Source organism: Cyrtonyx montezumae, unplaced genomic scaffold (assembly GCF_038088225.1).
Source record: "Cyrtonyx montezumae isolate F1298 unplaced genomic scaffold, pur_monq_1.0 scaffold_0, whole genome shotgun sequence".
NCBI classification, from domain to species: domain Eukaryota; kingdom Metazoa; phylum Chordata; class Aves; order Galliformes; family Odontophoridae; genus Cyrtonyx; species Cyrtonyx montezumae.
Genome location: NW_027071824.1, coordinates 19,815,598 through 20,969,030, shown reverse-complemented (window position 1 = coordinate 20,969,030; position 1,153,433 = coordinate 19,815,598). Strand labels below are relative to the sequence as shown.

The 1,153,433-nt window shown below is 39.4% G+C and overlaps 19 protein-coding genes and 1 long non-coding RNA gene across 27 annotated transcripts; 10 read left to right on the top strand and 10 right to left on the bottom strand.

Moving 5' to 3' along the window:
* Nucleotides 1-11,152: 11,152 nt before the first annotated feature.
* ADSS2 (adenylosuccinate synthase 2) lies at nt 11,153-41,205 on the bottom strand. The gene is made up of 13 exons (XM_065729788.1): nt 40,981-41,205; nt 30,884-30,986; nt 28,452-28,520; nt 27,712-27,762; nt 25,381-25,447; nt 22,911-23,018; nt 22,610-22,691; nt 21,169-21,295; nt 18,943-19,097; nt 18,294-18,418; nt 17,601-17,698; nt 12,589-12,738; nt 11,153-11,902 (listed from the first exon to the last, which is right to left on the bottom strand). The coding sequence occupies exons 1-13, from the start codon at nt 41,146-41,148 to the stop codon at nt 11,850-11,852; spliced, it is 1,356 nt and encodes a 451-aa protein (XP_065585860.1). The 5' UTR covers nt 41,149-41,205; the 3' UTR covers nt 11,153-11,849.
* CATSPERE (catsper channel auxiliary subunit epsilon) lies at nt 41,147-53,447 on the top strand. Its single transcript, XM_065735781.1, is given in 10 exon segments — nt 41,147-41,454; nt 41,878-42,039; nt 46,247-46,277; nt 47,054-47,063; nt 47,066-47,121; nt 48,238-48,343; nt 52,459-52,521; nt 52,524-52,579; nt 52,954-53,281; nt 53,284-53,447. Coding segments are annotated over 10 exon segments (1,284 nt in total).
* A 2,728-nt stretch (nt 53,448-56,175) lies between these two features.
* On the top strand, nt 56,176-66,859 carry DESI2 (desumoylating isopeptidase 2). Its single transcript, XM_065729798.1, has 5 exons — nt 56,176-56,532; nt 62,017-62,089; nt 63,796-63,889; nt 64,221-64,362; nt 66,472-66,859. The coding sequence occupies exons 1-5, from the start codon at nt 56,494-56,496 to the stop codon at nt 66,703-66,705; spliced, it is 582 nt and encodes a 193-aa protein (XP_065585870.1). The 5' UTR covers nt 56,176-56,493; the 3' UTR covers nt 66,706-66,859.
* A 12,989-nt stretch (nt 66,860-79,848) lies between these two features.
* Nucleotides 79,849-82,707, top strand: LOC136044359 (cytochrome c oxidase assembly protein COX20, mitochondrial). The gene is made up of 4 exons (XM_065729639.1): nt 79,849-79,984; nt 81,700-81,814; nt 81,971-82,034; nt 82,450-82,707. Exons 1-4 carry the CDS (start codon nt 79,952-79,954, stop codon nt 82,589-82,591), a joined length of 354 nt encoding a protein of 117 aa, XP_065585711.1. The 5' UTR covers nt 79,849-79,951; the 3' UTR covers nt 82,592-82,707.
* A 10,454-nt stretch (nt 82,708-93,161) lies between these two features.
* On the bottom strand, nt 93,162-107,373 carry HNRNPU (heterogeneous nuclear ribonucleoprotein U). The gene is made up of 14 exons (XM_065729728.1): nt 106,429-107,373; nt 105,454-105,565; nt 105,236-105,309; nt 102,884-103,023; nt 101,330-101,429; nt 100,156-100,268; nt 99,512-99,775; nt 99,217-99,336; nt 98,651-98,779; nt 98,130-98,298; nt 97,358-97,597; nt 96,677-96,879; nt 95,392-95,463; nt 93,162-95,024 (listed from the first exon to the last, which is right to left on the bottom strand). Exons 1-14 carry the CDS (start codon nt 107,159-107,161, stop codon nt 94,971-94,973), a joined length of 2,523 nt encoding a protein of 840 aa, XP_065585800.1. The 5' UTR covers nt 107,162-107,373; the 3' UTR covers nt 93,162-94,970.
* An 18,531-nt stretch (nt 107,374-125,904) lies between these two features.
* EFCAB2 (EF-hand calcium binding domain 2) lies at nt 125,905-147,891 on the top strand. Its single transcript, XM_065736346.1, is given in 9 exon segments — nt 125,905-125,938; nt 137,719-137,803; nt 140,715-140,787; nt 140,874-140,881; nt 141,717-141,861; nt 144,983-145,059; nt 146,669-146,711; nt 146,827-146,893; nt 147,686-147,891. Coding segments are annotated over 9 exon segments (654 nt in total). The 5' UTR covers nt 125,905-125,913; the 3' UTR covers nt 147,817-147,891.
* A 97,492-nt stretch (nt 147,892-245,383) lies between these two features.
* KIF26B (kinesin family member 26B) lies at nt 245,384-431,137 on the top strand. Its single transcript, XM_065735770.1, has 12 exons — nt 245,384-245,425; nt 251,833-252,366; nt 279,650-279,816; nt 337,344-337,527; nt 376,797-377,003; nt 378,207-378,300; nt 379,914-380,176; nt 382,689-382,872; nt 386,568-386,727; nt 414,935-415,097; nt 416,219-419,654; nt 430,914-431,137. Exons 1-12 carry the CDS (start codon nt 245,384-245,386, stop codon nt 431,135-431,137), a joined length of 5,658 nt encoding a protein of 1,885 aa, XP_065591842.1.
* A 1,292-nt stretch (nt 431,138-432,429) lies between these two features.
* On the top strand, nt 432,430-434,875 carry LOC136044480 (uncharacterized). Its single transcript, XR_010621820.1, has 2 exons — nt 432,430-432,576; nt 434,262-434,875. It is a non-coding gene; the product is annotated as an uncharacterized LOC136044480 (long non-coding RNA).
* Nucleotides 434,876-452,573: 17,698 nt separating this feature from the next.
* Nucleotides 452,574-792,939, bottom strand: SMYD3 (SET and MYND domain containing 3). Of its 2 annotated transcripts, XM_065729621.1 has the most exons (12): nt 792,761-792,939; nt 759,406-759,469; nt 753,078-753,185; nt 751,953-752,010; nt 746,930-747,066; nt 528,491-528,558; nt 527,064-527,166; nt 516,972-517,082; nt 499,311-499,398; nt 495,756-495,930; nt 458,970-459,078; nt 452,574-453,727 (listed from the first exon to the last, which is right to left on the bottom strand). In XM_065729621.1, the coding sequence occupies exons 1-12, from the start codon at nt 792,922-792,924 to the stop codon at nt 453,626-453,628; spliced, it is 1,287 nt and encodes a 428-aa protein (XP_065585693.1). In that variant the 5' UTR covers nt 792,925-792,939; the 3' UTR covers nt 452,574-453,625. The 2 variants fall into 2 exon arrangements, with proteins under 2 accessions (XP_065585693.1, XP_065585698.1); XM_065729626.1 differs by lacking the exons at nt 746,930-747,066; nt 751,953-752,010; nt 753,078-753,185; nt 759,406-759,469; nt 792,761-792,939 and adding an exon at nt 742,776-742,847.
* A 6,469-nt stretch (nt 792,940-799,408) lies between these two features.
* Nucleotides 799,409-806,750, bottom strand: TFB2M (transcription factor B2, mitochondrial). Its single transcript, XM_065729564.1, has 8 exons — nt 806,456-806,750; nt 805,603-805,691; nt 804,615-804,768; nt 804,086-804,234; nt 802,511-802,600; nt 801,636-801,698; nt 801,026-801,177; nt 799,409-799,691 (listed from the first exon to the last, which is right to left on the bottom strand). Exons 1-8 carry the CDS (start codon nt 806,748-806,750, stop codon nt 799,505-799,507), a joined length of 1,179 nt encoding a protein of 392 aa, XP_065585636.1. The 3' UTR covers nt 799,409-799,504.
* An 86-nt stretch (nt 806,751-806,836) lies between these two features.
* Nucleotides 806,837-942,332, top strand: CNST (consortin, connexin sorting protein). Its single transcript, XM_065729609.1, has 12 exons — nt 806,837-807,032; nt 820,443-820,880; nt 828,270-828,475; nt 830,717-830,747; nt 833,228-833,314; nt 833,731-833,845; nt 836,074-836,095; nt 836,272-836,368; nt 840,949-841,826; nt 849,322-849,457; nt 851,088-851,946; nt 942,318-942,332. Exons 2-11 carry the CDS (start codon nt 820,493-820,495, stop codon nt 851,291-851,293), a joined length of 2,166 nt encoding a protein of 721 aa, XP_065585681.1. The 5' UTR covers nt 806,837-807,032; nt 820,443-820,492; the 3' UTR covers nt 851,294-851,946; nt 942,318-942,332.
* Nucleotides 879,073-887,058, top strand: SCCPDH (saccharopine dehydrogenase (putative)). Its single transcript, XM_065729552.1, has 12 exons — nt 879,073-879,317; nt 879,406-879,518; nt 880,126-880,206; nt 880,671-880,800; nt 881,941-881,990; nt 882,503-882,633; nt 883,211-883,328; nt 884,674-884,793; nt 884,911-884,967; nt 885,465-885,576; nt 886,337-886,418; nt 886,871-887,058. Exons 1-12 carry the CDS (start codon nt 879,113-879,115, stop codon nt 886,974-886,976), a joined length of 1,305 nt encoding a protein of 434 aa, XP_065585624.1. The 5' UTR covers nt 879,073-879,112; the 3' UTR covers nt 886,977-887,058.
* LOC136048727 (kinesin-like protein KIF28P) lies at nt 890,091-909,255 on the bottom strand. The gene is made up of 23 exons (XM_065736510.1): nt 909,202-909,255; nt 906,532-906,720; nt 905,593-905,796; nt 904,585-904,620; nt 903,309-903,533; nt 902,867-903,021; nt 902,264-902,375; nt 901,556-901,623; nt 900,683-900,825; nt 900,425-900,472; nt 899,541-899,717; nt 899,316-899,468; nt 898,616-898,670; nt 898,162-898,285; nt 897,450-897,594; nt 895,802-895,920; nt 895,273-895,380; nt 893,579-893,853; nt 892,674-892,808; nt 891,874-892,040; nt 891,370-891,476; nt 890,555-890,705; nt 890,091-890,330 (listed from the first exon to the last, which is right to left on the bottom strand). The coding sequence occupies exons 1-23, from the start codon at nt 909,253-909,255 to the stop codon at nt 890,113-890,115; spliced, it is 3,168 nt and encodes a 1,055-aa protein (XP_065592582.1). The 3' UTR covers nt 890,091-890,112.
* On the bottom strand, nt 910,085-963,756 carry AHCTF1 (AT-hook containing transcription factor 1). 3 transcript variants are annotated; one of them, XM_065729578.1, is made up of 36 exons: nt 963,624-963,756; nt 955,513-955,639; nt 954,157-954,410; nt 947,738-947,918; nt 946,756-946,963; nt 945,486-945,602; nt 944,155-944,239; nt 939,246-939,396; nt 937,204-937,336; nt 936,921-937,102; nt 936,426-936,487; nt 935,341-935,469; nt 933,915-934,005; nt 933,743-933,832; nt 933,437-933,577; nt 932,638-932,742; nt 931,817-931,910; nt 930,762-930,885; nt 930,524-930,580; nt 929,199-929,345; nt 928,298-928,485; nt 927,990-928,134; nt 927,767-927,898; nt 926,150-926,297; nt 925,915-926,065; nt 924,980-925,081; nt 924,203-924,398; nt 923,240-923,443; nt 921,565-921,988; nt 920,325-920,427; nt 919,476-919,582; nt 918,696-918,877; nt 914,244-916,089; nt 912,543-912,670; nt 911,443-911,549; nt 910,085-910,806 (listed from the first exon to the last, which is right to left on the bottom strand). In XM_065729578.1, exons 2-36 carry the CDS (start codon nt 955,631-955,633, stop codon nt 910,614-910,616), a joined length of 6,828 nt encoding a protein of 2,275 aa, XP_065585650.1. In that variant the 5' UTR covers nt 955,634-955,639; nt 963,624-963,756; the 3' UTR covers nt 910,085-910,613. The 3 variants fall into 3 exon arrangements, with proteins under 3 accessions (XP_065585650.1, XP_065585668.1, XP_065585659.1); XM_065729596.1 differs by lacking the exon at nt 963,624-963,756 and adding an exon at nt 963,578-963,606; XM_065729587.1 differs by lacking the exon at nt 963,624-963,756 and adding an exon at nt 963,474-963,555.
* An 18,803-nt stretch (nt 963,757-982,559) lies between these two features.
* SRD5A2 (steroid 5 alpha-reductase 2) lies at nt 982,560-1,007,616 on the bottom strand. The gene is made up of 5 exons (XM_065736332.1): nt 1,007,333-1,007,616; nt 987,825-987,988; nt 984,665-984,766; nt 983,949-984,099; nt 982,560-983,388 (listed from the first exon to the last, which is right to left on the bottom strand). Exons 1-5 carry the CDS (start codon nt 1,007,614-1,007,616, stop codon nt 983,322-983,324), a joined length of 768 nt encoding a protein of 255 aa, XP_065592404.1. The 3' UTR covers nt 982,560-983,321.
* Nucleotides 1,007,617-1,046,335: 38,719 nt separating this feature from the next.
* MEMO1 (mediator of cell motility 1) lies at nt 1,046,336-1,071,674 on the bottom strand. Its single transcript, XM_065729539.1, has 9 exons — nt 1,071,460-1,071,674; nt 1,061,754-1,061,835; nt 1,060,158-1,060,226; nt 1,058,155-1,058,267; nt 1,056,740-1,056,851; nt 1,055,746-1,055,888; nt 1,054,503-1,054,579; nt 1,048,213-1,048,317; nt 1,046,336-1,047,015 (listed from the first exon to the last, which is right to left on the bottom strand). The coding sequence occupies exons 1-9, from the start codon at nt 1,071,518-1,071,520 to the stop codon at nt 1,046,884-1,046,886; spliced, it is 894 nt and encodes a 297-aa protein (XP_065585611.1). The 5' UTR covers nt 1,071,521-1,071,674; the 3' UTR covers nt 1,046,336-1,046,883.
* A 5,209-nt stretch (nt 1,071,675-1,076,883) lies between these two features.
* On the bottom strand, nt 1,076,884-1,080,950 carry DPY30 (dpy-30 histone methyltransferase complex regulatory subunit). Its single transcript, XM_065729529.1, has 4 exons — nt 1,080,878-1,080,950; nt 1,080,745-1,080,792; nt 1,079,633-1,079,775; nt 1,076,884-1,077,185 (listed from the first exon to the last, which is right to left on the bottom strand). Exons 1-4 carry the CDS (start codon nt 1,080,911-1,080,913, stop codon nt 1,077,113-1,077,115), a joined length of 300 nt encoding a protein of 99 aa, XP_065585601.1. The 5' UTR covers nt 1,080,914-1,080,950; the 3' UTR covers nt 1,076,884-1,077,112.
* Nucleotides 1,080,951-1,083,318: 2,368 nt separating this feature from the next.
* SPAST (spastin) lies at nt 1,083,319-1,116,189 on the top strand. 5 transcript variants are annotated; one of them, XM_065729491.1, is made up of 17 exons: nt 1,083,319-1,083,781; nt 1,087,440-1,087,523; nt 1,088,729-1,088,812; nt 1,093,726-1,093,821; nt 1,100,624-1,100,811; nt 1,101,570-1,101,703; nt 1,101,997-1,102,090; nt 1,103,561-1,103,635; nt 1,105,256-1,105,327; nt 1,105,847-1,105,922; nt 1,106,506-1,106,597; nt 1,107,809-1,107,888; nt 1,108,686-1,108,728; nt 1,109,392-1,109,471; nt 1,113,454-1,113,524; nt 1,114,039-1,114,079; nt 1,114,930-1,116,189. In XM_065729491.1, exons 1-17 carry the CDS (start codon nt 1,083,376-1,083,378, stop codon nt 1,115,050-1,115,052), a joined length of 1,839 nt encoding a protein of 612 aa, XP_065585563.1. In that variant the 5' UTR covers nt 1,083,319-1,083,375; the 3' UTR covers nt 1,115,053-1,116,189. The 5 variants fall into 5 exon arrangements, with proteins under 5 accessions (XP_065585563.1, XP_065585554.1, XP_065585580.1 ...); XM_065729482.1 differs by having other exon boundaries at nt 1,087,437-1,087,523; XM_065729508.1 differs by lacking the exon at nt 1,093,726-1,093,821.
* Nucleotides 1,116,190-1,121,654: 5,465 nt separating this feature from the next.
* On the top strand, nt 1,121,655-1,132,966 carry SLC30A6 (solute carrier family 30 member 6). Its single transcript, XM_065729457.1, has 14 exons — nt 1,121,655-1,121,745; nt 1,122,542-1,122,628; nt 1,123,422-1,123,506; nt 1,124,427-1,124,469; nt 1,125,250-1,125,315; nt 1,125,711-1,125,791; nt 1,126,978-1,127,013; nt 1,128,100-1,128,194; nt 1,128,997-1,129,045; nt 1,129,638-1,129,757; nt 1,130,030-1,130,132; nt 1,130,402-1,130,449; nt 1,131,011-1,131,079; nt 1,132,448-1,132,966. The coding sequence occupies exons 1-14, from the start codon at nt 1,121,743-1,121,745 to the stop codon at nt 1,132,943-1,132,945; spliced, it is 1,383 nt and encodes a 460-aa protein (XP_065585529.1). The 5' UTR covers nt 1,121,655-1,121,742; the 3' UTR covers nt 1,132,946-1,132,966.
* Nucleotides 1,132,967-1,138,138: 5,172 nt separating this feature from the next.
* On the bottom strand, nt 1,138,139-1,151,513 carry QPCT (glutaminyl-peptide cyclotransferase). Its single transcript, XM_065729468.1, has 7 exons — nt 1,150,751-1,151,513; nt 1,147,197-1,147,343; nt 1,144,854-1,145,135; nt 1,142,404-1,142,580; nt 1,141,447-1,141,546; nt 1,140,870-1,140,986; nt 1,138,139-1,138,789 (listed from the first exon to the last, which is right to left on the bottom strand). Exons 1-7 carry the CDS (start codon nt 1,151,099-1,151,101, stop codon nt 1,138,644-1,138,646), a joined length of 1,320 nt encoding a protein of 439 aa, XP_065585540.1. The 5' UTR covers nt 1,151,102-1,151,513; the 3' UTR covers nt 1,138,139-1,138,643.
* Nucleotides 1,151,514-1,153,433: the final 1,920 nt, after the last annotated feature.

Here is a 1,153,433-nt window from a genome sequence, read left to right as displayed (position 1 = left end):
CACTCTTAGTATCTCTCAGTCTGTTGTCCCTGGTTTGGACAGTTTGTGCATTTGCTTTTCTTCTTACATCCACACAGAAGCCCAGCAGGGACAAGGACCCTCTCCAAGCACTGCCTCTCAGCTCTGTAACAGCCTCAGCGTTCTGACTTCCCTGCATGCTCCTGCACAGTTCCTGATTGAGCCTCCCAGTTTCCAGGCTCTCTCCCGTGGTTGGAACAACAGAAAGCCAGACAGGTTTCTCCAGGGTAGGACACCCCAGGTCTGCTGCCACCTCCTGGCTCCCCCTCCAACTCAGTGCTATTATCCTAACATTTTTCTTCTCAAATGTAAGGACAGCATATGTCTGGATCTGCAATTACAAGTTGTATCTTTGTGAATCGCCAAGAAATGAATGCTCCTTGATCCAGCCCATGTGTTGCTTCTTCCCCCTGGTGCCAGAGCATATGATGTGAGCGAGGCTCCCAGCCCACCTCTGCAGATGAGAGCTCTGCTGAAAGTAACACTCGGTTGTGCGAGCTCAGAATAACGCAGAGCCGCTCCCCTCCCTCTCTCTGTGCTCTCTGCGATGTGAACCACAGGCAGACCTGGGCCGCCCCACTCCCGGCACGTTTTGTTGCAGGGCACCCCGCTGGCAGCTGGCTCCTGGCGAAGGAAGAAGGGAGGGAGGAGTCCCATTGTGGGCAGGGACATCCCCCAGGGGCCAGCTGGGGCAGCACACAGCACCCGCTGCCTGGGCACGCCTGTGCCGGCGGCTTTCCCAGAGCTGCTGCTTACTTTAGGTCATGCATTCCATTGTCTGTTGGGGGAAATTATTTTCCTTCCCCAGCTGAAGAACATTAACAGCATTGAAATAATAAGAGATTTAGAGCATCCCCCGTGTTTACACAGCAACATGCCACAGTGACAGGCACAATGAAAATAGCTAAACACTGAGATAACTCAACATTTGGACCGATGGAAAAAAAATGCCAACATTTTTCCCATTCCAAATTCTTTAGAGTAATCTCATTTGACCTCCAGCACAATGCGTGCTTTAATGATGCCTGAATAATTACTAGGCAAGGAATTAACTCCCACTGTAAGTTAACACACTCACTTTCACCCAGAAGACCTGGGCTCAAATCCTGAATGGCTTTGGTGATCTCATTCTCATTCCTTCCAGCCCTTTGTTTGCAGCCCATGAGGTGACACAGTGGGTGTCCTCATGTAGAGAGAGGCCTGGCATTCAGCTTGTAGAGGTGCTGCAGGTCAGACATGGGATACATCAGCAAAAGCCAGAAAGCCCCTCCTGGTGCAGAGTCTTGGTCCCTTCCCATCCCCGCCCTGAGTGCAGGAGTCAGGTGGGGAGTGCACCTGGAGAGCGGCAGCACCTCACACCACCTCCGGGATGTCAAACATGAGCTGCTTTCAGATACCCTGATGTCAAAAAAAAAGTACCATTTTTGACTGCGGAGCAGATGTTTGAAGACAAACTGCCTCACAGTGTGACCAGCTCCAGATTTGTCTTGCCAGTTTTACAAGTGAGAGAGCAAATGGGATTCGTGCAACCTGTAGGAGGTCTTTGCCAGGTGGCTGTGCTGGCACTGTTCTGTGCATCCAATGGAAAGCAGCACCTACACGGAACCTGAAGCAAAACCAGTCCTCTGATGCCATGCATTCCCCGCATTTTGTTTCTGCTTGCTGCTAAGGACACTTTGACAACACGGAACCTCTGATTGGCATTTCCAAATTCTGTCCCCAAAAGCTAAATGCCTGCCACCTGTACTGGAGCCCACAGATGACATCAGCAAAAGCTCAAGTGCTGGATAGCTACAAAAATCACATCACTTATACCCACAAGCTCTGCTGAGGCTAAACACATTGAAAGGCTCCTTTGTTTTCTCTCTTCTTTTCTTTTTTTTCTAACTCAGTATCTCCTTCTGAGACCATACCCAAACCACAGTAACATCACAATTGCAATGGAAATAATTGAGTCAGAACGCTCTATTATTTCACCTTCAACAATGCAGGCAGCCAAACTAGAAGGTCAGTGAAGCAAAGAGCATGTTCCCATGCAAATAAAACCACCATTAACAACAGCGTTCCACCCTATATCAGAGTAAAACAGACTTAAAATTTTCCTGTAACAAAATTTTCCTGTGAAGCCTCATTCAGAGTGTAGATACACTAGGAATAAGTAAACATACTAGGAATAAGATTAGTATGGACAAGCTTGAACAAATCTGTGCTGTTCTTTCCTGTAAGGTGATGCCGCAGTCTGAAGGGCTGCAGAGTGACATGAGGATAGCTCTGCAGCATCTGCTGGGGACATCCCAGTCACAGAATGCACCAACAGGAGTTCACGCCCTCATTTCAATAGCAATGGGACACTATCCCATCTTTTCATGTTCTTGATTTGCTTATTATTAAGTCAATCTTTTCTAGGAACACACGGTACAGAAACACTCAGGAAAAGGTTTGTGTGCTGGTTATCAAACCAATGAGCATTGCCTGCACACTGCCTGCTCCCACTCTGCTTCACATGTCAAATATGGGGGTTATGTTCGTGCTGCATTATGGAGCCCAAGTGGTGGCTGTGAAGCCACACACCCTGGGGCTGCTGGTGCAGTGCTGTGTGAGGTGTCACAAGTACCTCCAGGGGTGCGCAGAGGATCAACCCAAGCGGCTCCCACTAGCAAACAGGGATGGAAAGAGGTGTGGGAGGGCCAGGATCTCTTTCCCAACTGCAAGGATCAGCTGCTCTCGCCTTTGGAAAGCACGTGGCCCAATGCTGCCTCACCAGGAATGAAAGCGTACATTCATCATGCCATGGCTTGCTGCCCTAACCTCACAAGACTGGGCAGGAGGGGAGGCATGGTGCCCCCGTGTTACATGCACACAGCAGTGACAGCCAGGTAACCCGACAGGGAGAGCTCAGCTGACTAGGAGTATCACAGCAGCTCCCTGGATGAGAGTCACACGAGCCAGGCACAGCCAGGACATGAAGAAATCCCCAACTGAGAGCATGCTGCCCATCCCTGTAACATGCTCCTATAGGAAGGGGTGACACCAAAGGGAACAGTACAAGCTCACCCTGGCCCAGCACAGTTCATCACACACCAAGGAGAGGCCGAGGTCACTTAACATTTCTGCAGCACATGATGTGCACAACGTTGGCCCACACTCAGGTCTGCAGATGAGGAAACCAAGCTGAAGCAAAACACTACCATAACCACAGGCACCAGGTTCCACATAGGATGGCGGGCAGCAAAGCCCCGCTTCCAGCCTGTGTCCCCTGGTAGGTCTGCCACCTGCCCCAGCAGCCCCGCACTCCACGCTGTGTGTGCTCTCCTTGTTTGCACACATGGATTTAAAGCATCTCCCCCGGTTTCTCTGCAAATTGCTGCATTCAGATGAAGTGGCAGCTGCTGTAATTAAGATACAGTTAATTACATATCCCCTTAATTGCCATGATAGGATTTTGTCAATTTGGTAAATAAGAACTGCGAGGTTTCTTCCGGCAAGTTGAGCCCCCGTGTGGCACAGGCATGCCTGGCTTACCCCCAGCAAAGGCCGAGCCCCGGGCCGGGTGAAATGCCCACCCCACAGAGCCAGGGCCCACTCACTGCAGCACCAGGGGAACGAGTCCCCACCTGTACTGAGCAAACACTGCTTAAGGGGGCAGAGACTGAAGGTAAAGGGGTGGCAAAATGCAAAGATCAACTCTGACCTTGGCAGCCTGTTTCTGAGGCGGGTTGTGCAGCAGTGACTGAAGCCTTGCGGTGCTGCAGAGACGGCAGGAAGCCGGGTGGGTGGGAGGCACCAGGTATGGGACACGGGTGTGAGGGCTGCAGAATTGCCTCTCTGTGACTTAGCATACAGAGCTGTCAGACACATTATTAATGAGCACTGGTGTTTTCACACAAATAACAAAAAATCAGGGTGTTTTCACACAGGGTGTTTTCACACAAATAACAAAAAATCATCTCATTAGAGGTTACCTACAGTTACCTCAGACTTCATCATTACTTACAAATAAGTAATGATTTAGTTAGAAATTAATCAAAACATTGTGTTTGCCTCCCAAGCCCTCATGCAGTAAGCAAATCCAACCTTTTTTTTTTTTTTTTGATGGGAAGGAACATCAGGCAGAGGCCTCACAGCCATCCTGCCTGGGGCCTGACTCAATGCAAAGGAGCCACTACCTCATTCCCAAAGCTCCCAAGGGCCCCTCCACTGTCCCTCAGGCCCTAAATAACACCACGTGGCCTGTCAGGACCTGTGTGCTTCCTGCATTATCATCCCCTGCCTCTCTGCTCAGCAATCAGCAGGATGCTCTCTTCAAGCACTAACAAACCACTGGTATCAGCTCTAACAGCAACGTGTCCCAGCTTGCAGGGTGTACCACTGTGAGCAAGCAAAGGAATGCGGTCTACAGAGACCTGCGCTGGGGTAGGTCCACAACAGGACAGCAGGATAAAAGTCACACCCTGGGAAGCGATTCACCACCAATAAACCAGCAACATACTTTTAGAAAATGGGAGCTGCTTCCACACGGTTCAAATTCTTCATTAGTAAAGCAGCAACAGAATAGAGAATAAGCTCAGTAAAGGTGCAGGTGCAGTAAAGCTAAGAAGAACTGGAAGGATGTTAGAGAACAGCGTAATGGTTCAAAACTGCTTCAACAAATCAGAGAAGAGGTCTGAGAAAAGAACAGGCTGCAGGCAAGACTCTACATGGAAGCAAAAATAAAATACCAATTAAGCAAACTCAGAATGGGTTGAGACATAAAACAGCAAGTCTATTCCATCGGAAAGGTGGAAAACATCACACAAGAATCCATAATTAGATTTCTTGATGATGTAATAAGATATGTGATGCCATCCATCCCTTCTACCTGGCATTACAAGCATCAGCGGATAAAATATGTCTGCTGTCAGGTCCCAACTCCCAGAGTTTGGAGAGTCACAAAGAGCCTCAGAGATCTCTAAAGACTACCTTCAAACAAAGCCTGAGACAACTGGAATTGTTCAGCCGGAGGAAAAACTTGAGCAAACAAGTATCCAAAACATTGTTGAAGAAATAAAGGAGATTAATCTTTCCTTCATGTCCATTGTGAATGGCGGGACAACAAGCTCAAAATGGAAGCAGGAAGGATCCAAATATATATCAAATTTTCTCAATGGCAAAACACCAGAGCAGATCCTCTGGGAGGTTGCAAAGCCTCGTGGCAGGAGGCTGTGCAAGTACCTGCCTCCATCAGCAGAGCCATCCTTTGGTTCTTCCTGTCACCCCAGGCCCCTTCTGATGGGCAGGCCCCCCATGGTCCTCCTTGGTCCCAGAGAGGCAAACAAAGCTCTTCCTCCTTCCCTGCCCCACCTCATCCTCCCTGAGGTCTCCCCACTTCACTTCTGAGGTGTAGCCTCTAGCTCCTATGACAGAATGCAGTGTAAAAAAAAAATACGTGCCCAGACTCAAACTACAGGAAGCATCACAAAGTCCCACCAGTGAGGTAAAGAGTTTTGTTCCATCAGCTTCACTAGGGACAGGGAGCCCGGGCAGGCAGCAGGCTCTGCGCTGCCTCACCACCCCTTTGTGATTCAACTCATCCATAACATCACAGCGCATGAACAAGGGAAGGAAAGCTTGTGTTATAGCCTCCATCTTCACCCAATCTGCAAACAGAAACGCCACTCGGTAGAATAACTGGGATGAGCTTTCCCAATTCTGGAAAGCAGGATGGATTTCATCCTGAAAAGTAAATCATCTTCCAGTGTGCTAGGTTAGAGAACTTTCAAAAGGAGGGTGAGGGCACTTTTAAACATCTGTTTATTATTTAGCACTAACAGGGCGATTACAGATGGTCCTGCAACTTTAATAGCATGACTCTGGCATTTGCATGCACTCTTTTCCTTGCCTGTCACAGGCTTCCTGCAGGCCCCTACATGAATCACTTCACCTGCCTGAGGTTCTCTCCTTCTTGCTGCGCTTTCTATGCCCTGTCTGCTCAGACCAAAGCCACGCTGCTCATAGCATGCTAAGATTTTAATACACTGAGTCTCAAAGGCTTCTGAGGCTCATAACAAAGTTACAAGAGAAAGCTGTAAACTGGGCCTGCGTGTGGCTGTACCCAGGATGGACAATTTTTGAGACAGAAACCTTTAAATCCTTTGTCTGGGAGAACGATTGTCTATTTTGTGGTAAGCTGACAGTACCACTGGCACCACACGACGTAACCGGGTTGGTGACATGAATAAACAACTCCTGTTGAAGGAAGGAGGGAAGGTGCAACTTCCCCCTTTCCCCATAGGGGAGTGTATGAGGAGCACTTTCTACTGAAGTCACACTAAGGGCAAAACCAGGGAAGAATCACCCGTGGGGAGGAGCCAGGGAAAGGAGAGGAATCTCTGTTGGTGCTGCTGACTATGATGAGGACAACAGTTGTGCAGAACTGGCTGACAGGGATATGGAAATGTTAGTAAATATAACAGTGATTCTCAACAGCTCATATTGTGTGTGAGTGTTGGAGTTGTCACTTTTGTATGTTGTATAGCTACATTTTCCAAGATTGACTGAAATTATCTAAAGCATGAAAATACATTCTTTTGTAGACTGAATTGGATCAGGGGATTTTACATAGTGTTGTGCAACTAAGAGGAAGACTCACTGTTCTTAAGTTTGAGACAAACTATGGACGTACTCAAGGAGTTTCTAAGACAGCAGTGCCACAATGCCATCCAAAACAGTGGTCTGTTACTGAGAACTGATCCTAACATCACACTCTCCTCAGGCTGCAGCATTAATTCACACTCCAGACAAGTAGTTGCCATGGAGAGCCCAAAACAATTCACTGACTCCAACGGACAACAAAATACAGAAAACATCTACTTTTGTTTTCCAAATACTGGTGAGTCACTGTTTTGTACATAACAGCCAAATTTCATTCCTCAGGAGGTAAAATAAATTATAGCTTAATTGTGACAAATAGGTAGACCATCAGACTCACTGATGTAATGAATCAGTCTGCAAAGAAATTCTGCTTCGAGTCACAGTAAAGCACTGTTGTCCTGAATTACAAAACACTGCCTAAGCAAGTTAACTGCTTCCTGCCTTAGTTTGTGCTTTGAGACTTGCTACTGATATTGTGCAGCTCGTTCTATGAACACCCACAGCTCTGCAAAGGTACAGCATTCTGTAGAACCTTTACTTTTACACAAAGAATCGAGGACAAAAATTGCTCAGGAAGTGTGTGGGGGGTAGAATCCTCCAAGAAAATTTGTTTAATAGCACATCAGCTTCAAAACTTGTCCACGTTTTGTTTAATATGTTGTATGCTATTTCAGTTGAGGAGTCAAGCTTTAAAACTCCTAATAATATTAACTAATCCAGTTACTTGCTCAACAGCAAGATGCACAACTCTTATCATGCTGATTACAAGTCAGATGGAGCCAACAGAACAATACTGAATTATTAAGGTCTTACAGCACATTCTCAGCCTGTTAGCATCTATTAGATTACAGTGCATTACAGCAAGTGCTCATTTCAGCTGGAGATTAGAAAGTACACTTATAATGCTGGCTACCCTTTGGGTGGATCACAGTATTTACATACCATATGTCAGCACGAGATTAGAGTGATTCATGCTTTTTTTTTGCCTAGGCCTTTCAGTAAACCACAAGCAGCACCAGTAAACTATAAAGCCAAAAGTCCTTTTCAACCTTACTTTGACAATTCAGCTCTCAGGAAGTATGTTCATTTTCAAAAATATAATGAGAAAGCCCACAGCTGACTGGTACAATCAAACTTCCTACAAGGCAGCATTTGACCTGCCTTATCTGAAAACAGATAAGCAATGCATGCTGTACTGCATGCACTACTTCTTGGCAAGAAGGGCTTGAAAGATGAACCAGGGAGGTTCATTCTGCTGCAAGTGTTATCAATGCAATTTAAGCTGGTTAATAGTGATCAGTGCCTCACTTTTATTTATTTACTTATTTTTCCCTACAGTGAGCTCTACTAGCCCTCCAAAGCCATTCTCTCCTCACCACCAACACTCAGGTACCCCACTTCCCTCTACAACAGACAGAAGGCAGCCAATGGATGAGAACAAGGCAACCTAACAATACTTGAGCAGATAGATACCTAAAAATGTTAGCTGAACGCACTGCAGACAGTGACAGCAATGTATACAGAAGAAGATAAAGAATAATTACCCAGGTTTATAAGCAAATCGATTTAGCACTGAAGAAATTAACAGAGTAGTATACACAAACAAATGGTATTTATTAAATAAATGTAAGTTAAGTGGCAGGGAAGAGGATTAGGATTAAACTCAAAATAATTTTAAAGTTGCATGAAAAACCTTTGAATGTGAACTTACTGCAAGATATTTAAAGATGCAAGATTTTCTATTTTGCAAGAGATTTTTACAAAGGAGTTGGCTGTGACAGCAAAAGGGAAGTTATGATCTTCTAATGGAAAAGAGATGCCCAGAATGATGACACACAAAGCAGCTGTCATGAATTACATCACCATATCTGTCCACCTCTTTATCTGAAGGGCTTTGTCCATTAGCTGCACACCAAAACCCAATTACGTGTATAATACAAATGGAAAGGCTACGCGTAAGTGTCCCTTGCTTCCTCTCCTATTAAGTTAATAAAGCAGGCTCTCCAAACCTCAGGGACACCAGGGCTATTAAATTCTGCAGTACAGCACAGGCCCAGGACTATCACCCTCATCAATATTTCAGCGTAAGCAAGAACGGCATGAGATCAGAATACCTTGTCTGTCATCAGCCTTGTCAGGTATCTGTGCCCCTCCTGGACACATCCCATTAGCAGAAGGGGCATTCAGTAGAGAATCAATTTCAACTACTATCCTATGCAGCCATCCCACTGCTCTCACACATTAGCAACAGAAGAGACTTCAGGGAGGAGTGTACAGGAAAGCCCTGAGAAATACATATACTCGTTACAGAAAAAAGTAAGTCTGAAGTAATAAAAGACAAAAACACTGTATTTATTGTACAGCTTATAATGTAGCTTATGACAGACAACTGAAAGCTTTTTGCCAATGACTGTGGCCACCCATTTTGAGGCCAGAACAGCACTTGACTTCATGAATGGTAATTCTGGCTCAATAAGAATCTGTAAGAGCCTTTGAAAGCTACTTAACTTGGCAGCATATAGGCACAGTGCTGTTAATACAGCATCAGGCTGTTCTCCCTGCTTCTGTAGCTGAATGAGTACAGTTTCAAGAGCAAAACATAAAATGCTTGAAAATCTCCCTTTCAACACGTCTCCAAAACAACCGGGCTGGTGGATGTGACATTCATTCCAGCTTGACCAAAAGATCCATTTCTCCACATACAAATGAAAGATGGGGTAGAAAAAGTACCAGTAAAAAAAAAAAAAAAGCCAACCAAACAAGAAAACACAGCAGGAATTAGATAGGCTATAACAATTCTATAATCATTTTTGAAACCAGGAAAACAGCTGCGCACCAACCCAAGAATTCACTCTATCACAGCTTATGCAAAACTGGCATTCAGGGACAACCTAATAAGCTTTACAGAAGCTAAGTTTAACCACTCATCATTTAAAAATACTTTGTTTCAGGTCATGAGAATGACCAACCCATTACCAACAACAGCTGGAACAGACCATCCAGTCATAGGATGTTTTCCTACACCTAAGTGAAAAAATGAAAGAAAAATTTCAGTAAAGGAACACAAACCACTCTTGTGTTCAAGGCAATTGTTGTTTCTTCAACTGCACTAACATTTGGTATCATTTTAAGATATAGTCACACTGCTTAGAAACTCTGTTACACCTACAAATATAAATTCAGCTGTACAAGAGGATGGTTTGTATAGTGGAGTTAGGACAGCGGGAAAATTGAAACAGGTCTCAAACATGAAGGTCTCTGCTTACCAGAGTGTAAATAGTAAGCCCTATTTACTCTCTGCAGAAGCAAAGCATTCCCTTATTCTACTCCTTATTCTACCCAGGGTGCGCCCATTCCTTGGCTGGTAGTTTCAGTGACAGTTATACAGAAGACGAGTGCTCTGTAATTATTAACTGTTTTTCACAATTCATGACTAATTCCCTTTCCTTGTCTGCTTTTCACCTTCAAAAGAAACTCTGTAAATATAACACAGTGATATCCCTCTCCCTCATCACACATTATTTTTTTTTGCCTTAGGGAGGAATAGGATGGTTCTCTCCTGAACTGCGAGGCAGAGACCCAAACTAGGAGAATACAGGGCCTCCTGTCAGAAAGAAAGGAAAAAAAAAGTATTAAGTTGTTTAGTTTTTTGCTGCTGAGGATGCAATGGTGATTACTTTACATGTAATGTTGATACAAAGGTGTCTTGACCTATTTGCCAGTTTTTCAGCATTCCACATCAATCTCCTCCACCCACATCATGCCACTAAAATACACACCTTGATAACTGCTGTCACATGCCAACAATTTAACAGGAAATGCTTCTTCTATCCAATTCCAGGTATGCAGTTATCTGAGCCATAATGTGGAAGGACTGAGAGGGTTCATTTTATATTAAGTTTCATCCATTTGCCTCATAGCCAAAGTCTACTGAACCACCCCCTGCCCTATCCTGAAGCAACCTGTTGGCTTTTTTCCCGCTTTTTTTTTTTTAAAGGAAAAATAAGTTTTATTTGGAATGAAGAGGAAACACATGAGTAATACTGTACAGTGTATAGAAACAAGTCGCTCTCAGAAATCTGGAATGGGATACATAGTTCTTGTGTTACTGCCAGAAGAAATCAGATTCTTTGTATTATATCATAACGGTTATAAATGGAAATTCTTCTGAACCGTTTTCCAACGCTAATAAGACAAAATATGTTAATGTCATAAGGCAAATACTTATTATTTTCCCTACTTCAAAGACAAGTGCACAGAATATTTTTAATGTTATTTCTAAAGCATCTCAATTTAGAATTACAAAATTCCTTGTGCTTTGTTAGCTCTCCAAAGTTCTTCTACTGGCTACAGGAAATGAAAAGTTTAAAAGGGCATCGGAACGTTAACAATTCTCACCAAAAATAACCCTTTTTAATGAGGGAAACAGTTTGCTGAAATACATGCTTTGGAAGTAGATAAGTGCAGGGATTTAAAATTAGTAATAAAAAAAGTAACATTACAAAACATTTAACTCAAAAATCAGAACTGTTCTTTAATAATCGCAATTGAACTTTTTACAATATCGATTTTCTAACTTCCCGAGCACACTTTCTGGTAAACACTTGAGTGTCCTCTGTGAGTTACAAAGAGTTAAGTTTTCTGCGCTATACAGCTAAAAAAAAACTTGGCATCACACCTTTTCTTAAAAAAACAGATCACACAATAATTTAGACAGCATTTATAGCATTACAAAATCGGAATCCCTCTCTTTAATCACTCACAAGAGCAGCCATAAGGAATACAAATAATGAGGATGTAAAACTATCTGTGCAAAACTGCATTGTTTTTACTGTCTAAAATTTCAGGGAAGTAACGCCGCCAAAAGCAGAGAGAGGATAACAAACAGTCATGAAGTAATGATACCTTAAGATTTCCAAACAGGAATTACATTATGAACTAAGTATTAGGTAAAGAAAAAAAAAATCATGGCACCTTGAACAAATAACAGATGTCCTGGAATTTGCAGTTGAATAAGAACAGATACAGGTTCAAGTTAAAGTCTCTTTCAGGAGTAGCAATTGATTTAAGGATATCAACTCTAGCATTTCTTTCCATGCAAAAAAATTCTCTTTCCAACATCTTTGCTTTGCGGGCTACTAATGCATTTAAGAATGAGCAGTCTTTTGAGGAGTGTGCTTTCTTCCATGCATCTGAAATCTTTAAAACAGCTGGATCATTGATTCCCTGGACTTCCCTACTCCAATCCATTTAACTGCAGAAGAGAAAAGTAGACTTTGATTATAAGAATACAAAGCAAAACTGGATTGCAGCTTAAGATACAAACTTACACTCTTAAGAACTTATGATTTTAGTTCTATAGCTACAAAGAAAATTATTATACTACCAGTAGGTTAAGAAATTATAATTACATCTACTGTTTGTGAAATAAGAATGCACTGGTAATTTGGAAAAACAAGAAAACTCTTCAGGCTCCTATAATAAATCCATCTGCTTTCCAGATCATAGGAAAAAATACAGGAACTGTTAGAAAAGTAAAGATTCTCTTCATTGCCCTTCCCAGATTTGGATGGAAACAAGATGGTCTTTATTAGGGAGCCCGAGAGTAATACGTGGTTTGTTAACTTCTCATCTCCTACTGCCACACATATTTAATATCACATTACTACACCAGTGGTTTCACTGACTTTATTATGGCAGCAGAACTATATCCCTATTATAACCAACTGGAAAAACACTTAAAACACTAAAACTTAAGAAGTTTTCAATCCAGTAGACAAACAGATAATAAAAAGAAGTAAAACAGTAATTACAAGTATTATCAGGTACAACAAAGTAACTACAAACTCACTTTCTACATAGTGAATGCTCATTAAGGCAGAGTGCATGAAAGATAAGTTTCGTGGAGGTGGGAGAAATAAATAAATCTTCTTTACTTACCAGGAACACCTAATTCCATTTCTATAAAACGAACGTAGTTTTGTGCATTTACAGGCAACTCATCGAATGTCCTTGCATTTGATATGTCTGTATCCCATCCTGGGAGTGTCTCGTACTTAACCTCTACTTTACTTAAGACTTCATGGTTGGCTGAAAAGTAAACAAACAAGGTGTGTCCACAAAGTTTATATATTCTCCATCACTGAACACAGCTGTTAGCTTTTTCTTTTCCTGTAAGAAGAGATTTTCTCTAAGTACAGTACTTGCACTGAGGGTGCTAACACACACCTTTCTGTTAATAGAAGCGGAGAAAGCAAATCCAAGTGACTATCAAGACTTGAGACTCCAGGGATTCTAGTATTAACAGTCACATATACTTTCTTTAAAACAGAACAAGCAATTTTCATTAAATTAGATTCCTCAAAATGTTGATTCTTTTTGCCAAGCAAATATTAAGAACCAATTCTCCTCTCATGAAAGAATCTGGTTGATGTAAAAGCAAAAATTACGTACTGGCTTGCGAGTACCAAAAAGTTAAAAGTACACACCTCAAATAGCATGGGAGTATACTTTTTATTAAATAAACATAGCAATAACAACTTGTTATTGCCCTACAGAACATAATTCTCACGCCTGCAGAGCTTTTGCCCGGAAACTCTACAGAGTAGTTTATCCAGTTAGGTTCATAAGGACCTTCAGTTACAGGATACTGGAAGGAAGGCAGTTAGCCAACATGGTATTCAACATTACCAGTCCTCTCATCTCTACAGCAGAGCCTGAAACAGTTACCTTGATCAGACTTGAAATGGTGTATTCTTGGATATCATTGTACATACAAAGCCTTTCAGTGTCTACCACGATAGTCAGTAGCATCAAGGGACAGAACTTAACCAGGTCAGCATTAAAGACCTGAAGGTGGAGTCACATGTTCCACTGTTGAAATTACTAATAAGAACAGAAGAAATGACTCTGTTTCATTTTGTCAATCATTTAATACCGTGCTATGAGGATGTCCATCAATTCTGAATCCTGTAATCTCAAGCCCTGGCAAAACACGCTGTTCCAGATCTGAATCATTCCATTAATTTTCTGAATGTTAGCATTGGAATGACACTGTGAGGCAGAACAAAAGCCTTAAACCCAAAGATATTAAATACATACTGGTAAAAATGGAAGGTACCAATATCCTTGCCTTCCTGAAGAAGGCACCGCTCTACCAAAGGCACTGCAATTAATGTTACATAGGCTCTATGTCTCAGATACCTGATCAAGTCACTCTTGCATAGACAGCCAGTCAAATTAGGAAGGAGTCTTAGGTGCAAAGAGCATAATAAACATGCCAATACAAAATTAGAGCTAATCTTTCCCCTCAGTGCACGTGCAGCCAATAAACTCAGGCTCAAAAGAATAATTTGTCCTGGTGAATGTAAAAGCTCACAGCAGTGAGGTCTCAATTACAGCCTCTATGAACCTGGCCCTTCTGAGTAAGGAAGAAGAGCATGCTCTATACTGTACTGACTTCAATGCTTCCAATAGTGAGGAAATGCACTCTTCTTGTTGTAATTGGGCTAGCCCTGACAAGCAGGAAGGAATATTAAGGATGTTTGACTGTAAAGGCCAAGGATAAGCACGTTCTTTTATGTAACAACAAAGCTATTGTCTGTTGCCCTGATAAACTATAAAATAGCTATATTCAAAGTGCAAAAAACCAAATCCTTCTCCAGGCATTGCAGATAGTTCAGAATAAGGTGCCAGTGTGGAAGTCTACAGGCAGTTCAGTTTCACTTTGAAGCCTCTCTGACTAAGATGGGTAGGAGAAAGCTGAAATCACTTGGAAATGAATAGTCTAATCTTGTCTACAGTCTTCCATTGCCCTTAGTTCAAATCCTTACTTCCCCAAAAGAAAGGAAGAAAAAGACTGGGCAAATTTGTTCATGTTTTTAGTAATTCTCCCATGTTGCTTCAGCAGGTGTGGTCAAAGATATGAGGTAAAGATGAGCCATAAACTGAGCTCAGTGTAGGAACAGATACAGCAACCATCTAGATTTCTCTGAGCTCATCCCCCTGAGGGGAGTCATCTTTCAGGCTTTGTGGAACACTCCTTATTAACAGCTGATTTAGGTAACAGAGAGCACAGATATAGAGACATCTGGTAGTCTGGTACTAGAATTTTGAGAGAGTGGCACAATGTTACTTCCATCTTGAAAAGAATAGCTGATGATTGAGATTTTGGCATCAGTGTAAAAAGATCTCAGCTTCAGATCTCAGAAGATCCTTCAGCGATTTCCAGAAACTGAACATATAGTCACATAGATCAGATCAAAGCTGCACCTAACACAGCGTCCTGGCTCTGCAATGAACAGTAAGTGCTCAGGACAAGAGCACAAGTGAAGAAGTAAGCATGAAATAAAAGTTTCTTAAAAGTTTCTTAAAAATACTCTCCCAGTGTTAAAGAATTTGTGTTTTCAAAGTCTTCTGAATAAGAGGCTGCATCTAAGATGAGATTAAGTGAGATTACTTGAGCTTGTACAGGAGACACAAGCAGGACTAGACTGGTTTTTACATTCCTTTTAATCTGGATCATCTTAGACTTGGTTGGAACTTCAATCTTTCTTCCCTAAGCTCACAGAATCAAACAGAAACAGAAGAAGACACTGGTCAGCTCCATACCAAGAGCCATTTACAAGCTGAGGTCAGATACAAATTTCTAAGACATTTAGCTCTTTCTTAACAGCAAATGATGAATTGACCACAGAAATCTACAGAAATCTAACCTAAGGAAGATTCCTACAATTCTCAGATCCAAATAGAAAAAAACTAGAACCTATGCAATATGGCATGTTTTTTATTTCCTGACATGTTAGTACTCTGCTTCTAATTTGGAGATGGTCATTTCATACGAAGGGTAAATCAACATCTCCAAGAAAATGAGAGAAAGAAAAGAGACAGAGAGAGAAATATCCTGCTAGTGAAAGATTTCAAGACTATAGCTTTTCTAAATTCAAAATGTCAAAGTGGAAAGTTAAGAAATACTTAAGAGCCCATAAAACAAAAGGGGAATAAAGTTACCTTTTGCTTTCCTATGCCAGGGCTCGATGTAACAAGACACCTGCAGCACAGGTTGAGAAAACACAGTCAAATGTTGAAGGGTATAGCAATGAAAGAGAGTGGAAGAGAGGCATTGTGAGAAACAGCATCTTCCAGTTTAATGGATGATCAACTCAAACGCCTTCCTGACACCTCTGGAAGACATGCCAGCAGCAAAGACAGCTTTTCTACTAAAGTTTTAGCAGCTAAGTCAGTTAAAAGGATAAAAATACTACTTGGTAGATGAGTCATGCTGTACTGCAGTGGCCAAAGGTCAGCTTCCTGTTACATGGTCACATGCAGGGAGCAAAGTCTGTCTTCAGGAGTCCTAACAAGACTCTGGTCCATTTGAGACACAATGGATAGGAAAAATACACACATAAATCCCTGAATTAAATATTCATACTGGAAAGCATGGCCACAGGACAAATAATCCTCAGGTTAGATGACAGTGCTACAGATGAGTAGTCCTCAACTCAAATGTACGTTGTCCATAATTTTCAATGGCTATTTCAAGTACAAAAGTTTCCTTTGTATTTTGGAAAGGATATGAAGCAATATTTGAGTTTTACAGGGGAAAAAAACATTCTCTGTTAAGTACAAAACAAGCACTAAACTTCCTGAATAAACTGCACATCACATTACTCCATATGCATTCATATTTTAGCTGGCACTTCTGTTTGAAATCATGGAGAGCAAATCAACTAGAGAATTCCCTCAAACACACGGAAAAAGAAAACTACAAAGTTCCCCAACATTCATACTAACTTCAAGGACTACTGATAGATCATCATTTATATCGTTACACATATGACATATGTAAACTACATAAACCCCTTTCTGAGTTGTGTTTTATCATCTCTGACCAGCCTCCAACCCTGAGATGGCAACTAGAGCAGAAACACGTGTATATGAACATCAGAAAATCAAAAAGCCCAATCCTTATTATTGAACAATGTTCTTCCTTTTTCTGGAGTGTCTGTAAACGAACTGAAAAAGATGTGTTACCCTGAAAACAGTATTTTGAGAATTCAAGCAGCTAGATCTATTTCTGACCACCACCCTCCTCAGAGAGGACTAGTTTCCATCATGCTAAGCTGATGCATACTGCCCCTGCACTGAAACACTGAATTGTTTTCTCCAGAGCTAACTGCTTATCTCCTCCTTGCACCTTTCCTCCATGCCCCCTTTTCTTTAAAAGTTCTTTTTAAAGAACTTCTAAACTGTGTAAAAAAAAAAAGAAAGAAAAAGAAAGAAACCCAAGAGGGCAGGAACCTAAATTCTGAGACCCAATGAAAAAGTCAGATTTGGTGGTTCTCAGAGGGACACTGAGGGCTTTTGTGGGGAGGGGGAAGGGCGGTCAGAGATAAGTTCTCTTGCTGGCCTTTGTGTCTCACTGGTTTTCATCTTCCACATCCTGCAGCACTTCTTTATTCTGTTCTTCACCATCACCCTGCATGTCTGAAGTGCAGGTGTGACTGTTTACTTATTGACTGCTCTGTGAGTTGTTAAAGGGCACTGAATTGTTAAGACAAAAAACATGCACAAAAAATCTGTCTTTAGCTGGCTTTTCAACTGGAACAGCAGCCTCATCTGTTTCACTGCACATCTAAATAGATTTGTCTTGCTGGAAGGGGGAGATGAATAGCTTCAGATGTAGCCTGAAGGAAATGCAGACTGATTCAAAGGAAGGGCTAAAGCAGATAATGTTTAAATGTAAGACATTTAGATCACATTTTGCTCTTTTCCAGCAGGCAAATGACACTGTGGTACAGGTATGGTGCAGAGTGTATCTCAGAAAACTTTGAAGACTTAGTGATGAAGTAATAAATTCCTGTCATAAATTTTACAAATGAAAGTCCAATGCATTCAAGTATCAGGTTACACTTCACCAATATCAAAAGCTGTTTAACAAGCAGCCTTACCTGGAAAATGAGGTATGATTTCACCATCTAGTTTGTATGCAACACCAACTTTGATTTCTGGAAATACATCCAAGATATCCAATTTGGTAAGAGCCAATCTATAAAGAAACATTACTCTGTTTAAATATGTTTTTAACTCCTCTCAACTTCCAACATATTTTAAAAACACCGGAGAAAACTGATTCCTGCACTCTGAGCACATTGCAATTAATAATTTTTTCCATAGAAAAACAGCCTCTATGACACTACCCCATTCATCTGGAGACCTACAACAACAAAGTAAGCAGCCTTTTGGTTGTGTTCTTCTAGTGTTAGATCTAAGAAAAGTGCAAAATTCAAATAACAAGTATTCTTCAGTGGGCTTTGTTTTAGTGGTAGAATTTTAACTGGTTAGTGCACTGCCAAGATACTTTATGAGCGTTCATTTAACTTGGTTTCACTGCACGGTACCTGTTTGCTGTCTGCTCTCGTTGTCTGCCAAATGTCCTTAAAGTAGAAGTATAAACTAATGAAACACTGGCTCTGTTAATACCTGGTTGCATAACTAACACATGGTACTTTAAATGAAAAGCACCCGAGGCAAGAAAAACAGGACAATGTAAGTAAAGAACATGCGTAGATAGGTTTAGAGTAACCTGTAGAATATCACAGTTTTTATGTCAAGTTGCCAGCAAAGTTGTAAAAACAACTTACGCAGTAAACCCATTAATCATGTAGGCGTATCGGAGTTGCACGAGGTCCAGCCAGCCACATCTTCTCTTCCTACCAGTGGTAACACCGAACTCTTTACCTCGCATTTGCAGCAATTCTCCAATCTCCTAGCAAAGAGCAGCACTACTAGGTGAGTCTTTTTTCATTTGGAGGAAGTATACATCATATACTTTAACACCTGCCCTTATCCAGCCCTGCCTTGAACACTTCCAGGGATGGAGGCACCCACAGCTTCTCTAGACAGCAGTGCCAGTGCCTCACCCATCCAACTGAAGAAATTTTGGAGCCTTTGGACTCCTTGGTTAATGATCTCGAAAACCTAAGCATGCTGCCCAAACACTTTGTGCTGTGCCCAGAAAATGAACAGAACTATATTACAGTTTCTTACAATCAAGGTTATTCTTACACCAGAAACAGTAATGTGGAACTTATAAACTTACTGGTGACAACAAACACAGGAACTCTAGTCACAATGACAATGAGTAGGAGTAAACATATAGGTAATAGAATTAGAAGATGAGGTACTTAAACACACTGTCTTTCTTTAGAAGCAATATCAATTTAACATGAGACAGACACAATGAGTTATTTCACTCAGTTAACAGGTCAATTCTAAGGAAGACAATCTCACATTATCTTGTTCTGTAGGAAAGGCACCAATTCCAACTCTAGTTGTATATGCTTTCACAACTCCATATACTTCCCCAACGTTCTGTGGTGGCATGCCCAGACCTGTGCAAACACCACCAACTGTGCAGTTTGATGAAGTCACAAATGGATACGTGCCTATTAAAAAAAAATAATTGAGTTTTAAAAAAATCACAAACACTGGCTTTTTACAGATTTTACAAATCAAGCCTGGTAAGGATCACTACTACATTACAATTACCTAGATCTTACAATATATATAAAAAAGAAACAAAATGCAACACCATGTGCTAAGTGCATTTTGCAGTCAATCAGGTCAATCAGATTAAATAAGCTCTTAAATTCTATGCACGTTATTTGATCCTTCTTTATTAAAATAGTAGAAATAGAATTACCACTTCCAACTGGTACAACAGCAGAAACTAAGGATTCAGAATGATCATACAAGTTAAAAATTGGACAAAGATGACAAGAAATCACAACTCACGTTATATAAAACAGATTCACTATTAGAACAATGAGAAAATTTGAAGGAAGAAAAAGATATTAAAAGGTCAGAAAATACAAGTTTACCACTTTATACTTCTGGAGGAAAAAAAATGGGCTCTACAATCTCATCAACATAATATAATGCTAAGAAATCACAAAGTGTATAATTCTGGAAGTAATAGCTTTGCTTAAAAAAAATGAATCAAAAAATTCATTGCCACAAGTGAAATAATAAAATATAGGAATTAATTTTAAAAAAGAAAAAACCCAACTCCTAGAATATAATCTGGTTGACTTATGATTTACCTCTGGTTACACATTCAGCCACCAGCCTGGATACAAAATATAACTAGAAGAGTTAAACTTCCTGTAAAAGACTAGCTTTCTACCTCATGATGCAGATGTTTGGAGGTGGGTAAAGAACAGTCAAGACAAAGGCAATACAACAGTACAAAATATGGAACCAACCAGAACTGTCCAGTAAGGTTTTTCAGACTACCTACCATCAGCTAATATCTAGTTTTTGGGTTTTTTTTTTTGCTCAACTCAGTTCTTTGTAGAGAAAGACACAGGTTTACATGGGCAACGTTATATTTAAAACAGCAGTTTGCAAGTACTAATTAAGTCTGTATCTTTTCTATGACAGAGTGGCTGAATTTCTCTTTATTGGCACATTCTGCAGCTAGCGATGTCACAACTGGAGTCAATTAGATAGTTCTCGCTCATTTTCAGCTCCCACATTGGTAAACTGACAGCGGTTTATCCTCACCCAGTGTTTAAAACACAGAAAATCAGACAGTCATAGAGATGTGCAAGCATCATTACAGGCTTCAGGAAAGTGGCAGGAATGCAAGACTGTGGATTTACCATCTTCAGCATTGACAGACATGCACATTCACAACATTTGTTTCAGTATTAAGACTTCTGTGCAAGGAGGAACAGAAAATAGTCTTATCCAGAACACTCAATAATCAGATTTGGTATTGTCAAATTTTCTGACTAAGACTTGATTGTTGTCAGCTTAAGTGCCCAACCAACTGATGATATCTGTCTAGGGAGAAAATAGAAATCCCTGTGTCAATCTGTTTCTCACAGCACAGGATAAAATCTAAGTGATCCTAAGAATTCTGTCAGTACTACATACATACCTGATGGTTTTCAGACATGATCTGCATTTCCTGTGCTTACATGAAAGCCATTCTTACCACAGTAACAATCCAGATTCTCAGTGTCTTTCCTTGCATAGTAGAACAGGGAAACACTGTTACACGGAGTTCAAAATATTGACTTTTGAAGAGCTGTACTGAAGTATTTCAGTATACAAAGAATTACAAGTATTTCGCATACATGTTTTGTCTCTCTATTATGGAGATTTCCATTTTCCTTCTTAAGCATCTTCCCAAGATTTATAAGTGTGAGCTATTTCACAGGACATATATGCCTACACTGAAGTACCAGTTACAATCTCTTTAAGAAAATAATTTAATCCCCTAATTCTTACTGTCACTCAAAAGAAATAATCTTGGGAGATTCCTGAGCTTTTTGAAAATAGTAACATAAAAATATTTTTTCCACTGATTGTTTGCTAATCACGGAGAGAACAGTTCTCATGGAATACAAAATGTTTATTCCACAAGAACAGGTATGCACAGAAGAGCTGATACTGAATTATTTCACAACAAATGTATAGCAACCTGCACCTCAGAAAGGTGATACCTACCAAAATCTATGTCCAGTAGCGCTGCATTTGCACCTTCTACTAAGATCTTCTTTGGTGGTCCATGTAAAGCCTCATACATAAAATAAACACCATCCTTTACCATTGGTTTAATTTTTTCCATGTAGGCCTAAAGAACAAGAGTAATGCATACTGTAATTTAATTATTATGAAGACAGACAAAGTCTAGGTGCTTAAGTTTATACTCTGACTTTCTTTTCAAAAGGAAAAGCAAATGTAAAGATGTAAAATAAAGGCTAAAGAAATACAGTATAACATGTGATCAAGGGAAGAATTATTATATTTAGATTTACATATGCAGTCTATTGAATGAAAAAAACCAAGAAGAAAGAAAATTTAATTTCTTTAAGCGTTTTAAATACTTTAGAAATATTTGAAGTTGAGCATAACCACAGTACTATATTCAGTACAGTAATTTTCCTCAAGCTACAATTACATATAATGTTTTCACCCTAACAATGCATTTTAGGTACTCAGTAATCCTATTGTGTATCAGGTAAACTATAAACCACTGTAACACGTACAAACAAACTGATTTTTAATCCTACATATTAATAGAATTACTTTAACAGATATAATTTAAAGCAACAAAGCAGAACTTCAAACAACTCCCACATGCTCAATGCTAGTGCTCGCAAACTGAATTTAGTGGTAAGATAATTTCTTCAGCCTGATTTTCTCTAAGAATTAAACATATGTAACTGCACACCCTCTGTTCCACAGATACTTCACTATTTTTAACTCATGTCAAATTTGGTTGACGTTTTCTAAGGGGTAAGAAAATATCTCAGAAAATTAAACTCTTAAAATACTGAGAAAAGTAAGGCAAATAAGAACACTGCATGCTGAAACTGTACTATTAGACATAAGAGAATTAAGACAACTGAGAAATCTTCCAGGCGTCTCAGCTGGGTGCAGGGGCAATCAAATAAGATTTCATATTTAACCACAAGAGTTGTCTGCTGATAATCAGGCTTCATTACTATCAACCTATAATCTGACAACATGGAAAAAAGCCATTTTTTCCCCCCCTTAAGGCTTTATTACTTCAGTTCTTAAGGTTCCAGCACAAGGAATCTATACTCTGCCTTCCCCAACTACAACCTTGACGCTCGTTTTTTCTAGCCAGTATGTCTGAGTAAGTGAAAGTCAAATAATAACTCTATCAAAATAAGACCTTTTGTTAAAGTTCACAGTAGTTCTCTTGAAACCAAGTCTTTAAATGACACATTAAGAAGGGTGTCAAAGGTGCTCTCAAGGATGCTAGTAGGTTTTTAAATAGATAAATATCTATTTCCTACGATAGGTATTTTGTTTTAACTCATTGCAGAAGAGTAGAGCAGAAGAGAGCCAGTCCCCTCGAGATTTATGTCAGTAACTGCGCACAGTGACTACATCACTTAACAGACAGAAACAGGCTTACCTTGAGTTTTTTCAATTCTCCTTCAATATCTATCTCTAAGGTAGGATATATCGCTTTGTACTGATTGGCTAACACTTTGAATCTGAAAGACAGAAGTACCGAGGTTTGTTTCATTTGTTTTCCTTCTCTCACCTCCACCAACTATGAGCTACAGATTACATATCCACAATTATTTTGTTAAATCAAATAATTTTTAAGCAGGATAGGTTATAAAAAAAAAGTAAAATGAACTTGCTGTAATTGTTTACACAAAGGCACAAAAAAGTTATGCTTGAAATTTGCATTAAAATACACAAATTACCTCTCAGAAAACTCATCAAAATCAGAAACAAGATCACACATTCTGAGTCCGCTTCGAGCTGCTTTCGAAGAATATACAGGACCAATTCCTTTTTTGGTAGTTCCCAAGCTTTAAAAAGACAATAACAGAAATGATGATTGATATAAAATTAACTTTTAAGTTAATACATTCTTAGCACAAAACAAAATGTTGTTACTGTGAACCTTGTTTTGAACATTAAGAACAACAGATACTTTTACTAGTTAACAGTTTCTGAATGTCACTGTTTACAGGCATGAAGATATTCATATTCTATCTATTTTTGTTTGTGACCAGTAGCCTTTCGTATTTCAGTGAATTTTACTTATCTATTTGTGCACAGATCCCAGTTTTTCTACCCAAGAAAGTGAACTCTAGAACAATATCCTGAAGTGCTATGAACTGAAACTAACCATACCTCTTTCCTAGAAGCCTATTTTATGAAGAGCTAAAGAAAAATACAAACAGTATGGATTTCAAATCTGTGTGAGAAATACTTCATTTAATTCTGTAAGACTCAGCTGGAGCCCGGAAAACAAATACTGTCAAGCATCTAAGAGTGACACTGGTGCCCAAAATGCTGTACTTACAAAATTACAGAGAAACATTTTCCAACTGTTGGTGACTCTGAAAGATTATTCCTCCCCCTTCCTATCTACTCATTCTTAAGCTGGCCTGCTTAATGTGAGCAATAGTCCCATACCAATTAAATGTTAATCTGAAAGACTGCAAAATAAATTTTTGCCATGTTCCATTAAAAAGAATAGAGACAATACTGAAAAAAAGAAAACTTATTTTTACTGTTGAATATTACGTGGATCTTTCCAGCTGTGACCGAAGAAACAAGAATGCCATATTTGACACCTTTAAACTGTCTTGAAGGTCACATCACAACTCAGTTCATGGGGGACTCCATTTCAGGCAGAAGGTACAAGCTAATCCCAAACTCATATGTAAACTTTATATAAAGGTAGCAACTGATACGTTAGTAAACTGAAATACAGTCATGACCAGTACTTAATTCTTGTTATCTAGACCATTATGAGCTTGGAGTAGATTCAAAAGAATAACCTTGGAAAAAATAAATCAACAAATGTTCTGATTAGACTGATCTCAGGATGCGATATGTTTGTCAGCAGTTCAGTATGAAAGACAATGCAATCAACTTTGCCTAACATGGTATCATTTAACTATACTAGGAGGCTGTGGCTTAAATAATTGGCTCTAGCCTCCACTTCAATTCATACCACTCCCAAATATTTTTTCCAAGAGGAGTTGGTTTCTATTTGTTAAGACAGATCAATTCATGAAAGAGTTAAGCTTTCAGAAGACTGCATTTATTGACACAGTAAGAAGAAACAAATAGGGCGAACAGAAAGAACAGATACAGCACATTTAAGAGTGACTTAAATTTCTTAGCTTTAAACGTAACTTCTTTAGTGGCCAAAGGTCTTCAAAATAAATTAAACAATGAACGTGTTTCATTAATTTTACTGGGCTTTTCCTTATAATCTTTAATGCTGACTAATGAAATATAGCTCCATCACGCAAGTATCTCAGTGGCTCCTGGTATTTTAAGATCACAGATATTACCACAGATATTATGCTCCACAATCATTCCTCGAGAACTGCTGATGTGAAAATACAGGCTCATTAAAAATATACATACACACATACTCTTTCTGTTGGTACAAGACAATCAAGTGTGAAAATGACCCAATCTAAACTGACGAGTTAAGATGTAATAGCAGCCTGTGTGAAGGAAGACACACCCAAATCAGACACTCTGAAAGGTTATTGTCATGGATGATAATGCTCTATAGGTCTCAGTAAGGAAGACCAAATTGCTTCTCATCCACGTAAAGAGATTATAATTACTGGTACCTTGGAAGTCATACTTTACTTGCCAGCTGTAGACTCCCCACATTTAATCATGCCAGCTTTTCTCCTATTCTCAAGAACTTGTGAACTACTTAGAAATCGTGTATGAAACATAGCACAGTTTCTAAAGCTTTCAAAAGCCTCAGGAAGTCAGTAGCAATATGAATTAGGTAATATGAACATGCAATTCTAAAACTGAAGCATCCTGAGAAACTAAATTATTCCTACCAGACCTATTAGTTATTTGGAGACAATAAAGCAGCACTTTTAAATGTGTATTTACAGCAACATACCTCCTGTAATCAAAACACTAACGAGCAGGAACCCTTTTTACAAGGCAAACTGAGAACCAGAAACTTTTCCAGAAGGCAAAATATTTAGCTAAAACCCTTTCATTAGGAATAACAAAAAATAATTTAAAAAAAGAACAAAACAGAAAGCAATTCTAGAACACTCCACATTACAGACTTACAAGGAAACTCAATACATTTTAAATTCGATGACAATCAGTAATGGAAATCCAATACATCAGTTCATATGTTTGTACTAAGCCATCCACAGAAGTACCTACTTCTTTCCTGCTTGTTCTTGCCTTTGTTGTTCCTGGATGCCATCAGCAGCTTGGTGGAAATCAAATACTAAGAAAACAAAAATAACTTCCATAAGTATAAATTTTGCATGAAACAACCAACACATCAGTAATGCTCAGTTCAAACCAATTTTAATCATGTTCATCAATATGAAAAAAATATATACACACACTGATGAAGGAAATAAAATGACCTTTAGAAGCTACCACCCCGCCCCAAGTCCTGTGCTTTTTTAGAATACTAATGTAGGGCTACAAAGATGATAAAGGGCATGGAACACCTCAATTATGAGGAAAGGCTGAGAGATCTGGGTCTGTTCAGCCTTGAAAAAAGAAGACTCAGAAGGGATCTGATCCACATCTATGAATATCTAAGGAGTAGAAGGCAAAGGGATGAGGCCGGACTCTTCTCAGCAGTGTGTCGTAATAGAACATGAGGAAATAGTCACAAACTGATGCACAGGAAGTTCTGCACAAATGTGTGTGGGAACTTCTTCACAGTGCAGTGACGGAGCAGTGGCACAGCTGCACAGAGAGGTGGTGGAGTCTCCTTCTCTGGGGACATTCCAGACCCACGTGGATGCCTACCTGTGCAATCTGGGCTAGAGAGCTGCTTTGGCAGGGGGTCGGACTCCATGATCTCTAGGAGGTCCCTTCCAACCCCTACAACTCTGTGATTCTGTGAATACTTGCAAGCCGCATACACATCTTCTGTAGAAAAGCTAAGACATTTCAAGCTTCCAGTGGCCCAAAATAACGTATGGACAAGAAAGAACATGGCAAATTTGAATAGACTTAAACTTTCCAGTTTAACTGATGCCAGCTCATTTTAATTAAGCACTATATCCTCAAAATTAAAGAACTAATCTACCCTTAACACAGGTAGGATTGAAATCTTCCAAGGAACTTGCTCCTCCAGTAAGAGCTTTAGCTTTTCTAGAACAAAAGTGACTTTCCTCTCTTACTTTACCGAATTTATTTTTATGTTTATTTCCACGCATTCCCATAATTTAAAGGATTAGATCAGCAGCCTGAACCTATTTTAAGTTGATCATTTGTTACAGTCTAATTGCTCACAGACTGCCAACATTCATTTCAGAGACAACATTCATAATACAAACAGATCTCCAGACTGCCCTTCAAAATTTTCCAAACAGAAGCATTCTGCAAGTCCATTAAGATAAAAGGCTGAATGATCAGAAAAAACAGTCCTTTTTGCTCAGGACCTGTTTACCCATGCAAATTTCATGGTATTGCCACTGTATGTAATATAATCACTGCAGAACAGTTCTTCTAACAACCCAATCACTCCAAAGAATTCATGTCCAGTGATTCCACTATCAAAAAGAATTTTAGAAATTTAGGAACTGTTACTCAGCTATCTCGGGTGAAGAGTAATTGTTCCAAAATAAAAGGGTATTTATTCTGAAATAACACATTCACACACTGAGCTGTTTCTGATTTCCAGATAAGTCTTAAAAAACACCCTTTTTCTTCCCCATGTCACAAGCTTTTGTCTGATAAAGACATGAGAAGTTCCCATCTTCAGAAGATAACTACCACAGCATCAATAATACTATTTCCTAATATATGCAGTTATATAACTATTATGTCACAAAATCTAATTTACAGCAAGAATTTATGTAGTGAAGACAGTCTAGGAGAGATTAAAGGAAAAGCCTCTAGCACTGAAGCTCTGTTTTGGTGGTTTGGATTATCACCATTTTTTTCCAGGCTCTAAACTGAAGAGTCTTCTGGAACAAACTAGAATTAAAGCTTGATTCATGAGCACCCTGGGAGAAAAAATGTCATTCTCTTGATCCCTACAGAATCCTTCCCACAAAGTTTCTTTTCTGTAGTAGATGGTATTTTAGCTGGTAGGAAACTCATTAGTTTGGAAGCCACATCTAGTCACGTGGTTTACCAAAAGAAATTGACATATTTCATGAAAGAAAAGTAAAACTGCTTTTAAATGGAAGGAGGAAATGAGTACTACAGCGAATTAACTTCTGAAGCACTTTTTGACTGCTTCCCGTATCTTATCTTTAGCTTTAAAAGCGAACCCCATTTCCTGACTACAATTACAAAGCGGGATTGAAGAATCAATGGAATATAAACCTAGAAGGGGGTACCCATGTGACAGACAAGTTTTTTTAGGGTCTTCAATAAATCAAAGCAGCTACAAAGTCTAGCATACAGAGACACAACCCAACGAAATTCTGCGATACATGTAAAGAGATGGCTAAAAATGGTCACTCTCTTTACTGCCACAAGTTCAGAGAAAAAGGTAAAAACTAAAAATTGGGAACTTACCAATGTGAGCCCTGTCAGAAATTACTAGTCTTTTTTCCCAGCCTTCTAGCCCTTAAAAGACAAAAATAGTTCAGATTATGCTTTGTCTAGTATTTTTCTTTTCAGATGTGTAAAGGAAGAATACTTTCAGTCTTCAGTCAATCTATTAATAAGCAATCACATTTTAGAGAAAAAAAAGCATAGATTTCAATAATTAGAAATTAACATCAGCCAATTAAGCTGAGACAAACCAGGCTTTTTCTGATAAGGAATTCCTGATATTCTACCAGCTCTTCAGTTTCAGCAATCAATTAGTAGTTCTATACTTATGAATAATTCAGTTGATTTACCTCATTTCTAGCAGACTGCTACCAAACATGGCCACAGACACGACACCAAGAAGCCAAAAAGAGAACTCTGAATCAAGAGGATTACTGTCACACTTACTTGCATTAATATGCATCATCACAGTGCATGCTAAGGTTACGAGAGGTACAGTGTCTTTTAACAGGTAACATACTTTAACAAGTTGTTTTACTTATTAAATTCACTACTTAAAGCAACAAAAAAGGTCTGCAGGTAATTCATATTTAGAACAGGTTCTGTTCTGAAGTTGTAAGGAGATCATTTTGGCTGCCCATACTTCCCATCAGGGCCCTGGGTCTTTTAGCAAGACTTCTGTCAGAAAGAAGCCAAATCCCAAAACATATTAGGAAGCAGCCACAAGTTATTTCAGGAGTAGTAACTGAAGGTTTTCTCACCTTTTCCTTTCTTTAAGTTTTTTTCAGTTTCTTCGAAGAGTCCTGGCAAATGAATTACAACACCATTTCCTGAAGAAAACCATTACATCAAGTTTAATGAATCGTGTTGAACATGGAAAAATAACATTTCCACCAATTCAAAGACGCTTCATGTTTTGTATGCAGAGTATTTTATTTTTTTTAAACTCTCTATACATTACAAATCTCATTTTAGTAGTTAATCTACAAAAGACTGATTTATACCCAAAGTGTGCATCCCTAACTGTACACAATGAACCCTTTTAAGAAGCTCAAACTTTCAATTTACATTAGAACAAACAGTAACTACACTGTGGGACCGTTCAAAACGCAATTTCCTCTTCCTCATTTCTACACTTAGCCTCCCTATTTACACTTAATTTTAATCACCCAATAGTTTTAAAAGTATAGTACACTTCTAACATCGTTATGAACATTAGCACTCCCTCAGGCATTCTTCATCTGTAAAAAGACACAGAATATTCCATGTGGAGAGTTTGGGTTATTAACTAGACTAGCAAAAATAGCATTGAAATGTTCCATCAGAAGCAAACTGGCTTCCCTACAGGAAACAGATTTGCCACACTGTCACATTGCTCAGAAACAGACTACTCCATTAAACAATAACACTAAGTGCTTTAAGAAGCATTTCCATACACTAAAACTAAACCACCTTCAGGTGACGCCAAACTCAGTAGATTTAAAGCTGTCAGTATGAGACTACCTGTAAAAGAATGAAGGGGCCTGCTATTTGGAACTATTTGGAAATCTTCTAATTTAATCATCTAGTAGTACAAGTATTTTGAATACCAAAATATTGACTAATGAAGACGCCTTCATTAAAAAATTCAGGGCACAATCCTAATCACTTCTTCCCTCTGCTCTTCCTGCACCTTTTTTCTTTTCAACTATAAACCCTTTTAGGGCAACCTAAGCAAGACAATTTTTTTTCCTTCTACTAAATACGTTATAACCTCTGAAAGAGTTTTTAAACACATCAGTGCAACAGTATTAAAAGAAGCTTGAACAACAAACTTCAGAATAGCCAAGGCCAAGAGATGGGAGATAGACACAAAAAGATTTGTAAAAAGCTCTCTCCTGCCCACTGTATTTTTACAGGGTGTTTTTTTCTACTTGACCTGAGTCCAGAAAAGAGAACATGGCAAATGGACATCTTTTTTCACAGCATTCCAGAAATAACATTTAAAAGAAACATAATAGCAGATCAGAAGAAAATAAAAGCAGTAATGTTTGTCATAGTCCCAAAAACTAGGAGAAATTAGCATCCCAATCTCCCCTCTATCAGAGGGAACCTATATTTACATGCCTGTCGGGCAAGGAGTTAATCCAAAACAATTCAACTGCCTACCAAGTCGTAATAAAAAAGCTGAAAGGAGGCAGAATAATTGAGAAATTCCCTTCAAGTACAGTGTTAATGCTAACTGCAAGTACACAGCCACTACAAAGCCACCCAAGAGTTCTGCAGGTACTAAATACTGACAGGTGCCCTTCAGTTGCTACGCTGTTTAGCAAATTGACAACAACTTACTAATTGCACAAGAACCCAGCGGTTTGTAGAAGACCACTGTGTAAGGGACAGGAGTTTGCAGTATCAAAAAAGCTGGCTAGAAATCTTGGCAGATCATAGCCTTCAAGTAATGCAGAAACCAACTCTATTTGTGTATGAGCACATGAACACATGCATAGCACTGTTCCATATTCATCTTCATTCTCAGGAAGAAACGTTAAAGGCTATGCAGTATCATCAAACAGGTTAGTCACAGGTGTAATTTGAAGAAAAATGAATAGGTCCAGAAACAGGACTCCGAGAGTGAAAATGGGGTAAGTACACTAGTATGGAACAACAGAGTACACTCTAAACCTCTTTTTGGAAAGCAAGAAGATAATAGATCCTGTCATCACTTGGTACTGTCACTGGCCCAAATCTTCTAGCACACTCTCTTAAAGAGACCTTTCAACAGGACCTACACAGCACATGAATCTTCTTTGATTCAACATTACCTTTGCAAGCCAATGGAAAAGGAAAGAAAGATCTATGTGGCTAACGGTACTGGTAGTCATTTACAGAGGTTGAAGAATAAAAAAGGGGAGTAATTGTGAGAATAAAAGAAATCACTGATAGGAAGGAAAAAAAGGGAAAGGAAAATGAAGATATGCTTGGCAGTTATCTGCTTCCATGGATAGAACAATATAAAAAATGACCTATCAAAGACAATAAAAGAAACATCCAGAATCCAAAATTTTGTTTCTGCAAGCAGAGCTCAAGCCTCTAAGAATACGAAGAATAAAAACATCAGTTTCTGTCTGTCCTCAAGAATACTGTGTTATTTTAGTATGTCAAAAGTTTGCAGTCACATTATTGTCTGTTTTTGCTTTACAGAGACCCTACTTACCAATGAATGCTGTGACCTTTGGGTTGATAATCCCACTTGGCAGAAGATGGAAGTCATACTCCACAGAATCCACAACAACTGTGTGCCCTGCATTATTGCCTCCCTGAGATGGAGAGGGGAAGAAATAAATTAAAAAGAAGTATTAATAGTTCCCCATACAGAAGGCAAATTAAAACAAAATACACATATGAAAAAAATTCATTCCATCTTCCACTTTGCAGCTATCATTTCTGCTACTGACAAGAGACCTCCTCCTCCCAGTAAGCCTGCTGAACTTGGCTTGTCAATCTTGACGAATCCAACATGCATATTATCTGTCATAGATTTTGAATGGTATTTTTATATTATTAAGCAATAGCAAAAATGCTTTTTAAAATAAGATTAATGATTTTTTTTTAGGAATTATTGAACAGAGCTATAAATATACTGGAATATACAAATGTTTCTAAAAGCTATCAACAGTTTTGCTACATTTCTATTACACTTAGGAAGAATAAGCATTAATAGTCAAACTGCAACCTTAAAAAAAAAGTCAAAATCAGCAGATAAAGCCCTAGAACAATTAGGGAGGAGAAGGTCAGCTGTTTGGCAGCATGCAAGCTTGTTGTTTTGCATTTGTGGTTCAGACTTTTCAGTGTTTTTCTACAATAACAAGACAAGTTCATTCTATGCCTCCTCAAGACAGTATGAGGCATTTGTATCTGAAAACTGCTGTTAAGAAATGACTCAAGAAACAACCAAGACAACTGTGGTTAAGTTACAGATCACTTACACCAACTAATACTCAGCCTTTCTACCTTTTCTCACGATCATGAAGTATGAGAGCATTAAGAGATTTGTTAAACTGTGAAATACGTCCAAAATACAAAAAATAAAAATAAAAAAGCCTGTGTCTAAGTCTTACAAATTAAAAAGATTAACAAGTACTCATTTGCTATATTTTTGAAAATAAGCTTACACTCTCTTGTGACCAACGTATTTCTGCAAGACAAAGGAACACAAATGGGTCTGCTCAGCATAACTGCAAGAGCAGCACTTAAAAGGCATCTTGCACCAGAAATACACCTGAAGTGCTCTGCATGAGCCAATGGAGACTTAACAATTCAAGCCTTCTTCCAGGGCAAGACAAGTTTGTCTTGCACTGGAAATGCAATACACAAAAAGGAGGTAAAAAGATTATATGAAACATTAAACTATGGAATCGTAAATCCGAAATATTTCACTGTAGCTTATAGAATAACTTTTCTAAGCAATTGACTCCAGAGCTACTCACTACTTCTAAAACATTTTAAAAGGACAAAGATGATACATAAAGCCATATATCTGGCATGATAAATAAGGAATGTTCTCAGATATCCAAACCTCTCTGCCATAAGTAAATGCCTCATCTCAGCTTATACCAGTATGACACTCTTTGGTAACAGAGGGAAGGCTTAAAGACCTCCACCCAGGGAGAACACCTGAATTTAAGGAAAATTGTAATATATTAGAGTTTTTCAATGCGGTACCTTGAAAAAAGTTGTGGATTTCTGGCTACAGATGGCTTTCACTGCAAGTGACTTAATCAGAGAAGTCCAAATTTCCCATTCACAACGTATGAAAAATAGGTTATCTGATGAACTAAGTTACATACATAAATTACACAAGCTATTTTAGTAATAAAAGACATGAGTTTCCTATTCAGTGTTTGAGAACTCAAGCAAAGTAGGCAAAGAAAGAACAGTTAGGTACAAAAAGAGCATTTACAATAAAGTTAATCTGCTGAGTGGTAGTTACCTTCTTCCTCATCAGATTCCTTCTAATTATTCCCGTTAGATCCATCAGTAATACCAATCTAGACAAACTGAACCTGGGGACTGACACGCTTTAAATGAAAATTCAGTAAATAGGTCTAAGTACAATATTGGAATACTGAGGAAGTAGCAATTTGCCAAGAGGAAGATGAGTCCAAACCGAAATCCTATACTGGCAGGGAACGTTGTGTTTTGCTTCTCAAGTTATTTAAAAACAAGTTTTTTTTCTAGTCAAAATGTTTACAAAAAAAGTTGGCCATTGCATATCACGATTGACAATAAATTCTTAGTCTCTTAAAGATTGCCATGCTCATGGTGCCATTTTTATGTGCTAACATAAAGTTCAGTGGGCAGTGTGCCTGAGTAAGGTGCACAGCATAAGAACAGAGCTGCTGTTTGTTGGTAGTGTCAAGATTTTTCCCTTGCCCTACTGAATGACGTCAAGATACACAAAGGTGTGTTGTTTCCATGCTCATTTGAAAATACCTCATGGCTGACAGAATAAAACTGGCATTTTACCCTTTAAACCTTGAACTGCACACACAGCACAGCTCGTACTTTCTCCAGAAGCAAGCTAATTACCCAAGTTATATAAAATTCTACATGCTTGCAACTAAAGCAAAAAAAAAAACACAAAAAACCCTCATCATTGTGTGTGATGAATCATCGCTTGAATGCACTCTTAGGTCTCAAGGTTTCTTAATGCTTGCTTTCAGATTATATTCAATTTTTCTTATCTCAGAATTTAGTTGTTTGTGTTAGGAGAACACCTACCTACAGCGTGAAAAGCCTGTATTCCAAATGAGCTGCTGCTACTGATTACCGGGTAGAACAATGGACAGGTAGGAGTGCTCGGTCAGTTCACATCCTCCTTTCAGTATCAGTCCATCAAATGCTTTAATTTCTTTTTTATTTTACTTTCAAACTGCATTTCAGGAGAGCTCTACAACAACAACGTTCAGCGAATTTGGTCTTCTAAGCATTGACTTACCTGTAAGTGCAAGTGTTCTGTTCCATAGCTAAGGAATTGTAACATATCAAGAGAATGATTCACATCTTAAAGTGAACTATCAGCAAAACGTACTCACATTGTATGCTTAGATACTGCACAACACAGTTTTGATAAACAATTCCGTTTACAAAAACACAAATTTAGAGTTCTAGTGGCAGGGGGCTTGTTTTGTTCTAGGGTGCTGGTTTGGGTTTGTTTCTTTTTTCCCCTGTTGGTGCTATTTGTTTCTTTTTCCCCTTCACTCAGAAACTGATGATAACTTCACAACTGTTGCTTCCTGGCTTAATTCAACGTAGAAACTGCGCAAGTCACTTCTGGCTTCAATCCTTTCCATCCGTATTTCTCACTTCTCCTCCCGCACCACAGTGATCCAAAAGGAATCAGTTGGGTCATTCAAGCCAACACTCCTTTGATTCAATTACTGAAACATCAGTGGAGAACTCCTGTGTTTAACTAACAGTGAAAATAAATTCCATTGTTTATTCTCAAATAATCTTCAAAGTTTTATGAAGCATTTGCCAGAGGGAAAAAAAACACAGAGGTCATTTCTTGAAGCACATTTAATAGACTCAAGACTTGATGTGTGTGGTACTGCAATGACATATTTAATTCTGAAATTATGTAAAAGCGACATTCTGTAAGACAGCAAAGATGCAATCTCCTAACACAAAAGAGAAGCAAGAAACTCCTTTCAAGAAAAAATAAACAAACACACAGGACTGGAAGAAAGCTTTCAAGGTCTGCAAGACCCCTGCTGTACGCTATCAAACGAAGTGAACCTTTTGATGCAGCTATGTGCTCTCTCCCTGCTTCCCTGGCTTCCAAGTGTATTACAGTTATGTAAGGTCTGCAACATCGTGTTCTTCAGTTTTTCTTATTTAACACTGAAATAATTCTCTAGGTTGTGCTACTAGCCCATTCAGGTAAGGATATGAACTGTCCTCTCCCCAGTGTTCTAACGAAGCTTACTTCAAAGACAGACAGCTATTTTTTGTATTTGTGTGTCTCTGTCAAAGCACTGTACTGGGTAATTTTTAGCAAACTCTGAGGTTTCTAAAATTTGATTTTCAGAAGTCAGCAATCTCCACATAACTGTGTTTGGAGGAAGATGAATGAAAAGTTAAAAGCATTCACTTTTCACTTGCCCTTTTCTCCCTTCCTTACACTAACCTTTCTACCCACATATTTTAAACAATCAACAACAACAAAAAAAAAACCCACAACATATTTACCTACTTTGTCTAGAAGCCACACCCCAAAACCCAATCCCTATGAAACACCTGCTTGAAATATTCCTTTCAGAGCAGTAAGTTGCTCAGAGAGATTTTAAGGAAAAAAAAGTTTGTTTTTTCTTTCCCTCTAACCTGTTAAAGAAGATTAAGTAGCATAAAAATCCTTCTTCAGTACCACACCCAGGGATCTGCACTGGTATAGTGGATACAGATAGGCCAGTCATCACTATACACAGAAATACTACAAAGTACACCTCTCCTGACAAATGTGAACAGGTTCAGTTACACATGCAGAGGTGGTGTTCAGATAGCAAAGGCAGCCGCATGTCTTGCACATCTGGGAACCACTTGATAAACATTCTTAGGAAACACCCTTCTTGCAATAGTTTCAAGAGCTTGAAAATACTATTTTTTGAAGTGAATCATTATCTGCTAGCTAGCTGACATTTTACTGGGAACAAACTTGAAATTTCTACAAATCAAACAAGTGACTCCTGCTGGCCAAGAACTGCCATCAAAGTGCTGGAAGTCAACACACTGGATAGTTTTCAAAACACCTTCACTGCCAGTTAAAATATTTGGGTTAAAGAACTGGATATTTGTGTAAGCACTTGACTACAATGTAATTATTGCTTTTTCCTGAGCTGTGAAGACTAAAAGCAGACAGAACGCTTGAAAGTCATTTTCTGGAACCAAACCAGTAAACTGAAAAGAATGTATGAACAACCTCTAAGCAAAATCACCTTCTCACCTGGAACCCTCCTGAACCCACTGTTTGTTGGGGTGTAGATTCTTCTTGCTGATTGCTCAGTTTGTTTTTTGCTAAATATGCAGATACAAGCACTGTTTCCCTAAGAAGTTATTCATTTAGCTTTCCATAAATATATTTCAATACTAATGTTCACTAAGGATGTAAAAATTTAAACAAAAATAACAATAATTTAATGTTTACTCATTTAAGAGCTCACCAAGTGAAGCCCACAATTGAGGAAGCACACAATCTCGTTTTCAGAAGAACTGAAAATAATACAAAGTCACTTTGAAACATCTGTAAGAAAATCCCGAACCAGAACTCTCCTCCCTGCTGAGTTTGCTTTGGGAATTGCCATGCTCACGGGTTTGCAACCAACCTCACAGACTCACCTGAAAAATACCAACAGAACTTTACTGCTGGTTCTTCTGGTTAACATGAGGATTCGCAGTTACTCTATTTTCTGGGCATATAGAACTTGTCTGTACAGAATAGTAGCCAAATTACTTAAATCTGTCATGAACATTATCAAGACAAGGGAATATTTCAGACCCTGACACCGTGCCAACACCAGCACCCTCCTAACTGCCTAGCCTGCATTACCACAATTTCACCCAACAGCTGAAGCACACAAGGGGATTTATTAGAAAAACAGACTGAAATTACTATTAAAAACACATTGTGATGGCTCCAATAGAGATATTAAACTCGAAATTGTTTAAAGAAGCTCTGAAATACCAGAATTCACACTAAAAAGCCCCCAGAAGCCTGCATCAGTCACTGCCTTTTCTTGTGTAATGCAAAGCTGCCTACCTTAAAAAGGGTTGCCTCTGGGTAGAGCAAAGAAGGCTTCCAAGCTAACTTCTCTAGAACAGCAATTAGTTGCCTAGTTTAAGAAGATGTTATCTTATGCCTGTATTCAGAAAGGAGTCATGCACTTCCTTGAGCTCTCCCTATTGGAGGTGTATGGGTGTACGTGCTTTTTATTTTCCCCCTTTCCATCACATCCCTGCATTTATTTTCAGCTCAGAGCAGCCACTGATGTTTCTGAACTAGTGACTGCCAAGTTGGGCAAGAAGCAAGTCAACGTTGCTTTGGTATCATATGACTGTAAACACTTTCATTAAACTCTTAGATAAAAAGCCACAAATGCATCAAAAGAGCTAGATATCGTCACTTCTTATAATACATACATCCCTTCCTTCTTGTCACATGCAGCTTCTTAGCATTCCAAAAACATCTTTAACAAGGTGATCAGTGTATCCAATCCTGAACTTCCCCTACGTGCTCCAATGCAGCTTTGCAATTAATGGGCTATTTGCCCAGAGAGATGGTGGAGTCTCCTTCACTGGAGACATTCGAGACCCGTGTGAACTCCTACCTGTGCAACCTGGGCTAGGGAGCTGCTTTGGCAGGGGGGTTGACTTGATGATCTCTAGAGGTCCCTTCCAACCCCTACAACTCTGTGATTCTTCTACTCATCTCAAAAAATGTTGTACATTTCTTCATACTGACTGAACTAGCTGAAGAACATGATATTCAGAAGCACTCTTTAGATCCAGCTTCAGCTTAGTTCCACCTGATTTGCAAAATCTACTGTTGCAATGCCTACCAATACTAAGCAGGAAACTGGACTCAAAATGCACATCTTCATCTGAGTCAGGGAAAAAAAAGACTAAGCTATTCCAGAGATACAAGATGAGGTGAGGGAGGTCAATAAGGAAAAAGAAAAATGCTGGAAGCGCCGATGGGTGCAGTGCTACACTGCTTCAGTGCGTGAAACCTGCCGTTGTTTTCTACATTCTGCAGCAATAGAGTTCTCTTGTGCTGTGAAAATCTCCTCTTAACAGGGACAGGAGGTTCCAGCTGCTCTTCTGTTTGAAATAATGCCTTGTTGCTTGGATCGTTTACAACAAGGAGAAATCACCTACCCCAGCACTCTGAAGCCAGTCTGCAAAGCACTCACTCCAGGCGGGTCAACAAACTGATTTTACTGACCTCTCTCCCCAGCAGCACGTTACCAGCATGCTGATGACCACTGCAAGGCCCATAGGTGCAACCAGCAATTCAACAAAGGGAGAGCTCCAGCATGCCATTATCTGCAGGGTGCCTGATCTGTTAGAAAACTGTAGCTCCTCACCCTGTCATTCCCCATCTCTGCCTGACCTACAGGGGCTCTAGACTAAAAGGCCTCTTCAGATGAAAATATGTAGGAAGAGAGGAGGGCTAGGAGTCAACACACTGCAATACGCACGTTAGTGGGTCAGGGGTAGGAACTGTGTGACACACAGAGCATAACAGTAAGCAACAGGCAGGCTACGCTGGTACCAGCTGAGATGTGGGAAGAAGCTGCAATTCAGTTCTGAAGAAGCAGGAAGATAGGGTTCTCCAGCATACTGAACACTCCTTAATACTGGAAGATTTCAATATCTTCTTCATCTCTGTGGGTTATTACTCAAAATAAATCAGCTACCTGTAGAGCTAAGCCAGCAACCTGCAAATGTGCTTAAGAAAGGAACAAATGAGAATCACGCAGCAAAGGTAGCACATTGGGTGGTATGTTTTTCTTTGCTGTACTGTGTACAGGAGTACATTGGAGAGGAGGTAATAAGAGACATGTTTTTTCTACTCTTTGTTTCAATAAGATGATTACTTCAAATCATTTGCTTGTATTCTTTTGCCATTCCCATATCCATTAAGGAATGAAATTACAGTAATCAAATTCCCTAACTTGGTTGCATTTTGCAATGTAGGAAGTCCCTTAATCAGAACAATAAATGTTCTCCTTTTAACTTTCCATTACCCGTGGAACTGGCAAAACACAACATATACATTTAAACACTGCCAGCTCTGAGGGCAGCAAGGCTGACTGCTTACTAAGAGGAAACTCTGACAATAAAATACCCACAAAAGCATAGTTTTCCTGACAACTACTTCAGAATCCCAAACCAATTCTTATTCTGTTTCACTGTCTGGACTATGGTTCACATAACAGCAGGTAAACAGGCTCTGGTCTGTAAGTCACCAAGGATCAGATGTAGGTTTAAGTGGCAGAAGTCACACAGATGTATTTGCCTTAATGAAAGTATCACTTGACCAGGTATCTCTTACCCAAATGTAACAGTGGAAGAACCAGGACAAGCCATGCCTGTATTGCAGGCATGTTGGCATTAAATGCATCTGAGCCCTCTGTCCTGGCAGTGCCATCATTATACAAGCACAGATGCCAGAGCAGCTGCATTAACACTCCATACCTGCAGCCCCCAGGCACGTCTTCCTTTTAGCCTTGTTTGTTAAGGTGTGGCATTTCTGAAACCACAACACTAATTTTGATATATGCAACAAGAAAACTTCACATCCTGTGAACAAGCTCCAAAGCCAAGGTGGTATTTGGAAGAAACAGCCACAGTACTAGGTGCCTTGGCTGTACCCAGGCAGCCACCCAGTTCCAGGTGCCCCAGCTTGCATCAGCCAGCTGCAGAAGTCATGGGGACACCTGCTACCTATAAGACAAGGAGGTACAGCAAGTAGAACTCTGTCCATTGCCTTTACAGATGCTGTAAAAGTCAATGTAAAAATGGTCCTGCCCTGGAACAGAGTCAGTTATGACCTGCAAAACCAAGCACAGTGGTATGAAGCCATGCAAGAGCTCCCAGACTTTCAGTTCCAATACAATACTTTTCCAAAACACCTCTGATCTGTTACAACCTACTGAGCCTGCCAACAGAGTAGTTGTATTAGCACACTTAAACAGGAACATGACAGAAATACTTGGCCAACAGGTGTTCTAGCAAGGATGTGGCTGAACAGAGTTCAACAGTGAGACAGAACCCAGAAGTAAGATCTGTAGGAAGCTGCCATTAGCCAGGATCAGACTGAGGTACGATCTGTCTTCACGGGCTGTACTGCTATGAGACACACAGGAGTCACCTTCATACTCTTGTGCAGCAGCAGTTACAAAACCATCAGGGGGATTCCTGAATGACACACAGGTCAGCACTGCTGGAAGGGAACAGCCCTATCACCCCTCTCATTCTGGGAAACCTCCCTCTGTGCTTACCTCGCCCTAGGCTCCTCATTAGGCTCCAGTGAACTAAGTCAAGTCACTTTTGCTTACTAAAACTGTACAAAGTAAAACCACCACCACCAACAAAAAAAAGTTTCCTGCCATTTTCACGACTTAAACCAAGTCTGAGGACGGGCGGGGGCCCCAACAGCAGGAGGCCCTCAACCGAAAACGGAAGAAAGGAGGGAAAAACCCCTCCTTCCTTCGGCAGCAACAGCCACCAAGACCACACCACAGGTTTCCCCCTTTCCTGATCTTTGCTCAGCTGACTGGAAGAAAGTGGCACATCCATTAAGTCTGGCCACATCCCCTTCCCCGGCAGGCACTGGCACCACGTGCCCCAAGAGCAGGGCTGCCGAGAACAAACTAGTCCCCGTGCTCTGTGCCCCGCAGCATATTTCGGCTTGTGTAAACACACTGGGCACGAGAAAAGTCATTCATTTGCAAAACCAGTTGTATTTCTTGACTTCCAAATCCACCTTCAACTGCCTCAGCCTCGACAACCCCAGCTTTGTGCACGGCTCTCCTTGGATCACAAAACGTCTCAGTGTTTATGCTGTTAGGGGAAAGGCGCTCTTTTCCGAAACGCATTTATCAAATACGGGTCCGTGCGCGCAGCCAGCGGCAGCGGGCAGATAGCAGAGCCGAGGTGCAGCCACACATGCCGTGGGCATTCCGCGCAGCTATACCTCTAACTTCAGGAAAAGACTAACACAGCTCCAGCTCCGCACAATCACTACAAGAGAATTATTAAATAAGCAAAAAAAAACAAATAAAAAAAAGATCTCTCCTCGGACCTGCGTTTGTTTTGATGCAGGCACCGAGGAGCGCCCTGCCTGCGGGCTGCGCTCACTCCGTAGCCCTTCTGCTGGAGCAAGGCCTCCGCACAGCGACCCAGGGGGTGATCGCAAGGCGGACAGAGGGACTCGGCGCCTCCTCCCGCCGCTCACCGCCTTTGGGCGGGCGCACTTCCCGCTCCCCGGCGCCTCGCAGACAAAGAGCGGAGCGCGGCGGCGGGAAGGGCAGCGCAGCCCCGGGGCACGTTCCCGCCGCCGGCCGCGGGCAGGCGGGCGAAGAGGCGCTTTCCCCGCGCGGCGCGGGGACAAAGGAGGGCTGCGATCCGTGGGGCCCGACCGTCGCGCTCGGCCCCCAGCCCGGGGCGGCCCCGCGCCGTGCGTAGAGAGGGGAAGGGGCGCGGGCGGCCTCAAGGTGACACCCGGCGGCCCACCCGCGCCGCGCTCACCTGGCACCTGCAGACGATGTCGGCGTCCTGCGCCAGCAGGTCCACCACCTTGCCCTTGCCCTCGTCGCCCCACTGGGCGCCCAGCACGACGGTCACCTTGTTGCCGGGGAGGCGGGCTGCGCACCCGCCGTTGGGGATGGCGGGTGCTGGGGCGCCATGCTCCGCCATGGCTCGCGCTGCCCGCTCCGGCGCCGCTCCAGGCACATGCGGCCCCGCTGCCCCCGCCCCCGCCTCCTCCCGGCCGGGCGGGGACGCCGCATCCAGGTGGCGGCGGCGGAGGTGCCGCCTACCGGCACAGCCCGCCCCGCCCACAGCCTTCGAAACAGCGGCCCGCCCCAAGGCAACCCGCGGGCTCCTCGCTCGGCGCCTTCTCCCCCAGGCGCCTCGTGGCGCGAACTACGCTACCCATCGTGCCCCGCGGCCCCCGCCCGGCGGCACGCCGCGCGGGGCTGAGCGCGGTGCACGCTGGGGCGCGTAGTTCCCGCGCGCAGCACCTGGAACTGAACGGCCGCTTGGAGTCCGCGCCCGGGAGGGGTCCTCCTTCCTGCTGCCCGGCTCGCAGCAGCACGCGGCTCAGGTGCTGCCGGTGTGCCCGCGCGTCGCCGCAGCACCAGAAATGAGCGTTGCTGGAGCCGCGGGTTGAGCGTGAGAAGCCATTTTCTCCGGAGGCGCCGAAACACGACCCCGAGCTCAATCACGAGGAACAACAATAATGGAAAAACCCCATCGCGGGGAAATGCCTGCCTCGTGCATACTTGAGGGTTTAGGAGTGGAACTAAGTGTCTCAGGGGTTTTCATTCTTTCCTACTTCACACGATCAACACGCCTAGGGGAAAGAATTTCTTTGGAAGCAGCTATTAAAAAGGCGTAATTCTGAGTGATGTAATTACCGCTCAGACGGCTACTCGGAAACCTGAGTCACCGAGCAGGCGCGGCCGGTCTGCGGCTATCGGGCGGCGCGTCGGCTGCTCGTTGCTTCCGCGCTCCTTCAGGTTCCCGCCCCTCAGCTATTGAAGGAGCTGCCAAAGTCGCCAGAGAGAAGTTGAACCGTCTTGTAAGGTTAGAGAGATTTATAATAAAATCACATACAGGACAACGGGAAACGGCCACAAACTGAATCATAGAAAGTTCCACATAAATGTGCGTGGGAACTTCTTCACAGTGCAGTGACGGAGCAGTGGCACAGCTGCACTCTGAGGTGGTGGAGTCTCCTTCTCTGGTGACACTGAAGACCCACCTGGATGCCTACCTGTGCAACCTGGGCTAGGGAGCTGCTTTGGCAGGGGGTTGACTCGATGATCTCTAGAGTTCCCTTCCAACCCCTACAACTCTGTGATTCTGTGATAAAGTTGGTCGAAAACATTAGAAATCTAAATCCATCATTGCGAAGAGGTGCGTGGCAAAGCAGTCAGAGTTTCTGTAGAAAGATGTTGAGCGACTGCGGGTAATACAAGGCAGTTGTGTGTATGCACTTCAAATAGTAAACGGTCCCCTAACACTTAATACAGTGCATCGTATTAATTTTTTTGATTGCTAAAAGCATGGTGTTCCACTGGACAGAGCCTTTGGGAAGTTAGTAATAAGCACAAGGAGCTGCTGAAGTCTGTCTCACCCATTGTGCTGACACACTGACAAACTTTTTCTAGTGCAGTCACTTTGAAATAAGAAACAGAGATCATACCTCATTCCAAAAGCATGGTCCTGATTTTCCAGTGTAGCTGAATGATACTAATGCCTCACCATTCCCAGCACAAATATTCTCTTCAATCTCAAAATATATTTGAGCCTGTTAGGATAGTGTTCTAATAATGTGGTATTAGTGTAATGCTACTTTGCAAAGAGATACCAGACGCCCATTGTCATTCTACTGCTATTTTTAGTCAGTTTACAAGAGCTGTGAAATTATATTTTGGTATGATTTCTTGTCAGGTACAGAACCACAGAAAAAAAACCAATGAACTCCTTACTTCCAGGAAAGATGTGTTTAATGAAGATCAGACACATCAATACCAATTGGTATGGCAAGGTTCACAATTTTTAGTTAATATACATCTGTCATCCCCCTCACCTCCTTTTCTTTGCAAACTAAATGGAGGCTTTCACTTTGATGCTGTATAAGATGCTGAATTATCTACATTATTCATTTTCTGTATTTGTAGTAGAGTTCTAAAATACACTAACTCTTGACCAAAGCACAAAAGCAACAGGCATAATGCCCCTTGTCAAAAATAGGCATTTAGTTGTAGTTTAAGGAGTAGTTTCCAATAACACTGTGTAAGTACACAATTGCACTTGTTTTGGTTTATTTGCTATGATCAAGAGAACCAGCAAGAGCATGCAGTGTTATAGCAGTGATTTTTTTTTTCTTTTAATGTGGAGATCTATTAACTTTTTTCTAGTTTCTACTTTGATTTATTTTTTCAGGAAGAATATAGATTGAAGAGATAAATAGCCCATGGCAATGCAAATGTCAGGTCACATGGTACAAGTTTTCTGTTAAAACTAGTTCTTTCTGTGACAATAATATCATGTATTTTACACAGAGGTCTCATCAACATTAGAATAGTGGTTGTGGAAAAGTGATGTGGGCCACGGTTATCTGACCTGTAGGTATCCTACAGAGCTATGTTAAATAATAAAATGTTGAAATTTATCACATTAATGACATTGAATGAAGGGCAAGCTAATTTTGCCTCCTGTTCATTTACAGCACCTGTATCTAAAACATAGAGTGGCTCACAAAAAGAAAATAGTGTGTATCAACACATAGTGCCATACTCCAGAAAAGCCTTAAGGATTACTGTGCATGACAAAATTGCATCTTTAGCACTTCAAACTCTCTGGGATGCTGTTCCTTTACCTTAGAATTACTTTGCAGAGGCAAGATCTGATTATACAGTAAGGAAATCCATCATTTCATTTGAACATTGTGGTTGATGTAATGGATCCCTTCTTGTTTATTTATTCAGGCTAAACTTCTCAAGTATTTTTGGTAAATTCATTAGTGTTTTTATCATGATAAAACCAAGATTAAGCACATTAAAAAGTAATAGTTGTACACGTTATCAAAATTGATACATTTATCACACAGCTAGTGTTTTTAACTCTTTGGTTAGGTATGTCTGGAATATGAAGCAGCTTAGTTTATTGAGTGGGAATTTTCTGCTATGTGTAGTATGGAGGATAAAAGATAAGAATTTCTCAAATGAAAATCATCATCACAACAGCAGCATTTTGAATTCAGGGAGAGAAGAGTTAAGATAATATGGTATGCTTATTAAATTTTCAAACCACCTACTTTGGAGAGGTGTCTCTTTGTATGCAATTGCAAGAAAGTAAGCAACAGGCAAGACTGGAGAGACTCAGGAAAATAAAACACTGGGATTTGTTCTCTGAAAAGTTGCCAAGCTGCATCATTTGCTTGGAAATGAGATTTGTAAATCATGATTTGCAAAGACAAGTATTTAATGTAATACCACTAAGAAAAATGAGGAAAGAAATTTTAAGTGAGCTCTTCAGGTCTGCGTATTCCGTTTTCCCCGAAAGCAGGGCAAATGAATTGCTGTCTTTACAGATCAGAAATGAGTTTTTGTACGGATGACATTTTAATTTCAATCTTTACCATAAAAACTTCAATACAAAAGTGGGAAAGCAGACATATATGGTAGAAATTAGCTTTTATTACCATGTTCCTCCAGAATTTCATTGTTCTCTATCTCTGTCTTGACCTTTCACAGCATCAGCCATTAGACGTGTAACAGAATGCATCATGTGATAGATAGCTTGGCTAATTAACTTTCTGCAGGATTTTTGTACATGTAAGCATTTCTCGGAATCTGTTTCTGTGAGTCAGGGAGAGGGAAGGACTGTGTAGGGGAAGCAAACAAAAAAATTGAAACGGTGAACATGTGAGTCTTTCTGTGGCTTTTATTCATTGTAACAGTAACCCAAATGGTGTACACTATTTGACCGAGAGTGATCTTAAGTTGGCAGAAGGCTTTCTCTTCTTCACAGGTATGTTTTTGTTAGAATTTTTCACTAAAAGGGCTGCTGCAAAAATATCAGCTCAGGAGGACAGTACAGTAGCTCCGAATTTATGTCTTTGGGTGAGATCTACTATGCCAGCCACGACTGTATTTAGTTGTTAAATATAGGTTAGAATAAGCATTTTTGTCTGTTTTATTTGCTAATCTTTAAGCTGTATTATCTGCTAAATCCTTAGTTTCTTTTGCTGTTAATCCTCCCTGATGTTTTTGGACAAGATGGATGAGAACAAACTGGTTAATGAGATGAAGTGTGACCTTAAACTTCAGTCAGGATGTTCAGGCTGCTAGAACGTCCCATACCATTCCGCATGCTTAGAGAGTTTAAGAATTGGGAAGTGTGCCCTGCCAGCTGGCTGTCCTTTGGGGACTTGTTTATACAGCTCTTGAGAGTCTGGTCATGTAGTTCTTCATTTCCAAGCATCACTCTGATTCTGTACAGTGGCTAGGTTATCTCATATATAGGTAAGGTAGAACTTGAACCAAAAGCTTAATGCACGTGTTATATGTTTTTCAGCCCACCTTTCTCTCACACTTCATTTATTTATTTATTTATTTTAATTTGGTCCGATGTGCTTATAAATAAACATCCAGGATGTTTAGTGGAGTTGGATTTAATGCAATCCTAATGTAAGGCTGACATCAGAGATTTAACAATTTCCCCGCCTCTCCCACTCAAGTTGCAGCCCTTGGACCTTCCCCATTCCAGCTGCAGCAAGAGTGCAGGAGACAGAGACCGTTTCTAATGTGACCAGCACTTTGCTCCCCGTCATGTCACTGCAAAGAGGGACATGTCTCCCATAACTGGAAAGGGAGATTGTTCTCCTGTTCCATTGCACAAGGCTCCGTCTCAGTAGCGCACTCTGATACAGTGTCCTTCCTTCCAATCGAATCTTTTTCATCTGGTAACTTAGAATTAGATGAACTTCAGCAGAAGACATGCTTTCTTTAAACAGTGCAGATTTTTGGTAATTGAGAAACTGTGTTATAAAAAAGCCTGTGGGTGATGCTTAGAGTGTATTTTTACATGAGACCCACCAGCAAATATAGCTGTCTGTCTTTAAATGTTTATGCAGTAGAACAGCCAACGCCAGAACACTAAACATGTGACATTTACACACTGTGTGCACACCTGGGACAAGCAGATTGATTTAAACCATGTAAAGTAGGTTTATTCAATAGAAAGCTGCTTAATAATGTTGTATTTTGTATTGTTTTTGTAGCACAGATCAACTCTTCTTAAATGAGCGCCAGGTGAATTTAATTTTGAATGTGTTCATCAGCCTTATATTTTTATCTAGGTCTTTAATTGGTTTCACTTTTATGAAATACAATTGTGGCACAAATTCATGCTTACTGGTGGCAACCAACCCGTTGTACTCATTTCTTTGAACTTGTGTGTTTGCTTGGGATTTTTAAAATGAGTCTCATTTGGTGAATATGATTAAACATATCATTGGCATAGTAAGTTAATATCTTATGTTAATGCATCAAGGCCTAACGCTGCTGCACTCTGTGGTAAATGGAGGGAGTCTGCCTCACGGAACGGTGCTTCTCTTTGCATGTACCTGGAAATTCCAGGTGCCTGACTGAAAGAGCTGTGTGTCAGCTCTGTGTCGGTCCTGGAAGTGTCATTTTAGAAGCAGCTTTGCAATGTTTCCTTGACAAGAAGCAAATTCTGTTTTGTTCCAATAGTGACTAACCTCTCTTCCATTGCTTCAGCAGAACAGGCTGTCTATAACTGCTGCCCATGAGGAAGTCTTCTGAGGGAAGCATAAAAAAGAAATCCTCTACATCAATTTTACTCTTTCCCCTTTATTTCTGGGTGCTGTTATCCTCAGTAGCTGGTGCCCACTGACATCAGTAAGAAACAAGATGTACAAGATCTGTTTGAAGGATCAGTGTTGCTGAAGTTGATGTTATTGTTGTGCTGTTTTATGTGCTGTTAGAAGAAGAAATGTTGTCACACGAATAGATTTTTAGTATTTGTTTAAAAACATACTAACTCTTGTCTCTCTTTTACTTATGAGTTAATTTTGTGGATCCTGAAAGTGCAGATGCCTCTGAACTGAATCACGCTGCAGTTTTTCCATCAGAAGTAAGTTGAAATTATGCCACTGTAGGAAAAAGTGAAAATGTATGTCTTGTGAAAATTTACCAGCTGAAAGTGGAAACACCTTGCTAAAATACTCTTATCTGCATACATCTTTACTTACTTCCTTTTACTGTTACAAAAGTCCATTTGCAAGATTTTCTCTTCAGTTAATACTGCAGCTGTAACACAGGTATAGAGTGAGGTGACATTTATTGTCTGTTTTTTAGATAGAGGAGTTAGTGAGGTTTAGCAATACAGTCACATTTAAGTCTTTATGGAAATGATACTGAAGACACTGTAACTGGTAATAATGTGTGACAGTTAAGCCTCTTCTTCCGATTCCCTGTATAACAAACTGGTGGAAAATACTTCAAGTTAAAAGCATTGTGGAAGTCATGGAATGCGATAAATGGGGTTTGCCAGCTCACTGGTTTAATTTGGACCTAAAATGTAACAGGGCTAAAATGTAACAGGGCTAAAATGTAACAGGGCTAAAATGTAACCTAAAATGTAACCTAAAATGTGTAGGCTGATCCATATAGATAGATCACTAGACTGAATAAGGTATTCACTAATGAGGTTATCCAACGTGGATTAGTTATAGGGATGAATATGTACAGTCAGTTTTGTTAGGACTGGCTTTCTGATCTAAACAAATGGAAGTATTTAGTTGTGGTACCTGACACAAAGTAAGCAGCATGGCACCACGATTCATTTATTTATTTTATCTTGTCATCATCAGGTTGTGATTTTTTCACATTTGTTTAATAATTGACATCGCTGTCTTACAGAATAAAATAGAAGAAAAAAGTAGCAATTGCAATTGCTTTCTGAAGGCATCTTTGTTATTAAATAACTAAATGTTAAGAAAGGGTTTTGTTCTCTGATTTGACAGAAAAAAAAACCCACAAATAATGTGTTATATTCTGAGTGTAGTATATTCTAAAATGGGCTGACTAAATATGGTTTTAGTAGTATGTCATTGTTTGAGAATGTATTTTATAATATAAAAGCCAATTCCAACATAAGAATTTCTAAAAAGAAAGGTTGTCAGATACAGCCTTATCCTGACTGGACAGAAACAGATGATTAATAAAGATCTTTATTTTACTTAAACAGAGTTCTCAGATACTCAGCAAGCTGTTATGGAGCTTGGGACAGAAACCTGTTGTTCGTACCTACTTCAAACAAAAGCCATACCATTCTGAGAGGCTTCCCAAATTCAGGTATGGTAATGAATTCATGGTTGTTTCTTTTTTTTTTAATCGATTGTACTTTAAAATTGTTACATTTGTGACTCTACAGACAGTTGTTAATAAGTATAGAGAGGGCAATGAATAAAATAATTTGGTCATTTTTCTTCTGATTTTTTTTACCTACAGCGTAGAAAGTGTTCTTGGAGGAATATCTGTTATTTCAGCTCTAAGACATGTCAACAAAAACAAAGTACAAGGGACACGGTGCCCAAAGAACTTCAGGATTCCTTTTTGCTACACAGAAAAAGGAGGATAATTGAAGGAAAAAAAAAGCAAGCACATGCAAGCTAGAAGTTACCAATCCCGAACTTGTGGAATCAGCCTTGTGAGTTTGAGCACTTCAGGGAATAGCTTGTTTTCTGCAAGAAGACGTAGTTCTTATTTTCATGGTCACAGAGCACTTTTGTGGGTTGACAAGTTAGAAACAACTTCCAGCTTTGGAGAAACTTTTAGGTACCTGGCTTTTAAAGCCCAGGGAGTACAATAACAGCTTTCAGAGCAATGAGATTGCCCTTTGACTCCTCAAAATAGAAACTATGGCTGACTGTGGCCTTGTCTGAACCTCTTTTTTGTGATTCAGGATAACTCTGTGCTTCAGTAATAATTTTGCTCTTTTTGCTTTTCTTTGAGGGCAGCTTGCCATGTTAAGCAGGTTTATCTGCCCTTTGTTTCATTTACTGGAAAGCATGCAGTTCAGTGCCAGAAAACTCACTGCATATTATTGTTTTACTTTGTATCTGCAGAAGCTCAAGGAGTAGAAAACAAAATCACCTGAAGATTTTACTGTAACAAACGGTCTCTGAGTCTTAATTTTCAAGTTGTAGATACGAGCTTGAAGTTTGTTGTCCCCCTCATTCTTGGAACTTTAGAAACTATGCGAGCTGGTGTGTCAGACTTTTTCATTTAGAAAAAAAAAAAAAATGACCAGTTGTTGTTATTCACCCTCCTCTAGGCTTCTAAGCCTGGGATTTGCACATTTTTACTTCATGTGCCTCGAAAAGAAGGTAGCTCAGGTTGAATGTCCTTCAGGGTCAGCTAAACTGCTTCCAGTATCTCTGCTAGCTTGTTGTCCTAATTTTGCTCTCATAAAGTTATTTTTCTTGATAGTAGCTGGTGGGGTGTTGTGTTTTGGATTTAAGATGAAAACAGTCTTGATAGCACCAGTGTTTTAGTTGTTACGGAGCAATGCTTGCACTGAGGACTTTTCAGCTTCTCATAATTTTCCTACTTCTCATAGTGCTCTACCAGCAAGGAGGGCAGAGGGGCACAGGAAGCTGCGAGGGTCAGAACCAGGACTGCTGGCCCAGACTGGCCAAAGAGAAATCCCATACCATATGGCACCGCACTGAGCAACAAAACTGAGGAGAGTTCTCTCATAGGGGCTGCTGCTGCTGGAGGACTGGCTGGGCAACAGCTGGATGGTGGTGAGCAATTGCATTGTGCATCTTTTGGATTTTTGTTCTTTATTTATTCTTTTGTTGTTCTTGTTGTTGTTTTCCCTCTTTCTTATAAAACTGTCCTTGTCTCAACCCATGTGTTCTCACACAAGGGGGATTTCTCAGTGTGGGAGGAAGAGTGAGCAAATGATTGAATGGTGCTTAGCTGTCTACCAGGTTAAACCACAGCTCTTCTTCCAGATTGAGTCTTGGCATTTGCGCAAAACATCTTAGACATCTTCTTTCAGCTGTGAGTCTTCCAGCAAAAACCAATATTCTTGATGAACAGTAGTAGGGCAATATTTCTGAATATTTGTGATAAAATAATACCCAAAGTATTGATATTCCTTTTAAAGCTTGTTTACATTACAGTTGTGCTTTCACTGGGGGTTTGCCTGTTCTGTATAGGAAATAGGATAGCAAGAAAGTGGCTGGAAGGTGAGGGTAATCTGAAAGGGATCCTAGTGCTTCCTCATACTACAGCATCCACCAACTGGTGACATTTGTTGGAGTTTCCTACAAAGGTTATATGGGTTTCCAAAGGATATATCTTTCTTTACACGGGCAATTACGGCAATTTAGTTGGAAATAAAGAAATTATGGCAAGGCTTTGAGTATGGACTTTGACAAAAAGGCAATTAATGTATCTAATAATTGACATTTGAAAAGTTTCCTAAGGCAATGCCATCTGCTTCTATTCCTGTCTTTTTCTGTGCTGGACCCCTTGATGAAACACTTCTGCAGAGGTTGGGTTTTTTTTCCAGTATTTTAGAAGAGTAATTCTACTTTGAGGCCTCTCCTGCTGTCAGTTGCTCTGCTTTTAGCACTACTTGCTGCATTTTAGGACAATTACTTCTTTTCCTTTCCACAAGTATGTAGTATTCATTGTGCTTTCCAATGTGCCATGAATAAAGAGAAAAAAATCACGGTTTTTATTTGATTGTGAGTTCATAAGAAAATAGATCAAGCCCATAAATAATAGTAATGTGAAAGTACAAGGATTAATATTTAGCAAAGGTATTTGTCACCCATTTTATTATCTGTAAAATTTTAACCTACTTATACCTCCAATAAAGCTAATCCAAATATATCAGCTAAGTTTTTTTTCACAAGATGATGAAAATTACTCGGGGTTTACATTTTACAAGGGATTCTCAACTGCAGACATTTCCTGCAATGGTATTTGCCATCTGTCTTTTATTTACTCTCTGAACACCCGTTATAACATGCTCACTACTATTTTGTGGCCATACTTTCTGTTTTTTAAAGAGTTTACTCTCAGCATGTAACTAACAGTAGGTATGATACTGCCAGAAGAGAGCATGGTACGTGTCATGTAGGTTTGGTTTGCTCTCAGGCATCTTTATGGGCTGTACCTAACTATGTAATCGCTAGATGGCAACATAGCAACACACCGTAGCAAAAGTAGCTGTAATCAGAGATGGGCTTTCCTATAACTTTAATCCCTCCTGCCCCACCTCATCAAGTGGGAACATTCTGGCTACTTCAGGAAACTGTTTCTTAATTATATGAGTTGTATCGCGTTTCAGAAGCCAAAGTTACAAAGCTTATACTCTTCCCAGATCTGTTTTATACTGAACTGAAATTTTGCTTTTTAAGTGTACATCAGGCCTGCTGTACCCTGATGTAGTGAAATAAAACTACCAGGGCCTTGATTCTGAAGAAGTAACCTTCTTCAGGGATGTTGGCCTTTTGCACCCCATCGGATCTGTTATTATCCTACATACTTCAGAAACCAGCCATGTTATTATAGTCTGTTTCTCTTATGCATGATTTCATGCACAGTTCTGCGTGGTTTTCTCGTATATCAACACAATTCTTGCTGGATCGTCAGTGGACCCAGACATCAACTGCAGTGTGGTTTCACATTAGCTCCTGTTAGTCTGTTTTCTTCTACATTTGCAGGTAGCTCAAATGGAGGTACGGGAAAGGTGAGGGAGAAGGTCTTCTCAGTAACAGAAATAGCTGAATTATTCACTTGGAGCTGTAATAATATTACAACCATATGTTTTTAACTCCATATACTCCCCTCTTAGCGAGGTCTTTCAGAAACATAGTTCCTAGACATCACTGAGATATGGAATGTTCCTGCTTAGAAACAAAAGGCAATTTTATATCTTTTTCTCTCTGTTTTGATTTCATTGTCCACCTTCTGAAAATCAGAAGAGGTTGAAGGAGTAATTTTGTACCGCTGGTGGTGCAGTTCTCCTAAGACTGTGATATTAATTACGTACCTCAGTTTCTGTCGGTCAGTTCAACAGTAAGTTTTCTTCTTTCAAATGTAGCTGCTGTTCCTTTCATTTTCAGATTATGGATAGTTGATACACCTGAAATATCTGATGACAGCATTGTAAAAATAACTGGAGAGCCAATAGTATTGCAGGAGTGCTTTGTTCTAAATTCTTTTGTCATTCCAAGGTGGGAAACAGTGAACTCTCTATGAAATGGTCTGTGTGCTTTCCAGCAGCCACTGTTTTGTTATCAAATTTTGGAACTTTCCATACAAATGATGCATTCAAATCATACATAGATTATTAAAGTTCCCTCAGATATTTTGGCCCAAGGCCTAAATAACAGCATAGCTGTTGTGGCTCTGTCAGATAATGGAATCTCACTCTTCATAAATGGCACTTGTTACAAAAGGGAACACAGTTAGATTTCTAAACTTGGAGCAGAACACAAGCTTCCTGAAATGCATTCCTTGGAATGCATTCAAGATATTGGTGTTCATCTGTCTATCCAGCACAGGTAGTTATTCATAGTTCTCATTTGACATTTAAGATGTGGATGGTCTCCATTAAATGTCTGGATACATCTATTTGAGAACTACTTTTCATTGTTCTAATGCTAGGGTGGGAATTAGAAATGGCCAGACAGCAACAGGTTTATTTAAAGACATTCTGAAACAGGGTCCACACTGTGGCTCTGTGAGTTCATGCAGCCATTTGAAATTGTTTTTAGAATCATGGCTTATGTTTGTAAATTAATTTCAGTGCAGCTTTGCCAGTTACATTAGCTGAAAACGTATCCCAGAATACCTTGATTTCTTAGTGTGCATCCTCAATATGAACTTTGTGAGTTATTATTTACCTAATCACTGTGGTTTGTGTTTTTTTTAACAGAGTGGAAAACAGTTAAGTGCTTGGGCAGCACAGACTTATACTGAGCTGTATCTTGGATGTAATGAAGCATTTAATAAAATAGCAAATACAATAGGCTCAGTGAAGATCCTCAATTTTCCAAACACTGCTTCTTTAACTGTAACAACTGTTAGCTATGACTCAGTTCTATATGAAGTTACAACATTACTTATTTGCAATGCCTGCAGCTCCTCCAGACTAATTTTTCTGGCATTTTATAATGAAGACAAACAACTTTGGGGCTTAAGAGATTTTTACTTACCTGTCACTCACAGTTCTGCTATGAGGATGATATCCATAAATTCGGCATTATGTGGGATGATGTGTTTACTACATCTATAAAAAGAGCACAGATAATGGATATCTTCATGTATCTGTATCGACTCTACCAGAAATGTCTGGGAGGAGCACTATTCACCAGATTACTCTTGGTTAAGTATATTTTATTTTATGCAGTCATTAACTTTCTTTTTTAGTAAGTGGTAAAGAAACGTAAAGTAAGAGATTGTTGAAGCTACCTTATAAGTGACAATGCAGGAATAATATCTATTCATTTCATTGTTCTGTTAAGACTGAAACATATTAATTTGAGATGGGAAGACACACCAAGAAAGTAGTTAGCGAACTGTTACTGAGGTTCAATTAACTTGCACTCCTGTCAGTACAATTCTAACCCGCACTCCTCTGTTCAGTGTGTTTCTAACAAGAAAATGGAGGCTGTTGTCCTTTGTATTTGTTACAGGAAGATAATTTTATTAGATTTTACCAATTGTATTTGACAAACAACGTGGGAACTAATTTCTCTCAAGAGAAAAATAGGCATGGCAATAATATATGTTTCAGTACATCGAAGACTTTCTGATGTTCTAAGGTGTTCATGTTCAGATTATAATCACAGCATCACAGAGAAGGAAATGCACAGGAAACAGACACATGGCCCAGGAAGAATACAGGGATGCTGTCCAGAGGGGCAGAGGTGGGGTCAGGGTCAGTATCTTTTCTTTATTTTTTTTTGCAACCTAACAAAAGGTCCTGGCATAGGAGAGAGATCTGCCTTTTCTTCTCTCCTTCTTTCAAGCCTCCATGCTCAAAGCAGCAGCAGAAAGGTCAGACTGCCAGCAGTGAGGGCTGCTCAATGCACTGCAGCTTCTGCCACGTTCCTTGCGTAGGCTGAATTATACTTACATTTTCATTAAATGCGTAAGGATGAATGGTGGGTACTGAACAGCCTCATAAGATTCTCTGACTTTGCTTCAATGATGAAAACAGCCTGACAGCTTTTCTTATCTATTCCAGCTTTTGTGATTTGAGAACAGTCTTTGCAGCCCTCACATATGGTGTAACAGAAAGGTAACAGCTAATAGATATTTATAATAGATGGTTATTTAATATATTGAATTCTCCTTCTGGTCTTCCTTTTTTTGTTTGTTTGTTTGTTTTGGTTGGTTGGTTGGTTTGCCTTTTTTATTTGTTGGTTTTTTTTTTTAAACATACTTGATAGTACAAAAACGAGAAGATAAGATACCGTGTTCTTTCTCTGTGCAGACAACACACAGATAAAGACAGAAGTTATCTGCACATTTTTCTTTCACTTCTCCAGAATCCCTGCTTGAAAGCAAGCAGGGTGCTTTTCAGCCTAGCAGGCCTCGCGTGGCATAGTGGTGTTCATGCAAGACCCACAGAGCTAGATGCTTCCCTTGTGACTGCTTGGATTCATTTTGTGCCATTTGCACCAATCCTGCAGAAATCCTGTTTCCACAACCCCCTGCTGAAATTAAAGTATTTCTATGGATGGAAATGAAAATCAAATTTGAACCTCATCCCATCTGCATTTCATGCATTTAGTTTCAAACACAGAAGGCATGCCAGTCAACACAACTGAGCTCCTATGTGAGCAGGGGTCTGATGTGGCTAACAGTTTTGAGAAGACATTTTCCAAGCCAAACTAACTCAAGCTGAAGCTATGAGCCTCGTGCTAAAGTTGGCTTCACTTTATGGCTTTCACTGACTCAACTAAGGTATCACCAGCATTTTGGATGTATGGATTTGGATCATACATCCTCTCAAGCTTACTCACTCCTTTGGTATATAAACGTCTGTTACAATGTAGTTGTAAAAGTTCTAGTTGGTTACAATAGTTATGACGTGTTATATCAGTAAATAGTCACACTTGCATCTATTTTTTAACACTATCTGCAGGTGTTTCTGAACTTCCAGCCTGAATTTTCTTACTGTCAAATTAAGATACTTTGCTGCTAACAATGGCAATTGTTCTGTTTGTCCTAAAACAGTTAACAAAACTCCATTGGTAAATACATGCTGAAATTCTCACAATCATTTTCAGTGTCCCTTGTTGATGAAAATTTTCATAAAGGTTATAAAATCTGTAGAAATCTAGCTTGAATACGTGCACACTTTAGAATACTGATTCACTGTGTGACTCATACCCCACGTATTTCAGTACAGCGCGCACCAAGACAGAAGTAGTCGGCGTAGAAATTTCACCTCCTGTGAAAGTCTGTTCCTACTGAAGCCAACCTTCCCTAAGGGCAGGACGGTCCCGTATGAAATAAATGTAGTGTAGCTTCGTCGTCAGACAGATAACAATTCAGGGTTTTGTTCTTGAAAACTTCCCGGGTTTTGTTCTTGAAAACTTCCCGCGTTGCTGTTCAGAGCACAAGTACCCTCCACTTTTACAAGGCAGAAGTCCCTCAGTTCACGCATTACACTTCTGAGGTAACAGTGCCCACTACTGATCGCTGCTCCCTAACACTGACCTTGAATGAAGACGCCCAAGGCCAGGCTGGACGGGGCTGTGGCTCTCCGATACACCTGTGGGTGTCCCTGCTCGTTGCAGGGGGGTTGGACTAGACGACCTTTAAGGGTCCCGTCCTCTGAGCCGCGCGCCCGCCAGCAGTTCTCGCAGCCGGGCGGACCCGAGAGCCACACAGCGGCCTCGGAGGAGCCCGATCGCGGCCTGACCTGCGCCTCGGGGAGACGCGGGCACCGGGACGCGGGCGGCACGCCTCGATCCGCGGGGACGGCTGTCGGCAGGGCCCCGCCCGCTTGGAGCCGCGGGGAGGATGGCGCCGGGCAAGCCGGGAGCCGCGCCGCACGCCGGGAGCTGTAGTCGCCGCCGTCCGGCTCCTGGCGGAAGGTGGGGGCGGGCTCGAGCGGCTCCATTTTGCGCCCGTCCGAGGGGCTCCCAGCTTTGCCTGGCGCCGGCCGCACCGGGGCCGCCCGCTCCTCTTCCCGCGCGCTCCCCCCCGTCTTCTCCCGCCGCCGTCGGGGCGGGGCCCGTTCCCCGCCGCACGGCCCCTGCGGCCAAGGGCCGAGCGCGCCTTCCGCGGGCCAGGCCCCGTCCCTCCGCGGCGGCGGCTCCATGGTGCCCGCCGCCCCCCCCCGCCCCGCAGCAACAGGCGGGACGAGGAGGAAGCGGCCCCCGGGGGTGCCCACCGCCCCGCCGCCGGCCTGAGCCGCGCCGCCGCACGGGAGCGGCCAGCGGGGCTCGGGGCGCCCGCGATGGCGAACCAGCTGGTGATCCTCAACGTGTACGACATGGTGAGCGCCCGCGGGCCGGGGTCGTTCGGCGGGCGGGGAGGGCCGCGGCCGCGGGCGGGAGGGGGACCCGGGAGCGTCGTGCGGGGCCGGAAACTTTCCCTCCCTCCTCTCCTCCGTCCCTTCCTCCTTCCCTCCCTTCGACCCGCGGGGCTGACGCGTCGCTTGCGCTCCGCGGCCGAAGTTTGGTGTGCCGCTGGCTCGTGGGGCGCGACTGCGGGGTGCGCAGCCTGCGGAGGGGCTCTTCCCCTCCTCCCTCTCCCTGCTGTAGCCGCAGTAGGAGCGGAGCGTGGTTTTCCGCGAGGAGTTCGTCCTCGCCCTTCTGGGGGTCCCTGCTCCGCACGGGTCGGCTCAACAGGGCGCGGGCCGGGGGACCGCTGTCTGTGGAACGAGAAAAGTTTCCGGGTGCTGTGTCAGTATTTTTGAGCAGCTGTAGCATGGCCGAAACTTGGCAGGAATCAAGGAATTGCCTCGTCCCGACCTGTGGTGCTACGAGCTCACCTTGCCCGCCCGTGTGGTAGCTGGGTGACACCTCCAGCTGCTGTCACGTTGCCCCGTGTGCAGCTGGAAGCTGCTCAGCTGCCATAGGAACAGATGAGGAAGAAGCACCTGCGTGGTGCAGCCACGGGATAAGTAATATTAGGGAAATATTATCCCTTAATGCGCTTCAGTCACTGGAAAGTAGAACGAGGTGGCACTGCTTGTCCTCTGAGTGCTGCTGGCAAGGGGCAGGGAGGCTTCACAACCACATCGGGAACCATGTGGGACGGGCTGTCCTTCAACTGCCACCAGCATCCAAGTGAACTTGTGGAGCTTTAGGAGGGTGGAGGGACACAGCGCAGGTCTCGTTGCTGGCAGAGGAGTGCATCGTCTTGCTTGGAAGTGCTTGTGCTCTGTGGATAAGGAGCTGTCTTGCTTGGAATTAAAATTATACATCTGATTGTCACCGTTGGTTTCTGTGGTAGGCGTTGGAGGGAAAGAAAGCAGCATGTCCCAACAGAGATGCTAGAGCTCGGTAGCTGCACCTTTGCGTCAAGAAGGACAGACTGTAGGCCCAACTCCTGTGGAAGGGCTCATTCTCCAAAAGAAGCAGGCCAGCAAAGCTACTTGTGGGCGCTTGGTCACATCGGGTTGCTCATAGTGCACTGGTCTGCAGCTGTGGTATCTGCTGAAGCTGTACGTCACCACAAACTATATGTAGCACACTGAGACCGCTGACAGGAGTGCTTCTTTATCCCACCTCAGCTATGGCTGTTGTATAATCCAGTCTGTTATTTAACTGCTAGAGAAGCAGATTTCTTTTAAATAGGAAAGAAAAGCTGAGGTTCCTGTGTTATCTGATGGACACCCATCAGGGTGCAGCCTTGAGCTCTCTCTCAAAATGGTCACTTAGTCCAATTCTTGCTTGAAGCAGGCACCTCACAAAAGCCTTGCTCTGAAAGCAGTGGCACAGAGGGGGAAGCAGAAGAGTCTTAGTGCAGTGTTTTGGGGCTGTGTTTATTCGTCAGGTGCACCAGTTGGGTACTGAGGCACTCACAGGTTCACTTCTGGCTTCTGATGTTTCACATCAATGGGTGTAGTTTGGGGTTTGGCATTTGGGCTTTTGTGTGGAGGGAGCTCTTTACTTAGAGGGGGTGGATTTTTTTCAGCCTGCTCTATTTTAGGGAAAGTGTAGAGGGACACGAGAGCTCTATTTGTCCTGTTAACAGAGTCAACAGCATTATAACTGCTAAGACTGTATACATAGCTTGGTGTCAGCCTGTAGCTCCATCTCCAAAACAACCCAGGGACTGCACGGTATCGCTGCTGTTCAGCCCTGTACAAGCAAACCTGAGTTGGTTTGCTTTGTAGTGTACACACCTCTGTTTTCCTTATCACTTGATAAGGAGAAAACCTGGGGTAAAACTGAAGGGTGATGACGGAGCCACGTGTTGCAATTCAAAGTTTACGGAGGGAAAAAAACTCAAGGGCATGTTTCTGTGCTGTAGTTTGTGCCTTCAGAACTGCTTTCTGATCATTAAAAGGGCCATGTGAAGACGGACAGACTGTGCTGGAGTGCTTCCTACCTTCATTATCACACAGCGATGTCTCTGTAGGAGTAGAGGTTTTTTGTACCCGAAGCAGCATCCTATTTTCCCACGTCAAACAAGGCGTTAACGATCTGAACTATGAGCATAAGTGAGAGCTCTGAAGAACGTAATGAGGGTACTGCTGAAGCACTGGGATTAGCATTTCTGTCATTGCAGTGACGTGACTTTATTATGCACATAGAAACGTACTTCCCTAATATTTTTGTTTTGATAGTTGCATTAAACATGAATTTTCACAAAATGACTTTCTGCGAAATACTGAGTGCGTAGGGTTGTGCTCTTAGATGTTCTACAGTAAAATTCAGCTAAGAGTAAATGAAAGGAGTCTGTTTTGTGCAATGGGAGCATCAGCGTTGCTTTTGAGATCAGTTTGGGTTTCCAGAACATGGAGCACGTCACCAAAGCAGCCAGCTACGTGTATGTCATTTAATCTGTTATGGTCTTTATTTTGTAAGCTGTATGTAATCTTTTCAGCTGTGGCCAAATTCAGTGTACTTTAAGCTGCGTTCGTTCTGCATTCCTTTCTTCACTGAGATAATTCAGTGGGAGAATGCGACCAACCTTCCAATAACTGATCCAGATTAAGTAATAATTAGATACAATTACTGTTCCTGGGGGAAAGTAATTCTGCCTTACTGAAATTCTTTTGTCTTCAGTTCACCTACTCCGTTCTTACTGGAAATACAAAGCAAAGTGCTTTCAAGCTGCTGATGCGTGTTTAATCTGCTGCCGCTGCTCAGTTTCTGTAGTCAGGTAGGCCCCATCCACTTACTTAGGTGCTACCAGCAGTATGAACTGCTCACCGAGTTAACACGCTGAGCAGTGTGCTGCAGCAGCTCTCCATCCCATCCACCTGCCTCCGTGCAGCTCCATGGTGCAGCTTGGTGACCGCTGTTCTGTGGTGCCCACACACCTCGCACTGGGTTTCACAAGGTTGTAGAAGCAGAGGTTTTTTTTCCCAACCAGTGACAAACTAGTTTTATTACTTCCAGTGCTTATGGGATATCTTGTGTAACTTGTGTCCCCTTGTCAGAGAGCAGATATTTGTGTGTGTGCTGGTGTGTTATTTGGAACTTGGAGACCAAACCCAGAATTTTCTGCCTAAATGGGTGTCCTGGTGCGGACTACAGCTCTGAGGACCCTGTCCAGGCCTGTTAAAGGTCACACAGATATGGACAACCATTCTCATTAGGCAAGCTTATGTTTTTCCTGTGCTGATAAACTTCATGTTGAATATTCCTATGGTTTTGAATGCATGTATAAACACAAAACTGTTTTGAAATAATGACGTGAACAAGTGTAGAAAGTGACCTTCAGAGGTAGGTCTGTGTTTAAGAAGCTCTTGCATTTTCTAGTATTTAATTTCACTTTAGTGAACAGAATCTATTTTGTACCCAAGTAGATCTAGCCCTGTATGTTTCTCGATGTACTTGATCTGAGCAGTTGGATTAGATACGAATGGACCAGTAGCACTTGCTCTTTTATAGGGGGAGAAGGAAGCAGTTTGTTAGACCCTAAAGAGGTGAAGGTGATGGCGTAGTATGGTCATCCACATCCCACTAGCTAATGTTGTGGTGGATTCACAAAGCCAGCCATCATGGCCACCGGTAAAGTTCAGTCTTAAGCAAAATGTATCCACAGATCTCAATGACCATTGGCCTTAAATGCCTACAAGGAACAGAATCCGTCTGCTGTTAACTCCTGTTGACAAGAATTCCCCCAGCTGGCTCATGTGAAGTAGAGCTCACCAAATCCTTGGTGTCTTGTTATGTGGATAATTCTCATGTCCCGTGCCTGCCAGTAGTGTTTGGTGACTTCTAGTAGCTGAATTTGGGGCAGTGCTTATTCCAGGTCTGGTGATGCTTAGGATAAGGATGACTGTAGAAGCCAAATACATCCATTTCTGATGCTGGAAATGTTGTAACATTTGGGCTGAACTGCTCCTTTTGCCATTTAACTTTGATTTTCATGAGCCGCTTCCCACTCCAAAGTGTAGTAGATCAATCTTATTGGGAGAAAACGGTTTTCAGAAATGTTTGTTAAATGCCAGCTCAACTAAAATGTCTGCAACTACACGCTGACTCCAGCTAGTGCACTTAACAGCATGACACCTGTACCCTTTTACATTTTTATCATCAGTGATGCTGTTTCAATAGTGACTTCATATCAGAAAACACATTATGTCAACAGTTTGTGTGAATGAGGTAGCTTTTTGGTTTTTTTCTTCCCATTTACTAAATAAATAATGTGCTGATGGCACTTCCCCAGTCCGTGTCCTCGCAGCCTGCCCTGCGGCCCCACAGCTGTGCGCTTTTGGAGCGGACGACGTGGGAGGGAGGATCCCACTGCTGGAGAAACTGACAGGATAATGATCATCACGTCTTTCTGAGAAGCTTCTCTCGCTAGGCTATTTCAGTTTTAAGGACACACCTGAGAGTTTTTATTTCTCTTCAGCCTTTCTTGGAGATTCTTCTTCAAATTGCTCCTTGGAGAGTGGTATTGTTTAAGTGGTGATGTAGACAAGGAAAGACAGTCATTTTGAGGGTTTCCTTTTTCCAGGCTCTCCGTGCTGTTATTGTGCTGAGGGTAATTGTTAGCTCCTGATAGGCACTCACCACTGCTGCTTTTGAAAAACAAAACAGAAAGCACTGAGGAAAGGGTTTTTTTCTTTTTTTTTTCCTCTTCAGGAGGTGGGGGGCAGTAGTACCACAAGGTGCCAGGAAGAGGCAATTTTGAAATGCAGCTGCATTTCTTACCAAAGAAGTGTCAGCAGTGATAGATTGGAAACATACACTGGAGGTGAGGTGTGCAAAGGACGTCTGATAAATGGAGTCAGATATATCAGGAGCTGGACAAGAGTTCAGGCTATTGAATACTACACTGCTGGTCACCATACAAAGGCAAAAAATGAGCTAATGTAATTCTGTCTTAAAGATGGCCTGGGTGCATTGTGGTTATCTGGTCATAAGCAGAAGTGTGGTCATTGCATGACAGTTGGGGACTATGGGTAATAGTCCAACATTTTGATGTTCTTTCAAAGACAAAGGGAAAAAAACGATTTAACTCTTGCAAAACTCTTGCAGTTGATTCTAGTATGTACTATACTGGTGGAAAACTAAAGTTCTAACTTGGTCACAGATTACATATCAGATTTCTCCCCAAGTATGGGCTCCTTGGTTGACAGACACTGACTGGCAGCACTAAGACATGGAGTGAAGCCTAATGGGATTGTCCATCTATACCTACCATGTGCTGTTCCCGTTAAAGAAGAGATTGTGCAGTTTTATGTGGTTGACTTTATGCTTTTGATATGGAGGGATGACTGTCAGTCTGCTATCTGAAGACAAGTTTGTATTGGAGACTAACTGGAGTGTTTTTTGTTCTTCTTTCCTTTTAGTATTGGATGAATGAATACACTTCTTCCCTTGGAATCGGAGTATTCCATTCGGGTATAGAGGTGTATGGCCGAGGTACGTATGATATTTGCCCTTTGTTCTAGCAGTGTTACTAAAACAAACAGATGTATGTCAGGTAGTGAGGGAAGTCTGGTTCCTGAAACCTGTTTATCAGTTTCCTTTCAGAGCTCTCCTCTGCCTCTGGAAAGAACACGTGGGTGTCAATAATTTTGAGTCATCCTGCATTCTTTGTAAAGCCGTGTGCCCAACTATGTGAGAGTATGCAGCCTTTCCCTCTAGAAATAGCAATATTTAGCTCAGGTTTTGAAACGCCTGCTGCGTGCTTCATATAAATGCAGTGAAATCATTTCATCTGTTTTCTGCCAGCACTTGTGCAAGGAGTTAATGTTTAACTATAGAATAGAGTTTATTTAAAAGGTAGATCATGCTTGCTGTTTATTTTAAAAAGATACACATCAAATAAATAGAGCAGCACATTCTGAATTTGCTAAACTGTGCAATTCCCAGGTGATTTAGGCCTCTTTCAGTTCCTGCTGCTGCCAAAAGGGGCGTTTCTGAGTGTGTTGCAGCACAGGCTTGGATCTGAGGTCTTCACACCGCGCAGGAAAACGAGCCTGGGAGGAGAAAGTGTTGCTATAAGTAGTTTGTTTATGAGCAGATAAATAAGCCTCATTGAGGTCTTTTTTTACTGGGATATTTGGAGGTGAGTAGGAGCACCGAAGGTTGTGGCATGTGATCCAAAGACAACACCACGCCAGGTGTCTTACACTGGAGTTACCAATAGCAGTAACAGCATGATTGGGTTTGCAATGGGGAATTGATTAAATATAATGCTTATTGTTAAAAATGACATTTAAACCAAACCAGAAATACCTGATATGTAATAGTGTTGTTCCTGAAACCGGGTTCTTGGGCTGTGCCAGGTACATGCACCTCCCTTCTTGCTCAGGTCATAACAGCTTGCTTTCTCCTGCTAGAGATCGTTCCCCTGCTGGAATAATGACTTGCATTTTTCAGAGTACCTCACGCTTTATTTATTAACCCACTGTAAAAAAGATTATCTGCAAAACTGCATGCTGGACTTGGATGGTTTAGTGCAAGTCTTAGGAAAGGAAGTGTGAAGTCATGCCTCAAGCTTTTTATTATATGCTGGGAGCAGCACGTTGTGTTATCTTACAGATGCAGAAGGAAGTTGAAGCACACTGTGATTATCTCCATGAATTCTAAGCACTTATGCCTGCAGATGTCATGCACGGACTTCAGATCCAAGCACTGGCTTATTTTTTAGTTAGTGAAGAGCTTGGGATGCTTAACTGTTGCATAGCAGGAGATTCAGGAAGGTATTAGACCAATACCAGTTGCCACATGTACAGCTGTAGCACACCATCAGACCTCTGTGGATGCAATACTTCAAATCTCTGACCTGAAAATATGTAAGCAGATTTTTGGAGATCAACATGTGTAAAACACATCGGTAGAATTTACAATTTAAGTCTTCACTTGTGCAATGAAAACAATTTTATACTTATGAATTACACCTGCATGGCGATATAGGAAGTTTCTTGTCCATTTCTGCAGAGGTTGTCTGCTGATCAACAAAACAATTTGTTAACACCTCCTTGGCTTTTGTTACCCATGTGTAAATGTGGTATCTGACTTCTGGCTTTGGATCCTGGTGACGTTCTCATTGGCTGGAAGATCCCTGGTGTTGTTACTGTTGCTCAGTGTCATTTTTGTTAAATCTGAGCTTTCTTTTTCAGAATTTGCCTATGGTGGTCATCCATACCCTTTTTCTGGAATATTTGAGATTTCTCCAGGAAATGCTTCTGAGCTAGGAGAGACGTTTAAATTTAAGTAAGAAAAATATCTCTTCCTTTGTTTTTGAGAAAATACATTAGAAAAGACAGATTGTTGCGTGGATAGATATGCTAAATGGTGCTTCTGAATTTCTGACTGAGGAAAATAGTGTTTTCTTTGCCTTGAAAAATAAGTAGACTACAGGTGTATGGTCTGCAAGGAAATAATCTCATAGAAGATGAAAGTAGTGCTGCAGAATGGAATAGTAAAAGATCTGTCCTGAGTGGGCAGAAAGATCTTGCCACCCTCAGTGGGGTAATTTTTAAGCAACATGAAAACACCTATTTTATGGAAGCCTGATCCTCCTAATCTCTGTTTCTCTTTCTAGAGAGGCTGTGGTTCTAGGCAGCACTGACTTTATGGAGGATGATATAGAAAAAATAGTAGAAGAGCTTGGAAAAGAATTCAAAGGAAATGCTTATCACCTAATGCACAAGAACTGCAATCACTTTTCTTCAGCTTTATCTGAGGTAAACAAAACATTAGGGTCTATAGAAAGATGTGTCCCAGGTGGCTACAGAGTGTCATCCCCTTCCTGTCCTTTGGGTTGCTTGGCATAATTTCCAGCATCTTATCTCTGTTACCTTGGGGTAAATGTTACCATTTCTTTAGATTTGTGTGTGTGTGTTCTTGGGACAAAAATGCAAGATTTTGCTGCAAAAATGCTGAATTGTTACATGCAGCTTGTGTTCCAGAAGGTGGTACTCCTAACTGAGAGACCCCGTAAAGCAAGTATTAACAAGGTTCCAAAACCTTTCCAGACACTTCAGAGACCACTGTGAGAAACAGAACCAGATGTAATTTCCATTACACAGTGTCCTTGCACTGAAAGTACTTTCTGAAGAATAACAGAGGCGTTGAAGTTCCATAGATGATGTTAAACTTCTGTTTCTAGAGAGGCTTTTGTCAAGTCATCCCTCTGCTAGTGCCTGTGTCCTGGTTACATAGATGCCTGTGTGGTCATGCAGAATATCTGATTGTGAAATTAAATGGACTTTGCATTTCCCTCTCACCTTTATTTTAATCTTTGCCAGCAGAAGCAAATGCCTAATTGCTTACATGTTTGTACAGGCATGAAAAAAACAAACAGTCAGAAACAGGTAACCCAGGACAGGGAAGGGAAAGACAGTTGTGTTTTTACTAGTAGTTACTAACCTGTGCTTACCAGAATTTATTCTGATGCTCAGTGAAGTCTTCCAAACAAGGACTGGCTGTGTTGTCCATGACAAACTTCCATAAAACTTAGCTGCTCTTTATTCAGAATATTTAGTTTTGACAAAGCACAGGCTATACAGTGAATATGCCATGTCTGATTTCCCGTGGTGCTGGAAAATTTTGAGATGATGACTTGTGTGCATTGCTAGTAGGAGCAAGTCAGGTGACATATTGACAGAGCTGCAGTTGGTATGAAATCTGGCCAATCTGGACAGGCATTTGCCACACTTATAAACTGCGTGCTCATGTTGTTTCTGTTTTAACTCGTCTTATTTAGTGTTCAAGCTGGCTTAAAAAATAGGGATATAATTACAAGTAGAATGCTCTTCAGTTACAGCAGAGTGACGCCCTCGTTAGCTGTGATTTTCTCCAGATTTGTGTGGGGATAATACTAGAAGCAAGCAGGGATGCAGTTTAATAAAATAGGTCAATCCATCAGAAGTGACAACAAAAACATTTAATGACTGATGTACAGCAAAAATGAGCATTTAGTGCAATTTTATGTATTTTTGAGGAGTTGAAACCAGCTTTGCATTGTATAGTCTCTCTTGTTCTAATGAACTTACAGCCTGTGAGCTGTAAGATACTGATCTCTTGTCTGAAGCCATCAGTGGCCAACACAGAACTGAATCATCACAGAATCCTTAGAGTTGGAAGGGTCTTCTAAGGCCATGTAGTCCAACTCCCCTGCAAGGAACAGGACACCACAGCTACACCAGGTTGCCCAGGGCCTGATCCAGCCTCGCCTTGAAAGTTTGTAGGGATGGGGCATCAACCACATCTCTGGGCAGTCTGTTCCAGTGCCTCACCACCCTCTCTGTAAAAATTTTTTCCTTATATCTAACCTAAATCTACCCTCCCTGAGGTTGAAGCCATAAAAATATCCCCAGTTGCATGCATAACTGTGCATAACTATAGCACTGACACTGTCTTTTTGACTGCTTCATGTCTGGATATTTTTTGTCATAGGGAGCGCTCTCCTTCAGCTGCTGTTTCTGAGGAGTTTTTTGTGAATAGGAGATATACTGTAACTCAGTAATTTGCCTATTAAGGAAATTATTCACTCATTAAAGTGAGGTGTTGGGCTTATCAGGACTCTAACAATAATAATGATTTTTTCAAATAAAGAATGGAGTATAACCATGTTTCAAACTCTCAGTGGAAAAAAGTGTCTGCAAATTGGGACGCTGCTTTTTCCAATGGAGGAAGTTGTCTTCATCAGCTAACTTGAGTGCTGCTTGATTGATGTTTGTGATACTGAAATAGCCAGACTGCAGCAGCTTTTGATTCTTTACAGTAATATAGCTCCATTACTGTTTGATCCAGAATACAAGTTAATCCTTTCTTTTCCACTTTTCTTCCAGATTCTGTGTGGAAAAGAGATTCCACGATGGGTGAATCGTCTTGCCTACTTCAGCTCTTGTATACCGTTTCTCCAGAGCTGTCTGCCGAAGGAATGGCTGACTCCTGCAGCCCTCCAGTCCAGTGTCAGCCAGGAGCTACAAGATGAGCTGGAGGAAGCTGAGGATGCAGCAGCATCGGCTTCCTTGGCAAGCTCAGCATCTGGGTCTAGAACTGGACGCCACACCAAATTATAAGTCCTCCTCCAAAGTACTAAATGGTTTGAAATACTTCAGTTCAATCTCTCCAGCAATCGACTTTCTGACAGAACGTGGGAGCTGACTCCAGAACATTGTTTTTATATGCAAAAATGGCTCTCATCAGCCCCTGTTTCAGCTCAGGATTATTTAAGTAGCGAAAAGAATTGCTGGGAGAAAAGGGAAGGATTTTGTGTGAAGCCACCCTTTTCATTTTCACCTGTTTGCTAGACCTGAGTTAACATCTTGTACAAAGTAGAACTTAAATTATTTGTTTACAGTATTGTGTACTGCTGTTTACAAGTCCTGTAAGGACTCCTGCCACCACGGAAGAAGAGAAGAGAACGTGAATTTTACTGGTGTAACTCAAAGGCAATGGTATGATCCCCTGGCTATGAACTCTCCCCTTTGTTTTCAAGATTTGAGGCAGGTGAAATTTAAATTTCTGAGAAATGCTAGAAACTGCTGAATGCTATCCGTGTGAACAGGGTACTGTACACTCAAAGTGGCTGATGTAAACAGGTAGATTCCAGGATGTAGGGAGACTGACTTTTGTTTAAGATCTGTTATTGAAGTATGACCTCTACATCCACGAAGCTGAGGATTTTTGCACATATGAAGGGAAATTTCTATCTCATTACACTGCACATTGATCCCTAATGTTTTGTTTGTTTGTTTTTAATTCAGCCATTTAATTTGCATAGTATCTTATGTCCACATTTACAGTCTACTTCAGACAGGACTTAGACGTGAATATCGCCTCTTAAAAGCATCAACAATTTTTTTGCTGTTTGCTTTACTTGATTTAAAACTTGTATGTACAAAGTTAGTACTTGTATTATTTTTTTTTATTTTATTATTATTTCATTTAGTTGGAATAGCATAACACACGCCATTTATGGTTGGGGAATGGCCTTGCTTTCTGCTGCTGATTTTTTTTGCTTCATTTGAGTTTGTAAACATTAATGGGGTTTTTTTTGTTTTGTTTTTTTAACCTGTATGTTACCACCCGGTTGTGCTTATCTGCACAAATTATAGAGAACTCTTAATTTATTTTCCCACAGTTTCCATCTGTGGCATTAACTTTCTTGTCAGATGTAATGAAGAAAAACCTGAAAATTGCTTATGCACCTGCGTGTTTACACAGCAGAACCCGCTAATCTGCACACGTAATTGTGTCTGAAGGTAAGAGATGCTATTTTCTAAAACACAGAAGTATGTTTGCTGGTAGATTATAATTAGAGCTAAATTATAATTAGTGATCAGAATATGTAATGGAATGCCTTATTCTTGTTCACTTACCCAAGAGAATTAATGGTTCTTCCAGTCATTAGTATGAATTAGTGAGGTTCTGTTGTGCACATAAGGATACAGTAGCACAAATACAAGGGAGGTGAGCTTGTGTATGTTGTAAGACTTGCTGCCTTAAACTGTAACAAAACATCTGTAATCTGATCAGCTCTTCAAGAAGTGTGCGTTACTAGAAACATAAATGATTTTTTCAAGTTTTATTTTTGATCTGTTGCTCAGTTTAATTGTTTCATTAAGCAAAATACTGACTGTATACTGTTTCTGTTATTCAAAAGGGGAGTAAGATCCTCCTAGGAGGCAAGAACGCTTAACACTGCGTATTCTCCAGGCCATGGGTAGTCAGTGCCATGAACCTTTCAGGAAGCTGCAGTAGGTGATGTTCTAGTAAGAATCTGTATGATGTCCGACTCAGTTAACGTTAGGAAAGAGCAAGAAGTTCTTCTTCTGGCAGTTGGGCTGAACCCTTTGGAAGACAGTCTTGAAGCTTTCACTGATCTTCTGTGATGCATCATAGTGACAGAAAGATAAGCTAATATTCAATACTGGGGAAAAACCAAGAGCTGCTCTTCTTTCAGGAGAGTGGGATAGTTGTAGAAGTCTTGTTATCTGTGCTTTGGTACGTGTTTTAATAATCTCTTCTACCACGTGGGAAGCGCTTAAGACTGACAAGTTTACCACGGTATTTCTTTGGTCTTTTTGGTTGGATGTAGTGACTTGTTTTGTTTTCAACTTGAATCTCTGAATTTGAGGTGGGTTTTTTTTGGTTTATTTTTTTCCTGTTGTGAAAATGAACATGGTGGTCTTCAGTCAACTCTCAAGCATTACAGAACGAAATATCGCACTACTCACAGCTAAGGTGACAGATGTAGGTCATTTTGTCTCTCCTGTGCTGCTGTAGTAGTAATGTGACTCTCTTGGCCAAGGCAGGTCCTTTATTTCAGCTCAGGGTTGAGGCCACTGATCTAGCAATGTACTGTAGCTCTTCCTAGGTTTTAGGAAAAATAAATAGAATTAATTTTCATTGCTACCTAACTCTTATGTACCAAAACCAGCTTTTTAGGCTTCTAATATATCCAGAGCTCTAGGTCACAAACCTCTACATCTTCATTAACACAACTACAGTATGTACAATGCAAGAAAGTGACAGATCACAGCACAGTTTTTATTTAGAAGTAAAACTAAGAATATTTTTTATAAAGCAGACTGGAAAGTTTGTAACAAAAACATTCATTTTATGGGTAGCTGTACAGATGAAAAATACTGTCTTAGGCTCCACTTTTTGTTTATGTACACCCATTCGTAAGTCCTGTGAGGAAACTGACACCCGAACCCTGAAGGCTGTTGGGTATTGCATCAAAGCAAGCAGTACTGTAACTTCAGTCATGTGCTGTGACCTTGGCCTCCTGCCAGCGCTCACTCCGATCCGTTAGCAATAGAGCAAGTTACCTTTCACCAGCATTGCTGCCGAGCAGGGATTACTTCGGTCTACTAATGCCCACACTGTGCTAGGACTAGAACGCCCCAAAATGCTGTGAGAAAGCTGGATGCCTGTGGAGTCTTTTCCATCAAAACGGGTAGAAAAATAATTCGCTACTTCAGGGTTCTGCTCTGTTTACTTTCTCATCCTCATTTAGTTTTCTGTCAGGTAATGCTTTTGATACGTAGCGTATTCCTTAACTCTGTCATTTTTATTTAAATGCCATTTTCTGTTCAGCAAGCCAAAAAAATCCAATGTACTGTCAGCGTGCACCAGAAACTTCAGAGTGGCTTGGTAAAAATATACTTGCATTACTTCTAAAATTTGCAATGCAATTCTGATCACTATTGATACATGGTAATTTTCACTGTTGGAAGTTGGTTACAAGCTGAATATTCACTGATGCATTTTTGTTTTGTAAACTTGTATTCAAGTTTACTGTACTACATAGTATTTGTATAAAATTCAAAGAATTTTGACTTTTGTTACCTACATGGCAACAAGTTGTCTAGCATCTTAAATCCATCCGTTTATTAAAAATACTTTTATAAAAAAGACAGCTGGCTGTGTTTTTCTTACTCTCCTGGTACCCAGGGCCTGCTTTTATCAGTGCTGTGTGACCTGACCTTTCCAGTGATGCCTCACATGAAAGGTGGGTAGTTCTGCTATAGTTACTTAAGCTGTATATGGGCTGTATGTTCTGATTTGGGCAGTTTGGCTTGAAGCAAAATTAAAAGCTGTTAGTTTTTAAACAGGCTAGCATCTGGAAGCTTTTATATGCTGCGTGCCAGCCACAGACCATGGGAGTGCACAGCCACTTAGAGTACACTTAGGTTACACTGCAGGTATTACAAGCCCTGTGGATGTGCTCTGAAGCCCAGACCCATAGTCCGGGCTTTGCAGCAGGCTAAATTTAGCTAAAGAAGCACTAGGTAGTGCCCCAAAGGGCTCAGCTGTTAGTAACAGGCCAACACAGCATGCAATGGCCAGCAGTACTTACACGCTTTAAGAAGGCATTGAGTACGTGAAAGGTATGTATAGGGTAAATGATGTGTGTGGGGCACCGCCCTGCTGAGCTGGGCCGTGGACCAGGCTTACAAGGCTACAGCTAAACGTGATCAACCACCAGCAGGGAGGGCCAGGAGAGGGAGACCGTTCCCAATAAGTGCTTCACTGGAGTGTGACAGTGAATGTGGGTTAGGCTGCTTCCCTCCTGTTTCCCAGGTCTTAATGGTCCTTAGTGTTTGCTCAAACAAAACAGGGCTTTCCTCCCAGAAGAAGAATAAAGCCCAATTAAAGCCACCTAATGACAACACAAATCATCTCGAACAGAAAATGACTTGTGTTTCCTGCCTGGGCTTCTGGATCATCTCGAACAGAAAATGACTTGTGTTTCCTGCCTGGGCTTCTGGAGCTTGTGGGTTTTGTTCTGCTTTTCCCATTCCTAATTTGCCTGTGAAAAACACTGCCTCCTCCCAGCTTTACTAGCACAGGCACACAATAGCTTCTTGTTGTTTGCCTGGAAGGAGATGCTGAGTGTTTAAATAGCTGCAGCTGAGTTTATTTTTCTTCTGTACTTCAACTCATTCATTACTACAGTAATAGTATCCTGAAAGCAAGGACTTCCAAGAGTGTAGCAATGTTTCTCTCTTTTCCCCAAAAAGAGACTCTGCAGCTTAAACTTCTTATCCTAGCCCTGTGTTAGAATCAGCAGCTCATCATGTTGTGGTCAAGTGTTAGCTTCCTACAAGTTAATTCAGCAGCATCATTTGAATAGCAAGGACTAGCAAGAGCTGATGATAATGTACCTAGTCCAAATGTAAAAATTAATGATACATTTAAGAGACATGGAAAGTGCAGTTAAAAACACTGAATGTGGATCAGGAGGAAACAGGTTGCATGCTGCTCTACCCACTGTAATACAATGGAAAGCACAGCAATGACAGCAGAGTAGCAAGGTCCCAGGCTGCAGCAAGTGAGAACCTGCTCAACTGCAACAACTGTATGCACAGAAACAAAGGAAAGAATCTGCTACACCCACTCACTGTTACATAGGCATGATTTAGGACTTTGTGGTAAGTGGAAGTTCATACAGTGTTTAGCAAAATTCAACTTTGCAATGGCTGCAAAGTTATTCTATTATTTCATTATCCTACTAGCTCTCTGACAGTACCAAACCAGACACTGGTCTAACAAAAGATAAGACCACCCATAAAAGAGGCTGACTTTTTATGTTAGTCTGTGTATTTCTTCCAATTCTTGTTCCTAGATTTAAAAACCACAAAAATCAGCAAGGCCCAGCCCCACACCCAAGCTCCTGCAGGTCACCCAAGGCAGCTCCCCCTGAGGGAGCATGCCCAGGCCTTGGACGGTAATCTCACCTCCACAGATGTTCTCTTTAAGTTCCTGTGCCCTTCAGCAGCCTTAAGAATGGTTAAGAAGTTTAAAAGCAGGATCATGGGTGGCACACACATCTTTGCTGGGGTAGAAGGGGATGAAGCCATCATCTCCTCCTGTTATACCCCTCCTTGTCTGCAGGGCAAGCAGCCTGGGAGATGTGATGGGGAGGAACGGAGAGGCACTGCATGCAGGCTGCTGCCACAGGAATACTTTGAAGCCTTTGAATGCATCACAGCAACAAGCAGTGCATGGGTATGTGAAGACAGAGCAATGGGGAGAGCAGAAGACTGCATGTGGCCACAACTGTCCTGTCACATCGCCCTGAGGTGACCAGCCAGCCTACCATCAACCTCCTGTCCTGCATGTGGTGAGGCCTTTCCTGGTTTCCTGCTGTGTGATACTGTTACAAAAAATATCCCATAATACTAAAACTCACAGAAGTGCTTTGCTTCAAGGAAAGGGGCTTCTCCGAGTGTTCTGCCTGCAGTGTAATAATGCCTTCACAAACATCAAAGGTGCCCCAGAGCCAAACCCCAGAAACAAGTGTGGCACTGCCACTGATAGTTAAGGAGGAAAAAGCAGAGCCAGTGCACTTCCATGTCCTATTAGTTCCTGGCAGGTGCAGGTCACATCAATACAAACAGCAGCAATGCTGCCACTGCTTAAGGTAAACCCTTTGTTGGCACTGCAGACACTGGGAAAGTGCCCATGAAGATATAGAGGTATTTTCAGTAGAGAAATGGCAGGACCCACTTTAGGTATAGCACAGCTGGGGCTCATAACTTGTGGTGCACAGCCCAGCTCTGCCACAGCAGCAGCCACAGACACGACAACTGAGCTCTACATGCAGCACTGGCACCTGCAAGCAATCACTTCAGTGGAATAACAACCTTCCTAATGGGTGATAATAAGGCAAATGAGAGAAACATCTGGAAACAGAAGTTAGCAGGGTGAAGTTCATTTTTAGCATGAGTTCTGATGAATTCTGTCAAAGTAGCACCAATATCGTACAAAAATGTGATCGAGAATACAGAAACACTGAAGACAGCCAAGTCAGACACAAAGCATTTTTGTTCATTGTGCAAATATTACAGCTGATCATGGCACTAGTAGGTGCTCAATTACTGAGAAGTTCCCATGTTCCCAGTGCAGAGAAAACTACAGAACATTGTAAACGAACATTTCCCCCCATTTCTTCAGTGAAATGTACTCAGAACAATTACAGTGAATTAGTCCTGACCTCATTTCTGGAGAGACTCCCATAGCAAAGCTCCATGCATCTTGAGGAGATAAAACTAGAAATCCTCAGAGTGCAATCCCTGCTCTGTTGTAGGATGCTTTCATCTCCTTGTGCAGTGTTAAAGCACTGCTATGCAAGCCTCAGGAACGTAAACACTAATCACTAGAGTCATATAACTGAAGTCATAAGGACATTTACCAAACAAGAAATAAGCAATCAGATGCTAATTAAGCAGAATTTGGTGGTTGACAGTCCATCAAAGGAGGAACAAAGCCCCGTGGAAGACAGCTATGGTACTTCATGGAAGAAGCCAAGGTATGGTATGGATAGACAGCAAAAAGCCCCACAGGGCTCAGTTTAAAATGCAGGCTTTGAGTATCAGTAAAGTAACCAAAAACACAGTGGTCATTCTACAGAGGATGGCATCAAAAGAATACATATACAATGTGTAAGCCACCAACTAAGTGTACAGAGCTTTAGCCAGGTTCTTTGGATTCAAGCTGGTGGACAGTCAGGGCACAATTCAGTTGCCTAAATTCAATTGCACTGGGTCCTTGGTTTAGCTACCCAAAATAAGGTACTTCTCCAAGTGATTTACTATTGCCAAGGATGGAAAGAAAACTGTATTTATGAGAGGAAGTTGTTTGGCAAGGACTCAAGATTTGCAGGACTGAGTAAGCTCCCTGTCATGTAGCTTTTCCTGGGTGTCCATCTGAGTTTTTCTTTTATCAAAGAAAGAGCAGGAGACACCTCTGCTTTCAAAAACATTCTTCATTTGTTCTTACAAGGTAGTTTAGAGCGTTGTACTGACAAACTTTATGTCAGTTACCCATCTGCTTGACCAAAGCTGATGTAACCCTTTTAGATCTCAGCAAAGCTTCTGATACAGTTTCTCACAGCAATGCTGGATGTACAGATATTAACTCTGATTTTTGGAGCACACTAGATGTCTCTAAAATTTTATCTACAATAAGCATAATTTTATGTTCTAACAGGACGTGGTAAAAGAACAGTCCCTAAAAAGAATTCCATGCTTTATGCTATTACATGTCAGTCAAATCATGAAACAGTTCCCAAATCCTCACCAGTTATAGGTTGGAAAAAAAAAAAACAGAACTCTGAATAGCATTAGTTTTTTTTTAATACTCATGAACAAGTCTTTGAAAAAAAAAACAACGAGATTTAAGAGAAAGTGCTGTCCCACAATAATCACCTCAATCAACTAATGTAAAGTACCCTCACAGGAGATAAACAAATGTAAAAAGGAAGTTATAAAATACCAGAATATACATGCCATCCCCAGGAGCAAGGGTGAGAGGAAATCAGATGATACTAACAGTTATTCAGAGTTACACTGTCATAAAGCTAAGTGAGCACCCTGAAGGACCATTCATAAAAATAAACTCTCTTCCCCTCCTCATCTAAGGAAACAGTCCCTTTTTCCCCTCTAAAGCACAGGGTTAGATGAAGTAAGCTGTGCAACTTTCTGCCAACACCAACTTCTCCAGAACTGGAAAAATAACATCACCAGCTGCCTCTGATTGATGTCAGGCTATTTTAGCTTTAGCAGTCCAGAAAAAAAATCATCTATTAGCCAAAAGTTATATCATGGAATCACAGGGGTTGGAAGGGACCTCAAGAGATCAAGTCCAACTCCCCTGCCAAAGCAGGTTCCCTACACCAGGTCGCACAGGTAGGTGTCCAGGTGGCTCTTGAGTATCTCCAACTCTACAAATTTTAAACAGTTTATAAGCAAAGTAATGAAGTGTATGCTTAGTTTCCACTCTTGTTCCTGCAGAAGTACTGGGAAGGCATCAGTTTAACATCCTGGAAAAATAAAACTATCAGCATAAATTAAAAGAGTACTCTGCACAGCTCAGTAACGATAGAATGCCCATGCCCAATAGCTCTGCCACTCTATTCACTGAGCAGTTGGCAATCTTACTGATGATGATAATGGCACGGGTAAGAACAGACCCACCACTGAAGTCAGGGAAACTCCAAAGGCTTCCCCAGCAGCACGGCTGAACAGAACACGCACACAGCTCCCACCAGCCCCCGGGAACCACAGCCCCAGCACCCCAGACAGCTCCAGCTGCCCCACCATTCCCCAAACCTCCAAGCACAAACAGCTTCTGCCACCAGCCGTCTCACATCAGGTGCTCTGTAAACTCACACACATTAGTGACTTCTGCCCAGCACCTGATGCTAGGAAGCTAGGATTCCCCAGAATTCAAATGCAACAGGAGGTCACAGCCCTTGGTAGGCAGTCACCAACAGACTTACAGGTCACAATGAGGCAACAGAAAGAGTAACGAACACTGGACTGAAAAGCACTACCATTTTTTAATCTCTGATCCTTCCCAGAAAGCAGCAGAAAATTCATCATATATAGAAATATGTCACAAAGCAAGTGGGGAAAAGTCAGCGAAACTTACTCTAAAACCAAAAAACTCCTACAATTAAAAGACAAAAAAAGTACAATGAGATCTGACACATCATTTATTTCTCTTCTTGTATATAACATCATATCAGGACAGCTTTCCCAGTTGTCCAGTGTCTACTCTGATATTCTCTGCTCCTTAGAAACACCTTCTTCCCCTGTACCACAGTAATCATACACCCACTTTAATAGCACACTACATGCAGAACACAGCATTGAAGCAGCTCTTGAACACTACTTCCCTCCTCTCTTGTCCTTCAGCTCAGTGCTGCCTATGTTAAAAATGTAGCATTTGCAAAGACCTTAGTATATTAAGGCAGAAGAACAGCCTTCCCCTTCACTGAGATTTAATCTCAGCAAAAACTCAAGAGCAATGGTAAGTAATGCAAAAAGTTACTTTAGCCAGTGCTGGATATACAGGGAAAAATGTAAGGACAGGAGAAACACATGGTAATACTTCATCACAACACTTGCATCCTCCAGATGAAGGAATTCTTAAGCCTTAGAGGGTGCTTGAGTATTTAGCAGACTTCAACAGATGACATTTTTCCCTCTGAACTTTACAGTATTTTTTTTTTTTTTTTTACACAACTCCTTAGAAATAAATTTCTTACTGACTCTTTAGCTCGTTATGAATTTTCACAAATCACAACCCAAAAGCAGCAATTATAACAGAAATACCCTATTAGATCCGATTTCTTAATTCCCTGACAAATTGGTAAAGATTAAACCTGACACATTCACGTGAGAGACACAAAACACAAGGCTGAGAGTTCATCATAATCCCTTCCCTCACTCTGCCCATGAGAGAAACCTCAGGACAGCTGCTCTAATTTGATAAAATTGAAGTGTCTCTGGGAATCTTTGGCAGAAATAAAATAGCAATACTCTGAGCTGTGGGACCTGAGTATATAGAGTTCATAGATTTAAAACAACAGCAAAATACAGTTTCTAGTGAAAAAAAGACTGACTTCACTTGTAGAAATTTAGTACACAAAAAAATAAATAAAAAAAATAACACACCAAAAAGCCATACTACCAAAATGTGGCAGATTTATAAAATAATAGTTCATTTTCCACAAATTGATTTGTAATTAAGATGGGTCACCTAACACCCATTAGAGTACCTACTTAATAATTACTAATCTAATTTCAACCTGATTACAATCAGAAAATTGACTGCCAAGGAAAGCTGGGAGGATCTGTCTCTATGGAAGTTAATAAACAAAACAGTGTAATACTACAATGAGATTGAAAGTACTTACTGCAATAACAGCATGGTAGCAAAGCCTTTGGGCAAATGGGAATGATCCAAACACAGCAGCTATAGGCACAGAAATACAAGAATGAACATGCTTACCTTCAGAAAGCCTCAGGTAGGCAGGGATCTCCAGCAAGAGATACCCTCACCTCCACTGCCAACCCTTAAATGAGGTCTGGGAAGGTGTGAATCCTGTCTCCACCCCTTCCAGTCACTCAGGTACACTGCATGCACCTGAGCTCCTCTGGGTTGGCCCTGCCTTCCCACCAGGTGCTCCATCACTGGTTCAGGCTATGACAGCATTTCTACTACACTTAGGAAAGCAAGAAAGACAAGAGAAAGTATAGCTAAAGTAGCAATGGGGGGAAAGGACTAGCAAACCTTTCAGGTTCCCTTCCACACTCCTGTTTTTATAACCTTATGATCACTAGTATTACTCAGATTTGTTTCAGAAGTAATGGATGTATCCTAATGACTTCATTTTCAGAATACACGTTCTACTCCTCAGAAAGTTGCAGCTTTAAAAAATAGGCCAAAACCCAAAAATAAATATTACCATTATCTGCTTGGAGTCGATTATAATGGCATATAAGAAAGCTTAGTGTCTTTCCATTTGCCACTAATACATTAAAGGAATGTTTTATAGACAAAATAGGAAATAGTTTCAGCACATAGAAGATCTTGGTTAATTAGGAAAATGTCAGTTCTGTTCTCAGTCAGATACATCCTTCAATCCAGTTGCTACTAAGAAGTCAGGAAATTCTAAATGCAGCTCTACCTCCAGCAGTTCAACTGAAATTATAGTTATTAAGGTTTTACATAAGCCTTTTTCTTAATAGACGCTCCTTGTTCTTTCTGAATCAGGTGTTTGAATAAGATAAACAGATTTAGAGATACGGCAGAAGCAATAAAGACATAGAAGCCTGTTTCCTTGGTATTAAGAGGAGTGTGTCGACCTAACTCTTATGAGTTGTAGCTAAAAAGATAATTCATACAGGTAGCTAGGAATAACGTAGGCAAAGTCATCCTACAGAAACCACCAGCAAAGCCAGTCCAGAATAAAACTGTCCTGCAGCTGAAGGTTAACTTTCATGAGCTCTAATGCTGAGGAAAAAGAAGGGAAAAAAAAAAGTAACTTATTTAATTTCAATGGTGTTCCTGACTGCCTTGGCAGCAGCAGTAGCCTGCACACGTGCACTTTTTCCACATCCCCCTCAACTCTGCCCTGGCAGGGGTGGTTAATCTGACATATCATGATGGATGGTGGTATCTCTACAACCATCACAGCAAATATTTAACACCACAGAACAATCAAAATACGTTAACTCCTATGCACCTGCGTCCCATAATATGATGTCCTCCTCCTAAAGGACAAACACATTCACGAAAACTGAGGATATGGGTGGAATAAACACACCCTTACTTTTTGATAAACTCTAATGAAAATAAAGGCTGTATACATTTCTAAGTGTGACTGTTAGTCAACAAGCTATTACGGATAAAACTGAGCACACATAGGCAGTTTCCATCAAATAATAATGTCCTTAAGGAAAAGTATCTTTCCATATCTGCCATGTGTTTAAGAACCAGAAAACCAAAGCAGCAATTCCAAACGCATGCATGATGTGCTAGGCATCCAGAAATGGATGCCACCAGTGGAAGAAGGCTGGTATGGCAATGCTCTTGCTTCACCCCCCTCCCTGTAGGATTCACTTGCAGGGTACAAGGGCAGATACTCTGGGACGTGCCTCTGCTGGGTCAGCTGAAAACATAACATAATGCTCTAATAGACCTGAATTCCACTGAGTGCAAAAGACCACTCTGTTTGGCATAGAGAACAAAATATATCCATAATCATTATTATAAAAGGTCTGAAGGCCACTGAGGAAACTAACGTATTTCACACACTATGTATTTTAAATCAAAGAGCAATATTACACATCTCTCATCCTTGCTTTACTTCATAGCTGAGATAGAAAAAGCCCTAAATTCAACCAAGGCAGGGACTTGTTATCAGTATCTGTTCGTTGATAGACTAAGATTTGAAGCTGTTGGAGCTGGTCCAGAGGAGTGCCACAGAGATGACCAGGGGGCTCTTATGAAGATAGGCTGAGAGAGCTGGGCTCGTTCAGTATGAAGAAATGCAAAGGCTCCAGGAAGACCTCATTGTGGCCTCCTGGTACTTTAAGATTATAAATAGGAGACAATAAATCAACTTTTTACTCGGGCAGTATGTGATAGGACAATGGGGGAACGGCTCGAAAGAGGAGAGATTTAGGCCAGATGTTGGAAATAAGTTGTTTACTCGGAGGGCAGAGAGGTGATGGCAAAGCTGCTCAGAGAAGCCTCTTTCAATCAAAAGCATTTATTGGGACAATTCACCCGTCCTTCTCCATACCTCTTCCCCTCCAGCACCACGCTACTGCCCGCCCTCTGCCCGCTCCAGCTACCGCCTACGGGGGTGGTCGCGGCTCTGAGGCAGCCCGAGCCACCTCGTCCCCATTCAGGGCGCTCCCGAGCGCCTGCCACGCATCGCCTCACTGCTCAGCCCTGCCCCGCTCCGCTCGGGGACAGCAGGCGGCCTCTACTCGAGGATTTATGGTACAGAGAAGCGGGGGGGAGGCACGAGGAGGCCGCGTCACTCTCCCTCCGCATAAAGGGCTGAGGGCACAAGGGACGTGGCGCGGGGCCGCCACAGCGCGTCCCGGACAGCGACAAGAAGCGGCGGCAGCCGCAGGGGGTGGGGACGGGACAGAACGACGCGCCGGGGGCTCAGCCACGCAGGGCGGAGATGCGCGGCGGGGAAAGTCGGGCCGGCCGCCAGCGCCGTGCTCGCTCCCTTCCCGCTGCGCGCCCGCTTGCCCCCGCCCTCTAGGTGCGAGCACGCGCGCGCGCCCCCTGCTCCGTGACCCATTTCACTGAACAAAGGATTTTGCTGGAATCTCAGCGCTACACCTAAAATGGCGCCGGCGCTCTCGTCCGTCTCCGCCCCCCGCGTAGGTACCGTAGAGACGGGGCGGGACGAGGCGGCTAGAGCGGCCACTCGCTCCGTGCCCGCTCTATCCTCCCCAGACCGCTCTCGGTGGTACGCGGCTGGTGCAGCGCTATCGCAGCATGGCGGGCGAGGGCGACTCTGAGCCAGAGAAGGTAATGGCGGGCGGCTGTCGGCTGAGGCGTGCGCGGGGTCTGAGCGCTGAGGAAGCGAGCGGAGGCTGAATGGAACCAGGTTGGGAAGGGCTGCATGGGGGTTTTCTTATCTCTTTCATTTTATTCTTGCTGTTTACTTTTCTGCGTGCTCTTGCGTCGTGCCTTGTGTTTGTGGGTGAGGCTGCCGTGCCGCCGGAGCTGTTGTGTCCCCGGCAGTTAGCAGTGCTGGAGCCGCAGCAGGCGATTATAACAGGGCAACAGGTGAAGGCCTATTTTAAAAGGGCGCCTCATGCAGCGCGACAGCGGTGTATCCGATCACCTCTTCCATAAGGGAAGAAATTACTGATTAGACTGAGACCGAATCCTTCCTGTCTCACTTGTACGTGGGGATTACACTGAGCAGCTGATGGTCGTCCACCGAGCACACAGGTACAGCTGTTGGTGGGGATTCCCGTGCCCACCCCGCACACATCTAGCTGCTGGTGTGCCTGCGTCCCTGTCAGCACGGCTGCACCTGTCACAGCGATGGTGACCTGCTGGCAGAGCTGCTGCCCCTTCCCATGCGGCTTCCTGTGACATTCCAGCTTCAAAATCCAGAAAATGAACAAGAAGAAGTGCGAATTGAGCCTAGTTAATAGGATCATAGAACGGTTTGGGTTGGAAGGGACCCTTAAGATCATCTAGTTGCAATCCCCCTGCTGTATATTGCACTGGACTGGGTTGCTCACAGCCCCATCCTGCTTGGCCTTGAATGCTTCTAGGGTGGGGATATCCACAACCTCTGTGCACAACCTTAGCTCTAACCATGTTGCTTGGACACTGTATGTATAGAGGTAGTTTGCCATTCCTGCTTGTGTGCGTGTGTGAGAATGCCTGTTAGGTGGGACATACAAGTGGTATTTGAGCTACAAGATGTAGAACTACACTGAAGCCAGCGTAGGCATCTGTGAAATTAAAAACGGCTTTGTCAGTTCACAGTTATGTTTATGAATGCTACGTGTAATTGCCATTTGAAAATTAAATAGAAAATTGATGTATAAAAGGCATTGTAGATTATAATTGGAAGGAGAGTATGGCTTGAATAATTTTTACCAGTAGGCTCATTTAAAAATCCATGAAGATTTCATCAGAGGAATGTATGTGAACAGCCTCTGCCTATATAGAGCATTCAGATAGGAATTATGTTTTCATTCTTTGTTCAGTATAAGATTCTCTGGTATCTGCACCTTCTCCAGTAATTTCTTTCACTTTTTGCCTTTTTAGTTACTAAAATGACACAGCATAACCTCACCTGGTTGGTTGTGACCCCCACCTATCTATCATGATGTAGGTTGGTTTTGGATAAAGGAACTGAGTTCCTATGGGTTTTCTCCCTTTTTGGGGAGGAATGTAAAGGAAGAAATGAAATAGTTCCTTTATAATCTTCAGTTGGAATGATAGATCACCAGGCTTATACAAAATAGTGTTGCCTAAATAAATTGCTAACTCTTTCGTAACAGTTTTTGATGGAGCTGTGTGCTCACCTTTTACTCAGATATAAATGGATTTTGTTCAAATATAAATAGGTCCTTGGAAGTAAGAAATCCTCCAATGTTCATTGTTGATTACTAAGATAGTTCTACTGTGAAATTGGCATGCTAGACTTGTACAGAACTCATTTTTTTATTAAAATATTAATTTGTGGTTTTGGTTTGTTTTTCTTTTTTCTCCTATAGTCCTTCAAACTCCTAGGATTTCTTGATGTTAAAAATGTCCCATGTGCAAGAGAATCGGTGCTGTATGGATCTGTGGGATCTTTAGTTGTGGGTCTTGGACATTTTTTAGCTACTAGTAAGTACTTACACCTTCTGCATCTTCCTGTGTGCTAATTTGTAAAGATAAAGTCATTCATATTTTCTGTTAGTCCATATGAATAATGGGAAGCCACTTAAGTTATTTCTCTGATTATTTTTTTTTGAGCTTTTTTTTTTTGTTGGTTTGTTTCAGGTAGAGTTAGAAGATCTTGTGACTTTGCAGTCGGTGGCTTTATTTGCACAATGTTAGGATACTGGTATGTAAAATGCTCCTTGAATTTTGGCAGACCTATGTTGGTTGCTTTGTACAATGCAGTCGTAGTGTGACCTTACCCACTGTTTTTGAAACACCAAAAATAACCTTCCTGGCAAACTGTCCTCTTCTTTCTCTCTTCTGTCTTGATGATAAAGGTGAATGCTAAATGTTCATGAGGTTAAGGTCCAAATTGTAAAACTGAGCATTTTCCATTGGAATTGTATTTCCTGCTCCTTAATGTCTGAGTAGTGCTTGCCTTAAAGAAATGGCAGGTACTGTAGTATTTTCTTTATGCGTTATTTCGTAATGAAGTCTGCTAATGTTGAATGTTGTTTCAGCTGGCTGAATAACACTGATTTGATACTTACTGTCACACACGTAAAGCAGTGAATAGCATTCTCTTTTTGTCTCTCTAGGTTTTACTGCAGGTACAATTTAGCCCAACAGAGGATTCGGCAAAGAATGCTTAAAGAAGGAATGAGAAACAAAATGTTATTTGAAGGCAGTTCTTTTGATCCAGAAAAAAACCAAACTGGCAGTGAAAGAAGCAATTCGTAGTCCTGCAATAGGGGAATCTTCCTATGTGGTAAAATACAGCATTGAGAAAAGGTGGTCCAAAAATGGCAGTGTGCCCTGTAAATATGTGAGATAACTGAAACTAACAAATGATGCTTGTCTTCCTAGGAAATTTAAGTAAAAAGTTCAGAGTGAACCTGTTAAATCTGTACACAGGCCTTTCTTTGTTTCATATATGTATGTATGTGACTATATACGTAGTTAGCCATGACCTCCTTGTTTTTGACTTGTTAAACATTTGGGAATGGATGCTGTGTGTTGCACAGTCTCAGAGGGTTAATGGCAGCGTTTGGGGGGTGCCATAATTTAGAAACAAAGTAAAGTTGTAATTTCATCTCATTTAAATACAAGAAAATATTTTCATCAGCTGTTTTCTGAGTGAAAGCATCTTGCAGTGCTGCTGCTAAGTGTACCATTTGGAAAACAGGAATACTGAAGCAGTAGGTGAATACTTTGCTTGTGCCAAGTGGAAGATACTAGTAGCTTCTGTAACTTCAAAGATTTATGGACGCTGTGAAGCTGAATTCCCATCTGTGCAAGATTAAGAATAAAAACACTTCAGGAGGAATCTTAGCTATTTATGTAATGTTTTTAAACTTCATTAAAGAAGATTAAGTTATTTCTTTACAAGTGGTAGAACAACAATTGATTTATAAGTGGTGATAGTCAGTAGCTCATCTAAAGAGGCACGCTGTTTGTATGTGTCACCATAAATCTTCAGTTAAAAGAAATATAGATGCATACTTTCACAGAAATATGGTCTTATTTGAAAATAGCATTAGCTCTAATTGCATACTGGCAAGAATATGGATGATGGCGCAGTATGCCTTGGCTTGCATGCTTCTGTCTGCATCAGTGAGAGTGTGTTTATGGGTTTCACAGAATGATTTATAGGATATTACCTTATAAGCACTTTCAGTCTAAAGGCATTACCTGGGCAAAAACGGTCCTTTCTCTCTACCGTGGACTTAGTTTGAGAGAGTTTGTGACTCAGACTGGTGGGAGGGGGGTGTCCAGCTGTAAGCAGCAGAATGGCTCTATTAGTTTGGAAGTATACTTCAGAGCACTAAACCAACATGCCGCTGATACAAAAATAATTCAGCTTCTACCCTCTCTCAATTTCTCTCATACAAGAAGGAAAAAAAACCCTGCATTCTTTACCTTTTCTGTTTGTACCTTATTCCTCTTGTTTCTTTGGGAGGGAGTGAAAGAATGAAAGTAAGCTTTATGGAGAGCTTTCAGTTCAATAATTTATATTAAAAAGTCTCCAGAGACCTTGAGTTAGCACACTGAAATGCTGTCTTTGCTGGAAAATTCAAGCTTGGAATTTGATTAGTATTTAGCTCTAATGCACAAGAGAAAACGTTACTCTTAATTTTGTGCTGTGAGGGGAGTGGTGCTCCTTCTCTTTGAATTGGGTAGGAGGTGTTGCCTCGTAAAGCCCCTGAAGCAACAGTGGGGAACTCGCATGCTCCTATTTTAATACATGGTTGAGTTCTTTCCTATCTGACGTAAGAAAAGGAACTGCAACCTAAGCAGGGGTCTTTCTGCTGTGAGGTCATCTTTCTGTTGGGGAGGCCAGAAGACAAAAACACCTAGTTGAAAGCTTTTGCTGAATGGGGAGAGGGTTTGAAAAGCAAGCCATGAGCAGGATCTAGCTGGTGTGAAAGGGAAGGGTCTGCAACAGCAGAGAAAAAATTCACTGCGAGTTAAACGTGCACAGTCTCCCTACTTTAAAGCAATTTAAAGTACCACCAAAGCAAATAAACGGGCCTGTGGCATCTTCAATTCTTGCAAGCATTATTCATTGCACTCCTGGTGCTACTGGCACTCTCAGTGTTCACCAGCAGGATTGCATTTGGAGCTCCTGGCAGCAACAGGAGCATACCACACAAGGGGCAGTACCCTCCAAGCCTTCCAGGAAGGAAAGTCCCTGTCAAATCAACAAGCAGAAATAAGTAAGGTGAATTACCAGCTCTGTTAGTAGAGTTGTGTGTGCTCAGGTTGCCTCTACTCTCCAGAGCATTACACAGCAGGTGTAATGTTTTAGCCACCAAAAATTATGAAAGGCTCAAAAGTCAAGAATTAAAATGTTTAAATTGACAACAGAGGCAATTAAAACTCACCCTCAAGTTGTCAGTTACATCTTAACCCAAGCAGAGATTTTTAGGAGATTATGGCTTTGATTTCTCAAATTAATTTCTGTGCTTCTCTCATACCTGTATTCTGGAGCTTAGGTCAGGAGCTCAGTGATTACTAATGAAAGTTTGAAGCGGATACATCAAAATTGCCTTGGAAAACTGATCAAAACAAGGTTTTTACAATGTGTTCAGAGGATGAAAATGTTGAGCTTCTCTTTTTTTTATTATTATTATTTGAGGAACACAGAACTAATATGTCAGAAGCAGAGCTGAGTTCAGTTAATGCAACTCTGGGCCTTGGAACATCATTCTTAAACTGAAAATGTTACACTAAGCTGAACCTTCAAGCTGGGGCAGGGGAGCAGGCAGAAAAAGAAAAGACAATGCCTTGGATGAGATGGATCTGCAAGTAAAATGCAGACTGATAGCTAGTCAAGTCTGGCTGAGACTGTTCTTAGCAATATTTTCCAATGTCCAGTTTGTTAGAAAAGGAGATAATCTGTTCGGGCACCCCAAAGAAATCTGGAGTTACCAGTGATTATTGCATGCTTTGCTTATGGTGTGTGCATCCAACATTGGGAGTTGTTGAGGGTCATCCTGCAGTAGTGTTGGGAGACCACAACAGAACTTGCTTTACTTGGTTTCTTAGATCTGATATTAGCTAACGCAGTGTTCTTCGGTAATCCTCTACTCAGAGTCACAAAGAGCTCAGCTCTTTCTTCCTAAACCTCAGAAACCACTACCAGCGGGCTTCACACCCTGCTAATGTGCTCAACCCAAAAACGCATTCACCATTTCTAGTTGTTGCTTTCTATGTCACCATCCTCCCATTGGAACTCCATGTTTCTGCTTGTATGCCCCTATGTGCATTCTTGAGACCTGCACCCAACACTGTTGATGGTGCAGTGAGTCTTCAGGCTCCACCTGGTATAAGGAAAAGGGAACCCTCACATTCTGTATGTGGTAGACACCGTGCTCTTAATAGCCTCATCAAGATTGAGCATTTCCATCTGTCTGCTTCTCTGTGGCTGTGTCCAGCATGCGTGTGCCCATCCATGCCTTCAGTCCCTGAGACCTGCAAGGCCATGGCGTGCAACGAATGACAGATATTCACTACTTTGCGTACTCAGTGTGGCAGCAAAACCGACAACGTTCAGGAGGGTTCCGTTACCAATCCATCAGAGAAGTGCCTTCCATCTAGCAGGCACCCCCAGTGTGATCCGTACTATCTGGAACTTGGAAAACTTCCTACAGCCACTGTTTGTGGGGAGACCGTTCACTCCGTTCCCCCATCAACCCTTCAGTTGCTTTCAGTAGCAAGATTTTCACATTTTGTTTTGGAACTAGACAGTGATGCTTGTATTCAGTGCCAGATAGTGTATTTTCCAAGGCATTAAGTAGATATAAAAGCAAACTCATTCCTGAAAACTTTTCATTTTCTTCAATAGTCTGCAGAAAGAAACCCTTGGAATCTGGCATTTCCCTTTCATGGCAGTTGCTTAAAAAAAAAAAAAAAAAAAAAAGGGAAACAGAAAAGCAGTGGCAGGCTGCCAAGCCGTGGAGCCACATAAGTATTCCAGGGTTGAGCCAAGCTGCTGCTGAGGCTATAGTAGCAGCCCCTGCCTGAGGAATGCCCGGGAGCTGCCAGAGGCTTTGCTGTCTGTCTGCCTCCCTCTCCCAGCACATGGCCTCCATGCCTGGCTCCACCACCAGCAGGTCTCAGGTTTTCCTCAGCCCCTCAGCACCCGGCAGGCCTGAGCGCCAGGTTGCTGGCACCCACTTCACCTCACTGCTTCAGAGGTGGCTGCTGGGGCAGCCACATAGCACAGCACAGTGAACCCTTCGGCTCCAGCACTGGAATCACGCCTTGTGCTCCTCTGAGATCCTCCCCTTCCCTGTGAACAGGCAATTTCCTGCAAAGACTGTGCATGAAAGAGTGCCTTCTGGAGCCCAAATGCATTTTGTAACGTTTAACTCTTATGGTCTTTGATATCTAAGTACTAAAATAGTTTTTATTGCTCCGTTGTAGCCTCTTCCTCTGAAGTCTCACAGAGCAAACAAAGAAAATACACAAGACATTTAACTTGCACAGGTTATTTCTGTCTAATATTTATTTTTTAGATGCTTCACTTACTGTTTAACAGTTTAATGAATACAAATTACTGCTGTCATGACTACCACAGGATAGCTACTCATACAAGAGTGTACAACAAAGACTGGAAACCATACAGCAGCCCTGCTATATGAATAGTGCTTACTGTGGATGCCAAGTTGAATATGGGCGAACTGTGTTCTTGTTGCAAACAGGGCGTATCATCACAGGGCTGTGTCAGGAAGCAAGGGGCTGCATCAAAAGAAGAGGGGGCCAGCAGGGTGAGACCCTTTTAAGGCCCCATCTGGAGTGCTGCATCCAGGTCTGGGGGCCAAGCAAAGAAAGACAGATCTATTAGAGTGGGTCCAGAGGAGGCCATGAAGATGACGAGAGGACTGGAGCAGCTCTCTCCCCTGCGAAGACAGGCTGAAGGAGCTGGGCTTGTTCAGCTTGGAGGAGACCCCGAGGAGACCTCATTGTGGCATTCCAGTACTTTAAGGGAGCTTAGAAACAAGAGGGGGAACCAGCTTTTCACACTATCTGATAGTGATTTGACAAGGTGGAATGACTGGAAGCTAAAAGAGGGACGATTCAGGTTAGATGTTAGGCAGATTTTTACTCAGAGGGCGGTGAGGTGCTGGCACAGCTGCCCTGAGGAGCTGTGGGTGCCCCATCCTTGGAGGCACTCAAGACCTGGTTGCATTGGACCCTGGGCAGCCTGAGCTGGTGGTGGCAGCCCTGCCCATGGCACGGGGTTGGGGCTGGGTGGGCTTTGAGATCCATTCCAAGCCAAAGCATTCTGTGATTCTATGATTATCCCCCAGTGCATAGGTTCATAAGGTTGGAAAGGACCTACAAGATCATCTAGTCCAACCATCCTCCTATCACTATCCCTACCCAACTACTAAATCAAATCCCTTAGCACCTCATCTAAACGCTTCTTGAACAGCGCTAGGGATGGTGCCTCAACCACCTCCCTAGGCAGGCCATCCCAGTGCCTGACCACTCTTTCAGAGAAAAAATGTTTCCTCAGGTCTAATCTAAATCTTCCCCGGCGCAACTTGTGGCCATTCCCTCTCGTCCTGTTGTTATTTATCAGGGAGAAGAGGCCCACCCCCTCCTCACCACAACCCCCCTTCAGGAAGTGGTAGAGTGCAATAAGGTCTCCTCTGAGCCTCCTCTTCTCCAGACTAAACAATCCCAGCTCCCTCAGCCGCTCCTCATAAGACTTGTGCTCCAGTCCTCTCACCAGTTTTGTTGCCCTTCTCTGAGCACGCTCCAGGGCCTCAATGTCCTTCTTGTAGTGAGGGGCCCAAAACTGAACACAGTACTCGAGGTGCGGCCGTACCAGAGCTGAGTACAGGGGGATGATCACCTCCCTGCTCCTGCTGGCTACACTATTTCTAATACAGGCCAGGATGCCATTGGCCTTCTTGGCCACCTGGGCACACTGCCGGCTCATGTTAAGCTGAGCATCCACCAACACCCCCAGGTCCTTTTCCTCTCTACATTCTTCAAGCCATTCTGCCCCAAGCCTATAGCATTGCATGGGGTTATTGTGGCCAAAGTGCAGGACCCGGCACTTGGTCTTATTGAACCTCATCCCATTGAGCTCAGCCCAGCTGTTCAGCCTATCCAAATCCCTCTGAAGGGCCTCCCTACCCTCAGGCAGTTTGACACATCCTCCCAACTTGGTGTCATCTGCAAACTTACTGAGGGTACAGTATGATGCTGTGTGGAATACTGCTGTCCAGTTTTGGGCCTCTTGATCAACGAGGTTGAAAATGTGGAGGGCACTGGAAGAAAGGTGGAAGAAGCTGGATTAGTCTGAGGAAGAGCAGACTGTGGAGTGATCTAATGCCCAGAATTATCTGCGGGGCCTCTTGGTAGCAGCAGATAATGTAGCAGGGGCTTCAGGCTAGGTAGTAGGACAAACTTCTTTACTAAGAGAGCATCACAGGATGGGGATGGGTTGCCTAGATAGGTTGTGTGATCTCTGTCCTTGCAGCTTTTCTAGATTCAGCTAGATAAAGCCCCATCTGTCCCGACTTGAGTACTGCTACCTGTCCTTCAACAGAAGGATGGACAGCATCTCTAGAGGGCTCTTGTGAACATTTCTGCAACTGAGAGATGGGGAACCCACAAAGCCTGAGGCAGTGCAGGGGACTGCTCACCCAACGAATTCCCAGTTTGGTTTCAGAGAATGAAATCCTTGGAGCTCCTAGGCTGTGCTGGAGGTCCCAGGGCCCCGTGGGTGTGCTGACAGCAGCAGGGACCATGCAGCAGAGCAGACAAATGTGCACAGTGCAGACTGGGCTTTGGGTACATAGCTCCACAACTCACATCCTGCACGTGCTGCTGTGTGTGCCCCCACCCGGCTAGCTCAATGATTTTCGTCTGGTTTCTTTCTCAGCATGGTGTGAACAAACCACAAGTCCTTCAGAAAAAAATATTACAAGTCCTACTAATTACCTCTCCCCCTTCTCTTTTACTGTATTCTTGCCACAAAGGCAAAAGTCCTTTTATAACACAAGAGCTTATCTTATCAACTTCACTCACCAGCCCCACAAAGCTGAAAGTTCAGCATGGCCCAAATGCAGGCCCAGCCTGTGCTTTAAGTGACATATACGGGCAGGCTGGAAGAAAAGAGAACCAAATCTTCCTCTGTCTCTCACCTTGTAAGCAATTAGCAGTACTTCAAGTACATGATTACACCTTAGGACTTCTTTCAGAGAGTTCTTGGTACTGCTGAACCTTCTTGCTTTAAACTTGTCTCAGGAACCTGCACTGTTTCAGAACTATCGCTCCACAGTGCTCCCTCCAAGCACACATCTCCACACACCCAGTGCAAGTTTTTGTTAGAACTTAGGGGAAAACTTCGTGAGCAGAGATCTCCTGAAGCTAGTCTAACATAAACTAAGGCCACGAGCAGACCAGAAAAGAAATAGCTGCTTTTATATGCCGTGTCAGTGGCCATGGGTGTCCCAGTGAGCAGCTGTCTGATCCCAGCTATGGGAGAGGTAACTCTGGGAGCAAGGAGTGCCTTTCCAGACCCATGTACTACCCAGGAAGTGATCCACCATGGCTGTTTGGTGTAAACTGTATCTTCTGTGGACTACGGTGTAAACTGTATCTTCTGTGGACTACTATGTCATAATATTTTTCGGCATGAGAAAACAGTTTCAATAACTTTGCAACTAAGTGATTCTGCAGATCAAAGATTGTCTATCAAAGCTGGAAATGAACAAAAACCTGCTCTAAGGTTGCTTGTGTGCAAGGACCTAGAGCACCCAGCACAAATGACTGCATTAGGGGTTTCCTACACTTGCCGTTGCTACCTCTTGAAGTTTGCAGCGTGTTAAGCATTTAGCAATTTTTTTTTTTTTTAAGCTGCTCCTGAGTTTATGCAGCACTTCACTCACTGCTGAAACTTCCGGCCACTCCCAGCACTGGCAGAAAGACAAACGAAGGCGGGTGTCACACAGAGTCTGGTGCTGTCTGGGTCCTGCCTCCTGCAGATGCCAGCAGGGAGGCTGCTGTGCCGGGCAGGCTGCTGGCACCTCTGTCACCGAGCAAGGAGAGAGGTAGCACACAAGCATGGCCCTGCCAGCGGGTACAGGAAGAGACTGTCCTGCTCTGCTCAGTGCGGCCTCACCTCCAGCACTGGCTGCAGGTTTGGATGCCACAACAGAAGGACATAAAACTGTAAGAGAGTGTCCTAAGGAGGGCTGTGAAGATGAAGGGTCTGTAGGGCAGGCTGTGTGAGGAGCCGCTGAGGTGTCTGGGTGTGCCCAGCGCAGAGCAGAGGAGCTGAGGGAGGCCTGATGGCGGCTGCAGCTCTCCCAGGGAGCAGAGGGGCAGCGCTGAACTCTGCTCTGTTTGACAGCCACAGGGCCCGAGGGAACGGCGTGGAGCTGTGTCAGGGGAGGGGCGGCTGGGGGTCAGGGACAGTGCTGCACCACAGGGCGGTGGGCACGGCCCACTCCCCTGCTGGAGTTTAAGACACATTTGGACAACACATTCAGTTATAGGTCTGAGTTTTGAGTTTGTTGTGTGTGAAGTCAGGAGCTAGACTGAATGATCCCTGTAGGTATCTTCAAATGTGGAATACTCGGCAGATCTGTGATTCTGTGACAACTCATCTTTGTCATAAGGTTTCCTCCCCCCTCCACCTCAGCGCAGTCATCCTGTCCAAGTCCAGGTGAGCTGGGCATGGCAATGGCACTGCTCAAGTTGTTTTTAACACTTGAATTGCAGAGCTGCTATTCTAAATCTCCTCTCCCCTTGCAGCCTTATGTCTGTACTTCAGCATTTCAGGGCCAAAGCAGCGCAAGCTGCAGCACAGCGTGTGCACTTTTTTGCTTGCGAGAGCCTCAGATGTGGCTGTGGAACACGTGTGGAAGTACTTCAGTACTTCCATCTGTAACTCAGCCGGATAGTTTAGGGCTCAGCCTGCAGCTGCACTTTCACAAAGCACTGGCCTAGTTTTCCAAAGGGTCATGGAGGAGGAGACCTCCACATTGTAAGAGATGACTTCATCAGCTGTTTCTATTAAAAACACAGTGTCATACGAGATGTAAAAAACTAGCAGTTTATGGCACCAATTCTTTTTATTTTTAAGCTCAGTGGCACGGACTGCATGCGGCACTGCCAGAATTCTGGTTTAATCAATTCCCTCATTAGAAAAATGGGGTAGCGTTGAGGGAGAAGGGCAGTTTTGGATCATTTTAGCCCATCAGAACTCATTCTGCCCTGGGCACCAGGAATAGAGGTTCCACCACATGGAGACCACCACCATGCCCAGTACTCCCGAGGCAGACCAGCACATGAGCAGGGCCTGGCTCTGAGGGCAAGGCTCCCTTAAGGAGTTCCAGAGGAAGCTGGGATTTGATATCCTGCAGGTAAGAGCCCATCCTCAGTTACCTGAAGATGCTTTGGTGCCAGGCCTGAGGTACTCATGGAGCCCCGAAGATAACCCCGTGCCAATATAGGGTGTGAGGGGAGTGCCCGTTACCCTGTGTATCCTAGTGACTGCTGTGAGCAGAGGCTCAGAAACAAGGCAAGTATTTGTTGGCTTTGCTTTCTGAATGGAAGCTTTCTGCCTAGCTCTCCAGCACAGACCCGCCTTCAGCGTGGCCTCATACACACGGCTGCACAATACTGCAGCCAGTGGCCACAGCTGCAGCAGCAGTGAGGATGGGTGCAGGCCCCATGCTGCAGCACGGCCCTGCTGCTGCTGAGGCACACAGACGGCATCCACCGTGCCGCTGCCATGGGGCCAGTGTGCAGGCACTCCAGGTCTGGGCTGCATTACAAGGAGCCCACGCCACTGCCACCCTCCTGCCAGTGTTATATGCCATGAGCACACGCTCCACCCCTGCCAGCACCACAGCTGCTGGAACACAGGCACCTCTCCTCCTGTAAACAAGTCCTTATAAGCTGCGAAGTTACTCAATATGACAGATGGCTCAGGCCTCCCATGCTGACAACATGCAGCTGTGCTTTCATTGCACTGATGCTGTTACCAGATTCTTTCAGGGAAATAAATAGAAATTGATTTTTTTTTTGGAAGTGATGTTCTAGGTAAACACAAATTATTTTCATGCCAAAATAAATCTCCGTTTTAAGAATAACTACTGCTAAGATAAATTGAAGGAAGCTTTCCCCCCCGTGGATAAACCCAGGCTGAACACAGCCTCATGCAAATGAAGGTCTGCTTGCCTGTGAGCAAGGCAAGTATTTAGACTCATGTATCACATTCCTGAACTAACTGCACCTCGATGGTACTTAGGGTGAAAGCTCTAGGTTTCTGTACCTGAAAACGGGAGTAGTTAGTGCTGAGTACCTTAAGGCAACATTCCTCACTTTAGAAGTATTTTTTAGCTGAAATGTACTCCTATTTCAAGTGTAAGCCACTTAAAGCCCTTCCTCTCCCTTGTGGCATTAACACGGTATGCTGAACAGAGAACAAAACAGCCCAGACTTTTGCATTAAAATACAAACTTTACAAGCACATAGTAAGTGTAGGCTCTTATATTTCAGTTTAAGACTATATAATTTTTATAGAGTACCAAAATAAGCAAAGGATCAGCACTCCATACAAAGTGTTAGGCTCTTAGGAGGAAGGCAGAAGGGAGATGGATTTTAATTACACTAAGATTTTCTTTGCAAGTCTAAAGGAAATTCCATTTCAGCAAAAACAGAGTTGGGTTTGTATTTCCCATATTTCAAGTTCATTAAATAATGCTTCTTTTAAAGACAACTTACATTGTTCTTGTTCAAAGGAAAGGGATGACTTAAAGCAGTATTAACAAGGAGATGGTGCTGTTAATGTTTAATGTCAATATGCAATGTCATCTGCTATAAAGGCTAGAAGAGCAACACAACTTTATCGTTACTTTCAAGGACTATTAGAAATTGACTAATATTTGAGGAAAGTTTCAAGCACACTACACTGCCTCTAGCTCTACGCTGCTGGTAAGCCTCTGCAGCCTGTACAGTGTCCACAGGAACTCCCAACTCCCAGCTGTTGGCAGCAACGTTTTCACATGTACACTGTCAGGCCAACTTAGAACAGTTATGCTTCTTCCCTGGCTCATGGCAGTTAAGATGCAGTAAGTTACTAGCTAACATTATCACTACAGTTTTACAAAAGCATAAGTCTGAACAAAACAGCAGTTAAAGCGCTCTGTTGAACTCCAGGATTAATTCTGACAACTCTCCTCTATTCCCCGTGGTTTCCTCCCCTACTCCTTCCCTAGCTTCTATTTTACAATAAATAGATTAGGTGGATTTACACGATGCAAGTGAAACTCAGAAGACTTTTTGCCCTACACACGTAACCATGTTAAGCTGTGAGATTACACACATGATACACCTCTAACAGAGCAACCACTGGTTTAGATTATTAAAGAAACTTTTTAAAGAAACACAAGTATTTCAGCATGTACATAGTAATGCGTTCAGAACTGTCCAACATTGTCACTTCCATACATTCTCTTCCTCTTTATAGCCTTAAAGGGATTTTAGACCTTGATGGCAACAATCCCAAAACAAGAGTAAAATGAATTTATTTTATTGCAAACAAACGTCTAGAGTTAAATCTCTCCACCCACTTTCTTTAAAGAGAAAAGGAATCAGCAGGCTAAGGAGATACACCCATTTGAGAATTGACACGATTAAAAATTAGATATAAAATGGGTGACTCACAGTTTCATTAGCTTACAAAATGGTGGAGTTACTACTACAAGCACACTAGGTATACAGTATTTTGTGGGGAAGTTATACAGACACACAGCTAACTTCATATAGATCCCATTAGACAACTGGATTTACAACAAGTTTTGTTTAATAAGAAATGGGCAAAGCCAGCTTCTTTTCAGAATCAAAATGCAGAACAAATGGAAAAGAAATTATGGTGGTGTACCTTCACAAGTTTGAGCCTCCACAAGTAACGCAACCAAGTTTTACAACTTTAAGAGCTTCTACATACACTCCACCTTCACTATTTAGCTCCAGGTTTGCTCTTCACCCCCATCTTACTGAGTTTCAAATGTTACAAAAAAAAAAAAAAGTCCTAGTTTATTGCCAGAAACTTTTACCTCCCCTTCCCTCCTCCCCCCCCAAAAGCTTTATAGAGAGGATGGAGTGTAATATGGAGCTTTACATTATATTCATGAGGGCTACGACGGAGCCTCCGCACGAATCTGGTTGCTCACATTTCGATCGTATTGTGACATGACTCACGACTGTTTCTTAGAAATTGGGGTAAATGGGGAAAAAGGAGAAAATTCTTTAATAAAAAGACACCAGGTACAAAGCAACGTTTTACTTTTGTTGTGGTAAAAAAAAAAGTCACATTTTACAGATAAAATGTAGAACCCTGAAATACTGACACATTCTCTTATCGTGCACAATGCTGAGGTTCTCTTACGAATCACTTTAAAACTGCAATTAAAAATGTACAAAAAAAAGAAAAGAAAAAAAAATCAACCCACAAAGCTTCTAAAAAAGGAACCCGCAGGCACTTCCTCTTGTGGAATGTTTAAAAAGTTAGCCTACTAAAGAAAACAGTCGACTTCTTGTGAAGGTTTGGGAGAAATATGTATCAGTTCATTTATTTGGGTATTCAATAATATCCTTGGTGATAATGCTGACTCCATGGCTTCTGACCCCAGAATTGCTGCAATAGATGGATAAATAGTTAATGTGTTATCACGTAACACGTTCCTTACAAAAAAGTTTTTAAAGGGATATCTAACTTCTCCAGGAACCTGAGATACAAATCCTCTCGTTAGCAGCAAATTCCAAAACAACTGGAGGTGGTTAAGTTCACAGTAGTAACACAGAGCCAAATACTTCATGCCATTAAGACTGATAACGATACTTGATATATCAAGCCAGATTAAGCTTTGCAGAGAAAACTATTTATAATATAACTTGGCATTAGAAGATTCTGCTATCCAGTGTTGATTACACATTTACTTCTAAGCATTCTGAAACACTCAACGGTCAAATTAAGAGGGAAAAGTTTAGTAATTACTACTTACACCCTGCTGCCACTGGTTGTAGCCCTGAGATTGGTTTTTGTAGCCACGATTATTCCCCCTTCCTCTGAAGTTCTGCAAGAGGACAACAGTTTTGAACTACTTCATCTGTGGCAGACTTATCAGAAATACAGCAACACCAGTCTCTCTACTGCCACAGAAACATCACATGCTATATCTGATCCTCCAAATAGCAGGCATCAGGTCTGGGTTAAAATATAAAAACATAAAACAGAAGGCCCACTCCAAGCAACCGCTTCTTCAAACTTGGCTGTTTAGTGCTGGAGGTTTTACCCCAGGCTTAGACTACTGCTGTCAATGGTCTGAAAAGCTGGCTAATCCAGTTTTGACTCACCCCGTTTCCAGCTACTAAACTGCACTAGGACAACTAAAAATACTAGAGCTTGCCTATTTTTAGACAGGAAAGACTGTAGTTGCTGCAAGGATGTTATCTGATCAGACAAAAGGATATGGGTCATACAACTTAAAATAGAAGAGTTAGGTCACAAAACTTCAGTACAAGTTCTTGATACTGGTAGATAAAATACTGCATTTCCCATTTGTATTAGACAAACCTGAGCCATGTTTATTAGCTTGGGCTCCATCTGCTGGCTCTTCATAATCAAAATTACATTTTAAGTACTTTCACTGATACTGCGTCAATTTAAGACTGTGCCTAGGACATCTTTGATAGCTTGGTACAAGATGCCAAAACAAAGACCCTCTCCAGAGGTGTTTTCAGAACATTCTCTAAATGCTCCTTGCTTTCCCCTCAACACAGATACACTCTGACCTTAAGGTCAAACAATGGTTACTGATATTGCAGGTCAGAGGTCATGGGGGAATGAAACAAGTTGTTAAGCACACTGAATTTATGGAAATACTTTCTTCTGTATAGCTGTTCTTATCTAGACTTTTGCACACCTTGTGCAGTAACAGTGCCCAGCTCAAGAAGTGCTAGACTATTAAACAAGACATAAGCTTGAACCGCATGGGGCAACTCTACAGTCTACCACAGAAGCTCAGACTATAAACTACTTACAATAGAACAGCAACCCTAAAAGTCTTCAGCATTAACAGGACTAAGATAGTGTTACTAGGAAACCACTGTATCAGTGTTAGCTCTTCTTACAGCTCTAGGCACATATGCTTAGCTATAAAGTTAGATCTTTTGCTATTAAGCGTACCAAGCTTGCCACTACCCACAGCTAACAAGTATTCTCTCATTGAGGACTACTACCTTAGAGTATTGCATAACAACTAGTAACTCCCCCTTCGAAAGCATTACCTGGTTGTAGTTTCCCCTGTTGGGCATTCCACCTCTGTTATAGTTTCCTCTGTTTGAGTAGCCACCTCTGCTAGGAAAGACAGGGCCACGAGGATAAGGATAGCCAATGGCACCGCTGCTGCCGCCGCCGCCGCCACCTCCTCCACCACCACGCTGTGGCATATTGCCTCCCCTCCTGTTGTATCCACCTCGATTGCCTGGGACTACAGAGAAAAGTTTGCTTGATAAAAGCCATGGTTAGGTCTTAAAGCATTTCTTACGTAGTTGAAGTTCAAAATAAGGACTCAATATGAAAGTGAAAAAAAAAAAAATGAGATGCCAAAATTCACTGCACAAGTTTCAACACAAAGATTTCAAACTCCCATTTTTCCATGCTGGCCAAGTGACATAAGGATACAAAATATCCTCTCAACATTCTCCACACGATGAAGCACTAAATCTGTAAGAACTTAAACTGAGCCTCAAACTACATGAGCAGCATAATCTAGGATTTTCTGTGATCACATTTTAAGAATTCAGAAAGTTAGCTTTGCACTGAAGGTCAGGCTATCGACAACTTACTGGAGCCAAAAATCAACGCTCCTCTCATATAATGGTTGCAATTCAAATAGGACAAGCTTTTCCTTATTTTTGCAAAGTAGCTGTTATCTCCAAAACTCATACACTTATTTCTAGGCTCACCTCCTCCTCTGAAGTTGCCACGCATGTTGTATCCACCACGCCCTCTCTGCCCTCTATTAAATTGATTTTTATTGCTCTTCTTGTTTTTCTTCGAGCCAGTGTTCTGTTTCTTTTCTGGCGGAAGAGATTTCTTACTTTCTTCTTTATACTGTTCCAAGAGTTTCTGAGCTTCTTCTTTTTGCAACTCTACATAGATTATTTCATCAAAACATTCTGCTACCTCTGGCAGTGTGAAGTTCCCTATAATTGCAAAAACACTGAGTATTCAGCATCTCCATTCAGCTACAATTCAAGCTGTATTAAACCACCTTCCTCTCATTCTTCCTCCCACCCCCAACACTCTCTCAGCATAGGGACAAAATTACATAATTTGAGCAGTAAAGAAAGGTAAGAGTGACAAAAGAAATAAAAGGGTCTCCATGGAGTTACCAGTACTGTTCCAAACCTTGAAAGCATTCTGCCTATATATTTTTTTTTCTTTTTAAGCCTCCACTCAGAACATCAGTTTCTGCCAAATATGTCACTTAAATAGGGCACTTTATGCCAAGACAGCTTTGTGCATCTGCATGAAGCATATCAGCATAAATGAGTAGTGTTAAGGACTGCAGCAGAGGGAACACAATATAGTGTTGTCCTACAAGTTACAATAGTCTTCCAGTTTTGTTTAAGTACAACTGTTTAAGATAACGTGAATTTTTAGATTTCAGGTTTACTTAATCCTTTAAGCAGATATTCAGCATCCTAAAACACAGTATAGGATTATGTTCCATGCCTTTCATTTTGAGAACTGCATGCTCTGGAAGATCTTTTCCCTCCACCTCTGCCTTCTTTTGTGTTCTTTGCTTGTAGTCTTCATCTTTTGGGCAAACAACAACTGCTTTGCGCTGGAAGCCTGCAAACAGGCACATTTTTCTCCTCTGCGCAGCTGCAGACACATTTGTCTGAAAAAAATGCAGTAACTTACTACACGTAGCTGTCATTGTAAGAGTTAAGGAAGTCAACTTATGGTGTATAGACTTCACCTCTACAAGAGCTTGCATTGAAGTTTACAAATAACTGGACATAAAGAAGCTGCATATTGCAAAGTTACGAACGAGCTCATATCAAAGTGTTACACACTACTCCTCCCACATCCCATAGAAGTTCAGAAAAGCATTTGTAGCAGTATCTCAACTTTGCACATTAAGTCAGTAAGTGAAACAACTGCTATTAAAATACAACTTTAATCCCACTTAACTACTACATTACAGCCTATAACAAAATTCCTTAACAATTTTTTACTGAAGCTTCTACCTGATCCAGAATGAAATTCCGCTTCTTACGAGCTGCAATCTCAATGAATTTTCCAAGACACTGTGGAGCTCGCTGCAACAGTGTGTTAAGTTTCCCAGTGTCTGCCATCTGCCGCTTAAAACCTGCAACCTATAGAGATTGGAGTTATAGTAAATGCTAAATGTAGAAGTGACATTTTCCTTTGATGAATTTATCTTCAAGTGGCTTCAGGGAGTTTCAATTCAACAGCACAAACTTCTGACTCAATTTGTTTACAAACTAAGAATCTAGGTGAACTGATACAGCTGAATTTAAGGTATATTCATGGTATTACTGATTCAAAGCTGCATTTTCTGCTCTAAGGACAGAGACAAACAGGTGGGTAAACATCAATTACTTATTGATTGATACATACTGCAAAAGAAACTTCAGAATCTGGCTATGTTGTCTGAGAAGTCGCTCTGCACAATGAAGTCCTTAACAGTAACAGTCAGACAACGATCACGTGTTTTAGATTATTTACATTGAAAGGAATTCCCTGACAGCCAAAGCTGGATTTACAGCATGTCTTTAAAAGATGAACTTACCATCATTTTGTCCATAATAGTATTTGTCCCGAGAATGTTGTATTTCCCAGGATTTGCTGCTGCGTGTTTAGTCACCCACGTAGTTTTGCCAGCTCCAGGCAATCCAATCATCATCACCACCTATTAACGACACATTCCATATCTGAGATACTAGTTCACGGATCTTCTTTAAGAAGCAACTTAGCCTAGCGAACCTAATGGAAATCTAGGATGGAGAGTTACTCAGTATTAAAGTCTCAACAAAAAGGCAAATTTTCTCTGCCTCAACAACTTTTGAGATAACCAGGAAACTTACCTCACAATCTTTCTTTTGCTCAGGCCCCTTAGGTCCTCGGACCCTGTCTTCCAGGGGGACCTTCTGGATGAAGCTATACTCTTCAGGTACAGGAAAGTAAGGTTCATCCTTCTGACCAAAGTTGAACTCAACTGCACAGTTATGGCAGAGAACATGTGGGAAGAGGGGGCGCCCATCAAGAACTTCCTTACTAATTTTGAACGCAACACCAAGCTCTTGTCCATTCTTGGAATATGAGAGTTCCACTTCATCACCATCAAAATTCTGTTTTACAGACAAAGTATTGGTTTGTGTAAAAACATTCATGCTGTATTGTTAAGGTGCATTAATAATTTCACTACACAAGCTACATTTATTTAACTTCTATAATATTCCTATATTACAAAGGAAATCTTTAAATTGAGAGATAGCCTTTAAATATCAATGGTCACCTTAAGCTGTGATTTTTTTTGAAGCCTTGGAAAACATGAAAAGCATTGATGCAGCCACTGCTGATTATACACACTAAAATACTGATGAGGTGGAAGCAAACAACTTGTCTTGCTCCAAGTTTTTCTGGATCTGGTCTACTACTTCTCACATCAAAGCAGCCTGAAAATTAAAAGATGCTTTTCCTCAAGAGAAATATTTAAGAGAAAACTTACAGCAAAACATCCAATCACATCATTTTCATCAAACTTCTCACCAAAGTCTTCAGTCTCACAATTGCATGTTTTTATTCCTTTTAGAGAATATCCATAAGAAAATTCCTCTTCACCTGAAGAAATTTAAACTTATTAAAAATACATTCGTCTAGCTGTTCAGAAATGCAATCACTTTACAATTACTTTAGTGAACTGCTGTTTAGAATGCTTTGGCATCAATGAAAACAATCTATCACCCCCAGAATAGCTACAGCTGTTTCTTGCATTTGAGAACTCAACACTATAACTTAAAACTGAACAGCAGCGTTTTCTTCAACCTAGTCTTAAATGCTTCATGCTACTGGTTCCAGATTCTTGGTGACAAAGAACTGAACTGCTAGCTAAAGACACGAGTAAGTATTTTTAACCTCTGAAGACCTGTTTGTGCATCAGTATACCTGTAATGCAGTTAGTCAGAAAGGCATTTCTGAATTAAGTCTCCAGTAGCACTTACCCCTCCCCATTTTAAAGGGAGTTTAGCAGACATTCAGCCTATGCGACAGCTGAGGATGAAGCTGCAAGGAACAAGCTAACAGCAAATGTCAAACACAAGAACTCAGATGGAATGAAAATACTTATAACTAGAAAGTTGCTGATAACTGAATGTCCCTATCTGTACACATTTTCCACAGACGTATCTCATCAGCAGCTATTAGTTAAAAATACCATAATTATCTGTTCCCATTTATCTACCGAAGTTGTTGTTTGTTGCTCTAGCCACTTTTAGATTTCTTCCCCCCCCCCTCAAGAGAATAGGAACACAAGTATTTCTGATTTTTTCTTCCCCGATTAAGCCTTAGATATAACCTTAAAAAATAAATTAAAGTCATTGCTATTTACAACACTACACAAAGAGGAGAAATACTTAAAAAGTCAAGTTTAAAGGAACATTTTCCACAACCCATATGGAAAGAATTAATTCTCAAATCACATGCTTTTAAAAATTCTGAATAGTTAACTTTGTTTGGTCTCAGTAATAAATTCCCACAATGTGCAGCAAATAACTCAAGACCCCTTTTCAAAATGGACTACAATCACTAAGATTCACAGCCATTTTTCCTCTGAGTCAGACAGGAAAATTTCAACCACACGGACAACACAGAATGCAGAATTAAATAAATATTTGAGGTCTTACCAAGCAACATTCCACTTGTGTTCAGCGACCAGCCAACACGCACCTCATGTATATCAATGTCTTTTGTGTACAGGTGTTTAACAGGAATCTTTTCTGTAACCTATTTTCAAATTATTCATTAAAAGTTACCTAGAGTTCTTTAAGAATCCAAGGAAAGAAACATAGTAACATCTGGAATCTTTATTCTCTGGTTGCACCTTCACAACAACTTTCTGCTTAAATATAAGACTTAAGTACGTCTGCAAAATCACAAACCAGTCACTAAACCTTCAAATCTCTTGACTAACAGAGATGCAAGATACTGTATAGTTTGGAGCACTTAATCACAGCACTCTCTTGGTAGCCAAAAAACACAACCCTCTTGATACTGTATTAAAGTTACAGCCTACAAGGAATATTATCTGTATCTGTTAAAAATAGTTCTGCTACAACTTTGGGATTAGCACTGAATCACTTGGCCAAAAAAGTGTGGTATTGGATGAAAACACTGTTCTAGACAGACCTGGGGAAATACCACTCTCATTCCTTTTCCAGGGACAGCAGAACTCTGGGGCAAATTGCCAACTACCAAACAACATAACCAGATTCAAAAATCCCACCAAGGAATATTGCATACTGTAGGCAACCAGCTCTTCTAAATGCTTTTATAAAATATCACCAAATTGAAGTGGGAGAATAAGATTACATGGCCATTGTATGACTGGTTTCCAAAAATACTTGTCATGTGACCAAGGAAAAGCTTGCAAAGTAACAGGACAATAAATACTACGCTTCATGATACTGTCCTCCCAAAGTTACCATCACCAGTGAACGGGATCACCATCGACTCAGCATGCTAGCAGTTAGGTTTGAAAGTACAGGAAGGAGAAAACAGAATAGGGGTATATCCTCACCCATCAGAAGCCCACACACATCATAAGCAAGAGGGCTTTAATGCTGCTAACAGTAAAACTATCTGATTTTGTGACTCCCCATTTTCTTCTCTCCCAAGTGGGAGGAATCCGTTTATTGTAAGGCTGACTGCTCTTTTCCATTCCAACCCCTTAAGGGAAACCGCAGCTCTCTGAATTCAAGAGCCCAGCTAAATACTCACATTTGTTGTGTACACAAGGCAAAAGTATTCCAGCTGGAAGGGACCTCTGCAGGTCAGCTACCAAACACCCCGGGTATTCCGTTTTTGTTGTTATTTTTGGTAAATCCAAACTTTTATTTTCATGAAGTACACACAAGCAAGCTCCTAACTACTACTGTAATTATGTTCCGGTGCACGAAGCGCCATATAAAATTCTTGGTTCAAAACTACAACAGGCTGTTATACACCGATGTCAAATGCAACTTCTTAAGAACTTAATTTTAAAAAGAGGAAGCAGTTTTGCAAATTAAGACACCTTGCACTGAGAGCCATTTCTTGGCCTCACTACAGAATGCTCCCTTTAAGATGCCTTCACCTAAGACAGTTGCTATTAAGTAAATACTTATTACATTGTTAAAATAAGACTGAAATAAAGATATTTAGCTACCAAAAACGGCCTCCCACAAAAACTCGAGTCTTACCTTCATCTCAAAGCAGACTTTGCCTTTAGAAACTCCATAGGAAGCTCTCCCCCCAGCCCAAAGGAAAGCAAAGCTTTCCATGGTCAGTGAGGAAGCACTAAACCGGTCTCTTGAGATTTTAAAATGCAGGTCACAGTTATCTGTTAACAAAAATCATTGCTTACTTCAGTTAAAAAAAAGAAAACACCAAGGAACAACAAAGTGCAACTTCCCAATTTCACATATTTAAAGTGATTTCAGTTTTCCAAGGTGATTTTAAGACTAACAGCTGCCATCTGGCAAATGCTAACCATCTTTCAGGAAAAGAATTGAATACATTCTGAAAAACTGATGTTCAGTCAAAAAAATGGAAGGAAATGTAACTTAACAACAAATATGATTTGCAAGGTGCCATCTTTCACAACTAAATTCCCCAGTTATTTTTTTCCAATCTGCAAAAACACTTGACTTCCATCTCACTTATTTCAACCTTTTTTGTCAGCTACTTGATGCAGAATATCTCAAATACACAGGAATCTGCATGAAGCTCTTCAAGCCATTTGCTAGATATCTTTTTATAAAACCTTACTCCTCATGCCTGAAAGCATTAAGTGCAAATGTGTATTTTTTAAGTACTGAAAGCAGTATAGTCTTCAGTGGATATACAGTCCTTCAGCAAGTCCAGTTAGATTAAATCAACAACATAAAGTCAGTTAAGTGCAGATAAGCACACAGCACATGATATGCAAGCTGATTTTGTATTTAAAACGAAAACAAAACCAACCATGATTTGCAGTTTGAACTCAATTATCATTTTAAGAGAACCCTAGGAAACTCTGTTATACAGGCATCTTCAGGGCTGCAGCACTGTAAAGTTTCAAATTTATCTTTCAGTAGCTTTCAAAATGACAACACAAAGTGCCAACATGAGGTGCAGGATGTGGCACCTGAAATCCCTAGAGTAAGGTTCAGAGTTTCTTCTGTGAATTTCTATTTGACAGTTATAAAAAAAAATGGTATAAAATTAGCAACCAGAGTATCTTCTGCCCTAGTAGAAAGTTCGTACGTTGCCCAAGCACACTAAAATGCAGTTGTCCCTGTATTACTGGTAATTCTGAAGCAGAAGGTCTTGTTTGCACAAAGCCATCTGCAGCTACAGTTGGGACTTAAGCATTCCCATTGATACTTCTAACTGTTGCAGGAAAACCAAACAGAAGTGATACGCAGAATAAATATGTGCAGGTTACTTTTAAAGCAGCACATGAGGAAAGAATTTCTAGTCACAGTGCTCTTCTAAGACACAAGAGAAAGAAGCATTTAAGAGCACTAAACCTCTTGTATGTCTGGATTGTCACAGTCAAGAAGGAGCCAAGTTGTTATACAATTCACTCTTTAAAGCTGTGGTTGGTTCCGTGCTTCCAGCAGCCTGCTGACACTTTCAGTTACAGCCTGTCAGGTAACAGAGCTTCTCACTCTAGATATAAAAATCACAAGTAGCTACTAGTCAATTAATGGGAGAGTTAAGAACTCCCACAAAGACAGCTACTCACCAAGTTAGCAGTTAGAAGATAATGGCATATTCAGCAATATAGGTGGCTGTAAACTAATGCCTCTTTCCATTTCAGAACATTTCTCAGGAAGAAAAAACCTGAAACTACTAGCAAATATGCCAAATGAAGCCAAAACTTAAGGTCTCTTTTCATTGCGTTTTAAGAATCCAACAGGTTAATGCATTACCTGAAGTTTTTAATTCTGCAGTAACTTCTTGTACTTACCCTCCAGAACACAAGTTTTAACTTTGGTCATAGTATACTACAGTAGTACTTACACAAATCACCTCCGCATGGACTCTCCGATTACATCAATTAGTTGTTTTTTTTTTTCCAGAAGCTTTAAGCTGATTGTTAAATTTATCAAAAAGCAGAAGAAACCCCAAACTTGCTGATACATAACCAAGGCTTCAGTGAGTTACATAGGAAACTCACTCCATGCATTTTACTACCACAACTACCTACTACTGTAGGTAATTTAAGCAAGAAGTTGAGAAATTGATAATGTATCATATCAAGCTGTTTCATGCATCATCTATATGCACTGAATAGTCAGTTTTTCCATATTCCAAGACCAGTATTTTAGTTAAGATTTCTTCAGCAAATTGTATGCCATGTACTTCCTGGTAAAAATTTAGCTGAACATTGTTAATATGAAGACCCAAGTATCCTTTCATATGCTAAAAAGGGAGGAAGAAACATTTCTATGTTGCTTGGTAACATAAGTCACCCAGCATTTTACCCCACGTTTCTGAAATGCAGGGTTCTAAGATTAAAGACAATACTGTATCTTTGCAGACCAAAGAAAAGCATGGATACTTACAGGTATCAAGACACACCACTGTGTCATCAAAGTGTTCATCTTCTTCTTCAACAGGTGGTTGAGGGGACTTGGCCCTAAGAAAAAGAAAAATTAAAGAAAAAAGAAAGCAAATATTGAAGATAGGCTTAATTCCAGTGCAAGAGAAACATTCTCTGCAGTAAGCCCATCTTACCTCTCCTCATTCATAAAATGGTGCACAGCACTGAAAGCTTATTTACCTGCTGTACTTATTTTCTTCAATGTATTCAAAATATCCACGGCCATGATCTTCACGTGGTCTCTTGACACCCCTCTTCTTCTCACCAGGTTTTTGTTCTGTTTTGCCATCTCCTGCAACAGAATTAATTATTTTAACACCACAAAGGAACTCTTTAGTTGGAAATAAAACCCGACAATGACGCTTCCGACGTCGGAATCCGCATGAGCATCAATGGCAAAACAATAGCAGCCCACGGAAGAACCCCGTTTTTCCAAGTATTAATAATAACACCATCACAAATATATTTTTTCTGGGGACTCCGACCCCATCCGAACTGCGACGGACGCGACCACCGATGCACGGCGAGGCCGAGAGAAAGCCAGGGCCGCCTGCGGGCTCCGCGCATAAGAACGGACACAAAGCAGCGCGGCGCCGCCCGGCCCGCACCCCGCCGCCTCCATGCCGCCCGCAGGGGCACGGCGCTCCGAGCACGACGGCGCCGCCTCCCGGCCGCCGTGCGCGGCGGGAGCTCCGCGCGGGACCGCCCGGCCGCCTGCGGGGCAGGGATTCCGCCTCCGCCCGCCTCCATTGTACCAAGCCTTCCCAGCGCCATCCCGCGGAGCCCCGACCGGAAGTGACGTCACGCCGCCCGGCGCAGCTCGGCACAATACAGCGCGCCCCAGCGGCCCCTCGGCGCCCGCCCGCCCCTCCTTCCCCCGCGCCGCGCACGGCCCCGCTCCCCAGACCCCCCCCCCCCTTCCCCCCCCCCACAGCGGAGCGCCGGGCCCGGCGAGGCCTCGAGGGTACCACGCGGCGCGGAGCGGGGGCGGTACGACCACCCCCCCTCGCCTCCCGCCCTCTCCCCCGAGGGAGGTGCCCGCTCGCGCCCCGGAAACCACCCCGCCGCCCGCCGCCCCGCTCCTCGCGGGGGAAAGAGGGGGGAGGGGCGGGGGGATTAAGGGCTCCCTCCCCCGTTCCCGCCGCGCACACTCACCCCCGACCGCCTGGGCCCCGGGGCGGCCTCCGCCGCCGCCGCCTTCCGCTTTCTTCTGCTGCTGTTGCTGCTTGGCGGGGCCGGCCTGGCCGGCGGAGGCGGCCGCCGCGGGCCCCGAGGCGCCGGCAGCGCTCTTGCCCGGGGCCTCCCTGGCGGCGGCGCGCGGCGCGAGGAGCGGCGGCGGCTGTTGCTGGGGCGGCTGTTGGGCCTGGGGCTGCTGCTCCCCGTGCCCGTTGGCGTCCCCGGCCGCGGCCTCCTCCTCGTCGGCCAACTCGTCCTCCCCCTCCTGGAAGCCCTGGTCGTCTCCGTTCTCGTCCTCCTCCTCCTCCTCTTCCTCCTCCTCGCCGCCCGCCTCCTCCTCCATCGGGCCGCCCCCGGCCCCCGCCCGCTCGCCGTTCTCTTCGCCCAGCTCCATGGCGTCGCCATCGGCGGCCTCCAGCCCTTCCTCGTCGTCGTCCTCCGCCGCCGAAGCCGCGGCCTGGTCGAGGCCTCCCCCCTGGCGGAGCTGCGCGGCGCCGCCGCCGCTCTCGGCCGCCTCCCCCTCCATGCTGCCGTTGCCAGGCTCAGCCGCGCTGCTGGCGGGCCCCCCCCCGCCGGCCTCCTGGTCCAGCGCGGCCTGGAGCCGCTCCATCAGGTCGGCCTTGAGGCCCTTGTCGGAGAGGCGCCGCTTTTTCAACTCCTCCTTCAGCTCCGACACCTTCAGCTTCTTCACGTTGACGGGCGAGCAGCTCATGGCGGCGGCGGCGGCTCGATCCCTGCGCGGCGCGAGGGCGGCTCTGGGCTCGGGCGGGCGGCGGCGGCGGCGGCTGTGGCTCGAGGCCCCGGCGGAAGGCGGTGGGCGGGCGGCGCGGCTGCTTCGTGCGGCTGCGGCAGCTGCAGAGCGGACCCGCCTGGCGCCAAATCCTTTCACCGAGCTCGCGAGGGAGACGCGCCTCGCGGGGCCGAGCACGCAGCACTGCCCGCCCCGCCCCCACGCACGTAGTCCCTCCTTCCCCCGCTCCCCCCTCCCGCTGCCGTAACGGCCGCCCGCGCGCGCTCGTGCCGTAAATACCTATCCGAGAGCCGCGCGGTCTCCGCCGCCGTCGGGCAGGAGGCGGCGGGAAGGGGCTGCACGCGCGGCTGTGGGCCAGGCCCCGGTGCGCCGGCCTGGCTGCGGGGGTCGGAGGCCCAGCGCGGCTGGAGGTGCGTGCGGGCCGCAGCACGGCGCCGCTGCCCTCCTCCCTCACGCTCAGGCCTAGTCTAACAACGCCATATCGGCGGCTCGGCAGCAAAGATTGCGCCTCGAAATAGCTGCCCAGACACAACCTGCTGAAAAGTTACGTAAGGACAGAAGCAGGGCCAGACATCATTTCTCTACGGGCTGCAGCAGTGAGAGGCGGGCATTGACTTGATCTGTAGCCTACGCTTCCAGCGAGCCACAGGGCCAACAAAGGCACTTCAAGTGCATCAACTGTCCTGCACACAACAAGCACTAGTCTGGAGCTCAGCACAGAGATGATCAGCTAACCAGCTGCTGCTAAACAGCTTATACCTTCCCATCCTCTGCTCAGGATTTCCTGGGTCTCAGCCGACAAGTTGTATGGTGAGGATTTAATTTAATAATTTACAAATATACACAGTTTGACCAAAAGTTACTTGGGAATAAGAAAAAAAAAACCACTAGAGAGGGCTACTGATGAACAGAAAGGCAACACCAGTGTGTAATTCTGCTTTAGGGAGGCCAAAGAAAAAGCTCATTTTCACTTATGTTTAAAAAGTTCACAAAAGGGGCAAGCCAAACAACTAAAAGGAGGAAGAAGTCATACTGAATACACACAGGTGCCTTGTACAGGTATACGTCACATGGCCTTCTGAACATTACATTCACACATTACATTTACTTGCAACCAGCAAAAGAGATGAGGAAGCTTCTCTACCTGTACAAGGAAAGTGTTCTCACACACACTGCTGTTTTCAGTCAGGCTGGATTGATTGCTTTTGGAGGAAACATGACTCACTCTGCAAGGTTATCTCAACCCCACTACATAAAGTATTGCAACTCTTCCTGTCTCTGTTCCAATATGTCCACCAGACTTTAAGTGTTCCCTAGTAAGAATCTACTAACTTGCATTCAATCTCACTCTGCTAGGTTAGAGTCTTTTAAGCAGGGGAAGAATGCATGCATGAATACCAGGAAGATCAGTGCACAATCAAGCTGAACAGATATAAATCTGAATACTTGTTCCTTTCTTTGCAGAAGAGCAATCTAAACCTGTCTGAAGTAGTACAAATATATTCTGCCAAAGTGGAAACAAAAATAAAGTTTGTCTGGTTACTGTTGCAAGATAATTTACTGAAACTTATAGAATACAGAAAACTGCATTACATTTAGATGTCATATTTCTGTCCAACATCCATGTTTATTTTTCAAATTTTGATTGTAAAAAAAATAATCAAGAACATACATTGCCAAGTCTTTATGGCTATTTTATCTATATCTTGGAGCTTTACGTTGAAACCTTGATCTGGCCCAGCCCTTGTCACATGTTGAGCCATGTTTCTAGAAAAGCTCCATTGGTGTGGTCTAATAATCCCTCACATCACAGCAAACTTTATGGATTGGTAGATTCTTTTAAGCCAGTTTTAAATCCTTGAAAAATGCCTTAAATTATTACATCTGCACACATTCACAGCACCTGTTAAAAAAATAGCCTAATTCAGAATCAAATCAGAGTTGCAGCCCTCACATGAAATCCTGTTCCTAACAATGTCACGTCTGCATGCTCAGTAACATGCTCATACAGCTTTATACTCCTGTTACCATGGAGAAACAAAACAGCTAACAGCTTTGAGTCTCACTGAGAGATAACTTACCCTAAAGCACATAAAGATTCAAGTACATAAACTAAAGATAACACCAGCCTGAAAAGTGGTGGTTTTGTTGTTTCTAAAGCTGCTAACTTTTAAACTATATACAAGGCTGAACCTTTTTGTTTGTTTGTTTAATGTAGATTAATCCATATAATAGTAGTAAAGGTACTATCTAATGACAGTTACACTGTCAGTGAGCCAAGTGTAGCACTACCTTGTTTTCTGACTAGAGTATGTTGCTACCCATAATTTTAAAAGAAAGAAATTTCAGGTGGTATTTCAGATGCCAGGTGATTTAGTTATGGCAAGAAGAGCAGTTCATGTAAAGCTAAGTGCACAAAGTACACAAAACTGAAGATGTGCAACCTTATGACTGCCTCTTAATCTAAAATACAAATTAAATTCTAAGTTCTTTAAAATTTTCTTATGTATCTGCCTCTGGGAAAACCCTGAAGATAGCCCACGTATCCTCTCTGGGTTCCACGTATAAGAAGCTTGCCTCTGGCCTATGCATACTGTAGAGGTTTAAAAAAGTTAAAAGGTTACAATCTCATTATTGAATCCTCTCTTATTTCAGAGAGTAGATCCTTTAAGTCAGCATTTTCCAGATCATTCAGATATCTTTTACATAAAAAGTTAGTGTCCGTTAATGCAAATTCCTGAAACAAAGTGCTAGAGGAAAGCACTGCTACTTATAGCAATAGCCATATGAAAAATGTAATATTAATGCTGTTAACAATAAATATTTATTCATTAGAATTGGTCTCAAAGTATAAAAAACATTTTTCCTTAAGATTAAAAAAAAAGAAATGACATCTGCCCATAAATAATAGATACAGTTCCTTGCACTTTGTTTACTTGTCATAAAACATTTTCTAACTATGTTACCTCCTAAGTTTGGAGAGTTAGAAGATTTATTTCTCCTCTCAAGTTCAATTTGAGATTCTTTCATCCCACAGCTCTGTCCTTCAACAGATCAGTTATTGTCCTTTCTCTAATTTTTGTTTGTACTTCTCCAGACATTAATTAGGTGGTCTCCTACGCTCCTTCCTAGTCTTGATTCCATTATTTACCCTTAGTCCTTCAAAATCCCTCTTCTCCCATTTGCCAAGAGCAGTGACAAAGCGATGGCAATCTTCCCAAGGAGTGATGGGAAGAAAAGCAGGCTTTCAAATAGGGTCCGACAGTCTCAGGATTCCCACCCATCTGGACTTTTATACAGTTGATTTTAAGAATGCATCACACAAGACACGTTCCTTGCTGAGAAGAGCTTTGTGTTCTGAGAGATATCTACTGCAGCTGTACCAGCTACTGTGAGGGCCAGTATGTCATCTTCAAGCTGATCCTGCATTGGAGTTTCCCATGCAAGCCTGCATTGTACAAATGACACTACTCTTCAAACAGAAATCATTCCCCATCAATGATAGACCAGTTCGTACCTTTCCTTGCATCTTCAGTACAGCAGAAAGATCTACACATCTTTTGTTACCTAGCTATGTCTCTTAACAGCCTTGTTTTGTCGTTCTCTGGTTGTTCTCATGCTTTCCCTTACTTCTAACCATCACAATATGCTCTTGGTTTCTTCTCTATGTCCTCAACCCATCTACCCTCAATTAACTCTGCCTTCAGAGTTCTGCATTCAACACACCATTACTTTAAAGGAGAATATGATTCTCAAAATACTCTGCTGCCTTTTATGATAGCAGGGAGCATGTGGAGCAAGTCTTGCTTTTTCCCTTTTAATCTCCTCTCATGAAATCCGCATTAATCATTATTACAGCCAGTCATAAATTCAGACTTTTTAAAGTACTAATTTGTCACAAGCAGGGTTGCATGATAAAGAATCAGTTCTGATTATTTCTCAGCCATAAAATCCTAGGCTCTATATAGATAGATACATATCTATAGAGACTACTGGGAGGACAGGAGCCAGCTTTGAGAAATACCACTACATACTTGCCCTGCTGTCCTTTTCCTTCAACATTCACTACCAGGGTCAGAATCAGGATGCTGAACTAAACTGATCTTTGTACCATCTCTAACCTCTTCATGATATTTTAATACCCAGTGAGGCCCAAGTCACCTCAGAAACAAAAAGGCCATCTGCCATAAGATCTATTATTTCCACAGGACCTAGACACTTATTTCATACCTAAGAATGTTTAGTGCCCAATTACAACTAGAACTAGCAGCATTCAGGTGACTGAAATTGAGCTTTCTGGCACTGGCTTGGTTAGCCAGTTCCTCCTTGTTGGCATCTCTCTTATTATGCTTCTGCATAATGCTCCCCTTCTGCCACAATACTCTTTGGGCCTCTAGGTAGTTTCTCAGTCAAGATTCAATTCACACGTTCTTTTTATGATCCTATTGTGGTTTTGTTTCAGTCTGTGCTAGGCCTAGATGAGGGTCTGTTGATGTAATACGTCAGAGCAGTCCCACTGAGCAGAATGAGGGGGTGCAAAATTATGCTGGGACCACCAGTTGCCCCTCAGCCTTTCCAAATACATCAGCTCTCCACACTCACCCTCTGCAGCATGAATCAACAAAGAGCAAAAAAAGACTGAAAATAGAAGTAGTAGTGATGCAAAACCAGGAATAGGCTGTATTTTTAATAAATAACAAGGAGGTGCTCCTTGATGTCAGCAGAAATACTTCAGATTGACTAAAGAAGCTGAATTTCATTGCATAGGTTAACCTCATGCCTGTTACCTTTCAACATTCAAGAACCCACACACCCTCCAGAGGCAAGAATTCCCCCTTCCCCATTTTCAGGGAGTAGCTTCTCTTGGAAAAAAAAAATAAAAGAAAAATAGAACAACAAAACACCAGAAGTCCAATAAATAGTTTCTCAATTCAGAGTATTTAAATATACACACAGCTTCCAAGCCTTGGAAAAAGGCTATCTACTCAATTTCCAACACTCCAATTTAGATTTATTTTTTTTTAAACAGATGCTGCTAAATAAACCCACATGGAAACCCTAAAGCTTAGAAGAATATTGTGAGCTAACAAAAGATACTACTGTAGTCCACCTACATACATTAAATCTGCAACAGGCAACGAACAGTAAGAAACCTGTTTTTGAATATTCATTAATTCATGTTAGCAGGCTTCCAATGCCCCAGGAACAGGAAGCTCTGTTTTCTTCTTCCTAAAGCTGCTGGTTCCTCTGTTTTTAAGTTGTACAGGCTCAGGAGACATATGGGCAGACAGAGGCAGTTCCCCCAGACCCCAGAGGTGTTTCCTACATAGGAAACTTGCCTGACCGGGAGAGGGAGAGAGAGAAAAGAAGAAAAAGAAATAAGTAGATAGATGCTAGTGAGTGTTCTACTCTCCAGGCACTCATCTGACATTCTTACAAGGCTGATGCTACAAAACCCAGAGGTCTTCTGAAGTAAAAAGCACCAGAATCAACTGGGAAAGCACAGAACTGCCTTAACCCATCCTCTTGGCCTCACATCTCTCCACTCATACCCTTGGAAGCAACATCCTGAAGCCTGGTTGCTTGAATGTTATAGCCCAGGACCTGCCAGCACAAAAGAGAAGGAAAGAACACTCAGCATAACCAGTAAAAGATGAAAGCAGCCATCTCCTTTCCATGCTCTCATCTCCTATCACAAATGTATTAACTCAGAAAGCAACACAAACATCTCATTATGTATTAGTAAGCAGCACACAAGCATCACTATATTATCTTTAAGGCAAGAAACATAAGGAAGCAAGATATTAGAATTTGTTTTTTAGAAGAATTACCTCAGTTAACCTCATTAAAAAATGCTACCTGAAAAGAAAAGCCAGTTTGGATCAGGACAACTTTTCACAGACTGTTCTCCAACTTAACTCTGCTGTGGGAAACCTGTCCTGCTTTCCTTCATTTTCAAAACAATGAAAAATGGTATTACTCCATATGACAGACCAGCAGCAACAGAGACTCTTCCGCCCAAACAATAACAGTGCCTGCTAGCAAACAGCCCCAGGGCATTCCCCAGGAAGCCACCCAACCCCCTCTGAGCCCCATCAGACTGAGAAGCACTCACCCACACCCACAGAAAGAAGGAAAGCTGACCTTGCTGCTCTTCAGCCATAGCCTGCAGCAGCCCTGAGCAGCACCTAGAGAACAACCCTACCACAGGTGCTATAGCCCACAGCCAGGTGATCCCTCAGTAGCTGCTTTAAAGGAGCAGAGCTGTGAAGGGAAGGATAAAGGGGTTCTCAGATACCTCTTTTTTTTTTCTCTCGTTTGTTTGTTTTTGTTAAAGTAGCTAATCCAATAGTTAACAAGCTCGTGAACTCTTCAGGTAAGATTTTCTAGTGTTGATCAGTAAAGCAAAGCGGCTTTTTTAATAGCATCAGACCATCATCTTTTGTGCAGAACCCTGAATTACCAGTGTTTACAATTCAAGGCTTTCTATCAGACAGCTTTTCCTATGTCCTGGGACTCCTGTGACTCTGCTGAGTTCATCACAGGGTCAGGGCCTAAATGAGATTCTGGATTGTATGAGTTGTTTTTTGTACTAAAGAGAACAGAACTGCCTGGCAATTGCTCTGAAAGACATGGCATCTGTGCTTGGTCCTGCTGTCTCTCTGTCTCCACTCACCAACAGCAAAAATTAATACAAAACCAACTAAATAAAAAGCAAGGTGAGCACAGCGTGCTGGTTGTTGCAAGGAATTGCCTTAGCAATCCTATTAGCATAGACAGGACAGTGTTTCTGCAATAAAATAAGAGCTGGTTGCTAAGTGACAATAACATGCTTGTCTATCCTAACATTTACAAACTCAGAACTTAAAACTGAAAGGAAAAAATAGAAAGAAGAAAAGCACATGCTGCTCTTGTACCTTCAAAACAGAAAAGAATCTGGATGTCCATAAATAATCTAGGTTTTTATTATTATTGCCATTGTTCTTCACATAGAAAAGGCTCAGCTAGTTTAGCTATGGACAGCACTGTGAAATTCTAATATACTGACATACAAAAGGCATTTAAAAGTAATACATAAGAAACTCACATGAAAGACTTGAAAAAGAAGCAATTACACAAGGAAATAATTAATGTTATAACTGATCAGCTTTAAATGATATGAATGGCCAGTGTTCAGATGGCAAGTCTTCAGATGAATGCCTAAAATCCACTATTTCCCCTAATCCTCTATTTCTCTCACGGTAGGGAGAAGCTGGACTCATCACAAAAGCCAACAGGTTTTTTAACTCCATAGTAACCAGCCCTAGCCAACCCTGTCCAAATTCCTGGGCTAGACAAAACCAGTGCTTGTGCTTAGTGCCATGCTTTAGCAATCAGGAATAAATCAGAAACCAGCTTTGGGAAATTTGCTCTGTTGTTTATTTGAACAGCCCTTATTACGATGAGATGTTTCTTCTAGCATTTACTTTTGTTCTTCTTTTGTTCTTTCACTTTTCTTTCCACTCTCTCTCCACTCCCTATATATATATATATATATATATATATATATATATATTTTCACTCTGCACTTCATGTTTACTGGTTATAACTTTCTCTATACTCCCTCCTCCATTTGTATATTTCGTATACTTCAAATACTTCAGGTTTATAATAATTCTACAGAAGTTCACTTTGCTGAAATGCCTGGCTTGACCGTGACACTCACATATTGGAACACAGAGTGTGGCAGCTTATTTGAATGAACTGAGTTGTAGATCTCAGTCTTCTTCCAAGTTAACAAGGACTGCTTTGGAGAGCCATACCCCATATAACTCCCAAACTGATAGCCAGAGGGTAAAGTGAAAGTGGGTCCTAATTCTCTTTCCACTTTCCGGGGGGCTGTAAACAGGTGACATGCATAGAAAACACAGAGGTGAAAATTGTATAACACTGAAAATCATAGAATCACAGTGCCATAGAACCATAAGATGCCTTGGGTGGAAGGGTCCTTAAAGATAATCTAGTTCCACATTTGTAATTATAAAGGAAAAGTATTTTCTTTCAGTTTTCACAGTCTGATGTTTTATCTGAATTGGAAATTGCATTCAATTTCTATCTTTTCCTTTTTTTTTTTCCTCCGTTTTCTAAGTTATTACTGTGGCTGCATCTGCTGAAACTGGGGGTGGAGAGAGGGAGAAGTGTGATTTACACTGGTGGAGCTTGCTGCTGAATTCACTGGTGTTACTGCTGTGAGGTAAAGCTAAGCTTACATATATGCCTCATGGCTAGGACTGACTGTGAGTATATGCCCCAAGTCTGGGATTTTTCCATTAACCATTTAGGTCTGCTGATATTTTCTATCACTCTTCAGGTCTTTTTCTTCAGAACGTACAGATCCTTTTTATATCACATCTTTATAACAAATACAACTTTTCTATCTAATTATCTATATTCAATTTTTCTTTCAGTTTTCATTGCTTCTGTTTTCAAGCATTTGACTGCTTTCTCACTTCTGTTCTTCATTTTTGTTCTGTTTTGAAATCCTTTTCTGTAGGCTTCATTCTAATTCTGTTCTTTCTCTCCAGCTTCCAGATATTAGCACATTTATTCTTGATTTTCAAGTGACATTAGAAGTGATTAATTTCATGCAATTATTTGTCACAACCTAATTGATAAAAAGGAGCCTTACGAGTAAGGATCATCCTTGAAAACTCATGCTAAACATAAAATTATCTCTTTGCTGCTGCAATCCACCAGATTATTGAAGGGTGTTGTTGGGAGGATGGAGAAAAGGGTATGTCTGTCATAAAAGCAGAACATTTCTTCCTGAAATCAAGAACCATACGGTTGCTGTTGGTGGCAGAGGCTCTTTCATAACTAATCATGTCTTACGCAGATCCAAATGCCAGGCTTGGAGTTTTGAGTGATCTGTGAGCTTATGGAGAAGGTTTATTTATTTTTTTATTTTTTTTCCCGTTGCAACTTTGATATTACTGAAGATCATCTGTACTAAGAAAAATGAGATCAGTATTTACTTATTCTAAAGTCTGGAATCAGAGATTCTCTTCTGTGTTTCTAATTTCTCAGGTCTATGGGGAAGACAATAGCTCTAGGCTGATAATTTTATGCATTCATATTTTATGAAAAATGTAAGTATGAAAGGGAAAAAACAAAGCTCTGAAAACCAGCTTCTTTCTTCTACTGTTGAAGCAAAATAATGCCACAATGACAGCAAACCTCCCGTCAACTTGTCTGGGACCATACTATTTACTGAAGAGGTCTTCACTCTGGAAACCAGATTACTGAAAACATGCTGAAAATTTTGGCTGCTAGATTTGTTCAGGAGAACAAGAGATTCTCAGATTTCTTAAATTTTAGATCAGAAGAATCATGTGGATCTCCATGGATACCAGATCAGTCTGAGAGCATCCTGGAAGCTTTCTGGTAGCCATTTTGGAAAGTTTCATATATAAACTGCATAGCCATGCAGGCTTGCCAATGAGACCCAGGCTGTAGATATGTTACCGTCAGCCAAAAGGGAGGACATGTTGCTGCACCACCTTACTATTTCACCTTGTTAAACTTGCTGGTGGCAGGGTTAAAGGTCATCAAGATGGCCCATTAGTGTCTTGTGACCTGGCAGTCATGGCCTTGCTTACATCTCTGTGAAATATGAACGTGTAGCATGCAACTGTTTCCCTATGGGGAAGTAGAGAAGTGGTGATGCCATCAAAGGGCAGGCGCCAAGGATGCGTCTGCATTCAGGGTCATCTTTGGATCTGCACAGAGGCACAGAGGACACAAAATGATAACCTCTTCAGAAGGCTCAGCACCTGGGTGCACCGTCTCTCATAGAAGCCACATTCCTCACACATGCCTCCCCTTGTGCTATGTGCTCTATGTTTTCTTGTTTCTGTGGCTACAAATTACCCTCAGGTCCACTTCTTGAATAAGGAATTTTATTTCTCTTTTCAGTTGTACCTTCAACACATCTTGGATGGTCCACATTACATCTGAAGAGACATATTACCTGCAAAGAGGGTGGAGAGAGAGGTACAAATGCTAAGAAATGCTACATATTACACAATATACAATGCTAAAGCTACTTAGCCAGCCCACATGCGATGGAAATATATATATATTAAGATGAGAAAATGTAATTTTTTGATGTTTGATCTTAGTCCTATAAATAATTACAAATGGAAAGTCACTTACTGTGTCAGTGTTAGAAAAATGGGCATTAAAGGACTTACCTAGGGTCACAGCTGAGGTCTAGTAACAGAGACAGCACTTAATAATTTAACTGACAGATTTTGTCTTGAACAGTAGTACAAGAGCTTATTGTTCCAGCAGCTGCAGTGCTTGAGAAGTGACAAAATGGGATGCGTGATCACTCCTGGGTCACAGCTTAGTTTATCAGTCTAAGGGATCAACTATGCTGTGCTTTGCAGAACAGGCAGGGTGAATGTCATGGGCTGAGCCGGCCCATAAACTGTTGACAGTGAAGTGAAGTGAAGTGAAAGAAGGTGGTATTCAGAACATCCACACCCATTCCTACCTCATTCTTCTAATACAGAGGGAGAGATGGCAGCTGGCAGTGGGAGGTAAAGTTTCCAAGCATTGCTTCAAATCTCTGCAGTAAGTTTGGACTTAGGATTCCAGATGTGTGGTTTAGTTAAAGAACTACGCTCCCTCTCAGGTTCCAAGCTTGGCTGAACTAGCTTACACTGGCAGTAACTATACCTCTCAAGGCAGTGATGAGGTACACAGCAACACCAGTACAAATTGCTATGTCACAGAAGCATGTATGAAACTGAGAAAATATATGTTCTGATTATACACTTCAGTGAGCAATTTTTAGAAAGTAACTTATCTCACACTGTAAGGGATACCGCCTTTAGATTTATTTACATTTAACCTATTCCTAATGACTAACCAAGGTGCTAATGACATAAAACTGGGAGGAGGTCATCAGTATAGGGTTTACTGGTCCTCAGTTTAAGGTGGATTATTAAACTTTCCACTTGGTTAATTTCAGTTAGGAGCTGAACTTAAAGTTAAAACTTGTGCGTATGTTTGCAGCTCATTTTCACTGTCCTGCATGATCTTAGCCATAACTTCCTGAAGTGAGCAGGTTTGATCACAGCTGTCCTAATGTTACAAATCTTTACATTTTGAAGTAATCCTACACACCAATGGTCATTATGCCTGCTCAGTAACAGTGGCTTAGGCAGTTGTCTCTCCCTGCATTCTATAAGTATTTATGTGGCTATTCAGCAAATGAGAACTCATCTCATGGAGATATAACCCATTAGTATTTTGTTATTTGTTTTTCCTGGGTGTACGGGAACTGCTGAATCACGACCTGAACCACTGATTGGTCATCTGAGGTGAGCACCGAGTCAGCCATGGGGGCACAGGTGAGGGTGATATACCTGTGTGATTGGAAGGGGTGGAGCCTGGCTCCACCTCTCCCAAACCCCATTTAAGGGCTGACCACCACCAGGGAAGGATCTCTTCTTGGAGATTCCTCCCATGTGGAGTCCCTTGTGAGCCTTGATGTCCTGAAGGTGAGCTATCTTCTCTTTTGTATTATTTGTATCATATCTATATAGAACTACTCAAAATATGCCATCACCTATACTATTTATTTGTGATGTACCATCCTTGGGAGTTATTTACCCTACATCTGGGTATATTTTTCAGGTTGCTTGTCGTTTCCCTGGTGTGGTTCACTGCAGTTCCCCGTAACTGCTGAAGTGATGTAACAGTGGATGTCCAATCCTAAGATGATTTAAGTGGCTTTATCAGGATATTTAAGTGCCTCTTACTGTTAAGTCTCCGTTATTTCCAGAAGATTTCTTCTGTATCTTGTAGAAACAGTTTAATCTTTTGCAGTTTCCCTTGCTCTTCAGGGCTCTGACAACTGCTTGTCGTGCTGTCCCAAAAGCCTAATGTCCTTACTGTGTCTTCCTTTGTAATCATGCACCTCTACCTTGCAGGTACCAACTAGCCATTTCACTTAAATGGTCCAAATGCTTTAACACAATAACATAGTTTGTTTGAAAGCAATTGCTACACTATATTTCAGAGCTCAAAAAGGTTAATATGTCCAATATACTTTTTTTTCCCTAGTCTAATAAATGATGATGCCTCACCTTTCAAGCCCTACATTTGCTTCTGTAATGGATCTCTATGAACAGAGCATGACTCAAGTTAGTTCAGGATGGTAGGAACCTGAGTTAGAAGAAAGCAAGCTAGTGATGGATAAAAAGCTCCTTCCCACTGATGGAGAATTGTGTCCAAAGTCCCAGGGCAGGGCTTGGTGGCAGGTGTGAGATACCTCAGCCCTGGTCAATTATTCTTATGCTGCCCCTTCTGCTTCTGAGGCCTGGCTACCACAAAAACAAATAAAGTTATTTTTTTATCTGAATCTGTTTCCTACTCAGGGCCTATGATGGCCATGCCCTGGCTCATAGCAGAGTGCACAGTCCCAAGCAGGTGATGCCTCTGCATGCCCTAGCACAGTGCCACTGAAAGTTTCTGGCCAACCCTAAGCATCTGTTATTTCGCTCTGCTTGAGCTACTGTGTCTAAGCAGCTCTGTAGACAAAGGCATTTTATTTCTAGATTTATGATATATCTGAATAGCTACAATGACAAGATTAAAAAGTGGAAAAGCAGTTTTCCTGTTCCCTAGGATGAAGAATACAGCAAAATGTCAACTCTTCCTGGTAAAATCGGCTGAACTTCAGCTTTTGACAATATTGCAGTCTATTGTGGTATGACTGTTTTACATTCATAGCCAGCACGCAAGGTCTCTGAGCACAGATTAGATTTTCATTAATATAGTTATATATCTTTTGGCCACAGTGCATCTAACTCCTGTTACTCACAAGGGAATCAAGTAGGAGTTCAATTTCTTTCTAATGCTAGAGGTAAAGATAATATTCATTGGAAGTGTCATAGTTCTGCTCTATTTTTTTCCCCCTTTTACAGAACCAAAGGGTATTTTTATTTTGAGCTCTCTTTTATCTTTCAATTCTAAGTCTATACAGAAATGTTTACAAAACATTCTGTGCAGTGAGTACCTCTAGTTATGTTGGAGTTAACATCACTTAAATATGGAAATGTAGTTAATCCCTGCAAAGTTAAGGCTTATTTTAAGTAATAAGAAAATGTCAGGCATCTGGAACAATTGAACGAACCTTGCAATTAGCCCTCTGAATTAAAAAAAAGACAATTGCTGAGATGAATGAGCATCGAGTGATTCTTATTCTACAAAATTAGCCTTAATCCTGTGCCAGTTGTGTCAGCAGAGATGAATAAATTGTGAATCAAATTAAGAGCAATCCCAGGGACCTCAGCTTTATTCCCACCAAAATTCTGAAGCTGGCATGAGCAGGTAGAGGGTCAGACCTGTGAAGTGAAATCCTAAACACATTGTTACTGTGACTTGTTACTATTTTCTCCCTTACTCTCCTACTGTGGACTTTAAAAAAAAAAAAAAAAGCTACATCAGTTCTCAGTACCTCATCTTCACAAGCAGATGGCCTAGGTTTTTTTTAATAAATGAAAGCTTGCATTCTGAAGAAAACAGAACAATTTTAAGTGCTTAAATTGATGGGCTTTCTCATATTCATTTTGCTTTTGATTAATACTAACCCAGCAAGTACAGCAGTATCTCCCTGCCTAAATAATCTTATCAAAAGCACTAAAAGAAAGTAGTTCTACTACTTATACACTCGGAAGATTTTGCTGAGTATTAAAGTCATGTCTCACCTCAATCAAGTGTCATGTATGATCATTTAGATATGTAACCTTAGTTCTTTCTCTGAAAGCTGTGTTGTGGCTGATGGCTTTGCAAAATAAACATCAGGCCTACTTACACAACCTATGGCCTTAACATTCCTTAAATTGAATGTTATCATTTAACAAACAATAAAATAAGAACTTTTAAGAAATATTGTATTCAAAGTATTGATAGTGAAAGCATAATTCCAGTGTTCAATATGCTTATTTGACTGTCCAAATGTCAGCCAGAAACCCATGATTTTTTCTCACATCTCTATTTTTACTTAGCTTCTAGAGGACTGCATTATTAGAGGGCCTCCCTTAAATATTAAGTTAGAATCAAAGAATATCCATTTCCTGTAAGAACACAAAACTAAGCCTCCTAGGTCAGATCAAAGGACTTTGTCCTTGAGTATTTGTCTTGGCAGTGAACAAGGCAAATGGCTATCCTGAATAGTCTTCCTCAGCCTTCTACAAATGGCTCACAGGCGTCCTGAACTATGGGAATGAATGCATTCCCATATATTCATGGATTTTCTTCCTAACTAGTTAATTCTTTGATTAATAGTATTTTATCTGAGGATGTTTTGGTAGGGTATTAAAACATGTGAGGGAATTTATAAAAAGAAAAAAAGAAATGAAAATCAGTGTTTGTGTTCATCTTGGGCCACCGATGCCATCATTTTTGTCTCCTGTAGTTCCACTGATGAAGTCTTGCTGCTTTGAAAGTCATGTCTCTTCATACTGCTGACTGTCACCTTCTAGGCTCCAGGGGAACAGAGGTGTCTTGGATATGGAAACCAAAGTCTTCAGTGGAGGAAGGAGGTTTCTTTCATCAGTACAGGGCCCTTGAACTTGGCTCAGTGTTCAGTGGCAAGCCACTGGTGAGCATGGAGCATGGGGAGAAGTACTCATGGCAACTGAGTTGCTAGGCAGATGGATTATTTATTGTGTTTTGTTCTTGCCATAGTGTTCTCAGAGATCCTGGCTCCATTTCTAAGTAGAATCAATGGTAATAGAGTCTGAAGGTTAAAATATGTGGATCTCTAGGGCCATTTCTGCCCCTGGGTAGGATGGGGAACAGCAACACTTACATATAAAAGTGAGAGTTTTCTCCTGCTGCAACTCTTTAGGTGTAGTCCCAGGGGCTAAGCACTATCAGTAGTTTCTTGCATTTGAGGAATATTGCTGAGAAGTGCACATTCAGACATTTTCCCCCAAATTTAACTTTGCTGAAACTGGACAGGAGCATCTAACAATCCACTGATCATAGCTGTATGTAAGCAGCAAGAGGTATTTGTCAGGATAGTTCTGAAAATGATTTCAGATGCTGCCATTGCAAGCAGATTTTGAACCTATATTTCCTTTCTTTCTGAGTTTTACTTACAGACTTAGCAAAAAATGAAGCTTACTACCTCTAAAGCAACAATTTACCCTTGCTGCCTTAGACCTTATTTCTCTCTCACTTCTAATTGCATGATTCAACTTCCTGCTTGTGCCAGTTCAGATGCTTGCCAAATTTCTTATCATGGTAGAATTCTATTCACTTTCTGATGGCTTGTTTTTTTTCTACTACTTCAGTGACTCATACCTACTCTCAAGGAATGGCACAGGCAGCATGAGGTAGGAGGTTGTGTAGCCAGCAGTAAGGAAGGAAGGACAAAAACTGAAGAAACAGCTGGATCCTCTGCTTTTTCGGCATCAGTAAGCTGTCCATGTCCCATGGAATCATATCTTCTGGTGTAGTATTTAAAAGATCAGATTTTGGGCAGACTTGTGGGTAAAGAAGCCAGAAGAGAAACTGCAAGGAACAAGGTAGCTGCTCTTAGTGTAACTGACCCAAAATTTGAAGGTAGATACAGCTGAGGCAAGGCATGATGGAGTCCTTTACTCATTTTTATTGGCTTGCTGTGTATAGTTTGGGTGAGCAGGTGTGTTTAGATAATACTGTTTTGAAGAGGCTGTTTCCAAATCACTCAAATAAGCAGTTGATCCCAGAGAAAGAGTAGAATGGCAAAGCCAAATGTGGTTGGGTCATTCATATTGCGTGGGTGAAAAATGGTTCTGCAACACAGAAACACCTTCTGATTGGTAGAGCTGTACACTTCTAGCTACAAAGGAGTTAGAGACAGACTCCCGTCACAGAATCACAGCTATTAATTACTTTATCAGTGAAGGTCAAATAAATACACTTATTTATGTCTTCAGTTTCATGGTCCAAAGGACTGACAGGGAGTTTTGTAGTGCAGGCCATCAGTAAGTGGTCAGAGCGAAGATGTGCCCGCACGCTGCGGTCCTGAAATCATGGGGACAGTGATTTATGGGACATTACCGTAATTCCTTGAATTACTCTATATTCTATGTCACTTCTCCCATTTTAGAGATTCTTCTGTGCTAAGAAAAAGTTCTGAACGTATGCGTGGAAAATGAACAAAACGTGGAATAAGCTTCTGATAACTAAGAGGAATATGTGTAATTAAAATAGTTACAGAGGCAAGGGTACCTTACCTCTATTAAACATCAATGGATTCAGGCTTTATATCAACAATGCTTGTTCCCTACATATTTTTCCCTGAGATAATTTTTTGACATTTTTAAAATGAAAAATTACAAGTTTAAAAGGGTATGTTCTCTTCAGAGGAGCTCTTTAAGGATCTTGAGTGCAGCAGCTGATATTTCAAGCTGTTGAATTATTAGTCCTGGGTTTCCTTTTGTACTTGCCTTTGCCAAAATGCGATTAGTTGTTTCAGCCCACTCATACCCTTGGTTTGAGATGTCTGTACATTAAGTTAGAAGGGAAGCAGTCATGTAGTTCAGGTCCAATATTTGATCTGCATTATAATTGTTAACATTTCTTTCCTACATGTTGCCAGGAGACTTTAAAATGACGAGTTCTCATTTTGAAGTACTTTCTCATTCTGTATTTTCTTCTGTTCCTGGAGAAAGACAAGACACCAAAACCCTGTATGTCAGGAACTAGGGGAAGAAAGGGAAACAGGTGCTGACATTTGGCTGCAAACTATTCAAAGCAAAAGGAAACTCCAGGCTGGAGCAGCTGATGCAGACTTACAGTAATTGCCCTGAGTGGAATCTCAATAACATGGGCAAGAGATTGTGAAATAATGTTTGCTGAAATTAGTAATATCCATAAGTAAGAAAAGATTTTGGACCTAGTCTAAGGGTGCCAAACTTACAGAAAAAAAATATCCAGGATTTGACCAGTACTATTATATACTCAGAATAATTCTCTCCCAAAGGAGCTATTGTAGCAGCTAATGAGGGCCTGAGTCAGCTGCTACAATAGGTCTAAGTGTGTTAAACACAACATGTTGTATCTGCTGCATACTTCACTATATCCCCTTTCTTTCTGGATTTTACGCATTATTGTTTAGTTACCATAACTCTTGGAGGAAACTGAGATAAGTGTCTGTCAAATATAGTGTGTGAGGAAAGCCAAGCCCAAATACTGGTGAAACTTCCCAGTGGGAAGATGTTAAAGTGTCCAGAGTGGAAGGACTGTCTTACCATTTCATGTTCACAATGGCTCAGAGAACTCCGAAACTGCTGTAGAAACACAAGATTCTCATATTTCCACATTAAGCAATGTGTACTTAAAAGACAAATGTTACCTCCATCTGAATGACTGGAAGTGCATTTTTTTAAGCATTTATTAGGGGAACCTGGTAAATACTTTGAATTAACTCAGCATTTGTAGAATAGCTCTGAATGTCCTGGGATGAATCAGGTGATCTGGAAAATGACATAAGGAATCTAATCTTTGGACACAATACTGAAGAACATGAAATTTCACACTGAGTGGAAGAGAGAAGTAATAAGAAAACTCTGTGCTTAAACAATGTATTTTGCCCTTCAGTTTCAAACAGGTGGCTGATCTACCACAACAGATCAACAGCCGGAAAAGACAAAGCTTTTGTGTTTGGAGACACTGAGGGAACAAGAAATGGGACTCCATTGCAATGAAAGATAATGGCCTTTCCTTCTGCTTCTGCTACATTCCCTAGATTTGGCTTTTGCACTATTTTCACTAAAGCTTCTGTTACCTGCTTGAGAGGAAACAAATCCATGTCAGTCATGCAGTCAAAACACGTACTTTGAACTATTTGGTTACTTTAATAAACTGCTCAAGTCTACAGGTAACCATTCATAGGAATCAGCTTTGTTAGAGAGCATAATCAGCTGCTTTCCCAACGGAGTAACATTGTACGTTCTCTCGGGTATATATTATATCCTCTTTACTCTGAGCTAGGTTCAATGAAAACTAATATGTGGCTGAAAGGCACTGCAGATTACTATTTCCTTATAAGAAAGAGATTTTCTAGAGCAAATAAGTCCTATTTCCATTCAATACTGGTGGGATTTTTTTTTTGTATTCCAGGCTTCCATGAATACAGAACATACTGTTCGAGAAGTGCATGTGAGCACATGAGGAGGCATTATCCAAATAAGCTCTGCAGTATTTTCCCACTTAATTCCTACTGTGGGGAGGACAGTGCCTTAGTTCCAGGAATTTCCTCAAAAAATTAGTTCCTATGAATGTATGGTTGCATCTTGTTGGGATGTTCATATCTGTATTTTCTCTACTTCCACAATCATTTTGTCAGATGAGCTGCACATTGCAAGTACGTCTGCTAAAATACATACAGCTATATTTAAACTGTTTTATTTAATATCACTGAGAATATTTTAGCTGCTGCAGAGTGACGATATTTAGAATAAAATGTTCTTTCGCTTCCTAAAGCTCTGATGCAGGAATCTGCAATTGCTGGGAAGACTGTTAAAAAAAAAAAAAAGAAAAAAAAAAAAAAAAAGGAAGCCCAGAATTAAAAAAGGAGCCCAGGAGAGCTAGCGCGGCGGCGGGAGGGGAAGGCCTGTTGTGCCTCCGCTCCCTGCGTCGCCACGGCGACGGCTCAGGGCCCGACCATGGCGGAGGAAGGGAGCAGTGCGGGTAAGGGCGGGCAGGCTCTCCCTGCAGGACGGGGCGGGCAGCGGGGCCCAGCCCCGGGTGACGGCGTGGGGCGGTGTCAGCCCCCCGCAAAGGAAAAGCGATCCGTGCCGCCGGTGGTACAGGGGCTTATTTTTAGAGGCGGGCGTGTTCTGCTTCAGGAAGCGCTGCCAGAAAGTGTGATTTAAAGGCGAAAGAGAAATCCTCCGAGTGTCACTTCCAGAAGTGTGTTTTCTATACAGCCATCCTTTGTGTAAATAAACACGTACGTGGTAGTGCATTGGACGTGGCAAACGTTGTAATAGAAATAATGTAAAGAGTAGATTATTTCGTATTAACGAGTAAAAGCAGTATCTCCTACAGAAAAGCCTTGAGTAAATGGTAGCTGTGAGTAATGCTGAATGAGGATTTTGTTTTTGGTGGAAGTATTTCGAGAGCCATTTGGATGCAGTGCATACATTCCGAGTTGTGACCTATGTCACAGCAGGGAGGTCTGTTCTGACTAAGTCGTTTTTCATTTATATTTATTCTTGAAAAAGTGTGTTTCCTTCATCATCCTGTTTTTACCCAAGAAGCTGAGGCATGGTGCTGGCAGAGGTAGCTGGAGATTGAAGGATAAGGTTTGGAAGTGTCTCTTCGTAGGAGAAGAGGCAGACTGGTGTACTGGGAAGCTCTGGCTCCATATGTATTCTGGGCAGCCACTCTTATTATAGTGAGCTTTTGTGCCACTTTTTTAATCTGTTGCCAGAAACACTTGGAGAAGGAAGGTTTGGTGGTTTTTTATTTTGCATTTTGATTGCTTGATTAGTATCCTTTAATGGTTTTTTTTTTTAGTTTTAATTTAATTTTAAAGACGTTGAAGCGCCATATTCCTGAAGGCATTCTCCTTTTGTGGATTATTTTTAAGTCTTTCAGGTATTTTATCATCCTGTAAAGAGCTGTTCACAGGAGACCTCCACATGTTATCTTCCAGAGGAAAACTGTGCTGTCATGAATTCCATTCCTGGCCCTTCCTGACAAGTCTTGGGAAGGTGGCATGCTGGGCTTTGGTTTCCTGTCTGTAGGAAGAATACTTGTGTCTCATGACTAGTGTGAGTACAAGGAATCTAGCTTCCCTTTGGTCACTCACGAGAATCGTACACTCTTATTGAACAGTTGAGTTGCTTATTGCCTTATAAAGGTGTCTCATCACTGAGGTAAACTAACAGTCAGCGTTTCATTGAAGTGTGGAAGCATCCTATAAGAGGAGGTGGCTTATCTCCATGTCAGAGTTACTCTTAGAAGTCCTCCAGATAGTGGTTAGGGGGTTAATTAGAATTCTTGAATGCTGGAGTCACACAGCAGATGTGTCTGATAAGCATTACACATAAACACAAACTTCAGCTTTTACTTTATTATGCCTCAAACAGAAGAATACCATTAGTTGTATTGTCAAATAATTAGTCTTTAGGGTGTTCCCCTTGGTAGAACTGTAATTCCACCTGCTTTTGTGGTGAAAGTTTCCCTTAGGCCTTATTATCTTCAAATTTAGTCTTCTTTAAAGTTAAAATGCCTACTTAAATGTTTAACAGATGTACTGGATGTACACAAGAAAAAACAGTGAAAGGTCAAGGCCTGCAGCCTCTTTTGCATGGCATTGTTAGCATGTTACACTCTAGCTTACAGAATTGTGAATAAAATCTTGCTCGTGCGTGAGTGTTAATATTGTGCCTGTGCTACATGGAGCTGTATGTTTTATGCATTAATTTATATTCCTAGATTCGTGCTTTCAGAGTTGTTTGATGCTTTTACTCCTTTATACCCATCTGATTACATTAGTCTGCTTCATCTTTCTCTTCTGCATATTCATCCATGTCTTTCTTCCCATCATTCTATTTCTTTCCCCTTTTTTGCTGCTTAATTTAATTTGTCTGTTCTTCCATTTGTTCTCAGGTACTTTCTTAGTAATTTGACAGAACGTGTTAGATTTTCTAAGCTTTTGTATCTCTGATCTCAGTGCTGATGTTACTAGAACCTGAAAGTAAAATGTCAGACCAGTAGTGCATGAAGTAAAACTAGATGGAAGACAAGACATATTTTTCTCCAGCTGGAATGTAAGAAATTACATGGAAGTACATAAAAGAGAGAACGTTCTGTGTGACTTTATCATTATGGTAATGTTGTGTATGTGATCAGTAGGAGAATTTTACACAAACCATATTCTTTGTGCTAGTTAGCACATGTTTAAAATGCAATTAATAAGTCATGAATTTGAATCTAAAAGGAAGTAGATAAAGTATTCTGAGCTTCTGTTGCACACCTTTACACCCATATGGAACTGGATAACTGATTCTGGGTGACAAAGATCTTCAGAAACGTACTCAATTCTGATGTGAAGACTTAAGCAGATGGATAATAGCCATTCTGTGATGATGGTTTTCTCTGGTAAATAGTAGCGGTTCTGGGGAATTTAATTTAAAGCTGCAGTATGTAATTAGTCTTCATAGATCTTTTCCCCCACTTGTGAAAAACTCACAATGAGATTGTTAGTGTAGGTAGGAAATAATTTTTACCCCTTTTAGATTCTTACGTAAATACAGTTCCAATGCGACAGTCACCTGCTCTTTAGCTGCCTTGCTTTGCCACCTGACATGTTGTTGAAATCAGAGATGCACTGCAGTTTACCTCTGTTAAGAAGAAGCTGCATATCTCATGTAACTGTTACCTTCTCGTGAATAAACAGAGTTCCCACTGCTTCATTTGCCCCTCTGAGTCTTCCTACATCTGTGAGTGGGATCTCAGCATTCTCCACATCACCTTGGTCTGCTTGGAGTCTGTATTCATTACAGAAATTAAAAATGCTCTGTTGCAGTTGACTGTATTTTAGTCATGAGTCCATCATTAGCAAGCCTAGTGGCTGCCGTGAGCACTGTAGGCAGTCATAACCATTAATTGTGCTCTCAGCTCTTTTAACTAACAGAAGAGTTTCAAACCTGATGCAGCAAAGTGCTTAAGCTGTGTATGACTTTGGGGAATCCCACTGAAAGAGCTAATATGTTGTTAAGCATGAGTCCATTTAAGTATCTTGCTGTACTGAAGATTTTAAATTGTTTTTTGGGGTTTTCACTGGTTAAGCATCAGCGTATGAAAGTACAAAAACTATAAATTAAACATTTGAGATAAACCTTCAGGCTGAAGTAGTTCATCAGGCAAATTATCTCTAATTGTAAAAGTGGCAGTGTTTCTTTTGATGCAAAAAAAAAAAAAACCAAAAACCACCATTAGCATAAGTCGTTAAAATAAGTAGCTTTCATGGTGCTCAAGCAAAAAATATTTCAGCTGTAGAAGAAAACCTAAATATATGAGATCTCTTAGAAAATCAGTGTGTAGTCTTACCACTTGAGGATTTGGAGATGAATACTACTTCCTCTTCTTGACACTGCTGTGAGAAATTGTTTGAGAAGGAAAGTTTATATCTTCTATTAGTTTGTAATGTGCTTTAACATGTGCCTTGACATCAGTTTGACTTATGTTTTAATATCTGTACTTGAGACTGAAACAAAGAATAAATTGTGCTCATCTTTTATAGATAAGCACAGGCTGTAGACGTCTGATCCTCTTGGCTATAGTCCTGCAGTAGAAGTTATCTCAAATGCATGTGGAAGAGGTAGTTGCAGATTGGCAGATTTCTTGTTTCCATGGCATATAAAATTTCAGAAGCTCTTCAGTTTGGCTGTACTTCTGACTGACTTACCGACTACAAAATTAGCTGGTTTGAAGAAAGGCTTTAAGCTTTTTTTGTCTTTTAAACAATGCCAACCAGCAGATACACGGCGCTGACAGGGAGCTGGAGAACACCCACAAATTCTCTCTCCAACAATAGTTAACATGTTATTAAGAACTTCCATGTCTACATGCTAATTGTTCTAAGATTCCGGGGGGGTTATTTATTTACTTATTTGCAACTCACCTTCATTTGGGAGAGCAGATGCTGCTTCTTCGCTGTTGGTGGTGGGATTTGGCAGGCTGAGGGTGGAGGGCAGTAACTGTGGCTGCAATGTGAGCCTGCAATGACCTGCTGCAGCACGAAGGGCAGGGGCACCCCAAACCTGGCCACCGAGGGTTTTGAGGTTTTGGACTGCGTATTGGTCCTGTGGGATAATTTATAAATGGCCTTTAACTGTTAATGTCAATCTTTAAAATGAAGTACAGATTCCAGCAATACTTCCCGCTCAACGTTGCATAGGTGTGGGTTGTACGTAGACAACCTGCAGATGTGAGGTTGGACAGGATTTTCTTGAGTCCATCCTGCTGCTGCATGCAACCATCGCTTTTCAGAACTTACCAGATCTGAAATTTTTTTGAAGAAGTTCAGGTTTCCATTCAGAAATATGGAAAGGATTTTTGTGCTGCTGCCTTAACGTGGCAGGAGGTTCTAGACCTGGACTTTGTTGTCGATGGTTAAGTTAAAATGAGACGTGAGTTCTGAAATCTATTCATGGGCAGCGTGTGTTCTCTTTTATCTATCTATTTAGTGGTGCTTGCTAGCCTTACTCTTTAGCTTAGTCTGCCTCAAATGGTTATAGGAATGTCTTATCTCGTATTGACAATAAATGTAAATGTCTTCAATTTTTCAGCTAAAATACTGTTCAATTTCTGACTATTACCCTTATGCAAACAAAAAGAAAATTGGAGGTTCATATTCATTCATGATACGTAATGAAAATGGTTTAGCCCTGCAAGTGATGCTTTCAAGACAGCTCCTTAAAAAGCAAGGTGCTGCAACGAGTCCTAGTGATCCTTTGCTGTTTTATTTCTCTTTGAAACCTCTTTGGTTCGTCCAAGTCCTCAGGCCAGAGCAGTGCAGATAGAACAGCAACCAGTATAGAAGCTGTATTTTTGTCAGCCCATTTAAGACCCTTTCAGGCAATGTCAAGGACTTGTGATATGTTATATAGTGGCAGAGTGTATTAGAAGTCATACTGAAAAGCTCTCTTTCTCCCATTGTATTTTAGACAATTACATGTCTTTCAAATGAAGAAAGTTTATAAACTGCTGTATTCTAGCATGGCTATTGCCCTGCTGTATTTAAACTTTGTGCTACTTTGTGTTTGTAGTAAATTACTTCTAAAAGCTCTAATGTCCACTTTATGCTGATCCCTGATTGATGAGCACTCCATCACCCAGCAGCAGTTTAGTGAGCATACCACATTTACGAGGCACTCTGTGCTGACACATGTTTGGGCAGATGTATGTGAGTACTGTTGGTGAGTGGTCAGTGTGTACCCCACCGGGGCCATCCCCAGTGCTCAGCAGCATGACCCATGTCTCAGGCTGCTTTACTGCCTTTTGGGGGAGTGTGTAAGGCTGTGAGTGCTGGAGTTGCCCCTTGTGGCTGTGTAGAGTCAGTAGGAATGGAGGCTCTGCCTTTGGGGAGCACACATTACAGCAGCACAGCCTGCTTTCTGGCCCTCTAGTAGCTTATGTTAGCTCTTACCTTTCAGCAGCACTGAAGGTGTAGCACAACTCCTAGCGTTGCCAGGAGAGCTATATATCCTTGCAGGGCAGTTTACCACTGGTGATGAAAGAGAATATAAGTACAGGCTAGACATAACTCTTTCATTAGTTCCCAGGTGTAGCTGGGATGAAAGATACGGAACAAATTGCAGCAGTGGAGATTACGTTTTTTGCCAGCTCTGAGCTGCAATGGGAGTGCTGACTGGTACGACTGCCAGATTTGGGAATTTAGGGATGCGCAGGACACCGCTAATGGAGATTTATGCTAAGCTCATCTCTGCTTGATGAAAAGGGAGACTGCACGAAGCTAGTATTGACTTCAAAGAAAGCATAGCAATTATTTTTTGCAGGCTAGTGTGCTGTCATTTATTTCAGTTCACTCAAGGAAGGATAACATTAAGACTTTCCTCAAGAGAAGTAGAATTGCGTATTACCCATGAATCACATGTGTACAGGAGGCAATGCACATCTATGCAAAGGTATTTCTTGGTCTCTTTCAGTGTCTGGAAGTGATCATCCTCTGCTCAGCAAACAAGGAAGATTTTTATATTAAAAGGGAAAGATTTTCCCCAGTTGTTGTGCAGGTCACTATGACAAAGCGTGTTGTTTCATTGTCTTCAGTGCCACTTGTACTCAGTGACAGGTATTTGGCAACTTGTCTGCAGACACCAGCTAGCAGGAGAGCTTTACTCTGAGAGCTAGACCTGTGCAAATGGTTAGGGTGAGCAGTATTACTCAGGGCTTGTGTTTTTGACACACAGAGTGCTTGTCTTCATGAAGGCAAACTCAACTACTACTTGAGTAGCTGCAGAATAGGTGATGTGCTTGGCTGGCTGAAATCCAGGTCAGAACTGAGACCTGTTAGGTCCAATCTGGACATGTGTTTCTTCTTGAGAATTATTGGTGCTGCTGCCAGAATAATAATGTACAGCTGTTGTGAACATCCAGCTGAAGGTCTGGGAGCTGCAGGTAGCAAACAAAGCTGACTGCTGGAGGAGATAGGTGTGGCCAAATCCTGGAAACTAGAGCTGGGTACTTCACGCTATGTTCTGATTACTCTTCTGAAAATGCCACAGCAGCTCCTGACATAAACCACTTGACGTCTTATCAAATGAAAATGCATGTCATTATGATCCAGGACATGGAAACCTTTTGTGTAATGTTAGGCACTGGCACTGTGCAGGCACTTACAAGCACTGTAAATGTCTTGCTTCAGAGTTCTGTGAACTGTCTCACTCAACCCTTCCCTTCAAGAAATGCAAAAAGACAAAATAGTTATGAAGTGAAACAGAATTTTAACACATGACAAAATATGAGGAAGAAAAGGAAGGAAAGTGGCTTTTTTGCAAGGACTGCAACAACAAATGCATGAAGTGTGGGAGAACAGACTTGTGTAAAAGCTGGAGAAACCATTAAGGTCACGGCAGGTGCTGTTGTGTTTTGAAAGATGCTCAGCATTTCTACTGTAAGTGATGATGACTCCAGATTCTTTGAAACTCTAAGAGATAATCGCTACTTTTTGTCTAGATTTTTGGGCATACATAGGACATACCCAGCATGAATTTCTTTTTGTTCCCAGTACTGTGCGTTCTCCACAAGACAGCTCTGTGTTACTGCTCACAGCCCTGCGCTCCTTAATATGGGGTCAATGATGGGTTAGGATAGAAGGAGTAAGGCGCTTAAGAAGGTCAGGTCAGGGCATTAGCTCTCACTATTGACTGTTTCAGAGCCCAGAGGGGCTTTGTACTGGGGTGATAAAAATCTGTAAGCTGTTGCTCCAGGGAAAGGAGCCAGGCAAAGCACTACTCTGCACACCTGACTACAGCACCCAGCAGCCAGGGCCATAGCGGGAGATGTTAGAGTCAGCCAAGGGCTGAGGTGACGTGGAGCTGTGCACAGTCTGCGGAGCAGCAGCCACACAGCAGTAGGTTGGGCCTTGAGGAGGGCTGGGGATCAAATGTTCATTTGCTTGTGCACTACTCTATTGTTTAGAGGTAGAAATCCTGCTGCACAGTATCATCCTGACTGGTTAAAGCAGGGAGCAGAAAACCTGCCTCCACTGTTGCATATGTGGGGTCCAGCTTGCATCATCATTTCTAAAGGGAAGAGCCACTGCCTAGTAATACCAGTGTGGAAAAGGCTGACTGCCTCCACTGGGCTAATATACCTAGCAGATGGAGAAGGAAGGCTGTAGTATAGTTTACTAATTACTCACAAAAAATGCCTGAATCTCTTGCAATTTTAACCTGGATTAGTTGAATTTGTGTTTTTTTTTTTTTTTCTGGGCATGATGCTAGGTCCAGAACACTTCATCAGCAGGAAGATCTGGTGCACTAGCCGAGTCCTGCCTCCAGTCTCTGCACCTGCATTTCCAGGACCCAGACTTACTGGTCTTGGCTGGATTCTGCAATGGGCTACTGTCTGGGTTCACCCCAGATGAGGAATGCCTCCCTTCCTCCAGGGTCTGCCCTGTTTTGCATTGCTTTGGCTGGGAATGTGGTGCACTCCATTTCAGCCTGTCATACAAACCAGCCAGCCTCTGCATCTCCATTTCTCCTTTTTGGCAGGATGCTGATTAAGTCACATATTTCTTCTGTAAAATTAAGGTGTGCAGGATTCCTCCCATACTGTCCTACAACAACAACAAAAAGATAGGTATATAAAAACTGATCCCTTATTAAACTCCAGCAAGTGCTTCGGATCTGAGAAAATTGAACTCTAGCTGAGTATAACTAGGTAGTATTCCGTTATCGTTTCCCAGGATTATAGGCTTCTTTGCTGTTGCTTATGAAGATTGGTGCTTCAATACACATTAATATCTATGTAGATGTAACATAGGGGCACAGACTGCATGCAGTAAAAGCATCAGCATATTTTGTTGTGCGTTTCCTGAGTTGCATGAAGTGCTTTGGATTCACGTGTGCCTGTGTTCAACACTCTGACTCATTGCCTGCCAGGGAGTGGAGTTTTCTCTAGCACACCACAGAATTTTAGCATAATTCCCCTATATGTCCCGGAGTTAGCTTGTCATCAGCAATCAGCTGCCACTCAGGAGCTGCTTTGATCAGCAGGAAGGAAAGATTTTCTTGCCAATGGTGAAGGGGAGAAACTAATCACCTTCTTAGTGCAAAATTAGTCTGATTGTGAAAGCCTAGATCTCAGTGGGACTTAATTTTTACTTCTTTGAGAATCCTTGAAAGTGACTTCTGCAGAAACCAGTTAAATAACTTCTTTTACAGGAGAAAGCCTAAAATTCAGTTTGCCTGGGTATCATCTGTGATAACGTCTAGGGCAGAGGGCATTCTCCCTTTCCAAAGTTGCAGGCCATAGCTTGGGCTCCTAATGGAACTAAGTACCACTTTCTGTAAAGACCTTAGCTCAATCATTCCATATTCCACAAGCTTACAGCTTAATCGTACTGTTATATCCTTTCCTGATACCTGCTACATTTGTATTTCGCATGATATTGGATGTTCAGAGTAGAGAAGGAAATACGTCTCACCCAATTATTTCTAGAGCATAGCATAAAATTAATGTTTCAGCATATTGAGTTGACTGTACTTTACACTTCTTCTGGAAGTGAGGTCACTAGACAAAATCTAATGCATGCACTTTCTTCTTTTGAGCAGAAAGGTTATGCCAATAAGTCGGATTCAAATAGCTTCAAGATTTTCTCCCTGTTTTCCTTTCCCTCAGTAATTTCTTTAAAATAGTAAAAGTTAAATACTGTAAGGTTTTCTTGTTTGGACTGGGGAGAGCTTTCTGCATTACTCTTAAGTCAGCCTAGTTCCTGGTCAAACTTCACAAAGGCAATAAAAACATTTGTGGTGAAATAATTTAAGGAGTGGTATACTTTGCTTTAGAGTTAGTAGCATGACATTGCCTTACTATCAAATCACCAAAAAATAATCTTAGGAAACTATACTGGCTTTTTCTTTTTGCTCTGGAAACAAAATGTCTTAATAAAACTGATGTGCTTTTATTAAATGTGCGAATCTGAGATTTCGCCTGTGCTGGTGATGCTTGATATTATTGACTGCTTTTTAGTACCTTGATCTAGGTGGTGATTCAGTTAACAGTTGCTTAGAAGCCTGATTAGATCTTGTAAGAGCTAATTGACAACCTCCCCTGAGTTGCAGTTGTGAAGCTGCTGATTTTTGCCTCGTATTTAAGGAAATAAATGTTATACATTTATTTTATTTATAACTACAGCCAGCCATGTATATGGATTTATATATAATTTTTTATGATCTAATTTCCCCTAATAATGTTGTGAAGTACTTTGGAAGAGTTCAACTGAAACAGTAGCTGCAAACATCAAAGACCAGTCTTCTTGCCTTTGAATTCATTTCTTTCATCCTTTTGCCTTACCTAATAGGTTTTGTACACCTAATAGGTTTTGTTCACCTACCTAATAAATTGGGAATTGCTGTTAAGGGGAATGCGGTACAGGCTTCACATCTTTATGAACACCACCACTCTCCTGTTCTATTGGAGAACTGTTACTGTGTCTTGACACATCTATAGGACTTTAACTCCATATTAAAGCTGTTGATCATCAGAGGAGTAAGAACTTTATTAGTTCTTTCTGCTTGTTGGCCATACCCTTTTTTGGATCATGCAGTAGGCTCAGATCTTAAGCAGAGACTTCACACTTACTTTTTTGTACCTTTCTCATCTCCAGCTGGCTCAGATATTCCCCGTAGTCCAATGACTTTCTCACCTCTCCTTTTTGATTGGTGTTGTGTGGTAAGACAGAGAGTACTACTTATGGTTTTGGGGATGATGGGGAGAACTGGAGTTTGCAAAAGTTAGTTGTAAGGGTCTTATGGAGAAGTGTTGGAGTGTTGTTAGCAGAGTGATTATAAATTCTATAGCTTAGATCCATAAGCGAGAGGAGAAGGTTCACTGAAGTTGAGTGGAGATGGCAGGCAGCATTTCATTCTGGATATTTCAGCCTGTGGGACCAAAGTGACTTCTTATGTTTTTGGTTGAAATAATGGCTAGTGGGTTAGAGATCAAACGATACTGGAGTAGCTAGGGGTTCTAAGTGTAGTCACTGATAGGATCCAGTACTTCCTGCTGGTGAGCCATGGTTAGTGGATGAAGAGATTTACAGAAGAGCTGTTGATAAGAGCCTGTTCAACTAAGAATGGAACAAGATGTAAATGACTCCAAATCTGGCTATCATTGAGTAGATGTTACTCAGTTGTGTCTCTTGTCCCTTTGGACTATTTCAGTCAGAAGCAGCCCCATGTGAGGGAAGGGTCACCAGAGGCCTCAGGGTTTCATTACACCTGCTTTTAACCATAACTTGGTACCACAAAGAGAGGATGGAGTAGTTAATGAGGTGTCTATGTGCATGTAGGAAATTATATGTAAAATAGACCATATTTATTAAAATAAAGACTGATGTTTCAGGTATATTGAGCAATAACATCAAATAATAAAGTCAAGGCCATGGGTGTGTCTATCGATAAAACCTTAATCTTAGTCTTTACATAGCTTTAGAAGAGTTTCAGGATATCACATTGTATAAATGGGTTCATCAGGCTGTACTGGAACTAATTTTTTTCTGACAAGCAGCAAATACTGCTCCCTAGCATTTAAGTGGTTGTTTAAGGTTGTATTCTTTAGGTGCTGCTTTTCTTCTTCATATAATTTCTCTTCTGTGAAAGGGCTTTTTGGACCATCAGAGCAACTGGCCCCAGGGAAGAAAAGAAAGCTCATATAGTTAAATGAATGGTAACATCTAGCAAATTGTGTTAACTGGAAATCACTTTTTTAAATGCTCATTGCTCAAAAGTCTGGCAGAGCCACATCTATTTAATTGCTTCTGTTCCACACAAAGACTGAAGCTGCTGTCTGTGAAGAAGAAATGTCACAACTAGGACAGGTGTGCTGCTTACAGGCTGTCTTCAGATGAGCATCAAGTGCTAGTGAACAGTCTAGTAAACCTGAAGAGGAAATAATAGTTCTGAAAGAACCAGAATAATTAATCCCAACTCTCTGCCACTCTTACTTAACTGGCAGTGCCCAGGGCTTTATCTAGTGCATGCTAGAACTGGGGAAAGTAGAAAATGATAGTACAGCAAAAGAAACTGGTACCGAATACAATTTTTGGTTAATGTTTCTGAAGGATGAATTTTAGGACATTTAGTATTTTCGTACCTTATGTGATAGAAAAATAAATGAGAATGAGAAAATGCAAAAATAAACTGACAAGTATCTGAAGGAGTTTATCAGCATAAAAAAGTGGTGTGTTATCCCTGTGTTTCTTTTTGCAGATGGCGTGGTAGCTAAAATTGAGAAAAAGATTATGGAAGCTTTTGAGGTATTTGATCACAAAGGCAATGGAACTGTGGATGTCAGGTTTGTAAATGTTTTTGCATAGAGGTATTACAGGCTGTAGTACAGAGATAAGTAACTCCCCAAACTTGCATCCGCCTTACCAGAAAACGTAATTAAAACAATCCTCTTGACCCTGATCAGACAAATATGTCTTTATTTATTTAATAAACACTTTGCATTGTTCAGTGATTGGAGACTGAGACTGTCTTGAGAAAGGGATGCTGGGACAGGTGAGGCCAAGAGACAAGAGAAAGGTGAACCCAGACAAGAAGTCTAAGGCTACAGTTATTGCTAGCAAATCCCTGCTCTAATAGCTCATTTGGTGCAATTTCCTGGGTACTGAATGGATACCTTCACTTTCAAATTAGTCTCAGCACATCAAGGAGTGTCCCTGCCAGTCTCTGTCATGGTTACGTGCTGTCAGTAAGTCATCCCTACTTCAGTGCAGCCCAGATATCCCTCCTTCTCTGGGGTACTGTGAGAAGTGGATATTGTTTTGGTGAGAAGGTATTTTAGGAAGCTCACATGTAAGTTGCATGTAGGTTTATTATATAACCATACAATAACAATATGTAATAATGAATATAAGGATGAACACAGTTGTACTGAAAGTCCATTTAGCCAAGTATCTTCATCTGAGCTACTGGTTGTTAGCTGGAGAAGGAATAAGGAACTGAGCAATACAGAGTATTTCTTCTTTATCGTACATCTGGTTCCTGATGTTGTACTTTCTGTTAGATAGTGAATAATTGTTCCCTATTAATCTTCTGAACACCATTGGTGATTTCATAGCACTCTGTCACATCCTCCCTCTATCACTGAAGTTCAGTGCTGAAGAGTCCAGATATGTTTAATCTTTAATGAGAAACTGTTCCATTGCTCTAGTCATTCTTTTTTGTGACACTTCTTATTCAGCTGTCTCCTTTTTTGAAATGGCATTACCATTTCAAAATGGGAATGGGATGGCCAAAAGCAAGTCAGGAACTGCACGTGCTATGCCTTTACTCCGTAGTGTTGTGGAAATACAAACTATACATCTGAGGGAGTAATAAAAAGTTCAGTGTAAGTTAGAAGCATAGACTGTTAGACTCAGCAAGGCATAACAGGATACATGACACATAGAATGTCTAATTTAAAGGCTCTCAAATAATGTTGACACTGATATTTTTGAAGTTCCAATATTTAACAGTGGTCCTTCAGTTTAATTTTTACATAAATATTCATAGCGTATAACAATATTACTTTTGTTATAAAAACATATGCTTATGTTTATGTCCCCTTGACTTGTTACAAGCTGTTACTAAAGGAATTTATGTTTCAAACTACAATTTTCACAAGAACTTCACCGGATCTTTTAATTATAATTCATGTGGTTCAATTAGTTAAGCACTGCAAAGAAGGGAAAGAGCTGATGGAATTTTTTTTTGTCTCTAGACAGTACTTGTGAGGAACTCACATGTGAAATAACTTCAGTTATAGTAGGTTGGAGGAATTTCAGGACAAGTCTCTACATTTGCTACAGTTCTGTTCCATCCCCCATCAGGACCTTTGGGGAAGACTACTTCCTTAAAATTCTTGGCTTATCTCCATCCCCAGGGAGGTAATCAGTGCCCAGAGCTGGGGCTGCCCTGGTATCACTTCAGTTGCCTGCTCCTGGCTGGGCTGGTGGCACCCTGAGGAACCCCTGACCCACGCTGTGCCATGGCATACTTGCTTATTTGTCATTTACATCTGGAGTCCTGTGTGCATAGAGTTTTCTGCACTCTTCAGGAAGTTCTGTGATGGATATAGAGCTTGAGAAAAATGTTACAATGAAATTATACAAATAGAATCTTCTTTTTAATGTTTTCATTCAGCCAGTAAGTTATAACACGTGAGAAGGAACATTCAAAGTCTATGTAACACTCTAAATATACTACGTCACAACTAATTTTGATCAAAGAACAGTTATGACAGTGAAAAACAGTTTGTTGCCTTATTTATTGTCCTATGTTCATATTGCAGGGCTGTGTCACAGTAATGTGACTATTAATGTCTGATTATCTTATATCAGAAGGTGGCAGCACAGCACAATTCTTAGCCAGGATTGTAGAAGTGTTGAGTGTTTTTTCCTGCAAAATCAGATACATGTGAAGAATACAGAAAGCTACAGTGGCTTGACAGGCTAACATGACTGTTGGGTAACTCCTAATGCAAATATAGGAATTAGTTAGAAATGAAGCCTGAGGAAAGATAGTGTTTCGTTCTGCTTAAAATATATCCTATGTCAATGGCATCCATGATTTTGAGAATGCTGTTACTGAGAGTATCTTTATCTAAGATGAAAACCGTGACACAAAACTTTATTGTGTCTGATCTACAAAACCTGTATGAACATTAGCTTAATGTTAACTCTGTTTTTGTATGCTGGGAACTACACAGCAGAAACTGAAGTTGCTGAGCTAAATGACAGTCAGGAGGAATACAGAATTATCTGTGCAGCAGGAACACAGTAGGGCTGTCTCACTTTTGTAATTTTTGTCTTCTGCAGTTAGAATTTGTATCTTTATAGCATTTAATGTAAACCTATGTTTTTGTCACCTTTCATCTCAGTAGATTACAAAGTTTTTTATTAACTATGTAAATGTAGACTTTACTGCATTTAAGCCTAATAATTACAGGAAATCAATTGAAAATTAACTTGCACCCAGTAATAAACATGAGAGTAACCTGGAATTTTTGGGGAAACCCAGAAGTATAATTATACTCTTCCAAAAAGCTTCAAGATATTTAATGTCTGTAAGAGTAGGCATTGCTTCCTGAGACATTCTCTTAAAAGTCTACGTAGATATGCTTGTGCATGTAGGTACTGCAAGCTCTCAGCTGTTGGCTGTTTTCTCCATAACCAGTCTTGTTTTGCAGAATCACTGACACAGATGTTTTACTTTTTCAGAGAGATTGGTTCAATTGTCAGATCACTGGGCTGCTTCCCAACTGAGGCAGAGCTACATGAACTGCTTGCAAAGGTAAAGGATTTACATGTTTTCTATAATCTCCTATCCTAAACTTGCACAAGTTTGGCCCTTCTGCCTTGCTGTATGGGAAAACTAAGCTCTTTTTGTGCAAGTGAAAAGAGGAAGTGTCATGTCATGGAAGTGAATGAGGCAGTCTCTCAGGGGCAAACGTAAACCTTTATGCTGCTGAGGGAACAATACTGATGGCTTAAAATGACTTAAAATTTACCACAGAAGGCCACTGTGACACTGAGCCATGATGGAGGGCTGTTTGTAGAAAATAGAGGGATAAAATGCTCCTGGCTGATGAAAAAGGTTGCACTAAACTGCAATTAGATTGGCTATCCAAACCCTAACCATCTAGCTGCTCTAGACATGCTATAGACAAACACTGGATGACTATCTCCTCAACACATGGATGTAATGGAAAGGCTGGGATGATAGTACCATGGCAGACTGGCACTAATATGTTGGTCAGAGAAGTGGGAAAAAGATGACTTCACACTGCTTTTGGAAAGTGTCGTGCCTTAAGGAATGGAAGGTTTTGGAGCTGAGAAGTGGGAGGGGAATCTTCTCTTTTTTCATGTATACACCAGTGTCATGGTTTAACCCAGCAGGCAGCGAAGCACCACACGTATGTCCAATGGGACTGGGGAGAGAATAATTAAAAAAAAGTAGTGACCTGTGGATTGAGATAAAAACCAACACAGAAAAGGAAAGGAAAAATAATAGTAATGATAATAATATGTATCAGTACTTACAAAACAAGTGGTGCATAAGCAGTTGCTCACCGTCTACCTACCGGTGTCCAGCCAGTCCCCCAAGCAGAGACTGCTCCCCTGGCCAGCTTCTCCACTTTTATTGTTCAGCATGATATCATATGATATGGAATATCTCTTTGGCCAGTTTAGGTCAGCTGTCCTGGTTCTGTCTCCTCACAGCACCCAAAGCCCCATCACTGGAGAAGCTGGAACATCCTTGGCTATGTGCAGCACTGCTCAGCAACAATAACAATGTCGGTGTGTTATCAACATCATTTTTCTCCTAAAGCCAAAACACACCATCAACTCTAGCCCAGTTTTCTTTGTATGATTACATGCCTCAGTAGACTTGCGCAATCTCTTGTATATCTGAATTTAGTGAGAGAAATCTTATGCTAAGTCTCAGGTCTAGCAGTACTAACTGCTTCAGATAATGAAGTGCAAGTAACAATTGCAGGGGAAGGGTCTTTTAACATGATGCTGCATTCTGTCTGCTGTGGTTCTCTACTCTCAATAGCAGATTGTTTTAGCGTCCCCTGACAAACAAAACAAAGTGGAAAGATTGTGGTGCTTAGTAATGATATTTTTTCTGGCCAACAGTGATATTTGTTTGCAGTGAATGGACAATGTAACTGACTCAAGATACAGATTTAAGAAGGAGATGCTTTGACACAGAATCATAGGATAATAGACTTAAAGTTGGAAGGAACCTTTGCAGGTCATCTAGTTCACTCCTCTGCAATGAACATCTCCCTCCAGTCCAGAGGAACCTGGACAGTTTAAGTCCTGCCTCTTTCTACCAACTTTTTTTTCCTCCCAATTTTTAGTGTTACTGAAAATTTGAGATAAGTAACATAAAGTACAGTGCAATGCAGCTATGAGATGGAAAGTTCTTGCAATGCAGAGGTATAATGCATGCAATTCTGCAGCCACTCTTGATTAGCATTAAAGAATGTTGAACTGAAAGTTAAATCTCAAAGAAGTTTTCACAGTGTTTGTAAATGAAACCCGGGCACAGGTAAGTACCAGAAGAGGACTGTCTTCTTGTGGAATCCACAGTGTATTATTCTAATCACTAATATCAAATTATCTTAATTTATGTAAGGTACCGTTGCCTTTGACTATGATAATGCCACTTAATCTAGATGAAGTAAAGATTTTCTATCTTGGCCAGTTACTAATCAAGATATTTCTCCAGTACTTTTGCCCTTTTAAAGCTGTGGCGCATTTCTGTGTCTCACTACCTCTCTACAACTCCCTGAAACGTGGTTGTAGTGAGGTAGATGTCAATCTATTTTCCCAGATAACAGAGGTAGGATGAGAACAATTATTCCTATCTGCCAAATCAGCATTTAAATAATTTCTTTACCTCTAAAATTAACATATACTGTTTTATTTGTGACTCGGTTATATGACTTTGAGAGCAGAGATATGAAAAAGAATGAATGCTACAGTACATCTGTTGGAAAAGAGCAACACTGATGGAGTTTGATCAAGCAAGTACTGTTACTGTAACAGCCACTGTGAAAAGGGAAGAAATTACAGAAAAGAGAAAACAGCACAGGGAAATGAGGTGTAGACCAGGAGTGAACATGAAGAAGAGTAAGAGGATGCATATACCTGCAAATCTAGCTACTTACAGGCTTAAGTGAAGTTAATACATTCAGTTTACTCTCATACCTATATAATATTAAACAGGATTAATTTTTACAGTTCAAGGCATTGCTGGGCCTGTACAGCCACTGAAATGGCAGCTGTTGTAGAAAATCAGGGGGAGCTGAGGTTTCTTACCACCTTAAAGGACTAGCTCTGTTGTCAGGAAGTTCATCACAAACTGCGTTTTGAAGGCAAAGTACAAAGAGCACACCAAAAAGAGAGACAAATCTGGATGGCATTTGTCAGTGAGGACTGACACTTTCACGGATATTTGTTATGTTCAGAGTTCATTGCAAGTGAATTCTAATTTTCATACCAGAAGAATGATGTTGAACTGTTTGGATGAGCAGACCTAATGGTTTTTGGGTCTTAAACATGGTTTATATAACTTACCATCTTCATGGCTATTTTGGCTCCTTGTTTTTGTTGTTCTGCTTAATATAAGACATATATATTTCTTATATATAGCAATTATATTTCATTTTCTGTCTGTAGACTTTTGAACTAATACAAGTTGAAGTGCAGATGTTCCCTAAAACATTCTGTGTACTGATAGCTCTCAAAATTGTGACACAGCTCTGTATTCAAGCAACTGAATGTGATAGTAGGCAATGCCCTATGCTCTGACCCAGCTCCCATGAGGAAGATCTATAGCTTTGTAGCACCCTGGCTCAGTTAGGAGATTTCAGATCAGTGGCTATTTGAGTCTTCTTCCAACTTGAGCTGTGCTTGTGAAGAGCCTAGCAGGGTGTGACTGTGAGACTACAAGGCAAGCATCCAGCTTCAGCACAGACAGGAGCAAACTAGCTCCATTAAGAGCTCCGTCTGTAGGTAAAACTTTCAGCTTTTAGGGAAGAGCTGCACCCGAGTTGTAGGGAGCAGCCTTTTACCATGTTTGTCATCTCCTATGAAGTGTAGGAATGCCATGAGAATGCTGTCAGAAGTCCATGATGTTTTGGGACGAATCTGTTAGTTTATTTGGGGGGCAAAGGGAAGCTTTTCTTCGTGCAGTAATTGATGGACTGCCTTATGACTGTTTCATGCTGCCCTGATTCCATTTGTCTGCTACTCTGGTCCTTCTCTTGATGAGTCTCTCTGGCTACGAAACGTGTGGAGGCAACTAATTCCATCCTTGAGATGTAGTAGACTGGGGCTATGTCCAAATTAGCACATTAAACATGCCCAGGAATATCCTTGGATACTGAAGCTGGCTGGCGCAAAGCAGCCCATGTCTGTTGTGGGAAATGTTTTATGCTGGGCAGCTGTACAAAATGGCGGGCTGGGGAGAAATGCCCACAGTCTGAACACCCAAGCTGGGCCCGGTAGCTGTTGGGCAAAGGGTTTGATGGCACAGGTCAAAACCATGCCAGGGAATGTGCTGACCATGTGCTGTGATGGATGAGCACATGACACAGCCTGAGGATGCTCTGGGTCATGCCCACCTTCACTAATATAATTGCAGTCTGAATTTTTAAACTACTTCTTGTAGAAGATCAGTTAGGTGTCCAGTTCTTTTGTATGAATGATTTCTAAGCACAAGAGGGCAGTATTGAGTTGTTGAAAGTTTCTGTAAGAGCAGGCCTGTATTTCTTCATGTAATTTCATTCTATTTGAGCACAAGTATTTCGTGCATATGTTATGGTGCCATGTGACATTAAAAAAAACTTCATAAAAATACTCGAAGTCTAAATCTGTAATTTTCTTGCAGCACTCACCTCACCAATTTTCTGATTCTTCTATTAGTTTGCTAATGATTCATGTAACTTACCATGCTTAAGTTTTATTTTTAGGTAGAAGAAGAACCAACTGGATATGTTCATCGAGAAAAATTTCTTCCAGCGATGACAAAAGTACTACTTGGCAGAAAGTAATGTAAACTGAGTCTTTAATTTATTCCATGGTTGATTCTGAGTTGATTCTGAATGTATTTGCAGTAATTCTATGTAACTAGAAGGAATACAGATTTTTTTTTAATTGAAGTTAGGTAGTGAGATTTTAGTTCAAATCGACATATTCTACACAAAATTGTGTTGTACTATTGGGACAAACAATATCAGCTTATAATAATGAATTGTGATAATGTCTAGCTATTGTATTTTTAATGTGAATCAGAATTAATTTGCTATTTCAACTCTGAAGATATTCTATATATACATAAGGTCACAACCCCTACTACCTGAGTTACAGTTGCTGAGAAGCAGTCTGTTAAAGTGTGTTTTTAATAAGTTGTGTAAATCAGCTTCATGTTCATGTCTCACAGTGGCTGCCAGGTACAGTTGAATATACACAACCAGCACTGTGCTGATCTAAAACATTTGCTGATCTAAAATTCTGGAAAAAGATGCTGTTCATTATTCAAAGATACACACAAATCTTTGGATGTACACAGGAACTTGAGCTGTTTTGATATTTTGCACTAAAAAGCATTCTTACCTATAGGGAGTTTATCTTCTTTTTTTTTAAAGGTAGTGACCAGGGGTCTGGGGAGACAGTCTTATCCAAAACTCATAACCTATTTTGTACACAGAGCTCCTGTGGTGTTCTACACACAAAATAGCTATGGGGTTTCCCACAACTGTCTCATAGCATCCTGAGGTACTTGGCACTCCCTGGGGCTCTGTTGAGTCCTTGTGCCCATGCCTGGACAGGGACCAACCAGTGGTGTTTGGTTCCAGCATGCTGGAGCAGGTGTGTTGCCTTCCCGGTCTTCTGCACCTTTGCCTTCTCTGGCCTTCATGGCCCATTTCTGAGTCCACACTGATGGTTCACCTCTTCACAAAGTGATGCCTTGCTGCTCCAGGCTCTCTCCTCCTCCTCCTCCACCCACATTGACACAAACACATACACAAAAAACACTTTTTCCAGGCTAGCTCAGGCTTGTCAAGACACATGTTTATCTTTGGTGCCATGTCTATAGTTCACTTATCCAAGGGCACGTGAGATCTGGATCACAAAGAACAGTTTGTTTTTTAGACAGTAAAAGAGTGAAGTGGGTCTGTGTGAAACAACCAAGGATCTTAAAATGGAAGCTGTGAAATCAGTGCTACTTTCTCTGTGAAACGGTTGCCTGTCCTTAGCTCAATAGACTGTCCAAGTCCCACTAGGAGATCTGTTGCCTAGCTACCAGCCTACCTGGACGAAACTTTTGTTTTCTTGGTTTGGCAATTTTCTCTTCCCTGCATCGGTTACATAGAGTGATTCAGCAACTATTGATTCCTACTAACTCACTCAGCGAGCTCAGACATGCAAAAGCAACTCATTTGGCTCCTTAGCGCAAGGAAAATGAAAGAGGAATTCACTGAAGAACACAAGGGATGAAGACATGGAAAGTTCCATAAGGTCAAACTGGAATTAAATGTTTGATAGACAAGCTAGAAAATAGGTTTCCCTTTCTTTCTAGTACTTGTATTTTATTATTTCAGAATAGTATAGCAGCCTTACAAACTTTTAACTCTTTTCTGATTCATTGGTTTCAGATACAGGCCTATTCCAGAAGATGTTCTTCTGCATGCATTTGAGGTCTGTAACTTAATATTCAGGTACCTAATTGCTGGAAAAAAAAAAGCAACAACATAGCTGATTCTTGATTTAATATGATTAAAACCACAGCCAGTTTTATCTCTTTTATTTAAAGGCTTTGGATGAGAATAGAAGTGGATACATTACTAAAGAGGAGCTGGTGAAACATATGACTGAAGAAGGTAATATGATTTTTGTAATATCGTTGTTCATGAAAATGAACATGTGTGTGTATGTCACCTTGTCCTGATTCTTCAATCCAAAAACTTGCAGGAGTAGGTACACCACCTTCAAACAGTCCTGTTGCCTTTATGTGTGTCTACAGACTAGAACATTTCACTGGTGAATAATACAGGGAAAGGACATATATCTGCCTTTTTGCAGATATTGTAGGATAGAGCTTATTATTAGAGTCATAATTTAGTCTTGTGTGAATATTTTGTGTTGCACATTTTTGTGCTCCCTAGAATGTGACTCCTTTAAAACTTTTCTCCTCCCTTTAAAACTGCAGTTTAGATTTCCAAAATGTTTCAGGTCACTTCAGTACTCATTCATTCCTGCGTTATCTTGATCTTAATTCTAGGCTCTACACAAACAAAGAGATTCAAAGACCAGATCTAAGTTGCATATAGTGTAATTCTCAATATTCCTTGAAGAGCCTGCTTTTCTTGCCTGTCTGACTCATGCCTGCCTCCCTTGAGTACAAAATGACAATCATGCCTTGTGCAAGACTGGGTGTTTGGGAGTCTGTGAACTAAATGTGGATCAAAAGATCCAGGCCCTCTGTCTTCTTTCTTAAACCAGCTGCCTTGGCATGCAGGACTTCTGCATTTGCAGAAGCGAAGGAATTGGGTTATTTTTTCCTCCACATCAGTACTGAAAAAAAAAACATCTTTACAAGAGAGAAGTGGTAATTTGTCATCCCTGAAAAGAATAATTACCTCGACAAAGTGTTATTTTCCGTTCTTTTTCAGGTGAACCATTTACTGAGGAAGAAATGAAGGAAATGCTCTCCAGTGCTCTAGATCCAGAAACAAATGCTGTTCATTACAGAGACTACATTTCAATGATGGTAGTAGATGAAACTGAAGATCTTCCACAGTAGAGTCTGAGGTACCTTTCAGTAACAGCATTGCGACTTAACAGTTGGTTGAAATTTCAAGTATAACAAAACACAGTGTGTGACCTTGTACTTATAAGTAAAATAAAATCTGTGTGGTTATATTTCCTTGGATTCTGTATATGTATTGAAATCCATTTACATTTGGAAAAAGAGTTCTTGACAGAAATATTGTATAAGATCTGGAAAAGAAATCATGGAATTTGGTTTGAAAAAATAACAGGAAAAAATAGTGGAATTGAGAAATGACTTTATAATTCCTTCTGAGAAAGTAATGGAAAAGTGAGACCTGGAATAGCAGATAATGAGTAGGCAAATGAGTATTTTAAGATGACTGAAATTATGAGGGTATGTTACTAAGATGTAACTTCTGCATTTAAATGTGATTCCTATTTGTGTTTAACTAATGAGGCATTGATTGCTACTTTTGAAATAATATCACAGATCAATTAAAAATTTCTACAGTTTGTAGGTCTTGCTAAGTGCTTGCATTTTGTTCACCATGGGTAATTAAACTGGACCAGTTAGTTCCATGGTATGTTACTCATCCTTTGGCATATGGTACTTTGCTTACATTTTAAACATGTAGTTAACACTCAAACCATCACTAGAATCAGATTTACAAACAGAAAAATACTTGAGAACATTTGTTAGTGTACACTGTACTATATAGCTATAGTACATGCTATATAGTTCCCATTTCATAATTGGTTTGAAAGTCAGGAATTTAAACTGTTAAAAATTTAGGAACATAGACTAGAATTTGATTTTCATAAAACGATAAAGCATCGTCTTTTGACAGATGTTAGTGCAGAATACTTCTCTCCAGTGCTCTTCCTAGAAGACTGCTGCAGACCTCACTGCTCTTCTTTAGCATTTTCTTGATTGTTACTGTACTGTGGTTCTTTAACATGACTTTCATTTCTTTCCCCTTGAGTTACTTCCAAGTACTTTGTGTTGTGACAGCTGATGATTGTTTGTTGCAGAGGTCTCAGCTTGTCAGAGAAGATTCTGCAGTCTGGTCCACTAAGGCACCATATTGTACATTGTACTCTATACCTTTGCCCCATTTATGTTCTTCTAATCTCTGTCATGTTTAGGATCCTCCTGTACAGTATCTACTACCACTCCTCTGCATTAACTGTATATCCCAGCTCTGTGTCATCATCAGACTTCTTCATCAGCTGATGAAATCTGGGAAAAACTGACACACACAGATAGTAAACGCCTTCTCACTGTTATACTCTTCTAGTGGCAGAACTGAGAACAAGGCAGAAGAGTTTAGCACAATCTAATGTGATAACAGCAATCAGAAAGAAACCTTTTTTAAATTGTCTTTTTATTTCTGTATCCTGAGTTGTATTCCACTGACCTCTTCTTAAACAGTGGGGCAGCAAAGTATTAATACAAGTAAACATTTGCTCAGACGTTAGCTGGATTTCCATGTGGGAATCACTGTGGTACTGGTGCAATGCACTCTTGTTAATACATTTACTATGAATTTCATTTCTTTCTCAGTAAGAATGAAAAACAAAGGTAATCATTAGGGTTGTAATGTGTGAAGAATACAGATTTTTGAGGATTGAAGTAAGAGCAGCAAAGATCCATTAATATATATCTATATATATTAGTTTTTATTATCTCTGTTTGGAAGCTGCTGTTATTTTCCCTAGGTGAATCCTTCTTCCATTTGATACATGGTGTGTGTACTAGGTCTCTAACACAGCTGGCTTTAATGCAAGTTTCATTCATATTCTGTGGTCTGGGAGCCACTGTCAGCCTCATCTTGGATGTCAGCAGGAAGATGCTCATTTCAGGAAATCATTTTGGCGCTCACAGTGCTTCAGAGAGCGCAATTTGTGGTACTACCCCAGAAACCACCTCAACTACAGCTGCATCAAATCGGGATGCCCCTGTGCAACACAGTTACAATTCCTAGCAAAGATAGGATCCTAACATATAGCCTTTGATTATATATATATATATATTATCATATAGTCCTCAAATGCAAAGGTACTCCTGCAGCCTTTTTGGAGGGTATTACTCTTCCAAAAAGATAATGTGTAAGTACAACAAAAGAAGCAAATTGCAGTTTTGACTTTAGGTATAAGCAACCAAATTCAGTTACCTGCAGTTTCCAAACTGGATAAAGGAAGGGTCAGAAACCAAACTGTGTACGGTCCTAAGAGTGGGGCACTCCCTGTCTGCTGGGATCACCAAGCAGTGGCCTGATTAACTTGTAAAGGAGCTGCCGCATGGGTTCCCCAGAGAGTAGACAATTAGTGCTGACTTTTCCATTGCACTTGACTTCCATTGAACTTGTGTTTCATGCCATGTTGGCCCATGATGTGACTAGCTGCTCCCCATAGTAGTGCTGGGTTGCCTGAAAGTCCCAGGTTGGGCTCCCTATTATCTCTTTGCATCCTGGGGATGAGCAGAATCCTGTACCCTAGGAAGTGCTGATCAGAAGGAGGCTTAGGGAACTGTTTTGCTGTCACTAAATAATTTGTTCTTAAATTTTAAATTCAGAGGGAGAAATATATTACTTCATCCTCTTCTTTAAGGCAGACAAATCTAACTTTGTGCTGCTGAATGGTTGTGTGCTCTCTCTTGATACATGCCTGCCTCTCCATGCTGGCTGTTTTTCCTCTTCCCTCAAGATCAGGAACCAAGATAGAAGAGTGGATTGTGCCAGGAAGCCTGTGGGGAGAAACCAGCTTAGTACCTGGATCAGATCCGCACCAGGAAGCAGAGCCAAGGCTTTGCAGAAACTGAGGAAGTCAAAGGATTTCTGACCTAGTTGGGAGAGGGAGAGTGAACACATTACCTAGGTATGAAAAAGAAAAGAAGCAGAGAAGAACAAGAAGCAATCAAATAAGCAAATGCTGGAAACCATCTACAAATGTAACTGAATCAGCAGGCTGTTTACATCACTGCTACAAGTTGTATGCTGGACAAGACCCTACTTGTTCAAAACATTAAGTAGATTCAGCTGTGTCAGAGCAGATCTTCTACACAGAGTGACCTTCCCCACAGTCATACTGATGCTGTGGAGTAACTCCTCCAGCAGCTGAACTGGCAGTTTGGAATTCAGCTGCTTGTATTCTAAGTAATATATTGTTTCTTATGTTTCCCTCATCAGCATCAGCTTCAAATCTGTTTCTTTGAAACACTTTCTCTGCTTATAGCAGAGGACTTCAGTGTTCTCCCATTGCAATGTATACCAGGATGATATTTTCAGTTAGGGGTTGAGAGATGAAGCAAGTAGCTGTTGTGGAAGGGGAAGCATGTTTCCTGGCATGCTGGGTCCAGTGGGGCAGAAAATAAGAGTGACATGGAGAAGCTGGAGAGAGCTCAGTGAGGACATCAAGAGTGGTGGGTACCTGGGGGGAGAGTCCAGGGGAGCTGTACTCCTTCAGTCTGGAGGGGTGAAAGCCAAACAGCAGCCTCCAGTCCTTATGGGGAGGTTGAAAGAGCAGGTCCTTAGCAATGGAGTATGGCAGGAGTACAGGGGACAGATGGGATACAAGAGAAAGCTTTTTTACTCTGAGGACAGCTGGGCAGTGGATGATTTTAAGATCAAGAACTACAAAGCCCTGACCAAAAGAATAAAGCCTTAAACACCCTGGGTCTGATCGCAGAACTAACCCTGATTTGAACAGGTGTTGGACAAGAGACCTTGTGAAGTCCCTTCCAACCTAAATTGTGGCACAGTCTTATAATCTGTGCAGCCATTTGTCATATTCTTCTAATTAAATAAGGGTTGTCGTAATGAGTGAGTCCATTCTGAGAGGAATAGAGGGCCTAATATGCTGACCACTCCTGACCCATAGGAAAATCAACTGCCTTTTGCTCTCCGTCACACTGCCAAAGCCTTGTTACTTGCCTGACAGCAATTATTAAGACAGTATCAACTGTCCATCTCAGGGTGTCATTTTTCACTGGATCCATTTATCACTGGATTTGTTGCCCCAGAAATCAGTACTGGCAAAACTTGTTGGTAGTAAGAAGGACTGAGGCATCTGGTTTCAAGGCAAGTGTGGCTGGGGATGCTGGAGGCCAGCCAAGGCTTGGATTGGAAAAGGGAAGCTATGAGTTTTTGAATTCTGTAATATACTGTTATAATTGTGTAAAAGTCGAGAGCGTAGTCTCAACAATAAGGCATCAGCTTGGCAGCCAGTTTTAATTCTAGACATTATAAGAGGTATTGGCTAAGTCATATTATCTCTCCCTAGCTGAACTTTCCATCTCTAAAGTCAGAGTAATTATAAAGGGTAAGAGACAGGGAATACCTGTCTTATCTACCTGAACTGACAACTTTTTTGTATCACTAACTCTGGTGTTTGTGCAGTGTCTGTTACTATGATGTTCTGATCAGAATCAGTGCCTGCAAACCTCCCTGCCATATCACAAAGTTCTCAGCCTTCAGGCCTTTTGTTTCAGACTGTACACTCAGGTCATGACTTTTAAATAGGTCAGTGTGAAGCAAGTCTGTTTGTTTCCATCAAACGCAGCTCTGTTTCATAGTGCCTCACACTTTGATGGGCTTGATTGTAAAAATAACTGTTGAAACATTTGGTCTTATTGTTGGAGGAGTTTTAGGACATGTCAGGATGAGGCATGGGGACTAGGTTGATTTAAAAGCTAAATAAAGATGTAGATTGAAACAAAGCAGATTCTCCTGTTTAACCCATTTTGAATCCTGGGGCTATTATTTGGTTTAATATAGTTCTGGAAGCCAAGAAAATGTTATTCATTGTGCTCAAAAGATTGATCACAGCATTTATATCCTGAGGCCTGAATCCTGAAGTCCTTATTCAGACAGAACTCCCTTTGACATCAAAGGGAGTTTTGTCTGCAGAAGAGCATCAGAAATAGTGATGTACTGGCTCACAAGGCACTGTAAAATCCTTTTAGTCTCTGTAAAAGAAGTCTCATCTGTGGAAGATCTAACAGAGATGTACAACCAGCATGCAAGTAGTGCCATTGAAATTACCAGAAACATAAAACCGTGGAAGTTGATAGTTAATTCTTGTCTGTATTAATGCAAGCAAAATTCAGCAAGAGTTAGGAGACAAAACTTTCCCATATTTTTCAGACTAAGGAAGGTCAAATGTAGGGATGCTAGTGCTACTGGAGGCTTAAAATGACTTCTTCCTGCCATTGACTCGGAAACACTGCAGCCATAAGAACACACATGTATTGTTTCTGTGACTCCATACGTTAAAAAATTCCTTTTATCCTAGACTAATTATTCCTTTCAAAAGCCATTTTAGAAGAGGCTCTCCTGTTCCAAATAGCTGCCTGAATGATTACATGAAAGGAAACAATATGAAATAAGATTCTTTCAGGCAGAGGAAAGACTTATTATTTCCTACCAACAGTAGTCTCTTTCCCATCAAGGTAGCAGTATCTGAGTGGGCCCTTAGCTTCTTGTTAAGGTTTAAGGTTTGTAGTCATGACTTCCCATGGAGACCAGCCTTGTGATTATGAACATAGTTTGAGTGCAGTTCTCAGGCCTCAAGAGATGTGATCTTTGAATAGATATGCAGCATTTGAAGCTATCTGAGGACTCTGATGTTGGCAAGTTGTCCAAGTTTTATGCATTGCAAGAGTTTTAAGTTTTACAGAGATGAAATACTGAAGATGTGGTAGAATCCAGGTGGAAGCTAGTAGCAAAGGCTGAATTTTAGCTTCATTTTAATTTATAGTAACACCCTGAAGAAAAAATCAAGTTTCTGTTCATACAGTAAGGCTACTCTTAATATTACAAAGACAAAACTGAGAAACCGGTTTTCATACTGTGGTAATTAATTGCCTTGAAAAGCAATGTCATTCTTCAGTGCTCCCCCTAAACTGAGAGTTGGATTAAAATTCAGCTCAAATTTGATTGAAAGCTGAGAACCTTTCTCTAGTTCATTGGGTTTCATCAAACTCTCAGAATTTGTTAAGCTAGATGTAGTGTTTTACTGTCAACTGCTGAGATCATCAGGGGAGAACTACCTGACAAAGGTTGATGACAAGTGGGAAGCAGAACACTGAAAATAGAGGGCCTCACCTCAACCGTAGGGAGAGAGGAAAGGAAAGAAGGGAGAATAAGCTGCCCTGCTCCACCAGAGTCAGAGGACATTGCAAGACATAGCTGCTCAAGATAGCTTTCATTCAGTTTACAGAGGCTGTCTTGATTCTGAGGTTTAGTTGTTTGAATGTAGTTTGTCTTTATGAGAGTTTCCTCTGGTGCTTCCTCATCTGGAGGCACGATGCATTGCTACTCTCTTCCTCCCTTTCTATTAGGGAAGCACTACGGAGCTCAGATTGGGAGTGGTTTAATGACAGTGCTCTAACAACAAATGTTATTTAGCTTAAGAATGCATAAAGTGTGAGGGAGGGTAGAGTATCATTAAAACCAGTTACATACTCCTTTTGTAGTTCTTTCATTTTATTTAATTGCAGTAACTTATGATTTCTACAAAGTTATGAGTTCCCTCTGTTAGGAAAAAAAAACCAAACAATCTGCAATGGATGCGTTGAACCTGTACTCCTTTTACATGCAGAGTTCACTCCCAACAGAGCTGGTATCACTCACTGTGTACAAAGAGATGATCTTGGGAAAAATATTTAAATTCAGTGTTCAATATTTAAATTCAACATTTAAATTCTTCATACACAGTCAAGATGGGGAGTAAAGTCCAAATAGGTGGCAAGGACTTGCCGAATAAGATCCCTACAAAATGGGAAGAGCCAACACTTACCTTCAAAGACTGAGACGTGCAGAGAAACAGTGGCTAAGGTAGCATCTTCTAGAGATCAGTAGCTATGGAAATGTCAGTAAAAGAAATGAGTCTGTAAGGAAATTCAGATAAGAGAGAAAAAAATGTTAACTGGAGAACCCTTCAGGGACAAAAATATATGTATTACTCTGTCCACAGACATTTATTGTACAAAAAAATTTCTAGTTTTTCAAAATATGTTCTCACTGACATCTATGAGAAACTATCTGGGGCAAAGAATTTGTAATATTTCTTCAATGGTGTTGCCACATTTTTGAATTTGTGAATGCCCTGGTTTTAGCACTTACAGTCAAACTTGTTCTCAGTTCTCATGTAAGTAAGAAATAAGAAATATTCTACCTTCCTCACTTCTGGCAATAGCTTAAAAAATAGTGAGAACAATCTGAAAGCAAGTAGCACAGGAAGACTACAGCGTGCCTTTCTAATCAAAGTTAATGTGTTGCATTGAACTTTGTTGGAAGCCAAATTCTGATTTGTGTAATCAGTGAGGTCTATGAGGTATATCATCAAAAATGACAGGGAACAGTGATGGGGAGAAGACAAGTGTTCTCAGACACACACACTCACACACACAGCTTCCCTGGCCTTTTGAACAGCTGGCAGAGAACCAGATCTATGCATCAGCTAATGAATGTATATCAAGAAGCATGAGAAGAAACAATGCATTCATCACTGCTAAAGTTTAACTTTGTAACTTACCTTTCGGCAATGAAAATTCATAACAAGGATAATAAAAAGGGCAACAGAGGAACATTCTTCTTCTTTCTTTATTGGAATAAGTTGCTGTTTGTCCAGCACTTATGTGCACCGAGCTGAGACCGTCAACTTCGTTTTCCTTTTGTGATGCTGGATATAGACCATAAGGTAGAAAGTTGTGCACTAAATGTCTGTTCTGCTGATGAAATCTTTAAGCCTTACAATAGTTGTTTCAAAACAACAGATAAGATTCTGTTTGTATGACATTTTTTAGATAGCAGGTGGATTAAATGACTTTGCTCAGAAATGGCCGTCTTCAATCCCAGCTGATTAAGGACAGCAGTCTGCTGGAGATAAAATCTCTACCAGAGGCAAAACAAGGCAATATGGTTAGCCTACCAAATTTCATACTGCGTAGATCACTCTCCCTCTCCACTGCTGTGAAAACTTTGTCTTTTAGTACTTTTGTTCATTTGAGTTGTCTCTGCCTGTCCTAATTGCTGCTATGTGCCAGACCCATGCAGTTAGCAAAACCAGCAATGCTAAACTGCTGTCTTATTGTATGTGATCTGTCCTCACACTCCTTCATTCAAAGGCAGTACTGAAAGAGCAGGGAGCAGACTGTGACTTCTTCAGCAGGTACTTGTTTGTGTCACAAGCTCATGTGCTTGAATGTACCTTTGACTGCCATCTTTCTCCTCCTGGAGAAAATGCCATGCTCTGCAGGAGTTCTGGTGGCATCAACAGCATACTTTGGATGCCTGCTAAACAAAAGTCTGTAGAGCCGCCACGCACTGCTACATTCATGGATTAGAAACAGTTTCCACTTTTGCAGAACAGTCCTTCAATTACTCATTAATTGGGGCTCCGTGTTCCACTTTCTTGGCAAGGTCTGTGCTTGCTAATCCAGGGGTCAAAGAAAGTTACTTCCTTGTAAGCAGAGTTCCTAAGGACAGATCCTTCATATTTATTCCTCTTACTGACATTTTTAAGACCCTGAAAAGAAAATGGGCCTGAGAAGGAAGAGTATGCCCTTTTTTGTTACAGATGTGATGTCAAAGTGCACCTGCAAACAAGTGGCATTAAAATGTCATGTCTTGGCCCTAGCTTCTTGGCAATTATTATGAATTAGAAAATGAAGACCCTGTTTAAAAGGAAGCAATTACTTACCTGCTTGATGATGGCATTCAGAAGAATTTTAGGATTAGACTTCTTTTTCCAGAAGAAAAATAATCTTTGTGATTGAGATGTGTGCGAGTGATCCTCACTTATGAAGACAAGAGTGGTAAGGTTCTTGAGTTTTAAGGATTTCTGTTGTCACTATTCCATGTAGCTAAAGCTCAGAGAGAATATGTCTGAGAGAGAACTGAATTGGATATATAGGATGTTGAGTGCACTTAGCTGACTTCAATTATGTGGCCCATTGAAAAAAACATCTCTTTGGCCTATTTGCATAAAGGAATGTGAATGGACCATTATTCCAGACTGGTTTACAGAATCATTATTGGTAATGCTTAAAATTAAGAGATGTGTAAAATAACTACTGTATCTATCTGTAATGATTCCTTCTTTCACTTCCGAAAGTTTTAATATCTCTTTAGTGAGCCTGAATGAAACTGTAGTGCCTAATTAACCCCAGTTTCATTTCATTAGTATTCTATAAGCAAAAAGAGAATTAGGTGCCTAGGCAGGTAGGTACCTCTTAATAGTAAACAGTTCAATTTAGGAGAGGAAATACATGTTCTTATTTCAACACTGAAAATGGTGAACACAGAAACACACAAAGAAACACAAACACACCTTCTACCAGGTTCCTGAATGCCATCAGGACCTTCCTCTGGAGAAGCCTACAAGCTTGTAGCCTTCATTCCATTGCAATTATTTGTACATTGTTATTTGCATGGCAATTAGTAATTCTGTAGTTGCCATATAGGCTTGGATGCCCAATGTTTTCCAGATTGATTCAAGCTACCTGCAGAATTTTTTTCTTGTTTTTTTTAATTCTTCAGAAACTCCTTCAACAAAGCCTCTTCAAGTCACATGGACCCCCAAACTCATTAACTAACATCTGAGCAGCTCCCTAAAATGCTTCCTTAAGAAGTTGCAACCTTCTTTTTGAAGCCTAAGAAAATCAGTTCCAGTCAAGCGTGAGAAAGATGGGATCAACTGGACACACCTAACACACACACACACACACACACACACACACAGCTGTAAGTCATCTGCATTTGCCAACAAAAGATATTTGCTTTCCAGCTAATTCTGGGAACCACCTTCTTGATAGGCCTATCTTTGCGAGTGGGAATGGTGCAGCTATCTGATGGAATAGGCTGCATCTCCTAGATACTTGCTTTCTAAATGCAGCTTCACAGCAGAACAGTTTCAATGTTAGAAATTTTGGCAATGCTCCTTCCAGGCCCTCTGGAGCTTTCTTCATCCTTTTTAGCAGTGAAAATGTTTTCTTCCTGAGAACTACATCATCTTGTAGCCCAAATTCGATAAAGGTTCCCTGAATAAAATGGCCTGGCTAATATTGATCTCTACATCTACTCTTAACACCACTCTGAGAGGCAGAATGCAGCTTTTCCTAGAAAAAGTCAGAAACATTACACTCTTCCTTTTTCTGATTAAATGCCTATTATGCTCCAGAAATGCTCAATTTCTCTTGACATATTCCACTCACTGGTACTAGTTTGTTCATTTATTTGTATATAAACAACCTTGAAAGTTGAACGGATTACAGCATCTCCTCCCCCTAGCAAAGATACAATTGTCATACACTCACAAGTGAATAACAATGCAGCAAACACCCACCTCCGGCTGGCAACAAGAACACGGATCAATACAAAATCACCTGAGCCTCTGGGGTATCCAGAAGGCATCCTGTCCTCCAGCTACCTCCTCAGCCCTCCTCTGATCCTGCTAGAGAATAATGAAGCCCCAGCTGTTCCCAGTAGTGCAAGATGGCCTTCCATACACTCTCACAGACACAGAATCTCACAGCTCCAGGGCACACATTCCAGCTCTTCTCGACAAAAAGCCTGCTTCAGTTTGCAATCTCATTATGGAAATAACTGTGTGAGCTTATTGGCACATAAAGCTTCTCAGTGAGCATTACAGTTATGACGCTTCCTCACCTAGCAGTGTTCATCTTGGAATATTGCTCCATATTTTCAGAAGAGAGCAGCCTCAGCTGTCCCTGCAGCATTTCATACTGAATGTGTGACTGTCATTCAAAACTTCTTGGTCACCTGCTGGCACTGTGACTTTAGGAGCTCCTGCAGCATTAACCACTTTCCAGACTCTGACTCAGCCTCTGCTAGGAGGTTTGGACAAAAATATCTATTATAAATTGTTGTGATTGCCTCAGTACAGGTTAGATATTGTGTGACAAAGGCACCAATGAGACTGACATTGGTTAAAATGGCCAATATGGTGAATATTTCTCTAATATGGACATGGTGAAATAACCAAATTAAAATTTAGGAGTCTGTAAATACTCTGAAGATCTTTCTGTGCATAAAAGACATCCTGATGAGTCAGAACTGAGATAAATCTCTGGGAAACAGTCAGTGAGGAGCAATGGGGGGACTGGGGCAGACTAAGAGGATCTGCCTCCTTTTCTACCAGCACAGTTTCTCTGGCCAAGCATCCATCTTTCTACACCGCAGTCATGGCTGTTCTATTAAACTGACCTTGTCAAATTAATACAGCTTTATGTCTGAATGTTGCCACCAACTTAAAGCTAGCTCACTCTAGCTGAATTTGCACCTGCTCACACAGAAGTACTAGCTAAATGGACACAGGCTGAAGGACTACAAGGCAGCTTTAAATCCAAATAACCATCCAAGAAGGTCATGCTGATTTTATTAAGTCAGTTTAAACTTCCATTTATGTTAAATTGATAGAACTTTCGCAAGTTCTATCAAGACAAGCCCTCTCTAAAGGATGAAAAATTTCTGTTAAACTTGGTAGGGCAGGAAAATGCATTCCACCTTGCCAAAGCTTTCCAGCAAGGAGGAAGAATTGCCTGTCAGTTGCTGCCAGCCAGAATCAGAAACCATGTTTGTGTTGGTAGCTGCCAAGATATGGGATAGTTTTTCTTCTAACATGGCATTTGACAGAATAATTATTGCTCAGAAAAGAGCCACGTCATGAAGGCAGTAGGCAAGGATGTGCTGCTGAGCAGAGCTGCTCCTTGCTTGTGCTGCTTCCAGAGACAGAACACAGCCTGGGGTGCAGCCTGAGGCTCCCTAAAGCCCATCCTGACACAGTGGAGTAATGTTTTAACCGAGCCTGGGTACGCAGTCAGGCTGTGGGAGTCATCTACCCCACACTGGCTTCCGTGCTCAGTGACAAAAGTGCTCCTCTGTTTAAACCTGAAAGAAGCTCCTTGCAACACAAACCATGCTCACTAGGAGCACCTCCCTCTGAGGAGCAGGGATCACAGAATTGTAGGGGTTGGAAGGGACCTCTAGAGAGGCCTTACTATTCTGTGCTGAGCACTCAAGAGTTGTGCTCTCAAGTTTGAACATCTCTTGGCAAACAGATACAAACACTGCAGTACTTTGGTGCTAGTCATGAGTCTCTATCAATGAGTTGTTTGTGTTCTCAGAGCAGGAGAACATGAAAAAGCCACATGAAAATTCATCATGGTGGACAGGAAATGGCAAAGAGAGTGGATCTGTACCTTTCTTGGCCACTAACCCACATTCACAGAGATGCCAGCTCTAGCCATGGCTCTGCCTCTTCATCTCCCAGCAAGCTGAAGAGAGTGATGTAGGGACCAACCTGTGACTTTCAAGGCAATAGGAAACCAGAGGCAGGTAACAAAGAGGTAAGGAGAAATGGCAGGTAGATGAGTCAGCCCATCATCATCCCTTTGCAGTTTCTTTATAAAATCAGCATGGTGTGAGGTATAGCAAAGAGAAAAATGAAACATTGAAGTTTTTTGAAATCTGCATGCTGTGAGACTCACTTTTAATCTCAAACTTGGTGGTAAAGGAAATGTATGAAATGTTTGAAAAAGTGCTGAAATAGAGTTTCAGTTGAAAAAACTACTCATAGATCTGGTGTGCATACTGTTAGGAAAGTCTCAGGAACATACCGGGGTGAGACCTTTGTCTTTACTTGTCATTAATGTAATTCTCTGTTTTTGAGCACTGCTACATTCACTGTAGTTTTGCTGAGAGGCAGAAAATAAATGCCTGCTGCTTTTTATGTAGTGTTTCTTTTAAGGCATTTGCACGTTCAGTACTATTACAGGCTAGGGCCTGTGATGCCAGCTTTGTTGGCCTATTCTGCTATAAATGATTCCTGCAGCAAGAAAGGATTTAGCATAAAAATGTGATGATATAAACACTTCAGTGTTTGTTTCTCAGGGCTGCCTGTTCACTTCACTGTGTTATCTCTGCTTACCCCTCTTCCATGCCATCTGCACTGCTTTCCCAAGTCCCTGGCTCTAGGGCAAAGCAAGCACGCACAGTAGCTTTGCACTTGCTTCCCTCCAACAACTACTTTGCCAGTTTTCTAGCTTTGTCACATTCTGGCATATATTCCTCCTGTTAATAACATTATTTGTTAATACCATGAATGCCATCTTCTCTCTTTTTCTATCCAAGGAAGATCATTGAGTATAATTATTTTGGAAGATGCATTTTTCCTTAGCTTCTGAGATAGGGGAGTCTTTGAAGAATGTTTGAAAGGACTCCTTTACCCCCTGAAATCTCCAGCCAGCCTTTGGCATCTGAGAAAGCACTGCTGGCATGGTGTTAGGGCCAAGTCTAGCAGCTCAGGCTGCCACGGGTCCCTTCTGCACAGCTCCTCTGGCCGAGGCAGCCATCAGGCAGCTTCACTGGGGGCTTCGTTCACAGCCCAGAGGTGCAGGATGCAGCTACAGCATTATTCTGGAAGGGATTCCACCAAGCCCAGCAGAGCAAGCAGCTGGAAGCTTGTCAGAGTGCCTGCAGAGGCAACAAGAGTTTCCAGATGAGAAAACGCTTACATCTTTCTCCTTTTAAGACTGTGACTCTGGTTGTTGTTACTCCAGTACTTTCCTGCTCTGTTGCTCTTTTGTGTAAAAATTGGTATTGTAGGACTTGGCAGTTGGAGAGTCACAGGTACTCACCGTTGGTTTCATTTTTCAGACGTGCCTTTAGTTTGGCGTTGCAATGAATGCTGATTGTGTCTAAGTAACAGAAAATGGGATTCTGTCAAATTTCAGTATTTAAATTTATGAACTTACCAGAAATTGGCTGCAAACTTGTCATTGCGATGCATCCCACTGCACAGAATGGCTGTAAACTTCTCCATGTAGCTCTGCTTTGTGAGTATATGTGTATGCATCTTTTATTACTTAGAAAACACATATCAATATTGTATTAATAAGTAGGCATTGATTTTCTACTAAGCACATAAAGATTTATGAAAGTAGGCAGTGCAGTGTTGCAGAAACTATGAAAGAAGTTTCTAGAAAATCTGTGAAATGCGTTATATTTGAAATAATGGAAAAAATCCATTCCAAGTAAATCCAAATAAGACAGTCTTTTGTGAATAATAAATTTATTTTGAGTACTGAGCAAAGGTAAGATTTAAGGGCATCTAATTTGCAACAGACTGGTTCAAATCTGAACACAAATGGCTTCCTTTTCTATTATGGAGAGATTCAAGGAAGCTCCCAGTGGACTGAGGGAAGTACAGGCTAAACACCTGTGCAAGAACCCAGAGGCAAAAGGGCTAAGTTAAGCAAACACAGAGATATGGCCCTGTCAGGCAGACAATAAAGCATTCTGGTAGTGTTCAGAGTAAGAAAAAGTGTTTAAAATGTAGTGATGTAGATCTGTTGGTAATGTCAAGAGGTGGAAGTTGTAAAAAGGACCATTTAGAGCCTCCCTTATCTGTGTTACATCTCCCAGAACTAGACATTGTAACAGGGCTCAAGATGTACATGGTTTCCAGTGTCAGTACTTTTTATGCTGATGCACAAGGTAAATCTTGAGACTGACATAGACATTATGCTACATAAAATAGCTCAGAAACCAGATCATACAGAGGAAATGCCCAGACTTAATTCTCCATTGTATCATACTCAACAGTTGTCAAGAGCGAGTAGAAAAACACACTCCAGAAGCCTGGCATATCCCAGGAGAGTATGAAAGAGCATTACACACAACGTCAGAATTACAGCTGCAGTCCCCGTGTCTGATTTCCTCCTGTACTGCATGAATCCTTAAATCCTGCAGAATACACAGGCTGAGGATATGTGCTTCTGCTGTGCAAAAAGATAAAGGACTCAACGTGTTCTTAACAGAGCTGTTCACTGAAGTGATCCTAGTTTGACAAGGAAATGGGAACAGAACTGGAAAGATTCTTAGCAAAGAAATAGATTAGACCTGAAAAGTCCTGGTGGTTTTGTTTGTGGACCTCAATTGTTAGCTGCTTCTATTAATTCTTTGTCACTATTACTACGACTGCCTTCAATTTCCTCTGTCCCCCAGTGGCCTCCAAGTCATTAATATTCCACTTTAAGCAAGTATCGGAGCTGTCACGCATTTCAAATCTCCCCAAGGAAGCTGTTTAAAATTGCAAGTAAGACCTGATGCTGAGACTTATTAACACCAAACTTGGAAACGGATTTTCTGCACAGGCAGTGATGACTCTTCAAGTTGTAGTTGCTGTCACCTTTCCAGTCCTTAGATTTATTGTAAATGTGAGTATCTTGAAGGATTTATTTGATACAACCAATGTTTCCAGCTCTCATAAACTGCTGTTTATTGATAGAACTGCGCTTGTGCCAGAATCTCAGATTTGAGTGATGAGGCTGATCTTCTAGGTTACATTCAGTTTCACCCACACAGTGTGATGCATGCAGAAGAAGTCCAACAGAAGGAGCAGTGGTAGCACAACAGAGCAAACATTCTGCTGTATGATGAAGAAAATGGAAATTGGCTTACAAGCTAAAAGACAGATTATCTTCAGAGGTTGCAGCATCTAGCTTGAGGTCAGAGTCTGTACCCAATGCTTTGAAACTGGTTTTTGTCTGAACCTCTCAAGCAATGCACGTACCCAAGGGTTTTGCTTCTGTCCACTTACCTATAGATGCTGGAACAACCCCATTTTTTTCAGTTCTGCATCTAGAATCAAGAACAAACACCCCTAGGTAGAGAACAAATCTAAAATTATCTGCAGATCAGAAAGCCCTTCTCCATTAGCCTATTGCAGCCTCTGCTCCTAGGTACGTTAAACTAATAAATCACGTTGTATCAGTCTGCACCTGGGATCATGAGGGTTTGTACATCATTTTACTGAAGCTCAGCTTAGGAAGCGTAAATCTGTCTAAAGGAGAAAAGATGTAACAAGGGAGGGCTCCCATGCGGGATGAGTGCTGGAGATTGCGGCAGAACAGAGAGACATAGGCACCACCAGAGTCTGTTCTGGCAGCTGTCCTGTCTGACCTTATGGTACTTTCCCTGACAGCACAAGGGGCTGTAAGAGGAAACCTCATGAACATCTACACAGGCTGAGAAATTGTACTTCAGTGCTCCTCAGAACAGAGAACGGGTCCCAGAGAGGTGGTGGAGTCTCTTTCTCTGGAGATATTCAAGACCCACCTGGATGCCTACCTGTGCAACCTGGGCTAGGGAGCTGCTTTGGCAGGGGGTTGGACTCCATGATCTCTAGAGGTCCCTTCCAACCCCTACAACTCTGTGATTCTGTGTGATTCTGTGATTCTTGGTAGTTTCCTGCTGGAGCAATTCTCAGACTTGGACCAGCACAAAACAACAAGAACTGCAGAGCTTTTAGCAACGAAACATCTCCAGCTGGAGAATCTGGTGCATCTCTGCTCCCAAAAGTTCTCACACGTCAGTAAAAGCCTTTTGCAAATGCCTCAAGCAGCAGTAAGCAGCGACAGCAGCCAGCGCGAAGCCCGCCGCAACCGTCCTCTCGCCTCACGCCGCCAGCAGAGGGCGCCCGCCGCCCGCCAACGGAGGTGCCGGCCCCGCCCGACCCTCCGCCGCCCTTCGGCGCCCGCGCTGGGCTGCGAGGAGCAGCCTCCTGCATCGCTGAGCGCTGAAAAGCAGAAGTTAGGCGCCCACGGGGCAGCCCCACGCCGCTCGGCGCGTCCCGCAGCGCTTTGACATCCCGGTCACGTCCGCCTACGGAACGGAGCGGCGGGGCCTCCGCCTTTGTCTGCCAGGTGTTCGGGCACGTAGGTGGGCGCGCGGGGCGTAGCTGATGCAGCCCGGCTTCCCGGCGTCGGCTGCGAGAGGAAAGCTTTCTGATCGGGAATGGCTGCTCCGCTATGGGAGCGAGAGCCTGGTGAAGTTAAAGCACAGCACAGCATCGCACACGCCTCCGCTGCCGGAGGGGATCCGGAAGGTGCGGGTGATGCCTCTGTCGGTGCTCCAAGAGCGCTCTGGGCGCCCGCGGTCCTTCCAGCCCCGGCGCAGTCGGGGTGCTGCAGCGGGGAGGTGGATGCCAGCTCCCTGTCCGGCTGCATCCTCCTCGCCTTTGCATTTCGGCTGTATCGGGGGAGCTGGCACCCAGCTCCTCGTTGCAGCCTGTTCTGAGAACGTCGCCGACTGGATTTGGGGAGGATTTGTCAGGAGCGAGCGTGCTGCCTGCAGGGTCAGGCAGCAAAAAGGAGCTGTGTGACCCACAGCTGGAAAGCAAAATTGCAGTCGGAAGGGAAAGACGAACGGGGAAGCAAGCCTGCGGATTGTCATTGTTGAGAGATTAATTTACTACCGCCCTTGACCGCAAACTTAAATTAACGCACGTAAAATTACAACACGGAGAAGAGATGCTTGCGACAATCAGAGACGCAGCTTGCTTTCCTTTCCCGGTTAGGACCCCTTGTGAAGTCATGTCCATTAAAGCCCTGAGCGGCGGCAACTAACCAATAACTGCGGTGGAAGCAACAAGGTTCCCCCCCAGCCCCGCCTGCCAGCTTCAAGAAAAAGGGGAAAACCGGCGGTGTCAATCAGGAGCACCGCAAAACAGCGGGACCCTCCCCGCAGCCGGCGCGGCCCCGGGAGCGGGCAGAGCCCCGCACCGACGGGAGACGGGGAACCGCGGGGCTGCCGGGCGGGAGGATATTGGCTGCGAGGGGGCGGAGGCTCCTCCCAGAGCCCGGCCGCCGAGATTTTGGGAGGATTTCTTGTAACTCATTTCCAAACCTGGCTGAGGGAAACAAGTTGCCGTCGTAGCGGAGGCTGCGACGCTCCCGCACCTCCCCGCAGCCGCCTCGGATGCTTCGCTTGGTTCGCGGAGGAGGGCTGCCGTGCAGCTGCCCGGGAGGAGCGCACCCGCTCTGGATGCGGCCGTTTCTGTGAAAGCGTCGGCTGGAAGGGACCGGGCGGAAAGACAATGAGGGAAAGCCGGCCGGCCGGCCGCCCCGCTCCCCGGCATTCTCCCGAGGACTGACGGCGCTCGGCGCTCAGCGTTGAGGCGGCGGTGCCCGGCGCGGGTGCTTCCCGGGACCGACGGTTCCCTTCGGCTGCCGACCGAGGGGAGCCCACCCGCGGAGCCACCATGAATTCTGTGGCTGGGAATAAGGACAGGGTTGCGGTCACGGCGCGGAGCAGAAAATACGGGGTAAGTGCGGGAGTGGGGAGCGCTCGGGTTGCGGGGTGTCCGGGTGCGGGCTGCCCTGACCGCTGCTCCTTCTCCCGCTGCAGGTGACGGAGCCCTGCTCGCCCACCAAGCCCGCCGTCCCCTTCTCCCCCGAGAGCTGGTACCGCAAGGCTTACGAGGAGTCCCGCGCAGGGAGTCGCCCGGCCCCGGAGGGAGCCGGCTCGGCGCTCGGCTCCTCCGGCACCCCGTCCCCCGGCTCCGGCACCTCTTCGCCGGGCTCCTTCACGGGCTCCCCGGGGCCCGCCTCGCCCGGCATCGGCACCAGCTCCCCCGGCTCGTTGGGCGGCTCGCCGGGCTTCGGCACCGGCTCGCCGGGCTCCGGCAGCGGCGGCGGCTCGTCGCCGGGCTCCGACCGCGGCGTCTGGTGCGAGCACTGCAACGCCCGCCTGGCGGAGCTGAAGAGGCAGGCGCTGAAGCTGCTCATCCCCGGGCCCGTCAGCAGCAAGGTGAGCCGGGGGCCGCGCCGGGGGACCGGGGCGCGACGTGTGCCGCAGCCGCGCGGGCTCGGGGCGGCTTTGGCTGGGGCTCGCCTTTGCCGGTGAAGCCGCTCACGTTTTTAGGGTTCCTTTGTGCCAGTTCTTTCTTAGTCTTGTTTCCCTTTCCCATCTCGTCCTCTTGCTTTCGTTTCTAGGGGTTGTATGTGACAGCACCTTCAGCTCGCTTCTTGTTTCCCCCTTCCCCTGTGTCTGCGGTGGCTTTGCGTTGTCGTTTCCCATGTGCTTGTTCTGAGCCCTCAAGGAATGGGTGGGAGTGCCATATGGGACTCTGTGGTACCGTCCCCTTTTGCTCTCTTTGATCCTACAACGTGACTTTATAAAACGGCCCAAGCTTTGTCGGTCAGCTTTAGCCTTAAGGTACCTGCGGTCTAATGACTGTGCCTTGTGTTTCCACTGAGAGGCTGAGGGTGGCGAAGATCCTCTTGCAGCTCCAAGATGAGGCACTGAACTGCAGTGTGAGCCTGAAAGTCGCACAGGAGGCTGTGGCAGACCTTTGCATTGAATCCAGGGTGTTGTTAGCATAAGGACAACTTGGTGGTGGTGTTCTCTTACAGAGAAATGCTAGTATTCCTTTTTATCAAAGGAGATCTGAAAACACTCAAAGCTGTTGTTGAGTAATCCAAAACATGCAAACGCTTCTGAAATCTGGCCTTGGAGCTGACTGATTGTGAGTAGAGGTTGGAAGGTTCCCACTGGAGGCAGAAAGCTGGCATACTCTGGAATTCCCTGCTTGTGTTTCGTTTTGCGTCTGTTGGTATTTTGCTTTTTTTTTTTTGTTTGATTTGCATGTAAAGATTAAGACTAACGGCCCTCCAAGAGTCCCCAGCAGCCCTTGGCTGACCCCATGCTACCAAAATAGTGAGCAGTGGGCTCTTCCATAGCAACCTTGTGAGTGTTGTATTGTGGATTGGTCTACAGCACCCAGAATGTAATACAATGCAATTTCGTTTGCCCTGTTGGCTCAGGTACTATCAAATGATAATATTTACTCTTCCACTTCAAAGAGTTTTCATTAGCCGTTGCGATAAGGAGGTATCATGAAAAAGAACCGACTGCTCAGAAAAGGTCCCTGGTATTACTGTTGTGTTGTGCTCTCCATTATTTATTTATGTACTGTTTGCAAGGGAGTTGGTACTATCTTGAACAAAAGATAGGGTTTCAAGAGCTGGCTTAATTGAATTATTCATGAAGAGGAAAAGGTGGGACCACAAAAATTAGTATGGTTTAATTGATTGTTAACACAATCAGTTCTCTGGAAAAAGTGGCTCTGTACCAAAACCTTCATAGATTTCAGGCTGTATGATTTGGTACTTTTTACCAGCTGTGGGTATAGATGATAAATTATGGGTAAAGATGTGGGATCCACTAGGACAACAGATTGGGGATGTAAGTCTTGCTGGTTACATCTCATCCTTTGCATTTCTGTAAAAAAAATAGAAGATACTTTTTCAGTGACAAAGATTTGTGAAGTATTCTCTTGGTGAGAGCCATGGCCTGTCCTGGCCTTCCAGAGATGTTCCTGGCCTGTTGTTAATTGCTCTGTTCAGACTTTAGCTGACGATGTTGGCCAGGCCAGTCCTTATTTACAACAGTACTAATGCATTTTCAGCCTCCCTTATCTTAATGCTCTTCTACTTTTGACACCTCCTTTCTGAATCTTTGAGTTCTGTAGGATTGCCCCTTACAAAACTGTTGCTACCCAATGTGTGGATGTAGAGTTAAAGGGAGGGGAAAAGCATGGGTAAGGATATCTTTGAGGGTTGTGGAGACCCTCTCCGCTGTTCACTGTACTTTAACAGTGCTTGCAGATTCAATTGTATTCTGGTTCTCCAGTCTTTCTTGTGCAGCTGCCTTCTGACTGCTACCTGGCTGTGGCTATTTGCAGAAATGTTCATTTCTGTCTTTTCAACAGTTACAAACTTTTTGAGCTTGTGAATTCTGCCTTTGAACACAGCCCAAGACAGTGAGGCTTCGGTTTAGGTAATGTAGGACACAAATATTGTGGCTACTACTATTGACTTCTTAGGGCCAGACATACAAGTGTGTTGTTACTGGCATGCACTTGGCAGCCTTAACCGTATCTGAGGTAACAGTGGGATGTTGATGTGGGCCCTGCCAGCTCAGCCAGGGACTGTGCACTGTCTCTGTGGGTGCCTAGTGCAGTAATACACTGGGGTTTTCCCTCTGAGGGAGAGGGATACAAAGGCTCTTGTAAGAATGCAAATGGTTATGTATCTTGGGAAAAATTTACTTCTATTTGGGTTGAGGCTGGAGCCTACCATGCTGGCATTTTTTTTCAGGGTACTGTGAAGCACGTTCTTGATTGCTGCAGTAGAAATAGGTTTTAGGGGAGTGGGTTTAATCCAGCCATTGAGTAGAGTGGGGGAAAAAAACAAACACCCTGATCCTGTTCTGGAGTTAGGTTAATCCCTCCAAGCTTGCAAAGCATTGTATAGCTCAAGACTATGGTGTCCAGCACTATCATTTCATAGTGAGGATGACAGGGCACTGGAACAGGTTACTCAGAGAGGTGGTGGAGTCTCCTTCTCTGGAGACATTCAAGACCCTCCTGGATGCCTACCTGTGCAACCTGGGCTAGGGAGCTGCTTTGGCAGCGTGGTTGGACTCCGTGATCTCTATAGAGGTCCCTCCCAACTCTTACAGTTCTGTGATTTCTAATGGAACTTGTTTTTTTTACAGGGCAACTTACAGGGCAATTCTTGATGTTGAAGACAGCCTGGATATGTCATTAGTCTAATAAATATAGTCAGTGGCACCTGTTTCACATTGCCATTGTATTTAGAATGCCATATAACTATGGGAATTGTGTACTGCAGATAAAACAGAATATGAGGGCATCTGAGTTTTGACATGTCTCATAGCAAACACTGGTATCTGCAGTAAGCTATCTGAATGTGAACTTAAATTGATGCTTTCCACAGTGTGTTATCATGTAAAGGTTTGTATATATCTGCGAAGTTGTACAGTTCAGTGCTGCATAAACAAACCATGTTTTTTGCACAAAGCTATGTGCTGAAGCTTTTCATTTCATAAGGAAAAACAACTCTTAACCTGTAGCAAACTGCTTCTGAGTAGCTCATTGTTAGTGCAGAGGTGTAGAGCTTTTCAGTTTTAAAGAGAAGCATTTTCTCCTAATACAGCAGCAGAATGAAAACAGGTTTTTTTTTTTTTAGAGTAGGGTATGGGGGATTGGCAAAAGGATGAGGAATATATAATTATAGTTGTGCTTCTTTATTCTGTTTAAAATACAAACAAGAGGGGGGGAAAAAAGCCAGAATCTTTTTTTTTCCTTCTCCTGTGATCCAGTTGTGCCTAAATGATGTACAGCAATTATTTGCATACAAGGGGTTGTATTATGAGAATTAAATCTTGTAAACCCCCATATGAAGCATGCCCACGGGAAATGACAGACACAAGAAGTTGTTATAGGTGCGTATTCTAGATGGTAACTGAAAGGATCTTAGAGTATTTGGTGACCATTGTGTTTTTCTTCTACAAATATTTGTATGACAATGAAAGCTGTCTTAAATTACGAACTTGAGCTTTTTCTCAAGGTACATTTTCAGGAGAGTATCTCTCAAAGTTTAGCAGAGAAGCTAGTGGAATCACACTCCATGCTTATTAGAATTCAGATGAAATCTGTTTGCCTTAGATTCAAACTTGTGATATCTTCTTTCTTCATTGGAATGTTAACCTTCTGAATGCGCAGCAAAGAAATGATCTTAAGTTTAATCAAATAGTAGTTACGTTTTTGCATATAAAATTGTATTATGTGAGAGCAATCAGTTGAATATTAAGAATGAGTAGTTCCATACTGGTGATTGTATTTTGTTAGGGTAGAACTGAAAAAATAATGAATGCAGCCTGTAAAGCAGGGGTAATTTGGTTGTGTAGATGTGAATATCTGCTTTGGAGTGCTGTGATGGGGTCCAAAATTAAGGATAATAATTCAAGTGCTATGTTGGTGTTATTAGGTGTAGTAGTATTCTGTACCCTCTTAGCTAAAAAGCCTGCACTTTGGAGTATGAAGAATGAGTGAACTCTGGTTTAGCAGTCTGGCTGTGAGTGGGGGAGGAATTGTATTCAGGGATGCAGTTTTTTTTTTTCCCCCTCAATTTCATTAAGCTATTTTCTTGAATGCATGTTGTTGAATTAGCCTTTTCTGTTTAAGGGATGTTTGGTGGTCTAAACTTGACCAATAATCATTAATAATGAAGAAAGCCCTGAAGTTGGTCTCATGACTAATAGGTTCTTGCTAGCTCATAGCTACTTCCATAACAGTTTCAGTAGACAGAACAGTAATGAACCCTTCCTCAAAGCTGAGCAAGTATAGATAGAAGGCAGAATAATGGAATTTCAGTCCTGTCCGGACCTTTAATTTGTGAATAAGCACAGCTAGGCTGTACGGTGACTTAATTCACTGTGCAAAAATCTCAGGCACCTAATCATTTCATCCCAACTCATTGCAATGCAGATAGGATTATTGCATTAGAAATGTGATTTTAAATGGCCTGAGGCAGTAATTTGTCAGCATTTGGAAGGATTAACTCCATTAAAGTTTAGGCAACAACAACCATTCTTTTGTGTTACATCACAGGTCACAATACCAAACATAACTCATTTGTGAATCTTTTTTTTTTCTTTTCCCACAATTGAGTGTTTGCTGGCAAGTTGGGAAACTTGAGCTACTTTGTTTGCCCCAGAATTACAGCAGCTTAAAGAGGTCCAGAGAAGACAAAGAGCCTTCACTTCTGAGAAGTGAATGTAAACCTTCTTTTCTAGAAGCAGCTGGATGTCACCTGTCTTGCTGTCAATGTGTGAAATGATGTAATTGTTTCTTTCAATCTCACAAATGTCTTTGAGGTGAAGGTGAAGATGCTGTATGTTAAAGATTGTTTTCTAGGGAGGTATTAGCTCTGCAACTTTCTCTGTGGGATCATAAAGGCTCTTGCTGAGGGCTCTAGAATTTAGGAATAGACTCATGTTTATATCTAGTGAATTGAGACTTTGGTGTCTTTTTCCTATCAGAAAAGAAAATGCTTTCAAAAGACAGTAGACTGAGCTATTTAGACAAAATAAAATCTATTTTTTCCTCAATTTTCTAAGGAGCCAAATTTTGGTCAAATGGCTTTTTCTACACAGGGGCTTGTCTCTACATCTAAAGATACTATGTTCACCAATAGTTAATACTTAGTGTGTAGTGGTCCTCTTAATGGCTACAATACTGAAGTTCCTTAGAGGTGCTTTATATGTGCTAATAAACCTGTACTGATATCTAAAGTCATATTTTATCAGGAGGTAGTTTTATCTCCCTGGAAGTATAAGTTGCAAAATTGGTAATAATCTTGTATAGTAAGTTCAGGTTTTTTTTTTTTTTTTGTGTGTGTATAGCTTTGAAAAAGGAAGGGGAAGGAGATAAGGCAGTCCATTCTGAATTCCCCAGACAGCATTAGAGAAAGTGTCACACATTACTAGTACAGGCATTGGTGTTTAATGTGATTCATGCTGATGCCTGCAGATTATTAGAAAGCTGCAATGCTGTTTATATAGGATTGAAAGACATCTGCAGATTTGCCACATCAGCGGTACGTAGGCTTTGACATCATTCCATTGGGGTGCTTCCAAGCACTGAACTTGCTGTCTGCCACTGCAATAAACTTGACTATTGCGACCTATGTAATGATGTAGTAAGAACTGCAGAATCTTGTGACATTGTCTGCATGTCAAAAATGTAGGGGATGTTCTAACTTAACATACCAGCTTAGATCTTGGTGAAATGTCATGCTGTAACTTGAGAGGTATGTGTGTAAGTGAAGTGTTGGAAATACAAGCATGTGGGCTTCCCCTCTGCAACTGGATGAGTCATTCCTCTTTTATGTCATTTATTGCTGAAGCTGCAATTCACGAGCTATCTCTGACTGTAGAAAAGGAGTTTGCATGTATACTTTGTATTAAGCAAGTTTTTGTATGCAACAATGACTTGTAAGTAGAGTGGTATCCCAAGCCTGAGAAGTTTGAAAAGTATCTTCCAAAATCTTTCTGATTACTGGCCCAAACTTTGGTTGCACTGTGACACCGTTTGAATCCACAAACATTAATTAAGGTATTAATAAAGCTCTTCTAGGAAGCAGTGGTATGGCAGTAACTGCAAACTATGTGCTGTGGTTACATGCTGAAAAGCTTCTTTTCTTTAACAGTTTTAGCTTACAGCCTTGAAAGAAATTGCAGTTTCAGTTAGCAGTTTCTTAACAAGAGCACGGTTGTTGCAGCGATGTTAAGTTTTAGATGATCATACTACAGCTGCATCCTAATTTATGGGTTTATAGGACTCAATTCTCAGTGGCTCTTTGTCTAGTTTTATTTTCAATGGCATTCTAGGCAACTGTTCTACGTTAAAGCTGGGTTTAAGAAGTAAATGAGCATAATTAGACCAAGAAATGTTTTTAGATTTCTTGTTTTGTAATGTCTTATGTCTGATTACGTATTTTGGGTTTAAATTGTACCAAGAAGGTAATATCTTCAACCAGAATATGTGAAGCTTATGTTTATTTTCTCCCTCTCCCTTTTTTTGACAGTACTATAGTATAGTTTAGTAATGCTTTGAGGGTGTTCTTTGAGGTTTCTCCAAGAAAAAACACAAAGGCATGATATACTCATAACATTGACTGGACTGTTCTGAGCTTTGGATGGAGGCTTTTTTGGAAGGTCCTGCAAGAAATGTTGAATATTGAAAACTAACTTTTAAAAATGTGAGCTCTGGGTATTTACTGTAAACGCAAAGTTGGAAGAGGAGAGAGAAGAAAATGACGGTCCACATCTGAAACTTGTCTTTTGGCTTGTGTGAAATTGGCACTAGTGAGTGGATTCTGTCTTCACTGAAATCAACAAGATTTCATTTAGGCCGGAGCTCTATTTATTGCATGCCTAATCAGGAAATATCTATGTGCCCTTAAAGTAACAGGCAAATGCCCTGCTCAGGTTGAGCAGGGCCAAGAGATTCTGGCCTCTGTGGGCTTCCTAATGTGCTTTTTCCTTTTCCTCTCCACGTGCAGGTCACAAGTTATCTATCCGTGCAGGTCTCTGTGAGTACATAGTGGTTGCTCCCTGTCCTGGTTCTTATCAAGATGATACATAATTCAAACATCTTCAACAGTGCTACTTTCAATCAAAAGGATCTGAGTTGTGAAAGGTCAGGGAGTGCTATTATTACAGCAGATGAGAGCAGACCATGGTCTCTGAGAAGGGTAGTGATGAGAGCAGTACGATGCTTAACTTCAGCTGTAACCAAAACAGAATACAGAAGTATTTTGTAACTACTTTACAGAAGAGGAATTAAAGGAAAATGTGATACTACCAATGTGAAAGAATCAGTTTTAAGAAAATGGTGTATTTGTTTGGACCTTGGATGTATTTTTTAGGTATCAAAGTTAAACTTTTATTCCTGAGCTCTAAGTAGAGTGTAGTAAAGCTAAGAGCTACATGTTGTTCTGACATTGGTATGCTTCTTAAATTCTCCTTTCATATTAAACCTGCTGTTCTGTTCAGTGTGGTTGATTTTGCATTTCTTTATTTATTATTGGATATTTTATATTTTCTGAGAGGGAAGAAAAAGTTCTAAATCTGAGAACCCTTCAGGCTGTTTCTTCTCAGCATTCCCTTGAAGCACTATTCAGTAGTACTCTTTGTAGAAGGAAAAAGAAATGCAGAGGAAGTTTGAGACCTGAGGGAGTTAATAGGGTCTTAAATTGATCTTGGTTTACAATTCTTGAGAAAAACAGAAGACAGTTCTCTTTTAATAAGGAACTGGGCACGTCAAGATTTACTTATAAGAATCCAGTATTGGTAGAAGACTTCTGCATTGCAAACCCTCCTCCAACTAAGTATGTTTGAGTCTCCTCACTTTGCTGCCCTATAAGTAGGATAGTTTTATTTAAAGACTGTACAGTGTATGTTTTGTTAGTGGCTAATTGAGTGATCATTATTCATACATTTGGTGTTACAGAAAGAGCATCAAATACCTTTTAATTAATTTATTTTTTTTAGTAAAAAGAAAAACAAAAACAAAAAAACAACTGCCCAACCAGACAAACAAACCCACCATGAGAGTGGCTCTGGAAAATATATTAAATGGTGGCGTGGACCAGAGGAACTGTGATTTTGGAGATAGTTGTCTGTGCCCAGAACTAACTGATGTGAAGCAATCTAGCTCTGGTGTCTGTAAGAAGATCTTTAATTAGGGATAGGATTATTTAAGCATTTAATTTTCAAAGTAACTTCAAGTTGAATTTGCTTAATGTACATTTGCCATTTAGAAATGTTTTGACCTGCAGATTTTCTGTGGTCTATTAATTGCAAACTTTTACTGCAGTTTGTATTTTGCCATGCCCCTGAAATCATTAAGTACTTTGACATGATCGTTTATTTGTACTTGGGTATTAACAATAGCTTCTCTATTCCATGGATGCATACAGAGAGAAAATTCTGCTCATGTTAAGATGAGGGGAGAAGAAAATGAAGGGAGATTTTTGACGTCCACCACAGTGAATACTTTTTTTTTTTTATAAAGGAAAATAACAAAAATTCAGTGTTTTGAGTGTTTAGGTTTGTTCATAATTGTCTGAGCATATCTACCCAACAACTGAATTGTTTTCCCAAAGTTATGTTTCATTCCCTCTCCCTCAACCTCATAGTTAACTGAATTTGGGAATAGAGCTCTTCAATTCTGTGGGCCCCTGTGTGGTTCTTTTGGGAAGTACTTATTCCTTTGATCACCACAGGTGTACTTCAAGATGAAAAAGAGGTTCCTGCAGTGCTGAGGAGAATCATTGTTCTGCAGACCTTTGCTCAAAGTGGGGCGGAACTTGGCCTTTGCATGTTTCTGTCCTGGCTCCTGTAGAGTCACTTGGGCAAAATTCTGTCTTGCTAAAGGCAAATTCAGACTTGATTATATTGGACTTCTTTAGTCTGTGGATTTTTGCCTCCTAGCCAGTGTTTGTATGCTATTATTTTGACTGGACAGTTTTATTTTTCTGTGCCTTGTAGCTAAATGAACCTCTGACCTGCTAAGTGCCAAATGCTGAAAGAATTATCCATTGTCTCCATCTACCTGATGGATTCCAGCAGAAAGCCCAGTGGGCACTAAGGCTGTCTTGGCTTTAAGCAGGCTCTGAACAGCAAGAAGAGAAGTCATTACTCTTCATTTCTCTATTAGCTTCACTGCTCATTTAATAGTGCTGGGCAAAGAAAAACATTAATATCCTATTCAGCAGCCAAATGCACCAAACTGGGAGTTGTGACTTGTGTGTTTTCCTCTTTTCTAATGAGTATCATTAAAATTTAACAAGTCACCTAAATCATGTTGGTATTCCCAGTGTTAATATTGCTGAAATTGCTGGCAGCATTCCCACAGAAAGAGTTAGGAATTTGCTGGGGCTGGTGGCTGGCATTTGCTGCTTGAGAGGGGAGATGTTGAAACTGGAAAAGCCCTGATGCTGAAAAGGCACTATGAAGTCTTTGGTGACAAGGGACATTTGCAATACACATATGTATTCTTTCCTTTTCATTCCCTTCCCCCTTCTGTCCCTAGTTCTCCTGAAGCTGTCATTTCAGTTCATATACATTAGATTTCTAATAGAAATTCTTGACAATAAGCCTGCGTACATGTGAACCTAGCAGGAAGGCATACAAGTGTGCTGGTGTGCTAGCTGGTGCAAGTGTCAGATTTAAGAGATTGTTAGACTGTAGATGGCTTTTACTGGAGGTCGAGAAGGCTAACAAAGTGGGAGAAGCAATTAAAATGGTATTTGTTAGAAAGGAATAGCTAGCTGTCTGGGCAGGCTGAACCTGGGGAAATGATGGGTAGCTGGAAGGCCATTAGTGATGGCTTTGTAAGCAGTTTTGCAGCATGGGTGGTAAACCTAAATCCAGAGCTGCTCTTTTAGCATGTCTAAGAAGACTGCCTATTTTTCCTGTGTCGAATCCATTTTGAATAATGGATTTGACAAAAATCTGTGGATTTTGGTTCAGGTTTTGAGGTGGGAGAAAAGTTTTAGATAGGGGAAAAAGGAGAGGAAGCTGGCTTAAAGGAGATTTTGAATATATTTTCCCACAGCCATGAAAACAAGACTGGCTTTTGTGGAGTTGATTTTTGTGAAGTTGCTGATTGCTATTCCTACAAAGAGTCTGGCTGATGTGGAATATGATATATGATGGGACAAGCAGCTTACTGAGAATGCCTTTTCATTTCAAATGAACAGTTGGTATTTGGTTCTTATAAATTTCTGGTAAGAGTTATGATATTGGTGTTCTGAAAAAAAAGTCTTCAGAATTTCTTTGCCCGTTGCAATTATTTTTAGTTGTTAGAAGTATCAGATCACATCTCTTATCTGTCCTTTTCCTGACTGGAGTATTGTTGGGTTTTTGGCTTTGACATCAAAAACTTTAAAAGTTCTAAAGGGTAAAGATCAGCACTTACAGCAAATGGTGCAAAACATTTTGGTGTCCTAAAGAAATTCTGATGTTGTTTTCATTTGGGTGTTTTGTATAGTTGTTTTTTTTTTTTTTTTTTTTTGTAGGCATGGTAGCTGCAAAATGAAAGCTTATAACCCTCGATGATAGAAATGCGTGGTAAATACACATACTGCAGGACAGAAATAGCAGATGGTGGCCTCTTCAGATTATTCTGGATACTTTACAGTCTGAAACAGCTATTTACCCAACAGAAAAAGCAGAAAACTAAAACAGGATAAAGGAATAGCAACCATGCAACAACAGGCCCAGAAATGGTGGCAGGTAAAAGCAAAACCAGCCTATTGCTAACATAGGCCAAGGCCTAAGCCTGTGAAGCTGTGGAATCTGTTCCTCTGGTGTGAGGAGTAAGCTGAGGTGAGAATAGCAAAGGCATACTGCAAGAAGTGCAGGACTTTGAAAGGAAGAAGTCAGACCATGGAGACAGTGGGAAACAACTTGTAGCTTGGAAGGGACAAGTGACAAAGGGTCAGTGTTTCCGCAGGAAAGTTTCCCACTGAGGAAATGAGGAGTAGTGGATGACAAACACATACTTTAAAAAGCTGAGCTTACTGCCAGAGTCCTCTCCTGGTGTCTTTAAAGCTTTACAGGAGAACTGTTTATAAAGGTTTTCTTTTACTACTTTTCCTCTTATTCTTTGAGCTACTAAACAGTTCAGGAGTCGGCAAGCAGCTAGAAATGCTGAGGGCAATTTGAAGGAGCTGCCTTTGGTTTAACACACCTTCAGAACTTTAATTTGGATTAGCCTTTGAAAGAGCCAAAGGTACTGGTGCATCCTGTGATCTAAAGATATAACTGAATTTTCTTCCATCTAATTTGTTTCTCTTCTGCTTTCCAGTCTCAGAGGCCTGCATGTGCAATACCATCACTATGAGGCTTGCTATGAAATAGGGACTTGACCCACTGCATTAATAGCTTTGCCCGGCATAGCAATTAACTGGTATTATCTGGCATCTGTATTAGGATAGGACATTCTAGAGTGTCATTAGGAATTCAATTTTTTTCTCCTTTCCCTGTATCAGTCTCTGAAGGGAAGGTTTGACTTTCACACTAATTTGAATTCTTAAGGTATTGTATTCTTGAGGTAGAGTTCACAGATTTTATAGTAATACTATAGCAGATACTCTAAGGGCATGCTGGTAGTAGTTCCAAATACTTTAGAAGCAGAAAAGACTTAAGATGCAGGAGGAATATTCAAGAAAGGGAGTACGTTATTCTGCACTATCAAGGATGGTTCTAAATGAAACATTTTTCAGATTAGAGTGCTTAAAATTGCTAGCTTTCTTTGTCACTCCTGGTTACTTAATTCTTTCTAGCTAGGTCTGTCTCTGTCTTGCCTGTTTAATATTCCACTTAAGTATAATGAGAGATGAAACATTCAAGATGCCTGTATCCTCCAGGAGTCAGCTCTACTGATGTGAATACTTATGTTAGCTGTTTATAAGCAATGAACTAAACATGGGTATAAAGAGGAGGGAGAGAAGAAGGGAAACTGTTGTGACTTCTCTTAATTTACAGTTCCTTTTATCAGCAAAGGGAATAATTCTTTCCTGTTTCTACTCCAAATGCACACACACTCACTGGATAATAGGAATCGTTTCAATGAGCACACAGTGGTAAGGCCCAGATAAGGATTATTTTGGTGCCTGAAATATCAGGGACCAGAGTGTGCTATGTGGGAAGCTTGTGTGGAATCATGCTGCTGAGGAAAGCAGTGTGTAGTAATGTGCATGGGTGACACTGATAAATGGCTCCTCTAAGCAAGCATCTGCAGCAAATTGTCAGACTGAGACTTCCCAGCATACCCTAAACCTCAGTATGAATGAAATCTCTGTTGTGCCATTACTTACCCACCTCCATGTGAAATGAGAGGATAGGATTCATTACTTCAGTGCAGATTCCATGCAATTCTGCTTTCTTTACGCATGTGTGTGTGTTTATTCTTTTTTTCTTTCTGTACCATTTTTGGCAGTGATGGCTGCAGAACTTCCCGTGTCCTTCTGCTGACAAGCTGCACAGCTCTTAGAAATAGGACAAAGTCACTTTCAGAGTGAAGTGTAGGTCTTTTATTTCTAGAAGCTAAAAATGAGAAATTCCACATATTTTGTTCTTTGATCAGATGCATGCATAATTAAGGCAAATAACAAAGATAAGTTATTTTTATTGTGATTTTGATAGAGTGTACAGTGGCTGGGGGAGAAAGGAAAAAGTTCTTGTATTTTATTTTTATTTTTTTAAGAATCCCAATTGTCCTCTTCAAAGGGCAGGGAGATAATCTGTAATTTATTTTTTTCTGCATTGAAGCTTTTCATCTTTTCTGAGTTACCACTTGCATGGGAATTGCTAGTTCACAGCTGAACCAGTGATTGAGCACCAGGTGAGAAGGCATGGCTAATCCAGAGAGCTCAGGTGCAAACAATGTGCCTGAGTGACTAAAAGGGACCCAGAGTCCGGTCCTACTCACCCTCATTTAAGGGTTAGCAGCTGAGAGAGTAGCATCTATTTGGAGGTTGTGCCCTTCTCAAGACTCCAAAAGCCTTTGAAAGAGGTGAGCTACTTTTCCTTTCTAAATCCTTCCTTGCTTTCTAAACTAAATCTTGATAACTTTGCAAGTGTGCTCCTATCCTAGTAGAAGGCACTATCATTGCCTTCCATTGCTTCAGACCACTGGTGCATGAAAGGGGCTTGCCTCACTTCATTGTGTATTCTTGCGGTGGTTGAAACTGAAACTCAGAGAACTTAAGCTTTGATGGAAAGGTTTCTGGGATCAGGAAATTCTGATTAACCCAGAAAACAAGCTGAGGTTATTCAGTATTTGGGAATCATTGAAAAGATAAGTTCCTTACTCCTCTTAGTTGTAGCTAATGCATCAAACCTCAGGGCCCTAAGAAATGAACTTCTGTAGATTTAGCTGCAAGTATGTAAGATGGTAACCTCTGAATGAACAACAGAAAGGTAACACTGTGTCAGGACAGAAGAGCACATCATTCAAATGTACTCTAGTTGCCAGATTTCAGTAATAAGTGCCTTAGCTGAAGCTTGCCTTCACTGGCAAGATAAACAATTGAACAGGGAGTCTGTGCAGCTCAGGCTATGTACAAAAGCCTTGCTGGCTTTTTGTAAAAAGCTTTTAGTGTTTGTTTGTGATGTGTAATTGAACTTTCTGTAGTAAGAAAACTTTTTCTTTGCTTAGTAGAAAACAGTGTGTACTCCTAGAGATAAACCTAGTTGGTTTGTAATGCTTGTGTTGGTGGAAGTCACTGGACTTTACACAGCTGCAGATACTCATGTAGATGTACCTATTGCTGCAGTACACCTGTAGCTCTCATCTAATTAAAATGTAGATCAGGGCAGCTCCTTTTGGTTTTACAACTGTGGAGAAGATATGCTGAGCAACTTGATTAACTAGTTGTATAAAACTGAGTCTGTTTCTTACATGCTTATGCTGTTGAGAAATGAAACATTTCCTTTCACTATTGACATCTATTTCTGCAGCAGCTGTTGTATAGTGGCTGTGCACTGGTTATTTTGACTCTGTGCAGAGGGGAGGAGGGGAGTTTGTATTTAAAAGTTGCCAGCTTTGAAGAGGTTGTAATATGACAGTTAAAGTGTTAATTAACTTACGATGATAAATCTTTTAAAAAGGCCTTGATTTCTGAATTAATGATTGGTAAGAGAAGCTATATGCTAGTTCAACGAAGGAAAAAAAAGGAAAAAAATGCTCATGAGATTGGGTATTTTGTAGTGTAGGTTTTTAAAATAAAAAGTGTTTATCTCTTCCTTTTTTCTTCTACCTTGGACAGTTCATATCTATGAATTTCATTGTCCTTTGTTGTCTGCTGTTGTGAATGGCGTGCTGTTAAGCAGTCTGTATTCATGCGGTGTTTGTTAATGTTTGTTTTGTATTCTGTCTCTCTCTTTTTCTAGAGATCAAATAGGTGATGCAAGACTTCCTAATGTATAAACGCTGTTAAACTATATTTGAGAGAACAAGAATGGGGCCTTTGTCATTTCATTAGTTACAACATTAATTGTACAGGTTGTTCAGGGTTTTTTCTCTAGTGGAGAAGTAACCATTTGAATGCATTTTTCTACTTTCCAGAAAGCTTGAATGTCTTAAAAAATTATATATAATAATTGGTACGAGCTTAAGCAGCATCAAATGTATTCTCTTTGTTTCCTAGCCCTAGGTGTCCTTTGTTAATGTTGTATTTCATAAGGTTAAAATGGCAGAAATACCCATCTTCCTTTTTTTTTATTTTTCACTGAGTATTTTTTGGCTCTAATAGTTTTTGTTATGGTTTTCTTTGCTTATCCAGAGCCATTTAAATATGTTTAGATCAGAAAGGATATAATAACAAAAATAAACATCTCTACTAGTATTCCAAACACTTGTTTAGACCCTGTTTGTAATCCTTGTGTTTGTTAGGCTGAGAAGCTGAGATCAGTAGGCAGAAAACATACCCCAAGCTACCCTGTTGCCTGCAGTTTTGCCGGGTGAATGAGAAACTAGGCTAATGCTTTACTGTGCTTCTGTAGAGACTGATTGCAGTCATTAATGTTTCTTAAAGAGAAAAGAGAAAGTTTCATTCTTCAGATGCATTGTGTTAAGAAAAAGATTAAGAAGTGTTTTGCCCTTGTGGGTAAATCACTCAATGGCTATCAGGAAAGCAGGCATTAAATTAATAATAACTTCTTAAAAGATAACACTGGTGTTTTTCGTTGTCCCTGATTCTCTCATTGAGTGCACTGTATTTAAATGCATGCTGCTGCTCTTAGAATCTCTGTATCTGTAGGTATTTTGGTGAAGCTGCTCAAAGACTCCCAGCTGAGAGCAGTCTTTCAGCTACTGTTTTATTCCCTTGTTTCTTGTAGGCTACCAGATCCAACTATGTGTTTGTAGGCCTCATAAAACTGTTGCAAGACCCTCTGCTGTCTGCAGGGCTACATGAATGTGTATTCGACTTCAGAAGCACTTCAGTGTCTGATTTCTGCTGAGTCTGTGTAACTGGGTTTCTGTATGCCACCTCAATCTTGCAGAAATCCTCACAGGAATCATTCCCTTACAGACTGGGTGTTTACTCCTCCCCAGCCATTTCTGGTTTGAGTTAGCTGTTGCAAACAGTATTGCTGGGCTCATGCAGGAGAGGGAGGCGTTCATTTGTACTTTCCTTTTATCAGATCTCACTGGCTGACTTCTCCTTTTAAGAGGAATACTCTAATTGTTGCCCCACAGGAACTCAAGGAGGGAACATTGTCCTTTACAAGTCTGTGGCTCCTGAGATCAGAACTTACCAGTGACAGATCTACTAAAAACACAATGTTGCAGGGCAGTTTCTTGTTTCTGTAGGTGTAAGGGATGAAGGAAGAAGGTTTATAGATGCCTTTGACCTCCATACTTGTCAAGAGCTGTTGCCTCACAATCGTATATTTACCCTGATACCTCCTTATCACCAGTCTGTTAGGAAGCAGACCTAAAGTAGATGAGTAATTTCATATAAAGCTGCATGACTGGATTACATGTATGTGATTGTTTTGAGATGCTGATGTCTGGAGGGTCCAGTCTTCTAGCTCTCATTCCTAGATGCAAGCCATGGGAAGAAAAATGGGTTTTAGACTGGGTGTCACCTATGCTTCATGCTCCGCAGTGCGTTTCAAGGCAAGCATGTCTGGAGACACTGTTCACTTTGGGCAGCACTGGATGTGCTTTTTCTTTGTGGAATGGCTTATTAGGCTGCCTTTAATTTGAACTATCTGTGGTGACCTGTGTGCTCTGTTACAATACTGTTTTTATGTCAGACTTACAGCAGCATGCTGTGAGTGATCTGGAGACGAACATGAGAATTAAGGTACAAAAACCACTGGCAACATATTGCAATGGATGTACAATTAATTAGAAAATCATTGTGTTCACTGTGAACTGTATATCCTGAACCACACTCAATCTTAGTTTTTATTCTCTGAACTGTAGGGACTCCAATGAAGTTGCAGGGTGTAAAAATGAAGTTCAAAGTACAGTGGTGTTTGTTAGGGTCTTTCCATGTGTTGGCTGAAGGATTAATGGAGTTTGTTTTCCTTTGCCATTGTGCTGAAGGATCCTGTGAGGTAATTTGAGGCATGTTAGATCACTCAGAACATGAAATTGTTGATTGGCTACAAACTTGTGGTTTCTCTACATGATACTGTTGCTCTTCCTATAACCAGCAAGCACCCTGTATATATCCTTTCCCTTTAAAATGAAAACTTTTATCCTCTCAACTCTTGGTCTCTCACTAAGGGCTTAGTTGGATAGGGTTGCTGTTGGCTCTGATTATAGCAACTAACTCTAACTCTTAGGAAAGAGGTTACTGTGTTGCTTGACAGCCAGAGCTGATAAAATAATAAATTTTCATTTTAATTAGCATGGGAATCAACTTATGGAGGACCTTATTGATTTTCATGTTGGTTAAGATTATTGCAAAATCTGATGCTATTTGCTAGAAATTGTAAGGAATTCAAAGCAACTCTAGAAAAAAAGTCAAGGGCTATGGTAAGGCCTTCCTAAGCCTGTTATAAAGAAACTGAGAACTGCAATCATAATCACTGTTGTGGCAGTCTCTTCTGCGTGTTAGACTTGACTTTACATTGGCTCTGTCAAGTGTTAGTACTGTCTCATTTGATAGTAGAGAAATTGAAATACAACTTAAAATGAAATTAAGGCTTTTAGAAGATAGTATCTTTAGAAAGCTTGCTCATACTTTAATAAGTGAAAGCAGACGTAAGCAAGAGCTTTGAAAGTTGAACAAAATGAAAGTATTGTGTATGTGGGCATCTCAAAGTGAGCCTTGCACTTGGTACTGGGTGCTCAGAGAGAACCTCTCAACTAATATCAGAGGTGGTAATGTAAACAAGTGGCCTGAACTGGGGCTAGGTGGTATAATTAAAACTTATTGGGCTAACAGCAGCCTCCTGAATTGGCTACATGGAACAGTACATCTGCTTATGAACCAGCAGAGTGGTAGTAAAGCTGCAAATTGTTTCTGTACTCCCAGAATCAACTTGTCTGTGGACTCAGGCAGTCAAATTATGAGAATCCCCAAGGAGATTGTACAGTCTCTCTGGGCCACTGTTGCCATGCCTCTGCAGTTCTGCCTGACCAAGCTAGCTTCTGCTGGCACTTATCTGTCTGATCTCATGGTTAACTTGCTGGGGAGCTAATGCTGCAAAACCAGCACCCCCACTGCAAGTCCCTAGTACTAGCAGAAAGCAAGATCACTGCGTATGGTGTTACTGAGTAAATTAGACCTTATTTCACCTTTGTTCTCTTTGAGTCTAGAGACAGTTGTTTCCTAGAGCCAAATATCTACACCTAGCTGAGAGATTAAGACATAAAGTGCTCATCTGACATAAAAGTATTTGTAAACAGTGTGACTACACATAGCTACAGGCAAAAGAAATTTTACCTGTAGTTTGACTGCATCATGAAAAAATGTAACTAGAGGGAAACTTCAACCAGACATTTCAGACATCAGTCTTATTACCTTACCCTTTTGTTACCCTTTTTCACATCTTTTTTTTCTTTGGTGGGTGGTAGAAAAATGGGAAGAGATGCCAGTCTGATTAACAGAATGCTTATACTTTAGAACTGATCTGAAGTTATGTGAATGTAGTATGGCAATGTAAGACATACAAGTATTGTACTGATGGTAGTAAGTCTAAATACAGTATTTTGTGGTTTCCCAGTGTGTCTATGAATACATTACAAATAGCAAATTAAACACCACCTATTGGAAGAAGTCCAATAAGAAGATGCTTGAAAAAAAATTAATCTTAGAGATATCTATGTTCCCTTTAAAGCAGACTATAGAAGATGTGATTTAACCCTGTTGATGCTGAGATGTTTGTGCTGGGCTGTCCCTGTGTCTGCTTAGCTTGCAACTTGCTGGTTGTTTCTTTTCTGCTCCTGCAGATCACGAAGACCTTCTACATTGTCACTTAGGATTGCCTCAGTCTGCTGCAGCATTCACCCTTTCTGAAAGGGGCTGTGGCACTAAGTGCATGGAGCTCTTGATTCTCTACTTCTAGTCAGTATAGGCAATGAGCCCCTCAGCTCCTCTGAGATATGTGCCTTGCCTTCAATTGCCCCATGCTATACTCATGAGCAAAGAGTAGTATCCAGGTAATGAATTGCGTACTGAATCTGTGTTGCAATAGAGTGAATTCATATTTCACTGAACATTTGCAGTTATAACAAATTCAGCATCACTTATTAATCTACAGTGACTGATATAATCTAGATCTTGCGTATCTGCTTAATTAACTGGAAAACATCACTGATGAAACCACTTATGTTCAAAGTATAGATGGACACATACAGTGGAAGACATGGACTCTTCCTAAAGCACAGTGAGCTGCAATTTAATTACAAGGGTTTGTGGGGGGGGGGGAGGGGAGAACCCAAAACAAATCCAACCTACTAGCCATGAAGAACAACTTCTTTGTAGTACCAGTTTCTTTGGTTTATGAGTTTACTGTGGGCTACCGCTGTACTTCTCAAAATTATATCCTGGGCAATTTACAGTGCTAGAGAAACTTGGTATTATTATAACTTTCCAGTAGCCACAAACCTTAACCTGATCTTGCAGCCCTATAGGTGAAGATTTTTCTGCTAAAGCTCATGGTGTCCAGTGATGCAGGGGATAGGTCGGAGGAGAGACAGAACTTGTCTTTATGGCTAGTGCTTTTAATTCACTTTCATTTCCTTCATGTTGGAGATGGTGGGTGGAAAAAACCAATTGCAGGTTCCCTGGCTGCAACTGATGTTGATGCTTTTGGGTTAAAAAAAAAAAAACCACAAAACTATGGCTGCTTCTACCTGCTAGGGGTATTTCAGCAAGTTCAGGGAATCCAGTGAGTAAATGTTGCTCTTTTTCTCTTGTGTCGCCTAGAAAGCTTTTCAGACTTGCTTAATTGCAATTATGTCTTAGGCTAAAATAGTAACTATAGATCGGCAAGGCAGAAATGAGCCCTGACAATGGCTTTCCTGCTCTGAAAGAAGGTGAGAGTATGCCTGCAGTGATGTGGCAGAGGAACATGGGTGCTATATGCTAGTTCTCTAACTGGGAAAATCCTTTAGAGTCAGGTAATGTAGACTTGAGCAATGTTGTTCTGGTTCCACAGGTGGCTGTTGTACTACTTTGTGAGAGCTTGCCAAGCATGAATGATGAGAAGGGAAGCAAAACTGCAGCAACAAAATAAAACTAAAAAACTGCACATCATGAATTTTTTTGTTGTTGCCCTCAGTAGCTCATGTTTTCCGAGGTTCCTTCTTGTAATGAAGAAATCATCCTTAATAGGAGCCTTCTCATGTTCAGACAGTTTAATTAGTCAAAATGCATTAAGACATCTTTTATCTTCTAGTAATGACTACAGTAGTTCAGTTTTGGAAATCCACCCAAATAATTCACAAATATTAATGAATAGTCTTCCAGCTGTTCATCTACACTGGGGAAGTGCATGACTAGGGATCAAAAGTATGAAGAAGCAAAATGACTTATCAGTGTCAAAAGGGTCTTGATAGTTTGATTCTCAGGACCTGTTTAAGGACAAGAAGCACTGTGGTACGGTGTAGGTTTGCTGACCTTATATGAAGTAGGAATTCCTGCAGTAGTACAGACAAGCCATTTGGCCTTGAACAAACTGTGCTACCCATATGCTATTTTTACCTTTGTTTCTTTACACCGATTACTTTCCTCCCTACTAAGACTGTATGTTTTCACTTGGGGGAAAAAGCTTTCTGTCCTCATCCAGGGTGTGGCTTTTTCTTTTTTGTTGAATTAAGAGTAACAGCTTTTTTGTTTAAGTGCTATCACAATGTGAACATGGTAAATCTCTTCCTACATTTCCTGAGTCACTCTCTTCCAAGTTTTTATTTCTTTAAAGTATTCTTGCATCTCTTTAGCTCTGCAGATGTCCCTAATGCTCTAGATTGCCATGAAGTTTTATAGCATACATACAGATTGATTTTTATCTAGACTATTGATTCTGTATGCAAACTAAATGTTCAAGAAGCAGTCTGAAAGTATTGTATTCTACTCTTGCCTTCTCCACACTGCTGGATTACGGAAAATACAGATGAGCTCCATAATGCTGTCCTGCTCTGTGTTTCTTGTGATACATGCCTACCACAACAGCATCACACTTTAACTTTGAATGTAATTTACTGCTGGACCAAAACTGACTCTAGCCTTTGGTATTATTTAAAGAAATGTGTGTGCTAATGTCACAAACACATCTCCTCTCTAAAAGCTTAGCAGTTTCAAGCTGGCTGGTTGCCTGTGTAATGCTAGCTGACACTCAGAATTTTGCCTTCTAATTGTAGCAGGGAAAATACAACCCCAGTCAAAGCCAGTGGTGGGTCAATGGAGAACAAAGGTGGTAATCAATCTAAAGCCTAATTAAAGGCAGTGGTGCCAGGAAATGATAGGGAACTCAGCAGCCTGACACTCAAACTTCCTTAATTGGACTTGTGTTCTTTATAACTGCCCTGTGCCTTACTCCATATTGCCCCAGCTATGAAAGCAGTATCTTAGCCTGTGTTTAGTGTTTTGCTTTGCTCTGGAGTTCAAACCAGAGATGGTTAGAGGGATCCGCTAACAGTGGCTGTTGTGGCTTCCTGCTCTTTTCTTCTTTTTCCTAATAATCTCACTTCCTTCATGGTGTCGATATTTTTTTCTTAAAAGAGATAGTATGCTAAAGGAACGTTGAGGCATCTACTGCTCTCTTCTCACACTGTAAGCTTTGTTTACTTATTTTACTTAAAGGCTTTGTTTTGCAGGCCTGATTGTCAGGAGAGATTTTTGCCTCCTGGGCTGTATAGTGGCCCAGCTTCTAGCAGTTCATGAAGTCATAACTCTGTGTAAAAAGGGAATAGGTAAGGGAAATAGTTGTTTTTGAAGGAGAGGATAGCTTTGGTTCATTAACAATTTCATTTTAATAGTAACTTTAAGAACAAATTCATTAGCATGCGTTTGTGTGGTGTGGTTTCTCCTTCACGAGAATAGAGGGAACACCCCTTGAATAATTTAAACAGCATGCATTTGTGACCAAGAAATGAAAAGCTAATTTCTACATCCTTGAAACCATGTTACAAAACACTGTGGTTATCACAGAATAGGAGGAAAAATCCTACAGACCATTAGGAGCTTTTTTTAAAAGGCGTTAACTGTGTTAGCCTGAGCTGTACAAGGTGTTTTAGATGTTAACAAGGCTAAGTAAGCAATGATAGTTCTGGCTTCTGTAACTTCTACATAAACAGATGCTGCAGAATGTCTCAAATGTAGAAAAGTGATCCTCGTGCAGCCTTCAATAACTTTGAAGAGAAATATATGATGCTCAAAATATTGTTGTACTTCTATGGAAATTTTCCTGCACCATGTGATATTTTACTATCTGCTGGAAGTCTCTATACAGTAGTGAGACATTTGTAGGTTGGCACTAGTTATGCCTCATCTTTATTTCCATGGAAGCCACAACAGATACAAAGAGCACAATAGCACTATTTTCATAGAGCAAATTCTCAGCTATGAAACACTTTTTAAACAGTCACCACCAGCAGCTGTGTGCATTTTTGCCAGCAATGAACAAGAGTGTTTGCATGCAGTGCATGTAGCAGTCTGCTCATATGTACAATGTACAACAGTATGTAATACTGTTGGTTGGAAGGTTCAGTTTCTACTGCTGTATCACCACCATCTACATCTGATGTTGTGGGCCAACATAATAAAACAGGAGGTATTACTTTTGGAGCAGCCCTCATACAGTGAATTGTCTGAATTTTATGTTGAGAAGGAACTGTTCGAGTTTATGGAAAAGGAACAGAGTTTTTTGTATGTGTATGTATGTAAGATCTATTGCTGGGCATAGAAGAGAACAAAGGGCTAACAGCACTGCAGATGATTTGATTTGAACTCTTGCATAAATTTCATTGTTGTTACTACTTCAGCTATATGATATGATCTTAGAAGTGTAAGCTAGTCAGATATTTTCATGGTCTTCATCGGAACGGTGGGTTTATAATGTGTATCAACGCACTTTTGAAGAACTAACCTTACACTTTAGAATGGATCTGGTATCAGAATGGTGAGACAGAACCATCCTCTTGTGCTGTCAGTGGAACACATGCTTAGGTTGTTTTAGTAGCGTGAGAGCTGTGTGTATAGGAGACAGATATTTTCCCTTTAAACATGAGTTGATGTTTTTATTCTCAGAGAAACTGTAGTTATTCATTGGCATAGTGAACTACTCCCAGATATTTTTGTCTGTGAGTTGAATGTCAGAGTATGAGATTCTTCACTGTGAAGGGGGAAGACCATTATTAAGCGATATTTAAAATACAGAGCTTTAATATGCAAACAACAGTATTTGTATTAACAGTGCTTGAAATGTTTATATGGCTGTGGGATAAAACAAGAACTTTCGTGTGTGTGTGGGTTGAACAGATCTGAGGGAACTAGATGGCATCTGGACACAAAAAGCAGTGAGGTCACTGGTCTCTTTGCGTTATTTACCACACCTGACTGCAAAATGAGCTCTGTAAATGAAAGGGCAGTACAGGAAGCTGTGAACAGTTATTTTCTTCCCTCCTCCCCCTAGTTATAACTGGTTTTGATGACAATTCTGACCACTTTAAAATTATGTGAACTTTAAAGCAACAGGGCAGAGCTTACCCAATCATGCCGTTTTGAGCAGAGCTATTCTATAGTACCTAATTACAATAATGGGACTTGATCCAAGTTTGAACTACAAACCACTTGAAGAATAACTAATAAACACAACTAATGAGTAGGTTTTCTGTATACATTAGAAACAGTGTTTCTTTAAAAAATTGGAAATGTTGCTATTGCTTTTTACAAGAGGTGTGGAGAACTCTCTGCAGACTTGCCAGTCTCCTAAACCATCCAGCCTCCTGCGAATTATGTATCTTGCAGAGAAACATTATTAATTCCAGCAGGGCTGTCTGTAGCCCAGTCCAAATCTGTTTATGATCTTTCAGCACTCTGATATTGCTGTGCCCCTAACAAGGGGTATCAGAGGCATGCTGAGTGGGGGAGGGACGAGCAACGTTTCAGTGCAAGTACTTTGGAAGTAGAACACCCACTGCTTCCTCTTGAGCCTCTGCTGTTTAACAATCTAGCGACATAGAAGTTCAGTTGTTTGTGAGAAATGATAATCAAATAAACATTTCTACCTGACAAGCCATCCCTAACAATATGTGCTTACAGTATATTCTAATGTGTTAATTTCAAATCCTTTAGGCTAAACAAAAGCCAAGGCTTCTTTTTTTCTTGATAAAAGTGTAATGAAATCATAATGTTGCATTGCAGGCTGTGAAAGGCTAGTGGATGATTATTTATCTTCTTAGACAGGGTTAGCTGTACTTCTCTTGTGTGCTATAATAGATTGCCACGTCCTGGGAGTTAATAACATATTTCTGCTACCAGCAAGATATTTAGCTACAAATATAGCTGAGTACCAAGTTTCTTTGAGCAGGACAAGCAGTAAATTTGGGATTTCTAGCTTTTCCCACCTTCATTCTGTTTGTCTGTAGCCAGGCTTGTGATTCAAATCTGCTGTATGAACATACCACATAGATACCACATAGAATGCAGCATATCTTTGTTTAATTCCTCTAACCTTGATGTAAAGAATAATGCTGATTGGAGGAGAAAACACAATTAGTGATTATTTTGGACAGACATTAGGGGGCTTTGACTGTAAACGGAGGAGCATTTTCCATGGCTTTTGAGTGAATAGCAGACTCTGTCACCACTGAGATTCTCTGATTAAATGGTTCAAAGACATCGATGTTATGATTGCTCCATCTTATTTGTAATCTTTAAACATGAAATAATAATTTGACATCAACAGATGGCACGAGTGCCGTACCCGCTGTTTGATAGCTGCTGTTGTCCTGTGGCATTAGGAGAACCTACTATTGCAAGGGTTGTACTACTTTCTGCTGCTGTGAATCAGTCACCAGTTGCATTTCAAATGTCACTTTGACTACACAAAAGATTTGGGTTGTAACTGCATTTTCTTGGGCTGGTAGCAGTTTGCCCCCTTTGTCACCCCAATTGGAAGTGGGCAAGTGAGAAGTTTTCAGTGGCAGAAGGTGAAATCCTGCACAAGACTGAAGCCTCTACTTGGCAGGACTGCTGGGCTTGCAGATTGAATGATGTTCACACAGGGCTGTCCGTTTGGACCTACCTTCTTCTGAAATCTTTTTTTTTTTTTTACATGGACTACCCAACAGAGTTCTCTTCTTTCTGATGTATATTTAGAGTTCTGCTATGTGTTTTCTTATCTGTAGCCATTGCTGAGCTTTCAAGCTTCTCTGATTAATTCTCCGATTCACTTAGTTTCTCCTTTGATTTGTTTGCCATTAAAGATCAGTATTTGTTGACACCTACTTGTCATACAAAGCTGAAGTTCACTGGTGTGAGCTATGAATGCTTGCTATCTGTCAGACACAGTAGGGCCTTAATTAAAGGGAAATGATGGACTCCTTAACAATGTTGTTGCATTTTTTTTAAAGGTCAAACCTAATGTTATCTAGTGTTTTATGTTTGATAACCCTATTCATAATAGGGCAGGTTAGGAGTGCAAAAAATACAGCTCAGTGAAATTGTTTACTGAAGTTTGTACACAATGTCATGTTCTTTCTTGTTTCATTAGCACTAGCTGAGTTGTTTTCTGCTTTGTTTTGCATATGCATGTCTCAGTCTCTATCATCTTGGCTGCTGTGCCTTATTATTTGTCTTACACTAAAACCTAAGTGTCTGTGGATGCAGAGTTCTATTATGGCATGTACTTTGAGAGTGGTCCCTTTTGTGTATAACAGCAACAACTCTTAAGTCTGAGGATGTAGCTGCAAGGATTTATTATCTTGCTTGTGACATGAGGATACTAATTATTTTAAAGCTGTCATCATTCAATTTAGAAAGCTCTATATTGTTATAGGTTAAGATTGCATTTCTAAACCTGTAAATCATAGAATCATTAAGGCTGGAGAAGATCACAAAGATCATGCAGTCCAACCATCAACTTCTTGCCACCATGCCCGCTAGCCTATGTTCCTGAGTGCAGTATTTCTACATTTCTTGAAAATCTCCAGGGTTAGGGATTCCACCACCTCTCTGAGCAACCTTTTCCAATGCATCACCACTCTTTCTGAGAAGAAAGTTTTCTTAATATCCCATCTGAAATACTACATAGTTCCAGAGAATGGTGGTTACCAAGTTCAAGCTATAGTCTCCTAGTATTTCCAGAGGAAGCAGCAAGACCACTAAAAGATTTCAGGCCACGAAATGGGGAGATGAGATTTTAACGTACTATGTAACAGTCTGTGAATACCAATGCCTGAGTTTCTCTGTCCAAAGTACTGCAAGTAAAGGGCCCATTATACAAAGACCACAGGAAATTTTAGTATTACTAATATTTTCTACAGAAATTTTCAGGTGAAAGGTGTTGGGAAACTTCAACATACTGTGGTGTTGCTCTAACCTATCACCATATTGTAATAGTTTAAATGGATTTAAGTTGTCATGACAAATATGACATTAATTAAAAAAATAAATAAATTTTAAGTTGTGAACTGTAAACACAGCTGCTTGTTCTGCTTTTATTGCAGAAGCAAATGAGAAAAAATGCTGTTATGCTGATACAAACTTCTGCCAAAGTCCCTGAACTTTTGATGGCTTAGGTAGTGTAGGGAAAGAAAAGGTTTTCTAAAATCTCTCCACTCATTTTTCCCCTCCTCTGGGCAGCTGTTTTTATGACTGTAGGGAAACTACTCTGCAAGGGTTATTCACCACCTGGATCATTATAACACTATAACCTTTAGGATGTTTCTACCTAGAGGCAAAAGGAGATAACTTGGGTAAATGGGCTGTAATTCTAGGTCTTAGGTCTTTTGCCTTGCCCTGTGTTGTTGCTTTCTGCTGTGCCTGTGGATATGGGGAAGCTATTAGACTGAGAAATCAAAAGCAGTGAAATACTCTCACAGATTGTTACTGTACTTTCATATTATGTCAAAGCAGCAACACAATGAAATCCTTCACTCGTGTTCATATCATGACAGCATTTTTCTGGAGATTGTTCTTCAATAACGGTCTGTGCATACAGCCATAGTTCTGATCTGCAAGTGCTTAAACTGGCTGGTTTGGTGCCAGTGTGTCCATGCAGGTCAGTAAGGTGTAAGAAGTTCTGCTGTGAGGGCAACTAAGCCAGATATGTTGGCAAGCACTAACCTGGCTGCCCCTCTCTCTTTATTGCTATGGTAGTTGGAACCTAGAATTTACCTAATTAGAGCAGTGTAGTTTTGTTGCAGCAGTCCCACAGCTGCCTGTACCAGTCCAATCCCCCTCCCCCACGGAAAAACCAAAACAAACAAACAAAACCCTGTGCTGATCTGTATATCATGTATGTATTCCAAATTTATAACTTGTGCTCAAAGGCAGCATAGCATTATGGCATCTGTTTTGTTACATCAGTAAGGTAAATGGTACATTAACATCACAGAAATAATGTGTATAAGCCCTGCTCCTTGTCTTCACGTGATCTAGTGCAGGAAGTCTCGGATAAATCATATATCCTATGCTTTCAGGCACATGACTCTTCAGTCTTTAAGAAGTCTTTACAGCATTGTAACTGCAGGAGGAAATCCTTGACTGGTGAATTGCAACAGTTTGTCTAGATGCAAATACACATTGGTCCTTAATCCTCTGTGGTCACTTGGCCAATAGAAAAATGAATGCACATCTTAATACGCGTACCTACAGGCTTTTCTGTTCTCTTTCTTCAAAAACCTACCAGATTTTCTGACTGTAATCAGTACTGTGCTGAGTTTAACACCTAGTCTGCTGTTCAAATAAGGTCTGGAGAAATTCTCCTAACTTCAAAATAAGCTCTGTTTGGATGATAATATCAGAGTTTAATCAGATGGATATGGCTATAAAATAAATGTTTTGGAGGGGAGGTCACATCAATATGTTGCCTTTATCTGTGCTATTTAAGAGTGTTTCAGATTTAATGCTTTATTAGTGCTTTATCTGTGTTGAAAGCGTTAAGTGCTTTACTGGTGCTATTGCATAGTCAGTAGTAGAAAGAAATCACAGACTAGTGGATGAGAACTTTGATTTGGCTGGTTCAGGAAAGGCTGAAAGTAGGATGGATGGGCAATATAATTACATGTTCCTTTCATCAAACATCCAGAAAACATCCAGCAGAGCTGCAAGGCCCTCTGTGCTGGCCTGATTCTACCCTTGCATTGCTTGTTCATTCTTTCCCTATCCTAGTGGGATGAGGAAGGGAATCAGTGAAGAAAACTAAAAACAACACAGGGGAGTTAAAGGGGGAGGGGAGGGGGGGAATGGAAACCCTACAGCAACCAAGTGTAAGTGGTAAAAAAGCAATGAGTTTCCATTCCCTGAACAACTGCTGTGATGGCATGTTTATTCTTCATTACTGTGCGTGACAGTGTGTTATAGGATGTCCCTTTGGATGGTACCTCAGCTGTTCTGAGTGTCCCCTCCCAGCCTCCTGCCCATCTGTAGCCTGCTCACTGCGTGAGGCACAGAAGGCTTTAGTGCTAGGCAGCAATAGGTATAACATTGGTGTCTTGTCAACTCTTTTGAGCAGCAAGATAAACACAGCACTCTGTGTGTGTCTATGAAGGAAATTACCTCCATCTTAGCCAAATCCAGTATGCTTTCACTGTGAAAGTAATAGGTTGAACACTGGATTTCAGAGTGCAGTAACTTGATGGTTTATCTGAGACTTACCTTGGAAGGAAAGAAGAGAAGAAACCTTAATAGTCAAGATTGCCAGGCTGTCCAAAGTACATTTCTAAGAACATCCTTCTACGTTTTCTTTGTGTATGACTATGTTTTTCTTTAAATTAGCAAAACAGAAAGGACTAATACTAAATCTCCAAATAGATCTAAGAGATGGAGAGGATGCAGAGTTCTCTGTATGTTTTTTGTTGTTTTCTGTAGTGTATTTTGTTTGGGGTTGGTTGTGGCTGCAGACTATAGATATCCAATTTATATATGAAGGAGAAAGTATATTTCCTATTTCTTCTCCTTTTCCTTCTCCTTTCCCCTTTCAAATATTAGATGATAAAGAAGTAAGGGATCACTTAAAGTTTTGTAACTTGTGTAGCTCACTCGTATTTCCAATCCTTGCTGTTGAATATTGACTGAAAGACTTGGCACAGATATTCATCTTTATCTGTCAGTCTGTTTTTGATACTACATATGGAAAAAATAATGCACACAACTTACAAAACTTTCTTTTTCCCAAAAATATGAGCCAGTAGAAGTGGAAAAAACTAGGCCAAAGTACACATGCAGTTAATCTATTTATCTCAAGCTACTTAAAAATATCAATTTTTTTGATGAAGTTCTGGACTAACTCTCATCCGAGTCCTAAGTTTGAAAAATGTCTGAATAATGAATTGTAATTGCCATTCTTCCTTATAAAAGAGAACTAGCTGCCATAGCATGGAAAATACTGAGTGTGCCTTAAGGCTTTTCTCAACATGCAGAATAACCCTAACCTATAGCCTGCCTTTAAAAACACCAAATACTATTACTGGAGAACCTATATTCTTTAGAATAAGCAAGAGGGCGTAGGAAAGGAAGAAAGAGGTCACATTGCCTACAGCAAGTCTTGTGCTTTAGGTAATGATGGACTGACAGGTTGTCAAAACACAGACAGATGCTTCTGTAATGTATGAACAACATGGCATCAGAATGAATGAGCTGTGTTCTGCTTTTCCAGCCTCCTTCCACCCCCGCCACATTATGAGCTGCGTTGCATAATTTCTGTGTGAGAAACATTTTATAAAGTAAGTATGGTGCTTGTCAAACTACCTGTCATTATCCCCCTGTAAGGCAGATATTCTGACTGCTCGTGCTTTGGTCCGCTCTCTTTCCCTGGGGAGGTACAACAGAGTTGACTTGGATTTCAGTTGCAACTGGTGCCTGAAATTGTCCCTTCCAAAATGCATCGGTTGACTTCTAATGGAAGTGTTTGCAGTGCTGGAAGGAGTGTTCTTGAACCTCTGGAAGAGTCTTGATCACATTTTCTTTTTTACTTGAATGATTCTATTAACTTTGAGTTAATTGAGTTAAGATGGGAGATGAATCTCTCTCATATGCACCTTTACATTTTTTTATTTCTAACTTTTTCTATTCTTTTGTAAAAGCACTGTACACTTGTCTTTTTTAAATACACTTCAATGCATTGGTCTGATTGGAAAATATTCTTGAATGCAGACGATTTTTAATCTGTTGGGGTTTTTTAAATTATTTAAACTCATGCTTGTGAAGACATTCTCATTTATTTTATAAGATCAGATTTTACCTCATGAAATTAGCAAGTGACAGTTGACAAAAACAACTATTCTTTCATGTGTCAGGTTGTTTCTACATGGAGGGTGAAGTTTGAAGCCTGATGGAAAAAAATTGGATGCAGAAAGTAGAGATCACAGGCAATGTTCGCTTATTGTTCTATGAAATCACAAACTGGAGAGCTTTTCCATCCTATTACAGATATATTCTGTGTACCTCTTTGCCTAGAAATTACGATTACCATCTGAAAATCAAAATGCTTTTTTCCTGGGAACAATATGCTTATGTTTAATTCAGTGACTTGAAATTTCAGTTCTGAGCTGCATGAGGAGGGGTGGATTACGTTGCAAGGAAAAAAAAGATTCAGCAAAATGTGAAAAAAATGTTAGGCAAAATTGAGTCTGAAGTAAATGTTCATCAGATTTGCCAGATGTAGTCACCTACATTATTCCAGACTGATGGAATAATGTTCCTCAGATGGAGCAGGCACTCTTTAGTGATATGAAGTTCTGTGCTTGGTCTTCTGATGAGCACTTTTATTTATTTATTTTTAGCAGCAAGTCATTTACAAACTAATGTTTATTTCCTCTTGCAACATGGTATTTCTGTGCCAGCATAGTACAGGTATAGTTGTCTCCTGCACAAAGGATGATTTTCTTGGTGATCTGTGATATAATTATATGTTGGATCACGCAGCGAGGGACTGTTTTTGGCCAGTGATAAAATGACAATGATTGCACATAATTACTGAAAACAATTTTTAATTTTATTAATGAGATACTCCAAACAGCATCTTGTAGACTATTCTCATTTAACTGCCAATTCAGGAGTTAAGTGTTGTGTAATTTGTGTTTGTTTTCCCTATTTATATTGAAATTATGCTTGCTGTCCCTAATTACCCATCTTTCAGATACAAGTTGTCCCTTTTTAGTTGCTATTTCCCATAAAAGTAGTGGAAATAAACACACAGTTTAGAGTTGTATTGATTAGTCTTATCTAGGGTATAAATAGAAGTTTTTAATATGCATCTGTTTCCTTAGATTTTAGGAACAGCAGCTACCAAACTGGTACAGGCTGTGCTAATCAGCCATAATGAAATTGGTTCCTACAAGCTGACCTGTCTCTGGGGCCAGAGGCCTTCTCTCAATAAAGTAGGCTTTTATGGGCATCAGCTCTTCCAATAAATATTCTGGAATGTTTTAGATATGTCTATTCCTTTAATTTTTCTGTAATAAACTTTTTTTTTCCCCACTTTTTAAATGATTTTTGGCTTTAATCGTCAGCACTCTGTTTCATGATCGGGGAAACACTGAAGCAAACCTATGTTTTCTGTTTCTACCCTGCTTGTCAGGTTCCACAGAAGTACATACAGCTGATTTCTGGTGTTTTTTTTTTTGTTGTTCCTGATTATATATTCTGAGAGGTATTACTGCCAGTTTCCTGTAGGTGGTGTTAAGTGTTGTATAATGATGATTTATCCAACTGCAGGGGAGGACGTTCAGTTGTGAAGTCTTAAAGTTGATTGATACCTAACTGGTGTTACAGGAACTCCATCAACAGCCTTAATATTACCTTCAAGAAAGAGAGTTCTGCACATTTCTGACATAGGTTTGTCTTAATTGCTGAGCCTTCTTTCAGACTTCTATGTCTCTTGGTAAATTGTGTGTATTTCTATTAACTCATGTCTATGGTAATCAAAGATTTTTTTTATCAGGAATGCTATGATATTCTGACTTCTCAGCCTCTGCTAGAGGGACCAATATCTCTTTCACTGTGTGAATTCATAAGCTGGGTAGGGTAGGCTGAGGGGAAAAAGTGTCCTTCTCACTTTCTTAAATGAGGTATAAATAGGATGTGTGATTGTGCTGTTATGCAGACAGTTGAAATTCTTTATCTGATGAATTACAGAAATACTTTAATAGGTGCTAACCAATGCAATTAAATATGGAGGGTGCATCCTCCCTCTACTTTCTCCACTCTCAGTTTACAGCTGCTAGTTCTGCCTTTGTGCTGGCTTGCTCGAGAGGAACAGAAATACAGGATATGGGAATGTACTGCTCAAAATGAAAACATTCCATATAGCTGTTACATTTGTGAAGCTAATGGCAAAATATTTGCTGTGACTTATTTTGCTTTAGAATTTATGAATAATTTATTGAGAGTTGGCATGAAGTTTATGAAGTTCAACAGGGAAAAGTGCAAAGTCTCATGCCTGAGAAGAAATGATCCCATGCACCAGTACATACTGGGCACTGGCCAGTTGGATAGTAGATTTGCAGAAAAGGAACTGGAGCTCCTGGTGGATACCTCATTGTCTTTTGGTCAACTTGGTGTCTTTGAGCTGCAGTAGGAGCAGTGTTCCCAGCACGCTGAAGGTGCTGATCTTTTCTCTCTAGTGTGCATTTGTGAGGCCACACCTAAAGTACTGTGCGCCCAAAGCTGGACACAGTACAAGAGTGATATAGATGTACTGAAAAAAGCCCAACAGAGGGCAGCTGGGGTGACTCAGGGTCTGGAATATCTCTCATTTGCTCAGGTACTGTGGAGTCTCCTTCCTTGGAGATCTTAAAAAAAAATAAAATAAAAATCAAATGCTGTACAGTCTGCTCTAGGTGGCCGTGCTCGAGCAAGGCGCTGAACCAAATGAAGATTAGAGGTCCCTGCCAGCCTAAACACTTCTGTGATTCCTCGAATTTCATGCTTGCAATGTCTCACAACATTGAGTTTTAACAGCTCTTGGCTATACCCCTCTCCTTTAAAGAGGACTTGAGGAACAAATAGATTTTGAATGAGCAAAAAACATAGCTCTTACAGGGGACTGAATTGGTGGAAAGAAAGGGAGCTTTTCATGATTCAGCCCAAAATATGACAGTTGGGAACAATTGATTAAACTGATTAAATTGAACTTACTGACTTAATCACTGTTTCCTTCAGTTTTTCTAGAAGGCTGCAGTAATCATAAAAATGAATGGTTTTCAACTTTGCAGGTTTGTTGGATTAGAAGTGCTATTGAACAGGTGGTGTATAATCATTACATACATGCAAATAGTAATCTCTGAGTGAGAAATTACAGTCTTTTTCATGCACAGGGAATATCTAATTGAACTCTGAAGCTAAACCACACCTTACGTGATGTCTGGAGATGAGATCGAAGGTAGAAAATGGCAAGAGAGCAGAAAGATTAACCTTTATACAAACGTTGTATTTATTTTTGTTTTGTTTTTAAATTTTGTTAATCTCCAAGCATGTAGAATTTTCATTTTTATTTTCTTTGTAGGTGTGCCTTTGATATATTGTAGTAGTTTTACATTTTTTGATGTGAGGATGACATCCAGATAACAGAAGGAATATCTGTCCATCAAGCAGGGCCTTAAATATTTTTGTTAACAAGCATCAAAGGCTATCTCTAATAAATGTACAGTTAGTGTTACTTGCAGGAGGAAATTTTAGTCTTGTGCAGAGGTACCTCTTTGCTTTCATCCTCCTGTGAAGTGCTGGTTGGATGTGCTGGAGCCTTTCAGTCTATAGTCATAGATGTATACTTTGCAAAAATAATCTTAGTATACGTATCCTCAGCATGCACGCGTATACCAAAAAGGCTTGTGTCAAATAAGTCAACTAGCAGGTAAAACATAAGTCTGTGCTCTTTCATAGAAAATCAAATTATTTCTTCTTTAAAAGAGTAAATTTTTCAGTCATTTGATGTGGCGTCTCCTTGTCAAAGCTCAAAAGCGTTTCCATTATTAAAGGAAGAAACAACTTTTCATTTGTGAAATGGTTCAGCTCTATAGTGGTTGAATAGGAATGTGAGGAAAAAACAGAAAGAAAGTGGGATTTAATCCCTTTTAGAGGGTTATGCACTATTTTTGCTGTATGCACTTTTATGTGTGTGGGATATTCTTGGATTTAAGTTGGAGTGTAGCAGGAAAGTGAGTTGGGGATTGAGGGGAACATACCATACTTAGTCTTTTACTGTCTCGCACATCTACTTGAAGCTAGGATTTTCTCAGATAATTCTGTTTTGTTTGGGAGATAGACTGATAACTTACAAATACTGGTGTGCTAATTTTTCCAATTATTATTTTCATTGTGATAATTATATGTTCTGTAAATTTTAGTAGTGTTGATACTGGGCAGAAAATACACGTCCATATCCAAATGAATGGCACTGGATAGAAACTCTGTTGAAGTTGGCTGTTCCAAAGATGGACTTGTCCCAAGAACCTAGAAATTTGTAGATTGAGCACCTACTATGCTATCTGGTGTGTGTCTTCTGATTCCTGTATTTGAACAGTATGAAGTAGTGAAGCTGAACTACAAAAGCTTTAGTAATTTTGTGTACTGTATGTTCTATGCTTTCCTTATTCTAGAGTTTTGTGTGTGTGGTGGTTTGTTTATTTTTTCCCCCCTCAAACTGCAGGTTCTGTAAAGGGTTGGGGATTACTATCATGGAGTAATGTGCCCCTGCCCCTTCCTTAAAATCTTAAATGACAAGTTTTTTTTCAAGAGCCTAAATCTGTGGTGGAGTAGATGGTTCTCTCTTTAGAAATAGTGTTACATGTTTAAGGGCCATGAGCATATGATGAGTTTTTCTCTTCCTCCTTCTCTTTGATTTGCTTCCCTGAGGGATCCTTGAAATAGAGTATTCAATTACAAGAGTGAAGGATAAACTGACCTTCAGATGCTGTCCCTTCCGAAATTGCAGGGAGGGAGGGTAATGGTTTATGCCTATACTGGGTGAGAGAGATCTGCATACTTTGCTCAGAGTCAAAATACTTGCGCACAACCACTGTCTTACCTGAATGGAGCTTAACATCTGTTTCACTTCAGGAGCAGTAAATGATGTGGAAGACACAGTAATAGGAAAGAAACCTTTCCAGAAGCTGAGATTTCAAGCTGGGCTCTTTTGTCTATTTGTAGCTGGTTTGACAGCTTACATTCTTGAGCTTCAAGTGTTGCAGCAACCTTCTTTCCAAAACTTTTCCTGTTATTCTACTTCCTCTCCTGTAGCTGTATGATCAGTGATGTGTTTCATGAAGTGTGGGAGTGCATACAGTTGCTGCTCATGCCTGAGAAATGGAACACTTCCTGATCTCTAGCTGATATCTAGATATAGTTGGTGCTTCAAATGAAACTTTGAGATTAACCTTAAGTTGTCTGTGACATAATCCTCTCTGTCCAAGGTCAGTGCTCTTTGTGGGGAAACTTTTTTTAAGCATTGTTTTATGTGCCCTTCTGAGTTTTGATGCTGGTTTCAGGCGCTTTTGGACACCTAATGTCTTGGATATACCTGAAACTCTCGCAGCTTCACAATTGCAATAGAACTACTGATCTCTTGAGTATTTCTGTTCAGGCAGATAACAGCTCTCTTAATATATATTAGACTCCTTCCTCTCAGAATGCCACAAGGCTACTGCTCAAGCACTTGTCCTCCTACGTGAATATGAGGGTTTTCTTTCTCCATTTACTGGGTTAATCACTGTTGCTTGGAGAAACAATTACATGTCTTTACTAGGAAATGGGTAAGTGGTATTGCATGTTAGTCCTGTCTGGGTAAGGTACCTGTAACACTTCTCTCAGGCGGATAAATTCTGAAAGAGCTGCCAATATGCTTGGTCTTTCATCCATTCACTGCTAAAAATGTTGCCCAGTACTGGACCATAAGTACCTTTGCCATGCCATGTTCCTAGCTTGCCAGTGAATTACTGAGAATCATTGATCAAACATGTATTTTCAGCCAGCAGTGTGCTTCTTTTTAGTTGTAACTTGATATAAACAATATTTCCTTAGTCTACTTATGAAAGATCACATGATATAGCTTAACTATGTTAAAGCAGTTGAGTTGCACATGTACTACTTTTATGCTATCTTTTAAGTCTTATATTGACTTGAAATTGTTTTTTTACTTATTCTCTGCATTATTTGAAGCAAAGAATTCTTACTTTTTAGTATTTTTGTGGATATCAAAGCTGCGCTTACTATACTTTTCATTGCTTCATTTTTATTGCTAGTAATTCTGTTTATCCTTTGGAGACTCTTACCTATCCCGCAGGAATTTTTAAAACCTACTTTATTCTTTATTCATTGCACTTCTCATTAAACCATGTCAGACTAAATATATTCTGTGTACCTACCTATATACATAGATATTCATTTTACAATCCCTAATTCTTAGTTCTGATTTGAAAAAGAAAGCACAAGACTGAGGCAGGAGTAATGAAGTCAGTCTAACATTGTGCTATGCCTTCAGGTATTTTTCCACCTTCTCTGTTTGTTAACAAAAGACTTCCTTACACTAATGGGTCTGTGTATTCTGCACCCTCTAATTTAATTCTAAATATTAAGCTAAATTTCTTGTAGTCACTTTTTTATTTCCCTTGGTAGTTGCAATTCATTGCCTTAACCTTTCTGACTTTCATTTCTCAGTGCTTGTACTAGCCTCTTTCTATTCACCCTTGTCAATGTATCTTTGTTTGCATTTTTGTACCACTCCTTTTTTGACTTTTAAGATTCTGAAAGAGCTCTTGTTATGTATCTTGACTTTCATCACCAGAAGAACTTTTTGCTTGTGGAGCTTTTAGCATTACCCTCCTATAGAAAAGAATTGCTTTTCATATTCCCTTCTGATTTGCTTCCTATGGGAAGGCAAACTCGCCTACCTCCCCCTTTCTTGCTCATTGTTTCAGGATCACTTCAATCTTCAATATCAAATGCCTTTTATGCCTAGAGTCTGGCAACTAGAGGCATCTGTGGAAAAGAGTGCTACAAGTGCGATCACTAATTTTGATATAATTGATGAACTAGGGTGATTGGAAACTTAAGTCCGGAAGGGCTCATGTTACTCACAATCAGATTAAATATCTAGAAGGGGAGGCACTCTCATGTATCAGGGCACAAATGAACCCCTAAATGAACTGGTATAAGAATGGATGGGCCATTACTGTGATCAGATATAGGTATTTCTGTGCTTTGCTGATAACCTGAGGGGTGGAAGATTGGTGTATGGGCTGTCAGAAAGAAGGGTGAAAGCAACTGCTTTTTCCAGTGGCTGTCAATATGTGTGCCTTTCTGGATAAAGATTAAATAATAGTAATAAACATCAATTTTGCTACTGGCCATGATAGACAAAATAATTCCCTATGTGCGTGCTTGCTGCATTTGGGATTAGATGTCAGTATTTCTAATTGTGGTTTCTGTCCAGAGGAATTTCTTTCAGGGCTGATGGAGTTGCTTTAAATCTACTCTTATAGCAATTAATTCAGTTTACAAATAAGAAGAAAAAAAAAAGGGCTACTTAGGAAGTAATGCCTCTTGTTTTATTATGCTGGCCCACGATGTCAGAGACAAATGATGGTATGGTAGCAGAGGCTTGAACTCCCCCACCAATTTCCATTACGTGTTGTTGCTGTGCAACACAGGCAGTCTGACAAAATGACATCTGACGTGGAAGTGTGTGTGAAGCGAAGGTGTGGAACTGAATTCCTCCATGCAGGAAAAAATGGCTCCTATTGACGTTCGTTGATGCTTGCTGAATGTTTCTGAAGCCCAAACAGTGGATGTGTGCACAGCAAGGTTGTGTGTCCCAGCAATGGTGAGAATGGCAGTTAGTTACCTCCACTGGTGCAGATTGTTATGAGTGCTGCATTAGTTAGTTATTAGTTATTGCTGGGGAAAATGCACAGTTACTGGTGGCCACTGTTTAAAAATAGTGTATTGTTGCTGAGAATTTGCTCTATTAAATACTGTTATTGTACTCTTTGTATCTGTTCTAGTTTTCATGTATATACATAGAAGGCAGTACTTTTGGAGCGACTAACATATATACAGCTATTTCTAAAATATATGTAGGTACAGAGGTAGATTCATTAAAGATGCTGTGGTTCTAAGATCATACTTGGTACTTGGCACATTTCTTCAGTGTTAGCCATCACAATTGGCTTCATTCTTATTGTCCATTCAGTGGTACTTGCACCACAGACAGCTTCCACCCTGGGGTTGGACTAGGTGATCTCTAGAGGTTCCTTTTACCCCTACAAGTCTGTGATTCTGTGATTCAGGTGCTTGAGTACTTGAAGCACAGAAACTCAGCCTCCATATTGGTGTTATATCTGCATTAGTCAAGAGCATAACTAATAGCAACGGAGACTTCAGCTATAATACTCTGAAGTTCTGCTTTAAGAAGTACTAGTAGTCCTTCAACTGCTTTTGTTTTTAATTCTGCTTAAATCACATTCCTGTAACACCCTTTGTCTCAACACCTTTTTTAATGTAGTAGTCTGTCACTTGGTATATAGTGCACGTCAGGCTTCTGAAACTAGGAAATTGCTTTACCCAGCAGCACTTAGTTTGTTTTGGGATTTGCCTGATTTCCTTACCAATTAACAATGTTTTTTTCCCATGTTTTTAAGGGCATTTCTGTGGAGAAAGGGTTGTTGTGCTTATTAAACAGAGTCTTACTATGAGGGAGACAGACCACCCATTTTCAAAATGTTCCAGAGAACAAAAGATGTTCATACTGGCAGATCATGTTCTGTCATTATAACACCAAACTGTTAAGTAAGACTGTCCCTCAAGGCAAAGCATTTCATTTATTTTCCTTTGAATGAGTAACTTGTTTATTAAGGTGAACTTAGTGGCTAAATCCAGGTTGTAAAGCACACAAGGAAAAAGGACTTAAGCCATTTGGTAGTGGATGCTTTATGTCTAGTGAAATTATCTTTAGTTTTAGACTTAGTTTAAATATTTTGTTTGAAGCAGTGGGATGAATGATGATGTCCTGCTCTATATAACATGCAGTGCATTGTTTTGCTTTTTTAACTCTTTCACTTATAAAATTATGGTGGCAGTTAATGAGAGATTCTGAATGCAGATGCTTGCAGGGAGTAAGAGAGATGGCCGCTATGCACATCGCCTTCATTCAAGCTCTTAAATTGAGCAAGAAAATACTTGGTATTCTTAAACAGGCACTGGATTTTATTCTGGTGAATAAAGACTAACAGACTTGGTCATATTGAACTTTTAAGACAGATTCTGCTTAATTACTCTTGGTAAGGGTCATGTGGTCAACATGGACTGTCACTAGAAGACATTCATGACATTCATTGCCATGGAGTGGTATCAGTTCCTTCGCTGAGAGAACAAAAGAAATAAAGGGAAAGAAGGTGAATAAAACAAAGGAAAGAAAGAAATGGTGTGTAAGGCATGGAAGTGTTTAAGAAATTATGTGCTTGTATATGAATGTGGAAGTGGTAGGCAAAAATATTCCCTGTCTGCATTTACTGCTACACCTGGGATCTTGATCTGGCAAAAGGGGAGACTAAAGTTCAGGGTGACAGTGGGCACACAAGAATTAGTGGTAACAGTTAAAATCAAAGGAAAGTAAAACCCAGCACCAGATGGTCTAACCTTGTGCAGTGCTACTCAGTCATCTCATGGGGACACATGGTGCTGATTAAGCTTAAAAACTGCAAATAATGATATAAATTAGCTGGCTAGTGGAAGACTGTTTATGATCTCTAGCTTTGCAAAGTTTTGTTACCTCATCTGAAAAGCATCAACTCAGACAATCATGGCTTTTGGGAAATGGTTTAAGGAAAGCCAGCAGTAATGTTGCTAATGATTTCTCCTTCCCTATCCCCTTATTTTCCTCTTTTTCACTTAATTTTCCTCTGTTACGTGCGCTTTTATTCATGCTGTAGCTTTTAGCTCATTCAAACTGATAATTTTTCATTCCATTTTGTCAACTTGGGTTTGGTCCTCTGGACTTTGAGTTTGGTTTAGGTATGGCTTTCTGACTCAGTTATGAGAATGAGATTTGGAAGTAAAACTTCTGACAGGCTGTGAAGGTGAGAAAGTCACAGTGATGATCAGCCTTACTTCCTCCATCTTTGAAAAGGTGGAAAAAAGGGTGGAATAAAGTATGTGAATGATAGCTGCCTTGTTTTACAGGGACTGCAAGGTGCACAAGGATTGCTTGGTTTGTAGCAGAGCACTTGATCAGCACATAATGCATGTGTCCTTGACTTTAGTTGATTTCTCTAAACTGTAAACAAATGATGTTGGATAGATGCTATCTAAAAACAATGATAATCTATGGAAGGATTAGATTTAGAAGTCAGTGGTAATGTAGCCACCTCAAATATTGTTAAAAGATATTCCTAAATTCTGGGCCAAGGTTGATGCTATGTCTGTGCCCTATGTTGGAATCTGTTAATTCTGACCCTATGTGTGCACTGAGTATTTTGTTCTGTAATCACCTCTAGACACCTGAGCAAATAGAGATAAAGCATGAATAATCTGATTGGCCAGGAATATGTCTTTAGTAATTGCATAGGAATCAGGAACAAGCCTTTAAGTGAACGGTATTCTGTGTTTAAGCTTCCCATCCTGGATGCTTCTCTGAAGCCTATGCATAATTTATCTGTTTCTCTCTTTTGAAGGAGGGAAGAAGCAATAATCTACAGAGCCTTCTGAATCCAATCTTTTTTCTTTCAGAAGTCTCATTCTCTCAGAAGATGCAGACACAGCCATTTGGTCTAAGTTCAAAATAGATTGCAGTCAATTCTGCCATCTGCCGATGATCTGTTCTGGCAGATTGTCACCATACATGTAAAATGGGCTAAATCCAAATCATCTGAGGACATTAGGAAGATTCTTTCCACTGGTATCAGTAGGCTTGTACTCTAAGTAATGAGAGGTCAAACTTGCCTTGGCTTTTGATAAAAATCCATGTTTTTCTGCTACTGAATTTTTGTGTTATGGACTGGGATTCAGAGACAAGAATTGTATTTGTTCATGTTATGGCTTTATGAAGTGTCATACAAATCTCTTAGTTACTGTGATTGTGAAATGTGGAAACTGGTCAGTGTTCTGAACCTGAATATCCTCAATTGCTGGGTAGTTAAGTTGGTTAGATGGGATTTGATTTATAAGGGAGCTAAGCTTACCTGTATTATTCTTAGGACTTCCTAAACTTGCTGCTTTTCCAAATTAGATGCAGCTAGAAACAGCAATGTATCTGTGTGCTGAAGAGTTGATGATGAGGAGTCTTGCAGAAACAGGGAATCTCCCAGTATTATTTTGAAGGGAAAAAAGTAAAGAACAAAGTGGTATTGTTTCTGACTGTTGATTTGCATCTGTGTTCCTAATCCTTACACTGTCCTGTGTTCCTGATATTTTTCTGAATGCATACAGTGCCAAAAGTTACCTTTTGAACTCTGAAAACATGGAACTGTGAAGGGGACAAAAGTGAGAGATCTTCAATTAAAAAAAAAAAGGCAGAGGTAGGTGGTAGGTAACTTATGGAACATGCCATTTCGGAACTGTACCCTTATAATCTCTCAAGATTCTTCTTGAACAACTGCTACTGTGTTTGCCGTAATCAGGATGGAAATGGTCTCAGATCAGCCAAATAGTTATGTAAATAATAATAAATAATGTTTTATTTATTTATTTTTTTAAGGAGGCAGGCTCTTCACTAGAGAAGTGAAGGGGAAGGGGTCATCTGTGGTATGCTGCACACCAGGCTGCGTTTTAAGAGTTTTATGTCATCCTCAGAGGAGTGAGTTGTTGTTTATAGTATGTTTCTGGAAACAAAATGACTGGCATGGCAGATTTTTCCTCTTCCCTCCAGGTTCCTCAACAAGCTGTACTGTGACTTGTCCTCAACTACTGCTAGGTATGCCTCTGTGTAAAGCTACATGGGACTAGAGTAAAAGCAGGAGGTAGAGAAAGATCTGAGTAGACATCAGTGACAAAACCATCAGAAATTTAGCCTATGGTCCTTAAAATACTTAAACATATGCTTTATTTTATGTACCATGACTAATTCGAAGAAAAGCAGTGGGACTTCTGAGATTCTGGTTCAGAGCAAGGGGGAAATACTGCATAGCTTCAATATGTAGTATGGTTTTGATCTGTTAAATGGCACCAACTTTGCAAGGAAAGTTCACTGAATTGTATTACACCCTCTTGATACCTCTGTGTTTAACTAAAATTCCAAGAGGAAATTGAAGAAGTGCAAACTGGGGGGGGGGGGGTGTTTCTCCCCAGCTGTGGCTTTCCAAATGCACTTGATGCTTGTTGCTTTCCAGTTCTACGTGTACTCTCTCCCCCTATTATTGGCTGGAACAGCAAGAAATTAACCATTTGGTAGCAACAGCCAACATCCTTAGCTAAAAGACCAGGTGTAAGTTGGGGTGAAGGAATGGAGAGTGAGTGGGTATGAACTGAAGAGGTTCTTGGGCTATGCAGTAATTCAAGCTCTGGCTTGGATTACTGCCAGCCACTGAGGGTTACAATACTGTGGGAGGCGAGGGAAAGGGGAGCTAGACTGATTTATTTGGCAGTTAATTCAAGTGGTTTGTAAGCTTTTGAATGGTGAACAATCAGCCCAGTAGGGGAACTCTTCCACTGTGTCTTGTGATGCACGCTTGCTATTAAGTGTTTATAACAGAATAAAAACATGTTGTGTTAAAATAGTGTGTACTTAACAAGCATCATGCCTCTTAGTTAATCTAACAGGCATTCTGTGTTTGGTTGGAGAAGTATAAGAAGTTGACATGGCCTTTTGTTTTCTTAAACATTTAATTCTCATTGACCTCCGCCCTCTTATGAATTAACTGGAAAGTTAAAACTCACAAATTCAGCAGCTTTTCTTAAAACCTTAAGTAGTTCACTGACGCAGGCATCAAAGGTCTCCTTACCTTGCCTAAATGCCAGTCGCTAAGCATGGATTTTATTTGAACCTATGCAATATATTTATTTCTGCTTTCAAGTACAAATTCTTAAGCATGCTTCATTCTCAACTGGGTTGTATCAAAAGTATTAAATGTATAAGCTCTCTTATCAAAACTAAGCATAGGAGTGCATGTTCTAGGGTAAAAAAGGGTCGCATTAAGTGAAGATATTAAATGTTAGATGAAGGTGATTTATCCAAAATTTTAATTGTCATGTCATAGTAAATGAATGTGAATAAAACACAATGTCTTCTAAAGCACTCTGACCCAAAACATCTGTTCCCAACAGTTATCTACAGCTTTCAGGATATGTGGCAAGATAAAATTTGTCAGGAAACATGGAAGACATGGTAATGACTTCTTTTAGTAAGAAACAGTAGGAAGAGATTTCTAACAAAGAACTTAAAAATGTGCTAGTTGCAAACAAGTGGTGGCACATAGTTGTATTTTTGCTGGTTTGTTTTGTTCTAATAAAGCTTGGGGGCTCTTTCCCATCATAAATAAGCTTTATAAAGGGAAGATTTGTGGTCAGAGGGAGTTCAGGACAACTTTCCTTGCCTTTTCTTCATTTGGCTGCAAGCAAAAAAAAAAAAAAGTTTAGCTATAAGCCTGGCATTTAAAACCTGGAGTGAGTGTGGAAACTGTGTTTCTGGAAAGAGCTGCATTTCTGCAGAGTTGTTCCAGTGGAAGCCAGACTCCAGCAGTGCAGTTGCCAGGGTTTGTGTATGTTGTGAGGGAGGAAAGAGGCTGATGTTGCCTGGCTTAAGGCTGCAGATTTGTGTTCCTGTGGGATCTGACTGACAAGCCCTGGAAAAGTGCAGATCCCTTCCCAGAGGGGCATCTTTGCTACTGGAAATCTCTGCTGGATGAAGCTGCTCACGCCTCCGTATTGCTGGAGTGGGTCAGCTCCTCAAGAGGTTCTTTAAATATGGGAAGGCAAGTTTTGTAAGCTTATGTCTGATCTCTTTGTGGTGCATGTAGTCCTTTGGCACGCTCAAGATTGCTTTTGCTCATCAAAGTAAATGTTATCACCCAGCCTGGGAACCTTGTGTCAGGATGTTCTCTGAAACATCTGCTGTATTTAATTGTCAACAAGTGCTTCTAGAAAGAATCTTAAAGATAGTTTTAGGGAATTGGAAGTAGTGCTGCTGGTCTGTAGGTTGTAAGTCTGCATGGCTATGCAGTGGCCAACTGCAATGCTGAGGCACCCAGTACTGACATCAGTCTTGTTTATCCTTGAGGGCATTTCACTGCTCTGCACAGGATCTTTGCTTCAATTCACACTATGGTTATGGGAATTTTTTCAGGAGGAAAAAGTAACCAACAACAAAAGTACACAAAAACCCATTTTATGCCCATTTCTGATGGGGAATGAAGACTGTCTTTCACATGAACAAATGACAATATCTGCAGTGGCAAACTTGTTTCTTGTCAAGGAACTGGAACGGTCTGTAAGTGATATTGCAAAGCGTGGATCTAAGCCACTGAACTTCTGTGAAGATAGCAGACATCAGTCCTTCCTTTCTGGAATGAATAAAGGAAAGTAAATAATGTGTACTTGCATTTGGTGAACATTTAGTCTTTCTTGAGGAATTTTTGCCTGTTTCTCTCTCCCTTTTGATCGTATTCAAGACTCACCCAGTGGTATCAGTTGATGTGCTGCCCACTCTGTCTCCCTTGTAAAATTAATAACACATGTTAAATATACTGAGAACTTTATAATCCCTGTAGTTTCTCTCTCCCCCATATACAGTTTGAACTCCTATAACAAGTGCCTTATTCTTTAAGCACCATTAGTCTTATTTTTTTTCTTATTACTTCAGCTTAATTTATTTCATGATACCGTTTCTATTCTTGTCTCCGAAGTCTTCTAAAATATTCCTCACTCTCTTCTCAGTAACTAATTACCGTGTCTGAAAACAGCCTCTTCTCGGGGAGTATGTTTCACTTGTCCTCTTGCTATTAGTTTTTCATCTGTCACCTGTGTAAGTCAGAATTGCATTTGACCAAAATTTTTGGAAAGTACTACTCCCTCTTTAGCAAGTGCTATAAGAAATCTGTTTTGATTTAGATTAGTTATGCAAAGGGAATCTCATTGCCCATGCAACAAATGTTATATTCCTGCTAAAAACAAACAGCTGTTTATATTAGTCAGATGTTGTTGAGCCACTGTGTGGCTCTTATCTAAGGCAAAGGTATATTCAAAGCTGCCACATCAAGTCAACAACCATATAGTAAAATATTTACCTCCTTCCAGCCATCCTTTTTTTTAAGACGTAACTACTTTTGCCTTCAAAATCTCTACTTCCATCAAAGTTAACTGTACGTTTCATAGAAGGAGGAAAAACACAAAACAAAATCACAACTGTTTCAATACAGCTTTACCAACAGTAGGTACCAAGACCACTTTTTTTTTAATCTGTAACAATGGAAATCTTTCTGGAAGTGGTTGGTGCCAGTCCTGTCTTTGCAGTCTTTGTATCTGGAGGGGTTATTTTTTTTTAACAGGTGTTTTCATTAGATGCGGCAGAAACTGTTAAAGTACATTTTTTCTTACAGGTAAATAAATGTTGACCTGTGAGAAATGAAGTCCAGCATTTCTGATCCAGGAGGGTCTTGTGTGCTAAGTATAAGAGTTGCAAAATATGTGGTCAATCTCTGAATTAATTTCAGATCAAGGTTGAAAATAGCGAGTACTATAAAACTGTATGTAAACAACAGTATTTGAGTTGGATCTGGATCAAAGCATTTTTTTTTAATGGCTAAAGAATGAACAGGTCAGTGACTAAAGATTGACATTCATTTTAGTCATTTCATGTCTGTGTGATTAACAGCAGTTCTCTTTCTAGACTTCACCTTTTTTTGTGGAGCTCTACCCAACTGTAGTTCTAAGCTCAGTGTTTAGGAAAGCAGACTATTCAGCAGATATTATTCTAGGGATTCATTTGGATGAAAATATACTTTAAAATAAGCTAAAGTACTTGTTCAAAACTCCCAGGTGATCTTATATTGCACAGAGGGACAAACTTTATTTCTGCCTTCTTTTTGTCTCTTGGCTGACTGCTGATGCAAGATATTTTACTTCTTACTCAATGATTTAGTTTCTTCTGGGAAATTATGCTGACACTGTTTCTGGAAATAGTAATAAGAAATTGCTTGCAATTCATTCACTACTTTGTTTGTATGCTGAAGAATTTGAATAGACTACAATTGTAAGCCTTGCATTGTCTGAATTTCCACACAGCAAAACATGCTCATCAAGCTTTCCTGTAGTGTCTTACACTTGCTACAGAATGAATGGTAAAGGTACGTGCTTGAGTGTAGCAAATCAGTGAGAAATTTTTCTCCTGTGTTTGTGTGGCAACTTCTACCCCTGTGGCTGCAACAGAATGCATTTTCCTGTTTGCACACTACCTTGATCGGAGGTATCTGTACAGTACGGATGTGCAATGCAGCTTTCCACTACTGAATCTTAGGACAAGGCTGTCAGCAGGATGGAAGCTGTGAAAGTCACATAGAACCTATAGCAAGCCCCTAAGTAAAGGCACACAGAGTCAGCAGTGAAACCAAATGGCCTGTGGTAATGTATAAAACCTTCAGGAAAAGCTTCACGCACTGACTTCTGTTAGCCTGTTAAAAAGAAATAGTACATGTAATAGGTTAAATTACACAAAGCAACTCCATTGACAAGTTCCTTCTAATGATTGTGTTTTTGTGGACTCTTAAGCTTTTTTGGTATTAGCCTATGCTTCTTCCAGTCAAACCCCAGAACCACGAGGGCACTGATTTGAAGATCTGTTCTTTCATTGTGTTTTTTGTTCCTCAACTTTTTCTTTCTCAAAATCACAAACATGGGAAAAAAATGCCAAAAAACAAACAAACAAAGAAAACCCACAAACCTGTATGGTCTTGTTTGCCTTTTTTTCTGAGGCAAGCTTAGATTCCTCAAAGGTAGAAGGTATGCCACTTGTCTTGTGTAAGTTTTCTTTTATCTGCAGTGTTTTTGGAACCTGTTGGCACTAAATACAGATCCTAGTGATCAGTTAATCTTTGATTATGTAGGGGGAAAAAAAAATTAGTCCCTCCTGCATTAGAAGCCCTGGTCTTGACACTAAGTGTGCGTGCGCGCGCGCACACACGCACACACACACAGCTAAGATTTTGTTAAACTGGTTTGGTTAAGGTTTTTTCTATCTCCTTTAGCCGGTTCAATCTCTGTTACTGGGGAGCATCTTTTGGGTTAGCATCCCAAAAGCTTGTCTGCTGTCATTTGTAAAAGCAGACTACTCTGCAGCAGTTATCAAACCTCTAGAGCACTCAGTTCTAAAGTACATAAGATAATTTAGCCTTGATTAGCAGATACAGGGGAGGTCATAATAGAAGAGGTGGCTTTGAATGGATTTTCTTTCACTGGTACAGTTCCACACAAATTTTCAGAAAGGAGAAAAGAGGTATGCTTTATGTCAAATGCAACCACAAGATTGTAATCCAGCGGGAAATGCCACTTATGGATCTCATATTACTTTAAGTGTGTTCTGTGCTTCAAACAAATACTGAAGATAGTTTTGGCTTTCTGAAGGGAAGTGTAGAGATCTGAAGGCTGATTTACAGGGCAACCATAAAATACTTAGGCTTTGGGGGCTTTAAATGGGCTCACTGTTGTTCAAAGATTCTTACCTAGTGGTGACAATGCAATGCTTTACATGGAAAAGAAATAGCCAATTTAAAAATACCACAGAATGACTCATAGTAATCTATAAAATATTCATATTTGTTTATAAGAGTTGCTGTTCGTAACCTTTCAAAGAGGAGATCACCAGTAGCAAGTAAAGGAAAATATCCTCGAAGTCTGATGTTTTGATTAATTTATGTCTGTGATGTCCATGTATCACAGTGCACTGAAGGAGTTATGCTATTTCTAGCACATGCCTACTTGCACGGAGCTTTCAGTTAGATGTTTAATTTTTAAGTACAGTTTTGTACTTGTCATTACTATCTCTCCTCAACGTAACGGCTGGGATGCAAGAAAAAAACTAAGTTATTTTGAAGTCAGTTATTAAAACTGCGTTCTTCCCACAGGATTCAGGAGCTCAGAATATTCTTAAGATAATTTTAATGCAAGTAAGATAAGATTTGCTGGGCATAGTGTGCTGTTACAGTGCTGTACTGATTACTGTGAGTAACAATGTGGAGCAGAAGAAAGGATAGCAAAGGGTGTGGAAAACATTCAATTATTCAAAAGAAACGTAATTTCTGGTCACACAGTAAAAGGATGTATTTCTACTGGATGTATCTTTAAGTATTATGTTTGCTTACTTTCAACACTCTTTAGAAAAGGCATTCCTTTCCTCTTAAAAATAGTAAAATGAATTCCGACAGAGCACGCTTTCTCTAAAGATTAATAAAGTTTCATGTAATGCACTAAGTTTGTGCAACTAATGGTTTCCTCTAGTTAAAATGCTAAGTCTGCTCAAGCTTGCTATGATAGGTTCATAGGTTCATAGATACATTAGGTTGGAAAGGACCTACAAGATCATCTAGTCCAACCATCCTCCTATCACTATCCCTACCCAAGTACTAAATCAAATCCCTTAGCATGATGGATTCTTAGAGATATTTAGGCATATATTCCCCAACAAATTAATGGATCCTGGCTGTCAGTTTTAAATTCGAGCATGCATTGGTGACCTGAGCAGAGTTTGGGTTTCATACCTACTCTTACAACTTGTTTTGGTTTCATTTAACTGGCAAGGAGCTGCTAGCAGCAGCATATTGAGAAGGGAGGTATGTTCTCTGAAGATTGCATACAAGGAAGTAAAACCTGTAGTAGTTCTTTAATCAGGCAAAGTCTTCCGGAGCATTGCTTAGAACAATGGTTGACATCTCTATTACTATAGTAAAACCTTCATTTGAGGAAACAAACTAATAACATGTTTTTACTGTAGAAATACGGTTTCTTCTACATTGTGATTCACTAGATATAGATCATATGAACAGTGTACTGGAGGGAACGGTTCCCTAGATGAAATTTCCAATGTATTAGTTAAGATTCATTTCTTTTGTTATATAAATCCTTTAGTTCTTTTGGTGCCATATCTTAACAGTAATATTCCCAGTTACTAAGTGTCTGACTCATAAGTTACTATGTCATGTACTCTACAATGATTTTACAAATGCTTTTACCCATGTGCTTATCTTAAAAGAGTGCAGGTAGGGGTTAAGTTAAATCTAGAAGTCTAATAGAAGAGTACTCCTATGAAGAGAGACCCCTGGAGACTTGATTTCTGGTCACTTCAGTCCTATCCTTTAGCAGCATTCCTCCCCTTCTCCAGTAATCTGTGATGCCTTTTGCGTAGAAAAGATTTGGATGCAACAAGATTTTAAACCTGAGAAAGCAAAGTTAAATGATTGCTTCAGATTTTGGTTTTTAGTTTTCTGACCATAGTTGCAAATGTTTGGATTTCTGTTATTTGTTCTTTAGTGTCTCAAAGTTTTTGAACAACATATTGTTAGGTTTTGTCCCAAACAAGTTGATCCACAAGTGACTATTGCAGGGACAGTTGTCTTCTGGCTGGCTTTTCCCAGGTTGCTGCAATTTCTATGTCCAAGCTCTGAATCTCTGTGTTTACCAGGCAATTTCTGTTTTGAGCTTTTGTTTGAATCTTAATGTGTTTATTTCAACATTATGGGCAGCTTGGCTAGGTTTCCAAGCTGATTTTCAGAAGTGAATATCCATAGGAAATAAATGGGGTTGGACAGGATATGTTGAAAGTCCCCCAATTGGGGCAGCAAAGCATAGAGGAGGTTATGCTACCATGAGAATCCCATCAAAACCGTTCTTCTTAGTCAATGTGCTCTGCATGCATTGTAGAAAACATATTTAAGCCTCAATACAGAATTCTGTGGAACTGTTATTCTAATGGCTTTACTGCAGTTGACCTTAAAATTCTTTATCTAAGCGCATAATATAATTTGTAGCATTGAGGGAGACTTCAGTGACCCCTATCTTAACTCATCTGTCAAAAAGACTGATTTTCTCCTTTCCAAAATCTTTATCACTTCTGGTTAGGTCTGAAAGCTCAACAACTCACTCTCAGCTCCAAACACACTCTGCCTGCCTACGATAAAGAAGCATTTGCTAAATTATTTTGGGAAATGAAAGCTAAAAGATTAAAATTACTTTTGATAGTCTTTTGGTTAGTTTTAAAACTAAGTCTTTTCCCTCAAAATTACAAGCCATTTACAATGTCTCAATTTAGTAAAATGCTACAGTAGTTCTTAACCTGAATTCATTATATGTCAAACAAAATTAAATTCACTCTTTGGAGATTGCAATTCCATATTATATTTCTGCACTCCCTAAGGCTAGTAATAGACCTCGTAATGGAAATACCTTGTTTGAGTGTCCATGATTGGTCACTGCAGGCTCTTGTTAATATGGTTTGTGACTGAAGTAGAGTGAGAATAATTCCATTGTATGTAACTTTTCCTGTTTCCACTGTTTGAACTTTATTGGAAATGTGTTGCTTTCAAGAATGGCTTTTTATTTTTTGTTAGGAACTGTGTACTGCTTAGGTTTCTTGCAAATCAGAAGTGGGTGTAGGTTTGTTCTATTTTTTTTATTAATATTTTATTTTTTTAGTATGCTCCATAAACTTACACCTTCAGATTAATTTCCAGCAGAGTATTAGATGTTAGTGGAGATCTCCCTTTTATTATGCTCTGCTTTCTTGCTCTCTTTACATTTCAACAGCGTGTATATATGAATATGCAGTTCTACGCCCTTACTCCTTGAATAAGGTGTTGAGTCAGGAGGTGCTTTGTTCTTCCCTTGTCATTCACTATTTCTGAGCTAATAGACAAGGAAGCTGGAAGTAACAGTGCTTAAATATGCTAGATTTAATGTGATAAAAACTTTCCACATAGAAAATCAAATATCAGAAATTTAGCATGAGTGTGTTTGTTTCTAATTTGAGAGCATGGTTTGGACAAACTCTTGCCATACTCATGCACTGTTCTTTTTATGCGTCAGAAAGGGAGCCTGGGAAAGACACTTCATAAGTGGGATTATTCAAGTCTGAAAACGGAAGATGGTATTTGGTAAAATGATTCTAGAAGCAGTTCTGGGGGAAAAAAAATAGTGAATTATAGAATTTTTTTTAGACTACTATCGTGGACTACATCTCAGTCTTTATGCATAAATTTTAGTGACACATTCTTCATATCGTTTACCTCAGACAGCTTTTTGGTCACCCAAGTTGATTTCATTATCATGGGATAACATTCTCAGTTAATTTCACTTGCTCTCAAATACTCATACAGTTCCACACTGCCTTACAGATAAACAGCAAACTGTATGTTTCATTATATCTCTTGCATGCTTTGTGGTATAATTCAATGAAGTCATTCACTGAATTGACTTGCACAGTACTTGTACCTATAGGCTTACTTATAGGTAAGCCCAGAGTACTCAGAATTTTAGATTGCAGACCTTGGACTTTTTCCTCAGGTACTTATTGGGACAAAAACAGTGAATAGTGAAGGTTTTGAAGTGAATAAGCATTCTGTGTGTATGTGTGTTTGAGAACAGGTTTGTAGATTGCTTACTTAAAAAAAAATAATTAAAATGAATAGCTCTATTTTAGAAGGTCTAACATGCTTTAAGAGATTATTGGAGCAGTAACAATGAAAAGCTCAAGCATTTGTCAGAAGATTAGGAGCCGATATCTGTGAAAGTGAACAAGCAGCAGAACTTGCATGGACAAAACTTCTTTGGCTCTCGTCGAAGGTCATAGGTTGTTGTTTAACCCCTTTTGCAGTGTGTCCTACACTGTAACATGAATGAAAGAATGAATAATGTCAGGAGCTGCTGCAACAATTACTGATTTCCTTCTCCATAGTTCCAACCTGTTGCTTTTGTGCTTGTTTTTATTTTTCATTGTTTCCTTTCTTTAGTACTTGAATACATGAACTTGTTCAATTGATTAAACTCTTGAATTTGGAAAATATCCTGTGTTGTAGTTTAGATGTTCTAGTTTGTTTTAAGAGTAAGGGAGAAATAATTCCTTGAATTTTGTAATAAATGTTGTGGGCGACTATTGATGATTGTTTATTTTAGGACATAATTACTGAAAAGAGTTTATAAATTGAGGAAATTCTTCTATAGATTAATTTAATGATGGCAATTGAAGTTGCCTTGTCAGAGAAAATCAAATGGCTGACATGATGCATACCCACATTCATAATATGGCTCTTTAAAGCTCTTTTCAAATCTCTTATTTTGATGCTGTGTGATTGTGCTTGTGTAGGAGGAGGGGTGGGAACAGTGCTTAGCTCTTCTGGAATTTTGGTAGTTATCCTGAAATAGCTCTTGGACATCATTAGGAAGTGCCAACTGTTGGTGTCACCACACTGGGTCCAATGCAAGCTCTAACAAATACTGTTGTCCCCTGCTCTGCCTTGGACCTTATCAGGTGGGGCAAGCAGCCACTATCAGCTCCTTCTTTGGCAAATGGTGGAGATGAGGAGAATCATCTTGAGTGAGTTTCTATTGTTCTGCTTCATCAGACCTGCTCTTCTAGATAGGGAAGAAGAGCACATTCTTCCTGCCTGCAAGAAGGAACAAATGCACTTCTCAAAATATTGTCAAGCAATCAAATTATTCTGCTGGCTCCATTTCTATAGACTTAATATGTTTAAGCAAGTTATTTTTTAACAACATGGATGATTGAATAGCTTAAAAAATTACTGAACAATTGCACCAAAGAACTCTGTCAAAAAACACTGATGTATTTTGCTTTACAGTTATGTCAGAGACTGTTCCTTGTCTCTGGCTTGGTCTGATTATATGATTAGAAGGCTATTGGCTGATAATTTTGTGCCTTTTTGAGAGTTATTTGGTCTCTGATCAAACTCACATTTGAGAAAAACAACCAATGATAAAAACACTTCCTCTTCTACGATGAAACGAGTCTGCTCTATGAACGTTTTTTTCAAAATCAAATGTTGTTTTAAAAAATCATTTTCTTGCTCTTTGATTTCACTTTTATAGTTCTAAAGAAATGATGATCGTAGCCAGACTTGCCTGAGCAATGCGATAATTAATTAACAAGGTGGTGGGATAGAGAATCAGTAAATTACAAGGGGAATGAACAAATACCAAGATTTGTCTTTTTATTCATGTTTATTAATACCAACTGAGAGAGAAACCTGTTTCTAAATGAGCAGATCCTCTCTAGGGCTAGGACTTGGATTCTTTTTACTTTCTGAAGATAATGCTTAACCTTATCTTAAAAGGGCAGAAATCATCAGACCCAGCAAAGTCAGAAGTATAATCTAGTTTTATGCAAGATCATAACGAGGAAATGCAAAATCTTCAGAATCATCAAGAAACAATTGTAGGATGCTATGAATTTCCCTGCCTCTATAGTTTTTAGGGTGAAAAGTTTTTAAGAAGAGTGATGCTAACATGTGCTGGAGCTAGCCAGTGAGATTTTGCAGTAGATCTGAATCTTTTTCTATGGAAAATATTGCTGAAATACATTTTTTTTTTCCCTACTGGATATGTTTCTCTTGAGTATCTGAAGGAAATTGATTTTGATGTGTGATCTTTGATCAAGTCAGGTGGATTGGATTCTGTCACGGGTTCTGGGAACTAGGTGAGGTTCCCAGTGTGGTTCTGCTCACCAAATGAGCTCTCACTGTGTTTTCTTCTGTGCCTGAATAAAATATGCCCTAGAAGTGGCCCAGTGTAACTGAGTAGCAGTAGTCTTTTCAGTGAGTTTAACACATACAGGTAATTTAAATCAAATAGCCACATTTCCCCCAGGATGTAAGCTTGGAATATGCATTTTCTTCTGTAAACTCCTGATCACTGATGTGCATGTGTGTTTGTAAAATTATCAAATATGTAAGAACTGTGAAAATGTATTGGTTTGTAGACTTAGCAGGATTACTTAAAAAAAAAAAAATCCCCAGCTCTTCCTTTTTTTCTATTTTTTTTTATGTTCATGGGTGCTTTTAAAATAATGCCATGTTCTAGTGAAATCTTAGCAGTTGTTTTCCCAAATGCATGCGTATAAATGCACTCAAGCTATTCCCTGTTCTCCTCAGCTGATTCTGTTCCCTCCTTCCAGTTAGAAAATACGGTGTTCTCCAAAGCCCAGATAGGGGTTATCAATCATGTTCAATATTAGGTTACTTGCAGAAGAGAGTCATTACCTTTAATGTGTAATAACTGTGCCATGAAGATAATACGATAAAATCCAAGAAATGCAATTTAGAAGGGCTTCCTGCTCAAGCTTTAATAAATAAATAAATAAAAATGATATAATCTTATCCTTAGGGTCACAGAAAATCTTGTTTATTTTATTCCTTCTACTTTGTCTGCCCCTTTTGGGGTTTCTTGCAGAGTAATACATCATCTGCCTGGATGGCATCTACATGTAGGTCTGCTGCATTCAGCTATTCCTATAGAGATATCCAAGAACTCTTGTAGTATAGCTGCTGTGCTAAGGGCTGCTGCAGCACAGAGAGCAGCAGAGTTGGACTGTGATTTTTAGCAGACCTACTAAAATCTTAAAGTTTGATTAATTACAGGGAGTGGGACTATACTAGACGCTAGACATAGGCTTGAAATAAATCTGATATTAGGCTACGAATAGTGCCCAAATGGAGATACTGGAAACATGGAAAAATAAAAAAGCCTTTTGTGTTCAGACCTGTCCCTAGGGAACCAAAAAAAATTTTTTTTTGGAGTGACTTCAGTGGGAGGGACTGGCAAGGTACAGAGCTGCTGTGTTTACTGCTTTTGTACCTTTTCCTTTGGCTTTGTGCTCTGGCACTGACACATTACTGGGTCTGCCTGTCCCACCAGAAGGGAGCAAGGCAGTGTCAACTTCAGAAGGTAGAAGAATAAAGGGTTTTGAGGCAAAGGGTATTTCTCACAAACATCTATGCCTTGGGAAGGGCAGTGTAGCCTTGTCATCTCTACCAGTCTTTTATGGGAATTCTCTAGCCATGAATGGATTTCTCTGGAGTAGTTGAATGAAGTAATTCAAAAAACGCAATTATTGTAAAGTGGCAGTGACAATGACAGTTCCTCTGCAGTTTTAGACTTTAACAGTGTTTTCCACTCCTACAGATCTTGCTGGGAGGTGTCCCAGAATGAGGTGATTATTCCAAAATTTTCAGCACTTTGGAATAATATTCTGAGTCATTTGCTAAACTGTTCTTTGATTCCTTTTCTGACATTGACATTTTTGTAATAGTGGGTAAACTTATTTTTCTGTTTCTCCCTATCTTGGTTGTCTTTCCACCATGTTCCATACCATTCTAGTTACTGTATTTTAAGTGTGAGCAGAAGCACTCTGCTAATTCGATAAATTCACTTTTCCATAAGTAGGATTTCAGTATAGATATGGTTTCCATAAAATGTTCTCTCCAGAATTAAAGATGAGTTTTCAGTTAGCATTTATATCATTGCTGTGATATGTTTTGATGTTAAGCTTCTAATAAAAATCTTTTATGTTGGAATCTATTCCTGCTCTTGCCCCCAGGTGTGCATACATGGAAGGCAAAGCAACCTTTTTAGATAATGATGAGCTTTTTTTGAGTGTTCTTTCATTCCATGTACGTTTCTACTTACAAATGAACAGTCATGCAATGGAACAAGATCAGCCAACTAAACTTTAGACCCTTTAGATCTAAAATTTTAACTGAGAAGTTAAAAAGTTTACATTTTTGCTTCTCTGTACAAATGAAAGTTATGAGAGTTTGGGATGAAAATCTCAACAAAAGCCATAGTACTACTGGTGAAACTTGGTTGAAAATGTTATTTACTTCATGGAAGAACAGCAGAAAGCCTGGCAGCTGACCAAGGTTCTGAGCCATTCCCAAATTGTAGGCTTCAGGCAGATTTTATGGTACAAAGAGACTTAAGGAAGGTTCCACTGGGAAGGAGTAGGCTGGTGGTAAATCTTCTGACAGTGCCTTGCAGTGCAGCTCACTTAATATTTGGGCCTGGAACTTGGTAGTTTAGCAGAAAATATTAGGAATTATCTTCTTCAACTGTCTTAACTCAGGTCATTTTTTCATGTAAACAGTTAAAAAAAAAAAAAAACAAAAAAAACCCAGAAAACACCTGAATTTGGATTCTCTGTGGGAAATGCCTCTCTCTCCCAGAGTTCTGATAAAAGAGATACCATTAAAAACAGGCAGATGAATGTATGGAAATCTCCCCTGTTCCTTTGCTGAATTTCTTCCCACTATTACACACACAACTTGAAATGAACATGGTTCTGTTCTCATAATACTGGAGTGGTGTTGCCTCTGGACATTGAAATAATTTAGTAAAAGTTCTCACTGCTTAAGTGGAACTTCAGTTTCAGAACAGCATCTATGTCAGTTTTCAGAAATCCTATCTGGAATTCCTAAGCTCAGTTGTTCTTTCTGGAAATGCTTAAAAATCAGTCTAGTCAGGTACAAGACACTCTTTCAAGTTACTTTTCTATCAATCTTTGTTGACCAGCATAGGTCAGAATTTGAATCCCTGAATAGCAAATAAAAGTCAGCACAGTGACTAAGCAGTGGAGTAAAAATCCTTTCAAAACATTATAGAATAAATTCCAAAAGAAAATCATAGTCAACTTGCTGTAGAAAAATACAAAGTAAATTTGTCAAATTATATCTATTATGAATTGGTATCTTGGCTTGAAATTAATAAGAGAGAATTATCTAGAAACTGTTACTTAGATGACGCTGATGCAATGTCAAATTTGGTCTACTAAATCATTTCTTCTTAATGAAAATGCATATACTGCTCATCAGCACTAGTTAAATGTTTCTTATTTTTCTAACCTGAAAAAAAATCTGAGATTCCAAGGACCAAATGTTGCTGCTCATTGCAATAGAGTAAATGTTGCAAAAATGTGTGACCTTACTGATAAGTATACTTGTGTTTAGCTGTCTAACTGGAAGTTGTATCCATCTAAGAGCAATAGTATTCAGAAAGACACGCCTGTGAGAAGATCCTCTTGTTCAGTCCTGACTCAGTACTGGGCAGATGTGGGGAGACTGAGGTTAGGGACACAAGTCAAGATAACTCTATCTTGCAGCAAATTAAATAAGGGAGTGAGTAAGTCCATATTTCATTTAAAGATGTTTTGATATTTGTTTTAAGTGTCTATTTATTTTCACTGTTCTTGTAATGAAATCATGACACCATTGCCTTAGTCACAAGTTGTTTCAGTGTTTGTCCTGTCTTTTGCTGTAAATCAGAGATGATGATGCCATCTTGTGTATCATACAGCTGCTTGAACTAGCACTAATTTGTCTGGTACCATCCTAAAGATATTTTTTTTCCATCTTTCATGGTAAATTATAAACCAACTTGAGATAGCTCATCTGTCTGAGAAGTCTCCTCATAACTACATAGTTGAAGTTTTTAAGGGGTGGCTGTTACTCAGAGCACTGATGGCCAGCTTGAATGGCACAGGTATTGATAAGCAAAAGCCTTCAGTGAAGTTCTGAGTTAGTGGTAGGTGTTGCGAAGAAGTTTGATCTAAAAGTAAATTGTGTGGCTACTGCTTCCTGATTTCTGGCTCGTAGCGTTTTTCTGTGGAGGTTTTCTCCTAGCTGTGAGTTCTCCAAGGGAACTGGATGTAATCACAGATAACAAATGATTAGTAGCACTGTGATTTAGGAGTCATATCTCTGAGTTCGTTACTCTTCTTCTGAGAGAGAAATTTTGAGTGAGATAAATTGTCAAAATATCTTTGGGATTGTCCATAGTGGTAACTGACAATCTTTGCTATACTGATAACTTTTAAGTCTGACTTTAATTAGGGTTACGAAAGGATATGGATGTGATTAGTTTAGATCTTAAATCATTAGTAAAAAGATTGAAGGGGAACTGTTTTTTTGTTTAAAAAATGCCAGTTAGGCATTTTGTGTGTTAGAAGCCCATTACAGCTTGAAAATAGGTATGTAGTGTTTTTAGTTTCTAACATTAGAGTAGCATGTTAAGAAAAAAAAAAATTGCATTTTAAACAGACTTTGTAAATAATTTACCTTAAAGGGACATATGATTTGATTTCTTCATGCAATAGACTATCTTTTTAAAACTGCAGAGAACTCCATGTGGATAGTGTGCCATTTCTGTGGGATTTTGCTCACTGTTTATAAATCCACAGTACAAAACCAAAACTCAAGTAAAATTAGATAGCCTTTGTGTTCACGCTTGTGTGTCTGAGGTTTTGTGGTTTCCTCTGAAATGGAAACTGGATGTGGAAGTGTATGTTCTACTTCTGTAACTTGGCAGTAGGGTGTCAGACAGGAGAGCCTGTGAAACTAGGAAAAATAATTTTTCTCTGGAGGAGGAGTAGATCTCTTGTTCTTTTCATAGCATTCTATGTGTGTGTGTGTATATTGTATTAAGACAATTCTGTTATCTCCTTACTTTGGCCAAAACTTCAAGATGTTTGGTTTCCATAGTTTTCCATTGTCTCTGTATTAGTTTCTTCTAGCTTTGAATTTACTTGTGGTAGCTTGGCAGTGCTAGTTAAGATCTGCACAAGGGCTAGTGGGAATGGAGGTAGTGGTAATGCCAGGAGATGGAACAAAATAATCTAGGATAGCCAAAGAAATGTGGCTGCCTGATTTTTATTTTAGGTATCTGTGACTAGATGTTGGTCAAATGTGCATGCACAAATTAGTTCTGAACTGGGTTGATTATTTTTATTCAGCTCTATGTGATGCATTAGTTCACTGTCATGAGATTACGGGAGATCTTAACGTGTAATATTCTTAATGTGTCAGGGTAGTCTTGATATTTATGTTATGCCTTTGCTTTTGTTTGCTTGAAATTTGGCAGTAGTTCCTAAATTGTGGGCTCACAGTTAGTGGCTTGAGGGGGAGCAGGGGCACATGAGGGGGACATGCTTGCCTAATGTCAGTCTCTGTCTCCCAGTATCACTGGGCCGTTAGGAAATTATGACTTGGAGAGAGAGGGACTTTGCACAAAGGGAACTGGTAGATTTCTGCCTTTATATGATTCTTCTGGTAGGCCATGAGCTGTTTGGTGAAGTCCTTTCTGGAAACTTTGAATTGCTGGATTTTGTTTCTTATGACATGAAGGCTAAAAAAAAAAATTCCTATAGATTTCACCACAAGATTTATTAGGGCTGTTAACTGCTGTGATGAAGGTGATCCCTGAAGTCTTCAACACAAGCTTGGTAACAGATGACTTTGTCTGGATGTTATATTGGATCTGTTACAAGCAAATGATGTATGACTTGAACAAATAGCGTTTGTCTAGGATTTTTGTTATACAGTAGTGGAAATACTTTTACACAGTCCTTCATCTGATTATTTAATAAGGACAGATGCACTGAAAGTACATGCAACACACCCACTAGCATGCAGCATAAAAATGCAACAATTTAATGGCTTAAACTCAACTAATTATATCTAGGTTTTCATTTATCAATTGACAGAAAATTTCTTGACTGGGGTACAAAAAGGGAGACTTGTGCATTTAATACCTCTTTTAGTAAAGGCCTGCTATTCTGTTGAACTGAGTAATCTGCTTCTGGAGGACAAAGTTGAATGGAGCTACTTTCTCAGTGGTAACCGTCTGAAATTGCTCCTTGAAGAAATCTGGGTTGTTGGAGCAGACACTGCTTTGGCTTTTCATCATGTTTTAAAGTGACAAGAAAGAAATGTTTCAGGTGCGTTTTTATCGGAGTGCTGGTTTTTACTTTTTAGGGGATTTCGTGGGATATATGCTATTCTGTGCCTAATGCTTCTGCTGTTCTAAGTACTTAGTGCATCATAGAGGTTAGCTCTAGCTCACTTGTCTGAATTAAAGGAATCTTGATCTGTTGCTGCCTGTAATCTGAGCCAAGGTCAACCTCGATTACGTTTATTGATGTAGATCTGAAATGAAAGCATGCCAACAAGGATAGTCTCAACATAGGAGAGAGCTGGAGGAGTAAAAGTAAGATAAAAGGTAATGCTGGAATGTATGTGATAGTATTCCTTGATCAGAAACAGTTTAATGCCTTCAGAGAGGTCTCCATTGGGATATGAGACTCAGCTCCTTTTTGTAAGCAGATGTAGATGTGGCAAGATACCTCCCCTTTCCTCCACTCCCTTTATTTTTTGTTTTGGTTGAGGTGTGAAATTTCAATTTTTTTCTCCTAGCTCTCTACCATTTTTAAAGGTGTGCTATTGTTTATAGTTGGAACACAGAAGCTGCCCTCTATATCTGTTCCTTTTCAGTCAGGGTGAAAGGCAAGTGTCAGGTAATTAAAACAATTAACAAGTGTCCTTGTCTTGCAGTATTTCAATAAAAGTTTTAATGCTCTCTTCTCTGAGAAAAGCAGAGGTCTTCTGATAGTATCAAGAACAAATTAGTTTCTTATGGGATTAAACTTGGTAGGTTATTTATGGTACCAACTGTATATTTCTTTTAGAAAAGTATTGTTTTCTTTGATCACATGACTAGTCCAAGGGAAAACATCAGGATGGTATTTGTAAGCTGGACAGACAGGATTTGTTCTTTGAATTTGTAACAGAAATACTTATAGCTTGAGCAGAAATAAGAGTATCAGGTCTTATGGATTCATCAGAGCTTTTTTTGTACCAGATGAAGCAAAGCTTGGAGCAGAGAAATGGAAAGTATTATGGACTCTAGAATAAATATATGCTTAGGTAGGAACCAAAATGAGATTTGATCTTGTAGGCTTTCTTTTCTATTATTATTTTGATTCTTAGTCTTGCATTCAGGGAAATAAGTGAGGCTTCCTGTGGGCTATTCATCACCTTTAATTTTCCATTAACATTGCTTAGTCTCCTGGAGTCACTGTTTTTGTTTCACATATCAAAGGAAGTGATATCAAATCCTGTTATGGTGTACTTTTCTCAGTTTAGAGTAAACTTTTGGGAGTTCAGCAAAAAGAGATAAAAACTAATATTAATTTTCACCTCAAACTTTCAAAATAAAATTATCTTAAGATGAAATAAGAAGAGAGAGAGAAAATTGTTCATCTTAGATATTTGTTGGATCAGGTCTTTAATGATGAGGTACTGGAGCAGGCTGTCCGTGGAGGTGGTGGAGTTGCCATCCCTGGAAGTTTTCAAGTAAGTAGATGTGGCACTGAGAAAGATGGAGTAGTGGGAATGATGGTGATAGGTTGATGGGTGGACTAGAAGATCTTAGTGGTCTTTTCTAGACTAAATAAATCAATAATTCTATGAAATATATGTGCACATAAGTGTACTCCATGTGAGCGCTGCTGCTGTTAGTGAATGGACAACCAACCTCACTGCGTAAGAATGTATAGGTACTCACCAGCCCCTTGAACTGTCCATTACAGAAGTCCTGTTGTTTTTGCAGCATGAGACAGCAGCTTGTTCATGCCCTAAGGGACTACTGATTTAATCTACCACCTCTCTATGTTAGGCAGAAGTGCCAAGTGATTTTTGAGTGAACTTTCTGTGGGACAGAGCCATTATCAGAATGAACTTGCTGTGGGAAGTGGCCATATAACTTCCGCAAGGAAAGTTATTTTTTGGAGTCTGTGGTACAACATCTGAGGAAAATGAGCCTAAGTACTGTAGAATCAGACATGTTGTCAGGATATTCAGCTGTGTTTGTTACAAGCGTAAGTTCAACTTGCCTAACCTGAGTGAGATAGAATATGTACTACCAGGCATCAGAGAAATATTCTTGTTCTTGAGCCATTGTGAATGAAGAGAATAACAACTTCTCCTGGAGTGAGCAACAAATTACTTTGATTTTTTTTTTTTTGATTGCTGGCGTCAGTGTGAATTTTATCACTGGCTTGGATTGCTTTGTCCTTTTGAAAGTCTCTTCTTGAGAGAAGGACAACAGCCTAGATTTCTCTCTAGCTTTGTTCACTTTCATGCTGTTTATGCGATGCATCACTGTGAACTAAGTTTAAGTGGCTAGTTACATTGAGTTTGCAACCACTGTCTTTGAGGTGATGTGCTACTAAGGATATCTGAAGTATAGTCAGAACAATTTATCCCACAGCCTGTAGTTGTAGTTATTGTTATCTGAGACATGCTTAACATGTGACATGCATATATGACAAAGTAGTTCTGTACTTGTTTCCCTCAGAGAATCCCTCATTCTATTTGCTGTCTTTGATCTCTTAGTGTTTTGTGCAATACTTACATTAGAGGAAGGCATTTATTTGTGAATTAAATCTTGCTTCTCATTACTGAGATTCCCTTAAATTTTCATCTGATAAATGCAGCTTAAGAAGATTCAATCTCATACCCATTTGAGTCCTGACCTGCATGTCATAATCCTGTTACAGTTACTCTGCGTTGGGACAACAGTGATTCCCAGACACTTAGAATTTGGGCAAGTTCCACAGAGCAAACAAAACTACAAAGAATGCAGCAGTAACAAAAACAAAACCCAAACCAGCTTATCTTTTATTTCTGTGCCCATTCTGTTACTCACTTCAGAGGTAGCTGGTAGCTGCTCAGCTTTCACAGGGGTAAAATACAACAAGAAACAACCAACTGCCACCCCAGGAAAAAAAAAAAGAAAACAAAACCCAAATCCTCCTTTTTTTTGGTCATATGCCGGGCCTAACAACCTTGAAAGCAGCTTGACAAGGACTGAGGGTTTTTTCTTCTTTCCCACTCTCACCCGCAGCACTTTGAGGTTTCTATACTATAATGCCTTTTGTACTTTGTAAGATAGTTAGTATACTAACTTTTTGTGAAGAAAAAAACAAAAGAAAGGAATATTGATACAGTGGCTCCTTTTAAAAGGAGTACAAGGAGCAAGAAGACTTCCTTTCCGCGCCTGAAAGCACTCTTATTAGCGTGCCTCTCTGCCCACTCAGAGAGCAGAAATTAAAGAACATCCACCAGGCTCCATGCACCCCTCTAAAGACCTCTTTTATGACCTCCTGCAAAGCAGTTCTCTCTTGAAAAGGAGCCTGATTACTCTGCAGAAATTGCTCCCTAGAAATAACCTCATGTTTCTAAGAGTCAGGTGCTAAGTTTCCATCACTGTGTAAGAGGACAACTTGAAACAAATGAATTTCTAGTGATGAAGGACAGAGAGCAGGCTGATGTGGTTTCATTTTTATTCCTGAATCTCTCCCTTTTTTCCTTCCTCCATCTCCCCAGCTTTTTGCTGCCATTATTACTACATCCAGTTGGAATTTGAGAACAATTTGACTCAACTCACTGTGGTCTCGGTATTGTTGAAACCAAAAGGAATGATTTGAGAAAAGCTGCAGTATAAGAGGAGGCTGGTTTGTGTATTTTTCAAGTGGAAACAGTTTCTTTGCTGCTGCTTCTTTGTGTCCCCTTGCCTATTGCTCTTATTTAAATTTTTTTGCACTTAGATACCTGTCACTTTAAAGTGACATACAAACAAGGACAACAACTCTACTCCAGTAGAGCTTCATTAAAGCAATCTTCATGGCACATTGATTTCAGTGATAGACCTCCTTGACTGATTTTCTTTTTCAAAATTTGAGTGGAACTGCAGCTGAGCATAGAAGTGGTGACATACTCGGAAACACATTTTCTTCATCTCCATACGTACCAGAGGAGGTCTATCTTCCTTTAACTTTGCCATATTGTTTTTAGACTGCAGCATAATTCTGCAAATCCTGTAAATGTCTTACTCTTGTGTGCTACCAGTGCATTTTAGCCAGCAGTAAATATGTGATACTACTAAGAAAGCAGGGCACTGGAGCAAATTGACAAGAGAATGTGGTGTATTCATTGGAAGATATATATTGGAAGATTCATTGGAAGATGGCTGCAAGAGTATGTTTTAAAATGTTTTTATTTGTTTTAATATCTTGCTTTTAAGTATACGGGACTGTGCATCAACTCCTTTGCTAGTAAAGCAACCACTAAGGTCAACTTGCTCTTGCTCCTTCAACTTTTCAGGCCAAGTGTTGAAGGTTAACCATATTCAGCTGTGGAAGTGGTGTGCCTCCTGTCCTTTTTTTTTTTTTTGGGGGGGGGGGCATATCTAATGCCTGCGAAGGACTCAGTGTTGCTGGATAACATGGTCTGCTCTTTAATAGAGGGGAGCTTTGTGACAAAGCCCATAGGATGCAAGACCTTGGGAACCAACAGTAGACTATTCCTTAGAAAAGTCATGCAGGTTGTTTATTTGTCACTTGAAGTTTTTCATCCTCACCGTTCTCAGCACCGCTCTGATCGCCCTGATGCCACTTTGTGAAAAATGTGGGCGATAACAATTTTAGTTTTGTGCTTTTTCTGGCCGTGCCACCTATTTGTGAAGGCCTGAAAATGAATTGAGTCTTGATTCCTATTGTTGCTGCTAGCTTTCTGCTCTTTAAAGATACTCATTCACTTCGAGTGTGTTAAAATTGATGGGCTTCTGTTGTAATGAGTTTGAAATCAAATGTATCATTTCACAGGATTTTTCAGTTTCATTCCCTTTTTGTCAGTTCTGCAGTGGCAGCATCAGCATTCAGTAGTTCATTTTTGCAGTATCTTCCTTGAATTTCATGTTATTTCTCATTCAAGTATTAGCTAGGCCCTCCTCTATTTCTAAGATCTGATAGGCAGAAGGTATGCATTCTTGTAATGGAGTACTGAGCATGTCTTCAGATTTCATTTGGGATATGGGAAGGCTAGCTTCCTTCTTATTTCAGCAAGGGCAGGTCTCACTGAGTTTTATTGAAGCTGTACCAATGTTCTCAGGGTGACATGACCTCCCTCTGCCACTGCATACTTGCCACAAAGTATGAGACTTGACTGTTTACATCACATGTGATTACCAATCTCTGTATCAGATTTGCCATTGAAGTGTGTCAGTATTTTTAAATAAGAGTGAGAACATGGGAAATCTGCTCTGTCAGACAATAGAGAGGTGCAGACAGAAAAAATCCTAATGTTGGCCAGGAAGTGTTCTATATATCTGGAAGCTGATAAAGAAGATAGAAGAAATAGTTAGTCACTGAGCAGAAACTGGGAAATGCTGATGAGTCAGAAGTGTGATACCAGGAAAGAGTATGGATGAGTTTTTAGAGCTAGTTATTTACCTCTATTTTCTCATTCCCTTTGTGTTAAATTGAGGCTGTGTTTGGACTTCTCTCTCCCATCATGTGGATTCTCATTTTGGCATTCTGCTTTGAGGGTGATCTAATCCTCTCATGACCTAAACTTTTCCTCTAATCCACATCAGTGCTGTCAGTATCTGAAATGTATGGATGTCCATCTTTTAGAAAGCTTTTAGTATTAGGATCTAACAAGCCTCTATTCTGAAGGACATGGCACTTGGTGGTATCCCAGCAGCACAAGAGTGCTGGCATACACTTGTGGTTCATGGACCATGTGGCTTCCAGCCACACTTGCAGGTTCAGCAGTCATATTGAGAGGAAGGAGCAACATGCAGTTAATGTGGAGTATGACTGCCTGTGATTAAAAACATCTGTTCTATACTTCATTGTATAAGTCCAAATTCAACAGAATGAGTTTAGACTGATGAAACTCATGAACTTTGTGCTACCTCATCTTTGTCACAGGAAAGGTCTGTGCAGTTAATATTACGGCAACATAAGTATTTCCCTTTTACTGCTATGAGGCACTGTGAATACTACTGTGGCAGGTATTTATGTTATGAAATAGATCTGCCTCTATATTTATAAAGTATTGTGTGAATGGCTTCACATTCTACAACTGAGACAAGGGATTAGACGTTGCCACTGAATTTTTCTTTGCAAGATTAATGAGGAGAAGCCAGTTGATCAGTAAATTTCAAATCTAGTCTTCCTCGTGTTTATTATGGGTATATTTAATTTGTGTTTATAGAGGCCCATACTGTGAATGATGCTAATGCTAAAGTAGTTTCATTGTGCTAGAGAACCTCAGCAGCCTGTTAACCCACTATTCTTGGGGCAGCTGAGAAAGAGAGGACCATTCAGGAAGACTTGTTGCTTTTGAGGATAAGCCAGAGCAAAATTCACAGCTAGCAAAGGCCGCTTCTGTGTTGCATAGAAATGAGTTTATCCTGGAAGTTTTAGGCGCGCTGGCCTGTAAATTACTACAAAATTTCATTTTTACTGGTGACTTTAACATACATGCTGTTACTTTGTTTTTTTTTCCCCTATGTGCCTGTGTAAAATCCATGTAACTTGGCCTTGTGCTTCCATATCTAAAAGAACCATAAGCATTTCACACATCACATTTGCTGTGAGAATATTGTTTACTTCAACATTCAGAAATCTGTGCTTAAGCTGAAATGTATCTACTGTTTTCACAGTAACCATTATATTTTAGTAAATTAAATAGTTTTAGAGTTAGTGAAAAGCAGCTGAGAAGAGAACAGAACAAAATTTTTTTGTTCAGTATTAACAGAATAGTCTTGAAGACATCCTCTTAGCTTAGCTGAAGTCAGTGAGTTTTTATAGGAATTGGAATATATTGATTTAGTTGCTGACTCCATCCAGCCTCTGAGTTTAATTTGGCTATGATCTTGAGATGTTTCTTGGACGTAAATAAAGCTGTCGCAGCAGTTGTGTGTTCATCCTCCTGCGACAGAGATGATGTTCCTTCTTCAGTACTTGTTACTACTTGGGTCAGAAGGGAAAGAGTACCTGATTGTGCTTCATCTTCTACTCTTTTGCCTGAGGAAAGTCTGAGGCTGATATCCAGCCTGGGGCTTGTGGAAAGAAGTAATGACAAGTGTGGTGTTTTTCTGTCATCTCAGGGTTGTTACACCACTTCTGTTGTCCAAGCTGGTCATTCTGAGCACCTTAATGAATATAGCTTTTGGAACATCCTTCTGGTCCATTCAAACCACTCAATGGAACTTGGGTGTTTTTATAATCAGCAGGGAAAAACATGGCCTGTCAGTGGGGATACAAAGCAGGAGGTAAATTTTACAAACTCAAACACACTGAAGTAACCTGTCATCCATCCACTTTTGACTACGTGGACTTACTCAGTTTCAAGTGATGTTAGAGCATCCCATCTTTGTGTGGTTGCTTTTTATGGCTTTATGATGCTATTCAAATGCCATTCAGATATGAATTGCATTTAACTCTTTTTTTTGAGTTTTAATGACGTTTTGAGTTGTAGAAAAAAATGTAGAGTTGGAAGGGATCCACAAGGATTTATAGTGTCTAGCTTCTCCCTCTGCATAGGACCACTTAAAATTCAAACCCTATGTCTGTGAGCGTTGTCTGAATGTTTCTAGGACTCTGTCAACTTGGACCTATGACTGCCTCTGATGCTTGTTCTTGTGCCTGACTATTATTTCAGTAGGTGTCTGACATTGATCTGTGCAAGTTCATGGTTGCAGTGCTGTGCCACTGGGAAACTGCTACTATTAGTTGTACCTTTTTTGAGAGTATGTGTAGTTGACAGCCTTCCAGAAGAGGTGAAAACTTTGCCGACAGAACTATTCATCACAAAATCATTCAATTTGTGATTGTGTCTCAATGTGCAGTAAGTGTGTGGACTTCTGTGCTATAAAGATTTGGTTCTCATAGACTTTGTGTAGGCTCCTTAAATGCAAACGATCTGCTACCACCAGTTGAAATGAGTTCCAGGTATTTTTTAGTAGCGCTGATTAAAATCATATCGTTGTTTAGGGATCTCTTAAAATGATCTTATCACAGGTCAGGGAGGCTAATAGTTTCTATGCTGAAGTTCTTATGTAATGAACAAACCTTTCCTTAGTGAATAAAAGTTTCACCTTGTTGGCTGTTTTCATTTTATGTTCCATTTATTTCAACTTCCTACATCAATTCCATTCACACTCACTCATTTTATTTCTTTTCCCCTCACTGTGTTGAGTTTCTGGTCTTACGTTAACAGCCTGCCTTACAAGACACCATACATCTTTTTCTGGATAGAGAAAAATGTATTCATTTAGAGAATCTTGGCAGGGAAAACAAGTTTACTTGTTCCACACACAAATTCTTGCTAATTTACCAATCTGGTCTTTTAAGTGAGATGCGATTGGTTCAGAGTATATGATCTGGAAGCTTCAAGGCAAGTGTTTACTATGGTCTCTCTGATTTCTGGTGACTGGGCTGTGGTCATTTGTCAAATGCAGTGAAGATCTGTAGAGTAACATGAGAGAGAACAACTTGCTTGGGAATCTCGTTAGTCTGTGGATTTATTTTGTTGGGTTTGTGTTTTTTGAAGAAACATACACAGAGGAAACAATATACTAATTAGATGGTGTTAGTTTGTTCAGATATTTGATCAATGGTTGCTTATGTAAGGAGAGCCTAGGGAAAAACAGAGAGCCCCAGGGGTTTGCTTTTCTATTTCCTTCTGGATAAGAGGAAGATAAAATTTAAAACAAAAAAAACCCAAACAAACCTATTTTCCTAATGTAAGTTTCTATAATTTGAAACTGCAATGTTACTTTCTGCTTTGTCTGCAAAGATGGGAAAGGGGAAGTTCATTCTCACCATCCTGTAGCATTTTCTTCACAGTGACTGTTGTGTTTGCTGATAAAAGCTTGAAGTGCCGTATGTCAAGGAGTTATATGTTATTTGGGAGGTTTTTCGAATTGACAAAGGGCTGGAAAGAAATGAAGTAAAGTTGTTTTGTGTTTTTGCAGTACTTCTAGGAGATACAAAGTCTCCCAGATCTTCTTTACATTTCTATGGGGAAAAATGGGAAGAGACGTAGTCTTCTTAGAATTAGGTCCTAATGGAATTATTGTGAGTAGAACTATAGCCCTGAGCTGTTAAAAGGGTATAGAGCACTTTAAAGACTAAAAAAAAAAAAAATGCTCTTGTTGCCTGACACCAAAGCAAGTTGTTTATAGTCAGAGGCCAAAGGAGAAAAAAAACCAGATATTTTCTGGCTCTTGCAAGATTTAGTTACTTTTGGTTAGTATTTTATATTAGAAAAGCCTGATGTGTTTCAAATTAGGGTAATTTGGGGTTTTGGATAGGAGCTCTCTAATGAACATAATCAAGAAAAGATGTTCCATGGGGTAAATTGCATAATATCTGGGTTTGCTAATGTGCTTTGTTCCCTGTCTCACCAAACCAATGTGAGAATAGTCGACAGTTATTTTTAACTTCATTTTTTTTTTCTCTGCCACTTACATATTGAATCATTATTTTGACTTCCAAATAGATTTTAGTATCTGGAAACTCTGGGGAGTTCAGAGTGACCAGGAAAAAATCCAGGGTAAAAATAGGGTACCAAAGGAACAATGGGGTGCCCAGCAACCCCTTTCTGTTTGCTTTCATAAATACCTCTTTGGTCTATGAGAGCAGAAGTGGGACAATGATGGAGAATATCTTTTGAAAGCTGAATTTAGTATTGCTGTAAAGGCTCAGTGGGATGTACTTGGTGGTCCAAGCTGGGGAGCTTCTTCGTTGCGCAGTGGGTCTGCAGCATTGATGTTCAAGCACATCTCTGTTGGCAGAGCCCTTCCACAGCTTGGTGGTAGACATGAAATCAGTTTCCTTTCTGTGGAATTTTCTGCTCACAGGACTGTTGTGACACCATTTACAAATACTGTCTTGGCACTTAATTTCTATAGGTTACTGCATATTATGAGTCATTACAGTTAAAATATGTTCTTATCTGTGGAAGCCCTTTGTAGCCTTCTATGGCTACATGAGGAACCACCAGACTGTAGGCTCCTTGATTTACCCTAAAACCCCATTTTGATTGCACCTACAGGCCTAGGCAACTTGTTTCTGAATTAATCTAATGCTTAATGTGATAAAAGCTACAAATGAATTGTGACATAAGAATTATTTTATGGCTTGGGACCTGAAAGGCATTTTAATACATTGAATCAAGGCATAAGCTGAAGGTTTGAGGTATTGCCTGAAACCTAGTGAGATCTCTTAACAGTAATAGCTATTTTCCACATGTGCATTTACCACAGAGCTGTACTGTGCTGGTTTCCACATTTTCTCCTTCTTTGAAATGTGCCATAATGTTTCACATTGGATGTGATCATATCTGTTCTTGACCAATTTGTACATGTACAGCATGTGATCTCTGCACTGCCACACTGAAGAGGGATTTCCTCCTTCCAGAGAAGAAAGGGAGAATGACTTTTCATTGCTTTGATGAGTCTTCATGTGCGCTTCCCAGGTGCCGGCATAGTGAGTATGCCTAAAGAAGGAATCTAATGTCCTAAATAATAGTTTTAACTCAGGGCTTGGCACCTTCCTCAGTTTGCTACGTATGTTCTGCTGAGTACTATAGCCAACTGAGGAAACTAGAATGCTCCAAAAGAAATGAAAAAATGTGTTTGGAGGTTATATCTGAGCATCACTAAGCACTTTTTCACTGTAAGGGTGTCTGATCAGTGGCATGGGCTTCCTGGAGAGGTTGTGGAGTTTCCCTCCATGGAGATATTCAAGGCCACTTTGACATGGTCCTGGGCACCCTTTTCTTGAGCAGGGTCAGGTGACTTCCAGAGGTTTCAGCCTTAGCCCTTCTGTGATTCTGTTGCTTTCTCTCACCCAAATTCAACCAGCACTCCTTGGCTCAGTCAGAGTGGGCAACTTGGGCAAGGAGTGCACTTCTGACATTCTCTGTTTGAGTCTGATGTTGTCAAGAAGGAGGCAATTATTCTTTATTCACCGAACTGCAAATTCTTGATGCTAAACACAGTTCTAAATGTGATTAAGGTGAGTAAATTATATTGAATTCAAATCTTTTGAGATTTATTTCCACATTGTCCTCTGAAAAGCTGATTTTATGTTATTTAAGTAGCAAAGGAGTTCTCTGTCAATTTTTAAAATGCTAACTTTGATATGAGGAAATTAGACATAATGATTCAGGATGGAAATACATCAAGGCTTAATATGTGTATTAGTGTGCTTGGCCCACCTTATGCATCTGACATATCTGATGTTTGCTGCTAAAAATAAATGTGAAAGCAATTGCATATAAAGCATAGCTGGGAATATAGGCGCAGAAAATGGAGTGGAATAGCAGAGGTTCACATTAATTCTGTAAGATATTCGTAGAAGTAAAATGACCTTAATATGCAGTAGTGAATACAGTCTCTGTGTATACATACATATGTAAGTCGTACAAACTCTGAATGTATTTGTAGACACATTGAGTTTATTACAGTTATATTCACACTGCCTGCCAACTGATGGCTCTATAATACTTCTCTTTCTGTGTCTCTTAAGTTTTATGTAGTAAATTCATTAAATGCTATAGAAGTGGATGCTAAAAAAAAAAAAAAAGTGTATCTGGAATTTTGGGAGCATGCCATAACACATTCTCTGAATAGTGATATGGAGGAATGAATTAACTTGCAATCTTTACTGTATGGTTTAGTTGAGAGAACCAACAGCATTTGAAATGAGGGTCTAAAGGAATGGGGAGTAAATTGACTTCCCAGCAGCTCCAGCTTGCTGGTTCCAGTAGTAATCAGTGCAGTCATCAATGTGGACTCTGTAAACATTAATAAAAGAAAAAAGATCCCAGTGTACTAGCATTACTTCTGGAAAAGCCTCATGTGTAGCTTGTGTAGCACTGATAAAATATGCAAAATAATTTCAGATAGTGAGCTGGAGAAATTGTTTTAATAAGAAACTGCAAAAACGAATGGAAAACTAAAGTGCTTGTAATAAGTTAAAAGTCTAGTGAGATATTTGTATATTGCAGCTTCTTTTCTACCCAGAAACTTGACATATAGGGTAACAAAAATTCCCTGTACTTTAATCATAATAACTAGGACCATAATACATTTTTTAAGTTATCTGTTGATGTTTAGAAATCAGGTCCTTACAGCTTCTAGAGTGCAAATGATTTTTTTTTTTCTTATGGAGCACATGTAGTGTTTTTGCTAGCTCTAGCAGTGCAGTGTCCTCTTGTTTCTATGTTAATCTGTTTAAAAAAAAAAACAAAACAACAAACACAAAATAGTGAATGGATTGTTGTAGAGCAGTTCTTATCCTTTGCCCTGACTTGAAGAACTGACAATGGATATCCTGTTCAGATATTCTGGGGAGAGAATTCTAATTGCTTTAGTTGGTTTCTTTACCAACCCCCCCCACCCCCCACACCTTTGTTCCCTTCTCTTCCCTCAGATGGTCTTAGAGGTTGTATTTTTCTCTTCTAATTTAACACACAGAGCGTATAAAGTTAGGCCTCAGATTTACGGGTGGAGGCAGTGAATTTCAAGAAACTGCATAAGGTAACTATTTGTTCTGGAACTCTACTCTTGGATGTCTCAGATTAAGCTGTTTAAATTAAGGGACCTATCTATCATTGTATTGATTATTTTCTTTGCAAGATAAGTCATATTAAGTAGTGGCCTTAGTCAAGAAAGGGAGATTTGACCTTCTGACTGGTAGCACTACACTAAGCAGCCTTGACGTGAAACAGCTTACGTGATGGTGTCCTGAAAGGCCTGCAGGAGCTCAAGCTCCCAGCTCAGTCCAGTGCCCTCATCGCTTGGATTTATACTGGACAGCTGGGTTAACGTCACAGTGTCATGCAGAGTGATTTCTTTCACATACTCCTGGTTTTTGCATTCTTCCTCTATAATCCTTGTACCTGCCCTCTCTCTCCAATGAGAGCTACCTAGGGCAGAAAATGCCTCGTTGACTTAGGTCCCTCAGGATGACCAGCAGGGAGTAGTGCGAGTGTCCTAACTGACAGAAAGGGAGCTGCAGGGTGTGGGAAAGGAGAGATGCTGGCAGTACTGACTTCACCTTACCCAAAGTTTCTCTGTGAATGCAGCTGCTTTTGGTGAACTGGACTTCGGGTCTGCAAGTAGCATGGTGATAGCTGCTCAGTAGCACAGCTTCTGCAGAGGGAGTAGAGAATGTCTTATCTTTGCATGCCTCAAGACAATCAGTGATACTTCTGAAGGGATGGAGATTTTAAAACCCTAGAAAGCTGCTCTGTCATGTTCTATTCCCCTTGAGGGCTGCAGCCCCACTGCTTTCTGGAGAGAACTGTGCACTAACCTTAGCAGCTGGGAAGGCTCTAATGAGTTGAACACAGCTCTGGGGCTTTATAATGAGAAGATAGAACCTTGTCTGTCAATAAAAAACAAAAGTAGATATTTTTTTCAGGTTGGATAAGTTCTGTACATATGTAGATTTTAGTACTTGTTAGTGTTTTCTAGAATTCTTACTAGTAAGCAAGGTCTTTCAGGAGTGCACTAGTTTACTGATTGTGAATCTATTTTTCTATAAGGATATATGTCTTATTTTTCTTTGATTGGGTTTGATTTCTGTATCTATAGAGCTGAATCAATAGAGGAGAAGCTGGAGCCTGAATTTACAGAGGATGTCTTAAAGTGATAAGTTAATTGCAGTAGATACCCTTTGCCAGGAGGAAAAGTGTAGCTAGGTTTAGTGAGTGCATTTCAAGAGCAGAGCTGCAGTGGCTGCCTCTAGAGCTAGCAGCTTCATTCTTTCAGGTCCCATTCCCATTTCTCTATTGATTATGCAGTGGCTTGGTACACAAGGAGCCTTGTTTTAGTCTGAAGTCATGATCAGTGTATTTAATCTTTATGAAGGTTGGAAGTCCATTCTCTTCCTTGCTGGTTAGAGAGCTTTTCAGTTGACACTGTAACCTGATGAACATTGTATGTTGATTTGAGGCTGGATAGTGTTACCAGGCTCTACTGGAAGCCTTTTTCTTTCCCCTTCCCTCCCTCTCCCTCCCACATTTTTTTCCTTTTTTTTCCTTTTGCATGTCTCACTTGGGGACTATTTGGAAAAAAGATTTGTAATCTTAGCCTTCATCAGACCACACAAGTCAAGAGGCTGATCCCCTCTTGGGCTTGCCAGCAGTCAGCTTATTCAATACTGAATGTGAACTGTGGTGGGAGTGGGAGGGCATGTTTTTAGCCCACACTTGTAGATCAGTGTCATGGGGGGGCAACAACACCATGCTGTTAAGCAGTGAGGACTCATTATATAACTGTCCCCTGTGGTCCCACAGCGAGGGCTTGGGGTTTCTGTTCTCTGTGAATGCATGCAAGGAAGGAAGGGGAATGCTTGGCCTCTTTGGCTCTGAATGCATTCATTGAGACCCTGATGAGAGCACTTTCCAGCTGAGCCCTGTTGCATCCTCCAGCCTTGGAATGTTTTGGGATTTTGTGAGGGTGCATAGAAAGGAATACAGGCTGTGGAGGGTGTGACAGTCTGAATCTGCATAACATGGGTCCTTTTGAACAAATCTGATAGTCCTGAACTGATGCTATATCTACCTTCTGAGTTAAGGTGGTTGCTTTTTTAGACCAGTGATGACAACAAAAGAGGTTATTACCTGTTCCAACACTCCCTTACTGTCCCATGTCTGTCTGTAAAGATGCATACTGAAGCATTTATCAGCCTGGATAGGTGCTGTAGTGTTAGTCCATGTTTCTGACTCCTTACTGTAAGACTTAAGAAGCAGCAGTGTTCCCTGAGGACTCATCAAAGCCCACAGAATTTTACTGCGCTCTATGCTGTGTAGTAATGGCATGGATAGGGTTCCAGATAGTTACAAGAATACCTCTTTGAGAAGGTGTTTATAAAAGTTCCATCCTTCTACATAGAGGGCTGCCAATTGCTACTAACTTAAGGGACATGCCCTTTATCTGTGGAAGGTAGACAGGCAAGTTACTAGAGGCTAGCAAAGCTTTCATAATTCATATGATGTCTTCTTGTCCTTGGCATCTCTGTCCACAACTGCTTTTTCAGTTGGCTTCAGATCCATAAAGGTATCTGCTGTACCTGTGATAAGAGGTGCCTGGCAGCCAAATGACCTATCTGGAGCCATGCCAGTACCTTCCTGTATGGGGCAACTGGATGCTTGGCTCAGTGCTGGTGGGGCAAGTGCCTTCTGGATCACCCTGGGAGGAAGCAGCCAAAGATGGGTCCTTAGGCATCTTTAAAATCCACAGTGAGTGGCACTGGAGCTCTTCTCACTTATAGCTACACTCAGCAGTCCAACAGATTCCATCCTGACTGCAGCTGATACCCTGCTCCATGAATTTTTCTGCACTCATTAGCCCCTCAACACGTCTCTGTCACCTACCTTTGGCACAAACTGTCAAATCCTGTGCAACCCCTTCTCCCAGCTCCACTGCAGCAGATGCAGTCTGCTGAATTAGAGCTGAAGCATATGCTGAAGCATACAAATTAGTGTACAGTTTGTGTAGAAAGTTAATACACGCATACACACACAGTATAATGAAATTTAGCAGGCATGTTTGCAGCAGACTTTAAAGACTGTGTTGAGGGCTTGTCATAACACTCATACTGCTTGAATTATTCTGGCATTTTTAAAGTAGTACAACTTTTGTACAAAGTTGGAGAACGGAGCTTAGCCTGATGCTAAGATGTCCTATTCTCTCATATTGTGTATGAAACAGTCATGACTGCATAGTACTTTTCCCATTGAGAGAGTTGGCAGAATCTTGCTACTTTCTGTAATCTTAGTTTTTCTTCACAAAGGTCTTCACACTCCCCTTTGCGTACCCCTAATATATATACTGTCTTAACAAAACAGAAGCTGATCTTGCAACTGGAGTGGAAACCTGCAAACAACTTTGCTCCTGAAATTATTCCCAGCTGAAAAGCTGAGCTGTTTTACTTCCTGCCCAGTATATTAAGTGGAATAAATGTTCTTTCAGGACTGCCATAATGCCCTAGGGTTACTCTGACTTCATGGACTTGTGGACGTTCAGCACCCTTTAAGAGGTATTTTAACTTCTGTGGTATTTTTTCTTGATTTTAGTTTGTGTGTCTGTAGTGTTTTTATACAATTAGAAAAAGGGTATAGATATATCTAAAATACTTTACATGAGAAATATGTACCATATAGAAGTCTCTTTCGTCTCATTGGAGCCACTGGAAGTGCTAAAATCCTAGTGAAGTATATTTATGTACCAAATTTCACTTCTTAAGAAAAATGTCTTTGATATGTTACATCTCATTTAAGGGGTTCCAGGGATCACTGACAATAATTACAAGTTACTCCATGCTCACAAAAGGAATTAAGGAAAAATATAATTAGACAATTTGATAATTAGATCATTAATAAGTTCTTAATGTAATTGTGTTAATGGAAATGGCTATAAATACAAAGCTATATCTGATAACTCACTGGTATTATATCAAAGATGAGAAGCTTTCATGTGCAAATATAACCCACCCTGTCTGTTAAAATAAAAGTTCGATGTCTTGCACAGGGATTTTTATTTGCTCAGTTCACATTACTCATGAAAATGAAACTGAATGCTAATAATAATATTAATTTACCTCCAGTGCATCGGTATTGTATTGATTAGCCTGAACGTGGGATTAGTAAAGCACAAGGTGAAGCAGATTGGCAGACTTGAAGAGATAAGGGCAGAAGGTGCTTGCTTGGTCTGGGGCTTCTGTACTTCTAACAGCCTTAGAGAGCCTTGGGCGGGACTGCAAAAGGCTGTGCAAACTGGAAGAGGGAATGTAGATATTGTTTTGCTTGAAGGAAAGAAGTAGAATGGTGGTGTGCTCCTCTCTGAGAAACAAAAAGGGATTTCCAAGATGCTGTCACTGAAATATGGTTTGATGTTGGACACAGTAGTAGGAGTCTGAAAAATCCCAAGGGAGGACCAAGCAGGGCAGCCCTTTTATGGGTGAAGAGCTTGGAGTGAGAAGGAGGTGGAAAATGGTAACTTGCCAAATATTATGGGAGGGAGGGAAGGGATTTAACAGATGGAAGTGAGACTGTGAGAGCCGATATGGCTAGACAGTAGGGGACACTAGCTGCCTGTGGAGCAAGTCGCTGTCAGCACCTGGTATGTGGCCACTAACAGCAGCAGCCTGCTGCAGGCCTGGTGAGTGTCAAGGAGGATGTTTCAAACAGGTGCTGTCAAAACTCAGTGCTGATTACGGGATGCTCTTAAGCAACTTCTTTCCACTTGAAATGCAACAAAAAGCCCTTTGGGAAAGCAGAGTAGGGTATGAAATGCTAACAGATGTGATCCTCCTTCTAAGTCATGAATTCTAGATCTTTGCTGACCCTGTCAGTTAGCCTTTCATATTGTTTGCATTAAAAATTAGCTGGAGGGAGAAAAAAAAGGCATCCTTTCATAGATCACTCCTTTGCTTTCCCCTCCCCTCTTTCTCACCATCAACTCCAAGTAGATATCACATCTTCCCAAATTGCATAATGATCTTGTGACTGTTCTCCACTGTCTTACCTAGCCTTCCAGCTTTCATGCTGCCTGCTTGCTTGATATTAGATCTAGTCATGTGAAGGAAATATCTCCTAAGGAAGACATGTAACACCGCTGCAGTTGCTGAGATTTATGTTCTTTAGTTCAGTCAGGATAAAAAAGCTGTTGGAAATCCCCAGTCAGGACTAGTGTGAGATATGACTGCTGCTGAGTGATAAGAACAGATTTGTGTGCAGCTTGGAATGCTCCATGTATTCTATGATTTGAGAATCGTTTCAGAAGGGAGACTTGTTCCTGTTTCCAAATTATGTTGTTAATATTATCTATCAAATGCAAACTGAAAGCAGTGAAGAAGCAGACATATTTCAAATTTTCATGCACCCTCTGTGAGCTTGTGTGGGAGAAACTTCATTATTGCTATGAGGTGACTGTTTTCTTTGTGATACGCTTTCCCAGAGGTTAGGAAGAAAATTCATCTCTTTTCAAAGATGGAACACAGATGGATTCCATCCGATTTAAATAAAACTGGCAGGCTTTTGCTTGCAATTTTGCTAAGATCAAGATTACTCGGTTTGTCTGGTGTTTTTATTTTCAGTGACATGAAAGAAAGCCAATTTAAATTAAAGTGTGAATTTCAAATGGCTTTGTTGAACTGCAAAAAAAAAAACAAACTCTGCATATAGAAACACCTCAGGTTTTAATTGACTGTGATAAGGGTCGCAGTAAGGCTTGTGATGTCCTGATTCCAATTGTTTCATACCTTTGACCTTCCCAAATCCTCACTAGCCAAGCTGGGAAGAAGGATAGAAATCTGATATAGTGGCATAAAAGAAACTATAAAGAGGACTCCAAGTGAGTGTTGCTTGAAGAGAGCATATCCAAGATGAACAAAGAGTAGCTCAGCTTAGAATCTCTGCATGAAATGCAGGTAAATGCAAATAAAAATGTATTCAGTTTTCAGAATCAAAACCAAGTGGAGAAAGGGCTATCAGACATGTAAGGATATGAATCTCTTTACCCATTTTAAAAATCATCATTAGCCTCTATCAGTCTATTGCTTTTTTTTTTCCAAAACAGTGATTTCAGTTAATTTGCCTTTAGTTTGAAGATATTATTTTTTTTCTTAGTGTGCAGAGAAAAGTACACAAGCATGCAGGGATAGTTTTAAAGACACGTGACACAGGAGTAAGCAGAATAGGACAGATCTTTTGATTCTCTGATGAATGTCAATTATGCTGGTGCTGAACCTGGAAAAAGATTTGATAAAGCTATTGACAAATAGCTCTTCTGAGCTGTGAAGTAATTCTGCCAATTATTGCTAAAAATAAAAAGGATATGATTCTTAACTTTGAATAGCCTTTACAAGAGATTTCAACTTGCTGCAAATCCATTTATAAATTGGGAATACAGTAAGCATATAGGTGTCATGAAGGCTGTCCTGACCTTCACACTTGTGAAGTTTGGTTAACGTTCTTCAGGTATGAGAGCTATTTGAAAAATCACTGGTCACAATGTCAATAGTTGCTCAGTGCTGGTATTCATCAAAGAACTGTAACACCCTTCTCCAAGGAAAAGCAAGCTAAGTTTTGAAAATATGTATATATTTTTTAAGACTAATTGCTACTATAGCCTGTTTAGAGGTTCAGGCTATCTGATGATCATCAAAGCTTGGAATAAGGGGAAATTTTCACAGGGCCAAAGAAAAATGGAGATTATTCCAGTATTCTGACAGATCTGACCCATATAGTTCAGTCATGTTTCACAATTGACCCAGATGGGTTTGAAAGAATGGGTATGGAATACCATAAAGATAGTGTCTTTGTGAATGGCACTCAGAAGGTTTTTTTGGGGAAAAAGAAATAAGTATGTTTACATTTGCCATTCTGGTGAGAAAGAGTCTGAATGTCTAGTTGATAACACTAATACTTCCAAAGTTCTTAAGACCATCTAAATAATCTAATTCTAACAATAGTTAGGTCAAATTTGTAGCCAGCCCCTAGCTTAGTGAAGAGGCAACTGTATCAAGTTTCTGTGAAGTGACTGGAAACTTGAGCAAAAATGCGTCAGTGATACATTTAGTTTTGACACCTGATGCATGGCTGCCTATAGCAATGATGCAGGAAAGTACTACGTCAAGGTGAATAATCAATTGAATGCAAGCTCACGGTGTGCTCTGGTGGTTAAGAAAGCAGACTGGAAAGTATCAGACAGGGAAGAGTGAATGGAGCTACTGCTTTTTACAGTACCACTGAAGAGGCTAGTGCAATTTTGTTTGCTTCTGTTCTTTGTGCTTTAAAAAATCAGCTGAAAAATTCTGCCCCTATGACAAGGGCTGAGTTTGTGTACTGCATACCTAGAAGTGTCTCTCCAGGATCCCTTTTGGATGCTATGGCCACAGACTCAGTCTGGGCTGCAGAACTCCAGACATCTGCACAGCAGAGCTTATAGGGCAAGGCTTGGATCTGCACCATTGAATTTATATTTAGATTTTCCTGCTGCTATTCCATCTCTTCTTCCCAACCCAATTAAAAATCTGGCTGCTGTCTAGCTATCAAATCCTAACACAAACACCTGTGTACCAGATGTGTACAGCTGTAAGTCTGTCAGTGCTGATCCATCATCAACACTGTAAGCCAATGCATTGGGCTGTTAGGAAACATTTTGTTTCTCCCTTTCTTCTGTTCCTCCTCCCCCTTTTTAATTCTTCCGTTTTCTCTGTATTTACTCTCTCCTGCTTCCTGGTGCATTAAGTTTGTGAGGTGAGTCTTGCTCAGACTTTTATCTGTCTCTTTCGGATAATAAAACAAAGAATCTCAACTGTAAGAGTACTTTTTTTTTTTCTGGATGAGGAGTGGCTGGTTTGTACTGACAAATGACAAATTAAAGTCAGTATTACATGCCAGCTCATGGAAAACTCCTTGAAAAACAGTCATGAGATCTACGCCAGGCAGGGTTATAATTTTCTTCCTTCACCTCTATGAAAAAAATTGTTCATGGGTATGTTCTGGAGTGACTAGTTGTAGAGTGGGAACAGTCTTGTGGCTTTTGTGAAGCTGAAGGCTCAAGTCAGCATGAAAAAGCAGTTCCTCAAGCTTGAGGGGCATAAATAGTAATAGCTACAGAGGCAGAATATAATTACACTGGAGGTTTTACTGCAGCTGACAAAAGTCTCTTTGCAAGAGCTTTTTGAAAACAGGGTAATATAAAAGGTCTTTCTTATTCCCTTACACTTTCCTTAAGAAGTTTGTCTCCTTCTGACCTACTTACAGCTCTCCAGTGCAGGAACAATACTTATAGGGGATGCTCCTGTTGGAGAGAGGAGACTGTTTCAGAAGGATGAGAGGGAAATGTTCTTTCTAGCAAATGGTCTGAGATAGTTTCATTTTCTTAGCTGGCATGGTGATGATGGATAGTTTGAGTATGATAAATTGTGGGAGTAAGAGAAGTCTCTTATGATAGAAAAGGTAAGGTAATGTGGTCTTGCGTAGAGTAGGTGCCAGTTGCAATGTACTGAGCAAAAGAAAAAGGGAGGCCATCTCACTGTCCTGTTAATCTTGCTTGTAAAAGCACAAGTTCTACACTTAGCAAAGCACTGCTTGTGCTAGCAGAGTTCTTTCCTTCTTGGATAATTCAAATGATTCGGTCTCAGCAAAACCGACCAACTTTCATCTGAAGGTGCTCAGCTCAGTGGTAGGGTACTACTAATTTATATTCAGTGTCTACCCTGTCATACTTGTTTGAGGAAAACTCCCACTGACTTCAGCTTATTTGAACAAACTTTATCAGAACTGCTGCTTTTGTAACCATGAGGAGTAATTTTTCAACTATTGGAGTTTTGGGATGCTAAAAGCAGCAAATCTGGAATGTAGTAGACTGGATGATGAGAGGATATGCTATAATTAGGGTACATATCACTTGGAAAACAGCCCTAAGTGCCTCTGGAAAGTATATCTATAAGTATAGACTTTTTATTAGATTAGACTTTTCACCCTCAAGAGACCAGAAGATGACTCATAAGGTTCCTTTCCACCCAGCTCCGCAGCCTGTACAGGTCTCACTGAATGGCAGCCCAGCCTTCCAGTGTGTCTGGAAACACACCTCTTCTAGGGCAGAATTTGTTTTCTTTCTGCTTCTCCCCTTACCTTATGAGATGTATTACATACCAGCAGTCATTGATGTGTGGATTCTCAGGAGCAAAAGACATCTATGAGTATTTTGTGAGCATCTCCAAGCAAAAGTTGACCTCTGTGAATCTAGCTAATTGGCTGCTTTTTTTTTTTTTTTCCTGAAGCACTGAATAATACTGGTGCTGGAAAATAAAATTTGGTAAGAAGGTCTTGAGATCCACTGTAAAGTTGTTTTCTCTGGAGTAGTAACAAAATTACAATGAGTAACTTGCGTAGCATATGTTTGAACCAAATATACTTCTAAGATTTGGTGCACATCTGCATGCCCTATATTACTGCTGGCTTACTTTGTGAAACAGGTGGTTTGCTTAGAAAGTATTTACCAATTAATCTCTTATCATCTGGGTTCTATGTACATAGGTTGCTCCATAAGTAAAGCCTCCAACTTGGAAACCACAACAGATACAAAGAGCACAATAACACTATTTGATAATTCTCAGCTTCAAAACACTGTTTTAACATAATCACCACCACTAGTTATGCATTTTCACCAGTAATGAACAAAAGCCTACATGTGGCATTCATGAAAATCTGCATCAGCAGAGGTGACCCACTGTTCCTCATCTCCTACGATGATATTGCTTGGAAAATGTCAGCTCGACTTGATGGATGTTGATGGTTTGTTCAGCGTTCTGGGAAATATAGGACAATGGATGTTTTCCTATCCCAAAAGACAGTGCACATAACAGCTGAGGCCAGTGTCTTGACCTTTTTCTTTAATGGGTAACTCTTATGTCACCACTCCACGGACTGCTATTTTGACTTCAGCTTGTAGTGTTGACCCAACTTGTTGCTGATAATGATGCGATCTAGGAAACTGTCATCTTCAGCATAATAGAATCACTAAGGTTGGAAAAGGCCACCCAGATCATCTAATCCAACCATCCATTTACCACTGAAATTTTCTCACTCAACATGTCCCTTTGTACCACATGCAAATTTTTCTTGAACACCTCTAAGGACAGTAACTCAACCACCTCCCTGAGCAGTCTGTTCCAGGGCTTGACCACTCTTTCAGAGAAGAAATATCGCCTAATGTCCAACCTGAACCTCCTTGTGCAACTTGAGGCCATTCTGTCTGTGATCGGTTTCTAAAAAGCAAAACTAACTTCCCTCTTCTGTATTTTCTGTGTTGCTTTTTAGTTTAGGACCAAGTATAGAGGATTATTTAATAACTGATTGGAATGGAGAAGATGAACAGCCATGCATAGCTGCCAGTTGAGTTTATGTAGGCGTGAAACCTTTTGAGGGAGTTTTGAGTTTCTTCTCAAGTTTGTGAAAATGCTTCTTGCAACCAAATTCATTGTGTGCTCTTTTTAGTTCATTGCTTGCCATGTGCGTTTGTGCTGCAGTCCACGTTGTGACTGACCTCCTGAAGTTTTCAGACCTCTTAGATGGTTTCATCTGTTTATTCTAGGAATAGGAGTTTATAGTAATGCTGTTTATACTAAAGATGGGTGAACCATTAGAGCAAGTAGTGAGATTGTTGTCAACCTTTGCCCTGAACTCAAATCAGGCTTCGTGACTTTTAAAGTCCAGTTTCAGTTTTCAGTGTAACTGTACTTTGTTCTGTCAGGACTGGAAACAAGTGCCAAAATATAAATGGTATTTCCAGTGTCAGCCTCAGATTTCACAAGCAGAGCTACTCTCATGAGAGAGCTTATGGAGTTTGAGACCTCACAAGCTTTGGTAGTGAGTATAACCTTTCTAACTCCTGCTTAGTGCAGCTAGCACAAGTCACTTAACCCAATAGGGTTTGCTCATCACTATTTCATGTATGCTTATGGAGTAAGATATATTTTTTTGAACTAAGGGGCATTCTGTGGGGAAATGTGTGTAAATGATTTCTTGTAGTTGAAATACTAAAACATAAGTGTCAGTAGCTACATTTTCCTGCTATTCAAACAAGGGTGTTGTGATCCTGTCTTGACCTTCTTTCTCCTATGTGTGCTGCAAATCTGTTGGCTAATTCTTCTATGAAGTTATGCTGGAGATGCCTAGTGCAGAATAACAAAGTAAACTTTCTTTTGGACTCTATATTTGATAACAAAATGTGGCTAGCGTGTTTCTAGAACCTAGGCTTCTCCAAATTTATTTGCTCTTATGTAGGCTTTATGGTTTCACACTGTACTTGGATCCAGTTTTGTGCAATCTATCTGGTAGAGTCTGATTAGTGGAGCCAATTATAGGAGTAATCAATTCAGGTGTTGTCTGTTTTCCTCCTTTCTATTCCCAAAGAGGAACTGTATTCTTTCCCTCTTTCTATTCCCAAGGAGGAACTGTATTCCTTTTTCTCTCTCTATTTATTGTTGTATCAAATAATGATCTGATGTTTTTTTTAACCATGAGATGAAGCTGAATTCGCTGTCCAGCATTCCTTAGAACTGGTGTGCTACTTGAATGTTTATATCATACTGACATTTGTTTACTTTAGAGAAGGCTTTATTTCTATGGAGTATTTATCATAGTATCTAGGAATTTCCATGCTAAACTGCTGCTGGATCTGAATGTTGTATATAATTACCTGGTTCGAGGCCAGTTGCCTAAGGGAAGTTGATTTTCAAAGAACAGAACTAGCTCTGTGGCGTTAGCTAGCTGAAGTAAGAGCTGGCAAGGATTTTTCTTGGACTGGCATTGAGCAGCCTGGAAACAAGATTTATACCTGACTTCACATGTATAGATAGCTTTGTTCGGTGTATTATGGGAAAAGTAGAGAAGCCTCTCCCTGTATACCTGGCACTATGGGTAGTGATGATGTGATATCTGATGTGATCTGTTGACCTAGTTATGGTCTTAGATAGAAAATAAGATTTGACATCTTTTCCTTCCTACTCCCCCGCCCTCGATTTCCTCCAGTTCCTTTCCTGAAGATTAAGGGGGATGGGTTGGTGCAGAATTCAGTTCCTGCTGTTCTGACACACTGTGATGCTCTGATCCCCTTTGTACATGGAACAGTAACAGCCACTTTGAGTCCTGATCAGATCTCATCCTTCTGTTGTTTCCTATCAACTTATATGACTCTCTTGGGCTTCTGGGGATAGAACTGCTCTTTTGCTGCTGTGCATAAAGAGGCACCATGATTTATGAATCAATTAATCACTGCATGCTGAGGAGCTGTTCACGGTAGTTAAACAGTGAAAATAAGATGCTTGAGTATATTATAAAGATGGATCATAATGAATATGGCCCTTTACTGCTGAATTCTCTTTCTCTACTCATTTTTTTTTCCAATACAGCTAAATGTTGGTATATGAAATCTGTTTGTCTTTGATGGCATGGAGTTCATCAAATGACTTGACAGAGGTGGTCTTTATTTGCATGATGGGTTTTTTTTTTAATCTTCCAGTCTGATTTCAGTTTACTGCTGAATCTGGTAAAGCTTGAAAGCAGAAAAAGAAAAATAGACTCTGATATTACTGCCTGGAAATGTTTTTTGTAGTTATAACAAAATCTGCCTTTGTTTCCCCAAAACTTAAAGAGGGGAAGCCTGGCCTGTGAAGGCACCTAACTGTGTGAAATTTCCCTAGTAGAAAACTGAATACAAAGCTTTGTACTTTCATCTACTTTACTAAGCATGCTGGTCTAAAACTCCTGTTTTTTTTTTTTTTTGCAAGTAAGACAGAACCTCATACTAGTGCATTAAAAATACTGGTTTTCATCACAAAGCTGTTACTGTTTACTCTATTTAACACACACATCATTGCTCTGCATTTGTGAGACTGCAAAATACTGTAAGTAGTAGTCAAGTTTTGTCAGAAGCCCTGCTATGAATGCAGTTTGGCTTCAAGATCTACTGATGCGCTGTGCAATTTGAGCCAGCAGTCAATCACTGTAGTCAAGCTGGAGTGGCATATTTAAAGGTCTACCCATTAGGTAAGGATATAAGGCAAAATACAATCAGATCATGTGGCTTTGCCCCAAAAATATGTTACACAAGGAGGAAATTGTTCATCACGAATGTTGAAAAGACAGTGAACCTTGCTGATTTCACTGGAGTTACTCTTGATCTTACCTGTGTAACTAAGAGTAGATTTCATTCAACTTAAAAATTAGGTGCAGTGATGTGAAGCAGGTTAATTCATTTTCCCTGGCTTGCAGTAAAACTTGAAGTGGAATCTGAATATTTGTCATTTATCACTAAAAGTAAAAAGTATTTATTTTCAACATAAGCTGGTTTCCCATTTTGTTTAACCTGCTGCTGGCATATATTGACTGTGTCTAATGACTTCTGTTTGCTTTCTAAGTTAATCTCATAAATTGGCTTTTGAAACGCGTGATCAGCAGTAATAATGTTTCACTGTACTGACCACAGTCAAATATTTCTCTTCTGTTTCTCTTCCCCTTATCTGTTTTTTAGGACCCAGGCTTCTCTTCAGTGATTCATGATAAACTCCAAGTTCCCAATACTATCCGGAAGGCATGGAATGAGAAGGACAACAGATGTGATGTTTGTGCCACACACTTGAACCAGCTGAAGCAAGAGGCCATTCAGATGGTGCTGACCTTAGAGCAGGCTGCCAACTCAGAACATTACGATGCCTCTCCAGGATCCCCTCCACCCCTCTCTAATGTCCCCACACTAGTGGGTTCCCGGCACATGGGCAGCTTGCAGCCCAGGGACTGGGCATACGTACCTGCTCCTTATGCTACATCTAATTATACAGGCTTTGTTGCCAACAAACACAGTGGAAAACCCAATAGTCTAGGAATTGTCAATGGGGTGGAGAAGAAAAATGGCTCTCCTGGCCACCAAGCCAAGGTCAGCTTTCAAATGGCCACCAGCCCCAGCAATGGTAATGTTCTCAATTCTGTGGCTATCCAGGCTCATCAGTACCTTGATGGCACTTGGTCTTTGTCGAGAACGAATGGTGTTACTCTATATCCATACCAGGTGAGTAGTTTTAAAAAGCTGAGCTTTTTCTACCCATCCTGCCTCTCCTTACCCTCTCAATAAAGCTTGCAGGGGCATGCTATCACTACATGCTCCTGTTGAGAAGTAGAGACATTCACATACTAAGGGATCAGAACAAGAAGTGTTTTAAATTCTCTTTTATCTGGTAGGGAATTGAACTTTGGGACAGAGATCATGACCGATATTCATTAAAACAACTATTATTAATGCAGCTGTTATTATTAATAACAATATAATACTATATTCTGTGTGATTCACGGGTACCTGTAGAACCCATCCACACTTATTCACATGGAAGGAGGGGAGTAGGTTTTTCAAAATGCTTAGTTGTAGGTTGTGGGAATTTGGTGCGCTTCAAGCTCTTACAGGTTGCTACAGATGTCTATTCTTTTTCAGCTATCCCAGCCATCCCTGTTAGGGGATGAATAAGTATCTTTGGAATTTGGTCTTTCTCTTAAGTTATGAATAGACTACAGGATGGGTCCCTAAATTAATATTTAAAGTTTCTTGGTATGAGAGTGACTAATATTATTGCCAAAAATAAAACAATGTTATTCATAAGCATTAAGTTGTTATGTACCAAAGAAGACTTGGTAAAATGAGTAGTGCATTACAATTATTTTACCTGGAAAATATATGACTTTATAGTTTTGTGAATCCATGGTCTAGTGAACCTGAGTCACAAAATTTTCAGGTAACTAAGTAATCACAGTTTGATGTAAGAAAAAATCTAAAGAATGTGTGTTAAGAAAAGTAAATAATAGTCCTTATTAGGAAAATTAGTTTAGTCTCATTGCATTTATTATTTTACTTGTCGTCTATGAAAACGTCTTCTGTTTATCTTTTTCTAATGTTCATAATTCCTAGGCAGTTTATTTTGTCTTAAAAATACTTACTGAGGGGAATCTAGTAGTCAGTACTTTATGGATCGGTACTGTTTGGCTCTTCTTAGCACAAAGACTTCCCTAGTATTTTCCTCTCCTTTAGCTAAACTTGAAATAGAAAGGATAGTAGCTGCAGTCTGCTAACACCTTCCCCAAACCAAACAACAAAAAACAACCAAAAATCCCACTACCCCAACAATGCTGATTTGTGATAAACTGTTGGTTCATAGTAAATTTTATAATCTCTTTTAAGATTAAAATCTTCAAATACTGAAATTCTATCTTTACTTGAATGTCGCATTTAATTGTCCAGTCAGGGAATTAGATAACTTTTTTCCTTAAACACATTGGAAGGATTTTAGTGTTTGGTTATGTAGTATCTGTATCATACTGGAAATTAGTCAAGTAAGAATAACTTTAACAAGTGATCTCTATGCAAGCTTTTTTTTTTTTCCTGCTCTTAAGTACAGAAAACAATTTTATTTGCTATTTTTTTCAGAACACTTTAGTTCTCTCTCCCTCATATATGTATGTATGTGTACGTATATGTATAGCTTCATTATTTTCTTACAATTGCAGTTACAAAGTCCTGCAGGAGAAGAGCACTGTGAGGATGAATCTGTTATCCTATCTTAATTAGAACCCTGATTTTATTTATTTGAAGGAGAAATTAAAAAAAGAAATATTAATTATTTGTAAATGTATATACATTATTTTCTTCTTTCCTAAGAATAGTGATTAAATAAAATTCACTTTATATTAGTTTAGAAGAATGGAAAATAATGGGAAGAATCTATTGGGATAGAAAGCCTTGCACCTCATGCAGGAGTACAATGCTCTTCTTTCTGCATTATAATTTTGTCAAACTGATGTTCAGGGATAACGCGGTCTCATCGCTGTAGACTTAATGGCGCCTGTTTGTAGGGATCTCCCATTGTAAATTAACTTCTGTTAGACAGTCCAGATAACTTGACAGAAATGGCTGAGTACCTTGAAACATGACCTTATTTTCTTCCTGAATTATCACCAAAAAAGTGAAACACATTAGTCTGAAAGAGACATTCTGTGCCTCAGAATTGATTCATGACAATTTTAGTCACTAAAAAATATTCCTACTATTGTAATTTCTAGGATTGAGGTTTTTTTCTTAGGATATTCTCCTCCAGAATGCCTTAAATGATAACCTTGTGGGGAATGAATTACAGCTTTTGTTTCAATTCTGCTGAAATAAGTAAGTGTTGTGATGTTGTAGGGCTCAGATGCTGCAGTAGCACAGGGCAAGTTTTAAATGATACTCACTATTCAATCAGTTCTAAAGAAAAACTAGTTGCTATCAGGAGTAAAACAAATGCAAATTTATACATTAGTCAACTGAGTAATTTAGCATATGTTTACAGCCTGAAAAACAGAAGTAATACTGTCTAACTGGAGATCTATATCAAATGTAAAAGAACTTCTGTCATGATACAGACAGTTCAACACAAATATATTTCTAGGAGGCATGTTGGGAACTCACTGTTGATACCTCTTTAGAATAAGTCAGAGAATTATATGCTTGCGATTGCTTAGGCAAAACCGACTCTGCATGGATATTACTCCACATTACCCCCATTAGTCCTCACCTGCCTTGTTTTATGTAATTCCACATTTAGCTATGGTTTGACCAGATAGAAACAAAGATCTACTTCCAAAAACTTGTGATCTTCCCTAGGCCCATCTCACAAATGAACAGCTGATGCAGTTTTCTCCAAGGAGTTGTATCAAAATTTGCTTGCAAATGGTCGTCTTATGAAACAGGGTATCACATGTAGGGAAAGGGAACTGATTAATCTTAAAATGTGAGACCCTTTAAAAACCTCCTATTAACACTGGAATGCTGAAATGGTTACTTTGTGAAGGTAACCATAACCCATTTCTGTTGAATGAGTGTCAGAAAATACAAGCTAAAATTCAGTATGACTAATAGAGTCTGGAAATTGTGCTCTTTCAGTCAGCAGAGGATAGCATTTGGATACATACCACAGGGATCAGGCTATATTTTAACACTTGTAAAGGCACTTGTCGATCTGTATGTATCTCAAAGCGATTTCAGTCATTCCCTACTGAGAGAAAATTGTTGAAATTGTTGAGGTTTTACCTGTAATTGTGTTTAACTGCTAATGTGAAATCATAGTGTTAAGTACCCTTATGTCGCTTACCAGTTATCATATAGTGCTTTTAAAGAACAAGAAACTATTGAGCTTAGGGTGCTGTTACAGGAGCCATAAATACCTTGATGAGATGACTGCTGCTACTTATTTCTATACAGTGTGGCTCTAAATTGAATGCATAATTTTTATTACTTTGTTATTAAAGCCACTAAAAACCTGCTGCTTCAGCTATTTTACCACCACATTAAAGAACAGATTCAAATCTATTTCATTAATCTATTAATTTATTTAGTCCTTAGTAATTCAGATTTGCACAAACTTTGCTTCTGAAGAGAAACGAGTAGACAATAGGTGAGTAAATTAAGCAGTTGTACTAAAACACTTGACTAAAAGTGCACCTCTGTTTAGTAGTTATTCCTCTTTAGAACCAGCACCCTCTTTTAGCCTGAATTAGCATAGTTCTCTTGTGTTGGTATGCCTCTGAAGCGTAGCATTAGCTGCTTTGTGGTTTGAACTGCAGAATATAAAATTTTCTTGGTCCCTGGGGCACCTGTGGTGATCTCATTGAATCTTCATCTTTTAATTTTGTAGTTTTTTAGTAGATTATTGAAGTTCAATATAAAATTAGCGGCAGCATGGTTTGTAGATCTGAGTGATAGGAAAGTAAGAGAATGAGCAGATTTTGGAAATGCCAACAGCTTCAGAAACAATGTGGGCTGTGGAAGAGAAGGATGGAAAAAAGACAACACGGCAGTGGGTACAGTGACTACCTCCTGCATCTGACCTGCAGGTTGTGAAATTTTGAATTATGGTGCAGAAGATGATGTATACATAATAATTTGAGTGAGGATATTGTGATTATAGTGATAGTCAGTGGAAAAAGTGCTTCTTTCTCTACTGCACTTGAAAAGGCCCTTTTGACCAAAAGTTTGGAAAATGAAATATTAAACTATGTAGTGCCTCCTGGCCTCAGGCATAGCCATCTCAAGCCTATTCAGAGAATTATCAAAGGCTTTGTTTGTGTACAATTGATGAAAGCCTACAGTGCTTTCTGTTTCCTCTTTATGTAAAGTATGTGTTTAGAAGAACACTGTTCTCTGAGAAAGAACCAGCTTGTTCTGGAGTTCTGCAGTGATGAATGATTTGTTTGGAGTTTACTTAGTTCATGGCTGTCTCATAACACATCAGTTCTTCCAGGCACAGCCTTTTAAAAAGAAACTGGTAATGATTAGAGTTGGGCACAAGATGAAGAGTTCAGGTACAGAGCCAAAGCCTATGTGTGGGGTATTCTCATCCAGGACTTTAATTCCAAGCTTTTTTCTTATTCTCTGCTGTCTAATTTACTACTTTTTCACTAGCTGCCACTGTTGCTTCTTCAAGTGTTCAGTGTGATAAAGCTGAAAGGTTAGTGATTGCTACAACAGTGCTGCAGTAATTTAAGCAGCTTCTAAAACATATAATGCAAGATACAGAAATCACATTACTGTAGAAAATGTGGAAATTTTTGTTCCTCTTACTGACAGATTGTAAATGGCAATGCTGAGAAGCTCTTGCACTTATTTTTTAACTTTTACATTCAGTGACCTGGACTCTAACAATGAAGTAACTTACAGAGAGACTAGAGTAAGGGTGCAGCAATTTTGTTTCCTAAGCTTGTTTGACTGGGCCAAGAAACAGATTGTCAAACAAATTCATTGACACTCAAATTAATATCCTCACTTAAATATCTCAGTTGCCTTTATTCCTTGTGCATTAGTTATCTCTGAAGTAGCTTTCTTCTGACTAAAAGCCTTTTTAATCCACATCACTAGTAATTAGATATGACCCTACTGAAGTCACGGTATGTCATCAGCTGACATTTTGCCACGATTATTTGATCATTCAATTTGTATGTTAGACAAACTGGTTATTTGCATTTCATTATTCCTATCCACGCTCTCAACTAACAGCCCAATTGTATATGGATTCTCTAATGCCATCAGGAGGGGAAACTGAAGTTCTCGTTAACTGTTGGAGGGTTTTTTTTTTTTTTGCATTGCTCTGATGTGATTTGATCCTGTATGGCATTTTTATGCATGACTTAATGACCTGAGAATCACTACTTTTCCCCTTCATGATACCAGGATGACGAAGGGAAGAAAGAGGTAAAAGGTATCCCATGGACTGAAAGGAGCTAAGTAGGCTTATCCCATGAGTATGAAAACCCCATGACTCAGATGTGATGTAAGGAAGAAATCTGTGGGCTATTACAGGAGTGAGTTAATCCTGTAACTTACTGAAAGCCAGGAGATCACAATTAAGGAGGATTTGGAGTTTTGGTTTATTTCCCTACTTGATAGATTAAGATTTTTTTCAAGTGTGAGACCAATTTCTTTTCTGAAACAATAGCTGTGCTGATTGCTTGCATCACTGAACAAAAGAGTAAACTGAGAGAAGAATTGGCTCAACAGTGAGGAAAAATGATGCAGATATGGAATTGAGACAGGGAGATGATGAACAGATTCATTAATGCACATTTCTCTTTTGTTTCCTATACCATAGGTAAGATAGCACAGAACCAGAGAAAATATAGCTTAGGAAAATTCATAAAAGAAGTATGTGCTTTTATATGAGCAGCTAAAAACAAAAGAAACCTTTCTGCTACTTTAATAATAATAATTAAGGATAAGTTTCCATACAGTATAAGGTGATTGGTATTTTATATTCCGGAGAGAACTTTTCCTTTAAATACATCTAATATGTCTAATACATAGCTAAGGACCAGTGTTCTTGAAACCACCTCTGAAGCATTTCAATAGAGGTGCAACTAGGCTAAATGGGAGAAGGATTCTGATGTGCTTACTTAGCTCTTACACTCTTTCTCTCTCTGTTCTGGAACTGTGTTTTGGGTAGATTCCTGTAACAAACAGATTAGTGCAGAGTGCTTTTTCAATGATTTCAGTAATATTTCTGGTGCTCAGTGTAGTTGTACATTTCATACTTCTTTATTTTTATTCCTACTGAAGTATGTGAACATTCATTAGTTCTAGAAACTTTCTTGAGTTGAATCATTAGTAAGAGAAATGTGCTGATCTTTAAAGCTGCATAACAATTCAGTCCAGGGACCAATATTAGTCATGTATCTTGCTGCTGTTTTACATCTGTTGCAAAAATAGAGAATATGGAGACATTTGCTCAAGGGTAACTCATTCCATCTGAAATGTAGAAGGAATGAGGGTTGACAAAAAAAAAAAAAGGAATTTTTCAGTAGTTTTCCTTTAGATTCCTGAAGGGAATCTGTCTTCACCCAAAGGAGACACAAATCAACATATTGTCTCCATGACGGAGACATTTTGTTTCTCACATGGATGCACAGAATTAAGATTATATTTTGGAACGTCATAATAAATGTGGTGTTCCTTTGATTTTGCTCATGAATTAGGAGCTGGGCTTTCAAGTATGAAGACTTGCATTATTGTGCAAAAAATAACCAACAAAGCATTTTTTTTCTTTGATGCCATGCTTTTGAGAAGTAAGGAACAAATAGCTAGGGGCTGATGTAACTCTGAAATGTGATTCCACAAAGTTGTTATGTAAAGCCATTGTTTCCTTTTCTCTGAAGTGTTTCTGAAACAGTGTTGGAACATCAAATTCCCTGCTGGCATAGCTCTTACTTTGATTCAGCAGATTTGAATTACAGCAATTGGTTTTTCCCCTGTCATGAAATATTTGAGTTGAAATTTTGGTGTAATGAGAAAAAAGGTCAGTAGAACGGACACCTTGGACTTCAAGAGAGAAACTTTGAGCTATTTAGGGGAGCTAGATAGCTATGTCTTCTGGGAATCTGCCGTAGATCTTTTAGAGATCCATGAGAACTAGACTTTTTAAGAAATATCTTTTAAATCACAATGAGTGGCAGTCAGGCTGTGCGAGTGGGAACTTGTCTGAATAGGTATCTACTCTTGGAACTTGAGTAAGGAAAAAAAAAGATTTTTGGAAACAAGATCAGGATTCATAGGGAGATTTTAGAATTGGAGTTTGTATTTATAGGGTGGAAAGAAAAAAAACTCAAGTTCATTTTGAACTGATATAGGCAGTGTGGCATCAGACAACAAAAAAGGCTTTTTATTATCTCAGCAGCATTTAGGTCTAAAGACTGGACTGATACTCGATAAAGGTGGTCACAAAGCAAGTAAAGATGAGGAGAGGACAGGAGCATTTTATGCCTTTTTTTCCCTCAGTTCTTAATAGTAATGATAGTCTGACTGAAGGGCAATCACTAGTGGTGTTTCCCAGGGCTCAATAGTGGGGCCATTTCTGTTTAACATTATCAGTGATCTGTATGCGGGAATTGAATGTATCCTTAGCAAGTTTGCTTATGATAATAAACTAGAATGTGCTGTTGACTCCCTGTTAGGGAATGAGGGTCCCTGCATAGAGATGTAGCTTGGAGCATTGGGCAGTCAGCAACGGCAGGAAATTCAACAAGTGTAAATGCTGGGTTCTGTACACAAATACAGACTGGGAGATGTGTGGTTGGAGAGTAGCCCTTGCAGATAAAGACCTAACGGTGATGATTGATAGTAGGATGGACATGGATCAGTAGTATGTCCTGAAGCTAACAGGGCAAACTACATTTTTGGGTTCATTAAACCACATCATAGCCAGCCAGTCAAAACAGGTGATTGTCCCACTATATTTAGTGGTGGTGTGGCCTTGAATATTGAATATCTGTGCTCCACAATATAAAAAGTACATTAAGGTCCTTGAAAGCAGCCAGGACAGGGCAACAAAGCTGATAATAGGTCTGAAAGGCATCTCTTACAAGGGGAGCCTGAGGATACTTGAGTTGTCCAGTCTGGAGAAAAAATAAGCTGAGAGGTAACCTCATCACTCTGTGCAACTTCCTGGGCTTGGAAGTGGAGAGGGAGGTGTTTCACTTACGTTTCTCTAGCTTCTCTCAGGTAACCAACAATAGAGCATGTGGTAGCACTATGAGGCTACATCAGGAGAGGTTTTGTCTTGACATCAGGAAAAATGTATTTACTGTGAAGGTTGTTCAAAACTGGAATAGGTTTCTGAGGGAGGTGGTTGATGGCCCATGTGTGTCAGTGTTTAGGAGGCATTTGGATAGCACCTTAAGTAATATGCTTTAACTTTTGATTTTTCTTGAAATGGTGAGGCAGTTGGACTCAGTGTTCTTTGTAGGTTCCTTTCAACTGGACTATTCTATGTTCCAAAGCATTACAAACTTGAGCCATGAGTGTTGTCAGATAAAATACATTTGAGGCTAAACTGTTTTCTCTCACTCCAGGATAATTGTGTTGCAGCTGGCATGACATCAGTGCAGTAGAGATAAGAATGAGATCAATGTCCACCCTATAATGTCTGGTCAGCTGAAGTGTGAGAACAGCAGCGGTGATGGAAGTGGGCACTGAATTTTGCACTCCGAGTAGTCTTGGTGCTGGTGGATGGAAAGGCTCTTTTTGTCCACATGCCTTTGATCTAACCCTAAACTGAAGAGTTTGTTGGGGTTCTTCTCTTGACAAATGAAAGCAGAAGTCTGATCATACAGCAACTTTTGAACTTTGATTTGCATAGCTCTATTCAGTGGAGAGTAAGGAAGGATTACATCTATACAGGGGTGAAGAAAAAGCCACTCTCACCTAATGAACCCATCTTTTTAAAAAGCCCACAGTGTTCTCTGAGGAGAAATGAAATTTCATGTCACCTTTCACACCCAACTAACCTCTCTAGCTGAAATTAGAACTGCTCCAAAGATTAAAGGGAGAGTAATGAGTTCTCGTCTTCCAAGAGATTGGTCTGTGCTCATTGTGCTTTTTGTCACTAGGAAATCTCAGTAGAAGCATCTGTAGCTCTGCCTTTAATGGGAACACAGCAGTCACCATTGCTCATGTCATTAAAGTACCTGAGGACTTTAGAAAAAAAAAAAAAAATCTGACTGGTAGATGTGATCATCCAAAGACTGTTCTGCAACAATTGCAAGGTATTAGTAGCTTAGGTAGGAGTGCAAATGAGGTGCTCCTGTTGTGGTAGCTCTTTGAATCAAGTAAATGTCTGTTGCAAGTGGGCTTAAACTTATTTGATTCTTTTTAAATTTTTGAAAATGGCATATATGTGTGTTTGTTAAATAGCTAACTAAATTGATGCATGGGCTTTTGTCTGATTGGAAAGACAGAAAGAGAATTAAGGGTTGGAATTATACTTAGAGAGGCAAAAGCAATGTCACTAGCTTCATGATTGGTGCATCGACCTACAGTGAGTGTGGTCTAGTGTCTCACTGGATAGTTCTAATGCACTCCTGTGATGTGAATTCTGCAATTCCTTTGTATCTTTTACTGCTTTATCTACTACTTTTTAAGAAGATCAAGGCTATTAAAAATCAGCCTAAGCTCTGCTTTTATTGAAAAAGCTTTCTTTTATAGTCGTGTACAGTGATATATTTCTTCCCTCTAAGGAAGATATAGCTAATAGTTCACTATAAGCCGATTTGAGCCTCAGATTTGTGTCACTGGTTTATTTCCTCCAGTATTAGATAAAGGAAGGATTCTTAGTAAATGTTCTGTTTTCATTAGGTAATTGTTATTTTGCTATTTGGTGTCAGATCAGAATGTACAGTTGTCAATAGCTATGCAAACAGTTTGGAGAAAGGCTACTGAAGATGTTCTCATTCTGTCAAAGGACAATGTAGTGCCAGTAGAAGTACAAGATGGGACTGACAGTCACTGAATTTTGCAGGAGGGTGCATTCAAGTCTTCCATCTTTGCAGTAGTTAGCAAGATGTAACTAGCGTCAAGAAAAATTGCTAGGCTTTATTACTTTTTTTTTTAAAACCTGGCAAATTTTAGGCCACTGGTTTTAAATGCAGTTAGTGTGCATAGTCATTTCTGTGCTTTGCTCTTGTGTGTTTTCTCGATTAATTGTGGTGAAATATAGAACACAGAAAATTAATTTGATCATTATTAAAGAAATGATGCAGAGCACATCTGAAGAAAATGTGTAGTAGTGAGATCTCATCAATTTTAAATGGATAGTTTTCTCTGATCCCTCTAGTTCACTGCCAATGAGTAGAAAGTAAGAAATGATGCAACGTGATTCTCAGTTGTACCATGAAGTTATACTGTGGCACCAGTCACAGGCATGACTTGCAGAGCAAGTGTGAGCAAGAAGGTGTCTCTACATTTGGACCAGGTTCTCTGAAGCTCTCCATACAGAGCCTGCAGTGTTAGGCAGGTTGATCTAGGGGCTTAGGTGACAAGCTTGTGGAAGATCTTGCTTGCTTTATTTATCAATTTATTTTTGCCTTGATTTAATCAGTTCTATCAACATTTGTCCTGTTCAGTAAATAATATAACCAACTACTATTTAGGTGACTTACGAAAACAGCATGGTTAAGGGTTCCTGGCTACCAAATCTCCTTGACAAACTGTAAGAAAGTCAGAGAGTGTAAGTGCTAAATAAATGATGACATTGTTTACATGTAAATAAGTACCTTTGAGGGAAGTACGTAGTTTTTATGTTACCAATTTAGTTAGTTTCTGCCCTACTCAGTCAATATAAGGCTTTTTTCTTCTCTAAATCTGAATGCTACTTGCACTGAGGATTTAGCAGTGAAGCTCCTCAGTGTTGTCCTCTACTTCAGAGCTGTTGCAAACATCTCTTTAAATACTGCTGGAAACCACCTTACCAAGATTTATCCCTACTTTTATATAAGTAGGTGAAATGCAGGCACCTTACTCTGATGATATCAAGACCAGCATTCCTGGAAAGGGACTTGAGAAGGGGGTTATATATGTGAAGTTTATATAGATTACATGATTTTCCAGGCTTATAGATGTGGGTTTCTTCGCTTTCTCTTCCTGCTCCATCATAGATTGAGTGTTCGTCTATTGCTATCTCCTCAGTGCTTTGTTCCCAAAACAGGGATGATCTGCGCTAGGACTAGGAGAATGCTGGTTCTGGGTCCTCAAAACATTAAAAATCTTCTTCATCTTTAGAAATGAGGGTGGCCAAAAATATCACAGTTTCATGGAACTGAGGTTGATTGGTTTTAATCTTCAAATAAAACCTAAGTGGATTTGTACCTCAGCGCTTACATTGAGGTACTCCTATGCCTTCTGAAAATTAAAGAAAACAAGGGGGGGAGGAAACAAAGTCTTTGTTTTGTAACGAATTCACTTGATTGTGTTCTCTTTGGAAGATCGAGGTTTTGGAAGTTTTAAATTGAACTCTGAAATGTTCAGGTTTTAGCATTATTGAAACTTATTCTTTCAACAAGCTTCTTAGTTCACTGTATATCTTTCCCTCTGTTATCTTAATTTAACTCCTTATAAAAGTTGAGGTTTTTTTAGCTCAAAATTCCTAATAAAAATTGCTCTGGCAAATGCTACGATCCTGTCACCCTCATATGTGATGCTCCAAGGTTGATTCAAGGATTGATTCCATAATGATAATCTGCTGAAAAATCAAGTGTTAGAACTATAAGCTTTTTTTTTCCCTAACCTTTCATAATTACCTGTTTCTGTTGGATAGGACTGGGTGCTGTGTGCATGAAATCCATTGTAGGTAGGGATGCTATGCAGGAATGAGTATTTCAGTTCATACCCTCTGGGTTGGTGAAAGGGTTACTCTGCCTGTTTTCTACAGCTGCAGTGGTTGTGGTGAGCAGAGCAACTTGGTGGAAAGTGTTCTAGAACCCTGTGAATATTTTATTTAATATATACATATATTGACTCTGACTCTGATCTTTTGGGCATCTGTGGTTTGTTTTCTTTATTACTGTACATTTGTTTTTCTTCTTATACACGAATATATATTATCCTTTCTCTTAATTTCCTCTTAGAAAGACTCCTTTTCTTCTTCCAAAGGAAACTGCTGAGAAACTTCAGGTTAGATTCTGACCTGAAATCAGTGTGAAATTAAGTTTACTTCTGCATTTTATAGACCAGCAATCATGCCTTTATGCAAGATTTGAAAGTTATTATTATGGAACAGGGACTGTTTCAGCCCCTCTCAAGAATACTCAATAAGCAGTGGTTCTAGAAAGTGTTTCAAGTGTGGTTCTTTATTATTCTGTTATTCATGTCTATGAATATCTAAGGAGCTGGAGGCCAAGGGACAAGGGTGAACTCAGTGGCATATGGTGATAGGATGAGGAGCAATGGCCACAAATTGAGGCATAGGAAGTTCCACACAAATGTGTGTGGGAACTTCTTCGCAGTGAGGGTGATGGAGCACTGGCGCAGCTGCACAGAGAGGTGGTGGAGTCTCTTTCTCTGGAGAAGTTCAAGATCCGCCTGTATGCAGGGAGCTGGACTTGATGATCTCTAGAGGGCCCTTCCAACCCCTACAGTTCTATGGTTCTACACATGAAATGGTCCTCTGCTATTTGGAGCTAGTCTGTGACCATCTTATATTCCTTTTGTCCTGGTGTAAATGACTGCACAAAATAACTATTTACTGTTAAACTTGTCTGCAGAATGCTTTATGAAGTGACAGAGACCTTTTTCCTCATGTATATAGATTACATTACCACACTCCCACTGACCTTGAGTTAGTGGTCTTTCTTTTGGCATGTCACTGTGAAGCAGAAAATCAGTTCATGACGGTCTATTAAAATTTAATTAAAATAAAGATTTCCCTTCAAAAACTGCTTTAAAAGTAACTTCTGAAACTTTTATGTTACAAATTAAGTAAACAAGTTGAAGAGGAAAAATCCAGAACATTTCATGAGCAAATAAAAATGCTCTGTGGGGTGCTGAAAGCCAAAATGAAAATTGAAGATAACCATAAGGCATTTATTACAGTTCAGCATGGTTTCCTGTATTTCAGATGATTAGCTTGTTTGTTGTTATTATATTTGGACTTCATTAAATGCATTTAATTAAATCTATTGTAAATCTATTTTATTCCCAGTGGTCCAGTTAACGTAATCTCAATGTTTGCTTATAAAAAATATCAACCAACAGTTCCTGCACTAATTTTAATCACTGTTTATCTTCAGGCTCTAGTGGGGTGTGCTTTGTCAGTTTAGGTTATTGTGCAAAGTCCTTGGGGCCATGACTTTTTGTCTTTATTTGCTGTGTAGAAGAAAGATATTCATTGCTGCTGTGGATAAAAGGTAGAGAAATAACATTTTGAAGATTATTTAGGGTGACTTTTATGAGAAAGAAATAAATGTAGCTATGAGACACAACTACTTTCAGATAATTTTCATAAGCTCATATTTTCTCTTAATCTTCTGGGTTTATACTGTTAATTTTTCCAAGACTTTATTTTATTTAATTTTAGATGTCATTGTTTATTCCTGTCTCTTAGGCTGACAGTGGAAAAAGTGACCAGGGTATGTAAAGGATCAAGAATAAATGTTAGCAGATGTTAATGGTAAAAATTAAGGAATGATAAAAGCAACAGTGAGGCAGTAATTAATAATAAGAAGTGGCAAAATACACTGTCTATGTACTGAGAGTCACTTAAGCCATGAAAATAATCACAAATGATGATGTCGATGAGTGAAAAAAGTAAATAGTTGTCAATATTTACTGTGAGCATTGCATACTGAAGTTAGACATATTACTTAGGAAGATGCAAAAGAGTTTGCATGAGTGTAATTTATGTCTTTCGCCTTCTAAGTAGCAAGTGGCTGATATGAGATCACTTTAATTCAAGCTGTATGTAGGCTACCGTTGGGTTTATGTCAGCTTTGTTTTAATGGAAAATAATCCTTTAAAAATTAAGAGGTTATTATTTGTCCATCCAAGGTTCTTATAATAGTTTATACTGACTGAATTTGAAAAATACCTTTTTTGAGGAATTTTCACAGTTTTAGTGCTGTGGGTTAAGAATGTTAAACCTTTTCTCCTCCTGCCTTTACAAAAGTGCTGCAGAGCACAGTGAAACTAGAGCTAGTGACCTCTTTCCTCTATCATTCACTTTTTAGGAACATGCAAGTTTGAAAATGTCTGTGGTTTGTATTTTTCAAGTTGATCATGATTTTTAAAATTTTGACTTTGGGAAGTAAAGGAGTTCTAGCCTAAATCTGCAGTGAGAAGAAAAATTTGTTAATCTGATATTATTTAACTGATCAGGAGAGATGAGGAATGGTATTAATTACCCAGTCTGCAAGTGAGTGTGCACTACACTCTGTTTGAGAACTGATAGTCAGCATGCTTAACATTCTCAGAGTAGTAGTGACCTACAGGGAAAAGTGGGAGTGTGACTTCCGTACTGTAAAGCTATCATAGTGAAGATAGATTTTGATGGTTCCTGCAGACCAAAACATGCTGGGAAAAAGATCATTGCATGCATTTGAATTAAATGTTAGGCCAGCTTCAGCTGATGCTATGTTCAGCTTGGATCATTTTAAGAAAAAGACTTGTGAATTGAAAATGGCCAACTGAAACAAATGTTTGAAAATGTGATGGAAGTTGCATGTACTGACAGGTAAAAACACAAGTAGCTTGGAAAATAGAAGTAAACTAGAAGTGTAAGCAAAAACCTGAGAATATGTTTGGTGTTGTGTAGGAAATACCCGTTTCATTTGGTGGAATATCATAGCAAGTGCATAGTCTGAAGTTCATAAGTGGACTTCTGCTGAGCTGCTGAAAGGGGACCAGAACAGAGGGAGGTCCAGTTCCAGCTTACAGCACACACACTGACACCACTAACTTGGTGGTCTGTTGAGGATGTGCTCCTTGTTTTTGCTTTCATTAGCTGAAACAGCAGTAAATTAAATCAAACAGAAGAGAACAACATAACACAGCACTTCGTCAAGCCTATAGAATTTGCTGCAGGAAGAGGCCTCCATGTCAAATACTTAGTTGAGTGATTTTTATGATAGCTAATAACAACTGCAGCTATGCAAACGAAGGTAATAAGGCAATCAAACCTATGCCGTAAGCCATTCACCTTCAGGGCCAGGAAGAAGCTGTTTCTGTCTGACTAGTGGTTTTGTTTGAAAGCTCTTCTGACACCTTTTGAATCCTTTTCATGTATTCCTGTTAAAACTGTTGGCTGCTGCTGTCATAAAATAATTTTAAAACCTCAGCAGGACATTTTTATTATTAACATGAAAGTAAGACAGGTGTTCAGGTATTGTGGCAGAGATTAGAAAGACGAACCTTGTTAAATGGAGAGGTCACTCTTCCTGATGCATAGCTTTGCCAAGCTGACTTTTTTAATATCAACTGCATACTGACTCTTTCGGAAATGAGATAATTTCATGGCAGCTCCTATTAGCACTGATAACTGTGAAATTAGCTATTGCTTAAACTCAGTGTTGGTAACACAAAGGGGCGAGTTGGCTCACAAAGCCAAAGGGCAATGCAATTCAGCATGACTTACACTTGGAGACAGTAGATTATTCTGTGGTTTGTGCATCCACGAGCACATGGAATTTTTTAGCATGGAAGTTAAAGCTAAATGCTATTTCTCTGCAGAGACAGAGGAACACAATATTGTTATGCTTTATGATTTGAGAGGTTGACTGCAATCAAGGTCTTACAAGGAATTCACACTGAATGGCTATGCTCTTGACTTCTGAAGATTGTATCAACATCTCTGCTTTTGTTAAGGAAATATAAACATTTCCTAGGCAAGTACTAGGTTCAGCCCTCAGTTTTTTCCACATGGAATCCAGCCCCTAAGAACACCTGTCTTTCAACACCATACTGTTGGTTATTCTTGTTTTCACTTCTGCACATCACCTGTGCATTTTTGGACTAAGTAATAGCCAATTCCATGTATTTATGATTTGACCCACTGAAACCTTCTGTACATAAGGTGTAATTTTTGAGCAGCTCTGTATGAGGCCTTGAATAATGGCTCCTATTGAGGTATCCAGGGCTACATCAGAAAGTAACAATTTTGAATGAAAAAGTATATATGTCACAGCATCATTTCAAAATAGTTTAATCCCAATGCTATTGTAATATTATTCTAGTCCAGTTTTAGAATTATGACAAACAAGTAGCTTGGTAAGTTTTTTAGCAAGTTGGGTCAATCAGAAAGGAATGTGTCTCTTGACATGCAAACAGTTTTTATCTTTCCTTCTGAGTGGAAAATGGAAAAATGCAAAACAATGCAAAGCCTTCTGGGGTATGTAGTTCTTCTCTTCTGAGACAGATGTACCCAGAGCTATTGATGATCTGTGGAGCTGGAGCATTAACTCTTTAACTCCCAATGCACTACATGATGTTATAATGTGGAATACCAATAAAAAAAAATCATAAAACTATGACGATGTGATGATGCAGTATGAAAAATTCTCCTTCATAAACTTTTGATGAGATGCCATCAAAGAGAAGCCAACTGGCTCCTTGGACAGCGTTACAGATGATAATGGGTCACTTGAATATATGTAACTTCAGTGATGCTGATTTTATTTAGAGCACTTAAATGGATATAGAAGCACTTTAATAACTAAATCGCATGCAGGAGAGTGTGTGCGTTTCATTTGCAAATGCTTTATGTGGAGCTGAGCTCAAACAAAAAAACTAAAAATGTTTTCTCCTTCAGGAATTAGAGAAATTTCTCTTTTTAAGATGAGAGATCTTACTCCAATCCAGGTATGCACTGGTAGACACACTGTAGTATTGATTAAGCTAAACTGAAATGCTGAGAAGGGAAATGTCAACATAATGGCCAGACAGCAAGGTTTCAGTGCAGTGTTTATAAACTTTTTATCGTCCTGCAGTTTTCAGTGGAGTTTTCTAAGAAAGCTGAGAACATTCAGAACCTTAGGTCTATCCTGAAGTTAACAAAGCATTGAAATGTGCATTTTAATTTTTATTTTACAAAGTGATGGATCAGAATATACAAGACTCTCCTCGGAGTCCTTTTAGATAATTAGTGGTTAATACTTCATAGTAGCAGCAAAAGAGGAAGCTGCATGAGCAGTATTGATAATCATTGGTGTCAGAGGTTAACTTGTATTTAATCAGCTTTAAAAAATATACTTTGATGTAGAGATGATTTTGAGAAGTGTATGGAAAAATATACAAAGTATAACTTAAAGTGTTTGAATCAAGAAGGATTTTCACTTTCTTGGCTTAAACTTCCTAAACATCTGTATTACTTGTCAGTGAGTGAATTTTTCTGCATGGAGGAGTTCAATCCTACCCCTTTGCTTCGTATGTGCTTCCATGTCAGATGCCATTTTGTCAGACTACCTCTCTGCAGATATCTGTCACATGGCAACAAAATGTAATGGAATATTGATGGGAAGGTTCAACCTGTTCTGCCATACCACCAACATTTACCTCTGATTAATAAAATTCAAAATTCATATAAAAATAAAAGCAATTAAGAAAAAATAATGTAGCTGAGGAGTTTATTTTTGTGCAAAGGTTTATGCCTCAGATGTAAGATTCAAGTCTTCTAGTTGCTATGAAGTACTTTATGGATGATCGTATTAGCTAACTCACATAGACATTGTGTATTACTGTACTGTCTGCCAGTACTGCTTTAGCTGTAGCTGTAATTTCTTTGCAATGAGGAATTCAATCTTCAGACAAATTCAAGACATTTACTAGACTTCTGAGGGTCAAACCTGCTCAGCCTTCTGTGAGTAGCTGGATAAGAGATGTGTCAGGCTTACACTGATCCTAATCCCCCAAAATGTGAGATCCCGTGGTGATTGTGTATGTTGCCTAACCTTGTTATGGCACATTTTCATGAAGTAATCAGTACAGGAATCTCTGTCAGACCCTTTTTGTTTTTCTTCATACTGGAAATGAGGTAGTAGGTTTTTTTCCCACTTTTTAATGGTAGAATTTGATCATACGTCTTTTAAATAAAGACTGATGATCTGATTCCCACACCTATCTGTGGGAAAACTAATGGTGTTTTTTATTGCTTACTCCCTTCCTAGCTATAGAAAGAGGTTGCTTTCTGGGTCAATAACACCATTTAAGTAAAGCCCACATGCTGACACACTCTGGTAGCTTCTGGAGCTGCTCTTGTCAACTGACAGTGAAAGGTCAATGACTTATAGATCCCTGTTTGTGATAAGGAAACATCTACAGTAAGATTTGAACTTCTTATAATGTCTTGACATTCCTGGAAAAATAGTAACTGATCAGTGAAATCAAAGTTTGTTTTCATAACAAATGTATTGCTCCTGTACACAGTGAACTTGAAAGGTTTCTGCCTCAGCCATAACTGTACATTCACTTCATGTGATTGCTGCATTATGTGTACAGGCACAAGTCAGATGTGGTCACCTTTCAGCATCCACACACACACTTCTGCCCTAGTTATTTTAGCACAATTAGCCTGACCACTGATGTCTTGAACGGTAACTGATGCAGAAGGGGTTTACAGTGTGACTGCTGAATCTGGATGTATGCGGTCAACTTTAAATGAGCCACACAAAGAAAGTTCTTTTCCCATGTAAGGATCTTTCTTTTATGATATGGTAGAAATCTGATAGCAAATAAAAGTTGAAGTAGAAGAAAAAAGTGCAGTTATTTTCCACGTGCACATAATGCAGCAACCCCATACTCAGGCAATTAAGAGAATTAACAACTTTAATGAAGTAGATTTAAAATAATAATTCTAAAAGCTAGGGGCAGCATTAACTTTCTCACAGGTTGCCATATTATCTCCTTGATGAGAAGGCAAGTAGATTTTATTGTGTACATGCACAGTATTAATTTTTGGATCCCTGAAATACCTAGCTACCCAAAACTGTGGCTAGAACCTCTCTTTATTAAGCTGCTGCTTTTATTTTTTATTGTGTGTGTGTGTGCAGAGCAAGTAGGGAATACACTAGCTGGGAAACCTTGAGTTACTGTTCTGTCCAATGGAGCTTAATGAATGTCCATGAGTAGTCCACTTCTCTGTGGTGTGGAGAGGGAGAAGACCTGGGGTAGCTGTCCTGACAATGGCTTCCTATAGGATTAACAGGAGAGGCTGATGTTATCCTGAATGGATGTCAGGCAACACAAAATACTGCGGAAGGTGACATAACTTTTTTTTTTTTTTTTTTGTAACATGGTGGAGGTCCTACCTTTCAGAATAAAATGTAGATAATGAAGTAGTAGCCAATAAATAAAAAGAGCAGAATGTGATACAGATATAGTGCTATAGAAGTACTGTAGACTGGAACCTGCAACTTGTATACAAGGATACATTCATACGTATGAGCGACTGAAGGAGCTTGGGCTGTTTAGTCTGGGGAAGAAGAGGCTGAGGGGAGGCCTTATTGCTGTCTTCAAATAACTGAAAGGTAATTTCAGTGAGAGTAGAGTTGGTCTCTTCTCACTGGTGACAGAACAAGGGGAAATGGCTTCAAGTTGTGCCAGGGGAGGTTCAGGTTGGATATAAGGAAAAACTTATTTACAGAAAGGGTTGTTAAGCCCTGGAATAGGCTCCCCATGGAGGTGCAATTGAGTCATCATCCCTGAATGTAATGAAAATCTGTTTTGATGTGATGCCCAGAGACATGATTTAGGAGTGGGTTGTTAGGGTGGTATGGTTAGGCTGAGGTTGAACTTGATGAACTTGAAGGTCTTTACAACCTGAGCAATTCTATGATTTGCTGTAGGTGGACGTTTACTGTTCTGAATACTTAAGACCATGTAATTTTCCCTCCTGTAACATTTTATCATTTTTGTTTTCCTTTTTACTCAATAAATGTATCAGTAACAAATGAGAGAGCAAGATGCAAGCTTGGACAGTGTATTTTCATATTCAACATAATGATTTATTTTAATGTAGATAGGATACTAACCATCTTTCTATGGTGTAGTTAATTTAAGAGCATTGACAATCTGGGAACACTGACTTCATTGCTAAGCCAACTCCAATGAGTCTCTCATGCCCCAGTGCTGGAGGTAGCTTGAGAATTTGCACTGACTTACATTTGCAGAGTTATGATCTGTATGGAAATTTGCTGAACAAGAAAATGAATTATTGTTGCAGGCTTAAAAGAGCAGTTTTCCTGTTTTGTAATAATGTTGAAAAACAAACAAAATCCAACCAACCAAAACCACCACCACTTATTTCTTGCTAGGTATGGTTTTTGAAGAGACTGTGCTCAAGAGTTTTTCAGGAAGTGCCATTGCTGTGCAAGTTTTTGATTGATTGTTTTCTTTTTTCTTTTACTTTGTTTTTCAATATAAAAGCCAGGGTGAGAATGTACATTGAATGACTAAGCAAAAGTAAGAAGAATACTGAATAGCATATCAAATGCTGTCATTATTTATTATGGAAAAACAGGGCATAAATAAAACTTCAAAAATACTATTTCTTAAGGCAGAACTCTTGGGATGAGGAATCAGAGGAATATGTCTTTCAGGAGGGATAAATCTGGCATTAGTGAGATCAGCTTGTAAGTAACTGATCTTAAGATATTCAGAGATTTGCTGAATATCTTAAATATATACTTAATGTTATGGGCTCTTGGGCGTGAGATGTAACTATATCTCAACAATTTTGATGGGAGGGTGTTTCCATGTCTGCAAAAACTGATTTTGCCTGTGCTGAGGAGTGTATCAGATCTGTGTTAAATGACTTTCTCGTTTATAGAAAGACATGGGATGTGCCTGCCACAGTCAAAGGTCATATTTCTTCTGGACAGCAGAAGAGACTGCTTTTAAACTTTAGGTGCTGTCATTGTTATTAAGTAATGTTTAAGTAAAAATAGTTTATGCCAAATACAGTCTGACTCTTCTTGTTAGAAGCAAAGCATAATTAACGTTCTTGTTATCCCAGTGATTCCTAAAACTTCATTCTTTCCATGGGTGCAGTGTTTTGTATTTCAAAACAAAATATTGATGTATTCAAAAATATTTCAGATTTTGTGTGGAAGTATTAATAAAGCAGGAGCAAAGCATGCCTGAGGACACTCAGTTTCAGTTTTCACAATGCCTTTGATAAGCAGCATTTGGTGTGTCTACTTCACACAGTGTAAATAAGATGTTGAATGTAGCAGATCTTGTGCGTGTCCCTTTTTGGCCTTTTCCTCATCCTTTTGATAGGAAAGGACTATCAAGCATTGGTATCTTGCTCTTATTCAGTCTCTGTATGAGCAGTTAGTGATCTCCTGCTGTAGCAGCTTAGTATTCTGTCATGTGAGAAAAAGGTCATAATAAAATGCCAAGATGCTATGAGACTGCACCAGTGCCCTTAGCTACAGAAACTCGTTACTGTTCAAAAATGATTTCTTCAGTAGGTTGATTTTGTCCTGAATGTTATCTGTTGAAGTGAGTGGTTTGTAGGAGATACAGAGCGTCTCCCTCCTACTCCATGATATGTTAAAGACAAGTGACTTTGCAAATTGCTGTCACTTTCAGGTCATTTTGATTGAATCGTGTCATTGTTCCTTTTTGTCCTGTGACAGATGTGTAAAAATTAATTTTTGAGTTGTGTAGGCAGTAAAAGATTCCTCTCTCAATTTCCCCCACTCCCAAAGCCCCACTTCAGTTTCAGAACACTCTCAATCAGATTTACCTCAAAGTGTTTGACTCTGTTTAATGATGGTAAGTAAAGCTGACTGCCACTGCAGTTAGTTATTTTCACATGATAACTGCTCCCAGTAAACACACTGAAGTTAGGAAAATGAAATATATAAAATGTCAAATTATCCACTTTTCTTTTTGTAGTGCTGAGTTGATCCTAGCTATTATCTTGTTCTTTGAATACTATGATAAAGAACAAAAAAACGTAGCCATGCAGAACTTAATGCATGTTTGTATGCAAGCTTACATGTTTGGCAAAAGGGATGTATTTCAAGGACTCAGATAAAGAAGCCATATTGTAGGATACGTTGATATATATTGATATATTTTCTTTTTGAGAGATATCTTTCTGCATTCACTTGATTTTTCTTGAATGAGTGAATGAGATACTGTGAGATGCCTCTCCCACTGCCTGCTTATTCACTTCCACAGACTAGCATCTAGAGTATTTGGGCCAAACAAGAATAACAACTTTATCTGAACTGAAAATTTTGATGAGCCAAAAGGAGTTGGACACAAGGTAAAAGATGAACAGAAGAAGAGCCAGAACAGAAGAATGGAAGACTTAAGACATAATGGAAGACTTGCAGTTAAGCTGCTAAATTTGTGTTCTAAGCAGAAGTGTGAGATGTTTTTAGAGTGCTAAAGCTTTTGGAGTGGTATTTTTTATAGCTTCCCTCATGAAATCATCCTATAAAGGGGAATCTTTCACAAGAACCTGTTTCTTGGTAGACATTTGCTGTCTAAAATAAATCTGAAAGTTATTTCTTCAGGATTTATGATGTGAAAAATTCAGTGCTGCTCTGAATCAAGAGTGGGCTGCCAAAGAAGTCATTCATGAGCCTGCATATTTATGAAAGCTTTCTATTGTCAGTTTCTTCTTGCTAGTGAGCATCTCTCATGAGAACAGGATCTTCTACATGGTGTCCAATGTCAGATTTTTATCTTGAATTTGGCTTCAGATATTGATATGTTTCATACATTTCTGTACATTCACTTCATTCAGCAGTCACTGAAGTGTACTAGATTTCAGGAATGTTCCTGAGTACTTGACATCCTCCAAAACCAAGAATGTTTCACTTCTTTCATAAATGTAAACTTCAATTTCTATAGCACTTCCACGTGGAGTCTTCAGTAAGGAGCTTTAAAAACATTAATGAGCTTGGCTATAAAATGCGCTTATGTAAATATAATTAATCTCATACTGCAGAAGTTTTATTCACAGAATGTCTCTTTAATTGGAATAGAATGAGAATTTCACCTGGCTAACCCCTGTGGTTTAACTCTACTTCATATGGAATAGAGAATTTAAATCGTGACTTATCTCCAGCTCTTGCTGTATACTGTCAGAAAGCAGAGAAAGAAGAGGTTAATGACTGCCTCACTTTTATGAGACAGGAGAAAAAATGGGGCCTGGAGATGGACATCCATCTTGTTCCATGTGCACTTAAAAGGTTTTTATTGAGGCATGAAAGGTTGCATTGTTCCATGCTTTGTCTTTCTGTTGCTTATCCATTCACTGATGTGCTGCCAATAATTCAATAGAGGAATTTCTCAAAATACATCCTATTAATTTATCTTAAACCTCATGTATATGGTATGTGGGTAATCAAAAGACAAGAGAAAGCATCGAGGAATCTTCTTTTTTTCTTTTCTACCTTAAATCCAGAAACAGTGACTAGTGAGAGGGGCACTGACACTGAAGGGACAGATTTGTGAAGCATCCTTGCCAGTCATACATTACTTACACTCCACCACACTCTTTCCCTCCAAAATAAAACAAATAACTCCCAAAAAACTGTTCATTAACGGTCAAAACATGATTTTCAACTATGTCTTTTGAACAAGGATAGAGAAAAAGACATTTTCTAAGATTTTCTAAATGTCTATTGTTTTATTTTACTCATTTTTGTATATGCACGATCTTCAGCAAAGAGTGTCAGAGCAGAAAGGTATTTTTTGATACTACAACTGCAGGGCACAAAGAAAGTGGGATGGGAAAAGACTTCTAAATCCCACTCTTTGGTTTTGTATAACAGTTTAAATTATTTCCAAACTCTTTGGCCTATGAAGCAAAAGAAATACAGTAGAATTAGTTGGTAGTCTCTAGATAATTGGATATGAATTATCTGAATTTATTTCTGTCCATTTTCTTGTGTGTATGTATTGAACTCTGGTATATATGAGGTTTTTGCAAATATTGCATATGTGTGTATAGATTTCAGGTGAAATGCTTAGTCTGTGTATTGACCCAAAGGTTGAAACTTCTGTAATATAAACAGTGCTGTGATGAGTGCTGGACACAAAGAAGGCTCCTAGCCTGGCCTAAGGTTGACATCATGCTTCATCTCCATTGGCTGAGTGTCCAGAGGGACAATTCCATAATTAGACGTCATATTCTAGTTTGTTCTGCTCTTGCCTTGATATAAGGAAAAGATAACAACATGGTAACTCGAGAAGCAAATTCAAGCAAAACCAGTTGTTCCATTTGAGGCTGAGTATTGCTCTATCACTAAGTACTTCTGTGTGTTTTGACTTGTATAGCATGGAGAAGTGTTGCACACTTCCTAGATGAGAAACAGTAGAATTTTTGAAATTTAGGGAAATATTTCAACTTCCATTGCTTCTGGGCACTGTTGAAAACCCAACTTTGTCAGACAAAAGGAAACTGGAAACCATTCCTAGTTTAGGAGATCCTGGACTGTAACTTAAGCAACTTATTCTGTCTTAGTTTATCTATGCCTTGTTTTAAGCAAAATAACATATGGTCCCATTTTGGTATCTTTGCAATATCCTGTCATCAGTGTCACTGCACAGGCAAATGTCAAATTAACAGAGCTGAAGGACAGATAGCATATAAATTTGGGAGTTTGATTCTGCGAGAGCTCACATTGAGAAACAGGTTCTACCCAGAAAATGTATCATCAGGTAAGAAAACCACACAGTGAGTGGTGCCAAACCCTCAGGACTTAAGGAGTATTGAAAGCATATTTGCTCCAATATGAGTGTCCATCCAGTGCAGCTCTTGGTGGGCTCTCTACCTATATCTGTTTATGCTGAAATGCTGTTTTTCATAGTTGTCTCATTGTCAACATCTACAGTAGCTTTCTACACCAAAGCAAGTTGAGAGTTGCAAGGAATTGCTGCCTTTCCAGTCTACTCTTGTGGTCAGTATCACACAGATGTTTCACAGCTTGCAGTTTGAGCAGCTTTACCATTCTTGTGTTTAGACTACTGTATGATGTGATAAAAATAGTATTAATGACAAATTATAGAAACGTCCACATACATGTTCATAAATATGTTATTCCTAAAATGAATCTGATGCTTCACAAATACGGAAGCTGTAAATATATTTGTTTATTTCCTGTCTATTATTCAGTTCCTTTGCATTTTTAATATAAGGAAGTGTGGTCTAAGTACAGTCTTTTTAAAATACTCATCCCCATTTATTAAAAGGCATAAATGTACCTTTTCCTGTCTAATATCTATTCCTGTTTGCACAGGTGAGGAGGAATGTTCTATGTATGTATTTTTCTAGAATAATCTCATGTCTTCTAGGTAAGTGAGTATTTGATTATGGGCTATGTTAATGAACCAAGCATCTAATCAGCTTTTAAAGGAACTTGAGTATGATACCTTACAGGAAATGTTCACACTCAGTTTGTCTCTCTTAATTTTTCATGTTTACTCTGTGATGTTCTTGTTAATAGCATTTGTGGTTATGAATTTGGATCACTTCAAATTCTCCATAATTGCAGAAGCTATTCAGTTATTCCTTCTATGACCATGGCATGATGTGTGTGTTTTGGATATCCCAAGTCCTTTCCTGTTATGCAGTTGGCTGAAGTACCTCTTTCAAGCTTTGCTTGAGGGAATCTGCTGACAGCAATAGAAATATGCTGCTGTGGCTGTGGAAATTTGTATTTGGCAATAGATGGGAAGTTATGATTGCAATTGAGACTATCATTGAGATAAGACAACTCATTAGCTTAATTGCTATCAGGTTCCTGTGAAGTAAGTGTTACTTCCTGTTAACACTGTCAGCACTGGCTAAATTGAATAATGATCAAAGAATGATAAAAGAGTTTGGGTTGGAGGGGACCTCTAAACATTATCTAATTCTATTTCTCCTGCCATAGCCCTAATTTCACTTATATGAAGCAGATGGACTAAGATGGTTAAATCTGTCTATGTGTTCTGTTCTAAAAGAGAAGCCTTTTAAATTAGTCTGTTTAGTGGTGGTTATTATAGCAAATTATGAAATTGGTTTCAAGGTAATCTGGGGGTGATGGAGCAAAATCTTGTGCTGGCTAACTCCCTGCAAATATAAATAACCGAATTAACAAAAATTATGGAAAAAATCAGCAAATCACTCTGTAGTGAATTCAAGTGTATTGAATGCCTCAAGTGGACTTAAATTGGTTAGCAAAACATTGAAGAGTCTGGTTACCTGTGTGCTGAAAATATGGAGAGATACTGGCAGGTAGCCTATATTCCTGAGTTTTGATAGCAGTATGAGATGATTTTAAGTCCACTATCTCAGTAGTAGCTTCTGGGAATGCTGCTCAGTCATTACAGTGAATCTGTAAAGCAGAAAGGCAGTGGGCAGGAAACATGACAAGGGCACTTTTAGCTGGTTCTTCATAAAATACGGTGGCTAATGTACTCTTGTCCTTGAGGTATCGCAGATAAGAGACTGCAGCTATGTAAAATATGGAGGAACTCTTAGACTATATTCTAGCTGTAGTAGAATGGGTAACCCTTCTCTAGACAGAAAACAGAGGTGGCTTGGTGCTTGGTCAATGATTATGGAATAATGTTCTGCAGGATAGAAAGAATATAATCATATCCCATGTTGTTTTCCTTTCTAAATACAAGTTGTATTTTTTCAGCTTTGCCTTCATTCACCAAAATGTGTAACAGCAAAACTAAAGCAATCCTAACTGGAAAATGAGTTAACTACAGGATGATTTCAATTTTCTTGATATACCTCACAGAGAAATGATCTTGTTATTATTTGCCTGCTTTATTGTGGTGGTAAAGATAGGCACAAGAAATGAAATAGAACACAGGAGAGTGGTTCTAGTAAACTTTTTGCAGGGGGAAGGAAGCTGTGCCTTGGAAGATTGCTAGCATCATCTGCCTTTTTCAGACAAAGTAGACTGAGATGAGTCTTCGGAACATATAAAATGCTGACTGGCCATCAGAAGAATGAAATCATGGAGTGTTTAAAACTTTTTAAGAAAGCCTGTGAAAATGAATGGTAATGATGAATAGTCTTAAGATTCTAAGGGATTCCTTCTTATGCTGTGCATTGGCTTTCCTGAAGAAAGGTCAACAGAAATAGTTATGAAGTAGCACTATTATTTTACAAAGGTGAATAAATGCATGTTTTCTTTTTCCTGAAGGAAAATAGAAATATCTTACATATTTCAAAGCTCTTTTGGTTACCTTAATGTGAAATCCAACTATTATGGTTTACTCTTTCCATATGGATGGAAATCTATTGACATTATTGACATTTGTAATGATGGTATTAATTTATCCCATTAATTTTAATGCAAGCTAGGTTAGGTCTGAGACAAAGTAATGTAGAGTGGCGTGACAGATGCAATAAACTTGTTCATAGAACTGCAAAGATGTAGTGAATGAAATTTCTCTCTCACTCCAACTGCAACCCAGAGGCACTTCTGGATGAGGAAAGGTCAGCTAGAGAGCTTAAGCTGATTACACTCACTGTTTTTTTTTTTCTTTCTGTTTTCAGATATCTCAGCTTATGACAGAGACTAGTCGAGAGGGCCTGACTGAAGCAGCATTGAACCGCTACAATGCAGATAAACCTTCCTTGTACAGCTTCCCTGCTTCCCAGAGCACGTATGTTGCTGCTGATGTATCCACAGGCACCTCGGTGGCAGCATCTTTTTTTGCCAGGTAAGAAAGATCTCTCAGATTTTACTTCTCTGGAAATATGATTTCTTTCAAAGGGAATTCTGTACTGAAGGCATGGGATTGACTAACTACTGCTCATGTGCCAAGAGATGTATCTATACATACAACTCTATCACAAACTTGCTGAATTACTGGGAATTTTACTTCCATCTAGGCATTATCAGGACTTACACCTTTGGAATATTTAATGTTTTTTATTTCAGTTTCTGTTTCTGCCTTGCTTTTGAATTGACCTGATAGTCTAAACTCAGCCTCAGGATACCCTTTCTGTTGAATACTCAGCCAGTGTTTCTAACTGAATTTTCAAAAATCTGATTAGGCAAAATTTCATTAAAAATCGTACGGCCATCTCTATTTCTTTTTTTGGTGAAATGATTTGTTAAATGGGCATAACAGCTAATAAGTGAAATATTCACTATCAACAATGGAAATATTTTTTCTGTGCAGACATATGCACTCTAGAGAACAATCTTTTCAGTCCACTTGAATCATGATGTAACTGAAGAAGTTAAAATAATCTTTGTCTTCAATAATTAGAAGATTGAGTTGGAAAGAGTTGTGGAAATAATGAAAGGACAAGAGAATATACTATTTACAACTGACTTTCCATCCAATCTAGTAAGATATCTGAATTTAAAAACATTGAATGAATTTATGAGTAACCACTCCAGGCAGATTCATGTTAGCTTTTTCCCCATTTACAGAGCTAACTACTAGTTATCAAGGCAAATGGAAAAAAAAAAAATCAAAGTTGATGAATTTTGAAGATTGTAAGTCTAGAATGAAGACTTTCCTTTTCTACTTTTTCCTCACATTTCCTGCACACATTCAACCAATGTAATATGATAAATGAGACATGTAAGAGGAGTAAGAGAAGAATTTTTATAGGAGCAGTGTATATTATTTGGAACAGCTCTGATGTTCTCCTTTACAGATGTGATGCTGCAATAGCGAATGTGAATGAGGACAGTGATCATGATTTGCTATCCCTTTCTATTCGGCTTCAGGCAGTTTAAAGTGCTGAATGAACATCTAACTCAAATGCAGTTTGGGGTTAGCATAAACATTAGCATGAATTGATTTGTGAAGATATCTTTACTCATTTGCTCTTCACTTTTGTATTGTTTTATGCTGATAGGGTTCATTTTCTCTAAATATACACTGCTGAAATGCAGGAAACTAACTAAATTTACTCAAAATCTCTAGTATAAATCCCAGCATTTTCAGTATTACTCTTAGTTTCTAGCTGATTGTGTGAATTCTTGGATATCCTTGGCTCAGAAGAGAGATCTCATGTTTAGGCTGTTTATTTTTAAACTCTGCTTTAGCAAAATGGAAGGGACTAGTTTAGTTTGGATTACTAAATTTGATTAATATCATTTATATAAGTCTGTTTAGCTCTGGCCTTCATATTATTTCATCAGCTGATAGTTCAAGCAGAAAACCAAAAGAAAATCTTTTTGCCTAACATTTTAACAAGAAATTCCACATCTTACTTTCAAAATGTGGACCTCCTGTTAATTTGTCTTTTGTATCTCATATGTTTTGCATTTTGGTGAAGTTCTGGTGGAAAGGATACAAATCTGCTTGTTATGTGTTATAAAATATAAAGTAGAAGGCAGTGATTAAGAAACTCATTAAAATGGTTCTGTGTTATAAAGTCATTAATTACAGATTATGAATGCCTGTTTGTTTTTTTGTTTGTTTGTTTTGTGTGTGTGTGTTTTGTACATATGTTGTATGTGATGTTATGGTCAGTAAGTAAGAGTTTATTACACACACACGTTTGCTAATTTGTACCTGAGCTTGGAAGTGGAAAAATGGAAAATAACTTCTGGAATTTGAATCATATCACACAGCATTTCATTCTTTTTCTTAAGAGCAAAGCAAATTTCAAATGAACCTCAGATATAAAAGTCATCCATCATCATGGAAAAAACCCAATTAACGGAAATGTTATAGCATGAAGGAAATGTCAAGGCATTCATGAGAACTTTTGGTTGTAACTACTTGAGACACATAGGAGTGGAATAGGCTTAAGAACTAGGAGCTTACTATTTTTATATACGTGGGTACTGCTGGTCCAATAGTGTGGCCTTTTGCCACACCTGACATGAACATTGAGAATAATTGCTGGCAGCATATGCTGTAATCCCTCAGCACCTGTTACCAAAGACTCCTGGTGTTTAATCTTGGCTTTTACCCTTAGGACAGTGGAAATAAAAATGGACAGCATTAATCTTCTGACTTCTAGTATAGCTGTGTCTGCCAACTATAGTAGATGCAGCTTCATTTTGATTTACTGTTTTGCATATTTCTTCCTTCCCTTAAACCTTGACACAGGAGATCTGATTTATGGTGTCTCTATCTTGGCTTGAAGAGAGAGAAAGACAAATGGTTGTAGTTGCACTGTCTATAGCAGAAAATTATAGGCTGCACCAGTTGTTTTCTGTCTGTTTTTAACACCACTGGACTAACCTTCTCTCAAAGAGATCATAAATCCGTAGTAACAAGACTTTTTCTTAAACACCTGGAAGTTCAGAGTGGCAAACTTTTTATTCTGCTTACTGGCTTCCTGTTTCACTAAGTACTGTTACAGTTCTGTTTAAGTAGCCTTGAAACTCCAGCTGCGATGTACCCTGTCTGCAGAGTTCTCCACTCAGCTGCTCAGAGAGTCAATCAAAATGTTGATGTAGTCTGCTTCTTCTATTCAGTTGCCTATTTTTTGGAATTGAATAAATATTCAATTTCTTTAATTTTTTAGAAATTATTTCATGGATATAAATGTCTGTTTAGGACATATACAATCTAAGTGAATTTCTTTGTCTATTGATCATCCTCATTTGAGTAATCAGACTGAAGACTGGTACTGATAACTAGTAAGGCAGTCTTTTGTTTTACTACCTCAGCGGTTATGAGAGAAAGAAATCAAGTTACTCTATTATTCTATTTACATCAATGGTCTCTTGGAATTTAAGAAAAATGATGAATACATTAAAAACTGTAGAAATCTAGTCAAAGAGAAAAATTAGCAGAAATTATTTCTATCTCACATCAGAATACATCTTTGTATGTAAATATAGGGGAAAATCAGTCTTTCATTAGAAATAAAAAAGTACATAGAAACTGGGCAGCATTGTTTCTTTTGTTCAGGCCATTTGTAAGCAAGCTGAGTTACAAACCTGTCCTGAACAGAGCATGTCATCATTATGCAAAAGCTCAAGGTTGCCTACTTCTACTTTTTAGTTATTACTGAAGTGGCACCAAATCATCATTTCTTGGAACTTCAAGTTTTAAGAATCTTAAGATTTCACACATTGAGATCCTTGTGCTTTTTTCCCCTGTATTTTAATGAAGGCTGTAAGTGTGCTTGTGTAATGAAAGCTGAGAAAAATAATACTGTAATTCCACGAGTTGAAGAGAAATATTTTGTATTACAGAACTAATGTTAAGAACGGATAGGGATGAGGAATGCTTCTTCTGAATTAGAATGCGCATTGGAATTGGAACAGAAATAAGGGAAATAGAAGAATTTTGATAAATTGTGACATTCTGGTTGCGTGAGAGCTAATATGGCATTTAAAGATCTATACGTCATTTAAGACCTATTTAAAGAAGGGCTTAGCAGAACAATTGAGATCTCCAGGAGCAATCCTGGACGTAACTGCGATCCAAGGTAAAATTACCTGTAATGGGGTACAGTAACATGAATAAACAAGTGACAGTGAGTTTAGGATTATGGAAAGTGCATGCTGGTCATACTGTTTTGAAATGTTTCTCCTAAGGTTATAATGAGGTTAGTTAATAAAGCACAACTGATACAATGTATGTGAATTTCACTGAGCTGTTTGGGTTAGCACTCTGTTTTCTTAATTAGAGTAATGCAAACAATATTTGGAATGCATTTAATAGACAAAACTAGATGAAATTATGTACTGTGTTAAATTACTTCTGTTGAGGGATATCACAGATGTTAACTGGAGAAATATAACACCTTTCAGGTGATTCTGAAATGGTAGTGTTGGAAAGATTGTTTAGTTATCTGGGCTAGTATTATATATCGTCAAATGTAATACCACAAATTCAGGAATAAAGAATATAGACCATGCTTACAGATTAGGGGCCTATGTACTGAGAAACTCTTACTGGAAAGGTTCTGTACATTGTGGTTAATTAGTTGCATTATGAGTGCACAAAGGGCTGCTGTGGCCAGGAAGGCTAATGTATCAGTTGAATACCTGCAAGAATAAGAACATATGAAAAGAGACTGGGACATTACTTTAACTCTGCATTTGAAATAGACATTCTAGCACTCCTAGAATATTCTGTCTAGTTCTAATGTGCACAGATTAAGAAAGCTGCTGAAATAATGAAAAGGGCTTAGAAGTGACACTAAAATTGTTTGAAATTTGGAAAATATGCCTTCTAGCAGCTTGAGTTCCTCAGTTTATCAAACAGATTTAGAGAGAGATGTTGGCAATGCACAAGAAACACTAGTACGGAGCAGAAATGTGATACGAAAGGACTTGAGTCTAGCAGAGAAAAGCATGTCAAGTTGTAATAGCAGGAAGTTGAATCTAGACAAACTCAGAGTTGTAATGAAACATGCATACATAAGAAAGGGCAATGACCCGTTGAAACGAACAAGAGTAGCAGTGAATTCTCTTTGTGTGTGTTTTTTCAATTAAAAAAGATACTTGAACAGAAAAAAAAAAAAAAAGGGCTGTTGTTAACCATGGTTTGTGGTTTTTAAGAGATTCAATGTAGGGAAGATCCATTGATTTTGCTATGCAGGAAGTTACATTAAAGAATCATAATAACCTCATTTAACAATCTGGGAAGATATGTTCATTTTTGTTAAAGTTACGGCAAAAAGGATTATTATTTCTTTTCTCAGCCAAAAATGCTGTAACAAAACTTCAGATAAAATTGCTGTGAATAAGTATTTTTTTTTTAATTTAGCTAGGAGGGATTGACAAATAGTTTATTTTTCATATTTTTTTTCTTTTCTCTAGTTGAACTTCAGAGGGCTTTTTGTGTTTTAAGCTACCAGTATTTAGAATGTTCACTTTTGCCTTATATGCAAGAGGATGTGGGAATCTGTTTTCTTTCATAGCTTCCCTGGGCACACATCTGGTTTAGTAGTTCATTGTTTTCCTATTCCCACCATTTCTTGTCTGTTTCAGAAAGTGTATCAGTGTATATCTTAAAACAGAAACAAAGTAAACCTCAAAAACAAAAACAACCTCCTCCCCCCCCCCCAAAAAAAAAAAAAGCACACCCTAAACTATTATCAATTCTTTATTTCTTTCCTCACTTTTTGCATTAAGGATACCAGTGAATAAAGATGATGGGAGTTTATCACTGACATGAAGATATTGATCAAAATCATATGAGTGAGAAAAGATCATCTTAATATTTTCACATCAAAATTAAGATGAGAAGTTAGCAACAAAAGCTGAAATAAAAAACATACTGTATCTGAAGTCAAAGATTTTGTGTGTACTTAAAAATTACTGGGATAAAACCAGTATTAAAAAAACAAACAACCCAAATCCAGCTGTTTCACTTGATGGATCATAAAATCTGAATGAAGCCCTTCAAGGGCTATTTTTTTTTTATAGTGAGAGGCTATTTTTTTTATGTTTAGTTATGGCAGCATCTGGTTCCCATCTCTGGGAATTCAGAGAATCCACAGGCACCGACATGCTGTCTGCTGCAGAGAAGCTCTACAACATAGACAAATGCTTCAGACAAGTGCTCAGTATGTAATATAATTGTCTGCAAGCTGGAGAGATGTCAGTGTTTGGAGGAAAGAGGTAAAATCTAAATCAGTAACATAAGCAATAGGAACAGACCAATATGAAATTTCCTTTGTCTGTAAGGAGCAGACAGAAGCTAGCAACACCTGAGTCAATAGGATTAATCAGTTGAAGAAGATGAGCAAAATGTACCAAGAGGATTCTGTGGGTTTTTACTGAGGCTGTATCCTTCACAAAGGATTCAAATGATGTTATGGATAAACTAATCGTCAACAAATTTGAGCCTGAAACGTAAGGGGTCTTTTAGGAATAATGACACTGGATTTAGTTACTGTTGTAGGATGAAGGAAAACAGAATTTGTCTTAGTTGTTGTTTTTGGTTCATCACATTTTTCATTCAAACGCCTTAACCTTTCTGTATATAGGATTTGTGTATAAGTAATAATCATATTGTTATCTTGCATGAAATTGTTACATCATGGTAAGAGTTCATTGCATGTTATTGACAACTATTATCACAAAGCAAAATCTTTCATATGCCATGAATATGGGCATGGATGCAGCACGTTGTTGCTTAATTAGCAATATGCTAGTGCAAATGGAGAGGCCATGTAAACACTGTGCTTCTCTTATGGATGGAGATGTACTCCACCTCAGTAAAAGTCAGTAAAATAAATTGCATTTAAATACAACCCTATACTTGAATGAAACACTACATTCATTCTAGGGCACCTGCTTATGCACATACATACAGAAGAGGTGATGGAAAATATCCTGTAATCCCTAGAGGACCACAATTGTGCTGTGTGAGCGTGCTTTTGTATAGTACCATTGCTCCAGTCATGTCAGCTGTGTAGAAAGGAGTGGCAGGATCTACAGGGCTGCTGACAAGGAGAGGGAGATCCCTTCCCTAGGCTCAGAGAGCAAGATCAGGCAGGCTGTAGCTACTCTTCCTTCTCTTCTCTAAAAGAAGAGGTGCCAGCCACTATGTGTGAATTTGTAACTCTCACCCAAGAAGAAAACTGGGGCTGACTCCATATTTCACACAGGTCTTTCTGTGCTACAGAAATGCTGTGGTTAAGGAAAGAGACATTCTCAGAATTTTCTTTCTTCAGTGTTACCTTTGGATCAGCTTGTGTTTCTGGTGTGCGAAGCTGGAATTTTGTTGAACAAAGCTATTGACTCTTACTATATCCTGCGTGTAGAAATCAGGTTCCTCGTGTGAGTTTGTGACTTTACCATTATCTGAGCTGCTAGGAAATCCTGTAATTAATGCTTTTTATGGATCTAGGCTGAAGTTTAAATCTGAAGAATATGTTCAGACTGAGTTTCAGCTTTAATTTGCGTTAGAAATAAGTACGTTATGAATACAAGAACCTTAAACTCCTAGAGTAAAATGTTCAAAATTGCTGATGAGATCAATCTTACAAGGTGAGAATGATTGGGAAACCTAGGTCCCGATTTCATAAATTGAGTGCTTATGAGCTTAAGTAACAGTCGCTATCACTGAAATCGTGACTCCTGAAATTTTAGGTAGCTTCTGAAAACTGCACCTGTGATGATTACAACTTTTTCATTACTTCTGTGAGACAGACTTAATAGCTGTGCTCTGATTCAGATTTCTCTCTAGTTTTGTCATAAAGCACTATTCCTGAATGTTGAAAACTGTTTATTTTTAATTCACAACAAAAAAACTACAGTAAAACTCCAAACACATTATAGACTATGCTAGCTCCAAAGGGGACAATATCTTAAATGGAAACAGATCCTTTTCTTTTTCGTTGTGCCAAGTCTTTGTTTAGTAGTATGGCAATTGCACACGCATATCCCAGATGTCCCTGGAAACAAAATTCCTCTTTAATTTACAGCAGAATCTGATTTTATCCCTTGCTGGCTTTGCATTTCTCAAACATACAAATGTTCAAAGCCTTATACTCAAATATGCTACGGTAGTCTTTTGCATGTCTCTTAACAATTGATGTTTACAAAATTACAAAATAATTCAGGTTGGAAGAAATCCCTCCAGGTTTTCTAGTCTGTCCAGAGCAAGCCCAGTTACATCAGATTGCTTAAGGTTGCATCTCTTGGAGCCTTGAATATGTCTTTGATGGAGTTCGGACAAATTTGTGGAGTCCCTGTTTCATTGTTTGGCCACACATTCATGGTGAAACAAAGTGTGTATAATTGGAATTTTCCCATGTTGCAACTTGTCTTTTGCTTCTTCTCTTATCCCCTTGCATCTCCAGGAATGCATCTGGCCTAGTCTTCTTTAAATCCTCTCATCAGCTGTAGATAGCTCTAAGATTTCCTATTTACCTGTTCAGGGCTCACTAAACCCAGATGTCTCAACATATCCTTGTACTTTACATGCTTCAGCCTACTGTCGTCCTGAATGTCCTGAATGTCTCTGTGGACAAAGAAATAATTTGCATTGGAGAGAAGGTAATGAAAATACACCTTCAGTGAGTTAATGTTCTAGAAGTATAAACTTATATAGGAAACCTGTCTATGACACAACTCAGTCAGCTTTTTCTGGGACTTAAAAAAGATGCAAGATGTAAGATTTTAGATGTAGTCATTTCTGCATCTAGTATTTACTCTGCTGTTCTTGTATGGATAATAGTATGGAACACCGATAGCGGTTCATTCATAATTGCACAGTCTTTGGCTGAGAATCAAACAGCATTGACAGCTCCAGCCTCTGTTTCATATCCTCAGGAACCATTAAACATTGATGTTTCATGGAAAAAGCCATCACCACAAACTGTGCTGATTTGAATACCAGATGACTGTGTAGGCCACAACAGGATTTCTCTATGGAAAGCTTCTCCATGCTTGCTGGCGCTGCTGCTGCAGGTCAGAGGGGGTAAATGATTTCATACTTTGACTCCCAGTGTCAAGAGTCATCAGAGATGTATACAGTACTGGCATTTGTTTTCATGAACCTTACTGTATTAGGAACTAACTACTACAGCCCTCATACCCCAGCTATTAGCAGAAGATGGGGGTGGAGAAGAATCAGAAAATTTAGCTAGGCACTCTTCGTTTTCCACACAAGCAGCAGAAGAGCAGCAAGTGCTAACAATGAATTTTAAGTTGAAAATTTCCTCTTCGTGTCTGTTTTCAAACAGCAAATTCTCTCCACACCCACATGTTGGAGACACAAGGATGATATTGGAGCATGAAAATACATATTTTTTTTTATAAGCTTATTTTCTCCTTTATATGACTATTAAAACAGGAAGTTATCTAGCTTGATCTGTCTTGACAAGCTGGATCTGCCTAGTTTTACCCAATGCTTTCTGACCTGGCAAGTACATGAAAATAAATCTCAAGTGGTAAAGTGCTCTTTGATATCTAATTCCTTCCAATGTGCTTTAATAGGAAAATAATTATTTATTTTCCTTGGTGCTTCTGCACCACTTTTGGTACACTGGCTTGAAGTTCACAGTGTTTGTAATGATGTTGCTAGCAGCATTTCATTGGAACACAGTACAGTTGTCTAATGATTTAATTATCCCAGATTTGAATGATATTCCCATCACAAACATCTTCCTCCTGAGAGAGTTTCCTATGGCCTGCTTTTGTCATCTCTCCTGAATTTTCTTATAATTTATTCCATGCACTCCTATTACCTTCCCTTGCTTCTTTCTTATGGTGCATTTGATTCTATGTGGCTCTGTGTTCATGAGTTTTAGTACACTGTTGTTGTTTAACTCTGGACACTAAGTCTAGAGAGCTGCTTGCCCGCTGTCCTGAGGTGGGACTGTGGGAGAGAATTGTAAAGGTAAAAGCATGAAACTTATGGGTGGAGGTAAAAACAATTTTTGGGTAAAGCAAAAGCAGCACATGCAAGCAAAACAAGAAATTCATTCACTACTTTTCATTGGCAGATGTATTCAGAAACTTACAGGAAAGCAAGGTTCATCTTACATTAATAGTTTCTTGGAAAGACAAATGTCATCACTCTGAACATCCCCCTTCCTCTAGCTTTACCTCAGCTTTTATTGCTGGGCATGATGTCATTATGGTATGGCATATACCTCTTCAGTCAGCCTGGGTCAGCTCTACTGGTGTGTCCCCTCCAAACTTTTACTGCTCCCCCAGCCTCTTGGCTGGCAGGGTAGCATGAGATGTAGAAGAGTCCTTCACACTGTGTAAGTACTGCGCTGCAGTGAGTACAAATAACAGTGAATCACTGCCACTATTTTCTCTGAATATCCGAAACACAGTATGATACAAACCTTTATGAAGGAAATTCTATTCCAGCCAGAACTATAACAGACGCCTAAAAGCAATATTGTGGGTGGAATACAGTTAAAATATTCCTCTTCTTCTTCCTAGAAGCTACTTATTTCCCTGGTTTGACTACATCTTCCCATTGATTGTGTTCTTGAGACAGGGCAACCCTGGTTATATTTACAGACTGGGTGACAAAAGGCTGGATGGGAGCCCTTACAAAAAGGGACCTGGGGTTCTGGCTGATGGCAAGCTGAACGTGCCAGCGGGCAAGGGGAGGGATTGTCCCACTCTGCTCTGTGCTGTGCAGCCTACCTCGAACACTGGATGCGGGTTTGAATGCTACAATGTAAGAAGGACATAAAACTATGAGTAAGTGTGCAAAAGAGTGCAACAAAGATGGTGAAGGAGTAAGAAGAGCAGCTGAGGACCCTGAATTTGCTCAGCTCAGAGCAGAGGAGCTGAGGGGAGCCCCCATGGTGGTTGCAGCTCCTCACAGGGAGTGGAGGGGCAGTGCTGAGCTCAGCTCTCTGTGACAGAGCCCAAGGGAATGGCAGGGAGCTGTCAGGGGAAGGTCAGTTTGGGTGTTAGGAAGTGATTCTTCACAGTTCTAGTTGGGGTTCAAGAAGCTCTTAGACAATACTCTCAGACATAGGATTTAATTTCTAGGTAGGCCAGTGTGAAGCCTGGGATTGGACTTGATGATCCTTGTGAGTCCCTTCCAGCTCAGAATATCCCTACAGTTCTGTGTACATCAAAAGCTGAGTTTTATAGTTGATCTGTGAAGGGTGTTACCTTAATTGTTCCGGCCCTGTGGGTTTTTTTAAGCAACAAAACGAACAATCCTAGTGCCCTCCCCAGAAAAAACAACAGTGATTCCTGTGATACAGCTGGGCAACCACAGATTTGAAGAGTGGCACACACAAAGTGCTTTGTGAGATCAGTCTTCCTATCAATTAGTGACAGAAGCTGGTCATTTTTTTTTAATTCCCCAAAGTAAGAAGAGTTCTGCCTAGTAACAGCAAAACCTGATTATATACAGTGATGGTGACCGTGTATGTGACAACAGAGTCCTTAGTATAAACTGTGTGCGTGAGCAGTGGGATGATGGAGTTTCTTGCTGCAGGGATGTAGCCTGGGGAATAGCAATCTGGGCTGTGTCTCAAAGTTCTTGGGAATGTCAGTGCATGTCAGATATTCTGCAGGCAGGCAAATATTCATCCCTTTTGTTTGTGAAATAGACATTCGCCTGTTCCTTGTGCATTTCCTTTTCTTTCGTGTCTCCCCTCAGCTCTGGCCACCCAGCAGCTTTTCCTGCAAGAAACTGTCTGTTCTGCTTTGTGGGTTTGAATTGCTCCCTTAAGACTATACTGTGAACTTGAGGATGGATGATATTTGGTTTTGAGCAGCTACTTAGCTTCTGCAATGCAATTAGTTCTTTGTTTTTTCAACCTCCTTTAGCATTTTGAAAGCACCCTGTTGCTCATAAAAATCCAGTTACATACCCTGCAAAGCAGAAGTTTGTTCAAATTAATAAAGATTAATTAATAAAGAATTAAAAGAAAGAAATATAATTAATGCCAATCAACATGAACTTATGGAAAATAGCTCTTGTGAGAATGACTTGTAAATCTCATCAGAAAGAAATATCAAGTGGAGTTGATTAAATATAATTGCACTGATGTGAAATTTGAAAGTTGAGAGCTCTTAAGTCTATTGGATATGTAAAAAGAGGCAATGGCTAAGAAATGAAAGAAAAGCTCAGAGTTGAAGTAAGGTCTGTATTGTAAGACAGTTTTTAACTATTGCAGGTTTAAGATTAGCAACTCTTCTTAATGAAGGCTTCTAAAAATGTAAATTGATTTTCTGTGGCCTGTTATATAAGAAGGAAAGCATGGTGATGCAGCTCTTTTTTTGTTGTATAAACCAGCATATTTCAAAATGGAAAAGCTCTTAGAAAGAGGATGGTGGGTGCATCTTGGGGGAAAAAAAAGAGAAAAGCAGCAGCAAGGAAATTTTAACCATGAATCAGGGATGAGGATGAAAGGGACAAGCTCTGAAGCAGTGTACAGTGTGAAAATTAGGAAGCAGCATGTGTGACTTTCAGTGAATAAGTATCTGCTACAATTTATGAAATATTTAGTTTGCAAAAGTGTTTTCCTAAATGTTTATTAATCCAATAAATTCCCAGTTACTAAATTATGGGTCTTACTCTTCCACCTATTGTCACGATGCACTGTGATTGATATCTTTCTTTTTTTTCTCTTCCGTTTTGAATATGTTATTTGTTTAAAGCTCTGTTGACATGAATAAAGGTCACATTAGTTGTTGAAAATAGAAAAATTTAGATGGTTGGTTACTGCCACTTGTTATTTACATTAAGTGGTATTATGAAGGCACTGTTTAAGTCTGTGGAAAGATATCAGTCTGATTAGGACATGGATATTCAAGCTTCATCACTTTGAGAAGAGCCACAAGAATTGTTTTACCTGAAGTTAAACTTGAGTGCAATTGAACTTGGAAGAGCTGTGGAGATTCCTTCAGGGCACTACTTCTTTTCTGTGTCTTTATTATAGGTTAGATTTAAAAGCTTGTAATTTACTTCTAATGAACTAACTTCCAACATCATGTTTTAATATCCATTAATCATTTCAATTGCATTGGCAAACAGAAAAGGGATAAAAATTCTAGGAAATAATTATCACCTCCCTGTCCCATCCTCACCAACCTGGTCTGGCACAAAAGGGTCAGTTCTGACTAAAATATTACTATTCTTTTAATTAAGAATTTGCCAACAAAGATCTCCTGCACTGAATCTTAATTTTGTGCCATTGTGAAGCTACCTTTATTGCCTGCCTGGAACAAACTGGGTTTGTGATGGTTGGAAATTAAAAATTGCAGATGACTTGTTTTCTTGAGACACTAAACTACAATGACTAAAAATGCAAGTTAATAGACTTAGCTGTTTTTTTGCTCTGTATGATTGCCTTTCTGAAAGGTTCTGAGGGAGGGACGTCAGCTAGGTGTACCCTTTGTTTTCAGCAAGCCCAGCACCTCAGTGATATACCACTCAGGGCGATGGGGTGGGATGCTTTTTTTTTCCAAAACTGTGATAGCAAATCTCTCTTCTACCTGACTGTAATGTTAACAACGTCACTCAGAGGTTCAGTGATATAAATACATATTTTTTTCCTGTGGGTCTGTCAAACAGCTTAAATCATGTTTGAAGCTATTTAGAGAGCAGAATTTTGTTTGTTGGTAGATCTACCGGGTAAACTACTTGGTAAGTATCAAGCCTGCCTTTAGCAGGGCACTCATGCTCCTGTTGTATTCCCACATTGTCCCTCACTTGCCCTCCCTCTGTCACTGCTTCCATTACCTCGGTGTAAGAGAGCCTTCCACAAGGAACTCAGCAGCAATGTGATGGCATGGTAATGAGCCTGTATCGGAGCTTTGGAGATATCCTCTTTCTTCCTGAGTAGCAGTTGGAGTAGAAGCTGATGGAGATGCCAACTATGCATCATTAGGAAGAATAATTATCAGATAAAATGTTCCCCATTTTTAAATTGATGGGAGTTTTTTCCTATCAGCTTCACTGGTCAAGCTTTATCCTAATAAGGGGTCAGATCTGCTTACCTTCTATTTCTTAATCCATAAGCAGCAGCTAGCAGGGGAAAAGTAAAGTGCAGTTTATTGTTATGGCTCATTCACCGTGTCATATGCTCTGCTACTGGAATCAATGAGGAGTTGGTGAAATGAGGAATCCTTCCTTGGCATTACCTTAATTCACGTGCCAAATTACATGTCTCTCTTGCTGCTGAGCGTACAATAGTCTTGCATTATTACCGTGATTTCTTTGCTAAGAATTGTTCATGGTTCATAAGACCTCCTGTAGATACAGATTTTATGAATTTAGAAATGCGAGGTGTAGTTAGTCAAAACAGTTGTCAGATGTTTTTGATTCTTCTGCCAGCTCCCTAGTTACACAGTTTCCATCCCTTCTACTGAATGGATTAAAATATATTTGGCTCAAACTTTGAAATTAGTTTTACTGTAATCTTTAATCATTTTTTAGTCTTCCTTGTTCCTGATTGTACTTGGGAAACTAAGTTTTAGTGGTAAACAGGCTTTTTTCTTTCAAATACAGATATGGACAAAATTGAACTTCTGTAATAAATATGCAGATTGTCCAATAGCATTCTGTAGTTGTTTGTGCTCCTTTCTTTTGGAAACGTTATATCTGAACTCTGCTCTGCATTTCAAGAGTTGCAATAAAAATTCATATTACTCTAACCTCAACACGAGGAAGGAAATGCACAGTGTAGGCATTCTAAACATATTCCTTTAAGCAGTATATAAATATAGAGATATACCTGACAGTTGATTCAGCTATGCTCTTTTAAAAATGAAGTGTTGAATGCTGTTTTTTTTTTTAAAAAAAAAAGCCCAGTGTTTTTAGTTTTCATAAATAATTGTTTAGCATAAGAATGTTGTATATTTTTCTATGGAAGAAAAAAGATATTACTTTAGTATTTAGTATGGTTTAGTATTTTTGTTTTTATTTGAAAGTTTGACTCACTCTACAATTGTGGCTTTAAACATCTGATGTCAGAGTAATTAAATCACTAGGATTTCAGCCAACACTCTGAGTGGTGTGACTGGTGACTTTTCTTATTGTATCATCACCTTTACTTTAATATCAACCACTTCACGTTTACATCTCTCTGCATAGTGTATTGGTGCAAATGCAGATATTATTAGATCTGAATTATCATCCTTGAATTTTGGGCATCAGAGTGAAAAGGTTGATTCAGTGTGGAAGCCCCAAGTGTCTTGTGTGTTTGAGAATTACCTATGTTCTTCAGTCTTGGTGAATAGCACCTCAGAAGCCTTCTATGTTAAACTTCTAACAGTAAAATTTGGGCATACTGTGTTGATAAATGTGCATATCTAGGGAGAATGAATATGAACAAATGCATTTTGCTTCTTTGGACTTAATAGAAGATCAGAGCTTTTAATTGAACAAATATCACAGAGTGTTTTAGGCAGTGCTGGTTGTAGAGACTGATTTAGTTCCCACTGAAATCACTGTAACTCTTTAATATGTAAATTGGGTCACATTCTTCATAAGATATCAGACAGCTGTTTGGTGTTTACCACATTTAAAGTAATACTAATGGATACTGCGTTGTTTTCGATTAAAAAATATATGAATTTGTTTCAATTCTAGTAGAAAGGGCTTTGACTTATTTTCCATAAATATTTGTACAAACAGATCTCCTCTGCAAAACTTGCCGAGACAAGTGTCTGCTGATCTATGTGTTTGCAGTTGAAGTGGGTATTTTGAAAACCTTCCTTGCTTGTCTGGGGGTCAGACAGGAGACAAAGCTTATATTATGCAATTTATCTCACCAATCAATTCCTTTCTTGTTCAAAAAGTCAGAGCAATGATAAATTTTCAATTATCTATGGACTGTTCTATGTGTTTGTAACAGCATGCAATTACAGATGATATTTGTAATAGCCAAGCTATTTCAGAAGCTTGGCAATGATGGGCCACAGGATGAACTTTATATAAATTTAACAATCAGATCTCACTGTCAAAACTACCTGAATTTGCACTGACAAGCTAGATATGAAGAAATTCCCATTGCAACTTTCGGTTTCTGGTACTTTTTGTCTACTGGATTTGTTTACTGTAGATGGGATTTAAAGAGTGGAGCTTTTCTCATTCCAAGGGAGACTGAGATTACAGTCCATGTGAATATTTATTGTGAGGTGAAGGCACAGACTAAGCCTACAGTGCTCTAGAGGAAAGTCTGTCTGGCTTTGAGCAGTGATTCTATATTTGGTTCTATAAACAAGTCAGTCTTCTATTATCTATCTACACTGTCTATGAAGTTTTAGTTGATAAAATACAAGCCCTTCATACACAACTTTGATCATGTCTTCCCGTTTGCTGTCATCGGACTGCATTATTTAGCACTGCCAAATGGATCTGACCGCAAAGTCAGCATATCTGGCTGGCCTCCAATTTGAGGGAGCTGCCATGTTCCTTTTTATCTCTGTCCCTGAGATAATTAAACAAAGGGATCTTGACATGGCTTCTTCATTTCTCAACCTTTCAAGACTTCTGTAACTTGGCATAGAGGGGCTGATTCTTCCATTCAGAAGAATCCATGTCAGAAAAAGGGTGGTGGATGCTAGAAATTGTACATTTTTTATTAGCTTACCACAAATCCTCCAAACCACCTAGTATGAAGATCTTGTGGCTGTTTTAATCTCAGAGGTAATCTTGTACCTGAGATTTTCATCTTCTTTCATTTTCTATTCTAATCTACGTGGAATAAGTTTTTAATTTTTTATTTGCAGTGGAAGAAGGCTTTAACTTTACAGAAACTCTCTCTTTTTGAGGCTATAGCTGATAATTAACTGGATGCTGGGCAAGGTAGTTTAGATAGTAATATAAGAAGAATGCATACTCATTAACTCCATATTCCTGTTAAAATCAAATTTATTTTCTCTCTCTTTTCTTTTTGGCATTTGGATTATAAATTGTACACAGTGTCATGGGCCACTGGACAGACATCTGAGCGTGGCTTGCTTTGAATAAATGATACTGAACAGAACTAGGCAAGCCTCATTCCTTTACAGAGATAATTTTAATTAAATCTCAATTGACCTAAAAAAAAAAAAAGACTAATTAAAATTATAAAGAGGTTATTTCAGTTGACGTAATCTGTCAGTAAGAAAAAGAAAAAATTAGTCTGCCACAGAATTTTCTGGCACCACTTGTACGCAAAGCCATTGCATTATGATCTCTATTGACAAGTGGAGAGGAAGGAGTTACCTAAGCAGGAGTATCAGATCAATGCTTCTGCACACAAAGCAGTTCTGAATAGCATCAATGGGGAGAGCCTTTCTCCATTAAATAAATGTTAGTTCAGTGTTTCCTTAATATGTGATTTTCATCACGTATATTTAATGCTGTCAACACAAATCTCTTTACTGTTCTTATATGTCTACTAAATGTCCCTGAACCAGTGGCCATGGTAACCTTCATTCACTGTATGTTAAATTCCCTCCAAGACTGCCTTACCAGGGCTGATTGTTAATGAGCATCATTTGCCAGTTCACTTGTACAAGGTCATTCTTAATTTCCTTCTGGCTTTAGCATTAGCTCAGCATTGAAGAATCTCAGCCTTAACATCCCTTGGATGCTTTACCTTTAAGAGGAAAAAATTAAAAAAAATTGTATTTACATGTAGTAGTGCTTTGGTTAGCATTTTTTCTGATCCGCTGTGCCATCTTATCCATTTGCTGTTGACTTGCTCAGCTTTTTATTGTTGAAATAAGGATTTTAACCAATTCATGTCTTTATATCTCTTCACTATAAATTTAGGGTCTCATAATGCTTTTCTAGTTATGCAGATAAGATCTGAAAAATGCTACAGATTTCTAGCAATCTATCTGCCTTATACTGCGGGCACAGTATATGGTAAATTAAGTTATATTTGCATACAATTAAATAGTTATACTTTTAATTGTGCATCATTGTCCTACTTAATGACAGAGCCCCTACTTGACTTCTGTAATGCATTCTGCAGACTCAGCTGCAGTATGGCCTTCAGTGGAACTTCTCTTGCATCTGGGACTGACTTACTAAGCAGCATGGCCGGAACTCCCGAATAGTTGGGCAAGATCTGCTTTCTGAACAAAAAGAATTAAAGCTAGAACTTCTAGCAGCTCTCTGCTTTGTTGTGAACTCAGTTCCAGTTCTATGAACCAAGCTCGTTGTTTAGTAAGCTGAAGTGGAAACTATTGTGAAGTGTGAGAATTTGGTGTTTTACCTTGTTAATTTCAGTCATTTTTCTTCTCAGAATCAACAGATCTGCAAGTGGCCAAATGGGAGATCACTGCTGAAAAAGGCTTTTTGGCTCCTGTATCAATTTACAGATCAACAAAAGTTTATCGTAATTTTGGGCTTTGAAGTTTTTGATGGAGTTAAAAGGTTGTAACTTATACTAAATGTCAAATTTTATACAGAGATTGACACAGTGTAAAATTGTCATGCGTGTTTATCACTTTTTTGACTACCTTACTTATAAGGTTAACTGTGTGCTTTATATTAAGAAACTTTATTCTCACTGGATTTTTCTCCATCTTTTTCAGAGTTTGCCCTTCATGTTCCAAATTAGAATCCTTATAAGGATAGTAGTAAACTTTTGGTACTTTTAAGTCCTGTTAGCATTACAGAAAAACTGGGGGGAGGGGGGGGGTTGGGGAGGAAGAGGGTTTCTTTGATTCATCCATTATTTCTTTTCCTTCAGGAGGCATGGGGTTGTATACACCTTCTGTGCATGAAGGCAGGCAGCACAAGGCAGCTCACCTACACCAGAGATCCCATTGAGTCAGAAAGGGCACAGTTTTCTTCTGTCTTGAGTTTTGGGCTGGCAGTAGGAGAGAACAATCTTGTGAGTTTAAAGTCAGAGTTAATTTGCTCAAAATAATTGAAAGACAGTAAAAAAAGGAACCTCATGCTGCCTCTTTTAGCAATGTCTTGGAGTGGAAACTGCTGAAGGGTTCAGGGCTTACCAATCTGAATAATATGCAAAGAAAATTATATGGTGCTTGAAACACTCTGGATAGCTTTAGTTTTTTCTTGTTTATTTGTTTTTTGTACAGAAGTTTTTTGGAAGTTATTGCTGAGCTTCCATCTCCAGCCATTTTAGTCCCACCTCAAAAATTACCTACGTTAGTATTTCTTGAAGGGAACAAGAAATCCCTCTTGGAAATTAAATTCCTAAGCATTGTTGCAGATGATTGGTTAAGACTTACTGGATCCTCTACTTCTGACAGGGCTATGAAACAAATTAATAATTCTAGTGCAAATGACATGTCAGCTGGAAAAAAAACACCAAAAACAAAGAGCACCAAGAAGCTATTGGCAGGTTAAATGTTTCTTATCCCTAAACATGACAAACCTGCAGTAACATGAAGTAATCAGACTAAGGTGTTGCTATTTTGTGAGAAATTGAAATGTGGTTTCTGGAGAGAAGAAGAGAAAAAGACAAATGAAGGGTGAGATGATGTTAAGATCTGTTCTGTTGCACCTGAAGAGAAAGCTGCAGTTACAGTAGAAACTGCAGTATTCTGGGCTGCATCAACAGAGAGGCGGCCAGAAGGGCAATGGAGGTGATTGTCCCCCTTTACCTCTCTGCCCCTGTGAGGTCCTGTATGGAGTAGTGTCCAGGCCTGAGGCCCAACACAATAAAGATTTGGAACTGTTCGAGTTGGTCCAGAGGAGGGCCACAAAGATGATCAGAGGGCTGGAGCTTCTCTGCTATGAAGACAAGTTGAGGTAACTGGACTTGTTTAGCTTAGAGGTGAGAAGGTTCTGGGGGGACCTCGCTGCAGCCTTCCTGTACCTTAAGGGAACTTATAAGCAGGATGGGGAATTACTTTTTACACAGCCTAATGGTGACAGGACAAAGGAATGGCTTTAAACTAGAACAGGAAATGTTTAGATTAGATGTTAAGAGGAAATTCTTTATTGAGAAAGTGGTGAGACACTGGCAGTGCTGCCTGGAGATGCTGTGGATACTCCATCTCTGGAGGTGCTCAAGACCAGGTTGGATGGGGCACTGGGCAGCCTGAGCTGATGATTGGCAGCCCTTACCAAGACAGGGTGCTGGAACTGGGTGGACTTTAAGGTCCCCTCCAACCCAAACCATTCTGTGATTCTACTGGGTCTTCCCTGAAAGTAATGCCTCCAATTTGGTGGTATGATTCGTGGTGGAATAGCAGTAGAGGTTGAACTTTTCCACCAATATTCTGCTACATGTTGTTGCTGTGTAACAGATGGTCAGAGGTGTAGTCTGACATGGAAGTGCATTTGAAGGAGTGGGAATGAATTTCTTCATGTGGAGAAAACAGCACCAGTTGATATTCATCAGTGCTTGCTGAATGTTGCTGGAGACCAGGAGTGGATGTGAACACAGTGAGGTGATGTGGAGCATTTCAGTAGTGGTGATGGTGTGAAATACAAGCCTCATTCCAAATAGCCATGTAGGCTCTTGGTCATAAAAATGCACACCTGACGGTGGTGATGGTGTTGGAAAACAGTGTTCTGTAACTGAGATTTTATCAGGTAGTGTTATTGTGCTTTATGTATCTGTTGTTTCCATGGAAAAAAAAAAGGCATTACTTTCAGAGCTAGATATCATTTCATTTCTAGCATCTTTCTTAATGTCAACTGTATGTAAGATTTCTGAGGCAGTTGAGCAGATGTAGTAAGTGATTCTATCAGCCCGATACAAGGTATACCTTTACGTGTGTATTTCTGTATGACTTCATATTTTTAGTTTCCATTGGAAAAAATGAAACCAAGGATATGTATGCACTGCTTTTACAATTGTCTTATTTTGGATCTCTGTATCAGCTTCATTCTGAAGCATCTATGTTCCTGGTGTTCCCCATTTTCTACTTAGCGTGTTTGAGAAACAGAGGAATAAGAGCAAGTTGCTTTTATAGTATTTTCTCAGTGATGCTGTCTCTGCACGTCTAAGTAAGGCGCTGCATTATGTACCTTAGTCTACTAAGGCATGTACTTATTTATTTTTACCACCTGTTGTAGTTTGTAGGGAAACTGCAAAATGTTGAGAATGTACTTCAGTGGTTTTTGAACTGGGATCTTTCAATACCAGTGGTGTTTCTTTTGAGGAGGAGCACCAACTAATAAAGATAGCTAGGCATTGATTTCACAAATGGGTAAATTCATTTTGAGGCCATCCAGAAATATATGAAAACTACTACATGCTTATTTAAGATATGTAAAATGATTGCTTACCCTTGCAGACTTTTTTCAGCTAGATCACATAGTATCTGTTCTCCTACCATTCACGGGAAAATCAGCATGGAATGCTCTTCCTAGTGATTTAGCTGGATCAAGAGAAATGCGATTGCATGTTTTTCTCCTAATCAGAGCAAGTTGTACTGCCAGGTAAATTGAGATTAAACAGATATGGTATTAACAGTTGTGTAACCATTATGTTAATTTTTGAGGATTAGTGTAAGAAAGTATGGAGGCTCAATTATGACAGAAGTCATAAACAAAGTTGATTTGAAAGTGTCCGTCGCTTACCAGCTCCCAGCAGGGACTGAGTGCTGTTCTGGCAACACCCACCCATGTGAGATACAGGGTATGTAGCGAACTCCAGGCTAATAAATTTGCTGGTTGTGTTAGTTGGCTCTACACTTGCACTGCAGGAAGCAGAAGGAAGGATGTAGGGGTAAAAGAATGCTGATGAATCAGCAACATGGCTCTTGTAGGATGAGGAAATATCTGTAAAGCTTTTCTGAAGTGGGAAAAAAAAAGTGAGAAAACCAAATACTATCAGGGATATTTGCTAGCATGATGAACTTTCACATCTTTCAAATACCATTTTACTTTTTCTTTGGTGTGGGTCATGGTCTGCTGCTATCACAGTTGTGTTTAACAAGTCCCAGTAAAAGAGAACCGTGTGTGTGTGTGGAAGCAGCTGTGCAGTTCTGAACAGATGTTGGAACAGAGTAACAGAACAGTCAGTACACTGAGACCTATGGTAAGTGAGACAAAAGCAAACTGAAGGTATGTTTATATATTTCCTCTGTGATAAGGAGTGAATACTTGTACTGGGGAGTTCCACTTTTCAATAACTTACAATATACTTGGAAGATAATGTCTGCTTTTGATAATGATGGTTTCAGAACAGTCTCCTCAGTATCCTGTAGCAGATAGTGACTGCAAACACAGTGTTAAGGAATTGTTAATCCACTCTGAACTGCAGCTCTACTGCGTCGGTGGTTAGCACACTGCTCATGGTTTACATTTTTTCCATTGTAACATGCACTTCACTGGGTCTTGAAAAACGCAGCAAAACCTTTGAAGATGCATAACAATTCTTTTTTCACAACACTACAAGCCTGCATTGTGGATGCAAAGGGCAATGAAATGTTCAGGCAGGAAAGGACATTTAGTGGATAAATGGGCAAGAATCTGTTCAAATACATTTCTAATAGTTGTCTAGAAGAATGAGGATAATACGTTAGTACTGAGATTTGTATTGCCATCAGACCCCATTCTACACTGTCCTCTACTTCTGGTTGTTCAGAGTGGCTGTTTGACTGGGGAGCCTCTTAATAATTCAAATTAGTTCTGAATAAGATCATGAGAAAGTGCCTGTACTTCCAGGAGGATTTTTTTGGTACTCACTCAGCCTTGCAAGTTTGGCACTGATGGTTTGTGTGGGCTAGGTCAGAAACTGACAGAGGTAACTGAATGTTAGGTTAGCAGTTTCAAGCATCAGAACCAAAAGCACAAGGCGATTTCTTTTTTCTTTAATAAAGCTATGGTAATTTTATTCATAGTATTTTTTTTAACATAAAGAAGATTGCAGTTTGAATTCCAAAGTCAAACTTGAATGGGAATGCTTAATAATTTTGTCAATTTACGCAAGCGTGTCAATTATTAATATACATGGAACAGAGATGTAGACATAGAGAAATGTACTTGTACACTAACTGAATTATTCCCTTCTGAGTTCTTTTTGGTGGAAAATTATACTAGATATTATGAAATTTTAGAGCAGAAATCAAAGAAACATCACCCTGTGTGATTAGGTGTAGTGGCACCAAGGGAGCCTGAAAATACTGTTTCTATCATTTCTGAGACAAGTGACTTGCATTCTAAATGAAGCAAGACAGCCTTCAGAAATGTTTGTTCATAAAGCTCCACTTCTCCATTTCTTATTTTCCTAGTATGTTTGAATTTCTAGCTTTTAAAATATTTTCAGTGTTGTTGACTTGCTACTGGTTTATCATATACGTCTAGATAAAAAAGGGAGAATAAAATTTCCTTTTCATACTCCCTTTCGCTTTCTGTCAAAAAAAGGAAAAACAATCCACTAAGGAAAACTGTTGATTTTTCTGTAAGTTTTGTCTGATTGAGACCCATAGAATAAGAATTAGCATGGATGCCTTTTTTTTTTTCTGCCAGTTCAGTATTTTCTTATGGCAATATACCGCTCTCTTATTGAGTCCTTTTCACTGATAGCTTTCCATCCTATGCTCTATTGTAACATATTAAATTATTCATTCATTTTGCATTTCACCATGTCCTATCAGCTAATAAGTGAGTGAAAGCTAAGAAGTGAGCTTTCACGATTGTCTTTTCTTGCATGCTTCTCTCCTGCCATTGCGTGCATTACTGCTTATAGAAACTTTCTATTAAGACAAAGCTTACTTGGAGGAAAGTGCAGAGGAAAGTTTTCAGACATGTTCATTTTAGATTGCTTCTAATGGGGACTAAGGTGTTTGTTTCATTAATTAAAAAGTCCAGTAGAACTTGGTAGAGGGGTATCTCCTACTGATTGACTTCTTAAAGCAGCTTATAGGATTTGAAAGAGTAATGCCACTGTGATACAGAACTTGATTAGTTACATAAATATCTCTTTGAACTCTCCTATGACCCATGCGTAGTTTGGAGTAATTTCTATAGAGTTTAATTTATTCCAGACTATTATTGGTTTCCTCCTTATTATATTTGATAGGAATTTCCCATGAGAAGAGGAAGTACTTACTTCCATTGAAATATGACTTAAAAAACACAACCAGAGGGTATTTTTTTGTTTGTTTTTGTTTTATACATTCTTTGCAGAAGAAATGTAGAACTGTATTCTTAAATCAATTTGTTATGTTACCAATTATTTGCCTGCACTCTCAATTTTCATTTGGGAAAAAAAGTGAAATTACAAGTACTTTTGAATTATAAAAAGCTAACTATAAGGTTGAGTAAAACGTTTTTTAAAAATATATCAAAATGTAGCACAGATGTGCTTCACTAATGTTCTCTACCTCCTGAATGTCAAATTAACATTATGGTATCAAATATGCAGCATTATGGACAATATGTACTTTGTAAGATAAAACATAGTATCAGAGAGGGAGACAGAACAGACTCTAGCACTAGGACCTTAGTGTGTCTTAGTATTTCCTGTGCCTTTCAATATATATTGAAATATATACAACATTATTCACCTTTTTTTTTTAATAGCTTTTTATCTGTTCAGAAGAGTAGCTTTGAAAGTACTGCCTTCTTTAATTTCTGTGTATACTACAACAGATACAAAGAGCAAAGTAACACTTCGGTAAATTCTTCACTACAGAAACTGTTTTTTGACATAGTCATCACCATTCGCTATACATTTTCTCTAGTGATAAACAAGAACCTGCATACCATGCTTGTACAAGCATTCCACAAGCATCTATGAATGTGAGTGGGTGCTATTTTTGCAGCAGAGAGAAATTCAGTGGCACCCCTTTGCTTCATACCCACTTTCACGTCAGGCACCATTGTGTCAGTGTCCCTCAGCTGCCATCTGTCACACAGCAATGTATAATGGAATATTGGTGGGAAGGTTTAACCTCTACTGCTACACCACCATCTGCCTCTAATCTTGTGGGCCAACTAAATAAAGTAGGAGGCATTACTTTCAGAACAGGCCTTGTAAATGTAATTATAGGCAGTATGTGTTTTACAGATTGTGACTTTTATTTTCTGTTGTACTTTATTCCAGAATTCTAAAAGGTTAGCGTGCAGTTTTCCGTCAGTTTTAAGCTATTATGTCTTTGCTCTCTTTTTTTAGGATTTTAATCTAGGGTTGCTGTAACTTTATTTGCAATTTGGTCCTTTTCCAAACCAGCCATTCAACCATGAATAGGGGCTAAATTAGAGATGAATATGCAGATACGGTTTGAGCTCTAAGTCTGGCATTCCCTTGCCAGGTTGAGAATTTCCAAGGCACAGAGCTGTGCACTCCAGTAACTCAAAGCGCAGAGCATTCAGCAGTTTTTGTGCTTTATGGAAACATATGACTGGACCACTTGCTGGATAAGAAAATTAGATAGATGCTCACACATAAAGTGTTTCTGTCAATGGCTTGATGTCCAGACGAAAACCAATAATAAATGGTGTGCCTCAGAGGTTAATATTCGGACTATCACTATTTAACATCTTTGGTGATGTGGACCATGAGATTGATGAGAGTGCACTCAATTTTGAAGATGATACCAAGATCTGTGGTAACATCAGTACACTGAAAGGAACTAATGCCATCCAGAGGGACCTTAATGGGCTTAATTGCTGGGAAGTGGAAACCTCGTGACGTTATAGAAGGCCAAAGTCCTGCACCTGGCTTGGGGCAATCCCAAGCACAAATACAGGTTTGGTGGAGAGTGTGTTGAGAACAGCCCTGAGGAGAAGGGCTTGGGAGTGTTGGTCAATGAAAAATTCAACATGAGCTGATAATGTGCCCTTGCAGCCCATGGTGTAGATTACAGAAAGTGATATCTAGCTCTGCTCTACTTTCCTGAGGCCAAACCTGTTTCACCACATTGAGCTCTGAGGCCACTGTCATAAGAAAGATGTGGACCTGTTGCAGTGAGTCCAGAGAGAACAGTCACAAAGATGATCAGAGGGCTGGAGCACCTCTCCTCAGAAGACAGTCTGCGGGAGCTGGAGTTGTTCAGCCTGGAAAAGAAGCAGCTTTGGAGAGATCTCATTGCAGCCTTTCAATACCAGTAGAGAGCTTATAAGAAAGATGGAGATAGATATTTTACAAGGGATTGCAGTGACAGGACAAGGGTTAATGTTTTTAAATTGTAAGATGGTTAATTAAGATCAGATATAATGAAGAAATTCTTTACTCAAAGGTAGTAAAAGAGGTTGCCTGTAAAAGCTGCAGATACCCCATCCCTGTAATTGTTTGAGTCCAGGCTTGAGGGCATTTTGGGCATCTTGGTCTGGTGGAAGATGTTGCTGCCCAATGCATGTGGGCTGGAATGATGTGATCTTTGAGTCTCATCCAACCCAAATTGTTCTATGATTCTCTAGTGGAAAGGGCACTAACTTTGTTTTGTCTTTGTGTTGCCTATTTATCTTGAGACACTAAACCCTATGTTTCAGGATATACTTTTCTGAATGACATATAGGTGCTATTTTCATATAATTTACAGTTCAATCAGGCATCAATCCTGTGGTTCATAGCCAATTAATCTGTGAGGGCAATGAAGTAAAAAACAATGGAATATTTAACACAATTAAACTTTACAAAGTCTACACTTATCAGAAAATGTTTAGATTTCTTAAACATTTTGGATGCTAATTCAGTAAATATGTGGCAGTTTTGTTTAGATCCTATATAGAACAACAAAACAAAGATCAGCAACTCTCTTTAAACTCCTCTAGTGGGGAAAAAAGGCCTTTGGACTAAGAGAAAGCAGTGATTTGTGAGTCTACTGATGCTCTGAATGGGTTAAACAGATAAGTAAAATGAAAATATATCTGTATCCTGCTGGTTGAAGTTCCTAGATCTCAGACTTTCTCCCTTGCAAGGATTTTGTTTCCGCCATCTAAGGCTTACAGTCAGTACTGCAGTACAGCTGAGGGCGCTGGCCATATTGCACTACTTGCACTTTCAACATAATTATTCTTGTATGATCGAGAAGCTAGGAATTGAATTGGAAACCTCAGGGGTCTGTAAAGTGAAAAGTCAGCCAGAGATGCTAAGGTTATCACTATCAGCTTGGTATGCTTAATTAGAAGTTGAGTAGCAGATTATCATTTACTTTACTGGTGTCAAAACCTTCATTAGAAATGAAACTGTGATGAAGAGGAGCATGTGGTGAACAGAATCTATGAACCATAACTAAGGTCTGTTTATCTGGGCAATGGCTGGAAAGAACGAGGAGAAATGCTGAGGCAGGCTTACTCTGGGTGAATAAAATAGTGAATTTAAGTTTGTACTTCTGGGGAGCTGTTGAAGCAGTGCTTTCATGGAATAGAAGCTAAGGAGAAGGAGGAGTTGGCAAGTCTTTATACCTTTTAGTTGCTGCCATTTTCTTTTTACTTAAACCAAATAATTTTTAAAGACAAGAAGAGTCCAATGTAGACCAGTACACAGATACAAGCAGTGAGGTCAAGAGGAATAATGTTCAGTGTTTGTGGACTGAGGGTGGGTTTGGGCGTCTTTCTAATAGGATGCTATGTTACTTCTGAGCCCTTGTTCGAAACTTCGTCTGCCAGCAACTCCTAATACCTTATCCATGCCTGGCAGCTATTGAGCTCCAAATACCTGCTCAGGTAATTTCAAATTAGCTTAAAAAAAGTCCTGAACTTTAATTGCACACTTCACTGTTGTGTGAATGTTGGAGAGCTGTGTATTGGGTTTACCATGATGGAAGCTTCTCAAGCCTCGGTGAGCAAAGTCATTCCTATGTGCATGTGAAGTCTTGTACACAGGCTGGCTCTGTTAACTCTGATAACCATGCCATTTGTGTTTTCACCCTCAACTGCTGCTTTACTCTAGTGCTTTCACATCAGCTTACTTAAACAGAGCTAACAGACAGGTAAGGAGCAGTCACTAAGAAATCTGTAATAGCTTAGGCGAGCAGTGTGTGGGATCTGTGGGTAACAAAATTCAACGTTTTAGTTAAAACCATTAAGCATTGGATGCAAAAGAGGTGTAATGCAAGAACAGTTTTCACTGTGTTTTCTAGTGTTCTTTATCTATGGTAGATATTTGCTGTGTGGTGGCAACAGCAAGAAATTCCCATTAACCCTTAATGCAGGCTGTTCTATAGTGAAGCAGTTCTAAACAATGGGAAATGTCCTTTCAAAACAGTAAGAGGCAAGAGTTACATATCTGATCTGGATGTGTTCCTAATACTAGTGCTGTTACTAGCTTAAATGGGAACATTTAGCTCCTATATTTTGGTTTATGTTAAAGATGTTGCTTCTGAACGAAGCAGTATAGGTGAACAAAATCTTATTGCAGTATTCTGTGAGTAAATGCTGCAAACTTTTATTAGGCAGTAAGAAGTAATGGCCTTACTCGATTCTTACTGTTGCTTGTCCTCAAAAGTCAGCCTTTCACCTGAGTACTACTGAGGTTTCAATTAACAAAGGTTACCCCAAAGAGATGATATGTGTTGTCCAGCCCTCTTTGGGGATTGCCTTTGTTTTTTCCCTAAACATGAAAGTATTATCCTTGGCACTGTGGAGATCTAATCTTAGTTTTGCTTCCCATAACTAATCTGAATAGGTGAACTTGCTACTTCTGTGAGGAAGTCCTCCTTTGCTTTTCCTGTTCCCAGAGAGAGCCATGATTATAAATGTATCAAGGTAGCTATGTATCTGCTAAAGGCCTTTGACTACCTGCAAGCAGTATCGTACCTTGCTGAATAAGTTTATACCCTCCAAATCAGCATGTAGGCCTGCTCCTGGCCCCTGGCCAAAGACCAGGCAGGAAGGCAAGGGTGTCAAGGAATCTTCTGTAGGTGGTTGAATTGCCTTGACAGGTGATCCTTGCCTGTGCTCTGTAGGTTGGGCAAATGCTGATGCCTGGGGATCGCTCCCTTAAGCTTTTTGAGCTTTCTGTTTTGGTGGTGGTGTGTCGATGTTAGTGATTATGCCGCCAGTAAGTGGAGAGTATTTTTTACTGGACTCCTAATAGAGTCAAAATTAAGTGCTACAGAAGTAACATGAGTGGAATCTGGTCTGCTGTCTGCTTAGACATTCAATGCCCTGGGCATCTTGGCAGTACTTCTAGGTACAAGCCAGGAACTGTCAAAGCTGACTTTTATTTTTTTATTATTTTTTATTATTATTATTATTTTTTACCCCCAGAAAAATCTCAAAGGGAATCTGGCAACTTATTTTGTCCTCAAAGTTATCTGAGTAGAGACAGGGTCCTGTCCAGTCCTGAGACCATACTGAATGAGAAGAGCTAAGATGTTATACTTTTCAGCATCTGAGAGCTACAAACAAGCACAAAGATGCTTTGGCACAAATGGCAGTGAAGGCAATTCATGCTTTGTAAGAATGTGTCCAGTTGATGCCAGGGACATGAACTTTGATGGCATGCCCCTCACTTTATTTATTTCTTTTAATTTTTTTATTGACTGTTATGGAAACTGCTGAGTCATGGCCTGAACCACTGATTGAACACCTGGAGAGCAGACACAGCCATGGGAGCACAGGTGAAGGCAATTCATCTGTGAGACTGGAAGGGGTGGAGCCAGGCTCCATTGCTCCTAGACCTCATTTAAGGGCTGTCTGCTACTGAGGAAGGATCTCTAGTTGGAGATTCCTCCTCTTGGAGTTCTTTTCTGCGAACCTAGATCCTCAGAGACGGGTGAGAATTCCTTTCCTCCTTTTGCACTGGTCCCTCTCTTGTTTCATACTGCATGCTGCATAATACGTATACAGCCGGGACTACTATCCATTTTTCTTTAACTTAGCTATGAATGCAAGTTCTATAATGAAACTGTGAATTAAAATCTTCCCTGTCCACTGGCAAATTTTTTCAAGTTTTCCACTTAATGAGAAAGATCCCACATGTAGAGAGAAAAGCATTTCCTGAGTGGATGTATTCAATATACTTTATTATGGACCATATACAGATGTCACAAATTGATTTTTTTTTACATATATAGTTTGTTAGTATGATTGGATTTTTACTGTGCAAACTATCTTAGGCAAGTATTTGAATGTGCTTAAATTCACGTATAGTGTGTTTTATGGTTTATGCACAGTGAAATTGTTTTTCACAGTCATCTTTTGTATTGGACTAAATACTACTTGAGCTTGTTGGTAGTGTCATATAATTACTGATTTGGTTTACATACTTAGTAATTAGCTACTTGGGCACAAATATACCCCATCAATACTTGGAGTAGTTATGTACAGGAAAAAAAAAAAGAGGCTTAGAACTGTTAGCCTGTGAAAATTGGGAGAGATTTCTGCAGTGAATGAGTTTTTTTTTTCTTTAATATATTTAAATGATATGTGATAGCTCAACAGAAGGTATGAGCTCACTGCAGTACCTGTTAAGTGAGTTTCTGTGGCTTGTGTTATGCAGGAGGTCAGGCAGGATTGTAGGATAATACTTATGACTTTAATACCAAGAAGTCTATTCTATAATATAGGTTTTTCACAAACTTGCTCTGCTCTTTCCTTGTGCTGAATTTCATAAATTAGGCTGGTATTGTTGCATCATGCTGTTTTCATAGAAGCTTTAAAATGGCAGATTCATGCTGAGGCTATACTTTGAGGAGTGTTTGTGTGGTTTTTATATACATTTGGCTGTTGCCATGGTAATTATTATCAGTATTACTCAATGTATAATATGAACTATTTTTGTGAAACTTCATTTGCTGCAGCTCATGAGTAGGCACGTGCAAGCTAATGCACGTATGCATGCCAGAACAACCATATATACCTGTGCTTCTGTCCCAAATATACAATTTCATTGAGAATTTCAGTGAGTTTCCCTGCTACTTTATGCATATAGTTTTAAAGGACTAACATTGTTTGCTGAGTACGGAAACTATCCCTGTCTCACACTGAAAGTTATTGCCTGGCTCCTGAAAACTTGTACCAGCATTTAACATAATTCTATCTTGTGGCATATTGTCCTGTTTTCAGGACAAGAGGGGAGCTGAAACAAGCTGAAAACCCAGCTGATGCAGTATTGATGTGAGACAGCTGAGTGACCACTATGCAAAGCCAACGTATCCACAAATTAGCTAGCATTCTGCTGGAGCTATTAATCTAATGCTGACTTCTGCTGATCAGACAGGAGTCCAGGATTATTTGCTCAGCCAGAGAATCCATCTGTGCTGCTCTTCACTGCAGCTGTTTTCCAAAAACCTGTGGACTGAGGAAATGTTGCCTGAGTTGCTCCTATTGAGCTGTGTCAGTTTGGGTCTGACTTGTCTCGTTAGCTCCAGATGGATCCTGCCCATGCAAAACCTAGCCTGTCTCCACGCAGAGCTATTCAAATATGTCTTCTGCACATCAACATGTCCCTCTGTGACTGGATCCAGTAGGAGCTAGTATCTCGGGCTTGGTACTGTGTTTAGTGATGCATCAGGGCTTGTAGCTCTGGCAGATCCTAGTGAGGCAGGACAGAAGGTCCCTTTGGGAGTCACTGCTGCTGTTGATTTGAGATGGTTAAACTGTCCTGGAATGCCATAAGACTGACTAAACTTATGTGAATTTGATCTTGGAAAGCCTTTTTTGAAAGCCTTTTTTCTTACTTGAATTAAAGGAATCAGTTCCATAACTGCATATAAGTAGTAGGCTTTAATACTTTTGTCAGTTCAGCCATAGGAAGAAGAAAGATGATCTGCATTAAAGCTATGATAGTACACAAACTTTTGTACCATGTCTTTACTTCCAGAGTAGTTGTGAGTAGGGTTTATCGGGAATGCAGAGTGTGTAGATACATTTTTATGGAAATTTAAAACATTTTATAGCTGTGTACATTTTATATTAAACTTTTTACAGAAGTAACCCTTCTCCTCTCCCATAAAAAAGCTGTTTATGATTTTTACATGAGCTAAGTTGTTGACAAGACAAGGTGTTACTGATAGCATAAAGCTGTGTGTGCATTCTGTGAAGATTGCCCAGTAAAAGACCCCAACTACTTCTACTCCCTTAAAACAAATCTTAGTTATATTCCTTCTACAATAACTGGTTTTGACCACTCATGCTGCTAAGATACAGGAAAAAAAAAAAGTAAAGTACTCTTAGGAAGAATTTCTCAAGCAGTCTCTGACAGCAAGGAGAACTGAAAGCATCATATCAAGCAGTGCACAATTGCAGGGAAGGGGGTAAAGAGCCTTATCTTTAGGATAGAGCCTCTTGAACACTTCAGAGGCTTGTAGATGTGGTGTCCTTGGCAGTCCTTGACCCTTTAGACAGTCCCGGCACACACAGACTGTTCTGGAGAGCCTCTACTCTGTGATAACTGATAAGAATCCTGCTGATATTGCTTAGAGGAACAGGACCTGTAACAGAGAAGCTTGAGGTCATTTATCCACATGCATGTTATGGATCATTCAACTGTATTAGCTAATTGTGGTCTAGTAATGTAATTGGAATTCTGGAAACATGAATTAGTGTCATCTTCAAAAAGAATCAGAGCAAAGTGACATTTTTTTATTGGTAATTCCATTTAGATATAATGTAATTTCAGATACTTGTAGTATTATAACATTGAGTCCTGATATGATAGATTCTCTAAGTAGATAGATTGGATGCTTGATAAAAATTAATAGTGAAGCAGGCCTTTTTTATTATATTCTGAGGCAGAAAAGATCTTCTCAGTCTTATGTCTGAAGATTCCCCAAAGCACAACTTCACCAATCAACATAAATCAGAGTATTTTAAAATCTGAAAAACTGAGAGTAATACAAACATTTATTTCATGTCTGCTTGTTTTCTTTTTGGTCTTTCTGGTTTTATTATGGCATGTACTCCACGATAAGGTGTGTTCCTCCAGTTAGTTTCCGTAGTGACCTGTCTACAATACGTTTGGTTGTGTTGTTCATCAAGCACAGTATGAGAAGAATAATTGGAAATGAAAGAAGAGGGAACCTGGGAGTGCTGCATGTAAGGATGACTGGGAGACCAAGGCCAAGGAGGCAGTGAGTTCATTATTTTCTTTGTGTGGTCTCTATCAGGTGGAGTTGTGCTTTGTATAGCCATGCTAGTGACAGATCTCAGGGTTCTGTTCTTTTTCATCCTAAATTAGTTTCTACAGTTACAAGTCCAGGAGGACAAGTAGAGCTACAAACTGATTGTAAAAGTTTTCTGTCTTGGCTTGCAACTTGCTCAAGGGCCACTGAGTTTCTGCTTTTAGAACATATGTAGGAATGAGTTTTCTGCTTACAAATAATGCATTTGACTGGGCTGAGACTGACCATTTAAAGAAAAAAGTAGAAAATGTAGCATCATGACTTATTTGAAACATGAAGCAGTATGTAATCTGAGAAGGTTACTCTGTGATTTTGACACTGTAGGTCATGATGCAGAATAAACTCACTAAGCCTCATAAGCGTGTTTTCAAGGGAAAAGATGCAGGTTTTTTGTTGTTTTTTTTTCTTCCAATTTTAAGAGGAGCAAGTGTGTTCAGCTTCTGTGAATGCTTCACTGCTTTAAAGCTCAGGATGATGCAGGTAGTATTTACAGAGTGAAATCTTCTGTCCTGAAAGAATGAGAGAGCATTTCAGCAGTAAGTAAGGAGGAAAAAAAACCAAAAAAACAAAGTGGGGAAAAAAATCCAAAAGTACTGAAATAAGACATCAGGGTTTTGCTTAGTTGTGTGTGAAATGTAAGGGCTGATTAAAGTCTTAACATTCCTTTTCCCTAACTGAGGCTCCACTGTTAGTCACTGCCTATGAGGGCAGGGGACTGGTGGGTGCCCACAGTGAGTGACTTTTCAGGGCAGCTGCCCCTCTTCTTCTTTGTCCTTTCCTACTCCTTGCAGCAGGAGCAGCTTTCCTATTTCTGGCCCAAAAGCGGCAGCCTTCAGTGATTGTTCCTATAACCCAGACTGAATTCTCTCTCTGAGTGACCAGCTGAGGCCATGCTGAATTGATAAGAATAGACGAAAGTGGTATTTCCATATGCTTGCCTACTTGTCAGTCTTTCTGTTTTTATGCAAACCCTATAAATCCTTAAAACCTGCTCTTGCCTCTGTCTCACAGTCTGTTGTTCGCTTATGGACCCCTTGACTGTTGTGTGGGTGGACATAGCATAAAGCGATTGCCTGTGCCTTTTATGAGTTAGCGTGGCCGTTTGGCACTCCTTGAGAAAAGGATAGTTTGCAGCTTAGCATGGACCAGTTTGTCCCCATGGGCTCTGTTTGCATACAAAGACCTACTTTTGGGGGCTGAGAGCATTTAGCTATATTCCATTCCAGCTGATCTTTCTTGCCCATTTTGGGTATGAGCATATAGGCACAGCCATGGGTTCAGTTAGTGACTGGTGGCATTGTAAGACTTCTGGCACGCTTTCCTCACGTGCTGCAGGAGATGGCTTTTGCTCAGAACTAGCATCCCTGTCTGTTATGTCTATTTCTAGAAGTTTTTTGTTGTTGTTGTTTTGTTTTTAAGTTCCAAAGGAATTCCAGGGGGGTCTTCAATAGCCAGGAACAGGAAATGCATCAGAGTTCTGGTGGATGCCACTATTAAGCAAAATGTTATTTAGCTGTGAGAATGCTTCATTTTGTACAGAAGAATAACAAGTCCTTAGAAATCTAAGTACTTAAAGAAGCAAAGGTGCATGCAAATGTGCCTTGCTTGCTTAAGCAGTTCTAAAAAAAACCAAAACCAAACAAACAAAACCCACCAAACCATGCGTCTTACCACTTCTGTTTAGAGCCAGGAAGCTTTTACCTTTTTTTTTTTAATTTGGAGAAGAGGGTTGTGTTTCCTTTCTGTGTGTTTGCAGCACAATTAGGGAACAGAAATAAATAATAGTTATAATCAAACTTTTGACTATGATGAGAGTGGTCTCGTGTCCAGGCCTTTTACTTCCTGCAAGACAGTGAAAAGGATTGCATATAGGAAACATGATCTTAAAGGGTATGCTGAAAGAAACAGGGCTGCTTAAAGTGGAGGCTGAGAAGGAGAAAAGAAAAGAGAACATTTCCTCTGTGTTTGTTGAGGATAGGATAAGTTATAGCAAGGATGTTTCAGATTAGACATTTGGGAAATTTCCTAATAGGAGCACTGGAGTAAATTACTCAGGAAGGTTGTGAAGTTGCCACCGTTAGACGTCTTTAAAAGTGGAGTGGACAAACATCTTTCACAAATGGCATAGGTATAGTCAGCTGTGGTCAGAAGATTTGGATCTATCAGAACAGTTCAAAAATTCTTGAGACAAGTTTTCACAATACAGATTAAATAAATAGGTTTTGTCCATGGAAACTGAAACTGTTATTTCTGTACAGAAGTGGCTGGAATATGAGGATAGAACTGAGGGAAAGTTGTGCTTAAAAATAATATCTCTGCAGTTTTTATTTGGCTTTGAGTGGTTTTGCACTGTGGCTGTCGGCAAAGAATGATTTAGATGGTGCAGATAATTGCAAATGGAATTTTCTGCAAACTTTGGGCAAATCTGTTCATTCACTGTGACTGGCTTTTGCTGCTGAATGGTTTTTCTGTGTGCTAAGGGAGTTTATGATGAAAGATTTCTCTGTGAAGGAGTTTATGCGGAGGGGCTGTGCTATTTTTTCTGTTTTGTGAAAGCTCTGCACAGAAAGTATCTTCTGACAGTGCACTGTGTGTTGACTGTGAATGCAATATCCGTTAGAATTGCAGCAGATAAATCGTTCTGCATTGGGCAGGTAACACCAGCTCCATTGGACTGCAGGGTGCTCAACTTTGTATTGCATTTTGACACGCTTTCCATGCTCCTTCATGATTTCCAGTTGCTTCTGTTTGCCTGTGTTTTATAATTCACATTATTTTCATGTGTTTTTTTCTGCTTGTCTTTATTTCTTTTCCATGTCTGCATTGTAGTAATCACTGACATACCAAGTGCTGTGATGTCCCCTCTCTCCTCATGTCTCCTCTGAATACTGCTTGATTGGTACCATTTGAAGGGAGTGTATAAACAGGAAGAGGAATGACTTTACGTGGGTTGATAGTGATAGAACAAGATGAAATGGTTTTAAATTAAAATGGGAGATTTAGGTTAGATGTTAGGAGGAAGTTTTTCATTCAGAGACTGGTGAGGCACTGGAACAGGTTGCTCACTGGGGCTGTGGATGCCCCATCCCTGGCAGCATTCAAGGCAAGGCTGGATGTGACTCTTGGCAGCCTGATCTAGTGGTTGGTTACTCTGCCCATGGCTGGAGGGGGGTTGAAACTACATGATCTTTGAGGTCCTTTTCAATACAGGCTATTCTATGATTCTGTGATTGCAACACTAGCACCCACAGTGCTAACCTAAGTGGGACTGGATCAGGCTGCTGAAAAACATACTACATGAAGGAGAACTCTATTGTTTCTTCTGACGTTTTGAAGCTATAGAGAGCTCACACTGGGGAATGGAAATACTAAAGAGCATTAAAAGTAGTGGTTATATATGTCCCTGTTCCTGGTGGGTACAGTAATAAATAAACATTTGTCTAATTGTGAAAACTAAGTATTTTACTTTTTGAGATGTGGGTAGATATTTGATTAAGGAACCAGTATGGAAGAAAAATTTATTCTGAGTCAGGAAAAGAACTGATTTCTTGGAAGACAAATATTTGGAAAGTAATTATAAAGGAGAGCAGATACATAGAGGTGCTTCTGCAGTTGAAGATGTGGAAACAATCTGCACGTGCAACTCAGAATGGAAGTAAATAGCTTTTTGTTTTCAGCAAGTTTCCTGGGCAGGCCATGTTAGTTTTATGTTGCGCTATTTAAATAATTTATATGTAATGGAGGATTTTCATACCAACCAGCTGATAAAATTCTCAATGTCTGGAGAAGATGAATTCCAACAGGGGTTAACTTAGCATAGGAATCTAATACAGGGTGCTCTCAGGTGTCTTTTGGAGAAGTTGATCTCTGTAGATTCTATAGAGGCTAGAAGTACTGCTTGAGCAGCTAAATAAGGTTCAGATGCTTCAGCATTTTGTATATACTCACTTCTTTTCTATTCCCTGAGTCTCACTGGAGATGACGTAAGTGTGATCTAGGAAGAGGGAAAGAAGTTACTGATTCAGCATTTGGCTCTCTAATTATTTGTTACTGCTGTCAAAACAACTATTCTGAGAGGAACCTAGCTGTGACTTCTGCTCTTGGACTCCTTTCTGGGTTAGAGAACATCAATGCTGTCTGAGGGATACCCTGTCACTCTCTTCTAGTTATATGTTGAGCACTTGCTGGAGAAGAACTTTTATGCTTTTAAGCTCTGACACTGTAGTGAACTTTATGGGTCTGGTGACTTCACTAACAATAGGCTAAACAACATACAAGTAGTTGTTAAGCCCTGTGTAGTCATACAGTGTAGCTGCTGTTTTAAATCTTAGGCACTCCCAAGTATTATAGATTTTAATGAAAACTCTTAAATAATCTCCACAGTTTGTAGTTAGAATAGTTGCCTCTGAGCAGTGTTTTCAATGATTGCTGCTGCATGGCTTACTGTAAGACTGCTTTCTTTTCCTACATTCTATTCAGGATGTAAATTAATTAGGTTATTATAATCATTTGCCTCAGATTTTGCCGATTAAGAATGAAGGAAGATGGAATAGTATTATTGCTTTGGAAGTGACAATTAGATGTCTTGTACTGCTTTAGGTTGCATTTCTGTTTGTTTTCCTAATTCCCTTCAAATACTGTTTTCCATTTTTCTGTCTCTTCACTTCTTTTATCTTTCATGACGATTGTCAGCAGAAAATTCTGTGTAATTATTCATGGATCCTGTTCTTGCCATGAAATGCCTTCCTTGCCACAAACCCCATGATAGATTCCTTGTGGTATTTCTGGCTGACATTATCTTAGTCCTGGGGTTTTCCTACTCATATCCTGGTCATGTTATTGAGGAGAAAGAATGTAAAAAGCTCTTTCTGTAAAAGCTAAAGATCCATACATGTTAACTTCAACTGACCTGTCTGGTGAACGTGAAATGCTATCTGTTCCCCTATGCAACAGCATAAAATGTCATAGTTCTGCTATGAACTGTGGTTTAGAACAGTGGGTCTGAGTTATCAGGTGGTGGTCCTACTGTCACTTAGTAGGTATTTCTCTGGCTGCGCTTGTCAAATCAAGCTACGCTCTTAAGAAACAAAAATTACACATGCTAATGAAGCAAAGGCCAAACCATTGCAGTACGCAGAGACAAAGCAGTATCAGTTGTGTTCCCATTCCTGTGGTAGACTGTTATGTCGGCACATCACCAAATGTTGAACTGGTGCATTAAGCAGGAGTTGTTGCAGAACAGAAATAACACTGTGAATATTCCTTAGCAGTAGTGGTAAAGGAAAGGAGTATCCTGGAGAACTGAAGGAAATGCTGTATCCAAGTCCTCCCCTAGGCTAGGGTGGCATTTACTCGAGAGCATGGATTTAGTACAGAGGTCTGCTAATTCAGCTGCTCGGTTTTAGAGAGCATATTAACAGGATTCAAAAGCCTTTCTTCTTGTTTTTCTTTTGTTTAGTTTTTCATGTCTTAGCCTTCCTTATCTAAGATTCTAGTCTATACTAGATTAACAACAAAAAAAAAAAAGATTTTTTTTTAAAGAGCAAGCATTTGGTGGAACAAAAATTTTCCATTTTGAAAAAGAAATTTCTTTTAGCAACCAAAAAACCCGTGTCCCTTTGTCGGAAGGACTTATGTAGCTGTGTGCAATTACACAGCCTTACTAATGAATGCTGGAATATATCAATTTTATAGTGTTACATATATTAGTCTGACACCTCAGACTTGTACACATCTTCAGTCAAATTGGAGAAAAAATATTCATAGACATGGAAAGAAGAGTCTAACTCCCCCCACACCCCTTCTTTTCCTTTTTTTTTTCTCCAGAGACAGATTACCATGAGCATGAAAGGAAGATGTGAAAGACAAAGTGCGGCATAGATCTCAAGCAAGGTTTAGAAGTTTTTGACAGAGAGCACAGACACAGCATATGTAGCTAACATTTGGACTTTGTGGTCAGAACAGTCAGGTTTCTGCTAGAGAATTATGTATTATAAGAGTGGATAGGAATATTTGGTTAATCACTTGACCCCTTATTAAATAGTAATTAAAATATCACAAATGTCAGTGGAAAAGGACCTTCACTGGTGGAGTAATTAAGGCTTTTCCAAAACTTTATCATGTCTCTGGCACTCTCTGACATGGCAGCACCTGAAAATCTCTTGATTTGACAGTTGAATTTGAACTTGAAGTTTGTCCTTAGGTACTGCTTAATATTGTCACCTTTCTCAGAGGCTGTTATTTTACTAGGTGTGGGCACCTATGAAGAAGATACAGTTCCCATACTCTTACTCAAAGCTGCTTTGTAGGAGAGGCAAGTTGTTTTTCTGATAAATGTTTTCTATTAACCATTAGGGCTGTGTAACTGTGCAGCAAAAAATAAAAATAAAAATAAAAAAATTAGGTCACCATCTCTTGTCTTGCCAGGCTTGTGCCTTGCCTTTTCTTGCAATTTGAATTGTATAGGAGTCTAACCAGACCTTATTTATGTAGGTGTGTTTAGAAGTTGTGAGAGAAATGAGATAGAACATCCTCTGACTCCACACACTGGAAGGATAAAAGTAAACTTGCTCCCTCTGCTCCCTCTTTGCCTCTATGTGGGGTACAAATTATCCAGGAGGTGGAAGAAGGGATAAAAGTAAATTCTTCACTCTCTCGACATCCACTAAGAAGAATTGAGTGAGATAAGATGTACCCTATAAGGATTGAGAAGCCTATAAGCTTCTCAATCTTGGCCTCTCTAACTGGCTCCAAAGAGATTCAAAACAATCTCTTTAGCATTTACGAGCTCTTAAATGTGTGAGCCCAGTCTACTGACATTGGCAGTGGATCCTCTTTCTTCACTGAGGTAGTGCGTCTGTAATTATGTAATGCTCAAAATCATTATTATTATAATCCTGGATGATTTTTAAGAGTTTTAGTTGCAGAAGCATACTGCTGCTGTTTTTCAAAAGCCAGTTTATTTTTACAATCAACACTTAAGGAAATCATCTGCGGTGAAAGAACAGTAGAATTGATAAAAATAAAGTAGAACAGTAGTGGGAAATGATTATGCCTATCTTCTTGTTAGAGCAGCCCTGAAAATACAGTAATGGAAAGGAAATTGATTCCTAAATCACAATATATGGTTAATAGTATTTAAGTCAGGTATTGTGTAGTTACACATTTAACATTCAGTAGCTTTGGATGCTACAGAAATAATGTAGAAACTGTTCAAAATTTGGCCCTTTTATTATTGCAAAAATGAACATTGTATTAAATCTTGAGAGAGTAATTCATTAAAACAAAAAAGACTATGAGAAATGAACAGTTTCAGATGATGGAGAAAGCCAACTCTTAATCCTGTTTGTGGGCTTGGCTCCAGTTGGGCAAGCTTTGTGGGTAAGGGAAGCAGGACTTGGCATTGGGAAGCAATAATGTTGTGGAAGGCATAGGCATGGAGAGATGGAGAATTGAACAGTGAAGCTATATTCTGTATTTCCAGGAACACTGGGATGTGGAAAGGAGAGTTCATCTCTCCAATGGTGTGAGATAGAAACATGGGGAATTCTGGCTGTATTGTTTTGAGAGCAATTGAGAACTTGGGGAGTTCAGAAAAGGGGAGATTAAAGTTAATTAATGAAATCTAATAAAAAGGACTAAATATGTATAGTTTGGTTAAATGGTGACTGATGTGGCCTGAGGGAAAGAACAGCCCACAGATACTTGAGGGATGGAACTCCCTCAAAAGAGGCAGTGAAGAATTATTTAGCACAAAGGATGAGTTCTAGTTATAAGTAAATGGGTGAAGTAAAGAAAAAATCTGAATATTGAGAACAATTTCCTGAATGAGAGCCCTGTTATTGCTCCCTGGAATAGTCAGCCCAGAGAAGCGTGGGAGCCTGACTTCTCCCTGTATTAAACTCTTGGCTGAAAAAAATAGTTCCCGTTGAATATTTGTGCTTAGTCCTTGTTAGTGGGAAGAGAGGAGGTGGTATCACCATTGACATACTGCCCCTTGATTCTCTGAAGGAATAAAACATTCCTGGACTAATTTTTCTTCCAGATTTTTTTTTCTCCTGAGAAATCAGTTCCAATTTCACTGTATATGAGCAACTATAGATGTGAGCAGACATGGGTCACAGTGCCCTGGCAGCAAGGGGGAACACTTATGCCCTGGGCTGTGCTGACAGCTGTAGGTCAAGGGGAGCAGTTGTCCCCTATGATTGTATCTGGGCACAGTGTCCAACTCTGAGCCACCTGGTGTAAAATGCATTGGAGAAGGTGGAGGGAGCTCACTGTGGTACCACCAAGACCCTGGGTTGAGCAGGGGGCTAGACAGAGGCAACACTTCCCTCTGAAGTATCCTATGATCTTATGCAGCATTAGTTTGTTAGTTTGGTTTTGCTGGATGCCGGCTACATTAGACAATCTTTATAGGTTTTTCTAAGAATGACTTATTCTAGTTTGTTTTACAGTAAAGTAAGAGATAACATACAAGCTTAGGAAGAGGACAATGAACTCTACTGGTGGAAGGGCTGCTCTGCCATCTTTTTTCCCCCTTGATAAGGTCTTCACATTTTTACTTTGAACAGAACCCATGCCATTGGGCTACACTGATAAACATTTTTTTCCTGGAAAAAAGAGAAAATTGATACAGAAAAAGTGTGAACAGCTTCAAATCCTTGAGGCAGTTCTATTTGTCTAAGCCATGAATGTGTCAGTGGCCTGTGGTGTCCCCACTGTTTTGGTGCTCCCTTGATACCTGCTGCTGCTCTCACTTGCATCCCCTCTGTGCTGGAAATGCTGCTGGCAGTGCCTTTTTTTCTGAGCAGGTTGCAGTGTGCTGGCTGTGCAGGCTGTATGAGTTGCCATTCTGCTGGCAGCTTATGCAAATGCCGTGTCTCTGGGCTCTTGCACACGTGTAGGGAGATGGTGCAGTGCTGAACAGAGCATCTCTTTGCTGGTAGGAGATCATGCTTCACTTGTTCTGACATTGTCTCTCATGCTACCATTATACCCAGACCAACTGAGGATAAATTGCTTTAACATCTGAATTTTACGCAAATATAAACAATTAATGAGTTTGCAAGGCAGTGAAAAATTAGACCTCAGATCCTCAGCCCTGCGTTGTGTGTCATCAGCCCTGAGCAGACGCTGTCGGTATGTGAATGAGGAGAAGACATGCAACAGTGATTTTTAAACTCTCAGTAGATTTTTTTTTTGTAAACACACTTAAATCAAACTGCATTTTGAAAACCAGAATTGAAAGATATGTCATGGCAACAGCTGGGAGAAAAGTAGCAGGCTGTTGCAGGGTGGGTGGAGATAAAAAGAAGGGCCACAGTGGCAAGGAAGAGGCACAGGATCTCCTCTCTCACGCTGCTTCTATCTGCCCCTTGCCACAGCACACTGACCCATCTCCCCCTCCTTTCCCCCTCTTGTATGGACACCTCTCTGTGCAGGTCTCTGGTGTGCTGGGATCACTGGGATGGAAAGGCAGCTGTCCGTGCTGTGCTTGCAGCCAGTAGAGTGGGTGGGCACTTGAGGCTCAGCTTTGCTGAGACCTGGGAGCCTTGGCTTTTGCACCCAAAGGACTGGATCTGCCATTCCTAGCAGCCATTTTGACAGCCTAGATTTGAAAGCATGTAAGATAAGTATGTACTGTGGCCACATGTATTGTATTCTTTGCTGTGTAAATTATGCTTAGATCATTTAGTTGCAGAGGTAGAAATTGTGCTATGTACATGTGTGTATCAGAACAGTGAATATTTTAAAGGCTTTAACCTCTTGAGTTGTCTGCAGGGAAATTCTTGAGTTAGCAAGTTAGATGGAGTCCCAGCACATCTTTCCCTTCATCCCCAGTCACACACATTTTGTGTGCCTTAGTCCTTCACATCCATGCTCACACCTTGGATAGATGGGAAGAGAGAAACAGATGCAGTTTCTTTTAAGAAGCTGCAGGGAGAAGTATGAAAAAGTGCTGTTCAAAACCTGCTGCACATGAGAAATGTATTAGAGGAGCAAGTAATAAGTGGGATGGGAAGATACTGTGAAATTCAGTGGGGCCGTGTTCTTGGATGAAGTCTGTTTAGCACTGGCAGTGTGTGCCAAGGGAGTTGCAGCTCTTCCATTCCTTCTCCTTTGCACCATCCCTGTGGATTTGGGGATCTTTGTGGCTGTCTTTTGTTGTCTCAGTACTGTTGCCTTTGAGGAAAGCTGCAGCTCCAGCCAGGAACATCTGAACAAAATGTTTTAATATCATGCATGAAGATTCTTGCATTTGATTATCTAGCGATAATGTAGTAATGACAATGATGGATTGGAAAGCAATATATGTTATGTGATTATAGTTATTTGGATGGTGAATCAGAGAAGTTTTATGTTCTTCATTGGTTTTTTTTTTTGTTAATAACTTTCAATATACCCATTGTAAAGTGTAATCACAATAGCCTGCTTTCTTGGTTTATGCATTAGTCACTATGAAGGGTTCCTAGCATTCAGCTGTGCAGATGTCTTTTCATGTGAAAGATGTGCCTATATGGGTTGTTCTCTTTTTGGATAAAGAGTGGTACAAATTTCAAGGACTCTATGAAACAGCTGCTATGAAATCATACAGAAGTATGTGGAGTGATGCCAGCTTAGATTTCCTGAAAACTTGCCCCAGATATACTACGTATAGTTATATGTCAGTGCCTAAAATATTTTTTTTTTTTCCTCTGAGTTCTGCAAAGTTTCTTGGTGGCTCTGCCTTTCTGTATAAGTTAGTATGTCTGAACTTTACACTTGAGCAGCTGTGGGAGAATCAGTGGTGGTTTGCTGGGGCAAAGCTCCACACAGAATTCTTCCTCTGATTCTGGTCAGGTTAATATCTGAAGCTGTATGAAAACTGTTTTTGGTTTGGTGGCAGAAATGACAACAGTAAAATTCTGTTTTGAGTTAAACACAACATTAGTTTCAATCTGATACAGATTATTTCTCTTTTCATGTGTGCTAAAGCTTAAAAGCTTATATGTATGTAGCTTTAAGGCACTGAAATGTTTCACAGGACTCTTCAAAATTCTAGTACACTTCTTCTTCCTTCACATTTAATGGACAAAGTGTCAATGGTTTGACAGTTGCACTGGATGTTCTTAGGAGTCTTTTCCAACCTTAATGATTCTCTGATTCTCTTTTTGTAACCAAAGCTACTTGCCAAATTCTGTTTTGGCTGGCTATTTGCCCAAAATACAGGAAAAATGTATTTTGGACAATACATCCAGCTTCTTTGGTAAATGCTGAAGGATGCCTTGTGTTCACAAATGTCAGGTTTTAAGCTGTTGTCTGAGGAGTAAAAAAAATTCATCACAGTAAGTGACATTAAAAGAACCCCTAATCTAGAAACCTAAGAAACTGAGGACCACATCCTGCCCTGTGTTTCTCCTCTGTATTAGTAAAGTGAGCATTAAATCTGGAGGCAGCTGCAGCACTGTAGCACTTGAAGGCTAAAGCGATTCTTTACTTGTTAGCTTTGGGATGGAAAGGTCCTCCATCACCACAGAGCAGCCACATACCCCATGCCTCCTTGAAAATGTGTTTTCATGTCCCAAAGAATTCAGACCGGTATTGGGGGTACCACACACTAACTGCTGTCCTTATCTCCAGGCTTGTCATTTGAAAGAAAAACCTGTTTTGTCCTCAACTTCAGAATAATTTAGATATTATGGAAGCTTAATCTCCCTGGCGCTTTATTCCACTAATTCAGCCCACAAGGATTTATGTAACCAATACTATTATGAACTAATTAAAACTAATAATCTTCAAGTAGCCACACATAGTTATTTATTCTTCCTTAGCTTGTGGCAATGTGACAGACGGTGTTCAAGCATCCAGAATAACCGTGCCTGTTTCCTGTTATGTAAGATGAGTCCTTAAAATAGACTACTGAGACAGATTCTGTTGGTGCTTTTTTTTTTTTTGACTACTCAACCAGCTTTGGAATATCAGAGAATTGTCCTTATGTAAGCCATTGTGACTGCTCTTCTGCTGAAATCTCATTTAATCTTGGTGAAAAAGAACATGAAAATAAGTAGTGTTTTTTTTCTTTTTGAATTTGACTTTTTTTTCAAATAAAGATGGCATAGTCACGTGCCATTCGTGCTCCCTTGTTCTCAAATGTGCTCAGAGTGAGCCACTTTTACTCTCAACCAGGTGCTCAGGGGCTGATGTAACTCAGTCATGCTAGAGAAAATTATGTGGCTAGCTTGGTAAATAGTAATAGTGTAGTCATATCTTGCCTTCTCAATCCCAGTTTGACTGGCTGCCTAACTGGGCAACTTTCCTGAGAATCTCTCACCGTATCTGTCATTTTAACCAGCTCTCTTCACTGTCTCATTGTCTTCCAGCCTTAGGGCTTCTTGCAGTCTCCTCCTTCAAGTTACCAGTGTTTTCTGCTTCCTTCAGCAGCAAAAAGGGTACACATCAGTGTGTGGGATTAGGCCCATAGATATTAATCCTTTTCTTAACCCTGAAAATGCCCATTCCTGAAACATGTCAAGCCTCTTTAAGGTCCTGTTAGTCTGAGTGGGAGCTGAGTGCGTGTCACAGTTCGCATTACAGGAGGTGCTTACTTCCTTGCAAAACTGAACTTGCACAGCAAATTTATCTTGCATTCAGAAACAAGTGAATCTAAGATTGGTCTCAGTGAGCTTTAAAGCTTGCTGCTGTCTTCCAAGATTCAGTGAAACTACTCCTCTTGGTATTAATTTGCATTTAATGCCATGTGTACCTCCATGTAGCAGTGAAGGTGTGAAATACAAAGGTAGAAGAAGCCCCCATGGATACACTGTTCCTGGTACAACATGCTGTCTAATTGTGTCTTACGCAGTCCAGTTTTTCTTTCTGTATCTTCATTTTTAGAGGCAGTTACCTAGAATAATATCCAAGTAAATCCAAAGGGAAATATTAAATGAGCTGTAGGCTGGAGAAAAGAAAGGCAAATGAAAGTCTGACTTTGTGTAGTGAGCAGGATCTGACAATAGGGTAAGAACTGCAACATTGCTCTTGAATGACAACAGGTGTGTGTTAATGATGGGCTGAGTGCAAACACAGCAGGTGGATAAAATGCAATATTATTTGATTAAATGAATTGATGGGATGCTAATGGGAAATATTTTTATAGTACATGCGTTTATTGTTGTCTTTAAGAGCATCTAATACAATGAGAGGAGAAGGTTATCAGTATTAGTGACTTCTGAGAGAGAAAGTAGCTTTGTCTGGCATGGTGTTGTGCTATCCCAGCTTAAGTGTGAAGCAGGGTGGTGATATTTGTCCAAGTTAACAAAGCTTGTTTCCTGTATTGTGCTCTGCAGATCTTCAGTCTCTGCATGCAGTACTGGCGTGCATGGTGATGTGCTCAGAAAAAAGTAAGCAGGTTGCATTGTGTTGTTTTTGAACATTGCAGTGTGTTCAGACATAGACATATATCTAATAAAGGCATTCTTGTTGGATGGCATATTTCTTCTTGCCAAAGCAATTGTCAGTACAACATCCTCCTTCATAACTGAGATTTTATCATTAGTTGGTACTTTACGTTATCTTCCGCTGTTCTGCTTGCTGAATGAGAATAAACTGTGCCAGAATAAATACCTTCATGCTAAGGAGCTTGTTTGGTTTAACCATACTGCTGAAACAGTGGTGTAACTTAAATTTGTTTTTAAACTCTCTGGTTCATTGAGAGTGCTTTGTTTGGTCATGAGAAAAAGGAAGCTGTTATGATATTCTGGCATCTGCAAAAACTCTTTTAGAAAGGGCTGGTTGCACTCTCAGTTTGCGGATCTTAGGACAAAGAAGAATCATGGAGGGGAGGATGAAGGGGGAACCTGCCTGAAGCTCCTCAGGGTTCTGCACTGTTTTGTTCTGAGCCCAGGGGACCTAAACTGATAAAGCTAGGAAGCCTAAATAAGTCTCAAATGGATCTATACCTCACAGATGTAATTAATTTTTCATTTTGATCTTAAACTTCAACAGGAGAATGTTTTACTACAGAGGAGTTGGAGAGTTTAATACAAAGAAGAGACCAAAATGTGTCAGATCACCATTGGGTTATAGCATTTTAACTATGCTGCCCATTCAATAAGGTTGTTGACCTCCCTTGTTTAAATCAGATTAAAAAAAAATCAGTTGAGAGCAGAGTCTTGTGACATTGGAAACTGAATTCTGTCTTTTATCTTCTGACTAGCCATTGTGTACAGGGGTTCATAGTTAAAATGGCCAGTGTGCCAGGTGTATCAGGGATGATCAGATTTTCAGAATGGAAAAAAAAGGGTAAAACACAGAGCAGAGAAGCATTTGAATTGCTTGTGCCCTGCTGTAGTTAGCTATGATAGAACAAAAGGGAAGAATGTGATTCTCTGTTATCGTTCGGTCTGGAAAGCAAAGTATATTCAAATTCTTCTGCATGCAGGATTTTATCTTCCAGTTGACCAATAATACAAGTTGCAAGGTATCAACATAGACAGTCGGTTTCCTATAAAAGATGGGAAAAATTCCACTGCACTTATTTCTTACCCAAGATGTTTAATTTGCCATTATGAAATGGGATATTGAACAATTCTAATTCCAGCTGATGGATTTCAGGGTCCATCCTCAGGACCAAACTGATACCTTGTAGTTCTGTGGGCACTGTATCCTCTAAATGTTCTTCTACAGAACCCTTATTCTGGAAAAATGTACAAAAAAGATGAGTCAGAATTCTTGTGAGGATTTGTGATGACAAGGAAGCCCTGTCTGTGGAAAGATGAGGCAACCAGCTTAGGAGATGGGCAATTCTGAAAGCTGTTTGTATCTGTTTGCCTCTTGAAAAATAGGAAGAAAGAGAACACTGCAGTTTTAAAAATCAACAGTAATACAAATTGTGCAAAAGTGATTATTATTATTATTTTTCGTGTGTGGCTGCATAAAATTTTTTAAAATGTTTGAATCGTAGCCTCATTTGTGCTCAATTTCTCATGAATTTATGGCTGGGAAATGGGTTTTCATTCTTGCCTGTACTGCATGAAAAATTCACACCTAGTTCTCATTAGAGTAAAATGCCGTGTTCCAGCGTGTGCATGACAAAAGTATATCACAACAGAAAGAGCTGTCACAAAGAAATTTTTTAGTTTTTTCTTGAGAGAAAATATTTTTCTGCCATGCATTTACCATGGGCCTATGGGATTCAGAGACTGCAATCCCTTTAACAATCTAGAAGAGACAACAAGATCCTTGCTAATTTGTCTGATTCCCTCCCTCTGGAATCAATTTTGGCTGTATTTTATAAATATTTAACATGACCTGGTGACAATGTATTCATGTGGAACAGAGGATTGCATGTGGGTATGAATTGATCAGTAGAGGCTGATGTCCAGATGAAATCAAGCAAGTACTTCTTTATTTATGACTAGATGCTTTTAGAGGGTTTATTTGTCCTAAGATTTTGAACCATTATAAATAATGTTAAAAAATAGGCATTTTTCTTTCCTGAAAATGCTTTTATTAAGAAACAAAAATACATGCCAGATGCTTGTTTGTTTAGCAGTTTGCTCGAGAAATGCCTTCAGAACTGAAAATTGTCTTTCACTGAAGTTTGTACAGGTAATAAGAGAAAAGCTGCAGATTGAAGTCTTTCTATTGCTTACAAATTCTGCTTGTTGATGTCTGGACCACACCTCTCTACTGTTCAGTTCTTCTTGACAATGGCTTATTACTTTGTATGAAGTGTTTAATTCCATGTTTTTCATTTCGCTTGACTGGAAATAGAAAAAACAAGTACAAAAGGTTTGCTTAAGTAGTAACAATAATTGCCAACTATTACCAGTATTTTCCAGTTTCGTAATTTTTCTCAGTAGTTCATTCTGGAGCATGATTAATGCAGGCTAAATATTAAGGTTAGCTCACAAAAGAGCTAGCAGAATGCTAAGCATTTTTACTAGAGGCTGGACATGGGTGCCTTGTAAGATACAGACATCTGGTTCCTTATAGAATTGATTCCTAAGGCTTCAGTAGTTAGAGAAGGTTTTTTACCAGAGCACTGAAAGTGATGTGGGTGAGGTTTTTTTAACCTGACTTTTCCCCTGTAAGAAATGCAGATTTCTGGCAAATTAGATTACTTATCAGCTTATGCTGATTTAGTTTATTTCCTCCCGAATCAAGACTTCTAAAAATGTGTTTTGGTTACACATTTGAAAAAAGTAGATTAATTTCTTTTTTTTGCCATTTGTAGCTGTTTCAGTTAAATTAATATTCTGAAAATGAGATCTTTCATATTGGATTAAATAAATTGCTGAGACTGGATTGTTGAGTGATTTTGTTGAAAGCTTTCAGAAATGAGATTTCGTAAGACAAAAGCATTATATTTTTATTATTCTGCTCTCAGAAATGCATTAGCATGCTCTAGATTACTGTTGAATCAAGTAAACTGGGAGGGACCACAGGGTCTTTCTAGTCCCACTCTCTGAGTCTGCTCAGGGTAAGCTCATCTCAGATCAGATGGGTTGCTCAGGGCTTGATTTGTTTGGGTCTTAACCTGCCCCCAGGACAGAGACTAGACAACTTTGTTCATCTGTCCATAGAATATAGAATCTTTTCCTTAAATTTTCTTAAAACTTCTCGTTTTTCAGCATATGCCCATTACCTCCTGTCCTCCTGCTGTGCATCACTCTGAAGTGCCTGACTCCGTCATCTTCGTGCCCTTCTTGTAGATACTGGGGACATGCTCTTAGCTTCCCCCAACCCCCCCCTCCCCCCCCCAAAAGGCAGAGCAACCAGTTGTGTGATTCTGCTTGCTGAGGAGATCTAGACTAAATTAGTTTTTGCCATGGTTTGTGAATTATGTTTCAGCAGAGTAAAAGTGGGGTCATAATATTCTTTTGTTTTCTTTGCGTTGTTTATAAGGTGTTGGCACAGTACTGATTTTAGCAAGTATATAGTCTGTAAATAGCAGGGACTCAGTCTTGGGCCTTAATGTATTATGGATAGGCTCTAGTAGCTGAAGAACAAAATTACTTTAAGAAGATGTACAAGATAACTTATCTAACAAACTGGAGCTTCTTTAAAACACACAAAGAACAAATTATACAGTGTAAAAGCCATGCTGTGCTTTAAGATTATACCTTTTCAAATCCTGTGCTGTATGCGTCTTTCCAGTATGCTCTGCTGGGCTCAGTAGAAGAAAGGTGAATTTGGAAAGGTCAAGGGAATGCTGAGAACAAATGCAAGCCTTGGCTACATGTTAGAGATGGAAAAGAATATCACTCAGTAATTCAGATATGGGTATATTTTAGAACACTCCCTTATAGTAGTGCCTGTTCTGTGCCACCACTGAGAATGAAGAAAAGTAGCCTCTCTTGAATTATTATTATTAGGTAGTGACCTAAGTAAAAGACAGGACTTTCAAGAACTCTCAAAGGAAATACTTCTGACTATGACAGGAGATTGATTGCTCATCACAGCTGGGCTTAAGTGCATTGAATTTCAGTGCATCTACATTGTCAGAATATTTTATCATTTATATTCAGGTGTTACTTTAAATACACTGGCCTTGGAAATATTAACGAGGCAAAGAAAATGATAAAGCTTGCCTGCTGTTTGGCCTTCTCATGCATCTCTTTAATTGTTCTGCCAACCAGAAAGTTAAACAATGACAAATTGGGTTGTGAATCTATATGCCAACTGTTCTTCTTCCTGGTATCATGAGAGGTTTTTGCTGGATGGGCCAGAAATAAAACAAAATAGATTTCCTCACAGTGTGTCTAGGTTTTAGCACAGAGGTAATAAAATATCCTCAATCTTATAAGACTTGTAAAACTTGAAATTAAAAGAATGGCTTTATGTGATTTTTAAGGACTGTTATTAAATGGCCAATGGTTTGTCGACCTCTTGTTGCAAAGCTCCTGTTAGTCATGTTTCTGAGTTATGGCAATAACTATAATTATTTCTTGATGATGAGAGAAGTCGGCTGTAGGCTGGCTAACCAGAAATCCTGTCCCAGGAGTTGTGGTTTGCTGGGTGATCTCAGACATTAGCGAAATCTGTTTGCCAGCCAACCCTGGTGGTACTTCCAGTAGAAAACAGTGTAACAGTACATCTGTGTCCCTAATATTTTCCAGCTAACTCTTGAAGACTGACAGATCTGTGTATGTTTCTTGTTTTACAAAATAACTGCAAATATAAAGCAGTGCACATCAGTTTTAATACTTAGGGGCAGTAGTAATATCTTATGATCTAAATCTTAAGTGTATACAGCAAATAATGCTTAATGCCCAAAGCATGAGCTGGATGGAGCTCGTTTTAGGGTCTTTCATTGAAAGATACTACTGCCCTTTTCCTCTGCAATGTGTGGTGGCTACAGACCCCAGAGTAGCCTTAATTTCTATCAAGCTCCTGACTGTGCAGTTTTCCCATGTGGCTTGAAAATGCATTGCCAAGTAACCATGGCAGTAATTGGTATGTGCTTCCATTTGAATTCCTTTAAGTTACAGTACACATAGCTGTTTTTCTTCCTGTATTAAACTAGTGCTAAACATCTGATTTTATTTTATCTGGATATGATGGGTCAGTCTACCTCATGCATTAGGTGTGCAGTGACATGTATTCAACTCATCCTTAGAGTTTTCCAAGAATAGGATAATGCTGTGATTAGTAGTTTGTGACTACCATTTTTTTTATAAAAAGCAGTTTTCAGATAGAAAAAGTGTTAGATTAACCATTAAAAAAAAACCCTATGTAGCCTCTAGAATGAATGAAGCAACTTGTGATTTGCTTTCTGTGTTTCAGTGCTGAATGTTTTCTTGAGTTGGTTATTTCTGTTGGTCACCCAAATCTTTCTTTGCTCTAAAAGTGTACATTGATTGTGTGTCTGCCATCTGTAACATCGTAGGAAAGGTAACTGGTCATTTTCACAGTCCTGGATCACTAATGACTGAAATTTAGAATTAATACTAAGAAAAGAAGAAAAAGAAGAGAAAATGAAAGGAAAGGCAAGAAAGTGAAAATGACTTAGTCTAGTTAAATGCATCCAACCAATGAGTTAACATGTAGTTTTCTTGACAATTACTATTCTAGGACAAGAGTATCATTTCCTGTAGAAATTTCCAGATGTTATTTGTTTCTTTTATGGGTTGATGTTACATCTTTACGTAAGAGCTGCTGTTGCTGAAGACAGGAGGAACGTTTATGTCTGAATCCAGGCTTCTCAGCAACTTTTAGGTTGGGTGAAAAGCTCTTTGATGGAGTACAATAGTTCCTGGTGAAGCATATTTTGTGGATCAAACAGCCATGGCATGAGAAATTGTTTGATTAGTGTCATGTCCTTGGATGAAACTCACAGTTTTATACAAGTAATAGTAGTATAGAACAGAGTCCTCTTTCCAGCAATATGTATGTGTAAGACTTGAGCTTCCCATTAAGCCACTGTTCTTCAAATGTATCGATTTTCTTAATCTTGGTGGAACTAAGAGCAGTTCTGATTTACACAATTTGAACTTGATATAAGAGCAAGGCTGAGTTATTAATTCTACTGAGATTACCTATGTACAACAAGCCTCCCATTTTATAAGGCATGTTCTAAATAAGCCCTATTTTGAGTGTGTGTTAGAATTAAATAATAAGTTAAAAATAATGAGTTTCTGGACAGTTTTAATACAGTTCTGGGGGAGAGCAAAGTTGCTAAGGCACTGTGGTTAAAATGTCTGAATTAACCACCCAAGAAGTAAAAGACTGCAGCCTGGGATAGCTTTATTTTTGCTATGAAATTGAAGGCATGCATACAAATAATGAGAACAATAAGGGGCAAGTGTTTACTGGGCATTAGAGGGATGTTTATTATACCTTCTACAGCATAAGCAGAAAGTGTAAATTATCTCCAGATTTTAAAGGCATTGTAAAATAATTAAACACAAATACTAAGGATCTTCCTGGAACTGCAAATCTAGAAAATGTTCCTCTGAGGATTCTTATTTCATTCTTTACATTGCTTACTAAGCTACGATACCGCAGCTCTGGATTTAGCCACACAGAGAGCTATAGTGCCGTGAAGTTGTCTTGATTCTCATTCTTAGCTTGTAATTCCTGTTGGGAGAGCAATGTCTGTGCGCTGGGACATGGCAAGTTGACTGCAAGTTTTGTAGCTCTGTCACTTTGCTTTTGGTTTGATGATAAAAACTCATGTGGAGGTAGGAAAAAAATGCCCTTGAGATCATTCTTTCTCTGTTCATGGAGCAAGTTTTGCAGGTGATGCTATTTGTTTGCAGTGAGTGATGAAGAGGCACCTTTGTCCCGCTGCACCAAAACATTAATTCGTTAGTTAAACATCCTGTGAAACATCTCCTAAAGAATCTGGCAGCCCATGATTTGGACAGGTACATGCTTTGCTGGGTAAAGAACTGGCTGGATGGCCAGGCCTGCAGAGTGATGGTGAATGGAGTTAAATCCATCAGGCAACCAGTCATGTGTGATGTTCCCTAGGGGCTGGTATTGGGGTCTATACTTTTCAATATCCTCAATTGATGACCTGGATGAAGAGCACCCTCAGTAAGTTTGCAGATGACACCAACTTGGCTGGAAGTGTCAGTTCTCTTGGAGGGATCTGGACAGGCTGGATTGCTGGCCAATGGAATGAAGTTCAGCAAAACCGAGTGCTGAGTCCTGAGTGTGAACTAATTCAGTAGGGTAAATCAGTAGCAGCCAGACCAAAATAAGTTTGAGGAAAGAAGAAAAGGGAGGGGGAAAGAATGATATGGACAGGATAGTGGTGCATATGAAGCCTCCCATTTTTGTGGTATTACCTAGGTCGTCTTAGCTGTAATGTCACCTCAGTGAGCTTGTATGATCTGTATGAATAACTGGAAGAATCAGAATCTTTTGGGGTAGGTTATGTCCCTGTAATTGCTAAATGTGAATGTCACTATTAGAATCCAGCGTCCAGTTTGTATAGGCAGCATGGAACTGATAAATTTTTTTCCCTCAGTTGCGGGTCCTTACTCAGCCATGCAATTTGCCTGCTTTCTCTTCTTGATTTCTTCTGCTGGGGTATGGAGAGCTCTTGTGCTTGCAGAAGGGTGTCCTTTAAAGAGCTGCCAGCTCTGTTCTGTTCCTATGCCCTTAAGGATGATTTCCTAGGAGATCCCATCCAGCAGTTCCTTGAGCACCCAGAAGTGCTTAACTTCTCTAATGTTCTCCTCTGCAATTGTGAGCACCAGGTCCAGTAAGGCTTCACCTCAGGTCAGTCTGTCTACTACCTGGATCTGGAAGTTATCCTCAACACACTCCAGGAATCTTCTGGACTGTCTGCTACCCACCGTGCCGCTGTCCCAGCAGGTATCTGGGTGGCTGAAAAACTTGTGTGGGCTACTTCAATTTCTCCTATAAATACCACAGATGATCCTTCAGCTTTCAGAAAATTTTCTTCAGTCTTGAATTGGCTTTTACCCTAAGGTAGTTATCTCTACAGTGAATGTGTCTGGCAATCCCAACATGTCCATGGAATTTTGAGAGAAAAAATGTGTCCCCATTTCTACATGGGTGAGAGGTGTGCAATATTTTAACTACCCCAAGAAATACCCTTTTAAACTTGTATCTTACAAGAAAAAAACAAAGATGTTCCTTCGAGAAATAAACTCAGTCTTTTCAGTGGACCAGCTGGACATTCAAAGCACTTCCCCTTACCTGCCAGAAATCCATCAGTTGTATTTGAAGTGAACTTCAATCAGCTTTCAAACATCCTCTTGCAATCTCAAATCTCCATCTTGTGATTTTTTTTTTTCTCTGCTGTAAATCTTCTAGGCTTTCGGAAGTCTCCATCTGCTTGCTTATACTGAGACTTTCAGAAGCAGACAATACAAATTAACTGAGGGTGTGAATACTTCGGTGAAGCTGAAGTGCTTTTAATCAGTCTTCCTTTAGAAGATAGCTCAGTTGAATACATTAAAGACACTTCTACTGTGAATGATGTGTCCACACGGTGGCTCGATATACTTTAAGTTTCCCACTTAAGAAGTTTAACTTAGATCAAGTTTCTTGTGTGCTTCTGCGGGCACTGTCCCTCTCCCTATTGTACCCCAGGCAGTGGTGTATCACTCTGCATCACAAAGGAGCCCATCATGCACCCCTGTGTAGCTCATAGCTGGTACTTCTTGACTCAAGTGACATGTAAAGTAACTAAGAGTATAGCTTATTGCCAGTACATGAAACCAGGCTGCCATCATCACTATAACTGCTGCGGTATGCAAAGTCTCAAGCAGAAATCAGGCTTCTATTATACTAGATACTAAATGAAAACAAATTAGCTGTCTCATGTACAATGAGCAGAGTATGAACAGCTGCTAGCTAGGCTGGGCTGGCAGTGAGCTGCTGCTATATTGGGTCTCCCAAGGTCCAGCCTGGTGCTTTGCCAGAGAGATCTGGTGGCCCATAGAGTCTGCATGGGAGATCCAGGCCTCTGACTTGCCTGGAAGAAAACAATGTGACAATTTCTAACCTATGCTAGATCACATGGCCAAATGAGCTGCAGCTTGTGTTACTGACTGCATTCAGAGTAATGCTAGCCACCCAAGCGGAGTGATTTTATTCATGCAAACATGCTCACAAGAAAGCAAGTTCGTGCTGCTTTGCAGTCTACATCTGGTTAAAATATACTTCCCAGTTAAGTGCTCTGGGAATTACCTGAGGCATATTGCCTTTTTGATCTCTTTCAAAATTCAGTAAAGTCTAATATGGCTCATAAATGATTTTCTTTCCCTCCATTCATTGATTTTTTTCTCTCCCTGGGGAAAAACAGAAAACCCTACAAATCTGTGAGATATAGTTCATTGCTTTTTCATACATTTTACCAGTTGCAGACCAAAAATATTATGTAAAATGCAGGTTCTTCTATTTGAATGCGATCTCAAAGGCTGTAGCTGTCAAACAAGAGTATACCTTCAAGGTTTTGAAAGAACTGGTGTATTTTCTTGGAGAAAAATGCAACCTATGGGCTTGATAGTTTAATACAAGCTACTTATTGAACCAATCAGCTTCATAAAAGGATCAGCATAATGTGCAGAAGCATTTTGTGATGAGAGAAATAATGGCTCAGTTAACTCAGAAAATATTTTCTCGGAAATATGTATTCACCTGAGGTGAGTCAGCTAGACTAGAGTGGGTAGAGCCTTTATTTGCACCTGGGTTACTGAGCTTATAGATTCATAGATACATTAGGTTGGAAAGGACCTACAAGATCATCTAGTCCAACCATCCTCCTATCACCATCCCACCATCCCACCACCCACAAAGCTACTAAAGCTTGACAATGTAAAAACCATAGTAATTTTTTCTTTGTTTAATATTTGTATGTTCAGTTGTTGTATGTAGTAAAATATTTTGCTTTAAATGTTATACTGGAGCTAAGACACATAGAAGATCGTGAATTCAGCATGGACAGCTTCATGATATTTGTGGAGGCTGAAGTGACTGAACCCTCATTCAATCATTTAAATGTTACTAGGAAGAGGACAAAATGTTTTTTCCTTTGCTTTTTACCTGTTCATTCTGATGACACTTTCTAAAACAAGAAAAAAACAAAAACAAAAAACAAAACAGAAAAAACAACAACCCAACCAGACAATCTTAACAGAGAGGGCCAGGTTATGCGGTTATGAACTGAAGTGTCTAAGAAAGAATGAAGGGGCAAGGACAAAGACAAGGAGATAAAACAGAAACTTCTGAGTTGTAATTCTGTGTCAAAACAATTAAAATCCCATACTTTTATTAAAACCTAATCTATCTGGAACTGCTTTGCTTTTGCCATAGGCTAAAAGCATACACACAAGGATTGCATGCAGTGCATACATGATCAGCTGACATATGGCAGCTTTATGCCCAGCAGTAATTTGTTCATGTGTTTGAGACATCTGATACAAACACAAGGTACTCATGTACTGGAATAAAAAAAAAATGTGTATATGTTCAGTCTTTTTTCCCTAACTCCTTGAGACAAAACAATCACTTCTGAAAGTTCAGAGTTGGGTAACATATACTGATGCCAGCATAATGGAGCAAAAGTTTCTTAAAACCTAGTAGGATTTAAAGTTATTAGTCCCATTTTAGCAAGGTAAGGAGAGCTAATATCAATACAGACTTCTTTCATACTTATTTCAAGTCACAATTTGTCTGCCGAATCAAAGAACATGAAAGTAGCCTTATGAATTATTATATCCAGCTTTCCCTTGGCAATGATGCTCAAGTTGACCTATGCTGTTTAAAGAGTCCATTTTGCAAAAGGAAAACCCTGGGGCAGTGTCATTAATATCAACACTAACTCTGGACAGTGCAGAATGAACATGTGTTGGAACAAAACAGCTGCAACAAAGGTTGTGTTGGATTGTCTCTGTTGTGGAACAAATTACTGAAAGCTTGATGACACCAAGCTGAGTGGTGCAGTTGATATATTGGAAGGGAATCCATCCACAGGGGCTGCCTGAGATTGCCCACAGCACTTCAGCTGGGGCAATCCTAGGTATTTATGCAGTCTGGGGAAAGAACTCCTAGAGATCAGCCCTGCAGAGAAGGACTTGGAGTTCCTGGTGGATGACAAGATGGGCATGAGTCAACAGTGCATACTTGCAGCCTGGAAAGGCAACTGTATCCTGGGCTGTGTTAAAAAAAAAAAAAAGGGGTGGCCAGCAGGGAGAGGGAGGTGGCTACCCAATTCTGCTCAGCTCTTGTGAGGCTCCATCTGGAGTCCTGGGGCCTGGGTAGGGGGGTTTGAAACTAGATGACCTTTGAGGTCCTTCTCAACCCAGGCCATTCTATGATTTTTTCAAATTATACCAGAATGTAACCAGAGCTATAAAAATATTGGAATCGGAGAGGTCAACATTGAGATAGATCCTACTTTACTACTTGTGTTGATGTCTTTTGGATTGTTTCATCTTACTCTTTTCATTTTTCCCACAGAGCTGCTCAGAAATTGAATCTGTCCTCTAAAAAGAAGAAGCACAGGCCTTCTGCATCATCTGTTCCTGAATCTCCTCTCTTCACTACCAGCTTCAGCAGTATTCTTCAGGCTTCTCCACCCCCTGCACCGCCTTGTTTGTTGAGGGCAGTCAGCAAAGTGAAAGACACTCCTGGTGTGGGCAAGGTAGGCCTTACTAGTATTCTCAAAAGTCTTATTTTCTATGGGAGAAGACTTTAATTCCTTGGGTGAAACATCAAGGAAATTAGAAGAATATGTTCTTTCTTGCATGACTGTACTGCAGTTGGTCCCTGCATGTGGGCAAAGGACTGGCAATATTAGTTACTTACAATGTGTGAACTTGTGATTGGGTCAAAGTTGTCTTGAACTCAGGCAGTTGTAATCATGCAGCAATACATTTTGAGCTCCTGGTTACACAAAGTGCATTTGTGCTAGAACTGCTGTGCTACCCAGTGGTGATAGTGTCCATTCTGCTAGGGTTTATGGTGCGAGTTGGTCTCTGTGGCTGTGTAGCAAATGGGTAGCATGTGCTTGTTGTGGCATATTCTGGGTTCCTGATCCCCTTGTTCAGGTTGGTGTCTTGGCAGGACATGCTGTAATTTGCTTCTGACTCATGTATCCTGGCTTTCTTCCAGTACATCCAGGACAAGGCTTGGTCACATACCTGAACAAAGCCTAAGCTAATAATGATGAATTACTCCTTTTTTCCTTCTGTCGTTTTACTTCCTTCCATTCTCTAGGATCACATCCTCTTAAACATAGTATTCAGGTGAATACTCAGAATGGAATATGGTTGAAGCAATGGAGAAGATGGCTGTATATTTTACTATTACTTTCTTATTTGTCTGAGTGGCCTTTATTCCCTGTCACAAATGGGGAGCTTGGTGTGTTACATCTGGGAATGCGTGCATATAGTTGCTGAGGACAGCAGTTTCCTTTAATCAAGGTAGTTTCTTATGTAAGCATCTGTGTACAAGGCTTTTCCATATTCATTGGATACAAAGCAGATACAATGAGTTTGTTGCAAATATTTTTGTTGAGAAGAGAAATTGTAATGCATAATCTAGGAGTACTGAGCATAGGATATGCTTCATCATTTCTTTTGCTGATTTTGGACATTTACTTTGGGAAATTGCATGGTTCTCATTTTTCATAGAACATTGGTATTACTTTCATAGCAGCTGTATGCCCATTTGAAAAGAGCCATTGGGTTCCCTTCCTGGAGGAGGCTCCCTTTCTTTCCTCTGGCCTATGTAAAAGTAAAAATCTGTCACAATCTGATAAAAGAAATGATGGCTACTCTGATTTCATTGGCAAGAGAAGTAAGCTTGGACCTGTTGGTATAAGAACCTGCTATGGAAAACAGTTGTAACAGAACATCTCCTCTGAGAGTTCTTAACATTTCTGTGCTTGAGACTTCGTAATATCTGAATACAAGTAAAATTTCCATTGAACAATCACGAAGGATGCCTAAGGGAAAACAAGAGACTGATTTCCATTGTTGAAAGGCATGGATACTTGATTTTCACCATTCCCAAGAAAAGGGTCTATGTATACTGCTGGATAATAATAATTTAACTGTCATAATTTAATTCTACTGGAAATCCTGGTTCAACAGAGCTAGAAAGCTGCAATTGCCATGGTCTCTGGGTTTCCAAGGTCCCCAGGGATTACAGCATACAAATAGCACCATGACTGCCTTTGTGGAAGGCAGAGTCTTGGCTGTAGGGCTGGGATGCCCAGCACAGAAGTGATATGTTACTGGCTTGGCCTCAGCTTGTGACCTCTCTGTTTGCCAGAGTTGGTGGATATCCAAGAAGCTGCACGAGAGGAAGTCAGGAAGTTTGAAGCATAGATCTATTAGTAGAATTTCCAAAGATTCTAATCATGTGAATCATCATCAATTTTGCAACATGAAGTTCCAAAATTTCTTAGGAATGGATCAAATATCTTGTACAGACATACAGTTTTTTTTTTTTTTGGAGTGGGAACACAGTAGGTGTTGAACCTTATACCAGTGTTCTGTTACATGGTGTTGTGATGTGACAGTTGGCAGCAGAGGGACACTCTGACAAAGTGGTAGCAGGAATGAAGCAATGGTATGTCATCAAATTCCTCTGTGGGGAAAAATGGTACCCACTTACATTCATCAACACTCGCTGAATATTTCTGGAGCTCAGCGGATGTGAGCACAGTGAGGCAGTGGGTGGTGCGTTTCAGCAGTGGCAATAGAGGGTCAGCTCTGCTAGTGTGGGTTTTTACAAGCATAGTATGCAGGCTCTTGTTCACCGCTGGTTGAAATGCATTGCTAATGGTGTTGTTGAAAAACATTGTTGCTGAGAAATTGCTTGATCAAATAGTGTTAGTTCTTTGCGATGGTTATGGTTTCCATGGAAATGAATAGGAGGCATTACTTTTGGAACGAACACATAAACTAATGTAAATGTAGGTTCACACTTTTTCATGCAAAAGACCTTGCAAAATATGCTGTACCATCCTGGTATTTGGAAGAAATATTATTTGAATGCTAGAATTCCTCTTTGCAGGAGGAGGAAGATGAAATAACGAAAATTGGCATTTTACTACAATGTTAGATACACCATTGACCCTAGTGGAAATACAGTATTGTCAAAGCAAAGTAGTAAAGGATCTAATTTCTAAAATCTCTCCATAACGTAAATGTTTGTGTCTATGTTGCAAATAAATTAGCAGTGGTGCTTGTACAAGTTGTGACACACACGTTTGCTTTGGCTTTGCATTCCCTGGCAAAGGGAGCTGATCCCTGGGGAAGCAGTCTGTTATATCTAGTTGCTTTTCTTGATAGCAGTGTTTTCTTTAGGTTGAATGACACTCCAGCTCTGTAAGCTACCATGGCCTAAGCATCACTTTTTCTTCTTTCTGTGCTGCCTTTGAGTTATTGAATTCTGAGCTATTGTGCAGAGGAGAGTGGCAGATTGCTTTTGCTGGACTTAGACAGAGTGCCACTATTCTGGATGATTGTACATGACATTTCCCCAAGTCCCCTCACTTTCTAGAACATACTCAAGTCTGTTTTGTTCTTTTTGACAAGGAGCCAAGAAATAGGGGAAAAAAAACCCTCACAAAACAGACTTTCCATGCAGGAAAATCAAATTATTCCGTGACTCAGGTTTCCTTGGATTTGCTCCCCATGTTGCTTCCCTCTTTCTCCCCACTTTCCATGTTACATTAAACAAAAAGTAAACTAAATCAGATTTTTTAAAATGAAAACCTGAAATGTTATTTCTGTAAGAAATTGTTTTGCTGAATCCCCCGTTCCCTGTGAAAAACAGCTCAAATGAAAAATTTGCTGCCAGCCTTAGTAAATGGGTTGTTTTCAGGTGGCACGAATGGATGTGGTCTCTGTGCTTTCTTTAATTTATTATTTTCCTGTGCATACTATTACAGAACTCTGCCACCAAAGGGAACGTGATATATTTGGGGAGAGAATAATTTAACTTTACTTACATATTATTCTTTTGTGTGAATTACTTGTTGGTGCTTGTTAATCAGAAAATAAAGTAGTGATGTTTGCTTATAAAGATCACTCCTCTGCAGTGGATGTTAAGGAGAAGCAAGTCATCACTGAGATTTCTTTGGCAAGTAATGTAACATACTATATTCTTTTTTATCCAAGTGGCTAAAGAAGAAGCAGTGCTTTGCAGTTTTTTTTCATTTAAGGAAAGTGATTATAAAAGGAATGAATCGAGTATTTTACTTTTTAACTTCTTTACAGAGTAATACAAATTCTTGCATGCGGATGAACAAAAGCAAAGTTAGTTTTCCCTCTTACACTACTGTGATCTTTCAGGTAGGACTTTGATATCCCATCCCTTCCTCAGTTTTAGGGCTTTTCTTGATTCTACAGTGCCAAAATTTTCTTGTCCGTGTTTTTCTTTCCGCTTCTCCACTTGACTTTCTGTGACTTTCTTTTGCCATTGCCAAAGGTAATGGGGAACAAAGTCCTGCTGCTCATGCTGTTCAGTTTTCAAGATTAGGTACTGTCTTTGGAGGAACAAAGTTGCCAATTACCTAGTTTTGCAAACTTATTTCTTAGCTAGCCACTGCCTTAACATAATTTATTGGACTTTTCAAGAATTACAGTACTGGACTTGACATGCTTTAATAGAAGTTGTAACAGTGCAATACATATGTTAATAGTAATTATTCTATTGGCTATAGTCTGTTTGAACCATAATTTGAACAGTATTTGTCAAAAAATGTTTTCATAGCTGTGTTCAATTTTTGTATCAGTTCAGTGTGTTGTGAATGTAAAGATGAAGGGAGTGTGTGTTTTGACTAAGCCCACAAGAAACAGGAGACATCCCTTTTTATTCTGAGAGTTTGTGTTTTGACCATCTGATGCAGATGTTAGGATTATTTTGGCAACATTACTGTAAACATTAAATGTCTACGAAAACCTATGTTGTGGTCAGGAAAAAAAAGTCAACACAACTTGCAAGGTAAATTCTGTAGCTCACTTCACTGCCATCTGTCTTGAAGCTTTTTTGGAGAGAAGCAGAAATTCTCTACCCTTTGCAAAGTAGAGGGTCTCTCTCCTTTATCATTCAGGTGTACAGAAAGAAAAAGTTAACTGTTACATGATAAAACCTTTATTACTGAAAGCTGTTTCTGAGGTGGAAGCTGGTTTTGTCCAAAGTTACCATGGTTACTGAAATGGTGGAAGAAAGAACGATCCCTTGAGGCATTTAGAGGACACATATGTGTTCATCATTGTTGTCAACATGATTGTTGTATAAATTAGTTAGTTAGTTCTGCTTGACATTAAATCCAGATAGCCTTTTGCCATCCAGAAAGAGTTGTTCAGAACTGGGATTTTCAAATCTATCAGCAGATCCAGGCAGAGGCCTTCACGTGTTTCACTGGATTTCTACTAGGTGTCCTTTTTTTCAGCAGAGTTTTTATACCTCAGGTTTCTGTAGGAAAAAGATAAGATTAATAGAACCTGGAAGAGAATTGTTATAAACAGTAAGAGTTGTTCTCCACTAATCATACCTTTTATGTCAGTTGTGGCTGTGCAAGTGCCATCACAGAAGTCAGTCAGATTGCATTTATGTTTGTTGTGAGGTTTAAAGAAAGACATCTTTTAAAGAAATTACTACCCAATCGTGTTTCCACAATTTAGAGGATTGCTATTCCTTCTCTTTGTAAAGTGTAGAAACTGCTGCTTCTTGGGAAACAAGGAGTATATATCAGCCAAGCATGCTATGGGAAAACTCATCCGTCTGCCTACACTAGACAGAAATCCTTTGTGGAAAAGCTGGGCTGCATTTCTGCCATATAGTCTGCTCTGTTTGGGAGGAGATTAAGCCTCAGCCCTACCCATTAATGAGCCAGCCTAAGGACAAGCAGTTCATTTTGGCCCACCTGCAAGCTGTTGAAAACTTGAGAAGTGGCCTGACAATTTGTCACTCCTGGCAGCAGGATTGCCAAGGTTAGTTGGTGAGGAGCAGATCCTATAGGGAGTGAAGTGTTTTTCCAGAGCACTGCATATGCAGTCAGGTGAATGGAGCTGACACCAAGGAATATGCTTGTATCCTCAGTGAGGAAGTTGGAGCTGGGATCCGCATGCTGTCCTTACATCTCAGTCCACAAGTGGAGAAGTTCTGTTATATGGTGGTATGATTTTATGCTCTACCAGTCCAAGTACTGTGCTTGGATTCTGCTTTTTCTTTCTTTGCTCCTTTGCCTCTGCGCATCTCCAATAAGATAAGCATTTCCCTTTTCACTGAGGGGATGAAATGAGCAAGGAAGCAAGCAAGATTTTTTTTTTCTTGAGAACAACATAGAGCCCTTCAATGAAGATCTTGGTTATAGAAAAAGTGTCTCTATTTCCATATGTTACTGTAGCAGGACTAGTACTCTAATTTGAGCATCAACTGTCAAAGATAATGAATACGGATGACAGTGTTGCTCAGTAAACTTTTTTATTTTTGCAAAAAAAAAATTGAAAAAATATTATTTTTAGTGACAGCATTCTATATCTGTTTAAAAATTGTAGTTACTTGTGAGCGTGTGAACATAAGAGGTGGATGGAGGATGTTTCCAGATGGAATTGAAAGTGAGAGAAAATATTGTAAAAGATGGGTACAGCTTTTCTCATATTTTGTCTATCTCTTTGTTAGAGGAATCAGTCCTTTCTGTGGTTGTTTTATAGAACGCTTCTCACAGGGAAAGAGCTGTAAAAAGTTAATTTTGTATTGTTTGCCTTGGCCTGTTTTGGTGAATTTTTGTGTAAACATTTAGTATTGAAAGAAAAAATAGATTGTTTAAATCAATTCAGGCTGGTAGCACTAACTTTTGTACATTCCAGAGTGACTTCATGTATACACTGCCCCCTGCATTGTCATGGATGTATGCTTTTATGCACAACAAACCTTGACTTTTAGGCAACTTTGATGTTCTTATATCTAAGTCACTTGTTGGCGTGAACGATCACAATTTGATGAGGAGCTTTGAAGCACAATCAGACAGCTCAATTAGTTTTGCCTGTTCTGTTATTGTGAACCTTCATTAGCTGCAAAAATCTTTAACATTGATCACATGCTCACTATGCTTTAAACATGTTTACATGAAAAGGTATCACAGCACAATGGCCCCACTAAAATATCTTTAACATTACAGTTTATGTAATTGGAGTGCAAATAACTGGGATTTTTTTTAGAATAACTACTCATTGTTTTTAAGACTGATTTCTTCAATCATTTTCTGAGGCATTGTATTCTTATTTCCTCTGCTTTTCAATTTAATTTATACTGCATGTTGATGTTTTTTTGCTTCATTTCAAAGACCTTCAGTAGTGCTTTCTGAAATGTACCCTTCTTCCCTGCCCTTCCTTCCTCCAAGTATCTCACCCCATTAAATTACTGTTTAAATCCATGAAGAAGAGGTTAATATTAATCAGGAAAGTCAAGATGAAAGAAACTTAAAATTACAAAGGTGTTTCTCATACAATGCTGAGCATGGAACCTAAATGCTGAACAAATTGCTTATATCTGGCCTGCAGTATGATTTCTGAGATCTTAGGCAAATTGCAGGCAGTGCACTCTAAACTTTCAACTGGTGACCTTATTACATTTTTTTTTCTCTTAAAGTTACCTGAAGCTTTTCTCCTCCCTGCTTTTCCTTTTGTGTTTGATTCCTCTCAGCATGTGCCCAAGAGCAGAGATCAGTGGGGACACTTAGAGGCTCCAAAGTAGCACTGATGTAACATCACAGCCTAATGATTGTACTGAGCCTCTTGATTCAGCTGGAAGGTTGTTGTGCTTTCCATTATCCAAAAAGTCTGAGTTTTAACTCATTTATCTGGTAAGGCATTGACTTAGATAATCAGCCCAAGTGAGAGTCTAGTGTGAACTCTATTTTATTGAAAATACCATTAGATATAGCTCTTTTAATTTGCAGGCTCTTTTTTATTTCTTCATTTAAGAATCAAACAAATTTTAGAAATATCTCCCTGGATACATTTACCTTATTTATCTTTTTTTTTTTTTTTTATTTTTTTTACTTTCTTTATAGAAACTCTCCCTCTGTGCTTTAAGTCATTATCTCTCTTTTCCCTCACTTGTTTTAGAGCCTCAATTATTGTACTTTCTTAGGCTGGGATTCGTAGTGCTGAGTTGAGTAAATTGATTGCTGCATTTCTGATCTAGGCTAGTCCTATAAACACCTCCTATGGATGAATGGAGAAAAGTACTGCCTCTGTTAGGATGGGCAAACTTGCCTACAGGATGCTTGCTTAATTTTTTAATTGATTACAGAGGTGACTTAGACTTCTGCCTTACAATAACTGTTATTATTCCTTTAAGTAAGGTGAAAAGAGTCATGATTATGAGCACAAACTCTTATGTTCTGTTCTGAACCTTTAATATGAAACCAGATATCAGGAGAAATAATAGGAAGATACTTGCAGGAATTTTTCTGCCAGGATGGACCTGTAAAGCTAGTGGCAATACACACACCAATTGGGTAAGAACTTCTGGCACTCATATCCCCAAATAGTCATTGCTTTGTGACCAGAACAGTGAATAGCTTTCAGTGCAGACTCCTTCCAAAAAAGGCAGGTAGTGTGGCATGGGGTTGGAAGCATTACAATAGTGAGTATGGATTCTTGGCAACTGAATGCTATTTCATTTTCCACATGTATGCAGATGTTTTCCTCTGCAGTGTTGCTAATGTGATTAGCAGTTTAAAGACCTTCCATTGGTTAGTGCAATATCAAATGCCAGATATGAAGTGCAATACTTTCCAGTGTTCTCACTTTTTTTTTTGGAAAAAATATTTCAGTTGCATATAATAAAGGTAAAATACAATTTGAAATCGACCTGGTACAATTTTGCAAAATCAGGGGATTAGTTAGAATAATTTTTATGATTTCTGTCCTTCAAAATGTCTTCTGTGGAACTCAGAAGTGGTGAGATGAATGAGATGGGTGGATGGGGATATATGTGTGCAATACACACATGTGCGTCTAATAACATACATACGTGGGTGTATATGCATGGTATATTCATCTCTCTCTTCCATCAGCACAATAGGAAAGCATTGCAAAGAGCTATGTATGCTCAACAAGTTACCTGAAAAAGGGAGAAAATAACTAGCTATAGATTTGCACTTGTTTACTAACTAGTGGATTGTTTAAGAGGAAGAGTTCGGTGTTCTCTTAAGATATCCCAGTAACTTCTCATGCATTTTAACCAAGAATGTTATCCTTCTTGCTTAGGTCAGTCCTCCTCTACACTGCATGATTTTTCTCTTATGTGGTGATTGAAAATGCTTATACAAATGGCATCATTTTACATTACATTCTCTTGATATCTGTAAGGTTCCATTACCCTTCTGTAGATCTCAGTTGGTCTCATCCATATTAATAGCTGCTGGATTTTTCCACAGATCAGCTCAAATTATAGTATTTGTACTGAAGGGCAGATGCTTAGTTAGAAAAAGATGTGGTGTTGAAATGTGGTGTGTATTAAAAGGGCAGGAGAAATTCTGTACAGTAACCTTCATAGCAGCACATACCCTGTTACAGAAACACAAATGTGGGAAAACTTAAAAACTGTTGATACTTTCTTCCTTAGCTCTTTTTTTCCCACAGAAAATATAACACAGGTATTTCCAGCTGTACAGTGTAAGCCTAATTACCTTTGCTGTAATTAATGCCTTGCCCCCTTCTTCCACCATTTTGTATTGCCGGGGGATTAGCCAAATACAGATTTCAATTTTCAGCAGAAATTTTTCTTGACTAATTCAGCACCCGAGCCCAGATTCTAGAAGCAGTGTGGCTAAAGCAACTGCCTCCTCTTCCCCCTCCCCAAGAAAATACCTTAAACATTGCATTTTTGTCTTTAAACTTCTGTCTGCTCTGAGGAGCAGTGCTAAGGTATGTGCTGGCAAGAGATCTGACAGAGGCACCGAGGCTGTGGGTTGCTTGGCCACACACAGAAGGAGAAGGCATGCACCCTGATTGATAACAGCATGTGCAGATGTGATAAATGCAAGGAGGCCCAGGCTGCTTTTTGGGAAGCTGAACAGCAACGCAGATGAGGATGCAGGATTCCCCCAGGGCCTCGTGCTCGGTGAGCAGTGGAAGTCATGAATCTCTTTGGATGGAAAGGACTTATTTATCATAAATACTATTGTACCACGTGGGGTGTTGCTGAAATGGAACACCATCGTGCTATTTCCTATCTTATCAGGGTGTATTAATAATGCAGCAGTAATAATAGAAGTACAAATTAAAAATAACTGGATAGGCAGATAAGCGTTATTCTTGTGATTAAGGGAATCAGGAATTGCTTCAAACAGTTAATTGCGGAGCAACACATAGAGGGAATTTGCCTTTGCCATTTTGCCTTTATTTTTTTTCTTACTCATCATCTTATCTCTGCAAGCATTATTTCTAAGGCTTTTACAAAGAGTCTAATAGGCACACTATTTCCTCCCAATTTTAGGCTGTTCCTTTTTTTTTTAATCTCCAAAGGAATGAAGTATCTTTTGCTGATCCATCGAATTCAGCAGAGACTAACAATGTTGAATAAGTAGAGTATTCTGATTATTAGCCTTCCTCTACATAATCTGCTTATCATTTTCTCCTCCCACTTCCAGCCCACAACATAAAACCAGACAAGATGTTACAAATGTGAAATATTCAAGCTTCAGAATGAATTCACTGTTCCCTGGAGGTCTGTAAGCTCCTTTTGTATCATAGCAGCATGAAATCCCTGGTGTCCTTGAGTTTCTTGGGGCAGAATAGCTGTTCTGGGCATAGAGAAATGAGAGCATCCTATTATCCAGCACCATGTGACTGCTTTCCCCTGTCCTTTCTTGAGCAAATCATGTCTGTTGCTGACCTGGTGGGGCTTTACCTGATTTCAGGATTCTGCAGCATACTTTTCAATTTTGTTAAAATAATGACTCATAACCATCCTTTGGTCACCTGCTGGGTATCAAAATGTACTTCTACTTAAGGTGTGAAACTACCATTGCTTTGATTTCAAGTCCTATTTGCTATGAAATTTACAGTGTACTCAAATTTTGCCCTACGACTGAATAGGTAATGGACCAAGTACAGTGTGAAGCTGTTTAGCACAGCTTCGTGCAAGCAATACTGACCCACTGAGATAAGGCCTATTTGATTAAGTGCCTGATGTGGTGATGGAGCAGAAGCTAAGCAAAGAACTGCAGTGTGAACGTTACTCCATCATTTTTTCTGGAAATCTGTGAAACTAGCAATATGGGAGCTCAGTGTCAAAGACTGTAGATCTTTTGTTGTCTCGCTTTTACCATGGTTTTAGTGGTCCAAAAAGCTCTTCCATGTAATATTAGTATCTCTGAAGATTATGATCTACTGTACAGGCTAGATCGTAACTGTTGGTTGCTGCAAGAATATCCTTTGTTTTTTGTCAGATGAAAAGTATGGAGAAGGTTACAGAAGATAGAATGCACATGGAAAATAGAGTGTGTAGTATCTTGAATCCCTCTGCAGGCAGACACAGCTGGACTGGCTGTGCTGAAGACCTCTGAGGCTGAGTCTCTGTGTCTTCAACTGTGCTTCTCTGGGGTCAAGGCAGCTGTTGTGGGTACCTTAACCATTTGGGGGAAGTGGGAAAATGTAGAAACTGTCTCTCTGCCGCTCTAGCTATCTTCTTGTCTTTCTCCCAGCCCTTACAGTTTGGTGAGACCTCGTAGGGCTGCATCTTCCAATGTTGTATCTCTTTGATTCCAACTAATTGCCGCATGTATGCTGTTACACAATGGCAGCCAGGTCAAATTTGTCATGTTGTTAAGAGTCACTAGCAAGTAAACCCTTCGGAAGGGAGAGGATGAGAGAAAGCTTCGGGAGGGTTGACAGGCTTAAAAAGTTCTGTTTTCTGCAAACTGATCCTAAACTTTCTGTGCATGTCATGAGCACTGTAAGTTTGAGCAAAGTATGATGGATAATTTCTGAAACAGAGATGAAACAGTATTGTCTTGCCCCTCTTCATTGTTCACCTCGTTCCTTTAATAATGGAAATGATGTAGATTAGAGCTGCAGGGATAAATGTAAAAGAAGGGGAATTCATATGCTCGGAAGCAGCACAAGGAGGAAAATTATACTGGCCAAATGAGAAGTGGGCAGACTACACACACCTGTGCTTATTCTTGAGAAAAACAATGTGTGGAATGTTTTCATCTTGTTAACTAGATGACTCGAACACGCTGAGCATATGAATTAAGATGGGTGGTAAAATTTTTAGAGATCACAGCCTACCAATAAATTGAGTGTCTGTGTAAAGATAGCTGCTGTCATGCCAGTCTGTCGATCCAAATCCAAACTCTTTCATTTCCTCCCCATAAATGATTTGCAAATGTTTTCCATCTACCCATCCACTTGTTTGATGTGCGCCACTAACTTCCTCTGTTATTACTTGCTGATCTCAGTTTGGCTGTTGAAGCTCTACTGGCTGGGATATTGTTCTGGCCATCACTGCATCCTCAGTGCTCCTTTTACCTCTGTCTGTTCCTGTCTGAGTGATTGCATCTTAAATATTGACACTCTTCATTCCAATTCCCCACCTCCTTTTTTCCCTATGTGATTTAAGTATGCGTCAGTTAAAGTTTTATCCCTTTTTCAAGCGTCTAGAGGGTAAAAAATTGAAAGATGTGATCAGTTACCAAAAACAGGAGATAGCGTACTAATTTAAACTGCTCTTCTCATATGTTTAGTCTCCTGTAAATTCTCAGACAGTCATCCCAAAACAATGGTTAATCAAACAAATGTTGTTGCAAGGCATTGCCATCATCTGCTGTCTCTTGAGGCTAGACTGTGGAGATTCAGTCAGACCTGCAAACTGTACCAAAGAGTGAGGCTATTAATATTTTCTTACAGATTTTCCAGTTACTGTCTAGACAGATAATGTACAAGGTGGGTGACTAGTCTGTGTTAATTTTTTATTTATCTTTGTCACGGAAAATTTTTAAGAATGAAAATACTTCCTAGGCTAGAGAGTATTCATAGCAAGCTTTTGTGTCTCAGTGGGGTTTTTTGGTTATTTTCTGTTTTGGCATGTGTCTGTGTAACACAGCGATGTATATGAGCACACAGAGAGGATATGTCCTGTCTAAAAGACCAGATGTTGGACAAAGCCTAGATTTCCTTTCTCTTCAAGTTACACTTACATTTACCTCTCTCAAGCATCCTTCCACTTACTTTAACTTATTCCCTCATGGTCCAATTATTTTTTCTATTTTTTTAGGTTATTTTACTTCTGTGATAGAATATGCAACAAATTATTTGCCCCTGTTGGAAAACTTATAAAAATATGCAACTAAGTAAATGTGTCCGTTATTTATCACAGCTTTATCTGTCTTGTCAGGTCATTTGATCCTGGACTAACATGCTCTTTCCCTCCCTCCCTACAGCACTGTTGCTCACCCATACCCTTCCTTCATCTCCTTGGAGGAATGTTAGCATTCTTTCCTAAGCAGCAGGGTCAAAATGCACACCTTACACTGTAGTGCACTTTCTTGTTTTGAAGCGAGCCAAGTCCAAATTTGTAATGATTGTTCAAAGTCCGACTGATAAGAAAATCAAGCTATGAATGGTTAAAGGCTGGTAATTGATGTTCATACTTTCTGGATGCTAACCTTTCATACCTCATAGCAAGCATATTTTTAGTAAATTGTGAAAAAGCAACAAGTAACTAAATTCTGAACTGGAAGCTAAGTTAATTGTCATGTCTTGCTATTTGCAGTCAGTTTCTTTAAGATTATATGTCAAAACATGACTAGCCTTTTAGAATCTTCTGAATGGAATATAGAAGCTTTTATACCTGTATGGGGCTTTCTCAAACGATATGAACCCAGTTCAGCTATGATTCTCACAGGTACAAGGCAAATGTTGCAATGACTGCTTCCTGAATACAGCATGCTCCTGCTGCTGTGACTTGAAGAATGGAGAAGTAAACTGCAGCATGCTTTGCCTGGTTATGCAAGTATTGGACGTTGCTGGCAGAACTGGTGCACTCCACTCATGACAGCATTGTGTGTGGTTACTGAATTTCAAGGAGTGCATAGGATAGCAGGCACCCCACAGTGAGCAACGGTCCTTCAAGCAATTGCACTTTCCTATGTGGCATTGCGCAAGAATTCTGTTCTGTGGATTCTCAGAAATTTTATTCTGGAGACATAAATTTTTCAGAGAGACCATGGGAGCATGATTTATTTCAGTTTTTATTACATTTCAAATCAGAAACAGAACGGGAAGATATTTTCTTAAAAGAAAATGGCAGAAAAGAGTTTTAGATGGATATTTTCAAAATCCAGGCAGCTCAAGATTCAGAGCAGAAGAGGGAAGGCTGTTGGTGGTCTTTCACTGAATAGACAAATAGATCAGGAAAACCATAATGTGAATTAGCAGTCTTGACTGAGAGCCTGAGTTTAAGCAGGCAGAGGCACAGAACAATTCTCTTGCCCTTTGAAATGACCCTGTCTAAATAGAACTGAGATATGTTAATAGGTAAATTGATCTTGATACAGTTTATGTGCAGTACCTGGTTTGTTTAGAGAAGGACTTTGGCCTCCAAAACTGTCAACATGGCATCTTCTCTGTTTACTTCATTACAAAAATAAATCTTGCTTTGTGAATGTTGAGCAGGCTGTCCCAGCAATCGCGCCGTCAGCTCAAATCCTAGCCTGTGCTTGCAGAAGTCAAACAAAAGCACCTCTGTCATGCAGAGGTCCCTTTTAATTTACACAGCCCAAATAGCTGCCAGAGACCACATCAAGTTCAAGAGTAACAGGGAGGAGGAGTAAAGATGAAGGGGGATTATAGTCTGGCAGGAAGAGCTCCGTGTTAAGTCAGATGTTAATTTGCATTTGGTGATATTTAGTTGAGCTTGGAAGTAAAGGCTGTTGCAGCTCCAGCATGTACGAATGTTTTTACTTTTGCTTCTGCTTTTTCCCCCCCTATTAAGAAGCCAATTTATCTATATTTTACTGATCTTAAGGATAAGACAGGTAGGGAAAGAAGCAAACCTCACTTTCAATTCAGACTGAAAAAAAAGAACAGCCTTACCCTTAGCTCCATCTAGACATGCCTTTGTCATCAGGGTTCAGACCTGATTCCTTTGAAGAATTTCTTTAAGTCACTATTAAAAGTGTCACAAAAGAGAGAAGGTAAGAATGAACTGAAAATTCTTAGACCTTGCCTGGCTTAGTACTTTGCCTTAGCAGAAAGTATACAAGGTGACAGATAAATCATTATCACAGACAAAGGAATACTTTTTATGTTGTTGAGTAAATTGCTTTATTTCACCACTTACATTCATCAGGCCTTTAATGTGTGGATGTAAGAGCTTAACTTACAGTTCTTGGGTTTTCTGTCATTTGAATTATCAGGGAGTGGAAGCAGATGAGACATTACAAAAAAAAAATTTACAGATAATAGAAGGTGGTGTAATTAAATCTGAATTAGGGACAGAGTACAGGTCATAGATTAAAGCAGCAAACTGCAATTATGAAGAGTTCCTTGGATATAATTCTTCCTTTTGATTGTCTGGTTTTTGTCTTTTAAAATAGTTGTAATTAGTACAGATGATGAGATGCAGAAAAAAGATGGCATAAGCAAAGGAGAATGACAGCTGAAGTATCAAAAGTGTAAAAGGGAGGTGCATTAAGGACTAGTGTCCTGTGCTCCAATGCTTTCTTTTGTTGTTGTTTCCAGCTGCTTTATATCACAGATATCCAATATTTTTTGTTGGTCCTAGAGAGGCTACAAGGATATTTCTGATAAATTTGCATTGGTTTTGCTTTAAGCCTCTGAATATTGTTCTCAGAGGACATTCCTTGCTCTGTGCCTTTGACAAACAAAGAAAAATAATTTCCAGCAGAGAAATTAGGTTCTTCTGCGGACTAGCCTTTTAGAATAGTGTCTGCTGTCAGAAAGGCTAATCGTCCAAATGATAGACATGCATGGCTGACTTTCCTCTTTATGCTGACTTGATTGAGACACGATGAGCATGCTGCTGGCCTTTACAGTGGATAATTTTGTTAGAACAATATCCTTCGGGGAAGGCTTTTATACAGCAAGGATGACAAGTGTGGCAAATTGCTTACAAACCCCAGACCTAGAGGCTTCTCTTTCTGAAAGCTGCCAGCCCACAGTACAGCAGTGCTACAAAGCTGGAATTCAGTAGCTGTTCCTGCTGCTATAAAAAGTGTCCCTTTTTTTTTTTTTTCCTCAACTCTTTGCTTATTTTCTCAGAAGCCTTATTTACAGTGGGCTAAGAAGTTTTGGAGGCCCAGAGTACATGAAAACTGAACAGGACCAAGTGTTCCTGATGAGAACTGCTTGTTATTATACCAGTAGTGATGGAAACTCTTGATTAACTGAAGTTGAGCACTGTTTTCTCCCTTCCATTCCATTTCTGATACAGAAATGTTTGTGCAGCCTTCCACCCTCTAGTTTGTTTGCTTTTTATATTTCCCACTTTCAATGAAAGCTGTGTGCAGCTGCCGAAACCATAATATTTTATGGCATTTCTCATAGACTTTGTAGTAGCTGCAACAGAATTGTATAGTTTGTGATGTGCTGTTCTTCTGATATGCTGAGGGCTCTAGATCTAATTGCTTTATAGTATCATGAGCAGAATGGTCTCTGCAATAAAATGGAAAGATAGGGCAGCATGTAATTACCACAGTGGGTGACAGATTCCAAAGGATTTATAATCTAATTTCTCTTCATTAATGACTGTGATATTTAACTCTTTCACCTGCCCTTTTGCTGTCTGTGCCTTGTTTTCAGGATGCACAATCACTGTTCCTGTACAAAATACATCCCCAGGCTACATCTTACTTTTTGTCTAATGCCTTTGCTTCCAGGAATACAGTCCATTCACACTGTCTTTCTCACTACTTTTTCACTCTCTCCCATTCCTTTCAGAACAGCCTTTTGTCTTCCTTTTTTTGGAATCTACCTTTTCCTCTTACACCAATCAATGTCTTTATTCCTATCCAGCTTCCCCAATGCAACCTGCTGACATTACTCTGTTATAGAAAGAGAGAAAGAGGTCTGAGCCATAGTTGAAGACAATGAGTAGATCAGGGCAGAGCTCTGTGAGAACAACTCCACTGATCAGTACCCACTTACATCTGGTAAAGATCTGGGACCTAATATTTTGGGTGCTTGAGTGTAGTTCACCATGTCTTATTTGCTTTATAGCAAGATAGAATAAGCATACAAAATTTGGTTTCACTATTCTTATATGAAAAGAGGCATACAGAAGGACTGTAATTGGCTCAGATGATACTGATGCAGCAAAAAGTGTCTGTATTGTCTGATACTTGAGATATGACTTGTTAGGAACAGCATTTTAATGAACTTATCAGAGACAGAAGCTTCCTCCTACCTGCTCACCTAATGCTGTTGCTCTTTCTGTTCAACCAGTGTAATGCTACCAGTTCCTCATTACCCTCCCTGCCTGAACTCCTATTGCCATCTAACATGAGGATGTGCTACCATTTCTCCCATAACACTTTTTATTTCAGCTGGTTCCATCATCTTTACCTTTAGGATGTATTTTTATGTTGCGAATTATATTTAACTCCAACACTGCTTTCTCTTTTCATAAGCAAGCCTTACAAAAATCTCTGTGTTGGGCAGTTGCTTACAAATTTGAACCTTTTATTTTGTTTATAGAGAGGATAAGGTAAATGATGGATTGCAATAATAAAGTATACCAGCGTATTGCTGTATATGAACTGGTCCCTTGTGGTATAATATACCTTTTCTCAGCCTTATATCAACAAAGTGTTCAACAAGGCATTCATTTAGAAAAAGGAAAAAATATCACCTAGTCTGAAAGTTAAAGCCTAGAATTAGTACAGTGTGGGGGTCAGTGAAGCATACAGATGTTTCTTTGTCCAAACAGTGTGCCAAGGAGAAAAAGGCCAGAAACAAACCACCTGGAATGTGGAAACGTTGGGACCATAAACGATAAACCTCATTTTCACGTCTACAAAGAGTGTGCTGAGATTCTCAGAAAGTAACAAAAGCTGAATAGGCTCTTCTGGCTTATACACACAGTGGGACACAACAGAGTTCTCATGCTTTTCCAGTTGCATATAACTATAGGTATTGTGTCAAGATACATGACAGTAATTCTAGAGAATAATTCAGGCAGATCTTGGCCTTTCCCAGCCCACCTTTCCACATCAAGAGAAGTGTTGTCAAGTGGAATTGAAGTAAATCATGGGTTCTATTGTAACTCTCTAGAGATTATCAGCGCAGTTAATTCATGTGTCATGGATGTTATTGAAGTTAATATCACATCACATATCAAAATTTATTTATAATATTGGTTTAGAATTCAGATAGTTAGAAATCTATGCGTATTAATAAAAAAAAAAAAACACAACAATTTTCATCATTCAGCCAAAAAAATAATGGTGGATTTTCTGTCATAAAACTGACAGAATATTACAATTGCTGTAAATAACAGACTGCTAAAATCTTTTGGTCTCTCCAGTGTACAAACCAACCAAATATGGATTAACTATTTTCCCCTGATGTGGTTTGCATTAATCCAGTGTCCCTTAAGGCCTTCTCCTCTTATCAATTAGAACATTTTGGTTTCCTCTCTGCATATGCTGTGATTTCTCAGAAATCACTTCTCGGCTTTATGGAATTCGAAATAGTATTTTAGAATCTGTTACCTGAATGATGCTTGGGAACATCTGTGCAGGGATTTCATTGAGATGTTAGAGTTGGATGCCTGTCCCTAGTGACGTAAGTTGGACTGGGAGAATTTGGAAGTAACAAGATGTTCAAATTGCTCCTTAGTCTTGAAAGTCTGCAGATTGGTGTTACTGTGCCACATTCTTAGTCCCTCATGTGCTTCACTTTGTACAGGAATGATGTGAGGGGAGCAGGGGCTCTAGGTGGATCCTGACCTTCCTCTTGTATTACCACATGGTTTGTTCTCAGTTGCAAGAGCTGTACAGATGCAGGGCTGTTCTGGTGCTCTTTCAGTTCTCCTTCCAGCAGCCTTTGCTTTTACCTGAGAGTTTTTGGAGTGGCACATACTTTTTCAGCATTTCCTTTGCTTGTGGCATGCCTTTAACACAGTGATCACATCTGGGGCTGGTCACTGGGAACAGATTTCTCATAAATGCTGCTGTACCTTGGGAGCCCCATACTTTGTGGCTATTATGTGAAGATTTGATTCAGCAGCTCAGTGACTTTGTCAGGCTGCTGCGGTGAAATAGAGAAACTGAACTACTTTCTGAGTTTGACAGGCAGACAGACTGGTAAGCAGCCATCTGAAGTGAAAGGCTTCATCTTCTCATTTTAACAAAAACGCTGGAAAGACCGTATTAAAAGTGACAGTAGTAGAAGTCAGGCTCTCTGGTACTCTGTGCCGTCATTCTTCCCCAGATATCATTATGATCTTCAACAAGTATCCACTTCCCTTTCTGGTAATGTCACCTTTGCTCTTTTCTGCCCCTTTTGGTTATCAAATTTCTAGCAAAATTGTTAGTGATTGGCAGGAAGGAGAGGGAGAGACTGAACAGAAGAAGCAGTAGTAAGTGACTTTCGTAGAATATAGGCAGGTTGGTGGCTGAGTAGCTTCACTGGAATTGTCTTGTAACAAAGCAGGGAACTGCCTATCAACTTAGATGCCTGAAAAGCCTCTGTTCCAGCTGAGATTGGAGTTAGCTAATGAGTTCTCAGGAACATCTAGAGATGTCTCCTAAGTACTTGGTGCTTGAATTTGTTAGGATTTTCAATGTGTAGGATTAGCTGAACACTTCTAATGTCGGTGTTCTTCCCAGAAATCCATGTTTACAGTTCCAGAGACTTTGGAGGAATCTACATTTAGTCAGGTAGCACCTAAATGTGGTTGCGCTGCCAGAGATGTGCCAAACCATTTTAACACTGCTTAATATCTAAGTAAGCTTGTCAAATCTCATAGAGTGTGTGGGACTAAGTGCAGCTGAACCTCTTCTCAAGCTCCCCTACAGCCAGGACTTTATCTCCTGGTTCTGAAGCCTAGTAAAGCCTTCCAGCTTTCTGTCCTGCTAACTGGAGTGCTAACTAGCTGTGCCCAGTGTGCTGGGACAAGAAGTGAGAGACGTGGCTGGGCAGTACACATTTTCATGGACCTACTCTGGCATGAGTAGATGTTCACCATGCTGTCCTGTGTACATAGTGTACTGGTATGTGACTTGAGATGTGGAATTACGTGCACAGAGACAGAAGAAATTGCTTAATCTAACCAGGCATCTGTTTTTTGACTCCCTCAACAGGCATTTTATATTCTCAAGGATATACCTATGTAGGTTTTCTCCTGACTCTTTCAGCATTTATTTATGTAGTCTTTCACTGCATAAACCAGTCTTCCATAGAATTTGTGAATTTGGTTCTGACACAGAGCAGTGATGACTTGAGCAGCCCAGACTCAGAGGAAGGAGGGAATAGAGAAGAGAGAAAATTACATATGTCTATATGGACATTTAAGAAGCCCTAATTAGGTGAAAGGGCAATATTTAATTGATGCAAAGTAATTTTATAGTGTAAATGATCATCTCAAGTGAACTCATGCTAGAAAGTAAACTCCCATTTCTTTTCCCCATTTTTTGTACAGTTGGAACCATCGGAGAAGGCTGTAAATAAAAGTGTTGAAGATTCACAACTTGATGGAGGGAAGAGTGATTTTGTCATTTTTATCATTTATCGTGTGTAGACATGTACGTTCACAGACAGAAGCCAACCCACTGTAATAGTGTGTAAGAAATTATTCTGATCCTGTGAGTCGATGTAATTAGATTAGCCTTTGGCCTAGCAAACACTTCATAAAGTTCTATAACATGAAAGAACAGGTATAATAAAAAGAGGAATTTCTGATGGACTGAAATTGGGAAAAAAAAAACAGAAAAACAACCAACAAAAAAAACCTTTAAAATTCCATGGCAATAAGTTCACTCAATAAATATATTTTCCAGCTGGTCACAATAAGAATAGTAAACAAGGAGCATTCAACCAGTGGTGAGTCTCCATGTTTTTAGAGCAGTATTTCTCTACAGCTCTCAGATGAGACAGATTTCCGTTCCATTATACGTTGGAAAACTGACATTTAATAGCAGTTATTGTTGTAATTTTTATCTTTGCCATCAGTGTGCTCAGTGCTGATTCAATGATCCTGTTTTCTAAATCTGCCTGAGTAAACAGATTACATGTAGGACCAGGATATGGACAACGTCCAAACAGAGGAAGAGTATGAACTCTGGCATAACATATGGGTGAGAGTAGAAGCTCTAGCAGAGCATGCTGAAGGTCTACTTCTGCACCCATATCTCTGAGGGCAATGAGAATTGGCTTCAGTGGCAGCCTAATTTGTTCTCTGAAGGCATTTGGGAAATCCTCCTTTATATCTGATGGTTGTTCCCTGTGGTATTAGTGGAATATATGTTGTCTGTCAGTGCAAAAGACAGCCTTATGTGGAATTTTTTTTTAGTGCAAATTACTATTACAACCCTGTTTTTTTTTTTTGTTTTTGTTTTTGCTGTGGGGCTAAAATGAAGCACAGCCTTGTTGATACAGCATGAATACAGCATGAATTTGTTATGAAAGCAGAAAAATGGCATAGTAAGTTAATGTCATAGTCTATCTCTAGACATCTGGGTTCACTCCTGCGCTCAGACCTTGTGTAAAAATGAGGTTGTACTCCTAGCAGATGTTTTAGCACACTTCGTTCGCAGTGCTTCTGCATGTTTTGGCAGGTTTCCATCTCTGGCCAGGAGAGGCTGAAGACTGGAATAGCTGTAGAGCTTTTTCAGGTGAGAAATGAAGAGTGCTGATAGAGAAATTCAAGAAAATTGTTCAGACTGTCTCTGGAAAATGGATAGATATTTCACCTATTACATGCAGCATTTCTGGTAGTTGTGTGGACATGTCAACTATGCCATTTGGTCCAGACAGCTACAGTCTTTATCTTTATGTCTTTGTTGTGAATGATACTGTAAAGAAGGTTTGGCACATTTATGAACTATCTATCACTTACACTCTTGGTAATTTAAGAGCAAATTAGAAATTTCAGACTATGTATGTCTTTTAAAAATTTCCTTCTGCAGAATTCAGCAGGAGGGAGTAGTATTAGGCTTGGTGACTGCTGAATGCTCAAGGTAAAGAGCTCATCTTTCTTACTCAAAAGTACTTGCAAAGTAATTAAGAGTGTACACCTAATGAGTCACAGTAATAAGGCCTGAACAATTTTTTTGTATATGACTATATAATGGAGTAGTTAATTTAATGAGAATCTTAAACTAAGTTGCAGACTGCAGCAGCATAGGCAAGGGGTAAGAGAAGGAAGGATTCTTTCCTAATACTTGTTGGACAGTTAGGAGATATGATGTGGCAGCATGCTTGATGGTTTCTAGCATCCTCTTGGAGCCATAACTGCACAGCAAATTCTATTAACTTCACACCTTCGTCTAGATACTAGAAAATTCTCATAAATCCAGTTACAGTGTTTACCTTGATAGCCTTATGCAGCAGGGAGTACTACGCACTGAAGGCAAATACTAGGTATTATCACTGTTAGAGTTGCCCTGCTTAAGAATTCAAAGTGATTTTTTTATTTAACTGTTTATCATGGGATGTTAGAAAAAGACATTTTCATCTCTTCATCACTTGTAAACCTTTCCCTTATTGTAGTCCTTAGTAATGCAACAGCAAAATTCCCAATGTATGGAGACTAGCTGAGCCTAGGAATAGGGTTTATTTCCCATTTTGGGGATTCATACTTGTCATACTGATGCAGAAGATGTTCCAAGTGTTCAGCCATGCATAGGCTTTCATCTTTCCTTTCTTATAGGTCATCAGCAGGCTTAATGCAACTGGCTGCATTCAAGCCTTGGGCAGTGATGATCTTTAGCTAGTTCTTCCTCTTCTTTTGTGAAGAAAAAGGTAGTGGATGAGATGGAGGAGACTCATAGGGCTAAGTCCAGCCTTCAATCCCCATCTCCAGATATTCTTCTCTTTCTAAAGAGTTTGATTGGTCTTGTATGATTTTCTTCCACTGAGAGGAACCCATTTTTGAGGGGGTATTCTGACCATGATATTCCTTTTGTATTTTTATTCATTATGTTCAGTGGAATCTCTTCTTTCCAGTCTGAAAAGATCCTGATAGTCTTCAAGAGTCACACTGATGAGATCATATGATTATCTTGTCTGTGGTTAAAATCAGTGTGGCTAAGATTTCATCTTATGTATTTTGGCTTGTCTGTGCCAAGTAACTAGCATTCTTCAAGATTTTAAATATCTTCCATTCATCTTCTTTATAAAAGTTCTGTATGCTCCTACATTTTTATCCTCATCGTATAATCACAGAATGGCTTGGGTTGGAAGGGACCTCAAGGACCATTCGGTTCTAACCCCCCTGCTGCAGCCAGGATTGCCAGCTGCTAGATCAAGTACTAAATAAGACTGCTCAGTGCCCTGTCCAGATGGACCTTAAACACCTTCAGGGATGGAGCAACTACAGCCTCTCTGAGCAACCTATTCCAGCACCTCACTACTCTCTCAGTAAAGAACTTCCATCAACATCTAATTTAACTCTCTTTTCCTTTAGTTGAAATCCATTTCACTTCACACTATCTACCCATGCCAAAAGTTGATTTCCTTCACGTTTATAAACTCCCTTTAAATACTGGAAGGCCACAATGAGGTCTCCCCACAGCTTTTTCTTTTCCAGGCTAAACAACCCCAGTTCATTCTTGTGCAAAGGCTATATAATACTGATTTCAATATGTTTTTCTAGATTTACACATGAAAAAAGGTACCTGTTTTCAGACCCTCTGGAAAATGTACATTTGGGTTATATGTCATGTATGGCAGTTCCTATTTGAAGTTTTCTGCACAAAAAAGAAAAAAAAAGTTGGCTTTTAGGCTGAATTTTGGGCACAGTATTTACTTAGTTCATGTTGTTTCATCCTAAGATGATAAATTGGTTTTATTAATGGGGAAATGTGTTAGATATATGTAGAGTTTGAGTATTCATCTCTAGAGAGTAACAAAGTGTAAATTAGCTCTACAAAACACATGTACTACTACTTCAGAAAGACATAATTATGTGTGTAGTACTCTCTTTATAGACATCAACTTGCTCAGTCTTATTTTCCTCAATTTTTATTGTTTATTATGAAGTTTAAAAAAACAATATTTTTTTTCTCCTGGGTTTTGCTTTATACTTTTGTTATTTAAGTTTTTCATACATGCCCAGTTAGTAGATCCAGTTCCATTAATTATATTGCTATATTTCTGAATAGCTCTTCAATGTCATGTCATGCTAGTCCTCTGTAACCACCTAATCAGATTGTTTAAAAATTGAGGGAGTTGAAATTTGAACTAATAATTGAGCTAGGAATAGCTGATTTTTTTTTTTAAGAAAAAACTGATTTAGAGTATTCTATAGGTAAAGGATGTTTTTATTTCAAAATTATGCTTTACTTATGAAAATATAGTTTGCATTATGAACTATAATGTATTATTAAAGTCAGTAAGAGGAAAGTAATTTGTTTTATCACATTCATTTTAAATTCATCTAAAATAATTTTAGCATTTCTCAGAAAGTTTCGGTCATGGGGACTTTTATTTCTGTACAAAATAAAATTGTATTTTGGTTAAAGCCTCTGCTCTGAAAACAAACAAACAAGACCAGAAGATCTGAGTTTCAGAAAAAAACGAAACCACATTGCAAAGGTTTGGGAAGATAGGTTTGAGATCCATCCCTTCTACAAAGGGACAGCATTCTGCATTTATTGCCTTTTGTAAATACTTTGCTACAGTGTCAGATAGCAGAGCTGAATGGATTTAATTTCATCTGTACTGAGTATAGGGGCTGTGCACCGTACAATCCAAAATGCATTTTTCACGTTCAGTGTTTCCTACCTGATGAGCAGAGGTTAGTTCCTGCGTACAGAGGTACTTAAAGGTGATTAAAATGTGTAAATAGAAGAAGTTTGTAGACTCCAGTAGTTTTTTGAGACGTATGTTATAATGTTAACATTTTAAATGTAATCTGCTAGGTACTATATCTCTTGTATGAGGGCTACAGAAAATAATGGCATACTGAAACAGCAAATCATAGAATAGTTTGGGTTGGAAGGGACCTTTAAGATCATCTAGTTCCAACCCTCCTGCTATAGGTGGGGAACCTCCCACTAGATCGGGTTGCTCAAATCACTGGAGAACCAAGGTAGTTGATGTTCATAAGGTTGGAAAGGACCTACAAGATCATCTAGTCCAACCATCCTCCAATGTGTAGAACAGATTCCATGCATCAAGTTCAGGTGTATTTTGTTAATGTTAGAAACCTTTCTGCCAGGTGAGCTATCAAGAGTGATACTGTGTTAACCTTATTTGGAATTTGTTATAGACAAATGACTTCTTTCTCATGTTTTAGTCTCTTTAGTCACGTGCAATATTTCAGAATACATTCTAGAATATGCTGTGGTCTATGGATGCTCGTGCAGTAAGAGACATAGTAAATTAGACTTACTGTGTTTATCAGTGAGCTGTACAGAAAAGATTTGAACCAGAGACCAGAACAGTTTGGAAAGAGTTATTACAATCTGTCAAGTCAATAATTCACATTTTAGAAAAGCCCTCAGTATAAATTTACAGTTTGGATTCATTTTACAACCTATCAGGCCATTAATCAGGGCTTTGTGAGGTCCCCTAATGTAGTTTTATATAATCTCTATTTTTATGTTTTGACATGATAGACTATAACAGCTTAATTAAAATAATATTGAGAGGTTTACTGATCCTATACTACCAAGGACATCTAGAGTTAGTCAGTCCACTGAAATTTACCCTGTGTTATACAGTGAATGGATGTCCTCAAGCATTTTGATGGAGAACACATTTCTTGCAACATCCAGGAAAACGGGCAGGAATTAATGACAGAGTAAACTTCCTTTGGTTTGGTGACATTGAGTGCAATATTCTCACCATAAACTGTACTATCACCTAATGAACGTTCACATGCAGTCAAGTAAGACTTAGCATTTAACAGAAATACGGTAAGGGTAGTGATATAGACAAAATTGTGTAAACCATGGCACATTGCCATTTATTAGGGTCTGTGTTACTGCATATCTGAATCAGAAGCAGATATAATTGTACCAAAGGTAGAGATGCACTCTTTTCAAAACAAGCTCTGCACATATCCTTATTTTACCTTGTATAGCAAAAATGCTATGTAAGAATAAAAAGAACAGGGTTATTAAATAAATAAGCACAAGAGATGCATAGCTTGTCTCCCAAGTGAGTGCTGTAATGACTGTCTTTAAAAAAATTGAAGGGCTGATTGTACAGTTGATGCTGGACAGCAATGGATACAGACAAGTGCCTTCAATTAAAAATCCACATTAATTTTTCATTATAACACTTGTCCTTGTGTCTGTGACTATACCTTAGTCTTTCCAGCTGGACAGATATTTGGTCCATTCTGTCTAAATGTGGTATTGCCAATTCCAGGAACTATTTGGAAGGATTTTATTTAGTGAAAGAAATGAGGAAAATGTAAGTAGATCCAAGCTTTGGCTTTGTCTCCGCCAGTGAAAAATCTGAATATTGTTGTGGTTGGCATGACTCTCGTTTGGATCTTGTCCCAAACTTGGCCACATTCTCTTGCTGTGCTTCTCTCGCTTCATGCTGATGTATATGATCAGTCTGTACTCAGGCAGTGTCACTTGCTTCAAGATGTACCTTGTTCTGGCTTTGTGGTGTAAAACCATCCTTCACCAGACAGGCAGGCAGTAGAGCTGTCTCACTGCTTACCACACAGTGCTGACTGAGGATCACATTTAGATTTGGAGTGTGAATATTTCATCAAGATTCATTTTATGCTGCACATTAAAAATTACTGTGTGTCATTTGTTGCAGCATCTTCTCCCTTTTATCTTTCTGATATATTTCACCCTGCTTGTTTGTTCTGTCTATCCTCTAATCTATTGTGGGAAGAGGGTTCTTAAAAGAAAAAAAACAACCTTTTTTTTTTTTTGTTTTCATTAATCTCTCTACTTTGTGCTGAATGACAAAATGTTACAAGGCATCAAAGATCATTTCTTCCTTGATACTAAGCTACAGTAGTGACAAGCATAGAAGATGAATTATCTTAAAATGAAAGACCCTTTTATTGCTCGAGAGAAGGCTAGTTGCTTCCATCATTTGTGAAACCTGTGCACTGACTGTTACTTTCATAGCCATTGTCTGGCATGCAGTGCCACCCATGATAAATAGCAGTGTTACCATAGAAATTTTTATAGCAGGTGAAAAATGACTTTTTAAAGTGATAGATTTAGGAACAAATTCTTCTATGCAGCAGCTGGGGTATCTCCACTGGTATCAATAGAGATGAGATATCTCTGGAGGAATTATTACTGACCAAAGGCACCCAAGGTCTTTGAACTAAATAGAGGGAATTAAGTTCTGAGAATTCTGGGCCTCGTTGTTTCATGGTGACATCACTGTGACAAGACTGGAACTGATAGGAGCATGGAGGAGATTAAGCAGCCAGCTCTGTCTCCAATCTGCAAGAAGGAGGAGGGACTCGTAGGAGTGTTGCCTGTTCAGTTGCACTGAAGTCATCTACTTGTTCTTATCTACCATCAGATCATTCTGTCTGCATCAAGAAAAAAAAAATTATTGGAATAGTTCAGGCTAGCTAAAGGTAAAGGCTTCCTAAGTGACTCCTAAGCGATCACAGGTTTGATCTTTAGGAACTAGGCTCCCATGGGTGATGCAGTCCCCATCCTGGAAATAGCTGGGTTTGGAGGGTCCAGAATGAGATTACAGTCTTAGCTATTCTAATCAATAAGATATCTAGAAAACTGATCACACTAGACTTAGGATTTGACAAGGCAGGATCACTTTGGCACCTAAGAGTACATTCTTTATGCTCTGCAGGACTGGAGCAAACTTCATTGAACATCTGCTTTCATCATCTTGCTCACATTTATCAGTAGTGGCCATGGCCCTTAACTGTTGCTATTGCTGGGTGTGCATTATCAGAAGAGGAAGAGTTGCCATGTGCTTCTCTGTTAGATAATTTATTAGAAAAAATGTAAGCTTTTAATAATAATAAAAACTACTTCTTTGATATGCTTCACCTATATATCAGGAAAAGGAAGTGTTCTTACCATTCTCTTGGTTTGAAACGTTTGTCTAATTGCCTTATTAATCCAAGGTTTTGAAACCCAAATATGAATGCATTTTTGTGTTTGCGTTAAGCAGCTCAGCCTGTCTACAGCTTCAATGAGGGTTGTTTTAAATCTGCACCTGGAAACCAACACAGATTGATCCTTTATAACTAGCAACTTAAGAGACAAAGTAGTATGGCAAAGTTTTGCTTTAAAAAAACTCTGGTGATGACTATAGTGTTCACTCTCACTAAGTCTTTATTTTGTGTTTTGGTTATGGAAGAAGCTAATTATGCTCAATATAAAAAAACATATTTGCCAGTCTCAGCAAAATACTTTTTTACTGTTCTTGTGCAAAGCAGCTGCAGGCTATCAGTCTGGACCCTTGACAAATGGTTTTGACATTTGGTACAGACACCTCTCATGAAAAAGGGTTTTTATTTATTCTCCAATGTTGAATTCTGCATTATTGATCAGCTGCCATTCATTAAAAGCTGCTCCTTGCTAGGAAGAATTACAGTCCTTAACCTGCACATAACTTAATGAATTACTCTATCGGCAAACATCAGCATTAAAACAGTGTTAAAGTTGCATGGTTAAATGTGCAAAAGTCAGAATATAGCATTTAAGGTTGAAAACAATGGAAGTTTTGCCTAAATTAAGATTACAGAATGCCTTCTAAGGGCACATACAAAAACCGCTAACAAGCACTAGATACTTTTAGTAGGGAAGTGGTTATTGTTACCCAGTTCATTCAGAAACACTACCATTATTTAACAAAGCCACTAGCACTGGAAGAGATCATTAGTGGTAAGAGTCACCATAAGTACTTCTCTGGCTTGTTCTTGTTGCCAAAGAAATGCATTCATCAAGTAAGAGAGTCAGTGAAAAAAGTTAGTGGCTCCCTATTACCATGAGGCAAGCTACATTTGTCAAATTAATGCATTTATTTAGTTATTTATTATAATGGAGGCTCCTGTTTAGTTTTCTTTCTTTTTTGTTTGTTTGTGTGGTTTGGTATCCCTTTACTACTGTAATTTAGCCCTGACACCTTGGATGTATAATCAGGTGGACCAGACTCAGTGATAGACATATCAAACCATACTCTGACTGCATACCTGGGTTTCTTCCCTTGGAGATGAGCTGTACCACATCTGTAGTCAGGTGCATACTCAGGAACCAGTACTGTGTAGTACAACACAAAGATCATTTGCACTGACAACATTAGACATAGCTAACATGTCTTGGGATTTTATCAAGAACATCTCTGTACCACCAGAAGCAAAAAAGTGCTTTGTATGCTCTTTTGTTATTAAGAGATCTACTGAACATTTGTACCATGGAAGCTGTGCACCATACCAAAAATGACAGAGTGGAGCTGGAGGAGATAAAGAGCAATAGAAATAATAGCATATGTATAGGAGGACTTTTTCATGAGAGTCTTTGCCTACATCACAGACAGCGGAAGGGAAACATAATGGAGTGCTGTGCAAATCATAGCAATTTAGTCAGCCTAAGACAACTCTCTTTTCTGACTGAAAGTACTGGGCAACATCAAATAAAGTAAGCAGGCAGGTAGTAGACTAAACAAAAGAGAGAGGATGCTGTAGGTAAGGCATATAGGAATCCTTGGCAGAAGATGCTGAATGTGCTAGAAACTTATGTAGGCTCAAAATAACAAGAAATTCAGGGAAGCAGAAGTCACTGAGAGTCACTAAAGGTAAAGATTCCTGCTCACAAAGTTTCCAAGTTGCAAACTGCTGATGGCTGGAAGAGTTTTCTTGGGTAAATCATTTCAAAGTTGCTGTCTTTTTCATCATTTTCCTGATATTTACCATTAGCTGCTCTTCTTACCTTTCCCAATATTTAAAGCCTCAAATGTATGTAGAGATAGGGAAGAAAGAAAACCTATGATTATGAGGGCACCAAGTGATAGAAGGGAGAGTGGGCAGTTAAAAAGTAAAAAAAAAAATGGGACAAAGGGAAACACTAAAAATAGAAGTCTAATGGTTTCCTGTTAGCGCCTGGAGGTGTGAATGCTGCCTAGGGATGCACACTTAGGGCTGTGATAAGATGAGAGACCAGAAATATATCTCACAGTCACTGGAATTCCTCCTTCAGACTTCCTCCTCCATATCCATGGATAGCTTGTCTAAGTACAGATAGAAGGAGGATCATGAAGGATTCTCATGTCTGAGTGAGGCTTCAGCTGGTGAAGGCTTTAAAAAAAAGTAGCAGAGAAAGGGCAGTGAGAGCGTCAGCAAAGAGGTTCTGGAGTAGCTGAGAGAAGCACCTTGATGCCCTGTATGTACCCAATGGAGACTTCTAGGGAGCATTCCTCTCTCCAGACCTAAAAAGAATTATACAGCATCCCAACAGATGACAGTAATGTCCCTAGTGGACTGTAGATTTGTTGCGGAGTACAAGATCTACAAGGTGGATCATCATGCCCTGTGACTTTCCCATGATAGTATGAGTACCCCTAGTGTGTCTTTGTGTGGCACAGGGTGAAGGAAATAGACCAAGTAGAACAGTGAGCCCTGTGAGTATTGGCCAGGCACAGCCAGCAGGGGACCAGTGGGATGTCAGTGCAGCCCTCAGCAGTCGGAGGCTCACAGAATTGTTCCCTTTTGGAGGTGGTATGTTATGGATTTATGTGAACCTTTAGATTCAGTTTGTAGAACCTTGTCTTTTGTTCTCTTGTCCCAAGCACAGTAAATAATCCTTTTCATTTCAGAGGCGTGCAGAATCAAGCCCAGCATAAAAATCTGTTCCACAGATTTCTTTTAATGTTTGACAAATACTTTTAATCATAGGTAATATATAACATTACAAATGGATTGAATTAATTCTAAGTGGTTGGCTATTTAAGCTCTATAGCTATTATGACTCCCTTTACCACTGACAAAATGGAAGCATGCAGGTAGAATTAAACAGGATATAACATAGAAGGAAAGTTATATTTAATGTGATACTTATACCCTGGGAAACATTACAGTCTACAGTTATGGCATAGGAAGAGGAAGAACTGGAGTTCATATAGTCTATTTAGGTAAAACAGGCATTTCCTGGGATCTTGAATGATTCCTTTATTCTTATGCTTTATTTCTTCAGTTGGAAAATAAGTGTAATTGTAAATAGGTTATAATTCTGCCAGAAGCTTTTGCAAAGCCCTGCAGTCTTCAGGTGGAAGGTTTACTTATAAGATAAATAATTTTCATTGCTTGGATTCAGAATCATGATTTTATCATTTCCTCCTTTTTTATTCTGAGTTTCCTTTTTTTCATGCCTGTTCCTAACAAAGGTCAAATTCAGATCTCATATAATTCCAGGTAAGTAAGGACCTACTGTTGAAATTAACAATGTTATACTGTATTAATTATTGCTAAAACATCTAGCTCTTGTCCTTCAAGTTTTGACAGGATGTTTCATGCTATATATGGCACTGCTGGCTGGTTATACTCCCTTTCTGGAGACCAGGTTTTCTGCTCTGAATATTTAAGTGTATATTAGATATCTCACCAAATATGGTGACTGTCCATTTATGTGACTCTTTAGTAATGCCAGCCCCTTGTTTTCCTTAGGTTTCTTTTTCTCCCCATGAATTCCCAAATATTTTTCCTAGTCAGTACCATAAACTGTCCCCTCTATATACTGGCTCACATTAAGAACTACCACTTCCAAGCTCCTCACATCTTTTTCCACATTTATCTGCATTAAACTGCAATTTGTCACCTCCTTCAGCTTGGCTTGAATAATGTAAATCCTTATTTGATTACGTTACTACTCATTATTTATGGTGCTATGCTGTATAACATTATGTGGAGACTGATGAATCTTCTTTTGTATGTAGTCATGGAGATTGTCTTTATAAATAATGAAAAAATCTACAATTGTGGTGATACATCTACTGTATCTATACTGCAATACCTGTATCTACTTTGTCCCTGTAGCACTGAAAAGACGTCTCAAAGGCATGTGTAAGAAAAACTTGATCTTTTATGTGAGTTCTCTCCACAGAAATTCTTGTTTACTGAGACAAAAAACAGAGAGCTTTGTTCATCTGGGAGTTCTTATTCTCCTGAGAAAGTATATAATGTGAAGCCCTCAGTGCCACCCTCTCTCTAATTAGACATCAGATAACCTGCGTGCTTAAAATTGCTGAGCCACATTCTTTCACCTTTTCCATAGCTTCACAGAAAATAGAACTGGATTTCTTAGAAGTAACGTAGCAAATCTAATTATCTATGAGCATGCATGAGGTATGGTACTGTCTATGTTACTATTGTATTCTATCCACACCAGTCCATGTGGCAATGGAGTCAGCACAGTTCTAGTGCGTTGTCAGATTTCTTACAGGAATCTTTGAGTGGATGAAGCAAAAATCCCTTTAGTCTTTCTACACTGCAGCAGGATATGTGCATCGCCTATGAGAAAGAGCCAAGTGACTCACACTGCCTGCTTCCTTGTGTGCTGGGCCGATCATAACCCCATGTAGGTATCAAGAACGATGCAGCCTTGTCATCGATTGTGAGGTGGAGGAAAGAAGTTGCTTTAGGAAAGTTTGCTTCACTGGTGCTGCAAATGTGCTTGCTTGTTTTGTTGATTCGTCATGTAGGATCTGCAGATGCCAAACCAGGAATATGGAATATGAACAGAGCAACATTTGGTGAATCACTTGCTTAGGAAGTCAGTACTGTACCACTGAGTTTCTTGTATTTAACTTAAAAGAAAGTATGGACAAGCTGGGCAGTGTTCTGTGGCTGGGAGTGTAATGTACATTAAAAAGGAGCAGGAAACATTCCTATGTATGAGCACTCAGTCATCTTTGTGTGCTGATAACAAGGTCCCTGGCAGAATGTTGGGATACTAGATTGTTCTCAAGACCATCTTCGTAGACCATTGGATATAGCTATACCATATCAGAGGATGAGAGTTATAGGAAAGGATGCTGACTGTTTTGTGACAGAGAATGTAAAATTCCAAACAATTATCGCCACAATTATCTGTTGGATAGGAATTCTGTACCTGAAGAGGCTTGTGAAATGGTTGTATTAAGTAGAGAAAAAAAAGGAAGAGAGAAGGAGGTGGGAAATTCTACTGTAAAATGTGACAAAAGTGAAGCAAAATATCTGTTTGACTTTGAAAGGCAGAGATCCGATGCCAAGGAAATGGGGAGCACTTGAAATTCACAGCAGCCAGCTGTACTTGCTACTCAACTCAGAATTTATTTTAATTCTTATTAGAGTGAGAGAAGCAGAGCAAATTTTTTGTCAGTAGTACAATAGTAAAGTAGTACAAGTAGCTAAAGGCTTAAGTAAGGCATTTGCTGTCTTTACCAGTATGTTTATGCGCACATATTTGCAGATCCATGGCAGGGAAGACGCTATTTGCCAACTGATCCTGTGTAGCTTATTTGGGAGTGAAGACTCTTCTGTGGTCTTTGTTGTTGTTCCTATGAAAGTACCAGTACCAGTGCTGCTTAAGGATATTCTCCAAAAGAAGGTGAAATTTATCCCCAAACGTCATCTAAGTTAGGCTGTTGTTGGCCCCATCGTAGTTGCAGATACAGTTCTGTGAATGCATGTGGAGAGCACTTGAAGCTGGGAAAACTCCTGCTTGAGACAAAACACAGATTGCCCAACTTGAGCAGGTCTGAGGTGCAGACTTCCCTCAAAGGAATCAGAAACAAGGTAAACAAGAAGCACACCGTGTCTGTGGCATGTGGAGAAATTCAGGGAAAGGTTGCTTCCATGATAGGAAGCAACGTCTTATGTCTTCTTTTTAAGAACTGAAAAAAATTGCAATGCCTTATGGTAATCTGGTAATCTAGCAAATGCTGAAGTAGCAGTGCGATAGCTGAATGACATAGGTGCTGGTTTCAGGCAATGTAGGTGTGCATCACTACATCAAATTATACAGGGTCAGAACTACTGCTGACATAAACAAGACGGAGGTCATTGAGCCATGCCCTGTAACCTGAAAATATTTCACACCAGATTTCACTGAGTTTATTAGTAAAGATACATCATACAATTAATAAGGTTGAGTTCTTAAGATGAGAACAATCTTATTTGTGTTTGTGGTTACAACACACTTAAACTACTTTCTGTTATTGCTGTAAGTGCAAATTAGTTTTACTACTGTGCAGGATGGGGTTAATGAGCTAGTAAAGGAAATGTTTAATTGCTAGTTTCAGCAATCATGAGAAGGAAACAGAGGTACAATTGTTTAAAAGAAAAAAAAAAAAGAAAAAAGAAAAAAAAGTCCTGTGAGATGTAATGATTTTTTTTTCAGTTGTTTCCACTGCTTTTCCAAAGCAATATTTTGTTGCTTGCAGTTAATAGGCCTTTCCATACCAAATGTAGCACTGAGAATGAGGCTTGTGCATGCATTCCTGACCAATTTGCATCAACATAATTTACCCTAGGTTTTCTTTTTCCAGATGTGTCCAGGGGACTTCCATTAAAACAGTGTCCACTCATAACAATCTGTATTAGTCTCATTCTTTGCTCAGTTTGTTTACCTTAATGGTCCGCATTTCATTTTAGCACAATCAGTTAATTGTCTCATGATCTGTAAGACACGCCCTTTAAAATACTTAACAGACTGTTTCTGTATTCTCTGGACACCGTAGACAGATTTCTGGCTTTACATCCATCACACTAAAGATCTGTGTGCTTAAGCATTTGGGATGCCATAGATTTTCTTGTGCTGCGGCGTTTTGTGGCTGCTAAGACAAAAATGTATGCCTGCCACTATTATTTACAACTGTAACAGTGAGAAATTACAAAACCCACTCTTCATTAACCTCCAATAAGGCTGTTTTTGCAGCCAGTGATTGCCATTACATTGATGGAGTGCTAATACAGCTCAATAGCCCCGGTTGGCCTGTATCACCCGTGACTGCATCACAGCTCCTGCCTCCCACCACTACCCAGCACATGTCCAGCAGAAGCTGCTCAAATGATTGATGAGAAAAACAGCTCATAAAGGCGAGCACTGTGCCCAAAGCAACAGCTGTCTAGCCCTATCCCTGTAGTAATTAGATAAATGAACCCCAAATGAAATCTTACAGGCAAGGGTAGAAGGAAGTGATAATATCCCCATTGCTTCTGTTGCCTCATTCCTGCCTCTGTAGTTATCTGTCTTTGGTACAGATTTGACACAGTTTACCTCTCCCGTCTTCCACACTCACTTCACTGCCGGTCCTTCAGACAGACCCCTGCAGGCACAGGAGACACGGGAGTGTCAGTGGCTGAGTCTGGGCTCTGTTTTCTTTCTTTCTTTTTCCTAATGGCACCACTTGTTCAAATTTGCGGAGCCTGCTGAACCTTTGTCCTTCTCCTCTGAGAAGGAACATAACAAAAGGTACGTGGTAGGTCACAAACTGTGCTTACCAGGAAAAAAAAATTGCAATTAGCAGACACAGTCCTCAAGAAATAGTTGATGTGTTCATAGGGATGTGCTAGATATAAAAGGAGGAAGCAAACATGGTTAAAGCATCAGAAATTGCAATAGAAGCAATTAAAAGCTCTGCATTTATTTTTATGGTACAGAAGCACTGTGGTGTTACGTTAGTGCTCCCTTGATGCTACTGAGGGATAACCAGGAAAGAACAGTAATTATGTAATGCCAATAGTTACCATATAAAAAAAAGTGTGTATATGACATTATATATAGCGAGAGATTCAGAAAATATCTGTGCATTTTTGAAAAACAGTATATGTAATTTAAATGAGCACATACTAAAAATACATATTTTTTTTGTAAATATGAGTAAACTCGGCTTTATGTATCAAGAATAATACTCTGGAAGTAAATGACTGCAGATTTCAAGAACCGAACAGTTCAAGAACCTGGTAGTCTAGACAAGTAAATGTGGGTCCTGCTGGACTGAACAGCTGTCAAATCAGACCCTGTGAATTCACAGGAGAAAATACAGTTAGAAATGTTTTCAGAACGATCAGAATTAAGAAGTGAACTTATGTCCTGGAAGAGGCACAATAATGATGCAGAACAAGTGACCTTCTCTTCTATTCTCTCCCCACTTTAATCTAGGTTAATTCTAGCTGAGTTCAGCCAGATTTACAAGAGAGTAAGTTTAGATCAAAATTAGACCCAGGTTGTTTGTTTTACCAGCAGCCCATGTCTTGAGAGAGTGCTTTCATCTTTTCCTGCAGCAACAGTCAGAGGTGCGTCTGAGGCTGGGTGCTGCCAAGGCCTGATCACTGGGATTCAAGTAAGAATTTCTGGCAGACAGAGTGGTCCCATTAATCACAAGTGGTATCTCTTAAACCCTGCAATTACAAGAGATTAGTGGAGAATTGTAGCATTGGGCTAAAACAGTAATGACATATAGGAAGTGAAGCAGAAAACACGTGTTCTTCTTAAGAAGTTCAATTTATGGTTTATTTAAATATAAATTGCAAGCATAAAGTATTAGAGTTCTTAAACTTCACTGTTCAGTTAGCTTCAAATTAACTATACTGTACTTCTACCTTCCCCAGAGCAGCACTGTGATCTTCAGCCTGCCTGTTCCTTTAATTGAAGTCAAAAAGTCCATTAGGTTTCTGTGTTATCCCCATACCTGTCTGAATTACATTCTCCCATGCTTGTACTGCCTTCTCTATGGCAGGGATCGCAGGGACTGACATGGATTCTGAACCCCCCCACCTTACTACCCACAGTCATAAATTGCATGAAAGACTATGAAAGACCAGGAGGCTATCTTTTCCTGTTGTTCCTAATACTTTTGCTTAGTTGATTTACTTTCATCCTAAACGTTATTGGGAAATGTTTGCCTGAATCCTTGGGTGTAGGTAATGTGTATAGTAGCATTTAGTAATGAAGTGTCTAACGGCAGCTGCATATTCTTCGAGGCCTGGGTACACACCTCTTTGTACCAGCTGCAAAGAAATAGCTTCAGTTATCGTGATACCTACAGATAAGTCATTGTAATATTCCTCTTCTGTAACACACAGGAAAAATTAGATCTGAAAGCAAAAATCCCCAATGCACCGGAAATTCATCTTGAAGATTCGTGCCAACAGTGTATTTTTCTTCAGAATGGCTGTATTCACCAGAGTTGAAGAGCCGACTGGTCAGTTTATGCTGTTAGGCATCTCCTGGGGCTTCTGAGATGAGTTCCTTTTTTTATAGCGGTTCATTCAGTTTATCTGATGCTAGTAAATTTTTAGGATTTCAGTTAAATTGGTCTTTTACTCCAGGGAAAGACAAATGTGATGCCTGAGCTTCTATCACTATAACTGCTGGAAGTTAGGAGGATTTGCAGTATTACTTCAGTTGTATGTGACAGGTATTACTCTGATTTTCTGTGAAGAGGCTTAATCAGGACCCAAGCTGGTGATGCTATTTTGGTACAAGACTGGTAGCTGAAGTTGAAATGAAATGCCCATGCAATCGGGGCTAGAAAGGACACTTGGAGTATATGAAGGGTTGTTAAATTTTGCCCACCGTTCATTCTGTGAAGCCCGAAGAAGCTTACCCTCAGTATGTTCAGTTATCTCTCTTTTGCACACAGTGCAAGCAGAACAAAATTTTATTTAAAGTGGAGAATGACAATTATTTTGGGTTTCCGCAGATCAGTCTAGTACTCTTAATGAGCGACATCTGTTTAAAAATATAGTATACAGTAGAAAAACTCAACTCATCAAAAATTGAAAACATGAGGACTGATACTGCTGACCTCACAAGGGGAATGGAGGGGCAGTGCTGAGCTCTACTCTCTGGTGACAGTAGAATGGTATGAAGCTGTGTCAGGGGAGGGTTTAGCTGGGGGTTAGGAACTAAGGTTCTTCTTCTCCAGAGGGCGATTGGGCACTGGAACAGGCTGCCCAGGGCAGTGTCACAGCACTGAGATGCTGGAGTTCAAGTGGTGTTTGGACAGTGCTCTCAGAAATAGTGTTTGAGTTTTGGATGATACTGTGTGAAGCTGAGAGATGTACTTGCTGATCTCCATGGATCTCTGCCATCAGATATTCTATGATTCTATGGTTTATTTTCTTCATTCTCTTAGAATTCAGCATTGTCCTGCCTCGCATCTGTCCTTACTTGATTAGTGGCTCCCTTCTGAGCTGGAATAAACATACAAACCAGACCATTTGGACTGTCTAGGGGGTGCTAGTAGCCTTTGTCCTCCATAGAAATTAGATCTGTTTACATTGTGTTTATACGGTTCTCTGGAAGTTCAATACTAGGAAATGCTTTTATCATTTAGGAGTTGGCTTTCCTAAACAGCTGAATGGGGCAGTTGAGAACTCATTCACACCCAAGGAATATTCTTCTTCCCTCTCAACTAATCCTGAAGTCAGATGCACAGATTCTTGACCTTTTCACTATATAATGGCATCTTGTTTTCTTGGTTTAAAATTAGATTCAAATTATCACTTTGACTCAAGGACGTATAAAGATGATATTACAAAAGTACTGAACAAGCTAGATTATTTTCTAGTCTTGTTCCATTGTCTTTAGAAGACTTGTGTGAAAAATAAATGCATTCAGATTTGACCTCTCCATGTGGATGCTTTCTTTAAATGTGGAATGAATTCATGCAGGAGTTAATTGAAGTCTACATACAGAGAATACCAGTTTCAATGAGGCCTACAGGAACTGAAGCTTTTTGTCTAGCTTTCAGAGCTATAGCCTCCTCCCAGTGTGCTTCTGCCATCTTAGCAGTGGCTTTCTACAAACTCTCTGCTAAAGTGTCTCTTTGTGGTCACTTGTATGCTAGCTATTTGTTGGTGTGATACAACTGACAGTTGAAAACATTTAGATAAAAGTTCTGTCTGGCTGTTGAGGACGTTAGTCTGCTATAGGACAAAATAAATGCAGCTGTGAATAGAAGGCAAGGGCTGGCAGAGGTGATGTTTGTGATGTAAAGTTCAGGAACCGATCTGTCTGCAGGTAGTGAATTTATTTGGAGAACTAAAGCCAGACTGATAATCATCCATATTATTTACATCTAGATTACTTACTAACTGGGCTAAGAATGCATTATAATCTCATTGAATCCATGAAGAAATATTTTTGTCTTAGAGACATCTTATTATGTAGTCATTTAACAATTTGTGAGCTAACATGTTTTAACAAATCTTTTATTGCTTATTACATTCCACTCCCTTGACAGTGATTTCAAAATCTGGCCATTAAAACAGGACTCTTTTCTCAACTCTTTGATGATGATACTTAAAACTAAGCAGTTGATCTTTTTGCATTTGGGTAGAATTTGAAAGGTGTAAATTACAAATCTGGCTTTTATGTGTTTGTTTTATTGATCAAACTGCTCCATAGAAACCATAGCAATTCCAATAGCTTAGCAGTCTAGAGTACCTTCCAGCCCTTCTTAATTGGCCCACTAGGGTACAGTTACTTTTCAATTTATATTGAGAGTACAACAAGGTGATGTAATACCTCTTGGTTATACTTGATTAATATGGGCACTAAAATAACATGAAGTACCTTATAATTCTATATGCACAAGTTGCTTTTGGTGTGAACAGAGACAAGTTCTGGCTTTATGCAATAGGCATTTTATACCAAATTCGGTCTGTAATCATTCTTGTGTCTTCACTGACTTTAATGGGACTACAGCAAAGCTAGTAAGATTTGAGTGTTATGGGTAAGTTCGTTCAACACATCAGAGTCTAGTTCATCAAATGAGGTCATCCTCTTGTGTTTGTTGACAGGTCAAAGTCATGGTACGCATTTCTTCTACGCTTGCCAGAGACACATCTGAGTCCAGCTCTTTCTTAAAAGTTGACCCTCGTAAGAAGCAAATCACGCTCTATGACCCAGTGACCTGTGGAGGTCAGAATGCTTTCCAGAAACGGGGCAACCAGGTTCCACCCAAGATGTTTGCATTCGATGCAGTTTTCCCTCAAGATGCATCACAGGTAGGTAAAATATGATCCGAATAGTTATCTGAATAACGTGCACCAGAGCCAAGATGATTTCAGCTGCAACAGCTGTATTTTCATTGGAATTAACTGGAGTTGAATTTTGTCCGTTAATATCATTAATAATGAAATAAATTTATTAAAGTGTATCTAAACAATTGTTTGCTTTATCCCTTACTGTGAACAATTGCTCCTACAATCATATGTGCAATAAATGTGCTAATTGTTGCCTGGAATGCAAATCCTGAATATCAATAACTTGTTTATTTTGAACTGATTATTTGGTATATACATCTGATCAGAACTGCAGTTCTTTAGTGCAATGATCTATTCATTATGAAGCCAAGGCTTATTTATACACTGTGTTATTGAACAGTTTACAGTAGGAGGATGGGGATTTTATTCCATAAATCTCTAATCATGAGTATATATCCAGATTTCTCATTTTTTATTACACTTTGGTTTAGTGAACTGTGTTAACTAAATGCTATGAGAAAGATAGGAGAAGAATAAAGTAACATTTCAGAGTATAATTAGAAAACAATACTGTAATTTTGCTTCTATACCCATTAACTGAACAGAACTAGGGCACAGGGCCAGAGCAGTAGTTGCATCCCTGCCCAATTTCTGCTCCAGGCAGCTAGCACTGTCCCAGTACTTAAAGCAAGGAAGACTCATAGAAATGCAGAGAAAAATGAAGAAGTGTTACCTAGCTAATACCAGAGCTGTTTTTTTCTCTTACATTCCTTATCCACCTGCTGGTGAAAATTAATTCAGCCCATAACTGGGAAAGAAACAGGGCCTATTAAAATGTCTCAGTATTTGCCTTTTAATTAAAAAGAATAAAAAGACCTCTTAATAGGCAGTTCTGACAAACTGACTATATCCCCTTCATCTCCTTACAGGATGTGTATTTTGTTTAACCCCAGAAAGGATTTTGATGAAATGAAACTTCCTTGACAGGGCAAAAGTCTTGTTTCATGTATTTTCATAAGTAATGTCACAACCATCAGAGCGTAGATCACAAAAATGCAAGAAGCAGGATTAGACCTTGTGGTACTTTAGTATGCTGTCTGGAGCACCAATATCATTATGACTATTTATACTGAAAACACTGTTGATTTTCCTTATTATTATTATTGATAGTTTTCTTTTTTTTTTCTTTTTCTTTTTTTTCTTTTTTTTTTGTACCTATGACAGGCTGAAGTATGTGCTGGGACTGTTGCTGAGGTGATCCAGTCAGTGGTCAATGGTGCAGATGGCTGCGTGTTCTGCTTTGGCCATGCCAAACTTGGTTGGTATTGTTAAATGTTTAATTATTTGTAACCCAAGACTGTTAATACTTTAGATTAGGGAGAGCAGACCTTCATTTATCTTTGCATAGTTGTTGTATTTGAAACTGATACATTGCATGCACGACTTTATACCACGCCTTCACCTTTCACTTACACATCTACCAGTTTTGCATAAATGTTGGACAACATGCTCTCTGAAGCGGAGATTATCTTGAGTTGTTGCTTCATTCAGTCCCCTTAGCACTATAGAAATTTTTAGTATTCTATTAACTTCTTAATTAATGGTTCAACAGGGACCTGTAGTTTTACAAGTGTGCCTAGAATTTGAGACCACCCCATAATGCCTGTGGACAGAGCAGAGGTAAAAGTAGAATGAGTACTTGGATGTTTAATGTTTTTGAATTCCTTAAGCTTAGATGGCAAATGAGATGGAAAATAAAGCCACCAGATGATGTTGTCTCACAAGTGCTATATGTCCAGAGAGATGACCCAACTAGGGCTTTGCTGGAGCTTGAGTTGAGTCTCTGCAGTTGTTTTGTTGTCCTGACCATTCCACTAACTATGAGCGCACCCAGATGTTGCCATTGACACATACATAAAAACATTTTTTTTTACTGATTTTTTTTTCGCTCAGATCCAACATGTGAAATACAACAAAGCAAAGAAACCACAAATATTTGCCCAAAATTACACATATCTTTTTCATTTGGCATATAAATTTAGGATAATTTTTGAACTTGTTTATATATATACTTATAAGTAGACAGCATAAGAAATTGTTTTTGTTCTCAGTCAACAAACTTTTACAGCAGAGACAAGCCAGAGCTATAATTGCAGTCAAACAATAATGAAACAGTGGAAACTTTACACCCAGGTAAAATATTTCTTGTTGTGCAACCTACATCTGCACCAAATGACCACATGACCACATGTGCCTGTACTTTTTGTGTTTTCTTTTTTTCTTCTTCTATGTAAGGTTACATCTTTGTGATCCTGGGACCAAGGTTATATCAATCCCAGACCCAGTGTGTAAGAGATAACATAGTGCTTTGAAGTAAAATGGAACAGGTTGCCTAGTGATGTGGTTGATGCCCTGTTCATGGAGACTTTCAAGGCAATTGGATCAGGCCCTGGGCAATCTGATCTAGCTGTGGTGTCCGTGATCATTGCAAGGGAGTTAGACAACATGGCCTTCAGAGAGCCCATCCAACTCTAAGGATTCTATTGTTCTATGGTTCTAAAATGGTATTCAAGGTACACCACACTCACAGTATTGAAAGCAGGATATTTTAGAGACCATGGCATTCCTGCTTTGCTCAGTTTACATCAGTGTTCAGCCACAGTAGCAGCCACTGTGCTAAGTGGTAGGGACCTGCAATACCCTGCCAGGGCATAGAGGAATACATGAGATAACTGTCTGTTGAAAGCAACTCAAGATTTCATCTGTCAGTTTGAAATGTTCTCCATTTTCCATAAATTATTTGTCTCTGTCTATCTCCCTTTTCTGAATGTCCTTTTTGTAGTGAAGAAGTTGTTTTCATGAGGCTGTGTATGATAAGATCACTTTGCAGAAGGCTATGAAAGACTTTCTCTGACTCCCCATTCCTGACAGGGAAGTCATACACCATGATTGGCAAGGATGATTCCATGCAAAACCTCGGAATAATCCCTTGTGCCATCTCCTGGCTCTTCAAGTTGATTAATGAACGCAAAGAGAAGACAGGAGCACGCTTCTCAGTCCGAATTTCTGCAGTGGAAGTGTGGGGGAAAGAAGAAAATCTTAGAGACTTGTTATCCGAAGTGGCTACAGGAAGCCTACAGGATGGCCAGTCCCCGGGTGTCTACCTTTGTGAGGATCCCATCTGTGGCATGCAGGTGAATCTAGTCTTCAATTTACACAAAAACAAGCATTATGATTTTTATTTTCAGCTATTGAGATGGTTCAAATTCAAGAACTAACCAGAGCATAAAGTTTATAGAGTTGAAAGTGTTTACTTTAAAGCATGCAAGAACTTTATGACCTGCAGCTGCAGGGACATCTGCTCTCCTGGCCTAAATATTTGTACCTCTGGTATAACTGATGTTGAACAGGGGCTTGTGTTTGCAGTAAAATCTGAAAGCATTTAGTGCAAACAAAAATTCACTTCATTCTAAAAGAAAAAAAAAGTGTGATCTTTCTTTTGTAAAACAACAAGATAAAATATTTACAGTACTGCTCAAATAACTGGAGGCCATTAATATGGCTGTTTATCTCTTTATAAACATTATTTACAGCACTTGCATTAGCAGTGTTGTAGGAAGCATTAATCGCTACTTATTAATTCCTGCCATGACATAAATTCCTGAGTTGGGCAAGCCAAGAATAACTCCAACTCTTCTCAGGTTTGGAGGTTTATCAGGAATGAGTAACCAGCTCATGTATTTCCTGGGTAACCATGAAAGTGACTCAGCAGCTTTATATGTTTGATTTTGATTTGGGAGACAGAAAGGGCCTATTCTTTCAACTTGTTGTCTGTGAAGGAGTGAATCTGATTTTTGTATGAATAGATGGATGGGGGCAAAACATCAGGGTGGAACATGAATACATTCTTTTGACCTTAAATGTAATGGCTGCTTCCATACAGAATCTGCAGAGCAATTCTCTCAAAGTATAGGAAAATGAAGGGAGGAGGGAACAGACTCTGTCTGCACCCTGTTTCCAGCTGCAGTCATGGTTCACATCTCCAAAGTCATAGAGTATGAGATTTTAAACAGCAAGTAATAAAGTTTGTGTTTTATCTCTTTGTGAAGCCGCAACAAAACTTCCCATTTTACTCAAGATCTGGAAAGTTTTTAGTCATTTTAAATAATAATTAGAATTCTCATTCCCATTTGACTCCTGGTTTTAGTGCGTTATGAAATACTTAAATTGTCACAAGGTATCTCACTCCCAGTGAGTGCAGTACAGCAAGTATATGAAGGAAGACTCAAGTCTTCACATTTCCCATTGGGGTCACAGATGACTAATTTAGGTCTGAAATAGCACAATAATATTAATATATTTCATAACTGTGTGACCTCTCCTTACAGTTAAATTCTTAGCAAAGATATTTAAGAACAATAACAATAGTAATAAATATTCTACTCATATGATATTGGTAGCCTATTTTTTATATACGTGTATAGAGAATAGCCATACACTAAGTTAATTATTTTAGATCACTAGAGAAAATGTAGCTTCATGAGAGGTCTGTGATTCTCTGCAGTGTAAAATACTGCATTAAAATAGGACCAACACCTCTTTTTGCATGTGTTTATGAGACACAGTGATATTTTGTAGTCATGTCCTACACCTGAATTTTCAAAATTATCTAATGAAGGTAAAATAAAGCCATACAAATATGCAAAATCAGCAGTGTGTATAGCAAATGAATAATCACCATATGTCATGCCTTTCCAAGTATGCACATTCTCTTGTTGCTTACATTAGTGAGATCTGTCCACAGAATGGCCTACCTTACACTTGATGTGTTAACTCCTTGCCCCCAGCCTGCAGCTATGTTACCTCATCTTGTGCAAAGCCTTGGCATTATCCTGCCGCAGGCTGATTAATGATCACGAAGGGAGACAGGAGCATTGTCTTCTTTAGGGAGAATTTTTAGCAGTACTAGCCAGTAGGGAAAAAAAGAAAACAATACCCTGATAATGAGAATTCCTCACTGTATTTATGCCAGGCAAAACAGTATATCCTATGGGTTGAGGGCCAACTCTGCACTGTTACATGTGCCTTCCACAGGCAAGCGAGTCTTAGTTGATATGAAATACACATGCATTCCTAACATCATGGTGTGTTAATTACATCTGCCCTCCTACACTGTCTATCGGTTTGGAGAGATAAGAGCAGGCTGGTGGCAGTGACAGAGGTCCAGCAAATGTGAATATATGCACACTACTTGTCTTGCTCTGGTTAACGGATTGCCCCATCTTCTGTGCAGGTGCTTGGGTGTGTGGTGTGAAGAAACGTGAAAGTGGCTTCACTTCTGTGTCTCTATGGGGCTGAACACATGGTTTAATCCTGTTATCTCACAGTTTTAACTGCAGACTGCCCACTTTTAACCATGAGGAAACAATGATTGCCAATGCAGGAAAATGAATGTATCAAAAATGATAAACTTGAATAAATGGGCTAAAATTCTGGGAAAGTGAAGGAACAAATGTATGTATTTATCCAGCTTGTAGGACTGTTTCCTGTCAGTGCCAGGAGGGTCTCATTCAACAGGCGGCTTCCTCTTTTCTAGTTCCATTGGAAGATAGCTTTTCTACAGCATGAATTGACAGCAGTGGATGTCTGATAGCATTGCCTCCTGTGGGACCCTCTGGGTAATTTCTTCTGTGTGTTAATCCTTAGCTCCAGAACCAGAGCGAGCTCCGTGCCCCTACAGCAGAGAAGGCTGCCTTCTTCCTGGATGCTGCTATCGCCTCACGGCGTGGCAGCCAGCGGGACTGCGACGAGGAGGATCACCGCAACTCCCACATGCTCTTCACCCTGCACATCTACCAGTACCGCATGGAAAAGAGCGGCAAAGGCGGAAGTAAGCTGCTCCCTCACTCCCTTCTCTTTCCTCCCAACCTGCCTACGGATGGGCTTTGAGTAGGCTTTTTAGAAGTGTTCTCTAGTGGTGAGGATTAGCAGTGGTCTGCAATGGGGTGAGTCCAGCAGACTGCTTGTCCATCTGGTGAAGATCCAGCAAAGGTCATGAAAGGCCACGAGGGATCATTGCCATCAGTTGTCAGTTTAGCTGTGTTTTTGGAGGTATGAATATTTAGTTCTTAGCACTGTGCATACATGCGGAAGTGCTCTTCGGGTTAGCTTTTAGCATTACCTTTACTGATAGCTCAAGGGTTGAGATCACTGATTAAAATACTGTAGCCATGGGGATTTCCTGCCACCCTCACATTGGCTGTTGCAGTCTAGCACCTCAGTACAGCAGTGTGTGGGAGATGATTTTGGCAATATGTGAGCTGCAGCTTTTCCTGAAGATGCACAACATTTTAGTTACTATAAATCAACTGTTCTTTGTGAAGGCTCCAGCCTGAGGGTTTACTCCCTCTCTTTACACTGAGTCTTTTTGGTAAAGACCTGAGTCTTTATTTCTGTTTCCCATTTGTAAATGAGGAAAATGTGCTTCCAGTATCTGCCATATATACTTATGTGTTGCCATAATTGTCTGAGGTTTCAACTGACTCACACCTTTTATACTCTTTAGTATTTACCTTCTGTTTCCCCAATTGTTTATAGCTGGATATATATGCAGGTGTGCAGATGTGGGGGTTTTTTTTGTTTTTTTTTGTTTTTGTAAATCCCAGTGATAAAAATTGTGTAAAATAAGGAGCATCCTCATCTAAAAGACAATTTTTTCTGTAATTATTTTTTTAAATTTTATTAAATTGATCTGTCTTTTTTTTTTTTTTAACAGAGAAGAAGTATTTGTTTGAAATATACCTTTACTTTTTGAATTGGTGGCTTAAGCAATTCTGCAGATACACAAATTTCAGTTTCTGTCTCTGCATTGGTTATTTGTATTAAAGAGTACATTGCACATAATTATGTGTAGCGGGTGAACATCACTGGAGCATTAATGTCTAATGTTTGAATGCAGAAAATTTACATTTACTGTACTTACAGTGTGAGAGAGAAAAACAGAAATTTGCTCTAAATGGAAATACAGTTTGCATATGTTTAAGTAATAACCCCAGTGGAATTGGCAGGCAGAAAACTCAATTAACTAAAGATTTATTAATTAACCACCCTGCGGTGGAAAGTAAGACTGAATGTTCAAAAGGACTGGTGCATACGAATAAAGATGGCTGATTTAAAGGGAATTATTATTACAGTTACTTAATACTCCCTACTCTTTACCACAGGCAAGTACATGTACATACAGTCCTTTGCTACTATTTTCAAATGCAGTTAATAAAAGGGAAAAAATATTTTCCTGTGGCTATAATCAATCATTAAGAAAACAAAACAAAAAAGAATATATAATCATTTAAGATTATATTATATGCTTTGCCCAGTGTCCACAGTTGCATTTTCATCTTTTGGCAGTACCAACTCTTGTCTTCACATTTCCATATCTGAGTGGCCTCTCAAGTCAGGCAGGGTCAGATCTGGCTGATAATTGAATGAAGGGGAATTCCAGCTGCTCATAAATGGCACCTAGTGATTAGCAGTGTCTCCTGCTGTAATGAAGCACTTCTCAGAAAACAACATGCAGACAGTGGAGATATACAGATTCCAGTAACAGGATTAAAATGGGTTAGGAGAAAGAAAAGAAAAAGAAACACAGCATCTGAAGGATGAGATTAAGAAGCTGGCTTGATGCATGATTTTGACAAAAAATGACAGCTAGATTAATGCATAAGTACTGTACTTACCTCCTGGTTGGATTAATTACCAGAAATGTCACGAAGCAGGGTTAGCACCGTTGAGGAAAAAAAAAAAAAAAAAAGGAATTGTGGCAGAACTGACTGTCATTTTTCAGTTTCAGCTCTGCAAAGTCTCTGTGGACATAGACAAAAACAAGCACTAGGATGTTTCACTTCTCTCCATAATGCCAGGCACATTAGAGAAGAACTTGCCTAACAAATAACTTCATTTTTAGATAAAATAAGTGGACTGACTATCCTGAACACTGGTCTTATTTTGATTTGTAAACTAAATGAGAGCAAAAGATCCTGTCCTCTCTCTTATTCTGGGCTACCTCAGCCTGTGTAGTAGGGCTATGAGTTCAGAGTAACTGAAGTTTAAAAGGCAGTGATTGCTTTCATTTTATTTTGCTTCCTCAATGCCTGATAATTCTAGCAATGGAAATATTTATTAAATATAATTCATTAAAGTCATCTGTAGTCATTTTCAGTAGGAAATAAACCTGTTTTTCTAAGTAAAATCTTTGGGGACTTCTCACAAAAAGCAACATCAGCCTTCTGAAGGTAGCAGATTTAAAGAACTTAGTGGCTCCTGTGTCTAAGAGTACTTGAATGGGAGGCAGACATTCAGAAGCAGTGAAGGTACAGCTGCCTGCATTCAGTGAACTCAGGCATTTGGTACATGTGTGGGTTATTTCCCCATGAGCACCTTGGAGAGCATGGTGGTGAAATGCTCACAGACATCTTTATTAGATACTAATGTAATTTATAATTAGCATTTTTAATGTCTGGCCGCTAATTTTTATTATAATCAGACATTTATTCTTCACTTCTTTTTCATAATACTCAGCATGACAGCCCATGTTACAGTCCAATATATGAAAGTCCTCTATTGCTATATACCTGATGCAGCTGAAAAACTAACAGAGCCTTAAAGTAGTACTTATTTTGACAGCTGTCGACAGAGATGCTGGCTACTCCATTGGAATATAATACTCAAATTCCATAGCATGAACCACTTTCACAGAAAAAAGTCTTCTTTCTTCCTTCTTCCTTATTATTTTTTACCTTTCCTCCCTTTCCTATCTTCAGTCTGCTTCATTATTTTTCTGTTCTTTATTTCCTTCTCTTTTTTTCTGCTATTTTTCTTTTTTTTCCTTTCTACTTCCCTCTCCTTATTCAATTTCTTTTCATAAACGTCTACTTCTATTTGTTTATCTTAATTAGCTGTCACCTACAATGGAATGAGAATTATAGAATTCCATATAACACATTCCACAGAAAGGCTTAGTAGTTTTAAAGAGAGTATGAGGTAGTAGTAATAAGCAGTGAGCTTTGTGTTTTGCATTATTTGCAAAACAAAATCTCTCTCTTCCCTTATTTTTTGACCACAGATTAACATCTTTGAAGTTACAGCTAGTAGTTTCATAGGCCTTTAGAAACAGAATGGCTTATATATTTGTTGTAGAATTTCTTTAAGTAAATCTTCAAAATAATATAATGTATCAGCTTTTTTGTCAATAAAATCATATTTATGATTCTTAAGGCATTTCCAGTGCAAAGAAATGTATCTGGAAACTTCTAAGGTCTCCATCATGGAGTTGCTCCATTGTTATCTTTTCTTGAGACCAGATCTCTCCCAATTCTAATTTATTTTTCTGGGGGTAAGGTGCATATGTTAAGGTGCTGTGTTGAAATAGCTGTGAATTTATTTGTATCCGTACAGTTTGCTGCTGCTGCCGTGAATTAGGAGGAGTTTCTGGGTTGTCTCCTCTTCACAAGTTGTGGCAAGTCTTTTGCTTTCCTGGGAAACTATTGGAAGCACACGCTAACCATCCTCTTTCTTTGTTTATGACAGTGTCTGGAGGTCGCAGCCGCTTGCACCTTATTGACCTGGGAAGCTGTGTGAAAGTGCTCAGCAAAAATCGGGAAGGAAGTTCTGGCCTCTGTCTCTCATTGTCAGCACTGGGCAACGTCATCCTTGCCCTCGTCAATGGAAGCAAACACATCCCATACAAGTAAGTGATATTCTGTGCAGCTAATGAGAGAATGCTTGCAAGCAGTTGCTTGTCTGGCCCTGAGGCAAACTTGTGGTAAGCAGAGAGAGAGAGAGACTCCTGGGGTCAGTGCAGTCCTTCTGACATAGTTGACAAAACCTGTAGGTTGAGTGAACCCTGATTTTACCTAATATCTGTTGTCTATATTGTACTTTGTGTTAGGGTTGCCTTAAAGATCTCAAGGATCAGAGTTCAACATGTGAGAATTTAGTTTTGTAGGATTGTTCAGAAACATCTTAATGCTTCAAAGCATCTGAGGGCCCAAGTCCTTCTGATCGAATCCGAGCCATGCCTACTATAACAATGCAGGTTTGTATTAGCTCCATGGAGGCAAAATTTGCTTCCATGAAGGAGAGAAATTATTATAGGAGACATTATTTCACTCTACATGATGCAGATTTTAGCTTCTCAAAAAATAACTGTTACAATAAGCATCCATCTTTGCCATGGGATTATTACTGTGATGCAAGGATACTTTGCACTTTGTGTGTGGTTTGAATCAATCAGCCTTTCACTTGCAATAAAGAAGTAGGCCCTATATGTCACAGTAGACAAGTGGCCTTTGCTATTGCAAGTATATTCTGGGAAATCAGAAGAAACGCTGACTTGGTAGGTAAATTTTGTATTCATTTCTCTTTATTGTTGTCTCAGACCATTTGTCACATGTACAGGACTGAAAGTAAGTTTGGACTACAGTACCCAGCCCAGACAGTCACAGAGCTTTTCTTTCAGATAGGTCTCTGATTTTGTGGAAGATATTGCTCTTCTCTAGCCTAAATCCTAGGGAGTAATAGCCAGCCTTATAGGAATAGCTTGCAGTAGCATCTTTCAAACAATGAATTTCACCATTCATTGAAGACATGTATCAGACCTGGAATTAGAAACAATAGGATGACATGGAGAGTGAACCAAGGAAGTCATTCACAGAGTATATTTTGTCCTTAAATTTACCCTTTTAACCATTTTGAAGGCTGCAAATATGATTATTTCTCAAGTTCATGCAAAACTGTAAGATATTGACTAGTTTTGCTTCTTTGATTTTGTCTTCAAAAGATAAAGATGAAGTGAGTTTGCTTGTAATTTTAATTTTAACATTTATTTTTCCAAAATTATTTGACGGTTTGGTTTTATAGCATGCTGTTCAGAAATATTCCTGTTTCTGGAATCTAGTCAGACTGAAATTCAGTTAAGGGTCAACCAAATTTGTGTATGTAAGCATTCACAAGTGTGTTGTGGCTCACTGACCTGGTTGTAGTGTGAAAATAGCTTGAACTCTACAATTCACAAAATGCAGTTCAGCCTATGCTTATCAAAAATCTATCCTTCTTCTTTATAGTTTTTATGGGTGAAAGAGAAGACAAAATGTAGAAATAGAAAAATGATGTTAATGATGCTCTCTGTGCTAAAACTAGACATACAAGATATAGCTACCAAACACAACAGCTGTTTTTCCTTCTGGTGCCGAACTGTGAGAAAAGCTTTGCCAAACATATCTTCTCACTGCTCTAGCAATCTCTTTCTGCAACAATTTCCAGCTGTTACACTTCTGAGTTTGCACAGCCAGGAGTGCCAGCAGACCTGATCATCAGCATCTCTGTACTGCTGAAAGAAACAAAAAAAGCTTTCTTCAGGCCAGCATCTCCTCTTTTATCTGCTCCTATAAGAACAGCAGTGGCTCTGTGAGAGCAAGCACTATTGTTCAATGACGTGATAGTGTAGATAAAGAAGCGAGGAAGGAGAGGGGTGTGTGTGGCATTGAAGAAGCTGAATCCCATGGGCTGATGCAATACATGTTCAGTAGCATCCCTTATCTACAGCAACAGCTCGCCTACCAAGCTGAGATCATTTCCCTTCCTGTAGAAAGGTTCTTTTTCATCATTAAGAATAAAATCAAAACTTCGTTGATGAACATTTGTGAGTGGTACTGAAGGAAAACAAGGGAAGTGCTCCCTTATGTGACTGTGTGTGTGATCTCAGCTAATTTCCATGGAGTAGCAGATAAAACAGAGCATCTTTTCTCTATCTGAGCTATTAAATAGCCATTAAGAATTTTGTGGCAGGTTATCAGTAGGCAGTGTATGGGTTCCTGGGTGCCCTGAAACAACATCTAAAAACATAGGTAGTTTTTTTTTTCTTTCTGCAGAAATGCAGTTTTCCACGCTGCATTCTCTTAAACTCCGTTAATTGCTATATCCAGCCTTTCTCCACAGGTAGCAGTTGCAGGGAAAAGCTTGTTCAGGTTTATTGTTGGTATAAACAGATGCTGCTACATTACCTTGAGTGGGCAGTGCGTTTATGCCAGGGATTAATTTGCCTCTTTGTCAGTAGTCTCTCTGGTAAACATATGCTGCTCTACTGTATGTTTTGCCCTTTTTGTTTGTTTGTTTCAAGACTAGGGAGCCTTAGAAGCCACAAAGATGGAATCTTTCTCCCTTAGGAAAATGTTTGGGAACAGTAATACAGATTGACTCCAGCTTTAGTGTGAACTTGCCATTAAGACTGCAGGAAAGTAATGTACGAATACTTGAACACTGGATAATAGGGGTGGAGATCTTATTCTGTGATCAAGTTAAATTCCACTTGGGTCCAAGGAATGGGCAAGAATCCCTGTAATGGGCAACCATTTGCAGCTAATAAGTGACTAAGCCTGATTTATAGAAGATTGTATCTTTCATTTATGTACTTGAAAGCTCTCTCTAATATATCAGTGGGCTATCTCTTTGTCACTGTTAATGTCCAGACCAATTTTGAAGTTTCCAAAGCAAGCACATCATATTGTCATAGTATGAACCAGTGATTTTTTCTAGCTCAAGATATGTCTTATAAAAATATAATTTTTTATTTTCCTTAAATACATTGGCATTTCATGTCACCAGTTTCCATTGCTCTTGGGTTAGGAGAAAATCTGTCAGAAGAATGGGCAAAAATGATTTCCTCCACAGGAATTTAAAATATCTTCATAAATATTGGAAAGTTACTTGCAACCCCAAGAAAGAGCAAAGAACTCCGCCCTGAGCACAAATGTACTGCCAGAGAAAGATTTTGTTAAGCTGTAGTAATTACTGATGCCATTTTGTATTCTTTTAAACATTTCTGCTTTACATTAGTGCTGGATTTTCTGCCTCTGATTTCTAAGAATGTGTTTTAAGCCCTCAAATGAATACACATTTGCACAAACTCCAAATACTAACTTAAGTAGCTCACTATTCAAAAATTACTCCAGTTGCTAGGCAACAGGAGTAGTGATAATTCACGGTAATGCTGTTTTGGAAATAATCATTTTTATACATTTTAATGGCTGTGAAAGAAAACTGTTTAGAAAACTGCAAGGTTGTATGAATATATTTTTTCAGGAATTGTTGCTTGTTTTACCTAATAGTCTTTCCTCTTAATGTGCATTCCCAATGTGTTTGTGTTTCTGGAGGCATCCTGTATTCTGAGGATGCTCATGCTTATCCAGAGAGGAAGTCTTCTTCATAAAGTAAATAGGAATGGATTGAAAGCATTATTTTTCTTTTTCCCATACTTCTGCATCTCTCTCAGATGTTTGCAATTCCTCACATATCTAACATGCTGGTATTGGTGTGCTTTGTTTTTATTTTTATTTTTTTCCCATCCTATCTGTAGAGAATGAAAGATATTAAGTGATTGATACAATGTTACACAAGAAGCAGAACCACCATGTTTTAAAATCTAATCTGGTCCTTAAAACAGTGGGCCAAGTTGTTTTTTTTTTCTTGCATAGCCTTTGGAAAATCATCTAATTATGTATTTATTTATTTATACCCATTTATAACACTGAGAGAAAAAAAATCAATCAGAACTTTGTAAAGGACCTTCAGACTTGACAAAAAACACAGTGGACATTTTAAATGGAAGGGTTTTTTTGTTTGTTTGTTTTTTAGTTATGGGCTTATACAGATGGTTCTAATGGCATGGGAAGTCTGGCTTCCTTATGCCCAAAGATGGAGTAATAAACTACTACTACATTTAAGAGAAGAGGAGAAAGGGGAAAGTGCTGGATTACAGTATTTTTGTATAAAAATTGGGTTTAAAGAATATGGCTTATGCTAGGTTTTTTTCTTTAAATTGTTAGTTGATTATTGGGATAAAAGCAAAATTGAGGTTTGGATGAATCTAGTAAGTCAGATTACCTTTTTGTTTAAAGGTATATATCTTCCTATCTGCAGTTGTTTCATCTTTCTGAATAATTGCATGGAAAAAGACCTGAGATATCTTTTGTTTACAGATCTTGCCTTTGTATGTATAGCATGAATTAAAATATTTTTCTCAGATGAAATGTCAGTGCAAACATTTCAGAAAGAAATAAATAAAGCTAGAAACCACTTAAAATAAGTTGTAATAAATGGAACACTTAGAATTAACTGATCAACATCATGTGTGCTGTAGTTTTCAAACCCTGGATGCATCTTTGTCACTGCTTCCTCCGTTACAGTAAAAATAAATGTGAACTGGGGTTTCATTCACAGATGTCAACTGGGGGAAAGTGAAGTTATAAAAAATAGACCAAATGTTAAGCTGATTTGAAGAGAATAGGATTGAAGGAGAGAGTCCACTATAGAAAGTAAACTCATACAGTAGTGATGATTTTCTTACATTCTCTTTCCTAGTTAATCAGGAATACCTTCATTGTCATCAATGGACTTGTTGCACTATAGAAATGATGCTGGTGGGACATGACAATCAGACAGTATGTTTTTGTACAGCAGTGGAAGACTCTGACAGGGCTTCCAGTACTGCTGCTACTAAGCATACAGTCACATTGTGAGTTTGTCTCTGGAGTTATCCTTGATAGTAGTTGCTTCTATTAATGAAATTCTTGAATAATTTCTCTACAGAGCAATTTGAGTAGCTGCTGATGAAAGAATTGGCAGAAACAATTAATATATGGAAGAGCATTCTGTGTAAGTGAAGTGATATGTGATGGCCAGCATTGCTGACTATTGGAGTTCTTATTTCCAGGAAGACTTCTGTACAATTATTAGTACTAATACTGGAGTTTTTTTTATCCCTAATTACAAGCTTATACTAGGTCTTAGTTTGATGAGATTCATACAACCAAGTCTTCTTACTGTCTGTAAGATGTTAATAGCAAAGTCAAACTATATGCTCAATGTAAAATCCATTTGTTGGTTACTTCACTTAAGTCTCGACCTAAAATTACATTTTTTTTAATTTGAGTAGTTCCAGTTACTTAAGCTTTCCACTGCTACATTACTATTTTCTGTTGCTTGGGCGATAGAAGCAAAAAGTTTCTCCCCAGTAAGAACATGGTACAAAGGTCACAGAAAGACTCAGAAAATAATTATTGTACTGTCTTTGGAATCCGCAATCTTTCTGTGTAAATTTAATAGTTAATATATTAGAAGTTGGTGAAGAACTTTTTTGCTGCTTCACTTCCATAAACGTGAAAACAGATAAATGAAGGAATAAAAAGAGAAAAGGAGGACGTGAATGACAAATGAAACAGAACCCTAGGACAGGGAAGTAGTCCAAAACGAATGGAAGAGCTCCCAGAGACACTGGGAGATAAGGCATCGAGGAGGCACCAATCCTCAGAGAAGAACTGGGATGCAAAAGAGAAAATGGAATGAGCCCATTCAAAAAAAGGAATAAGCCTAAGAAGTACCCTTGAGTGATCCAGTTGTAGGAGAGCTGTCAGTTGAGATTTTGTTGAATATGAAATAGTTCCTAATTAGCTATCAAAACCGTGAGCTGCTCGGAGACAAAAGAAATTTTCCATGGTGTTGGCAGACAGATCATATGGGCAAGAGCCTTGGCTAACAGGCACTGAAGCCACTGGAGCATTGCCATATTATACCAACAGAGGACCTGGACTTTGGTGCATGCTGTTTGACACTAGCTAGAGTGCTCTGGCAACTTGCAAGAGCAATGCAGTTGGTAGCAAGAGGTGAGCACTGAAACACTGTCAGTGTAGATATAATGAGGATTTGGAGCATCTGGCAATTATTTTCACCTTTGGGGGTTTTCTGTAGTTGACAATTTTACTAGGCTTGAATATCTGTCAATTTTCTTCTTTATTTCAGGGACATACATAAGATAGATGGAATCAGAGATGTGCTATCTGTGAATGTAAGAGAACTTTTTACATTTTATTAGAGTAATTTAATCTACTACTCTGGAGCAGGAGTGTAGAGGATTCTGCATGCTCCAGCAGTCACTGTTGTAGTGTTCATCAGCAATGTACTTGATTGTAGGACAGTTTCTACAGCTGATAGTGCAGACTTGAGCTTCATCTGCGTATGTCCAGTACTGTGATTCACCATCAGGTTAATGAGAGATAGTAGACAAAATTCTTGAGGAAAGCTTCAGTGGAGCACAAAGTCACAATGTGCCATTCCCCAGCTTCAGGTTTTCAACTCAGTTCTGTCAGACTGGCAGTGTGATAATTATTGGAGTAGGAGTGTCCATATGTGTCTGTGGAGGACGCAAGTGCATAGCTTTCACTGATGCTCTGTTACACCAGTTTTACAGCAGACCTCAGCTGACATGGCTCTATTTTGCACAAGTATTCATGTGGGAAGAATCAGACCTTACGAATTAGCTCTTTTAATTCTCTTTCTGCCACTCGGTGAATTACTTCTTTACAGATACTGTAATAAGCAAATAATGAAGGACTGCAAAATGAAATGGGAAGTTCTTATGGTTTATAGCAAGATTTGATAGCATTTACTAATTGTGTTTAAATAGCCATTCCTATCAGCAGCAGATAGATGTATCAGTGAAGGACACCATGCTGGTTCAGGGCCAGCACAGCTCTGACTGGTAATGAACAGGCAATGCAGTAGCATGCAGTTATTACTGAAATATAACTTGATTAGGACCCAAATAGACAGTTGTGATTTCACGTACAAATGAATCTATACTTAATTCATTAAAATGTCATTTTGAACCTTGATATTGCTTCAGTAAGGGTATCCAGCAGTTTATTCCCACCTGTTCCATGACTGGTGCAGGCTCGATTGAACACTAATACATTTTCTTCCGTGGCAATGTGGTGCTAATTCATTTCATGTATAATTGAACAATTTTTAAATAGCCATATTCTTGGAATAACTAGATCTTTTTCAGTGTAGCAAATTATCAAAAAGCATGTAGTAGTAATTTTAATTAGTCCTAGTTCACATTTTTGGTTTTGATTATTTCCGGTTCCATGAACAGTTACGTACAAATATGATCTATGAAATTAACTGTCCTCTCCCTACACAAGACATAGCTTCAGGCAAGAAAGCACAGGCATCTTTGATTGTTGGCAGAAGATAACATCTTTTCTTTGTATAGTGCTAGCCTCTACAAATACCTTGTTCAGATTTAGGCATCTCACCACTATGAAGAGGTTACAGGCTGGAGAGAATTTAAAGGAGAAGCAAGAAGGATTATGAAAGGCCTGAGGTGAGAGTGGCTTACTTGGACGAAATAAAGTTTAAGAGCTTGCAATGGAAAGGAGATTTCTGAGAGGAGATGACAATTGCTCTCTAGTATTTTAAGGATGTAAATAAACACAGGAGGAGAAAATTGTCTCATGGGACAAAGTGGAAGAATAATTTCTTATCCTTTAGTAATGGGAGAGTAGAATATAAACTTGAAAGCATGCTAACAGTGGTTTCTGTGAGTCAGTGGAATAAATCCCCGAGAACTGAAGTGAATACGTCAATGTTAGAATGAACCTGTTTGCACATGGCAGGCAGTTATACAAATAATAAATATTAAAGTATGTTTGAATCTGTCCTGCTTTTAGGAGTCCAGAAATTAACAGTTGGCTGTTACACGTGTATGACATCTAGAAATTTTCAGAGATTTTTTTCTCAAGGCTTCTGCTGTAATGACATGCGGTACCTAGATAATTTCTGTACTAGATCTAACTCAGTTAACTGTTTTTGTTCCTCATTTGTTTAGTTATACTTTTATTAAGGTCTCTTTCTTTGACACTCTTAATCAAGTTCTCAATGCACTTGATCCAAAATGGTGTAAGTCAATGAAAGTCTTTCTACTGGGCTTTGGCTTAAACCCAGTGATTAGAAAACATGCTTATATCTGATTAGATGAGATAATCCTCAAATCCTTGCTAAGGCATATTGTATACAGTAGTTCATGTTTGGTATTTGACGACTAATGGCTTACTTCTTGAGAGAGGTAGAGTGTAGTTAAGTGTTGCCTAGTGATAAGATCGTTTGGGATTGCAAGGAATGAGTCCCACAGAGTGAATCTGTGAATGTGAAGACTGAAAATGTAGTGATCTGATGACTTGTTGCAAATGAGCCTGTGACCATGAATCTCAAGCAGGCTCTACAGGAATTTGCTACATAAATCAGGATTTGTGCCACTGAAGTGGCACAAGCAGAACTGTAAGATTTTCCTCTTCAAAGTCAGAAATATATATAAATGAGATTTGTGACCTTAACTTGCAAAATAAGCAAAAATTTTATTTGCATTCTCTAGACCAATAGTTGAACAATTCTTCTTCAGACTTTCTTTTCTCTAACTCTTATTTCTCCAATATGGAACTTAACTGAACTCTCTCAGGCCTTAGAAACTTTGAGGTGACTGATGTGGTTGAAAATGCTGGATGTGCCAGGCTGTTTGTCAGGTTGGTTCAGGAGCATTGGAACAGCATTACACGTGTGAGATGTTTTTCTCTATACAAACTTATACCAAAATTCTTATTTTTCTAATGTTTTTTAAAGGAAAGCAATGAAGACAATCCCCCACTGCCTTTCAGATACCAGCTTCTGCTGGATGATCAAAGTTTCAGGATGGTGGTTGCCTCTGGGCCTGTATGCAGTGAACAGATGTGAAGTGAGTTTTTTAAAATATGCATTGACTTTTCAAAGTTAAACAGACTGGTTAGAACTAAATTCTGAAATATTAAAATTAGTTCCCTCTCCTGCTGCAGAACCAAACTTGTTAGATTATTTTAATTTTTAATTTTTTGTTTGTTTGTACAGGCTATCAAGCAACATGTTTCCCAGCAATCTGTGATGAGATTTGCTAAAAGTAATTTCAGTCAGCAGGTTTGGTGGTTTGAGATGTATTTTGTCTCATCTCATTTTGTATACCATCAGCAAAACTGTTCTCCCAGCTTTATTTATTATCATGGTTTATTTCTGAGAAGACTTGAGATACTGAATGGTTTCTCTCCCTATTCTTAGTTTGTTCTCTTAGGCAGAAAAAGAGTTTTTCTCATTTTGCAAATCAGTGATAAAATGTATACTAGTACTGGCAGAAATATCAGGGTTTCTGGCTCTGCAGATTAGAGAGCTGGATTGGTAGGACCATATCAGTGGCTGTTTTGGGTGGTGTTACAAACCTGGGACCTATAGAAATACAGACTTCAATCTCTATAATCAGAACAAAAGGAGAAATTGGGAGCTGTAGTAGATAGAAAGGGATTCTGAGGCTCAGGAGAGGAGGTATGATGTATTCTGCTCTCTGCAGCAGCAGGTGCTCTCACTGATTGAGACATTTGTCCCACTGCCTGCACCACAGGCATCTCTCACAGCTTGCAGCATTCCCAGGTGTCCCTCCTGCCTTCAGCAGTAGTACCAGAGGACAGGGATCTCTCAGAGCTTCCACATCCTTGTGCTGAGGGCAGCTCAGGCTACAGTAGGCTCCTGTACCATTCAGCTCAGACAGCTGGAGAGCAAACAAGGGCAGCCACTTACAGCGGGACTTAATGAAAGAGCCTTATCGTTTCTCTACCTGGAACCTGAAGCTCCCTGGAATAGTCTTTTAAGGACAGAACACAATTTTCATGTCTGCCTCCTGCTATAAACACAGTAGCAGAATCTTTTCTGTTTTTAGACCATGTTTTCTCTTTGTTGCAAACAAGGATTTTCATGGGCTCCCTGTGACGTGCTTTGAAGTTATACACCTGCACAAAAGGAATTAGATGCAGTATCCAGGTGTGCTACCTAGTTGCTGTATACTGCACGGAGAAAAAATGTGTTTTGTAAGGTATGATGTTACAGAAATAACTATAATTCTGCAGAAAGATAGTGTGCTGAGAGCTCTCTGTACTCAGACCACACCAGCATGCATCTCCTGAACCCTGCTTACTCTTGTGTATGGGCATTTCTGGGGCAGTTGAAGATGGTTATTCCTGTGCCAAAGGGAACCAAGGCTGACTGTGCTATAGTTGCCATAGCTCTGTGCGCATATGTATACATACACACACAAAATATCTTTCCATAGTATGTATTTTTCACTCAGGGCTGGTGGAGGACCAAAACTGAATGGGATTTGACTCTGCAAATGCATGCCTGTGAAAGAGAGCCAGTTGGCAGGCTACAATGTTTTTTCCTCCAGTGAGATTTGTGAAACTCTGCCATGATTTTTCAGCCAAGAGTTGAGGTTGTTTACTGTGGAGAGTGTTTTACATACAAAGTGAGGATGTGCTCTGGTAACCCTTAGGATTGGTTCCTCATACAGAATATAAAATAATCAGTTATCAGTTATCAGTTTAACAGGCTTTTCTTTTTTCTTGTTGGCTGACTATTGCCATTTTAGATTTCAGTATTTTGTGTAATAGTGTTACAATTGGTGATTTTTACTGGTCTTAAGATACGTTTGGTTGCGGTCCTTTATGAGTTCCTTCACATGAAATTATTTGTGTGTGTGTGTAAGACATAAAGTTCAAGTAGGCTATGCAACCAGTCCTCAGTGGCCATTTGTAGGTGCTATGTCAGGTTCTCTAACATTCCTCTCAGCACATCAAGCACCATAGCAATGAGGGTAATGTCTGGGGGAAGACTGTTGCTGCTGTGACTCTGAATGTGATGCTTTAGGTCTCATTCTTGTACGCACTACCAGGGGCTGTCACTTGTGCTCCCATCAGGGTCACGACTTATCCAGTTAAGGCCATGATGCTTCTGCAGCACTTCCTTGGCCTCTTGACTTGTGTCAAGCACACTTGTTAGGCATGCTGTGAAAATTGAAATGGATTTTTTCATCTTCCCAAGAAAATTCATACTTCAGCTCATATTTTCTACCAAATGTCTTTTTTTTTTTTCCATATTGCAAAAAGACAAGGCAAAAAATGATAAAGCATGGCAGTATGCTTCTTTGACAATGTTTACTATTGGAAACAGGTACCACAATAAGACTTTCTTTACAAACTGTCCCTTGTGATTAAAGAGTCTACATTGTTTGACAAGCAGGATTTTGAATTTTCTTTTACAATATTATTATCTCACACCCATACAAACGATAGTAGAAGCTTTGCAAATGTATTTTTAATTCCACAGTCCATGTTCTGTCTATCAGTATTGTTCCAGGTATCAGAGTGATACCTGATTGTTTTAAGGAATCTCAGCTACACTCTAATAACTGCCTAGATACCTAATCAGAGAGCCACTGTCCTGTTGCTAAACATGTTCCTCTAGCTAAAGACCAGAGAACAACAGGTAACTGAAAATAATACCAACAAAACTGCATGTCTTTCAGATGTTTACTTGAGTGTTAAGAATGAAGAATATTTCAGGCTGCGTCTGATATTACAGTAAGGTAATCAATCTAACAGTAATGGTGTGGATATGTGAGAATCATTCTGACTAGCAATTATACATCTCTTATAAGCACTGAACAGTTATTTTATGTCCATATTGAAATCTGCTCTAAGTTAAGAACATAAAACTTTTCATCATAATTTTATGTTCCTACCCATAGAGCTGTAAAATCAGTAACTGTATGCTTCATAGTATACCAGTTTAGTTTTCTTTTACCTTAATGTATCTCTCAGAAACACAAAAATCAAAGTTCGTCATTTTAATATATAATTCTGTAATGTAATGCATTCTATATTCTTCTCTGTAAGTTATTTATGCCACTAACTGGAGCTTCAGATCAGTTTCCTTCTAAGAGTTCACAATTTGAAAGCAGAGTTCTGTTCTGCTGAATGCTAACTAATAATATTTTTTTTAATTTAATTTCAATTTAATTTTTACTTATTTATTATAACAATGTATTATTATTTTATTATTGCAGTGAAAAGGGACTGAGTTCATGTCCTATGGTGACATTATAGATGATAACACTGCCCATATCGCCTGTCACTGAATTTTGCGATACCTGACTGCAGGAGTAAGTTCTCCTTGGTTGCGCTCATAATATGCAATAGGAATATGTACAGTGATTTCTTCTTCTAGCTTCATTTTTATAGTAAATGAGTATCTGTCTGCCCTGTGGTCTGATTATGTTCATACTGAGAAATTTCTCGCTGTTAAATCTGCAAACCTTTTCATACTGAGAGATCTAGAAAGATGGGAGGAGACTGCAAGTCTTCATTCCTCTTGCTGTGCAGATTCCATGAAAGGGAGTCTGGAAATGTTTTCTTCTTTTGACCGTAATATGAAGAAAAGGACTATACTGCTATTTAGGAAAAAGGTCTGACTTCTTCCAGATCAACTACCATGCTCTTATAATCTTAAAGTCAGGCCTGGACTAGTGTTGAAGATTTCCTTAGTGTACTGTTAACAGTGTACTGTTATTACCCAAGTTTTGAATTGCACAAGTAGATATCTGCAATGGCGAAGTTTGAGTAGTTGAATTAGGTCCATATATTTTTTTTCAAGTTATTAATGTGCATTTTGATCACCTCTATCTTTAACTTGTTCAGAGTCATATGAACTGAGACACAGTATTGGTATTGTTGGGTGAATTTCATTGTCTTCAGAAAAGAAACTCCAACACAGCTAGATTGGAATGAGATAGCCTCCGAGTAATATATATTGATATATAGATATATAGAATGAGATAGCCTCATAAGAAATCTTATGCTGCTTCTCATTTTTATTTTCTGTCACTGTTCTCATCTGTTTATATTAGTTATTAAATATAGAACATTTATATCCCATGATACCTTTAATTTATATAGACTACAGAATATGGATCAGATATATTTCCCTACCCTTTTCTACCTACATTTTATCATCCTTAAACCTTCACACTCATTAACAAGTCCTGTTTTATTTCCTTCTTTGTCTCAAATATATTTCAGAAGTAATTCTTATCATAGAATTTTTATAGAATTATAGCGTCTAATTCTAGAAAATAACTATGAAGGTCTCACTGTCACTGTAGTCCATGGTTGTTCAGAATCCAAATTCTGAATCCAGTTTCTCAAATGCTTTTATAATCTCAGGATGTATTGGAAGAGAAGGAAGTGGACATCATTAGTAACCATGTTTCTGATTCAGGGCCATTCCAGGGGCCTAACATTCAAGTTAAAACCTTCTGGAGGCTTAACTGGCAGCAGATGCTCCAGCATGCCTGTTGGGCTTCCTGCCTGGTGTCTCTGTGGGACACAGCTCACATTGCCATGACCTTATCTCTGACGTGTTCCATCTGTTATCTGCAGTTATATCCTTGGCAATCTCCTATGCTAGACGTGTAGGAGACCTATTGGAAATAGTGTCTTGACTGCTGCTTTGGTGATTCCACTCATAAGTATCCTCTGTTATAATATATGATGCTCTTTTACATGGTGAAGAAGGTCTAGGGATGTGTGAAGCTCTCATCCTTTTATGTTTTCTTTTATGTTTGCTAGGTCTGAAATGGGATGGTGTATACTGCTGTGCTAATTGATTAAATGACATCTATCATAACATAAAGAGATCAAATAGAATTATTTTTTCTCTTGTGTTACAGTTTAAAGCTCTCAATTCTGCTTAGATCGTTAGCGTATAATTTTCAGATGAGCTTGCCAGAAGGTCCCTAAATAAAAATTAGTAGAAAAGATTAGCTCGAAAAGCTACACTGGTAATGAGCTGTTGCACTATAGTAATGTGCAAGGTTTATAGTTCATATCTAGCCCTAATCAGTGATAAGTGCAAGTTATCAGCATTTGATAGCTAATTGGTGTTTCTTGGAATTACACTGCAACAAAAACATTGAAATTAAATATAAGGCTTTTCTTTATGTATGACAAGTTAAGAGTTAATTATAAACACTTAGGCTAAATACACCTCTTAGCTAAAATATATGCAAATCTGTTTCTCAGAGGGAGTATTCATGGGTCATCAGAACATCTTTGGTCCCTTTTGTATCATAATTTACTTTTCTTGGAAACAGATATGGTGGCATCTTTACAAAAACAGAACAGGATATTTAAGCCATTTGCTATGTGTTTAGTGTATCATAAATCTCACGCACATATAGCCTAAATCTGGGCTACTGGAAAATATTAACAAAGCAATAATGACTTGAACTCTCATAACAGCCCATTTGTTATTGACTATATTTACTCTATGTTCATTTGAGAACTGCTATCCTCCTGCAGAATTAATTGAACATAAAATCATAATGTGAATATGAAAAATTATAAAGCAGGAATAATTTAAGTCACAGGACATGATGGACTTAAAAGCTCAGCTAACTTGACATCTGTGAGCTGAGATTTTTGTCACTGCACAGCTATAACTGGGTGGCTCTAATCACTCTCATAATGCTAATTTGGGAAATGTCCTGTCTATTCTCAGTAGCTGGTGCTGGGAATGATTTCTCTGCACAATGCTATCTTTTAAAACTGTGGAGTCTGAGAAGCTCCAAGAGTGGGGCTGGCTCTGTAATACATGCTGCAGAGATTTTTTGCCACTTTCTAATTGATAGAAGCGTAGCATCATCACACTATCTCTTTTCTCATCATCCCAATAGATTTTTTTAATTGGCTATTTAATTGACCATTTACGATCAAATTTAACATGGACATAGACCTTCAGATCTTTGAAACCTATGCAGAGCTCCTGGGACTGGGCAAGAAACAGGGCAGAAACAGCTCAGGCTGGGCCCTGAAAGCTCAAAGCAGTGCTTATGCGCTGCATTGTGTGCAAGATCACACAAGGAGTTGAAATCGGAGGAGATGAGTCATTAGAAGAGGCTGGGATGCAGGAGGGGAGGGTCACAGGGAGTATGGAGAAGAGGAGACAGCAGGAGTATAGGAAATGGAGAAACGTAAGTCACAAATCCATTCTTCATTTATTCCTCTATTCACAGTATGACTTGTTCATTTATTCAGATCTTCACTGTTTGAAGTGCAATTAGATGAATGTATTTTCCTGCTGAGTAAAATCCATACAGTCAGCAGACAAACCCCTCTCTAAATGATTTGCTCATCAGTGTGTATAGGAGGATAGAATGAAGAGAGGAGCTGAAATGAGTTCAATTCTAGATTGTCTGAATTAAATGATTGATTTTTGCTATTGCAATAACTGCAAAAGTTAGCTTTGAAACTTTAAGAAAGTCCTGCTGCAGTACAAATTCAATATTAGTATTCACATGTTGGAAGAACAAGTCCCAAAGGCCTGAATGAGTTGAAACTCACTGCGGAGTAAATACAGACACTAGATATTGTCTTCTTCGAAGGGGAGCCTTGAAAAGACTGTTCCCAAGATATGGCTATATAGAATAGCCATTTATGCATTTGCATTCAGCACTCCTTTGTGACAGCCCTGGATATGACTCTCACTCTCTCTTTTACACATAATGATACCTAACATTTGATTTTCTAGGTGAAAGAGTGGTGGAAAATGTCATCTGTCCTAAATCTGAATAAATAACTGAATTGGTGTCCTATGAGAAATTATTTGTTAAGCTGAAGAAGACAAGGAGCTGTAAAATGTATCTGATAGTGAAGACTGATGAGACAGCAGTAGCTTGCATTGAAGTGGGAGCTATCAGAGTAGAGGAAAGGCCACCGAGGAAGTTCCACAAGGATCAGTTTGGGGAGAGATTTTATTTAGCGTTATTATCAGCAGCCTTGATGCATAAAGCAGAAGCATGCTAATGGCTGTGGCTGGTTGCACAAAGCTAAAGCTCTCCTCTGCACAAAGCTAAAGCCATCCTCTGTACAAATGAAGAGCATCAGATGGGAGCAGCTGTGGGACTTGAGGGCTGGAGAATGGAAAAGGCAATAGTGGCTTGAGCAAGGGCTTGTCTTGACAGACTACTAACAATTTCTACTGAATCTGGGAGCTCATCAGCTACACAGAGGAGTGGGATGTGTGTGCTGATTTAAGCATATTGGTTATGAATGACAGATGTCCACAGGTGGCGTAGCAGTGAGAAGGTTGCAATGAAGTCTGCAAAGATATTAGGATTGACAATAGAAAAATATTAATTATTAAAGGATTAAATCAGTCTGAAACAAATACAAGAAAGACTAGCAGAGGAAGCAAGATAGCTCTTCTTGTGAGAGAAGATTAAATGAATTTGTCTTGCATACTCAAATTGAGTGAGGAAAGAAAGAGAGCGTGAGCAACAACATGTCTGTAATTGCAGCAGGAACGTTCCTGTCTCTGGGGAGGGAGAGCACTGGAAAACAAAGGCCATGCTGGAACATTGGTAAACAAGGGAGTAGATGGCTTCCAGTGTGCTGCCCTCAAATGTTTTGTCTGGGTGGGAACTGCTAGGAATTCCTAATGTTTTTAAGGATGGATCTTCTAAATGTTTAAGGAGGATTATATGATTCTCACTACTGGGTAGGGGCAGGAGATGGTAATTTAGTTTATTCCCACCCCAAGTGTCACTCCCTTTTTGATGGCAGACTCACAGGAATCCATGCTCACAGAAACAAGTGATGCATTGCTCTTCCCTTCTTCTCCTTCTGTGGTTGTTGTCCATATGCTTTCTTTTAACAGAATGATTATAATTCCTTTTGGCTTATGTCTCCAGACGCACTGACCAGGGATTGAAGAGATTCTGATGAATGCCCATTCTTAGGAGAGCGCAGCAGGCATGTGGAGAGGATGCAGGAGGGAGGCTGCAGAGCTATGCTGTAAACCACAATGACACAACAGTAAGAATAAAAGAAAGGCAAAGGCCATACTGATTTAGGCCAAATGTCCCCCTAGTATCCTGCTTGACTAAATTCAATAGCAGATGCCAAATAGAGAGTCTAAGACTAGAGCTTTGCCAAAATATTCTTGCAACATCAACTATTTTCAGCTGCAGGAATTACTGAACTTCAGCAGCAGCTCTGTAAGCAGAAGAGGGAACTTCAAGGCACATAGTAAATGAGTCCAGTATGTGGCTCTCTGAAGACAGTTGAAGGTTAAAAGGAACTTTTTATGAAAGACTGGCTCAGCTTATGTTTGAAATTTTATTTTAATGCATCTGGGATTTTGAACAGTTAACTCGTAAATAGATAACTATTTTTTAACATTTCAAGCTAAATACATACAAACAGTAGCAGTTGAGTTTTGCTGTCTGGCACTCACAATCCCGCTCTGACTGCCAATCTTGTGGAGAGGCAGCTATTAGCATGGAAATACTTGAATTCACAGTTGATTTTCTGGGTGTAATAGATACCTATTGAATGCTAAAGCATGATCTGGTTATCTCAGGTAAAACTGCAATATAAGAGTTGCTACATGGCAAGTTTAAAAGAGCTCCTTGCCTTTGCTGTTACAGGCTACTAAGAGATCTGTGAAGTGTTAGAGATATAAGAGTCTATGGAAGAGCCTGTCTAATTAACAGCATTGTAGCGGGCAAAATAAATCACACTAAAATAAAGAATCCATTTTAAAGGGGAGGAAACTTCACATGATATGAAAAATGCATGTGCATCTTTAATATTTTAAGTTATTGCATAGATGAAGATAAATGTATTTGGTACAGATGATCTCCAAATGGTTTACATGATAAATCTGTATACATTTAAAGTCATTACATATTGATTATTACTTAGAACAAGAAATATTTGCATGGAGACTGGGGTCCCTTGAGTTTTATTTGGAGTCCTCTCTGAATGAAGTATGATGAAGTATGAGGAGGGGTATAAGAACCAAACATGTACTTTGCTTGTGCCTGTGTTTATAGATGTGAAAATTCTCATTGCCCTGTAGCAGCTGCTAGATTTTGCCCCATCCTGCCAAAACTTTTTAAACACATCATAAAACTACCTGTGGTTCCATGGTTTGACTTTATTCCCATGTATTTGACTTCAAGAAGGGATTACTCTATTAATCATCTCATGCATCCTGTCACTATATCTGCAGAAGCCCAGTTCAAATCCTGCTGAAGCTTATGGGAGACTTTCTGATATGAGAAATATGAGACTTTCTCCCATAAGCTTCAGCAGGATTTGAACTGGGCTTCTGCAGATATAGTGACAGCTTTCTGTTGACTTCAGTGACAGCTGGGTTCAGACCACCCTGCTATGGTTTTCAGTTCATAGAATCTCAAAACTGGAGCTTGTTTTCAGGTTATCACCAAAACCAGGCACGGGTAGAGTTTTTTTGTTTCTTTGTTTAAACTGTGATCTTTAATTGAAGTTCATAATAATGTCATCATTGGTTGTTACTCAGTCTGTTTCATTACATCTCTATATCAGCCCAGCCCATCTGTGGCCAAAAGTTGTTGCTGGCCATTCGTTTTTTTCAGAAATGGGTTTTTGGTCTCTCTCAAGTTCCTTTGAAGCTCATCCCATCTCAGTTGGCTGTTGGCAGTACAGGTATGGAGATCAGGAGTTACAGGCCGGGGAACACTGTGTTCATCTGATTCTGTAAACACTGTCGTAGACATCTTAAGAAACCCATTTTGACCCTGAATTTATGTATTGAGTAGTTAAGCAAAATAGAATCCATGAAGTAAAAATGGCTTTCTGTTTATTCTGCTTTTTCAGAAAATGGAGATGTAAAGAGGAATCTCACCTTTCAGAGAAAGAATGTATAAAGCTAGACAATCAAGCCTAGACTTAGTCACTTTGTTACTTACCCAGATTTTTAGAAAACAACAGACACACACAGTATCTACTGCCTTTAGTGGAATTTTGCAAGTGTCTAGTATCTGCACTTACTACTACCTGTACATGCCAATACAGTATTCCAAAATATCAGTTCTGAACTTCTAGATGATTTGCATGTACACTTCCCCAACTGATAAATGGGAAGTGGCACATAAAATTTCCCCAGTTTTGGAACTTGTTTCACCTGCTTGATTCCTATTCTAAGTTAGTGCATCAACTAGCTGTAACAAAGTCCGTCTCCCCTGCCAATTAAGAGAGACTACTTCTTTTAGCAGATTTTAACAGTTTCAGCTTTCTCTGTGAAAGAGAGGTTGGAGTTGTATGTGAAGAGGAACTTTTAAGAGCTAATAAATTGATTACCAGGGATGACAGTAAGTCTTGAGGCCTCTGACTGTATATTTTGCTCTAATGTTGTTAATTCAATATTTTCACTACATTCTGCATTCTGTTTTGAAAGTTTACTGCTAGTACCCACTTTCATGAGAGTGCATGTTTTTAATCTGTTGATCTAAATGAATGATTCTGAGATAATCAACATCAAGAAAATCGTGTTTCTAGCAATTTCTTAATTTTTGGCATCCAAAAATGTGTAAGTACTGACTGAGTAGCCCTGTGGTTAGAAATTTCTCTTAACCTGTGTGCCTCTCTGGTATGTTCAAGGGTAGAGTTCAGTCTCAGTCTTGTTACCGTGGAAGCAAAGGTAAGATTTCTATCCATCCACACAGCCACCAATTTACAAAGATGTAATATCTTTGAGGCTTTAGAACTGTTATCTTAAAGTTTCTTTCAATTGGCCAACAGACTTAATGTTTGTTGATAAGAGACAAGCTTGTGCACAGAAATGTAGGCAGAATTAACTTTGCATTTACCTTTCTTCTGGAGTGTCTCTAGTGAGTAGCATAGGTGAATTGTGTAATTCTCATAATATTAGTGACAGATGAAATCTGCTGTTTGTTTTCTTTCCATTCTGTGCAGGAGTGTGCACACTCTACAGTAATTCTGTGGGTTGAAGGCTGTAGGGGCCTGGCATATAAAATCTTCCTAATCAGAATGAAAGATATTCTGCTGAGTGACCTTCCAGTTTCCTGGAGATGTCATCTGTTTATGCTAGCAGCAGCTCCAAGGGGAGTGGTTTCTAAATCTGAACAATTTATTTTCAGGTACAACTCCAGTTAGGATTGCAATTAGGATAACTAGAGCTGCTCTCCAGCACAGGAAACTGGGAAGGTTACGCTGCCAAATTGTCGGCATCTTGATGAAGGAGTGTAAACTACTGCTGTCACTGCTGCAGATCAAATGAGTCTAACCAGAATGAAGTAATTATGGAATCCTCCCAAAAGATCATGAATATTCATGGGTCAAATACAAATATTTGAAGTTCGTTTTCATGTGAGGAAATAACCCTGGTACTCCATTCTCACTACATATGAAATCATAATGTTCTTTGAAAGCAAAAGGTGCTGTTGCTTGCTCTTCAGGCTAACAGGTATCACTGCATGCAGCAGCAAGCAGCCTGCCTGACCCCTTCCAAATTGTCATGCTGTGTTGACCGGGAGGTGGCCAAAATTGTTGCCTAGCTGCCTGGGGCATGCACTACACAGGGTCGTGCTGGTTGGTTGGGCAAGTGCTTGTTGCTTGCAGTGAGACAAGAGCTGAGGTGGCTGCTGCCCTGTCCTCTCAGCAGGGGCTGTCGCTGCTGGTAGCTCTTCAGCATATGTCACCTCTGCTGATGGCACTGGCAGCAGCTGAACTGCAGGAGCTGTGGCTTTCCTCAGACACCTCCCATGTTTAGCCTCTTGAATACAGAGAGGAGAGCCTCACGTTAATTGGCCATGCCTGAAAATGGCAGTCTTTGGCAAGGGCCAGCACTGCAAACCACTGCTTAGCCCTGCAGGACTGTGGGAGCAAGCAGTGCTGACAGCGAAGATGCTGAGTGGTGGGAACAGATCCCAGTGCACTTGCTGGATGTCACAGGTTTGAAGGTGGCTCCTGGGTCCTTTCCTCAGTGGATGGAGATGAGATGAGTCTTCACTTTATTTTCTTGCTGTAGAAGAAAAGATCCCTATTCTCCTGTCGCTGCCCTATAGCACCAGGTGTTGGCCAGCCACCTCTACACTGTCTGTTCCCAGGATGAGCAGCCCAGGAGAAGCAGGCAGGCTCCTCAGCTCCTCCAGGGGCTATTTGGCAGTGGGCTTCACTAAATCAAGCCAAACTTGTACCTGCAGTGCTTCCAGATAGGGGAACCAAACAAGGGCACAGAAAGAGGAAGGCTTTTTCTTTCCTTTTGTGAGCGTACCGTGGTGCATGTTACCACAGAGCCTTGCCACGTGCAAAATCTTCAAATTATTTAAAATCTGTATCAGTACTGGTTTCAACTGTGGGGATTTTTTTTTCTCCTGTAAATAACAGTCTGTTTACTGTTCAGGTTCATCTGAGTAGTGTGTTGGCCTGTAAATAAAGGATTAGGTCTTTGTTCAATATTCCCAAAGTGAGAAGTTCTTCTGTACCAAACAACAGATATTCATATAGCTGTGGTGAAGACTGTGAGGAACTTCTTTCTCACACTGGATTAAATGTTTAAATGAAACCTGTACTGGTTCAAGTCCAGAGCTGGCACAAGGCAGAAATGAGAACGTGGAGGGGCCATCTTCCTCTGTGCTTCCCCAGCACTGATATGAACATATGCAGCTCAGACCTGGGTTGAAAGTGTCAGAAACTGTGTGTTCTTTGATTCATATAGGTAAAAGAGTAGCTGTTGTGTGATAGCAACTGCTTTATTGCAAAATAGATCTAGTGTGGCTAAAATTGAACTGCTGAGAGTAGTCACTGGGACATCCAGGCTGGGGCACTTCTATGTCATTTTTGGGTAAGGCTACTCCTTACCTGTTCTGTGGACAGTTAGAGTTTTGTCAGCTCTGGGAACAGCTTCTGTACAAGCCCCTTTTTCTGCCTTTTATGGTCAGAGGGACAGTCAGTTTAAGATGCTATAGTAGCTGGAGCTGTTTGGACTATCGTTTTATTAGTTTTCTTTCTTTGTGCTTCTGTCATGTGTGCAAGGATTGTTCTGCAACATGAAATTTCCATGGAAAATTTTATCAGACCTCTTGGCCTCACTCTACTTGTGCCTACACATGCTGCTTTTATTTCCTCATTCCTACTATCAAAATTATTAACAGAAAGGAGAGATGTAGCTAAGCAAAGGATACAAGTTCCTTGTGAATTCAGTTGTTAGTAATGTACTGTTTTGGTTTTGTACCTTTTAAGCTGTGAACTATCTTCTGTAGAGATTATTTCTGTGCAGTAAGGGCCAAAACCAAATGGAGTATTTATATGATTCTCTCATTATCCAAGCATTTATTACTATGAACAAAGCAGGGCATTAGCGCAAGGGAACAGAGTTAAGACTTTATGATCAAAACTAACTGCCATACTTCCAGAGATTTTTCTTTTAACATAGCTCTATAAACAATTAGATTACAAGACACCTGAGGGCATACATCGTCTCATCCTGTAACAATAACACCTTGAGAGAGTTGACAACATTCTCCTTTTGGCCAAGTGCCTAGGAAGACACCAAGGTGATATATGATTAATAGAGAGCTCAAGCACACACCCTTGCATGTACTAATGCTTATTTATAATATTGTATTCTACCTCTTGAGAGTGTTATTTCTATTCCTGATGGTTCTGCTTTTGTCATTAAATAGCCAAAATCCTTATAGTAGTGGGGTGAGATGAACGGGAAGATCAGGAAAACATATTCTTTAAGATAGGTGGGGAAAAAAAAGAGAAAAAAATGAAGTGTATAATATGATGGGTTAAAAATCTCCACAGCAAAATCAGGATTCCAAGACTTGAGCTGGATCTCCTTTCCAGCATTCCCTCAATTTGTGGAAAAGCTCTGTACTTGTCTCTCCCATGCAAAGAATGAGATGCTGGGCAATGCAAATTCCTTCAAATTTGCTGAGCATAATTTTCTTCTGGCTTCATTTCCAGTCATATTCTATTTTGAAGCTCTAAACAAAAGCAATTATCGTTTGCCTCTTCTCTGTGTAACACATTTTGAAGACAGTACGAGCATTGAGCCTCATAAAGCTGAAGAATGTCAGAAGGCTCTGATCAAGCTGTGCTCCCTTGTCCAGGCCGGCACCTCATTTATACAGTGTAGTGCAGTGAGCATGCCAAATAATATGGTGTTTATAGGGTGCCTTTGGTGGGTATGAGTGAGCAGATGGGGAGATTCAAATGGGGAGGGGCCCTGATAGTTTTTCAGCACTGGTGGAGGACATTAATAGGAGCAAGAGTTGAAGAAAGAGATCAGCACTCGGAGAGGGGCTAGTAATGATGTTGGACACTGGCAAAGTCTGCTGCAGGTAGTTAGACCACAGCAGGAAAAAATGGAGCAGTGTTGGGCTACTTCAGTAGGGAGCTTGGGGTGAGAATCACATTGTGGGACTGAGACTGAAGTAGAAAGAGGAATCAGAGAAACCCCAGGAAAATACTGATAAGAGGGAGCGGTCTGATAAGAGAAGAACATGGCAAAAAGGATGTGAGCATGTGAGAGCAAAATTCTCCTATAGTGCAGGAAAGGATTGCAGTGCTCTTGAACTTTACCATCCCTCACCAGCAGCAAATACTAGCAATACCTCAAGTTAAAGTGTGAGTCATCTCCTCTTGTTCTACTGCTTGTCCATACAAAAGTGGCATCTGGCTGCTGCTGCCAGCTTGTCGCCTAGTTCAGCAGTATAGGCTTTTTAATACAAAGGACGGCTCTGAGCCCCCTGATATTTCATTAAAGTGTAAACATAAATCCACACAAAATTACAACAAATATATAAGAAGAACACTGAGATTGTGAAGTAAATTACTACAGTGTCAGGAAATGCCAGAAATACGGTTGTGTTAGCACACCTACTATGGCCTCACAAGCTATACATATTATTTTGGGTTTTTTGCAGGACATTTATTCCCTGTAAAATTATAGTCTTTTAAAAGGCAAATGAAGGCCCTGCTTTGGAGATGAATTAGGCCAGTACTGAGATGAGGTTGTCATCAGTAAACTCTGCCTTGACTTGTGACAGGAGTTGGAAGTACAGAAGTTGTGGAGGTGTGGAAGGGAAAAGGGGAGGTATTATGAAGGGAGCTGGTACTGCCTTAGAACTGTTTGTGCCAATGCATTCCTAGTATTTGTAGGTGGACTGTTAACTGTGTGTTTTTGGTTTGCTGAGTAACCAGAGAGAGAACCAGCTGTCCCATTTTCTCTGCACTAGAAGTCAAAGGAACCTGTACTTTGAATATGAAAGACTGTATAATGCTCAGTACTTCGAAAGATCGGTGCTTCACACCAACCGCCTATACTTAGTGCTGCAGGTGTTAACAGGGGATTATATACCTCACCTCAGAAGCATTCATCAGATATGGCATTGATGAGCTCCACAAGAAAAATAAAAAAAGGCCTTTGAAGGAATAAGTCATTCTGGATGCAGAGCTGCATTTGTATAGTCCTAACAGTAGGCAAAGCACAAGTCCACACATTAAAAGAGAGATTAAATCAAAGACTGAATAACTTCTTGTTCAGTGTTTATCCTGTGATTAAGGCAGGGGTCTAGTGGAAGAATGGTATACAGTTGTGAAATTAAAAGATGTAGTCTTAATGCACACAGTCAAGTGGGATTTAGGCATTGTCCAAACAAACTTATCGTGATCTTGAGTACTTCATTCTTCTAATGTACGATTCTATTTTGTTTGAATCTGAGTATAATTAAGGTACTGTGAAGAAAGAAAAGGCATATAAATATATATATGTATTATATATAAGGAGCACTAAGATGTGGTTCTTTCCTTCTTGCTGAGTCAGTGAAAAGACTAATTTATGCTGATCCAAGTTTGCATGGTGGTCTCAAAAGACAAGAAAGAAAACATTATGCTCACTGCAGCATATGTCTCTTTTTAGGAGATTTAATATCTTTTAGGGTTCCTTAATAGTAGCTATTAAGAGACAGAAAGTAGCAATATGGGTCTTCTAGGGTCTGCTGTGAGAGGGTGAGGATATGGCGAAGATAAGAGTAGCCTTGAGAAGAGACAACTTCCCTCCCGTCCTCTCAACACAGACAGCTGCTACTTCATGGGATGAAGTGAACTTTTCTGTCTGGCATCTGCACAATTCTTCCTTTCTTTCTTGTTCCTCTGCACTGTGGCTGCTGATGTTCTTCTTAGAGATGTTTGAGTGTAACTTTCTTCCCCCTGGGTTCCTGCCTCTGGATTTTTCCAAAGGTAGAGCTTTGTGTAGTTTATTTTGGAATTTTATCTGTGTGGAATATAGGGAGTATTTAGCAATATTTTACTGTAGCCATGGTAATCTAAGGACCCTAACAAAGAAAGGTTTACAACTAGGGGTAATAGCACTTGGTTTAACAAAATGTGAAGTTAGAAAAATCAAATAACCTTTTAAGTACGGAAAAGGCTGCAGGATGGGTTTGCTGATAAAAAGGTTTTGGCATCTGAGGTGTGGTGTTTTCCTGTCCTCACCTTCAGGTGCTGTTCTGCATATGTTATTTTCTTAAATTCATGAAGAGTTACAATAAATTTCCTAACCTATAAAAATGTTAGTGAATGGGATAGAGCTACATTTGAAATGAAGGCATGTATAAAATGGGGTCAGTATGCTGCTCTGACATATCATTTCATTTCTCTTAGAGCAGAACACAAATGGATCATTTCTGTTTCTAATGCATCCCTGAAGATCTCTTATTTGCTCGGAAGAAAGTGGTGCATGAGCCACATGCACCTAGGAACAGCAGATCTTCTCTTCTGCATTTCCTGTGCCTAAGTTTGTTTTGCATGGGCAGAAGATAAAAAATGTTCTTCCCTCTCTAAGCTCTTTTAGTCCAGACATTCCCTTTGTAAAACTCTTGGCTTCGCAGGAAATTTTGCTCTTGCAAGTACCAGCTCATGAATCACCTAATGAAATAATTTTCTTTTTCATGCAGAAATGCTGTGTCAGCACTCACAACAGCAAAGCATTTACTTCACATCTCACACTGTATGACAGGCTAATTTCAGTGAGATATCCAAAATATCAATAACTTTATTCGTTGACGATAGTGTGAGTTAAAAACTAATAGTTACTAAGCTGCATGTCTATGTTATTATGTTCCCTTTGATTTTCAGTCTTTCCTTAGAAGTCAGCAGGGGTTATAGTAAGAGATCAGTAAACCATAAACGGGTGAATGTTTTAAGACAATGTCTAGAATTGAAAAAAAAATGATTATTAAATTTCTTCCTCTTCATTTTGTTTCTCAATTTAAAGTACTGACAGGAGGCTGGTTATTTTGTCTGTGTCCAAAGCTACACTGATAGTCCAGATATGAGCAGTATTGGAGGAAACTCTAAAATTAGAAATCAGTATTGGCTTGACTTCTTTTCTGCTAATTTTCTTGCTTTAATCCTAATAAAAAAAATCTGTCCTTTAGTTTCTTTCCAATATATGTCACAGCATTTGAATTGCAGAATAAGAATTTCCTTTGTATCATCATTCTTCTCACAAGCGTGTATTTCAATGCAAGGCAGATGGGGCAGATTATTTCATATTCATAATGCATATAGCTCTAGGAGAGCTGCACTGCAGTGTGCTGATGCTGGCTGCATGGGTTATGTATTCTCAGGAGATCACACGTTCAGAATGCATTCCTTTGCCCTTTCCCCCATCGTCTCCTGTTTTGCTGTGATAGAAGCACAAGCAACTGAAAGGCTTGTTATTGATTTCTGTACAGATGTTTATAATTTCCGTGTAACTCTGCATTGGAGTGGCAGAAACTAATGTACAAAATTTGACATCTTAATTATTCCTTGATGGAAAGGAGGACCACTAACCTGAGGTACAGCAGCCTATTAACTCAGGATCTGTGGATTCAAAGCAGCCTTAGGTCACAAGAGAAATGAGTGAGGCCATCTCACTGTAGTCTTTGTGGATGTTTGTTTGCTTCTGAAAGCTGCCAGATTGTCTTCGATGTGTCTGGAGCAGAAGGAAGCAGAAATTCTGAAATATAAAATATTTTCCATCTAGTTTTGCTAGCCTAGCTGAAATCACAAGCACTATAAAGCTCAGGAGTAGCACTGAGCCAGCATCAGCACAATGTGGTGTGGCACTCCTAGAGCTGTGTGCCCCACCGTAATGCATCAAAATACACATCCCAAATGTTGCTATTTACCCAACTAAAAAGAGAGATTCAAGAATTCTGATGTTTGTCTGGCAGTCTTATCCAGTGGACATAGGTTAATTTCCCACAGGTTGCAGCTTTATGCAGAATTCCCATGAGCTGGGAACGTTAAATGCATGACTAAAGGCACATATGCACCATAAGTATTAGCAGAGATGGAGCAGTGACCCCCAAAAATCTAATCCCAAGCTATTGACAGCATTGCTGTCAGGAAATGGTTGCTGTATGCCATTTATCAAGCATAAGTAAATATCAGGCTGCTGTCTTTGCTTTGAGGCACGTGTATCTATTATCCACAACCTTTAGAATGGGAGAGACTCTCTTCAAAAAGATACCATTTCCCAACTGGTCAGCTATTTGATTTGTGCATCTTGTAGTTAAAGCGCCCTTAAAATATATATATTGTGCATTTTTGACTACAGGATTAGATGAATACCACACAAACATTACATATGCATCATTATGCTGTTAAAACTGTTGTGCTTGATGATTCCAATTCTTAGTCTAGTCACAGACAGCCCCACAGTAAGGCATCAGCATTTCAAAAGCTATCGTGTTCTGAACAATAGAGTAAATGGCAAGAACTGAAAATATGATTCCTGCTTCAGCAAAAGAAAAGATCTAATATGAAAGAACAGTTGTGAGAAGTCTTAAGGCTTGACTGGCTTGTATTTCACCAATATCATCCAATGTTATTTCAGTGATTTAAGTAGTGGCATTATTGAATTACATAGTGCCCGAGCAGGCAAGAGAAACTTTGGGTCCTCTAATCTAATCCACTACACTTTTGTATATTGGAGCTAGGCCAGACTCTGCTTGTACACTGCACACTGGAAAAGGGCAGAATGTGTCCACTGCTGCGGTGACTCCTTATTCTCCAGCACTGGTCTGCTATTCTGTATTTGCCAATGGTAACAGCGCTGAAGGAATGAGACCATATGAAGATGTAGAAGGGGAACTGGAAAGATAAAAAGAAGTTTAAATCGTAGTCCAGAGTCTTTCACCATGCTCATCTGCAGATACATGATACTGAAAACCTGAGGAACAGAACTAATTTGAATTCTACTGAAAAAGAGCGGAAAAAAATTTGCCACGACCCAACTCACATCACGATGGCAGAAGTGAAGCCTCGCTGGCTAATGCAGCCTTAATTCATTTTATTTTGCAGAGACAGCAAGCTCACCATGTTGCTTCGAGAGTCCCTGGGGAATATGAACTGCCGCACCACAATGATAGCTCACATTTCAGCTGCCGCGGGGAATTATGCCGAGACGCTGTCCACCATCCAGATTGCATCCAGAGTCCTCAGAATGAAGAAAAAGAAAACTAAGGTAAGATGGGTATAACTTCCTTCTTGTAGTGTTGGAAGAGGGAGCAGGAAGGACCCCAAAAGATCCTTGATGGGGCAGCATAGCATATAGCAAAATCAGTAATTGATTCCAAAGTGCAAAGGTTGTATGTACCCTGTCTTAGGCGAGTGGCTCAGAGCACATAGCAGAGACTAGGGGAATGTAAACCTTTCAGATAGAGGGGTGCTTTCAAATATATCTGTCTTAACAGATTTTTAAACTGGCCTCATGTATTGATAGAGCTGAGAGTGTAAATCTTCAGTTATGTTCATAGTACTAGTGAAATAACAAGGAATGAACCCACTGTAGAGTAAATTGGGTTTAACAAAGATTGTCTGTGCTTCTCACAGAGAGCAGAAGAAAAATGAACGCAATGCATTGTGTCCACTGCCAGCACTGATGCCCCACTGAGTGCCTCTAAATATGTGTAATAGATTTTCCAAGGAGTAAAGTGATGGTGGGCTATATCCAGTTCCATGCTTATGGAGTCCTGGTTCCTTCTATATAGTTTGCAGTGTGAACTGGGTGTAACCAGTGAATGTTTGATTTAAATTGACAGTCTATGGATTGAAAAAAACTTTGAAGAGAGACAACTGAAGGGATTAATTCTGCACACCATCACAGCATTACGTCCCCATAAAGGGATTCATTTCACACACCATCACTGCAGTGTGTACCTGATGACTTCCTTCAACATATTATACAACTTCACACACCAGCAGTGTGACCAAAAGGGTCTGTCTTTATTTTCTGTGCCTTATTTCTGTAATGAGTTTTCTTGTTCCTATTCATACACAAAAATAGGAATGCCCTTGGCAAATAACCAGTTTTCTTTGTTGATCTAAATTAGGTGAGGGCTCATAATCTGTTTATTCAGTACTTTAGTTTTTTGGAAGTCTCATGACTGAGGGTGGGACATTTAGAGTTGGGGCATTGGGTACTCTGTTGAACACTGCTGTATGTTTGCTGTAAGCCTGGGTATAAGAAGCTTCAGAGCTCTGTGCCTTAGTTTAGAGATTTCACAGTTTAGATGTGTCTTCTTTTGTGCAAGGAGCTATTTGCAATTCTGAAATGTCACGGTCTCTGTCTCTCTGATGTTGCAGTACACATCAAGTTCTTCTGGAGGAGAGAGCTCTTGTGAGGAGGGCAGGATGCGGCGGCCAACCCAGCTGAGACCTTTCCATTCAAGAAACACTGTTGACCCAGACTTCCCTCTTTTGCATTTATCAAGTGATCCTGATTATTCATCCAGCAGTGAGCAGTCCTGTGACACAGTGATTTATGTTGGCCCCAATGGCACTGCCCTTTCTGATAAAGAACTGACAGATAATGAAGGTCCCCCTGACTTTGTTCCCATAGTTCCTGCTCTACAGAAGACAAAAAATGAGGGCAGACTGGAAGAAGGTAGTGAATCAGGGGCCAGCACATCTGAAAGAGATTGCCTGAAGTGCAACACCTTTGCAGAGCTCCAGGAGAGGCTGGATTGCATAGATGGCAGTGAAGAGACCAACAAATTTCCCTTTGAAGAGATGTGTGCTCAATTTAGCTCAGACCAGATGTCTAAGTGCTCTGTCTCAAGCCAACTGGCAGAACTTAGTCACTTACCAGAGTCAGATAAGGAAGATATGATCCCAGAATGTCAGCATCCTGATAGAGAAGCCAAGGATAATATAACTGCAACCCCTAGCAAAACTAAGAGAAATCACTCCCCAATTCCTTCTGGAGCTCTTACTAATATTTCAACTCCTCCTTCTCCTAGGAGTGTAACAGGCAGCTCTAGTAGAGAGCTTAACTCTTGCCAGTTAGCACACAGTACCAGCTTGCAGAGCAGCAGAGAAGGTCTCAACACTTGTGGCTTTGTGGAAGGGAAACCAAGGACAATGGGTTCACCCCGGCTTGGCATTGCAAGCCTCTCCAAGACATCTGAGTACAAACCACCAACTTCTCCTTCCCAGAGGTGCAAGGTCTATACACAGAAAGGAGTTCTTCCCAGTACCACACCCCCACCGGCTCCCCTGAGTAAGGACACTGAGATGACATCTACTGAGTCTTTGTTACAGCCAGAAATCCGGACCCCACCTGCGGGAATGAGTCCTCAGATCATGAAGAAGTCAGTGTCTTCCAGCAATGGGGATTTTGAAGAGACCGTTCTCAATGACGATCACCGGCAAAACCGTTCTCCTGAATCCAAGAAGGAGATTCTGAGCACCACTATGGTGACTGTGCAGCAGCCACTGGAACTGAATGGGGAAGATGAGCTTGTGTTCACCCTTGTAGAAGAGCTAACCATTAGTGGGGTTCTTGACAATGGCCGCCCAACCAGTATCATCAGTTTTAACAGTGACTGCTCTGTGCAGGCTTTGGCCTCTGGGTCTAGGCCTGTCAGTATTATCAGCAGCATATCTGAAGATCTTGAATGTTACTCCAGTGCAGCTCCTGTGTCTGAGGTCAGCATCACACAGTTCCTTCCGCTTCCAAAGTTGGGCCTGGATGATAAGTCCCAGGATGATGGCAGCAGACGCTCATCTATCAGCTCGTGGTTGAGTGAAATGAGCACAGGGAGCGATGGTGAACAGTCATGCCACAGTTTCATTGCCCAGGCATGCTATGGGCATGGAGAAGCAATGGCAGAACCTCCTGTCTCTGAGTTTGCAAGCACCATACAAAATGCCAGCATGATTTGTGTAGGTGACAAACAGAAGCCAATGACTGACAACATGCTTATATTGTCAGAAATGGGGGAGGAAGCTTTCAGCAAAGTGCCACCCATCAAAGGCTGTAAAATATCAGCTCTAGGGAAAACTACTGTCACAATTAAAAACACTGCAAGCCTTGGCAGCTGTGAGGGCTACTTCCCAATGAAGACAAACATTACTGTTTATCCATGTATTGCTGTTAATTCCTTCAAAGCACAAGATACTGATGATGCTGTGTCAGCAGAAAATGCAGACACAAAGGTTGCTCACCCCCATGAAGGGAAAGAACCCAATGCGAAGAAGGATATCAAATTTGAAGATCCTTGGCTGAAGAGAGATGATGATGTCAAAAATGACAGCTGTGGGAGCAGTGATGGGTCGAGGTCTGACATGACCACGGTTTCAGCCAAACCTGAGCAGAGCACAAAGCAGTCCTCAGCAGACAGGTTTAGCAGTGGCAGCAACGGGGATGCCTCTGTCTCCCCAGGATGTGAAAGTCTGAAGAGGATTGTGGATGGGTGTGAGATGGCAGCATCTGGCTCTGCAACCCAAAGCCCTGTTCATTCTAGTGATGGCTTGAAGAGTGGCAGCCTCCCGCGAGGGCTCCCAAAGGCAAGCAAGCCAGAGGAGCCTGACAGTCACCTCCACTCTACTGCCTCCGACAGCAATGGAGTTGTTTCTCCTGCCCATACCCAATTTTCTAAGGCCAGCCTAGACAAAAAAATTGCCTCTCCCAAACATTGTGTCCTCACTCGCCCTAAAGGGACCCCTCCTCTGCCTCCAGTGAGAAAGTCAAGTTTGGATCAGAAGAACAGAGCCAGCCCCCAGCACAGTGCTGCCAGCAGCACCACCAGCAGTCCCTCTGGCCAGCCCATGCCCTTTCTGGCCAGCTTCCCCGAGGAGCTGAATGCCAAACCAAAGGGCCCTGGCATTGACAACAGCAGCAACAACAGCAGCAGCAAGCTGTTCAGTGCTAAGCTGGAGCAGCTTGCCAGCAGGACCAACTCCCTTGGGAGGTCCACAGGAAGTCACTATGAGTGTCTGTCACTGGAAAGAGCAGAAAGTTTGTCCTCTGTGAACTCCAAATTGAACCCTGGCAAAGACACCACCATGCCTAGGGCTGGAAGGAGCGTCAGCCGCAGCATCATGTCCTCACCAACCAACTCAGCTCTCTCCCAGTCTGCAGGAGCCTCGCCAAAAGCTGGGCAGTCAAAGATCTCTGCAGTCAGCAAGCTCCTGTTGGCAAGTCCCAAGGCACGAAGTCTGTCTGCCTCTGCTACCAAAACGCTCAGCTTTTCGACCAAGTCTCTGCCTCAGTCTGTTGGGCAGAGCTCCAGTTTGCCTCCAAGTGGGAAGAATATGTCCTGGTCAACACAGTCCCTCAGTAGAAACCGAGGCTCTAGCCTTGCTTCTAAATTGCCCCTTCGGGCTGTCAATGGACGAATTTCAGAGCTGCTCCAAGGCAGCACCAGCTCCAGAGGCTTGCAGCTGCGAGGAAACGTAGAAGCAGATGAGCGTGGTGGCCTTCACGGAGAGGAGAAGCCAGCAGTTCACGTGCTGCCATCCCCTTACAGCAAGATCACACCGCCCCGGAAACCTCATCGCTGCAGCAGTGGTCATGGGAGCGACAACAGCAGTGTCCTCAGTGGGGAGCTGCCCCCCGCCATGGGGAAGACTGCCCTGTTCTACCACAGTGGGGGCAGCAGTGGCTACGAGAGCATGATGAGGGACAGCGAGGCGACAGGGAGTGCCTCTTCTGCACAGGACTCCATGAGCGAGAACAGCAGCTCCGCCAGCGGCAGGTGCCGGAGTCTCAAAACTCCGAAGAAACGATCAACCACAGGTAAGCTTGAAGTGGTGTGAAAGGGGAGCACAGACCAAAGCAGCTAACTGTTCTGTAGTGGGGAGGCCTGCCCTGAAGATGGGCTAGATCAGTGCCAGTTGTGTTTGCAGCAGAGATGAGAGGCGAGGGTGAGTGTCCCAGGCCTTGAGCTTCCTCTGAGCAATAAATATCTATGTTAGCATTGCCTATGCAGTGGAGTCTCCCTCCTACCCATTTCACTTCAGTTTATTTCGCATTAACAGAACACTTATCTCTACAGTTGTTTCATGTTGCTAATGGCTGTTGCAATCAAGTGTTTACCTATGCAGATATTCTTCTGATTTAATTGCAAAAAGATGCCTTTGTGAGGTGGTGAAATGTAATTGTTACTCTCGAGCATTTTGGACCTAGACACCTCTCTAGGTACATGTGTGGTTCAGCAGCAGAAGGCCAGAGTCCTGCTCAACAGCAGTACCTGCTGGGAGCTCATTTTTGCTCCTTGTGCCCTCTGAATGCCCAAAAAGTGCAAGATGCCCTACAGCTGGAACGGTCACTTCCTTCTTCCCACCCATATTAGAAGATAGAACAAAGTTATGCCCATCTTCTTGAAAGATCTTATCCCACCTCTGAGTCTGCTGGTTTTTAACTTTTGAGTTATGAGTCCTTCTTCAAGTAACTTTAAAATTAATGAGGTATACTAGTAATATTAAAAATATTTGAACTGTCGCCCTGAAGTACTTGCAAGTCTGAGAGCATCTAGTCATCACAGAGAGGATCAGAATCCCCAGTAGCTTTCTTACTACATCAGCACTTTTTATCAGCAAGAGTCTGTTGGTCCATGCCAGGAGACCACACTGCTGCAGCTTGTGCATCTCACCAGGATACCAGTGTTTCATAGGTTTACAGGGAAGGGATGAGGAACATCCATCAGCTGGTCACCTCACCTTTTTCCTGTTGGCTGTTTTCCCAGCCAGAAGTGTAAGTCCCACCTAACTAACTTCCTTTTTTAAAAAATGCATGTAGATACTGGAACTTGTATGTATCAATATCCATGCCTGCTTACCCTGCAGTGGCTCTGGCTGCAGAAATATGTAATTCTCATAGAGTTTCTAATTCACCAACCATTCCCTATTGCTGGGTTACTTACCTCTGGGCTTCATTCAGAGTGAGTGAAATGAGTGATGTATTACCCTCTCTTTCTTCATGCTTCTGCTGCAGTAGCAAGAAGAATATGTGCAGCACAGATGTGAACACAATAGATAGAACAATTAAAACCATATCCATCAGTGCAATTCTGATAATGCCTATTCAGAGGATAGAAGCAAGCATAGAAAACTGTAAGGTAGGTTTGTCCATATCAAACACAAGAGACTATATCCCTCCTTCCTTCGATCTAGCCAGCTTTGATCCTACCTGCCTGAGCACTGGCAGAGATTTGTGATACAGTGCAGATACACAAAGGTAGTCAAGCAGAAAGCTTTCCTTAGCAAGGAACATGGACAGTCTCATCTTTGCAACTTTTTTACTGCTGAGTAAAATCTGAGCTTTTTCACCAAGTAACAACTTTCTCTCTGACTGGCAAATGTGTGTGTTCAGTCTAAGTTCTTCTGTGGCTTAGTTCCTCTCTCCCTTGTCAACAGTGTTGCAGGTGTTTACCACTGCTAGATTTTAACCTCCTCTGATGGAGCATTTTCTCAGCATAGCCAGCATTCCTGCAAGATGCCTACTCTGGTAGGCTCAGCAAAGCACGGCATGTTGACATCCTTCAAAGTATGTGCAAAGCTTCTCTCTTAATTGGGTCTGTCACCTTATGTGGAGAGTTTGCAAGTGTGTTATTTTTGTTATTTTACTTTTGAGAGTGATTCCTTATATCTGCAAGTAATTCCTACATTGTTTTGAGTGAGTTGTGTTTGTAAGAGCATCCAGTTTTTTAATGCAAATAGGAAAAAAAATAAAAAATAAAAAATCTTTATTACTTTCCATATCTGCAGCAGCAAACCACTGCCCAGAAATTCATAATACTTCACTTTCTTGTAACCTAGCTCCAGTTTGAATTTCATCCTGCGGCAATAATATCATAATTCTGTTTTGATGTGTTTGATAATAGTATAATTTTTCACATGTCAGCAGATTTATGATGGCATAAAATCGGGATTATTACCTCAGTGCAGGAGAACATGAAGAAGGATCTGAGATATAAGGAAGAATAGAGTTGTTCACAAACATATTTTTATTGCATAATAAACAAAAAAATATGCAAAGGTCTGCAATCTTTTATCCCCCGTAATTTCTCCTGTCTGTAAGTCTGTTCTCATCTGAATGATCTCTCACAAGGAACACTTTTTAATGAAAAAGATAGCATACAAAGGTTCTGAGCTCTTGAAAGATGGATATTATTTTAATACAGAGTGTCAAGAGCATTGGACCTTTCCTGATTTGCAGTCACAGATCCAGTGTGCTGTAATGGATATGGCACTACAGATATGCTCATTTCAGGTCAGGCAACCTTGTCCACTTTATTTATGATTATTATTAGCAGAAATGCTAGCTGTCAGACATGATCATCATGAATCAGCCCAAGGCCCCTTTAAGAGGAGCTATAAAGAGTCTTTAGCAGAATCACCAGCAGCCCTGTCAGATCTCACAATTACTTTTGAAGTTCTGACACATTGGGGAGACATCATTTTTTTCTTGAGATTAAGATCTTGTCTTTCAATGCTTTTAAGTGCATTATTTTTATGTGTAGGTGCTTCTGCGGTGATTGTTACACATGAAGCATCAGACCTACATTGACAGCTTTTGAAAGATAAAGCTAGGTGATATCCTTGGGTTACAATAGCCCTGGGTTAAATTTTGGGCTCTATATGGGTGCGTGTACAATTCAGAGACTGTTTTTACTTTTGTTCCTGCAGCAGTGAGCAAACAAACAAAACAATTATTAGCCCCTTGCATTCTGATACATACTGAAAAGCTTGTGTTTATATCATGAACCACTTAAGCCTTTCCCCAGAGTAACCTTTTCTTTTCATAAACATTTCTGTCTTTGTAGCTTTTAACATTGGTCCTATAATGCTGCATCAGCAGATACTGCCCTAAAGTGACTACTTATAGCAAGAACAGAGCTATTTAGCCTTGATATATCACTGTACATTTCAGAGCTTTGTGTGACCACCCTTTAATCCAGCTTGTGTTGCACATGTTACTCCAGACTCCATTTTACAGGTGCAGAAATCAAGGCAGAGAGCTTTACTGACTGACTCAATGCTTCCACTAAGTGAGAGCCAGATCCAGGATTAAATTGCCAACACACGTGACTCCTAACCTCAACCCCGACTGACTTGGCTGCACATCCTCTCTTGCCCTTGCTGAGCTGTGGAGAGGAGGGTTTTCTCTGTTTTTTGGTTTTTTTTTGCTTGTGTTTGTGGCAGTCGCTCCCCCCCTCTCCATTCATGTGCATTTGAGCAACTGTGTTTGCTTCCATTTCTTTGCTCACTCTGTTAGCATTTTCCCTGCAGGAAACTATCTGCATCTCAGCCATTTTCCTGGCTCTGACTCCAGTCTCTCTCTCAGGGAGGCAGTGCTGTCTTGAGCAGGGCACTGAAGTGTTACAGCATAGTCATCACTAGCACCAATTATATACTACTTTTTAATACCTCAGAAATTTCAAGTGCAATGGCCTCGTGCTGCTCCATCGAAAGGCAATGACAAGGATGCTATTATAGGACAAACTCTCTTGTGTCATCAGGAAGTGCATTCAGGCTTAAATCCATTTTAACCAAGCTGTATTTGTATCCTGGGAACACATCAGGGATGAGGAGGGAGGTAGGCAGGGCAGCAGGAAACGGCTGGCAAGACCTGTATTGTGCTCCTAGTGGTGCTGCTGGTTTGCTCTGTCCCCTTGGGCACCCCATGTAATGACTGTTGTCTGTAACCTGCTCACAAAAGTAGATCACAGCCTTGTGGAAAAGCTGTCAAAGCAAAACAGGACTGGGTGAGTTCAGCCATGCAGCTTGCTGCTGCTTCCAGGTGTGTGATCCCTTCAGCTCTGAGCTAGCAGCAGTGCAACAGCCCAGGCTGTAATTAGGTTTACCCAGCACAGCCAGGCCATTTGCATCCCCACGCGATGTGCTCGAATGCCTCACTCCTACCTTCTGCCCTGTCCTACAGAGGATCCAGGACTGCCACATCTGGCAGGAAGCCTCCCCTGGGGATGGCAGGGTGGGAGGGGCTCTGAGACAGCTTGTTAGAAGATAAAGCTTTCAGTGGAAAACATAGGGATATTCCTGAGGCTGCTTTCTTTGCTGTTCCTTACGGGAGCAGGCTTGGGTGCTTGAGGGAGCCCCAGTACAAGTGACATGCGGTGAGACATAGGGGCTGTTGTGTGTCATTACCTGCAACACTCTGCTGAGCCTGGTGCCTCTTCTGCCAGGGAGGGACTCTCCTTTAATTTCTATGTCCTCCAGTTGGGGTTTGTCAGAGCAGAGCCTGTCTGATGTACGTGATGCATAGACATAGGAGGAAGAGGTGACTCGCATGGGAAGCATAGCCAAAAAAGTCAAGGCTCAGAGGAGAGAGTCCTTGTAAAGGGCTTACCTGTGGAGTTGCTCTGGGCCAGTTTAGCCTTCCGGAACTCTAGGTATTGCAGAGCATTGGGAAACAAAACAATTAAGGGATGCTTTTGTTGGTAAGGTCACATCTGAACAACACTGGGGAAAGCCAGGTTCTCCAAATGCTGACTTCCCAGTGCTTGGACGTGTGCCCTGAGCTGCAGTTAGTTGTATTTCCTGGCATCTGCAGGGCCGTGCTCCTACCTGCCTGGGATAGGATTTGTCTCTGTGTGTGTCGGTGCTTTAATCTTCTTTGCACAGGAAACCTGTCTGCCTATAGATAATTAAAGTTTCTCGCTGCAGCAGTTTATTGCTTTTGCAGTAAAGTTTCATTACTCCTTGTGGCTCTTTCTCAGTTCTCAGTTTTGCTACCAAAGTAGAACAAATTGCTACATGATTTTAAACACTTTCATAAAAAGTCAGACTGTTAAGACATGACAATAATTATCTGCAGTGCCTGTTTTGCTCTTTACCTCTGTGCTCAGAATTTCCCTGATGGGTTGGTTTTAAAGATGGAGATTTCAGAGTTCCAGGAAAGCCCTGATAGCTCTGTATTCACACATATTGCTTCTCTGGAAGCACTTGGCCCAGTCCATGAAAGCAGCAGAAAAAGCCAGTGGCTGAATCTGGGGGCTGTAAATTATGGAAGTCCATCTCCAACCAATATTACAAAGCAACATGTTTTGAAATGTGACCAAAATGATAATGCTGAAACAAAAGGCCAACAAAAAGAATCTGAGCTTTTTTTTTCTTTTTTTCTTTTTTTTCTGAATCCAAGTGAAAAGGAATTTGGTCCGTGTTTAGACTGCCTCAGACGCCGTAGGGAGCTGAAAATTGCCCTTTGTATCATGAAGCTGCAGGGCTTCTCCAGCGTTTCCACTTTAACTCACTTACAATTGACGATAGCTAATTGATATCCTGCATGATTCCCTTACCATGACAAAGGATGTTAGAGCCATACAGCAAGAGGCTATTTGTTTGCAGGTGACCCCTTTATGCATATGACTGCTGGCTGGGAGAGCAAAAGGAGGGGCAGTGTGGGCTTCAGCTCCACTTTTTTTGTTCATTAAAACAACAGCATTGATTTTCCCAGGTCAATGCGAGGCCATTTCATGCAGCAAATCTGTGTTGAAAGGGATCAGAGTAATCATTTTTTACACGCTTCACTACTACATGCCAGCACTGAGCTTTCAGCCACATGAACATAGGAATGATTTAATAGAGGAAATGGCAGCAGGCTATTGTGCACAGTGAAGGCTCCATGTAACATGCATGACTGAGTTGCACGCCATTAGGCTGAGTGTAAATAAAACCTGCTTCCTACGCTGCCACAGAATTAGCTCATAGGAATGCCTCTACCACTGTCTTGTGATGATTTAATGCTGGGGCTGCAGAGCCCCTTCATCCTCTGTCTTTGGTGGCCAAGCCACTAGCAGCACAGATATTCAGTGCAGTGCTGCAGTAACAGTAACCAGCTCCTTAAAGAAGACTCCAATGCTGAGAAAAGCATGACAAACCAAAACCCAGACCAAGGGGAGATAAAGATGTAGAAGAGAGTCTAGCTGTTTTTTTTTTTGTTGTTGTTTGTTTGTTTGTTTTGGTTTTTTTTATTGCTAGGGATTGCAGGTGCTGAAAGCGCAGCCCCTGTGACGTACATCTTCCCCGGAGCGTCTCCCAGATTACTTGTCAACCTGCCACACTGCAGGAGAGCTGCTTCTTCATCTGCTGAAAAGCAGTGGTCATTCACCAGTTCTAAACTGCCCTGAAAGGCACCTTTTAAAGTGAGATGGTAATTCAAGAAATACGGTTAAAAATGAACAGGATGGGTAGAAAAAAAAATTAGATGTAGGCTGTACCTCAGCATGTTCCTTATACATATAGAAGTTCCTTAGATATATAGAAGCAACATGTCCAGTTGTTCCATGAATGGAAAATTATAAATAAGGGTTGCTTTATTCCTGCATACAGCAAGCAGTTATTTTGAGCCCCAAGTGTCCTTGTACTCCTTATTGATTTGCAATGGCAGGATTGCATACAAGCCAACACAGAATAAGGCCTGAATTATTTTACAGGGAGGTGGTCATAGAAGACTATTCTTTATGATAAATCCCATTGGTGTTTCCTTTTCCAGCACTTCAGGTGCAATCTGAGTTGCCAGGATGCAGTTTAGACTTTCTGGCAGTAAGTGCTAGGATTCTTCACTGGTTATAGTTCTGACCTCAAGCTGTGCACCCTAAATATTTCTAATGAATCCTCCGTGCCATCACAGCAGCTTTCCACAGGAAAGCATTGGCAACATCTGAGGAATAGGAAGAGGATCTTAGCACTGCACATAATGTGTGAAAATGAGTAGCTGTTCTCTTCACTGAAGAAAGGGCACTGTAAAGTAAACTAGGAGGAGGGAGGTCAAAGGAAATGGGAGGAGTTGGTTCAGTCGTGGATAATTGCCCATGAGGGCAGACCCTGTAGGAAATGGGGAAGAGAGAAGTCAGCATAGCATCCTCAGCTCAAAGTGGTAGTCTCAGCATTGGGCAGGGAAGAGCAGCAGGGGGAACAGACAAATAATCTTTGCCAAGTCAGCAAACAATTTGATGCTGCATTGGAGGTTGGTGCTATTGTTCCTTGGAAATGAAGCCACAGAAGGAGTGGCATTGGCTTAGTGGTACTGCTTTCTTTAGCCAAGATTAGGTTTTTGTAATCGCTTTCAGTTTGCATGGACTTTCTAGTGAGAAAATCAACGAAATGCTGAACAAGGTCTGCACACAAAGGCAGTTTTACCTCCAAAAGCACTTAATGCAATGAGAATAGCTTTGGCTGTGCATCTCGCCTTTAAGATCACACTATAACCTTATGGAATTGTGCAATATCAAATTAGATGCTGAAACAACTTGAAATTTAAGGGGGAGCGATTGTTTTGCATCCCATTTAGATGCATCCTGCTTTGAAGAGATTTGCATCATGCTCCTTTTTGTGGATATTTTTGCATTTAGTACTTTTTGCTTTTACCTTTCACACAAAAAAGATGCTCTGACTTCCAACGTGTTCTTGGAAAGCAATAGAAAGGGAACACTCCAAAATATACAGTAGTTAAACAAAACCAGCTTTCTTAGGGATTCTGCTGTGGTTAACAGATGCTTTTACGAGCACATACTCTTATGGAGTTGGGAGTTTTGCTGAGGTCAGCGAGTCTTCTTTATCCTTGAAGTAATCCTTCCATACTTAGATTGGTTTGTATTTCTAATACTTTAAAGGCAAAGGCTTCTCTGAGCATATCTGCGCTGCAGTGTGTTGTGGCTTCCGTGCTGCTCTTCAGCCAGATCCACTTTCACACCTCACACATTCACTCCTCTGTTGCTCCTTTTATCTTAATTAAACCCTGTCCGGTCTTTGCTAGGGCTGAACCTGCCAGACCTTAACCAATTGCTCAAAGTAGAACAACCGATCTGCTGTATTCTATGCATTTTCAGGGCTGTTTCACAGTGTGCTGAAGCTAAGCTTGAGACAGTTTATTCTGGCTGTGAATAACTTCAAGCTAAGTGAAAAATGTAGTCTCCAAGGCGTTTATGAAATGACACATTCCTTTAATGTGTCACATGACCATAAATGACAATGTCATTACTGTGTACTAGGTTCATCTTACAGGGTTCCTTCCAGATCATTTCTGGCTCAGGTTTCTCTTTTTTTGGCTGGAACAGAGCAAAGGCTCCTCTTGGCTTCTGGCTTTGGGGTGCAGGTAGAGGAGAGCTGCCCCATGCTGGTGTGGGTTGGCACCCAGGCTGGCCCCTGCAGGGAAGGAGGAGAGTGGTGTGCTGCCACTTCTGCACAGCCTTTTATTTATTTATTGCACAATCAAAACTGTGGAGTTCCTAACCCCACTGAGAGGTAGAGATAAGTATGTGACTTCAAATGGGTATTTTATATGTAAATGGAAAACAGCATTCATTTTAACAGTTGGTTGTCTCTCTGTGTTGATGTGGGTGTGGAAGCTGTCAGCTGCTCTGTGTCATTGTTTGGGCTGTATCTCCTGGTTGATTCCAAGTAATATGAAATCAGAAAAAGCAGGGACTGAATGGAGAAGTCAGTAGCAGGAATCTCCTGTCAGATGGCGCTGTCATTTTCTGTACCCGGACTAAAGAGCAGCCTATTGATCAGTTCATATTTCAAATAACTAGATTCAGTTTTGCCTCCCTGCAAACATGCAATGCTCTGCCTGATGGCTTAGCTCTGTTGCAGTGCCTGGCTGCAGTGAGGGCATAACTTGCAGGCTATGCAGACACAAAAAGCATGATGAGCTTATGTTAGCATACATCTTGCCACAGCTGTGGTCTCTACCTCTTCACCAAAGGATATGGCCTATTAGACAGAGTCTCATGCTGAAGCCCTCCTTCCAGACCCCAGGCTTCTGGTTGTCATTCAGCTAAATGGGTATGAATAGAAATGAAATGCAAAAACATTTACTGTAATTCATACTCCAGTGACATCTGTTTCATGTTGCTCCAAGAAAGAGCCTGGCAGTGTCCTCATGGCAAGGTGAATCAGATTCATTAGCATCTCCAGGGGAACTGCTGCCTCTAAAAGCTGAGGAGCAGCAAAGGTAGGAAAGAGATTGCTTTCACATTCAGACTACTCCTGTGAGAGGCCAAGACCAAAATTCTGAAAAGAAAGTGCTTTTAAGAAGTAGTTAGTGCCTAAATCCTTTTGGTCTCATCTCAACTTGAGATGAACTCAGTGCCATTCACAGCAAAGCAAGCAGAGGGCTCATTTCCTGGGGTGGCTGAACCCTTTGCAGGATCTCTTGTATGCAGCAGATAGTAATGGTGTGCCAACCCATTTCACCTCCCTTCATATATACAGATGCTCTTGCCCTTCAGTTGCCTCTCTCTGGCATCACTGATGACATTCACCTTTAGTACAGCAGTTTTTTGATACCTTCCCAAACTACTTCTCTGTTGTTGCTACCAAGTGCTAGCTGTGCTGACATTGACTTCCAGTGGTGTTACAAAAGGTCTAAAAAAACCTATGCTTGCTAGTATTCATAAGGCTTCATTTGTTCTGGCATGGGCTTATTTGCTGGGCTGCAGTTAGATTAGAAGCACGAGTATGAGATGTGCCGGGATGGGCAGGTCAGGGCTGAGGCCGTTTGGTACACAAGGGCTCCCTGTTTGCATGACTTGACTTTGCTCTCCTTTTCTTGCATGGAGTTATTTTGCATGCACTGGAATAAATGCTCTGGAGACTAAGTTTTTGCAGGTATGCAGCAAGACAGACCATTCTCCTCCATGTTAAAGCTAGCATTTACAGGTTAATTGCTGATTACTAACTGTTGGTTTCTAGCACAGACTGCTGCACTCACAAAACAATGATAGTTCACAAAGTTGTCAGCTGAAAAATAGACACCTATGAATGAAACTGAGCAATACTGAATACTTGCACATCCAAAAACTAAGCAACCAATGGATTGTTTTTTAATTTTCATTCAAGCATGAAGTTGGTAGTCTTGTTGAAGCTATTTACATTCAAGTTTCAATGAATGCAGTGCTAAGGATTCCTTTAGATGATTTTATCTTGTTTTTAAAATAAAATCTGCTTGATCATTCTGCATCCCCTCCCTTCTGGCATCGGTTTTGTTCTTGCAGCCAAGAGAGGCAGTTGATAGTTTCATTTAGACTTGTTGGTTTTGGCTTTTGTTTTTGTTTCTCCTATCCCCTGTATCCCTGATGTTTCTTCAGTGGGACAGTGCAGGGCTTGCCGGCTGCAACCCCTTTTATTTTGTCTGCAACCCAGCCACTGCTCTGACTGAACTCAACTGAGCAGGGGAATGTAAGCAGTTGTTTTCCTTTTTTGCGCGTCTGTTCTTTCTCCCAGCAAACCATGTGCCCAGCTTCCCTACTGCTGCCATCGAGCCAGTGACTTTTCCTCCCCTGCTTTACCTGAGGCCCTGACTTGGCAACTCACATGGCAGATGCTTTCCATATGGCTAGGCTTTATCAACCATGGTAAATATTCTGCTATTGCAGTGCTCCCATCCGCTGTGCTGGTATCATAAAGCAGATCTACTGATGCAGACACAGCGACTAACCCTTCTGCCAGTCAGCTGTTAGTGCTGCTGCCTTGCCCTTTGTCAGTGCTAGGGTATGCATGTAAGTGAGGAATGTTTTAGAAAAATACTGTACTGAACAGAAACAAGGCAATGCTGTGGCAATTGCTGAGACTGGACATGTGCACTGCAGGCATCTTGTCCTTGCTAGTGGTTTTAATGCCCTAGCCACTCCAGAGCGGCGTTGTGTCAAGGACTAAGTGTTACCATAGTAGTTCCTGCATAGTAGAGGAACTTGGGCATCAAAGTGCTTTTTCATGTTATTATAAAGAAACAACAACAAAAATGAAAAACAAACAAACAAACAAACAAAAAAACCCACAACCACATCTCTCCTTGAGATGGGCCGTGGAGATTCTGGCTGCTGCTTGTTTGTAGGGTGTAAAAGCCAGTGCCAGTGAAGATGGGGGAAGCAAAGCCAGACCAGATATCACCTGATGCTCTGGCCCTTCATCAGTATACCTGTACACGCTGAGACGCAAGCTAACAGAAGCAGATGCAACCTCCAGAAGCATATGCCCTCTGGGGATCAAATCTAACTGTGCTAATGCAACATGGCCATTTCTGCATTTGCAGGCTCACAGAGACGGAGGCTTATTCCAGCTTTATCGCTTGACACCACTTCCCCAGCAAGGAAGCCTGCCAACAGCCCCGGGGTCCGCTGGGTGGATGGGCCCCTGCGAAGTGCACAGAGGGGACTGGGAGAGCCCTTTGAGATCAAAGTCTATGAGATAGATGATGTGGAGAGACTCCAGCGACGACGAGGAGACAGCAAGGTGAGTGAGATGCTCGTGAGCTGAGCAGTATTGTATGTGGTTAATTCAAGTGGCAGCAATACTTGTATCTTATTTAAGAGCAGTTGTAACTCAAGTTATGCCTTCTTCAGTAGACAGACACTGGTCTCTTGTATTTCTGCCCTTGCTAATAGTCTTGGTGGTCCCTGCACTCCATCAACACTTCACATCTATCTTTCAACAAAGCAGTGGTACCAGAGGTGCTTTGATGATAGTTTCTTTGTTTACAGAATAACTAATCTCACTAGCAAAGTTTCTCCTGCTAACATCACCTCTCAAAACTTAAAAAAAAATAGTTGGAGAATTGTAAAGATCAGCTCTTGAGAAGTACAATTATGAACAGTATCTGAAATTGGTGTATTTACAATAACTGTGTATATAAGCTTTGTTATCTTAAGGCAGTTTTCCTTCCTAGGCTTCTGCCACTCAGGTTGTTTGTGGTGCTGTTATTTGATACAGTTTTACATGGAGAAAAACATCACTTCTTTAGGTGGTGTTTCTACCACACTTGATTCACACTGCAGATTTGCCCACAGAACAGAAGACAGAGCAGTTGTTGTGCCTCTCTCACAGGCTTGGAAAAGTTTAATACTGGTAGTGGGGCTGCCCCCAGGCTGGTAATGATAGCCAGTCCTCACTGTAGCTTCACTTACTGCACATCCTGATGGCTGCCACCACTCAGAAGTCATATGAGGCCAGAAGTGCCTCCAGACAGCACTGCAACCTGTGCCTCTTGTGTTTAAAGAAGATGTATCTTCATTATTGATTATGAATTGATAGAACTTTTCACACCAACATTGTCCTTTTGTTTAAGAATGTTTTGAATTTGATATTGTTACCTGTTTTCTTATTTAATGACTGCTGCATTTATTATGCACCAAGCAGAGATATACTTAAGATTTTAATGCACCAAGCAATGGATTTCCTTCACCCAAAAGCTTAATTTTTTCTTAGCCAAACTTCTGTTGACAAAAAACCAGAAATGTTTTGCTACAGTTGATCTGATTTCAAGATGCTTTGTCGTGTTAATTATTATGGTTTACTATTAAATATCATTGCAAAGACTCCAAAGCTCACTGATGGAAAACATCAAATTAATAAAACAAACAAACAAAAAAAAAACACAATAAAAATTAAATAGATGATAGATTATTTTGTGCAGTAATTCCTGTGCTTTGAGAGTAAATGTCTCACTGTTAGTATTATTGATTGGAAGATCATTTTGCTGAATGGATCTGACTATTTCTTCTCCTTTTCACTTGTTCCTTCCCTGCTCCTCTTTCCTGGTTGGCAGGAAGTGATATGTTTCAATGCCAAGCTGAAAATCCTGGAGCATCGCCAGCAGAGAATTGCTGAGGTCAAGGCCAAGTACGAGTGGTTAATGAGAGAACTGGAGGTGACCAAACAGTACCTGATGCTGGATCCTAATAAGTGGCTCAGTGAATGTAAGAACATTGTTTATTGTTGAACTGCTTCCTTTGCTTTATCTTACTGTAAGGAAGGGGAGTAGAAAGGTTTGCTAAGAATGAAGTGTGAGCTTCTGTGTTTGTTAGAGTGAAATGCGCTGACATATGACCTAAGGGCAAAATTGAGATTGACTATATTTCTAGAACTAGTCGCAATAATTCTTATTAAATCTTGATGGTAGAACTGAACAATCCTTTTTGCCTGAGAGCTGAATGTTAAAATGGTACAGTATTGTAATGGTAAATATTGCCATTGGTAGATTATTGTTCACACATTTCAGTCCACAGATTCTGAAAATGGGATTTTATTTATTTTTTCATCCTCAGATCACTGAGACATATGAGCAATATTATAAATCTGCTCTTCTACCACAAAATAACACTGCAGAGCAAACTTGTCCCTTGGCACCAGTAGGCTTACATGAAGAATGAATTTGGCCCATTTTTCATAACTGTAGATGTGTAAAGTTCAGTCCTTAAAGGGCATTCACATTGAGATGCAGAAGAACCTCAACACCTTGAAGGAAAAAGATAAAAAGTGTACTGCAGTAACTGTACAGCATTAGTTGTGTTAGTAAGCAGATGAACTTGTGTTAAAGGGTTCTCAGAAAAAAAAATATTCAAGGTTTTTTTTGTTGTTGTTTGGTAGGGTTTTTTAATCATAATTGCTCAGGGTAAGAGGAAGTTGGGTGCTGTGTCCTAACTCTTTCCTTGACAACTGTCATAAGTAAGCACTAGATTGGTACACCCTACAAAACAACCACAATAAAAGAGACAGATTGCTGTACACTGCCATCTGCATATTGATGTGTGATGACTTTGCTTCTGATTCAACTATGATAAATGCAGGAAGCTTCAAGGATAACACAGACCACAGGGCTTAGATGAGATCTAAAATGTTGGCAAAGATCAAACAGTTCCCACTCAACTTCCATGAAAGCAACTCTCTGGCAGCAAAAGGAAGCCTGGTAGTGCGATGTACACACTTTTCATTAGTGCTCTTGAACAAGCTAGTGAGAATTGCCCAGAATAGGGAGAGATGTGAAGAGCAAGGAAGTTGGAGGATGGTTTCTGACTCTGAGTTATGAATTCAGCAGAGAAGTTGCCCTTCCAGGGCAGAGCACTTACATAAATCTCCTTTTTTGGTCAGAAGAATGCATGAGAGTCAATACATAGTATAAAAATGCATGATGCCAAAGCAAGCTCTGAATGGAAACAAAATCAACTTGGCTACTTTTATGTTTAACTAACTGATGACTTTCTCCATCACGCTCAACTCGTGGGTTCCTTGTGGAAGTAAATGTTAACCTTAAACCCACAGGCATTTTGTGCCCACCTGGTTTCCCTATAGTGAACTATGTGGTTGCTGGAGGAGTAGTTCTGTTGGATTTTCTGAGGGAAAGATGGAGTGTGGCAAAGCTCATCTGCTGCTCTGGAGAGGATGGCAGAGCACTACTCAAGAAAGTATTCATTGCAATCTTAACAGTGTTTTCACTGACAAGCCATTGTAATAGCCATTAAATAATAGACACAACTTTCAGTGACAGTGGGAATCTGAAGTTAACAGTGTGTACAGTACAGATGTTCTCAAAGGCTTGAATTGGATCCGTATCTCCCAGCAACTAGTGCTGCTTTTTCTATCTCTGTGTATTTTCTTTCCACAGTTGATTTGGAACAGGTATTTGAGATGGATTCTCTGGAATACCTGGAGGCCCTGGAGTGTGTGACTGAACGTTTGGAAAACCGTGTCAACTTCTGCAAGGCTCATCTCATGATGATCACCTGTTTTGACATCACCTCTAGACGCAGATAAAGAGCGAACCTCAAGAGAATTTCAATGCACATCTCTGCCATCCTCCTTTTCCCTTCTAAAGAGCATCCCAAAGACAACAGAACGAGGATGAAGGTTGGAGTCAAGTCTCAACTGTGTGTATGAGAGATTTGCTTTACTATACAGAAGAGTAGTATTAAAAAATAACAGGACAAGCATGAAAAATGGAGATAGAAGGATGTTGATTCTCTTAGCCTAAAAGAGCACTTTGAGGAACCTTTAAGGACATGTCTGTAAATAAGAACTGCTGGCAGAAGAGACTTCTTTCCCTGGAGGAGGAGGGAAGGTGGTTGTAGGACTTCCACTTGAGAGGTTCATTAGAAGAAATCCTATCCAGAAAGACTGTTCAAGTGCCTTGCAAATCTTTATTATCCAAACATTTATGTTCATACTTTCTTGTGTACAGATGGTGCTAGTCAAGAGATGAAAAAGGAAAAAAAAACAAAACACACTTTTGAAATGTATTTACAGCTTGTTTTTCTCTTGGTGTTTTCTCCTGTTTCAGACTTGCTGTTTCTAAGTAACTTGTGTTTGTAGAGATATTTCCTAATCAGTACAACATATGAATAAATGTTAACTGTCTTTTATTGTTAACAGAGTAAGGCCACTCAAAGAGGAATTTAGCTTCCCAAATGACATGCATATTTGTAGCAGTGAGCAAGGTTTGCTTATATGTTCTTCTGTACAATCTTAAGTGTTAGAGGGCACGGTAATTTTCCCAGTCTATAGGTTCTGCAGCGTGTGAGAGAGGAGAGGTGACATTATGGTAAAGTAAGTAAGTACGTTTTGCACTTGATTTAACCTCCATCATGCTTTCTATTTCATGTACTTTTAGCTTTTTACTGGCTAGAGCTATGGATGAGGAGGTACATTTTTATCCTAACCACTTTTTCTGGGGCTAATAACTCAGTGGCATTACCTTTCCAGGTGAGGGCTCTTACACTTATCAGTCCAAAAATGAGTGATTTATTTTTTCCTTGTTTCTTGATACCATGACTGATAAAATTCAACTTTTCCTTTATTTTATTTTGGGTTTTTTTGGCAAATATTGCTGCAAAACATATTTTGTCAGCTTTCGGCCCCTGGTGCAGACATACCTGAAAAGTGGAGGGATGTGCAGGCTCTGTTTAGCTCAGCCAGTCCAGAAATAAAAAGGAGTCACGGGTGAGCAGATGTAGTAATTCAGACATGTTGATTATGATGTTTTCCTAATCAGCACTCTCTTATTTGAACTACGACAAAATTCACATTGATATTTATGAGTGACATCGTCTAGTGGGTGGCAGTCCTGCTCTTGGCAGGGGAGTTGGAGCTGCATGATGTGTAAGGTCCCTTCCAAGCCAAACCATTCTGTGATGCTGTGAGTAAAAGGATGAGGGTCTGGGCCTCATTGTGCAACCAGATATTCTACTTGTTTGCATCTTTATCTATAAAAAAGTATGTGGGGAAGAACATCCTTCGCATTACTTAAAGAAGTGTGTGAAATTTGCATGTTAATTAATTACGTATGAGCATAAATAGTTTTTTTCTCGTATGGGGTTCTTTTATACTGAAATAATTCACAAAACAATCTTCTCACATACCTTTGTGTGACTTTCCTGTTGGTTATCAGAAAGTAAGATCAGCATTTGACATATACTCAGTGTACATAAATTCATCAATTTACTGTTCTTACATGGAGCTAGCTCCTTCTTTACCTGCATCATCATATGAATGCCATTTTACAATATGCCAAGCACTAACTCCCAGTGGAAAATAATCCACAAAAATACTGATAGGTTTGGCTTGTTGTCACCTTGAAAAAAGATAGAAATAACATACACTTGTTAATATACGTTATAGAGAATATGAAGAAAATATAATTCATTCTATGACCCCCTGTTGCTGCATTTTGTAGAAAATCCTTTTTACATTTCACAGGCTTATTTGAGGGTGAAAAAGGTCACATATGAAAGTTCTTCCCTGTTCTGTTCCACAGCATTTTCTCATCATGAATCTCGTTTTCAGTAAAGGTCTGATCTTTCTCCCATTCTCAATACAAAACAAACAAAAAAACAGTGCAATTTCTCTGGTTTGTCACTGTTTGTAACGATTTTAGAGTCACTTGTTTGCCACCAAATATATTGGCTCTGCTGGAGCATCTTTCTCCATAGAGCCCCATGATTTCAGTACAGTTCTGCAGAGCCCTGGCGATTGGCTCTGCAGTTCTGTGCTGGATGAAGACCTAATACCTTTGGGATATGGAGCATGTCTTCTTTTGTGGAGTCAGTCTTGCAGAGTCCCGGATCCATGCTATCAGGTCACATACACAGGAAAGAGTTCCCAGCAGCTCCCATCTCTCACTCACCTGTGTCCACAGGTAGCCCTGTAGGCTTCCCAGGCTGTCACTTGTGTCTGCTCTGCTCCTGTTTCCCTCACTGGTCATTCCTCCACATTAGATTACCTACCTCAGTCATGCACAGGAAAGTAAGTGCTGCCTAATGCTGGCTTAAGCATTTGAGGAAATGTATTTATTAGAAAGCGCCCATTGGGCTGAATGGATGCATTCTCTCTTCTCTGCTGAGAACTGCCTGACCAAAATGTGGGTGTTGTGTGCACTGGGGAGCTACTGTGAGACAGTAAATGGCAAGTGGTGCAGGAAAAGTAACAAACACTTGACAAGAAGCATAATAGAAATGGTGTCTACCTAACTGTTACTTTGAATACTAAGAGTATACATTTGCCCTTCCAGGACTGATCAAAATTTCTTCCTGAAAACAAATGGATAACACCAAGGATGAATTTGGCATACTGAAAATTATGTAGTGACTGAGCAGAAATAACACTCCTTACAAATATTTTATTTCTGAGGACTGACTTACTTAATTATAATGGCCATTAACATTTCTGCCATGTACTAGTATTCATATCCTGAAATCAATAGTCATCTTTTCTCTCCCGACTTTCTGTCAGTGCACTTAAAATTTGCGAGTATATTTTTAGGAATTATGGTGGATTAATGCATAAAAGGAAATGTAAATTTGAGGAGATGCAACACTCGTGAAATTTTTTTTTTTTGTTTAAGAGTTTTTTTTAACCTTACAATTTCTTTTTTTGTACTTTACTTAAAATATCTGCAAAACAGATAATTAAAAACATCATGACCTTACTAAAATTGCTTTTAGTCTATAGTAGCCAGCATTGTACAGAAGACCCCCTATACTCCTGCAAGTCAACCAGGAAGTCCCTGGTTTTTTTCCTGATTTCTTTGAAAGTCATCATGTTAATCAAAATATACAAGAGCAATGTGAATGGCGTCCTTAATTGTTTGCATATTCAGAAATCAGTCTGATTTCCCTGGAACAGCTTTAGTGGGAAACAGCAATATTAATGCAATTAGAAGTGAAGGCTAAATCTTTGTTTGCTGGTGTTAACAGTGGACCACAGAAAATTATTATCATGTTCTGTAATGACTGCAGAGCAGCAGCCATTAGGCTACATAACCATAGCTATGTTCAGGCCAACTGCTTGAGTAGTCTGGGCCTGACTCTCAAAACTTTTCATCTTCATGTGCTTGAATGTCATTTTTATAATGGGCAGAGCTTCTTCTACAGCCACATATTTAGGTGAGACTCTAGGTCTGGGATTTTGATTGCAATCTCAATTCACCCATCCCACTGGTCCCCACGCTAGTGCTGGCAGTGGGCAAAAAGCCTGGGTCATTCGCAAGCAGCTTGGGAGCTCTGGTTCCCTTCAGCATCTGAGGGAACCCTAATTCCTGGTCTATTTGTCATAGTTACCTGCCATCCATGCCTTGTATTTGCTTCAGAGTGACTTTACATCAATTCAATCAGACCTAAGCAATCAGAAGCATCATTTCACAGAAAGACAGACAACAAACTGATACTCAAGCTGTCCTTTCTTAGCTAAGTCTGTATGCTCACAGATAGACTTATTCCTTTAAAAAATATATATTTTTTCATTTATCTATCTCAATAATGTGGTTTGTCTTAAAATAGCACTACTGTCCATAGCATGGGATTCAAATTTTATGACAACTAAAGGAAATGGTCTTTCTGACACACACTGCCTTTTACAAAAGTTTGTGATTTTGTTTTTTTTTTTTTTTTGTCAGTCAAAAGTAATGATAAAACCAAAGGGTAGTATATACGCATGGAGAAATGCATATGAGCATAGCCTGAGGGAGACACCCCACACACATAACTGTGAAGAGATTGCATAGCTGTTCACAAATGGCAACAACACAGCTCCCCTGCTCCTCCAAGGTTTACCTTTAAAACCTTTCTTCTCCTATCACTCACCAAGATGAAGCTGACTTATGCCACACTACAGGGAAAACTTACTTAAGCTTGAAACACTTCTGAAGGTGTCCTTCAAAGGGCCTTTATTCCTGCTGTTCTTCAGCTTATAAAGCTAAGTAACTGCAGTTCCCACGCAGAGGCTGTCATTGAAATGTTAAGGCCTGTCAAAGGAATCTAAAAGAGCCACTCTGTATTTCAGGGTGTCACAAGTTGAAGGCAAGCTATCTCACAATCAGTACTGTTAAATACAACTATTTGTGCTTTTCAATGATGCATATACCCTGGTCATGACAATTGAAAGACAGTAATCTTAGCCCCATCTGAGATAAAGTTTTCTTTTATACCCTCATCATGCTAAAAATTGTAATGTGTAGGTTTCCGTGTTGCAGAGGGCTGCCTATAGAAAATATTCTCATAAACCAGAGGTGTAGTGGTGCCTGGTGCCCATTCCTATGGGAAAATGGTCACAGTATCAGGGATAACCCCAACTCACTTCCAGAGATCAAAGAATTTATACCACTGCATAGTGACAGGAGTAAGAAAAGGTTCTATTTCTCAAATCCATGGATAGATGACGTACCTTGCCGAATCCTTATGTCCTTCTAGCCCTTATTTTGTCACTCCATAGGCTTTTGTGTTGGCAACACCCAGCACATTTTGGAGACACAAGGCTGGATGTTGCTAGCTATTACAAGATTTGAAACAGGTTTTCAAATAACCATGGCAAACAAAACTGTGAATGATTTGTCAATGCAAAGGTAATAATCTCTAGCTCTTGCATTTATTGTGTGCTCATCACAGGTTTATCTAACTCTCCATAGCTGCTCTTGGAAATTATAAACCATTTTATTATTGGCTTTATCTTTTCCTCCTTCCCCTTCTGAAGCAACTTTAAAAAATAAAATCATTTTCCCTTGAAAATGTAGCAGCCTTACCTTGACCCTATTGAAGTCAATATGGATTTTGCCACCAGCATCACTAACAGCAGACTCGGCCTCACTTATGCGACATTTTGAAGCTCACTAAGGGAGTGATTATTCTACAAAGAAGGGAGGTGCTGAAAGTGAAATAGTAACATCCATAATATTGCAAACCACCTTCAAAACTCTGATAGGAAAGAAAAAACAAAAAACAATCCAATACCCAATCCATCTTGCTTTGAGTGGTCCTACTTAAGTATTGAGCAAACTTTATAAAAATGGTAATAAAATGGTGCTTGAGGCAGTTTCAGCTATATTACATATTCTCTATATACTATCGATATGGATGTATTCACCTTCTCTATTGTATATGTATGTGTGAACATTTACATATAGCACACATACATATATATATATTTTATGTATGCATAGATGCTATCTTTTCTAAGTTTTACTTCTTTCCCACCTTTAGCTGAAACTGCTGTTTTACTAACATCCACATCATATTCTATGTATGAAGGATATAATTTATTTGTAAACTCAGGATGTTCTTGTTTTATAGAGTTGCTTGTATTTTATAATTTATTTACACATCATGGTTGGAAATGCTGATCTAAGTGCTATGCATTGAAGTGTATGTTTGTTTGCTAAATTCATTTCACTCTGTCTGTGGCTACGTTCTTTCTCATTATAACAATGGTATAAAATAGGGCTAAGGAGGAGATAAAATGATGGATGTGCTGGTCCCACCAATGCGTGATTCCAGAAGAGGATGTATCAGTAGTATATATATATATTTTATCAACTAAAAAAAAAAAAAAAAACCAGAAAAAAAAAACAAAGAGCAGCATGAGGATAAGTTCAAAATGTTGAACATCACAGCCATTTCCAAGTTGGTCAACAAATGCATTGAGCCTATTGCCATTAAAATTGTAAAGTTTATCGTTTGCTGGCTAAAAAAAATATCCCTTTCGTGGTATCTGAGGTGTGAAACATTGTCAAAAATATGATGTCTGGAAAAAAAAATCAAACTATAGTGGCATTAAATGTTTACTTTTATCTTACCGATATATCTGCCTCCCCCTCCTGTTTCACTTTAGATAAGAACATTTATGAAGTGGCAGAGAAGGCAGTGCTTCTGACCGAACACAAGGTGATGTCCTGTTAGTGAGAGTGAATTAGATCAGACTTGACTTGAAACTGAAATGCCCAAAGGGGTTCTACCAAGCAAGTATTGCTGAAAAGCAGATTTGCCAGAAAATAACAATAAGGAATTGTAGAGTTTGATAGTGATGACAGAAACACTGCAACCAAGTATAGCACCATTAACTTCTCCCCTGCTGCTGTCTGGAAATGGAAAGAAAACACAGTCAGCAGGCCTGAACCAGTTATCTTTGGGTGTAAGGTTGCTGTGGATATGTGCCTCCTCATATTAGCAGCCATTGCCCAAACAGTATCGGTGAGCAAGGAGACAGAATTGAGACCAAACAAATGATAGAAATGTGTTTATAGTTATTTATCATCTATCACATCTGTGTCAGATTTCCCTTAGCCACCATGCAGGTATATTATACAATGTGACTGTAATAAAAACAGTTTGTTTTCATTACTCTAGATGTGTTACTCCCTTAGAGAGGCAGCGGTGGCATGTTCAGCCCACCCCTGAGCTTCCACTAAGGTGTCTGCAATTTCTGCTTGCTTTGTATATGGTACTCCCTATTGATAATCAAGACTGCCTCACTTGCAAGACAAGATGTGAATTAGCTCTTTGGGCAAACCTTAAATGCCTGTTAAGCACTGAGTGAGTTCCAATAAGGAAACTCTACTCTTCACATTGTAGGAAAACAAGTTTTACTTCTTGTGGAGAGGAAAAATAAGGAAGCAACTTAAAATGTTCTTTAAGACTTGTCAACTGCTGATAGATGATTCCCTCATATGCCCTGCATTGGCGGACAAATTAGCACCCCAGGAGTCTAAAGCTTTAGTTGACATTTGTGTGCATTTAAATAACCCTTCCTTTTGTGTTGTTCCTATATCATCTCAGTGACAGAGATGGCAGCCTCAAAGGCAGGGGATGCCATCATCTATGGTGACTGCCACTTCTTAACTAAAAATCTCGAGGTGGTCACAGAAATAATGCCTGGCTCATAATGATATGGGCTGGCAGCTTCTTCTCTCCTGGTGGCAAACCCTATGACTCCAGCACAACTTCAGCTGTTGCCCCTGGGCCAATGAATTTACATGCTGGTGTCTCTTCACAGTAGCTGTAAATGAAGATAAACAGCCATTCTTTCATCTGTGGGCTGTTCAGAATAGCTTTGATTTGCTCTAAAGAGCTAAAAGGCTTATTGCCTATTTTTGAGGTAATTTATCTTCATTGCTGTTATCATGCAGCCACATCAGTATTAAAGAGCCCAACGTGACTTACAGAGACAAAAACAGAGAAAAATGAGTTAGCGTAAGTCCTAGACTTTGTCTAAGAGAAATGATGGTGATCTTTATACAAACTGAAAACAAAATCAACTCATTGCTGGCTGAGTCTGAAGCCTTGGAGAGCCTGATAGTACACAGCTCTGGTCTGAAGCAAGTCTGCCAGGAAAGGTTTGCTACATGAAACAAGAACAGAGGCACATAACTGACAAAACGCGGTGCCCTAATGAGGCATGGTTGAAATGGTTGGTACCTCTCGTAAACTAAAGTCTCAGCCATGACCAAGTCTTACCCTGTCTTCAAAGCCAACAGCTTGCCATTCTGAAGATAAAAAAAAGGGTTTAGCAAGAAAACTTGACAGGACTTTGTCTCTTGATGGTGATCCTGAGCATGCTTTCTCACTCCTGGAAAACCAGGGTGAGGAGAACCAGAGGCTAAAGCTGGTTCCTCCTTCACACCGTAACACACCGGGGCCCTGGGATCTCACCTCATTTTGGTTGGCAGCACTGCCTGCCTTTAAGCCACTGAGAAGGAAGAAAATCCATCTCACCGTTTCTCATATGAACACAAAATTAATGTTTATCTCTTCTAGAACAAGACCATCTGTGAGTGGATTTCATGTTTTATAAGATATCTGTTCGCATTCATGACGGTTGCCAATCTGGCGGTTTGGGAGGGTGACATCTGCTATTTAACTAAGCAACACTATGCTGGGCATGACCACGCAAACAGTGCCCAAAGACCAAAACCCTTAAAAACATGTAGGTAGCTTGGGTGTACTATCTGTTTTTCCTTCAGGAACAACTCTGGCAAATGGTGACATGAATACAGCCCTAAATGGCTGAAAATAGTCAGTCCCCAATGGACACTTGTCAAGGGAAAAGATCTGCATTCATCTTCATGCACGCTTACGCCTGTGACTTTCATGGAACGTTATTGCATGGGTTTGGCAACCGTGCTTCGTATTAGATTGCAGATTCCATGCCAGCCAACTGGCAACCAAAAGTATACAGCTGTGTGCATTTGGCACACATCCACATTCCCATTTGTAGCTCCTAGTTGCCCAAGTACAGCCAGACGCATGGGTGTGGCGTGTGGGACTCCTGGGCTTGCTGTGGAGAGAAACTCTCACACCTCCAAATGTGGAGGACCTTCATCATGCATTTTAAAGGGTCCAGGAAATGTCCTTGTCTCATCCCTGCCCCGCTTCATTCTCTGAATGATTGGAAACCAGGCTAATGGGGAGAAAAGTAACATTGCTCTATATTTAGTTTGTCAAAAGATGAATTCCTCATTGCAGTTACAGTAACAGAGAATGAAAGCGTGAGTGCAGAAGCCAGGCTGCACATGGCTGTGCTTCTCCACACTGGTGCCTTCAGTGGCTCTGTGCCACCCAGCATGCTGCATTGCAAGCTGCCCTGGTGCTTACTTGAAACCAGAACACTAAGTAGTTCCAAAGGCCCAGTTCACTTCTGCCTCTTAGCCTGGTACCCAGGGATACAACAATGGGTTGTGGGAACAGCTGCACTGATCAAAAGTCTTGTTGTTTTTATTAAAGGGCAAACTGCCCGCTCCTAAACCATACATGATGGCAACCCCACAACACCCAGGAGCCTCAGAATTTCACCTCAGGAGCAAAACACTGTAAACATCATTCTCTCCTGATTTCCAAGGATTATGAAAGGCATTGCAATTAGGCAAATAATTGATAAATAACAGTTCATCTCCTCACCCTGCAGTTAGTGACTCGCACTGCCCCAGGGGTAGTTTGGACTCCTGCCTCCCCTGAGTTTCCAGAGGTTTGGAGAAAACTCCTGAAGTTTACATATAAAGCCATTAGGATGCTGTGAAATCCACAGAAAAAGTTCTGGAAAGCATCTAAGCCTGCACTGTAGCCATTAGACTCTATTTTTTCTGCTGAAACAATAGAAGTTCTGGTTCTAGTCTATTTACACAACAATTAGCATTGCAGTGGCATAAAGTGACCTGCAGAGTGGGAACAAACACTATACGTGTACTAAATAGAAACCAAGCCCAGCAAGAGGGCTTCTCACCTCAAATCTCTCCTAGGGCTGCACTTACTGCTATAGTAACATCGGGCAATAAACACTACAGCAGTGCAGCAACTGTTCTAGGACTGACTCATTCTATGAAATATTTATTTATTGCCATTCTGAACAATTCTTACCTTGCTTGTACACGCTGTTACTAGTTTGCTTTCCAACTTCCTTTTCCACATTTTTGCAACACACATTAGTGCCAAGTGGCAGGTTTCCTGTATCAGCATAGACACCAAAGAATCGTTTCAGTTAGAAAGGAACTTAAAGGGCTATCTTGTCCAACTCCCCTGAAGTGAACAGGGACTCCTACAGCTACATCAGGTTGCCCAGCACCTGGTCCAACCTAACCTTGAACATCTTAAGGGATGGGGCAGCCTGTTCCAGTCAAAGCATAGCAGCCTCCTCCTGAATGCTGGGCCCTACAAGAGCCTCAGACACCCCATGGCACTGAGCTGCCAGGGGCCTGTAGTGGGGACGCCATCTCATTTTGGGATTCGTCTTATCACACTGAGAGCAGAAAATCCACTGGGGCTAAGAGTAGGGGGGAAACAAACAAACAAACCCTCTATCATCTGAAAGCAATGTAAAATCTAGCTGCTCAAACAGGAACTTTGTGTAAGACTGACCCACGCACTAAGCCACGTTGATCTCTCCATAAGCTCTCACCATAAATCGTGGAGGCCATCACACTGCCTTATCTTACTGGGCTTGTAAACCTTTGAGCTTCAAATTGCCTCCATGACCCCAGAAATTCTTCCCTGGGAATGGCAGGGGATGCCTTAGGGCTTTTTTTTTAGAGCACACTGATGTAACTTAACCCAGGATAACCAAAGTGTTTCAGATGGGCAAACCACAAATAGATTTTTCTAAGAAACCACGTACCTGGTTTTATTCAGATGTGAGGCCATACAGGTCGCTGAGGAGCTGAGGGCAACACGCCTGCATGAGCTTCTGCTACAAGAAAATTCAGACAGCTCTGGTGCTGGATGAGGGGTGGGCAGGGGCAGAAGTTGAGCAGCTGCACTGTGTTGTGCCAGCTGAGCACAGCAATGGAGGCACCTCTTTCAGGGCCAGGGTGAGGCTGAGGATCCCTTCTGGTCCCAAGCTGCTGTTCTAGCAGGGGAACTCATGATGGCTGCTTTGAGATGAGTGTTTTTATGATGCCTAGCAGGATATGGAGACTGATTTCTGAGGAAGAATAAGCATGGCTTGCCATTTCCTTCCCCTGCCAACAAATCTGTGCCTGGGATCATCTGCAGGCCTGAGGCAATTCGGGGTTTCCACCATTTCAGTTTGGCAGGGCGCTTGGTTTTTCAGAAGAGCTGCAGATGGCACATGGAATTCAAACCTAATGGCAGGTGGCACTGCAGAGCCATGGGCATGGAGGAACGGCTGTGGTGCAAAGCCAATGCAGTCACTGTGGCCTTCTTCTGCCTGACTTGTTCATCTTCACTTCCCAAGAACAGATCAGCAGGCAAAACGTTTCCATGTCACCTCAAAAATGGTTACTGGGGCGATGGCCCCAGTCAGTATTTGCATGTCAGGTAGCATGCAGTAAGCAGGGTGTCGATTTCTTGTAGATAAGAAAGTGAGAAGCTCTGGGCTGCTCCCAAAACACTGGCTACAGCTAGGGGCATCTTTCCTCTGGATTATGAGAAATGCAGTATGTTCTGTACATCAGCAGAGGTCCTTGCCTATACTGTTTCTGCAGCTCTGTGCTGGTGAGACCACAACTGGAGGTAGAGGTCTGTGGCCAGAGTGGAGTCCTCATCTCAGGAGAGACATGGACCTGTTGGAGCACATCCAGAAGAGGGCCACAAAAGTGATCCATGAGAAGGAACACTTCCCCTACAAGGACAGGCCATGAGGGCTGGGGCTAGACAAGAGAAGGCTCTGGGGAAACCTGACAGCGATCTTTCAATACCTAAAGGGGGCTACAAGAAGGGAGGGGAAAGACTCTTTAGCAGTTTACTGTGACATGACAAGGGAAATGGTTTCAAGCTAAAGGAGGGTAGATTTAGATAGGATAAATTGAAGATTTTTTTTTACAATAAGAGTGCTGAAACACTGGAACAAAGTGTCCAGAGAGGTGGTGGGTGCCCTCTCCCTGGAGACATTCAACGTCAGTTTGAACAAGGCTTTGAGCAAGCTGATCTAGCTGTAATTGTCCCTGTATATTGGACTAGTTGACCTTTAAAGGTCTCTTCCAACTCAAAAGATCCTGGGATTCTATGATTTTATGTTCCTTGCTCCCACCACCCATCATCCACCATTTCTTGTGATCTAGCAGCAGATTTCAAAGTGCTGTTCCACACCAGAGAAAATGTTGGTCTCCTGCTGAGCTTCTGTGCCACCTTGGAGGGACACATTCTGCCAAGACTTCAGACTGGATGATGGAAAAAGCCTTGTGGCCTGTGTATGTCCCCGTCACATTACACAGACTGCAGGAAAAACTTTGTGACTGGCAAAATGAACTTGGACAATTCCCATCTATGGGGTTTTTATCCATCTTCCATTGGCCATCCATAAAGTGAGGCAGTATCCTTGTCTGGTTGCCCTATTATAGGCAGTCCTATTCCAGACCCAGAACCAGCATTCCTCTGGTCTTTTCAATTAGCAGAGGCTTTCTATTGACAGTTTAGTGTAGCTTTCCAAAATCACATGTTTTCTTGTTACACTACAGGTTGCCATAACAAATAAACAAAAAACAATAAGGCCACCTGTCAGCACAGACCTACTTCAGAAAATACAAAATCAGATTATTGACCGTTTTTTACAAGTTTTGCCACAGTCTCCACTGAAAACACTTGGCAAGGCAAAAATAATTATCTGTATACCCGCATTACATTGACCTTTTAAAATAACAGTATTTACTGGTGCCTTCCACTGCAGATGTTGAGAAATTAACATCTGCAGTTTGTAATAGAGAATCGCTTTCAGTCAGCATTCCTGTTAGTGTGATTAGGAACATCACTCTACAGTAATGGGCACCTTGATCACAGTTCCATGTAGGGTTTAAGCTGGGTACAACAATTTTTCCCAGAGCTGGAAGTGACTTTGAAAAAGAGACTGGTTAGGAAACCAAGTGAGAGAAAATGGATTGCTAAGGAGAAACAGAAGGCAAATCCCAGTGGTCCATGATCACTTACCTTCATACAGTCCCTGATATCACTGTGAACTCAGCTCCCACACTGCCAGCTGCCTCTCAGTGTTGCAGAGGCTGGTTCAACCACATGCACTGATGACCACAGAAGCCACTCCATCCTCCATCTGGAAATTTTGTGGCTCAGGAAATGCTTTGCACACACCACTGGGGTATCTGCAGTAAGGCAAGGGGCAAAACCAAGTGGAGCAGACCAGACCAGACCTCAGCCTATTCCATCACCTCAGCACCACACCTGGCCCCTCCTACAGCACTTCTAACATAATGGCTTCATTAGAAACAGCTTCATTAAATGTCAACAGGCAAGCATAGAAAAGAGCAGAGCAAAGACTATGGGGGAGGGGAAGAGTGGAGCTCTGCTAATTTTCTCATCAGACACTCTTCTCCATAACCATCTCCTGGCTTCTGCTCTGAAAGTCAAGTGGAATTGTCAAGAGGAATCACCTGTGATTTAAAGAGCAGCTTTCCTCCAAGAGCTGTGTAAAATTTCTACCTTCCTATTCATAGCTTCTGAGGTCAGGGAATCAGAGCTACTGAACTGAGGCAGAGAACATTTCTCTCTTCTAAATTAATCAGCCATTAGCTGAAATGAAGATGGGAAGCAGGCTCCTTAGCTGTGAATGAAGGAAACCACTACAGGCTGCTTGTCCAAGGCTCAGGAGATGGAGGAGAAATTTAAGCAATGAAGTCATGTGGTTATCTCCCCTTCCACCTTCTCCAGAGGTAGGCAGGAGAGGAGATATGGTACTGTTCTTCAGGTGTAGGCATCTTTGGAGATAAAAGGACTTGAGCAGGTTGCTTCAGCCTTGCCTTCTTGATGGGAGCCCCATCAGAATTCAGTTAACAAGGAGCTGAAGCATCTGAGACTACTGAAAAGCTGTGTATATGTGCGTTCCTCTGCGTGCATGTGTCTGTGGCTATATAGAGATATATTTAAAAGAAGGTTAATTGGTCTCCTGGGAACAATAAAGAACTTGTTAGGTTCCTCTGTGTGAGCAGTGACTGTATGAAGCCTAATTACCGAGCCTGAGTTATTCTTTTTGGAGGGGGAGGGAATCTCTAAGGCCCTTATTAAAACCTAAAAAAAAAGTCTGAAGAATGATGGAATTAGAATTGATTGTCCATGTTGATCACAAGCACAGAGCAAATAAAAACGTTGAACTCACCCCATGAAACACTAATGGGGGTCATATAGGTATGGTTTACACATCACTATTATTGGGAAAAACAGAAATCACTACGTTGAATGACAGGACTGGGGAATAGAAGACTGCAGATTTTCAGGTAGCATGCATATTCATTATGCTTGGGGCAAGAAAAATACACTCAGTTGTTCTTGTAGGGACCATTTTGTAAAACATGCATCTCAATTGTATTTTCAGCATGATTAACCTTGTAAGATCAGAAATGAAAAGGCCAATAGGAAAGAGAAAAGAAACTCTCTAACTTGGCTTTGGTCTGAAACGCCCAAAAGCGTTTGGGATATTTTTGCAGCAATCTCTCAAGGTGGCAGAGGCACAGCTTAGGCAAGGGCAGCTCACAGAGTGCTCCCTATGTGCTACAGCTCAGTTTTGGAGGAACTGTAATTGCAATGAGAAAAACTGATGGTGCCTTTCCATCCTTTGCACCCCACACCAGTGATGGCAGGACTGAATGGGGAACTTTGTGTAACTACACTGCAGCCCTGCTGGACAGGTTGATGCAAGACAGCTGTTACCTAGTTCAGTGTGGGGTCTCTGCAAAACATGGTGGCTGGATGCTGCTGCTCATATTGTCCTCTTCTGCTGGAGCAGTCACTGACCCCTGGCCTTTGCTTCTTGCTGTCGTGGTATTGTGTGACCTTGGCCACACTGATGCATTTATCCACGAGCTTCATTTTTTTCAACTTTCTCTTTTCTCAGCTTTTTCAGTCCTTGGAAAGTATCGAGATATTTTGAGAACTACACCTTTTCTGTAAATAGCTGTCCAGCTATCCTACAAACAGTGCACTAAAGGAAGGCATGCAGATTCTTAAGCCCTTACAGGTAGGGAAGTAGCGAGATAAAAATGTGGAGAGTGTCATAGCTCACTCCTTTTGCAGGTTTTGGTTGTTATGTTTTTTTTAACCAAAAAACAAATGAACAAACAAACCCCCTCCCAAAAAAAACCAAGACCAGGATCAGCAACAATAAGGCCTAACTATAAAACTGTGCACGTCAGTGTTGATCTGCACCCAGGTGATCTGCCCAAGGTCACATACAGTTCCTAGCGCAGTGGAGAAGTCAAGCCATAGCTCTACATCCATAACTGTAAGACCTTCTCCTTGCATCATGGGAGATTTAATTCTGAATCAGGAAGAAAAATCCTCACAATGGACACAACCAGAACTCTGCCCATTAAGAATCTTGGAGTGGTCAGGAAATGGTATATACCATGCAGAGAAACAGTTTCTGTGTTTCATAAGTTTGCTACCAAAAAAAGAAAAAAAGTGTAAAAAAACTAGCTTAAAAGACAGAAACAGCAGAGAAATGGGTTGCCTCCTGCATGTTTCTCACTAGCTGATTTCCTTTCTACCATCTCTGCTATGCATTGCAAATTCTGTTTGCTAAGGACCCATACATACATATATATATATATATATATATATATATATATATATATATATATATATATATTTACTTCTAACATAATTAGCACACCTTAAAGGGTATAGATACAAAGAATTGCACCACGCTTACAGAGCACACTACAGGGAACTGATTCCATTTTTGACAGAAGGCACTGTTTCACTGCTATCAATTATTCTCAGGAAACCTGCATCATTCCCTCAGTATTTTCTGTTCTGTTGGTACTGCATTTCTTCCAAACATACAATACAATGTAGTGCAATTCCTTTAAGGGCAAACTAACGTTGCTCTTAGACTAGTTTAAGGGAAAATGACAGATCAAAAGTAACTCAAAATGTATTTCTGAACATTGAGGCAAAACCAAATTACCATTACTTCTCAAAGGTGCTGGAAAAGTCTGTGACGTGACCTGCTGGAAGCAAGCAGCAAGCGTGCCAGCATTACTGATAATGTTACATTTGGCATCATTTTGACTTCAGCATCTTCATCTTAGCAAGCTGATTCCACCTGAAAAATTTCTTAGATATTATTCTTGAGGGCCAAAACATGATGTCCGTATAAAGATAACTCCAACTACTTCAAGCTTGTGTTAAAAACCTTGATTAGAAATGACTGTTTGCTTAACCAGTGTGGCATTCTTGCTTTCTACTGTGCTTTCAAAATCTTCCTGAACTCACAGGTCAGCCTTCTCTGCAGAAGACAGGCTGGAGCGAGAATGCTGTGCGAGATAACATGCCAGTAACAATCTCCCTGCAGCACCAACAGACATGGTGGCAATACTAGGACACTTAAGGCTCCAAGTAAAACCACACAATAACCAACAGAAACCAGCCAGAAGACTTGATCCTCTCCTTGACCCAGCTGAAAGAAAGTTTTGTATCAACTGTAATGAATGTGAAGCATTAATTACATCCCTGCACTAAGGAATCTCTGCAGAGCAGCCCAAAGAAGCAAGGCAGGCAACAAGGCAATGCTCTCAGGACCCAGATCCAAAATCCTTAGCCACGGAGCCACCTAAGGCCAACCAAGCTGCTTGCGTTGCTTGGGCAACGCTGATTAGGCTTCAGCTCCCTACAGCTCTATGCATGACAGTACACATACCTTCAGGATGCTCTGTAGCCTTTCTCATCCAATGCCAGGTTAATCTGACCCTCTCCTAGTACCTGTCTTTCCTTGCTGTGCTTGCATGGTTTTGGTGCCCTGTACCAAAAGGCAGTGTTGCAGTTCATGTAACAGATGTGTCTCCTGCTGTACAAACCAATGTACCATCTTAGCTCACACTCTGAAGTTCTTTTCAAGTCTTAGTATAAGATATAGAATCATAAGATAACACAGGTATCATCTTTACACAATGACACATATTTTCAAATATAATGTGTCCTTTTATAACCAGAAAATAGCTCCTAACGACTGAGCACCTTTCGCATTTCCTGATTGTCCATCAATGATGCCATAGCTTTATCAGAAATTCCAATAAATGCAAAGGTCTGACCTCTCTTTCCCAGACAATCTCCTTTCCATAATAGCAAGAAGACCCAGCCAAGCAGTGAATTTCTGTGAGGATTATTGCACTTCTTGAGTAGTTGATATGACTCGGCCTCTGGCCTCAAGCCATGCTACATACTCCAGAAGTGCACAGCATTTCATAGGTTATTGCTTGCATATTACTGCCGGGCACGTGAACACTCCATACGCTGGAACAAATTCAAATGCCTTGAAAAGAGATATCTTCTTCAGAGTTGGCATTCTTGTGCTGGGGCTGTAAATTATGCCCAGAGTGTTCATTTTCTTTTTAAATGTGTTCCCGTCTCGTAATAATTAATGGTGTCAAGTTACTGGTGTGAAGAAAGCCTGACTTTATAACAACTACAGATTAATGAAATAACAGTCATGGCTGGAGTAGCAGCAGTAAATTGTTGAGAGGAGTGATACACCTGGAGCAATATTTTCAGGGGCCTTAAATTATCTAGGTTTCAATGTTCCTCATAAATATTTGGCTTTTGTTAACATTTGTTTCTGCGTTAAAAGTGGAAGTCAGCAACAACGACTCTCCTGTGAATGAGTGTGGGGAAATGGAGCGCACATGCTTTCCAAGAAGAGCTCCTCTTCCCCAGGGCTGATCTCCTGGTTCAACAGATCTCTGTAGGTCTTAGAGCTTCACCACAAGGTCATGTGTGCTTGGCATGAGGGAGAGGAAAGGAAATGTGGAAAAGAGAGGAAAAGACATGCAGTTGGCCTAAAAGAAGTATGGAAGTTAATTTTCTTAGAAGTACATTAACCAGTACCAGGGAATCTTTAGAGGGGAAGGGACCTTTAAAAGTCATCTAGTCCAACTCCCCTGCAATAAACAGGGACATTCACAACTAAACTAGATGACTCCAAACCTGGTCTGCTATGCTGGACTGCTCAAATGCTTGAGCCCCAGTCTCCAGCCCATTGCCTGCTCTTACTGTGGAAGATGTGACCACACCTGGTTGCGGTGACCAGAAATGCAGAGCATTTCCCTGGTTGAGAAGAAAATCCTACTTTGTGTTGTGCTACAGGGTTAAGTCCCTGCTCTATACTCTGGAATTTGAAGTACTATTCAGAGGCAGTGGGCACAGTAAAGCCAAACCCTGAAGGCTCAGAAAGGTGTACAAACCACACCATCATCTTCCTGGGCATGTGCTCAGTGCACCTGTCTGCTATGAAGAAGCAAATGTGACACCTCACTTCTGTTTAGGTACTTGACTGGAGGTTCAGAGGCAAGCAGTACCTCCATGCGCTAGCAAAAGGTTTGGCTTTAGCACTAACGGAACTTCATAGTGAAACAAGGGTACTTTCACAGCCTAGTCACCCTAGAAACCATGCCATCCTAATTGTTTATTGAATGCTTTCTCAAATCAAGACACAAAGTGCAAATATAAATTCACTTCAAAAAATTTGAGATGCAATTTAGAACATTATGAATCTTTTAAAGAGTGTTGGATCAGGGTTTTTGGAAACCACATCTACTGGGAAGTCAAAGGGAAAAATACGATCTCTCTACTTTTCTGAGACTATATCATCAAGTGCTGGCATAAACTTGCACAAAGAATTGACTGCTGATCTCAGTGAAGATGATATGCCTTTAACAGTATTTATTATCAATTAAATCAGGTGTTGTAAATGGATAATCAAGTGTTATAATCTAAGTTAGCTGTAGGTAGAAAAAAAATAATAACTGTGTCCTAGTCAACAAGCCTAAGATGTAAGGTCAGACTTTATGATCACTTGGAGATAACAGGAAAGATACAGAAATCAATACCTACAAGCACATGGGAGAAGCTCAGCTGGAAGCTGTCATCTATCATTGAGATTCAAATTTGAGTCAATTCTTCCTATATTCAGTGGTATTTGGATTAGAGGTTCTGGTTATAAAATCAAAACAAATTAAAATTTTCCTTATTACTTTATGTTTAAGTTTGTAATTTTATCACCAGCATAGCTTACGATCAAATACTAAGACTTACTCTCTATCCCTTTGACTTGTAGAAGTTAAAAACTTTCTCAAAATAGCACGTATTCCTCCAAACATTAACTCGGTCCAGAAGGTCATAGAGAAAAAAAATAATAAGCATTTTTGTAAAGTAGGTTCTGAAGAAAAGATACCAAAATCACTGAGAAACTTCCTAATGTAACAAAAAATTCCATATCCTTTCTCCTTGAATGTCTTGTTTTCCAGACTGGAGATTTCATTTATTGTACTTTCATGATGGCCTCACACTGCTCCTTCAAGTCCATCAAGGCTCGCATCAGGCTGTGATCAGTTCCATGGGTTACCTTCATAATATCATAGGCCTGGAGAACAGAAAGAGTCATGTTAGACATCGTGCAGACCGTTTACAGGGATTGGTAATTGCAGTGGGGCATGGATGTAAGTGCCAGCTCTCAAGGTGGGGGCTTTAGTGCATGGCACAGTACCTTGAAGTATCTCAAAACCTACAACAATTTGTCTCTGACAGAGGAGGAAGTACTGACACATTATTCTTAGATGTTAAAACTTCAAAGTCCGCTAATGTACTGCACAGAAGGATGTTCAGCATAGCAGAGGAAGGTGCTTTTGCACTGAGGCATGAAGGCAATTTTAAGATTGATCACCTACAGCTCCCAAGGTTTTGTTACATTATTTCAAAGAAGACTGGGATATTTATGTGATATTCAGTAGCCACTAAGTTCTATAAATAGAAATGGATTAATGCTTAACAAATAAGTGTTCTGACTATAAATGGAGGAACGATGCATAGCTTCAAATAAAAAGAGTCCTTGGAGGAATTAATGACATTCTACTTCAAACTTCTAGAAATGGGCAAGCATACGGAAACTCTGTCATCATTTATTTTTGCTTCTATTTAGCTACTTTTTTTAGAAGAAGAGGTAGGCAGCAAAATGTTGTAAGAACAAGCTGAAATAGCAGTCAAAACATAGCAGTCAGTGTGCAAAGAGCTCTACAGAGTCAACTTCTGAGCAACCACAATGTCTTACTACTAAATGGTAAAACACTGTTAAACAGAACAATGGAAATCTTTCTTTGGCATTAGAAATGTCTGAGAAATGTGAAACAAAATCAGAAATCCTCAATTTTGTCTATTTTTATTTTACGAGAAATACAAAACTCTTCATGTATTTGTAAATCATTTTCAAGTCATAACTATATTCTCTGAAAAGATTTGCTGAATTGTTTTTAGTTTTTATTTTCTCTAATTTAATATGTTAGGGAAAAGTAAAGAGTAGATCCTTATACACATAAGTTATTAAGTTGTACAAGAGCTTTTTAAATATAACTAATGAAAGAGGTAGCACAAAACACAGTAAGAGTCAGTCCTTACCTGGCAGAGACAGTTGGATAGAGAAAGGTGAATGCTGGTATGGTGTAGGATTGCCTGGATGGTGCAAAACAGAATAGCTGGACATTGAATCCTGTGCATGCTGCTGTGCAGCACGATGTAGCTACACTCAGGAAAAGTATGGACAGGATAATTCCAGGACAGAATGGCAAAGTGTATCAGCCATAGATACAGACGCACTTGGTAACTGGATGGTCCAGTCAAGAAAGCTGATGGACCTATTGTGAATAGCCTGTGTTAAGAAGCTGTGCATTTGAACTCATCTGGATCCCAGGTCATAGTCCCAGGGCAGCTGACCTTGATCTTCATCCCACCAACAAGACAAAAGCCTGGCAAGTAGTGGTGGTCCTGGGCAACCTGATGCACAGTTAAGATGTCCATGAGGATTTGTCTCTATTATAAGACAAAATTCCTTAATATAATAACTAAACCTTGAAGTAACACTACCATGGCTGACTTCTCTCATCTGCAACAGTTCCATTTCCTTTCTGTCTTCAGTATGGCAGATAAATGTACCTGCTATTAATTGTTCTGTCTCTTTCAGGGAGAAAATCATACTCATACAATATTCTATCTTACATGTTGAACTACAGGTAAGAACCAGGCTGTACTGAAGTCAGAATACCAATGACTTCTGTAATCCTCAAGGTAAATTGGCATGAAGTTACGTAGCTATTCTTTACAAAGTTCAGCACAAAATTGGGATAGTTTCACCTTCAAAGCAAAGATTTTATTACTGAGGATGTGTAAAACATGGAGAAATACTCCAACAATCTGAGATACCTTTACTCTTCTAAATCTCACAGCTAACCAGCAGAGCCAAGGATGAGTAGAGTCTTGTTCTTGTATCTGAGAGGGAGACCACACACACCACAGTTCTAATTATGAAAAACTACAGTGATCGCAAGGCAGCAGGAGAGGCCACAGCATCATCAACCACACAGTCTCCCTGAAGAATATAAAACCCATTAGAGCAATGGTGGGACTGTTGCTCCATGAATGCAAATGAAATACAGCACTGTCGTTTGCTGCTGATTTGCATTGGGATGGGATGGGATGCCCAATGTCACAGCTCCCTGCGGATGCAGGATGGCTCTGCTCCATCACAGTGAAAACAGAAAGCAAACAGCCATGAGCTGAGATGGTATAAAGTGAAGGCTGACACATAAAAAGGATTTTACCTCTCTTCCTGTGCTTTTTGCCCTCATGCTGGGAATTACTAGAAGGGGAACACTGTCATATTTCCTGCAGGCCTTCACAAGGCAAGAAAACCATGTCCATCAGCTCACAGGAGGATACAGATGCTCGCTGCAAGAAGGCAGGGATCTGAAATCAGGTGCAAGCCTTCCCCTTTACCCTTCTTGTTCCTCACAGAGTCCAGCTGCACTCAGGTTTTGGGCAACCAAAGCAAGGAGTTTGCAGAATGATGGTAACCAAAGACACATACCAAACACTGATGCTACTGAGTGCTATCCGGGACAAAAGCAAAGGGCTCTGCGATTACAGTGGCTATGGTAGTGCTTTACTTCCAGGCAACAAAGAGAAGCTAGACTGTACAGCCAAGTGTGAAGCTGCAAGGGTCCTAATACACCACACATCTGATGCACAGCGGCTGTCAAACCACAGTAGCTCTGCCGTTGTGCCTGATTAAACAGGATTTATATGAGTGAGGTGAGTTTCACTCAGATTTCAATTCCTCTGCACCTTCCACATCCTTCTCCTTAATGCCATGCTGAAATTAGTCTGACGAGGACTCCAACAGGGTGCTATTCAATGTCAGAGTGTATTAAGAAGAGTAATGAAGCAGAGAAGGCAATCGAGTTTATGCTCTGAGCATGTGGCATGCTCTGTTGACACATCTAATCACAAAAGACCAAACTGTGTTCCGATATAACTCCAGGACATTATCTGAGTTATATTAGGAATCACATCTTTTACTCACAACACACTGGGAATTATATCTTGCTCTAATTTGTTCCAGTGTAGACCGCAATAAAGGGAATCTGCTTCAGATCCCACTCAAAGAAGCACTGTGCCCCATGTATACACAGGGATGCAGGGTGACAGGGACCTTTTTCTTCTGCTCAGCTGTAGGAGTGCAAGGTGAGACTCTCCTTGACTTACATGTAGGGGTGAAAAAGGGGAGATGGAAAGGGCAGCAGACAGAGATGCAGTATAATAAGTTTGTTAATGGCTCTGCATCCCAGCTACAAAGCACTTACTGTATCCTTTAGGCTTGGAGACCAAGGTAAGAGATGCACTGATGCATGGCACAGGACAGTAAACAGCATGCTCCTTTTTTTAAGGATCGAGGAGATCAAAGCTTGAAAAAAGGTTTCTGTTTTAGGTATTACTCTGCATGCAAAGAATAATGCAGTAACAATCTGGCTTGCAATGGGCAACTTAGTAAATATATACAAAAAGCTATCACAATTTCTGCCTTCATTGACAGCAGCAGAGATGTAGAAGTAGACAGAAATGGCTCTGGGAGAGTTAACTCCAGTTTCATTTAATGCCATATCATATTAGAAAAAGCTATTAGAAGCACACCTGTTGATGCACTGCAGCAATCTGGATGAAAATAGATCATCTGACTGGGAGCTCACTTCTTGCTAAAAAGGAAGGTCCAAATGTTTGGAAATTATAAATTTCAGTGGAATTAGTACAGCAGATTACCTGGTATATGACAGATATATAGCTTACAATAATGAGTGGGAAATATAATTGATTACTCTCACATCAGCTTCTTAATGATCAGAATTGGCCACAATTTAAGTTGAATATATCAAGTGAGGATTTAAGTTTCTAGGATTTATTAAAAATAACCACTCTATCAAATACTGATTTATTATTTAAGCAAGTGAAAATTATCAGTTATCTAGTTCGTATAAATGATCAGATGTTAAAGCCTAATAGATACGGTGGTCAAAAAAATGCAAATACAAAATACAAAGTTATTTATAGAGTTGTGATTGCTATTTAAAAGAGATCCAGATAGGAGTAATAGCCACTTCTTTCTCAACCCCAGCACAGACTCTTTCTCCTTCTATCCCAGCTGCCCTACCCCTTTGACACACAGAGCTAGCTCATCCTACAGTACAGACATTAAGCAAAGGGAACAAAACAGCCAACTACTCCACTGGAGAGGACTAAAACATCCCAGTTAATTACTGCTAAGATAATACACAGTGCAAATAAAGAAGCAGAGGGAAAACACCAGCTTAAAGCAAGGCACCAGCTTCATGCAAGCATCAGCGCTGGGGCCTGCTCCTGCCTGCAGCACCAAGCAAAGAGACTTCATCAGGCTCTAGAAGTCTGCAGAAGGATGAGCTGGAGAACCTCACAGAGCTGGTACTGCCTTCAGGCCAACTTCAGCAAAGGACAGTTGGTAACACGTGTGAATGAGCCTGGCACTTCTTGAAGCATGTTGTTCAGGGGGAGAAAAATATCCCAGCAGTGATGTAGGGTTTGAGATGGGGAGTGAGTCGTGACAGTGACATAAGAGACGTCACTCCTGAAAGGGGATTCTTTGATATATTTAAGGTGATAGTAACAGCAATATAATGGCAGGACAAATAGTCTCGGGTAGGATGAAATGAATACAAAAATTAGCTTAGGTCTGACAGAGTCAGCTTAAATCAGGAAAGTGACTAGTAGAGCAGCTGCAAAAACAGACTGAAGAAGATGGTGAATGATACAGAAATAGGAGGGACCAAGAAGCACACCTGTTGATTGTGTGGCTCACAATAACATACAAGCACTAAAAGGCAAAGTTCTTCGATCCAAAATCATAGATACCTATGGGGAATAAGGAGAGTGGAAACCATAGCTCTGCTCCTGCCCTTTACTTTTACTGGTCTTAGATTCACTATGCTATGGTAAGAAGGAGAGTAGAAGGCACTGGGACATTTTTATCTACTATATCTAATAGTCATTTTTTCTTCAGACACATCTGAGCTATCAAACTGTAATTAGCAGTGACTGATACCAAAGAAAGGCAGTTCCTGAAACACTGCGCTACACTGACCCATCATAACATTCAGCTGCAGCCTGGGGAATCAGCACTGATGATAGAAAAAAGTGGTGAGGAATATGCAAAAGCACAAATTACAGACAGGACAGGAGGGGAGGGAATCCATGGTGGGTTTGGGGTTAGCAAAGGAGTGGAGAAGGAAGAAGCAGTCCAAAGTACTGACCTGTTTCAAGGTCTCCAGTGCCTGAGGTAACATGTCTTGACTGTACTGCAGTTTTCCCACTCGCATCAGCTGCACAGCCCTCAGTGGATGGAAATCGGGATAATACAGCCTGCGGAGAAAAGGGAGGATAATGCGTCACTGTATCGGCTCTCACCTTCACAGTCACTGCCTCTGTGGAGAGCTATTAGGGTGGGACTGCAAAGTCCTTGTGAATATTAATAAGGTACTCAGAGAAAATTAGCTGCTCTACCAAGAAGCATGAAATACTGAGGGGAATTAGCAAATTATTACTCTCCATCTCAAAGGAATGCCTTTAACATTATCCTGTTAGAAAGTGTCGGGAGTGGGATTATTTCATTTGCTACCATTACACAATAGTATTTACTGTACTTAGTGTTGCAAACGGAGGTTGTTCACAATCCTAGGTCCCTGAAGAGGTATAATTTTTTCAAGGAAGCTTCAGTAGGAAAACCTGTCCTGGATCCTCTAAGAGGAAGGAGAAGGACTGCACATGACACCAAGGCCATCATTTCTGAGGGTTTGCTTGCTGTTCCCTATTGCAGAAAGAACTGGTAATAAGCATTCAAGGAAATATTTTCAATTTGGCTCATGAATATAGGCAAGGTATTTGCTAGTGTGAGGAAAAAACTCCTTTTCTCAGTTTCACAGAAACAGAAGTTTTCCATCAGCCTCACTGGAAATACTTCAGAACAACTTATGTTGAGATGAAAGCAGAACTATGTTCTCTTTTCCTGAGGACATAGATGAAGGGCAATGTCATCATTAATTCCCTTCAAGACACTCATGAAATGTCATAAATCTAAAACAAAGATAAGTAAACACCATGTAAAAAGCTTGCACACCAAAACCACTCCTTCTGCTTATTTCACACAACTTCATAGAAGACACAGTAACACATGGGAAGCATGCCTGATCTACGAAGGCCTCTCCAGAGAGAGCAGAAACCAGCTTCATGTGAATAATCCATCCTGAATTCCCATATGCACCACCTGTTCAGACCACAAAAACTACAAGTGCTCAGCTCTCTTGTGGGTTGCAGCCCAAAAAGGCTGGAGAGTCAGTAGGCCAAAGAGATAAAAAATGGTAGTACATGTCTCAGTCCCAAATGATCACTTAAGAATTTCAGTGATCCAGATAGACACTAGAAATCATCAGAAGTGTTATTTTTAGATCTTTTTTTCTAATTAATGTATCAATTCACATGGTACTATATCTGCTACTAGTTAAAGAAAAAAAATGCAATGTCAGATATTTTGCTGCGGATTTGTGAAGAGTAAATAGGATTTGCAGAGATAGTGTGACACAAATAGGAATAGTGATGACATGCACAACTTTGTAAAACTTGCAAAACAATGATACCTATATGGGTGCATACTTCTGCCCTCACCTGTGACTGTGGCAATGAATGGAATAAAAATTCCCCCTCCTCTTGGGCTACTGAAATACTGGGATGCCTGAGGTAGTGATCATGTCCACAGAAGCAGCAGCAAAGAATTTTGCATGGATAACTTTTTGCAGTCCTCCGTAGACTGTGCTGCACCCTGACAACTCTGATTATTCTCCGTCTGGTCCTTCATGAGATCACACAGACAAATTTAGGCCGTGCTTCAGTTTGGCAATATATGGCTTAATGAACTTCACAGGGTCCCATCAGAGTGCAGAATCCATCTCTGCATGTGCACAGGTCTCTCTTTATAGCTCACACATTCACTTGCAGTCAGTAAAGATTTACCACTGTGGTATGGGCAATACCCAGAGAAAACAGGAGGCAATTTAACAATGTCAGGTACTCAGCCTAGACTACCAACCATAAACTAAAGCAAGTGAAAATTTAAGATGAGGACACAGGATGACTAAGTGTGGAACAATAAGCCCTGAGTTCATAAATATTTACAAAGCTATTTTACTGCACTGATTTATATTCTGATCTTATGCATGTATATAGTTACATTTGCTGGCCTTAAAATTGACATTTGAAGCTACTATTTATTATCATACTCTGGAATAAATCTGTTAAACTACTGGATCACCTTTCATGAAAGCACAGCCATTGAGTGAGTTTATAAGAGAAATTTGGGCAGCTTTCAGCTCTTCTGGAAGACATTTAAGTGGGCAGAAAGCCATTGGCTTCTCCCAGGCATCCCCAGAATTCAATACCGTATAAAGATGGCATGGCAAAAAGAGCTAAGAAGCAGAGTCAGGTACTCGAGAGCAAATCTGTTATCCTCATGCGTTGCTCTGAACAAAACAAATGGATATATTTAATACTAAGGAAGACATTCACCAGCCAGGGAAACTGGTACCTAAAGACTGTCAACAAGAGAATAACACAACTATAGAGGAATACATGCTGCAAAACATGTTACAGCTTTGGAACGGTAGGATTTCAATCTGAAAAGGATTTTATGAGATTTACTGAGGCCTGAGGGACAGGAAGGGGAACGGTATCATAATGAAAGACAAAATAGAGAAAGACAGACCTGTGGAGTGATGTTTCCTGCCCCTTGGCACTGGTCAATGCACAGCGATTCACTTGCAAAGAGAGATTAAACAGACAACAAAAGCTATCAAGTAAAGCTGCATTGTAAACAAGAGAACTGGAGGAGGCTCGGAGAGATCTTTAAATTTTAAATTGTAGACTTAATCTAAGACAGTGCAACTTTGTTTCAGACTGGCTAACACCGTAGCCAGCCTGTCCCCTGCATATCAGCTTGGTGTCACCACCAATAAAGCAGCTTCTATTGCCTCCTCCAGGTAGTTGTTGGAGGTGTTAGGACCATGCAGCACCAACTGGAACTGGCATCCAGACAGCAACGTGTCTGCCATGACCCGCTGACTTCCACCATCCAACCCATTTGTTACCCATCAAGCTGTCTGCTCACCTGCACTGTAATATCCTAACTTGGATGTCAACTCCCTAGCATATAGCATTGTCAGTAACCTGGCCAGCTCTCTCAAGTGCCTTTGCTGGAGACAGCTATCATCTTGTTTGGGTTTGTATGGGTTATACTCTCTCAGAAAGTCCCCAGTTCAACTCTCTTTCTGGGTTGTTCCTGGCAGATTGCATGGGCAAGAGTGAGGCAATGAAAGCACTGTCTATTTGACTGTTCAAAACCTCAAATGAAAGTTATTCCCTGGTTTCCAGGTAGATTACTTCAGTGTTTCACTGTTCCAGGAACCAGCAATTGCTTCATTTTGCTCACTTAATAGAAGGATATTAATTTTCAGAAGGCAAAGATAAGGCCAATACTTTGTAAAGCCATAGTTGTTTCTATTATACCGTGAATTTGATAGCCCCTATTTGCAGTTCAGCCCTGACATTTGCCTTGATGAACCTCCAGAGCAGACACTGTTCATATACTTTAAAAATAAAAAAAAAGTCTTCATTCTATGTATCTATTTCAGCTCTGAATCCCTTCAAGTAAACACTTGCATTCTTTTATATACAACAATAGAAAATAAACAAAACAACAACAACAACAAAAACAACCAACAAAAACGAACTTGACAAATTTTAGTCACCTATTTCTTAATACAGTGGTCCTTCTAATTTCATTCAAATTATCTCCCATTAGAGCATAAACAGAAATTTTGTGTTCTCTTGGGAGCTAAAGCCTACTATTAAAAAAAGGAATATGCAAAATCACTGTCTTTTCTGATGCCTCATATTTTAAAATAGGCTCCTACCATTTCCTGTAAATCTGTCTGCAGGGTTAACATTTGCACCTTTGTCTTCAGCCTGGCGTAATTAGAAGCAGGCAGGATTTATAAAACCTGAAATAAGGGTTTAAAATGGAAATGTTACAAGGTTCTTTAATATGGTGACACGTGAAAAGTGATGCCATACATGACTGCAAATTGCTTTGTAGTACCTTTTAGTGCAAGTAAATATGACAGCATAAAAGACATAAAGCAATTTTAGGAGCCACGGCAACAGAGAAGGAATTAAGAACAGGCTTTTGGGCTTCAGGAAAGGTGTGAGCCGAATGCAAAGAGGAAAGCATCAGCCTCCAGACAGAAAGCTACACTGGATGAAAATGTTCACATAAATACAGCACTCAATAAGTGTGACCTTCTTTTCTTTTTTCTTTTTATTTTTTTTTGACTATTCTTGATTTCAGACTGAATCAATATTTGGGTACATTTATTAAAGCTGTTCTCTTGCCTGCAGACTAAGAATTATTTTTATGGTGTTCAGTTATTTACTTTTTTTCCTCTTTTAGCAATGTGACACTGGTCATCTAATTTACATGATAATTTTTCCACTCCTTGACTGGGATGATTTTTAGGATAAATTTAAGCACAAATTATTAATTGTGCTAAAAAGTAGAAAATATTTGATACATACCAACGTTTCCAAGAATGATCCAGTTGTTTTGATCAACAGTCAAAAAATGTGGCTATTTGGGAGCTCATAGATCTTAATACCAAAGGGACTGTGATACAGTTGCTCAGTCTGATCTCAGAACTTCACCTATCCATCCCTACACCAAAACCAGGAATTTGAGGCTGAGATAGTGCTTAAAAAGCGCTCTATTTATAGAAAATATCCTTTCTGTACATAATAAGTTCAATATTATAATAACCACTGGCTTTACACAAGAGTTTTGTCTGAAATAAAACAAGGTTATAGGGTTATTTCTGAAGGAAATGGGAAAATGCTATTAATAGAGGAATAAATGACTTTGTTTCCCATGTCAAGTTTAGAAGTCAAATTGTAACTATATAATTTCTAAGGGCAGTATACCGACAGTAACTGATGTATAATCTTTAGAGTTCCCCCACTGAATTCTTCCAAAAGATCACTGGCTCTCACCTTAATCACATGTTTTTTCTTTGAATAAAAATGGTTTTAAACAGACACTCCTTCTGGCTTCTCCCTCTGTCAACTCCTTATTTATGGATGTGGATGACCTGGTATGATTAAATCATTTCAGAACATTACATCTTCCCTTATATCTTTCTGTAGCACCCATGTCAGTTTTGGAGCAGCAGATGAAATCCTTTACCTGTGGCAGAGTTGATACACTCCTGCTGCCCTGAATTTTTTATTGCATATTTTTATCTCCCCATCATAGTGCCTCACTGACACAATCAAAGAACCACTGAACACCTGAATGCAGGCACGACCTTTTTCTGTTCCCCCCATCCCCCCCAATATTACTTCCTGTCATCTGTGGGATCAATCCCTCAGCACCAGCAAGGAGGATTTCCTGGAGGTAACCTTCAGTGCACATCTGTAGCTAACAACAGAAAGTTAGCCTTGCTCTTTAAACCAGCCATATTCAGCTCTCAGTAGAGATATGTAGACACAGCACCTCTGTTCAAATCTCCCTTGGAATTCTCTATACTCTAGACTATAATACATCTTGATTGTATATTTTTACAGTCTAATTTACATGTGCTATCTATTTGTATTATTGCTTTATTGACAAAATCCGTTACTGTCTTTATTAAAAGTTTCTCCAAAGACTACAACTCATTTAAGTGCTCCATCCTACTGAAAAGGACAGTATGACAGTCCTTGGTCTCCACAGATGAGAAACTGAGGTACAGGTAAACAAAATGATTTCTCCAGTGTCAAAGAAGAAAAGCCCCTGGAGAAGCCAAGAACTGAACCTGGATCTCAAGAACTGTGTGTAGGTTCAGGCAATATGGTCTTTCTTGCAGAGCCTGGTTCTCAGGTTCATGCTGTCTTGTCTGTCCGCTTCTGTCAAGCCAAATAAAAGTAAATACACTTTTGCAGTCTTAAAAGGCATGTTGTATTTCATAAACAAAATGTAGAAACAGTAGCATTAGTTTAGAAATTTTTGTGACAGACAGTCAATTTCTTGTTAATTTTTTTTTATTCTGTCCTCACTCTAGACATGTCCCATTATCTCCATGAAATAACTGCCTCTGAAAACAATTCAGGATTTAGATCTGTGAAATCACAGTTCTAAATCTTTTTTACCACACCTATGTTTTACACTCTTCTACTAGTATTTGTTTCAGTAATTTAACTGATGTGATCAAATAAGCAAACACACTTCTTAATCAACTGAATCCACAAGAGAAGTTAGCCATCCAACTCAGAAATCATTTCTCTCTGGCTGCTGATCATTCTGCTGTATACCTTATCGTGACAACTTATGCCACATCAGAATGGATTTTGTTCCAGATGTTGACTCTTTGAACGATAACTTTAATAAAATATCTCAATGTTAACTTTAATAGAATGATGAAGTGGCATAAACCATTCTTGGTTCTTGACTCTTCTTGGCTTTTGATTGAACTAGTCAATTTAAAATGCTGATGCAGACTGTTTGAGTGGTCCATGTCAAGTATTCTGTCTTATGGAGTTAGGAAATGTTAGGGTAAGAAACAGTGCTCAGTTTGGAATGGAAGAAGGAAAACACATCAGAGGAAGACACATCAGTCCCTGTGTCCTGGCTGATCTTCAGAGCATCTTGCAGCTCTCACTATTTTTGTCATGAGATCACCATCTAAAGATGGTGGGATGAACTGTCACCACAAAGAGGAATGTGCTGCCTCAGTCCTTGAATAGCCAGAAGAATGAGAGGACAGGGTCAACAGTTTAGTTCAAAGGACTTATATTAAAAAAAAATGTAATTAGAAAGTGAAATAGAGTATGTTTATAGAATGTCAGAAAACTCAGGAAGTGTAAAAAAGACAGCAAAGGAAGAGAAGTGGAAGAACAGTTATCACTGACAACATGCATGGGAAAAGATGTAAAATATGGAAGGAAATGCGTACTAGAGAAATATTAATTTGTGACAAAGACCTTGATGTTCACATTCTTCTCCATGCAATTAATCTACCACAAGTCACTGATGTTAAGAAAACTGGTCTACCTTTGGTATCTCATATGACTAAAGTACAGGTGCAAGACTGGATGCAGATACAAGCAATGCAAGTTTAGACTCCAGTGTTCTGAGAGAAGATCATGGATCTACATGTTTGTGTGACCTCTCCTTTTCATCCACAGGATGAAAGATCAACTCAGGAAAGAATGAGAAGCATTACCGGAACTCCTATGGTCACTGCAGAAAACTCTGATTTTCTATCTCCTTGTTATGATAGGAGTCCTTCCAGTATTAGTGCAACCCCCATCTAATTGTAACTACAGTTAGTAAATCTCAGAGAGGTGGTGTGAGTGTGCATGACTGCGTGTAGGTGCAAACTTCACAACAAAGGATGCAGGTGGTAGTGTCACCACCATTCATGCAAAATGCCTTTTCTCCACTCATCAGTATCTCAGATCACCTCAGAAGTATGTTGTAATACAGAAGCCTGATAATGTGAATAAGACTGCTGGTTTAAGCAACAGTATCCTTTTTTTTCTTCTTCTATCATACCTCCAGATAATTCTGTACAGAAACTATCAGGTATGGCACAATAACTCTAGATGAAGGATTATAAACTCCAATGTCAGACAAGATGGCTGCAATTTAGAGACACTGTTCTCGTGAGAGCTGTGGTCAAGAAAGAATCATAGCAACAGATCCTTTGGCTGAGTTTCTGTCACTTTCCCCTTATGAAGACGAGATGATTATTGTTGTTTTTATTATTATTTTTACTCATAGATCAGTGTTCTTGTAAGCTTTTATATATACAGTTGTGGTTCTGACATAATCTGTATTATTTGAGGAAGAGATATGGGGGTTAAAATAGATATTCCTACAAAAACATTAGCTCTATGAATGTTATGGTCAAAAACATTCAAACCAAGCTGAAGAATAAGATATGTTTAGGAAAACAGAAAGGTACTGTAAAAATACACCACATCCCTACATCTTCAGTCTTATATGCAATTCTGATCCTGTCCCTTCAAACGATTTCAACAGAGAGACATTTATATATTTGGCTCAAATTTTACATCTTTAAGGTGAGAACACCAATCTATTCAATGGAGATTAAATTCAAAGGTGTTTGTGAAGATCTTTGAGATTTCAATAGGAAGCTACGCAGTTAAAATATTGACAGCTAAACAAGACCATCTGTCTGTACTGGAGAACACTAATCTTCAGTCACTCAGCTGACTTGAAAATTTCTTGCAAGACCCAAAAAGCATGTAAATTGCTCCAGAGTTTCTTAGAAAATAAAACAATCTGGAAGAAAGCGGAGAGGGAAAACAGCATTCTTTACAGAAAAAAAAAGGAGACTGGCTATGAACTTTATGAACAGCAATCATGAGCAATAATCTATCCAAGGCTTTAAAGGGCTTCCGAAAATGCTCGTTGAATATACAGAACAGATTATTGCAAACAATGCCACTATACCTCTTCATGGGTGGAAAAAGGTGTGCAATCCTTCAAAAGACCAAGGCATGCTTGAACTTTCCATTTGTAATAGAAAGCAGCATGTTCACTGGGCAAACATTTTTCAAATAAAGTCATGTTTGCTTTACACCATAATTAATGAGTACATTTGTATCTTAGCAGAACAGTCAAGAGGTGAAAAAAAAATTAAGGGAAGATTGCTTGAGGAGGAAAAAGAAAATAAACAATTCAGTTCACTCAAAGTAAAGCAGTTCTCAAGCTTTCATGCTTTACATGGTATCTCATGTCAGTACCTAGTTTACTCTGAGGTAGTCTCCCACGGCTAAAATCCAACATGCATGTTAGGGATAGCAGAACATCTCAAGGCACCTTCCACTGATGTAAACTGGTATAATACCACTGATTTTTATGCTTCGTCCATTAACTGACATGGTGACATCAGCTTTTGCTAGCACATGGACCGCCATACATCTAAGAGCTATAAAACATTAATGTCAGCATCACAGAATCAAAATCAAATGTCCAAAACTCTGCTAAAAACACACAGTATTTTGTATTAAAAGATATTTGTTCCACTTTTTGTCCAAGTGTTACTTTCTTTCTTCAATGTTCAATGGGACAACAAAGTTTTATGCTTGGATTTTGCAATATCAATCCACCACTCTGTAATCATATAAAATCAATTGTACAAAGAGATTCTGAGAGTTTACAAAATTATGCTGAATTGCAGCCATGTGGCCTAGCAACTCAGAGCTTGTTTAGAGATGTGTGAGACAAGATGATAAAGTATAGTTTCCAATAGAATAGAATTTTGTGTAGAATTCCCTCATTACAAGGTTCTAGATTGTATATCTAGATTGAGGTATTAGCATTTGTATCTTAACACAATGAAGATATTTCTATAGGCAAGATAAGGAATGAGCAATTCATTGAAGCTAAAGTGCAATACATTTGGGTACATACTGAGTAAATCTCTTGAGTATACACAGAAACAAACAGTTTGCAGACTGAAAACACGGGACACAATATGCCCTAACTCAGTTCGCAAGGAATTAGCTGTTTTCTCTCTCACTTTGTGGCTCCTACATAAACATCTATAATGGCTCTGTTGGGAGAATAACATTTTCTCAAATTATGGAAACTCCATTCATTGTGAGGAAAGACGCAGAACAATGGCTGCCTTCTTGGGTCAGACCACAAGTACAGTGACCAAACATGACACGGAAGAAAATGGCCTTGAGCCCATCATACTCATAAAAACACCAAATATAATCAAAGAAAAAAATCTTTGCACAGGAAATTTGGAGAAGCTGCATGGCTGGGACAGGATCGACCCAGGCCCTACAATGGTATATGCACAGGCCCACCTCTGTTAGGAATTGTCTGGAACAATTAATTTTCATTCATTCACTGAGGGCAGCAGACACAAAGAAAGTGCTTCAACTGCAATACAGGCACAGAAATAAGATACTTCTAATAGTCTATGATTCCAAAACATTGAGCAACTACATTTCTCTCTCAGCCAATAGTGTGAAGGCAGATGACACACTGATTGATGGCATAGTTGAGGGGAAATGAGGAAAAGAAACACATATAGACTTTATCAAAGTATATTTTTTCTATCAAATGTTAGTTGAGTACCACTGAGCTAAAGAAAGATCATGATTCTTGGCCCATTGTTTCCCGACAATTTCTGCACTCTGAGACAAGGTTTGTAGATCTAGGTCTGAACTAACAGCTAGCACAACTGGAAAATGCTCCAGCAAGCTGCTGTGCAAGTGCAGCAAAGCTGCCAGGGTAACTAACCTATACAGGTTAGATAGGTTCTGGCCTACTACATCAAGTTGAGCCACAGATTTTGCCAGCTAAAACCTATCAAGACAAAATTTATAATTGTTCTGCCAGTACACATACCAGTTGTTCCTTAGGCAGGACCTCCAGACTATCTCACGAGTCATGTTTAACATTTTTGATCTCTAAATTACCTTTTCTCCCTTTTCCCAGATACTGTCTCCTATTTTCTTCTCAGTTTTCCTCCTCTATTTTCTGTATCATTCTTTCCTGGTCTCTTTACCCTTCTCTTTGCATTTCCTTCTTTCATTGTTCTTTATCCTACCAGGTTGTTTTTTCCCCCTCACCTCCTCTATCATCTTCTCTTTATTTTTCTTCCACTCCTAGGCCCTGTACACCTACACATAGCCAAGGTGACAGAAGGTGATTGTTCACTTGGCTGGATTACATGCAAGATACACATCTCTGAAGCAAGAGCTAACAGCTGTTTCAAAGTAAACTCTCCATATGCAATGAAAATTATAACACGTTAAGTTTGCAATAGTGTGCTGTGCATAAAGCATCAGGAAACTATCCATTGATCTACTACATGTCCATTAATTTCTTTAGCCTAAAGGACATCTTTCTAAATTGGTACAGGAGGCAGACATGAAAAAATATCTGTCAGCACTCTTTTGTGAGATACAGGAAAAACATATATTCTTCGCTATTTACTATGAATCCATAAGGGATGAAACAGGCATCAAAATAAAAAATAGCATTTACCTCAAGCAAAACCAAAATGTCACAGCCCCAGCTTGTAGCACAATGGGACCTCACCACTTTATTATCAATTTGTGATTTCTCTGAAATATGACTTAGATATCTCTTGGCTTTCTTTGGACTTCTGTAGTGGTTTGTATCTTGTGCTGAACCAGATGCATCTCAAACAGAGTGCAAAAAAAGACCTCTACTGTCAGATGACTGTTTATTTCCCAGAAACACAAAGATCTCTCCTGGAGTCCATTTGCAGCCGCATAATGGTGCTGCTACATACTTTATGAATAAAGATTTATCTATCTTCTGAGATATATCTTTTTTTTTTTTCTCTGCTCACAGTGTTACACCAATCAATGTTCTTGATCCAGCCCCTCTCTGTTTCAACAAGACTCTGTCAAAGCAACTTTGACACAAAAGACTAGTACTTACAAAGGTTTCTCCTAATTATTTTCTGTCTTCCTGTAGGTTTTTGTGTGTAAAAACTGATTTACTTATCACAGTCCTTGATATTTAGGGCAGTTCTTTACATTACACCATCCTAGAGCTGAATGACCACTGCATTGATGTTTAGGTCACATTTTTGAGACTTAACTTCCAGTCCCTTCAGAAACCTGGGTTACTAGGGCAATTTTAGTGCAAATTAATTTTTAAGTTAAAATGTAAGTCCATATATCCCACCAAAATTATGCATTGCTAGATGCTACCATTCTCTTTACGAGTTCATGTCCAGAATAGAAGCATGAATGATAACCACTTCCAAACATAGGGTTTCTAAATTACAATGCAGTAGAAGGCTAAGATAATTTACCCATGTAAATGATCTTGCTTATATGTTGCTATAAAGTGCAAATAACGTCAAACTTGCAAGTAATTTTTGCAAAACATGAATCTTTCCTTTCATTGCTAGTTTGAGGCATTATATAGTGGATTCTTCAAAAACTGCAGTCTAATTTCTCTATGACATTTGTTTATGAAAACAGATGAGAGAAGAGGGAAATTCTGCTGTGCAAGGAAGTACACTGACAACATGAACACTACTGTATAGCACAAGTATTTCCACCATCACATAAGAAGATTTGAAATGAATGCATTCAGATATGGAGAATGCCTTAGCATTTTAAAATATGAGAAGTTAAATAGTTAAATAAATAAAGTTAAATAAATAAACGCACTGCATTTTTTTTGTTTCCTACATCATATAACATGGATTAAGTCATCTCATACAGTATGCCATACAATATTATACAACATCCAAGACATAACATTTTAAGCCAGTTTTATGTGGACAAATGATTTTTTCTTGTCTAAATAATGAAAATGGTTATCTGCCTCTCCTCTTAACAGAGAAGCAATAAATGGAGAGATTACTGGCTTAAAAAGTACAGGAATGTCTTGTTTTGTCTATACTCCAGAGCACTTACTCTTAACAGAGCACTTACACTTAACTCCAGAGCTCATCTCTCCCATTCTTTTTTTCTCCTATTTTGGCAGTTTTGTCTTTCTATTTCAAGAACAGTCAAGTCTCTTCCAAATCCTTCACCATCAAATATCCTCTAGCTTGATCACCTCCAAGACTCCTCTGAATATCATTCTTGTGCCATTATCTGCAAAGAGCTCCTGACAAGATCACTAGACTTCACAGTCATCAGACCTGCCATCTGCATCACAAGCCTCACATCTAGAGTAGGGTATCAAAACATCACGTACTCTCATTGTCAGTGCATTTGTAGCATGACTCTACAAGTAACAGTTTTATTTTTAAAAAGCAGCGAGTAACCATTTACATGAAGAATGTTTCACAAATCAGAAGAGTGAAACATGGCAATATAAGCATTCCATACTTGTAAAGCAGTTTACCCAGTATCTTTGCCACCCAGTAATCATTTTATGAGTACAGTGTTATTTTAGACCACTTTCATTACGTGTTCTACTTTATCACATTTATGACTTTATTCAAAACTCAATGAGCTCTAACAAATCTCTCTACCTTACAGATAGGTGAACCAGTCAAAATAGGCTGAAAGACAATTTATAAATACTTCATAGGGTATTTGATCAAAAGTCAGTTGTATACTTCCAGTGTACAGTGACCATCTGAATGTATCCTCAGCTGACTTGATTTGAACTTATGACTTCATAATGTATGAATTTAAGGTGGATTTTTTCTGCTATGGTGAAAATGCTCCCACTGAAAACAAACATATAGCTAATTCACATTTATTTTGATTCACTTCCAAGGTAAATTGGGCCATGCTGAATTAAATCAAGAGAAACACAACTATTTGAAAATATTAATGCACCTTAAAGTCTATTTGGGTTATTTACTACAGAAGTGAAACAAAAAAAAAAGCGCACATCCCAATAAAATAAAAACCAGTGATAAGGATCATGTACTGTCCCCCTCTTTGGAGTAATATTTGATACTTTCTGATATTTCTAAGTGGATAAGAGGTATCTAGAATATTGGTTAATGTGAGTTAAGAAAAAAAATAATTGCTTTTCAGATACTATATTTAAAATGGAGTAAGGAGCGAAGTAGATATAAAAATATATTTTATATTATTGGGTTAATAATACTGCTATGCTACCTTTTGATTCAAAATTGATGATATAATAAGAGTAAACTATGAACTATTAATTAGAAGTGGCAGATTGTGCTTAATGTACTAGCAAATGCTAACCAGCAAACACACAGTCAGTTGCTATAGTAATTCTATACTCCTCTGAGGTCTTAGGAATCATTAAGGGCTATGACGAATTTAGTCCTTTACAAAATATGTGCTTTCTCATCACCTCATTTAGAGGATTTTCTGCACAATCCCCATGTGCATACTGCACACATCACATGGTGCCTAATCAAATTCAAGTATATTTGAATTTTTATTAAATGCTGACCTTTCCAATATACATTTCATTTGTGCTCATATCTAATATATACGTTGTGATCCCCAAATAGTCCTCAGTGCTATGTTTAAACCAAAGAAAGTGTGAAAGCAGTTCACTAGGAAAAATGGAATCAGATAAAAAAATAAGAGATTTTTAAAGAAAAGTACGATAGTTAATTATCGCAAGCCTAAAATCTGAGAGAAATTCTCCCATGTGTAAGGGGCCAGCTCAGGTCCTGTGCATCAATTAGGCCCACTTAAAACACATTTTAAAGGCTTAGAAATGATTTATGTGGCGCATAAGCCTGGGGCTGTCTGTCTGCATGTGAATTTCATCCTGTATGAATATATCTGTCAAAATAGATGAAATCCAAACATTAAGGAGGTTGTTAGCAAATTAAAATCTAAATTCTCAGTCATTGGTCCCCGCTATTGTATTTGTCATCTACTCTTTCTTATAGCAAAACAAAGTGGTTATACACAAAAAGGAAGTGGAAGCAACTGCAGCTTCAGTACTAAACTTTCTCATTTCAGTTGCTTTAAACAGGAAGATGGATAGTACTCTCTAAAGAAAAAGATCGTTTCTCTCTTTTTCTCTTTTATGAATAGGTTTTAGTGGTACTCAATCTATGCAAGGAAATGTAGAGCGAGACACTGTACTGAGCTCCCAATATACACAAGGCTTCAATTACCTATTTTGATCATGTAAATAGAAGACTTAAAATGCATGATTAAATTGCACCTAAGGATATAAGTATAAACTAAGTTCAACAACTGAACAGAAAACAAACTTTTTATTCAAGATATGATGCATTTTGACAAGTAGTGAATTACTTGGACTCATATATAATTGTGAAAAAAGGGAAAATAAACTGAAATAATTTTCCCTGTCATTCGCAGTGAAAAAAACCAGATACTTCAGGCATGGAAATTGCACTGACAGTGCTACAGAAATCAGGCTTGATATTCCACGAGGCTTACCCCTTTGGATCCTACCTGATCATATGATCACAGACCGGAGACACCTTTTCTGTTTATTTTAAATTTCATTTCTGTGCTTTTTTCTTTGTATCTCTTCTTCTTTCCTGTCATGCCAAATTGCCAAAATATCACTGTCACCTCGTTTAAATCTCTCTTTAGAATTCACATATTATGCAGTGCCTGAAGAAAGCACAGTCTGAAACTCTCCCAAGCTCCCACAACTTAGGTATCCTCTAGTCATTCTGGCCCCTTGAGTTTTACGAGACATTGTCTATCTGCCAATCTGAGCTCTGCAGTCATTTCATGCCATGCTAGTGCATGTTACACTGCATCATCTAAGCATTTGAGAAGAAACTCCATTTCTATTCAAGAAAACATTTAAAAGAAATGCTGAATCAGCTGCTTAGTTTACCTCTGTGATCCTTACTCTCATGTTTAAACCCTTCCTAGAGCTACCTGCTGTTGGTTCGCCACAGTTAACAAATAATCAGTTCTGCTACTATACCTGAACATAAGTTCAGAAAAATTTCACGTGAAAGTAAGATTTATCCAACAGAATATTCACACGCAAAAGCATCTAATTTTGATGCCCAAATGGGAAACTAAATATTCGCAGGTTCACTGGTCAAAGCAGAGTCAAGGACTTCTTGAAGAGGAAATTCTGAAAACCTAACTCACTCTGATGAATATTTCCTAGCATTAATAATTCAAAATAACGTTGTGAGCTGAGTAATCTGTCATGTGGACTCAGACTTCTCACTGTGGGGGCAATTTGCACCACAATTTGAAATGCAGACAAAATTATTAATTTTGCTTGTGATTTACTAATCTTTGACACAGAAGCTTGAGGATGGTGCCTTCATATAGGAACGTCACACCCCTAAAAAGCGAAGCCAACTAGCTGCAAAATTCCTCCTTTAATTATGCTGGATGTTCCAACTTCATCAGTGATTGCATTTAGTAAATGCTGTAGCAATAAATGCCTACAGACTCAGAACACAATCCTCAGAGGGCCGCAGCTCCTAATTTCTTTGGAAAAGAGACACAATCTACACCATGAAAAATTTAATTGCACTTTAATTATCAGTTAGCTGAATAGCATGAGATATGTATGCCTTCATTTCTTAATAGCTTCTGCTGCTTCCAGGAAATTGTGGAAAGAAAATAATAGAAGCCATGAGTCTTATTTTTGTCTGACTCCACCATTCTTTTTATTATTTTAAGAAAAAAAAAATCATATGAAGATTCAGATTCTTCTGGATCAGTCATAACCCAAGAGGAACACTAGCAATAATGAATACTGATACACAAGCACAGCTGCAGTGTTCACATCGGTGGCAAGCAAAAACAAAAATCTGCCCCATCATTTGAGTTCTGCTACATTAAACTGATAAAAAGCCCTTGGCTGGCTGACTCAAGGTTACTTCTTTGTTTCATAAGGTCAGAACTATAGCATTTGAAAAATGTTTTGTATATTGCAATATTTACCATATTTCCTTCAGCAAAGAAGTTGTAATCATTCAGGAATGGCACAGAATATGTCTTACATAGGAAACCCTTAGCAACAAAAACATATCAGCATTTAGAAGGATTTTTTTAAATAGACTTATAGCCAATGAGAAACATTAAGCTGAATGCATTGCGATCTAGCCTGGCTTTTATAAAATACACATAAAATATAAAATACCACGCACAGTGCCATTGGAACAGCATGCAAAGGCAACATGTTGACAAAGCCTCTGTAGTGTCTAAATCTTCACACAAATAATTAAAAAAAATACATTAGAAAGGGTTCCCCTTTAGATTTAATGCAGAAATTGAGGGAAGACAGCATGTCTTCATTTTAGCCCCAACATCTTGTGCTCACACTGACCTCAAGCACAGGAGAGCTTTTTAAGCATAAGAGTATTGTTGAATTATTTAATCCAATGCATACTATGTCATGCCACTGGAGAATTCAAAAGAATAGAAAGCATGTGACAGGGAGAAATCATTTCTCCATCCATTCTAAGGGAATGAGGATGGAAGGAAAACTTACGTTAGAAGCTTTGTGCTTCTTACCATAATAGATTTGCTTGACCACAGGATATGAGCATTCATTACAAATGAACATCAGTTACAAACGCAAGAAATGTGTAATGGGGAAATACTATCTTCAGAAAATACATATCAGGCACAGTGATGCAAACCATTTTATATGCTATTATTGAGTTTTTCTCATTTTTGAAAGAGAAGTTAACCAGTGAAATAGTCACACACAGTAGCCATTATAAATTATTTGGAGGTGAAGAAACAGTGTTGCTCATTGTGATAAATCTTCATCACTCCTTTGCTGAAAAGATACCACCCCAGAGGAAAACATTTGGCCTCTGAAGACAGAGAACTGTCAAAGTTGAAATATTAAAGTGCTCCCACTTTGTTATCACATCAGGAATTGATACTACACTGAAAGTGTAATTGAGACAGAACTAAGTATTTTCATTTGAAAATTAAAGAGGAAAGATCTTGAAAGGAAGACCACAATTTCACTATATTGCATATTCTGTATTATCCTATGTAATAGTTTAAATGCCCCATGGTTATTCAGAGTAATAATAAAAACCAGGCAAAAGGCATACGCTTACCTATGTATAAAGAAATTATTAAAGCACCATTATTGAGCCTGATTATTCAGTAGATAAGAGTCATTCACTGGAGACAAGTAACTTTGAGCTGCATCTTGCACATATAGGTATGTTTAAAGTCCTCAAGTTTATGCTGTATTTATTATCAATGAAAACAGAAGGCAAAATGAAAAAATAACCAAACAGCTATGTATCTCTTTTTTGATTTGGTTCAGTTTTCACAGAATCATAGAGTGGCTTGGGTTGGAAGGGACCTCAAGGATCACCAAGTCCCCCAACCTCCCTGTTGCTTTCTTTCTTTTTTTTTTTTTTTTTTTTAAAGGTAGGAAATGTGGACTTCTTAATAGCAGAATATTTCTTTAAAATGAGAACCTGGAAAGCTTCAGTGTTTCCATGGCATTTTAAAGATTGGCTAGAGGTTACAGGGAGGTTAATATTAGCCATCTCTTTCTTATTGTTGGGCTCTTTCATTCTCAAAGGTTTTCTGTGCATAGCATGAATATCACATAGGCAATACAGCACTGAAATAAGAGATTAGAGCATGGATAACAGAAGAACAGTTACATGAGAAATCAGAAACATTAGTTGCTGTAACACAAGTGTTTCTTGAAGGACCTGCATTAGAGAGTAATAATCTTCCTGAGCACTAGCTCTATTTCCTCAATCCGAGGTGACTAATCACAGAAGCACTGGTATTAAATCAGTAAACAGAGCTGAAGCCCAGTGAAATGTGTCAAAAGTAGATGAATTTAACCTTGCAGTGCTCAAGGAATGGAAACAATACCCTGGGGCACGTTAGAGAAGTACATGAAAGTAATTATCTTAAAGGAGATAACCAATGTGGATTCAGAGAGGCAAGAACCTCCCTAACTAATCTACTTGACCTTTATCATGATACTAAAGACAAAGTTGATAACGGGCTTTGAAAATAGAAGACCATATTTGTATTTTCAGGAGGTCATGTAGACATACACAACAAATAGATGAGAGAAGTAAAAAGGAAAACATCTTCATTATAAAACCTCTGAAAACTCTTAAGAAAGCACGTGTTCCATGGGAACACCTTTAACTGTCCACTGAAGTACACAGAAGTACAGAAGTGCTGCAATGCAGCAGCAACACTATGGGATGAGCATTTGTTGCATCATCTACAGCCTAAGATTGTAACATAGAGCCAGAATGTGTAGCTCCATGTGAAATAATGGCTTGTTCAAACCTAAGAGGAAAAATGCATACAACCTACAGAGATTTCCACACAGGCCAAAACTTGATTTAACAGACTAAGCAGTTATAGCACAAGTAACCTCTTTGTATGCTAAACTTCTCTTTTTTTAATTTTTTTTCTTTTCCCTCCATCAAGACAGCAGATGAATTTAGGGATGTGTATGCTGGATAAGGGTTACATAGATAGACCTACTCTCTAAAACAGTGTCTTTCTTGAAAATGTTCTAGTTTGTGATAGTCTGCAAACAGTTTAGGCATGAAATGCACAGGCCATAGTGAAGTTCAATACTTTGTCAGTCATAATCAAAGCCCACAGAAATGAAGGAGGTTTGGACCATGGATCACATCCTCACACAGTTTCATTTCACTCTAACAAAGTTCCAAGTTGCTCATCTGTCCACATGGAACGAAGCAGCCAGGCTCTAGCACAGTGATTATTTTCCCCAATCCCACATCGTCTGGGCAGGAAAAGGAAGTAAGACTACAGTAAAATGAGGAACAACTAGTGACGACACAGATTCATGTACTCAGGTTGTGAAATGATGGGGAATAAAAGATAGAAATCACAAAAATACAATCCACCCCTCCCCAGAACCCTCTTCTATCATGTTAAAGGAATCAAAATAAATAAATGAATGAATGAATAAAAATGAAGGTAACAGCTGGAGACAGACAAGAATTAAGGAGTGTAAGAATTTGGGAGAGGAAAGAGCCCAGTCCAAAACACCTCCCAAATGTGAGTTGCTGAGACGAAGAAAAAATGAAAAACATTCACTGTGGGACTGTAGAAAAATCAGACTCTACCAATTGCTTAGGAGTTTCTTAGACTGAGAAAGCCAGTAACTGTTCAGGAAGCGTAAGAACACAGGAGAAACAAACTATCTCTGTAAATGAGACCGTAAGGCAGGACATAGTGATAAAAAAAAAATAGTCCACAGATAATTTGCACTTGTACTCACAAAAAAGTCTTGTTTCAAACATTTAAAATATTACACTATCCGAACAGCCATCTGGAGATGTACATATTGCTTCTTTTCTCTCCTCATTTCAGAAATGCACTAGAAACAGCAGGAAATATTTTATCCTTCACTATCAAGCAGAACATATTTTCCTGCATTTTTAACTGAATTTATAAGATCTCAGATTTTGTTTCACAGTCCACAACAACTTGAATTCTTCTGGAATAAATACTCATAGCATGCATATTCCAGTCACAAGCGTGAATTTTTAAGGTTAAAACTTGGTTGTCATAATTGAAGCCATTAGCAAGGATTCCAAGATGGGGCTGTGCTTGCACAGAATCTTGCTGAAGCCTTATCTCCCTTTTTTAATGCCAGTGTTTGCCTGGCAGTACCTCATTGTTAAGCTAGTATGGAAGAAGTTTATCCAAGAGAGAAAACCCAAGCATAGGATTAAACAGGTTCACAGAACAGTCACAAAGTAAAATATTTTGAAATACATTTGTTTAAAGAATTCAACAGAAATGAATCTGTGATGCCTGTTTATGGATATACTGTGGGGATATATGAAATATGGGAAACAAATGCATTGTTATTCCTTGCTTGCTCAGCTCTAGTCATAATTTGCTCTGTTCAGACCCAATTCTAGCATCAGTGAAGGAGGCCCTTAACCTTTGGATTAGTCCAATCACGTTGTGTGGAATTGGCACACACTCAACTTTTGAAAAATGGTTACAGGGAACTACAAAATGCACGATGGTGATATACCCTAATGTAGCAAGTCCCAGGGTGTGGACCCTTGGGAATGGCTCTGGGTTATGGAATAGTCTTTCTCTTGAATCAAATACCTCAATTTTAAGAGTTGGGAAAGCATCCAAAGATGAATACTGTCTGTAAAAGGGGCACCAGTTGGACTGAGGAAGTGGAGTCAGTATTACTGAGTGAAAGCAGAGGCCGAAAACTTGCCATTTGTAGTCTTCCTTCTAAGAGAAAAGGCTAGCATTTGGAAAAGAAAGCAAATGCAGGGAAGGAGTGGGAGAGTAGATAATTGGGGAAATATAAAGATATCTTTTGGTACATGAGATAGAGAAATGAGTGTCCAAAGGTGGCAAAATAAGTAACTCTTGGAGGTTTTTTCAGCAGCAAAACAATCTTTGCAAAAAGAAGATGATGGTACATTGCCATCAGTATACTGATTAGCTAATGCTATCTAAAGAATGCCAGGACACCTAACAAACTGTGACATCCAGTAGTCATAGTCTGCCTACACTAATAAAAGAAGCAACTCTCCTGAGATTAAACCTTCCATTCTGACCAGCAGTATTTCCTCATACCTGTGAGAAGCTTCCAGTGAGCAACCACAATACTTCATTAGCTTTCAGCAAATCTCTCATTAAAACTCCTCACTGTCACAGTTCCTGGCTAAAATCTAGATCATGCAGGAGCTACTGACAGATCATTCATGCTCACAGCAGTCAGGCTGTCCAAGGCTGGAAGGGTCTGGTCATACTCGATCTTATTGTTAGTGGGTTCTTTCTTGACAGCCTGGCTTTATGTTCTCCCATGGAAGCTTAGGAAAAAAACTTTTTCAGTCTGATAGAATGATTTACGGGGACATCATCTGTCTGTCAGCACTTCTCTAGTGAATTCTGAGTCCACTGGCTAATGTCAACTAAATCTGGGAGTGCAGCAGAATTCTCAAAAAAAAAAAAAAAGAGGAAGATACCAATACAATTTTCCCCAAGGTAAAGAATACGGTGCGAGATTACCTCAAGTTAGATTTGAGGGAATGAATGCAGGAAAAATGCTATAAATTCTCCAATCATGTGAAAGCTTGGTTTGTATGCTACAAAAGCCATTATGCTTTCTCCCTAGTGTGAATTCTCCGATGTGTAATAAACAGTGCATGAATGAAGCACAGCTATCATTCAGTCAATCAGTATAAAAAATAAGAGACAAAAGTCTAATGGAAAAATAGCTCCCTTAGTTCTGGAGGCCAAGGAAAGACTTGCTTGTTTAGTGCCAGCATGCCCCCAAGGACACTAGCATAACCTTCATGCCTAGAGCTCTTCAGAGCTATGAATTTACAAATGAACTCGTAACAAGTCACTGGAGTTATGCTAGAACTATGTCAATGTGTATTAAAGTAAAATAAAGCTCATTTTCAAAAAGAATTTGCTCAGAGTTTGAATCTGCAGAGCACATCCAAATTTTTATAGCATGTTGGTGATATTTTTCCTTTAGAGCTGGCAGGCCACTCCTCTCGGCTTCTACGGGCAGAACTTGACTTGGTATTGCTTACAGCTAGTATGAAAGACTGCTGCGTGTAGCAATGAGAGACTACAAGGGACGCACTAGGCTACTGTAAGCTGGGCTCTGATACCCTGTGATTTGAAGAGTCCACAGACAGCAGGTTTCCAATATGTGCGTTGCATTTGCCTGAAGCCAACATTTTCTGTGTGCTTGTACATTTATGGATAGCACTTTAGGGAAATCTGTGGCTTACAAAAGGCAAACATTTAAATGTAAAGAAGAAAAACAGGTCTCCTGAGACAGTTGTTAGCAAGCTGTCTTCAAGAGGAGAATAAACCAGACAACACTGTATAAAGTATGTCTATATAATATTTTTTTCCTGAAATACAATATTATTCCTATTAGACACTTAAAGGACTATGTACACCTTATATAGCTATTGTGTAACTGTGGTCATGGTAAGATTTATATCAGTGGAGAGTTGAAGGTCAGTGATAGCTTGGCCAAAGGGCATGCATAAACTGTTGTCAGAAATGAAATGGCATCATACAGTGAGATACAGAAGACAGATCATGTATAAAATTAGTGATATTGTCACACTAGAAAAGGAACAATGGTGGCAGCTATTAAAAGCAAAGTAGTACATAAATCAAGTCTTGCTTCTTCGAACTGTGATGAGCCATCCCCAACACTTTCATTACCAAATCCATTGCCCAGTGTCAGCCAGAGGTAGGATTTATTTTCACTATTTAGACCTACACTTAGACTATGCATTCACTTCACTTTTCTATCACTCGAGTCTCTCTGATCCACCAGAATCCTTTCAGCTTCTCTTTCAAAATACTTTGAAATCAGGAGACGCTGCACTGAAGTCAGTGAAAGCCAAAATACGGGAAACAGAAAAGAAGAAGGCAACAATCATGCAAGAATCATTCTTCACCAAATTTGACACACAACCTCATGATAGTTTTGGCCCCACATAATCTCCCTGTAAAGAAGTTTCTGAAAAATGTTACTCAAGTACACACAGATCACTTTATTAAGGACAGTCATTTGGATGAAGTCCAAAACCTAGGATAAACTCCTGTACTGCACAACATGCTCTTTCATATAGTCAGGCAGTTTCAAAATTGTTTATTATAAGTTTCCTTTTTATTTCCCTGAGCTCTCCCTCAGTATTTTCTTCACTGTTACTAACTTAGAGATAAATAAAAAAGATCTGATAACGCATTTTTCTTTGCATTATAAAAAACCCTTTCACTTAACAGAAGAGAGTATGTAATACAGTGAAGAATATTCTACTGATGCCTCATGAAATCTTATCTTTGCATTCTAAATCCTAGCTTTGCCTGGGTTAGGTGATAAAATAGTTTGTACTCTCCAAACAACTGAGAAAATCAGTTTTTTTCAACTATTGAGAGCAAAGTAAAATTGCAAAACATGGGCACACTAAAATTATAAAGCAGATGATGCTTCACAGAACTCAGGCAGAGTTAGGACGTCTGTCAACATATCATAACAAAAGCCTTTACAGTGGACAAAAGTCATATCCACAACCACCTCACTCCCAGAGAAGTTTGCTAATTTAAAAATGATGTAAATGAAAGAGAATCAGGTCTTGAATTTATGAAAGTATCCTTAGCCAAAAAAAAAATAGTAATAATCAAAGAAACGCTACAGAAATCCAGTCACCAGAATCATACATTGGATGATTTGGGTATGAGTGTACGACTGTGCTTTCAGGAGCACAAGAAGGGAAGACTTATCACTGCATTACTGTATATCACTGCTGTATAGCGTATCATCTGGCAACAAATTCTTCCACAGCTAACTTTTCCCACGATTCTCACTGTTGGATGTGACAACCATGGAGTTGGAGAAAAGTAATAGCCACTACACCAGGGATAGGAGGTATGAGGGGGAGGTCTGATGAACGAGTTTTCTATCCACTTTATGAGACTTGACAGTTCTGAAGATACTGGGGGCACTTCCATATGATTCATCCACAAGCTGTCCAGTTGACTGATCTAAGACCAACCTAACAGATCAAACTTTAGCCAAGAGAATTGTATCAACGACTACACTAGAGCCAAGGATTCTCCCTCAAGGCTTTGATTTTTTCCAAACACGTAAACAAAAGTGTGTGTTTACTTTGACATATAAAAGAATACAGACTTGACAAATTCTCTCAACTCTGTCCAAAAACTGTAGTAAGGACTCCTGTGTATTCACTGACTCTTTTTCACTTATGTTAAAGTTATATGAAAATAAATAAATGATGTCTGAAGACAGGATTCAAACCTTTTCCTTGCCTTTAAATTTTTCCCCTTTTACCATAGTTATTTTTCTCCTCCAGACATTAAAAATGAAACAGAATGAAGGGACAAAAATCAGCAACCCTTCTGTAGCACGAAAGACAGAAAGAAAAGCAAACATTTCCACTGACACTGTAAATATTCTGTTAATCTAAAGCATTCACTGAGATGTAGTATCATAGAGTACTATGCTTGTAAAATGTAGATGTTAAAATCTGATGACATCATTTCTAAGAGAAAAACAGGCCTCAAAATAAACAAATCATTGGGAAAAATGGAGAACTTGGGGCATAGTTGTTGCTTTTTGTTTTTGTTATTTGTTGCACCCATGCAGTTTTTGCCATAGTATATTGCACAGTCAAGATTCACTTGGGTTTAAGGAGATATGACATTTACTAAGCCTCTCAAAAGCATGATAATGTGTTATCCTACAAACACATAACACACAAACTAGCACGATTAGAATTACATCCCATACTCTGAATAATGCATAAATGTAGTTCTAAAGATAACTGAACAACATAGCATGTACAATTCACACGAGTTGAATTATATTTCCAGGGAGACATTTTTACTCTTATTCCACTCACCACAGGCAAAGTTCTTGAAATCAGCTAATGCAAGATCTATGTTCGGGGTACAGGAATACTGTGGTACACAGAATACAAGACTTTAGAAATCTGCATCTTTTTTTAACTGTTCATTTGTTTTGGAGATATCTTGATTTGACAACTTTCATACAAACAAGATTAAAAACCTGAAAATCCTTTCTTTTAATTCAGTTAATATGTTGATTTAGTTCAGTATAAAATTTAAAGATAAATGCCAATGCAGGCTTTCTGCAAATTCCACCCCAAGGTTCAACTTGGTGCAGATTTTGGAACACCAAAACTGAAACACTGCAACAGCCACAATGGCATGTAACTCAAAATTCATAAAGTGGTGACTTTAGAGGTACCTTGCACAAACGTAGGGGTCTTCCCTGATCTTGATATGGTGCTCCCTATTTATTCAGGCTAGCAAGAGATACTGCTCAGAAAGTCTCCTTCAGGAGCACAAATACAACAACTTATATACACGTATACTTGGATCTATATCCATTGTCTGCAGAATTCTAGTGTGCTTCAACAGATCGGTAGGATGCCTAACCTTTTTCTATTAAATGTTGAAGACTCGTATAGTCATTCCTGTAGAGCACAACCTCATTTTTACAGATGCTAATGAATGCTAGAATTTTAAGAGATGCCTGCTATGGAGTTAATTTCCCATTGAGCTGAAATGAGACTCTAACATTTTTTTCCTTTATATTACTGTAGAACCCTTAATCTTTTTTTAGTTTATCTGGACAATTTCACAAGTATACTGTACTGTTTACCCATCTCACTATTCAAGGAAATAAACACACTTTTTCAGTAAAAGCCCCTCCCTGATTAATTTCTGTATACTCATTAATATTGGGTCCCCCACCTGCAGCTACCTTACTGATAACACAGCATATGGAGACCGTGTTTATTTAGGTTAAATCAAGAAAGCATCCAACAAATCTGATAGAAGCTGTATACTTTCATGAGTCAGTCTACTTTACAGGTTCCATCTGCTCTTAAATGCTTCCCAGAGAACAACACTGTGTCACTATACCACATATTTCCATTGCACTATCCCAAACACACTTAAGCCGCTGATAGATTAATGCTTAGTTCACTTGTGGCATACATTCTTGGGCTCTTACACATGTTCTTATAAGGAAATGGAACTCACTAAGCACTTAATCACAAGTTAGGGTAGAGTTATTCTATTAAATACAATGTACAAACTTTGTTTCAGAAACAGGCTAAGGAATTTCTCTGCAGCACTGACAAGGACCTCGGAAATCAGATCACTTCTATAAACCTCAGTTCAACAAAACCAAGCAGAAATTTGCAAAAGGTAGCTCTGGCCACTAGGGATAAGCCATCTGAGACACTTTCAGAAGCTGCCAAAGGCTTTTGCTGTTTACTAGAATGCACACTGCATAGCTTAAGTAGCACACATTTGTTTGAAGTAAACCATCACAAAGAATTTTGATAAAATGTCTGTGAAAACAGATCTAAAAATCAACAGCAATAAAACTGAAGTAAAATACAACTAGTCTTGCTAAAGTCATCAGCAATCCTGTTAATTGTGAATTTTCTTAGCTAGGTAGTAGCAACAGTAAGAACAAGTGACATATATGCAAACATGACTATACATCCTGAATGCCTGCGCCTATGCCTGGGAAAAAGGCAGAATTTCATGAAAAATCCTTTATGTCCTTACCTGATGGAAAACAAGTTAGATTAGTTCAGAACAGACAATGACCATGTTTTGTGTTAAATGTAGGGGGAAAAAAAAAAAAAAAGGAAAGGAAAGGAGAAAATCACAAAGAGTATCAGAAAAATTTAAAGTAAATTTTCTTCTACATTCAGATGGTTTTTATTCTGTCTGAAATCTGGCAATTAGATCAGTTCTGACTTATGAAATAGCTGGAACAGAACTAAAAATAGTGCTTGATTCTCTTACTGGACAAAGCCTGCCCTGTACGATACAACATTACTACCATTAGTGAAGGTCTTATGCCACTGAACTGTGTATTACTGAGATCTATTAAATCAGGGTCTGCAAACTCACATAAATCTCTATGGATCTTTGTTCTTTTTGTTTAACAGCAAATTTGATGTCACAGTATCTTCATTTAATTTAGCAGGGTCTGAGCACAATTTGATGCAGTTCCACACTAGCAACACTAGATGCATTAGATTCTCTATCCTTCATGCTTTCAAAATGTTCATGCACAGTGACAGTCCTCATCATTGCAAACAGAAAAGGAATTGTCATGCTCCACTGAAATATGTGGATTTGTTCTCTCGCAGATGGGCACAGTTTATACACACAGCACAGGTGTATAACCACTGTACTTTTGTGTCTTTGTCAAGGTATTAGAAGATATATTGACCCTGGAACAATGCTGCTCTAAGAACACAGTGGGTTGAAAGCATTTTTAAAAAGTGAACTATTTTTACTGAAATCAATATAGTATTATTTGTTTCACAGTTTAATGTTGATGCACTGTTATTGGAAAAATAGCTTTTTATTTTTATTTATTTATTTTTTTAAACACACACATACCCCTTCCTTCACTTCACTGGCACAAACAACCTTGCGCAAATTGATAGCATCTCTTGATAAATATTAAGTATTGGTAGAGGTCATCTGCACTGCAACATGCCAGTAAGACAATACACAGGCAACAGATAAAGCTTGACTAAGCATTCAGGATGTTATCTCACTGTGAGCACATAAACCTGCTTTTCATCTCAAAATTTTGAGATGCTGAATTCGTTGAGGTAATATTACCCAGCTTGGCTACACATTTTGAAATATCTTAAAAAAATAAATGGGTTTAATCTGGACCAGTACTGAGACAAGTTTTTAAGATAAGTTATCTCTAGCTATTGTCATGAGAGCAAATCACTAAGTAGTAGAATATCTCCCATCTTATTTTGTGTGAATTTTGAAAGATCTGAGAAGTTATGTAGTTTTCCACCAGACACACTGTCTGTGCTTCAGAACACCTCAGACAGTACAACATACAAGTTTCCCTTCTTTCCAAGTGAGATCTCCAGTCGTATCTACATAAACATTTTCAATATGTGTATTTTGTGCCACTGTCTAAAGTAAGGTTTCCCAGAAAATGCTATGGTGAATCTCATGAATTCCTTCTATGCCAATAAAATTAATCTCCTAAATGTTTTCCTTATTTATGACTGTATATTCTGGGTCTTTTGTTTTGTAGCAGTGTAGGATCTAACTCAGTTTTACAAAGTCTTCCAAAAAACATTGCCATATGAAAATATTTTCTTTTCTTCTTTTCTGGTTTATCAACAATCAAACAAGTAGAAAGACTGGTTTAAAATGCTTCTACTTGTTGGCTGTCACTTTTCCTAGTTTTAAAAAGACTTTTGAAAAGCTGATCAGCCCTAAAAATACATTAAATCCTTGGTGTATATTATTCAACATAGCTGAATTAATATGGAAATGTATTCATGATTTGGTTGTAAAGAACACACTTTGATTCCAGAACTCTATCTTCACTTCTGGCAGTTCATCAACCATATGATCCAAGAGCATATGGCACTGCTGAAGAAAGCTGACTTTCCTCTTAAAGAAAGTGTTAGCAAACATGGCAATATCCATTTTCTTTGCCCTCTCTGTTACCTTATGTGATTACAGGAGATGTTAAAAGGAAGGGTTTTCCTCTCCAATTTTGATATTTATATGTTTCTTCTAATTTTCCTTTGGTTGACTATACCCTTCCCTTTCCCCCTTTACTGGTCAAACTTGAAGAGCATTCCTTGGTTTTCCTCCAAGATGACCTTTGTTCATCAACTATTTTTTTCACTGTTCACTAGAAGACTTGCATAGTTTTCTCAAGGTGACTTTTTGCTCTCTGATATATTTAACTTGCTCTCGCTTTTGACAGCCTCTGGGCAACCTAATTTCTATTTCTTGAAGTCTTTTTTCTTAGCAGTGCTAAGTCCTTTGCTATCTTTCCAAAAGTTATGAATAGTTACTGTCTTCATTCAGCTCTCTACCAATAGCCATTTGCTTTCTGTTTCTGATGTCTTTCATTTTCAAAGTCACACCACTGAGGGTGGTTCAGACTTCTGTGTCTAGCATAATGTTGAAATGACAAACTGAACCAGAGAAAAGAGCTTCCAGGATACTCAAGGGAAGAGTCAGGCATCTGCAGGAGGAGGCTGGAAGGAGGAGATTGGGAGAAGCTTAACCATGGGAATTGATAATCTAGTGCTCAGCAGATATCTCAGGGTTAGATACCAGTGGTATTGGGGGTTCTAGCCAAAAGCAGACATTTTTTTTCTGTATAAGAGGTAAAGGGAAAGAAACAGTAGCTTTGGTGGCAATCAAGAAATGCATAAGAAATAGTTTTGCAAGTAACCATAAGGTCACATCATAGTCATCTCTTTCACTCTAAATTGCATAATCCAGGTTGTAGATGTGCAGAGAAGTAAGGAGAAGATAAGTCACTGACTTTTCCTAATTTTCTCCCTAGAGAATGCATTGTTCCTTATAACTTCTCTACTGCTCTTTTTGGCATGCCTTCTCTCTTTTAACTCTTTCAAGGATAGTACTGTAAGTTTATTACTGCAAGTTTCTTTTCACTTTTCACTACTAGTTTCAAAACAACACCCAACTACTGTAAAGCAATCCAAATCTGCACATGCCCCATGTGTATTTATTAATTATTCCCCTGACATCACTTCCCAGTACTACTTCAGCTCAGGTTCTAACCAAACCTTTGTTTGGCATCTGTATGCCACCAGCTTCCCCTCTTCCTCTTGCCAAAGTTCACACAGATGTTTTGAATTCCCAAACAACCTACTCCAAATTGTTCCAGGTGAAAAACTTAGCTGCATTTTTTCTCATAGCAGCCAGATTCTTTGTAATACCCTCTCATGCATCTGTAGGTTAGTACAGTAGTGATTTGTACCTGCTCAGTTCTTCCACAATGACTAATATTCACGTTTACTCCTGCCACTTGTTTACTATACTTGCAAGCAGACTAATGAAAAGAGCTCAAGGAAGGACTGCATAAATTAAACTGCAAGTACAAAAAATAATAATAATTCTTAATTCTAGATAAAGCACGAAGCCCTAAATGATCTAACGTCTTAATCTGAAATTGATCCAGCAGCACCAAAAAAAAATTTCCACAGATGAAGTTGTCATTGGAAAAGAATACAGTTCTTTCAAGAAATGTCTCAAGACACCTCGCCAGGTGGGAGATGGAGAAATAAACACTTGAGTCAGAGAAAAACAAAACTGGAAATCAATGTGATTCCATTCACTAATATCAGTAGGAGATCATTACTAGTAACATCCAGTTTCACATAGCTCTTAGTGCAAATGAAAGGTGAAACAAGAAACTAAAAATCTAACTAGAATCTTAAACTGAAATTTGAAAGAATCAGTATATGTATACAGAAGCTGAACACTGTTAGGAAAATCTTGCACCAATGATGCTGTTCAAGAAATGGTCTTAGGCTACCTGATTAGAAATGTTATACATACTAGGCAAAGTACTACCACGGTGGTGGGTTGACAGTTGGACTAGATGATTTTTAGTGGTCTCTCTAACCTTAATGATTCTATGATTATATGAATTAACAGGAATGTTGCTGTATTTCTTATGTGTGATATAATATATTGGACAGACTAAAAATATCTGCTTTTGTCTGGAAATATAGAAATGTTGCATCATGCACATATGTGAAAATGGAGAAAGGTGGATAGTGAAGCACTAACTGAAGCTTGTGTTTACAGAAGTCAAGGAAGTTTACGTACCTTATTTTCACTTTGGGGAAAACAAATGGTTGTAATAGAAGAATACAAGACAGCTAGAAAAGATTCAAAGTATCAGAGGTGGTGGTGCTGTGCAGACATACTATCAAGCAAGCAGCAAACCAGAAAATCCATTTCCTAAGCAGGAAATGAGTTGATTGAGACAAAGATAGCTTAGGCACCAGACCTCAGACATAAAACATTTCTTTCATTTTTGGAGAAAGTTGTTGGGTTGGAGGGGAGGAAGGCTCTAATGGGGAGGAAGTTGGGAAAAAAAAAGGGTAGGAGTGGGTGGGTGAAGTCTCTTAAGGGATCCCCAAAGATGTTGGATCAGGGACAATCATGGTCCCTGTTTATCTGTAAAATAGGTACAAAAAAGCCAGAAATTGTGCAAATATTGCTGAAAAATAAAAAATAGTCATTTGGAGGAACCATGCAGCTCACTACAAAAGTCAAGTCTCCTATTTATTTTCATGGAAATAAAAAACTGACATGAACAGCATAATAACACTAATTGAAAGAAAAATTCTCAGTTACCAAATACCATTTTTTGAAATAGTCACTGCCAAGAGCTGTGCATTTTCACCAGTGATGAACAAGAGCCTGCATGTGGTGCTCACAACAATCCGTGGCACTGGAGGTGACCCACTATCCCTGTACTGCTGAAATGCACCACCCACCACCTCACTGTGCTCACATCCACTATTCAGTCCCAAAAACATTCAGTAAGCATTGATGAATGTCAGGGGGGTGCAATTTTTTTCCCCATGAAGGAGTTCAGTGACACACCTTACCTCATACACACTTCCATTTCAGACGCCATTTTGTCAGTGTGCCCCTCTGTGCCACTTGCTGCACAGCAACAAAACATAAGGGGGTGCTGGTAGGAAGATTCAATCTCCACTACTATACCTCTGATGTCGTGGGCCAACATATCAAAATAGGGGGCATTACAATAGGAATAGCCCTCATACAATTACCGAGAGACAATACTCTCCTCAACTTATACTGTTTTCCTACCAATATGGCCAATAAAAACACCAACTAGAATTTAGAGATTTCATGGCTTTCGATTTGTACATTTGACCTTTCAGATATGCACAAGAGATTTCTAAACTTCGTGAGAACACAAGCTACCCTTAAGTTTCTCACTAAAAATCAAGGATGCAACATGAAATTTTACAGTTTCCTCCTTTTTTAGAGTTTAAAATAAGAACAAAGACAATGACCATACAAATGATGTAAATGTTCACATATACTCACATATACATATACATTTACATATACTCTTAAGTTTTTGGAAACCTACATAAGATGACAACATACAGAGTGCTGTGCATTGGCAGGCTTGAATTACACTCGCAGACACTGATGTTTCTGTAAGTGAAAGGAGAAACTAGCAACTAAAACTGAATCTAGAAGAGAAGCCTGAAGGAATAAGTATGCATATATAGTGACTGGCTGACCAACACTCACTAGGAAAAGGTTGCAGTAATGATGGTTGGACTATATGATCTTAGAGGTCTTTTCCAACCTTAATGATTCTGACATGATTCAATGAAGATGTTTAAGAAACAGTCACTGAAGTGAAGAATGTGTTTTTTAAACTACAAAGGTCTCACAATGATCTCTCATGAGGATACCTAATTACTTCTTTAGCTGTGGTGGCTTGTAAAGACAGTTTGGCTTCCATTGGCTGATGCTAGTTCTGCTAACTAATTTCATATAACCCAAACACAAACTTCATAATCCATGGTCTGCTGCCGATAACCTGGAAGGAAAGTGGAGAGGTGCTCCCGGTGCTGCCCACCATTCTCTCCAGCTATATTAATTTGTCACTACCAAGATCTCCCTTCCCTCCGCTCATTTCCTTACATTGAAAGGAAACAATTGGTGCTCCTTGTTTCTCGTAATAGCTCCTTAAGGAGTTGTGGAGTCCCCAGCCTTGTACCATTGCATAGATACAACTTACTCTTTTTGTAAATATAATTCATTCTTTTTTGCTCAAATTCTTTATGTTTATTTGGCCTTTTTGCTATCTCTAGATGACAAAACAATGACATCATTGACAAACTGCAAATCAATTCATGGCTGTGTTTCTAGACATCACAGAGAAAGGCTACCTCATCTATTCAGATGATCCCATAAGCTGTATTTTTTCATGTCTTGCGGTTCTCTTTTCTTCCCACACATACTTCTAATTTTTAGAGACAAATGCCACTTTCTGAAACCCTACAAAAGAAAGCAAGGCTAGCTAATATTCTTTCTGTTCTTTGTTTCATTCTTTCAATAAATTGTTCCTCCACATTCACATTTTTGTCTTCCACTCAGGTGATCTCAGGGGTAAGAGGTATGTTTACTACTGATCTTTTATGATTAAGACACTGAACTTTGGTCCTTGAATGACTCCTATCTATAGGTTCAGGAATCTGCCAGCCACACACTAGTCCCCAGAGGACCTCCCATAACCAAGGTGCCAATTGGTGCTGAGACTAGACCTTAACCCTTAAGCATCAGCATCCCCCAGTGGTTCTACCTATCACTGCAGCTCACTTGTGTGTGTGTATTTTTTCCAGGTACCCCAACATGCATGTAAATTCAAAAAAGGTGCCTCAGACCTAGCCAGGACTTGGGAGTCCTCTCAGCTCAATAAATAAACTACATATCACAGATAAAGTTGGATGTGTCTATTAGAAAACAGGGATTCTGAAAAAGGATTCTGAAAAAGTAAAATCAGGGATTTTGAAAAAGAGAGAGGGAAATTAGACAATAAAAATCAGGCTACACCACATGTAAAGAATTAAAAATAGGTAGAGAGCCTTAGGTTCTACAATTATTTTTGGCTTTTTTTTTTTAATTACAAAATCATGAAAAAAAAACTGTAGCAACCATTATTTTTTAATTTGACTTCTGATAGAAGCTTGTAAACTTCAGAACTAGCATCCACCATGTCTCTTGAAATAGAATTCTAAATCAAAATTTTTTGACATTTCATTCACACAATGAGAATTCAACTATGTTCTTCAGCGTATCCTGAGCCGTGTTGTGACCTACCACATTCCTAGGAGTTGTTCTGGGGACTACAAAATACTCTGCAGTAAGCACATCCTGGTCATGCCCCTTTGCAAAGTAATCTGAATTTGTGCTGATTGGAACTGCCTACCCTGTTCCCTGAAACACCTCAGTCACTGAATAAAAGGGTCAGCTAAAGGAATACTGCAGAATTATGCTGGAAGGGATGGAACAGAAGAAGTGAGAAGACATATGAAGCTTGCATCTCCCCAGCTCCCTCCCACCACAAAGCGGAACAGCCACATCATGACACATAACAGATGCATACTGCCACTGTTTCCAGCATAAACACTGAGTACTTGATGCAAAGAGAAAAGGAAAACAACAAAAAACACAAGCCAAATGCACAGAACATGCATGCCTTCTTTACAATTGGAGGGCTAAACACTGAGCTCCTTCCCTAGAGGTAAGGTAAGACAAGTGTGATGAGGACAGTATCTCTGAATCAGAGCCTTCAAGAGCAGCAATCAGCCCAGAGTATGAATGTGCTGAGACATGACAAACACGTGCAACACCTCTTGCTGGTACTCTGTTATTCTGTGCTCAGAGGATTTTTTGAAAGGAAGTTTATTTTTGTAAGCTGCTCGGTGCTGACTCTGAAGTGGGGCAGCTTTCACTTAGGCAAATGCCTCAGTTTTTGTTAAGGCTCTTAGAAAGCAATTACCGTGACATTTACAAGAAAGGTTGCATAGATACACTTGGCTTAGGTTATTCAGCGAAAGTACATCTTGTAACAAATAATGGACAGTTATGCTACAGCACAAGAGGAGGAATCTTTTCACTGTGAGATCCAACTCCTCTCCCTTCCTTTGGAAGTTCTAAAAATATTTGAGAGACATTAAACAATGTTCCTTGGCAAACATCACTGTCACTACCTAAAAATCAGAGGTAGGTATTCACTGTGACAAATCAGCTTTAATCAGTTTAGCCATCCGTTTAGCCACCAGTTGCATGAAGTGGATGATTCATAAAAAGTCAGCAACTAGCAAAATAAAAACATGCATTACAATTCAGTGCATCACATAGCACTGAAAATTAATCCTGCTGCTAAAGAAATGGAAAATGCACAATAAACACATTACCAGAAATTAACATTGTTTTTGACCAATTCTCCTGAGCCTTTTAAGGTTGTAACAGTGATTTCCTATTTATATGGACTGCTAGAAATCTCAGGTGATTCCCTGTGGAGAGCACCATGAATATGTTTTCCAGAGCTGAGGAAAGGAAAATAGATAGCTATAATGGAACTGCGGGAGCAGCCAAGCAGTAGATTGATTCAACAGGAAAAATTCAATGCATCCCAAAAGATTTCCTAGGATTTGCTCTCCTGCTGCTGAGGGCACAATTTGTTGTAATGAGAAACTGAGGATTTTGTTTCAGGTGTGTCAGAGCTTATCATGATGACTAAGGTACAAAAAAAGTGAAAATCACTCTTAAATAAGCTTCCAGATGAAAGGAGAAAAGGATAAGCTCTTTATATTACATAAAAAGGTCAAGTATCTCATGCAAGTAGCATTTCCTATGAGATACTAATTGAACAAACAAAGTCAAACTCTTTCCTTCATATCCAAACTCCTACATTACACCTCATGAAAACTACAGTCTGATTCAGCAAGCATGACAGAGAAAGCTTTATTACATGGTCTGGTAAAATCACTCTTGGTCTCCTTGTAATCTTTGCACTCAGTAAAAAAAATCCTCAGCGTTTTGTGAAGAACTGAGTTAACAATTTACAAAACGAAACCCAAGAGAGTGCACTGAAATGGGTGGCTGCTCTGCTCAACCAGAGCTGGCACAGGAAGACAGCCGGCAGGAAGCATGCCCTGCTGCAGTAACGCACCAGTCCTGTTCAGAAGGCTAAGTGGGACACGTGTGATGTGAACTTCACCCCAAAGAAACATGAGAACTTGTTGGCACTCCTGCCCACCTGTATGAGGGGTAACAGTGACTATGAAGACATTTCTTCTCCACAGTACTGGTGTACCACAGCCTGTGTAGATTTCTCACTAACTACATTATGGTGAAACCTCTGAAATGCTGCATTGTTTCTCAGCTGCTGTTCAGAGTATTATGCAAAAACAAGCTGCCAGATAAAATTTCCTCAGGCAAAATACTGTGTGCTGATGGCAGCCTGGTTTGATTACAGAATCTGTAAAAATCTGAAAAGCTGATATTCACAACAGCATATATTGATGTACACAGTGCAGCAGAACGTAAGTGAAGAAAGGGATGCTCTAACAAATACGTTCCCCAGAAGGATTGTTCATGCATGAATGACATAATATCCAGACATTCCGCTCAGGTTTATCCTCTAGTTACAAACAAACCAGATATCCAGAATCAGACTTTCAAAACAGAGCTTTTAAAACAAGGCAAACACAGACCAGAGCAGGCAATACCCTCTCCATCTCCACTAGACGACCAAAGTTGCATTACGGCTCCAGGCCTCAATCAATTTCAAGATCTATCACATGAAATAGAATCTTCTACAGCATCCTTGCATTCCAAAGAATGGCCATCAGTCTCAGAAACTCCCCCAGCACATAGCATGGGATCAAGTATTGACAAGGTCTTGTCCCCTTGCAGTTATCACAGTCACAGAATTGTAGGGGTTGGAAGGGACCTCTAAAGATTATACAGTCCAACCCTCTGTCAAAGCAGCTCCCTAGCCCAGGCTGCACAAGTAGGTGTCCAGGCAGGTCTTTAACATCTCCATAGGAGACTCCACAGCCTCTCTGGGCAACCTGCTCCAGTGCTCCATCACCCTTACTGTGAAGAAGATCAAAATAACATAGAGAGGCTTTCTCACTCGAAGCTGAAATTTCATTTAACAAGAGTAAACTTTTGTTTCTCTCTGTACAGAGCATAGTGAAAATATACATTCCAGCCAGCACTGCTCCCCAGCCTTAACACAGCTCAACAAAAAGCACTGATATCCTCACACAACCTGGTCTGAATCAGAAAGTCAGCTTCTGATAAGTGGTGGGGAGGCATCTGAACGCATGCAACAGTGAGAAATTGATAATGAGTAATCATAGTTCCTATTATCATTCTATTTTCATAGCTGACTATGCAAGTAGAATGCAACTTCTGCCTCTTCTATTTATCCAGAAAGCAAGGCAAGATTTACAGCAACAAATAAAAACTACTAAGCAGCATCTAGTCACCATCTTATCCTGTAATGAGACACTCCCCAACACACACTCATAGTTGGAAACAGCTGAACCCACTGCAGCTCTTACCTGTATGGCTCAAGTGTCCTGCTGCCATAACACAAAGCTTGTTCCCAAGCTTCAAGGTTAATGCAGGCATCCATGGCACAGTCCAGCAGTTTCAGCTGATAGATGTTTGTATCTGGAAGTTGACTGGTATGGCTTCTCAGGAGATGCAGGCACCTTGCCAGCACCTTCTCCCACTCTGTTATTGGATGTAGTTAAGGAAATATCCTTAAAGCAAAAACCCAGGTCTTAAATGTTGTTAAGAAGGAGTGGTGGCTACAGGGTATTAAGATAAAAAAAAAAAAAAAAAGCTGCCATCATTTCAGACTGCTTCCATTCTTGAAAACACACTTGAACTCCTAAGTGGCAGTTTAGGCAACTGTGCTTTGTTTACAGTTAGCAAAACAACTTAACTTATAAAGGGGGCAGAATTTCAGCAATAAGACGTACATGGGAAAAAAAAATAGTAACAAAATTACAGGATACTTTAGTTGGTAACAAACTAAAATTCAAATACTTTTGTTTTAGCTGTTGAAGAATTATTGTTTACTTAAGATACTCCCTCAAATCTTAAATAACTAAAATAATGACACATACTTTCAAGCCACACAAGATTTTTTTTTTAAATCCTCACAAATAAGAACCTTCCAGCAATTAATAATTTTTCTTCCTTGAAACAGTTGCAAAGAGCACTATTTTTTTCCCATGTATTGCTGTTTCCTGCATCAGAAAAACGAACAAACAAACAAAAAGTACCACAGTTCTGATGCCTAAGTGTAGATCGTGTTTAGGGATCTTGGCAGCAAAGATTTTACATTCAGTGCTACAAGAAGATTTTTGTGTTTGGCAGAGAAGAAAAGTAAGCTGGTGATAGCACCAATTGGATGCGTCTTAGCAGAAATCACTTATTTTTATTATATTCTAAACTGCTTTAGCCTTCAGTGGACCAGCTTCTTCACTACTTGACCACAGCTAAACTGAACACTGACAGCTGAAGTATTTAAATGGGGACTGTCACCCGGGACTTTATGGAAATCCCAGAAAGCAAGCAGTCTAAAAAGTGTTATCATACACAATGGTAACAAATTAAACGAACAAACAAGAGTTAATAGTAAGAGAAGTAATAGCACTGCTTGTATCAGATTCCTTTCTACACAATCAGCCCAAGGACGTTCAGCAATTATCTTCGTGACATTACAGCAAATGTTATTCACGCCAACCCAGCTCTGGATGCAAGTGAACAATGATAACCCTATGACAAAGTAATTAGTCCTTTCCAAACATGGTAATATTTACATACTTAAATTTAAGAATGTGACCACTATGTGTCTGGGCCAAATTTATAGCGTGGTTTTTACAAGGCTCAAGTAATTTTCTGTGAATTATTCTTATGTCCTTGGATTGAAGGAACCATAAGGGAAGGAATGTGTTATTATAAAATTGCACCTTAACCTTTATATCTCTGGCAAACATTAATGTATTCTCTATAATTGATTAAGGACAGATGAACAGAAGAATGAGGGATGTTATTTCTACTTGATACAATTTTTGTTAAAGGTGCAAGGCACTGACATTCCTGAAAGATTACCATTTTTGCTGATGCGTAGTATTGCTCTGCTTTTATTTCTCATTATGTTGCCTTGTTCATTCACTTGCATCTAATAGCAGAAGCATTATACCACAAAACCTGTTGGAGACAAATTTTCAGGTACATAAACTGCAAAGTAGAAAACTCACTACCAGGTGCAACAGGACAAAAGGAGAAGCCAGCTATCTTACATCTAGTTCCAAGACTGGAGAAGCAGCTCAAGCAACTCTGTGTGCACTTGACAGCAGCAATAATCCCCCTTCACTTGGCTTTAATATCTCAGTTTTTGTACTTAAACTGGGTTTTGGATTAGAGACGATTTGTAAATACACACATTGTTTCCTGTTCTCTTAACTGCAGATTTAGTATTACAACACTGTAATAGTTGCTCAGATTCTGAAAGTTGCTACCTTTCTAAACTGTAGAAAATATTCATCTAATTTGCTTTAAAAAAAAAAGCAATAAATTTGTAGAAAGGAATGACTATTTGGCTCCATCAGCAAAGAAAGATTCTGTTCCTTCTTGGCAAGTGGACCAGTGTCAAGCCCCTTCCTTATGCACCATGCTCACTAATGCATGACAATTAGCAGTGGAACAGTGCTGTGTGGCAATGGAATAGGTGACACTTCAAATTCCCCATGTCTGAGAACAGAAACTGAACAGACAATAGCAGCATAATCTTCCAACCAATCCTAATGCCTTTTACTATGGTGTGTTTGATTTATTTGTATATAATATCTAAATGAGTAGTCTTAATTAAAGATCCTAGCAAAATTCAGTAGGTGCAATTCCTGCTGCAATTAATCATAAGGACATTAGACTGCATGTGTATTTTGGTTCCATACCATTCAGTACCAGATTTATTTCAGCCACATATTGTATGTTTAAGACTTAATACCCAGGTTAAAACACAGGCCCTAAACTACAGCTGAATGCCTTAAGATCTTGTTTGCTATTGTCCATTCACAAGTCAGTGACAACAGAGGAACTTAAACCAGATTACAAACTATATGAGCGTAGCTGAGATGAGCATTTCCCTTAGCAACAGTCCTTTTGCTAGAATACTGAACATGTCTGGAATAGAGGGAAAATCTATTTATTTATTCAGGGTTCCAGAAAAAAAAAGAAAAGTATGTTTCCAGTTTGGAATACCACTGCACAAACTTGTTATTTAAGCTGATGAAGCAGAGTACTGGAAGATTTCATTCTCTCTGGCTCCAGAGATAGCCCAAATTTCAGAAAACAGAAAGACACCTTACTACAGTATAGTACAGTACTGAAATTCACAGTCAGTGAAATTCCATTGAACAGATGAAAATGAGAAACGGATCAATGTGGACATACTCATCTAGAAAAAAACTCCACTTGCACTCATCCTTTTTGGTTGTTGCTGTTCACTGGAGTTTTAGTTGAATGGAATGTCTACATGATGTCCATTAGGCTGCAATCCTGTTCATTAGTGCAACATCATTCCATTTAATTTGCTTAATTATCACTTACTGTTAGATATAATTATTGTAAGTTGTAATGATTCAATAGTTTTTGCAGTGACCCTGATTACGATTATGCCTTTGTTATTGTCATTGCTATGCAAGGATTGAGAACCTAGATTGTTTGCCATCAGCATAATGGGACAAACAACATTTCTGTTTGAGTTTTATTCTATTTAGAAATGGATTTATATGAATACCGTGATGGCAGAAGTCTAAGTTTGAGTCAAATTATACTTTCTCCACCCTAGGCATCTCCTATCCCCACCATGAAGTAGTTCCAGTCCAGGTAATCAGAGACTCTATTATCACTAGCACAGCTGGAAATATTACACCATTTATGTGAAATCACATGAAGCGAATTAAATTTTTTTTTTTCAAAACAACATAAAAGGAAAACTTTTAGGGAAGAAATCTCAAAAGATTAACTGCTTTATTAAAGGTCCTCATGATTGTGTTCACAATGGTATGACAGACTGTTGCATGTCATGGAAAGGATACCTTCTTTTGATTTTGGATATCTCACCTCATTTACAGCATCTTTGACTTCCTTCCAGGCAGGCTCTTCACCTGCCAATTTCTTAGCATCCTGGTTAAAGGAAAGAAAGCATTTGATTAGAAAAGCAGTAAATGAGAGGATGCAATAATGATGAGAAGTAATCTTAAAAATAAAAAAAATCACACTGACAAAAGCAAATTTGGAGAATTTGATCACTTCTTCTGGGGTAACGCAAATAATAATTTTACTTTATGTTCATACTTAGACAACATTCATAAGCAAAGGAGAAGATATGAAGGAAAATGAATGCAGACATCAAATACTCAAACCAGATGCTAGGTTTACAACAAGAGCTGTGATCACTCAGGAGAAAGAACCAGTGGCATGTGACTTTTTCCTACAAAACACATTGAGCAGATCAATTTCTCTCAAAAACCCAATACCTAATACTTCACAGACTCTTAACTGCACTGTAGAAAGTATTTAACAAATAATGCTGTTTAACCACATACTGATTATTGAGACTTCACAAGCACAGGAAGGTTACAATTGTGAGCGTGAGCTTAAAGGGAATGTCTACAACTTAGAAAAAGCTGAATTTTGGTTTTGTTTTATAACTTGTTATTTCTTCCCTATTCCATGATTATATAAACAGTTATATTTTCCTATTGCTTTGTTATAAAGAAGGCAAAAATGATTAATGGTTACAGCAGAAAGGGAAACAGTTTCTCTTTCCAGCTCTCTAGCAGGGACTAACTGCACCTCAGGCAAACCACTTGGAACAAATTTATTAAAGCATCTACTGACACAGCTAAGCATCTTGAGGGATTTCCAAAAGCATCTAGATATTCAATTTCCATTGCTACAAGCACTTAAACACCTTTAAAAATCTGGCCTTTAAGACACTGCAGTTCATTATCTCTCTCTCCTTAAAAACGGCTCTGCTACTCTCAGAAGACTTTTTTAAGTGTAAATTCAGGAATATTTTAAATACAGATCTGAAAGATCAGCCTTCAGCAGGGATGGAGGCCTGGAGATTAGTAGAGACCGTGTGTTAGAATCTAACCAAGCACTCTGTAACCAACAGATGCTCACTGTTTATCAGAGAACTGCCTCTACTTATTAAAAGGTTACAATTTGTATCCGTCTAGAAAAGCACAGATTTCATACTCTACTGCTCGTTATTTACCTTGAATTGAAAGCAGAAAATATTTACAGTAAGAATCACTTTCCCATTCAATTTGCAGTTTTGTCTTTCCATGCACTCCATAAAACCCTAGACCTCTGTATATTCCTGGGATAATTGAATTGGACTGGTATCAGCTGCCCCACATATCTGTAGGACACAAATTACAAGGAGGACAGCCTTATCTCTAAGCATTTACCTTGCATACTTCCCAAGCAATCAATTATCTGATCAAAAATCTCATATGGAAATAATTCTGCACGTAGCTGAATTTGCCACCAGAAGAACATAAGGTGAATGTTAGGAGAAATAAGCATATCCTGTGGAAATGTTGTCAGTACAGTTAATGGACATAACTAGCTCTAATCCTGCTTTGCAAGGGACCTATGCTGATTTGTTAGTTTCAGCATAACCTCTCCCAGCTTTTGTGGGAATATATCAATTTCTGGACTCAGTCTGCTAACACATAACAATCTGATTCTAAAACACCTTTGTAGATAAGTGCTGTTCACTGGCAGATTTAGAAGATAAATCTAGATATAAATAATGATGTCTGTGAAATATAGGGTTTAAGGAGCTTCATAGAAAACAAAAATTCATTTAAGTCCAAATACAATTCTCAGTGTTTCTGGAGCATATAGTAATCCTTACAACTAAAAACACAGAAACAAGGGAGATGATACAGATTTCTAAATCAAAGAAAGAAATCTATGCAACAAGTCACAGGACTGCGGGTGATGCAAAGCACCATTAGGATTTGATTTGCTCACTGCAGAACTGATGGATGAATAAAGTTAAAATATTTATTGACAACTTTTTCAGTTGCTTCGCCTGTCTTCTAGAATTTCATTAACAACACTAAGTAGTCCAAGGTCAGAGTTTCTTCTAACCTTTACACTAAAGCATTAAGAAAAGTAATCACAGGCTTTAAAGTTTTCAGGTAGAGAATAAGGAGTGACTGCTTGTCAAATAATCTCAAAACCTTCTCCAGATTCATGGTCTTTATCCCTTTTGTAAGACATTTCAGGATGCAGGGAACTGGGCACCCAGCTCAGTCCTGGGAAGGATTTAAGTCAAAAGTTTTCAAAGACATATTTTCTTTGTTTTTAAGAGGAGGCATTTTGGGGACTGGCCTACATAAGAAAAAGCAAGGACTGGTCAGCTGGCCTTTTTACATCACACCTGTTTTTCATCAGATTTTCATACACCATAGAAGTCCTGTCTTCTCCTGGACAGTCTTGTTCAAGGTATAGTGGTTGCTTCCAAACAGGCAACCCAGTAAGGGATGCAAGGACACCAAAAGGCCTGTCACTGAGAACACTTCTTCCCTCCACTACATGACAGTGGTCTCTTCTGAACACAAAATTATAATCCAGTGAGGCAGCGGCATGTAACTCTGTTACTGCTCTCTTTTTGTGAAAGCAATAAAAATATCTTTATAAGGAAACTTTATGAAAATTAATATTTTAACAGTTTAAAAGCTATGGATACCTGAAATATTTGAGCATTTTACAATAAAGAGCAGACCACAACTTTCTGATTTGCTTAGTATCTAAAAAATTTAAGTGACAAGTATAGATATTAATCTGGGAGAACAATTCTGACCAACTCAATGGGTTAAAAACAAATGAGGTTTTCTCAGGTTTTGTTTGAAGAAGGTTTCTGAAGAGCTCAGACATTTAAATAATGGCATGACATTTTAAAGTAGATCTCTAATACATCATGCTCTGAAAGCATAAATAACAACCTTCTATTTCTATTTAATAGCACAGCAACCAATGACGACATGTTTGTAGTAAACACATTAACTCAATGTTTTAGACTTGGTGTCAAGAGGAAAGCATTACATGATTCACATGGGCTGTGTTTTATAGAGCCCTACATCTTCACCCACTTTCAGTCAAATGACTTCATTAAGGGCTATGTGAATGCTAAAGGCTCAGTGCACAGTGTCCTGCTCTAATGAACTGTCATGACCAAGATTCACCTGTGACATAAGTCTCAAAAGCTCCCCTGTCCTGCCTCATGAAAAAAAACAAACAAACCCAGATGCACAAATGCCAATTCAGCTGTCCTGCTCAACTTGTACAAGGTAGTTCTCACCAAAGCTGAGCTGGCAAAAGAGAAGGCCTCATAGTCTTTGTCATACAGCCACAGGGTGGCTGTGATATGTAGTGATTCCAAGGCTGCTCCACAGAATAAAAACAGTATTGTGTTCCCGGTAAGACTATTATGAGGGGCTGAGCCTTACTTGTGAACAAAATGAATTGGTACATTTTATTTTAGAATTCTGAAAGTAAAATAAGACACACTGTAGCTGCGTGCCATATTGCAATTGTGAAGTACATTGTTCAGTATTAGACAGGCTGCACTACCTCACATAACTGATACTGGCTGCTCATATAGCACTGGATATAGCCTGGATTACAGACTGTGGTGTCTGGAATGGCAATAGAACTGAGGCTAGTAATACTCTAAATCATACTGGAATATTTAACAGTTGTTCACACCATTCATGTTTAAGGACTCCATTTAGGGAAACAAATCAAGATGAAAGTTTCTTCACTCCCTGCACAGAATCAACCAGGAAAAAAACCAAGTTCATTCAGATACTTGCATGAATATCCTTCCTTTATCATTGTTTAACTTTGCTACACACTATGTTTCCTTGGCAACTTAAAATGAAGCATCAAAAACTACAGTGAGAAATTTATTACAATGACATGCTTTTAAGAAAGAGAAAATTAAGATCAACATCCATCTCAAGAAGCTTAATCTAACAAAATGAAATGGGACTAACATAAATTTATCCCAGAAAAACCTTGGAGTTAATCAAGTTTTAAAATATAAATTTAGAGGATCAAAGAGAGTTCTCAGCCTCTTCCAGTTGCAAGCCCAGTGTGTCAGAGTCAATTCTGTACACAGACAAAAAATTGCATTCCTTTAAGGATCATACTCCACTCCTATTCACTGCAACCCACTTCTTCTTCATTTCTGTGCTTTTTATAGATGCACACATTTTTAAACTGCATTTTTAAAGATCACCCTATGTATTTTGTGTTACAGAGGAAGTAAAGCAACATCCCTCCTCATACTGAATCCCCCTGCTTGTAGACCCAAGGACCATCCTAGCCTTCTTGGACAGAGCAAAATACAACATTTTTCATTTCTGTTCAGATACCCGTGCTGAGATTCATCTCACCAATTGTAGATATCTGGATTACTTTTCTATTCAACAGAGAAAGAGAGGCACTCTCAGGGTGAAACTTGTATTGTTCTAAAGCTAAGTGCTTAAATATGTAGATCACTTGAAAGTACTTTATTTCCTTGGAAACTTAAACAACTGCAAAGAGCACAATAACATTATTTGTGTAGACCAAATTCTCCAGCTTCAAAACACAATTTTCCAACATAGTCACTACCATTAGCTAGCCTGCATGTTGCGCCTGTAAAAAGCTGCACCAGCAGAGGTGACCCACTGTCACTGTTCACCACTGTTAAAATGCACCATTCACCATCTCCTGGTGCTCTCATCCACTATTTAGGCTACATAAGCATTCAGCAAGCATAGATGAATGTCAGTAGGTGTTAATTTTTTCACATGGAGGAATTCGCTGACACACCTTTGCTTTGTACACATTTCCACTGCTAACACCACTGTGTCAGACTGCCCCTCACACAGCAACAACATATAACGGAATACTGGGGGGAAGGTTCAACATCTACTGAGGTCAACATCTGCCTCTGACATCATGTGCCAGTATAATAAAATAGGATGCATTATTTTAGAGCAGCCATCATACATCAGATGAATAGCAGCCAAAGAGCATCCTTTTTTCTCCATTTTACCCATAGGAGACGGCGAGAGTTACCAGCCCAGATGCCCTATAGCAGTCTGTGACTTGGTGAAATAAAGCATAGTTTTAGAACTCCATTTCAGATGTGAGACTTTCCTACGTTTACAGGGTGGCATATTTTATTCAACTCATCTAATATACTAAGCAATCCCAGTTACTCTGTATGATTTACCTGTCCTCTTAAATGTTCATTATTCTCTCAGTCATTGTCAGCCACAAACATAACTGCCAATGATTTTGCAATTACTTTCAATTCATTCATGAAAATGCTGGGTATTGTAGAAAGTCATTATGGACACACTCTGATGTTACTTGGTAAACATTATATGTAAATGATGATTATGGTGATTTAATGTTGAAGTGTGGTGTCAGAACAATCATTAGAGTGTATACATATAAATTCCTGTATTAAGAAAAAAGACACAAAAAAAAATCTGAAAGCTTTTCATTAGTCTTGAATTTCACAGCCCAGGTCATTTTTCTTCAATACTGATAACACAAATCAAGTGTTATTACGAAATCTTTCCTGTTTTATATGCACTCTTTGTGACACAAATCTAAGCTGTATTGCAGGCAGTATTTCTTTTCTCAAAAAACATCATTCTACGATACCAGGTTACCTAGTCATGATTGCACAAGGGCTATCCCAGTTCTCTTCATTGCCCTTTCTCTATACTGTTTCACATAACCCACGTCAACTCATAAAAGCCAGAGGATGGGAAGATGGGAAGAAAATGAAAGTATTAACAGTTTTGCATTGGAGAAACAGACCACCCAAAAATTGTTGGCACATTTTTAATTCAACTGTAATCTGTTATCAGTCCAAAAATTCTTGTGGACTGTTTGGTAACCTGAGGAAGGACAGTCCTCGGCCTATTTCCCAGCAACTCTTGGGATTTCAGACTTAGAAACTGCACATTTATTAAGGTAATCTCTAGATCTGTCAACAGTCAAACTGACAACTCTCAGGCAAATCTATGCTGTTTTTTGAGTCTGCAAATGGTGAAGATGCAGCGGGTACATCTGCCTGAGACACATAGGTCTAGAATTCTCAGAATATGTATTTATCCACACACATAATCCAGAATAATGAGTGCATTTAAATTTCAGTGATTGCTGAAATTCCATTGAAGTTAGTATTTGTGCAGATGACTAAACACCTTGCTGAGTTTAGCTACTCCTCTGTCAAAGTTGCATTTATGCTTCAGTGATTTGAAGAATTTGTGCCCACTGAAATATTGATTCTATCCGAAGATATATGTATATAGTGATGTGAAGTTAGTTAGTTATTTTAAACATTCATAGGAAAACAATTTCATATCTTAATGCATGATATATCACTTGATAAAATGGCATCTTTAGAAATTATGTTTTTTAATGTAAACTGCAATGTAAAATAACAGTATTCACTGAAGCATACTGTTTTCTGAATGAATGGATACAAAAACCAGGGAATTTAGGGTTTAGAAGAACACATGCAAGAAGATCAAGATCATATACAGTTATCAATTTACTCCATATCTTAAAATAATAGACAAAGCGAAAGGAAAAATCCCTGGAGGGCTGATGAAATAGACTGCCTGGATCGCCATTGTGCTGCTTGACTATTCAGCACCAACACACAAACCCACACTGACTAGTCTACAAGCTTTTTGAAAATCATGAATAAAAAAGGTTCCATTCATTTTGTACAATTGCAGCTCTTATGAGAGGATAGTATCTGGAGTTTTCTCCTCTAGAATTTTGACAAAAAAAGTTTGATTGCTACATAGCTGAGTATAAGTTTCATAGCATCAAAGGAGAAGTATGTGAACATCCTTAAAAGATGCCATACAGCATTTCAGTCATTTAAAGAACTCTACTCTGGAGAATTGTCATTGACCATCGAAGTTAAGCTCGGAGAAGCTCTCCCAGGTCTTCAATAGGAGCAGCTAAAAACACTCAGTAAAGTAAATGATTGCTTGACACAACCTATTGTCAGCTTCTTTCTGCCTGTTACCTTGATTCAGTAATACTGACATTTTAGTAATTGTAAAGAAAAATAGGAAAATGGCCATATCCCAAAGTGTGAACAGGACATTATCTAATATGACATAATGTCATGGAAACTACCATAATGCCTTTGAATTTTCAGGGTCTTTATTTACTCTTTGAAAATCTATTGTGCGATTGGCTCCTGGCAAGAGATGACTGCCATTATAAGAAGTTTATATGAGTCTCAGCAATCAGTGGTGATCAGTCACAGCAGTTCAAAGCAAGAAGAGGTAGCCTAGCTTCTAAAATATGTACAGAAAATTAGACATCTTGAATCACACATAAGCAACCTGTTGGAAAAATTAAGTACTAAATATTTCACTCAGTGCTTAGAAAACAGATATTCTGTTCTGCTAAAATATTTTTCCCATTCAGACAGATGAGTTCTGTCCCTCATAAACACCTTGTATTTCAACATCTTATTTTTTAATTTTTTTTTACATGTGAGGGTGTGGGGTGAGGAGAAAAAGTTTATTTTGCATTCTGAACACGTAATCCTACAGTCATTAACATTAAAATACAATGTGCTAAGTAACACAGCTTTGCAGCATATTTCTTCCCTGTAACAAATGTCTACGTTCAAACTACCTTATTATTTAGGAAGTAGCTGGAATCACATCAAAAGCTTCCAAAGCTCAGAAACACTTTTTTGGCCTGAGAATGATTCAACCATAATATACAGGGACATTTTGAGAGTAAAAATCTAGTTTTCCAGATATTGTAAAAGAAATTGTAGAAACTTTAGTCTATGACCAGTACTTGTCAGCCCTAAAACAGTTCCTTATCTTTTCTAAAGCAATATGATGCAGCTGCACGTTTTACTTAATGTTTGTGGTTAGGTAATTAGGAAATTGATATGGCATATTGCTTACCAAAGCAATTTTTCACTCCAAAGCAGCCTGCCTGTAACTTTACAATCTCAAAAGTTATAGACTTCCTTGCTATTCACATGAGCTCCCTCTTGCTTTAACAGACCTGAGAAGATATTAATTAAGGACTGGAATTGATTTAGGCACTGAAGGGACCGATTTTGCCTTTGTCTATCTATGGGCTTCCTATGAACTCAATCAAAGCCCCAAGCCCTGAAAAATTGCGCTGTCAAAACAAAATTGGAATGAAGTCATGATACCTTATGACTTTGCCACAGGGTCCTAAATCAATCAATCAACTGATCAATAATTGACAAATAAGGTTTGGCTTGCAAAGAGTTTCTAAAAGTTTAGGGCAAATAAAAGGAAAGCTGTCTTCATATAAGTAAGAAGAATAGGTGGAATGATGCACATGAACAGTGTGGTATAAGAAATTACAACAATATGAATTTTTGCAGTATGTTTCATAGACATTCCAAAGAAGAGTTCATCTTTTTCATCTTACTTGTATAACTGCTTAAAATTGGCCCTACACAAAACTCTTGATAACACACAGAACAATGTGGAAGTAAATTCCCTCAAGAGCTAGACTAATAGCTTGGCTCATTCCTTGCTGACGTACCCATTACTCTTTGGTTGTTTCAGCCAATCCAATACCACTGAAATATTTTGACAGTAATTCCAGAAATCTTCTCTTCTCTGATAGGAATTGCGTTTTTATAGTTTCCACCCACAGGCATCCCTTAATGAGGGAGAGACTGAGTTCTCATGTCTAGTATAAATTTGTGAGCTTCTGACTACTGTTAATAATTAATTACCTCTTGACAAGTTAATATATTTCATATTTTTAAACACCACTCCTAAAAAATTCAAAACAACTGCACCACTCTGCTGTCATACAAATACCATTTGTCAATTCTAAGTACTCCTTAAATAGAAGTAAACACATTAGCAAGAATTTCAAGCTGTAAGTATATGATGCAAGCTTTCTTTGCTCATAGTTGACAGAGGACCTTGTAATAAAAAATAAAACTAAAAATAAAATTATTTATTACAACTTTTCCTTAATGTCTAGCCCTTGAAGAAATATAATAACTCCAAAAGATAACTCAGTATTCAAATCAGTGAGCCAATATAACTGCATACTATTAGAAGTTAACACAGACAGTTGTTGATGAAGAGCCTGTTTCTACCTTTTGTTTTCTCTAAACTGGTGTGATTCAGAATGTTTATTACCTTTACTGCTTATGTCCTGGTTTGATTCTTAAAAAGTAACGCCTCCTGTGTGGCTGTTTAGTCATTCATTCCTTCACATAAAAGGGTTTAGACTACATCCACATAACTGATGAAAAAGAGGTATTTCCACTCACTTTCCTTTTAATTTAATATCCTGGTGGTTACATAACATGCTTAGAAATTAAAAACTATTTTATATCAATTATTAAAAACCTTTCTACTTTCTGAATTATAAACAAACGTATTTCAGTTATAATATCTATTTCATGGGATTTATAAAGATCAATATCAATGCTTTTCTGCTAAATGTGACCAATGTTTTTCATTGTCATTTAAAATTATCTAAAAACAAAATGATTCATAGAGGTAATTATTTGCTAAGAATTCCAGTAAATGACTGACTCAGATAAGATTCCTTTTTGTTCTGTCCAAAAACTGGAAAAAAAATCTCCCAAACCATCTCTACCTACCCCCAACTTCAATTTGCCACAGGAAATTGGAAATTTCATCCTCTTTATGGGAAGACTGAGAGATTAAGAGTTCAGAGGCTCTTGACTCCTACGTGTTGTAAGGACAAAATGTCTTTGGTTTCTTGCCCTTTGACAGGGGGTCCACAAAAAACACACACAAAAAAATAAATAGCAATAATACAAAATTGAAAGAAGAGATGTGATGATTTTTAACGAATACAAGAAAAGAAAAAGTTGGAGAGCCATTTCAGTGCTGTACAAAGAAACAAAACACTACACGCAAAACATTTTGGACAGTTCTACAGAGCTGAGATGAAAGGGCTTGATAAACAGATCAAGAAAAGGCACCCCTTAGGTCCTACTGATATTAGAAAGCACCTTTACAGGTTGACATACACAAGGCGTAATAGCATTCTCACTTAAAGAGAACTCAAGGTTTGTCTCTCAGTGAGATTTTAGGAATCCCAGTGAGATAAAGTTTTCAGGCTGCTCCCTTCAGGAAAATACAACATTTCTTAACTGTATTTCTGGGCTGTGATACATTGTCCAGTGACAGTACATTAACAGTATATTTAATTTCCTAGAGCAAAGTTAATTTCCCACGTCAACTGTCACATGTAGAAACTTTAGATGTAATGAATTGAAGGCTTAATCCAGGAAAAGGTGTTTAGACTATGATTTGTCTGATTTCACAGAATCATAGAATGGTTTGGCTTGGAAGAGACCTTTAAGATCATCTAGTTCCAGCCCCTCTGCTACAGGCAGGGACACCTCCCTCTAGATCAGGTTGCTCAAAGCCCCATCCAGTCTGGTCTTGAATGTTTCCAGAAAGGGAGCATCCACAAACTCACTGGGCAACCCACTCCAGCATCTCACTATCCACACAGTACAGAATTTCTTCCTAATAATCAGTCTAAGTCGACCCTCTTCCAGTTTAAAGCCATTTCTCCTTGTCCTGCCATTGTATGTCCTTATAAAAAGTCCCCAGCTTTCCTGTAGACCCCCTTCATGTACTGGAAGGCTGCTATAAGGTCTCCTCAAAGCCTTCTTTTCTCCAAGCTGAAGAGCCCCAGCTCCCTCAGCCTGCGCTTGCAGAGGAGATGCTCCAACCCTCTGATCATATTTGTGGCCATAGCCTGACCTAGTTTTATGTTATAAATTACTACTGTTTCTCTGAGCATATTCTATCTTCTTTATGTTTACTTTGAAGTGCTTATCCAGAATGAGACTTCTCTTAATTCTGTTTATTGTTCAGCAGAGATGAAAGACTGGACGCTAGATGACTGATATCATTGGAAAAAAGAAACCCCAATAATAATTAGTTCTAATGACAGTTCCAAATAAGCTTGACATATGGAAAGAACACTAGCTGGGCACTAAAATGTAGATGCTACAGTGCGTAGCAGCAATGGGAGCAGATTCCCTTCCCTTGGCAAAAGAATATTTCTGCTTAAGACATCTGCCAGAAGATTTATATTACCACTTAGAAGGCTGTGTCTGAAAGAACGAGCTTCTGCTCCCACCAGATGAGCAGAAAGCTGGACTCCTTGGCACTCTAAGTCTCTAACTCTTATGCTGGCTCCAAACGTAAAACTGTTGGCCCAAACTGATTCTGGTTTCTCTACTGAGGTTCCCCTGAAGCAGAAAGGAGTCTGCAGACAGCTCTGAACTCCAGTCTATTTATATGAACAGCAGTATCTTTTCCATGACCTTTGACAGCCTAAGCAAACTCAAGCTGACTGCTGCCAAGTCATGACCAGAGCACAGTGAAGCAGCCCTGAAGCAAACAGGAGAGGTAAGTCGTCATGGAAAAATGATCACAGATCATTTGTCACTGTCTGCCATTGTTTGTGGGACTGCCTTTTGATGGGAAAAAAATTACAATGTTGAAAGCTAGAAGAAGCCTCAGAAGTTGTGTACAAAATGCTAAGAGGCTGAAGAGAAGATGCCTTTGTTAAAGAACAAGAGAGTCCAGAAACAGTTGCCTTGGTTTTTAGTGGTATTTTTGGCACTAGAAAGAAAAACTGAATTGTCTGTCCTCAGCTGTTGAGAAGCACATCCCAAGAGGTTAAGATCCCTAAAAGAGAACAGTAGACTGATGGATTTCAGGACCTGATCCAGGGTTTATGTCATTACCAAATGTCTTTCCAGAAAAAAGGAACAGTTAATCAGCCAACCACCTATGGAAAGAATTAACATTGTGTCTTAGTGGGCAGCTAATTACTGCCACTGGCAAAACCGAAAGGGTGGGTGAGTGAAATATGATAGAGCTGATTTGACTTCCAGATGTAGTTTGCTTTAAAGGCAGTTCTAGCAGTAAAAAAAAAAGATAAGGAATGAACAGAGAATTTCTAAAATAAGGTATCACAAGCCCCTGTCTTTTGCTAGTATGTCTATTAAATCAGCTTTTTGCTAGAACAAAGTCCTGATCATTTCTGTTGTTGTTTATTTTTAAAATTATTTACATTTATTTATTTGTTTTCAATGTACTCTTAGGTAGTAAGTGCCTTAAAATAATCATTAGAGAGAAAGATGCTCCCACTTCACTGTTTTGGTCACGGGGTTTTATGTTCAGTTATCTAAACATGCGGACTTGTTTTCAACAATCTTGCTTACATTTTGCTTCTCAAACTTCATCTTCTGAATCTATTTGGAGATCACATCTTTCATATTATACTTTGAAAAGTGAAAATGTAAATACCTAAAAATAAATGAATGTCAAAGAAAAATTCAGAGAAACAATTTTCAGTAACTTAGCAATCCAGTCAATTAAAAAGGCAATTCTTACCACTTTATTTTATATTTCCTGTCCCTAGATATACATTCCCAGATGGAGGGGAGCAGTAATCTCATGCGAAGTGTTTACATGCTAATTCACAGCACCAATTACACAATTCCAATGTACTTCATGTAAAAATTCCCATGGGATTTAAGCACATGTTCTTCAACATGACTGTTGACATGAAACATAAAAGTAAAAAGCCATATTCAAACTTCTCTCAAACCTCCGAGACAAGTCAACCATGGACATATCCTCTACAACAACTTTGACTGAGAGAGTTAAAGGAGAATTTACATTTAATGACAATCCTAAATTAGTTTCATTATTTCTCAGGGTATTAAAAAGAAACAACCAATGTCAAAAGTCTAGTAGCTTCAGGAGCTTGTTCCGTGCATTTGTAAAAGAGCTGGTGAGTGGAAGGATAATACCAGCTAAAGAACAGCAGGTGACATTTTCATATGTACACAGATGGTTTGGCTGCTGTTCAGATGACCTAATTTTAAGAATCTTCAAGTTGGAAAGTGGACTTGTGATGTTCTATACCAAAACTCAGAGTGTAAAACGACTGAATACTAAGCAGAGCAGTAAACTGATTAAAGGAATAAAGTACTTACTGGCATTATGTTATTATTAGCTTTGGCAAGTATCAAACACTGGTCAAATGTAAAAATGATTCTAATTCATTGCTTTTGACCTTGTAATAAATAAAAGCTTTCCAAAAACCAAGCTAGACTAAAATATTAAATCCGGGCTCCCAAGGAGAAAGACAACTCATAGCGAAGTGATTCTATAAGCACAAATCTCCTGTAAATCCTTAGCTGAAAAGGTGAACAATATTCTGGCTCGTGACTCTGGAAAAAAAACATTCTCCTTTTAAAATGTTTGTCATCACTGTAATCCCATCCTTAATTACAATTAATGTAAAGGGCTTTTATGTGCCAGAAGTTCAGTTTTTAGTAAGTAATACACTTCAGAATTACAGTGGAGATAGATAAAAAAATGTCTAGAATAAACAATGATAATATATAAAACTGTCAGAGACTCAATGAAGACATAATAGCAGCAAAAACTAGTAATATCAAGAGCCAGCAAACATTCTGCTAGTGACTTAAAAAGAGGTCGTCTTTCTCCCTCTTTTAGGTACCAAATTTTCCCAACTTCTGCCTATATCAATTAAAAGTATTGGATAGATTTGCAGTTAGTACCATTTAATTGGTCAATAACTGCACTGTCAAAAAGATCACCTTCATCTTAGCCAGTTTACATTGGTGTGTTAACATATGCTTCTCTTCCCATGTTAAATCAGTAGCCAGGCCACTTCAACAGCGGCTGAAATAAACTGGCTAGCATTATGGTATGATGTCCTAGAATTAAAGAGGTACCATCGCTGGAGCCGAGGGACTAAAAATTATTTGAGACCCACAGCAAAAGCTAGTCACAGCTGTTTACCTTCCAAGTTTTCTCATCCTGGATGACAGCTATGAACCTGGATTTGCTTATGACTGTCCTGGTAGTAGGACAGTCAAACAGAAAAATGCCTAGCAAGCAGAGACTCACCATGAATCCCTTTGAAGAGTGGTAACCAAAGCATGCAAGCTCGCATGATATGCAGTGCCAGGCCATCAGACATGCACAGACATGGACCCCTCCACTTGTTATAGCACTGTGTCTGCTTACCCTGAATGTGCCAGTGTGTCTTAGCAGTGGTTGAGTAGGGTCCCTGTGACTGGGGTGCTGTGTAAGTATACTCGAAAATGCAGACTTTGATGTATAACAGCATAAGATATAGACAATTCTGCAAAAGAACTGTAATTGGGAAGCAAATAGAGAAAACAGCTACACTGTATAAAGCTTCCATATCTTACTATAAAGACGAAGTGACTATGAATGACACTGATGGCATCAGAGGGAATTTTGCTATTTTATACAGCTATTGCATAAAATATGACAATTACCCACATTAAATATAAGTGAGAAAAAATAATAAAATTATCCACAGATAAATTGCATCTTAAATCATAGCTCATCGAAAATCTGAAGTGTTAGAAAAAGTCCGGACAGAATCACATAAACTAGAATGGCAATAGAGCACCTTGGCATGCTATTCTTCTTTGTATACATACTTAAATTCCACAAATGTAATACTATGTAATCATCATTCCAGTTTACTCAATTTTAGCTCAAATAACTGGGAAGAAGCAGTGATACTAGTTGCAGTCTAAATGTATCTATAGTAGTAACCAGAGAAGAATATTTGAAATGTAACTTACAAGCTTTGGAGACATGTAATCACATGATACTTGGTTTTTTGGTTTTGTGGTGTAACATAATACACCTCACCTAAAGGGTGGGCTTTTGCGTGAAGGCTTTCTTTCAACTTCTGATAGTCATTCCAGTATATGTCTATTGCAAGAGAGCATGAATGAGTTGCTTGTCTCTTCTTTGGATATGGAGAAGAACTCCTTAGAAAATATACCAGGAGAGATGTGGATTTCCTCTGATCATAAACTTGAAAAGTATCTTGAAAAATATGCATAACAATATATGGAAGCATGTATAACTACATATAAGATTTATATGCTCTTTAATGTATATTTCCCACAGGATTCTAAGGATCACTTTTAAATAATTACGGAAAATCAAGAAAAAAAGTACAATGGAAACAACTTGATTTTACTCTAAATAAATCTGTGCAACTCAAAAGTAATTTGTCAACTATCACTGGTCTCTAGTAGATACTCAGCAGCTAGCAGAGATACTCTGCAAGACTAGAAGTTGTGAGCAGCGAGAAAATACAATCTCAGTAACTGTTGAAATTGGAAATATAGGGGGCTATGATGAAATAAGTACTACTGGAGAGGAGAAGAAGAGGTGAAAAAAGTGAAAAACAAAAAAGCCAACTGAGAACTTGAAGGCATAAGGCATTTCTAAGCAAACTGGAACTTGCATTTTTACATTTAACAAAGATTTAAGAACTTGTTTGGTGTTTGACTAAGCCCATTATGTTTAGAAGGCAACTCTGTAGCACAGAAATTGTTACCTGATTATTACTTATTGAATAACAATGTTGAAGATTCCAACCTGAATCACACAAAGCTACAGCCATTGCCTATTTTGTTTGAGGTTTGTTTTTAAAATTTTCCGAGGTGTCTTGCAACCTTTTGCCAATACCAGAAATATTTCAAAAATGATATTACTGAAAAACTTTGCCATTCAACTACTTTTAGGCATGTCAATCCAGCTATTCTGTAATGACAAAAAACAGAATCGACAAAAAATTCTCCCGTTGTAGCTACAGCGTTGCATGTCTCCCACCTTATTAACAGAGAATGAGTTCAGTGGTAGAAATGTACCTGTTTCAAATGTAGTCATGCAAAATGTTACAACACAAATATTTCTGTTGCAGAGAAATGAAATGCAGTACTATTGAGATTGGCAGAGATTATATCTAATTATCCTAAATTGAAATGAAGGACAAAGAAGTCATCCCCTTAGACATCAACAATGTTGAGGTAAGATTCCTAGCTCTTCAGAGATGTTTTTATATGGTAACACAGGAAAGTTTACAGAATTTCAGAAAGCAATCAGAAGGAGCTTTCCCTCACAGGGAATTTTCCCAAAAGATAAAATGTATCCATTGAAGATGAATTCAAACCACAGTTGAAAAACATCCGAAGAGAGAAAAAAGCCCTTAAATTTAACCTACTTATGAGGCTATTACTTTTATAAAAGTGTATGTATATAACATCAATACAGTATTTGTAGATGCGGTATACTGACTATTACAGTGAAGCGTACTCCAACCTACAGATCTTGTTTCTTAAAACATTTAACACATTGGGGGAGACAAGTGGTTTTTACACCACTTGTCTCCCCTTTCACAGACTGTTAAGTGATCCTTAAAAACTGCTTCGCATGTTTATGTTTCTTAATCATCACTGCATCTGTGTTGGGATGCCATTCCCCAAAGCTAATCTGAGATTTCATGGCAGATGCTTGAATGAGCATCTTTAAATACAGATAGAGGTCTTTGCTTCCTTTCATTGCCTTCAAATAGCATTGCTCTCTGTCAGGCATGAAATGTCAATAACTTTTGCACATGGACAGGAAGTCATTTAGTATTATGTCATAAACCTGAAACTTTTCTGTTGTCTCTTCTGAATTGCCTATGATTGAAATGATACATTGCGAATTCAGTGAGTATGCTCTGGCTTGAACAAAATTACACGATTGTCGTGCTCCAAACACTTTTTAAATGCTGTTGTTATTGGACTACTTTTTAACCTTTTAGCCATGCAGCAATTACTAAATGAATCAAACCATGTTCCTTCATTTCACAACTTCACTAATATCTTTCAAATTTGATCGACTGCGAGGACACTAAGCTGTGGCATGTGACTCACCAAAAACATTCATTTCTGAAAATAAGAACAAGTGTATCCATAACTAGAGAGAAAAAGTGGATAAACTACTATAAAGCCAGCCTAATTTTACATGTTCCATTTGATCTCACTTCAGGCTTGGAGCCAGAATTATTCTTCTTGGGCTGTCTAAATATGAAGTGACCCCAAAAAGGATTAATCAAGGCCAGCTTGAACCCTGGGTCCAGTTGAACAAAATTTTGTCTACAACAGCTTCTGCACCAAGAACTTCCAAAACAGATCATAAAAGCTATGAGTACTTGTTCAAGGAAATTCACCACCATGGGTATCACTTAGCTCTGACAATTGCTTAATGTATGTGGTAATTCTTGAGAATTTATTGACATGTTTGTCAGAATTTTATTTAATACTGTTATGAAGATAAGCAAAGCCTTCCCCTAACACCAGGCAATCAGTTTCTGTTCCAATATTACTTTTTGAATTAAAAAAAAAAAATAGTAATCCTTCCCTCTCATCTTAAAGTCATATTAACTCACTTTCAGAGTTCCTTGAATCTCAAAATAATCCGAACAACACCTTAGAACTGAAAGTGGTTCCCAGCTTTGTGGACCATAAATGTTTTAGCAAGAAATTCTTCTTATCATGTGGCCAGTATTTCCTGATTTCCTTTCCTTCACGGTTGTCTCTTGTGGTAACATAAATAGAACTGAGGTCAGGGGTTACTTTCTTCTGTATACTGGTGATTCAATTAGTTGCAAAATATAAGTACCACATAAAGGAAGGCAAGGTGCTGAATGTTCCTGGAAAATTCTGCTTCATTGGCAAGAGATTTCTTCGCTCAACCTACCTTTTCTTGATCCTGGCAGAGACAACAGTCACATTCAAAGCAATACTGGCGCTTCAGCTGCTTCTGTCGTTCACTGGTGGGCATCAGTGATTCAACATAGCTGATGGTGAGCTGTGTGAAGAAGATAAACAGAGTTGGTCTGTTTTAAAGCAATCTTATGTGTAGCTCAGGTAACATTTTTGGATACATTTTTCCCGCATAACGTGAAATCTTAGCAGATATCACAGAAAAAAAAAAAGACAACTTTTACAAATATAAATTCAATGGAGGAACACTTTTTCACATTTCCAGATTAATAATGTTTGAAATTTTTAATCCAGAAAAAAAATCATTATTTTGGATTTTCATCCAGACTTGGAGGAAAAAAAAAAAACACATAAAAGAAAGAAAAAAAGAATGGAACTTCAGCAGCTGAAATGTCTGTGCATGAAATCTCTTTTTCTGTCTAGGTCTAAAGCTGAAGTGAGTATTTAACACCTGTGCTATATAACTTTCAATGTTATCCCTGTCTTCAGTCCCTCAGTTTCACTCATGACTAAGATACAAAAGTCCTGCAAAGTTGTTGAAACAATTGACAAGAAAATTTATTAAAATAATAAATAAAAGAAAATGCTTAAATTTGTACTATTTTCAACTCATGCTCCATAGCAAATTCCAGCGAATTACAGAGAACACTTGTTTGTTCACTTTGAGGTCTGCCAGAAGGAATTTTTCAAGGCACCATTTGTAGAGTTCTTCAAATCTTTAAAGTGCTGTGTGGGCACAAACTAATGATAAAGGAAAGAATATAAAGAAATAACAGTCCAGCTCAGACCAGCATTCAAAAATAAATGCTACAGAGTGATTATACTGTACACCTAACCCAACATGCTTTGAAACACTCCAGAGAAGTCAGAGCTGAGAAATCAGGTCACATTATTCCATTCTGAGCCTATGCACTTCAACTAATTGGAAGAATTTTCACATGGTTCTCAGTTAAACCGTGAGAGTCCACTCAAAGTAATCACAGGAAAACCTGACCAATTTCTACTAATGACTATGAAATCAATTGTTAGAACCTGCCTTTTGCAAGTTAGCAAGTACTCTAATTAAACAAGCAATTAACAAACAACTAAAATAATGCCTGTATTTCTTTTTCATTTATTATTACAACGTGCTCTGATTACTTACTGAAGGAGGACTGTATTAAAACAAGATTACCGAGACTGTAAAGGCAAGCACTTAAAATAACCATAAGCAGAAAGCTTGCATAAAAAAAATATATGGCATCCTAATTGAAGATAGATAGTATAGTTTATAAGTTCATAAGTTCATAAGTTCATAAGTTCATAAGGTTGGAAAGGACCTATAAGATCATCTAGTCCAACCATCCTCCTATCACTATCTCTACCCAACTACTAAATTAAGTCCTTTAGCACCTCATCTAAACGCTTCTTGAACAGCGCTAGGGATGGTGCCTCAACCACCTCCCTAGGCAGGCCATTCCAGTGCCTGACCACTCTTTCAGAAAAGAAATGCTTCCTGAGGTCTAATCTAAATCTTCCCTGGCGCAACTTGTGGCCATTCCCTCTCGTCCTGTCATTACTTATCAGGGAGAAGAGGCCTACCCCCTCCTCACCACAACCCCCCTTCAGGAAGTGGTAGAGTGCAATAAGGTCTCCTCTGAGCCTCCTCTTCTCCAGACTAAACAATCCCAGCTCCCTCAGCCGCTCCTCATAAGACTTGTGCTCCAGGCCCCTCACCAGTTTTGTTGCCCTTCTCTGAACACGCTCCAGGGCCTCAATGTCCTTCTTGTAGTGAGGGGCCCAAAACTGAACACAGTACTCGAGGTGCGGCCGTACCAGAGCTGAGTACAGGGGGATGATCACCTCCCTGCTCCTGCTGGCTACACTATTTCTAATACAGGCCAGGATGCTGTTGGCCTTCTTAGCCACCTGGGCACACTGCCGGCTCATGTTGAGCCGAGCATCAACCAACACCCCCAGGTCCTTTTCCTCTCTACATTCTTCAAGCCATTCTGCCCCAAGCCTATAGCATTGCATGGGGTTATTGTGGCCAAAGTGCAGGACCCGGCACTTGGTCTTATTGAACCTCATCCCATTTTGCTCAGCCCAGCTGTTCAGCCTATCCAAATCCCTCTGAAGGGCCTCCCTACCCTCAGGCAGTTTGACACATCCTCCCAGCTTTGTGTCATCTGCAAACTTACTGAGGGTACACTCAATTCCCTCGTCTAGGTCATCAATAAAGATATTAAACAAGATGGGCCCCAAAACTGACCCTTGGGGGACACCACTCGTTACAGGACGCCAGCTGGACTTAACTCCATTAACCACTACCCTCTGGGCACGGCCCTCCAGCCAGTTCTCCACCCAGAGAAGAGTGAACCTGTCCACACCACGGGCTGCCAGTTTCCTTAGGAGAATACTGTGGGAGACCGTGTCAAAGGCCTTGCTGAAGTCCAGGTAGACTACATCAACAGCCTTTCCCTCATCTACCTGTCTGGTCACCCAGTCATAGAAGGAGATGAGGTTGGACAAGCACGACCTGCCCCTGGTGAACCCGTGCTGGCTGGGTCTGATCCCTTTATTGCCATGCACGTGTCGTGTGATCTCCCTCAATAACATCTGTTCCATAACTTTCCCTGATACCGAGGTCAGGCTGACAGGCCTGTAGTTCCCCGGGTCTTCCTTACGGCCTTTCTTGAAGATGGGAGTCACATCGGCAAGCCTCCAATCTTGTGGGACCTCTCCAGATAACCAGGAATGCTGATAGATGGCAGAAAGTGGCTCGGCAATCACCTCTGCTAGCTCCCTCAGCACCCTTGGGTGGATCCCATCTGGCCCCATGGACTTGTGGCAGTTCAGATGGAGGAGAAGATCTCTGACCGTCTCTGCTTGAATCACAGGGGGTGCATTATGCACCCCGTCCCAGACTTCCAGGTCAGGGCAAGTACCATTTGGATAACTGTCCTGTCTATTAAAGACAGATGTGAAGAAGGCATTGAGAACCTCAGCCTTTTCCTTATCATCTGTGGTTATATTGCCTGCCTCGTTGAGTAAAGGAGGGAAATTTTCCTTAGTTTTTCTCCTGCTGTTAATATATTTGTAAAAGGGTTTCCTGTTCTCCTTTACAGCAGTAGCCAGCCTAATTTCAAGCTGGGCTTTAGCATTTCTAATTTTCTGCCTGCAGATCTTGGCCAGTTCTCTGTAGTCACCCCAAGTAGCCTGACCCATCTTCCAGAGGACATAGACTCTCCTTTTCTCTCGGAGTCTCAACAAAAGATCCCGGTTCATCCACACTGGTCTTTTCCCCCTCCGGCTTGACTTACAGGACTCCGGGACTGCCTGCTCCTGTGCCTTTAAGATTTCCATCTTGAAGAGCATCCAGGCTTCCTGGACCCCTTTACCCTTCAGGAGCAAGTCCCAAGGGACCCTTGCAACAAGTGTCCTGAACAGGTCAAAGTCTGCCCTCTGGAAGTCCAAGGTAATAGTTTTGCTAGTCACCCTCTTGACGGCACCCAGAATAGCAAACTCCACCATTTCATGGTCACTCTGGCCAAGACAATCTCCAACCTTCACATCCCCTACTAGTCCTTCCCTGTTAGTGAAAAGTAGGTCAAGCAAGGCATCTCCCCTGGTAGGCTCTTGCACCAGCTGAGTCAGGAAGCAATCATCCACACATTCTAGAAATCTCAAGGACTGCTTCCTCTGCGCAGTATTGTATTTCCAGCATATATCAGGGAAGTTGAAGTCCCCCATGAGAACGAGTGCTGGCCATCGTGCAACATCTACGAGTTGTTTATAGAACATCTCATCTATTTCTTCATCCTGACTAGGTGGTCTGTAACAGACCCCCACCACGATGTCACTCCTAAGGACTATCCCCCTGATCCTTATCCATAGACACTCTACTTTGTCATTTCCAACCACTAGTTCTTCAACATCAAAACACTCTTTGATATAGAGAGCTATGCCACCACCCTTTCTTCCCTGTAATTATTAAAGTGATAAAATAAGTTCCACACATAAAGTCAGAAAGTTTGAGAATTTTGATAGATTTTGCCTTCTAAATAATGTTCTGCCACATCTTGTTTGTGTCTGAGCTGAGAGTTGTTTCACTGCAGCAGGTGGAAAACAGAACAGCCTGTACTAATCCTTAACATAGAAAAAGTCGGCTTCCTCCTGAGCTTTCTGTGGAGAATGGATGGAAATCACTTTGCCTATTTCTTTTCCACTCTTTTCTGCCAAGTCTGATCTCTTCTGCTGCACTCTCTTCAATCTCTCCCTCTTTTCATTCTCTGTGCCTGGACACAAGTATTGTTTTCCAGTCTTACTCTTCTGCCTTAAGTCATCGAGACAGTCCCATATGTGCCCTTCTCCTTTACCTACATGCATCTTATATATTTTCCCTACATTTAATCTCTAACTGCGACTATCCCAGATTTACAGTCTTTGTTCCCCTACTCCGATTTCTCAAGCAACTTTAGAGACCCCCCTGACTATATGTCTTCATTTCTTCCCCTAGCAGGTCCTTCCCTGTATCCCCTACGGTGTGGTGAGAAAGACTTGTCTCTTTTCTACAAAGCAGTTTCCAGTCAAATCGTAGGTCTAACCTCATCCTTCAGCCATTCTAAGCCCAGCTGTCCTCTCCCAGCACAAGCCCCTATCTTCACACTTTCTTGCAGTTCACAATTGGTTTCTCTCAAAATTGTTGTCCACAATGGCTCATTCTCTGCCTCTTATCCACTTTGCATAAACATTGTTGTTTCTGATCCATGTCCTGCCAGACTTTGGGCTGAGGTGGCATACAGCAAAAAAAAAAAAAAAAAAAAAGCTTTTTATCAAGTTCAGCCACAGTGCAAGATCAGGAATATTCTGGGGAAAATAAATAAATAAATAATGGGAGAGTAGTGTGTTTTTTGCTTCAGGGAATGGTTTAAGGACTTTAATTACTGCTGAAACCAATCATTAGGCAGAGTTCAGTTCTAATATTGTGTAGCAAATCCACAGCTAGCATCAGACATGCTCTATCTTCAACCTCGAGGTTTCATTATTTGTCCCTTTCTGTTTTTAGAATTTATTTATTCATTTATTCATTTATTTTTGCACAAGTGCTGCAGAAAGTGGGAAAGCAGGAACAAGACTGAAAACAGTAATTTCTTTTCTCAAAGGCTACTGAAGAGAAGCGTATATTAATTGGATATGAACATCACTTAACAACCTGCTCTGGATAAAAACATCTGACTAAGCAGAAGGAGGTGGACAAAAGGCTTCATCACATTGATGTCTTCCTTTAACATTTCAATGATTTAGTGTTTCTCCTGCCATTAGAAGCCCAATTCCCACTCCTGCTGTAAATGAAAAGAATGTTTGTAGCTGGCAGACGGAGTGGGAAAATGTTAGAATATTTAGAAACATAACCAACCTGATGGTGACAAAATCTATACTAATCATTTAACTGTTTGAACATAAAAAATTCTGTATTCAGTCTCATTCCTACACTTGCTTTAATTTTGGATCCCTTCATTAGATGCAAGCCTCATTTAACTTGTACGTATTTATGAAATACGCCCATTTATCAAAAGCTGCATTAGTGGTATTTGCATGTGGGATGTGTGGCATTAATTAAAACATTATTTCAGTTAACCAAAGCTTGGCTCTTTATTGCAATGATTATGAAGAATTCAGTAAATCTTTTTCCCCAAGCCAAAGAATATTCATTAAATAGCATTTAGAATGGCAGGGAACTATTTAACAGCCTTAAGACTTATTGACTCTCAAGACCTTCTCCTTGGAAATGCAACACTGTCCAAGCCCTACATCTTGCTCTGACAAAGAAAATCTACTATGTGGATGGTGGATAGTTTCTCATGTTCCTCACGTGCCATACGATGTGGACAAGATTTTCCAGTACTCCCAGTCCTGCAGTGGACTTAATCTATGCTTCTGGTTTTGTTTGTTTGTTTGTTTTTTGGTGGTGGTTGTGTTGCTTTTTTATAAGCTACAGAATTTTGAGACAGAGGAATCCATCAGAATTTAAGCTTAATTACAATTAATGTAAATGGAAAGGAAAAACAGTTATCTTGGTTTTGTAACAGTGAGTATCAGGGTCTTAAGGTTGTGTAGAAACATTTGTTCCTGAAAGTTACACAGGTCATGAGTAAATTGTGATTTTTCTGTTTTGGCATTCATGATCAACATGACTTCAAACCCAGGGAATTTGCTTGCGAAAAATATAGTATGACAAATGTACACATGCATAATTCTTTACTTCATAGAGCTATAAAAAAACATAAATATTATACATCTTTTACATCTTGGTAGAAAATCCATCAAGGAGATATTTACTGCTGGTCACTGGAAGTTAAAATTTTTTTTTAGTATACATTTAAAAATTAAGAAGACTGTCTGTCAGGTGGCTTTAGCAGAAATACCTAAATTTGCTCTAACTGAACTCTGAAATAGACATGAAACCATGCACACACTTTGGAGCAGAACTCAACATCATCTAATACATCCTGTCTCTCAAGTAGGACTAATTGATTTGAGCTACACACCAAACTAACTGCAGCTGTGCAACTTCTGACTGGAGAATAGGAAAAATGTTTACATGTAAAATAGCAAGTAGACACAATAATTTACCAAAAATTGGTAAAAAATACTGGTGGAAGCCAATAGGAACACAGTGAGTTTTTGTTTAAAACAGTAACTTTCTGTCTTTAGAAAGTATGCAATTTCCTAGAACCACATTATAAAATCCAAACAATATACCTGAAAATAAATCTGAAATTTCGTTTTGCAAAGCAAAATGTAAGGAACAGAAAATCCTCCATCTTGCCAGGTCATGGTATTTATTATGATCCCTGCAGCACATTTTGCTTTCTTAAAACTTCAGCTCTAGAAACCAAGTAATTATACATGAATCATGTATTTCAAAAACTAACAGTTGTGACTCATGGTTTCCTAGTGCTTCAGGACTAGTAACATTGCCTTTGCCTCAAAATAGGACTGAAGTGGCTACAGTTTCTACATGTGAATTCAGAAGTGATTGCTTTTGTAAATACACAACACCATTGGATTTAGCACATTTAAGCTATGGTGATTCAAGTCAAAATTTTCTTCTGCCTTAAGAGTCCTAATTTCCTACTGCCTATTGTTTGGTCCTGAATAAATTTTAAAACCCACAAAAACGTTCAGTTAAAACCCACTAAATGCTACATGTCTTCCTGTGAAAAATATCCAGGGCCAACATTTGTCCAGGCAAGATTAAAACATAACAGGAATAAATTCCATCATGAACTAACTTTTTTTTTCAGGTTCTTATGGTCTTGCATATATTTTATCACTGGTGATCAGCATAATTATTGTGTATAGCACGAACCCTCTGAAGTATGACTCAGGCATAAATGTGTCCCAGAGTAAGCCTGCATCACATTGCAGCAGCTAGTCAGTGAAATAGCATGTATCCTGCTGGTGTATAATCAAAATGAGGTCTCCTATGTCTTCCTCTTTATAATTGTGAGATGACCACAACATCTAGTTGCCTCAAGTCACTGTCATTTCTTTCTCTGTGATTACAGGTGGCCAACAACTGATAAATCTAGTAAATTGTTTCAGTTGTTAAATTTTATAGAAAGCATTAAAACATATAAAAATATTGGCTTATCACTTCATACTGAATACATCGTCTTCCAGTGTTTGATACTTTCCTGTCAAGTGCCCAGAAGTCCTATCAAGTTTGACCTCTATGAATAGTACAACCCAGGTGCTCTTCTAATCTCAGGCTGATTTGCTACTAAGCTTCTTATTTCTAATAAACCCTAGTGATTATTCACTTTCTACCTAATTATTATGGGATCTCATTCTGTCTAAATTTTTATGATTGACCAGCATCAGGCAAGATTTCTACTGATCATAATTAAGATCACTTGTTGATTTGACACAATGTCAGTTGTGCCAACTCAGAGCTTTTGATACCATATAGTATAATACTATAGACAATATAGTCTTATGGGCCCCAACAAGGTGCATCCTGGAGTTCTGATGGAACTGGCTGATGTAATTGCCAAGCCACTCTCAATGATATTTGAAAAATCACAGCAGTTAGGTGAAGCCCCTGGTGACTGGAAAAAAAGGCAATGTCAGGCAGACTTTGAAGGATAGTAGAAAGGATGACCCAGGGAACTATCATGTCAGCTGCCTCATCTCAGTGCTAGGGAAGATCATGGAGCAGATCCTCCTGGAACCTATGCTAAGGAATACGGAACATAGAGAGATGATATGGGATAACCAGAGTGGTTCCACCAAGGGCAGGTTCTGTCCAATCAATCTAGTGATCTTCTTATGAGGGTGTAACTGGGTCAGCAGACAAGGGAAGAACCACTGAAATAATCTATCTGGACTTGAGTAAGGCCTTTGACACAGTCCTCTATAACATCCTTCACTCCAAATTGGAAAGATAGGAACTTGATGGGTAGACTGTTCAACAGATAAGAAACTGGTTGCAAGATAAGTAATAAAACATAACAATATAATGTAACATTGTTAATTGCATTATATTATTATATACACACGCTAAATTATGTGTCCCTTAAGACAAGTTTTCCTTTAAGAACCAAAACTAGGAGCTATTGCAATGAAGAAAACAGAACCAGAGCTCTCCAGAAATTTCTAACCTTCTGAGGCAAAGTTGCTTAGAAAATATGATATCCATTAGGTGCAATTATTTTAAAATCTGTATTCACACAACTGTCCAAGTCACTGCTAAGAAATTAGTTCAAACAGTTCCACTTCATTTATATTTATTTCCCGATTGCCTTACAAACGTCTTATAATTTGCACTATATCTAACTCACCACTGATTTTGACCTGAAGATTTCCAAGGGTTACAGACCCCTAACACAAAATCTAAAATTTGAGTCATAGTAACACAGCTGGAAAAATATACTCATGTACAGAAAAATAAGAATTTGGAGCAATACTAATTAACACACATACACCATGGGAAGACACCGCAGTCTGCTTGTATATTTAAACAGATAATCCATCTTTGTGAATCAAGAAGCCAAGATAAATGAATAGTGTATTTATGTATATATACTGTCTTGAACAAGAGTGCCAGACAATAATGGGTACACTTACTGGCTCCACAAAAGTATATGGCATTCTAAATGACTTCTTTCATCAGAAAAAGTAAACAAACAAAAGCTTTAGTGTTGGATCACCACTGTACTCTGCCTAAACATATATTTTACTATTTACATAATTTAACTGTAGAGAAAAGATATATGAAAAAAAAATTATGAGGAAGAAATAATGCTCCCAAATTAGAATATGTAAGCCCCAATCTTCCTAGACATTGAAGCACAGATGTGAACCGTAAACCATATTTACATAAGGTCATGATTCTGAAATAACCAAGAGCTAGAACTGCATAAGTTGTCGTTACATACCAAGTTACTTACATATTTTATTTTGCAGGCATTACTAAGCAAATTCAGCACTGCATTGCTCTCAAAGACATTTATATCAAAATACTTACCTAGCAACAAATGAATTGTTTTCAAAATAAATACAAATGCTGTCTTAAAAACAAAGCTGAGAATACTTTAGACAGAATCTGAAATCTCTTGCAAAGGATATTTTGAAGTGAAACAGACAAGAAAACAAACGTAAACAAACCTGGCATTGCTACTTCCACTGCCAATTAAAGGTTTACTACTATAGCATAGCTGCAGCCTGACAAACGTTTACTGTTGCAATGAGTAGGAGAACACTGCATTCCACCCAGAAATATTCTGTTTCCATCAGGGTAAAGACATTCAAACACAAACAAAATGAAGTGCCTAGAGGAGGAAAGGAGGAAGAGGAATTTATCAAAACTGCTAGTGATTTATGGGAAGTAATGATTATGGGGCCCAGGCAGTGTGAAGAGATGATTCTATTAATCATTTTCTCCCTGATAGCTACGTGCTAAAAATTGGCATCAATATATCATCAAAATATTAAGCTGGTGGCCCTGCAGTCTGGAATTTATTTAGGGAGATGTCATTGTTGCAGGTGTCTTTGATGGAAGGAAGGACAAGTTAATTACCTCTTCGCCAATCTGGATCTCTCGGATGGAGCGAAGTAAAAGCTGGTATCCTTCAAAAACGATCACACAGTTTGGGTCACAGCTGTGATTCAGCAAAGACATGCTGTGAGAGGTGGTAGAGGGAGAGAAAGAAAAAAACTTTAGTACACTGCTGTTACTGTGAACGTAATTTAGAAGGAGCTAACTATATTACACATTAAATATCAAGCAATTAAGTTACCAATAAATAAAATTCTTATTAAATGAGCCGCTCTTGATTAAAGTAGTAAAATTACCATTTAGCAATATATATATTTTTTCAAATAGAAGCCATGGCTGAATCTGCCATCCTTAAAATCTGCATGAGAAGAAGAGGATGGAAGGGCATTTGCCTAGGATTTGGGAATTACAGATTCAAGTTCACAATTTTCCCAGCCAAGAGTGATTTGAAACGGCAAAATTAGAGCTGTTCTGAATTGAATTGAGAAAGAGTCTTTTGCATCCTTTGACAGGACATCACCACAAAGCACAGCTACTTCCTTGCCAGTCATGTTGGTTTTTTTTTTTAATGGAATGAAAACTTAATAATAATAATGCTCCAAAATACTGTCCCATGTTTCCCAAAGTATGTGAAAAGATTTGTTACCATTCCACTCTGAAATCAGATGACTCTCCTGTACTTGTCATAACATCAAATTTCCCTGTCCTCATAGCAGCCATTTCCTTTCCTTTATCACAAAGCAGGCCACAGGATAGTGTCCTTAGTCAAATCTTGCATGTATGACATTAGCAGGAAATGAAACAACAGCAACAGGTCTCTTTATATTGTAACAACACAATTCAACCCAACATTCACAAAAACAAATAAAGATAGTAAGGTAGAATGTTCAATTATTTACATTCAACATTAATAGTTACAGTGACAAGTTCTATGAAGGCAAAACCTTACCTGGTACATCCTTCTTAACTAATACAAATAAGAATTCAAATATCCATCTCTCAAAGGGTTTACCTTTTTACCTCACTTTCTTAGTTATGGTAATTTACTAATCTGCATATTCAGTCTATTTCTTTTAAATGCCAATTTAGAAGGCTTCTGGCTGCAAAATATTCATCCTTCGAAGCAACAGAGAACTTATTTCCTTTCAATTTTTTAGGAAGCTTTAGTCACACATTTCTGATGTTAGCATTTCTTCTAAGAAATTACTACAGTCCCCATAAAAATAAAGAGACATACCCTATTTAGACTGTTTTAACTCTAATCAGAGCTTCTGGGAATGCTTTCAATTTGACTATTGCTTTTTATTTTCTTCTAATTTATTTCCATTTCCCAGTTTCTTGTTTAAACATGTTACCTGCTACTTTGATGGCGTCTTAGTGCTACCTAGGAAAAGAAGAAAAAAACCTAACATAGATTATGCCTGTGAATGAAACAGTGTCCACAGTACCTGGGATACAGGCCAACACCAACATCCTGCATCTCTCCATTACTGATGGTGAAACAGTTACAGGTCACCTGTAAAAACAAGGGAAAAAATCCAGGATTACCAGACTCACTTGGAAACCCCACACTCAAGTGAAAGAACTTTCAAAATAAAATGAAGGGTAACTGGTAATTGGATGAGAAGCATTTAAGTCCAACACTGGTGCTCTTTCATTTAGGAGCAATCACATCTGGGACACACTCCCCTGTAAAATTGCAGTCAATCAAAAGAAGAAATAATAGCATCCTGCAAAAATGCGGGGTTAAACATATGCAGAGGCCCTTACTTTCCTGTCCAGAGGGAAAAAAATACCCTACACAGAGACTGAGAAGCTCAGCCTAGAGACAACAGAGCAGATGACAGTGATGGCAGATGAAAGGAAGTGGCTGCTTCCATGCCAATACTCTACTGATGCCAGGCTGTCACAGACATTTTAATGAGTGCTACTGGAGCCCAACAAATATAGCCAGGTTAGTATTGAAGTAGAGAGCAGCCTTGACTGTTGGCAATGTGATACAGGCATAAATACATAACAAGACAGTTCAATTCCCCATCTTTGGCTTTATAGATATTTTGTTTTACATATAAGATCACAAAAATAGTTTCCAAACTATAATTAAATAGAAATACGAACTCTCATCTTAAATATTCAGCTAGATATTGCTTTCTTCCCTCTCACTCATACAAAATTAAAGTAGCCTTAAAAAAGAATGTAAAAGAAAGAAAGTTCTGTGCAAGGAGATACAGTCAAATCCCGAAATACCAAATAGTGCTCAGCTCTAAGGCAGATCAGCAATTTGTAAACAATTAGCCACTATCACTTTCATGGGCCTAAACAAGAAATAGAATGCAACTCCTAGTGAACCTTTGAAATACCAGATTTTTAAATTAATTGTTTATTTATTTATTTCGTGGGGGTGGGCGGGGGAGGGCAATACAGAAGGTTATTTATGCATTATTTGTTTGTTTATATTTTTGATTATTTGTTGGCCAGTTATCAATGACATACTAATGAAATATTTTATGTAGAAAAAGACTGCACGATACTTGCATATACAAGAGAAGTCCCAGGTCTGTTTTACATGACATTAGATTACTAATACCATTTATTCTCTTCAGAACAAAAATAATAAGTTAGAGTATGATTTGGCAGTTCTAAAAATGAAATCTGAAAGTTACGATTTTATCCGTAGAGTAATTGCCCAGAACATTAAATGCACACCTCTATTTTAAAGAGGTGCACTGAACATTTTAATAGTACATCTTATCTTACAGAATTGACAAATTATTATTTATGAGAGCATTAACCATAAGGTGAGAATGAAATCCTCTTTCAAAATTTCTCATACATTCTGGCAGCAACATTAATTCAAATAAAAGTACGTGCAGTAGGGTTTATGTTATTTTAAATGCTCAGACAATTATATGATTAGTCTATTATTTATGTAACCCATTCAAATGTTCCTGTTAAATTACCGAATGCATACATCTTAATTATTTCTTTCCACCTGACATTGGATTCAAAGTATCAGAGCAAAGTTTAGACCATTTCAAGTGACAATTATACTAGCTCTAAAAATATTGACTTGATTTTGGTATTTATCGAAAAAATAACGCCTTCCAGGTAAAAGAGAAAGAAAGCCAGCTTATGTAGACCTTAGCTCTCTCTAATGGATTATGAAGTAGCAGAGGTCAGACATTTCTTGGAAGTAACTTAATCCCTCTTGTTTGCAAATCTCCTATTATTACCATAACACTGTTTATATTTAACAATATGGAATTTTGGTCACTGTAGAGTTATAGAGACAATTTTGTCATTTTCTAGCAAAGGTATGTATTCTACTATGCAAAAAGTTTTACGCACAGAAGTCACAACATTTTTACCTTTTGCTTCTATAAAGACACTAGCTTTGTTTAGGGCATACCTAAAGAAAAATGTGAAATGAATGCATGGTGAGATTCAGATAACAACAGTAGCTCTCCATGAGGCACTTCTTATCCTCACTGTTTTAAATGTTCTCATGGTATGCAGTTGCATCTCAATATCCTAAGGAAGTAGTAGAATACCATCCAGTTTCTAATTATTTGCAGTTTCCAGTTAAAGTGGGAATCAGAAGCATTCAGGGTCACATATAAAAAGATATGTAGGTACCTAAACACAGGCAGAAGTCTAACTGCTCCTATGAATTTTAGGCTACGTGATTTTGCCCATAGTCTGACCAGAGGCTTGCTCTGGGACTTGGTTAGCCTCCTAGCAGACAACCTTTCCTCATTGTTAAATTCAGGTATGGAAAAAAAAAATTAGTGATGCCCATGCAAAACATAATACAGACGCTGCCCTTTGTTATGGTTGCTTTCTGTTTGCAAGTGAGAGAGAAGACCTGAGAGATGGTGGTGTTGGGAAGTAATATCTCATCATACACAGCAAGAGAAATACTGATACTGATGCACTGATAGTCTCCCACTGACAGTTGGCAGCAGGCATTAGATTCCAAATATGAACTCTCTATCATAGTCTGTCATCTGACGGTGAGGTTGTTGGTTTCCTTTTAGATTTGTTACAAACTTTCTAAAAATCTTCTGAATATCCCCTACATTTCTGTTCATGTACACTTTTAAGAGGTTTCCAATCTCCCAAAGTTAAAGATGAGTACTGCCAAGGGGACTGCTGGGGTTCCAGACTACTAGAGCAGTTAACGCTGTAGTTAACGCTGCCTTGCGAGAAACAAAAGGAAGAAGGAATTTCTGTTGCACAAAACCTGAAGAAAAATCCATTCTCCTAGATTCCTAGGGCTCACTCTCACTCAGACAGCTGAACTGGAGTATCCAGCACTGCTAAGAGCACAGGTACACTGCCTGTTCCAAGACAAGGTGAAGAAATCAGTTAAGGATCAAAGCCTGTTGTGCCTGAAAGTTAATCACTTTCTCTGAGGAAAAAACAACAAAAACAAGCAAACGATGTCTTTCTCATGTGCCTTTCTATCAGGTTTCATAGTCAACTTGTATAATTTTTTTTCTGCCTTAACAGAAGCATCTTAGTCCCAGTACAATGATCTGCAAGGTTCTGATTCTCTGTGAACCCAGATCTTAAAATAATGAAGAATAAACAATTCAGAGCAATCTGAAAAATACAGTTTCCTTCTACAGACACATGGCCTTTGTCATCTTAACTCCCACAGCATCATTTATCTTGGTTATATAATTTATGTTGCAGCTCAACTTGTCCTTTCTGATTCCTCTAAACATTCTTTTCTGTCCAGTGCCATAGCACTATAACTGCATAACCACATATAGAGACAGAGCAGAGTATTCAGAGTTTGTCATAACCACAAATAAGGAAAAATGTTCACATACTTCAGAACTTCAAAGTTGAAAAGTCAAATTCCTCTGTCACATCTAAATTTTCTGAAATAACATATTTCCCAGCATGAGAATTGAGGGAAAATACTCACAGGAGATTCACAGACTTTTCAAGTCTCCACAAGGCAACATTTTTTTTTTTTTTTTTAGGACTACCCTGGAGTTCTCTTCACATCATAGACTGGCTGTACAATTCACTGACAGCTTAAACTACCAGTTCTCAGTATCTGACTTTGCATTGTGGCAATAAATCCTGCAAGTTTATTTAAAAGCAACCGCTGTGTCACGCAGCAAACAATATTTCATAAGCTGATGGGTTTAAATAAAAGGATTTGCTCTTCTAAGAGACTGCACACCTTATAGAGAGGCATTCTGTACTAGTAAGGTAACCCAGGAAGAAGACAATCTTTCCCAAACAGGCAAGGATACAGAGTAATCTAACTGACAACTATTCTCAAACATACTTTATCAGCAGCAAATAAAAACTGCTTCAACTGTTATGTCTCATTTCTTCTCTGAATGTCATATGAGAACTCTGTAACTTACTTTTATAGGAGGTCTCTGATCCCAGGACATCTGGAGCTACTGTCTGAGCAATCCCTGTGCCAGACCCACAGTCCAGCAAAGAGACGTGAAGATTTATTCTGGTGTTTTCATTTGACAGAGTATGAAGGATTCAGTTTGGCAACATACTCCATTATGTTTGTTTTTATTATTAGGCCTACCCTAATCTGAAAACCTCCTACTGATTGTGGGTGACTACGGTCCCAGTTCAGTCATCATTAATATCACTTTACACTTCATCTTTGCATTTGGGTTAAACAAAGCAGAATAATATCTGCAAGCAGGACAATCTAGATTGGGAATTTCAGACACTAAGAAAATGGGAAAATGGAATAAGGGAGGAAAGAGAAAGAAAACAAATTAGTATTGGTTAATGCCTGCTCCACAAATCAAATTACAAATACCAGGACTAATAATCAATCATTTTGTCTCTATGTGTTCCGGTACATTACGAGAACACAGTGAGGTAGTTCTTATAATATGCACAAATAACCTACACAAGAAGAATTAATAAAGGGGACTTTGCACAAACATGGTCAATATCATATTCAGCTTTGCTGTAGAATGACTCTGTCTCTGTAAATGGTATGTCACAGCTGGCATTCTCTAACCCACCGCCAGAAAGTCATAACTTCTTTCCCTAATTTATGAACCCAATGTAATGTAAATTAAAGATAAAAAAAATGCGTTCATGGATTATTAAGTTTTTCGTTCACGTGAGTGTTGTCTGGATATTCCTGATCATTGAGAAATTGTAACCAGTTGTCACAATATGAACAGTATTCTCAAGAGGCTTAAATATCAGTCAGGTCAAAGAATTGGACACTAATTCAGTGCACACTAATTTAAATGACCAGGACAAGCCCCAGAGACCTCCTAGAACCACCACCCCCCATTGTAGCTCTGTAATGATATCTTTCCCATTTGAGGATGAACAGATACCATGCACAGATGGTTGACAGATCTCAGACCTCCTAATGACTGCATTTGGCACACAGAGTGCTAGAGAAACAGTACTAAACACTGCAACATGGTTGAACAGCAAATGCATGGCATGCAACAGTAGCGACAGACCAGTTATGCTCCTGTTTTGATGGCTCTCATAGAGCTGCTTTTAGCCAGAGTCCACAGCACCCAGACAGGCAGAAAGCTACCTTGCTCTGAAACCTCAACTGTGTCCAATAAACAGAGTACTGTAGAGGGTGTCAGACACATTAGAATGGCTTTCAAAACTCTTAATCTTATTTAGATTTTCAGGCTAAGGAAATGGGACAAGTATTTAACTGTGATCCATTTAGAAGCCAAATTTTGCTGCAACGCTATGAAATTCAAAGGAGTTACGCTCCTTTTACACCAGGGTAGAACTTGCCATTATTTCCTTTTTCTGTAGTAACAATGCATTTTTAATCTCTTGTGCCAAATCATTAAGATTTTGGTTGAATTTGTAATGACTACTTCAGAGCTACTTAGAGCAAAGATGTTTGTTTTTACCTGCTTTCTTAGTTTTTCAGCTTAAGTCTTTGGAGCTCTTTCTCTCCACTGTCAAAATCTCAGGCTTCTTTGTTGTTGTCTTAGCACATAAGTTTCTGATGAATGTGCAGAACACCAATATCCCATGCAGAAGGGTGTCACTACCTACAAGCCAGTAGACCAGATAAATTTGTCCTGACATTAACAAATGATTTAATGCAAGAGTGCTTCAGGCATCCCTTTTTAAAACTCAGCTAAATGGTACAATTTCAATTGGAATGGAATGAAAATAGGTCATGGCAAATTACCTTCTTACTTTTTTACCCTGGCACATACTTCTCCAATTCTTAAATAAAAACATTTATCTAGGTAGCTAAATATATTTGGTTACTAAGAATTTCAAAGCCACCATTAGTAAGGTAAGTGTTACGTTTGCTATGGGCACTTTTGTTTTTTTTAAACCCAAGAAATTAAGATCTTGAGCCTGAAACATGGGAAAATATTTCACTTCTGGGGTAAAAAATATTCTGAAGCTCTGTAGAACTCTCATTAGAGACTGTGTTCTCTGTCCCACCTTTTCACAAATCTCTACTCTGACAGCAATCAGCAAATCTCGTGTTCCTTTTGGTGAAATTCTTTTACCCAGCTCTGCAAATATTATTACAACTTTTTGAAACAAAACCAAAATGTATCTATTTCTGGAGCAGAACTAGAGAGAAAGAAGTGGGAAGCCACTGCTGATCATATCTACAGCATGCATGCAGCGGTAGGTATTACTAAATGGAGTCGAGTAGAGGGATGACATCCTTCTCTTTTTCCTTATTTTCCTCCTAGTAGCTCAATTTCTTTAAAATGGGGCAGACTTACTAACTTCATTTCAACAGCCACTGCATGTCCACCTATTCAAAATAAACTACTTGTTTATTGGATGATTTCAAACCTCATGGGCATCTGGGAGTGGTTAAATGACTTTATAGTTGTCTTGCCTTTCTGGTTTATCCTCAATGCAAAGAATAATGTTGGACTAAATACAAGAAATAAGGATGACATTCAGCTATGATTGCTGCGATGAAAATAACATAGGCAAAATAAGACATTAATGAATTAATCTTGTACAATTCTAGCTAATAATACAGTGGAATAAACAAGTACGTCATTTCCTTTCATTACCCGAATGATTTCATCATACCATACTCATAACTGCTAGGCAGCCTGTTAGATAAGATGAAACCAGTCTAAGTATTTCAGGCTTTACTGACCTTACTCTTACATAATTTACTTTGTAACCTATTCCTATCAATCAAACTATTAATATTGCTACTATTAAAGATTGGCAGGCTAGATATACCTTTATGTAAACCCATTTATGTCAGATATCTAAGCCCTTTCTCCTGACTAAAGATTTTGAGAAATCAGTAAATAAGGCAATTGCAAATATGCTTCCTTTCAGATAGCTAGCACGTCAATCATCTGCTGAGAGCAGCTTTTTGAATTACACACAAAACAATAATTGGAAACTCACATAAGCTGCTCACAAAACACCAAAGTAGAATTTTATAAAATACTGTTTTACATTTCTGTTAGCAGTTTATCAGTACATGCCTGCAAAATGCTAGTAAGTTTACCCATACTTCTTTCTTCCACAAATTATGTATGAACAGCGTTAGCATATATAGTGATTGATTCTAACATAACATAGGATGTGTTCTGCATGAGACAGGCTATAGCTGCCTGTGGCCAGTGAAAAGGACTTGAGTGCCAAACGTTATTGATCAAATGTATTAAGACCAGGTGGCAATGAGAAGTCTAACAAGACAAAGTAGAACTGAAACAAAAAGTGTATTTAATGTATTTTATGTATTTAACCCTGAAATGATGAAACACACAGCCGGCTGCCTTAGTCATTTTTGAGGATAAAAGGTTAACTGCCTGTCAGAGATTATTTTAAGAAATACAGGCACTGAAGAGATGGTTAAATCCAGACCACAGTTCTAGACAACTGATGGAAAGGGAAGACTGATTGCACTCTGAGTATGTGTGCTGGCACAAAAACATGAATTTGACCATATCAGAAACTAGCCGGATACAGAAAGGCAGAAAATGAAAGTCAAACTCAATTTCCTCCTTGGGTCAATATAGAGTACTGTTACATTCAAGGTAAAGATGTGATGCATAAAGCAATTTAAAACCAATGTAGTAATATTAAGGCCTGCATAGCTTGAATACCCACTATTGAAAATGTTCATGGATTTTCTCAGGACGTGTGAACTCTTAGTATCTCAAAAAAATCAACTGCACAAGGGTTTCCAGACAGACTTTTTGTTATATATATCCTATGATTCTATTCTGTTGGGCTATCTCAAACAGTCTAAATAATTTAATTTTTGGAATTCCACAACACTGGACGTGTTTAGCTTCAACAGAGGACATACGCTTCTAGTTACTGTGAGAAGAGCTTTCATGCTTATGCCACTAGTTTCCTCATTCCCATAACAATGTTAGTCCAGCATTCTTGGACAATTCTATGTGATGATAAAATACAGGCAGCCAACAGCATCTAACATTACTGAAGTTTACTGCTTCAGTATTATAGCAGTATTAAAATTACTGATATATGCAACCATATTGGGAAGTGACAGAGTAGGACTGGAAAAAAAAACAACAAAAACATTACTTCTTTGGACCTGATGGTTCACTTGATACCCAGGATCTAAACCAGACCAACTCAGAGCTTCATTTCCCATTAGTTTGCCAGGGTAGGGGATTTTGATTAAAGAGGCTCTGGATGCTAAAATCTGTTCAATGCAGAAATGCCTGGATAATTGGTGCAGAGCTAGGGCTACAGAGGAAGCTCCCTTTCACATTTTCTTTAGAATCACATGTTCCCTTTGAAAAGTACTGGTAGAATAACTCTTCAAATTTCCTCCCCTCCCCCCCCCCAAAAAAAAAAAAACATGGCCATATTTTGAGTGAACAAGGCTTGCAACACTCAAAATATCTGTGCCCCCAAAAATAGTAGGGGGAAATACTGCTGCCCAATCTGTCAGTATTCCATAGTAGAAATGCCAATGCTTCAACAGAAAAATACTTCCAATATGTTGTTCTACCTATATCTGAATAGAACAGAATTTTCATTATAATAGCATTTTTCTTTGTTGTACCAAATCAGTAGCAAAGATTTTCTGTACTGTTACTATACGCTACCTGGGAAGAAAGATAATACTTGAAAACAGCATTATGCTACACCTTCATTAAAGTAGCAATTATATTAAATAAATTATAATGACTTACTGAAAAATAAACTCATAAATTAAATTCAAACACAGAACTTCTAGTCAATGTGACATCAAACAATGAGCTGATGAATAGCAAAACAGTTACATATAGAGTAACTTCTAACAGCACCACTGGCAGAAGGAAAAATGCCACACTCCTATACATAATTTCTATATAAAGAACTCATAGTATACAGATTTCAACTGATGAGAAAACAATCTATATTTCTACTTCCAGAGAGAGAGATGCTGCTTTTAATGTACAAACAGTTGCCTGACTCCCAAGAATCATAGAATCACTCAGGTTGGAAAAGACCTTAAAGATCATCGAGTCCAACCATGACTAAACCATACTACCCTATCTCTAACAACCCTCCACTATATCATGTCCTTGAGCACCACATACAAAGAACAAAGGTCAACTTGAAATTTTCTGGAAAACATTTAACTAGCAAAAAATTAGTGTTTCAGAAGTCCTTAGTGTCTTAGACACACTGGCATGACTTCAGGACCTGACTGAACAAAGCCATAAGCAACCTACTCTGAATTCAGTGTTGGCCCAGCTTTAATCAGGACATAATGAAATAACCTCCCCAGCTTCCTTACAGCCTCTAATTCCATCTCCACTTACTCCTCACGTTCATATTTCAGACTATTCATACGTAAACATAAATATTATATCTATGTAATAGAAACAAACATATGGTTTTCATTAGAACATTAAATGCCTGATTTAGAAAAAAAACATGGAACAGTTTCTTTGCCCTTATGGATTTGATATTTTCTGTAAGATTTTCTTCATAAAGTTTATAACTAAACTATCCATTGTTAGAAAACATTTCTTGTGGAAAATCAGAAAATGGAAGGCATCAGGAAACTTCCAGACTTCCTATTGTTTCTGTATGTTCAAAGTTCTTATCTATACCCACAGTAATATCACCCAATAATTCCTTTACTGATTTATTACTTTACTGATACTGACTTGTTCTTTTACCGATTACTGACTTGTTCCTTTACTGATACTCCTGGCATCCTTCTTTTGGATGGCTGTGTACCACAGCATACTGAAAGCTGAAAACCATTCCAGCACGACTGTCTCTCGGTTCTTGGAAATCAACTAGAGCATAATAATTTTGTACTAAGCAGGAGAACAGATAAAAAGATACCTGAAAGTAATTTGCAAATATAAACTATCTTCCTGCAATTCAAAGAAATAACATGAGATTTTGATTCACTTGCAGCTCATTGTAATATGCATGAGTACTTGAAGCAATAAAATATAAATTAGGAACTGTAATAACAACAGCGATGCTGAAAATACTTTCCACCCTCACAATTACATTGATTGCTCTTTCACCCTAAAGAAAAAAAATAAGTAATTTTGAAGCATCTCTACCAGATGTCTTGGAAACAGAGTATTAAAGGAAGGTTAGACAAACACTATGCTGAGCTCACAGTTCAAATGCTTGTGGGTAGCTAACTAAAGTTCACAGACCTGTATGTAATTGCTGTCTACAGGAAATACTTATGCCAAAGAAAGAATTTTCTCCTCACTTCTTCACCTTTGCCCTTCCACAAACTCACTAGCAAAGAAGGATTTCATCTCCTGAGAGCATTTCGGTGATGAACAGAACTGTGCCTATATGAGATAACTAAATCTAACCACCAGGAACAGGATCTTTCAACCACTCAGAAACACAATTTTAGCAAGTTTTAACAGGTAAGAATATATGTTATATAAATAAGCTAGAAACAGAATGATCCATTTACTGGACAAATGTTAAAAACTTAAAATAAGGACAAATGAGCATGAAATTTGCTTTTACATTCTCATGTAATTTGATAGTGGTATTAGATGAATTACATTAAACAATGATTAGTTAGTTCACAAGTCAAACTAGATTTAGAACTTCTGTTAGCATTGAAATTGGGTCATCTAACTCAGTGTGGTTAGTATTTTGTGCATTTCTGACAAAATAAAACCTTGCCATTAAACAGCTGCAAACTTTGGGTTCATTAATTCTAAACCTAAGCTCTTCAATAATGCCCCACGTTCATGTCTAATACTAAATGAAACTGAAGGGTTTTTGGTTTTTTTTAGAAAAATAGACAGTAGATGTGACGATATTAAATAAAGTGCCTAGCCAAACTTGGAGGTGGAGCAAACATTTTAAAAAAGTAACATGGTGATACCTTGAAAGGCACTGAGACTACCCTTACCAAAAATGCCAGTGTTTCACAAAGTGACTTCCATAACTTCGTGATCTTCCATGGGAAAGTGAGACTTTTGCCTAACAGTAAGCACAGACATTTCTTTGCAGGCAAAGTTGTTTCATTCTCTGTCTCACATGCAGACCAGCAAAATAAATGCTACTAGTAAACTCTAGAAAGCAGATGAATGCCACCATGCTTCCACTTCATTCTCTTTTCTTGTGACTTCTTAAGCCAATTAAATTGTTTTCATAATCCAGATGCATTTGGAAACTTTAAGAACAGACACAGTAACTACATCTCAAAGTCCTACACAGCTTCACCCACCTATGACTCTCAAAGTCCCAGACTGCAAGCCATGCTCACCACTTCAGAAAAAAATGGCCTCCTATTAATAAAAGATATTTTAAACCTGCCAGAAAGAGCATTTAACCATACATCCTATGAACAGTTCATCCATTCACTTGAGTATTGAGTTTCTTGTCATAATGAGTTACATCTAAAGACTATGCACTGTGATGACTCTAATACAAGTAACATCAACTAAACTTATTTTTCAATTGAACAACCATTTCACTTTCATGCTGAATCTGTCCACTGGGAGGATTCCCAAGCCAGAAAAGTCAGAGTCAGCCCCGGGACCTGTACAAGAGATCGGAATGTTTAGTACAGCAGTAACTATGTGGGGTGGATTTTGTGCACAGTGCTCATTGAAAAATTAATCACTGCATAATCTTTGGCATTTAATGCCAAATATTTAATGAAATGAATGTATAAGTCTTTTACCAGATGAAGTACGTATAAAGTAAGAAATCAAGCACAGCACACTCAGTTTTAGCACCTAAAGGATAATCTCTTTATATCACAATACTTCCGTAAGACCATGCAGCAACAGCAAAGGACAAGAAACGTAACAGGCCTTTAGGAAAGCTACATTCGCACTGGATAATGTGGGGAGACAGAAGTAAGGATAATTTTGTGAAAACAAAATTAGCGATTGAACTTCTACACACAGGTACTGAAAAGCAATACAAAAAAATCTGTTCATACAAACCTGTTCCAAGAAGATGCACAAAATAAAGCTCACTTACATTTACCAACACTTTTCTCTGACATATCTGTGTGTACAACTATAAACATACTATCACATCATTCTGTGTGTTTGTCTGAAAAAATCAAATTATTTAACAATATGCTCTTTGGCAGACATTTAGCCACAATGCCACATATTTTGCAAACCGAGTATCCATAGTAACTAACTGAAGAACAACAGAATGTTATTTATCCATTTCAGAATTATTCACGAATGAAATTGCAACATATTTAAATCAATAAACACGCAAACCTATATATTTTCTTCATTTTCATGAAAATAATGTTTATTCTAATTAAAGCTGAGTAGATCATTTTCAGTATTTACTCCCTAAAAGCCGCTTCTGCTTTTTCTTTTGTAATGCCTGAAATTAGATGATAAATCTGTTGAAATTTATTCAAAATCATTTCAAATCTTTCTTTTTACTGCTTTTGAACTCAAGGAATCAATCAGGAACAAAGTAATAAAAACACACTCAAATACCGGCAGTTGCTAAGTCTGCAAACACATTGGGTGACTAAAAAGATGGAAATACTGTGGCTTATTATTGTGATAACTGTGCAGCACAAATGCTGAATGTGCATTACAAGCCCAAAGGTACTACTGAAGATGTCCCTGGAGGGCAGCTTTCCTCTAATATAGTACCAGTTAATGGAACAATGAGCGTTGGAAAAAGTTAATCCTTTATATTTTAGCACATACAAATTATTACCCAGAGAATCCTGAGAATTATGATTTCAAGTATTTTTGGGGGAATATTTTTTTCTTCTCCCATCATCTTCACATTACTGGACTAACAACTCCTTAAATGCTTTCTAAGTAGAACTGGAACAAAAAAATCAAGGCATTCAATCCAGAAACCAAAATAATAGAATACTGCATTATGTAGGGAGGGAAAAAAGAACCTTTCTGGAGAACCTCTTCTCATTTCAGCTTCTCTTTTTTCTTTTGTGCTTCTCTTTTTGGCACTTCAGTTGTGTTATTAGAAGTTGGAAACAGAGTTCAGCAGGCATAAAATACTATTTGCATGTCAATTTGTAGTTTTATATTTCTATTTCTCCAAAGACATCAGGCAATATATAAGCATTAATTAGTTAAGCATCATAACAGGCCGGTGAAGAATGGAAATGCAGAACTGAACCGTGGAGGGGTTGAATGTAACATTACAGCCACATAGCAAACCAGCAGCAGTTAAATATACAAAAGAATTTTGTTCAATGTCTTTGAGTGTATCCAAAATGTTTACAGTTAAAAGGAGGAAACAAACAAAAAACCTCAGTGTTGTTTGAAAAGTAACAAAAGCATAAAATCTGCAATTGAAACGGCATTTCTGCCTTCACATTTCTCTGGCAGATGCTGATGGTGCCGTGCGGCAGTACAGCCACAGGCGCTGCGTTGGTAATGTTATGCCAGTTAGGGGGCTGTGTCCTATTTCATGTCCTGTCTCAACTGGATAACACTGTGAAATCAGCTGGTAGCTCCAATGCATGTCTCTAGCACATATTCAGTCTGCATTTGCTTTTACTTATGCTGATTAAAGTCCAGCTGTTAGCTGCCACTGCAGAGAACATTCATCGTACAGTAAAAATTAAAGTAATATGAAAAGGTTAGAGGAGGGAAACTCTCCAGCAGACAGAATCTATAAAGCACCAGATTTCTTTGTAAAGCTTAACCATAAATCTGTGACTCCTGTACAATCACAGATGACAGCAAACTACCACAGGTTGTCCCCACAGCCCACCTTGTGCTCCTCCTATGGGGTATCTGCCACCCCAAATGGGATGGCATGGGGGAAACAGCACCTGCAGCACTGACGGTGATGGGTTGCCTGTTGTGAGGAACAACCCACATGGGCCACGTTGGCTAATGGAGAAGCAGTGCTAGGGACTGCCCAGCCTACATCTCAAACACAGGCAGCCTTCCAGCAACAAACTTATCAGGGCTACAATTTAATACTGAAGCCAACACAGCTAGAACACCTTCTGCATGTCCTGTTAGAACCCAGGTTCTCAAAACACTGACTGGCAACTGAAAAGCTTTGTGTGCAATTCTGCCTTCCAGACAGCTGAGAAATGCACCTGATCCCAGGAGCAGAGACCTCCTGTGAAGGGCCCACACCATGATGGGCACCAGGAGGCCCTGGGGCAACAAAGTGCCTACAATGAAATTTAAAAAAATTAAGTACTTCAAAGCCTAGAAAGCAAGATAATTATATCCAATATACGTAGGGCATATAATATCTATGTATAAAAACAACCTGTGGGAATATAACGCACATAAGAAAGCATTCAATAATTTTCATTTTCAGTGGACAAATAATGCGAGCTGTTTTTCTTGGAGTCGTAGAAAGTGCACTATGAAATCTATGCTATCTGCCACTCTCAGGGGACCAGGTTGGGACAAATGATATAACTTGTATGGGCTGCTTCAACATTCAGCCCCAGCTAGAGATTAATTCAAACCCATATGTGACTTGTTAAAAAAAAAAAAAAAAAAGAGAGACAAAATGCATAGTCTATTTAGGTTTAAGAGAACATAGGCACACCCATTTGTTACATTTTACATCATAGCTCAAAATCTAATAATTTCAACAAATTTCTGGTGCTCTGAAACCTTTACAGATGTTTTGAAAGGTATACATACTGCTATTAAAGCATACCAGGGAACCTTCCATGAATAACACCAGAAGTACAAGACTTATTTTTTTTGTTGTTATTTGTTGGTTTGTTTGTTTGTTGTTTTAAGGAAAATAAGAGAATTTCCACAGAATAATGTTAAAATGTGCTACACACAATCTCACCAGAAATATGAGTTTTCTCTCCTAGGTATGGTTCATGAGCTTCAATAACAGCACCATTGAAAGGACAAACAGAAATTCTTGCATAATTCATGTTGCTTTCAGGAGATCTCCCTCAGCCCTCACACAAGGCATAGCTGAAAACAGCTCTATAGATGCCATGAATTTGAAAGAGTACAAAAGCACTTACATTAGCAGAACAGAATCTTAATTATAAAGAAAAAGTACAATTTTAATGAAAAGAGTGTTTTGAATTAGATAGCACTAACATAGCCATGTGTGTAAATTTTTGGCCTATCCATCCTCTGAAGTGCTTGCAGTACTTGACCGGTTTCTCAACTGATGTATATCAGTACATTTGAAGAAGATTTCAGATGGTACTGTTACAATTTATAACAATGAAGAATCTCACAGAATCACAGAACTGTAGGGGTTGGAAGGGATTTCTAGAGATCATTGAGTCCAACCCCCTGCCAAAGCAGCTCCCTAGCCCAGGTTGCACAGGTAGGCAGCCAGGTGGGTCTTAAACATCTCCAGAGAAGGAAACTCCAACACCTCTCTAGGCAGCTGTGCCAGTGCTCCATTACCCTTACTGTGAAGAAGACAGTGACAAAAATTTAACATAATCAGGGAGGAAGTTGGTTGCTTTCTTTGTAACATTATTCAATATTCTACACAGACTCAACTCATTTGCTGAATTCTTTTTGTCTGAGACTCACTCTCATTTTGACAGGAGTCTCTGTTAAGGTTGGAATGAATTAAACATTATCACAAGAAAGAAACTGGCAACAAGAACATTACTTGGTAATGATTCACAATAGCATTCTTTTTTTTTATGTGCAGTAGTACATTTCTCAACATGAGAACTCTCTGAGAACACTAGAAAATAAACCCAAACAGCTCTTATAAGGGCTTTAAGAAACGTCATCAAAACGATCAAATAAAAATGTAGATTTATCACAGGGGCCCATGACTTCCAAAATAGCTTTTAAAATCAGCTAACTTGCTGTCTTGAGACTTAAGAATGATGTTCTTACGCTTATCTCAGACTGTGTGGGTGGATGAATGCAATCAAGTGTCTGTGAATCTCACAGAAAGATACGTCTCTGTTTTCAGGCTCTAACACATCTCAGTTTTTAAACCGATGCGCCTGAGGAATGATAGAGTTTTCACCATCAGTTTAAATATTCAAAAGAATGTGCATAATTATTTTCTAAACACAAGCCAGATACAATCTCTGTCTAGGTTTTTAAAGCGTCTAGCTGAAGTCCCACTTTGGCAGCACTTGCTGCGATATCTGAGTACTGCCTGAATGTCAGCCTGCACTCCGTACCCTGGAAGACAATCTTGTTCCAAAAGCTGCCCCAACCAGTACATTTATGTTTGTGGTCCCCTTCACCAGATGAGCTTCTTACGATGGGAACAATATGGCTATGCAGTAATTCACCAACTTCCAAGAAAAGACAGTGCATAATGTCGAACGGCATGCCTCACATTGGCTAAGTGAATGCTACACGAGCATTCTGCCTCATGCCTTGCTCTTCTTTCTAAAGCATATCAAGATTATATTTATATAGATCAATTTAAGAAATATTAACACAAGACAAATCTGTTTTTGACTGTTAGCCTATTTTATCACAATCCTTACGGAATATAAACACATCAACATCTAACACTTCACAGACTTCAGCAAACAGAAAATTCACAGGTAGCAGAGGGGGTGCAGAGGTCACACTGCTCCCACGGGCACTGCTCAAAGCCTGTGCCAGAGCCACTGGCCTGGCTGATGTGTTGCCATCCATGCACTTGTGCTGGAAGCAGAAGGAAAAAACAATAGCCTGAAGTGCCATAATGCACCCATGAACAAGATTTGTTTTCAGAAACTTCTAAGAGTCAAGTATGCAACTTCGTTGTAATGGCAACAGGACCAATGCAATGAGAATGTATTACAAACAGAGAAGAAGGTAGAACGCTCACACATCTCTAAGGACCTAGGGTCACACGAAAATCTCCACAAAGGAAGACTCTCCAACAAGAGATCCTTCCTCAGTGGCAGTCAGCCCTTAAATGAGGTCTAAGAGCAGTGGAGCCTGGCTGCACCCCTTCCAGGCACACAGCTGAATTGCCTTCACCCATGCTCCCAGGGCTGACCAGGTCTTTTCTCCAGGTTCTCAATCAGTGGTTCAGGCCGTGACTCAGCAGTTTCCATACACTTGTACTGACAGTTCCAGATAATTTGTAACAACTTCAGAGGGGAAAAAAAAGAAAATTTTCTAGATATTTAAAAGAATTGATTGTATGGTAAGGTCAGGTGATCACACACCGTACAGTGACTTAAATTAGCCAACATTTTCCTGTCATGAAATAGAAGCATGCAGCAGTTACTACACCTCAGCTCAAGGGTGGTAACTTCTTAAGACATACTAACTTAATCACTTACAATCATGTACTCATAATTCTAATTTACATGACACTGCCTCAGCAAATAGATTATGCAGGTTGTAAGTGACCTGCAGGGATATTATTGTATCAGTTAAAATTTTAACAATGCAAATTAGGACAGGCCCTTGGCTGTACATTCAGTCACAAATTGTAATTCCAGTGGAATAGAACACACAAGATAAAACATGAAATAGGACTTCCAGAGGTGGTGGCTCATCATGAAAAGCATAGCCATTACTGCTTCCCTGAAATTATTTTTTTCTTTTGCAGTGTCACAAAACAAAACAAGCTATAATTCACAGAAAAACCCTCAGTTGTCACAAGAAAAAATGCACACAAAGAAATCTAATATCTTTCAGAAAAGAATGAGAAATGAGCTGTATTTCTCTGAGCATTAATCTTGTTTCCTACACCTTCTCCTGTCACACTCTGTTTTCTGCAGTAAGTAAGCCCTGAGTCAAGCTGTAGCCAAACCTCTTGGAATTCAAAAACTGTTCATCTGGAACAAACACAAGCAAACTACATATTAGTGCCTCAAAACACATTTGAACTGCAAAGCAGAATTTACTGACTTTGATACACAGCTGCCAATTTCTCAAACACTGTTTTGTAAAAATGTAAGTCTACGTGAAAAAGATATCAGCTCTTTTGGATAATTCTATCTCATACAGTTTATTTAAGAACAATGACCTTCTGTAATACTTCACAACCAACTGTTATTTTCAATTAATTTAGCAAAGAAAACAGCAGGCTTTCCTAAGTGCAGCTTTACAAGATAGCAGCATCTTGAGTGACAGTAAAATTGCTACAGTTATGCCTACTGTAAATGAAGTATTCATCAGTGAATGACTGTTCTATATCAATTATACTTCCATCCATGAGAAAAAAAAACAGTATAAACACTGAACATTAATTGCTTGAAGAAGCTCCTGGTTTATGGGAAGAATGGTAAGAGTGGAACTCTCAAGAGAGTTCTATCAAATTGAATCCTTGTTGCATCTTGACATGCTTGAAACCTACTGAAACAAGGAGTTACCTTGCCTTAAGAAGATGACAGAAATGTGTTCATAACACTGCCACTACCAAGCAGCTTCACATCGTTTTTAGTGTGCTATAATGTCTGGGTAAAAAGTGCCAAATTTGTATTCCTACATCAATTGCCTACTAATGTTAAGCATCCCCCAGCAAAAACAATTCAAGTATACTGTGAAGTAAATCCTGTCTCTAAGGCTCATTTCGTCCTTCAAAATATGAAGTGCAATGCCAACAAAAGAAGTAGGGAAGAATACAATAACATCTGCTGTTGAAAACAGGTGCCTAGTACTGCTGTGACTAAGCTTTCTGTCTTCAGTATTTAGGCTAAAATATTCAAAACCATCACGTGCTGGGGGTAAAAGGACAAACATCACACTTTGTTTCTTCACAAACTGAAAGGAGGTACCAAGAAACTATTAGCTTGCTCATCGCACAGAATGTACTATCTTCTGCCCTGAATCCTCTGATAAATAAAATCAACTGTGAGGGACCAGCTGATCATTTTCTATTTAAATTGTCTCATTAACACATTTCTTCCTCATAACTTCCAAGCGATGACCTGCTTATCCCTGTTTCTTACCATTTTAATATGTTAGCTATGATTAAATTTAAGTTCTTAAATTAATTTGTTTAGGAAATAGGAGGTGAATCTGTTTGACTTCATTCAGCAAACAAATAAGTCATTCAGCTGAGCTGTGAAAGCTTCAGATTTCAGATCTTTCATTCTGTCCTTAAAAGGACAAAAATGCATATGATAATATTTTTCAGTTATTGTTTCACACATTGGAAAGCACCAAAATTAACAAGATTCCAGCCAGTGATCCATGTCAAGCCACAGTATGCACAGCATGCTTGAAATCCAACATTTTCAGACATTTCCAGCTCCCATTTAGTTGGCACTACATAAAGACAAGGGCTGTTCAAAGCATGTGTAGCACAGCAAGACTAACATCAGGAGTATGAAAGTATATTCTTTGGAGCTTAGAGCTGGAACTGCAAGAGCAGGTTGAAGTCATTAAGAGACACTGTGCTAAATTCTAGCTACATGAAGAACAGAACACTTAAAGGAAGTATTATCTTATCAACAATCTTTTGTTACCAAAAAGGTCTCAATTTCAGGGGAAAAGATGAAGATGGTTTGAAGTTCAAGTTAGCAGAGTCAATTCTGGAAAAGTCTTGAGGGATGTGGATACCTTCTCATGCATTTGCACTCTTAAATCTAGACAATGTATCTTTCCAAAATAGGCTGGTTTATTCCAGCCATAAATACCATTTTAGATGAAGGATTTGGAAGAAAAAACTGCAGTATGTGCTTCAGAGAAAGAAGAGTGAAGCATCACATTCTGATTTCTGTATTCTGATTTTCAGAATGCGTACAACAATATTTCGAATTCTTTTTCAGCTTTGACAACTTCAAAATAAAATCTGAAAAGAATTCACTTTTTAGCTTCAAGTTACTGTATAGTTCAGTTCTAGCAACTTCACTGCAGTCTCTGCACATCCGTGCTTTATAACAAACACAACCTGGAGGGCCCAACAGGGTTAAACATTGCTATGTATTCCCCAAAGCTCTTCATTTCTTTCACCTTTGTCATATTCAAGGTCCCAAATAACCAATATTAAAAAGTGCTCGTATAGCATGACAATATATTTCCTCTACACTTAGCAAAATAAACATAACAGCAAAGGTTTGTAGAAAAAAAGTACTATCTTTGAAAGGGGCATTCACTTTAGAGGGCAAAACTAGTAAATTTTTGATAATTTTTCCAATTAGATGATCTAGCAAAAGACATGACCTCTGCCTACAAACCTTGATACTTTCTGTCAACACTCATGCCTACGACACTATTCCTAAAAAGAGAAACCCAGGTCTTTTCCAACCTTTGTTATTCTGTGAATTTCTCATAACACCATACAGTAAACACAGCTCAAAACTGCAATGCCTGTATGCCTGTTCCTATTTTCCTGCTCAAATATACATACAAACACAATTTATAATTGAGTTGTAGAAGTAACATGAACCAAATTCTACCTTTAAGAATGTACCTATGACTTTGCTATGATCTGTGCAGTACTATTTCACAGTGAAACTATACAATTTTGAACATATTTAATGTGAGCAATATTATAATTTTTAAGATATGTACAATAGATTAACATTTTTTCGAAAAGATTTCACCACTCTGAGATGTAATCTAGTTTTTTGATTCGCTAACTCATGTACAAAGACTTCAGAGACTTTATTAGGACCTCTTCATAATCTTTATACACCATTTTAAGAAGTATAAATCCATCTACCATTTGTACAATCTTTTATCTAAAGATATTCTACAATTTACTACAGAAGGAATTTCACATGCCCACAGCTAAATGCTGACACTTCTTGAATGTGAACTACTTGGATCAGCAGCACTTCAATCAATGTTGTATCACAAGTGGTCATACTGTTCTCAAATGGAAAGGCACTACTCTTTACTATATATTTTTATATATATGCTTTACTATGCTCTTTACACTTTACTAAGTACTATATTCATTTTCCTACTTTCTATCTCTCAAGTTATACTACTGTTTGTAGACTTTTAATTAGCTTCATCATAGCTCCCCCTACTCCAGACAAATTCCACCTTTAAGTAGCGGTAACATGAATTCCTCGTTGAAGAACCCTGAGGAGCATGTTATCTGGTCCCACAGACTTGTATAGATTTAGCCCTGTGAGGTGGTCTTGGACTTGCTCTGTTCTTACACCAGGAAAGAACCTACTCTTTCACACCTGGACAGCATTCGTATATTCTTCCCAGGCCACCTACCCCTGTTTCTACTGCTTTTACTTGTATTTTTTTTTCCCCTCAGCCTGGCCAGCAATGAGCACTTCTCATTAAATGTGTGATTTATATAGTTGAGTAACAACGAGGAGATGCAGTAAACAGGAAAAAGCCAGCCAAGCCAGAAGGAATATGCTAATTAAAGAATACAAGTGAAATGCTACTTTAAAAAAGGCAGATATGGAGAAGGGAAAATCCTGGCTCCAAAGAGGAAGAAAGGAAGGAGTGTACCCTCAGCTAGATATGCATATTATATCCCAGGGCCCAGTCACAGCTATCAGGGGAGGGAAACACTGATCCTTCACATCTCTATTTAGTGCAAGTCCCCAGGCATTCTTCCTATTGAAAAAGATCTAGGAAGGAAGTTGAAAAGAAGAATGGCAAAAGGAACAAAAGAGAAAGAAAGGGAGCGAAGCTCAGAGTAGAAACTGCTCTGAGGCAGGGAGGTAACTATGCAGCTCACTCTGTAGCTTCAATCCAAGGACAGACAAAGTCATTCCAGCCAAAATTAAGTCACATCATATGGAAAAGGGTAAGTCCAGAGACCATGTAATGGCATTCTTCTATTCTCGCTAAGTTAGGTACTTTAGTGAGGCCAAATTTGTAAATAAAGCTATTGTCTTTCAACAGAACAACGGATACACAGTGAAGGAAAAAAGTAAAGACTAATTTTTAGCAAATTAAGCAAACGTTTTGTTATTCCCAGATGAGATCTGTACTGTTAAGTGGTCTCCAAACAACATAAAAGAAAATTTTCAACTGCTGAGAATCATGAGTGAACCTGTGCAGCAGTTTTTCAGAGTTTCACTTTAATTAGTTTAAAACCAAGAACATACTTAAAAAAAAAAATAGCAAGGACCTAGTCAAACTTTTCACATTTTTGCCATTAATTATTTCAGTTACGCCACTGGAAAAACACAGATACAGGCCTTAATCAGAGCTCCCAAGTGTTTGTTAAAGAACTCTGGGGGGACCAAACAGTCATAATTATGTCTTACATAACTGGGACCCTTCCTCATAATGGGTTGTTTGTCTACATATCACATCTTTGCACAGCTTAATGTTGCTTTTATCCCTTTATTGTTTCCATAATTTCTTCATGTAGAAAATGTTTTGATAAGATAGAATATACCTTCAGAGAATCATCCTTATCTTTGACAATAGCTAGTTTTGTATTTACAGCAATAATCTGGAATTTGCAGTATTTGCTAATTGTTTTATCACTGTATTATTTATCATAGTATCAGCTGTCATTTTCTAAGTACACAGTTAGCTTAGCAACTCTAACATTAATACCTTCTTATAGTGAGTTGTAATATTTGTTCTTAAAATAGAAAACTCGACTAGAATCCCAATTTCAATAATAGATCGCATCATTTTGGCAACACTAAGGGCACTCTTCAGTGACTTTTGGTATTTCATCTGGATCTGTGACCAAAACATGGTGTTTCTGGAGATTTTGAGTTAAATCTTTTCCAAGACTGCTCCAAGCAAGCCAGGAAGCAGACTTAGTGCAACTGTTCCCTAACATATCTGCCATCAGCTCCTTTCATGGTGTATTGACAAAGTAATTGGATTGCAATTCATGCAGGTGGATCTAAGTAAGTCAGATCAACTTCAAAAATTAACATTCAATTCAATCCCAGAAGCAGCCAAAGCAGCTGAACTGTGATGCTGACCAGCTCGGCGTGGCCAGATAAGGCTTTACAGCCCATAGTGGAGTATGTACTATGATAGTTACATGGCTTAAGTCCACCTGGGCATGTTTACAGGTGCAATGCACACATCTGAGCTACATGGAGATACATTATAAAATAGCATGCTTTATGTTATACATGCACAGGGTAGGTCAAAGATGCTTACTCAACGACCTTGGTTGACAGGAAGGGGCTTGCAGGACTCACAAAGCAGAGATAGAATTTAAATAGGATCTCGTAAAACACTTGTTTCTGTTTCCTTAAAAGAAATACCTGCCTAGCATATATTGTAGCTGTCAGCTGGATCTAAACACCTGTGCAGACCTGCCTGTCACATAAAAATATTCTTTCACTTGGATACTAGCTCCCAAATGACATCTGCTGCTTGCTCTTTTCCTGACTGGGCGTGAGTGAATTACGCTGTTCTAAATTTCCACCACCACAGTTCATCAACGCTGAAAAAAACAGCTACCAAACAGTTCAGTCCCACAAGCATATTAAGCGTTGTTTGTATAAACACAAACACTATCTTCAAGTTTACTGAAGAATGAAGCACAAGAAATATAGGTCAAACCTAGCTGCCCTGAAGTAGGAAAAACTGACCTCTATTAGAGAAAATGGATTTCAGAAAAGACCAAGGACACAATCCAAAACATTCCAGAAAGGGGCTAAACAGCTTATTCTCTTCCTGTTAAAGTACATACCAAATTGTAATCATTAATCCACACCCCAGTGTAGTCTAGAAACATTATAGGATTCCAAGCAGTTCTTAAGCTTTCATTTTCAGTTACAATGGAAAGCAAATGAGCACAAACATAAAGATCTGTTTTGATGTCTTGTGATGAAGCTGTGGCTCCGTTTAATTCATTGGGTGATTTATCATTGACTTGTGTACCCAATAGCAGCAGGCAGTTCTTTCCCATAAGAGACTACAATTTCAGAACAAAGGCGAAGGGACTGGCTTTGAACCTAAATTCAGAATTTTTCATTATTACGTCCCTCTCTCTCTCTCTCTCAAAAAAAAAAAAATATATATATATATATATAGTTAATGTTTACAGTGTTTTTAGAACTGTAGAACAAGATTTCACACAAGGAAAGTGTAACTCTACAGGGAAACTGAAAAATATTTGAAGTATTTTTTCATCATCTTTAAACACATGGAGCTCATTGCACAGATTTATTGCCATTAATTCATGATGTATGCATTTACACATTTTTCTTTTCCATGTCCTGTTCTTTATTATTGCAACTCTACCACTCTCCTCCTTCTAGCGAACTCCACCTCACATCAGCTCTCTCTAGTTAATCAACATGTGCATCAGCCCAAAAGGTAGGGCAATTACAAAGATTACAGGAAACAGCTTGCTAGGTATAAATTACCTTCAAACAGTTAGTGATATATTTCTCTTCTGGATAACATCATTTGATGAGTTAATTCAATGTACATGCTGCCAAGAGATGTCTCTTGTGAGTGCTTTGAGGATGGAGCCATGAGAGAGGAGGCAGGATGACCTGTCTTGCCCACACACAGTATTCTCAGAATTCCACAACTTGTTCTTAGGAATAACAAAGACAACAGAATCAAGACTAATTCAACAGGGCACACTGAAAAACAAATGGAATTGACGACAGTTCCTTTTCCCTTCTTTTGGTCTTAATGCTTTCTCAATGCCTTTACGAAAGCCCGAGGTTTGTGAGCAATATTCTCTGCATCTATTTTATGATAAGCTATCATTGTTTGAAAGTAATAGTACTCTCAGCAGAAGGAACTCCCAACACAGTTGATGTCTTCATTTCTCTAGCATAGCTTCAGTATCCTGTTTTCATTGTTCTAATACATCCTGAGGTAGTCTGAGGAGCTACAAGAGTACTACTGTTCTCAAAGAATTCAAAACATTTAGACAGTAGATCAAAATGCACAGGAGTACAATTTACCCCTAAAGAAATTAGGCCTCAAACTAATTCACACCGAAGTTCGAATTAAATTACAGAATAATTCATACATAAAGTACAAATGCTTCCAGTGGCAGCTGAACACTACTGTAGCCTTACTTCCTTATTTCAACCATCTTTTTGTTTTTCTTTTTTAAATGTATATTACATTTTAAATTATTTATAAATTCTATTTATTAATGCATTCTCTGAAGCTATTGGGATTATATTACTGATAATCATCACTAATACACACAATAAGTTATACATGCATGTACATAAGCTTCTTTCTATTGTGAACTTTCACCCAGTTTGTCTGCTGCTGTACATCAGGCACAGAACTCTACTGATTGAGAAACACAAAAATAATTTATACCAGCTGGGGATTTAACCTATCTTGTTGCTACGAAGTCAAACATTGTCTCTTAGAGCTGCACAGATCTCTTATACTGTTATGAAACAGAAAATGTAGAAAATTCTAACTTGGCTGAACATTTATTTCCTCAGAATGCTGACACTTCCTTCCTGCTCATTTCACTCATAACAAAGAAATAATTCTTGCATGACTTGACCTCTCAGAAAAGACAAACTTTTCTGTACCAAATCTGTTAATCAGATGAAATTGCAGATGAAAATTTATAGCTATGTTCCTTTGAAAACTGAAAATGATTAATAATTCCTTACCCAAATGCCTGAGGATAAACTGTGAAACCAACACTCCCCACTCCACATCAGAAAATCACCCTTGATTCAGCGTTGCTGGGTACATATCACTGTTTAAGTGAAGAAGCAGAATGCAATTCCATATGTTAAATCTACAAATCGTACAATCATATGTAAAGATATAAATCATCATTTTCAGAAGTGTTTCTGTCAACGGTATTTGTAGGCTCCAAGACCTCTATATGGCCACTATGATAAGTATGCAGGAACAGTTAGCATTTAAAAAAAATATTGTCAATCTCTTGCTAAGTGAGATGAGACGTTGTATGGACATGCAGACATATGGAGTCTTGATAACATCAGTATTTTTGGCATGCTGCCAATGACTTTTCAAACACCATCCCTGGAATGGATTTTCTTCTTGTGAAAGAACAAGAGGGTTTTCAGGAAAAAAGGAAAGTACACACCACTGTCTTTGCTGGGCAGCAGGAATAAAATATGAAATTATCATTTTTTCTGGTAAAAAAGTAATTATATATCATGAAACAGTACTACTTTACAAGATGCTGCAAATCATGTCATCTTCAAACACCAATTCTTGCACAGACTTTAGCTCTGTCAGGTGGATATTTTTGCCCCTTGAAATGTGATTTACAGGAGATGCTGGCTTTGACAGGCTGTTATAACACGACATGGTGCTGCTTAATGCAAGTCAGAAGTTCTGTATAATGCATTAGCATTCTTCCTTGATTGGAAACTACCCAGCCACCTGCCTGTTGTCGGAGAAAATAGGAATTCTTCAACACCTGCCCTTGCTGTTAAAAAAAAATTTTTAAATAGAACAACAGACTAATAAAAAGGCAATGAAACTCAAGGTGGCTTTGTGGTCAAACTACTGGTGTGGATGCTTGCACAAACCTGATTTCTATCTTGGGCAAATCACTCAATTCCTAGTAGACTGACTTGGGCAGAAATCTTGCACAAGCTCAATTGTTAGTCTACCATTAAGACTGCTGCATTGGTTTCTACAACACTCACACAAATTACAACACTATATGAGCTACCAAAGAATTCTTAGCATTAAAAAGAAATCACTACCTACAGTAACATAATTTGCATATTTAATAATTCACACAATGGGATGCAGCATTAGCATGCAAGGATTCACCTTCTTCGTTTCTCAGTCGTAATTCTAGCCAAAAATACATGCAGTCTGACATCAGTAATAATGCATCCTGCTTGCACAAAACTTCCATTTCTATCAGCAAACAACAAAGAAACAAAATTCTTCTTTGATACTTAGCCTCATTAGGAAAGACATCTACATCGGGTTGATCTAGATACACAGTTCATGCTGTAGACAGGACAGATGTGACCATCTCCTCTTTTTTAATTACTTTACATTTAAAACTATGCATCTAAATACTGAAACATACAATACTGTTGGCTGTTTAAGATTAGACACTTTTTCACACACAACAGTCAAAGCTGATTATTGTGATTATAGCCATTTCACATACTTAACCAGGTCAAAAGACAGCTTGTGACAGTTAGATTAGTCCATTTGCTACTCCATGTTCCTTAAATACATACATTAAAAACACATGTATCCGTAAAGTGTAGCTAACTTAACTGTAATACACTTTTCAACTAACTTTAAAGAGATACAGAACCAGTATTTAATTCCAGTAAGCCCAGCTCCCAGCCCATAAAGAACCCTGTTCTAACTGAGCCACTTATGTGCTTAAAATATAAACACATGAACCTTTTAAAAGGTGGATTTGTTGATAGAAAACAGTCAGTAACAGTGAGCAAAGCATAGTATTGCAAAACCATTTCCAACGTGGCAGGTCAGTTTTCCGCTGAGAATTTGCACAAGTAGCCAAAAAAATTTGAGATATAACCACTCTCTGATGTCCTTTCCTTTTGAAAACCAGAGTTTTCAATATCTGTACAAATTCCTTTAAGCATCAGAAGCATTGTAAACCAAATTCACAGGAATAGTCTTTATTTCTAAAAAAAGGGCACAGGAAGAAACTTCTAGTGAACTCTAGCTAAAACTTTAACTACGAATCACATCTGTAATACCTATAACTATTTTATTTCACATTAATTCTCCATCACTTGTGTAACAACTGCTTACTTCTATGCATGCAATACATGATACATCTTCAACAGATTGTTTAATATCGTGCTAGTGACCATTTCAAAGCTTGTCGTTGTTTTTCAATCTCTTTGTAGAAGATTGGCAAAAAGGAGACTGAAAAGACACCCACATGAGGAAAGCAAAAAGGAAATAACTGAATGGGACCTCCTATTATCAGAGAGGAGACCAGATAAGACAGGATTGAAATTTTCTAGCCTGCAAAGAGCTCAGCATCATCACTATGTGCACAACTCTGTCAATCTTCAAGGAATGATTTAAAGGCCTTCATTGCATCTCCCCTCCAACACGCAGTAAGAAAGCAAGACATCTCAGGCAGGTTCTACTCCTTATTAATTACTTTTTCTGAAATCTTTTCAGAGGGTCAAAGTTGAAGAAATTCCCCCAGTATCACCCTAAAAACTTGAGGATCCATAGTATGAAGTCTGGTACAGTGGAAATTCTCTGAAGTATATACATATCATAGAGTGTTGAATGAAAGTTTCAGTGTTTGCTCTTTCATCAGTAGTTATGCAGATCACCTTCTGCTCTACCACAAATATTGATTTATATTCATCATGGAAATTTCATGGCTTTCAGGTCAGAGAGAAAATCAATGCAGCAATGTTCAGATTAGATTTTCTGTTAGCCAGCACATTGGCGTGAAGGAAGAGGGCACACAATGAGGCCTTTTGGTAGGTCTGTAGGTAAACAGATGAAAAATGTGCAAGCAAAAATGCTGGTACTGAATGGAAAGTAAATCTTTTAACAGCCCTAATACTAATATCCTTTGAAAACAGATGTAATCCTTCCATCTCAGAAGACTATATTTAGCACTCCAGGAAACACATTTCTACCAGGAATTTGGCAGGTTTCAGGATTATTATTCACGGCATTGCAGAAAGACAGATCCCCTCTCATATTCCTCATACATAAAAATTGCTATAGCAATGCTTTCTTATTCAATGCTAACAGTGTATTTCATTCATACATATTTCTCTGTAAAATAATAGATGCTATATTGCTGTGGCACTTCATGACTAATTCAATATTTTGTCTTTAAAATAAAACCCACCACAACCACATTATTCATGCCTGTGTCAGAAAAATTAAGATACAAGAGGAACTGGAGGGTATATATGTGTCAATGGAACTGATATGCTGGGATCCCCTAGTGAAAATACAGTGCACATATGGTAGCTAACTCATTTATCCAACCTAATGAGTTTAACTCAAATTATACATCACTAGTGTGACCAATTCCTTGGACTGTCAACTGTTCAAACTCCTGAAATGCACAACAACAATGGAGTCAACTGAGATAATCCTATTTACATTAGCAATTAATTGTTAAGTATAACATTTCCCACTAAATTGTGGGTAACTGGTGTAACCTACTTCTGTCTAGAAAAAGTAGTATTATTCTGCACAATTCTGGAATGAGATGTACAATAAAGACTACAAAAAGCCACAGAATTCACTCCATTAGAGTATCTCAAAATTCCCGTAGTTTGTAAGAAAGATTTGAGGAAATCAGATTTCTTTCTGTATTGCACCAGAGTGGCAAAAACACATGTGGCGACTGAGCTGCAGTTTTGCACGCTTGGAAATGAACTACACAATCAGGAGTTCACATTTGTAATAAATGAAATCAATTTTCACTAACAGAAAATAATGGAACAAAAGTTACAGCATACATTAGAAGCATTCAAAGATGTATTACTATGTCTGAAGGTTTCCAAAATTAACTTCCAATATTAATGAATGCACAGGATTTCAGCCATCACAGTTTATTGCAGGGCTAAATTTCATTTTCATGGTTATCAGCTTGCTTTTAAATACAGTAATCAAAAAGGGGAACCAAAACTAAAATCACAAAGAAAACCTGTTTGACTATTTCTCCAACGTAGAACCTACCCTACAAGTGGTCTATTTTTAGCTGGCACAAAGGAACAGATATGAAAACAGCTAGATGTTATCCATCTGCAAGAACTTCAGCTCCACACTGCAACAATAATTCCTTCTTCACAAACTAAATTCTATGCTGATGTAATTCAATCCAGTTTTGCTGAAGTTAATAAAGCTGTATACATTTACAGCAGTAGATAATTTGGCCCAGAAAGAATAAGCTGCTAATTACTGAGATCGAGGGTTGGCATGACAGTCTCAGCCAGCTTCAGCCTTCGGATTAAATAAAGATTATCTCTATTTATCTCATTTGTTCTTGTCATAAATGTATTTAGGAGGGTTCTACCTGATGCATAAGAATTCCTTTCCTCAAATTCCCGCATTGCGCATTCGAGTAATTTAAACACTTATTTCCTTTCAATAGTTCAGATAATTATGTTTAAGAACATAGAACAAGCTTACAGAAAGCAGTTTTACACTATTTTATTGTGTGACAGGTACTGTATTACTCATGAGTAACAAGAGCCTGTAACGTTGGAAAATTTCATGAATAATATGTCATATATTATGCATGCATGTATAGTTCAGCATAGTCAAATATAACCAAACAATTAATAAAACAAATGAAGAATGCATAATTGAAGTGCTAAATCTGAAAGCTCAAAAGTGAATTGACTAGCAGAGAATTATTCATCTGCCAGAAAAATATCCATTGTAAAGTAATCTGAGTGCACTCAACCAACCTACAGCCTTAAAAAAAATTAAATATCGCTATTAGAAATTGATTATACTTTTTAATAGCAATAAATCCTCATGAAATTAATTACTGCGTACCACAGCTATAGCATTAAGCTTTTGAAGCTAATGTCAATGACCAATTTTAAAAGGGATCTCTCCTTAACTAAACCATATCATATACAGCAGTAGTCATGAGATAGGATGGCTTTGATTCTATCTGCATCTTAAGGTGAACAGTCTGTACTGAAATGAGTTATGTTAATCCAAAGTCAGCAGTTAGTGCAATTAGGAGGAGTATGATTTTCCTGAAAGATCAGAAGAAAAAGAACAAATTGTTATACATTAAAAAGATGATCTTTCTACAAAAAAAAATTTAACCCATGAACCACTCCTCGCAGGCAGCTAGCTGCTGTCAGACTTGTGCTTGCCTGACTGCCGGTTCAGTGTGACCTAACAACCAGAACATGGGGGAACATGAGACAGTATTATTCTTAAGGTAGAGAACATATACCATTTACACAGACCTACCTGATTTTTACAAAGAAAAATGACTATGTTTTTTTTATTACAAAAACAAGAACAATGTAAACTATGTCTTTAACATCCTATCTAAGTAACATTTCATGAATCACTGTAGGTATAATTTAAATGAAAATTTCAGTCTGATCAATAACTACAAGATAATTTAAATAAATCATTGGAAGTTTTATCAGTGACTCAAATGGAACAAAATGAAAAGCAATGGACAAATTCCAGCCTCTTTAACTTCACCCATTATCTTATTCATCCTCTTCAGTTCTTTTGTTTATTATTTTAAAGAACTGGCCAGAAAAAGAGAAAAGAAAACACTGAATGATTATGTCCTCCTGATAAACCTGAGGACTAGAAGTACTTCTCTAATAGGTTTCCCCATTTTTGCAAATAAAGACAAAAGGACTTTTAAAAGACTTTTCTTATCAAACTGCCAATATGTGTATCTGCTGTTATATATCATTTCTGGCTCAATGGCCTCAGCAATAGAATCCAGCTTTCGAGACATTTGTATCTCCAGCTGTTCCTTTATTGGACTTCTCTCAGCCTTAATGAACAACATTTACCAAACCAAGACCTCAGTTTGAATTTGAAATGCCGTTTTATATTCAGATGAGATATGCAGCACAGTTGGGATGGGTAGGCTGTGTTGGGATAAAGTACTGAAACGCCTGAATATGATTTCAGCTCCTCTCTCACCCACTGTCCTCTGGAGTGGTCAGGTATGACCTGACCTTGTTAAAATTCACCTGATGGTCCGTGGTTGGACATGCACAGGAACTCAAATCAGGCAGAACTATAGTCTTCAGTGGATTTTTTCTCTATTATTTCAGGTAGTGAAGCTCTGGTAAAATCAAGTCTCTTTTACAAGAAACAGAGCATCTCCAGCACCTCTAAGAACCAAGCAGCTTCTACCTTAACAAAAGTGCAAGGGAAAAAAGAGAAGACAACAGGCAGCTGCCTCACTAACTCCAGCAACCAAAGCCATTTCCTCAGGTTCAAATAAATTAAGCAATCTCCAGTATCTTCTGCCAGCTTCGTCCAGTTAGGTCAGGAAGACAAGTTATAGAAGCTTCTGCTTAAAGCATCAGAGTTCCCAGAAATAAGGTAGAAAGAGGGCAACAATGCCCCACAACATGCTGTTCCTCAGTGTAGGCATCTCAGTTCATAATAGAACATAGCTTTGTGAGAAGGACACAGTGTCTCTTGGCCAGTTTCTGCTCCATTAGCTACACTTTAAAAGATGGGTTTAGAGCAGCACAGGAGCTCATTCTCTCCTGCAGACAACCAGGTGCTTCCTAAAGCTCACGATATTTGAAGCTGAAATGTAATACAGATAAGCAAGTACTTGGCATATAATAAAAGAAAATTGTTAAAAACAAAAACAGAATGATATAAACAAACAAACAAAAAAAACCAACAACGAGCTTATGTAATTCCCTGGTTAATCAAAACTACTAAGGGGCTTGCCTTATTGCAGCTGCAATATGAAAATGATCTTTGTTTGTTACTTACATTTGTGCATAGTTAAGATATGAAGAATCGCAAACCAGATGAAAAACTAGACCCAAACATGAAAAAGTTTGGATCCAGATCTGAACTCTGTGGTTGGCCTTGCCTCCCTAATGGCTAAAGCCTAAGCCTCTGTTACAAAGCACCCCAAACTTTGATATGTCTGAGAGCACATATGGGAAACTTTGCTCTAACGCACATATAAGTTTGCAGTTGCCATCACTTCCCTCTATAAAGACTTGGCTGCAGCTCTGAAAGAAGTCCAGTGATGCCGCAGTACTTTCTTTCCTACTTTTGTCTTTGTTTTTTTCTCTCTACTTTGAAATATTTCTGAATACAATGCCAACTGAAAGCCCTCAGAGCTGGAATGCTTACTTACTGTCACTTAGAATATGCAAAGGAGGCAGAGTTTTAATGAAAACATCATTCCCCTCTTTTTCAGTTCTGCTGCTCCCACGCTATTGTTGGCAGCTTAAGATCCATATCAGGAGGAAAGCATGTAAAATATATACAGCCATGCAGTGATCCTGTAGGACACTTCATGTGCACAAGTATCTGCAGCTGTGCACTGTTTCTGATCTGTAGGAGACTACATATGGGTACTGAAATCTGAACACATGACTTCCTTGTTATTAGATGCATGTGTCTTTAAAGAAACCTTAATTCCTGTTAAGATACTCCAACAATAATAAGAAAAAAACAAAACAAAAGAAAAAAAAACCACACACATGCAAAAAAATTAAAATAAAACAACCAAGATATTTGCTCCTCGCAAATTATTATTTCATTCTCAGCTCAAATCACAGAAATGCAAAAAAAAAAAAAGTAAATAAAGGTAAAAAGTTAATAATGTCTATAGTGAGATGTCTTAAAATTCTAAAGCACCATTAGCATTCACTTTTCACTTGCTATAGCCTAAGTTCTGGTATGCTTTCAAACTCTTGCTAGAACACAAGAATGAGCTGTATGGCAAAACAAGGTCCACTCAGATTTCTAAAAAACATATTTTTTTTCCAGGTAAGTTGAGGGGCTGTGAACAAATTAAGACAGGTTTTTCATCTCCAAACACTTTCATACTGACTTTAGGTGTCTTACACAAAGCAAACCTTTTGTCAAATAAAAAACTAAGAAACACAGTAAAGGATAATCAATAAATTAAGGGCTTGGTACATACAAGTGAGACTCGTATATTCTCTTTTGCTTTGCATTCTGAAAACCTACACTGTAAATGACGAAAATATAAGAAATGAATATATGGAAAAGCCAACAGTAAACAACACTTTCCTGCAGTTATTTTTCTTATATATGAACTAAGACTGAACTCCATGCTGACCTTTGATATAGATGCCTAAAATGTAGAACATTTTTTGCCATGAATTTAGGAAATGTAATGAAGACAAGAGACTTAGGAAGGCTTAAACTAATAATTCACAGGAGAGACTGCATTTAGGTCAAGAAACTTTACAACCATCATAAATTCTAAAGGGTACACAGTTCATCTGGCTTATGAAGAGTTACCATCAGCACAGATCCTCACAGACTGAAGTGGTGATATATCTCAAAACGTATAGACATCTGCAAGACCGTATCTTGCAGTTCTTGCTCACAGAGAAATCCATCCCTACTGACATCTGGAGAAATTTCACCAGTACAAATATTTTTGGACTTAACAAGATGGCCTTATGCTGAACAAAGGCCTTCTTTTTTGGCCTTTGCATACCAGGATACCAATACAAATAAGCCTTTATGCATGTCTGTGGTTTTGTCCAGTTTGAATTTCAGATTTCCATTACACTTATGAATTTAGTAAATTAAGTCTTCTGGTTTTGGATACCACTGTGGCAAGTTGCCCCTAAGCTGGTTCATGATAGCCCTCCAGCCAGAGCTCCATTGATGAAGGAGTTGGTCATGCTTACATGCATGCATTATGACTCACATAAAAGTCCTCAGGAAGGGGCATACCTTTTGAATGACATTTTGAGAAGCCAACTCAATCTGATAAAGATTCACCATACTCTGACCTAAGGTGAGTCACCCATGACTGTTCCTTTTCCTTGTTCCTCCTGGATTGTTTATGTACAAGCACCCATGACCTCAGTGTCCACCTTAATGTGGGGAAAGAGCAGATTCACCTCTAATTAAATTGTTCTGGTCATTCGGGAGCAGCAGACCTTTGACCAGTACTTTTATGGGATATCCAATGCAATTCAGTCTACTGGCATATGTGACCAGAGTTCCCCTTTTACAAGCCTAGACATGTTTTTGTCTTTTCAGCTGTGTAAGAGCCAAAGCACTATCCTCATCAAGAAGTCAATTGGAGATGTCTGGAACTTTTTCTGGCCTTCTGCACGATGAAAGAAATAATATACTTCTTTAAACTATATTAGTAGTTCAAAAATCTAAAAAACCTACTTAACTCTTCTAAGAAGTTTCATTAAGATAGCTAATCACAAAGGTAGTTATTTTGGCCAGTAGATACACCGCTTTACTTTACAATTGGTTTTTGTATTACAGAGAATGAGGGGAACAGGCACAGGCACCAAGACCCTTTGTTTCTGCTTTAGCAGCCAAGTGGCTCTATTGGTGAAATTCTTAAGCATCTTCTAACATTATGTCCATACTCTCATTTAGGTAAGAAGATGTGAGGTATGAGGATTTAATGGATACATTCAAGACAAAGGTATCACTTAGATATCATCTACAAGGAATATTCAATTATACGCATGGAATAGGTTGATGACCTCTATTTGGTCTGTGTATTCCTAGGGAATATAAATATATATCCAGCATATGCTAGCAAAATGCTTTATATTTACAATTTTTCTACATATTATAGAAGGAAGAAATCTTAACTGTAAGATTTACCAGGGAAATAAAAATGTACCTGATTTGTAATTATTTTTGAAATTCTTAATTCTATATACATAATGGACAATTGATATGGCCTAAGCAACAATTTGTTTGAAAAGACTGAAACTTTTTGGTGTTTCTCTCTTTTTTCTAAGATGAAAAGTTATACATCTGGAGACTCTGACATAGCATTACACCAATCCCAATGCATTACACTTTCATTTATATTTTTACAGTCAGCAAATGGCCACTTTCTGTGTGCAAATTTAGGCTTCTGTGCCAGTGTGCACAAGGTGGCTTGGCAACCCTCAATGACTTTCCTGCAGTATGACTACCACTGAGATTACTATTTTCTTCTCTATGCTAGAGAATGCTGAGTCTTAGTGAGCTTGTATCAACACTACTGCAATTCTCCTACAAGTCTGATGACAATTTCCACTGATGACATGTCAAAGGGTTCTCCACACAAGGATGTTTTCAGCCAATTCACAGACAGCATAATAGAAATGTCTTTTTTTTTTTAACACTGATGTCAGAAATATTTTGTCACCTGAAGTGATGTGGAGGCAGGCTTCAAAGTCGTACTGATCAACCCTGCTTCAGAGCAGTGACATTTTAATTCCTGTGTCCCTCTGGTGTGCAACTGATAGGCCTGGGCAATTTGTCTCTGCTTTCCTGCATTCCCAATCTGCTGTTGCCAGCTGTTCACACACTAAAAAGCAGCTCATTTGCAGCTAGTCATGTAAAATATGACCTAAAAAACAACAGTATCAGTAACACTGGAGATGATAATATGAAAATGTTAAATGTCAGACTTTGATATTTCTTATGTGATGAACAAGCAGAAATTCCCAAATTGATGAAGTGGTAATTAGCAAATGCTGGCTACCTCAAACACACAACCATCCCCATCAACAGGTTGGTCTTTCTATCTGTCAAGAGGTACTAATAGACTGCATTCCTCATCCTTTCATAAACATATAAAGCCATATTCTGAAGATACAACATGTAAACTCAAGACAAATCCGCAAACCTCAAAGTTCTCTTGGTGGGAAGAGCCTCATTCACATAAAATGAATGTTTTTTTTTTTTTTTTTTTTAACTAAGAAATTAGATGATGACTACTGCATGCTAGCAAAACTCTGCAAATAGTAAGAGAGTGATAAATGGAACAAAAGCTTAGGAGATGTCTTGAAATGTGGGACCACTTCTATTTGGTATACATGTCTGTATTTCCTACTAAAAAATGAGACAGTAATGCTATATTCCCTCAGCATCATTCTTAAGGAATAAAAATATGAAATAATGTTCACAAATCTCTTGTATTTTTCTTCCACCATTATACAAAGCATCAACACCCTGCTTTTACCTCCACGTTTAGCAGTCATTGATGTTATAATAAAGTAACATAAAGTACAATAAAATTTACTGTAAAAGAGCAGCAAAAAAAAAAAAAAAAACCACTGGGGAATTATGAATTCAAACTCCATTGTTGAATTGCGCATTTGGCATCAGTTTCCATCAGTTTCTTGAGACCTGTTTATTCAGTCATTAGATTTTCAAAAACAAAAACAAAATACACAAGAAAAAACAAACCTTTCAATCTTATAATACCCTTGTAAGTTCCTTGAATCTACAGTGATTTTTTAAAATTATTATTATTATTTTTACCAGTTAAGTCAATAGACTGAAGTAATTGTGCATTTTCATGTCATGATGATTTTGCCTGGGAAGTAGAAATCAGACTGTCTTCTCACAGATCTTCTATTAACAATTACCCAATCTTGACAAAAGAACTAGGAGTAAGGGAAATAAAGTTTATGATAAAACAAAGTAGTTCTTGTTTTACAATTTAGCAACTTATTAAGTCTTCCTTCTGCTGAACTTTTGAGGTAGTCTTGCACCCAAAACCTGTCACCATGTACTCCTTTCCCCTGCTTTTGCAGAAACAATTAAAAAAAAAATAAATAAATAATATATATATATATATATATATATATATATATATATATATATATATATATAGCCTGCTTTGATTGAGAAGGCTCCACACAAAAGGAAAGCATGGTCACTGGAAGTTCTATAATAGAAAGCATCAGTATACAAACTACATTAAAGAGGAAGCAAAATTTGCTAAAAGCAAATTTCATAGTTTTTACTGCAACATCCCTGTGTACAACAGAAGCCAGGGTTTGTATGCTTCCTGCCAGCAGTCTTCAACCCGCTGACTTGTGGACATTACGTTTGCATGCAGTAACATATCACTAGGAGATGTGAAAGCAAGCATGTTATCTGCCTGCTTTTCTGCCATCGCTAACTCATGCCTTATCATAACAACCTCATCAAGCCATTGCTTCATGACTTCATCTCAAACACAAACTCAAAAGTCACTTTGAGGAAATACCCATTGTAACATGGTCATGAGCTGAAATCAGGAGAAGAAAATATGGTAATTTCAGGGCTGACGAGTCAGACCATAGGAAGCAGAGTTGACAGGGTCAGTGAATTTGCTGCCTACATGAATAAGTGAGCCTTAATAAGTGACACAGTCTACTCATAACCCCTGTAGGATAATACACTGCAGCTTGGAACATGAATTCTCTACACAAGGAAGAAAAGGCTTCAGACAATGCCCTTCTTTCCCATTGGCCACCAGCACACTCTAGCCATGCTCAGGTTGGCAGTTCTCAGGTTTGCAAGCAAACCCTTCAACTCCCACACACCTGAGGTGTGGGGACAGACCCACTCCAGCCATCTGGAGGCATCTTAATTGACTGGCAGCTTTGTTCACCAACTCTCCAAGCGTTACAATGATTGAAAAGTCTGCTGCATTTTGCATTATCTTAGTTTCAGCTGGGATGGAATTTTCTTTATTGTGTCTGGTATGATGTTATGTTTTGGTTTTAGGAGAGAAGCAACATTGCAGTGATTTACAGAGCCAAGGTTACTGATAGCAAAGGGCACAGGGAGCTAAGAGGGAAAAGAATTAGGATATCTGGCTTAAACTGGATAAAGAGATACCATATGACATCACATGGAAGGAGTTTTGAAGGACGGAGGGGAAGCAGGGGAATGCATCTCACTCTACCCATGCTTGGAGGATTGGCTGGGCAATATTTAGGGTGGTGAGCAATTGCCTGCACATCACTTGTTATATACATTCATATATATATATTTTTGTATATAAATAGAGGCATATAACTGTTATCATTTTCCTTTTCTGTATCTTAGTAAATAGTCTTATCTCAACCCACAAGTTCTACATTTTCTTTTTTTTTCTTCTATGATTCTCCCCCCATCCCACTGGGAAGGGTGGGGTGAACCAGCTGTGTGGTGCTGAGCCACCTCCCTGGTTAAACCACAACAGGCACGCATCTGATAGATTCTAATACAAAATCTCCATCTGCAAACATATGTGTTTGAAATGTTTCTTTTTCCATTACTTAATCCCTCTCTAATTTGTGCTTGTGCTTTGTCAAGCACAGAAAGATCTGCTGTTAGTTTTAAAGTCTAAAATAATACTGTGATTTCATAACTAAAACCAAAACACTGCTGTATTCAGGCAAGATCCGGTGCACAAAACACAATTACCCTAACAATTGACTACACATCAATAGGACAGCACATGATTAGACAGCAGTGGGGAATCCTAATGATATCCTGTGAGAATTGGGTTAGTGCATGTCTCTCATTTTCTGCTTCATGATGTGTAGATGAAAAAGTACACTGGAAAGAATACAAAATGAATGGCACCATTTCTGTAGACATCCGAGCTTCATTTTCACAAGGGTGTGGAAATGTAAAGAAAGAGCAAGACCACAACTATCAGGCAGAAGACAAAAATCATTACTGGCAGTGCCTTACTTAGGAGCACAACGACTTGGTCAGTTAGCCATGGTAATTTCAAAGCAGCTTTTAGATACACACGCTCACCCCAGAGAATGTGGGGACCAGCATTCATGGGCAGACAGCAGAAAACCTGTATCACAGCTCTACACACAGTGACCTGACCCCACGTGGAGCTTTACTTCCCAGCAATGTCCCCATTCCCACTAGGCACAACAGCTGAGTTCACGCAGCTCTCCCAGGATCACACATTGTCCCACAGCATGCTACACAGACACTGACCCATTTTGATTTGTGTTTGTTCCGTTCCTCATCATCTGCATAGTGGAGATCTCAAACCATGCACAGACTTCTTTAATTGCTGAAGAAGAAAATTATTTAAAAATGAGTTCTAAACTATGCTTAAACACGCTATTCATTTTAGCCTAGGACGTATTAACATCCCAAGAGAGATGCAAATGTTACTGGAGGCTGTCAAATTAACAGAAACACATTCACAATGAGAGTTTATTCAGGGAATGTTAGTGCAGCAATAATGGTGCTAAGTGACGGCAAAGCATCATTTTGCTTAAAGCAAAATTTCATTTTTGCCTGTTCATGAAAATAAATGGAATTTCTGTCACCTGATTCTTGTCCTTGCTTGATTTGTTTAGCGTATTTTAAGGGGATTTTTTTCTTTCTCTCTTTCACGTTATTTTCTGGCAGTTTCTAATAATCAGTCCTTTATAATCTGCAATGCTTAGACACTCCCCAGCAGATCGCACTGCAGTGTTAGGAGGCTCTCACATAAAAAATGTAGGTTGGTCTTCTATTGTTATTCTCTTTCCTCCACTCCTTGGCTATCTCATTGCCCAATTGTCATGCAATTAGGAAGCTCCTTTCTCCACTTCCTTAATCCTAGAATTTACTTAGTGCCATAACTTCTGGTAGTCTGCACCCAGATAGTTGCAGAAGTTGTGTTGGGCACCTTTAACACTGCTTTAAACTGATGCAGTCTGTCAGGGAAAAGTCTGGGACATTTCTGTTATTCCCAGCTTGTACGAACATCTACTGTTGCTGAAAGCAGCTGAGACTAGCAGGTCTGGTGCAATGCCATCTTTCCTTCCATTGCCTGGATTTGCTAGTGAAAAAGTTCAGGTAATCAGAGGGATCTGAAGCAAATCTATCTTTCTAGTGTTTGCACCCATCAATGGAGGACTTGAACAGTTAATGAAAGAAAGCAGTTTGCCAAACCACACTCATTTTTGTACACATCACTTAGGACACTTCTGTTGCAAGTTTTACATATGCAAAGTGAATATTTCACTTCTGCTTTGAGGAAGCAGTGAAGCCTTTGGATCACAGATATTTAAAGTACTCACTCACCGAGATATTTATGAGCAGAAATAAAAAGGCTTCTATCCCATGTTTTGAATGACCTTCTCAACCCTAAAGTGCCCATGACAATATGATGTTGTTTGCTCCCTATTCTAAGTCATTCCACTGCAAATTCAATTAGCAAAAATAATTACTTCACTGTAAAGTGTCTGAAAATGCCAAGACCTATTTAGAGACAACAGCAAGCATTAAACAAAACCCATTTGCAAAAGAGCTAAAGGCATTTCCTATACTCATATAAAATTTAAAAACAGAAGACACTTCAGAGTGCTTAAACTGCAGACAAAATCCTGCTTAATTTAAAAGGTGACAGGGTTACTAATGCATCAGGTACTTCAAAGAGAGCAAAACAAATTGCTTTTTTAAAATATTGGAAGCTCCATCCAGCATGACGGGAAATGCACAAGGTTTACCAAATATGAAATTTAATGTGCATAGGTTGTTCAAAAGTTGCCTTAATTCACATGAGTGAGCAGAGCAAGAAGGCAAAACTTATTACAATTAGGCTCAGCTCTGGAAATTACCATTCAGTCATGAACGTCAAACAGTCAAACCACAAGGCCAGCTCTCCCTGTTTTACTCCATAATTCTGGAAAAATAAAGTGCTGTTTACATAACTGGAAGTCTTTGCTTTGTTAGTGAACACATCAGGAGAGTAATTTATTTAATATCATTATTTAGCACGTGCATGACTATAGATAAATAACAATCCACTCAAGAATGTAAGGCCTGACCTGAAATATTTTTTTCCAACTCTCTCAAAATCAACAAACTTTTGACTCAAGATTACCTTCTCTTTTCAGTAATTATTTTCCTAAATCTATTAGCAAACTCTGATTACGATTAGACTAAATGCAATTAAGGAAACAATACCATGCACACAGGAAGGGCATACGTGATTACTGGGACCCTCATTATCAGGCTGAGCTGGCAAGAGCTGCTCTTTCATATTGCGTTCTGCTGGCTCCACAACAGTTCTATGAAGTACCCAAATAAAATCTCCAAAATCAAATTTGTTTTATGTCCAAGAAAAACAAACAGCAATTTACCCTTGCATATCAACATCGCTGCAAGGTTAATGCTGACTGAGCCCAAAGACAACTGAAGTGTTTTATATTAAGTCCTTTGAAAAGATAATCCTGATAAGAAAACGGTCAACTGGAGAGACTCAAGTCCACCCATGTTCATGTTTCTATAGTTTGCTCTAATAGCAAAATGAGAAATCATACAAGTGTGCCTGTAATAAATACGTCGTGAAAATATTCAAATTTACCAATAAAATAATTGAAGACTGAGAAAAAAAAAGACAAAAAAAAAAGATGAAAAAAACTACCAGGAGAGAAGAAACTGGAGACTTAACTGCACTGTTCTTTGCATGTAGTGCCTGCATAAATAAATAGAAGCATAGAGGCAGGTACATACTTTGTGACAAGGAGACTAAACTCCTACCAAGTCTGAATTTTCATCAGGGCATACAGATCTACATTCTGAAGCAGAGAGGTAAAAAAAAAAAAAAAAAAAAAAAGCTCACGCTCCACAACAGCTCTGAAACTGGTATGAACTGCTGACAGGACATTGGCCAACAATGCAAATCATGCAAAATGATTACTTTAATTATTCTTATTTGATTTTGATGGCTATTCATCCAGTTATTTAATGTGTTTTGCAGGAAATTTAAGTGTTTTAAAAAGAATAAAAAAAACAGAACACAGCTTGACAGTATTTAGGAACAAATGAAGCACCTACGGCCTCTTTCAATTACACACATAAATGATATAATGTTAAGTATATATATATGCATATACAATGTGTAATACTCAGGCCAGTGTCTTCAGCTTTTGTCCAACAAAACAAATGTCAGAGTAGTAGCATCAACTTCTATTAATAAAACAAGAGGATGCTCTCAACTTTCAGCAGAGGGAAGGCCTCATCACGTTCAGCCCTTCACTGCAAACTCACTGAACAGTAAATATTTCAAAGGGTTGAAGCTTGCTCATTCATTCTCTTTTCCCAGCTTTGCATAGTTGCTTTGAAGCAGCTGTCCTCAAAGGATCAGATACCGAGTTTTCTAATCCTGTTTCAACTTCTCAGCAAGACTTCTGAGTTCTGTTAAAGATTAGGCAACGTTTTTCTGTGCTGAGGCCTTCTAGGCATCTGAACAAGGAACTCACTCCAAATATACTAACTGAAGGTGACATTGCTGCTGGCCATGAAACTCCTTAAAGTAGATAATTTCAATTAACATAAAGATTGCAGAAAATACATTATTTAAATCAGCCCTTATTATCCCATTCAAATAAAAAAAACATATGTACATAATGAACTTCTGTAATAGAGTAAATAGGAAACAACTGGGATTTTGGAAAGTGTTATATATGAAAAATGTTCCAATAAAGGGTCAACATACGCTGTGTGAAGAAAAGCCAGGTATTCAACACACACCTTCCCTAGGATACTGCTAGGTTTAGAAAAGATCGCAGAAGCCACACCCTCAGGTGGGAACTGTGGGGAGCAAATACAGTCAATTCTGTAGGCTGATATTCAGTTCATATGCATGCGATGCCAGGCAGCTTAAAGCATGTGTGTGAAAATGTGTGGGTGTGTGCACATGAGCACAATAATGGGAATCAGAATACAACATTACGAAGTGGCATATCTCACAGGTTTACTGTTTCAGATTTCAGCTGAGCTGCCAGGGCTTGTTAGTGAAATTGTTCTTTACATGTTTCTGTGGAATACTGGAAGATATAGACGACGGAGATTTTATTTTCTGAATTGAAGTAGAATGAATCCTAGATACATGTCTGGATTATCAATGCTATCCATATATGGCCACTTTTTAATAAACAAACTCCTACTGTAGTTCAGGGATTTTACAGGCAAACTGACAACTCAAACTATTGCCTTCACACACAAAATCGTAGGGGTTGGAAGGAACCCCTAGAGAGCCTTGAGTCCAACACCACTGCCAAAGCAGCTCCTTAGCCCAGGTTGCACAGGTAGGCGTCCAGACGGGTCTTGAATGACTCCAGAGAAGGAGACTCCACCACCTCTCTGGGCGGCCTGTGCCAGTGCTCCATCACTGCACTGTGAAGCATATCCACATATCCAGAAGACACGAGCAAGTACCACCTTGTGCAAGACCTGCCCGGACGCCCACCTGTGCAAGCTGGTCTATGGAGCCTGCTGTGGCAAGGGGGTTGGACTCAATATCTAGAGGTCCCTTCCAACCCCTAAAATTCTTGTCCTTCTCTTTTGAATGTCTGCTTCTATGATTAACCATTCTGTGAACGGCTCTAACCAGGATCCTCTGACTCCATCCATAGATTCCATAGGGATAGTAAAGTTATGCTGTGAACAAAGTTTAAAAAAAAAATGATGTTTTTGAAGAAACTAAGGGCTTGCCTGATATTCCTAATATAGACACAAAAAGGCGAGCAGTCCTCCAAAGGGTTCTGTTACAAAACACAGAAACACACAATTAACAGCTACATTTCATTTTAGAGGTAACTACTTCTGCAAAGAAAACATACTGTTTAGAGAAAAAGTCCTGAAAAAAGTATGGGGCACCCTTCCAGAATTGGGAAGCCACTATAAGCTTCTTAGCATGTGCAACCTGACAGCGTGTGACAAGAAAAAGGCTTCAAATGCACAAGTAAGCTTTCTCAAGTGAGCTCTTTTTACATCAATCAAGAGGAGAGTTCTGAACACAAATGGCCAAAGACAGAACAGTTGGACATTGGATGTGTTTTATCTCAATACTTCCAGTGTTAAAATATTCTGTTTTCATGAAGGTTGGATTCCACAATCTCCCAGGAATCTTTTTTTAAAGGGAAGATAAAAGCAACAGGAGAAAGAAAAGAGACAGGCACATGGGGTCCCTGATGTCTAGAAACAAGTCTAAACTACCTAAGCAGGTATAGGGCATCCTGAGCACCAAACCAAAGTGAACTAATTCTCAGGCAATGTCTAGAAGTATACTTCAGGCTAAGGGATGGCACAATTTATGCTGAGTATGCGTTGTCCATCTTCTCAGTCTTCCAGAAGATAACTACTCCTGTTGCCACCTATAAAGCTGTTCTGATGCAGACAAGTTGCTTGTGCTGACTCAGTTTGACCATTTTTCAAATTGCATTGACAAGAGCACAAGTTTCTGCATCCCCCCACAGGGCAACCCAGGAACCAACTGTGGTTTCATAAATAGGTTTTTCATCAGAACTGATCCTAGGAAGTGGAAACGGGAAACGTTGTATACTCCATTGCAGGCAAAGCTATAAAGCAAATAGGGATCTCTCTTGTCATCTGTTTTTAGCTCTGGGGTTTAAAGGCCAAGCAATTCTGATGCTTTCTTCTTCTAGAAAGGAAAGATAACTGAACAGGTAAATTAGAGACCCTATCACAGTCCTTCATGCCAGGTGAGATCATAACCTAAAACTTTCTCAGACAAAACTAGAATGTACAGCATGAGATTAAAGAAATGAGATTGGCAAAACCATGTCCAAAGTTATAAAGAGAATAAAGTACTAAATATCCTCAACTTAAGGAAACAGAACCTGCAGTAAATGTAAATTAAAAATTTAAAGATGCACTTAAAATGATGGAAAAAAACAGAAACTTCAATACAGACTACTGTCTGGGAGGAAATTGAAGTAGGAATGAGTTTCAATGTTCTTACTGTCATATGAGCCATATAAACTGGAGTGTGTCCAGATTTTCTGCTACAGATAACGCAGAGGTTAAAAAAAAACACATACCAAACAAAACAACAACAACAAAAAACCAACAACAACAAAAACAAAAAACAACACAGGACTTCTGAACACTTGGTAATGGAAATAATGTCTTGTTTCTTACTTCTCATTGCCTGTTTGCAAGCTACAGACCATGGAACTGCCAAAAACTTGTAACATCAGAAGTTTCATGAATGACAACAGGGTTTTACAGTATTTACAGTTAGGCTATGAGATGCAAAGAGATCAAAACTAACTCTAGAGATCAAAGACAGAAGAAAACCTCTAAATGGTTCTTTTCTTCACAAAGTCACATACAGAAAATTAGCATGAGTAACTAAAAATTCAGGGTAGGTTTAGTCAACCCAACTCTAGATGATACACTTCAGAGAGCTGTCCAACTCCCCTTTAAAATAACTGAAGATAAATTGCCTTTCCTATATTGACTGCAACAGGATGTTCTGGAATACATTGCAAATACTCACCTCAGTTTTGCAAAGCAGGCACAAATCATTATCCAGGTCCTCATTCATTTATAACCTTTTCTTGCACATATGATTCACTGAACTGATAAAAACAGCTTGTGAGCCTCAAGATTGTTAGTCACCACTGTGTAAACTGACTTCTAGCAGAGACGAGAGGGGTCACAGTGCTCAGTTTTCTGTCTGCTCCAATAATAAACAGAACTATATAAAGGTCTAAGAACAGATTTAAGGAGTCATTTTATTGGGCAAATGTGACCAGAATTTGTCCCAGTGGTGAAATTATATCCTTCAATATGCATCTATCTCAGTTGGATCTTAATATATTATTGATTTCATTCACATTCAAATGAATTATTACATGCTAAACTGAAATGTTAGTACCTCAGCATATCTAAGTATCAAATTATGTACAGTGAATCCATCAAATTACTGTAAAGCATTTTTACATTATACCCAGAGCACTTCATGCTGATTTGAGCCAACATCAAAATTCTTAAAATGAATACTGAACTCCAGTTGAGTAGGAATAAGAGTGAAAACAATGAAGTAATAAACTGAGAAGTGAATTACAGTGCTAGGGCAGGAGAGTACTAAATCAGACTCAAAGACTCTAATTGCTACAGCAAAATTAATTAGAATGTAAGAATAAAAACTTAAGAAGTTTTCAGATTGTCACCATTTCTGTCCTGATATATTTGGTACACTCACTACCACTGTCCTATACATCACTCTTATAGTGATGAAACATGTTGAAAAGATGAAATACTGTAAATTTCTTAAATTATTTTTTCAATTTATGAATATGATATTTATAGGAAAGGCAATTCTATTATCTATAAGGAGTTGCTTAATTACTACAATCATAAAAGGTATGAAAAATGAATGGCGTAGGTTGAATTGATAAAATGTTTTAAAGATATTTCTGGATTGGTTTTCACTGTTGGTTTTTTTGGTTTGTTTGGTTTTTAATTCAACAGCACTAGTAACCTTTCTGACAGAGTAGGGAGAAAATGGCATTTGTTTAGGTAAATCTACTCACCTAATTATCTCTTCTTCTGAATTGCTTGTCATAGAAAAATATTTTAAATATAAAAGTAGTTTGTTCTTCAGCAAGAAACACTCTCAAAGTGTGACCTAGAATCCACGTATTGTCTCATTTTCTACCTGCTTTTTAATCAGTATACATTGTTGTTGCTGAAAAAAGTATTCATTCTTGTGAATACTGTGAAACTGGGAGAATCTAATGTTTCATCCTTATCAGTCAATGGATCAGCTCCACATGATCTTCATGGGATCTTACTTACACAAAGGTCACTGAACCATTGAACCACATAAGCCCTATACACTGTTCCCCAGAGTAAGTACATTTAAATATATAGTATATATTATTATATACAAATTTGTCTCTATAAAATACTCCTTGACAGCATAAAATAAAATAAAATCTGCAAAATACTTAAAATAATTAAAAGTTAAATATTGCTGGTGTCATAATCCCAGAAAAAAACTAGCATACATTTCAGGGCTTAGTTGAAGCAGCACTAGAGTGCTATCCCCCTGAAAAAGTCTTAAGGCCACTGAATTGCAAACACGCCTCATATACATACATCTCCTAACACACACATCTCCCTTGCTCTTTCTGTATTTCCGTCTTTTAATTACAAATATGAAATACAATTTCTGATGTTATGTATTATACTTTCTTCAAAACACATTTTAATAGCAAGTAACAAGTGTTAATATAAATACTTCTAATTAAAACCAATTTTATGTCTTCCAAAATAATAACAGTTCGTATTTATTTCTTATGCCAACCTGAAATATTTTATCTCAAGTCAGTTTTAATGTTTCCTGTTACCCTGCCACAATAAAATCCCCAGTCAGATGCAAATGTACGAGCTGTAGGACACAATTTTGTACAGTAGCACTCTCAGGGAGGAATGCTAGAAGTCCTTTCAATCTGTCTTTGTTTCATAAGATGCAATGTTTGCTGGTTTACATATTATATTAAAGTTACAAGGTTTGATACTATATTCCCATTAACTTGTACGTAAGAATAGTGCACAAATAAAAAAAAAAACAACCTGCTCTTCTGTTATGATGCTGTACCTTCACGGGAATGACAGTTTGAGCACATGACATTCTCAATTTTCCAAACAAGTTGGGCTTCCAAGCAAGATTGCACATTTCCTGCATCAGTGCCCCTCCCGGGAAGCCCGCAGGCACAGGGTTCCCATAACACCCTCGGAAAGGTAAGTCATGTTACATTATAAATAAAGTCATTCTATACCAGAGAGAACGTCCAAAAAAAAAAAAAATCATGAAAAACAACATCACTTTTTACACGGATATGAAACAGAGTCTTTGTGTCATCTGCATTCTATTCCCCTACAAGTTCCATCTATTGGATAAATCTTTATGTAAGAAAATACACACAGATTTAAACCACCCACTCAAATGATAAGAGAAAGCACACCTTTCTTTAGTAATGTAATATATAAACATCTATATCTCCAAAAGTAATAAATTCTGAAAATAATGTATAATATGTACATTATAGATAATTTCCATTTCATTTTCCAACCTGAATTTACATTTGCAGTCATAACATTGCATGAATTTAACTTTTTATGTTTAACATTCCTTTGCCATTCCTTTGGCTATTTCTTACAAGCTCCCTTGTAATCCATGAGGGCCATGCATGGTCACTGTTTTCAACATACTGGGTAGCTTTCACCTGAGTATTTTCTATCTGTTAGAGAGTTTTCCCAGCACAAACATTTCCTTCAGTTATCGGAGCACTTTTTCTACATCCCAATTTTCATTGAATAAATTGAAGTTATATGTACATCAAGATTTATAAGAAAAAAAATTTTCTTGTTTCAAAGACATGGATCAAGAAAGAATTTTCTTTCCATCTTCCATCTCTTTTAATACTTACTTCTCTTTCTCCCATATTCATTAAAACATCCTGTATATGGTAATAAGGATTGGAATCTACTATGAAATATGCAATCTATCTATAAAGATCAGCTTACAAAGAACTTCACAATGCTTAATGCTTAATTTGCCCATCTTTAGAACAAGCTGTCTAAGATACAGAGATACTATATGGGTATCAGCTTTCCTTATGACTTGAACTTAGTTATTAGACAAGCCATCAAAAAGAGCACTAACTGAGGCTAATTTAAATCCTTGTGGCTAATGTATCTAAAACCAGCCTCAACAGTCAAATTAATGAATAAGGGGAAATAAGGGAACTAAAGAATACTAAAGAATAATTCCCAAATAACAAATAAATAAAAAAAGTAAAAAAAAAAAATTGAAATATATTGAATTTATCTTACTCTCCACTTTCCTTCATGGAGGCTAGACTGTCAGAAGATGAAACTGCTGCCAAATCTCAGAATTCAGAGATTTAAGAAGTCTTAAATACTGGCCAAATCTGCAAGCTGTGTATATTTTATCAGTTCTATCTGAAATAATTATGCATAGAAATATAATATTCCAGACATCAAAATCTCATTACAGTGGAGTGGCTTAGAGGATCAAAAGAGAACAGTAACAGAAAGCTCATATTTAGACACAGAACTTTCAGACTAAAACAAAATCTGATTATCTGGGGAAAAAAAATCTTCATATGTACATTTTTTTCTGCTGTGCAGGTGACAAATAGAACTTTTAGGAATAAACAGAGTTACACATTGGACATTTACATGTATGAGTGCAAGTAAAAAATGAAAGGGTGCATGTGCATCTGTTGATGGGTTTATGAGCTCAGAGACATGTTTGAGATGATATGGCAGGAAAGTAAATTGATTCTGTGATGCTGACTGTAGCACCACACTAGGTGTCCTACATGTGTGGAAAGAAGCAGGTTCTCAACAAGCAGTTGTGTCAGTTATTTTGAGCAAGCAGTCTTTGGGAGACATATCAAGTTACTTTGAGTATACATCAATAAGACAGGCATAGGAGGAGGGAGTGATACAACTTGTAAGAGCACGCTGAGAAGCTGACTAATTGGCTGACCTGAGAGGAGGACCTAGAAGACAGAACACATCTCTTAACTCAGTTTCATGAGAAGAGAAAAAGGACTCTTCTCAAAAAAGTCAAGGAGCAAGACCCAAGCTGTCATTTGCCTTGTGAAGAAAGACCGTGAAATATAGGAGATACAGGACCTCTCAAATCTTTGAAATAGGATGAAAGCACACCCTGCGCCTGAGTGACCCACCACAAGCAGGCAACATTATTTCATCATTCCAAGGTTTCATTATTCCATTGGAATTAGGGATAGATTCCATTTCCACAGGCAAAGAACAAGGGAGGCCACTTCCAATTTAAGACGTAGCCTTTAATTAAAAATTAAGATCATTTCATGAGTGTTTTGTGTAATTTATAGCCATCCCTACATTATGTCTATATCCACAAGAGTGGTACAGTGCCCTAGAGGTGGCAAAGAGAAGCAAACTACATGCTTTAAAAGGGATAATATCCTTTACGTGGGAAGAGGCTGAGCCTGGAAGCATCAAGAGAAAGCACTGTGCATCACTAAACCCTAAGTGAATCACAGCCTGATTTTGTAGATATTTATCTTTAAGGAGATAAAAAACAAATCAAGATTTTCCTACAGCACATGGAGAGGGAATTTTCCACAATTCAGAATACATAACATTTATGTTCTTTATTTGAAAATAAATAACTAAATACCTTATTGCAGTATGTCATATAACTATGTTCAGAAACACCAAAATAAGAAAACATGTAGGCCATTAACTGCACTTTTCTAAACATATCACCCACCAAAGCAGTGACTTAAAAGTTAGCTTTAATGTAAACTGAAACAGGATCAGAATAAGGATTTCATTCACCATTTTCAATCAATTTCTAGCCTTAATATTCTCAAAATTAAAGCAGTGTTTGTTTGTTTTTTTCTGAATTTAAAAGAAACTTGCATAGAAGACTATGTTCTGGCCGACACTTCTCATCAATCAAACATTTGCAGTTTTCCCAGACATACATAGCTCTCACTGCAATAGCTGAGACACATCTGAATATAAAACTTTACCCTCAGTAAGTGGACTTTATATTAACAGTATGAGGATTGTGTTCAATTTTTTCTTCTAACTCATTACCCATTTTAAGCCCTGTCTTCTCTGAACTTCAACAATGAATGTAGGATATTTGGTCTCATTGAAAATGGCTGGACAAATCAGCTTCATGGATTAAGTATTGATTCATGAAGAGTTATTTTTGAAGGTTATTATAAATAAACTGTTACCTGTGGAGTTTTGTTACTCAACCATCTATACCTATACAAACTAAAGTAACATTAATCAATTTGAAAATTTGGTCTATACTTAATCTGTAAAATGTATTCAGAAAAAAAAAAACCACAAAGAAGATCATTCAGTTATTTTCCACTTAGGAACTCTAAAATAAAAATCTGCCCTCCTAAAATACACATACACACTTCCATAATCACTGATAAACAATACACTATTTTATGAATTATATTTGTCTTAGTTTTCAGGGAAACAGCAGTGCAAAGTGCAAAAATTTGGAAATAACAATCCCACCACAAATTTAAAGATCTGACCTTCCAAGAAAATCAAGACAACTGTAGACTTAATCTTTCATTTCCATTAATGATTTCAAGGAGAATTAAAAGTACACCAAACTTTTCATGGGAACCCTCTTCATGTTATATACTCTGCTGCGTTATGTGTATTGGTGTTATGCACCTGAACTGAAAGTACATTTCTCTATGTATCATTTAAGCATGTTCAAAAGTATGCAATCCAGAGCTTAGATTCTTTGCTGGCACACTTCTTGGCCACTTGATATCGAGTTTACTGCTTATAACTACACAAAATTCAAAGCAATGAGGAACTTCAAAAGATGGTTCTGGAGTAATAATGGATATACCAAAATCTTACTGATGGATGAGAAGGCTGCTCATCACCTTCCACACTACTCCTTGATTTTATCCTTGAGAAAAATAGGCACAACAGCAACGTATGTTCATTGTCATTAACCTGTGCAGAATTGTTGCTTTTCTTTGTGAAGAATTGATTCTGTAAAGATCTTTTACTCTTCTCTACCCTCCCAAATAAACACAATTCAATTAAGCCTGGGAAACACCGTGGTCTTGAATAGAGACTCTATGCTCATTCATTGCCAAAACAAGTACAGAGAGTTTGCACAAATCTAAGACAGTATTTGGTTTTTGTTTAAGAACTGATGCTTTGTTGGTGCTTTTAAACATGAGTGGTTTCCATAATGCTGTCTGTATATTAAATTATCTGTTTTGCTTTCAAGCAAAATCTTCTGTCACAAGAATATTCTTCTTCCCATATGTTCAAAACTTCAAAGATTTTTTCAAATCTCTGTTTTAGTCCCAGTGCTACTCTATTGAGAGCAGGCACAAATAAAAGTTGTGGAAAACAAAGGTAATGAAATTACAGAATCTGTCACTTTGATCTAAGCCATAAAAACCAGACACAAAAAATGCAAATCTAAAGATAAACAGTTCATACACTGTCAAAGCACTGCGTGTTTGCAGAATTTCCTTTTCTGAGTCCCAGGCACGAGTGAGCTGTGCCGAGAAATAAAAGCTGTGAGAAGCACAGATAGATCTGCTTGCAACAGCCTGTGGGATAAACATTCATAAAAACTAAGATTCCACTGTGTATATATAAATTAAATATATCATTTGGAAATACGATAAACAAAGATGTTTCATAAACTTACAGCTGATCTTAGCAAGTACATATCCAGGAGGATACAATCTACTACAGAATTTATTGACACTACAGTACTATCTACAGACATTAGATTTCAACAAATGTGACCATCTATGCCACATACATTATATTCTACAGATTATACAGAAAGACTTTGGTACCACTTAATGAATATAATCAGATGAAAATATACAGAGAAGTGGCACATAATAACAATCTACCCAGACAAACCAACATGGAAGAGTCACTTCTCTGATTCTACGTAAGTGGCTGCAAGGAAGTGATACAGCCCCAAAAAACCAAATACATTAATCCACCCAAAGAACAAGTACACTAATCCACATTTGGGCCGTTTAAAGAACCTGCAAGAAAAAGGGACAGGTACATGTCCTCCATCAAGCCTACTAGCTAGTGAGAGGAAAGATCACTCACTCCCTGCATCTATACCTTTTACATCAGCTTTAGCAGATTATTTTTCTCTTCTTCCTTGTGTGAGGTTAGACTAGATAAATTTACCTGTGACTGCAGAATTCACATGACAGATGATACAGATCAAATCACTGTGACCTCCAAACCAGTCATACCTCAAAAGTTCAAAAGCAGATTAAGCTTTCACAGATCCAAAAACTGACTGTGACGTATTGCTCTTTAAGTATGAATGATGGCATGCACTGAGGAACTGATTTCACAGCACAGAGTATGAGTAGAAGTGATGAAATTTTGTAAGAAATTAGAGAGACAACAAAAAAATAAGCATACAACCCAGAAGGTCCATGGAGAGCAATATCAACTTTGGTCAACATTCAGGGAGAAAATTATTGTGTCTTCAAGTCTTGCACTTTCAAAGTGTCAGAAGACAGGCTTGCAGTATGAGTGTACCTTACTTTGCTGAGAACAGCTGCTGATATCTCCAATAACAGAAAATACATAGGAAAAACTGTTGTTCTGAGAAGCTCCTTTCCCTTCTCTACAGGTTTAGGGATCATTAATTCACACCTGAAAATTTGAGGGCATTCTTGGTGTACAATTGAGACGCAAAACATAAATGCTTTCTAATCACCATCAGCAAGCTGTGACTGCTGGAAGCAATTCTTTGTTTTTTTCCTCTGCCAAACTCATAACAGTTCACATAAATGGAAGCAGAAGCCAAACAAAATTCAGTTGCTGCAACAACACACTTAAATGCAGAGGCTCTAACACCACATGATGATATCTTTAAGTAAAAGCAGGTAATCTTTTCAAAGGTATTATAACTCAGACACACATCCATACGCCTGACATAGAAAATATTGTTGTGGTTTACTGTCCAGTATTATAGAAGGTATCACTAAGTTCTTTATTGTACTTCTGGCTACAGAACATTTTAACCTATGGCACTTTTAATATTATCTTCACTGTATTAGAAGTAAACCTAATCAGTCTGGATATCAACTTGAGTAAGTAGTCTAAACGTACTGCTAGGACTAAAAATGTATAAACTCCTTTCATTTTATTAGATTTTTGTTAGGATATTTTAACATCTATTTTCACAATGCAGTTTTTATTATTATTATTGAAAAACAGATGATTCAAATTAAACAAGTGACTGACATGATAGCCATTACAGGTTCTCTTGCCTGTTTATTACAAACTGGAAAACTTGGCATGTTTGAGAAGGGTGGGGAGTAACCATCAAAATGCTTTTAAAATGATTCCAGCTAAGTCAAAGTGTGTGCCTTTTGGGATAGCTCAGTCTGCAAGACAAATACATAGCAAAATAACTCACTTCTAAAAACATCTTATAATAAACCAAATAAAGCTGATAGAAATGGTAAATAAATCATATAAACTATCATTACAGTGATTAAATTATAGAACTGGGGAACATGAAATCACAGAATCACAGAACTGTAGGGGTTGGAAGGGACCTTTAGACATCACTTTAGATCCAGCCTCCCTGCCAAAGCAGCTCCCTAGCTCAGGTTGCACAGGTAGGCGTCCAGGAGGGTCTTGAACATCTCCAGACAAGGACACTCCACCACCTCACTGGGCAACCTGTTCCAGTGATCTGTAATCTGCACTGTGATATCAATACTTGGCTGCCCACAAACTGCGACAACTCCTATTTTACTTATTCAACTATTAATAGTAGAATTCTGTGATACTATAAACTGAAATTAAGCTGCAGTTTTTTGGATTTTTGTTGCTGTTGTTTGGTTTGTTTTTGCAAGGGTGAACCATCTTTAAAAATTCTTAGAATACTTCAAAAATACTTCTAATCCAATTATTTTATAGTCTATTTAATTGATTTTATATTGAAGGCAAGACTGTGGCAAGTATACAAGCAAGAACTGCCTAAGTGTATTTGTGGGAGGAAAGGAGTGACAAGTTCCCTTGAGCCCTGTGTCCCAACTTTCCTCTTCTAGTCTGAATGCAAAAAAAATTGCTGCTTTCATGTTTTTCTTATTGTACTTCTCTAAAATACTTGTAAGACAGTAGGTCTCCCAAACTCTTACTTATTTCCTGCAGCACTTCATCTAGAAATTAGATTCTGAAATGATCATGCTTAAACAAAAACAAAAAACAAAACAAAACAAGACCAAAAAAACATCTGCTTAGGACTAGAAATCATTGGATGATTTCACAAAACTACAAGCAAATATCTGCAGAATGAAGTTTGTAAACAATCCAGCAGGCAAGGCATTCCACAAGAGCACAAGAATAAATACATTCTTCATGATTCTGAAAGCCCATACAGAAAGAGGATGAACTATACTTCTGCCAAATGTTCTCCAAACATTTACAACTAGAGCTTTTTTTAAGCCAAGCATGTCTTTCTGCATTTATTTGTTTTCAAGATAATACTGTTCAATGCTCAATTTGCCACATCTTACCTTGACTCCATGTAATATTTAAATATCCACAATGTACCATGGTAGTGATTTCCATCATGTAATATGCTCTGCAGATCACGTGCAGAACTACTTTCCTTTGTTTATCAAATTTCACTTACTCTCGTTTACCATCATTCAATAGCTATAATTCTTTTAAGAAGGATAAATACCATGAAGTCTAACCTCCACCTCTCCACCTAGTTTTGGAGGAACACTAACTAGAAGCAAAGCAATCTCAACCAACCACTCATCCCGAATTTGCTTCCCACAGGACCCCTGAAGTACCTTGCCCAGGGATTCCCACCTGCTCTCAGGGCAGATTCCACAAATTCCACCATCTGCGGGGAGTCATCAGAACTCAGCTCTTTCAGGGACACTTTCAGGCACCTATGAAGGAACTGGCACCCTGCCTATTGGCATCACAATACATCTCAGAGCCAGATTCATGGAATAGGTGTTACAAATAACTTATTATAATAAAACAGTTGTGTTATAAGTAGTAATTCTCACATCATGAAGAAGGCAAAATCTGGGCCAAGTGACATACCTCGCCTCGGCTTTTCACACATTTGCTTGCTGTGCTGGTATTTATTTAACTTTGGTATTTACAGTGTACACAGACAATTCTGGTTACATATATCTTTTATTGGGGTAGAGAAAATCAGAAACAGATACAAGCAATACCAAGTGTACCTGTAAAAAGTAAGCACTCAGAGTCTGGTCCAAAGCTATCTGAAATCAAGAATGGAGCTTTCACCAGTCTGAACAGGTTCTGCTCCCTGCTGTGAGCTCTTGCTGACACTGTTTAAAGCAGCAGGACGTGGATGAATGGCTTTGCCATCTTCTCCACACACTCTTGTCAGTACACTCTTGGGAAGAAGCAAGCATAGGCCTCTATGCCCCTCTGCCATCTGATGGGTGAGGCATATTTCCTCCCTGGGGAGGGAATTTGTTAGCAAGCTGAGCAACAGCAAGCTGTAGACAGCGTACTTCATCCTTCAGGGAGATCAGCATCACTTCAGCTTGAGAGCTGGATAACCATTCTGCAAATTCATACAGCGAGAAGAAAGCACAAGAGCTGGCTCCTCACCTATAAGTGTTACTGACAAACTTCCACAGTTACACAGCCCAAAATAAACAGGCTCCAGCAACTATCCTGGTAGCACCTCAGCAGGGGTCTCTATACGGTCTGTACTGATTCTGCTAACACAAACCACATTGGCAGCTTTCCTCCATTCACCAGTTGCTCCCCATTCCTCACTTTCCAACAGCAAAGAACTGAGGCAAACCTTTACACAGTAGAGATATTCACAAAGAGTTGCATTTGTGTCTACAAGAAACCATAACCACAGATAAAGTATGAGCCAAGATAAAACATAACCTACAATTAAGTGTGCAGATTTATTTGCACTCTGCAGTCACATAATACTTCTACAGCAAACTTATCCAGCTTCTCACCTTGTTCAGACCATCATATATTTCAAAGAATTTGTTGCGTAACTGCATTATGCCATCTCCTGAATTATTTCCATTAGAAATCATTAAATAAGTCATATTATACAGAACTCAATGTTTTAAAATCAATTTTCTGGCTATTCATTAAATAAAAAATATTTTTTCTGAGCCAATATTTTTTGCTTGTAAACAAAACATTTTAATGTTTTAGAACATTTTAATTGCATATTGAACGATTCCAGATATTTATTTGAAAATACTTCTCTCAGTTGAATACTGCCTTTATGTTTTTGCTAGAAGTTACAATTGATTTGAATTAGCATTTATACTAAAAATTATGTGTCATAATTCAGCCTAATTCTTCTAAAACATTACAATTATTATCTTCTCTCAAACTGCCTATTTTTTTTCCTTCATCTAGGAGAGATTTTTTTCTACTCTGTATAGTATGGATACATATATTGTCCATTCAAAGATGGGAAAATTGAAGGGAAGTAATTAATTAACAGCACAAATTAAGCTTTGCTATCACCCAGAAATGAAATTACTATTATATGATGCTAACTAGTTGGCAAAGTATAAGGAAAAAGTGTGTGGCAAAGGAATCAAGAAAAATAGTACCAAGTTTTATTTATTATAGTCATCCAACATTTACATCCATTTACATGCTGAATGCCTCTGGCTCCCCTATTCAAGATCTCTGTTCAGGGCTGGAGTAGCTGTTTCTTTCCTCCTCATCAGAAGATAACAAAAAGATACACATAATGTCAATTAATTTCTAAGTAAATTCAGTCAACTATGAGAATAATTTACAACTCAGTGTAGTGAGGATGCAAACTATAGTCTGAGCTTTGCTTTTTCCTCCCATATTTCTGACCGTACATCCCATAGGCTGGTAGACTTTCATTATTTCTATGCATGATCTTGGCACAGCACTAAGGTGGCTGATGGATGTACTCAGCTCTCCAATAAGAAGGGAACAAAAGAAGAGGACCTATTCAGTAATGTTTCAGAGCTTCCTAATCCTCACCAGAAAATGTAAGACTCAACCCTAAACAGGCAGCCACATCTATAGGAAGGGGAAAGAATTGACTTGCTATGTCTTTGTTTGTATTCACCACAATCACTTTCCAGTACATATGGTTAGCCAGGGCAAGTCCATATATGCCTGCTTTCCTTGATAACTTACTTAAGATAGCTAATGGGCATAAATGCTAAAAGAAAAGAAAATTAAGTTTGATTTACTTCTCCCCAATTCTTTCCCCCTATAATTAGCCATTTATCCAAAATTTTGAGGATACAAATGCAGCCACTGCAACTGCCAGGACACAATTGAGCAGTGATGATATCCTCCTGCTGGCCTCCAAAAGCAAAAACAGAAGAGTAAACACATGTAAATCCCTCTCAAATCTCCTACATTGACACGAGAGGAAAAGCCACATTTCCTCCAGGGCCCTTTCTTGTTTATATCTAGAAGTTCACTTGAGAATAAAACCTACTTTTTGTCACTTTTAAAATGTACAGCATCTCTCCTCCCATTCATATTTTTTTTCCAATATATTACATATGTCAGTAATAGAAAACACATTACACAATGTGGATTCTCAAATCCTTAAATTTAATTAGTACTTCACTAAAGGGTCATTTAAGAAAAATGGGCACTTATTCCTTTGCCTAAACAGAGTAATGTTGTTTACAGTAAGGATATAGTGTGGATGTTCCTAGATTGCTTTTGCAGTATAGAAGAAAAATTGGCAGCAAATGGCATATTTTGGCTTGCTTCCATACTGTTCCAGTTCTGTTATATTTACACTACTCTGCAGAAATCAGGCCCCCATGGATATTTGGAAAATATGTCAATATATCTGTGCAGCAGCTAGGGTTTCCTCTAAGACGGAAGGAGCAGATCTTTTGCCAAGAGAAGGACAGATGATAACTGACACCAGAGAACCAGGGCACAAAACTAAGTGAGCCAAAATGACAACATCAACATAATCTGGAGACAAGTCACACACCTAAAACTTGTAAACAGCTTTAAAAGGATAACGAGAACTTTAAGAATCATTCATTCTCACATGACTGCGTGGACATTACAGCACACAGCACCACGGGTCACGTTTCAGGAGATAAAGAAACATGATGTTTTTTCCTTTTGCTTCTGTTTTGCTTATTCTGTACATCAATATTCTTGTGCACACTGTGCTTCTACAGTTCTGTGGTCTTTCACCCAGAGTTAGAAAAGAAAAGCAATAGAAATTGTTGACACAATAATTCATAGAAGCAATACAAATGGCAGACTTAGTAAATGAAGCTATTTCTTACTGTTTGTTTGGTTTTTAAATCAGCAGTATTTCCCTGTGGTGGTTTTTTGTCGTTGTTGTTGTTTTTCCCTGACAAACTTTATTTGCTGTGGTTTAAGTAAATTACTTTTTCACAATAGCTAAGGCCTTTTATATCAATACAAATGTACTGTTCATCAGTTTTCTTACAGCATCTGGTCCTTCATTTTCCTCTCTGGATCCCTGCACTCCATTCAAGTTCAACCAATGAGACAGTCTGGCAGTCAGCACTACTGAGTAAACCAGTAAGAACCTGTTCTCACTGGACCACTATTCAGACTGATGTTTATTTTGGCACCAGTAGTTATGGTATGTCTGTGCTAACATAAACTACTAACTGCAATCAATAAATGGACAACAAAGTTCTTTCACAGAAGCCATCCATCTGTTACTTGCTGTTGAAGTATTGATTTGTATTCTGTACATGTAGTCACATTATCACACAATATACATAATAAAACTATGTAATTACTGAAAGTAAAGGCTAAATCTTCATTTGTCTCATAGGCTGGGTAAATAAAAATAATAGACTTGTGACCTTCATATCCAAGTTCATATCCACTTCTATTTCCACATTTTGAGGCCAAGCAAAACACATCCACATAAAACACACACGGTAGTATTATAAGAACAACAAAAGGTTTCAAAAACTTTAGCACTGTAATAACTCCTCTTTCAGAAAGCTGATTAGCTAATCTGAATGGGACATTCACAATTTCAGAAACAAAAAAAATCCCATGCCTAGTTTAATGAGACCTTGGAATAAAGAGTGCTCAATTACAGTACTGCGAAGGCTTTGCAAGTCCCTTTAATTGCTCTTTCTTACTCTAATTAACCTCCTGAATGCCACTCTAACCCTTTTTGGTGCATCTATTACTATGCCTATTAAATCTGATTGAGTCCTCTGCAGTAATAACGTGACATAGAGCACACATCATCCCAATCTGAGGAACAGATCATGAACAGCGTGCTGCAGGCACCTTCACCTACCCCGTGTGATATGCTATCACACATTAAGACAGACTTGTCAAAAACTATATGCTTTAGTCTCTGGACTTGGCAGATGTTGCATTATTTTATCCAATTATTAGATGGAGGTAGGTCCAATTCATCATTTCAATTAATATATTTCATAGATCATCTAGTGATAGAAAGATCTGCCAAACATTTTGCACTTGTCTCTCTTCAGCAATGAACTTAAAGTCCTCCAAACTGTCTGAATGCAAGTAAATTCTGCAGCATCCTGTCACTGCTGCTATAAAGCAGACCTTCATTCCAAACTGCCTTTCAGGGACAAGCTTTTCTCTAGTATTTCTGAAAAAGTAGTGCAAGTGACTACAGCTGACAAAGATTTTTGCCAAAGGTCTTATTCTCAATAGTAGGCAACTCCAGTGTTGATACAGATGCCAGCAGATCTATGTTGTTTACAGGATAATGTTTTCTGATCTTTACTTTCATCTTTCCAACATAAATTACTATAAGACTAAACTACTACTCCAGTACAGAAGTGGAACAAAAGACTATTGCAGGCAGAAAGGAAAAGTATGAGTGTTGCTCCAAAAGTAATGCCTCCTATTTTATTATGCTGTCCCACAATATCAGAAGCAGATTCTTGGCAGTACAGAAGTAGAGGTTGAACCTTCCCAACCAACATTCTGTTACATGTTGTTGCCGTGTGACAGATGGCAGCAGAGGGGCAGTCTGGCAAAATTGCATCTGACATGAAAGTGTGTATGAAGCAAAGAGGTGTCACTGAATTCCTTCATGTGGAAAAAATGGCGCTTGTTGACATTTACTGACACTTTCTGAATGTTTACAGGAATCAAACAGTGGACGTGAGCACAGGGAGGTGGTGGGTGGTGTGTTTCAGCAATGTTAGCAGTGAGCCACCTCCACTGATGCAGATTTTTACAAGTGCTGCATGCAGGCTCCTAGCCATTGCTAGCAAAAAGGCATAGCTAATAGTGGTGATTGTGTTCAAAAATAGTTTTCTGTAGCTGAGACTTTGCACTAACACACAGCTCTTTGTTCGTGTAATTTCAGTGGAAATAAATAGGAGGCATTACTTTTGGAGAAACATACATATGTGTGGTAGATCCACTCCCTTAGTTCCCATCTGATGAAAGGGCAAGACTGCACAGGGCTAAGAAAATAATTCAGTAAGCGAAACTCCTGTCATAGCAAATAGAGACTAAAACATTTACACTATAAAGAGACAGTAAATTGTCATAAGAAATTCTAAATTAAGCTATTTAAAATCAGGGAGAGTTTAAAAAGGTGGAAAAGTAGAGACTTCTGCCTGGGCAGAGAAGTGTTCATGGATATATAAACGAACTTGCAGTGTTTGATTCTCCACATTCCTTCTCTGGTTATTGTCAAGTTCCTTTGTAGCAGGAAGATCTCTGTACTCATAAATAAACCCCGACTGTGACTTAACTTGTTTTCATTCAGACTTCCTTGCACAGAGATTTATATTTCTCTAGACAAAAGTTCACGGGCAGCTTTATCTCCCTTATACTCTGTACTATCCATGGACACCTACTCTTGGTAAGAGCACAGTAACAGATTACAAAAACAGAGAAAATGGAAAGAATAGCCACTGAACACAGTAACTTCCTGAAATCACAAGAAAAAAATCAATATTTTTTAAACATAGGTTACAAAATAGGGTGAAATCTTAGTTATAAGATGAGCACATAAAATTGTTTGAGATCCCCTCGAAGAACGGCTTTCTCAAAAACTGCTTGTGTCCCAGCACAATTTTACTTCAGAGTATTAATTGACATGATTAATCAATAAAGCACTTTCCTGAAACAACATCAGCCTGGCTGTTTATATTGTTCTTTTCCACTGAGAAGGACATTTCTTAAATGAATGCCTCACTGAGCACCTCCCCTCTGAGCAGGTGTGCTTTGAAAGGCAGCCTCAATCTGACACTGTACTTAGAGCTCTTAAGACCAAATGAAGATGCCAACCATATCCCGTCCAGTGTCCACCTCCACTATCTTCTTACAAATACCATTTTCAGACAGCACTTCGACAGTTACTAATGTTTCCAAGCACCACTGTCAGTCAAAGCAGCACTGGCCAAATCTGATGAGCAACGTACTGGGGACACAAAGCTTTATGACACCCCCCAGGTTCTGAGTTGTTCGAGGGTCAGATCCAGGTGAAAAGCAATCCTAAATTCAGCACAGAGTCTACAGAGAACTGTTGTACAACCAAAGGATAAAGGAAGAGCAAATATAACAGTATGAACACATCATGTTTAAAAATATCTGGGCCTCAAAGTTTATAAGAACAGCATGTCTACAAGACATGGTGCTCCTCAGACTGACACAGACCATAAGAGCTTTGAGACAGCCAACTTAGAGCCACTATCAAAAGGGTATGTTCTACACGCATATAATATTTTTCATTTCATAATATTTTCAGTATAATTTATAGAATAATCCAGTGTTTCAGCTACAAGTTGATCTCATTAAAATTCTTATCAGATCACTATTTATGAGTCTTTCCCATGACTTCTGGTATTTCAGAGTTCACGACTGACTTTTTAAAATACCTTTATTTTTGAAGTTTCATTTGTTTTATTTAATACTGTGTAACACAGCGATTCTATAACTGTTTCCTGTATCAATAATTTACTTCAGAATCATGAAACAATTCTTTCTTCCCTTTAAAATAAGAGGGGTTAAATTAATCATATGCTTACTGTAACAGGTTATTATTGTAACACTTTTAATACTCTGAAATTCTTATAATATATGTATGCTATAGCAGAACTCTTGCATATTTCCTCTCCTAACATTAATGATACTATATGGATTTTTTTTTAACATAAACAGGCTGATGACAATACACTGAGAAATCATCTGCAATTAATGCTTTGGTTAGAGAGTAAATACGTCATGAGTACTTTTTAAAAAACCTACCATTACTTGATCAAAACACAAAACATGACTGCACTGATTCCAAAGGAAAATACAGCTTTTAGAGCGTGTTTTTGAAGTGTTGAAGCTATCTGTATGTTCACACATACATTCTTGAATCTGTCAAATATTTTCAGAGATTTCAGAATAAGCTTCTACTTTACATTTTTAAGCACTATTAGCATAGAAAAAAAATATATCTCATCCTAAGTTTGATATGGTATATGTTTAACTCCAGTTCAGGTTTGGCTCCATATAAACTCAGGAACAGATTTTAAGTATGCAATTTCATAGCACTAGTTTATTCTGCTCCTAGTGGTGACAGCCAGAAGAGAGTAATGGGTAAGCTGTCGCACTGCATGAAAACTCTCAGGTTTCAGTATTAAGATAGTCATCCATCAAGTTCTAAACTATTTTGGACCAATTCATATATAGATTTCAAGAGGAAAATAAGGAAAAGCAGTAGTAAACTGGGCAAATTGCACATAAAATAAAAAATGATAATGCCAAACAATTAAAATAATGGACTTTAGTTATCGATTCTATTCTATACTGCAGAGGTAGACTGTAATGAAAAAAAACATCACCAGCTTCTCTAAAGTACTGAGTAGGTTTCTAAAAATGCAGCTAAAACCAGGGCTACGGCAAAGATAATGAACAACATATATATTTACCTCTGGAGGACTATCACTATTATACAAAAGAAAACACCAGAAGCAGTACTCTGGAAACAAAGTTTTCTTTCTATACTTACTTAAATTTTAACTACCACTGACACACTCTGAAATCTAAATAAATACAACTGAGAGCAAATGACTGTTCGCTCATATTCCAGGTACCACAACCATGAAATTGAATACAAAACATGGGAAAAATTAAAGAACTGTCAGTAGAACTTTTTAAAATGTTCTTTGAGACAGTATATAAAACCTCCAACCATGAGACCTGCTGCCTAACACCAGCTATCCCATTGGAAAAGCATTACTGGAAGGCACGCAAACTTCACCAAAAAGTCTGGACCCTTGGTTCCACTATACTTCTAAGATCAAAAGGAATTATTAGTGAAAGCTGTTTTTTTTTTTTTAATGATTTTTTCTTGTTGTTTTCCATGTCAAGTCCTACAAATGTCAAAAGAGTTTTTGTAGAAAGCATTCCTTCACAGAAGAAGGCTTGCTTATTTTCAAATATGTATGAAAATGAGACTGTAAAACACATGCAGCATCCAACCATGAACAATGAGTTCAAAGTCAATAGAATAGTGTATGCCAAAATTTGTACTTACAAAGCATAAAATAACAGAATTGAGTTGGAAGGAACCCTAAAAGATCATCTAGTTCAACCCTCCTGCAATGAACAGGGACACTCACTTTAGGATCAGGTTGCTCAAAGTCCCATCCAACCTGACCTTGAATGTCACTAGGTATGGGGTCATCCACTACCTTTTTGGGCAACATATTCCATTGTCTCACCACCCTTATTGTAAAAAACTTCTTCCTTGTATGCAATCTAAATCTCCTCTCCTTTAGTTTGAAATCACTTCCCCTTGGCCTGTCACAGAAGACCATGCTAAAGAATCCATTCTCTTTTTTCTTGCAGCCCCTCTTTTGATAATGAAAAGTAATCAGGATTCCCCAGAACTTTTCCTTCTCCAAGCTAAACAGTTTTATCTCTCTGAGCCTGTCCTCATATGGGAGGTGCTCCATTCCTTGGATCATTTCTGTGGCCCTCCTCTGGATGCATTCTAAGAGTTCTATATCTCTTCTGTACTAAAGGCTCCACATCTGGATGTAGTACCCCTGGTGAGGTCTCACCAGCACAGAGTAGAAGGGCAGGATCATCTCCTTTTACCTGCTGGCCACAGTTGTTTTGAAGCAGATTGGGATACAGTTGGCTTCCAGGCTACAGCATCACATTACTGGCTCATGTCCAGTTTCCCATCCACCAGTACCCCCCTAAGTCTTTTTTGAGAGGACTGAGTTCTAGCCTACGTCTGTTGTTAAGAGATGCTGTTAACAAATCGAGATTCTTGTTTTTAAAATGACCTGACTGAAACTGAGTAATTTCATTTAGATTTCTCCAAAGTAAAATAAAATATTTCAGCAAAAAGTGATTCATTCCCATGTGAAAATTCAGTTTTAACAGAATTCCCCTTTTCATTGTAGATACATTAACATACAATTCCCTGTAAAACATAAACTCCACAATGACTGGAAATGAACACGCTCTCCGCATAATCCACTTCGCTAATCTCACTTTAAAAAATAATGAGATCTCAAGTCTAAAAACTGCGTGTAAGAAAACAACAACATCACAGCTCTTCTTCACTATATAAACATCACTTAAAATGACAAATACACATGACTAAAATAATAGGAACAGCTATCTGAGTGACCCATGACATATGTGGGATGAAGGGCCTAATTTAATCTGGTTTCCACAAGTTGGCTCTGACCTGATCCTGTATGAGGAACAAAAGCCAGACAGAAATGGGCAACACCACTCCTTCTAATTCATCTGCAAAAAACTGACAGTTGGAGCAGCAGCCTCAGCCCCCATCTTCCCAAGGGGTACCTTAAGAACTGTTGCAGCAGTTGAGGGTTTCTCTAATCCTCCCATGAGAAGAAAATAAAGTGAAAAAGTAGCATTATGGCTAGTGTCAATTCAAGAGCTAGTCATCTTCATATCTGCAAAAGAGACACTGATACTTTGGGTAAAGCTGGTGGATTAGTACTCTGGTTGTCTTCTGGTATATGCTCTTTTTGACTATCATTTATTGCCTAAAGTAAACCCCATTTATTCTTGTCAACAAAATCACAGTAATTTTGAGCAGGTTTATTTGTTAAGTAATTTTCATAGCTCTAGCTTCCAAAGGCTTCTCTTTTTTCTTGGTAGTAACTGTAAGTTGAAGGGAAAGAAACAGCAAGCACACCTGCAGGCTCTTTATATGAGATACTAACAGGCATTTTTCTCTGCCAGTCCAGTTGATTGCAGTATTTCCTAAGACTAAATGCATCTCTCTCTCTTTTTTTTTCTTTTTGCAACGCTTGAAATTTTGTTCCCCTGCCAACTTGTTTAAAAACATCCAGAGCTAATCAAACTTTTTTGTTTGTTTTTGGCTGCTTCCTTATCAAAACTTTACAAAACTTTAATTTCAGTCTCATGAGCCCTGCAGCTGTAAATTAATTGAATAAAATTTACAAACATTATGCACCGATAAAGCATTTTCAAGGCTTTTCCCTTTGCAGTTGACTTAGCTGCTTGGCATGACAGTTTTGCTTGACATGAGTTCAGAGCCTCTGGAAACCTTCCTAATCCCACTCTCCAGGCCTTGTGCCTATTCATGGAACCATATTAACTCAAATCCAGAAAATTAATAAATCTCAAATGCTTTTAAGCAGTCAGAAACAATCCTTGGTGCACATTCCATCTTCGTTACATTTCAGGCATCTTTTTACACAGAGTAACTTGTATTTGAAAGACCTAAGCAGAAACCAATGAAGCCCCCAGAGTTATTAACATTTAATAAAATATCTAATTTAAGATTATCATGGATTGAATTGTTATTGCATTTGCTTCATTCATTCTGATGTCATCTCTTTTTGTTCCAGTGCAATATCTTAGTATTAGTTTTTGAAGTAAATCTTATCACCAGAATTATTGGATGGTTTCTTATATATCAAGGAAAAAAAAAAAAACATATTTCTACCAATATACTAACCCTTGAAATCCCTAATCCTCACCTTTTCTACTTATCTTTCTGATTAGACCAGGAAACACTATTCTGATGATGCATATCATACTAGTATTGGTAGCAATCTAAAGATGATTTCTTTTGTTCTGTGCTGAAGTAGGTGTACAAGCAATACATACCTAGAATCAATCAAAGAATCAACTTGGTTGGAAAAGACCTTCAAGATCATCAAGTCCTGCCAGCAATCTGACCTACCAAGTCCGTTACTAAACCATGTCCATTAGTGCCATGAAATATTTAATTACATTCTAAAAATTTCCAAAAGCACCAGGTGCACAGCAAAAGGAGGACCAGCTGTTCCCAGTGGTGATATGCCAGGACAAAGTTTAATAAAACCTTCATGCAAGCAACAAAATAATATAATTCAAACAGTCCATAAGATAAAATGATGGAATGTATTTGAGCATATAGCAGACTGACAGAATACAAAACATTATTAATGTTTTAGCAGACTAATCATTTTAAAAGAATCAAATCACTATTTGCATCGGAACACTAAATGTACAAATGTGATGTCATAAAACTGCATGAGGGACTTGTAAGTACATTTCAAAAGTCAGTTCTGAACTATTGAATGACACAAAGAAACAATAAAGAACTATGTTTTCTTAGCTTAACCAATCCATAATTTAATCAACTATAATTGTCAAATATTTCATGGGCAATATTTCAGCAATCAAATCAAAAATAAATTGGGAAATTAGAGGAAAAGGATTGTCAAAGTCACGGAGTTCTTTCAGTGCCCTATTTCTGCACAAGAACAACACAATCTAGGCATGTTACAGCCATTTTTGCTTTGAAAAGCTCCCACAAATCAACTGTGCTCTTGAAACTAAGTTGCAGAATAAAGGACACCAAAGCTGGAGTTTCTATGGGGAATTCTGTGACAGCGTTTCTCAGACAATGCCTGATAAACTAAAGCAAGTCTCACCAAAGGAGAAAAGAAGAAATAAAATTACTGAATGTGGGCAAGATTCATAATCCAGTACTTTAAATCAATTTAATGTACAAACCCCAACACTTTAGCTTCTGCTTCTAGTTAGTACAAACTACCTTGCTGATTCCTGGAAAAAAGAAAAAAGCATTAATGATGTATCTGTAACTCATTCAATTAAACTTTCAATCTATCAAGACAGCACTGTGGCTAATTCCACCTTAACCAACAATTACTGACTAAGAAGGCTGAAAAATAAGTTTATTCCATTTGACATTTATAGCAGAAAATTGGTAGGAAATGCCAGAAAACTTTGCCTTTAATACTATTTATTTAATATTATTGCCATTTCTAGAAGAATAAGCTTGAGTGTTTCTGAGCATTTTATACAAAATCTGCCTATATTGTAACATAGCAGAGATGGAAACCATAGTAGCCTAGATAACAATAATCCCTGAAGACTTCATCTGAATGATATCTGAAGCAAAACTAGGGGTCACTAGGCTGTAAAGTAAAATCCTTCATGTAGGTAGCATAACATGGGTTTTTTTTGTTTGTTTGTTTTGCTCGTTTGTTTTCTGTTTTTTAAAGGAATGCCTTTAAGTTAGTTTTTAGTTTTGATTCAGCCATTAACAAGTATGGTCCACTGCATGCTATCTCAGCATCATTCAAAGGGCAGTTCTTCTCATGCTGTAGAACTGGCACCCAATTTTAATTCCTCATGCTGGTTTTGTGATAGTAGAAAGGTAGGCAGGTTTCCAAAACTCTTGAACTGTAGAGCAATGACTATACTGGGAGAAATACTGAGGCAGGCAATATATTTCATAGATCAACTGCTTACAAGACACTTGATTTATATTTTAAAGCTGCCAAACCAGGTCTTTACACCTAATATCACAGTCTACATATCATGTTATGTTAGCTGCTTGGTAGGTTCTGCAGTTCATTTTTCATTAGTGTGTAGGAAATAACAGCTTAATTTCATTCTACTCTTCAACAAGTATTGCTGCAGAGCTCTTAAGATACTGGAAGAAAGTTGCTTCTTATCAAATAAATTTTTATATGTATCAACTGTATGATCACTTCTATCCATAAGACACTACAACCTGACATGAAAATCAGTACAAAACTACAGTTCACAACATAATGAATACAGATAAGCAGTAAGCAGGAGAAACATCTCTTCAATCAGAATAATCAACATCTAATGAGATGTGATTAAAAATTTGAAACATTGACATTTTAAAGCACATGGTTTTATGCACTATGAAATCTCTCAAACTTTAATAACTGTAGTACATTTTTTTTCAACATATGAGCCTTACGTAAGTGGTGTTATTAGCACAGTCTTAAGTACAATATATTGTTGCTCCTTCACAGAAATATACTGTTTTGAGGCAATCACTCATAATTTACAAGTTTTTCTAGAAAGGAAGATAGACATTCTTATTTTATTCTGAATTATTTTTTATCCACAACATGCACAAAAACTGAAATAAGTTGAAGAGGATACTGCAAATAATTGCCAAGCCACACAGGGACATTTCCAGTAGCAGAAATCCCGGATGAAATCACTTTGTCTAAGCAGGTAGTCAGAAACCACACTTTCAGCCTGTTATCCACCTTTCCAAACTCAACAAGTGCCCTCCTCACAGTGGTTCTCTTCCTTTCTCCCTACTCCTATTTAGTTCCCTTGTTCTGGGGACAGAATGCTTCATATAGGGATAAAACAGTATATTTTTTAAAAATTTCACATGATAATGATATAATGCCAGATATAATATAGATATAATGCTCTGACCTTGCTCTTTAAGATGTAACCTAAATGGTTAGAAAGATAATCACCCTGTATTGCTCTGAGAGAACATCAAGAGAAGAGCTGGAGAGCTACAGCAGGTGGCGTATATGGACCCAGAGATGCTGCTACAAACTGAACTCTGATGGCAACAGAACTCATGGATGAGTTCAGAATAAAGATGCCCCATCTCCTTTCTTGGATTTCTGTATAAATAACATGTCTGATAAAAAACTATCTTCAACTATTTTCAGACTAAGTGGTTTAATGGCCACTATGATGGAAATGAACCTACTTTCAACGAACAGTAGAAAGAGTTAGCAAGAACTAAGAAGCCACGTAAGAAACAGATGAACTACTACTTTCCTCCTTCTCTCAACCAGGACAAAACCCCCCAAGAAAACATTTTTTCTCTTCAGCCCCTTTATCATGCAACTACTTTTCCACAGAACCATTTTCCTTTTTTTTTTTAACAAATGTTTTTGAATCATAAAATTATTCTACTATTACATTAGTGAAGAAAACCTGACTTTCTTCATCTTCTTTTTTTTTTTTTTTTTTTTTTTTTTTGCCTCAGCACAATAATGTGTCCAAATAAAGCTAATGGCATTTCCAAAGCACAACTTATACAAATGTGAGATGTCTATCTTTAAGGCTGAGTTGGACAAGTCCCTGGACAACAAGATCTCCTTGATGCTGCTTTGAGATTGCATGATCACTGGCCCAGGGATCTACTCCTCTGATCTACAGGTTCCCTGCAGTCCTGCAGCACTCAGTGATTGATACTGCCAATTGTATTTACACATTAAATGCTTTTTACAACACTATTAGCATAGCACACTTGAGCATATATAATATTTCTATGCACAATATGAAACACATAACGTAGCTTCATAGAACGGAATCATAGAATGGTCTGGGTTGAAAAGGACCTAAAAGATCACCTGGTTTCAAGCCACCTACTGTGGGCAGGGTTGCCAACCACTAGACCAGGCTGTCAAAAGCCACATCCAGCCTTGCCTTGAATGTTTATAGAGATGGGGCATCCACAACTTTTCTGGGCAACTTGTTCTGTATTATCTTGTATTATAATAGAGAAAGAAAAGAAAAAAAATTCAATGGAATAATATTCGTTACCAGGTTTAGCATAATACAGACTTTATATGAAAGACATTTTCATAAAGGTTCAAGGTTAAAAATGTTATTTTATATAACGTTTTAACTTTAACATGGATAAAGGTTTAAGTTAGCAAGAAGAGGATGTTCTTTTCCCCAATTTGATCCATTTGAGAGTTACAAGCAATATTAACAACTTTCATTCTTCAGTATCAAGCGGTTATTAATGCCAGCATCCTTTCACAACAAGATCAATTCTAATTTTGTTGTGTCATATTAGAAAAGCAAACCGATGTATAAAACAAAAACAAACAAACAAACAAAAAAAACCCAGAAACCCTCAAACTCTGTTATCTGAAATTGAACTAACTATAAAGGGGAAAATAAGCAATTATTGACTGAGTTTCATAACACTAAGCACTTGCCTGAGTTCCTGGTGATCCAGGGATATAAGCATAAATGTTCATAATAAAAGCAAATCAGTATTCAGCCTTCTGGTTTCCTAGCAAACCACAGCTTTTTTTTTCATGTTGCAAATTTTATGATGCTGAGGTAGCTATGAATTTTCCCAATATATCATGCACAGTTTAGCTCAGAATCCATAAAACTAATTCCACTTCTTGTGTACCCTGATTTACAGTAATATTTTTAGCAGCCACCTTAATCACTTTACAAATCCTGGCCCTCACAAACAAGTGAGGGCAGGCAAACTTTGGTACTGGAGTGGCTAAGTATGTCTTAGCACACAGCAGCTTCAACAGCAGCACTGAATAGTCTCCAGAATAAGCACCTGAACAAGAAAAAGTGGTCTGAAATCTATATTAATCTCTTGGCCCTCACTGACCCAGTGTAAAATATGATCTTGAACAGATTAAGTCTGAAGGATGACAATCATTTGCACAGTCTCAATCTCTCAACTGCACCACATGGCTTTTAGGAACAGCAAACAACCTAACATCATAAACAAAGGCTTCAAAAAAAATGGAATAACTGCATGACCTTCACCTTACTGAAGCTGATGAGGACACTTCTACAGTTTCAGATTAATCATCTAAGAAAGGGTTGGATATTTATTGTAGATATTGATGACTTCCAATCATTCATCCCAAATATTTAAGGCCAAATCTTAAAACTCGACAGTTTTTTGCCTCAAAAAACAAATGAAAAAGAAAAAAAAAACAACAAAAAAAACCAACAACACGGAACCAGTATTTCTAGTGGATTTTCAAGCTAGCTCCACTGCCAGTACAACTGATGACAGGGAATGTTTGGTTTTTTTTTTTATGAGGATTTAGATGCAAGTGGGTACAACAATTCAACATCCATATACACTGACAATGACTAGTAACTAGTTATCCCTTCTTCATCTGCATCCTACAATTTTCTTTTTGTAAATGAGTACCAAAAAATGTAGCTGTAAACCACTAGAGTCATGTCAAGCAAAAGGAACCATCAAGCAGAAACTAAAATTCCTCTGCAGCTGTTCCTCTCACCAACATGTGTAACATTGTCTCTAGGAAAAAGTAAAAAACATATGCTCATCAGTGGGAATCAGTTCCACAATTTAAGCACAACTATGCTTAAGTTACTAGAAACTCGTTTTGATGAATGTACTGTGCATTAACTGAGTCATTCAGTTAAGATAATCCCAATGCCAGATGATAAACAGTATTTTTGGGAATATGATCACTTAGTCGCCATTTATAGAGAACTGATTTGTTACTTTTTCAGTTTGTTAGAGCATGGAAGAACAAACATCCATTGTAAATGCTGATACTGTTAAGATCTAACAAACTGCAGAACATGACAGCACCTATATTAGCTTTTTAAAAAAAATATATAGTATGTCTAAAAAAAATAATACACAAACATTATATATACCACTTGTAAGAGATGAGATGACAGGTGTCAAAAAAACATTTTAAATCTACATTGTCTACAAGAATTTGAAATTTCTATGTTGCTAAGTCAAGTCATCATATTTGCTAGCAATCCATAAATTCACTACTGAAAAATTGATATGCCTTATGTAAATTTTCAATACAAATCCTGCATTATCATAGTATCACAGAAATGTTTGAGTTAGATAAGACCCTAAAATATCATCTAGTTTAATGCCTCTGCAACAAACAGGGATACCTACAGCTACATCAGGGTGTTCAAGTGTCCCATCCAGCCTGACCTTGAATGTCTCCAGGGACAGGGCACCCACCACCTCTCAGGGCAACCTCTTCCAGTTGTAATAAAACTTCTTCCTTATATCCAGTCTAAATCTCCACTCCTTTAGTTTGAAACCATTTCTGCTCATCCTGTCACAGAAGACCCTGCTAAAGAGTCTGTCCCCTTTTCTTATAGCTTCCCTTTAGATTGATTGAAAGGCTGCTATCAGGTCTCTCACAAGCCTTCTCCAGGCTGAACAGCACCAGCTCTCTCAGCCTGTTCTCATAGGAGGGGATCATTTTTGTGCATTTTCAGGACCTTGTGCTGGTGTGACAACTTACTTCCAAATAAATAAGTCCAAATCAAATTCTATCACTACTTAAGTCAATGGTATTGTGCATTGAATTTAACGGCATCAAGGTTTCTGTCAGTATTTTCCCTGACCTAGAAATGCTGAATATAACTTCTGAGACTCTGGATGACTCCAAAACCAACACCAAGATGCTAAAATCCAGTTTTCAGTATCAAATTCAAATTAGACTGTCTTCGGAACATTGAAGAGAAAGAAGAGTATATCTTAATCTTCTATTATATAATTAAAAACTATTGAATTCACTGAATTGAAAATGAAAACTGAAAATAAACACAGTGATTAAATATTCACTGCATGCAGAGAGCAGTCCTTTTAATAACATTTTTATAGTCCAGCTGAGCTGATTTCCTCCACTAAATTATGTTGTTGTTTAGAAATGGTTCTGGCAAGAGCCAGAAAATAAAGCAACACAAGCAAATTAAAAGAAAAAAAGAAATTTAAGCCATTAATTAATAGGGCTCTACAGAAATCAAAGCAAATATACTAGAAAAAACTTTCTTACCACCGGGAAGAAGTTTGAAACCACAAGATACTCAACTTCCCACACTGGTACAGCGACACAATTACAATACACGAGTACTATGTTATCCTTAAGTATTATTCATAGCAGCAGCCACCAGCTCACCTCTCTGGCAAAGTAAGACTAATGTAGTCTGGGAAAAGAGAGTCCCAATGTAATCACCCTCTGAGAATCCAAAGGGCAACTATATCTTGGAAGCTTTGCAAATTACTCCAAACACATGGGTAAACCAAAACCAAAAGACAAGCTACAGTTCGATCTATGACCCTTCACAGAGGACATGGGAAATTGCCTATACCCTTCTGAGGAAAGTACAATTCCTCTAGCTTCAACTATAATACTTTCCTTTTGCAGACTCACCAAGTCTTCCTTTGAATTACTTCCCTTTGCTGAGCAGTAATCGATGTCCAGCAAATACATTAGATGTCTCTAATCAGTTGATGCAATCATTGTGCCTTTTCTCCTAATGGTGCCTTGGTCAAACCCTTATATTATCTCAAAAAAATAAGGAAAGAAAAGGGAAGTTGTTACCAAGGAATACAAGATTAGCTCACAGCTGCTTAAACATACATGGCTGCATTAGTCTTCACAGAAGAAAAAAAAAGGGAGGTTCAAACTGAAAGCATCTTTTGGAAGAGGAGTCAGATTAATTCCACCATAAAGACAACTTCAGGAAAAAAGCTGGATTCACTTTCCTGTAATAATTACAGTAACAGACATACAACTCTTGCTAGTATTGTACGTTATTAAAAAATAAAAAAATCCATTTCCAAAGGGGAAAAGTTATCAAGAGATATAGCCAGAAAGAAGAAACACCATCTCAGAATCAAACAGAAAGATCTTTTCTAGCTGTATTAAAAAAAGCAAATTGAGCAATCATTATCATGAAGATTGCTTTTATTGTTCATTTCCAGGCAGCAAAATCTGTGGCTAATATGCTGGCTGCACACCAGTTGCTAATTCTCAAGAGACTTTTTGCCATCCTGATTTGAAGCTTCGCATAACAACACTGAGGGAAGCATGGATAAACACAAGACACCAGTGATTCATTAGGCAAAAAATACCTACCTGCAAAACTCCTGTGAACTATCCAGTGCCAACACACTGTATGGATATTGAGCTTTGAAATTAATAAAACACGGCTTATGGGACACTGCAGTAGAGAAGAGCAAATGTCTACTACTACTATTGACATTAGAAATTGACTGCCTTTTTTATTACATAATAGTTTTTACGGCTAGAAACAATGCATCACACAAAGTTATAAGAATTTGATATACAGTATAAAATATACATGTCACAAGGATCACTGCAGCATCCTGCTGCACAGCTGATGGCAGAAGCCACAGTGGAGCACAGGTAAATCTGTATGTTACCACAACACGGCAAATGCCGGCTCCTGCTGAGTGCTGCATCTGCAGCCTTCTTCCATGACTACAGAACATGGATAGGCATAATCTATAGCCTCCAAGCTAAAGTATTTACTTTAAGAAAACATGCAACACATACATTAAATTAATTAATTAAATTTCTTTTTAATTTGCTAATTAAATTTCTTTTTAATCGAATTAAAGTTCTTTTCTATTCGTACTTGAGAACAACATGTCTGCTAGTCCTCAAGCAAGTAATTTTTGAAAAAGTATAGGAAGACTTTCTCATTTCTGTGGGAACTGCCCAGAACTGCCTTTTCCAAAAAGATTCCATTTTTTCCCCCCCACACTTCAACACAATGGCATGCATTTTTCTACTGTTGTCCTTGAAACTATTAACTTATAATTGAGAATAAAATTAAACTTAATTTATGCATGTGCTCTTATGAAAAGATACTTTAAAGAGAAATCTTGTTCTGCTATGTTTAAAAAACATTGTCAGTATTGTTTTGAGTTCTGTGGATGGAAAAATTAGAGGACAGAATTCAGTCTTATGAGAGGACATGCATTTATTTATCCAGAAAATAGCACATGGCATCTCAATACTTTCCATAAGGTATCAAGTTGGTATTTTTAAGGGCAAATGCCTTGCCTCAGTTTTACCAATATAAAGCAATGGCAGTCACTGGTCTCTTGTGGAGATCCTCTAACTGGGAAAAAAATTTGCTTTTTATTTTAGAATGAGGCTTCCATTGTTAAGACCTGGATACAGTGGCTTATCATAAGATGCTAGAGTTTGAAAATCAAACAAAAAGGATCAAACAAAAACTCTTACATTAGTTTTTTCTTTAATGTACATATACACATAAAGTACTGGAGAGCAACCATACTGGGTATTTAAATCGTGAATATACATGATATTACAGTTCCTAATGTGGTCCTGTAGGATAAGCAATGAATTTGTAGTTCTGGAAAATAAACTGAGCTGCAGTATTCTTCATCTTATTTAGCATTACTAGACAGACTTATACAATCTCCACTATTATGGCTTGATACACTGGCAGCAAGCAAGAACTTATACACAGTATAATATATTTCTTGGAAGGTCTTTTATAAATGCATCCCGCTCTTATCCTTGTACTGATGGTAATTTGTATGCTGAGCACAAAGGTCTAGATGTAAGTTAAGTGCTGATGATGAATTAAGGTAAAACCATAATCTCTAAGTGAAGCAAAGGTAGAATTCCGTCACAAAAATTCCACTCCTACCTAAAAGATTGCCTTCAGCCCACTTTACAACTACGCATCTTCCACAAAAGACCAGTAGACTCCTTTGCCATCCAGGAGGACCTGGTAGTATCTAGGAAGAGCGAACAAGGAGCCAACATTGGGCTCAGTTCCACAAGCTTCTCCATGAGAACCTGAAAGGCCCCCTCTCTGTTTCTGTAGACCTTCCTCTTCCCTCCAGCTCCATGAACACCTTAATGATGCACAACCACTGTTTCTCAGACAAAAAGCATCAGTACTTAACTTGTAAAAACCAATACTTTCTTTCAGAATAATGGCTATAATAAAAGAACATTCATCAACTATCTTAAAACTGAAAGCTGGAACCACTTGGTCATTTGGTTAATGAGAACAAATAATGAGAGTTAAACAACAAAAACACACCGTAACAAACAAATACATTAGATTAAAGCAGCTTTTTATGTTTTGACAGAGTTTCCTTCCCCGGCTTGAATTAAAATTTGCAAATACAAAGAATTTAATAAATGCAAGTCTGGCTTGGGGCTAGCATCTATGATAAACAATATCTCATGAAAGAAAAAAGAAATAAAAATGAAAGATGCATTTCTTTGCCTCAGTACAAACTGTAAGATTTTGTATTGTATTACCAAGTAAGAATATATGCTGCTAATTGGCACTACGCCAATTTAATCACGCTTTAGTGTGTGGGAACCTGTATATTTTAAACACACTTGTTGTAAAAATGTCATGTAGGGAGTACTTTTTCAAAAAATTGTTGCATGCTTAACGAGAAATAATTATTTTGTTTAACTTTCTCCTTACATCTGGCTTTTGCAAATTTGTGCCATATAAAGACTCAGTAGGTGGAACACCATATATTAGAAGTTTGTACCCCTCACATTACAGAGTGGAAATATCTAAAATTTCTAAGTTTTGGAGGATGAGACTGAGTTTCTAGTGTTACCTTATAACCACACTAAGATCCTTTCTAAGGTCAACTTCCAAGGCACACTTTCCCAAGTGGTATTTAACAAATTATTCTCAAGTGTGATGCTGCATTAATGCAAAATACTCATCTGTGTATGTTCTTTTCTTCTGAATGAGTACAAAAATTTCAGATAACTCAAATACAGTAAAATAGCTTTAAGTTCTTCACAATTCCAGAAAACTAGTAAGTCATATGAAAAAAAAAATAGCAACTGAATAAATGAAAGGCAGGAGAGCAAGGCAAGGGTATACAAAACCTCTTTTTATTATACACAATTTTAAGATGGAACAGAAATTTAAGTAGTTCCCCTTATTCAGACTAAAATTGCTCAATACTGCCTGAAGTAATGCAAAGTTCCACATATCTGTGGAAACTAGATGTCTGATAAAAGATTTTAAAAGGCCAAATGTGATGCTGGCATTTCTACCTCTAAAAGAGGGTCTAAGCTAAAGACACTTTCTCAACACACAATCCACTGCTTTGCCACACAAACCAATCACTCATGTTCCAAAAATTAATATATATATCCCTAATAATAGAAACAAAACTGTTTAGACAGTGAAATAATGACAAAAGAAAATGCTTTGATTGAAAAAAAGAATAAAAAACAACAGATGAGAATTTTAAAATATCACATACTCAAATATATCTACCTCATTTCTGCATAAGAAATGAAATAACAAGCTCTGGTGTACTCATGAGTTCCTTTCTTTTTAGGCAAGCAGGAGTTTAATCTTAAAGATAATGGAAATTTTTCCTCCTAAAGCCATTGCTGAGAATCTTAGAAGGCTATGAAAATGAAACGAACCTAATCAGTAGGCTTTTATAGACTGATCTCCATTCAGATAGGAAGGTAACACAATCTGTCAGACAGAGCTATGGGGAACAGATGAGCTACTGAATGCCAGAGGCTTCAGTCCAGAAGGAAGTCAATAGAGGCTGGACCACAGGGTGATTTAATAACTGCCAACAACTAATTAAAGGGCAGTTTTTAGAACAGTAGCATCAAACTCCACTCGGCAGTACCAGACATTACAACTGGGACAACAACCACACATTATACCTTCAGAAGTCCAGAACAGACAGCTGGAAAAATACTTTCTCCAGCAAGGTACCACACTTTCTGTCCTTAAAAAGCTCATCCAGACAAAGTAACAGGCTGGATTATTCCTTTGCTCTATGAAATTCAAACATGATGCCAAAGGCTTACAGGCTGGTTTGGCCTAGTTCCTTGACTAATGGGGCAGGGGAACCCATAGATACTCAACCCAGGAAAGGGGGAAAGGGTAGGGAGACAGGCTTAAAAATAAGACAGCAGCAGCAATCTGAGGAGAACTCATTTACGAAACAGGATACTGAGATGTAAAATAACATAAAAGAATACTATATAATTGGAATTGAAGCTAATAAATAAAAGTGTCTGAAACCAAAGGCCTTACTCTAAAGTTGAAGGCAAGATGGCTAGGGGGCACATACTACTGAGATGACCAACATAAAGAGGCAGACTCAGGATTTGTGTGCAGTTATATCTTTTCCTCTGAGCAGAAAATGAGAACAAAAAATCCTCAGGAGTATGTAGTTCTTCTCTCCTGAGAACCAGGTATCCAGAAATTCAGTAGTCCATGGAACTGGCACATTAATTCTTTAACTCCCAGTGCCTTACATGATGTTATGATGTGGAATACCAATAACAAAAATAATAAAACCATGATTAAGCTTCTATTGAGGTTCTTCCTGAGAGCCTCACAATATGACTGGCACACTTGTATTGAGGTACCACACCTAAGAAAAGGGAGGAGATTCTAATAAATGTGCAAGAAAATAAGTTTATGTTGATCAGCAAACACCCTAGCTTTGAAGTGGGAAATAACAAATGGAGAAATCAATCTACTCGCATTTAGAAATTGTTGCAGGAGAGGAAATGAAGAAAATAAACAACAGAAACAACAATGAAAGAAAATCCAACACAGAAGAAAGCTGAAAAAAAACTTCAGATACCCTGGACTCTTTCCAATAAGCAGGCATGTTTCATGCCGCTGTAACTGTGTAAAGGGGCTTGCTTGCAAACTCAAAAGGTGTGTTACCATCAATAAACTGAAGTTTGAATAATAAGTTTTGATGCAAATGCTATGCTTGGATCTTTAATGAGTGAAAGGAAAAGGTAAATAGCAGTAAAGAAAGTCTCCATGCAACAGATCACAGGCATGTATTGTGCAATATATAGATGTCAATCCTTTACCACTTTCAAATACTTCTTTGCCATTTTAAATCCTCAGCCCTTGATGTTATTCAAACATCAGTAGGCATCAAACCAGCCCTATACTGAGATCAAAATAAATCATCTAATTTATAAATACCTAGCTTCACATGCAAATTGGATCGTGACATCCCTTTTTGTATAGTTTACACATAATTGATAATTTAAATTCAATAAATTGCTACTGTCTTGATGCTTTACAAATTGATTATCTAAATTTCTGGAGGTTTTTTTTAATTTGTTTTTGTTTTGTTTTTTTTTAAGACAGGAAAAAACAGTAAAGGGAAATGTTCATTTGATAATTCCAGGAGTTATAAATATTTTCAAACAACATAGAATGGAAGTTCTAAGACTCATTTTAAAAGTTGAGGACAATTTCTATGGAATTTCTGTGTTTCTGAAAAGAGAATTAAAAACCATGAACTATTGATAAAGTGCATTTAAAAGCTCTGGGTACGTTATGGGAAATGAAAGAAAAATAAAAAAGGGGGTTCTTTAGCCCCTTGGAAGACTTTCAAATTATTGTTTCTCACAGCAGTGATCCCTCTTGACAGCTGTTTTTGTTTGTTTTTGGTTTTTTTTTTTAATGGTTCATTTACAGTATTATTAAAAAATGGTTTCGTATAAGGAATCGAGTATATCAAAAGACAAATCTTTAGAAACACAAGGTGCTCAGCCAGTGAATCACACTACTTAAAAACATCCAGAAAGACACCTGGCATTTTATAGGGCTCCAGTGTTTCCACTGAGACACACTGCTGAGCATGTGCCAGGTACTTGGTACTTGTACCAACAGTGACCCCTTCGGGAAGAGAAAGAAGCAAAATCTGGCTAGTAATGGAAAATACAGTTAATTTCAGCATGGTCTAGTTGCACCAGGGCAGCTTGGGGAACTGCAGCATCCCCAAGAACACAGTGAACCAAGCAATCTGCCACCATAGTTCAATAACTGCACAGCCACCAGCTTCTCCTGGTCTCGAACACAGGAGCGCTCCACTATTTCACCACAAGTTGGAAGTAATGAGAACAGACGAAGGCCAGGTGGCAGAGTTAAATATATATTTCACCATGGGACCACAATTACTTCACACAGTCCAGTGCCTAAATATAGTATTTTCTGTGGACTTGGAACGAGTCCCATGTTACCACCCAACTGGCAGAATCACTGTTTAGGAGCATTTCTGGTCTATATTAACCTCAAGTTGCAGGTTGCTATAATTACATCAAAATCTTTCTCACAATGTTTCCAAAGACCTCCCCATTTCTTTTTGCTTGATTTCCTCATAGTAAGTCAAGTCCTCACACATTTATGAGATTAGAGTTCTCGAATAGTAAGGAGAACGGAAACAAACTAAAGCATTAGGTTCCCAACATATCCCTTTTCTTTGCTTATCAAACTATACATTGAGGATTTGTTCAGAGTCCAGAGGGATATGCAAATTCCTCTGATAGACAGATTAGAGAGAGGTTTGATTCATTTCCTAATTGATGCAGATGTGCTCATAACTAACTCTGTTGGGATGAAGTCATTTCTACCAAACAGGTAAAGAATTCAGACTGGAATATCATAAATCCCATCCAAACTTGTCTGATCTGACATAATGAAAATGAGTGCACAAAACAAGTCTTTTTTAAAGATCAAATCCCAAAAAAAACCCAGAACACGATGCACTTCTTATTTACACTACTATAAAACTATTGTACAAGTCACTGCAGCAATTCTCTTCACTATTATATGATCACTGCAAGAATCAAAATCCATTTGGAAGAGCATGAGGAAATGTTGGGAATACTGCAAATAAACTAATTCAAACATTGCCATAAATGCCCTAGAAGACATAAACACAATCATAGTTTGAAAGCTAAAGAACTAAATTCAGAGTCCTGAGCGGTCAGAAAAAAAAAGATTAAAGAATGGAAATGTAAAGAGAGATTACACTGTTGAACTAAGTTTGACAAAAAACAAGCAACCATTCAAAATTCCAAATAATCATTAACATTAGAATTTTTGCTGTTTAAATCACTGTAATTAAATTAAGCATAGCTCACTTAGAACTTAAGACATCTCTGTGAAAGCATCACAGATTACTAGGCACAGGAAAGTATCTTATATAGTGTGCAACACTAGACACTGTATTTATTTTCCCCTGCCATATATATCCTAAATATTTAATAGTGGAGCAAAAGTCTTGCTTCTCGTGGGGGTTGTTTCATTTAGGCGCTATATTTTTTTTAAGAATGAGAAAATGTCTTAGCAGCTTTATATATATATATTTTTAGAGTACAAAAGTACTTACAAAAAAGTAACTTCATAAAAACATTTTTTAGGAGAAAAAAAAATAACCTCTAAAAGAAGTTCAAAATCCTTCACCTTCAAAAATCAAACTGTGTTCCTTTTTGGAAAGAAACTTGACTGGAATGAAGGAAAATAAAATGGAGAATAGCTTATAAAAACTGACACTGGAGTTATCTTAAGTGTGCAATAACTCAGGTTTATCTTAAAATCTGAAGGGCTACAGAAAACTACAACATCTTGAGTAGATAATTTTACATAGAAGGCAAACAACAATATACATGCATTCTACGGAGATCCTGGGGCACTTCAAGGAAATGAGATGAAGCGGTCAGGGTCAGCTGGCACGTGTCAGAGCTAAGTCTAAGACCAGCATCTCCAAAGTTCCTATTCAGAAGTGGGTTCCCAAGTCTAGTTATGCACATTTCTGCATAGCTGGAAATTCAGTTTCCATCTTTTTTTATTAAGAATTCATAAACAGGTTTTACTGCTGACATCTGCAGAATTAACACAAATGAAAACCCAAATTCTTTTTTTTTAACCACAGAATGAGTTTGGACAAGAAATTGCTCAAAATCCCCTTGAAACTAATTAGTGAATTCAGTTTCTTTACATAGTCCACTGCCTGCTATAGGTGATTGCTTTAGAATAAAAATGTAACAATTAAAAATAAAAAATATTGTTATGATAGTAAATGAAATACGCAGACCCTGATCCCATTAATAGAGTATCAAATATACACATTGGAAAAAACATTAGAAAAGTCTATAGAATGTTTATTTTCTTAAATATAACAGTAGAAATAATTTACTGGGAAACTACAACTTATGTTGATGAAGATGTATAGAGAATATCTCCATACTTTCTCGGAAAGACCAGTCAATGCTACTTTCCCTTAGGCCAGAATAGGGATGTCAATGGGGTTAGGAAAAAACATGAAGACTTTTTTTTTTCTCTAAAGCAAAATTGCTACCTTGCTATTTGCTTTAAGTTTGATATTTTTTCTCAGTGTTTGACTGAAGGGTGTCATTCACCATCAAACAGTCTCTTACTAAAAAAAATAATTTTCATTACCATGTATATCTGAGAAAGTGTATCAGAGACATTACTGTAAGATAAATCATTGGAAGAGTATGTCTATTTCTTGCAGGGAGAAAACAAGTATATTTGAATCCAATAAAAAGAACAACCGCCAATTTTAAAAATATATATATTCACAAAATCTGCTCCTTACAGACACCATTTATAAGGATATCTCTTTGCAACAATTAGTTTAATATAAGCTGCACTGAGGCCAAAAATTAAAAACAACACACAACCTTTACACAAATGGCTGTTATCACCAGCTTTAGGTCACTACTGCTATAGCTACAGTTCTGTTTGCAACATAACGCACAAAGAGCTCTCTTATGAAGCTTTAACAGGCCCCAGGCTGGGTGTTGTGGTTTTCAAACATCCTGTTTAAAATTAAAAATCATCTTGAACAACCTCTTGTTGTTCGTATATTTATACTTTTCCTAGATTCACAATTTAGACTAATTTAGCCCCTGTGTTCTTACACATAAATCGACCCAGTAGTTAGACGGATGTATATGTACATATATAAACATATATATGATTTATATGTATACACATACAGACATGTCCCTGGGTGCATGGGAATCAACTACACACGTACACACTGGATATGCAATGCAAACATAAAACTGCAAATGCACATATTGTATGTTAATAATCCTAATAATCATCCTTCCATCAAGTAGCTTGACTATAAATTAATACTAAGTACTTAAAATATATGATGCACACAGTGACAGTCTCCAGGCTTAACCTCCAATCTGAATGCAAGATAACATTCACAACTCCCACTAGCAGTAACCTCCTGTCGTTTCTAACATCCAAAGTGTAAGAAAAAAAAAGATCTGAGCCTGCTTTCTTTTCTGTATTCTATAGATAGTCCGATAGCATCACCAGAGAGAGACTGGGCTTCACATTGATTTTCTTTTCTTCCTGATGTATACAGTGAAATTGAAGACCTATGCATTTCTGCTAAATAAGGTTCTGCCTTAGCTAATAGCAAGCTATGACAACAGTCTGCAAAGAAATGGAGAAAGGGGTCTGAAAAAAAAACAAAAAAACCCACCAGCAGCAGCTGTGAATTTATAACTGTCAATAAAATTGCTGAGGTTTTTATATGCACATTAACGGCATGCTTCAGTGTAAAATGCGATTCTTAATTCTTTTCACAGAGCATTAAATCATATTTCAGATTAAAAAAATAAATCCTTGTTCAGCAACTGACAGGTTCCCTCCCCATCAAGAACATTCTGCTCCTCTTGTTCAACAGTTTGGGACTTCAGTGACAGCTAATTGCTAAAGATTCTTGAAGTAAAATATAAAATGCTGGGGTGTGTCTACACAATATATGTTGTTCTTCATTTACTGCAAACATGACTTTAGGAGTTTAATGTGTTTTCTTGTAATCCCAGTGAAATATGTTTCAAAAGAGAAGTAACACAAAAGAAGAAAATGGTGAAGGATGAGGCTTGAAGTTCCATCAGCTACGTGGGAAAGCAGCTTTCACTTACTATGTACATCATGAGAGACCTGAGCACTAAGTTTTTCTCAGTTCCCAAGTGCCTGTGAGCACCACAATCACCTTCCTGCCCTTATTCACACTTCACATTTCATTCCACCTCTCAGTAGTAACATGTGAGTTATTAGTGTCTCACTCCTTAGGGAGTGATAATAATGAGTAACCACTAGAGCCCCTCCAATACAATCTGCAGGTAGGGTTACCTATTTTACAATTGTTACTAAAATCTGTGATAAGAGCTACAAATAATTTGCATCTGCATATACTTTAAGTTATTAGCAAGTGATCTTGTTGTTGGTTTGGGGTTTTGTTTTTTTTGTTTGGTTGGTTGTTTTGTTTTTTTTTTTTTTACATAACAGCAGACATTCTTTTGGTAGAAATTCGACTATGTAGTCTCTGTTTCAAATGCCTATGAAAGGCAAAACCATAATAACTTTGCAGCACAGCCAGTACACAGCTATGTTAATTCAGCAGCCTAATTTGGTGTTCTGGTATAGGAACCTGACCAAATTCAGCATCTCCTTGCTCAACAAGAATGGACAAGTATCATCAAACAGCTCCAATGGTCATTATTCCATTAACGCTTGACAGCAGCACCCAATGGGGATAGCTGAGACCACGTCAAGAGGACAAAGTGAGCCTGGATTGGCTTGGCCCAGTTGCAGTTCTGCATTTTTGCCATGCCACTATCCTAGGCTCATCCCACCACTCCTGGGGCTCCCACCAACACCCATGCCTTGAGCTGGGGAGTTTCCAAACAGGTCACAAACCCCAGGCCTGCACCACCCTCCCCTCCTCCTACCTCAGCATGCAGGAACTTCAGCATGAAGAGGAAATGTATCTTCAGCTTCTGGACCTTGTTCAGAGAAAAGTGGCAGCTTAAATGACCCTTTGTTACTAAAATCATTTGTGATGAAGTGCTGCCACTGCGCACCATTATACAAAGAACACGAGTGGCTGTAAGTGATTAATTGCACCCTGGAAAAACCTAATAACAAACTCTCATATTAAAATATTTTACAGCAACTAATTAGAGGGAAAAAAAATAACAGTAGTGTAGCAGTGGAATAATACACCCTTGACCTCAAATCTGCTTGTTTCTGGCTTTCCATCCCTCCATCCTAAAGCTTTGTTAACCTAAGACCACCTTGTCCCTTCCTTAACTCTGATTTGTAATCCTTGTGCTTGGCAATATGCAGTATTTTTCACAGGACTAATATTAATTGCTGGTTCTGCACAACAGCCAAACTTATTTCCATTTTCAATTTAGAAAAGAGAAAGTATGTCCAGACTGAAATCAACACAAAAATACCTTCAATTTTGTCAAAAATATCAAAAATATATACTTCAATCTTAGCTTTTTCCTTTTTTTTCCCCCTAAAATAACTGTCATACTGAATTTGTATCATCTTATTTCCATCGCATTTCCAAACAAGATGGGTTTTAGTAGAGGACTATCTCAAGGGCCCATTTCCAGATGCCCAAAATGCTAAGCAGTTACTTCACTTTTGAGACATAATGAGCACTGCTGAGCACTGAAAAAAAAGTGGTAATTGTACAGATAGAATAGCTCTGAAAACTCAGAGCTATGCTGACTAAATTCAGGAAGCTACATCTCGATACCATCCCAAATAGACATACATTTTTTTTGCCCTTTCAATGATCTTGAGTAGTAAAGAAAGCTACCAGTTTTAAATGTGACTCTAATTATAAAGAAGTAAATAGAATGAGTGATTGAGAAAAAGCCTTGCTTTTCCGTGTTGGACCAGGAGCAAGTCCAGAGGAAGTTCCCAACCTCCTGAGATGTCCCAACCTGTAAGCATTGGCCAGCAGTAGAATTTCAGTGGTGGCTTCAAGCTGCTGAAAGAATATCGTTTGTATGATGAAAAATCTCATACTGATGAAATGAAACAGAAGCCCATTTAATTTTTGTTATGGTTTTATGATTATTGATATTCCACATCATAACATCATGTGGTGTATTGGGAGTTAAAGAGTTAATGCTCCAGCTCAGCACTATACCACATGATGTTATGATGTGGAATATCAATAATCATAAAACCATAACAATTTTTCACTAATTTTAAGGCACTGCAAAAGGCTCCAAGGAACACTGCATCTCACAACTACTGTAGAACAGAGTTGTGTAAAGAAATGAAAAAGGCATCTACTTCTGATTATGGTCTGACTTAATGCTATTTTCCAAAGCTAAACTATTCTCGACCCTTATTTTACACAAATGAAAACTGGCCGAAATGGTGTTGGAAAAAAGGAACTTCAAGGAATCTAATCCATGCGTCATTAAATGTACTTATGCTTAGCCCAAGTGAGAGAAAAAAGAACATCTATTAACATATATAATATTTATAATATAAATGTAACCAGTTTAAGGAAAATACAATTATTAGGAGTTCTTAAAATTATTCTCAACATTACAGCATGGCCAAGCATCTCTGCTTTTAGTTGCTGACGTACAGTCGCAACTGGCTTTACTGACAGCTGTGTGTGCATTGCAAGGTTACAGACACCGTGCTGTCTTGTTAATTTGCACATACATTGGCTTTTACCATGCCTGTTGGTGGTAGCTGCATCCAATGCACTTACACATTATCAATTTGCTGCCATCTAAAACTGTTTGTCAGGATAAAACTAGATAAGCACAAACACCTACCACAGGTATGCCTGCCTTTGGAAGCCTGATGGGAGGGTGCAAGCCTCATTTTTTGCTGGAAAAGATCATAGTGACTTTTGTTATTTTGTCCCTTGAAATATGCTATCTTCAGGAATTAGGAGTGTAATGATACTTTATTGTTTGAGAAAGCCACATGTCCCCAGAGAATGTGTGTCATAAGCTGCAAGCAAGGCTGGCGAAGCAGGCTTTATTTAGGCTTTAATAAAAGAGGTGGAAAAGAGGAGACGAAAAAACAACAGGACAAAAGATGCTCTTGTTAAAAGATGAGATAAATCTGAATCAAAAATGTGTTCACAGTTATAATTTCTACTAGAACTGGGAAAACTGCCAGCAGGAATAGCATGATTTTACTTCCCAGTGCCACTGTAATTCTTATTCCTATCAAAGGAAGCTGAAAAAAATTGCCAAGTTATTTCATTACAAAATGCAGTTAATTTACAGCCATGGTAATTTTCCCCCTACAAAATTGTATAATGAGCTTTAAACTCACTGAATAAAGGGTCTCTTCTCCTAGTGATTATGTTTAATTTACACAGGAATTAATGGTGACTAGACCTGTTTTCAGAATGGCTTTAAAAGAGTGGCATTACAAAAATAACTTCAACAGCTTTGAAAAAACACTAGAGTCAGAAATACTTATCTTTGTAACTGTGCATATGTATGTCTTCATAAATATCTTTTCCAGAAAAAGAACATACCCATTGAAGCAGGTATCAGAATCCAGCAAACCTATAATACTGATTTTCTATTCAGTGACTTGGGGTTTATGCTCATAGACAGTTTTGAGAAGCCTAAATGAACATAAGGACAGACATTTCAGGGAGATATATTTCTATCTTATTTTTGTATTTAAATTAGCTCTCAATGAATTCTAGCACTATTAGTTTTTGTCAATTTGTTTTCATTTTTAAGAAGTAGTATTAAATGGTTTATAGAGAAGCTTTACAAAATGTAGGCTCTTCTCATGTGGTTAAATGGTACCTAAAAAATCCCAGCATTTGAAAAATTCTGGTATTTTTGGATACTTACATAAAAGCTAGATGTCAGAAGCTATTCCCAAGAGCAGCTTTTTTGTGGCTTCACTAAGGCAATGGACATGCCTCATAAATATATAGAGAGCTTGTCTCTAGGAAGTTACTTAGAGAAATTAAAATGCCTACTCAATCAAAAGCTGTTGACTCCGAGGCTGTGGAATCTGGAGTCATATATTTGCAAGTTTTAGTTCAGAAAAATCTTCTTTTCTTCCTTTGTAGTGTAGGATGACCTGGTTTTCTTTTCAATATATCATAAAAGGGAGATTTGTAAAATTTGAAGTCTGAAAGGGAATACTTAAATCACATAGCTCATCCTCCTTTATCATAATATTTCATAAGAATTTTATGGATAATACAGATTCAGTGGCATCTGTGCAAAGCAATTTACAAAATGAAAGCCAAAAAGGTGTGAAAACAATACCTTGCTACCTGAGAAGCTTGATTAACTTACAAGAAATTAGAAGAAAAATATTTTAAAAACTAAGAACAATATCAAAAGAAAAGTAAAAACGAATCAGTTATATGTATATAATGTCTGGAACCTAGCGTACCACGGTTATGAAAGCAGTATTGCCTCCAAACAAAATATGGATGAGGCACCATTTTTAAACTTGTCATCACCATCTACTGGACACGAAGGAAAACGCAGATGAGAAACAAGATCAAGCAATGGTAACCCAGACTGAGAAAGGGGTTGTCAGGCCTGTCAGGAAATCCTGTAAAGCTGCCCTCTTATATCCTAACTTCACCTTCATCCTCCACACACCTATCTGAACAAAGTGACCACCCTGCCAACGTTAAAAAATAACCAAACTAAAGGTGCGAATGTGGAGCTGGTAGCTGGCATATATCTCGACATCAAGTTGTAAGTATAGTTTTAGTCATAAGTCTACCATGAACAGTGATGTAAAGCCAGACACTTCTGTGGTAAGCTACATATACATTATCTAGTTTCCAGCAACCCTAAGAAAACTTTTGGATCATGCTCCTGATGGAAGGTAACAAAGGCTTCCCAGAGATGTTTAACATCTCTCTCCACATATGGAAGTCATTTGCTCACTTTGGAACCAAATTTAAAGGTTAGAGAAAATGAAGGAAAGATACAAGAACAAAGAATTTGACAGTGACAATGCTTCTCTCTGATAAGTCTCTACTTCATCTTACAGAAATTAATCAGTGCGCAGATGGAAATATCTGCTTCTGAAAATAACTGCACATCTGTATGATTCATGAATGTGACCGAATCCAATGGATTCAGTGCATTCCTCTTGGATACAAATGTAGCAAAGCACCTGTGAATACGCTTTTAAAATCAGAACCACTACTTACTGAGCTGACAGAAACTATTTAAAATAAATTAAATGAGGCACTATCAAAGAACACAAACTTAACTTATTAATACCTACAAAGTAATGAAGGACAACTTGCTGACAATATTTCCACTCATCAAACTTTGAACATCGTGGTAACTCAAGTAAACTAGTTGAGAGTTCGTGTATGAATTTTGCATGCCTGTGCATAACTTCCAGTAGCATACCCCTATGGCACTGGCTGCCTATCAGAGAAGAAGGAGGAAGAATCCAACCCTAGCTTTTCTCTTCCCTGTCACAAAGCAGTTATGTGCAGCCTATGTAGAGGCTGAAGCCATCAAAACAGCCACAGCTCCCAGAAGCTTGGTGAGAAGATACTTGTAGACCTGTCCTAGATTCATTGTAGGGTTACAAGCTGGTGCTTAGGGTTTTTTTTTGTTCTTGTTTTGTTGTTTTTGTTTTCTAGATACCGTGAGCACTGAGCATTGGCCTAGGACTTAAGGATATATGGGAACTACTGCTCAACATGTATGAATCTACTGAGTGATCTCAACCCAACCATTTCATCCCTTCATCCTCTCATCTCCCCAGATAAATGAATAATGGAGAAATGGCAGCAACCTCCTCTGTGTAGCAGTTTGTTAGTATAAGAGGAAATCATTATTGCTGTAATTAAATTCTCATCATCTTCATTGCATATGTGAATAACAATGGTTCAGGGACAAGTTTTTAATGTCTGTAGCATTACTAACTTAAAAAACTTTGTTATGGGCTATATATACATTATTTATTTATTTATTTTACAGTGCATTTATCTTCTCTGCCTCTTTACTTACGATTTTTTCAGTATTTCATTCACCAGTGGCCTCCCTAACACTACCACACTGCATTATGCTTGTCACACTGGCAATTTTGTGACATCTTCCCCCAGCCTTCAGCAACACAACTTCATTCAGGAATGTCATGAGCTGAATCATTACATTGTTAGTCAGCATACACTCAGCTGGTACATGGAAAGGTGTTAAAGCTTTGCACAGTGCCTAGAATAAGATATCACTAAAAACCCACATCCTCATTTTTAATTCTCTGAAGTATTAAAAAAAAAACAAAAAAAAAACAAAGAAACAGCAGCAATGATGTAACAACTGAGTCAGGTGCCGGAATGGGCTGCCCAGGGAGGTGGTGGAGCCACCGACCCTGGAGGTATTTAAAGAACATTTAGACATTGTGTTGAGGAACATGGTTTAGTGAGAATGATTGGTGATAGGTGGATGGTTGGACTGGATGATCCTGTAGGTCTTTTCCAACCTTGGTGATTCTATGATTCTATAACACAATCTGCTACTTTGATTTTTCTGAATGTTAATGACAACTGTGAGGAAACAGAGGCAAGGGTTTTCTCAACAGCCATTAACTCAGAAGAGTCATTCTTGCTTTGGACTTCTACTTTACAACATGCAAAAAAAGGCACATACCACTCCCTTGGAGTACCCAACACACAGCACTCATCATGCAACTGAAAGAAGACAGACATTCATGTGTCTCTGTTGTAAGTACAGGAATCCTCACTAATCTTCACAGATAAAATAAACAACTGGGCTTTTCAATGGAAATATGTCTGAACCTATTTAAACACTGGTCAGTAACATTCACTTTGTAATTCTTGGATTTGACTCTAACAGGCAACCTCCTCATCTGAAGACTGATGTACACTTCTGTGGCATTATATCAGTATCAAGCACAATGAAAAGCATTAAGACTTTATGCAGGAACTGCGTTAGCATAAATCATAAAAGTAGACACAGTGTCTTTGTCCAAAACAGAGACACTTCTACTTGATACGGTAATAACAGCCCTTAAGACTTGTGCTCATACTGGCTAGATATATGCTATCAGGTATTAGAGACAAATAACAACAGGTTCATAGAGAAAAAAAACAGTGCTGAGAATACATCCCTGCACATACTTTATGTTTTTTTGTTCTTTTTTTTTTTTTTTCCATTAACCTTCGTACTAGCTCTGCTCCAGCGCATTGATCTGAAGCTACCTTGTATCTGGACTGCACTCAGTACTCCCAGACCACAGTTGAGTTTAATTAAGAACACATCAAGATCATTAATTTCACGACTCCTGCTCTACCAAAATCAACAAAAGGGGAAATTTGCTTCAGAAGCGCACTCCTGGTTTGAATTAGAACATGAATTTAGTTGCACTTGATAAGACACTCAATTTTTTGCAGTTCATTAAGTTTTGACAGATGAGTATATCTCAGTAACCACAAGGAAACTCACCATAGTAAAAGGGCTTGTATTTTTTGTTGCCAGAAAAGATCACTACTAAAAGACCCAAGATATAAAGCATATATATGCTGAATTCTTTCCTTCCACATAAAGCTTGATTGTTGTCAACCTTTGTTACAACACCCCTATCTACATCAGTGAGTACATTTGTTTACCTGTATTTCCAAGACCCTTATTGTTTTTATTATCAATAAGCAGGCCAAATTGTGCACGTTAGTTACTCATAGGCATGTAGTAATGGGCACAGGATATCAGGTACGAGCTGAGTACCACAAACACCAGCATCCTCACTCACAACGAGTCTACACTGTTTGGCTAAAGAACGAGGCCCTGCTCTCATGCACATGACAGAACAATACTGATACAGAGAAAAGAACATGAGTAGCACCAGAATTCAGACAGTTCTAGAGCTCTAAGTGTAGCACAGACATCAGACCAGTTGGTTCTAGTTAGCAACCTGAAACTTTCAGCTTTAAAAGTCAAGCTAACAAAATGGCTGGTGTTTCAAAAGCATTAGAAACTACACAGAAAAAAAAAATTCTTAAATGGAAAAAGAAAAAAAAAAGATAAAGATAAAAGGGAACAGAATTTCATCCATAAGCTGTTAGCGTGAATTTGGCCCAATGAGTCATTTTGAGCACCACTACAATTCAACAACACCCGACTGCTCAGTGACAGCACCTTGGCAGTATCCAGCCTGTAGACAATTAACCAGCATCATCAAAGGTACTACTGAAGTTAGCATGAATTTGCAATCTTTTGGAAAGAGGTTGCAGACAATAAGAAGGGTGAATTTCATGAAGTGTGAACATCCACTCATACAACCAGATGTGATCCCTCAGATTGGCTTCCTAAAACACACTGATGATACAGAGCAGAGAAATTGCCCCCTAGCACTGTCCTTTAAATGTCATATCCTCCTTTAATCTGGCAACTGATAACTTCATAAATATCAAATTGAGGCCCTGCCACTCTCAGGAAACCAATCATGCTTATCTCTGCTTGACATGAGTTTTAATATGTAAACTAGTCAAAACCGTGCAAGTTTCAAAGGATACTACATGAAATATTTGGAAACAACTAAAACAACATTAATAATCTGCTACATTTCTACAGTTATTGAACTACAAAACCTCTGATTGTTTTCTTCCATTTCTGCAATAACAGAAATACAGAAATGCAGGGGTTGGAAGGGCCCTAAAGAGACCATTGAGTCCAAGCCCTCTGCTAAAGCAGGTACCCTACAACAGGTTGCACAGGTAGGTGTCCAGATGGGTCTTGGATATCTCCATAGAAGTAGATTCCACATCCTCTCTGGGCAACCTTTTCCAGTGCTCTGTCACCCTTCTCATAAAGAAGTTCTTCCACATGTTATTATAGACCTTCTTCCTCTGTTTGAGTTTTAGGCCATTACTCATTGTCCTATCACTACACACCATCAAGAAGACAATGACCTCATCCATTTGCTGCCCACCTCCCTTTACATATTTATAAACATTTATCAGTTCAATCTTTCCCAAAGTTATACTAACAATTTTTAATTTTTGGATGTTAGAAATTAGTGCCCTGTCTTCTTACTGCATAAAATACCTCTTTTGCTCTCTTTTCCCATACTTTTCAGAAAACCTAGTGAAAACAGGGGCTTGAGAGAGATTCAGCTCTAGTGATTGTCCACACTATAAACAAACTTGTAGTTCATCTTGAAAGTTTTGAATAACCATGAAGTTTCAAAAAGAATCAGAAAGCACACAAAAGATATCATATGTACACCAAGGTTGAAATACAGTCTAAATTCTTCCAAACTGTATCAAGAAATGCAGGTTTATCTACTTTTGCTATTAGCACCTTTCACACTTTCAAGATTGCATATGAATTCTCATGTAATTTCATCAAGGCAGCTAGCAAAAAGTGTTGAGAAAAACCCCATGACTATTACAGACATCTTTTCAGTTTGATAGCATTAGTAAAAGTCTGACATGAAATGCTCAGCAGTAGAGAAGGTGGCCTAAAAAAAAAACCACATTTAAACACTGAAGGTCAAGAGAGAAAATGTCAGTAGATTTTGTTATTATAAACGAGTTCAAACGTCTTTCACAGTTTATATGAGTTTTATGTAAGCTCCAGTGAAATGCTATGTACTCTTTCAAAAGAAAAACAAAAAAAAACCCTGATGTATCATGGCTATCAAATACAACTTATTTAAAATACAAGAGCTAGCAATAGTCTTGTGGCCGCATACACTAAATTTCATGTTTTAATGTCAGTTAACACATTGGTTTCCAAACATAAATGTATCAGGGTAACTCATTGAGTACATGGAGTACATGTATATATATGTCAGACAGCCACCATTTTTATTCTTTCCTTCATTGAAGGAACCATAGTAATGAAATAATTACATAACAGTGGATGTGACAGTTGCATATTCAAATGGAATCACACAGAGATGAACTGGCACTTTATGGTTATTTTAATAAATTAATAATCTAGCTGCTTTACTTAGATAAGATGTGAAATGGAATGTGCTGGATTCAGTTTAATTATTTCTATTGAAACAACCTGCTTATGGTTTTTGCTGCCTATATTGGAGTAAATCCCTGCCATATAAAGCCAATAGGAGATATAATCTTGACTACATTAAAAGAGAAGTACTGTATAACTACTGAGACAAAGGAAACAGGATCATTATTTCCATTAATGTTCAATTTCGTTGTATTAAGAGTAATGGTGACAATATTTTTGGGAAAACGTAAAGCCAAAAATCTGCACAGAATTCATGCTGTTGCATAGCAAAGAATACAACAGCAAAATAGATATTAAAGAAAAACAGGTAAGATAAATAATGCACAAAATTTTATGCTGAAAGGACAGGTGAATGGGGCTGCTTCTTGCTGCCAGTGGAAATTAGAACAGACTAGTCTTCCTTTCCCCCACTGTCACATCCAGAAAAGCCTGCCTGAGGAAGAGGCATAGCAGTGCCCATATCAGGCTACAATACAGAGATCCGACCTCTGGAGAGAATACACAGCTCTGTGCCCAGGTCTGCTACATCTGTTCTGACACAAACATCTTATATCCCTGTTGGACTCCTTGTTGATTTAAACACAACTACTTCAATTTTGCACACACATGCAGAATTATGCACTAGAAAAATCTTTTGGAAGAAAATGATAGTTGACGTAGAGTAATAAACCTCCAGCAATACATTTTACAAGAAATGACAGAAAGAAAGCAACAGAAGTAAGAGAAACCTCTGGAGAAGATGCCATGGGAAAATAAGAAAATATATTCAAACAAAATCAGATAAATCAGCCAGTGGTATAACAAACACATTTGAAGGAGCAGAGTTTAAAATAAACACAGACCTGATCATAAACTGATGGGTGTTGTCAAAGCATGGTAAGGAGAAAGCCTCTGTGACTAAAGAGGAGCGAGTTGTGAAATCAGTTGAATAATATTAATTCAAAATGAAAACACTCCGGTACAGGACCTACAAAGAGAAAAGATGTTGAAAAGAAAAATTAAGATTTGTATGTAGTCTATAAATAACAACAAAAAAGAATCTTCGGAACTATGAGGAGGAAAAACACAGGGACGTTTTCTTAGGGGGTCAAATGCTTGAACAGCAGCTGTTTCAAATGTTGAGAGTTTCTCAGTCCTTCCACAAGGGAAAAAAAAGCACCTTGTACACTTACTAAATTTCAAGCACTGCCACACTAAGCAGCTATACATCTCACAGTATATCAACTGTATGTAGTTGACACTGGAGATGCTGAGAAGTAAAACAAAACAAAAAAAAACCTATAAATGGACAAGACAAAACATAAAAATCTGCTTGGACAGAAAGCAAATACCTTAAAACTAATGGAACAAACGACATACATTAGAAAAATCAGTTTTATTTTAGGGGGTATGTGCTCCAACAGATAATGCTAAGCTCTGCCAGAGCCCTGCTAGTGACCTGGGTCAAGTCTCTTCACCATACTCATACCCCAAATGGACAAGGACAATGACACTGGCATCTTTCAGGGAGCACACTGAGATCTATTAATTAAATTAGGTAGGTAAGAAGTAAGCATTAATGTTAATTTCATCAAGGCATAGACAAGATAAGTAGGAGAGTCTAAGAAATGTCCTGCAACAAGACTTCTAAAGTTACAGGGACACCAAGGTTTATGCAATTTGCGGGTGAGGTTCCTATTTATTCTAGATACAAATATTTCCAACATTACTGTAGTTGAGAGGAGTTGAAAGTAATACAGAAACATCTGTTTATTTTTTTTTAAATAAACATCCCTTCATCAACTTCCTTAAATACTGCCTTAAGTATTTATTTATATTTATTTCTTCCTACAATAGATGATTAATACCATGAGGAGAAAAACATTGTAATCCCATGTCTGTAAGGATTCAGGGCATAGATTAGCACCTGAAACAAGTCTTATTGCAGGACTAACTTCCATGCTGTCCGCTTAAGGATCAAAACACAAATTCAACTTCAGTTTCTCCTGAATATAAAATATACTTACTATAAACCGTTGATAAATAGGTTGCAAGCACTACTTACCTAGAAAAAAAACAAAAACAGAGTTACTTAAAAGCACAATATACTACCTAGAAGACTGGATATCATTTAGGTGGTTTGGTAATCATTCCTATTTTTAAAACAAAATTCTGGAGTTAGATGAAATAATGGAGCAAAGCAAAGGTTTAGTGAAAAAGGAACATGAATTATTACCTTCAAGTTGAATATTGTGATGAGCTATGCAAAGATCAGTCTCAGAAAAAAAAAAAAAGAAAAAAAAGCCACATCTTGAATTGCACTGTTCTCAAGGTGACAGTGAGACTGCTGAGCTCAAGGTCTTGCACAAGAACCTGTTAGCTCTCCCTCAACACTGCTTCTGCCCACACATCCTCTGTAATACAGGATGCAAGATCCTTCAGTTATACAGTCTCTAGCATGTTCCTTTTCTGGACAGAATGTATTTTCATTAAATTAAGGAAACTCTTGGTTTTGGTGCTATTTGAAATAGAAAAGACAAATAAGAAGTTAAAAATGACAGACCATGTTTTATTGATACAATTGTATAATTAAGCTGTTCTAAATATGGACTACAGTCAGACATCACAGCTTATTACACAGGCAATCTACTCCTGTAGTACTTAGAAATAAAATGGATTGAGGTTAATGGTGTCAACATGTTCTTCATACAAATACAAAAGATCACAAAATTATCTGAATACTCAGGCCTCTTTGGTACTGCTATGTCAAATATAGCGTTATTTATTTCTTTAAAAAATATAGCATGAATGAATATGAGACAAATCTTTAGAATATATCTATAAGCCACATGTATCAAATCTACATTTCTTCAGCGTACACACAACGGTCAAAGCCTGAAATCACAAACCCATTCTGCACTCATGTTGAGGTCCTTCCGTAACACTGAAGACTGACTAGTGGACCAGAAAAAACATTTAGAATTATTATCTGTCACAATCTCCCATTGGCATATTTTACTTTTAATGTTAAAAATAGAACTGTTTAAAGAAGAAAAAAATTTAAAAACATTTTAAAAAAATGTCAAAAACCAAAGTTTGGGAAGAAATATAAATTGGAAAAAGCCCCTCTGGGGTAAGGTAGAGTCAGCAGTATAGACTAAAAGTAGAAAAAATTCACCCTGGTAGCATTGCCATTCATTATTCCAGGATTCTTGTTGATTAAAACTTAGGACGATTCTTATTCATTGCATTACAACTCTGCTCAAAATTCAAAAGAGACCTATATTAATCTATGCATGTTCTCCTTTAAAGCTAAATTTGTTTATCAATCATGACAAAAAGTTCCAAAAGAAAGGCATTATTTAGATTTCTGACTATAAACCCATATTCAGAATTCCCTTGGTGATGTAAAGAGATTAATATAACATAAAGTTCAAAACATTATGATATGTTACAATTATCTCCATGGGTGACAAAAGAAAAAAAATACCACTGTAATAGTCTGGGTATAATCCAAAGGAAACAAAACCAGTACTGATTTTAAAATACATATATTTTATATTTATATAGCGCACTATAAGGAGATTGCACTGACAAGAACTTGAAGAAAGCCAAGGACAGTTAGAGCTGGGGAAAGAATTATGCCAATTTAATCTTTAAGATTGACAGCTCTGCTTGGGACAAGGAAAGCAGAGTGATTGGTATACAGCAAGGAGAAGTCACTGTTGAGTATGAAAAGCTGCAGGAGAAATATGTTAAAAATAAATATGGAACTTGAGGGCACGTTTAATGTAAAGCAAACCAACTGCTTTGCTAAAAATGTGGCCTTTGTACATTTTTCAAACTATTATCGCAATTATTGTGCTCCCCTTGAGCTAAGTCCTTTAGCAGACATTAAAACAGTTGGTAATTAGTATTCAGGTACATATAACACTTATGCTCAATCCAGCACCTTGGGACGCACTGAAAGACTGAAAAAGGAGTTATACAGTACCGTAGCTCATGTCACAGGGTGAGAAGAGTCTTTGGGGAACTGGAAAACATTGCATTCATTGAATCCACAGAACAACTGGAGGACAGAAAAACATGCTACAAAAAGCCAGTACTCTTCCTGATCTGCCTTAACAACACAGGCTGGAGAGTTGAAGAGATGAACCTTATGAGGTTCAGCAGTGGCAAGCATACAGTCCTACACACAGGGAAAAATAACCACGTTGTATTTGTACCAAAGAACAGCTTTCACGTTGTGCTTTCCACCTATAAACTGTCAGCAACAGTAATAGTGATAATGAGTAAAGATTCAGATAACAAGCCAGATGACTTTCTCGATTAACAGCATTAAAAATAAAATCTAAAAGTTTGTAAACTAAATGTAGATCTCAGTGTATTCTCCTTATCTGAACATTTATCATAACAAGGAGCATCTTTTTTTTTCTTTTTTCTGAAAAGACTTGCATAACTTTAACTTACAGAGCAAAATCCTATAACTCTTTGTCAAACTTGAAAAAATCATGCATTTAGCTTTACCGGATCAAGGACGTCAGATTTGGGCAACAAATTCAGAAGAGAAGCTTGCTAGGGAAATTCCTCCTGCCAACAGATCTTTAGGTAACATATTGAATTACGCATCTGGTTTAATCTGGATAAGTTCTCACGTGTATTGCTGAATTATTTCTGATTATACAGACTCAGTAAATTAGCTTTAGAAAATGTGCATCTCTTCCCTATAAACAAGTTTCCTTCCCTAGCGTCAGAAGTCATCAGCAGAAAGATGAAAGCAGGTACGTGAAAGCTGCAGTGATGTTGATCTTGCTTCCACCTTTTCCCAATACAACAATGCAACAGCTCCAGATTTTATTTTCAAAAACACTCCTTTCTCCAAGCATCAAACACTTGTTTGTACATGTTACCAGCTGAAAAAGCAATTAGAAACAGTTCAGTAGTATCTGTGATCATATGCACAATTATATTACATAAAATGATGAAAGTTTTGTATGAGAAGTTGGCAAATATGTATGGATTTTTATCCAGTATGTTCTTTGGACAACATCACACACCCCAACACGCAATTCCAGGAACAAAATTGTTGACTGGGTTTTGGAAGTTTGTGTTTAAGAAAAAAGATGAGAGTTGAAATGCAGCAGATATCCCATTAGTTTTAGCTTTGCACGTTAGAAATTCTTCCAGTAATGCAAAATACAATTATGCTGTGCTTTGCTAGGCAAGATCTGATCTAAATCAAAACAATGGGGGCTAATTCAATCCAGGCTGCAGCAGTGAAAATACACCTACGGATCAGTCTAGGGGAAAAACTTTTTCATCTAAGAACTTAGATACTGCAGTCACTGCCAGTGACTGACCTTGATGCAAACATCAGTTGATTATCTGTCAGACATCCTTTTTACGAGCAGAGAGCTTCTGTTTCTCTCTTAGCAGCATATGCCCTTCCAAACCATTCTTCATGCCAGTTCTCACTAACACTGTTATTTTCTGTCCACTATTAATTTTTTAAATGATAAAAATATAATTATTCTATTGAAAATCACCTTTATGTTTTCTTGTTCCAAAGAAAAAAAATCTCATAAATATCCCTTTAATATTTTCATGTTTTCTCCTTAATTTAAACTTTCATGTCACCGACTGCCACTCATCCATTTGCTTATTGATATTTCTTTACTCCATCAAATCCCACCCTGTTACTCCTGATACATTTATCACAAACCTGTGATTTTACACCAGAATATCTTCCTGTTTCAATATGTTCTCACAGCTCTGCATCCAATTTTTCCACACAAAAATATATAATAGTTTCCAAGTTAGATATGAAATACAGAAATGCAGTCACAATTGAGAACTTCAAATCATGACTTAAGAAATAGAAACGTATGAATTGACTCCCAGCTAGAATTCAATTTAATTGAGTTGCTTTAGAACCAGAGTGTCTAAAACAAAGTCTTACCAGGATTAACAAGCACTAACTCAACTTACAGTTTCACCATTTGGTTTAAATTGGTTGTAAGGGCGCAGAATGCTGTGAAATTAAACAATTGAAAAAAAAAAAAAGAAAATCAATCTGCATTCTATGAAAATGGTTATTTTTATTTAGTCACAATACCGTGGCTGCTTAAGGATAAAAAAAAATCTGGCTTAGAAAGCACAGAGTCCCAGAGTAACTATGTAAATGTTACACAATTTCTGCCACAGATGTTTCTTGGTGCAGGCTGCTATATTTTTACCTTGCAGTCTCTCAGTAGAAATCCATGAGCTAGTTTTCTTTGCTACTAAGTGTCCTAAAAAGCCAGACTAATTCCGCCTGAATAGAATGTCTATCCCTAAAAAACTAAGAAGCATATTCAGAAAAAGCCTATCACTGTAGAGTCCCATACCAGAATGAAGATTTGTTCTTCTTTCATATATTTTTATAACTGCTCTTACCCAAGTCAGCTCAAAAGCCTCTCTTAGAAAAATGTTTTCAACATGAAAGTAAGTCTTCATTTATCCCTTTCAATTTATACTAATGGTGCTAGTACACTTTGCGAGAGATGTGAGATGTCTTTCAAAGTCTTCTACACACCTATCTGAAAAAAATAAACCCGTCTTACTCCTTTCTATTCCCCATAATCATTTTCATATCCCTCCTTTGTTGCTGCTCCATTCTGATTTAATCTAAGTTCAGTATAACTCAAACTATTTTTAAAGAGAATTGCTGAAAATGCTGTGCCAGTACATTCCAAGAATACATTTTTCTTCTCACAGTGGCATCTCACCAGTGGTTGGTGTCAGTGGTTCATGTTATGGCTGAGATGTATATACTGGTACCTACTGATCAGTCATTTCCAGACCGTTGGAAATCCCCAGAGTCGATGACTCCCACTCCTCTCTGTATCTGCCCTTGGCCGCAGCAAAACAACTTGGACTGCTTCCTCCCTCCCCTAAGCCACATGATCAGATACAGAGTAGCCAGAGCCAGACTCTTCCCAGAGGCTCGTAAAAGTAGGACAATTGGTCATGGACTAGTTGGAACATGTGAAATTCCAGTTAGACCTACAGATTTTTTTTATTTTCAAAAAGTGGTTAAATACTGAAACAGTTTGCCCAGACTGGTTGTAGAATCCATCCTTGAAGCTATTCAAGACCAGACTGGACACATCCTTGGTTAACGATGTAATTAAGTTCCAGAAGATATCTTTCAACCCAAATTATTGTGGTGTTCTTCTATTTCAGTGACTTGATTATCAAGTTTCTCCAGACTGGTGAACAATGCCATTCAAGTCTTCACTTCTCTTGCTGGCAACTTTAAATTTTGCCACTAACACATCTGCACAGCTCTACCCTTTCCTGCTAACAAATAATTAAGAACACACAAATCAGTATTTAATTAAACATATTGGCAGCCAATAATCATGTGCTAGCTTCGTTACTTTGATTACAAGCCTAACCTAATCCTAATCCACTTCTTGGCACATCTTCTTTAGTTCCGCATCTTCTTTAGTTGTTAATTTACTGTTCTTATTGTCATACATAAGATCCTTACATGTCTTTGCAAGATTTAAACCACTTGAGTGACTTCATTGCTTTCTTATTTCCTACCTTTGACAACAAAACTGCTTCCCATTTGCTGTAGGCTTTTTGTCAACACCTAAAGAGAGGTGGTCACTCATTCAGTGGCAAGAATGCCTAGCTCATGGTGGTAACTATGTTGAAAAAAACAGGTTTTTGTAGGTTTTACTTTATCAAACAGTACTGTTGTGCTCTTTGCATCTGTTGTAGCTTTCATGGAATTCCACATATATGTACAGCGTGTTTTCTGATTCTTAAAGTATCAGCTTTAGCTAGGAAGCTGTAGAATACTCTCTTCCATATCCTACAGTTACAGAGGAGGGCTGCAGATGCAGTGCTCAGCAGGAGCTGGCATTTGCCATATTGTGGGAATGCAGAGATTTACCTGACATCTATACAGAGGAAGCAGTAGAACCCTTGCAGTGAATATTTGCATTCCAGGGCTCTGTCAATCTTTGCAGATCAGGGGCATGACTGGCAGCAGATTACTCCATTCTGCACAGGGCTGATCAAGACCAAGGCACCCATTTCCCATGGGTGCTCAGGATGAGCTCTGTTTTACCACCCTCTCTCTGTGTATATCATACAGTTTTCACTGCTGGTTTGGGACACTGTAGCCCTTTCTAGCTGAAAGCGTTAAAAGAGCCATTGGAACATTTGTCTGCTGATAAGCTTGGTCAGTGTCAACAGCCCTAGAGCAGTCTTAGGCTGATGGCAACAATTCTTCCTGAAGTTTGGAAATAAATCCCTCTGCCCTTCTTCCACCAGTTTAAATTTGACCTCATTAACATTTCTGTTGATGCACTGCAGCACTTTTACCTGGGCTCGTTATAGAACTCCTTTATGTAAACAGGTCAGGGATTACAGAACAAACGTAGTGGTGCTCCACTGTAGTTTCTGCCATCAGCCCTGCGACAGGATGCTGCAGTGATACTTGTCATAGCCAGTGCCTCTGTCACTGTGCTTCAGAGTCAGGCTGCAGCCACTGCTGGCTCCATCTGGGCACAGCCATGTGCAGGCAGCACAGGCCCTGTGTCCTGCTGGCAGCCCTGCGGTGGCACGGCAGCAGCACGTGCTGTAAAGTCATAAGCACAGCCCCAGTGGGTGAGCTCACCAGAAACCATCCCAGCTCCCTGGTTAGCACCTGCTGCATTGTCATGTTGCTCCAAACACAGCACAAAGCACTGAGAACCCAGATCAGCTCTTGGCAGGAGAGAAAGGCTTTCCTCAGAGCAGCTCTCCCCATGTAGGCACCGATGGGTCTGACATGCCAGGAAAGGCTTAAGGAACTGAAGATGCAGAGCTTGTTTCAGCGATTACCTAGAGGACCTGATAGCAGCACGTGTGTGTTTGAAGCATGCGTTTGCCCTGCTCCTCTGCCCGCACATGTGCGGACTGCTTCTAGGCCCCAAAGCTTGAGCCCAGCAGCAATGCTGCAGGTGCACCTCTCTGCTTCTTTGTAATGCTTCCTCCACCTCCTCTCTTATTCTACACCTTTCCAAGCTCCCTGTGGCCCAAGGAAAAGGCACGCACAAAAGGATGACCATCAGCTTTATACTGTGATGCAGGTTCCCTCTTTTCAATTCTGAGTTGTTGTTTGTTTTTAAACTTTCTATCTGTTGTAGTTTTCATAGAAATAAATAGCAGGCATTACTTCCAGAGCAACCTACATACTATCCACAACTTCTGGCAGAGGTTAGTAAGTAATAATAATTCATATATGGGAATCATCGGGTTCAACCATCGTTCCCCTATGTACGACAACTACTACACCATGGTTGTTGTCCACGTCATTATGCAGCTCTGAGTCAGTCATATTACATATTCATTCTGCAGTATTTATGATGCAATGTCTGAACACAGGTGCTCACTGAGCAATGATGAACAATCAGACTAACAGCCAGACATCTGCACTCCACCGTGTAAATAATTCAACTCCCATGCGCCTTTTAGAAGTGCTGAGAATCCACACCTTTAAGCTGCAAACATTTAACTCTATTGGCTGTTAGGTGCAGGTCTCCCTTCAACAAACTGTAGGATAAAAGCTTAAATTATTTCTGCTCAATTCATCACATTTAGCCAATCGAGGAACCTGCAGCCTCTGAACAGTAAAATAAATTGACAATTCCCCACCCTAGTTTGCAGTAATATGCAAAGGAGCAGGAGATTTCTCTCACTCTTCTGTAGCATGCTGTCAACAACTAGAAGACTGATCTTTGCTCTCTCTGCTATAAACCAAACCCAACTCAAGCCCTTCAGTATTCTACTGCTTTTGTTCCAATCTGCTAATTTCACATTCACTTGCTTCTGGATCTTGCAAGTCCTGAAAGCACACACTTTTTAATGTCTGAAATATATCTGTTTGAAGTCATGCTACCAAAATAATGTTCATATTTTTAACTCGAGGCAAGAGGATTATTTGATCATTTTAAAAGAAAAGCAAGCACAAGATAGACAGTGTTATACATGCAAGACAACATAGCAAGAATGAACTCTGGAAATGCAGGTGGGCTTTCATGTCTTCCAGTGCAATGCCAGTGGTAGTTCCAGATGTAGGGAAACTACCACTCCTGTCGCCGACTCCGCCCAGCAAACACTGCAATGAAACAGCACCAGAAGAAGCCTGGAGCAAGCTGGCACCATTGGGGAACTTGGAAGCCAGCCATCCAAATTACAGTCTGGGCCTTTTGGAGCTCTGTCTCAAATCAAAGCTGTTCTCCCATTTCATAGGAAAGCCACAGGAAATGGATGAATGGGAGAGGGTAAATGCTGGATATAGCCTTCATTACACATGCAGAACGATATAAATTACAATCCCTTGAGTATACAGAGGTGAAGCAAGGTTCACAATACCGTATTATATTAAGCCTCATTATGAAAATGACTGTTTATGTTGGTTCATTAATGTTTGTACAAGGCTGTGAACAAGTAAAGTGCTAAGTATCAGAACAGGCATCAACATGGTCTCTCCACTTTGACGTGTTCACAAGCACTGTGACAAAATAAAATACATTTCAATCATAGTAATTAATGCCCACGGAAGACAGCATTTAGCATATTGTCTCTCTATATCATTTCTGGCCATTGAAAGCAAGAAAGAAATGTGTATCATCAGCAGATACTGTTACGCTCAGCAATTCATTATTTTTTCAAAAGACAAAACGTGTGCGTCATCATCAACAAACTGACAAATCCAACATACAAAACTAGTACATTTGGAGCTGCCTGGCTAAGTAGGTGCTGCAGTGTTAAAATATCTTCAGTCATTTTCAGTGCCTTATATCGTACAACGGGTGAAACGGAGTATTTTGCATTTGTCTACTTTTTTTTCTTTTTTTAACTTTTAATTTATTTGATTAAAAGGTCACAGTTCAGAATAATTCTTTTCATAATTGCAGACCTTATCTCAACACCAGGTTTTAGGGAGACATGCTGAGGCAGTACATTTGTGGAATATGGGATATCTGCATACCACCATTGTGATACAACTATGAGAAGAGTAAACCTATTAGGTGATGCATTCTCAGAAGTGCAAAGGAAAATTATTTGCCATGGTAAAGGCCCCTTTGGAAGCTCCTGCTCTGAAACTGTATGCACAGTACCAGCCACGTCCCATCAGTCATCCTTCAAATAAAAATGAGGCCAGAAATAGGTTTCAAAAACTATCAAAATAAAATTCTGATTCGTCAAACTAAATCAGCTCACCTTTAACTTGGCAACACCAGGACAGGAAGGATCACATTGTTGTCTGGATACTTATCAGTTGAATTAAACGCAGAAGCTCCACAGTAAAAGTGTGGAAGCACCCTCTCATAAGACTCACATTGTTTTAGTGGGGTTTATAAAGTTCACAGAAAGACTATGGTCAGAGAGAGTAAACCTGATGAAACAGAACTGGTTTTACAGGAAGAAAATTACACTACATATATACTACACTATTAGCATCAGATTCTTATTCAGCCTTTTTATCTGCAGCAAATATCCATCAAAAATAATCTACTTAGCATTTATGAAGAGCAGTAGCAAGTTTTTCCCGTTTCTTGCAAAAGTGAAATAGTTTCTTGAGTCACATACTAGCACTGTAATGGCATATTGTTCTAACACCTGAAGGTACCGCTGACAGCTCATCTCATGCTGTGCCCCATATAAGCTTTCTGTAACACAGGAAATCAGATGTGCCCATTCTGCTTTTCTCCAGCTGCATCCTCTCAGCTGACTACTATTATTTTTCTAATTTATAAAACAGTATGGAGTATTCCTTCAAATCTGTGCAACCCGTCACTCTTCTCTAGTCTACAAATAATGCAATATGCCACCTAGAAGAAATACATCATTTGCACCACCCCCTCTACCATGGTAGACAAATTCCTTCCTATTACAAGAGAGCAAAAGATGCAAAGCAATCCCTGCCCTTAACTTTGCACCACAGTAATTACTGAAGGACTGTTCCTTCACATTCAGAGACGCCAAGCATGTGAAATATAAATCACACAGTCAAAAACCTCAACCACGTGAAAGACAAAATCATCAACAAGTAACTAAGGCTTAACAAGTGATATAATGAGGCAGCAGCAATTATTTTAGAGAAAGAGTTAAAGCAAGTGAATGAAAAGGAAAGTAGAAAAAATGAATGCTACTCATCTCAAGTCCTAAAAGCATCAAAGATGCATATGACTCCTCAGACGTCTCCTCACGTCTTACTTTCAGGAAGCTAGAAACAACTCATTAACGGGTGCTAAGGGAAGTGGAATTTTATCCCATCATTTTCTTTGACAAGAACCTTGCACTTCAGAAAAAGCTGTGTAAGGATAGCCGGATGGCTCAGAGCTCAAGCACAACCCAGCATGCACAGCTAGCAGAAAGAATAGAAAAGTGGAATTCAAAGAGCAGAAGATCAAGGCCTTTCCTCACAGGAGCCTGCCATCAGTCCACAGAATATCAAATAGTGAAAGTGTTTCTGGAGAGAGCTGTTTGCTGCTGAACAATTTAATTGTAAATTTGGTAAACATTTAAACAGAAACAGCATCCTAATTTCTTCAGAAAATACTAAAGCTGAAATGCTTCTATCATCCTAAAAAATGAATATCTTAGAATATTCATTTTGGTAGACTTCACCTCAAGCTGGAACATCATAAAATTTCCAAATGTGCATATTTCCTGAGGAAGAGTAATTCTCCGTTCCAGTCAGCTCCCTCAGGAACCACCAGAAAAAACACCTCAATTTGGTCTCTGCTGTCAACACAGTGCACTGACATGGAATCAGTATTTAGCTGTCAAGACTCAAATCATGCATGGATGAGAACAGCCAACACTCTGGATTCTCCCCACACCTAAGGTTTTTGTATTTTCTTTAAATGGGCTAGAGAAAATGTGTTTACTGTATAACTAAATACAGTCACTGAACTCTTCTTCTGCTGCATTTTATCAGGACACCCTTATTTTGCAGCCTAGAAATGAAATCTTAAAAACCAGGTGTGATCTGCTAAGGTTTGGATATAAATCAACAAAAGGACATTTTCAGAACACAACCCATAAGCAGGATCAATTTATCTTAACGCTGTATGTACTACCCAGACTCTCTCTCACACTTCTGGCTGAATCTAGTTCATAATTAAAGCAAACCTTTGATTTCTGTTCCCTCCACAAAAGCAACAAAGGTCTATTTTTTCACCCATTGTAGGAATATCATTTAAAAATTCCAAATTCCTTAAACATTTCTGTATAAAATAGCTCAAAAAAATCATACAAGAGAAAATATTCCCCCAGTTCTTTAAGGTTTCCATATTAAAATCAGTCTTTGACAATGGCTGTGCATTAGAAAAAATGAAATTGTTGCCAACATGAACAGCACACTTAGATCACAATATGAATTAATGAGCTTGCTTTTCATCTTCATCTTCCCCTTCCTCAGTGCTTTACTCCCGCTCCCAAATAAATGAGCATGTTCCTAATAAAGTGCTTGAAAGGAAGGCTGGGAAATTTAATAATAAAAAGCTCTCTGAAATTAAGTTTCTGGCACTGCTTTAAAAAAGATGTTATTACTTGGTCTTTTGCTTTTCCCCAAAGCAAATTTCAGTCCTTTGAGGACAGCACAAATATAAAGCAGATAATTTACAAACCTTTTATTCCTCAATTTACCTGGTCCAAATAAGCAACGGTAATAGGAATTACCAACTGAGTATTTTAAAGATTCTGGTATAGGAAGAGAAACTGCACACTGAAGAAAAAAGTCAGAAAGTCTCTGTGAACTATCAAATACTAGAATTTCAATAGGGAGCAAATTCTTGAACATGTTAATTTTCAGAGGAAATAAAAGAGCATTAAGAACTGAAAACCCAACCATAATTGTTGGAGTTGTTCATATAATAAGTTTCCTAATCTCAGTTCTCTTGTATTTCTTGTATTGAAGGTGAGAAAGGGTAAAGTACTAAGAACTTGTGTTAGATTATTCAAATCCAGAAACACAAATGAACGGTTATTCTGCTAAGCGAACCCAGCCTTTTGTCTCTCCCCATGCCTTACCAAAAAGAGCTATCAAACTACCCTTGACTCTTCAGAAAGCAAAAAACAAATAAACAAAAACAACTACATGGAGAAGATTTCATCAGAAAGAAGAAAAAAAGGTTAATTCTCTAACTTTGCAAAAGTAGAGTCTATTCAAAAGTAGACTGTCTCTTACATAGCTCTCAACATACTGTGTTAGAGACACACTGTGTTGGGCTCTGGTGAATTCTACAGGAATTTTTTCTGTTGCAACCATTGGGTCAGGATTGTACTAAAATGCAATAAGGGATTCTTTAGAAACATTTATCAACAGAACTACAGTCTATATCTTCATATCCTTGCTTGTAATTCATAGTTTTACCATTTTGCATCATCATAAATGCCTATCATTTCTTCAAGATTCATATTTTATTCTTTAATCACTCTCTTATTGGTGATGACTATCTGAGACTTAGTACTCACCATCAGAATGAGAAACAATTTTCTGCTCTGCCCCTTTGTACTTCACACATCTCAAATGGTCAGTTCCACTACCCAAGTTAAAGAATGAGATGTATGAAGAGTTAGAAATTTCCTAACTGATGTCACACTGTGAAAGACTGGTTGGAAGCTTTTAACCATTGTACAATTTCTAGCAGGAACATGCAAGAAACATGTAACAGAATTTATTATGGGTAAAAATTCAACCCCCTTACAGTGGAGTTCCATGGCAAATTCAACTCCTAGACTGAAGAAGTTGTTTATGTGATTTCCGTGCAAGTTCTCAACCAGCTTATTGCCTCAGCAGCATCTGACGCAGGGCTGGCTTCAGCTGTCTCTCCTGCTCTGTCACAACTTGACCCTCCCAGAGCCAAAGACTCGTGGCATCTAGAACCACTAGTCCCAATGCTTCACATCACTTTGCCCAGCAATGAGAGGCCACTGCAAGATCTGACAGCCCCCAGACTATGTAGCTGTACACACACCAGCAAGTATAAATTCATGAAAAGGACCTACATCTCCTTTCATGACTTGGTGAAAACTGTTTCCCCTTCTGAATAAGGGGTGTGGGGACTTAAGAAACCCTCTCCTCCCTATTATCCTGAGATAGCACAATGTACAGCTATGCTCTGCTCCTCTATAGATCAGAATTCAGTTATCACACCTAAGTTGGAAGCTGGTCCACTGCATTACTATGATGCTTATTTTGTAACAGTCCTATTATTAATCAAACTTTTTAAAAATACTATTAATTTAAGGTCCCATGCAAACATCTCCATAACACAGTTAAGTCACAGAAGCATTCATAAAGTAATACAGATAGGTCCAGAGATTATATCCATCTTAGCACAGCACTGATTCAGGAAAATACTTTCAGTAGACAATAAACATATGGAGTGAAATCTTCAGCTGGAATAAGTCAGTACTCCTCATCTGATGTATGTGGTGAAATTCCTCAGATAAGTAAAATAAAAATGGGCTGAGAAATTTTAGGATTAGATTTAGGTTTGATGTTTGGTTTGGAAACCGATTAGGTCTTGTGCAAATTTAGATCTGGATCAAAATTTTGAAATCTATGCTAACAGCAACTTGACATCTATAGGCAGAGAGCCCTTCACAATATTCACTTTCAACTGAGAAAAATCGCAAGTCATACAGGTAGCAGAACCAGAGAACTGGCTCTGACAGCTATTTTGCAATATGTATGTTGCCTAACTGACAACAACAAAACATTCAGATGAGATCAAAGGTACAAATTCTGACCCATTTTTCACATACTGAGAAAACTGTATTGGAAATTCTGTTTTTAAAATGCCAGGATTGTTGAAAGCCTTTGAATAATTTCTTAACACATTTAGGAGAAATAATTGATGACTAATTTTTCTTCAAACACCACTTCACATGAAACTCGAGGCTGAGACTACACAAGTGAAAATACAGAATAATAAGTTTTAAAAGTTGCATGTGGCAAAACTTTTGGCTTCGGATTCAAGCATCATTTTCAACTGAACTACCCAATCATTCGTTTGATTAAAGCAAAAAAATATCTGTTTTATTCTTCTGTTAGCAGAAAATCTTTTAATCATATTCTGTACACAAAGCTTAGCAATGAAATATGTGTAAGTGGTGTTACTGAAATATTCCAAAGAATCAAATTCCACCTTTGTTTCCATCTCACATACAAAGTTGTGAAAAGAGTACATAAAAGATTTGTGAAGCTGGCTCCACTAGTAATGTTAAATGAAGAAATGTGTGAAGGCTTTTCAACCCCAGGAAATGTCTGATATCTGCAGAAAGACCCCTAAGTAGATTTTTGCATGCAGATTTGTGATTCAGATGAAAATAAATTGTGACAACATAGCTGCATAGCATAAAACAGCCCCCAAACATGTAGCCTATTGATCCATTACTGAGCTGAGCAGATCCATCAGGAGGAAAAAAAACTCCTTGACAAATGAAGCAGCACAATTAGTACTCCAGCTCTGCTGGGAGGAGAGCTGCTCTGATCCCAAGAATTAATCATTCACAGCTTTTAGCACCGGGGGAAAAACATAGGTTTTATGCCACCTTCCTGGACAGTAATTAACTAGAACATTCAGCTTTACTCAGCTGTTTTTATTTCTCTTTAAAATGCCATCAAATGGCCTGCTCTAGCTCCACAGTGAATCAATGAGGTCAGTGAGAAAACACAAAATCAAGTAATTACATATCATTCCTGGAGCCTCTTCTGGTCATGCAGCATAGAGCTTTGGCTGAGGAAGAGGAGCAGGGCTGCATCTCACTCAGACAAAAAATGCCACTCTACTGTACATCACCTGTTTTAACAACAGAGGGAAGTGTAGGAGAAGTGGTACTTGTACAGCATTATATTATTGAGTCATCAATAGCAGGCAAGCGTGGCAAACCACTGACAGCACAGAACAACAGAGTGGCACCGATGTCTCTGAACCAAGGGGAAAAGGAAGACAGAGGTGATGGAAGCTCCCTGTTAACATTTTTGTTCTGTCTGTTCACTTCTCACTCTCTTCTGACTTGTGGCCTTGCATTGGTTGTGACGCCTGAGGCTTCCCATGCAACTGTAGGGGCTGTTATACTTGGGAGTGTCCCTAGCACACTTCTTGGGCTTTAAGGGGAAAAACAAGCAAGCAGGTGATGAATGAGGCAGGATCTCTTGCTCTGGGGAGATTGCTTTGAAATGTCTACAACTGTTTTTAAATGTAGGTTAATGATAAAGAATCACGTTCTCCAATTTTTAAAACAATCTACTTTTAAATGCAACTGAATTCCCCATTCACTCCAGCACTCAGGATACATTTCTGTGTCCTAATAGACACAATTGCACAGTAATAACTTTAGTTTCACACGTATTAAATATATTAAAAAAAACACTAATACACATTGATCTTAACTTCCCCCTCCCTTTCAATGATGGTATCCTCTTGATAATTACACAGACATCTTCTATATTATGGAGCAGCTAGATGTAAATTATTTTGTTCCCAATAGGTATATTCATAGAGACACCAAGGTTGGAAAAGACCTACAGAATCATCCAGTGCAACCATCCACTTGTCACCATTTTCACTAAACCATGTTCTTCAGCACAATATCTAAACGTTCCTTGAACACCTCTGGGGTCGGTGACTCCACCACCTCCCTGGGCAGCCCATTCCAGTGCCTGACCACTCTTTTAGAGAAGTATTTCCTAGCAATCCAGCCTGAATTTCTTCTGGTACAACTTAAAGCCATTCCCTATAGTCCTATCGCTAATTACACAAGAGAAGAGGCTGAACCTCCGCTCACTACAACCTCCCTTCAGGTAGTTATAGAGAGCAGTGAGGTCTCCCCCCTGAGCTACCTCTTCTCCAGACTGAACAATCTTTTTTTTAGCCACCTGGGCACACTGCTGGCTCATGTTCAGCCAAGCACCCATCAATACCCCCAGGTTCATTTCCACTACACAGCCACTCTGCTCCAAACCTGTGGCATTGCCTGGGGTTGCTGCAACCAAAGTGCGGAACCCAGTACTTGGTTTTGTTGAACCTCATCCCAGTAGTTTTAGACCAGCAACCCAGCCTGCTCAGATCCCTCTGCAAGGCCTTGCTACCCCCAGGCAGCTCGATACTTCCAGCCAATTTGCTGTCATCTGCAAACTCACTGAGGGTGCACTCAGTGCCCGCATTCAGGTCAGCAATGAAGATATTGAAGAGGACAAGCACCAGTACTGACCCCCAGAGAACACTACTCATGACCAGTTGCCAACTGGATTTAACCCCATTCGCCACCACTCTCGGGGCTGGCCCCCCCAGCCAGTTCCTTACCCAGCAAAAAGTGTGCCTGTCCAAGTCACAGGCTGACAGCTTCTGCAGAAGAATACTGTGGGAGACAGTGTCAAAGGTTTTGCTAAAATCTGAGTAGACTACAACAACACTCTTTCTGCCATCCATCAGGCAGGTCACTAGATCGTACAAGGAGATCAGGTTGGTCAAGCAGGACCCACCCTTTGTGAACCTGTGCTGTCTAGGCCTGAAAATTGCATAAATAAGAATAAAAATAAAAAACTGATAAATAGGAATAACAACCTTATTTTTGCAAAGATTACTACAAAGATTTTGAATCTGTTAAAGAATGAAGCATGAACTCCTGTGTATAACCCTTTTAAATACTATACAAGCTGTCAAAACTTTGATTCTTCAGCTCAGTCAGCTAAAAATACACATTTTTCTATTCATTCTTTCCTTATGCGTAACTGAAGATGGAATTCTGTCAGACAGAGACAGCTGGCAGCAAGGTTGACTGTCTCTGCTTTGCAGATAGCTGTAGTTGCCAGCTATTTGGAACAGCCCCCACTCTTATCTCACAGCAAGCCAGGTTGTGCACCCACCTGGCACCAAGCCACAGCCATCACTGCAAACTACAAAAGACGCTGAAATAAATTTAAAATAACACACACATATATATATGCACACTAGACTGTTAAGTGCAAAAAAAAAAAAAAGGGTAAAAGGTATACATAAAGAAAATCTATTCAAGTCCTTTCTCTACCTATGGATTTCAGAACAATATCCAGTTTGGAACAGCTCTCCTCACAGTCCAAGTGCTACCAGACTGCAAGCAGATCAATGCCATCTTCCTCATTACATTAAGAGAATGTACGTGGGTTCTGTCAACTGTTACCTCCTGCTGTACAGATGACTTCTAAAAAAGTACCTTCTTTAGGACACTCAGAACTGCACAGGACTCTGACGGAGTGAAGGTAATCTTCAAAGCAATTGGGAGGGAACAATTTAAACTAAGATTGAACTAGTTAGCTTTTACACACCTGTAAGGAGATGCAGAAATTACTATAGGCATAATGATTAATCAGCCTACTAGGCAACAGTTGGAGTGATAAAAATATAAGTGGATGAAAACACAATTTCTGCACCCAGTCAGCATGTCCAGCAGCCCACTCAGAGGGAGCCCAAAGCAGGAACACAGGAGCAGCACCTTGCTTCACTGTGGTCAGGTCAGACTCTTCACAGGGATTGCAAAGACATTCACAGTGGTCCTTGGTGTCTGCCATACTGACATGAGCACTCAGCAGAAAAAGGGAAAGAAGCTCTGTGCTGTTATTGCACTGAGAGTCATAGTTTTTAGTAACTCCGTGCAATAGCGTCAAAACCACGACCATGAACGTCAGCGTGAACAGGCCTCCACCAAAATGTTATCATCAAAGTGGAGACAGCAATTACAAAGCCATCAAAGAACATTCAGAAATCAAAGGAAAAACAAGGCAGAGAGTCACGAGAACTGGGAGCTGACATAACAAAGAGGAAACTCAATGTGAAAACAAAATGCAAACCCTTGTCCTTAGATCTGGCCACAGTGCACACACTCAGTAGGCAACACAGGGGCAGGTTGTTCTTAAACTAGAAACTTCGCAGACTATGCAACTGTTCCTAAGGACTTCTAGTATTCTGCAATGAATAAATCAGAATTGGAAATCAGATTTGCTGTTGGTACTGTAGATAGTTGTTTCTATGGGCTGCCAAACCATCTGCATCTCTGTCTTCATTTACTGATGCTACACATTATCATTTGTCCCAGAAGAAACCACACCAGAACATTTAGAGAGCAAAAGGAAATATAAATAATGAATTGGGGAAATGACCAATAAAATGTTGGTTATAAACTCTTTTACTGGTATTTATTGATATTTGCATTTGTTTGTATCTTACTGTCATGTCAGTTTTAGTTTGTGGACAATAGATCCTTTACTACAGGTAATAATAGTAAATTTTAACCCCAATCTTCTTTTCAGCCTGTGAAAATCTCCCTGTGTTGGTTCCTGAAGTTCAGGAGAATTTCTTCTGATCAGAGAGACACATTCCATCAATCTCCCTTTGCCCTCCCATCTCTAAACAGTGCTGCACTCTCCCCTCAGCCCTTCCCAACATAAAACGCAAATGTCACTGAACTGTCAGCCATGTGTAGCATTAAAGTCAGACTATTCAACGTGCCCCATGATATTTTTTAATCATTTCTTCCACTCCCTCAAACAAGGGATAGACAGGTCTACAAAACAGATTTATTGAATATAATATATATATTTTTTTTTAAACAGGAACTACTACCAGTGTTTAAATTGCACAGGATATTCTCTCTGTCATATGCAAAGTTTTAGCTGCTGTTGTTTCCTGATCACACTGCTTCAGAGTATAATGTCCCTGTGCTACCTCACAAGAGGCTCTGCAGTTGTGGCTGAATTTTGCATGTGCATCACGTGCAGGCAGTCACAGGCAGCGTAGGCAGTGTGTGCAGGTCTGTAAGCACAGAGCCGTGAGTTTGTGTTCATTCACTGTGCAGAGATTTCTTCCCCTGCATGGTAAGTTCCATGGAGGAACACTGAGATGAGACCAAAACAAAACTGTATTGCAACACTCCTGCATAGAAGGAAAAACCCATCTCTTGGTTCCAATGTGCAACTGAAACGTTCTGTCTAATCTGAAGCTTTCACATTATTTTCACTGTACTGTGTGTCTTTAAACATTACATTAAACAAGACTATTCTGGGTCCAAAAATAAAATATGATCATATTTACCAAAAGATAAAAAGGAGTGATTCCTTAGTCTCACACTGTCAGACATATGCAAATTTGGACAGATGTTAAAAAAAAAGACCTTGAAGGTAATTAAGCCCAGAGAGTTATTAGACCGGTTCTCAGTGAAGAATGGTAATACAACCATTATTTCCTAGCACCACAGAATAGTTGAGGAGCAGAATGCAGTTTCCACATCCTCCACAGTCTGTTTCTACTTAAACATGATTAGTGTTACTGAGCTGCTGTACTGCCCAGCCTCCCATAGACCTCTTGCTTCAACACTCATAAGGGGATGGGGACAGGAGGTATTTTAACCTCAGCCCGGCCTGGCTGGAAGCTACACCAGGAGCAATCTTGCTTTTGACTAATTCCCAGAAAAGATCTAGGAAACATTGTGGATTCATTTCAAAGAGTAGACAGCAGATAAGAGGGCTGTCCTCACAAAGCACTTCTCAGCTGCTACATGTCTATGTCTGCATTTTTGAGGCCAGACCAGGATCTAACCTGCCCAGTTCCCTAAAGGTCATGAAGAAACCACAGCTGCAGTATCAGACCACTTAAACAATCAAATTTCAGATTTTTTCCATTTTCCTACAAAAGGAAACCAGTAATGAAACTCATTAAAAATCACGAAGATTTTTCTATGAGTAATGAAGCTGAGATTCCCGTCATTTGGCTATTGATTCACAGTGGTTCACTTGGACAGCATTTTGAGGCTTTTCTCTGAATCATAAAACCAAATGTTTGCACAAAACAAGAGAAAAAGAAAACTAGCCAAACTTGACTGTCATTGTCAGGATACAGCGCTAGCTCTGTATTTTATTACCACCACGCAGGGATCAGTCACACACATTTCCTTCCCAGCTCTCAAGCATGTCCCCCACGTACCTCACACAAGACAGGGGTCCAAGAAACTGGGCACATAATATCTGAGAACCCTCAATAAAGTGAGAATTGGTAGTAATGACACCTTATTGTAGCCAAGAGTGCGACACTATAGACAGAGCAAATTGCTGAAAACACACAAGTGATAAGCAGAGCACACTGAAGGTATTTTATATAGCTAGTCTAAGCAGAAGGGCAAAAGAAATCAATAAATAGAAAAATCTCCCTGATAAGTTATCTCCCGGTCCTGCACCAGCCCACAAGCTAGTCTAGCTCTTACTGCATAGCTACAAAAAACACACACCAAATAGGATGATAAAAGTTTGCTTCTCCTTTTGGCAGGATGCTGAAAATAGCATCAGATCATGCTTTCTTCCCCATATTCATTAATGCTCTGCCTGTCTTAAAAACAGAATAGGCAGACGTGGTTGCCATGATCCTCAAAGGGACCACACCAAACTGAAGCAATAGTGCCCTCTCCCTCATTAGCGACTAGATGTGATAGCATCAAGTTCTCCCAGGGGAGATTCGATTCATGTTGGATATTAGGAAAAATTTACTCTCAGAAAGAGTGGTCAGGCACTGGAAAGGGCAGCCCAGGGAGATGATGGAATCACTGTCCCTGGAGGGATTCAAGAAATGTTTAGATGTGGTACTGAGGGACATGGTTTAGTCATATTGGACATATAGGTGCACAGTTTGACTGGATGAACTTGGAGATCTTTTTCAACCTACAAAGATACAAAGGTACAAAGATAACTTTCAGTAGGCATTCATTCCACATGAGCTAAGCAGTGCCTTACCCACCATTTAAATGTAGTCCCAGGGTAAAAGCCAATTGTGAAAAAATTTTAAATAGAATTAAATCATTCAGCAAATCTGTTATCTGCATGTACACAGGCAGATCTGCTGACTGAGAGTAATCAAAGCTTTTACTTCCATCAGCAAAGCTGAACTGGCTCTCCTAACCCAGAGCTGCAGGCTTTCTTCCACTTCCCATGATAACAGCTTAGTTAAGTGGTGGATGAGTCCACTTTCTGCAGCCACACCAGACACATGTGATGCCAAAGGGAAGAGCTTCATGCTCAGCAGGTCTTCAGCAGCAGCCAGTAGCTCCATGTACATGCATGATTTTGTTCCAGATCAGTCACACAACTCAGATATCAAGACTTTGTATGAAAACTTTGTCTGGTCAGCAAAGCAACAAAGAGTATAGAACAGAGTTTCTATTTGCAACTTAAAAGCAGCTCAGGCTGTTTGCTGGTTTTGGTCCATTCCCAGAACAATATACACAAGCGCAATCTGAATACGTGGGCAATGGTGAAGTAGAAAGTTGTACTTACACCTGCAGCTTCTTAGTCTAATAATAACAGATGAACAATATGAACTAAGAAAAAAGTATATGGCAAACCAAGAAGCAATAAGTATTGCTTGTCTACCCCAAAACAAATTACCCTTATTTGATTTTAAAAATGAGGAAAGTAATTTTCCAGTACTACATAAAAGAGCTAAAAAAAAAAAAAAGGAAGAATTTGTGGTTCATTCTATTCCTTTTACAAATGAATTGAATAGATTTAAAAAGACATCTGACAAAGCTGTCAAGAAGGGACTTCAGCTGATTTAAAGAAGCTGTGTATTACTCTCATGGATGTGTTACTTATTACCATCTAGTGTTTTTCTTATCTTTTTGCTGAGTTGTTTATTACTGTTTTGTTCATTTTTTTAATGTACATCTTGGCTCGAAGCATACAGATCAACAAAACAAATACAAATATGAAGCTAACACACTTGCATGCAATTGTTTTTACTTTAAGCCCACAGTAAATAACCTTTCTGTATCTATAATTACTCAAGTGTGAAGACACTTTGGATTCCACTATAGACCAGTAGAAACTGCTTTGCAAGTACTGAAATCCACCCTCACACACACACAAAAAGACCTTGCATCTTGTGCAGATTATGTACAGTGCAAACCTTTTTAAGGATCCCCCAGTTTTCTCATACCCTAATTTCAAACACAGCCTCTTTGAGTAAAAGGGCTGGACAGATAAATGGAATGTATTAAAGCTCCTGTTCCAGCTGGGTCCACATTTGAAGACAAGCTGTGCTAGAGCAGGGAACCACAGATTCTATGCAAAGAACTTGCAATGGTAGTACAACAGCCCATGGGGAAGGATACAGACGAGTAACACAGTTCTTCAGAGATATGACATAAGGTCATTATTCTTCAACTTCCACTGAAATACCCAATCACACAAAATAATGCCAACTTTTCTTTGCTAGACCAAACTATATTCCCTACCCTCCACCCCCCCAAAAAAGATCACGTGATCTCGTTTCAGGAGTCCTATGAGATTTCGTATGTGAATTATCACTGATTAAGGGACGATTAAGCATACAAACTCCCAAGGGCATTTGAGAAGCTATGTTGTCACGTGATGCAGCATTTCTGCCAATGTTCAAAACAAAATTAAGCAAAGATTATTTCTTCAGGTGCAGAAATCTGTTATTATCCCCTTTCTTTCCCTTGTATTAGTGCTTTCTAGAGTTGCTCATAACTCATTTCTCACAAACCTGTAATTTGATAGTCTGATTACCTCCAGAGGTTGCCCTCTTCCTCCCCCTTTCATTTTTGTGTCCCCAAATTTCCTAAGCATTCACCTTTCAAATGGAAACTCACCCCTAATCTCTTTTCAGCCAAAAAGCAACAATTTTTTTTTTTATTTATTTCTTCAGAATCAGTCCCAGCACTCTGTCTCACATTCCTGGCCTGCCCGCAACGTGCACACAGCCCAAAACCTCATGTAGCCAACAAAGCTGGGCAGCTGCAAAGCTGTGTCAAGCATGCAGGGCCTTTCCCAGATACTTGGAAAATGGATGAAAACAGCCTTAAAAGCTGATGTGATCATGTGAGAAAACAACAGTCACACATAGCAAAGTCACAGAAAAGATAACACATCTTACATTTGAATGCTTGAAACATTTTACATTGGTAGAAGAAGAGAAAACTTCTGGTCTTCCAGGGAGAGAACGATCATAGAATCATTAAGATTGGAAAAAATCTCCAAGATCATCAAGTTCAACCATCAAACCCATCTCCACCACGCCCAAAGCAACTCTATCCCCACAAAATGATATTGTTACATAGGAGTAAGACAGGACAGTTTCACATCAGCCTGTGGAACATACTACAGTGCCACACAAGCAATGTGTCCTTAGAGACATTAGTGGGAGTGTGCTTGAGCAGTGGCTGCAACACTGGGGATGCTGGGACTACAGAAGGAAAACAAGGTAGACAAAGAGCAGAATTTCATCTGGTAGGATAACATGTTGCTTTGTCACCGAAGCCAGGGGGGTTAGTGTGGCATTCCATAGCAAACGTTCAGGGTAAAAAAAAAAATAAGATTATGTAAATTTGAATGACTGTACATATTGCACATGTAAGGATAAAATTAAAAAAACGGCTCAGCAAACAATTTGTCGAATTATACTGCAGAGATGTGTTTTCTATAGATTATCCTCATCAAGATATACGACAGCTTTAAAAACTTTTGTAGCAGAAATTCAGGTTAATAAATCCTCCTAAAACGCTTGTCACTGCTTGTTGTTTATCATTAGGTTAGCTTTTGGCTACGGCAGACTCGAAACACAACAGACTGCTTTCATTTCTAAACATCACATTGTTACAGTAACCACTTTCCAGGCATATCAGCATATTGTAATATGCATTGGATCCCACATTCCTCAAAATCATTGATAGCAAAACGTTAGGCCTTTGTGAAAAAGGCCGAGAAATTTCCCCTTCCCCCAGCTTATACATCTGCTCAAAAGAGATGCTGTAGCAGAACAAATAAACACAGCTCTTCCTCATCTCTATTGAAAGGCTAAAAGGGATCCTGTTATTTTATATCACTAATGCTATACGCATTCACATCAGCCAAGGCAGCTACATGTGGCAATTTTTAGTCGCTATTTTTTTGAGCATAGGAGAAATAGAAATGTCTAAACCTAAGCTATAGCTTTTTCCTATGAAACCAAGTATTTCAGGCAATCATTAATCATTTTCACTGCATTTAAAACTTTGTATTAACATCTCTATCCCCCGTTTGTTACAAGAAACACGGTGTAAAATACTCCAGGATCCAGCAGATCTCACAACAGCTAAAAAACTGTGTTCTCTAATCAGTTATATAGATTTTGCTTAGACTTTTATTAACATAGTTTTTTCCTAGCATGAATTACACCGACACAAAGCATTTGGTCTCATATGAGATTCATAAATAGCAAATTCTAATCTTCAGTGAGAATTATGAAAAAAAAGCTGTTTGTTGAATCAGACATCTCCTTCAGCACTAGAAATCCAAGGTTTTCTGTTCATGCAGATGTTCCTGGCCTGCATCCCTACCCAAGGATAGCATTTGTGGCAGCACTCAGCAGCTGCTCTCCTATCTGGAGCACATTGCTTTCAACACAGCCACTAGTGAATAACACACCCTAAATCTGACATGGAGTCTCGAGATATAAGGAGTCATAAAGGAGATTTGATGGGATTTAACTGCAGTCGAATACTACAGGAAGAACATGCTCGACAATAGCACGTACATTGTATGGATGCTATTTGCTTCCTCGTGATAAAGTGGCAAGTTAAGCTGCGAAAATTACCATCATCCATCTCACTGCATGCATTCGCACGCTTGGGAAGTGTAAGCGAATATGCAGCTACGTGTTTTGCAACCAAAATATTTCTCCTATATTAAAAAAAGAAAGATTTTGATGCATTTCACAAGAAACGATCAAGCCCGTGTGCATCCAGCCTATCAAAATGGGGGATGTCAACCTGCCTTATGCTAGCTCAACTCCTGTGCTTTGCAGCAGATCCACAGCACAAAGGTCCAATGTTTCCAGTCGGAAGGACAGAATTTATTCCTTTAGCTGAAAATCTGTTCATCTCTACCATTTGGGTATTTTTTGGGTATATATCTTTGCTATTTTTATGGGCACTGACAGTATTTCTTCTCATTCCTTTCATCTGAGATCACAGCTCTTATAATACATTTGTACAAAGCTAGATGCACAAGGAGCACATGGACATATGTTCCATGAGACAGATTTCTAAGTATACATACTTAGCTTAAACATAAAAGAACTCCACTCCCCTGAGATCAGTGCATACCATGAGACATATATGTCTTGTATAAAAAAGGGGGATAGGACAAGGAGAAATGGTTTCAAACTAAAAGAGAAGAGATTTAGATTGGCTATAAGGAAAAAGATTTTTACAGTAAGAGTGGTGAGGCACTGGCATAGTTTGCTCAGAGAGGGTGCCCCATCCCTGGAAATACTCAAACTGGATGGGACTCTGAGCAACCTGATCCAGCTATAGGTGTCCCTATTCATTGCAGGGGAGGGAGTTGGACCAGATGGCCTTAAAGGGTGCCTTCCAACTCAAATGATTACACAATTCCATGATTCTATAAAAACAGTGCTTATAAATTTTAAATAATATTTTAATTTTTTGTGTTTTAATATTATTTCTGCCCTTGCATCATATCCATCTCATTCCTTTTATTCTACATTACCAGTTCTTGGTACACTTCTATCAATTTTCTATTTAGATGATAACTCAGCAAATATAACAGTTCCTTCACCCATTTGTGTGTTGTATCTTTAATGTTATCACTTAGCTTTCATTTTCTGCTCCTGAATCCTTTATTTTTCTACATTGTCAGACAGAGATCATAATCTGGTATTATTCATTATCTCACAGTGATACTGGAGAATTTATTGCTGCTGATGTAATATGGAAAAACTAATTGATTTTAATAAAGATATGCTGGAATCCATCAGCTGAAAATTTAGTCTGACTTTTATATAGGATGTTAACTCAGCAAAACATCTCTGTGCTTAATTATAATATAGAAGTGCAACCTCCTACTTTACATTTACAAGCAGGAACTGATTACAAATTTTACTCTAACAGCCAAACACAACAGTCTCTACATAGTGCTTTGCAAAATGGAATTGGACAACTCAAACACACATAGCTTCAGTTGTCAGGGGACTGGCAGCAGTGTTTGCATTTGTCACTTGGGATAGAAATGTAAAGATGGCTTTGTCTAGAGCAAATTACACAATATTTGCAAAATTAAAGACATAAAAGTCTTGAAGCAACACATTTCTCATTCTAATAGAGAGTCTATGCTCACTTTGCTTTCAAAATTAAAAGAATGCAAGATAACATCTTATTTAATCTCCCAACATTTTTTTTCATGTATTAGATGAATAAAGCACTTCACACACTGACAGACAAAGAAAAACTGAAAACCTAGTGCCTAAAACATTAAACACAAGTGAGACCTGACACAGTGCACAAACTTTTATAAGGTTCGGAGCCTGGGCTCGGTATCAAAAATTAGAAAAGCAAATAAAAGCAGTGAAGAAGAAATGATTTACTGCTTTTCTTTCCATTATAAATGCAGAGACACATGAAGCCAAGAAATTTACATTAAAAAATAAGGCCAAATAATGCGACAGGAAGAAAAAGAATCAGTCTTCAGCACCTTACCAGCCTATACACCAATACACATGGAAAAAACTTGGCAGAAAGAGCGACCACAGTTTCCTCAAAGGTGACAAGGGACTAGCAAGACAGCAAGAGGTTGTCAGAGCAGCCTGTCCCTGCCAGCAGAAGCAGGCAGACAATTAAAATCTTCATACACATTTACCAACATCATACCAGCAGGCTAGAGCTGATCTCCACTAGTTACAAATATATGTATATATGTGTAGACGTGTATATGCACACACTGAGTGAACTGAGAAGTACTGTTTATTAAAAAAAATAAAGATTGAAGGCTTTAATTAGAAAGTTGAGATGAGAAGGAAAGAAAAAGAAGCTGTTCAACTTTGACACATCCAATTTCTTTTCTTTTTATGAAATGTATACCACATAATGCATAGGTCACCTGCCCCAAAATAGTGTCTTTTATTCTTTTCCATGGAAACCAAAACTGACACAAGGAATACATTAACACTATTTAATAGAGCAATTTCTCAGCTACAAAACACTGTTTTGTAACTTTCACCACCTTTACCTGAACGTTTTTGACAGCGATCAACAATGGCCTATATGCCACACTCAACAAAATCCGCACCAGCAGAAGTAGGCCATTGTCAATGTCATCACTGCTGAAACACACCACTCACCACCTCACTGCGTTCACATTCACTGTTTGATCTCCAGAAATGGTCAAAAGAGTCAATGAATGTAAAATAGGTGCAATTTTAGAAGAACTCAATTCTACACCTTTGCTTCATACCCACTTCCATGACAGACACAGTTGTTTCAGAGTGCCCCTCTGCAGCCAGCTGTCACATGGCAACAACGTGTAACAGTACTGATGGGAAGGTTCAACCTCTACTGCCACTCCATCAACATCCACCCCTGTAGTCACAGACTGACATAACAAAATAGGAGGCATTATTTTCAGAGCAGCACTCATACAACTATATGAAAACATTCTAGTAGGCTGCTCTGCTAAGCAGATACTACATTTAATAAATTTAGGCAACCATTTACCATTAGTCATGTTTCTCTTCGTGGATACTGTGGATATCTCCACCACTGGAAGGGCCAAGAGAGCTCTGTACTCCCCATTGCCTGTCTGGTCCCAAGACCCATTCCTAGGCCTGTTGCCCAGTCAGGCCTGAGGCTTAGGTATGAACACTGTCAAACATATACTCCATACAGCTGGAGGAAATAAAAGGGCACAGTGACTGTCAGAACTCACTGGGTAGGGCTGTCAAGTTGCTGAAAACAGCTTAAAATACCCATTTCTACTAGTAGAATAGCGCATTTACACATGTTTGAACTGCAATGGAAGGTATTACAACAGAGATTGATGTTACTGTGAAGAAAATCAAGCAAAATGAAGGAAAAAGCCATGAGACATACGGACAGTTTGGGAAGACAAGAGTTTTACAGTGGATAACTGCATAGAATAGCAAGGTACGTTACAGACTAAACAAACCATGCAGCATTGATTGCATCCAACCAACAAAAATATCTATACAGAAAAATGCAGATCAATTGAAACAATTTATATTGTAAAAAACTAGAGCAAAATTATTTTTTTTATGACACTAAGAAGTATACTCAGAAACCAGAAGGAGCAAGAGGCTCCTACGTCTTCCCAGGTTTTGCCTAATAATTCACATATTTTAGGTTGTCATGTAACAGCAAAGCTTTTGGGAAACATCAGTGATTACCTTGAAAGTCACAACTGGAAGGATGAAAACTATATAGGAAAAAAAAAAAGGAACAATCTAACAGTCTTCATTCACTTTCTTGAATTCATCTTCAGTTTTGACAGACATCAGTTGAGCACATACTAAATGTTTCACAGAGCTTGAAATTTTTTTTTTTTTTTTTTTTTTTTTACAGAGCAGCAGTGTTCATCTGTAACACTCACTCTCTTGGGAAACATTGGGTTATAAATAATATTTTTTCATTCAGATGACTTCCTAGTCAAACAACAACAAAAGTAGGAAAAGCACTAGAAAGAATCTGTTCAAAAATTGGTAAAGTGATATGCAAATCAAGTTTGTGGAGTAAAAGGGCCTTCTCTGACTAGTATTGAGAAAAGAACTCCAAAATTATCCATTCTTCATATTACAAAAATCAGAATTTCTCCAATTTCTATTATTTTCTTGATTTCTATATTAATAGGAAAAAACATAGCAAGAAAGTGAGCTTGCATTTCCTATATGGTCCAGACTGAGTTCAGAAAGCTGAAACACAGCTGTATGTGGAGAAATATAAAAAAGACGACCAAATGAGACCAGCTACTCAAAATCGCAGGTTTGTAATGCTGACACCTCTCCAGTACTAAGTTTGAGGCTCTAGAAAGAAAACAGTCTGCAATTTTACAAAAGCCAACCAATTTACTGCACCAAATGTTTAACAGAAGCAGGAAGAAGCATGAGTAGAGAGTGTCAGAGCACTTTTCACACTTTATCTTTTGAGACAACCAGCTTAAAGCAGGGGGGAATAATGTACCTCAACAAGCTACTGGTAATCAGTTACAGAAGCCTAATAAATCTAGCTCATTTCTACTGACATGTCATTATAGAATTACTTTTTAGAAAATTGAAGGTAAGCAACGCAGCCTACAAAAAATGAAATCCTAACTGACATACAAAAAAGGACACAAAGACATAACACCTCAAGTTTCTTAAGCCTTAAAAATGTATTTTGCAATATTTTCTAGCCTATTCAGAATTTAAACCAGCTAACAGTCCTTTAGCATTTGGGTCTTCAATGGTATGTATGGTTTTTAGTATGTGTTAGCACCACTGATATTTAAAGAAAATAAAATCACTCTAACATGCTTAGATTTTACCACATCTTTCCCAGTTACTCATTCCTCGCACAAGTAGAACTGTGTTTTTGAAAACTCTAGACACACACACTGCTTTTTCCAATCTGTTTCCTGTGCAGGTTTGCTCTTAAACCAGGCAGGCCTCCTCTTAACCACGTAATAAATAAGTGACATTAGAAAATACCCAGAAGCTATTTATGCCTTTTTTTTCCCTCAGGTAATTAAGCCATTCTTCACCTGGAAGCATATAAAGACAATTATATTCGCTTATGCTGAAAGCAGAAAACTAGCACATAAATTAATAAATACCAGAAAAGAGGTAGGCATCTGAAGTATGCCATATACATTAGTGAACATAAAAGAAATATGATACCATTTTAGCAGAACCTACAAAACAAGTAGGACAACACTAGGTGGTCTGCTCAGAGACCTAGAGTCATATACTTGCCTAATAATAAACTGAAATAATAAATTCTGGCTGAAATAATAAAATTTCAGCAACACAGTTAAATAAAGATATGGCCATCAAGATAATATCAGAAACTACCTTGACAGCAACAGCAGCTCTTTAAGGAAGAAAAAGATTATTTAACTTAAAGCCTAAACTCAAAGGAATGACCAAACAATGTTGTCCTTCATCAAGCTGGCATCGTTTCAGATAAACTCTACTGACTACAGTCCATTAGTCAGTAGGGATATTCCAGCTTTAGTACATAATACACTATTTCTGAATTACCACGTAAACCAAATAAAGTGGCACTGTTCACTGCAAATCAATACAAAAAGGAGAGTTACACAATAGGTAAGCAATATCGGCTTCTTCCACAAACTACCACTAAATACTTCTTGGGTTGCCCATTCAAACAATGGAGAAATAGGAAAAGCAAAACTGCTGTGTCTGGAAAGACATCCTTCTGCAAATTGAGGAACCAGCTCACGACTCATCATGTTTGTCCTGAACCTCCCTCAGAGGAATAACTGGCTCTTCCAGGAGCAGGCTCTCACAGCTAGACCATGGAGCAGAGCAGATAAGGGCAGACGGATGCTGCAGGCAGAGGGCTCAATGTGCCTCATGGCAGACCCTGAACAGCAGCCCCATATAACTGCTTCAGCTTTGTAGCACACAAATGTGGTCCAGAAATCTGGTCTACAGCTCTGACAGCTTTGTCCTGTTGCGGCTGGCCAGTGTTTACCCTGGCATCCTTTTACCAGCATAGCGTTCATATATATCAGTCTCTCATTGTTTTAACTAGGATTTTCTGAAAATAATTTTCTCTTTTTCTACCTATACTGCTTTTCTACAGTTATTAATGCTAGGAAACAAACACAGAATAGCATTTGATAGATAGTCTGTCAGAAAGACCTTAAAACCTTTCAATATAACACATAGAAAATTAGGTTTATAATGGGTGAGCTAAGACAATTATAACTACAGCAGCTCAGACCATGATGTTGCAGTGTAAAAGTAACTGTGCCATTACCATTACAGCAATTTGAAAGATACCAAGAGAGGAAACAAGAGGGCTGTAGGGGATGGGGGGGGAGGAAAGCTTTCAAGATTTATAAGATTTATAATACTTCGCTGCAGTGCTCTTTCTTTGAAAAAATACCATGCAGTACCATTCCCTGCTGACTCCAAAGCACAGCGACTGAGAGCACAGCTCACAATTACAGCAAACTCTGAAACCTGTCAGTCAAACAGCTGAGCTGGTAATGCAAAACAAAACAGCAAATTTACACCTGGGAAAAGAAGCTATAATGGAAGAAATACATTTTCTTTGCTCTCATTTATAATGGTAGTGGGGGAACTAACTACAGGGGGTGCTTAGCATATTTACAAGACACTACAGGAGGTGTTTAGCATATTTACAAGCAACAGTGGCACAATTTTACATGCAAAAGTTTAAATATTATAAAATCTACCGTGTATTTAGTTTCTGTGATTTAAGGTACCTGCATCTACACCTCAAGATGAAACTTACACATCAAATAAATTTCTGTAATGTAAACTCCATGCTCTGCTAGCTCGCCATACTCACAGAGGTCCTGCTATGAATTCTGTAACAGCCATAGGTCATCTTGGTTTGCTCTCTTGATTTTATGTTTTATTTAAACAGAAAACACATGCAAAAAAGGTTCACTATTGCTTCAGAATAATGCAGGGTCTATTTTTAGAAAATATTTTTGTTTGCAGTGATAAAATAATTTGAACTAAACATGCACAGAGTATCTTCACTCAGTTGTGTCTTGCTAAACACTGTGTAACAGTGGTGCACTGGGCCTTGCTTCTTTTACACAGTAAGAAATCAGTAGTTTCCATTCTGTTGTTTGGTCTCAGGAAAGGATTCCATGAAATGGATAGAAGAAATAAGGTATATGCCAGGAACGGTCTTTCCCAAACCAGTTGGATGCAACAAACAGACTTGTGTCTGGCCCAGTTGGGAATCAGAGAGATTTACAACCTATCTCCAAAACTAGGGTGCCCAAGGGGAGGCAAAGGCACACAGCATGGGATCTGTGGAAATGCCACCACTGCTGTGCCATTTGCTGAGCAGCTGAACAGAAGTGGGGTTGAGGGGTGCTTGGCTGGCAAGTCCAGCCAAAGCTGCCTCCCCAGCCTCATTCATTTTATATTTCATTGATGAAAAAAACAAAACCTAGGTCAAGCAAGTATGGATTGCAGCAGTCCCAATCTTGTGTTTGCTTTAAGAAACCTAATGATCTATTCATTGTGGGCTTGACCAAACAAAGAGCCAATTTGTATAACACAAGATCACTATCTTTATTTAAAATTCCCCTCTGCTCTTCAATTGTCTAATAAAAGCCCTTTATAAAATTATGCAAGTCATGGAAATTTCCTAATTATGTATGTCTGGAAATAGATTGCAATTTATAATACTGGAAATGTTTATTCAGGAACTTAGGTAAACCACTAAAAGGAAAACCCAATTTCTCTATATTTGAGCTTCTTTCAGAAAGGCAATAAAGGTTTTCATGTCTCAGATGCAGTAAGACACCACAGAAGATAAAACCAGAAGCAGCTTTGTTATTTGTAGCTTAAGTATGGCTCACCTCCAAAGGAATGATTAATTTAGGATCATAAACCTATTCAGCAATACTCAGAAGTTGAAAAAAGAAGGGAGAGGTTCAGAGGTTAGAAAACAGATGAGCTTAACAAAGACCCATTTCTGATCTCTGTTCCAGCGCCTTCCAAAGCCTGACTGAACAAAACACAGTGTGACAAAACTCCTCCCTGCCCTGTAGCTTCACAAGGACCCCAGCACTCACCCAAATGACAGCCTTGTGCTTACTCCCATCTCACATTACTCACAGTGAAGGGCCTAACTGTCATCACTCAACTCAGACAAGACACTTTTCATTGAATTAAGACAATCAAAGCAGACTTGGTTGTGTTTGATGAAACTGCTGCTGCTGCAGCACGATGGGAGCTCTACCTCTTCATGCCACACTCCCTGCCACTATTCTACCCTTTCTTCTGCCTACATGACTGGCTGCATACAAAACTGAAGAATCTCTTCACCACTTCTAGTCACTGAACTACGTTTGGACAAAACAGGCATTTCAACCCAGATACAAACTAGCAAAATTGCTACGTGCTGCAACAACCGTTAATTGTGCAAAAATAAGCTGAGTTTAAAAGTAATCCCTCTTCTACCTAATAGATTTTAACTGATGGAAACTGAATCAGCACCTATGTCCAATGAGAGAAAGATTATACTGCCATACTTGTATCTGTTTGATACAGCTTTAAGTGTGATAGATATGCATACCTGACTAGATAAACTCAGCTATCTGGATTATTTACTACTATAGTATGCATCAATTTGGGACCGTTCACAAGTCCTTGTCTTTACTGTGCATATATTTTATCTTCAGTGACAACACGTATTTCCAAAATGATTACATGATACAGACTCTTTAAGGCCCCTTATTCAGATAATACTTTCAAGACATATGGTCTGACATACAATTATTTTACTGCACGATTTGTTTGTATGCTGTAAACTAAAAATATTTAGCAAGTTGTCTTCTGAATAGTGAATAATGGACTATGAAAATCTGTCACGATTGCTATTTCATTCAGGGAGCTGCATTTATACACAGTCCATTAAAGTACTGTTTCACTTTTGTATCATTACGATTTTGTATTACTGTGTTTGGGGCAGTTTAAAGAACTACTTCAACTGATAGAGTACGCCAGGCTGAGCCTCAGGGGGAGATCTCTTTATTTCAAGAATGTTTAAGTTTGTGAAAACTACATATATAACACAATAAACATCTGTGGGGTGCACAATGCCTCTCAGCTGACCCCTTGTCTTTATAAAACAGAGAACTTAGCAGAAGCTCTACATGGATTTTTCAGAAGCAGCAGTACACAGCAAACCAATCCAAACTGAACACTCCTCCCTGCTATCCCCAGGAAGCAATTGCTCAACATATGCTGCAGTACTGAAGATAGTATTGGCTTGCAAAATATCAAGGACTGTATCTGTAACAAACAAAACTTGTTACACCAATATTCTAATTACCTGTAAAATGACCTCTGAAAGTCATTCCCTGAGTTTTCTTTATGACAGTTGAAAGATATTTGCAGACTACTAGTATATACAAAATACTTCTTTAACTTAGTGCAAAAATGACTATTGATACCTTTTGGCAAAGAATGCTGCCTTTTAAGATTAATTTTAATGCATTCGGATTATATTCAAATTTCTGCAGGAAAGAGAATTGAATTTTACTAACATTTTTCTTGCCCTGGGGGAATATGTCTAAAATCATCTTCATTTTACATCAGAGCTGCATAAAGAAGAAGATAACAGAAAACAATAGACAGAATACTGAATAGAGGCCTAAACCATATGCATTATTTACGAAGCAGAACCTTTCAGTATTACAAAAGTTGAAGCCAGCTACCGTATTACAGAAGATATTTGAGATAAGATGTTACATGATTCCAATACTAATATTTCAGGACATTTTGAGTTCAAAATCTATTCAGTAAGAAACGCCGTATATTTGGTATGTTTATGAGCAGTAATCAAAAGCAATTGTTCAACTTTAATATAGTTGGAATAAGGGAAAAATCTACTTAAATTAACAAGGTTGAAAAACAGAGTAAAACCCTAAATAACCAAGTTATTTTGTTCCTAAAAACCTTATTGCCATATTATTTAACAAAATGTTACTATACCTACACAGTATGGAACACATATGAAAACTACCCGTATTTTTTGAAAAAGGTCATCATTGCATAGAAACATTTCAACTCCTGATATTGTTATCTTAGCAAGCGCTCCTGAACCAGTGTGAGATCTCCAGTGGGCATGAGAGAATTACAATTTCTACGCAAAAAAATCTCCATGGTACCACTGAAGGGCTCTACTTTGGTCTCTCAGAATGTTTGATCAACTCAGTCTCTTACAGCAGTCACAGAGCAGATGGGGCCCTTGGCAGCTCAGAGGATGAGGCAAAACCTTTCTTTTAGTTAAGCTGCTAAAATGAGGTTAACCATGGGAAGAGGGACATGAGTTCTCTTTTTTAGATGAAGACAATGAAAAAGGCTTTCTTGACTCTTCCTAACAGCACACCAGGGGAAAACAGAGAAAGTGAGGACACTGAGAAGGAGCTACTTAAAGGTGAGTGCCTTCCTCAGCTGGATCAGTTAATGAGGTAGCTCAGAGCCCTCCTTCCTCTGCTGACAGATGCTCCTCTGAAAGCCTTCTTAACAAAACATTGCCTTCTCAAGAGAGAAGCTACCGATGGCTTCACACTACAGTCCTAGCTCAGACCCTTACTTAGCTCCTACCACTACAGTGCTGTTGTGTGTTCTGCCTCTCCACTCAACCTCCCACGTTGGTTAAGATCAACTTAAAGAAATCCAAAGCAGAACAGTGCAGCTGGTGTTACTATACGCTTTTTACCCATTAAGCCCCCCAGAGTACTGCACAGTTTACACCACTGCTGCTCACCTTCCCTATTAAGTAGAACCTCTTAGGTATTATGGGGCAGTGCTGGAAAGAGCAGGGTGTAAGGGAGCAGGACCAACAAAACGACTTCTCTCTCTTAGTCCTCAAGGCCTGAGTTTTTGAGGATATTCCACACATCACAAAAGCAGCCATGATAAAGCCCTTCAGTTCAAAGTATTCATGTGCTTGAGCTCCCTTTCCAAGCCCCTACAGGGCTAACAGTCTGAGCTCCACAGAGGTTCAGGTACCATTATTCTTTTTATAACAAGCATAACTTCAGAAAAATGTTTTGTCTTATGAAGCAAGATTTTCATTCTGGAATGAATAAAAAAACTTACACCACCATCTCAGTGCAGTAGAAATTAGAAAGCACATTGTAACTTTAAGCTGCAATGCTATTGTATTTACAAATATCATGCTTCACCTTCTTGCCAGATGAATTAAAGCACCATTTTGTAATGTATTTCTAGAAGTATCAGAATGTCTCCTTATAAAAAAAAAATCTTAAAATTCTTTTGAACTGTTCAAAATGGGGACAATTCTTCTTGCTATAAATTAATTTAAAACAACAAAAATCAAACATCAGTATTCCATGTCTTTTTTAATTCAGAATCCACAGTATGTTGTGGATTGTGTTCATCAGTAGCTGTGCTAAAAAGAGCCCTAATCTTCATTTACATACATAGTTCAGAAAATTTATGAAATTGTTTGCCACAAGCACCTATAGAAGCTCACAAATGAGAGCAATTTCATATTTTTGTAAAAATTCCATGACCGAAGGAGGATAAAGGCCATTTATATTGTGCTAAGATACATGATGCATAATGGGTATCTACTTATGGGGAAAACGTTCTGTTCTCTTTTAAGTCTACAGGATTTAGAAGATTTTCCTAATGAGTAAGCAAAACTATAGCACACTTTTGAGGAATTTTCTGCCATGCTAATATGGAAATATTTCATTCCCTAAAGAGGAAAATTTTAAATAGTATGCAAACATATAACTTGTAGTTATATTAATGTAGTAAGTGAAAAGGCCCAAGATGCAAAGAGATCTGTCCTAGTATGCACATTAGCAATTTGTTTGAAGGCAGTAAAACATTTCATCCTTCCCTCCCCTTTCAGCGCACACTGAACAACATAAATATTGTTCCATATCAAGTATCAGGTAGAAGTTCCAAGTTGTTTTAACGAAAGTCCTCTGGAAACTTAATTTCCTTTCTTAAAGGGAAATTCTGGAGAACAAGAAGGATGGCAGAGTACATTTTACTCTGTATTTACCAAACTAGGTAAAAAAACCCAAGTCAGACCCGGTAAAGAAATCCTCATGACTACCTACAGCTTCTATCTGGCTGCAAATTCCACATTTGATCCACAGATTAAAATATTTGACAAACATGCAGTGCTCACGTGGTTGTTCAATATATATCTGCTTTAACAGCTCAGCCATATTTGACAGATGCATTGAACACGATTGCACAATGTACAGACTGATTTCGGCATGTTCCAAGCCCACACCATGCACACACATGCTTTTATGCAGTGTCAGTCTTAGCTGAACACCATGACCTCTAATATGCAGTTCTATTGCTCAAACAAAATCATACATTGCCATTTAGAATGCTGAAGCTTGTATGATCTGGAATCTATTGCTTCTGAGGCTATAACCATTATGTTAAAGCCTAGATCTTACCTATCAATACCACATGGACTGTCTCAAATAATAATTAGATGGGTTTTCTTTTTGCAATTGCACAGAACCCCTTACACACAGTACTTCCACGTCATTATTTTTCTGCTTTCCCTTACTTAACCTCTTTCCTTTTAGATTTTACTCTAGCAACTCTTCCCAAAGCAATCTTCCTATAACTGGATCTCTTATTTAACATTTTATTTTTTGAGGTGCGGCATGAAAACACAAAGACAACAAAGAATCTTTTCTGCTGTTTACAACACAGTATGACTGTTCTCCACAGCACTTTTTCCACTTCTGTTTCATTTTCCTTATTTTATCTTCAGTGTTTCATCTTGAATTTGGTATTATTTTTCAGGGTTTGTTTTGTTTTCATTCCACTTCTTGTGTTTAAAGAAAAAAGAAACAAAAGCCCAGCAAAAGACTTTAAAGGTCTCCTTTCCCTACCATCACAAGGTCTGAATCATCTGTAGGTGCCTTGATCTCTTTCTATTTGCACTCATCTTTTGACTTCCATTTTCTATCATTTCTCTTTCTTGTCACAGAAGCATAAAATGGCTTGGGTTGGAAGGGACCTTGAAGACCACGCAGTTTCAACCCCAGCCACAAGCAGCACTGTCAACCAGCAGCTCAGGCTCCCCAGAGCCCCACCCAACCCAGCTCGGAGCTGTGAGTGGTTTCCAGCCACTCTCTCAATTCATTCAATACAATATTCCATTCAAAGTATTTTCAACAACCAAGAAAAACAAAGAGTCTTACCCTCTTAAAAACTTGGCACTATTAGCAAGTGCTCAAATGGACAATTTAGAGACACTGTGTGAGCAATGTTTAGTGACCTTCCATCTTCCACGCAATCAGTCTATGGAGACGAGTTTTACAGAAAAGCATTTTGGACACAAAATATCATAACCGTTTATAATCAGTATGTGAAGTGCATCACATTGAATCAACAACCGTAGATTTTAATTTTGCTGCAAAATGATTGTTTTTAAGTGTTCATTATTCAAACAGAATACTGCAGACTGCATGGCAGAACCTGAAAATCTAGATTAACTGTGATATTACAAATCCTGCTTAGTATGAAGTATATAGATGGTTGGCCTGAAGAAACGAAAAGGTATTTCTCATACTTTTAGCATGTTTGGTTTTGGTAGCAGATCATCTCCATCAGAGATAGACTATCTTCATTTTCCAGGTTTGACACGAAAAACCTATATTCTTTAGTTAACATAGAACAACGTCAGAAATAACTGAATTTGCTTCCTTGGCTTCACAATATTTTATCAGATGCACCAAAACCACCATCTGATGACAACAGATAACAAATGATCACACACCATTTCCAGTTCTGAGATAGAAAAAAAAAGATTTTATTTAAATATTTCTCAGTCAGACTTAGTTGAATGTTCAGCACATTTAAGTTTTAAAGAGTGTACAAAAGCCTCATTACTGTTTCAGTACATCAAACCCTGGCTTGCCGGGTTGGATATGCACAAACTGACCTCCACAATGTCATGGCTTCCAGGTTATTCATTGATTTCTGGGAATCAAAAATGGGATGCAAATAAGGAATTGCTAGTCAATTAGTTCTTATCACAAGCTCGCAGTCTGTGATAATGGGATGACACATTGTTCTGCATAACAATTGCAAACAAGTCTTTTATAGCCAGGTAACTATCCTCAAAGGAAAGACATGTCCTCTTTCCAAAGAACAGATGTAGTCAGCAACATGATTAATGCTTTTGCACATGTTGCAAGACCGATTTTAACAGCTGTCAGCAATTTCAGACAGCATGGGCAGTCTCTTCCCACTTACCATACACATGTGATACTCATACAATCATGGTTTCAAATCCACACACAAAAGGAAAACTTTTTCTCATCATTGCTATTTAATCCCACCACTGCCAAATGTAATGGAACTACGTGGGGCTTCTTTAAAATCCCTACAGTTTACCATACGTTCATTAAATTTTTAAGAGACAGCTACATCATGCAAGTTGCGATCCTTTGCCATCCAATATATGTCATTAAAATGAATATTCATGTGGCACTTCCAGTGGCTTTGCTTAATACCACATCTAGCAGAGTCATTAAAAGCCTTGTCATCATAACCCACCAGTGCCTCTGGCACATGTAAATTATTAACTTCAGCTCTGTCTGCAAGTGCTAATCTCAACACAAAATAGAAAAATAAATTACTGACATCAATTATCAAAGGTTAGAATTTTCACAAGTCAATTGGGATTTCCACAGTAGCTCCAGCACACACTTACCTTTGCTAGAAGTCACTAATAAGGTATTCTTGACCAGACCAAACAAACAGACAACCACTTGAAACATTTTCAGTTGTTATTACCAAGCAAGCAGACATTCTAGTAATATTAACATTTATAATCTTAAGTCAGGTAAAGCACTGCAGAAATTAAATACAGGCTCTGTTGCTTTCTTTTCTGTGGAAACCCCACAACAGAAAAGCTGAGTAAATACCAGTTTGTATGAGAAAAGTGAAAATCAATGGCTAATTAAAGGTTGCTTGATCCAGAGCAGTCCCCCATAAGTCTTCCCAGGATCAGCATGCAGGACAGCTTGCTTTAGCACTAGTGTGCATCTCATTGCTAGCCAAAAAGCTGCTGGTATTGCACACCCACTGTATTTGGGGTGCTGGGGTGGCCAGGAAGAGCAGCAAGAAGAGACTGATGCATGGAGAGAGGAAGTGAGGGAGAGAGACTTTGCACCTGCCTTGCTTCAGTGCCCAGGTGGGAAAAATGAAAACAGTACAACCAACCACAATGACTCCACTGTAGTCCAAATTCTTTCCCCTCACAACTGTGCTTTATTAACTCACTGCTATTGAAAGCACAGAGCTGTTGATATCAAAAGACTTAAATTAGTAAGCAATCATAAAACAGACCCCTTGATGCTCCAGACTGAGGCAAGGGGGCCCTATATGTAGACACTGTGAGGATGTGCCGAAGAGCAATCTAAGAGAAAAAGAGCTGCCGAAGATTAATCTACAACACAAGGAGGTGCCAAAGATCAACATGTGTACCTCAACATCAAGGCCATATACAGGCAAACTGGAAGATCCCATGTAATTGACAGATACAAGTGCAATGTTAGATTTAATACATACGACAATCAACAGGGATAGCTAGGAACTTTGTGGAAATTCTATGATTTGTATGTTAAAAATACATAACGACAATGATTTAGCTTTGGGGAGTGCATGCTTTGTGGAGAGATCTCCATGCACCCAGTGCTATAATAAACTACTGTCAGCTTACTGAACTATCCTTTGGTTTGGAGAGTTTTCTTGGTTACACATTGTCACATGACTCTGTTACCAAAAAACTGAAGACCTGCAGACCCAGTCTCTAAAAGAAGAACTGAGCTTGAACGAGGCAAGGGTAAGACTATGCAAGGGCAGAATACGTTCCCTTATAGTGCTCTCCCAACGACACATCTGTCCAGCCACATTCCAAGCTGGATGTGGTAAGTATGAGCAAAGATGCAACCAGGTATTTTTTTTCTTCCAGGTATTCTACTTCATCAGCCTCCTACTGAAACTATGTAAACTGATCTTCTGAAAACTTAGATGCAATTCAAGTTAAACAATGCTGCTCAGGCTCATCTCCACACTAAAAATGAAGATGTTATAAAACAACTGCACAATTCAAATGTATATACACAGATATATTTGTATATGTATATTACTGAGCCACATTTAACAACTTCATTTTTAAGTAAATTGAACAAAACTGGAACTGAGATACAAAGTTTAAAAATTATCAATACAATTTATTATAATTTGTTACTTATACTGCTCACTTTGACCTCTGCTGTTTCATAACCATGTCTAAATGTCCAGACATGCTTACTGAGGAACGCACAGAGGTCTCAAGAAACTACCTATTCTCAACTCAATGGAAAATTCAGAGAAAACTCCTGTGTAGTTTTTCCTCCTCCTAAGCAATGTATTAAGCGTGCTCCAGAGAACCTCTGTTCCCATTCTATCACTCAGCATACACAAAAAGCTTTTGGTTAGGTTTGTGAAAAGATCAGGGATGCTGCCTTACTTAATGCCAGTGATTTCAAATGCCTCTCTGCTATATTTTTCTGAACTGAAAGATTAGATTAGAGCAAATAACCTGGTGTCAGAAGCCACTTGGTTCTGGTTCAACTCGAACAAAGTTGAGGTAATGTCACGGTTGTTCATTTCTGCATGCAGGTCTTCTGAAAAGCACAGCTCAAGAAGGCAGAACATGTAAACTTAACTTCAGGACTTGCTAGCACTTCAGTGAACATCACTGAATGGCAGCTTTTTCTTTTGCATAAAGTCTCCTTGTTTTAGAGGAAGAATGGCTTTGCTTCTAGGAAGACAATTTCTGCGTTTATCTAAACAATACAAACAATACAAAATATTTGACTCATCCTTAAAAACATAAGTTTTGCGATTTTTTCCACACATGACAAATTGCCAACACTGTACATGTAATAGAGTACATTAGGGGGTCATCACTCCTGAACAGACTGCTGCTGTTTTAAGTGCGCACACTTTAAATGAGCAACCAGCAGCTGCCTATCCCCTCTCACCTTGGCCAGAATCTTCCAATCTCTGCAGACACTATCAAGAAGGAAATTCTTGATTCGTTCCACTTCAGGCAGCAAAAGAACAGAGAGTAGCAAGGTTTTTGTTTTGTTTTGTATTTTACAGGTATGATTTCTCACTGATCCTCAGCTATTTGGAAATGTGACCTTAGTGAAACACTTCTGTGAAAGCCAAGGACTATTGAAATTCCGCCAGTGCCAGACACATAATGTGAGCATATGCATGTCTATTGAACATCCAGTAGGTAAAAACCTGGGCATGCAGCCTCCCACAGCCCTCTAGAATGGTCTTGTATCAGAAAAAGAGATCTGATTCTATGTGGGAGCTAGGAAGGGCTCTGTTTCTGGTAGTCCATTTTATACAATGCTGGTGCAAATGCCTTGTTTTTCATTTTTATTATTTTATCACTACAGCAACAGTACATGAGACCTATGAAAAATAATTAACTAGGCTGGCTGTCCTAGCCTGCTGACATTAGTGGAGCTCAGGTAAATCTAAAGAAGGTTACATTACAGTCCCAAATTGCAAGGCCAAATCACGCAGCCATTTGTTTTCCCTTGAGAGATCTCTGGGAAATCTCTGATTCCTGGATTTCAGTTATTTTTTAGAAGAACCAACAAAGGGTGCTCCTGAAATGCCCCTTAACTGAAGCACTCCCTTCCTGAGCCAATAAACCTTCATTAAGCTATCTGAATTACTTTTTAAATTAAGAGAGCAGCACACGTTTCTGCATACTAGAACAATGAGAGGCTCTTGGCAACAATCCTGCTAAAGTAATTACAGTATTTTACATTTTTATGCTGCCTTTCATCTTGCCAGGTCCCAGAGTGCCACACTAAAGCCAGGGCTGCCTCCCTTTCTCACTGTAGGATGTGCACAGGTCCCACAGATTCCACACGTGCTTGCTTCACACACAAGCAAGAGTGTCACCACTGACAGTATCACTGATAAATGTCATTAACGTAGAAAGCACAGGAGTTATGAATTCAGGCCAAGGAATCTGACATCATATGAAAAGTAGCAGAAATGCAGAAAATATTTCTACCAGGCAAATAGCCAGAGTCTTAAATGCAATGGCACAGGCTGATGCACAATCCTAACATCTTCAAAAGATGCAAAAGCAAAACCAATTTTTAGTGGTGATTTTTTTCCCCATTGTTTATTGTTACCACACTAAAAATCCTGCCACAGTTAAAGGTATTCTCTGTGCATATCTTGTGGTGGCTACATTCAGCTATAAAGGGGTTACTCCAAATCAAAGCCAGCTCTCTTGATGGCCATATGGTCCCTTGCTCCACACATGCTGGTGGTGTTATGAAGTATAATGCTGTCACCAACATGCGTATCAAGGGTGGGAATCCACTCCCCCAGAATCATCTTAGAATCAAAGCACGGTTTGGGTTGGAAGGGACCTTAAAGCCCACACATCCCCAAATGCTCATGTCATAGGCAGGGCTGCCACCCATCAGCTCAAGCTGCCCAGGATCCCATCTAACCTGACCCTGAGCACTCACCTCGAGGGATGGGGCACTCACAGCTTCTCTGGGCAGTGATGTCATTGCCTCATCACACTCTGAGTAAACAATTTCTTCCCAACATCCAACCCAAACTTTCCCTCTTTTAGCTTAAGACTACTAAAAAGAAAGGTCATGTTTGGGCACCCTCCACCACAGCACAGCACATCACACAGCCCTGGGCCTCTTTGGCTCCAATCAAGAGAAGAAAGGATTGAGGAACGACTGCTGAGGCCTTGGCAGAACACTGCCCCTGGCGTTCCAAAGGCAGACAGCTCATAGCTGGGCTAAGCACAGGGCAATTTTTTCTCTAGCTTTTTTCTACTGTCTATAGGGATTGTCATTAATTTTGTGCTAATAACCACAATATGCTAATTTTTTCCCCCCTGCAAAGCATTTCCAAGCCTCGTCTGAGTTCAGAGGACTACAGTCTGGCAAAGAAACCTGTGATTATTCCTATTGTACTGCCCCATCAACACAAGAGCTGAGATGGGAACCCTGATGACACTGTTTTGTTCATTTCTAATGGAAGAGAAAGAAAGACACCAGCAGGACTTCTGCCACTACCCATACACAATTTTATAGGAGCAATGCTACCTGCAGCCCCATCAGAGCTGTATGGGTTTGCAACCCTCCAGGCTTCAAATTTTGGCTTGATCAAAATAAAATCCACCATTTTCTGCATGTTACAAACAAATAAGAAAGCTCATCCCAAAGATCAAAGCCCCCATACCTTTGGGGGAGGCAAGGAACATGGATCTTTTACAAATCTTTTTCTTAAAATTATCACTAGTTGGTTTTGCATTACTTTTAAGAAGTCCTCTTTCCAAGCAACTATGAGATGAAAAGAAACACAGCAAAAAGTGTGACAAGACACAGCAAATTACATTTCAGCTCGTAAAAAGCATGAAACAATTACAGCAAGAGGACTCTTGCTCTGCTGAGAGACACCTCACATGTGCTGTTCAGCAAGCTAGCTAGCAAAGAACACCATCTGCATACTGTTAAATCAGCAGTATAAACATGTGTTCATCACACCAAGCTGCTGGCATCTTGCTTTTTCTCATGTTTAGAACAATAAGGTGATATTCTCAAGTAGATAAACTTGAGATGTACAATGAGAAGGCAAATCTCAGCTTCCTCAAAGCTGAGGTTTCTCATCAGCTTCAGATCTTCCCCAGGGGATGATCATACTGAGCAGCCCTTTCACAGTCCCTTACTCTACAGTTTTCTTCCATCTCTGTTTATTAGTCTTGTTGTTTTACTGCTCCACCTGGCAGCCCAGACACCATCTCTCACCAAGCTTCAGATCAAACACACGTGGCTCTAGCAGCTCCCTTGAAAGTTGATTTAAGCCTAAATTGCCCAAACCAAATGCTGTACAGGTAAGCGCAGCAGAGCACCTGACCTGGCCCTGAGATACCATCATCATCAAAGAAAGATGGGGGTTGGGGACTAGATGATCTCTAGAGGTCCCTTCCAACCCCTACAATTCTGCAAATTTTCCCAAAAGGCACAATTACTCATAACCACAATTTAGGCTACAGCTAGCCTATGTATTATGGGAATACAGAAATGTAGTGACTGCTGGCCAAAATAAATGCTTTCACAGACATTTAGAAAACAGTTATTTCAACAACAGGTTAAACAAACATTTAATATTAATTTCTGGTGTTTTATTGAGGGAAAATAACCTATCCATAATTCTCTGCACTAGCATAAGTCACCAGACTAAGCATGAGGAAAACAAACCATACATAGCTAAGAGCAGCAGTTGAGATTCAGATCTTATGCCAAAAGATTATTACGTTAGTGATGGGCTCAGCAAATCTAAGATGCAGTTTAAGATTCTGTTAACAACGAATAAAATTCTAACAATAAAGGAACACTATGTTGGTTTCTAGATCAAATTAAATGAGGATTTAATGGGAAATAACTGAAAATGAGAGATTCTTATATTTTTTGCATATATTAATTCAAATATTTAAGAGAACTTATAACAAAAATTTTTGGTATGAGTATTGCACATGTATCTATTGTTTGTTGAAACACACAAAAGATTAGGAAAAATCAATACTCAATTCTTTTTCTAGATTTTTATCCACTGTAGTATACAAAAGCAATTTAGGTACTGGCTGCAGCAAATCCTTACTTCAGCATCTCTCAGACAAATATATTTGTCATTCCCTCTGACAAATAATAGATAACAGGTGGCAAATCAAGCCTGTTTTATATTTAGTGCATTCTAAAAATGTACGTAAAATAGAAATGTAAGCAAAATAGAAATGTTGTTTTATAAAAATAAATTCTTGAAAAGAAATGTATTTTGTCTCCGATCTTTAAAGGTGCAATAATCAGGAATAGCATCAGTCATGTGATACCAAAAACACCCACGAGCCAGGAGTCCGTGGGCTTTCTAAAAACTGTAGAATGAAAATCTCACTGAAGGGAGATTTTAGTGAGGTGGGGGTCAGCCTCTTCTCTTGTGTAACAGATGATAGGTCTAGAGGGAATGGTCTCATGTTGCACTAGGGGAGATTCAGACTGGATGTTAGGAAATACTGCTACTCTAAAACAGTAGTCAGACACTAGAATGGGTTGCTGAGGGAAGTGGTAGTGTCATCAACCCTGGAGGTGTTCAAGGAACATTTAGACGCTGTGCTGAGGGATATGGTTTAGTGAGAACAATTGGTGATAGGTGAGCTATTGGACTGGATGATCTTGAAAGTCTTCTCTAACCTTGGTGATTCTATGGAAGGGTCAGCAACATGATGAACAGCCTTCCCACAGCTTGGAATAATCACTGCATGTTGCTGATGACACTGTGTAAAGAGCACATGTATTGCTTATGTATTGTTTATGTATTGCTCCATAAAACTAAAAAGAAAGTTATTCCTATCCATACCAGGCAGCTAAGTATGAGCATTTCTCTTATACCATCACCTCGATATTAAAGCATACTTCAGAGCAGCTGTTTTCTTGAGGACACTACAACAGTTCTTTTCATAGAGTTTTAATAGCTGGGATGATGGGAAATGAGCTCTGAAAGTTCCTCTTAGAAAGAATGGAATTATTCTTTTCAACTTTAAAATTAAAATATATTCAATTCCAAATTGAAGAAGTGACAGTTCATAAATTTAAGTGTATGGTTATTTTCTATTTAATTTATGGAATACATTAGTTAATTTTCATTCCTGATTAATCAAGTACTTTAACCACACCTAACAAACTGATTCACTCAAAACAAAAGACATTGTGCAACAGAAGAAAAAGAACTACTGCACAGTACAAAAAAGAAGGTCAGAATTTTTAACTGCAGAAATAAAATTCAAGTCCTGTTTAGTAAATATTTTTCATCTTTACAAAAATATTTACAGTCACTTCTGATAAGTGTATGATAATGACTTGATGGACGAGTTAATATTCAGTGTGCACTGGCCCTTCTATGAGTCCCTCACAAACCACGTTTTTTGCTTGCAAAGCTGCAGCTGTACTGAGACCTCATTTCTTCTTACCATACTCACAAGTATACAGATGGTATTATTGCATAAACTTAAAGAGGTCAGATCCATTCCTTTGGACCTGTATAAGATTTAAAAATACCCATTACCAGACAATTTCCACTTTGAAATACTTTAATTCCAGACAAAATCATTTTTTTCTTTAGCACCATACATTATTATTGACTTTTTTTAAAAATAAGCACATTATGAAACTGGAAGCCAACCATTTCAAAGACATACATCTTCCCTCTCTACTGGACTTCAGCTAAGAGCCCACACTGCTTATAGCAAGGCAGCAGCTCATAGCTCCGCAGCCTGTCTGCATGGTATGGGGAACATCAATCATCATGGCAGACCCTCAGCTATATTAGACAGATGTCCTTCAACAGTAGGAAAGTCAGGAAGAAAGCCCAACAAACATTAAGTCAATAAACTGAACCAGAAATATCTGTGGCTAAATCTATCTGGAGACTTTCCCTACCTCCAGTTCTCCCCCAGCACTCAGTCATGTTCCATCCCCAGCAATGGAAACAGGTGCTCCTCACAGCAATTGAGGATACCCTGGAAATTCCATTCAGTATCTACTCCAGTAAACTGGCCTCATATTCTCTAAATCACATTCTTGTAGTTTAAAAACAAGGTGGGAAAAATGAACTCCTTTCACCTTTTTTTATTCACCAGCGTTTATGTTCACAGACCAGAAGCCATCACAGCAGATGCTGTACCCAAAACAGCAAAAAGTCAGTGCTACTTACAGCACTCCCAGTAACAGAGACCCTCAGAAACAAATGGTTTCACATATATTTGGCCTTCCAAGTCTGAAGGCTCCTAGAAGCCCATCACATTCTACCACACTGAACTAGAACAACTAAAATAGAAAGACTGCCCTGTATAATAAAATATGTTTTAAATTAAATTCTAACAGCAGACATGTTTTCTTACAGAAGCACATGCTGTGAATTAAGTACAAATGACAAAACTGTATGTCACACTGGTGTTTATATGGAACTATAAATCACATTTCCATAAACACTTCAGTTATGCTAGGAAGTTTTTGGAGAAGTAACATTTCCTGTATGAGAAAACCACAAACTCACTCTATGTGGCTGTCTAGGCTGAAGTACTCTGAGAACCCAAACATTGCAAATGCTACCAGCTGTTGAGCATGGGGCCAAGAAGAGCTGGGCTCCTCTCTCAGCCCCAGCAAGCAGCTATGCTAGTTTTTCATTGACAAGTGCACCATTTCCATGTATGTGCAGAATGGTATAAACGACATTATTTACAATCAACAGGTGGAAATGCACACACAGCCAACACAAGCTTATCTTACACAGTGTGCTGCGCTTTCTCCATGCAACCCAACTAGCATTATTCATTCCAAGAGGATATCACAGAGGAATGCTTTAGTAGCATGGCTCTGTACTGGTGGGTCTTGGTCACTGCTCCCTCTGCCCTGCAGATGGGCTGTAAGCAGGGTTCTGCAAGCAGAGATAGGTTGCGTAGCAACTGGAAGCAAAGCAAGTTTTATCATTCCACTGAAAATTAACAGGAATATCCCCATGATCTTCTAATACTTTCTACATTAACTGCTTTATAAGTATTTTTATTTATTCATTTATTTAGTACCTAACATACAGCATTTTGTGTCCTCCCTTAGTCAAAAAAATAAAGCAGCTAAGAAAGGTCAAATTATGCATCACAAAAAGGTTCAGATACTTCTTTGATACAGAAATATTCATTGACAGCTGATTGAGTTTATTTACTATAACCTTCTCTGCTGTCATTTTAGAATCTATTTCAGCTGCCCCATGGGAGCTGAAGCCATTAGAATGAATTATCATTGTGAATGCAAATTGCATGAGATAACACCAAATTATAAAAGTTTCGATTCCTGTAGTTTTTGTGATGCTTCTCCTTTAAATAGATTACAGGACTGTTACTCGCTTGTATATTAACTGCCATGATTTTCACTATTCCTGACATCAGTGTTCATTCATCATATGCGTAATAGCTGAACATCAGAATATGTACCATAGGGTGCATGTTGACATGCAAAAAATAAATGAACATCTCAAATATTAAGCAGGCTGAACAATGAGGGCACAAATCAATCAAATGCAGAGTAGAGAAAGCTGGGAGAGTTTAAAGTTTTTCTTCAGGTTTCATCAAGATCCAGCACAAAACACTTGTATTGGAGACAGGAGCGGAATTTTGATTTTCAATGTTTTTACTGAAGATCTCAGAAAAGCAAGAACTTGCTAGTGACAAACAACGGACAGGTCCCATTCTCCCTTCATCACAAAAACAACTATATTTGCTAAGAGGAAAGATCAAATGGGTTGACAAAACCCATCTGTGTGCCTCTAAGTTTCGTCTCTAGTCCTCTGTCCTGACACAGTTTTACCAAGTTTGCATCTCTGCATGAAAATCCTGTGCTATTGCCAGACCCAAACTAGTGTTTCCTCCGCTTGGTGCAGCTCCTTTTACTTCTTCATCTCCCACATCACCCACATTGTCTGTGAATATTCCAACTGCAACCACTTCTCTCCTGCTTCCATCCCTGCCATTCACTATATCAATTCTTAAAGGGAGAAATGGCTTTGCCATCTGCCAGAGTGTCTCTTCCCACTCAGTAGGTGGCAAGTAAGGTGAATCTTAAAAATCTTACCAAATAAGGAGCTCCCTGTTCTCCAGGAGTCACCAGAGCAGGTGGCAACTATGGCCCAGAGAAACAATACAAGGCAACTCATCAACCTTTCTCGCAACTTATCAGCTACTTTGAGGCAAAATCGGGCAACTTGCTAACAACAATTGGTAAGCATCATGGATAAGGGTACTTGGCATAGGTGTTATTACCTTATCAAGAACTTTTCAGCAAATTTAGGCAACAGCTACTAAAGAAAAGCAAGACAAGCAAGACAAAGAAGAAAGAGAAGAACAAACAGAAGGCAAGACAAAAAAGATTTAGAGATAGATACAGTTCACCACTCCTAGATCCAGCATTATCTTGAGCCTGCAGTCTTGATCCCTGGGCAGTGAGTTGTCAAAGGTAAATGTGTGTTCTCCATCATACAGTCTAGTTGGTTTGAGACTGCCCTTCAGGGCGGCACCCTACTTGTGTGGAGATGATTCAGGAGTTTTTGATGAGTCTCTGGTCATCATGAACACCCTCCTCCCTTTTCTGATCTTTATAAAACATGAGGGGACATGAGAGAAAGGGAAGGCAAATAGTCCATCACTTCACAGAATGAGATTCCATAGACCTTACAGCTTCCCACTCAGGTCCTTAAGATTCCATTCTTCCATTCTCACCACTGTTAAAGTTAATTATTGTTTGAGTCAAGAAGTTCCCTGAACAGCCGTTAAGGCTCCATTCTGTAAAGCCCCATTCTGTCTCAGACACAGAGCTAGTCATTCCACCTGACAGCAGCAAGTGGTTAAACAAGTAGTGAAAGAGCAAAGCCAAGCACAGAGAAGCCACAAATAGACCATACCTGTACTTAAACAACCTATGCATCCCTACAGATCCGTTATTTCCTGGCTCTGCCTGGACCATTACAGTTTGAGTGTAACTACAGAAGAGCAAGGAAGCAGCAGTGCTTTGTTCTGCAGAGCCCTCCCCACATTACTGCCCTGTGCTCTGCCTGCACCAAGATCAAACACAGCTCCAACAAGAGCAGCTCCAGGATTTTTCTGCTGTCCTTGTGTAGTTGTCTGCTTAAAGGGCATACTAGTGAGTAACACAGTATTTAAACCAGGTTGGGAATTCGGAAAAAAAAAAAACACAGCAACCTAGTAGGATGCAAAATGGACTTTTGACCCCTCCACAGAAGCTACTGGACACTATAATTTAGCATGGTCTTTATACCAATTATCATATCCCTAAAATACACGCTACATGCATGGCTCCCTTGGCAGAAGTACTGGGAAATACTCCATTCCAAATAGAACTCCTTAACACCAATGCAGTATTAAGAAAAAGGCATTACTGCTTTATTATTATAGCACTAGATGCACAGGGGATATTCCCAACTAATGCATACCTCAACAGAACAAAAGTACATCTTTTACATTCGGGCAAACTACGTCTATGTATTTGGAGAGAGGTTTGCAGATGCAAACCATACAAAGCCATGCACATAAACATATGTAAGTCATAAATGCTCTGAACTGGTGGAGAGTCCCCTACTGAAATACAAACTAAAGACAAGGTACACACAGGGGTACACAGGATAGCACCTGTATATCAGAAAGACACTTTCTGTGCTTTGATCTAATGTAAGAGAAAAGCAGACTCACTTCAATGGCAGGCAAACTGACTGACACAATTCTAAAAGTTAAACCCTGGAAAAAAAAAAGTGAGCAAATATTTACTTGTCTCAGTACGCAGCCTCACTATATTTCTGCCTTCTGCCTAAGGTCAAACTGTGACTTAAAAGAACCTCAGGGGCACTGAGGCTTTGCCCTAAAGACCAAAAAGGACAGATAAGAGCATACAGATAAGGACAGTGGTCTTCACCCTTCCAAAAGGGTCCGCCAGGATAAGGTTGCGGGGGGGTTGGAGAGGGATTGTGGTATGGGGACTGCCATAGGCCAAGAGCAATCTGCTACAGAAGTGCAAAGAAAAGAGGACTGAGCCATACCTGGGAGGAGAGCCTCAGTGGCAACACTGCTGCTGCAAGCTTCCTATGGCCTGGTGATATCATGGAGCAGTACTGTCCAGCAGCTACACTCAGAAATGAAATTCAGACCAAAGCTTGACAAGAAATAAGTTCAGAGACCTAAGTGTGTTTAATGATTATTAATCTGTTTACAAAGCTGACAGCTGAATTTCCTCTTCAATCTAGATTATATTGCATGTCACTTCTGCTGGTTTCTGGGGACAAAAGCAAGAAGAGAGCAACTCATTCAAAAACAAAAGACAACTTATGATGTGATTGACATGAAAGAAAGTTGTTTTTCATCAGTAATTGCTTCCCCATGGGCTTCCCAATGTTTACAAATGAAAGCTTTTTCTTCATATATGACTTGACCTATCACAGATTATTGCTGCTGCTCCCACTTCTACTCCTTCCCGCACACAGAAAAAGAGAACTGCTGTCTCGATTTTGTACTGTAATTAAATATTTTCTGATGGCAAATTACTTATTCTTCCTCACCTGCAGCTCTCCTGGCATTTATAAATCTCCAAATATTAGCAGGCAATTAAAAATCTGTTATTAACAGCATTAATATCCTAAGAGCTTGTCTGATGCAAGCAAGACACAGCAGTGAACTGCTTAAGAACAACGATTTAGTTTACTTTCTGTATTTTTCCATTATCAAGCATCTTGCAGTCTGTCAAGGCTCTTGAGGATTCCAGAAAGAAACACCATTTTAAGAAGAAAGAAAGAAATCTAGTTCTAGCCACCACAAATAAAAAAAAACTAAAGCACTATTATTAAAAAATAGTGAATAGATGTGATTAATATTTTACTACTAATAATAATAATAATAAAAAACAAATAAGCCAATTTTATATGAAACAAAACCAATACAACCTCATGGGTAAACAGGACCTGTTGCTTGATAGAGAAAACCTAATATCAAACAAACCCAAATCTCTATTTGGGGGGCAAGAATCAAGCAGCCCCACAGCATTGCTCAGCAAGAGAGGAGAGAGATTTCACCATGGCAAGTGACCAGTGCAGAAGAAAAGATGGAGACAGCAGCTTCTGGTCTGCAAAACACCTTATTCCTCATGTGATGTTAATTTAAACCTGATTTTGTATAGGGATTTGATCCCAGCCCTCTGACAAATGCTGAAAACAACAAATTTTGCAAAGGGCATTTCATAGGCATACCACAGCATGTCATTATCTTCAGTTACAATCTATAAATGAAAATTTACATATCGAGACCAACATTTAAATTACTGTAGTTCATGTAGAGTAACGACCCTTTAATTCGTACCCCTAACAAATGGTATACTTTCCGTAATCTAAGGCACTGAACATATTTCTATATTTCCTACTGTTGCTACTCTTTTTTTCAGAAATACATATATATAGCTCTATATGTCTATTTTTTCCCCCTCAGTAGAAGAAATAAATTAACAGCATCAGGAAAATGGGATTTTACAATGACTCTGTATTTATTACACTAAACCACCAGGACTTCTTGCTCAGCTGGAACCATGGACACTCCCAGATGGTGTATTGGATTATAATTTCACTAAACGAGTTTACTCTCACTACAGTTACTCTTGTAATTTCCACTGAAAAGTCATCTAAATATCTCTGTAGTATCTGTTCCTACACCCTGTGGAGCCTCCCACATCTTTTCTATATGATATTATTTTATTTTGCAATCAGAGAATAACTGTATCTAGGAAAACTGCTACTGAGCTATTTCTACAGCATTGTTGTCTTCCATTGTTTCATTACAATATTGTTTAATTGATTAGTCAGCCGTTTATAAACTGTTCTTTGTGTTTTTTGGTTTTTTTTTTGTACATTCATTCACTGTATATCTGGTTTCTTTAACAACTAAGCTATGACCTGGCATGTTTACTCACAGCCTCTTCTGAAGGGCAATTACAATTTGAAAAAATCTAGATGTTGACACCTAAGTGATACAAGATTTAATCTATTAGCAAAAATTAAATTGCAGGCTCTTCAGCACATATAATTGCCCCAGCTATGAAGGAAACAAAACATCTCCCCTGCACAAAACCCAGAAGGGCAGCAGATTCTGGGCTTTGGGAGCACAGCCCCAGAGTCAACACAAAGTGGGGTATGGAGCATGCTTCTCACTGGTGCCCCCCCATGGCCATCACTGCCCTGTTATGCAGTGTAGTAGGAATGAGAAGAAAGCAGCACCAGGGCAGGTACCCTCACACCCCACCTGCTTCCCAGCTGCGCATAAAAAGGGTAGAGAGCTCATGCATCACCAGCTGTGCTCCCCAGTGGTGGCACTGGTAGGAACAAGCAGGGGAAGCAAACATAAGCTAAGAGAACACTCTGCCCTTAAGGCATATAAAAATCAGACAGTGAAGCATAGTCCCTGAAGCAGGATAGGGACCTGAAGTGGAAAGCACTGCAAAGGGAAGGTGGCCCACTACTGCAGGCCCTGGAGTGTGGGGGCTGGCCACAGTGAGGCCTCTCTGAGAAAGCACACACAGCCCAGTGCAAGGCTTGCAGCACTACTTGTGATGCTTCTGAAAAGCAATAACAGCAACAGGTTGGAGATGGTCCAGGATTCTCCACCAATCACACAGGAAGCCTGACATCCAACTGGGTCTGAGAATAAATCCTCTTTTCACAAAAGAATCACTCAGAGAAGTCCCTGTCTGAAGTTTCTAATGCTGAGAGAAATACACTGACGTATAGATTTTCAGAGACAAAATTGTATGTTTCCTGAACATAACTGGACTAAGGTACAAATATCAGAAAAAAATGTATAACTCAATTGGCAGGTTATTATGCTCGGAGCACAACACAGCATTACAGAGAGGCATTATTTGGCTTTAGGGCTCCTCAGTGGCACTACACAGTTCAGCATCCAAGGATTCATATTATAAACTCGCTTTGTTTGAAAACGAAAGCTTCGTCATGATTTATTGATTTTGTTTGTGCAAGTGGAAGGCAGCCCATGGGCAGTCTTCAGTAGTGGATGCTACAGCTCTAATCAGGTCATCAATGACTGGAATACTGGAAAGAGGCTTGTTTGATCAAAATCCAACACACCACATTTTAAGGAATAAGGAAAAGGTATCAGGAAAAAACTACAAAAAATAATTCAGGTCTGTAGCCTTCTCTAGTCCCACTGATTCAGTGGGTTGTAAAAAAAAATCCACTATGCACATTATTTTTCAAACAACTTTTTAAGAATCTACTATCTTACAAAATGACGGTAATTATTGCTTTTTGTAACCTCTGATCTCCACAGCTTATCTTCCTGGACATGGAAATGAGAAAATCAGGAGCAACATTTAAATTAATACACCATGAACCTATACACTATGTGCTCTTCTTTCAAAATTTTGCATGCAGCCAAGCTATTGAAATTGTCAATGGTACTGACACACTGTTCAAAGCATCCAGAATTCAGTAATGGTTTGAAGCAGGGCAGTGTTTACTCTTTGTCTTATCAGAGTTCTGCTGACTTATCTGTAACATGTACTCATTCACATCTCCATCATTTATTTATTTTGACACTTCCTTCTTCCCTCTGATTACTTCATGCAACAGGTTAAATTCCATAAAAGGGCCAATGAGAAATAAATGAAACAGTGGGAAAAGTTGTTTTATAATCAGAAATTTAGTGCCTAGTACAAATGAGTAAATTTACTAACCTGTAAACAGATAAAGTTACTTTTCAGTTAATAAGTGAATCAAGTTCTTTGGGATTATTTTTTTTTAATTAAATGCATACAAAAAAATGTGTCCTAGATCAAAGAATCTTACCAGCAGCAGTAGTTCAGCTCATGAAGGCTCCTTGCTGGAACTGGTGTGTATGTATGCATGTGTATGTATAAGAGTCATATGTATGCCTATACACACACATCATATATATTTCCTATACACATACAAATATATGCACCTTTACATATATATGCACAAGCTTTCAGAGAGATACTAGATCATTTACTCAAAACAAGAGGAGCTGGAATATAAGCAGATTTGCAGATCTGAAAGTCTTAGCAAGTAGCTCATTTCTCTTTGGCTATTTGTGAACATATGATCCCCTTGGATGCAAGATATATGTGGGACTATATTACATACATGGGCAAAGTAATGTGTCATTCACATTAAAGATGTTTCATATCTAAGCAATTCAGGAACAGGACTGAATGCAAAACATTGATACTTGAAAGAAATTAATCGGAGGGGCAATCTAGCATACTAGAAGATATCTTTCCTAAGAAACTTTTCCAAATTTTTTCTGCATTATTGGCTAAATGTACAAGGCAATTGCTTGTGCTCCCAGTAAATTTCCTGTTAGGACAAAGAGGTGAGAATTGGGAACATTCAAGCTGTTGCTATTCCATCATTGCAGAAGCAGACACAGCTCTACTCTGGCAATTCTAGCCCTATCTTGACTTCACAGATGTATAGCAGAAATGACTGGGAAAATATATTTTTCAATTAACACAAAACAATCACAACAGAAATAAAGGAAATAGAGTAACTAGTATTGACACAGGTGGCATTTTGGTGACAATGAAGGTTTTTCAGTCACCCTGAAGTACTCTGTAATGTGCAGATGAGACATAGCTGTACAGCTTTGGGGCTGGAACAGTGGGCAGGCAGGAACATGCAGTCAGTCACACTCCGCCCCACTGCTCTATCATTAAACATGTTTATTTTTCCCTAATTATCATCATACCTGAACCCCTGAAAATACACTTGGTTACGATAGGAAGAGAACATTAAGAGTTTTAGTATTTTTAAGACAGAAGCTCCTGTCTCAGCCACCCACTTGCAGTGAAGAAGGATGCTGCACCCAGCACTGGCTGTGCTAGAGACAAGCTGGTTTGTTTTTTACTGTACAACGTGAATGGAGCAGAACAAGAATATCTTCTGTGGCTGCGTTTCAGAATGACATCTGTAACAGGACACTGACATTCCTCTAAGTAACAAGGAAAGAATTCACAAAAAAAGCATTTGCTGGTACTACTTCCCCTAATTACTGCTCAGAAATGATGGCTGTTTATCAGAAAGATGTGGATGCCTACGGATAACAAGCTCACTAAGCACACTTTCCCCCTCACACAGATATTTTTTGTGCTGGATTTTGCTTTCTTACCTATATAGTTCTCTCTGCTAGGAAACATTTGACTACATCTGCCTTTAATGTGCAGAATTTTCTTTCAATTCCATCTGTGCTTTTTTGACTCTTGATTATTAAATCTGCCATTTCTATGAATCATAAATTCAGATCCATGAACATCTTTACTTGATAAGACAGTGGATTTCGTTACCTCCCACTTTCCTCTTATCTGACATATTGTCAAATCAGATTTCACATTATGTCACAGCTTCTATATCCAAATGGTTAACGTTTCACTGAAATTACACAGATGAACAATAATTTTAGGGCTTGAATGCCTGCCAAACATTGTAGTGGCATAAAGTTGATACCCAAAGCCTACACAATCAAAAACAGAAGACAACACTGAATATAATTATATCAATTTTTACAGATGGCAGAATTCAAATAAAAAATGCCTGCACTATAAAAAAAGCTTCGCTGACCACAAGTATATACTTCTGTAAATATACACATGGAAAATTTCACATTTTAAATCCCAAAGGAATAACCAGAGAGAACCAAACCAACCCAAAGAACGAAGAGGCTTTATTTATTTATATATTTTAAGATAAGCATCCTTCTTACGGGAAGAGTAATTTCTCTGAAGTCCTACATGTACTTATCAATAAAAACAAACAAAATGTAAGCACCGCTTGGGAAAAAGAAATGCTATCTAAGAAAGAGGTGTCTCACTTTCCAAGTCCACTAGGCTGACAGCAGAATGACCTACCACATTCTGCTTTTAACTGTTATCTCATACATGGAAATTTGGACTAGGAAAATGGAGCGTTTCATATAAGCTATCAGAGCACCATGCAGTACCAAGGTTTTCTCCTCTTATTAGCATACACTGGTTCTGCATTCTGTGCAGGTGGCTCCTACTGTAGGGTTGCAACAAGGTCCCACCTTCAGAAGAGCCCAAGCCAGAACCAAGGACAACAGAAAGCACCACACTTACATCTACGCCCATTGTCCATAAGTGTAACAATGCACAGTAAGAATAAAAAACATACAGCAACCAGCCAAGCCTGGCACTGATAAAATCACCTGCTGTTCTCTCTCTAAGCTAAAACCCCCCCAAAACTTTTAAACCAATTTTCTAAAGATTCTTAAACAGTCCTCCACAGGCCCTGAAAAACATACATAGTTACTTACAGGTTTGAACGTGATGAAACAAAACAGTGACAATAAAGAATAAAACAAGATAGCGATCTAACCCAGGCTTCCAACAGTAAGAATTTTCATAAATTAGTCTACATTTCAAGGTCCTCAGGGAGAAGCGATTCCCTGAGGAATCATTTACAAAGAGACATTAACATTTGACTCTGAAACCAGAGGTAATTAAGAAAGTACATATTAGTGCTTTTGTCTTAAAAGAAAATTTAGGACTGCTGCAAGCACTTGTGCAGTGACACTGAAATTTCTTCAGCGTAGTACAGACTCTTCTCAATTTTAATTCCTGCTTCAAAAGGACTAGTACTAAATAGTGCAAAATGAAGTGTGTGATATCCCACAGCACTCTCAGGAGACACGAGGCACATAGACACAGGTTTCATGAGGACTCCTCATATTACCAAGACTTCAATTCACTCTCTAGCAATGAGCATCACTGTCATCTCCCTAAAAAACATACTGAGTAAAATACAAAATATTTACATAATATATATAATTCTATAGATATTATATATAGAATATAATTATATAATACATAAGATTTTATATAAAATATAAAATAAAAATATATATTATTTATATAATATGTATTGGAAATACAATTTAGGCAAACTAAGTAACTTTAAGCAGAACTAAGCATGATATTGTTCAAAACCCATAAAATTAATAATTTGTTTGATTTAGACTAATTTTATTTAATTTTTTTCTCAACTAGAAATCAAATATAAGGTCAGTGAAGTGCTTTAGTGTTCTCTGTCCACAAAACGGTATTTAGATTTTTGAGATTTAACCATTAATTGTATACATTTGTTATATGATGTTTTATTAAAATGAATAGCTGTAATTTAGAGAATTATGTCACCTCAATTTAGAGAATGTCTCACCTACAGTCTCTCCCTGCTGTGTTTCCCCATAAAAGTGAAATTTAGTCACAGACATTTCAGTAATATATAAATGCTCAAATTGGGCTGCTCAGAATGAAGAGGGAAAAAAGCAACTATGAAGGACTGCTTTAATCTTTATTCATTCAAATGTTCCTTTTCTGTTTTAGGTAAAAAATATTATACACACACACACACGACTATGAGAGGTCATCTCATGTTTTCTTCTGCTCTGAAGCAGACCCTGTTTGTAGAACATCTACTAAAGAATTTTGAAGATATCCCAAAACTGACCTGGTATTTTCTGTTCACACATGAACAACCCCAGAGACCTGGAAGGATCCTTCACTGCAGCAGTCCTAGCAAACAGTTATGGTCTTTGAGCAAAGAAAGGAATGAATGCACTCACTGGAACACGTCAGTTACCCATTTATGATTAACAACCTCAACTGTAACAATGTGCTGCAGAGCTAAGTTTTAAAATTCAGTTCAAGAAACTAATTAAAATAGAAACTGCTGCAGAACAGCTGACTTCATAAAACAGCAAAAGTCACACATGGTTCTGATTTAAGTGCCATAATTAAAGGTATTTCTGATAGCCACATTGGAGACTTTTTATTCCAATATGAATGGAGTTAATTAGCTCTTGGCTTTCCAAAAGCATTAAGAATTCAGAGTAGTCTTCCCAGATAGCGGAGAGTTAACCGCGTACTAAACATTTTTTATTAAAGCTCATCTATATGCCATCATGAAGTAACAAAAGCATATTGGACATGTCACAGAAAGATAGGCATGCAGACAAGCTGTTTTTCCTGCTCACAGCTACTTCACCCAAACACAGTTCATAGACTCAGCAGCAGGACTAAGCATGGAGTATGTAAGCTCACACATCATACTGAACTATGACCTCTGTGAATGAACTTACCCAACAGAGGAAAATAAGCTGTTGCAGTAAAGCAGAGAGGTGGCATTAAAAAAAGTGTACTACAGAGGAAATCATGCATATGACAAAAAACCTCAATTTCCATCAAGAAACAATGGGAACCATCTTAAAGCAACAGCCTGCTCCATTCACATGAAAGCAGAAGGGCTCACTGAGCAGACCATTAACAGGATTTTGTCCGCCTTGTGACTAGGTGACTGCTAATTGCTACCTGGATGGAAAAAGATTCCCCATGACTTAATACTTAAAGAACCTCAATAGAAACCCTGGTATAATTAGTTTCCTAACACAAGAAAAGATTTCCAACAAGGATGCCTGAGGAGAAGGGATAGAGGAGGGCTCACTATGTCTTTCTTGTTCATTTGTTTGCTGCCTTTACTTTCTGGTGACCTCTGATTTACTTTTCTATGCTGTAAGGTAGAAATGATCATTAACAACACAATGCATATAATTACCCATTATCACTATTTTTCTAGTGTTAACCTACCACATCTTCTTGACTTCCACAATTCTGCCAGAGGGATTTGCTATATGTATGTATTTGTATATGCTACAAGAGCATTACCCCCCACCCACAAAAAAAAAAAACCTTCTAAAGTTCACTGAAAAATTTCCATTTAAAACATCTCCTACTCTAATATATCTTTGAGGACGTTATGCTTTTGCTAGATATCACTGGTTAATTTAGAATTATATTCAAAGTGCTTTCTCTTGCATCAAAATATCTTATTTCAAAGCAAATTCTGCTCTAATGCGTATTTTACTTTGCTTATTCATGAATTTTCTGAAAACTCAGTTATTAACAGAGAATAAATCATTGACTCCTACTGATGGCTCAGAATGACAAGACACCACAATCACTTATTGTTTCAAATGAATATTTAGATTGTATGACAGAATTGAGGATATCATAAACAGCTACTAAAAATGTAAAAATAAAAATGTAAAAATTAGTCTGGTTTTGTAGCAAAAAGTTTTATCAAGTTATATTTTATTTCCAAGTCACAGGGAGATTTGGAAATATTTCCACTTTCCATAGACAAATTAACGTGACTGTCTTTTCTCTTTGCCCTCACTGTGCTGCTCCAATATCTCTTGGTCCTCAGAGCAGGACCCTCCTTGCCTCAAAGCAGTGCTTACCCCACCTCACATGCACCTATCCTCCTCTACAGAAAAAAACAAAGCAGTAGCCCCACAGTAAACCTTCACTTTCTGTGTAAAGTGAAAGGACCTACATAAGAAAATCAATTACACCTACACACAGACACACAAAGCAAGTGCCTTTACATGGGAAGTAAAACCGGTCATTTCCCAGGCTTCTGCAACACAACAGCAAAAATATTTCACAGCATACAGTGAACAACTAACACCACCACAACACACCTCTTGGAGGATTCTAGGGAGGTAAAAAGATAGAATAAGGATTGGGATAAATAGCCACCTATAATAATTTATAGGCAATTGTTTCTAAGCTTCTCTAGTCTACTGGACATTTCAGTATTTTTTTCAGCTCTCTAAAGTCCTCCAAGATTTCAAACCATAATCCCTAAAATATAGCCCAAGAGTTGTTACATTTAGTAGCACAGAAAAAGAGAAACCACGTGAGAGGCAGAGAGCAAGGGAGACTAAGGAAAATAAACCTTCGCAGGAAAAGCAAACAAGAAAAACTCATTTCACTGAAAGGGCTCTCAATATTACATAGCTTAGCAGCCTGAAAATTCTGAAAGAATCACATAACAATGAAATCAGAATGGCAGGGGTAAAAAGGGCTAGCTGACCAACTTTATGCCATCTTCTTCATCTCCCTTTATGAGAAACAGCCTCTAGACTACTGTGCTGAGGTTTGAATGTAAAAATTATTTCTGCCAATTCCAATGTCTGTAAAAACACAGACAAAGTAGCAGAACAAGGATCTAAATTTCTACTGGTTGACAACAGTCTTAGACACATACTGCATACATTTCTAAGCTCCTCATTCTAAAGAAAAAACTACTGCAGTATTTCTCCATATGGGGGTGCTTATGAGTTCCCAGTAAGCTTTGGCAAGTGTTTCCTGTATAACATATGTGGATCATCACATAAAGGTACTGAATTAATGACAAAAACTTTTAATAAAGGAAGAAAGAAAACCATTTCAGCTCCCTTATTTCCTGGCAAAAGTTGCCACTCCTGACTTAAGCTCCTCATTCAGTTATCAAGCACCACATTACCTTAGTCAAGTTTCACAAAAGTGCAGACAGATCATGGAGACGTACATTTTACCTTTATTGTCTGAAATTCCCACCAATAAATGCTCTTTCTCCAGACCAGTTAGGAAAAAAAAAAAGAAAGCTCTATTTTGCTTATTTTTTTTTCCTGTCTTATAGGAACGCAACATTGCTACAGATCATACATTCATGCAATGAATGACACGGCAAACGCAGAAAGGCACTGCAAATCTGAAGTGCATTTGTGGAAGAAATATCATTTCTTTTCCTAATGGCTTAATATTCTAAACGCTGTCTAAAAATGTGGTTTTTAGGCTCCTTGCATTTTTATAAGAACAATATTCTGTGAATATGTGAACCCATAAACAACAATTCTAATTTATATAGCAGAAAGCTTTAAATGGCTGTCTACATTTAAAGCAATGATTGTATAATGGCCAGTCAGTTCATTTCTCCTGATTCGGCCATCTCTAGAGAACAAAATGGATTATCATTACCAATTCCCAAGCTAGGAGAAGACTGACCTATGCACAGGGTTTTAGCAAGGGCATTCTCCTTTTTTCTTTTTCTTTTAACAGCCACAGATGGGGGAAACACTCAAGAGATTTGTTGCTACTGTTCTCTTTTGATGAAGGAACTGATCATACCTCCCCCAGGTTTTATCACTCAATATACAACTTTCATCCATAACCACAGGAAATTGGCATCTAACATTTATGTTCGAGTTTTCCTTTCAAACACAAGGACAATATGAGGATTGAATCCTTGTAATCCTAGTATGTATGAAGACAACACCATGTACTCTAAACAAAAGGTTAGGAAGGTACCAAAGGAGACAAGAAAATTGATTTTGTTGTGGGTTTTTTTGGAGGAGTAGGGATCGTTTTTGTTTGTTTTGGGGTTTTGTTTTTTGTTTTCTTTTTTTGTTTTACAGAGAGACTACTTTATCTTTAAAACATAATTTGAAGCATGAGGGTAGCAGAGATCTTTAACACATTTCACATCATCACCACCACCTACTCATGTGAATGTTAAAATTCTGTGGATTGTTCTGACCTAGTAACAGCCTGGTACAACACTGATGTAAATGGTGATTCTCTAATTATTCTAATAATATGGAAATAGAGACTGCAAATGTCACCATATAATAGTAATAGATATTAAGTTGTTTCTGTAAGATTTATGATTTGTTTTAGAAATATGACTTTACTCTTCTTTTATCTCCTTTAAAAAATGACAATCTTGCCTTCTCATGGAGTCAAACCTGGAAAGGTTTCCGTTCAATGGCTAAAGATTTAACTGTCTCCTATAAATATTGTTTCTACTACAACAACGTGATCTAAGGCAATGGCTGCATTAGAAAAGACATTGAAAAAATAATGGATAAGCTTATTTTAAATAAAGACTTTATCAGTTACAGTCAGAGGATTCTATAAAATAAAATTATCCCTTAAGAGCTCCATTCCACAAAATCAGTCAATAGACATTACAATAAACACTCACTAATCAATAGCGATAAAGTCAGTACAATTTAGTTATCAGATGTTTCTTTGGAAACTGCTTTTGTAATACTTAACTCACTATTACAACAACATCCATTTAATGCTGTGAATGAGGAAGTCACTTAGTGAATTACATAGCAGTGATATGAAGGAATGGGACAGAGCTATACAATGGACTTCTCATGTCAAACCATTCAACTATGTTTTATAGAATAAAGATCTGCTGTAATGCTGCATGCTTCAGCATACAATTATTGGAGAAATCACAGAAGAACACACTTATTTTAAAATTGCAGTTGCTCATTCAAAACAAGGCTCACCTCAAGGCAGAAATTTCAGGACCTCCTTTCTTCCCTTCATAATTGGAAAATAAGTGACAGGAAGAAAGCAATGTACAAAATTGAAAATCATAGCTAGTAGAGACAAAACTTGAAAAGTGTTCTCTTATGAAATGACTATGCTGTACAAAAAAGAAAGTCTGATTATTTACAGATCAACATCTGAAATACCCTGAAAGCAAACTCTGTATCATACCTGTATTTTATTGCATGTGTTTAACTGTAACACTACGTCTCAGCTTCATTCAGTGCACATTGCAGACAAAAAGCATTTTATCTAGACAAGTCCTCCCTAAGGACAGTTCTAACTGCCACAGCCTTTTTTTTATATGAGGAAGGAGAACATGTGGAGAACTGGAACTGCTTCAAAAAGAAAAAGCAACTGAACACTTCAGAACACTGATGTACTTTCAGAGAGTCATGGAATCATAAAATTGCTGAGGTTTGAAAAGAACATCAGCACCTGGAGAAAGGGGACATCAGAGCAGACAGTGCTTTGTTTAACAAAGAAGAGAAGAAAAAAATAAGGAAGTATTATTTACCCAACATTAGCTTCAAATAAATGGAACTGAAATGGAAATAAACTCAGGTTGGCCGTTTTTCTAAGCATATTCAAATATTTTCATTACAGTGACCTTATCTATGCACACAGACTTCAACAGTAAGAAAATTCTTTCTTTTGTCAGGTACAAACTCAAGGGTTTTTGTTTATTTGTTTTAGCTTTCATAATACAGTTGCTCATTCCTCATATCCATTCCCATCTGGTGCTACAGGAAACACAAACAAAAAAAAAACAGTTGGCTCCCTGACACAGCCAAGCATTCACCTGTAACAGAAAAGCCTGTCTGCACAATACAGTTATGAGGAAAACAATTTATTGACAAATCAGCCTTCCCACCTTTAGTGACCAAGAAACAATTATCTAATTTACCTGCTCCCCCCCAAAGTCCCACACTCAAAGACAAGAAACCCCTTCAAATAACATAAATCCATTTAAAGTAGAACATGATAGAACCAGGAGAAATGGCTTGGAGTTCAGAGAGGAGATCTAGATTAGATATAAGGAAAAAGTCTTTCACCATGAGAATGGTGAGGCACTGGAACAGATTACCTAGTGGTAGGGTTGATGCCCTGTTCCTGAAGACTTTCAAGGTGAGGCTGGATCAGGCCCTGGGCAAACTGATCCAGCTGTGGTGTCCCTGTTCATTGCAGGGGAGTTGGACCAGAAAGCCTACAGCAGTCTCTTCCATCTCTAAGGATTCTATGATTCTGTAAAAACACAATGAGGTTTTTACCTCAATCTCTTCTGCAAACGCAGGTGCTCCAGCCACTCCTCACACACTTGCTCTACAAAGCCTTCACCTTTGTAACCCTTCTGTTGTCACTCTCTCAAAGTTTTATGTCCTTCATAGCAGCCAAACCACCCCGTGTGGGAGGTGAGGCCACAAAGTACAGCGTGAGATGGTCCCCTTCCCTTGGCCTTAGGAGATAAGATTTATCATCCAGTCGACAACTGAAGGGGTTCATGAATGGCAAATCTTAGAAAAAACAATTATATTTGAAACACAACATATCTCAAACCCCAAAACTATTCACTGACTTTTCAGTGCTGGCAAGGAGCTACTACGTTTCCCTTCTACAGGGAAGGGAAACAATAATTCAAGAAGTGTTTATTCTTCTAGTTTGTTTAGTGGGGGAGGTACCTGCTTTGGTTTGGTTTTGTTGTTGAGGGTTTTTTGTTTTTCTGTGTGTTGTTTTTTTTTGTTGTTGTTTTTTTTTTCCTTGTGTGAACTGGCTTCTAGCCAATTTAATGTAAGTTTACTATGGCAACAGCTGCATGCTTTGTAGTGTGCAGTCTTGGATGAACACAAAACGAGCACCTCCTCCTCATAGCCCAACACTTTGATCTTAGATGCTGACTTAAAAGCCCCTGCTTCCTAAATTTCCAGGCCAGTAAACCTACACATACAAGATTTCTAGCTGATTCAGAAAATTTTTCATTCACAGTTAAACAGATAAAAGCACTCTGCTATGAAAGCTCCTTTGTGCTACTTGGTATATTCAGTAGTTTGGGGGTTAATGCGTGAAATGGATCACTGGGCTGAAAGTAAAAATCACTGTTAAAAAATGTGATACCAAGAGAATTAGGCACAACATAATTTTGTAACCACTGAGAATTCTCAATAGTAAAATAAAGCCTTGTACTCCCAGCATTTTCATTAGTTTTCCAGTTGTGCTGGATGCGGTGTGAATTACAATGAGCTAGAAAGCAGTAGTTGCTCTTTTTAAAGAACATGCACTGTATAAGGGGAAGTCATTTCTTCAAATCACACTGTGCTGGTTATTGGTTTGTATGTGCTAGTACACATATCAGCACTTGGAAATCCTATTTCTCTCTATTACTGAATGCTGCATATGGCCTGCAAAACAGAAAACGTTTAGCATCTCTCAAAATGAGCTTCATTGTATGCTAAATATTTGTTTAGAACTAGGCACAGCTATATAAATCTGTAGAAAGATCATTCTGCAGCACATATTTCACTGGGAGGATATTTCTCAGTCTGGACGGGAAGTACTGTATCTTCATTATAACAACTACAGAACATAATATTAAGGACATGAATAAAGGCCAAAACTGTACAAGAATGTAGGCTGACGTAAACTTCTAATATAAAATGTTGATTCCTTGATATTTAGCTATTCATCAGAAGAACAAAAACACTAAACTGATTTAGTGAAATCAGTTCAGGCAAGTAAACTATATATCATAATAGTACAATTTCACAAAAGAGACAACCTTATGTAGAGAACTACTAATTTAACTGAAAGTACTACTTCCATAGCTTTTTAAGAATTAAATACACCATTCACACTTGAAGCAAGACTGGAGTTGATCATCCTGATCTTCACAAAGATTCATTTGGATAATCTATAGGTTGAGTCAAAACAACAAACAAGTAAACAACAACAAAACAAGGTACACCCACTCCTCGTCTGTTTGCTTTCACTGATTTCTATTTTCACTAGTCACCTTCTAACAATTCTTTCCTCTCAGTACAGCAGTACTCACTTCTCCTGCACCACGTCTGTCTGGAGGGTTGTTCATTTTTGAAGAAATTAAAACCATATTATATTTTCCAGCAAAGCTTAAAAGGAAAGACTTGTCCTTAACCAGATATACTAATAACAGCCAAGACTCTGAAACATGCAATAAACAAGCACTAAAGCTTTTTTTTTCCCTGACAAGTGATCTGATATTGTTCTCTTGAGAATTCTTTTTTTTCCTAAAAGCTGTTTACAAACCAGTAAATATTTCATTTTAATGAAAGAAAAAAAAAGCATTTCAGAAAGTAACGATCAATTTCTTACCGTTCTTTTCTGTTTTAGGGTATGTATGTTTATTGATAAAAACTTCACTGAACTTTAATGGCAAAGAAGGAAAATCAAAAGGTAGGGTACAGAACACATTTACATTAGGTATTTCTGCATGGACAACCAAAGTCATGGCGTTTCTCTGATCAAGGAGCAAGCAGGGATGCACAAGGCAAGGAATGGATATCATGTGGTCTACTACAGGCTTTTACAACCTTTTTGCTTTCCTGAGCCTCTCTGAGTGAAGAGGAATTATCTTGGGCTACCTATGTGCAGGTCATTCAGAAAGTAATGCTTCCTATTTGTTTCCATAGAAACAAAAAAAAAAAAACAGAAAAAAATACAGTAAGACTGTTGAATAAATTCACAGCTACAAAATGTTATTTTTCAACATAGCCACCACCATTAGCTGTGCATTTTTGCCTGACATGAACAAGACACCATTGTGCCAGATTACCCCTCCTGCTGCCATCTGTTGCACAACAACAATGTGTAAGAGGACACTGATGGAAAGGTTCAACCTCAACTGACATCCACCTCTGGCACTGTGGGCAAACCTTGAAAGTAATGCTTCCTATCTTACTAATGCATAAGTAACAAAACTTAATATTTTTATTAAAACAAAGAAGAGAACAAAAACTTAAAACTAGTGAAATATTTTTGTTTTTGTGAAACTAATGCATCATTTTGATGGCAGTGGCTGCAGTTCTTAGTGAGTTCTCAAAGCATTTGTCGGAGATTTTTCCAAGAAATTTTACTTGTGCTGTGCTTCATCTCTGAAAATAGCTTTTCACAAGCAGAGGTACTGTCAAAAAGGTGATGATAAGAATAAGGTGTGGTTGTGAAGCAAGGGATAATTTCCTCTACTAGGAGAGCACTTGCAAAAGTCTGGTAAAGAGACACGACCAGATCTTTGAGTTAGATATCTGATTGCAACTCTATACATTCTGTTAGAACATGTGCAGGTAATGTATTTATGTTGATTGAAAATGAATTCACAAATACACAAAACACTAAGGCAAAAATGCAACAGTGCCACAACTGATATATTTTAAATGCACATTAGAGTTTATGCTGGAATCTTTTTGGCTACCCTGGAACCATACATAACAGGAAGGGAGAGCTACTCAGAACATTTCAGGCCAGGATATTGAACATTCCACATCCCCATACAAAAGCACAGTAGGAATTCACACCATGGGAACCAGTTGTGTAGTACATCCCCAATAGCAACACTGCAATGCCTCCCAGCCCAAAGGCAGCTCACAGCACAATTGGTTACCCATTAATAATATGGAGTTAGGACCTCAATCCTTGTCCCACCTTAAAGCCCAATGAATTCAACACCTGTGAAGCCAAGCCTGGTCTAAAGTGGCAAATGACCTAGGGACTGACTTTTACTTGTGCTACTATTGCCTGAATGAACAGCAGAAAATAATAACCAATCGATTAATATGCTGCATTTAGTGAACCATTCATAAAGGTTGGTTCTGTCAATTAAAAAAGACAAAATTAGTTAGCTGCATAATACATAGAAAGCGCTCCAGGGTTGTTTTGTTGTTTTTTAAATACTGCCTAGGACTTCCTGAGCTTTTTAACAAATGTTAAGAATAAAAAAGAGCATACCAAGGTAATCTGTTAAGAGTACTTATTCTGTTTTTCCAGGTGTGTGTGATTAGAGTACTATACATTTGCATAAATTTTGGATTTCCCAGACATAAAGAGAGAAGCAAATGTAAAGAGAATCCTGTAATTTATCGAGAGGCTTTTCAGGAAGGAAGAGTAATATTCCTTTGCAAGACATCTGTATGGTTCACCATGTAAATAATTCTCTATTCAAGACAACAGAATCATATTTTACTTGTGGGTTGAACAAACAGTGCATTCCAACCTCAGTTCTGTTCCACCACCAGAGGAACTCAAAGAACCAACAATGAATACAAGTATACTAGCAGGCAGAGTAACAAACAGACAACTACATGTAAAAATGAAAGGAGGAAAATACCCTTCACATTTAATTTCAAGGTGGAAGGGACAACATATTAGAACATAGTTTATGGATATTGCTACCACAAAGCAAAGTCGAGACAAATTGTGATTACATTCCTCCAGCACCTTCCTAAATCTCCCAAGTCTTTATTTATTTACACAATTCAGCACTGCAAAATCTAAGAACAGATTAAAAACACTGTCTGCACACATCCAGGTGGCTCTCATTGATGTTTCCCAGGAAAGCAACCACTAAGTCTATCTTCTCTTTCACTCCTTCAAACGTGAGCACAGCTGGTAACAACAAACCAAGCTTTCCTTCCTGAGACTAACTTGCACTACGTACACATGCACCTAAGCATCTCATTTACAGCAATTTCCCTAGTACGGGTGTCCTCCACTTAAGTCCTTGTAGCTGTTACATTTCAATTCAATCGCTTGCAGCTTGAAGCTGCATGGTGCAGTGCCAATCCAGCGTTACCGTACCATAAACAGCAGTCCAGGAAACTTTAAATCCATGGAATAAGAAAGGGAAAAAAAAGGCATTCACTGGAATTCTCGTGCCTGAAGTGTGAATTAGTATACTGATAAAACAGTGGGGTCACAGATTGCTCCATCATATTTTTCTGTTACAGAGAAATTAAGTGATCCATTCACATATGGTAAGTTGACTTCCATCAGCATTTATTTTTCATAGATAAACTTTCAATAACCAGGCAAGGAATCACCTAATAATTAAGTTTTGCAATTTATAGCTTAATAGCCTATGGGATTTAGGGCTGATGCCTTCTCTGAGACTGTCACACCTGTGCCCTTTTAGTATTACATAGTAGCTTAGCAGCCTCATTAGAGTCCAGAGATTAATATTAATGAGACAGATTCTCACTCAAGGCACGATAACTTGCACGACTTTAATTTAAATTTTTGAGTGAAACTTAGAATAAGAAGTTATCTTTTCCTTATTACTTGTACTTTTAAGAGCTTTCAGTTTCTTCTGCATATCAAATGATATCAGGAATAATGCAACCTTGATTAATGCCAGGAAAACAGTAATCTGCTCCATACAACAGTAGAATCCATATTAGAAGGAGATTTCAGCGCCTGCAATCCTCTATGAGGAAAAATGAGCTGTTCTTGTTTTTGACTCAACTAGGCAAGCCTTGAATATGTAAATCATTTGTAAATACTGTGGCTGAAGACAGACAATACTTTAGATTGTCAGAATTGCTAGTTCTGGTAGCATTGTAAAAGGACTGTTATTACACAGTAAAAATATTTTTTGTTATCCAAGGAAAGGCAGTAAAATCTAGGTCTCCAGCATGGGTTTGCTGGCCATCTCACAAGGAAGAAATTAAGCTATGATGCAAGATTCAAAATTTTTACTCATCTTTCAAGGATTCTCCAGGACTCAATATAATACAGCAAAGTTTGTTTTTGCTAAGAAGAAAAATTCACTGCAGAATACGAGCACTTCAGTGATACAGATGCTGTTATGTACCTTAATACTTCTATTGCTGAACCTAAATTAACAGATCAGATGCACAGAAACAACTAGTTATCACCTCTCCGGCAAAGTCCAGGCTTTTTATTTACTTCAGTTTGGAAGCTGGGCTTTTTGTAGCCAAGGTACATGAAAACATGCTTATACAATCCCACAGCCTCCAGCTAACTATTGAGTTTTCAAGCCAATTTCAGCTTAATTTAATAATGGAACAGCAATCTGAACCTTAAGTTCCATGACAATCACAGGCTGGGCAAGACAAGAGGAATATTATAAATCATTCTTCAGTGGGAACATCAGCAGAATGCCCACACCAGCTCTGTGGTTGGACACAGTGCCTGCTGCCTCTTACCTTTGTATTTAATTGACCTGGAAGAGACCCAAAACACAACAGAGGAAACATAGGAGCTTATGATCTAATTTAATGATTATTTTTAGGAAGAAAAAAAGTTAAGGTTCAAAGTATTGATGCTTCTAAACACCAAAGGCTCACTGTACTGTTTAAAACTGCTCATTCTTTTCAAATGCAATCATGACGTGGTGCTGCCAGTCTAAAAGAGCTGGCATTTCCCAGCTCATTCATATGTACTACATTTTATTATAAGAATGGCAGAACAAAAAAAATCTCAAAAAGCTTCTTTTCCTTTGCTGGGCACAGAATTGGCTCCTCAACATAACCAAGGCTTCTAGATCCAGGGAAGATCCAGGGTAACAATAGTTTGCCTTTTTATTCTTTTTTCTTTTTTTTCCCCATAATGGACCAAGATTTTTTTTTTTCCTGGCATAAGCTTGCATACTTTTTAAAAAGCAGAACATGTCAAATATGTTTAAACGCCTAACGTAATTTTGCAAATAGCTCCATTATCAGCCAAAAGTGAGAGGAGACAGCAACTGACAGTATTTGCTCTCTATTCAGGTTATTGCTCTAACACTGTAGCTACACCAGATTGTTTTGCTCTGTGCCCCAGTGGAACCACAATGAAAAATTAGCTGCTCCACATTACAAATTACCTTGTTCTCAGCTACAGCAGGTAATGGCATTTCAAGGTGCACTCACAACATAGGATGGGAGGAGGAAACTGAAAGCAGTGTTTAGCTTGTTAAGTCTCACAAGCTTGTTCTTTTCTCTCAATTCCATGTTAGTATATGTAAGCAATTCAAATTTGTTTTCTTATGTTACAAAATAGTAGAGCTACATAAAACCTAACAAGCAGTTTGATTTCCAAGTACACCAGTGACTGCAAGCCTTCGCATGGGAGCCGTGCAAGGCAACAACTCAGCCCAGCCAGCCATGTTGACTGCACACTGCCTGCAGGATGGGGCCATCGAGCCCCTTGGCCTCCAAAGGTCTCTCATGAAAGCATGTGAGATAGCATCTTCCCCCAGCAGCTCAGGGTTGTATACGCACAGCACCAGGAGTTAGTTGCTGCCTTCTGTGATCTGCCTTGGTATGATGCAGCAGTGTTCTAATGGCAACCTGCAGCTGCCACCAAAGACCAAACAAGTTTAATTCCTTTAAATACTCATTCACAACCAGCTATTGCTTTCTGTATATCACTTATGACTGCTGTTAACAGCATTCTGTCATCTACTTTGCTACAGACAATTTAAGTTTGAACACTCCTCCAAGCAAAACCCTCAGACGATGAGACACCCCTCCAGTGACATCCCCGCTCCCTCTATTCCTCCATCTCAAAAGACAAACCAATGCAAAAACCTCCCAAAACTGAACTGGTACACTCTTATTCCACTTCCATTCATGCTGAACATTCACATTCCAGTCACATTCTGCTGTTACCTTCAGCCCTTTTTCCATAAATAAGATTTATACCTATGCCAGTAAGTACTTATCCCAGGTTATGTAGAGAAGTGCAAAATTAACATTAATGTCCACGGTATTATCTCTGCTTCTGTTTATTAAAATGGCTTCAGGCAGTTTAACTTCAGCCCTCACTTACCTTACAATCCACAGCAGCATGGAATTGTTTTGCATGATATACTGTAAAACTATACACTCTAAAATCTATTTCTCCTTATTAGAAAAAAAATATATTAGCCAGTTGTATTTCATTCTTTGTTCTGTTACAGAAAAACTCATTGCTCACTTGAACATGTCAGTTACTTATTTCTTATTCCGATTTAGACTTAGACTGAGATGACTTTAAGAAAACTTGAGAGATGAAATAAAAATACAAAGAAGGTTATATCCAAGCTTAATTTAAGTGTTGATTCTTCCTATTATTCCCATCATCAACTAATAAACATTTATATATTCAAGAAGATTAATCCTAAATTCACTTTTTCTTGCTCTAACTCCCTTTTTGAAAGCCTTTCAATAAAACAAAAGTAAAAACAATGAATACAAATGTGATGCTCTACTAAGTAAACTATGAAGTGCATCCTACTTTCACAGTTCTAACGCTCAAACTTCTGTTAAATCTCTCATTGAAAATAAGAGATACCTGGCTATCTTGCACCCTGGTCACATAGGAAGAGGTGCACTTGCTAAATTTCTACAAATGCAGCAGTATTGGCCAGTGGGGCACAAGGGAACATGGCTGGGAACACAGGGTACAGTGAGGTGTGGTGGGAGCATGGTGAGGAACATCCAGACAGTAAGGACAGTCACACAGCTCTGACAGAACAAACTATGGAAAAAAAAAACAAAATTCCAAAGACAATTAGTGAAAAAAACAGAAGAAGTCTCAAAACTGAGAATACAAAGGAAAGGAACACATGGCCAATACGTTACATTTACATATGAAAAAGGAAATGGGATGAACAAGACATTTAAGTGAGATTAAGATGCAGAGAAACAGGGGCAAGACTTCTTCTACTGTCTTCTACTGATGATGGTGTCAAAATAAACAACCCAAAACACCAAATCAAAAAACAAACAAAAAAATCCCCGCCAACAAAAGATCACCATAAAAGCTTGCAAAGCTTTAGAAAACTTCAGGTTTTCTGCACACCATTAGCGGTTAATCAACCATCTACTGGTATAGATAAATATTTTTTCTCCCACCCAGCAGAGGATTCTCTCCAATCAAACTAAGATGAGTCTTCTATCTCGGTGCCCATGTTCACAGCAAAAGATTGAGCTTTTCACACATTATAGTAATATTGTACTTAGACTTCGTCATCTTTAGCAGGACCCATAGCACACAGAAAGCAATCAAATCTGCTTGCAGCATTTGTGATTACTGAGCAAATGACAAAAGTCTTAAGAGTGCCTCCTGGACACATTAGCACCACAAGCACAGAACAGTGATGGAGACACTGTTACAACACAGCAAATAGCAGACTGGAACTCTTCAAAATAACAACACAATGGATTAGTGGGTATTCTCTGCTAGAAAGCCGGAGAGGCATGAGTCTCCTGATAACAACTCATCCAAAGTCTCTAGCCTAAGACTAAACATCAAAATGAACTACAAATTCAAACTTAGCTGCTCATGTTTTATGCAGAAACATGATACCACCCACCAGCTGATCCACAGATTTTTCTTTTCTTACAAGGAGAGAACTCCACCTTGTAGCTGTCAATCAGATCTGGTAATTCCCCTAAAAACCACCCTACGTTTTACAGCAGGCAGCAAGTTATTTAGCTGACTGGTGTGCAGGCTGAAGTTCAACACAAGAACCAGCATCAAAACATTGAGCTTCGCACAAATAATACACTGCAGCCATGGGAAATCTATCAACACCCAGGGAACCTAAAAGTAAGCAACATCGATCCTGAACCAACATAGGGGGGTCAGGTCTTGAATGAGCGCATCGATTGAGGTTTTATTGACACAGAGGCAGTTCCTGCTTCCAGAACCACTTCAGGATTTGACCTGGGGATGTTAGAGCAGCATGGATTTACTGTGGTTTGCTAGATGCCAGAGCACAGTGGGGTATTTTACAGCACTCTTGGAGACAGCTTTTTATAACCCCGACAGTAAATATTCAGGCTATTGTTAGAAAAAAAATAGTCTGTTACTAATAAATTATAACATTTATCTTTTATTATCATTTATTAGTCAGCGTAGCTTTTCATAGTATACTTTGGCTAGGTGTAAAATGCACTGCTTATCACTATCCTCCTTCATAAATTGACTCATTTCATACTAAGCACTCCATAGACTACAGCTGATACAAGCTTTCATTTGACAATGCACAGACTTTGATGGCAATAGCCTTTTATGAACTCTTTTCCCTTCTCCCCTGATCCCAGCTGTAATCTTCAGTCATACAGCATATATATTAACCATTATGAACCAGAAAAAAGACTCAAGTCCAAAATAATTCTGGAGAAGAAATTTTGAAGCGGGACACTTCACTGGACAGTTTATAGCACAGTTGTCAGTGTAACCCCAGTACAGCAAGTACAGACAGAGGCAAAGCAGGAGAAAGGTGCTGGTAAAATTCCTGCATCACTGAGATAACATCACAACATCCAGGGTGCAGAGAGACCAGCAGCCAAGACACTCCTGCTAACAGATGCTGTCCAGAGAACACACAAGTCACTTTCACTTATAGAAATTATACACATGCATGAAACAGCAAGAATGTCAAAGAGATGGATCTAATTCTTGTTTTAACAGCAGAAAATTGAAAAGCAAAATGAACAGTGCAAAATACGAAACCCATATTTAGAAATATCTTCAGAGGGCATGCATGAAATTAACATCTACACGTGCTGACTTCTATGCTATGCAAATAATCGTACAGGGAAAAAAAAAGAACAGAATGAATTCACAGAATGTAAACATAAGCCTGTTGGTAAGAAATGACACCTAACAGATCTACCAGACATCTTCAAAGAAATCATTTAACTTACAGAGCGGATGGCTGATTTCATTGACAGCCTGTCTGAATTTCCAGAAAAGGCTTTCCCAAAGTTCTCCATCAAAGCCTCTTAGAAGTGAGACTTCATTAAGTAGGAAGAAAAAGCTTTTAAGAATTGTTTGCAAGACAATACTCCTACAAGAACAGCCACATTTCGTAACATGAAAAAGGCTCTGTGGAGTCCACAGGAAATCTGTGCCAGCACCTACATTGTTGAAAAGGAGGTGAGCTGGCCAAGTCTATTGACAATGTACAATTATTCAGGATAATCAAGCCCCAAACAGACCATGAAGAGCTGTTGAAGTTTTACAATGATTGACTAGAAAATAAATTGTCAAATGAATTCAACTTTGACAGAGTAACATCTATAAAAAACATAGCCATCAAGCACATACCACTATGGGCTTCAGAGTTTAAATTCTAACACCAACTGAAAAACAGATTTGTGTCTTTATTTAAAGGTCTCTAAACATCAGTTGAAAACCAAGCAGTGGTGAGAATGCTAAAATCAATCTCAAGTGTTTCTAGAAATGGAACAGCACATAAAACAAAAAAGATTTTGAAACAAACATATGCAGCTGTGGTCACCCTGCTTCAAAGGGAACATAGCAAAACTGGAATCGTCACAGAAAAGAGCAATGTTGCAGGTGGAAGATATGAAGTGACTTCTGCAGGGGGACAAGAACAACAGATTCATTACAGAAAGAGCACAGTGTAATATGATGCAAAATGACTCAGGATGAGATAATGAACAAAATGTATACTTAGTTTCTTGCATTAGAAAAATTATAGGCAGACAATTATCACATGAAGAATGCTCACACCAAAGTAAACTTCACAGTAACTGCAATTAAAGATTGCACTGCTGTAGGATGCTGTAAAAAAAGCAAATATATATAATTAAAAAAAAAAACAATTAAGGGGAAGTGACAGTTGAGGCCTATTAAACAAAACACTCCAGAAACAACACTGCTTGGAAAGACTTGAAGTACTGCATACTGCGTTCTGGACAGGTATATCAGAGGAAATAATTTTATATTTGCCTTGAAATGTGTACTTTTAGTCACTTTCAGACTAAACAGTGGACCAGATAGATTCTGCTTTGCACAAGCACAGCTGTTCATACACTGGGCATGGAGAGAGAGAGCTCAGTAGTCACCAAAGGGGCACAAGGAAAGCCCCACGTAAATCACAGAGGTGAGTCCTAAGGAAGAAGTGCTGTCCTTTCAGATAGTTTACACATCAATATGGGACTGCTATCAGGTTTCTTTGCAACACACCTGCTATCACTCCTGGCACTAACTACCACCTTTGTTGATGCTTGTCGACAGCCCCACCAATTCATAAACACAAACAGTAATCTCCTTCACAATCAAGCTCAGAAAACTGTGCTCATCTCTGTACATATGTCTAGAGACATTAATTCAAGTAACTTAAGATGTTGTAGAATTAATTCTCCCAATTAAAGCAGCACTCTGTCACCTCATTTTCATGACTCATCGTGACATAAATAATTCCAAATAGTCAAATAACTGGATATCAACTCCTCTTTGACAAAAGCAACCTTAAAATGATAGGATATTTGAAAATTAAACCCTGTCTGCCATTATCAATGACATACAAAGAGCCTACTCATTGCAAAACTGGTACTCAATTATTGATTTAAAACATGGGGAAAAAAGGCTACAAACCTCCTCCTCCCCTCCTCCCCCCCAAAAAAAGAGAAACTCCACTCAGCTTTGCCTGCATTATCTAAAGTACTTAAATAAAGTACTTAAATAGCACTGAAGAGCTTTTAATGACTTATTCTGTTAAGACTGACCATCCAAGCTCTTTTCCTTTTTCTTGAAACAAAGCTTACCTCTGTGCTACTCTGGACAATACTACCATTCTCCCAGTTACTCAAATCCGCAATCCAAGCATAAACTTCTGTTAAAACATTTTACTACCTATTCAAAACATAGATCCTCCAGCACTCCCCTACAAAAAAAGCAAGTGAAAAAATGAGAAAAAAACCGTTCTGGAGAGTTTAACGTATCTATGCAAGTTTTACATATAAAAAACAGATACAGTGGAATCAGTGGAAGACATGCATTTGAACCCTCCTCCAGAAGACGACTGTCATTCCATACTGTAATGTGATTCACTACAATTGTTTGAATGGCAGAGAAAAAAGGACATCAGGGAAAGCAATAACAAAATTAATTGCAAGTTTCCTTAACATGATCATTAGAAAAGACAGTAGAATCTGTATCAGTGACTGGAACCAGAGAATTTATATCTTTGAAGATCATTAGTAAACGAGAGTTTTTAGAGATTCAACAATGAAGCTTAAATCAGCCATATGGAAATGATTATTTGGTAACTATCCTGAAGTAGCTAGCATACCATATCACATTAAGTCAATAATATCACATTCATAATAAGGGGAAATCCTAAGAAATATAATTTCAAACTGCTGGAACAGTTTGATAGAGACGATACTTAATTTTTATACTGTATATCATCAAACTTTTACAGAAATCAATAATATTTTCAACTTTACTGTCGTAAATGTCGTGATTAATCGTAAATTAATACTATGTGTACCATAGTATTAATTTCTTAATTTATGATTCTTAAATAAATGGACTAAAGAAGCAGTTCTAACATAAAAGTATTAAAACCACATGGATAGTAATCCAATATTTGATCTCAATAAGACCAGAGTTTCTCTTTCTCCCATCAGAGATGCATCATCTTCAAAGACAGACATTCACTAAACTAAGGAAAGTTATCAATCTGTAAATTTTAGCAAATACTTATCGGATTCCCTATAATGTGAAGGAGAAAGGATAGTTGAAAGCCTTAGCAGGATATGAGTTGACCTTCAGTGATATAAGTGATCCCGTTTCCTCCTCATAATTTGCATACCAGCTTTCTTCTCCAGAAAATACAGCACAGATTAGATCACTAAAATAATCTATGTAATGATAGAAAAAGCAGTAATATTCACTACAGGTGTCACTTAAACGGAAACTTATTGCATGTGGATACCTGCCTCCAATCTAGACAGTTAATGGGGCAAACCACACATACAGCCTAGAGTTGTGCTTTGAATCACTGCATTTATCTGTGCATTTGTGCATATCTGGCTTTATCTCTGTTTGCAGACTGATCCACAATTTGCAAACAGTATTTCCTGAGTGCAATAAACACTAGAATAGGAAGGCGAAATGTAAACAAAACTATGAAATAGCTGTAGACAACACCCATAAAACCCTGAAAATTATCACACTTTCAGACAGTCAGATTTTTTTCTTTTCGCCTTTCTTTTTTTCCCCCCTCTCACCGTCCCCGAACAAGAAATATCAACAAGAAAACAAACTTAATTGTTGCTTCCCATATCTTCTGTCCTGGCAGCTTATTTCTCATCTAAATTCACAAATGTAATTTGGGATATCACCATTAGTTGCTTCAGAAACTGTGATACATCAAGAAGTAGGTGGTTTTGAATTGATGCATGAAATTAAGCATAGTAAACAGAACAATTCCTCAAGTTCAAATTCATTAACTGACATTGTTTAAAGCAATTCTCTCTCCCTTGTTTTCTTTCTTTAACTGAGCTTTAACAAATTATCCTGCAACACAGTAATTACTTACAGAGAATTATAATCTTTAGGCTTCAGTTTTCAATTACCTACTTCATGTTCTTAAAATAGGAACGAGAAAGCTGGTTTGTTTTATTCTTTCATATTTTTTAGCTTTCCCACACATTTCTTCACTGAAACAAGACAATAAGTATGGTGCATAGTGAATTCTGTTTGTTTTTATTTTGACTTGACACAAGCAATACTAAACCTACAAAAAAAATATACATCAGCTGTATAAAGAACCACAGTGGTCCTTTTATAGTTCAGGTGATACATACAGGATTTAGATATCATCAGCCATATACTTAGCCATGATCTTGAACAACAAAGAAAGGGGATTAAAAATGACAGTAATAGTTGCAGATGAGAAAGTTATTAAAGTGCACAGAACCAGACAATACTGTGAAGCACTTCACAGCACACTAGATGAACTGGCAAAACAATAGTATAATAGTATATATAATATACTAGTATATTAGTATAATAGTATATATAATATACTAATATAATAGTATAATAGTATATATAACTGGCAAAACAGTATACTCAGTGTTGATGAGTGCAAAATAAGGGAGAAAAATGACCATCTGAACTATCAGTTTAAGGAAGCTGTATCACAGACAAAAATGGCAAAAAAAACCAAACAAACCCAAAAACCTCTGTTCAGCAGCAGCTGCAGATAAAAGCAAAATTTAAAGACTACTATGGTAAAACACGTGGAGTAAAATTTGAAGGATATTCCTAAATTAATGGATGAATGATGAGAGTGAAGTCACTTTAAGTCACATCCATTACAAAAAACATGACTGTTACCTTCAGAAGGGAAAACTTAAAAGAATGTAATACCATGAACGGTCTAAAAATTAGTCATGGGCTTCTCTTAATGAAACAAAGGAACTCTCAATTTCAGAGTGTAATTTCAAAACACATAAAACAGTTTCCCCAAAAATGATCTAAATGCACTTTCACCAGAAAGTAAGTGAAAACCTCAACATTTCAAAGCAGGAACAGATATTCATGCATTTGACAATAACACCCATGTGATATTGAATTAATTTACTGAAGAGATATTCATCCTCCTTCAATCAATTGCTTGTGAAAGTAGGTCCAAATAACTGTCTATTAAGACCTCACGTGTTCTTCTAGCAACGTAGCTAGAGTTAATCACTCTTGAAATCTGGTGACCGCTGCAGATGGTTACCAGACATAAATTAATTAATTTGCTCTTGCTATGATTCAAATAGACATCAATTTCATACTTTTTGCAGCACCTTCAGAGGTAGAAAGGGAAGAAAGATGTCAAGCAGCCAACTTTTCAACTTACAGAGAATTAACAGAAAATGTTTCTTCAAACTGCCTTCATATATTTCAGAACAGATTGGTATTTTTTCTAATAACTTTCATGCCTTTAAAGCACAAAAGCTTCTTTAAAAAGTTTCTTCAAGATGGCATTACAAAGATAATGCTCATAGGAGAGGTCAAAAGAGCATCATCCAGCACAGTCCACACACTCGCTATTTTCAGAGTTTAGGAGTAGAAGCTTTCTACAAATGTTTTAGCCCAAATTTCCAGAGTGGAAGAGCATTTATGGATAGATATTCTTTCACTTCCTTGTCTTTTTTTAAATGAATCACAACTTGACAATCCAAAATCAAAAGCAACATGAAAAAGAATTAAGATATTTCTATTTCTGACTTCTCTCCACCGAGTTCCACTTCTTATTGAAGTTACCTTTTAATTATATGGATTTTGAAACTGAAATGACAAGATCTGTACATAAAAATAACCTCTCTTGCTGGTTTGACAAAGAATTGGAGAAATATAACAGGCCTTGGGCACTTAAGCTATTCTGCACACCAGGGTCAAAAATGTATAGATGCTTAAAATGATGTCCTTCAAAAAGATTCTAAACATACTGTCAATAATGTGTACTAAAGACCTCCAGCTATTTGATTATCTTCCTGATTAAGCATTTGTATCCACCATTGATTTGACCTTAAAGAAAGTATGAGCTCCTCTGGCCTGGATCACAGCAGGGCATCACTTAATTCCTGGCTCTTCTGGAGGCCATACTCAACTTGGTTGTTTGTTTTTTTTTTGTTGGTTTTTTTTTGGCTCCCTATTAAGAGGGGTTCTGTAACTCTCATCTCAAAAATAACTGCTTAAGATTGAGAAATGAACCTACAATAGTCATAAAGGTCACACATTGTTACAACTGTTTTGCAGTTTCTCTCGTTTACAAGAGCACACTCCAATCCTGCCTCAGTCATTGGAAGGTACTGAAACTAGCCACTTGAAATGATCCATCTTACAGCTACAGTGATGTCAGAGAATGGGGAAGGAGCTGATATGGCCAAGGGGCTTCTTTGGTTTTGATGTGCAAAGTACTATCTTCTGCTTTTTAGGGGTCTATTTCTTTTACCTAGCAGTATTAATTTTGTTATAATATCGCTATCTTAAAAGCTCTTTCACATAGGAATTCTTCCTTTTTTAAGATTCTCAATAAAACACCAAATTACTGAGAATCTTTTGACCTTCAGGGTCCCTTTGCAAATTCTTTCTCGGACCACCTACCTAATTAGAGCCCATTTCAAAACAAACAGGACAAGAAGTTCCCACATGCCATCTCCCATTCTGTGGGGTATTTTATGCACTAAGGGCTTATATACATTTTAAAGAAACATTTCCACTTCCAGACAGAGGTTTCCTGCTCTTTGTTACTATACATTTTTAGCCTCAAAGTACACAATTATCAAGTGATTGCCACAGAAAACTTGCTGATTACAGTAAATTATTTCCATATCACCGAGAGTTTTGCCAATTTTGCAATGTACTTTCTGCTTGAACCATTTTCTGCACCTTGCAGGCACGACACTATAAATCTGCAAAGCACTGAAGGGAACACACTGGATCCATACTCCTTGTGGAAGATGCTGAAGGTAATAGCATGGGTTAGAATAGGAATTTGTGAGTCTCAGTAGTTTTGATGCTCTGATATATTCTGTATTTTTTTACTTCCCCTCCCCAGAAGACGTAACAGACCCCCACTGACACCTTAAAACCAAATGCTGGCAGACCTTAGTCCATTTGGACTTGATCACAAAATACATGGTCCGGAAGTCTTGTTACTAGAACTATTTAAATTCAAGCCATTGCAATACTTTGTCAAGTCACAAGATGAAAAGAAAATAATTTAAAAGAAGATCAGCAGACAATTAAGAGATATTTTGGTCCATTGCAAAAGTGGCAAACCACAAACACTTCAGAACAAGCAATCTTGTTGCTAAGATATGAGCAACAACAAATACACTGCACATTAGATCAGATAATTGTTGAACTCTCCGGTCTTAGTGCAAGCGCATAACAGAGGAGGCGGTTGAGACACTGGGTGAGAAGGGAGTTCAGCTCTAATCTTTTGGCCAAGGTCTTCACTAGAAAGAATGACAACCTGTATCCAAGATGTGTAGATCCATCCCAGTCAAACTAGGTTGACAATAATCATACCTTTATTATCCAGCCAAGGGCAACAAAAAAAACACAGGTGTTAACACAAATAGGTAAACATAGAATTAGGTGAAGGCAAAGTAGTCTGACTTGCGGCAGCTCAAAAATAGACAAGCATGAGATGCAGCATCTCTGTTGTTTTTAATTTTTTAAGATCAGAACACCTCATCTTTAAACTCAAAGAAAATGCACTCAATACTCACAAAATACGGCAAGTGTTAGCAGTCCTTCAACCAACATTTTTTCCACAAACTTGCCAAAGCTAACATTCTATCATAAATTCCATCACACAGGAGAGAAATAACAATGCATTTTTTGAAGAAGAAATAAAACTAGTCTCAAAATAGCCAAGTTTTTGTTTCATTTTTGCATCAAAGCATCACACGATGACTGTAGCAATATAATACTTTATCTAGAAAATGTTTGAAGTATTTTAAGAGGTAGTAGTAAGCAAAATTATGTTCTAGTACATGGCCTCTTTCCAGAAACGTACATACAGAACTAACTTTTGTACCTGAAGTCTCATAGTACAGAGAATCTTACACTATCTTTAGATGCCACACAAGGTCAAAGACATCACAACAAATGTGTCATCACAGCAGAAGTAAAAGCAAACAGAAACAGAACCTGGGTTCATGAGTTCCTGTGTTAAAGAGGTATACTGTAGTAACATATACTTTAGTTGTGTGATCCAGAAAGTAGAAACAGAAGGATACATATTGCAAGGAAAAAAAAACAGACCTAAAGCTGTTACACTTAATGCTGCTGTAAACAGTCATAAGACTTTCCAGTAACACAATGTTATTTCAATTTGTGTCCTGTTTTCAGCTAGGATAAAGTTAATTTTTCACAAAGAGATGGGAGGGGACAGAACTAGGACAGCTGAACCAGACTGACCAAAGGGATGTCCCATTCTGTATAAGCATCACAGCAAGCAACAAAGCTTTGAGGAGTTTTAACTACAGCAGGTGCTGCTGCTCAAGCATTGGCTGGGCAGGTGGTGAGCAATGGCAGTGTGTGCCACTCATCTTGCATATTCTTTTATCATTATAAATATATATGTTACAAGAATATATTTATAATAACAAGTTTAGGTTAGTAACTCTACTGGCCTCCAATGACATTAATATCTGATCAAGGTTTCTAAACTTCCCAAGAGGAAAAATTGCTTACAGTGGTGCTAAATAAGAGTAATTGAATGCAAGCTAGATGTCAAGACTGAACTAACAAGAAAGTTGAGCAATTCTATGAGATCTGTGCTACCATTTACTTTCCTGTGGAATAAAATCATCTCTAAATTGATCCATTTATGCAGTTATTCCACAAATGCAGCACACATCACAGAAGCAGTGAACGCAAGTAGAAGGAAAAGCAAGATATCTGCATTAAAAAAAAACTACATAAAAACAAAGCCAAAAGAGAATATCTTGATATTATCAGACATTTGTTTCCCTATTTCACCATCCTCCTGTCTTTTGATTTTATATTTTAAGTATATTTACCTTAATAAATGGCTATGGTTGCTCATGAACTCAGGCAAAATAGCAGAAATTAAAAATCTCACCACTAGTACTAATGAAGACAAGAGAGATTTCTTTGTGAACGTAACAGTGCTTCTACCTTTGAAAAATTTGAACTAAAGACTTTCACATGCTTATATCAGGCTTTGTTTTTGCCATTTAAATGTCAATCATCATTGAAATTAGTCTTCCCTACTTTATTGCTTCTATGTTTTTTTTAATAAATGTGCACTTGATTTGTAAAGCACCACATGATCCATTCCCATATTCTGACAACAAAACACTGAAAATATTGTGGGAAATACAATGTAACTTCACAAAACGTTATTTTTCCATTTATTTTTAAGAAAAGGACTCCAAATCAATAGCAAATATTAAGTTGCACACAGTCTATTTGCAATCTGATCATACAAATTTCCATTTGCTCTCGCTCTGCATGTTTACTAAGTCCTGAAGTTCCAGCTTTCGTTGGTGCTAAACTGACCCCTGCTGGTGCGACTTGTTGAAAACATCTGGATTTTTTCAAAAGGCTTATAAGGATGGAAGCAATTTTTTTTAATGGCACCCAAAAGTATGGTAATACACTTGGTTGTACAAATCCTTACAACCAAAGGAACTCACAAAATTAGTTTCTGACATGACCCAGAAAAACGTAATCAGAGAACAGAGATGAAAAAATGGAAGTAGACAAAAGATTAGGTGGCTGAGCAGCAAGTTTATGAAAGGGTTAACACTTTCTCTCCAACTTTAAAAGGGTACAACTCTTCATAACCACCTCACATTAAAAAAATAGGAAATAAAAAAATACAGATACAGCCCCACATTTTTGAAGTCACATTACTCAAAGGTAAAGAGAATTGACATTTTTGGTCTTACAGCATTAATAGAAAGCATTAAAACTGACCGGTTTTTTTTTTTTTTTTTTTTTTTTTTTAGAGATTTTTGCCTCCATCGGATTGTTTTGGCTTTTTTTCCCCCCTATAGACTGCCTACATAAAGACGCTAAAGAGCAATAAAATTCCCCCTCATTAATTCCTTTACAAACTTTTATCAGAAATAGATACTTGAAGGGAAACATCTTCGTAGACCTGGCCCAGGCTTCAGTGTCTCATGGAAACAAAATTCATAATGGGAAAAGTCATGCAAAACTTGAGAAAGTGTTGACACATTTTTCTATAAGACTCAAAACTGCTTTTTGAGATAGGTCTGACTGTGCTTCTCCCTCATTTTTCTCCTGACATTCCTCTATTACTATTTCCATTCCTTTAAATTAGAGTTTACGGGAAGCACAGAAAGGAGACTCCAAAAAGAATCAAAATAAAAGGCATCCAGTCCTTCCTACAACTTCATGATATAGAAAGACTCTATTTAAAAAAAATAAATAACTTGAAGGTATGCACATGCTGTGTGTTTTGATGCTAAACACTGCATATTAGTCAAAATAAGCCTACAAATAAAAGAACTCACAATGCCTTCCCTCCTTGGTGAGAAGCCACTTAGCCACAACAACTCCAGGCTACAGGGTTGAGGCAGAGTGGCTGGAAGACTGTGTGGAGGAAATGGACCTAAGAGCGCTGGTCAATGCTCAGCTACAAATGAGCCACTACTGCAGCCAAGTAGCCAGGAAGGCCAATGGCAACCCAGCTTGACTAGCATAGTCAGCAAAAACAGGGAAATCATTTTACTCAGCTCTGGTGATGCCACTCCTCAAGTACTGTGTTCAGTTTCTGGTAATTCACTCTAAGTCAGACATGAAGGCCTTGAAGTGCATTAAGAGAAACAAAGCTGGCGAGGGACCTGAAGCACAAGCCTTATGAGGATCAGCTAAGGGAACTCATTGTTTAGTCTGAAGAAGAGGAGGCTCAGAGGAGACCTTATCACTCTCTGCATCTACGTGAAGGGAGATTTTGACAAGGTAGAGGTTGGCATCATCTTCTATGTAATTAGTAATAGAAATAAAGTAATGGCCTCAAGTTGCACCATGGGATATTAGGAAAAATTTTTTGCCCAAAGAAGTGGTCAGGTGAAGGAAGGGGCTGCCCAGGGAGGTGGTTGAGCCACCATTCCTGGATATGTTCAAAAAGTATTCACATGTGGTACTGAGGGACATGGTTCAGTGGGGAAATATCAGTGACAGGAAGACTGTTCAACTGGATGATCTTGGAAGTTTTCTCCAACCTTGGTGAATTTGTGATCTCTCTAATTATCTTGTGTCTAACAGCATATTGTGATGGCCATTAATGAAAGCACTAAGGGATTTCTTTCCTACTCACATAGTGCATTTATTTTCATGAAACTTAAAGGAATAGCTTTGGAAATTGTCCCTGTAAGCATGACAACAATTAGCAGAGAAGAAATGACTATCTGACAGACAATACAGAGCACAATCAACTAAATCCCAAATTTATTTAGGAAAGAACAAAAAGATAGATTTGAACTGAAAATGGAGAAAGAAGGAAAGAGAAAGAAAATCACAAGAGAATAGTTAGAAAGTAATGTTTCTTCATAAGACAGAATAATTAAAAAGAGCAGCGTGAACATAAGAAGCAACACTGAAATATAACAGTGGAATAACAGTGCTGGAAAAACAGTGTTAAGAACCATCCCACATTTCAGAGTATATGGCTTTTCTATATTCTGGCTGTCAAAAAGAACATCATTTCGTTCTTTAAAGTAAACGCCATTATAACATGCAAAGTTATATAAGCTTGGAATGAAAATACTGAGAACAGCAAGACTAAGGGTAAAGTTTAGTTTAGTAGACAATACAAAGTAGCACTCTGACACTTCTGTGAAAAGCAGAAGGAGCAGCAATTGTGTGAAGAAGGCTGTTCTTATTTATCCCACCAGGCTTAGAGCAGATTATCATAGATACATGCACACCCTCCCCAAGTAACCTATGGGCCAGGCATTGTATATGCATTTGATTGTCATGAGCACAGAAGTATATTCTTGAAGCTTTTCATAATACATTTGAAACATTTGGATAGCTGGGATTGAAGAAGTGTCTTTTGTGAAAATGCACATATTTTACATAAAAAGCAGATACTAAGTCCTGATAACCAATGATTGCTCAAGGAACTGGTAACACCCACAGACAGGGTACAGAACATAACCTCAACATTTTTAATAAGTCTTGAAGAAAATATTTATCCAGGCTTCATGCTTGTTATTTTCTAATTACAGATGTGTTTGGACATTCTGAAGTACTCCCTGCCTTTATTTAGCATTTAAGAGCATTATGGTTGAGGGTACATAATACACACTCAGGAAAATATTAAAATGGGATTACCTAGATGACCTAAAAAGAACTTATTACCTTAAATAAGGATTTTCTTTAGATATTTCATCCTTGTTTTTAATTTTATACCATAAAGCCTTTGAAAATAAGTTTTGAATGACTTTTTTAAAAAAGTGAATCCAGTCTTGTCAAAAGAAGCGCATCTCTTGTAAAGAAAAGCAACTAAAGTTTTAAGGATAAACACAGAAGCAACCATGCAAAGTTCAGTGGCTTATATGATTCAAATAAACAGAACAGACAACAGCCACTACTGGCATTAATAGTCTGCATATTTTAAACTCAAAATACAGTTTCACCATGTAAGACAAAGTATTCTAGCAGACAGACCAAACAGTGAAAACTTTTGACACACAACTTTATTTTCACACACCTATTCACAATGTCCATCTTTTTCCTAGGGGAAGCAAAGAGGGGGTGATGAAGTTTCAGTAGATAGCCAGAAATGCATTCTTCAGCATTCATCAATTTCTACATAACACATACTAGGTTATCTCACTATCAGACATCTTCAGTGACCTCTCAAAGTGAAAGTCAAATCCTGAAAGCCTCCTTGCAGGTACATACAATTTAAGTGTATTCTCTTTGAGAGATATAATCAATATCAAGGCTTTGTATTAGTGCATAAGCAAGAGCAGGAAAATAACTTTTTCAGAAGGGAAACATTTTTCTTTATTTTCTTCAGAAATGTTTCAGGTATGGAATTGTGATGTTCCTTGTGCCTACAGGATATGATTAACACCAGTTTTGTACATTCATTCTGTCTCTGTCTTCAGCTCTGGAATCAAATAGAGCTTCAAAAGTAACTTAAATAATGTTTCTGCCTACATCTTCCCATCCACCATTTTTTGCAAGCTGTTCAAGCACATAAATAAACAATTATTTCTCACCATCTTCAATTGGAAGTGTTTTGCTTCAAGACTGGAAGTCACTCCTGAGCATCAAAAATGCTAATCTAATAAAAGCCAGCTTATTAAATTGTCAAATCATATTTCTTTGGGAAAGTATGATTTCAAGCAATCATTTACTTTAAAGATGTAGTTACAGTTTTACAGCCACCACTCAATTAAAAAAATAACTCAACTCCAATTAAATATACTGAATTACTCAGGCAGTCAATGACATACTACATTTTTCCACATTCAAGAGATTTTCTACTCCAAATTTTGGAATTAGCATGACACTCTAATACATAAGTATATAGGTCACTCTGAAAGTAGTGCATTTATTTATTTCCATGGAAACTAAAACTGATACAAAAAGCACAATAACATTGTCTAATAGAGAAAATTCTCAGCAACAAAACACCACATTTCAATATAGGCACCACTATTAGCCGTGCATTTCCCCACCAATGATCAAGAAATTTCATGTTGCACTCAAATCTACACCAGGGAAGATGACCCACTTATTGTCACCCACCACCCATCACTTTGCTCACAACCACTGTTTGCTCTCCATAAATGTTAAGCAAGCACTGATGAATGTCTGCGGGTGCAATTTTCCTTCATGGAAGAATTCAGTCCCACCCCTTTGCTTCATATGCACTTTCATGTCAGATACCATCTTATCAGACTTGTCTTTCTGCTGCCATCTGGCACACAGCAACAAAATGTAATTGTGGGAAGGTTCAACCTCTGCTGCCATACCACCACCCCATTGGGCCAACATAAAATAGAAGGCATTACTTTTGGATCAGATCTCATATACCCAGCACCACATAAAATTTTGTGTGGTTATTCAGGTCATAGTACAATTTGAATGAACACTACAGAATCCTGAAGTATGTGCTTCTGGATATATGTCCAGTAACATTTGCTACTGTATAACTACAGCAAACAAGCAAAGTTGGTCACTTGTTTGCAAAGCGTGCATAAGCACTGAAACGATGGTAGAGCAGTTCCTGCCTTGATGGACAGATTCTACCTTTAGTACTCCTGGTTGCCTAAAAGAACTCTTTCGGAGACCACATAAAGAAGGAATCATATTTTGTGCAATTATATACTCTCAAGCTTTCACAGTATCACAGACCTAACTAATTGAGGACAAGCAACAAAACTTAAGCCTCAGTTTCACAATACAAGCTTGCTGCTTTTACCAGCTTTATATTTCTTGTTGTGCCAACCTTACTGCTATGAGGAAAAGGTTTTATATTTCTAAGCATTCAAGTGGAACAACATACAGTACACTATAAGGAAATGAGTTAAAGATACTTAAGTACTAGTTCAGTTGATTGCAGTTCAAAGAGAAAGCTGAAGCAGGGGAAAGCATAGTGCAAGATAAACTACTGAAAAAAGTAAATCTTGAATAAGCAGAGAATTTAAGAGTCACCCAACAAGTAAGAGATGGATTAAGAAGAATTATAGCTTGTATTATTGATTTCTCGAAGTACTCATCAGATTTCTGGGTCTTTTTCTCTCTGAATGAAGAAAATACTGAAGGGCTTAACTGAAATAGCACTGAGTTAAACATTCTTAACATACAAATAACTTTTCAAATCTGCCCACAGTAGAAACAAAAGCTTAATTTCTTTTATTCTCGCTCTGTAATCTTAGATCTTCTCTCAAGCGCACACTCAAAACATTCAAAAAAAAAAGGATAGGCTTATATAATAGATCTTGTGAATTGCATAAACAAATTAATCCTGCTTGTAACATGAAACACTACTCCAGCTAGCTAGCTGAGAAAGCAAGTCCATTGGCCTATTCACAACGCTGAATTAAGGCACAGGCTTAAGCACACTGTTGGCACTTAAATAGTCATCAAAAGGACGATGCAAAATTATGTGGCCAATACTCCAAACTGGGATCCAAGATTAGCACAGCACTGAGCCCTAGTTAACAGTCTCTGTCAGGGAACTGTTCTCCATCATTTCCATGCTAATAGAGCTGGTCACAGAGCCTCCTCTCTGTGTAGCTGAGACGATTATAAGAGTGCATTGACAAACTACCTGCAAAGCGCTGTACCAATACACTCAAGGCATTCTTCAGAAAGCCTATTTTTTTTACTCAGGATACCAAGCAAGCTTGATTTAATTATGGTTACTTTAAAAAATAAAAAAACCCAACCAGATCAAAGCCAATAAGCACCTGGCAGAACCATTTTGAAACATTTAAAAATGAGGCACTTAATTAGAAACATTTAAAGACTGGGTCAGCACTCTTCAGAAATAATAAGTAGAAGTAATACTACAGTTTCAGTACTTTTGACCAACCACGAACACTAAGCAAATAAAGAGAAAGTTTGGAGCAGTACTATTAGCAACCTGTACGCCTTAAAATTTGTCAATAAACCATGTCTCTTTGTTTCTACTTTTAACTATATATAAAATACTGTTATACAGGATGTTAAAGTTCCGTAAGTTTTAATTCTGTGTTCAGAACAGTGCTATTTAATGATAGAACTTGTACTGAAAGCCTAATTTGTGATGACCATTTAGTCAGAAGTACTAGACCACACGTTTGGAGGTCATTAGGAATGTGAGAGGCCCCCTGCATCTGGTTCTCCTTATGATCAAGTTCTTGCTGTTTATTTACATGTAGACTTAAGTTTTTTTCTGTGAAACTGAGCTAAAATTATTATAATTATTTTTTAAGCAACAATTCTCTTTACAGATGGTAAGAAAGGTAGAACGCTGAGAAACTTTGAATATCACCACATTAAAAATATGTAAGCTTTTGCTGACAGAGTTAAGACAATAGCTTAGTCAACACAAATGCCCATATGTCTAGACCATTGAGTAGAACCACAATTTGCACATACAACCTAAGTAATCTATCTTATTCCAAACAGAGCAGACAAAAACATTTTTGACCAGAAATAATTTATCATACCCTCATAAATACATCATACTCTTTAAAAGTCAACACAGTTACTCCGATGAATATGGCAGCAGGATTTGCTTTCTGACAGATGCCTACAGATTGTTTTTAAGAACTTTTTCAGCTTTCTCAGTAGTATCCAGTGTTAATCTGACATGGTAACTGCCATATCGACTTTCAGTAAAAAAGAGTAAGTCTGCAAGAGACCAAACCCAATAAAACTTCAATGACTTTAAGCAAATAGTCATCAGGAATATAACTCCTGATTTTCTAAGCGCCTGTCTTTTGCTGTGCCTCCAAGTCACTGGAAACAGCTAAAAAGATGCAACATATTTACTATAAACACCAATATTGCAATTTACTTTGATACATCAGTCACCTGGTATATCCTTTCACCTATTCTTAAGCTAAAATTTTTTAGTATGGTTCTTTTCACTTTCTCACTAATGGAAAAAGCTCATCTGCAAGTCCCCATTTGCTTCCTGTGGTTTGTTTAACTTCCACAAGTGCAGCAGTTTGTTATTCACAAGACATCAGCATATGCAAATTCAACTATAACCTTTCAAAATACTCACTCAACTGGAACATATAAATGCCTAATGGAGATTTTCATTTGTATGCAATGAATAAAAAGATGCTTTTCTGCAGCTCAAACAGCACATCAACTAGAAAACTATGTATGTAAACAACTTTAAGAAATCCATAGGTTTTCTCCTCATCTCTGACCAAATAAGGAGAAACAAAAGTTCTTAGCAACTACAGCTTCGAGGCCACTGAAACTATGAGATGTTCTCAGAGGCTCATAATTCTTTTACATCATCCATCTGTTTTGGCTGAAGTATTCAATCTTCAAGAATGCAGATTCAAGCATTCTTTCGGAGGGAAAGAATGAGGAGATCAAGGATTAGGGTGATGCAGTGCAATACTTAGGCAATAATGTCTCAAACATTTCTGAGGTTATAAGAAATACTTTATTTTGCACATTAAAGAACAAAAAACTTTTAATTTTGTTGGGTTAACATAACAATTGACTTCAAGAAGTCTCAATTTCTTGCTAAAAACCCTAACCCTGTATACACAAAAAATATTTAGAATTCTCCCCTTTTGCAATGTCTTGTAAGAAGTATTTCCATTCTTGGAGAAGTCATCTTTAGCATAACTAATGTTTCCAGGGCTAGCTAAAGAAATAGTAAAGAAACTATAAAAGAGAGAAATTAACTCCTTAAAGCGAGCAGGGCTAACTAATCTCTGTTGAACTGTCAGAATCACGCTGCTTTTACTTTCTGTAAATACACTCTCCCATTTGAGAACTGTCACAAGAACATTGTTAGGCTCCTTCTACTTAGATGAAAGTTCTTAATGCAACTAGCTTTTTTGAATTAAAAAATACTAGTACCTAGTATATCACAACAATTACTGCTTCATCAATGTTATGATTTTGTCAAGAGGAATTACACAAAATACAATCAAAGAGCTCAATAAAGAAGCTGACAGGCAGAAACCCAAGTTATTGTCATTTGGAGAACACTGATGGGATTTAAACACACAGCAGCAATTCCTGGGGTCATGCTACTCACTCTACCTGCAAAATTAAAAGATTTTGACCTTGACACCAAAGCAGCATGAAGCCATAAGCCCCAGATGGTTGTGTTCCCTGGGTAGCAAAGACAAATTGTGAAGTGATGGAGAAAGCCAGAGGGGGGAGGAGGAAGAGGGGAGGACAGGAGAGGTCCTAATTCATAAAGGTGGAACTAAAAGCACTATACTCAAAAAGAAGCACATAGAATTTAAAAATTAGCCTCCTCAAATTTTTGCAACAAAAGTTCTTTTCTGCTAAGACATGCTTTTTAGCTTTAAGATCTTTCCAGCTTTCAAGCAATTTTTTTTTTTAAGATTTGTAACAGTATTTCTAAATGCACTAATGCATTTGAGCTTTCATGACTCAAATCACGTTTAGAGAATATGCACTACATAGCACATACATTAAGTGGTTTAGAAAATAATGGCCTAACAATCTGCCAAGCAATCCCACCACATCCAGCAAGGATAATCCCTCCCATTTTTACCCCCCTGTCATTAGAGTTACATGCTGTTTCTCCTAAGCTTATTCCCAGTTTCATCACTTCACTTAGTATCTCATTTTCTATCTTTTTGAACAGCTGTTCTTTCTTCCCATTTCTTACATATCACTCTCTTTTCTCTTTGTAACCCACTAGCTACTTAAAGTTTCCCCTGCAAGCGCTGCCTGTATTTCAGACTGCCTCTTTTGACCTTGGAAGCAACCACATAACTTTCAAATACTTGCTCAAATCCCACTCTCTTCGGCTGGCTCTCTATTTTAGTACTCTTATTTTGCTGAATAAATAATAAAAATCTTGCAGGTAAACAAAATACACAACAGTTACCACAGATCAAGTAGTTTGTTTAAAGACCAAGCCAGACTGCAGAATCTTGGCAAACGTGACATTATCATCTTACTTTCTACTGAAAATTGTAGGTTGTGCAAATTTTCAGTTTTAACTTATTACGAGTAGCCATTTCTTATTCTCTTCCAACTTCACCTTCTGACACTGAAGTATGGACACAAGCCTTGGGACATGCTGAATATACAGACTCATTTTCAACCATCGGGATACAGATTGGAAAAGAACAGCTGGGAAGCCTAACCTGTGATTTTAAACATAATTTTATGGTTGAACACTCAATGAATGATTTAAATGCAAAAAACAAAAATAATACAGTCAAGGGGTTATGCAGAAGCAAAGCACTATTTCATTGGCACAAGAAGCTTCAAATGATTTCCTTGAAATGGAAAAAGACTAGCACAAGTAGAGCAAGGATCTATCCATTTCTACCAGTTCACAGACCACAAGCAACTTCTCTTGCTCAGCTTCTACAGACATTCATGCTTTCAGTGCCAGGAAGGTGGGTCTTAAAGGAGATGATGTTAGAGTAGAATTGCCCTATCTAATTAAAGATTCTGAGCCAGAAGTCACTCAGGAATATGGTCTCTGATATGATCTTGTTAACTTACTTAAAACAGTCTTGGTAACTATCAGTCTTTATAACTCATTTTGAGATAACTATTGACACCTTTTTTCCAGCAGTCAGGGTACCCCACTAGAACTTGGGAGAAACAAAACCTTTTTACCATTCACTAAAGTTAAGTATGCAAATGCCATCTTCAAAAGTCTCAGACAACAAACAGGCATTATCCCAGTTACTCTAATGAAGACAATCAAGAAATCATCAAATCTCAGGACACATATATTGAAATAAACTGTCAGAGTAAGTTACTGGCCAGCAGTCTGAGAAAATAGACAAAAACTGATGCAATTCTAGCAAGACAGAGGTTATGAACAACAACTTTATGAAGGACGACCCCTTGCTATCAGGCCAATTAAAAGAAATACTGGACCAGTAGCATGACAGTAGCTAAGGTACTGAACCACAAATCCCTTTTCTCTGCAGGAGAAATGCAACTAAGGCTCATTAAGAGCTGATGGAATGAAAAATCAAATAAACAAATTGTCTGTGCTGAAGTGAGAATTCTTTTCTCTTAAAAATGGAGTTTACTGTGATGTTTAGATTTTTCACAGAAAATTGCAGTTTCAAAATGCACAGATGATTTTGCTACATTGTTAATCTATAATTTATTTTCAAAACATGCATTTTAATGACATACCTTCTAGAATAATGCCAAATATAAACAATGGAACCTGCTGCCATTTACAAAATGTATGGCATAACATTACGGAAAATCCTTGAGGCAGGACTTAAGACAATCCATAAAAACAAAATAATTCTCAACTTTTCAGTGAGAGAGGCAAAGGTTCATGTTGCCTATTCTGTGTCTGCCAGCAAACTGACATTTAATATTTTGCTAATTTTTCCTCAATCAGGTAAGTTACTTGGCCAAAAAAAGTGATACTTTCTCATCTTTAAATGTTAAAATTTCCTTACTTTTTGGCTTGCAAACAATGCAGGTCCATAAAATCCAATTGTAAAAGACTACAGAATCTCCCAAGCATTAATTATGCTTGTAATTAAATTAAAAAGTCTTCCTTACGTGACCTCCATATCAGTCCCATATGCACACAGTCTATTCTCAGGCTCATCTCACAGGACAACAGACTCTCCATTACAGAACTAGACCATTTTCTCTTTTGATGCATCTGCTAGGAGGCTGTTTGGAATTTAATTGCTGCCATTATTTCTGAATTACAACTACAGGAACAGTTGTTTGTGTGACAAATATTCTGCAAACTTCAATTTTAATTGTAACAATTACTGTAGGAAAACAGAACTACAGTACAGGTTTTTGTTTAGCTGTCTTTAAAATACACATGATCTGCTTCATAATTAATTTTTACATTAGTTGGCTTTGGATATGTATCTGAATGCTAAATACTGTACACACCTAATTTAAAATTTACACAAACATCTGAACATACATTTTATGTATGTATTAACACACGTGCACACAAACTTTTTGGAAGGCTAAATATTCCTGTAAGGCATCAGTAAGCTTATAAAGATTTATATTCCTGGTTGGGGGAAGGGAAAAAAGGCAGTTATCTGGAGGATACAAAAAGAAGAGAGAAACTGCAGTGGCATGCAGCACTGCATACACAGCAGGTAAAGAAAAAAAGAAAAACGCACCACAAATATTGCTCATTAATCTTTTTCTCCAGACTGAATAAAATAAACAGATCTCCAAAACTGAATTGGACAAGACGCAATTAAAAGGCAAAGCACATGGTGGAAGATAAAAGCTGTAAACAAGTAACAGAGTGCTTATGTGAAATTACATTCACAAAACAACTCTAGATAACGTTCCTTTCTTTTGCTCCCTCTGAGCAGTCACAGCAACAGCAGCACAGCCTGCCACAAAGCTGAGGGATTGGAAATCAACCACTGCACACTGATGAAACAGAAGATAGATTCTTGACAAGCAGCAATCTTTCAGACCCTAGCAGCATTTTTTAAAAGAACTCAAGTGGGAATAGGTCAGCTCTGTCCCTCCACACAAGCTTTTCTCAGTGCAACTTGACTCATGTCTAGACTTGAAACATTTAATTCTATCAGTGGAAACAGTGGGAGAGTCACATCCATCTCTCACTAAAAAAAAAAAGAGAACCTTGCACAAGACCTGTAAAAAGGTCAACGAGGCTGTGGCTCATAAGAATTCAACTGCTGGGAAGGGTACTAAGTGCCATGGATGAGAAGAGCTTCTCTGGGCCAACCATCACTCCCCACTCCCTAGGAGGACATCTCAAGCCACAGCAGCAACAAGGCTCCACATAGGATAACCAATAGCTGGATGATGCAGCTTGTTCCAGCACAAGCTATGAAGAAGCATGCAAAACAAGCCTCAAATTTGATCAAGATTAGTCAAATGTTGGTTAAAAATAAGGTTGGTATAGGACAAAGGGATGAATCACAGAATGGTTGAGGGTGGCAGTACCCTCTGGAGACCACCTGATCCAATCCCTGCTCAAGTACAGCCACCTGGAGGAAGCTGCCCAGGACCATGTCCAGAGGACTTCTGAATATCTCCAAAGAGATCTCACAGCCTCTCTGGGCAACTCACGCAAGGATCAAATCTCTCATCAATTTTTAAAAATACCCAGGCAAGAGCTGTTTGCGACAAAAGCCTCACAGCAGTTAGGGAGGTCATACAAGTTATTACTAATGAAACCTCACAGTAAAATTATTGGTCTCTATCTCTGAATATACCTCCCAGGGGAAATGCAGAAGGGGGCTATGTTTCAGGCACCATTCACTTGGAGACAGACAAATTGAGCTTGCATGTATCAAATAATAGTCTCTTAACAATGAAGAAATAAGGATACAGACAGCTAATGAGTAAAATGAATTCATCCTTACAAGCAAAATGTTAACTTAATTTTGAAATAAAGTAAGAATTAATTTTAAGCTGGGACATAAAGCATCTCATTCCAGAAACAAGGTATTTGACAACATATTCAATATTCCTCATTTTGAATTCTTACTCAGAACTTTTAACAGACTTACTCATCCAAGCTGTCAAAGCACAACAGCTTCCTCTGCAGTGACTATTTCTGTCCTACTCAGTGACTCATGTTTTAGTTTAACGTGCTGAGCAGCTGTCTAATGGAGAGGTGTTTGCTCCTCATGACATTAATTACCTGTGCATTTTTACTGAAACAGGGCCAAAGCCCATTCAATTTTTTTTCTCTGTACTGTGCTTACCAATCCAGCATGCAGATGTCACCCATGTTATTGAAAATCAACTTGACCAAGCACCAAAAAAGCTAAATATCTCCTTCCTCCTCTTAATTGATTTGTTCTACTCTGCAGGAACAAGCATTTAATCAGATGTCTTCCAAGAAAGAACAGGTGTCTTCATCTGCAGTTCTATTTCTGGAAAAGATTATCACAAAGAAATGAAACTACAGTGTGACCTGGACCATAGTAACTTGAGCTCAGTGCTCAATGACGACCTTACTCATCCTCATGGCACTGGAAGGTATTCATACTAGTTCCTGCCCATATTTACTCCCCAGTATCATCAAACAAGTTGATAATTAACAAAACATTATTTCAACCCCCTGCACATTTTAAATTCAGGATTACTGCTTTAAATCAGATCTTCCCAAGGACCAATATTCAGTGCAAACAACGGTGCAACAGATTCTTAGTAGTTCATTTCCAAAGCTAAGAACGAGTCAAAATTCTGTAAAAAATTATTTTTTGATTCATAGGTCATTTCTATACTGAATTGCCATCTGCTCATGTTATAATTTCTTATTTTTCATATTTAGTCAATGTCACTATATGAAGTAAAAACATGAAAAAGTTAAAAATAACTTGTAAATGCCGAGATAAATTTTCAAAGACCAGTGTAAAGAGTTGTTTTGTAGAGCATCGTAAACTAATTTTAAATTGGAATGAAAGCTTTTTCAGTTTGTGAAAAATCAGAAACTTGACCACTTCTGAACTTGCAGGACAAAGTTCAGCTTCTGACTGTGCTTGACAAGATAATCTCAGATTTCAGCAGCACACTGTGGGAAGGAGAGACATGGATTACTCCATGAGTAAATATATATGAGAGGACAGAAATAAAAGGATTACTTTTTAGCCAAGAGAAAAAGCAGAGGAAAACTGACTTCTTACAACCATCTGAATATCTGGGAACAACAGCTGAGACTAAGGACATCAGATACATCTTGACAACCAAAAGACAGATGCTTTCAACATGAGAAAACCATAACTCCCATCAATCAGTTGTTTTCCTACCACAACAGAGTTCCCTGCCAATTCTTGAAAATGTAGCTACTCTCAACAAAAAGTTGTTTTCTGGAAACACTGGCATAATTTGGAGAGTAGGATATAAATTACGGAACTCAGAGTTATTTGTTTACTACTAGCAGTTAGTTCTCCTCCATGAAGCTTTCAGAGGCTCCTTGCTATCATCTCTACACAAATTTCATCTGATTCAAAATCCATTCTTCTCCAGCAATAAAAATAGTTACTTGAAGCTATTATAACATTTACAGCAAAGTGACCATGTACTAATAGAACTATTAATGCAAAAATTTTAAATAAAGTCTAAAAGTACTGTCACATAGAAGACTTTACAGACTGATTTGCTCTTTCCTACCAGTGAAAATAAACCCTTTTTCAATTTTTGATATCTCAGGCTATAATAAAGTCTCGCATTAGCCACAAGATCAAATGAGTCACTTTCTATGCATAAAGGCATAGAGAAAACAGAACCAGAAATAGTAAAGATATTAAGGATTAATGATTTGGCTGAGGCAAAATCATGTTGTTTTTCCCTTGTTCCATGTTGTTTTTCCCTTGTTTTACTTGAAGGTCTCCTACTAACTGAATAATTCCAATAACCTACCATATAAGCCTCAACAGCTTATAATAATTTGCCTGTAAATACTTAAATCTCTTTATTTACAGGTTTTCCTTCAAATCTATTTGATAAGGAAGTGTCAACTCCTAAATACTAAAGAAAAGACAAACAAATTGCTGAAGTGTAATGCAAATGCTTACCCTTATAGCTATATACCTGTAGCTTGCCATTCACTCAAATTTGATTTCAAGAGTAGTATCACTATTTTTAAAACTACCTCTGCCTGCTAAGACAGAACAGGCTGAAGATGCCTGTTCTTCTTTTTAATTTGCTCATGAAATTTCACGATTCTGTATTCAACCATAGCAAAGCCATATTACTGAAGTTCTCATTACACTCAAGCTGGTGCAGAGTCATGGTTGATATATGAGCCCATCACTCTCAGCATTGATTTGCAGAACTCTCTGAATGTCTCTGAACAGTACAGTACCCTTAAAGCATTTTTTTCCTTCTCTCTGCTGCACATCATAAGTCAAATTGTCACGTCTTATTAAAATTTCTTCATTACATTAAAAATATTCATCATGTAGGTCATTATGTGTAGTTATGCATCTTCTTTCCTTTTAGAAAAATCAAATCATAAGAAAGGAATAGAAAAACAGCTGAGGCAGGAACATAAATCTCTCATGACTGACATAACAAATATTAAAGGAAATACTGCAGATATGTTTGCTGCTATATCAGTTAAGAAAAGACTTTCTTGTATCCCATTGTGGACATTGCTCACGTAAGCAGTACAAGGATCAAGGTCAACAAATCTTTCACTAAACTTCATGCTCTCTAGCTCTCTTCTCTCTGTAGTCTCTTATACCTGCAGATGAGGCAATTAGTCTAAATACACACAAAACATATAGGTCTATTTTTTTTTAAATCTTACACCACATTATAACAACACTGCATAACTGTATATACTCATAAGCACAACACTAAGACAATAAAACCATTTTTCAGCAAAAATTCATATGGATTTGCCATGCTGTACAATTAATCACTTGGTAAAATTCTTCACTGACAGAAACTGCAGTTTTATTCTCTATCAAACAAGTTATTAAGCAGCATACTCTTCATGGGAGGTAAGAAAACTGCGCACACAGCACACTCACCAAACTCGCATGTGCCTGCATTACATCTTCACTAAGTAATCAAATACAAGTATGTCTTGTCAAAGGCCAGATGTGTTCAACTGACAAATCCTCTACTCAAGAAGGAACACAAAGCTAATGGTTTTTAAATACAAGTATAAATTTTCACCTGCATTCATTACTGTACTTGGCAAGTGAGAGTGCACTAGCAACAAAATAAATAATACATCTGGAGGCACCGTGGTTTATAGTCACCCCCACATGATTTTCCCAACAAGGAATTTTTTTCCTTACAATTTTTAGTTACCAAAGAGAAAGGATGAGGAACAGAAAGAAAGATTTACCTACTGCTGTCATTCCACAAGAAGAACTAGTCAACAGTGACATGGAAATACCTTATTTAAATATTTACTACTAACTTTAGTGTGACTAAATCTAAGCTTAATTTCTCTTGGTAAATGGAAGTAGCTACATTCCAAACTCTCCAAAGCAAGTTCAGAACAGGACCGATCTCTTGCTTTTGTGAAGTCCTACTTCATCAGTCCCATTTTAAATAGCTCAACAAATTAAGCTTCATTTAAACACTGTCAAGATTAATGCTTTTCCCCTGCATTCTAATACTCCCTCGGCTTTCTGCAGCCAAGAATCATCTAAAATCCTAATTCTGTATTAGGAAACTTTAATTTTAGCTCGTACAAAGCAATCAGATTAACAAAAATGAATTATCAATATAATTACTACACTTGACTCAGCATATGCAATGAGATTTTTAACAAACAAGTCATTTAGAATTATATTTTAAAAATCACTTTCTCATAATCTACAATTTTTGATGAAGAATTTAAAAAAGAGAGAGAATGGTATAACATTTGAACCTCAGGGAAACATACCAAACCAGTCAGCCTAATGAAAGCTCACCTATGAGTTAGTTACAGCAGAAAGCACTGAGAAACAAATAAAAATAAATGCAATGGAAATTCAGAATCATCGAGATACAGTTATTTCTTATTATCACAATGCTATCTCCCTCCTCCTTTCAAGAAATTGCCTACTTTATTCATCACTTTCACACCCACTGAGACTGTCAAACTGACTTGCTTTTTCACATTATGCAGATGAGGATTTCTTCCTCTGAACTAGTTTTTGGCTGACAGAGCTTCTGAATCACCTTCTCATCCAGTTGGTTGAGCACCAATGCTTTAGCAAAGAAGAAGGTGCAACTCTGTGGCTAAAGAGCAAAAAAGGGAATCTACGTGCATCCCCACTTCTGTTTGGCTTACACAATCACACTCTCAGGTTTAACTTGTCCCTACAGATAGCCTTTATCAACAGAAGAGGTGAAAGGCTCTAGCCCAGTCCTGACTGGGTTTCTACAGATGCTCAGGAGGATCTCAAAGACCCATAAACAGAGGATAAGACATTTCCACTGGGAGACAATAGCAGAATCTTCCCCTTAGAGAATTTGATTTCCCAACTGGCACTGCTTTTGCAGACCTATCAGTTTTAGCAGTAAAAATAGTAACGCCAGCTCATTTCCACCTCTGTCACTGGAATGAGGTCAAAGACAGGAAAAAAAACACTAATGCCTTTCCCCTCATCAGTATGGCCCTACAAAAATTATGACTCAACAGCAAACAGAGTAGCAGGAATTCAGACAAAAAATACTGCACAGATACTTCAGGGTCAGCTAGGCAAGTTCAAGAGCCAGGCCAGATGCTTCATTTATATAGCACAAACCTAGTAGAAAGGAACAATCTAGTAACTGCGAAGATCCTTATGAGTCAAGATTACCAGCAGAACAACATTAAGTAGTTTCTCTGTGATAGAATTTGTCAGTGCTTTTGTTTCATGATTTCACAGTCACATATGAAAAAAACAAAACTTGAAACCGAAGCCTTGAAATGACATCATGGAATACATACTCATTTGGAAATACACTGATAATCTCATGAGCAAAATTTTATTTCTTTAACAAGATAACTGAAAACTGACAGTGCTATCCTGATATAATTAAACAATATTACATCAGTATCCAAAAATAATGTTCATTCGGTAGCTGATTGGCAGTTTCTAAGTCTGCCTTCAACTGAAACGTCTCAATTCCTTCACTTTAATGCAATCTAATTGAAAATATGCTTTTCAGCAGTTTGTTGGTTGAAATTTAAGAATAAGCTCCTAAGCACAGGCCATCATTTATGTCATTGATACATAAAAGTCATTGATTTGCTACATACACACAAATCTATACAGCACATAGATCATAACAGACTAAAAATAAAAAATATCTGACTAGTAAAGCCAAATTAAGTAATTTAAGACTTGTATGGTCCATAGGATTTTTTGTTTACTTGTTAATAAAATTTAACGTGAAGGAACGACACATTTGCTTGCCAATGCAGATCTGAAAATTTGTTTCCTTCTACACCTCTCATTTTTTCTTGTTTTTCTACAAGAGAATGTATTATGCACTTCAAAATATCTAGATGTGGGAAGATGTCTTCTGAAGCACAGCCAAGAGCAGCAGTAAGAATAGCTGGAACACCTAGAGAGGTGGTGCTTGCAGAAAAGGACCTGGGCATGCCAGTGACAGCCAAGATATGGTTATCAGCCATGATGATATGTAAATAATATCATTAATATATTAATTAGCTATGTAACAAATGCATACATTTCAAAGCCCTTTTATACAGGATATGCTGTACGTCCATGCCTCTTGAAACAGAGGCAAGTAAAACAGCACACTTCTTGAAGCTTTGCCTCCTTGCACATGCCATTTAAATTATCAGGCATGTAGGACCATTGAGGGTCACTTTTATGCTACAACTTGTGTATAGAACTGCCACAAGGCAACTGCATTTCCCCAGAAAACAGGGGCTATTATCCCACAAGAAACTGGGAAGGGATTTAAATAAGGTGGTTACAGTGGCTGCTTGGCTACTTTCAAATTTCCTTTTCTATTTAATTGTTGTAGAAGCAACAGTTAAACTTAAAAATATCATCCAGCAGGCTCAAAGCTGCAGAACCAACTTCTGTTGCAGAGAACTCAAAACATTCAAGCTGTTAAACGTTTGTTTCCCGCAAACTGCATACTGCTTCTGAACTATTTCACACTTTTCCTATGTGCCTTCTTATAATGGCATTTAGATTTAATCACACAACCATTTAAATGTCACTAAACTATCTTAACTGGTAGTACGTGGTAGAAATAACAGATAATGCTGCATTTCTATTATGAAAGAAGTTTCCATGCAATATGTGATCTGTGACTAAATATTGCCTCTGTAAACTCAGACACAGAAGACTGAAGGAATGAAGTTGAAATTCAGTCATGCAGCTTTTAGGGAAAAGTTCAAATTAGTTTTTTCTTTGAGTGTTTGTTGTGAATGTGACCACGAAAAAAATTTATAGATTTCCTGTTAAAAAAAATGTCTATATCATAAGAGCTCCTGAAGGTAATCATTTATAGAAAAGCTAATAAACATTATTTAATTATGTCCACACTAACAATTTCAGTTTGCCTTTTATTTCCATGGTTTGACTGTGTTTGTTGATGGAGGTATATGGGCTATGCATACACTTATCATTTGGATAAAACTCTGCCTCCTTTACAGGCAATACCTTTATAGATATTAAAGAGTCCAAATAAGATTATGATGTTAACCCATACTTGAGAACAAAAACTGTTGCATAGAAAGTAAGTTAAAGACAGACTACTAGATGTTATCATTCCTCTGCAACAAGATCAACCAAGCAGAGATGCCATGTGTTAGATGAGTCATATGACTGTAACACTCAGGATTTTATTTCCAACAGATACAATTCATCATTTAAATATACATTAAATAAAATACTTCCCTACTTCATCTTAGAAGTTAGTAATTTCATTTTATGTGACTATAAACAGCAAACTATATACTGCTTTCCAAAAGTTGGGGTGTTGAAACTAGTAATGCAAAGTAGAAAACAGTACTTTGCATCTGACATACTTTGGACTATGCCCCATGTCTACCGATGCTCTACTCTGCATTGTGCACTTGGCTTAAGGGAACGGTACCACCCAGGAGGAAGACTAATTCAGAATTTTCCACTTCCAGGCTTCACCTCTATAATCTATAATCAAGTAAGGCGTGAAAAACACATCAGTAAGCATGTAAGCAGCACAGCAAAACCTCATCATAAGTCAACACTTGAAATACTTGCTCAAATCTTCAAGCAAGTACAAGCTGGCATTTTAAACCTCTTTATACTCCCTGTTGTTTTAGATTTTATGTGACTTCTGAACACATTTTAAGCATTCAATTCTTCACAACTTGACTCCTAAGTGTAATTTATTAGACCCTTATTTTCCAGAAAAAAGGGAAAAAAATGAGAGGGGAGAAGCCTTCCTTAGGAAATAAGAACAGAACTACATAGCACATCACCATAAAACATGCCTTACACTCGTAATACTCACAAAACCGTTATTCTTCTAGGGATCTTGTGAACTTAAGATAGCCTATCACTGGTGGAGCATTTGCAATCACCTATTCAGTAAAACAAAACTGCATTGATCTGCATTCATAAAAAACAGTTTTAAAAACAGATTAAATAGCAGCAATCATGGAGAATAAATTCTTGACACAAACAGTTTTCAGCAAAAGATGAACATACTTGCTCTTAGAAATTCCCATTAGGTAACTACAGAAAACTTCACCTTTTCACTCTCACCAGGGATGGTGCAAAGTTTCTATACTGATACAACACAACCCCTTGTTCTGACAGAGCATCTCACAGAAGAACAGAGGGCTCTAATTGTTTCTTCAGGCTTGGAGCACAAGTGAGAGCTTACCATTTTCACTGGATCTCCTGAGCAAGATGAAGCTGTGAAACTGAAATACCTGAAAACTGTGGAAATCAATCAGGAGTGTAACAGCATTTTTTTTTTCCCAGTACTTTTCTTTGCCAGCCCATATACATTTTCTAATAAAGTACTAATGAAAAGTTCTACAATGATGAAATGTTGCTCAGAGCAATGGAGACAGTGCCAAGGACTCTGCCAAGGCAAATGGAACAGCAGCTACCAGGAAAAAGTGGCACTGAGAACACTGTTCTTGACACTGAGCTGTTGTAAGGACAGATCAGGTTTTCTCCTACGTGAAATACCTACAGGATTAACCATCTTTTACAACTCATAAGTAAATAATAAAGTCCAGAAGAAGCATAAGTTTCTATGTGCCCGTGACTGTTCCAGAGAAGAACCAGACTATTTCTTTTCATTCATGATCACAACTAAGGACTCCATTAATTCTTGACACATTCCTGTTCGATAGCCAGTAGTTGTAAGCAATTATTTTCCCCCTCCTATTCCTATAAAGAAATCCATAAGAAAAGATAGTTATGTTCACTGCTATGTTTACTTGAGACTCAATCAGGAACAGATTACTGTAATATAACCTAGCCAGATCACAGCTAAAAGCTGAAGTTGGTGAAAATACAGCTGTTTATTTTGTTTGTTTTTAAACTTTACTATTTGCTGGCAACAGAATAAAACTTTTCCATAGAGTAGCCTCTAGCTATATATTGATTTTCAGGTGGTATTTACTGCTTAAAGCTCTAAACAGCTTACCATTTGGTTACCTGCAAACACCCAAGCAATACCTCAGCTAACATCACCCTTTTTTAAATAAAAGGGGTTAATGATCAGCTGCCTCTCATGAGATATCATTGCCTCCAGAAAACTCTTCTTAGCAGAAAACAGCCTCCCAGCTTTGCATTTTTACCCTTACATGAGGCCATGAAAAATTCTGAAGTTATTATGGGAGCTGGGACTACACGAGCTTATCAAGGTTCTCCTAAAGATATACAAGATGCAGTGTATTTAAGCTTAACTTCTACCTTTTAGGTTTTAAAGAGGAATAATCTCAAACATACGCTCTTCGTGAGGCTCCCTTCTTGCTTCTAAAAAAAATTCCATTTCTACCAAGTCAAAAAGCTCCTTTACTAAATTGCCTGCATAATAAATCCTTGTTTTCAGTCATATGATAACAGTTTTCCCAGGCAACTTGATTTTTGGGAAGAACATCAAAAGATGACTTATCTCCAAATATGACCTCAGCACATATTTAGTCAGTCAACCACAAGAAATGTGGATACTGTATTTTTATGAATCTCTGACAATCTTAAGTCTACCAAGAAATAGTGAAGTTTTTTTCTATACAGTCAGAATTTTGAGGCTTAAAATAAGTTTTTATGTATTTATTCAATATCCTTTTATTAGCAGCTTTTTGACTTCCTAATATAATAGTCTTGCGTTTGCACAGTCCCATGATTGCCTTTCAAACTAACTAGAAAAAAAAAGTTAAATATTTTGGTAAGTCTTCACTGTTTTCATTTACTGTGAATGAACATTTGACTTTTTCCCAAGTGAAATGTTTCAGGCAACATCTTTATCTAGTTATGCAAGTAAAGAGCAGCTGGCATTATCTGAATATTAAATTATTTCTTTGTAAGCCTTATTACAATTTTAATGCCATTTTTGAAGCAATTACTAGATCAAGACCATTCACTATATTCCTATGATTCAATAAAACCACAAAAATCCTTCACAAATATGCATAAATTAGATTAAATTAGATTTCATTCTTAAAATGGGCAATTAATTAAAATCTCTAGTCTTAACAGTACAAACTATACTGTAATTCTGTAATTCTTCCTAATTTGCTTGGCAGCAAAAAAATAAATACATATACATTTGGAAAGAAGATAAGGATGACCTACCACTTCTTTTCTCCCACACATACTTTAATCATACCCCCCAAAGAACATAGGCTATAGATAGAGGAAGAACAGGGCAGTGTACGTTCCCTTACTGAATTCAAAAAGGGACAGCTGAACAGATAGCAACCAAAAGCTGGTCTTCCTTGGCCATAAATCATAGGGATGAGAAATTTGTATTCACATGCACACAGTAAGGATGTAGACTGAATCTTTTGATAAAGAATTAAGTTCTCAATTTACTGAGAAGCTACAGTAGCAAAACAAGGACTCCGTCCAAACAGTTATCTGGACATAAAGTAGGAGTGTTTCAAACACTGAAAAATAGATATCACAGCAGTACTGGAATGCTGCACTTCACCCTCAATAGTCTATGGTGTGCCATATTTACTAAATACTTGCATTGCTTTCTGATGACACAGCTTTGCCAAGATGTTTTGATGCTTCTTGCAACATATGAGGGGAAAAAAAGCACATACAGCAGCTAAGTGAATTGCACACTTAACATGGACTCAGCAACTCTGAGAAAACAGCTCCCTAAAACACTTGCCCAAGCAGAACTGCACAGTTCATTACACACATAGCAAAAGGAAGTATATAAAAAGGAAACATAGTACTCATTAGTAAAAACTATTACCAGAAAATATTTACTAGTTTCTTCACTGACAAGTTAAGACAGTACAACCTCCAGATACCATATAAGAGAAATCTCCTGGGAAAGAACTACCTCTACTGCAGGAACACCATCAGGAAGCAATGTGACAGCACATCAGAGATACTATTCTCTTTGTTTCTGTTGTCTGTTTTAAAGACAGTGAGATTGAAGATACAATTGTCTACTCATACACATACACCCCATTTCCATATTTTCATTTCTGTATTATTGGAGAAGGGGACTTATGTTGTAGTGTACACTAACAACCATACACACAATCGTATGCACCATAAAAAAGTACCTAAAACAGTTCTCCACTCTAAGACACCATCATTGCCGTGCTTTCCATCTAAGTGCAGATAACAGGATGAGGAAAAAAATCTGAGTACATGCACATACACAATGTGCTAACACAGAGCCTTTGCTTTTCATGAACAGTTCTGCTGCTCCACGAGAGACCAGCAAGAATGCTTTCATCTTGCCTAGAACAATTCTGACAGCAAGCTCATCCAAAGTGTGCTCAAGCTTGATAGCTCTGCTCCCAACAAATCCATCATATTTATTAACTCTACAGTCCTCTTACAGTCTTCAGTCTGTCTTGAAATTAAGCCACCATTCTCTTGTCATGTCAGCTTCTTAGAATGAGTATTGTCTTTTCTTAACTGTTTCCTACGGTAATCACCATAAATATGAAATTCTACTTAAAAAGAAAATACGTTAGTACTAAGCATTTCAAAGGATAAATAATAAACTGACCAAAAAAGAATAAATATTTAAACACAGAAATAAAACTATTACTTATCCTCCTTAGTCTTCACAGCTCCAGAAGCAGAGAACAAAAGCTGAATTTCTGCTGAACTGAGGTTTTGGAAGGACTAGAAGTTTCATGTAACTAATTTAAAAAAAAATAACCTCAGAATGCTACCGAATCTCTTACTCTTTGGTACAGTTACTAAGACAGGGAAGATGATGGTTTAAAATTTAAAGTGGAAAGTGTTACTCCTTTTTTAAAAAGAATTTCACTGTGAAGATACAAATACTGCTCAGCTGCAGCTCCCACAGTCAGCACAGGCCAGATGCTCCCCACTGCCATTCCCTATTTTCTGGTAATCCAGTAACACTGTAAGAAGAGGAAAATGTCATAGCAAAGTTTCTTTTTTTCATTTATTTTGAACTATATACATCTCATTTATAACCTTGCTCAAAAAACCTTTAGATTGCTTCTTCTGCCATTTCCAATTCTTCTAGTCCAGAAGAAATAGTCTTGACTACAAATCTGTTTCATTTGCAACAGTGCTGTGGCCACAATTCCCACATAAAGCATTCCTGTGAAAGTGGTATTACCTGGCTGAATTCAAGCAGATCCAGAATGTAAGTCATTAGGATCCAATAAAAGAGCTTTCTTCAGTAAGAAGAATACTGCTCATGAGGATTCAAGTACTGCAATGGCCTTGTTTCCATTCAGTGATGATGGTGTCTTTCAGGTGAAAAAAGAATATTTATTAAAAGCCCTATGCTGTCAGTAAAAAGTGTTAAAGCTAAGAACATGAGACACCAGGCAAGGAATTCACCTCACACTAGAGCACATAAATGCCGATGGCTTCTTTTATCTTGCTAACTACTAGAAATACATCTGAACCCCCCCCCCCCCGTAGAGTCCATTACTGCAAAGAAATACGTAACCGTACTTTAACAGTCTCTTAGATTGTATGATAGTTGTTGAGCTAGATTCCAATTGCATACACTTTGAAACAATGTAGTTTTATCTTTTACAAATTTTGCACAAAACCCTTCAAACTCAGCTCTCAAGCATACAGTCTGCATCACAATAAACTAAAAAATAAAATGCATAAGAGAATCTGAGCAACGTTTCAAACTCAGGAAGAAGGTGTCAATTAGAATGATAGCATAGGAAAATTGTTTCTCAAAGGAAACCACCAGTAACAGCTTCCTCGGCAGCAGGACACACACACACCAGTCCTGATTCAAACAGTTAATGTCCCAAGAACATCAGAGATGCCTTCTGCAATTCCAGTCATAACCTAATTACTACAAATAAAATTACCACCCAAACCTAGGGAAAATCCAGTGGCATTCCACAAGTAGACAGCTGTGCATCTTCCTACACTCTAATTACAGGCTCCTATCAGTCTGCAGGAATGACACGTGTTTGCCACAGCCACATAGAAACAAAGAGCAAGTGTGTTTTCACAGGAGATTTTCTTAAGAGTAGTTTTCATCCAAAGTATGCTAGCAGTTTGTTAAGATGCTGAGTACCCTAACACAAAACTAATGTGCAAATAATATTTTCAGCAATGCCAGAGCATTCTGGCATAAGATTCATGACAGTTATGAAACTCTGGGGGTTCAAAGTTCACAGGTTTACATACACTCTTCTGGGTAATTCACATATACAAAGTCACAGGTGACCTATAAGATTCCAGTTCCACTTCAGCTAGAAAATGTATCCTAATTAATTTTAAGGCTAAAAGTAAAATCCAACCTAATTTCATTTACCTTTCTTCAGCATAACAACATATTCCAGAAGCACATGCGAAACTGATTATTAAAAGCTTTTTATAGCATAAGATTAAAGTGTAAAAATAACACTATAATAATAGCAGTACTAATTACTTCATTCTAACCTATAGAAAAACAGCATGAATAATCCCAATAGCATCAACAATTGCTTTGTGGCATACTCAACTACTCATACTCCAAACATTTTTGCACGTTGTACATAAACAAAATATCATGTCTCCCAGAAAAAAGAACACAGAAGAGATGCAGAGGGAGATCTTCTCACCAAGGCAGAACAACAATAAAAATGATAGTAGTTAAAAGATCAAGGTTAGTTCCCTGTTTGACTCTGAGCAAAGAATGCATTCAGATCACATCCATGACTCCATTAAATCAATGATGGGACTTCCAGTGATCGAATCTCAAGTTACTAGAACCTAAACACATAAAGCCAGATGGTGGAAATGGATACTCAAGTCAAACACCTAGACACAGAGTCCTGGGACAACAGAGCATGCAGCAGGGAAAAGGTCCCTACAGCCAGCTGTGGCTGAAGCTGTGCCCCAAAGAAGGACATCACTGTGCTGTGATGCAGCAGCAGGACTACAGGGAAGGCATCCATGGACTCCCATCTGCATGGATCTCTGACTAGGAAAAAGTTTATATACTCTACTGAGGTTAGTCTTCCTAGAGTAAATCTAGGAATGCATGTGTAAAAACAAAAGTTGAAGTTATCACTCCTATCCTTTCCAATTCAGAGGAAAGGAGTCAGTCACAATTACAGGCTTGCCTGTGATTTGGGCCAGAAGAGGAGATAAAGATCATTAAGCAAAGTTACCTTTGAGTTTTAGAAATGTTTTAGGCATCGTGGAAAGAAATACATTGTTTTGCTTTCCACTAATATCTAGATATAAAATTAGCACTACTGGGAAACAAGCGAGATTGACTATTTAAAGCTAGTTATAAAGACAAAATAATTTTCTAACATCCCACGGTCAGACCTTTAGTCATTTTTTCCAAGAACTCAGCTGTACTTGGAACAATAAGTCAAAACTATCATTAAATGAAATTAATGTCATTTGCTTGCATGAGCTAGAACAGCCACCTGACATTTCCCTTGAACTTCCTTCAAATGTTCTGTGTGATTTTGATTCTAGAGAAGTAACAGCATTTCTACACTCAGGGCTTCTCACTATTTGTTAGTAGCACAGCAATGACAGGTTAAGGAGGATAGAGAAAAAAATTACTGGTCTAAATTAGCAGTTCCTTTTTCTGCTGTAAAGGAGTATAACAGTGTTACTTCCAATGAAATGACAGGAGACATGCAACAAATACCCACTCTAAAGATAAGATACGAGGAGAAAGTTTGCCAGACTTCAGCTACATGCCTTGTTACATATTACTACATGAAGATAAATCTTTCAATTAAACTTATGAAGATTACTAATCACTAACAATACTAAATACAGAACTACCTTCAGACAATCCAACATTTCCCACTTAACCCTAGCTAAATTAAATATAAATCGCAACAGAAAGACAAAGCTTTCATCCCTCAGAAAGCTGACTGAGAGAGACATGGAGCTATACAGCTTGAGAGGTAGGAACTAGATAAATACAAATTACTGTTAATGCTAGTTTGCTTGAACTAATGAGACCGATTTTATTTCTGCTTATTGATCATCTTGGTAAAGCAAAGCCATAGCTGAAGAAAACCCTCCCCTCCAACTTCAAAAGGACAATAGAATTCCTATCAAATGTGTATCATCACTATGGAGTGATGATATAGATGGCATATTTACAGCCTTCCAGTTCCCCTTATATACACAGGCTAATGTAAATTAGTAAAATACCAAAGGCAACATAACACTACAGTAAGCCAGGTAACTGAGTAGGAAACCAACCAGCCCACCTGCCCCTCATCAGCTTTCACTTTTAGTCAAATTCAGTTAAATTGCTTCAAATACAGAATCATAGAATTGTTTGAGTTGGAAGAGACCCTTAAAGGTCACCTAGTTCAGCTCCTCAAATATCTGTCTTATCCCAGAAAAAAAAAAAAAGAGACGCAGTAGCAGCAAACACTGCTGCTCAAATGTTTTCTCAGTGTCAACTGACACATGTTCTCCCCTAACCATTGGATTTATTTTCTTTTTCAGTACCTTTCTCATGAGACTCTATACTTCCCTCATCCCTCTCTTCTTGAAATGAGAGTGACAAGAAAATTGAATCTGCAAATGTAATGTCTTCTGAACCTACAAGATTTACATGGTACCAAAAATAGTCACAGAGCAGTTGTTTTATTTTTTCATGGGCAGGTTTGCCAGCATAATTTACACTCATTTTGTTGTTTGTGGTACAATTTTTTGAGTCTTTATCTGCTAATCAAAAACATATACATGCTTGGATAGCAGATGCCCACACTTACACTTATTCTGTTTCATTGCCAAAAAACCTCTTACTGAAAAGATGTGACTCAGTTCCAGACATTCAAACATCCAGAGTTCCCAGGTCTTATGACTCATTCTCCCAGTAAAGCCATTCCAAAGGATCACAACAGAGAAGCATCAGCCATGCTCAACTTCTTTGGGATACAAGCTACCAGACATCTGAATTTGTTTAGCAAGGTTTCTCTACATTCACACAATGTATGTCGTTTTGGAGAAGTTACCACCCTGATCTTAGAGCCATGTGTAGATATGCTTTTCTTCCTGACACAGTAATATCAACCATGATTCATTATCTGCTGATAATACCTACAGCAGCAGCTGGGGCCATAGGGAGACATCAGCAAAACTACCTAAATTCAGCTATCTCCAAGAAGATGCAGGTATTGCAAATAAGAACTCATACTGTTGTAGGAGATCCTGCAGTTACAGAACATTTTTTTGTTGCCCAGCTCTAGTACTCTCTGCCATGGCAAGATATAACAAGGGCAGTTACTTAAATAAAAGATAGGGAACTCATCCACTAACACCATCATTAAGACAAAAGGTCTTCAGGAGGCCTGTGTATATTTTGAGATAACAAGGAAAGAAACTTCAAAATTAACTATATATTTACACAGTTACCTTAAATTGCTTCTTTTAATAAAGAAAAAAAAGCTTTGTGGCTCACACGCTGAAGAAGATTGCACAAGTCTTGCTGTGATTCTCAACAGCTGCTACTGATTCATCTCAAGTATCATCTTTTCACAGGAGATGATTAAATACACTTTTTCCACATTCTAACATACAGCTACAGGTACATTCTGACAACAGGCTGAATTCCCTTCTTAGTCACTCCTGCCACCGGACAGGAATTGCTCCTGTGGTGTCAGTCTATTTATGTCATCCAAGTAATGGTATAAATTACAGGGTGTCACAGTTGGCAAACCAAGAATGGGAGCAACCTGTTGAAGTGCTGCATTAAGCTTTAACACTGAAGATTATTTCCAGAGTCTTTGATTTTCAACCAGATTGGATCAAAAATGACTAGCTGATTGTCCAACATGTATGAAAAGTCAGTTCAATTAAAATATACATTGCTATAAGGAACATAATCTTTTATAAGATGACAGCATTTGCTGTCAGACTTATATCTGACTTTGGTCTAAATCTGCTACCAAACAAAATCCAGCACTATCATTTTATTCTCAAGATGATCTTCAGCCAATAGATAAACACATTTAAGGTAAACACTAACAAAAAGTTGGAACCTTTGCTTTGTATAAATGAACATTTACTTGAGGAGAGCATTGGATAGGAACTTCCAGACTGCATATGAGGGAAGATAAAGAAGGAAAGCTATGACAAATAGTCTGTTGATTGCTGAGTTCTTGCATTTCCCTTCCAAGAATCTGGTGCCAACCACTACTAAAGTATACCTATACCCACTGCTATGCCTAAAAGCTGACTAACTCAACCTCCACCAGACTCAAGTTGCAATAGCACAAGGTAAGTGATTTTTATCCAGATCACAGGGTTATCGATTCCACAACCACTTAGTGAATGAAGCTCAACCATACTAAAATGCACAATAAGGAATCAATTACACTGCAGTTCTCACTCAGTACAAATACTGCTTCTTCTCCATCATCATACCACTCAAAATTCCATCTCCATTAATTACACAGTATTTTCAGAAATTGTAAATTGACATCCCCACAGCTTGAGAACTGCTTGAACTAATCTATACTGTATACCCAAATAACACAACGGAAAGTGTGGCAATGACAACATAGTAGCAAAGTCCTGGGCTGCAGCAGGTAAGGATAAACTCAAATGTTGCAGCTGTGGACATCGAAACAAAGGAAAGAGTCTGCTCACCCTTGGAAGGCCTCAGGTAGGCAGGGATCTCCAGCAAAATAGCCTTGCCTCCACTGCCAACCCTTAAATAAGGTCTGGGAAGGGGTGGATCCTGGTTACATCCCTCTTGGTCAATCTGTTTGCCCCCTGCCTTCCTAACAGGTGCTCAATTAATGTTTCAGGACACAACTTAGTATTTCCACTACAGCAGCTATCATTTAATTGGTACCCACTGAAATGCCTGCATGAGACAGCACGCCTCACCTTATGTTGATGCTTCAGAGTGTAACAGCTAGTTAGTTCTACAAGATACCGCTTGGACAAAGTTAATCCCATTTTCTTCAAGACTCTGAAGAAGCTGAGGTAACACAGTCAACAGCAACACCACAAATTCTGGGTTACCCATGCTATATGTCCAAAGAGCATGACAATTTTCAACTGACTATCAAACTGTTCCAATGCTTTTCTGGAAGGAAATCAATTTTAAGCCTTTTCATCTATTAAACAAGTTAAACAAGCCTCAGATCTGATTAATAATCCCACCACATAGAATCCCAGCATTGCTCACAGCCAAAACAAACAAAGAAAAAAGCTTTAAGCAATCCCACTGCAGGTCATCCTAAAGGCAAGGATAGAACAGTTTGCTGCCAACAGCTTTACAGCAGTTATCAGGCTTATCCTCAATTAAAGGCTTTTAAAATTACTGATAGAGAACTTAAATGTTTTCTGTTCAGTACTCAAAGTTTTACTACATGTATCCATGACCTCATTCATGCTGGCTTTTCCCAAATACAGACGGTGCCTCACCCCGCATATTTTGCCCATGTACTCCAGTTGCACAACTACTGCAGTTATATATATATATCTTTACTGTTTCCAGTTCACTATCATAAGAATGTCAGAAAAGAGACCAATGCACACTGCATGTCAGGAACCATCAGTTCCTTAAGCACTGCATTTTGTGAATATTCTGAGCAGAATTAGGCAAAGTAATGGTAATTAAATCCCTGGCCACCTGGATCCTTTTTCATTTGTAAAGAGAAGCATCACATCTGTAAAGCTAAACCAGACAGAGGAAGAAAGTAAAAATGCACAATAACTTACTCTACCCCCACCATTTTGCTCTCCAGACTTTTCTCTCAGTACTTCCAACTACAGCATAAAGAAAAATAGTAAACCAAATAAGATACATACACACACCCCCCACCTGCTCAGTGTCCAATCAAGCCATTAACTTTTATAGAAGCTTATGCATTTTAGTCAGGAATGATTAAAAAACCCTTTAAAATAGTCTTTTCTTTTCTACCAGTTCTCTTCTACCATACAAAGCCAATTCATTACAAATTCCACCTGGACATTACATGTTTTATGACTTACACCTTGTTTTCTTCATCTGATGTTTCCCATACTAGATATAACCCATAAAACAGAAGGCGTAATTAATAATTAGATGAGAGAACACAAATTACACCACAAGATCAGTCTGAAGTATTGTAACCTTATGGTGTCTCTTTCACAGTAAGAAGCTTTGTTAGTGAAAGCTAATACTTGTAACCACATTGCTCTAATTTCAAATCAAATAGGATAGTAAAAGCCCTGTTTCGTGTTCTGGTATAACATCCTATTGCTCTTAGATGTAAGAATTACAAACAAAAATTGAGTTAAATGCTATGGAAAAATTATCTCCTCAAATCTTAACTCTATAGGAAAATAACAGGCAATAATTAAACCTGAAAAAAACATGTTACACCAAAAAAAATCACTTCCTGTAAAGATGCATAAAACTATTTCTGTAACATTAAGTGATACAGCCTAAGAGGTAGGCTCCTATTTACACCTGTTCTTGCTCCTGCTATCTTTCTGTTTATGTAATGCTACATTGTTAAAGCATTGTCCAGGTTCCTGAAGCACAGGGGAGCACCACATCTCAGTTTCTGAATCACCACTAAAAGTGAGTGTAAAAACACTGAAGTCAAACCAAAATTCAATATTCAAATAAATGCTGCATTAACTAGTGCCTAGCTTCTTCTAATACATTCAAGAATTTTCCATTTCTATTGGTTTCTCATACTGCAAAATCAGAAACAGACCTTAGATTACTCCATGCTTGCTAGATAAAACAGCTCCTAAGAAACAATGGTATATGTTCAGAAAGTGATGATAATATCCTCTGAAAACAAATACGACAGTTTCATTATACCATAGTGGAATACGCTGGAAAAAGGTTACAGAAAAATTCTCCTAAAATTATTTGTGCAGTAGCCAAGCCAGCTTTTCTGATGATCAAATGGTAGTTATTATCAGCTGCAAGTGCTTTTGATGGCTTAAAACCACACACAACAGTAAGAGAGGACATGCTCATATTCACTCCAAACAAAACTTTACCAACAAAAAACTAAACCTGTAGTATCAGATAAGAAATTAATCACAAATCTCTTGTAACAGACTTAAAGATGACAATAGTCAGAGAAAGAGGTTCTGATACAGTTCAATGAGCTGGAACACACCGCTCCAACTCTGAAAAACTGAAAATAGAAAGAGCCAAGAAGATTGAAGTAAACGTAATTGCCTGTTGAGAGTCTAAGCTTAAAAGCTGTTTCAGGTATAATGATCTCTGGAGACTAAACAACATTGGAAATAGTAAAAATAAATGAACTAACAAAATGAAAAAGCTTTTGCAAAACAGTTTTGAGCCACACCTAAAAATAAATGTGCTAGCACTGGCCTGGACTTCCATTCTAACATAAGCCCAAAATTTCACATAAAACAGCAGCAATACACAATAGATGTGAATTACGCAAAGAGCAAAAAGTGGATAAATATGTATTTGCTTTTATCATCTCCAGAAAAAGAACTCAGTGACCTCCTGATTGCATGAAAGCTGAACAAATGCACCTAATGCTACTTAGATTAACACACATGGCATCAGAAAGCAGTCTACCCACACCTGTGCACATAACTCCTCACTTACTCATAAGTTTACTCTTAACTTACTCCCAGTATTTTCTTCCTTGAGATGAATTACTTTCATTTCTCTGTTGACATATTTCTAAAACAACTAATCTTAATGAAGAGAATGCTGCTGAAAGTACTGGTAAGAACCTTGATGAGGCAGATACATCTTTTTTACAAAAGTTTGCTCAGAAAACTGATCTAATTGATGCCTGCAAGATCTCAGAAGGCAAAAACAGAACATATTTTTTTGCAGTTGTATCACAGATACAAATATATCCAAATTATTATATACTAGAACACAGACTTCATGAAGTTCAAGCAACACTAGCGAATTCCCAGTTCTCTTCCGCCTACACAGATACATACCAAAATCCCCTTAAATGTTAGTAATAAACTATGTTGAAGAGAAAGTTTCAAAAATATTCAGTGGAATAAAAACCAAGGACTGAAAACTTAAGTGGTTTTTTTATACAATAATTAAACAACAGATTTTGAGGAGAGCAGGGCACTTTGTCTCTTGAAAGATATACTTCTACACTTTACAGAAGCCACTTAGTTCTTCTTAAGCTAAATATAGAATTAATTGCACTAACAGCCTAAACATATACAACACCAAGTTTGTATGCCTACTTCACTTCAATCTCAACTTAATAAATCAAAAAAAAAATCAAAGTAGGAAAAAATAATTGAACATATAAAAGACACAAGTATGTTCCCAACATAAACGGGCACCAACTCTCGTCTGCATTCTATCCTAGGCTTCTAGGTTTGCCCTTACTTAAACTTGTAGTTACTCTGTCATCAATTTGTGTCAAATCTAAATGGACCTAAAAATGAAATTACAGAACAACATTCGAGAAGGATGTGAGGGCAGCAGATTTTGTACATAAGGATGCATACTCAACTGACCTGCATGAAGGCATATGATCTCTCCAATAAACTGGATAAAAGTTGTCTTTTGGATTACACAACAATCATAGAGGTCACAGTTCAGTAATAAAGAAGAAATAACTTACCCTTTCTGAGGATCACAACTCCCTAGAAACTCCAAAAGGAAGCAATCTCCAATAGAGATGCTTCTCCTTTTGTTGCCAGACCTTAAATGAGGTTAGGGAAGGGTGGACCCTGGGTCCACACAGGTGGTCACACATGTGAATTGCTTGCACCTGTGCTCCCAAGGCTGGTCACACCCCTTCACCAGGTGCTTAATCACTGTTCAGGCTGTAAGCTAACAGTTACTATACAGAGCTCATTTACTTTAAAAGTAAAATCTGTTTGTAAGAAAAAAGAAGTGGCAAGATTAGAACCACTAAGAAATAATTTCAGAAAGATAAAATCTCTCTCTCTAATCCCTATCAGCCCACACACAGTTAAGACACAGCTTACACATAAAAATTTTTGTGCAACAGAAAGATGAGGGAGTTTGCTGTATAGCATTCACAAGGCCCTTGAGCACAGCTGTCCCTCTCTTAAAAGTTTATCAGCTCGTTCATCAAAACACAGAAACCTTTTTTTCCAACATACTGTTCTACTAACTGATTAATGAACTGCTCTGGAAGTCTGTTACATTATAGTTCATTAAATGTGGTTGGACTTTTGTAATAGTGTTATTTCAGGACAGCAGTTGCATATATCTTACTGTTTACGTATATGTGAGGATCTGAAATTACAAGATCTTTAAAATGGCTGCCATTTTATCCAACATCAAAATCTCATCTTTTCCTTATTACTCTATAAAAGTTTTCAGACACTTTCAAAATATTCATAGTCAACTGTGACACAGTATTAGTAGATTTTATTTTGTGCAAAATGCAACAGCACTTGGTCCCAAAAATAAAAACTTGTCTTATGCTTGATTTCACTCAGTCCAGTCACTGTGTTTTACAATCAATCATGCTAGGGACAGATTTCATTCAGCATATTAAAAAGTTTGCGTGGGTTAGTGCATTATTAAAAAAGGAACTATATATGTAAAATAAAAAAAAGGATTCTTTATCCACTAAGTGTCTCATAGGATTCCAGGCCACCTCCTCACACATGTGTAAGTGAAGGCTGAAGAACTAACAAAAACAAGGACTGATTTTATCTCAAGGTTATGGAAACACCATTAGACCATAAAACCATGGTGTCAAAAATTTATCTTGACATTTGAAAGAGTCTCAGTGGAGTTAAAACCTTATCATGTAATTAACTGTAGATAATTCTGTTTAATACTGAGGATGAGAATTTAGAAACAGCCACAACCTTGATAAATAGCTCATTAAATACACTGGAGCTTCCAAAGAGTGATCAGATAGCAAGAATTAAGAAAATCTAACTCCAATGACAGTTGATACAAGAGCAAATTGTCAGTTAGAACAGCGCAAATCTCTAAAAAGGAAAGGTACACTACTCTTCTGAAGCACATTCCCATCCAGTTCAGTTGATAATTTTCACATGAACTAAAAATATGCTGGGCTACAATTCTGTCCCCTCTTTAAGAAATAAAAGAATTTTCTTTGATTTTTCAAAAGATTGCACTCAAGGGTACTCTGCCTACTGAACATCACAAGAAAGTGAATAAAATTATAATTAACTATAAAAAACTGTAGTTTTCCACAAAGACAATAGCAGTGGACAGCAGAAACTGAGGACTCCTAAAAGAGGTCCCAAGAAACTCCTTTGACCTAAATCAGGTTGGAGAGCTTCCAATAACTATCTGGAATTTTGTCATCTCATTGCAGGATGGATTTTCTTTTTCTCTCTTGTCTGGATGTCTGCTTATTTTTTTTTCTTGAGGATCCAGCACAAAACAGAATAAAAATGACCTTTGATAGGGTTATTTTGTGGCATGCAATGGAAAAAGTAATCCAAAAAAGTTCAGTAATGGAACAGGCACCTACTGAACTTGAAAGGAATGTTGGAAGAGGTTGGGAAAACAAGATTACATCTTGAAATCATGTATCTGTAGTATTTCTTCATTCTACCACCACACAGAGTAGTCATCACATCTGGCCTTTTTTCAGAGTTACGCTACAGGGAAGAGACCACATCAGCATTTTATCAGAGACTAAAATTCCAAAGTCTTAGATTTTACCTGCTGGGAATAAGCATCCCTATGTATCTCCAAAGAAACATTCTATAGAATTGGGATAAATATAATGCAACACTCATCTGACAAACAAATTGGGACAGCTATAAATTACCACACTGCAGCTTAGACCATGGCATTAGAGGCCTCCAAAAGACATTGTGCTATCGAAGATGTTCACTTTACTTGCAGGTATAGAATATGGTTGCATTTAGTCAACAGCTCCTTCCTTCCAATAAATTCACCTGTTTAGTCAGTTACATATTTTTTCCCATGAGTGCTCCAACATACTGAGCAATCTTCACACTGCTTCTATAAAGTCAGCACACTGACCAAATTCAAATGTCTCTCCTATGGTAGAGAACGTGTGTAAAGTTGTGAGTTAATAGTTCATTAAAAGGAAGGGCTTTAAAACTTTCTCCCCCATTGTGTAGCCCTCTCTCTTCTCTGCATTTGTCAGAAACTGGTTTCCTGAGTTTGCCTTGTCCCAGAGAACAAATCTGCAACTTCTTTCAAGGGGAAAAAAAATCTTGTAGATGGGCTGGTGTTATATATACAGAATAAGTGTTGGGAGAGGTCGAGCACAGTCCAGAGCTGAACAAAAACAACCCACAGGTGGGTTGAAGGAAAAAGCAGAACTCATACATTCTCCCCACTGTATCTTGATCAGCTCACTTCAATCTAATACAGTTTCACTGAGAAAAAAAATCTCTACCAATTTCTATGCAGAAAAAATAATGAGCTGACATTACTACCACTTATCACAGGTCATAATAATGCAATTATCATCTTCATGAGAGCCTAACAAAGCATCACTCACTGCATTTCATCTCATGTTTAATAACGATCTAGAAGAATCATGCTGAGTATCCTAAGTTTATTGTTAAATAGAGGCCAACAACATCTGTAAACAAATTCTCACAAACTGCAACTCAGCTTGAACCAGTTAAGCAATGATCATTATCGGATACCCAGGCTTATCTTCATCTGTACAAATTCTCTAAACCAGTTAACACAGAGCACGCATTCCTTGTGAAATTCATCTGGCAAACCAGGTCAAGACAGTAAAACAGTCTGACTAGAGACTAGCTCTTACGAGCTTTTTTCTTTTCCTATGATTAAGTATAGTTCACCCTGCACATTTTTTCAAGGAAAAGTGAAACTTTAAATCAGCAGTTCAATTAATAATAAAAATTCCAGATAAACAACACTGTTGACTGTATTACTTCTATTCCTTCTGTTCACAAAGCACATTCCTGCATTTTTTAATTTCATTGGAGGAGGCTCTTATTTGAACTAGAAGTAAAAAATAAGAGCTTTATTCTTTTTTCATAACAAACCACTAAGAAAAACTAATAAAATGAGTTAAGAGAAATCTTATGCTAGAATTTAACAATGAGAAATTTAAAAAAAAATCAAGTTTGATCCATGAGCATTCTCCATACAACATACTTCTATTTGTACAGCTGAAATTAAATTTTCAGAAGTAAAAGCAATAATAGAAAAACAATACTATTTGTTTGTTAATGAAACAAACATTTTGCATATTGTGCGAATGAATGTACTTTATCATGTAGCATTTTTACAGATGATCCATATGATGCTCAAGAAGGCACTTAGTGGGATACATCACTGCCATAAACACCCATAAGCATATATTACTAAATGACAAAACAGACTGCAGTCTATCCAGAAACATAAGACAAAGCATTTTCCAGAACATTTCTAGAACGATGAGTGATGCTACATGCTCTTCATTACCATTTGACAAATTACATAGGTTCATTTATTCAATAGTTTTTGAAAGTTTTTTAGTTCAGTGTGGCTGTTGTTGTTTTTTTCCCCAATAGCATTAACATGATAATTTGAAAAGGGAAAAGAAAACGAACCTGCTGGATTCTACTTTCACTTTGAAGTGTTATAATTATATAAACCTACACTTTTTCTTAAATAGTAACCGGAAGGAAAAAAATAGGTTGATTTTGCTAGGTTATATATCACATTCTGGATGCATACACTGAACTCCAGCTCAAAAATAAATTAAGAACACAAAGAAAGGATAATTTATGAATTTTCAAGTAATCACATTTTAGTACTTACTTTTGCGAAGATCTGAAAAAAGTCAATTGCAGGTGGCAAGTGAGATGCATCCTGGATCTCTGGTTTCAGATACAGTTGCAAGGCATGTGCAAGGTGCCTGAGGCCATCCTTCATGTCTTCACTTAGTTGTTCAGCATCTTAAGGGGAAAGGAAAAGTACACCAAGGTGTAAACAGAACCTTTCACCAACATCTTGAAAATGTACAATGGCAGTTATACAGTCTAGACGTTTCCACTTTCAGCATTAATCTTGGCAGAGGGCAATTCTGACAGAAGGCAAACATTTATCTTTTTTGGTTTTTTTTCCCTGACAACTATCTATCAACTCAAAGAAGAGTTTATCACTTTGTTACTACCAAATGGTATAAAGAAAGTGGTGAGTAAAATATCAAGAGTCAACAGATAAAGCAGATGCATAAGCTGATATAAATCATTACTTACAACAAAAAATAGGCATCTAGGTTTGTAACATTAAAAAAAAAAAGTTTAAGAGGCTATATACAGCAGCTTCTTTCTCCTTGCAGAAGAGCTTATTTTTAATTCTTCATAGATGCATTAGAAACACTTTTATTCTGGCAGATAAGTATTTCAGAGACAGAGGGAGTTTTGTACACAGCAGCTGCTGAACGGAATGGATATGGAGGAGTACTAAGCAAATATCACTACTATATTAAATAATAAAGAACCATTATTCATGCTTCGTGATATGAGTCCTGAAAGAAATACAGCAAAGTGTTTTCTAATGAAATATCCTTGAATCAAGTCATTGATAACATGGAAAGTGAAACTCAGCTGCCCTGATAAGTTCAGTGCCTTATTAACTTGTCCAATTTTTTTTTTCTGCCAGTTAGCACAAAGCAAATGCCTAAATGGGACTGTGAAGATGAACAGGTTCAAGAATCAGCCATAACAAAAGGCTAAGAGGATAATTGTGCACTATGAATCGACTTCATCTCTGCATAACAGTGAATTGTTAATATATTTTAAATGTCTATCTTTATTGGAAAAAGAAATAACCTTTCACTAATAAAAGTTCTTCTCCACACTTTAGATCCAAGCCTGCTGGACTCATGGAAGGAGGATTCAGGATTCTCTTTAAAGCTACCTCCTACTACTCACTTAAAAAGACGATGCAATTAAAGAAGATGTCACTGGGTTTGATTAAACAGCCAGCTAATGTTACAGTTCTCAGGCTTCTGTGTTCCACCGCATCCACCATCCCTGCACTTTAAGGTTCAGGCTGTTTGTAGATACACATCCAAGCAATGCACAGAGTTCTTCACATACAGCCTTCTTCATGTTTTGCACTGCCTATTCCCAAAGAGGTTATGCAGTCCTTTAAGATGCCTCCTTAGCTTACAGCAGGGTCACTGAAAAGACCTGTAACGAACATTTCAATGTATACAACAGCTTTACAAGAAGTTTTGAAGACACTTGTCTGGTACAGTGAAGGTACTGAGAAGCAGTTACTCCAAGATGTTCAACCTAGAGTGCATCACAGCTCTGCAAGACAGCTCCTAGTATGAGAAAGGTCAGATCTTCAAGCAAAAAGAAAACTGGGGAAGCTTTGATAGAGATCTTTGGCACAGAGTTCAGTGCTGAAGTTGGTGAAGGATGAAGGCCAAGTCAGTGTGAGCATCCTGAAACCATATTCCTAGGATTGCAGAGTTTAAGAGAAATAAATGGTAGCCAAAATTTCCTTATGGAGCTGAGGGCTCTGAATACCACACTGAAAGCCACACTGTGAGACAGCAGCTTTATCATAGGACATTGGGTCATAAGCCTGGGAAACATACATAGTATCAACACCCTGTTCTGGCAAGCCCACAGCTGAGGTCACCAGCCAGAATGCAACCTCATGAGCTGTGCCAGCTGAAGCTCAGCAGAACTCCTAAAACAGCACTGATCAGATGCACCCACCAAGAGCCATGTTTCTACATTACAACAATGATCCAGATTTATCTTCAAATGTAAAACACCAGGTGCCCTGAAGAAACGTTTATTCACTCTGCACTGGTGTTCAGTAACTGAATTTAAAAGGGCTGGCAGAATAGTGCAGTCCTCAGCAGATGACACGTGAGTGTCAACTTGATGCCAGAGTACAGTGAAATTGACTGTGATGGAGCTTCCACTTTACACACACCACACTGCTAAGCTGCTTTTGTGATCTCCCATGACTCCTTTCTGGCAGAGCACTGAGTGCTGTCTTGTTTACTAGAACAAACCATGGCTATCTATCAGCCAGAAGCCTTCCAAGGGAATCAGCTGGCAAGCAACAGCAACCATTTCCTTGCAGTCTGGAATGGGACTTTTTACCTGAAAACCCATTTGGAGCTACTGAGGACAACCCTAGTTAGCTAAAAGATGCAATCGTACCAACACAAGTTGTATTAGTGCAGAAGTACAAATCTTCATGCTATGCACTGCTATTATAAAATACTTGTTTTCCATTCCAGTGTAAGTTAATCCTTTCTTCAAGACCTGCTCTCATTCTAGGGGTCAGGCACTGCTGTCTAAAACCCATGCCTGGGCTTAGTTGGCCACACACAGAGCAGGCAGGGGCCCCAGATATTATGGGTGGCCTAAGGCTGATCTCCACCAGGGTGAGGAAGGACAGGCAAGCTCTCCCACAGCACTCAGATTCAGCTCCTCAGAAAGCCTGTGTCATCCAAAGGAACGCAGAGATGAGCTCTGTGATAACTGGCACAAAGAGTATGTAACTGAAGGATTTGCTTTTCTATAACTGCTTCTCTGCGTCTTAACAGCGTGGACATTTGAGGGTGATTGTGCAAGCCTACATGTACAAGGACATAAATGCAGATGTATATGCTGCTCTCTTCAACATTGCAAAACCTCTGCTATTGAAAAGCATCCTGTATATCAGGACTGGGTCTTCAAATAAAGTAGCAAGCTTTTGGATGACTGGAAAACTCAAGTTTCAAAAAACAAAAAAGTCATAAACATCCTGTTCTGCTTGCTTTGTAATATTCCTTTGACAACAAAGTGGCCTTTTCTTTCAATGTGTTATTTTAAGAGAGCAGTGAGTTTTAAGTTTTCTTCACATTATTCATCTTAAACTATATAACATCCTGCAAAATTGATTATTATAAAGAGGAAGGCAAGATTTGCTTTGCTATTAGCAAATATAAGTACCTCTAGAACAGAGAACAGCAATAATCTGAGCAACACAGCATAAACGAACACTGAGGTTTAGGTCATAAGAAAAAGAATACCAAATCCAACTGGAACATTAGGGAGAATTTTGAGAGGCAGGAACAGAATACAATTATTCAAGCTGGACTCTGTTCAGCACATAAGAGCTAATGATCTCTGCAAAAAGTCCCATGGGATCTTTAATGGCAAACGATCAAGACCTGGTTTTCACAACTCCTCGTGAAACCAAGGCAAAAAGAAAGAAAAAACAAAACAAAGTGAAATAAAAATACATGAATGTTTTAATTGTGTTTTTATAAGAAACATTTTTAATGGTGAGAACTAGGGTGTGGGAGAGAAAACATTACAAAAGGCTGTTGGAAAGTTTTCTAAATGAAGCTTTGGGATTTAATTATGCAGTCCTGAAAACTCTGATACGGATATGAGTAAAGTAGCAAAAAATCTTCCAATTGCACTGCACGCAAACACTAGTATGCATGCTGAGTCTTGTTAAGTGTAAGCAAAGTTGATATCTATATCATTTGAATCACCTTAACACACAGTAAGCCAGGAGAACCATATAAGAAACAAACTGTATAATAAACCCAAACTAATGAAAGTCACAATACACACAGACACACCTCCTGCTTAATCAGACTGAATATAAACTGAATAAAAGAATACAGGTCACACACACTGGAAATCATCATCCAACTATATCAAGTAACACTGAAGAAGTAACACTTCAAAGAGACTGGGACAGGGTAGTGACAATAACAACTTTCAGATCTTTTGGACTTAGAAAAGATTACAGTGTTGAAATACAATATTGTATCATAGAGATGCTTCCTGAGAAATTGTTTCCCTCAGAGGATTAAATTAAATTCTTTCCCCTGTATACTTAGATCTTTAATGAAAAAACTGACTTTCATATGCATTCTACCAATACTGAAGGAACGTAAATCTCAAATCTTTATCAATGTGATCTGTAAACTGTGCAGTAAAAAGGAAGAAGTGTCAGGAAACAACAGAGTATATGTTAAAAGTATGACAGTGACAACAAGTCATCACTTCATACCACAGCACTCTTTTGGACCATTCTAAATGAAAAACAACAGAGACAGTTCAAGCTATATTAAATCCAAACTTCTGAGTAACATTAAAAATGTGAGATAATAAATACTTCTATGCTAATTTCTACAAAATCCCTTCAAACAAGACACACGAATGAACTAAGGAAGTATTTCTTCCCCTTAAAGTCTTCAAATTTGGAAGTACTGCAAAATCTAGAAAAAACAAATCCTATATCAATATCAGCTTTCCTAAGAGACTGTAATGAAACTTGTTTCCTATTCAAGCACCTGAAACTTGTGAAAGCAGAAAAACATTTTTTTCCTTTAAAAAGTCATGCTCAAAGCAAACATGTACCATGTCTAAATTTTAGATGCACTTACATTTTCTTGAAGTTATTTTGAAGCTTTAAACAATAATACTATTAAAAAAATAATAAAACCACAAATACATATATGTATTTGTACTGAAACAGTATGTAAAAAGGCAGATATTCAGTTAACTTTAAAAGCTGAATCAGCAAAATGCACACAGTAAAACGAAGAAAACTATTACGGCTCAATAAGGTGGAAATTTTGCTTGTACAATACATAATTTTTTCGCCTCAGTCTTTGAGCATCTAATTCTTTCCCACAGAGGTTTAAACTTAGTCAGTTTTGCCTTTACTTTAGACTTTCCTGCCATGTTCTATTATTCTACATTAGCAGACTCTCAGAAGGCAAACTGCAGCAAGATAGGATCGCTGTTCTGTAAAACATAACTTGGAAGCACTACCTGCAATATGGCTGGCAATTACTTACTTGACTGAAGATCTGAAAAAGAGTAGAGTCTCTCAGAAAGGCAAGCCGACTGCCTAAGCTGTAGAGAAAAACAGATAATTAACACTTACACAGCATGTTTTATCTTGAAAACACTCTACAAAATTGATTATTCAATGTGATATGCCTGTAAGATAATTAGGTAAGGGTAACTGCATCAACATACATCTGGTCAATCTATACTTCCTGCAAGCTATCATAAAATACTATTTAATTTTTGATGTTATGACACTTCCTACTAGAATATTTTCTTGACTTTGGCAGTTTGCCCTTAGTAATTTACTTTGGCCCTTCATACTGTAATTGAAAGCAATTTATGAGGTTAGTAGTCTCAGATTTCATGAGACTATAATTAATGCACTGCATTGCTAGGTACATATTTGCCCTTTAAAAACCATCATGCACACACTGTTCCCAACAATGTATAAATGAAGATATTAAATTGCATTTTATCATTCAGATCCCCACAAATGCATACATTTTTATTCAAGAAAGACAGCACTGTGGTAGGGTCAGCAAAATAAATAATTAAATAAATAAAGTCATAAGCCTGTTGACCTAACAGAAAATTTAGTCTGTGTAAATTAATCAAGCTGTGGGAATGTCAAAACCCAGGACTTCCAAGAAATATTTAGGAAAAACATATCCAATTAAGAGAATCCAACATTAGAAGGATTATATGGTGCATTTTAAAGAAAGAACAAAGAGTGTGCCTCTCTTTACCACTCACACATCAAAAAGAAAGAAAGAAAAAAAAAAGACATTCCAACTGAAGTTAATGGATGCACCAATAACTTCAATAGTATCAAACAAAGAACAGCGCTCTCCCTCCAGGCAGAAATAAGTTTAGGATGCTACAACAGTCATAGGAATGAAAACTTCATAAACAGACCTCTTGAGCTTAATTATGTCCATTTCAGTTGCTCTTGAACTTTCTCACAGTTCTGCAAATTAATCAGTAATCTTTTAATGCAATATGCAGTCCAATTTTGTTCAGCAATCCCAGTCACTTCAGCTCTCTAGCTCTTAATTACATTAAAAATGTAGAGTGAATAAGTATTAACCTGAAACTATTACACTGAATGTATCTAAAAGTACGTCACTTACTAGCTTAAAAACAATCCTGCCAGAAAGTCTGACAGAGTCTGGAGGAAAATTAGGCTTGATGTTCTGAAGGCACTTGCACTCCCGCTTATGATCCAGCCAAGCTTGTTTCTATCAATTTAAATAAATAAATAAATGGAAGAAAAAGAAAAACAGCATGTTATTATTATTCGTATATATATAGTGGTATATATTATATACACACACACTCCTATATACACACATTGTTTCACCGCGGAAAGAAGACAGGGAGCTCCCTACTTCTCAAGATTAGAAAGGGTTCTACAGTTCCCTCTGCTATCCCAATTCTGCCAACCCTCACAACACTCTAGGCAAGAGTTCACTCGGAAATCAACACAGAGTCCTTTGGAGTACCCACATCACCAAAACACAGCTGCTCCACTCTACAGCAATAGTTAAGTTTCCCATGAAGCATAAACTGCTCCCAAAGAGGCTTGACCTTGTTGAACACTAACACACACGGCTGGGGAGGACTGACAATGGTATCTCCAAACTGTAGAGATCAGGAGTGGTTGCTACAACCAAAACTTACCAAAAAGGAAAAAGGAATTAAGAGTATTATAGTTGCACATACTATCTGAACCTGCCACTCTGTTAAATGGACTACTTGTCAGCTATTACAACAATGAGAAAAACTGTCTCAGTGAAGAGATGGAATGACAAGGGAAGGGAGGGAAACTCCCTATATATTGAAATACACCTTTTCTTCCTTTTTTCCTTTGTTTTTTTTTCCCAAGTTACTATGAAGTACAGACAACAAGTCTTCAGCAAAGAGGAACTCATGGTGGAAGACAGAGGCAATGTCTGACCACCTTTTTTTTTTCCTGATTTCTGTCTTTCTAAGCCCAAAATTCTGTTCATACTTTACAAAATCTTCAAGCTCATCTAATTCATACAGTACACCTCTGCACAGTTAGTTTATCTGTATATTCACAATATAGATCTGAAGACACCGAGCTATTTTTCAGACATTTTTATAAGCAAATGGGAAAAACAGAACACAATAAACATACTACAGCGATAAGAGATGAGAATAACCAAGAGCTTCTGAAGGTGACATTCTCTCACAGATAATGCAGTGAGGAAAAAAAAACCTCAAGAAAACCAGCTTCTACTAGGTAACTGCCACATAGGAAATGATAACACGTCTAATACAAAGCAATTATACATTCAGCAATAAAAAAAAGGAACATCTGTGATACGAACAAGAGCACATCACAGCTACGGACACTGACACACTAGTTATAAAGATTATAGAGGCCACTGTGCAATTTTGTTTTTTTTAAAGCTGCACTTAAGCAGGGAAAACATTTCAGGTGGCCAGGCTTCAGCATCAGTAGCACTCATTCTGTTTCGCTGTGGGTTTTCCCCTGCCTCTGGCTTACATATAATAAATAAATGGTATATTTTATTTCTTACAGATGCATAGGAGATTTGTGATTTCATTTCCTGTATCCATAATGCAGAAAGAGAAAAAAAAAAAAAGACACCAAGAAGGCATTAATTCAAATACAGTTAGTGTCACACGCTGTCTGACAAATAAAAGCCAAGAATCTACTGCTCAATAGAAATATTCTTCTCTAGAAGTAACAAGGTCACACTTATAAACATCCAGATGTCATTCTCTACAATATAATTACACGGGCATTTTTCTACTGCTTAAACTAAAACTGTTCTTTGGAACAAGCCTTTATCTGTCGATTTTCATTCCTTACATAAATTCTGCACAGAATTTCTAGTATGCTGAATGTGACACCAAAATGATTAATAGCTCACCCAACCAATAAAGTCCTAATGAGACAAAATACACAGTACCACCCAGCATAATATGCCACATTTCTCAGGGTTGCATTTCCCTATGAGAACAACACTGAGAGCAGATGCTCTCTTCCAAGCAGTGCTTGGCAGAAGCTGATGCTGAGAAGAAACACGTGCGACCCCTCTGCAGGAGGGGTGCAGGAGCAGGGACTGCTGCTCGTTTCCTCCCTGCTGACCAGGGAGGAGGCAAAGCTCCACATGCATCAGGTATTATGAGATTCAGCAGTACTTCTTCTTACTCCTCAGACAACAAATAAATTACAGAACTACACAGAACTGTTAAGTTTTGTGACCCTGGAGAGATCTACTTTTAAAGTCAGTCTCTAACAATACTTATTGGTGGGCTTATCTTGGTACCACGACTCTGAGCTCCACATGTTCTGGCTTCCAGACAGAGTTTTTATATCCCATAAATGGCATGAATACAGATACCACCATGCAGAGGTATGTTCACCTGGTCTGATCCTGCTCCCTGCCTGTCAGGGCACTGCTTCCAGTTTTTCCAATTTTTTTCCTTGTTAGAACTGAACATTCCCAGAAGAAAGCAAGGGAAGACAAATAAATACTGCAGGGCAGTAGCCAGCGCTCCTCCTCCAGGCTTCGCTGCGTTTAGGAAATCAAAAACAAAATACTTCCTTCTACCTCCTCCCAAATCAGTGACTCTTCAATCCTAACATATTCCAACTGCAATTCCTCAACCTTTATCCAAGTAGAAAGAGTTAGAGCCCATACATCTCAGAACATACTGCAACACCAAGCTGTTTGCTGGTAGCAGTGAGAACCTGACCACCCGAGCCACCAGCATGCAAACACCATTGCATTGCTTTGTTTCACTTCATACAGTCCCAGTATCACCTCCTGCTGGCTTAGGGTACTGGTAAAGACCACCTCCACTTGTCTGCAATATTTCACATGGTATTTAGCTGGGCTGTTTTGCCAAAATAGTGATGCATGTCCTTTCACTCAATGAGATACACTATCCCTATCTCAAAAGCATCCCTCTAACACTATGAAGCATCCTTTGTCAATGCTTAAGAAATGAAAGTTTCCCTCCGCCCCTTTAGAGAATCAAAAAATACGAGGAGTATGGCCTGCAGATTAGTGCAGGCATCCTACTGTTCATCCCCAAACTGTAGGATGCACCAAATTAATAAACAGTGCCAGGAGATCACAACAGTGATTATTAGGTGGAGCAGATGTGGTCATTCCATAAGTTTAGGGGGGCACCCATCAGACCAACACTGCTAGAAAGTAGCACTGGGAAATTAGGCATAAGCAAGTGAGAAAGGAGCCGCAGCAGAGAAGTGCTGAGAAGGGGCAAAAGTCAATGAGGTCCAACTCAAAAACACATTTCAAATCAAAAGGCCTACCTATAACATACATATAATTGGACTTTTGTCTATTATATGATCCTCAAATGAGAACTCAATCATAAATATCAGCCCAAAGGACCTTTTCCAGTCCTACATTTCTAATACATTTTTTTTCCCAAGTGTTGAAAGTGAAAGCAAGCAGCTTCAAATGGCCCAAGTGGTAACAGGGAATTTTGAAATTTGACACAATATGCTTGAAATTTTTCATCTTCAACACTGTCTACAACTTGGAAATGTCAATTCCTCTACTGTTTTGTTCAGAACTTCTTGCTCTGCCCACCAGTCTCCTTGAAGGATAACATTTTTCAAGGTAAATTCCAAGATGCTAAATGTTTTTTCAAGTGTATTTCTTCTCCTGTAGGTTAGCACAAAGACACTTTTTATTAACCGTTTGATACACAAAACAAAGTGAAGATTTCTACAAGATATTTTCAGCTTTAAAAATGGCTCATTTTAGGATCATAGAATCCTTAGAATTGGAAAGGACCTCTGAAGGCCATCTAGTCCAACTCCTCTGCAAGGAATTTTGGTCCATCCTAAAACAGATATCCCCTGCTGAATGTAGTTTGAAGTTTCATACACAGAGTGTACCTTTATCCCAGATCTAGTTGAGCTACTTAGGTTAATATGGGTTTTGGAGGTGTTTAATTGTAGTTCATTTTTTATTTCAGATTTTCACTTCAATTCTGATTCCATTGACTGTATTAATTGGAAAACTCCATAAAGCTAACAGTCTTAAGCCTCAGTTAAGTGTTTTGTACCATGGGAATTATTTAATACAAATTAAAAATTAATGAAATAATTCTGCAGCTAAGTATAAATTGTAAATCTAACAGCTCAACTCACATTTCTTAGCTGGTCTGTATTTACAAAAATAAAATAATCCTGCTTTGCCAATATTCACTTTTTAAATGTGCAAACTGCAATTTCAGTCAATACCCTGCTGTTTATTTTGTTCAGCAATTAGTTCAATTGTAAGTGCACATACTAATGAATCGCAGTGGAGCTACAGAGTCTAAGAAAGAGCACAAAGCCCTTGCCTTGGCCAAGGAGAGCTCCAGTAACAGCTGCTGTAAAACACAGAGCTACACAGTAGTTTAGACAGTTTATTGAAGGAAATATGAACTAGGAGACACTACTCAACTGAAAACAGATCTGCTTTGTCTCAGTTTTATCTGGATCATTTGCACAGAATTGTCAGTCTCAATAAATTCACTGTTTTGTTTAGAAAACAATTTTTTTCAGTTATTCTGTTGCTAACTACTATCAAGAGACTGGGTGACATGAATCACACGCTAATTTTATATAACATATTAGCAGCTCAAGATGCTGTGAGACTGTAAATACACAGCATGTTAAGTGCTGATTACTTACAGCAGAACTGGCCTGTCTCCCTGAAATTAATACCTACAGCTGTGGAGGTAAAGAAACTTAAGATGGCTTCAAGCATAAGGACCCTAGAGCTGGAAGCAAAAAAACCAACAGTAATATTCAAGATGACCTGAGGCTATCCAGTGTGAACCCTCAAAGCAAATCCACCTAATTGCTCTCCCAAAGGATGAAACTCCATTTCCTAGTTTTGTTGCTATTACATATAGGCAAGAAGAGGCTGTTGCATTAGATCTTGCAAATTTGCTTGTGCAGGTCAGTGCCAGCATAGGGACTGTAGTGTCTCGTTTCATATTAGAGTCATCAACAGAAGCTTTGCCAATTACTCTCCTGAGACATATTTGTTTTAAAGTTACCTAACAAATAACTCTGGTCTTCTATATTCTTCAGTCATATTTTCTTTGCGATTTCCTATAATAAATCTCTTTGTGGCACTATTATTGACGCTACAGTAAGCACCTAATGTACGTTGCACAAATTTGCTGTACAATGAATCAAAATGTCTCATCTTCCTCCTTTCCCCCTGCATATGTTTTAATCCCAAAAAGAATGGGTTTTGGCATGTTGAGAACATTACAGATCATACTAAGGCAGAATTGTTTCCAGCAGCACATTGTAAAAGATCGACAAAAACACTCTCTGTGAGAGGATGTGAAAGCACCATCTGAAGGTCAAAGAATTAAAAAGTTAAATTCTTATATCTGCAATAGAATATCACTATTTGTTTTTTTTTAATTATTAATTATCTTCCTTCGTTTTTGATTACTTAGACAAACAAACAGAAATAACCATACAAACCTATGAGAAATCATGCAGAAATTAAAGGTTTTTTTTTTTAAGGCAACCCTCATGCTTTGAATTTCAGGTGCCTAGTTTTCTGCCAAATGTCACCTTATGCCATCATCTACCCATGAATGACTATTTGATACTAAGTTCTGCCAACTTCTGTGCACGGGCTTCAGTTACAATACCAGACAAATAGTACAGTTAAGGTTTTAGGGTTGAACACTTTTCCAAACTGTTTCACACACCACAATAATAGGATAATTCAAGTTGGAAGGGATCTCTGGAGTTCTCAAGTCACAAAGTAGGGTTAACTGTGGGGTCAGATCCCATCCAGTGGGATGTTGAAAACCTCCAAAGATGCAAATGGAACAGTCACTCTAGTCAGCCTGTTCCAATTCCTGGTTGTCCTCAGGATGAAAAAGTTTCTCCTTACTACACACCTGAACCTCTCTTCTTACAGCCTATTTCCACTGTCCCTCATCTTCCTGCCATGCACTGCTGCAAAGTGCCTGGCTCCACCTTCTCAATACCATCCTTCAAGATACACTTTTGCCCAAGCACACCTCTTCTGGGCAAATTCTCAAATCTCTCTTCCTCTTAAAACAAATGGGATATACACTTTTCCACAATAAAAATTACCCTTGAAATACGAATGGCTTCACTGCAAATTAGGTTCTGCAAACAGCAAAAGCTGCAGAATCCTTCTCCGTCTAACTAAGCACAGGCAAACACTACACATTTCATCTTAGTTCTGTCTCACTAAATATAATCTTATATTTGTAAGAATAATCAAAATAAAACAAGGCAATAATCTCCCTATCCATAAATACAAACAAAAAAATACAGAGGTGTGCCAATGTGGAAAATTCATGGAGACCCAGTAAATAAAGGATTCAAATAATTATTGTTCTTCTGTACTTTATGGTCATAATTCTTCATCTTACCTGACATGATTTACCACAGTATTTAGCAACCTTGCACTGAGAGCATCTGTACAGATGTTCATTCCTGTTAAGAAAAAAAAAAAACTGGTATGAGTATAAATAGAGCTTTATATTTATCCTTCTTACATAACTGGCAGTTTTCAAATATTAAACAAAAACAAACAAAACCCAAAAGTACCTGGAAGAAAAAAAACCAAAAAAACAGTCTATAATACATTCACATTAAATGTGAAACGTACGCAGAGGACATCTTACACCTCAAATACATTAATTCAAGCAGAAAGATCTACTTCAGAGCAGTAGAAAGGAGATGAAGATTTTGATGCTCCTCTCTCCTCAATTTTCTGTAGAAAGTACTTTATGCATTACAATCAAGTAGCATTCCTTGACTAGTTACTGCATGAAAATCACTATTTTGTCCCACGATACTTCGTAGGCATTCCTGCTGAGTACCAGGTGAAATACAATTTACAAGTATTTCAGATACAAGCACATGTTCTGCTATTTCCTGCCTTTGTCTTCCTACCTGCAAAGCCTGTTCTGGAGACTGAAAAGTCTTAGATTCCTGTAAATTGAACCTAAAGCCTTGCAGATGCATAGTATGTTTTTAATTTTATGGTATAATTTCTGAGGATAACAAGGAGTTAGAAAGAAGTGTGAAGTCTTCATTTTGCCATGTTTTTCATTTTTAATGTGGAGCAATGACTTTCACCAGTCTATCAGAGGATCACATACTGCCCATTCCAGATCTGAAGTTGTCGTCAGAGTCATTTGGTGAAGAAATACACCGAAATAGAATAATTACTCAAAGCAACAAAAAACAAGTGGAAATGTTGCTTGGAAGTGCTTGGTGATTTGGATATCAGAAACAGCTCAGTCATAAATAAATACTCACCAACAACTCACACAACTTAATTCTCACCAAGACAAGTTTTGATGCACCTTTTTTTAAAAACACTAAGCAGCATGTTTCATCAAAGACATGAAAGATTCATTTTAATAAATGACCCACAACTTCTTTCTAGAAGTTTTGCAATTAACAGCACAGGTGAACACTTTGCTGAAGCTAGACATTTCAAATGACTGAACGATGACACAACAAGAATTTCAACTTCTTTAGTCATTGCTTTGTTCTTCCTATAAAACCGTCAGTGAACTTTTCACAACACATTAATCATAGGCAATGCTATCACCAAAAAATCTGCCTACAAACTGTGAAATGAAAATGAAAAAAATAAAATAAAAGAGTTAGAGCTCTGGTATGCTGCATAGCTGTCCACCAGCACAGCTGTAAGCCTCGATTCTGCCACTCTGCAGTGTGCCCGTGCTCTTTGCCATACTTCTGTTCTATGCAGCTTCACAGAATCAAAAAGAGCACGAGGGATCTTTTACCTCCTCCTTTTCCAGAAAACATCTTTATTTTCACAATTGTATATCTAGCAGACTCCACCAAACTTCTCTTTGTCATCTCTTCCTTCAGAATGACTGAGCAAAACATTTGCAAAACCAGGATTTTTTGTTCTAAATGCTATCCATCAAAACAAAATGAGTTAGGACTTGGCTAATACAGCATTAGCAATTTCAGTGACATACATATTAAAGCACCAAAAAGGCCCATGAATAACATGCAGAAGACAGATTTCCAAAGCAGAGTAATTATAACTTTCCAGAGAGAGATCTGAAAGGAATGGATGCCCATAAGTACGGAAGAACTCTCTCCAACAGATTCCACATCCTTCCATCAGAATAGACCTGACAACCTCAATAAACTACAAACACACCTTGACCTTTCACCACAAAGCACTAAGCTCCTTCTGCACCCACTGAAGTTTCAGTACTTCACAGGATTATATTCCTTGCATCTTCCACTGCAAACGATTAATAATGCTGCAGTAACAAATGCACACAAAAATCTAACGACTATCACTCAAAATCTGGGTTTTTTTCCAGACTGACACTACCAGCCAGATTATTTGAATAAGATGACTCCCTGCTGGCACTGCATAACAAATGAACAACCCATTCATCTTTTGGGGTTTCTCTGATTGATGAGTAGATGTAGGATACCACTTACAGACCTGAACAGTGCAACTACTGATGAAATAGTCTTTTTTAATTCCAGTCCTCTCCCTCCCAGATGTAAAAAAAAAAATCCTTTATACTTATAGCATCCATTAATCTTGCAATATGGCATTTTAAATGTAAAACAGCACGATGCAACACACTTAATCTGAATATAAAGAATTCAAAAATAAGATTAATGTATTCATGTATATATGATTCATGCATGTTAGGACATTAAAAAAAAAAAGAGAGACAATTTGCCTATTTTATTCCTGTCATCAATATTTTATTAATGTTACAGAGTACTAAAACCAGTCAATGTCAAATATACTATCTATTGCATCTCAGCCAGCATGACTCACCTGAGTCACAGACTACAAAGGCTGCCCTGGCAATGCCAGCACAGTCAGATCCTACCAGCATCACACCCATACCCTTACAATATGCAAAGCCTTCCCCTTCTGAAAGCACCAGATGAGCAGTTAATAAGTGCATCCCAACAACAACCCAGTGAACGGAAGCACTTTTGTTTGCTGGTGAAGAGCCTAATACAATTATAAAACACAATGAAACCCAAGCAAATACAATTAGGCTGCTTAATTTATAATGGAAATGCATCCATGCTTCTCTGGTGATTGCAGGCACTTGACTTTGAGCCACTGCTCACCAGATGAATGTAAGATATAACAGTATTTGATTACCAGGCTGTGCTCACCTCTCCTCACTCTACAGTTTATTCACACTTCTGATGCTGCCACAGCTTGCAGGATGAAAAGCCAATCTCACATGAATTCCCTACTGCACTTTTGTAGTTGATACCACTTTTCAGTTAACAATCCAGCTCTATAATATATGTTACAGAAGAGGTGCTCTTTCGGATGCATGTCATGTAGAACTAATTTCCTGAACAAATTCTTAGGCCTTTTATCCAGTTGAACGCATCAAGTGTGTGATGCTGGCTTGGATTTTTCTGAGTGTGTGCATATCAGACCCATCACAGATTGAAAGTAATCAATATCCACAGCAAGCAAACACGCCATTCATCGTTTTGCTAACACAGTTTGGTCTTCCAATAATAAAGATGCTGAAAACAGACTACATTTTTTACTTGGTAGATCTGTAAGCACTTGGGCACCTACCCAAGGCCCACTGTCACGTGGCTCAATCTGCTCCCGAGCAGCTTCCCCTTCTCCCCTGTCCTCAAACACACTCTGCTGTTACAGACAGGCTGGCAGGCAAGGAGCTGCTGGCTGCCCTGCCATTTGATCTCCTCCTTACACAAGCGTAGGGTCCCACCCCACCCTTTGAGTCTACTCAAGAAAAACGTGTAAGTAGTGTTTGAAATTCATGTCCTACAAAGTCATACAAAAATGCCCCATACCTTCCACTTGCACACTTTACTATGTTGAGAAAGCACATGAATTACTTTTTTAACATAAGAGCAGCACTATGGAGAAGTAGCGCTGCAAGAGGTAAGTAGAATGTTCAACACTGACAATTAAAAGGCAGTAACCACAGCTAACCATCACACTTGCTTATTCAAGTGAAAACTATGAGAGAGCTTGCATTTAAGAAAAAAACCAAAATACAATCATAATCTCCTTTATACTTGAAAATGCTTCAGAAGTGGTACTGCATTGCCCAGGAAAGAAAACAGAATAACTAAAGTGTTTGTGGCAATAGTTCAGGGAAATGTGCTGATATACACAATATACACCACCCAGTAACACAGTACAGTTTATTTGGCACGCCAAATAAAGATCACACAGCTTCAGTTTTGACTTCTAACATCTCAGGTGTCACCCCAAATGCTGCAATTTTCAGTAACTTCTGTTATCTTGTATTTAACACCTCAAAATGTTTTTGGATATGTTCTGCAAAGCAAAAACCAAAATTCAGACAGATGAGGGGAGAGAGGATCCTTCAGCTTAGAATGAACCTCAGTTCTGTTCACATCTTAACAACTTATCTTTACATGTGGATTATCTCTTTTTTGTTTGTTTGTTTAAAAATTTACAGTAAGTAGATTACAAATGTGCTACGTCATATTACTTGAGCTAACTGATTGTTCCATGGTTTGGTTATCTCCCATAATTTGATTCTTCTGAAGAACCACTGATCCAAATAAATTTTCAAATAGATTTCCAAATAAAGCTTCATTGTTGTCTACAGTCATATCTATGTATATATCTTTCTGAAATTACAGTTGCTGAAATAAGCAACCAGGAACAGAAACTCATATAACTCAGTGATGAGCTGGTAACTGATGAAAAGTTTCAAATGCCATCTTTTCCAACAAAATGAATGAAGGAACTTTTAAGAACAAACAGCTAATAATATGGCCATGGCAGGCAAGAAATTTACTTTTGAATTTTATCTCTTTGTTTGATGTTTACCTCTGATCCCAACCAATGCAGGAAAGTACAAGTACAGAAAACCAAGAGGCGCTTTCAGAAGTAATTTCAGTAGTACAAGGCCACAGTCTGTCCCCTTTTCCTGAAAATATAATTCAGGAGAAGATTTCAATGTCACCCGTAAGAGTCCTTATTTATTCCAGAATATAGACTAGTTTTAACATTAAATACCTTCCACAGTTTACACATGCATACATGCTCATGCAACCACTTTACCAATGAGGCTGATGAACAAAATGAATGCTACCACAACTGGAATCAACAGTTGCATGCAAGTACTGTGATTATCCCCAGCTAAGAGCAATGATGCAAAACTGAAAGCACTAGGTAACTACATGGGACGTCTCCTAAACCTGCTTGCTCTGCAAAGCTACTTTAACACTGTTTCTCTCAAATCAAGGCTATTTTGTGCTTGTCTGCAGACAGCATGCCAACATGCTCTCCAAATTTAAGGCTTACATAGATTAACGTCAGTCACACAGTGCCTTCATTACACCTTGGAATTTTAACTGAAGAAAAACACTGAGGAAAACTACAATTATTTTTCACAATATTTAAAGGTCATATGTACACCTTAAAAACATGACCCCTCAGAATTGCCATGCAATACCCTGAAAGCCTTGTTCCTTGAATATGTGGTTACAATCCAATATGGCTGAATTACCAAGTATCCCATCTTTTATGTTTCCTTTTAAAAATGACAAGTGCATTGTTGCATTCCACTAAAAAAAAAAAAAAAAGAAAAATGCTGTTACTTTGACATATCACATTATTATTGTGAATGTTTTCTTCCAGCTAGCATTTGCCTCCTGGATTATATGGATCTGCAATTTTCAGTGAAATTTAAACCTCTCTGACCCTCTCAGATAGTAACACTTTCACGAACCTTTTTCTTTCTAAGCTCTTCTCTCTTTGCTTTCTTGCCCATATTTATATTTTCTGGATAATTTTCACATTTTTTAAAGAATCTGTAATCCTCATTTTAAATATTCCCCTTATTTGCACTTCCATTTCCAAATATGAACCAAAACATCCAAAAAGCCTCTCATTCCTAATGGAACACGTCTGAAAAGTACTGAATGAAAACTGAAGTACTCCAAGCAAAGAGCTCATACCAACATGGCGCTACAGTGAGGCTCAGTATGATGGACAGTCTATTGAACATTTCAAACTTGGCAAGGATAGAAGCCAAGTTCTCCTTTTCACCTGGTTTTACCTGTATGTTGAGAACTCACATAAGTTAATATATAAATACAGATTATTAAAACACAGTAGCGAAGTTTACTCATGAAGTCTGTTTACTTAAAAGCTGGAGAACCCAAAAAGCAAGAAAACAGGAAGAAATGCAAGCATATTCTATCAGACAGCAGAGAAAGATGATGACACAGAGAAAAATGTTGACCCACATATGGACATAGACCTCAGAGAAAACATCCGATTTTTTCTGTACTCAGAGGTCATTTGAGATGTGAGGCATATGCAGTGTCCAAAGCATTCTTGTAATGAACTGGATGCTAATGAACTGGATGCTCATAAAATCTCATTGCAGACTTTTCTAGTAAAATAATATAAAAATAGCTCTTGTCAACAGTAACTCCACTCCCACTTCCAGTCAACCCTTTAGGACAGAGTGGCTTTCTATATTGGAACTGGCCAAGATGTTGCTATGACTGATCCCAGAAAGCCTCTGCACATCTGGATTGCTTATACTCCAAAATAAACAGCCAAAGATAGCCATAAATCAGCTCCACATTGCTTTATCACACAAAGTACTCTATGTACTCTGGTGACATCCTATGGTTAAAAATGTAATAGATGTTTCCTCAGTTTCAAATATTAGTCACTCTAGTTTCCCTTCTCCATTTAATCAAGATTATAAAAAGTCAAAAGAAATGCCTGTACAACTATGGTAAGGTCTACATATTTTCAGAAAAAAGAAGTAATTATAATTTGACAGACAAGAGCACTACAGTTAAGATTCCTAAATGCACCCCCCACCTATTCTACATATCAATTAGACGGGTAGGGAAAACCTGAATAACTTTCAAGCTTTCGTTGATCTTCAAAACGAAGGTTTGGGAAAAAAAAAAAAAAGAAAAAAACTATCAAACTTGAAGAGTACTTTATATTTTAGAACACAAAGTAATCACTAGCATCAAGACAAGCTTTCCTTGTTAACAGTTTGAGTAGAAGGGGCATTTAACAGCAGTACTGAAAACAAAAACCTCAGCAGCACTAAATGATACAGATTAAGATGTGCATACACGCACTGAGATTTGTCTGCAAACAGCAACCCTCCCTCACGAACTATGTCCTTCATTAGTATTTCTACATTTCTGACTATAGTCAACACCTACATAATATATATTCCAGCTAAGGAAGCTTCAGAAAAACTTAGTGTCCCTCAGAAATTACTCCTTTTTTTTAGAGACTGACCACAGCTTTTACTTGGAGAGAAAGAAACAAGGTGTTTTTTTTTTTAAATTGTGAAGGTATTACTTCCATTAATTGAATTATTTTTTAAAGAAGTGACGAGAATTCCAATATACAGCATTTCCATACACTTAGCCATGGATTCTCAGGTTTTTTTTTCCTTACCACATTAATTTATACTAAATGATGAAAAATGAAGGAGCTGCAAAGTCATAATATCTGTCATGAGAGATGGCCATCTACTCACTTGCTGGAGGTTTAAGCTAATATAAAGAATTATAAATTGAGTGCATTGTCTGTGGACTTTACATGATTATCCAGCTAAAATGGCTGGGGTTCTTTTCGTGTTGTTTTCTTGGTTTTGTTTTTAAGCTCCAGAAAATATTACGTTTACATCACTATAAATTTTCAGTTAAATCTCATTTTCTCCATGGCCAAGAAATGGGAGCCTTTAATCACTGTACTATAGCTTTAGCAATGGGTCATGAGTGAAATCAGATTACCTGTTTCAGTTCAACGACCATGGAACGAGACTTTGTAGGGTACGGTACAAGAAAATGAGAAATATGTTATTCCCTGTTAGTAAAGGGAGAGAGTGAAGGTTTATTGTGATGGGTAAAAGCTAGACAAGCACTAGAGGTTTTGTTAACATATAGCAGAACTGATGCAGCTTGCAAATAATAGTGTTAAAATTAAGAGTTATACTATGCTATGCAGAGTAAGAGAAATGCCAGCAGCACCTGTTTGAAAACCATGAGCCTTCTGTATTTTCTAAATCAAACCATGTCCCAAACCAATGAAATGAGAAAGTATCATCTTCTGCAGAAGGAACACCAAGGCTGATCACTGCATTCATTACGAATAATAATAATTCAGAGGAAAAAAAAAAGTTTAATAGGCCAAAGGCTGAAGGATCAATCCCTGCCCCAACATACACACTTTTAAAATTATTTTTCTGCATCCGCCACTATAAACCATGAGTTAGGTGACAGTCGGCAGAGCCTCATTCCAAAAGAGACAGCAGAAATTCCATCACCCACCCAACTGGGAAACTGGAAAGCTTGCGTTCACAAAGCCTCCAGAAACCTGGGGTGGAAATCTGTATAATTGCATTAGTTTGGTATTAATCATTCTTGTAAAACTCATGAACTTTGAAAGTGTCTGTAACTGATCTACAAATGCTAATTTGTGTTGGCAGTGTTCAAGACAATTACAAACAGATGCTCTAGGTTTGTCTGAAAAACTAAGAGACTTGGGGATAAAATTCTTCTTCTGAACAATTAATGATATTGCCAAATAAATGAATAAGCAGTCATCTGCTAACATTAAATATATATAAGCACAAAACCCCAATCTAAAGTATATATTCTATGAAAACATCAAACAGATAATAAGCTAGGCATTGCCAAGTCGATTGTTTTACAGTTGAACAGTAAAAGAACATGCTATGGCTATTTTACAGCAAAGAGATGAAATGCTCAGTAGTACCATCACGTATCAAAAAAACTAAATGTGAGAAGAATACCACTGAGACTTGAACTCAGTAAAATACTTAAGGAACAACGATCTCATTATCAACACATTTTCATACTACAGAAGGTGTCAAGGACATTGTCTTTGAAAATAAAATGAAAATAAAATTTACAAAAAATGAGGAAATGCAAACATTTTAGAAATCTGGGAAGAAAAACAAATTCTAAATTGGATATATTACATTTAACTCGTGGAGTATTAGTAGAACATATTAAATGTACCCAAATTAATCTTAAACAGGCAAATCGGTCATATAATGGTTAAGTGGAATTCTCTAAAAGAAATAAACCAAAAAAGCAGATATGTCCATTCCTGTTCTGATTCTGCATATTTTCATAAAGAAGTTACTCATTCTTGTGTCTTTTCAACTCCTAGAATTTGCTCATCCTACGTAATCACCAAGAAATACGACTCAGCTATGTCTTGAGGAAATCAATTACGTTCCCAAATACTCATTTATTTTATAGTTAAAACTGTTTAAGTTTCTAAGATGACAAGAACTTTATTTATGAAAGCACAGTTAGGGTGCATATATCTAATCATTTATACATTTATAGAGGAAAACATTTATTGGGTGAGTCAACAGCTGTAGTAAAAATACCAACTACAGAAATTATGTAAATGAAAGGAGGAAAACCATAAATTTCTGGGAATTGTTGTGTTCCCAAACACAGTACTGAAGACAAAACTTATGTTGCTCAGTATCATCCTCTTGCTCAGCAGTGGATTTCTTTTGCACCACTGAAGCCTTTGACATTTTCACCAACTATGACAGCGTAGGTAGAAAGCAGTAATAGAGTTTATTACAGAGAGGAAACATGCTGCAGCATCCTCTGCTCAGAAGACTAACCCCAGCAGAAATACTTGCAAGTCACATTACTAAAGCACAAGCACAGGTAGCCTTCTTAGGTTTTTTTCATCTCATCCCATTTGTATGTTACCCCATAATAATAAAATTTGGCAAGACAGGCTTCCATCAAACTAACAGTTGTGCTGTGTTTGCACACCCCACAGGAGCTGCACAAAACCAGTGCTCTCACTAATGTGTATAAATGACCGCCTGATGGCTGCACAGATGTTCCACTGTGTATCTGCACAGGCACTGTGGTCATTTTGGAAAGCTCTTCCCCAATCTGTCACAGAGTACCTGTTCCTAGTTTCCTGACCTGGGGAATAAGATTCACCATCACATGGCTTCCTGATAATTGCCTCATGCTCAATCTGTTGTGAATAAAATGCATGATACCACTGCCTCACTTCGAGGAACAGTCACGCAGTAAGCAGTTGGAGAAGTGACAGTGGTATTTATGCTGCTGATAAGTACAGCAATTTAATACACCTTAGAACATGCACTAAGGTCCTTCCATACTAGTCACGCAGCCTTTAACAAGTGACACATACTTTCCCTCTAATGTGACTTCAACCATACTGCCTGTGAGCACTAATTGGAGTAATCAACGACAGTCCAAACTCACCTTCCAAATGGCTCACAGAGAATAATAACATAAGGCTATGGCAAACAGAAACAGATTCCCCCAGTATCACAGTCTGGTTTTGCATATAACTGCTTTCTAACAAAGATCACAAGAAATAATCCACCTCAGGTTCCTTTTCTCTCTATCAGATAAACTCAGGATTTAGTGCTCACATATAAGGAGTTGAATACCAGGGTTGCCAAAGGTAATCTTGATGTAGCAGACAGATGATAAATGCTCATAAACAATAAAAAGACATTTTAAAACTTAAGATCAAAGGGACAGGAAATTGCTGCACATCACTGCTATTCAGACATTTTTCCTTTTGTGTACAATGACAGATTGTAATGTAGGACCCAACAGCACCAACTGTAACAGAGAGCTGGAGTGACACAGCAACATAACATAAAACCATCACACCAGCCACATCCAGGAAATTATTCAGTATTTTGTTTTAAGACATTCTTTTTTTTAGTCTCAAAATCATAAAAATATGACAGTTCTGTGACAGCAATCATTACTGAAAAAAAACTGTTTAGCTTCTCTGCTTTTGTGTGTCTTCTTTATAACTTTTCTAGCTTTGTACATTCTAGAGTTTCTGAAAACAAAAATCCATCCACAATGAACCTTTTTCAGAATATTTTGCCATTTAATGAATTATGAAAAGCAATAAGTTGTTGACGCTTTAGTGATTTTTCATTCATTCAACTGTAAAATCAAAAATTTTCATGAATATAATAATCTCAAAAATAGAAAACTGTATGAACAATAAAATGACATTACAGCCATTTCTGGTCCTTTTGCAGCAGCACCTGCTCTATCCACACTTCACCATGACCTCAACTAGAGCTGCTGAATGCATTACAGCCATGGGGCAGCTTACTTCATAACAAGGATAAGCCTACTGATTGTCCCCCTCTGCTTTGCAGCTGGGGACCCACTTGCTGTACTGCATCCAGGCCTGGGGTCCCCAGCACAAAAAAGACATAGAGCTGTTGAAGTGGGTCCAGAGGAGGGCCACAAAAATGATCAGGGGGCTGGAGCATCTCTCCTATGAAATTAGGGTGAGGGAGTTGGGATTACTCAGTTTGGAGAAAAGAAAGCTCCAGGGAGACCTCACTGCAGTCTTTCAGTACTTGAAGGGAGCTTATAAAAAAAATTTAAAAAAAAAGCTGGAAAGTGAGTTCTTTCATAGTCTGATGGTGACAGGACAAGGGGAATGGTTTTAAACTAGAAGAGGGAAGATTTGGGTTAGATGTTAAAGGGAAATTGTTAACTCAGAGGGTGGTGAGGCCCTGCAACTGCTGCCCAGAGAAGCTGTGAGTGCTCTATCCCTGAAGGCATCCAAAACTGGGTTGGGTGGAGCCCTGGGCAACCTGAGCTGGTGAGGGGCAGCTCTGCTCATGGCAGAGGGTTGGGACTCTGTAGGCTTTGAGGTCCCTTCCAATTCAAACCTTACTATGATTCCATACTTGAAGTTAACAAAAAACACAAAGAGTTCCAGTGATACTGAAGGAAGACAAAAATCCCAGTGCTTGCTTTAAAAGGATTTGCCCACCAGCCCATGGTCTGGGCAGTAGGAATGCTGACTTGCCAGGAGGGGCCCTGCACTGACAAATATGGAGGCATGAGCCCTAGCAAGCTAAATGGTAGCTCATGGAGGTGCACCTCTGCTACTGTGGGGTTGAAGTGATGCCTGCTGGGTGTTACCAACAGCAATTGCCCTTGGTCCTGCAACTGCAAAATGAAGTGGCTGAACCTCACCTCTCCATATTGTTTCAAGAGTCACAAACCTTGACCCAAGGCAAGGAAAGGCTTTTAAGCCTGTTTGTGAAGCAGATGGCCACACAAACTTGTTTTGAAGGAAAACAAGATAAATAACATCATGCATTTCACAGACTATTACACTACAACTCCCTCATCATTTAATATTTTAGATGCACTGTCATTCCATTAGCTTAAAATTGGAGAGGTGAAAAAAAAAAAATGAGTCTCTTCAAACAACCTTGACAGCTACAGTTTCCTACACCGCTTATTTCAGTGATGTGTTCATTACCATGTCATTCTTTCCAGCAATATAATTTAAATAGCAGTGGACATCAAAGAACATCAAGGGCAGCAGAGAAGTGTAGGCAAGTGAGCCCCACAGCAGGTCAGTGAAGAGATGATGGAGAGAGCAGGGACAGTAGATTGTAGGCAGGTCCCAGCTCAGAGCCATGAGCACTGCAATAACAAAGGGGATGGGAACACACAGTCAGGAAAGGGAGAGGGAGGGAGTAACAGCAGCCTGGTATAGCAAAACACCACCAGCTCTGCTATGTCCAAAAGATGAACAAAGAGAAACCAGTCTCAGATGAAGCACCCAGCTGTCCTCCTGGTCATTTTTCACTCTGCAGAAGTTTAGTTTCATTTTGATCATCTTTCCCCCCCACCTCATTGACCAGTTTCCTTCAAATTTATATGCAGATTTGGATTTCATAGAAAGTGACAATCAGTGAGCTGCAGGTGATAGAGCTCAAATTTTGTCAGAAAAGAACAGGTTGATAATGTCACTGTCTTACAGAGCATAACTTGAAATTAAACTGAGTTTTCAATGCAACTAAATGAATTACTCAGACACGATACGAAAACAGTCAGAATGACTTAAAAAAGATCAAATGATTATTTTTATATATATACAAATGCGGAAGTGACCTTGTGGTACTGAGAATTTTTTCATATTCAATATTTTAACTCACTGGCATACAAGAACCTCTCTACCAATCAACCACAGTTAGCCAGAAACAGTATACATATAAACGCTATAAAAACAATTTCAGAGCCAGTCCTTTAACATTGCCATTGAAAATTATGCACAGTTTGATGCTCTCCTGCCTCTTTATCCACCTGAACACAAGACTAACAGGATAGAATTAGGTCAAAACCCAAACACTGAACAAGATGACTCATTATCATCACACCCGTAAATTTAGAATTAATGAGTTCTGCATGAGTTATATGGTACTGAATAAAAACTATATTATTCCCTTTTTGCTACAAGGATTGTTACTACAGTAATCTTCTAGTCATACAGTATTAATTAGCTGTAAATATTAGCTGCAGGCACAGACACTTTGGCCAGTAGCCCCAAAATAAATTGGCAATTCTTTTTTTAACCCTCAAAATATTTTTCAAGGGGAAAATGCTGTGTCTGTAGACTATAACTTAAACTTTTATTTTTGTTTGTTTGCACTGGTACCAACAAGTATCAGTAATAGGGTAGGGTTTTTTGTTTTTGTTTTTAAGAGCAAAGATCACAGCCATCTCAATATTAATATGCATATTTTATTTCTTCTCAAAGTATTTCGTCCTTTTTTTCTAGGAGATCATTTGGCAGCAGCTCAGCCAACCCATTTAAAAAAGATTTAATACAGTATCTCATCCCACCCAGTGGGTTGTAATTAAGGTAGGATTCCAAAGATTCACCAAATAGGGCACTCCTTTCTTAGGGTCACCGTAGCAGGTCACAGAGGACAATCCTGGCCTGGAGGAACAATACAAGGCAATTTATTGAGCTTTCTCACAACTAATCAGCTACTTTGAAGCAAAACTGGGCAACTTTCTAACAACAATTAGTAAGCAGGTTGGATAAGGGTACTTGGCATAGGTGTTATTTCCTTAACTACTTTACAGCAAATTTAGGCAACAGCTACTGAATTAGAACAAATCAAAGAAGAAAGAGAAGAAACAGAGAAAGAGAGATTTAAATATAGGTATAGTTCACCACCCTTGGAGTTAGTGTTGTCTTGATTCTGCTGTCTCGATCTGTGGGCACTGGGTCGACAAAGTAAATACGTATTCCCCATTAAATAGTCTGTTTCTTTGAGACCACCTTTCTAGGCAGCACCCTACTTGTGTCAGAAAGATTCAGGAGTTTTTCATTAGAGCCTCTGGTCATCATGGACACCCCCCACCCTTTTCTGATCTTTATAAGCCATGAGGGGACATGAGAGAAAGTGAATGTAAACAGTCCAGCATGCCACCTCTGTGGAGTGAAGTTTCATAGACCTCACAGCTTCCAACTTGGGTCCTTAAGGTAGAGCTCAATTCTTCCATTCTCACCATTGTTAGTTATTGTTTGAATCAACAGATTCCTTGTATAGCCCTTAAGGCTCCATTCTGTAAAGCCCCATTCTGTCTCAGACACATGGCATTTGTAAAAACATATAACTGTCTTTTCTTTTGTTGTTGTTTTATCGAAAAGTGGTAGTATTAAGAAAGAACACACTGAAGAGAAAGCAAAAGTAAAGTTTCTGATCACATATATCCAACTAGGTTTTTGGAAGAATTACTTGTGAACTTAAAATCACCTTGAAGCTTATAAACGTCTTATAAGATTGTACAATCAAATCTTTCTAAAAGGGCAAAGTGCACAGTGACCACTGTCAAATTAATTGTTCAATCAAGAAGCAGTAAGTAAAAGGAGTTAGCTCTGTTCTGCTCCATTGCATACAGTTACATCTTTGATAACTGCCTCATGGGAGTTTATGGATCCTCCATGACCCCTATAGAAACTCAATTGACTTCTTCCCTGCAAATTCTATTAGAATCAGTCCCTGCATCACTGCTCACAATAATCAAGAACAGTGAGCCTGATTTATGGATAAGCATTTCATTTTATTCTAACTCAATAGAATATAAAATAGATAAGGTTATGAGATGGCTGTTCAAAAAAAAAAAAGTCAACTACATACCATTGTATACCATATACTAGAAAAGAAGGTTTAAATCTTAAAAAACACCGAAGAACTATACTGGAAGTCCTTCAGGAACATGGGGAAGGTGAAAGAGGAAAGAGTTTTGCCTGTATATTGGCCTTTTCAAAAGTACTAAGATCCATACATAAAAGGAATTATAAATGGACTGTCACACTGACATGTCATCCTAATGTTCTGAAGTTCATCTACAGCAAAGAAGAATCTCTTTTACAGAACGTAAAGGTTCCTAGTAGGAGCAAACTGATGAATTTAACAATAAGGCACATTCTAGTAAATTTAACAAACTTCATGGGCTAATCCTTCTGATCCTAGTAGCCTCAATCAAGGACTTAATAGTTATTTTTCATTTACTTACAGTTATAGATAATACTCAGATATAAATATTTAGACCTATTCAACTATTCAGTTCAGCTTGTAATTTCAAGATGTTCAAACTGACCAAAGAACATAAAATATTTATAAGAATAACAAGACATCTCATAAATGAGAACATTGACACAGAAAAGGCATTAATAAAACTTTGGGTATTTATTTTTCATTATTATCAATTTGATCCTAAATTTCTACAATTTGGATCCTCCCACCAAGAAGGATCCAAATAGTTTCAGATATAGAAACTACTTTCATCATTATAAAAGCTGGAACAAGATATGCTGGAAATAATGATCAAATGATGTGCAGAACAAGCTTATAGAAAATAAAACTTAGACAAATGACACACTTGTGGCACATGGGACAAAGAAGGCAAAAAATACATCAATCATCTTTTTATTTATTTATTTGTAGTCATAGAAGAGTGACTGAAAATAACCTACTAGAATATTAAAAGCTTGGGAAGTTACAATAAAGATTTAGACCTGAGGATGGGTCAGCTTAGGAACGCTTATGCAAGGGAAAATAGAATGGTAACATAAGCAGCAAGAGACAGGTAGACTCCATCCAACCAGTCTCCCATGGTTATGGAATAACCCACATACTTCATTAAGCTGGCAATTACTGTCACCAACTTGACCACTGAGTCAAGACGCATCTTGCAAAAAGGCCTCCTTCATTGCAGCTTTACAGATCCAAAATTCATTTCTCAGAGTTTATCAAACAGATCTAGAAATTAAAGATGTCAAAAATGAGATTCAGATAAATGCAGACTGATGGTCAGGAAGCTGCATATTTGCAGAGTATTTCTTTAAGAAGAAATCTTACATGAGTTAGCAACCAAAATTTGCAGTTCCCATATAAATCTAAGCACACCCATATGAAGAATCTGTCATTTAGCCTTCTCATGGTGATGCAATAAATAAATAAATGAATAAATAAATAGATAGATAAATAAATAGATAGATAGATAAATACCCCACCCTAGGAGATCTGACCAGGGCCCTGCAGTTCATTTCATCTTTGGGCTACACACAAAGAAATTGCTCTTTGTGAAAAGCTTTTCTTGGATGAAGCACTTCTTTCCCTTTGCTACCACTCCCAATACATGATCTCTACAGGCATTTGCATCATGCCCACCCAAGCTACACCTACCACCCCCCATAGCAAAGCTGGGAACTCAACTCCCATTTATTTTAAATCTGCCTTGCAGGGAATATTTATGGGAGATTATTAACCACATTTAGGAAATACACTACTGCTAAGCCTGTGGCATAGAAAACACTTAACATATTTGGAAAACTTATCATTTTAATCAAAATAAAAAACACATTCCCTAGAAATAAGCAGAGATCATATCACAGAAAAACTGCCCAGTGTCTATACACCACCATTATTATAATCTTTAAAAGAATGTAAAATTGTTCTAGTTCTAAGATTTCCTGGTCCCCTGCATTAATTATGACAGCCTATACAATGGCTGTAGCAATAGCAAGTCTGTCACAGTTTGTCACTTCTTGTCACTTTAGAGTGATTACAAGCATAAACCTGCCTTTTTAGGAAAAAATCCTGCTTCAGTTAAAGAACTCACATTGATTAGAAATTCAGTCATTCTGTTCTCACAAAGACAGTTTTCTTAATGAATTGAATTAAAGGAATACCAGATCTGAATAATTACATTACCCTGGATTAACACACTTCACTCAAAACATGGTGATTTTTTTTTCCTACTATGATGAATACCCCCTTTAAAGTTTTTCTACTTGTAATGACAGATGGCTTTTACAGAGTCTCAGGTCTCTTTTTTATTGCAGAACTGTATTTGAAATGACAGTTCCATAGCATAAGAAATCCTAATCTTTCAGTAGTTTAAAGTTTAAATCTCACTCTTTCAAACTAAATATATCTTAATGAACCAAAAGCTACTCACAGGACTCCAAACCCATCTCTCCCCTCTAGAGGAACAACTCCCATAGTTCAGCCCAGTAAAATTACAGCATGAGACAGAAGGGCTGCCCGTAATCTCTGAATAAATTCGCAAATATTTTTCATAGGTATTTATAGAATGGCTTGAGTTGGAAGGGACCCCAAGGATCATCAAGTTCCAACCCCCACTGTCACAAGCAGAGCCACCAGCCTCCAGCAGTTTGGATCATTCTATGGAAGACAAAAACATAATAATTCCACTAGGTTTAAAACAAGATACACATAAAAACCTTAAAATATCATAATCAATTCTTGGAAAGAAGGAACCATGCAACATCATGAATAGCTAGTGTAGTTGTAAAAGTAAACACAAATTACAGAACAGACTCAGGACCATTTGTACTTCAAGAAGCACAGGTCCAACACCTGACTGATTTAAATACCAAGGTTTAAGGTCTAAGAAAAAATAAAACAGGATTTCTTTTATGTTTCTTGTTTAACATTAGCTATACCTGCAGTTTCCGGATACAAAGGGGGAAGCTTTGTCTTTTTAACAACACTATATCTGAACAAAACATGCGTCAATCTCACTTTGCCTGTGGGCTGCCAGCTGCTGCTAGGCCATGATTCACATCATAGTTCTTTAGCTGTAGTTTCTAAACCAGTCAATAAAAAAAGGTCTCCTTAGATCTCGCAACAATTACATCCCTTGTGTAATTTCTTCATTCCTCTAACACAATACATATTTTCAGTGTTTTCCTTGAAGGCCAGCAGAAACTTGCAGCTATTTCACAGTATCACAGGAGTTGAAAGGGACCTTCAAGAGGCCATTGAGTCCAACTCCCTTGCTGAAGCAGGTACTCTACAATAGGTTGCACAGGGAGGTGTCCAGATGGGTCTTGGATATCTCCATAGAAGGAGACTCCACAACCTCTCTGGACAACCTGTTCCAGTGCTCCATCAATGTTATTGTAAAGAAGGTCTTCCACACGTTAGTACAGAACTTCCTGTGTTCATGTTTTAGGCCAGTACTCTTTGACCTAGAAGAGGACACCACCAAGAGCTTGGCCATATTTCAGGATGATGCAGTCTGGCTGCAGAGGGGGACATATTGGTGTGTGCAGACCATCTTCATTTTGAGTGCTCTGCCTGCCAAATTTTCCTGGATGGATCCTATCACAGACAACTGGAAACCAGTGCAGTGAGCAGAGACTGATGAGATACTCATATTGTTCCTCTGAAAGATGAGCTGCAGAATTAGCCTTCATCTGACTTTTGTCTGAGTCTAAAATAACGTAGCAGGATAGAACAAAAAAGCTGGAGTGCTAGTTGCCCACCTACAACTTGCAGTGCCCAGTACTTGTTGAAATCAGCCAGCTCCCTCAGTTATCAGCAAGCAAGCATGCCAGCCTCACATAGCCCTCACCACTCAGGTCTTCTGTGCATCTGCTCTGGAGCCCCACTACCTTAATAATAGAAAATAATTGTCATATACCAACTTTGTTGTAACAGAATACTGACAGGAAGGGTCAACCTCTACAGCCTTACCACCAACATCTACCTCTGAATTCATGGGTCAACATCAAAAAATAGGAGGTAATACTTTTGGAGCAGCACTCATGTATTTCATTTTCTTTGCCAACAAGATCGGTCTTCCTGTTATCTCAACATAGCTTCTTCTGCACTTGCGGAATATTGATAACAGAAGGTGAATAAAGCTCTCCCACTTCTAACTTGCTTGTTAGCTGCATATATACCGTATCAGTACTCTTACTGCATGTTGCTGCTTCCTTTTCTCTCAACAGAACAGGATTTGTTGCCTGTCACTATGGAATAGTAAAGAATATATGATGTATCTTACTTCTTGACGCAAAACAGTCTGAGGAGAATGTCACTGCAGGGTAAGAAATAGCCCTAAAATACAAAAACAGAAGCTAAATGGAAGCTCTACCCTTTTCTATGGCATCCTACCAATATTTTTTTCATCTGGTACATGTGACAACCATGAAGAGAAAATATCTTTAACTAGAAACGATACTGAACTGACTTTGGCAGAAGTTAAGATAAAACTCTTGTAAAGTTCAACTCCCTTAAAATACATACATACAGAAGAGATCTGTCAACAGACAGGAAAACAGCCGACAGACTTTTTTTTTAATCATTTTCTTTCTAGAAGTGTACATCGCTTACCCAGATAACTGTCCCACTGCTGTACTCTATAAACTTCAAATTAATTCTGAGTGATGAAAACACAAAAATTCATTATCTCGGAAGTGCTCACATGGACATGAACAATGTAAAACATTCTGTTATTCACAGCAACTACAGCTGATATCTATACATTTCACACACCACCTGTTACAACTGAATGGAGGAGACTGCAATACTGCCAAGTATTTTTTTTAATAAGAACCACTATTTAGATTCATTTGAGGTCCATATTATAAGAGTATATGTAAATCTTATGTTCCATACCACATTTTCAAAATGAAGCAGGCTTTGGTTTTGTTCTAAATAAAGTGGAATCTGCACAGCTTTTTCAGAGCTAAATTCAACCCTCATGTTTTCAGTTCTTCATCTTCATCTTGTTTCTCATTGGCAATTTCATTTCTTGGTTGGTAGGGTAATCACCAAAAGCATCAAGCCCAAATAGCGATACAGAGCAAATATTTATTCCTTCCATACACACACACAGCTTCAGACTCCAGCTAGTTTCTACAAAGTACTGTTGAAGAAAGCACTGTAACCAAGGTCAAGATTAATGTCCCGCCCCACACTCATGCTAATGCACAAAGGAGGTAGTGGGCCTGGTCCAGCCTCCACCACTGCTGACTGTGGGCCAATGTCCTACCTGCAGTCCCTGGAAGCAAACCAGCAGGATCTGAATGCTTTCTTCATATTATGTATTAGAAAATCGTAACAGTACTTCTATACGATCAGAAAGTTATTTAAACAAATACTGTTTTCAGCACAAATACTGTTTTCAGCACTTCTGTTAAAATGTGACTGGCAAAGTTTCAAGAAAAAATTATTGAGAGCACAGTGGAGGATATGCAGAGAGTATTTGACAATATAGCTAATCTCTTCAATAACTGAAACTCTCACAATGTTCAGGTACCCAATATAAAATCATGCAGAGGAACACTCCAATGTCTTTCTTTTGTTACCAGAAGTGTTCTAAATCTCCTTGTATCACAAAATGTTATATGGAATAGCTCATAAGAACAGAAAAAGAAAAAAAATTAAACTGCCTTGAATACCTTGAATACATTCTGTGCAAAAACCAGGCTTTGAAATCAAAACTGGAGTTTCCAAGCATCAAAATTCCCCTCCCGAGTCCAAATTTTAACCAAATTTTAACCAATTTTAACCAGCAGAAGAATTGTGTAATAATCCTACAATCCTGCAAAATGCTGTAGGCTTACTGCTTAAGGTTTTCTACAAATTAAGATTAACCAGGGGAAAAACAAACAGGCAAAGGAATTAAATAAAAACATAATAGCACCTACATGGAGATCTAAAGAATTTATTTTCCTTGTGCTGGGACTGAAGATTTCACAGAATTTAACCAGTGCTGTAAGGCATGTTCTGAATTCTCAGGTACTCTGAAAGTACAGTTTGTTGGAAATGAAACAGCAAGTGTACACACCTATTTCCTGAAACCCGAGATCAAATCCTGTCACAAATAGAGAGAAATAGCTCGATCCAATGAGATGAGGCATCTTTTCAACTTAAGTCCAATTCCTATTCACTCCAACAGGAATGAATACACCTCCCTACCCTCCCCATTCTAAGATGAAATCTTGTGTTGACAGGGGAAGAAGACCTACAAGTATAGCGCTCACTGTAGAATCTGTTTGCAACTGTAAACAACTCTGAAATAGAGTATAACTTCAGATTTCAGATAATGTGATGTATGTGGAAGACGTCAACCAAACTTACTGCTGTGGGGAACCAGCTCCTATTTTCTGCATTCCTACTACCTAAAAAAAAAAAAAAAGTAAAACTAAAGATAATTTAATTTTGGTAGCTTTCACTCTTGCTGCTGCTATTGGGCATTTTGTAATTGTGCAAATAGGCTTCATTCATTATTTTGTCTTTTTCCTCTCTTTTTAAAACTCACCTATCTATAGTCACAGATAGAAACTCAACACACATCAAGAAAGATGGAGTTGTTTAAGTCCTGGGTCATACAGTCCTAAGTAATGGATCAGTCACCAGCTCACGCGAGGAAAAGAACCCATACTATTATAATTATAATAATAATAATTGGCTTCATATCAAGAACAGTACTAACATAAATGTAACTGTTTCTCCTTAAACTACGGTAGTGTCTAAAGAACTGTTGGCTAAATTGACTTTACTACACACATACTATATGTTAAGCATATACAATATACAATATGCAGCAACAACATACTGACACTTGTATAATTCTCTTCTCTTCCTCAGAACAGTCCATTAGCAGCCTAGATTTCTGGAAATAATATACAAATAAAAATATAAATAAAATAAAAAATATACAAATAAATTAACACCACAAACATGAACAACATGCATAAATATTCTATGTTACCAACATAAAGGGAAAAAAGATTACTTCCATACCATATTTCAACAGATTAGACTCTTGCACAAGCTACGCAAAAATAAACCTGGTGGATTCAGTGCAAATCAGGCAGAAAAGTAAAAACTATTTAACAGAATCTTTTTTACTGATTTACCATTTGCATCCTTGAGATTGCTTCTAGCTTGTTTTCTATGTTTCTAACATATTATATCCCATTTGAATAATATTTCTCTGTCTGGCATTGATCTTTGTAGTCAGCATCAGCAAATCTGAGAATGCAAATAAAAAATCCGAGCCCCCTATTACGACTTCTAAGGTCAAACAACTTCCTTAATGTTGAGTATCTAACACAAGGTTAGGGGGTCAAGTAATATACAATGACTATAGACAACACTAAATTGGAAGGAGCTATTGACTCCCTAGAGTAGAGGACAGAGAGACTTGCAGAGACATCCTGACAGACTGGGAGACCAGGCAACCACCAACCACATAAAGTTTCACATGAGCAAGTGTGGGACTCTGCATCTGAGACAGGACAACCCTTGCAGACATTTCTTTAGGAAGGTTTCCCCTAGAAGCCTGATATCACTGTCATTACCACAGAGTTTCATGGTAAATATCATTAAGTTACAAACTCATTACAGGGCCTACTACCCCCATATTATATTGTAGGACATGGTGCCAGCAGTAACTTTACCATCATATACAAAAGTACACCGTATTTATTTGTTAATTATACCATCAGTAACTGTAAAATTCAAAAAAAAAAAGAAAACAAGAGGAAAGAATTGTGTTGGGGTTTTTTTCTGTTTGTTTGTTTTTAATTTAAGATGTTTGGAAACGACTTCTCAAAAATAAGAACCAAATTATTTAGAACATTTTAAAACAATTTTCTCTTTATTTCAGCTACAAAGTAAGTTTACAGAACATGCTGTTCTTCCAATTAAAATTAATGCAGTGTTTTATTGCATAAGAAGTGCACATCCATAAAAATGGAACGGAAGTTAACAAAAAAATGCATTTTTGGAAATTAGTAATTCTACTAATTCTAGGAGACATGAGAGCCTTCCTCTGCCTTCATTAGAAGTTCTGAGAATAGATAATTGCAGCAGTAAAAGCACAGAGACTTTATTTGTCCCAACTGGGAACTCCTAACCTCCGCAGCAGTAAACACAATGTGTACATATGAAGGACAAACTTGACTTCATAGGAAAAAGTCTGGGATAAACCAGAGGTCATATATTTCCACCAGCCAGAACGATTAATAAAGAACTCATCACAAGGAGAAGTCAAAATATCAGCTCAGTTAAAAGCTACTGAATCATAAAGTCATACAATGCCCTGGGTTTAAAAGCACCTCAAAGACCATCCAGTTTCAAACCCCCTGCCATGGGCAGGGTCGCCAACCACTAGAGCAGGCTGCCCAGAGCCACATGCAGCCTTGCTTTGAATGCCTCCAGGGATGGGGCATCTACAACCTTTCCAGGCAACCTGTTCCAGTGAGTCACCACCCTCTGAGTGAAAAATGTAATGTTTTAGGACAAAGCTGGAAACACTTATCAACTCTAAAAAGTTTCAAATCCCATCTGCTTCCAGAACAGGGCAGGATGGCAAGAAAGGAAGCTTCTGTTGCAGAGATTTGCACAGTCTAGGACGATATTGCTAAGGCTGCAATAACTGTTTAAATATTGTCATAATGGCAAAAATTCTACACAGTGAGCTTACATGTACATTAAGATTTGTAGCTACATTATTATCTGCGATAAACAGATAAGCATTCATCAGCTTCTTTGTGTAACAAACTACTAGCAAGCTATTTCATACCTCAAAGAATTTATAGCAAAGGAGAGAGAGGTAAACACACAGTGCAGGTGACTTTGTAGCTGGAAAATAAAATGAATACTTAACTGCTGTTACCTTCCAGCTGTACAGCAGCTTGATGTGGAGACGTCCCAACAAATACAGTTTTAAAAATGGATACCAAATCCTCATGTGCCATCAAGCAGAAATGCAAGAATAATCCTTTGACTAATAAAAACCAGATATTACTCTTCAGTACAAATTAATTTTTTAATTAAAACTGAGATGAGCATACGAGAACGAGCACCAACAGCATGCTTCACAACCAGCCCTACCTACAAGGGTCATAAACCAGTGTGTGTACAGACAGTTGGAGCTTGTAAGGCTCCACAGGGGGAGGTTAAAAAGAAGATAAGGAAATTAAAAATTAATAACTCCACAGTACAGTTGTTCTGAACAGACATACTACCCAAGTCACAACTCCCACACCAATCTCAAAGGACAATGGATTTGACTCTACAATTATTTCTGAAGCACTTGGGAGTATTGTAAATTATTTCATCTGTTCCATAGGAGACAAATAGAGGGAGGAAAGCTGGGGGGAAAAAAGTGACCGAACTCTTACAACAGCTCTCTCAAAAAAGAAAGACAAATAGCTCTGTATTCTGAGTACACAAAACACTGACACAGCTGTGAGCAACCCGTTCAAAGGCAGAATATGTCCTTTAATAATTCAACTTGCCCTGGGAGAAAGAATAGGCTGAAAAATCAGCTCTGAAGGTGGATATTCAGCATCACTGCTAACACTGACATCCCCAGCTATTGACCACTATACCCACGTGCTCTTACGCCAAAAAGCAGCACAACTTGATGCTGCTCTGCTGTCAGCCCTAGCTCCATATCTTCTGCTACAAACCCAGTTCTCATGCTCCCAGCACACTGCTCTCCTGGGCCAACACAGTGGCACAGTTTCCCAGCCAACATCCTGCTCCCTGTACATCAGGCTGCGCATAAACTCTTGAAGATCTTTTCTAGTAAGAAACCATGTTCATGCTATACGCCTTTATCCTTTCCTCAAGAAGCTTCTCAGTTTCAGGAAATTCAAGCAGGAAGTAGGAATCTCTTTCCAGAGCTGTATTTTCCACTTCCCATTTGTTTTCCTTTTTTTTTCAGATGCTCCCATATGCCAAATACAGGGGCTACGCACAGTCTTGTCAACCTCGTAACTCCCCAGGGGAAATACAGCCTGTACAGGACACCTTTCAAAAGCCTTCAGCTGAAGTTTTACACATGAAGGCAAAAAACAGATAGCATGTTTCATAACACTTCACACCACTCATATGTTGTTATTTTAGCTTCCAGCCACTCATGTCTGATTTGCTAAGTGCTTTGTATCATCAGAGGTGGATCAGCATGTTTAAAAGCTTCGAGGCTCTTCTCTTTTGATCAGTTTTTTACCTGAAACATTTAGGATCCTTTCATTAGCTCCCAGGTTGTGCCTACTGAGCCCATCCCAGGTAAGCAATTCTTCACACTGACATTTCCTTCAGTTCATTCTTATTTAGATCCTACTGCTCCTTTCCCTATTCTTCTGCAGCATCAGTTAAGCCTCTTTCCATTCCACACATGCAGTTTTTTCATGGCTTAAGGACAAGTAAGTTTCACAGCTTTTGAAACCAGAAGGAACCTTCACATGATCTAGCACAATAACATTCTGATCTGGCAAACTGCACAAGCCATAAAATTTCACACAGCAAAGCTTTCAGCACTGGCAGAAGTAGGACACATTTTAGCAATTTTAAAAAGCTCCATTAATTCTAAATGTATGAATAAATCTGTTGGTGTTTGGACCTTTTCCTACTGGTATCAGAAAATTTACAGCAGATTTGCCTTCTGTTGCCTATAATCACTGTTTAAGATGCTCAAGTGGGCTATAGGTTTCATATTGCCCATATGCTGACATATATTTGCACAGTTACAATATTTTCTATTTCATATATGTACCATCAGCAGTCTCTGAGTGTATGGGTGAATGCAATAAATTTCAAACATCTCTCTCCTATTGGTAAGCCATGAAACACCTTCACAGATGAAGACTGGGACAAAACAAAGACTAACTCTCCAGACATAATTCTGAATACAAGGTCATCCCTCATCTGTTCCATTCCATTAAAACATACCTATCAGCTGAAAATATCTTCAGCTTTACACAAGAGCAAGACAAACAAAGAAGAAGATGAGCACTACCACTTATCGCTTCCTCCAAGCTCTGTTCAAAGATTGTCTATAAAGGTTTTGTCTGGTTACAGAAAGGGAAGTAAACAACATCGACCCTCACAAGTGGGAAACCTTACAATGGTCGTTTCAGATAAAAATAGAAAACCAAGCACAGGGGCATTTAACATTGCAATGTGAATTTCCATAAAGGCAGTAAACAAGAACAAGAAGGGCAAGCCCTTCCTGAAACACAGGATAAAATAATCATTAAAAAAAAAAAGTCTGATAATCCCAGTAATATCCCAAGTAATGAAATGTTATTTGAATATGTATTTCAGCACAGACACACATAATATCTTCTATTTATTTATTTACTCTTAAGATGAATTAGTTAGTCCACCATGTAAGGTAGCAGTCACTGAGCCTCTGTTATATTTTATGCACGTACACCAGGATTTTGCAGTCACATTTTTCAGGAGAAAGGTAAGTCCAGTAAAAACAACCCTACCCAAATTTCCACAACATCTTCAGAGGATTCTAATCATTTCACATACAATGCTCAACCCCTCACATTGCTTTTAGCATTTCATCTAGGATCTAATTAAAGTAGTTTTGGTTTATTGGAACCTGCAATGAGCTACCAACCACATCAAACAGGGCAATTCCATGAAAATGATTGCCAAAGCAGCAAAGGCTATTAAAGGGCAGCAAAACCCACATATGAGCAGTACACATGCTGACTGCATGTCTAACAAAATGCTAGGTCTCTATTAGGCATGGCAAGATTAACTTCTTCCAGTAATGGAGATGCTAAGGGCCTTTATAACTGTCTTGGTGGTATTATGCATGTTGTATCCCTTTTTGATGACAATCAGAACAATCCATCTGTTGTCTCAGTCACAGCAACAGGCATTCTTAGACATATTGTCCTGTACTTATTTTGAGGAATAAAACCAACGCTACAATCTTCACACATACACAAAGAAAAACACCCACAATATTCTGTAACAGATTTTATTTAACATGAAATACACTTCATTGCTCTGTTTTACAGCTGATGTCACACATTTCTTATGTAAACTATTATTTTTTCTTCAGGGCAAAAACTTCAGCTAAATCTGTCAACATGTGTTGAGTTTCATAGAGCATTAAAAAAAGTTTCCATACCTATTCCATCTGCTGTAAATCAACAGTAATGAGTAAGACAGTTTTAACATGACGAGTGGATACCACTCACAAATAACCAAGTTGTCAGTCTCATTTGTTAAAACACTGTCACTTAGGAACTTAAATCACACACAAAGTGGTCAACTGTGCCATTTCAATTTTTCGTTTCAGTTTTTAGACTGCTTTTGCTACTGCACGTCCATAAGAACACTGAGGACAATGTGAAGAAGGGGAAGTTGGAATGAAACAGAAAGGGTAAAATTTCTCTCTCAGAATTTCTCTAAAACCTGGTAGTCTGCATCATTCTGACTTTCATTTTTAGAAGCGTGCCTCCAAGAGTATAGTTCCACCCCACTGTGATATTTGGAAAACATGAGATTGACAAATACACTGCTGTTGCTTTTTGTTTGTTTGTTTGCTTGCTTTACAGACAGCACTACAGCTTGAACCTGCATGTTAAGGTGAGCTGCTTTCAGTCTTTTCTTGATGAGGAAATAAAAGCAGCTTTCTGGCCACTGAACAAAAACTTTACAGAGGAAGCAACCACTACTTATTTCACACTCAGCTTTAACCAAGACACAAACCTTTCCTCTTTCAGGTCAATGCTTCATCAAAAATCTCATCTGAACTTCACTTCCATGATTCTGCTGGGATCTCTCCCACCAGCAAGAATGCCCCCACCACAGAAATCATCTCTTCAGATCACTTAGCACACATTCCCAGCAGTTAAGTAGGTCAGCCATTATTCATTTGAACTTATAAGAACAGGTGTAACAAACATGTTCATACTACCTCTTCCTTCCCAATGACTCTTTTGTTCTCTTCTGCATACCACCCTCACCTAAGAGGTACTTCTCAACACACTTGCCACTCCTTCCTCTCCACACTGGCACCAAGTGACACAGGCAGAGCACAGCCCCACAAGAGCATGCAGGCAAACCTCCCCCAGCAAAGCCAGAAGTTTTATCTACTAGCTGATGTTGGCAGGATCAGGTACTCTAGTGCACAAATGTCAAAGGAGATAATCTACTTCCAAAAAAATAATCAGTCTTTCATTTCCTTTAAGCACAAGCAACCAAGCTAGCAGCAGAAAGAACTGTGAGCTGAAGGTGGGCAGTAGCTAAGTAAATCCTTTCCAGTTCTTGAAAGGAGCATATAAACAGGAGGGAGAACAAGTGTTTACATGAGTTGATAGTGCTCAGACAAGGAGGAAACATTTTAAACTAAGACAGGGGAGATTTAAGTTAGATGTTAGGAGGAAGTTTTTCACTCAGAGGGTGGTGACACACTGGAACAGGTTGCCCAGAGAGGCTGTGGATGCCCCATCCCTGGAGGCATTCAAGGCAAGGCTGGATGTGGCACTGGGCAGCCTGGTCTAGTGGTTGGTGACATTGCCCATGCCAGGGGGGTTGAAACTACATGATCTTTGAGTTGGTTTTCAACCCATGCCATTCTATGATTCTATCATTAAGGTAATAAACAGAAAACTCAGTATTTTGTGATCAGAGGATTAATGCTTAAGTTAGCAAAGGAATTATGCAATGGTGTTCAACAAGTGTGTAATTTGGCACCAGCCCTGCAGTCAACAGGACACTCTTGGGCATGAGTCAAAATTTTATCTTGATCTCTAAGCAGAAGCTCCTGTTCAGCACAGAGACACACTGAGAATTATAATCACAGAAATTAAGCATGGGCTCTGAAATCAGTCAACGGCAGAAATAAAATTATCTCAGAGAAGAAACCCCCACAGAGCCAAGACATTAATCAAAAATATTAATTTCCTTTGTAATAAGAAACAGTTCAAAATGTCTGCAGTGTTTCTTCTACAGAAGTGAAGCTAATGGTAAGAAACAGTTCTGGAGTAGCAAAAAACAGCAAAAACATGATAGAACACAATATAATAGGGAAAAAAAAAACAAACCACAATATAATAGAAGGAATAAATCTGTGGATTAGCCTGGACTAGGAAGCAAAAGAATCCTCTTCACACTAAAAACCCCGCTGGTCCTGCACTCCTCAAAACCCACCTTCTCCTGCAGACAACAATAAGAACTCAGAAATTCCCTTTGCTCCCCTTGTTATGGTCTCGTTTTCATAGCTAGCTACAGCAGCCTAAAGCCTAAGCCACCACCAGAAGGAGCAGCCAGACTGCCTGGCCTTCCCTCTTCCCTTCTGCAGTCCCTACAGCTCCTCTCCCTCACACGCAATGCTTTGATTCAAGGACAAAGAAATGTGTTTATGCATGTTTGTTAAGCTATGGCTTGTACCAGTTTAAAAGCAAAGCTAAAAAATGAAAAGTAAAAGGATGATGCAGCATGAAGGATAAGCCCTTTCTAGCCAGCACATCAGGGAGACTGCCATGCAGTCCCATAACCATATCCTGTTTCAGACCCTGAAGAGCTGAGTTGTAGCCATGTCAAAATTCTGCAAGCCTCACCTTTGAATAACCCAATATAATAATTTTGAATAACCCAAAACAACTGCAGCAAATGTTTCTGAGCATGACTGTAAGTGCTCTGAGGGTGAACAGCATCATGGCATTCACTTCACAAGCACACGCACAAGGTGGCTTTGGAGTACAGCCACAATGGATGCAACCATCAGCTATTAATCAAATCCAATGGCTACAGGCAAGATGTCATTAAGAGTTCTTAAAGAATTTAAATAAGTTCTCCAGTGCAGTGTAAAACTTCCAGCAATTTTTGCAAAATGAAAAATATATACATATCTCCTCCTCAGGAGATGTCTGAAACTAATTTTGGTACTACATATTACATTCACCACAAGTTATCCATATTTTAATCACTCATGTATTCCCTTATAAGCACTAGTTGTAATTTTGTACTTGCACTTTTACTGTTCAACATAAGAAAATGAATACTAAAGATAATTCAATTCACAACCTCATTTTGGTGGCTGTCATTTATTACAAGCAGAGAGCATTCCTGCAGAGGATATTATTTAAGAAACTAATATTGTGGGTTGAATGCAAAAATGAAACATAATATCAGGTGTCCATAGCAGACACATGGTAAAGCCTAACTTCAAAAGAATTTACAAGACTGCAACTTAAATTGTCAGTCATAGCTTGACAAGACAACAATTTTTATACAGCTTTGAAAGTACAGATCTTTATAAGCATGCAAACTATACTCACAGAATCACAACATCAAGATCTTTATGAACTTTTAAAATGACTTGACTTTTGATTTTCCATAAATGATGGACACAGCAATAAATGCTTGATCTAGTCAAATTTATTTTTAATAACACCTCTCCATTTCCTATTTCTACTCTTATATTACAAAAAGGATCTGAGCCAGGTTGGCAGCAGAAGGCAATCACAGCAGCCTTGGGAACAGGGGTGAAAGGAGGGATGCAGGCAGCAAGAACAGAAACACTGCCAAAAGGAAAGGAAGGTTTACAGCAAACAGAGCATGAATTACATTCCCAAGCCACATCTCTAAGAGGTGGAAAACCAAACCAAACAAAAAACTGTAAGACAAGAAAAAGGCAGCCCAGAGGATATGTTTAACAGGAGCATGGGAAACTCCCCAGCCACCCTGATGGTTACTGAGGGAGACAAGCAAAATCACAAGGCAAGCCAAGAGTATGTTTTCAAGAAGTCTCAAAGCTATCTCTACATTAAACAATTTTGAAAGTGGTTTTCAGAGAGAAATCTGTAGGCTCCTCAGGTGCTATGGCCTCATGCATCAGTGAAAGTCTCACACGTGCTAAACTTTTACTTTTCATCTTCATAGAGAAAGCATGTCCCCTGGCTCGCATCTACTCATTGCCCAGTGCAGCTGGAAGCAGCAGCAGCAGTTGATGCTCTCTTTGGCATTCCACAAAAGGACTTCAGTTTGTCAGCAAGCAACCATACCTCCATGGAAAAACCTCCCAAGTGCTGGCACAATTATTTACCAGATGTATCCAAGACTGCAGTATTACCTGCTGCCATGGCTAGTTTGTTTACAGCACTCAACTATGCATTTTTCCTTTGGTAGATAACTCTACAAAAGCAGCTGTTGTAGAAAAACACTTTTTTTTTTCAGTAGTCTGAGTGGCCTCTGACCATAGCCAATACCAATACATTGGTATTATTTTCTAGTCTACATATAATGTTGTACATTACCTGTTCTCAAATACTCACTTTTTTTAAGTGTTGCTTTCCAGTAAATGTATAAATGCTACAGTGTTTGGAACTAGGCTACTGTTACCCGGACTTTGGCTCATAGAATCCTAGAATGGTTTGGGTTACTAGAGACCTTTAAGATCATTTAGTTCCACCCCTCTGCTATAGGCAGGGACACCTCCCTCTAGACCAGGTAGCTCACAGCCCCATTCAGCCTTGAATGCTTCCAGGGTGGGGGCATGGTGGCATTCACAACCTTGCTGGGCAACCTGGAGCCTTCTCTTCAGGCTGAAGAGCACCAGCTCTCAGCCTGTCCTCACTGGGGAGGTGCTCCAGCCCCCTGATCATCATGGTTCTCTTGCACTGGATTGTTGTGATAATATTAAACACCACAGGAATATTTTGTAAAAAGCTAACAAAACAAAACAACAACAAAAGACAAACAAACAACAAAAACTTGGCAATGTTAACTTTTCCTGCATTAAAAGCCAGTGCTGACTTATGATTATTTTGTTAAATCAAGAAGTAATAGGCAATATCTAGACTTTAGAAGAACCTCTAGTTTGATCAGCTATATAAAGTACAATTCTAATAAACCACAAGACTAAACAAAAAGGAATATTAAAAAGCTTTCTCTACATAACTCCATCACTGCTATAAACCTGTACTGAGCTGTAATGTCAGAGAATCCACCTTAGGGACATGGAAGAAGCCATGCGTAAAAGCTCTGATTAACAGGAGAGAATGAATCTTTTCTGTTGCCTTTGTCAGGAAGTTGTTGGAAAAAAGATGCTGGCCAACCAGATCTTTCCAGACTTCCACAATGACACGAAATGTCACATTTGCAGCTGGCATCACCCCATAATCCCACAGATATTCTTTGGCAAAAAGGTATGGCCATGCAACACTATGCTGTGTGTTTCCCTAAGACACATGGACGTGCAAGGATGGACATGCCCTACTCAGCACCTCAGCCCCATGCTGTAAGGACGAATACAAGGTTGCAGAGCGTGTCAGAGAAGTAACACAAGCCCGTGACCCCATGTTCAGGTCAGACCACACTGCCACCCCACATGCACTGCAAAAATTATACACTGCACACATCAGTATCAACCTCCAGCACTTCACACAGCCCTAAGTTGCAATACATATTAATACAAACTAGGACGGTTCTGTTTTCTTCAGTGTGTCTGGTATGATGTTATGCGTTGGTTCTAGGAGAAAAACAACACTGATAACATGCTCATGTTTATAACTGCAGCTAAGCAGAGCTGTATAGGGTCATGCCCATTCTCAGTGAAGGGCCCAAAATGCTCGAGGAAACAGAATTAGAACAGCTGACTTAAAATGGCCAAGGGGATATTCCATGCCATATGACTTCATGTGCAAGATGTTTTGAAGGGGGGCGGAAGGGTTCACCTCTCTCTCTTCTACCGCCTGGGGAGTGAGCTGGGCATAGGTTGAAGGCAGTGAGCAATTACTTGTGCAACTATTGTTAAATACATTTTTATATATACAGTGGCGTAGCTATTATCTTTTTTTCCTTTTCTCTGCCTCAGTAAATAGTTTTTATCTCAACCCACAAGTTCTACTTTGCTGGGTTTTATTTATTTATTTATTTATTTATTTTGTTATTCTCTCTCCAATCCCACTGGGAAGGGGAGGGAATGAGCAAATGGCTGTGTAGTGCTCAGGTGAAACAACAAAAACAGAAGTCAGTATGGAATTACACATCACAGTATAAAGGCCAAACGTTAATCCATATAAAATAAGATTGATAAATGCTGTCGTGTTCAAAAAAAAAAAAAAAAGAAAGAAAAAAAGAAAAACCTTACTTGTTAATGGTGTTCCTGTACTGCCACCTAAAGATCAGAATTAAAAGTAGACGCTGTACCCAATGTGAGTTATCCACAGGGAAGAAGCAGTAGTTGCTTTTCCTATACCTGGCTTTCTTCAGATCTCACTGCCGATTAAATACAAACCAGATCCATGAAACACTTCAGTTCTATGTTGTAGGACTGCACTGCTGAAGAGTAGGTATCATCATTTCTCTAACTTTCATACGTTTAAAAAAAAAATTAAAAAGAAAATCTATATGTGGATATATACGTCAGTAACTGAGCAAGAAGCCCTTTCCTTGGACTGGACAAACAGGAAGAAAGTCAGCTTGCACAGTTACGACCCACAGACGTTTTCCAGCCACTACACATTTTGAGCAGATGCAAGAATAGTGAGAAATTAGTTTTTAACAGTATCCTGCGATACCTCAGCCAGCAGAACGAGGGCAGCAAACAAACGCTCATTCTTTGCGAGCAAGCCAAGAGCCCCCGCGGGTCTGCCCGCGTCCCCAGCTAAGGACATGAGGGGAGGGCACGCGCCTCCGAGCACGCGCCAGCACCGACCCATACTGCCCTCAGCCCCGCCCGCCTCCCCGCCCCGTGCAGGCGGGAGAGCACGCGATGGCGCTGCGGCGTCCCTGTGCCCTTTCGTACCTCCGGAAGCACCGCTCGCACACGCCGCCCAGCTGCTCTTTGGTCACCACGTAGGCGAACGGCTCGGCTCGGTAGAGCAGCTCTCCGGGCCGCACCGTTCGGCGGGAGCGGAGGCCGCTGCCCTTGCCCGGGCTGAGGAAGCGCTGCAGCGCATCCAACTCCATCCTGCCGCCGCGCCGCCACCGAGAGGACGGGGATCCTGCCCCCCCCCACGTGACCCGGCGCTGCCGCCGCCATCTTAACTGAGGGCAGGGGCGCGCTCTGGCCGCTTCCGATGGCAGCCCACGATTCTGAGGAGCCCTTGGGGACGGCACTTTCCTGTATGTGGCTAACGCAGGGAGCTCTGGTGCGAGCCATGCATCTGAGAGACTGGAACAGGTGGAGCCTGGATCCGTCCCTCACTCTCATTTCAGGGTTAAGTACAGGCTCCAAATAGTAGACAGAAAAAATGCAAAATACTGAAACGCAGATGCTCAAAGTCCATGAGATAACAAATCCTTTCTGTCTGTGTCTATGCAGCTTTCATTAGTTCAAGAGTTTACACACATCACGCAGGCTAAATGTGCTGAACTCTACAGCTGAGTTTCGTCTGCTCGTCCTCGCTGTGCCTATAGAGGGAGCTGAGTGCTTCTGTTTTGGAAACAAGTGTTGCCTTGCCAAAGAACTCCGAGAAATTCTAAAATGCACTCACTTTCTTCCTCAGTAACAGTTATTTTACACTGCGAATGTTCAAGCTGCAACAGAGTGCTCAGAGGTGATACACAAAATACCACCACTGTGAAGAAGCAAAGTAGACCAAAGCACAGATTCACACAGAATAATGTATCTGTTGAAACTAATTCACTTAAATCTGCAGTGATGTAATTCGTTACCAAAAGAACTGACAGTGATCTGCCCACAATTTACTGAATGTCAATTACTGTGCTTTAGTTTCCCAAGCAAACTTGGAAAAAAAGAAATAGTTCTATTATTAAAATATTAAGTTACCACCTCAGCTTATATGCATTACTCCTTCAATTTCAAGTTCTGTGTTTCCTTGAATACACTGTTTTATAGAGTCTCTAAACAAGTATAACCCAAACCCATAACAAACAAAACCATTACTAATGGAAGTTAATATCTACCTCTTGGATGGACAAACTTACAAGATGGTCAAGCAACATACAGAAAGAACAAACTTCAAGTTATACAGAGGAAGTACCCTCAGGAAAGCTAATTTGAATACACAAGATGTATTTTTCATTATTTCCCTGTTTTCCAGTTCAGGCTTTCTCACTCAAAAGACCCCATAATACAACACAGCCACTGTAGCAGAAGTCCAAGTCTGAGTAACTGAAGAAGGGGACTTGTTTGATATGCATTTCAATTGATAAGACAATGAGAGAGTAGTAATTGACATTTTGTAGTATAGGTAAGTTCTGAAACGCATCATGAATGTTGTTTATGATGCAGTGACAGATATGCCAACATCTGTAGGAACAGGCTGAAAAGCTGATTCTGGATAGCTGCATCTACAGTTTACACACAGTTTACCTATGCAGTGCCACTCATTGCTCTTAGAGCAGTGATGAACTGACTGTTCAGCATGGATGCTTTTGGGAATGTCAGTCCAAATTTTCTAAAAAGCATAATGATATTGTGGCTATAAAAGGTAATTTAGCACTTAACTATATTTAATTGAATTAATCCGTTATTATTATGGCTTTTTTGTTGTTTTTGTTTTGTTTTTTACAAGACCAAGTCATCCACTGAGACAGGTCAGACTTCTCAACAGCTGTATGAAATGCATGACACATTCTGCATAGTTGCAGCTGCCAAGGCACGTCCTGGAGGCACTTTTGTGGGACATACTACTTAATTGCGGCTGATGCTTCCGAATTAGTCATTCTTCCTTAGCACCTGTAGATGAGACTTGGTAATAGAAATTTGTCATTCTCTCTCAAGACAGCATATTTTATAACATTAATTTACAAGAAGAATCACAGTAATGAAGTTATATAAACAGCTAAACAAGTTCTGTTATTTTGTCACTAGCATACAATTCCCATTCCAACCAGAAGGCACAACTGGATTTTCTTTGAGCCAAATAAAAAGTATTAAGTTATAACTGTGTAAAACCTGTTATCACTAGAACTATGGAGTAAACATCAGATTAGTTGAAAGCTTGTAAGCACAGACAGATCTTTTATGAACACAAGAATCTTCTGAAGGTGTCTCTCTGTTCAGTGTTGTCAAGATGGTTAAAAACTTATTCTGAAGTGTAAAATTAAAACAAAAAAAAAACTCATTGCAAAAGCACTTTAAGAACAAATTCATAATAAATTCTAGTCACATGCAGGTTTTACATGTTGTTTCTCTATTATGAACTTCACAATAATTTTTTCTACTTCTGTTTGAATCTTCCCTGCCTCAAGTAAATTCCTTCAGATGAAAGAACAAGCTTCTGAAGCTCATTTCCACATAATTTCTTAGCAAAAAAAACCACAAAAGTTGTAAATATACTTTATATGAAAAATATTTCATGGTATAATTTCACCAAAAAAAAAAAAAAAACCAACTGCAATCTGCCTTTTTTTTTTTTTTTTTTTTTTTTTTTTTTTTTTTACAGAGAGCAATGAGTTAAATTGTTCTTAAAATTCTTTTATACTGCTATTTCTGGCAGGAAGCATGGAATTAAAAACCCTACGTACAGCACTGCAAGCCTTTGAAACCTGATCTTTCTAATTTAAGCAGTTCTAGTATAAATGGCCAAATATTTCTGAGTTGTTTACGGATCACTTGCTGGAGATCTACACAAAATAAAGCAAAATGACTGCTAAGTCAAACTGGCTGATTCTTCTTCAGAATGTGATTCTGCAGCACAGAAATAAAAGTCTTTGCATGTGTCTACTGCAACTGAAAACAGGGGAACACTACTGCTAATGGTGATGTTAGATGTTTGCTATCACTATAAGAATAATACCCAGTAAACAAAGACCAAGACAATACATTTATGCAGGATTGTTACTAGGAGCAGCCATCCTGGAAAGATAACTTACAACACATTCAAGTTTATGAATCATACCAAACTGCACAAAAGTTTAAAGTAAACAGATAAAGCTGAAGGCCTACTTAGTGTTTGATCACTGAGATTGAGTGTTAAAGTCTTGATTACTTTATGAGTAATTGGCTGTTCCATTTGCTGTATTTGTGCCTTGTGATCTATCAGCTAAGGACAGTGAGTGTTTGTAGCAGAGACCTGTAAAACAGCAAACACAAGGAAAGATGCAATAGCTACTGAACCAGGATACAACAGGAGTGAATAAACACATCCTGATGACCTGCTGTCCTTGTCGGAAAAGTTGCTTGCTATTCCCATTCTCTCAGTTTTTACAGAAGAAAGGAACAGCTTTGTTAATTGAAGGCTTGCAAAACTTAAATGGAGTTTTCAGGAAAGAGCTGTAGCTGTATCTATAGCCCCACAGATTGCGTTTAGCCTGCCAGACTAATTAATTCAGCGTGCTTCTCAAGGAACTTCAGGTTCTTCCTATCACATGTACCCTTCTTAAATTACATCAGCAATCTATTTCTGGAATTCTGTGTTGATACTTTTCATCAACATAGTTATTATCACCTGATAGTCATTATCACCTGCAAGGGTAAGCTGTAATTAAAATCTCCAATGCTGAACAAGCCCAGTAGCCAGTATATACACATTCCACCTTAACAATTCCTTATCACATCACGTTGTGTTAACCAGTACAAGGCCAGAAACCTTTCTTCTCAGCCACAAGTGAGCTACTGATCTCCTAAGTCCAAACATCCACATTTCCTCAATAACTGGATGTCATTATAAACAGAAAGAAGCTTAGCTCTATTTGTGTTTGCTGAGATTTTAATAGTTAAGTAGTAAAACTTTAAGCAATCCCAATCCTGAGATTTTCTTTACAGGATGGTGGACAGCACAAATGGGGGACGTCAGGAAGGACTTACTACCCTTGAAGTTAAAATCGATATAAATCCGATATGCTGATGCCTTATTCTGGCACGCCAAAAGCCCTTTGCCAACTCCTCTAATAACTAGTATTTGAAGAGTGGAGGCAGTACTTCAATGGCAGCATGTGACAGACGTGTCTCATGTTCTAGAAGCTCAAGAATGAAATCAGTCAACAATAAAAAAACCCTAGAGAAAATTCACACAACACATCCTGGAAATAACTGAAAGAAACATGCTATACTGTAGACTTTCAATTAAGTATTGTATGCATCAGTTACTGTATTCTTGACCCACCTACATTTGTAAGAGTACAAGTGTTTATCAAACAAAAGACAAAAAATACCCACAAACTCAGGGCAATCTGAAAAATGCTGGGAGAACCCTCATTATGGATTAATGTAGAGGTCCTTACTGCACAACATGTCTAGACGTTCACCAGAAGCTAAGTGAGAAAACTGTTCACTACTATCTTTACAGATGCTAGAAGTGAACCTCCATCTTCACACTGAAGAATACAGAAGACAATAAATCCAAGACTACTGCTGACACTGAAAAGCTCCAATACATGATTTAACCTCTTGATAGCAAAAAGTAGTTTGAACTTTTAAGATAATAAATCAGAAATCTCAAAAAGCCAACAGAGAAAATATTGCCTAAATATTGCTGAACAGTCGAGAGGATTTGCATCCAAATCAATAAAAAAAAATCGTGCTTTATTATTTATATGTATTATTATTTTAACAAATCATTGCTCTACTATGAATAGAATATATCATCTAAGGAAAGGAACACAAGTGGTACAGTTTTAATTAAAAATTGTAACAAAATGCATGAAAAACCTTTGGGCACAACTGAAAATTTCAGTGGAACTTTGCATTCAGTGTTTTTCTACAGAAACTACAAACCTCTGACACCAAAAAATGCATCAGTAAACCAAATCCATTCATTTCCCCATGTCATACCAACATTCTTCACTTTTTCTACCACTCTGAGCCACTCCTGTATTAACAGCACTGTTCCCTTCATTTCCCATTTGTGATCAGGGTAAAAAAAAGGCTCCCAGTTCCACTATACTCCATACACTTAACAGACTCCTACTGTTATCCTGGAAGTCATCCTTTGGCTCAGTAAAGGCTGTTGGTCTACAGTACTAAAAAAATCACAGTGAACAATTTTCTTTTTTTTCAGTTAATGTTCAAAATGTTAAATAAATTTATCCAGGCAGCAGCTGTCTTATATTTTACATATTGAATATTTTCCCTGGTATGTTGCTGAAGTAAGATAATTTTATTCAAGGGAAAAAAAAAAATCAAGCTGAGACATTGCTAACCAGTAGATAAGAGTTACCATTTACTGAAACTGAGAAGAGGTAGAATTGCTTCTGTTCAAGTCAGTTCATAATGCAAATTATCTGAACTACATACTAAGATATCTTACCAGAAAAAAGCTATAGATGTTCAAGACCTACACTGTAACAGCACTACTGCTCTGAAACAGAATGCAAATTAAGCCTCAGCCTTTCCATTAATCATGAGAACATGACACAAGACAGCAGCTTAAACACATAGCTGAAATTCTAATAGTGATAGCTAGCAGAATTAACTGAAGCTGTTTGAAAGAATTTTGCCTTCTGCAGCAGAACCACAGGAGGAAAAGATTTTCAGAGCTCTAAAGAGGTGAATGTTTGTCACAGATGCTTCCAACTATACTTAAGAAATACAATTCTGTTTGCATTGCTTCAGTTATTGCCGTTTTCCAAGTCCTGTAGACAGCAACATCCCAAAAAAGCATTTTATTCAGCCAGCCTCCCAGAGGAGACAGTGGAGAAAACAGAGCCTGTACAGCCATCAGAAAACAACAGAATAATTATGAGCCAAGACAATAAGGGGAATAAGAAACAAATTGCAGTATGGAGGAGCGTGGCTAAAAAGACAATTTTAATACCACATCATCTTAAAGTAAGATTTTATATACATGTAATACATATCGAACAAATTTATATCACAAAGATTGCAGTTAAGAAAATTCTTTTTCCCAACTGTCTGTGCAACACTGAATGAACTGGCAACTTGGATTTCAGACCAAAAATAAAACGAAGCCCATCTTTATGCAAGGTGCTTGCATATGGTAAACTAGAACAGACTGCCCAGTGTTCAGCCATTTCAAGTCTTCAGAAGAAAAAACTGCTTTTTTTTTTTACCCAACCAATAAATGTAACAATTTTACTCAAAACTCTATTGATGATTTATCATGCTGTCATTACCTTGTCTTTATTAAGCCACCACTCACCATTTATTAATATTATATTATTTTAGACTGCAAGCTCTTCAGAGCAGATGATAAAGAGATTCAGTGGTTATAGAGACCCACGTATTTTGGAAATGTGTGAAAGAGCATTCCAGTCACAAGCACTGCAATACAAACCGCACACATCACTGTTTGGCCTGATCCTTTTTTCAAGTGCTGTAAATACACAGTAGCATAGGAGTAAACTCAGTTTAAGTGGCACATCCAAAAGCAGCAGGTCACCAATATGCTCCTGGAGAAGACGCGAAGTTCATCCATTCTGGATAGGACTGTGACCGAGTTGGCTGTAAATCTCATTGCTTCATCACACACAGAAGGGCTCTTTTTACTTGCTAAGTTCATTTTCCTGTTTGGACAGGAAGTCATCTAGCTAATAATATCTCGATTTTATTCAAATCATTTCTTATCATAGTAATCTTCCAGAAGCAAAGATGATCTTCCAAAAGACAGCAGCTTTAGATTCATAAGTTTATGTTCCTTATACTTTCCAAGACCTCATCGTGGAACCAGCTTTCAGCAAACACACTAGAGTTTTGCAAAGCACAAAAAAGACGTTTGTAGTCTTCTGGGTATACATTACCTGTCTCAACATATTTTGGAATTTCTAGAGCTTTCAATAATTTTCCAGCATTGCCCAAGCTCCATGAACTGAAACAGACAAACAAAAGATGATCACAAAGGAGCACTTTATTCCTGTGAAAAATTAAAGAGCAAGAAGCAGTATCTGAAGATCAATTTCATCCTTCCACGGCTCCGAGAAGTTAACAGTTTCTTCCCATAACACAAGTTATTTTCAATCCATACTGCAAACAGAAAGAAACTCCTACAAAGGCAACGTGCAAATAACACATCCAGCAGACTGAATATCAAACCACACAACCACCTCTATCTCAAGCTGCCTAAATCAGCAACAGGCATTGCAGAAAAAAAAGGGGGGTTACTCTTCAGCATCTGGGAAATGAAAGCCACGGTGATTTTCAAGAAAGTGCTTTGTACTGCGTGATTTAGCACGGCTTACACCACCCAGGTATTTTCATCTATATATAAACACAAACTGTTATGTATAATTCACAAACTGTTACCACTTCATTTATATGAAAACTAGACCTTTTATAAATGTGCATACACATTAATTATTTCCCAGGCAATAAAAGGTATCTAAATATACAGAAGATGCACATTAAAAGCCTTCAAGGTCAGCTTCACTTCCTGGCTGAAAGTCAGAGGGGAGAGCAGGTACGTCATTGAGCTTTAAGAAGGAAATTCATTAAAGCTTTTCGCACTTGTCTTTGTTAATGAGTAACTGGAACTTATTGCCATTTTTTTTATACCCCACAGCTCCTATCTGGAAACTTACATCCATAAGCCCCTTCCAACAAGTGAGACATACATTAATTATTTTCATCAACAAATGAAGTCAGTACTTTAGAGAGTGCAAACACGTCTCACTTATGGGAACAGAAATCTGGTGACCAAAAAGCAAAGCCAATAGCTCCACTGTCATTATCAAAGGGAATAATTAGAGAGCTGCAAAATTGGGAAATAATTCTAAAAACTGACTTCTGATTTCAATAACAGAAAGCCATTTGAGGACACCCCTACTCAACCTTCAATAACCTTCAGCTAATTTCATCATAAGAAACATCAAAGCAATGTTAATCTAAACCTCTGCTTCAGCTTTTTAATTTTCATACTTGCAAAATCTTGGTGACTTTATTATGTCTAAAGTGAATGAAAGTTTCTTGCAGACATATGAATTATAGACACTTAATGCAAATCTATACTCTACATACTTGTCTACCTTCCTGCTAAGCCTCAAAATTGTGAACAAAGACCAGGAATAGTACCCAAAAATAGAGTATTTGGGTCTGGAAAGATGAAATTTTCTATTCCATGCGTAGATAATTAATAAAGAGGTTCTATTTCAGCTACAAATAAGAAAAATAGAAAGAGTATAAAAGCTGTACTTCTTCCATACTTACTTTAATCTATCAATAAGTTTAGACCTGGGTTTAGTAAGACACTGCTTCACCATGAAAATAAAGGTGGCTGAATTAGCTGGCTTCAAGCCCCCTGTAAATAGGTTTTCCTGGGGAGTCAGTCGTACCAAACATAAATGGTCATTTGGCAGCAGCTGCAAGAACAACAAAACGAGTCACTGAAAATAACTCATTTTTAAGACGTCTGCCTTTCTCTTAGACAAAGTGCTTCACCTGTACCAGTAATAACATTTCTGAAAGAGTTTTAGAAGTCGTAACAAGGTGATTCCGTTGGATGCCAAGGCTATAAAACTTCAATCTGTAACTAAAATTGCTTTACAACAAAGGTAATGAGGAATTAAACACACACACTACAACTTAATTTTTATTTTTATTTCTATTAAATCTAATTTAATTATCTCAGTGGAAACAGACAATACTTCTGATGCATCTGCATGCCACCTGTGAGCTTTAACTAGAAGACTTCCTAGAAAATACACTACTTGCAAACAAAAGAGATCTGTGTGAACACTGTCATAAAGTTACTTTTAACCTGTACCAAAGTGGTTTAGCTGCTTCTCTAAAAGGAGAGAAGGCAATACAATATTCTTACCGTGCTCCTTGGAATTGCCAGTCTCCCATTTTTGAAATTAGTTAGAAACGATGACCAAGGTTCCTATGAGAGGGAGCAAATACATTACAGAATTCAAGTGCTTTGTGACAACTTAGAAAAACGTTTATCATCAATCCTGTCAAATTAGAAAAATATTTAATTTTAAATTTTATTCAACAACTGCACTCCAGAAGCAGCTATAAGCACATCCAAGGAAGATAGTGTAAGACAAGTGCGTGCCTATACAATAGTTCCTTAAGCTCCCCAATCATTATGGTTTCCTTCAATCCTATCATATTTAGAAAAGTGTTCATTTTCCCTCATGGTATAAGCTATTTGGAGGACAACAGGATAGCTGAAGTTTTTATTTTAAACTAGCATAACATTTAAACTGTGAAAGAGGTTCCTAGAAAAACAGGGCACAGGCAAAAACAGATCTTCAAAAAGTGAATGCTGATATTTGGGCTCTGTTGGGGAAACAATTTAAAAAAACTTCTCTAAACTAAACCACAACACATTTGATAAGGTATGGTGCTTCTCGACTAACAGGAGAAGCAGGCTCTCGTTGCATGACAAGCATTTCTATAGTAGAAAATATGATTTCTACTGAAAACTGTTCAGGAAGGCAAAAGCATGCATGAAGTCTAAATACAGAGGACATGAAAAGCAGACTGTGAGACTGGAAGAGCAGTCTGAGTCTCACACAACACACAGCCAAGACTGAAAAGACTCTTCTATATCCAAGTCTTCAGTAGTTCTCAAACTAATCTAAAAGTCAGATTACTTTCCAGTTGGTTTACAACTGCAAAAACAGTATGAATTCCTTTCAGTATACACAATCATAGCATAATATCAAGCTCAGTACAAAAAATTACCATGTGCAGTAGCTGAATATCACATCCCACTTGCCAAAGCACAGAAAGTGCTTGGTAAGTTCTCATTTCCCCAGGCTTTGCTGTTAACACCTAACAAAACAACAAAGCAAGAATATTTTTATTTCAAAAAACAAGATTACTTCTTCATCTAAGAAAATCCTTATAATCTTAACAAGTGGCAAGAACTTCAGAGACAAATCTATAATTCCCAAGTGAAGTTACATTAGGCATCAAATTTGTGCTATTTTAGTACATTCTGCAGCCTTAAGTATTTCTTCGTAGTAACTATTTGGATAACTGAACCATGTAAGAATTTCCAGCTTGTAGTTCCTGGCTCCTTGCAAGGCACAGACGATTTACATACAGAGGAGAAACAAGGATCATATTTTGTTTTAAAAATTCAATGAAGGCAGAGTTTACAGCTTGAGTTCTTTCACCCTGCTAAGAGAACACTCCCAATAAGATACACAGTAAGCCAAGCTGAGTATTAAGCAGCTTGCAGTCACCCTCCTGATATTACAATATTGCAGTCTTAACTCTTAGTGATAAAAACAGAAAAAAACCACCACAAAATCAAAAAGAAAACTCATGTGGTTGTGTTCAAATAGGTCAGGGAAAGAAGTCATAACAGATATCTAACTTCTCATAAAGTATTTAGAGAGTTCTGACATACAATCAACCAAAAGAATATAAATGGCAGAGTACCAGAAGAGCCCACTAAAAGAAGGTTCTCAATGCTTTTACTTCGGTTCCCAAAACTCATTTAGGAAGATTCATAATTCTTTGCTCAGAAGTCTGGCCACTAGAAAGATAATAGGTTGGTATTTCAGGGGTATCCAGTCTGTCATTTTGCAGATGAACATACTCATTACTTTAATTCTCTCTTCCAGTAGAGCGTTAGACAGCATATAGCTTGCATAGGCACACCTGAAAGTCTTTCCTTACCTCAAGTAATCAAAGTTTAGTGCTTTATGAACCTGTTTCATAAAAAGTAGCCTTGAACTCTAAGTACAATTCAAAAAGATTGGGACAGCACCAATTATGAACATGCAACCCAGAAAGCTACTCTCCATCTTAGCGTACACAGCTTCAATAAAAAGGTGTGCAAACTGTTCACGTTTTTTTCCTCTATTTTTTTTTTCAGTATTGCATACAAAGGTGACTCAAGAGGACATCAAATAGAGTTTGCTATTTAGTAATTCCAAATCCTCTTCAAGAGGCCTTATGAATTCCCTCTTCAGTGACCATTACCTGCAACTTGGAAACAATTATGTTGCAAAAGCACCACAGCATTTGAGCACCTTCAGAAGTTACAAGGGCAAGCAGCTCTGCTGCTGCTGCACATCCTCACAAGGACCAACCTTCACATTTGAAGGATTTGCAGTTAAGTGACAAACGGACTTTTTTTTTTGTCAGCGTTATTAATACAAAGAGAACAAATAGGAAACAGACAACAAAAAAAATCTGGCAGAAGAAAAAAAGAAATTCCCAAGCAAAAAGGTTAACTACACAATGTTTTGGTGTTCACTAAAGCATTGCTTATTCTCTACTACCTTTAAAATCTCTTGCACATACCTTGTACTCTTTTTCACTTATAAAGATGTTGAGTTCTACTCTTCCATATCTGTATATGGAACTGCATTCATACAGGATAAAAAGTAGCCTCCAAAGTTTGCTCCTCTCCTTTTGTTGTGGAAAGATTCCAAAAATTTTCACAGGTATATCTGTTTCAACAACATGTAAAAGTGTCTTTAAAATTTTACAATAGGCACTAGACAATCTCATTAATACTAACGTGTAGGTTAAAACACAAATAAGAAAAAAAGATCTGTCCATTCATTTTATTCAAGAACGAATAAAATTCAAACTTTATTCAAAGCTAAGCCCTGTCTGCATCAGCCTAAATCTTTGTTATGACAAACAGCTGCAACTTTGCTTTGTCACTTCTTGAAGCTATTACGAACCTAACTAAATAAAACTGAAATCTGGGAAATAAGCAAACAACATCCATGACTCCAACAAACATGTTAAAATCCCAAAGATCTTGCCAAAACACCTACATGCCCTTCACATGTCTTTGTAATGTGTGATCATATACACGTACCTGCTCTCCAAGGAACTGGAGCTATTCCCATGGCTTCAAAAAGTTTGTCAGAACACACAGCAGGTGGTTTCACTGCTCCGGTTACCAAAGGATCCAGTCTGAAGAAATCACCGTAAATTACCTTTAATTGTCCATCCAGGCTATTCTCTAAGGACTAAACCAAATTAAGTTTCAGTTGAAGAAATCTGGATGAAGTAAGGTGCCTCACAAAACACTCAACCCAGACAAAATATTGCTCAAGCGCTACAGAAAACAAATATCCAGTCAGAAAGAGTCACATCTCAAAGTTTCTTCTTATAACTGACAGACAGAACAGCTTCCTCTATTACGCAAGGCACTTCTGTGCTGCTCAACTGGAGCTTTTAAATCCCTCCCCAAACGAGTAATAAAGCTGTATTAATCTGCACAAACCACTACTTTTAGCGATTCACAACTGCAATCTTCATACGTGCAGAGATTCATACACAAAATGTGACTTCAGTACACGTTTTAAAACAGGTGAGAGTCTTAACTTCCTCATCTCTACTGTAAGGCAATCCACGCAGCACAACTTCTGATGCTCTGTGTCTGAGAACTTTTGAAACCACGCAACGCCAAAGTGAGGAGAAGAGGCAACACTTGTCAGTGCTCCAGTACTGCCAGCCAACAGCAGGACAACAGATCAAATAATAGCGTGAGATAATAACCAACACTGCCTTCATAGATTTTTGAAAGCTACATACATACACTCTGCATAAGTACACCACTGCAATGATTTTGATGAGTACTGCCTCTAATTCATATGTGGAACTATTCCAGGGAGAAGAAGACAGTTACTGAACGTGCAATGTGAAACCAAACAGTACATAATACTAAGCGTTATTTCAGATGTTACAAGTAATGATTAGCAGCTAATTCCTTTTTGACCCAACACTAACTACACATTTCTGAATTCATGTCTTACTTTCCTCTTAAGTCTTAGAAATGGGATACCATACCAGATACGTACCTGTAGTTTTGAAAGAAAAGCTGGGTGACTTTCTAGAGCTACCACTCTGACACCTGCATTGAGCAGAGTGCGGGTCAAGACTCCAGGACCTGAAAAGGCAAAAAAAAAAAAAAACATTATTATTTGAAGTTATTTTCTGTTTGTGATTTTCTCAACACAGCCCCTGGGGCATCTCCTTCAATGAGGAGATAGCTCACATTACCTAAGCGTGCCTCAAAACAGTGAGAAAACATTTACACATGGCCTTCCTCAGATTACTCAATGCATTACACTGAGGGAACACTGGGTCTATCTGAAGTTTCTACCCTGCTTTTTCCTTTGTCAGCTGAAACACATTTTGAAACCACAACCACATTATCTGTACGGGCAAAAGAGAATCACAGAATCCTTAGTTGGAAGGGACCTCTGAAGGCCATCTAGTCCAACTGCCTGCACTGAACAGGGACAGCACAATACTCAGTGGAGTGTGACACATCACTCCTGTAAGGGGTGGGAAGGGCTGACCACATTGGCAAGCGTAAAACCATTAGGTACTGCAGGTGAGCTCTGTGAAGGGCCCGCAGCCCGTGGCTGTGCTTTTCGGCGGAGGCAGCGTCAGCCCACAACACCCAGCGCATCACCCACGGAAGGATTTCAATCCCTATTAGCAAAGCGTTCTTCAGCGTCAACGACCCGAGCCTCAAGCAATCGCTCACGCTCGTCCAAAGCTCTGCCCAACAGAAAGCCGTTTGCACACCCCACGAGCAGCCCGCCTCCCCCAGCAGTCCCGTCCCGCAGCCCACCCTGACCCCGCAAGGTCACCGGCGCACGCCGAGCCCCAGCGCGGCCCGGGCGGGAGCGGCGGCCAGCTTACCGGGCGCGCACTCCAGCACGACGTGCTGCGGGCCGGAGCCGGCCTGCAGGCAGCGCTGCACGGTGCGCGCCAGCTGCGGGCAGACGATGAAGCGGCCGCAGCGGCCGCCGGTCTGCGGGACCAGCCGCTCCGCTTCGGCCGCCTGCGGCACCCGCAGCTCCGGGCTCGGCCACCATCCCGCGGCACGCCGCGCCGCCGCCCAGCACGGCCCCCGCTCGCCCAGCAGCGGCCGCAGCCCCGCCGCGAGGAGGCGGCCGCAGCCCGCGGCGCCCGGCAGAGCGCGGCCCGCCCGCATGGCGCCCCGCCGCCCGCGCTCCGAGCCCCGGCCGCGATTTCCGCGGCAACGCGGAGCGTCACTTCCGCCTCGGGCCGGCCCTCTCTGGCGCCCTTCCGCTCTACCGTCGGCGGCAGGTCCCTCTGGCCGCCGTCTTCTCTACGCCGGCAGTCCCGGGCGGCCGGCGGCTGCGGGGCGAAGCGGAGCCCAGAGAGAGGATCCCCCCGCTCCCCCGACACACGCCGCGCTATGCCGAGCGCCCGCTCCTCGCCGCCCTCAGCGGGCGCCTGAGCCGCAGCCGAGGTGAGCCGAGCCGAGCCGAGCCGAGCCGAGCAGGGGGGGCTTGTCCCCGGAGGAGGAGCGCACGCACAGACACACCGGGAGCGGATAGCGGCACGGAGGGTGCGGGGAGCCCCGCACGGCCACCCGGCTCCTGCCGGGGAAGCGGGGCGGCCGCTGCCGGGCGTGCGCGGGGTGCCCGGGGCCCAGCGGGGAGCGGTGCCGGGCAGGGCGGCCCCGCCGGCTGCAGGCTCCGTGTGGCCGGTTTCTCAAATGCTTTTCGGAAAATGAACGCGCGTTGCCTGAACTCCTCGCGTCCTGCCTACAGCTGCGGGCGGGCGGCTGACCGCGCGAGGCGTGGAGCTCTGGAGGCAGTGTCCCCCTCGTTGCAGGAGGGGTCTGCGGCCGCGGAACGGAGCGGGTTCGGGTCGGTGCCGTGTGATTGTGTGCAAGTTCTCCGTGTCCACGCATCTCATGTCCCTATTCGTAAAATAAGAAATGGGCGCTCACCCGCTTGCTGAACAGAGTGTCGTTCTGTGTGACATATCTCCACCCCACGGAGCTTGGGGCACGGAAGCGTGGTTTTCTTATCTTCTGTCTGACAGGTCTGTGCCCAGGGGCTGGGCTGAGATGGGTGAAGACTGCAGACCCCTCGCTGACTGCAGCACTCCTTCCTGTCTGCAGTTTATTTTTAAATACTCTGCTGTTTGCACCGAGTACTGTTACACAGTTTTCCTTAAGGGAAATGGACGGGATAGACATCAATCCATTTTTAAACTGGACTTTGTGTTTTAAATAGCTTTCTTTCCTCTCTTACTAATTAGTCTGTTAATTCTGTAATTTGTAGGTCTTTCAGAACATCAAAAGGAACTTGCTTTTCCTAGACGGTGTAGTTAGTAATGTCCTAATTCAGCATTTCTCGTTGAAGTTTCATGGTAAGCTCTGGCTTACTGTAGTTCCTATACCATCATTTTCTATTCCGTGCCTTCAGAGACAAAATAAAGAATTTTGGAAAAATCTGTTGCCATCTAGCAGTCCCTTTGTACGTGTGTTGAGACCACACCTCAGATGCTTGTTCGGTCCCTACAGGAAGGATATTGCCTTGCTCAAGCGTGTGCAGAGAATAGTGAGGAAGGGACTCAAAAACAAGACCTGCAAGGAGCGGCCAAATGAACTTGGACTGCTTAAATCTGGAGAGGAGGGGGCTGAGACCTCACAGCTTTCTTGAAAGGAGGTCACAGCGAGGAGGGTGCTGGTCTCATTCCTCTGGGTGACCAATGATGGGGCATGAGTCAGTGACCTCAGGTTGCACCAGGTGAAGGTTAGACTGCATATCAGGAAGAATGTCTTCACATAGAGAGTGGTTAGGCATTAGAGAGGACTGTCCAGGGAGATGGAGGACTCCTCATCCACGGAGGTATTTAAGAGATGTGTGGACGTGACACCGAGGGTCATGGCTTGGGATGTCGTGGGTGAGGCTGATGATTGGACTCGGTGACTGACGTCTTTTCCAACATAGATGTTTTTATGATTCTAAAGCACCTGGGAGCATTAGGGTCTTATTTGTGTGGGCTGTACAGAGTAATTGAAATCATTCTCAAGTCTTTGCTAAGTAAGGTCCAAGCCTATCCTCTGACATCCTTCATACACTAGAAACTACTTGTTTTTTCTTCATATTTTCATTTAATTTAGAATATTACTTCCCTACATTTAACCACAGATTGCTACATTATACATTTATGATTGTCTTTTTTCTTTTTCCCCTGATAGAGGAGCCTACCCTATATACATTTACCAAATCTTGCACGCACAGAGGACTATATGACTACCTCTTTCTGACCGGGTCGTAATCCTTGAAAAAACATTGAGTCCTTAGGAAAATGGTAAGCTTTGTACATCTTTTGTTTAGAATTACAATGCAGAAAGTTGTTTAATACAGTAACGTATATCCCACAGACGTCAAGTTGGGGATGTTTGTCAGATATCAGCTGATCACATGGCTTATATTTTCTAATCTAGCTATTACCATAAACAAATATTTGAATTCACAGTCTTACATCATAGGGCCATATGTCTTTGTAATTTAAGATCATTGTTGGCTGCTCTGAAATTGTTTCCTCCTAATTATTGTTTTCTGAGATAGAGAAAAAATCAAAAGCATCCCAGCCTGTTTCAACCAAGAGAGCTCATTTCTCATGTGTGTCTAGAGGATCAGTAAAGAGATACTTCTCAGTGGTTCTAAATGTCTTTTGCATTCACTTGAGTTATCTCCAAGTAAGGTTTTTTTGTTTATTTGTTTGTTTTAATTTTAGAGATATTTTGCTGTGTCAGCATTTACTACTTAATGATAGTAAATATTGACAAGCACTTCTGAAAGGGAGAATTGACGTAGTTTAGAAACTCGATCTCAAGCTCTTCCAACTCTTATGCGTGTACTTTATTTCACATACAAATGCAGAACTTCTGTCTTGTACTAAAACAATACATAGGTTAAAGGAAGTTTGCAGGATCATAGTTTTTCTTTACCTTGGTAGTGATACTCATCATTTGATTCTCCTTCTTGGCTCAGAATACAGATTGTTTGCTGGTTTGATTTCAGAAACTTTCTGGTTCATTCATCATGTCGCATTTTGTCACTGCATCACTGTAAAATGTAATCTTAATCATATTAGCTTCAGTACTCTGAAAAAGAAATAACTTGCTGCGTGCTTGAACTGACAGCAATAACTCTGTGCCTTACTGAGATGCAGAATGTTGCAGAATTGTTGTTTTCACATGCACTTTATTTGGTCTGTTTCATTAATCTCATTGTAATACTTCGGATGGTGACCAAGGAAAGTGGTGGACAAGTGGTAAGAGATATCTTCAGAAATGCTGGAAGTGTCTGCACTCATCAAATGGCAAAATATCATCAAAACATGGGAAATAGTCCATAGGAGTATCTGTTTTTTAAATCATTGTGCAATCTCAGTATTTTGTCCTGTTCCCTTGTCCTCCATTGCAAGTCCATATGTTAAAAAGAGATGCAGTAGCACTTAATTCTGTGCCACAATTTGGTTTAAGGTACAGCCAATGGGTTACAAACTTTCTGTATTGAAAATCTTCCTACTAAATGAAAATTTGTTCCTTATATAATGAAGTCGGTAATCTTACATTCTGAGCCACTATGCTTTATAAACCTTGAATTATTGCTATTTTACATGCAATCTGTTGACACTGAAAAACAGCCACGCTCTTGGATTTGAAGGATTCAGCTGTGGGTTGTTTTTTGCTGTTTAGCTGAATTATTAGTAGTAAGAGAAGCAGGAGTCTGGGGTTCCTTAGGAGCTTGCCTGCTATGTGTGACAGCGTAGCTTCCAGCATAGCATTACAAACACATAAAACCTGATTAATTGGGAATTACTGACCTTTAAAACGAGCTAGATGAACTATGCAGATCACTGAAGAACTCCTAGGTACTAATTAAGAGAAGCAATTAAGTTATTCTGTGAGATCATTTCTGAGCACAAGGTGTACGATCGTGTATGTGACCATAAACTTATTTGAAAAACCTCTGTTAAACCACTTTTCTTTGGTGTATTTCTGTTGGCATAACACCCTATTTAATGACTGTTTTCATACCGGGTGCCGTTTGAATTCTCAGCCTGTCAAACAGCGCAGCAAAGTTCACAGCTGACAACAGAGCCATTCAGCACAAAAATAAACCTTTTTAAACGAGCTGATGTCTTGAATTGTGTCCCTGCGGATGTTAATAACAGTGTCCACATCATATTTGCCTTATAATCACTGGTAAACAGCAGTATTTTTAACATTTTCAGTGGAGTGGCAAAGGGTTCAGTAGTGTGACGACTGTTGCATAAGCTGTGTATTGTATGGCATTCTGGCAGGGGTACAACTTTTCTCACTCTGTGCTATATCTGTTCTCTGTATACAGAGGAACTCAGTCCCTAGGGCTATCAATCTGGCATCTTTCATCCACATTAAATTTACTGCAAATAGTTTTGTGTGCATGCAAAAAAAGACACCAAAGTGCTCTCAAAACCATTGTAGACAGCAATAAAACGTTTGAGTAAGTGAATCTACTGTTTACTCCTCTCAAAATTCCTTGTTGTTGAATCATGGTACGTACACAGCAACACATTCTGCAGACTCTCAGATTCACCAGACCTGGTTTGTGTGATATGTTTCCATAAGTCTTTAGTTTGAATGCTGTGCCAATGCTATCTTGCTCAAGAGTTTGTCATGCTGAAGATTTATTTTTAATCCTTTATTATTTATCTCTTTACTGTATAACTGTAGCGTCTTTGAAAACGCTTTGCTAACTTATGAAGGAAGTATAGGGGATAAATTATGTAGTTGTGAGATATTTCTCTGAGCAAATTTTGGTATGTTAGACACTTGATTTTTAGGAACAGAGTTGTTTCAGAACACTGCTTCCTCTCTCCGAACTGAATGACAACCACATAAGCTTATAATGTGAGCTTTAATACCACTTTTCCCTGGGACAGATTTCATTTTCTTCTTTTTTTTTTTATGAAAAATAATATTATACTGCAGGGAAAGTTGAGATTGGTTCAAAATACTTTTGGCATTAAAAATAAAGAATTATGGTGTACGTATGTGCAATAACAGCATCTGTTAGGAAGATTTTTAGGCTTCTTTGAGGAATATATCATTGAAATTTGTAGTGTACATTTTGGAATTTCTTTCTTAATGGTTTTAGAATCATGGGATCGTGTGCTTTACTCCTGCTTGCTTCAAAGGAGATTAATTTATCCCAAGGCAGTACCAGTTGCATGTAGTTTCTTTTTTCTGGGCAGTGTTTGTATAGACTCTTTATAAAACTGCTGCAGTGATGAGAGTTGTCCGTCCTCCTGTTCTGCATTCCACCACCTTGATACCCCTGCATGAGATACGCTTCGGTGTTTTGTTGCAGACAGGATAAAAAAAATTAACACATCAAATCACAGAATCCAAACCACAGAATCAGAGAGGCTGGAAGGGACCTCTGGGCATCATCTAATCCAGCACACCTGCCAAAGCAGATTCCTTACAAGAGCTGATGTGGAAGATGTACGGGTGGGTCTCAAGTATCTCCAGAGCAGAGATTCCACAAGTTTCCTGCACAGCCTGTTCCAGTGCTCTCTGTCAGCCTCATAGTAAAGAAGTCGTTTTGATGTTCATATGGAACTTCCCGTGTTCCAGTTTGTGCCCATTACCTCTTGTCCTGCCGCTGGGCACCACTGAAATGAGCCTGGCCCCATCCACTTTACACGTGCCCTTTAGGTATTTGTAAGCATTTATAAGATCCCCTCTCAGTCTTCCCTTCTCCAGACTGAACAGTCCCAGGTCTCTCAGCCTTTCCTCATAAGGGAGTTGCTTCAGGCCCCCGATCACCTTTCTACCTAATGGTGAGATCCCATCTGATTCGCATACCATTTGATGTACATAAGTAAAGCCTAATAAAACTTGAAAACTTCTCACACTCTGAGGAGGCTGATCATTTAGTATGTTGAGTGCTGAAAAAGCTTGTTTGTGTGAGATTTTCATCCAAATTCTTTCATATGTTCTAATAACATATTTGTTCCCAGACAAACCTCTTGTATTTGGCTGGTGACTGAGACATACATTTGTAGTAATGGTACATTTGGAAGAGTAGATTCTGCCTAGCAGTGTATGTTTATCATTGTTTACCAAAGCTGTGAATAAGCAGTATGACTGGGAAGCTTAGAAGTCGAAAATAGCATGTAGAACTTCCTCTCAAAACCACATTATTCCAGCTCTTTAGAAGTGTAAACATCATAGGCTTAGGTTGGAAGAAACTTTAAAGATCGTCTAGTTCCAACCTCCCTGCCCTGGGCAGGGCTGCCACCCACCAGATCAGGCTGCCCAGGGCCCCATCCAACCTGGCCTTGAATGCTTCCAGGTAACTGCTGTGGGCGTCCAGGTCCAGTACCTCACCACCCTTTGAGTAAAACGTTTCCACCTAACATCTAAGCTGAATCTCTTTTTCTTTTAGTTTAAAACAATTTCCCTTGTCCTATTACTATGAGATAATGTGAAAGGTCCATCTTCCTCTTGTTTGTAAGCTTTCCTCAAGTACTGCAAGGCCATAATGGGTTCTCTTTGAAGCCTTTTCTTCCAGGCTTGGATGCAGTACTCCAGTTGGGGTCTTGAAAGGACAGAGTAGAGGGGAACAGTCATCTCCCTCTTGTTGCTGGCCACTGTCTTTTGATGCAGCCTATGATACCATTGGCCTTCCAGGCTGTAAGAGCACACTGCTGGCTCATGTCCAGATTTTCATCCACCAGAATCCCCAAGTTCTTCTCCACAGGACTAGCTCTCTATGGGTTCTTCTCCCAGTCTGTAGAGATGTCCAAGATTGCCTCAACTCGGGTGCACTATCTTGCACTCGGCCTTGTTGAACCTCATTCGGTTTGCATGGGCCCACTTTTCAAGTCTGTACAGGTCTCTCCAGATGGCATCCCTTCTTTCTGATGTATCAGCTGTATCACTCAGTTTGGTGTCATCAGCAAGCTTGCCCAGGATGCACTCAATCCCATCGCCTGTGTTGTTGATAAAGATGTTAAAGAACACCGGACCCAAGACAGACTCCTAAGGAGCACCACGGTCACTGGCTTCTACCTGAGGGTAGATCCACTGATCACAAACCCTTTGGCTCTGACCTTTCATCCAGTGCTGAATAGTATTCCCCCCCCCCCTTTCTTCTTTGACCTATTTATTTCCAATTTAGAGATGAGGATGTAGTGTGGGACTGTTCCTGAAGTTTTGCAGAAGTCCAGGTAGACAACATCAGTTGCTCTTCCTTTGTCCACTGATGCTGTCACTCCATCATAGAAGGCCACCAGATTGGTCAGACATGATTTTCCCTTGATGAAGCTGTGCTGGCTGTCTTGGATCACCTCCTCACCACACACCTGGCAGGTGCCTTAACTTAGTTTCCAGGAGGATCTGCTCTGTGATTTTCTCAGGCACAGACATGAGGATCATCAGCCTGAAGTTTGCCAGGTCTTTCTTTCTCCTTTTCATCATGTCTTTCACTACTGTTGCTTCAGAAGTATCACTTCAGTGTCAGAAAGTACGAAACCACCAAGCTGGTCATGCTCAGACATTTTTGTAAATTCAGAGAAAACAGATAAGCCACTTGTGCTTCTCCATACATCTTAGACAATACTGGAGTTAGCATGTTTGAAGAGAGAGAGACCTCCTAAATCATGTATCTGAAATGGAAGCAAAAAACATGTAGGAAGATATTTTTACGTCTAGTACATTATTTCAAATCAGGACATAGGGCAAACTGAAAGCAGTCAGAAGGAAGCTAACGAGATTCTCTCAGAGCTAGGCTATCCAGTAATGGGATTGTACCTAAGGCTGTCTCATGAAATGGTAAACCACTAATGAGCCTGTGCTCACAGCATGGCAGTATTTTTCTGCAGGAATGTCAGGTTGTGAAGTATATATATGATGGGTGGTTTTTTTCTTTAGAAACAGAAGCATCCTAACCATTAAATATTGTACATAAAACAGTGCAGAGCAAGCAATTGCAGAGACATGCCACACTTTCTCAAAAGAACCAGCTACTGCTTTAAGTTTCCTCTCTATCTGTATCTATATCTTTCTATCTCTATCTCTCTACATCTTCATTTTGGAAGTTAATGTAATTGTTCGTTAAATAAAATCAATCACCTACTTGCTTGCAGAAATTAACTTGTAATTGTAATATTGTGTAGTACACATTTCATTTTGTATTGCCATTGTAGTTGTCAATATGAAATGAGATAGTAACATTTCAGTGTTGTCTTCCAATGCATCTCCCTGCTGGCTCTCACAATAGTTCATCAAATTTATTTTTCTTCTAAGAAATATATAGGTTACATTTTATCATTCTTCAAACTATACATTTTCTACTTTTTTCTTTTTATTTTTTTCTAGAGGCAAAAGTCTCTACTCTTTAAAAATACCTTTTTTTTTTGTCTGTTTCCTTTTTAGCAGAATGAAAATGATTTTTGTTTTCCTCTAGGCCTTGCTAAGCTGTTTGTATTAAAAATAATAATTAATATATATGAAAGGAAGAGACAAAAGCCTTGTGACAATAAAGAAAATTAAATTCCCTTAATCCTAAGCGCTATTTTTTTCCTGTCCTCAAAACAGGGACTTGCTTAATTTCTTCTTTAAAAAGATAGCAAATCCACATCTCTAGACAGTCTGCTTGCTTGTTCATATGGCAACCTTTCTAGGCTGAGTAACTCTTACCACATGTTGTGCCATCCCTTTCCCTCTGGAACTCTTACCTTAGATCTTCCGTTTTTTCATCCAAACAACCATATTTAAGGTAATGCTCCCTTAGTAAGGATTGGTGGAAGGAAGGCACGGTAGACATACACAAAATGAGTAACTAAAAAAGTTGTTGGAATTATAAGAAATGAAAGTGAACACTGAAGGCTATGGGCTTTTTAAAATGGAAGTCAATTTAGTTAAATAAGAAGTGTGTGCCAGGGTATTTCTGGAATATATATACTGTCTATAACTAATTTCTTCAATTCAGATTTTGCCTATTTGCCACTTGGCAAGTATTTTCCATCCCATTTTTTTTATTTGTACTACAGTCTTCATGATTATATATGCCAATTGCCTTAATCTGTGTAACAGTGGGAACTGAAGCATTTTCATTCATCATCTCTTTTTGTCTGAGGTCAGCATGATTCTACCCAGTGCTGGCTTCTATGTCAATTCTGGACAGACAGTAAGGGGAAGAAGTATATACTCAGGAAGAAGCAAACTTTTTTTTTCCCTATTAAGTTTTTGATTACAATGTATTTCAATGGCAAGCAGTAAACAGAGTAACTGCATATTAACAGTCTTTGAAAAATACTTCAGATTGCTAGTGGGTTTAATGCCATTTTTCTAGACAGCAAAATAACTTGGGGATGCGTTGTGCAAGGAGGAAAGAGCAGAACGCCTTCAAAAGGTCAAGCACAGGCCTATTCTAAAATTCTTTGACCTAGCTCTTTTTGAGTTTTCCATCACTGAGTTGTAGTAAGTAGATTTGAAAGGCTAATTTTATTTGGCAAAGTATTGTGTTTCAGACTATAAAACAAGAAAAGTTGACCTGCATTGGCTGCAAAGTCTCTCCAGTGTCTCAGCTGGAGGAATGTCATTTTAGCCAAATGTTAAAAGGAAATGACTTTTAAATGTTTTCCATCAAAATATTAACTCCCTCTGTATAAAATGTCACATGTCAAAAGCATCTTTTCCTCATTTTGCAGTCTAATAGGAAACACCTTGTTTAAACGTTTCTGTCTTCACAGTGATAGCTGTTGAAAGGAAGGGCAGTTGTCTACTGATAGATGTGAAACAGTGGTGGTAGGGTAGCACAGGACATCCTGGTTTTTAATTATTGCTGATAAAATAAATTCCTCACTGGTTTTGGGCAGTGCACTTTAACCTCTTTTATTTGATGTACTGTTCAATCCATGAGCTAGTGGGGGCAGCAATAATGACTATTTCATGTGCTAGGAAGAGTAAGTACATCTTTTAAGATTAATTAATGTGGTGTTTGGGCTTTTTTTTCCCCCCAAATGATTTAGAACAGTTACCATCAATGAATGGTACAGTTGTGTGGGTGTCTATAACAAATACATTCTAGTTTTGATTCTTGAAGGAATAGTTCTGTTCTCATTTTAGCCCTTCTTTTCATGTTTAACTCTTGAAGAGAAAGGGGTTTGAATAAGGAACATCCCTCTAATGGATAGATACATCCTCCATATGTGCATCTCCACCTGAGATCCCTTCCTTGTCTTTCTGATATTTGAGGAAAGACATTTATCTTGTTTGTTTGCCAAAAGAAAATACAACTTGCATCTTCCCCACTTCAGTGTAAAATTCATTAATCTTCTAGGCTGAGTTTTGTTGTGTTGTTTTTTTTTTCCATTAAGATGCCTGTATATTACAGGGAAGGCAGTACTTTTTTGTTGGACTGGCATGGCTGGAAACGGCTAACAAGCTCTTGTTGGAAACAGAAAATGAGTTGTATTAACTTTGCTTTTGCACTGCCCAGCTGGTGGTGGCTCATCACCTTCTGTGTGCTTACAAGGAACTGTCGGAGCATTCTTTCTGAAAACACCTTGGGCACCTGGCACACAGTCATTCCGATTCCTAACCTTCACAGAGCACGCACTGGTTGAAGTATTATCTAAGGGCAGGTGTAGCTGCCCATGTCTTGCCACTCCTGTTGAACCAGTAGGACGGTATTTGATGGAGTGACCCAAGAATACCTAAGTGGAGGAGAAGTAAAACTTATGCTAATAAGGAGCTGACTGATAAAAGTGATTTTAAGCGCACTTCCTGGCAACTGTTATCTCACCACAATTTATGTTGTATTAAGAATAAAGTGTTTTAGAAATAAACTCGGGAATACTAACAAATTGTGTCAGGACAAGTGTAGAAGGCAGTCACAGAGGGACAGAGTACTTAACACAGTGAAGAAAGAGGAGTAGACAATTAAGAAGAGTTCATGCTGGAAAGTCTGTGCTAGCTGTGTGATCAGCAGCTAACTAGTGTAGATGATTAGCAGCAGTTGCAGTAGCTGGAGCACAGATAACTTCTGTGCTGTCCTCCTCACCCTGCAGTCCTCTGCCCTTCCCTTTTTTTCTTCCTAAACTATAAATGGACAAAGAAAGTGAAGAAAGCCTTTCTTCCATTTTCTTAAATCAACTCTGCATACAGATTTGTCTTCAGAACATAATGCCTGAGTGAGTCTTTAGCGAGAGGAATGTACATGTTACACCTGTTTCACTCTCAGAGCTAGCGAATTCGATTTTTAATAGCAACATTTTAGTTAAGAATATTTCAGGCCTCGTACAAAAAAAGTAGATACAGGAAGAGTTTTCTTTTCATTATGTGTCTAATTAACGATGTCACTATTGACAGTCATAGAATCATAGGATGATTAAGGTTGGTTGGAACCTCTGGAAGTTATCTATTCCACTCCCTGCCCCCACTTAAAGAATGGCCAACCAGATGGATTGGTCAGAACTCTGTCCAGTTGGGTTTTGAATATCTCCAAGGATGTCAGCTCCACAACCTGTTTTGGGTAACACCTTTCCAGTGTTCAATCACCCTAACAAGTAAAACTTCTTTTTAGGTTTAGCATTTCTGATATTTAGCTTGTGTCAATCGCCTCTTGTCCTTTCTCTGATAGAGACTGAGAAGAGTCTGACTCATCTCCTGTACTTCCTCATTTTATATTTATATATGTTGTTAAAGTCTCTCTGAGCCCTTGCAGGCTGAACAATTACAGCTCTCTCAGCCTCACCTCCTCTGACAGAAGCTCTAGACTGTTAATCCTGTCTTTGGCCCTGTCCTGCAGCTGCTCTAGTACATCCGTATTTTTCTGCTAAAGTTAAGCCTAGAACTGGCCCTAGCACACAGATATGCCTCACCAGTGCTGAGGGGAAGGATCACCTCCCTTGACTTGCTTATTGTAATGCAGCCCACAATGCTTCTGGCATCTTTTCCCCAAAGGTATCTTGCTGGCTAGTGATCACTTGCTGCCCATAGGGAATCAAGGTCATTTTTGCAGGGCTACTTTCCCTGGTGTGACCCTTGGTTTGTACTAGTGCATGAGGTTATTCCTTCCCACTTGCAGGACTTTGCATTTTTCTTTGTAGAACTTAATGAATTTCCCATCATCCCATTTTTCCAGCCTGTCAAGGTCCTTGTGGACGGCAGCACAACCTCTCACTGTATCACTGTCAAACTTACTCTAAGTTGACTTTCTCATCTCCACAGTCATTAATGAAGTGGTTAAACAGTACTAGCTTGGCTCTTGGCTCCTGGGTGTACACTGGTTCCTGGCCTGCAACTGGACTTCATTTGTCTAATCATAATGCTCTGGGCTCAGACTCAGACAGTTTTCAGTTCACCTCACTGCCTTTGTAGCCTGTTTTTTGCATTCTTGTGTAAAAGGATGTTATGGGAGGCAGTGTCAGAAGCCTTTCTAAAGTCAAGGTAAATGCTATTTGCTGTTCTTATCTGCTGAACTGATCACATCATTATAAAAGAATATCAAGATGATTAAGTGCTATTTATCCATCTCAAATCCGTGCTGAGTACTCTTCTTTATGACCTTCTTGTCCTATACATATTTGAAAACAGTTTCTGGGATTACCTTCTACATTGCCTTATAGGGATTGAGGTGAGGTTGAGCAGCCCGTAGCTGGTTCCTTCTCCTTGTCATCTCTAAGATGAGTATGTAGTTTTCTTTCTTCCAGTCCCATAAGCAACTACAAAGGGTAGAGAGGGATATGTATTTATTCTCCCTGGTATTTTGTCTTTTTTTCTGCAATTTGAATTCTAATAGCAAATAAAATGAAACAGTATATTCCATATTTAGTAAATGTGCATTTCAGTTGTATTTACCAGAGCACAAAACCTAAGAATTCAGTGAAAGCTTTTCTAATATGCTTTTTCCTTTGAAGGAAAGGATAGGAAGCTACCTTATGAACCTTATCAAAGCTCTTCCATAGAGAAAGAGCGCTAGCCATTTTTGGCTTCAACGTTTTAAGTACTTGAGATAAATCTAATGAGAGGTATATAACAAAGTTGCATTTCATCTATACAGTTGCTAAGTTAAACCTACAGTATTTCTGTGTTTCGGAAAGCTAAAGAAACCAACTAATGAAGTCCACTGTAGGTACCACATAACTCTGCTACTAAGGGTTATATTTTTTTCTTGTAACTGTGTGCTTAATTACAGCATTGATTAGAGCTGCACGTTCACTAAAAGGGAAAGTTGACTCCTGTTAAGAGTAGGTGGTGGATTTGTTGGTTTTTTTATTAGCAAACCATCTGCTTGTGTGTATACTGAAGACACGTTGAATGTTCTCTTGAAAATGTATTGACTCAGATTGTCACTTAACAGGTTCTACTTACTTGTAGACCTTGTAGAAGAATTAACCCATCTACATATTTAGCGCACTGCTGTGAGTGACAGAAATAAAAGTCATCCGGCTTGTGTTTCTTCCCAGTTTATTTTTATTTCAGACAAACTGTCATCTTACATGATAAGAATGTTTATATTTTGGCTGTTGATTTAAGTGGAGGTGGTGCTTTTTGTTTGTCTTTTTCTTTCTCTTGTTACTTTAGTTATAGCACTGAGCACTGCTGTGAAGATCAGCTGTAGCCACGTAACTGGAACCAGTAGTACTTGAATGAAAATACAAGTTTACAGATAGCTTTGCTTTACAATGGCTAACTTCCAGCAAGGCAGTAGGTTACTGTTCAAAAGAATTCCCCTATTCCTTTAACTATACCACTCTTCTAATGTGATTCTTTATTAACTGGAATTTAGCATGAGCTTAGTTATTTATCATAGTATGTTTTATAAATTCTTCTTCTGGTTTTATACTTTAGGTCTAAAAATATCTGGAAGGGGATTAAGTGGTTCAACAAGTAACGCTCTGATGGACGACAGAGAATTTCCACCAAGTGATCTACAAATAGACTCAAAGGACAGTCTTCCTGCTGACTACAGAGTCGAATGTTTGACCTCTCATTTGGTTTCTTCAGCTGATGAAAATGAAAATCAACTTGATGACGATGGGAATGATGTTTTGACCACTAGTAGAACTGCTATGGGTAGACAGAATGAAGGTGAGCAGGACAGCATCAACAATAATGAGAATATGGACAGCAGAGACTGTACCCCGAGTTGTAAGGAAAATGAGACTGAGAGGAGATCTGTAAATGCCCATATGGACCCTCAGCTGGAGGAAAAGCCTATTACAGAAAAACAGCCAGGTGGAAAAAGAAGTCCAAGATGCAAAAGAAGCTCCAGTAAAAAAACTAAAGGTACTTTCTAAACAATGTGTTACTGTTCTGTTTACTTAAATCTATAGTTCTAGTCTGTGAACTAGGTAAGAAAGATTTCAGGTGCCATCCTAATTATTTTCAAAATTAAACTTTCCTATTTTAATGTTACTAAATCAGATTCAATTCTAGATGTTTTGTCTGTATCTTCAATAGTCAGCTATATAACAAATGAAACACACCAGGGAAGTATGAGTCAAGGCAAGCACAGACTTTCAGCATGGAAATTGGTCTGACTTTCAAATCAGAGCGGCTAGAAATTCAGGCATCATGTTTTTGCTTCAGCACTCGAGTGCAAGATTTTGGTGTCTGAATACAGATTCAAGATTTTAAATCTTGGGATGAGTACTATTGCTGTTTAAATTTACTTCAGGTGCTTAAAGCTTGATACGTAATCTTAGTATGAGCATTTCAAGTAATTAGTTGTTCAAGTATCTTTTGATGTTACTCCTCCTTTAGATCTTTTGCATCTGAATTGGGGAAGGAATATGTAAAAGTTTATTACGTTTTTTTTTTTTAAGTAGGATTTGTCTGCTTCAGCATGCATATTTGGTTTGTACCGTAAATCATAAAGCTTGTGTGACACTGTGCTACAAAGACATTAATTAAATTCCGTGTGCTTCATCCCATTGGTATCTTCGAGAGTTACTTGGAACAATTGAGTCACTCCTGCTTTTTTTTTTTTTTTTTTTTCTTTTTTTCCCTCTATTTTAAAGGCTGAAAAGATGGGGAATTAGCAAATGACTTGGTTTTTTATGGGCTAATTCTGAAAAACAATTATCTGAAAGGGTTGCAAAAATCAGTAGAGCAATAGAAAGGAAGTTTTGTGTTCTGTGTCTTCTACGTACAGGCAAGATCTAGAAGAATCTAGAAGAGAAAAATGTTTCCTAGTAAGGATAAGAGGCTACTGAAATATGTAATTGTGAGAAGAATTTTTCATTAAGTGATGCAGTACATCAGTGAGCATATCTTTCAAGTGTAGATTTATATTTAAAAAGAAGAAAAATAAAACCAAGAAGAGATTGGAATAAGTAATTGAGTAGCAGCAGGGACATTTAATAAAAAAGTTGTTGAAAAGTAATGCAGATATGTGGACAGAATTGTCTGAAGTGTGATGAGAGGAAGAAACGGAGAAATTTTCCTGAATACTGAAAGCTATACTTCACGTGTATTCTGTTTCCATTGGTTTGTATTCTTGATGATAAATGCAATCACCTGATGCAAAAGTACCACAAAAGCAACTGTGTGTGGTAGGTGGCACTCGTAAGGTAAAGAGCAGAAAGCTGAAATACAGAGAATTTCTTGGAAAAAACACAAAACTAGAGCTGCAGAATACAGTGGAGAAAAGTCTGCCTGGGAATAAAAATTGAATCTCTGTTAATAAGTATTAAGTGGTTTGTTTTTTGTTTTCCTCATAAAGAAGGCTGTTACAGTAGGAAGATCAAGGTAGAAAGTTATATTTCTGGTTGACTATCAGATAATTTACCTTAAGCTTTCTAGTTGTCATCACATTATGGTTCTCCTGTTTTCACATTGTGATACAGTCACTGCACTGTTTCTCAGTGTTGCAAATATTTCTATTTTGGTGAGAACCTTCCTTTTTAATTTTTACCATCAGCTATTTTAACAGATTCCTTAGTATCCCTCCACATACAAGAGCCAAACTAGCTTCCTGTGCTTCATACAATCTCAGGGAAAGAATATAATCAAAGACCGCTGAAGGGGTGACAGCAGAGAGTCACGCAAGTTGGAATCCCAAAGTTAATACTTGCAGGACACATGGTATGGTAATCTTGTATTTTTTTTATTTTCTAGCTATTGAGAAGCCATGGATAAATCGGCTTTGACTCATAGTTACAGATCTCTCCTCCAATAAAAGCAAACCTATTACAATTACTGTTAAACATTACTGTTTTGGAAAATGTGATTTTTGGCTTAAAAAAAGCACACAGTCTGTATCAACTCACTTGCTGGTTTCTAAATCAGTGAAAGTGAAGTATGGAAAACCACCTTCCATTTATTCAGGACATTTTGAGCAGCAAATTGGTAATTATTAGATACGTCAATCTTCCTCTCTAAACATACATATTTACTTCAGAAGAGCAAGTACTTGCATTTGCTGAGCATTGGAGGCCCCCTAAATATTTTCTTAGGGAGCAAAAATATTTACAACTACTTGATTAAAATGTTTTTGTTTGCAGTACATAGGAACTAGAATTATCCTAGCTTTACCACTCAGTAGACTAAGGTACAAAACAAAGTTACTCTAGGTTTCTGACCGTCCACCTTGGTGAGTGTTTCTGACAACAGCCAGTAGAGAGCAGCTCTGGAAGAGTATAAGGACAAGACAAGGAGACTAAAGAAGGACATGGTTTTGGGGGAAAATATCGGTGGCAGTGGGTGGACAGTTGGACTGGATGGTCTCGGAGACTGTAACACTACTAGGGGACGGAAGGTACTGCAATAACAGTGGGATGGCAAAGTCTTTAGCTACAGCAAATTAAAAAAAAAAAAAAAAAGCTCAAATGCAACAGCTACAAACAGAAAAAAATGAAGGAAAAGAGCTGCTTACCCTTGGAAGGCCACAGGTAGACAGGGAACTTCAGAAGAAGATACCCTTACCTCCACTGCCAGCCCTTTAATGAGGTCTGGAAAGGAGTGGATCCTTGCTCCACCCCTTCCAGTCACTCAGGTACACTGCATGCACCTGAGCTCCCCTGGGTTGGCCCTGCCTTCCCACCAGGTGCTCCATCACTGGTTCAGGCTGTGACTTCATATTTTTGCCACAGAGGTCTTTTCTAACTTAGGTGATTGTATGATTTTGTACCCGTTCAGGGGTTCCCTAAGTGAGAATTGGTAGAATTAATAGCATACAGCTAAATTGTCACCTGACTTGTAGTTGTTTTTTGAGTCCGTATCGGTGCCTTGGAGGAAGTAGTTCCAAACTTTACTGTGTACTGTTTGAAGAAACACCATCTTTCTGTTCTCTTGATGCTGCAATAAACATATTACAGTGAATTGACAAGTTTATTGCTTCTAGGTCCTGATTTTTTTATCACATTTGTTTGGATATTAGTCTTAGGTATGAATAAAAAGACTATTTTAGCAGGCCACTGATGATCAAAGATGTGATGTAACTTTAAACTGACAAATTGAAATTTTGGTCTTTGTTCATTCTAAGACTCCTTATCGTGAACTGTGCTAGCTCTAGTGCAGTAGGAACACTGATTTATGAAGGGTGTTTGCTTCAATTTATTTTTATACATGTGGATCTTAAAGTATCCCTGTTCTCTGAAAAAAGTATCTTTTTCCAGATCAGCCCTAACATAATTGGTGACTTCATATTGTAACACTAATGTGGCATAGCATGGTGTCTCGCATTTGATCATTTTTCCCTGTGCTAAGTTCTGCAGCACACTCTTTTCCTGTAATTATTCAATTTATTCCATGAAGTAGTATAAAGATGGGGGAGAAAGTAAAGTGGTTGGGACGGATCTGGGAGTATCAGACATACACGTAAGACAGCTGTCTTTAGGAAACAATAATGAAAAAAAATTGCTTTGGACATTAAGATTGGATTCCAAGACAGATGGTACTTTGTGCCCTTTATAAGAATGTGGAGAATAAATAAAAGAAGAGAGATCTTGGCTCAAAAGCACAGTTAGGATAGAATAACTTTTCTAAGTGCTACAGCCTCAAGGGATGTTCTTGGTTATATTGTTACTAAAAGGCACAAATAGTTCTTGTATTTAAAATAAAGCAAAGTGGAATTAACCTGAATGACTCGGATGCATTGTTTTAAATCCACTGTAGTAAATCCAGGGCAGAACTGGATTCCGAATGAGAGACAGCTCAACTATCCACAGGAGCACTATGCATCCTAGAAAGAGTACCACAATAACATTACACTGAAGGGGTTTTGTGGTAGCTGCTACTGAGTGTGTTTCATGTTTTGATATGACAGCTGATTATTAATTGCTTAATAAAGTGCAGTCTTAAGTGACTTTTTTCTGAGATAGGTTTGCTAGAGTGTGTGGACCTTTTTTGTGTTTTATGAGCACGTGCTGAAATATACATATATATCTTCTTAAATATAGCCTTCATTCTATCTAAAAACACCTACTGATTTGTACCTTGCATCGGGTTACGTCTCTTGTGGCTTTTGGCCCATAACAATCACGAGTAAATATTGGGAAAGCAGAGTCATACATTAATATTGAAAAAGCAGTGTTAAGTCACACCCATGTTTTGTCTGGCAATAAGCCCTGCAAAAATAGCCACCCATGGAGATTGTTAGGACTCCTGACCTGGATAGTTTGCAATAAAGTTTATAAATAACCAAAAATAGAACGGTGGAGCCTTCCATGGACATTCAGTGCCTTTCTTAAGCTCTAAATCTTAAACCTGGATCATCACTGTAGGGTTTCAGTTGCAACAAACGCTAGGGAATTTGAAATATGCTGAGTGTTTGAGCTGCAGAAACAACTGAATCGAAGTATGATGGTTACAAAATGTGAGGGTTATTGTTGGGAATGGGTTACACTGACATAGTGCCCTCCCATGTCCTGCTTTTAGTTCATGAGTTCCCAAAAATGGGTGTAGTTTGGGAACAACTAATTCCCAATTTATACAAGTTTATTGCACAAGTCTCGGTGTATTTGAGTTTGTCTCATCTGTGCATGTTGCTTTTTGTATTATATCTAATTAATTTCATTTCAAGAAGTTTTTACTTTCACATACATATTTGCTGGGACTGAAAACAGCTGTGGTACTGTCACTAGGTTTTTTGGGGGAAGGACTGTGGAGTTTTTTGTGTGTTTTTCTTTTCAATTTTTTTTATTTACTCCTTTGTTATGCTTTACTACTGTCAGCTTTATGTACAGCACTGAGCTTTTCATTAATCAGAAGGGTACAGTTTTCCTGCAGCATCACTCAGAATGTGTTTTCTGAGAAAGAGCAATATTTCTGGTTATGTTCTGTCATGGCAAAGTAGCCAGCTATGCAGAAATAAAGACAAGCTTTGTGCTAAAACTGGTTCACTTACAGGAACAACTTAACGATGTAAGCTCTTCCACAGATCTTTATGATAGTATAACTGTGTCAGCAAGAGATCCTATCTCTTCATACCCCTCAGCAGCAGTGTCATAACAACAAAGCTTAGTTTTATTTTGTGGCATAATCACTTTCTGAACTTTTTACTGATTGTTACAGGAGGAGATGTTTAACAAATCAGAACTGCCCTGCCAGTCCACTTTGTCCAGTGCTTTGTCTCTGATAGTAGTAATGGAAGATGCTGTTTAGGGAGTGTATTGCAAGCCCGACCACTTTCTGCAGTCTGTTCCGTATACTTCTCCACATTTTAACCTTATATTATGGGTATTGGTAGGTATTCCTCAGCTTACATGCTTTAGTACCCATTTATGAACCTTTTCATTGTCAATTTCTCCTTTTCAATTTACTGAAACTGTTGGCTTGTAGTTGTTGGCAGGCACTTTAAACTCTTGCTTAAAGTATCTTGTGCTGGCTTAACCAGTGCAAGGTTGGTGTACAGTCCATTCAGTTTGTTCTGCCTTCTCTACCTGACAAGTCAGGTATTCCCACTTGGCTTCTTTTCTCTAGGACAAAGAGTTCAGACATAATAGCTTTTCCTCATGAAACTCTGAGCTTGTTGATCATATCAGATGTTGTCTCTGTATTTGCTGTAAACCTCTGTACTGAAGAAGAGTCTGTAACTGTGCACTGCCAAAAAGTCAGCATTCCAAGTCAGCAAAATTGTATCCTCGGTGTAGTTCTCAACAGTCTGTCTGGTCATGCCCAACTTTCATTTTTTTGGTGACAGATGATGCTTATATTCTATTGATTCCACAGAGCTATCAACAATGACTCTAAGATTTTTCCTGAATTTTATTATCAGGCTTTGAAATTGGAATTGTACAGGCACTAGTTTAGATAATTTTACCTGCACTGCAACTCATCTGCCACCTTTTTGTCAGCTCAAGTTCTTAAGGTCCTTCTGGACTTTGTCACCATTTATGCAGTGTGACTGCCCCAAAGACATTTGTCATTTGCACAGTTTGAGCTTTCATTGTCTGTCATTGACTTGGAGAAGGAAATGAAGATACTCAGTAAAAACAGTCCACGAGTATCCCACCACTAACTTTTCTCCATTCTGAAAAGTGACCATCAAGCCCTACCGTTGCTTCCAGTCCTTCAGGACCTTCTCCTCCACGGCATTGGCAACTTTGAATTCCTAACAATAAAATGTAGGATTTGTACCCAGATTTTTTTTCTACAATATTTTTGCACTGTCACACTTCACATTATACTTCACATACATTGCCAGTCTTTCACCTGCATACTTTCCTTTTTTACTTCTGTAAGTAAAAGTGGTAGACGAGCAACTGGGATAGAATGTATCAGGGAGGTACTGGTTTGCTGCCTAGGCAGAAATTCTGCCCATTAAGTTCCTTATGCTGTTGGTGCCAAAGGGGATCGTCATTACTGGCTCAACTCCTTGACTCCTAAACAATCATTCTTGCTATCTAGGGATGTTTTCATTTTCACTCAGCAGTACAATCCTTGCTGGTGTCTCCGTCCCACAGCAGAATTCCCACATCATCTGCTGCTTTCTGTACTTGAAGCTCCTGTCATCACTGGGAGGAGACACTGTGTTGTCATCCAAAGAGCAGGTTGAGTTCACCTTCTCAGCAGGAGCCCTTCCTTCCCTGGACTTTTCACTTTACAAGCTCCTTAGCAGGCATGAAGACACCAGTCAAGAACCTACCTGATGTAGTCATTCAGTACAATCTCCAGGCATTTGTCTCAGCAAGCCAACAAAGCCCTTTCCTGGGAAGTAGTTGGCCATCACCAGAGCACCTGCTTGTTGGAAAGCACTCCCTGCCTTTCTGGAACTCACTGCTCTTTCTTTTCTGCTTTCAGTACGCTCAGAGCAAAACTTTTCACCTGTTTTAACATGGAAGTTTGTCCACTTGGTTCTGAACTCCTAAGTACTGATTTTAGCTCCTGAAACTAGCATCAGCCACAACACTTCATTTTAGATCCCTGGTCTCTCTTTAATCACTCCAAAACAATCAAGGCTAGCTGACTTTTTTTTCATACCAAGCTGAAGTTGAGTCCCAGTTAGTAGTGTACAAAAATAGCCACTTTGTGTCACTGTCTTTCCAGGTAGGTGAGCTGACATTGAGACAGACCCATTACAAATAATTTCGACAAGACCGGTATTTTATTTTCTTACAGGACTATTATTTAAGATAGTAATATTTTATTCAAAGCTTTTGTATCGAAATTTCCTAAAAATGCAACTCAGTGCATTTTTTTTAATCCTAACCTAAGTACTTGTTCTTTTTAAAGGAGTTCCTTCAGTGGGAACCACAGCAATCAAGGAGGAAAAAACTCTTGTTACACATACAGATTCTGTGCATTCTGAAGGTGCTGTTGAAGCAAATGAGAATTCCCACCAAAAAGAAGAAAAACAAACATTGCAGCCCCTTTTCTCTTTGCTCCGTGAAGAAGTTGAGCAGATGGATTCAAAGATACTGCCCCTGTGTCTCCATCAGGTACTTGCTACGATTCTGGGTTGTTGCACACAATTTTACGATTAAGACTTTCTCAGTACAAAAAAAGATAAATTAATCCAACATGTCAGTATTCATATCTGGACAGTGTATTTCCTGTTTTGCTGTTTAACAGAGCATCAAGGCAAATATGCCCTCTCCAATATATATATATTAAATTATAAGCTGTCTCAAAAGTACATTCTGCTGTTGAAGGAAACCCTTAAGGACAGGTTTTTCATGTTACGTAGGACACTAGTAGGATATTTAGGACACAGAGATACAAGATAACTGATGTCTAAATCACGTTTTGTACCTGGAATCACTTTTACCATTGCAGATTTCTTTCTAGCTTGAGCCTCATGTGTGAATGCTGAGATTCAAGGTTCCTTAGCATCTACTTTTCCTAGCACAGTCACCACATCTGCACTACCAAAGGAAATACTGTGTAATTTGAAAAGCAAACTCTGAAAAGTACGTGGCTAGGACTCAATGCACTACTAATGCATAGACTAACACAGTAGGCTAGAAGACTTTTTGTTTGACTGAAGTGACTCATAAGCCATGGACACACAATACGGTGTCAGATTTGACATAGTTATGTTGCCCTCATTGTGGAAAATTGGACCAAAGTACTTTCACTGATGACATACCTAAGAATTAAGAGAATTCTTATTCTCTTAATAGAGATAAGAGATGATGTTAGAGAAAGCCTTCATTTTCATATCAAAATTACAGATGCTTCACATTTAACATAGGAGGGTTTTTTGTTGGCTTTTTTTAAAGGATTACTTCTTACTGTTCCTTAATTTATTTGAAACACAGCATTAGACTTAACCATTTGTACTTCTGCATGTCTGATTTTGTGTTCATCTGTGAGTCAGTACAAAGGGCCTACTTTGGAAAACAATACTGTTAGGGCAAGAATTTCTAAACTCTTGACAAACGTGAAGGAGTGTCATTGACCACAATGGAGATTTAATCTGTTCACAGCTTCATGTATGAGGAAGCCAAACCCTAAGGCAAACAACCTCTTCAAAGTCACACAGAAACTGGGACACAACTGAAAACACAGTCTGGGTTTCCAGATTCAAAACTTGACAACCAAACACATTCTCTTTCTTCCTAAGACACATCAAGACACACAATTTCTATTGGGACGTTTGAACAACATGTTTTTACTTCTGAGGTTGATATATCATTATTTTATTGCATTTACAAACAAACCCATCATTATTCTTCTGTTTTCTGGGAAAGTGAAACTTATTTGTGCTTGCCAGAAAAGTAGATATTCCTGTTCTAAATCTCTAAGACTATTTGTCAGAGGGGAGGAATTGTCCTCTCTGGTAGAGCAGACTTGTTTCAAACCCAGTTTTAATGTTGCATTGTAGAAACGTCAGTTTCAGAAAGAAAAGACTCACATTTGTTCTGTCATAACAGTTCTAATCAAACAGTTGCTGTCTGGCTGAACTGTATGACCTGCTCTGTTCTTAAAGAGCTTCAGCTATGAAGCTGCTGTGCTTTGGGAACTGACATAAGAAGCAGAGTCTTTTGGTCTTTTTAACACAGAAGAGGCTTCATGAAAAAAAGCTGAAGGTTCCTTGCAATGCTGTTGTCTAGATTCTGCTGGTGAACTGGGAGTAACAAAAGAACAAATTCAGTCTTTTCATGTTTATCTCATGAATTTTAAATGCTTAAAATTTAAAATATTAATAGGATATAAACAGGAAGCTTGTCAGTATATCTCTGATCTTGTAGTAGGTGTTACTTTCAGTGTCTTTGATCTAGAGAATGGTTCTTTTCTCATCAGTCAGGAGGTCTCTACTTCTCCATTTTATGGCATTGCTTGGTAATGCTCCGAAGATCTCAGCAATGATCTTACATCATGGTCAGTAACAGAAATAAAACTCATCTATCATTAAACACAGTGCTTCTGTCACAACTTTCTAATATAATATTTAAAAATTTGCCAAAATAAATGATTATTGTAAAAAGAACTCAACATACATCTGGGCAAATTCATTTGTGTAAGTAAACTTAAAATATCTTTCTTTGATATTCTCTTTAAGCATCTTTCTTAGAATAAGAGTGTATGCATTTAGTCTGAGTATTTGTATTCTCTCAAAGCTAAACATGAATCCACGAAGCAGACATTTAAAGCTGTAATGAGAAGTTCTAATTATATCCCTGCCACTCTCATAAAAATGAGGGAATGCTAATTTTTCTGTTTTTATTCCTTTTCAGATAGCTGAGACCTATTTTCAAGAGGGGGACTGTATCCTTTTACCTGTAATTTTTTTTTTTTTTTTTTACACAGTATTAAAATAATCTGACATGATAAAACAGAAAATGCATACTTTGACATTGACTCACAGGTCACGGGTTGGGGTTATAAAGAAGTGAAGAGCCATGATTTACCCATGAGTAAATATACAGTTTGCTAGCAGTTGTCCCTAATCAGACAGCTGGAATATAATTTAAGTAAAAAATCCACTTTCAAAAACCATGCCGATACAATCCTTGGTAGTTGTGCAGAAACAAGAAAATATTTTCAAAGACCATCTGTTTTATAGGATAAGTTTTGTTCCAAGAGCCAATAACTAGAAATATGTCCAATCTAGATAGGATTTGTGTTCTGTCCTATTAAGGAGGGCACTATCATAGTAAGAACAAGATAATCACAGTGGCTGACTAGCCTATGTACTGTTAGTACACAGATTAGAATAAAAATACCAAACATTGTGCTAAGGGAGATCAGTAACCTGCATACAACAGCAACGCATTCTTTGTCAAGTGCTAATTATTCAAAGTCACACCAAAGTAGTTTGGGAAACTGTCACAGGAAACCAGGGGTGATTGCCTCTGGGATCAGCCAAGTGGTTACTTTGATTTATTCCTAGGAAATGGAAACAAGTTCGGCCAAAAAGTTGGAACAGTCAAACTGGTAATAATTAAGATATTTCATCAATTCTGGGAAAGAATAATTATATCAAACCTTTGAATAAAGGTATATACATTTTTTTTAATTCTGGACGAGCTATTTCTGTTTGGTTTTGAAGGAAAACATTCAGGCTGTAAAAAGAAGAGGCAAGTTGTCAGACCTTCACGTGTATATGATTCACTAAGTTGTGTCATAAATTTAACAAAAGTCCGTGCATACACATTATTTCTTCATTACATAATCTGTTACCTTCATAAAACCAAAATGGAACAAGAGGGCAATTATCATTAAATAATAAAAGAAGCACAAACATATCCTTAAATCTTGCCAAATTATATTTGGCTGTAGCATAAAAACAGGGAAACAGCTAGAGCAATATTTTAAAGGCAATATGTAAAATTACCCATCTTGGTCTTCAAAAACATCCATCAGAAAAAAGGAAAAAAAAGAACAGATTTATAGCACAAATTAGCAGAATAGAAAAATTCTGCAGGAAAATTATGGCTGTCCATGGAAAAAAAATACACTATATTTTAAAACATCCAGCAATATGACAAATACTTTATCTTTCATAGAAATTGCTTTAATGGAAGAGCCCTATGTTTATACCAGATCAAAGGAAATAGTTTAAGTGCAGTATACACCTGACATGTGGAAATCAACACCACAATATAATACATATTTATGAAGGATATCTCCCATGTACTTCCAGCCATCAATTTCCTGAGGTTAATAAAGAACTTACTTGATCATGTTACAGTGTGTTAATTATCCATGATGGGTATTTTTAATTCATCCAGTGCATATTTAACAATAATTCAGGGTTGTTTCTGTGATCCTCTGAGGCTATCTCTCTGATCTCCATTTCTGTTCCCAGTAGAATATTCCTTGCCCTCAAGAATTCTGTTTTCTATTAATATTGTTGTTCATAAGCCATGCCATTTATATGGTACACGAGCCTAACAAAAATAACAAGTACTGTTGTTGTTTTTTTTAAATTACTCCAATATTTTAATAGGAATGAATAATAGAATTTTTTTTTTATGTTAAGAAGTTTGTTCAGAATTATACAGCGCAGTGAGTATAAAGTAATGTTAAATAGCTGATAAGCATGGCCTTAAACAGAACAACAAAGAACTGGAGCTTCATGGAGCTAGAAATACCCCACCACTATTGAAAATTACAGAGTTACATAGACAGCTGTCTGAATAGGCTGATAGCCCTAATGGAGGGAAAGAGTTCTTCAAGGAGAAAGAAATTAAGCAGAATCCCTACAAAGAAAAAAGGTGTTTTAGCTGTCCAGCAGTGATAAATACAGGGATTGAATAGAGGAAGGGTGTTTTGCAGAGTTTGAGTTACTGATTATACTGTCCCTAGCTGATGAGTAAAGAGGAATTGTATTTTCAGTTAGTTATATTTACTGACAAGTGTATTTCTTGAGAGATGTATACCAGCATTTGTATAATTGTTATGCTTTTCACTTCCAGGAGCTTTGATTCACTGAACAGTTGCCAGCACAGTAATATGTTGCTCATCTCTTCTCTAGAAAGCCCTCTGTTGGCTGCAGGACATATGGGAAGAGGTAACTGCTGTAAAGAATAGAGCTTCTATTTTTGCAGCTTACCTTTGTTCTCACTGGCTGTATTCACATCTATAATTTTCTCCCTTGCACAGAAATCTGGATGGTAACTATTGTTCAGCCCTATTTAATGATGTTTCATATACATAACAGTTTTCCATTCAAATATGATGTCAAAACCAAATAACTGTTGGTATGTCCACATGTGTGCTTTTTTCTTTAACCTGCCTTTAAGATGAGAAGGCAATGAAGTTCATTCAGCTTGAACGTTTGTATCATGAGCAGCTGCTTGCAAATCTTTCTTCCATACAGGAACAGTGGGGTAAGTACAGACTACACTAACTTGGTAGCAGGAAGAGTTCGTTTGTTCTGCCTTTCTAAATAAGAGTGTATGTTTTGCAAGTTTAAGGCCAATAAGCAGCAAAAGTAGCATTTATATCCAGATTTCTCTAATTTGTTATGAGGAGATTATTCTGTCCTCAGACCCCTTCTTGCACACTTCACGAAGAAGGTGCAAATAACCTATCTGTTGTCTATAAGCCCCGTAGCTTTTGGGGCTCTGATGTGTATAAAGCATGTTATGACAATATATGACACCTTCTACACAGTCTGAAACAAGACTGTACAGATAAAAGTGGAGAAGCTGTTAACATTTTTCCACTATTTAGTTTAACACACATGTTTTAAGTTAATCAAATATTGCTTTTGTAATAGCTTGGATATTTGGATTTAATTTAGAAAGAAAATGGAAAGCAGCAGTTTCTCAGCCAGTTAGAACACTGAGGAATTCAGCTAAAGAACTGAGTAGTGAAGAGTTGGAAAAGCTTACTAAAGTTTGTTCTTCACATCGACAGTAAGTATAATGTTAGTTCTTTAGTGCTAACATGCTAGCATAGCTGTTGTCTGCTTACTCCTATGGGTGTTTTAAAATGGTCAGACCCAACATTAAAATCAGCACCCGTTGCCTTTAGTGAATTTGATAAAGTCATTGCTGCTCTGGATATGCAATGAAATGTTTGAGTTAACCATCAGTTTTCATGGTGTTCTAATATGATTTGAGGAATGCATAGGGGCTGGATCTGAATTGTTCTCAGCAAATCATTGTTTTGCCAGCAGTTGAGTTTTGAGTTAGTTCGTAAATGTCCTCAGCCAAAGCAGAAACTGAGAAGCATTAATTTAGGAATACACAGACTGCAGGTCTGATGATGGTGCTCATGCCTCTCTACCTATTGCTCTGACTAGTCATTCTTATTAAACATAATTGCTCAAGATCTCAAACTCCATTACTGACATCTACACTGCAGGACTTTATTTGCGGATCTTCTACATTTGAGGATAATTCCATAATGTTTTGGGTCATTCTTATTATATTCTGTAGATTTCACATAAACTACCTGGTAAGCAGTGATTCTGTCCTTAGTATTGTGGCAGGTCTCTGAAAAGCTAAGAAATCCTGGTTTATGGCTGCTTTACCTGACTCAGCAGCCATCTACAAACTTCTGGACAGTGCATAGGGTGCTCTTCTGGAAGGTAACACAAGAAATTATAACCAATCTCTGGGTCCAATTGACTCAGGAAAAGCTCTGATATTTCACTGGGGAATATCCTACTTGCTAGACCTTGAGTTTATAGGACAGACAAAAATTGATATTAACTGCCACTGAAAAATGATCAGCCAAAAGGTGCTCGTGATCAAATGGGGAAAGAGAACTTCAAATACATTTACATGGGGTTAATCAGTCAGGATATAACAAAAACCAAATTAAATCATACTCCAAAAACAGGTATCTTGCACATTTTTTTCCCTGAGTGGTGATACAGAAGTTGGAAAACCCCAGGCTGACCACCAGAACCCAGGCTGAGGTCATTTACTTGTAGCCCAAAGGTGTTTGGGAAGGAATTTGCAGAAAGCATAAGCTTGCATTTCCACAAGAAGAAGAGGCAGCTGTAGCATAGCAAACTTTACTGCCACAGCTGCTGCTTCAGCAAGGTTGCTCTGAGTGCCTGCAGGGTTCCTCAACCTACGTTTCATTATACATGACCTTGCAAGCTCACACAAGTTATTAGGATACAAGACTACTACGATTTATGTGCTGCAAGTTAGCAGCACCTCCCTAGGCAATGAATTGTTGCTTTGTTGAGCATTACCCAGCCTTCTCCTCCTAGTTTTTCCAAGCAGCCTCATTTCTAAATAAAAAAAATTCAGTTATGTAAAGTCATTCCTAGTCCTGAGGAACTCTGCAACTCGAGAAAAAAATTAAGGATTGTATTTATTTGCCACAATTAGTTTTCCATATTTATCTAGAGAGTTTGGAAAAGTGATAAAAGCCTACTTGCTTTTCATGTTTCTTATTTGTTTTCTATGTTTTAAGTTCAATTTACTTCAAAATTAAAACGATACTTGGAAATATTAAAAGTCTTGGAAAAAAATGAGCATTTTAGTTTTGTAATTGAAAGTAATTTACACAGTGCACACGAACATCTATACAATTCGCAAAGTCCACGCTATTAACAATTCTGTCTCACCTGTGAACTCCAGTGGAAGCTGCTATATCATACAATACCCAGGAAATATGCCCCAGTGTAAACAGTCTGGGGGAGGGAAATAAATGTGAGGAGGTGCATTTTTTTCTTTTAACATCTGTTATAGCAGTGAGTGTTTCTATACTAGTATATATTGCATCCTTACATTTTTGAAGTTGGCAATGTTCACTTTCAGCATAAAGTTGTATAGGAATTTAGATCACAGTATCACAGAACTGTAAGGGTTGGGAGGGACCACTGGAGATCACAGAGTCTCCCTGCTGTTAAAGCAGGCTCCCTACAGCAGGCTGTGCAGGAAGATGTTCAAGATGAATCTTGAACGTCTCTAGAGGAGACTCCACAACTCTGGGCAGTCTGTTCTAATGTACCCTCAGAGTAAAGAAATTCTTCCTCATATTTGTATGAAACTTCCTGTGTTGCCATTTTTGCCAATCACCCCTTGTCCCATCACTGCATGCCACTGATTTCAGTGGCATTAGTTATGAGGAATGCTGTTGCTGAGTAGTGTAACTTATGCTTTTTTCTTTATTGCTGCAGGCCACAGGCACCCAAAAATAAGGTAAGCAGCCATTTCTGTGACTTCTGCTTTGAAAAGGTTGCTAATAAGAGTACTCTTAATATTATTATAGTTTTTCCAGTTTAGCATAGAAACTGTTTGAAGCATGAATATTTCAAAAAGTCATAGTATTCCTGTTTAAGCCCAAAAATTACAGGAACTGCCCTCATGTTTTACAGCCAGTAGTTTCTGAGAGCACATCAGAAAGCAGTTGTTCACTCAAGTTAATTGGATTAGAGAATTTGAAGGAAAGAGAAGCTGCTGCTTTTAAATCAGGTACGTACGTACATGCATTTGTTTGCAATATTACCTTGTAATGATGGATTCCTATAAAAACTAAGAAGCTATTGCATTTTGAAGCTACTGTGAGATTACCACAGATTAACCCACTTTTTGGGTATTTTTCCTCACAACAATTGCACAATGGACACACTGCAATTTTAATTAATCTTCAATATTCAGGAGTGTAGTTGAAGTAATTCTGACCTCTGTCAGAAAAAATTTTTGTAGATGAGTATGCATTTATAGCAGCCTCCATAAGCTAAAAGTTACATGAAACTAGAGATAAAAAATAAATACTCTAAAATGGGGCTATTTCATATATTTAAAAGTATTAGTAAGTATTTTCAGTTCTGTATATGCTTTTATGGCCACTTCATTTTCCTCTTCCTGCCTTGGGGTGCAGCTGCTTTACTTGTGTAACATGTTGGTATAATACTATAATGAGATGGAAAGTACTTTGATAATAACAGAATGGCAAAGTTTTTGACTACAACAAATGAGAACAAACCCAAACACAGCAGCCACAGATGCTGAAACGAAGGAAAGGAGCTCCTTACCTTTAAAAGGCCTCAAATAGGTAGGAAACTCCAACCAGGGTTATCCTCATACCCTCTGCTGACCCTTAAATGACATCTGGTAAAGGGTGGATCCTGGCTCCACCCCTTTAGGTCACTCAGGGGCATGACATGCACCTGAGCTCCCCTGGGTTGGCCCTGCCTTCCCACCAGGTGCTCAATCACTGTTTCAACATGTGACTTAGTTGGAATCATTGGAAATTAATCTACATTGAAAGTAAATATTTACAGTGGAGACAGAGGAAAGAGAGCATTTTTTTTTTACTGTTATGCTGCACTTAATCTTTTTCTCTCTCAGCTTATTTTTTTTTATGCTGTATTCAAGTTGCTGAAAATGGCCTAAACTGGGGATGTTTCCTCAAAAACAGCTATAACTTATCACAAGATAAGAGCTGGCCTAGATGTCCCTGTCAATGTAAACTATTCTACAAGTGAATATCATCCAGAAAGTTCTGGAGAATTTGGAGTTAATGAAAGTATAGAATGACGGTTCTCTACATGTGTGGATTTCCTCATCTTCGTCCTCTTTGACCATGACCACTATATTGTCCCTTGTCTGTCTTTGTTCATGTAACCAAATTAAAACCAAAACACAGAACAAACATGCTCTACAGTTCATAAAGCAGATTGAATTGATTGAACCCTTTTTTAGTTTTGAACAGTTGAAAAATATGGAAAAACATCATACACTTGCAATTTGGTCATTGTTTTTGTTCCAAGTGAGAACAACAGCTGTCTAGAGAACAAAAATTCTGAACTTTGGAAACTTGTGAGTTAACTAACATTTTGTTTCAGTGTTAAATTATAGCATCTAGGCAAATTAAAATTGAAGTGTAATTAATTGATGATACAAATTGATCTCTTTCGTAACTCTTGTCAACTCTTCAGTTTCCTGTGAAATATTTATAAAGCAATACAACTATATATTCCAATAGAAAGCTGTTCTGTTGAGATTTTTCCAGCAGTGCTAAGTACTTTTTCAATGCAAAATTAGGAATATTTCGAGTGTAACTCAAGATTAAACGTGTAGGACTTACAAGATATGCATTTCTCAAGATTAGTATGTTCTTGAGGAGGCGATGACTCCTTACCCTGGCAGATCTCTTGATTTGTTAAGGCAGTGCATCTTTTAATAAAAGCAGTGGCCATACTGCCCCTCAGCAGTGTCCATGTGCTAGCAGCATGGAGGTGTCATCACTGTTAGGATTTGGGTAAAGAGGGTACCAGTATGAACTAGTATCTTGGTGTTCTTGATGTTCACAAAAGATAATCAAGTTCACGTGTTGTGAAGTATTCTTTAAACAAATGATGAGTTTAATGCCACACTTAGCATCAGTTTGCATACATGTATAGCCCAATTTCCAAGGTGGTGAGAAACTTCTTATAACTTGTCTTCTTTTAAGGCATACAGGGAGGAGACACAAGGATGGAGGTGTGTGAATTCTCCACTAATAGCATTCTCAGCTCTCTCTGAGAAACTGCCTCGTATTAACAGAATGAAAAGTCGGTGGCTACAGGTTTCTGCGATGAACAAAGCAAGTGACAGTTTTATAAGAACTTTGTTTAGAAAAAGAAAGAAAAAAGTTAAATTGCTGTAAGTGCTTTTGGTGCTAGAAAATTTTCTGTAGAACCTTTGTTCCATCTCTCACAGATAAGAATTGGTGCCACCTTGGTGGGTACATTTAATTTAAATTAGAAAGTGAAACATCTTCTCTAATTTAAGTCTTTAAGTATTTGTCTTAACTCAACTTGAGCATATAGTGGATATGAGTTGTCTTTGAAAGTGTTTTGAAATGAGTATAAAGATGTGGGGTAAATAACTCCCAAGGATGGTACTTCACAACAAAATAGTATAGATGATAGTATATTTTGAGTAGTTCCATATAGATGGGATACAAATAATACAAAAGAGAAGATGGCTCACCTTCAGGATGTCAAGGCTCACAGGGGACTCCACGTAAGAGGGATCTCCAAGAAGAGATCCTTCCCTGGTGGTGGTCAGCCCTTAAATGGGGTTTGGGAGAGGTGGAGCCAGGCTCCACCCCTTCCAATCACACAGGTATATCACCTTCACCTGTGGCCCCATGGCTGACTTGGTGCTCACCTCAGGTGACCAATCAGTGGTTCAGGTTGTGATTCAGCAGTTCCCATACAAAAGAGCATATTAAAAAGTGCTGAAAATTTGACGTGGAATGTAGCAGTGATCGCAGTTCTTGTACCTCTGTGGGCAGATAACAATGCTGGGATCGTTTATTACTTACTTAGGAATAGAAGCCTGTAGAGCTCAAGGGCCGTCTTTCACGGTAAAGAATTTAACTTCTGATTCCCTTTAATCTTTGATGTTACAATTGGTGCTGCCAATAAAGGTGCCTGTTGTAATGTGGATGTATTCACTGGGAAAAATTGACAGACGGTAACCAAATCTTGTTCCAGTAACCCAGGCTGCGTTTGACCTCATGACCTATACGTGAGAGGCTTGGTATCCCATTACAAATCCCTTGGGCTACCTACTCATCTGTGCCTATTTTGCAAAAAGCCCCTGTCTCAAAGCCTTTTCTTCATTCATTAGCCAGGTTCTCAGTACCCTTCCAAGTGTTAATCTTGTTCCGATTGCTGTCTGCCTTTTGAGATGGCTGGATATTCTTTTTCTAATTCCCCAGCCTGTCTTTTATATGCTGCCTTGCACTTCATTGTCATTGAAAATAGGGATAGTATGGAATTCAATAAAACTGTTCAATAAAATTAATCAATATGAACATTTCTTAAAAGATGAAAGAATGTGACCCTGTTTCATGTAAAAAGTGAAGGAAAGAGCCCAGATTTAAAGCCATGTTTTAACATGTGAGGGAGGATAAGATTATCATAGAGATCTTCAGTCATCCTTGTAAGAACACATTCTGTTAATGAGGGCAGTGTTTGATCTCTTTGTTAATCTAATCTATTCATGAGACCTTTCTGCTTTTGGCTGTGACCCAAAAAAAAAGCAAAGAGGTATTTTCTAGAAGTAGGATTTTTGTTTGTTTGTTTGGAGCTATTACTATTACTGTATCAGCAGTCCTGCTATAACAGTCTTAACTTAGTTTTTATTACAGTATGGAAAAAAATATCATTACTGTTAGAGTTAGCTCACTTTGGTATTCTAATTCCGAGTAATCCCTTTCTCTCTTCATAAGCCCTAAGGGCAAGATTTGATTTTGAGATTCTCATAATGGCCAACGTCTAGTAATTTTAATCACAGCTCAGACCAACCATCTATTCCTTCATTAGCAGATCATGACAATGGTAGGTGAATCACAAGCTACGTAGAATTGCTTTCAGTTCTCTCTGCAATTTCCTATAAGAGAAATTAGTTTCTATTTGTATTGTAAATATGAACACATAAATAAGCTGAATCTAATTCCATTTTTAATATGTAAACTAACATCTAAAAAGCAACTTGTTAGGCAACATTACATAAAATATTATAATTGGATTTTTAATTTATCATTAATCAAAGAAGCTAGTTACACACTTAAAAGAGTATAATTTAAAATATATTCAATTAGCATGATTTCAGCTTTCTTAAAGAACTGCTGAGATCTTCCTGCATGGTAGATACATCAGCATCAAAATGCAGCTTTCAGTAGTTAAGTGCATTTATCTGTGCTTCAGGCCTCCGGAATGTGTGCTCACTAAAACATGCTTTAGGAAGAACCTAGCTGTTCAGAAAGATACTTGAATACATATTTTTATGAAAGCATGGTAGTAACTCTCTCTTTCTAGGTGGACACAGAAGCATGTGCTCAGCCTCTAAGAATGCGCATAAACACTGCCAAATCAGGAGTCAGCTTTTCAGACCACAAAACTTCTATTTGCCTGGAGCACAAAGACCTATCCTTTATGGAAGTGCATCTTAAGGATTAGATTACAGCATTATCAAATCACAGTATACTCTTTCTCCTCTCCGCTGATCCTTTGAATCATTTAAAAATACTGCAACTGTTTTCCTGTCACACTTAGGTACTGAAACTTGTCCTGGCATCCGACCAAAGGAAGATCAACAGCCGAGCACTGGTCCTAGCGGTGAAAAGCAATCTGAGAAACAGCCAGAGGCAGCGAGCCTTTCGGTAGCTGCAGGAAAGGACCACACGGAGGAGCAGCACCGCAGTGCACAATCAGCACTGGAGCCACACACCCAGTCCACAGGGACAGTGGGCAGGCCTTCTCCGGGCTGTTTATCGTCGGGGGATGCTGGCAAAGATAACGGTTTGCTGCTGAGAGAAGGGCAGCTCTCTAAGGATGCGGAAAAAATAGAAGAGGCAGCTGGGGATCCCGGAGTGAAATTCTCTCCTGAGCCAATGGTAGATGCCTTGGTTTTAACAGATGCTGATTATATGCCTGCTGATTTGGTTTCTACTGATAAAGATGAACAAGCCGATAGAAGTCTTCTCAGACCAAAACTTGTTGCTAGCTCTTCAGAAATCACTAGTGGCCAGCTCGGAAATAGTGATTTAAACCAGCAACAGAAACGGCCTGATGATGGCCATGATGAAAAACCTCCCCAGGACAGAACTGCTTCAAACGTATGCTCTGAAAGTAGTGAAGTATCTGAGCATGAGACTACTGCCTGTTCACGAGTATGCAAGGAAATACAGAGAGCAGCAGGACAGGAGGAAAAAGTAAAAAGCGAAGAAGGAGAAGATGTATACCTCAGATTTTTAAATGGCAACATAATAGACACTGAAGAAACGTTTGCAAACTTAGCAAATCAAGAAGAATTTGACACCGTCCCAGATATTTCACCTGAACGAGCATCTTACAGCTCACTGGAAGCTTTATCACTAGATGACAGCTTTTCTTCTCTTGATGAACTTGCAAGAAGGATAGAGATTGCTGAGGTAAATACTGTGAATCCTATAAAGCCCTCCGTGTTATCTCAATTAAAATATTTTAGGTATTGCCAAATTCAGGATGTCTTCAATATCTCTAATTACTTTAATCTGAAAATAAACCTATATGTATTTACTTTTCTGAGTCAGTTCAGAGAAAACGTTCCTTTTTATCTGTTTGGATCATCCTTGGCAACTGCTGCTCTGTGCATCTAAAAATTAAATTGATTTTTACTTATCAGTGTAAACTCTTTTTTTTTTTTTAATTTAAACATAGATTGTTAGGAGATAGGTTAACAGTTTCTGTTAAATTATGGTTTTATTTTAGAGGTCTACATAATACCTATGTTTATAATATGGATTGTTTCCATTCAAAGAATAAAGTTTACTTTTCCACTCCTTACTGACTATAGGTGAGAAGAGCTCCATACGTAATAAGCTCTATATATGCATGTATGGGATTCTAAGTTTGCCAGGCTTAGGCAGTCTTATTGTTCAGCCAGAATTAAGGAAGAACTTCTAAATCTGAACCCACCATAGGCCACAACAAGGATAAGTGCTTCATAAGATGAAGTGCTCTTCTGAAAATATAGATATTTTTATTGCTGTGTGACTTGGTCAGAGAGTGCATGATGCTGCGTTGTGGCTTTGTTGCATTTGCAAATATTGGACAGTAAAAGCTTTCCCTTCAAATGTAAAAATGAGATTATTTTGAAATTATTTTCAGATGCTGGAGGGGAAAACCAGAAGAAGGTGTCTTGTTGGTTTGTCTCTGTTTTTAATTAATTTAACAGTGCAACATCCCTTGGCAATAGAAAATAACAGTACTTTTCTACAGATCAGAAGCTAATACACGTAGATCAAGAACCCGTAATCACCCACAGACTGCAGCCAAGAGGGGAACTAAATACTGGAGATGCATGCTGATGTTATTACATCTTTGGCAAAATCTCCAGAGCTGGGAACAGAGCATTCTGTGGTGTTGTTTTTTTTATCCCACCTAAGCAATTTCTTTTCTCCCAGGCATCCCATTAGCCCCTAACACACCTTGTCTTTCTGTGGGATGTCAGGAAGCATGTCACATACTGGGACTGAGGGCCCTGTACACAAAGCTGGTTTTACTTCAGCTTTTTTGGATTCAGTGGTAGCTATACACAAGCTCTTCAAGCACATACATGTGGGAGCCCACATATATGTTCGTATACATAATCAAACTTTGCACCAGCTTATGTTCACTGATTTCCAAGGAGGGAATTGTTTCATGTAGAAAAACCTTAAACTAATGCTATAGCTGCTATTTTTAAGTTGCTACATTTGTGCCACTTGCATTTTAAAAGATTGCATAGGAAGGAGCATATTGATACTGTTAGAATAGTGATGTTGGTATTGACTGGGAAGTGGCCAATGATGACAGTGCTTTACAGGGAATCCAGCATCATTTGTAGTTCGCTGTCCTACTGCCAGTACTGTGAGGGCAGAACTGAGTCTCTAGGGAGGTAAAAGGTACCCTAAGCCTTTCCATTGCTTTGTTTGTTTGTTTGTTTATTGATATGTAGCACGTGATGTTGGCTGTCAGCTGGTGGGAGTCTTTTCCAGTCTTTCTTAGCAAGGGACCTGAACTCAGGAAAAGATGTGTCCATTTTGACACCAAATAAAAGTTGTAATATGCAACATCTGGGCTTGTTTTTACAATGCCTGGAATTGCTAAGTGTAGCAGGGTGTGTAGCCTGTGTTGTTTCATTATACATTTATATTTTGTTTTCCCAGTTAATCTTATTGCCAGTCATTACCCTAGGGGTTTCATTTCAGACTTGGTGTTCACCTGCAGATTCCTTGGAAGGAAGCAGGAACTGGCAGAGCTTGGCACCTCTGAGAAATGACCACCATTTGCTTACACTGACTGTGTGTTAGTGCTAAAACAAGATTCCACTAGTGTTTTGACAAGCAGACTGATCTTTGCTTCCAACCAGAATGTTTTTTCCTTTCTTGTTTTCCTTGTCTGCCTTTGAAGTTGCATTGCTCTGGTCGTGGCCGTCTAATAATATTACAATGTTTTCTTACAGTAATTATGAAAGAAGTACTACAAATGCATTGTGTGGACACAAGCAAGCGTAACAACAACAAATCTTTACATGAAATATTCCAGTGTGACAATTAAAAATAATAATGATTAAATGATTAATGATTAATTATTAAAAATAATAATGAAGTCAATCAATGTGACTATGATAAAACTTTCCCTGGATAAAATAGTTACAAAATTGTCACAAATAAGTTAGAACGGAGGGCAGAGGTAATGACTGTTTTGAAATAAACTAGGTACAAAAGTCATGTGGCAGGACCAATATTATGCAATGGGTGTGGAATATCAATTTATTGTCAGTGGGGAAGGATAAATTCTTGTGTATATATTTACAATTAGGGAGGGGTTTTTTTGACCCCATGTTGAGCACAGTTGTCTCACACAGTTCTGTAATTCAGATCCATAGTGTCACTTGCTTTTAGGCTACTATTTGTAATAATCAATTAAAAACTGAACATTGCTAATTTTTTTCTTTGGCTTTAAATAACTTGAAAACTGAAATAGTGCTTTACGTATTTTACAGTCACTTATACTAGGTATTTCTTTACTAATACTATCTATGCAAACTTGTGTGCAAATGATGGAAAATCACTGAAGTTGTATAGACAGTGCCTTCGTACACCCAGTAAAGAGCTTTGGGGCATATAACAGTAGGCAGTGATAGATTTCAAAACTACATAATCTCTCATGAGATATCTTTGCTGTAATTTCTGTGTGGATGAAATGGCACACCAGCAGTCACACCAATTGTAACCTCAATAAGTGTGTTTTGCCTTATGAAATAAAGCTTTATATCTGTGAGATTTTTAGGGAAATGGATAATAATAATGATAATTTTTTTAATCTATGACAGATTGTCTTTTGAAATTTGTTTCAAAAAGCAAAAGTATTGAGACACCTTACCACAATGTAAAGTAGTAGCTTTGGATTGCACTTTTTGTGTACAAATACTTAAAAATCTATTGAATATTTACTGATGGGCAGCAGATTTGAGTGCAGAAATGAAGCCTCCACCTACTTGCACGAAATGTGGAGACTGTTTTTGAGATCCCTTGTCCTGTTGTATGGCTCAGGTCCTGTAGTTTTGAGTTTCTTGGTGTCATCTGCAAACAGATGGCTGTTGTAAAAGCTCCACTCAAATAGTTTTATCAAGGCCAACAGGGCTGAATAACTACACTCAGTTACATAGAAAGCTCAGTAGCATCTTTTGTTAATTATTTAAACTGGAATTAAGAAAAAAAAAACTGTTTTACTAGTGTCTGTTACATTTAGCCCTTTTATGCCACACACAGCAGCGTACATGCCGCCCACATCATGGCCTGGTGCAGGCCTGCATTTTTCCTTTTGTGGTTCAAGCCAAGCACAGACTTGACTTGTGGCTGGCTGCATTAACCACACTTCCCTCATTAAACTCAAATTTAGATAATGATTTCTGGCTTTTTTAAATTCCTCCTACCTCAAACACCAGCATGGAATACTTCTGGTGTCTGTATGGCTGCTACATCTCTGTCCTGCTGCTTTCGATGGATGTCTGATTAGTGGGAGGTGGTTCTAATGTAATCCATTTGTATACTGCTTTGAAGTCTTCCTAAATAAAAGGGGCAAGAAAACATATTTTATTTACAGTTGTTCTAATTAAATGTGATTTTATTTGTAGCAAGACGGCCCCTATTCTTAGGTGACAGTCTTAAGTAAAGTAATTTTAATGACTGAAAATAAGAAAAATAAAACATGATATTTGTGTTAGACAGTTTTCAGCTGCAGTTGTGAATGTGGTAGGAAGAAAGCCGTAAACATGGTTTTATGCAGAACTCAGTATGCTTGTATTTGTATTTGCATCTTAAGAATAAGCTGTCCCTGAGTAGAAGGCATAGCTTTGTAGGTGGTTTGCAGAACAAAAGGAATATCTGTATTCCATGTCTAGTGAAAGGCAGATGAAATAATGTAGGTATGAACTGTGTATCATACAAAGACATTCTGATCAAAGAGAGTCTTTAAAGTGTCATCTATGGCACATGCTGGGTCAGGAGAGTAACATTAACCATAATGATTGTATTGCAAAATCAAAAGCCCTTGCTCACCCTTTTTAAGGGGAAAACTATGTTAGAGTAGAGAAACTATGCTGTATCAATTAGATCTTTTACACTTAGAAGTAAATCCTGAAACATTCATGCGTGCTGGCAGCAAAAGTAAGTGAGCTTCATTGTAGCAAGCCTTTTACATAACTGTAATCGCTGGGACACATTTCCAGGTAATCCCATCAGACCTAGCCCTCTGTTTCAGCGTGGAGGAGACAAAACCTGTGACACAGTCATACAAGAAATAGCAGGAGCCAGCAGACAATATGAAGAGTGCAGAGCAGACTGCTGCACCCTACTCTTAGGACAGGGGTCAGAACACCCCACTGCCCACAAGTGAGGTTCCCAAGTGCTATCAGAACCAGTGAGCAGGCATATCTGGCAACAACTAGCTTGCTGTGTGGGTGGCTCGGGAGGAGCCATTGATCCTCTTTATAAAAGCAATGCCATACATAGAAGCTTAAAATAATCCACTCTTTTAAAGGACATAATGTCATCTTGTCCTCCTAAATAAATGAGTCAAACTGATGCACTTCCCCACAATCCCCCTTCGATGTCGCAGCATGGAAGCATAAGTACTTATTTTCCATCTGACCTGATAAATTTTCATAGCAGCTCTGCAAAGCTAATTTAAAATCACCAGTAGAAGCTTTAACCCAGTGTGCTTCTTGTGGTGAGAAGCTTACAGGCTGTTACTGCTGCTTCATTGGTACCACGTAGTAGTCTTCCACATATTGATTTAAACTATTTCATTTCACACTTTCACTACTTTGTAAGTACTTCCTTGTGTTGTTGCATTAAATAAGCCATTCAAGCTATTACATAGATGACTAAAAGGGAAAGTGAGTATTAGAAGGGAATTGTGTTCAGTTTTATCTTCTCAGTTGCTCTTTGGGATAAACTTGTTTCATGCCATAAGCATTTACCCACAGTAACCAGCTATGTGAGTTGTTGAGGTTAACAACTGAGGGGTACAAAATAGCGCCGGAGTGCGTGTGTCAGTTTTAATTGCCATATTTTACCAGTTAAGTGCCAGATGACACAGTTGGTGCAGTGCCTATTGGATTGTGCTCTCTGTGCTCAGCACACCATCTCTCTGATTATAGCATGATTGATGCATTACATAAGTTTAGGACCATAAGTTTTGAAGTCACTTGCTTTTCTTTTTCTCTACAACTCTTATAATTGCATGGTCTTATAATTTGGTTAGATTGTGGGATGGATAGGCAGTCAGTTGTCTGCAACTATAGTATTGTCTGGAAAGTTGTCTTTCTTCGTTGTGAGTTTTTGGGTCATGCCTGCTACCTAAGTAAGTTGCAGAATCAGTTGCAGAAGTGATATGTTTTCTTAGCTGTAGCACGAATGTATACAGATTAGAATGTAGCAAAGGTAATTGCTGGTATACAAAATAGGTTTTAAAAGGGAACACTCAAACTTCTTTTCAGAAAAGAAAAATTTCAAGATTAAAAAAGAGCAAGGCAACCTTAGGACTATGGAATAGGATTTGCTTCTGTTTGTGTTTCTTAGATACTACTTATGTTTTAAATAATGCTTAGGTAATAATTGTGTCAAGCCTCTGTCTCATCAATAGATTTTCTTCTTTGCTTAAGCTATTGTATTTGTAATAACTTTAAGCAACATGAGTTCTCATTAAAGGGCCATGCATGGTAACGAAAGACAAACACTAGCCACTTTAAAACAGAACTGTGCAGAGCACAAGCAGTGTCTTACACTTAGTTTAACTGAATGCCAGCATTAGCATGTAGACTGTTACACCTGTGAAACAGCAGCACGTTTTTGATCCCTTTAAGTCTGCTAAAGCACAGTCTGCCAGTATCTTACCATGTTTGGCACATGATCCTGGAAACCCAGTTGCAGGGTTTCATCAAGTGACTCCTTATGGGCATCTACTTCACAGCCAACATATACAGCTAGCATGGCAATTTTAGCTTTGATTTTGGTATAATGTACCCAAGTAATGTATCCTACTAATATAATTGCATCCACTTTCAGTGTCTATAAACTCAGATGTCCTTGTGTACTGCTCACCTAAGTTCTGCTTGTTGAAAACCTTTTCTTTTGTATAATTGCATCCGTGTTTGGCAGAAATTGAAGGAAAATGGAATAGTTGAATGTAACATGTATAGTTCTGTACCTATAGTGGGTACTTTTATATTAATGTTGCTCCTGCTTTACTCTTTCAACTCAAAGTGTTTCTTTTTCTGTTTCTCTTTTCTTAGACTTCAGAAAATTGGTCGGTGCTTTTGTTTGTAAGGATCTAGCTGCATGGTATATTTGCTATAACAAGGAAAAACATTTTCTGATATGTAATTAGGAAAAATTACTTTCTAGACACAGATGGTTTTACAAAGAAAGGTGGTTTGGTTTGTATTTTTAACTGATGAAAGTTTTGCTGGGGAGAATAGTAACTGTTATGATTCATGTAGAGTCAAACACTCAGGGTAATAAATACTCATTCATTTGGCAGAGGACCTTCACAGCACCAGTTCATGACAGCATTCTTAATTCTCCATTATTCATCTTTATCCAAGTATTTCTCCTATTTTTCTTCCTATAATCACTAGGAAATTGCAAACTTCTTCATACAACATCTATATATGGCTTTGTGGGAAGAAAAGTATATACTATTGCAGCTAAGTCAAATGACATAGGAAAGGACAGCTAATGACTTATTGAATATATCACTGCAGAGAAGTATTTTTGAACTGGTGCTTTATCCCGAGAGCTTATTACAATATGGGGCTGACACTTATCCAGAAGCATGAAGATTTCTTTTTCCCCTGGTGTTTTTATTTGTTTGTCCCGTTCTCTAGCCTGTTTTCTCCCTTGGGGAACCAATCACAACGCTGAAAAATTAATCTCACAATAAGTATTTGATAGGCTCTGCAGGATTATGTCTTTGGAAAGGCAGCTCTGGTGTCATTGACCTCTTACTGTCCTCTACTGACAGTGGTTTTGACTGGAACCCACTGCCCCAACCCAAACGATTTAACAAGAGCTTATGAAGGAGCTAATGTATAGTTTAAATCATACTAGGTATTCACCGCACGTTTAACTTTATGTTAATGTTTAAAGCAAACATTGTCATCTTCTTTACCTTCTGGACAGCAGAATGGTACTGCAGCTTTCCTGCATGCTGTGAAATTGGTTTGTTCAAGAAGAGAGTTTCACAAGTACTACGATGTTTAAGAAAAGCAGAGTGAAAAACATTTGTTTTCTCTCTCTCTCCTCAAAGCCTTTGTTAAGAAGATCTCATGCTTTAATTTCTCACACCTGTTGTGCTAATCACTGTCAAATGGTTTTTGGTAATCTTTCCTGATAGATTGCCCCAGCAGAAGGATTGGTGTCTATACTAAAGAAGAGAGATGACAGGGATGGAAAAACAATTGCTCAAGTCCAGCAAAGGCAAACAAAGAGAAGAGTCCGCTTCCAAGAAATGGAAGACACTTTCGATCAAGGTATTTTAATACTATTAACTCATAGCATGTGCTCTCAGGGTGCAAATGATGTTGAACTGTTGGATCTCAAGAGCTAAGTGAACATTCATTGTACATTACACCTTGGTTTTTTTGAAGCTGAAATGAGAAAAGTTTCAGTCATCTCTAACAGCTGAGGCACTCTAGTGCTCTTGAGTCATTTCATACTCAGAGAGTAGGTCTTATTGTTACATTTCTTCCTTTTTTTGAGAGAGAGAGAGATCTAAATTGCAAAAGCCTTCAATACTTCACTGTTTTGCCCTAGTGTCATTATAACTAAGCCCAGTTCTGTTCTGCGGTGCTGGAGTAGTTCCATAATACTTCAGTACAGTCTGCTAGAGAAACTGAGCAGAATTTTAACATTTCATGACATATCTCACACACTGAAAGGAAAATCCATTTGCTGCCCAAAAAGGAGCTCATCACTTTTTTTTTCTTGGAAATATTTAGAAACAATTTTTATTTTAAATACAATTCCAGTAGTTACCTTTTTTAATTTTTTTTTTGCATGGATTTAGTGATTCAGAAGGAAAGATGACTTTTATTATTATCATTTTAACTCAAATTTCAAAAACGAAAACAGCAAAAAAAAAGCTTTAATTTTTCCCCCATTTCTCCTCCTGATGTATGGCTCTGAAATTTTCAGAGAGCCTCTTCAATCTGACAGAAAAGGAACATGTTGCCCATGCGAGCAGCCTGTCAAGGACAAGTGAAGTAGTGAGGATGCAGCAGCACAGCTGCACCATCCCTACTGCAATAAACAGTCTTGCAAAGAGTTCCCACAGATAGCAGTGATGTAAAGTAACCCTTCGCTGTGGGCTTCTGTGAAGGTTTTGACTCCACTCTTACAGTCAAAATGTGAGAGTAAATACAAGCAGTTCATCTTGCCGTTCAGTGGCAGTACAAGTGAAGGAAGAATGTTTACATCTGTTTTATTCTCAAAGCTTTGGTTTCATGTCAGGAATCTCCATGAAGGAAGGCTTTGGTTGTGCAGGATTCTCTCATTCAAATCTGTTACACTTCAGTGTGGACTGACTCCACGAGTGATACCAGCAAGGATATGGACACAGGTTGCATAAAAGGAGCTGCATAATTATTGAGGTTTCTGAAAAGAGTCTCAGGTTTTCTCATACTGTCACTCATACTGAGTTAATCGTGCGACACCCCTCTCTCCCCTTGGGAGAAAGAGGAGGGAGAAGGAAAAAACATGGAATGTGAGTTAATACAGAATAATTAGAGTAATAAATGGAAACAAACCAAAAATAAAACTGGAGGAGAGGGGCTCAGTCTGAGTCTTTATTGGCAGGCTGTCCGTGGCTTGCCTCCCAGAAAAGATCAGAGATCTCCTCCCCCGTTACCCAGAATCAAAAATCATGTGGAGGCTCCTGGGAAATGCAGTACATCCCAGTTTATCTTTCTCTTGGAGAGTCAGAACTCATGTGAAGCTGCTAGAGAATTCAGGAAACACAGCTCTGCAGTACAGCATGCCTCTGCACCCAAACAGCCTGTCGCATGATGTCATGATATGGAATACTGATAAAACTAGGACACATACACATTCATATTACTTTGTCTGGCCAATTATTTGCCTTTTCATCTCTTATGTTCACAGATGAAGTAGCTGGTGGCTCCTGTATTTTGCTGATCCTGCTGTGCATAGCAACTGTTTTCCTTAGCATCGGAGGAACTGCCTTGTACTGCACCTTTGGTGACATAGAATCCCCTGTGTGTACAGACTTCGCAGCCAACGTGGATTTCTATTACACCCAGATATTGCAGCGTGTGGAAGAACTTAAGCACTGGATTGCCTTCTCATAGCTGAAACAGACAGAGAGAGCACGCTGAGCTCCCCACTGGTTACTGAGGAGGATATAAAAAAAACCCTGTGATTTCAAGTTCTTTATAACACTTGCCACCTGCAGGTGATGTACATTTGATGATGTACTTCTACTTAGAAATTGAGAAACATTCCCATTTATCAATCAGGTGGCAAACTGTTCACATTTTAAGCCGTAGCAGTGTGGTTTGGGAGAATATAAAGTCATTCTCTGCACTCTTAAGGTTAGACAAGCAGCTTTTCAACAGCTTGAGCAGCTGAAGGAAGAAGAAAATGAACTGTTTCTATATGCTTTCCCATTACCACATATTGTGTAAGCAATCTCTGAAAGCTTAGTTAAAGACTGCTTTGATTTACAGCTGTTTGTGCAAAGGTGTTGCCTCCAGCTATCATGCAATAAGTCTGTGTTTTATGAAAACATTATTTTTCTTCTAAGTCTTACTATTTTTCTCCATTTTAATTCTCCTGGTGAGCCATGTAATAATTTGTGTGGAGTGAGAAGAGTGCAGCAGCATTCATGGAGCCCCCACTCAGTGAAAACAGGCTGACCTGCATCCTTACAGTGTATGGGGAACATCACGTGTGGGATAAATCTGCTGGCAGATTTCACAATATTTCCTGGAACTTTATAACAGTGTTATGCAGGCATTTTTAGAAAGAGGAGGATAAAAAAAAAATCATTGGTCTCACTAAATGCAGAAAAAAAGAGCAAGATGTTTGGTAAATTATTCATGTTATTAGCAGAGTGGCTTTGGCCAATTTTGAAGCACCCGGTTGTAGGCGTCAGGCTAGCTGGGATTTCTGTCCAGCTACATCACTGACTTACAGTAATCACTTTGTGCCTCAGTTTCTCCTCCGTAATTGGGGAATAATGATCCTTGCCTTTGTCTGTGAATATTTATTGCAATTAGGGCTCCTGTCTGATTCCTTACACCCCGGAGGAGTGCACAGGACTGTGTGGCTGCAGCCTCTTGCCCAGTGAGTACTTAATATACAGTGGAACTGATCCAACAGAAGTTGCTCAGAGGCTTGCTGCAGATCCACAGCCTCTCAGTAGGCCAGAGTACTTGTTTCAGCAGATAAAGCACATTTGCATCTATTTGCCCTCCAGTTTTGAGACTTCTAAAATCTCCTCTCTTTTTCTACCAGCTCTACAAGCAAACGTAAATCAGTAAAAAGAGTCATTTCAAATGGCTATTTCTATCATCTGGTGCTCAGCCCTTCCTGGGTGGAGTGTGAGAGACACCGACATCAACACTTTTCAGGGGGCCCGCTTCACTCTGCTCCATGGTTTCCAGCTTACTAACTTACGATGCAGCACCTTCAGGTTGAGGCTATTTTGGAAACTCCTACAAAGTGAAATCAGAGTTTTAACATTAAACAGTCATGCTTTCTGGCATTTGCAAGCCCTCTACTAGTGAGATTGTTCCTAATGCTCTGTCGTACTTATCGGGATTTTAAAGCAAACGTTAAAACCACACTTCTTCTGAAACAAACTGCACATATGATTTCTTTTTCAGTTCTCACTGCTGAGGCTTAGTTTCTACCTTAGGAAGCCTTGTGTGCAGCTCTTTATTAAATGACAAATTTTAAATGCCCCAAATTAAGACAACGTTTGTTTTCAGAATGAAGCTTAAGAACCGTGGTTTGGAAAATTTTCTTCTGGTTGTGCTTAGAGCATCGTAAAGCTGGACTGACCTAGGGAAGAAAGGGAGAGATGCTTTTGTATTTTAAAGAGTTACTGGCTGGTTCAGTTTATTATTTTAAGTCCTGGTTTATGTATTTATTTAGTTTTTATTTTAAAGAAAATCTTAATTTTTCTTCTTTTTTGGTAATTTGCTCACAGAGTAATTAAAAAGCATGCGTTCACTTAAAATATATATTTATATAGTGATTGTGTAGTTAGAATATATTTTGCATTTCTGTAACTTTGCATTGAGTGTTTCAGGATATTATTTCTAAAAGAAAACTGTTGATTTCAGCTTAAAAATCTATTTAAGTTTTTGTGCACTTCCTCACCAAAAAGATCAAGAGGTATATATAGAACTATTTATTCAAAGGTATATCAAAAACGAAGGTCAAAGATCTTCTACTTCTAGGTTCGTTTAATTAGAACTATTTAAAAATAATTATTTTATTTAAAACTGTAAAGCTATTTAAAGTCAAAGCAATTTTTGATAAGCAGTTGAGCTAAAATCTGGGGTGTGAATCCCGGCGTGGCAGCTTTGTGTTGTGTACCAGCAGAGGCTCACTCATATCAGCAGAACTGCCTATGAGAAGGTCACAGAGAGGTAGGGCACCGCTTCATCTGCGCACACTGGAGGAAGAATGAGCAGCCAGGTGTTGTGTGTAGCCCAACTGCCTTGTACTTGTGCTGCAGTGCAAGCATCCCTGCAGCCTCCTGGCCTGTGCCCAGGTGCCACTGCTGTGGGCTCTCTTGAGATCTAGGGGAGCAGATGGGGCACCCACACACAGGCTGCCCTGCTCCTCTTCCGAGCTGTTGCAACCGAGTGCTTGAGTCTGGATCTGATTTCTATTGGCATTCTTTTGTAAGAAGCTGACATCACTAATTCTTGCTTTGCCTGACTGTTGTCAGTATGGTTTGCATGGTCTGCACTGCACGATCAAACTTGCGGTGACCAACCATAAAAAATGTGCTTTGTTTGAAATCCAGAGAGTGTGTGGGTTGGCCAGGTGTTGGCTGTCCCGTGTATTCTGTTCCCTTTGGATTGCTGGTGGCACTGCTTCCACCTGGGTGGCCCAGGGGTCAGGACCTTGGTCAACGGTTATCCTCGTTGGAGGAGTTTCTGGTCAAGTAATGCTGAGCAACAGCTACGACTGTTGCAAGTAGGAAGAAAAGAGAGCAAAGAGTGTTTTTACTTCCCTTTAGTGCATTTTAAAGCCCTTTGTGTTTGTGTTTTCATTGACTCTTTCCTTCCTGCCACTGGATGGATGGTTGTTCTGTTTGGCAGTAGCGGAATTGTATTAGGCCACTGCAAAACCATTCCTAGTCAATAAGAAAATTCAGGAAACCATACGGTGTGTGACATTAGTAAAACTAATTTCTTAAAAGATGTCTGAATGACAGGTTGATCGTTTGCCTTCAGAGGTGAAAACTGTGGCCACTTACCACCTGCCCCACTCCACCAGAAACACCACCATCCAGTTTATCCTCTCAGTGTAGTGATATTAGAGAGGTCTTGCAATAGAGCAAAACCAACAAGGCTCTCAGTGTGCATTCAGCATACAGAGCTAAAAAGAGCTTTCTGGTAGCATAATTAACACCCTCACCCCAAATAACATGAAGCACACCAGGAAGAGTGCTGTGCTGTAGCATAGCAGTGCTGTACCACGGGCTGTTTCCAAGCAGTATCAGTGAGGAAGCATTTTCCACAGCCCAGATATGCCAGCAGAGATTTGTAATCTAGACACAGCTCATGTTTTAAAATGTTTTTCCACTATTTTGCTTTCATACTTGGATAATGCATAGTGCTGGTGGCACACTGTGGGAAGTAATGTGACCAAAGGGGAGATTCTTTTTTAGGGATTTCTGTGGGTAAAGGGCAAGCTTGAAATATGGAATGAGCTGAGTAGGTCAGAAGTCCAAGTTCTTGTGTGACTGCACTCGATAACCAAAGTGGATGCTACCCTCCCAGGAAAATATGTTTGCCTATTTTGTACCATAATGTAAAGCCAAGACCATCTGAAAAGACTAATAACTATTTGTAATAAATCTAGCTTCCTTTAGCAAAAGGAGTAAATAATTGTGTTTGAAAACATCACCCAAGCTTGTAATTTAAATACTGTAGCAAAAATAAAAGTGTCCCAAAGAAAATGTATGGTCTTCTCCAGGTACTGTGATTTCTAAATGTGTGAAAAGACTGAGAATATGTTCCGTGAAATTAAGTAAATGAGCAGCATCTCCAAAGAGAATTTCATAATCAAACCCAAACCAAAAAAGTGCAAACCCAAAGGGGAATAGCTCAGGAGAAAATGCATAAGGTTTGGATTGGATTTCAGTGTAATGTAAGTTCCTTGAGTTTGTTTGTTGGTTCATCTTTCTTTTACTAGCTAAATGAAAACCCAGCCTCCACACAGAGCAGTTTCTCCAGACCAGTGTGTTTAAAGTACTGAACTATTGCCTCACTGCACTGCTCTAAAAGAAGGTCTTGGATGGTAAGTTCCAGAAACACTGGGGCAGGTGACCAGCTTAGTGATCACAGCCCAGTCTGCTCTTTGAGTTCAAGTAAACTAAACTGGCTCCAACACAACTCAAACCAGCCATCTCCTGTTTGCATCACTCAGCACTGCCTTTAGCAGCATTCCCATCCCTCAACACCGCCAAATGAGGCCACCTGGAATCTTAGGCTGACTGAAAAAGTTGTGAAATCCTAAGAAGTAACGAGTCATTTTTATTCATGTTGGTTTGGTTTTGTATTTTTAAATTGCTCTTCAGTGCTAGAAAGAGGAACAACTACAATGTGAAAGGAGAAAAGAGAAGAGAGTTTTGTAGAAATTCATTGGACCTTATGAGGTAACATCTCATGTAGCTACCCAAGGAAGCTTGAAGTATAAACTTTATTTAGCATAATATTTTAATGTTTGATTGCTTTTTAAGTTAAAAACAAAAAAGTGTCATGTGTTTTTTAGATTTAACTTCTTTGAAGCTCTTTTTATCATTTGTGTTTTTCGTTACTTTGGATTAAATGGCATGGTGATTCTTTGGCTTAATATGAGCTTAGGATTCACTGTACTCAGCATTGTACAAAAATGGTGATCACCAGTAGATGCCTGCTTTGTTTTAGAGTTGCTCTGTGTTGGCTGAGATGTTACAGAACTCATGTTAGTGAATTTAAACCAGAGGTCTGATTCTGCCTTTGGGTTCATCCTGAACTTGTTTTTAGTGGAAAAGAGGCTATAATAAAAAAATAAATTAGAATTTAAAAAAATATTGAGACTGCACTGAAGCACGCCCGAAGTTTCAAAGGCATGTCTACTGCCTGATCCACGGAAGCAACATGGTGCTTCCTGTATGGCACTGCTGAGCTGCTCAGTACTCATTCTGCATCAGGAGTGGCAGTGAGGGCAGGACTGCACAGGGAGTCAAGCTGCAAGAGTCCTCTGGGACTGTGAGAGCAGCAAGGAGACTTTCACACTGCTTTTCTGAGATTCAGTGCCCTATAGAAAGGATGCGCCAAAAAGAGGAGGGCGAAAGGTTGGGATCACTAAGGATCTCAGCAGCAAACTTCAGCTAGATAGAATGTCAGCATCTGCCATCATGGAAGTTAGCAATGTCACTCCAGAATATCTACAGTAAGTGGGAAGTAAGAGATGATTTGAAATTAGAGATACTTTTTTTTTTTTTTAATCCATACACTGATAATTCCTAATGATTAATCAAAGCTCTGAGGTTTTAAGTATGAGTTAATGATTAAAGGGAAAAAAAAGCTTTTCAAGGTTCTGCAAAGGTAAAGGCAGTGTATTATAGGAAAATGGCTGCAGAAAGAGTGTAACAAAGACCTCTACGGTAAGAAAGTGAAAAAAAGTTGGTAAAGGGTGAGGAATATTTCTGATAATTATGCCTATCAGTAGTGAGTGTGGACTATAAGAAAGTAGGGAACAGACCTTTAGCAGGACCTGTTGTGATAAAACAAAGGGAAATGATTTCAAACTAAAAGAGTGAAGATTTAGATGGTCATAAGGAAGAAGTTTTTTACAATAAGAGTGGTGAGGCACTGGTACAGATTGCCCACAGAGGCAGTGGATGTCCCATACTTGAAGACATAAAAGGCCAGACTGGATGGGGCTCTGAACAACCTGATTTAGTTGTAGATGACCCTGTCCAATGCAGGGGGGGTGGACTAGATGGCCGCTGAGGGTCCCTTCCAACTCAGATGAGTCTATGTTTTGATTCCATGTTTAGGTTTTTGGGTTTTTTTTTCCCAACCAGATTTTATAGAAGAAAAAGAAAAGGAAAAAGAAAAAGAAAAGAAAAAGAAAAAGAAAAAGAAAAAGAAAAAGAAAAAGAAAAAGAAAAAGAAAAAGAAAAAGAAAAAGAAAAGAAAAAGAAAAAAAAAAGAAAAAAAAAGAAAAAGAAGCCACAACAGTTCAACGAGCCAGGAAAGACGGAAGATGGGGGGAGTAATGGTTAAAATATCACAAGATTCTTTGCAGGACTCTCTTGGAGTATTTCAGTGGTCTGTACAAGGTCACATTGCAGACAGAAGCTTATAAATCCTGCTTCTGATCTCTTGCCTGGTCCTGGTGCCCACTAGGACAGCATGGGTTAGGAAAGATAAACAAGTACCCTGTTGTTCACATTGTCTTTGATTTCACACTTCAAGGACTTTGTTTAAAGATCTTTTTTACATTCTTACAAATTTTTGCATTGATTGTAAGGAATAAAATTAATTCAGGAGATGAATTTCCTTTCTAGTATGTAGCAATAAGACCAAAAGTCATTTCAGTGTATTTTTAGTTCTTGATGTCATCACACCTGTGGTAGCTGGTTGCTATTTACATGTATTGAAACAAATTGTATCAACAGACCACATGGGAATACAATATAATTGCAGCTCCTGTAGTCAGGCTAGAAAGCTGGAGCTGCCCGTGGCAGCTGGGTGCTTTGCTGCCTGGCCCCTAGTGCTCACGCTCTGGTGAGCAGCAGGAAATCAACAATGCTCAGCAAAGCAGGCAAGGTTGAGAAATCTGTTAAAAAAATCAAGCCACAATCACACAGCTCCACTGGGCTTCATACAGTACCTGTCACTGTGCCACGAGGGGGAATCGCTCATGAAGAAACGCAGCAACGTGGAAAGAGGCAGCGGCCACCAGATCCTGCCTCCAGGGCAGGAGTGAAGCCTGGGGAGTGCAGAAATGTTCTGACCGTGAAGTGAATGTTGTCATCACTGTCTGCAAATAAGAAAGATGAAATTAATTTCAAATGTTCTTGGCATCCCCCAAAATGCTTTTAATAACCTTCTTTGCCTTCCAACTTTTGTGTGATTCAAAGCTCTCCCTTAGCTGAAGGCAAAGGAGGAAAATTAAACAATGGCTAAGCTTTTTTTGAAGAAGGTTGGAATGTACCACCTCTTATATTTTTCTATAAATAGAGCATTACTTTCCTGAGCCAATTCACTGCAGGGTAATAGCCACGATGTCAAAATAGATGGCCATTAGCAATAAGTAACTCATGTATTATAAAACAGCCCCATTAAAAAGAACCACCTATGTCAGCTCATGCAGCAGAGCACTGAAACAATATTTTCAGTGAACAGAATGAATTTTGCACAATATCGCAAGCCTTGCACAGCCTCGCTGTGCTGCCCAATCTGTCTGGCACTGCTTATCCTTGCATGGCACCTTCCATAGCTGTGATGTCCTGGTGCAGAGAGACCAGGGAGGTGAGTCCTTCATCCCAGCAGCCATGCACTGGCTGTGAAAACCTGTGGGGTTTCAGCAGGATGCTCTCAAACAGCCTGTGTTTCTCTGTGCTCCCTGCAATCAGAAGTCAGCTAGGAGGTTGGTCCCACGAATGGTCTTGCACCCACACAAGCCTGGGGTAGTTACTCTCTGCTGCCTCTGTGGGAGACTTGTAACCTTGACCTTGTGGCAGATGTCCTGGCAGCAGAACAAGCAGCTTCTTTCAGAGACACTGAGAGTACCCAGCACAGGAGTATGCTGTGGCCCTTTCTAAAATATTTCAAAGTGACCACTATCCCAAGCACTCCTAACCATGTTTTAAGACTCTAATCTTGCTGCTCTTCTTTAAGAAATACACAGCATAAAGCACTGAAGGCTTGAGGGTCCTGCACTAAAGGCATGGCTGAAACCACAAAAACTTGTAAACAGTTTTCAATGGATGCAGCATTGCTGAGACTGCCTCAGGATTTCAAGATCACTCAAACATGAATAAGAAAGGCAAACTTGAAATAGTCCTTTTTTTGAAGGAAATAAGGCTGTGCTCTGTGGCACTTCTTGTCAAAGAGCACTTAGCATCACAGACATGAATTCTAATATGTTTAATGGATAACAGTAGGACAGACACAGGGTGAGTTTAAAATTCATCTTCTCCCAGTTGTTATCCTCAACTGTAGGGTTACATAGCAGACCACTTGCTTCTCAGTTCTGTATTTATATTCTTAACTATTTTATTTTTCTCCAACCTTCATACCTAGTGGCTTTCTTTTTAACCATTGGGCTCAGTGCTTTTTTGTTGCAGCCAAAAAAAAACCTGTCTGTGGCTGAAAAAGGCTATGGCCATTTTTAGGTTCATAGGTTCATAGATACATTAGGTTGGAAAGGACCTACAAGATCATCTAGTCCAACCATCCTCCTATCACTATCCCTACCCAACTACTAAATCAAATCCCTTAGCACCTCATCTAAACGCTTCTTGAACAGCGCTAGGGATGGTGCCTCAACCACCTCCCTAGGCAGGCCATTCCAGTGCCTGACCACTCTTTCAGAGAAAAAATGTTTCCTCAGGTCTAATCTAAATCTTCCCCGGCGCAATTTGTGGCCATTCCCTCTCGTCCTGTCATTATTTACCAGGGAGAAGAGGCCCACCCCCTCCTCACCACAACCCCCCTTCAGGAAGTGGTAGAGCGCAATAAGGTCTCCTCTGAGCCTCCTCTTCTCCAGACTAAACAATCCCAGCTCCCTCAGCCGCTCCTCATAAGACTTGTGCTCCAGACCCCTCACCAGTTTTGTTGCCCTTCTCTGAACACGCTCCAGGGCCTCAATGTCCTTCTTGTAGTGAGGGGCCCAAAACTGAACACAGTACTCGAGGTGCGGCCGTACCAGAGCTGAGTACAGGGGGATGATCACCTCCCTGCTCCTGCTGGCTACACTATTTCTAATACAGGCCAGGATGCCGTTGGCCTTCTTGGCCACCTGGGCACACTGCCGGCTCATGTTAAGCCGAGCATCAACCAACACCCCCAGGTCCTTTTCCTCTCTACATTCTTCAAGCCATTCTGCCCCAAGCCCATAGCACTGCATGGAGTTAGAGGACATCCAAAAACACTGCTGTGAGGAAAGCAACTCATTGTTCATGGCAAGAAGCCACTTGCATTCAAAAAGCTGCATGAATGCTTTATATGTTATTGTTGTGTGTTTACTACATATTGATTTCCTCAAGTAGCTCCTTGACAAGATGAAGAAGAATTTTCCCTTAGATTCCTCCTAGGTATTAGCAACATTCTGTGTGGAGACCCATCTAAGCATCTTGACCCAGGGGAAACTGGAGGCATCCCACTCAAGTCTTGACCAGGGGCTCAGAAACCACACTAAGATCAGAGGAATGTTGCAATAATTCTAACACTTCATCTTTCCATATTTTGAGTTACTCAGACAATGAGGAAGATTTCTTTGAAGAGATATCAAGATACCTTGATGTCATAGCCCAATCCAAAAGAAGATTCCATCAAAGAAGATGGAATATTTAAACGTATGTCTTGAGCTTTTGCTGTAGGAGGTGCATCCAATGGAATTGCTCTGCATCCCCAATTTCACTGCTGTCAATTAATCTGTTGTTAACCACTATTCAGAGATCTGCCTCACAATCCCCTTGAAACAACAGCAGATAACAACTGTCATGTTGGGAAGGAACAAGGTTACATGAGGGAGCTAGATGAATGCTGTTTGTACTGCCAAGGAGGCAAATCCTGTGGTCCTTTCTTGTGATGACATTCACTGACTTGAACAGAAATGGCACCAGGACAAGAGCAGTGGACAGTCTCTTGTTTCTTTATCTTCTGTTTATCCACAGTGGTTTTGCCAGAATAAGGGCTTTCCAATATCAGCACTGCAAGGGCAAGTGGAAAGGCATTCATTTTAAGTATGCTGTATATCCCATAGCAGTTTGGGCTTATTGTCCAGCTGTAGTTTGATGATCTCTTTCCATTGTGTTCCAGAAACAGAATATAACTGATGCCGAGGGACAGGGACTTACATGAGTAAAAGCCACAAAATGAAAGTGCAAGGGAAGATGAATCAGCTGCTTTCTGAGGACTAATGGGCCCAGCAGTGAAACACAACATTTAATGAGACTGCATGTAAGGCAGTGCTCCTGTGTCAAAACAATGTCAGCTGTAAGCACGGCAGAAATGATACTTAATTAGTGACTGCAGTGGAGGGAAGGGATCAGGGCATAACAGTAACTCTGGCAACTGAGTTTTCTTGTCTTCAGTGTCATTGAAGACACTTGATGAGTAGCTGACTTTGATATAAAGTAGGTGTTTTTTGTATGTCTATGGACACTCAGCTATCACTTTATATAGCACAGGTTTACTTCTTAGCCACCACGTTCTGTTCCAACCTGCTAAATTGGGGAGAATGCTATTAGTGAAGAAATACAGCGCAGCTGAGATGGAAGTGATGATGTGGACTTGTAAGCAGGAAAAGAACAAAGGATTTTAGGAGACACAAAACCGGAACTTGGGAGACTGACTTAGTTGCCTGCTATCTGATGAATTTCTTATGTGGTCTTAAGCCCTTCGCTTAGTCCCACGTTTTAGTACATGCCTATGTGATGGGGAGAAATATTTTCTGATGCCCTTTGGCAATGCAGCAGTGAGTGGGGTCATGGTAAGTTTGTAAGTAAAATATTTCAGGCAATATCACCAAATAATTAGTTATACTTCTGACTGAAATATTGTAACAACGCAGGATACATTTGCAAAGAACCCTACATCTGAGGGAAAATAATGACAAGAAAAAGAAAGAAAGGAAAGAAATAAAACCCTCTTGTTTCTTTTTTGAGCTTTCAAAGAATGTGATAGCTGTTTCAGGAAGGATGTAGGAAAGAAATATTTGACAACGCAAAGATATGCTTTAGTATCACTGCCACTTTTTGTGCTGAGCTGTTAGATGTCAAAACTGCACCTGGTTTTCTTTTCTTTTCTTTTTTTTTTTTTTTTTGTGACTCTGTCAGCACTGTAATGACCATACTGAGAGATTTTACCACTATTTTAGGCAACCTGAGAGAAAAGAGTATAGAACTATAAATGGCTTTTGTATCTTAGCATTTCCCTATGGGAGTAAGGGGTAAAAGCATTTGCTTGATGGATTTCAGTAGCTGGTATCTGCAGTACCCGGACTGCCTGTCCTTCCCAATTGACTCATCTGCCATGGGACATAGCTTTTAACCATCTCAGTATTACCAGTGGCATCTGAAAAACAAGCAGAATGTGAGTAATATGACCATGCAAATTGTAAGTCTTCATACTACAGCTTTTGAAAGGGAATACAGAAAAATCCCCAGTACTATCAGCATTCATACAGGTTAAGATTTCTGCTGCTGTGATACTCACTGTAGTGACAGTGGGGTCCTAGTAATTTAAATATATTTGTGATTTAGATTCTCTGGATCATCATAAGATATTCACTGAAAACACTGAAGATAAGACAGAGATAAAATAGATTGGATGATATAAAGGACAAGGTGAGCCCAATAAAGGAATGGCTTCTTAGCCAAACACAGGAAAATTTACCATTCTTTTGAAGTCCTTGGTAAATCTATTTGTAATATTTACTTATCTTTGTTTTCAAAATAGATGTCAGTGTTGAATATTAAAAAAAATATATGCTACAGTTATTCAAAATCTGTTATCATATAATACAGTACCATTTGCAATAGTTGGCTGTTATGGGTTAAGCCACTGAGGGGTTGCTTGCCTAAATTCTCACATCTTTTTCCAGTAGTGTATATTTATTGGTGCACTTGATATTTGAGGTTTGAAGGCTTTGGAACCAATAGTTTCAAGCATTTCCATATAAACTACGCAAAAGAGCAGCTTCGCAAAAGAGCAGCTTCGGTATTACTTCAGTCAGCATGTTTTCAAACTGGAATGAGGAAGAAATTTATGTCTGAAACAAAAACTTATTAAGGGCTCCATTATGCAAAACTATCTGTGAAACCTCACAGAATCATTTTTATAAATGAGTGAATGTATTTCCAAAACTGTTCTTTTCTCACTTGTTGGGTTTCTATTGCTTCTTATGACATTGCTGAAGGTTGCAGCTTTCCCAAATTTTGCTCTCTGTATGCACTAAGGACAGCTGGGTCTTTCTTTAGAGAGCTAGTGGTGAGTTTCTGTGCTCCAGAGCAGCCATCTCTGTCAGTGCGTCTCTGTCGTAGATGTTAGCTGTGGAACTGCCCTTAACTGCAGGAAGATTCAGGTATCTTGCCCTCTGCTGCTGTGCATTGCTCCATTTACAGGTAATTTTCTGGTGGGCTTTTGTGCAGAAGGCCAAGGTTGCAGCTTTTGCTGATCTCTTTCTAAACATATACTCCAGTGGTAGCAGAGAAGAACAATGCCATTGTAGCCACTTAGCAAGACTTAAAAGGAATTGGGTCACAAGAGGCAGGTAAGGCACTGCTGTGTGCTCACTCATGCATGTTGATGTATGGACTCATTCAGTTGATGCTGGAAGTACTGAATAGAGAGGAGCCAGCATTTAATGCTGCCCGTCTCTATCGCTCACAAGCAAACCTGAAATGAACACAATAGACGAATGATACTATCAGTCTTCATGAGCTGAGGTACTCATCTGAGCTCACCTCTTTCTAGCTCTTGTCTCCATTTCCAAAGGCATAGGTATGTAAATGGTTAAAAACAAAACCAGTCCAAAACAACAAACAAAACTTCAATAAGGGGAGGAAATGTGTAGGTCATGTAATCAGATGAAAATAGGTTGTATGATTGAAATTTTCCTTGTAAAGGAATGCTCACTGCTGCCAGTTTACTCAAGATGTATTGAGGAGAGAAAGAGAGATGTAACTACTGTCCTTTTTTCAGGTCATTTCTTGTTTCTCATTGGATCTTTATTTCTAATATCACATTCTGGAAAAAAAAAATCAAAAATCAGACTCCTGCAGCTGCTGTTTCTGTGAGAAATATTGGCTTTTTCATGAAATGTACTGATAGTCTAACCTTTTCATTATGCCAGGCCTCACATTACTGTTAAAATCATATTTGCTTCTTTCTGAATTTTCCTCCTCAGGGACAGTTTGATTTAGATCTACTGCAAATTACCATTGTAACTATATTGTAAGTTCAAAATCAGCTCCAAATGAGCAAATTAATGCCCCATACCTGCATTTGGCCCAACTTGCACTAGTGTAATGCAAATTGTAGGGCAGCCTTCTCACAAAATATTTTGCAAACTCATTGGTAGTGATCAAGTATTCTAATCTTTGTATCCTTTCTAAGGTTACATGAAGGACTTTGAGCACTGCAGTAAGATGAGTGCTAATGCATCACTTCAAGTGAGCAGTTTCATAAGCAGAACCTGTTGCAGAGCAGACACCTAGTTAATATCTGAGACTTGCATCCATGCATTGAGTAGCAAACGTGAAAAGAATATTGAATAGCTTCTCAGAGACTGCATGAACAGGACTCCTTAAGGACAACAGGATATGCTAATGTAATTAAAGAAAATATATAGGTACCGAAAGCCCAAATCATAAAGTACAAGCAGGCTTATTAAGTCACTGACCTTACAACTTCAATAAATAGTGCTCTTGCAGTTCAGGCCAAACTAGAATGTTTTGAGTGTTTGCTATTTTCTTCCAAAACATCATCATAACTAAGTGGGAAAAAGCCCTCTGACTCTGTCACAATATCATCCCTAGCTATAGCTAAGCCAGATGTTGATACTGTTGATACAAACCACTGTTGTTCTTGCCCAGGAAGTCCTGCATGGATTTTCTACTGATGATCTTCTAATCTTGGAGTTATTCATTTTATTACTCCTATAACTGGTGCTTAAAGCATAAGGTGTCATACTGTTCGGCAGTGCAAGAGGCTTCTGTACTTGATACCATGAGGCTTCTCTGTGTGTTTCACTTCCTGTATATCCTACATCTCTGGAAAGCAGAGCCACTGGAGTGCACAGACAGATTTTGCTCTCCCTGCTCCCACCTCCCCAATACCTTCAGGGAATAACAGCTGAAGAGTAACCTAGAGCTCCATCTTTCTGACCCACAAAGGTGCTTCCTTTCCCTCTTACTCTTGCAATGCAGTCATCTAGAGGAATTTTGTTCCCTACAGTATGGTTTGACACCAATATGAATTTACTTCAAACAATCTCATCTTTTTAACTAAAAGGCCAACTGAAAGAATTCCATACCCTGACGCTATAACTTTCCTGTTCTTTCTCTGTCTTGCTGTTCTGAAGTATGTTGTCTTTCTAGTTCAGAAATTGGAAAGCAACATGACAGCTCCTAATTCCTCCTCATGACAGTAACATGCTGATATTACAGTTTTCTTTTTTCACTATGAGGTGGACTAGCAAGAGAGACTGGAGATTTTAACAGCAGATTTTAATTTTGCTCAATTTGTTTTCTTCATGCTGGCTGGGTAATTCAATTTGTTGTTGACCTAAATCCAGTTGTAAAAGATTAGACTATTAATTCTCACAGAAGTTTTATCCCTTGGCCCTTAAAATAATTAGACTTTTTGAAAATATTTGCCATAATCATTAATAAATGTTATAACATTTTGCTAACTGAGTTCCTTGTTTCATATGAAAATATTTTGTTTGTCCATAGCCTTGATGATGAGTCCTTTTTAATTGTAAGGCATAATTGCTATGAGGAAGGGCGACACCGAAATTCAGCGGTGAACTAGTTTTTGATCAGCATGCCACATGACACTGTTGTCACAGATCCTGTGGATTCATTGCATGCTTCTTTCCCTCCAGCAATAATGAGGCAAATGCATTCACTGTAATTAGAGATTTGGAACTTGTGTTGTGTAATTGGTTCTGCTACACTGAGCAGAATGACTGTCCTTTTTAAAAAGTAGATTAAGACAGAAAAACAAGTTAACTGAGTGATCTGTGTAGTGTCCTGCCTGTCCTGCCATCCCCTCTAGGTGACTGACTCTTGCTTGCTTGCTTTCTCTCCACAGCCCTAGGAGGAGCAATCAGTTCCCGCAAAGTTTTTCAAAGCAGTTTGCCTGACTTCTAGCAGGTTTCTGGCGAGGACCTGGATCCAGCCTACCTTGAATAAGAGCTGTGAGGGAGATGGCTATGACTTTTCTGGTTCCACCTATCGTGGGAATTCACCCTGGCTCCATCAGTGTGTGACTAATTTCCTGGACAAGTGAACTGTCATTAACCTCTGGTGTAGGTAAGGAAAACTAAATTGTTACTGGTTATGTATTCCAGTAGACTTATGGTAATTTCAGCAGTATTTGATAGTACTTGGGATCTGGGTGCATATCCAAGGTGTTGCTGCTTGGCTAGAAGTTTGGAGGACTCTTGGACGCACGCTTAAAGTGCCTCCGGTAGGTTTCTAGGGTGGCAAAATCAGCAGAGCAGCATTCCTGGAGCTGCCTGGTGATTAACAATGAGGACTGTAATAACATGTTCACCATAAACATTTCTGCTGTTTTTCCTCCCAGGCATGTATTGCAAAAGAGTCCATGGAGATGTCTGTGCCATTCCTACCCAGCAGAGCCCGCAGCTGCTCTGCCTGGCTGCCAAGGGAGCTGCAGGGATGCAGGGAGAGGCAGCTGGCTTGCCAGGGGAGCTGGCTCAGCCTTGAGAAAGCAAGCAGGCCCAGGGGAGTGGGAGGGAACAAAGTGGAAAACACTGTAGATACAGCTTTTGGATTCACATGAGAGAGTGGCTCCTTGTGGGCTTTATTTGAAAGGGTTTTCAGAAATATCCTGTTTGCCACCCAGAATGCTGCTAAGTAATTACGAAATGTTAACTGCAATTTCATTTATGCAATCAGATGTTTCTGGGACACTGGTGATCAGAGCTGAAGACTTTCCCTTGTATTTTCAGAACTTTGTGCTTCATCCCAGGACAAACAATATTTTCGTAGTCTCAACTAATGGATGTATATTCTTACTAGAATCTGACTTTATTTTATAAAAATATTCTATCCCTTGGAATAGAGACAGAAATGTGTGCCATGCATAGGAGTATTACATAGTTATTTGCGACTAAAATGTTGAACTTTCAGTATCTGAAGGTAGTTGTGCAGAATCCAAATGAATTCTTGTTGATTTGTGGCCACATCAAAGCGAGGAGTTGCCCTTTCCCTCCATGCCCATCAGCAGTGCAGTATGGAATACAGGTAATTGCTCGAGGGCATGTGGTGATGTTCTGTCTCTAATGTGGCATCCTGGGTGCCCCAGAGAGAATGAAAAGAGAAAGCAAACTAGAAGAGAACACAAGTGGAGGATGGGGTGAGAAGGAGTGAGCTCTGGGCACAGCAGGATGACTTCCAGGATCTGGAGTAAGATGGAGTGGAAAGCTAGGGATGATCTGGTTTAAGCAAGAGGCCAGCTACAAAAGCTGTGCCTTCCCACTGTGCTTAGGCTGATTGCATGGACATTCATCTTCAGCCTTATTTTGGGGAGAAGTTAGTGTTTCATATTCCTTCCTTCCCTCATCTCAGTTGCCTCTCCAAGAGAGAGAATGAGGTATGCATATGGGTTGATGCTCTGAAAGGGATGAGTACTGAGAACTCAGACAAAAGAAAGCCAATCATAATCTCAGAGACAACTGATAAGGAGTAAAACATTTAGTTTTAAGCATACTTAGGCACTTCAAAACCAAACAAGAATTCTACAGCAGACCACAAAGTAAAGCATGCAGATGGGTCTGGAATATCTCCAGAGAAGGACACTCCACAGCCTCTCTAGGGAGCTTGTTCCAGTGCTCTGACACCCGCGCAGTAATGAAATTCTTCTTTGTGTTGGTGTGGAACTTCCTGTGTTCCAGTTTCTGCCCATTGTCCCTTGTTTTGTCACAGCACACCACCAAGAAGAACCTAACCCCATCGACTCGATTCTCACATTTCAGTTATTTATAAACAGTGACGAGATTCCCTCTCAGTCTTCTCCAGGCTGAACAGACCCAAGTCTCTCAGCCTTTCCTCATGAGGGAAATGCTCCAGGCCCTTAATCATCTTTGTTGCCTTCCATTGAATTCTTTTCCTGTTCCCTTCCAGCTTACACTGAAAGCAGGACTGCATGGGCCTGTCCCTTGGAATGGACACCAATCCTGGACAAGCATACACTGACTCAAGCACAGCTCAGCAGTGCAAGTGAGAGAAAAATCATCCATCGCTGAGCGGTGCAACCTGCCAGTGCTGCAGGCTCCTCAGGTACTGCAGGGCCTGCTACTGCATTCCCCACACAACCTAGGTCATGAGCAAGGTGGAGTGCCTCATTCAGCATGGCTGGTGGCTGCCACTATAGCAGAGCTGCACCAAGCTTCTTCTGTTCACCCAGCGCACATTGTCACTGGGCACAGAATGTGGAAAAGGACTCAAGCATTAATGAGAGCAAATTTGGTCCACATCTTGCAGGTATAATAGCTGATAAGAGCACTGGACTGTTCCTCAGATCTAAGTGATGCTGAGCAATTTCTCCGCTCCAGGTTTGCAGTGCAAAAATCCGTGCTCTCCAAAGCAGCTCGTTAATGCTTGAGAGTAACCTTCAGGTTATCTGTAATACTCTCTGAACCAGACATGCAAGTTTAGCATCTGTTTTTAACTGGTAATTGTGCAGTACACTGAGTATCTATGGCCTGCTTTCAGAGGTGACTTACATGCCTAAATCCTAATGAGTTATTTTTAAGCTAGAATGTCCTAGTTTCAGCTTCAGGTTCACCTACTGGACCTTGTTATCTGTTCTTAGAGGAAAGATTGGTCATTTCTAATAAAACAAAAATAGAGGGCAAGAAGGACTATTAGAACTCTCAAAGTTTACCAAGGGCATGGAACCATTATAAGAGTTAAGAAAGTGATCATTAGAGATAACATTTCTTCTTCTGGGAGGTATTGCTGTTAGGTATACAATGAAATGGAACAGTGCTCTGTCTTCAGGCCCATGAAAGAGCCTTTACTTTTGTTTAAGCTATGTGTTGTTTTTAAACAGGGTACGGTGTGCTGCCCTTTACTTGGTTTCATGCCTCTTTTGTGGTTTCATTGCCCCAGGCCAAACGGATTCAGCATTACATGCTTCCTGTGATATGGAATCGGACCACACTGCTCCAGACTATCTGCCCAGCAGAGGAAGAGACTGCAGTGGTTCCTGCAACCCAGCCCCTGGGTGTTTCATCTCCAACTGATCTCTTCTGTAAATGTAAAACCCTCCTGTGGGTGAACCTATAATGACCCTGATGTGGTGGGGCAGCGAAATGTTACTGCTCTGTACTGTTAAATGCATAGCTCCAGCTCTTTCTCTTCCTCATTTGGGCAAATTATCTTCCCCTGCAGCTTTCATTTTCCTCTGGCAGATGTGCTAACAGCTATTCACTGTGTTCCCATCAACTTCATGGCTACTGGTGTGCCCACTACTAAACCTGCACCTGGATTTGAGAACTTGGGAGCTAAAGCCCAGGCAGAGCTGTGAGGGAATTACTTCTCTGCTGTAAAGGGGATAGGGCTGTAGAATATTGTTAGTGGCAAACATCTCAGACATAAAGATTTATTTAGTGGCATGGTACTTCTGATGAGAACGAGTATATGAACAGAAGTTAATTTGTTGTGGCTGAATGGCGCAAAAAAAATGTGGTCCCACGGGTATAGCAGAATTGATAACAAGCCAGAGAACAGCAACATCAGGAAATGCACAGCTTGTTGTAAAAAATAATGCCTACAAGAGAGGACATAAATCAGACAAGGTGCTCAGCCTTGCACCAAGTCAATGTCAGGGGAGGTAAGCTGTGTACAACTCCACTGCAAAACAGCAGGAGAGCTGGAGAACACACTTACACTGACCACTAGTTGAGAGTTTTTTGGTTAAAATATTCCCATTTTTCCCCCACTGTGAGGACAAACAGGTAGATGTGTGTGCATGTATGAAAGAGCTGAGGCAACAACTCATAGCCTCAGTATGCTGAAGCTCTGTGCATACAGAAGCATCCTGATTTCAAAAGTGAATAATTAAACTGGTAGGTAGAGGAATGCCATCAGGATTAACACATCTTAAGCCACGTGCTCAGTGAGACAGAGAGAAACATTTATTTAAATGTTTGTTTTGTTTTTAAAACCTTTGTGTTTTAATAAAGGAAATATCTGAATATATTTTAAAGTTTCTAAAAGAGATCTGAAAGGGAAAATACCTCAGATTCTGACACTTAAATGAGTGGTACCCTCTCCCTTTTAGGCTTACAGTGCCTATGTTTCAGAATTCATTCATCAGTTCAGAACACTAGGCAGTTTGACTCTTACAGAAAATTAGTGATTCACCTTTTTTTCCTGTTCCATACAATACCAAGGGAACTGATTTATAAGTCAGCCTTGTCTCTAGTGGCTGTTTTCACACTCCTGATAGTGAAAGCCCTGTACCTCCCCTTCTAGAAATGCTACTTTAGAAAATATTTATACTACCTAAAGTAGGAAGTTATATAAAGCTACTGCTTTTGTTTTGCAGGAGCTTTGGAAACAGTCAAGTTTCAACTTGTTTCAAACACCACTAAAACTGTATTTGTTCTTTTTTTTTTTTACTTCTCTAGCAACTTCTGAAAAAGGAACTTAGTTTTGGGAAGTAGAATTAATACAGACCACACTGAACAGTTACAAAGACCCTTTGCTTGCTTATTAATATATATTATTATATTGCACCATTATATTATATATAATATTTATTATATTTATATTATATATTATTATATAATATTATTACATAATATTATATTATATGTAAATTTAGCTATTTAGTTCACAAGTAAATGGCAGCTGGCAGCGATCCCCGAGTGTAGAAAAACATACAATTCACTAGAGGGAGCTCAGACATTGCTTCTGAGCCTAGCACGGAGCTGCTCTACATCAGTCTGCCACTTGCGTCATGTTTTGTAATGCCGATCTAGTTTCTGTGTGGGCAACTGCAAACTCTGTATCATGAGAAGCACACAGCTTTCAATAGGAGATAACTTGTAAAAGACTGGAGTAGGGAAGTGTCCAATTTTAATTTGTTTGCATGCCAGAATCAGTAGATATTACCAGAATACATTTTTTTCCAAATGATAAAGATGGGTCAGAAGTGGTATGTTTCCATCCTTGCCTGCCTCTCCTCTCCTCGTGATTTCATTCACATCTTCAGAAGCACATATTTCTGCAGGTCCCACTCCCACAAACCCCAGATCTTCTATCTTCCTGTCATTGTAACTCTCCAAGATCCCAATCTTTTGCCTTTGCCCACCTACTGCATGCCCTCAACCTAAGCCTCTCACCTACATAGAGTACATCAGATTTCACCAACTCTTGGTGCTTAATTTTATCCTCTCCCATTATATTTTCTTTTTCTACCATGCTGAGCTGCAAGTGCAGGGTGCTGTGCCACCTGGCTTGCTGCTGCAGGCTGTTTGAGCAGAACAGTTGGAGGCACCAGGTGTAGCAGTGAGGTTCTGTTGACTGGCTGTAATTGCTGTTGTGAAAGCGCTTATCTAACGTTCAGGAAGTTACTAATGAGCAAAGACTTTTACAAGTATGCTTCTCTGGTGGCCAGGTTATCAACCATCAGGCAGTCCGTCCTCCTCTCTCACAGTAGCTGCAGACATTGAAGTATTTATTCCTCTTCGGATAAGAGCTGGCACAATGGAGACTTTGAATCTGCTCCTGTAGATATGTGTTTTTTTCCTCAGAGTTGTTTGTGTGCCACATCTTGAGAGTTTCTTTGCTGGAGAACCATGAATTAGAAAAGTCCTCTTAACCATCTAGGGCAGTTGTAGGCACCATGTTCTACAGGAGGAGGTAAGACAGTATCACACACTGGGGACTCAGACCTTTACCCACTCTGCACGTTCAGCCGTACAGAGAAAATAGCATGGTCAGCTCACTATTTTCCAAGAGTCAAGCAAGTTGTTATAGGTGACAAGATAAGATGGTGTTGCTGAAGTAAAGCCTTAAATAACTGATTCTTGGCCTAGTTAGGATACACTGAAGCCATCCCAGAAATTCAGAAAAGAGGACAGAGTTGTCTCTGTGTTGGTAAGTGAGGTTCCATAGTGACATAAGCCAGTGTTGGGCTCTACACAGGCTTCGCAGACAGTCACCTGGGGTTGTTGGAAGTATGTCAAGAATGACAAAGTATGCTGCGCTGCAGGTGTTCCCTGCACTGAGGGATCGTTTGGTTCTTTAGTATTTCTCAGAGTTCAGTAGCTGGCCCTGCATGCTGTCCAGCTTGATAAAATGAGTGGAATTTGCTGCCTCTGTGTTTCTGTTCTTTCCATCGTCATAGTAAATGCTACTAAATCTAAACTCAGTCTGTGGCACGACAGTGGTCTGAAGGCTAACTTTCTGCTTTCTACAGAATGAACAAAGGGAAATAGTTTATCGTTCTTGTGGCAATTCTCAGAAAACTTCCTTGGTAGGACAAATCTCCAAGCTGCAGATTTTGGAAAATGTGCCCCATTCTAACATTACAGGCACCAGAAATCCATTGGGATCTTTTCTACAAGGAAGATGGAACACATTTTACCTTTGTCCATGTTAGAGAAATCTAAATTCAACTGGAGCAATCCTGTGAGAAGTTTGGCTGGGATTTGCAAAGCTGTTAACAGCAGCTGCACAGGAGACACAGAAAAAAGTACCTTTGAACCACTGCTTCCCACTCCTGTTTCAGCACAGAAATACCTCTTCAGGATTCAGCAGCCAGGAGCTACAAGGTTCTTAAGAACAGTTAACACCTGTGCAGTTCAGATATGATTTATAAATGCAACAAAAATGAGGCATTGCGCTTTTGCCAGTGTATAAAAGTGGACAATCCAAGTCCTTCTTTGCATAAAAGCAAACTGTACAAACTGAAAGAAGAAAAATATTTGTGGATACTCTGTGTGAACACTGACGCAGCATTCAAATGCACTGAACAGAGAGAGGCACGTGGGTGTGTGGCCTGCCCTGGCTGGCCACCAAGCAGTTCTGCAGGCAACTGGAGGCAGTAAACCACAATGCGTGACTGAGGAGCTGTCTGTTCGTGCCTGTAAGCAGCTCTAGCTAATTAGTGCAAATATGTATTTCTCTCTATAATGACATTGCTTAAGTGAGATACAAGAAACATCAACTTTTAAAGACTATTTAGAACCTGTTGTTGCATTCATGAAGTAGTTGAGGGAAAGGTGGCTTGAGAAGTTTACAATTCACTCCCCTGCTGCAGACTGCAGATGATAAAAGAGCAGATGAGCGGTGCAGTCCATCTGCTCTCTTGTGCAGCACCACATTGCACACACAGTGTCCTGGTGTTCTGCTCTGCATACTGGCACGTGCAGTTCCAGGTGCCCTACCCACCGGTGCTTACCAAATCTCTGCCCTCACCCTCCCACCAAATCCTTTGCTGTGAGGGTTAAGGGGTGTCAGCCATGTTTGCTCAGGTGCACAGCTCTATCGTACTCAAAGTCCTTCATGCTGTCCCTAGAAGTCACACCCTCAGATATTTGCAAAGTGTTTTCCTGCCTCTGTAGCTATATTTATCTTAATAATATAGATGTGTTTAATTTTTCCTGATAGGAGGCTCCATCCTTCTGGCTAATTCATTATTTTCTGGATTATTTCCTTGGAACAATCTGCAATTTATTCATATATTCATCGTAGGGAAGCGGCTGAACCAGAACACAATGTTTTAAATTAAACTTCCAAATGTTGACAGCGGTGTATTTCCTTCTCTGTGATCTCATGATTCTGCATAGCTAATATCTCCCACACTTGGCATTCACCAGGCAAAGCTTTTACTCCTGTCTGTCTCAGCACAACTACCTTTCATGCTTTAACTTCACAGTGAATGTCTGAAACTCAGATTGCTTCTTCAGTACAGTCTGCATTTTCTGAACCTTTTCACTTTGTCATTTCTTAGCTGCCTTTGAAGTCCAACTCTGGGAGCTGGACTAGATGATCTTTAGAGGTCCCTTCCAACTCAAATGATCCTATGATTCCATGAATTATTTCTGTGTACCTACAGGAGGTATTGTTAAGTGCTTGCCTTATGGCCACTTTTCAAACATTTAACTGTGGCCACCAAAATGAGTGGTGAGATGTCAGATAGGGCAGAGCCCTGCCATACCTACCAAGAGCATCATCTTTTAGCTATTTTTCTCTGAAATATCATGTGGCCACTTTTATTGTATGGTGTTCTGATGCAAGGTTGGTTGTTGTTCAGTGTTATCAGAAAAATGTGTTTTTCCCCTATGCTTTCTTGTTTGTTCTCCATAAAACAAATCTGGAGTGTGGCTGCAATACTGTGAGTTTATCAATCTTTTCATTCCTGCACACGATTCAGGTTCAGTCTGAGAAACTGCAAGACGTGATGAATGACCTCTGCTCAACTTCTATGGATTGAGCTGGCATTTATTTATTCTTCTAAGATGTTGCTTAGAGTTGTGTATGACTGGGAAAGGGTATATGCACAGCCTATAAACAAAAGAGGAGGGGGTCTGCAGGTGTCATAAATTCCCATCTGCTCTTTTGCTCCAAATTAAGAAATAAGTAAAATAGGCAGAAATAACTTTGCTCAGTAACTATTACTTGGCTGAATACATGTATGTATGTGTACTACATATGCATTAATTTTAAAAGGTGTGAAGCATTTTAGAGTACTTGGCTTTCCTTCCCCATTGCTGAATTTCAATATTTGCATCCATTCTACTTTTTTATTATTATTATTATTATTTATTTATTTTTATTTTTTGGTCTTTAATTTCATAAAATTGGTTTACTGGAAAATAGAATATTACCAAACACATGGGAAACAACTCCCTGCTGAAACAAATTTAAGAAATGCAGTTCTTAATTTCAAGCTTTTCTTTTTTTCAGGAGTTGCACTCAATGCTCCTTCCAGGTCCTTTCCATCTCTGGATATTCTGTGATTCTATCATTTTTTTCTCCCATTCTGAGCAATTTGGTTTATTACAAATGCAAAAGCTCTGTATGGTGTGGCTTTTTGGAGCATCTGATTATAAAGCCATATTCCTCATACACTAAGGATAGGAAACACTGTGGCACTGAGAAGCGTGGGCTTTGTTCCAGGAACATTTGTTCTCACAGGCTCACAGTGCTGAGTAACTGCACCTGGTAGGTAGGTGCCCACCTTTCTTTTTTATTCCACGTAGATTCACCACAGATTTTTTTCATACTCTGCAATGAATGAATTATCCACGCATTATTAGATAGCCATTATTAGATTTCCCAACACCTCTGCCTAATCCCATGCTCTTCTCTTCTTGCATCCTGTAGTAACTTCGTAGTGATGCAACTCAGATATCTTATTTTATTCTTGGGGGTATGATACAATTGAGGTGATGGGTTTTTAAAAGCACTGCCCTCATACAGCATTGTGCAATTGATAGCATATTGCATTCTTTCTGCTACCTTATTGTTGAAGTGATAGAACAGCATCTTCATTTCCCACTCTAATAATACATCCTGAAGTTATAACTGAGTAGGAGAAATTTAACCCTGGACTGGTGTCCGAGGAGTATACAAATATTAAAAGCAAGGATTTTCTCAGGACACCAACAGCACCAAATGAAGAGACACACAAGTGCCGCTGTGAATGCCTGCAGACTCAGATCCAGCAAAAGGATCTATGTGGAACAGGAGAAGCTAGCAGAGGGAGGCATGCCCCTTTTTACTGAAAGGACTGGAAAAAATACGGCATGCCTGTGTGCCCAAGTGTGCCGCACAGAAATTGGCAGGGCCCTCTAGCGATCGAAGTTATTTTAGACTGAGGCAGTCTGGCTTAAAGATGCCCCCACTGAATTACTTTTAAATCTTTAAGAATCTGTGCACACATGATTTTTAAACAATTTATATATATATCTATATGGGTGCACCTTCAAATCTGAAAACACAAGATTTAAAAAGAAACAGCAATGTATTTTTATGAGCTTCTAAGGCTGATCCAGGTGGGAACCTCCCTTGGGGAGCAGCAGCTGGCAGCAGATCTGGCATTTCTTGTCTTTTTATTGGACACAGGCAAACTGTAAGCCATCCCACAGCTTTCCCACAGAATAATTTTTGCAATCCTGTGCTGGCGACACTAATTAGGGAGACAGGTTAACCTTTGCCTTTAGTCAAGACTGCTGTAAGCCTTCCATGTAAAAGCAGAGCCTTGACATTCCCTTGATGTTTGCTATTTTGAAACCTACCTGCCTACTTCTCAGTTCCAAGGTCAGGATTGTAAACTGGCTTAGAGACTTTGCTTTTTGGTCTTCTTTGTACGCAGGTACTGGAGTGAAACTGGGCTTGCCTACAGACAGAAGGATTCTTCCACTTGCCAGCCACACGTCTGTCAAGAAAAAAAGGAGTTGGGGTAGTCGTTATGAAATTTTATGCAAACCAAGTAATAGCTTTGCCTTGTGTTTTTATGTTCCTCTCATTGCTTTTCAGGTGTCCCTGTGCAGCTGCACAGGTCTGATTTCCTGCTTGCAAAAGCTGCAATTTTTATGAATTATTTTGCTCCAGTAGATGCATTTTAAAGAAATATTGCTGACACTGAAAGAGTAGAGGATATCTTGAGAGTTGTGTCTTGCTAAACAGGGTCATTTTGCCTACTTTGGTTTAACATTTCAGTCCCTGAGAGAGTTCTCAGCTCTGCACACAAGCCTGCACCACCAAGCCACTGCAGCAATGTAATGCAGGCCTTATTAACTGCATATGGCCCAAGGAAGCTTGTGCAGCCCCGACTCTTCACAGATGGTCCCATCAGAATTATAGATTTATAAATTGCTTTGGTTATTTGGGGGGTGAGAGGAGACGAGATGTGAAAGAGGGATGATGGAAAGGAGGAAGGAGAGAAGGCAAGAGAGAAAGAGAGGCAAGTTTCTGGAGCAATGGGCTGAAGAAAGTTCCCTGAAGATCCTAGCCAGCCCTGAGAGCTGAGTCAGAGCCTCACACAATTTTGCAGATTCTTTACAATCCCCTGTTACTGAACAATTCTATAAGTTGAACTAAAGTTTGGAGAAAAAATAATTTTTGTTTACTTCAAATTTGGGGAAAAAAAAATATCTCTCTCTTACTGCTGTAATATATTTTTCAAAATTTTTGGAAAGGAGAAGAGTGGAAGACCAAAGACAGTGTCTTCAAAGAAAAATTAAGGCTAAGAAGTTGCTCAGAGGAGTTTGGTAGTATTAAAAGCCCAGCTGGAAGTTATCCCAGTGTGTAGGAAGGACGAGATGATAGTGAGAAACCAGCTCACCCAATGAGATGTTCAGTGACCAGTTTGAACAAGAACTGGTTTTGCAGGGTTGCTCTGTAAATCAGATAATCAAAATGATGTAGATTAATAAAGAACACAAAACCCATCTTTGTCCTTCCCTCCTCCCCTTCTCTTGTTTTTTGTTACACTGAGTTGTTTCAGTGACACAGCTGATAGCGTAGGCCTACAGACTACAGCATCAGCACAACCCAAGGAGTGGAGCCAGTGCTTGGAGTAAGGATTTCCCGTGCCTCGGGAGATGGAGTGTTCAAAATGTATTCAGGAAAGATGTCAATCTTCACCACAAATCCAACATGAGAAAAAGACAAAGCATTAAGAGCCTTGGAGGTAGAACTGGCAATGAGCTGAATGTGCACCAGCAATGGGAAACTCATGGAGAACAGGCAAATGTTTGGACACATAGAGATGGGGATTGATTCTGGCACACTGCATCAACTTTTAAATCAATTTAGACCTGGGAAAGTTAACATGGGGCTTAGCAATGAACACTGGGTTTCAAGAAAAATGTAAACCAGCTGCAGAGAGTTGGGAAAACAACAAGCAAGGTAGATGTGTGGAATGATCTGTGAGGAAAGATGAAAAGAATAAGTGCTTTTAATCTAGGGAGAGCTGGAGAGATGCTTGAAAGTTTGCAGCTTAGCAGCATTTTTTACCTATACACTCCTCAGGAATGAAATCTTAAGGCCTGTATCTAAGAAGAGGAATTGTAGGATATTCTGAGTTGGAAGGGACCCAGAAGGATCACTGAGTCCAAATCCACAAAGACTATCCAAAAATCGGAGCAGGGGCTGAACTGAGAGGATGTGGAGATCTAGCTTTGTGTTCTCAGTGACGAGGAACATCAGTGCTGGAGGAGATGGCCTGGGGAATGGTGTGACACTTTTGTCACTGAGTGTCTTAGGCTCATAAGACTCTATCAGGGCTGACTGAGGTACGGCAGATGCTCCCTGCAAGCCTCAGGGAGCAAGATGAGCAGTCTGGCCATGGAGAGCACAGAAAATACAACCATGCTCCACTGTGCTGGGCCATCACCTGCTGTCCTCATCACTGAGATTTGCAGGGTCACTGCAATGTGACCTTAATTGCATGAAATTAAAGACATATGAAATTAAAGACAAATTGCACTGCACTGTGCCTTAAGAGTTGCACTGCTTCTGTTGCTGAGCAAAATCTTAGTACTTCATAGAATGGTTTGGGTGGGAAGGGACCTTTAAGGTCATCCTTAGTCAGGAGGGGTACCTCCTGCCAGACCAGCTTGCTCATCCAACCTGGCCTTGCACGCTTCCAGGGAAGGGACATCCACAGCCTCACCGTGCAACTACTCGCTGTGAACTGCGAGGAAAGTGGGTGCACTTTACCTGTAGGTAATTACGCTTTCCTTTCTGATGAACAGCAGCTCTTAGTCCATCCGCACGACTGGCCTCAAAGGCGCACAATGACCACCGCCATTACCTCTGCGCTGCTGAGGAGAACTGCTGCCCGCGAGCCGCCAGCGGCCGCCCCGCGCGCAGGGCCGGGGCTCGGAGCGGGGCGGGGCGGGGAGGGGCGGCGCCGGCACTGCCAGGCGCTGAGCGGCAGCGCTGCGCTTCGCTCGTTCGCGTCCGCTCTCGTTCCCTCGGCATGGCGGCCGGCAGCGGGCAGGCGGCCGAGCGGCCGTACGAGCTGGTGGTGTTCGGGGCCAGCGGCTTCACCGGGCAGTTCGTGGTGGAGGAGGTGGCGCGGGCGGCGAGCGGCGGGGAGCTGCGCGGCCCCCTGCGCTGGGCCGTGGCCGGGCGCAGCCGGAACAAGCTGCAGGAGGTGCTGGAGCGCGCGGCCGAGCGGCTGGGTACGGACCGCGGCCGTGGAGCGCGGGGGAGGCGGGCCGGGCCGGGCCGGGCCGGGCCGGGGGATGTGACGGCGGTCTCCGTGCGTAGGGAAAGCGGCGCTGGGCCCGGAGGTCGGCGTGCTGCTGTGCGATGTGGGCGACCCCGCCTCGCTGGCCGCCATGGCGAAGCAGTGCCGGCTGGTGCTCAACTGCGTGGGCCCGGTGAGTCGTGGTCGTGCCGTCACCCGAGGGGGGACCTTTCGAGGGGTTGTGATCCGCAGAAAGCTCTCACCGAAGAGTTGGGTTGTTGGGTTTTTTTAATGGTTCGTAAGGAAACGGTAGTAAACCGGGGAGTTGGTTTGTGCTGGGCGTTGGAAGTGCTGTTCGGGTTGGAAGTAGTGCTGGGAAGAAGCCGTGGGGTCCCGCTGTGACTTCTTGGACGCTTGGAGTGATGGTGTCATCCACTCAGGCAGTGCGGATCAAAGTACGAAGCCTGGCTGGCCCGGCCCGGCTCCCAGAGAGCTGTTAGACACGCGGAATGCAGATGGTATGGATGCAGAAAGCACAAAGCAACCCAGCGTACGTTCAGCTGGCACTGGTGATCTCAAATCAGGGGATATAACTGTTATCACTGATGAAGTTTGTTCTGCCTCCCCACCCCCCCCCCACTATTAAACACCCACTATTACATTTGCCCCACTTAGCAAAATCAATACCTGAGCTTATTTCCATTATAGGTACGCCTACTTCAGACAAAGCAAGCCGGGTGACTCACATGGGCATTATTTTGTTACGTGTGGTGTTTGTTGTTTTTTTTTCCCTTCTATAGTATAGATTTTTTGGAGAGCCTGTAGTGAAAGCTTGTGTTGAAAACGGTGCAAGCTGCATTGACATCAGTGGAGAGCCCCAGGTATGTGAACTTGGAAAAATGCTGCTCTGTGTCAGAGATCTAGTAAAGCATTTCTTCGTGGTGTTCCACGCTCCTGTGTGGACACGTGGTCAAATTCTGCCTCCTGATGTAAAATTTTAAGGTGTGTTGACTTTAGGATATGTTCATATGTATTATTTGTTTAATCACTGTTAGACAAGAGCCTCTCAGGATCTTATTCTCAGTAATTCCAAAATGTTTGAATTCTGCTTTAAATCTTCCTTATGATTCCATGTAGGAATCTTGGATAGGTCACGTTCATTTTGCACTGCTGCAACATTTCCATGCAATAAAACAGGAATAATATGCATCTTTTGTAAAGATGCTTGTGGGTAGAGTGAGGTCTGTACGGTGCTATGATATGAGAGTAAAGTGCTGGTGGTTTGATATGGGGTATTGCCAAACACGGGGTTCTACTTAAAACATTTATTCTGCTTGTGTTTTAGTTTCTGGAGGGAATGTATCTGAAATACAATGAAAAAGCTGCAGAGAAGAAAGTGTATGTCATTGGAAGCTGTGGCTTTGACTCCATACCAGCTGATATGGGAGTGCTGTACACCAGAGACAAGTTGAAAGGTGACTTATTTAGCATGACTGTAGGCTGAAAAAGCCACGCAGATCATGCTTTTTAATTCTTTTCCTAAAACAGCTGTGCTTATGAGGAACGTCTTTCAATCTGCCTTTTGCCTGCCTTTACCAGCTAACTGGTTTCAACTAAAGTTGGTAGATAGGCAAAAAATGTAAATCATGTTCCTACTAGAGTCAAGAAAATTGCTAAGGTAGAAGAAGGATTCAAGGTTGCATTGCTCACTGAGAGAACAGGAGCCTCAGCTATCAGGAATGGGCTGCTCCAGGAGCGCGTGGGCATCCACCCGTAGGCGGTCCTCAGCTCTGCCACTTGTGCAGTGAGAATGCTGTAAGAATGAGGCAGGAAGGCAGGATGCACGTGGGGAAGGGATTGCAAATCTGTGAGTAATCAGGTTTCCTAAGTTTTGTTTCTCAGTTGCCAGCACTTAGTATTTTTATGGACCCTAAGTACATCATGCCTTTTTTCTGTCAAGAGCAGCTGGACAGTAACTCAGAATAAACATGAAAAGATGTGAGATTTAACTCCGTGCAAACAGTACTCAATCCTAATCCCAAATGAAGATACTTGGTTCATTGTTTCAGATTTTGTTAGAATGGCCAAATAATAGAAGATACAGTAAGAGCATCCAAACGTTCCCCATTCATTACTATTGGAATTGCTATTACATGCTTTACATCGGAGTGTCTTGTCAATTTTCAGTTTAATGAAACTAAATCTGTAGAAGGATCTGACTGGAGGAGAGATGTGGAAATGAGTATCTGGAGTGCTCACGGTGTTATAATTTGATGTGTGGTACTTGTTTTAAATAAAGATGTCTTTTAGATCATCCTGTTTTGACTTTCTGGACTTAGCACCTGTCTATCCAGTTGCTTTACATTATCTCTTTTAATCTCTGAAGGAAGTGAGCAAAGTAAAACTAAAGAAAATTTGAGTTGTGGTTTTGCTGTTCATCACAACTAAGAAACCTTTGTTTCAGCACATGTTCTGTGATGGAGATAACAATGTGAATCTGTCCGACTAGTGATGTCGCTGGTCTGCCACTTAAGGCTACCAGGGTGTGCTCTAGGTGTGTGAACATACTGTATATCCCAAGTAACTACCTTTTATGTTTATATCCTCTCTTACAGGTACCTTAACTGCTGTTGAGAGTTTCCTGACAGTGAAAAGTGGACCTGAGGTTAGTTAGATTATACCCTTGCAGAAACTCAAGGGTATTTGGGGTGACACTGGCATAGCCAGTATGAATAGTTGTTGTTGAGTTAGTGTGGATCAAAGAATGAGCTCTGGTAGTTCTCTGATGACAAGCCTAAGAACTTCATTCTTTAGAAGCTAATAAAAGTATCCCAAGGAAACTCCCTTTTGTAACATTCTCTTCCATGGGCTGTTTACATAGAATTTGCTCCACTAAGCAGTTTCAAGAAATAATGCTTAGTATTTGTTGTTGTTTTATTTGCAGAGATTTGGGAAGGATTCATACACAAATAAGCTGTAATGGCTATACGTGTGTCGCCAGTAAATGGCAAATGCAGATTGTCTGGCTGTTTTTTTGTGTTTGGGTATTTGTTTTGTTAGCACGTGTAATCAAAATACGTACACTTAATTTGCTAATACTATGTAATGATTCCAAGGTTGTTATTAAAATATCTTCAACCTTTACTGAACTCATTAGTGTTCCTTGGCCTTTATCAGGGTTCTTGTATACATGATGGGACCTGGAAGTCAGCTGTTTATGGCCTTGCAGATCAAGACAACCTGAAGGCACTTCGAAAAAAGATAGGATATTCCCCTGTTCCAGTAGTTGGTGCGAAACTCAAACGAAGGTATAAGCAGTTAAGATGTGAAACGAGGGGTTTTCTGACAGTTCCAGTATTTATTATATAGATTATTAGCATATTATTTAACACTAAAAAGATACATTTAGGACTTTTTAAAAATCTGCACACAGATGCATTTGTCTGGTAGAACTGAAGGAGCTGAATTCATATTTTATTGAAAAAGAACATGTTAGCATGTACTGGGCCTCAAAGTTTCTGAAAGACTTCTGAAAGACTTGTATACAAGACTTGTATGAAAGACTTCTATAAGACTTGTCTCTATCTACAAGTCTTTCAGAATACATGGCAAATGTCTTAGTTTCATTTCAGAAGCGATCAACAGAACAAAAAAAAGAAACGTGTGAGTATTATTTGATTATCAAATCTATCCTGGCTATACTTTGTGGAACTACAAGTTGAGCCAGGGTAAATGTGAATCACTGATTTGATTTGTTTTCAGTGAAGAGATCACGTTGTAAAAAGGCTTGAGGGAAAGCCAGTGATGGTAGCACTGTTATAGTTTGTTTCTTTCCCTTTGGTGAAGATTTGAACGCTTTTTGTGAATGTTCTTTTCCATTTGCAGAGGATTTGTGTTTTACAGTCAAGAGTTCAAACAGTACTCTATTCCATTCATGGGATCTGATGTTTCTGTTGTAAAACGGTCACAGCGCTATTTGCATTCACAGTTGCAGGAAACACCAGTAAGTCACTGTCTTATTGCAGTATGTGTGTATTCTAACTTTCAGCAGATCCTCCTTTCTGTAGTAACAGCTCTTTACAGAGATCTGTATAGCAGAGTTTCTGTAGCTAGACAGAATAATTATGAATTTTTTTTCTTCTATAACCCCCTGCTGTAGGCAGGGACCCCTCCTTCTAGACCAGGTTGCTCAAAGTCCCATCCAGCCTGGCCTTGAATGCCTCCAGGGAGGGGGCATCCCCAATCTCACTGGGCAGTGTGTTCCAGCATCTCACCACTCTTACAGTAAAGAATTTCTTTCTAATATCTAGTCTAAACCTACCCTTTTTCAGTTTAAAACCCTTTTCACTCATCCTATTGCTGTGTGCCCTTATAAAAAATCCCTCCCCATCCTTCCAGGAGGCCCCTTTCAGGTACTGGAAGGCCACTATAAGGTCTCCTTGGAGCTTTCTCCAGGCTGAAGAGCACCAGCTCTATCAGCCCATCCTCTTAGTTTAGGTGCTCCAGCATTCTGATTGTCCTCACAGCCTGGACATGCTGCCACAGCTCAACATCCTTCTTGTGTTTTAAGAGTCTTTGTCAAGTTCCTTTGCTGAGTTCCTTTTCTGGATATATATTTTTGGGGAATGGGAGCTTTGGGTCACAGAAATATTTATAAGATAGGTTTCTTGATTCTGTGACTGCACAGAGGCTTTTTGTCATATCAGTGGAGATTTTAAAAGCACCGTAATTGTAGTCTGTGTAACAGTAGTCAGGTTGGTATAATGTAGTAAATATTGTCATAAAGAAGTTATATCCTTCTTATTTGTACCTGAAGACCTCTTTGATGCTTAGGTTTCTGGTGTGCAGGATATTTAGTTCTTGTTCGCCATGGTTTCTTGAGAGGAAATCAGCACCAGCTGTCTATATAACAGCTCTGCAGAATCACTGGCATCAGTTAGGGATGAAAGTGACACTGCTCTAAGAATAGGCTTGCAACTATTAATGAAAAAGTTCTACTGTTACTTTTCCAGAATTACAATACAAGGCTTTGGGTTCTCTTAAATGAAAACATAACCGGATTGAAAGGAATATCTTAGGAAAGCCTGAAATGAGATACCAAAAGAGAACTTTCTTTAAAGCTTTCCACTTTGCTTTACCATGGTCTCTCCAGCACCAATCTGGAGTTACGTTGTCTTCTCATAATGAATGATAAAGTGAAGTATTATTTAGAACTAAGACAACTGTAAGGTTTTTTTAAAACAGATATCTGTTGTATAAAAAAAAATTTGCATCCTGTATCTTCAAAAATGAAATAATGCAAAAATGTTGATGTAAATTTTATCACTGATAGTATGTTTCTGTTGTAGGTACAGTACGGTGCTTATGTGACTGTGGGTGGTCTTGGCTCTGTTTTGAAGCTGATGTTTGCTGGCATTTTATTTTTTCTTCTTGTGAAATTCAGCTTTGGAAGAAAACTCCTGACAAAAGTAAGTATTCAGAGTGCAAAAGAATTGAAGAATTAAGTGGTGGGAGACTCCCCTCTAATTTATTTATTTATTTTTTAATTATTATTAATTGCTTTTCTTTTCCTTCTCATTATGCAGTACCCAGAATTTTTCTCTGCTGGACGTTTCACTAAGAAAGGACCAACCCAGAAACAGGTAAGTGGCTGCTTTCCATCCCAGCTAATAAGAAATGTGTTGTACTAATTACAATTGTAAACTGGCAACCACCACTTTGAGACGAAGAAATAAATCATTTCTAAATACACACTGTGTATACCTGTTCAGATAGCTCTGACTATTCAAAAAGTCATGTCATCTCTCAGTAGGACATCAAAATACGTGGAGCTCATATAAGAAAAGTGGATCGTATTGCTGGCTCTGATGTATTATCATAAGTAGTTCACAGTATACAGACAGTAGCAAAATCCAAGCCTGAAAACAACGAGAGAATAAATAGAGTTTAGGGCAGTAACTGTTCCAAAAAAAGTAGAAGTGATTAGAAAATCCAGATGATGTAAATGCAATTATACCTTTTAAGCAATAACTCAACTGCTCTTGTGTTTGGATAGGTTACAGTACTGTACTACTACTGTTTGCCTGATAGAGATGCATCACTGTTTTGGTGACCTTGCCCCTTGTCTTATTCACTACAGATGGATGGAACCTCCTTCACAATGACATTTTTTGGTGAGGGTTACAGTGAGGGGCAAGATCCGCAGAATGGCAAACCAAATGTAAAGATCTGCACTCAAGTGAAGGGACCAGGTATGGATGTTAGCAGCTGACTGCTTTGGGCTCACATTTCCTCATGTGATAAAGTTTTGTGGTGCCACTACCACTCCCTTTGCCCTTGTAAAGTGCTCGCAACATCCACTAAGTCAGCAGCCTTTACAGACTATTATTTTGGATACGAGCATTCATTTTAACCTGCTTTTTGCAAAAGCTAACTAACTATGTTTTGTGCTTGTTCCAGAGTAGAGTAGTAAAGGGACAGTGGTTTAAGATGGTTGGTACAACCCAGGCTCATAATGTTTTTCTTACCAGTTCCCTGTGAGTCAACCTACAACCCATATGTTATGCTATAGCATAATAGTATTCAGGCCATTCCTGAAAGTCCTGGAGACAGCAACAACATACGTTCAGAAGGGAGTTAGCTAACCATTGCTACTTTAGATAACGAAGTACGTAGCTGAATGCAAATAATGTTACATCTAAAAGCCTGAATTGAAGCACAGAACGGGCAAAGCTCGTGTTGCTGAAATGGAGCGTCCTCTGTATCACTGTGAGGTGATACTCAAGGTTCTTGTGCAGTCACAGGCCTGTATTTGAAGCTGCTATTTGTCCGTATTAGTTCTCACCAAACTCTCCTAGCTACTTGAAATGATTTCCAGGTAACAAGCCTGTTCTTACTTGGAGATACCTGTTTTGATCGGCATAAAGATTATCTTTAAGATTCCATATATAAAAGCGAGATTAGAAATGTGAATCCATGTATCAGCACACTGTGGTTTTTGTTTTTCATTAGAGCCTGGCTATGTTGCTACACCGATTGCAATGGTTCAAGCAGCTGTAGCTCTTCTGGAAGATTCAGCTCATCTGCCTAAAGAGTGAGTGCCTTCCTTTTCAGAACAGCTTGATTTCCCTTACAGCTACTGTGTGCACATTTCTCGTTGAAAAAACAGATTCTCTATAACTCCGTGGATTGGTTTGTTACCTCAACTCAAAGAGCAGTGCTGTTATTAAACATGACCCTTGCTAGGCAATGGAGATATTCTTCTGCATTTCAATTTGAAAAGATGCAGTTGTAGTTTTACTAACATTTCTGCCACAACCATTGAACCGGAGTCTATATTTTCAGTCAAGGAATGATTTCTACTGAGTTTGCTGGATGCATGAACGAACCATGGATAAAAATATAAGAAGCCAGCCAAATCCCTCCTGTACTCCCTCTGGGACAAAATGTCTTTTCCTTTCCTAGACAGGGAAGCACACTTCAAGTGAAGGTATTGCTGAGCCACTGTGCCACTAATGGTTTTTCTCTTTTGCTTGTCGTTAACAGAGGTGGTGTGTATTCTCCAGGAGCTGCTTTCTCTAAAACAAAACTGATTGATCGCCTCAACAAACGTGGTGTTGAGTTCTCTGTTATTAGCCAGCCCGAAGTCTGACATCAAAACAACTGTGTGAACTAACATCTTACCTGCATCTAATTCCAGTAAAGCTCATTGGGCTGTAAAAGCTTTCTCAAAACATAGTTGCTTTGTGCTGTTGTTCACAGCAGAAACAGATGAAAAAATGAGTTAAAAAATTGTGATATTTCCTGTTGTGAGAAAACCCAGAAAGGATACTTACTTAATTCATGAACCTGTAATATCAGTGATTTATTGGGCACCAGAACCTTATTTAATGCCTTTCATATCTTAAGTTGCAGAACAGCAGCCTCAGATCCTGCTTAATTCATTCTTCACAATTAACCACAGCCTTCTCGCCCCAACTATTTACAGCAGGCAGGCCCTGGATACCAAGTGCCTTAGCAGATGAAAGCGTTAGTGACTCCTCATGTCTGTTTGGGATAGGCACTATTAGTTTGTGGCATTACTACTTTTAAAGCCTTACTACCCATAGTCAAATGAAAGTAGTAGTTTTTCCCTTAAAGTTTGAGGAATAGAATTGTCTTTTTGCTGTATTATTCTAAAGATCTGTCCTGGTGTCTTAAGGTTTGTTGATGTTTCAGCCTTACTAGCTTGCCATACTGAAAAACAGAAAAACTCTACTCTTTGTGCTGTCAGTACAGAGTTAGCTGCAGACCAATCGCAGCTTCAGCTGACAAGTCATTTGAGAACGTATGCAGTATGCAAAACAGTATCATTAAAGATGTATTTACAATATGACTATTTCAAGTAGTGTCCTTGGCAGTATGGTAACTGAGAAGTTGCTTCAGCTGTGTAGAAGTAATTTAAGTTCCATGTTTGTCTGTAAATATTAAATTACCATTCATGAGTCCATATCTGATTCTTTGCGGTTGAATGATAATACAGCTAGCAAAATATTTTTTTTCTAGTGTATGCATTTAATAGTACCTAACAGCTTCTTTCCCCAGTGTTACAACTTGTTGAGTTTAGAGCGTTGCTACAGATGAAGTATTCCAGAAATCTTACAAGTTTTAGTCTTAGCCCAAAGCAGATTTGTAATAGTGACTTTATAAACAAACCAACTGCCTTTACTATGCTGTACATTGAATGCTCAAGACAGAACTTAATGTAAAGACAAACTGAACACTCACGTGCACTTGGACGTATTCCTAGAAAGGGATCCTCAAGATTTGTTATATGCTATGTATTCTCGTTTCTTCTTAACTATAAGAGCGACATCGCTTTTCAGCTTATACACTGTAGACTCAAGTTGTTGGCCAAAATCACTTATCAGTTGTGACTGTGTCTCTGTAAAAAGACGTAGTACCTGCAAATTATCTTCCTGCTAAAACATAATAAAAGAAATTAGTTGGCTCAACAGTCATGTTGTTTTTTTCACTAATACACCAAAGACTACCTGAAGGTCTCATGGGTTAACTTAGGTGGTAACTGAGTAAACAGGAGACAAGTGATTGATAGGTCAAACTACAGGTTCAAAAACTAAAATTAGGATCACAATTACATGTTATTTTGCCAAGAATAGCATGTACCACAGCTGAAAGGATGTGCTTGGGAGTGTAGCTTTGCTTTTTATCCAGGCCAGATGAATTACTCCACTCACTCTCTTGGCAGCAGCATCTAAAGGAGTAAGGTTGGACACCAGCCATTTCAGACTGGAGAGCTATGTATTGCTTCATAGCTAACTTTAACCTAGTGGCTATATATTTTTAATGTAGGCACAGGAGAGCTCCTGTGGCTTGACAACATGTATTGTCCTTGAGATAACCACCAAACACACGTGCTACTCGATAACCCAAAATGTAAGCAGTAGGTTTTAGAAATGAAGAGTCTGTAAACATCTAATATCTTCATTGATGCACAATTTTGTTCTTCAGCTGCAGGAAAAAAATATGCAACAATCTGAAGGAATACACATTTGCTCTATAATTAAAGTCTCCCGATGTGAGATCAAAAACTTTGATCAGTATCCCCCGTTGTTATACCAAAAATGCACCATGGATCTGCAAGCTATGTTAGACCAGAGCAATAATGGTCAGCTACTAACAAAGGAAATGTGTTATGTGTTTCTTTAATACAGTAGCCTAATAAAATTCAGATCATGGTTCTCTTAACTCTGATGCCGTAACTACTGCATTTACAATGTAATATTGAGGAAGGTGGTAGTGGGTTGGTTTCTTCTGTGCACGTGTGTTTTATTCCTTTCCCTTCCCCCCTGATATCATATAAAGAACAGCCTTTTCCTCAGGTTAGGTTCTAGGTCACCGGTGCTTTCCACCTGAGCAATAACAGTTCATGACAGTCTAAAGGCCTTAAAGATCATTACAAACACTTCCTAAAGAACTGTCATAGCCTGCTTTTATGTATGCAGATTTACAGTACTCAAAACAAGCTCTTTCAAATGACTGATGGAAGTTGGGGTGGCTCTCCAACTCTGAGCTGTGTTTTAGACTAAATACTTACGGAGACAAAGCAAACTCGTGTTTACATGTTTCTAACTTGTTCTGTGCAGAAAAAAAACTTAAGCAGTGAAAACTGTGTAAAGCGATACACTAGTTTAGAAGACTGAGTAACTGAAGGTTATACAGAGTAGGAAAAATCAGAACAATACGGCGTAACTGGCAAGAAATTGGACTATTGAATAGTAACAGGAAGAGTGACAACCCTTGTGAGAAGGTCATACTGGGAAAGCCAATATACATCATAAAGTTCCCTTGCCAGCTTGAGTAAAAGCTTTATTGTCAGGCAATCTGGAAGACTTGCTGAACACTGAGCCAACCACAGTCTAAAAGCCAGTTTGCATCATTCTGAAGCAACCTCATGAACAAGACGGTGACAACATAACTGCCTTAGAGCACTAAGTAGATATACAACAGGCTTGGTTAGAATACAGCTTCCCTGGTAGGCAAACACTTTTGCAACATGCCCCTTTGAGTCTGTTCAGCTCTCGGTTTTAACCTGCGAGTCAGAATACAGAGTCTGCAGGCCCAGACAGTACCTCCGGTCCTGTGCAAAACACGTGGAAACAATGAGTTTCCCTACAGAGTAGGGAACGTACTGTAGCACAGCCTCACTGTGATTCTGTGATACCTTCATTTTCAAATTCCTAAAGTTAAGATTAAATTCCTTAGAATCAAAAAACAGCCTCAGATGCTTAAACTGTTGCAAAAACTGGACTTACTGGTGGCCTGGAGTGCTTCAACTGGAGGAACTGCTGTCTGACTACACTCATGTTTTGATAGAAGGTCTTAAGGGCCTTGGCAAGTTGTGCGTCGCTGCTGGTTCGCTGGCTGCTCGTCTCTTCAGCATCTCTTGATGACACAGACTGTTTCATCACCTTAACTGCCTTGGTAAGTGACTCAGGTTTCTTCTCTAAAATAGAAGAGATAACATTTTATTAATAAACTAAAAGTGATAAATCAATCCTGAATTTGTTGTCATTGAAAGTGGCAAGCTTATTCGCATTATAAGAGGAAAAGAAATGCTACTGAGATATAAATTAACTTTCTGTACAGCCTCTGTCCTGGAGCCATGCTGGTGAGGAAGAACTGTAGCAAAAGCATGCAATACTGAGACAGTTTGTGACGGGCACTGACTTTCGTGGTGTCCTGTGTCCCATTTCTTCAGTTTGTCTTTAAGAAGAGCATTTTCTTCTCTTAAAGCTCTGTTGACCTCCCTCAGCAGCTCTGTCTCTTGTTCCATCTGCAGCAGTTTCCGGTACAGTTCGGGCACCTCAATAGCTGCATCCTGTGGTTGTTTTATATTATTTTTTTTAGAAAACTGCATTTTGGATAAGTATCACCAAATCTTTATTGATTCTGTCTATCATAAGCACTTGTACACAGATAAATGGATGTTCAGGATACTGAATTTTGAAAAAAACTTCTCAGTGGTTTCAGGTGGACATTTTTTCCTTCATTACAATTTTATTAGTCCTTTAAATAAACATTCATTTATTATTCCCCAACTGTAAAGTCTACGTTTGATGCCCTGTTGTCGTAGCATCACAGTAGCAAAAGTGGCAAACGAATCTCTGCAGCTACTAGAGTAATGCTTTAGCTTTCCCACCTCTTTCTGAATGTATGCATATACACATAGACACATGTGTCAGTATTTATACACAGAGAAATGCAAATACATAAAAACTACACAGCAACACGTGTGAGCACACACATCTCACTGTGGTGCTCCAGCAAACGCATACGGAGCAGCTGAGCACTTGCATTCCTGCAGCTGTGTGGTAACTCTCAGCCCTTCAGGCTCTGTCATCCCACACAGAGCTCCAGAGTGGTACACCAGGAGCACAGCCTCATATGCAGCACTGTGCTCTGCTTAACTAGATGCTTCCCTGCAGCCTTTGCTTCTTGTATATTCCCATTAAAATCAAGTGGGTGTCAGTAAGAACACTTACCAGGCCAGCATTGCTTGCAGTCAAAGCTTTGGGGTTATCAACCACAACGGTGCCCTCAGCTGTGAGCAGAAGACCGTCAAGGGAGGAGTCCATCTCCATGCAACCTTCTGCAGCACAGTAAAGACAGCGTGCTCAGGGCTCAGCCAGCACGTGCTCTCTGCCCTGCTGGTGCTTTACTGTACACTGTGTGCAATATTTAAGGTGGAAATAGTCTCCTCTTAAACTCTGAATTCATGACACAAAGAGCCTTTTCCTTAAAACTCCAACTGAGCTGGAGGCCAGCATCCTCATTTTAAAATTAAACAAGGAAGCCACTAACCATTTTTCATATCCTGAATTAATATTTTACTGAAAAGTGCAAATAACAGAGCCATTCATTCCCGAGGCAAACAGATCTGCATCCATAATTAAGGACAATATGGTTTGATTCCATCTACAAACCATCACTGAATATGAAATATGTAATACAAAACTTTCAAAAGAGAAAATTTTGGAAAGAAGTACCTTGGAGGCCCCATAAATCAACAATTAAAGCATTTTTCTGTAAATAATTCAAAAACTCATAGGAAGCATTCAGAGCTGAGAAATGGACTGTTTCTTCTATCTTCGAGTTGACGCTTTCCCAAACAGGCTTTGTGTATAAGCATCGGGGAAGATCATAAACTCTATACCTGAAGACATTAAATGCAAGCATAAAAAAAAAAAAAAACACAACTTGGTCTCTGAAAAGGTCAGCTATTAAAACAGACACAGAAACTGAGCACAAACAATTACTGTAGCATTTCAAGGTCAGCTCCTCTTTCCTGCTCAATAACGTGCCCTGTGCAGTCATTCAGCACCCACAGGACATGTGAAAGTATCACCATACTTTATTAATGTTTACTACTTATTGTGCTGACAGGAGCTGAGTGGCACGCTGTCAAAAATGCACAAAAGCCTTTAAATATTCATAACTCCTTTGTTTGTCCTGAGCCCTCCAGCTTTCTGCCTATTCTTTTCAGTAATCCACAGGGCATTTCTCCAGCTCCACCCCACCCATTTCTCTGTGGATAACAAAGCCATGAAAATCCTTACTCAACACAGAGCTTTTAGAAATGGGAGTGATATTTTTAGGCCAACACAGCCTATCTTCTGTAGTTTCACAGATTCAAGGTTAAATTCTTACAGCAGCTCAAAGACCCAAGCAAAACAGATAATGCAGGCTCGTGACTTCCACAGGAGCAAGGCTAAACCTGCTCCCAGTTTCACCAAAAGCACACAGTGGTATTATGCTGACATAGCAGGGAAGCGGAGCAACACAATACCCGATCTGAACGCCTCTTCCCACAGCACCTCGTAGCCATTTGACTCCGAGGCACTCTGCAATGTGAATCTGGAAATCAACCCTTCTTTCCAGCAGCTCCAGTGGATCAATGACCATGTCGTTCTCCCCGAAGAGTCTGCAAACAGAAAGGACAGCTCAGTTTATCTGACCCAGGTCATCGATCAACACCGAACGGGGTGATAACAGAAAGGAGGGGAACGCTGGGGTCAGAAAGGAGAGCTGCTGTTATGTGACATGAATGTGTGGATAATTATCACTTAGTAGCAAACAAAATGCCAGGTTTATGTGACAGCTGGTGTGCTGCCTTGTTTTATTTTAATCCCCCTGCAGATCTACAAGATAGCACTGTAACCTTCATTATCAGATGTTATGATACACAAAATATCTGTGCTTGAAAGAGAAAACAAAAAACTCCAGAAAGACAATATGGACACAAGAACCATTCAAAACAGAGGAAGACTAACCTGAATCTGTTCTGCTGTATAATTATTTCCTCCCTCAGATGAAGAAGATTCAATCTTGACTGCCATGTTACTACACTAAAAGCAACTCACTGTGACATGCCAGCTTGCAGACTTCCAGGTATAAGGAAAGGGCCTAAGGACTAGGTTCTGGCGTATCAACCTCAGTGCAGACACTCCTGGGGCCCTCCAGGGCAATTCAGCAAAGGCAAAATTATGACCAACTGCCTATCTTCTTATCTAATGAGTCCAGAGCTGATTTCCACTTCCACTTAGACCAGTGAGATCTCTGCCTCCCTCTTCCACATTTTGCTCAGTATTTCCAGCTTCCATTCCCAGTTAAGAGTTTCAGCAGGTGAATTTCCCAAGTTCCCTTAGCAAGAAACAACCAACACAGCCCAGGGCAGAGGCTGTGGATGGTTACCTCCCATCACTGGAGCACGGAGACAGGTTTATCAGCATGACAGCCTCCTCCAGCCCCTCAGAGTTGAGCAGCTCAGCCCGCTCCTCCAGCCTCATGCGGTACGCCAGTGCCTGCAGCCAAACATGTGCACATCCCACATGGACAGCCTCCACTGGGTCCCAGAAGGGATCACTGTCCCGGTTCACATCTGGGTCCTCCCCTTCCAGAAAGCGTTGGTAAAGCTCTTCCATTAGGAACTTCCTGTTAACGAACTTGGCCTTCGACCATACCCACACCTACGGATGAAGTGACTCGAGCAGTCACGGACACAGACAACAGCAAGGCACCCCACACCCATTCATGCACAATAAATTGTTCTGACCAAGCTATCTCAAAGTTCTTATAAATAGCAGATTGGAAGAAAGAGATTTTTGTTACTGACAAGTGTTTGGAACTTTCATCCACAATAAAGAAGCACGAGGCTTAAGGCTGTGCTTCAAGGACAGATCATATATTGCACAGATAGGAGATTTCAGGGATTTATTAGAACACAACTAGCTTTCATCTCCCTTTCAGCCCAACCCAGTTTGGCTTGCTAATTTGCTGCTTCTGGATTAAGAGTCTTCCCTTGGTCTTATTTTCTGTTGGTTTCAGCTTAAATATTATTTGTTCTTACAACAAAGAGCCAAGGAAATACTACTGAAAATCAAAATAAATCACTCTGCTTGGATCTAGAGCTTTCTTCTCCTGGTTCCATCAGTATGTTTTTAATGAACACAGTAAGAGTATCACCTCTATGACCTAAGCTTGGCACAGGCTAATTTCATGCAAGAACAACTGGAAATGCTTTCACAAGAAAACAACAGCATTACACATTGCAGCTTTGATGCTTTGAAAGATCAATGGACACCAATGATGGCAAAATGAAGATAAGTTACATGAATCAAATATTCCTGTAAACTGACAATTCATTAATTAGAATGCGTTACAAGCATATATGTGTGCTATTAAATATGTAAAGTGAAAATATAAAACTGCTTTTCTTGGTCTATCAGTTGTGAAAAACCTTGTTTTAGAACAGAAAAATAAAGCTCCTTCCTCCATTATTTAAAAGGTGAAGCATTGTTGCTAAGCAGCCAGGGATCAGCTGCAATCGAGCAACAGAGCTGAAGGAGGTTTCAATGACAAGGATGTGACCTGGTGCTCACCAGTGGCTACAGAGACCCAGCAATGAGATCTTTGCAGTGAGTGCCTTTGCTGTGAGGCTCTCTAGCAACTTCTCCCTGCCCCTGTCAATGTTAAACGTGCCAGTTTCACTTCACCAAGAGCATCCCTGTTGAGAAGTTCAGCAACAGAGTGTCTGAAGTGTACACACAAATGCCAGGGCAGATACAGTCCTTTCAGGGCAGAATTAATAAACCTCAGGGATCTCTACCCAGGAGAATGGCTGTTCTGTGAACTAGCAGTACATGGGCTTCTGAGAAGTGCCTAGATGCAGCAGTGTCTTGGGATGAGAGTAATTCATGTATGGTGGTACAGAACAAGGGCATCAAAGAGTGGGTGAGTAAAAGAGCACCACTCCATTAGGGCACAGCAGAGACAGTACTGCAAAGATTCCACATCTGGCTCGAGAATGAGCATGTAGTATGCATCTTCCTTATCTTCTCTATAAAGCTTTTCTTAGCACACCAGCCTGACTTGTTCTGCCTTCTTACCTGCTGTGTAATTCCATGTGTCACTTTTACTGTTATTTCCTTTTGTAGGTCATTGCCTCTGGAGTCTGATAAGGCCAGATTTTTCACCTTCAATTCAAATTTGAGGTCCTATTAATTAAAAAAGTTTCTTCAGACCATTCATATCCAAGACACCTTTAGCTAATGCAAGTTGGTAACACTTTCATTTAAAAATAATATAAGAGATGTATGTGATCCTGCTTACAGAAGTTCTCACCATAAAATTTCCGCAGTGCCTAGGATTTGACATCACCACTATTTCAAATGTTTGAAATCCATTTGTAATAAGGCTTCCTTTACCACCCCCACTGACATAGCACTCTGCTGTGAGGTTGCACAGAGAAAGAAGAATCTTTATTCTAACAAATGTATTTCCATTTTTCTACAGGAAACTCTTCCAGAAGCAGAAGGCCAAAAGCAATAGGAGATGCTCTTACAGTTCTTCCTATTGGTGTTCAAAAACATGCAAAACAAGTGTGACCTGCAGAAGCCACAGAGAAGTCTTTCTCACCTTCCTCAGCTCCTGGCTCATCTGATTTGCCTCCTCCACCAGTGGCATCAGCTTGATGTAGTCATGAAATACTGCAAGGACGCTGGGATCTGCTCTGTCCTGACCACTGCCCACAGAGCCTTTAGGAAGCCATGCAGAAGAGATGAGCAGCCTGCCAACCCCTTTATAGGGGCGCTTGTTCTCAGCCAGAAAGCAATGAGAAACCCCTGGTCAATGCCACTGTCCTGCCCTGAGCTGGATGTTCAGCACCCAGCCTGCTCATGTCCCATGGGGAGAGGGGCAGTGTGAGAGCAGCTTAGCTGAGATCTTTGCAGAATCATGCTGAGAAGCTAATCACAGAATCATTGGGGTTGGAAAGACCATTAAGATCATCTAGTCTAACCACTAACCCATCCCCCACCACACCCTCTAACCCATGTCCCTCAGTGCCACACAGTTCTTGAACAACTTCAGAGATGATGACTCCCTCCCCTCCTCTGGGCAGTCTGTTCCAGTGCCTCACCACTCTTTCGGAGAAGATTTTCCTAATATCCAACCTGAACCTCCACTGGCACAACTTCAGACCTCTCATCCCATTGTTACCTGGGAGAAGAGGCGGCCCCAGCTCACCACAGCCTGCCTTCAGGCAGTGATAAGTTCTCTCTCTTCTCCAAACGAAACGAGCCCAGTTTCCTCAGCTATTCCCCCATAAGACTTGTGTTCAGACCCTCTGCAGCTTCACTGCTCTTCTCTGAGCACTCTCCAGGGATCATATTAGACGCAGGGTTTCAGGCAGAGGATTTTGCCACAGGTATATTTGGAGATCTGGCTCAGCCCATTCTGAACACCAGGCACAAGCTTCCCTCAGAACAGCCAGTTATACACAGGTGCTCAAATGCACATTCAGTGCAACCCTCACTGTGTGAGGGACAGCAATGCCATGAAGCATCAGGCATCTCAACTAAGGCTTCTGTGTGCCCTCAGCCCTCCCAGAGCCACTCATTACAGAGAGTTGGTTGCTCCTCAGCCTGGAGGTAGCAGCATGATTATGCTGACTGCTCTCTGGCACTGAGCAACTACTGCATGCATCTATAGGGATGGAGGAACTAACAGAGAAATGTAAGAGCCTCTTAATAACTCAAAACGGTCAGGCAGATTAGTACACAATCACAAACAACAAACTCCCCCAGCCCCAGTTCTTTAAGAACGATAAATACCTGAACACAGAATATCTACAGTAAATACTCTCTGGATGTCTCTTTCATATTTACAAAACAACAGTTTACTGGGCTAAACATACTAATATGGCTTGCATGAAAGTCTCATTCTGAGACACAGAGCAAAGGCACGTGTTACTATTTAGAAACACAACAGTATAAACAAGTAACAGCTGCTAGACAAGCCTTAAGTTTCATGAAACAACACACAAATTCATAAAATAAATTTAAACAAAATACATTTCTCTTTCTATTGTAAGCAGTAGATAGGTACCAAGCAATTACTGTGACTCACAACTGCCTCCATGCAAAGCAGTGCACAGCCTCCATCCCACAGCGTGCAAGGTACAGAAGGACAAGGTATGTTTTGAAGACATCTGCATGTGATCCAAGGCTATGAAACACCAGTCCCTCACAATAACGTCACTCCATGCACAAGCAGTGATGCTCACCAAGTTTATCCACACTGAAACCTTCTGCTGCTGCCAACTCAGACTGAAAGAAATCGTAGTCATATCTGCTCAGGTCCTCCTCTGTTCTTTCTGCAGGTGGTCCAACATAGAGGTAGGCACTGTTTGATCCCAAAATAACGCGATCCTGAAAGGTTTAGACAAAGGATGCTTTAAAGTTATGGATACAACACGTCAAATGTCACTGCATTCAGTGATCAGTAGTGTATTTCTCCCTTCTGAAAGAAGAAAAGGGTACACCTTTGCTGAAGCACAGTAATAGTTACCATTTCCACAAAGTCCTCTGGCAAGGACTGATTAACTACACCTTTGTTTGGGGTGAACATGGACCCTGCTAAGATTCATTTGATGTCTGTTGATTCTGGTCTGTCACGTTCACAGCTTAGATGCGTGCATGTGACTTCAGGCTAACTGGATCAAAACAGAAGAAATTGCTTAAGCGTTTCGTGAGAAAGGCACAGAGGTTATCCACATCTGTAAAAAAAAAAAATCACTCTGAAGCTGAACAAAGACTCCAACCTCCTTCAGAGCAAGACTGCTTCATTAGATTGATTTTAAATAAATAAATACGTAAATAAAGTTTACCTTCCCTTAGACATATGGTTCTGCTGGAAGACAACAGTGCTCATTCTCAGCCTTCAGTTTGGACTGAGGTTTTTTCCTGTCAGAGTTTTATGTTCTTGAAGACACTCACCAAGTGCTGCAGTTCTGTTTCCCCTGTGATGGTTACCCCGTTCACAACGACCTTGCACTTATCTTGCGGCACTAGGGTAACTCTGCCATCAGCATTCGTAAACGTAGCATGTTTGTCCAAAATGCTGAAAGATGTTACATTTTGTGATTCACTTTTTGATTTTAATCTGAGAACCATCACAGAACACTAGAGAGTAATATCAAAGATGATATGTTTAGGTGCCACTCAAGAGGCAGTGGGGCTTTGTGCTAAATGCCAATCTGACTTCACATTTTTGTTATTACAACAATGGTAGTTTCTAGAAATGCAAATAAGCAGCTCATTAATCATATGCTACAGCCTTTCACTTCCTGTCAGATGTTCAAAATAATCATATTGCATGTTTACAATTAAAGAGCTCCAAAAAACAACAGGATCACAAAAGCAAATGACTTCTATAAATTAACATATTTACCCCAAACCTCTCAGGATTATAGCATTTGAGGTCGATTGACCAACATCACAAGTACCTTAAAAAAAAAAAAAAAAAGAGAGAGGCATTTTTCAGAATAAATTATATGTACTTTACACATTCGTATGTTGAACCTTTTGCAGCATTCCTTTTTATCTTTTCTCCTTTACATCAGTGGGAAGAGCTGTGCTCAGCACAAGCCTTTCATAGTAGCATTGCTACTTGAATATGACAATATAGTCAGTTATTCTCTCACTAGAGACGAGACTCAACTTTGGTGGAAAACCACCAAAAAACAGCCTAGAGGAGTGGATGAGATGCTCAGGCAGTAAGGATGAAGGTAGGAGCAATGTGGTTAGTGTTGGATCAGATTCTGCATCAGTTTGCAGAATGACGGTTCATACTTTCAACCAACATTTTTAGGGGAAAAAGTGGACAACACCCAGTAGACCTGGACATTATGACTTATTTTTCTAGTGCAACAGAAACACTTCACACAGTAAAAAGTCTTCAGCTTGCTCTAATCTCAGAAGGAGTAGATATTTAATAGTGAAAAAAGTTGGTAAGAGCTTAAGAAATGAAGAAAATAATCTCAACTCAAATGGCTGAATAACCTAGCGTGACCACAGCTCTGTTATGTTAGAGTCAAAGCACAGAAAACACGTATTTATATGTTGTCTTCAGGACTTTAAAAAACATTTACCATCCTGAATGAAATGCTTGAGAACCCATGAAAGCTGAGGATCTTCATTGATATTCAGGAGATAAGGGAATGTCTCCATCATCCACCTCTCCTGAGCAAGAATTGAGAAATACATAATTTTAGTGGGGTGCATCCTAGAGCTTGAAATAACGGCTAATATTATACACAGAAGTCAAATTTTGGTGTTTTTTTGTTTGTTTGTTTGTTTGATGAGAAAAAACAAACTCAAAAGACTGGAGCTTAAGGCATCTGGAACCACGATGCCCACTGCTGGGACACTGGCCTGCGTCATGGCAGAGAACTGCTGCTCCCATTCATGCCGAGCCTCCTCCAGCCGAGCCTCCCACGTCACCTGTGCGCTCCGTATCCGCCCCTCACTCTCAGCCAGCAGTTGCAGCTCTGCTGAAGAGAGACAGCTTAAACCCAGGTGTCATTCTCCTCTTCTAATGAGAAGATGACTACTAAAATTCTATGCACAGAGCGTGGCCAGGAACTGATCAGGTGAAACCTCATCAAAAGCATTTGCAAATACCAGCCAATTGCACATTTCCATCTCTTGCTTTGGCTCTGGTGTTTGTCCATTCTCATCTTGCTATAATCCCGAAAGCTGAAATCCTCTTCACTCCTGCCAGTTGCTGTTTTGTCTTTATTTAGACTTGTTTGGGGCTTTCACTTTGAGAAACCATCAACACCTGATAAAGGGTCTAACTGTAAGCAACAGCATGTTCCTATACCAGCGCTGCAGATGAAGGCAGGGTCTCTTTCTCAAAGGCAGAACTGTTTTTATTTATATTTTTTAGATCTTTTAAAAGCAGTATCTCTTTTTGATAACGTCTGGGGTAAAAAAAAAAGCCCGTATCACAGCTATAAACTGCTGCTTACACATCCAGTGGCTGAAACACACTGTTAGGCTGACTAAACAAAGCAGAAGGTGTGCTGGCGGTGCAAGAAAAGCATCCCCTTTATGGGGACGGTACCTTGTCCCAGCTGGGACAAGGTACTTGCCATTCTCACACGCCACATCTCAGGGACAGAGTCCTGATCAGGCAGAGGAAGGCTGGTACTGCCACACACATCCTCCCACCAGAATCAGTAAAGTCCTCCAACACTGTGTGTCCTCCCCTCTTCCCACACCTCAGCTTGTGATTTTGAACTACCTGGAATCAGTACATTGGGGTCAACATTTTATAACTGCCTTGACTGCCTCTGCCATCCACTTTTTAAGAAATTCACCAGTGGACCTACAGCAGCTTACTTCCCACGACACTGTTTCCATGTCACAGGATACTGACAAGGTCTCCTATTAATGTTTTGGGAACTCAATATCTATTTGTTATCTGTAACTGTACTTTTACTGAAATACATACGTGCTTCATTGGATATTGATCTCCCTGCGCTCCCAAGCCCAGCCATTCTGGATGACAGTTTGTTATTTTCAGCTTTCAGTTCTGTTATAAGCTTTTCAGTAGGGCTTGCATTTACCACTGCTTTGTTCCTGATCTTTTTTGCCCTTTTAAACGTGAAAGCACATAAAAGACAAAACAAAAACAAAACCACAGTTGCAGCAAAGGACAAGATTTTTTGGTAAACAAGACTTTTTTTTCCCCCTCTTTTGTTATTTCCTCTGTTCAGAAATATCCCATGCAGCCCAGGAACTTCAGAAACTAAAAGAATCTGATGGAAAATCTGCCCCTGGGCTGAAAGCATCTGACAGGCTCTCTTCTACTGCTGCAGCAATCACAGAGCTACCATTCTACTTTCACCCCTGCCAGCCCAATACAATCCTTCCCTTCTCCATCTTACCCTAACCTGCACATGTGAACGCAATTCAGCTGCTTGTAGAACTGAACCCTGCTGGAAATAATAAATCTCCTGACACCTGCTGGCAGCCAGGTTGCTGTGGATGCAAGATTGCTGAGCTGCAGACAAAGCCCAACTGAACAGATTGCAGAGAGATTTCCAGTCCTGAGTCTGAGAAAGGAGAGGAGGAGAACACAAGCCTTCTCCTTCAGAAAAGAGACTCATAAAAAAAAAAATAGCTTCCTTTGTCATACAATTCAGTTTTTAAAATGTACGTTATTCATGAATAAGAATGAAAAATCATCTAAAATGCTGCTCTAGATCATTCACAGATTCTCTCCTCCACCATTCTGAGCTGCTGATCAATTAGAAATGGTATCTCTTGTCATTTTGCCCAACATCTGACTGAGACCAGAGAGAAGAATATTACAGAAGTGCACCTTTCTGCATATCGTAAGGTTGACAAAGTTTCTTCATAGCAGATGTCTGCTGGACTCAAGGCTGCAATCTGCAAGCATACAAAAGCGTTAACTTTTGTTAATGTCCTTAGATTCTGAATTATGTTTAAGTATTTTTAAATACTTCCAAAAAATCGAAAAAAGATGACCACTAAGTCTGGAAACATAAAAAGTGAACCCTAGTGTTCTAGAAATCTGTCTGAAAATGTACTCACTTTAACATTTTTTGCCAGAAATGAGAAGGAAAGATGAGATAAATATAGGTTGTTTTTGAAAAAAATACCAAAGGTGTCAGAATCCTATTGACTCTGGCTTAATCCAACAACCTCAAAAATACTTTGACAGTTCCTGTACAAGTACTAGTTGTAGAATGTCCTCAAATTTGTTCACATAATCATCACTAAACTAAGAAAGGTAGTATTATAAAAAACTCAGTTAAACTGTTTTAAGACTATGATCGTATAAAAGCCAACACTGTCACACATGCAAAATTTCTGTTCATATTTTCCTATCATTTAATAGTACTTTATAAAATCATATATACCTCTTCAAAAATGCTGGAGTATACAGTTCACTTGAGACATAGCAAAGATCCTATGGAGAGTCATCCTACTTAGAAATGCAACATCTGGTCCACTGTACAAACAATGATCTCAAATCAGGAGAAAATATCAGAAAGAACCAATTTACCATGATTGTCCTGCTGTTCCCGCCAAGAGCAGATTGCAAGAGTTTAGTCAGCACTGAGTCCCTGTATGGTATATGCAGCACTTTCTTTCCTGTCGCTACCTCAGCCAGAGCACTACAGGAAAATAAAGGTTTAGCAAAAAAAAGACAAACAACATAAGTGTACACAAAGATAATTTCAGGAAATAGAAGACAGCCAGATTAGATACTGCAGTAGATGTATTATGGGCACAAAATAAACCAATTCTCATTCATACATATGTTAAATAATTTATTAAGACTTTCAGATTGAAAGAACTGCTCTGAATGGCTCAGTTCAGAGTTTCAGAGGAGCCTGGACATACAGTGCACTGAGCAGTGGCCCTGTCAGGCTGCTTCACCTCTGCCACTGCCTGGAGAGCACTCACAGGGCATGGAGCCAAGAAAAATAACTAAGTAAATTGATAAATACTTTTGTTTCCATGTACTTATTCATTAAGTACTTCTACTAACCGCTCTTCTGCGAGGAAGATCTGAATGGAGAGGCAGTTTTTTTTTCATACATAGAAATTTGTCTTCTATCTCACAGACAGGGATATAAATAAAAAAAAGAAAATAAATGATTACCTGATGACATTCCCTAACGTGGTTAGGCTTAGATTTACACGTGTTCCTTCCTTCAATCTGTCTTTTTCAGATCTTGATGATTTTTGCCTTTCACTTCCTGCCAAGTCCACCAGATTAATAACTGACTGTTTAGTGAGAGCTTCATCTAGGAAAATCTGTTAAAACACAGCATCAACACAGGGAAAGATCACCAAATCAGTGCTTCAGATACTATCAAGATGCAGAAAAAGGTACTGTGTGCAGATTCTCAGAGTAAGTGTGTTGTTTTATTTACCAACACTGATGCAGTCCAGAGCAGCAGTGATGAACAGCATGTGTCAAAAGTGTGGGCAGACATGGTTGGCCCAGCAACCTGAGGTGAAGAAACCTGACACATACTCATCCACTTGCTCTGTAGTGGTAGAGGTAAGAAACAGTGGAAGAAGCAGTGCCTTCATGCTACCTGTTTGAATTGGATCGTGATAACCATGTGGGATCGACTGCTGGAGGAATTCATGGTGGTTGTAGCTGTTGTTCTCATCTTATTCCCCTGATGCATCAACCTCTCAATCTGTGCATAACTATCACAAGGCACCAGCTTCAAACCGTCCACATAAAAACCTTGTTGCTGGTCTTCCCTAATTTTCAGCCCTCCAGGCTTCCTGGTCTTAGACAGCAAGTCTATTACCTATGGAGATAGATTTACAGTTCGAACATTCTACTAGAAAAAGAAAGCATTACACTTAGTAAAGATAGAATAGTTAAAAAAATACAGGCCACAGCTGACCATGTGGTAGCTGTTCTAGCTTTACCATCTAGTAACTCATTCCCATAGATCTCCACTTTGCAGGAGTTTAATCTACATAGAGAGTTCACATCTGCAGGCTTAAGATGTCCACAGAATTATTTAGTTAGTTGTTATGAAAAGTTTAAAAAAGCTTACTCTGTAAGCTGCCAAAATGAATTGTTTTCCTGTGTATTCATTTTTTCCCTCTCGTTCTTGTCCACTGCATCAAATTTCACTGAAATTGGCCACATGTCCCAAAACTAATGAGGAGAATGGTTCAGGAAAAAGAATTCACAAACAAGTGGCAAAAATGCATAAACTTTAGAAGGAAAGCTAAAAATGCAATCCTCTGAGACATACACCATCTTCAAAACAACCTCCTTCCCATCAGGTTACTCATTTGCAATTACTAACACGTCCTATGTCTGCCAGTACAAGACAATACAAAGAGGAAAACAATGTAAATAAAAGTCTTATCTCCTTAATAACTTTTTTTCTTTAAAAAGAAGCCAAATACTTAAAGGAGAAAAGCACTGATGTGCAAAGCAGCCAGGGCTACTGCTGGCAGGGGGCTATTAAGGCCACCTGCCCAAACCACTGCTGGCTTTGCTGCACGGGTCCCTCTTGAACTGCCATTGCATGGAGAAATGTGCCCCCTGCTCTTACAACAGACAGGGCTGTATCAGGAGCCCAGTTTTGGCCTGAGATATCACCAGTGTAACTTTCTCAACTGTCCCATTCTGGCAGCTGGATAGCAACATAACTTACAAACCTGAGAAGACCTTTGCTACCAGACCCTCATGTAGCTCATGAAGCAAAAATATGCTGCTGGGCCTAGATACTGCCCAAATCCATGAGCCAACATGCTCAGTAGGGTCATGTAAGCAGAAAATACATAAATGCACATGAAAAACTAAGATTTGTTAGTACTGAAACAAAGTGAAATCATTACCTGTTCATTATATATTTCCAGCATGCTGAAAGTAATCTGTAAGGATAAGAAGTAACAAAACAGTAAAATGCATTTGAAAAAAAAAAAATCCTTGGAATGGAGTATCATCCCATTGTAAAAATAACAAAGGTTACGTGGATCAAAACCTCCCTTCATCCCAACCCATGATGTCATTTTAACTGAATCAGTTATTTGTCAGATACATCACGTTTTATCACAACCCTGCTTCCTTTCCAGCATTTCTATAATTTATCTTTGCATATAGAGCCTCTCTAAGAAATGAGGATTATATTACAAGATGCATTTCAATAAATATTATTAAGCATCTAGATAGCACCTGTAGAAAAGACAAGAAGATCAAATGCTAATTTTTGACAGATCTATTAGCTGGCAAGGTTGCAGGGAGTTTCTAGAGAGAGTCTAATAGAGGGCCAGAAGATGATGAAGGGCCTGGAGCACTGTCCTTACAAGGAAAGGCTGAAAGACCTAGCATTGTTCAGCCTTGAGAAGACTGAGGGGATCTTATCAGTCCTTAGAAATATCTAAAGAGCACGTGTAAAGCAGATAGGCCCAAGCTCTTTTCAGTGGTGCCCAGCGACAGGACAAGGGGCAATGGGCACAAACTGGAACACAGGAAGTTCCATTCAAACAGGAAGAACAACTTCACTTTGAGGGTGGCAGAGCACTGGAACAAGCTGCCCAGAGAGGCTGTGGAGTCTCCTTCTCCGGAAGATACTCAAGACCCACCTGGATGCCTTCCTGTACAACCTACTGTAAGGAGCTGCTTTAGCAGGGTGGTTGCACTTTGACTTGGTGATCTCCAAGTTCCCTCCAATCCCTATGATTCTGTGAACTTTTCATTCAACGTTTATATAGGATCCACTAAAGTTTGCGCAGTAATTTGTATCACATTCTCACTGTTTCTTATTTCACTAGTCTGAATGTAAAGCCTTTAGAGTACAATCTGGAAAGATCTTGGAAATAAATGACAATTTGTGCTAATCTCACCTGGTACTGCTGCTTCTTTTCCTGACTCTGGACTGCTTTGAAGAGCTCTTCACACACACTGGGAACCAGCCCTCTGTTTGCACCGTACCCAATCATGGAGTAGCTCTTCCCTGAGCCAGTCTGGCCATATGCTAGGAGAGTTGCATTATAACCCTGCCAGGCACTCTGCAGCACTCCTTGGCCAAGATCATGAAAGACTTCTCTCTAAAAAGTGACCAAATACATCATCATCAAAGAAGAATTAGCAAATACATACACAAGTGCTGCAATCCAGGAGGTTCCCCACTAACAGTTGAAATAAATGGTCAAGACTTACAGACACAAGAATACAGAGTTCCAGGATAAAAATGTAATTAAAATGTAGACAATGCTTCAAATCAGTTTACAAAGTGATGGCAATCAGTTGCAATCATAAATTCACAGAATATCCCTAGTTGGAAAGGACCCACAAGGATCATCACATTCAACTCTTGTCTCCATGCAGGAGCACCTGAAATGCAAACATGATGTCTGCCCTGGGCAGCCCATTCCATGCCCACTGCCTCTGGTGCAGAACCTGTCCCTAGCCCCAATTGCCCCCCCCCCACACACAGCTCCTATCATTCCCTCAGCACTGCCCCTCCGCTCCCTGTGAGAGCTGCAGCCGCCATCAGGCCTCCCCTCAGCTCCTCTGCTCTGTGCTGAGCACACCCAGGGACCTCAGCTGCCCCTCACATGCCTTGCCCTACAGACTCCTCACCACCGTCATAGCCCTGCTTTGGTTGCTCTCAGATAGTTTTATATCTTTGTATTTGTGGTACCCAAATGTGCACACAGTGCTCAGCTGGAATGTTAATCACAAAGAAAATCAAGAAAACACAATAACAAAGACAAATAGCTGGTTTACAATTGTGTATTACTTAAAACTACTGTTAGTTGGCTCTTTGAACAAAATCTTACCTGTCCTGCGTAACTGTTAGACCCTGCTGGGATGAGCATACCATTCTCATCCTTCCGAAAGCCACTGTGAGACCAGTACGCCAGGTCAAATGCAAAGGTTTTCACATGCCCTGGATTCCTAGGATCATAGATGCTTGTACTGTTGGAGTCCATAGAAATCACACACTTACTTCCTGCATCCTTCTCTCTCTATATCAAAATCATAATTGCCATGTCAAAATACAAGCAGTCATAGTCATCCTCTAAAAAGTCACGCTTTAGTCTGGATTTAGACCAAGTTCAGTAGCAACATACAGTGCACAAAAAGCTTGTGGAGTACAGCTGCCCCTGAGCCATGTGAGGCTACTACAGGCAGCCAAGGAGCGAGGCCTGAAGGAGCTGACACTCAGCAGTCCTAGCCTGCATTTTTCCTTCTTCCTCACATTGCATCCACACAGCACAGTACACTGGAACACATTTTATTACTAGCTTCAATTTTGATAGCTTCAATTCAGGAGAAACCACAACACAACTATCTCCAAGAACAGCAGGGATTCATCATCTTGATTAATTCTGTAAAAAACACATTTGGTTCAGAAACTGGAAAACAAGCAAATGAGGGGCATCATCTAATTACCCGAAATTCCATTATTTGCTATTGTTTTCAGCTTGATCTGGACTAGTACATTACAAATACTGCCTAAAGAGTCAGGAGAAACTGTTAGATTCTGCCCGTAGCTATTTTTCCTCCCAAAAGAGGGAACAAAGTCTGTAAATTCAAACTAAGCTACTTACTAGTTACTTGAGAACTGAAGAAATAGCAGCGAGATGATGTATTTGCACTGACAACCCTGAGAGCAGCTTTCTGTGAGAGAGGCTTCTGATGGACTGAACTACGTAGGCCTCATTTGCACACTGGGCATGAATGAATATTAAGGCAAATAAACTAAGTCAACACGAACCAGTTGATGCTTTAAACACAAGGTGGCTGTCTAAAGCAAAAGAGGTTTGCTTTAATTCTCCATGTCATCTGAGTACTTTCACCAGCCTATGCTAAACATGTGATGAAAAAAGTCTCATATTTGTCAATTATTTGAGACAACTCAGTGAAACATCTCTACTAAAGCAAGTTCTGACAAATGTCCTTCTAACAATGCCCTGTAGCTTTGTTCATGTTCATAGCACCTCCATGAATATCTCCTACTCTGTTTTCTGAAGACAGAATCTGCCTTTGCACGTGTTTTTCATTCTGCTTTCCAAGAGGTGAGAAGCTACTATACCAACAAAGGCAGTATTCTACTGGAATTTGTTTTGGGGTCAAGGCCCCAGGGGTATAAATGCATGCTTTAGCTTCAGCTTTTAGCAGTATTTTTAGCAGAAACCCCAGCCATTTTTTTTTAGGGGGAGAAAAACAAAAAATGCTCAAGCAATATAACTTCCTATAGAAAAACTTTGCAATTGCTCTGTTTAGTGATAAGCAGCACAGAAATATTCTCTGGGAAATTTTGATTTTTCTTTTAAAAGGCCTCCTGTGCTGATTCTTAAAAAGAATGCTTCTCTACACCCCCAGGGCCTTCTGCATACGTCCATTGCAATGCTGTATCACAGCTCTCTTTTACACGCCCCCAACAAGCCACCCGGAACCACAGCCATTACTTCTCTGAGATACACTTGCAGACATGTGCAGTTCTGCCAGATCACTAGGACTGCTCACCAACATGCACCAAGCCACTCTGCCTTTTTAAAACTGCAGCCTCCTCCATTCCTCCTCATTGTTAAAAAAGCACTGCACACACTGGATATTCCTCCTCCTCATATAAATGATTTCTTCCACTCTTTCCTTCACATTCTGGTTGAGTCTGCACAAAATAAACCAAGTAAAATCTACTGTCTCCATTTCAATATAAACCTAACTTTATTTGCATTGCTGTCTTCATTCTGTTAGGCTAGCTCTTCCTTTTCTCAGGCTGTTAGTAAAAAAAAGTCCCCAAACTTGCTTTTGCTTCCATTTCTATGTCCTTCAATGTTTTGAAATCTCAGAATTTGTTATTATGCCAACACTCCCATTCTTTTTAAATACCCTGGGCAATCTGTGAGTTTAAGCTCCCAAGAAATGTACATTGAATGGAAGTAACAGAATAAAAATGGAGAAATACTTTTTAACATTTAATAGGATTAAAAGACTTTTAAATTAAAAGTCACTGGATCATAGCAAGCCTTTAGGAAGTTATTAAATCTCAAGCCAATTTTCTTGTACTACTATCGCTTTCTTTTTTCAACACCAAGTAAGGGTAATTCATCTGAGCTGATTATGAGAGGCTAAAAATTACTACAAATTATTACTAAAATTAGCTCATCTCATTCCTGTATTTTCATACAAAAATACTCCCTAATTATAAAGAAGTAATTTAAAATGCTACTAATCTTAACAAGTCAGTCAATCCAATCAGGAATCCATTCAAGCACATTGTAATCTGTGCACTATGCAAAGCTAACGTTCAGGTTTGAAATCTTTTTTTTTTTTACCCATCACAGTACTAAAGTTTGATCTTTTACCCATTTTCTGAGCTAAATGCAGAATTATGCAGCGTGCATTTAAAAAGTATTCCTAGAACTTCCCCTCCTCGCCCCCACTGATCATATATATTTTAATTCAAATTAAATATATATATATACAGAGTAATTACTAACCTGACTGAAAGGTCTGACTCGAACTGCTACTTTCACACTGTCAACGTTTGGCATTTTTAAAGCTGCATTCAGCCATGAATACTTCCAAGAAGAAAAATAATAAAGTGCAGGCAGCTACTTCTCTAGAATGTCCTGTTATGAGACAGAAAAGTCATGGCTCCCAAAAAAATTTTTTTACAAGCTTAGTCTATTATTAATACACTCATTCATTATGTACAAGGTGTTAGTTAACCAATAAATTATTTCTTAAAGTAACTGTAGTAGTTTTTACTAATCAAAAAGTTTAATGTCAGGTTCCACCATTTTGTACTCTTCCAAACTGCATCCATATATAAATTAACATACATAAAAATAATCCATTGTCTAAAAGACTGCACATCAAAATAGTACTTCCATGTCTACTTTTAAAAGAATAGTTTTTTTCATCTATTCTTACAGACTGAAACCTCATAGGGACATTCACTCTGTAGTCCAAGGTTGATCAGGAGATCATTAATCAAAAATACGGTTTGTAATTTCTGTACATTTTTGTACCTTCAGTGTTGTGATATGCAGGCTTCAAATTCTGCAAAACGTTTAGACAGTAACTATTTCAAGTATAGTTGCTTTTGTATTAGTCTTATGAAAATATTTTGAAATTTGTGCCAAAATTGTGCGGGCAATATCCCTCTCAATTTGATGTGCTATTGTAAGTAAGCATCAACTCTTCTATATAATTTTTTGCTGACAACAAATTGTGAAAAACAGCAAAACATCTGAGATGTGATCTGGTTTTATAAACGTAAGAGCAGCTTTCCCAAACTTTAAGACAAATACAAAAAAATATTGCACAGCGTAAAATACAATTGTTTACATTTTGACTTCAGTACAGTACAACTTAACCATGAACATAAGGAATTAACATTTTGTATTTGGGAACCCAATCATTTGTTCAAGAAGGTCAAACATCATCTATAAAATTCAAACTAGTATGTTTTAAATGTTTACTTGGTACAATAGTTCTAAACAAACCTTTTAAAACTTTTGGCCTCACTTTTGAGCAACACCAACTCTTGTAAACCAACATTAAAATTTCTGAACAGTACAGGCTATTTAACCCACTATTCCCGCAAAAATCTATCAGACAGTAAGCATATTGTGAAGTATACATTTTTATTTAACATTCCTAAAATAGGTTGTATTTACATATTATATAAATGTATGAAGTCTTAATATAAAATAGAAAACTGCATTGACTGAGGAAATCATACTCCATATGGAGTTACTTATTGAAGACCATTTGTTTATGAAATTTTACAATAATTTATATAAATTATCTCTTCCAAATTAGATGATTATTTTTTCTTATTACTAATCCACACAATTTTGATGACTTTACAAACAGTGGTGTACATTACAAACTTAAAAAACAGTTACAGCATCTTCCGGCGCACAACTGGCTTTGGAAAATTAGACAGTCTCTTTTTGTTCTTCTGAACAGTCTTCTCTGTTGCATCTGCTGTTTCTTTTTGTTTGCTTTTCATTTCAGCCACTGGACTTCCAAAAGGAGAAATGAACTTTATTTCCACCGGTGGAGGTGACCAAGAATCCTCTTTTCTTGTGGTTCTGCAAAAGCAAAAAGCATCAAATTGGCTTTATAACCAACAACAGTAAGCAGAAAAAAGCGGAATTACAAAATTAATAAACAAATTAATACGTGGACTATGTTGTAAATAGGATTAAAGCAGAAGTAGTACATTAGAAATCTTACTCTTGCTTACATTTCCTACCAGATAGCTTCATGTAATCTCAGCCATTATTCGTAAGAGATTTTAGAGATTTTGCAGGCTTTAAAAGGCTAAGTGTCTTCAAATAAATTGTTTCCAGAAGAAAGCAAAAAATAGGTCCAGAACAAAAGACCTTCTCTTTATTCACTGCCTGGTCTCTTCCTGCTTTACACGAGGAACCAGAGACCTTACAGGTGTGGTTTTCCAAGATGGAATAAGATGACACAGGAGGACACCACCACTGAGTAACCACACGAGTAACATTTTACCACCATCTATCCCCTTCTTCTTCTATTACCATCAGAATAAAAAAAATTATCATGTGAGGAAAAATGTGCCTATTAGACCAGCAAGCTGGACTGGCTCGTAAAGTGAGGGAAGAACTACACAGTCAAATGGGGTAGATGAAATTAGGCAGCTAATGGCTGAATCACTACCATAATGAAAGTAAGTGTTCAGAAAAGAAATTATGTACCTGCTTGCTTTCTTCACTTTTGATTTTGCAGGTCTACCTCTCTTCAATTTCTGCTTTCCCATAGATTCTACGGGTTTGATATCCTCCTCCTCTTTAGCCGGAAGTGCCTGCGTTAAAGCAACAAGAATGTTTTTAACATGCATGCATTCTTACACTTCTGCAGAACACAAACATAGGTTTCTTTATAATTACTTAAAAGTTACAATTTATAAAAGCATTACAGTTTATCCCTGAAAAAATAAACTTTCCATCACAAATTACTGTATCGTCCTAAAATTCAGAAATTAAAAACTAACACACCACCTAAATTTAAATAAAGTCAATATGCCCTCTGTTAAACTAAGACAACACTTACTAGCTCTTAACTTACATAGATTCAAAATCCATTTTTGTAGCCGTTTTTCAAGTTTTCAAAAAGCAACAAACTTGCACAGCTTATTAAAGTCCACTTTTTAGATACACAAGGGCTGCTCTGAAAGTAATATTTTCTGTTTCATTATGTTGGTCCACAACATCAGAGCCAGATGTTTGTAGCATGGGAGCAGAGGTGAACCTTCCCACCAATATTCTATTTCGTTTCGTTGCTGTGTGACAAATGGCAGCAAAGGGGCAGTCTGACAGAATGGTGTCTGACATGGAAGTATGTATGAAATAAAAGCGTCACTGAATTCCTCCATGTGGAAAAAATGCCACTCACTGACATTCTTCAAAGCTTCCTGAATGTTTCTGGAGACCAAACTGGACGTGAGCACAGTGAAGCAGCGGGTGGTGCACTTCAGCAGTGACAACAGCAGGTCACCTCTGCTGGTGCAGATTTTTACAAGCATGGTAGAGGCAGGCTCTTATTCACTGCTGCCAGAAATGCATAGCTAATGGTGGTGACTATGATGACAAACAATGCTCTGTAACTGTGAATTTGCTCTATCAAATAGCATTATTGTTCTGTCTGTATCAGTCGTAGTTTCCACGGAAATAAACAGAAGCATTACTTTAAGAGCATCCTAGGTGTTTCCAAAGAAAAAGGCAAGGCATTGAGAAGTATAATTTAAAAGAGATATAGAGCAAAAGTAAAAAATGTGACAACTATGGTTTTTACTCACCGGTTCTTCTATAATTTGGGGAGTACTAGACAAATTTTTCCTCCTTGACCTCAAAAGAGGAGGTGAAAAGACAAATTGAGAAGACAAGTCTGGGTCTAAATCCTGCACATGTTGGTCTGCTTTTCCAGCTAAAACAACAAAGAATTGTTAATATGCATGTACAATATAAAGAACAGGAATGTTAAATTACAGCTGAAAATCAACAGCACAACAGCTTCCTAAAATGAAGGGCCCAATCAAGTTTACAAACATTCACTGACAACATACTTTTCCCTATTAAATGCCTCTTTGGATCCATTATTTTATAGTGAACCGTGAAACGAGAACAGATAAGAGCAATGATTTTAAAAAGTTAAATAGGTTATGCTCAATCAGCAGCAAAGTGTCCTCAAGAACATGGAGCTGTTGGAGCATGTCCAGAGGAGGGGCACGAAGATGATCAAAGGCCTGGAGCACCTCCCCTACAAGGACAGGCTAAGAGAGCTGCATTTCTTCAGCCTGTAGAAGGCTCTTAGGAGACCTTATTGTGGCCTTCCAGTACCTGAAGGGGCCTACAGGAAAGCTGGGGAGGGACTTTTCATAAGGGCACGTAGCAACAGGAGGACAAATGGCTTTAAACTGGAAGAGTGTAGATTTAGATCAAATATTAGGAAGAAATTATTTACTCTGAGTGTGGTGAGACACTGAACAGGTTGCCCAGAGAAACTGTGGATGCCCCCACCCAGAAGATATTTAAGACCAGGATGGACAGGGCTTTGAAGAACCTGGTCTGGAGAGAGTTATCCCTGCCTACAGCGGGGGGCTGGACTAGATGACCTTAAAAGTCCCTTCCAGTGCAAACCATTCTATGATTTGATGATTCTAACATTAAATATATATATATTAATCATGCAATCTAATATAAAAGAAGGCTCCAAGGTGATCTGAGAGTGGCCCTTTGTTATCTAAAGGTGAGTCACAGGAAAGAACGGGACAGTCTCTTAAGCAGAGTTGGTGGCGATAAAACAAGGGGAAGTGGTTTTGAACTTAAAGAGTAGATTTAGGTTGGACATAGTGAAAATGTCCTCTACAGTGAGGGTGGTGAGGCACTGGAACAGGCTGTGCAGAGATGAGGTGGATGACCTTTTCCAGGAGACATGCAAGGGCAGGCTGGACCAGGCTCTTAGCACCCTGATGTGGCTGTAGGTGTGCCTGCTCACTGCAGAGGAGTTGGATTAGATGGCCTTTAAAGGTCCTTTCCCACTCTAAGGATTCTATGATAAAGAACTGACTAGCAAATCATATTTCAGCAATCACATAATTAAGCAGTTGTCTAGTCTGTTACAAGGGTGTACTCATTCTAACTTAAAAACCAAATGTAATTGGGAAGTATGTCTTCTTTATTTCTCCACTGTGGAGGAAAGGTATGGCAATTACATTAACTGACATCCCCCAGTGTTCTTATTTGATAAAGTTTAGCTCATGACAAAAAATTCAAATTAAACTTCACTCTGCTCAAAAAATGTCAGCCTCAACTCACTTGTTTCCACCACAACTAGCCAACCAGGCACAGAGTTCAGGTGGAACGCTCATTTTCCTTTTTCAAACTTTTACTTTTGTACACAAGTCTTACAATACTAAAAGCCACACTTGCAAGTCTGATGTACGTTGTTTACAACTGAGCAATAAACTACATTTTACACATGAACACGTTACACCTACCTTTGAATTTCTTTGTCAGCTTTGTGAGAGGAGGAGAGAAAAGAAAGGATTCTTTTTCCTCAACGTATAGCTCCTGATGCGTGCTAGTTTTACGGGATCTGCTTCTTCTAACGCGATCTGTTGAAGTTCTTGATGTTTCATTATATCCTGATGTGTTTATATCTGAAAGCAGCAAAGGACTGCCACCAGGTCCTACAGGGAAGACTTCTTCCCCCGTGTTCTCCTCCAATATTAATGGTAATTGTCTCTTTCTGCCCCGACACCCTGACCTTACTGTAGTCCTGGGCGTGGTTGATTGCTCATTTGGCTGCTCAGGTGTTCTTTCACTAGCATCTGTTTTTTCTGGTTTAGCATGTGCAACTTTCCTTGTTCTTCTCCTAGGAGTATCAAGGATTTCCACTTGCCCACCTGAAGGCAAGTCTTCCTGAGCAGAGACAGATTCCATGTTTGCAGAGAGATTCTGTGCTGCCTTTCTAGCACTTCTTCTAGGAGTAATAGGAAGTTTCAACTCTGTTTGAGGAAGCAACAATTTTGACAGATCAAGGTCAGAATTTTCAGAAATATCTGAGGAACTCATTTTTCCTCTTCTGCCTCTTCTAGTTGGCGCAGGTAAAAGAAGTTGGTCACTAGGCTGCAGCTCTTGATCCGTAATATTTTTAGCAAGTGGTGAACTACTGCTTTTTAATTTTCTTGCACTTCTGCTGGGACTGGCTGCCACTTCTATCCTAAGATCAGTGCTACTCTGTCCAGTTTCATGATCTCCTGCTGAGCTTTTTCCTCCTCTAGTCCTTCGGGAAGTAGTAGAAGCAATAATGCTGCCTTCAGCAAAAGACATTTCCTTGTTAGCATCTTCAGAGAGTTCAGATGCAGCTTTCTTAGCTCTCCTTAATTGTCTTGGAGTAGCAGCTATGGACTGTGTACTGCTGGACAAAGTTTGCCCATCAGATTGGCTGCTTTCTACTTTTTCTAGATTGGTCTGTTTGGGCTTCCTACCTCTTCTCCTAGGGGTATCAGAGATTGCAAGTATTTGCTCATCTTGAGTATTTTCTACCGTTGCAAGACTAGAAGTCTCAGATGCTTCCTTTGTTTTCCTGGTACTTCTTCTAGGAGACAGTCCAAACAGAACTGGCTTGTCTGTCTTCAATGCTTGTTGGTCATCTGCTGATTGAATAATTAGAGTTCTACGCAGCTGTCTCCTTGCACGTGTTCTAGGAGTGACAACATACTCTACTTGATCTATGTCAGTTTCATCATCTGCTCCCCCTGGCACAGTTGTTAAGGTAGTTTTTGTCTTTTGAAATCTAGTTACCTTTCTGCCTATGCTTTCATGAATAGACTGTTCTACAACTTCAGATGTAAATTCTTTATTACTTCTTGTGTCTTTGATTACATCCAGTAAGTTCTCAGCAATAGCTACCTTAATGGGTTCAGGCACGTATGGGAGTGACTCTGCAATATTTTGAGACTCCTGGTCACTAGTTACAGTAGACACTGAATTTGTAGCATGTTCTTCACCTTCAGTATTTCCTAAACTGTTCACAGGGTTTTCACCAGTTGCTATAACAGCTGCTTTAGAAGCATCTGCTACTGCAAGGTCACCCGTCTCACCTTCACCTTCCTCTCCCTCCAACACTAAAGTAAAATTACCCTGAGATATAAAAAGTTCTCCATCTCCTTCAACAGCATAGCATTCACCATCTTTATTATCAGGTAGATCATATGCAAACTGTTGCTCTATAGTGTCATAGTTGTACTGAAGATTGCCTGGTGGATGTAGTTCACTACACAGAGATGTTTCAGGTGATTCTTCTGAGGCTTGTGGCTTGACTACAACTTCTTCAAGAACCTAAAGTTAAGAAAAGTCTGTTAATGCATTATTAATTTCCAGACTAACTTCAAAATGAGCTAGAAGAAACTAAGGACAGTATAATGCTGTTTTACATTTTAAATAACCACTGACAGTTAGAAACACAATATCCCCTTCTAAAGTTCATACATTTGAGGAACAGAGAACACAACACTCAGTGTAGGCTACTCCATTTTTGGAATATGGCTAACAATTTGCCACCTTTCACAAGCAAATGGAGCAGCTGTACACACAGTTGGCAGTAACCACCACAGTCTACATCCAACTATAAAATAAAATTATGCCCCCAAAGTTTAAGATCTAGATTGCAACACTTGAGCTTACAACAATTCATTCCTCCGTCAAAGTGGCTAAATATCACAACAAACACAGGGATTCCATGAAACAACGCATACTCTAAATAATCCCACCCCATTTTTTGTAGTTCTCTGTCCTGTAAAACTCTTTTCTTCTAGGTCCACATGAGATACGCAAGCTTTTATGCTGAGAGTAAATATAACAGAATACCAAGAATAATCCTAATGGAAATTGTCACCATATTCAGTATGGTACTTTGAAGACATCCTAATAATCCAAATAACTCAGCCCCAGTTGAGCAGCAGGAAAAATCTGAGACAACTGTCACCTCTAGTCTAATTTTCAATCCGTGAGTGACCTGTTAAAATTCATATTTAACCAAAGTTCAGATATTTTAAACATGTACTTTTAAATAATTTTTTGAAGTAGCTAGAAACATCTAGACAATTAGATTAACTAACTACTGTGATTTTTTTATGCTAGTAAGAAAAAAATTTAGTAAAAGACAAGCATACAAATATTCTGAAAATAAATTAGGTTTCCACATCATTTGGTAAGTGATACCCCGGATCATTTGTAAATGGTACCCTGGATTGAAAAACTGACCTCCCCAACATTTCCTGTTACCATAAAAATAAACAGATAATGAAAAGTAACATTAAAGACAACTAAGAAACATTTAAGTCGTGTGGGCCCATTCTTTTGGCTTGCCTTGACTATACTGAGTGAAGAGGAATTGTTTTGGGCAGCATACAAAATACACAGTATAGTTAATGTGTATAAGTAGTAAAAATATTTAATATTTTATATTAAAACATAACAAAGAAGGCAACAAAATCATAAAACTAGTGGGATCTTTGACCTTATTTTTGTGAAACTAATGCATCAGTTGTCTAGTTCCATGGAAGTGGTGGCAATTCTTAGTGAGTTCTCAAAGTGCTCGAAGCATTTTTGATCTAATTTTACTCTTCCTGTACTTCATCCTTGAAAACAGTTGTTCACAAATTCATATACTGCCAAAAAGCAATGACATGAATAAGGCAGAACTGCAAAGTAAGGAATATTTTTTGCTCTGATATGATAGCCCTTACAAAAGTCCAGTACAGAGATATGACCACTTTTTCCTTTTATCTGAATGTCTGACTGCAACCCTGTATGTTTCATTTGAAAACTTGCAGGGAATATCTTTATGCTGACTGAAAATGGGAGCCCCAAACATAAAAAAAACCAAAAAACAACCTGTCATGGTTTTATGATTTTTGGTACTGGTATTCCACATCATAACATCATGTAGTGCATTTAGAGTTAAAGAGTTAATGCTCCAGCTCCGTGGACCATCGATAGTTCCAGGTATGCCTGTCTCAGAAGTGAAGAAGAACTCCATTCCCCAGAGGACTTTGCGATGCTTTGCGTTCTTACGTGTTTACGCTCAGAGGGAAAGATAAAAACTGTCTGCAGTCACGGGACTCTCTCTTCCCTTCGGGACCGAGCTCGGCAGTGGGTGTTTGTTGCAGCCGTCCGCCTTCAGAGTTAGCGTAAGGCCTTCGGTTTATCGGACACTCTCTCTCTCGCTCATTTTATTTGATTCATTTGCCTCAATTCCAATTATATTATATTATATTGTGTTATTTTTCCTTTCTGATATCTATTTAGTAAAATAGCTTTCCTCCTCAGATCGTTGCCACTGTTTTGTTCCTAGGCCCATCTCCCTTCTCCTTTTCCCTTTTCCCCCTTCCCCTTCCCCGGGGTGTGGGCCCGTGGGTCCCCTGCCTAAATTGTCACGGTACCGGGTCAAACTGTCCTGCAAACCGTGACACAACCCTGATCATTATTTCATTATTTTGGGAAAACTCAAAACCTGTTTTCAAATTCCTTTATCAAAATAGAAAGCAAGGCTGCATATTTTCCCTGTTCACACAAATTTGTTCAGCCAATGTATCAAAATTGTAAAAAAATTGCCATAACTTGAGCTTGACATAATTTAATTTTCATTTCAAATGCTGTTATGGTTTGCAACATAGCACTGACAACTTTTCAACTTGAAACATATTTAACTCATTTAAATTATAAAAGCCCAAATCTTGGAAGGTTTGCTTCTGTGTTCACTTACAGTAAACAGAAATGAGAAATATGCTGTCTGCCCTTACACGGTGAGCTTGAGTTAACGAGCTAAAGAAGATGAGATGTCCTCATGTGTCTTTCAGTTGGGAAAAAAGAAAGAAAAAATCTGGCCTAAAATCTACAGTGTGTTTTCTGCTTTGTTGAAAATGGGAGAATAATTCACTTACATTAATTTCTTCAGTTCTAGGAAGACTGAGAGAAGCATGTATTTCCTCCTGTGGAAAAGGAGCACGTACTTCAACATCATTTTCTAAGTTATGTGCTTCAGGTAAATCAACATGCTTTTCTTCAGGGTGATTTTCTGAATGGGTACTGACCATTTCCTCACTGTCAAGGACACTTATCACAGCTGAAAGAGATTAATGCCATTTTAACTTAAGCATTAAACAAATCATACAGGTTTAAACAACAGGAAGTAACAGACGGAGTGTGGCCACACATATCTAAAACATGGATATTCCAGAACACGCTTTCCTCCAAAACCTAGGAAGCAATCCCACAAATACATTAAAAGTAAGAAGGGGAAATGAGCTGCCAAATCTATAGAGAAAAAGAAGAGAAGAAAGGGTGGCCAAAAGACACACTGACAGCTAGTCACTGACAGCCTTAATACTGTGAATATACCATTGTTTTGATACAGTAACTCAAGAAGCAGGACCCACAGCACACAAATTACAAATGGTGTACAACATTAAAATACAAATACTAAGGTCTCCTTATAACATTTTATATTTTACCAGTTTTCTTAAGATCAGTGATTGACTACATTTTCTACAAGAACCTCCGCTGAGGAGGTGTGTTGTCTACTGAGGTTAATGAAAATTAGCAGTAACAATCCTAATGATATTTCAGTCTGAGACATGCCTTGTGTTAGGATGAACTGCCCATTTAGCTTCAGGAGTTTAGCTGCCTTAGCTTATGCAACACATCCAACACACTATACATACATTCACTGTCTGCATCTGAGGATTCAGAGAGCTGTGGATTTGTTTCAGTCAGTATGTCTTTCTCTTCTGTCGTAGAGGACATTTTAGGCTCCTCATGGGCTGTTTCACTTCATAAACAGGAGAAAAACATAAGAAAGAAAAAGAGAAATTCATTATAAAGCTTCAGAACAGGCATTTAAAAGGTTTAACAAGGTATTCTCTCACTGTTTCAAAACAGTGAAGAAAAACTAATTGTCTTCTGTAGAAAGAACACAACTACCACACTGAATGTTTAGAACAAAATGAACAGAAGTTTTACCGGTTCAGGTTACCACATGAAATTAAGGGTTCTGCATTATTAGCATTCCTTCTTCATCTCTTTAAAAGTTCCAGGTGAGAAAACTATTTCTCTTTCCATGAACAAGTAGATGCTCATTAAAACCTCTTGTTATTTTGTTTTTTTGAATACTCAAGTGTACAAAATAGCATCAGAAAGAATTCAAAGCCCAAAATAAACCTGAAAAAGTCACGGGAACCTCAGGTGTTATTTTTCAGCTACTCAGTTTTCATACAGTATGTTCACAGTATCTACTTTGTAATCCTCAAAGTGTGAAAAGGTTTACATGGCCTGTTGAATCCAGTATCAAATATTTATCACAATACTTTGGGGTCTGCAACCATTTGAGAAGGATGACAGCTAGTCATCTTGAGCTACAGTCATGCCAAATTATTTATATTCAGAGACAGAAAAGAATAAGAACTCCATTCAACATAGTAACAGAGAAGGGCCAATATCAAAATTATTATTTTAAACAGGAAAGCCAGCAGTCACATGTCATACAACACCAAAGATGCACTTTATAAACTTACTCTTCTCTTGAAGTCCAAGAAGTAACAACCTCAGCAGCTTTCAACACTAATTTACTATCCTTGGGAAGAGTAGGACATTCAGGAGTTGTTTCTTCCAAAAATCCTGGAAAAACAGACAGATTAATGACTTTAGTGTTTTGCTAATTTTAGTAATTACTTCTAAAATATTCGTGTGGCTTTAAGAGAGCCTTTTATGTATTTCATCTGAAACAGTGATATAACAAAATAGTGCTACCAAGTGCTCAAATGCACAGATCTGAATTATTTCCTGTAAAACAAGAACAGTCTGCTGCATATTTTATGTCAAGAGAATGAAAAGATCGTTGGTACTTTGATTGTGAACTAAACTTGTTACTGACCAAACATGTAAACATCTTTTGTTCTTAGAATTGTGTTTACGTTTTGTTATTTTTCTTTGGATACTAGTCTCGTTTCAGCAATGCTGAAATAAGTAATTTCTAAGGCTTACTCAACTGTTTTTACCTTGACATTTCACAATTTCTCTTTTTTTCCCTCATTTCTACTGCCTGCTTCCTTCAGATCCAGCAATTATGTCTGCAGTGTGCACACAAAACAAAAGCTATGCACATTGACCTCTAAGGCTTCCACAGTGCTGAAATTGTACAAGAGTATTTCTATCACAGTCCAGCAATGATGGTTTCTTTACAAAGTTATTCTTCAATGCCATCATTCTCAGACCATCATCAGCTGGTGAGTTAACACTTCTTCTAGCCTGCCAGCAGATCTACTCAAATGAACACATACTGAACAGCCTGGACAGATGTTAATACATTGAATTGAGATGAATTACTGTAGACTGACTGAAAAAGGTTTGGAAAAGGCTATAAGCTGTTGTGCCAGTAGACTGAGTACATACAGCTGTAACAAAAAGCAGACACTTGTAGACTTGTTTCAGAAGGAAACTATTTAAATGAACAGTAAAAAGAAGGTAAAAATTTATCTAGACAGTTATCTAGTCTAGTCATATACTAAACTTACTGTTAAAAATTAATATATACATAGAAGTACCCCTACAATAGAGAGCAAAGATCAAGTTTTCACATTCTGTCCCTTTAACACCCATAACTAACTACTGCATATTAGCACCAAGCACACACAAGAAATGCTAGTCACAATCTCGACACTCATCAGTACCAAGTTTTGCACTCATTAGTAATTAGCCTTTTGAAGACATTTGAAAAATTAATTAAGAAACTTTAAGTTTTATGACAGAACATACCAGTTTCTTTTCCTAGTTCTGATGAATCTGTATTTTCTGCCTGGAAAAGTTTATCTTCAATTCTTTCATTGTCTTTTTCTGGCTCTTGAAAATCAGCAGATTCTTCAGTGAAAGAACTAGCTGGGTTAGCAGCTATGAAAATGATATCATCTTCAAAGTCACTAGGTGATTTTGCATCATGATACTCCAAAGTAGTTTGGTCTGACTTCACAGAGATGTTACTATTTTCTTTACTGACATCCATTTTCTCCAGACCATCTCCGGGAATGTTTTCTAAAGACTCTTCCATTTCAGCATGATCATCCTCAGGATTGCTCAGAGCAAAGAGGGATGCTTTATCTCTACTTTCAGACCAATCGTCTTCCATCAATAGACGGCAATGCTCAGATGGTGCTCCAGACTGTGCTTTAACATCTTCTGTAACCTTTTTTAAAAAATTAAAAATAAACAAATAAATAAAATTAAATCAGTAATACATATAAGCTTTTTGCCAAAGCAAGAAATAAAGAGAAGTTTTACAACTGTCACCTTAAACAAAATTACTTCCCATTCTTTAGCACTGTCATAGCTTTCAAAGCTAAGAGTAAAAACTGATTGTTCCTTCGACTGCTTGTTGAGTTTCCACAACTCTGGAGAACTGAAACAAACTGGTCTTATTAGCGCTTGCTTCTAATGCCATCTCAAGCCTGCTCACCGTGTCATTATTTTGTTTTCAAGAACATGGAACTACCTAGAAATTGCATCAAAAACTTTCTTTTTTATTCCTTGTCTTTTCAACTTGCACGCATTATTAGTATTTTAGACCACAATACACCTGTAGCATGAAACAAGTCAATCTGGGCACTATCTGTTATTAATAAAACCTTATAAAGGCGTACAAACTCCTTGCTATAACTGAGTACCTGTTACAACAGGCAATAAAAGGTGTAATAAAACACAGATTATTATGACAATTTAACGTATGTATGGAAATCTCATTTGTACTAGCACTTGTCCCTCATTTTGGGGCATTACTTCTGAAATGGCCTGATGAGCTAGATCAGGGAATCAAACCAACAAAATAAAAGTGTGGGATAAGTAAAATGGGGCAGCTTTTAGACAAATGAACTCTTGACAGCTACAGGAATACTGGCCCTGGTGCAAACCAAGGGAACTTTAAGGTTGAAGAACACACAACAGGACGGCTCTCTATCATCACAAGTCAGTTCTTAATCATATTAATTTACGTAAACACAGACTCCCAAAAAAACAGGCTGAAAGTAAATGCAACTCATGACTTCTCATCAGTTCAGAGGTGCTTTATTTGCAAAGCTTAAAAAATATTTGCCAGTTAAGAATGACTGGCTCAATCTATATGTTACTTTTTTCCCCACATCAGTACTTGATGAGGTATGACAGGAAGGTTAACTGGCAATTCAGAACAACCACAGCTCTTAAAAACAGAAGTAAAAACAGTGAAGGCCACTAGTATTTATTACGAGTAGTATGCTCCTGAAATGTCATATCTGAAGGTCTAGCTATTTTTTTTCTTTGCGACTAAATGCAAACATGCCAATGTGGCTTGCAATTCAAATTCTCATTACAGGAAGTTTTGGCAAACTTTATCTATATAAAATTATTTTACATAAAGGTCTTTAAACTTTTAAGCATAAAAAAGAGCTTTATACCAGCTTACCCCAACAGTCCACTTTGTGTTAGAGTTCACTTCCCTAAAAGATATTCTAGGTTCCTTTGCTCGTAGGGGAGGAGTAACTGATCGTCCTGGAGATGCTGAGGGAGTCGCTAGGGGTGTGGTGCGAAGGCTGGATCTGAGAATAGACTGAGGAGTGAACCCAGCAAAACCAGAAGCAGAAGATGATGTCACCAAAACTTTAGCTCTCTATGAAAAGAAGTTATTGTAAAATCAGTTATATCTTTAAAAGGGAAGAGTTCACTTGCCAAAAGCAATAGTTTCAACTAAAACACCATTTGTACTAGCAGAGGACAAAATTTCATCTCCATGTTCTCTTTTTCAAAAGCTAAAGCCTGCTTTCTTTTCTTCTTTTTAAATGTAAATATAGAAAGTGATCTTCCAAACTAAGTTCCTGAAGAAACAAGCATTCAGCATCTTCTTGTCTGCAATATCATCTTGATGCCAGTAATTTCTGTAGCTTCTGCCTTCTGCAATGTTCTTCTAAAATCACAGAATCACAGTAAACACTGCAGACAACCACAGCTGCTGCCATTTGCTTAACTGGATTAAGAAACTGAAACATATACACTCTGGCTTCCAGGTAAGCAAGTCAAACAGAGCTATAAAGCACTTAATGAGATGATTATGCTACAAAGCACATGTTTAAGTATGTATAATGAAAAGTCTAATTTTAACTTATTTTGTTCCACTGCAATAAAAATAACTATTTTATTAGTTATTGAAGAAGATGTATAATGCAATTTATTAAGAAGGACATTTAAACTGGAAGTTTAGTTCTAAAGACTTACTGATGGACTGTTTCCAAAAGCACTGTATAGACAATAACCATATGCAAATTCAAAATATGCATTCAATACCACCTGTGTTAAACACAGTGGGTAAATTTTAAATCTCACAGGCTTTTGTTTTGTTTTGTGGGTTCTTACTCTTTTTTTAAATACCAACCTTAACCACAAGAGGAGTCTCCAGTAAATTCAGCTCTGATGCTCTTGAAAATATTTTTTGTGAGCTGGCACCATGTATGTTCGATTTCAGTGAGCTGGATTCCATGTGTGAAGTAGAAGCTAGGCATGGTGACTGCCAGCTATCATTCCGTGCTGGAGAACATGAAGGAGTAGGACAAACCACCAAATCCAGCAATCTGTTAAGACATGCAATTTCAAACCATAAGAATAAAAATAAATTTTGAGACAATAAAATAACCAATATATACATTGGACAAGATATATGAGTGCATCTGCACTGTTGGGGTAGCGTATCGAGCCCTGGTCCAAGTAATTGGTATTTCCTTTCTGTTATTAAATGCAAAACATAAAACAAATTATTTCCAAAATCACTGCCTCTGAGGCAAGAGCAATCCAATTTTACACTTACAAGTCTCACGTCAAAAGAGAATTAATCTGCACTTTAAGCTCCCAACTTAGTTGTACCCCTACATTCATTTTTAGTAGACACAAAACTATGTGAAAACAGAACGATTTGAAAACACAAGAATTACACATCAATAACATACTATGAAGATATTTTAAACATAGTATTACTAAATTTAGGAGTGAATAGTAACTAATTCAGTAATACTAAGATTATTATTACTAACTTGCTAATTGTCAAGACAAAACACACCTGAAACAGAAATTACTTTTGGTATTCAGAACACAAACGACATAATACTTGTTCCCACCCCCACATCTTTCAAATCTTCACTCTGTGGATCTACTATACCTGGAACACTTTCGTGAAAATTTTGTAACTGGTGTCCCAACAAATGCATCAGGCACCTCTGCCTCAGGGAGAGGATGTGTTATGACTGAAGGTTCTGCAACTCTGGGACAAGGATTAAAAGAAAAATGTAATTTACCTCCATTCCCTTACAGTCCAAATATATCTGAATTCAAGTTTAATTGACCATGCCAGTTACAAGCAAATAATGCTACAACTACTATCATACAATGACCTGGGTTGAAAAGGACCTCAAAGATCATCTAGTTTCAATGCCCCTGGCTGTGTGCCCCTGGCTGTGTGCACAGTCGCCAACCACTAGATCAGGCTGCCCAGAGCCACGTCCAGCCTTGCCTTGAATGCCTCCAGGGATGGGGCATCCACAGCCCCTCTGGGCAACCTCTTCCAGTGCATCACCACCTGAGGGAAAAACTTCCTCCTCAAATCTAACCTAAATTTACCCTGTCTTAATTTAAAACCATTCCCCCTTGTCCTACCCACTATCAACCCATATTAACAGTTATTAATTACAGTTACAGTTAATTAGTCTCCTTTAAATTGTTTGTGATGCTATTTTTAAGTAGAAAGGCTAATACAATGCAGAAAACAGACACAAAATGGTAAAAAAAATTACTATTGGTTTACACAATCACATCTCTCAAAATCTCTACACCAACAGATCGATGGCAATCAGTTTTCATTTCAGCTATCTTCAATTCTGTACACCTTTATCCAGTTAAGACCATCTTAACTGAAGAACTTTCTTGCCAAATATTACTTATGTATTGAATCTTTAACGTTGTACTTTGCATATCCAAAGCAGACAAAACAAGATTTAGGCCGACATTTCCACTCAAACTCTAAAAAAAAATCAAATAGATATTTGTCTCTCAGCCCAAACACATAGCTAAAGGCTACTTTGTTAAATGGCTTCTTACCCATCACATTGTGAGAAACTGGTTTTCCGCTCATTTCCTACCCACACTTCCCCAATTTTGAGTAATACATTACTGATGAAAGTTGCCCTTGTATGCACATTTCCAGCATTAGCTTGTTTTGCTACTGTTGATAATGGCTTTGGTTTTGAGACTGCAAAGGAAAAGAGGAGAAACATTATCCTTGTGTAATCAAAGTGGTGGTCAGTTGTCCATTATACTTCTTCCCCTAAGTTACCTTCTCTGAAGACCGATGAAGGCAAACGGTAAGGTTTGGCTCTCCCTAAAGCCAACTTCCTTTGAACTCGAGGAAGGATCTTGCCATATTGGTCTAATATAGAATTTCTGGCAACTGCTCTCTCTCTCAAGCGAGGATCACGATCCTTCTGATAAAAGAGCAAAGCCAAAAGTTAACTGATTACAAAAAGTTCACTGCAGAGAATCTACGCTACTCCAATTAGTGAGTACATTTCATCTACAGAGATATTACAATACACCCATCAGCAAACACCAATTCTGCCTATTTTTAGCAAAGCAAATGACAGACTAGCCTAACAACAATCTACATCTTTAAGTTAAAGCAATGTTGGTACTCTGCCAAACCTTTTCTTGATTGTAGTTTTGTCTACTGCAATTCCCACTTTCAAACAGCTTACAAAAGAACACAATAACAACAGAAAAATCAAGGCCAGAAATAACTGAATACACAAGACAACTACAAATTATGTTGGACAAATTGTCTTGAGCATTAAAACAAGAAAAAACTACTTAAACACGGCTTACGGAACAATGGAAGTTTTCAAATGCAGGACCTAAAAATTCCAGGATAACCTTATAAGCTTGATTCTTTGAAAAGTATGGTCCAGAAAACCTGGAGTTCTGCATGGGGTTAAGATTTCTTCAAAATGTATACAATGTTTAAGCAAAAATAATTTGCTCTATACTGTTAATACAAACTGATTTTTGTAGCGCAGGACTCCAGTGAATCTGAACTTAAAGTTTTATCTTATAAAGCATACATAGCTAGATAGATAGATATAGGCTGCTCCAAAAGTTACACCACCTACTTCTTCCATGGAAACATTAACAGATATAAAGAGTACTATAACATCATTTGACAGCTACAAAGCATTGGTTTTCAACGTAATCACTACCATTAGCTATGCTTTTTTTTTTTTTTTTTTTGCCAGCAATGAACTACAGCCTGCTTCCCACACTTGCAGAGTCCAGAAATCCACACCTGCGGAGGTGACCTACTGTTTCACAGTTGTTTTGATGGTGTCACTGCTAGAAAAACATTGCCCATACAGTTCAATTCTCACTGTTCAGCAAGCACTGATGATGTCGGTGAGCGCCATTTTTCATGCAGAGAAGAATTCAATGACACACTTTTGCTTCATACATACTTCTATGTCAGATGCTTTTGTCAGCACCCCTCTGCTGCCATCTGTCACGTGGCAACAAAATGTAAAGGAATGTTGGTGGGAAGATTGGACCTCCACCGCCACATCACCAACATCTGCTTGTCACATTGTGGACCAACATGATAAAATGGGAGGCATAATTTTTAGAGCAGCCTTCCTATACTAATCAGATTCAAACTCTCTTAAATGGATTCAGTCAGTCTGTAACGATTTACAAGTCCATAAAGTAGCTTTACATAAGTGAAATATTTTGGTCAATTTTCAAGTTTAGTTGTTATTCAAGGTTCAGAGACTTATTCCTTGTGTTTCAAATCATGTTATAATAAACAGTAAACAACAAAAAAATCAAAGCAGGGTTTTTACGGAGTAATATCAAAAATAGTTAGCAAGTAATATAAATCTGTGCCCCTCGAGGGAACTTCTATGCTTACCATAAGACTGACCTTCATTGAACGATTCAACTGCAGTGCTGGAATATAGTTGGCACGCTGCAGATGGTGGACTAAAAGAAATTCACGGTTCTGAACGCCACCACTGGTCTGCAAGTACTTCTCCAAACATTCCTATACGAAACACATTACAAAAAACTATTACGGTTCTGTCTCTTCTCTTTTGCAAAGAGATGATTAAGATATCTTTCTTGACCACACGTACCTGTTCTGTGTCTGTGAAAGGTAGCTTCAATAAATCTTCCATTAGTCCCATCTCCTGGCAGATTTCATACATGTGTTTTAACAGTTCTTCTACATTTAACTTAGTGGAATGTTTCTGCAATAGGCTCCAAGCCTCCACCATGCACCTGGAATTAATTTTTGAGATGTAAAGGAATAACAATAAATAGTCAAAAAGATGCCCAAAAATTGCTGTATATTGAAAGGTTAAAAGTTAACAGTGATTTAAATTATTTGTTAGTGTTAGATATGGTGGGAAGGTGAAGAACACGGTGGGATATATTTCTTTACCTATTGGACAATAACACAGTGAGGAAAAGCCGCACTTCACTATTGTTTGACATTGCTGGCTTCATCATCTGCATGTATCTGAGGGCTCGCTTATGCTCTCCTTGGCACATCAGGCATTGAATAATTCTCATATGTTGCCATGGCACGGTTTTGATTGTAGCTGGGTGAAAGAGAAGGGCCAACGAATTCTGTAGAAGTTAGAAATAAGGTTTGTTAAGACATATAATATTCACTCATGCAATAAAAGTACACAAAAGCTTCCTAAGTAGTGGCAAACCTCTGTCAGGTAATTTTAGATGACTAGAACTAGCAAAATACTTGATATAGGAAATGTAAATAGACTTTTTAAACATTTACACACAAAAAAATGCTAGCCATTACAGAACAAAATGTTTTAAAACACATTTCTGTGTTAATCAAATATCTCTATATAAACATAACTTTTTATAACTATTCTTAAAAGTAAACAGATTTTATTAACATAATGACCAAAAAAAAAAACCAAAAACTTCAGCATCAGAAACAACATGAATTAAGTTCAAAAGCTACTTTTGCAATCTTCGGCCACAACATTAGTGCTACCATGACAAATTTAACATTTTGAATACCTTAACAACCATTTTTTGGTAAACCGTTCAGCTGTTCTGCCTAAAGTGAACTATTTCTAAGTGGCTTTTAAAATTCAGACATCAAGTATTATTAAAGCTCATTTCTTCTTTAATTAATTTCCTGCCAAAGTAATTAAAAACAAATTTCAAACCACAATTAATGGCTGAAAATCTATAAAAAAATTAAAATAAAAATAATTTTTAAAAAGCATCTGATCTTTTATCACCTAAGCAGCCATTTAAAACACATATTCTTACCGTTTACAGCTCTAATGAAGCGGTAACGTACTTACCTCATAATCATTGTGATCCAGAAGCCAAAAGCCTTGAATAAGCTTTACAAGACCCCAGGGGACAGCAAAAACAGTTGGGAAGGAGTCAATTGAAGTTTCAGTTTTATTTGGAAAGGAATGTATGATATCTAGAAGTAAGTAAATTGTCTGATATCAAGTACATGATTAAGGCTAATAAATTTGTAAGAATTTATCACAGTATAATCAGAAAAATAATAATGAAATAAGAGTATAAGAGTGCCAGAAAGAAGAAAATATTAATGAATTAGTCTTGCCCTTTTAAGCTGTTATAACTCAAAGAAAGACAGGATTTTAAACCACAAATCTCATTCTGATAACCAGAAAGAAATGCTCTTTGATTTCTGTAAGGTTTGCAAAAAGGTTAACTTCAGATATTTAAAATCTTAAGTTATAAACTCAGACCACTCAGCCAGTGGAGCTACCAGCTGGACATTTAAAGCATTTAAACACACAAAGCTTACAGAGTCCCTGGTGTTATTTTCTCATTTCAAGGGCATGCAAAACAATGTAAAATCTCACAACACATCAGTTCCCTATGAAAAAAACTGGAATTAAAACAGCATTATTTCCTGTTATCATTTTCTCTTTCTGACTTGTTTTTAGGGGTATATTCTAATTAGGCATCTCTGAGGTACAACAGTTCTAAACACCATTCCTCTTTAGACTCCCCTCCCGTTTGGTTAAGCAACAAAATAATTCTGTGTATTTCAGCAGCTTAAAAATTAGGTCTCTGTCAAATGACTTGTTTCTCTATTTATTATTCTGTGTGCCTGCAACTAGAAGAGAACAAAAGCAAGCACTGTTAGCTGTGCTGGGGGAAAAAAAAACAAAAACCAAAAAACAAACAAACAAACAAAAAAAACCAACAAAAAAACCCAACAAAAATATCAAATTATTTCAGAAAAGAACAGGTACTGATGCTGCACTATCACAACTCATTTTGCTCTGAAGAAGCATTTACAGTGCATCATGCTAAAATGCAGCCATTTGCTAATGCTGCTTTTAAAAAGTTGCACTTCAATTTTATGAAAACTGGGGTTTTCTAATCTTTAACATTCTTCAGTGTATCTGTCTTCTCGGAAAAGAAAGTATGAAAGAAAACAAAACCAAAAAATCAATAGCACAGAAAAATAAAACTGCTGCTGATTACCATTTAATTCTAAACAAAATCTTTTCACCTACAGTAATATTTTTAAATCAATTTCTTGATAATCAAATACTTCAAGTAATAAGTACACAGCGAACATTTAAAAGCATTTATGTGCAAATACTGAAGGTGTAATAGAAGTAACTATAAAGGATACAATTGCATGCTTGTAGTTTTCTTCAATGTTTTCTAACAAATAAAGATCCAGCAGCGCCTGAAATGAAAAATTTACTTTTTACAAAAATAAACAACACAACAACAACAAAAATCACAAAGAAAACCCAACAGTCTCCCACACTCAGTAACCATATGCTTGGGTTCTCTATCTGTTTATTATTGTTTGTTCTTGTGGTTTGTTGTTATTGCTTTGTTTCTGAAAGGAACATAACACTCACATGTAAACTAGCAGGCGGGTATTTCCCAGTTCCTCCTTCATCCCTCTGCCACAATTTCTCAGCTTGTTCTCCCAGCTGGGAAACCATTCCATCTATCATCAAGCAGTCAGATTCCCATTTTCCTCTGGAAAAAAAAAGTAGCAAGGATTTGGACAGAGCAAAACACTAACTCCAACCTCAAACAAAACACCAAAATAAATACACACCTCCAAAGAAAAGAAAGCAACAAACACATAGAGGTGTGAACATTACTTGAAACACACATGGAAATTCCTGAGACAGTTGAGAGACTTTCATTAGGTTGAGGTCAATTATTACAGGAGCTCAAAGTACAAATCCTTAAAGCTCTTTTACTGAGTCAAAATCTGCAACAACCCTTTCATTTTCAGGTTGTTCCTGCCTGCATTACTTGCAGTGCAGAAGTAACTACAGATGAAGTGCCAAAAATAATCACTCACTATCTAGAAGAGGAAATTTAACACTATTGAAACACCACTTCTTTTTAATGTTAATCTCACAACAAATTGGAGTGTTCCAATATAACAACTGTGAGATAACTGGATGGAAATTTCATCTTTTGTTTTCAGCATTTCACTTTTGTTACTGAAAAACTTATTCTTACAAAGCTGAACATACAGGTAAATTTCAGTATCATCACAAGAAGCACTTATGCCTATGGAGACATACCAATACAATTATGCATGTCTAAAATAACATTCTTCCAACGACAAACACAACTGACTGGTGTTGCCCTCCAATTTTCCCAACAATTAAAAGGAAAATAAACAAACAAAAAAACTAAATGAAGTGGGCTCATGTTCCTTACCAGTGTACATGCAAGCTACTTGAGAAGTCAAGTAAGATGCACTTTAAAGTGAGTACTAAACAGAGGAATACATACAGACCATAGCCCAGGAAAGTAACCTCTGTACTCAACAAAGCAAACGCATCACTGAATTGAGTACTGCTGGGAAATGCATTTAGCACAGTATGTCATTCGCTGCCACATCTGAATCTGCAGCAGAAGCATTCCAGAGTTCCCCAGTGAATCTCACCTTGATAAGCGCTCAAGTTTCTGTCGATGACTGGTATAGTAGCTCTGAATCAGAGGATAATTGTAGAAAGGTCTAGATAAATGCATATCATCATCTACAGGCAATCAAGGAAAAAAAAAAAGACAGTTAAAGAACTAATAAATTACATAGATAAAAAAATATGAACATCAAGAAGCATAGCAAGCTTTTAGCTTCGAAAGAAGCCGGCTTTGTTTCTGCTTTTACTAGAACAGAAGGCATGAGACAATTCCTTCTTGTCTCCACTGTCATTTGAATTTTACAGTTAACATAAAATTCAGAACATTATCAACAGTAAAGATCACAATTATAAAGAAAGAACTCTAAGGAGTTTGTTGGTTTTGCTTTTTTTTTTTTTAATAAACATATGAACACTTCTGAAACTATTAAGGCTGACAATAAAATTTGTATTCCGCGCAAATAAAAAAGCATTTCCAAAGCTCTGCTTTTTCTCCTCAAGCAATAAGGAAGTTCAAATCCTTCAGGTAATGCTTTTGCTGTAAAAAACGTCCCAGTAAACACTGTTAAACAGCAACCTGTTTACAATTCTAAGTATTTAAAAAATTACTTGGGTCAGTAACATTAAAGTCACAGGCTTGCTGCTTTTAAAGAATATACAGGAAAGAAACTGCTTGGATTACTCCATGCTACACATTTGCAAAAAACAGTAAAACATTCATTTCAGCAACAGCAACTTCAGCATATATCATCACTGAAATAACACTACTTGTTAGTGAAGAAACATTGCAGCTAACCATGTTCACAGGAGTCACTGTTAGAAACATACTGCAGCTAAAGCTTACCTAAGCCCTCTGGTAGGAGACTGGATCGACAGAACCAGATGACCACTTGGGCATACAAAGAAATGAGGCTAGTTACCACTTGTTTGTTTGTCAAATCTGTAACACCTGAAAAATACACATAAGAATTCTTTTTTTAATTAACCTCCATCACATTAAGTATAAAAATAATATGGTAAAAATCTCTGCATTTTTCTTAGTCAAAGAAAAAAAAAAAAAAACAATCACCACAACAGAAGTAACCTTTTGCAAAGCACCACCCTCATTAAATGGTTAAAATAAAACTTAAAAAACATTCAAAAGTTGAAGTGAAACACTGAACATATCTGTAAAACATTTCTATTTCATATGGCAGATTTTTAGTACAGCAAAGGAAGTTTTCTATTTTGTCAATATGCCAAGGTGTTAAAAAAAACAGACATTTAAGTCTCTTATCAATACAAATTATTCAACTATGTTTCTTTCACAATTGTATTCAACTAAGTTGCTAGCTAAGAACCGTACAGAATAATTTCAAGTACTACCATGTTCAATTGTTGTTTCCAGCCCAGTTGCTAACACAACCTGCTGAATTAAGTTCCCCTATGTACCTTCATGAACTCCAGAACCACTTCCTTGAACAGATTCATATCAAATGCTACTCAGAATTTCTCACTCAAACTTACGCCCTTCTCCTAACTAAACCTGACTGTCTTCCAAGCATCAAAACAAAGTCTCCTATTTTCTCAACTGCAACCCAATCAGCATCCTGAATGAAGAAATTAAAAAGATACATGAAAGATTTAGTAATACTATCACAAACCTTTTTCAGTAAGCTCTCTCGCTTCTGTGAGGAAACACTTTAAGACTGTGCCAAGGTTGCTCAAAAGTAATTGGCAGTGCTGAAGAGACTGTATTGTTTGGGGGTCAATGAAGTTGCAAGAGCCATCGAAGAGCGGAACACCTTTTCAGAATACATATTAAACCATTAGTATACAGAGCAAGTTCAAATAAGTTTCGAAGTACATTTGAAGATCTGTGAGCAGTATCACATAAGAGTCAGAGTGCTGAATATGCTCATGTAGAAAGGGTAACTTTACATTCGCAAAATCCCTACAGCATTACTTACAGATTTGGTCAAATTCATCTTTTGTATAGATCACTTTGTTCCATGTCCACTCAAGAACAAACCGTAAACTGGCAGCAGAACTTGGCTGCTCTTTAAAAAAGAAAAAGAAAAAGGAATGAACAAACAAACAATTTCAAACAAAAGAACAAAGATCACCCTAAGTTGTCATTACCTTCGGATGTCCAGTGTTTAATGCATCCAGTCAGAAGTTCTAAAGAACCTGTCTGAACAGCAGCTGACAATACAGCTTCTAACTGCTCCTCCTAAACGTAAGAGGCAAAATAAAATGTTACTCATATTTTCAACATCTGAAACATCAACAGTAAGTGTTTCTTTCTAAGAAAAGTCACAGAGACACAAAAAAAGTCAATTAGTACAAACTCAACTAATTCCACATTTTTCTTAACCTGAATCACAGGCTCATTGATTTGACAAACACATTAATTCATCTTCTGAGGTTTCATCTTACTAAAGGCTAATCCTCACCTCTATCTGCATGTGTCTACATTATAATTTTAATTTACTGAGCTCCAATTAACTATTTTCAGTAACATCCACTGCTAATACCCATTGCACATTTTGTGCACAATTTTCCATCAGGAATGTGAGATGGAGACAAAACAAATACAAACATGCAATATTTGCATGAGAAACAGTGAAGCTGAAGTCAACCAACTTTCTAGACTATGAAAAGATGAAATAGTTCAAACATCAAAACATTGTTATAATTTTCAAAAACGACAGAAAAAAATTGAAACATTTAAATTGTAATAGATTTACATTTAAAACTGTTCAGAGATTGTACAGGAATCCTATACTGCAGTGGTAATCCTTTAAGAAGATAATTATGCACAGATGCAGAATACTAAAGGGCAATTTATTTCAGCTAGTGTAATGATACTTTCAGGTGAAATGATCCTCTGTAGCATTTTACTTAATTTACTCTTAATTTCTGTGGTGGTGGTTTTGTTTGTTTATTTCCTTGAACGCATTCAAAGCTACCCTTTCCCTTAGGTAAAATCATTATGTTCAAAGAAACTTCAGTACGCTAGAATAAACACGGGATATTTCCATTTTTTTCTCAAAACTGTTTGAGACAAGGAAACAGAACAAAGAATACTTATGATGACACACAAAACTCTAACCCAATACAAAATGGATAGTCTAATGGCCAGGTGAACTTGCTGAGAAATTTCCTTCTGCTGTGAAACCATGTAAAATTATTTTTTGTCCCAGTGTTATTTCCCCATATTTGGAGAAGAATCCAATGGGCAGAAATAAGAGGGCACTGGGACTACTTTCCATTGTCTGTTAATTCTTCCACCATTACATGACCAGCAGATCAACTAGGCAGCCTAAATCCTTGGCTTAGATGAATCATCACAAACGCTCCCTCTCCCAGGGAGCTCTTCAAATGAGAGAAAGTTCTGTAAGTGTACTGCAAATGGAAAACCTACAAAAGAGGAGGCTACGGACACCGTGGTAGGATAACGAGCAGGTAAGAAACAGTGGGTGTCAAGTTATCATGCCTTACAGTTTCTACAGTCCTGTCAGACAACATAAGACGTAAATTCCCCACTGATTCCTGATGTGCTCACCTGACTCAAACTGGATGGCTGGACATCAACTAGCCTTGGAGAAAGCAAGCCAGCTACAAGACACCTATTGTAGCTATCGCAGATGGCTTCGCTTATTGAAGGACCAGATTTCTTCAAAAAATTCAATGTCTGCAACGGCAACAAAGAACACAGATTGAAGACTGCAGTATTTATTATTCCATCACAGAATAATATTCTGAATAACCATTAAAAAAAAAATGAAAAATTTGACAAACTATCAGAAAGACTGCATCAGTAAAATGTATTAGGTTAGCAATCTAAGTACCACTATACAGATTTCAAGATGACAGACAAAAACTCATAAAAATCCTACAAAACAAAATATCTTCCTGTACCATATTTCACCTAGGTATTTTCTAGCTTCTCTGTTCATGCACTGGCTTTCCCAATTAAGTAAACTACATCCTACAAAAATGTTCTAGTTTTTTGACAATTTTAAATCACATTTTGGAAGATTAATGCTATGGCTGGCTGTGCTGAAGCTTAAAGTTATGTAGGATGGGTGCTAAAGATTTACTGGTGTCCAATGAAATACACAACTACATATGCTGGAAATATGAAATGAACCAAAAAACTCATTCTTACTGTATGTGTGGTGGGCTCAGTTATAATTTGGCCAAATGCAGGAGAAAAAAAAGTCATTTATTAAAATCTAAAAATAATATATTTTCTCTATTCTCTGTCCTCCTGTTTCAAACTTAATCATGTATGAATATCCTGACTCGGTACTTGAAAGCTGCATCACCAAGAAGCAACAGATCTCCCTGACCTCCATAAAACTTTCGGTCTTGTTCCTAGAGGAGCTGTATTCTTCATTCCTATAGGAACAACGTATTCCTCTCTAGCCACCAAGCTACATTATGCTCAGCAGGGGTCAACACAAGTTTCACAGTCCCAAAAAACATAACCAATTAAACATAACCATTTGCTTATAACTGGCAAGATGTAGCTGCAATTATGCAGGATGAGCATAAAATATCCTCTTAGACTGACAGCAGTGCAACAGAAAACTTTAAAAATGTACTCCTCTTGACATTCTCAACAAAGATACAATAAAAGATCACCTCCTTCTGGAATCCAGTGCAAGTCACATGAACTACTCCAGAGCTGAGCAAGCACGTACCATCTGTAAAAACAAAGACAGTTCATTAAGATTCTCCAGTGTCACCATCACATTATGATCAGTCTACATTTTTAACGTAGCAAGATACAAGGAAAGATACAAGGCAATAACTTATTTTTTTGCCAAGTCATTTACAAACGTTGAAAATATCATATGTACAGCTTCTTTTCCCCAGTGTTGTTCTGCGGAAAACCAGAGAGTTTAAAGTCATTTCATTTTATAACCATCACCACTTCACAGGCCATGTTATAAAAGCATCAGAACCCAAAACTGCCTGGTATATTTTACAAGACTAATTATGTTGCTGGTAAACTAGTAATAGTTGGTTCTTGGTTTGGTTGTTTTTTAAATGACAAACAATGGACAAGAGAACTAATAAATGACACTTGACCTCAATTCTGAAAACCATCTCTATTAAAAGCAGTGAAATACCTACCAAAATTATAGGTGCTTGGATTAAAAAACTGCTCAGGCGGTGGATAAGAAGGAGGAATTCCACGACTTAAACTCCGCTCATGTACCAGAACATCCAAAATGAGGTTTGGAGAAGTCACACTTGTTACAGCATCCAGAGACCATAAAGCAAAATAGGGGCAATTATGAAGGAATTCTTCCGGCCTTTAGGGAAGCAAATGTGTAAGTTTAACATCATCGTTCAACCAAGTTATTAGTAAGAACATCATAGTAAGAACATCAGAAACAATTTAGTAGACGTCTACCTTAATGAATCTGGCATTTGAGCATGATACCAGCGGTTGATGTCAAATACACCCAAATAAGTACATGGTTTTCCCTGGCCATATGTATTCACTTGCCAGCTGAAGATCGATACGCTGGTGTCAGGAGATATTACTGTGAAAGACAAGAAATTGTTTAGTTACTGAAAGTTTTGTACGTCTGATATTATTTTAAAATATTACTTTCTGTTACAGTTTAATTCCGTTGTATCACTCAGCCACTATGTTAATAACTGACTGAGATATTTAGCTTGATAAATACTTTAGAACATAACGTACACTAGACACATAGCTGCTTTTGTAAATACATTTTTTAAAAGGAGATTTTAGAACACTCTGTTCAGAAATATATGAAGAAAACCCAAGGATGTACATTAGATTTTGACACATTTTTTATAGAGGTTAACATCACAAACACGGTTGGAAGTTCCCATTTCAGGATTAAATCAAAGGCAGTAAACAGAAACAGCACTGCAAGATCATGCAAATGTCTTCTCTTTAACATCTCACATCAGTAAAGGCCAGTAAAAAGAAAGAGGAGGGGAAGGGTAACAAAGAAAGCAAAAATTTATCACTGTAGTGGTCAGTAAGATATGGATAGAGAATAACCGGATTTGTAAACTCAGAGACATACCTTTAATTTTGTCAACATATGACATGAGGTTTTTTTAACAGTATATAAAGAAAGCTATGGTTAAAGAGCTTAGAAGTGTAGGTATGTATCAGATTTAGAGAAAATATGGACAGGCAGAAGCAGATATAAGTCTGAACAGAAACAAAATATCCAGATAACAATCCTAAGCAATGGAATAAAATTTAAAAACTTGTCCAAAACAGCTAGCAGAAGTGATAGCTGAAGGGATAAAAGAATGAAAAGTGTTATACAAACCACCACACTATGCATTGTTACAGCATGTCCTCAAGTATAAAACAAAACCTATATTTTTTTCTCTAAGTCCCATTCTATGATCTTACAGCTGCCAGTACCAGTGTCTTAATCTTCTGGACTAAAACAGACTAAAGCAATTCTAAAGTAACCAGAAAAAAACATAAGTACTGGCATATCACAAATACTAATGAATTCATGCAAGCCAGTATCAACTGATATCTTACTTTAACAACAAAGGGTTAAGAAAAGCAAATTCACTCTTGCATTAAAAAACAATTTCAACTTTGCCATTATCAAAATATTGACTTTTAAACATCGCTGCTTCTTCAAAGAATAAAATTAAGCTGTGGCATTCGAAGTCAAATCATTTTTACCTAATTAGCATGTCTAAAGCACATCCTGTTCCCTCAAAAAGATTACCTTCCATAAGCACATACTTTTTATTTTGTTAGAACAGTATTATTCTATTACTGAACAAATCACTTTTTCATTTAAACAAATTGATGGCATTAATTCTCACAGCACACTGAAGTTCCCTTTTAAATACAGTTCTTTCAAATTTAATGTAATAAGCAGCTTGGCTGCTTATGGGTATCAATACTTTGTTAAGAAAGAAATATCATGAATCTAAAGCCGAATGTAGGGTAAGAGTTTAAATTAAAAACTGGCTGAAGAAATACAGAAAGAAAGTGACTATGCACAACTTTGCTGTTATTTATTAACAGTGATGACATTTAGTTCTTTCTACTGCACTTAACACTTCATACATTTAACAGACTCTTCCCTTGACATCATCATCAGGTCAACATTAACAAAAACTAGCAGAGCGCATCAGCAAACAACAGCCATGTTAGTTCGTACTTAAATACTAAAAATGGCTAAGCATCAAAGATACACATATATTTTAAGGAATGTGTAATTTCTGACATTAAAAAATGTACTTAAAAGATTTCTCACTCTAATGTCAATATTTGTTTTTTAAATGAAACTCAAGCAGTACGTTCTTCTTTTCAATAAGCCACACAAGCTACTCTCTACAGATATTTGACTTTCAGACTCTGGGTGCAGCATTCACTGCTCAGATTCAGAAAAAAAAATCCTTTTAGAATAACCAAACATGGACTCCAGAACAAACCTTCATTAACACTGTCCTCTCTGTCAACATGGTTGCGAAATTTTTCTACGGTCTGACAGCTGAGTAATTTAGTATTGCTGGTCTGTCCTCTCAAGGGAAAGGCTCCACCCGTAAGATCTAAACTGTATCTTTCATCACAGTATTCAAAACCCTGTGGAAAAATAAGGAGAAAGAAAAGGTCATTTTGAGATGAAAATGTGCGTTACACCTAAATAAATAAAACTGTTTCTAAGTACAATAGTGTTTCACAAGAGATTATTCCCAATAGTAAACAAAAACTACTTCTGACTGGCAAGATAATTTTTAAAAGTATAAAACTGTAATGTTTAAGTTTGGTTGAAAAGATGTTCAACATTTACAAAACATAGACTTATTCAGTTCAAAACATGTTCTGCAGATTTCACAAAACCACTGAATGGCTTGGGTTGCCTTAAAGGGACCTTAAAGATCATCTAGTTCCAACCCTTATGCTGTGGGCAGGGCTGCCAATCTCCAGATCAGGCTGCCTGGGCACCATCCAACCTGGTCCTGAATGCCTCCAGGTCCTGCAAACTCAAGATTTTGTTACAGACCAATGAATGTATCTACAAATTATGCAACACAGATGCAAAGCTCTTTGCTTCCTGTCTTGATTACAGAACTGATGAAATAAGAAAAGTCATAGCATTGCAGCAGCTAAAGCTCTTCTGAGAGGTATTAGCTATATTCACACAACAAGGCTGAATACACATCCTTCTGCAGAAGCAGTGAGAACTTCTTATTAATTAACCATCTTTTCAATCAGTATAATTCTACACAGATTAATGAGTAAAATCTCCCTCGGTTCCTTCACAAAGCACAGCTAACAGAAAAGATATACATGTGCAAAATATATCTAAGATTACAAATTACTACAGAATGGGCCAACTGCTCTGAGATATTCAGAAACCCCAGGAGAACTGGGTTGAACCTCTAATACTGCCATGTTGTAACTAAACACTAACTGAAAAACCACCTTTCCAAATGCAGCACTGGCTCAAAATATCTACTGAAAGGTATCAATGTGTGTAATAAGGAAAAGTAGCAGCTCTATATCCTCAAAACAAACAAAAATCAGGAAAGAGGGGGGAAAAATACAACAACCCCAAAAACAAACAAAACCAACCAACTCACCCCAACATCAATTCCACCTGATTCTACCAAAATTACCTAAGCTTTTAGAGCTCTGAAATGAGCTGGTTCAAAACAATATCATCTCATGTGATGCATCTAATTAATCTAATCCAAGACCATCTTTTCCCTTTGAGGAAATGCTACAAATAAATACCAAATCTGTCTAAAAACAGTCTATGCACCCCCAAAGGTGCATCCAAGAATACTTATAGGAAAGAATCTGGAGTTTCTGGTTGGCAGGAGGTTGAACCTGAGGCATCAGTGTGTCCCAGCAGCCAAGCTGCACCCTGGGGTGCACCAGACCCATCAATGCGTCTGGGCAAGGGGACTGTACTGTTCTGCTATGCATGGCCTCAGCACAAGCACTCAGTGCAAGTCTGGGTGCCATAAGAAACACACATAACTATCAAAGAGCATTCAAGGGTCTTGTAGGGCAAGGTGTATGAGAGCAGCTGAGGTTGCTGGGTTTGCTCTGCCCAGAGAAGAGGAGCTGAGGGAAGGTCTGATGGCAGCCTCCTCACAAGAAGCAGAAGGGGCAGTGCTGAGCTCTGCTCTCTACAACAGCAACAGGGCACGAGGAAACAGCATGGAGCTGTGTCAGGGGAGGAGCAGCTGGGGGTTAGGGACATGGTCTGCACCAAAGGACAGCTGAGGTGAGGTGCTGGAAGGGGCTGCCCGGAGAGATCGTGGATGCCCGATCCCTAGAGGTGTTCAAGGACAGATTGGATGAGGCCCTGGGCAGCCTGGTCTAGTATTAAATGGGGAGGTTGGTGGCCCTGCCTGTGGCAGAGGGTTTGAGATTCATGATCCTTGAGGTCCCTTTCAGCCCGAGCCATTCTGTGATTCTGTGACAGCTGGCATGAAACAGGCTGTCCAAGGCAGTAGGCACAGCCCCAAGCTGCTGAAATTTGAAGAGTGTTTGCACAACACTTAGAAATATGGTTTGAATTTTGTGTGGTCCTGGGAGGAGCCAGAGGTTGACTCTGATCCTTGTGGGTCTCTTCCAGCTTAGGATATTCTGCGGTTCTTAATTTCATTACTAAAAAACACTAACATTTACTCCAAAGCATGCATATTCTATTCTATTTTAACAAATAACTGAAAATATCAGACGTGCAGATAAGACTAAGAAAAATGTAAAAGATCTCCCTGGAAAACTAGCATGAAGCCGAATTGAATGTCACTTTTATAATACAGCAAGATAATACAGCATGACCGTTTTTATGAAAGAGAAGTCCACCATTCCAGAAGTTTGTTCCATCAAGTAAACTACTAAAACTACAAGAATCTGCTAGAAATAAATTCTAATTCCTGCAAAGTTCAATTTTTAGATCACAGAACAGCTGAGGTTTGCAGGGACCTCTGGAGACCACCTGGTCTCATCCCTGCGCTCAAGCAGAGATACCTACAGGTGGCTGCCCAGAGCCATGTCCAGACAGCTTTTGAGTACCTCCAGGATGTGAGACTTCAGTCCTCCTGGCCAACTTGTGCCAATGCTTAGTCATCTGCGCAGTAAAAGAAATGCTTCCTCGTGTTCAGACAGAGCCCTTCTGTGTTCCAGTATTTGCTCACTGCCTCTTGTCCTCTCACTGGCCACCACCAGAAAGAGCCTGGCTCTGTCCTCTTGGCACCCTCCCTTCTGGAATTCCTGTACATTGATGACATTCCCACAGGCCTTCTCCACACCAAACAGCCCAGCTGTATCATCATGCTACACACAAATCCTTTTCACACAGCTCTCTGCATGTCCAAACTCTGGAAATTAAAGCACTAACACAGCAGACAAATCTTTCAAATTCCTATAAACCTTATTCAATGAAGACAGGTCAACAGTATTTTTATCCATGTTTGTTGAAACTTTGCCTGGCAAAACGGAACAATCCAAAATTTTTCTGTCACTAGAAATGAAACTTTTCTCAGATGGTTGTGCAGGCAGATCTAAACATTAAGAGCATCAGAAATTCCCTGAGTGCCACAGTGCAGAACAAACTATGGCTATATCTAAAGTGTGCCTCACATTAACTGCACTGCTCAGATTCAGTCCTGATGCATCTTGTGGTCTTTTTGGCAGTGTGCGTCATCAGTTCTTGACACAAAGCTACATGTGTAAATGGCTCAAAACTGGAAGCTAGCTGAAGAACCTATCTTTCCTTTGCAGCAGGTCCAGCTGTTTAAGTCTCACTTTAACCATCTTGATTAGCCCCACTTTCACACTCCTCCAACACTCACTGAGAAGGAGAAATAGCAAAGGAATAATCTCAAATCTAGAAGCTAGTTCCTGACATCTCTTAGAAGCACGTGAATGAATTATGGCTGCAAGCTGTGTAGAGGGTTACAAGACTTAAACTAACTACACCACAGTTCTCACTGGTCACAAACACAAAGTATTTGATCACACTGCTTACTTAAAAAAAACAAACAAACTTATTAACTAATGTCTAGTGGACACATTTGTAAAACCTGATGAAACATCACATCTTGTTCAGGTACATAAGATGATGAACACAAAGAAACACTGAGCAGTAAGAGGTCCCACATTCTATCACTGAAACACTAAAATAGAACAAAGTAGCCACAAGAGAAATGAGCATAATTTTTTTTTCAAAAAAAAAAGCACATAAAATCATGTACCATCTTCGTCACTGTCAAGACTGTAGTTAAAAATAACTTTTAAAAGAGGATAAAAAAGAAATACAAAAAAAAAGGAGAAAGATTAAAGATTTCTCCTATCAACCTGCCACAGTGCTCAGAGTACTCCAACAAAAGCAGGAGCAAACTATAATGAAAGCCCTTTTAAAAATGAAAATTCAATAAAGGTGTGCTCTGTTCCTCTAGAGCAAGCTATATTTATGTCATAAAAAAGCAGTCAAAGATAAAGAGATGGCATCCATATTTAGAACATGTTGCATCACTTGAAGATATTTATATCTTACCATGAGATAACACGTTTTAAATAAATACCACCTCCTCCAAGCACCTAAACTTTACTTATTCAAAAGCAACATTTACAAATGACGAAGGAGCTTTGCTACACATAAGGAAAAAGGTCACAATTTGAACTCAAGTTTTTGCCTTTGTTCAAAACAAAAAAAAAACCACCATGGGTGCTGTCCCTATAAAAATAATACATGACACAAGAATGACACTAATTGCACACATATTGAGAACTATCAATTTAAAAAACATATAGTATCAAAATTTGAGGAAATAAGTGAGGTAAGGTCATTTTTTTCTTTAAATAAAAGAATTTTGAAAGAGTTTCAAGCATATTAACTTACAGAACTGTGTTTTGGTACACATACAGTAACAATACAATTAATCTTTTACCTGTTAGATATAATCAAAATCACCATCTCATATACAATTACACTTTATCTATATTTTAAACGTAACACCTTTGGAGCCATTTTCAACAATTTATGTATATGCTTTTAACCAAATCACACCTTTGTTCATTATATTTCCATCCTGTTAACTTTACAAATACGTTTAACAGGAAACCCCACCAAACAAGAAGAATAATCTTTATAGAGACTACACTTCAGGGTCAACACTTAAGACACTATAGGTGCATTTTCAGTCTAGCTGACAAAATCCGGAAGAATATACAACTAAAGATCAGAAGAGAATGAAGATACATGATTGTATTTCAAGAAAGGATGACAGAAGCTTATTCAAGTCTGTTTTAGCAAACTGCAAAGATGCTCCTTTAGAGAAAATTACTGTTTTTCTGTTTTCAGATACACACACATCTTACCTCATACATGACCTGCCCTGATGCCAAGCGTTTTCTGTCACCAAACGCTAACTGCAACAGATGTAAACTCAGAACATCACCTTCACTGAAAAAAGTACAAATTGAGAAATTTGATTAGAAAGCTGTTTTATAGTCCTTGTTATCCTTTTTTTTTTTTATCATACTTAGATAAAAGTTTTCTTAATAGCATGCTCTCATAGAAAAGAAAAGCACCATGTCCCCAAACAGGACAATTGGTCACATTTAGCTGCTAAAACAGAAAGAAGACATTTTGACAGTAACAGCTTCAGCAGCAAATGATAACCACGTAATCTGAAAGCTTTAGTATTTCGTATAGACTAAAAATTGTTGAAAATAGTCCTCTCTTACATACGCTACACCCTTCCACGTACCGGTCTGTTTCATTAACACAGCAGGAAACCATTTATTCTTATGCTGAACAATGGCAGTGTTCTGCCACGTGAGCTGAACTAACTCACGGAGGTTCCAAAGACTGCTAAAACTGGAAGAAGGTAATAAGCAATACTACGACTCTTCTTTAGGCAGAACAGGCTGTTGTATCAGCACATTTAGTGCTCTAGATCAGCAGCCTAAATTACTTCCAATAGTATTTTAATACCGTAAGCATCACACAGATCACGAAGCATTCATTAAGGAACAAAGGTAATTATTGCAAGCACAAAAAATGCCATCTTATTCACTACCGTATCACCTTCCTTCAGAAACTTTGAGCAAAATAGGAACTGCAATAACCCAAGGCTTCCAGAGCACTAAAAGTACACAAACACGATTCTACAATAGCAATTTAAATAAACATGGGAAAAAGGAACTCAACATCAGAGTTAAAACTAAGAGAAAGTACATAAAAAGAATGACTTAGTAGGACTTAATTATGGGAGCTACACAGAAATATGTCTCCTCTATTTTATTATGGTGACCCATGACCTCAGAGGAGGATGTTTCCAAGGAAATAAACAGGAGGCATTACTTTTAGAGCAGCCTAAGGAGAACGGCATTATGCCCCCTTTAATAAACCCAAAACTCTAGAAAAAGTTTACAACAGAACTGTGACAATGTTTCTTCATGGACTGACTTCTTAGAAGTTTCAAACTATAAATAAAAGTAGAAACACATTTTATAGTAGAAGGATTTCTGAGGCCAGCATTCTTTTAACTAGTAGCTCCTTCTCACATCTGCTAAATACTGTAAAAACTGCAAGGCAAGCGTAACACCTTCCATACTCAAGGGAATCTCCCGCATACATAAACAAAATAAATCAGTGCATATTAACTTAGTTCAATGAAGTATGAAATATATACGTGTTTATTCACCTTTCTTGTGTAGACTGAACAGCCCACAAGTAGCAACAATTGCGAGGATCATTTTCAGGTTCTTGGAAAGTTACAGCGTAGACAGGAATCCTTCCTCCTTCGAGTTGTGAGTGGTACCTATAGGTTTAAAGAGAGAATAAATAAGACCCAGATGAGTCTTTTGGCCCAGACTGTGCAAGAGTAGAAGCATCTTCTGATGGGGTACCTACATGCTCATCCTCAAAGCAGAGGATACTCAAAGTAGAGCCATATTTCTAATTCAAATAGTTGAGTCAAGGAAGCAACTGTATTTTACAGAACAGTCAAGAAGTGAGGAGATTATGACCTAACAAATGCAGAAACCTGTGTTTATTACCTTGCCTGATACAATTCAAACCAGCTTCTCCTAAATAATTACTTCAACTGCCAGCCAAGAGATTATTCTCATCCTTGTAAGCTACTTAAATATGGAAATTAAAATTCTTCTTACAAATTCAAAGTACTACCAAACAGAAGGAGCTTCTTGTTTCTTTACCTGGAATACGTAGAAAAGCTTTCTTCCTCCAGATTTAAGAACCTTATTTCTAACTGCATGATCTTTTCTTGCTACCATTCCTCCACTATTTATGTGTCCAGTAATTTCTGACAGGTCACCCTAGAATTGCTTAAGCAAATCTTTCTGAAGTGGGTCAAACAGTTTAGGACTGTTCCTTGAAATTATCCCATAATTCCTCTATCATCCCTTATTCTAGCCTCCAATCATTCTAAGCAAACTTTCATTTATATGCCCTCTTTCCTTGCGTTGGGTCAATCTTCAATTTCAGATTAGTTTGAAACAGGAACAAAAATATTTTCAGACACAGATCAGCTACCAGTGTTTCACTTTTCACTAGTTTCATTCTGAACACTACAGAGAATATTGTAACAAAATCCATGTTATTAACATATTCCACACTTATGATTTATGTCCTAAAGTAACCAGCTCTTAAAAATGATTTTACCTATAAGTACCAGCTCTGTCACAAAATTAAAATAACTCCAAGAAGAACGCATTCCACAATTTCTCAATTCAGAGGCACAATACAGAAAACAAACCTAGTCCACTGGGGAGAACACAGACAGCTTAATCCATGTACAACTTCACAGTTATTTCAGAAGAGAACTTCTATACATTCCAGGATTACACTGAAGAATTTCAGCCCCTGAAGAAGTTCCCTTTAACATATTTCCTTAAGTTAAAACCTGATAGCCCTACAAGTCCAGACACAGTCATGCATAAAAGCCTACTTACTCCCGCTTCAAAGTTCTCATGTTCCATAGTGACAGGTAGCCATCTGAAAAACCCACAACAAGCAGATTGCTCCTGCTTATGTAGCACAGGGTTGATACTGCTGTTCCTGAAGGACTTTGTACTTGAAAACAGAGATGCCGTCCCTCTCTGGTCACAGCTTCTCTTCTTAGTGGAACTTCAGCAGGAATTCCAGTGACAACTTCCAGGTCTATGTACACAAAATCATATGATAAAATAATGTATTATTTAGTTAGTGTGCACTCTAAACATCAATATAACAACATAAATAATCTAATTCTACCAACCCAAGCAAAATAACCACCTCTGCAACTCCAATTTACTATTTCCATTTCATACGTATCAAAGAACAAAGATCCCTTTGATTGGACTCTCACTTGTGTTTCAAAATGAGGTAGAACCGTAACCACAGAAATCTCCCATGAACTCTCTACGTCAAGAGTGTGAGTCCCATTGAGAAATTATTTGAAATGACAGCTATTCCTGAAGCTACTGTTACAATAACACAAGTGTACGCAATCTGAACAGGTAAACAGGGCATTTCTTTCACCCAAATGCATGATTTTTGACAAGTTGGATTTATTTTAAATTAAAATCATCAACAATTTGGCTTCCATGTTAGTTAGCAGAAACAAAACAACAATCCCAAGAAATATGGCACCTCTAACAACTTCCCATCAGGTAGCTGCACTGTCTCAAATGGGAAAATTTCTATACCTCATTGGCAAAAATAAGCGACATAAGGAGAAGACGAGTGGAAGGGTGGCTTTTCCAAAGAGCATTAAGCTACATCCACTTTTAATCAGTTCAGGACTACACAATGTCAAACCACTAGATATAACTAGTGGCCCTAAATGTCTTCCTGTGACTATCTGCATAATTAAATACCCAATATTAACTTGAAAGACTCAACATTTTCCTACATTTAAAATGAGTATTTCAAGCCGAAAAACTGCAGGCTTACCCGATGCTTCTATTTCATTCTGACTGCAAGATAAATCATCCAAACAAAGGTCAACCAGAAGTACATGTCCAACATCTGTAACCACTGCTGCCACCCCAAAGAGCCATCGCAGACTCTGGTGGAGGTGCTGAGTGCTCACACTGGCTCCTCCATGATTAATTATGGGTTCTATAGCAGTTACCTACAGGAAAATTACAAGTTAATTTTTAAGCTGTTTGATGAAATAAATAAAAATCATTCAAGAATGAAACCACAATTAGTGCATCAGAAAAAAAACAACAAAGGAAATGCACAGTCATGATATTTAAAAGCAAATCACTGTTCTCACTTATTTGGAGAAAGAAATAACAACATCCTGTACAAAATTTTGCTACTGTCTTTCATTTACCAAATTTCCTACGGTTAGTTTATTAAATCAAGTCTAACTTAAGTGGTACACACTGTTGTTACAGTTCACCAAGTTCCCACTTAGAAATTATTAATATTATGAAACTTTTAAGATTGATTACATGTAAGAAACTTTACTGAACAAATTTACATAAAATCAAGCAACTAGTTCTCCCAGTGCTCACAGCTGATTAGCACTGTGATACAGTCCATGCCTTCTTGATGGAGCAGTTAATCCTGGAAATCTTCTTCCAGGCACATCAATGACAGGAAAAGCACCAGAACTCCCCACAACCACAGGGAATCTACATAGTAAATTTCTATAACTCTTAAGATAAAATTACCACACCGGGAGATAAGGAGAAAGAGGTGGATACTGTCTACCTGGATTTCAGTATGGCCCTCTACACTATCTCCTATAAGATTCTCAGACAGTTGATGCATAGGCTGGAAGAGAAGACTACGGTAGGCTGAAAACCAGATGCAGGGCCAAGCACAGGGTATGGTGATGATCAGTGTCAACTCTAGTTGGAAGCTGGTATCAACTGATGAACGAGGCTTTCTCTGAAAGTAACACCTCCAGTTTTATCATGATGACCCACAATGCTAGAGGGGAATGTTGGTTGTTTGGCAATAGAGTATAAACTTTCCCACCAATATTCCATTCCACACCGTTTCTGTGTGACAGCTGGCAGTAGAGGGGCAGTCTGTCACAGTAGCATTTAACATGGAAGTGCATATGAAGCAAAGAGAAGGGTCTGAATTGCTCCAGTAAAAAAAAAAATAAATCTGGCATCCTCTGACATTCATTGATGCTCTCTGAAATATTTATGGAGACCAAACAGTGGATGTGAGCACAGTGAGGCGGTGGGTGGTGTGTTTCAGCAGTGGAAACAGCAGTTCACCTCTGCTTGTGCAGACTTGTGAGCACAGCAGACTCCCATTCATTGCTGGCAAAAATGCATAGCTAATGGTGGCTATTATCTTGACAAATAGTGTTCTGCAGATGAAAATTTCCTCTATCAAATACTGTTATTGCACTGTTCTGTATCTGTTGTCATTTCCATGGAAATAAATAGACAGCATTACCTTCAGAGTGACCTATGTAACCCAGGGGCCTCATCCTCTTAAACATAATTAAAAATCTAGATGACAGGGCAGAGCACACCCATGGCAAGTCTGGCAATGACACAAAACTGCAAGAGTCTAAATATACTACAGGGTCATGCAGACATCCAGAGGGACCAAGACACGCATGAGAAATGCACTAAAAACTTTGGGCAAGTTAACAGTGAAAAGGGTTAAAAAGTCCTGCACCTGATCAGAAACAATCGCAGGCATCAATGCATATTGGTGGCAGGCCATCTGGACAGAAGCCTTGCAGAAAAGGCCTTGGGTCCCTGGTGAACAACAGGCTGACCACAAGCCAGCAGCATGCCCTGACCACAAAGAAGGGCTCTGGCATCCTGGGCTGCACTAGAAGTGTTGCCACAAGGTCAAAGGGGATGGATCCTTCCCTTTTTGTCTGCATTGGTGCAGCCACACTGCAACTAGTGTGCCCAGGTCTGGGCAGCCCAGAGCGAGAGAGACCTGGCCAGGCTGGAGAGAGTCCAATGGAGGACTACAAAGTTCCTTAAAGGACTGGAACACATCTCCTCTGAGAGGCTGAGAGAGCTGGGTTGTTTGGTGTGGAGAAGAGAAGGCCTGTGGGAATGTCATCAACGTACAGGAATTCCAGAAGGGAGGATGCCAAGAGGACAGAGCCAGGCTATTTCTGGTGGTGGCCAGTGAGAGGACAAGAGGCAGTGAGCAAATACTGGAACACAGGAGGGCTCTGTCTGAACACGAGGAAGCATTTCTTTTACTGCGCAGATGACTAAGCATTGGCACAGGTTGCACAGAGAAGTTGTGAAGTTCCCTCCTTGCAGATATTCAAAGGACATCTGGTTCCTCAATGCATAAAGGAGTCTGCATGCAACTTTTATTTTAAACTGAAGCAAGACCTTTCAGCACCCACACCACATCCCAGGAAAACACTTACCACTGTACTAGAGACACAAACACTTGATGATTCCTGCACTAAAGCTACACAAGACACTCAAGGTTCAGGCCCTGATGTAGCTGTAGGTATCTCTGTTCAGTGCAGGGGAGCTGGACTACACGACTTTAGGGTCCTTTCAAACAATTCTATATAAGAACATAGTTTCGCCTTCTTGCAGTGCTAGACAATGAAAACAGGAAGCTTTACCTCAACAACAGCCTTACGTCAAAGTGAAAGAAGTGATCAAAGTAGCCCTCTTCCTTCACATGTTTCTTTTCCAGAGATGGAAAATATACTCATACACTGAAAATCAGAAGTTTTCTCACGTCCCGTATTTGTTAGGACTACAATTGCCTGACAATCTACTACAGGATTTATCTTCTATCTAATCTTAAAAGTATCTGCAGTTATTTAAATTACTTTCATTCATAGGAGAAATTGAGAAAAATGAATTTCCAATCCTCTGCCACTCATGCAGTACATCAAAAGCATTTTGGCTATTCATGTCCTTGCTGTTCCTAGTCTTGTTGACCATGATGAGGAGAGGAGAGCAAAACAGTACAGACCTTGCTACGGACATACCCGCAATTCAAGCACTACTTTTAATTTTTCTTTTACAATTTTTTTCATAATACAGCTGCCCTGTTTTTGGAAGGCTCTGTGCCAAAACTGAAATATTTCCCAGTTTTAACACTTAAATTTTCTGTGCAAAATCTCCTGAAACAGAACATTTTTCTACTTTTGTATGCACTAGCTTTTCATATCTTCCTAGACCACTGCCAACTCACACTGGGAATGAACAAAGAGAAGTCTTCTCAGCTCACTGAATCTGAATGCTACCCTCTGCCTCATACAAACTGGGAAATTTTGTGAGAATACCATTCAATGGTTCTGAAACATTCAAGCGCTGCAAAACAATTTAATTTAATTAATGTTTTTAATTCAGATTTGCTTTTACTGGAATATAATTCAAATAGTACTCCATTAACACTTCTAGTTTTCCACTGCATTTTTTCAAGGGCCATTAGAGATGCCTCCACAAAATAGAAAAAGCAATTTTTTTTTTTAAGTTCACAAGTGTTTTGAATCCTTTACTCTCCAAACAACTGAACATCTACTCTTGCACTAAAAGGCAGTCACACAGTCACTATAACTACCCTGTAATAATGCATTATTAGTTAAGCAACTTTGACCAGAGGTAATATAAATTAAGAAGCAAGCTTTACAGTTGTCTACAGAAGATATTCTCAGTCAAGACAGTCCATAAATTAATATGCTCATTAAACTATTAAAGTAACAACACAAACTGCAGAAAGAGATGCTAATAGATGTGCATTTGATTTTTAAAAACAGCGTGAAAAATGAGAAACATTTACGTAGATAAAAATATCACGTTATATATTATATACATGTTGGAAATAAATGCAGAATAATGAAACAAAACAGACAACGACCCACTGCAAATGTTACCTTATTCTTTTTGTCTACCTTTACTCCCCCTCTCACAATTTAGAATCTAATGTTTCAATTAGCAACACCCACTCCCTGTCTATCAATCTAATTAATCTAATAGCAGAAAGATAGGAACTAAAATTAAAGCAACAGAGCAAACATGCTCATAATCACAAACATTCAGGGCAGAACATCAAAAATTCAGATAAGCTTTGGCTTTACTCCAAAGTTCAAACCTTTATCACAAAACAGTCAACTCCTCCCCAGAAGCTTCCTCACATTTTCTCCTGAACAGTTTGTTATGCAATAGAAAAACTCCCTAATGCAACTGATAGTTGTAACTACATTCAATTTCAAATGACTTCCACACACACAGATCTGCAGTGTTACAATGATCCTTCTTAACCTACTTTCCTCCTCCTATTCACAGTTTATTATGTTTAGATTTAAAATATAAAACTCAAAGCTATGCCATTCTTCATACAGGCAATTTACTTACTGATTACATACTAGTCAGCACACAGCCAACACGCTACAGCGTTCCAAATGAAGTACAAAAAGACTACCCATATTCAAGTAAGCCAAATCAAATCACATTAAGCAAAACTGAGTAATAAATAAGGATTTAGCTAATATGATAAAAATTTAGTGAACCTTGACGGCCTATTAACTTAGGCTGACTCTAGCTTCCATTAACAGAATGAGACTAGGTGACATTAAGTCATTTAAGTTTATGAGTTAAAGACCCACAGACAACAGGGAAAAAACATAACACCAATACAACAGTCTACACTGTCTACACAAAAAAAGCGTTCAGTAGAGATTCAAGTAATACCACTGGGAAAGAAAGGACCTGGGAGAAGCATGAGATGTTGATTTAGAACATTCAAATAGAACTAGTATCAAACATCAATTGAAAAGCGTGGTGGTGAAAGGAATTAAATCCATATGGCAACCAGTCACTAGTGGTGTTCCCCCAGGGTCTGTACTGGAGTCTGTTCTGTTCAGTATCTTTACTGATGACCAGGATGAGGGCACAGAGTTCACCCTCATTAAGCATGCACATGACACCAAGTTGGCTGGAAGTGTCAATCCTCCTGCGGGTAGAAAGGCCCTAGAGGGATCTGGATAGGCTGGATCACTGGGCTGAAGCCAAAGGGATGAAGTTCAACAAAAGCATGTGCCAAGTCCTGCACTTCGACCTCAACAACACCAGGGAACACTACAGGCTTGGACACAGTGGCTGGAAGACTGTAAACACCCAGGTGGCCAAGAAGGCCAATGGTGCCCTGGCTTCTATCAGAAATAGTGCTGCCAGCAGGAGAAGGAAAGTGATCATCTCCCTGTACTCAGCACTGGTGAAGCTGCACCTTGAGTACTGTGCTCAGTTTTGGGCCCCTCACTGCAAAAAAGATACTGAGGCCCTGGAACGTGTCCAGAGAAGAGCAACTAAGCTGCTGAGTGGTCTGGAACACAGGCCTTATGAGGAGCAGCTGAGGGAGATGAGGATTGTTCAGCACAGAAAAAAAGGAGGCTCAGGGGTGACTTACAGCTCTCTACAGCTATCAGAAGGGAGGTTGTGGTGAGCTGGGGCTCAAGGCCTCTTCTCCCACGTAACTGGCAATAGGACTAGAGGGAAGTTGAGCCAGAGGAGATTCAGGTTGGATGTTAGGAAATACTACTTCTCTGAAAGAGCAGTCAGACACTGGGCAGCCCAGGGAGGTGATGGAGCCACCAGCCCTAGAGGTGTTCAGGAAAACGTTTAGATGTTGTACTAAAGAGATGTGGTGTAGTGGCAAATATTGGTGATAGGTGGATGATAGGACTGGATAATCTTAGAGGTCTTCTCCAACCTTGGTGCTATGATTCGTTAAAAAACATCAAACTGATAATCAATTTGTGAATGCTTTTAAACAACTCATGCATGTCAAATACAATTCCTTTTTTTTTTTTACTTGACTCAGATGCTAATCATAAATTCAGAAATTACGGTAAGAACTTCAGATCAGATGTCAGTCTCTGAATAATATGCCAATTAAGCCTGTAAAGGATTTTTTTTTCTATACTAGATCAACATAAAAAGATACTTAGATCTAAAAGTCTGTGTGATGGTTTGAGATTCATGTGACTATGTCTAAATCTTTAGACCACTATGGAAATTTGAGATACTTTAAAGACAATGTATGTGGCAGAAATTAGCCACTTAATAAATGATTACTATAGTCACTTCAAAGAATTTCTTTTTCCTTTTTCACTCTTACCAGGAAAAAAAAATCTGATTTTTTTAATGGACAATTAAATAACAATAAGCTGATAGAACCTGTTTTACTACCAGTATAACTCAAAATATAATGACAATGCTGTGCCCAACATATTATATCAAGACTCTTTACTGGATACTCTGCAGTGACAGTATGTAAACGTGATACAGAAAAACTACACCTCCTACAAAGAGGCATTTCAAAACGTTTCCCAAAAACAGGATTATGCAGCACATAGCAAGATAAAAGCTTCATTTCTCTGATTAACAAGTACATACCCTTCCTGGAAGAACAACTGCTTTAACCACTCTTGATATTCCAAGGTCATACAGACAGAGAACACTTCCTTCTGCTTCTTCCAATCCAACCAAGAGCCCGGTTCTTTTCTGCCAGGAAAACTCCTTTACCACACGAACAATGGAAGGCTGCTCATTTACTCCACTAAAACGATATGCAGAGAGCCTCTCTCCTGTCACAGAGTTTACCACCTCAAGTTGAGGACCACAAGCCAACCATGCCAGGCCATTTCTCCCTGTAAGAAAAAGAAAGTAGTCTTAATTTTCTGAAAAGAAGATTGAAAACAACGTAAGACAGTGTCCCACTCCTTCAACAGAAATTTCAAACAGAAGAACATTCACTTACCTAGTTTTGGTCAATTATTTAAAATTACCCATTGAAATTCTCACGAAATACACCTTAAAATTAACAACCTTGTTACTTGGCATTTACACTTAACAATGATTTTGCCTGAGGTAATGATCACAACAGACTGATTCACAGTCTTTACACTGTGTTTGGCTTGGTTTTGCTAAAAATCATCTGAATACAACAAGGACGCTAAGGTCTTCAAGCATATTCCAAAAGTATCAGATCAAAAACAATTCACTGATATATCCCCACTGTAACCATTTTGAATTTGACAAGAAATGACCTTAAAATGCCCATCAATGCATTAGTAAATATACAACTTTGACATGTGTTGATTACAGAAAGAATTAAACATGTTTTACTTCACAGTGCTACTACTTATGGTTAGGTGGCAGGATTTTACTTGGTCTTAAAAATAAAACAAAAGCCTAGAAATTCAGATGGGCACTCAGCTCTACTTTCGGATCACCTAGAAAGTGAACTGCCTAATCTGCTTAGCTGCTGCAGAAGCTCTCACTGGATACTCATCCACATCCTATTAAACACTTTGGCTGCAGCACTAAACTGCTCATCTTTTATCCTCCTCCTGTTTTTACTCAGTTTGGAAAAGAAATATTCACTTTTTTTTTTGCCCATAACACTGTAGAACTACTTCTACATGTGGTATCATGACAGTCATACTGGTGCAAACAAATGCATCCTTAAACAACACTATTAACTCAAGGACAGATTTTAATGCAATTAAAAAGACTCACCAATTCAGCACATTTATGGAACTGATTTTATTAGCACAACATGGGCTTAGTCTTCAAGTTATAATTTCCAAGCTTACCTAATACTCAGATAGCAGCATTTTTAATAGTCCTTTTTTTCCTAAGCCTGACACATCTCAACAGAACCAATCTGACACAGTTGACACTATAACCCAGTGCCTCTAGGCAATAAACATTTTACACAAAGATCAAATTTTAAAGGAAAATGCTCACCTCCAGAAAATTTTCCTTGCAGCAAAGAATCAAGGGTTATCACATCCTCCTCAAGTGCCTGAATAGTCACCTCAGGAAAGTGCAGCAGACTGCTCGTTACCTGAGCTCTTAGGTCTTGCATTCTTCACTGCAAATAAAGAAAAAAGCAAAAATAGACTAGTGTCAGACATAACTATTCCTGAGATTCACAGAATTTTCATCAGCATACAATCTTTTAAAAAAATAAAAAGGCACTTAGGACAGCTTTTGACCTTACAACAGAGCAAATGCTTTTCTATTGCCTATGAGACGATTCAATAAGAAGTGACACACGAGTATGTAAAGATAAGCAGGAAAACAGCAATACACCAAGCTGAAGTTTACTCAGATACTGGATACTAAAACAGAATTTTGAAAAAATCATATTTAAAAAGCTTCTGAATAACAAGCTCCCATTTGTCCTTTATTTTATGCTCTGCTACTGACAATTCCAGTAGTTTCATAATAAAGCCTTGTTCATTTTTGCATGTACACTTGGAACACTAAATGCTAAGCCCCTGACTATCTTGATTCTCAAATTCTTCACAAAAACACACCGCTGATATTTTCACATTATGTTCCATACAAATGGAAATACAAAATACTTTAAGTAAACATATTTTTCAAGTTCCGTAACTTATTGAAAAAATCTTCCAGAAGAAAAAAAAGATTTAATTATCTTGTTTAAGTGACAGTTCTCTTCATGAAGTCTCAGAAGGAAGATGGTATACCCAGTTCACTATTCCTGGATGTTACACACACCCACTATTTCAGGCATCAGACAGAATCATTATCCTACGCTACAAATCAGTACAGACAGCAATTCCAACATGCACACAAAGCATACTCCATTAACTGCAACAAATACACTGTCCTGCAAATACAGGTTTACTGTTCAGCAGGCACTATTTTCCATACAGCACAGGTCACAGTCAGTTTTGAAGACCAGACTTTCCTAACAACAAGCACGTATCCAAGGGAACGTTACCTTATAAATAAGCGTAAGTTATATGAATTGTCCTCTTGTGGATTAGTATTAACCTCTAAAATCTGGGCATTGGAATCTACTGTATCTAACTAAAGTCACAAGCACTTCATATGAGAGTATATTACCATATCTTCTAGCAGCATTCAGAGTTCTGCACGAACAACACAATCACACCCTGAGAGCAGCCACTGGAAAAGCTGGTACTGCAGCCACTGCTGCAACCAGCCAGCTGACCACCCTGCTGGCCTTCACAACTACCACAGAGAGTTCCAAGTGGGACTACGCACATGCAGTCAGCTGGATTTACTTTTGGCAAGTCACAGAATGATTTAGGGAAGAGATCTTGAAGATAATGTAGTTCCAAACCCATGCCATGGGCAGGCAACCTTCCCCTAGACTAGGCTGCTCAAAGCCCCACCCAATGTGGCCACTGTGACATCATACCTGTTGGTCCTTTACAGTCACATGCACCTCCTGGGATGGGGCATCCACAGCTTCTCCTTGGCAACCTGTTCTAGTGCCTCACAGCCCCAAGTAAAGGATTTCTTCCCTATATCTAGTCCAAACCTATGCTTTTTATTATCTGCCATCACACTTCCTGATGAAGAAGTCTCTTTCAATCTTTCCTGTTAGGCCTTCTTTAATAATTAATCATTATTTAGCAATGAAAACAGAATGAACTTCTGCAGTACATACAGGTGCTCCACAGAGCAACGAGCTCCACATTTCCATCAACAGCCTGGCTTAGTTCAATTGTAATGATTTAATGAAAGCATTTTACAAGTAACACATAATCCCAAATACTAAAATACGATGTTGGGCTGGTGAATAGGATCTTCTAAATGCCTTCAATGCCCAACTGCACGGATAGGTGCCTTCGCAATACTCGTGTTGCTGAACAAGAAAGAAGGAACGACCAGAGACCATAATCAGGAGAAGAGATTTCAGGAGAGGAAGAACAAGACAGTCATCTGATGCATCCGAAAGAGCAGAAAAAGGAAGCAGCCAAGCAGAAAAATCGCATTCAAGACAACTGCCTGATAACGTGGGGATACACTGTATAAGGAACAAACTACCCAGCAAAGCACACACACAAGGAGATCAACAGACTACAGGGAAGGAGATAAAAGCGATACAAAAAGCAGTCTGTACCTACCCAAAATGCTACTCATTTAACAGGATATAATGGGATGTAATGGGTTCTTATTAATGGGTTCTTTATGTTGATTTTTTTCTTTTCCTGTCAATAATTGCTACCTGTTTTAGAGAACAGGTACGACAAGAAGATAAAAAGGATCCGAAACACACAATCTCTGTTCAGAGCCCTGAACTGCTGTCCTGCCTATGACAACTGCCTTACAGACTAATATACTGTTTTCTTGGAAGTAAGTTACTGGCCCTAGGGGATGGCTTTATTTTTTTCCTCCTGATGGAAAAAATATTGGAAAAAAAGCACAGAACACACCAAGTTCCTGTCAGCACATTTCTGCAGCCTGCTCAGGTCCTTCTGACAGAGGCACGTACCAGCTACTCCCCCCCATTTGGAGCACCACCAAACTTGCTGAGGATACACTCTGCCTCGTCATCCAGATCATTACTAAAAGCACTGATTTTTTTAAATGATTATTTCAGTAGCCCCAAGATAGCCTACTTTAAAACATTCACCTGACTGATCCTTTGAGGGAGAACACTGACTTCAACAGCACCCGTGGAATTCAAAAAAGAGCATGACTGTAGCAAACCATTTCCAAAACTTAGCACTAACATCTGACAAACAAGCCTGTGTGCTAAATACTTTGTGATAACATGGAATTTTGCAGCACTCCTAAGATAATTTTAAGGAAAAGGACAAACATGTATATTCCAGTAAAATGGGTGACAGCATTTAAGAATGATTCTCAACTGCATGCCCCCAATCTGCCTCTGCCACTGAACACATCTGAACACATCAAGATCGAAACCAAGTTTCAAGATAATGCAATGGGCAGATCTGAGCTCCAGAAGAAACACATCCAGCACCTCATACTCTCTTTTAAAGCTGCATGGACTCCTCTCTGATGGGAAGCTGGCAGCTTGACACGGAATAATTGTGTCTATAGTAAACACCATGCACACTAGTCAGTCTAATGCCACCAATGAGAGACACAGCATAAGCAATGCTCCAACCCCTGGATCATTCCTGTAATTTCAGATTTAATCACATTGCAGCTACTTTAAATGCATATAGAAAAATGCTACATGCAGCGGCAAGCATGTCCACGTTTCCTCTAGTATTTTTTCCTAGACATCTGGCCCAGCCATACAGAACTAGAAAGATAAAGTCCACAAAAGAATTATGAACAATATGCAGAGTGATCTGGTTATTAGGATGTTTGACTAGCATTATTCTGCAAAGGCAAATCAGTGACTATTAGGAAATCAGAACAGACCTCAAACACTTGCTCACAAGAATCCTGTGACTAGGTTAGCCAGAGACATGTTGAAGGCAAAAGACATCTCCTTTAAAGAAAGACATTCAAGAATAACTGCATTTCTGATCCCTTCAAAAGCAAGCAGTCCTCCTGCCTACTAGAAATCAAGTTAGTGTAAAATGTCTTGCTGCATGTTCTGGAGTTAAACTGGAATCCAACCTTTCAGCTGTGTCCTACACCCAAGTGGTCTGTGCACATATCACCATATTACTATTCTTTCAATCCAGGTGCTTATGACTTAGAAACACCATGAGCATTCCTGAGGCCAGAAGTCCCAGGCTCATGGCAGGACTTTGAGTCAAGAGATCCCAGAAGAAAGTGAGAAATTACATGCTCAAGTAGAATCACATACAGCCAAGTCAGAGTTCTGGGGTATCAGTTCTGAATGAAGTACCTGAAAATCAGTTTCAAATACAAAGCATTACCTGCTTTCTGAAGAAAAAGCTCAAAACATGGCCAGTCACATGCAGCTGTGATTCCATAAATCACGGCAGGATCACTGCCATGAGAGAGGGCTTGCTGCTGCCTCCCACCACTCCATCTGCACAACTCTCCCATATTCCTACAGCTTACCTTGCACTGACTGCAACGCCTGCTGACGTGATTTACAAGCCAAGGTAACTCCCTGAGCAGACTGGAAACTAACATAGAAAATATAGTCTTCTGTCAGGTTAGAGAGTTAACTGGGCCTGCTCTCAGCAAGCACAAAATCTGGCAGAAGAAAAGAAGGCAGGACAATGTAACAAGAATAGAGTGGGAAATAGTCTTCTCCATTTTATGGCAGTAAGCCATTACACTGGCTCATACATGTGTGAAATGATTCACTCAGCTTGCAAGGAAAGCTGAAATAACCTATACTTTTAAAAAAGGACACTAACCAAGACAGTCAACTTGTAATTCCTTGTTTCACGTAAAGACTCACTAGCTCACGGGGGCTGGCAGCAGATGACAAGCATTATCTTTCATTCAACCAGATATGGAAGCTAAAAGGATTTCAGGAAGTGTTGTCAATCAGAGAACAGACAACACTGCACAACATCACTTGGGTCACATTTCCTACGAAAAAGGATGAAGAGTGGGAAGAAGCTGAAGAAGGACATAAGACAAAGGCTATATAATCATAGAATGGCTTGGGTTGGAACAGCAGGGCCACCAACCTCCAGATCTGCCATTATACCAGGTTGCCCAGGGCCCCATCCAACCTGGTCTTGAACACCTCCAGGGATGAAGCACCCACAGCCTCTCTGGGCATCCTGTTCCAGTACCTCATCACTCTCTCTGTCAAGAACTTCCCTCAACATCTTATCTAAACCTTCCCTCCTTAAGCTTAAAACCGTTCCCTCCTGTCTTATCAGTGTCTACCCCTTATAAAAAGTTGATTCCTCACCTATTTCTAATTGCCTTTTAAATACTGGAATGCTGATCCTCACATCCTTCTCCTCTCCAGACTGAACAAGACCAGCTCCCTCAGTTATGCTCTTTTCAGACAAACAGCATCCACACGTGAGGATGACAACTTCAAAATTTTTTTAATTAGTATTGACTGCTTCCATGACATTTGCTCAAGAAAAACAGAAAAAAAAAACCAGAATATTGGAGGAGTAGAAGAAGGAAAAAGACACTTCCTGCACTTCAGTAGACAGGTTCAGCAAATTAGCACTTTGCCATGTTTTACTCCCACAGAAAGAGAATTTAGTCAGTGATTTAGCAAGAATCACTGAATCTTCGCCCTAACAGGTTCATAAGGTTGGAAAGGACCTACAAGATCATCTAGTCCAACCATCCTCCTATCACTATCCCTACCCAACTACTAAATCAAATCCCTTAGCACCTCATCTAAACGCTTCTTGAACAGCGCTAGGGATGGTGCCTCAACCACCTCCCTAGGCAGGCCATTCCAGTGCCTGACCACTCTTTCAGAGAAAAAATGTTTCCTCAGGTCTAATCTAAATCTTCCCTGGCGCAACTTGTGGCCATTCCCTCTCGTCCTGTCATTATTTACCAGGGAGAAGAGGCCCACCCCCTCCTCACCACAACCCCCCTTCAGGAAGTGGTAGAGTGCAATAAGGTCTCCTCTGAGCCTCCTCTTCTCCAGACTAAACAATCCCAGCTCCCTCAGCCGCTCCTCATAAGACTTGTGCTCCAGGCCCCTCACCAGTTTTGTTGCCCTTCTCTGAACACGCTCCAGGGCCTCAATGTCCTTCTTGTGGTGAGGGGCCCAAAACTGAACACAGTACTCGAGGTGCGGCCGTACCAGAGCTGAGTACAGGGGGATGATCACCTCCCTGCTCCTGCTGGCTACACTATTTCTAATACAGGCCAGGATGCCGTTGGCCTTCTTGGCCACCTGGGCACACTGCCGGCTCATGTTAAGCCGAGCATCAACCAACACCCCCAGGTCCTTTTCCTCTCTAAATGTTGTAAGTAAAAACCCTACGTTTAACTCGCAATCTAAATATTAGTCTAAAAAGCCACCAGTATAACAGGGACAGTTGATAGCAGAATTCTAGAAACGAGGTAACTTCACAGAACCATTAACACTGGAAAAGGCTGCTAGACCAACCATCAATCTATCCCCACCATGCCCACTAACCGTCTCCCCTCAGTGTCACATCCATGTTATTCTAGAACAACTTCAGGGTCAGTGACCTCATCCCCTCCCCGGGTAGCACATCACAATGCATTATCATTCCAAGAAGTTTTTCCTAATATCCATGCTGAACCTCCCCGGCACACATTGAGACCATCCCCTCTCATCCTATTGTTAGTTAGGAGGAAGAAGAGGTCAACTCCCACCTTACCACAATCTCCTTTCAGGTCACTGCAGAGAATGATTAGATCTTCCCTGAGCCTCCTCTTCTCCAGACTGAACAACCACAGTTCCCTCAGACACTCCTCACTAGACTTGTGCTCCAGATCCACCCCTAAAGACTGCCTTTCTAGGGCTGTGTGGATACTTCATAAGCTCTGGAGCTTAAGAGAAGCTGAGAAGCACAGATCTCCAGGAGAAGGTGAGAAAAATAGAGTTCCAATCCTCTGTCCCAACAACCTCCAACAGCTAAAATTCTCAGTTAAATGGAAAAGCATGGAAAACCACACCAGAGTGGGACATCAGAGCCAGTTCACCCAACTACCTCCTGTTCTCTACCATGATGATGCTTATCCAAGCAATATGGTCCCTTGCCTAAGGCTGCTAAACCAGAAATTCCCAAAGTCAGCCCTCAAATTAAGCTCTTTCCCCTCCTTTTGAGGCAGGTGCAGGTGAGGACTGTCCCAGCACAGAACACACACAGCCAACAAGCAAATGGCAAGGTGCTCCCTAGCGTGGACTTCCCAAACACGCTTTTCAGAAGGAATGGCACAGACATAATGACTGGCATAGAAGTCCACAGTGCTGGCAAACAAGGCCTGGGTTTTTGGGGACTCACTTCTATCAGTTTTAGCATTCCATTCACTACGCCAATGGTGAAACAATACCACACCAGCAAATGCCTATCAGCGTCGTTTCTTTAGAACTGTATCAGACAGCCTACCAGGTAGAAGACACAAAATTAAGAGAAGCCTCACTAAGTTCACTTGGCTGTATCAGAAGAGCAATCTCCAGACAAATCAGAGCAGCGAGTCAACCGATGTAGTGAGTGTGAGGAGCTGTCCCTGGCAGGGCACACTCGTGCTGCCTGCCAGGCTGGTACAAGCGCCTGCATGGATGGTACTCACCACATTTCCCCACACACCTCAGATAAAACTTCATACTCTCTAAAAATTTCACGTTATTTTACTAACCGCAATTATAAAGGAGTTATTAGACCCAAAAGACTGACACCATGCTTTGCTGTGCTGGCAGAAGCTTCAGCCCTGGAGTCATTGCTCATGAACAGATCCGGCACTTTAGTCGAGGTCAGCAACTCGGCAGCGTGATGGGCGCTCCGAGGGCACAACCCAGGGCCGCAAAGCGCTCAGCACCACGCCCGGGAAAGCCGGTGCGGCAAAGAGCAAGGGACGGCGCAGGTCTGCAGCGAGGGGCCGACCCCAGGGGGCTCGCCGTTACTCCCAGTAGGGAACCAATACCCCACCTCCCCCTGGGAAATCACAGCCGCTGAGCGGGGCAGGGAGGGTGAGAGAAAAAAGGGGAAAAACAACAACAAAAAAAGCGAGGGAAGGTGAAAGGCGAGCGGGCCTCTCCCGGAGCACACCGAAGGCGGGAGGAGCGAGGCGGCCCAACGAGCCGTCCCTCAGTCCTCGGCCTCCCGCCGCCGCCACGCTCTGCCCAGGCCGCACCGCCAGCCTCACGCCGCGGCCAGGCCACGTGCGGCACAGCCCGGGGGTCACTTACATAAGGTCCGGACCCGCCCCGCCGCGGCCTAGCGCCCGGAAAGCGCCCGGTACCTGCGGCCGGGGGGCGGGTAACGCCACCTCCGCCTCCAACCCGCGCCGCCGCTGCCGCCCGCCCCCTGCCCGCCGCGGCCCGTTCTCCCCGTACGTGCCAGTGAGGGCGGCGGCATCTCCCGCAACAGTTACAGCAGCCTCCACCTGCCCTGGCCGACCTGCCCGCGCCGCGCTACGTGCCTACGCAGCCGCAAGCGCGCACCCCGCTCCGCTCGACTCCGCGCCCCTCCCCCGCGCGCGGCACCCACCTCGCTCGCTCACCCGCCGCGCCGGGGGCGGGGCGGGACGGGGTGGGGGGCGGAAATCTCGCGATGACTGCCGTCGCCGTTGCGGGAATTTTCAAATTCGCGGGACTCCGGCCCGGGCAGCGGCCGTCTGCGCACTACGTGTCCCGGCGTACCGCTCCAGTGCCACTTCCGCTCCCTGCGCCTGCTTCCTTCCGCCGCGGGGCACGCCGGGAAGCAGAGTTCCGGACCTCCATTTTGACTCGGGTGCTTGCGGCCGCCCCGGCTTCTGGGCAGTGCACGATACTGGACAACTAATCCTGCTGGCCGCGCCCTAAGCGGGACCCCCTCATAGAAGACAGTCCCACCCGTCCTCTGAGGGGCTGCAGTGCCTGTGTATGCCCCTCTCCTGCTGCCCTCAGTGGGCGTCGGGAGCTGGGCACTCTGGCTCTGCAAGTTGAGCACGAACAGTGAACTCCGTGCTAAGAGCTTTGGCACCTCGCTGCGGATTTGTGCTGAAGAGTTAGCAGCGTCACTGAAAACCGTGTGGGTGCAACTGAATTGCAGTGAAACTCGAGCTGGTAGCGGGATGCGAGGTGTCTGCTACCCTGGCAGTTGTCTATTAGAGCCCGTGCTAGAGCACTCTGTATGGGGTTTATGCCAGGAGCCATTGCCAGTAACTACACAGAGTGCTCATGACAAGAGGACTGTACATTTTGTAAATAAACAGGTTACCAGGCAACGCTTCAGTCTCAGTTTCTAGTTTATTGCATTCATTGATTTTACTTGATTGAAGAGCACTCCACAGCAAAGAAGCAAAAATGAAATAATTCCAGTTATGGGAAATATTTAAAAATATATCTAAGGTCTAGGGTTAACCTGTTCTTTAGATTGAATACCCAAATGTCAGCACAAATGGATGTTCCTTTACAGATAGAATCCATGACTGTTGCACACATTTATCACTGAAGTGAAAGCAGCTGGACGTACTTAATTATATATAAAGCTCTTCTTTACAACTGCAGTAATGCTAATTGCTTGTGTTTGTTTGCCAAACTGATTTATGACCATCTATTTCACACCACAAGCTATATGTCTCCATCATGTTGGGAAGATGCTTATTTACCCATTCAGGTTTCTCCTCTTGGAGGTAGAACATTGGCCACGTGAGAAGAAAGAAGACATATCTGTACTTATAAAACAGTAGTTCATGACCTTGTTCTGGACGTTGTTTCAGTTAGGGTGATAATAGATAGAGGCTTCTCTTGAGCAACACTATTCTGTTCAAAGAATGAACAAACTCCCACTTTCCTGTAGTGACCAAGAATTAAATGACTGAAGATGTGTTCAAACCCCTTTCCACTTATCAATTGCTTCCATAACCGCCACATTTTTCTTAAGGTAGCCAAGAGCAACATGTTTTGTTCTCTTTTTCATACGTGTTTAAATATCAATCTGCAGAAAGACAGTTTAATCACATGGCTGTTTACTATATGGTACTACTTTTATACCAGCTACCAGTAGGGCTCAATTTCTTCTATACCTAATCATAAATCCATTAGCCCTCCCAGCTTCAACAGAGCCTAATGCAGTCACTAACACACTCAAATAGCAGCTTCCTACTTCCTTTTATTCCAGTGTTTTGCTGCTGTCAGAATTCCAGTGAAGCTTGCTGAACTCACAGGGGTGCCTGAAGTATGTTTTTTCATCTGTCAGTTTAAACTGATGGACTAAGTCTTCTGTTTTCAACTTTAAAAACAAAAGGCTGGAATTCTGATCTTTGGCATTTTAACAGATGTTTCACTTTTGGGCTATTTTTGCTCCAACCCACATTAATGGATCTTCACTAAGAGATCCATTGCACAACACCTTTGAGATCATTTCTATTTCATTTTACAAATTGTGGGAGAAATACCAGAGCTATCAAGTGTCACTCTAGCAGTTTGATACCTTCTTTTTTGCTTGTACTCCTACATGTCTGTCGCAAAATAGCCTAAAAACAATAAAAGTGAAAATCCAGAACTCCAGATCTGTAGATACATACATAATGGATTTTTAAGCAAACCAGTTAAATCTTGAGATAAATGTTTAAACAGAAGAATGCATACTCAGAAATGTTAAATGATGACAAAAACAACCAAGCAATCAGCACTGAATAATCCTACCTGAGATTCCAGTATACTTAGAAGAATAGCTTCTTGTGAGGACTAATCTGTTTCCCAACACAGCAAGGATTCCTCAGGAGACTCAAGACTATCTTTAAGGACAGACTTTTATTTGACATAAAATTCAGCAGGAAAAAAAACCCCTATGTATGAAATACTTCCACTGAACACTCTCAAAGATGTCTTCACAATCACTCCAGGCATATGATTAGAGTAAGACTCATAGACACCCACCTCTGTCTTCACCTCCTCCTTCCAGGAGAGGAAGCACTTGCTGATTTCCAAAACTGTTCTGGTAACTGCCTCTTCCCTCCATCTGTCTGAGCTTTAAAGGGGTAGGGTATTTAGCTGCAGATTTCCTCTTTCTTTTAGTGAGAAAACATACACTAAAAATCCAAGATAGTCAACATTAATTAAGGTTACACAGTCACAGAAAGGATGGAAAGTAAGTATTAAGGAAAAAGGGCAAGTCCAATGCTATCCCTGGGAGGGTAGGTATTATACTGCATTCAAAACACTTTTATGTTAAAGTAGGCATCATCAGATATTAATAAACAAATATGCAGTGCTACAAGGAAGTAGCAGGATCACCAAAGGAGTGTCAGTCAGATAGATTCAGATTCCCCCAGCTTGCCACATAACAAACAGCATATGTTATCCCTAAACTACAGCTGCTTCTCTTAAAGTTAAGACTCCCATTCTTCATATTGCATGCAAACGCTGTTCATGCTTCAGTGGTTGCTGTTGCTATTTTTAATATATTACTTTGTAGCATATAAGAGCATGGGTTGTGGACGAGGACCTCACCTTGCTGGCACAGAAGTAGCATAGAATCTAAGGAAGAACTGAGAGGGACCCACAAGGATCATCAAGTCCAAATCCTGGCTCCATGCAGGATCACCCATAGGACAGTCCTTCTGCCACAGAATGGGAACTGGTGTGTGGCCAGATGGGAAGCACATTGAACCAGTGTTTGCCTGGCACAAAACCCTCACTCCTATCAAGTGTTTCTGTGGGCAGTGAGAAAAGTAAGAATTTTGCAGGTGTGTTGGTTTGGCAGGTGTGTGCAAACAACTCCTCCCACACATACTGGGCGTCACAAAGGCTGTATGGCAGTATATGGGAGAGTCCCAAAGTGAATGCCACATGGACTAATGCGTTACGGCAAGACTATTTGCTCTGCATGAGAGGCTACACATGAGACAGGTGGAGCTGGGATGAACTACAAAAGATATTGAAAAGGAGAAGCAGCAGCTCTTATTTAATCTTTGGGAAGAAATGCAAATAAAGGCCTGGCAATATCAGAGAACTGTTGAGGGAAGCATCCTTCACAGAAGTGCATTTGCTGAGGTCAGGAAAGGCACTTTTGTACTCATAGTAAGCATGGTTCAAAGCAGTAACACAGCATCCTGTCAGAAGTTGTCAACAGTTTACGGGCAGGTTCGGCCCGGTTCCGTGACGATTGGTGCGGGGGACCCACGGACCCATGCCCCAGGAAAGGGGAAGGGGGAAAGGGAAAAGGGAGATGGGCCTAGAAACAAAACAGCGGCAACGATCTGAGGAGGAAAGCTAATTTACTAAATAGATATCGGAAAGCAAAATAACACAATATAATACAAATATAATTGGAATTGAGGCTAAGAAATCAAATAAAATGAGCAAGAGAGAGTGTCCGATAAACCGAAGGCCTTACGCTGATGCTGAAGGCGGACGGCAGCGAGCACCCACTGCTGAATCCATCCCAAAGGAAAGAGAGTGTCTCGTGACTGCAGACAGTTTTTATCTTTCCCTCTGAGCGTAAACACGTAAAAATGCAAAGCATCGCACAGTCCTCTGGGGAATGGAGTTCTTCTCTTCTGAGACAGGTACACCTGGAACTATTGATGATCCATAGAGCTGGAGCATTAACTCTTTAACTCTAAATGCACTACATGATGTTATGATGTGGAATACCAGTAACAAAAATCATAAAACCATGACAGAAGTATTTGCAGAGAACACAGGGAGAAGTTTGGAGTGCAAATGCCCCAGCTATATGATATTTGACTTTTGGCCTGCAGCGCTGTGATGAAGTGATCTTTTGTAGCCTAGCTTGGGCTGGGACTGGTAGTGAGACTCATGTGGAGACCAGCATCGGTGAGGCCATGTTGAAAGAAGGCCTCAAGGTCCAGCAGCAGCAAAGTTAGTTGAGCATGGGGCAGAGCCTGGGTGAGAGGGCAGGAGCTGCTGGAGGACTCTGGGCTCCTCTGGCCTTCCCTGCAGAGCGAAGACAAGGGATGTGCATGGTGGTGGAAAGAAAACGTGTGGAGAGTTGTTATTGGAGCTGGGGAAAGTGGAGGCATTTGTAAGCAATGAAGAGGATTAACAGATGCATTCATTGAAATGCTGAGGAACCAGAGAAGGGTGAGAAATTAAAGAAAGAAAATGAGAGGGAGGCAATTCAGGAGCTGAGAGAGGGTGTAACCAGGAGCAAGCAAGGGAGGTAAGGACAAAAACAGCCAAGAGGGTTCCACGTTAGTGGCAGGAGCACAGAATTGCTCCCTCTCATTTTCTTTCAGAAAATTGCAGGGGATAAGTGGATTGCAGGGGATAAGTGGGAGTGTATGTGAAACAGTGGTGGGAAGCAGGGGTCTAACGTTGAAATGCTGGAAGAAAGAAGTGGGATCCTGTAGAAATGAAGAGGAAAGGAAGGGAGGGGGAGAAGCTGCAGCTGAGACTGTCTGCAAATTGAACTTGTTTGGCCAAGTTGGAAAAGTTAGGTTGCTTAGTGAACGAGGTTGCATGCGTCTTAAATTGTTCAAAACCTATTGGACAAGCTGTATTTCAAAGGTTTCTTTAGCTAGGTCAGTGATTGACAAATCTAATTGCCAGTGATATGCAGGGAATGAGCAGGTCAGCTCTGCAGCACCGCAACTCCTGAACAGGGCCCACAGACACCTGGGGCCCGCACTGAGACTGGGAGAACTGGGAAGGAGCATGAGGTGGATGTGAGCTACAAATATGTGCTCAGTTATATTTTTTTCAAGTCATTGAGGAAAGCACGAAGTAGCATTCCCTACAAGCTCTTAGTTGAGGTTTGCAGTCTGAAATTTTCAGTAAGCTTTATCAAAATTAAGCAAATCTTCTCATACAGAATGCTTTGAGAAAAAATGCAGTTCAGTGTGTAAGCATATATCATCAACTTAAAGGTGAAACAAAAAAGGAAAATGCTCTGAAGATGTCATCACTATTTCCAAACACATGGTTATTTATCTGTAAACACGGAATGCTCAGAGATGTTATAATTACCTAAGCATGTAATTACAAAGATGCAAGTTTAAAAACAAGAATTAAATACAATTTATGTCTGCCTTTCTGTAATGACATAGGAGGAAACTGTTTGTAAAACATACACTCGGTCCTTAAAGCTAAAGATTAAAACATGTCAGTTTGTTTCATCGGTGACATAGCAGACATGAGTTTGGTTGGTTGAGGAGTTTCATTGTGAAGTGAGAATGTAATTGTTTCAACTGGGAGTTTCTTGATTTCTTCTCATTCAGAGATCATAGGATCATAGAATCATAGACTCATTAAATTTGGAAAAGACCTCTCAGATCATCTAGCCCAACGACCAACGCATTCCCACCATACCCACTAAACACATTCCCGCAGTGCCACATCAACACAGTTCTTGAATATCTCCAAGGGTGGTGATCCCACCACCTACTTGGGCATCCCTTTCCAATGCCTCAGCACTCTTTCTGAGAAGAAATTCTTCTTAATATCCAACCTGAACTTCCCCCGGTGCAACTTCAAGCCATTACATTTCATTCTATCAACAAGATGAGTCTTAAGATTCATCATCTTATAAGTTTTTGGATTCAGAATGTGAGATCCTACTGATCAGTTCTGTACATTTTATAGATATTCTCAAGCTTTAATTCTACTACATCTTTCACTAAGAATAAATATTTTATATTCTTCCCTGCAAATGATACTAACTCAGTTGTAGGACATTACTACCACTGCACATTAAAAACATTAATTAGTGCTTTTGAATATCAAACCTGAAGTGATTAGAAACTTAATCGAGCAAAAATAGTATCACAGCATCTCTTCTGTTCTCCACTGGAGCAGCAGTAATTTAATATAATGAGAGGCACTCCAGAATTTCTGAGGGAAAGAGGAAATTAAGCAGTGACTGGAACTGCAGTTACTAACACACTGCAGCCGTTAGAAAAGCGGGAGTGAGAGAAGTGCCTGCATTTCAGTTCAAGCAGAAAACCAGACCTTCTGAGATCCTGAAGACTGAGAAGTATGCCATGCAGCAGTCACATTTTGGTGTCCTCCGTGTAAAACATTACCTCCTGAGAGGCAGTGGCATTCCCAACTGCTTCTGACTAGGTCAGCATGCTCTCTGGGTTTGTGCCATACCCAACTCAGTGTGGAGGCAGGTGACCCCAGTGCATTGCTTGGGGCTCACCCCACTTCCTCATGTTTGAGAGAGATTATTGTCTCTAGATTATGGTCTCATTTACCTTTTGCCATGTGACAGGTGAGGATCTAGCAGTCTGTTTTCCTCCAGCTGTGCTGACTGATCCATAAGTCAGACTCCCTACCCTAATGGCCCTGGGCCTTTCACCACCACAGCTCCAAGAAATGACAGAGATCATCTGAGCTCCTCAGTCACTGAAGCACAGAGCTGGTACATCGTGAAGCTTTGCAGATCCCTCACCACCCAGGAGAGTCAGCAGGAATTTCCCATTGGGTTCCCTGGTTCTCTCCTCTGGCATTAGGGGGAACACAAAGCACAGAGAAGTGCATGTCACTTGCAGCCAGCCACCAGATGCTGGAAGGAATCATGCTGGGGTTCCTCAGAGTTGCGTAACTACTGTTTTTAAACCCTGCACCTTAAGGTTCAGCCAATTGCACCTCCCTGAAGTATGCATCTCCCATACTTTGTACTTGTTGGGCTGCTCTGAGACCTTCCAATTACCTCTACTGATCTTCAAAGGAAAGGCAAGGTCACTTGCAGACTCAAGAGTTTCTAGTTGTATTTCCCAGTACTTAAAGAGAAGTTCATAACCTGCATTTGTTTACAGTTTATTTTATGTCTGCTTCTAGGTTCTTGCAAGTAAAGGTAGATGGTTGCTGAAACGTATCTGAAGGGGCCAACAGATCAAAACAAACCACAAGCTTGGTAAGCTATGCCAGCGCAGCTGCACTGTATACCAGATAATCTGCAGCATGTGTTCCTTTCTTTTCAGCTTACTGTTGGCTGACTGCACAAGAAATTCCTGAGATCTCCATCAGCCTTTCACTTCCCCACCCTCTGGGTAACTGATGTACCTTTTGATGTGACGTGAAGATCACTCAACAGAAGGATCCACAACTCAGCTGTGGATGTTCACATTGCAGCAGTAGTTCTCAGTCTGTTGCACAGCTTGAGAAAAGTAGAGTTTGCATTTATAGTGTAGACAATGGATTCTCTTACGCACAGGAAAGGAACAGAAGATCTTGCATAGCACATGTGCAATGTGGCTGAATTAATTGTCCTGTTCAAGCGTGAAGGTTTTTATGCCCTTGGTATTGCTGGTAAATCCCAATAGCCTTTAGTTCCTAAATCAAGCTTTTCCCAACAAGAGAAATTTATTCAGATCTGAGATTGCATTGCTGGTCTTTGTTAGGGCTCTGACAAATGCTCGTTATTTTTCACACTAAAACAAAGCAAGAATGGGCTTGTATTAAATAAATAAATAAATAAATAAGAAAATCCTCAAGGGTGAATTAATGAAATCTAAAAGTCTAACTTTAAGAAACAGTTTCCCCTTGATTTCTGCTACAGATGGATCTTTGCAACCCATTTATGCAGTGCAATAGCTACAGGCAGTACACTGAAGCTGAGAAGTGGACTGCTGTGCTGAGGTGCTGCAAAGCAATCTGCAGATGTTTTCTCCAATAAACACTCCAATAATTAAGTGGGATTTTGTCCTCTCATTGGCACCAAAGTCACTCTGCTGTCTGCAGTTCATTATCGCAGTGCAAACACAGTATGTGTAAGGTTGTTTACACAGTGTTCAAATTTGGAATGCTCTGATTTAGCACAACTTGAGCTGGGAAGAAATCAATTTGAGATGGCTGGTATTAGACACTTTCTTTGGTGGTTACTGTGTCTGTGTGCGACTTTAGATTGAAATGCCAAGAGGTGTAAATGAGAAAACTTGGAGGCAATCAAAGCCAAACTTGTGTAGTGAAAACCTGAATGCTGGAAAATGCAAATATAGAAAGAAAATAAATCACGCTGGCTCCTTTTGATCAGGGACACAAACATAGATTAAGTGACTGTCAAGTAGAATTTTTTTAAAAGTGTGCAACATCCTCCCTCAGCAGACAAACCAAGTTCCTCATCACAGCACACAGGGGAGCACAGGATATCCATGTTTCCTCAAACTATCTGCAACAGGCTGGCTCCTGAAAAATGCCTGAGAGTATGAGTAATTTCCCCATGCAGGTAAGCTTTAATGTCAGTGTGCCCAGCTGTGCGAGCAGTGCTGCTGAGAGCAACAAATAGGTTTGCCAGCACAGCAACTATGGTGTCTAATTTATTGCTCTGCGGGCTGTCTGGGTAGCTCAGCCCTGCAGCCTTTTATTCTGCCAGATGCCCATCAGTTCCTGAGAGGTGCTAACACACCTCATTTGTCAGTGGGTGCTTGGCTCCGTGCAGAAAGTGATCAGCACCTTGTTGGGATCTGACTGACAAGTGCAGAAAAATAGATGCTATCCATCCTGCTGCAAACACGTTGAACACAAAACTGCTGCCCTTGAGAGAGCCACTGTGACCTCCAATGTGAGCAATTTGGAGGAGGAGACATCACTCAGTCTGCTGAATCTGCTCATTGGCTGCTGGAACAAAGATTTACTGTGAATAAACTGTCATTTCAGCTTTTCTCTCTCCCCTATTTGAAAGATAGAAAATCTGTTTCTGGAAATGGGGTCTTGGATATTATCCAGATGCCACCAGCCCAAGGGTCTCCCCAGGTGGTCATCGAGTGTGGGGCATTGCCCAGCTGGGCTCTAAGGTTGGCTCTAGAGGTTAGTCCCCATGCTTACTCTCCTGCCTGCATTTTTTGGTTGGTTTGTGCTGTGCCCAATGCCCTGAGCAACTCCCAGGGCTAACAGGGGACTGTGTCTCCTGTGCTGGGCTGTGCTCCTTTGCCCAGGGCTTGTGGGGGCTGCCCTTTGGAGAAGGCTTGTGTGTAGCATTGGCTCTGTAAAAACACCTGACTGTGGGTTTCTGTGTGGTCTCCCCTTCCCTTCAGTGTACCCCTGCCTCTGGTGCCGTGGGATGGAGTGCTGAGCTCCTCTTCCTTCTGGATGTACTCATCCAAAGAAATCGGAGTCAACAAGTTTTATCTTGATGCGCTAGCTAAGATCAGAGTCCTGTTTCATGAGGCTCCATACAAGGACAGAATTATATTCAGTTTGCCTCGCAAAGCACTTGTAACTTGACAAACTGGAAGGGAAACAGCTGCAAGAAAAAGTGCCTTGCCAAAACTCTCCCCCCCCCCCCCCCAGCCCAAGTGCTGAGCCAAAAGCACTGACCAGGTCTTCCAGTTCCTGCCGTCACATGCTCAAGTAGGCTTGCTCCAAGATAGGTGGCAGGTGGATGTGTGTCTTTATTCATAGCAGTGGCTGCTGCCTCTTAAGAAATGTGCTCAGAATGCATACTGCTGAATTAAATATGTATTGGAGGATCCGCTAGCCCCTGGCTGACTAGCACTCTATGCAAGGAACAGCTCCAGCAGCAGCTGCTCTTTCTGGATGATTAACTTTCCTGTAATTTTACAAAGCTAACGACGTACAAGTATCTATCCAAGGACCAGATGGCATCATTGACTTCTAGTCTAAATTTGCCACTGATTGCAACAGAGATTTCTACCTAAAAACAAGCGCTGTGACTTGGGCCTGCCTTTGAAGTATAAAGATTTTCAAGCCCTAAGGGACTAATTCAGTATTCTAATCTCACTTTCTGCATGAGAACAAATCACTGGATTTTACCCAGTCATTTTCACATCAAGATCATGACTTTTGGTGGAATGAAAATGACACTGCTGTAGTACGCATGCCAGCAGAGCTCCTCTCAGCTGGAATTAAACTGTGGGGGTGGGAGCCCTCCTCCAAGCCCTCTGCCTTTCTGAGTGAATGTGACCTGTCGCAAAGTGGCATGGATTGTTTTAGTTCCTTGCATATGTGATAGATCTTAGCTGTTCTGCAGCTTCAGCTTTATGTATCAAAATCGGCTCCCCATAAAGGAGGATTAGGTTTAGAATTTGCTTTTGTCTGTGTTGCCTGTTAGGTCTGCCAGGAAAGAAAAAAGCTACTGTAATCAAGAGGCATAACCCTGGAGACTGATAGGTTTCATCCCTGTGCATGAACTTAAAAGTATGTGCTTAAGGTTTCTGTCGTGGTTAACCTGCTCTATTTTTAATAAGGGAATTCAAAGCCCTTTATCATCATCTATCTCCTTTAAGACTATTTTGCACTGAGACAATCCAAATTGTTTCACCTCACCCTGCAGCATTTTTAGGCAGTGCCAAGATGCAACATGATGTACCAATAAGATAAACCAGGGGACAAAGGTGAAGTCCTCAGAAGGAAGAGGAGAGAAACAAGAAACCAAACTACCAAAGTTATATTCATTGTTAAAATCCCACAGTCAACTGAGGGGAGTCAGAGCTTGGCTACAAATAATAAAGAAAAATCAGAGCTGAGGATTTCCCTGTACTAAGAAGATGACTTTTTTCCTGTGATAGATAGTGGTGGGGCCTGAGGTTGCTCAGTGAAGGTTTAGGCTGCCCTGTGGGGCTACAAGGATAAGGGTTGCTGGCTGTTGCACCGCACGGGCTGCCTTGAAAGGGCTTTCAGTGAGAAGTACGCACTTGTGCCCATGACATTGGATAACTGTAAGTAAAATCTGTCCAAACTATCAAAATGATGTGTTTTCATCTACTTCTTCAGTTCAAATGAGGAGATGATGTATTTCTGGACCAAGCTGAGCCTGTAAATGTCTGCCACCAGCAGCTGTGCAGGGAAGCCCTGCCATAAACTTCAGTTGTCACAAGACGTGCATTTTATTGCACAATAAATATCAATACAATACATAACAAATTAAAAAAAAATTCTATCAAGAGAGCAACTTGCAGCCAAGGGAAGAAAGAATTGTGGTTGATGACAAAGCAACAGAAAAGATATTGTAGGAAATCCAAAGCAGTATCCTGCAGAGTGACCAGCAGTAATCATTTATTCTGCTTTTGCCCTTCCTTCTAGGTTAGTGAGATGAGTGGTTATGTCTTCAAGTAGCCAGATTGTTCTTTTTCATATATGAGTGTTCCTACCTTGTAACAGAGTTTGATTTGTTGCACAATTTTCAACTTTTTGTTTGTTTGTTTGTTTGGTCTTTTAGAAGTTTCGGTATGAGATGAGCAACAAGGCAAAAACTACACTTGCCAGAGGCAACAGCTGTTATACTTGTGCTTGGAAGGAAGGAAGAAAATCTTTTTATAATGGCTACAGATGACTTCTTGCTTTTTGGAGCAAGTGAAACAACAAGCGGTAGAGAGACATCTGTTCATCTCCCCCTCTCTCTCATCTTGCATATTAGCAACTGTTAGTGCAAGTCAAAATAATAGCCATTTACTGAAAATAAGTAGTTTTATCAAGAAATACTTCATTCCTTATATGTGTGAAAGCATTCACAGGTGGAGAGATACAATTTAGACATAGTTATTTTACTGAAGAAAAAAAATTAACACATTTTGGCCTAAAATTTGTGCTGTATTTAATGTTTGTGGCTACAGCAGTAAAGCAATCACAATATTGTTATCAAATAATTTGGATGAGAGGTTAGAAGCTTGAAATGTTCACTATGAGAAACTTGAGACAATACTTTGCATTAAGTAATTGCAGCACTGCCATTAGTAGGAAATGAGACTGTCAGCATCTCCTCAGACCAAAGGCCAAAACGATTAACAAAACACGTTTTGTTGTGACACAGTAATTCTCCTAACAAAGGAAAATGAAAGAAAAAACCAAAGGGATTCAAACCCAGTGTCAAGAGCAGGTGGCACACAGCACTTCACTCCTCTTGGCTGGCCCAGCTTGGAAATGTCTCTTGGTGAGGTGCTCCTCAGGCTGGCTGCTTGAGTCATTCCCTGCTCCTCAGAGGGGAATAGGCCCCAAACAACTTTGCTTTCACCCTTTCCGTTTTTCCCTTTCCAGGAGAAAGTGTCATTACTGCTGCTACCTGCCCTCAACTCAAGTAAAAGGGGTGGAAGCAAACTTGTGTCCTGTCTTGAGTGCATAGATTGGGTGCAGGTCTTCACACTCCTCAACTGGTTTGACGCTTCCTGCAATTCCCCCTATAGCAGCTGGGTGGCATGTTTTCATTCAGAAGGGCTGACTCCAAGCAGCGCAGGGAGAACGAGACCCTCACTTCGTGAGAGTCAAGTATACACCTGGCTCTCACAACAGCTTTCCTAGGACAGCTCTGGACGTGGGATGCTACTCCACTTTTCACGAGGATAAACTGCTAAAGCTGAGCAGTTCTCCTCAACTTCCCAGCCCAGCTTGAGCAGGTGTCTTAGGTGGTCACTGCTTCATCCATGCTCACTAGTTATCTCCCCAGCTTGTAGCTGGGGGCTGTGCATCAATAGCTGTGACTGCTCATTCACACATCTTCTATCTTACCATCCTGCTCACGACCAGAATTTCATATCTGGGCTGAAATTTTAGACGTTTTCAGGAAAAAAAGTCACACTGATGAATCACAGGACTGTGACGAGCCCCCAGCATGATGCAGACAAGGTAAATGTAGTTATAGGATGTGTCAGAGCAGGCACTTTCATCAGACTGCAGTGCCACCTCATAAAGGCAGTGTGACCCTGTGAAGAAGCCTAGCCTAGCTTACAGGCTGCAGTGGGAAACCCCAGCAAGAGGTGACTGGGCATCAACCCTACAGAGCCAAAGCAAAGCTCAGGACTGCCAGCCCAGGGAGGATCTGAAGCAGGAATGATGGACTTGCCAGTCCAGACCTAGGGAGCATGCCATGCATCTCAGAAGACGCCAGAACTTTTAGAGTTCTGGGATTGGGAAGGGGAAAAAAAAAAAAGAAACAAAAGTAAAAGAAGAAAAGAAAAACCCAACAGGGCAAACAGTAAGTTTGCAGATGAAATGGGATAAAATGGAGCAAGTTTTTGTCAGTCCAGGCTGCTGAGCCACCTGCTGTAGGAGGGAGGAGTTGGGTTAGCCTCCATCCTGCCAGAAGGGGACTCTCAGCTGGGCTGCATCTCTGCTTGGGTGAGTGGCTAAACTATACTGGAACACATTATTGTGGTAGCAAAAAGAAGGGAAAAGCATAATATGTGCATACTGAATTTATGCTGCTCCTCCTTTCAGATGATGCATGGAGATGCCAAGATGGAGGGAGTGAGGAAATTCTGAAAATACCTGTGAAATTGCACCATGGTCAGAAACCAGGGAAAACTGAGATACTGCTTTATGAAAAGAAAGCTTGCCTGAGTTGCTGTGGCTATCACATGGCTGAATTCTGTTGAAAATCACTGGATGCAGTCTACTAGTATGTTTGAATAGAGAAAATAGGGGTGAAACCAGAGCCTTGCTGTAATCAGGGAGGATCTTGCCATTTTGTGTACTATGAAGCACCAGTTGCCAAGCTTGACTTCAATTGAATGTCATTACCACAGCTCCAGAGCATCCATCTCAGTTTTGGAATAGTCATCACATTTTGCTGTTTACAGCTTTGTCTACGATACATTAATAACCACTGGGGCTCTGACTGTATTTCGCTGGCTGCGAAGCTGAAGCTGAGTCACACACAGCCTGCCTGACATAGCTCAGCTAACACCCCTAGAAATGTTCTTTGGTGTGCAAGGCAGCCAGGACCCGTGAGGATAAGGTTTCACCCCTCTGCACAGGAGGAAGGATTAGTGTGTTCAGTGCTGAAATGTGCACTTCCCTATCTACCAACAGAGTGCTGGCTCTGACTTCCCAGCCAAGGAAGCAGAAGGTTTACATCAGGAGGCTCCATTGATGCAAATATATTTTAAACCAGCTTTTATTCAAAGTGATGTTTGGTGGTATATTGAAATTGTCTGTTCTATAGGTCTGCTAGAGCCAGCATTCCATCTCTAGAAATTCACTGCAAACACTCTCCTGGTTTCCTCCATTTTAACATCTTCCAAGTTTGTGACTGGTGAAAGGAAAGGTTTTTGCTTCCTGCAGAGATCTGAAACATGGGCTTTCTGGACAAATGGCAGAGATGCTGCTTGGGCCTGAGCAGTTCCCAAATCATCTGCAAGCTGCTGTCTTGCCAGGGAGGCTGGAGTTATTTCTGGAATTTCCATCAGCAGAGAAGCATATTTTTTGGGGCTGCAGGCAGGTACCAGCCATGCTAGGCAAGAGGAGGATGAGACTGTGCTCTGGTGAAGCATCCTGAGCTGCAGCAGTTTCATATTAGAGAGGATGAGGACAAGAAGGAGAAGAGGATAAGGACTCTGCTGAGGTCACCAGAAAGCTGACTTCCCCCTTGCAGATGTGAAACCAAGCACCTTGGGGCAAGTGGAGCCTGTGGCTTGCTCCCAAGGGCAGGTGGGCACAGCACAGGGATACAGGGAGCTCGTGGAACTTCTCCTCCTCTCAACACCCATCCAGACAGGGCAAGCCCACTCCTTCCAGATTTGGCTCAGGCCTGAGTGAAGCTACTGTGAATCTGCTCAAATTAACCCCTCTCCAACCTCTCTAACTTACATTTATCCACATGGTACAGCCTTGTGCTCTGAAATGCCGTGTGCCACATATTGCATACTCCTGGTCCTCACCCTGCCCCCTGCAAACGGAGTGTAGCAAGTGCTAGCAAAAACAAGATAATTAAATCTTTGTAAATCATCAGAGCAATGTTGTTCTATGCTAAAGATAAGTGTTGGAAGGTATACTGCAATAACTTTTTCTCCATTCACTCTATCCATGTGTGTGCAATCTCTCAAGGAAAACTGGGGAAAAGAAGGCAGGTAAACTGAGAAGCAGCCTTGCAAGCGCTGAGGGGATTGTGAGGATTGTGATCATCAAGTCCAACTCCCCTGCCAAAGCAGCTCCCTAGACCAGGTTACACAGGTAGGCATCCGCATCCAGGTGGGCCTTGAATATCTCAAGAGAAGGAGACTTCACAACCTCTTTGGGCAGCCTGTGCCAGTGCTCCGTCACTGCACTGTGAAGAATTTGCATCAGATGTTTGTGTTTCCTAAATCATTTTATTCTTGCAGGGGACAGCAATGATTATTTAGGCTTAAGAAGAGACATCACTAGAAAGCTTGTTCTGTCAAATGAGACCTATTCAAGAGGACCCCAGAGGTGGCAGAAGAGGGGTCATGAAGTTTCCAGGACTATGCTCAGATTTAAATGAGGCCCTGTAGTGATTTGCACTACAAAGGATTTTATGATTTTATTAATTAGACAAGTGATTTAAATGCAAGCAGGCAATCCCTCTGCTGTCAGCAAATGAGCTTAATGTTCAATGGTTGACATTTATCAGCATTTTTCCTTGTTGGAATACCAGTTTAATATACACCTCCACGCACCACGTGGTACCTTATATATCTGCAGAAAAGTGTGCAGTACTGTAATAACTGTAAATAAATACTGTAATGTCTCCTAAGAATGTACAGTAGACTGTATCTTACTTGCATTACATCAGTAACTAACTTCTGTCCTCACCTTAGCCTATTTTGTTAAGTACAAGAATCAATTCTGGCCTTCAAGACCATTTCCAGAGATAAGCAATAAAACCAAAAAGCATTGAACAACTTGCTGAAGTTCATTAGTGGATCAGTGACACCATCAAGGGTACAATCAGATTCCTTGAGTCCAAGCCATTTGAGCACTCTACCTATGTGTGAAGTCCCTTGGCATTTCTGATTCCAGCACACTCCATGGGTTGGTATTTCAGCTGAAACATGCAGAGCTTCTGGCCAGGCCTGAAAGGCTTGTAATGGGAGAGTAATGGGAGCAGTACAGCTCCAGATGAGTACTTTTCCTGAAGACAGTCGTTCAAGGGCCAAAATTGGAGGGTTTGCCTTTTGAGTAAATGCATTATGTAAAATAAGCACTTCAAAAAGTCACAACAAATGTTCTATATTGCACAGAGCCAGATTTCTGTTGTCTTCTGTGACCCCTCATCCGAAGTGTGGACTAAAGCCGGGCAAAGGCTGAAGTGCGTGTGGCACAGAGAGATGGGAATAAGAAATGGCAAGTGCCATTGTTCTCCTCCTCGCCTCCCTGTGAGCAGCGTATCACTCAGTTTCCTGTTGTCAGAATAGATTAGATATCTAAATTCTGGTATCAATGAGTGTTCTGTCTAATCACTCAAGTTCAGAAAATGTTTTCCACAGAGGAAAGTGACAGATACGTGTGAAGCCACTTGTGTGGCTTAACACAGTGATATAGTACACGTTTACAGAAGGTCAGATTTTGAAGAGAGCATTTGAACAATACAAAACTAATTAAATCAAGAAGAGGCCTGGGGACAAAGGATTCATTTTCCTGTCGGCTGCCAGCAAGGATGAAGGCTGGTTTTCTGCTTCACATATGACACGTGTGCCCTGCTGCACTCTGAGCTGTCCTCGGGAAGGCCCTCTCCAGGGGAACAGCACTAAAATTTAATTGTTCCTCAAAGAGAAATGAAATGAATGATGGGACAAAACCAAACAGAAAAAAAGGTTATTGCAAAAGGAATGAGGTACTATTTGAAATGGTTACCGCAGAGGACACGTGTTAGCTTTTGGCAGAACAAAAGGGCATTGCAAAGAAAGTCAGAAAAGTGCCGGTTTTCAAAACACTTTACAGCATGTAATACGTGCACATAACCTCCTGAGGCTTGAGCAGGGGGATATGAAAACGTCCACTGTGTTTCTCCCTCAGAGACAAGCAGATCCTATCTTTCCTTATAAAAGTAGAGAATGAAAGAAAGGCATGGGGAGCATTGTTATCCCACCTGTGCTCCCCATGGCATTCCTATGCACAGCAGAGCAGGCTGGTGTCCCAGAGCAGCCACGAGCCCCACTGGGAAGCTGTGCATGGGGAGAACTTGTCTTTCCTCTTTATCACAGTTAACATCATCCATTGCTTGTGGGTGGTTTAAAGCACATGCAGTCATCCTGCTCCTCCAAAACACCAAGGAGTGGAGCGGAATGATGACATACTCTATTCTTCCCCACAGTGCTTTTCTGCACTGCCTGTTCACAGCCCTTGACAGAGGATGGAGTTACTGTGGCAAAAAACCCAAGGCACATTGAGCTTGGCTGATGCCAAGGCACTGGACCTGTAGGGCCCCCAGCCTGCAGATAGCTCCCACTGGGACCTAGCACCAGCAAATATCTGGGCCTGGGCCCACCAGCAGTAAAGGTCTAACTGACAGGGATATTTAATTCCTGTTGAGAAAATGGGCCTTGTATCAACTTGATATGGATGGGATGAGCTTGTGCAGTGGGAATAGCAGGGCCAAGTTAAACCTAGGTTGAATTCTGGGACAAGGTGACAGGAACTCAGCAGAGTATGGGTGAAGACATTTTAGATCAACTGTACAGAGCAAGAGAAAATAAATTCAGGGAACAATTTAATTCTAAGAGCAGAGGTAGGTAAGAGGGATGAAGGAGTCTGTGCAAAATATTGTTCTGGGCCAAAAAGTGGGGCAGAGCTTGCTCACTGCTCTCCAGACCCAAGAGGTAAATGGAGGAGGAACACTGGCACCTGCAGGTTTGGGGGCAGAAGCAGAACAAGTAGGAATCATCTGGACATTTGGGCTTGCAATGAGGGCCTCAGGGCTGCCTAGGCAGGGCAGCAGGCAAGGCTGCTCCCTCCTAACTGAGCTCTGGCCACCACCAGCCCCCCTGTACCCCAACACTGCAAGGGGAGCTCCTGTCCCTCTGTGTTTCCACATGGAAAGCACAAAGAAGGAAACCAAAGAAAAAAATATTTGTGGTGCTAACATGAAATTTGCAGCCCTGACCACAAGTTTTTGTGTTGCATTGCTTCATCCTGCCCTCACCTCTGGCTGCATGGCTCTTTGGTAAAGCATACAGCTTTGTCATGTGCTCTACAGGGGCAAAGGGACCCAGCTTTCTAAGGCTGCTCTGCTCCAGGATATGAGAATTTGCTATAACAGTAGCAAAGCAGGGAAGATTCGCCCAGAAGAAGGAAGCCAAGGTGAGCAGGATTGTGTAAGCAATGTCACAGAGGCTTGTTTCTGTAAACAATAAATTATAGACCAGCACAACTCTGTGTTTTATGCAAATTTTATTGTGTTTTGGAGAAAATTGCATACAGTCCATCAAGTTACTCTAGCAGCATGTAATATGTCTAGTATGTGGTCTGGTCTTTTTCTTTTTCCAGCCATTCAGCATAATTCTTAGCAGGATTTTGTGCTGTGAAGGCTAACCCAAACTATCAGCATTTTATGAGACATCTGTTCCTATTGAGGTTAATGACATTCTTTCTGGAAAATTCCTAACTACATTCTAAAATTGTGAAAAGACATACTGCATCTTTGTGGAAATTCAATAATATCTGTGTAACATTTCCCAATAGGAGTATCTGAAAATGTTCCTCTTAGACAAAATGTACTGCCAGTGGCACAGAATGTTGTTTTCTTCAACCCAAAGCTTTTTATTTTCTTTTTATTTTTGTTTGTTTGTTATTAATCACCATTTCAAGGTTGGTTTTTTTTTTTGAATAAAAAATGAGTGGGTTTGAGTGAACAAATTCTTATTCTGAAAAGTCCTCTAAATTTGACATAATGAAAAAAGTGCTAATGCTGCTGCAATTACTTTAACAAAGTACATTTAAAAAAAATCCTGTTGAGTAAATATTAATCATCTGACAGTGAGGAGGATATTGCTCAAGGAAGTAATACAGAGACTGTGCTTGTGAGTGACAGCTCAAAGTGCTTGCACCTCAGCGTTCTTCATGCTACCTCTGTGCTACAACACACTGCTCCCAGCCTCATGCCCATAGGTGTCCTCTTCTTGCACTGTGGCTCTGGCAGCTAACTTCATTTTTAGATGCAAAATAAAGGGTAGAGTTATTTTCTTGACAAAGGAGACCACCACGAAGGCACGCGTGCTATGGCATTGGGCAGGAAGAAGCAGCTGCAGAAGGGCAATAGATTGGAATAACCCAGGACATTCTCTTGAAGTCGTGGGCTTACTTTCTCCTTTTCTGCACTGGATTTTAGCCAGTGCTTTTTCTATGATGTCAGTGGAGTCATACTCCTTTTCCACAGGTAGAACTCCACAGACAAGCAAGTATGTTACTTGGGAAGTCCCTCTACCCAAAACTGTCTGCAATTTCCCCAGTAATTAAAAACAAGAATTTCAGTTCCATATGATCTTCTTGCCTATTACTACTTCAGGTTACCATTTGCACAATTATTTATAGTCAGATCTAACTTTAAAACTAGGAATTGGAAAAATCCCTATAAAAACAGAATATAGAGTCCATATCCAAGTCATTAAAATACAAAAGGAATCAAGGCTTTCCTTGATTTTGGATAGTCCGTAAACGTCCTGAGATAGTACCTGAAAGAGAACATGCAAGAGAATTAAAGTGCATGCAAGCAATAAAACTGCAGTTTCAATACAGCTCAGCTGGGGTACCTTAAAATGCCTCCAATCTACCTTGCTTTCAACCTTTTTCTGTTACTCTGCAAAAGAACATTCCCAAGAAATTTACACTATTATTTAACTAAATGGCACTAAGGTTAAGGTTGTGGAAGACTTAAAGGAGAAACTTCAGGAATTCAGTGCACAGGAGCAAGCCTGCTCCAAAGTGCTGCAAAGGCTGCAAGGAACCCTCAGGAAAAGTCATGTTTACCAGGCTCAGTGACAAGATGCCTTAACGTGGAAGGAGCAGTGACATAAGGGGGGCTACTTAAATGACTGTCAGGCCCACTTAACAGGTCTTCCAGTGCTCTGCAGTACTTTCACCCAGTTGCAAACAGGCTAATACACTTCTTGTATATAGCATTAAATTTCAGTTTTATTTTGTATTCCAGCCCTGCCCCTCTGCCCCTCCCTGCCATTTTGCAAAGGGCATTCCATGAGCAAGCAGCAGCACACTGCAGGAAAAAGTTTGATACCTGTGATGGTGATAAGCACGGGGCCCAATGCAGCAAAGAGTGAAAAAGGCAAAGGTGAAGGCTGGCAGGGACCAGGTTGCGATGGCAAAACCAAACCATTCCACAATTTCTCCAAAGTAGTTTGCTCCAGAAACATATGTGAACAGACCCCCTGCAATGAAAGGCAGAACACGCAATTTTTATGTCATCTTATGCACATGGAAAGTTCCTTTCCTTAAGGTCAACAGCTGAATACTCTACCTTTCATTTTCAGAACTTGTATGAGAAACTTAAAATGACTTTCCTGAAGCCAGCAGAGGCAGGACAACCTACACTGAAGGATCTTGTACAAGAACCAGAGGTTTTTCTAACCTAAAGGTTCCCAGCACTTTCACAGCTGCTTATTTCTATTTGGAAATGGAAAGGCTTTAGAAAGCCATTATTAGATTTATATAAATGTCAGTTAGTGACACCTCCACTACCTCTGGGAAATGCAAAATCTGGATCTCAGTTTTGTATCTTAGCTAATCACAGCAAGAGGAAGGTAAGTGTTGGAGGTGAAAGATGGGGCAGAGGTGATGATGGTTGAGATACAAGCATCCAAAGCAAGCCAGCAGGAGTCAGAGCCAAAACCAGAATGTCCTGGATCCCCATCCATGTTTCTCTAAGGCACCAGGCATTTCCTGATTCATTACTCCGACCTACATCCAACATTTCTCACTAAGACAGAAACATACCTTGAGGAATCTTGTAAGTGACTTCCCCAGGTTTCCTCAGCTGGCGCAGCAGGAGATCACTGTGGATGTTGATTCCCATTCCCAGCAGAAATAAGAGGAGGCCTTTGAAAGAGAAATGGATTAGAAAGATAGCTCCATAGCCTGCCCCATTATCCCTGCGCAAGGGATACAAGAACATTTGGGAGATTTATCTTCAGCACAGGCAAATACGAGGCTTAATGTGTTGAGGGTGGATATATAGTCTAGTCAAAAGATGCACAGCTACTGAGAAGGTTACAGATTCAGAGAAGTATGGGTGAATGACGATAAGATAACCATGTATCTCTGTGTCAGCTATGAGATCACCTATCCTGAATAGCTTCAGTGTGGAGAGCAACTCTGCATGTAAAGATGACCACCCTGAGCAGACTGTTCTATCAAGCTGACCAGAACACTTTCAGTGTGAGAAAAAGCTGAATTTCTCACCTGGCCATAGTCATCAAACAACATAAAATCGTAGAATTTCTCCGGTTGGAAGGGACATTAAAGATCACTCAGTCCCAACCTGCTGCTGTGGGCAGGTATGCCTCCCACCAGCTCAGGCTGCCCAGGGCCCCATCCAACCCAGCCAGGAGCATCTCCAATGTTGAGGCACCCACAGTTTCTCTGGGCAGCAGCACCTGTGCCTCAGTGCCCTTTGAGTAAAAAGCTTCTTCTTAACATCTAACCTAAATCTCTCCCTTTTTAGTTTAAAGTCATTCCCCCTTGTCCTCTCACTATTAAATCATGTAAAAGTCAGCTTCTCTCATACTTATAAGTTCCCTCATTGCACTGGATGGCTGCGTTAACATCTCCCTGGAGCCTTCTCTTCTCCAGGGAGAACAAATACAGCTTCTTCAGCCAGTTTTTGCAGGAGACATACTCCAGCCCTCTGATCATTTTTGTGATAGTCCCTGAACATCAGGAGGGAGGTAAAAACGGTGTGTGCGTCAGAAATATGTGCATGTTCTAAAACTAGAGGGCATATCAAGATTCTAATTTCATGAAAGACATGGAGAAGATAGCTTTTCAGAAACTACCATAGAAAGAAATGTAGAAATGTGAAGAAGGAAAACCTCTGCACACAAATCTGTAGATACTGTGGTTGCTCCTCACAATTTCTGCTATCTTGCTCTGGTGTATCTGTATGTCCCATTCTCAGCCAGAGAACAGAGCTTTGTGGTACTGTATGCTACCAGCTGGAACAGCAGATGTGAGGGTAGTCAGTTGCTGCCAATTTCCTTCAACTGAAAGACTGACTACAGGAGGCCTGTGTGTTCCCTCTTGGGTCCTACAAGAGGGTACATTAATGATCTAGATCAATCATTCAAGAGAGGGCAGGAGGAGCCTGAGCAATAGCTAGATATTCACAGTCCCCAGGGATATCAGATAGCCAGGTATTGGGTGGGCCAGGTAGGTTTGGGAGAAGGAGGGGGCATCACAGAGAAGTGGATGCTGGAGAGAAAGTGCAGTAACAAGGTCCTGACAGCAGCTTTACAGAAAGGGAGTAGCCATAGGACCTAAGAAAGGCTGATTTGGGCTTGCAGAGGGACATGGTAGTCAGAAAGGTTAGCTTGATGATAAAGAGGGTCCTCTGCCTGTTACTGTAAGAGACGTTTGTCATCACACCTTCCTCCAGCTTCTTTGTCCGCAGCTGCTTGCTTCTTTCTAAGGCTTCTTTTCCAGCAGAGAATAACAAAGATAAGCAAGTAGCAAGGCAGGCTCTATACCATATCCACACTGCCAGCAGCCAGCCACAGCTACAGATATTGCTGCTGAGTAACTACTGAGCTATAAACAAGTTTCATTATTCTCATTTTACACCTGTAAGAGAAGCCCAGAGAACACAAACTTATCCAGCACGGCATCAGAACAAGGAAAGGACCCTACATCCCAAGGTCTGCTTAGTCCATCACAAGTGAGGCCATTTGGACGGGGCTGTGCACTTGAAGACAGAACAGCTGCTCACATGATGAAGGCTGCTGACAGTTTGTGGCCAGAGAGATTCATTGACTCTATTTAGCTGGAAAAGCTAGATTGAGGAACTCTGCAGGTGACATGCCCTACATTTCATGCCACATTAGACAGTGAGAAAACCACATCTGACAGTGATTGGGAAGGCAGGAATCGAGTAGAGGTGGTATGCGCTAAGAAGCAGAGCAAAAAAAATTGCACATAAAACATCAGCACACTGAGAAGCAGCAGAAAGTCATGAAAAAATTGTACAAGTTGTGGAAGAATACATTGTTTTAACTTCATATTTTAAGCACTGTATGTTTTTTTCCCCTCATCACACACCTATGTATATATATCTATTATGCAAATTAAGTAACAGTGCTCTTTGTATAGCAACAGCTCCCATAGCCACCGATGTCCAGGATTTTTAAGATGTGATGCTGTGATGTAAGACTGAACTTCTATCCACTGCTTGAAACCGAGCATGGAAAGCATCTTGGTTACTTTGTACTTGCTGTATGCAAAACATTTCTGACCTCCCTGTTTAAATACACATCTGGAAATGAAATTCAAAACCATCCTCTGTGCAGCACCAACTGTGTAATGCCACCTAGCTCCTCTTGCTCAGTTATTCTCCCTGGGCTTTTACAGGGTGAAATTCAGCTAGGCTATTAAGTTACAGAACATAAAGGAACATTATTAACATACAACCAACTTGTGCATGATCCACTCACGTGCCCTACACAGGAAAAAAGATCCCTTTGTCTCTAAAACCCCATTTATGCTGGGGTTTGGCCCTCTGTTATTCAGAATAGCTTCATCAAGCACACACCTCCCTGGCAGAAAGAGAAAGCCCCACAGTTCCCCCTTGCAAAGGGCCACAACTTGGTGGACATCTCTAGCTGAGCAAGGGCACATCCCTGCTCAGGCAGCATCAGAAAAACAAGGTTGGTGACTTGAGACTGTGCTCTAAAATACCCTACATCGTAAACCTTCAGTGATGGCTGCCTAGCAAGAATAAATGTCACTGCACATTCAGTCGTTTTATCTGGCCAGCAGGCAGGTTTTATGCTGATTTCCATCACAACTGAGCTGACTCACATGTTCAGTGAAGATTAGAATGTAATTCAAAGCACTGACAAATTGCTTGGTGATTAGATCTTGGAAATCCTGCAGCTGTAATTACCTGATGTAAATCGGATGTCGGTGCACCAATCGTTTGGGTATTCAGCACAGTAGATCAGGTAGTACCCCTGGAGGAAGCCATTATAGACACAGAATAATGTGCCAAAGAAAAGTAATTGCAGTGGGAAGGGTCTGCCTCTAGTGAAGAAGGGGTAAATAAATGTCCTAAGGCAAACAAGAAAACAAAATCAGCACATTTCATGATAACAGTGTATTTGCAATTTCTCTGCTGTAGGAAGAGAAACCTTAACAAAACACAAAATATAAAAAAGTCAGTAAACATGAAGAAATGGAAAAACAACCATAACAAAGCAAGACCAACAACAAATGGGAATCAAAAATTACAGCCTGTATCCACATTTTTCTGGCCCTTTGGGTTGGAAAACAGGAAGCTGGAAATCTCATCCAGAGTCACTGTGGCCTCAAGAATGTCTCTCTGCCTTCCTTTTCTCTTGCTGGTAACAGGAGAAACTTGAACCACAAACAGCACATTCATACTAAGACTTTGGCTGCACTTCACCACAGTGCTGCAGAGTGCTGAGCAGCGGGTGCTATGGAGGCTTACAGGCACACTGATGTTCACAGTAGCAAGGGGCAGTGCCAACTGCAACATACATTTCCCAAAATAGCCACAAGAGCTGTGGAGGAGCTTCCATATGGAGGAGATGTTCCTGACCCCACCACCAAGATTGATCCCTGAGGGTGTTATCCCTTGGAAGAGAGTGGAATTCAAGACAACCACTCTGGTTCTCCCATCATCTGTGGTATGGGGCCTGATGAAAAATCCTCTTTCTCAGCCTCTCCCGCATCACCCTCAGGAGTGCAAAATGGAGGAGTTATATTCATAGTTATGTATTTCCTTACCCAGCCAATTAAGTTCTGCATATGGTAAAATCTACACACTTTATTTCTTTATTTTGCCTTCCTGGGCTTTGGGTGGTGCTCATCATAGTAGTACATGAGTAGGTAATCCATAGTTTATGTTGCCAACGTTACTTTCAGTAAGCTGAAGCATAAAATATCATCACACCATAAATCTAGCTTAAATCTTATCAAGCACATCTAAAAGTGAGTAAGCTGAGTACAAGCAATAACATGTTAATGCTGCTGCTGTCCAGAGCAAGATATGCCAGATCTCCAGCAATTAAGAGAGGATTACTAAATATTAAGAGAGAATTACTAAATATTTCTAAACATGGTGTAACCTAAGAGGTTCAGAAAATAGTTTTCAAGCAGAGATATTACATTTGTCATAGCATGAAACTTGCTATAGCATAGGAGGGAATGCTCTTTGGAGTCCTATTACCAGCAATTGGTTCTGCCCTTCAGAACTGAGCTGCTGGAGGCCATCTTTAGTATCAGACCTACCTGCTGAAATAACACGAGCAAATTGGACCTGAGCAGCTATGAAAATCACAGAATCATAGAATGGCTTGGGTTGGAAGGAACCTTGAGGATCATACAGTCCCAACACCGTGCTATGAGCAAGGCTGCCACCCACCAGCTCAGGCTGCCCAGGGCCCCATCCAACCCGGCCTTGAGCACCTCCAGGGATGGGGCACCCACAGCTTCTCTGGGCAGCAGTGCCAGGGCCTCCCCACTCTTTGAGTAAAGAATTTCTTCCTAACATCTAACTTGAATTTCCCTTCTTCTAGTTTAAAGTCATTCCCCCTTGTTCTCTCACTAAGAAACACATAAAAAGTCAGTCTCCCTTCTACATATAAGCTCCCCTCAAATACTAGAAGGCCACCATCAGGTCATTCCAAAGCCTTCTCTCCAGGCTGACTAAGCCCAGCTCCTTTAGCCTGTCTTTGTAGGAGATATGCTCCAGCCCTCCAATCACCTTTGTGGCTTTCCCTCAGACCCACTCTGAGAGCTCCACATCCCTCCTGTACTGGGGATCCCAGGCTTGGACACAGTACTCCAGATGGGGACTCATGAGGGCCAAATTAAGGAGGACAGTCACATTTCTCTCCCTACTGGACATCCCTCTTTTGCAGCTCAGGAAAATATCATCCTTCTGGGATGTAAAACCATACTGCTGTCTCACATCCAGCTTCTTATCCATGAGGACCCCCAGGTTCTTCTCCGTAGGGCTGTTCTCAACAAGTTCTTCTAGTTTGTACATGTATCTAGGATTGCCTCAACCCAAATACAACACCTTGCACATGGCCTTGTTAAATCTCATCAGATGCTTGTGTACTCACTTTTCAAGTGTGTCCAGGTCCCTCTGGATGGTGTCTTTCCCTTCTATTATGTCATCTGCACCACTCAGCTTGGTGTCATCAGCAAACTTGCAGCAGGTACAGTCAATCCCACTGTCTGTCATTGATAAAGATGTTGAAAAGCACTAGTCCCAAGACAGACCCCTGAGGGACCCCACTCATGGCCAGCCTCCACCTGGACACAGAGCCATTAACAACAACCCTCAGGCTACAACCATCCAACTAATTATTTATCCACCTAACAGTACAGAATTCATAACCACGGAGACTTGCTCCAGGGAGATCCATGATTCTCTTTTTCATTTTTAATGAGAAGTCCAGTGATTATAACAGCAGTTTTCACACAGAAATCCCCACATAGTTCAGTCTAGTTTAGGACAGTTACTCAATTTTATAGGTAAATACTGATCTATAGTGCTGTCTGAGATATTAACAATGCCCAGCACTGCAGGAGAACTTAGAACTGTGTGCTTAAGGGATAGGCTACAGCGGATATTGTTGCTTTAAACCCAAGAAAGGTAATGGGTACAACCTAATAATAAGGAATCACTTACCCCCCCCACTTCCAACACTCCAAGAAGAGTGACCTCAAAGTAGAGAGGCTTCCAGCCCTTAAATGAGGTTAGGGAGGGGTGGACCTGGACTTACCCTCACACATGTGAATTGCTTCCACCTGTGCACCCAGAGCTCACTACATCCCTTCACCAGGTGCTCAATAACTGGTTCAGGCCATGACCTAATAGTTCCCATACAGTGGGGCACTCTCAAATGAAGACTTGGGGAAAGTAAGTTGTACAAAAGAGAAAAAAAAAACAACTATGGGGAAGTCCTAGCATCACTGAAATTCCACCTCATAGCACTTCTGAAATTCCAAGTCATGATTTCATTGAAAAATCCATCTTGTTAAGCAACTTTTCCAGGGAAATCCCAAGGCCACACTCAGTTCTCTGTATCTGAACAGACCCAGACGTTTCTGTTTTAACAATGCTTTTCAACTTGAACTGTGGGCATACAGACTATTCCTGGTAGGTTTTGATAAAGCAACTGAAATAAAATGAGGATGTGTGATAGGATTAAATAGCACATGGAAGAGTTTGCATCGCTGCTGAGATTATTTTGCCCTGTGCAAATCAAAAGAGGATTACAGGCCACTACTTTAGAGTAACTGATCAAAAATTGGCCTTTTGGATTTAGCCCTATGACAAATCTGACCTTTTTCTTCCAGTGCAATTTTGATGACTAATCCTTTTGTCCTTTATTATCTTTACCAGCCAAGTGTACTGCATCTGACTAAACCATTGCCAGCAGTTTGCTTTAAAAGGAATGAGTAATAAATTATTCATCTTCTTTTCTGTCACTTTGTATCCAGACTAGCAGGTTTCAAAGAGAAAATGATTTATCATTGCATCGGATTTCACCTTACATGGAGTATACCAGATCCCTAGAAAATTATGGAGACTCTTACCCAAACTGAGGGAAAACATAGGTTTCTTCTTCCTCACTTGAGAAGTGGAAATCTTTTCACAAATGTTAACATAATTCAGCAAGAATCAGCTCTCAGACCTCCTCCAACAGCCTTCTTACTAGACACATTTATCTGCTGCTATGTTTTCCTCTCCCCAGCCCAGGCACAGAAATTCAAGCAGCTCATGCTTTTCAGTCTTGAAATCTGAGGTATTTTCAGTACTCATGAGCTATTTTATACCCGGAGCAAATGGGTCAAGCCCCGAGTTACAGTGACCTCAAAGCCATTCTATCTTAACTGACAACTAACAGCATAGATATTTTTGCAATAGTCTGTCTCTTGATCACATTGCTGGGAGACTGCTGATGCCCTTGGCATACCTGACTGCTTAAGGGAAGTCTGAATTGTCTACAAAGACAGCGGTGTCCCACCCGGGCTCTCTCTGACGTCCTGAGCAAAGGCTTTCATTACCCTGGGGACTCCTGGATGTCAATAGATGTGTTACAGACATCTGCTGCTGAAGAGCCTGTGCTAAATTCTTCAAATCTTTCTCATCTTAAAACCTACCCTGTAAGTTATTTCTGGTTTCCGCTCTGAGCCAGATTTTAACTTCTACTGTTTTTGAGCAATGCAGCTCAAAAATCAGTGTAATGCAACACTGATTCTTATTGAATATTTACAAAAGACTGTTGAGTTTATTCTGTGCCCTGGTGTTGACTATATACACAATCTTGTACCTAATTTTCATGTGCCCAAATAATTTTTCTTTTTTTTTAGTTATCCCAAATTGGACTTCAACAAATATGACAGTTAAAATGCCCATTTCAAGCAGTAGGCAATCTTGCTATCAATTCAAAAGAACAGTAGAACAAAATAGTCCAAAATACTTCAAAAACTGAAACTGAAGTAACCCTCTCTCACTGTGCTGTCTGCAGGTGCCCTGGTATTGCAAACTGGGGCAGAGCCTCTTCTCTTCTCATACATCCCACTCTGAGATGCTTTGCCCTTCCTATTCATTTGCATGGATTTTGAACTAGTCCCAAATAGGTCAACAAGACAGGAACATTTAAATTACAAAAGTATAGTGATTATTAGGAGTCACTTGTACAGGATGAGGTGGGTTGTGTCCCTTTTGCCAAGGAGGTGCCCACAGTGAGAGAAGTTCTATCACAGCCTCAGGAACAAAAGCTGCACTGTGATACACTAAAAGTGCTGGCACACAGGAATGCCTAACGGGCTGCTGAGCCTGCCAACATCTGCTGTACCTTCAGGACAGACAGAAAATCTCCTGACTGCAACTCTGTGGCTGCAAATCATCTCCTGATGTTGGGAAGGCCGTAAGTGCAGGAGAAGAGGTCTGGCTGCATAGCCTTCAGAATCCACCTGTGCAGAGCTGCATAGAGGCTGCATGTGCCCCTGGGTGACCATCAGCTGTGAGGCACCCCATCCTCCTCGCCCTTCATGCATTGCTGAAACCATCACAGACACTTGCTGGTCCAAGGCCCCATTGTGCACTGACTGCAATGGGAGAAGTGCCTTTTTCTTTTAGTCATGCAGATTAACGGATTAGACATGACTAACACAAAGTTGGAATTGGGTTTTCTTTCAAAACCACATGCAGAACATCCTACTTCCAGGTCACTCCAAAGATCTCTGGACAAATTTTTAGTCACTTACAGGTTAATGAATAAGAAAGATATACACAAGCTTGCAGTCCAGCTGTATAAGACAATGGTGAACCCATCATGTCAGGTTCATTTATGAGTGCTCTGTCAAAAAAAAAACTTCACTCAGTCTGTAATCACTGAGCTACTTGTGGCCCACTTAGAAAATTCTTGAAGCCTGTTCACAAGGACACACTTTTTTTGCAGTCTTTTAGGAATAGATTCAGGACTGAATGAAAGCTTCTCGTAGGAGCACTCACCTTTCCTGGAGAAGGGATGCAGGCACAAATCTGATAGAGGGATGGGAGGAGGACTGAGAAAACCCTGAGACAGACAGCACCACATCTGGGTTTTGGGAGTCCTTGAGAAAAAGGGTGATAAAGAGTGGGATGTCTGGGCAGCACTGACTGAGTGAAAGACAGCAGAAAGGGGAAAGGATTCAGAGTGGCAAAATAATGAGAGACCTGGAAGAGACTCCCATACTGCACCATTGCTGCTGAATTAAGAGCAGAGATTAAAGTTAGCAGACATTGGAGATAAAAAATAACACTGAATATGAGAAAATAATCTGTTCAGGGCTGAATACCTGTGTGCAAGTGTTCTCATGATACTGAAAGGAAGCAAGTTCAAATGTAATTAATAAACGTTCTTAACACAGTACACAAACAACACTGAAGTAAAGAGCTGAGCAAGACTGGAAGAAGAAGGGGGATAGCCACAGGTTACAAATAATGGCAAGGCATTTAATTAAGATAAGAAAAGGCCTAGGGCTTTGGAATGAATATTCATTCTCATATTTCAGGGGATAAATCACATTCCAATTTGGAGAGGCAGAAGGCAGCATCTCCCCTGGATGACTGACCACCATTTACTGCACTTTCTTTTGAAAGATGTCAGCCAAGGCAGGGCACTGACTGTGGTGGACCTCTACTCTAATCCAGCACTGTCACTCCAGGACTTCACTGTGGCTCATACCTCATCTAAGAACAATGCATGCAAACTGAGAAAGTTAAAAATGATGGAGTTAACTCCCCAGAATAGAGAAGTGCTTAACACCAGCAAAGCTACGAGCAGAGCTCCAGAGTGAAACTATCCCAGGAAGGCTGGCACCATGGATGGCAGTTAAAGGGGATCAGAAACAGAGCTCAGCTTCTCAGCCATTGCAGCTTAATACAGAGTTCAGTTTGAATCCTTGGTGCTGGATCAGAAAAACTCAGCTGCTTACAATTGCATGTGAATAAAGTGGGATTATAGTAAGAAATCTATGATAATTTGCAAAAGCATGTGTGTCTGATGTGAGAGGCTAAAAAGAAAATGCTGCTCTACATTACTATCAATTATTGCTGAAAGAAAAAAAGATGCATTTGGCTGCAGAAAAATCTAAGGAATGAGCAACATATTGCTGAATTCCAACACTACAAACACCTTAAGTCAGTTGTTCTTGCAATCTAGAACTAACGAGAAGCACACAGTTGTTACAAATTTATGGTATGCTATATGGTTAGCATAGTAAGAAGGATGTATGCAGCATAGGAATGAAAGTGACTCCTTTCCACATAGTTACATGCAGGAATTATTAGATGTGCTATACTTAATAAAATACATATTGTTGAAAAAAAAAGAAAGGAAAAGAACAGGATCTAGTAATGGGCATTTTTTTTTTTTGTTATTGGTGAGGACAGACTGTGTAGGCTTGACTCCAAAGAACAAATTCTTGCTCCAAAGAACAAATTCATTACAACAGCAACCAGGTTTCAAAAGCACTTCGACAGTCTATGTACAAATAATTTCCTTGCTCTTCCTGTCTTCCAGTTGGACTTAAATGAATGTCCAAGCTATCACTGGAAAAATCTGGTATCTCCCAGTGAATAACAGCATCCAGTTAGAACCAGCAAAGGAGATTTCTTCCTTTTGAAAAGGCAGTGAATTGTGAAAAATATTGAATCATTGCTGTCTTTCCTACTGGCTTTAGCAGGTACAGCAGCAAGCCCAAGACTTCAATTGCTATGCATTTTCTAAAGAGAAGCAAAGAACAAAGTTCTTGGGCTTGGTGCATTAGCAGATTGCACCAGCAGTTCACCAGCAGTTCATCAGCAAGCTACAGTCAGTATATAGTTACAGTAATATATTTGTTTCTCAAAGGTTTCCATTTTGGAGAACAAAATATTGTGTTCAAAATATTTTGCCCTTTAATAACTAAAGGAGATAAGGTGAAGCTAGTAAAGCAAAGGAACTATTGCTTGTGTAAAGATCACTCCTGGAATCAAGACTGTCCCATATGGACACACGGTTTGATCACAGAGACTACACAGCAAAGTACCAGAGTCCACATATGACATGATGAACATTTGTCTAAAATGCCAAATCCTTTTATTTATAACAGCCTCCTTGTCTGGGAAAAATAAAAATAAAAATAAAGAGTCTGTATTTAATATGTTTGTGGCTGTCACAATCCTGGGGGATGCTAAGCCCACCAAGAATGAGGAAGAGTTAACAACAATCCTGAAATACTGGTTTCATGTCCTTAAGAATCAGTTTGGTTCAGTGAAGACAATGGCAAGTCATGACTTTTGGGTAAGTCTGAGTAAATGTAAAAGGTGAGCTGGAGAACTGGCTGGATGGAGGAGGGAGTGCTGGTAGGTAGCAAGTTGGGTATGATCTGAGAGCATCAGGATGTGCTAAAAAAGCAAATGTTAAAATGTTATGTGGAAACTGAAGTGATAATGGAAGCACTCGAAGAAGTTCCTCTTTGCGTGGTGCTAGTGGCAACTTACATTGCGTGCAGCTGAGCCCTGCACTTCATAGAAGACAGGGGCAAAGGCCAGAGAAAAGAGCTATTGTCTAGGAAGTATGACCTATGCAGAAAGACCAAAGGCCTCAAGGTTGTTTAACCTAACTAATAAAAAACCCATGGAAGACATTATAGCAATGTACAATTGTATAAAGCTTTACTGCAAAGAAGAAAATAGTAGCTGGAGGGTTTGAGGAACTTCCATCACTGTTTTTAAGGATGGGCCACACAAACAGCCATCTGGAACAATCCTTAGACTGATTCCTTATTCTCTGTAATTTATTCTGCTATTGCTATTCTAGGTTGTCCCAGGCTCAATCGTTACGGGGCACTGGAGCTCATGCAGGCCTCTCTTGTGCTAATGTCATCCTTACAGGTCGAAGCACTGAGAAGAAAATTCAAGGAACTGAGAATGGGAACATGGAGCCATCTTGGTGAAAGGGAGACACTGACAAGGAGATGGGAAGTAGTGATGAGATCTGGAATTAGCTGAGCTAAAGAAACACAGTGCAAGCAAAACCTTTTGCCTAGGCTGCAGGCTGAACTCAATGCCCGGCAAGCTATCTCAGCTGAAACCTTAACTAATCTTGGTCCAGATTTAAAATTGTGGGAGTGGTGGAGGACAGGACTAGGGTCAACATGACAAGATGTTGTGGTTGAACTAAACCACAATATTTCATGCTTGTCTCTACTAATTGGTAGTATCTAAAAGACAGCACTACTTAAAGATTATGAGAATGTCTGTTTTATCTAAGCAATGGTGTGTCAAAGGCTTAGCCAGCCAAACCATATATTTCAGCAAGGTATCTCCCTCTTCTCCAGAAATAACCACTTGATATTTATGAAGATAAATCACTTTGTTGCTATTGCTTAACTATGGTTATCTGCCAAAAGCACGAAACATGTGCCAGAGTAACTTGACCACACTATTCTGTGCACTTAAAAAAGCTCACTGCTCCACTGGAGCAGAGTTCAAAGAGTTCACAGAGGCTCAGAGTATGAGCAGAACAAAAGGACACATCTGCATGAAAAATGGTACAAAATCCAAGGATGCACAAAACTGTGCTCTTATGACAGAAAACTTAAATATTTACCACAAGGAGTCCACATGGGGCTGAGAAACAACCCAAGAAAGTAGACATTTAGAAAGCCAACCATCTCCAAAGCTACACATTGGTCAGACAGTCTTCTATGAACACACACTAGACTTCCTACTTCTTCAGTAAGCTCTTGGAGAGTTGCAAGATACATTGATAGTAGTCTTCAGGATTCTCTTAATGATTTTTTTTCCTGCTCTAATAATTCCCTCTTTGTTCTCTTTTGTGCCTAAACTCTTGATCTTTCTCCATTTTGCTCTTCAAGCCTGACTTTCTCCTTTCTTTGTCCTTTAGATTCTTGCTTCCTTTATCGTTTCTCAGATGTTTTTTTGTTCATTTAGTTAGCATTTTTCTCTCTTGTTACCCAACAACTGCACTCTGCCTCTCTTTTGTTGCAGTTCATGTTTGTCCCTCTTCCTTTGCAGTTATGGCTGAGTATCTTTAGCAACAGAATGGTTTCTCCTGAGCATCCAAACAGGTTTTTGTCCCCTCTACAGCAGATTTTCCAGATCCTATTGTAGGAAATGACTCCACAGTGATCATGTAGTTTACCTTGACTTGTACATGAAAATACACTGTACTATATTAGAGGGCTGCTCTGAAAGTAATGCCACCTATTTTATTATTTTGGCTCAGAGTGTCAGAGGCAGATGTTGATAGTATGACAATAGAGGTTGAACCTTCCCCCCAATATTCCATTACATTTTGTTGCCATGTGACAGGTGGCAGCAGAGGCACTCTGATAGGATGGCATCTGAAATGGAAGTGCATATGAAGCAAAGGTGTGTCAGTGAATTCCTCCACAGAGAAAAAACTCACTGACACTTGCCGAATGTTTCTGGAGACCAAACAGTGGCAGTGAGCACAATGAGGCAGTGGGTAATGCATTTCAGGTGTGGTGACAATGACATGAAAGACAAGCTATGTTCCAGACAGTCATGCAGACTTTCACTGTATGCACGTCCTTGTTCATCTCTGGTAGCTACTGATGGTGACTGTGTTTAAAAATACTCTTTTATAGCTGAGAATTTACCCCATCAAATAGTTTAATTATGCTCTTTTGTGTATCTGTTGTAGTTTTATTTAGAAATAAATAGGAGGTGTTACTACATATTTAACTCTGAATTTTGTTGGCTTTGCGCAGCCTCCATAGAGTCACCACAAACCTTGCATAACCAGGACATATAACAGCACTGATCTATGCAACTGCTGCAGTAGAAACTACCAGGTAGTTTCAGTAGGAACACTAGGCTCCTGTGGTCATCAGGGGAGGTGAGGACCTCCTAGTTTCCTCTCCCCCTGTCCTAAACGCCCGTGCAATTGGTTTGTGTGGTACCTGGTGGAAGAGGCTTTCCAGTTCCCATCTTTCGCAGGAGAGCCTATTCACTTTGGAGAGCTATGAGCATGTGTTTGGAGGCAGCAAGCTTTCTGCTCCCATGGAGAGCAGGCCCCCACCTCATGCGTGGCTCAGCCACTCAGCCACTGAGCAAGTGTCTGGCACAGGAGATCACAGAGCAGGACAGATTCTTGGAGGCTATGAGAGACTGAGGTATAGACCTATGGATGTGAGTACATAGGGTGACAGACAGCTTACACCTGGGAGTCTCACCCCTGAATGAGGAATGTTGGCACATTTGGGTTTTTTATTCATCTACATTAAGAAATTTGAGATGGTGAGCTATGTGTTGCTGTAAAAAACAAAACAAAACAAAACAAACAACAAAAACAAGTAGTGAGAAAAGTGAGGTCATAAACTATTACAGTTCTTCTCTAGCTCTGTTTTACAGATGCTTCTGTCAAAAAAAAAAAATTAAGGCCCTACCTTTGCTGAGAGTGTTTCTATCTTTCACTGTGCAGCAGAATAACAGTAGAAAGATTTCTGACCATTTCACCACAGCCCACAGTGTTCAAAAGTGCAGCACTGGGTCATCTTCTTCCTTTTTTCTTACTGTACAAGGGAATGTTCTGAGAAACTGAACGACTCAGAATTAAACCTCAGCAGCAGTTTAGGCTTGTCACATGTTAAAAAATTCTGCATAACCAGAAACACTATATACACTTTTTTTCCAAGTTTGGAGCCTAGTGCCTCCTTGAAAAATAAGATTTCAAGCTTCTTCTCTGCACACATTCAAAAACACAATTAGTTGAACAATAACAACATTTCAAATAATATTTCATCTTTGACAGCTTTGCAAAGTCAGCTTAGTTAAAACAAATGTCTTGGGATAGCCTGATTAAAAACATGAAACTTCATTCCACTTTTCAGAGCAAGCTCTGTCCTCAGCTGAGTCTCTACATCAAACTGTTTTAAAAACAGTGAGGATTATCTTGATTTTTGAAGGAAAACAAATTCAGAGGCCCGAATATATCATTATCATGATAAAGCAGGAAAGAACTTAAAGTCTTGGAGCCCACACTGTATTTGAAGAGCTGCTAGTATAAAAATATTAGAGTAATCATTTTTACCAATAGACTGTAGAAGCTGAAAATGGAAAACATGAACAACAAACATGAAACTCACAAAAAATTGTGGAAGTTTTTATGTCCTGAAGTCTCACATTTGCACAGACTTGCATCCTGGATCTTGAGGATTACTGAGTATGCTCAGTTTAATTGATTTTCAATACCTCTCTTTATGTAATTGGCAGTATCCTGCCATTATAAACCAGAATCTCGGATATATCCTTCAATCAGCATTTTAATCTGATCAGTTTCTACAGCTGTTACACAGGAAGTCATTTTACTTCCAAAATGATAAGAAATGTTAAAGATCATCATTTCTAAATTTTTAGGTTTGTATTTTGAAAAACACTGTTTGAAGTGTCTTCCATTTGGTAAGGTAGTAATCCAAACTGCTTCTGAAACTGTGTGACCTCGTATAATTCATGGCAGCACAGACACAATGAGGAACAGAATCTGTGATGACCAGGTCATGTCCTGAGTTTGCACTCTCATTAAAATGATCAAAAGACTTAATATCCTATTATATCCTGTAATCAAAAGAGCTACCATGGGGTATCTCTCATTCACAGTCATCTTTGCTTCCTTCTAAAATAAATATTACGTGAAAAGATTTCTTGGCACAGAAAAGAGCTGTGTGAAGCACTCATTACAAAGGAAGTATTAGTGTTAGTGTCCTTTAATTCCCAGATTTACCCAGATACTGCTTTCTCACATCTTTTCTTCCCTTCCATGTCCCTTAGCATCACATCCACACATTTTTTAAATAACTTCGGGACAGAGACTCCACCACTGACCTGGGCAGCCCATTCCAATGCCACTCCTTGGGTGAAGAAATTTTTCCTAATGTCTAAACTTCCTCTGATACAACTTGAGTTTACTGTCTTGAGTCCTATCATTTGTCATTTGAGAAAAGAGACAAGCACCCTCTTCCATGCACCTCCTTTGTAGAGAGTTGTATAGCTGTACAGAGTGATGAGGTCTCCCTTCGTCCTTCTCTCCAGAACAAACAGCTCCAGTTCCCTCAGCTGCTTCTCGTAACTCTCATTTTCTGGTCCCTTCACCAGCTTTGTTGCTCTTTTCTGCATAGTCTAGAGGCAATTCAATATCCTTGTAGTGACGGGCCCAAAACTGAGCACAATATTTGCTGCATGGTCTCACCAGTGTCAAGTACAGAGAGACAGTCACTGCCATGGCACTGCCAGCCACACTGCTTTAGTGTGCATCTCTCCTAGGAGACCATACACTTACGAACAGGTCTGCTTTGCATAGCCTGACTAGCTTATTCAGGTGTGATATGAAGACCCAGCTTAAAGGAGCATGGCTTTCTAGAAAGGCAGTCCAACCCATCTTCACCAGTACATCGAAGTGATACAAGTTGTCAATGTGCTCTGGCATCTGCTTCTGCCAGGGAAGTAATCTGCTCCTTACCATCTCAGATACACAAACCCACTTCCTCTAGAAGACAACGAAACTCTTGGCAGGTCATTTATACAGTGACATTTTCCAAAGACTTTTCCCAGGAGGCAGCATAGAAAGTATTAAATTAAGCTGGTGATGTTTGCTATAAACAAAACAGTACTACACCTCGCAAATTCTGACTGTGTGTGACAACTGAAACACTCAGCTTACACATTTAAATCAATGTCCATTCCATGGGAGTCCAACCTTTTGGTTTGCCTGGGTTACACTGAGTGAATAGGAATTGTATTGGGCAGTATATACATAAGTTGCTCTGAAAGTTATGCCTCCTATTTATTTCCACGGAAATTACAAAATACATACACAAAGAACACAATAACACTATTTAATAGAGCAAATTCTCAGCTACAGAACATTGTTTTTCAACATAGTCACTACCATTAGCCATGCATTTTTGCCAGCAATAAACAAGAGCCTGCATGCTGCACAGGCTGCAGTGAGCTTTCAAGGTGTTTGCAGAGATTTTTAATGAAGTTTTACTCTTCCTGCCCTTCATCCTTGACAATAATTGTTCAAAACGTGCATAATGCCAAAAACCAATGACATTAATAAGATGTGACTGTGAAGCGATAACTTTAATTTTGAAGGAAACACCAAGAATATGTTACATTACAGGCTGTCCAACAAGAGCAATGTCTGAAATGTATATATGTTTATAATTATAACGCTATAAGGTTATTTCATAGAATTTTGTTATTACTTGATTTCACCAAAACTGTGAAACAACCTAAGTATGTAGGCTTTTCAGTGCACAGAGGGGCTTGAGAAAAATTCTCATTTTGTCTAATTATATTGACTGGCTCATTAAAAAAGCACTACCTTCCCTCATAAAGTCTGACTCGTTAATGGTAAGAAATCTGAAATGCTAGATTTGTGAACCTTGAAACAGTAAAGTCCTCAACAAATGTCTTGCTACATGTATGGAATGAATCTTAGCTCTATTCCCCTGCTTTTTATTTATGACATAAAAGAGCATCCCTAATAAGGGATACCACTGACATGTCATGATCAAAATTTCCTTGTTTGGCAAAAGCGATGTTATTTTAAAGTAAAAACATTTACTGAAATGCCTGCATATAATTTAGTCTTTTTTTTTTTCCCTGCCTTAGTTTAGCCATTTACAATTCTTTTCTTCTCATTTCAACAGCAGGAATCTGGTAATGGACCAAAAAAAGGAAAAGCTTCTCCAGTCTGCTCTGCGTGTACCACACTTCCCCTCCAGAGGACACAGCAGACCCTAGGTATATGGAGCTTAGGACAGTGGGCTGACTGCAAAACAACAAACATAACCTGGAATGTTAAATTGTAATAGAGTGCAGCACACAGGAGCACAAAATCTTCTTGAACAACCAGGTATGGTAATTATGGCCTTATAGCACAACAGGAGTGGTGTAACAGGGAATAAAGGGCAAGAGAGCAGCACACAGCAGTATCTATCTGGGAAGAAAACTTAAGCTATAAATACAGAACCATAATGGTTTGTAAAGCTGTGTGGTAATGACAAAACAGCACAGAACAATTGGCATCACATAGAAATACACTGACTAAGGGGTGTGCTGTCTTGAAAAGATGTGAAGAAGGATAAAAGTCTAAGTTACCTCTGCCTATTTTCTTCCATTCCAAGGGATAAAAGGAAAATTTATCTTGGCAGTCTTCAGGCTGGGCAACAGCTGCAGGTGTCTGTAACGTTAAGCCACTTTCCAGTGGAAAAAGAACATATAAACGAGCCTATTTGTACTAACAGCAAGGAAGGCAATCAGCTTGTTCTCTGTTATGAGGGACTAACTAGGAGAGTATTCAGTAATGCTAGAGGAGACTGCAATGGAGCAAACTCAATACCAGCAGTAGATGTGTGATCACTTCATATTTCTGTGGCAAAGCATAAAAAAAGGCATTTTGGTTTTTATTCAGGAACTTGACTAAAAACAGCAGTGAATCTAGTATTTTCACTCATGAGAAGAAATAGCATATAGTTGGCGATACTGAAACTCACTGGGATGACTTGCAAAAAGTTCAACTCATGGACTAGGCAGCATGAAAATAGTAGAGTTGTCGGTCACACTCTTCAAGGGACAGCACTATCGGATCTAGAGTTAAAGGTAAGTTCAAACAATAGGAGAGGGGATACAAATGTATTCCTGTGAGGCTGGCAAAGGCCAAAAGGTATGTGGCTACACTTTATTGGTCCATTGCAATGCATGGATTTGAAGAAAAGTAGAGGATTGGATTTGTTATTCAAGAGGAATGGTAGAAGTTTTGCAAGGTCATCACTGAAATATCTTTGATAATTAATGATGGTAACTTTCTAAGAACAAATGATAAAATAACTAAATTCCATAGGGAAAAAAATTAATGCCTGGGTTGAAGATGGTGGTTGTTCTGTGGTCTGATTATATTTTTTTGCTGGGACATCCTCATTTAGAAATATATAGTTCAACATAATCTAAACTATTCACTTGGTGTTTCAAAGAAAACATAATAATAACAATTATTATTATTAAAAAATTAAAATATTAAATAATTTTTTTTAAAAAAAACCTCAAACCAGTACAAAATACTTTCCCTGATTTTTTTTTTAAAGATGATCTTGATTTGTAGAAAACCTAATACAGGCACACCAAATCAGTCAACTGCAACCAAAGTGGGTAGGGATCCAGCTGCCTCTGAAAGAGCAGACCTCTTACTGCCTTTTAGTGCACTTCAAAATGCACATTTATTTGTTTCCTATACTCATAGAGTAAAAGATTCTGTTTGTAGCTCAAAGAGACAAGACTTTCCCCCTGCCACTGTGGAAGGTGACATCTCTACTCATCCCCTTCTGACTTTCTCATTTTTCATCCAATTCTGGTTCTAAGAGAAAGGCAGCATTAAGGTCTATATGGAATTGATTATTGTGATGCCATCCTCTCATCCCCTTATTTTCTGTTTCCCCCACTTGCTTCTTCAAGTGGAGCTGCAAAATGGAAACACAGCAAACAGGTTTCCTCCTGCCACCTGAAGGCTTCAGTCTGTCTTCCTACACAGCCCCTCTACAAACTATGTTCCAAACCGAAATTCTTTATAAGTCATTTATGGCAGGAACAATTCCTGTACACTCATCGTTTCGTGCTTGCGGCTGCTTTCCCCGGAGACCGCTAGAGATGATGGACTTGGCATTTATTGCTCTTCTCACTTTCTTCCTCCTTTTCTCAGCCTTCCCATACGAAAGTGAAGCTGTGAGCTTACCTAAACCAGATGTGATAACGTTCCAATTTTTACGGGATGTTTGCTTTAGCACCATGGGGCCATTTGGATTTGATTAAATCCCCACCACGCTGCGGTAATCAAGCGCGCGTCGGGAGAGCCGAGGAGCTGGCTAACCAAGGCCAGCAGGGCAAGAGGAGGGGAGGGATGTGGGATTCCCCTGGCAGCCGCCTCCGGCTCTCCCCGAAGCCGCACGGAGCGCACCTTCTCTCGCCTGCCACGAAGAGGGAGGCTGCTGCCTAGCGGCGGCCGAGGGAACGGGGAGGGCTGGCGGAGCTCAGTCCGGTTTAGGTACGATCCCTCCGATCAAATGAAAAACGTTGCGGCCACGCGACACCACGTGCAAAAGCAGGGCACCCTCGTTATGCCGGCTTCAGCCTGCTCCTGAATTTGTGAAAGGGTAATTTTATCCCGACGAACGGCGGGCTTGACGAAGTACCGCGCGTCTGCACCGCTCCGAGTCAGATGGGGTAACGTCCGCTCCGCTGCAGCTGGCACGAGGCCGCCAGGAAAACAAATCCTTCGCAAACACTGCATCATGTGCGGCAGCTAACTCATCGGGAACGCGGTACGCGCTCCTGTACTATCTGGATCGCACAAGTGCAGATGGAGGAGCTGACAGCTCAGCAAGAAGCTGACTGAAAGAAGATCCGATTACTGAGTAAATGATATCATGGTCAGAAAATACTATAGGATACTACGGGGCACTTTAGAGCAACAAACAGTGAACATCACTGGGAGGAAATGAAGGACAGTCCAATTCAAGCACATTTTAAACGCGTCAAATGACAGCATTAGAATTTACAAGACTTCACCAGAGGATTCTCTGTAGAGTAAATGAGGGATTTTCTGTCTTCTGGAGCTTTCAGAACAAGGCTGGGAGGTACTCTGAAGTATCTGCTTCAGTCAGACCTGAGCTCCTGAGGCAGCACAGCTGGGCTGATGGGCAGGAAGGCAGAACAGACACTGCAGTGGCCCTTAAAAATCTCTGCTTCTGTAATAGCCTGTAGCATTCTGTGATATACCTTCAGAGCAAAGCTCTGAAACTCCCCTTTCACAAGCACTTTAGGTGTGAGAGATCTGACAAAATTAGGAACAATAAGAGCCTCCTTGCAGAGACTAAGATGTTGCCAAAATATGTAATGACATTTGAATATTTTTTTCCCTGTACAAAAAGGAGTGTTTTCATACAGGTAATGCTGATATGCAGGCAGAAACACAGACATCAGTAGGAAGAGTAGGAATAGCTCAATGGGACACATTTATAACTGAAAGCAGAACATCATTATTCACGTAATGGCTTTAAAGTCAAAAGAACTACAGTAGGGTACCTCCATTGAGCAACTGTAACCTTAACATTGACCAACTGTATATTATACTACAACCACGAAAGAATTCAAAACTGTTGTTCACTTATTTCTAGTAAAGATGATTAATTGAAAAAATATGAAGATAAATTGTGGCTGCTGTATCAAGGTGCTGAACCTCTTCCCAGTGAAGTGCCCTAAGCTACAAAAACTCCCGGATTTCTCTTTTTCTTGCTCTTCTACATAACAATGCAGCACTAACACAACGCAATACTTCAAATATTAATTGATTTGAAAGAATCTCGGAATGGTTTGCATGAGAAGAAGCCGCACGCTGTAAGAACAACACCAGAGTGACATGCAATATTAGAAACAAAACAGGTCGTTGTATGGGCTTGGTTAAATGAGCTTTTACTTTTACAAGGGAATAAGTATCCTCTGGCCACAGGTGAGAAGAGTCCCTAAATTATCTGCGAAAGAAAGCAAAGGAAAACATGAGGCTTCTGCTTGGTAAGAACAATGGCAAGAAGACCCTGACTCAAACACAGGCACATACTGTAGGTCAGCCCGCCTTTTCACACGTCTGGTGGTGCTCATTCACCTCTGTTTTGGAAACAACCAGAAACCCACGAGAACGGCGGAGTGCATTAAATGTACAACACATCTGTTTCTGGGAGCACGGGTTTAGTACAGCAACAGAAAGACAACGGCGGTGATGGTCAATATGCCTGCCGAATATCTTAGCACTTGAAACCATTTTTTCCCCCTGGTTTAAACGCATTTCCTACAGCCAATATTTATTTATTTCTGCACTCTGTCTACCTGTAGAGATACCGCAGCCAGACTTTCACCACTGCGATTGCGGGCGGGTTGCAATAAATCATTGATGAGCCATAAACGATTTGCATATGTTTTAATTCTAGGATAGCGAAGGGGGAAAAACATAAAACATAAATAGGAATTCGGATTAAAAAACTAAAAGAAAAAACGACAGCCCGCAGAGAGAAAGTTTTGCTGCGGAAGCTGCATAGCCCTACAGCGCTGTAGTAGAGAGGGACCCGGGGCCGTTTGTGAGAGGTCCGTTTTATTCCTGAGCGGTAAAGGACTGCGGTGCCTCATGAGCTCCACAGCCAACGAAAGAGCGAGCGCAGGTAAAGCAAGCGGAGCTCCGTGCCGCAGAAGGGCCCTTCGCCGCTCTGCGCTGCACGCGTTTCGGAACCGGGCCCGGCAGAACCCGACGGCAGCCGCGGGGCTGCTCCGCTCTGCCCGGCCTGAACGCTACCTGCCAGCGGCGGGACGGTCACGGCTTCGCTCTTTGATTACAGGAGCAAAGCTTTGCGCCATCCACCGACACATCGCACGACGGAATTTCTCGTGTGTGTATACACCGAATCACGCAGGCCGGGTGAAACCCCCGCTGCGGTGGCGGAGCGTGGTGCCGGCTGTGGCAGCGCAGATCTCCACGCGCGGGGTCTCCCGAGCACCGCCTGCCCGCGGGGCCGTCCCCACGCGCGTCCCGCCCGCACCGAGCGCTCCGCGCGCTCCTTTGCGTAACGTTTGCTTTCGTTTCGTCCCGAACTTGGCTTCGGCTTAGCGAAACCGCTCTCTCTTCGCCGCAACGCGCGGAGAGCATCTCCTCCCCGCCGAGCAGCGGCTCCTTCCCGCCCCCCCCCCACTCCCCCCTCAGCACCGCCTGCCCTCCGCCCTCACGGACGGCGGCTGCCCCGTGCCCACGGGCAGGTGCTCGCGGCCTCCCGCGGGTTGCCCGGCGGTACCTGTAGAAGTAGTGCCAGCAGAAGAGGCAGCAGAGCAGGCGGCAGCCCAGCGGCTCGAGGCGGGGCGGGCTGCGCAGCGCCAGCAGCAGCGCGGGCACCAGGAAGGAGGGCAGCTCCTGCACGAACCAGGCGCAGCGCGCCGGCAGCCGGCCCCGCGGCCGGCACAGCCGCTCCTCGTGCTTGCCGTAGCGGGACGGCACCCGCAGGTAGAGCGAGAGCTGCAGCAGCGCCAGGGCGCCCAGCAGCGAGCTGAGCGCCAGCACCAGGCTGGGGAAGCACTGCATGCTGGGCGCGGGGCACCGAGGCCAACAGCCGTCGGCCGGTGCCGGCCCCGGTCTTATTAAAGCGGCGGCGGTCACCCCGCCCCGCCGCGCTGCCGCCCGTCGCCCGGGCCCGTCAGAGGGCGCAGCCCCTCGCTTCCAGGCGCCCCGGGGGAGCGGGGTGCTAGAGGACAGCTACGGAGAGGGGGTACCGGCTCCCGCTATGTCGCATCGCCAGAGCAGGAGTGAGCTTTGCTCAGTCGAGGTCCTGCGGAGGGGCTTACCCGAACGTCAAATCGCGCTGTTGCAGGCACGGCAGCTCAAGACCGCGAGTTTCAGTTGCATCCGTGTCATTGTGAAGAAAGTGCTCGGGTGCAGCGCAGCTGAAGGTTGGATGCCATGCGAACTTGTTGGAAAAGCCATACTCATGGGCTTTACTCCATGTGGGGTTTTATTCCGTGTCTGAGCAATGGATGTACTAATGTGGGATGCAGCAGGCTCAGGTTCAGCCTCTGCTTCGGGAGGTGCTGGAGAATGTGGCACTTGCTGTCTCTCAACTATGTATAAGATGAAAGCTGGTCTGGAGCAAAGCTGTAAAGACGTGCTAATCGTAAAACAAAAATGAATCGGTAGTAAAACAGTTGGAGATGAGAATGTAGCATTCATAATACACGAGCAACAGGGTGAACAACTTCAAGTAATTATTTTAGGGCAACAAAGTTGTGAAGGGTCTGGAGCACAAATCTTATGAGGAGCAACTGAGGGAAGTGGCATTGTTCAGTCTGGAGAAGAGGAGGTTCAGGGGAGACCTTATCACTCTCTACAATTACCTGAAAGGGTACCAGCCTCTTCTCCCAGATGACTGTGATACGACGAGAGGTAATGTCCTTAAGTTGCACCAGGGAATGTTCAGGTTGGATATTAGGAATAAACTTCTCAGAAAGAGCAGCAATGCACTGGCACAGACTGCCTAGGGAAGTGTGGAGTCACCGTCCCTGGAGATGTCCAGAAACTCTGTGGATGTAACACTGAGGGACAAGGTGGGGATAGGCTGATGTTTGAGCTAGATGATCTGAGAGGTCTTTTCCAACATTAATGATTCTACCATGAATCTAAGTGACCTCTGGTCAATAATCATGGATTGGTGACAAGGTAGCAACAGAGAAACACATTATGTGTACTCATGGAATGAATATTCTGGCTTAGTTTGGTTAAAAAAAATCAGAACAAAACAAAACAGTGATGCACCTTGAAACTGCTCATGAAGCAAATCGAAGCTCAGAAGTAGCTGGTAAGTTTGTGGAATTAACTTCAGAAGTATGCTCTGGATTCAAGCTAAAATGCTGGGGAGACAGTGTGTAGAGGCTGCAGTGCTGGTGGCTTCAGTTAGTCCCCTGATCCTGCTTGGTTGGATTCAAGTTGGGTCGTAAAGCAGTACTACAGAAGTGTTCTATGTATAGATCAGTGGATTTTGAGAAGGCAAGGTACAGCACTGAATTCTAAAATTAAGTTTATTTTTCCTGTAGATGCTTATACAGATGCTGGTTTCACCAGTCCAAAGGAGTACCAGGCAGTGAAGAATCTGCCCTGAAATGATCTTAAGCCAGCACAATCAAGTTACAAAAGGTAGTTTATTGAGTTCAGACTTCTCTTCCAGTAAATGACAGATATTCAGAATGCTTTCTATGCCTTGGCAGTAAAAACTTCACCAGAAATGTTAAAAAAAAAAAAAAAAAAAAAAAAACCACAACATTAGAACATTGAAAAATGTACATTCTTAACCCTGTTGCATACCTGATAAGACATCAGAACTCTTGGTTTGTTGTTTAGTTTCTTTTTCAATTGAAGGGAAAACCCAACTGTTCTGAAGAACTAAATTGTAGGATGTACAAAACAAGGATGTCAGAGGTAGAAATTTATGAGTAGGAATCATATGAGGAGAAAAATATGTTGCTTATAGACCTAGAGGTCTATTCATTTAAGAGGCTTTTAGAAAGAAAATCACAAGTAGAAATCTTGTTTTGTATTACCACCAGTTTCCTACCTGAGTTCAGGAGGTCTTCAAGAACCATTATAGCTCACTGCAAAATCCAGAATGGCTGGAGTTTCCAAAACACATTTCCAAAACACAAGCTCTCTTTCTGACATGGCTGTGCCTCCTGAAAGAGTAACATCTCCCTGCTCTGGTAGCTCTGTGTAAGAACAGCCTAATTCTGCTTGATTATCTTTCTGCACCCCAGAGAAGCTTCCTACCTGAGAGCTCTTGTAAACCAGAAGCAGAGCATAATGGAAGTAAAAGATGATCTGTCACTTTTCCCAAGAGAATCTGGTGCTTGGGTGTAGAGTAACCCCAGGTACACAGTCCTTGCAGTTGCACATACATAACCTTTAACAAGGGCTGATGGATTAAGCTGTGAATGAGAACAGAAAAGTATGCAATAATGTAAACAACTGCCTAAGGTGGCTCCTTACATCTCTGGAATTTACGTGTGCATCAATGCGATTTTGAACAAATCTCTTTCCAGTGCTGACTGAAATTCAGCTGGACTGGATTTGAGAAATATTGAGACTCATCAGTTGCTGCTGACATTTGCTTTACATCCTACGCATTCTACACTGAATAAGAAACTTTATTTACTCCTGGTCCTTTCTACTGTGCTATCCTCACATAGTTTTTAATGTTGCAAGAGTGGAGTTCATAAGCTGATACAGACATTTCCTTCTCAGTCACAAGTAGTTTTCTACTGTGTGACAGGAATTATCATCTTTTGACACCAGAAGTTGGACTGCTGAGACTTTGCATTTCATGCTTGGTGGAAGAAATTAGAAACATGAAAAAAAAAATCTTTTTTTTTCCTTTAGTCATGGTGCAGTGAAAGAGTAGGAACTGAACTACCTATGGTTAATAGAAGTACATTTCTAAAGCACTGTTATGTGAGTTGTGCAAGCAGGCATACAAAAGCAATCAGAACTGCAGAAGTATAAATTATCTTGGCTTGTGAATTTTAATAAATTAACCACTGCTATTGTTTGTATTGCTGATACTGAAGAAACTGTGAGAATCTCAGAAAAATATAAAATTATCACCAAATCCTGGTAGAAGAAAATCACTATCCAATTTTATGTTCTCATACGTGAAGGAGTCAGTGCTTGTAACTTGCAACAGGAGCTCCATTAGCAGATTTTCACTGTGTAAAATCTATGGTCAGTTATTAATACTCTTCACTGCGTATACTTACTTAGCATTAACCAAATGCATAGAATACTCACTGAAGAAGTTTGGGTGAAAATATAGTAAAGGTAGGTTTTCAGGAAGACAGATTGCCCCAGCATATGTGAACAAGGAGGAATGAATCTCTTGCAGGATTAACTTTAATCTAGTGCACACACAGTTTTGCAGCAAATTGTTTTTAATATGATGTTTGCATCACTAATGGGATAAACTGAAAAGGCTGCAAACAAAAAAAAGAGACATAATATTTTAAGTCAGGTTTTCTTTTAATTTCCATTTCTCGCAAGCAGCATCTATATAAAGATGCCACACAACCGAAGCCAGACCACCAGTTCTCCTCTTTAATTGTTCTTACTTTATCAGGTGAAATTCTTACTGTGTTGGCTGGTTTTCATACTCTAATCTCTGAGAACACAGTTCTTTCAGCAGAAAGGGAGGGTACGTTTGTACTCTCACTGCTCAATCTATTCCAGTTTGTTAGCATTAAAATGTTCTAGCTAATGAATTTTAGGAGGAGTTGAGGAAACGCTCTCAAGTTAACTGTCTTGCTCATTGAAGTCAAGTCTGAAAATCACAGAATGAAAAGCAGGGGGAGCTTGAGGAGCACGAGAGAATCTTCCTCGTCTGGTATCTGGTGTGAGCACGGAGTCCACAAAGCAGAGAACTGCAGCCTTTCTGCTCACCAGAGGCTGGGTCATTATCATGGCAGGCAGGCTCCCCTGAGAAATCAGCTGTAAGCTCAAACATGTCTCTCCTGATCTTCATAAACCAAGTATTTTTGAAGACTTCTCATTTGGCATGTCCCACATGTGAAGGCCACCTTCTGTCAAATGTTGTGTGAGTGCTTCAGAGCTTGGGGGTGCTAAAGCAACTTCTTTTTTCTTCTTTTTCTAACGTGGTTAGCTATTTCCTTTTAGAAACAGTTGAATCGTTGGCTGACATTTCCCAAGAAGCTTGAGCAGACACCAAACTTGGAAAACATCAGACTGTATGGTTAAAGTTGGCATACATCTTAGGATGGGTATTTACAATCTCAAATGCCAGGCATTGTTAAAAAATCTTGTTATTTTTTTCCCCTACTGGTCACGCACACACTGGTCATGCAATAAGTGAGGTAGAGCAGTCCCTATGCTGCTGTTTTCCTGCCTGCAGCTTCACAGCAGGGGTTGCGTCCAGATTGTTGCTGGTGCCATCCCAGCACATGACTTGTGGGTGGCCCAAGCCAACGGAGTACCCTGTGAGAACTCAGGCCATGCTGGCTTTCAGGTGAGATGCCTTCCCTGCAAGTTCTAGGCCCTGTCCTGTCAAAATCAGGGACCTGCATAGAGTGTACCACTGCTTCCAGCTGATGTTCCTGAGTTTCCTATCCCTGGAAGTGGAGAGTCCAGGGAAGAATAGGCCTTGAACAGAGCAGGGCATTGTCCTGATACAGAGTTGGTTGTATTGTCTACCCAGAATACTGAGGTTCTGAAGTTACATGTTTAAGCCTCAGTTGTCTGTGTAGGGTCTGTTTTCAACTATATAAACTGGAGAGGTTTTGATTTCTGAGCTCTTACAGTGGTCAATGAGTTCAGAAAAAGGAGGTTTGATGAATATTTTAGGTTTGTGGCTTGCTAAACATCTAACAATTGTTTTGTATAACTGGGAGGCATGGAAAGTTTTCTCACCAAGAACCCATCTTCCTAGCTGGCAATGTTTCTTCATTCTGACTGTTGACTTTGCAAGGAGACTGCAGTCCCCTTTCAGCTTCTCTGAGCCACTCCAGTACCCAAACTGTCTCCTGATGGCTCCCCATATCTGAGGAGAACCTACAGGTCGAGTCTGAGCCACAGCAGCCCTCAGATGCTAGAAAGCTGGAAGTAGTCTGGAATAAGCCAAGGTAGTTCAAGCCCTTATTCACAGAAAGGCAGATCACTTATTGGGGCAATTCAGTGTGATGTTCAAGACTGTTGTCATAGATATAACTCCATGATCATCTGTGTTCTGTAGTATCTTGAACCCTCAGAACTGTTATAACACAGTACTCTCAGTGTTTTGAGAATCAATACTTTATGGTAAGCCAGCTCCAAATTGCATTTGTGTGACAGAGACGACTAATGACATCCTGGGCTGCTTTAGAAGTCTTACTAGTCAGTCATGGGAGGGAATCCTTCCTTTCACTCAGTATTGCTGAGGCTAAACTGGAACTGCTGCTTGACCTGAGCTGTCCAGTACAAGAGAGACGTGATCATACACGAAGAAGTCCACAGAATGGTCATGAAAATGATGAGAGGACTGAAGCTTCTCTCCTGTCTGAAACTATTCAGCAGAGAGAATGGAAGACTTAGAATGTTTCTCATCAGTGTATAGAAATTCATAAGTGGAGGGTGCAAAAAGGACAGAAACAGGCTCATTTCAGTGGTGCCCAGGTCTGGGCAGCCCAGAACAAGAGAGACATGGACATACTGGAGAGAGTCCAGCAGAGGAACCTCGAGTCTCTTCGTAGTCCTTCTTTGGACTCTCTCTAATAGTTTTATATCCTCATATTGTGTCACTCAAACTTGCACATAGTGCTTGAAGTGAGACCTCACCACTGCAGTGCAGAGTGATACAGACTCTTCCCTTGACTGTGCCTGATGCACCTCAGGATACAGTTGTCCCTTTTGGCTGCCAGGGCACACTGCTGACTTTCCCATTCTGTACATATATTCAGGCTTGCCCCATTTCTGGTGTGGAATACTGCACCTGCTCTTGTTCAGTGCAGCTGGTGGTTGCCCTGCCTCCAATTTATCAGGATCTATATGCAAGGCCTCTCTACCCTTGAAAAAGCCAATGGCTCCTACCAGTTTTGGGTCATCCACAAACTCACTTAGTATACCTTCATGTCCTGTATCCAAGTCATCGATGAGAACATTAAAGGGAACTGGCCCTAAAATGGAGTCCTAAAATTAAGAATGGCTACATTTATGGAAGGTATTCTTTAGATCAGTATAATTATCAAGTTTAATATATAAGTAGTTGGATAAAATAAAATGGCTTTGGTTAGCATCTCATGTAAGATGAACTGGGTTCTTTCTGGCTTTGAAATGTGTGAGTCTATGAAAAGCATGAGGAATCCTTTGCTGGATCTGTTAAATCCCCTTCTGTTCTGGTTATGAAGTCATCTGTTTGGATCAGAAAGATTATTCACTTTGTTGGCTATTGAAGAAGACAGAACCTAGAAACGAAGTTCCTCCAGAACAGTGTGATCTGCTAACAATACTCAGCCACCTCCACCTGTTGTAATGGAACACAAACAAGTTTCTGCAGCAGAAGACAGAGAAAATCAATGCAAGCACAAAGCCACAACTACCAACATATACACTTTGCAGCTCAGCCTCTGGAGTCCAACTTTTCACATACTGCACTTCATGGTTCAGTTAGATTCGATCACTGCAGCAACAATAAGGATAATATGGTATTAGATTATTTGGGAAACGTTATGTGATCAAATAATCAGGTGGATTGTTGCATGCAAACGGTAGCTTGTAGTAACATACCCACATGTAAATAACTAATTTATATAGGACAGTGATGACAGTAAAAATTGTGAAATGTAGAAGGCGGGAAAGCAGTCTTGTTTTACTTCATGCATTGGAACATGATTTCCTTGATTGTATTTCTAATTTATTATTGGTATATTTTGTTGTCCTCACAGTTTGTTTAGATTTTGGCTAACTTACAGTATTGGAACTGATCTAGAAACAGGATGCCACATGTTTCTGTTCTGTGACTTCTAAAAGCCTGGCTGGAGAATCACTGCTTTACAGTTGCTACTGACTTTCACTTCTGGCAATTTATTAAGCAGTAGATAAACCCTTGCAGAAGTGTCATGTAAAATGGCAATGAGCTGTGCCCGGCAGTTACAGTTTTGAGTAACAAAAGGCACCCATGTGTTACCTTTCCTCTGAAATCTGAAAAAGATAATACAGATTGCTGTCGCTACACCTAAAGTTCCACCATCTGGAACTGGAGGACAGGTGCAAGGAGGGTTGGTCATGGATAGCCAAGGCAGCAGTAACTGCAACTTCTACAAGGGGTAGAAGTGAGGAAGGAAAGATGTGCAACATGGGCAGAGAGCATTGGTGTACTGAATATATGATTAAATACCTTTGCAGACTAGACCAGAAAGCACCCAGTATGAAGTGCTCACTACAGAGGTACCGGGTGACATACATGTAGATAAAAATGCTGTCTTCTGAACTGTAAGCTATAACGAAATACTATGGCCTTTTTGCCACGTATGTGTTTGTAGTTTTCATATTTTGGTCAGCCTATCACACATTTTACATGCTCTTAATCATTATTTGCTACATGCCTCCTCCTTCCCTCCATGAACTCATTGTAAAATCATTGAGATTACTTGGAAAGACTCCTATTGACTTCAGCAAGGTTGCATATGGCATTTCCTTAGGTTTCAAGTTATTGTTATGCTAGTCATTGGTTACCCTTTTGTACTGGATTTAATCTGTACCATTTGAGAGGAGACCCTGAGGACACACGTTTTTTCACATTGTTTCCTTATGCTCTGGTCCTAAGTATATACTTGAGTAGACAATAGAAATTTAGCAAGAGAAGGAATGGTTCAACATTTCACCCCACACTTGGTAGAGCTGAATTCACTTCTCAGTCTGCCAGAAATTCCACAGGTAGTTTTGAACAAGTTACTCAGTCACTTTTTCCTCTAGTCCACACTTTGAGAAATGGCAGCTGTAGCATTCTGTAGAGTCACAGTTCCCTGGTTTGTAAGCAGATAAGTGTATTCAGGATTATGATCTTCTCAAACACTACAGTACTAAGCGTGACTGGCTTGAAGAGAAAAATAAGGGCTAAAATGAAGGAAATGTACATCACCAATTTTGCAATATCTTGTCAGTGTCAGCAGTGCTTCATGGCCCTGCCCTTGGTGCACAAAGCAAAGAAGCAAAGTTGTCTCTATCAATAATGGAACATTTCTGACCGCACAGTCTGTGATGCTGATAAATTTCTGGCATGCCTTTAGATAGTATGGGCTACATTGATTTTATGACCACAATTGAAACATTATGCTTTTATTTTACTTGTGGTGATATTTTTTAGGAATAGTTTGTCATTGTTCTTACATGTCCTTGCCTTTGCATAAGCCTCTTCTACCTCAGTCTATCTACTCAGCTGCATCCCATACCTCCTGCAAAATTATCAAAGAGCCTGAGTAAGTTTCACTGCCTGATTTTTTTCACTAATCCTCAAAGACTTGTGGCAACGCTATGTGAGTGGAAAGGGATAGGAGTGAGGAAGCTTGTGAGCCATAATCTGCTTCTCTGGAATAGAGGCTTTACAGCCATATTGTCACCTGTAAGCAGATTTCTTCCAGTGAAGAAGAGTGTACCAACAACCAGTCCCAGAGGTTTAGCTTACTTGAAGACTTGAGTAGAACAGAGCAGAGCCCTTCTTCCCAAGTTTTCTGCTGGGTCACGGTGGTGGGATCTGCAGAATTCCTCCATCATCTCCCTGTCAGCTGTCCTCTCCCTCACTGATCATACAAGCCTGGTCCAACACCAACACAGCTCAACAGTACTCTGAGACTTGTCAAGAACTTGTAGAATTGAAGGAGGCGTGACATCTTTGGAAGTATTATAGCAACATTTTTTTTTTTAAGTTGTATATCCCTCACATTTGGAGACAGAGACTTGCTGTTTGGGAGTACCTGAATCTAGGGTCTCTTTCAGAATTGTGGCATTTGACGTTCTTTTGAGGAGCCACATGCATTTGTTCAAGGTAGAAGTATTGTTATCATAAACTAGAGCTAAAATCAAAATTCATGGCTTTTATTAAGGGATTGGAATAAGATCAACATGGTTTGGGCAGAATTAGGGGACAGCTATAACTGCACTGCTGACCTACATAAAGAACAAGAACAAACTAAGAGCCATTTTGCTTGGTGCTGGTGACAGGAGAGAAGCAATCTTGCTTGCATGAGGCCATATGCCAAGTCCAGTAACTTTCAAGCTCTACTTATTGACAAGCATACAGGACTTATGCACTTTGAAAACTTAGCAAACGTATACTTACCGCTTAACGGAAGCTCTTAATTGTCTTACTGTAATAAGAGCTGGAAGATGTAGTCCAATTGACTAGAATTCAATTTCCTTAAATTTGCACTGAAACAAGTTCATAATGAAGAATGATTTGGAAGAAGAAAGTAATTTCTGACAGATAGGCATTCTGAATTCCTGCATTAAATATTGAAGTAGCATGCATTTTTACAAATACAGAGGCGATTTGACAGATGAAATTACGAATAGGTTTCTTCATTATGCCTTTAATACAATCAGTCCCATTGAAATTTTCCAACTGTTTAGTCACCCAGTGAGTGGCTTACTGGCCTGCGGGCTTGCTGCACTGACTCAGCATGAGCCATGCCTTTTCCTTGCTGTAAGACAGATCTGGACAGAAACTTGAGCTTCTCTTGGGCATAGACACAGAATGGCTGTTCAGTCACCATCTAGATAACTGATTGCATATGGCAGCTGTAGTTTAGTTAATAGATGTAGCCAGCAGATAACTTCTGGTTGCACTGAGAAGCAAACAAGAACTGATCTAATGGAGGTGCAGCAATGGCAGTTGGTGCAATTAGGACCTACAGAGCCACAAGAAGTGGAGTCTTGGCTGCTGAGCTGATGAACCAGTGCTGCAAGTAGCAGGCTGTTCTCCATGTCAGTCTGCAGCTGCTGAGGAGGGATGGAGGCAGCCACTCTGCTCTCACACACCACTGATGTTTGGGAAACCCATAAGAACAGTGAGAAAGATGCTGCCTTGTATTCAGTCAAGGGTTGGAAGCTGTTCTCCCAGTTAGTGGAGACCAAGTGTATTCATCCTGCTGGCAGGAACTATGCCGTGTTCATTACAGCCAGGTGTTTGGAGAATTAGCTGGCAAATTTCATGTTTCTAAAGAACACACAAGTCATCTAACACTTGAAAATTGGACACATTCCAGTGTATTTTGGCAGGGATTGTCACCAGGATAAATTACCACCAAATACAAACTCCCAGATCTTAAACTTGGAGGCTTTTTCTCACTTTAACAAGATGGCTCAGAGAATTTTCTGTCAGGGAAAATACACTAATTTTCCCTACACCTCATTTTTGAAAAGGCTTGTATCTTTCTTAGCATGATTTTTAATTATTTTGCTTTAATTTACTGTAATTTAACTAAAATATTGTGGTGTTCCTAAAACCATAATGAAACTTATTTTGTTTCCCATATGAGTGATGCCTTCTAATGTGCTGAATGTTTCACCAGATCTTTTAATCAGTCTTAGGCAGGTAACAGGAAAAATAGAGAAGGAAGTAAATAGGGAAGCATCAGTAACATTAAGCAGAGTAACTATTGTCCACACAGCTTATGTCAGCTTTTGGAACAGCTGAAATAAGCTGGACTTTCTTCCACCATGCTTATTTTATTTAGGCAAATCCATTTTCTTCACCTATGTCATAACAGGAGAATTTAAATGGGGATGAAAAACTTTATAGGCAACTAAAAGGAGCACACTAGTAACTATGAGTTTTTTTTCCTGCAGAAAGACTTGTAGTGATTGCCCTTTTGTCCCACAATTGTGCCCATGTTTTGTCTCAAAGTAAGTGGAAGGAACTGTGGCATTTTATTGAGAATCAAAAGCAAAATATGTTCAAATGTCATATTGATGTATTTCAAAGCTTGAGCAACTGCTGCTACACTTGGTCCAGCCTCAGCCACCCCAGAAGGCTCACACTGTACTCAGACTGGCCTGCCTGGTCATGTTGTTCTGGCATGACCACACTGAATATGTTGTTAGTACACACTGAAGAGCTTGTGCTGAAACTTACGGAGGATCAGATTTTACCATAACTATTGGCTTCTTCAGAGGACATCATAGGTAGGAAATAAAACCACCCCTAAAATGCATCAGGTGTTGTGATAAAGCCAGTGAACCGCAGTTGGTCTGTACAACAATGTGAGGGTAATGCTGTCTTCATCTCCAGTAAAACTCATCTCACATAGAAACATTAAATTTCATAACACAATGGTGCAAGAAGCTTTGCCAGGAGATTTAGCTGGAAAAAAGCCTTTCCATTTTCAGGGTCTCACCACAATGGCAATGGCAAAAAGAAATTCAATTCCCAAACTGAAAAAAATTAAGGGAAAATAGCATTTTATCTATGCTGGCAATTGGCTAACATTGTTAGACCATGTAACTGTGTGGTTTCTCTGTTCTGGTAACCCCTGCCTGGGCATAGCCTCTGCAGAAATGCTTGTTGATCTCATGTGTCATTCCCAGGAGATGCCAAACATGACTAAAAGACTGAAAGACAAGAAACATGAAATAGGACAAGAACCAGACCTGAAGGATGATTGCAAAGCTGTCAAGGGAATATCTATGCAGTGACTGCACAGGGAAAGGAATATGAAAGGAAGATGGGAATGTGGTCACAGCAGCCTTCTGCCCATTCCTCCATAGGTGCTGCTCCTGTGCAGGGACTCTTGTAGGGAGAGACATCTGTATCACTGGTCCTGGCTCCACGACAAGGCGACAGCGGTGTCCCCTGACACACACCTACCATTCTCTATCACAAACATGGGCTGTGCAACTGTTTGTTTGGCTCAGAGTTGACATTGTCTTGCTATTTACGAAATCAATAAAATCTTTTTGTTTGTTGGGCATATGTTCTTGGTTAAAAGGTTTACTGAAGCATAGACGTCCTTCACAAAACATGTGGATGTCTTTTGGGACAGACGGTCGAATTTTTAATGTCGTAGGAGGTCATATTCAATTAGAAATACCATAGCATATTAACAACACATGTACAGCAGCTTTGGAATTGATAGTGTGCCATAACAACCTACTTAACTTCATAAAAGGGTTTAGAGGCTTTCTGTGAACTGATGCATGAACACGTACTGGAGCACATTAATTGCTCCTGCTCTCTGCTTTTGAAGATGAAAGTGAATCTCCATGCACTTGCCCAACTGACGCAGACACCAAGCAGACACCTCTCTTTCCCTTCTTCTATAGTCTGCTAGGAAGAGCTCTCTGTGATTCTGCCACCCAGTGAGTAGGCATTTGCCTTTAGAAACTTCTAAAACACAATATGCATTGGTAACACAAAACAGAAATTTCTCAAATGTTAGGATGCTTCAAGAAGCATCCTAACATTTCCATTTTTCTTTCCCTCTTCCAGAACTTGTGGTCACTCTTCAAACATTGATGCTGTGGCTCAGAAGACAGTTTTCTCAGAGTCCTATGTCCAGAAAAGCCTATCATGCTGAGAGCAGATAAAATCAGATTTCTCATAATAACAGCGCTGATAACCGCATTTGGTGTCAACAGTGTGGGGCTGTGGAAAGTGGAGGGGTGCAATATTTATGTAACCAAACTCGAGTTTTGAAGCATCTTGGCATCAGAAAATATGCCAGATCATGTCTCTTAAAGCAGTTCAGAGCAATATGGAAACTCTTCAGCATGTCGACAAAACAGATGCAAATGAAGATTTTTTAAAAAGTAGTTACTTTAAGTCAATTAGGCATTTCAGAAGAATTATTTAATTTTAAGACTGGAAAAAATAGTATTATACTAAAGCTGCTTGAAAACTACAAAGCATAAGCTTATATATTGCTCAAAAGAGAAAAAAACACGGCTCTTATTTTGCCTAGCTTTCATTTTGCTGAAAAAGAAAAAAAAGCCTCTGATCAATTATTTGCATAGCTCCATCTGAGCTCTGATGCTGTATAGCATTTTCTGATTCCCCTTCAATTTTAGCATCTTTCTTGTTCTTTCAAACATTCCATCTTATCTTCTTGCTTCTGTACCTGTCCATTTAGATTAAAAAAAAAGTTTTTTTTTTCTACTTACTTTGAATCTAACAGTGAAAGATAATCAGAAGATACATAGGTATGCTTCTTTCTTTTCTTTATTTAGTTGGGCAGGGGAGGGAACCTCCTCAGCTTTGTTCATTAACAATTTTTGAGCCAGACTCCTCTATTTAAAAGGCACAGAAAAGTAGTCACTGAAGTAAATTCCATATTGCCAAAAAGACTAAAAAACACAGCAAACTATTTTATAATATGATACTGTACTGAATATCTTCAACCAACTAGGACTGTTGGTTTTATGTTGTGAGCTTTTGAGAAGTCAAAGAATACATGGAACATTTTTCTGTTATCTGTTCACTAATTGCAAAATGTGGACTCACTGGCCAGTGATCATTTTCTCTTTCCTGGCGCAAAATTAATCAGAATATATCATTGTAAATCTAGGCAGCTGCTGTGCTTTGCTTGTTTTTGTTAGCGAGATTAAGGTTTCAGGTTTTGTCTTTGTTTTATAAGAACCAAGTAGTGCTCACATCCAGACCTGGTGTCACTTCATTTCTATTTCTGTCTGTGACATAAACAATTCTTGCGTTTTTCATCACAGGAGAAAGGTTCTGCAGTAAAGAGATGCTGCAGCAGGAAAGTTTAGATGCTCATTAGAGTCACAAATCAAATGCTATAGGACTTCCTCCTCCACGCAGAAATTTCCTTTTCCTAATTGCAGTGATTTCTGTGATGTGTGAGGTAGGATGCTGAAATAAGCTTTGGGAAAGAATTCTGCCTAGCAGATTGTAAATACAGAATGCATCAATGTCTTTGGATTGGTTCTGAAATTACAGTGCTCTGAAGAGAATTTTCTTCTGGCTACCTGTGTGGGAGACCACACTGGAACCTTCCAGCTCCCTGGCTGTTGCATGAAGCCACGACTCACAAAATTCACGTGCCTTGTGCTGGCTGCTGTGGAAATCCTGCTGACACCCTCCTCGCAAGGTCCTGGGTGGGTGGGCTTGCCACAGTGCCAGAGCTGTCCAGGCTTGGGGCTTCAGACAGCCATGAGTCAGCATGATGACCACAGCTCTCCACACCAGCCAATGGACACCTGGAGCCCCTGGATCTGGGGCACCTGAGCTTCCCTAAACTCTGCTCTGTTTGTTTTTACCCCACTCTGATGAGGATAATATTCACAGGGCTGCCCATGTCAGAAGGGGAAAAAAAAAGTTAAAAAAAAAAAAAGAAAGATTTGCCCCTTTTCACTCATTGCTACTGGAGATACTGGAAGCAATGCACCACTGTCCTACTGGGTGCCAGTGTGGTGTAGGTACCTAACCCCTCGAGGTGCTCTGGAAAATCCCAGACAATTATGAAATCAAGCGGTGCTCAGCTGTCAGCACACATTCCGGCAAAGGCTGTATGTCTCTCATTTGTAGGCTCCAGACTGTCTCTAACCATTTGTGCCTCTCTTTTTAGCACAGGAACAGCGCTGCTTCAGGGAATAACGGCACATTTCTGGGCCATTATAAAGTAAGACCCTTGCTGGTGTGAAGATGCCCCAGCTGCAACATGAGGATAACAGATCTCACTGAAGATAGTTTCATAGTTTGGGTGTCAAAATATCTCTCAAGGACTGGGCTTCCTGTACAGATTTTTGCTATATTACTTGTTTTCAAGTATTCATTGCTCCTTTTTTTCCATTCCTCTGCAGCAAGCAAGTTTCATGAACATCAAGCCAGCAGGAACCTACCCTGCTTCAACTTTATGAGAGTTTTGACAATTGAAATGCACCCCATCATGTGTTTCAAAGCAAATCTCAACAATTCTCCATCTATCCCCTTGCTGCGAATTGCCCAGACATTTGATCCAAATTATGGCTTCAGCTGGCAGCAACAGAGATTTGCTCAATGCAAATCAGTTGCTCCAAACCATTTCTTTCATCTTTACGCTTTTCAATGCAAGTTTAAAGATCAGATTGGTCAGAATTCTTTGTTATTACTTACTTCCAACTAAAGACTATGAATTTCTCCACTGTTTTCAAAAGAAATGGGAAATTAATTTCCTTAAAATTTCTTTATTTAATGGGAATGTATCAATTTCAATGCAAAATTAATAAAAAGTGGCATCGCTTAACATGAAAATGGGATGTTGCAGCACAAACCTTGATTTCTTTTCAGCTGTCTCCTTTCCCTTTTATTGTTACATTACAAATTTTATCATGTCAGAAGCGCCATTAAAAGGTCAATTCCATAACACAGAATCACAAAATTGGAGGGGTTGGATGGACCTCTGGAGATCACATGGACCAACCCCCTGCTAAAGCAGTTCCCTACAGCAGGTTGCACAGGAAAGTGTCCAGGCGGGTTTTGACTTCTCCCCAGAGAAGGATACTCCACAGCCTGTCTGGGCAGCTTGTTCCAGTGCTCCATCACTCTCACAGTGAAGTTTTTTTCATGTTCAGTTGGAACTTCCTGTGATCCAGTTTGTACCTGTTGCCCCTTGTCCTGTCACTGGGCATATCTTTTGTTATCTTTTTGTCTTTTCCTCTGAATTTGTATTTTGTTTGTTTAAATTTTGACTTTTCATTCTAAGTTAGAATGAAAACAAGATTCAAAATGAAAAAGTTTATCTTAGGTCAGGAATTTCTCCAGTTCTGTATTTGGTCACAAATCTGTCTGAATGATCTCACTAGATGATCTTGTACCACACATCAGATTCCAAAGGATTGGCTGCAATTCATTTCCATCTCCAGATGTACTTCCTTCATCTCAGGCTGTGTGAATCTGGACTAGGACACATCTGCCATACCAAAGAACTTTCAGAAGGAGTCCGTGTGGCTCAAGGCAGATGGAGTGCTGTTACAGCTCATCTCTGGTGTGCCTTCTGTCAGTCTTTCCTTAGGATGCAAAATTCCACATGCAGTGAATTCTCCCATGTAGTGAAACTGGTGGTGGAGGTCACGCAGTGTCCTTGTCCAGTTGTGTTTCTTGGGGTTCCACCTGTGCATGGGCACTCACAGCTCATCACTTATTTCCTCCGGGATAATAGAGCAAAAATGTATGTGAGGTATGTACAACAAAGGGCACTCTCATCACTTAAATATCCTAACAAATTATAAACAAATATCCTGAGCTGTGATGTACCCACAGCAGATCCCATATATGTCTGTAAGCCTTATTTTTCAGGCTGGCTAGAACTTCCCTTGTCCTGTTCTTTACCACGGCCCCTCTGGGGTAGCTGCTTAGAGCAATGTATTTTCCTGACCCTTGTATACCTACTGTTTACCTGGTCAGATGTAAACATCTCGTTTCAGAGAGATTCTGCGGCATTTCCCTTTCCCACTTCAGGCTGGGCTTTAGAGTCAGCTGAAGCTGATATCTCCAGACTGGGCACCTCGTGATGGTCCTTCAGCACATATTTAGACATCTTTTTCTGAAATTCCTTTCAATGGCCTTTGTCTGAATAAGTTGAAAACTTTGTTCAAGATGGATGAGTCCTAAAAAGAGAGGCAATGCAACATGGATTTCATACTTGGATGTGATGCAGGGATGCTGCTCAGATGGAGGCTCGGCTCGGGGGCTGACCAGATGCAGACAATGCATACTACTCTCCCAGCTTGTAGTCCAGCCTCTGATAGGACAATTCCTTGTTTTCTAGGGTGCCCTTGCTGTGAGAAGCCAGACTAATTCTCTGAGAAATTTACCCTTCAGCAAACTAGCTTTTGTATTACTAAATAATCTTTCTAACCTTTTCCATGACAATATCCATGGGCACAAGACAGACAGAAGTAATTTAAAAAACAAATTTGTACATAATGACCTAATCTCAAATCTTCACCCATCTGACCTTGAGGATAGCCTGGAAACCATCACCCTTCCCCTGTAAGACTTTGTGTTGCCTCCCTCCTTAATTCCAAACATCTGCTCATCTTCCCATAGTAATTGGAGTTTGTTTTGTTGCTTTTATCTCTTCTGGAAAGCTTTAGATATCGGTCACCTGAGTTCATTTTACTGAAGAAGATGGGTCTGATAAGATTTTATGTTTGCTTTGAATCACTGGGGAAGCAGATAGAATTTTGCTTAACTTTTATCCTGTATTTACTACACTTTGTCTGGCCCTCTTGTTCCAATCACTTTATCTTTTTAATGCTATCATAATTATCAGATTAACTTCTCTTTTTGGAGGCGGACCCAACTTTAAAAATACATATATAAGTATTTAATGAAGAGAAAAAATGGCTTGACTGCTTCAGAAATAAGCAAAACAAAACAATTATATTAAAAATTGTGCTTCCAGTGTATGACTTTTCAAATGCAAATCCTTTTGTGAAATATAGAAATAAGAAGTATGTATCATACAAGTACTGCACAGATTGATCTATTTCTCTTAGGAGAGCTTTTGTCTCTTTGCAAAAATTTCCTCATATTTGTTCATTGATAGTATATGTTATCTGCATGCTTTTTAATTTTTTTCTTTTTTTTCTTTTATTTTCTTTCCAAAATGAGGTTTTGGAACCAGTATGAAATAGAAAATCTTTTTCTTTGCAGAAGCCTTAACACTGCAAGGTGCCGTGCATGGATCTTTCTCAGTGTTTTCATGGCTTCAAACTTTATCATACCTCAAAGATGAAACATTATCAGATTAGAGCTCAGGATCTTATGAGTTATGGTTCTCCTGGTCTCACTTTAGAGTGAAGAGGCAACAAAGTGAATGTATCTTCAGCACAATCAGGTGTGGGTTCACAGAATCCCAGAATTGTAGGGGTTAGAAGGGACCTCTAGAGATCATCAAGTCCACTCCCCCTGCCAAAGCAGCTCGCTAGACCAGGTTACACAAGTAGGCATCCAGAAATGTCTCCAGAGAAGGAGACTCCACCACCTCTCTGTGCAGCTGTGCCAGTGCTCCATCACTGCACTGTGAAGAAGTCCCCACACAATTTGTGTAGAACTTCCTATGCTTCAGTTTGTGGCCATTTCCCCTCGTCCTCTAACCACGCACCACTGAGAAGAGTCCAGCCTCGTCCCTTTCCCTCCTGCACCTTAGATATTTATAGACATTGATCAAATCCCCTCTGAATCTTTTTTTCAAGGCTGAACTGAGCCAGGTCTCTTGATTTCCACCCTGCTATCAGCCATGCATAGATGTCTTGAACAAGCCCCTGCCCACCTGCAGCATGCATCACCCTGGCACTGCTGCAGCTGGCACAGTTGTCCTCTCAGATGCGCTGCATGGTGACAAAAGCTGTGTCCTGCATCACTTTTTTGTTGGCATCACAGTGTATCAGTAGTTTGTCATAAGTTTCCTCAGAAGAGTTTACATCCTTCCAAAATGTGCTTTGTGGCAGGAAGCAACCATAACAACACCTTGTGAAGTCTTGTGAAAGTAATACTGTCAGATGCATCTCGTTGTTTTTTCTGACAAATGTAGCCTTAGGAAGAGATTTGATCCAGCTGCCATAAAGGTAAGCAGAGGTGTGTACAGCACAGGAGGTCTGAGAGAGCCACCTGTGTCCAGAGGGAGCAACATCAGCACTGATGTTTCTTAGCTCTTTGCCCACACCAACTCAGAGTATCTTATAGGGTTAGAGAAGCCATGAAGTACAAGGAGAATGGAAGGCAGACCCCTATGCATAAGTGTCTACTGCCATTTTACCTAGAGGAAATGTGTCCAGTTCTCTGCTCCTCGGTTCAAAAAAGACAGGGATCTTCTAGATGGTCTAAGTGATGTCTGCTTTGACATGGGCTACAGGACTGACCCTGTGAACAGGGAGTCACAGCTCCATTAGTCACAACATACCCTGAGGAGGATGTGCTCAGATGGTTGTTTGGATGGATCTGAAAATGGGACAGATGTGACATTTATGTCTGGATTTTAACTTGCTTTAGTTGTCTGATCAATGTGTCTTGGGACATGTCTCTGAACTTAGGTCCTGACAACTGAAAGTGGTACAGACTGAAGTGAATGACAGCTGCTGTGCATGCTGAGCCAGTGGTGATGCTGGGGTAGTAGCTATTGAAGGTTTTGGTTTTGGTAGTTAGTCTGAGCCTTTCTGTTGGTTTCTGTAAAAAGTTTTTTAGTTTTAGTTTCTGTAAAAAGTATCGCTCATGAGAGCAATCCAGAGTTTGGGTCTCTGCACATACGCCTCATAACAGAAACTCATATATTTATAGTGCATGTTCCAAGTGGTGATAGGTTTATGTTTTGTGTCATAGATGCACTTGAGTAAAAACATTTGAACTAATGGTTTACTGAGTAGAGATGTTTTACTTAAATGTGGTGTAGAACTTGCAGCTCTGGCTTGATCTGATTACTATTCAGGAAGTTGTTCCAGGTTGTTTATCGGTGATTTGTGTTCCTCTTTTGAACAATATAATATTTAATTAATGTGTTTCTTTTATATGGATGATTTGTTCTCTTGGCAAATCGCTTAATGTATGATTCTTTATTCTGGAGGAGTGATTTGAAGCACTTGAAACTAGAAGTTAAAGAGGAGGCATTTGGAACTTCATCCTTTCTGCTAAGTGATTTACTCTTGGATCATGGCTAGTGAAATTTTCACAATGAGGAAAGTATAATTCACTAAGTTTTAGTATAACTCTCTTTGTGGTCCATTGAACAAGTTTTAAAGCAGAGATAGATATTTTATTGTCCGTCTTTATTGTCTCTAATAGAGCTGTAGATAAGAGCTGGAACTAGTACAGGTTGTACTTTTTCCTCCCTTAACTTTCTAAGATTCAACATACATAATACATGTACTTTTTGCACTGTTGGGATTTCTTCTAAAGAGATGGATTTGCTTTGCGGGGTGGCTTTTCCTCTGTGTAAGCAGCACTGGGAAGTATCAACGTGAATATTCATGTTCTGTAAGCAACAGAGAACAAACAGCCCTATATCTCTGCCACAGTAATTCTGGGATCCAGAGGGCTGATGAGATGTAACTTTAAGCACTACCAAGAGTTCAGAATAGCAAAAAACAATCTGATAGGAGCTGTGGGATGACAAAGTTTGGGGTAAGTTTGGGGTAAGTTTCCTTGGCTCCTGACACTCCCAAATGTCTGCGCCAGGTTCTTTCTGCCTCACTTGCCTGTGGGGCACAGCAGGCAAATGGCAGTGTCAAGACCCTTGTGGGACTGCATTTTCATGGACCTCCATTTTGCAGAATGTGTATCCACTTGTGGTTCACAAGTTCTCACCAAGACTCTTGCAGCATCTCATCTTTGGATCTGCAAGGACTGGACAGGATTTGATTCTCTTGACATCACCCACTGACCCAAGCAATCATATGTCACTCATCACTAATGGTTTGTCAGTTGAGTTTCACAAGATCTGCTGGGCCCTTTCTCAGGCCATCTGAGAGAGACTTGGGGAAAAGTTTTGCTACTCAGTTATTACCAGGATTCTATCCTGGAGAGAAAGAGGAACCTCTGGGGGATGAAGCAGTGAAGGGTTTTATCCCTTCTCTGGTTGTCATAGTTATGTGAAGCGTTTGGCGAATAGACTGCAAAGTACATGTGGTTTGGCTGTAAGTCCTCACATTCCTCCTTTGATCTCAGTTGGGTTTTCTCTCTGAAATATGCGGCTTTGGCCTAAAACACATGTGGTTCTTCCACTAGGTTTATTTCTGTTGATGGGAGGTGTACTGTGGTTGTGAATTGAGTGACCTTTGGTCTCTGTTCTAGGTGCTTTTGCACTAAGGGCTGCATTTGTCTCCTGTGTTTGGTTATTGTATAATGCTTAGGAAATGAGACAGGGTTTGGGCTTGTCAATCCCAATAACTCATTATTAAAGCCTATTTTAACTGAGTCTTGGCTAAGAATATTGTGAAATTGCCTTTCTGGCCTTTTCATTTTGCTCATTTTAGGCTGCATGTAAGAAAAATATTCATTTTGTAGAGAGTGATAACAGGATCATTTCTCACAAGTGTGCTGTCTCCGTCTCTCCTGGTCACACCATCTTCCTGAGCAGCTTCTTTTCATTCCAAGCAAATAATTAATTAGAAACTGTTCAAATACTTAGAAGTTTTGAAATGGACTGAAACTGATAAAATTCAGCATGAGATCCTGAAGATCTGGTAGAAGTAATCTCAGGATGATGCAATCACTGCAAGAATACCGTGGGCAAAAAGGGTGATCTGAAGATGAGAAAATGGAAAGTGGGTAACTTTAAAAATCATAGCATGAAGATGGGAAATTATCAAATGATTGAAGAAAATTGTCCCACTTGTCCTGATGGAAATAGTTGAACAAACTACAAGTATCTGCAAGGCAAAGAAGAGTGTCAGTTAAGACAGATTTGCCATCCTTAATGTTAAACCAGTTTGCTGTCCTGCAAAAGGGATAATAGATCCTGTGAAGTGGAAAAATCAGAAGTTTCCTCACACGATGTTTCTATCCAGACCTTACTTTGTTCTGCCTCATTTGATATTCTCATTAAAAGTTAAGGAAGAATGAGTTTGATGAATCATTTTCAGTCTTTTCAAATGTAGTTTCATGAGAAAGCTCAGAGTTCTCCCTGGTAACTATTAACTACTTGGCTACACTTCAGAAACCCCTTAAAGGTAGCCCCTGCTGAAGCCTAAAGGCAATAATTTCAGATCACTGGTTTACAGTCTACCAAGGACCAGTACAGAGCCTGCACACCTGCCCTAAAGGTAGCCACCAGTGGTCCACTGTTAAAGTGTAGATAGAGGCAGTCATGTTGGAATCTCTTCTAGATTTGGTATGTCATTAGCTAATGAATGTAAAGTACATGAGTTTCCAAAGCCACAGATCACAGCTGACAATATAAAAGTATGAAGCTTTCTCCATAAAACAATCTGAGAGCACTAAGACACTAACTTAACAAGCCGAACTCTATCAATAATGCTGTTCTGCTGGCAGTAGAGCAAATGCTGTTCTTGTAATAGCAAGACCATAGATTGTAAGACATAACAAATGTCCATCCCACTCTACACAGTGCTTGGTAATAGTTCAGCTGGAATATTGCCTGCACTGCTCTGGCTTATGTCTCTGTAGCTGGCAAAAGTCCAGAGGAGAGCAACACGAATGATTAGGGATCTAGAAAATGCAACATCTGAAGAAGGACTGAATGAACAGGGTTCTCTGGCTAGAGGAAAAGGAGACTGAAGAATTCAGGAAGTTCCTTTGTGTCCTTAAATATACATAAGATGACTGTATGAAGGAAAGGAATAAACTGTTTCACAATGAAAAGGATAATAAATAATAGGATTAAATTACAGCAAAGAATATTTGAGAAAAACATTAAGAAACATATTGCCATACTGGGAGTTATAAAGTGGAGTCTGTGGGCTACCCAGTGCTGCAGGCCTTTGAAGCAAAGGAGGAAAGGTGCAAGAGCACTTGATGCAGCCTTAGAGTGAGGTCTTAGAACTGGTCTCAGATGCTCCTTTCCAGCCTTTATTTCTAGAAGCCTGTGAAGTTTGCCAAAATGAATGCTAAGATAACTTCTGGCAGTGGATTTCAGCCAGCCAATGTAGCCAGCTGTCTGCAGCTTAAGAGGCAGGATAATTTACAATAGGCAGTTCTTCACAGTACTGCTTCATAGTATTACAAGCGGGTTTGTATTTTATTTTACTTGAAAATGACATAGATGGAACTATTTATAATTCTGGGTTGTATTTGCTATTTGTTTTGCACCTGGGTTATATCTCAGTTGTATTATGAACTTTTTATGACTTTGTGCATTTTTGCTTCTAGCAATCTACTTTTATTTCATCATGTGTCTTGAAATCCTTGTCTGAAATCAGATGGGCGTAGTCCATCTGAACAACTTTTATATTTAACAGATGTTGCCCCACTGTTCATGCACTTCTGAATCTACACGTATATGGGGCCACGCCAACCTCATTAAGCTCAACAAGGCCAAGAGCAAGGCCCTGCACCTGGGTCAGGGCAATCTCAAGCACAGACACAGGTTGGATGAAGAATGGCTTGAGAGCAGCCCTGAGTAGAAGGATTTGGGAGTATCAGTTGACGGAAGATTCAACATGAGCTGACAATATGCTTTTGCAGCCCAAAAGGCCAATTGTATCCTGGGTTGCATCAAGAGAAGTGTGATCAGAAGGTAGAGGGAGGTGATTCTGCTCCTCTACTCTACTCTCGTGAGATCCCACCTGGAGTACTGCATCCAGTTCTGGAACCCCCAACACAAGAAGGACATGAAGCTATTGGAGCAGGTCCAGAGGAGAGCCTCCAAGATGATGAGAGGGCTGGAGCACCTCCACTGTTAGGACAGGCTGAGAGAGCTGAGGCTTTTCAGCCTGCAGAAGAGAAGGCTCCAAGGAAACCTTATAGCGGCCTTCCAATATCTGAAGGGGGCCTACAGGAAAGCTGGGGAGCAACATTTTAAAAGGGCATGTTGTCTACAGGATGAGGGGAAACGGCTTTAAACTGGAAGAGGGTAGATTTAGACTAGATGTTAAGAATAAATTCTTTACTGTGGGGATGATAAGACACTGGAACAGGTTGCCCAGAAAGGTTGTGGATGCCCCCTCCCTGGAAGTATTCAAGGCCAGGCTGGATGGGGTTTTGAGAAACCTTAAAGGTTTGTGACCTTAAAGGTCCCTTCCAAACCAAACCATTCTATGATTCCATGGTTCTATGCTGAAGAGCCAGCACTGATTTCTGAGGGATTCTACTGATCTTACAGCCACAGAAATGTAGGATGGTTTAGATTGGAAGACATATCAAAGCCCACCCAGTTTCAAGCCCCTACTGTGAGCAGGGCTGCTACAACCAGCTCAGACTGCCCAAGGCCCCATCCTACCTGGCCTTGAACACCTCCAGAGATGGAGCATCCACAGCTTCTCTGGGCAGCAGTGCCAAAACCTCACCTTCTGCTGAGTAGAGAATTCCTTCATAAGATCTAAACTAAATCTGTTCTCTTTCTTGAAGTTTTAAACCATTTACCCTTGCCCTACGACCACACACTCATAAAGAGCGTATCCCTGATTTTTTTCTCCTTTAGATACTGGAAAATTACTATAGTATCTCCCTAGATGTCTCCTCTCTGTTTACAAAACTTTTTTTCCTATTATTCAACCAGTTATTAATACATAAAATGATCTTCCTTTTAGCCTCATGCAATTGAATTCTTTTTCAAAAACTTCAAAGCAACAGCATGGCTTTACTCTGCACAGTGTTTGTCTGTGTGACTGCATCTATTCTGTGCCATGTCCCTGAGTGGAAGTCAGGACTGCTGACCTGTTTCCTGGTTTAAAAATCAGTGTTGCATCTGTCATCTTTCATTTCTGTGTCACCACAGCTGAGATATTACATACGGGTACGGGTTTAAAGACTATATTTGGGTTCCAGCTGTATTCAGAGCTCCTGTGTGAATACCTGGGACTGAATTTAATACTTTATGATCCCTTGTGTGAGCACTACTCGGATAAATAGCCCCCTCACAAGAGGTGCACACTGCTCAGGAGTGAATGGGGAGTGCTGCTTTGCTGTGGGTTCCCTGAGGTGACGGCTGTGGGCTGTCCCCAGGATGTCCCACTCCTGTGGCAGAACACAGAGCCCAGCCTAGGTCTCACTGTGCTGCATGCAGCCCTGGGAGCCGTAGGCCCTGGGAGCAGTGTCAAAGAGAGTCCCAGACACACAGAGCCCTGGCTCAGCTCCATTTTGGGTCTGGCTGGGGCTGGGGTTTGGGTCCCTGGTGCCATGGGGCTGAATCCTTTAGCCTGCCACTCTGAGTCATGACTGGTCAGCAGCAATCAGGAAGGGCCCAGCACCTGGCTGGGAGCGGCCTTTTGCTGTTCTCAGGGAAGGGTTTAGTCTCTGTAGTCGGCAATTTTATTGCAGTGGCAAGGAAACATCACACTTCTTACTGGCTTTGCCAAAAGCACTTAAAAAAACTTCAGAGAAGGTGATGACCCCATCAACGCCATGCTTAGAGTATAAAACATCCCCTTGTAAGGGAGTTAAATCAGACTGATGGCAAGGGGAAGAGAAATCTTCTCTGACCTTCTGTTGTTCAGAACTCCTCAGTAACAGTTTCGAGACTAATTCAGTGTTACTTGGTGCTGACAACGGCTGAGCTTGTGTCCAAGCCTCAGAATTGGGTTTTGCAGCTGAAAGCTTGAGTTATCACAGCATATGACATGGTACTTCCAATTAAACAGTGCAGACACAGCATACAGCAGGGTATGAGACCCACTTACCTGTCTTTGGTATTTATTGTGGAGAAATGAACATCACATGCCAGAAAATTAATCATTTTCTCAGTTTTTGAGTCATAAATGTGTTACTCCAAATCCATTTCTTTCTTTAGGAAAGGAAGGATGTGCTTAGTTTTTGAAAACTTTCCTTTTTTAATTCAACTGGTCCACGATGAGATTGGCTGCATCATGTCACTTACTCTACAAAAAGGAAGAAGTGGGGGGAGAAGAGAAAACCATCCTTCCCACTTATTTTATGATGAAGAGCAGGAGAAATTAGTGGACTGTATACAAAGGGCTCTGGCAGCATGCTCCTGTTGCTCTCTCATGTCTGTATGCAAAGCCCCAGCGTGTCAAGTCTTACAATGATTAAAGATAGTACAAAAGTTCTGCTGTCATGGGAAAACCACTATTTCTGTGAAGTGCAACCTACACTCTTCCTGAGAAAGCTCCTGCCCAATACTCATGGCAGAGCTTAGCTTCTCTTTGGGAAGCATCTCCTGTACCTCTAGCTATAGTTGTACCTGTACCCTGTTCTGTACAATGACTCTAAAGGCTTTGGAAGGCTTCAAGTGCAGGAATGAAGTGAGCTTGAAAATACGCTGGTATTGACCCTATACTGTCAGCAGTACACACTGCCCTGGCCATGCATCTCTTTCCATAGCTGGGGACACCATAGGTAGCACCAGGTGCTGCAGCATAAATCCTAACAAATGCCTGGCAGCATCTCCAGAGCTGGTCAGATGCAGACACATCTAGGACAAACAGACCTCATGGTTCTAATTTCTAAAACGTGACCATGGTGAAGTAAATACTCACTGAGCAAGGCAGTACAGATCTTGAGCCAGACCAGTCATACTCACAACACCGCCAAGTACACAACCAAAAATCCCAAATCTCTCTTTGTATGAATGAACTGGGCTTACAGCAATGAGATTAAGAAAATACCAGTGACCCGTTGCCTTGCTTGAACCCTGTAATCAAAACCAACAGCAACTTCCAGCTTCTCTCTAGTGTCTGACATCTAGAAACTGAATTATTGCTTTTATTCAAGCCTGAAGTTGCCTCCTGTCTCCTGGGTTGTGGATGCCAGGGCCCTCAGAGTACCCCCAGTGTTGTGATAATTGCAGCAAAACTCTTCAGCTCCACAGAGCACACCCACAGGGGAAGGGCAATTCTGCTTGTGGATTTTGTTCTCGTTAGCTACAGGATGAACTTCCCTTCTCCAGCAGCCAGCCTGGGAAACCTCATGCCACACCATGGATGGGCTCAGCACAGCTACCTCAGTGGAGATAAATTGCCTGTAGTTTTTCTGTAAGGGTTGTGGATGAAGGCACAGCAAAGGCTGTGAGCATGCAGCCAACGCATGTAGCATGTGCTCACTTATGAAGCAGCAGGGCCTTGTCTCTGCCAGGTTTGTACTGGGGCAGCTTTATTCCACAGCAGCAGCTTGCTGCATCTGCTGCAGGGCTAGGGGGCAGCTCCATGCACAGTTCTCCAAAGCACAGAGAGGACAGGTGGGATGATGTGTGACTCAGAAAGCTGTCAAGGGCCTGGTCTGTGTTCCTAGAATTATTTTCCCTTTGCATCCAAAGACTTGTTCAAGTAGACCTGTGCTCCATGCCCTGAGTGTGCTCGCTCATCCCTCAGCTGCATAGCCAGGCCCTTTCTTGCCTGTGTCTGATGTGGGTTTGAACATCCTCCAGCCAAAAAGGCTCAAAACCCTTGTGTCTCATTTCCTGAGCACGTGTTCAAACCACTAATTCAAAATTCAGGCATTACCCATGTGCCTGGTTTATATTAATGCTTTTAGAGGATAAAATGGATGTTGTTTTGTCCTGAAAATACGAAGTATTACCATTGGTCCTCAAGGTAGGACACTGTGTTTGAGTGCTGGAGGTCTAGAGAAGTGTGCCAGATTTTTCCCCAACATCCACTGCCCAGGGAGACCTCCCACTGAACTCAGTGACCCCAGCTGATACCTCACATCAGTAAGAAACAGCCATACAACACTTAAAAGGAAATAAAACACCCCAGTGAGTTCCAATATAAATATTGCTTCTGCTGTCAGATGCTTCGTGATTAAAATACCACCAGAAAATATTGTTAATGAAATTATACATTTTAATAGAATCTTATTGCACAGGATTCTATTATCTAAGATATTTTCATACAGATCTAAGAGTCTAACCTAACTTGGAAGTCTCCTAAAAGAAAAGTTTTTTTAATGCAAAGTTCTCTTGTCTGAGGATTTAATTTTAGTACAGTGTTTTTGTAGATTTACCATTGCTGAGAAAACCTTGTGCATTGTCACTCTAAATTTAGAACTGCATGCTGCAGGAATACTGAATAGTTTGTTCTGATCTTCAGGACAAAATAATATTTTTACTTCAGCACGAAACAGTGCTCAGTCTTCATCCCTTTGTGGTTTCAGATAAGGCAATCTGGCCCACAGCAGACAGAAAAAACCTTTTCTGAACCAACACAGAACAATGTTTTCTTATTCCAGCATAAATTAAAAAACCATATTCCTTTTCAGCTTGAGTACTTCATGGTTCCATAAGAGGAAAAGTTAACACATAAGGGTTTATTTTGTCATTGCCAAGGAATTGGTTAGAGTTGTCCTTAACTCTCCAAGCATGACATCACATCCAAATAACATTTCAGTTTACCTGAGCAACACAGAATCCCAGCCACGTACCCCTAAGCCCAAGAGGATCCATCTCATCATCACACAGGTCGCAACGGGAGTGGGATCCCACGTGGGCACCTTGCTTGACTTCCCCCTGCAGCTGATGCCCTGATACACCAAGTTGCAAGTGCTTCAGACCCTTGCATCAGGCTGGATGAGCACAGAACTGCTCACCTGACATGGGTTTCAGCAATAGTGGGTGCCAACACCCCTTCAGGAGCTGTGCTGAGAGCCTCCTGCCACGGGTGCCAGGCACCAAGGCTGAGGGGATGTCCTCCATCAGCATGAGCCAGATGACCTGACCCTGGAGACACTCAAGGTCAAGCTGGATGGGGCTCTGAACAACCTGATCCAGCTGTAGGTGTCCCTGTTCATTGCAGGGCACTTGGACTGGATGACCTTTAAGGGTCCCTTATAACTTTTCTATGGTTCTCTGTGAAACTGCCCACCAGGGGTGCTGTGCTTTGTGCATGTTTTTTTTTTTTCCTTTCTGTTTGTTTCCATAAGAAACACCTCCTGAGTATGAAAGGAGAAAAATGGCTCATGCTATCAGCTCTGTCTGCAAACTCTCTTTTGCCTCTTGGCACTGGAGCTTATTGGTGGTGTTTTGGCACCGTCGTGCACTCTATGGCTGAGAAGATCAGTTGTTTTAGTTGTTTTTAATTAATACCGAATTTTAAGTAAGTTTTCCACATAAATTAGACTCTTACACACTTCAGTACTGCCAGATGGATGGAGCCATCTGTCAGAGATTAACACTCATTAAAAGACCACTTAGTATTAGAAAAAAATAACAATTCCGTAGAGTTCCAATAAAATTTTTGCTTTGTACATGGGTTGAACTAAACAATTGCATGTGAAACTGTTCTTGTTTTCAAAGATCAGTATTTATGATTGCTTGTATAATACTTTGCTAACTTGAAAAAAAGAGATGGTTGCATGATTTTTACAGCACAGAGACATTTCTGAGGGCCACTGGTCTGGGATGACTCCATAAACACTGCAAAAAATTTAGAAAGCAAGAGACGGTGTGGCTCTCACGTGTGGGTAAGTGGTAAGTAAATCAGGGATCACTGTGGGTGAGGATAAGCCCAAAATCATAGAAAAGTGTGGATTTGAAGGGACCTCAAAGCCCACCCAGCCCCAACCCACTGCTGTGGGCAGGGCTGCCACCCACCAGCTCAGGCTGCCCAGGGCCCTATCCAACTCGGCCTTGAACAACTCCAAGGATGGGGCACCCACAGCTTCTCTGGGCAGCAGTGCCAGGACCTCACCATTCTCTGAGGAAAAAATTCCTTCTTAACATCTAACCTGAATCTCCCTTCTTTTAGTTTAAAGCCATTCCCCGTTATCCTGTCACATTTAGATTGTGTAAAAAGCCTGTCCCTCTCCTACTTACTATCTCCCTTCAAATACTGGAAAGTCACAATGAAGTTTCCTTGGCCTCTTCTCCAGGCTGAACAAGCCCAGCTTGTCTTTATAGGTGCTCCAACCCTCTGAACTTTGTGATCCTCCTCTGAACCTGCACCAACAGCTCCATATCTTTAACATGCTGGGGTTCAAGACCTGGATGCGGTACTTCAGATGGAGCCTTCCAAAAGCAGAGCAGAGGGGGAAAGTCTTTCCCTTTAACTTCAGAAGACAGCCCTGGATAAGATCAACAATGCAGAGCTCACTGTACTTTTGCTTTTCCTGTTTCTGTTGCTGTCAGTGTCACCTAGGATGTTGATTAATGGGATTTTTTTTCTGTTTCCACTGGAAAGGTCAGGTGTGGTCAAACAGGTGACAGAACTGCCGCCATATTTTTTTTGTGTTTCTAAAAATTTTTACCTGAATTTGTCTTAAAGGATCATCTAGATAAATTAAATGTTTTCAAACTTGTTCTGAATTCAATTCACCATATACATTTCCAACACTGAAATAGGCTAGCTCAGGCTGAGAATTTGGGAAAGTGTGACCAAGGTCATGCAGCACTGACCAGGAGCAGACATCATGCCTCACTGCATAAAGGAGGCTCAAAGAGGCAAGATAACCAGAGATCACTTGGCTTCAGTGTCCAGAAAAACACTGTGAGAACAAACAATATTATATGAAAGATGCCAAGCAGATGAGTGATAAAAAAACATAGATTAATGAGGAACAAATATGAAACCACTTCAGATTTGTCCTGTGAGAGGATAAAAGTGGGAACTGTCATTCTATGTGAGCAACAGATGTGCTTTGCAGAACGGCTCGGTTCCCTCCATGGTGTGCTTTCCAGGGGAGGTGGCTGAGTCAGGAGATCATCTCTGTTGGATATGTCCAGAGCTGGTCATGGAATCATTGAGGCTCCATGGCTGAGAGCATGGAGTATGACTGTCAAGTTTGCAGATGACTAGAGCAGGAGGACTGCCTACATGCAGGATAGAGCTAAGGCATTCAAAATGGTCTTGCCAAAGTAGAGAAACTGTCTAAAAACATAAGGTAGTGGAAAAGGACAACAAAGAGTGCAAGTCTGGCATAGCCTTCTGGATGAAAAAACACTTGACAAGGCTACACACCTTACCTGCTGGAATGTAGGTGTTAGTGCAAGTCACAGCGCCTTACTGCTGCGGGGAGGGAGAGCATCACACCAGGTCGTACCACACAGCAGCAAAGTGTAAGAGAACACGAGGTGGTGCTCCCTGCCTTGGCACCAGTCTGACCTCCACGGAAGCACCACCTCTCTCAGGTGCTGTGCTTCAAGGAGCTAAGTGCCTCTGCCTCTGCTTTTAAGGATAAGGAAACTGAGGCACTGCCTGCTGAATGCTGGGTGTTCAGCCACAGGCAGAGACTGTGAAGAAGTCCAGTGCACTCCTCTCCTAAGTGTGTACCCACCATCAGGGAGCAGGGGAGCAGACACCTGGCTAGAGTCCACTCTGTCAAAATCAAGATTAGGCTCCACTTTGTGTCTCTGTTACGTTGCTCAGGGAAATCATTTAGAAAAACATTCTGCTTCATTTATATAACAGTTTAGAAACATCTAAATCCCTTTCACGAAGTGTAAGTGTAAGAGAGACCTGAAGATTTCATTACACCTCATTTATCTATTAAACTGATCCACAGCCCCCCTTCTCCAACGGAGTCTTCTCTCCCCTGTAATTTTCTTTTTAGAGTCACGCTGCAGGAGGTGATGTATTTGCCTGCTATGCCAAGGGGAAGAGGGCAGTTAGAACAATAGACAATTATTCTGATGTGTAGATGGGAGAGCTGAAGAAGCTTCAACCTCCTTTGAAAAGTCCCAGGGGGCAGAGCCCGAGAGCTATTCCTAACCCACCCGCACAAAGCATTGTGAAATCCCTTGATGAAAAATCCCCCATGGCAGTGACTGCACAACCACACAGCTGCACTGCACCAGCAGGAGTGCAGCCAGTAGATGGAAGGATGTGGTTATCCCACGTCACACCTGGGCACAGCGTCCATATTTGAGTCCCCCGTGTTCAAGAGGGATGCTAAAAAATAGGGACATACCAAGGTGGTAAATGGGGCTTGATGAAGACCTTGATGTATGAAGAAAGAATTAAGTAACTGCATCCATTCAGCCTAGAGAAGCGCGAGCTCAGGCTGTTCCATCTAGTCTTTCAGTACTTGAAATGCTTGGGTAGAGATGATGAAGGCACTATCTGCACAAGGCTACATCATAACGGGATGGTTAGGTTGTTTCAGACCAAATTACATCTCTGTGTACAAGAAAGAGCTCTCCTCCATGAGACGAGCTAAAGGCTGGGATATGTTGTCCAGAGATGAGGCAAATTTCCTACTATAGAAGTCTGCAGTGCTTGGCATAATAAAGCCTGGGCTGGCCCAGCCACCATGCATTCAGCACACGCTGATGTAGCTGTTCTCTCTCATCTCAGCCAAGCTGAGCTTTGCCCCAGTTTTCTCTCAGAAACCTCTGCTTCTACAGAGACACAGCTCCAGGATAGCACCACATGGGCACAAGTCTCCCTGCCACCCCAGGCATACTTGGCCTTCAGCAGCATGTGTCTGGAAAGGGCTTGGTGTGGCATGAGGTGCCAGGGAGGTGAGTCCTCACCAGCAGAAAGGGCAGCTTGCCTATAGACAGGGAAGAACCTGGATTTCAGAATGCCATCACTGGCCCAGTTGATGGGCCACAACAACACAATGGTGTTCCAGCTGGAGTCAGTTGAAAAAAAAATGTCAACACAGTCTTTTTTTTTATGTCAGTTCCAGCTCAAATTATTAGTCCCTCACCTTCTGACTTCATTTTGAAGTTCTGCTTGTTTTAAATATGAGCCAGGTTCAGCCTGAGATTGCTCTCTCAGATAAGATGAGTTTAGCTGCTAAAAGAAACCCTAGTCATGGGAAAGGTCAAAGCTCACCTGTCAAGAAAATTAAACCTAGCAGTGCATTGTTGTTGTTGTTGTTGTTGTTTTTCCTGGCTCCTGTTCCTTTTTTAACGAACAAGATAATCTTGTAAAATCAACTGGCAGATCAGATAAATGAAATTCATGCCTGGGGTCAGTTGGCACTATTGTTTCTGGACACAATGGGAGCGTCTCTCCTTGTTCCTGGCTTCATTCAGCTGCAGGAGCCATCAGTAGCACTTCGGCCCATGCCTTCACTTCAGTGCACAGTGTCTGCATCACGGGGTTTGATCCACCTCCTCTTGATGTCAGTGGGAGCTCAGTCAGATTCAGAGATTCTTCCCCAAGTTTTGCAGAAGTTGGCACCCATGCAGAGATAGACATGCTCACAAGATTTCAGTACCTGCAGCCAGCACAATTCAGGACTTGAGCTCAGCCCACTGAAACTCATCAGATCTTTGCCACTAAATTCTGCAGAGACAAGAAGGCATCCTTAGCACCTCATCCTAATACTCGTACCAGAGCACATAGAAATCCTTTCTCTTTACTCACACTGCATGTAGGGCGAAGACAGGTGCAGCCTTTAGCCAGAACTCCTATCTAGTCCCTAACTGAGGAACAGCTTTCTTGAAGCATGAGACAAACCCAATAATCCATGCATGACTTGCTAGACATAAACAGTCCATGTCCAGGGACCAAGACAAAGATGCACCATCACTATAACTTTGAACAGTTACTCATGAGAAATGTTGTACAGTAAAAGTATAGTGACAAAATCTATTACTTAATTTGTGACAGAAGTAATTCAATAGGTGAAGATCTCCAATGAAATATCATTCCCCAATATTTTTTTTTAAATTTCTTTTTCTCAAATACAATACTGTAAATTGACACTTAAAAACGAGCTTTTGGACTTAGCCACAAAATTCAAGGAAAAGCAGAAGACGAAAGACTCTGATATTTTACAAATAATAAACTTCTATAGACTAGGAAGGGCCAAAAGGTCACGAACCTCAGCCAGGACATCCCCATCTCTCCACTGACAGCCTGTTCTCTCTCTCGAGAGGTGCAGAAGCCCAGAGAAGCCCGACACTGACATCTAGTGTCAACCAGACCACCTATCTCTCCCCTCGATAATGAAATTTAATATAATTTAATATTTATTAGCTACTTTATAAGAAAGGAACCGAGGACCCAAGCCTCCCCTTGTGGTCAGCATGAATCAGATCACTGCAGCGCTCAGGCTTAAGCCAGCAGATATTATTGAAGGTTTGCAGCCTTCGGATTTCCATGTTTAGAGAACAGCTTAAGCTGCTCCAGATGGTTTCAAGTTTCTCATCCTTTTTGTTCAAGCCCACAGTAATAGATTTATACTTCCTCACTGCACATTACAACTGTAAAAACTGTAGGGATGTGAAGGCACAAGCCATACACTTGCTTAATAGTTTTGTTTTCACAACAGAGTGTAAGAGTAGTAAAAACAGGAAATGGCTTCAATGGCTGCCAGCTATTGAGAGTACAGGAGCAGCACCACAGAGCCCTGTCATGGTCTCAACCCACTGCAACCTCTCTCTGATTCCCACTGCGAAACTATGGAAGAGTGAGCTGCTGTCTGAGCCACAGGGCACAGCCCCACGCACAACCTGCTCCAGCTGACATGAGGCAAGTGGCCCTGCGGGCTCTCATTTTGCACGGAGGAAGGTGGCCTGTGGGCCACAGGAGTGGAAATGGCTGCAGAGAAGTCACAGCACCAGCAGCCACCCATGTTCCTTCTCACAAGGATCATGCAGTGAGGGAAGAGAGTCCCAGGCTTCACTGGCTTCAATAAGCCTTATACAAAAGTCTGCCTGCAGGAGAACAGGCTTTGTATAAACTACGACTCCTGCTGAAGATCACACATCTCTTCTGGGAGTGATGGCAGGCTTTCAAGACTCGATCAGCAGAGACATGCCTATAAGCAGAGCAGGCCCGAGCCCAAAAGTGCACGAGCCACATGCAGTACGTTGTCCTGATCTGCTTCCCAAGTAACTCTCCTGACAGAGAAAACACTGAGCTCGTACCAGCACTGGGCATTAACATGTAATAGCCACATTTGTTTAATTCAGAACTACTTGAAAGCAGCACTCAGCTCTCAGCCCCACCAAGAACATTTCTCCCAGGGCATCATTTCTCCCTGAAAGTATCACAGCACTGGTAAACATCTCCCAGCTGTCCCTTTACAGTTGCTGTCTCTGATGGGACTGTCTCATTGAGTTGTGATCATGAAGGAAAGTACATTTTTATCACTAAAATCACAGGACCTTAACAAGCAACTCACACCAGCTAAGCTTAGGGGCTCATTGTCCAAGCTTTTGTAATTTATGGAGACAGACGGAAAGCGATCAGGTCAGCAGTTGAGCATCAGCCAACACATCCCAGAGTCTGCCTGGCCCCAGCACTCCCCTCTGTGCTGCAAGAGCTCAGCAGAAAAATATGGTGAGCACTTTTAACCCAAGGAACTTTATGCAAGAGTACTGTTGTTCTCAGTCTTGTGGAGCTCAGCAGACATTTTTCATTAATTTAAAATTCACCAAAGAACAGACCTGAATTGAAGTTGGGAGAGTTCCTATTTTAACAGTGTTTTATTCTCTTTTCTCATAGGTCTTTGTTATAAACAGCAGATACTGTACCGGTGACATCCGTAGGGTCACTGCAGGCTTTGCTCACAGATCTGAAGCTTCAGGTAACTCTATGTTGGTATTTGTTTGAAAACAGGAACATTTTTCCTTTCACAAGCACTGAAAAATGTAGGCAGAACTGCTTTCTGGGAACACATATTTACTACCAGTGGCAACAGGGATCACACGGATGAAACAATTATTTTTTACTGCTTCAATGCACCAAACACAACGACCTTCACCTCAGTGACCCGGGAGGCAGTGAGGGGTTTTCATTTGCCATCTGCACAAAGGCAGAGACATCTTTACTTACCTGTAATCTGAAGGTATCAGTGTTGGATTGCCACCCTTAAGCTCCACCAAATTGAGTGCAACTTGACAAAATGTCCCCACAGCACTCTTCCCCTTTGAAGCAGCATGAATAGACTGCCCATAGCTGCAGTGGGGCAGGCAGAACTTGCAGCACACCAGCTCCCAGACTTCACTGTAGATGAGCTGCTGCCACTACAAAGGAAACAGCATCCATTTTCTTCCCATTGATGCCTATTCTCATCTTTCTCTGTCACCCCCAGAAAGTTAGAAGTCTCACAAAAAAGTGCAAGCCAGCAAACTGATAGCCATCTCTCTAATTTTAGCTATATCATTACCGTGGCATTTCCGTTGCCAGGGTGTAACAGGAGAGGTATCTGAACTTGCCCTAAGGAGTGCTTGGACTGAATGGGCACCCAGAAACAAAGGGAAAAGGCAGATTCTGAGTTTGCAGCTCATGCTGGAGTAAGATAACCTCGAACAACACCAGGAATCTGGAAATGCTAGTTGTTCACATGGACAAATTGTCTTCAGATTTGAATAAAATCAAATAAAAAAATAACCTTGAGAGAGGAAAGAAAAGCTCTAGAGATGGTTAGAATACAGGCAATACATTTTTTCATTACTGACAAGACTGCAGCCAGCTCATTCCTACACACCACTACCAAGCTACAAAGTTTTGCAACCACCTATTGAAAAGGCCACCTGGGTACACTGCACACCCAAGCAAAAAACATCTCCTATGTCTGAGCAGCAGTAAACTGTATCCTAACATTCAGTGCTCCATCATGATGAGATCCTTTCACAGGCCAGCTGTAGGCTCAGCTTTAAGAAAGTTTCTCACAGATGCAGGGAAGGCCACAAAGCAAGGGACTTCAGGCAGTTCTCCACCAGTGTTCTACAGGTAGTTTGGGCAATTTCTGAAGGCAGATCAGATACAGGGGCACAGTTTCTCTTAATGCAGGAAAGAGCATTTTTTCTTCTATCAATAACTGGAAAGAACAAATCTACGTAAAGAACAGAACCCTTGCACCAACCACTGAGGCCTGGTCCTAAGGACCAGGAGTCTGCAACGTGCCAATGTCAGACAGCAACAGGCTCCTGCTGCCCTCACTGCCCATCATGCCAACACTTCCTCATGATTCCACTGAGCTAAAACATAGGCTGGGGAAGAAGTACTGCACCACTTCAATGCACACAACGTGAAGCTGAAGAATCAGGAATTAAGAAGACCTTTTAAAGACAATATTTTAAAAACAGGTCCATAAACACTCTATTATAAACAGCAGGAAAACAGAAAAACAAGGAGTATTTTGACCAACGCTTTCATGTATCAAATACTTTTCTAGCATGTCAAAATTGGAAAACATGAATCTCTTTCCTTGACGTGCCAGAAAAGTGGTCAAATCCCAGTAATCCCATGCAAAGAAGGGCCTCCACAAATGAGTAGGTGGTCTGTGGACATTCATGATTGCATAAAGCACGTAATCGTTGTCCCAAAATGCTGCTTAAAAGTTCATTTGAGTGAAAACAACATGTGCAGTAAAACTAACAGTAGAAACCGCAGACTTCAGAGAAGATCTTTTCAGCAGTTTGTTGTTATTTTTAGTTGCTTTTCCTTCTGACATTTTAAATTGACACATCAGGAAACCTGAGTGGTCGAGTCAGCTCCCTCCAACCCCACCAAAAGTCAGGACTCAAAAAATGGAGTCCTCAAATCAGATTGATGCATTCAATTCTCAGATAGTTAATACTGGAAAAAGAGAGAAATATTTTTTAAGTTGGAGCATACTTCACAAAGCTTTAAATGCTCGGAGTAGGCTTCTGAACTGCCAGTGTTGGTATTATTAGTAGGCAAAGAAAGTCCCATTTTAATTAGAAACTTTATTTTGAAATACATTACACAGTTTACATGTGAAGTGCTTTCACTGTAAGATACTTCAAAAACACGATTTCCTTGAAGCTCTTCCAGTTATGTGTTGTTTTCATTAACAATATCTTACAGAACTAAGATGCAACTTAGGTATTTGTATTCAGAAGCTATTACTAGGTTTACCTTAGGGAGAAAGTACACGCTTAACCATTCCAGTTAACTATGTGCTTCAGTAATGATGTTAAGGATTTGGCATTAAGATTGAAAGAAACCTGAGTCCTAATTAAAATCTGTATTCAACAAAGATTAAAAACAACAACAAAAAAAACCTTCTGAAATTACTTTTTTTTAATAAGGCACAGTCAGACATGTATTTATAAAGACTGACTACCAACTCAGTTTTACCTGAACAGCCTCCTTCCTGCTGCATCAAAAGCAGTCTGAAAGTTGTTTGACCTGTCTGCTGCTGAGAATTTTCAAGAACAAGGCAGAGCAATAAGGCAACTAAAAGAACGAAGCAAAGAAGTTCAGCATTCGTGATGAATTCTGAACATCTGCAAAGCAGTTCATTCTGTAAATGGAGTGTTCACTTATTATTAAAACTGTGGTCATCTGTGACAAGGAAAGTAGAAGTGGTGCAAGCAGGGCATGTTTGCAAAAGGAGTATTGCAAAGGTTATCTTTTGTTGTTGGGTGTGAGGTTTTTGTTCTCCCTCCTCCACTCCCAAAAACTCAGGACGTCTGGTATGCTTTCAGGTGAAGACTGCATGCAGCAATTCCCACTGCTTTCAAAGTGAATCTAAATTGAATTCTTAATTTCCCCTCTGTTACCCAGAAAAGCTGAATGTAACAGGAGGTTGCTTGACAACAGGTCAAATATCAGTGAATGAAATCTCCATTTAGATAATGAGCCTGAACTGCCATTCTATTTTGCATTTCTTATTAGAGTGAAAGGAATCCTGGAGGAATAATAACAATTCAAACAATTATACCATTATTTTGGCAGAAAGAAAGTTTAAGAACTCATAAGATATGTTGTTGGCTGAAGAACATGAAGGAACTCAACACTCAGTTAAATAATTAAAAAAATAAAAAGGAAGGAGGGGAGGGTGCAGGATAGCAGGATAGAGGACAGAGGAGAGAAACCTTAACTTCCCCTCCCAAATAAATCCTTGAGGAATAACTGCTTGAGCTGCATGGCTTCTGTGGCCTGTGAATGCTTCAGAGGTATACTAAAAATTATCATTTTAAGCTGCTTGTTTTCAGTTTTAAGTCACTTAAAATAAAATTACTGCACCCATTCCCCTACAATAATCAAACCAAGAAAAAAAAATCAAAAGCATTTCTGATAAAAATTTGTATCACATATTAAAAGATTTTATAATTCTGTAAAACAATTAAAACACAAGTTTTTAAAAATTCTTTTGCACAGCTGAACTCGGTGCAGGTTTAAGATAAAAAAATCTGTAAATGAAATAGTCATAACAAATGCTGAATATAAAATACATTCTAAAGTATTTTACAGAATGGCTGAATTTCAAGCAAAGGACTGAGAACAAAGGATGTTAATGACAAGCAGCCACATAGAGAACACAGAGCAATAAGTTTAAATCAGACTATTTTGGTTTGTGTAGCCCTTTATTAGCAACTAAAATAGAAGATATCTGTTGTACATCACGGGTAGTAACTGACTATACTGGAGTTTTATTATGTTCTAATACAGGATCATTTATAAATGCGTTGTTTTCCTTTTTTTCTTTTATTAAAAAGCTTCCACTCCTTTTTTGTTTCCATTTACAACTTGCAAAACTATTCTGAAAGCTGAGTACATGTGCACAGGTCTGCAAAGAGTGCAAATTTAGGATATGGTAAATGCTTTACATGTCATATTTGTAAGGACTGTCTGCCACCCATACCTTCACAGCTATTATCTTTCCTAAGAATCACAAGATGTTTTTATACCACTTTTCCTTCCATTGTCCTAAACAAGAAAGCATTTTTAAATGAGTTGAAACTAAGGAAGGACTACACCTACTAGAAAAGAAGAAAGTTCTATTAGTTTGAGGTTTCAGTATACCCAAAGACCAGGGACTGTATCTTTGTAAGGGCTAGGCTGGGACCCCGTATACAGAGTGTGTGCAGGTGCCATCCCTGAGCATTCAGCAGTTCAGTGAACCATAAGTGCTCCAGCTGCGTAACTCACTGAGCTGTCTTGCCAGTTTCGACACTGGCTTGACTGAGCATAATTCAAAAATGAAAAGCTCATATTCATTCCATTCTTCTGGAGCTCATTGATAGCCTGGAGGAAAAAAAAAAAAGAAAAAAAAATCAGATCTCAGTTCTTTCCCCAGCCCCTGGAGGGCTCTTGCACACTCTTGCCCCCCCAGTGCACTACATACATACATTCACACAGCTCTATAAAGCAATACCAAACAACCTATCAAAATAGATCCTTTGGAAACTACTTTGAGTTCTATGAGGAATTTATACAGAAACAGACAAAAAAAATTAACACTTTTTAGACAGCATTTTTCCTGTTAAAGAAAAAGAACGTACCAGAAATACATTAGGTGTGGCAAGCAGCAAAAGCATACTAACAGAGTTTAGCTCAGAATCACTGTAAAACTCATCACTATTTGAGGCTGAGTTAGATATCTACACAGTTATGCCATAATACTGGATTCTGATACGTGCATCCCTGGTATTGATACTGCTCGTACAAATTTCTATAGACCACACTTTAAAAGACTCCTCTAGATGTTCTCTATAGGGGATATTTCCAAGGAATTAGATTTTCCCTTGTAAAAAGGTTAACGTGCCTCATTTTAGACTTCAATTGCATTGAAAATACAGTGAAATTCACCCAAGCATTATGATAAATCTGCAGCACTCCATCAGTAAAGCAGCTATGAGCTAATTTAAACAACTAAGTCAAGGCAGGTTTATGCCTGCGTTGCATCAAAGCAAAAAACTTTTAAGTATGAAATACTGGTTAAGCTGAACTCTAATTGCCATAAATTTATGAGTTAAGAGTGTACAGCAGTCATTCTTACATAAGTACTCTTGTGTTGTATTTGCAAAAACAATGTCACACACCACAAGGCATTCACAGTTACTAGCTCATAGCAATACTGAAAGAAATCTATACATAAAGTGCATTTGTAAGTACTGATTCAGAAGAATAAGTACATACTTCGCCACAGAGAGGGACTTTATTTTTAAGTGCCAAGAGAAAGCGAATGACTATTCTACTGAAATTCAAAAGGATCATGGTACCTCATCTCCCTCAGGCAATTGAAAACCTCAGCCTTTGTAAGAATGTTTATCCACGAGCAAGACAATGAAATTAGAGACCAAATTGAGAACACTTGGAAAAACAAATTAATTCAAGACTTGCCATTTTAGAGCTAAGGAATTCTCCAGCAATATTACATTTAAAGCAAATGTAAGCATGTTGCTAAATGTTATGTTTTTCAACAGATCAGAAATTACTTACATTTAATAATACGCCAATAGGATGTCTTCCACATATTGTATTATGGTATTTCTTCAAGTAATTGCTAAAAGATACAGGATCTAGCTGCTCTATAATGTTCATACCCTGAAAAAGAATTGATAGCAATGATTATTTTTCACATTCGTAAGCAGGTGTCTATGTAATCACCTACTTATGAACATAGAGCACATGAGGAGTAGAAATCCTCTACTTTCTATCAAGAGCACCTCAGCATGTGAGGGTCTAGCTTGCAGTCTTCTTGTTGTCATCCCTTAAATCATAAAGGCAGGAACTCTTTTGAATCTGTCAACGAGCCAAAGATCTGTGATACTATCCTTATAGACATCAATGAAGCTCATGTTAAAAGTGCTCCTCTCACAGATAAGGTGAGCTGACTCCCACCTCCAAAGATCCCTGCTTTCATAGGATTTTGTACTGCAATAAGCAGACATGGTTACTAAAAAAGTGAAACAGGAATAAGTTTCTCCTCTTCTCTCTGATAACAGCCTTCCAGAAAGAACACTTTCCTGGAATTTCTGGATATCAAAAAGCTCTAGACAAATTATACTTATGCAAATCAAGCACACAGCAAGACTAATGTTTCCTAGACACATCAAGCACACCAACAAGGCAGTTGATCTGAGCACAGGAGGGCCATCCCCTCAGAGCACAAAAATCAGACCCAGAATATCTCCAAAGCACTGGCAAACGGCCACACCACAGAACTTTAAGAGGCAGAAGATCACGCTCCCATATTCCATAAGGCCATCACATCATCAGTATATTCTTTTCTCTCTACCAACAAGACCCATGATAACATGGGGTCTACTATGAAAGCAAACACTTGCAAGGAAAACAAAACCTCCTATGTATGCAAACATTTACATTCTTAAAGGCAAAAGGATTCTTGCAACTACGTATACAGCCTACTCCTTTCCTACCCCCCAAACAGCAAATCATATATGATGAAAGTAGTTCAAAGCAGGTCTAACACCACTGATGTCTGGGTTTCATCATGGTTTTGTTATTTTGGCTATATCAGAGTCCATCCTCTGCTGTTTTTCCTCCCTCTGAAGATGATTAATTCTGTTCACCAGGCAAATGAGTCCCATACACTTACTAATCAGTAAGAAGCATAGCTGTGCCTCTTAATTGTAGCTGATGAAGCAGGAAGGTTTTCCTCAGAGACAAGAAGGAATACATACACTTTGCATGCGAATAATGCAAATTTTACATTAGAAAGCTACATTAGAAAGGGAGATCAGAGACAATTTCTCTAAAGATTCCTTCTGTTTCTGCAGTTGCCCTACCCGATTCCCCTGATTTTGGGAAGCATAAGTGATAAAAGCAGAAATCATGATGCAAGAAGCAGTCTGTCTGAAGTCTCCACCTCAGGAGTGAAACCTCTTGAACACTCTGCAAGGACGCTGGCTGATCTGGCAGATACCCTGATTATTCAGACTGGATCACAGCCTAGAACGGAGGAGCTGGAGGTTCCCAGAAGCATCAGGAGAGAATTAGAAAACAGCAACCATAACCACCACCTCTGTGTAATTTTAATTAAAAACAGACATAAGATGATTTCATAAAAAGATAAACTTTACAGAAAAATAAAACCAAACTATACTGACTAACAGCTGTCAAGAGCTCAGTTCTAGTGTCACAGAGAGGGTGTTCAGACTCCTGGATGGTAATTGCAGCTGTTATCCACACTCAAGATCTACAGAACCAAAATGAATGCCAAAAACAAAGGCAGCTCCTCTCTTAAGTAGCAGCGATTACAGATACCATTGCATTTCTAAGTAAGAAGCATGTACTCAAATTGTGCATTTATTTACTGGTAAGCCGTTAGCACAGATAGCAGAACCAGATACTAAACAGATCAAAAGAACGTATTTCATCCATTGATGAACTAGTTCATGACTTTGTAAAAAAAATAAGAATGGCTGCTGACTTGAGAGGCTCATTCTATAGCAAAAAAATCACTAGAACATATTGTGCAGGGGAATTTGAGCATTTGTCTCAAGTGAATGAATGAGGAACTATAAGAATGCTTCATAAGCTTACTTCCATGCACAAATCAGCTCTGAATGCACTTAGAGCTAAACAGTTAATCCGAGCAAATATTATCAGAGCTCCATGCACTATGGAGTTGATACAATCCACTGGAGACTGGCAGTAACAACTACCCTATCAGCATTCAGCTGCACTGAACATTCCAAAGTTTCAAATTTAAAAACTGGCAGAACCAAGCTTGGTTCTTCATCTAAAATGGCTTTGAGAAACAAAAGAAATACTTCTGTCACATGGTATTTTGTTTGTTCTAAAAGGAATTATGAGGCTAGTCAGAAACTTTCAGCATTCAGAATAACTCTGTTCTAAATCTTGCTCAGCTGAATTAAAATACATGACAAAATGTAAATTACCACAGTTTTACAGTTCGTTTCAAAGAAATTACAGCATGTATCAGTTAACCAGACACAATAAATGGCATCTACAATAACCTTGCACAGTTAACTTTGTAAAGTGATCCCTATAGGACCAAATACCTACCATCTTACAAAACAAAGAAACAAATCCAAAAAAACACATCCAATCTGCATGCTTATTTTATACTATAAACCAGACAAAGAAATGTTACTCCACAACATCCTTCTCTCCAAATTGGAAAGATACAGATTTGATGGGTGGCACAGGATGCCATCCAGAGGGACCTAGACAGGCTGAGCAGTGGGACCAGGTGAACCTCACGAGGTTCAACAAATCCAAGTGTAAGGTCTTACACCTGGGTTAAAGCAGCAGCCACTACCAACACAAGATGGGAGAAATCAAAGAATTGAGTGCTGCCAAGAAAGACCTGAGGGTCTTTGGATGAGAAGCTGGACATGAGCCAGCAATGTGCCCTTGCAGCCCTTAAGCCAACCATTTCCTGGACTGCATCAAAAGAAATATGGCAAGCAGATTGAGGGAGGTGATCCTGCCCATCTACTCCACGCTGGTGATGCCTCATGAAGTACTGCATCCAGATATGGAGTCCTCAGTACAGGAGAGACATAGATCTGTTGGAGTGCATCCAGAGAAGGGCCACAAAAATAATCCAAAGGACGGAACGCCTCTTCTACAGGGACCAGCTGAGAGAACTGGGCTTCTTCAGCCTGGAGAAGAGAAAGCTCTGACGTGAACTGATATCTATCAATATCTAAAAAGGGAGCTACAGAATAGAAGGGGACAGATTCTTTAGCAAGATCTGTGGTGACATAAGGGGAAATTGGTTTCAAACTCGGTGAGGGTAGATTTAGGTTAGATATAAGGAAAGTCTTCTACAGTGGGGGTGGTGAGGCACTGGAACAGGCTGCCCGGAGGTGTGGTGGATGCACTGTCTGGAGACTTTCAAGGCAAGGCTGGATTAGGACCTGGGCTATCTGATGTAAGCTGTGGGTGTTCCTATCCATTGCAGGGGAGTTGGACTAGAGGGCTTTTAAAGGTCCCTTTCAATTTGAAGGATTCTAAGACTTTTTGACAAGTTAAAGTAATCAGTAACCACTTCTGCACTAAGGGAAGTAAAAACAAATTTAGTTTCAGCACTAGTCAGTCCAACTCTCCTTGGTATGTTGGAGTCATTCAAACTAGGAGATAAACAAGCCACAGGAAAATGAATGGCTGGGCACAGCAGAGACTGAATAGGTGAGCAGCCAAGCAGAAAGGTATGGCCTTGCATTATACCCAAGCTAAAAAGTCTTCTCAGGCTGGAGCTTTCTGGAAGGCACTAACACATTGGAGTGGTATGGCAAAAACCACCTCAAAAGCCAGCCATGCAGTGCACTGCTCTTCCACAAAGCCAGCTGGCTGTTTCTGCACAGCCCTCCTTGACATACCATCACTTTTCATTATTCAAAATTCAGACAATCCTCCTACTGACTCAAGTGAGGTATAAGGTTTCACAAATAGATACAAAATGAGCAATCTGGCAGAGAAGGTAGGAGTTCATAGTCTGAATTTTCTGGCCAGCCATAATCAAAGAATAATTACTCTTCAATGATGCATTGCAGATAGTCTTCTGCTCTTACTTAAGAAGCTGGCAGGTATCAGGTTACAATACACAAAGACAGTATTGTACATCAGATGCTTAATTACAACTCTCCAATTGAGGCTTCTTCCCTAAGGTACCTCTGTTAACAAGGAGGGTATGGTACCCCCCCCTTTCAGTGACCACTCTGCAAGGCAACAGAATGATCATATTAAGAGTTGCTGTGGAGAAACAGATGTTTGACCAGCAATATTTACAACTCTATCTCTTGTACTCCAGTCTCATGTCTTTAACAGAAACACAATAAATGAAATTTCTCACAGACATTAACAGGTTGGGAGATCTCTAATGCCCAGAATGTTTAGGGTTGTTTATATGCTAGTTAAGAAAAAACACACATATACCTAAGGTCAAGTCTAACTAAGAGATCACAGTCCTTCCATAAAGGTATTTCTTCAGTAAAGTCATTTCATTGCAACACAAAATACGTTCCTGCTTACAAAGCACTCAGTCTGCTGCTTTGTCAGTTACTAAACAGTTGTATTGGATGAGCAATCACAGAGGGTGACACCTCTCCTGGTTTTAGAACAGTTTTGTTTCTATCTTTGTTATTTTCCCTGTGGACAGGCCCAGCAGTTATAACAAAGTCTCTTCAGCATCCCAAATGACATTAAAAATTCAACACTTAAGAAAAACAAAAAAAAAAAAAGTAACTGAGTGAGGTATATAAAATTGAATAAACTCATACAAAAAAAAAAAGCTGGAAGAACACAACAGGCAAATCTTTGTAGCATTGTCCTTAACATCCTATTACTTGAAAGAAATTTCCTAAAATTGCTAAACATTGCTCTGTATTGAGCTTGAACATTGAGTATGATCATGGAACTGTGTTCACATACACGTGATATGTACCAACAGGCAAAGAAGTACACTGCCACAAAGCACGGTTAGTTTTCCAGTTAAAATTAAGACAGAGTCAGTACTTTTACAGTCAATACACTGTGTGCAGTAGACATCAATTTCACTAGTGCTACAAAAACATCATTTCTTTTTGGCTGAATAACTACAAAAATAAACAGCCCAAAGCAGCACATTCACCAAAAGTAATTAAATGCCAAAGCCCAGTCTTCACAGAAATAAGCAAGAGGGAACTAATATTTAATGTTTAAGTGCTAATACACTTCAAACTACTCTCCTACAAAAATATGCAGAGCTGCAAGTTCTGGGACTCTACATAGAGACACCACTCAACTGACAGTAGGAATTAGTAAAAATGGCACTGAGTGAAGGGATTTACTGCTTCTACTCCAGCAACAACTGGTGAAAAACAAAGACAACAGTTGAAGGAAACCGAAGACATCAACATGGATACACAAAGAAAAGAACTCCAGAGCTCTCTCCAACATATTTGTTCTTTTACTCATTTCTGACAAGTGAAAAAAAGATAAATGCTCCCTAAATAACAACAGCTGACTCTTCCAACAGATTTACAAAGTCACAGAAATGATCCAATATTTTCAGCTGAATTTTGAAGCTGTGTTTCCAGGAGAATTACTTCTATTCTGCAAATTAAATATTGTTCCGAAGGTTAGCACACTATTTTTTCATCCTACTTAAAAGGAAATCATTGGCTCATGTGATTGCAAAGAAAATACAACAAAATTGGCATCGTGATCTCATGTATTTCACATAGCTTCCACTCATATGCCAAACCTAGAACATAGCATGGTCTAGCATTTTTCCCAGTCAACTGCTACAGAGTAGGAGAGAGGTAAAAGACTGCTTTCCCAATAAGTAGGGACTTCTGTTTTCCTAAAGAGCACAATCCCCTTCAGCCTTTCCTCTTTAAAATGTATGACACTGAAACCACAACACAATCACAAAAACCATTTAAATATGCAGTTATCATAGCTAACAACTCTGAAGGACCACAATATTTAATAGTTTTTACTGTTTCTCATATGCATAAGAAAGCACATGGACAAGAATTCACTGGGGGAATTCTAGGTAGGTAAACATGCATTTATTCTCATAAATTATGCTTATTAGATTACATCCACAATGTATCGTGCACACTCAGTAAAACAGAAGATATTAGTAAAAAGCCACGACTAAGTTCTTTCTCTGGTAAACAAAGGAGAAGTATACATTCAATAAAACAGCCAGTCTGTAATACTTCGTTAGAGAAGTTTCCAATGTGTTCAAAGTAATGTAAAGTACAGGAGAAACTTGTTAGTTAGTTCCACCAAATCTGAAAACTTACCATTTTATCTAGGTGCTCAATGGATCTATAAATTTCTCCTTGGGATTCATCATAGTAACTGTAACGGAACCTCTGACCTTGAAACAAAAATCATGTATAAAATAAAAAAGGGAAAATTTGTAGCTAAAACACTCCCTAGTACTTAATTAATTGAAACTGTAACATCTGTAAGTAGTACTCTTCATTTGCTTTACACCTTTCAGCTCTACTGAGAAAATTTTAGGGCTACCACAGAAGCAGCCCAGAAGCCAAGTGAAAAAAATAAAATAAAACCAAGTAAAGCTGCCCTTCCCTTAAAAAAAAAACAAAACCAAACACCTGTTCTGTAGAACTGAGACTGCAGTATCACTTATTTATTGCCAGTTAATCCCTTGGACTCCATTTCTATTAAGTTTACATGTAAAGTAACATTTCTTTTTGCTATTCCTCTTTAGACAAAAGGTCAAGCCTGGGGTCAAGCTACTGCTTGCATGATAATATCCACTGTAAGAGAAGTTAAAAAAAAGTTCATCATGATAACTCAATTCAGTTCTAGATGGCTCACTGGCCACAGCTGAACACAGGTCACTCTTAAACAGCTCCATCTATTCCACAGTTGAAAGATGAGTAAAACAAGAACTCTGTTACATAAGGTGACCAAAGCAAAGATGTCCACGAATAAAAAGGAAGAAGGTCTGTTGTGTAACATAAAACATCTTTGTGAAGCAGTCCCCTTTTCCAGCTATTGTCACAGTAAAAGGAAAGCGAAGCATTAAAGCAGAATGACAGATGTCAAGGCTTCTGGAATCTATCTAGTTTTGACACCATGAACTGGGATAACTCTGCTGAGTTGGCATAAACACTCCATTTGCTATCTTACCCAGCAATAAAATATACAAAACTTATTTCCCAAGGGATGTTGCCACGTCCAGTGAATTGTTAACTAGTTAGCTTTGTAATACCCTTTGAGATGTTTAAGAGTAAAAAGAAAAAGGGCAAGAAACTTCAGACATTTCATCACAAGTGAAAAGATGTTTACAAATCAATATTCCTTTACCACTTCTTTGCTACACTGAAAAACATTATCATTTTAATTGTTTTTATCTATTGCTCCTAATTAAACTTTTGCTTTACAAACATGTTTACATTTCAAATATACATTTAACCAAGAGTTCAAATGTCAAAATGTGTTCAATGAAATATCTTTTTTTTAAGTAAACAAAATATCAATCATACTGCTGTCATGAAGAGATGTGAAACTTACCCCAATGGCAAAAGTCAGAAGAAACCACAAAGAGGTTACTAGGATCAGCTAGGTATTTACTGAAGAGTTTTCCAAATTCCTGCTCTTTTGCCTCACTCAGTGCTCCGACCAACACAGGAATAATAGTAAACTCATCCTTATGGCTTATAAGTAAAAGAAAAAAGGCTGTAATTTAACTGACATCTTAAGATGTTTTAGGAATTGCTAACACTTCGTAGAACGTTTTGAAAGGATGCTATCAAACTATAGTTCATATAAGACCATACTACAAACTTCTTAAAGCTTGAAACCACTTCAGTTTCAGAAAACAAACCCCTCCCCAAAACAGCATTTTTGCTGCAAAATGAAAACACAAGGCAAGCAAAAAGACAAAGTGAAACCAACCAACAAAAAGAAAACCCGTGTACAGATACTGCCCAAATGTAGACTTTTTCCAAGGTATACAAAAACACTCAAGACAGTACCCAGATGTACTCTAGGAGAAATTTTAAAATGCCGTGGAAGTAAAACAAATCAAGAAAAAACACTTTTTTTCTTCCATAGCACTCATTAGAAATAGTGGTTGTAAACAGACAACCAATTTCAAATTTTAATTTTCCAATTATATTTAAAAGTCCCATGGAAAACACCCATTAGTATTTGAGGTTCTTTTAGAGGTACCTTTCAAAAAGGAAAGAAAAAACATCTGCTATTCAGAAAGGGTCCCGTAAGAACATCTAATAAACTCTATTAATAAAGTCATAAATCTACTAACTCTTTTAGAACAGGTATTCCAATTTTAATATTTACATATTTGTTCCACTCAATTCTTATTGCAGCAACTAATACTTCTCACTGACCTCTCCTCTCCAAGGTTTTAATTGAGGAACGGGGAACTACAGTAGGAAAATCCCTAAAAAGGATGTTATTTTTTCCTTCCATGCCTTAAATTTCTCAACTGCATTCTAATGCACATCATGCACATCCTTGTACCAGAAGTAATTAGCCCTAGTACCTTTCCATGGCTTTAGCAGTATAAGGCAAATGCATTTCAATACTGTGTTCATCTTCATCTGTCTGTAAAGACATACGTTCAAACATTCCGGTCTTCCACAGTTCTCCATAAACTGAAATGAATCAAAAATTTATATCACTCTTCCCTCCACACAAACAATCAAGCAAAATATAGTGCACCATTATTAGAAATAAGCCCCATAAATCAAAATTACTTGTCTCCAAGAGCTGCCAACGCAAACCACTTGATTTCTACATAAATGTAAGATTAAAATTACGTTCAAGTCACACTATTTAATTTACAGAATAAAGGCATGTTAAATCAGTCACCTTGTTAGCATAGAGATTAGAACATCAGAAAATATGCATGCATTTGTCTAGTCTATTTTCTCTACTCTTATTTTCCCAAACTACACCATCCTATTTTTTTTAAAGTTGACCAGCTGAGTCATTGTTGGATGTATTACTATTTAATATAGTTTAATATTAACTGAACTATGAGGTCTAAAGACAGAAAAATCTGATTAAGTAATCCACATCTGTAAGTTATCTTTCATTCTCTTAAGAGAAATGGGTGGTACGCAAACAGAGTGATCTCTGCATCTGAAAACACCACAAGATGGGTAATCTGATGTATGGCTCTCTGCCTCATTGTCCATTACATAAATGTATTCCACAAAACCTGAAATACTTGGCACTAAGGAAATTTTTGTAGGCACCATGCAGGAAGCCTGAACTAGCTTGGCTAATCAGCGATAATGAGATAGTGACATAAATTTGGCTAATTAGCTCTCTCCTGATAAAAATAACTGTATAGTTTAGATTTACTTTGAAACACATATGATTCAGAATATTACAGCCATCTTCACTTCATCTTCAAACCTAGTAACAAAGATCAGTCTTTCATGGACTGATGCTAAGTTTTGTAGATAGTGCACCAATTTAGGAAAAGACACGTGCAATAGAGCATCCAAATAAAGGTAGCTTTTGTTCCTTTATAAGAAATACACTTTAACCAACTGAAGTATGGTGGTTCTTTGCAGATAGAATACTTCAGAGAATGCTGAAACAAGCATATGGAGGGGCTACTAAAATAATGTAACACTTGTTAATTTTCTGATTGCTTTTTAAGATTTGTCAAGAGGCACAAACTCACACTGGTAAAAATTATTATTTAAATAAAGACTGAGAAATCTTCACATGTAGAAGCAAAAGACAAAGATCTTAATATATTACTGCCTGCAACCACCAGGATCTTCAGTAAGCTAGCTTTCATTGAAGTAAGAAGTTTTACATTGGTATGTCACAGAAAAGCAATGACGTGCCCAACACCATAAGGGTCCTCAGCACTGCACTGCTGCAGTTAATTCTAAAACCCCAGCACTCGACAGCAAGTAAGCTTTACTGCACACTTACTCTTTTGGTCAATTCGGAGATCATACAGAGGTGTTCTATAAATGTCCACACTGGAAAGTGCACATCGGGAAAGGGGCACGTGATGGGAAGGCCCAAGAATGAAAATTTTTCGGCTACAACGATCAACAAAAAAGCCCAGAATTTAGACAAAAGCAATTGTACAGAGACTTAGTTTAGACTGACAAGTTTAATAAAAATGCTGACATAGAAGTGATACTTTCAGCAGTTACCTGGTGGTTAATAGCAGCATTTTATTCTATTGCACATCACACCACGGATCAATCCCTGATCCAGGCTTAGCTCAGTAAATCAGAAACAATCATAAGATCAGTGCAATAACACTTCATGTAACTTTAAACCTCTTAAACAGATTATATACAAGCACTAATCACCTAGCAATTGACTGGACTCATCTGAAGGCAGAATTATACATTACAATATACATTATACCTTTGGTCCAAAAATCTAACTCAACCTTCAGTTATACACTGTCAACAATTATGGGTATGTACCCTTAAATGAGGATTATAGCACTGAATAGGGGATAAATCTGTTTGACAGTTTACTTGACCAACCTTTCTTCAAGTTTTACCAAATTCCACTTTAAGCTACTCTCAAATGGTGTATCTGTCCAGCTGTTGCATCAAAAACAGGGATATGGATCTACGCACTCATAGCTTCAGCTGATATTGTCATCTTTCACCCATCATCACGATATTATCTCATGAAGTCATCAGTTCCTGGCTCTTGCTTAGCTGTTAGGAGCTCTTCTGACAAAGAACTTTAGAAAAATCTACAGGAAATTCAGCTTTTCAGAATCAGGATCATATGATGTTTCTGCACTGAACTAAAGCAGCAGAAATGAAAAGATTTTCATTTATTTTTTCTTGCACACAGAATAAAAGCAAAGCTAAAATACTATAGCTCTTTACAGAGCTCATAAAAACAAAAAATCCAAATGAGCAATACTTCAGTTGAAAGATTAATTACACTCTAGTGAATTCTAGACATCCCATGTAATAAAACAGCAAGTGATCCAGAAAGTTCAATTAACTCACTGTGTCACTGAACCTGGGGAATGCAACTTGATTCAGAAGTTTTAGAGAAACCTGTTCTCTGGCACACTGTAAGTTATCTTTACTTTGTTTACAACTGTTTAGAGTGTGTGCTAACATCATCTTTGGGAGTACTGTGTTTATTTCATAAGCAACTGATAGACAGAGACAGTTTTTAGACTGGCACTGCAAGATGCATACAGTGAGTAATTACTGGAGATGTTTCAGAATTTGTATTGAAGAAATGTTGCAGTCAAAATAGGTAAGAATTGTATTTCTTTCTAGAAATAAATATTAGAATAAAATCTCTCTACATTTTTAGATGCAGGCACAGACTACAGTAGGATTTCTTCTTGTTTCTTCTTTTTTTTTTTTAATTTTGTAGTGCTATTTTTAAGCCTGTGCCAGCACAAGCTCATTTAAAACTACTACAACAAGCAACTTTAACTGACTTTAAATATGATATGCACACAATGGTTACTTTTTCTCCACAGCAGAAGAGAATCCTGGTAGCATTCAGCCCATAATCCTGCACTGAAAAACCAATGCAGAATTGTGAGCAAATACTTCAGTATACTTAAAAGTAAACAAAACCTCCCACAAAAGTAAAATAGAAACAAAGATACTCTGTGACCAGTAAGATACAAGATAGCTCAGGCTCTTAGAAAAGCAATGAAACATCAAGCAGTAAAGCAGATTTCTCATTATTATTTGTTAAAAGAACACCTTTAACCCCTCCCAAGTAGAAATGTAACTACCAATAGATCTCAAAATCTTTGAAAATATTGGTTTACATGTTCTTCCTCAACAATACCACTTTTGTTTTCAAGACTGAAACAATTAGAGCACTATGAGATATAAGATGTAGGAAATAGATATATAAAAGAAAACAAAAATAATTGCTTAGACTTCATCTTAAGATTTCTAAAGAAAATACTTAATACTTACGTGATATTAGGATCTACTTGTTTGTAAGCATGGGCTGCACAAGATCCACAATAGGTATATCCTGCATGTCTGTAAATCAAGTTAAACAGCATTAACTATGTTAAACATTTTGTACAATACATATAATATTTACACTGCTATTAAATATTACTATTTTTATCCCCTAAAAACAGGGAGAATAATCCCCAACCATCTCACGGAACAGCTGGAGAGCACTGTTCCAGTACTGAATGCATGCATGACATTTGTAAAAGAGCCAGCTGTAAACATTAAGTAGGCCTCCTTAATCAAAGCACTTTTCATTATTCATAAAAGATAAAGTCCACTATACAACTGTGTATATCAGAAGCTATTAGTAATGCTGAGCATGTTATTTCCACATGTAATGGTTGCACTATGTTAGAGGAAGCTCTCCTAACCACATAAGTAACTGAACATGGAGGACAGTAGTAAGAGTCAGCAAAAGCAAACTATGTGTTACAACAGCAAAGAGAATAAAAATATTCCATCAGTGATGAACACCACTTCAGCAACAGTATAAATGGGCACAAGGAAGGGAGTGGAATCGGCATGATGCATATACACAGATGATATCTGGAGCAAGTTATCCTCAAAATTATCCCCAGTTTTTACTTCAAAAGGGTACACTGCTGCACACTAGGTGGATAAAAGGGAGACTGAAACTTAGTGAAACAGCAAGGTCAACAGAGCCTTCAAAAGGTTTCCTCTGATGCAAGTTCTTTTGTCCTTCACAAAAATGTTATTAGCCATGTCCTACTTTACAGGGGTCAAAACAAAGGCATAGATGAATAAAACAATTCAGCTAGACCACAGAAGTATCTCCAGCAGTTCTGTAAAAAGAATCCAGGTTATTTAAGCTGCAGCTGGAAGGCCCTTCTCCAGGTATTCCTGCAAGAAAAGACCACACCACACTTGGGACTATTTCTCCCATGGATTCAATATTATTATGGAATACTTCTAACATTATGCTAACACTATGTTACAACAGGAAACACAGGAAGTTAATTAAGGTGTATTTTCTAGTATTTCCTTCCTACTCACAACAAATTATATATAAAGAAAGGTGTTGATTATTCCATACACACACACATCTCCACCACTGTCATTAAATTTAGTTCTACCTACTTTGATGACACTTGTTTCTCCTGTAGACCAAAACAAGACAAAACAAGAACAAAAGCAAACCATTTTAGATTGCTGGAAAATGTTTCAATACAGTTTTTAGCTTTGCAGAATTGTTTTCTACTGATGACTTTAAAATATATATACAGATAGCTTTCAATGTCATAACTGCACTGAACAAGTAGCCATCTTAGGCTACCACTCTACCTCTTATCTTATTGGATCACAAGGGAAAGATTATTTCTTCGATTCACCTGCAAAAGGAAACTGATCATACACCAACATTATCGTAGATTTATGCTGCTTCCACTTCATTTTCTAAATATTATTTATAAACAACATTGCAGTCCTCTCAGCTAGTCAAGCCCTACCCAGTTCCCAAAAATCACTCAGAATAAGTATGTGTATATAATATTTAATTTGCTAAACAACAAAAACAGATTTCAAACTTACGGTGCAATAATGGCTCTAGCAGGTCTCTTTGTGGACTGTACTTGAGAAAGCCAGCCTTCTAGTTGTGCATTCAGCTGGGGTCCTATAATGACAAAAAAAATATCTAGAACACTTCCATTATAAACTTAAACATTTAAAGTAACCTTAAACTTCAAGGCCTGTGTCTCAGTCTTGAAAAAGACTAGAAAAAGAAAGTGTAAACTTTTCAGACACATTGGTTTTGGAGTTCACTCTACAGGAGTTTCAAACTCCCACACCTTGAAGTTCATTTATTCTACATCCACGTGCTGTCTGGATAGACGCACATCACTAGAAAGCATGGCTACTGATCTCAAATGAGAGCCCAGTAGATTATTCATTATTGCAGGAATCATATTCCCAGAACTCAGAAGACAACATATGCCAAGAGAGACTGATATGGAAAGATGGTACACCCTACAAACTGAGATGATGATGGCCAATGGCAATATTTAGTCCTTTAAATCCATTCCAACAAGCAAGATGGAATACAAAGCATGACAAAGAATGCTGTAAGCTGGAAAAACTGTAAATAGACAGAAGATAACTAAAAAACAATGCTAATATTAATTCCACAACAGCTTCCTATCAATAAACATGTACTACAAGTACATATACTTCTCGACATTAACCTAACTAATATTTCACAATCATGTTCCACTGACCAGATCTCAAGCTGACAGCTCTCTCAAGAGCTGCCTACAGCTAAACAAAATGTTGCCAAGATGTCAGCTTTTGTAGAAGGGGATGGTGGGGGTGAAGGACTTCCTCTGTGGCTGTAAAGACTTCCATCTTCTTGCAGGTAGAAGCTGAACACTTACTGCAACACCTTTCCTCTCCAGGGCCTCAGATGCAGCCTACATCTTTCATGTGCCATGCTGTAATACAGTAACTTTATAAAACAGTATCTGTCCAAAATACCCGCATAACTTTGTTCTACTGATTCTGTTGTACACTTTAAAAATTAAAAAAAACCCAAACTTTTTAGTTCTCTCAAAACATGTACAGGAACTTCCTAAAAAATAAACTTCCTAAATAAAAATAAAAAAGCAAGCTCTTTAGGAAAGAACTCCTTCAAACATCTGCTAACCAGAGACTTAAACAACCCATGAATCAGCCTCATCTTTGCCCTTCTCCCCCAGAAGAGCCCAGTGGCAGTGCAACAGTAAAAATGCCACGAGCTTTCAGGCAGCCGAGACAGACCTGGACTCATCCCCACCTACGATATGCGTTTGTCCTTCCTCTGTTCCTTCTCCAGCAGCTATTTTTGATTAAGAAGGCAGTTAAGGCGATTTATCTTTCATTAAGACAAATCAGGTAACTCACTGAACAGTTTAAAGACAAGGTGCAGGATTTCTGGTAATTTTCTCACATTCCATATGATTGTTTAAAGAAGTCCAAAACTTCTACTCTTACAGTGCAGGAGAAGTAAGGTATCCAGTTTGCTTAGTCTGCCAGTACAGACTTTTCTCCTACAGGCAATAAAATCACTAACAAGTCTGTGCAGCCCAAAGGATGCAACTTCTGTCAGTGTTTACCCAAGGACCAAGTAACAAATTTGCTTTTTAGACTTACTTCTCCCCCTTTAATGCAACTACATGGTGACTTTTGAATCATTAACTTGGACCTAATGCAAGCTTCCACATCAACTAATACATGTTCTAATTCAAACTAATTTTGAAAATAAATATAAGTAATCAAATCCTTTTCCAAAGGAATCACACAAACAAAAACATAAAACAAACAAAAAAAAAAACCCCACACATATCCATCCAACCTTTTAACTAAAATCAAACCTAAATAAACCCCAGTACCCCAAGAGAACTCATGTTACCCATGGGATTACAGCCTACCTGCAGCTTCCTGTTCTTACAAATATTTAAGGGGATGTTCTAGCATGGTCATTTCCTTGTTACAAAGTTACCCAGGGACGGAAAGCAACTGGTAGCATCAACTTAAAACGTTCAGAGAGGTTTTTCTTCCGATTTATCAAACATGACAGCACTTAAGGCTAAAGTCAAAATATTTGAATTGAATATATACAATATAAATAAACACACATTATCACACTAGGTATGCTTTGCCATATGGGACGATATTACAGGAGATGAATAGTGCTGTAAGTTTTGTACATATGCAAGATAAAATAAAGCTCTTGCAAACAGTCCCCAAATAAGCAACACAGTCAGCTCCTCAGCTGAAAGTGCTGCCTGTCTAACCTTGTGTTGTAGTGATGGGAAGGAAGAGAGGTTCCTGCCTCTTGGGCAGCAGGTGGAAAGCCCAGCCTGGGAAAGCTGGCAGACACTGCAACTGCTTTTTTAAGGGCTCAGAAAGCCTGCTGGATGCTACTTCTATGAACAGTCAGCATGCTTTAGCATTGATACTGTAAGATGAGACCTTCCCTCGACTAAAGAAAGATAAGGCAAAAAACTACAAGCTTCATTGAAACACGTAATATTAAGACAGGATTTCAATCCTACAAAATAAGGTATAACTATAAGTAATATCCATAGATATGTAACTAAAGAATGTTGACATTTCACATCCTGTTTTGCTTAGTAAACGGGCAGAAATGTTGCCAAATTAAGAATAATTGTGAGTACAGACCAAGACTCCAGCAGACAGCTACAGGCACAGTTGGTTCAAGTTTCCTGCCTAGAAGCTGAACTTACTTTTACAATCAACATCATTCAATGCAGTGAGTGTCACCCCATGAATCATACGCTCAGCACTCACAACCTTTGGTTCATCACCCCCATTTATGCTTGTCACAGAGCAGGCTTTGTACGTTGCACCAAAGCAACACATGTTCCACACACCATTGTTGGACGAGACTGAAGTGCTCATACACCGCATGTCAGCACATGGATACATCGGAAACTTGCTCTGGACACAGGAGCCAACACTACCAGTGCAAAACCTCTTTTCAAGATGGTGGTCTGAAGTCTCATTCACAGTGAGTGCCGCTTCTATTGGCAGAGCATAATGCTCAATCAAAATTCTGAGCAGCTCACAGGACAGCTGCCTGATCTCTCAGTTGCACATACATAGTACCTGCAGCAGTACAAGTAGCAGTGGAGCACAGTAACACTGTCCATAACACATTCCATGCTTTCTTTTCAGAACATGGCCAATTACTGGATATTTACTATGTGGAAACACACGCTGTTCCCAGCTTTTACACTTCTACTTTCAGCCTTTGTCTACCATGCCACGTGCTGTTCTACAGGAACCAAACCTCTTCTTCACCACACCTTACTCCTTAGATCTTTTCATTACCTTTACCCTTCTAAGCCTACAGAGCTTAGAAGCACTTCTAATAAATTCTATAGCAGAGTTAAGTCTCTAGTTTTGTGCCCAGTTAGAAAAAACGAGGTCAGTAACAGTGAAACCTTGAGGGCTACCACAAATCAGTTTCATGACACACTGGGGGGAACTCCTACCCCCACAGCTTTGGAAGGGAGTCAAAACCAATCCAACTGTCAGGCAAATTTCAGATTGAAGTGCAACAGAGGGCTAACTAGCTTCTCAGTTACAACTGCAGAAATAGAGCAGTTGTTTTAGAGAATACAGGTCTCACTTGAAAAAAAAAGAAAAAAATCTTTGTTTCAAACAGCAAAGGCCAAATTCTTGAATAAAGAACAAGCTTTGTACAGACAAAGACTGGAATTTGCCAGGAATAGGAAATGGTTTTCAGAGGCTTGTGTTGATGAGCGCATTCTCTGCTGCTGTGAAATAGACGTTTCCAATACTGAATACTGATGAAATACTGAAATCAGCCTAAGAGCAAGACAGAAATTTACACACAAATTACAGGACTGCAAAAGAAAACATTAAGATACAAATGAGGATTATGCTTACAATACATAAATACCTAATTTACACACTGCAAGATGAACATAAAACAGCAGGTAATGCTTGAATGAGGGAAAATAAAACTGAAGCCCTAACACTGGAATCTGCTTTGGTGGCGGTTCCCACTAGCACATTCCAGCTTTTCTGTACTCTACCTGTTCTAATTTGCTTCATGGAAAGCTATTGGGAAATAAATAATCAAACACTGTCTCCATCCATTATGAACATCAGCCAACATGCACCTACTTAACTTTATGAAATCCTTCCCAACTAGGCCCTTCAGAGACCAAACAAATGACCTTCTGTTTTGCAGCTCCAACAAAGTGATTTAGCCTCTAACGCGAAACACTTAGGTGCTAAATGTAATCAGAATTTGTGGACGCATTCACAAGGTGATACTTGCAGGACTGTTTTAGAAGCACACCAAACATAAAGCTCTTTTTCAATTTTATTTGTACCATGAAAGTTGAAGCTTTACTTTCTTTACTCGGAGTATCTTGATTTCAAGCTAGAAACAATAGCCAGGGAAGTGTATTTAAAATTACTTCAGTATGCTTTTCACCACACAGTGTTGAATAGTACAGTCTGTACGTTAATGCTGTAGTACATGCTTAAGTTGTAAGAGATCCAGCAACAACACATCCACTTTCCCTGTAAAATTTCTAAGACAGAAAGAAGATCAAACGGAGAAAAAGATGACATTATTTAACAGTATTTAACGCTGCAAAGCAAATAATGAATTTTCAAGATAGAACAATTAGTTGTTCACAGATTTCAAGATAAAAACGGTTGTGCTTGACTATATCTGGAATACTCCAGATAATGTCACAAAAGAAAGATTTAATGACCAGTAATTAATTATACTGCAGACATTAGTGAAAAGAACTGTGTACGGTAGCATCAGGTCACTACTTCCTCTCATTTTACTGTCCCTCATGTTTTACTTTTCTTTCTCTCCCAAATCCACTGCACTTGTTCCAGACCATGCAGAAACAATATGCTGATGTTTATACGCACTACTTCTGCATTATATTTATGAATGAGCCTTGGTGAGTTACTTCAAATAACAAGAGCATGCCAGGCTTCCTTGCATATCAGAGTGATGGACTTCCAAAAAACTTGGATGAAACAGCAAGCAACTTCCTCAGCCCCCCTCCCATATCTGTATTCATGTCCAACAGCTCACAAGGCCGCACTTGTGTTCTTCTATGAACTTCCAGCCCCTTCTACCACCTCAGAGACTCAGGCCCAGCACAGCACCAAGCAACAGCTCTGTGCTGAGTGAAGGCAGGATGCCATAGCTCCAGAAGTCAATGGGAGATGCTCAAATAGACATGTCTGTCCCCAAAATGCAGGCAGCAGGCCTGGCAAAGATACGACACGCATTCAGGAAGACAGAGGCTGAGCAGAAATGGCTGTAACTGATGTACGCACCTTTTCTGATATTTATGAGAACACCAGACAACCATAAGGTTCAACTCCCCACTCAAAAATCTTTATGGAGATAGACCATTTACTTGGCTCATCACACACAACAGCTCAGAAGTGCAACAGCCTTAGAAGTCAATGCAGTATTTGCATTGCATCAAAGCATATGGAAACTAAGGTCAAAGGATTTGGTACAGGCTACCAGTAGCCACACTCTGATCACAAGGCTTAGTCACAGAGAACAGAAATTAACCATACCTAACACAATGACAAACTTGTTCTACAGAACAAATTTCAACTCACGCAGTATTGTCATTCACACAGTCAATTTGATTTTGCTCATGTGATTTGGAACAACTTACTCAAGTCCTTCGTGTTTTGTTTATATCAGCATGTCACTGACTGGAGAAAGGTTGAGACAAGAAGACTTATCACACACGCTATTAAAGAAGTGCTACAGCATTCGATCAGCACTTCAGGAGCTAGGCAAGGCAGGCTAGCCGCCAGCAAATGAAGTGTGTTAAGTACCTTGTGTGACATCTCACCTGTAATGGCATGCTACACAAAGTGAGGAGAAAAGATAAGTGGATATACAAAGAATAATATTTATTCTCATTTAAGGCATGCATGGATCAATGCCCCACAGAACTGGCCAGGTTGGGTGGGGCCCAGTGCGCCCTCATCTAGTACCTGATCTAGTGGCTGACAACCCTGCCTCTGGCAGGGGGGTTGGAACCTGCTAATCCTTTAGGTCCTTTCCAACCCAAGCCATTCTACAACTCCATCTAGGAATGCATCTGTCCTGCATTTCAAGCCATGGAAAAATTATGCCACTTTTGTTTTATGTTGTCCCTAATCTTCTCTATTCCCCTGCTGCTCAAAATCAATTTCTCAAGAGATCTGAATGCAAGGCGATTGAATTAACCCAGCGGGATTTTCTTCCAAAAATAAATCATTGTACTATTTTTTCATCACAGAATGATAATACTTCAGAAATTATATATCTCTCTCTGCGAGAGCAGTGCCACAGGTTCATCGTTTTGTCTACATTAGTATGCCTTTATCTCATTCTTGCAAGCAGTTTTAGCAGCCACCATACATCAGGTTGCCAGGCCAGAGAAGCGATGGCATGTCATACACTATTTTAGACTTTTAATGAACCTCCCCCCCCCAAAAAAAAAACAACAAAACAACAGACATCAGATCATGGTCTGCAAATGGAAAAAAAATAAATAGGTTACTTACACCAACAGTCTAACAGCAATGGTCATAACAGTACATTTCTGCAGCTTACCTGCAGAGTTTCCCTATTTCAGTGCTGCTGCTAAGTAGGAGAAACACTGATTCTAACTGTCTCACCAAGCAGATCTCGTTAGACAAAGGCTCCACAAGCCCACATCTAAAGTCCATTGACATGCTACACAGGACTGACATGGAATGAGCATGAACTTCCCCCACATCAAAAGTTCTAGAAGACACGTGAAGTTCTATCATAACTATCATCACCTAGAACTCAACTGGAGAAATTTATTAATTATTAAGGAACTTGCTTTTTAGGTTATCTTCTACAATAGCACAGTAAGAACAAAGAACACTCCGGAAGTCAAATGCTACCACCACCATAAAGCACACCCCAGCTTCATCAGTGAGTAGAAGTTGCAGTGCTTTCTGCCTGCAACATTACCCTCCCTCTCCTAACAACAAAGGTGTTTACTTACAGCTAGATATGACATACTAATGTGTAGGCACGCCTAGATGTGCATAAACACGCAGCCAGTCTCAACAGCTCTGAAAAGTTTATTAGCATCACACAATTAGGTGATGTACTCTCACTGAGATGTAGTGCATGTTTATGTTTTCCAAGGCAGAACAGACAAGCAATGTATATTCCATAGCTGGAGAACACAAAGGGGAATTAGGGTTTATTTTCAGCAGAAGCAATTGCTGCCCTGCAAAATGACTGGTCTCTAAAGAGAATGAACAGAATTTCTTGTAAACCCTTTTAAGGTCATCATTTCAAGGCTATCCTTTGGCCACAATGTTGTTTTCCATTTCAGATCTATTCTTCATCCTCTTCTCCCTCAGCTTCCAGGGTCCTCTCTTCAGCTAACTTAATCCTTTCCTTCCCAGATCAGACATCTACAGTCTGATCTCACAAATTTTTTGACATGTCCTTCAAGAACCATGTTTTCTATTGCCCTTTTGGACAGAAGGAGGATACTAATATTCATCTTAACTACAGAGTGGGATGGGGGCTTCCAGATAAGCATGCTTGCTCTGCACAAGGGAGCTCAGCTCCAGAGCAATAAAACAGTCCTCAAGAAATGAGAAGCTTAAATGTTAACCAGTTGAATATAGCCCAGCTAATTGCTTCTGGGCCTGGATGGTAAGCACAAAGAGTGTAGGTAGGAGGACTTGACAAGACAATCCCTGCAGAATCACAGGAATGCAAAGAACTATCGCAATTTGAAGTCTAATTATGCACATATCCTCTCAGTCCTCATCTGTTTCCTGCTCGCTTTTTATAGACCCTCTAAGTGGAATTCAAAAATGCATCCCCAGACAGCAAACCACGGGTAGTTCCCATCCTGCTTCATCACTTACCCTAAGTAATCAGGACATGACAGCTCTACAGAAAGGGACATGAATAAAGTCCCTTCACTTAAGAAAATTCCCTCGCAGGTTAAAAAGAAAAAAAAAAAATCACCCAAAATTTGCAGTCTATGCAACATTAACCACCAACCCCAAAGGCACACATGAGCAGCTACAATTAACTTGTCAGATGTACCATCAGCACAACCAGTTACAACAGGACTCCCTTTAATATCCTTGTTTTGTTGTTTTCCTGCAAGGAGGTGCCTGGGCAGCCACCCCACCCCACCCCACCCCAGTCATAAATAGCCACAGGCAGGCCAAGGGTTTCTGGTTGTCCCACTGCAGTCAAGTCCTACTGGCCAAACTGGTCACACACACACCTATGGAGATGCAGTCTCACAGAACTACCTGCTGAATTAGCATAGGAGAGAGAAAAAAATAAAAGCCAAACAGTACCTGTGCCTTACAAATTACTTATGAGGCAACAGTAGATCTTGTTTCATTTGCAACCCAGTACAAAGTCAGATCAAACAAACTACAAAATGTATGCAAGATCCTTTAGCAATTCCACATGGCAAAGCAATTTTCTGCCATATTTGTTAATAAACGAAACAACAAGTAGCACAAAGATACGTGATAGTGTTGTCACCCAATCCTAACATTCTGATGTCCTCACGCACATTTAAAAATACCTTTGACACAGTCTTGTTTGCTTGCTATAGAGGAACTACCTTTCTCTCCAAAGAACTGGAAAACTAACTGCAAGCTGTCTGCTCCAGATGCAGGCTTGAGGCCCGTTTTGCAATGGACGCAGCCCTTATGCCTCGAATATGAGGCTCAGAAGGAAGGCAGTCGTTCTCTATTGTTGTCTGGAAGCACACAGCCACAGCCGACAGCCCCGCTCCTTATCTCGCAGCCTGCATCTTCCGGTATCACCTCCCCCGTGTATTTCTTTACTTCCTTTTCAGTTTTTTTTTGCCTCATACCTTATTCATTACTTTCTGAAGGAGAGAGGAAACTGCCTCGTTACAGCCAGGAGTATTTTTTATAACGGAGTATCCTTTATAGATGCCAGTTCGGATTCTGAACAGATAGAGGGCTTTGACTGCACCCCTCCCCGTGTTCTCTACAAGAACCTCTGCCTCACCCTCACTTCTGCAACGGTCTTTACCCCCAAGGCCAGTAGCTGACTGTTCCCTGCATATCACTTCAGTAACAGCTGTGGACACACACGCAGGAATTCCCACACAGCTCCAAAACCCAGCAGAGGGTATCGCCACGCACACGTGCGTAAAAACAGAGCCATTCATGGGGGGTCCGGCCTCCCGCTGGGAGGGTGGAGAGCTCCCCCCCTGCCAACACATCACCTCCCTTCTGTTTTTATCGTACAAATTTCACTTTTTAAAAAGCGACGGAGCCCACTCTGTACAAGCGCCGGCACAGAAGGAGCCTCGGAGGAGCAGCCACAAGTTGGGCCGCAGGAAGAGAACGAAGCCTCCCCTCTAACACCCGACCCAGCACCGACCCCCACAGCACAGGCTCCGCGCTCCCTAAGCCCCAAGAGGGAACCCCTGAGGCACACGGCTCCCGCGCCGGCCCCGGGAGGGTCACACGGCGCCGCGGTGACACGGCCGGAGGGGGCCACAGACACGTCGCCGGCCCCAGGCCCCGAAAGGCCGCGGCCCCCCACCCGCCACGTGCCGGCCGCGCCGTCGGGGCGGGGCTCGCCTCTCTCCCCAGCCCCAGCCCCGGCGCAAAGTGCTGATTCAGCCCCCGCCCCCGCCCCCGCCCCGGGCCGCGGCGCCGCTACCTGAGGCAGTGTACCAGCTGCCGGCGTGGCTGGCCTCCCGGCAGAGCACTCGGTTGGACATCTTGGTGCCGGAGCCGCCTATGGTGTTCGGGGGAGCCGGTGGGGGACGGGCCCGGCCGCGGCGGCGGCGCTGCTCCCCCTCCTCCCCCGGCGCGGCCCGGGCCCGGCGGGCGGAGGCGGCGCTGCCGGCGGCGCCTCCGGGAGGGCGGGCGGGCGGCGAACGGGAGGGGGGCGGCCGGCGGCGGCGGCGCGGGCCGGGGCCGCGGTACCGCGTTCGGCCGCAGGCGCTCGCCCCGCGGGGGGCGCCGGGGGGGGAGGCGGGGACGAAGCTCGAGGCAGCCGCCGCCAACTCCGCGCCGGCGGGTGGGGGACGCGGAGAGAAGGGAGACGCGGCCGCGACTGGGTTTGGCCCGGCTCGGCTGCCGTGGTCTAAGGGCCGCGCGGGCGCCGCTCCCCCATTGGGCACGAAAGCAAAAGCCTCGCCGCCATTGGGCGCCCAGCCCGGCCGCGCCCGCCCCCTGCTTTGACAAGCCCGGAATGGAGCGGCGGCGGCGGCGGCGCCGTCGGGGAGAGGGAGGAAGGGGGCGGAGCACGGAGCGAGAGCTCCGCGCGCATTGGCCGGCCGCGTTGCCGTGGTTGCCGCTTCTGCCGGCGCTGATTGGCGGGGCCGTGTCTCCGTGGTGGAAGGGAAGATTACGAGCGCGGGTCAGATGAGGGGAGGCCGCGCCGGGGCGGTGTTGGGGAGGGGGGGACGAGCGGCGTCAGCGGGGAGATACGGCCCCCACGCCCCGTCCGGGCTACGCGCGGCGCCCGCTGCCGTCGGGGACGCGCGTCACTGCGCGCTCTGTGTCCCGGCCCCGCGGCCCCGACGTGCGCCCGACGGCGGCGCGCTCCCGTTCCTCGAGGTGCCCGGTGCCGGGAGCTTCGGCTCTGGCTTCTGCTCTCCGTGACGGTCGGATCGTTGCGCTGCCGCTTTGTTCTGCTCTTAGCGAGGGTGTCCCAGGCTCCGCGCTGCTCCTGCCCACGGTGCCCCGGGTTCTCAGTCAGTATTCTGCTGCAGACAGCCTTCAAGGGACGTCAGTTCCCAACGGCAGCGGTTGCGGGCTGACGGAGCGGAGTTCTCCGGGCTTCTCTTAACCGCTGCCGTCCGCACACGCGCAGCTTTGCCGCTGTGGCACGCAGCGCAGGTGCGGGGAGTGCTCCTGTGTACAAGTCTCTAATTCTTCTCAGCTTAGTCTTTCCCCACCCCTTTAATTTTTCATTTGCGTGCTGAACGGACTGCTGCCATGGAGATGCCTAATGGCTAATAAAGCGAATTGGAGAAAAGTGTGGCCACTATGAAAGGGGGAAGGGATGAGGCCCTTTTTGCCACTGCCGTTCGAGATAAAACCAGGAGAGAGGGAAGGGCCGCAGCCGTTCAGATACCAAGGTACACTGACGTGTTGTGAGGTAGAAAATGTATGGGACGGCCCAGGGGATGGATCCTCCCTCTCCCCCTCTGTGCCATTTTATTCTTTGAAAAATCTTGCAGCCAAAGCTATAAACGCATGTGAAACGCAGGACTTCTGTTGCTTTTTTTTGATCAGCCAAACAAAGGAAACACGGGGATAAAGGCACAGCTCCACGTGCGTCCTGAGGATCAAAAAGGCCAAGTGCTTCATGCCATCTCCATGAGTGGGGATCTTCCTCTGCCCCCCTGACACCAGCCTTGCCGTGGTGAAGGCCTTACCTGAGGCCTGTGGTGAAAACAATGTTTGTCAGGGGCTGTCATGTGGAGATGGGTGCTGACCATCCCAGCAGACTTATGTTTTCAGGAGCCATCACTGCTCTATCCCTTCAGTATTCAGTTCTTGTCTTAAAAATGGTGATAAATCGACATGGACTTTAACTGCTGCCTAGACAAGGAACAACATTCCACCAAACTACTTTAACATAAGACTATCTTGGCAGTTTTTGTTGTTATAAACGGGAATTATACATCAAATCTTTTACACAATCTTCAGTGCTGGGAATGCTTCCTGAACAGATAATCAATGAATTAAAGTAAATGCATCACAGAAGATAAAATAAGGGATGAAATCCATCTGGGGAAAAATCAGAGTTGGGATTATATGCTTACTGAAGAGAGTATGCTGGTGTGTGTATATATACATGTATATATATATACGTATAAAGCATTTGATGCATTGTTGTCCCACAGTCCAGCAGAGGAATTACAGGTTAACTGTACTTTTTTTTTTTATTATCTAGTATTCATTTCTACCATTTAGAGGAAGAACTTTCATCTCCCTAAGCACAAAGCAAGTAAAATGTACGAACTTCCAAATGGCAATCTAGACCATTTAATGAGTAAAAACATTGCTGTAAGATTACCATTTCTAAGAGGTATCACAGCCACATAATCCAGTGCCTTAAGTATTTCTAGACAGGCAAGCACACCCACATGCGGTCTTGAGTGACACCGTTCATATGACCACAGCAACCAAGTTATTTGCTTTTCCAGTACAATAGGCCATTTATCATAGCTCTAGCTTTTTCTCTGCCCTATTCATAAAGTCATACTAGAATTCTAGAATCTTGGTAAGCAAACTAACTTCTCACACCATTCTGAATTTGTTTTATAAGCATGCTAGGTTTTGTAGGGTTTTTTTGTTTGTTTGTCTATTCATTTTGCCTTTATGTATCAATTTTGATTGTTTTCCTTTTTCCTCATCAGCTTGCCTTTTTAAATTTCTTCAATGTTTCTCAGCTTTGTTGTTGAGTTCCCCTTAGGACGAATGCTTTTTCCTTGTGCTTCCTTTTTTAAACTTCATTTGCTTTTTGCATTAACTGTTATTTCTTTGCATGTATGTTAGGTGTAGATTAGAATGAAGTCCTATCTAGCACAAATATTATCAGTGAAGATGCAGAGAACAAATGAAGATCAGTATTAAAAGGTCATAGAAGACAAAGTCTTTTTCCACTTGGATTGTGGCATATGCCACCTGTTTGCTGGTGAATCTCTGTCCTTCGTTACCAAGTAGCACTACAGATCCAAAGGCCAGGAAAACTGGAAGACATTCTCCTCAATTTCTACATTCTCCTCTGACAAAGCTTGTCATCTACAGTACTATAGGAGAAATTTCCACTGGCAAGGGCAACAATAGGTGGTGGTGGTTGTTTTTTTTTCCATGTTTTCTTATCACAGGTGGACATAAGCCAGTCAGTGATTTGGGGGTTCTTCTTTTTGAACTTTTAATCATCACCTCCTGATCATGAATCATTTCTTTGTGTAAAGACTGGTAGTAAAGAGGCAGAAATAAAAGCAGGCAGCTCTCCAGTTAAACAGGAGAAGGTGGTGCTGGGGTTCCTTCTGCTCAGCACATGGAGGTACAGAAATGCTCTAGCCACAGGCTGAGAAACTGGACTGAATGAGTACTGCTGGAGCAAGAGTGAAATTCAAAGCTCCTCCTGCTTTGTTTGCAATTATCCTGAGTATAGTATGTACAGGAAGAAATAACCAGAACACTTGCCTGTTCAGATCAATTTCAGTCATGTTTTCTGATGTGCAGGGCAGGGCTGACACAATGCGTAGACAGATCCCTCAAGTTAGCATTCCCTTAAGCACAGACCCTCACTGTACATGTGTTTCTGTTGGCAGTTTTTTCCCTACCTGGAAGCATGAAGGCAGACTGGCAAGCATGACTTACTGCTTGGTGTGCACTCAGCAGCAAGGTTATTCTGGAGTACATCCTATGCCTCACTTAGGTGGAAACCGTGCTGTACTATTAACCAATAATTGTTTTATTTTCTGCCTAATTTTACTGCCCTTTTAAGGGTATACTAATTCAGTTACCCAGGGGAACTGTAAAGAAAATGAAAAAAATATCTGTTCAAGTGATATGGCTTTCATCTATTTAGCAGCATTACTAAAGTTACTGTTTTCATTTATTTCTTCAAGCTTTTGTTTTAATCATTTGTAGTACCTTCTATCTAGTCTCCATTTTATTAATTCCTATTTCTATAAAAATAGGATCATTGGTATTTAATTCATAGTTCAAAATTAAATACATTTCATATTGAAGCCTTCAGAACCAGTGGAAAAAAAATAACTACTTTCTGAATTAAAATGGGATGCATATGTCACACCTCTTCATCGATTTTCTTTTTTTTTTTTTTTTGAGCTGGGAAGAGTTTAAACAGGTGAATGGTTTAAAAAAATATCATTACTTCCTTAACTTTGAGAACTGGAATCACCAGACATGATCTGATAATTGCAACTCACTATCTTCTTCCTGTTACAGGATGTTTTCAATGTGGGTAGTCCTAATTGCTGAAGATCAGTTCACAAGTAAAGGAATATGGCCACACTTTCTTGTTGACTTGTCATACCCTTCTGCCAGTCAGTAAAATACTTTAAGAGCTCCTAAGTTCACTGCTGCTAGTAATATTTCACCTTATTTTCTTGGAGGAAGCCTCCCCATGAAACTGCTATAGTAAATATATTAATACTATTATCTTGTGACCTAGCCTCATTAGGAAAACAACAGCAGGTTAACTGCATACTAAACAGTGGTGGTGACAGGCGAGTAGCTGGCATGCTGCTAGAGGAACAGCTCACCTGAAGACCTGTACTGATGCTTTGAGATTTCAGGGTAATCCAAGAGCTGTTTTCAAGCTTTTGTGCAGCTACCAGGAGTCCAGTCTAGCCTGGCTGTCTAGTCCCTGCACACACTGTCAACCTAGTGTGTCTGTTCTCCAGCTACAATATTCAGATTTTCATGTTTTTGATGGCATTTTTAAATACTTTCTTGATCTCAATTCTATATTTTTCTTCAGTCTGTGTCTTCTGCCATACCTTTCTAATATTATGCACTGAGGCCTGTGGCCTTCACCTCTTCTGAAAAGATTACAGGAAAAATAAACAAGAAAGGGTCATAAAAAGATGTTAAAAACAGGAAACAAAAAGATGTTAGTAAACCTAAGGGGAGAAAAATATAACTAGGTTCAGTCTTACTGAGTTAGATCAAAATTACGCTTGACAGAGTGCACCAACTAGGATCAGCAGTACAGTTACAAGACTGTTAAGCCCCTTCAAACTTTCTATCAGCTAAATCTAGCACACCAGCCACAAGAGATCAACATCAAATTCTTAACAGCACACCATTAATGAAAGCATCTGAAGTGTTAGAGCACTGTCTGCAGGTGAACCTAATTATGTTTTAAACTGAAAACTACCCAGTATTCTCAATTAAGTTCTCTTCTACTTAATCAATCCATCCTCAAAATAAATTCTAACTACTCTTAATTTGCACTGTGTTTAGATAACCTGCACAGGAAGGGTGAAAAAGCAAATCAAGTTACAGACATTATGACCAGTGTGATTGCCAAAATAAGTTATATCCCTTTGTTTCATGCTTACAGATGAATTATTCAGCCTTTCATCCAATAGTGCAGTTCCAGTATTTTATTTTGAAAGTCTCTGTCTAGCTAGTTTAAAACAAATGAACAAATAAAATGTAAAGTGTTCTTTATTAAATAACTCAAAAGGTAAAGCATACTGTGCGATAAAGAGAGACAATACTGCGGTTCCAAAGGATTTTTACAGCAGAAAACAGATTGCGACAAATGAGCATTTCAGTCTAGCAGCCAAACTGTCCTCATTAGAATGGACTTAATTTCGGTCCTCAAATTGTGACTTGTTTTTTAAAAGATACGCTGCTAGAAATTCAATGGGATTTGGCGGCCTGTAAAGAAAAAGTAAATCAAAAGCAATTACTTTTTGCTATATGAAACTGGGTACGTGAAGAACTGATGGCCCCCGACTTGGGGGTTCGACCTAACGATCTCTAGAGGTCCCTTCCAACCCCTATAATTCTGTGATTCTCTGCAAAGCAATGTAACTCCTGTCAAACACTTGGAAGCACTGCCTTGGGGACAACTACCTACCTAGACAAACTCACTAAGTTCCCAGTTTACATCTAGTCAGTAAGTTTTAAATAAGGAAACCTAGTCACCATTAGTTCCACGTTATTAAATTGCTGAGACAGTTACATAATCTAGAATTAGGGTATACACTTTAAGCATAAATACCATACATACCTCACTGTAAGTTGTATGCATTTATTGATTTGTTTTTAATTCATACTGCATCAAATAACAAGTTTCTCAGTTCTTGCTTCTTTTTCTTCAAAGATTGTGTCATTTGTGTATTACATGTGTTTGTGTGGTTTCGGGCAACCACTATTTATTTCTAAATGAAGCAACAAAAATTTCAGGCCATGAAACTTTTGCTCACTGGCCATACTTTGCAGAATTACTTTTTTAATTCCCCTTTCTCTGTATTCTGTCTCAAAACAAATGATAAGCTTACTTACACCACTTTGGGTTAAACCAAAGGTGATAGCGATGAGCCAATATTGCTATGAACAACAAAAAGAAGATTCCTCTACAACACTGACCAGAGATGTCCCTTGAGCCCAAATAAAGTGCTAATGTTCTCAACCCCAACTACAAAGATACTCTTTTGCCAATTACAAATTTGCAACCTGCTAGCTTAATTTCATTACTGTATCAGAAGAGAGAGAAAATGCAATCCGTTCCAATCCATCATCTCCTTGCTATCCATGATTTAACAGATTCCTAATATATTGTTGCTCAGGTTGCAGCACCATCTATTCAGTCACACCCTGCACAGATGGCATTCCATACTTACAACCATCTTGTCACTCCTTTTTCTACTTTTTAACATTGTACCAGAATACAGGGGAATTGGAATTACACAAAACATTCAAAATACAAAAACATTAAAGGTTTAAATAGTGCCATTGTTTTTGCACCCCTTCAATTTTTAAGTCCTAGCATTCCAAATCTTAATTTATTCAAAAGACATTTTTTGTGAGGGTGATGGTCAGCTTATGAAGTTCATGTGCTATTATTTACAAATTGATCAAATAAAAAAAAAAGTAAAAAACCAAAAACTCAAGCTATTCTGTAAAACCCAGCATCACTAACAACCTGCCATTCACTTTTTTAAATTGTTACTAACGATCCTTTCCATGATTATAGTGTCAAGCTTTGTTCAGCATAGAAATTCACTGTTTACTTCCACTCTGCATCTAACCAGTTCCTCCCATATAAACACTTTTCTTTTTGCCCCACAGCAACTTCATTCTTTTTAACAGCCCTTAGTGAGAGACTGACAGAAGCCTTAAGGAGATTTAAACACACTCTGTCATCTGGATTCATGTTTACATGTGTTTGTTGACTCCTTCAGTTAACACCAAGAGACCTAAACTGTGCTGATCCCTCCCTAAACGACATTCAGTCTGCAGCAGAACTTCCACTGATGGGAGATGAAGATCAGGGTGCTGCCTCAGGGGCAGGGTGCTGCCTCAGGGGCAGGGTGTGCCTTACTACATGCTCTTTTGCTTCGCTAGCAACTTGTACAATTCAGTTCAAATTCACAATTCCTTCTGAGGTTAAGGCACTGCTGATGGTTGTTCTGGCTATAGGTACAGTGAGGTCATTCATCCATATCAGCTTCTGATAATGTTATTTCAACAAAACTGAGAAATGGTTTATAAGCAGTGTGACTCACCAATAGCTGAGATAGAAATTCATTTGGATAAGGTGAACTACTTTGTTATTGTTTGAGAATATGCTTCTGTGTTGCCTGATAAGAGATCTGAGGCACCCTGACAGAACAGTCTTTACTCAAAGGATGAATTACCCTTTGTTGTATTACTGCGTTAATACTGCAGGGTCGGCCTCATCCATTAGAAAGTATTCTAAATCTCTTAGGAAAAAATACATCAAGCCTGATTTGCATTTGTTTCTTCCTTTTGAATGGCAAGCAGAACTTTGGTTCAAAATTAGAACAACTTCCCTTGTTTTTAAAGGCAAATTATGAGATAGAATGAAAAATACTTTTTTGTTCCAAACACTTTGCAGTAGCAAACCTCACTGTGAGCCAATAAATTCATTAAATAACTTTAACCTTGCCACACGCAGCTAAGTGAGGAACACATCCTGCTACGTTCTGTCACAGTATTTTACGAACATGTTGTAATGAGTTGCTTCCATCTCTCAAGCTAACACCATATCTGGTCTGTGAGATCAAAAAGGTGACATACCACCCAAGTTTGAGACCTATCTTCTTCCTAAGGACAAAAGGAACATTTCAGTATCTTACCTCTCTTTTGCGAGAACTGCAAGTCCCTGTAGCAAGATAGGTACAACAGTCTGATCCAAGTAGGCACGTGTGGGTAATGACTGAAGATCTACCTTCTGCTTTGATGTTTTCTCTGCATTTAACTTCTCATTTTCCACTATCCTCTGAAGGAAAAGTGAACAAATATTGGTAACAGCAGTCAGATTTACTTTGAAGTACGCGTGCAAATAAAGTACTTGTTTCTCTGCAAGCTCACTGAAAAAAACTTCTTTACATCTTTTAAGAAAAGTTAATGCACATTTTTATCTTGGACAAGTTTAAACCAGAGGATTTTCTGTTCTGAGAAAACAATCTTAGGAAGCTCAAAATTTAACATGAGCAGGCCCAGCTTAATGGTTCCTGCATGTCTGCATTGCACTTCCAACATAAAAGAGATTCAAAGCTAAACATTTTAAGACCACAGCAAAGCACAGGATTCTTTAAGAAAAGATGCACAAAATGGTTCCAGGTGCCTGAAACATCTTGAAACTACTGGAGGCAGTTTTCAGGGCATTTGGTCACTATGGATGCTTGAGAAGTTTCTGCAAAGCCTTAGCATACAGTATCAGCTTAGAGTGGAGGGATATGAAAGCTCATGAACAGCAGTAAACAAACAACACAGAGTTATTAATCTAACATGGACCAGAGGCAGTCTGGACTGTGTCTACTCTATCAGCATAAGTAATTACAGCTAGCTAGGATTACTGTGATCCCATGTTCCCATTTACAAGGATATTAAAAGATCCCTCCCTCTGATACTTTTAAAGAAATACCATCAACTCCACCTATTCTCCTCCCTGTAATGAAAGCCAGCCTGCCTTTTAGCAGCATGACCTGTTTATTAGCACAGATAATCATCACAGGATACACCTCAAAGAATCTCAGCAGAACAATTCATTACTTATTTTAGTGGTGTTCTACCACAGAAGCAACATGAAACAACACACTGAGTAACAAATCAATCTGTTGGTGCAGTTCCCAACTCACTTTTTTGGGAGCACCAGTTATTAAGCCCAGACTCAACATTTAACCTTCTTCCCCACGATAAAGACTGGGAGCCCTGCCACGATTTAAAGCAGTGAGGTCTGCATTACCTCCACGTTTTCAGTGAGCCCATACTCGGAATGAGGATTTTCTGGAACCTGCAATACGAACCACACGGTCAGCAACGCTCAAACGCTTATTTACACACGTATCACAACGCGCAGATAACGCTCCTCGCCGTACCTGTGGCTGTCCCTCCATGATCTGTTCTGCCTCCATGGCTTCCAAGGTGGGATTCGCCGGATGCACAGGAACCCTGGAAATCGCCAACACAAACCGGTCAGCAGGCTGACACCGAGCGGTTTCCTTTCCCTTCCCCGTTCCGCTCGCATGCCCGCTTCACAGCCCCAGCACCCCGGGGCCCTCCTCCCCGTGCTGCCGCCCCGCACCGCTCTCACCCGCGCAGGCCCCGCTGCACGCTGCTCGCGGCGGGGAAGGAGAGCGCCGGGCACGCACAGCCCGCCCGTAGCAACCGCAACCGCAGCCGCCGAGAGACGTGTCGTAAACTCTTTGGGCGTAAATGAAACAGTCGCGCTGCTGCCGCCGCCGTGCCCAAACAACCCGCGCCTGCGCAGAACGAAGCCCCGCCCAACCGCGGCGTCTGTGCGGGGGGAGGCGGAAGAGCGGCCGCAGTTCCAGCGCTGACGGTGGTGATGTCGCTTGGAGCCGAGCTTGGTGTTATTAGCGACTGTGCCGGCATAGATGGATCGTCTCGGCCAGCTGGCAGGACCCCCGTTGCTCTCATTTGGGTTGGCTACATTCTTTGGTCTGAAGTTTTTATTGAAAAAAAAAAAAACAACGAAAAAAATCCCACAACAATTTTACGGCAGATTTCCAATTAAAGTATTTCCTGGATAGGTCCACTGAATATTAGAGCCAGCTTTAAATAGAAAGGGAGGCAATTAAACCGACTCACAGATGAGTGAAATATTTAACAGTCATAACAACGAGCTGAGATTTTTAGGTCCTCACACGGAGTATTATCGCTTTCCTTCAGTTTCTGACAGGTCTGCTTCTCAAACTGTGCCTTGGTTTAAAAAATGATCCCCCAGACAGGTGCATTATTTACTGGTGTGTAATGCTAAATTGCCTCAAGGAAGTCATGCCTTACAGAGTTTACATTCTCAGTGTTTTTAATAGCAGCTGAAGAGGCTGAGTCATCATCATTGTCGGAGGCTCGCTGTCCACAAGCTCTTCTTCCTGCCATTCAAGCTATCCTTCAGTTTATTAATAATTAATCCTATTATTTTGTACAGGAATGGTTTGATGCTGTGCATAATAGATGAATAATATATTGAGACAGGACATGGGTAGCCTGTCACGTGGCATCTTTGCATGCTATGTAATTCTAATGCTGCTTGAAGTTTCTCAAAGCTTGTTGGTATTTCAAATCTGATAATTTTTTGGGGGGGTAATTCAGCTTGTGAATGAACAGTTCAATGAATATTCAACTTAACAGTGTAAGAAGTGATTTTTTACTAGGCTGTTAATCACGTTGTCTTTCATAACAAAGAAGAAAAGTACTTAATGAACATTACTGCATTTTTTGGGCACTGGTATGTTTGCTGTTTCCATCGAATAATAATTCTAGATCGTGAATATCTATTTTGTTAGATATGTTATTGTACATGTTCATTGTGTATTTTAGATATTAATAAAACTAATAATCTTGTTAAAACTAAAACCACTCTCGTTTATTAAAAAAACAAACAAAAACATAAAAACAACAACCAAACAAAAAATAGCACACATTACCAGGGGCAAATTTCTTTTCTAAAAATATCTGTCTGTGGCGTAAGCAAACAATGAATACATGTAGCTTGATAATATTTCAGGAAATGAAGATAATGTGGGACAGCGGTTATTTCAATTTTTGTGTGTCCTCTTAATTTCACCCTTCCCAGTTCTTTGCTATAAACTGGGGAAGCTGATGCACTGAATCCATTCATTTTTCATGTATTTCTATACTGTGGGGATGGTGTAGATTACTGCATACAGCGCTGCTGTGAGGAGACAGATGGTCTGTGGTGACGCAGAGTCACTGCCCCTCAGTACTGTATTTGTGTAAGGTGCGGGAGGGAAAAGGTTGGAGCGCAGAGGAAAGGATGTGCGATGGCACCGCATGCGGCAGGAGCAGACATCCGAGCAGAACGTGGTGATGTTGGCTGCCCTGGGTACGAAGCGCTTGGAGGACTTGAGGTAGCATAGGTGCTCAACAGCTGGGGGATCCGCCTCAGCGGGAACGTCCCATCAGGAAGTAAATACTGCAGTTGCTAAATAATGGATAACAGCGACCGGGCCAGCGGGGCACTCGTTCTTGTGATGAGCGGAAGGCGTTGGGGTCGATTCGCAGCGTGACTTATCCGTGCACGTCCATGTCCAGCCTCCCCGGGACTACATTTCCCAGCGTGCATCGCGGCCGGCCTGCGTCTCCCGTTGCGCTGCGCCGAGCGCGTCGTGCCCGCCCCGCCCTCCGCCCGCCGGGAAGTGTAGGCGCCCCGCGGCGCCGTCCCCGCCTCCTATTGTCGCTGCGGCGGCGGCGCCTCCACAATAGCGGCGACGGGAGCTCTGCGGCGGGCCGCTGTCGGCGCTCCTCCCCCGGGGCCGAGCGAAAGGGGCGTCGCCGCCGCCATGGCCGGTTGTTGTCAGTCGTTGGCAGCGGGATATGGCGACGGCGGTGAATGAATTCTCCGGGAGGCAGAGGGAAGAAGAAGGGCTCAGCCGGCTCCAGCTCCGCGGCCCCCGCCGCCGGGGCCTCTCCCCCCGCGCCGCCCGGGCCGGCTCCCCCCGCGCCGCCGGCGGGGGCGGTAGCGGCGGCAGCGGCGTCCCCGCACAAGCGGAACCTGTACTACTTCTCGTACCCGCTGTTCGCCGCCTTCGCCCTGCTCCGCTTCGTCGCCTTCCAGCTCGGGCTGCTGGTCGCCTGGCTCTGCGAGCGCCTCTCCCGCGGCGCGCTCATGGCCTCCAAGGGCAGCAGGGCCGGCGACTCGCCCGAGCCCGGCGGGGCGGCCGAGCGGGTGCGGGCATGCCACAAGCGGGCCTTCGAGTGCATCTCCATGGCGCTGCGCATCGACGAGGACGAGAGAGGTAGCGGGGGCTGCGGCTCGGGGCGGCCCCGTGCCTTTAATTACGGCCTGTGGGTGAGGCAGCTAACGCCTGGGTGTGCGGGTGGAGCTGGCTTTTACCCGCACACCCAGCCCTGGAGGAGCGGTGGGCATGTTGAGAGTGAGTCTTCAAGGAACATAAGCGGCCCGCTCGGAGTCGCTGGGAGAAGGCTCGTGCTTGGGCAGCTGCTGTTCCGCTGTTATTTCTTGCTCTGGTAAAAAGCACTTCTCGCACGGGGTCTGGTAGACAGGCTTCAGGGGAGTGAATGCAGGAGTGAGGGTGATGCACCTGTCTTTCATGCTTGGTTTTGACCAGAAGGATAAAGCAACCTGACCAAACCACAGTTCTACTCGTGTTTTGATTATTCTACATGAATAACAGAATCACAGGATGGTTTGGGTTGGAAGGGACCTCAAAGCCCACCCAGCCCCAACCCACTGCTGTGGGCAGGGCTGCCACCCACCAGCTCAGACTGTCCAGGGCCCTATCCAACTCAGCCTTGACCGCCTCCAGGGATGGGGCACCCACAGCTTCTTTGAGCAGCTGTGCCTGTGTACCATTGCTCTCTGAGTAAAGGTTTTCCCTCTGACACCTAACCTAAATCTCCCCTTTTGATTTCTGGCCATTTTTCCTCAACCTACCCCTATCTCTCCCTTGAAAAAGTTGATTTCTCTCCTGCTTAATAAGCTCCTATCAATACTAGAAAGTCACCTTCTGTCAGGTCTCCAGCAAGTCTTTGCTTCTCCAGGCTGAATGTTTGGCCTAAATAGAACAGCAGAACTGTCAGCACCCAGAGGCAGCCCTATGGGTGTGGTGTACATGTTCTAAAATCCTCAGGGAGTGTCTGCAGACCTTGCTCTGCCCTTTGGGGTGGGTATCAGTGGATCATCCTAGAGAAACAGTAACACTGAAACCCTTGCGGTCAGCCTCCGGCTGCACTGAGGGTTTGGGAGTGGCAGTAAGCTCTAGGGAGAGGGAAGCACTGTGTGTGCATTGAGGTCAGCTCAGAACAAATGTAGGGAGCTCTGTGCTGCGGCCAAGGCTGAATTGCAGATATAAGGCGCAGCTGTGGAACAGGTGGCTTGGTGGTTGGGAGGGGGATTCTGCAGATTTTGATTTGTCATGGGCTGGCTATATAGACATTCTTAGAGTTTATTTGACTGAGTTGCACAAGATGTATATTTAGTAAAAAAAACAATCTTTGCAGCAATACCGCAATCAATCACAAGAGCATTATGTTACCGAGAAATAGCTCGTTTTGCTTTAATACACAGATTGATTATCTGCTCATCTGGTTTGATCATACTACTGTTGTATGTGTATACCTTCTAATTTCTAGCTTTTTGTATTATAGCTTTTTGAATAGCTTTTTGTAACTGTAATAAAAACAGTGTGTTAGGTCTAGTACATGGAATGGGTAGAATTTCTGGATTAGTGAATTTTGTGTCAGTTATGTGGCGTTCTTGTTCTGGAAGCTCAGTAATTATGGTAGACCTCTGGTAGCTTTTATGCTTGTATGTTATTGGGAAATTAGTGTTAATGTTTTGGTATTTTCAATCTCCAGCTCAGTGCCCTGTATTTCTCTTGGCAGCCCCACCTCAAAGACATGTGGTGGCTATCAGCCAGCAGAGAGGGGTGGGTAGAGAACAGGAGGAGTAGAAGTGAGAATTAGTGGGCAGACAGTACAAAGAGTGAGGGAGAGGAGCAGGGGAACACATGGCAGAAAGGCACTCCCTTAGCACCTCCACACATACACCTGCCCTATTCCTCATCTACCTAGGTTTTCATTTCTAAGTGTGATGTTACATGACGTGTGGTATTTCTTTGTCCAGTTTGAGTCAATTGTTGTGTTCCATGTGCATCCCAGCCTTCTTGTGGGGGAGTGGAGTGAGCAGAAGAAATTTTTAAGGCTGTGCAAGTGCCGCTCAGCAACAGTCAAAACAGAAGTGTCTTATCAACACTTCAGTCACAGATCAAAACACAGCAGCACACAGGCTGCTGTGAAGAACACTATCTCTATCCCGGTGCAGGAAATCAGTGACTTCTGAGGAGTGTGGCTTTCCTCATGCCTTAGGCCCTAGGAATGTGTAAGTGGTTCTGTGTGGGAGCAGTGCAGCCCTTGCAAGCAGCTGGGTTGGCGCTCTGCTTTCAGAATTTCTTTCTTTTAGGAGGTGCAGGTGGGATCTAACAATGTGCTTGGCACACCTAGGACTGCTCTTCAAAGGAGCAGAGTGACTCTTGCAATAGCAGGGGTGGCAGGAATCGCTTCATGTTTCTTTTCTAATGGCTTTAAGCAGCTTTAAACTTACACTGCAGTTGACACTATTTCTGTAGGCGAGAAGGAAAGATGTAAAGAAAAAAGACTGCAGGGGAGATGTTAGCTTTGATAGCTTTCCTTAACTGCCAGGGTACCAAAGTCTGGAGAAGAAAGAGCAGAAATTAAATGATTCCCAAGGTGCACAATGAAGACAGCTTTAGGAAGGTGCTGCTTCTGCACTTTGTGTTGTTAAGAGGGGCAAAGTATGGCATTAGCTGCACAGGAAAACCTACTGAAAGTCAATAAAAGAGTTTTTATCTGGGCAGGGAGAGAGAATCATCTTAAGATTTTTCTATAGAAATGTACTGAAATATTTTACTGGCGCTGAAATTTTGTGGAAAATACAAATGGGACTAAAGTTACAGAAGGGTTTGAATAAAGGAGCAGTACAGTCACTGATAACTGGCATTTGTGAATACTTTTGTTATCTCTTCTGGAAACCAAGGTAATGTCTGAAGAATTCATTCTAGTTATTTTTTGTTCTTCTAGCACTAGGAGCTTCTTAGTTCTCATCAGCGCATTAAGTGCAATAACTTAAGGCTAACTTGAAAAAGCATCTGTCACTATTCAGCATGATAGCTTTTGACTGCAGAATATCTATACGAAGGGAGGGATTACATAGATCAGAGTATTTTTCAGTAGATCATTTGTTTTCATCGTGCCAGATAATACAGGCAAGGTGTAGGCATGCTGATGGCTGTATTTGCTGTGACTTCCATCTAGGACACTGCTGGTACGCTTGTTCTTTTCAAGAGCATACACCTGCAATACAGCAATTTAGTGATAGAGTGAAAAAACAGATATACCCATGGCAAATGAGCTGCTCTGTGCAAAACTGAACCAGCAGAAGTATCTCATATCATGTGGGTAGTACCTCAGACTCATCACTGTTCTTGAATTTCAATACTTCTGATGTTACGTTGGTGTTAGGTATCCCTGGGAGATTAACATGCACGTCTTGAATTGGTGTTTCAGAAGGAAAAAAACCCATGTCCCACCCTTTCTGTAGTAAATGTGTGTAGGTTAGTTTTTTTTCCTTTCTCCTCCCACTCCTGCTGCCCAAGAGAAGCAATCTCTTTGAGGTGGATGAGGTATTTTCTGAAACAGGCAGAAGTGATTTGAGGCTGGTGTAATACCTGTTGTTAATAGAGAAGCTCATTTGGAATCAAGTAGATATCGAGTTGATGGTGTCCCTTTAAATGTTTCCTAGAATTTTGTTCAAATAAATCTTAATTTTACTTGTTTTATGCAGTGTTATATGGAAGCATTCCTGAACTTTAATCTGTTACATAAAATAATGGGTTCAACTTACTTTTTAAGCAGGACAAAAGGAACAAGCTGTTGAATGGTATAAGAAAGGAATTGAAGAACTGGAAAGAGGAATAGCTGTCTTAGTTGTTGGTCAAGGTAAGCCAGTTTTGAGTTTGATGATTTGTTTTACTGTTCTGTACTGGTTTATGGCTTCCTCAAAATGGGATATAATTGCTAAATGTGGTATGTGCTAGGAATGGTTTGCTATTTCTCATTCTTGTTTAAGCTGTGGGTGAGCACCAGTCCATTTCTCTGTTCCGCCTTAATGTTCTGGTCTGTTACTAAACTCTTGCTCCAGATATGAAAAAATAGCCAGTTTATTTTAAAGAAAAAGTTGTGAGTAAAATACTCAATTTCTTAATATTTTGGCATTTCCTTTATGAGTTTTGATTTGGTTTGCCAAAGCTGACAATCATGAATTAGTTTGTGTTCTCACTTGTTCAGAATTTTATAATCTTTTCAGTATAAGCAAGGGGAAAAATCAGTGAAAGCCCTACTGATTTGGATTAGTCTAAAATTTTGTTTCAGGATATCTTATGCCAAAGTATCTGAGCACTTCCAACAAAGGATATAAGCTGTCTGTGTATATGGAAACACTTTGAGATGTAGCATAGAAGCCCATTTGTAACACAGATAAATAGTTGTAGCAAAGGGTTTACTAAGGATCTCTGTCCTCAGAGTAGTTCAAAAACAAACAAAACCTTTGGGGCTGCTTTAGCAGACTGCAGGTTTGTTCTTCAGATGTGTTCAGAAATGTTTGTGAACTGTATATGCTGATGTTTGGCAATACCATCATTGGCATCTGATTCAGCCTAAATGGCATAGTTTTTAAAAAATAAAAGTTCACCTTGAACAGATGTTATTTTAAAGTAGTAGTAATGTACGTATCTGTAACTCTGGGCCTTTTGAAATGTAAAGGGACACAGTCAACTGAGTTTAAACTTCTTCATATAGTCATAGTGGATTATTTTGAATTGACTCTCAGTCACTTTTCAAGCTTTTTAAAAACCTGTTTTATTTGATTGCTATTTAGAAAAAACATAGTGGGAAGGAGGGTGTAGTAGGTCAGTGTGAGATGTAAGAGCATAGATTTCCACCTCTCTATGAACAGTATGATAAAACATTGTAGCAACAAGCTTTAAAATCTTGATTCGATAGGAAGCTTCATTACTTTTTGTGACATTTCTTAGTTGAGGGGGTAGCTAAGGAGTGGGAGGAAGAAGAGGGATGGCTGGATGTCAGTGTTTTAGCAGTTTAAAAAAGTAATTTGCCAAGTTTTAACATTGACTTTTCTTTGTAAGGTGATCAGTGTGAACGGGCTCGACGTCTGCAGTCTAAAATGATGACAAATTTGGCAATGGCCAAGGATCGCTTGCAGCTTTTAGGTACCAGTTAAAATTCATGACTTTGGAAAGTTTCTCATTTGTACAACTGAATGTAAACCGTTTTTCTAAAATGTCTTTGTGATATTTATAGGGAAGGAGTCGTTATCTGTAGGATCTCCTAACTTATTTTTTTTTAACTGAGCATAAGTAATATTTCTCAGTGTTGTTGGGTTTTGAAATTTCCTGCCTTAAAAACAGGTGTAAAAGTTTCCGAGAGGTCTTTATAGCTCAGCGTTTGGAACTTGTAAACTGGGGAAATGTTACTGATGTTGAAGTTGGTTTAGGATTTCTGTATCAGAACTGTAGTAAAACTCATGATATGTTGCTGATCATGAGAGATTAGTGCACCTTCTGTAACTGCAGTTTCTTTTTCCTGAAATTTTGCTGTCACAAAAATCTGATTATTGGTATGTACTATGATAATAATTCTTCAGTATTATGAAGACCATGAGCATGTGAAATACTGATTTTTGTAAGCTTTATCTAGCAGTGATCTATTTTAAGTCTAGTAGGTAAGATGACTTCCTTTTTGGAAGGATAATATTGCACATTTTTGGCTTTATTAAAGTTGAGTGGCTTATACAAGCACTTAACTGTCAGAGTAAACATGGGGGGGGGGGTGGAAATGGCATCTCATTGTGTGTGATAAAAAGGCAAAATTCTTCCCCTCAGCCTACAAATCCTCAGCTTTTTTTAGTGTATCCTCCAACCTGAGAATTTTGGAAATGTGTTCAGTCAGTAAAGTGTGGAAGTAAGGTTCTCGTTCTTTTAGGGAGAACTAACAAATGTACTTGAGTTTAACTTGCATGTCCATGGCTTTCATCTTGCACTGTGGTGTTTCAAGTTCTATTTAACTTTCTCTCCTACAAGCACGTAGAGCAGCTAGGAAAAACTAATGCTCTTTCTTCTGCTTATACTTTCTGGTTGTAAGTGGTGACTGGCAGGTATGTTATGGCAGCCACAAGAAAGTGAATCCTTTTTGTTCTCCTTGTATTCCTGGTGTCTTCTATCCCTTTTTCTCAGAATATGGAGGGAACATGTAGCCAAGGTTCCAGCTTTGCTTTGCTGTAGGTTTTCATCTGTAGAACCTTAATACGTCCAGGAAAGTGGCTGTGTTATTTTGTTGAGTTTTTCTTGTACTTGGGTAAGGTCAAGTATCTTTATCTTCACTACCATAATTTGTGATCACATATTTATTCTTCATTCAGAGTGCAGGTTGAAAGGTAAAGAGGTAAAATAGTGTTTACTGCATAGGTTGGTGTCAAGTATGTTTTTTTTTTAATTATTATAATCTTAGTACTTAGTTCAGCTTAGTGCAAGCTGAACAGGAACCTAAATCTGCGTCCAACAATGTTTGTGAGAGCAAAGCTTAAGAAGGAGCAAGTGAAATCATTTGCCCTCTGTGAAAGCAAAGTTGTTTTGGGAGATTTTCCAGTTGAGTTGCATCCCTACAAGGTTCATTATTATGAATCTGTTTGAGGAATATTTGTTATAACATCTAACCTACTTTCAAGTATTTTAAAGCTTTTTTTTTCAATTATGTGTCATTTTACATGGGCTTGGTAGAAATTTGAGGTGATGTAGAGTTGAATTGCTTGTGTGATTTTAAACGTAACTTGTTACTTTTAGTAACAGATATCTGGAAGTTTTCTGGTGGCTTGTAAATGCTTTTGCAGCTACACTAAACCTGAGACTGTTGAAGCTGTTAGAATTCAATGAGGTGATTTGTCAGTGAATCCAACCTGGAAGATCAAGGAGTAAACTTTTTTTCTCTTGCCCTTGGGGGTTTTCTCTATTTTTGAAGGATACTTTATTGCATTAACTAGAAAGATAAAACAAGCCTAAAGTAGACAAAAAAATCAATTATTTTGTTCTGTTTGATAGGCAAAGATGCAAATGCAGATTGGTAAACTGAAATTTTATTCAATATATTGGTAATATATAGAAAGGGAAAATTGAGTTTGAGTTATAACTGTCACTTAGAAGTACTCAGTGTTTGCCTTTCAAAGTGTTGGTTCATCAGTAAGAGTTGAAGTTGTGTGACACTGCTGATGGTGATGTTGGTCTTTCAGTGTTTGACCAAGGGATGTAGCTACTTAACTGTTTTGATCTCTGTTGCATCTGGAGTGTAAATTGCTGCATTGAATTCTGTTCAAAGCTTTGGAGAATCTCAAGGTGGCTCAGTCTCTCATACAGCAGAACTCACTATTGCCACTGGACTGCCAGTCAGGGGGCTTTCAAATTCGACCATTTGGCATTGGTAGATGCCCCATTTTTGGTGGGGATTTGGTGCCCTGTGGTTTAGGGGATGATAGCTGTGCAGTTGCTGAGTGGATAACCTTCATAGACTTGATCTCCCTTGGATGGTTGATCACTCATGTTAGAATCATTATATTCAATACTTTTAACAGATGGTTACATCGGTATATAAAACTTGTCATTTTTTTCTGTTGCTAGAAGTGTGTAACTGCAATGTCTGGCACTGCAATAGTCAATTCTAATGCTGGAAGTGTTTTCTGAGAATATATATTCCCCAGTTTTGGAGAGATTTTCTGTTTGGGGACAGATTGTTGTCTGCACAAGTGCATTTCTGTGTACTACGTGCAGATCCAACCTGAGCAACTCTGATTCTGTGGTTATGTGACAGTTGGACAGGATGATCCTGTAGGTCTTTTTCAACTTTGATGATTCTGTGTTTCTGTTTTGGTTGGAAGATGTATATGGCACATAATTTAAATACCTTTCGTCAATCTCCTATCTGGTAATTGTTCTGGCCAGGTGTGGACATGAACTTTAATGGACACCTTTTGTGGCAACTCTGCTTTCTTGGAGGTGATGATGCTGTTGCTTTGGGCTTGTTATGTGATTGATTTCCAGTAAAAGAAGATACTAGTTTGAACATTACATAGATAAAAGGACAGCTGCAGTGGTGTTTTATTTGCTACGTTTATGCCAGCATAGTATCATTATGCTTGATTTCTTTCTTTCTTTATTCTGGAGGGCTCTGCAGCTATACTATCTCTGAAGAAAAATGATACGTTTGCATTATGTTGTGTTTTATTCAAATTGGATTTTAGTATGTAACATGCTGGGAGGAATTGTGTGAATTGAAGGTGGAGAGTAGTTGCGTTGCTTGGTTGTTGGTGCAGTTCTGGAGCTCCTGAAGACGTGGAGTTGTTCTGAAATTGCACCCATTGACAAGTATGCTGAAACCCCAGTCTCAAACTGTAGTACCAAAGCAAATAGCACTTCCCAAGTTCCTGCCCAAGCCAGTTGGTTTTATATTTACTCACTGGAAGTTTCGTAAAGTTGAGAAATGTTATCCAAGACTTAACTGATTATCTAGTATTTTATCAACACTTTGAGTACTAACTTTGTTTCCCAGACTTCTTCTATGTACTTCCACTTAGGCTGAATCAAGAGGAAGGGAGTAGGCTATTCTGGTTTCTCCTTCAATAGTGCTGCGCCCACTGTGTTTACAGTCAGTCATACTCAGAGGTCTTTTCATGGAAATGAAGTTTCAAAGCATGTGCTGGTTTGCAGTTGTTCTTGTGCAACCAGCATTCTTGGTTTTATTCTACCCAACTCTTCAATGCTTTCAGCTTGCAACAAAATGAACTGTGTGCCTATACTAATTAGAACTTTAGATTTTCACCATCACCTGTGTTTCTTAGTTTTCACTCTAAAATACATCTCGTTCAGTTTGGATATTATTCAATGGATATTAACACTTTAAAGCTGTTGGGTGTAAAGATACTTCCTGGGGAAGGTGAAATGTAAGTGACTGTGCAGACCAAAGAAGTAGAGAAGTGGAAAGACCGAAAAAGAACTGTAATAGATGAAGTGAAATGAAGGAAGTGATTTTGCTTATTGATTATGTGATCTGCAAGCTCTGAATGGTGATTCTCCCTCTATCCAGCTTGAGTGTTTTCAGTAGAATTCAGCTTCCTTTGTGTTAAGTTCTTCTATGTTGCTGGAGGACCTCTCTCCTCTGCTTGACTGCCTATCTTCCTGCAGCTTCTTAGTGATGTCTGCCGTGCAACCTCACTGATGGTTGGTTGCTTTTACAAGAAGGGGCAGAGTTGGGTGCAGAATAAAGGTGGGAGAGCTTGTGAAGGGGCTGCAAAGTAAGGGCAGCGGTAAAAGCAGTATTGGTGAGCCACACTGAATGAATGATCATGAGACTTAATTCTTGATTTGTGTAGGTTGTAGCCTTACACCTCTTCGATTTGTGCTTTGGCTAGTTTATCATGGCTGAGAGTTCATTTCTTTCTCCTTAATCTTTAATCTTATAAATCTTGTATTCAGATGTTTCTGAAGTTAGTACTCTTAGAGAACGAGCTTGCATGGCAATTTTGTCTTACTTTCAGGGCAACTATAATTCTAAATAGAAATCATGAAAGACATCTTAATGATAGCTATGTGGCGTTTTCCTTGAATCAGTGAAGTTTCTGTAAAATGTAGGTGAATGTTACTGATTCAGCAAAACATTCAAAATGCAGAAAATTGAAGACTCCTTGCAGTTGGTCAGAAGTAAGGCCTTGGGGAGGACTTGCAGAAATGAGTTATCAGCACAAATCTTAGTAGATAAAATTAAATTAATCCTGACCGCAGCTTTTGGCAAGTAACTGCAATCACTAAACTGGGAAGACTGCTTTAATGAACTCAGCCAGAAATGCCTAGTTTTTAAGCAGTTTTCAGTCCTGTATTCAACTGACAGCATTTTCTTGCTAGCTTGCTAACTGTGCAGAATAGATAGAAATACTCCTTTTATTTTTAACCCTATATTGAAAATAACAAAGCTGAAGTTGACATTTATGTGCTCAACATATATGAGTTTTCTTGGTTCATTTTTGTTTTTTTTTTTGTTTATTTTGTTCCTTTTCCTCCCTCTCCCTCTTTCTACTATGTAGAGAAGCTGCAGGCAGATTTGCAAATTTCCAAGCCGCAAATGGAGGTCTATAATGACAGTACTAACCTGGCATGCCGCAATGGACATCTCCAGTCAGGTGGGTTTGGCTTTACCAGCACCTAACTATTCAGGGGATGTTTTTCATTCAGTTTCTGGTATGTTACAAGGGAAAAATATGCAATGCTATGTTCTGGCCCCACAAACCTTTTTAAAAACCTGTTTCATATATCTGTCTTTAAGGACTATATAAATACGTTCCAGTCTTTCAATGTCTGTGACAGCATTGTTTTGTTTTGTAGTATGCAATTCTGTCTTAAAATAACTGTCCTTGCATCCTCTTCATTAAATCAAGTATTAGAATCCAAAACTACTTATGAAGACTGCATTTCAGAAAATATTTTTTGATGTTATGTACCTAATGGAATTACTCCTGTTTAGAAAGTGCCAAAAATAAATGTAGTTTATGTATTGTACTTATGTGAGCAGCTCTTGTGTTGGGATATATTAAGAATGAATGTATAATTTTTATATATTAAATATTTGCATTAAGTTCCTTAAAACATCAGGGATTTTTAATCTGGAAAAGCTATATGCAAGGTGGGGAGGGGGAGAGAGGAGGGGACAATGTTTTTTGTTTTTGTTGTCGTAGAAGGATGGTTTTATCTTTTGCTGGAAGACTGCACTAGGAATGCTAAACTCTCAGAAGCAAGTAGCTATTTGTGTACAAGTACAGTTCCTGTGTGGTTTGTGTATTGTTTTCAAGGAATGTTTTAAGCCAGCAGTAAGCTACTGTCATAATCATGATCTCAAATGGAAATTTATATAGTAGACCATAATGAGGTTAAAGTAAACTAGTGAGCTAAGAAGCAATAGAATTCACAAGGCTTCTCTACTAGAGTAGAGAGCAGTATTCAGGTTTTAGAGTAAACTTGAACCTTATAGTAAACCATGTGCTTTTTATTGTACTTCTGCATTCCATTTCTGGTTCTGAAGTCGTTTTTCCAGCTTGTTTTTGTTCGTTCTGATATACGAGGAGTTAAATTAGTGAAACTATGTTTTGTTTGGCACTTCTAGATTGTGGTTATGTAGTATTTTTCATAAATGGCATTTGTCAAAAAGATTTAGTAAAAATGGCTCTTTGGTTACTTTAATTGAATTTAATCATTTAGATCTGGTACATATCTTGTATTTTTACCTAACTGGCAGAAGGTTGAATGAACAAATGCATACATGTGTATATATGTATGAGAGTTGATAGGACATTCCATTTGATTCAGTATGAACAGCTTTTTCTTAAAACTCATTCCTTCTGTTTTTTTTATACCTTTTTGTCAACATCTGAGAATAGGGGAAGGAGAAGGTTAGTCTGAACTTTCTTTTCTGTTAAGACTTACTTCAGTTACTTGAATGTGTTGGTACAGCAGCTGTGGTACCTACTGGAGATGAAACATTTTTCCCATTCTGTGGCAGTTGTCTTTCTTTACAGAAACTTCTGTAGCAGAATTGTTGTTCTGTAGCAGTCATTGTTGGTAAACTTATGGAAAGTGGTATTAGTGAACTTACCCATATGGGGTCATACTTATGATGATTTGTGGAAGTTGGGTGAGTGAACTGCTTGTTCAAAACTGTTCTGGAAGCAGCAGAGAAGCAGCTGTGAAGAGTGATGACCTCTGAGGCATTTTTTGTGTTCTTTTGGATTTGTTCTGTTTCTCTTCCACTGTTTGAAAATATTCCCTTCCCATTTCTCCAAAGCTGCTGGCTGTGTCAGTGGCACAGCACAGCCTGTGTCAGATGGGTGCAGCCAAGGCCTCCTGACAGAATTCCACTGACAGGGAAACTTGCATTTACTCAATTCTGTATCAGCTGTGATGAAACAGAAGGAGGAAAGAGTAGGCCACTGAAATGGTTAGGTACCAATTATCTGCTGACTGATTATGTTGAGCAAGGCTTCTAAAATCTTGTTCCATTTCCATTTACCTTGCAAAAGATAAATTTTACGTTCAGAACTTTTACAAGTCAGAGATCTACCTGAAGTACCAAATCTCTTCTGCAGCTGTGAGATCCCTGAAAGTGTCCCAGAATTCAGCATGCTAGTAGCTGTCATGGCAGCTAATGGGCTGATGCTGTATGTGCTCTCTCTCTTAGTCTTGTTCAAAAGAACACATTGTTAACTGCAGTTTGTTCTTAAACTACTATATCAATTCTACTTCAGTCCGTTAATCATCTTGCCACTGTGCTTTCTTAACACATATTGGAATGAAGATGGTATTTTCAGTGATAGCAGTGCTGGAAAGCATTAAAAGACATGAAAAAAATTAAGCAGCCAGCTACTTAGAGATGGGAGGCTACTATCATTGAACAAGCAGAGGTACTGAGCCTACAGGGTTTGGACGAAAGTTTTGGTTTTTTTACCTGCATAAAGCATTACTTGTGCTCTTCCCTAATTAGGCCGGGCTTATGAGTGTAGGATTTCATTAGATGTGATGCACAGTCACTCACAACTTTAATGTCAAGAAAGTCTTTTAGTAAAAGAGCTGAGATGTAAGGCATGTTCTGTTTTGTGTTTAACTCATAAGCTCTTTAAAGACTTTATTTTATATCTTAATTCGGCTTGATATTATATTCTTATACTTCCACAGTGATTTGAGATTCTTGCTTCATGCAAGGTGATATTTGTATCAGCCTTCTAGACTGACGTACTTGATTCTAGCACAGGTGTCTGTGACTACCTCTTTCACATTCATTTTCTGACTTACCTGAACAGCTAGAGATTCTTTTTGAAAATGTATGTGACGAGAGTTTTGTTAAGTCTTGCAGGAGACTACACAGTAACTTGTCTTAAGAGTCTCAGCCTTCACAGAAAACTTCATTTTGGACTATGCAAGTATTTTTTTTAATATCCATCTCTCTTGTTCTCATAGCAGTCTTAAATTAGATTTAAAAAGATTTATCTGGATCTCTTCTTCTTCACATGTGTATTTTCCTTTGTATTCTGAGTAGGTTGTTTTTTTTTATTTCACAAATGTCACGGGCTTATCCCTAGATCTGTGTTCATGACATGGGGACAGCAAGCCCACCAGCCCAAAAAGGGAATGAAAGGGGTGTGGGGGGAAACGAGCAGCAATGATCTGAGGAGGAAGACAAATTTAGTTTACTAATTATAATAGCAAATGCAAGTTAATGGGATTGAAGCTAATAAATAAATAGAGAGTTTTTTGAAAACCCAAGTCCTTACCCTGATCCACCAGGGAGCAAAAAGAGAGAAAACTGACTGGAAGTCACAGGGCTATCCTTCCCACTGACCAGGAAATGGAACAATGATGCCTTCTGGGTGCTGTAGTACGTTTCCTCTGGGGCAGGTAAACAGAACTGTGGATAATCCATGGGGCTGCAACATTAACTCTTTAATTCCCAGAGCACTACATGATGTTATGATGTGAAATAACAATAACAGAATCAATAACAGAAATAATAAAATCATGACATCCAACTAGATGGGGAAGAAGATTAGTAATCTTGCAAGAGACAGTGCAATATTGTTGTTACAATTAGAGTAACTCTAATATACCATTTTATGTTTGACCTCTTATTACTGTCAGTGAGATATGCAGTCAACACAGGCGTTATTTTTTGTTCTTACCATAATATTGGTAGTGCACAAATAGATTGTATTCCATCTGTTCTCATTTGATAAGATTTGCTGATGTGTCTGTAATGGTAGGCATGGATTGACAACATTTTGTGAGTCACAGATGTTGCATTCTTAGTAATAAAGGTTTTTTTAGGAAAGTTCACAAAATAGAAGAACAAATAGCAGTAAGATTGTTTTTAACATCATAATTTGGCAGTAGCAGGTGTCTGACTGACATGGCTCTGTCAGCTTGGAAAGTAGACCAAATGAATCTCTGATTGACATAGTAGTGCTGCCATCCAGGATGTGGAACAGGATCTCATTAGCCACTGAAGTTTTCTGTAAAGTTTTATTACTGAATATACATACTTGCAAAAATTGAATATAATCTTTGAAGAAATTATTATTAGGGGGACTACCATGACTGTCAAATCTGAATACATTTTTCTTGCAATTACTGTTTATATTTTGCTGTGCAGTATTTGCAGAAAATATATCTGTGCATCTTGAAGATTTTATTTTGTGTAAAACTACATAACGTTTATAGGCTAGTGAGGTTTTTTGTTCAGTATTTATTATTATTTTCAATTTGAATTTCTCTATATATTATGAATAGCCATATACAGAGGATTTATCAAGGGATATTTTCCACTGATATTCAGGGTATCGTGACCACGACTGAAGGCTTGAAATTGTTTCAGCAATACTGGAATTGCTGCTGCTAACTTTAACTTCATTTTTAATGTTTTTCAAGTTATACAACAGCAGAAACTTCTTTACTAAGACAAAAATTCACTTAGCGTTAGCTTAGCTAAGCATAGTGTTAGTTTGCTTTCAGAAGTACAAAGCCTGCTCTTACATTCATTAAATAAATAAACTAGAGCTGCATGTTTCTCTGATTTTCTGTGTTTCCAAGTGAATCGTACAATCAACCTTCTGTTAAAGTTGTTCAAATATATCTTTTCTTTGTCTTTAAAAACAAGTAGGTGGATTTTAACATTCCTTTCTGTAAGGAAGCCTGAAAAGAGGCATATTTAGTTAATAGAAAGCTTGTTAAAAAAAACATCCTTTCTTGGTTGCTCATGATGTTTGGATTGCAGATAAGAATTGCAGGCCTGACTTCAGGAGCAGATAGTTACTTCTGTTTGATCTAGTGGCCTGAACTTTAAAGTAAATAACTTTGTCCAATCAAGAAAGCAAAATGATCAGGTTCTTATTACTGTCACTGAAGTATGTAAAGCAGTAGCAGAATTATTTAATGTCTAAATACTCTTGAAATACTGTCTCTTCATGATCTTTTAGGCACTTACCATTTCATATAAAACAGCAAACCATTTGGCAGAAGACAGATAAAGCTATTACCAGTCATGGAACAAAAGTTCTGTGGCCACATGCAGTGTATTTTTAGCCTTGAGAGTATGATGCTGGAAAATTAAAAAGATACATTTGGAGACAGTGGCATTTGTTACAGCAAAATATGTATTGTATATAATAAAGCAACAGAGGCTGTCAGTCTGACAAGTTCAATATGTCAGTGCTGAACAACGAACACTTCACACTTTATAATCAGTAGATTTAGATAAACCTTCTTTTTGAAAAGTTTGATCACATTCTTTTATCTGCCTCTTCATCGATTTCTTTATAAAGCAAAATCTCCATGTGGAGGTGAAACTGAAGAGCTACATTCAGAACTATTTCTGCAGCACTTTGTGTTACCCAGTAGGACTGACTGCAGAATGTGGTTTCGATTTTTAAAGGTACAGGTAGTGAAAATAAAAATTTGTATTCTGAACCTTTTTTCTTTTTTTGAGATAACAAATTGTAATTTGTTTTTAAACATTTTTCTTTTCCCTGTTTTGTTTGTTCTCCCTGTGTGTCTAGATTCCTGAAATAATCCTTACCTGTGCAATTTTTACAGTGCTGAAAACTGTATGTACTGCTCTTTATAGATATAGGGAAAGTTTTGGAGAAGCATGAGAATTGAGTAATGTGTTTAAAAGTGAAAGAGCTGGAGAAAAATTACTGTAGTTTCTTGAAACCTTCCCATACTGACTTTAAAACCAGCTGTGCAAATGAAACTGAGAAAATAAAATTTGTGTGTCATCTTCTGATTGAACTGGAAAAGCTAAAATGTCGAGTAGGATTTTTAATAGATAAGTGTTTTGGGTTGTTTTTTTTTTTTTGAAGTTGCCAAACTTGAAGACTTGGAAGTTATTGTGGAGGAATGACTCAGTGAATTTATCAGCTCTGGATCTTTGTATGATTTAGTCAGGAGGCATCTTACAGATCTGATATAGTTAATTGTATTTTTCAAATTCCTTTGTATTTTGTGTGTGCATCTTCTAATACTATATTCCCACCAAACAAAAAGACAGATATTGTGCCCAAATTTTTAACAGTTAGCCTTACCAGCCTTTGTGCCTTCTTCATACCTCTCACTCTGTGTCTTGATGTTCTACGCCTCTCAGTTCTGAGCGAATGAACCTAATTTCATTCTGTATCCCACACAGAGAATGTAGAAATAGAGAGCTGTTTTGTTTGTTCAGGACTGGAAGTGTCTTTTTGTAGTTCAATCGCATGTGACCAAGATGTTAAATTAAATGCCACCAGATGTAAGACCTTCCTGCTCCATCATGGAGGTGAATTGGAGCAAGCGTAAATGGAATGTGTGATGGTGTTTTGGTTCAGTGGTATAGTATTTGGAGCATGGGAAGTGAAGCTGTCTCAGAGCTGTCTGTTTAGAATTTATTTACCCCTTGAGATTCTTGAAGTGGAACAAAGTTATAAGAAAGAGGTTTTAGTTGTTTCTTCCAGGTATAACTATTCTAGTTTTCCCAATTTTGAAGTGCTTAACTTAAGCACTTCAAAATTGGGAAAACTAGAAGCATCACTTAAAGAGTGAATGCCCTGAATCTCATAGCTTGAAATCCAGTGTTTTCTTATGATGATTGTTTACAGAAGTTTTGGAAAGAAAGGTACTCTGGCTGGTATTCTGCTGACTTCTGTCTTGGGAAGTTGATGGTGCTTTTCCCTTATTACAGGACTTGGATGTTCCAGCTTTTATAATATGGCAAACTAGTGTTGGTATTGAGAGCTCTTAAAAATTTGAAACTTAAATATCTCCTTAAAAGTATTAAACCTCTTTAAAAACTCAGATTAATGTAATACAATACTGTATTCTGCATCAACAACACAATCATCGAGTTAGGGTTGATACTGAAGTTACAGTTGCTAAAAATGTTCCCATGACATTTGGTTTTCTTTGTAGAAAGTGGAGCAGTTCCAAAAAAGAAGGATCCCTTAGCGCACACAAGTAATTCCCTTCCACGTTCAAAAACAGTTGCAAAAACAGGATCCACAGGCCTTTCAGGTCACCACAGAACACCTAGCTACAGTGGGATATCAACTGCTTCTGTGTCTAGACCAGCAGCAAACCCTGCAGCTTCAGCTCACAAGGTATGGTGACAACAGGTGCAGTGGTATTTGCTAGGGAAATTGATGTAAGATCCAGAACAAACTCTGCATTTGCTTCCTTTATTGCAATCTTGTGGAATGATAGCAACAAGGTTTTGAGGAAAAAAAAAAAAATACAAAAAACTGAAAAATAAAGAACCCAACACCTAAACTAAATCATAAATATTAAATTTTTGGCTAAGTCTCTTAAGCTAGGCTGCAGAGTGAATTTTTGAAAGCAGAGGTCTTGGAGAGCAAGGGGATTTTAGTTGTAATAAATGATAATACTTTGTTTTGAAAATCTAATGGGATACTGAGGAAAACTGAGCCAGCATAAAAGCAAACATTACTGACAGCATGCAAAAAGCTGGGGAGGCTTCTACTCCAGAACTGTAGATTTTTCCCTACATTTTCCTTTTCCTAATGTGTACGTGGGTTGTGTTGAATCATAAAATGGCTTGGATTGGAAGGAACCTGAAAGATTTTAGTAAATTAATTTTAATATGTGATTGGAATACAGAAGTAAATAAGTAAGATTAAGGCAGAAAAATGTTGCATTTCTTTTGCCCTACGTCTTTCCCTCCTTATTTTCCCACTTTGTCGTGTTACTCCCACGTATTTGTGAGGAACATATATGATGGCTTTTAAATGGCCCTGTGCTTGTCAGTGCTAGTGTTTGTATGATATTTGTTTGTATATATTTAATACCTGAAACAGTGTGTTTAAAATGTATCAAGGAGTTATATATTTTTCCTCTCTAGGCTGCTCCTAAAAACAGCAGAACAAATAAGCCTTCTACTCCTACCCCTGCTGCTCGGAAGAAGAAAGACATGAAAATATTTAGAAATGTGGACAGCAATCTTGCTAATCTTATCCTGAATGAAATTGTTGATAGGTAAGTTTGAAGAAAAGTAGGATTTGTGGTGCAGAAAGCCAATTTTTCATTCCACAAAGTTTTTGTGCTTTCAGAATAAAAACTAATACTATGTGTTTGTTGGTTTTTTCTTTTGTTACCTTAGCAAAACAAGGAAAATTCAATAAATGAATGCTTATTTCTTAATGTGTAGCTGTATAAGTTGTAGATTTCCTCAAAGTAATTCTTTATAGTCAAATACATTAAATTAGTCAGCTGCAGCTGAAAAAGAATCTCTCATTGTTAGACTAATTAGTATTCCATTTCTTTGTTAGCGGGCCAGCTGTCAAATTTGATGATATTGCAGGGCAGGAACTGGCTAAACAAGCTTTGCAAGAAATTGTTATCCTTCCTTCTCTTAGACCTGAGGTAAGCAGTTTGGTATTGTTATCGCTGTGATGGAGTCAAAGAAATGGACTGTGCTTCACACATCAAGTGGGGATTCTGATGCCCTGTCTTTGCTGGGTATTATTGTTATCAACAGCTATTTGATGACAGCCTTCCTGGGAAAAGAAGTGTGTGCATGTTCTTATCTGTTGGAATATTGTGATAAGTTTTTTGGCTTCTTGTTAGCCATTGTAGATAGAATAAAGGGTCTGAAGTGGCAGCCTGAAAATTAGTGAGGCTGACTGTTCCAGATAGTTATAGCCATGTGTGGAGATGAAGAGGACAAAGCTCAGAACTGAAAGAGTGAAATGCAAACAAAATGCTACTTGTAATGAGAGAAATTGCACGTTGGCTGGTCATCCTACAGAAAGTAAGTGGCAGTGGAACCATTTCTCATGATGGCTGTTGTGGAGAAGAACGCCTGCTGACAGTGGTCTTTAGACATGGTGCACACTTGAGTGATGCCATAACTATTCCTTTTGTTTCTTTATTGGAATTATTAGAAGCTATCTAATAAACTCTAAGTGAGTCTGAAAACTAGAATTCTGACAGAAATAATTGTAAGAGATGTGTGCTGTGGGAAAGTGGGAGTTTTGTTGCTGTGATCATGACGGAAGTAGTTCTGTAGTGTAGGGAAGAAAATCCAGTGCTGAGTGAGAAGAAGGAGATTAGCAGTGCAATGTTGAGAGGGTAGATGGCATATAAACAATATTTTAAGTAGTTTTCAGGTTAAAAGTAAAATCTGTCTTCCATTAAAAAATAAATCGCTCTTCCATATGGAGTTAATAGGAACACTGCTTGAACTTTCCTACAGTGTACATGCAAGAGCCCTCACATTTTTTAAACAAAATTTAATGCTTTAAATTTCATAGGCTGCTCTTTCTTTGAGGAATATAGTTCTGTCTTTTATAGTCATTTCATGATAGGTCTATACATGGAATGATTGTGTTGTGGTTTGACTGTTGTGTGAGAAACTAGTGGGGTGCATCAGGGCAAGGTAGTAATGGAACATAAGACTTCTCTAAAAATCTGTGTGGCTATAGCACTGTTACTGTTGCTGCCAGTCCTAGCCAGTGTGCCATTCCTTAGTCTTCAACCATTTTCTTATAGAGGTAAATCAACACTTTTTTTTTCCTGTCTGTCTCCTTCACCCTGTCCAAGATTGAATATTTTGTTTTTCTTCTGTTGTCGCAGTTAGTTAAAAGCAGTATGTAACTCTAGGAGTTAAGGTTAATTGGTGACTGTTAATGCTGGCAAGACCTTGAAACAGATTGTAGGATTTCTTTTGGTGCTTACTTAAAAAGAAAAAAAGAAGAAACAAAAAGAAAACTCATTCAGAGTTTAAAGAAATTCCTGTCCTGAGTCCATGTAATGATCTAACCAAGTGTATATTTACAGTTTTTAATGCTTCAGCTCTTTTTGAAGTTAGCTTACAATGATGTTTTCTTTAAGTTATTTACAGGACTTAGAGCTCCTGCACGTGGACTGTTGCTCTTTGGCCCACCAGGAAATGGGAAGACAATGTTGGTGAGGAAAAACTCTGCATGCATGAGTTGGTGGGCTTCAAATGTAGCTGTTGGGGTGGCTGGCATTCAGGTTTTCTGTACTTCGTTTTTTCCAAGTGCCCTTTTATGCTGCATAAATTTGAACTATTCTTAAAACAGTACCTTTTATGGAAGTTAGTTATATTCAGTTTTACTGGGAAGCTTATTGGTGTAATGTCTTGATGTTGTGCTATCAATGCAGTTGGAACTTGAACTTCTCTAACTGTATGTGCAGTAGAAATCTCCTGAACTTTTTGGGTACATTTTACTTTCTTAAAGTTTTAAAACTTATTGCGATACTGGAGAGTTTTATTGACATTGAAGGGGTTGGATTAAGGTCACTGTGACTTATGCCAGGGAGTTCCCCACTGTAGAGAGGTGTAGATGAGGTTGAAATGATTATACTTAGTGGGTAGTAAAACAGCATCCCTGATCTGGACGCTTTCAGGTTCTTAGCAGCAAGGGGGTTTTTGATAATAAATGTGAGTCTTGTGCTAACAAACAATATAGGATACGTCCATACAGTTTTGTGTTAATATGAAAACGTAAAATGATATTCTGTGGGGAAGGCTAAACTAATTTTCTTCAGTAATTTTTTCAACGTAGTTTTCTTCAGTATCACAAGTAGTGTCTTAAACTAGCAAGTCCAAGTTTTGTTTTCTGAGAGAGGAAAAGTAATGTGGTTAATTGTTTGTGTGCAGCAGCAATTCAAACGCTGTGTGCTCTCCACCAAAATATACAAGAAATGCAGGCAGTTTTTTGAAATGGAGGGGAAGCACAGTAGCAAGGAGTTTCTGCCTTCCACGCTATGTGAGGAAAAAACAAGTGCTGGAGAACTGCCTGGCACCTTCCTGTCTCATGGTATGCTAGGTTCAGGAAACTGGGGAGAAATGGCTGTGCATCAGCCAGAGAACATCATGTGACAGTGCAACTGAGCTTGGCGCATCCTCCTTCATCACATGGCGTGCTGCAGATGCACACTGTCTTTGCTGATCATGAAGCTGGATGTGCTCTGAAGCTCCTAAGTGGAAATGCTGAGTGCTTTTCTTAGGCTCTTCTGTTATGTTTTACCTATTTGAATATAATTGCTAATCGATTTAGAAGAAGCAAACAGAATAAAGCAATACCACCCTTACCCCACTCGCTCATACAAAAAGCTTGTATAACCAGAGAATAGTAACTTCTTGAATATGGTGAAACTGTTAATGAAGGAGGTTCTCTGAGCATGGTAAAAATGTAAGTTTAATGTGACTTGACTCAAATACTACTCTGAATTGCCACTGTAAATGAGTTTAAATTGTTTTCAATGCTTACTTATGATACACTGAAAAGAGCTGGAGACTAGTGTTCTTCAGCTGTAGTTGGCTGTGGAGATATTGTGGTTAGAGAAATATAAGGAAGTCTTGAAACTTCTGTAGTGGTTCTGCTGCTTCTCTGTTCTGATATGTTAGTGGCCTGTGTGTAAGCTGCCTGTGGCATTCACATGGTGTTTCCTCTGAAGGAGCAGTGGTTTTCAAATCACTATTGAACACATCAGCAATAGCTGCAGAACTAGAGATATCCTCAATGTCATGCTTTATAAAGTGTATTTTTTTTGTTGTAGGCCAAAGCAGTTGCTGCAGAATCAAATGCTACTTTCTTCAATATCAGCGCTGCAAGCCTAACCTCAAAATATGTAAGTAGTAGCTGTAAACTGCATTTATAAGAAAACACGTGGGCCATAATTGGGGCTTATAAAGGGCCAGGACTTGCAACAAGTCTTAGGTGAACTGGTTCCCTATAATGAATATGAAGTCTTCACAGAAATGATCTGTGAAGTTAAAAAATAAAATAAAATTGTGCTTATGATAACTCACTGTCACTGGGTTTTTCCAGTTTAGGGTGACACTGGTTGCGACAGAGCTGAGTGGTAGTTGTTTTCTTCTCCTTTAAAAATAAATATATGAAGCTTTTATAACCTAAGCTCCAAAATTTCTTGATGTCTTAATTGTGATTGTAAGATTGAATCTTTTTTTTAAACACGAAGAACATTGCTGTATGTAATACTGAACTACTAATAATTTGAGTACATACCAGTGGATTCTGTGACTTGCTCAGCATTTCTTCCTGTAACTCCTTTTGTTAGGGGTCATGTAATAAATACTTACTAAATTCCTTCCAATAACTGCTTATTAACTGCTTATTGTTGTTTCAGGTGGGCGAAGGTGAGAAATTGGTGCGTGCTCTATTTGCTGTAGCCAGAGAACTGCAGCCTTCTATAATTTTTATTGGTAAGACCTTAAATGTTATTGACTTTTATGCACTCTCTTAAACACTTTGACTTCTTAAATTTGAATTGCGAGGTGAAATTCTTTGGGTAATTCTATGGTGTTGAGCAGATGTCATGATTATGACACTGGCTAACCAATAGTTCCAAACATGTGTTAGGTGATTGTCTAGTTACTTTGTTTACTGGTTACTGTAGTGCTAGTAGTGGGAATTAGTGCCTTAAAACCCATAACAAGCTGCACTGTCTTTACAGAGCAAGTCCTTTTGGGTGTTAAACTTCAAGCATGAGAAGTTTTTTTCTTGTCCTGAAGTATGGTTTATTATCCAGCAGTATTTGTTTCCTCACCTGTGGTAAGAATTAAATATGTAAATAACAACACCTAGCATGGTAAATCTGTTCAGGAAAAGAAACAAGCTTTTAATGTCTGCTTACATACTAAAGATAAAAGATCAGTCTGTCTCCTAAGGGAAAAAAGAAAGATTTGATCTTTCTTGCTGGAGTCTTATGTTAGCAAAAGAATTTAAGCAAATATGAAGGCTTTAATGTATGTTTAACTAAGGCATATTTCCATTTTATTTTTTCAGATGAAGTTGATAGCCTTTTATGTGAAAGACGGGAGGGTGAACATGATGCTAGCAGGCGGCTAAAAACAGAATTTTTAATAGAATTTGATGGTGTAAGTATCTAGTCTAAGTATTGCTTGATGTTAGTTGGCTAGTGTCATGGGTGCCAGTACAAGCTGCAGATGAAACCCAAATAGGATTTGTCTGGTAGGACTTACTTTGACTGATGGTGTGTTTTGTCTTTCTATTCCAATTATTATTTTTTAACTGCGTGCTATAGTACTTTAGAAACTGTCTCTGGCAGTAATACAGGAGCTGTGAGAGCAAAAAATATTGTCACCGGGCAAAAGTGATACTTGATAGATAGGCAGAGTTGAAACTTTGTGACTGCATATTTTGGTGAAATGCATTTCTTTCAGGCAAAGTAAGAGGATTCAGTGTGTTTTAAGTACAATTGTTGGGTGGTTTGTTTTTGCTTTTCTTTGAGGAATCTGTCTCACAAAAGTGTGCACTTTGTCAAGGAGGAAGGTGAGATCTGGGACATAACTTCAAAGAGACTAGTTCACATCATACATACGCAGCTCTGGCACATCAGAAATACTCATTTTTGTGTTAGTATGCTTTTTATTAAATTATCAGATTTTTTGTTTGGGTCATAACCTAGAGATGACAAGACGGAGGTTAAACATCCAACTGCATTATGTAATATCCAGGAAAATAAAATGGATATTTCGTCATTGTGTGCAGGGGAAAAAAACCCACAAATGAATGTCAGAATGCTTTTCTGTCACACAGCACTGGTATTTGTATGGAGCAGTCTTACTTCATTTTCCCCTAGTACAGTGGAATATTGCTGCAGGTGTGCAGCAGTAGTAACAAAGTACAGGAGGAGAAGATAACTGTATAGAGAGACATAGCAAGACTAGGAAAAACTTGTCCAGAGTGGGATGAATCAGGATAAATAGTGCAACATGACAATGATATGCAGAAATTACTGCACACATATTCAAACAGGGTTTTCTCTTAAAATACGAAGAAGAAAACCAGATGTAATTCTCAAGTTAGAAACTTGAGATCAAGATGGAGCTTGATGGCAAAATATTTTTGTGGATTTTTTGGACTCAGGCAGCAATGAACTTGAGCACTGTGTCTTTTACTACTTTTTTCCTTGAATTTTAAACATTATTCAGATAAATACAAATCTAATTACATTAAAGATAAAACAGACCTATGGTAAAAACCTACTGTTGCAGTGAATGAATGGCAAGCCTTTATAACAAGGTGCTGTGAACTGAAAACTGTCTTGCTTTTTTATGTTATATAGGTGCAGTCTTCTGGAGAGGACAGAATACTTGTGATGGGAGCAACAAACAGGCCACAGGAGCTTGATGATGCTGTTCTCAGGTAACAGAATCACTCTTTTATGAGTGTGATCATACAATGCTTGTTATGAACAGCAGGTTTTGCTGCTTAGTGTCTCGATGGTAAATTTTTGACTCATTAGGCAAAGCTGTTTTAGCAGGAATCAATTATTTAGCTCCTCAGAGGTTCCTCTCTTCTCTTTTGGGATGTGTCTGCACAATTGGAATTGTGTAAAACAGCAGTGCCTCTTAAAACCAAGTCAGTATTTTATAACTTTTGTCTACCACACTGCCTTTATTTTTTTATTATTTGGAGCTTAATGACAGGCTGAAAGAAGACATTTGATGAATTATATCTAATATTTATTCCCTGTGAATATTAGCGATGTTGCCTGCAGTTGAAGATCTTGGTGTGGTGATCTTGGTGATCTTGCCATAGGCTTTTTATAGCTAAAAGCTTTCATATTTGCTTCTCTAGTCATTCTTGACTGAGGAAAATAGGCAAGTCAGCACTGTCTGAACAAATGAATTACATTTTAAAAAATTCTAAAGACCTCTCGTGTACAATGAAGAGATGCTTTATGTTACTGAGAGTCAGTGATATTTTTACTTTGAGTGTTTCCTCTCTGGGAGGAGCTTCATGACCTCAGCGGGGTAAGGTGGCACCAGCAGCTCATGCATGTTGATTTTGGTTCTTGCTTTTTAAACCTAGAGTTCCACTTCCTAGGATTAGATGATGGAAGTGAAGTGTTGACATGTTTCAAACCAAATGTTAGATCCATATGCACTACAAAGCCAGAAAAGTGTATGTGTATTTATACCCACGTGGTTTTTTTCCAGGCGCTTCACCAAACGGGTATATGTATCTTTACCAAATGAGGAAGTAAGTACTGGTTTCCATGCATTTTCTTTGATTTGTGATAAGTTTTCTTTGAATCAAAAACAGAAGCTTAAAAGAAGTATTTTACATGTTGTTTTTAACTTGCCTTGGATGATTACAGTTCAGTGATTAAATTTCTGGCTCAGCCTGGCCACGTAAGATAGTTGCCAGAATTAAAGCACAGTTTAAGCTGTTGCATTTTTCTATGCTTGCTACTAGCAAATCTAGTAGTAGTTACTCAGTATGAGTTAGTGAGATGTTGCTTACATACTAGCAGGCATGCACAAGTCTGAAGTAGGGCTTGCAGTAGCAGGTTTGGTTGGCAGGAGAGTATTTATTGCAAAAGATGAGAGTAACTTTCTCAATGTGTTTTTGTTTTTGGTTTTTTTTCAACTGAACAACAGATTAGGACTTCTGATGAGGATTCTAACATGTTACTGTGTGCCTCTTTAGAGCCAGCATGATCCTTTTTCTCATTATTAGCAAATCCCTCTCTCTTTCTCTGAAGAGCTTATTTTGTACAGTCTAATCACAAAAGCACTACAGGCAAATTTAATTCAGTGAAGCACAAGAGCTAGCCCGATGAACACATAGTTTTGTTATTGCAATAAAATTTTAGGTGTACCAGGAAAAATGGTTTTACATATGAATATATCATCTTTTCAGACAAGATTGATTTTGCTAAAAAATCTTCTAAGCAAGCAAGGAAGTCCATTGACCCAAAAAGAGTTGGCACAGCTAGCTAGGTAAGTATTTTGTAACTATACTAAATAAATCTACTCATTTACTAAATTCCTTCAGGCTGTTTTATTGCCTCTAAATGTATCTGATGTTGATCTTAAGAAAGCAACAATACTGAGAATGCATTCTGGGAAGATGTTGTTCAGTCAGAATATAGGAAATTGTTTTCCTTTTATGATTATATACATACGTATGTGTATTTTTTTTACCCCTGCACTACCTAACTGAGTTTTTGTTGTTGAAATGTTCATCAGTACTTTTCTTTTGGAGAAGTGAGGGAGATGCATATCTCCACTAATCCCTGCCACCAGTTTAGCTCTCCTCCATAATGCAAAGTCCGTACCTGTTTTGCATTTGTTATGCATTTCAAATCATAAATGAGTTTTCTTTATTACTGTTGTTGGGCTTATTGAAAATATTACTGACATAACAGAGCAAGTATTGAAAAATTTTGTTCTTTTCACTTTCATCCTTGTTTGGAAATATGAGCTAAGTGTCCTTACTGTGAAACAAAGGTTTCTCGCTGTTGTTTTTTATTGTTAATATTGACACAGTTGTGCTGTTTTCCATTCAGATAGTGTAAAGGATGTGAAGGAAGGTAGGGTAAACTGTAGGTAAAGTGATTTGGGCAGTAAGGAGTGAAAAACAGTTGTGAGATCCAAAATATTCAAGTGGATGTCCTTCAGTTTTGCTTCTGTTTATGGCAGGAGGAGGGAAGTATGCTCTGGGGTGTTATGTTTTTCAGCCTCTTAATAATGTTACAGAAATTTGGTGTATAATCCATCTGAATACATTCTCTGCACTTGAGGATGCAAGCTCAGTCCATACTTAAGCTACAGTAGTTGCTGTGTGAAGGAAGAAGGTAGCAATTTGGATTCTGACTACCAGTTTAGGCACTAAATTACAAATGCAAATGAAGTACTCTTTTATAAAAAAGTTTAGTCAAAAGACTAAAGTTGTGAGCCCTCTCTGTTCCAGGCGCTATATTTTTGTTTCAGAAGAAATTAGAATTTAAAATCTTTCATGGTTCTATGAATATCCTTTATCTGGTCTGTATTTTTTTATAACTGTAACAATCATCTCCAGAAGGCTGGACTATGAAGCGTATAGTAGACTACTCTGACCCACAAGGGTCAAATCAGCTCCAGGCTCCACACACACCTAAGAGTTGTACCAGAAATGAGTGTTGTCCAAGTGCTTCTTGAACAGTGACAGGTTTTTGGAACCATGATTGCTGCCCTGAATTAATCCCTATCCTGACCCTCCTCTGACAGAGGTCCATGCCTTTTCTTTGATCCTGTTGCTTTCATCAGAGAACAGTGCTTGTCCTTCTGCTCTGTAGGCTGCCATGAAGACTCCCCTTGGTCTCCTCTAGGCTTAAAAACCAGAGGACTTCAGCTGCTCCTCATTTGTCTTTCTCTTTAGACCCTTCACCATCTTTGTTTCCTTCAGACATGTCCTAATGTCTTCATATCCTTTTTAGCTTGTGACACCAAAACTCCACCTAGTACTTGAAGTCTCTCTAATGCTGAGAGTGAGACAGTCACTTCATTTGACTGGCTAGCTGTACTGTGCTAACACTCCCAGGATACAGATGGCCCTTTTGGCAGACAGGGCATGCTGTTGACTCATGCTGAGTTTACTAACAAACAAATAAAACCCCCCAAAATGTTTCTGCAGGTCTGTACATCAGTCGCTTGGCCCTCAACATATCCAAGAATGTGCTGTTCCAGGAGCTGAATGCAGGATTTGCTTTTGTTAAGTTTTATATACCCCTTAATAAATAAAAATGGCTCTAAGGCCTTTCTACCCTCAAAGGAATCAGCAGCTTCTCCTAGTTTAGTATTGTCTTTACTCAACTCCAGTGTCCAGAGTACTGATTTTACTGATTTTAGAATGCAAACATTAAGGAGTATTAGCCATAAGCATAAGCTCCAGGAACCCTACTAGTGACTGGCAGTCAGCCTAGTGATACCTTATTTACTGCAACACTGAGTGCAACCTGTTGGCTCGTCATTTATTCATTGTGTTGTGTGCTTGTTTAGCTGTATACCATACATTTTGTCCAGAAAGATGCTAAGACCCAGTATCAAAAACATTTTTCTATATTTAAAAGAAATCCCTGTTCACTGCTTTCTCTCCATTCATAAGGGTGTATAAAATTGTCATAAAAGGATGTTAAGCTAGTGAATATGACTTTCTGTTCACAAACCCATGTTGGTTTTGGCTTCTTGCTACAGCCAGCCTCAGCTCTACAGTTAGATGACTTTTTCATATTGAACTTGCTTCTAGGTAACTTTTCACTTATATTACCAGTATCTGTGGCTTCCTAGATCAGTGGAGAGATACTTTAATGTTAAATTCAGCTAAAAAGAAAGTCTAATTTTGGAAAAGCTCACATAGTTTTGTGAGCCCTTAGATTGATTTCAGTATTGTTTCTGAGGGTTTGGATGACCTACACGTCTGCCAGCATTACAAACATAAACAGTAGATAGCAGCTTGTTTTCAGTTCACTTGTAATGTATCTGTACATTCATGTTATACTTTTTTTTCCCACATCAGTGGGTATTTGAATATACAAGTTATTGCATGTTATCATTAGCAGACTTTCAAATGTTAGGTCCCTAAAAGATCAGCGACAAATTTTACAACCACAGCTAGTAAAAACAAAACAAACACACACACAAAAAAACCAACAAAAACAATTAAATAATTACCATTAAAGATCTATTGATTAAAGAATAATTGGCTGAGGTAAAAAGAGTTTCTCTTTAGGTGCTCTAGAAGAAATAGTGTATATATTTTACTTACGTGTGAAACTGTCAGCTGAACAAATGAAGTAGTTTCAGGATCTTCACTGATGTTAATACAGATCATAATCTGAGGAGAAAACTAACTGATGAAGTTGCATGGGTTCTGTATGTGAGATGTGCTTACAGAATCTTATTTATTTTTTTTTGTAAACCTGTCCACAGTATTGCCCTTCCAAAAAGAGATATAATAATACTTATCTGAAGCTGAATTGTGTGGGGTGTTTGTCCTTCTGCTGGTAACTGCTTAGGCTGTGACTCAGGCTATTGCAACTGTGTTAAGACACCTGGTTGGCTGTGAGTTGTGAGTGATTCCAGGTTTAGATTTTAGATTTGGAATCAGTTGGTGAGTCAGGGATGTAAACTGTAAGATGTTGTTTTGGTACTCTGCTAAAAAATGCAGATTGCAAATTCTGAGTGTTGCTTGCCAGTTACTTTGAGAACATAGTCTGTTACTGAACATTCAACATAGGAAGGTCTTCCACCAGAAATAACTGTAACTTGGTAAATGAAGAAGTATTGCTTTAAAGACTTGGAGTTACACTACTGAATTAATAGATTGATTTACTCCCTGGTTTCCACTACTCCTGAGGCTTTCCATAAAGGGTATACTGTGAAACTGTCACTTTCAAAACCAAATACTATTGCTAGATTTTTAGAAGTATCTGCTTTTGCCCTTTGTTTGGCACCAATATTAACACAAAAATGCATATTGCTTTACTCAGAAGATTGGTTATCAAATCATAATAAATGATTTTACATGGTATTGGTTTCTCAGTATATTGGGTTTGGGGACAGTTGAATTTTTGGTTTTATGTTCATCTGTGCCAAATGATGACAGACTAGTAGTAAGACATTCTTGTAATAGAAGTAGTGATATGCTTGACTTCTGTTTTCATTAACAGATCTTAGATGGTTGCTGTTGTCTTGCTTTTCCTTGCATTTTAGACAGGATTTGAATATCTGTGCCTAAGCTTAATCTGGAGAAGACTTGTCTATAATTGGACAGGCTACTAATTATAGACTGCTAATTTATTGAATTTGGAAAACAACCCTTAAGTAGTATTTCTTCTGATCAAGTAGTGTCTTAACCATATCTAATTAAAAGCAAGGTGTTTAGAAGGAGTTTTTTTCCATCTTCTCTTCCTCTCCTCTCTCCCTGTTTTTCTTTTTAAAGAATGACAGATGGGTACTCTGGAAGTGATTTAACTGCATTAGCAAAGGATGCGGCACTGGGTCCTATCCGAGGTAAGCTGCACAGCCTTTATGTTCAGGCTTCTGAAAAATTGCGAGACCCTTGAAAAGTTTGAATATGTTAGTACTGTATACAGCATGATGCAGTTTTATGTGCCTGCCTGATTTATTTCTGTATTCTTGGCTGATAGTACTTTTTTTTTTTTTCCTGAGAATTGAGTGTGTTGTATTGGTAGAGAAAGTTGTAGGTTCTAAGAATGAAATGGTGGAGGGCAGCTGTTATACTAAGATATTTTACTTTGTGAGGAAGGATCTAGTTCTGCTAACATCTTGTACTGCATCTGTAATGAGTCACTTTGGCAGCAGCCTGGATGGGAAGATATTTAATGGGGAGAAAAAGGCGGAAAAATAAAACACCATCATATACTTAAGGAAAATTGTGTTGAGGCAGATAGATATCTATCTTGTTTGTGGGGTTGTTCCAATTAAAACTACATTTAGCATGTTTTAATCCTCTTAAGAGATTTGTTTTCCTACAAAACTCAGTGATCTTTCTTTATTTTCACAGAATTAAAACCAGAGCAGGTGAAGAACATGTCTGCCAGTGAGGTACGCTGTTCTAGCAGTTGTTTTCCCTTTTGAATGGAACATGTACTTAGCAGAAACTTTCAATGTCTCTTTACTTATGCCTAATATCATTCAAAACATGAGTTTGTTTATTGTTGGCTGTCACATCTTTGTGATTATTTCCTTACTGAAGAAGACTCCTTAAAACTGTGCTTGAGCAGAAACATCTGTCCTCAGATATCAGAGGTTCTTTATGTAGTTGGGTTGTCATGTTTAAGAGCACCTCCTTTTCTTGCACTAGGTCTCTGATGTTGTTAGTTTCAGCTGACTGTCCTTTTTCCTCGTACTGAACTGCAACTTGATACCTCTCAGATAACATCAGAGGCCTGGATTTTATTTTTTTCCGTGTTATTCTCCCCAAAGCTTTGCAAAAGTATATAAAATGCTTTTTTTTGTCTTTACATTTGATTCAATAAATGCTTTTCAGTTTGCTAAGATTTACTTGGCTGACAGCCTGCTGTGATCTGAATGCATTCATAGTTTATCCTTTTTTTCAGTGTGGAAGACCTTCAGTGCCTTATTCTCCTGGGAACAAATGTATGCCTTAAAGGTTTAAAAATCCCACACTTTGCTCAGTGTTGTGCCCTAACATGCACTGTGTTGCACCACCTAGTGGGATAGGAAGCAGCAACACACTCTCAGGGGCTATCAAGTAACAGAGCTAGTGTAATTATCAAACATAATAAAAAAGTACTGATGATCTTATATGATGAGATTTGCATCAGATCATATGAAGCATGTTTGGAGTAAAAATACTCAAGTAAGTTTTGAATAAAATAAATGAAGCATATAAACTGCTCGTGATCCTAATGTCTTTTGCTTTTTCTTTTAGATGAGAAATATTAAATTATCAGATTTCACTGAGTCTTTGAAGAAGATAAAGCGTAGTTTGAGCCCTCAGACCCTGGAAGCATACATTCGTTGGAACAAGGACTTTGGAGATACCACGGTGTGAAACACTACTTTAAAATGGAACGGAGTACTGCCTAGGAAGCAATTGGTACAGACTACTGGAAAGCAGCCAAAGTTTACAGGACTTGGCAGATCTTTAAGTATCTGCATTAAAACTTGAGAATATGAAAAAATTATACAATGTGAAATAAGTTCATCAAAGCCTCCTTGCCGTTTAGGGAGAATTTACACTGTAAGTAAGAGCACAATAGGACTTTGGATAAGATTCCTACCAATCTGATCATAGTTTGAACAGTATGTGTATTTTGTTTCAGTTGGAAGGCTCTGATGATATCGATCATTGGAAGATCTTTTCCCTATGTTGTGTGTGTTATTTTCATTTTTAATTCTGCCGTGACATTTGTCTGGCTTTCTTCCTGATAACTGCTAGTAGTTGGATTTTTTTTTGTAACCTTTGGTTCCTCTTTTGTTTTTTTTATTTTACTCTTAACGTGCCAAATAAATTCCCTATGCAAAGATGAAGAACAGCATTGGGGGATTACAATTATTAAAATGTAAAATGCAGCTGGTCTGTTATTATTTGTCTTTTTGTTTAGTTGTATGTGACTGCATTGTTCACAGAACAGTTCTAAAAAAGACCTTTGATAGCAGAACAGCAAAAAGAAAACTATAAAACCAGTTCAAACTTTTTTTTAAAGAAAATGACTAATAAAAAATAGACTAAGATGTTCGTTTACTGGCAGTATTTTCTCTTAATGCAATTTGTATCGCTTCCATTGGTAGAATGTTAGCTTATGCTTATGGTGTGCAACTTGAAGACCAGCTGTTTGAGAGAGTAAGTGATGCTAATTGTCAACTTTCAGAAACGTGTTTCTACTTTGTATTTTGGTCTGGCTACGGTCATTGAAAGTGAAATTTCCATTGTGTAATTTTTTAAACCTACACATTTAACCCTTAAACATAAGGCTACGTGTTTAATACATTGCAAACATTAATGTTTTTATAGCTTTCATATGTTTTGGTTTATATATTAAAGTATGAAACATTCAACGGATTTGCTTTTTTTGAAAGAAACTGCATCTTTGTACAAATACTTGGATTTTTATTACATAAATGACAAGCTATTAAAAAAGCAAGCCTTTAAATACTGTAATAAAACATCTCTGCCTTTAATTCTAAAGGCCTGACATCTTGTTTACAAATTCTGCATCAATCAAACACTGAGATGTTTGTAAGGCAGAATACTAGTTCCTTGTTAGAACAGTTTTTAAATTAAAAAAGACAACTCTCCCAAGTTAGTGATATTGCAAATTTGTATGTTGTTTACAGTTGTTTTAACTAAATTGACTTATCTGTTTTGTTTCCTTTTGGTCTTAATGGCAAATGTTGTCTTTTTTCCTTTAACTTATTTTATTGGAAGGAGTAAGTCTTAAATATTTCTGGGACTACTCATTTGAAAATCGACTGTATATATTATAATTTTATATATGTGAAAAAACATAGCTGATGCAGTGCAAATACAATAATACCAAGAGAGAGCTTGGTGTTTGCTGCATAGTATTTGGTACTAGGAAGCTGAAGCTGTGTAAAGCTCTTGAGATGTATACATGCACTATGTTTGGGATTAGTGTTTTTTTTCCTTTTTTTTTTTCCAACCAGGGATGCTTTTAACTTTTTTAATTGCTTTTAATTTTAATGTAAGATTGTTACACTAGTATGCCTTTTGAAACCACTTTTAACCTTCTAACCAAACCACTTCTAGCCTTCTAAGGGTATGACTCTATCAAATGTGTGTCTGATACAAATGCAATGTGATTTCTGTTCCCCTGATCAACCTTCCCACGGAAGAAATGTTGAAAGATTTCAATTTGTCAAATTTCATGTCTTATTTACCTGCAGTAGAGTATCTTTGTTGGAGGCTTGTGGCTAGTGTAATATGTATTTGTCACAGACTTCATAGTGTTAAACACAGGTATTACTGTTTTATTACCATATGCCAAATAGCTAAATGGACAACAAATGCCTCTGGTCTTCCCAGTGATGAAGCTTGCAAACTTTTCCTTGAGATCCTTTGCGAATGGGAACTCTGAGGTGACACTTCTGGTTGTGTTCCCAAATATTTGTTATCAAACTCCATTTTCCTCCATTAAATTTTGAGGAATGTAGTGGTATTTATTTCAAATGTGTATTGGCAGGTGATAGGTACCTGGAGTGTTGAGGTAGAAGACTGCATCTGCTAAAACACCACAAGTAAGCTGCACAAAGGGTTGGAAGCCTGAGCTGCTACCTCAGAAAGGAAAATGGCAACTGGTTCAGGACTGGAGAGAGTGTGACACGGTAATTTTTTCTGGTACCTGTCCTGCCTTAATTGTTTTCTGTGTAATGGCTGAATTGAAGCTCTGTGAAAGACTTCTGGAACACAGTAAAAAGAGCTTGAGTTTGTTCTGCAACATCAGTTTGCCCCAACAGCTGCTATATATTTTTTTTAGTCCATAACCAAGTGCCATTTGATTCATAAATTGCCTTTAAATCTCATTTACGCTATTTCCTGAATAGCATCTTTTAATAATAATTCTGTTCTGCTCAGGATATTTAATCACATCTTCTGTTTTTTGGTGTCACATATACTGAATAATCTGCAGTTTTCATCTGTATCCTAGATTAACTACTTATAGAAGCAAACCTAAAAATGAAGTGTGGAGGGGGGAACCCGCAACTCTCATATTTTGTGTAGAACTTTGCATCTGTACATGTCATAAAATCAGATTATGTTCTAATACAGTATCTGGAATTAGGATAAGCAGGACAACAGCTTGGATGCATTTAACCTTTGCTGAGGCTACATTTGCATTAACTTTCTAAACTGGTGGGTTTTTTTTCCCCTCCCTGGATGAATCTGTCATCTGCTAATGAATGAGTGACTTGACCCACTTCTTAGAGATGATTAGGAAGCAGCTTGTCTGGCTTGCTGTATGTTTTTTTACTGACCTAAGGTTAAACACTTAATGGAGGGAAGAAAGTTAAAAAAAAAAAAAAAAGTGTAATGAGACTGCTGTGTTGTTGGTTTTTCTGTAAACAATCTTCTTCATGCATCTTTCTCTATTTTACAAAGCAGGAAATGCCTGTTTTTCTACCTATCAGAGGAGTCCTGTTGTCTTCTAAGGCAGTGGGTTGCTTGAAGTAGTATATTAATGCACATGCAAGTTTCACCTGTTCTCTTACTTTGTCAGAATTATAGATTTTAATGCATTAAGAACAGGTATTCCTCTCTGAAGCTTCCTTTCAACTTTACTTCAGAAAGTCAGTAATAGTCTTGTTGAATATGGCCCTGCAAATTGCTTTATTTAGATACCAAACATGACAGTAACACTTCATAACTGGAATGGAATCTCTGAACTGGGAAGGAAGTCTTTCTCACTGCAGTAATTAGAAGCAGATGCTGATTTCACTGTTGGATTCTTTGAATTTTGTGATAAAATTAAAGGGTTTTGTACATACAAATTCCTGTGACAATTAAACTTACTTTCTGGTGTAGAATAAATTAGGTGTTTTTTTTCCTGTTTGTAACAAGCAAGTTTTAGCTGGCACAGCTGTCAAGTACTTTTTGTGAAATTTAAGTACTGGGAGGGCAGGTACGTTGGCAAATTTAACTGAAGTGGCTGTTTTGCAACTGATATGGGAAGCAGCATTCTGCTTTGGACTTCCTCGGCAACGTATGGTGAACTTGTGTGCTAGAATCTTCTGCTTTCCTACCCAAGGCACGAATAATCGCATAGTTGTGCCTAAGATAAGTTTAGCTGTTCTAATGCTTTAATGATGCTTCTTCATGTGGCAGCTGTGGGAGACGGCAAGCACTATTATAGGTTACAGATCTTTCTTCATTCTGTGGTAGTCTTAAGCTTCTGTATTTTTAATGTTGGGGACTTCTGTCAGATGTCAGAAGTAGAATGAAAAGCAACAGGCAGGCAGTAGAGAGCAGTTCCCTTAGTCACTGTGCTTATTGGAGGCAGCTACTGATTTCACTGTTAAGCTCTCTTGAGCTGCTGTGTTAGTGTTGAAGAATGTTGTTTTACTCACCTACACTTCTATGCTCATCCTAAGAGATGACCAATAGATGAAATATTTTAAAATATTTAAAATACTGTAATAGTAATTCAACAGGACACAAAATTAAACTTTCTTCCTGAAAAGACAGAATCATCTAAAGCATAGGGAAATATGTATCGTATTGTATTCTTACTGCTTCTCTTGTAAATTTGTAAACTGTCCAAGTGTAAACTGTTTACTTTGTCAATGACTACCTCCTGAGTTCAGCAATAATTGGCAAGGTAGACACTTCTGCAGTAGATTAAATGTGTTGGTTAAACGCTGCAGGTTTGTCAGTACTCTTCAGTTTAACCTTTTTGATTTGCAAATTCTTGACAGGATGTCTGGAATCTCATGAAATCTTAGACCTAATCGTAAGAAACGTTTCTCAAAGTTCTGTTTCAGAGATTCTGGCTTTGAGGATTATGAACTTTCTTCATAGTTGGCTAATACAGGTTTATCTTTTTAGGATGATAAACACGTCTCAGTTCTGCAGGGTTTTTTTTTTGTTTGTTTGTTTCTTTTTTGTTTTACCATTTGAAGTGAGAAGTACTTGATCTAGTGCTTGCATACCTATCAGAGGTGCTGGAAATATAGAAGCTGTTTTTGTCACAATTGAAATTTTTATTCATGTGAAGGGCTAGTCAGTGTTTTCAGAAATCTGGATTTAAGTGACAAAAAACAAAGGTGGAGATGAAACACTATAGCCTACCCCATTAAATACATTGAATGACTCCAGATTGGGATGGAATTGATTGTCTTTTGTTGTTTTGAGGGATTTATGCTTTAGTGTTCCCTAAAGAATGTTTTCTGAAATGTTAAACACCATTTTATTAATAAGCAATGTAAGAAAGCATGATGAGCAGTCACATAGCTTTAGCTTTACAATAAAATGTTGCATTTATCCTTTTCTTACTGTTCTTGTCTGTTTATCAGATAAAATGTCTGAAACTGTGAGCTTCCTCATTAAACCCAAATCTGATTAAATTATTGCTGTTTTAATAAATAAATAAAATCAGGTGTTGTATAACTAGCGGGTGATGGAACAATAAATACCTGAATACCTCATTTAGTTTCTAAAGGACTTGACTCAAGTTCTTGAAGCTAACGTAAGCAAGGGCTACTTCCTAAATAAATATACTGAAACTGAAAATGTGCTTATCCTAGCCTTGCTAAATCACAGTGAAAAATAGGAGCTGTTGCGCTAATCATATTCGTCATGGTGAATGGTCCTGTAAACAGCAATTTGCAGCCAATTTACTTTGCTTCAAAATGTTACAGATATTCAAACAGACATTGATTCTTTTAGAGAAGGTGCTTTATTAAACTTAGTGAAGAACCAAGAGGCTGAAAACAGTATCCTAGTACTTGCTATATTGGGATCTACAGAGATTGTGGACTTGGCAGTATATCCTGATTTAAGTGGGCCAGACTCATGAGAAGTTGAATCTTCTCTCATTTTAGCCAAGATAGTGTGAGGCAACACTCTGTGCCTCTTAGCAGATGTAGACTTATTTCAGATGGAAATCTGTTTATTTCTGTTTTGTAATGCCTTAGAGTTGCCAGAAAATCTGAGGAACATATATATATATATATTTTTTTTTCTCCCCCACTGGTGCTGTATTTCAGGAAATTTCCAAATAGTTAGCAAACTGTGAAATCCAGCATCTTTCCTGCAAGAGCACGTGTGGCTCAGGAACAGGCAAGAGTTATGAAACCTTCTGTAAATCATTTTTCATTGTGTCATAGTAATAGAGAAGGTATTACTTAGTGGTGAAGGCAGAAAGCTCATGTAAGTGATTTATTGCAGGTGCTGTGGTGTAGCAAGAGCAAAAGGGGCTGGTAGTTTCAGAAGATTGTGAACAATCTCATGAGCCAAGTGTGTTGTTTCTACTGAATATTTCTAAGGTTTATTTTTATTTTTGCAAATATATATTGTAGGCACAGTATGTTCTTCCTAATACTGTAACATTACAGTTTTTGGATCTCTCACTCAGTGATTTCTAAAAGCCCTCAAACTTGCCTTAGTTGTACAATAGCCTGGAAGGCTGTGAGTTTTGTCACTTATGAAATGCTGGTGTCAACTGTGCCATTAGGCACAGTGTTTATCTTCTCTGAATTGCGTTCAGTGCAGTTTCTTAGTGAGCTGTCTGCCGCTTTAGGGGAAGAAGAAGAATAAAGGAAAAATATATGATGGGTTACCAAACAACTTTCTTGTGGTGTGGGCCGCACACGTAAAATGTTACCCCAGTCGTTTTGGGGGAGGGTTTCCATGCCACGAATTTACAATTCTAACAGCATAATCTGTCATAAAATGTCTCCTATCCTGGTTTTAGGTATATTTTTTGTTCGGAGGTTTAACTGAATGGGGGGCCGGAGAAACGCGATTGGTCGCACGCTCTGAAGGCTCTAAGGAGCGCGGCTCGGGCAGTGAATGAGAGCGCCATCGGCGCCCACCGACCCCGAGGCGGTCAGAGCCGCTCGGTCACGTGAGCAGTTCCCGCCCGCGCCCAGGCGGCGCTTCCATTATACGTCACATCCGGTCCCGCGCGTTCTGGTAAGGGTCCGCTCGTTGCCACAGCGACGGAAGCCTCCTCCGCCTCTTCCGGCCTCGCATGGCGCCGTCTCTTCCGGTGCGGGGAGTACTATGGTGAGCTGGCTGCTCTGGGGAGAGACGGGGCGGGCGCCGCGGGTGGGAGCGGGGTGCTGAAGGGGCTTGGCCGCCGCTCCCCGGCCGGGCGGGTTGGGGCCCGGGTCCGTGCCCGGATCGCGGCATCCCTTGCGGCGCCTCGCTCCCGCCCTGCTCTCGGGGCAGCCCCGCCGGGCCCGCGGTGACGTGGCCGCCCGGGTCCGCCCCGCCGCGCCGGGTCGGGTTGGGTCTCGTCTCCATGGGCGCCGGCCGGGGCGTCCCCGCCGCAGGTGGCTCCTCCGGGGCTGCTGTGGCAATAGAAAGGGGTGCTCCTTGGCTTCGTGGTGAGGGCTCGGTAATGATTTGCCTGGAGAGAACACAGTAAGTGCTGGGCTTTTACCCCGAGGAAAGTACGTGTGCAGTCTGTGATACTGCTTAATACTCGTGGTAGGGAACAAAACGTGGGTGTGCCTGCAGATACAGACAGCAGTGTGAGATACGGCTGTCTTGACAGGTATACTTGTAAGCTGATTGAATTTGGCTAGGTAACCAGCTTGGCAGCATCTCTTCTGTCTTGAATTTTGGTCTGTATCGACCTGAAGCTTGGTTCTGAGTCAGACATCATCTGGTAGTAACAGAACATCTAAAATTGTTATTGAGAGGTACTGTTGAATTTAATGATGATTGTATTAAAAAATTAGTGAACTTTTATTCTGAAAGTAATTCATAAGCAAAGATTTGTGGGTTTTTTTATTTTTTATTTTAATTTAAACTGGGTTTTGAGTAAAATATTTAATTAAACTTTAACTTTTTTAAGGGGACAATACACCTATTCCGCAAATCACAGAGGTCATTGGTTGGAAAGTTAACACATGAATTTAGACTGGTTGCGGCAGATAGAAGGGTGAGTATTTCTCTTGAAAATTAATAATGAAGATATCAGCTGTGATAAGTTAAAATACACTATTAATTTAAGCAAATTGTAGGAGGTATCTTCAAAAAAATCTAGCTGTGCTTTTTTAGAACTGTGATTATGTTTTGTATTTAGTTTCACTTTGAGCTTAAGCGTCAGATATTAAGATAATCACAGTAATGCTATCTTTTATAAATGTTTGTATGCCAGAATGTACAGAATTTGCATTATTACCAGTGCTGTGAATAGTAATGATACTTTTCTACTTTTAAACTGAGTTATACTTTTTGTGAAGTTGGAGTCCTCTGGCTTGTCCCTGTTGATTAATTTCCCCCAGAGCTGTGCTTGTGTTTAATGCATTAGGTAGAACTGTGAGCTGGTGTTTTTGGGACCGGAGTTCCAACATAAAGAATAGAACCCACTTTGATCTGTACTTCTCCATCAGAACTGAGGGTAGGAAATAGGAATCTGCTACAATTCTCTCTTTAAAAGCTAGGTAGCACATTTTACAGTTGGATGCAAATGCTGTGGAGGGGTGGTTTTTCAGACAAAAAAATGTTTTAAGCGTAATACACATTGCTGTTTAAAAATGAGCTTGGGGATAATCTGTAAAATTAAAGTAGAATATGGGATTGTTGCCCTAAAACGAGTAGTATGTTTCTGGGTGAGGCAAAGAAGTTCTGCTTGCATGATAAAGTGCTATAATGTTTTTTAAAACAAGATAGGTATACTTTTGTCTTGTAAATTTGGAAGATGTAAAATACGTATTTATTCTCCTCAACAGTCGTGGAAGATTTTGCTGTTTGGTGCTATAAATTTAATATGTATTGGCTTCCTGCTAATGTGGTGCAGCTCTACAAACAGCATAGGTAGGTGGCTCTCCTGCAGTGAAGCTGCTGACAGCTACACTGTGTTTCTGAACTTGTGTAGTTCCAAAGTACTAAAAATCAAAGCTCTGTGTGTAATGGGGTTAGGTGGCAGCAAAGCCAGGTTTAGAAAGTGCCTCCTTTTCGTGTGCCATGGTCATTACTGAAGCATTTCTTGTGTACAAGGATTTCCAGACTTCTTGATTTTTCTCCATGTAGCATCCTCTGCCATAAAGATAGGAGGAAAAAAAAAATAGGCTTCTTAACTGTTCTAAACAGTTTGCCAGCAACACACAGAGATAGTCATTTGCAGTTTGTTGAAGGCACGTGTAGTGTGGCAAAACAACTCTAATTCCAGGAGTGCCCCTTCTTAGTGTTTCGTATTTTTCCCTATTCTTGTACAGGGGCTCAAAAATGCTCTCTATCAGCAGTACTGAAAGTGGAATGCCTACTTTTCAGTTTGTGAAACTGAAATATTTTCAATAGGTTTTCTTGCTGTTTTAGATGGGTTAGAGAAGCAAAGTAAGTGAACCTATGTTTTCCTGCAATAATGTTTATAAGAGATCCCTTGCTTTGGTGGAGGGTGTGTTACAGGAAGGTCTGCTGACTTTTCTGTGTTTAAGTCCTCAGTCAGAGCTATTTATTCCTGGTAGATTTGTACCTTATGTAGCTGGGCATCACTACCTGATTGGATCACTCCAATTTGGATTGCCATAATCAAGCTGTTTAGAAATGAGAGATACTGGTGTTGTTAGAATGTTCATATTACATGCACCTGCAAAAAAGGGGGAGCACTCTGCTGTATCAACAGAGATTATTTATTTAGCTAGAAAATAGCATAGAGATACAGTAGAGGGATTTAATAAAAGAATACCAGTGACTGAAAAATTATAATAAGTTTTAAATATTTGCTTTTCTTACAGCTTTAACTGCTTACACGTATTTGACAATCTTTGATCTTTTCAGGTGAGTTTTTCCCATTTAATCTTACAGTTCGTTTGTGCCTGGTTTTGTTTCCTTGTATACATAGAACATTTATTTACAGACACATACCAGTGATGGAACAGTAGATGGTTTAAATATAGTTTAAATGAGTGTAAAGTTGTGCATCACAACAAAGAGATGAGAAACACTAAGTTGTGTTGACAATGATTAGATTCCATTATTAATTTCATAGATTTTTGCTTTGTACTCTTCATTTGCGTGAAGGCAGTATTAAAAAGATTTTCTCAAAATACTTTTCCCTGTAAGACAGATTCAGGCCTGACCTTGTGTTGCCTCTGATACCCTTCCAGAGAAACTCAGTTTGCATGCGAAATAAAGTACTTGAACTTACAAAGATGTCAGTGGAAAATGCATTTCATTTGAGGTTGTGGCAGACTTGATTTAAGCAGAGCAGTGTTCTGCACTGAAGGTTGATGGTAGCCTTTAAAGTCTGGCATGTTGTAAGTACGTGGTTGGCTGTCTCCTGATACAAGGAATTAGACTGGCTACCAGTATGCTTCTGTTCTTTACTGTCCATTTTCTGGGAACAGCTTAGATGTCTTTGCAATGTTCCTTTTATTTCCAGTCTTAATTTGCTGTAAACCTTATTGGGATAGTGATGGAGGGCTTGAGTTCATGGTAGAATGTTACATCTGATAATTCAGTTCTGATGGCTGAAGTGTATGTCTGTAGAATTCAGTTTGTGAGGGTCATAGTTGTATTGGAGTATAATTCTCCCCGTTTTTTTTTCCTTTTTTCCAGTTTGATAACATGTCTAATAAGCTACTGGGTAATGGTGAAGAAACCCAGTCCAGTCTATTCATTTGGGTAAGTACTATTAACAAGATTCATTGTTGAATATCTTTGCTTATGTTTTGTAGCACTGTCACAGACAGTTAGTACGTGTAAAGACTGGTTCTATAATGAACAGGCACAGTATACAGGAGGAGAGGAAAGGGAAGAAACAGGAAAAAGAACTGAGAAATGCATAATTTTAAGCTGGAAAATGTAGTCTTTCTTCTGTCAGAACAGAAGTTTGTGGTAATTGGAATTTTGGCTTAAATTGAAAATTGTGCTACGTTGTGAATTTTCAGTTTCTCCTCATTTATCTCCACTTGGAAGAATTAGGAATAGGTCTGTTCCACTCACTCCTCCACAGACCACAATGCATTCAGTGAACTGTTGAACGTTCAGTGTTCCTAAACTTAATTCTTAAATTTCAGGTTTGAGAGGTTTGAAGTTCTAGCTGTATTTGCTTCTACAGTTCTGGCACAGCTTGGTGCTCTTTTTATACTGAAAGAAAGGTAGGGATCTGTATGTTTTCCTATGATTGTTTCTTTTTAAGAAGATAGTCTGTGTTGAGTAAAAGTGTATGCATTCTACAAATGCTATCTGTAGTGATCAGTTGTAGAAAAAAGTATTGATAAGCCTAACCGCTAATTTGTATCAAGTACGCTGCATGGAGACTTGAAATAAAATGACAGGGATTGGTAATTGGGATTTAACAGCTGTCAAGGAAATGAGTGTTTTTAGGAATTTTATTTTCCAAACACTTAAGAATTTGATGTAAAATGTCTCCCTATGCATCTTAACTTTTTAATCTAATTCCTAAAGAAAACCTTTTTTCTGTAAGTTGCATCATGAAGTAAGGCAGCTTCTTTATATGTTAAGGATCTGAATGTTTAAGCTGGTGATTTCATCAGTGCCGCAAAATTTGCTCAAGCATTAATTTGTTGTACAAGTGGTTGCTGGTGCAGGTGGTGTTTCAGGTGTTTAGCCTTAAAAATTACTTAATTCTTAGCAAATGAAAAGGCTTTTGTTAACACCTAGAATGGGGGCAACTTATCTGCCTTTTTGATCTTCAAAGGTTATATTTCCTGTATAAATTCATGTATTAACAACTTTAATAAGTTAGAATATAAGTTGATCTTTTGTCCCAAAATACACTGGAATGGATTTTAATAATGAGACACCAACAGAGCATCCGAATTTTCTGATATTAGTTTTAGGATATCCCTAAAACTTATCCTTGGATTTTCTTATCTCACTGATGGGTTAAAAAAAGCCAACTTTGTATATTCACTACAGAGTCCATCTTAATTTGGCTATGCTTTATTTGGCCTTGCTTAGTGAGAAGCTGTAAGTTAGGGATTTCAAACTCTGTTTTGATTACCAGCAGTAACAGAGGTGAGAGTAGCAGTATTTTCTGACCTATCCTTTCTGACCTATCCTGACAATACCTATGATAGCTGTCCTGTACGTGGCACGGTGTGGAAGTAGTTGGAAAATCTAAGATCGTATCCTGCTTCATCTCAGTGGTACACATTTTCATCACTTATAAAAACCAATGAGCTTACTTAAGCACTTGCTTTTTCCTGACATTGTATGTTAGTTTGGTTTATGAATGGCAGCTGTTCGTTTTCAGAATGGAAGAATGTTTCAGGTGTCTTTATTGTGCAATGTAACTCAGATTTTCTGTTGTTTTTGTAGTGCAGAGCGATTCCTGGAACAACCTGAGATACACACGTAAGGAATTATTCTGATATGTGAAATGATAGGTTTTTCACTTTCCCTTTGCTTTCCTAATTCTCAGTCTAGCATGTATTAGTTATAACTACATCCAACTCCAAATTGGTTTGTATACCTTGCTGTTAATTTCAGACTACATGTAGACTATATTTGAAGCAGTTTAAGTTACAGTTGTAAATGTAATCTGTGTCACTAGTAATGATTCAGCTATATATTGCTGGTGTTGATAATTTAGTTTCTTCTGTGTTTTAATGTGGTTTCTTAAAGATGTGAGGTGTTTTCTATCTGTTGTTCTTTATCTCCCTATAATTTTACAAAATGTTAAAGGTAAGCAGTTAGTGTGATTTTTTTTTTTTTTACTCTTTTCTTGACATTTGGAGGTTGGGTACAGAATAGAAAGCCAGGTTAGTGCTCACACTGTGGGAAAGCCTGTGAGCATACAGGCCTGCTGACTGGCCTCAGCGCAGTCAAAGTTTGGAAAGAGTTGTAGTATCTGCTGCCTCTTGCTAAAACACACATTGGGAGGCCTGGTATGTTGGAGGGAAGGATGCTATAATCATAGGGAACTGGTTTTGTTACAAAGATGGTCACGATTGCAAAGAACACAGGGAGGAGAAGAGAAGGGACAGAAGATGTGGTGAAATCATAGTTGGTAGAGGCTCTGTGCCCTTTCTGTAGGAAAACAAGTGTTATTATTTCTGCTAAGGGGACAGTGTTATTAAGCTTCAAGGGACAGTATGTGTAAATATATCCCTGCATGTATGCATATGTGTGTAAACGTACATGTATGTAAACGTGCATGTGTATGTACACATGTACAGTTAGTTACTCAACGTTATGAACATAGTGTTCAGTGCGAAGTGTTGATGTTAATGCGTGATATTTGGAGGTTTCATGTTGTGTCCCTAGACTGCTCATATGCTGTCAGTTACTACACAGTATGCTCATTTATCTCACTTTCACTTTTGATTTCAACGAAAGCTACTAAGAGAAGTAGTATGATATTGTTAGTAATTACAGCTTGATTTCAGGCATTTTGTTGATAATATGAAATTAAGATGTCTTTTTTTTTTCTCTCCTTAGGGGGCGACTACTAGTTGGTACTTTTGTGGCTCTCTTTTTCAACTTATTTACGATGCTTTCAGTCAGGAATAAGCCTTTTGCTTATGTTTCTGAAGGTATGTGATTAAAATACATGAAGAATTAAGAAAAGGTTTTAATGTTCCTTTTTATGAAGGAATAACTTGTTTGGTTGACTTCTTTAGCATGTATGTGTTACTATTACTTCTGAACTTAATGCAGTTTATAATTGTATTCCAGATATCACTCCTGGTTTGCTTATGTAGCTCTCAGATTTCTATCTAGCTGTTACTGAAGATTGAGTATCACAGTAGTGCTAAAGTACCTTTTCATTTCTATCTTTTAAATTCAAGATACTTCAAATTTTACTTCTAAGCATTTTGTTGGTTTAGTCAGGGATTGAAAATAAAGGAATGTGATAATTCCTTCTTAATAGTGCTTTTACCTCCCACTTTTCCGCTGTTTAGAAATCCTGCAGACACTCACAGCTGGGACACTGTTGTGTATTTTGAATACTAGTAAAGTGGGAGAAGTCACCTTAGTTTTCCATGGTTTTCTGTGTATTTTGCCATATAAAATACTTCATTTCAGTGAATATAATTCTGTTTAAATTATTTAGTTATGCGTATATAGAAATTATTATACGTTATGTAAAGTAGAGGAAACTGTGTTGAATATAACCTGAAGTTATATTTGTATTTAGTCAGTTCATGTTAGTATATGAAACAATCATTTTTACTGCCTGGAAAAGTTAGACTTTACATTGTTAATATGACAGTGATTCTGCTGAGATGCATTTATTTATACAGTATACTAGGTTCTTCCCTTAAAATAAAACTTGAAATGTAAAGCAATCCATTGTAAAATACTTGTAGTCATTTCATTAACTTTCTTTTGAAGCTGCAAGCACGAGTTGGCTTCAGGAGCACGTTGCAGATCTCAGTAGAAGGTAAAGCTCTGTTTCTTCAGCTGCTAACTTCTGGGAGGTGGTGTTGTTTTTTGTGCATAATAGCAATTTTGAAAGATGCTGAGATATGAGCTGTTGCATTTTAGAGGTTATTAAAACAGCGTTATCTGCTGATCCAACATGTGGATTCCAGCCCAGGCATCATCCCTCACTTTTCCAAGATGTATCAATGCTCATAGAAATAATTCTTTCTGTATAACCTTCCTTTTGAATGCATTCAGTACATTGCATGTAATTCTCCTTGGAAGAGGTGAGGTAAGCTAGCTTAGCTTGGTACAGACCTGAACTGCATTTCTCAACAGCTGTTACCTATCTGTTCAATATATGTCATGGTGATTTCTTCTTACTTACTCTGTATAACAGCTGTTGATATGGAAAATATGAATGTCAAACTATACTGTAAAATGTTAACTGTAAGCAGAGTTAAAAGGGCTGTTGGGGTTCTTGGGAGTGTCATTTGCTGTGACTGCAAGGTGCCACATTCTGAAGCAGTGGGTCTAACTCTTGTGGATTCTGTGGTTTGGAAGAAGTGATGAACAACTAGCTGACAGCTGCTTGTTTGGTTTTGTTTCAGTATTTGTGGAATCATCCCAGGACTGAGCAGCATCTTTCTACCACGGATGAACCCTTTTGTCTTGATTGATATTGCTGGAGCTCTAGCTCTTTGCATTACGTATATGCTCATTGAGATCAAGTATGTATTGTGGTTGTTTAATGAAATTCTTTTTATATCCTTTCTGTGGGAAGTTGCTTTTGCTTACGTGAAAAGAATGTTCACATCAAAAGCTGTTCTATGTATGAATGAATTTGCAGTTGCCTTAATGTATTTATCACTTCTTGAAGATAAGTAGTTCAGCTCTTCTCAGTGTGTATATAATTTCTTTTGATTTTTTCTGTTCTTTTGAAGTCCTTGTACCTTTCAAAAATATCCCTTTTCCCCTTATTTTCTTTTTCATTTCTCTCTAGCAATTACTATGCTGTAGACACAGCCTCAGCTATAGCAATAGCTTTGATGACATTTGGTACCATGTACCCCATGAGTGTCTACAGTGGGAAAGTACTGCTCCAGGTAAGGCAGCATTGCAAAACAGTTTTTTTGTGGCTTCAGTTTAGTTAAATGTCCTTAAGTGTTTTTAGGATGTGAATGGAAAATGTTCCAAGAGGAACGTTTGATAAAGGGCCAGAGGAATTGTAAAGACAGTACAAGTATTCAGCATGTAGTAATGAGAATGTGTTGTGTGATACCATTGGCCTTGCCCAAGTAAATGGGATTTAAAGGCACTGTTACTTAATCAGAGCCAGTTAATCTTCAGTGTAACTTTTCTTTGTCTTTTAAAGACGACCCCACCACATGTTTTTGGCCAGTTGGATAAACTTCTTAGGGAGGTAAGTCAGTATATATTACATGACATGTCACACACAGCCAGTGTTAAATAAGCATTCAGGAGCATGAAAAGCTTTTGCTAGTGAGTAATCCAAGATGATCTCTCAGGGATTTCTTATTAATTTTTGCATGTAGAAAATGCAGAGTTTATTATCTAAGACAAGTGGTGTCACAGAGGCATCTGGAATGTACCTTCTGTAGCACTGCGTGTTGTTGGTTGGTTGATTCTTTTAAGTTTTGTCCTGCTGTGTAAGAGGCTTACCAATATAAGTTAAGGAAAAGAGGAGTAAAGAATGTTGTTCACATACAGCATCTCAGGTTTAGAAAACATTTCCACAGTGAGAGTTATTTTGACCAGAGCTACATAAATCCACTTTCTGATGGACTTAGATGTTTACACATAGCATTAGATTCATGTTAATGTTACAGTTAACAGATCTGTTTGTTTCGTAGTTTGGAAGCTGTTGTTTCAGTAGTGAGAATGCTGTTATTCAGCTACAAGAATAAGATGATGTCAACATCTCTAACTATTTTCCTATTTCTGGATATTTGTGGAAAATTAGGTCTCAACTTTGGATGGTGTCTTGGAAGTTCGAAATGAGCATTTCTGGACATTAGGTTTTGGCACTTTGGTAAGTCATATCTTCACTGTCTTATAAAAAAAAGTGGTACTTCATTTAAATCGAAGTAGTAAGATATTTCTTTTAAGTAAAAAAAGAAAAGAAAATAAATGGATTGAATCAATACTCAATCTTTTTCTGTGATTTATAAAAAAAAAAAAAAAAAACAAAACCTTTTTTTCTTCCACCTTATGTTTTTTTAAAGCTTTGCTATTGCTTAATACTAATGTATGTAGCAGCTCTGAATTAGAGCATTTCAGACTTTATCCTGTATTTTGTCACTCCACCCAACAGCAAAGACATTTTTGAAAACACCTCTATGAGAAGAAAACTGTAGACCTCTATGTACTGAAGGTCTGTGATAGAAAAGTATTTTCAGTGTTTATAGGTAACAGAAGGAATGCAACACAGCTGCAGATGTACATTGCTATTCTACTGAAGGAAAAAAGGACCTTTTTAATGATTTGGAATGATCACAAAGAACTCAGTTATTCTTGAATTGGTGCAAGTATGTTGTGATAGCCAGAAAATTAGGACTGTTAGATTTCCTTTTATTTTTCCTGTTGCTTAATCCTTCCACGAAGCGACTTTTTGGAGGGAGAAAAAGAGCTTGGTTAGACCTTTGCTTGTACATTTACCTACAGGCATCTTCCAAATTGCAGTAGAGACTTCCAGGGTGTGCTCTCAACTGCTCTATCTGACATAAAAATAGCCTAAATTAGCACAGGCTGGGAACCATCTCTTATTAAATATGAACTGAAAAATGATGTGAAGGGGTTCATTTTGTGTCCTGTACCCTTTTGCATCAGTAGTTGAAGGTGATCAGTACAGCATTACTGAGAGGTAGGCAGGGATAGCTCACAGATAGGTGCACTTTGAGAAGGTCATTCAGAGTTCCCTGAGGGGCAGTGCCTTTCCTTTGTTCCTGCTAGTAGTTTCATTTTTAGCATCTGCCATGCATGTTGTTTTCTTTGTCTTCTGTCTGCTCCAGCAGCCCAGCGATTATACATTCTCATGAGTTAGAAATGTGGAGTTCATCTGCACATTCTTCTCCTCTTGGGCCTTATTTTTTTTTTTAAACCAGTTTTTGCCTTTTGTTTTCATGCCATCGCCTGTTGTATTTTATAGTTCAAATTGAGAACTGTCAGCTTTTCCTGAATAATGACCTCATGGACACATCAAGATGAACGCACTGGCCAAGATCAAAATCTGTTCTACTAATGGAATTCCTGGATGTGCTTCCCAGTTTAGTCAGTAATCTCCAGTGAGAAGGTCTTGGTGTGATTCTCTGCAGGATATCTTAGCTCTCCTTGAATGTGTGTGGAGCATCTTAACAGAGGTGGCAGTTAACTGGCAACTTCTTTGTATCATTTTTTTTAGGCCGGATCAGTGCATGTCCGAATTCGGAGAGATGCGAATGAGCAAATGGTACTTGCCCATGTCACTAACAGGTTATACACATTGGTCTCAACCTTGACTGTTCAGATTTTCAAAGATGACTGGATCAGACCTACCTTATCATCTGTGCCTATTGCAAACAATATGCTGAACCTTTCGGATCATCATGTTATTACAATGCCATCTTTGAAGGCTGCTGACAACTTGAACCCTATTACATCTACTCCGGCAAAGCCCAGCAGCCCACCACCAGAATTTTCTTTCAATACACCAGGCAAAAACGTGAATCCAGTTATCCTTTTAAACACTCAGACAAGGCCCTACGGATTGGGCCTTAATCACGGATCCACACCTTACAGCAGTGTACTCAATCAAGGATTTGGAATACCGGGAGTGGGAGCAACTCAAGGATTCAGAACTGGCTTTACAAATGTCCCAAGCAGATATGGAACAAACACTCGTGGTCAATCCCGACCGTAATAAACACCGTTATTTATTGTACTTAAGGGTATTGACTTAATTATTTTATTACCCAATTTCTATGAACATTTGGAATGTCAGAGCATTCTGAATGGCTGGGAACAAGTGCATTGTTCATATTTGTGAAATGGTTGGATTGCTTTTTCTTTTCTTTACGTCAGCAGTAGCCTGTGTAACGCCACAAATGTTTTCCAGACTTCAGATATTTTACAGGTAGTTTTTATAGCATCTACTTTTATTCAGCTTTCTACTCGCTCTCCTTTTATTTTCCCCAAGGGTGTATTAAGATTACAACGTGAGTACGTTAAGATTGTAAAATTCAGCTTACCGGGTGCTGAATGGTTGAAAGAAAAGGAGATGGCAGATGTGCAAGACCTTGTTTTTTGAGGATGTTTTGGTTGCTATATTAAGCCACCTTTTGGCAAAGTCACAATTAGTTTTTCCAGGCTTGTAGAAGTCCATTTAATACTCACAATGTGGCCATTGTATAGACAATCTGGCACTTCAGATTCTAATTAATTTTATGAGGCAATGTTTTTAACGCTTTTGTTGATGCCTTTATAGAAATTCAGATGGCTCAGCAACCATTTTCTAGCTGTAAGCTTTCCATATCCATTTCTGATAATTTTTTTATTTACTTTCAGAATTACTTAGCAATATACTGGGAAATAAAAGATTTCAAACTTAAGATTTTACAAGCACCTCTTTTTTACAGAAAACCTTGTTTAAGATGCAGAACAGATGTCTGTTTTGTTTCTGAAGCCAGTATTTCATTTTTTCACTATGGAAAGTATTCTCGGATTTGATTGTGACTTTGTATGTTGCCTCTTTGTATTTTTTTCTGTTATTTCAGGAGAAAGATTACCTACTTCTGTCTTTTTCTATCCAGAGTACTGTCAGTTCTTAGAGTCAGTGCTGGAGTGCTTAACGTTTGGGGCACACCGGGAACAAGACTGCCTAACTGTCTGCTTTTGCGTTATTGTTGTATGGTGCGTCTATAGGGCCCTATTTCTTCTTGGCCTTTCTCAGAAAGCTCTTTTCTCTGCTTCCTTTATCTGATGGCAATAGGGAAAGGATTTGTGGAAAAACATTGGGTTTTTTTTTCTGTCCTCTCCTGTAATCGTTTAATTCCCCAGCCAGTACCTGCTTTGCATTTTGTTCTGCATCCCTTGGCTGTTAGGAATGGGTTGTCCGTTCCTGTTGTTTCACTTGCAACTCAGGGTGCTGTGTGTTGGCTTGCACCTCATTATTGTACATCCAAAGTCTCTCCATTTGTCCCAGGTAGAACTGTAGTATCTCAGGGACTCCAAAGTGTAATAATGTTTGTTACCTGAAGTTTATGAGTTCGATAAAGATCTTTTTCTCCTGCAGAACTGAGTTGAGAAGCAGCCACCTTCATTTGAATTTTCAAGATCTGTGGCCTCTTAACATTGGCTGAGGAGTTTTTCTTCTTTTTTTTCCACGTTTTTACTTTGCTGCCTGTGTTTCTCACTCTGACACATGGAGAAGGGTGTCACTTCTGCAATCAAAGCGAGGTGACATTCTGCACAGAGGTCCCTTGCTGGGATTTTGTAGACTGAGGGTAGTGCCCGGGCTGCCACTGGCATACAGTAATGTAAGTTACACGTGGGGGATCTAACTCTGTACTTTATTTGCAGCAACAGGAATAGTCTCATTGCTGTCTTTGAATACATAACCATCAGAAAAACATGCATTTTGAAATCACGTTGCTCTGAGTTTGGCGTGTGCCCCGTAACCACCGTCGTCATCTCATTGCTCTGTGTTTATGTGTAGTCCCTCAGATGTGCCACTGCTGTGTGGAGACTCACAGAAGTACAGAATGCTTCAACAGATTTCCTGTACCTCCTGGGTGCTGAACCGGGCTGCACTCTGCAACACCTGCACCAGCACAGTGCCAGCAGAATGTTTACCTTCTCTCATGTGGCCTATCACAGAGTTATTCCTTACTCCAGTTTCATAAGCAACTTTTCCTTTTTTGGTGACATTTGAAATACAATGTATTATATTGATTGCATGCCTACTTGTTTTTAGTAGAAAATTAAAGCTTCATTTTATTAAAAACAAACAAACAAAAAAATGAAGCTGATCTTTGATTTAAAATGCAAAAGGAGAACGGAATCCCAGAATTGAGTGCAATATAATCACCTCAACAAAATTATTTTTTGAGTGTTCATTTATATATCATATGTGCAGATGATGAAGGTTCTTTCAGAGATTAGAACAGCTTTTTAGCTGCTTTATTGTAATGAATATATTCAGAATATTTGTTACATCAGCAGACAGAAATGTCTACTTTTATATGAAGAAAATAAAATCAGTGTCATCGATGGATGACAAGGAAAAAATGGTAATTTGTGTGCAAAATGTTGTAGTTGTCTTTCACTTAGAGAAATAGTTGTGGTTTATGGGATGTGCTCTCAGGTGATACCCATCTAGTCAGTGAACAGGTGTGTGCTTCACTGGGTCTGCTGCCAATGTAGATTGGTCCTTGTAATATTTCTACCAAAAGCATTTTTACTGCACTTTACTTTTTCTAATTGTATTGCTGCTAGGTGCTCACAGTCAAAACAATCACAGAAATGTGAGTGAATTACTAATTTCTATTGTCTTCATTCCTGGCAATAGGATTGCTACTTCAGCGAGAGGAGGAGGACTGGTACTCACTGTTGCCATCACTTCTGCCTAGAGAGCGTTCGGCACTGTTGCTCCCTTAACCGGTTCCAGCTGTGTATGCATAGGATCACTTCACCTGTAGGTAAATGCAGCATAAAGAGTATTGCCCTGTTACAAAAGGGGCTTAAAGCTTGTGTTACAGCACACGTAACTAGTGGAAACTCCAAATGAAAAAAATGCTACCTGTTGAGCAATGACTCTTGAGTTTGTTCCCTTCCCTCTTGTTAATAACCTCATACACCTTGAGGAGGACTGTGACAAGCCAGTGACAGCTTCTCAGGGATGGCAGATTCATTTTTTTTACTCGACAGAGATGTGACAAACCCTATTCAAGGAGAGTACCTCTGCTGATTTCTGTAATTCTAAGATTACTTAAAATCCCTCTGGTATTTTCTGTCCCCTGCTGCTGCCATGCAGCAGGGAAGGAGAGACCATCCAGCAAAGTGAACTTCAATACAAATCCAGGCTCTGTATTCTGAACCGATCACCAATACTGCGCTGCCAGTCCTGGTCTTGTCACTTGTCTCTTCCCCGGTATTTTACCAAACTCTAGAGTTTGCACAGACCATCTCCTACCTGCTCAGCATAGGAGCCGTGAGAACACATCTTGTACTGTGTCTTTATGACAGCTTTTGGGGCTTCAGATCCATAGTCACGTGTGTGCTGGGCTGATGTACGTTTTCCATCCAGCAGTTACTTCTCAAATGAATGACGGGTCATTTAAGTTGCCAGGATGATGACCCTCCTTTCTTCTAAAAATGACAGCTGTGTGCCTCTTGAAGAAAACCCTCTCTGGGCTTCACATGCAGTTAGAGAGGAAATAAAATTATCCCTCCTTGTGCTGAGAACCACTTAATCTTATTACAGCAACCTCTGTGTCATTTCTTTGAACCAATTGAATGAACTCATGAGAATGGCGTGTTCAGGCAGTTAGAAGCTTCTGACAGTATTGGTGTGCTGGAAAACTGCTTTAAACTGCATAATTAAAATACTGTTTCACTTTAATAGAGATTTTAAAAAACTAGGCTTTCCCCGGGTACAACAACCCTCTGGTCCCATGTTTCTTAATGAGCCCCTTCTTAAGTTAACCTTCAAATTCTTGAAGAACCAGAGTAGCATTATGCACTGCACATGCCTCATGAATTTTCTAGAGCGTGAAGTACCTAAAAACACCAACTCCTGTCTCAGATTTCTATATACAGAAATCTCCATTGCTCTCTGTTTTGGTAATTTACACTGCTCAGTGTATTCCAGTTACAGAAGATGGCTATTTATACTCTTACTATCAGGGGCTGAAGTCAAGGAAAATATGATTACAAGTAGTTAAAGTAGCTTTGATGAAGTCATATTAATGTGCAGTTAGATTTATCTGAAAAGAAACATATCTGACCCATTTTTAGAACTTTGTGTTCTACTTTGGAATTTTCATACACAGAAGAAACACTTCTCACAAAAAGTAAAATGATGGGAAAACAAAAAAAGCATTTTATGTTTATCTCAGGCACCAAAGACAGATCAATTTTCATTTTCAGACTGTTGTGTAATAGTAACATCTAACAGATCTGCATTGCTGTATATACATGTTGCTACTGAAGCTTTGAATTATGTATGTAAATATTTTGCTTAGATTCAGAAATCTTTGCTTTAGGAAAATGGTAAAATCCTGAAACAGAAACCACATCTGATGTGCCTGCAGCTTCACAGCTTATTTCCTTTCCTAAATCTCAGTGTGCAGCATAAAACTTTCTAATGGTGGAAGTCCTAAACAGGGAAATACTGACTTCATCTTCTACCAACTTGATGGATTTATTCATTTTGATTATCATTATTATATTGTTTGATTTTTTTTTATTATTATTATTATTATATTTTTTTTTTCAGACATCCTCATCTTTCTCTGCACAGGAAACCATATTTCCATATGTAGCTTCTGAATACTGCTGTTCTGGCTTCTCCTGTTAACTGATGCCATTGCAGGTAGATTCGTGCTGCCATAGGGCTGCACTAGAAGTATTGAGCGATTCCAGTAAGAAATGTGCAAGGGCAGGGTTGTTAAAACAGTGAGTATCTCTTTTCTGATAGAGGCTGTGGCTTGTCCTGGCTTTTTGTTGCCATCTTCTCATTCCTGTACTTACTTCAGTTTTTAGAGACAGCACTTTGCTTTTAAAATGATAGCTACATAAAACTGCAGTTTCTCTAATGATCACATTCATAGTGTGGCTATTCTGATGTAATCCATGTTACTGTTTTCCTATTATTTTGAGTCAAGTCATGAATGATTCTGAGGTGCACGAAGGCTGTGTTTGGTCACTGCTCTCACACAGCACCTGTTCTGCGTGCAGCTGCAGCACAGTGGAAGTCCCCACAGCTCTTCCTGCTGCTCACTCCCTGCCGTGCTTCTCCATCAGAAAGTATCCAGAAACAATTGGGAGAAAATTGATTCTGTATTATGTCTTTGCTTCCTGGTGGGCCTGCAGCCTTCCCCTTAAGGGAAGGAGAGAACAGAGAACAAATTTCTATCAGGTGTCAGGAGTTCTAGCAGCTGATGTTACGACTGTGTGATTTGGTTCAGCCCAGAGCAACATTTGTTCTGCCTTTTTTGATAACGTGTTAAAAAATTCCATTGCTGAAGACTGCTTAAGTTGGTATCACCTTACAGAAAATTGGAGCTGAACACATCTGGAGGCATTCCCTACTGGGATCTTAACATGTGCCATAAAAACAGTGATAACAGTGTGAGGAAATTGTGGAATTTTATTTTGGTTTATTCAGATGTAAGATATTGAAAGATTGAATTATTTCTGGGCTGAAGTGAGTTCTTATTTAAAGGATTAAAAGATGCCTTTAAATGGAAGGTTGAGCGGAACAACAGAATCAGTAATCAGTGTAATAAGAGCTGCTGTATTTTGCTTTGCTTCGGTGTTCTGTGATGTAATTAAACAGCAGAAGTGAAGGTGGGCAGACAACATTTAAAATGAAGTAAGATTTGCAGCCAACACGTCTGTCACAGGTTTAGATATTCCAGAACAAACACCTGGAGGATTTTGCTGAGGTTCTCAATAGTGGTTTGGTCAAGGTTTTCTTCAGTGTCCTCCATAGTGTGCCATACTTCAGGAAAAGGGGACGGGATCAGATGTAGGACTGGAACTCCTGTAAGGAACAAAAGGAAATTTGGAGACAACATTGGAGAACCTCTGTTAAGTAAGTTGATACATCACTGCTTAATGATAGTCAGATAACTACTCAGTTCACTTTCTAGAGGAGTGTATATCACTGCAGTTCTACAATCTTTTTTTTTCTTATGTCTATGGCTGCAACCCATCTGTTTCACTGTTTGCTTCCTAAAATCAATGCCTTCCTTTAAGCACTTAGGTATATATATATCTATATTTAAGCATCTGCAGCTAGTAGCTGTACTGTGATACCTGCCCTGTTTGTTTCTCCTGGATCCCATGCATCATAGTGGTTAAAGTTGCGCTGAGGAGCTAGAGAAGGGCAGAGAAACCACTGCAGCTCTGAATTACTATGTTCTTATGCCAATGTTAGGATTCAGCCCTTTTTTTTGAAGCAGTTTTTAGTTCTCTCTTGAAGTGGTAGATTGGAGTGCCTGTATTTTTCTCCCAGAAAACAGAATCACTGTTGTCCTCAGATAAAAGCATTTACACTTTCAAGGGATCTTATTTTACTGTGTGTTTGTGTGTGTGTACATATGTGTATGTATGTGTATATACAAGTCACCAGTATGTTGATACATGATGCAGCTTACAGGTAAAAGGATTTAACTCGTTCTGCTGTTCCCTGATCCTTCTTTCAGGGCAGCAGTGAAGCATTGTTTCTCTCCAACATCTTTCCTGTTTCACTGCTTTTCTTCATTTTGTAGCCACGTACCACAAAAGGAATCTTTTTCACTGGATGTTATTTGTCATTAGAAAAGGTTTTGAGGTATAGTTCCCCAATCAGTTTCTCCCACATGGATTTTATTATGTCCCTGGACACGTCTGTGGCAGCTGCATGTATTTCACTGGACCTAAGCCCTGCCTTGCAGAGAAAAGTGAAGGACTTGTGGAGCTGAAAATCCACTGACTCTAAGTGCAGCCCAGTGAAGGGCGCACTCACTCAGAAGAGGAGAGGTGTGACTGCTCTCATGTGCTTCCAGAGCTGTGTACTCATTCTACATTACTCAGTAGTTATAGATCACAAGCAATGGTAAACATAGGATCTGGATATGGAAGTATTTCCCTCATTTCCTATGTAGATAGGTTCACCTTTGAATTCACATTGCTTTCCTTTTTACCTTGTCTTTCTCTGGCAATATGACTATTGTACTCCTTGCTGTACAGTAGATGGCTTCTACTAGAAGAATGTGCTATATTTGCTGTCCTTCTGTGGCTCACCTTAGTTTAGAAGGTTCTGCACCTAGTACTTGAACTGAGGAGGACATCAAATCCACATCTGGGCAGGAGCTTTAATTACCAACCTATAGCAGTGCAAGTTAGGTAGCATTAGTGTAACCGCTTTCTCTTTCTTTGGTTGCTTCCCAAAAGAAAAACGAACACTGTACCAACAGCATAGGTGTCTGCCAGGAGAGACCTCAGGTAGGAAAGATTTGAGGTATGTGCCTCTAATGCACATTAGGCATATTATGTCCTCTGCTGTTCTCACTCATCACTATATGCACCTTTCCCATCCCTCAAGCATTCAAGTTTTCAAGATTCCAAGTTGTGGAATCTCTGCTCTAGTAAATGAAACAGTCTAACTTGAATGTGTGAGCTTTTGCAGGAGTCAGTGCCTTCAAATGCAAACAGGTATATAATTATAAGCATTACTGTATGTTTGCCAAAAGATCTTCAGAGATTTGTATCTTTGCAAACGTGGCCCTTGAGTGTGTCTTGCTGCTACTGGAAGTAGTAACCAGCTGGCTGGTGTGTGTGGCAATAGCCCATTGGATCAGTCACTCATCTTTGTGGAACACTGTGCCTCTGGCAGGAATTTCCATTACTTTTGTGCCATTGGAGCTGTGCACGTACAAAATGGTGGTAAGGATGGTTCTATCTCTGCTGTTCCTCTGCTATGTTTTTCAAAGACTCAGCCTGTGTAACGTTGGATTTTGAAGCCTCAGCCTGGAACAAATAGGCTGGAAAAAACAAGTTTATATGCACCTGTTTATTTACTAAATGGAGTTTTTGTTACCAAACTTGTATCTTAAAAGCAATATTGAAGTTACCAGTACCTCTTAATAAAAATGGAACGTGGTCATCTTCAACCAAGCCTCGATGTACGTTATTCTGGAAATACTGTGTTTCATCAAGGTGGTTCTTCAACAGATTCATGCTGTGTAGCTTTTGCTCTGTAATTCACAATGGAAGTGACTGTTAGAGCTTTTGAACGATATGAGGCATCTTAGCACACGTGAATTTTCCTCTCGTGGATTTTTTTCCATAAAAGAAGAAGAAGGAGCTGGTGACTGTCTTTTGCGTTTAGTACTTAGAAGACCACAAGACTGATGCTGTTACCATTGTTTTACAGAAGTGAGAACTAAAACACAGAAGTGAAGTGGAGCTCAAGAGTCACAAAGTAGCCACCGGAACAATGGTTTCCAAGTGTCTGTAAATCATAGGTACTTTATTAATTAAACCTGTATGAAAATATCAGTATTGAAGGTCCCACCAAATTCATCATTTGCATTATTAAATATTAGAACTGTAAGCTAGGAAAGTAATCTAAGAATCTTATTCACGTGGCTTTCTCCTCTGAAAACTATATCCTGAATTTTCAAATTAATCAAGAGCCTGTGCCCCTCTCCTTACCAATTGCTTGGAGCCTCTGAAACCATCGGCTCGTGTTTGGAAAATAATCGGGAAAGACGGGGTTTGGTGCACCAATTAAATCCAGTAGTATCAGCAGGTCCTACAGAAGAAAGAATCTTTAATACAGAATTCTTTACATTACCCACCAGCAGCAGCAATGAAGAAACCTCTTGGTTCTTGCACTGAACATGACTGGATCTTTGCTATCTCCTGCCGAAGACCTGGCTTTTCTACCACAGTGCCCGAGAAGAACTCATTAGCAGAACCCTTCTCAAACCCAATGCATGTTGCTGCCTTTCCAAGGAGGAAGGGCAGACTGCTTGTCTGGTCCTCATTCTGAAACAGGCTGTGTTGCTTTGTTTACAGTCTCTGTGTTATAGCTCTTTAAAAGAAAGACTATGTTACGTGGGGAGGAAAAAAAGAGGAAATTACTTCTTCCCTGGAGAACAGTGTCTGTCAAGGGAAATACATTTTATGAGTCACAAGGTAGTGACAGAAGGAAAGTGGCTGAGTGATGAGTTGGGAAACCAGAAGGGAGGAGATGACAAAATGTTTGTAGGAATCAAAGGGCAACCCAGAGGGCTTGCTATAAATCTTGAGATGTCTGACACCAAGGCTGAGCTAGGAGGCATTTTTTTCAATGGCTTTTTAGTTCTGTGCTCTTTACTGATGATCACTTTGAACAATCTCAGGAGGTAGATACCCTAATTAATATTCTGATTTACTGCAATATAATAGTTTTGGTTTTTTTTTCCTGTATCTCCTCATACTTGCATCAAGAAGATCTGTTCAGGTCCACCTGAAAAGCTCTTGCCAGCTCTGTATTTTAGCATGTCTAAATTTATTTTCCCTAGCTTGCCTCAGTTAATTTAGGTGAGGTTCTTGGTTTCTTGGGAATTTGCTTAGTTGAATATTAAAGAATTGCAGCGTTCTCATTATGGAGGTGAAGACACTTACCATGCCCTGGAGTTGATTTGTGGTGGTTGAACCTGGTGGATGTGGAGTAGATACCATTTTTTGAGCCAAGTGTTGAGATCCATAGAGGGAATCAGAAGGGGACCACCGGACAAAAGCTTCTTCTCCATCAAAAAAGATAAGCTGAAGTGAAAGGTCTGGTCTTGATGCCGAGCTCATCTGTTGGAAGATGTAAAAGGCGACAGAACTGATTCTGGACAGAGCATTGTGTAAAGGAGGAATACTGCAGTCAGGTAAGCCCCTTTGGTAAAGGTTTACCTTCAGGGTACCAAATGCAAGCCTTCCTATGGCTGTTAATCTCAGACATGTCATGGTGGCATATTGGTAGCGCTCCATTGTTATTACTTATTAATCTAGCACGATGACACATCCCCAGCCTGGCATGATTTTTGGTTCTGGTTGAAAGCTTTATTTCTGACTTCAGTGGATGTGAGCTGAGTATTTTGAGACAGGTCTGCAAAACCAGGTAGCCAGAGCATCATTTGAATGGCAGAGGAGATGTGTCAGCAACAGCACTGGAAGCGAGCGCTAATACTGTGTGACAGCGCCTCAAAGGAATAGTATTCCTGCTACAATTCTGCATCAGTGGAGGTGAATTATGAAAATTTATGGTTCACTGAGGGACAAAGAGTAGTCAGTCACGAGAATGATCATTTCTTCTTTAGGGAGACTTGCAGCCATCCAGGTAAATTTACCCTGAAACTAAAGAGAGAGGAGTAGATACACCCTTCCTCTTTGGCCACCAACAATATCACAACAATGGAAACTGTTGAGAATATATACATGATTAATATACTTAAGGTCATAAAGGAGACATCTGTGTGAAATTCCATCTCAAGGCAGAAGGAGCCTTTTTTTCCTTTGTTTACTAACTGAAGCCTTGTTTGCTCTGGCAGTGTTTCCTAATAACATACAGCACAGCTAAACCCAGCTCAGCTCCACTATACGAACAGTGCTGGCAACTGTGTGATCTTGGCAGTTGCTGTGAATATTTTAACCCCTCTATGAATAATTTTTTCTTCAAGTGAAATTGCACGATGTGGTTAAAAAGGTGGGGTTGCTGGCAGCAGTCATGTCCTGTAAGGGCCACAATTCCCAACTGGCTGGAGCTGATCCAATACAAACAATAGAGGAAAAACCTCTATAAAATGTCGCTCACGTAGGCAAGATGACTATTGATTACACTCACAGCAATGTATGGATTTTTCTAATGGCACTGCCTTGCCGCCCTTTGTCCTCTGCACGGGACAGAGCTCTTCTGATAGTAGTTGTTTTTCATTACATTTTGGAGGAAATGACGCTAATACCCTCTGAATTCTAGAAAACAGTATTTGTAATCATTGTTTAATGTGTTCCTAGATCAGGATATTGTGAAGAGATCTCTTTGCCTGTATAATTTTAAAACTTACTCTTGTATAAGTGAAGAGACATCAGGATAAAGATCACAGTTTGAAGTATAAATAGGTTTGGCTGAAAGCATACCGAAGTCTGTTATGCTGCTGGGAGCAGAGCAAAAAGGTCATTGCTAATGGATTAAGCAGATGGGTCCCAAAGTATATTTTGTTAATGGACCGAACAAGTGATGGTCTGTGCAAAGTAATTGGATTGCTTTTCTGTCGGGTGCTGTCATCTTAATGAAAACTTAATCAAGAAATAATATATGACCTGATAAAAAATCCAGTCTTTAAATCAGCATACTGGTTGTTCCATAAGTAACAGGCAGACTTATGCTAAATGAAGCTTTGTAACGGAGTCTGTGTGTGTTTACAGAAGCGTTTTGTTTTTGTGGCTAAAACGCGTGGCATAACCTTAATCTTTCTGTTTCTAAATATTCTAATGTCAGGAGGCACCAAATCCGTTCTGGAGACAACCGCAGATAGCTGATCTCGATACCCGAACTGAGTGCGTTCCAATAGTTCACAAAGCGTTTGGGAAAGCTTGCTGTGGAAATGTGTTGGTGTTAGGGGAGCGTTCTGTACATAGTAAATACCGGGCCGGTAGATGGCACTCGTGAGTCTGTGAAATGGCTCCGAGACATTTTTGTGCCCAGCGGCGCGGTGCTCGGAAGCAAATTTTCCTGTGGTCAGAGGCTGATGCACTGCCGTCAGTTCAGCCGTCTCCCAGTACAGCAGGGAGACTTCTAAACATGCAACATTCAGAGAGAAGCACAGTGCTTTACTTAACAGGGTAGGAACGTCTGGACAGGATTCTGTGCTTTTTATGCATTAAGCAGAATTATGTCTCATCAAGTCTTTTAATGAGTCATTAAGACTCACTAATCTATTAAATGTGTTCTCCATGTGTAAATTGTTTTTATATAGTGTACATATCCGTGACTGGAGAATCAGACTCAGACCAAAGGGGAGAGCATGGAAATGCCCTCAGGTCTATTGCTACTGCAAAACCATATGAGAAGAAACCGAGCCAACTACCTGGATGGACTGAAGCTTGTTGTCCAGGGCACGTGCCAGCTCCAGCATCATGGCACAGGGCACAGCTGAGTCGGTTGCTCCTACAAACACTCTCCCGTGCCACTGTGGGCCAAAGAACTTTGAGTCGTAGTGGCAAGCGAGGACCAGGTGACGCTTTGCAGAGGGGTTGACAGTGCTGATGATATTTGAAAATGTTTGATATCCATAGGGTGTGTACTTCTGGAAGGTATCTTCTTCAATTTCCCAACCAGCCTGTAGTCTTTGAAGGCGCTCCTTGATGTGCTGCAATTAAGTATACATACATACCAGATGAATGCTGCTGAAGAAAAGATACTGCAGACAAATTATCAGTAGCTAATGAGCAACGGTGTCACTAAAGCTTATTTCTGCTGTTTTTAATAGATTACTCTTAAAGCAAAAAAAATAAAATCATAATGTCACTGTATAAAATAAAATGAGCACCCTCCTTGCTGCATTAGCCTACCCTCTGTCTTGCTCACTCACTTTTCACCTCTCCATTTTGTCCCTTGTAGTCGGAGTCTTGAGGGCATTTACAGCAATCACCCATCAATGTGATGTACTGAGGTGCTGACCTCTGAAGTTCCCAAGCCAGACTTTCCCAGGGGTGACCAGTGTAGATAGAACATCTGCCTATTCAAATATACTCTCATTTATATCCTTAAGTGTCAAAACTGGCTGCAGAGAACTTGTGACTATTTTGTCAATTGCTGTGTACAGATTCCATAAATAAATTACTGGGGTTTTTTAAATTATTTTTATTTTTAAGTTCTAAGAGAAGTCTGCCTTTCAAGTGGCAAAAGCTGCTTAGAAGGCTATAAAAGACAGTCTGGTACCTGTCAATTACGGAACGAATGATGAAGCATTTCAGAATGTCTTAAAAATGAGATCCTTAATAAAGACTGACACAGTGAACCTAAATAAAAGATGATTCATTTTAGGTAGCTTCACGCTAAAGAGAGTAAATCTAACTACCCAGGCAGTACTTAGTACAGAATTCTGACTGACTTTTATTAGAGGGCCATCTCTGTTGAGCAACTGATTTTTTGTGGGTCCCTGGAGTGCTTCTTCAAGGCAGATTCCTCTCTCTCTAAATAAACATTAGCAAAAGCCTCTAAGGGGAAAAAGAAAACAGACTTTGAGGACTTCTCTTCCTCTCAGTGAAGTCAGTGAGAATGCTGCCATGAACAGACTGTGCTAGAACAAACTTCCAGTTTGCTTGTGGTCACTTTCCAAAAGCTATACGGCCTACCCACTATCTGTAGGCACAGCAAAGGGCTTCTGTTACGGATTAAGAGGAGTATGTAAGCCTGGGTGAAGTTCCCAGTGTGTGCTATCTGTGACTGGAGCTGCCCTCTCCTTTCCAGGAGTCTGATGTTTTTCCACATCTTGGGAGGATTTTTTTTTTCTTTTGTGAGAATCTAATTCAGAATATGCTGTTACCTTGTAACAAGATGATCCTTTTTTTGAATGTAATTTGTGTTTTTTTTTTTTACTCCAGGCTATGCTGTTGTTTTTTTTTCTTTTCCCGCTTGCAGATGGCTTTCTTGTAGCATATCACTAAGGAAACTACAAAACTCTATAGAAACATCCAGCATAAAAAAGCTGTATTTTCTTCATCTACCATTTGCAGAGTGGCAAATAATCTTACTGCAGTCAGGAGTATTTTGGCGCTGTTGAGTTGCTTTCTGAAGGGTAGATGGTTTGTGAGGTATTGCAAATGCCTTCCAAGTAAACTGGGCCATGCCAGTGCTTCAACCTCTGGGTGGCTGATATAGGTAGGAGTCAGTATAACATACAGCACTGTGGAGGTGCCTGCACCATGAAAGCCCACTCACACTGAATCCTTGTGGCTGAAGCACACCATGCTGGAGCTCTCACCAGCCTGGGGACAGGCATGGTGTGGCTGTGTTACCCCAGCACTACCGCATTGCTGTGCCCATCCAGGCTGCCAGCCGGCGTGGGCCTCTCTGATACCTCTTAGGCTCACCTGGATTGATGAATCAACGCAAACAGGACCTCTCCAAGACAAAGAGTGGGGGTGTGTAGGATTGCAGGTGTTTGAACTGACGAAATCCAGCTTGTGTGAGGAAATGGACAAGCATGGTTCTATACTTTGGTTACCAGACCTGGGGCCAGCTTCTTAATTTAAAACCTGAAGTTGAAGTGCGGGCTGTATCTTGTAGGCAGTGCACGCTCTACACCAACACAGTGATCATGTACTGCATGAGAGGAACTTGTCCCCTTGTGGTCCCTAAGGGCTTTACCCTTAATAAGAATAATAAGAATAGGTGTGCTTACAGGTTTTCAGAACTGTTTCCTTACCTGGCGTACAGCATAATTTCCTGGTGATCCTGGGTATCTTTCTATCAGGATGGGGCGCAAATCATTCTCCCACATTTCGGTGACATCTGTTTCTTCTGCAACTTTTTGGATTGCATCAGAGTGTAAAATACTTGGCTGGTGAGAATACTGGAGAGAAAAAGAAAAGATTGCTACAACTATTACTGGGCTTTTTTAACCATAGTTTTTTTCAGAATTACAGTAAATGATAGTTCAGTATATGAGGCTATTTTGGTTTACTGACAAAGTTATTTTAAGAAAAGCTTTTCTGACAAAAATTAAAAGACATTTTTAGGTTCTGTGGCTTTTCTAGCTCTGATTTCCATGTAAAATAAACTGATGTTAAAAGCATGGAAGAAATGTTTACCTACTAACCAAGCTCAACCTTTTATTGGGTTTTCTTTTCTGATCTCTTAATTATGCATATTCTATGCTCATGCCTTCAAGTGTGTCTCCTTCAAGTAAAGATCTCTTTGTGACAAACCCCACAGGCCTTATTTTGGTAGTAGTAATATTTAGCTTGATGGTCTGCATGCATTATGAGGCAGAGCACTGCAAAGAAATGCATCGACCAGCTCAGTCCTGGAAGAGTGAAGCTATTGTGGCTCTGCCCGCATGAGAGGTGCTGGTGTGAGTGCATGGTGCAATGTAACTTGTTTGGAGTGTGCTTGGGCACATATCAGTGTTGTTAGCCTTGGGTTAACCTCAGAAGTGGCAATTGCTCTCCTGTGATGACAGCCAGTAGTGCTGCTACTTCCAAGTGTTCCGGCTTCTTTTCTCTTGCCTAGGGATGAACCTTTGTTGCTGTTTGAGATGAGCTAGGATACCTGATGCATCTTTGTGGGGCTGGCAAATGCACCATGGGTGAGCCTTGTGATGTCCTGGAGCAGCAGCTGAATGCCATGCAGGAAGTCCAAGGATGTCTCAAATGCTCTTTGGGTGCATTTGAACCTAGCCGGACTCTAGCTGTTGTCTTCTCAGGAACTTCCTGAGCCACTCCTGGTTTTATAGATAAACATGATAGGTACTGTCATAGGATATTTGTATCCTACCCATTCCATATTTCTGTCATGGGGAATTCCTTCTGGTCCCCTCTCCCAGTGAAATACCCTGCTGTGTTCTCTCATGCTTTGCTCAGAACTGCTGAACAGGGTTGATAAAAAAAACTGCCATCCTTCAGTCTGTCCTGGGTACCTCATCCTATTTTTTTTTCTTTTCTTTTTTTTTCAGAAGATGAATGGGAGAGAAACAGAAGCAAGAGAGAATTGCAGCTCCTGGTGCAGGAGAATGGTATTTTTTATTGAATTCTTTTCCTGTCTTACAAACATTTAACTGCAGAGCTGCTGTTACATTGAGCTGGTGTTTTCATAGATGCATTTACTCTCACTTCAGCACTGAACACGTTAACAAATAATGTCAAAAATCATTCCTCCTCCTTCCCTGCTTCCTCATATGCATTGTTTCATTTCTGTCTGAAATGACTGCAGAAACTCATTCCTTACCTGGTCAGCAAGAGTGCTGACCTTGGGACCTTCTGCACTTCCTGTAATCACCTTTTATCTTAACTACCTTGACAGACAAATATGGTTTAAAAAAAAAAAAAAAAGTTGTCTCACTAGTTCTCATCTTTCCTTCTTTGTTAGTTCGTGCTGAGCAAAGCAGGCACCAGCACAGATGTTTTCTGGATTTGACTATATATTAAGCGCTTAATTCTCCTTGTTCCAATTTCCCAGCTGTTAGTTGTGTGAGGACCATTCCACACACACACACACACGAAAAAGGCAAAGACAAGAAAGTGCTGTCAGAACCACTCTGATGAGGAGAGAGGAAATGCAGAAATGTACACTTTAAGAGAGGGAAGGACATCAGACGAATGGAAGGGCTCGGTGAAGATGCTGAATGGTGTCCAGCTGATAGCAGCAGAGCTTCCCTGGTAGCTGTGCTCATAGAATCACTTTGCAAAAAAACATTTTTGTTATGGTACAAATGTGTGAAAATGCTTCAGAAGAGAGGAATATATTCCCATTCGTAATAGTGGAAATACATTCAAATCTGGGAAGTGAAAGGAGTTACAAAGGCGTTCATGAAGTAAAAGAGGAATGGAGCCAAGTTTGTCAGTGGCTCATTCCTTGGGATTGCTCAGTCTGTGTTCACTGCAGGGCCACGGCAGAGCTGTCGTTGAGCCTTCTGTGCTAAGCTGCACAAATGGTGAGGTTTCAGATTCTACCATCAGCCCACGCTTATCCTGCTGATCTGAGAACCTTCCAGCTCGGTGCCAATGAAAGCTTTCTTCTTCTGAGAGCTGCTAAGTTTAGGACCTGGTTCCTCCTCCCTCTTGAGAGCAGGAGGGAGTGGGCTGTGCACACCTGAGACCTCCAGCTTTTGGCTCATCCTTCCCTTTCGGGGGAGAAGGAGCAGAGGGGATGAGACAATCTGATAACAAAGAGGAAGTGGTTCCTGGTGGGTGCCTGCAGGGACTGAGGAGCTGGGGTGCTGTGTTCTGTGGCTGGTGTGGTTGCATCATGAGGAAGCAGCTCGGAGGGTTGGAGTGGAATGAGGTGTACAGAGTGTGTCACTGTGGCTGAGGCAGCTGCACAGGGACTGCTACAGCTGACTGTCACAGCTGAAGGTCTGCCTCACTTCCATAGTCTTGCATGCATATAAAGGTACTCTAGCACCTATTTTAGGAATGTAGATTTGGCATATTAGATAGATGCTATATATATATATAACTGTATATGAATATATACATGGAGAGGTAACGGAAGTAGAACAGAATGGCAACATTTCTCCTGATTTTCAAAATTAAAACCCATAACCTTTGTTGAATGGCCAGTGAATGATATCTAAGGGGAAACTGAACAAGGAGTGAATGGGAGTAGTTGGGAACGTGTGCAGGCTGTCCTGGCTCTGGCTGTGGGGCACAGAGAGCACCGCATGGGGTCAGTGAGCACCAAGTACAGCTCTCCCACACACACCTAGGAGTGGGGCCTAAAGGAATACGATTCCGTGATTCTATTTTTTGCCTTTTTGAAATTCATGAATGCTTTAATTCAATGAAAGTCACTGTTCTGCAATCAGCTGTGTTCCATGTGATTTGGTTCATTAAGAAGCTATGCTGGCGTTTCGTAACCAACCACTGAGAGTTGCACAGAGAAACTGAGGCTTTACCACGTCATTTCTTTAAGCGTTATCTCAATACTTTTTTTTTTTTTCATTACAGCGTTTTAAACGGAGAATAATCAAGATATCGAAATACTGTATCCTTTCAAAACACCGTATCCTTTCAAAATACTTATGCAGTCGCCATCACCGCGATCCCGACCTCTTTATAATAGAACAACGTGAAATCCCCTCGGGACGAGCTGCTGCTCTCTCCACGGCAGCGTTAGGTGTGACGGGGCTGCGCCCCTACCACGGCACCGAGTTCCTCCCGCCCCGCCCCGCCCCTCACCTGCGCCCACCGCGGCAGCGGGCCGAGGGACAGACCCGCGAGGAGGCGGGAAACCGCGGCGACCCGAGCCGAGCCGACCCACCTTCTGCAGCGTCCAGCCCGCGTCGCTCTCCCACCCCTGCGCCGGGAGCAGGCAAGCGGCGGCGGCGGCGAGGCAGAGCGCCCCGGCCAGCCCCGCCATCCCCAGCTCTGCGGCGGGGCGGAGGACGCGGGCAGCGCCGGGGAGGCAGCGCCGGAGGCTGGGCGGGCGGGAAGGAGGGACGGAGGAAGGCGGCGTCGGGCTCCTCCCGGCCGCGGCCCCGCCACGAGGTTCGGAGGGGTCGGGCTGGACGGGGCTCTGAGCGGCGTGACCTAGCTGTAGGTGTCCCAGTTCATTGCGGGGGAGCTGGGCCAGATGGCCTTTAAGGGTCCCTTCCGGCTCAAACGGTTCCATGGTTCTGTGAAAGTAGGTGCCGAGGTGGAACGTTGCAACAGGTCGAGTAGGATGGTGAAAGCAAGCAGGCGAGCTTCTCTGCACAGCAGTCCTTTAGCTCAGGAGGTATTGCTGTCCTCGGTCTGCGCTCTTGTGGAAAACATCTGACCTTTGCATCACAGGAATTCCACAGCAAGTCTCCAATTATTGCATTATTCTTAACGCTCGGGCAACATTAGTGCTCAGAGGACGTTCAGGTTGGCTATCAGAAGATTCTTCAGCAGGCAGTGGGCGGGCACTGACGCAGACGCCCCAGGGCGGTGGGCACAGCCCCAGTCCTGCGGGAGTACGAGGAGTGTGTGCACAATGCTCCCAGTTACATGGGCTCATTTTTGGACGGTTCTGTGTGGAGACACGAGTTGGATTTGATGACCCTTACGGGCCCCTTCCAACTCAGGATATTCTGTGATTCTACGACTGCACAACTGAAAGGAAAAAATAGCCAAAACGAAAGCAGAAATAAAGGAGGGAAGGGAAGCCATCCTCTTGCTGCTCTTCAGCGTCATCCTGAGACACCATGTCCTGGAAGTGCAGCATGGCAAGTATTCAAAGAGCCGGCGAGGCTAATAGCAGAGAAGCAGAGCCATTTGTCTGTTTGCAGATCTTTGAACCAGATCCATGTTTTCCTAGAAAAGCTGGTGGCTCCGCTGCCCGGCAGACAGATGGACTCGCTGCAGCTGACAGCCCTACTGCTGAGTCAGCACCCTTGTAAGGGGATACCAAGAATGTGGCTGTAACCGAGGCTTCATAGATGGGGAAATAACAAGTTAGTGTAGAGGAATGCCATTTTCCCCACAGAATTTCATGCTTGTCTTTGTTCGCAAATCGTTCCAAATGTAAAATCAAGTTACTGCTGTAGAGGGAGAAGCAGGCGATCGTTTGATCACCAAGAAAAAGCAGCGTGGGTCACAAAGAGTGGCAGCAGCCTCTCAGGCAAAAGCCCACTGACCCAAGTGACAGCGATCTGAGAGACGTTCAGGTTGGGTATCAGGAAAAATTTCTTTGCTAGAAGAGTGGTCAGGCATTGGAATGGGCTCCTGGGGAGGTGCTGCAGTCATCGTCCCTGGAGGTGTTCAAGAAACATGTGGTACTAAGGGATGTGGCTTAGTGGGGAAACATTGGTGATAGTTTCATAAAGGGATCAAACAGGATGTTCTTAAGCTTTTTTTTTTTCCCCCTTTTCCCCCACCCTCCCACTCCAATCGCTGAAGCAGTCCTGTGCTCACTGCTGCAGCAGCTGGGGGAGGGAGGGAAGCAGCAGCCTTCCTGTGCTTTCAGAGCAGCTCTACAAAGAGTGAAATAAGGAGAATTTGTATGAAAGTATTTAGGCATGGGATGGTGGCAGCTGGGAAACTGTTTTTTGTTAAAATATGAGTGAAATTGTTCAAGGTCATTGACTTGGAAATCTCAGCAGAGAATTACGTAACTTCTTTAGAAAATAGTACAGAAGTTAAAAAGAAAAGATATATAATGAACATTTTGTTTTCCAGTGATTTGTAACGGAGAAATGCGTTGTTTAGCCCTGCTCCATACTGCCAAAATGGAAAGGCATCAGTGGTTAGCTGCTCTCTTATTCATTTGGTCTATTAACCTGCAATTCAAATAGATGTAGCTAGGTATCAATCAGAGAATGTATATGTATGTATAGGAAGAAAAACAAGCATTACCTGTGAAAACAGTCTTTGTACTGCTTCTTTCCTGCACCCAGGCTGATGTGACAGTGCCATCTGCTGAGGCCCGGGAGCACAGCTGGCAGCAGCAGTACGATTGGAGCTTTCTGATGCTCAGCTCTCGCAGCTAACAGGCAAGGAGAGGAGATTCCATGTGCCTCGTTGTGCTTCCAGTCCAGCTAATATTTCATGCTCGAGGTGGGTTGTGCAGGCTGAGATTTCCAGTGTCTGACAGCTGCAGCAAAGGTGGCACGGCTGGTGCCACAGGGAGCCTGAAGGCCTGAGTGCATCCTAAGGGCCTGAGCTGCTGTGCTGATCGAAGGCACGATTCCACGATTTTGAAGCCTGTACTAAACTGTTCACTGTTTCTTCGGAGGTGGATTTTAGGACTAAGTTCAGTTGAGGGCTTTAACCATGACGATGAGGTAATTCATCCACATTGCAGGATTTTATCCAAACCAAACCTGAGCTCCTAATGCTTTTTTGGTTCTCCTATAGCAGAGGGGTAGAGGGGAAAGAGACTCTGAACTGCAACAACAATAAAATATACAGGGTGTGGGGTGGGGGGCGGAAGGAAAATCTCTTTCTGCAGTCACTTCTGGTAGATCTGCTTGCACAGGCAC

Coding starts and splice junctions, on each gene's coding strand:
- ADSS2 (XM_065729788.1), bottom strand. CDS start 41,148: ATGGCGGAGCATGGCGCCCCAGCACCCGCCATCCCCAACGGCGGGTGC. Junction 27,763..28,451: donor AAACTTAAAGAAAGGAAAAG/GTGAGAAAACCT, acceptor TTGTCTTTTAAG/GGCTAGAAGGCTGGGAAAAA. Junction 23,019..25,380: donor CAAGAACAAGCAGGAAAGAA/GTAGGTACTTCT, acceptor GTCTTTTTAAAG/CTTGGGAACTACCAAAAAAG.
- DESI2 (XM_065729798.1), top strand. CDS start 56,494: ATGGCGAACCAGCTGGTGATCCTCAACGTGTACGACATG. Junction 56,533..62,016: donor TCCTCAACGTGTACGACATG/GTGAGCGCCCGC, acceptor CTTTCCTTTTAG/TATTGGATGAATGAATACAC. Junction 62,090..63,795: donor TATAGAGGTGTATGGCCGAG/GTACGTATGATA, acceptor TTTCTTTTTCAG/AATTTGCCTATGGTGGTCAT.
- LOC136044359 (XM_065729639.1), top strand. CDS start 79,952: ATGGCGGGCGAGGGCGACTCTGAGCCAGAGAAG. Junction 81,815..81,970: donor TGGACATTTTTTAGCTACTA/GTAAGTACTTAC, acceptor GGTTTGTTTCAG/GTAGAGTTAGAAGATCTTGT. Junction 82,035..82,449: donor TGCACAATGTTAGGATACTG/GTATGTAAAATG, acceptor TTGTCTCTCTAG/GTTTTACTGCAGGTACAATT.
- HNRNPU (XM_065729728.1), bottom strand. CDS start 107,161: ATGAGCTGCTCGCCCGTCAACGTGAAGAAGCTGAAGGTGTCGGAGCTG. Junction 103,024..105,235: donor AGTGGTGTGTCTTGATACCT/GTAAGTATCCAT, acceptor TTTTGTTAACAG/ATAACTGTGACCTGCATTTT. Junction 100,269..101,329: donor CACAAGTGGAATGTTGCTTG/GTAAGACCTCAA, acceptor AAATTTCTTCAG/GTGAAGAGGAATTTTCTTAT.
- KIF26B (XM_065735770.1), top strand. CDS start 245,384: ATGGCTGCCTATAGCAATGATGCAGGAAAGTACTACGTCAAG. Junction 245,426..251,832: donor CAGGAAAGTACTACGTCAAG/GTGAATAATCAA, acceptor TCTGTTTTTTAG/GACCCAGGCTTCTCTTCAGT. Junction 380,177..382,688: donor ATCCCATCTGTGGCATGCAG/GTGAATCTAGTC, acceptor GTTAATCCTTAG/CTCCAGAACCAGAGCGAGCT.
- SMYD3 (XM_065729621.1), bottom strand. CDS start 792,924: ATGGAGTTGGATGCGCTGCAGCGCTTCCTCAGCCCGGGCAAGGGCAGC. Junction 759,470..792,760: donor TGCGAGCGGTGCTTCCGGAG/GTACGAAAGGGC, acceptor TTTTCTTAACAG/GAATGAACATCTGTACAGAT. Junction 527,167..528,490: donor GGTGTTGGCCTGTATCCCAG/GTACTGTGGACA, acceptor CACCTCTCACAG/CATGTCTTTGCTGAATCACA.
- TFB2M (XM_065729564.1), bottom strand. CDS start 806,750: ATGCGGGCGGGCCGCGCTCTGCCGGGCGCCGCGGGCTGCGGCCGCCTC. Junction 804,235..804,614: donor TCCAGTTCCTTGGAGAGCAG/GTACGTGTATAT, acceptor TTGTTGAAACAG/ATATACCTGTGAAAATTTTT. Junction 801,178..801,635: donor TGGCAATTCCAAGGAGCACG/GTAAGAATATTG, acceptor TTGTTCTTGCAG/CTGCTGCCAAATGACCATTT.
- CNST (XM_065729609.1), top strand. CDS start 820,493: ATGGACGACAGAGAATTTCCACCAAGTGATCTACAAATAGACTCAAAG. Junction 836,096..836,271: donor CACAGGCACCCAAAAATAAG/GTAAGCAGCCAT, acceptor CATGTTTTACAG/CCAGTAGTTTCTGAGAGCAC. Junction 849,458..851,087: donor GGAAGACACTTTCGATCAAG/GTATTTTAATAC, acceptor TTATGTTCACAG/ATGAAGTAGCTGGTGGCTCC.
- SCCPDH (XM_065729552.1), top strand. CDS start 879,113: ATGGCGGCCGGCAGCGGGCAGGCGGCCGAGCGGCCGTACGAGCTGGTG. Junction 879,519..880,125: donor TGCTCAACTGCGTGGGCCCG/GTGAGTCGTGGT, acceptor TCCCTTCTATAG/TATAGATTTTTTGGAGAGCC. Junction 882,634..883,210: donor GGTGCGAAACTCAAACGAAG/GTATAAGCAGTT, acceptor TTCCATTTGCAG/AGGATTTGTGTTTTACAGTC.
- LOC136048727 (XM_065736510.1), bottom strand. CDS start 909,255: ATGCCAAACGTTGACAGTGTGAAAGTAGCAGTTCGAGTCAGACCTTTC. Junction 901,624..902,263: donor GGAACAGCAGGACAATCATG/GTAAATTGGTTC, acceptor GTATGCTTGCAG/ATTGCAGCCTTGAGTCCAGC. Junction 892,041..892,673: donor GGAAGAGGCGTTCAGATCGG/GTATTGTGTTGC, acceptor TAATGTCTTCAG/GTATAGAGTTTATGATCTTC.
- AHCTF1 (XM_065729578.1), bottom strand. CDS start 955,633: ATGCAAGACCTAAGAGCTCAGGTAACGAGCAGTCTGCTGCACTTTCCT. Junction 934,006..935,340: donor AGCCATCCAGTTTGAGTCAG/GTGAGCACATCA, acceptor TCTTACGTTTAG/GAGGAGCAGTTAGAAGCTGT. Junction 929,346..930,523: donor AAAACTACAAGCATGCAATT/GTATCCTTTATA, acceptor ACTTGATATCAG/ACAATTTACTTACTTCTAGA.
- SRD5A2 (XM_065736332.1), bottom strand. CDS start 1,007,616: ATGCAGTGCTTCCCCAGCCTGGTGCTGGCGCTCAGCTCGCTGCTGGGC. Junction 984,100..984,664: donor CACTTACAAGATTCCTCAAG/GTATGTTTCTGT, acceptor CTTTCATTGCAG/GGGGTCTGTTCACATATGTT. Junction 983,389..983,948: donor CGTGCTTATCACCATCACAG/GTATCAAACTTT, acceptor GTTCTCTTTCAG/GTACTATCTCAGGACGTTTA.
- MEMO1 (XM_065729539.1), bottom strand. CDS start 1,071,520: ATGTCCAACCGAGTGCTCTGCCGGGAGGCCAGCCACGCCGGCAGCTGG. Junction 1,060,227..1,061,753: donor GCTAGAGCCATTATTGCACC/GTAAGTTTGAAA, acceptor CTTGATTTACAG/ACATGCAGGATATACCTATT. Junction 1,048,318..1,054,502: donor TTGAGCACCTAGATAAAATG/GTAAGTTTTCAG, acceptor ATTCTTTTTCAG/GGTATGAACATTATAGAGCA.
- DPY30 (XM_065729529.1), bottom strand. CDS start 1,080,913: ATGGAGGCAGAACAGATCATGGAGGGACAGCCACAG. Junction 1,079,776..1,080,744: donor GGCTCACTGAAAACGTGGAG/GTAATGCAGACC, acceptor CTTTTCCTTCAG/AGGATAGTGGAAAATGAGAA. Junction 1,077,186..1,079,632: donor GCAGTTCTCGCAAAAGAGAG/GTAAGATACTGA, acceptor TTTTCTTTACAG/GCCGCCAAATCCCATTGAAT.
- SPAST (XM_065729482.1), top strand. CDS start 1,083,376: ATGAATTCTCCGGGAGGCAGAGGGAAGAAGAAGGGCTCAGCCGGCTCC. Junction 1,103,636..1,105,255: donor GAAATGGGAAGACAATGTTG/GTGAGGAAAAAC, acceptor TTTTTGTTGTAG/GCCAAAGCAGTTGCTGCAGA. Junction 1,108,729..1,109,391: donor TATCTTTACCAAATGAGGAA/GTAAGTACTGGT, acceptor TCATCTTTTCAG/ACAAGATTGATTTTGCTAAA.
- SLC30A6 (XM_065729457.1), top strand. Junction 1,125,792..1,126,977: donor CTTTTTATACTGAAAGAAAG/GTAGGGATCTGT, acceptor TTGTTTTTGTAG/TGCAGAGCGATTCCTGGAAC. Junction 1,129,046..1,129,637: donor GTTGCAGATCTCAGTAGAAG/GTAAAGCTCTGT, acceptor GTTTTGTTTCAG/TATTTGTGGAATCATCCCAG.
- QPCT (XM_065729468.1), bottom strand. CDS start 1,151,101: ATGGAACCGTTTGAGCCGGAAGGGACCCTTAAAGGCCATCTGGCCCAG. Junction 1,147,344..1,150,750: donor CGGGCTGGACGCTGCAGAAG/GTGGGTCGGCTC, acceptor TTTTCTCTCCAG/TATTCTCACCAGCCAAGTAT. Junction 1,140,987..1,141,446: donor TCAGAGGCTCCAAGCAATTG/GTAAGGAGAGGG, acceptor TGTGAATTACAG/AGCAAAAGCTACACAGCATG.